The sequence below is a fragment of the Malaya genurostris genome, chromosome 2 (genome assembly GCF_030247185.1).
Source record: "Malaya genurostris strain Urasoe2022 chromosome 2, Malgen_1.1, whole genome shotgun sequence".
Taxonomy (NCBI): domain Eukaryota; kingdom Metazoa; phylum Arthropoda; class Insecta; order Diptera; family Culicidae; genus Malaya; species Malaya genurostris.
In genome coordinates, this window is record NC_080571.1 from 114,812,771 (window position 1) to 115,898,357 (window position 1,085,587).

Below are 1,085,587 nucleotides of genomic sequence, written 5' to 3' on the forward strand. Positions count from 1 at the left end.
ACGGGTATAGCGTGATGGGTAAGTCGATGTCTTTCACGCAGCCCGCCTGGGTTCGATTGACCATAAGGTTAAAACCTCTATAATTAAAAAAACAGATTCTGCAAATTAGAAAGATATCCTGTCGCTGGATCTCGCACATACAGGGTGATTTTTTAAGAGCTTGAGAACTTTTTTAAACAATAAAACGCATAAAATTTGCAAAATCTCATCGGTTCTTTATTTTAAACGTTAGATTGGTACATGACATTTACTTTTTGAAGATAATTTCATTTAAATGTTGACCGCGGCTGCGTCTTAGGTGGTCCATTCGGAAAGTCCAATTTTGGGCAACTTTTTCGAGCATTTCGGCCGGAATAGCCCGAATTTCTTCGGAAATGTTGTCTTCCAAAGCTGGAATAGTTACTGGCTTATTTCTGTAGACTTTAGACTTGACGTAGCCCCACAAAAAATAGTCTAAAGGCGTCAAATCGCATGATCTTGGTGGCCAACTTACCGGTCCATTTCTTGAGATGAATTGTTCTCCGAAGTTTTCCCTCAAAATGGCCATAGAATCGCGAGCTGTGTGGCATGTAGCGCCATCTTGTTGAAACCACATGTCAACCAAGTTCAGTTCTTCCATTTTTGGCAACAAAAAGTTTGTTAGCATCGAACGATAGCGATCGCCATTCACTGTAACGTTGCGTCCAACAGCATCTTTGAAAAAATACGGTCCAATGATTCCACCAGCGTACAAACCACACCAAACAGTGCATTTTTCGGGATGCATGGGCAGTTCTTGAACGGCTTCTGGTTGCTCTTCACTCCAAATGCGGCAATTTTGCTTATTTACGTAGCCATTCAACCAGAAATGAGCCTCATCGCTGAACAAAATTTGTCGATAAAAAAGCGGATTTTCTGCCAACTTTTCTAGGGCCCATTCACTGATTTGCAAGCGTTGCTCGTTAGTAAGTCTATTCATGATGAAATGTCAGAGCATACTGAGCAAATAATAATGCATGAAAATCATAACCTCAAAAAATCTGAGCAAATACTAATGCATGAAAATCCTAATCTCAAAAAAATCACCTTTTACTTATTTAGGACTAAAAAGACGAGCGCAAGTGCACTTCGAGTACAAGTTTGGCTGGATCCATTATTATACGCCAGAGAAATAAATGATTAAACGACAATGGACTGATGTCGTAGAGGCATGAGTGCCTGAAAGGGAGGCTCAATGGGTCGGAAAGATCATGATGCCTGTTTTCTGGGATTGTCATAGTATAGTTTTGGAGTACTAAATTGATTAAAGACCGAAATCGCTGTGAAAGGGCCTTACATGCTGCACATGAGCATCGCTACCATTGTTAAAATCAACGATTTAGTGCTCCAATTACTACCCATCCACCTTGTTCACCTGATTTGGCCTACTCGAACTCCCAAACCTAAAGTCATCTCTGAGAAATCGATGTGAGTTTCGTTTTGGAATTTTTGACCGCTACTTCTGGAACCTGATACCGAAACCTGTATAGCTGAAGTTAGTTTGTATGGCCATCAGCTAATATGACCTACAAATTTAGAAGATGCTTTCCGTTCTCCACGAATTGAAGTAAGGTATCTATCTCGGACCACTTCTCAAAATTCATCACAAGTCTTGTGGATTTTTGTGCTCTAGAAATGGACATTTTGGCTGTGAACCATTTCGTGGTTAATTTTAACTTTTGATTGAAAACTGACACTCGAGTGGTTATTTTGATGTTGTCAAAAATAAATCTGCTCGAAAGAATGGTTGTTTTCGAAAGATCAATGGTTATTTCCCGACACTGAAAAAAATCTTGCAAAGAAAATTCTAATATCAATTCTTTAGTAAAAATTATTTCCAGTGCAAAATAAACCCAAATAACTTTCCATCCGTCAAACTTTGAAATGGGCTGCAGTTTTAATTAAACTGAACTACTAGACACAGAATAACCACTCTAGTGTCAGATTTCAACCAACAGTTAACATTAACCGCGAAATGGTTCACAGCCTTAGAAGGTCTTAAACATGTGGGATTGAAATGGCATGACAGTAAACGTTAAGAAATGTAATACAATAACTTTCTCTCGGTCATAGTCACAAATTTTATTTAAATATATAATAAATGATAGTTTCAGTGTAAAAGATTAAGGTGTCTGTTAAAAACGTCGGTAAATGGCGCACCGGAAATTATATACTTAAGCAATCTTCAGTAACATTATTTTTTCATTCTTGGCCCCTCCCGAAACCAAATCCTGGGTACGGGCCTGGTAGTGATACCGGTAATAAGGGCGTTCTCTTGATAAAAATCAAAATCGTCGGAAGCAGCGGTCTAAAAACCTCTAACAGCCAAGTTTGCACATCGAGAGATTAGTTTTCTGAATTAAACACAGGAAAATGACTTCATTCGTAATATAAAATAGGGAATATTTCAGAAGCACGATTTTGTGTAAAAAAAAACGGGCGTGAATACTGTTGCTACCTACTCGACTATTCGTCACGATCTTTCAAAACGTTCCACTATCTTTTCCTGTCTGTCATAATTCAAATATTCAAATTACAACAATTTTAACACTTCTCACTAAGAATCATCACACGAGAATTCAATCCAAAACAAAAATAAACTTGTCATTTTCATCAACAATGAAACAGAAATAATATCGTAATTTGAATACTGCACCCATAATAGTGTCGTTCACGGTTACATCACGCTGAATGAATAATAAAATCCTGCTGAATATAATAAATAAATCTTGCACGAATCACTCCGGTTTCGAACTGAAGCATCCAAACACTACTTAACTGGATGTAGTAAATACGAATAAAACTGACACTCTTTCTTTATATTTCCGAATATCAAATATCGATTTGTGAATTGTGCAAGCTTTTTCACTTCTAGAATTTGAAACGATACACCTAAACTAAAGTACAGATTAGTTACATTTAACATTCTGACATGGATGGAGAGTGATGAGTTGAGTTCGAATCTATTCTGAGTCGGTGCTGTGTATTTTATATACCAAATCAGCAGAAAGTTCTACTACAAACTACAACTGGTTGAAAAATGGGCCGTATACAGTATAGTGAAGGAACATTCCGTATAATTTTTTGGGTATACCATTATGGTTCTAAATAGCAAATACAGAATTTTGATGTCGATTATTTTATTTTGGATTTGAGTATTTCAGTGAAAGAAACTATCATAAGGCAGAACTGGATTAATTTCTGGCATTTAGAAGGGCCAAATTATGTAATCCTCTAAGAAATTAAACACTGTTTGGATATAAGCACTGTTGTGAAATTAAGCAACAACAGATATTAAACACTGTTGTGAAATTTGCACTGCGAAAATAGCAAAAGCTAATTAAATTATCCCAGATTTGCACTACACTGATGGTTTTAATTACCACTTTGCAAGAAGGAATCTTTATAGTTTTTCAGATGAAATTTGGCGCCATTAGAAGGGCTAATCGAAGGGCGATCGAAGTCCAAATAAAAGCACGACTTGAGTGTTTCATGCTTTATACTTTATTTGGTCTTACTGGTGTTGGTAGGAGAACCTCGACATCCCGTTCCGTCTGAAGCACTAGAAGAAATGAACGATTTTCAATCAAAGTTTACCTTTTCTACTCGTCCAGTAAATAATCGGAACTGATATGTGCTTGACTACTTCAAAACCGTCATCCGGACGCGAAAAAGGCAGGCAAGCGTGATGAATTTTCCTCATTATTTCCCAAAGTTTTAGAAAACGTCGTTTTTCAATTATTTATGGTTATCTAACACTGTTGAAAATTTAATCACAAATTCCTGATCACATTTTTGATAGCTTGTAGAAAAAATTATGTTGTTGGGTTAAGTACATCAAGAGATATTCGCGATAAAGTTCTGCCCATTCTTGTATAGGATAAATTTTTAAAAGGCGCCTCATAGTAAAGTAAGTCGCATTCACGACAAAAAAACAGTACACTACTGATTTTTTGCAAACGTGATTCTCACTAAAACTGATCTCACATGGCAAAAAATCAGTTGTGAAAAGATCACTAGCGAACATTCTCCTCGATGATATTGGAGAACAAAGTTCGCACATTGAATATATCTGAAACGACTCTCGTATATAATGAATGAATGAATTTTCATACCCGTTATATCACAACCCTTTGCAGAATACATTATGAATAAATTCGCATATGAACAAAACCTGAACCTTTCTGAAAATTTTCAGTGCGCGTAGGGTTGTTGATAAGTGGATCAATAATGGTGATGTATTCGAAAATTATTCAGTAATACCGTGGGGGTGGAGTAATATCATCAATAAAAGCAGCAAGTGCTGTAATGAATAGTAGTTATGATGATAATAAAAACTTTAATAAAAACAATCTCAAAGCATGTTATGCAGCTGATTAAAAAAATTCACACAATTTAGCATGAATATCTCACGCAGAAGTAACAGGAGCGCAGGTTATCGCTACGCAAAGTTGCCAGGTATACCGATTTTTCGGAATTTATATCGATTTTTGACCTCTATATTGCAATAAAGATATGCTCTCCTAAAATACCGATAATTCACTGATCATGCAGATAAATACCGAGCTTTGGGTTTTGCTGGGATAAGCATGAGACAAGGTTGTTGTAAGATCTTTTTCTTTGCTCACTCAGCTGAGCTCCGGTGCATTTTCCTGGTACTTTTGTAACAGAGATTCTGATACCGATTTTCGCCGGATACAGGTTTTTAGAAAAATTACCTGTCAAAGCTGTTGCTACGCCAAATCATACGCGCCATTCAAACGCTACGCCTACTGTGTGTTAGAGACATGGGAACACTGCGTTCCTGTTACTTCTATGAATCAAATTCATGGTGGCGGGTTGGGTTGGGTTTAATCAGACCCTGTCAGCTTGGAGCGATCTCAATCTTCAGTTCAGCAACGCCATCGTACGGCGTCTCATTCAACATGTCATGTCAATTGTATGGGTGCGCAGCCCTGCTATTTTGGCGCGTACGAATTTGACATTTCTCTCCCCTACTCAGAGATGCCAGATCTGCAGATTTGTCTGTAAATCTGCAGATTTCGTATATAGTGCTGCAGACATTTTTTGTTGTGCAGACTTTTGAAAATCGAGTTTTTGGCAGATTGCGTATCATACTTTACAGAGAAATTGCTACCAGCAAGACATACTTGCTGACTGCAGATTTTTTTTTTAGATTTACAGACTTTTGCAACCCTGTCTGAAGATATTTGAAATTTTTACCTGGCATCTCTGCCCCTACTTCTATGTATGAGATTCGATGCAGACTCACCTGAGGGCGACATGCTCGCAAAAAAGAATGTTGTCAATTATTTGTTCGGGAAATGTGAGAGCTGAATATCTTGTTAATATGATGTCTTTGGTTTAATCCAAATAGTGCAGAGTATCAACCAGCTGGAAATCTTACAGCCTTTTTTTGCTATAATCACCATTTTGGAATGTGGAAAAAATATTGTTGTTCATATTGACCACCCTACGTGCATCGAAAATATCGCAGTCATTATTTCTCAGTTGCGAACTTATTCAGTAGAGATTTATTAATTGATGGAATTATAATGATCAACTCTTGCACGAATCACTTCGGTGTTGAACTGAAGCGTTGTGGAAATTCAGCATCGAAATATCATCGGAGACTTTTCTCCCCTTTCCATTATCTCTTTAGCGATATTTCTGTGGGTCATCAACTTTTGCTGACTCAGAAAATTACTTCTGAACTTCGAGGTTCAGAGTTGGATGGAAGCTTGTTTCACGAATGAAAATTTCGAAAGTGATTTTTTCTCTCACTGAGTCTTTTTTAAGAAAATCTCTTGAACTGGTTTCTTCACGAGGGATAGTTAAATTAACTTTTTCTGGTCATCTCAACACTGGTTGTGTTTTATGTGCAGTTCTCGGACATTACCGACACTCTCCAGGCAAAATCGTACAAATTGTAGCTTTTTTATGCGCCAATCTGGTCTAAGAGTGTCTATATTATTTGGATCATAATAGGCGAATTTAAAGTGAAAGGGGGAGCCTAAATCTCGATGAACATTTGATTAGCTCACAAATACAAATGACAGCTTCACTTTGTTTACTTTCTCTTTCGATTATTACGGAATTAGGTTTTTTTATCGGGCGTCAAAAATAAACAAGCATTCGTCCTTGATATTTCAGCAGTACTAAACCCAATTTCCAGAACTACTAAGTTGTCAAATAAATTGAGGTAGCTAAGTTGTCAAATAATTGAATTATTTTTCGATCATTTCTTCAGTGCAGATAAAAAGATAATAGTTTTAGTTACTATTCTCTACAAATAGTTAGAAAGGATTGATGTGAGTACCGTAAAAATCGAAAGAGAAAGTACACAAAGAGAATCTGTCGTTTGCACTTAGGACATAATCTAATGTTCATCGAAAAATAATGGGAAACTCCCACCCACCCCCTCATCACAGGATGAGGGATAAGTATAAAGAAAACACATATTCATGTTCGACGCATCGGAGAAGACACAATTTAATTGAAAAATCTATTTTAACCTAAGCAGACATAAAAAGAGAACAAAACTTTCAAAAATAAAAGCTCGCTACCAATATACTCTAATTCGGCCGCAGAATAGAGGCAGCTCCCGCTCGGTCAATCTCATTAAAAGTGGTATACAATTAAATAATATTAATAATAAGAGTAACGCTGTGAACTTGAACGGCGATGATAAAGCGTGTGTGTTTTGTAAATGTATGTGTGGTTGTTATGTTGTCTGGTGGATGAATATGCTGGCCTGGTATATATAATGCATTTCTAATAGAACTGACTACCATGAATAGGCTGTGCATGGTGGCTGTTCATAATCTGCTGAGCCGGTGTCGTAAATAAGGATGGAGAAATTGCTCCGCCGATAAGCTGCTGCTGTGCTACGTTTTGAGTGGATGTTGCTGCACAGGCGATCGTGGGGTTCATCGTCAGCTGCTGAGTTGGTGTCACTTGTTGTTGTTGTGATTGTTGTCTTCCGGTACTGGAGATCAAACCAGGATGAATGTTTGGTTGATTTCCAATAGGCATCAGATTGGTATTGATTATGGACATGTCGACCTCTCCAAGGCCATTGACAGTGATACCGTTCACAAGATTAACGGCATTTCTAGCTCCTTGGGCATCTAATTGTCCCCAATATGCTTCGCTAGGTGATGTAGTATTCGAGCCAGGTGGTGCTGGAACCGGAGCACCGGTGTATCGGAAGTATGGATTTTTCAGATCTAATGTGTTGGAAGAAGTGATCATTGTTCCTTCCAACTTCAAATCGATTTCAACATCGTAACTCTGCCTTTGATTAGCCACCAATACAACTTTGCCGGAAAGCACCTGACCTTGCTTGACAAAAATTGGAGTTTGAAGCAAACAACGCACTTGATACCAATGAGTCAATGATTCTGTTGGGGCTGTGGAGAGCCAAATTTGCGAACATGACCCTGCAAACTCCACATCAAACCAGAATGCCAGCCCATGGCAAGTTCCAGTTTCTAAAATGTGGAATTCCACATCAATCTGGATACGGTGTAAATCTTTTTCGTCCGCTGTTAAAAAGTTTGTTGTATGCCTAATCGACTTGGCTATGCAAATGCGAATATCGAATGTATCAACAATCGGTTGTCGAAAATATTCTTTCATCGCCGCATCTCTTAAAGCCACCAAATTTACTCCGTGAAATTCAGTTTGCATCCAAAAATTAGCTTTATTGTACTGCTCCATATAAAGCGCTTCATCCGTAAATGGAGCTACATGGAGGTCACCTCGAGAGGGAAACATTTTTCCATCCGGTTTAAGCCATTTTTTACCATGCAGGTATGTTTCCAACATGCGTTCGTTGTACAACATATAGCCCATTGGCTCTGAAATAATAACGTCTACCCTCTGAGGAAGCTCAATCTCTTCTATTTTGCCGGCAATGACGGTAATTTTTCCTTCGAGATTGTTTGATTGAACCAGCTGCTGTGCATATTGGGCCATATTGCTAGCTTCCACTGCGTAAACCCTAGCTGCACCGGCTTGGACGGCAAAGAACGATAGAATACCTACAATGCAAACATTTTTTAAGAATTAAGAAATTCAACAAATTCGAAAGAAACGTTGTTTTCAAATTGCTTTCTGATAATTCCGGGTGAAATTTTAGAACAATGTATCTTACCGGAACCAGCACCAACATCCAATACAACTTTGTTGTGGAAGTCCTGCGAGTTACTGTAGATCGCACGCTGATAAGTGCTTGTTCGGACGAAATCCTGCATCATATTTTGCTGTTGCGAGAGATACCCATAAAACTGGAAATACTGTGATGCTGATGAATCCTCCGTGCGGAGGTTGAATACTGAGTTGACTTTTCCGGACATTTTCTGCAGCAGTTGCCGAAACAGCTGGCAATCGGCTTTAGAGCCAAACTTTATGTATAGCATGTCTCCTCCAACTACGAAAATATGTGATGTTGGACCATGATTGAGATGAATCGTTTTCGCACTGACGGGATACTCTTCTAGCTGATGTTGAGTACCTTCCTTCAAAATTCGTACACTCATTCCTTGTGGATCATAGCCACAGATAATCGTAACGGTGTGGCCATATTTGTTGACGAGGTTGTCATTGTTGCCGATGACAAGAACATTACATCCGTGCAGTCTCGCAAATTGTTCACTCATTTTCTCGAGATTTGTTTGTCAACGCGAACTTTCACAAGCAAAATTATTCGACAATTACTTAATTCGTAGGTACAATAAGACAAATCAAGGTAGATTCTTGTTTACAGCTAAATGCAGGATTTTCGATCCGACTACGATTATTTTTCACCTCGGGACACAGAACTTCACACAAGCAGTTTCGACTGTCGCTCAGAGTTTTGCACACTGACACCGTTTACTGTATAAACACACACAAATTAAAGAATTCCAATTATATTTTGTGTGTGTGCATTCGAAAGCCCATGAAGCAATCATTTCATGATTCGTTATCAAACGATATCGACGATATTGTACACAGAACAAAAGCTGCCAACTAAATATCTGTGTTAAAATTAGATATGTCGTGATTTTTTTTTATAACGATTCATAAGCCACCTGAATCTTTGCCGAGATTCAGCGAAAAACATGTGTATGTTACATGTTTTTCGCTGAATCTCGGCAAAGATTCGCACCGCTGAGTATTCATCTCGATAAAAGATAATATTGCTGAGAGTCTCGGAAATCTTAAATTTGACAAAAGTCAGTTATTACCGAAATTGTCAACAAAAAGTCTACTGCTCTTCGGCATAACCTTTATTGAATGTTCGTCCAAAATAAGTAACGAAGTAAAATATATGAAACTTAACAAAGTTTTTTTATTGTAAACATTAAATTGGCAATCTAACGCAGAATTAATTTCACCAAAAGCGTAATCTAGGTTTAATTTCTTATGGGTTACCCAAACAATTTTAATTATTTTGAAGAATTTTAGGATCTGCTACAAGAACTGCTCATTTTAAAATGCAGGAAAATTTATTTTCTTTTGTTTCGTGTAATCATGTTTAATTTTGTTAGATTACATGTTGACCAATATCTGGAATTTGATTCGGTTCAGTTGAGGTTATTTTGAAGATATTTTTCATCATAATCATCAACATAACATTTTCTCATATGTTGAAACTGAAACTGAAAACTGAGCAAAAAACATACGGCAAAATAATAATTTGTAGTTATTATACTCACTGAATAGATCGGGGATTCTCACGTCTGCCTTTGGACTAACTTCATTCTTTCCTATGACACCCGGAGAATTTCACCGAAATATTTCGTCGGAAAATAAATGCATTTCGGTAAGCTCATTCGCTGATCTTGGAATAATTGTTAATCACTGATGAGTTCAGCACAAGATTTTGCCAAATCTCGGCAAGAATATGCACTTTCGAAAAATCAGTAAATCTACTGAACAAATCTCGGAAAACTTTATATTGATTATTGAGCAATTAGCAAAGTGGTGTCAAAGTGGATCAATCTCGACATTTTACTATACCGAGCTGTAGAATTAGTTTTAATTGTACACTTTGGAAAAGAACTTCAGACGAGTAATTGCAAATCGAATGTTTATCTTAGCATCAAACGAAAGATAACACTTTCATCCTTATACTAGATCTCAGCGAATACTGAATTCTTCAGAATTCCTCTTCAAAGTAGATGTTCACAGCAGACCCTGTCAGCTTGGAGCGAAATCAATCTTCAGTTCAGCCATCGCACGGCATCACATTCAACATATCATGTCAATTATATGGGTGCGCAGTGCTACTATTTTGGCGTGCACGAATTTGACATTTCTTTCCCCTACTTCTATGTACGAGAAACGATGCGGACTCGCCTGAGGGCGCCATGCTCGCAAAAAGGATGTTGCCAATGATTTGTTCGGGAAATGTAAGAGCTGGATGTCTTTAGTTGAAATTATTTCCAGTGGAAAATAAATTTAACTACTCGACACAAAATAACCACTCAAGTGTCAGATTTTAACCAAAAGTTAAAATTAACCGCAAAATGGTTCACAGCCTGAATGTGCGAAGTGACGATCAAAGCAGTTGACAAAGTTGAGAATAAAGTGAATAGCGGCCCTTACACCGACGACACGACCAGGCACTCAGAAGAAAAATCAGCATTAAAACTGTTCGCTAACGATTCACCGCCAGTTACCACAAATCTAGCGACCCCTTGTAAATGATAAAAATAATCTTCTCGAGCAACACTGTTTAAGTTGCTATGTACTGGTTACCAAGGAACCCCAAAACAAATAAACATGTTTTGAAAGCGGTGGAATATTAGTGTTAAACTTTGTCCAAATTAAGCAGAAATGCATTTTCGGAATTTAATCGAAACTATGGATAAAACCAACGAACGAGGACAATGATCTACTTCCAGCGATTCATCCGTACACTTCCACTGCTAGCTTTTCTGGGCAGTAAGATTCGGTGTAATATTCCGGTGTCAAAATTGTTTTGTGTCGGTTGATTGCGCAGCAGTGGAAACAGTAATTCTCCTTGTTGGCCACTATTCGAGGATTACTAGTGGAATTCCACAAAGAAATCATTTTACCGTACGTTATGCAGGTACCGCAGAGCACAAGCCTCGCTCAGCTCGTTGTCGGTCATTTCCATGTCTTCGTTCTCACACAACGGTTTCAAGTCAAGACCTGAATTTTGAACTTGGCTTTATAAAAGACATAACTCATACCCCTAAATTTTTACATTCCGCTCGAGTCAGGTAAATCCATTAAAATGTTCCGCAATATAATAACCGATCTGAAATTTATTTTGTTTACATTCATCTTGCCTTCGATATGCAGTAACCAAGGTTATGGTGACTGTTATTCAAAATCAATAAATAAATCAACTTGTGCTGCCAGTTTAAAAAAATTCACTAACGTTTCCGATTTGACATTTCGAGTTACTGAGGGGTAGTTAAATTTACGATACAGTTTTGATAGACGAGTGGCAGGTCGTGTCGTCGCTTACGCGATCATTAAAAGTGTCATTACTAAAAAGTAATGGCACTTTTAATGATCGTGTAAGGTCTACGAGTTCAGTAATGACACGAGTAATGATGGAATTCCGGATTTTCCATCATTACCAACATTATTTCTTCTTCTTCTTTTTTGTGGAAGTGTTGAATATCTATACGCGAAAAAATGACAAAGTGTAGATTTAAATTGTTAATATTTCATTAACCTTAACGTTTCAATGGCAAATCAAATTTATTTTCAGCTAAACGAAAATAAAAATATTGCTATCGCTATTGCTGGAGTAGTTACAAATATTCATCATTAATAATGAACGTGTAATGCTAAAAAGTAATGATGTACAGTATTGCAGTAATGACGAGCGTTTGAGCAGAAGTGTCATTACTTAGTAATGACACTTTTAATGATCGTGTAAGGGCCGCTATTCCAAACGAATCTTTGAATATTGTGACATTGAAACACTAAAACCGAATGGTGTAGTATTGAAACACTAAATCCGTCTATAAATAGCTGAGTTAAAAGCGTATTACGTTTTATCACAATACAATTACGAACACAACTGCAAATAGTATTGGTTTGTTTTCTCACGTAATTTCAGTTTTAAGTACGATCCAGACGATCAATCAACTTCGGTTATCGACAAGATAAAATTATTATTTTTTCCGTCGAAAATTAACACGTGCCGAACATAAAAATGTTTCGCTTCATTGACGTTGCATTTCTTAATGAGAATTGCATATAATTAAAGTCGTTGTTTCGCAACCATTCTTTACCGGTGATGGTAAATCGTGTGAATAGCATGAACATATTATTTTTGTTTTCATCACGAAATATATTGACCATCAATTTTCTATTCTGGACGTCGTTCTATTTGCACCACTCATGGAAACCTATACAAGTATACCAAATTATGACAGAAAAGTCAAACATGGCTGTATTTCAATTTTATTGTTAACACATTCAAACAATTGCATTTTACAATTGTTTTTTACTTCGACATTCAAACATACCTAAATTACTCTTGGCAGTTCCTCTTTAAAGTGACAAAAAACACGCCTTCTAATGGTTTCAATATGTAAATTAAGTAGTATAGCTGAAAAGATTAATAATATATGGCTCTTCTGTTTATTTAAAAATAAAAGTTATTATCGACTAACGGATGTAGTTAAATTTCTGCATACAAAAAAAATCAGATCGATCTTTTTAGAATGAAGTATTTTCATATTATTCGAAAGAAAAAATTACTTCCGAGATGCATATCTATGTGATTTTTACTTGATACCAAATCCAACCCAGTTTCCACCCGTTTGTTTGAAGCCAACCTGGTTTCAAAGTTATTGAACTGAAAATTGAGTCATTTTCGAGCCTAGTTTTTATATCAGGTTTGCTTGCTCACTAAGTTTAAGCAGTTTCGTTAAAGTGTTTGTTTGATGGAGCTACCCTGGGTCAGTTTCAGTTTTCTCAAACGAAAACAATATAAATTTATAGCTAATTTGCAAAAAATGAATTTCTGTTGTCACAGTCACTTAGTAGCTCACAAATTACTAAGCAGTCGTAAACCCCGAACTATGCATCGACGACACGACCAGACACTCCAAAGAAAAATCGAAAATAAAAGTGATCGTTAACGATTTACCGCCAGTTACCACAATTCTAGTGACCCCTTGTTTATGACAAAAATAATGTTCTCTAGCAACACTGTTTAGTTACCATGAACTCGTTTCTAAGGAACCCCAACATAAATAAACAAACGATTTAAAGAAAATACGGAAAACAACAAAAATATTCTAGACAATAAAAGTGGAGCGTGAAAATTTGAAAGCTAACGAGAACTTAGTGGAATTAAAAAAAATCAAGATCTCTATGTTTTATAAAGTTTAAGTCAAGGCCCACAAGAACAACCAACATGGCAAATTCTGCTAATTCTTTTTTTGAAAGTAATGTTGGCCCGTAAATTCCGAAAAAAGGTTAGTATCTTATATCATTTTCTTAACAGCAATATTAAACATATTTTTAACACAGTTCTTCATCGAGTATGTACGGCAGACGTTCTATGATTACCTAACGCTTGATAAAAAGAATCACAAGATTAGTGCAAAAAGTTAAATGAAAGTGAGAGATTTATAATTCGGAAAAATATCGCTGTAAGTAACATTTCAATTGAACTGTCGTCAATAATTTTACCAAAGTTATTGATCGCTACAGAAAAATGGAAACTGGAGAAAACGCGAGTGTCTCGTCAATAGAATGCACAATGAACAACTACGCAATTCCTGGTACAACAAAACAGGCTTAAGATAGCGGAGAATGAAAAATTATTTTCATCAATTTCATATGTTAATTTTACATCACACTCACCCCAAACCGTACTAGGAAGTATGACATGTTCTTGAAATAAATATCTGTAACATTAAATGCATAATATTCTTATGTTAAATTAATTTTTCTTCTATCGTACTACTCAAAAACTTTTTTAATCCTTCGTGGCCCTTTCATGACTTGAAAATTAATAGTTTTCGTACGTAAGCTGCAAACAAAACCTAGCTTGGGTAAGAATGGCCCTTATTACCGGTATCACTACACGGTGAAAATCGAGTGAAGTGAATGTAAATCTATATAAGGGAAATCGCTTCAGAAACAAAAGTAATTACTTGAATGCACTTGATGTTATAATAATCACGTCATCAATATATTGTTGAAAAAATGAGGTTTTTCCACTACAATGATCACTTAACTATGCGTGATACTGGTAATAGGTATAATCAAGTGAAGTGGAAGTGAGAACGATAATAAGGATCAATATTTCGGAAAAGCTATGAAAGTACAACGAAACAACATCGTAATAGTTAATGGTTTTGCAGGTAATAATAATGTTTGCACTCAGTTTTCCTTTTTTCATCCATATATATTTTTAGATTACACACTAGCATTCAAAAACATAATCTTTCAACTGGAGTAAGATTTTTCGGACATTGGTGAACCGAATTTCACGAATCTACGTCTTTATACATGTAGTATTATCACAGACTAACAGACATGACAGTATGAGTAAATTCTTATAAAAATAATTTTTCGTGATGCACTAGTTCCACCTATATTGTACTGCGCGAACTATTTACTATCTGTACACCCCTTGTGTTATGTAAAATATTTTTTACTAGTTGGTTTCCCCTCGTTTGTCAACACCGATCAGCTGCTTGCAGGGATGCCTGATTTCATCAAAATATTTGAAAATGAATCGTCTCAATAAATATTTGGATTACGTTGATAATAACTTTTTCGCGATGTTGGAACCATTTATTTGACTCAACGTTGTTCATCTAGACTATATTTTATTGTGTTGGTAGTTTTCACCCGAAATTAAGTGGCGGCAGACCAGAAGCAAGTAAATATTGTAACAAAACGGGTTCGATTTTGTATTGCGTTGGAGGATGAGAAGTAGGCACAATTATGTATATAGTTTTAACAATATATATTAAATCTGTTTCCTGCATGAAATTCGCATGGACGTATACAAATCAATACATTACAGGTAATTATGTATGGATGGCAACTCTGTTGGTAAATGAAAAAAATAAACACAATCTAGATGACAGACAGGATGTTTTTGATACGGTAACGTGGCGCCATCATGACACATGTGAGTACTGTCCCAAATAAAGTAATATACGAAATGACCGTTAAAATGATTGAAGAATCTAATTTAAGTGTCCTGTCTGTTAGTCTGTGGTATTATTTCAGAATTAATTCCTATGTGTATTTGACACTTCGGCTCGTTTTGTTGATATTTTCAATTATATCTTATACGTAACTAAGGTTATGGTAACTATTATTCGAAAAATAACAATTTATCGGCCCAAGTTGCCAGTTTCATAAAATTTTAAGTGAACTCGTTTTGACATTACGAGTTACTGAGGGGTGCTTAGATTTACGATACAGTTTTGATAGGCGAGTGGCAGGTCGTGTCGTCGTATGCATGGTGAAAACTTTTTTATTTACTCCTTTCAATGAAAATCGTGCCATTTTTTTATAAGCGTGCAGAAGTATTCCAGAGCTGCCAGGTCTGAACATTGGCTTCATATCTGCGAATATATTTGAAATGATGTAAATTAGAGTGACTATAGTGGTTATAGGCACTCTAATGTAAATTTATTCAAGAAAAACAATCTGGCCACTATGAACGTGAGAGTGATCGTCAAAATTTGTTTACGATATTATTTTTTGAACAGATCGAAAACTTTGAAACCATGAAAGGTTTTTAATTACTGCAGATGTTTGTATTAGAAGTAAGTGAATTGTTACACGTCCATCTATAGTTGAATTAAGAAAAAGGAAGGATTTTTGGCACAATGTTTGAAGTTTGCTGCCGCTTGTGCTTGCAACAAACGCCACTTGGCGAAATACATTCACTATATAGCAAACATAAACAATTTATAATTAGAGACAAAGTGTATGAGCTATTCCAGATCAAGGTAGGGTACCTTTATTTTATTAGTGAAATGTACTAAATTAGTTAAAAAGTTTTCAGACACGGAAAAGCTGTCTACTGTTTGCAATGGGTGTATAGGGAAAATAGACGCAGTCGAGGACATTCGAAGCTTCTTCCTCGAGTCCGAAAGAAAATTTCAAACTCTGTTAATTGGGTATTTTAATTATTAAATCGTTAATACGCATCCTTAATTTATATATCTTTCATAGCAGCCATTCTGATTCTGATACTAAATATGATGCAAATGAAAAGCCTAAAATTGTCAAGCAAAATGAAGCTTCCAAAACAGAAAACCAAGTCACTAACATTATTGTGTCTGATATCTGTCAATCTACTTTAAAAAAAGAAACTGGTCAACAACCCACAGTTGACGAAATAGAAATTATATGTAATGATCAAGAAGATGAAGAGGCGTTGCTGGAAGAATCATTGGTTGACGTTACTGACAACTTGTCTGAAGCAGAAGTATCGATATACGAAGAAGAAATGGGTTCACTGGAAGCAGAATCGCCTGGATGCAAGGTTACTGTTGATGAATTCACAAATATTCAACATATTATGTATGCGTCGGATCAAAGTTGTAGTTCAGAAACGGTCAAGATTGTGGGGATGATACAAGATAATGTCGATTGTACTGAATATGACATAGACACGTTGGTAGAAGTAGATGAAGAAAAATCCGTGTCATTGGGCATTTCTGACGATGAAAGCCTCGATAATTCGAAAAAACTTCATCATTGTAATGTATGTGCAAATATGTTCGAAAGCAGAATTGCTCTTATCAGGCATACGAATACAGCACATTTCCCCGAGTATGTGCATCATTGTCGACATTGTTTGTCGATTTTTCAAACAATCAATGAGTTGAAACTGCACGAATGTGCTAAAGGACCAAAAATTTTTGAATGCTCCGAATGCACAGAACGTTTCCATAATGTGAAAGATCTTCGTAAGCATACACAAAACATTCACAAGATGACGAAAGAGTACACAGGAAACACGACACGAAGAACAAATTTGTATAAATGCGACTTTTGTCCAGAAATTCTCCCAAATTCGATTCAGCTTGTGCAGCATGGTCAGCTTTTGCATCCGGATACTTTCATGCTGTACCCGTGCGAGCGATGTGAAAAAAGCTTCGGAAATATTCAATCTGCTCAAGCTCATAAAGTGGCACATGAAAAGCATTACGAATGTAGTCACTGCGGTAAGATCTGTCCAACCGCAGTGTCGTTATCTGGGCATGAAAATACCCATACTAAAGATCAGCCATTTCAATGTGTCCAGTGCGGTCGTAACTTTGCCCAATATACGAGTATGCGTCGGCATATGAAGATTCATTTCAACGAAAAAGCTTATCAGTGTGATTTCTGTTCCAAACACTTCAGGCAACGGTCAGTAATGCTCACACACAGGCGAATCCATACAGGTGAGAAGCCGTTTATCTGCGACACCTGCAATAAAACATTTAGGGATCACAGCACATTAGCCAAGCATAAGCGAATCCATCAAAAAGGAAACCGTCGTGAAAAGTAATAGCAATAGGTTATACAGGATGGGCCATCAGTTTGTTGTTTTCTATCGTAAAATAAAGTTGATCGGGAATCTTTACTGATTATTTTTTTTGTTTCAATTATAGAGATTTTAACCTTAAGGTCATTCACCTCTTCGGGCCAGAAAAGCTTTCTGACCCTATATGTGAGGGGTTGGGGATCGAACCGAGGTGGGCTGAGTGAAAGTCATCGACTAACCCATCACGCTATACCCGGCTCCTTTTACTGATTATGAAAAGCTGGTTTATGGCAATTATGTATGAAACACAATATGCCCATATACCCACTGCAGCTTTTTTTAAGGGCTTATTCGAGTATCAACATTTTGGATGAGTTTTTTTTTCAAAATAAGCGGTGGTATGTTCCATTTAAGGTCTTGAATTATTCTACGAGGGGCTACGATATCAATCAAGAGGGGTCAGCTCACATTGGCCGGTTAAATGACATCGGAAATCATGCGGTCCGAAGATTTTTCATTTAAAAAGTTAAATGTTTCGCGAGATGTGTGGTCCGTTGTCACTTCTTGTTGAAACCAAAGGTTATTCGCACCAATATAATCAATTTGTGGCAACAAATAGCCCAATATCGATGCTTCGACTTTATGTATCTACGCCGCACCAGGAATGGAACCTACGTAGCCGTTATAAATAACATAGATCATTGAATCGAGAATCAACTTGGTTTCTTCTTCCATTTTCTACGAAGCTCAACAAAAGCCATTTTATATAGCATTTGGAATTATCATTAGGTGTTCTGATTTCACTATGAATAAACTGTAGAATCGTCAGAATCGGAAGTGTTATTACATTTTTGAACTTGATCTGTTAATACACTATAGCCTTAAAATTATTCTCAGCTTTCCGTAATCGATCCTGACTTCTCTGAGACAATTGTGTTGATAGAGAAAATAGGGTGATTAGTCGGTTGCATTACTGATACACTCAAGTCTCTTTTTATGTGGTTTATTATCCGATCATTTTATTCGAATTTTTATAGTTATATTATATTTTTATAGTATGCGGTATGTATCCCAGCAAAAAAATCTCTCTTCCACAGGGCCTGTAAAGTGTAAATGATTTCTCTCAACCGCAACACCATGTTCAACCACACACCAGTAACAGACTTTCGTGTTTTTTACTGCAGTTCTGGTTTCTTCAACACGGTTGAAAAGACATGCACATGTATGATGACTGTCAATGATTCGGTTGGTTTTCATAACAGAGCTTTGGCGTCGGTTTTCGTTTTCTTTATAGCGTGGACAAAATCGAACAGCGCACGCTGTGTGCATCATTCCGGAACCGGAAATCGGAATCAAATTTTGGAACTTTTCACAGAATTGTAAGACTTTTCATTTGAATTTTAGTTGGTGGAAATCGATCAAATAATCTCCGAGAAAATTAATCTGCACATATTACTGCACTGTAATTCTGAAACTGGAAATCGGAACCAAAGGAAATTTAATAGAAGCCTATGGGACCATAAGACCTTTCATTTGAATCTAAGATAACAAAAATCGGTTGACTCATCTCCGAGAAAGTTAGCACATATTGTTGTTACATTCACACACACACACACACACACACACACACACACACACACACACACACACACACACACACACACACACACACACACACACACACACACACACACACACACACACACACACACACACACACACACACACACACACACACACACACACTGAATTTTTGGCAAAATGATTTGCTGTAACTAATTCAATAAAACATCTTTTGCTGTGAATGAAGTGATACACAATGAATGCCAAAGCGTTCATTGATTATATTATAATCACTGAAATTTTTAATAAAATACTGTCATTATTTTCTTCTTTAGTTCAAAGCAAAGAAGATACATTTTTCAGTGAAATTTTGACAGTTGTAAGTTGCTGATACGTCAGTTAACAGTTTTTGCTGGACGTATTTGCTGACATTCAAGATCGGCAAACTTCAACTAAATTTCGCTGAAACGCAACTATAATAATTAAGCGTGTCATTAATTTCTGCATTGATTCATTGAACTGTTCCGCAAAGAAGATAATTATCAACTGATTTTTCAGTGAAGTTCTGACAGTTGTAAGTTGTTGAAACGTCATCTAACAATCCTTGCTGAACGTATTTGCTGACATTTCAGCTCGGCTAACTTAAGCAAAGTTTCGCTGGAATTCGGCAATAATAATTTAGTGTACACACTCACAAACAGGCATTTGCTCAGTTCGTCGAGCTGAATCGAATGGTATATTGAACTCGGACATTAAAAAGTCGGTCGGCCATCGGTTAAAAAGTTGGTTTTCACAGTGTTTGCATAGCCTTTCTATTTGAGAAAGGCAAAACAGGTTTGAAACAGACCCGAATTTCGGATAGCGTTGAAGTTAGATTTAAACCAAGCTTCAAACATATTGTTTGGCCTTGTTAGCGTACTGTTAGCGTCTCCCTTGTTATTGAAATTTATCTATAATCAGCTGTGCGGACGAGGAAATCAACAGGTTGTTAGGAGAAAATGAGAAAGTTTGATATTTACTACTCTCTGCGATAATGCTCCTGAATATGGTAAACAAACCTGTTGAACTGTTTACATAAATCCAATATCCCCTCCACAATCCAATACAGCAAATGTCACATGTGAAATATTTTGCAGAATATTGCTCTTTGCTATGAAACGCATTCCACCAGCGATTTTTTTTAGAGATCATTTAAAAATTTCTTTACCAACATGCGATTAGGGTTTATCGTGCGATAAGCCCATGCGAATGTTACAAAATATAATGCTCATTGATCGACTCTATAATATTCTATTGAAGTACACAATAATCGATATAATCTCGAACACTGGAACCCAAACTTAAATGCTTTAAAACTCAAACAATAAGCATTGTCGGGTTTGTTCGGGTGAATAATCGTACTTAGAAACAGGCGAATTCTTGAATTGTTGCAAGTACTCTGATGTGAATTTAACACGGACCATTAAATATTTTACAATGTATCGATACAACCACATTCGTAAATCGTTTCCTGGAATCGAAGAGATGAAACCAGTTGATTCATACATCAACAACAACATAGCTCCTCGATGGAACGCTTTGCGTTCAAAGGAACCCAATAAACTAACAAACTAACCAATAATGTAGTACGATTTAGTCGGCAGTTCCATAGGTCGTACTCGAAGCATACGATTTCATGAGAGATTGCACATCTTGAGAACTGTCAAATTTTTAATTGGGGCAAGATTTATTACGGTCCAATCAGAAATCTCTACCTCTATCACTTCATATAGGATAATGACAAAACCCATCAATTTTTGATAATTGAAAGAGAAAGTAAGCAAAGAGAAACTGTCATTAGCACTTGGGACAATTTCTAATGTTCATTGAGATTTTAATAAACGATTTTATCGCCAGATCCGTCAATTTTTTGCTTTTGATAGAAAGGGAGTTAAGCGAGTGTTTTCCTAATTTCAATTCTTTTACATATTCAAATTATATTCTTAATTTTATTTCAAGTGTATATTTTAAGTCGTGTGTAAAATAATTCGATGATATTTCATTATATGAACAATGTATCCTACCGGGTTGGGGTTGGTTGTCAAAGGGGGCACCCGCCCCGGGCGCAACGTTTTTAGGGGGGCGGAAAACCAATCCTTGGAAACCTTTTTTTCCCTCCAAGTCATCTTTCCTGAGATGGAGTTGAGCTTTTTTTTTTGCTTACTAAACCAACGAGGGAACGGAAAACCTTATTTTGCCCCGAGCGCCAAATTTCCTCGGTACGCCACTGCGTCTATGTAACTTAATAATATGTTCAATTCAAACGATGATGTACAGTTTTGAAACGATGATAATGAGCATCCATGGGATTGTTATGGCCGCACTGTATGCGATCAATTGAGTTTCGAAGAAAGTCCGATATCTATAGAATGTTCTACTCTTCTTCTTTTTCTGGTTGGCGTCACCTCACTTGAGATGACGCCGATTTGATGGCACAGCAACTTAGGCTATATTGCTAGTTAATTTTCGTTTATAGTCCACTGGACTTTCTTTGCACTGGACTACAAGCGAAAATCTCGCTGCGTGGCTGCGTCGAGTCGTCAAAGTACGGACGTCCTTTCTTTCTTGCGTAATACTCGAATTTTCTCCAGACTAACACAATGCAACGTGCTTACCTGTTGAGAGTTTCACCGGAAGTGAAAGGTTCTACTCAGAACGTTAAAATTATTTTTCTCCAAAAGAATGGGTCAATCGATGAGTCCTAAATTTGCATGGGCATAGTCAGCACACATTTTTCAAATGACAATAATTCACTGCATAAATCATTCACAAATGATATGAAAGGAGTAATCCTAGGGGGCTCCCTTGTTTCGACTAGTGAAGAACATGAAGAGTCTTCTTAACATTCATCAAAACTATACTAGTTTGTAGGTCATATTAATTACTTGGGCGGTTCAGGTTCCAGAAATACCGATCAAACACAACAAAATGAAACTTACGCGATGCTCTTGTGAACCGGCGCATTGTCTAAAAATTTAACGAATTTTCCGGGCTTCAATCGCTTCAGTAATGCACACTAGCATTTGCTGTAGATAGTGTTTTTTTCCTATTTCGAGGTACTCCACGAAAACTATACCATGACAGTTCGCCTCTTAGAAGCACTTGTGCTGGCTTCAGTCCATTGTCGGGTAATGGGTCTGTTCTCTGGCTTATAATAGTGGGTCCTGGTTTCGTCCACAGTAATCAATCAACATCTGAGAATATCTTTAATGAACGAAAAAAAATTTTCAGATATTTTAATAAAATGTATAAAAGGTGAAGGCGAAAATATTATGTATTAAAGCAATCGGTGGAAGTATCCGATTTCAGGAGGGGCAACGGTCAATGTTCAAAGGCCATTTCTTTCATACTGACAGTACACATACATTCAATAATATAAGATATAAGGTTCAGGTTCTCTTTTTTCGTTCTCGTACTGGTAGTTTAGTTGATAGAAATCCCACTGATCTAATACTGGTGAGTACAAATGAGACGAAATTGCTGATTTAGAAAATCATTGAACCATAGCATACATTTGGTATAAACACTTTAATGAAAGCGTTTGACATCGATTCGAGAGTTCGCGCTTTATTTTATATGTTACAGTAGGAGAACATCAACAATACAGAATTTCTTAAAGTGCGCAAGCTCATAGATATTTTTCAGGTGTTATGCCATCTTGAAAAGTACTTATTTAATTCTGGAATTGTAACTACAAGTACTGGATAATTTTTGAACGAAAATGAGTGAAAAATAGGGTTTTTCGTCTTAAACAAGTGATATGTTTTACCTCCATTAACAAATGCACCACACATAAAATAGTATTAATGCAAACTATATTGGATGCAGTGTTAATATACAATAAATATGAATTGCTTTAAAAAAGCTAGAATCTCCAATAAATCGGAATGAAGTTATTAGTTTACCCGATAACATTAAAGTGTGAAAAACCCCATAAAATGTAACTCAGACGGAAATGAATTTATCATAAACGTGCATTATCACAATATACCATTTAGGGTGTGGGTACTGGAATCTGCATTGGTCCCAGTAAATCCGCCATATTGGGAAAAGTGAAAAATGCTGGGTAGAAAGCAAAGCATTAAGGGCGAACCAATATTGGCAGATTACGGCCCAGAAGAATCGCTCAATGAAAGTGCCGACATTGAATGGGTTAACAAGGTTCTCAATTTTTTTTCATAAATTTATGATTGGGTTTCGTTCAGTTTAGTTTCAATGGATGATGTTGTGATTATCTGTGATTGTTGATGTAGTAGATAAAATTTTCCCAACAAGTTTGTTAATTTACCTTCATCTGACAGTTCCTAGTTCTGCGATAGAGAATCAGATCCGACCATGCGCTGTAGAAGGTACTCCTTCCAGAGAGACAAAATTTTGCATGTCTTCTTCTCTCAGATTATCGCTTAGTCTATTAATACTTTTGTTTTGTATACATTCCCATGCTTTCTGCCAGTGCAATACAACGTTGGTAAATAACGAGCATATAAATTGGGTGCGACATCGAAACATGATAGCAATATTAGTTTACCTGAAATTTATGCAATAACCAGTGGTAAAATAACGTTGCCGACAGTTGAAACTATATGCAAACATTTTATGTGCTTGATGGACCATTCATCATTCTATAGATTCTATGAAAACTCAATGTACAAAGAGCATATTTTCTCACATTAAGCTTAAATGCACGATGTATTATAGTGCACGTGGCACACTTAATTATTTAGCAATGTGCATGCTATAACACGAATTTTTGTACATGTTTTAAATTTGTTTGCTTTTGTATATAGTACTCGTTTATACTTTTTTGTATAATAGTGAACCAAATAGATAAAAAAATTAAAACATGTTTTATTTCTAGCTATGGGTTCGGCGATTAATGCGTTTATGTGCCTTAATATCGCTTACATCGATATCCCTGAATACCCCGAAGACATTCGAACGGTACCCGTTCCTACAATACTTCACACTATGCAGCGACATCGTTGTCACACTATTGTTTACGTCAGAAATGATAGCCAAAATTCACATACGCGGCCTTTTAAGAGTAAGAACCGCTTCTCAAAATGTATAATCGATTTTGTTTATAAACACTATTTTTTTATGAAATAGGGAGAGGCACCTTATCTGAAGGATCACTGGTGTCAATTCGACGCCTCCATGGTATTTTTTCTGTGGGTATCTGTGGTACTGCACGTGTTCGAAATGCTCGGGATTGTGCCAAAGTTTCATTACTTCAGTATTCTCCGAGCGCCACGACCGTTGATAATGATTCGGTTTTTACGAGTTTTCCTGAAGTTTTCCATGCCAAAAAGCCGTATCAATCAGATCTTCAAGCGGTCCAGCCAGCAAATATACAACGTCACACTGTTCTTCCTGTTTTTTATGTCACTTTACGGTTTACTAGGCGTGCAGTTTTTTGGTGAACTGAAGAATCATTGTGTGTTGAACTCTACGGAACCTGAGTGAGTTTGAATGAAACCGGTTTTCACATCTATTTCTACATTGGAACATATTGTTTTTACAGAGGGCTCACCATAAACTCTTTAGCCATTCCGGACACCTTCTGCTCCATGGATCCAGACTCAGGTTATCAATGTCCGACCGGAATGAAGTGCATGAAAATGGATTTTCTTTCAAACTACGTTCAAGGCTTCAATGGGTTTGAGGATATAGGTATGGGATGAAGCGAAGTTGAGATCCTTTTGTTCTACGAAATAATTATTTCAGCGACCAGCATCTTCACGGTGTACCAAGCAGCTTCCCAGGAAGGATGGGTTTTCATAATGTACCGAGCTATTGATAGTCTTCCGGCTTGGCGCGCAGCTTTCTACTTCAGTACCATGATTTTCTTCCTCGCTTGGTTGGTGAAGAACGTCTTCATCGCCGTCATTACGGAAACATTCAATGAAATCAGAGTTCAATTCCAGCAGATGTGGGGTGTGCGTGGTCAAATTCAGAACAGCACCGCTTCACAGGTGGGCTAATATAAACTATTAAAGATTTGCATAAAGCAAGTGTACATATCTTTTCAGATCATAACAGGAGATGACACTGGGTGGAAGTTGATAACTATTGACGAGAACAAACACGGTGGTTTGGCGAATGAAACATGCCACTCGATTCTCAAATCGCCGTACTTTAGACTGCTCGTAATGTCCACGATTCTTGCGAATGGAATAGTAACAGCAACAATGCATTTTAAACATGATGGAAGGCCAAGACAAGTGTTCTACGAAAAATATTACTACATTGAAATGGCGTTCACTTTCTTATTGGATCTCGAAACGTTATTCAAAATCTATTGTCTGGGCTGGAGAGGCTACTTCAAACATTCAATTCACAAATTTGAACTTTTGTTAGCTATTGGAACAAGCCTTCATATCATTCCTGGATTATATCTATCAGGATTTACCTACTTTCAAGTGTTGAGGGTGGTACGCTTGATAAAGGCTTCGCCTATGCTGGAAGGTTTTGTGTACAAAATCTTTGGTCCGGGTAAAAAACTCGGATCTTTGATAATATTCACCATGTGTTTACTTATTATAAGTTCGAGCATTTCAATGCAGCTGTTTTGCTTCTTGTGTGATTATACAAAGTTCGAGAGCTTCCCCGATGCGTTCATGTCTATGTTCCAGATTCTCACACAGGAAGCGTGGGTTGAAGTCATGGATGAAACGATGATTCGGACTAGTAAAACGTTAACCCCATTAGTGGCAGTTTACTTTATATTGTATCATCTGTTCGTTACTTTGGTAAGTTGTTCGGTAGCAAAACATGTAGAATAACTATTAGCTTTATTCGTATTTTTTTTATCAACAGATCGTGTTAAGTTTGTTCGTCGCAGTCATTCTGGACAACTTGGAACTGGACGAGGATATCAAAAAGTTGAAGCAATTAAAATTTCGTGAGCAAAGCGCAGAAATCAAAGAAACGCTGCCTTTTCGTTTACGAATCTTCGAAAAATTTCCCGATTCCCCACAAATGACTATTCTCCACAAAATACCGAACGACTTTACATTGCCAAAGGTTCGTGAGTCGTTCATGAAGCAATTTGTTATAGAAATGGAGCCCGAGGATCCGTCATATAACGAAGGATACAAACGACCGATGTCCGAGTGCTGGGAATCAAAGGTTGTCTATCGCAAACAGAAACCTGTCAATGTAATGAATAAAACTGCCAAAGTACGAACCGTAGGAAACAGTTTACGCAAAATGGCAATAACTCACATCATCAATGATTCAAATAATCAACGCCTAATGCTTGGAGACTCTGCAATGATTCCAGTTGCCGGAGGAAAGGGTGGTCTGAAACCCCAAGGAACAATAACTCAAACAAAGCCTTGGCGAATGGACCAGAAAAAGTTCGGATCTAGATCGATTCGCCGGAGTGTTCGTAGCGGGTCGATTAAACTAAAGCAAACTTACGAGCATCTGATGGAAAATGGAGATATTGGAGCTGCTAGCCGTGTGACCTCATCACGAGCGAGACCACATGATTTGGATATTAAAATACTCCAAGCCAAACGGCAGCAAGCGGAGATGAGAAGAAATCAACGCGAAGAAGATCTACGGGAGAATCATCCTTTTTTCGACACACCTCTGTTTGCTGTACCGCGAGAAAGCAAATTTAGGAAAATCTGTCAAAGACTCGTTCACGGTCGGTATGATGCTAGGCTGAAAGATCCTTTGACTGGCAAGGAGCGAAAAGTTCAATATAAAAGTATGCAGTAAGTATATGCATTCCAAACAGCTGCACTATTTTTGTACCATTTAATTCCACTATTTCACTGTCACGTTATTACACTTTCACAAAGTCACTATACTTTAATGAAGCATAACAAACGTTACAATACAGATACGCGTATTTCGGAATGTTACTTACATCCTTCTTCAGTGTATCGGTTTATGCATTCCGTTTTGATTCACTAAAAAAAGCAAAAACCATATAGTAACATTCCAAACAATGGTCATTTGGGGATCTCGGTACAAAGGAAATTATCTCGCTAACGCAGTTTACAATGTATATGAATAGCATTCTAAACAGCACGTCATAATTGCCCAGCAGCTTCTGGAATACATTATACTTTTTTTATTCAGCGAGAAAGTTCTCTTGATACTTTTTTTGTTTTCAAGTTGCCAAATGCTACACATAATTTTTAGACAGCGTGAAAGTTTACGCGGAACTTGTTTTAAAGCTTGCTTCAGGTAGAATTGGAACAAAAACAATTGCCTGTATTTCAGATATTTATTATTGAATTCAAAATCTTTTTTTATACAAATGTAGCGTTTTCTTCATACTTCTAAGAAAAAATACGGATAAAATTACGGTTTCGAAGGGAATTCTCGAATTTTTCCTGTAACGCGGCTCATTAGGCGGCGCACACCTTTTTCGTCCATCGTTTTAGCTATCTTATTCCACCAGGTCGTCATCTGATAGATGTCTTTGACAACCTTTCCTTTTGCCTTGAGTCTCCTCTTCATGATTGCCGAGTATTTCTCAATAGGGCGGAACTGGGCAGTTGGGTGGGTTAAGGTTTTTCGGAACAAACTGGACCGCTTTCTCTGCATACCATTCTTGAACGACCATGCTGTAATGACAGCTTGCCAAATCTGGCCAAAACATTACGGGATGGTCGTGGGATCGAATGAACGGCAAAATTCGTTTTTGGAGACACTCTTTTTGGTATAGTTACGATGTCATTGTCTTATTTGTAGCGAAAACTTTCGTTTTTTTTTTACACAGCTTCAAATGCCCTGCAATTTGTCGACAAAAACAAATTTAAATTTGGCTGGAACATCCCCCCGAGCCGTTGACAAGTAAAATTTTTGACCTGGGATTTGCCTGAAGTCAGCCTTGACATAGGTTTCATCGTCCATCAGAAGACACCCGTCGAACTTGGTCAGCACCTGGTCATCTAGTTTCCGAGCACGAATTCCTAATTTTGAACAGACTATTCTGTTTTATGGTCCGATTTAGCTGTTTGCTAGCTCGATAAGACTTGATTCCTTCCCGGAATCGAGCTCTCCTCACGGTACTATGGGCAGCACCGAATTTCTGGCCAAATCACGGTCCGACAGATTATAATTCCTCTTAATCGTCTTCAAAATCTTACCACGCAGTTTCCGGTCGACAGTTCCACTCCGACGATTGGCTTGAGGCTTCCGAATCGTCGTCAATGTTTCCTTATACCGTTTGATAACGCGCCATACGGTATTTCTGGACAATTTCGGCTGTTTAGCTAGCCTAGATGCAGACCACAATGGATTTTCCAAATAACTGTGCACAATTTTTTCCCTTCCTTGTTGATTTTCGGCTTCCTTGTTGATTGTTTACAAAGTACACTAAGGTCTCTTTTAACACGGGGGTTACGTACCGTGTTAAAAAAAATCCGTGTAAAAGAAAACCGTGTTAATTGCGGAAACCGTGCAAAAAAAACTTCGTGGAAAATTTAACGTAAAAATGTCAAAAACCGTATATTTGATTATTTGTTTGTTTTGTTTTGGATAAAATGTAACTTTTGATAATTTGAAGGGGAAAAAAAGCATATTTTTTAATTCCCAAATTTATACAAGGTGCACATAACTGTGAAAATTTAACTGTTGTTTCACAATAAAAACGGAAATCTGAATAAACAGCCAGAGGTTACGAGAAGGGTCCAGTCATACTTGATAAAACACATTGGATGATAAATTTTAATTAGAACACTTAGAAAACGCGTTGTACGACAAGAAAATTAATCTAAATGGCTCATGTCTTCTGTATAATGCATTCAGTTTTCAGAAAAACGATAATACTTTCAAATTAGAACGTTCGACTAAAGAAGTGCTATTAACACCACCAATAAACACTTTCACTACAAATCAAGCTTGAGAATCAGTTCTTTTCAATTCCGAAGGTGCGATGTGTAGTAAACACTAACGATCTTAACAGTCATTTTCAACTAAACTGAGTGGGAAGACATGGGTATTGGATGAAGATCTATGCACGCAGAGACAGAATTAAAGGGGAAGAATTCAAAGAGATGAATATAAATCAAATTAGAAAAGGTATTACTATGTGTTACGCTCGTATATTTTTTTACGAAAAACAGTACATTTGGCGTAAAAATCAAGGAAATACAGTACATCGACTTTCAAAATACAGTACATTTTACAGTACACTTTTTTCTAAAAATAGTGAATACAAAACAAAAGCAAATAAATTTGATCAGCGTCTTACGAGGAAAATAGATTGAAAAAATGACATGCGAATACAACTATGTAATGAAAACCGCGAAAAAGCCATCACAGAGATGGGACTCGAACCCGTAGCAAGCCAAATACGGGTAAATCGTTTTACCTATTGAACTATCCTGCATGTGAGACACACATAAAAACAGCCTAAATGAACATAAGAACCGAGCATGTTCAGCTGTGCTCGGCCCCTACGGCGTTCATTTCTCAATAACAATCCCTCCGCTAGGTGTTTCAGCCCTCAATTAGGCAAATTGGCAAAAGGATTTAGGAGGATAGGAACTATTTTCGGGTTCGAATACCGTCTCTGCGGTAGCTTTTTCGCGGTTTTCATTACACAGTTGTATTCGCATATCATGTGAAACTTACTCAATACGGCTCTACGTCTACGTCTTAAGACTAAACAAATCGTTCAAAGCAAGTTCATAAACTCAATTATTTTTATTTCCTTTTTGGGGCATTTTAAAATTCTTCAAAAACTAAAAAATGTGCGAAAGTAATAACAACATTTTTTGAGAAGCGGATGTTTTTGATAATGATTTTGATTTAAAGTATATTTTCATTTTGGTTGAGACATTTTTCTTTATCTTTAATCATCAAAGTTTCGCTTGATTGTTGTGACGCGCTCTGAACAATTATGAATGAAAAAAATTGTGTGTATTGTTGTTGTGTTCTCATTTACATTCGCTACGTGTTGATCGAAATTCGATGCGTTGAAGATTTAAAATTCTGTATTAAACTTTAGTGTGAAAAATACAGTACAAATTAAAATACAGTAGATTTGAGGGTAGAAAACAGTACACAGTATTTGAGTCGAAAATACAGTGCAATACTGTAAAATACAGTACGGATACGAGCGTTAACTATGTGTCATGCTGAAGCAACTTATTTCGTCGGCGTAAATCATAATACTACTAGAGCTATATCATTCAAATGGGTATGAAATACTGTACTGCTCGATATGATGAAGAATTGAAGTAAATTTGACTAGTTCTTCAACGCTCCGAAATTCTCGATGATATCAATGACGATGCTGACATCATACACCACAGCTGAGCGGAAAAGACGTTGTCGTGTAATTTACGACAGGGGTTCAAGATCTGAAGACTAATTCATCATTTTATGGAACGACAGTCAATACTCCCGTGAATTGTTGAATGAATGATTTTAGTTAACTTTCAAACTTTAAATTAACTCTCATAATCGTTTTCTTACAGACAACCTGTTCCTTTTTTTTAAATTTTTCCAAAAAAAAACAAATGACAGCTCTTTTTTTTTTTTTTTTTTTTTAAATAACTATTTATTGGAATATGAGTTAAAATTAAATTATTAAGATTTAAATTGGGTGTTCAGCCACAAGTGGTGACTTTTCAGCCCTGTTATATATATATGATTTGGTTATTACCATGAAGACATCATTTGCTTCCGCAATTCTGAGATTTTTGTGTAGGGAAAATTCTAAACCTACTTGTATTGTGTAATGGGGAAAAGGAACTTATATACTAACTTACTAACTAATACAGAGAGCGAATCGATTCAATTGAAGATTGCATCGATTTTTGTCGGAATTTGCTTATAATATTATGTGACATTACATCTAATGGTTCTATATTTGTGAGTCTGTGTAACTCATTTGTACTAAACCAGGGAGGACGCTTCAGAATCATTTTCAGAATTTTATTCTGAATCCTTTGAAGCGTTTTCTTCCTGGTGGAACAACAGCTTGACCAAATTGGTACCGCATAAAGCATGGCTGGTCTGAAAATTTGTTTATAAATTAACAATTTGTTTTTTAGACAGAGCTTAGAATTTCTGTTTATAAGAGGATATAAACATTTAATATATTTATTACACTTTGCCTGGATTCCTTCAATGTGATCCTTGAAAGTGAGTTTTTTGTCATACGTTAAACCTAAGTATTTAGCTTGATCAGACCATGTCAATTCCAAGCCATTCAATTTGAGAATGTGATTATTGTTTGGTTTAAGAAAAGAAGCTCTTGGCTTGTGAGGAAAGATAATTAATTGCGTTTTTGCTGCATTTGGTTTAATTTTCCATTTTGACAGATAATCACTGAAAATATTTAAACTTCTTTGTAGGCGACTGCAGATCACTCTTAGATTTCTACCTGTGGCTAACAGACTTGTGTCGTCACAGAATAGCGATTTCTGACAACCAACGGGTAGATTTGGAAGATCAGAAGTGAAAATATTATACAAGATTGGAGCTACACTCGAACCCTGCGGAACACCGGCTCGTACGGGTAGCAATTCAGATTTACAATTCTGATAGCTAACCTGAAGAGTACGATCAGTTAAATAATTTTGAATCATTTTGATCAAATAAATAGGAAACTGGAAATCAGACATTTTTGCTATTAAACCTTTGTGCCAAACACTGTCGAATGCTTTTTCTATGTCTAGAAGAGCAACTCCAGTGGATAACCCAGAAGATTTATTTGATTTTATCATGTTCGTTACTCTGACAAGTTGATGAGTAGTTGAATGTTCATGACGAAATCCAAACTGCTCTGGTAAAAAAATTGAATTCTCATTTATATGAGTCATCATTCTTAACAAGATAATTTTTTCAAAAAGTTTACTGATAGAAGAAAGTAAGCTAATTGGGCGATAACTTGATGTTTCTGCTGGGTTTTTATCAGGTTTTAGGATAGGAATTACTTTAGCGTTTTTCCATCTTTTTGGGAAGTAAGCTAATGAAAAACACTTGTTGAAAATTTTAACCAGGAGTCTCAAGGCAACATCGGGAAGATTTTTAATAAGAATATTAAAAATTCCATCATTACCAGGAGCCTTCATGTTTTTGAGTTTCCTAATAATTGATTTAATTTCATCAAAATTCGTCTCAATAATGTCATCGTGTGATAACACTTGGGTTGAAATATGATCATACTTCAGTGAGACTTCATTTTCAATAGGACTCACAACGTTTAAATTAAAATTGTGGACACTCTCGAACTGCTGAGCTAGCTTTTGAGCTTTTTCACCATTTGTAAGAAGTATTTGATTGCCTTCCTTGAGAGCAGGAATTGCTTTCTGAGGTTTCTTAAGAACCTTAGAAAGTTTCCAGAAAGGTTTAGAATATGGTTTAATTTGTTCAACTTCTTTAGCGAAATTTTCATTTCGCAAAAGAGTAAATCTATGTTTAATTTCTTTTTGTAAATCCTTAACTATGTTTTTCATAGCAGGATCACGAGAACGTTGATATTGTCGTCGACGAACATTCTTCAACCGAATGAGCAGTTGAAGATTGTCATCGATGATAGGAGAATTTAATTTAGTTTGAGCTTTGGGAACTGAAAGATTTCTAGCTTCGATAATATAATGATTCAAATTATCAATTGCTGTGTCGATGTCCGCAGAATTTTCTAAAATAGTTTCGTGATCCACATGATTTTCAATGTGAGATCTGTTATCCAACCAATTAGCTCTATGATAGTTGAAAATAGAACTAATTGGATTAATTATAGCTTCGTTGGAAAGTCTGAATGTTACAGGAAGATGATCTGAGTCAAAATCAGCATGAGTAATCGGTTCACTACAAATGTGACTTTGATCTGTTAGAACCAGATCAATTGTAGACGGGTTTTTCACGGAAGAGAAACAAGTAGGATTACTGGGATGAAGAACTGTAAAGTAACCAGCTGAGAGTTGATTATGAAGTATTTTACCATTACTGTTATTTTGCCTACAATTCCACTGGACATGCTTAGCATTTAAGTCCCCTATTACGAAAAATTTCGATCGATATCTTGTAAGTTTTTGCAAATCGCCTTTAAAGAAATTTAATTGTTCGCCGGTGCATTGGAATGGCAAATATGCTCCAGCGATGAAATAAATTTCATGAATGGTTTCAACTTCGATTCCCAAGCTTTCAATAACTTTAGTATTGAAAGAAGGTAAAATTCGATGTTTAATTTGCCGTTGGACAAAAATGGCAACTCCACCACCAATTCCAGTAAACCTGTCAAATCGATGAACCACATAATGTGGATTACTTTTCAATTTTACATTTGGTTTAAGAAAAGTTTCTGTCACAATGGCAATATGAATTTTGTGAACTTTGAGAAAATTATAAAATTCATCTTCACTCGATTTCAAAGATCGAGCATTCCAATTTAAAATATTCAAATAATTATTTAACATCACTGTTAAATTTTAAATTCATTATAATATTATTTGCAAATTTCCATCCGATTTGAAATGCTTCAAAAAGTGATGAAGTCGAATTCATTTGGATGATCATTTGAAAAAGTTGATCTTGTAGGTAGATCATTTTATTTTCAGTTATATCGCCTAAATCGACTTCATTTAAAGAAGCGAATGGCATTGAAGGAATATTTGTAGGTAGACTGCCATTAGAAGAAGATGATTTGGCCGGTCTTCCTATTAATAAATTGTTTTCGTTAGAAGAAGAACTGCAAGGCGGTCCTGTGTTTTGATTATTTACATTAGAAGAAATAGGAGATAGATTTCTACCTAATATACCAGCATAACTGACATTAGAAGAAGATGATGACGAGGTCGATCTACCTGTCAATAAATTGTTTTCGTTAGAAGACGAATTGGCAGGTGCCTTAGAAGAATTTTCAGGTATGTTCTGTAAATTTAAGGTCGTTGATTTAACTTGTTGTCTAAGCGAACGAGCGTTTAAAATTTTTTCCCTGACAGGACATTTCAAATAATTGGATTTATGATTTCCATTGCAATTTGAACATGAAAATTTATCAGTGGTTTCATTCATTGGACAAACGTCTTTCGAATGCGATTTACCACAATTCAAACACCGTATATCCATATGACAATTTTTGGTTCCATGGCCGAAGCCTTGGCAACGACGACATTGCGTTAAGTTTGCAATACGATTATGCCGTTTATAATGTTCCCAATGAATTTTAATGTGGGAAATGAAACGTACTTTTTCTAAAGTTTTCAAATTGTTTACATCACTTCGATTGAAGTGTATTAGGTAAAGTTCATGGGAAATTCCAGAGCGTGGTTTAGAAGTACCATTCGCTCTTTTTTTCATAAGTATTACTTGGGAAGGGGCAAAACCAAGCAATTCTTTTATTTCATTTTTAATTTCATCAATACTTTGATCATTTGATAATCCTTTCAAGACAGCCTTGAAGGGTCTGTCTGATTTTATATCATATGAATAAAATTTATGAAGTTTTTCGGACAAATATCGAATAAGACGTTCGTAATCTTCCAATCCATCCACCAAGACTCGACATTCTCCTCTTCGTCCGATTTGAAATGAGACTCTTACTTCCGGGAGAAAAGTAGAAAGCTCAGTACGGAATGCTTTGAAGTCGGAAATCATCACCGTCACTGGTGGCATAGATTGATGTTTCTTCCCAGAACGACAAGCGTCCATTTTGGGAATTTTTGAAGAACTTTCTTCTATGTCGCTACAATCGGATTCAGGAAGAATCTCGTAAATATTGTTAGACGGCATAGGATCAACGGAAGGGAAATCCGTCCGTTGTCTTTTATTTTTACATTCAGATTCTATAAGATCGTGAATGTTATTAGAAAAATGTTGAATAACGGATTGTGATTTATTCCGTATTGAATTATTTTTAGCCTTAGGCTTGTTGCCTTTCCGGTTGGACGCAGGCATTTTTGAAATTAATGAAATTTTAAATTAAATTAACTAGGCTAAATTAGTCTTCGATTAGACTCCTAGCTAGCCTTAAAAAAGGCTGATTAATTTCTTAGTCACTCTAATATCACTCTTTGTATCACTTAGTCACTCTAATATCACTCTTTGTATCACTTAGTCACTTAGTTAGTGATTCAGGTAGCCTTGAAAAAGACTGAAGCCTTGAATCAATGAAACTCTAGGTAGCCAGAAAAAAATTCCAGGAGCCAAGAGCTATACGCGTGCGGTGCGAACGACTGTTCAACACCGACTGGACAGTTCTTTTTAAACTCTCATGAGAAACCGTGTTAATTGCGAAAAACGTGTAAATAAAAACCGTGTTAATTCCGGACAAAATTCCCGAGCTGACAAAATTCCCGACACGTGGGCGCCAAGAACATTCAAAACCGTCCACCAGTAGCGCCACAATATGAGCAAAAGTTTGTTCCAATTCTAAATGAAGCAAGCGTTACACTTTTCTGTTATCAAAAGTTCCTTGTGTATTTTTTAGCAGCAATAAGATAGATTTGTTCAGACTCTGTGGATCTTTTAATAACTAGGGATAATACTTCGCAATATCCTCAAATCTACCATTGGATGTCTAAGAAAAGTTCCTAACATCTCCACTAATCTAATTTTAGTAACTTCCTTGGACTGGTCACCTACCTAGACTGGGTAATGATCTTTGTCACGACATTATCCTGCATATCGATGATGTTCGAAACTCCACAGCATCGGGTCATGGAACACATTACGTTACAAATAGCAGAGTACACTTTTGTCATATTCATGAGTTTGGAACTAGCACTCAAGATCCTTGCCGACGGACTTTTTTTTACACCAAAAGCTTACATCAAGGATGTCGCTTCTGTACTAGATGTTTTCATCTACGTGGTATCACTAACGTTTTTAATTTGGATGCCTCGTCAAGTACCAAGCAACTCTTCGGCTCAACTGCTAATGATCCTGCGATGCTTGAGACCTTTGCGAATTTTTACATTGGTACCACATATGCGTAAGGTAGTTTACGAACTTTGCCGAGGCTTTAAGGAAATACTGTTGGTATCGACACTGTTGATTCTGCTCATGTTCATCTTTGCTAGCTACGGAGTTCAGTTGTACGGAGGTCGTTTGGCGCGTTGCAACGATCCAACCATACTCAAGCGAGAAGATTGTGTTGGTGTGTTCATGAGACGAGTATTCGTAACAAAAATGAAACTCACCCCAGGTGCCAATGAGTCATATCCATCGATGCTAGTGCCAAGAGTATGGGCGAACCCACGACGGTTCAATTTTGATAACATTGGAGATGCAATGCTGGCACTGTTCGAGGTGTTGTCATATAAAGGTTGGATCGATGTCCGAGATGTGTTGATCAAAGCTCTTGGACCAGTTCATGCAATCTATATTCACGTGTACATTTTCCTCGGATGTATGATTGGATTAACACTATTTGTCGGTGTCGTAATTGCTAACTACTCCGAAAACAAAGGAACTGCATTGCTAACCGTAGATCAACGAAGATGGTGCGATCTGAAGAAACGACTAAAGATTGCTCAACCGCTACATTTGCCACCACGCCCTGATGGACGCAAGTTTAGAGCATTCGTCTATGATATTACGCAGCATATTGCCTTTAAACGATGCATCGCTGTCGTTGTATTGGTCAACAGCATGTTACTTTCAATAACGGTAACGTATTTTGTCTTCGAGAAACCACAAGTTCAATAACCAATGGCAATTAATATTTTCAGTGGACAAAAGATGAAACGCATACTGAGAGACTAGTCATTGTTAGCACATTTCTTACCTTCGTTTTTGTAGTTGAAGTAGTTATGAAGAACATCGCATTTACTCCCCGAGGATATTGGCAGTCGCGACGGAACAGATACGACCTTTTAGTAACGGTAGCAGGAGTCGTGTGGATATTTCTTCAAACGACACTGAGAGTATGCTTCATTATTCACTTGCGCCCACCTTCACTAAACTATTTTGTATGTTTCAGAGCGATTTATCATATTTCATTGGTTTTATGGTTGTCATATTGAGATTTTTCACAATAACTGGCAAGCATACGACCTTGAAAATGTTGATGCTTACAGTCGGCGTCTCAGTGTGTAAATCGTTTTTCATCATATTCGGAATGTTTCTACTGGTGTTTTTCTACGCATTAGCAGGAACAATTCTGTTCGGTACAGTGAAGTATGGCGAAGGTATCGGACGGTAAGTATACTTTTATAATAAACTAAAGAGCATCTGTCATCAACCATCTACTGCGCAAATTACATTTAAGAAATTTCCATAAATATCAGTTGAAGTAAAATTCACTCTGTAGTAAAAACGTACTTGTGGCAATCACTCCACGGGTAAGGAATTTTCCAATGAATTAACATAACTGTCCATACGTTGCGTTGGATTGAGATCTTTTAAGATATTAAATCCTATGTGGACAAACTAATTATATAATCTTTACTTAGTTCATTTGACAATTCCCGAGTTTTCGGTACTGCCGGTTGAGTTTTGCTTTGCAGACTACCAATCTGAATATATTTGAAGTTTTTACAGACTGATCATTTCATACCATGAACGTGGTTTCCAGCACAGCATTTGTTTCATAGCACATAACTTAATCAACTGAAATCAGGAATGAAATTTTGAAAGATAGAAGAGTCAGAAATGTATTTGAACAAAAATGCTTTATGCTTCTAAAATTATTCAAATTTGAGAACGAAATTCAAATAGATTTTTTTCCGTAATGTCGATTGTTTTCTCAAGAATGATTGAATTGTGTATAATGTCAAAGATATTTCATTTTGTAACAATAAATTATTGTTCGTAGCAAGAAAGTTCAGCAATGGCGATCTTAAAAGAAAATGAAGCAAATTCATGATACACCCAAACCTCCATTTACGTAACTTATATATGTATATATGTATTAATATACGTACACATGTGTGCAAATATTTGTATTTCTTAATACATATAAATATTGGTGAAGTACAAGCAATCATTTATATGTATAAATATATACACATATATGCAGACATGTGAGTGTGTAAGCATACATACATACATATATAAGGTACGTAAATGGAGGTTTGGGTGTATTTAGTTCCAGACTATATTGATGACTTGGTATTCTGTACGAAAGAATCGACTGCGAAGGCTGTTGAAACAAAATTGTCAAATTCCACAAAAAATATGTATTATCAAGCCATTGCTTGGTATCAATATCCTGAATGAATAGAATTTTTTCAACTTAGCGATATTCCCAAAATGAGGTTCAAAGAGTGAGGATTTGAATTAACATTGAACTGTTACAGGTACATCTTTTTATTCGACTGTTAATTTTTTTTAATCGCCCTAGTGGTGTGATAATACCTTTCTCTTGTCGTTCAAACAGGCTCACTGAAACATAATTTTTTCATAGCGATAATTTCTGACACGACTTCAAAAAGACCTTTGAAGGAGGTATTCGCCCCGGGCGCAATGTTTTTAGGGGGTCGGCAAACCAATCCACAGTGATGCCTCCCCATACAAAAGTTGGCAAAAACCATAAATACGTCGATAAACATCAGCTGGATGAGTTTTTATTAATAATTTGAGGTCTCTGAATATATTTCCGTCTTGATAATGTATGAAAAAAAATTCGAAGTGACATGATGCACCGTTCGCTATGGATCGGAAAATGACGACTTTATTTAATAAATTAACTTGTGTATTTTTATTTATTTCTTGATTGATTAGGAGCTTTCACTAATGTTTCAAATAATGATTAAGCCTGTGTGGAAAATGTATACAGTAAAAAAAAAACTTTTTCCTTATATCTTGAAAACATCAATTTTCTCCAGAAGGGCTTGTCTTAATATTTTTATTTTCTGATATGTTGTAACATACAACTGATGTAGTTTATTGCACTACCGCTTTACTAATAATAGTGGATTTTTGTTATGTATCTTATTAAACTATGTAAAAAGAAAAATGGCGAAAAAAAATGACGCTGAGCAAACATGCATAAAGTGGTTTTCGTGGTTCAAATTTGGGAATTTTCTATATGGACTACAAGAAAGTTCCGGACAACAGAAAAAGTGCATGTGGTGGGATCAACTGGGCGCTATTTATTATGAGCTACTCAAATTTGGTGAGACCATCACTGGTTATATATAAATACATATTACACTTGCTGCGTTTGGACAGAATTGCATGGAAAGCGGACGCAATATGAAGATCTTCATGGCATAGTATTTTTGCTTCATGGCAATGAAAGACTCAATGTTTCGAAAGTTGTAAAATCTTTTATTTAGTAATCGCTGCAATGAAAAATTCTGCCCCAGCCACCATTTTTTATCAGACATTGTTTCATACGGTTGCTATTTGCTCCAATCCGTGACGCATAACTTGTCAAGTCAGTTTCAAAAACTACGACACCACCAAAAATTGGATCGATTCATTCGTCGAATCTGAGGAAAAGGAATTTTTCAAACGTCCGAGTCTTACCAGAAAGATGACAGAAAGTGGTACATGACGATGGACTATACTTTGAAAAACGGTACTGCAATGATACTTTCACCAAAAATCATGAAACTTAGCAGAAAAACCGCTACTAATTTATTTCAACGCCTGATATATTATAAATAGATTTATATAACGACCTTAATATAGTTGTTATGTATGTTATTAATATTTATTTAAATTTTACTCGCACTGAATTCATTTACAAAAGTCCCTTGTCTTTGTGGTTTTTATTGTCGACCTCACAAACAATTGAAAATAACCTTTAAAGTGCAGAGATGTGCAGGATCGCATAGAGGTTTTTGAAAAGTAGAGAAAAAATGCTATAAAATCAAATACTATTGAACAATGGCAGCCCTTTCCTACCTATAAAGAACTCTAATCGCAAAGCATCATCATTGCGCCATATAGTTTGTATGGAATGCTGAAAAGAAAGTTTACAATGCCCTATCTTTGAAAGGATATGGAGAGATTATTTCTTATTCAAAAATTTTTGTACTTTAAACTGTAATCGTTCACTTATCTGAGAATTCAAAAAAATTAATACAGTGCAGGAAAAAAATAAATTTATTTTTTGGATTTCTGCCACCTTGGCATCACTGTGCAATTCTTCGGACCTTTTTTTGCTCGTCCAAATCATCTTTCCGCCATTTGTACCGTACCGTGTACCGTCATCGTTCAGCTTTTGTTTGCTCACTAAATCAACGATGGGGGCGATAATCTTAGTTTGACTCAAGCGCCAAATTTTTACGCCACTGTATGTGATAATGTTTGCACCATTGAACAAGATCATAATTTAAAAAAATCTCAAAGCTTAGGTTTTGATTTTTTGTTCAAATAAAGGATGTTATTTAATCTTACACTTTTACCAGCCGCTACCTATTTTTGGATCAAAACCTACCTAAAATCAAATGTAAGTTTAACCAAAATGTTATGACATAACAAAGCATGCTATCCATGAATTATTTCTACTAAAAAATAGGTAAAAATGATTTTCAGTGCGTAAACTATGCCAGGGTTTCGTCGGTACAATCGGTGAACGGATCAATCGATTAATTGACCGATTATTGCACAGACTTTTATAAGAGTTTAACATTAGCGTTGACCGACGCGACAGCCGATTTAGTGAACAGACTTAATCTTGTACAAATCGGTCAAAACAGTACGACTTAATAGGCATACTAGTCGGGAGTTTGAAAATACTTCAGCCGATTAATATGGCTACAAAATACATTTGAATGTGTTACTCAACTTAGTCGCAAAACTAATCGGTCGATTTTCAAGAGCCCGATTTTGTCTGGTCAAATTTTCTACGGGGATCGATCGAGTTACCATTTACTAAAAATACAGGCAACACGCGTTTCCGGAACGCGCAGCAGGAATAAAGTAACCTGGGTCCATTTATCTCCAGATATGGGTCAATGTTTGAAAATAACAAACAACTTTTCGAATTTTCGGTCCACCGAAAAAGTCTGGGCCCGGAGGGATTCTATCCTTTCCCCACCTCTCTCAGCGGCCATGATGAAGCGCTTTACTAAGTAATCAAGCGAACTATGATCGAGGTTGGCGGCTACATATCACACTCAGAACGGTAGATGTTCCTGCAATAGCTTCTACGCATGGGAAAAATCACGAATACGCTGCCACTTCGTCACAGTACAACTGTCAAACATAGTAAATCGTAGTCTTTTATAAAGAGTCTTTCAAGGTATGAGTTACAGCTGCAAAGAAAACCAAGATATTGTATGCAACGGGGAACTTATTTGAACGATGGTGCAATCATTATCACGCATCTTGTACCAACAATCGGTAACGACAATAAATCGAAAACATTCCTAACTCACATTGTCATAAGCCCTTTCTATGGTTGATAGCTTACTTTAAAAGTTGTTTCCGAAAATCTTTCAAAAGAATTTTGATTCTAGGACATTTTTCCGAAAAATTCTGAACTTCTTAGATATCGCTTTAACATTACTGAGCGCTTGCGCATTCAGCTCAGTAACGGGGAAATATTACTGAGCCTGAGATATTGATAAACAAAGCTTCCTAAAAACATGCTACGAATTCAATGATTGATGAAAATGAAAACGAAAAAAGCTTGAAATTGAAAGAAAACAGTCATAGAAGAAATTAGCAACAAAATACGAAACGCATAACAAGAGAAAAAATGAAATACCTGAATTCATGTAAATGATCGATAAATAATTTGGCTAAATCGCAGACATCAGGTATCGAATTCGAGTGGTAAAATTTTGTAGAACAGTGTACAGCCGGGATTCGCTAGTTGTAATACGATTGCACTCCATCTAGCGAGTCGTGGTCGCTAATCGGGATGTCTGACAGCTGATTGATATTTTCGGGGAATACGCAGATTTTTGGCGATATTTTATCAATTCTGCATAAAATGTTTAAAACAACGAATGTAACAATGAGAGATTCTCTTTGTTTACTTTCTCTTTCGAATATTACGGTACCCCACTTAGAAAAAAAAGTTCAACGGTGGTCCTTTATTGGTTCAATACGTTGGATCATTGGTTCAATGAAAGTCCAATCAATCGTTCAACGGGAGGCCAACACGGGTCCTTCGTTTGCCGATTTTGAAACAGACCGTTGAACCGAATGCCATTTTTTTCGTTCAACAAACCCCGCAGACAGAGGTCCATTGTTGAGCCATTTTTAACATGAGGAGTTGGAGCCCCGTTGGACTAGTTTTACTGCAGAATTTCTGAAGTTTTCCCACTCATTTGTTTAAACTAACAATACATACCTGCACAATACTTCTACTTCACGTAGAATAACAACAAATTTTCTTTCTATGTAAAGGTAACACTTAATTTTCACACTATTTTTGCAAGAGAAAAAACAACAACAAACCGTTCCAGCAAATTGAACGAATATTTCGTGCAATATATCGTTCAACAAGCGCTCAAAAATCAACAAAATTGAACGGCCTGCTGAGAGGGACTCTTAGCAATCCTTCTCTCCAATTATTTACCGATAATAATAACTAAGGCTATCATCTTTTAATCTGCACTGAAGAAATTACTGGAAAAAGCAAGAATATTACGCAATAATCGAAAGAGAAAGTAAACAAAGAGAGTTTCTCATTGTTGCCATCGTCGTTTTGAACATTTCATACAGAATTATCAGATTTGTGGACACCTTCATTGTAATGACGTTAAATCATCAAGAAAGCTTCGCACATTATATTTCGGCATAGCAGTGTTTTTTAATTGAAACATTCTGCAACTAGCGAATATCCAACTAACAAACACTCCAACCGACGAAAGTTCCAACTAACGAGTTCCGACTGTTTTCAACTGTACTTTTTTATAAAGCAACGACTAACGCTTGAAGCGATTTTTTATAGCAATTGTATTTGCGTTTAGATTTTTACACAACATTTTTGAGAAAATTTTTTCAATCTGGGTTCCTGCTGTCTGTGAACAATTCATCGACCAACATTATCATATCATTGACTCTTCCAATATATTTGAAAGTTGGCCAAGAAACATGTGAAAAGAGCGTACGTATCCAGTTTTGCAGAACATGCTCGGCTGTATTGAAAGTTTAACAGTCTATGTATAGTATAATTGTATCTAGCTATCCTCGGTTAGTCTTACCGATTCAAACGTTTACTGTTTCTCAATATTGTATATTGTTTAAATCGTTAAATTGTCTAATGTTGAACAAATGTTGATTTAATTGTCAGTGTTGTATTTTTCTCTTTTCGACTACTCGGAATAAGCAATTCATACATTCGGCTTCTCTAAAACACTTAAATCCTCACACGATTATATTATTATGGGCTCAACCGATCCTCAACCTAAAGCCTAGACGTTGCTTTAAATTGGAAAAATGATGAGATAACTCTAATTATTCATGCGAATCAAAAAGATTTTTCCAAAAATTTCAAATGATTCGAAAACATTTTTACTGTTACAATAGCAACGTTTATACTTTAGGGTAGTAATCGGAAAACGCTTAGACTACAAACACAACAAGGATTATTTGCATGACGGAATGCAAGAGAGTTAAAACATTTGTGAAATATTTCACTCAAATGTATCGATTTGTTGCATTCATACTTAAACATTTGTATTATTTCTTTACCTATTTTTCGAGTTCTGCTACTTGTTATCATAAGGTGGATGCGTTTCGTATTCTAACGATTTCTATATATGCTCAACAAGGGTCGAATGCTCCTTTCATTGCTTCGAAGATTTATAAATGTTATAGAAGATTATACAAACAAATAACCTATCAAATCACTTCACTATACTACTAGTTCACTCGTTATTCGACGATATTGTAAAGCAAGATTCTTTGAACTTTGAAGCTTTTCACGTTCTTCGATTTAATAATAATAAGTTACAACTCAAACTAGCTTTACGGTATCGACGCTTAGATGAAATTAGTTAGTTATAAAACTATCCAGTATTGTAAACTAATTATAGAAATTTTCTGGTAGTTGTGAAATCTAGTATTTCAGTTTATTATCTGATTCAATTATGTTACTTATTGATTAATTTTAGTCGAGCAAACTTTGGTACGCCGGTCACCGGAGTAGCCATGCTGTTTCGTATAGTGACTGGCGAGGATTGGAACAAAATTATGCACGACTGTATGGTTCAACCACCCTATTGTACGCTTGCTGCCAACTATTGGGAAACGGATTGTGGAAATTTCACGGCCAGTTTAATCTACTTCTGTACATTTTACGTTATCATCACATACATTGTGCTAAACCTGCTTGTCGGTATGATAATCTGTAACGATGGAAGTATACAACCTTATAGAAACGTCAATTTCTTTTTAAATTTGCAGCTATTATTATGGAGAATTTCTCATTATTTTATTCAAATGAAGAGGATGCTCTTTTGTCCTATGCTGATATCAGAAATTTCCAAAATACTTGGAACATAGTGGACATTCATCAACGTGGAGTAATACCTGTTCGCAGAGTCAAGTTCATACTTCGATTACTGAAAGGCCGATTAGAATGCGATCCACAAAAAGATCGATTACTGTTTAAATACATGTGCTATGAACTAGATAAGCTACACAACGGCGAAGATGTAACCTTCCACGATGTAATCAAGTAAGATCAAGGCTTTGAAATTTCAATCTATGTCTCAGTTATATTGCATACATTCGTTAATAATAATTGTATATCGTATAATTGTTATATCTTTTTTCATAGCATGTTATCCTATCGATCTGTTGATATAAGAAAGGCACTTCAGTTGGAAGAACTGTTGGCGCGCGAGGAATTCGAATACATCATTGAGGAAGAAGTAGCCAAACAAACAATTCGAACATGGCTTGAGGGTTGTCTGAAAAAAATCCGAGCCAATAATATTACGGTAATATTAATATACATATAAAACTTATATAAATAAAAGAATCTTAATATTTTTCTTTCATATCAGAAACAGCAAAATTCACTTATCGCTGGCCTACGGGCGACCAATGATAGTCTTCTGAAGCAACAACAGCAACAGCAGCAGCAACAGAATCAACAAGACCAGGTCGAAGAGCAGAATCTGCAGAAGGAAACAAACCTTGAAACAGAGTCTGCCGAGCAGGCAGCAAAGGAAATTGAGAATAACGCAAAAAATCGGAAAAAGAGTCAAAATATTTTGAATCGGTCCGATTCGACTGGTAGCAGCAGTGGTCGGAAGTTTTTGGCGCCAACACTATCAGATCCGCAGGCCAAAAACGAGAAGGATCGATATATAACTAAGAAAAAATCTCAACGCCAAGCAGGCACCAACAGCAAAACGATTACGCAGATAAACGAAATGAACCATGGTCATACTTTGCATCAGCACTATCATCACTTTTCGCATAGTAGTGAAACACAGCAGAGCAGTAGTGGAAAAGTAGGTCATCCTCATATTAATATGGTTTATGAAGTACATGACTGGTGGCAGGAACAAGTTATTTGTACACATAGCGATGATGAAGAAACTTAAGCTGTTATTAGTATTATAGGATCTTAGGAGTAATGTTCTGAGGAATATATTTTGTTGAAGATATTCCCAGTGAATAGTTCAATAGGTGTTTCAAAATCGTTCAAATTTGGTGGACATTACATTCTAATGAATCGTTCATCACGGGTTCTGGATCAAGTTTGTACGATTTAAAAGCACTGTATTGTCAAACAATTTTGACTATATTCCAGTGGACTTCAATTTCAATGACTCCCGATAGTAGTCTCGCGGTGTGGCTAAATTGAGACGCCACTGCATGATGAAATTGCTCTCATTCATTCTTTGAGTGGTTTGTGAAATCGCCGCACGAATCATGAACCACGTGTTCATACTTAGAGAAAAAAATTCAATGTATACTTTCATAATAGCTTTCAAATTATTCCGTGAGATCATTTAACATATGATGTTATGTTTCAGGTTAAATTTTTGAAACCAGAACAATGTACTGAATACAGTTTTCGTTCTTATTTGTATCAATTAGGACTGATTATTTATATTTTATGCACTAATTAGTGTCAGAACTCCAATGGTGAGTTTTTAACATTGTAGCGCTAACATAACAAAGGCACAAGATACACCCATGATAATGTTGATGGTAGTAATAAATAATATGCAGTGACAAATTCTATCCTTATTAAAATATCACTCAATCACATAATATATAACAATTATCCTAATAAAAAAGAGAATCACAATGGGATACAGGCCCGTACCCAGAATTTCGTTTTGGGAGGGGCCCTCAGATAAAAAAATAATGTTACTGAAGATTACTTATGCACCTAGTTCTCGGTGTGCCTTTTACCGGCGTTTTTTACAGACACTTTAAAATTTTCCACTGGAGCTGTAATTATGGAGTATTCAAATAAAATTAGTGACTGTGCTCAAGAGAAGCATTGCATTACATTTCTTTACGTTTACTGTCATGTTATTTCCGTATCACATGTCTAAGACTTTCGGAATATTTATATAGCACAAAAATCTACAAGACTTGTAATGATTACATATATTTTGAGAGAATTTACATTCCTACTTGAAATGACTACAATTAACTGCAGGGAGTTTTATTAAAGGACTCCCTAAGGGCCCGAGGTAGACCACCTGAAGTTCCGGTCCGAGATGTGTTGGCTAGTCGGGATATCTCTTATATGCTTCTTATATACCAGTACCTCAAACACATTAATATCCAAGTGTAATCTGTTATACCTCGCTCAGAAAGTATAATCTCCACCTACAGGTTCGACACTAACATCCGCTCGATTCTCTCGATCACAAGATCTTTTTTTGTCACTAACTTTTCGTTCCCCCTTTCCCCGTCTCTTCACTATCTCGATGGCAACTAATTAGATCTCTGTAGTTTTTAGACATTTTGTTTGCATACCCTTTGTTTACCTCGGTTTCCACAATATTTACTTTTTTTATTTTTTCATCTCTTCGTAACATCACCATCACCGCCTACGGTCCTACGCTCCAGTCGATGACCAGCATGCGGGCCACCCGCTGGGCCTTCGTAGCCTGGGGGTGTTTCCCGCGGACCCACACGAACCGAAAGGAAGCGGCCATAGATAGCACCATCTGGAAGTCATGCAATATTCAATTCACCGACCACTGCCGAACGCCAGATAAAAGCTTTTTTCAAAAATTCCAGACGACATAATCTAACGATACTATTCTAGTTTTAAGTTAGTCGTTAATTAAGATTAGGAAATACCCTTGGCATCTGCCTAAAAATATATATTATACTATTGAATAAAAAAAAACTGCATGGAGTAGCACAGCCAATTCGTGGAGAATGGAAAACATCAAAATTTATTGGTCATATTAGTATATGGTCATACAAATTTAGTTTGGCTTTACTGGGTTCGAATTCAGGTTCCGGAAGTAGTAGTCTGAAATTCCAAAACGAAAATCACATAAATTTCCCAGAGATAAATTAACGTTTGAGCACAGATAATAGTACGAAGAAGTCAAATCATGTGAACGAGGGTGATGCCCAAGTAATTAGAGCCTAAACCGTTGATTTTAACCATGGAAGTAATGCTCATGTGCTTCATGTAAGGCCATTTCACAGCGGTTTCTTCAATCGCTTCATTAATGCACGCTAATACTGGCATTTTTTCTGATTGGAGGTAGTCCTCCAAAAGTATACTATACCGATCCCAGAAAACTGACATTATGATCTTTCCATCCCATTGAGACGCTCTTCGAGACACTCGTGCTGACTTTAGTATATTGTCGGGTAATAATTCTTTTCTCTAGGGTATAATAATGAATTCAGCCAAACATGTACTCGAGGTGCGCTTGCGTTTGTCTTTCTAGTCCTAAATAAGCATGTGCGGGATCCAGCAACAGAATATCTTTCTCATCTGTAGAATCTTTCTTAACCTAGGCATGCTCGCGCACTTTCTCTTTCCGATCGTTCAGTACAATTGTATGTATGTATTATTATTATTATTATTATTATTATTATTATTATTATTATTATTATTATTATTATTATTATTATTATTATTATTATTATTATTATTACTATTATTATTATTATTATTATTATTATTATTATTATCATTTATTTTGTCCCGACTCATCCTTCATTTTATGTGGTTTTCACTCTGTTCTGCTTAGTAGAACCTGTCGTTGCGTGCTTAATCGGCAGTGGAGCTTTTTTTTATATAATAAAATTTTTATTCTGGCCTTTTTGCGTAAAAGCTTTACGTGGCCTTTCTAGGGGGGGAGATGAGTTTCCATTTCCATCCAACGAGGATCGGGGGTCACTTTGTCCGCGGCTTATCTCATCATCCATTGCTTCATCGTCGGTGCTGTGTGTGATTTCCGTTTTATTTTCGTTTTCCTTGTTGATCGTAGTCTTGGGCTCTTTGAGAGTTGCTGTAGATACGCCTTGTTGTACATTCGTTGCAGTTGCTGGTTGGTTAGTTGTTAACTGCAGCTGGTGTATTTTGTTCTATAGGGGATACTGATGGTTTCATTGAAGGGGATGCTTCATTGTTGTTGGTGGCTGTTACAGGTGTACTGGAGTTGGTTGGGGTTGGTGTGAAGGAAGCATCGTTGTCCTTTGGTGTAGTTGTCTCCTTGTCCAGTTTATCACATGGCTTACCGCAGTGAACAGCTTTTTGGCAATATTGACATGTGGCCATCTGATTGTCATAGATAACAAGTGATTTGCACGGAATTCTTGTATCTTGACCGAAAATCACATAAGAAGGTATAGGCTTCTTCAAGTGCATGCGTAACAAACGTACGCCATTCAGAATACCGGGGAAAAATCTTCTTCCCTTTTTCTTTTTCCATAGAGAGAATCTCTCCGCATTGGGACATAGTTTTGCGAATATATGAATCGATGACGCTTGAGGGCAGATCATGCACACGCACTTCTATAGCACTATCTTCCATACATCCTGGAATGTTGTACTTAATGTTCTCGTGCTCCACATAGTGCACATTGTTATTGTCCTTTGCGAATTGAATTGCATCCAACTCTTTATAAAACTGGATGTGAACAACATTATTCGTCTTATTACATTGAAGTAAATGCACACGTTTAATGTCAAGATGCATTTGCTCCTTAAGCAAACCTTCAAGTTCTCGTATCGAAGGTCGAATTTTGCACTGCCTGAAGACAACAACAATTGTATTCTTTCGTATCGGCTGTAGCTTTTGTTCGTTTGGTTCACTCATGTCGTGGCCGTTCTATTGTTCACTACACAATACTGTACTTGGTATCTTCTGTCCCGAACGTAAGCGGTTTTGTTATATCGACTGACTTGGATGAGATGTATGAGCGAACTAGCAGTGGAGCTTTGACCATTACGTAACTCTCAAAACCTCTATCCCATGGTGTAATCTACAAGATCAAGAGCCCCGTAATATTTTTCGAACTATTTTTTAGTTTCTGTTTCTGATTTCGGGAGGGACCAGGGAGTTATATTTATGGTCATTTTCTTCAAAATTAAATACACGTCACACTAGTAACGTACAAACAAGTAACGCTTCGTAGCTTACAAACGAGTAACGCTTGCAACGATTCGTAACTCACAAAAAATAACGGATGTAACGTTTTGTGACGCTTATAGCTTACAAAAAGGTCCCACGGTGTAATCTACAAGATCAATAGCCCCATAATATTTCTCGACCTATGTTTTCGTTTCTGTTTCTGATTTCGGATGGTTATAAAATATGCAGTTCGTCAGTAACGCCACTTTTACCATTCTATCTCCGTAACATAAAGTATCAACCATTTCATCTTTCTTAATTAAGGGCTAGGATGGTAGAAACCGGTTCAGTTTTCTCTGAGAAACTATCTAAAAAAGAGGTACGTTTTGTCATTTATTGTAAAGTGCAACGCCTCTCCGTTCGTCATGTTACACTGTTATAAGACTTCGGAAAATACTCCAAAGTGGTATTTGACAATGGTATTTAAAGTAAATCAATTTTGAATTTAACGCATTTTACCAACTAACTTATTCTATCGTTTGGTGTTGTAATATGATATTACTAGAATGCACCCGCCGGTGTGGAAATATGGTGGCGATTCAGCAATCATAAATGACTATTCACACATATCCGGTCCGGTTCAGTGACGGCACGACATCGTGCACGGATACTGATATTATTTCATTCGTTTTCTATGCGCGTATTCACACCTATCCGGCACCGTACCGTTTCAGTGCAGCTCGCTGTCAGTTTAGCGTCCGTCCGTCAAACTCAAATTCGTCATCACCGATATTTTTTTATTTTCACTGAAGTCGGTATGTCACTGCATTAGCTGTGCCGGAACGGAAACAGCACGGAAACGGAACGGAAGGGTTCCGACAAAAAAGAACACTGACGGCTCACTGAAGGCACTTTCACTGAACCGTCACGGAACTGGAATGTGTTAATAGTCCTTAAAGGAATATTCACACACTTCAGTTTTCCTTTTGGACTAATTCCATTTTTTTCTAATAAAATTTCTCCGAAATATTTCGTCAAAAAATATCTGCGTAGTGTCAAGCAATAATGTAAAACGTGAATGACCGTTTTTTTTCCTGTATTTCGGCTAAGGCTAATACATGTTCCGAAATTTCGGCAAACGCATTTGCTGATTTCGGGATAATTTTTAATCGCTGAAGAGATCAGCAAATAATTTTACCACATCTCGGTAAAAAATGCTCTTTAAATCCTCTATTCCGTATTGAGAAATTCATGATTTTTCATTTTCAGACCGGCATGAACGTACACTCAGAAAAATATTATGGTAACAGTTACTATATAGAGGGCCAACCTGACCATGCGAGTATAGTGGTTTTCAGCCGACTATTAAATCAGATGATTTCAACAATAGTCAAGTTCATGTTTACTATAAATGGTATCGGCTCTAGAATAGTAATATTGAACAGTATATTGTATGAATAACTAATACGATTGAGATTGTTAGGCTAACCATGACCGAATCTTTATTTACATTGTGGTTTTCGCTATAACCAGAGCCATGGTGTTTTTGACATTTCACTTCTAGTTATTTCGAAACTAAAGGCAGTGGTTGATTCAACAATGCTGAAGATCAGCAAAACATGAGCTAATGTTAAAAAGTTTTATGAATTTGAATTCTAGAACAAGAACAACAAAATAGTTTCATTGAATTCTATTTTATTTTTGCAATTATTACAATTTTATTATGATGATGTGCCTGGTGAAATATTGATTATCAACGTAGACACGGAGCAGCATTGCTTGGTTGCAACTGTTGATCCCAGGCTTTGTTCGTTGAAGTTTTTCCTGAAGAAAAAATGGAAGAAATTAATAGCCAAGTCCAGAAACAAACCTCAATACCCACCTGCCATATATTGTTATTTTTCCGTCGGATTCGAGCGATTTGAATCCGGGAATCGGATGATGTTCGTCGTTTTTAATCAATCGCTTGATGTTGTTTCTACAGCGACCGATAACGAATAATAAAAATTATACAGGACGTCGATTTCACTAGAAAACAGCCATTACCGGCAAAATTGTTGAAAAATTTAATTTCAACGACGGGAACTAGTAAGGCTACAAAATTTACTCACCTGCAAGAACTTCCAAATTGCACAATATAAGTCACAATATACTTTTTTTTCAAATCAATCACTGATGTGTTACGAAATTGTCTTCTGTATTGTAACTTTATGTGACAATAAAAAAGTATATCCGTTTATTGACAATTTGTATAGTCAGCACAAATGAAAAACATAGTCGGTTAAAAAACACTATACGATAATGTGCTTACTACATAAATTCTGTTGATATGGACTACATGAATAGTGTTTTCAAACTTCATAATTTCATTTAAACCATGTATCTATTTATGGTAACATTATTATACTGTGTACATGTTTACATGGTAGCGATAACTATTTAGCTCCTCATATATATCAAGGCTCGAGAGCAATTTCACCTTACTAGAAATTGTGATTTTAACTATTTGTTCTTATATTTGAGATGACTACCATTGTCAGGATAACCATGCCAGAAAAGTCATAAATACAAATAGTTTAGTCAAGTCGTAGTCTTTGTTGTCTAGTAATTTATACAATACAGATGGTGAATAGTCATATATCATGATTGTTGCTACTATTTAAGCGTATAGTTGAAACGACAATGGAAAACAGGCTACGGTTACTATGGTATTTTGCTCAGTGTAGCTTAACATATTGTTGACATCAACGCCATCACAACTAAAAGCGTCGTGTTCAGGAACCAGCATTCATAGCAGGGAGTTAGAACAATCTTGCCACCTGTCTATTTATCATCGTGGATTGAACAATTGCTTTTTCCTCAGTGTATAGTCCAATCCACGTGCGAATAGCGGCCCTTACACGATCATTAAAAGTGTCATTACTAAGTAATGACACTTCTGCTCAAACGCTCGTCATTACTGCAATACTGTACATCATTACTTTTTAGCATTACACGTTCATTATTAATGATGAATATTTGTAACTACTCCAGCAATAGCAATAGCAATATTATTATTTTCGTTTAGCTGAAAATAAATTTGATTTGCCATTGAAACGTTAAGGTTAATGAAATATTAACAATTTAAATCTACACTTTGTCATTTTTTCGCGTATAGTTCTAAAGATATTCAACACTTCCACAAAAAAAGAAGAAGAAGAAATAATGTTGGTAATGATGGAAAATCCGGAATTCCATCATTACTCGTGTCATTACTGAACTCGTAGACCTTACACGATCATTAAAAGTGCCATTACTTTTTAGTAATGACACTTTTAATGATCGTGTAAGGGCCGCTAATGTGTTGGTGTGGCTATTCTCAGCAGTTGAAAGGTTAATGCTAGTGTGAGTATGTCGAAATAACCCAGTGAATTTTGTCGAGCCGCATCGTGCCAATTATTGAAGACATGTATGCAATAAAAAACACTACAATGCCAAGAGAACAGTTGAGAAAGACATAAAATAGTTCATGAAACTCTATATCACGTAATGGAACTGTCTTCTACTTGGTTCATTAGTTCATAGCTTACGAAATTCTATATGCATTTTTCGCAGTGTATGATTATGAGTCAAAAATGTTTTACCTCAGTGTAAAATTGAACCCACAACAAACTTTGACTTCGGCTCGCACACATTCTAATTTCGTATATGAATAGATCTGCGCACTCTGCATCGGTGTGAGTAACAGAGACGTCAAATTGCTCAATTAACAAAATAGTATTTGACGACAGTAGAATCAAATTTTAGTCAAACTATCAAATTTTAAATTTGATGTAGAGACAGAATTACTGGATAGGTTTGAGTTCCTTGAACCAAAAAGTAAGTTAGTCCTTAGTCAACGGCAACAAGCAGTGACTGCTTGATTGGAAATCGATATGGAATCTTTGGATTTGCTCACTTGTCGATTATGCTTGTCGGTTCCGATGGAAAACGTACTAACTTTTTCTGTTTTTGATACATTCAAAAGCAAAATTCTTCGGGATATAATAAATTATTTGTTCAGCATCAAGGTAACCTGAAAAGAATAGTATTTAGTTGTTTTTATATCTGTATTTCCTCACGCAGATAACAAAAGATGACCATTTATTAACCGTTTGTATGGAATGCATTAGTTGTATCAACACTGTGCAGAAAATACATCAAAAATTCACAGAAAGCAATGAGAAATTCAAACAACTATTGGCAAGCTTTGCAGAAGATTCCCGTGAAGTAGAACTACTTATTATTGAAGATATTGATCAAGTACTACAAAATACTTCTCCAAAGGCATCAAACCTTGAAATCGAGATATTGTCTATTACGGCTGCAACCGAGGATACGCTAAACGAAGACGTAGAAAAAAATCTTATTAATGAGCAATCGGAACTGGAATCAAATGAAATTGATACCGAAAAAGCCATGAAGAATGAATCATTAACAGATGAGCTAACAGCAAATATAATCTCGACGTCACACGAAAATTCTAAAGCAGTAAGCAATGTACGAGATAAAAAGATTAAGAACGAAGCAGTAGATATACGAATTCAATTGCACAAACACAAATGCTACTTATGTAAAACATCTTTCGACAGTGAAATTGCTTTCATTGAACATTTGCATGTGCATTTTGAGGAACTGCCGATTACTTGTGAAAAATGCAATAACATTGTACTCAAATCTGTTCGACAGGCCAGTAAACATTTAGCATTGCATGATGAAAATGAGCGACCGTACAAATGCCGTATTTGTGAGCTCAGGTTTTTTACAAGAGAAAATAGTCTGACGCACGAGCGTAAAATACACCGAATGAAAGTGAGAATTCAACAGAATATAGATGGCTATGCCGATAAAAGGAAAATAAAGAAGTATCAATGTAGTTACTGTGGCCAACTGTCCCCTACTAGTGATTGTTTGCGGAAACACGAACTTTTACATGGTTCTTCCAGACAGTTACATACATGTACAGTCTGTTCGAGACAGTTTACTGCTCGAAAGAATTTAACACGACACATGATGATCCACACTGGTAAGTGTAATTGTGGTATAACAACAGCTAGAATGCTGCAATAATGAATTGCGCTTGCAGGAGAACTTCCCTATAAGTGTGACTTTTGTGATCGTGCCTTTCGACAGGCTGGTGATCTAAAAGATCACGTTCGAGGACATACTAAAGAAAATCCTTATATATGTACTGTATGTGGCGCTTGTTTCCGCAACGGAAAAATATTACTAGTTCATAAAAAGAAGCATCATCCCAAATGGGTCACGTGATAAGAAAACAATTTACGTTTTATTCAATTTATAGAAAGCACTCCAAAATAATGTGAATATTTCGGATACGATTCATCTATATGATTTATTTTCAGTATTGTTTTATTAAGTTCTCTGTACATCCTTTGGTTTCTGTACAACTAGTAATTTTAATTCAGTTTGACTCTTGAAAATATGAACCCAAAGGAACTATACCATTGTTCAAATAAAATAAACTTCATGAATTCATGCTACCTCGCAAGCTCTTAAAGTTTATATAATTTTTGTTCTGCACTTAAGCTACACTTTTATTTATCACTACTTTAGAAACACATGAATAGGTCTTCGGAAACCCTTCATCGAGTGGTTTGCCGTTTTCAGTTCAAATGTTTCTCGAAACCCGATTTCATCACCCATCAGATACCCACAAAAGTCTTCCGGTCGGAATTGAATCAACTTGTAATTTTCATAAATTTCAGGAGTAAGTTTTTTCTTATGTTTATAACTGCTCCAAGGTTGTGCTTCGAGAACAAATATACCTCCGTCCCGAAGTTGCCGAAATACCCGCTTAAATGTTAATTTAACTGCATCGTCTCCAAAATTCAAATGGATCCATTTGGTAACGGAAAGACATAAAATTACGTCAAACTGCGGCTTCTCATTTTCCAAGAGTTTCTCGTCTTGATATACGTAGTTTGCCCGTCGAAACTCTACAGACTTTAAAGAAGTTGCGTCAACATTTTCTAAAAGACACGATTTTAGTTTAGTCGACAGGTGTCGACGTGCGCTACCTAATAACGAATAATGAAATTAATACAATTAAATAATGTTATATGAGTAACTAAAAAATTAGATGGCATAGTAAAATAATAGCACGGTGATAATTTCTTTGTGAAACGTTCATTTTACATGCAAAATTTTACAATTTTTCCGCCATTCACGTTTGGCTATGCCACCGATTACATTTGAAATTACCTATCAAATCCCCATCAATATCAATTCCAACTACACTACTTGGCTGACAATGTAATGCAATTAAAATAGTCAGAGATCCGTTATTGCATCCAATATCCAACATATTTTTGCCCACAAACAACTCCTTTTGCTCAATGAATGCTTGCAATCGAACATCATCCATGGGTGTTTTCTGAATGTTTCGATAACCATAATAGCGATCGTAGTTGCCGTAGTTAAATACTTTTTTACGTTTTGCTGTCGCCTGTCGTGGACAGTCGTTTTCCGTAAGTTTACGTTTGTGGGCTTGTTGATCTGCTAAACAGCTTACCGATGAAATTTTCTAAAATTTTAACGCACTAAGAAAATAAATTCTTTTCTTCTTTCTATTTATTATACTCACGGGTTGCATTGAGCTAATCGACGGCAAATTTTCTAGAGATCCTGTATTATTTCGTATTCCGTTGTCCATATTAATACCAGTTCTTTCACAAGCTTTTCGCGCAATCCAGCGAAAATATCATTATTATATATCCAGCAATGCCGGCTATTCAGAACGCTTTTAATCGTATATGCCACTGTAAACAATCAGTCGTGCACGCAACCCAAAAATTAGTTAATATTTATAAAATTACACCCAATATTGCCGGCCGGGTAGGAGTTCCCTAATACCACCCACATTATCGAAATGACGGAATGCGTAATGAATTCTTACTCGACTGCATGATTTTTCAGTGCTCGATCGGTTCAGTGCTAGAATTTTCGCCTGAGTTGGTTGCTCGATCAACCTGATTGACAGTGACATTATAAATGTCATTGAATATTCGCTCATTTTATGAATGTGTTAGTGTAAAATTTAGGCGACATAAGCCATTTCATTACACGTGGTTGAAATTCCATGTCAAATTATAAAGTCGCTAATTTCTAACTAGATAAATATATGGACTTACAATTCAATTGTTGTGGATAAAAAAATGAAACTTCGTCGTTGAATATTCTTGTGAGCGCGGCAATGACGTATTGAATCTACCATCCTACAACCACAATCTATTGGAATAATTTTGTTGTAAGAACTTCATTTTATTAGTGAATACAGTTTAATACACATTTTTTTATACAAAGAATACACATTTTCTATGAAAATATCTGGCATCTCTGGTCCTGTCTGTAAGTCTGTGATCAAATTATCCGCAGATGTGTCTCAATCGCTTATAGTAGCCAATTTCTTGAAAAATGCACAAGGGCGAAACTTCATTCGACGACACGACCTGCCACTCGTCTACCAAAACTGTATCGCAAATTTAACTACCCCTCAGTAACTGGTAATGTCAAAACGAAATTGATGGAAACAATTTTGAAACTGGCAACACAAGTTGATAAATTATTGATTTTAAATAACAGTTACCATAACCTTGGTTACTGCTTAGTGAAGACTTGAGAATTGTAAACAAAACAAATGGGAAAACGGGTATTTCTAAGTAAAAATTAAAATTCCTCGAGTGAATAATCTCTTTGTGCAGTAAGTTGCAACTACTAACGAGAAATGATGATAGATTAATAGAAATCTATTTGTAGGAATGTCCAACTGATCTAGAAATTATCGGATATACTATCCTGCAAAATCGTTTTGTTTTGATTGGTCACTATAAATATCGTTCTCCCCCAGATAGTTTAATGTATGTATTTGTATGAAATAAACGTTTACTTTATATTCCCTTCTATTCATTGTTTAGAAATACAATGTACAATGTTACAAATTAACGTTCGTGCACCGAGTCGTATACGAACTTTGACTTCACCGGATATTTCAGCGAAGCGCTATCGATTAGGGTTGTGTTGCAGCAAGGTAATGACGTCATAATTTTGAAAAAAACAGCTGCACGATTTTAAATAAGCAACACTTTCAAACTCATGGAATGACTATCGTTCAAACTCATGGAATGCCCATCAGAATCGCCAGGCCACTTTGAACTTTTATGGGAAGAAGTTGACCAAAATATGGTAAGCCCAGGAGGGTAATTTTACGCACAGATGGGAACAACCTACTATTTTGAAGTATTACCCTAATCTAACGGAACTGGCATTTAAATACGACATAACAGTTTTTGAACGATAACATTTTTTATTCCGGAGTAGAAAAAAATTATCGTTATTATAAATAATATTGCCAATATTACTAATGTTTCCGCTCAAAATTTCAGGTGGGTAATTACCATCCTTCGAAATTTTCGGATGGATAATACTACTCACCGTACCCACCTTTTTGAGGCCCCCTCCCGAGAGGTGTGGAATTTGCGTCTAACTAGCGCCAGTGGTGGAAAGAATGTACAGAATTTATGGAACCATCGTCAAACCGAGACCTATTTTTGATGAGAATCGATATTAATTATTTGTTTTTATTTTACAAATATTTATTTTTACTCATTTATTTATTGATAGGAGATCTGTGCTGGACTAAATTATACCTGGGAATGAATTCCTAGGGTTTCCTAGGGAATAGTATATAGACCTTGTTGACTGTTCATGTCCAACTCTAGGAGCATTTATGAAGACGTCGAACTGCAAAGAATAAAATACGTGTTATCTGACAAATAAGATTTAGTCACTCACCTTAATTATTGCAAGCACCGATGATGGCGATTTGAATGTTCCACTTCCCTTATCTGCTCTTAAAAAGTGGGACTGAGGGCACGAAATTTGAATCACCGAACTGTTCTACAATTTCTTCAAATAATTTGTTTATTTATTCTGAATCCTTGGTTACTAGTTCGTAGCAAGTGAATCAGTGTTGCTCGAGAAGATTATTTTTATCGTTTTCAAGGGGCTGCTATATTTTTGGTGACTGACGGTAAATCCCTCACAGACACTTTTTATCTCAATTTTTCTTCGGAGTGTCTGGTCGTGTCGTCGCTTCATTATTCACACAGGAGGCATAAAAGTACACATCGAAAAAAGGCGAACTTTTTTTATGTTGAGTTGATATAGATGAAAAGTGGAAACATTGGCATGAGCCTGTTGAAAATTAACCCACAATTCATCAACTTATCAACAATTTATCTGAAAATATACGATAATTTCTTAATAGGAATTGAAACCAAATTCGACTAAAGACCAAAACAATGAAGAAGAATGGCTTACAAAAAATTGAATATTACTAATTACTTGTTTATTCAGTACCCTTTACCACACTTCCTCACAAATTATCGATCAGAATATCATCACTACGATAAGGAAATTAAGACTTTACTCGAGTTGAAATGCTCGATTGTTTGTTTACCATACTAGCCACCAAATGCTTGCCCACTAAATGCCCCAGGTGTTGACTACGATAGCACTTGCTGGAGCGCCCTATCCTTGCCACTGGACTGGACATGACCGATCATAATGTCATAGTAAATGCAATTTTAAACTCTCTAAATTTAAAAAATAGGCAAATAATTGTGAAACACTTATTTCACTAATATATCATCGTCAACTGCGTTCAAGAAGTATTTATAATAATAATTTATTTTACGTTTCGTCTTTGACTCATCAGTGCGTAGCAGTTTATGTTGAACTGCTAGCGCGACCTGACGACTCAACATAAACCGCTAGACACACGTCATGCTACGTAGCACCTAGCAGAAATTTAGGGCTAAAATATTTTTTCCCATTACAATTATCCACAATCTGTACGACTAGCAAGCCGAAACTGGTTTCGTCTGAGACGTCATTTCAGAAATTTTTAAAACGGTTCATATAACCGGTTCACTGATAACACTGATTTGAAACCGGTTCTGTCAGTCTTTTTTTAGTGAATCAAAGTGTTACCAAAAAGATTGGTTAAATTAGTGTTAATTCGAAAGTGTGCTTACTTTTACGAGGAGAATGAAATGTTATGTTGTACAATGTAGTCGCAATTTAAACATTTTTATAAAGTGATTTGAAGCTTCGTTTGAAGATAGGAGAGGATAAAAACAATAAAAAAAATCAATAGCAGGAATATGCTCAATTAATTATTTTTAAACGTTAACAATTAATAAAAATAGTTCATTCATCAAAACATTTTTCACGTTTATTTTTATAAGATTAATATTTTTTCCCACGTGATATGCATATCATCTCGGTATATCAAGTGATATAAGCGCTAATGTGAACATGCCCACATTATCAGATCCGAATGGATTCCGAATCAATTCCGAATCGGCGAGAAATTTTCATTCGGAATTTCATGTGGAAATCATAATGAATTCCGAATCAATTCCAACTCCAATGCAACAACCGATTCCGAATGAATTTCGCCTACAACCGGTTGATTCGGAAATCAGTCGGAATTGAGTAAGAAGATGCGGACTGAATTGTCAATTTGTCTTCTTCGTCTTTCCCGATTTTGCACGTTTTCGTGCTGACTTTGTTTATTTTTAAATGAAAACATTACATAACTGATTATACACATTGCAATCTTCATGTTTTTCGGATATACAGAACTGATAAATAACCAGTTCTTCTTAGAATTCCAACATAAACTGTTGAAATTCGCTGGAAATTAACAAAACGGCCTACCTTAGTCAGCATCATCCATTCCTCTAGCTGGAGTGTAATCACAGACTAACAGACATGACAGTATGAGTAAATTTTTATAAAAATAATTTTTCGTGATTCACTAGTTCCACCTATATTGTACTGCGCGAACTATTTACTATCTGTACACCCCTTGTGTTATGTACAAGTTTTTTTACTAGTTGGTGTCCCCTCGTTTGTCAACACCGATCAGCTGCATGCAGTGATGCCTGATTTCATCAAAATATTTGAAAATAAATCGTCACAATAAATTATTGGATTACGTTGATAATAGGGTAACAGAGGTATTTTGGCCACTTCATATATTTTAGCCCACCTTACAGACTTTATGGATTAAATCGATGTTAAGTGACTCATGTTGCATCCATTTGAAGCTAATCACATTAAATTACCTATTGCGGAAGGGGTTTTAAAGATATTACAACATTTGGTGGATATTTTCAAAAAGTGGGTCAAAATAAAATCAATACTAAAGTGGGCCAAAATACCTCTGTTACCCTATAATTAACTTTTTCGCGATGTTGGAAGGTTTGACTCAACGTTGTTCATCTAGACTATTTTTTATTGTGTTGGTAGTTTTCACCCGAAATTAAGTGGCGGCAGACCAGAAGCAAGTAAATATTGTAACAAAACGGGTTCGATTTTGTATTGCGTTGGAGGATGAGAAGTAAGCACAATTATGTATATAGTTTTGGCAATATGTATTATATCTGTATCCTGCATGAAATACGCATGGCCGTATACAAATCAATACATTACAGGTAATTCCGTATGAATGGCAACTCTGTTGGTAAATGAAAAAATAAACACAGTCTAGATGACCGACAGGCTGTTTTTGATAGGGTAACGTGGCGCCATCATGACACATGTGAGTACTGTCCCAAATAAAGGAATATTCGAAATGACCGTTAAAATGATTGAAGAATCTAATTTGAGTGTCCTGTCTGTTAGTCTGTGTATTTACTATCTGTACACCCCTTATGTTATGTAAAAGTTTTTTACTAGTTGGTTTCCCCTCGTTTGTAAACACCGATCAGCTGCTTGCAGGGTTGCCAGATTTCATCAAAATATTTGATAATGAATCGTCACAATAAATTATTGGATTACGTTGATAATATATTTAACTTTTTTAGCGATGTTGGAAGGTAAACATTTATTTTACTCAACGTTGTTCATCTAGACTATTTTTGATTGAGTTGGTAATTATCACCCGAAATTAAGTGACGGCAGACCAGAAGAAAGTAAATATTGTAACAAAACGGGTTCGATTTTGTATTGCGTTGTAGGATGAGAAGTAGGCACAATTCTGTATATAGTTTTGGAAATATGTAATTAATCTGTATCCTGCATGAAATTCGCATGGAGGTATACAAATCAATACAGTACAGGTAATTCTGTATGAATGGCAACTCGGTTGGTAAATGAAAAAAATAAACACAGTCGAGATGACAGACAGGATGTATTTGATAGGGTAACGTGGCGCCATCATGACATATGCGAGTACTGTCCCAACTAAAGGAATATTCGAAATGACCGTTTATATGGTTAAAGAATCTAATTTGAGTGTCCTGTCTGTTAGTCTGTGTTTCAACGCCCAATATGCAACGTCAAGTCGGTTCATACAACTTTCAGTTTAGCAGTAAAGTTTCATGATGCCATTACTTCCTTGAGTAAAGTACTGTCTCTGAGCGTATCTTTTTCCAATAAATCTGTATAAAATGTTCAAAACGACGAATGTGATAATGAGAGATTCCCTTTGTTTACTTTCTCTTTCGATTATTGCGAAATATTCCTGCTTTTTCGGTAATTTCTTCAGTGCAGATTCAAAGAGCCATCAGGCCTTTGTTATTATTATCGTTAAATAATTGGAGTGAAGGATTGCTAACAGTACCGTAATAATCGAAAGAGAAAGTAAACAAAGAGGTTCTCTCATTGTTACATTCGTCATTTTGAACATTTCATACAGAAATCATCTTTTCTGTTAGTTTTTCATTCATTTGGTTTCTCCAATACAGGTTTCCACTGAGTCATTGTCAAAAAATTGAATAACAGTTCAAATTGATTTCAAATTATAATATAAATAGATTTCACAGATTTCCATATTAATTTGTAATTTGTCCGTTGATTGATAGACTTTTATATAGTCACTGGAATCAAATACTAAAAGATAGCTCAGACAGAAAAGCTTATTTTCTTCTTTCTTACTTTTCATGAGATCTCTATAAATCTGTATTAAATTGAGGAAATCTGTATAAAATCTGTACACTGTAATAAATCTGTATGAGCATGTAAAAATCTGTATAATACAGATTGTAGAAGATATACGAAATAATAACTAAAATTTGCACAAATTATAAAATAAATGATAATTGTAAATAAAATATTAATAAATCCTAATTTAAACCACAATACGCTATTTGATTAATTATTTCATTACGACATTTATGATTGCCGCTTGATGTAGCAAACATCGCGTTCCCCATATTACGGCTCATCACTTGTGGCATTTCTAGCAGCAAAGAACAACATGGCCAATCACGACAACAGACATAACTGAGCGAGACGTGAACCGGCAAGCCACTTTGCAAATTTTAGTTATTATTTCGTATCTCTTCTACACAGATAAATCTGTATAAATGGCATCTCTGGACAGGACACTCAAATTAGATTCTTTAACCATATAAACGGTCATTTCGAATTTTCCTTTAGTTGGGAAAGTACTCGCATATGTTATGATGGCGCCACGTTACCCTATCAAAAACTTCCTGTCTGTCATCTAGACTGTGTTTATTTTTTTCATTTACCAACCGAGTTGCCATTCATACAGAATTACCTGTAATGTATTGATTTGTATACCTCCATGCGAATTTCATCCAGGATACAGATTTAATACATTTTGCCAAAACTATATATTTGCCTACTTCTCATCCTCCAACGCAATCCAAAATCGAACACGTTTTGTTACAATATTTACTTACTTCTGGTCTGCCGCCACTTAATTACGGGTAAAAATTACCAACACAATTAATGTTTACCTTGCAACATCGCTAAAAAAGTTAAATATATTATCAACGTAATCCAATAATTTAATGTGACGATTCATTATTAAATATTTTGATGAAATCAGGCATCCCTGCAAGCAGCTGATCGGTGTTGACAAACGAGGGGAAACCAACTAGTAATAAAACTTACGTAACACAAGGAGTGTACCGATAGTAAATAGTTCGCGCAGTACAATATAGGTGGAACTAGTGCATCACGAAAAATTATTTTTATGAGAATTCACTTATACTGTCATGTCTGTTAGTCTGTGATTTTACCCAAGTAGCAAATGTAACTTATTGAACTTTCAAGATGTTTTACAATTGATTTAGAAATGTTATTTATGTTAGATATGTTTAGGAATATATATATTAAAATTGGTTGTGCAACTTAACGTTAAGTTTCACAATACTACCGAAAAAATCACTGTAGAACAACTTTTAGTACATCTAAAACAATTGTGCAGTAAATCACCAACTTGTTAATGTTTCACTAGAAGCTCTACAAAAAATTTCACATCGTCATGTAAAACGGGAGTAACGGTACAATATACGTCGAAATTGCTATAAATCTCTTGTGGAAGAAAAATTAGTGAAATGATTGATGCTCTCCGCAAGGCAAAAAATGCTAAGCCGAATTGATAACCTTGCTGTAAAAAATATATTTCGGCAAAGTCCGCATTGTTTTGGCTGCCTCATGAATTTTTAGTTCAGTGTGCGCAGTTTTCTTCAGTTTTAGAAAAACATTGATATAAAATTCAAAACTAGCAACAAAGTTGTGCAAGATGTTTGAATTGAACGTAAAACTTGTAGACATGAAATTATTATCATAAAAGTTGCAGGAATACAGCGTTATGTACGCAATGAAAACAAAAATCAATCAAATAATTTGTATTCGATTTTCATCTCGCGAAAAAAATACAAGCAGACCTGACATCACTTTTCAAAGAAATTGAACGAAAAGTTAATTTCATCGTAGTTACTCCCATAGTTATATATTACCGCTTGTGCAACTTGTTTTGTTGTGAATACGACTTACTTTACTATGGGGTGCCTTTTCAAAATTAGCCATATGGAAGAATGGGCAGAACTTAATCGTGAATATCTCGACTTGTATTAATGGTAGCAACATAATTCTTTCACCATTTCATCAAAAATATGATCAGGAATTTAGGATAATATTTTGAACAGTGTGAGATAACCACAAACAACTCAAAAATTAAGTTTTCTCAAAATTTCAAAATAATGCGGAAAACTCTTTACTTTCGCTTGGGTTTTTCGCGCAAGGACGACGATTTTGAGGTAGTCAGGCACATGTCTTCAACTGAATGCGTATAAAAGGGGAACCGTGGTGAAAATCGATCATTCGTCATCTAACACTCGATGTGGATAGACGAATAACCTACTACGACTAATTTCGATTTTGTTTTATTTTTTTATTCGCAGTTGTCTACCTATCCAAGCTATGGGTAAAAACCGCCATAGATCCGAGAAGGATCCAAAGGATGCTAAGCGTCTGAAGCCAAGTGATGTACAGGTAAACGACCGTTTGCTGAGTAAAAACCAATATGCTGATCTGCCAGTAGATGTCGAAGGGGAACTGCAGAAGAAGGAAAAAATGCCGCCTTTCTACCTGAAGGGCTTCCCACCAACTCTACGCTCGGATTTCAACACTCTGATCAGCAAAGGACTACAGGCAACAATCCGTTTATGTACTGAAGGCTACAAAATAACTGTTCCGGCTTTGAACCACTACAAAGGAGTGGAATGCTATCTGAAGCAGACAATAGCGGAATACTTCACACACGATATTGCCGCCAACAAACCTATGAAGGTTGTACTTCGAGGACTACCCGACATGATGGAAGCCGAACTAAAGCAGGCACTGTCGGAGGCTGGACTAAAGCCTTTGATGGTATTTAAAATGAAGCGACATAATACGGACAAAAAGTTCAGAGATCAACTGTACCTGATTCATCTGGAGAAGGGCTCCATCACCATGAGTCAACTGAAAACGATTAAATCGTTATTTCACATAATCATCGAATGGCAAAAGTATAAACCGGTACATCGGGATGTCACACAGTGCACGAACTGTTTGAACTACGGCCATGGAGCGAGGAATTGCCACATGAAAAGTCGGTGCGGGAAATGTGCCGAACCACACAATACCAACGATTGCCTACTAGATGACATCGCTGTAAAATGTGTGAACTGTGATGGCGACCATCCATCTACTAGCAAATCGTGTCCCAAACGTGCTGAGTTCACAAAAATTCGACAACAAGCGTCCCGTAAACAATCAACGCGCAAGAATGTTCCACAGAAGGATGAAGTTAATTTCCCACGGCTCCCACCGAAGAGGGATATTCCGAATTTGCCGCCACTTCCTCGCAGCAATCCAAAGACTTCAGCCGCTGGATCTCAAAAAGAATCTTCCTCAAGAATCCCTCCTGGATGGGGCAATAATCAACCACAAGCAAAGGATTACTCTTATGATTTATTCTCTGCTGAACAACTGATCGTCATTTTTGAAACAATGACAACAAAACTACGAAACTACAGAACGCGGTTAGATCAAATCAACGCCTTAGGCAAATTCATCATCGAATATGCAATATAATGAGTTCGTTATAGTAAATTGGAATGCTTGCTCACTCAGGAGCAAAACTGCTGAATTGTCCGACTTTCTTCAAGAGAAGAATGCCGATATTGCTATTTTAACTGAAACTCATCTTAAACCTGAAATTTCTATTTTTATTTCCAATTACAGGATTCACAGGCTCGACAGGACAACTACCAGAGGAGGGGGAGTTGCCATTGCCATTAAACGATCCATTCAGCACAGGCTTCTGTCAGCCTTTAAATTGCAACTCATAGAAGCCATCGGAATTGAGATTACAACGACGATGGGACCCATCATCATCATTGCAGCGTACTGCCCCAAACAAACCAATCTTCGAGATGGTACGTGTGCATCATTGAAGCGAGATCTGGCTATGCTCACTCGACGACAGAACAAATTCATCATTGCTGGGGACCTGAACGCACGGCATGAGCTGTGGGGAAACAGAAGACAGAATCGAAACGGATTCGTACTTGCCGAAGATTACGAAGCTGGACAATACAACATCTTCGCTCCGGATCAACCAACGCGACTTTCCAGATCGGGAGTTCATTCCATTTTGGATATATTCATCAGCAACATCGCCATAGACAGCTCTCCGGTTGTCTTCAACGAGCTCTCTTCTGATCACTTTCCAGTAATATTGACGTTGGGATCTTCACCAGAAACAGTGCCTATTCAACCTCGGAGGAACTATTATCGCACCGATTGGGTCCAATTTCAACAAATCGCCGACCAACTTATTAATATCGATCTGCCACTTGATTCCCCGATGGAAATCGATGCAGCCCTATCTTCCTTCCAGCATTCAATCACAGTCGCTCGTGATAGGACGGTTCCAGTACAACATATGCCGAGTTCCTCTCTTCAAATCGACAGTGTCACCAAGAAACTCATCCGACTTCGGAATATCTACCGGAGGCAGTATCAACGAACTGGCATTCTAGATAGGAAGACTACTTATAACAACTTAACTAGGATAATCCAGGAAAGGATATCTGAGCTTCGCAACAGGAACTTCCAGCAAAAGCTTCGACAAATTCTCCCACATTCAAAGCCCTTCTGGTCCTTAACGAAGGTGCTTAAGAAAAAACCGAAGCCTATTCCTCCTCTGATGTCACCCCAGGACGCAGCTGAAGGAATACCTTTAATCACACCAGTAGAGAAGGCAAATGCGCTAGGCCAGCAGTTTGTGTGTTCTCACAATTTAGGACTTAACATTGTTAGTCCATATGAAAGAGCCGTTGCTGATAGCGTAGCTGAGGTTGACCAATCAGACAGCTTGGTTCCTGAGGAAAGTAGAGTCACTGCGAATGAGCTGATGGCTTTTGTGAAAAAATCCAAAAATATGAAGGCCTCCGGTTTCGACAACACATTCAACATTGAGCTGAAACATTTGAGTATTCGCTCATTTGTCTTCTTAGCTAAAATTTTTAACAGGTGCTGGGAGCTTGGTTACTTCCCTTCAAGGTGGAAGTTAGCTAAAGTTATCCCAGTTTTGAAACCGGGGAAAGATCCTTCCTTTTCCAAGAGCTATCGGCCCATCAGCTTACTCTCTGCCCTATCCAAGCTGTTTGAAAAGTCAATACAAAGGCGAATTCTTGCTTTCGCAGATGAACAGGATATATTTCTGGAAGAACAGTTTGGGTTCCGGAAAGGAAGATCCACCATCCACCAACTCACAAGGGTTAACAACGTCATCCAGCAAAACAAATCAGTGTCCAAAACGACTGCCATGGCAATATTGGATATTGAAAAGGCATTCGATAATGTGTGGCACGATGGACTGGTGTTCAAACTGCATCGGTATAATTTTCCCATGTATTTTATTAAAATTATCAAAAATTATCTTGCAGATAGAGCATTCCAGGTTTCTCTGAATAATGCACTTTCAGAAAGATTTACTATTCCTGCTGGTGTACCCCAGGGAAGTATCCTAGGTCCCATTCTATACAACATTTTCACATCAGACATCCCACCTCTTCCAGGTGGTGGTGTTCTGTCACAATTTGCTGATGATACTGCCATTCTTTACAAAGGTCGTGTCATTATTGCTCTGAAGAATAAACTACAGACAGGTCTGGACGCTTTAACGGAATATTTTACAAGCTGGAAAATTGTGATCAATGCAGCAAAAACTCAGGTCATCTTGTTTCCACATTCAAGATCTCCAAAACTTGTTCCATCAGACGAATGCAGAATACGATTCGGTGATGAGGTCATTCAATGGTCAGATGAAGTTATCTATCTAGGACTCACCTTTGACAGACATCTGATATTCAGGTCACATGTTGACAAAATCGTTCAAAAATGCAGCATACTCATTAGGTCTCTGTATCCGCTGATTTGTAGAACATCTAAACTATGCCTGAAGAATCAGATGGCTGTCTATAAACAAATCATCTACCCCGCAATTGAATACGCAGTCCCTGTTTGGCGGGGCTGTGCACGAACACACAAACTTAGGCTTCAGCGCATTCAAAGTAAGATCTTAAAGATGATTCTAAATCTACCCCCTTGGACAAGGACTAGTGAAGTACATGAGATGGCTTCCCTGGATATACTAGAACAAAAATTCGAACAATACTGCACGAAATTTGCAGAGAGGTGCTCAATCTCTGAAATACAAATAATTCAAAATATGTACGTATTAGGTTAAGGATAGTTAGAAGTAGGTAGACATTTTATAAATAATTCAAATAAATATTATGATTAAACATTAGTATGTAAAACAAGAGTAACTAAAACACCTAATATTAATAACGAATCGTATGAACAACAAAGATGAAAGGCCAAAGGGTCAAAACACTTGTACTGTAAAATGTTGATGTAATACACAAAAATAAGATTAATAAACAGATATTTATGCAAAAAAAAAAAAAAAAAAAATGAAAATCGATCATTTCTTTTCGTGCGTTCGATGGAAGTAGACGTCGTGGGAGTTAAACCTTCAACCAGCAGCGACGGAGAGAGCGCCTTCTGCGTGGTTGAAACCTCAAACGCTCAGGTAGCAACTTTCATTCGCTTGCTGGCCATCAAGGCGAGAAGACTGCTATCGCGGGAGTCAAACCAGCAGCGACGGAGAGAGCACCTGCCATCATTTGGTTTTCGGTAGTCGTAACGAGAAGTTCAATTTTCAGATTTTAGTTCCGCAATATAGGTTTAGAATTCAGAGCCTGCGTGCTGAAACTGGATTCTGGAACTGTATTCCGGAACTAATTTGCGTTTCGAAATTGCAATTCTAGAATTGAAACTGGATTCTGAGTCTGTTATTGGTTCTAAATTTAGTTCTTGAACTCAGGATCCAGTTCTTTATTCCAGACTTCTTCTATTCGGTTCTTTTTAGAACCATAATAATACTCCTAAAGAATTATGCGGAAATTTACTTTACTGTACTCTATAAAACCCATTCTGGTAGTCATGGCGAAAAATCGTCTTCATGTTTTAGAGCTTAGTTCTGGAATATGGGTTTAGAATTTAGTCTGCGTGCTGAACTAACTCAAATCGTCACCATTTTTTTATTATAAAGAACTATACTACTTATTTCATAATATTTAATTGCGTTTCAGAATGTTGAATGTAACTAATCTGTAATTTAGTCTAGCCGCATCGTTTAAATTTCTAGTAATGAAAGAGGGGAAAGTTGCACAATTCAAACAATCGATGAACTACCAATTCGAATTCGGAAGCATAAATAAAGCGTTGTCATATTCGTATTCACGACATCCAGTTATGTCTCTGACATTACACACCCGTACTTTTTTCAACTCCAGCACACGGACTTGCCAAAATAATACCTACAGTGCGTATCAAAAAAGTTGGGCCCTCTGAGATAAATGACTACACTGTATTGTTGTTTAATTCAACTAGAAGAATAAAACTGATAAAAAACAAAACGTATAGAATTTCTTTCCGAAATATTAACATGTTAATGTTTCCTGTTATTTAAATAATATATGTCATTACGTTGGGTGAACCATTTTCTATTCAACTCACTGTTACAATCGAGTCCATATTGGAAAATATTGAAGAAAAAATCATTTCGAGATTTTTCAGGCTTAATAGCAGATTAGTTTGATCAAAATCGTCTGAGAATTTTAAAGAATGTTTGAATACAAATATTTTAAACACCATTCCGATGATTTTCATTAAAAATAATAGACTGTTATTTTCACAGAAATTTGTGTACAATCACCAAAACACGTTAATTTAAAGGCGCTTGAAAATTTCGGGCGAACAAATACATGTTTCACCACAAAAATGCATTTCGTTGTCGATTTTTCATTTACAAAAACACAAAAGATTAATTCTACAATTTTTCATGTGCAGATTATTTTACAAGATCCATGATTGTTGTTCAGAGCAGTTGTATTGAAAATCAAATGTGAAACTTATTTATAAGAAATTATGTTTGTTATGTTTTTGTAAACATCATTCCATTTCTTGTTTACATTACGTAGTAGATTGCACGAGTTTCACAATTGTTTCTCCGCTGATTTTATTACTATACCTTTTCGATTAGATCGACGTATGAGTTTTTGTATCAGTTGCACAATCGTTGTGAATAAATGTTCGTAATAACAGATGAAAATGAAAGTATGTTACACAACACAGAAAAATTGCGCTTTTTCTATAACACAACAGTTACTAGAATAGTGATATAAACTAACTTGATAAATTGCACAGTCAGTAGAAATATACAGGACAGCAACTTAACCCACATTATCGAAATGACGGAATGCGTAATGAATTCTTACTCGACTGCATGATTTTTCAGTGCTCGATCGGTTCAGTGCTAGAATTTTCGCCTGAGTTGGCTGCTCGATCAACCAGATTGACAGTGACATTATAAATGTCATTGAATATTCGCTCATTTTATGAATGTGTTAGTGTAAAATTTAAGCGACCTAAGCCATTTCATTACACTCCAGCTAGAGGAATGGATGATGCTGACTAAGGTAGGCCGTTTTGTTAATTTCCAGCGAATTTCAACAGTTTATGTTGGAATTCTAAGAAGAACTGGTTATTTACTAGTTCTGTATATCCGAAAAACATGAAGATTTCAATGTGTGTAATCAGTTATGTAATGTTTTCATTTAAAACTAAACTGAAAGTCTGCACGAAATAGTGCAAAATCGGGAAAGAAGAAGAAGAAGAAGACAAATTGACAATTCAGTCCGCATCTTCTCACTCAATTCCGACTGATTTCCGAATCAACCGGTTGTAGGCGAAATTCATTCGGAATCGGTTGTTGCACTGGAATTGGAATTGATTCGGAATTCATTATGATTTCCACATGAAATTCCGAATGAAAATTTCTCGCCGATTCGGAATTGATTCGGAATCCATTCGGAATCCATTCGGAATTCATTCGGATCTGATAATTGTGGGAATTTACCAAGCAGCCACGCACGAACTTACGGAATCAGACGTATTATTCGACAATCAGAAAACACGCGTTAGATTTAGAAGTAGTTTTATTCATAGCAAGTTTAGTAATGTTTTGACAACGGAAGTTAAGTGAGGGGCATGCATATGCCAAAAAACAAAAATTACTCAGTTACATCGAGTATGAAACATTTACTGTAAAAACCAGAATCCGTGTTGCTAGTATCTCTACACTCCTCCACAACATCGGCTTCAGATGACCAGACCACTCAATTGCCGAAGTTGTTCTATGCGAATTCGACCCAATGGTTTAGTTAGTAGATCAGCTATCATCACTTCTGATGGGCAGTACACATATTGAATTTTTCCTGTTTGATGCAAATTTTTAACAAAATTATATTTAGTGTCAATATGTTTTGTCCTGTTGCTAAACTTATCCGAGCTGAGCATTTTCAAACAAGACTGGTTGTCCTCATTCAGCTGTACAGTTTTAACGCTCTCACCCAAATCGACTAGTAGACGCTGAATCCAAATCGCTTCTTGAGATGCCTCGGACAAAGCGACAAATTCGGCCTCCGCAGTTGACAATGAAACACATGTCTGTTTACGACATGACCATGATATAGTACCACCACAGAATTTAAACAAAAAACCACTGTTAGATTTACGATCCAGTCGGCATTCTGCCCAATCGGCATCAGCATAACCCACCAATCCAGAGTTATCTTCACGACTGCTGACCTGAAGTGTGCGATTTACTGTGCCCTTCAAGTAGCGTACGATTCTTTTTAATTCATTCCAATCTCGTTGCGTAGGATTCGAAAGCTTCCGACTAAGGATTGAAACGGATGCTGCAATGTCTGGCCGACTATTAACAGCAACGAACAATAGCTTTCCTACTAGCTTTTGATATTCAGAGTTATTTTCAAGAGGTTTATCTTCAGCGTTTGGTTTAAAATATCCAACATCAATGGGTATTGAAGACGATTTTGCACCCTGTAAACCGACGGATTTCACGATTTCCGAAATGTACTTTCTCTGTGAGATGCGAAAATCACCAGCACTATCACGGTCTACTTCGATACCGACATAATTACAAACGTCTCCTAAACTGATAATATCAAAGCTACGGGCAAGTGCCTGGCTGATCGACACGATAATTCCTTCATCCTCACTGGCGATAAGCAGGTCATCGACGTAAACCAAAATATAACACCATTTTTTGTTTACCACATTGCTGTACAAACATGGGTCCACGTCGCTTTTCTTGAAACCCTCACCTTCCAGTACACCATCAAGTTTGATGTTCCACAAACGAGCGCTCTGTTTCAACCCATATAAACTTCGTTTCAGTCGGCAGACCTTGCTTTCATTACCTTGAACTACAAAACCGGGAGGTTGACGCATAAACAACTCCTCCTCAAGGTCTCCGTTTAGAAACGCGGTTTTGATATCGTATTGCTTTACACACATTCCTCGTTTCGCCGCAAGACAGAAGGGCTCGGAAAGTAGTCTGACGAACAACAGGTGCGAATACTTCATCATATTCACTGCCATATTGTTGATTGTAGCCTTGAGCTACAAGTCTGGCTTTAAATCGGGTTATACTTTCATCACTGGTGCGTTTAATTTTAAAAATCCACTTGCATCCCAATACACGTTTGCCTTCTGGAGCATCGACCAGTTCCCAGGTACCGTTGTTTTTTATAGACTCGAGTTCATCTAACATTGCTTTTTTCCAGTTGTCGCTATTTACACCAGACAACGCCTCTTTTAATGTTCTGGGTTCATCTATACCTACGGCTTCCACTGAACAGGCATAACGATGTGGTAATTTACCTTTCGTTGTTCTAGTTGATCTCCTCAAAACATCATCGTCATTAGCCGTTATTGCATCCTCCCAGACGTCTTCTTCATCTGAATTTTCCGCTGTGGGATCGCAACACTCAACCGCGTCCGGAACTCTGATTGCGCCATTTCCGATTAATGGTATCAATGCTTCAGTACTAGGAGAACGATCGTCTTTATTAGGCACATGATCGAAATTGTCCAAGAACTTATCATCTCGACTTATCGTAATCTTGCCAGATGAGACATCGATTAAACGGTACGCTTTGGATACATCACTATAGCCCATTAGTTTCAGTTTTCTTGCTTTTTCGTTAAGCTTACTTCGCTTCTCACCCGCAATGTAGCAGTAAACATCAATACCGAAAGTGCGAACATGGCTCAGATTTGGCTTCATTCCATGCCAACGTTTATACGGTGTAGCAGGAATAGTGCGAGAAGGAAGGCGATTCTGTAGGTAGTTGGCAGATACAACGGCTTCGCCCCAATAGCGGTCATCTAGTCCTGCTTGAATTAACATACATCGAGCCATTTCCACTAGATACCTGTTTTTACGCTCCGCAGTTCCATTTTGTTGTGGCGAATATGGTGCAGTGAATTGACCGATAATGCCATTCTGCTTCAAAAATCGTCTGACCTCCTTCCCAGTGTACTCACCACCATTGTCCGAACGGAGTGTTTTCGGTCGCTTACCGAATTGAGTTGAAACCATTTCCACGTACTCGCGCAGCTTATCAATTACCTCTGACTTCCGTTCAAGAATGTACACAAATGTGTACTTACTGAAATCATCTATGAACGTCAAAAAATAACGTCTTCCGCTTAACGTTGCTGTTCGCATAGGACCACAAATATCTGTGTGGATCAAGTCCAAAACGCCTGACGACTTGCTGTAAGATTCCTTCGGGAATGGCTTACGATTCATCTTCCCGCGAATACACACTTCACATTCTTCGCGACAGTTACAATTTTTAATCTTCATTCCTGATACCATAAACGGGAGCTTCTTCACAGTTTCACTGTCTCTGTGCCCCAATTTTCGATGCCAATCATGGATGCACTCGAAACTCTGTGTCACAAACGATGCACTTTCGTTTGCCATTTTTAATATAAACAAATTATTTGAAAGTTCAGCCACGGCACCAACATATCCGTTTCTAGTAATAGTTGCACCATTACCATCAAAATTTACTTCATAGCCTTTACTCACTAATCGCTTTACTGACAGTAAATTCGCTTTCATTTCAGGAACTAATATCACACCATCCATTGTGATCACATGATTCCGATTCGCATTATCAGTGACAATTAATTTACCGGATCCTTTCCCCGCGGATAATAATTTTTCTCCATTCGCGACACTAATCTCTTCTTTTGCACTACTGTCAAACGTTCCGAAAAATTCACGGTTGTTCGCAATATGGCAAGTCGTACCGGAATCTAAAATCCAGACTCCCGTACAAAGGGCACCAGCGGTGAATGCCCATTCAGCCGATTCAACGTTAACCTGTACTACACTGTTAGCTTTATTTCCAGATTTTTCTTCTTTCCACTTTTTCCACTTATTACAGTTTGCTTTCTTATGACCTATCTTTTTACAGAAATAGCATATAACATCTTTTTCACTGACCGCAGCATGCAAGGCTGACTCCACGCAAATATCACCTTCTGTACGATTTGCCTTCTTCAACCATTCGTCTATTAATTTACCTTTCACAAGATCCAAGGTCAAATCAGCATCCGGCCTTGCTTCTAGAGCAGTAATTAGCGTTTCGTATTCTTCTGGTAAGCTACTGAATAATATTGCCACCACCCACTGATCATCCAAAACAGCGTTGTTTTGCAATCCGTTTAATTTTTCCACCAAATCCGTCAGCATAGTAATATGCGCCTCCATGTCACCGTTGTGCTCCATTCGGAGTCGGCAAATCTTTCGCATAAGGGATACTTTCGTGCTTAGAGTCCTTTTAACATGAACCTTTTCAAGATTTTCCCACGCTTCCTTAGCGCTTTTAGCTTTTCTCACATGAATCAACTGGCTGTCCTCAACCGACAATCCAACAGATGCCATAGCTTGTTGATTTTTTACCTCCCACTCTGGAGTAACAGGCTCTGGTTTCACACTGTCAATTGCCTCCCAGCATCCGTCTTTTATCATAAGCAACTTCATTTTAAAACTCCAGTTTTCGTAGTTAGAAGCATTTAACTTCGTGAACGATACCAGTTTTTCACTCATTGTATGGCGATGAAAAAAAAATCGGTTTCACTAATCCAACAATAAAAAATTGATTTTCGAACAAACACTCGCGACTCCTGTGCTCTGGGCCCATAACCTGTGGGAATTTACCAAGCAGCCACGCACGAACTTACGGAATCAGACGTATTATTCGACAATCAGAAAACACGCGTTAGATTTAGAAGTAGTTTTATTCATAGCAAGTTTAGTAATGTTTTGACAACGGAAGTTAAGTGAGGGGCATGCATATGCCAAAAAAGTACGGGTGTGTAATGTCAGAGACATAACTGGATGTCGTGAATACGAATATGACACGCTTTATTTATACTTCCGAATTCGAATTGGTAGTTGATCGATTGTTTGAATTGTGCAACTTCCCCCTCTTTCATTACTAGAATTTTAAACGATGCGCCTAGACTAGATTACAGATTAGTTACATTAATCATTCTGAAACGCAATTAAATATTATGAAATAAGCAGTATAGTTCTTTATAATAAAATAATCGATACGTTGACAACGACAGCCAAATTCGAAATGAATGGCTTCCGAGTCGGTGCTATGCATTTTATATAGCAAATCAAAAGGAAGTTCTACAAACTGCAACTAATTTTAAAATGGACTGTATAGAGTACAGAAAAGTAAAATTTCGCTTAATTCTTTGGGAGTATTATTATGGTTCTAAAAAGAACCGATTTGAAGAATTCTGAAATTAATAACTGGAACTGAGTTCAAGAATTAAATTTAGAACATAGAACAGACTCAGAACTCAATTGGATTTTAGTTCTAGAACTACAATCATTTTCCAGAATCAAATTCAGCACGCAGACTCTGAATTCTAAACTCATATTCCGGAACTAAGCTCTGAAATTTGAAGACGATTTTTCGCCATGAATAAAAAATGGGTTGTATAGAGGTACAGTAAAGTAAATTCCGCATAATCCTTTAGGAGTATTATTATGGTTTTAAGAAGAACCGAATAGAAGTCTGGAATAGAGAACTGGACCCTGAGTTCAAGACCTAAATTTAGATCCAATAACAGACTTAGAATCCAGTTTCAGTCGCTGCTGGTTCTCGCCTTGGTGGCCAGCAAGCGAATAAGAGATGCGACCTGAGCGTTTGAGGTTTTTACTAACCACGCAGAAGGTGCATTCTCCGTCGCTGCTGGTTAACTCTCGCTGCTGCTGCTGGTTAAGGTCCTCTCGTTTCGATGGCCAGCAAGCGAATGAGAGATGCGACCTGAGCGTTTGAGGTTTTTATTAACCACGCAGAAGCAGGGTTGCCACATATACAGATTAATCTGCATTTTACAGATTTTTCAGATAAATTTGTGACCAAGATTCTGTATATGCAGATTACAGATTTTTGGCAAAAAATACAGATTTGTACAGATTTTTGATAGCGTGGATTAAAAATTGAATAAAGATCAAGTTAAGATATATTAAATAATGATATTGATCATTTTTTCAAAGTGAAAACATTATCCTGATTGTGTGTTATTTCTAAAAAGAGGATGTAACTAAATATAGTATGTTAAGGACAGTAAACACAGATATTCTATCTGCTAATAAAGATTTGTTCAAGCTTACTTTTTTACAACTAGTGTAGCGTAATTGTTTATGCTTTCAAAAATTCCTTCTGATAAGATGAAAAGATGATGGCCTAGGCCATAACTTAAGGTAGTAAAGAAGAACGATTGCCAATTGATCAATCAGATTAAGTTTCACTTTCGGATTGGATTTTGAAAGTTTTTCGTCAAATCATTATTTCAAGAGGCTTCAACGCAAAAACAACTTCCAGCGTTTTTTCAACTACAAAATCATAAAACTCAGACTAACAAAAGTTTTGGTTTCTTTAAATTTGGGTTCTAAAGACTTTTTCATTCCGTTGTGCTTCAATTTCTTATCACTTCTATATACAGATTTTCAATACAGGTTTTTGAGCTCCCGATACAGATTTACAGATTTTTCTTCTGAATAATGCAGATTTAAATGTGGCAACCCTGCGCAGAAGGTGCATTCTCTCTCGCTGCTGGTGGAAAGTTTAACTCCCGCTGCTGCTGCTGGCTGGTCCTCTCGCCTCGATGGCCAGCAAGCGAATGAGAGATGCGACCTGAGCGTTTGAGGTTTTTATTAACCACGCAGAAGGTGCATTCTCTCTCGCTGCTGGTGGAAAGTTTAACTCCCGCTGCTGCTGCTGGCTGGTCCTCTCGCCTCGATGGCCAGCAAGCGAATGAGAGATGCGACCTGAGCGTTTGAGGTTTTTATTAACCACGCAGAAGGTGCATTCTCTCTCGCTGCTGGTGGAAAGTTTAACTCCCGCTGCTGCTGCTGGCTGGTCCTCTCGCCTCGATGGCCAGCAAGCGAATGAGAGATGCGACCTGAGCGTTTGAGGTTTTTATTAACCACGCAGAAGGTGCATTCTCCGTCGCTGCTGGTTAACTCTCGCTGCTGCTGCTGGTTAAGGTCCTCTCGCCTCGATGGCCAGCAAGCGGATGAGAGATGCGACCTGAGCGTTTGAGGTTTTTATTAACCACGCAGAAGGTGCATTCTCTCTCGCTGCTGGTGGAAAGTTTAACTCCCGCTGCTGCTGCTGGCTGGTCCTCTCGCCTCGATGGCCAGCAAGCGAATGAGAGATGCGACCTGAGCGTTTGAGGTTTTTATTAACCACGCAGAAGGTGCATTCTCTCTCGCTGCTGGTGGAAAGTTTAACTCCCGCTGCTGCTGCTGGCTGGTCCTCTCGCCTCGATGGCCAGCAAGCGAATGAGAGATGCGACCTGAGCGTTTGAGGTTTTTATTAACCACGCAGAAGGTGCATTCTCCGTCGCTGCTGGTTAACTCTCGCTGCTGCTGCTGGTTAAGGTCCTCTCGCCTCGATGGCCAGCAAGCGAATGAGAGATGCGACCTGAGCGTTTGAGGTTTTTATTAACCACGCAGAAGGTGCATTCTCTGTCGCTGCTGGTTGATGATTCCACTCCCACGACGTCTGCTTCCATCGAACGCACGAAAAGAAATGATCGATTTTCGACCACGGTTACCCTTTTATACGCATTCAGTTGAAGATATGTGCCTGACTACCTCAAAATCGTCGTCCTTGCGCGAAAAACCCAAGCGAAAGAAAAAAGTTTTCCGCGTTGTTTTCAAATTTTAAGAAAACTTAATTTTTGAGTTGTTTGTGGTTATCGCACACTGTTCAAAATATTATCCTGAATTCCTGATCATATTTTTGATGAAATGGTGAAAGAATTATGTTGCTACCATTAATACAAGTCGAGATATTCGCGATTAAGTTCTGCCCATTCTTCCATATGGCTAATTTTGAAAAGGCGCCCCATAGTAAAGTAAGTCGTATTCACGACAAAACAAAAATTACACTGTTACATCGAGTATGAAACATTTACTGTAAAAACCAGAATCCGTGTTGCTAGTATCTCTACAATAATGTGGGAACATGCTACTTGGGTATTGTCACACTTATTCGGAAACCATCTAAAATAACGAAAACGAAATAGTTTTACTAGCTGTTTTTCAAAGAAGGGCGAATCTAACATTGACAGCAAATGGAGAAAATATCGATGAAAGCTTCGACTTTGGTTTCAATTCCTATTTAGAAATTATCGTATATTCGATGAACTGTTGATTTATCTCTACACGCAGTGAAAAAAATTGTAAATACTACCAAATTTGGGTTTGTTTTCAACGATTTTGTTTTGTTAAAAAAGTGAAAAGAAAATCTGGTTTGATATAAACAACATTGCTGTTTGAAACTACAAAATATTATAATCAATTTTACTCAGTGGGTTAGTTTGTTACAAGCGACATTTTGATAAAAACAACAAATATTTCACTTGTGCGTTCCTGTCAATTTCTTGACAAACCAATTTCACAATGAATTTAATTTAAAAATTTGTTATCAATGAACGAACTTAAGATAAAGTTTAAAATTGTTGCGCTTAAAATTCACAAACTTTTTAGTTAAAATAAACTACCTTAAATTTAGCTATTTCAACAAACGCATTTGTTTGTTGAAATCTTACATTTTTGTTCGTTTTTAAGAATAAAATTATTTCTTTCAAACTAATTTACAAGACAATTTTTGATACTACTTTTATTTTGATTTCTATTCGTTTTAAAATTTCCGAAAAAAAACAATTATTTTTAATTATGAATTTTTCAAGATATTTAGGAGTTTTGTCGCTGAACGATCGAATTATTCACATACCATAATCAAGGATTTTAAATTTTTATAACATCCAACGGTTGGGTGCTCCATCAGTCTAGTCAAGACAGAAATCCTGCATCAATTTTTTTTGTGAAGAAAATTTGTTATATAATTTTAAGAAATTTTCAAAAATCTTCGTAATTATCAATACATACACTTGAATTGTTAAAAGCCCTCTATGAAATGGAAGAAGCAGATAAAATTTTACTTATGAAACGTGTACAAACTTTATCCGCTGAAGAAAAAAATGCCCTGATTTATTCGCGTGGGAAAAAAATGCTCTGGTTCACAAGAAATAAAACTATTACAGTTCTTTTAAACGGTAAAGTTAGTTGTATCTTAGCACAAGATCTTAGATAAATCAAACCAATTTTTTCTTGATTTGAAGATATAGCTGGATTGAATCAACAAGGACATGGCTGATAACATTAATTCAACTTTGGTTGACATGTAATTAATAGTTAGTTCATTTCAACAATAAACTCACTCGGAACAAATATATTTTTCGTTTGGTTATACCAGAACTTTGATTTAAATCAAACAGAGATTATTGTTGATGTTGAAGGGAGAAATTGGTTTGTAACAATCATGATCTAGCTTGAAATGAACAGAAATCAAATTCGAAAATCTACTTACTGTTTTGTTATTTTAAACATGCTCAATTTCTCTGCGTATACAAGGTATCCTATTTTGTCCACTTTTCCTCTATATCCACTGAATAAATCAACATTTTTGGCGCTATCTTGTCGCATCGCAATCTTTGTTAACCGCCAGTGAAAATTCCAACATGATACAGACAAATTTTCTGTGCTATACAATTTTTTGGAAAAGCCTGGCAACTCTGGTGTCGGCTGATTGTTGCCTATACCTGAATATTTATGTTACCGTTCTTCTGTACACCGGCAGTTCTGTTGATTGCAGTGGTTGTATTTTATTGTGCTCCAAAAATTTACTTATATGAGTTTTGATGACATTATATTTTTGATTTTTATACATCATAATAACAGTAACATTATTTAGTTAAGTATGTCTAACAAGGAAATAAAAGGGTTGTTAAAAGAAGCTCGTGAAGCAGTAAGAAGTAAAAAGATTTCAGAAGCAATCAAACTATGTAACGTGAGTATTGAAGTATTTTCCAATCAAATATGCCAAATTTTCAAAGAGAAAAGCTTTCAGATCTTGTTCAATGCCTATCACTTAGAAAAAGAAACATACCTCTATCGAGTTTGTATTTCCAGAAAATATTGAAAGAGGATAAACAAAACTACATGGCTCTTTTGCTGATGGGAGCTTGTTATCAGGACACGAACAAGACGGAAGCTGCTGATTATTTGAGACAAGCACTAGCCCTTAGTAGCGACCCAACAATAGCACTTCAAGGATTAGTAAATTGTGTCACTGATAGAGAGTTGCCAGACGTATGTGAACAACTTCTTGAGCTAACACCGTAAATACATTATTCTGATATGACTCAATTCACACAAAGTGACATTTTTTTCGTTTTAGTGACAAATTCGCCGATCTACACATTAAGTTACTGAGAGTGGCGAAAAATGAAGTGGAAATAGATAAAATTATAAATGTTTTTGATAAGGAAACTAAAATTAATACTGACTTGGAAAATCGTATTTCATCTGCTTACAACTGCCTGCTTAAAATTCTAAAAGAACCAGCATTAGAAAGTAAATACGAATCTCTATTAGAACGAGTATTAGAACACGAGACCAAAGTCGTTGAAGGTCCATCTTTGCATGAAAACTTCAAACGCTATCTAAAACTACTCTATCGTTTGAAAATGTATGAAAAGCTTATAGTGAACGCATCTTTCATGCACGAGCGATTCCAAAACGATATCTATCCTTTAGAATGGATCTGCAAAGCTTATGCCGAGCAGCTTCTCAATGAGCAACAAATGACGAATCTACTGTCAAACCCTCTGGAGAAATACTTCGATGCAGCCATAAACATAAACCCAAAATCAGCCCTAGCTCTAGTTTCTAAAGGTTTACTGCACTACGAAAGAGGAGAAATGCAATTAGCTGAAGAGATACTTAAAGAAACAGATAACATCCAGCCTAACTGGAGTATTTGTCTGAAAGTATTAGGAGAATTATATAGCCTCCGTAAAGCATATGGTTTAGTTGAAGACATTTATAGACAGTTGAAGGTTATCAATACAAATTTTTACATTGCTCTCATAGAAGATGGTAGTGTTGAGAAACTTCACGAAGCTTCGTCGTATAGCGAAGAGTTATTAAGTAAAAGTAATGATTCTAGAGTATTGTTTTACAGTATAAAGCTGCAACTAGCCCTTGGTGACATGAACAAAATAGATGAACAGTTCGTCAAACTAAAAGCATCGAATATAACCTCTGTTCAATATGACTATTTGACAGCGTTGCGTTATAAAGCCGAAGGATGCCCAGAAAAAGCAGTAGAATTGTTGATACCGCATGATAAAAATTGTGAATGCCTTTTGGAATTATCAATGCTCTATTACAAAGCTAAAGAAATTGATAAAAGCTTCTTGTGCGCACTACAAGCAACTAAACATGAACCGATGAGCGCCAAATGTTTTTATATTCTTGGGTTGATCTACCTCCACAATGCAGATAACATCAGGGCACGCAAATGCTTAGAGAAATGCATTTTTCTTAACCCATCGCATAAACAGGCCATTATTTTACTTAGTTCCATGTATCGTAGTTTAGGCGAATGGGATGCTAACGCACAGTTACTGGAAAAATCGGTACATATCTCCAAAGGCTCCGGATCGCCATGGGCATATCTTTTACTTGCTTTACACCACCTTGGTCAGCAGAAATATGATGAAGCTATTGCCGCCTTTCGTACGGTGATTCGTTATGACGTGAATAATACCACCGGATGGGAAGGATTAGCTGATGCATATATGGGTCGTGGTTCCTACACATCGGCAATGAAGGTGTTCGAAAAAATTGCTGAGAATAATCCGAATAATCCTTATCCAAAGCTACAGTTAGCTAATATTAAAAATGTATGGTTGAAATGACGATAGTACGCTATTGTGAATACACATGTCAGCCTTTATTTCAGATTTTGAAACAGCATAAAGAAGCTGTCATCTTGTTTGGTGAACTGTTAGCAGACAACGATAAATATTTTCCGGCTGTGAAAGGAGTTGCTGAGTCTCATGCAGGTCTTTGTTATCATTATTTCGGACAAAGATTAATTGGAAGAAGTCACGATCACGCACAGTTGGCAGTTGATTACTTTACCAGGTGAGTTATGTTTTCTACTGTGTCTATGCAGATTCTGTTTTAAAGTACTCGGCAAAGCTATATGTTTTGTAACCCCAGAAATCGCTAGACGGGCTTTGAATTCCAACACATAATATATATATTCCTTCTTTTCCGCGACGCCTGCTGGTATAACATCGATTCTTGTGAAGCTCGAATAACATCACCCTAATAAGGTTTGGAAGTAGTATGAAAAAAGAGGAAAGTGACATACAACGTTCTCTGTTGACAGAAACATAATCGGTAAAAATTAGAGATTTTTAGCAGTAAAGTCCGCCATGATCTAAAAAAATTGGTCCGTGGTAGCGCGTTTGCCCATAAATCCTGCCTGATATTGTCCCACGAATTCGTTTGCAATCGGTGAAAGTCGACGGCATAAGATTTGGGAGAGTACTTTGTAGGCGGCGTTCAGCAGAGTTATCGCGCGGTAATTGCAGCAATCCAGCTTATCGCCCTTTTTGTAGATGGTACACACGATTCCTTCCATCCATTCCTCCGGTAAAATCTCGTCTTCCTAGATCTTGGTAACGACCCAGTGCAGTGCTTTCACTAGTGCATTACCACCGTGTTTTAGTAACTCGCTTGGTAGTTGGTCAACGCCAGCGGTCTTATTATTTTTCAACCGACTTACCACCTCCTCGACTTCTTGGAGGTCTGAGACCGGCAGTCTATCGTCCTCCAAGTTCGTTACCGCGTCGCCACTTTCGTATTCTGCCACATCGCCATTGAGGTGCTCGTCGAAATACTGCCGCCACCTCTCGATCACCTCACAGTCGTTCGTGAGAAGGTCCCCGTTGGTGTCCTTGCACATATCGGCCTGTGGCATATGGCCTCTGCGCGAACGGTTCACCTTCTCGTAGAACTTCCTTGTGTCATTAGCACGGAACAGCTGTTCCATCGCTTCGCGATCTCGGTCTTCCTGTTGGCACTTTTTTCTACGGGATACCGAGTTTAGTCTGTTCCGCGCCTGTCTGTATCGCTCCTCGTTTGCTCTCGTCCGGTGTTGCAGCTTGCTCGCCCAAGCTGCATTCTTCTCGGCCACTAACTGTTCACATTCGTTGTCGAACCAGTCGTTCCTTATGTTCGGAGCCGTCGTACCTAGCGTTGCTGATGCAGTGCTACCTATGGCAGAACGGATGTCTCTCCAACCATCTTCAAGAGTAGCTGCACCAAGCTGCTCTTCCGTTGGTAGTGCCACTGCCAACATCTGCGCGTAATCTTGGGCGTATCCAGCATCCCGGAGCCGCGCGATGTTGAACTGCGACGTTCAGTTTCGACGTTGGGTAGCCACCGTCGAAAGTTTTGAGCGCATGCATACAGCAACCAAGTAGTGGTCCGAATCTATATTCGCACTGCGGTAGGTGCGAACATTGTTGATGTCCGAGAAAAATTTTCCGTCGATCAAAACGTGGTCGATTTGGTTTTCGGTCTGTTGGTCAGGTGATCTCCAGGTAGCTTTGTGGATATCCTTGCGGGAAAAGAAGGTGCTTCTGACTACTATTCCTCGGGAGGCCGCAAAGTTGACACACCGTTGGCCGTTGTTATTCGATGCGGCATGTAGACTGTTCGGCCCAAATACCGGTCGGTACATTGCCTCCCTTCCTACCTGGGCATTCATGTCACCGATGACAATTTTTACGTCTGCGTGGGCAGCCGTCATAGGCTTGTTCCAGCTGCACGTAGAACGCTTCTTTCTCGTCATCGGGTCTCCCTTCATGTGGGCAGTGCACGTTGAGGATGCTGTAATTGAAAAAACGGCCTTTAATTCTTAACTTACACATCCTAGCATTGATCGGCTGCCACCCAATCACTCGCTGACGCATCTTGCCCAGCACTATAAAGCCAGTTCACAGCTCGTTCGTTGTGCCACAGCTTTGGTAGAAGGTAGCCGCTCGATGACCGCTTTTCCACACCTTCTGTCCCATCCAACAAAGCTCCTGCAGCGCTACGACGTCGAAGCTGCGAGGATTTAGTTCGTCGTATATTATCCTGTTGCAGCCTGCGAAACCTAGCGACTTGCAATTCCATGTTCCAAGTTTCCAATCGTAGTCCTTATTTCGTCGCGTGGGTCTATGCCCATTGTTCCGTTCGTATTCTCTCCTGTATTATTCGTAATAGATGTTTTACGGGCGGCTTATTAGGCCTACGCCAACACCCTGTCTCGCCGAAGGATCATCGTGCTTGCTCTGTTTAACGTCCCAACTAGCACTAGGCCAATCCCTTTGTTGGGTGCCACCTTGGATTCAGCTAGACGGGATGCAGCATTTCATACTCAGCCGCTGGATACCAGAACAGACGCTGTTTGAAGCCGCTCCTAACATGGAGTACAGACGCTCCGACATCCTCTTGCTGTTAACATGTGCAAGCTATAACATACAATTCATTCATTTCTGGTCCTTGGAAAATGCGAATTTTCTCCGATATTGAACCAAAGATAAAAACCCTTTATTTGCACTGCACTGCACAGAAAGACGTAGTCCTGTCACAAATGAAGTTTGATGGCGAAAACAGTTGGTGTTTCTTCAAAACCTCGTTTTCATGACTCATTGTTTCGTCCGACTCTGAGTATGCGTAGTTCCAAAGTATAGTTTTATTTCAAAATGGTTTTTATTTTAGGGCCATAAAGATGAAACCTAATTTCGTATGTCTGTGGAAACAGTTGGGTAACATTCTGGATACGGTGGCAGAGTTCCCCAAGTCGAAGGCGCAACTTTTGCTGGATGGAACATTAGCAGGCGTTTCCCATCGTAGTGAGGTGATGCTTGAAGGCGTAAAACTTTTCCAATTAGCAGGCCGTTGTTACAGTCGTGCAATCAAATTAAGAACCGAAGACAGTTTGCTGTGGTACGAACTGGCAGCGAATCACTACCGACGAGCAAAATGTCATGGCGGAAATCCAGAAGATGGACAGAACTTGTTCACTTTAGCTGTTGAATGCGCAAAACAATCTATTAAGTTAGAACCAAGTCGATGGCAGAACTGGAATCTTTTAGGTGTAATTTGTGCCTCTAAACAGGTTAACAATTTAGCTTTAGCACAGCATTGCTTTATTGAAGCAATTTCGGTGGATAAAAAGACAGCTTCGGTAGGATGGTCGAATCTTGGAGTTTTGTATTTGCTTCAAGGGGAAACAAGTTTAGCCAATAAAGCCTTTGGCAGAGCTCAGCAGACGGATACAACTTACATGAATGCATGGATCGGGCAGGCTATGATTGCGGAGCAAATGGGCCAGGTCGACGAGGCAATGGATTTATTCCGGCATTGCACCCAACTTGGCTACCATCCAGAATCATCTTTGGGATATGCCCACTGGGTTTGCTATGTACTAAATGATAACAATTACCGAAAAAATGCACGTTTTCGATTTGCCATCGAAAATATGTACGCGTTACCGGTTTCACACGACTCCATCACTTGGCATTGCACTGATAAAAACGAGCTTGCATCTGCAGAAGCACTTCGATTTTTAGGCTACATAAGTAATCGGCTTGGCTTGTGGAGAACTGCATCAGAGGCTTTCAAGAAAGCGTTGTGCAAAACAACGGGCGTTCAAAAAGATGAGGTTCTCTGTGATTTGGGATGTTGTCTGTTGAAACAAAAGAAATACGTTGAAGCCGTGGAGTGTTACCAGCAGGTAGGAGAAGCGACATATGAAGCTACGGTTGGGAAAGCTTTGGCTCATTTCAAAGCTGGTCAGTACGAAGAGTCTTACGCTGAGTACGAAAGCGCATTGAACTGGTTAGCTACTTCAGATTTAGAAAAGGCGAACGTTTTAATTGCAATGTCTGCTATGGTGTACGCCTTTCAAGGTGAAGCGGATGCCAAAACGATTTTATTTCAATGGTGGGTTGAAGATTTCATTTTGTATGAATAACAGTAACGTATTAAACTTTCATTTTCAGCATTACACTACCCGAACCGCCAGTTTCAGCACTGTTTTCGGCATGCGCTCTCGGATTACTACATAAAGACTCGGTTCTCACTGAGCTGGTTATAAAAGAGCTGCGAAAGTTTGAAAATGACCGAACACATGGTCACCATGTTGTATATCTAGTATCGCAATTCTATTGGACAAACGTAAGTATAATCTTTTTCCAAGTCGTGTCGCTCTCTCCAAAAAAGTTCAATTCTTACTTATCAATTCCTAATGAAGTTAATAGTAGTAATTAGTTTTAATATTGCACATATTGTTCGTATAACTCATTCATTCATCCATCTTCGGCGCGAATATCCTTCCTTACTTACGCCCGTCTCAAACAACGAGAGGAAAGGTTGAACATCAATAAGCAATGCACGAATCTATTAATAAATTCTTCGCTGCTGGTATACATCGTGCATGTTCGTTTTATACATTCGTTCATTTACTTTGCTCTTCGGATTGGTTCGAATAGCGTCACTGCGTCGCGAAGCATTCTTCATCTAATAAATTTATCATATCTCGTGAGGTAGCAGCAATGGGGAAGTGCTGGGAAATGGTTCATCACACACACACACATAAGACTACGGTACTAATACAAAGGAAAACGCCTTAATTTGCTTGTTTCAAAGCCAGCACGAACGATCATCGCGAATTAGGTTTTGACGATGATCGCTGCATGAATATTCGTTCCACATTCGCGTTGAGTTATTCGGGGGTATGTTCAATGTGAATAACAACTGCAAGGAATAGATCTTCATGCGAGCAACGAATCAGCGTCGACTTCGTTCAAGTCCGAATATGAAAGCGATTATCGAACAAAGGCGAAGGGAAGCGAACGAAGATCATTGGCGTTCGTTGCATTTTTTTATATTCGAGCAACATTGGTTAGTTTCATCGTAGTTTACATGCTTCCGCTGTGGGTTGTTCCCTTTGTCAACCAATCGAGTTTTGTAACGCACATGATTTCCGTCAGTATCGGTTTTCATAGTGAACACCCGTTTGTTTGGACCATCGTCCAGGTGAGATCCCTTCTTTTGCGAATGTCCGTCGACCTCAGCGTAATATCAAGGGACCCGTTAATGTTCATTTAAAGCAGAGTGTTTTATACGGGTTAAAAAAATCGGTACATCAACCTGAAGTTATAGAATTCTTCATCATCTTCATCATTTTGTTCCTCGAGATAATGATCTTTTGCTAACTTTGCATTATCGTCTCCTTCATTTTCTTCTTCAGACTCGGTTGTTTGCAATACTTCATTGTTGATAGGCTTGATGACAGGAATTACCTCCGGAACCACTACTTTCGCAATATCTTCGTTTGACTTTATATCTCTAGCTACGAATATTTTTCTCTTGTCGGTAATTCACAGACAACACTATTCATACGGCGAAAAGACAAGAAGCACGTTTGCGTCTAACTTGCCCCTTGGCTGCTTCAGAATTCACACAAATTTTCAAAAACTTCCAGTTTTCCAACATTCGGCTTCTCATTGTTTCAACCATCAGCAGAAGTTTTGTTTCCTTTGAGTGGTTTGTAACTTACACATTTCCGTTTGCGCAGGTTTTACCCTTTACATTAAGTACCCGTTATCTCCACTTATACAGTGTGGGCCATTTAAAGTGGAAGCATTTGTTTCTGAACAAAATATATGAGAAAAAAAACTTTTTTATTTATTTTCATTTCGATTATAATTTATTTTGGTTGCCCTTTTTTCTGCGATTTCTATCGTTTTTTAGCTTTTTTTAAATTCGAACCCGACTCGTACCCGATCATCGAAAATAAAATACCCGTACCCGATCCGAGTTCGAGAATAATATTTCTTCCAAATACGATCCGCACCCGATAATAAATAAAAAGCTTCATCCGTACCCTAGAAAATCGGGTATTCGGGGCGAAATCGAACCATACTCGTAACCATACCCGTAAAAATGAAAATAAAACGTCACCAGTATTCGACTCGAACCCGTCTAACATTTTTTCGCTTTGGGTTTCGGATACAAATGCCCGAAATCCGATCTCTAATAAGTATCACCAAAAGAGCATTCGCGTTTTCGTCTTTTACGAGTAAAGCCTCTACCTGAGGGTTCATCCTGTGTGATCATATTTTGCATTTCGTGATCCATACGTCGTATCTCTGGTGGCCAAACAGTGTGTCATTTATTGACGGTAAACAAACTTGGTAATTAAGAACTAATATTCAACTAAATACAAATTATTTTTGTATTTGATTCAAATGCTTCTTTGATTCATCACTCCATCTTCCAGCATAAATTTATGATAGCACACACGAATTGATTATCTTCTTCCTCACTTCTGGGTGGCGTCACCTCACTTGAGATAACACCGATTGATGGCACAGCAACTTAGGTTATATTGTCAGTGATTTTCGTTTATGTCCAATGGACTTTCTTTTCACAACAAGAGAAAACCTCGCAGCGTGACGACGTGGAGTCGTCAAAGTACGGATGAAAATCCTTTCTTTCTCGCGAAATACTCAAATTTTTATCGCACTAATACGATGCAATGTGTTCACTCGTTGAGTTCTCATAAGTTCGATGCGTTTTTATCAAACACAAAAAATAAAAAAAAATTGTTAGATTTTTATAGTGTAATAATTTAATTCTCGTTTAACAGTTTAGTAGAGCTTAAAGAGTTATATTGTTAAACAGCTAAATAAAGTTACAAAAAAATAAAATCGTGGCGAACTCATTCAGATCTTTACTCTACTTTTATTTACTAATAAATATAATATATGGGTGTCTTGAGTAATAATTTTTCTTCGGGTGGTTACGTTTGTCATCACTTGTTCAAGAAATAATGAGACAACGTTTCTAACAGTTGAATAAAATTGATTTTTTTTTCAGAAACAAAAGTCGGAATCACTTGCATATTTGATTTCACAAGTACACAAATTTCCAGACCGTCCGAAGCTGCGTCAGATTTTGGCTATATCGTTATTGAAAAACCACCGAACACCGAAAAAGAACCTGGTACTGGCAAGCTGCATTGCTGAAAGTGCATTAATATTAGACTTGCACGACAGTCAGCGTAACACGAAGTCGGAGGACGCTGCAAAATGGTTGGCGGTTGCTAGTGAAGCGGTTCGACCGGTAGACGAACATCGTCGCAAAATCCTAGCGCAGAAAGCGGTGCACGTGAATCCCACCTGTAAAGAAGCTTGGAGTGCGCTCATTCGGGTTATGCGTCCAAAAACGTAGAGTAGTAGTTTATGTGTATACGAATTACGTAAACAAATTTTTCTCGCTTCTTAAGCTTATATATTTTCTAATCAATAAAACATTTTTCCTATAGAAATATGGTTTGACTAGTGGGCCAAATGGAAGAACGATGTTTTAAATACTATTTATAAATATTTTATTCCGATTGAATTGATATGTGATTTGAACGACATGAAAATAAAGCTATCATCTACCTAAGGGAAATCACGTGAGAAGTGTTCCGTGCGCAGGAATCATTCAAGGGGTGGGTAGTTCAAGGAAGAGTTTGAAAGAGGGGTCAAAAGGATGGGGGGAGGTTCATAGGGGGGGGGGAGTGTTTCAAGAGGTTGGGAAGGAGCAAATATTTGAAAGAAAAGTCAAGTTATTTGCACTTTTATATAAAAAAGTGATCTATTGTTCATGGTACTTACTGTTGAAAAATTTCCCTATGGGGGGGAGGTCTTGGGGCAAAACCCCCCCTGTACACGGGTCTGATCTCGCCACCAGTGTAAATTTCTACATCATGGTTTGCAATCTCATCATTTTCTTCACTTCTGCTGTCGATTGATGGCACAGCGACTTTCGTAAATTTTCGTTTATAGTTCAATGGGCTATATTTTAACAGGACTACAAGTGAAAATCTCGCTATGTGAAAACGTGGAGTCGTCAAAGTACGGATGAAAATCCTTTCCTCCTCGCGAAATACTATATTTTTACCGCACTAACATGATATAACGTGTTCACTCGTTGAGGGTTTCATCGTTCAACAAAAACATGAAACAAAAATTAATAGCAAACTTCAATGCAGTGAATACCCACACAAACAAACATGGTGTGCAGCAAACAAGCATATGCTTGACATATTTGGCATACCTGCATGCAGTGCTGCACTGTTGACTGTTCGTCGAGCGGATGGCGAACCTCAACCATTCAGTTCGCTTTCACGTCTCATCCAAGTCAGTCGATAGAACAAAACCGCTTACGTTTGGGACAGAAGAAACCAAGTACAGTATTGTGTTGTGAACAATAGAACGACCTCGAAATGAGTGAACCAAACGAACAAAAGCTACCGCCGACACGAAAGAATACGATTGTTGTTGACTTCAGGCAGTGCAAAATTCGACCTTCGATACGAGAACTTTAAGGTTTGTTTAAGGATCAAATGCATCTTGACATTGAACGTGTGCATTTACTTCAATGCAATAAGACAAATAATGTTGATTACATTCAGTTTTATAAAGAGTTGGATGCAATTAAATTCGCAAAAGACAATAGCAATGTGCACTATGTGGAGCACGAGAACATTAAGTACAACATTTCAGTATATATGGATGATAGTGCTATAGAAGTGCGTGTGCATGATCTTCACTCAAGCGTCACCGATTCTTATATTCGCAAAACCGTGTCCCAATACGGAGAGATTCTCTCTATCGAAAAAGAAAAGTGGAAGAATTTTTTCCCCGGTATTCTAAATGACGTACGTTTATTACGCATACACTTGAAGAAGGCTATCACCCTCATTCTTGTTTACGTCCGTATCCGCAATACGACGAACGGGTACTTTCGAACGAATACGAATCAGCCATTCTAGTTTTCACTCGAATGAATTCGAACGCGACTCGTTTGCCACAAAATATTCAAATATCAGTAAACTTCTTAAAATAAATGCTAAGCCTTGATGTAATCAGTCCAATTCATGTGATTAACCATATGCGAAACGCTAGAATGTATGCCATTTTAGTTTCAAACGAAACGTGTATTCGAACATCATTCGTACGAACGAAATGTCCCATTCCCGTTTACGGACGAATAGACGAAATGCCGTGGTTTCGATTCGTCAGTTTAATGTTGCGAATCAACCGTTCGAACACATTGAAAAAAGTTTAACCGATCTCTAACAAAATTATTTTCGAATCTAAAGGTGATTTGTAATCAAATCATAAGTTTGTGTTTTGCATAAATCATTTAGAAAGCATAGCAGTATAGTAAAATGCTGTTTTTTCTGGGGAGCCTTTGAATATATGCGAGGTTCAAAGTTTTTACGCATCAATTTTGCATCTATTAAGTACCTTTTGGAAAATACGCCATAGGTAAACATGCTTTATTTTATATTAAATGCCTGATTTTAGCAATGAAATAAATATGTAGGCTATCGAAAACATGACAAAATTGCAAGAAAAATGCAACATATTTTACGCAGATACTACTGATCGGACTGCTATTTCAAATGCTTTTTTTACTTTGCACGAAGCTTAATTTTAAATTTCATTTACCGACTTGAATAAAATTGGTCCTGAGTACGATATTTATTTATTATGTAGCATTCGTCACTTCCTTGATGCTTGCAATGCTTCCTTTAAAAACTACCTGCGCTACCGATCCTTCTTTTGCACAGGAATCGCGTACGTACACGTTCGAGTGAAAACAAGAATGGCTTGTTCGCATTCGTTCGAAAGCATGTGTTCGTCGTATGGTCGATACGGACGTAAGCAAACATGATGATACAAAATCAGTGAAAAAAACAAGTCAAATGACAAATGATATCAAAGATTTTTATTTACAACTCAAATCTATACCAGAACTGATAGTTTAAAGTTGGATGGGCGTTGTTTTTATGCATGTACGATGTTTAAAAGTGTGATTGATTCGAACGTAAACGGGAATACGAATTTGCTTTACTTTCGAACGTATCGCATACGGCCGTAAACAAGAATGAGGGTGAATATTCAAATATCAGTAAACTTCATCAAATAAATGCTAAGCCTTGATGAAATCAGTTCAATTCTTGTGATTAACCATATACGAAACACTAGAATGTATGCCAGTTTAGCTTCAAACGATACGTGTATTCGAACATCATTCGTACGAACGAAAAGTCCCATTCTCGTTTACGGACGAATAGACGAAATGCTGTGGTTTCGATTCGTCAGTTTAATGTTGCGAATCAACCGTTCGAACACATTGAAAAATTGAATCTAAAGGTGATTTGTAATCAAATCATAAATTTGTGTTTTGCATAGAACTTTTAGAAAGCATAGCAGTATAGTAAAATGTTGTTTTTCTCTGGCGAGCCTTCGAATATATGCTCGGTTCCAAGTTTTAACGCATAAAATTTTACATCTATTAGGTACTTTATGGAAAATACGCCATGGGTAAACATGCTTTATTTTATATTAAATGCATGATTTTACCAATCTAATAAATATGGAGACTATCGAAAACATGACAAAATTGCAAGAAAAATGCAACATATTTTTCACCGATACTACTGATCGGACTACTATTTTAAAAACTTTTTATACTTTGCATGAAGTTTAATTTGAAAATTTCATTTACCGACATGAATGAAATTGGTCCTGAGTACGATATTTATTTCTTATGTAGCGTTCGTCACTTCCTTGATGTTTGGAATCTTCCTAAAAAAACTACCTGCGCTGCCGATCCTTCTTTTGCACAGGAGTCGCGTACGTACACGTTCGAGTGAAAACAAGAATGGCTTGTTCGCATTCGTTCGAAAGCATGTGTTCGTCGTATGGTCGATACGGACGTAAGCAAGCATGATGATACAAAATTAGTGAAAAAACATGTCAAATAATAAATGATATCAAAGATTTTTAATTACAACTCAAATCTGTTACAGAACTGATAGCTTTCGGCTCACGGAGTTCGGGAGGTTTTGGAAGAAAATGCACCGCCGGAAACGGCATCTGCCGATACGAAGAAGGCGTTCAAAGAAATGGATGAAAAAGTGAAAGCGCTCCTAGTGGCTTTAATAGCGGATAGTCATTTGGAGTATGTCCGGGACAAGACAACGGCGAAGGAAATGTGGACGTCTCTAGGCAACACTTTTGCGAAAAAGGGGTTTGCGGCTCAAACATACATCCGTCGATCCCTCGCCCTGCTGAAAATGGAGGAAGGAACACTACTGAAAGACCATTTCCGGCGATTCGACGAACTTGTTCGGCAGCTTAAAGATGCAGGTGCCGTGTTGACGGAACTCGACCAGATGAGCCAACTTTTCATCTCGCTATCTGCGTCATACGATGTTGTGACAACGGCCATGGAAAACCTCCATGACGACGAGCTTCGTTTGGCAACCGTCAAAGCTCGTTTGTTGGCAGAAGTGCAGAAAAGGAATGGGCGTGAAAATTGTAGTCAAAATGCAACAAATGGATCCGACAGCATGGTTTTGGCTATGAAACAAGGACGAAAATCAGGAGTACCAGCAAAGTTTTCCGGAAAATGCTATGGCTGTGGATCATTTGGGCACAAGCGATCGTCTTGCCCGAAGGAAAAGCGTAAAAATGTTCGAGCACAGGCAGCGGAAGTTCCAGTTGATCGTCAGGTGGCGTTGGTCAGTCCGATCGGATCATCAAGTAGCAGTGATTCAGTTGAATGGATACTGGATTCCGGAGCCAGCCGGCATATGGTGAGTGAAGAAAAACTCCTCTCAGAAGTCAGCTTGCTGAGCTTTCCCGTGGTCATCGAAAGCGCTAAAGATCGACAAAGCATGGCTGGTGTGAAGGAAGGAACAGTTAGAGGAAAAGTTAAAACGAAGGAAGGAGGAATCATCTGGAGTGTTAGAAATGTACTCTACGTTCCGAAATTAAAGTTCAATCTTTTGTCGGTTGCTGCTTTATTGAAGGTTGGAGTTGATGTTCAGTTCTTGCCAGGCCGTGCTGTACTGAAAAAGAATAATGAACTGATCGGTGAAGCTAAAATGAAGGAAAATTTATTCTATCTGAAAATGTTCGTTACGACTGGAACAGCACTAGCTGTAGAAAAGCCAAACAGTAACCTAGAATTGTGGCACCAACGCTACGGACATTTATGTTACCGAAATTTGAAACAGTTGCAAAGTTCGAGGATGGTTGAAGGCTTGGATAAACTTGATGGTGAAGGAAGCTTCTGTGACGTATGTGCAGAGGGTAAAATGGTACGTATGCCATTTAAAGGTAGCAGGCCCGCTACTACGAGACCACTGGAGCGAATACACACAAACGTTTGCGGCAAGATTACTCCGGCAACTCACGATGGGTTTCAGTATTTCGTTTCTTTTGTGGACGACTACACCCATTTTTCGGTTGTGTACCTGATGAAGAGCAAGGACCAGGTGTTCCAATACTTCAAGGTATATGAAGCTATGGCATGTGCGCAATTTGGAGTAAAAATTGCAGCGTTGCGGTGCGACATGGGGAGAGAGTATTTTAGTAGCGACCAGCTATCCTACTATCAGAAGCAAGGCATTCTAGTTGAGTCGACTGTCGGCTACACACCACAACATAATGGAGTGGCTGAACGACTGAATCGGACGATTGCGGAGAAAATGAGGTGTATGCTGATCGGTTCTGGAACACCGAAACGTTTCTGGGGAGAAGCTGTACTGAATGCAGTTTATGTAGCAAACCGAAGTCCTACAGAGAAACTTAAAGGTAAGACTCCAGCGGAAATATGGCATGAGAAGAAACCGGATGTAGCTAAACTGAAGGTATTTGGAAGCCTGGCCTACTCGTGGATTCCAAAACAGAAGCGTGGAAAGTTGGATGCTACGGGTCAACGATGCGTGATGTTGGGTTACGCTCCATGCGGTTACCGGTTGTGGTGCCTTGAAACAAGAAAACTGATTGTGGCTAGAGATGTTAAATGTAACGAGTTGGTTTTTCCATTTAAAAACAAAGATCAACAGAGTTCATCGCATGTCACCATTCCAATTGTGCTTCCTGGAACGGATCAGACAGAGGTAGACGAGATATCTTCAGCTCCTGTCGGTAGCAGAACCTCAGATACTCAAGCAGCAGACAAGGATGTACTGGAGCAAGAGGGGGAAGATGAATTTTCCCTAGCTGAAGACGACGAAATAGTTGCAGTACCGTTGGCACTCCCACCACAAAATACAGGAGCTAGCAATTCCCGTGGAGAAACTACTCCGAGGCCCAGTGGTCGGGAGTGCAGAAAACCAGGTTGGTTCAAAGATTTTATTACTTCACACGGAGCAATTTCTGCTGTTGACGATTCTCAGGTTCCATCGTGCTACGCTGAAGTCGCTGGGCATCGAAATAGACGTTTTTGGATGCAGGCTATTGAGAAGGAATTGCTGGCGTTAGAGAAAAATCACACCTGGGTTGTTGTGAAGCGGCCAGACTCGGCGACAACCGTTCCCTGCAAGTGGGTGTTTACGGTAAAAATGAACGCTGATGGAAATCCAATTCGATACAAAGCTCGGTTGGTGGCGAAAGGTTTCATGCAGAAGAAGCACATCGACTACGAGGAAACTTTTGCTCCTGTGGCAAAGTTGGTGACAATCCGGACAATACTGGCTTTGGCAAATGTCAGGGACTATGAGATTCATCAGATGGACGTATGTACAGCTTTTCTGAATGGTGTATTGAATGAAGAAGTGTACATGGATGTCCCCGAAGGCGTTCGAGCTAAACCAAATGAAGTATGCCTCCTGAAGCGATCACTGTACGGTTTGAAACAGTCTCCAAGGTGCTGGAACACTCGTTTCAATTCTTTCCTGGAAAGTTGCGGTTTCATTAGATCCCGTTACGATTACTGTCTATACATCAGAGTGCAGAAGAATGAGATTGCTTACATCGTTGTTTATGTTGATGATCTTTTAATAGTTACCAAAGATCTGGGTACCATGGGCCGACATGGGTGAATTGCACAACTTTCTGGGAATAAAAGTGGAACGCGATCGAGTGGGCGGAACACTGAAGCTTTCGCAAATCGGTCTGTTGGAAAAAATACTGGCTCGTTTTGATATGCGTTGTTGCAACCCATGCTCAACACCAGCTGAAGTGAAGTTGCAGCTTCTACCATTTACGGATGTTTGTGAGTTTCCGTATAGAGAACTAATTGGCAGCCTAATGTATCTGATGTTGGGAACAAGACCGGACCTGTGCTACATTGTTGCCTATTTAGCAAGATTCCAGGATAAGGCAGGACCGGAACACTGGAAATATGCAAAGCGAGTTTTAAGGTACATTAGAGGGACAACGAATGTGAAGCTGGTATACAAACGAGACTTGTATGCAGCTCCGGTGATGGGTTTTGTGGATGCAGACTTTGCAAATGACGAAGTAGACAGGAAATGTGTATCAGGTTTCATATTGAAGATATTTAATGCTACAGTTGCTTGGTCTTCTCGTAAGCAAGGTGTAGTAGCAATGTCATCAACCGAAGCAGAATACATTGCAATGAGTTGCTGTATAAGTGAAGCAATCTGGCTTGGAGGATTGATGCTCGATCTTAACACTGACAATGTTTTTCCAATACCAGTTCTGGAGGACAATCAAGGTGCAATATCGATGGCAAACAAAGAGGAAACGAAAAGGGCTAAACATGTTGACATCAAATTTCATTTTATTCGTGACAACGTAGCCGAAGGTAAAATTGAATTGGTATACATACCGACTAAACAGCAAGAAGCGGATATGCTAACAAAGTCACTGCCTGCGCCTCAGTTCATTGAATTTCGCAAAAAACTTGGTTTGGAAGATATCAACTGAGAGGGGGTGTTGAAGATATAGATCGAAGGAGCAGTTGATTATTCATTATCATAGTTGATCATAGTGATGTAAGATTTTTTCATTCTTAATATAACCGTTCACCAGTTAACACGGTCTTTCCTTTGGCTCCCTACTCAATAAAAAAAAATATTTGTTAGAATAATATGAAGCGACGCGTTCAATCCGACGCATATAAAATTAGTAGGCTATAGTAAAAACAAACTTAATAAAATTTTCACTTCCATTTCAACCGTCAACCAAAGTAGTTTGATCTTCGGCCATTCCAAGAGGTTATGGGCCCAGGATGTCCATCAGAGATCATGTTGGTGATCCTCAAGCCAATCCGCAAGTTTTACAGTCTACAGTCCAAACCGTTAATAGTCTTCCATCTTTCGAACGTTTAATCGGTCGAGAGAATTGGTCTACATGGAAGTTTGCTATGGAGACTTACCTTGAGTTGGAGGATTTGTGGGAAGCGGTAAAACCAGTGCTGAACGATGACGGCACCTTACCAGAAATAGATGAACGAAAGTGTCGTAAGGCAAGAGCAAAGATCATATTGCTATTGGACCCAGTAAACTATGTTCATGTGAAGGATGCAAAAACAGCTCGCGACGTGTGGAAGAAGCTAGAGGCAGCGTTTGAAGATACAGGATTGACTCGGCGGGTCGCTCTACTTCGTAAGCTCATCACGACCAACCTTGCATTATGTCAAAACGTGGACAGTTACGTGAATCAAATCGTTTCCACCTCTCATCAGCTACGTGGGGTTGGATTCGATATCTCCGAAGAGTGGATTGGTACTCTGCTCCTTGCAGGTCTCCCAGAGGAGTACAAACCAATGATTATGGCACTAGAGAACTCTGGTCTTGCTATCACAGGAGACAGCATTAAGGCAAAGTTACTTCAAGAAGTTGAAGCTTCGTATGACAAAACAGCGTTCATCAGTAAAAAATCATTCCCTCTAAGACAGCGAAAAACCGTAAATGAAGTCAAATCAGCTGAACAGCCGAAGGGACCGAAGTGCAGGAAATGTAACAAGTTCGGACATATAGCCAGAGATTGTTACTCAAAGAAAGGATCGGTTTTTCGTACTATACTTGCTACAAGTGCTGGTGTAACCGACGACAGCTGGATTTTTAATTCCGGGGCCGGAAGGCAAACGGTATGGTTATGGCAAATCGGAAATCGGAAAGGCAAACGGTATGGTTATGGCTGCTGATAAAGGAGCAATGAACATTGTCGCTACAGGTGCTGTTAATTTGAAGCCGAAGCATTGTCCAGAAAATCTCATAACTGTTCAAAATGTTAAGTTGATCCCTACTGTGTCAAACAATTTGCTATCAGTGAGCCAAATTGTGCGGCATGGCCACAATGTAGTATTCACCAACCAAGGAGTGACGGTAATAAATCCAGAAGGAGCTGTGATCGCAACAGGCAACCACAATATCAAGAACGGATTGTTCGTGTTCCAGGAGTATGAGGATCGCAGTGCACTATCACTTACCTCATTACCAGAAAACGTAGATGTTTGGCATAAACGGATGGGTCATCTTAACATGCATAGTTTGAAAAGGTTGAATAATGGTCTTGTTAGTGGTGTACAGTTTAAAGAAGCAATAATTGGTAATTGTGTGATATGCGCCAAAGGCAAGCAGTCTAGACTACCTTTTCCGAAGAAGGGTCATCGAGCAGATGAAATCCTTGAGCTAGTTCATACAGACCTATGTGGTCCTATGGAGGAAATGTCACTTGGAGGAAACAGATATTATGTGTCGTTTACAGATGATAAGACACGGAGGATTTTCATTTACTTCCTGAAACAAAAGTCTGAATGTGAGCTATTGCATGCTTTCAATCAGTTCCATCATTTCGCTGAAAGGCAAACAGGCTATAAGTTGAAGACAATTCGCAGTGACAACGGAAAGGAATTCATAAACAAATCGCTACAGAAACGTTTCAGTGAACTCGGAATCAAGCATCAAATGTCGACTGAATACACTCCGCAGCAGAACGGGGTAGCTGAACGATTCAATCGAACAATTGTAGAGCGAGCACGTTGCATGTTATACGAGTCAAAGCTACCGAAGTCATTCTGGGCAGAGGCGGTAGCAGCAGCTACTTACCTGATCAATCGTTCTCCTACCAAAGGACATAATCTTACACCGGAGGAAGCTTGGAGTGGCCGTAAGCCTGACTTGTCACACGTTAGGGTCTTCGGGATAAAGGCAATGGCTTACATCCCAAAAGCGAAACGAAGGAAATGGGATGCCAAGTCAAAGGAAGTCATTCTTGTCGGTTACGAAGAAAATACCAAAGCATACAGATTGTACGATCCGAATAAGAAAACCGTTTTCAGAAGCCGCGATGTTGTATTTATTTCAGAAGATGGAAACTACAGCGAGCAGATAGATAAGCAACAGAATTGTTCAGGAAGCCTTGGAAAACAACATGTGAAGACATACGTTAGCCTTGAGCATGATCCCGAAGTTACTATTACGCAGAAGCAGCCTAACTTCAATGTTGAGCCTAGTAACGTGACAACTATGGCGCTCCCCCCGCAACAAACTTCAAATCCAACCGAGTCACACGAGGTGTTGAGACGCAGCGGAAGGGAGCGCGTGTTACCAGGCAAGTACAAAAATTATGTTCTTTCGAGCAATCGATTCCCGTTTCAATATTCAACAGAACAACCAGATCCTGATTCTCTTAATCATAAGGGTACCAAAGATGTTCAACAAGAATTGGAAACTATCAAAAGTTCAACCGAGTTTCCAATTGATCCACGAACGTTAGCAGAAGCAATGGGCGATGTAAATGCGAATCAGTGGAAAATCGCTATGAATGAAGAAATTCAAGCATTATGGGACAACGGTACATGGGAGTTGGTTCAACTTCCACCGAATAAAAAGGCGATTGGATGTAAATGGCTTTTAAAAACAAAATTTGACGAAAATGGTGCCGTGGTACGACGTAAAGCGAGAATTGTAGCTCAGGGATTCACTCAGAAATATGGTACGGATTACGATGAAATCTTCGCCCCCGTAGCAAAGCAGATTACATTCCGAATTTTATTGACAATTGCGAGTAAGAAAAAATCTATCGTTAAGCATGTCGATGTAAAAACGGCGTATCTGAATGGCGAACTAAAAGAAACCATATACATGCGTCAACCGGAAGGACAGAGCACTGGTGATGATCGCACTGTGTGTCTTCTTAAAAAGAGTATTTATGGACTAAAGCAATCCGCTCGCGTTTGGAACCTGAAAGTGGATTCCATTTTCAAAGCCATGGGATTTCAACAATCTAAGCTGGATCCATGCTTGTATGTACGGAACAATCACGGTGTGATGGTATACATCCTGATATACGTCGACGATATGATCATCATTACTCAAACAGAGGATGAATTTGAGTCTATTTTCGATCATCTGCAAACGAAGTTTACTATATCCAACTTAGGTGACATCAGCCATTTCCTGGGGATACAAGTGGAAAAAAGCGATACCGGTTATAAACTCAATCAAAAGGCATATATCCGCAAGCTTGTCAGGAAATTTAACATGGAGAACGCGAAACCAACGAAAATTCCCCTTGATCCAGGCTACTTAAAGCACAAGGAGGAGATAAATCAATTGGCAAATAATAAGGATTATTTGAGCTTAATTGGTGGTCTGCTATACGTAACGGTTCATACAAGACCTGATATCGCTGTAAGTACGTCTATAATAGCGCAAAAATCAAACTGTTCAAATCAACAAGATTGGAACGAAGCAAAACGAATTCTACGATATTTGTACACTACATGTAACCACAAGTTGAATCTTGGATCGTCTAGTGAAGTACTGCAAATGTTCGTTGATGCAGATTGGGCTGGTAACTATCGTGATAGAAAATCAAATTCTGGCCATCTGTTACTATATGGAGGAGGAGTCATCGCATGGGGTTCCAGAAAGCAAACTTGTGTTGCATTAAGCTCTACTGAAGCCGAATTCATTGCACTTTCTGAAGGATGTCAAGAGCTCAACTGGACAAGGAGACTGTTTTGAAGACAATCAAAGCTGTATTAAATTAGTAGAAAGCGAAAAAAATGGACGTCGTAGCAAACATATCGAGACCAAGTATTTTTTCGTGCGGGATCTTCAAGAAAAAGGCGTTATACAATTGCAGTATTGTCCTACAGAGACAATGTTGGCAGATGTATTAACAAAACCACTTCAGAGAGTTCGACTTGAAAAGCTCTGTTGGGATATAGGATTGCGTCCGGATCTGTCCGAGGAGGAGTGTTAGAATAATATGAAGCGACGCGTTCAATCCGACGCATATAAAATTAGTAGGCTATAGTAAAATTAAACTTAATAAAATTTTCACTTCCATTTCAACCGTCAACCAAAGTGAATATTTTAACTTGTGAATAAAAGTATTACACTATCAGCAATGGACCACTTTTGTCGTCTGTGTCGAAGAAGTGGAGAGTTTGAATCCGTTTCCATTCTTGAAGCGTCCCGTAACCATAGTGGTGAAATAATTGCTGTAATTATGCAAAAATGTCTTCAACTTCAGGTAAATTTTGGATAATACAAGCAAAATCTCTAACGAGAAAAAATTCCAGATTATTCCTTCGGACGGATTGCCACAGCGAATCTGCAATCTTTGTCAGGCTCAGCTAGAAATGTTCTATCTGCTTAGAAAAGTTACCTTCAATTCGGAATGCTATTTCAAACAATTGCTTGAACATAAATCACAACAGCATACGATGATGTCAAATATGAATAGTGACGTTCAACTAAATCGAGATGTAGCTGATTTTCCTGTTGACATTAATCAGCCGCCACAAATCGACCAACCAGAAATTAAAATTGGTGCTGTGGTACGACGTAAAGCGAGAATTGTAGCTCAGGGATTCACTCAGAAATATGGTACGGATTACGATGAAGTCTTCGCCCCCGTAGCAAAGCAGATTACATTCCGAATTTTATTGACAATTGCGAGTAAGAAAAAATCTATCGTTAAGCATGTCGATGTAAAAACGGCGTATCTGAATAGCGAACTAAAAGAAACCATATACATGCGTCAACCGGAAGGACAGAGCACTGGTGATGATCGCACTGTGTGTCTTCTTAAAAAGAGTATTTATGGACTAAAGCAATCCGCTCGCGTTTGGAACCTGAAAGTGGATTCCATTTTCAAAGCCATGGGATTTCAACAATCTAAGCTGGATTCATGCTTGTATGTACGGAACAATCACGGTGTGATACGTCGACGATATGATCATCATTACTCAAACAGAGGATGAATTTGAGTCGATTTTCGATCATCTGCAAACGAAGTTTACTATATCCAACTTAGGTGACATCAGCCATTTCCTGGGGATACAAGTGGAAAAAAGCGATACCGGTTATAAACTCAATCAAAAGGCATATATCCGCAAGCTTGTCAGGAAATTTAACATGGAGAACGCGAAACCAACGAAAATTCCCCTTGATCCAGGCTACTTAAAGCACAAGGAGGAGATAAATCAATTGGCAAATAATAAGGATTATTTGAGCTTAATTGGTGGTCTGCTATACGTAGCGGTTCATACAAGACCTGATATCGCTGTAAGTACGTCTATAATAGCGCAAAAATCAAATTGTCCAAATCAACAAGATTGGAACGAAGCAAAACGAATTCTACGATATTTGTACACTACATGTAACCACAAGTTGAATCTTGGATCGTCTAGTGAAGTACTGCAAATGTTCGTTGATGCAGATTGGGCTGGTAACTATCGTGATAGAAAATCAAATTCTGGCCATCTGTTACTATATGGAGGAGGAGTCATCGCATGGGGTTCTAGAAAGCAAACTTGTGTTGCATTAAGCTCTACTGAAGCCGAATTCATTGCACTTTCTGAAGGATGTCAAGAGCTCAACTGGACAAGGAGACTGCTTGAAGAAATCGGAGAGGCAATTCAGTGCCCCACGGTCGTGTTTGAAGACAATCAAAGCTGTATTAAATTAGTAGAAAGCGAGAAAATTGAACGTCGTAGCAAACATATCGAGACCAAGTATTTTTTCGTGCGGGATCTTCAAGAAAAAGGCGTTATACAATTGCAGTATTGTCCTACAGAGACAATGTTGGCAGATGTATTAACAAAACCACTTCAGAGAGTTCGACTTGAAAAGCTCTGTTGGGATATAGGATTGCGACCGGATCTGTCCGAGGAGGAGTGTTAGAATAATATGAAGCGACGCGTTCAATCCGACGCATATAAAATTAGTAGGCTATAGTAAAATTAAACTTAATAAAATTTTCCCTTCCATTTCAACCGTCAACCAAAGTGAATATTTTAACTTGTGAATAAAAGTATTACACTATCAGCAATGGACCACTTTTGTCGTCTGTGTCGAAGAAGTGGAGAGTTTGAATCCGTTTCCATTCTTGAAGCGTCCCGTAACCATAGTGGTGAAATAATTGCTGTAATTATGCAAAAATGTCTTCAACTTCAGGTAAATGATAGATTTTGGATAATACAAGCAAAATCTCTAACGAGAAAAAATTCCAGATTATTCCTTCGGACGGATTGCCACAGCGAATCTGCAATCTTTGTCAGGCTCAGCTAGAAATGTTCTATCTGCTTAGGAAAGTTAGCTTCAATTCGGAATGCTATTTCAAACAATTGCTTGAACATAAATCACAACAGCATACGATGATGTCAAATATGAATAGTGACGTTCAACTAAATCGAGATGTAGCTGATTTTCCTGTTGACATTAATCAGCCGCCACAAATCGACCAACCAGAAATTGAAACCGAACCAATTGAAATAAATATGCATGAACAGCAAACCCACCAGCAATGTTACGAAGGTTCTTTTCATACCATGGAACAGCCGGAAGTGGAAACAGAACCCAACGAATTAAACGATGAACCTCAGCACTATCCCACATATGAAGGAGTTTACGACACTAATGCAAATCATGGTACTTCCATAACGTCCAACAACGGCGAATGGATACCCGTTGTCGATGTTGGTAGACCGCTCGATAAGCCTAGACCACCGAAACTATATTCATGTGCGGAGTGTGGTTATCATTCGCAGTACAAGGCTAACCTATTACGTCATATTAAACTCCGGAGGCATAGTCTGGTGCAACAAGGCGTAAAAACTCGTCCAAGACGGCGTCTTACATTAGACGAAATTTTAGCGAACAGCAACGCACCCGAGATGAAAATTTACGCATGTCGTATATGCGGTTACAAGACTGCTTACAAAGGGAATGTAGATCGACACCAACGTTGTCAGAACCACCAAGGAATCGATGTGAGTATCTATGGTAAAAATCAACCACGGATGGATTGTTTGGTGAGCCAACGAATGAAATATGCACCCGACGGACGCTATCAGCCAGTAATAAGCACAAGCAATGACTGTCCCGTATGCGGAACCAGTCAACCAGTCACACTGCATAAACCAAGCAGAGCAGGAACTTCTGCGTGAGATACGAGATGAATTCATGAAAATCAATGCTTCAAACAGCGGAATCAATATGTTTCATCAAGATCCTTGTTAGTTAGTTGTATCGAGAGATGTTTTCTAAACAATGCATTTAGTCGGATTGGTTGAAATATTCTTTAAGTGACGTTGTTTCTGATTGTGCAGCGATATGTTGTTTGAATAAATTGTTTAACATGTATCCCTTTGTTTTATATTGCCCAGACCTATATGAAAATGTATGTCGGTGAAATGCGTCGTTACCTTGGTAACGAGTTTGTTTAAACAGACATCAATATCTGACAAAGAAATCATTGTTACTTTTGCATTTCCAACATAGTTAAGCATTGAAAATGACAGAAAATATACAATCCAACAATGTTAGTAATTTGAAATCCGATCCCACCGATTTGTTCGAACGCTTAATAAACAAATCAAAACCGAAAGAGAATAGATGGGACCGCATTAGACGAAAGCATTTGAGCAACATTACCGTCACATCGAAGACAGTTAAACGGTTCTTCAATATGGACCTGATCGATGAAAGTCAAATGCGGATTTTAAACGGAGACTGTAGTGCTCAGAAGACTTCTCTTAATCCGGTTCTGGTGATGGATATCAGGTCAGTATCTGAATATATAACGGAATAAAAAAAAATCGCTCTCAGCTTAATGCAGTGTTAAGATGTATAGTTGAATGAAGACTCGGCACTCATAAGAGTAAACGGCAGAGTAAAGTTTTCTCTTTCGTCTGGTGTTAAATTTAATACTCTATCTTTCATAGCTCGCTTGAAATTTCTTTCGAAAGTGGAAGTTAACTGGTGGCTTATTAGCCGTTTTCAAAAAAAAGGCAAAACGCGTGAATTATAGTTATTCTTATGGCGTTTTTCATTGAAACCCACGGATATGCTACATTTGAAAATGTCGCGTTTACTTGTTTCGTTGCAATAGTCTGTCTTTCTATTGTCAATTGACAGCATAAGCAGCTAAGTTAATAATATTTGATTATTATTATTATTCGAATCCAGATATGTGTGGTGATTTTTAACGTGTTCACCTTCCATTTTTTTGCGATACAACTTTTCGGCTTGAAAATCGTTCCAAGAATGACTAGAGTAACCGCCAATCTCCTGCGCTTCGCTTCGTGTTTTTCTTCTTTTTTTTTCGGATCATTTTTGCTTCGTATTGGTTAATATAAACCATTCTCCCTTTCATTCAGTCACTTGCCCGAAGATGCTCTCTGCGTTCTCTCTCCCTCATATATTAATAAATTCGCTCGGTCCGTTTTCTTGAAACTTCCCCTTTCAATTTATCCCGTTCATTTTTTTCAGTGCTACCAGTTTCACATATCCCTTTCTTAAAATATCCCTTTTTATCGCTTTTGCTTCAAAGGCAAGTCACTAGCCCTTTTCCGTAGCAACATCGCAACAGATGTCAGTTACAAATAGAGAAGAAGAAGAAGTTTTTACTCCAGACTGACAAACTGTGTTCCATTTCGCGAGCTTTTGTTATACGTGAATTTATTTTCGATTTGTTTCAGATATAGTTAAGTATTTAGTAGAATTTTGATATATTTATTTTTATTTTATTTCTTATTTCCTACATTACCCTTCTTGTCTACTCTAGTGTTAAATCATGGTAAATAAAAATTTATTGAAAAACCGAATAGATGAAACGGTCATCAAATCTAGTTGGACGTCTGACGAGCTCTCGCCGACGAAGGCCTTTCGAACTGGATGTTTGCGGTATCAGATCCAAATCCACATCTTCATTTGAGCTCGAAAACGGTGGAAAATTAGTTGCTCTATCAGGATGTATACTTGGCGGAAAACCAGAATAATTCAACGATTCTTTTGACCCGACATCACTTTCTGTTGTCATAGGAACTCTTTTCACATCCTGTACATTACGTGTGTACTGAAGGCCGTTTGTACTCATCACCACGACTTTAGGACCTTCTTTTGCAACGACTCTATACTGCTCAGATGAATACACAGGATCTGTTTTGGACTTTTTTTGCTGAGCCAAAAACACGGTATCTCCAGTCTGTATATCAGATTCCTTCGCTCCTCTGGCTGCATCAGCATTTGTTGGGGTAGAGTGTTTTCGGCTTCTTTTAAGCAGAAATGCCACGAACGTTGCAGTTCAATCGCTAAAAGCTATATTTAATTACGTTAAATTCCATTCATTTCACAATATAATTTCTTACTTACATTGGTCTACCTTTACTCTTCCTTTCCTCCAACTTCTTTACTATAATTCTCTAATTTATTCTATTATTTAAACTCCTTGCTTTCAACCATTTAGTTTTTCTTCTTCCTCTCTTATTATGACATCTAGCATAGCTGGGCTTTTTCCATTGCGCCGTTTATTTACACCACCTCTGGGTTCGGTGCGATACGCCGCAACATGTTCCTCGACCCGTAAGGCTGGTCTAGGTTCCATCCAGACCGGCTTTACCGCCAGTGATATCCAACCGCGCCAATTTTGTCACCGGTCGATGTACCATTCCGTCTGCCGTTTGTACCACCGCATCGCGAACTCTTCCATCCCGGCCTTTATTAATCTTCGCTACACGACCTCTTACCCATCCACTACGGAATTTTTCGTTGACAATAAAGACCAAGTCCCCGACTTCGATCAGTTTTACGTCTTCAAACCATTTGGTTCGACGAGCGATTGTAGGTAGGTATTCTCGTATCCAACGCCTCCAGAATTGATCCACCATAGCTCGACACAGATTCCAGTCACTCCTGCAAACTTGCTTTGGCTCGATCTGAGTTTTCGGAGCTTGTACCACTCCGCTAGAGTTCAGAAAAAGAAAGTGGGTTGGAGTCAATGCCTCTTGTTGTTCGGTCTCTAAAGGGATATATGTCAATGGTCTGGAATTCACCAGGCTTTCCGCCTCCACTAATACCGTCATAAGCGTCTCTTCGTTAGGTGTTCTGTTACTGCCCATTGCAGCGAGTGCAGTTTTCACGGATCGCACCAGGCGCTCCCATGTTCCACCCATGTGAGGCGCTCCAGGTGGGTTGAATACCCACTTTGTATTTGCGTTCGTGAAGGTCTCCGCGAGTTGTCCGTCAATTAGGGTTATCTGTTGTTTTAGTTCGTTGCTCAGACCAACAAAGTTTGTACCTCTGTCGCTGCGGATTTCCACTGGAGCACCTCTACGTCCGATGAATCGTCTTACCGCCATCTTGCATGATTCCGTTGAAAGTGTGTGTGCGACCTCGAGGTGAACGGCTCGGGTGGTCATACAAGTGAATAATGCCACCCAACGTTTGGTAGTACTTCGATTTACACGTATAGAGATTGGTCCGAAATAGTCCACGCCCACATACGAAAAGGGTCGTACGAAAGCTTGTAGTCTAGAATCAGGCAACGGGGCCATCCGAGGCGTTTCTAGTGTAGGTTTTCTTATCTTACACATTATGCACTCTTTTGCCACTTTGCGCACGAGCGAACGTAGCTGTGGTATATGGAAACGCTGCCTCACCTCATTCACGACAGTTTCGCCATTAGCGTGTAGGTATCGTTGATGATACCATTCGACTATCATGTGCGTTACAGGATGCTCCTTAGGTAGTACGATAGGAAACTTAGTATCGAACGAGGCAACGGTTGCTGCAGAAATCCTGCTGTCCGAACGGATAACTCCAGCCTCATCCATGTACGGAGACAATTTCCGGATCTTGCTGGTTTTGTCTAATCGCACTTGATATCCCGGTTGTTTTTCCCGATCTAATGTCAGCGCAGAAACTTCATCAGGATACAGTTCAAGTTGTACCAAACGAAAGATAGCTCTCTCAGCTTTAACAAGCTCCTCCTGGGATAGCGGACCTATTAGTCGAGCCTCCCTTTTTACAGTTCGTCGCAGGTTTAGCAAGTAACGGTACACATAAGCTACTGATCGGCACAAGTGTGTCATGCTAGAGAACCGCTCCCATTGTAGAAGCTGAGGTATAATGGCATCCTGATGCACCAAGCACGATCTCAATTCCTCTTCCGTAGTTTCGTTAAACGTATGAACCCCTACGCTCCATTGTTCTTCGGGTAAATACAAATCGCCTGGGCCGCGAAACCACCGATTGTTAGAAGAAAAGCACGGTCCTTTTCCCCACTTAGTTGCATCATCCGCTACGTTCTTTTTCGTGGCAATCCACCGCCACTGATCCGCATTTGTCTTACACAGAATTTCACCTACTCGACATGCTACGAATTGGCGGTATCTCCGATGGTCCGAATTTATCCACGCCAGAACTGTTCTAGAGTCACTCCATAGTGTTGTTTTCTCGATGATCAGCGAATGCCCTACGAGTATTGTTTTCATCAGGCGTACTCCGATCACTGCAGCCATCAGCTCCAACCTCGGAATTGAAGTTGCTTTGAGTGGAGCAACCTTAGATTTACCTCCGACCAACGCTACACGAATTCCGTCTGGAAATATGGCTCTGAAGTATGCGACACATGCATATGCTTCTTCACTAGCGTCAACATAGATATGTAGCTGCAGCGACTGGATATCTTTTACCGAATGTCGAGGGAAGTAACACCGAGAGATCTTTATTTGTTCCAGATACCGAAACCTACTCGTCCAACGTTCCCAGTTCTCACGAAGCTTTTCAGGAATTGGTTGGTCCCATTCGGTCTTGGCCCTCCACAGATCTTGAATCAATATCTTTCCATGTATCCAGAAGAAACATAGCAAGCCGGCTGGGTCGAACGGACTCATAACTACGCGTAGTGCTTCACGTTTAGTCGGATGCTCCGTGTCCGTAGCAAGTGCCGTAGAAAAGGTGAAAATATCGTCCACCGGTCTCCAGTATATACCGAGAACGCGTTCAGCGCAGGAATTTTTGTCCAACTGAAGAAGCTTTTCATTAGCTGGATCGATCTCCCCGACCCGTGTCAGAACCTCGCTTGAGTTCGAAAGCCAGTTTCTTAGGAGAAACCCTCCAAGGGAATGAACATGTTTCACCTCTAGAGCTATTCTCACCGCCGCTTCCACGTCATCGGCGCTGTCTAGATAGTCATCCACGTAATGCCTTCGTTTTATAGCATCAGCAGCTGCCGGATATTTGAGCGCATGTTCGTCGGCGTTTAGATTTTTGACGAACTGTGCAGATGATGGTGAGCAGGTTGCTCCGAACGTAGCGACATCCATCAAATACACCTCAGGTGTTTGTGTTGCGTTTTCGCGCCATAGCAGTCGTTGTGCGTGCTTATCTTCACGTCGTATCTGAATTTGATGGAACATCTCTTTCAGATCGGCACAGATCGCAATTCGCTTCTCCCGAAATCCAAATATAACCGTCAGCAACGTCGTTAGAAGATCCGGGCCCTTAAGCAACATCGAGTTCAGTGAGATCCACCTTTGCAGCTGCATCACAGAAAATTCGTATCTTGGACGGCTTCTTGGGATTAACGACTACACCTAATGGTAGGTACCATGTACGCCGAGGGTCCGACTCTCTCAGTTCTGCCGGGTTTGCCTTGTGAATGTATCCTTTCTGCTCATACTCCTTTAGTTGCCTTCTCACACTCTCATTGATCACGGGGTCGTTCTGCATACGTCGCTCTAGACACTGTAGACGCCGTACTGCCATTGGATAACTATCCGGAAACTCAAAACTGCCGTACTTCCACAGAAGTCCTGTCTCAAACCGGTTATCGATTCGCTTGGTGGTTTCCTTCAGTATTTGATTCGCTCGCTGTACCTCAATGGATTCAGGTGGCGCTATTTCTACGATTCCCAAGCTTTCGACCGAGAAGAACTGCTCTACCAGCTTATGTAACGACTGGTAATCCTGTTGGCACTCACAGATGTGAAATATATTCGCCCGTTCCGCGGATCGATCCTGCCTGGACCCATACACAGTCCATCCCAACCTTGTCTTCGCTGCTATCGGCTCTCCTGGTCGGCCATCACGTAACTTGAGTGTTGACGTCACGTGAGCGTTGTCGTTTCCTATTAGGATTCGAGGAAGAGCGCTATCGTATTCTTCGATTGGCAGTCCTTTTAGGTAAGGAAACGTTTTTGCTAATTTTGCGTATCGAAGCGTTTGTCGTGGTAGATCTAATTTACTCACGGTACGTACATCCGACAAGGAATGTCTGACAGTCTCATTATTACCAGCGATCTCCAAAGTAACTCTTTGAGAATTAGCTTCCGACCTTTTCACGTTTGCTGTCCATTGCAAACATAGCGGCTGTGGATCTCCCACTACGCCCAACTGCTTCACTACATCTTCATCGATCAGTGTTCTCTCGGATCCGTCGTCCAAAAAAGCGTAAACCGACACAGCTCGCTTGTTTCCGTACAACGTTACGGGAATGATGCGAAACATCGTCGTCTTTCCATCAAAATGATGGTTGGTCACTGCCTTGGAACTGCTTGGCTTGACTTCCGATTCCTGCGTGCACTTGCTCTTCGCCATTTCGCTGGCCTTACAATTGCACTGTTTAGACTTTTTGCTTCCGATGTCCTGCTTAGAAACACTCGCTTCCAGCTGTGCGTGCAGCAACGGGTGATGCCGCCGCTGACATCCGTCGATATCGCACTGTCTACGACTTTTACAAGGGCGTCTTCCATGCGTCCCTAAACAGAGGCGACACAAGCCTAACTGCTGTATTATCTTCCAGCGTCCATCAACAGTTGTCTTATCGAATTCCGGACATTCCTTGACGCGATGATCCAGGTTCTTACAGATCAAACACACTGGTGTGTAAGAAGAGGACGAATTATCAGCCGTTGAATTTTTCTTTTCCGTCGCGGGCGCGTGTTCCGTCGCATGAGCACCACAAAAGTTATCCTTCCCACCTTTTTCCTTCGTCAGCCGTTGCTGTTGTTGCGTTCTTTGATCGTAACACATGGTTACGTCCGCGGCTGCCCGCACCAATGTCTGCATATACAGCGAAAATGTCCGAAGATTTACGTTTCCACAGCGTTGCTTGTATAATGACCAGTCCAGCTTCATTTGTGCCGGAAGTTTCTCTACCAACTCGAATAACAACATCGGATTGTTGAGATGTGCTTCATATCCTCCTGCCTCCAAATGATCACTAAGCTGCTGAACTGCAATACCGAATCCGATCAGAGAATCCAGTTTTTCCTGCTTTGGCGCAGGGGTTCCTCTAATCTTCTGCAACAGCGTATGAATCAGCAACTCCGGCCTACCGTATAGCATTTCTAGCGTATCTAGAACCTGCGGAACACCGGTCGGTAATAACAGACGACTTCTCACTGAATCAAGTGCGGATCCTCTCAGACATCGTTGTAATCTCGCCAAATTCTCTGCATCCGAAAAGCCACACGTACGTGTGGAATTTGTGTACGAACTAATGAACAGCGGCCAGTCTTCCGGGTTACCAGAAAAGATCGGTAACTCTTTAGCCATCACATGCCGTGCTGCCAGTTGCTGTGGTGTTGGTCCCCAATACGTCTGCTCGTCCTCTAATGAAGCTTGTTCGCCTCGTGGCTGGGAATCGTTGAACGAAGGTCGTTCTTGATATATCGATCTATGATGAGAGTTATGCAGGTCCGGATTTACAGACGGAAAAGATTCATCGGTGTTATGTGGCGAAAACACTGTCACTTGACCTGTTCCTTGGTCAACACGGCTGCGATTGACTCCGGATGTTTGCGAAACATTTGACTGAACAAAAGTACGGGTGTGTAATGTCAGAGACATAACTGGATGTCGTGAATACGAATAAAACTGACACACTTTCATTATACTTCCGAATTCGAACTGGTAGTTGATCGATTGTGTGAATTGTGCAACTTTCTCCTTTTTCACTACTAGAATTTTAAACGATGTACCTAGACTAAATTACAGATTAGTTACATTAAACATTCTGAAACGCAATTAAATGTAATGAAATAACTAGATAGTGTTCTTTATAATAAAAATTGGCCGTATAGAGAACAGTGAAGTAAAATTTCGCATAATTATTTAGGAGTATTATTATGGTTCTAAAGAGAACCGATTTGACGAATTCTGGAATTAGGAACTGGACCTGAGCTCAAGAACTAAATTCAGAACTTAGAACAAACTCAGAATTCAGTTGGATTTTAGTTCTAGAACTACAATTTTGAAACTGAAATCAGTTCCGAAATCTTTTTCCAGAATCCAGTTCAGCACACAGGCTCTGAATTCTAAACCCGGAACTAAGCTCTGAAACTTGAAGACGATTTTTCGCGTCGACCATCAAAATGGTACGTCGACCATCAGATAAGGTACAGTAAAGCAAAATTTTGCATAATTCTTTGAGAGTATTATTATGGTTCTAAAAAGAACCGAATAGAATTCTAGAATAAGGAACTGGACCTGAGTTCAAGAACTAAATTTAGAACCATGAAGTTCTGCTTTCATTGACGACTGCTCCACCTGACGATTGAAGTCCAAATGAGAGCATGACCTGAGCGTTTGAGGTTTGGCACCACGCAAAAGGTCTGCTTTCATTGCCGACTGCTCCACCTGACGACTGAAGTCCAAATGAAAGATGCGACCTGAGCGTTTGAGTTTTAATGTGGAACACATTTTTGTTTTCTATATAGAGGTGCAAATTAAAAACTCAAGAAAAATATACGTAGAAATGTGGTCAGGTTTTGAACAATTACAACTCAGTCAATTTTGTATCAATTATTAATATTATGTCATCATTTGATTGGAAATATTTCAACGTATTGATTTGAATGTTCATAGCCATGTATTTTTAATTTTATATCATTGAAATGTTGATTAATAGCTAGCAGTGTCCTATTTTGTCTGCAAAAAATCTCCGGCATACCGGATTTCCCTGCCATAGTCGACGGTTTTGAAGGAGTAAGCGATATATCAAAGGGAAAGCATCGTTCTGATTGGTCAATCGATGCAAAAGCGAAGCTGTTGGAAGCACGCGAATCTATAAATATAAGCAAAATTATAGCTAACGTTTCAGTCCTGCATGAAGCATGCTAGAGCTAGGTTGCTGCTAGACAGTAAGACAGAAAGTGCCATAAAACGATTTGAAGCTTTAATTGGTATGCTGTGATCTTGTGTCATGCAAGATTGGATGAAATCCCATGTTTTGTCGTTTCGCCTGAGAAATTAACAACTACCACAGGGTAAATTTTGAGTGCATAAGATAAATTTCTAATTTATATAAGATGAACTCGATTGGTAATGAGAAATAAAATATCGCTTCAACCGAAATGGCAGAATGGTAGTAACGGTACAGAAACGCTATAAATATAGCTACTTGCATACAAAACTTGAACACAAGCTTGGCGAAGAGAAGCTTAAATATCGATATCCGTATCGCAAGGGTATACAAACATATAATTGCATACATTTGGGCTATTGATGTAATTTCGTTGGCTACAAAACAAATACAAATCGCGACAAATTCGGTTTTCGGTGTTGGTTCCTAATAAAGATCAACCCAAGCAGATTATCGTTCATTTGCGGATTCAAAAGTGGGACGATTAATTGAAAATGTCGATCATTAGAAATTTTGGTTGCCTTGTTCCACATCAATGGCTCGAACAACCCCATGGGGCTGATCCTTGTAGTTTTTTAACCACGCAGAAGGTGCACTCTCCGAAGCTGCTGGTCCCACGACTACTGCTTGTTCCAACGCACAAGAAAAAATGATTGAATTTCAACCACGGTTCCCCTTTTATAAGCAGTCAGTTGAAGATATGTGCCTGACTACCTCAAAATCGTCGTCCTTGCGCGAAAAAGCCAAGCAAAAGTAAAGAGTTTTCCGTGTTGTTTACAAAATTTGAGAAAACTTAATATTTGAGTTGTTTGTGGTTATCTCACACTGTTCAAAATATTATCCTAAATTCCTGATCATGTTTTTGATGAAATGGTGAAAGAATTATGTTGCTGCCTTTAATATAAGTCGAGATATTCAGGATTAAGTTCTGCCCATTCTTCCATATGGCTAATTTTGAAAAGGCACCCCATAGTAAAGTAAGTCGTATTCACGACAAAAAAGGGATTTCTAACACGCGAATCAACAATCGAGTTGCCTGCAGGAGGCTGACGGAAATTGGAAAATGTACGGAAATTACCCCACTGTTGGGGCACTAATCTCGGGATAACAGTGCTAGGTCCCGGAAGTGTTGCGGGAATCGTGGGAACAGTCGTCTTGTTCTTATCAGATTCGATTACAATATTGCTTTCTACTCTACCGACGATCTCTCCTAGCGTTGGTTTTAAAGCTTGCTGCCCTATCGAGATATCTGCTAACGCTTGCTCTAGAATACCTTTAATTCTGCTAGCTGGTTGTTGTATGCCATCCTGCCTAGCATGTGTCCTAGTCGATGTCGTTGCTTCTTCGTTATTCGGGACAGTAGCCGAAACCGTTTTCGTCGGAGCCACCATCGTTGAGTTACCTGCTTTCCATTGTTGCACCTTACTGATAGAACTCTGAACTGAAGTAACGCTTCGGTTGTCTTCATCGTCCTCACCTTCCAGATCAATAACCTCTCGCAGACGAAATGACTCGTCAATCGCCTCCTGCTCTAGCTGTAGTTTACGCTGCTCAAACTCCGCTTCCTTTTGCTGCTTCTCTTGTTCCATTTTCCGCTCATACTCTCGGCGTTCAAGTTCTATACGCTTAATCTTCAACGCATTTTGAGCCTCCAGCCGTTCGAGTTGCAAACGAGCTTTCCTTGCTCTTGCACTATTTGTTGATGACGTAGAACCCGCTTCGCTGGTGGCCTTACTGCCTGAAACGCCATCGGTTGGAATTTCTGTCGATGGTCTCTGGCAATTTGGGCATGTAAATGGCCTGTCTGGATCAGCGATGCTTTCGTTCACACCCACGCAGGTATAATGCCACCACGAACTACAATGACAGCAGCTTACCATCTGGTCCGTATCAGGTTCGTTGCAAATCTTGCAATGCACGTCCGTGCTATAGTTTTCTTCCGCACTGGTCGGCATAATTTGTATTATGTTGACCGCAATCTTCTAGAATGTTGGGGTAGAGTGTTTTCGGCTTCTTTTAAGCAGAAATGCCACGAACGTTGCAGTTCAATCGTTAAAAGATTGGTCTACCTTTACTCTTCCTTTCCTCCAACTTCTTTCTATAATTCTCTAATTTATTCTATTATTTAAACTCCTTGCTTTCAACCATTTAGTTTTTCTTCTTCCTCTCTTATTATGACATCTAGCATAGCTGGGCTTTTTCCATTGCGCCGTTTATTTTCACCACCTCTGGGTTCGGTGCGATACGCCGCAACAGCATTATTTTTATCAACCAGTTTCGTCTCAGCATCTCGTTCTCGAATGGCAGTATCATCAATTTTCTTTGAATTGTTCCACAAGCATGGAAAATTCCCTCGGAATTTCCAGCCCACCATTAACTCGAATGGGGTTACCGACAGTCTCGAATGTGGAACTAGGGTATTATGATTGTGTGTATAAATTTGAAGGGCTTGTCTCCAATTCGTTCCGTCTATTTTGGATGCTGTAAGGGCTTTTAGAATGCCCTGGTTCTGTCTCTCCACTGCTCCATTCGATTGAGGGCTGAGTGGAATGGATTTGCGCACTCTGATGCCCTTTTCCTCCCAGCATTTTATGAACGCTGAACTCTGAAAGGGTGGACCATTGTCACTTTGTATTATCAAAGGACTACCCCAGGTTTTAAAAATGTCGCAAAGCGCTGAATTGGTACTACTGGCATCTATATGTTTCATCTCGACTACCGATAGATACCGGGAGAAGGTGTCAACAACTACTAAGAACTCTCCGGAACCGAATCCTGGTGCAAAGAGGAAATCGATTTGCAATATTTGCCAAGGTCCTTCTGGCAATTGTCTACTGCTCAAAGGTTGAGGAGGATTCTTTCTAGAAAGTCTTATGCACGTTTCACACCTTTTGACAAATTTTTCCACATCCGCTGACATTCCGGGCCACCAGAAAAATTCTCTCATGATCCGTTTCATTGCTACTTCGCCCACATGACCACCGTGTGCCGTATTCATAGCTCGCTGGTGAAGCGATTTAGGTAAAATAACACGATTGTCTTTAAATATGAGGGAACCGAGAAACCTAAGGAACTTTTTCTGAACTTCGAATCTTCTAAGCTGTGAAGTCCATTGGTCTGACTGAATAGCACTTCGTACTAACTGCAGTTCCTCATCCCTTTCTGAACTGGCTTCAATTTCATCCCAAGTCAGTTCCATATTACCTGTATCGAGTGCATATAGAAAATTTCCGCCAGAATCTTCTTCAAATGGAACAGCTTCCTGGGACTTGCGGATTAGTCTAGAGAGAGCATCGGCTACATTCGATTCTCCAGGAACTCTCTTTATTTCAAAATCAAACGCCTGTAGACGTAAAGCCAAGGCATCAGCCCGAGACAAAGCTCTTCTACCTACGCGAAAACTACTTCCAAAAATAAATTCGTTTGCTTCCGCATCGGTTCTAATGATGAAATGTCTACAAAGTAGGTACGACGCAAATCGTTCAACTCCCCATACGACGGCCAGCGCTTCTCGATGTGCCTGAGGGTATCTTTGCTCTGTAGCAGTCAATGATTTGGAAGCGCACGCAATTACTCTTGGAATGCCAGAACTGTTAAATTGCACCAGCACTGCCCCTAATCCAATGGGTGATGCGTCTACGTACAGCTCAATAACATCGGTTTGGCTGTAATACCCCAACTTCTTTATAGCTTTTAATGCATCATTTTGTAAGAACTGGAATTCTTCTTCGAGATTTGTCCAATAGAACGTCTTAGCGTTGCATAACGTACGAAGGTTTATAGTTTTGTCGGCTCTGTTCAAAATAAATCTGTCGGTAAAGGTCACTAAACCTAAGAAACTTTTGACCTCTGCGCAGCTTTCTGGTTTTCTGAAATTCCGAATAGCTTTAATTTTTTCTTCGTCGATTTGCCATCCATCGGGAGTGAGAACAAAACCTATGAATCGGACCGATTGGCTTGCAAATACACATTTTTCCTCATTCAATCTTACGTTATGGTTCTTCAGTTTTGCCAACACCGCTGCTAAGTTAGAATCGTGTTCTTCTCTGGTTCTGCCGTGGACCAGTATGTCGTCCAGGTAATTGCTAACACCCTTATTTATTTATTTATTATTAAATTTATTCATCTGACAATAAAATGGTCTTAATGAATTGGTTTAGTCAAGTCATAAAATTGTAGATCGCTGTACTTTCTGCACGAATTTGTGTGATGGTTCATCAAATTCAAAAAGGTGTTCAACGGTGCCAAATGTCCTCAAGCATGATGTTATCGGTTCGTAATACCCGAACGTCGTTCGATGAAATCTCGGCTGAAATAAACTGGAAGAGCGCAGTGAGCGTTGTGAAGCACGAAAATCGAGTTGAGACAAAATCTTCGGTGAGTCGATATCCCCGTTGATCAGTTTTGCCACGAAAGTAGTTTGCTGAATTTTCCTGCGTCGTTCCAATGAGTCGAGTCCGATCAGTCGACAGCGATCGTGGTATGGTTCTGCCAAGGGAAGGTTTCTTAGAGCGGGTTCTGCCAGGGAAGGTTTCTTAGAGCAAGACGAACAAATCGTTTCTGAACGCGCTCAATCCGTAAGTTCCATGTAAGTTGATAAGGACTCCAAATTACGCTAGCATTTTCCAGTATTGGACGAACCAAAGAGCAATATAACGCCTTCAAACAATACGGATCTTTGAAGTCCCGCCCGATCTTTGCAATAAAACCTAGTTGCCTGGTCGCTTTTGAAATTACAGATGAACGATGCAGATTGAATGTAAGTTTGGCATCTAACAAAACACCAAGGTCATTAACATGGTCAACTCTCTGGAGCGTTTGTCCATCAATTGCATAGTCGAATCGAATTGGGTTCAGTATTCGGTGAAACGTTATGACCTGGCATTTTGAAATGCTGACAATCAACCAGTTTCTACGACACCAGGCGACAAATGTATCTAGAAGTTTTTGAAGCCGGATGCAGTCGTCAATAGAGCGAACTTCAAGATATAATTTCAAATCATCGGCATATACTAATCTGCAGCCAACTCCGAGCACCGAAACAGCATCGTTGAAGAACAGCAAAAACAAAAGTGGACCCATATTGCTGCCTTGAGGAACTCCTGATAAATTTGAGAACGAAGATGATACACAAGAGCCGAGCTTAATTCTCAGGACTCTACCACATAAGTAAGAGCGTAGCCAGTCAGTAAACTTTTGTGTGGCGCCCAGCCGCAACATCTTGCACAAGAGTATTCGGTGGTCAATTCGGTCGAAAGCTGCTTTCAGATCAGTGTATACTGCATCAATTTGTACTTTATTCTCCAAACTCGAAAAACAACTGGAAGTGAAATCTAAGAGATTCGTGCTGACTGAACGACCTGGCATAAATCCATGCTGATCAGTAGAGATGTAATTTTTAGTACGAAAAAGTACCTCAGTGCTCACAATTATTTCGAACAGTTTAGATGCAGCTGATAAATTGGTTATGCCTCGATAATTTCTAACATTTGTACGATCACCGCTCTTGTATACAGGAAACATGAAAGACTGCTTCCAAGTCATCGGAAAAATACCTTGCTCAAATGATTTGTTAAATATAGTGCACAAAGGATCGGCTAAAGCAGAAGCGCAATGACTGTACACCGCTGCAGGTATGCCATCTGGTCCGGCAGAGAACGATCGTTTCAACTTCTTCGCTGCGGCAACAATCATATCGGGAGTAACCAAAAATGTGTCAATGTGCACTAAATTCTCAGGAACATCCACCGCGGCGGTCTCCGCATCGATACCGGAGGCTGTTTTTTCTGCAAACACCGAAGCAAAGAACTTTGCAAACAGATCACATGACTCCAAGGATGACCTGGATTCAACACCATCGAGACAAACTTTTGAAGGAATTGATGAGCATTTACGTTTCGAGTTTACAAAAGTCCAGAAATGTTTGGGATTCCGACGAAGATCAGTTTGAACCCGCATAACGTAGGATTTGTACAACCCCGCGTTTAATTTGCGATAGTTATCACTGGAACTTTTGAACATTCGTTTTATTTCAGAGCTCTTCCGGCGACGATGTTTGCGCTGCCAAGCATTTCGAATTCTTTTCAATTTACGAAACAAAGCTGTGCTCCAAGGAGGACTTATTGGCCGTTTTACAAAAGGCAAATTTGAACTTAACCACTGAGTTATTTTGTTACAGAAAAAATATGCCATTTCATTTGCGTTGTCGATATCTTGCAAAGCACTCCAGTTAACGTTTTGCAAGAATTCAAGTAAAGCACCAAAATCAATTTTTCTATAATTTAATGGCCTTGATTCATTCGTGAAGTCCATGTTCTGGAAATTGTTTTCGCAGTCAGCAGCCAACGAGATAACTAAAGGCGGATGATGCGGGTCGACAGGTAGCAGTGGAGTAACACTACAATCAACTATTAATTGATGCTCCGAAGAACAAAAGACCAAATCGAGCAATCGCCCAAGATGATTTCTGCACTGGTTTGCTTGATGTAGATTTAAAAAATCCATACCGTCGATCAGCGCTGTACCAGCAGCGGATGGCAACAAAGAACAAGCGGGTTGTGTTTCTTCATGCCGTTGATTCCACACAATGCGGGGCTGGTTGAAATCACCACACACCAGAACAATATCATTCACAGAACCTTTACTGCACAGTTCCGAAACAGTTGAAATGTGCGCATCGATCACATCAACGTTTTGGCTTTTATCAGGGGGAATGTACACACCGCATAACAGTAACTTTCTACCCCGCACTGTAGCACTTGCACACACTTGTCACAATCACCTAGTACTTTCCTTTGAAGGATTTCCTGAAACAGGTCTGGGGCGTTACACAAACCGAAAGGCAAACGCACGCAGCGGAACATCCCAAACTCTGTGAAAAAGTTCGTCAGATGTCGCGATTCTTTGTCCAGTACGACATGAAAAAAAGCATTAGCCAGATCTATGGTTGAAAACCAGGTGGCTCCGTTAAGGTCTGCTACTGTTTTCTCCAACGTTGGCATGCTAAAGGGAGTACGGTGTATGTATTTGTTGGGTCCTCTTAAATCGATTACGAGCCTGAAGTCATGTTTACCCTTCGGTACAACCAGCATGGATGAACAAAATGAGGTATCCATACTATCTGAAACTTTTTCTATTATGTCAGCTGACACCAACTTCCGGAGGCGTTCCTCGACTATTGGCTTAACAGCTTAAGGCGGTATCGATTTGTTGTACTCTATTTTAACGGGTGGCGTATTGAACTTCGGAAAGATTTCGTTCATGTTAATAGATGCTATTTCACCGGTCAGAAAAGATATTGTACCGGTAGGATCCAAAGATACTGGTACCAAATACAAATAATAATACCCCTAAGTCCCATACAAACGAACCGCCAATGTTTGGTTCACAGCCTGAACAAGTAAGCCTAGCAAATTATTCCCTTTCGTTGCGATAGTTTGAAAATGTGGAAGGAGATCGTTTCTGGCAACGCTTTATGCTAGTTGCTACGGCGCAAAACAAGTTTGTTTGTTTATGTTTTCCGTTGTTGTATTGCAACAAATTCAAAGATACACTCCAGCTAATCGATGAATGAAGAATTGCGATATTTTTTGGCAGTGATGGGACTTTATTTCATAGACGGGCCTTGGTGTGGAACATGGGTACGATTCGTATACGTAACACGGAAACAGCGATTAGCGATCTACACGATAAAATAAAAGTTAGAAGAGAAACAAATGCAAGCAGTGTATGCGTTTTCCCAATAGTCACTCATATATGCGTGACCCAGACAAATTGATTATAGCCCGAACGGTGGCAGACACAACAGTTTTTCTTTCATGATGGATAAACTTATTAATTGAATTATTTTCTATTAGTATTATGACGTAAAGGTTCCCCGCATTTAGCAGATGTTGGAAAAATTCCTACTCCTCTGACGGGCGTGATTTGCAATGTGAAGAACGGATGGCTACCATAACGATTCGGTGAACAGTGCCGAGACATTCTAACATATAATACTGAGCAATTTCCGAAAAGCCAAGGAGCAAATTTCTGAAAAGCCAAGGAGGACAAAAAACAAAATCCGATATGGAATAACCATATCTCATACACAACAACATAGTTCAAGTTTATTTTTCACTACAATAAACAGTAACTATGGTGAACTTGTTCTTACCCTTCAGTGTTGCTAGTTTTATAGAAAACTCGTTAAAGTACATTGTCACTCTGACAGTGTATCATGACAGTGTACCGCACGATGCAAAATGTGTCCTTGAAAATTTGTCGAAGTACTCCGTATTATAATTTGTATTTGCTGGTACTTTGATACCAAGCATTAATACACTGTATCTTGTCGCAGTTGCCCAACTCAGAAGCGAACGGAGCTCACTGACAACATAAAATTTTTCTAAGTATATCGGTCTATCGTCCGATATAAACATCTTGGCTTCAAATGTGGCTATTACAACGATCTCTCCTGATGTAGCATATGCTTTTAGAGATCTATCAGTTTTGTCCTGAATATTGAAGACCTCGCTACGATACTTCGGATTGGCTAGCAGAATACGAAACTGTGTGTCTGTAAATGTGTTGACCTGTGCACCTGAGTCGATAACGAAACGACAAGGCATACCAGCCACTGTCGTTGAAATAATTCCTTCGTCGTATATCGATGATGCCGACCCGATTGGATCCGACAAATTTGCAATTCGAAGTGGATGTGAAATCTGTTAAATTTAAAAGGACTTCTGTATAAATTGAATTTAACATATTATATTTCAGATAAAGACAAGTTTTTTTTTATTTATTTTGAAGATCGATTTAATAAAACGACAAAACAATGAAAATTTCATATGAGAAGAAAATCTGGTTCATATATATTTTTAATTTTCCGGGTCGACACTTACTTTTTCCGTAGAGCTTTGGTCCGGCTCGTGCCTCTCGATTGCTGCAACATCTCCTGAAACAGCATTCGAACAAAAATCTCTCTTTTCCATTGCCCTCTTGTCTTCAGTATTAACACTAAACTTGCAAGCGATTTGGATGTGGCCTAGTCGTCCGCATTTTCTGCACTCTTTATTAATAGCGTGACAATCCGCTGGCACGTGGTACGCACTGGTGCATCTCCAACATCTTGTACTCTGTGCGAAACTTTGATTATCAGAGACACTGTATGGCTTTTTACCAGTGTTAGAAAAAAATCTGCTGCCAGGACGATTGAATTGATGTGACGGATAACCTCGCGTATTGCCACGTTGGTAAAAAGCCCCACTGAAATTTGGGCGCCTGTAATTCCGGGATTCTTTGGCCAGTGGATAGCTTGCACTAACGGGAGCGACACATGCTTCATCGTTTGCCTTATGTTTCATTTCAAAAAATTGCTCATTGAGCCGGATGCATTCGATTTCCCGAACTCTATCTATGAGGTCTGTGAATGATCCTTTGCGACTCAATATCTTAAGAGCCGCCGTTCTAACCTCCTTGTGTCTTGCGTGATCATCTACTGTTCCCATAATCTGTTCGACCTCTTTTTCCTCACTGTACTCACACAATCTAGCAGTAGCCCCGACTCGAGTTATGTATGTCAAATCCTGTTCTCCTAATTTCTGAACCATTAATGCCAGTTTTCGGCGCTGTAACATTACGTCTGAGCCAGAGCCGAAATATGTCTTAAGTCGGTACATGGCATTTGAGAACTGATGCATTTCTGCATCCGGAGCTAGATCATCCGATTTCGTGTTCTCAAATATCTCCAATAAACGCGATCCTGCCTTAACCTTGAAGATAGTATACTTGGTGGACTCTTCGGTGATACCAGCCAAATGTAAAGAGTCCACCAATAGATCTTTCCACTGTTCAAAATCTTGTCTGTGAATTTCTGGGTCATCTCCGTGTGGCTTGCATTCTGGAATCGTGATCGAATTTATCGACAGCTGATTAATAGACGACATGAACCTTGATTCCTCCAAGGAAGAAGATTTTCCATGCTGAGTGCTAGAGGGCCGAAAACCGTCACTGAACAAACTAATACTTTGCCGGTCATTCTCATTAGTTGTTTCTGATGGCGGTGTTTGGACAGAGTGTTCCTGTGTCGCCTTCTCCAACAAAAATCTCTCCAACTTCTCCCGTAGCATAGCCGAGTTAGCTCGTTCTGTCTCCAGCTCATTTCTTAGCGATGTTACTTGCTGTGTTAGAGAATTCGAAGTGTTGTCACACTTTTCAAAATGGCCGTCATGTTTTATGAAACGATTTCAATATATCGGCCAATTTCAACGAACTTCGTCATTCTACTTGAAATTCATTTTTTTAAAACTATTTTCACCATCAAATTGCAACTGTTAATCAAAACAACAAAATGTAATACTTACAATGCGGGAGCATTAACTGCGCCATTGTGGTGATTTTTAACGTGTTCACCTTCCATTTTTTTGCGATACAACTTTTCGGCTTGAAAATCGTTCCAAGAATGACTAGAGTAACCGCCAATCTCCTGCGCTTCGCTTCGTGTTTTTCTTCTTTTTTTTCGGATCATTTTTGCTTCGTATTGGTTAATATAAACCATTCTCCCTTTCATTCAGTCACTTGCCCGAAGATGCTCTCTGCGTTCTCTCTCCCTCATATATTAATAAATTCGCTCTGTCCGTTTTCTTGAAACTTCCCCTCTCAATTTACCCCGTTCATTTTTTTCAGTGCTACCAGTTTCACATATCCCTTTCTTAAAATATCCCTTTTTATCGCTTTTGCTTCAAAGGCAAGTCACTAGCCCTTTTCCGTAGCAACATCGCAACAGATGTCAGTTACAAATAGAGAAGAAGAAGAAGTTTTTACTCCAGACTGACAAACTGTGTTCCATTTCGCGAGCTTTTGTTATACGTGAATTTATTTTCGATTTGTTTCAGATATAGTCAAGTATTTAGTAGAATTTTGATATATTTATTTTTATTTTATTTCTTATTTCCTACAGGTGTATATACAGTTACTCAAAAAAATTGATCGTACACACGTACTGCTACATTTTATTGCAGTTTCTTACTGTTGCTAGCTAGTTTTTAATTTATATTGAAGTGAAAATTGTTTTGAAACATAATTGAACGAAAACTTGGATTAAAATTATTTTGTTGTTAGAAATAATTGATTTATAAGGAAATGTATGCCTTTTTTAATCTCACAAAATTGATCGTACACAAATATCGACACAATTTAATATGAACTCGTTTTATGTGTAAGCTGTCAGTGTTAGAGTATACAACAATAATAGTTCGTTTTAGCTTTGGTTTGAGAGTTATAAATTGAAAAACAGAGTAAACCATTATTTTTTTGTAATGGAAGGCAAAAGAAAGCATTTGTACAAGAAAATTGATCATTTCCTTGCGCTGTTAAGGAAAATCCTTACGCGAAATAGGAGAAATCGTGGGACGATCACATTACACCGTACAGAATATCGTTGACAACTGGTAATACGGAACTCTGAAGAACAAGGCAGAAAGGGGAAGAAAACGGATCCTATCGGAAGTTGACGAACGGCTTATAGTTCGCAAAGTACGAAATAACCCGAAAATAAGTGAACCGAAATTGACAGCGGAAGTGTCTCAAGATATCAACCGACCTGTTTCAACTGAAGCTGTTCGCCTCCGGAAATCTAATCTGTATGGTCATGTTGCCCGTGAAAAAACCATTCATATCAGCAGTAAATCAGAAGTAGCGGCTAGAGTTCGCTAAACCCCACGTAAACAAACCGCTGGAGTTTTGAAATCAGGTAATATTCACTGATGACACAAAAATAAATTGCTTTGGATCTGATGGCAGACACATTGTTGGGAGAGAGCCGAATACAGAGCTCAAATATAGAAATTTGAGATCAACAGTGAAACATGGTGGTGGCTGTGTTATGTTGTAGGGTTGTATGGCAGCTTTCAGGCACAGGAACACTGGAGTTTATCGACCGGAATATGGATATTGTTTCCAATAGAACAATGATTCAAAACACACCACTAATTTTGTTCGGGAATGGCTGTTATATAACGTTCCTAAGCAATTAAAAACACCAACACAATCACCAGACATGAATCCCATCAAAAACCCATGCAGATTTTCATAATGAATGTACGATCAATTTTGTTAGATAGAACTAAGGCGTTTTTTGTTGCAATCGAACCACCAAATGGGAAGAATCTTAATATTTAAATAAAATGTATATTAATCTAATTCATGAAATATAAAACATTGAAATTACATATATTTGTTCCTTTAAATTTACTAATTGAAAAGCAAAATGTGAAAATGTGATATTTTTTCGTGTGTACGATCAATTTTGTGAGTAACTGTAATTATAGACTCTGTTTAGTGCGAAAGTTCGTAATGTGCAGAACGGTGTGGTATTTTCTCATGCATGACGCAAATCCTCCCTATACCGACCGAAGCAGAACTGCTACTGAATAGATGCGAGATGTGAAGCAACGATCAAAACCGTCGGCCGTGCTACATAAATCAAGAGGATTATTATGGCATTCTGTGATTGGCTTTTTGAATAGTGTACTATTGATATACTAAAACGACGTTGTCATATGTGTTTAAGTCAAATGTTTCCGAATCGATTCATTGTTTAATATTAATTAATCAACAAATTATTAGTTTCGAATTGTTTAATTGACACCCGGTCCCGTATAGTGAAGGGTAATGCCAAAAACATAAAAATTCTGAGTAAAATTACAAAAACTGAATTTATTAGAACACTTGGGCTGAAAAGTCCCGAGCCTAATACATAGATGTCGCTGTTTTATTGCAGTCACCGTTTTCAGTTAATACTAACCTTTAAAAGACAACCACGCCGATTCTGTATTTCGTTCGAATCGGATTGTTTCGATAAATATGATAAAAAAAATCAGTATTTTTGAGAATTTTATTCAGAATTATAGGGCAACAAAATAAATTCAAATGTTTTGCATAGTAAAAAGCATCATTCGAATAACATTTTGTAATTTTTTCGTGGAAAAATATTGAGAAATAGGTCAGTGAAGAGGTATTTTTGAGAACGCTTCTTAAAAATAATGATTTGCGGTGTCCGCTGTATCTCGGCGTAGACTAATCAGAAGTGAACAAATCAAAGCAATATAGAAAGAGTAGAAGTTTTTCAAGACCCCAACGTTTCTGATTGATTTTTTTTCGAATTTTTGGTGGTTGTTCAAAGTGAAAACTACGATTTTTCACGAAAAAATCCTCCATTTGGTAGCTGTAAAACCTCCCCAAAGTAACAAACAACGAAAAGGAAAACGTTGGGGTCTGGTTTTATATATGTAGAAAGTGTGTGCAAAATTAAAAAAAAGTACGGGTGTGTAATGTCAGAGACATAACTGGATGTCGTGAATACGAATATGACACGCTTTATTTATACTTCCGAATTCGAATTGGTAGTTGATCGATTGTTTGAATTGTGCAACTTCCCCCTCTTTCATTAGTAGAATTTTAAACGATGCGCCTAGACTAGATTACAGATTAGTTACATTAATCATTCTGAAACGCAATTAAATATTATGAAATAAGCAGTATAGTTCTTTATAATAAAATAATGGTGGCTCTGAAAAGAACCTTTTATGAAAGCGTTCGTGATGGAGAGTGACGAGTTGAGTTCGAATTCCGATGGATACCGTTGACTTTCGATGGATACCGCTGACTTCCTTCATCTGTTTCCAGGCTGACCAGGCTGTTGTCCGTGGGTGCGATACTGATATGGTTTGTGTAGGTATAGCGTTCACAATCGATTACAATCTTTCAGTAAAGGAAACTTCAAGTTGCTGGATTGATCAATGATACAATAGGCCTGTGATATGAAAAGTATGAAATATATCTACGGCTTTCTACATTGATGTTCCTAGCAAAAACAAGATCGATACATGTGCCTCCAATCGTAGTAGCTTGTGAAGGATCAGATTCCATATCCAGCTTCATATACTTGCTCATGAAATCAATGAATTTAATATTATCTTGTTTTGAGGCATCTATATTGAAATCCCCCACAACGATCATCGGTGTAATTTTACGAGAATATAAAAATAAATTACGCGTGATGAAAAATTGCTTCTCTTTGTAAGTTGTATCTGGCGAAATATATAGAACAGCTAACAGTGTTTTTATACCATTTAGCATAATATCGATTGCACATATGTCGCCGAAATTGTCAGCCAACAACAAATTTTCATCATATTGCTCACTAAGTTGTTCGAGTTTATGAACAGTAGCAATCAAAGACGCAGTGTCCTTTAGGTAAATTGCAACACCACCAGCTCTACAATTAGAACGTTTATATTCGGCGATGCAATTATAGCCTGTTATACTCACTGCAGAACAATTGTCCAACCAAGTTTCACTAAATGCTAAAATATCAACTTTGGTTAGTATATTGTCAGTGAAAATATCTGAAGCATGAGCATTTAAGCTTTGAACATTGAAACTGATTAAGCTTAAACCTTGATTTGTCATAGCGATAAAATCCAACAGTGCGTCACTGATTGTGGATAGTTTATGACTGGATAGTCGGTTTAACTCTGTTCTCAGTTCCGTCATTCTGGGCGAATCACTACCCTTTGAGTGCCAAAATTTGAAGAAGTTCTTTTGGTTAGTTAAGTAAAGCCCATCCATTGTTGTCACCCGTGACAATCCAACATATACTAGTTGTTGTTCCAAAGATTTATCGTAGTCAAGTACAATTTCAGAAAATGTACCTCCCTGCGATTTATGGACCGTGAGTGCACATGCACTAACTATCGGAAATTGAATTCTTTTACAGTTGATGCTACCAAGCTTAATATTGGCTGATCGTTTTAATATAGGTACCCAATCAAATTGCAGTTGACCTGGGTTAGAATACACTAAAGGTCTAGATTTGACCTTTAAGCTGGCACCGATAATATTACTCACAAATTTTAGCCATAATCGAATAATGCGCTCTTCGGGATTATCATCATCATGTTCGATAAATTTAAGCTCTCCTATGGCCCCGTTAACTAGCCCATCTTCGACATCAATGTTAGTTGAGATCATATAGGGCATTCCAAGCGTCAACCGTAATAGATAAGGTAGACCGCCTGTTTCCACTACGCTCATCTTATGCATCTTTAATCTAGCACTAGCTAGTTGTTCCGCATTTCGATAACCTGTGAAAACATCGTTGACAATAAAATCATAGCCCTCTCGTTCACGCAATGCTTCCGTATTATATCTTTCAACATCCATATTGCGATGGAAGAGACGTATAGCATTCGGAACATTTTGTTTACACCACTCAGCTGTTCGAAAGCGGCTTTCAATACGCTCATTTTCAGAATCAGTAAGTGGCATACCATTACCTATTTTAGTAAGTATGGAAGAAAATTCAATGTCAGCTTGTCGCATAACTTGAACTAATGGGAAGAAATTAAGTGATTGCCAGAGTACAGGTCCAAGAATAGAGTTTTTACATGGCTTGAAAACTGGCCGTGCGTTCACAGGTGGCAGTTGGCGAAGATCACCACAGAATATTATATGAATTCCGCCAAAAGGATCATCATAGTTCCCAGTGATGTCTTGCAACCGAGTGTGAATAATATTAAGCATATCTGCGCCAATCATGCTTACTTCGTCGATAATAATCGCTTTAACGCCTGCAAAAGCATTGCGATACAGTTGAAGTGCTTCGAACCCAAGTTTTGAACTACTTCTACGTGCCATTGAAATTCGAAAAGCAGAATGAACTGTAGTGCCTCCAATAGCTACCGCTGCTTTCCCTGTTGATGCACAGGCGACATATGCGTTTTTAAGTAAATTGTGTGCTTGACTAAAACGATTATAAGTCTCCATCAATATTTTCAGAGTAAACGTTTTACCACATCCTGCGGGGCCAGTGAAGAATATCTGCAAAGGCGTGTTCATACCGTCGAACGCAAGCAAAATATCAATCAAATGTAAAATCAATTTTCTTTGATCTACATTTGTGGCCCTGACCATAGCACAATAATCCTGTTTGCTCATGACATTGGTACGTTTTTTTATGACAGCTGACAGAGCACCAGTAGGCAACTGTTCTATATCATCATCGTTGGGCTCCATAGTTATGGCCCGTACGTACTCATTGTGTTTATCGTTGGATTTTTGTTGATCATCACTTTCATTTTCTTCTGCAACACGAAGATATTCTTCGACGATCTGTTCCAACTTAATATCACAATCATATTCTTTTAACTTGTCGAATATGATAGTTTTATTTTGATCATACAAATCTATGAACTTGTTACGATCAAGAATATCACAAGCTTCATTTCGAAATGGTAGAAACAGAAGAACCATTTCACGCTTGTAATCGTTTAATTCAGACATTTTATATTTCAACCATCGCACTATGCGAGGTGCATTTCGCTTCTTATACGAATTCGTGTTACTGTTATCCTTCGTGTAACACGCTACGAAGTCAGCTAAACAAATGTCATCGAGAGCTGCACGCTTTTCATATTTTTGTACTATTTTTTTTTTATTCAATAATATAATATAATATTAAGGCACACTGCTTAAGCTATTTTTGTACTATGTTCAGCGTCCAAACATCGGTAGAATCATCATCAATTCCTTCCTCGTCCATTTGTTTAGTATGCTTTCTAGACTTTATACGTTCATGTGGCCACATGGTGGGTATAAATTGTACTTTCCGGCTGGCTTCTGACATTGGTTGACGTAGTAAGTACCAAGCAGCTTCTTGGGCACACATTTCTACTGAATTTAGCATTTTAATACTAACTTTTTTCAGTAATGAAGCATAATCTTGATCAGGGTATTCTTCTTGTAACTTAACTAATTCGAGATGTAAGTTACTAATACCTCTGTTCGTTTTATTAACATATTCAACAACATACGCAGCACATGAATATTCATCTAGAATAAATTGAAGATCCATGTTTGACAGTAATTTGTTTGCAACCTATTTATTATACGGGTTGGTCCAAAGTTCTTCCATGGAACGTTTCAAAAGAATTATAGGTCTTGGTGTGGAGGCACGAATTACATCCAAGTAGTCATCGTATGAACAATTACAATCGCAAAGGTATTCATCTAATGTCGCATAAATTTTTATATTCAAATTTTCGCGCATTTCTTCACCTTTTTTCATCAACCGATTACGACGGGAGTCATTCGATGGCATTGGCAAAATAATTCTTGTTTGATCCATGGGCCAATATGGGATATTAAACCGACATCGCTTTTCGTTCCGTTTGTAACAGGTAAATGTATGCTTATGTACCTGATTACTGTTAGAATTGATGGAACAAAGTCTATTAATAAGTTCAATTGTAGCGGGCATGTCCTCTGAAATTGTTTCTTTAGGATCATTGTTTAACCACAGCAAAATGTGTGCATGTGGACTGCCACGATGCTGAAACTCTATTCTTTTGAAATAATCGACCACATAATATTCACCAAAGGGACTAAATCTTGACGAAGATAATATGTTGAGCAAGGTATCCACGAGTTTATTGAAATAAATGCAACAAGTGACTGGATCCTCACTAACGAGTGTAGCTCGCTGCAAAGCAGTCAGTTGATCTACTGGGTTTGCTAAATTAGCGATATGTTCATCAGAAAGTCTATGTAAAATTTTTAACAATTCGGGCCATCGAGTTTCATTGGCACTCAAAGTCATGAATATTGTTGGTCTTCCAAGTTGTCTAATCATAGCGAAAACATCATGCTTACGTTGTTGCCAATATTGAACTGAATTTGGGATAGATTTGAGAAACGATAAATTACGCTCAATGCAAGTCTCCAAGAACTCTCGGTTCTTTAACATTTCGCGAGTTATATTCGCAGTTCCCATACACTTAAAAGTGCTGTGCAAACCTTCTGAAACACGAAGTCGCATTATTTTTGCTGCCATATACAACAGGTGTTTCGGTTTGGCACCTCGCCTATCCTGGCGCCTGAGCTCACTTGTAGCCATCATAAATGGTGTAACATGAACATCAGTTCTATAAGTGCGTGGATGCCCGAAATAAATATCTGGAAATGAGAGTTCTTCCGCAAATTCGTCATATATTATTGACAGAGGAATTCTATTCTGAGCGGGCGCAATTTCCAAACACTGGTCTTCATTCCAAAGGAGCGTTTGTTGTTGTCCAATTAAAAGCTCAAAATCACTCTCAGAATCAATACATTCCGGCTCGTTGTCAGGATCAAGTAATGTTGACGATGAGTGGTCAAACTGGTTTAGTTGATCTTGATTGATGACTATATTATAACGACGGTATAATGGAGTATCAACAAGGTACATAAGCCACTTTTTCACAGTAGCTTTTTTAACGAATCCATTCAAATAGGATGATTTGTGAATCGAATGCTTCTTAATGCTAACATTGAATGAATAATCATCATCAATGTTTCTAGGAAGCACGCGAACCATCTCAGAAACATCTACTGGTACATTAATAATTTGTCCCATAATTGAATGACTACCTGCAGCATGACGCAAACGGCGAATCTGCATAAAAGGTATTCTTGGTGAGATGAGTCTCTCACTTATGGGATCAAGTGGAGGTAGACCTAGCGGACGATTGGGATATACAAAACCATTCGTTTTTGCTAGCTTAGGTACAACCCCACGTCTCAAACTGCTTCGGCATGTTTGACATGCTCTAAAGTTATCTGTGGATTCAAAAGAAGCTAATGTAATAAGCAAATTTTCCTCTTCTCTGTTAATCGTTTTCAAATCATTTTGAAACCATAATCGATCGCAAACGCTACACACTACACCAAACTCATTATCAGTAAACCGCTTTTTGAACTCGCGATCAGCCCTTTCATAAACACACATCATATCTATGAAAAAATAAAAAACCATTCATACATTTCATTCTCGGCAGCTGGTAATGGAATGCAAAACTATATATTCTAAGCGTAAAACAATTCATTTTTAATATACTAATATAGGCTGGGTACAACAAATTTCTGAAGTAATTTCAATGAAAACTTTCAAGTACGAAGATTTCATTAAGAGACAATTGCAATGGTCCGTTTTGAAATGTGTACTTCCGTTGTGCAATTATAATTTTGATAATAAAATAATAATAATAATAATAATAATAATAATAATAATAATAATAATAATATAATAATAATAATAATAATAAATAATAATAATAATAATTATAATAATAATAATAATCATACTAATCGTAATGAACAAATTACTAAATGACATTAAAAGTTTTGAAGTAATAAAATCAATCATATGAAATATCGATTATTCAGCGCGCATTAAGGTTAATCAACAGGATGTAAGATTATTGGAAAATATCAAGAACCGTTATTCTGCTATCCGTAATATTATCACTAGAACTTCGAACGAATATTATTGATATTTCTAAAAACGCTGTCGAAATCCAGGGTAGCTTGGATCCGATCGGAAAATCAATACGTCACTATTCAGAATAAGTGATAATAACATACCTGATCGGATTCCATTCGAGTGCTCATCTTGTACTCCACTCGGTTGCGAACTCAACGAACCACCTCCATCACTCGGCTCTGCTACTGTCTGCTCAACGCGTCTCAACAGCCGACTCGGCTCTCCTTCTGCGAGTTCTGTTGAAGCCTCCTGCTTCTTCCGCTTGCGGTAGCAAGCTTTGTATTTCGCCTGGAGATGCCTCGATCGCGCCATAATCGATACGTTGACAACGACAGCCAAATTCGAAATGAATGGCTTCTGAGTCGGTGCTATGCATTTTATATAGCAAATCAGAAGGAAGTTCTACAAACTGCAACCAATTTAAAAATGGATTGTATAGAGTACAGAAAAGTAAAATTTCGCATAATTCTTTGGGAGTATTATTATGGTTCTAAAAAGAACCGATTTGAAGAATTCTGAAATTAGGAACTGGATCTGAGTTCAAGAATTAAATTCAGAAAAGGTCTGCTTTCATTGCCGACTGCTCCACCTGACGGCTGAAGTCCTAATGAGTGCTTGACCTAAGCGTTTGAGGTTTGGCACCTCGCAAAAGGTCTGCTCTCATTATCGATGACCGCTGCTCCCAACGATTGAAGTCCAAATGAAAGCACGACCTAAGCGTTTGAGGCTTTATACCACGCAAAAGGTCTGCTTTCATTGCCGACTGCTCCACCTGACGGCTGAAGTCCAAATGAGAGCACGACCTGAGCGTTTGAGGTTTGGCACCACGCAAAAGGTCTGCTCTCATTATCGATGACCGTTTCTCTCGACAATTGAAGTCCAAATGAAAGCACGACCTAAGCGTTTGAGGCTTTATACCACGCAAAAGATCTGCTTTCATTGCCGACTGCTCCACCTGACGGCTGAAGTCCAAATGAGAGCACGAACCTGAGCGTTTGAGGTTTGGCACCACGCAAAAGGCCTGCTCTCATTATCGATGACCGCTGCTCCCGACGATTGAAGTCCAAATGAAAGCACGACCTAAGCGTTTGAGGTTTTATACCACGCAAAAGGTCTGCTTTCATTGACGACTGCTCCACCTGACGACTGAAGTCCGAATGAGAGCATGACCTGTGCGTTTGAGGTTTGGCACCACGCAAAAGGCCTGCTCTCATTATCGATGACCGCTGCTCCCGACGATTGAAGTCCAAATGAAAGCACGACCTAAGCGTTTGAGGCTTTATACCACGCAAAAGGTCTGCTTTCATTGCCGACTGCTCCACCTGACGGCTGAAGTCCAAATGAGAGCACGACCTGAGCGTTTGAGGTTTGGCACCACGCAAAAGGTCTGCTCTCATTATCGATGACCGTTTCTCTCGACAATTGAAGTCCAAATGAAAGCACGACCTAAGCGTTTGAGGCTTTATACCACGCAAAAGATCTGCTTTCATTGCCGACTGCTCCACCTGACGGCTGAAGTCCAAATGAGAGCACGAACCTGAGCGTTTGAGGTTTTGCACCACGCAAAAGGCCTGCTCTCATTATCGATGACCGCTGCTCCCGACGATTGAAGTCCAAATGAAAGCACGACCTAAGCGTTTGAGGTTTTATACCACGCAAAAGGTCTGCTTTCATTGACGACTGCTCCACCTGACGACTGAAGTCCGAATGAGAGCATGACCTGAGCGTTTGAGGTTTGGCACCACGCAAAAGGCCTGCTCTCATTATCGATGACCGCTGCTCCCGACGATTGAAGTCCAAATGAAAGCACGACCTAATCGTTTGAGGCTTTATACCACGCAAAAGGTCTGCTTTCATTGCCGACTGCTCCACCTGACGGCTGAAGTCCAAATGAGAGCACGGCCTGAGCGTTTGAGGTTTGGCACCACGCAAAAGGTCTGCTCTCATTATCGATGACCGCTTCTCTCGACGATTGAAGTCCAAATGAAAGCACGACCTAAGCGTTTGAGGTTTTATACCACGCAAAAGGTCTGCTTTCATTGCCGACTGCTCCACCTGACGGCTGAAGTCCAAATGAGAGCACGACCTGAGCGTTTGAGGTTTGGCACCACGCAAAAGGCCTGCTCTCATTATCGATGACCGCTGCTCCCGACGATTGAAGTCCAAATGAAAGCACGACCTAAGCGTTTGAGGTTTTATACCACGCAAAAGGTCTGCTTTCATTGCCGACTGCTCCACCTGACGGATGAAGTCCAAATGGGAGCACGACCTGAGCGTTTGAGGTTTGGCACCACGCAAAAGGTCTGCTCTCATTATCGATGACCGCTTCTCTCGACAATTGAAGTCCAAATGAAAGCACGACCTAAGCGTTTGAGGCTTTATACCACGCAAAAGATCTGCTTTCATTGCCGACTGCTCCACCTGACGACTGAAGTCCAAATGAGAGCACGAACCTGAGCGTTTGAGGTTTGGCACCACGCAAAAGGCCTGCTCTCATTATCGATGACCGCTGCTCCCGACGATTGAAGTCCAAATGAAAGCACGACCTAAGCGTTTGAGGTTTTATACCACGCAAAAGGTCTGCTTTCATTGCCGACTGCTCCACCTGACGGCTGAAGTCCAAATGAGAGCACGACCTGAGCGTTTGAGGTTTGGCACCACGCAAAAGGCCTGCTCTCATTATCGATGACCGCTGCTCCCGACGATTGAAGTCCAAATGAAAGCACGACCTAAGCGTTTGAGGTTTTATACCACGCAAAAGGTCTGCTTTCATTGACGACTGCTCCACCTGACGACTGAAGTCCAAATGAGAGCATGACCTGAGCGTTTGAGGTTTGGCACCACGCAAAAGGCCTGCTCTCATTATCGATGACCGCTGCTCCCGACGATTGAAGTCCAAATGAAAGCACGACCTAAGCGTTTGAGGCTTTATACCACGCAAAAGGTCTGCTTTCATTGCCGACTGCTCCACCTGACGGCTGAAGTCCAAATGAGAGCACGACCTGAGCGTTTGAGGTTTGGCACCACGCAAAAGGTCTGCTCTCCGAAGCTGCTGGTCCCACGACGTCTGCTTGCATCCAACGCACAAGAAGAAATGACCGAATTTCGACCACGTTTCCTCTTTTATACGCAGTCAGTTGAAGATATGTGCCTGACTACCTCAAAATCGTCGTCCTTGCGCGAAAAAGCCAAGCAAAAATAAAAAGTTTTCCGCGTTGTTTTCAAAGTTTGAGAAAACTTAATATTTGAGTTGTTTGTGGTTATCTCACACTGTTCAAAATATTATCCTAAATTCCTGATCATATTTTTGATGAAATGGTGAAAGAATTATGTTGCTGCCTTTAATACAAGTCGAGATATTCACGATTAAGTTCTGCCCATTCTTCCATATGGCTAATTTTGAAAAGGCACCCCATAGTAAAGTAAGTCGTATTCACGACAAAAAAAAAGTACGGGTGTGTAATGTCAGAGACATAACTGGATGTCGTGAATACGAATATGACACGCTTTATTTATACTTCCGAATTCGAATTGGTAGTTGATCGATTGTTTGAATTGTGCAACTTCCCCCTCTTTCATTAGTAGAATTTTAAACGATGCGCCTAGACTAGATTACAGATTAGTTACATTAATCATTCTGAAACGCAATTAAATATTATGAAATAAGCAGTATAGTTCTTTATAATAAAATAATGGTGGCTCTGAAAAGAACCTTTTATGAAAGCGTTCGTGATGGAGAGTGACGAGTTGAGTTCGAATTCCGATGGATACCGTTGACTTTCGATGGATACCGCTGACTTCCTTCATCTGTTTCCAGGCTGACCAGGCTGTTGTCCGTGGGTGCGATACTGATATGGTTTGTGTAGGTATAGCGTTCACAATCGATTACAATCTTTCAGTAAAGGAAACTTCAAGTTGCTGGATTGATCAATGATACAATAGGCCTGTGATATGAAAAGTATGAAATATATCTACGGCTTTCTACATTGATGTTCCTAGCAAAAACAAGATCGATACATGTGCCTCCAATCGTAGTAGCTTGTGAAGGATCAGATTCCATATCCAGCTTCATATACTTGCTCATGAAATCAATGAATTTAATATTATCTTGTTTTGAGGCATCTATATTGAAATCCCCCACAACGATCATCGGTGTAATTTTACGAGAATATAAAAATAAATTACGCGTGATGAAAAATTGCTTCTCTTTGTAAGTTGTATCTGGCGAAATATATAGAACAGCTAACAGTGTTTTTATACCATTTAGCATAATATCGATTGCACATATGTCGCCGAAATTGTCAGCCAACAACAAATTTTCATCATATTGCTCACTAAGTTGTTCGAGTTTATGAACAGTAGCAATCAAAGACGCAGTGTCCTTTAGGTAAATTGCAACACCACCAGCTCTACAATTAGAACGTTTATATTCGGCGATGCAATTATAGCCTGTTATACTCACTGCAGAACAATTGTCCAACCAAGTTTCACTAAATGCTAAAATATCAACTTTGGTTAGTATATTGTCAGTGAAAATATCTGAAGCATGAGCATTTAAGCTTTGAACATTGAAACTGATTAAGCTTAAACCTTGATTTGTCATAGCGATAAAATCCAACAGTGCGTCACTGATTGTGGATAGTTTATGACTGGATAGTCGGTTTAACTCTGTTCTCAGTTCCGTCATTCTGGGCGAATCACTACCCTTTGAGTGCCAAAATTTGAAGAAGTTCTTTTGGTTAGTTAAGTAAAGCCCATCCATTGTTGTCACCCGTGACAATCCAACATATACTAGTTGTTGTTCCAAAGATTTATCGTAGTCAAGTACAATTTCAGAAAATGTACCTCCCTGCGATTTATGGACCGTGAGTGCACATGCACTAACTATCGGAAATTGAATTCTTTTACAGTTGATGCTACCAAGCTTAATATTGGCTGATCGTTTTAATATAGGTACCCAATCAAATTGCAGTTGACCTGGGTTAGAATACACTAAAGGTCTAGATTTGACCTTTAAGCTGGCACCGATAATATTACTCACAAATTTTAGCCATAATCGAATAATGCGCTCTTCGGGATTATCATCATCATGTTCGATAAATTTAAGCTCTCCTATGGCCCCGTTAACTAGCCCATCTTCGACATCAATGTTAGTTGAGATCATATAGGGCATTCCAAGCGTCAACCGTAATAGATAAGGTAGACCGCCTGTTTCCACTACGCTCATCTTATGCATCTTTAATCTAGCACTAGCTAGTTGTTCCGCATTTCGATAACCTGTGAAAACATCGTTGACAATAAAATCATAGCCCTCTCGTTCACGCAATGCTTCCGTATTATATCTTTCAACATCCATATTGCGATGGAAGAGACGTATAGCATTCGGAACATTTTGTTTACACCACTCAGCTGTTCGAAAGCGGCTTTCAATACGCTCATTTTCAGAATCAGTAAGTGGCATACCATTACCTATTTTAGTAAGTATGGAAGAAAATTCAATGTCAGCTTGTCGCATAACTTGAACTAATGGGAAGAAATTAAGTGATTGCCAGAGTACAGGTCCAAGAATAGAGTTTTTACATGGCTTGAAAACTGGCCGTGCGTTCACAGGTGGCAGTTGGCGAAGATCACCACAGAATATTATATGAATTCCGCCAAAAGGATCATCATAGTTCCCAGTGATGTCTTGCAACCGAGTGTGAATAATATTAAGCATATCTGCGCCAATCATGCTTACTTCGTCGATAATAATCGCTTTAACGCCTGCAAAAGCATTGCGATACAGTTGAAGTGCTTCGAACCCAAGTTTTGAACTACTTCTACGTGCCATTGAAATTCGAAAAGCAGAATGAACTGTAGTGCCTCCAATAGCTACCGCTGCTTTCCCTGTTGATGCACAGGCGACATATGCGTTTTTAAGTAAATTGTGTGCTTGACTAAAACGATTATAAGTCTCCATCAATATTTTCAGAGTAAACGTTTTACCACATCCTGCGGGGCCAGTGAAGAATATCTGCAAAGGCGTGTTCATACCGTCGAACGCATGCAAAATATCAATCAAATGTAAAATCAATTTTCTTTGATCTACATTTGTGGCCCTGACCATAGCACAATAATCCTGTTTGCTCATGACATTGGTACGTTTTGTCGTGAATACGACTTACTTTACTATGGGGTGCCTTTTCAAAATTAGCCATATGGAAGAATGGGCAGAACTTAATCGTGAATATCTCGACTTGTATTAAAGGCAGCAACATAATTCTTTCACCATTTCATCAAAAATATGATCAGGAATTTAGGATAATATTTTGAACAGTGTGAGATAACCACAAACAACTCAAATATTAAGTTTTCTCAAACTTTGAAAACAACGCGGAAAACTTTTTATTTTTGCTTGGCTTTTTCGCGCAAGGACGACGATTTTGAGGTAGTCAGGCACATATCTTCAACTGACTGCGTATAAAAGAGGAAACGTGGTCGAAATTCGGTCATTTCTTCTTGTGCGTTGGATGCAAGCAGACGTCGTGGGACCAGCAGCTTCGGAGAGCAGACCTTTTGCGTGGTGCCAAACCTCAAACGCTCAGGTCGTGCTCTCATTTGGACTTCAGCCGTCAGGTGGAGCAGTCGGCAATGAAAGCAGACCTTTTGCGTGGTATAAAGCCTCAAACGCTTAGGTCGTGCTTTCATTTGGACTTCAATCGTCGGGAGCAGCGGTCATCGATAATGAGAGCAGGCCTTTTGCGTGGTGCCAAACCTCAAACGCTCAGGTCATGCTCTCATTTGGACTTCAGTCGTCAGGTGGAGCAGTCGTCAATGAAAGCAGACCTTTTGCGTGGTATAAAACCTCAAACGCTTAGGTCGTGCTTTCATTTGGACTTCAATCGTCGGGAGCAGCGGTCATCGATAATGAGAGCAGGCCTTTTGCGTGGTGCCAAACCTCAAACGCTCAGGTCGTGCTCTCATTTGGACTTCAGCCGTCAGGTGGAGCAGTCGGCAATGAAAGCAGACCTTTTGCGTGGTATAAAACCTCAAACGCTTAGGTCGTGCTTTCATTTGGACTTCAATCGTCGGGAGCAGCGGTCATCGATAATGAGAGCAGGCCTTTTGCGTGGTGCCAAACCTCAAACGCTCAGGTTCGTGCTCTCATTTGGACTTCAGTCGTCAGGTGGAGCAGTCGGCAATGAAAGCAGATCTTTTGCGTGGTATAAAGCCTCAAACGCTTAGGTCGTGCTTTCATTTGGACTTCAATTGTCGAGAGAAGCGGTCATCGATAATGAGAGCAGACCTTTTGCGTGGTGCCAAACCTCAAACGCTCAGGTCGTGCTCCCATTTGGACTTCATCCGTCAGGTGGAGCAGTCGGCAATGAAAGCAGACCTTTTGCGTGGTATAAAACCTCAAACGCTTAGGTCGTGCTTTCATTTGGACTTCAATCGTCGGGAGCAGCGGTCATCGATAATGAGAGCAGGCCTTTTGCGTGGTGCCAAACCTCAAACGCTCAGGTCGTGCTCTCATTTGGACTTCAGCCGTCAGGTGGAGCAGTCGGCAATGAAAGCAGACCTTTTGCGTGGTATAAAACCTCAAACGCTTAGGTCGTGCTTTCATTTGGACTTCAATCGTCGAGAGAAGCGGTCATCGATAATGAGAGCAGACCTTTTGCGTGGTGCCAAACCTCAAACGCTCAGGCCGTGCTCTCATTTGGACTTCAGCCGTCAGGTGGAGCAGTCGGCAATGAAAGCAGACCTTTTGCGTGGTATAAAGCCTCAAACGATTAGGTCGTGCTTTCATTTGGACTTCAATCGTCGGGAGCAGCGGTCATCGATAATGAGAGCAGGCCTTTTGCGTGGTGCCAAACCTCAAACGCTCAGGTCATGCTCTCATTCGGACTTCAGTCGTCAGGTGGAGCAGTCGTCAATGAAAGCAGACCTTTTGCGTGGTATAAAACCTCAAACGCTTAGGTCGTGCTTTCATTTGGACTTCAATCGTCGGGAGCAGCGGTCATCGATAATGAGAGCAGGCCTTTTGCGTGGTGCAAAACCTCAAACGCTCAGGTTCGTGCTCTCATTTGGACTTCAGCCGTCAGGTGGAGCAGTCGGCAATGAAAGCAGATCTTTTGCGTGGTATAAAGCCTCAAACGCTTAGGTCGTGCTTTCATTTGGACTTCAATTGTCGAGAGAAACGGTCATCGATAATGAGAGCAGACCTTTTGCGTGGTGCCAAACCTCAAACGCTCAGGTCGTGCTCTCATTTGGACTTCAGCCGTCAGGTGGAGCAGTCGGCAATGAAAGCAGACCTTTTGCGTGGTATAAAGCCTCAAACGCTTAGGTCGTGCTTTCATTTGGACTTCAATCGTCGGGAGCAGCGGTCATCGATAATGAGAGCAGGCCTTTTGCGTGGTGCCAAACCTCAAACGCACAGGTCATGCTCTCATTCGGACTTCAGTCGTCAGGTGGAGCAGTCGTCAATGAAAGCAGACCTTTTGCGTGGTATAAAACCTCAAACGCTTAGGTCGTGCTTTCATTTGGACTTCAATCGTCGGGAGCAGCGGTCATCGATAATGAGAGCAGGCCTTTTGCGTGGTGCCAAACCTCAAACGCTCAGGTTCGTGCTCTCATTTGGACTTCAGCCGTCAGGTGGAGCAGTCGGCAATGAAAGCAGATCTTTTGCGTGGTATAAAGCCTCAAACGCTTAGGTCGTGCTTTCATTTGGACTTCAATTGTCGAGAGAAACGGTCATCGATAATGAGAGCAGACCTTTTGCGTGGTGCCAAACCTCAAACGCTCAGGTCGTGCTCTCATTTGGACTTCAGCCGTCAGGTGGAGCAGTCGGCAATGAAAGCAGACCTTTTGCGTGGTATAAAGCCTCAAACGCTTAGGTCGTGCTTTCATTTGGACTTCAATCGTTGGGAGCAGCGGTCATCGATAATGAGAGCAGACCTTTTGCGAGGTGCCAAACCTCAAACGCTTAGGTCAAGCACTCATTAGGACTTCAGCCGTCAGGTGGAGCAGTCGGCAATGAAAGCAGACCTTTTCTGAATTTAATTCTTGAACTCAGATCCAGTTCCTAATTTCAGAATTCTTCAAATCGGTTCTTTTTAGAACCATAATAATACTCCCAAAGAATTATGCGAAATTTTACTTTTCTGTACTCTATACAATCCATTTTTAAATTGGTTGCAGTTTGTAGAACTTCCTTCTGATTTGCTATATAAAATGCATAGCACCGACTCAGAAGCCATTCATTTCGAATTTGGCTGTCGTTGTCAACGTATCGATTATGGCGCGATCGAGGCATCTCCAGGCGAAATACAAAGCTTGCTACCGCAAGCGGAAGAAGCAGGAGGCTTCAACAGAACTCGCAGAAGGAGAGCCGAGTCGGCTGTTGAGACGCGTTGAGCAGACAGTAGCAGAGCCGAGTGATGGAGGTGGTTCGTTGAGTTCGCAACCGAGTGGAGTACAAGATGAGCACTCGAATGGAATCCGATCAGGTATGTTATTATCACTTATTCTGAATAGTGACGTATTGATTTTCCGATCGGATCCAAGCTACCCTGGATTTCGACAGCGTTTTTAGAAATATCAATAATATTCGTTCGAAGTTCTAGTGATAATATTACGGATAGCAGAATAACGGTTCTTGATATTTTCCAATAATCTTACATCCTGTTGATTAACCTTAATGCGCGCTGAATAATCGATATTTCATATGATTGATTTTATTACTTCAAAACTTTTAATGTCATTTAGTAATTTGTTCATTACGATTAGTATGATTATTATTATTATTATAATTATTATTATTATTATTTATTATTATTATTATTATTATATTATTATTATTATTATTATTATTATTATTATTATTATTATTATTATTATTATTATTTTATTATCAAAATTATAATTGCACAACGGAAGTACACATTTCAAAACGGACCATTGCAATTGTCTCTTAATGAAATCTTCGTACTTGAAAGTTTTCATTGAAATTACTTCAGAAATTTGTTGTACCCAGCCTATATTAGTATATTAAAAATGAATTGTTTTACGCTTAGAATATATAGTTTTGCATTCCATTACCAGCTGCCGAGAATGAAATGTATGAATGGTTTTTTATTTTTTCATAGATATGATGTGTGTTTATGAAAGGGCTGATCGCGAGTTCAAAAAGCGGTTTACTGATAATGAGTTTGGTGTAGTGTGTAGCGTTTGCGATCGATTATGGTTTCAAAATGATTTGAAAACGATTAACAGAGAAGAGGAAAATTTGCTTATTACATTAGCTTCTTTTGAATCCACAGATAACTTTAGAGCATGTCAAACATGCCGAAGCAGTTTGAGACGTGGGGTTGTACCTAAGCTAGCAAAAACGAATGGTTTTGTATATCCCAATCGTCCGCTAGGTCTACCTCCACTTGATCCCATAAGTGAGAGACTCATCTCACCAAGAATACCTTTTATGCAGATTCGCCGTTTGCGTCATGCTGCAGGTAGTCATTCAATTATGGGACAAATTATTAATGTACCAGTAGATGTTTCTGAGATGGTTCGCGTGCTTCCTAGAAACATTGATGATGATTATTCATTCAATGTTAGCATTAAGAAGCATTCGATTCACAAATCATCCTATTTGAATGGATTCGTTAAAAAAGCTACTGTGAAAAAGTGGCTTATGTACCTTGTTGATACTCCATTATACCGTCGTTATAATATAGTCATCAATCAAGATCAACTAAACCAGTTTGACCACTCATCGTCAACATTACTTGATCCTGACAACGAGCCGGAATGTATTGATTCTGAGAGTGATTTTGAGCTTTTAATTGGACAACAACAAACGCTCCTTTGGAATGAAGACCAGTGTTTGGAAATTGCGCCCGCTCAGAATAGAATTCCTCTGTCAATAATATATGACGAATTTGCGGAAGAACTCTCATTTCCAGATATTTATTTCGGGCATCCACGCACTTATAGAACTGATGTTCATGTTACACCATTTATGATGGCTACAAGTGAGCTCAGGCGCCAGGATAGGCGAGGTGCCAAACCGAAACACCTGTTGTATATGGCAGCAAAAATAATGCGACTTCGTGTTTCAGAAGGTTTGCACAGCACTTTTAAGTGTATGGGAACTGCGAATATAACTCGCGAAATGTTAAAGAACCGAGAGTTCTTGGAGACTTGCATTGAGCGTAATTTATCGTTTCTCAAATCTATCCCAAATTCAGTTCAATATTGGCAACAACGTAAGCATGATGTTTTCGCTATGATTAGACAACTTGGAAGACCAACAATATTCATGACTTTGAGTGCCAATGAAACTCGATGGCCCGAATTGTTAAAAATTTTACATAGACTTTCTGATGAACATATCGCTAATTTAGCAAACCCAGTAGATCAACTGACTGCTTTGCAGCGAGCTACACTCGTTAGTGAGGATCCAGTCACTTGTTGCATTTATTTCAATAAACTCGTGGATACCTTGCTCAACATATTATCTTCGTCAAGATTTAGTCCCTTTGGTGAATATTATGTGGTCGATTATTTCAAAAGAATAGAGTTTCAGCATCGTGGCAGTCCACATGCACACATTTTGCTGTGGTTAAACAATGATCCTAAAGAAACAATTTCAGAGGACATGCCCGCTACAATTGAACTTATTAATAGACTTTGTTCCATCAATTCTAACAGTAATCAGGTACATAAGCATACATTTACCTGTTACAAACGGAACGAAAAGCGATGTCGGTTTAATATCCCATATTGGCCCATGGATCAAACAAGAATTATTTTGCCAATGCCATCGAATGACTCCCGTCGTAATCGGTTGATGAAAAAAGGTGAAGAAATGCGCGAAAATTTGAATATAAAAATTTATGCGACATTAGATGAATACCTTTGCGATTGTAATTGTTCATACGATGACTACTTGGATGTAATTCGTGCCTCCACACCAAGACCTATAATTCTTTTGAAACGTTCCATGGAAGAACTTTGGACCAACCCGTATAATAAATAGGTTGCAAACAAATTACTGTCAAACATGGATCTTCAATTTATTCTAGATGAATATTCATGTGCTGCGTATGTTGTTGAATATGTTAATAAAACGAACAGAGGTATTAGTAACTTACATCTCGAATTAGTTAAGTTACAAGAAGAATACCCTGATCAAGATTATGCTTCATTACTGAAAAAAGTTAGTATTAAAATGCTAAATTCAGTAGAAATGTGTGCCCAAGAAGCTGCTTGGTACTTACTACGTCAACCAATGTCAGAAGCCAGCCGGAAAGTACAATTTATACCCACCATGTGGCCACATGAACGTATAAAGTCTAGAAAGCATACTAAACAAATGGACGAGGAAGGAATTGATGATGATTCTACCGATGTTTGGACGCTGAACATAGTACAAAAATAGCTTAAGCAGTGTGCCTTAATATTATATTATATTATTGAATAAAAAAAAAATAGTACAAAAATATGAAAAGCGTGCAGATCTCGATGACATTTGTTTAGCTGACTTCGTAGCGTGTTACACGAAGGATAACAGTAACACGAATTCGTATAAGAAGCGAAATGCACCTCGCATAGTGCGATGGTTGAAATATAAAATGTCTGAATTAAACGATTACAAGCGTGAAATGGTTCTTCTGTTTCTACCATTTCGAAATGAAGCTTGTGATATTCTTGATCGTAACAAGTTCATAGATTTGTATGATCAAAATAAAACTATCATATTCGACAAGTTAAAAGAATATGATTGTGATATTAAGTTGGAACAGATCGTCGAAGAATATCTTCGTGTTGCAGAAGAAAATGAAAGTGATGATCAACAAAAATCCAACGATAAACACAATGAGTACGTACGGGCCATAACTATGGAGCCCAACGATGATGATATAGAACAGTTGCCTACTGGTGCTCTGTCAGCTGTCATAAAAAAACGTACCAATGTCATGAGCAAACAGGATTATTGTGCTATGGTCAGGGCCACAAATGTAGATCAAAGAAAATTGATTTTACATTTGATTGATATTTTGCATGCGTTCGACGGTATGAACACGCCTTTGCAGATATTCTTCACTGGCCCCGCAGGATGTGGTAAAACGTTTACTCTGAAAATATTGATGGAGACTTATAATCGTTTTAGTCAAGCACACAATTTACTTAAAAACGCATATGTCGCCTGTGCATCAACAGGGAAAGCAGCGGTAGCTATTGGAGGCACTACAGTTCATTCTGCTTTTCGAATTTCAATGGCACGTAGAAGTAGTTCAAAACTTGGGTTCGAAGCACTTCAACTGTATCGCAATGCTTTTGCAGGCGTTAAAGCGATTATTATCGACGAAGTAAGCATGATTGGCGCAGATATGCTTAATATTATTCACACTCGGTTGCAAGACATCACTGGGAACTATGATGATCCTTTTGGCGGAATTCATATAATATTCTGTGGTGATCTTCGCCAACTGCCACCTGTGAACGCACGGCCAGTTTTCAAGCCATGTAAAAACTCTATTCTTGGACCTGTACTCTGGCAATCACTTAATTTCTTCCCATTAGTTCAAGTTATGCGACAAGCTGACATTGAATTTTCTTCCATACTTACTAAAATAGGTAATGGTATGCCACTTACTGATTCTGAAAATGAGCGTATTGAAAGCCGCTTTCGAACAGCTGAGTGGTGTAAACAAAATGTTCCGAATGCTATACGTCTCTTCCATCGCAATATGGATGTTGAAAGATATAATACGGAAGCATTGCGTGAACGAGAGGGCTATGATTTTATTGTCAACGATGTTTTCACAGGTTATCGAAATGCGGAACAACTAGCTAGTGCTAGATTAAAGATGCATAAGATGAGCGTAGTGGAAACAGGCGGTCTACCTTATCTATTACGGTTGACGCTTGGAATGCCCTATATGATCTCAACTAACATTGATGTCGAAGATGGGCTAGTTAACGGGGCCATAGGAGAGCTTAAATTTATCGAACATGATGATGATAATCCCGAAGAGCGCATTATTCGATTATGGCTAAAATTTGTGAGTAATATTATCGGTGCCAGCTTAAAGGTCAAATCTAGACCTTTAGTGTATTCTAACCCAGGTCAACTGCAATTTGATTGGGTACCTATATTAAAACGATCAGCCAATATTAAGCTTGGTAGCATCAACTGTAAAAGAATTCAATTTCCGATAGTTAGTGCATGTGCACTCACGGTCCATAAATCGCAGGGAGGTACATTTTCTGAAATTGTACTTGACTACGATAAATCTTTGGAACAACAACTAGTATATGTTGGATTGTCACGGGTGACAACAATGGATGGGCTTTACTTAACTAACCAAAAGAACTTCTTCAAATTTTGGCACTCAAAGGGTAGTGATTCGCCCAGAATGACGGAACTGAGAACAGAGTTAAACCGACTATCCAGTCATAAACTATCCACAATCAGTGACGCACTGTTGGATTTTATCGCTATGACAAATCAAGGTTTAAGCTTAATCAGTTTCAATGTTCAAAGCTTAAATGCTCATGCTTCAGATATTTTCACTGACAATATACTAACCAAAGTTGATATTTTAGCATTTAGTGAAACTTGGTTGGACAATTGTTCTGCAGTGAGTATAACAGGCTATAATTGCATCGCCGAATATAAACGTTCTAATTGTAGAGCTGGTGGTGTTGCAATTTACCTAAAGGACACTGCGTCTTTGATTGCTACTGTTCATAAACTCGAACAACTTAGTGAGCAATATGATGAAAATTTGTTGTTGGCTGACAATTTCGGCGACATATGTGCAATCGATATTATGCTAAATGGTATAAAAACACTGTTAGCTGTTCTATATATTTCGCCAGATACAACTTACAAAGAGAAGCAATTTTTCATCACGCGTAATTTATTTTTATATTCTCGTAAAATTACACCGATGATCGTTGTGGGGGATTTCAATATAGATGCCTCAAAACAAGATAATATTAAATTCATTGATTTCATGAGCAAGTATATGAAGCTGGATATGGAATCTGATCCTTCACAAGCTACTACGATTGGAGGCACATGTATCGATCTTGTTTTTGCTAGGAACATCAATGTAGAAAGCCGTAGATATATTTCATACTTTTCATATCACAGGCCTATTGTATCATTGATCAATCCAGCAACTTGAAGTTTCCTTTACTGAAAGATTGTAATCGATTGTGAACGCTATACCTACACAAACCATATCAGTATCGCACCCACGGACAACAGCCTGGTCAGCCTGGAAACAGATGAAGGAAGTCAGCGGTATCCATCGAAAGTCAACGGTATCCATCGGAATTCGAACTCAACTCGTCACTCTCCATCACGAACGCTTTCATAAAAGGTTCTTTTCAGAGCCACCATTATTTTATTATAAAGAACTATACTGCTTATTTCATAATATTTAATTGCGTTTCAGAATGATTAATGTAACTAATCTGCAATCTAGTCTAGGCGCATCGTTTAAAATTCTACTAATGAAAGAGGGGGAAGTTGCACAATTCAAACAATCGATCAACTACCAATTCGAATTCGGAAGTATAAATAAAGCGTGTCATATTCGTATTCACGACATCCAGTTATGTCTCTGACATTACACACCCGTACTTTTTTTTATGACAGCTGACAGAGCACCAGTAGGCAACTGTTCTATATCATCATCGTTGGGCTCCATAGTTATGGCCCGTACGTACTCATTGTGTTTATCGTTGGATTTTTGTTGATCATCACTTTCATTTTCTTCTGCAACACGAAGATATTCTTCGACGATCTGTTCCAACTTAATATCACAATCATATTCTTTTAACTTGTCGAATATGATAGTTTTATTTTGATCATACAAATCTATGAACTTGTTACGATCAAGAATATCACAAGCTTCATTTCGAAATGGTAGAAACAGAAGAACCATTTCACGCTTGTAATCGTTTAATTCAGACATTTTATATTTCAACCATCGCACTATGCGAGGTGCATTTCGCTTCTTATACGAATTCGTGTTACTGTTATCCTTCGTGTAACACGCTACGAAGTCAGCTAAACAAATGTCATCGAGATCTGCACGCTTTTCATATTTTTGTACTATTTTTTTTTTATTCAATAATATAATATAATATTAAGGCACACTGCTTAAGCTATTTTTGTACTATGTTCAGCGTCCAAACATCGGTAGAATCATCATCAATTCCTTCCTCGTCCATTTGTTTAGTATGCTTTCTAGACTTTATACGTTCATGTGGCCACATGGTGGGTATAAATTGTACTTTCCGGCTGGCTTCTGACATTGGTTGACGTAGTAAGTACCAAGCAGCTTCTTGGGCACACATTTCTACTGAATTTAGCATTTTAATACTAACTTTTTTCAGTAATGAAGCATAATCTTGATCAGGGTATTCTTCTTGTAACTTAACTAATTCGAGATGTAAGTTACTAATACCTCTGTTCGTTTTATTAACATATTCAACAACATACGCAGCACATGAATATTCATCTAGAATAAATTGAAGATCCATGTTTGACAGTAATTTGTTTGCAACCTATTTATTATACGGGTTGGTCCAAAGTTCTTCCATGGAACGTTTCAAAAGAATTATAGGTCTTGGTGTGGAGGCACGAATTACATCCAAGTAGTCATCGTATGAACAATTACAATCGCAAAGGTATTCATCTAATGTCGCATAAATTTTTATATTCAAATTTTCGCGCATTTCTTCACCTTTTTTCATCAACCGATTACGACGGGAGTCATTCGATGGCATTGGCAAAATAATTCTTGTTTGATCCATGGGCCAATATGGGATATTAAACCGACATCGCTTTTCGTTCCGTTTGTAACAGGTAAATGTATGCTTATGTACCTGATTACTGTTAGAATTGATGGAACAAAGTCTATTAATAAGTTCAATTGTAGCGGGCATGTCCTCTGAAATTGTTTCTTTAGGATCATTGTTTAACCACAGCAAAATGTGTGCATGTGGACTGCCACGATGCTGAAACTCTATTCTTTTGAAATAATCGACCACATAATATTCACCAAAGGGACTAAATCTTGACGAAGATAATATGTTGAGCAAGGTATCCACGAGTTTATTGAAATAAATGCAACAAGTGACTGGATCCTCACTAACGAGTGTAGCTCGCTGCAAAGCAGTCAGTTGATCTACTGGGTTTGCTAAATTAGCGATATGTTCATCAGAAAGTCTATGTAAAATTTTTAACAATTCGGGCCATCGAGTTTCATTGGCACTCAAAGTCATGAATATTGTTGGTCTTCCAAGTTGTCTAATCATAGCGAAAACATCATGCTTACGTTGTTGCCAATATTGAACTGAATTTGGGATAGATTTGAGAAACGATAAATTACGCTCAATGCAAGTCTCCAAGAACTCTCGGTTCTTTAACATTTCGCGAGTTATATTCGCAGTTCCCATACACTTAAAAGTGCTGTGCAAACCTTCTGAAACACGAAGTCGCATTATTTTTGCTGCCATATACAACAGGTGTTTCGGTTTGGCACCTCGCCTATCCTGGCGCCTGAGCTCACTTGTAGCCATCATAAATGGTGTAACATGAACATCAGTTCTATAAGTGCGTGGATGCCCGAAATAAATATCTGGAAATGAGAGTTCTTCCGCAAATTCGTCATATATTATTGACAGAGGAATTCTATTCTGAGCGGGCGCAATTTCCAAACACTGGTCTTCATTCCAAAGGAGCGTTTGTTGTTGTCCAATTAAAAGCTCAAAATCACTCTCAGAATCAATACATTCCGGCTCGTTGTCAGGATCAAGTAATGTTGACGATGAGTGGTCAAACTGGTTTAGTTGATCTTGATTGATGACTATATTATAACGACGGTATAATGGAGTATCAACAAGGTACATAAGCCACTTTTTCACAGTAGCTTTTTTAACGAATCCATTCAAATAGGATGATTTGTGAATCGAATGCTTCTTAATGCTAACATTGAATGAATAATCATCATCAATGTTTCTAGGAAGCACGCGAACCATCTCAGAAACATCTACTGGTACATTAATAATTTGTCCCATAATTGAATGACTACCTGCAGCATGACGCAAACGGCGAATCTGCATAAAAGGTATTCTTGGTGAGATGAGTCTCTCACTTATGGGATCAAGTGGAGGTAGACCTAGCGGACGATTGGGATATACAAAACCATTCGTTTTTGCTAGCTTAGGTACAACCCCACGTCTCAAACTGCTTCGGCATGTTTGACATGCTCTAAAGTTATCTGTGGATTCAAAAGAAGCTAATGTAATAAGCAAATTTTCCTCTTCTCTGTTAATCGTTTTCAAATCATTTTGAAACCATAATCGATCGCAAACGCTACACACTACACCAAACTCATTATCAGTAAACCGCTTTTTGAACTCGCGATCAGCCCTTTCATAAACACACATCATATCTATGAAAAAATAAAAAACCATTCATACATTTCATTCTCGGCAGCTGGTAATGGAATGCAAAACTATATATTCTAAGCGTAAAACAATTCATTTTTAATATACTAATATAGGCTGGGTACAACAAATTTCTGAGGTAATTTCAATGAAAACTTTCAAGTACGAAGATTTCATTAAGAGACAATTGCAATGGTCCGTTTTGAAATGTGTACTTCCGTTGTGCAATTATAATTTTGATAATAAAATAATAATAATAATAATAATAATAATAATAATAATAATAATAATAATAATAATAATATAATAATAATAATAATAAATAATAATAATAATAATAATTATAATAATAATAATAATCATACTAATCGTAATGAACAAATTACTAAATGACATTAAAAGTTTTGAAGTAATAAAATCAATCATATGAAATATCGATTATTCAGCGCGCATTAAGGTTAATCAACAGGATGTAAGATTATTGGAAAATATCAAGAACCGTTATTCTGCTATCCGTAATATTATCACTAGAACTTCGAACGAATATTATTGATATTTCTAAAAACGCTGTCGAAATCCAGGGTAGCTTGGATCCGATCGGAAAATCAATACGTCACTATTCAGAATAAGTGATAATAACATACCTGATCGGATTCCATTCGAGTGCTCATCTTGTACTCCACTCGGTTGCGAACTCAACGAACCACCTCCATCACTCGGCTCTGCTACTGTCTGCTCAACGCGTCTCAACAGCCGACTCGGCTCTCCTTCTGCGAGTTCTGTTGAAGCCTCCTGCTTCTTCCGCTTGCGGTAGCAAGCTTTGTATTTCGCCTGGAGATGCCTCGATCGCGCCATAATCGATACGTTGACAACGACAGCCAAATTCGAAATGAATGGCTTCTGAGTCGGTGCTATGCATTTTATATAGCAAATCAGAAGGAAGTTCTACAAACTGCAACCAATTTAAAAATGGATTGTATAGAGTACAGAAAAGTAAAATTTCGCATAATTCTTTGGGAGTATTATTATGGTTCTAAAAAGAACCGATTTGAAGAATTCTGAAATTAGGAACTGGATCTGAGTTCAAGAATTAAATTCAGAAAAGGTCTGCTTTCATTGCCGACTGCTCCACCTGACGGCTGAAGTCCTAATGAGTGCTTGACCTAAGCGTTTGAGGTTTGGCACCTCGCAAAAGGTCTGCTCTCATTATCGATGACCGCTGCTCCCAACGATTGAAGTCCAAATGAAAGCACGACCTAAGCGTTTGAGGCTTTATACCACGCAAAAGGTCTGCTTTCATTGCCGACTGCTCCACCTGACGGCTGAAGTCCAAATGAGAGCACGACCTGAGCGTTTGAGGTTTGGCACCACGCAAAAGGTCTGCTCTCATTATCGATGACCGTTTCTCTCGACAATTGAAGTCCAAATGAAAGCACGACCTAAGCGTTTGAGGCTTTATACCACGCAAAAGATCTGCTTTCATTGCCGACTGCTCCACCTGACGGCTGAAGTCCAAATGAGAGCACGAACCTGAGCGTTTGAGGTTTGGCACCACGCAAAAGGCCTGCTCTCATTATCGATGACCGCTGCTCCCGACGATTGAAGTCCAAATGAAAGCACGACCTAAGCGTTTGAGGTTTTATACCACGCAAAAGGTCTGCTTTCATTGACGACTGCTCCACCTGACGACTGAAGTCCGAATGAGAGCATGACCTGTGCGTTTGAGGTTTGGCACCACGCAAAAGGCCTGCTCTCATTATCGATGACCGCTGCTCCCGACGATTGAAGTCCAAATGAAAGCACGACCTAAGCGTTTGAGGCTTTATACCACGCAAAAGGTCTGCTTTCATTGCCGACTGCTCCACCTGACGGCTGAAGTCCAAATGAGAGCACGACCTGAGCGTTTGAGGTTTGGCACCACGCAAAAGGTCTGCTCTCATTATCGATGACCGTTTCTCTCGACAATTGAAGTCCAAATGAAAGCACGACCTAAGCGTTTGAGGCTTTATACCACGCAAAAGATCTGCTTTCATTGCCGACTGCTCCACCTGACGGCTGAAGTCCAAATGAGAGCACGAACCTGAGCGTTTGAGGTTTTGCACCACGCAAAAGGCCTGCTCTCATTATCGATGACCGCTGCTCCCGACGATTGAAGTCCAAATGAAAGCACGACCTAAGCGTTTGAGGTTTTATACCACGCAAAAGGTCTGCTTTCATTGACGACTGCTCCACCTGACGACTGAAGTCCGAATGAGAGCATGACCTGAGCGTTTGAGGTTTGGCACCACGCAAAAGGCCTGCTCTCATTATCGATGACCGCTGCTCCCGACGATTGAAGTCCAAATGAAAGCACGACCTAATCGTTTGAGGCTTTATACCACGCAAAAGGTCTGCTTTCATTGCCGACTGCTCCACCTGACGGCTGAAGTCCAAATGAGAGCACGGCCTGAGCGTTTGAGGTTTGGCACCACGCAAAAGGTCTGCTCTCATTATCGATGACCGCTTCTCTCGACGATTGAAGTCCAAATGAAAGCACGACCTAAGCGTTTGAGGTTTTATACCACGCAAAAGGTCTGCTTTCATTGCCGACTGCTCCACCTGACGGCTGAAGTCCAAATGAGAGCACGACCTGAGCGTTTGAGGTTTGGCACCACGCAAAAGGCCTGCTCTCATTATCGATGACCGCTGCTCCCGACGATTGAAGTCCAAATGAAAGCACGACCTAAGCGTTTGAGGTTTTATACCACGCAAAAGGTCTGCTTTCATTGCCGACTGCTCCACCTGACGGATGAAGTCCAAATGGGAGCACGACCTGAGCGTTTGAGGTTTGGCACCACGCAAAAGGTCTGCTCTCATTATCGATGACCGCTTCTCTCGACAATTGAAGTCCAAATGAAAGCACGACCTAAGCGTTTGAGGCTTTATACCACGCAAAAGATCTGCTTTCATTGCCGACTGCTCCACCTGACGACTGAAGTCCAAATGAGAGCACGAACCTGAGCGTTTGAGGTTTGGCACCACGCAAAAGGCCTGCTCTCATTATCGATGACCGCTGCTCCCGACGATTGAAGTCCAAATGAAAGCACGACCTAAGCGTTTGAGGTTTTATACCACGCAAAAGGTCTGCTTTCATTGCCGACTGCTCCACCTGACGGCTGAAGTCCAAATGAGAGCACGACCTGAGCGTTTGAGGTTTGGCACCACGCAAAAGGCCTGCTCTCATTATCGATGACCGCTGCTCCCGACGATTGAAGTCCAAATGAAAGCACGACCTAAGCGTTTGAGGTTTTATACCACGCAAAAGGTCTGCTTTCATTGACGACTGCTCCACCTGACGACTGAAGTCCAAATGAGAGCATGACCTGAGCGTTTGAGGTTTGGCACCACGCAAAAGGCCTGCTCTCATTATCGATGACCGCTGCTCCCGACGATTGAAGTCCAAATGAAAGCACGACCTAAGCGTTTGAGGCTTTATACCACGCAAAAGGTCTGCTTTCATTGCCGACTGCTCCACCTGACGGCTGAAGTCCAAATGAGAGCACGACCTGAGCGTTTGAGGTTTGGCACCACGCAAAAGGTCTGCTCTCCGAAGCTGCTGGTCCCACGACGTCTGCTTGCATCCAACGCACAAGAAGAAATGACCGAATTTCATTTTTTTTTTTTTTTTTTTTACATTAAATATTTATTGTTTCTCTTTGGTTACATTTCTGTATGATATTACATGTCAAGTGATGTAGTAATGTTACTTTTCATCTTTTGATTTACGGTAATTTACTAGTTAATAATTTTGATTCAATTTTTTTTTTTAACAGTTTAACTGATAGACAGTTTGATTTATATAACAAAACTACAACTAAAACTATAAACTATAAACAAATACTAAAATAGCGAACTAATTAGAGGATATTCTGAGATTGCACATTTTTCTTGGAATTTTCTATTGGCTGCAGTTATTTTCTCGTCGACGGTAGTGACGTCTGCTAGTTGATGAACTGTTGAAGTCCTGGTGAACCACGGAAGATCCAGAATCATTTTCAGGGCTCTGTTCTGCAGCACTTGGATTTTGTTCCGATGTGTAACGGCACACCTCCCCCACACAGGCAACGCGTACTGAAACACTGGAGCGATGATCTGGGTGTAAACAGCTAGCTTATTCTTGCGAATAAGAGATGACCTTCTCTTGATTAGCGGGTAGAGACATTTAATGAGCAAGGAGCATTTAGATTTTATCTTGTCGACATGCGAGCGGAAAAGTAGTTTACGATCAAAAGTGAGCCCCAAGTAGACCACCTCATTGGACCAGTCGATTGGAAGCCCATCAACCACGATCTTGTAATCAGCTGGAGGAGTGAGTCGCTGAGATAGACTGTATGGAAACAGGATCGCCTGAGTTTTGGAAGCGTTAATTTTTATCTTCCAGGTGTTCATGTAGCTGACAACGGAATCAAGGCAGTTTTGCAGCTTTTTGGTGAGATGTTTTGTGACCCTTCCTTTGCAAAGGATAGCTGTATCATCCGCGAAGAAGCAGAATTGGCAACCATCAGGAAGTCGAGGGAAATCCGAGGTGTAGACGTTGTACAATACTGGTCCGAGAATACTACCCTGAGGTACTCCGGCGGGTACAACAAACCCGTTCGATAGGGTTCCGTTCACGCTGACTTTGAAGCTTCTGCCACTGAGATAGTTTTGCACTATCTTGATGAGGTACACTGGGAAGTTGTAGCGATACATCTTGTAGATGAGACCTTCGTGCCAGACGTTGTCGAATGCCTTCTCGACGTCCAGTAGAGCCATAGCTGTAGATTTTGCGACGTGCTTGTTACGGTCGATGATGTTCACTACTCTTTGCAACTGATGAGTTGTGGAATGTCCCTTTCTGAATCCGAACTGTTCGGGCAAGAAAATGTTGTTGTTTTCGATGTGCAACAGAACACGATCTAAGATGAGTCTTTCGAAGAGCTTGCTTAGCGACGACAGAAGGCTAATGGGACGATAGCTAGAGGGATTCGTTGGATCTTTAGATGGTTTCAGTAACGGTACAACCTTGGCGATTTTCCACTCCGAGGGAAAGTAGTTTATATCGAGACATCTGTTGAAAACATTGGCAATAAAGGTGTAGGTCTGATGGCTGAGTTTCTTTAATGTAAGGTTAAAAATCGAGTCAAAGCCCGGCGCCTTCATGTTTTTGGATGCTTTTACTGTTGCGGCAACTTGTTCGGGTTTAACCTTAACATTTTCCGGAACGTAGCAGCGGGTGTTACGCAATGTGGACATCGTTTCTCGAACTGCGTCTTCCATGAGACTGACAACGGAATTACCCAGATTGTGAGAGCGCAAAATGTGTTCGCCGATTGCGGTCGCTTTTTCAAACGGTGTGACCAGAATGTCGTTGTTCTGAGTTAACGGAGGGATTTGTTTCGGTTTTGACTTTAATACCTTTGACACCTTCCAGAAAGGCCGCGAGAACGGGTCTAGCCTTCGGATCATTGACGAGAAGTTTTCGTTTTTCAAGTCATCAACTCGAGAACTGATCAGCTCTGACAATTTCGATGCAACGTATTTTTTCGATAAATCGCCTGACCTTTGAAATTGGCGCCGTACTTTGTTACGTTGACGGATAATTGCTTTGGTCATCGAGTCGATTTTAAGCAATACTCCGTGGATCGGAACCTGTCTAACGCAGTGGTTCTCAGCTACAGAGATAGCGGCCTTTAGCTCGGATAAAGCTTCATCTATATCGTCAGTGGAATTCAACGCTTTGGTTGCATCGATATGCCGATCAACAATCCGGGCGAATTCCACCCAGTTGACGTCGTGGTAGTTTTTTCTGGTTTGCGGTTCACCGCGCTGAATATCACCACCGATTTGAAATGAAACCGGAAAATGATCAGAGCTGAGATCGTTTGTTGTAACTGGTTGGCTCAGTAAGTCGAAGTTCGACAGAACTATATCCAAGGTGGACGAGATGCCGGCAGGCGAAAGATATGTCGGCTGATACGGAGCGTGGATAGTGTAATAACCCAGCTGTAGATCCTCGAAGAGAAGACACCCATTTTTATTCCTACGGATATTTCGCCATGTCTCGTGTTTCGCGTTTAAATCGCAAGCCAAGATAAACTTCTTGTCGGTTCTGGTTAGCTTCGCAAGATCATTTTTAAATTTCCTTGCCATCCCATTGCCGTCATAGCACTGTGTCGGACAATAAGCGGCAATAATAATAATTTTTCCAGTATCGGAAGACACCTCGATACCGACGGCTTCGATAACAGATGTTCGATAGTGTGGTTGAATGGTGAATTTAATGGTTTTCCTGATGGCTAGAGCGACACCTCCTCCGCCCGAGTGGGTTCGATCCAGCCTAACTATGTTAAACCCAGGAAGGTATAGGTTATTTCCGGGTTTTAAATGCGTTTCCGTGATAGCTACGATATCTGTTGATTGTTGCTCCAAGAGATCACACAACTCAACTCGTTTCCGCGACAATCCGCGGGCGTTCCATAAAACAATATTTAACGGGTTAACAGGCATATTGTATAATGAATTGCCCTAACACAGAAATCTGGTCAAATCTTGTTTGACATTTTTGCATTTTGTTGCACATCTCTGCGAAGATCGGCAAGAGTTGTTCTGTGGTAAATTTGGGCGGAAGATTTTGGTCCAAATGAGGGGTAGTTAAATGGGGACTCACCTGAGCTGGTTGACCGTTCACTCCAGCAAGTGGCATTCCGGATCCTGCCAACAACGATGACCAGAGAACCGTAGGATTTGGCTGCGGCGGCAGTTGCTGTGTGGAGGAAGTTCCAGCGCCGTTCTTCCGATTTGACGCCAGCAAAGGAAACTCGCCGTTATTGAAAACCGGACCCTTGTTGGGTTTTCTTCCAGGCTGATGATTCTGCGATGCACGTTTCCGTATTTGTTTGTACTCCTCCCTCTTGCGACACTGCTTGTCGGTAGACCGATGACCTTCACCGCAATGAATACATTTCAATACGGCGTCTCCTTCTGCAGGGCAGCTAGACGTTAAATGCACCTGACCGCAGTTGTTGCATCTCGGTTGAAGATGGCAGTTGCGTGTACCGTGTCCGAAGTTCAGACAGCGCATACACTGGGTGACGTCACGGTTTGTCCCACGGTACGGTTCCCAGCTCACGATCATACTGCTGATGGATCTAACAGCTTTCAAAGCGTTCAGTGTCACTGTACCTTTTTTAAAATGCACGAGGTACAGACAATCGCGATACTTGTTGGTGACATCCTTCCTAGTCATCGGGAAAACAGCAACCGGTTGGAGCTTGTATCGTTCGGCCAGCTCCGATGCGATGTCATTACCGCTCATCAGCGGTAAACCACGTACCACTGCTTTGAATGGCTTTTCCGTTGCCAAATCGTGCGAGAAATACTCTGCACCAGCACGATCGAGATAATTTTTTGCTTTCACGTACTCGGATTTGGTATGCAACATCACCTTGATGCCGATACCACACAGCTTGAATTCGGCTTGAATTCCATTTCGAATCAGTTCACGCTGTAACGTTGCGAGCGGAACTGATTTCACCATCAGCGGTGGAAGTTTCACTTTAGCTTCTTCTTCTTCTTCGGGCAGTTCATCGAGAGGGCCACCGAATCCGTTGACATCGCTTACGTTGGTTGCGGTACGGTTGCTTCTTATTTCCGAACGAGCGGAGTGCACTGACATCATATCACCAATTGTGGATTGATTCTGGTTCTGGGTTTGAATAACCACACGCGGACTGGGTGTGTTATTTTTGTTACGCTTAGGATTCGCCTTGGGACTAGCTTTTGAGCCTCCCGAGCGGCGTCTACGTTTCGCCATAAAAACTCGACAACGAACGAACAAACGCGAGAGAACGAAAACACGTCTGAACACGTTCAACTATCGACAAAGAATCAATGACCGAATTTCGACCACGTTTCCTCTTTTATACGCAGTCAGTTGAAGATATGTGCCTGACTACCTCAAAATCGTCGTCCTTGCGCGAAAAAGCCAAGCAAAAATAAAAAGTTTTCCGCGTTGTTTTCAAAGTTTGAGAAAACTTAATATTTGAGTTGTTTGTGGTTATCTCACACTGTTCAAAATATTATCCTAAATTCCTGATCATATTTTTGATGAAATGGTGAAAGAATTATGTTGCTGCCTTTAATACAAGTCGAGATATTCACGATTAAGTTCTGCCCATTCTTCCATATGGCTAATTTTGAAAAGGCACCCCATAGTAAAGTAAGTCGTATTCACGACAAAATTGGTTCAGTAGTTTTTGGATGACGATGGACACGGACTTTCAAAACCTGTTTAAAATTGTTTGTCTATAAAATCGAAAGAAACAATTTGTTACTCTAGGGAGCCCGTAGGGTCTAACATTTTCAAAAAATCATATTTTTTCTTTTGTATTCTTTTATAATGAAACATATCAAGAATGTTGTGTCAAGTTTTTAAGTCAATCGAAGTAGAAATCTTGGGCCTGTGTGCCGAGCTCTTACTTCTTTGAAAAATGAGATAAGCAAAGATGGAGGCCCATAACTTACTTAGTTTTGTTCCGATTGGCTTGAAAATTTCACAGAACATTCTTGAAATGTTTCACGATGAGAAAATACAAAGAAAATAATAAATGATTTTTCAAAAGTGTTAGACCCTACCCGCCCCTTAAATATTCCAAAATTGTACTGGACACACTCTTACTGAATAGCCTATAAAAGAATGATTCATCATAAAATGTAACCTATGAAATTAATTCAATCATTTTTGTAAACTTATGGGGTACATTTATAATCCTTATGTCTGAAAGTCATAATTCGTTCTAATGATTTTCGAAAACAATTTTGTCTGAGTAAAAGACAAACCTCGGATGTTTTTTCAAATAGCCGTATAAGCAAGTGAAAGTTTCTCTATGTTTACTTTCTCTTCTATTGATTACTCTTGGATTGGTTACGATACTGGAATGCTTTGACTATCGGCAGATCCTATCAGCTTGGAGCGAAATCAACGCCACCGTTCAGCAACGCCACCGCACAACAGTATATCTAACATATCGGCCCTTATTACCGTTCTCACTTCCACTTTCACATTCACTTCACTTACATGTCACTTCACTTGATTTTACCTATTACCAATATCGCGCATAGTGAAGCGATCACTGTAGTGAAAAAAAAACTAATTTTTTCGATAAAATGTTGGTGGTGTGATGTTCATAATGACATCAAGTTCATCCAAGTAATTACTTTTGTCTCTGAAGCGGCTTCCGTAATAAGGACCAAAATTCAATTCGCTCGATTTTCACCGTGAAGTGATACCGATAATAAGGGTCACAATCACTTCACTTGGTTTTCACCGTGTAGTGATACCGGTAATAAGGGCCATCATTTCAATTGCTGCTATTTTCGATGCAAACTCGCCTGACGGTGCCATGCTCGCAAATAATGATGTTGCTTATGATTTGTTCGTGAAATGTAAGAGCTGGATTTTATGTTATTAGGATGTCCTTGCTTTCGGTCAGTACTGGGTAATTAACGAAAATTTTCATAGTCGCTTTCCAAAAATCAGAAGAGAAATTAAACAAAATGAAATCCTTATACTGGAGTGCCAAAGAAACAAAAATCAGTAACGGTACTCGATTGAACATTGTTAATTTCCATTAATCCGTATTATTTATTTGACAATTGTTGCTGTTGAGTTTATCGACCAGGAAAGGGAAGAAAAATTTTCTTTCGTTGTTTGGTTTTAGGGTAAAATTTAGCATCACTATTAAAATACTGAAAATATTGTATTGAATATTTTGTTTTTATTTCTGTGTAGTTTTTTGTACGTTTTACATTGTTAGTTTAATCACAATAGCATCAGTAGATTTACAGATAATAAAAAGCGCCAGCATATGTTTCTTAACTAGAATAAATGTTTCATCATTCACTAATGCAGAAGCTAATACCTAATTGATATGCGATGTATATTTGATTCAGTATTGTGTCCAAACAGAACATCGAACCTGTTGCATAAATACTATCTAAAACTCGAAATAACTCCGATTTTCGACAACAATTTTTTTTTTCTAATGTTACGCATAAGGCTCTGTTCTTAATTGAGATTCTGCTTCGATGGTTTCGTAGTTGTACCTTTTTGCTCAGATCACAGTAACTGTTGCATCCCAATATTCAATAGCAGATGAAATAATTTAGCTTACAATCGTATTCTAACTTTATATATTTATTATTAATTAAAAGTGATGCAATTTCCAATAGAAAACCAACGATGAAGGCGGAAAGCTAAGCTAATCTAATAGTATTTTTAAGTGGTTGTAATGATTCGTCAATGGATATTTTTTAACAACATTTGCCGAACGAAATATCAATTATCACTGCCTGGAAATGTTTGAAACAAAAATAACATTTCAGTTCGAGACATGTACTTTAATAAAGCTAAGCTTGGGAATTGAGCACTCAACGTTTGCCTAAATAATAGTTAAAAATATTGCAATATTTTAGAACCGTTTTTGTTGTGACGATCGCGGTGGGCAATGGAGCCTAGTTTTCTCTCACAGATTTTCCAGAGTATGGCGTTGCAATACGCTGTTGATTTTAAGTCGTAAAGGAGAGAGGTCAATTTTCCCGAAACGAGGCAAAGATCCGAACCGCTTATTACTGGAGTTTTTTTCCTGATATTTACTAGAAGACGGAGAAAGGCTTCGTGCAATAGTGGCATATTTTTGATAACGCGTCGGTGTCGTTTCCGGTGGATTATTTTCACTATTTTTCGTAGGCGAGATGTCACTCACGGTCAATGCAGAGATTGGTGGATCAGGTTGATCGACGGTGGTACTCTTGGCATTTTGTTTCAATCTAGTACAGGGAGATTTCTGGGGTGATTTACTGTAGCGTGATGTGGAAGATCTGACTTGAGTACACTTTCGATGGGAGGTTTTAGACGATGACATAGTGACATAATGGCCTTCAATGCGTTGGTCAGATTTCGTAGTGCTTTCTTCACGTTTTCGTGGACTTTTGCTAGAAATGGGACTTTTTTCGCTTCGTTGTGCAGATCGAAAGTCTTCATTAGGGTAATACGAGGATATTTTATCATCAACTGAGTTTCGTGGTTTACCAGAACTACAAATACTGCTTCGATTGCTGTTAATGCTGCTAACTCCACTACTAGTTGAACTTGATCGACTCGTCTCCGCTTTGATCGCATTGCTGTTCATGTTCATATAAATAGAATTCACTTTTTCGGCTCCGGTTTCAATGTTACTGGACAGTTCAAGAGCGTTTAGTTTAAGCCGGTTGAACCCAGTACCAGGTGCTCCCATTTCGCAGTAACCAACCGGTACGGATTCAACTAGAGGAGACGGTATGTATTCTTTTGGTGCCATTGTACAGTTGAACCCGACAAGGTTTACTGTTGATGTGTTACATGAACTGTTGAAATTTTCAACGATCTGTTCCGATACATTCATTGCCTTTACCTCGACTGTATTATCGTTGTTTCCTGTTATCAGTAAATTACTCATTGATTCTTCTATCGATGAACGATTCAAAAATTCTGACGATACAAAACAATCCTCCTCGATGTAGTCCACCTCATTTTTAATATAAAATTCCGAGCTGCATGACCCTTCATCGGAAAGATTGTCCGTCGCTAGTTCTCGGCTACCGGTTTCACACTCCACTTTTAGTAGACTTAAATCGGGACTGGAAAAACTGTTTCTTTTATTTTTCATCAGTCGAAGTTGTGTGATCTTTTCGCGGTAGATAACTTTTGGATTTCCCGTTGATGGTACTTTACTGGACGGAGATCCCTTTTTGTTAGTCTTCATTTCACTTGTAGGAATACTGGCCGATCCACTGTTAGTTCTACGTCTACCGAACATTGATTCAAACAATGGCCAATGTTTCTTCTTTTTCATGAAATCCACCTCCGGAGTGGTAAATGATCGTTGTAACTCAAATTCGTTTGTGTGAGACCTTGGTCTAGGAGGTAAGGGCGGAGCATTATCATCGCTTTTTGCATCAACTATCTCGATGTTTCTGTAAATCACATTCGTAAATTTAAATTTAATGTTGTTAGACGAATTACCGAGACTAGGTAAGTTTACTTACTTTTCAATCAGCTCTTCACGATCGGTGAGTTTCATCTCTTCGTAGATACCGGAAGCGATCGACATGCGAGGACCACTTGCAAAAGCGGCGGAAGACCTGGTGGGGTCGAAAATTTCTTCGTAAATTCCAGATATGCTTGAGATTCGTCGGGATATGTTATTGAACTGATCGGGAACATTCGGTAGCGGGCCAAGAATATCGTGCACATCGGCCATATTCTGTGTAATGTCGAGATTCTGATATATGCCAAGATCGTTATTGGCTGGATCCGGTTGAATTTCCTGTCTAATTTCATGCATTGGCGTTCGACTTGCTCGTCGCAACTGTAAAATTTCTTGTCGGTACAGCTCCAAGTTGCGGATCGATTTTTTCATCCAGCGTAAATGGCGCTCGCACAGTAATTGGGAAGGAAGAGCAAAATATGCACAGCAACGTTTTCGATTGTTCTTCCAAAACAGGCCGTATATGTGCGCTCGAGTGCGAGAAGTTGCCATCTGAACAGTCAAGCCCGGAATATTGATCCGAACAATCAAATCGGTACTGTCTTCATTGTGTGATTTGAAGAATGAAATCTTTATATAGCACGGGAAACATTTGACGGCTTCCACACGAACGAAATAACGTGTCCAAGACTAAAAGAATATTATATTTTTAAACATTAAAAAGTTGTTTGCATATTTGCGTCATTTTTTTTATTAAAATAGAAGGAACAGATGAACGAAATAGCAGAAAGCGATCGAAAATCTTTCTCAAGTGACTTTTTTTTGCACATAACATTATAAAAATCAACTTAAGTATTTCAAACGGTGAATGAATTTACCTTAAGATGGGAGAACTCCAACTTCCGCTCTCGGATGTCCAGTTTCACGTCCATAAACATGCTGATAACGTTCTCCTCCATTTCGGTTTCTCTCTGCAAACCTCTCGGCGATATAGTCGATTGTGTTTGCAAATCACGTCTGAAATTCAAATATCCGTGCAAAGTGCAAATAATTAATATCGACAGAAAGATGCGAACGTGAGCAAATCAATTGTTTTTATCGCTTATATTTTAACCACCTACATCGGCTACCAGAGCACCAAATTGCGCGGTCGAATGAACACGGGAAAAATCTCACTTATTAAAAAACACGGTACGTACCAACATACGAAAGCGATTTTCACACGAAGTTTGTGACAATAGCTATTCAACCGATAAAAAACGTGCGATGCCCATTTGTCTATTGACGCCAATGATGGCAGGTAATTATTTGGTCTGTATCTGTATGAACCGATAATGTAAGCACTTTTTGTTATACTCACCCGAGGATGAGAAGTGGACAAACTTATCATTCGGTATGATTTTCGCCACGCATTGAGCAGTTTCGCATGTTACCTAAATTTGCATAAACTATAAATTTCTAATTGCTGTGACAAAACAACTTTATTATAATTAGAATTTTATATAAAACAAACTCAAAATTTGCAAATTTGATCCGCAGAACCTCACAGAACGAACGATTTGACAGATAAATACAACCACAATCACCACACCCGACAACAAGTCGCGTTTTTGCGCTTGTCCGTATTGAACGGCATTGGTGCCAGCTATTTTTTATCTTTCATAATTTGTACACTCAGAAAAATATTACAGTTACCGCAACCTGTACCTCATGGTCATTTGAACTATGCACTCAAATAATAGTAAATACCACACAGCAAATAAAATTGTAATTACCAGTCTCGTAATACACTGCGACGTTCAAACAAAATCGACGTAATTTAATTGACGATGTGAAATCACAGATTTTTGGTTATATATTTAAAGCCATAGCGTAATATTATGCATAAAAAATGTACTCAAATAAAAACGCCGAAAGAGCAAAATTTTACACATTGTTCCGTGTAATATCACAGCGAAAAGAATGCACATAAACCGTGTTGAAAATTTACCAGAATATTACATAGATGTTTTGTGATATATTATCGATACAGTGTACATATACACAAAAGTGTGTAATATTCACACAAAAGTGACGCAGAGCTCTTATGTGTGCATTGTTTTTCATTTCATGGCGTCAGTTGAATTTGTTTATCTGCGTGCTCTTGTGCAAATATAAATTGGTAAGTAACAGTACAAACTTCGTGATTTGTTGATTCGATGCAATACAGCAATTTACAATAGAAAATGTCATTAAACGGGTTGATAAATTTTCAATAATTTTTGTAGCTTTCGTTGGTAGTTTCAAACTAAATCTTTTTCCCGTGATACTAGTGGAATATGCAGTACGACATTATGCCTGGACTGTACCGGTACTAATTGATGTGTGCAATGGATTAAAAACATTTTCACAAACCCGTATGAACGATTTTCAATGTGCAAAAAAGGATGTCGCCTATAATGTGTACATAAAATCTGGGAAACGAATATTTTGGTAACATGATGACTGATGCAGGGCAGCAAAAGTATCAATTTAGACGAAACAGCTAAAATCATAATTTGAATTGAATTACTCCAAATCACATTAGCTTTACGATTGATTGATTTGTAATAGCTATTCTATGTATGTATATATGTGTGTTATGTTATTAATTTGTCGTCAACACTTAAAAATGATTCTTATCAATATCACATTTAAATTTCAGATAATTGAAATGGATATACACTGAGCTAAATTTTCTTTTTCACATTATATGATACTCTAATGATTTTGCACTATTAGCATTTCCAATCATAGTTACAAGATGTGTTCAACATCATGTCAAATATATGAGATAATCTTATGAAACATAAAACTCTTCTGAACGTTATTTTTACAGGATTGCCATATAACGAATGAAATTTCCAGTCTGAGTCAAATTTATTGGCGCGTCTTATAACCATTACTAGATATCCGCACAACATACATTGGAACAATTTATGAAGCGCATATTATATTCACTTCGAATTTATTTATATATATATATATATATATATATATATATATATATATATATATATATATATATATATATATATATATATATATATATATATATATATATATATATATATAACTTTCAATATAGGTCATACGAATAGCAGATAATTGCCACCTACTACTTTTCTTTGAGGATTCAAGCTATACTAGTATTCCATTCGGTAAGGGAGCACCTCATGATATTTGCGAAAGAGAAGTGAGATCCCGAGACTGAAAATAAAACAATGAATCTTACTAGACAGATAGAGTAATGAAATGTACCGGATATATATTTCATGGTCCGTTAACGCATATCCTTGAACAAAGTTGGATGAGCTGTCTTGTCAGCGATTTAAAATTACATTGAGATGCGAAACTTCCTGAAAAAAATGGTCTGGAGCAGTTGATGACTATCGAGGACACAACTATTCACGACTTTCATCGGATTTCCATATAAATTATATGGGATATTTTTTTTAACTTTCATTATGAGAACGTCCATTTAGATTTGACGTACACATTAAATAAAGATTATAAGTTTCCATATAATTTCTATGAATTATATTCTGCATATGATTCATATGACAAATCTAATGAATATAAATAAGATTTTCATTTCAGTGTAGTTTGCTCAATATGCGGTTCATACTTTAGGCAGGTGGAGATTTATAAAAATCATATTAAAACAAATCGCTGTACTTAAACATCACTTTGAACGTGCAACTGGGATAAATCACACACGCTTTATTGACAATTATTTTTCTAAGCGGAAAAGACTCATTCAAGTTTCGAGAACGTACATCTATAAAAAACTGCACATTAACGACTGCGACAGACTTGTAAATTTTTGTTGGCGTTTCAAAAATATTGAAGGAAGATTTTTCTACAGTCTTGGTCAGTTTTGGTGTAAGTAATAGAATATTAAAAATAATGATACTATTTAAATTGATATAGTGTGTATAAGCCCTTAGGGCATATTCAGTAGTCTTCTTGTTATAGATGCATAATTTGTGTCAGTTTTAATTTCAATGAAATTTTTTTTACTATACACAGAATGATGCTACCATCTTGGATACAACTACTACGTCTCCTATTCTCGCATTAGTTGATATGAAATATAGTACGTCAAAAGTCGAATATTCTAACTCTCGAAATTCTGTTACAGGTCGCGATATGTACTACAAATATCCTGCTGTAGTTTCAAAAACTCTAGAGTTTTTTCAGTTATTTTCACTGAAACTTAAGCCTGATAAAGGCACCAGATCAGTTGCAACAATAGTAGGTAAACAACAACAACCAGTTCGAACACTTTTAACCAAACTAGCTAAAATTCAATAGATTTTTTTTTTACTTGTATTCAAACCAAAACTTGCCATTTATAATGGGACGTGGGACGTTTTTGTTAACATTATTAAAAAAGTCTTCGTCGGTCGACTTTTCTTCAACGCAACGTCAAAAATGTTTAATTCTACTAATTTATATCAGAAGACGAAATCGTTTCAGTAAGTAACTAGAATGTCAAAGCTTTTCTTTAACAAAAGAATTAAATAATGAGTAATCTAATAAAGTATATGTATGTATATAAATAATATATATATATATATATATATATATATATATATATATATATATATATATATATATATATATATATATATATATATATATATATATATATATATATATATATATATACTTGTATAGAGAATGAAAAAAATTAAAATTATGCTTACAACCAGAAGGAGAACGACTGATTATAGATCATTGAATTAATAAATTAAAAATAAATACTCGAATAATGATGAATAATGTATTTTCATTTCGTATCAACATGCTATGCATTCTTCCGGATTAAATAGTTCTGAATTACGTATTTTTCATTACGTTGTTCCGCATTCCGTTGTCATTTGTTACGTTGCTCAGCTTTGTGTTTTTTTAGTACGCAAGTCTCTAATACGTCGATCTTGGATTAAAACATATACAAGAGTACATCGTTATCGTGTAACGTGAAATGAATGTAATTGTACGCAACATTTCAAACCTAGTTTATGTGCATACTTTCCGATGTGAAATTACAAGATTTTTTTTGCTGTGCATGATATCAGATTATTCACCATATTGTAATAAGCACTAGAACAAAAAATCTACTATTTTACTATACTATTTGTCTTTATGACTTTTCTGGCGTGGTAATTCTAACAATCATTAAAATAAGCATTAGCATTAGCATTAGAGACCGCCCGTGTGTTGCTACTCCGTTATTGATCTGGACCAATTGAGATTGCAAAATGATTTTTTGAAGTAACATGTTTGGGAATAACACATTGTTTCACACTGTGCAAACTGTATTGAACCATGCATGCTGATCAATACCGACGCCGGCCACGTCCGAATGCAAATCTACTTGGGAGGGAAAGGATTGTTAGTTCGATGCATGTTGCTACTAAGAACCGAGGAATCCTCTGCATTCCCACATGCATCACAGGAGAGGATACTTTGTTAGTAAATGTTTTAATAATGTTATCATGTGTTTATTGCTCTAGGTAGCCGGCTACCAAGAATGTTTTAAAGTATTATCGTTTTATGTGTTACTTTGTGCTGGCAATATAATGCACGAAACAGTCAATCTCCGAAATTGACAAAACTCCGGACAGCCGGCTGTCGAGTACGCAGTCACTCGTTTATGCATCTACCTTTCGCGTTTTTTTAGTCATGCAAAAAAAACACATTCGGATTGATAAGAAAAGGTATTATCTCACTGCTAGGTGGATTAAGCACGTTTTTATAAATGAAACTACGTGATACAAAATAAACGAGCGAATAGGATTTAGACAAAAAAGTTGATTCATTGCATTGAAATATTCTAAACAGTTATTTTAAAATCATTTTTAATCACCAAACAAAGGTCAACAGATTTCACACGCGTCTTGATTCTTTATTATTTCCGCTTCATTATTTTAATTATTTATTAAAATTATTAATTGGTTATATAAGTTGATCTGGGCAGCCGGCTACCGAGAAAAATATTAATTTACTGTTTGAAATATTAATATCAAGTGTTTTTTACTATGTATTCAATATACCGATACATGTCATCTCTGTTATTAACTTTGTAATATAAACTGATTTGCGCAATTGTTGATTTTTATCATTCATTTTATAATCCTGAAAGGCAATCAATAACATGGAAGAAGAAATCATTCCTAATAAAACTTTTCTACGAAGCTAGACGGAAATTGATAGGTTGAATAAAGAGATGATTTAGTAAAATAGAGTAATCAGAAGTAAAACATTGAAAAAAGCTGATAACTGAAAGGAAAAAGAAACTCCTGCAATTGTCGCCTTTTACGACATGGAAGCAGGAACCCAGTGGATCTATTCTTGGTTCATTTTTTTCCGCCGGATTCCACACGGCATCTAGGCTGGTACAGTCCGGAGAGAGCTAATAGGTACTATCAATCTCCTAGTGGACCCCAGCCCCTTCTAACAATCATTAAAATAAGAACGAAAAAGTCCCAATGACAATTACAAGTAACGTGAAATTAAGCTTTCGGTCACCATAAAGTTGAGAAGTGATATAGTTATGACTACCGTGTGAGTAAGTTCTTCTTCAGAATACAATAATGTTACCATGAATAAACATATAGTTGGACAGAGATTGTCAAGTTTGAAAGCACTATACATATTGTTCATATCAACATAATTTATGTAGAAAGAACATCGTCGTATGGTTTTTTAAACTAACTATGCATTTTTTTAACGCGACAATACAAATTGTCAATTACCGCGTCTGCTTTTTTTAGTGTCACATAAAGCTCCATCATTGACGATTATCTTGCTGACCCTCAATATTTGAACGGTAAAGAACTTTTTTATTCTACAGTTTAATATTGCAAGTCCTTATATATCGTTTTCAGAAGATGATGAAGATACAGATCGGAAACAGACAATTTTGGAGGAGTTTCAACTTTCCCCGGTAATCTATTCAATTATGATTCGTAAGATGAAATCAACTTTAGTAATAGCTGTTTCCATGTATTAAAAATGTGTGAATTTGTCTATAGATAACAAACATTTCTGACAGAACGAGGTGTAAACTTTTGTTATTTGAAAATACTTGATGACCGGGCGTTGGCGAAAATATTCACGGTAGCCAAATGAACAGGACACAAACATGCAAAAATGCATTCGGCAAAACTTAGTTTCCGGCGATAAAATCACTCTATTTGCACAAGATAGGTGTTGCATCTATAAGTGTTCAGAGCAATATGAAAACAAGCCAAATACATCATAGCAACGGCTCATTCATCTTTCTATCGAGACTTGTGGTCAGGTTCGGGATACTGTATTAAAAATAATGATAAATTTATCATCAATGAACAATTGGAGGTAAAAAAAATCAAAATCATTTGCTACAATTGGCTTGTTTCATTACTGAAAAAAATTGACACAGAATCAGGCTTTTCAACAGGCTGACGAAAAACTATGAATAATTTTTTTTAAATTTCTAGATAATTTCTATATATAACGTTGAATCAGTGTAAGAATGTATTAGTAAAATAAAGCAAGGATTAATTTTTTAATATTACCACCTCTCCCTACCCTAAACAAATTAGATAATTTTTTTCGAGGCATTTATACCTGTTGTAGGAATCTACCTACTTCCGTTTCATATAAAAGGAACAACATTCAGTTCGGTTTTACATCTCATCCAAGTCAGTCGATAAAACAAAACCGCTTACGTTGGGGACAGAAGAAACCAAGTACAATATTGTATAGTGAACAATAGAACGACTTCGAAATGAGTGAACTAGAGATGGGCAATTCGCTCCTGAGCTGTTCCAGTGAATCGAATCATTGAAGTGAGCTGACAGCTCACAGCTCTTTTCAAAAGAACCGCAGCTCATCAGCTCACTCATTTGCTACCCAGTTCACTGCATTATGACGAAGGGAACACGCTACGAGCTGATCGGATCTTCGGCTCTTTAAGAGATTCAATTTAGTCGACATCAATTAAAGATAAACTAATTCGCATTGCATTCATTGCATCATTGCAAATCAATGATTCGATTTCGATCATGCATATGAAAGAAAACCGGTGCATAAGAAAAACGGCGCACAAAATGAACCTTAAGTTCAAACTAAAAGAGCTGATGAGCTGATACATCGAATCGATTCACTTTGGTGAGCTGATCGGTTCGGAGCTGTTCACCAAAATGAGCTGTTTTGCACGCCTCTAGAGTGAACCAAACGAACAAAAGCTACCGCCAACACGAAAGAATACAATTGTTGTTGACTTCAGGCAGTGCAAAATTCGACCTTCGATACGAGAACTTGAAGGTTTGCTTAAGGAGCAAATGCAGCTTGACATTAAACGTGTGCATTTACTTCAATGCAATAAGACGAATAATGTTGTATACATCCAGTTTTATAAAGAGTTGGATGCAATTCAATTCACAAAAGACAATAACAATGTGCACTATGTGGAGCACGAGAACATTAATTACAACATTCCAGCATATATGGATGATAGTGCTATAGAAGTTCTTCACTCAAGCGTCACCGATTCTTATATTCGCAAAACTATGTCCCAATACGGAGAGATTCTCTCTATCGAAAAAGAAAAGTGGAAGAATTTTTTCCCCGGTATTCTAAATGGCGTACGTTTATTACGCATACACTTGAAGAAGCCTATACCTTCTTATGTGATTTTCGGTCAAGATACAAGAATTCCGTGCAAATCACTTGTTACCTATGATAATCAGATGGCCACATGCCAATATTGCCAAAAAGCTGTTCACTACGGTAAGCCATGTGATAAACTGGACAAGGAGACAACTACATCAAAGGACAACGGTGCTTTCTTCACACCAACCCAAAGCAACCTCAGTACACCTGTAACAGTCACCAACAACAGTGTTACAGTTAAGTTAGTAACTTAAGGTTCATGAGGGGTTTGTGTTAAGCGTGTACGAAACACTCTGCATTAAAACAGAGACAATAGTAAATTACTCGCTTGAAGAGCGAAACGGTACAGATGATTATCTTGAGTACACTGGCCGGACGGAGGGAAAAAATGACAAGTCAGTTCTTTTGGAAGACACACACCGGACGACCACGAGAAAGGATATCAACCAAGACTGCGAAGGTAAAACTAAAACAATCCTTCGAGGAGAGACTCGACCGGCAGCGTTGCGGATTGACTTACTCGACTGACAGCGAGTTCCGAACGGACGGAGATCATCTTTCCCACTTCCATATCCGCTGGAACCGACCACGACCGAGATCTGTTCACAGCACAGATATCCGGAACCATGCTTGCGCCGAAACCAGCTGCGATTGTGTGGTAAGTCCCACGAAAATAACAAATGCTGGAGTTTAAATGGTGAACTGATCCCCGTAAAATACTGGCGCCTCCGGGATGCCAACACGTTCGCCGAGATTCGTCGCATTTTGGAACGCAATAGCAAGCATTTAGGAGGCACGAAACACCGATCAGCAACTACGATTCATCGGACTCTCAGGAACGGGACAACGTACTTTCACCTAATTACAGTGTCAAGTGTAGAAACAATAACGCCAACCCTGGACCAACTTTGTGGCAAAATGCTTCACACAGATCGGGTCAGCTAAGCCACAAACAAGTTGATGGCAATGTGTTCGGTTGGGTTCAACAGAGTGCTCAGGGCAGTTGCGTTACTAGTGCCAAAGAATGTTTAGCGAGCTTTAATGAAATTGAAAGTTGTTAGTGTAATGATAGTGTCAAGTATCATTTAGACTGTTTGAGTGCGTGTGTGTGTGCTCGCCATCGGGTGGAGTCTCTTTCGGAGGAAGGGGAAGAGGCTCATGTGCAGTTGGTGCCAAATCCAATTGGCATACGGGGAGCAGGCAATATGACAGTTTTCGGTTTGAGCAACCGGTTCAACGTGCAATTCCCCGCCGGTCTGGTTTCGCGCGTCGCCCCGGAGGAATTCAAGACGGCCAGGAGGGCAGCGAGCTTTGGCAACCTGACGACAACATAAATGGTGAGTGCACCGCTTTTTGTCACTATTGCCTCTTTTTTTTTTTTTTTTTTTTATAATAAAATTTTTATTGGGCTCATTTGCGTTAGCTTAACGTGGCCGATTGTCTTGTTGTTAGGTGGAAAAGAGTGGAAGCCGTATTATGGGGCGACCTGCTCCCCTAGAGTTAGTAAAGGAGTGTCAGGAGGGTGGGACCTATACTGTATTGATTTTGAACATATTTTGATATTACAAATCATTCATTAATAGCTTGCATCTTTTAAACACACTTTGCATTTCCGGGTTCTCGACGTTCTCCAGATTGTAACGAGGAAGAGACTATACTAAACTCGGATGCTTTGTTGGTGTACTTTGATGTTGGTGTGTCATTTATGGATGGTTTCCAGCAATTCAGCTTGACCAGTGTTTAGTTCGTTTGGGGTAGGACCACTGTAGAAGAAAGAAAGAGAAAGAGAGAGAACTAGATTTGCACGTTTATAGCTTTGAGGAAGTTATAGAGGTAGGTCATGTAAAGGAGATCTCTGGTTGCCAAAACGTCACGGACTGGAACATAAGGTGGTCTACCTTGGGCCCGAAGGGAATCAATTAGCTGGAGTCTGACGTCGCAATACTCGGAGCACACCCAAACAACATGCTCGATGTCATGATAACCGTCTCCGCAAACGCAAAGATTACTCTCACTAAGGCCAACACGATGAAGATGCGCTTTGAGCAAAGAGTGGTTGGACATAAGTCTTGACATTGTGCGAATAAAGTCCCGGTTCACATCCAACCCTCGGAACCAAGCTTTCGTCGATACCTGCGGTATAATGGAATGTAACCACCGTCCTAGATATCCATCATTCCAGGAGGTTTGCCAGCTGACGAGTGCCTCTTGACGAGAACGACTGAAAAATTCATTGAAGCAGATTGGTCTTTCATAGGTTTCACCTTGTAATGCGCCCACCTTGGCCAGTGAGTCCGCCATCTCATTACCCCTTACGGAACAATGTGATGGGACCCAAACCAAGGTAATCCGGTATGATTTTTCAGATAAAGCACTCAGTTGTTCCCGTATTTTCCCCAGGAAATACGGCGAGTACTTTCCAGGCTTCACTGAGCGAAGAGCCTCGATAGAGCTGAGACTGTCCGATACAATGAAGTAGTGGTCTGTGGGCAAAGTTTCAATGATCTCAAGGGTATACTGAATTGCAGCTAGTTCTGCGACGTAAACTGAAGCCGGATCACTGAGTTTATAGGAGGCGGTGAAATTTTCATTAAAAATACCGAAGCCAGTGGACCCGTCGAGATGTGATCCGTCAGTGTAAAACATTTTATTACAGTCGACTTCTCTAAATTTGTCATTAAAAATATTTGGGATCACTTGAGGGCATACGTGATCCGGGATTCCATAAATATCTTCTTTCATGGATGTGTCGAAAAACACCGTAGAATTAGAAGTATCATAGAAACGAACACTGTGAGGATTGTAGAAAGAAGAATTATTGTTACGTGACATGAAATCAAAGTACAATGTCATAAATCGGGTCTGAGAATTAAGCTCGACTAGCCGTTCAAAGTTATCGATAACCAACGGGTTTAAGACGCTACATCGAATGAGTTGTCGATATGAGAGATCCCACAAACGGTTTTTCAACGGGAGAATTCCCGCCAGTACCTCGAGACTCCCCGTATGAGTCGACTGCATACAACCCAAGGCTATACGCAAGCAACGATACTGGACTCTCTCCAGCTTGATAAAGTGTATTTTCGCGGCTGAACGGAAACAGAAACATCCATACTCCATCACTGACAATATCGTTGTTTGGTACAGCCTTATAAGATCTGTTGGGTGAGCTCCCCACCAAGTCCCGGTCACTGTACGTAGAAAGTTGATTCTTTTTTGGCATTTTCGTTTCAGATACCTAATGTGACATCCCCAGGTACCTTTGGAATCGAACCAGACTCCGAGGTATTTGAATGTGAAGGCCTGAGCTATGGTTTGACCCATTAGTTGAAGCTGTAGTTGTGCAGGTTCACGCTTCCTGGAAAATACTACCAACTCAGTTTTCTCCGTGGAGAATTCGATACCCAGCTTTAGAGCCCATGTAGACAAAGTGTCTAAGGTAGTTTGTAATGGTCCTTGCAGGTCGGTAGACTTGGATCCTATAATAGACACCACGCCATCATCTGCAAGTTGCCTTAACGTGCAAGAATTTTCAAGACATTCATCGATGTCATTGACGTAAAAGTTATAAAGAAGGGGGCTGAGGCATGAGCCCTGGGGAAGGCCCATGTAACTAATTCGTGAGGTCGTCAAGTCTTCATGTGTAAAAAACATGTGCTTTTCCGATAATAAGTTGTGCAAAAAATTGTTGAAAAGTGGGGAAAGACCATGCTTGTGCAGCTTCTCCGAGAGAATGTTTATGGAAACTGAATCAAAAGCCCCCTTTATGTCCAAGAATACTGATGCCATTTGCTTCTTGTGAGCGAATGCCATTTGAATTTCTGTAGAAAGCAGCGCAAGGCAATCGTTCGTTCCTTTGCCTTTACGGAAGCCAAATTGTGTATCTGAAAGCAAGCCACTTGTTTCCATCCATTCATCGAGACGAAACAGAATCATTTTTTCCAGCAGTTTCCGAATACAGGAAAGCATTGCAATCGGCCGATACGAGTTGTGGTTGGAGGCTGGTTTGTCCGGTTTCTGAATAGCGATAACCCTCACTTGTCTCCAGTCTTGAGGAACAATGTTCTGTTCGACGAACTTGTTGAACAAGTTCAACAGACGTTTTTTCGCGATATCGGGAAGATTTTTAAGCAAATTGAATTTAATTTTATCACGCCCTGGGGCATTGTTGTTGCACGATAAGAGGACAAGAGAAAACTCCGTCATCGTAAAGGGGGTATCGTTTTCAGTGTATCGAGAGGACGCGACGCGATAGGTATTCGATTCCCGAACAAAATCCGGGCAAACTTTCTTGGCGAAGTCGAATATCCAGCGGTTTGAATATTCTACGGATTCGTTATTAGTGGTTGCATTTCTCATACGACGGGCTGTATTCCACAGAGTGGTTATCGATGTTTCCCTAGATAGGCCATTGACGAACCGACGCCAGTAACCTTTTTTTTTTGCTTTAATCAGATTTTTCATGGTCTTTTCTAATGATGCATATTTTAGTAGTCTTCGCGCTTGCCACTGTTCCCGAATTTTTTATACGCGGATGATTTTGTTTTATATATTTCCGAGCACTCTTTATCCCACCATGGGGTTGAAGGTCGCGTAGTGATTGTAGTTTTGGGTACTCGTTTGGTCTGGGCTTGAATCGCGGCGTTGAGGATCAAGTCAGCTAGGGATTTGTATTCTTCTTCAAGCGAATCTGGTTGTTTCGTTTCAAGAGCTTGGGATACCGCGATCGAGTAGGAATTCCAGTCGATGTTTTTCGTGAGATCATATGTCATATCGACTGATGTCGGTGTTTGTGCACCAGTGGATATTGAAACCAAAATCGGCAAGTGATCACTACCGTGGGGATCAGGGATTACCTTCCACTTGCAATCTAGCTGTAGTGATGTCGAGCAAAGGGATAAGTCCAGCGCACTAGAGCGGGCTGGCGGTCTTGGATTGCGTGTCATTTCACCCGTATTTAAAATTGTCATATTGAAGTTGTCGCACAGATCATAAATTAACGAAGAACGGTTATCATCATATAGGCAGCCCCACCCCGTACCATGCGAGTTAAAGTCTCCTAAAACTAACCGCGGAGTGGGAAGAAGCTCCATGATGTCTGCAAGTCGTCGATGCCCTATCGAGACTCTGGGAGGTATGTAGCTAGAAGCTATACAAAGATCTTTGCCTCTAATTCTGATTTGGCAAGCAACAACTTCAATGTCCGGGATCAAGGGGAGGTTAATTCGATAAAATGAATAGCACTTTTTGATCCCTAAAAGAACCCCTCCATAGGAGTCTCCTCGATCCAGGCGTATAATGTTGAAATTGTGGAAGTCAAAGTTTATATTTGAAGTGAGCCATGTTTCACACAATGAAAATACGTCGCAGTTACGCGAATTTATCAAAAATTTGAAAGAATCTAATTTTGGGATGATACTTCTGCAATTCCACTGGAGTATAGTGATCATATTCTCGATTTCTGTAGGTATTTCAGCCATCGATAGATACGATCGCTGTAAGGAGGGGCCATTGTTCAGTCAACTGTTTTAAAAATGTTCTTACTGTTGGTAATAAAGCCGTTAGAATACTTTTAAGAGGATCAGTTATATTGAAGGCTGTTAATATCCAGTCCACGATATCAGAGAGTTTCAGTAATCCAACGTTTGTCGGGTTTTCTGGTTGTGTTTTGGGATCACTTGGGTTTTTCAGTGTCCCTGGAAGTGCTGGAAATTCCTGGTTGTAATTCGATTTTCGAAATCCAGGAGGTATTGGCTTCGGCTCTGTGACATTGTTGTTTTGGTTCCGTTTTAATATTTTAGTTTCTAGTATTTTAAGACCTTTGCGAGGAAGCTTAGGAGAGGACATAATTTTTCGTTTCCTGTTTGTTCCTAGCTGAACAGAAGAAGGTCCTTCGTCGGGGTCATTTGAAACATCAGCGTCAGTCGACAAAAAAGCGAATGGGTTGTCAGAGATATGTGGAGTAGCTCGTTTGAGGATTTCCGCGTAAGATCGTTTGGAGTGCTCCTTCACGGTTCGCTTGAGCTTTTCCTCGCGTTGCTTATATTTAGAGCACTCAAAAAGAGCATGCGGATTCTCACCACAGTAAATACACTTTTCGATTGACTTCCTGCAGGAGTCATCTCTGTGTCCCTCACCACATTTACCACATCGTGGTTTGTTACAACAGACTTGAGCCGTATGTCCCATCTGTTTGCAGTTTGAGCAGTGCATTACTTTCGGTACATACAACCGAACAGGTAGACGAACCCCTCCCACTACAACGTAATTCGGAAGTGCAGAACCGGCGAAGGTCACACGAAAAGAGTTTGATGGATGATACTTTCCATCTTGTGTCGATTTAGAGTGCAATTGCTTGCACTCCAATATCTTCACTGGTTGAAGGTCGGGATTTTTGAAGCGGCCAATCCCATCCTTCATCAGATCTTCGACAGTTAAACTTTCTTCGTGGACCACACCGTCGATCTCCACCATCCGAGAAGGTACGTAGACGCGATATTCCCTCGTGAAAATCTCATTGGTAGCAATGTCGTTTGCTTGTTTTAGATCAGTCACGACAACGCGCAGTTTGTTCGGAGATACTTTGTCCATGTGTTTTACTGCCGAGTAGTGTTTAGTCAGATCTCGAGAAATATTGAGGACTCTGAGGGATTTAGCTATGGGCCGGAAGTAAACCACCCACGGGCCATCCGATCCGTCATCCTGATAGACCTTCTGACGGATTGGTGGTTTTCCCAGAGGGGGAGCGGGGATATCCATTTCAGATGTATCACTATCAGGATATTCATCCAAACGTTCCTCATCTCTAGGTTTATCATCATCTTCCCCGAGGTTCCCCTCATCGGAAGACATATTTTCTGTGCAGGAGAAACAAAGTCTCCCACACTATCAAGGAAAATAGAAAAAATAGATAGGATAGTGAGAAGTAGGAAAAAAGTTGAAATATAAAATGAAAAAAACTACTTCACCGGTATGGTTTGTTGAGCTGATGGGTGAGTTGGTCCTTTGCTTGGATTATTTCTCTCGCGTGACCTTGATGATCCAGTCACTCACTGCTGGTGCCGATGCTATTGAAGCGACAGGTAGAAATGGTCGCAAGCAAGTGTGTATACCACTGTCTGCTGCCGGTGTTTATCACTCGATCAACCACTGGATCTAAGAGAACAAAAAAATGTTTCCTCCAGCCCTTGCTAGGGAAACACCTTCGCACTCGAGGTTTTGTAATCGATACCGTCCCGATACGGAGCGAAAAAACAACAAGTGTATCGCGGACGACTGCTCGGATACGAATGACTATTGCCTCTTGTATATGAACCGTTGATTATTGATTGGTGGGTAATTATCGCTTTGGGCGGAGAGACTAATGTCTTCTCTATATTGACGGATGTTTTTCTAACACTGGCGCCCAACTAAAAATCCCACTTGTAAATTTTTGATTTGTGTATTTGAGCCAAAATTTGTTAGTTTACCGATTACGTGAGGTTTGTGATAGCATTTTAACTGCCTTGGTTTTGATCCGTGATAGTTAATATATATAAGCAAAATGGATTTCACTCATTTGAATGATGAGGAAATCAACTATGAAATGGCATTACGACACATGGTCAATCTGGGTGCAATGACCCATAGAGTAAAAGTTCAACGTTTGCGGGCGGCGGTAGCAGATGACCGCAAACAAAATATAATTCATGACTGCTCGGATCATGTAATGAGTCCGACGGTCAACATAGAAGCTTGCCAGGAGGCAATCTATGAAATTCAAAAAGTCGTTGAGCCAGCCATCCGCAGCTCCGACAAACAAAACCTCTGTCAAATACGGTCGCGACTGTTACATTACAGAAACAGATTGGCAATAATAAAACCACCGATGTTTCTCGTGGAAGCGCACAAATCGCTCGTATCGTTTGTCAAAGTGTTGTTCGATGATGTGCAAAAGGTAATGACAGATCCAGTGAATGAGGTAGCAAGTGTAGTGCCGATAGATAAGCGCCAACCGGCACCGGAAAGGACCGGAAAGCAGCCCGGACAGGAGGCTAGATCCTCGTCAGGAGATGTCGAGAGGGAGCACAGCAAAGGCAGTGGACAACTCTCTACATTACCGGCAACCAGTTCTCCAGCAAGGCAGAGCGGAGGGGAAACATCACTAAGCTCGGGATTTGATGGACAGCAATCAACATTAGGCAGCGGAAGGCGAAGCAATTTACTGCTATCACACTACACCCCACCGCCATTGGAATTCCCATCGATGGTTCCAGATTCTTTTAACACGAGCAGGAGAGGAGAAAATCTTCATTCAAATTTGCAGAATGATGGTGTCAATCCCACACCTGTAGGTAACAATCGAGCGGCGACCGGAACACGTAACGTATGGGAAGAATACAACCAATTGCGGGACGATTTGTTGCATCATTTACTACGCCGAGAAGCGGGACCATCCAACGAACGAAGTGAGGACAGGCGCATGCTGAAAGCAGTACACAACTGGCCATTCAAGTTCCGGGGTGAAAAAGATACGACATCACTGAACATTTTTCTGGATAGAGTCGAGACGTTTGCCAGATCAGAAGGAATGAACGACAATACACTGTTGGCGTCGATCAAACATCTTCTGCAGGAAGACGCATTGGATTGGTATGCACGAGCAATGGCACAACGATCATTAATTTCATGGGAGGCGTTCAAGCAAGAGATCAGGAAGGAATTTTTACCAAGCGGTTACGCACAGATTCTCCGATTAGAAGCCTGTTTCCGATTTCAAGGGCAGAACGAGTCTTTCGCCAAGTATTATCGTGATATTGCAGCACTGTTCCGTTTTGTGACACCGGCGATGAGTGAAGAGGAGAAGTTTTTCATCGTGAAAAAGAATATGAACGCCGATTATGCGGCGATCGTAACAGCCGCGAGGCCGCATACGTTGCAGGAAATGGTAGAAATCTGCACCAGCTTCGATGAAACAAGGATGCTTCTCAATAAACAGCGTAGGATTCCAATTCCACACAGTTCACTATTAGAACCAAGCTTCGCGACACCTGGGGTTGTAGCGAAACCAGCGCCACCAACACAGCTTCAACCACGTTATGGTAGAGTTCATGCCATTGAGATGGAGCAAAACGCAACAGGAATGTCTTCTCGAGCACAAGATTCATCAGTGGAGGATAGAATGGAAGGAACAGAGGGAGAAGACGAATACTGGAAAAATGAAAATAGATCAACTAATGGAGCAAGTTAACGCAATCAAGTTGAACATGTTCAACAGAAGCGCGAAACCGGCTTGGAGGTCATCATCGAGTTCAGAAGGTTCGTCACTCAACCAACCAGCTGCGAGGCAATCAGTAATCCATCCACGGCTTGCGCAGGAAAAGCTGCAAAAGCAAGATCGTCAGTATCAACTGCCGGTAAGGTACCAGCATCTAAACACACAAAGCTCTTCAGATGAGTCGATTAGGCGAGAGCGACAGGTGCAACCAGAAAGCGGAGAAGTGGCTCCAGATCAGAAACGGAATGGATTAATCTGTTGGAACTGCGACGAAGATGGACATCGGTTCATGGATTGTCCGAAACCTCAAGCAATTCTCTTTTGCTACAGGTGCGGGCGGAAAGGATACTCCTTGCGAAGCTGTATAACGTGTCGAACTGACGCGGGAAACGCTACAGCGGGGAATCTATAATAGAGGGTGTTGAGTCTCCGCAGTATGTCGAGAACCCCTCAGACATCACCAATTTTGGACTTTTGAATACAATAATCATTCGGATCAGACAACCGCCCACATGCGACTATTAACATCCTGGGCAAGGAAATGACAGCGCTTTTGGACAGTGGTGCAAACTGTTCACTGTTAGGAGGAGCAAACGTAGAAATCGCCGAACAACTGAATTTGCGAAAAGGTATAGTAGAAGGTGGCATCAAAACGGCGGATGGAACGCAACACAAAATCTCACATTTCATTCGTGTTCCCATAGTTTTCAACGGTCGCAATGAAACCATCCAATTGTTGTTAGTTCCGACGATACCGGATTGCGTAATTTTGGGCATGAACTTTTGGAACAAATTCGGAATCAAGGCAACGTGTTGCACCATTGAAGCAGAGACAAATGAAGCGAAAGCGAAAGAGAATGAGTCCATGAAAACTCTCAGCAGAGACCAACAAAGACGTCTTCAAACAACAATTGCGAAGTTTCCGTTGGCAGAGGAAGGAAAACTGGGAAGAACAACACTGTATGAACACCGTATTGAAGTAGGAGACGCACCACCACGCAAGCAACGCCATTACCCAATGTCACCATATGTGCTGGAGGAGGTAAACCGCGAGATTGACAGGATGCTATCATTAGACGTCATCGAAGAAGCGCGCTTCTCCCCATGGAACAACCCACTCGTAGCCGTGAAAAAGAAAACGGGAAAATATCGAGTTTGTTTGGACGCACGTCATCTGAATTCTGTGATGGTGAACGAGGGATATCCGATGCCGCAAATATCCTCGATTATCAACAACCTAGGAGGCTGTGCATACATTTCATCGATCGATCTAAAAGACGCATTCTGGCAGTTACCCTTAGAAGAGAAATCGAGGCCAGTAACAGCGTTCACGGTTCCATCTCGAGGACATTTGCAGTTCAAGGTTGTGCCATTCGGACTTTGCACAGCAAGTCAAGCGTTATCGCGGTTGATGACGCATTTATTCGCGGACATGGAGCCGTACGTATTCCATTACTTAGACGACATTGTTATTTGCTCAAGATCGTTTGAGGAACACATTCAGTTATTGGAAGAAGTGGCGAAGCGACTGTGTCAGGCAAACTTGACAATATCATCAGAGAAATCGAAATTCTGTCGTCGAGAGATACCATATCTAGGCTACATACTTAACGAAAACGGTTGGAAGGTCGACGAAGAGAAAATAAGCAGTGTCGTGAAGTTTCCCATCCCAACAAGCAGAAAAGAGGTACAACGGTTTCTAGGTTTGTGCAATTGGTACCGACGTTTCATTTCGGATTTTTCACGTCTAGCTGTACCATTAACGGAACTCACAAAGACGAAGAACAAGTTTCGATGGAACGCGCAAGCAGACGAGGCCTTTCTCAAGCTAAAAGCCGCTTTAGTATCAGCTCCAGTACTGGCCATGCCGGATTATTCGAAGCCATTCGCAATAGCTTGCGACGCAAGCGATGTGGCGATCGGAGCAGTGCTAACGCAGGAGATCGAAGGAGAAGAACATCCAATCTGCTATTTCTCGCAGAAGCTCTCGTCATCGGAACGAAAGTACTCGGTCACGGAGCGAGAATGTTTAGCGGTCATACGGGCGATCGAGAAATTCCGAGGATACATTGAAGGAATAAAATTTACAGTTTACTGCGATCACGCAGCACTTAGCTACTTGCGTTCAATGAAAAACCCCACGGCACTCATGAGTCGTTGGCTCTTACGGTTAAATGCGTTCGATTTCGAAATCAAATATAGAAAAGGAAGCATAAACGTAGTACCAGACGCGCTTTCACAGATCGTCGCATCAGTCAACTTCACCGGATCAAAATCCAAAGACGACTGGTTCAATCAGCTCATAGAACGCGTACAGAAGAAAGGAAATCGCTTCCCGGACCTCAGATTCGTGAACGGAGAGCTGTACAAAAACTGTTTGAACAAAGACGAAGGCGGCAACGCAATTCACCGATGGAAAAAGGTGGTGCCTGTTGAAGAACGACATGAACTGATGCGAAGACATCACGATACCCCCACCGCAGCGCATCTAGGATTTCGAAGTACGCTGCAGAAGATTCAAGTCCATTTTCACTGGCCGAAAATGCGAGAGGATGTAAGCAACTACGTACGGAGCTGTCAGACGTGCAAGGCAAGTAAAGCGCCGAACAGGAGGATGATGCCCCAAATGGGAAACCTGAAACCAGCAAAGCTACCATGGGAACTAATTTCCATAGACTTCGTCGGTCCGTTCCCACGTTCAAAACAAGGAAACACAGTTATGCTAGTCATAGTTGACTGGATTACAAAGTACGTTATCGCACATCCGATGAAAGCCGCAGACGCAGCAAAGATGTCACAATTTCTGGAACAAGAGGTCTTTCTAAAGTATTCGCGACCAAGGATAGTTTTGTCGGACAATGGGAAACAGTTTGAATCTTCGGTGTTCCAATCTCTTCTAGTCAAGCACAAGATCGTTCACATGAAGACAGCATATTACTGTCCCATGGTCAACAATGCAGAACGAGTGAACCGCGTGCTAATCACCTGCATTAGAGCCTTACTGGAAGGAGATCATCGCGATTGCGATAGTCAGCTTCCAGCCATCACGGCCGCGGTAAATAGTGCAAAGCATGAAGCAACCGGAATCAGTCCACACTTCGCCAATTTCGGAAGAGATTTGATACTGCATACAGATCTATACACACAGCAGAGCTTAAACACTCCAGACGATCCAAAAGTAGCACAGGATTTGCGGCTATCAACCATACAACGCATGCAGGACTTCGTACTGCAACGTATCAAGAACAACCACGAAAGGACAAAACAACGTTATAACCTCCGCACACGCATGATATCGTTCAAAGTCGGAGAATTGGTGTGGCGCAGAACGTTCGGACTCTCCTCAAAGGCAGATCATGTGAACAGAAAGCTGGATCCAAAATTCGTTCCGGCGATAGTGAAGGAGATTCTCGGCGTGAACCTATACATTCTAGAAGACGTAGTAACTGGAAAGAAGGGCAGGTATCACGCGAAGGACATCAAGGCAGATTAGTGGAAACTTATACAGCTATGTATGCAGACCAAGTCTGTTAACAAAGAGTTTGGAAGCTCCAGAAACACCGCAAGTGTTCGGGATAAATCACACTTCATCAGGGTGCGGCGAGCAACAACGGTTAGACTACCTCCCCACCTTGTTAGGACAACTTGCAGTAATGCAAGCCCCGCCAGGCTTACCGTTAGCGTATCGTGAGAAAACGCACCCAAGTTGTACGATCATTGAAGCATAAAAGCCTTTTTTAAAGCGTGCCGGTAGCGGACCGTGAGAAAAACGCACATCGGAACCTTCGTCGATTCAGCGAAGCAGAGCCTTTGCAGGCATGCCGGTAGCGAGCCGAAAGAAAAACGCATAGAGTGATTCGAGAAACCAGAAAGCCTTCAGCAGGCCGGCCGTTACCGTAACGGGAGAAAACGGATGGTCGAAACATAGACTCAGGAGTCTGGTCAATTCAAGTCATAGGATTGAGGAAAGAGAGTCATAGGGTGGATAGATTGGTCGGGGAAGGCCCAAGACAACTGACAGTCGCAGCAAGTTGCTGTCGAGACGTCAGGGACGGGATCGGACTTCCTCCCAGAAAAGACTGAGGATGTCCACACGTTACCGTTAAGCGAGAAAACGGATTCAAGCTAAGCAACAGCTTGAATTATGTCGACAACCCACGTACACAAAAATCACCCAAGTACGACGAAAATAGCCTTGGCAGGCAGTCCGTTAGCGAAACGAGAGAAAACGCAACCAAGTATCACGAAACAAGCCTTCTTCAGGCAGTCCGTTAGCGAAACGAGAGAAAACGCAACCAAGTATCACGAAACAAGCCTTCTTCAGGCAGTCCGTTAGCGAAACGAGAGAAAACGCAACCAAGTATCACGAAACAAGCCTTCTTCAGGCAGACCGTTAGCGAAACGAGAGAAAACGCAACCAAGTACCACGAGACGAGCCTTTTGCAGGCAACCCGTTGGCGGAACGAGAAAACGCGTATCGATGGATGCAGTTTTGTGGAAAGACACATCGGTTACGAATCATGAGAAAGGAAGAACCAAGTAGCAGTCCGAGCAAACCAGGACAATGGCAACAACACAGCTAACAGGCGCAAGGTGGAATTGCATGGGAGCAAACATCGGGAACCACGATAATTGCAAAAGGACGAAGCAAAGCGCACATGTTTCTAGCAAGCTGCGAATTTTGGTTCATAAGGAGTAAATACAACCGCACACAAGGATATCGTGAGAGTATTAAAGCCTACACAGGCCTGCCGTTTGGTCAGATCGGGAGAAACTGACAGTCGTTTAAACAGCTATGAGTTACACCAGCTACAAAGTTTCACGAAAACACGAGACCGGAAGAAACTACCCATTCCTGGATTGGTGTCGACGTCATGCAAGATCCAGAGCAGTCAGGATTCGTAAATCGGATCGGGTAGACAGTTGTAATAGGGGTCGTTATGACAATCCGTACTAAAGTAACGCGATTCTGGGCGCGGTAAAACCCTTGCATTGGGCTCATAACGATCGAGGGACTAAATACCCCTTTTCCTCTACGACAGTCAACCATTTGTTACAAACCAATAAGCTATCACAAATACATTGTTTAGTTATATCTTCATTGTTAATTCAAACCTATTTAGCACTAAAATAGGTTAAGAGTTTATTGAATGTTCTGCCGTTACAACAGGACTTTCGTGTTTGTTGTATAAGGACTTACCCGGAGACTAATAGCCATAAGTTAGTTGGCGGTAATCGCGAATTAGCCAGAATTCGCTGGCGTTATTGTATAGATTTGTGGATTTGTGTCATTTAGTTTTGTGAAGCTTGTTCCGTACAGGAACATGTTACGAGCGTTGATTGTCTTAAGCATCACGTTCATAATGCGATGTATAGTCTCCGGGGGACTTCTTTGTGGTGTTGGCTCATAAATTTCTCATGATTCGAGCTTTCGCCGATTCATGAGAAATTTTTCTGTAACGGCAATGTTGTGTTACAGTTAAGTTAGTAACTTAAGGTTCATGAGGGGTTTGTGTTAAGCGTGTACGAAACACTCTGCATTAAAACAGAGACAATAGTAAATTACTCGCTTGAAGAGCGAAACGGTACAGATGATTATCTTGAGTACACTGGCCGGACGGAGGGAAAAAATGACAAGTCAGTTCTTTTGGAAGACACACACCGGACGACCACGAGAAAGGATATCAACCAAGACTGCGAAGGTAAAACTAAAACAATCCTTCGAGGAGAGACTCGACCGGCAGCGTTGCGGATTGACTTACTCGACTGACAGCGAGTTCCGAACGGACGGAGATCATCTTTCCCACTTCCATATCCGCTGGAACCGACCACGACCGAGATCTGTTCACAGCACAGATATCCGGAACCATGCTTGCGCCGAAACCAGCTGCGATTGTGTGGTAAGTCCCACGAAAATAACAAATGCTGGAGTTTAAATGGTGAACTGATCCCCGTAAAATACTGGCGCCTCCGGGATGCCAACACGTTCGCCGAGATTCGTCGCATTTTGGAACGCAATAGCAAGCATTTAGGAGGCACGAAACACCGATCAGCAACTACGATTCATCGGACTCTCAGGAACGGGACAACGTACTTTCACCTAATTACAGTGTCAAGTGTAGAAACAATAACGCCAACCCTGGACCAACTTTGTGGCAAAATGCTTCACACAGATCGGGTCAGCTAAGCCACAAACAAGTTGATGGCAATGTGTTCGGTTGGGTTCAACAGAGTGCTCAGGACAGTTGCGTTACTAGTGCCAAAGAATGTTTAGCGAGCTTTAATGAAATTGAAAGTTGTTAGTGTAATGATAGTGTCAAGTATCATTTAGACTGTTTGAGTGCGTGTGTGTGTGCTCGCCATCGGGTGGAGTCTCTTTCGGAGGAAGGGGAAGAGGCTCATGTGCAGTTGGTGCCAAATCCAATTGGCATACGGGGAGCAGGCAATATGACAGTTTTCGGTTTGAGCAACCGGTTCAACGTGCAATTCCCCGCCGGTCTGGTTTCGCGCGTCGCCCCGGAGGAATTCAAGACGGCCAGGAGGGCAGCGAGCTTTGGCAACCTGACGACAACATAAATGGTGAGTGCACCGCTTTTTCTCACTATTGCCTCTTGTATATGAACCGTTGATTATTGATTGGTGGGTAATTATCGCTTTGGGCAGAGGGACTAATGTCCTTCTCCACACCGACTAATGTTTTTATAACAACAGTGAAGCATCCCCTTCAACGAAACCATCCAACGTATCCCCTATAGAACAAAGTGCATTAGCTGCAGTGAACAACTTACCATCCAACCAACCAGCAACTGCAAACAATGGACAACAAGGCTCATCTCCAGCAACTAGCAATGAAACCAACAACAATACCATCGATGTGGCAATGGATGACGAGACGAACCACGAACGAAGTGCCCCTCAATCCTCGCAGGATGGAAAAGAAAGCTCCTCTCCCCCTAGAAAAAGGGTGACAACGAGATCCAACTAAAAAAAAAAAAAATATTTAAAAAATCGGCTCAATCGGCCACGTAAAGCTTGTACGCAAATAGGCCTGAATAAAAAATATCTTTTAAATAAAAAAATAAGGAATAACATTGCAGCATTCTTCCAATAATTAAAAAAAATGGTAATATTAAAAAAATTATCCTTGTAAAATCATTCTGTTCAAACACTCAAACGAAAAGTTAATGAAAATAAAGCAGGTTTTAATGTTTTCTGTGTTATTCTTGTATCGAAATTTTAATTCATATAACTTTTGAGCATTATCGCTTGTTTGAGTGATCTTCACCATTGTCAAATTCATTATAATTCCGTGTTTCGAAAGAACCAAAAGCGAAATGTCAAAAATACCATGGCATTAGTTGAAACAATAGGTATAATGTAAAAATAAGATGTTATCATGGTTATGATAAACATTCCAACTGTAGTAATTATTCATACAATATACAGTTCAATATTACTATTCTAGAGCCAGGTTACGTATCTGATTGTGAATTCGGTCGTCCATGGTACATTTAATTCCTTTTGATGTGTTTTTTACGATACGATTATAGCAAAAAAAAAAAACAGTTAAAACAGCAATAATACAATCCATTCTTAATTTATGATATTACTAATGTTCGACTAAGAACAAAATTGCGATTTCCACATTAATTATTTTCTAATTCAAATAAAACATTTCTTAAAAAATAACAAATTGTTTCAGATTTTCATTGTATAGGAGGTTGATCAACAGAACTTGCATGAATATTGTATTTCATTTGGCTTGTGTACTTCAATTGACGCAAAGCTTGAGGATCGTCAAATGGTGAGATAACTAAGTCATCACAAGTTCCTATTTCATGCCTCTCCGTGTGTCTATGATGGCAGTTAGTCAATAGAACGGCGTCGACTGGGTGCTATGGTGGCTTCACACATACATATATACATACATACATTCATTTGACGCAAAGTTTGATAGTTTGTTATAAATAAAACACTTCTTAGGCGACTATTGATAAACAGCACTTAATTTTCACTCGTGGTATACATAATCTTAATTTCCACAGTTAGGTAGAATAATCCAGAAACGAAATTCAAATACTTTAATGCAAGCTCATTACAATATGCAAAGCTTCAAAACCGACTCTTCTAAAACAACCAACAAGGCAGCCGAATTAGTAATCGGAACATTATTTCCAGGATTATTCAGATGTCAACCACGTAATGAAAATTTTGTACCACACATGGAAAACGCAGAAGCGATATGGGCACATTCCTTTCAATGTTAGAGCCAATCGTATTAAATTAGCTAGCAAAATTATATGAATTAGCTAAGAAGGGAGCCAAATTCACAGTCGGAACATTCTTTCCAAGACTGTTGATATCGACAATGGCTGAAGATTTTTTTTACCAGTTAGGTAAAGAGACAGAAGCAATATCCGAACATTCCTTCCAAGATTAGTGCCAATACATGAATTTTTGTACAATGCAAGGGTCAAATCACTCAAAACTCTGGACTAACTCAGACAAATAAACTCATTTAATCCAAAATTAGCTCAACTAATTTCGCAAGATCCCTCGTAAACAAAGGAGTACAAAAAGAATACTAAAGGTCCGACATGCAGCAGCAGGGACTATGTCTAAGGGCTTGACGACCCCTCCCCCGGCAACTGCGAGTTGTAGGGCTTGCCTAGGATGCGGTGGGGTTTGGCATTGGGCTCTGCTAATCCTCTACAAAAAGCTGCATGTATCCGCAAGCAAGTCCTACTAAAGCGATCGTGTGCCGCTAAAAGTGCACAAGCCCAGCGGGAGTGCCAACTCGGCACGTTAGGACTAACGCCAGTGAGGTCCTAACTATGGCATACTGGCTACCATACCATCCATGGATACGATACGGTAGATCGGAATATATAGAGAAACTAGGGCTGACAGCTGCGGTATTCTACTCCTTCAGTAAAGCAGGGTGGAACCGGCTTGAAATGGCGAGTAGGCTAATGCCGCAGCTGCCTTCCGTCCCATAAAACCGTGGCAGGCCTTATGGCACGCCGTCTCACTTTCAGCCACCTGGTTGGGATGACTGGGTGGAAGTAGGTTCAGATGCCCTTTTCCTGATTTGCGCTGATCCGGCTCTGAGCGTAAAGCCATGGCTTCACTGCACCGCATAGCTAACCATGGGATCATGATAGCGACTACTTTCGGCTGGGTTTGACGGTAGCCATAAGGGGGACCCATATAAAATGAGCTTTACATCAACAACATCGGCGTCGAGTAAGGAGGTAAACCCTTTCGCAAGAGGGGGTTTGAGGAGGTCTCCATCCAGAACGGGTGCGAGAGAGGAGAGTGAGGCGGTAGCTGAGGAGACGAGGGACAGCAATGTCCATGTCAAACCAGTGAACCAGCCTGAGTCCCAGGAGCAAGGGAAAGAAATAATCAAGCCGAGTATGACAGCGGTCATAGAACAACTCGACGCGATTATTGAATTCGCGCAGGAGAAATCCAACATCAGCAAGGAGCTGAAGGCGAACCTGCTGAAGCTACGTAAGGCCGTGAACGTAGCTAAAAGGGACCAAGAGGCGTTGATAGTGCGGCTAGAGGGTGGCGGAAAGTCGGAGAAGTGTTCTCAAACAGAGCCCTTCACCTTCGATACCGACAAAAAACAGGAGGCGGTTGACTATGCGCTCCGGCTCACGATTGAGCGGAATAAACAGCGCCGGAAACGCGCCAGGGATTCTCCAGGAAATAAACGCCTGACTCCCAAGGCCAAAAGGAGCAAAGACCATGGCGGAAATGATGGAGCGAAAGAACGTGGCGAGGGGCTCAACCCAAACCTCGGCACTCGAACCCCGGATCCGAGCCATGTAAGCGAACCCGGCGAGAACCCATGGGTGAAGGTCGCCAAGAAGAAAAGGGTCCAAAAAGATGCTGGGCCCATTCCCGTGAGGAGGGCTAGGGACAAAGGAGAGGCTTTGTTGGTTAAGGCCGACAAAGAAAAGTACGCCGATGTGCTCAAGGCCATGCGGAGCGAGGCAAAGCTAGCCGAGCTTGGCAAAGAGGTTCGCAGCATCCGTCGTACGAAGACGGGAGAGATGCTGCTCGAGCTTAAAAAGGGAGCTCAGGGCGGAACGGAGCTTGTTGCGCTTGCCCAACAAGTCCTGGGCGATACGGCCGAAGTTAGAGCCCTGCGTAACGAGGTTGCACTCCAGTGCAAACGGTTGGATGAAATCGCCACCGCAGAAGAACTTGCCATGGCCATCAAGGAGCAAGGAGGTGTGGATGTCTCACGGGTATCCATCCGCCCGGCGAGGTCCTCAAAGTGGGCAGGCTAAAGGTCGGATGGTCGGTATGCCCAGTGACCGCTTACCAACCGCCGGCGGTCGACATGTGCTTCAGGTGTTTCGAACCTGGCCACAAGTCGTGGAATTGCAAAGGCCCAGACCGGAGCAACCTCTGCAAGCGTTGCGGCGGCGAGGGGCACAAGGCGTATGCATGCGAAAGAACGCCACGTTGCATGCTATGCGCGAGCAAGAAGAAGGCCACAAACCACGTCATGGGCGGACCTACTTGTTCAACAAGTGGAGGGAGTAAAACAATATGCAAGTAGTACAGCTGAACCTAAATCACTGTGCAGCTGGCCAGCAATTGTTGCACCAGTCAGTGACGGAATGGGGCATTGATGTCGCGATTCTCTCGGATCCCTATCACACACCGGTAGATAACGGGAACTGGGTGTCTGACGAATCCAAGACGGTGGCGATCTTGACGACTGGTCGATACCCAGTGCAAGAGGTGGTGAAAACACAAGCGGAGGGAGTAGCCATAGCTAAGGTAAACGGAGTTTACTATTGTAGCTGCTACGCTCCACCGAGATGGTCAATAGACCGGTTCACTCGGATGGTCGACATGTTGACCGCAGACCTGGTGGGTCGGAAGCCGGTGGACCCACCAACGCCATCAACGCCTGGGCAACGGCTTGGGGCAGCCGCTTCACCAATAGGAGAGGACAGACGTTACTGGAGGCCCTCGCCAAGTTGGACGTCGTGTTAGCGAATGATGGACTGAAAAGTACCTTCCAGCGGAACGGAGTCGAGTCGTTTATCGACCTGACTTTCTGTAGTCCCGGCCTAGCTGGAGATCTTAATTGGAGAGTTGATGATGGCTACACCCATAGCGACCATCTAGCCATTCGCTACACGATCGGCCAATTGGCGAGAAGCACAAGGAGGAGTAATACTCCCAAAACTCTAGCGTGGAAGGTGGCTAACTTCGACCGCGAAACGTTTTGCGCTGCCCTTGAATTAGAGGAGCACAACGTGAACCTGAGAGGGGACGAGTTGGTCGCTATCTTGTCACGGGCGTGTGACGCGACCATGCCTAGAAAGGCTCAACCGAGGACCAACAGACCACCGGTCTACTGGTGGAACGAGCAAATTGCACGCCTTCGCGCATCCTGCCTCAGGGCTAGAAGAAGGATGCAAAGAGCTCGATCAGCGGAGATGAGGATGGAGAGGAGCCAACTCCAACCCATGGGGCGATGCCTACAGGATGATGATGGCCAAAACGAGAGGGGCGCTAGCACCCCCTGAACGTAGTCCGGCGAGGTTGAAGGAAATCATAACGGTTCTCTTTCCCCACCACGACACGTCCCCCTGGCAGCCAGCACCGCTACCAGCGAATGAAGTCGTAAAGGTGACGAACGAGGAGTTGCTCACTGCGGCGAGATCGCTCGATACAAAGAAAGCCCCGGGGCCAGACGGTATCCCGAACGTGGCTCTAAAGGCGGCTATAATGACAAAACCGGACATGTTCAGGGAGGTCATACAGAGATGTCTGGACGAGCGTATGTTCCCAGACATTTGGAAAAGACAAAGGTTGGTACTATTACCGAAACCTGGGAAACCCCCAGGGGATCCTTCGGCGTATAGACCAATCTGTCTGATAGACACTGTGGGTAAGCTCCTTGAGAAAATCATCCTCAACAGGCTAGCCCCCTTCATAGAGGAGGCAGGAGGACTGTCCAGTCAACAGTACGGGTTCCGCAGAGGCAGGTCGACGGCGGACGCCATAACATCGGTGGTAACCACGGCGGAGGTAGCTATACAGCGCAAACGACGAGGGATCCGCTACTGTGCGGTAGTAACGCTAGACGTCAAGAACGCGTTCAATAGTACTTGCTGGGCAGACATTGCTGATTCCCTACTTCGACTAGGAGTACCGGAAGGGCTGTACAAGATTCTGGAAAGCTACTTCCAGAACCGAGTATTGCTCTACGAGACCGACGAAGGCACACGTAGCACTCCAATCACGGCTGGAGTACCACAGGGATCTATCTTGGGCCCGATCCTGTGGAATATAATGTACGATGGAGTACTGAGGTTGAGGCTCCCTCCGGGTGTCAAGATAGTCGGGTTCGCGGACGACGTCACACTGACAGTCTACGGCGAATCCATCGACGAGGTCGAACTGAGTGCATCACACTCAATCTGCTTGGTGGAGGACTGGCTGCGTAGCAGGAAACTGCAACTCGCGCACCACAAAACAGAGGTGATGGTGGTAAACAACCGCAAATCGGAACAGGAGGGGCTGGTACATGCCGGAGATTGCGTGATCCCCTCCAAGAGATCACTGAAGCAATTGGGTGTGATGCTTGACGACAAACTCAGTTTCAGCAAGCACGTTGAATACGCCTGCAAGCGCGCATCAACAGCGATCGCGGCGCTCTCCCGTTTGATGGCCAACAGCTCGCCTGTGCGCTCCAGTAAACGAAGGTTACTGGCAGGAGTGGCAGTTTCGATCCTCAGGTACGGCAGCCCGGTATGGGCGTCGGCAATAAATGTGGAACGCAACGCACAGATGCTGGAGAGTACGCATAGACTGATGTGTCTTCGCGTAATCAGTGCATACCGCACTGTATCGAGGGATGCGGCCTGCGTGGTTGCAAGCATGAAACCTATCGGTCTGATAGTGAAGGAAGACGCGGAACGCTACAGCATGCGAGGAGACAGGAACGCCCGTAGGGCCTCCAAAGCCGCTTCTCTACGCAGATGGCAACAAGAGTGGGACAGCTCAACCAAGGGCAGGTGGACACATCGGCTCATACCTAGGGTCTCGAACTGGTTAGATAGACCTCACGGAGAAGTAAACTTCGGCCTGACGCAATTCCTCACAGGCCACGGGTGCTTCAGATGGTACCTCCACAGGTTCGGCCACGCGACATCCCCTGTATGTCCTGGCTGCCCAGACGAGATCGAGACGGCTGAACACGTCTTGTTCGCATGTTCCCGTTTCGCGGCTCAAAGGAGTGAGCTACTGGAGGCATGCGGCAGGGACACCACACCGGAAAACCTGATCCAGAGAATGTGCCACTGCGTAGAGAACTGGAACGCAGTGTCGACCGCGGCATCCCAAATTGCGGGCATATTGCAGCGGAAATGGAGTGCGGATCAACAACAGGTCAGCCGCGTACCGTAGCAGGCTCAAGAGGGATCAGCGAATAAACGTCGGTCCGGGAGAACCTTCTTCGTCGGGAAGCTCTTCGTCGGAGTAGTCTAGATCCATCGTCGGGGACTAGACGAGTAGTACGTAAAACTGCTAGGATCGTCGGGGCGCCAGTGAACCGGAAGCTATTCTCCAACAGGAATCACTGGATCAACCCAGGCATCCTCTCGGTCGGGCGTTGACGGGTATCGAAAGCGTCGGTTTCGGGAGGGCCTCCTTCGTCGGGGAACTCTCCGTCGGTGTAGGCTAGATCCTTCGGCGGGGGCTTGCCGAGTAGCCGCCACAACACCGATTCGAGTCGTCGAGGCGCCAGCGAACTGGAAGCCATGCTCCAACCGGAATCGCGGGACCGACCTCGGCACTCCATCGGGTGTCCCGTGTGGTGTAAGAGACTCGGTGTCGGGAGATTCTCCTTCGCCGGGGAAATCTCCGTCGGAGTAGTCTAGATCCTTCGTCGGGGACTAGACGAGTAAATCGTGGTGTAATACCGCTAAGATTGTCAGGGCGCCAGTGAACCGGAAGCTATCCTCCAACCGGAATCACTGGACCGACCCAGGCATCCTCTCGGTCGGGCGTTGACGGGAATCGAAAGCGTCGGTTTCGGAAGGGCCTCCTTCGTCGGTGTAGGCTAGATCCTTCGGCGGGGGCTAGTCGAGTAGCCGCCACAACACCGATTCGAGTCGTCGAGGCGCCAGCGAACCGGAAGCCATGCTCCAACCGGAATCGCGGGACCGACCTCGGCACTCCATCGGGTGTCCCGTGTGGTGTAAGAGACTCGGAGTCGGGAGATTCTCCTTCGCCGGGGAACTCTCCGTCGGAGTAGTCTAGATCTCTTGTCGGGGACTAGATGAGTAGATCGTCGCGTGGTACCGATAGGATCGTCTGAGCGCCAGTGAACCGGAAGTCACACTCCAACCGGAATCATTGGATCGACTTAGGCATCCTTTCGGTCGGGTCGTAGACGCGTACCGTAAGCGTCGGTTCGGGAGGACTTCCCTCGTCGGGGAACCCTCCGTCGGTGTAGACTAGATCTTTTGGCAGAGACTAGTCGAGTAGTTCCGCGACGTAGCATCAGTTTTGGGTCGTCGAGGCGCCAGTGAACCGGAAGTTACCCTCCAGCCGGCATCACTGGACCGACCTCGTCATCCAACTGGTCGATCCCTCGAGAGCAGGATGCTGATCCCCATTCTGCATAAATCTGGGGAGGGTGCTGTGAGCACCAATAGCCTTCCACCCCGAAGTAATACCTAGCGGTGGTGCCGGGGAGGTAGGGTTGGAGATCCAAGGTGTTTTAGTGGGTAGTTCCAATCAACAGTTGGGTAGTCCGTGCGTAAATGCATTTCACCTTGTAAAAAAAAAAAAAGACCCGACATGACTACTAGAGATGGTCGGGTATAGAAATTCTTATACCCGAACCCGACCCGTATCCGAGTGATCAGCAAAAAAATTTACCCGTACCCGATCAAAAATTTAAAAAATTACCCGTACCCGTACCGTACCCGATCAATAATTAAAAAAAATTACCCGTACCCGAAAAAAAATAAAAAATTTTACCCGTACCCGATTAAAAATTACCTGTACCCGTACCCGACCCGAATGAGTAATAAAAATTTTACCAAAATTCAGTATGGAAAAATTAAAGTGTTTTAGATATCGAGCCGTATCAGACTCTAGTTGGTAAGTAAAATTCATTAGAATGCTTGTTTACATTTAAAAATATAAATACACTGTGAAGCAAAAATACAGGGTCCGCAATGTAAATTTTTTTTTAAACATGCAATAAAACACAAACGGTTCATCCGATTTCAAAATTTATTTTTTTCATATTAAAGTACAATCCTTCCGCTTAATTGTGGAATATAATTTCATTCAAATGGCTGCCTCGGTTAGCCTTGCAGTACGCCATACGGTCGGTCCAGTTTTTTAGTACATTTTTCGATTGTATGCAGCTTTATTTCAGTTATGGCTGCACGAATGTTGTCCTTCAAGGCTTGAATTGTCTCTGACTTGTCCACATAACACTTATCTTTGACAGCTCCCCAAAGATAATAGTCTAACAGCGTCAAATCACAGCTCCGAGGCGGCCAAACGACATTCGAATTTCGACTGATAATTTGATCTGGAGGACTGTGCGCAGAAGATCGATCGTAGCGTTGGCTGTGTGGCTCGGAGCGCCGTCTTGTTGGAACCAAATGGTGTACAAGTATTCCTCTTCAAGTAACAGGAAGAACCAATCGCTAATCATGGTGTGGTAGCTCTCGCCATTGACCGTGGCGACGGCTTCTGCCTCATTTACGAAGATAAATGAGTCAATGATGCACCAAACCGTAACTCTCTGAGGATGCATCGGCTTCTCCACGATAACGTGCGGGTTTTCCGTCCCCCAGATGCAACAATTTTGCTTATTAACAGACCCGCCGAGATGAAAATGCGCCTCATCCGAGAAGATGATTTTTTTTGCACACATTCCGCAACATTACCATGATTTTTAAAGTAAAACTGCACTATTTTCACGCGTTTCTCAAGCGTATACACAACCATTTTCGTTCAGCGGAAGGATACAACTAAGTTTCTGTCAAATTAGAAGTGACATTGAGGTTACTAATGTCGAAACAACCGCTAGTTCAAAAATAAATGTTAGATGGCGGACCCTGTAGATTCCCAATGTCTTTGGTACTTTATACTCATTTACAAATGTCAACAAAAGGGAGTAATATCTACTCAAATTTTTCGAGAAGCATATTTACCCAATATGTCGTAATACCCGTTGTTTTCATATTGGGTAGGTATGGTTTTTACGAAACAGTGTGACTTTTGATTCGATTCTTTAGAGACACAAGTAAGCGTGCTCATTATCTTGACACACAAATAAAATTCACATTCAAATCACTTGAAAAATCACGTAAAATGGTTCCAAATGTCTAATTGAATATTATACGTGACGAAAATGAATGTTATGCAAGCATCCCCTAAAATGAATAGAGTATCATCAGTTCGTTTACGTGTATTGACCAAACATAAACAATGTACGTGTATTCCCGGTGTGAAAAAATCAATTTTGAAAATGGTGAACAGTGAGTCCTTCAAGTGTAAGTAGTTTGAACATTCACAGGAATTTTTTTTTGGTTACAATTTTTTAATACAAAGCAAAATGAATTATGATTTTGATTTAAATTAATTTGTCAACTATGCCCGTTTTATAAGCCTCACAAACCCACACCCACGATGTTAACGGTAGCTGGTGGTTTTTACAGCAATTGAACTTCTTTGCCACCTCCGGTGGAACCCTCAACGAGTGAACACGGTAAAAATTTGAGTATTTCGCGAGAAAAGATTTTCACCCGTACTTTTGCGACTCCACGTTGTCACGTATCGAGATTTTCACTTGTAGTCCAGTGAAAAGAAACGAAAATTAACTGGCAATATAGCCCAACTTGCTGGACCATCAATCGGTGTCATTTCAAGTGAGGTGACACCACCCAGAAGTGTATAATAAGAAGAACTTCTATGCAGATTTTCTGAAATAAATGTTCATGTTTTTATGGTAAAAATCCTAATGATTTATATGAAAATTTTGAAAATCTCCAACCAATATTTAAAATAACAGTTTTCTTGTATCTGAATGTGATATGAGTACTACACTACATTTTATATATGAATCAAATAATTTTTACTGGATTGTGCATTAAACACCTTTAAAATGGCAGTCCATTAAAACCTACGTGAAAAATAGATTCCGACCGCAACACCTTAGAGCTAAGGCAGTGTGTCTTATTAAATATGTTATAAACAAAGTAGGGCGGGAAATATTCACATAACTTTTCACGTAACTATGATTGATCGCTTTTTTTTTAAATGAAAAGAAAACTTTTTTTCAGGAAATGTCAAAACCCCTTGAATCAAATTGTTTATTTTTCGGAAGAACTGTTTTGCAATAAAAAATTCTCGTCAACTTGTAAACATATTTATGTGAAGTACAAATGGTCGGGTAATCGATCAAAAAAAAAATTTACCCGTACCCGACCCGTACCCGAGTGAGCAGTAAATTTTTTTACCCGTACCCGACCCGTACCCGAGTGAGCAGTAAAATTTTTTACCCGTACCCGACCCGTACCCGATTGAAAATAAAAATTTTTACCCGTACCCGACCAAAAACCCGTCGGGTACGGGTACGGGTCGGGTTTCGGGTAAAATACACGATACCCGACCATCTCTAATGACTACCCTACCGAATACCTGTCTTCGAAGTAAAGCCAGAAAAAAGAAATATTTAAGCAAAACGAGTGTGGTGTTTTTGCATAAGAAATACTGACTTAAAAAAACATTTTCTTGGATTTCTATTATTTTAAGAATATAGGCCCTTATTACCGGTATCACCTACATAGTGAAAACCAAGTGAAGTGATTGGCCCTTATTACCGTTCTCACTCCACTTTCACATTCACTTCACTTACATGTCACTTCACTTGATTTTACCTATTACCAATATCACGCATAGTGAAGTGATCACTGTGGTGGAAAAAACTAATTTTTTCAACAAAATGTTGGTGGCGTGATGTTCATAATGACATCCAGTTCATTCAAGTAATTACTTTTGTCACAGAAACGACTTTCGTAATAAGGACATTCACTTCACTTGATTTCCACCGTGAAGTGATACCCATAATAAGGGTCACAGTCACTTCACTTAGGTTTCACCGTGTAGTGACACCGGTTATAAGGGCCATTGTGACACTTATTATCGGTATAACTTCACGGTGAAAGTCAATCACTTGAAATACCAACTAGTAAAAATAATGTCATATACAATTCGACTCAGTTCGTCGAGCTGAGCAATGTCTCTGTGTGTATGTGTCAAATAATCTCACCAGGCTTTCTCGGAGATGGCTGAACCGAATTTGGTAAACTTATATTCAAATGAAAGGCTTCGTAGTCCCATACGGAATTCCTGAATTTTATAAGGATCCGACTTCCAGTTCTGGCATTATAAGGTAAAGTGTGTTTTAAAACATACACTGTCACTAAAAGTGGCGAAACAAAATCCGTACAAAATGTTCTAAACTGGCCTAAAAACAACACCAATCGGTAACCATTATCAGTAATCAGCCAAACAAAAAGTAGAAGTGTTTGTCATCAGGACGTGCATCTCAATCGACTAGGTTCCAAAAAAAAATAAAATAAAAATACCGCCATAAAATGGGGGATTTATGGATGTGAAATTATCAAGAAATAATTTGGACAGGTATTTTGTGATATTATGAATTTTATTTTCTTTTAATATTCTTTGCCATTTTGTGTAATAATAGTACAGTAGACGTCTCCTCTTCGATCATAAAATGGGACTACTTAAGTTGTATTTTAATGTTTGTATTTCTACTATCTTTCTTTTGTTTGTTTGCATGCGTTTTAGCGTTGCTTTTGTTTATTAAAATATAAGTCATAAAAACGAACTATCATCGTGAATTAATTTAACGTGTCACTAAAGAAATAAAATGAAACAATAGAGATTAATCATTAAGGTAATAAATCTAACAAAAGTGAAATCGCGTTGGTTTATAAATAAGTGGAACTAGTTTACACAATAAATTACATGTTCGACATACTAATGTCGTCTGTTTTACAATGGATAACAAAGCAGTGTTTTCCGGTTTAGTTAATTAGATATATCTGAGGAGAATGTACATTTTAAAAGCTAAATTATTTCTTGTTTTATCCAATATTGGTCTTAATTATCAAGGTAGCTGATGATTATTCTCATATTTTGCTATACTGTTCAACACCTGCTTCGCAGGACATTTACATGTCAACAGCATCAAAGAAAGAGACGCTGTGGGTTGTTCTTTCTTTACTTACACCCTAAGTGCATCAAAGTTTGACATAAAACCAAAGCAAGAATCAGAAATTTTATTGAAATTTGATCCATTTTCGAAAAACAGATTGCTTTGCAGAAATGTTTATTTAAGCAGCTGCTAAATTTCAATTAGATGCACGATAATTGAAACGTGTATGTAATAAGCGTCTCTGATCCATTTACTATTTCTAAGCTACTATCGACTTCAATCAACATTTCTCGACCGTTAATCTAGAGCAGTGAATAAAGGTTTAACTACTTAGAAATAATATTAGGCAGTATAAAAATTGCTGCTGTTGCAAAAGATAATTTTCAATGCAGGATGTAAACTGTGAAAAAGTATTTTAGAAGAAGCAAATATGTTAGGACCCATTAAACTGTTATGATTACTATTAACAATGTTGTTCCAACTTTAAGGGCCAGGAGTTCCATAAAAATATATGCTGTTATTTGAGGTGTTTTGAAATATTTCTTATGTTCCCTGCAAAGAGCTAATGTTATTCTATTGCCCTTGAGAGATGAAAGATGCTTTCGCCAGCAATGCGTTCTATCATGTTACGCTACTAGTAGTTATGTAATATTAATATCATTTCTATCTCGTCAACTCTACGCCTAATTCCGATATATTTCACGAATGAATTGCTCCGAAAGCTTCGACTGTTAGGACAACTACACATCTTATGTTTTGTACATCTCTATACATTTGACATTAACAGAATAAGTTCATCGTTTATGTAATGAATTTTGTACGTTCTAGAAGGTTATGGGCACCCACATTAGGGCCGAACCGATTGAATTGCTAGTATTTCTTTCGACAGCTGTCCACCATTAAAGTGTGAACTAATTGGGGGTGAAATTGAAACTAGCAGTGGTAATCTAATTATTCGGAACTGATGGCAGTTAGATGTACAACCCAACATCGGGTAAAATATCGACATAAGGAACGACAGGTTAAATAACACCACACTGCCCAGATGTTTGTTGACTGCGGAGAGCAATATAATTATATTTTGTTCCCGATTCTTTACAGTATTTTCAAAATACCGGATCAATGCTGATGGGTTGGTTTGTTAATCATTTATTTAGCTGTGGCTCGCCTATCCAAAGGGTATCCACGTGGTTTTGAAGATTTATGTTGTCACCCCTGGGTGGCGATGCGATGTCAGAGCGAGCTAAACAAATGGTTTAAACATATTGACAAATTGAAGAAGAATTAATTAGACAAACAATCGACTCATTGAACTGTTACGGTATGGATGATTCATTTCCTCTCTGTCTAATATACGTTCACTCTTCTAGCTATCCGCAGTCAACAAAACGATGCCTTCGACCAAAATCGGAGACATTGGGAGCATTCTTACTAAAGGGTAAGCGAAAAAGATTATCGACGTTTCCAAAAGGCGGTTCAATGTATATTGAAATATTTAGATTACTTTAGTTTTAATTCAGTCTTTTAAATAAAATTCAAATATTTTCGACTGGCATGATCAACATTTGAATTTGTCACACTCGGGTTCTTAGTTCCAAAATATTGAGCAATTGCGGTGCACTCGATGTTCATGATGATGAGGCAGTAAGGTACCGCACCAGTTTGAATATTTACCCGAAATGAAACGATTATGAACAATATAGAACGAGTTAGCACAGCCATTTTTGTCGAGTATTAAAAACAAAGGGAGAACCGGTCTAAATCAGCTGCATTGACAATTCGTAAATAACTGCTCAAGTCGGGGTATTACCGGATCGGTGCCGATGCGAGCTGGATGAAGATGCATTTGAATGTTCATCGTCCCAGTTCCAGTCCTTACCTTTCGGTCTAAACTTGGCCGATTTGTGCTTGTGATGATGGTGAATATTCTCCGCGTTCGAGGACTGTGCATTGTCTAATTGTACTCCGCTTGCAAGACTAATTGAGGCATTACCCGTAATACCCGCACTCGATGGTGCACCGAATCCGTCCAGATAGTCCTGGTCGAGTGGTTCCGCACTACCAGTGGAACTAAGACGTCCACCAAGATTTTCTTCGTATTCCTCCCAGTTGCGTTCGCGGAATTTTTTCTTATAATGCTTCTCCGACGACACTTTAGATTGGCGTTGGTATTTGAGGGGTATCTTCAGGTTATTCCCGCCATGCATCAGATTATGAACGGCAGCAGGAGCTGTGCCTGATGGCTGGTACAACAGTGGGGGACTCGATGACGGACTCGGTGTTCGTGGTAGTCCCACGTCGGAGAGCGGTGGACTTTCTACGGGTTCTGCTGGGGATGACTTTATTATTGGCACAATGTGTTTTAATAGCCCACTACCCGTGCTACTGCCGCTGCCTGTACTAGTACTGCTCGGTGGAACGTCCAATTGCGAGGAAGATGATGACGATGAAAGGAAAGTGCGACTGTGATCACTCTGGTTGATACCGGAATCCGGTGAGGTAGTACAACTCGTTGACGACGGTGGTGCATCCTCATTCGAACGTCGAGTTTTGTCTAGTTCGGTGGACGCGAATGCCACCAAACGATCGAATCCGGAACTCACACGATCATGCCAGCTGGACTCATCATCTCCTACATCGTCTGTTTTGGAAAGAACAGTGGAACGAAAGAAGAGAAAAAGAACATACGTCCGGAAACATTAATAATTACAGTATCTACCGCTAATGATTTTGGATGAAATGTGGTCAGTGGAGAGTGATAATGTGTTTCGATGTGAATATAGTAGCGATTTGATGAAGTTATGTTCTGCAAATCGGATATACTTTTACGGATTAATCCGTTGATTGGACTACCGAGTTGTTATCGAAACGTTACTACCACCGTATAAATCAACAAAACCGGGCACTATATGTACAGCGTTCTGTTTGCTCCGACACCGACCATAGCAAATTAGAAAGAATTTATTACTCTTACTGACTAGAAATAGGGTTGCACGACAAAAAATGGCAATTTACTGAGAGAAAAAAAACACTAAAACGACTACCATAACCAAGTTTCACGACATAACCGACATGTGTCTATTACAAAAAGGGTAATATACATTTAACGTATGCATGCATGTTTTAGTAATTTACTACTAAAATTGGGAATTTCAACCATTACGTGTGCTAACGAATTTAGAAAATCATGCCCAACTGAACATAAACTATAAATGTTGAGAAGTCGATCATTAATAAGTCAGTAAATCTCCCGGTTAATCTCATTAATCTTTATACAATATGTTTCGAACCTGTGGAAATATTGTTCTACAGTTTATTTTACTGTTTCGATGCATTATAATTTTGATAAATTTGTTAAAATAGTTGAGTATTATTTAATATATTTGTTTTAAATAAAAACAGTTTTATCTTGAATAAAAATTATTCGAGTGGCCTAAATTGAAATTTATCTTTTCAGTAACATTATTTTTATAAGTAAGTTGACAAAAATATTTCTAGCCAAACTTAGTGCTAAGAATTTACAAAACAGAAATAAATGCTTAACTCCTGGATGGATTAGCTTTTAAGCTAGAACGAAACTTCACTTCTATCCAAAGATTTTACAAATAAATAGAAGGAAAAAAAAACTTGAGCTCTTTTACGACAAAACCACCGGCACCAAGGGGAGAGTCGCTTAACACAAACTATATTGTGCCTCTAAAAAAACACGTGATATACTGTGAGTCTAAGTGCGCCACGCTGTTCCCCATGAAATAGCTACTTGTCAAAAATGAGCCCTTTGTGTGCCGCAACTGTGCAACTGTGTGAAAACGAAAGTGCCAATATTGATAAATGCACCAACGCATTGTGTTAATGTGTGATTGGCACATTGTTCTAAGTGTCCTCCCCTTGACCGGCACTGTTTAGTAGTCTCTTACATTTCAAAAATATCTTTAACCCTTTCACGCCATAAGATGTCCAGGACCAAATATGTCAGTACAACACAATATTTTAGCTATTGTGGGTGTAAGGTAAGAGCATATCACCAGAAAAACATAGCAGGGTGCATAAGTTTCCTATGATTTCATGGGAAATATTTTTCCCTATGATCTTCAGAAATAAATAAATGAAGAGTTGGGTTTATTATATCGTAATTTAATTTATTGCTTTGATTGCTTTAATTATCAGAATAGTAAAATAAATAGTTAGTTATAGTATTCTACGATATGATTTCGTGTACTTGTTTAGCGCAAATGGGACGTTGCACATAACACATTCAATATGTGTTCTATTTTATATGCGTCGTTTTGCACAAACTTTTTTAGTGCAATAAAGATTGACAGTTCTTTTTTTTATTCGTTCAGAAACATAGCCTTGGAAATAAGTTTTTTCTAACGTTCGGTAAAAAACATATCAATTTAATAATAATTGAAGAATCGATAACGATTTTTATAGAAGGAAAATATATTTTCCCATGAGCTTTAAGGGGTTGAGTGGAAAGGAAGTTCTAAAAAAATCGTGTTCAGGTTCCTTCAAAAACTTTGAACAACAGGTTAAAATTAAATGTAATTAGTACTTTCTGTGTCACAGAAACATATCCTAACTGAAGATTTACCGGTTTAACTTTTATCATTACCCAACCAGAAACCATATTTAATCCACCTAGTGATTTAAAAGGTGCCTTTCACTTATTACTGTGGGATTCTTCAAAATACTTTTGATTCGCCCTTTAAAAAAATAAAAAAGTTTGTTTGGTCAGAAACTAAGTTTTGAGTCAAATTTAGAAAAACAAGTGTTTTGTATCGTCGCTCTAAAAGACGGTTTGACATTTTCAACAAACTTCACCTTGCAATGCCAGAACCGGTTGTCGGGTCCGGATAACATTCGATAGCAACCTATGGTAAGATTTTTCATTTGAGCCTGTTTATGAAAGTCGGCTAGCTATCTGTGGAATTTTGTTTAGCGGTTCCTGAGAAAAATGAGTGCATGCTTTTTATTTTGTTTTCACATCTTACTCCGTTATTCTGAAACCTAAATTTGGATCCAAATTAAATTCAATAGCTGGCTATGGAACGGTAGGATCTATGATTTGAATCTGATCTGGATGATCTAGATGAAATTTTGCAACAGCCTATGGGACTACGAAACCTAGACACATAGACATGCGGATTACATTCCTGCTTAAAGAAGATAATATACTGGATCACTTCTAATATATTTAACACATGGGCTGAAAAGTCACGGATCTTTCACATAGATGGCGCTAGTTTTATTGCATTCACCTTTTTTCAGTTAATACTAACCTTCAAGACAGCTGTTAAAATTTCATGATATTCTATTCAGTTTGTGAGTTATTGTGCTAAGAGTGACGTTACTCTCGTTATTTCCAGAACAATGGATCAAAAACAATTTCGTGTATTAATTTTATACTGCTTCTTGATGGCAAAAAATGTCGTACGAAAGAAGCAATGGCTTGAAGTGTTATGGAGACTCCGCTTCATCAGAAACAACAATTAAACGTTGGTTTACTGACCTCAAACGTGTTCGTACAGACACCGATGATGCAGAATGCAGTGAGGCGGTAACACCAGAAAACATAAAAAAATCCGCAAAATCGTTTTGAATGATTGAAAAGTGAAGTTGTTCACTGTTGACCAAAAACGAGAACGTGTTTATGATTCTGAGCAGCGTTTGGCCATATTTAAACGTAACAAATCGGAATTTTTGCATCGATATGTGACAATGGATGAAACATGGATTCATAACTTCACCCCGGAATCAAAATGATCGTCATCTGAGTGGACAGCAACTGGCGAGCTTCATCCAAAGCGCCCGAAAGCACAACAATCGACTGGAAAAATTATGACCTCGGTATTTTGGGATGTGCGTGATGTAATATTTATCGACTATCTTGAGAAAGAAAATACCATTGCAAGTGAATACTATATAGCATTTTTGGAGTGTTTAAAGGCCGAAATTGCAAAGAAACCACCACATATGGAAAAGAAAAAAAATCTTTTAGTTGCGTGTACCACTTAGAATTCATTTTGTTCAGTGCATGTATCCGTATTGACTTTAGACAGACCTTGTCAGTTTAGAGGAAAGTCAGTCTTCAGTTCAGCTACACCATTGGCACATTTCCGCAAAACTGAATTACCAGTAGTGACACCTGCCAATGAAAAATGGAACCAAGAAAAGGAGGATTCTCTCGAATATTTTCATATCGACAGTAGTGATTTGTAACATTTTTATCGTTTATTCAATAGTACAAATAGATATCAGCAATAAAAGTACACTCGGAGTAAAAGAAAATTGATTTCAAAGTGATTACTACTACTTTTTTTAGTGTAAACTACGATTAAACATAGAAAATCTTCAGAAATGTGTGAAATTGGGTAAGGTTAGCTTTTTTCGGATCAACATTTTTTTAAACAGAAACCAGTGCACAGCAGGGCTTGCAAATTGAAGCAACGAATATGAACGAAAGGGTTTCACCATCTGTGCTATTCACACACATTCGTATGTCAGGTAGAATTCACAGCGCAACCCAAGCCAGGAGAGCTGCTTCGTTCGTTCATTAGTTCATGAATATGCCCGCTTGCTGAGACCTATGCTTCATGAGTTTAGCATTTGATGAATGGTTCTCATATTGTAGATGCCCATGAGGAAACTAGTTTCATAACTTTTAGTTCCGATGAATATTAATTTAAAGAACATTGCTTTTAGTGTTTCTAGGATATATACACAGTGTAAACTGCCAAGAAACAAATTGATCGTTTTGAAAGTGGGCTCAAATGCAAAACTTCTGCTATAAAATGTTTAAAGTATGTTTGAAATGTGATCAAATTTGGTCTTGGAATGCGTACATTATGTTAAAAATGATTTCTGTAAACCTACTTTTTAAAAATAAACCGTAAACATTGCCTATATGACTTTGCTTCGCGTCTTGTAGCACACCGTGAGGCAAGGTTTTCTTTCTCGTACAATACTAACGAGAGCGAACCCTTCATTTCATTACATTGTCATGGATTGCTTAGTTCATGTGTTAACTGAGACTGAGAGCACAGACAGTTTACTTGGCAAGGGGAATTGGTCTGCTCAGTAGCATATACTCTCACGCATCCAGTTTCTCTCTAATATAGGTCTCTCATTCAGCTATGTCAAGCAAAGTGTTCACAGCAGATATTTTTTGTTGCTTCGTTCGTTTGAGGATTCACAATACAAGCCCTGGTGCACAGTGGTCCGAAACTAATTTCCCGTTAAAAAAATAACACCCTTCCAATTTTCTCTTAAATTTTTACTTATATTATGACCTTTCAGGAACCGCATAGGATACATTTCTATCGATCTGGCATCTAATGAATATCGATATTTGAAGCTTGACTAGTTTTTGACGAAAAACAATCATAATTTTTCACTGGTAGCTCATATGAAAAAGCTTGGTTGAACAAAATTGTGCGCAATGATTAGTTCAATAACTCTTCTGAAGACAACTTTTCGGTGGAACGTTTCACAAAAAATTTAGAATAAAAAAGTGATTTTTCAGGAGCCACCCTACTTTTACTTGGGAAAATTTATGTAACTCGATTAAATGAAGAGCTAGAGAGGTGATTTTTTCAACAAAGTTGCTCGCAATAAAATTTCCTACAACTTTATTGTACAACAAAATCATTTTTGAGTTCAATAAAGAAAGTTAGATTTTAGAATTCAATCTAAATGAGGACCACCCTAGTAACTTTTTTCATCAAAAGGACCGCCATTTGATTACAAACAACTTTTGTGAAGACACCAACTACAAAAAACTAATATTTAATAGTGAAAACATTTTTGTCTCGCTAATTTCCCGTTTCGGACCATAGTGCAGTGTAACGTTGATTTCCCGAGTACTAGAATGTATAGCGATCGAGTACCATTTATTTTGGATACTTTATTTGTTATTTCCAGGCATTTTTAAAATGGTATTAAACCAAGTTTTATGCTTCATTCTAAATAAACGTTAGTTTTCGCACAATGAATTAAGATCTATATTATCACCTCAGAGTAAAAAAATTTTCTTCTACTTCTACTATGATTTTTCAAATGAATTTGCTCATTTTTATAAGAAATCGTTAAAAAGGTGAAGTAATTAAAAATTTGCCTGCCGATTTGACAGCTCTTGCTGAAAGTATCCTCTGAACGAGCAGCGACTCTACATTTAAGTTTTGCGACAATATGCCAATCACACGGCATCACATTGAACATATGTCTTTTTCGATTATTACGGCCCTATCGGTAATCCCTCTATCCAACCTTTTACATAGAATAACGATTGAAACCATCGACTTTCGACCTGTAGTTCAGAAATTGTTGGAAAATACAGGAATAAACCGTAATAAGTGAAAGAGCAAGTGAACAAAGGAAATCTGCCATTTGCACTTAGAGGCTTTTCTAATGTTCATCGAGAATTGTATGGGTGCGCAGTGTTGCTATTTTGGTGCGTATGAATTTGAAATTCCTCTCACCTACTTGTATGTACGAGACTCGATGCAGACTCATTCGAGAACACCATGCTCGTAAAAAAGTATGTCACTTACGATTTCTTCGTAAAATGTGACAGATGGATATTTTGGTAATATGACGTCTTTGCTTTAAATTAACTACGAATTTTTGCGAATTGGCTATACATGTGCGCTTTAAAAGTGATCTGGCCCTTGAACACATCACTCAATACGTCGTATGACTGACGCATAGATTGCGCTATCATTTTCAAATCCATATGATGTTTATGAAATTCAAACATTAAAAAAAATTGTTTGAAATTTCATGACATTTCGATTAGTCAGTCATTTAAGTGAAGATACTTTTTGTCATTTCCAAAATAATGGATACAAAACAATTTCGTGTGCTCTTTTATTATTGCTTCTTAATGATAAACAATACTGTAGGGGAGACCGGGGCTGGTTGACTGAGTTTTTCTTCCAAAATTTCTGTACTCTTTCCGGTTAGACTTTTTGATAAAAGGTTTGCTTTGTCATGAAGATATACCTTTTCAGTACATACTCGATTTTTTTTTCATTCTTGAAGAAAAGTCCGAGAAATAGTTATTAACATCCAAATGCGAAAAAAAAAACTGGTCAACCAACCTCAGGGCTGGGGTAGGTTGGCTGAGTTTGATAAAATATGTGAAAATGAATCAAATGCATCAATTGAAAACGTTTTTTCGTGACAAAAAGTTAGAACGCACCATTTTGTATTATTAAAAACTCTCATCCTTACTTTTAGTCTTAATTTCGGAGGCATTAGGGCAGGATGTTCAGGAGTGTTCCAGTTCTAGATGCATAATTTGTCAGTTTTAAAATTTAAATCTGAAAGTAATACAAGAAAAACTGCCAGCCCTAGCAGCGTGTTTCAAAAATAGTCGATCAAAATTCGAGAGATCAACGATTTACGACCACGACGCTTCTCTTCAGGATGGCCAACATATGCAACAGATTCTATTACGATGGACGAGTTTTGTCCGGGATTGGGTCGATCAATGACGAACCCTATCAGGAACTTTAAACTTTAACGGATGGCATTCATAAATATATGGAACCATCTTTTTTATCGACAATTTAAATTTTTTTATGATTCTAATTTCTTATTTATATTTGTTAATAATTTTATCTTTTTTTTACTAATTTCTCATGTATATTTTTCATTGTAATGATCAAAATTAGCATAATATCAAATTTCCTTGAAAAAATGTTGACGTTTCACGAATATCCAAGTGCACATTGCCCTAAGCTAAATTTACAACTTGGCCAATCAGCCCCACACGAAATTCGGCCAACCTACCCCAATGAATGTTTTCGTGAACAATCACGATGTGCAGAAAATAAAATTAAGGTCAACTGGAAATCGTTATAGCATTTCGTAGGATTGCTCATAATCGCCTATTCAGAAAAGCCACTCGACCAACCTGCCTCTTCGGCCATCCAGCCCTTGTCTCCCCTACAAACTCAGTAATGGCATCAAAACTGTTATCTGGACTTTGCTCCATCGAGCTGAATTTAAACGTGGTCGTACATGCACTGATGATGGTGAACTCTCGAAAGTATGTCAAATGGTACATACATAAGAACAGCGCCAATCTTACTTTAAACCATCAATTCTGGTACAGACTTAAGTTGTAATGAACAATGTTCGATATCATTTGTTATTTGATTCGTTTTTTCGTTATTTTGTATCATCATTCTTATTTACGTCCGTATTGACCGATCATTCGACATATACTTTCGAACGAATACGACCACATACTTACGAACGAATACGAACAAGCCATTTTGTTAAATTAAACTTCGTGAAAAAAAAAAACTAGAAGATCCGGTCGGTAGTAAAATCATGCATTCAATATAAAATAAAGCATATTTACCCATCGTGTATTTTCCATCAAGTAACGAAAATAAAATTAAAATGTTTATCATTTAATTGCAAATCACCTTCACATTCGAAAGGAAAGTTGTTGGAAATCGGTTAAACTGTTTTCAATGTATTCGAACGGGTGATTCGCAACATTGAACTGACGAATCCAACCCAATGCATTTCTTCTATTCATCTAAACGAGAACGGAGGACTTTTCATTCGTACGAATGATGTTCGAATACACGTATCGGTCGAAACTAAACTGGTATACATTCTAGCGTTTCGCATATAGTTAATCCAAGGAATTTTAGTGATTTCTTCATGGCTTAGCATTTATTTGAAGAAGTTTACTGATACTTCAATATTTTGTGGCAAACGAGTAGCGTTCGAATACTGTTACAGTTAAATTAGTAACTTAAGGTTCATGAGGAATTTGTGTTAATCGTGCACGAAACACACAGCATTGAAACAGGCAACATTAGATGAAACCAGACCCTGTCAGCTTAGAGCAAAATCAATCTTCAGTTAAGCAATGCCATCGCACGGCATCACATTGATCATATCATGTCAATTGTATGGGTGCGCAGTGCTGCTATTTTGGCGCGAACGAATTTGACATTTCTCTCCCCTACTTCTATATACGAGATTCGATGCGGACGCCATGAGGGCGCCATGTTCGCAAAAAAGGATGCCAATGATTTGTTCGTGAAAAGTGAGAGCTGGATATCTTGTTAATATGATGTCTTTGGTGAAACGGAGGAGAAATTATCCTGAGAGCGCCATTCAGACAGAAGGGAATAGAGAAAGAAAATAAAAGGAGGAAGGCGCAACAGTTCTGGGATGAAAACCGCGTGCGGCGGACGTGTTCGTGTATCGCATGCTTGCGAAATGGAACGAAAGTGGTTAGACGTGACATTTTTGGGAGGCGAAGCGATTGAGCGAGCGGCACGACGAATAACTCATAAACGAACGTATGCGTACACTTTCTCCTTTGGTGAGGACACCGGGAGCTGAAAAAATAGACGAATTATTCAGTCTGGCACAAAACTACATCGCCAGTTCGTTTGGATCGAACTTTCGCGGAAAGGAAAGAACGAGTAAGAACTGATCACTTCTGATCATCCTTGGACCTGTTTCGCGGTGATCTCTGAATAACTTTGGCAATGTGACGACGATCGAACTGGTGAGTGCACACTCTATGTTTTATTATATTATAATCTCTCACCATATGAATCGTTCATTAATTGCAGTTTGGTATAATGATTTTTGTTTTGGGCAGAGCTAGAGAATTGAATACTAAATAACAATACATTTGAGAGAAAACAAGAATAGCTTATTCGTATTCGTTCGAAAGAATGTATTCGTCGAATAATCGATACGGACGTAAACAAGAATGAGAATATATATATAATCGTAAAATAAATTTAAATTGCGTGAGACAGCTGAGGCCGTAAAGTTACCAAAAGGCAGTGTGTCTACAATTATGCATAAACATTTGACCATGAGAAAGCTCTTTTCAGAGTACGTGCAGCCATGTTTGCAAGTGATTATTTAGATTTTTGCATCGATATATGACAATGGATCAGATATGGACCCATCGCTTCACTTCGGAATCAAAACGATCATCATTTGTGTGGAATACACCGAAGAACGTTTTTTTTCTTCAGAACAATGCGCCAATTCACCAATGGCAACGATGGTAAAATTAAACGAATTAAAATTTCGAATCGCTACCTCATCCACCATATAGTCCAGATCTGGCCCCTAGTGACTACTGGTTATTCGCTGATCCCAACATACTACACGCCGGTAAGAGATTCAACTCAAATGAGAAAGCAATTGCTGAATGTGAAAACTATTTTGAGTAAAGAACAGATCCTTCAACAAACACGGCATCAGGTAGTTAAAAAAGCGTTGGAATGATTGTATTGCTCTTGAAGATTACATTGATGAATAAAATATATTTTTAATCAAAGAAAAGTGTTTTGCATAGTTAGTCACAAGACTGAACAAACGCAAAAATACTTCTAGCCTTTCGGACGAAACTCTCGCTGTTGTGTGAATTTGCTCTTTGACAACAATGACAAATGCCAATAATGAAAGAAAAGATCCAAAACAACTCAAAATTAAGTAAAACTGGTGCTTTTTATTTTCTGTGTATGAATATCAGAAACAGATTTCATTTCTTCACCGACATACAACAGATGTAACAAAATCTTAAGCTTCGAAAATTATCATTCACTAAAATTTCTTTCCCTCAGAACATTGTCAGTTATTCATTAGATTATCGACTCATTCACAAACTGCCCGTTGAAACAAACGAGTTAAAAAGTATATTTTCTAAATTGTAGTAGACTTGTTACTGACCCGAATCCAAGGGGTGTATATACACAAATACCTAGAATTAGTAAATATTTTCCGAATACCGAATTAATGTTTGCTGAATTTCAACCCCGTTCAAAAGTTACTTGTACCTAAAAAAACATATATTTACAGCAAAAATTGATATCCGATTTTAGGTGGTGATTGATATGAAACGATGACAACAAAATAAAACTTAACAGAACAAGAAAACAAAAACGAATGGTAAAAAACATAATAAAGAAATCAAAAAGAAAAAAACTGCAAATAACTTTTTTTTCGTGGTCGTGGTACCTGTTTATGAGTTTAAGTGGGTGCTATTGCGATCGATATTTCTCGCACTCAGACTTACCGTCACTGGATATCGAAAAAATGGCTTATAGGAGCATCAGCGTTGCTAGGTTGTAACCAAAATCAATCAAATCGTCTTGCCAGTGTCATTTAGCGTACGGATTGGAATATCTACTTGTCCCATGTGGGTATCCTTGCGTCGGCGCTTTTTGTCCATCAGTGCGCTGTTGATGAGGATACGATGGCTGGGACTGCTGTGACTGGTGGTGGTTGTAGTTTCGATTGGATCCAACGGACGGAATCGAACAGCCAGTGTTAGCACTGTTCGCTTGGATATACGGTAAGTTGATTACTTTCACTGAGGACGAGACGGACGATGGGTGCTGTGCGTTCACCGCTTTGCCACTGGTGCTTACTGGTCCTACTGTCGAAGACATTTGAACGGTTGAGTTGGTTACGTTGTTCGGTACTGCGGTATGTAGAACTTTGTACATTGTTGCGTTTGTTGTGATTGCTGACGAGGAAGTACAGAAAGTGGTAGTGGTAGTAGAAGGACTAAAGACACAGGTACCGCGGCCTAAGACCAATATACAAACTTTTATACATATTGTTTTCTCACGAGCTGAATTTCTCTTTCAAACACACACACATGAGACAATGAAATGCGTGTCCGGAGAAAATATTCTTTTTTCAATACTGTTGGTGTTAGAATTTGTATATTATAACTTAAATGAAACAAATAATTAAAACGAAAAATCACAATATCGAAACGAATTCTGCGCAAAAGCATTTAATGTTTATGGTCGATGTTCGGAACTATAACTTATCATCTTCAACTATTGCAATACAGAAATGGATGAAACCAAACCGCCTTACTATCAGTAAATTCCCAGTCAACCAATCGCGTACGGCTGAGATTGACTGTTGGTCCGAATGTTTTTTCAACAACACTTTTAAATTATCATTAGCTTTTGAATAGCGGTAATCTGACAAACTCAATTCTGTACTAGGATAAGCATGCAAAATGATAAACTTGCGTAAAATAAGTGAAAACGGGGACATCACAGGAAGGATACTATATTAATTACATTCTACTCTACCAACTGCACTGATTCGTGAACCTTTTCTCTAATAACCGTCCCAGAATGTTTGCCAAATTGTGTTGCAATATATGTCTTTGTGCGTTATGATGTGTTAAAAAGTACATTGGACAACTATCAACAAATTAAATTGTTTTAGCGTAATTGTGAATAAATTAAAAATGGTATAATGGTGTATAATGAATTAAATATCTAAAATCTATAGTAATTGTTTAAACAATTTTCGAGGATTTTTTTAAAGCAACCTGCAACTTGCTAGCCACATTCAGCTTTGGATATGAATGTTATTAATAGTTTACCATTCGGTAATAAGTTCGTTCGTTGAATTGATTGAAAGCCTTTGGTTAACATTTTTTTTATCGATCTGTCAAAAACTAACGAACAGTTCTAGACGATGTGAGCACCAACGAATCAATCGGTAAATTTAATGTTAATATTGATTCTTTATTTGATCAAAAAATGCATTCGATTTTCTTAAATCTATAAACGGAAAAGTTTCACTTTTTCACTTTACTGCTAGCTGAACTGCATTTTTCCAATTGAATTGCCATATTAATGAATACTTACTGAAAACTCAATAAATTACCCAATACATGAGATCTCCTATTCGTGAGGTGTGCTTGTCTGGAACAACGACTTGATGACAACATGGTTTGTTATGCAGAGCGTTTTCTGTTAGATGGCCGTGCTGGTGCTGGTGTCTACTGCCGTGAAATAAGACTAAAGCAGTCTCATTCATTAGGTGGATACCGGGCTGTGCTTCAAGGGGAAATCTCTACGATTCTGTGTACTGTTAAACGGATAGTTCAGCAAAGAATCTGTGTAAAACGATTTTTTTTTGTTCTGGCAGGCTCAAAGGTAACTTTAAAGGCAAAAAAGTGAAGTCTTGGCATAACATTCCTTCTGTGGAATCATTACATGGGTAGTACTACGATCCTACTGACACAAAGAATGATTCCAGGTTGGGGCTCGAACATACATGAACTGGCTTGTAAGACCAGCATCCTATCAATGAACCGCCAACTCGGGCACGCTTTAAAGTCACTCAGTTCGAATGATTCACGGTCGTAACTAGTGATCGCATGTCGAACTCAATTTGAAGACTTCCAAATTTGTTTACTTTTTATGGGAACTTGTACATGAAATGAATGGGCTGATGAGTTGATTATAGCCAAAGACATCATATTAACAAGATATCCACCTCTCACATTTCCCGAACAAATCATTGGCAACATCCTTTTTTGCGAGCATGGCACCATCAGGCGAATCCGAATTTAATCTTGTAAATACAAGTAATTAAGAGAAATGTCGAATACGTACGCACCGAAATAGCGGCACCCATACAATTGACATGATATGATCAATGTGATGCCGTGCGATGGAGTTACTGAACTGAAGATTGATTTCGCTCCAAACTGACAGGGTTTGCTATAGTTGATACAACGAATGATTTTGCCGGACTAAAACCAGCTTCACCACTGTCAACTAGCTGAATAAGACACAAGATTCGTTCTTGGGCTACATCCAAACATACCAGCTATTGACGGAGCTTGCAAACTTGCGCAAACTTGCGCTCCGACCAAATTTTAATCTAAAGATGTCAAGAAGTCTTTTGCATTTTTCCAAGCTTCACTGCACTATTCTGTTGAGAGTTCTGACTAGACATTACTAACTCAAGATTGCTACTATCCAGCAAGCTGAATTTTTTACGTGTGATTTGTAGAAATGCGATTACTTTTCTTCGTGTAATCTGACATGTAACCAGGGTGGCAAGTGAATTGCCGATTTCAATTTCCCGGTTTTTAGAACAGGTTCAAATCGCCTATGTTCAGTATTTTTTTGAATATTGCTAGAAATCCCATATCCAAAAGAACATCGAGAGTTGAGAAATAAAGTATTTCTTGGGTATATCGATTTAGAAATAGGAAATATTCATTATGCCAAGTGCACATAACAATGGGAAGAAGTCGTTCTTGACTTTCTCATATAGATAAGTTATGCAATCACTGCGAAAACCGATTTTCGAACCAAGACCCGGAGGGCTGAGTGTCATAATTCATTCGAATCAGTTCGTAAAGATCAGAAATTGTGTATGTATGTATGTATGTAACGTTTTTGAGCGATCAATTTTCTCAGAAATGGCTGAACCGATTTTCTTGTGCTCCCATACGAATTTCATCCGGATCCTACTTCCGGTTGTGAAAAGGGTGAACAGGTGGAGATCTGCAGAGTGCAAAACATCACTTTATCAACGAAACGCTGAACCACAAGACTTTCAAAACGTTTTTGTTTAAGTATGAGGATTTGCTTAATAGAAGATTTAAGAGTTAAATAATCCTTGGAACGACGTTTAAAATCGTCATCCACATTTGTCCAAATATTCATCTTTAGAACCAACCTCAATGTATTCCATCTTTTTTTCGTCTGTTGCTTTGCTACTAATGTTATTCGTATGTACTAGCTCTTCAAGATAAAAACTCAATCTTTTTGACTATTTCAAATTAATTCGAGGTAACAGTAGGATTAAAACAAGAAACATAGCTGGCCAGCGGATATGATAAAAGTGATAAGTCTTGCATTTCACGAAGGAATACAGTATTAACATTCTTGCAATTTTGTCTATAAACCAACACATTTCATACCGACTGCATGCTCTATAATTCTCTTAAGTGCAGCTCAATAATTCTCTTAAGTGCAGCTTTTACCCCAAATTCGATTATTGTTATAGTCATTTGAAAGCCAAATAATTAAGAATTAAATTTAAAGCCTTATAATTAAAATTGAAATAGTTATTATTTGAACTATTCAGTCTTTTGTAAGACTACCACTGAATAAGTCTTGTTAAGGCTTTCTGCAACATCAGTAGTTCTTAAGACTCTTACGATTCAATCTAGGAGTGTCTTCTAGAGATGGGTCAAACCGTTCATTACAAAGAATCACTCAAATCTTAATAGTTCTACCGAAAGAATTAGTTCTATTGAATTTTTGGTTTCGTTCTTCTGAAACTTTGTATGTTTCTTCGAAAATAATACGAGAGCTACAGATTGCAGATTCAATAATAGTGAGTACTTTTTGCATGTATTTCTACCAACAATAAATCTCTTTTTATATGTTATCAAAGGTGTGTAACTTCTACCAGATTCCTCAAACCAGCAAACATTCCGAAAACTTGTATACATCATCTAAGAATTCGATTTTGTTTCATTTATGTATAGAGAACTATCATTCTTAAATAAAGAACTCAAATTCACTCACTCTTCGAGGAGAAATAACTCGTTGAACTGTTCGTGAACGGATTGCCCATCTCTAGTATGTTCCAATACTATATTAGCCTAGTATAGTCTAAAAAAAGCATACCTAAGGTTAAAAATGAACAACAAACAATTATCCTCCCGATTCCATATAACAACATATACGATATTCTTTCAAAATTGAATTTTGGCGAAACAGAAAAAAATTCTTCTAAAATTCTTAAAATGGACCTCTGTCGCTCTGGAAAAACAACAACAATCTATGCCTCTAGTGACTGAGATGATCTAAGTTTGATTCTTCGTCGACATCAACACCCGCATTCTTGTGAATCCTACTATGAAATCCATAGGTAATGATGTTTAATATAAATTAAACATTAAACATTCACTGAACAAATCAAACCTTTGTAAGGTTTTTCTAAACCTTTGTAAGGTTTTTCACAAACACTCAGAAACCAATTTGAACTCTCAAAGGAGGAAATCAAATACTCTTTGCAAACGGTGGACAAGGTCAAAGTCGACAAATTTTTAAATTTTGTGAATTCTATTGATAGGATTACAACACAAGTATTGTCTCAAGATGACATTACTGAGACAAATTATGATGAAATTAGGACAATCATTAGCCCACTCAAAAACATGAAGGCTCCTAAGAATTTTTCATAGTTTTATTAAACATGTTACATGTTCTTTTGCAATTATATTATGCAAACTTATTCTGAAATTTAACAGAAATCCAGCAAAAGCATCCGTTCGATGTGCTGTTGTTGATAACAACTAAGAAATGCTTTCTTATCCATAAATAATTGCTGCCAAACCCTTACAATTGTTGAACGAAACATGGGATGTTGGCCCCATCTCCAATCGATTGTGTACCATAAAACCTGTGTGGGACAATACGATGTTTCAAAACTTTCACTGAACTCTCACTTAAACACAAATTGGAGTATTACCTCCAACTTTTCATTTGTTTAATTAGGAAAATCATGATTTACTACGATTAAGGCTAATACATTTTTTCCCGGATTTACACTAAAATTCCCGACTTTATCCCGATTTTTCCCGGTGAAACGAAATTCCCAACTTTTTCCCATTTTTTTCGATTTCCCCGGTCACTTGCCACCCTATGTAACTCTGCCCCGCTTTGACGCAACTACCAACCCGGGGTTTTGGTTGAATCTGTGTATGGGAGGCTAAAATTAAAGGATGGTCTATTGTTTCTCACCCAATGTGATAAGAAGCTATAGTCAGAGGGTTGCAGTATTTTTTACTGGAATAAATGAATATTTGCTGTGTTGATTACCCTGATTGGTTTGTAGATTGTTTGGTATGGGGTACCAAATTAACTTCTACTCATAACTAGTGCGAATCATTATTCATTTTTCCGGGAAATTCTGTATTCGCTTTTGTAAAATCATCATCGAAAGTCATGAAACCAACCATTTGCACATAAAATCATGACAATTATTCATGATTTTCTGATCGAAATGATAAGTAATACTTTTTCTCCGATGAAATGACTATAATATGCGTTACTAGCGGAATGCACGTCATTCGAAACTCGTAACTCCAATTTCCTTTCCGGATATATCTTTGAACCTTCTGAAGTAAGTAGTAATGTGATAGGTTGTGTAATAGATTGATGAGAAGATACAAAAACAGAGTTGTATTCTTATATATTTGTTGTTAGAATAACATTCCGAAAGCTAGCGAAAACCGAGGAATAAATTCGATTGAAAATTGAGATTCATTTGACCTAAAAAGTGAGTTTTTTTAAGAAGTTCAATTGAGTGGATTTTTGAACACAAAAGCATATTTGGAGCAATAAACGAAAAACTGTTAAGAGAACATAAAATGATTCACGATAATTAAATTCAAATCGATATTTTGAATAAATTCGCCATATTCTATACACTGTTTTACCTTTAAAAGGGATAGCATTCATCCAAATGTTGGAATTAAGCGTAAAAAATACATTCATCACACGATTTTAATTTCAAAAAAATAAGTCCGATTAGTTTTTGATCCGAGGACTTTTAATCAAGGTTTATAAAAAACACATTCCTAACCTGAAATACTGACTCTTTCTGATAATTTGCAAAACAGAATTCCCTGTTCTATTAATCAAAATTCAGAAAAAAAATCACTCTTTTCATTGAGTTCCCAGAAATTCAACGGTTTTCAGATTTACAAAGTTGTCGTTGGAGATAACATCCCTAAAAGCTAAAATCACCATATAATGTCACCTGATCGACGAGAAAGTAAATATTCGTTATTTATTAATAATTTGCCACTGATGCTTCCAACTTTTAGTTATTGAAAAAAAAAGAATTCTATGTATTTCAACGTAGTTTTAACCCAGGCTAAACCACACTTGTTTGTCAAATCAAATTAACAAATAACACCTATACTTCAGATCAACATACTGCTTAATGCAATTTGTTTTAATTTACTGAGATCTTAAGAGATCTAATGCGACTACACTGCATCGTTTTTTTGGCTTGCTGTACGACCTCGCTGCCGTTCGTTCGGAGTTTACTCAAGGATAGCCCCTAGCTTCGGGTAATCCGGGTAAACGCGTGCAATTAGATAGAGGTTTTTCTATGCCAAACACGTCACCCACATGCGAATATATAATCTATAAGAGGAAATTCAGCAGCTGGAAGTTCTATATGGAAGATCTATAATAGAACAGAAACTGGGACAAACGTATCCCCAGCAAGCCGTTCTAGTTTTATTTATTCGGCCAGTTCTTCTGTCAAATTTAAAACTGGTCTACGATGCCGTTCTATTTTTTGTATCTTTAAAACACGAGTAAAACACTGCTGGGGCTGACAGTTTTTCTTGTTATAAAATTCAGATTTAAGTTTTGTAACTGACATAAATTATGCATCTAGAACTAGAACACTACTGAATATGCCCTAAAAGACTAAAAGAGTTCTATAATCAGCCTTGAAGAAAATTGATTCGGCTAAAATAATATTTCTGTTTGATTCAATGATAAAGACGGTAACGAGATTGTATCTATTGGAGTTCGACTACCGACTGGCACAGATATGAACTAGGGCTATTAAACCAAATCATCTCATTAGTAGAATCACTGTGTTATTTTGCCAATTACTCAACTTTCAGTCAGCGAATTTTAAAAAAATCAGATACAATTTCCAATAACACAAACAATAGTTCAACTATTGTGCAATACTGCTGCTATAGCGACGCGAAAACTCGAAGCGAAATGCACCTATTTTCATCTTACCATTAAAGTCATTCTAGCGAACAAAGGCAGCCGATCTCACTCTAATTGATGTTTTTCGCATATGAGATTACTACTGCAACAGAGATGAATGGGAGCACCGTTACCCTAATATGGTTACTTTAGCAAGACTTGGAACATCAGGTTTTGTTATTGAACACTGTTCCCTGGAATGACGAAAGCCCACATCCAAAGCGATATAACCCTGCAAGGTAAGCACGAAATACTTCAATTTCAGACTATTGTAATTTTTGATGGAAGGTCCATTGATAAATAACAACAAATGTTGTAATAACTACTTTAGATGCATGAAAATAAAATTAGTCATAACCGAACAATTTCTTCGTGTTTTCGTATTTTGTTTGGAGTTCATAGGCTCTAAATTTAATGCGTTCAAATTTATTCAATCTAGTTTCAATAAAAGCTCAGAAATAACATAATAGCAATGCGATTACATTACGCGACTTGTATCAGCGTAATTACATGGCTGTTCACGTTGATTTTTTGCTGTTCCTTCTTATAAAAAATTATGAGAAAAATTTCTCATATATAAACACGGTAAGATAATTTATTATACATTTAATAAGGAACGTTTGCCCAAGCATGGGGTTTTAAACATACGATAAGCAACTGGGGCTGATTAAAATCACAGTTGGACTGCTAATGGCTGTTGCAAGCAGAACCCAAAGGTAATTCGATCGTCAAAAGTTAATGTAGTAACCGGGTGTGGTTTTTCATTATTAGCAATTGTGCAAACATTTCTGGAGCGGCTCAGAAGAAACAGTGCATGTGTTATAAGATAAATCTTAATTCAATATCCTACGATAGTCTAGTAGCAGTGTTAGCACATAAGCATACATGGGAGTTAGCATTAAAACTATGCGTCGATAGACAATCTTTCGAAAGTTCTACTGAGAATGAATTAGGATGCATCCACGATAAAAGGGTTATGAAGAAAGTCAAATGAATTACATTGCAACATTAAGAACAGAGCCAGCACTACAGCCTTTCTGTTGTGATCTAATGAGAAATCTTATACTGGGGACTTACCATCGACGTCGTTCCGGTTGTGCCGCAGCAAGTGCTGTCTATCGTCCACGGATGAAAGAGAGTTTATTTCGGGACTCATTAGTGGGCCCATTCCCCGCACGGGTCCCCCGGATCCTCCTCGTCCGACGTGCAGCAATTCCGGGTTGATCATCGCATCCGAACAGTCTGTATATAGCATTTTGGGTGGTCGTGGTGGATTCTCGATAATCGGTGAGGTACGTTTAAGTCCAGCTGAGTATTCTACAACGATTTACCATTAGAAAACTACGTCCCCGGCACAGTCGAAATTAACTTACTTTCAGTTTTCACAAGAGGCGTTTGTACTAGTTGTATACTTCCACCGGAGCCTGAGTTGTTTCCGCTGGGGATCGTGTGCATGACTGCAGCCAAATCCGCTCTCCGATGTCGTTCCTCGTCTTCTTCTTTACTCTTCAGGGAAGCAATAACCCGGGCTCTTAACGAAGCTGCTAAACCTAGAATAATTAAAAGTAATGTGTAATAGTGATCAGAAGCAAAACAAAAAAATCAATGACTTACCTTCTAATGGTGGACTGCCATTCATGCGCTCCATTCGATCATCTATCATATGGTTTGGAATTTGCTCTCGGCGGGAGAGCGATGGATCTACAACATTGACCGGATTACCTCGCTGGTGCACATCGACCATGGCCCGAACGCCGCCACTAGATTGGTGCGACGTGTTGGGAAGAAGATTTGATGCCAATGATGGCGACTCTTGCCTATGAATCGGTTGCTGATGTTGTCGCTTGTGTTCGTCAATGAAGTAGGATTCTAGGTAGGGTTTCATGTCCGCTCGTGGCAGTGCCATGTAAGGTTGATCGTTGCTTGCTTGTTCCGATGACTGGTAGGACGGTTTTTCGGTTCGACTTTGCTGATACACAACAGATGATGATGATGATGCATGTGACGAAACAGTTGAATATGACTGAGAAGAATTTCTTCCGTCAATTTGTTGTCCACTGCCGCGTCCGGAGGTTGCTGATGATGACGACGACTTTTTGTGATTGTACGTTGCTACTTGCGCTAGAGTAGCTAAATTGCTTTGACCATGAAGATGTACAGGCGACTTGCTGGTTTCACTACTATTTGGGCGTGATATTGGACTATAAGCCGAGGGTTGACCACTGCGGAAACAATTAGTTGTTGTGTTAGTTCTTGATCATAAAATATTTGTATGTTTAAGACTTTAATGCGTAGTATTGTGGTTAGTTCCAATGAAGAGTGTACGATATGTAGCGGCAAATTACCAATATTCGATTAAAGGTAGTGTAAAACATATTGACATGTTACTCGATTAGAATGAGAGTGTGTGAAAACTGCTCATTCTAGCATCACTGTACCCAGGAAGTGGTGCTCACGTACAAGTTAGCGAAAAGGTTATTGTATTGTGAGCCAGAAAATCGCGCAAGCTGTCATAAGAAATGTTAATAAAAAATGGGCATCCGTCGGTCGGTCGAAAAGATACAAAATGGTTTGAGGACTTTCAAGAAACAAAAAAAAAGCCATAAATAAGCGGAAAACAAGCCCCATCTGTCAAACCAATGGTGCGTAAGTTATGCGATAAACTACTGTGTGTAGATTCAGCACGCGTAATCATAGATGATGAATCTAACGTGGAATTTGATTATAAGACGCTTTTGGTTACCAGTTATGCTCGCTCGATACTGGAAAAAGTATTGAAGATGCCGATATGTTGATTTTTACAGAACAATTCGGTAAAAATGCAAACGTTTGGCAAGCAATTTGAGGGTGTGAAATGCATTCGAGTTCACGCTTTTAACGACGGTTCGCCAGAGACCTTCGACCGTCTTGATCTGAATAAATCGACCAAACGAGGCAATTACAGGTTTTTATGAAAGGGACCTATTAGTCTCTAAAAATAAACATTCCAATAAACAAACCAATATTTGAAACGAATTGAACTTCGTATTTACATGATACAACCTTTTTGAAGTCATCACTTGACGAAGGTTGGTTATGCGACAAATATGCCGAACAATAGACATATTTCCTGTCTATGCCATCAACAGTCAGAGCAACTGTGGCAGCACAATATTCCGAGTTGTGAGCTCCGATATGAGAGATACATCGAAAGCACTATTTGCAAATATGCATACTCGAGGCATTTCACGTGGATTAGTCATACCGTTTTTGTTGAAGGCAGTGAAGACTGGGTTTAATAACTTTCGTAGAAATTTTCTTTTTTTGGAAATATGAAGACCAAACCAAAGCTATAGAAGCTATATCTTCTTGCAGAAGTCTGGATGGATGCATAGTTGCAGTACGTTTATGCTGGAGATTGATTTGTGCTACTCTAACCATTAAAAATTAGAGTAATGTACCCACGATATCCAGTTCTTATCGAACAGCAACTAGATGAAACCAAATATATTGGCTTATATTCGCCTATAGCGAACCATGGAAGAAGCAAAGAATAGAAAGGTCCACTGTATCAGAGTTTCGTTTAACACAATAAGGGTAAAGCGCAGGATATTCCGTTCATGACTTTATTCTTTATTATTATTAAATTCATCTGACAATAAAATGGACCTAATGAATATGTATCAGTCAAGTCATAACATTGTAGAACGTAGTACTTTCTGCGAAAATTTGTGAGTTGGTTCACCAAAATCGAAAAGATATTCAACAGTGCGATATTCAAACGTCCTTAAGCAAGATGTTATCGGTTCGTAATACCCGAACGTCATTCGATGAATTCTCGGCTGCAGTAAATTGCATTATTTAATCTCCAGTCTGATGGTGACTTGGGAATTCCTATTTTTGTGGCCTTTTACGAAATGGAACAGAAAACCAGTGAATCAATTCTTGATTGAAAATAATTCCGCCAGATGCCACACGGCTTGTCTGTTTGGTGGACATATGTCACCGGGACAGGTTATTCTTAAGCAGCTTGGGAAACCGCTAGTCCCGGGTTGGCGGTTCAATGCATAGGGCACTGGTTTTACAAACCAGTTGTCGTATGTTCGAGCCCCGACCTGGAAGGATTCGTAGTGTCAGTAGGATCTTAGCACCAGCCATGCAATGGTTCTGTACACTCTGAATCGGGTGTAAAGTCTGTGGAAACAGAAGGTCAAATTCCACTACAGGAATGTAAAACCAAAACTTTGCTTTGGGAAACCGCTACCGATACTTTATGGCTATCTATGCTGCTCTGTAAGTGAAGCCGAACCGGATCGTATTTAGGCATTTTCATATTGTAGCGGACGAAATAAAACTTGCGTACACGTAATAACCAGGAACGGAATAAAAACACGAAGCGGACTAGTTGGCATTTCCGGGACAGTGTTGGTAGAAAACGTTATCTTGTTTTCCTAACTTCGCAACATGCCATTGGATATCACACACCCTAATTCAAACTTGATAATTTGAAACTAAATATTGTTCTACTGAAACAAAAACCAATAGTCTTACGCATTCAACGGGCTCAGAAAACTCCAGGCAAAGGAAATTCCACTTACCTGCCATTGAGACTGGCTTCTTCTAACACACGAATGCTGACGCGTTCCGGTCGCTGCACATTGGTATTGATGACAGTATGACTTTGAGGCCCTGTTGTACTCATGTTGACCGCAGCGTTGATGATCGATTGGTTGGAAATTTCTAGTGTTCGTTCGATTTCCCCATTCACCAGATCACCGATAGTTTTCACCGTACTCGTCGAAGGTGCCAGAGGATGAGTCAGCTTTTCCTGTGACAGATGGCGTCTCAATGCCATTTTTGCTGGTGAAACCTGGGTGTAATCTGGCTGTGAAGATGAAGAACCGGGCCGAGAATTGTTACCACCCATTTGTTGAGACTGCTGTTGCTGCTGCTGTTGTTGTAGAAGTTGTTGTTGACTTGAAGAAACATTGATATAACGTACGTTTCCTCCGGATGTTTGATAGTCACCATCAAGCGAGGTGGATGACGAACTTCGTGAATGACTTTGCAGTATGGATACATCCACTGGATTTCGAGCATCGTATCGAAACTGTTCTGGTGCTTTGAATTCCATCTTTCCTTCGATAGAGCCCCTATGGAGCAGATGATGATTCTGTGGATCCACCACAACAGTTTGAGATTGACTAAAGTGCATAACCATCTGGTTTTGACGAAGTTCACGAGCCTCGCGTTCTCTCTCGTGTTGTTGTTGTTGTAGTATCTGCTGATGGGTACTGTTGCTTCCCGGCGAATGATGATTGATCGGCATACCTTTCTGATAATATTTGGAGCTCGGTGAGATTTTCGTACTTTGGCTATTGCCGTGTCCTTTGTACGGCGATATGGGAGAAGTCGTTATGGTCGTGGTAGCGTTCAGATGATGCGCCGTAGTTGTCGATACATTCAGCAATGATGGATGAACACCAGTAGCGTGAGGTAGGTGATGTTGGCTTCCACTGCTGTTATTGCCACCGCGCCCAACGATCTCGTGAACACTGTTGTGAAGCGAACCGGATTGCGGCAAAGCGTTGGACGTAAGATATACCGTTTTTCCATACGAAGATGATTTGGTCGGAGAAATGTGTTCCCCCGCATGACCTAGCTGCCCTTGCTGTGAAACTTCCCTCGAATGCGACACCGGAACTCCGGTTGATTGTTGTTGCGATGCACCCGCACTAATGCTCTTCGGAGGACCTTGCAGAACTGAAGTAATGATACTTTTTAGTCGATCTTCGAAATTGACCACTTTATGCGAGTCTTGCAGTTTTGATCGGGGTTCTGTTTTAATACTCGTTGAGCTGCCTCCCATCGGTGCTCCAACCATTTCTCCGGTTGGACCAGGTACATAGTTTTTAGAGAGGTTTACACTGGCAGTATTGTTTGCGCTACTGTTATTGCGATGGTGGGATTTATTAAGACTCTGTGGAGCAGGCATCAGTGCAGAATCACCCGGGTGATGGTGGAGGGAATGACCGTGTGTCGATTGTTGTTGTTGCTGTTGATGCTGCGCTTGGTGTTGATGTTGCAAATGATGATTTTTACTATCACGGTCCTTCTGATACTTGCCAGAATTGTTGGCGAGCAATTTTCCCGCTTCGATTTGCCTTCCCGTTTCCAGTATCTTCTGTGCCAATATCTCTGGGTTATTTTCCTCGATCTTTCCAATATCCGGTATTTCGGGCCATTCTTGAGATCGTGTTCGATGTTCACGAGATTTTCGTTGAGATCGGGATGATCCGGAACTGTGCTTCGACGAAGGCGGTTGAGTTGCGTGACCACTAACTGCACTTGGATGTGATTGCGATTGTCCCGAATGCCTCGTCTCTTCCCCTCGTTGACTGTGTGTATCTCTGGAGGAGTGATGTTGTGCCTGTTGTGATTGATCCCTTTGCTGAGAAACAATTGACGCTTGCAAAATAGCCGCGGCTTTCCTTTCTTCTGCAAGCTTTTCAACTACACTTAGTTCGTTTTCTAAACTAGAAACTTGTGCATACAGTTTCTTTCTTTGTGTTAATGTGTTGGCGATTTCTTTCAGTACCAGTTCGTTAGACGTTTTCGGCGTCATTTCTATATCTTCTGATTTAATGTACTTTTCAGCTATCTTTTGCACGTGCTGCGAAGCAAGGCGTTTTTGTTCTTGTTCAATCGAGGCGACCTGGTTTTGCAGTTTAGCTGCCATGACCTGCAGCTCTTTGTGTCGACCGACAATTTCTTTAGCCTTACAAAGTAAATCGTTTTGACTGGTGGTGCTAATTCCAAGCTCATTCATGCGAGCCTTCAGCAAAGCAACGCTGTCGTCAATGAGAACTTTAATTTGTTTCTCCAGCTGACCAGCTCGATTTAACAATCGCTGGTTTCGCTCCTTTTCCCGTTCGATTTGTTGCTGAACGTTATCTTTATATGCAGGTTTTCGCATTGCTTCAATCGTTTTCATGAATTGGGCTTTATACAAGTCCAACAAAATTTGCAAACCGTACGGTGTTTCCGATGGCGCATCAGGGATGTCCAGTTCGCTATGTTGCATATCGCCAGCTAGCGATGTCAGCAACTGATCTACGCATCCCGGGGCCGGCGGAAGTCGTTTGCCAATAGCTTGCTCAGAAGTACTTAGAAGTGTTTCACTGTGCAGCAGATCAAGACCATTGATTTTCAGTGCTCGTCTTTGTCTGCCTTTCTTGACGCGTCCCCGTTTCTTCGTAGCTGCGGCTTCTTTGGCAGCCTGTTGAGCTGCTATTGTCGCCGGATCTTTTTTAGTTGTTTTCGTTCGGGTAATCTTTCTGCGCTTCTTCGTGGCCACCGGGATGCGTCCGTTACGAAGCACTGGTGAGTTGTTGTTCTCTTCCTCCGATGGGCTGCTTTTCTCCTTGCCACTGCACCAGTCGGACCACGTTTTTCTCGTTGGCAGTGCATTTGTGTCGGTTTCACTGTCCGAGCTGGTTTCATCATTAGTGATAATCGACTTCGAAGTGACATCTTTCTTCGACCTAGACGCCCGAGTATTAGAACTACCAGCTTGATCGCCGTTATCGACACCTTTCGTTTTCAACCGCTGAAAATACCGTTCCAACTTAGTGCGATCAATCAGATGCAAGTAGTATGACACGGGTTTTCCAGTCCATGAAACAGAACCTCTCAGAGGGGACATTTCACTAACATGCATAATTGTTCCTATGTCACTGAGATTGCGGTCAGTTATGCGGAAGTTGAGTGGACAGAAACTTTTCGACGATACAATCCTCGCTCCATCCTTCAGATCGGCGAATCGTTCCTTCAGTTGATGATCGACGTTGGGTCCGAAGGCAAAGTTATTTACGAACACAATGGTTGCCGAGGTAATCTTCTCTCGATGTTCGTCAGCCAGAAAATCACCTTTGATTAGTTCATAATCACCATATTTCTTACCAAACCATCGCATCCACAGCTTAAACGTGGAAGTCATTCCTTCCGCATATCGTGACGGAACGTCAGCTTTTTCTATTCCGTAGCAGATTTTCACTGGGGTCGAGGCAGCCATTTGCAGTACCACTTGGCCTACGCCAGAACCCAGATCTACGAATACATCATCTCCAGTAATTTTGAACTGATCGATCATCTGACAGATGAGATCGAATGAAGTTTCGCCGTAGACTTCCGGTGAGAACGGTTCGTACTGGTTCAACTTTTCCGGTTCGATAACGGCCTGGTTGTACACTTGTTGTATTATGTGTCTCAAGAGACCACGTGAGGGATAGGTGAATCGTTGACTCGAAAGAGATGTGCCTTTTTCCTAAAAAAAAACGATAAACAAGAGAAAACAATATATACAACACTCCACCAATGGTGACAATTGTAAATGTAAACTTACCAACGCAGCCACACTATCGATCGCCTTGTTGAATCGATCGCAAAGATTTTTCATTGCATCGTAATCGCCAGTATCGAGATCATTAAGGTTGATTTCTTCGATGGCAGATTTAATCTCGGGCATGTCCTCGCAAACCCACCGCACATTCTCGATCAGCTCAATCCCGTTGTCGTGTCCGCCACCGATGGAGAATGGCCAATTATATAGAAACGGTTCTGCCCCAGCCGGGGACTGCAGTTTAAGCTCTTTGTAGTTTGGAGTTGCCATCTTGCTAAACTTTAAACACTTATTACAGGAATTATTCACTTTTTTCTTCTCTCTATCTCAAAGGCAACTTTTTCCCAGGTGTTAGTAACATTGTGGATCTGTAATCAAAACAAACGAAAAAAGTGAGGTTAGAATGTGGTTTCAATCGTATACTGATACATCGAAAACGAAAACGGTGCGCTTCTATTTCCGCAAAGAGCGACGGTCAACAACCTTGATTTGCTATAATGGATTGTACAAGTATCGAGACAAGCTGTCTGCCTGTTTGTGGGTGCTATCCTCTGTTCTCGGTTTCGATGCCAACCTATTCAGGGGTTTGCTACGTGCATCAATATACCTCATAACAGCTACATCATAGTGAATGCACCCACGGATAGATACCGCGTTGTCGCGTGTGGTTTCGCGTTTCGGAAAGCACGTGGTCTTTTTGTGTCAGCCACATTATTGTCGGACTGTGTAGTGCAAATCACGTGATTTTCTACACCAAGCCAATCCAAAATAGCTCATTCTGTCGCTTTTCTAGTACGTGTGATACTACTCGGGTCACGATTGAGTAGCAAATAATGAATGTTCGTTCTATAGCACCGTTGAATTTGAATCTTCAAGTAATCTTTATTTTCAGGGAAGTAAGTTTTGACTGACTGCATCCTTTAACCAGATTATTCTGATCATATGATGTGCGGTTATCGAAAATATTGCTATAAACACGTGGTTAGATAAAACTAACAATAGGAACTGTCAATGCAGCTAGAAAAATCTATTCTTAATCTACTTAATGATATGGTAATGTCTTTTCCTTGCCATTCAGACAGTCTCATTATAAAAAATATTTTTCATTAGGATAATTTCTGATTTGAATTTTGGACGATATTTGACACATTCATTCGATTAGTTCACGAAAGTGTGAATCAACGCTTACATCGCATATTCGACAACATTTCCGAAACCAAAAGTATTAGCAATATTACATTTGAACTTGATTGATTGATTTTTTGGGGATTGAAAAAAAGGCGTGATCAAGACCCGTCGCTAACACAAGAAGAACTTGCGAAATCATTCGGAGTTACTCAGTCGGCCGGTCTGAGGTCAACGTTTAAAGCAATGGGAATGATCCGAAAGGTAGGTAATTTGGTACCGTATGAATTGAAGCCAAGGGACGTCGTACACCGTTTCTTCACATGCAATCAACTGTTGCAACGGTTCATCAATAAGAGCAAACACTTCTGTGAACTTTAATTAATAGAGAGTACTGGCCATGCTATGAAAAACTTGCTAGGAAAAACGAAAATTCAACGATAAACGTTTTATGTCGTTGTTTTTGCGTGCCCCACGCTTCTGCAAACCATACACCAGAGTGCTCACCGGCGTGTACACCTCTGTGAAAGTGTCTGCATCCACCTCAGAGAATTTGATAGCTCTGCTCTAGCACTTTGGTGCGATTCAATGCTAGAGGTAAATGAAAATAAACATTATTTTTTAACATAATCTCCAAAATAGTTAAATTCAAGAACAACATATTTAATTCTTTCAATTCTGAAGTTTATCTAACGCCAACAAGCGAATATGAGAAAATTACATTTTATCAAAGTAAACGTATAAGAGCATCCAAATCAAATTGGATCGCTTCACGTGACGTTTGCTGCCAGTCAGAAGCCTGCCTTTGACGTAACTTATTGGAGACCTAAGCATCAGAAAAATTTCGCTTATATTTTCGAGTAAGTTTCGCTTATAGCGTGCTTTCATAGTTTCGCTTCATTTGTTTCTGAGCGATGATGTTTAACTGATGTGTGTGTGCGTATGAGTGTATGTAACGTTTTTTTGCAATAACTTTTCTCGGAGATGTATGAACCGATTTTCACAAACTTAGATTTAAATGAAAGGTCTTGCGGTCCCATATCAAATTCCTGAATATTATTTGAATTCGACTTCCGGATCCAGTTTTATGGGGAAAAATGTACAAAAAATTGTTAAAAGAAATGCACCAACTTTTCTCGATGATGGCTAAACCGATTTTCACAAACTTAGATTCAAATGAAAGCTCACATACAAAATTCCTGAATTTTCTTTGGATCTGACTTCCGGTTTTGGAGTTATGGGGTAAAACGTGCAAAAAAAATATTTGTACTCAGAGATGGCGTAACCGATTTCAACAAACTTTGTTTCAAATGAATGAACCCATACCAAATTTCTGAATTTCATTTAGGTCCGGAATTATAGGGTAAATTGTGTAAAAACTTCGATAAAATTACTTAGAAGGGTGAAACAAAACACGAAGAAAAAATTCTGAACTGACCCCAAAACTACTCCATTCGATAATCATTATCAGTAGACGGCCAAACAAACTAATTTCGGCTATCCTAGTTCCCAGATTCCGATTCCGGATAAATACATTTGCTTTGGAAGAACCGATAAAGTTTTGGTCCGGTTTTAGCATTCAAAGTTATTTTGTCCAATTCTTGCAGAAAAGATGTTTTCAAACGATTCTTGCATTGCAAAATCCATGTCCGGTTTTTGCTCTCAATGTTTTCATCCGATTTTTGCATTCAAAAATACTTAAACGGGTTTTCTAAACTAAGTTGTACTTGTCCGATTTTTATTTTCAGTCGTTCATATATGATAGTATGCTTGGTATAAGAAAGGCATCATTCAACCACTAGGTGGATTAATACAGGTTTTTCTAAATGGAATTTCCTACTTCCTACTACTTCCTTTATTATTTATTTGAATGGTTAATTGATTATATTGGTTGATCTGTGCAGCCGACTACCGAGAAAAAAATATTAATTTATCAAACTATCAAATATATTCATACGATATATGTTATTTCTGTTATTAACTTTGTAATATTAACGGATCTGCGCAATAACACATGGATCAATAAGTCCCGAGACTAAAGCAGAGATGGCGCTCGTAGTAAACCAGTAACCACGTCTTTCTAGAGTACTAACCTTTGCTTGAAACGAGTCAAAATTTTAAGTCGATCCGACCAGAAACAGCGGAGTTATCGAGGTTGGAGTAAAGTCGTTTTGTAGTTTGTTTAAAAAATGGAAAAAACCGAGTTTCGTGTTTTGATAAAACATTGTTTTTTAATGGGTAAAAACACCGTGCAAGCGAAACAATGAATTGAAAAATGTTATCCGGACTCTTGTCCATCAAAAGCAACGATTTGTCGGTGGTTCGCCGAGTTTAAACGTGGTCGTACCGACACAAATAACGTGGAACGCTCGGGTAGACCTGTGGAAGCCGTTACACCGGAAAATGTGAGTGAAGTGACAAAAATTATAATGAAAGATCGTAAAGTGAAGCTCCGTGAGATTGCTGAGATGACACAGATATCATATGGAAGTGTATTTACAATCCTTCATGAAAAATTGAGCATGAAAAAGGTTTTTTCCAAGTGGATGCCGCGATTGCTTTCGATGGAACAAAATGCACCCAGCCACGAGTCGATGAAAACAATGGCGAAATTGAATGAATTGGGCTTTGATCTGCTTCCCCACCCCCTATACTCGCCAGATTTAGCCCCCAGTGACTACTGGCTCTTTGCTGATCATAAAAAAATGCTCCAGGGAAAAAGATTTGGCTCAAATGAGGAGGTCATCGCTGAAACTGAAGCTTATTTTGAAGCGAAAGATAAATTTTTTTATAAACATGATATCGAAAAATTGGAAAAACTTTGGAACCATTGTATCACCCTAAAAGGTGAATAAAAAAAATTTTTGCAAAAAAAATTTTGTTTCCATTGTTAGTCTCGGGACTTATTGATCCATGTGTTAGTTGATTTTTATCATTCAATTTATAATCTTGAAAGACAAGCAATAACATGGAAATAGAAAAAAATACCAAATAAAACTTTTCTTCTAAGCTAACCGGAAACAGGATAGTTGAATGAAATTTAATGAAGAAATAATTTAGTAAAATAGAGTAATCAGATGTGAAATGTGGAAAAAATCTGATAACAGACATGGAAGAAATCTAGGCGGGCACTGTCCGAAGAAAGATAATTGATTCTACCAATCTCCTAGTGAGCTCCAGCCGCTATAATATTACTAATTGAAACGAGATGGACTAAACTGTAAATGTCTAAATCCGACCACTTCTCAGTAGGTTTTATTTCCCTGAATTTCTGGTATGCACCCCTTAAGGATCATTACGTACATTTTATTTTGTACGTATTTCATAGATCTATGTATTCATATATGCAGTGCAACCAGTTTATCAAAGTGGCTTGCACGATTGAGTATCAAACAATCTTTTTCAGCAATAATTTATTCTCAAACGAACGTTAAACCAGACTTTTTAGATGAAATTCAGTTTTGATAAGTTTTGCTCACATTTTATGACTGTAGATTTCAATTCCCTAATTAAAAAGTTAGCAACACTGCTTCAATGAATTTGTATTAGATTGCGCTACACAAAATAAACAAAACTAAATATTTTCTGTTACAAAAGCAGTTTTCCGGAAAAATAAAAAGTTTTACGACAATTAAAGGTTCATATTTTGCGGGTTTACTTATAGAAGGTACGTAAATCTTTATATCGCAATAATTTCTGCAAGAGGAAATCCATATAGGAATGTGTTTGTCGCTAATCAAATGTGTTAGTGGATGTAAGCTGATACTGAAATATTTTTTCTCGAGCAGTTTTAAGGAAATCGGAAGAGTTTTAGACTAAGATTTTCGCTTTTCTTGAATTGCATTTTTAAACAGAATGATCCGATTGGTTTATTTTTCAACCATATGGAAGATTTGTTGATTAAAATAAGGAAAAGAAGCGCCGGAATTTGTTTTACGCACACATTGTTGACATTACTCATACGCTTGCAAAGAGTCTTGCTCCTTAAAAGAAAAGCTTTCATTCCTCAAAAATGTAGACATATTCCAAAGCAAGTGCTAAAGCAGTTCTAACATGTGACCGAACGTTATTGTGAGTGAAAATTACTAATTTGTGTCTAATTTCGTATTTTTATACACCAAATTGATGCGATACACATTATGCGAAGTTCAAAATATCAGCGCAGGCTTTGAACAGAAGATATTGTGATTGATTTTAGTCAGTATTTGCAACTAATCTAATATCCAACATTACATTCAGTAATAGCCGTTCAACCGAGAAGGTTGTGTATAGAAGCGTACAGTTTAACAACGCTGGTTAGTTTACACGCGTTAAATACGACAACGGTTGAACTACAGGTAGAGACATGTTGGCAGCAGCCGTTAAAACGTATAGTCGTGCTGCATAAGAGAGCCCTAGTGCTGGGCCAAGCTGGTGAAGGAAACAACAAAGGGCGTTTCCCAAGCTCTACCCAGGCCACAATACACAGCCACAAGTGCTGAGCAAGAGAGTGCAAAGGCACATCGAAGAAGGAGAGTGCAAAGGCACATAGAAGCAGGAGAGTGCAAAGGCACACCGGTGCGAAGGCACTTCGGTGCAGAAGCATATCGGTGCGGAGCACAAGGAAGAAGGAGACAAGACAACTCGGTCTTTCCACTGCCATACATGCAGCTGGCGAAGACAAAAGTAAATCGGAAATCGAGTGGTGCTGGATGTCAGGTAGCAGTAGCATCACATCCAACAATCAGCATCCAACAAGAACATCTAGAGCAACGAGAATCTACACGGCAGTGCAACGGAGATAGACAACAATTTCAAGGTAGAAGTTTATTTTTTTTCCTTTTGATTGAGTACTGTGTAGTTTTGGTTTCATTTTTTATATTAAAATTTGATTAAAAATTTTAATGTGATGGATGAATCCATGGACGTAAATCCTAGCATGAATCCGATACCCCCACGAACGAAAAAATATCAGGAGAGCTCTTCTGGGCCTTGGATAGTCTTTTTTAGACGTATATCAAAGCCATTAAACATTTTACAAATTAATAAAGGTTTGACATCACGATACTCTTCAATCAAAGAGATCATAAAAGTAAATAACGATAAAATTCGTGTTGTGGTAAATAATTTGAAACACGCGAATGATATTGTCTCTTCGGAACATTTCATTAAAGAGTATAAAGTTTACATACCCTCCAAAGATGTCGAAATTGACGGTGTTGTTACCGAAGCGAGTCTTTCGGTAGATGATTTACTCAAGCATGGTGTTGGTCGTTTCAAGAACTCTATGCTTGAGGGTGTGAAAATACTGGAGTGCAAACAACTGTACTCAGTAGTTCATGAAGAGGGAAAGAAAGTTTATCGCCCATCAGACTCGTTTCGAGTGACATTTGCCGGGTCTGCGTTGCCGTCCCATGTCTATGTCGATAAAATTCGCCTCCCTGTTCGGCTTTTTGTTCCAAATGTAATGAATTGTACGAACTGCAAAAAATTCGGCCACACAGCTACTTACTGTAGTAATAAACCAAAATGTATTAAGTGTGAAGGACCTCATAAAGATAATGATTGCAACAAGGAAATTGAAAAATGTATTTATTGTGGAGAAAGTCCTCATGAGGATATTTCAGTATGCACTGCATTTAAAGTACACAAAGACAAAATTAAGCTTTCTTTAAAAGCACGGTCTAAGCGCACATATGCAGAAATGCTTAAAACGGTCATTGATGTCCCCCCTTTGGAAACCGAAAACGGGTTTTCAAATCTAGAGGAACCAGAGGACTCTGACTCTGACGAAAATAGTGAAGGTAATTCGTTTATCACTACCCAAGGGTCAGTTAAGAGAAAGAAGTCTTCTTCCAAATTACCAAAAAAGACACCTAAAGTTTCATCTTCAAAAAAAGATCCCCGTGTTAAACAAAAAAAGTCAAAACCAAAAACAGTGCCTCCTGGTTTGTCAAATTCACAAACCAATCCAGGATCTAGCACAGAAAAAGGTAATAATCCTGTGGGCTCTATTTCACAGCCACCAACAGGATTACTGAAGTTTTCGGAAATTGTTGAATGGATTTTCTCTGTATTCAATATATCTGAACCCTTGAAGACCCTCATAATGGCATTCCTTCCAATAGCTAGAAATTTTTTGAAGCAGTTATCAGCTCAATGGCCAATTGTCTCAGGTTTTGTATCTTTTGATGGATAATTTATCACCCGCCGCAAATGATACAATCACTGTCCTGCAGTGGAATTGTCGAAGTATCATGCCAAAACTTGATTCATTTAAAATTTTACTGCATAGCCAAAAATGTGATGTATTTGCTTTATGCGAAACATGGCTTACTTCAAACATAGCTTTAAATTTTAATGATTTTAACATTATACGTCTCGATAGAGACTCTCCGTATGGTGGAGTGCTTTTGGGAATTAAGAAATGCTATTCCTTTTATAGATTAAACATCCCTTCAACTTCTAGTATAGAAGTTATTGCTTGCCAAATAAACATTAAAGGCAAAGATATTTGCATAGCTTCGGTTTATATTCCTCCAAAAGCACAAGTTGGACAGCGACAGCTTAATGAAATGGTTGAAGCCCTTCCTGCTCCACGATTGATTCTGGGGGATTTAAATTCGCACGGAATGATGTGGGGTTCCGTTTACAATGATAGCAGATCATCTTTAATACAAAACATTTGTGACAATTTTAGCATGACGGTATTAAATATGGGTAGCATGACACGGATCCCAAGACCTCCTGCACGCCCAAGTGCATTAGATCTATCTCTTTGCTCAACATCAATTCGACTAGATTGCACCTGGAAAATATTGCCTGATTTACACGGTAGCGATCATTTACCAATCATCATCTCAATTAGCAATAGCAATTGCATTGCTACTTCAGCTAGTATTCCATATGATTTGACAAAAAATATCGACTGGATTAAATACCAAAGTAGTATCTCTAGTATTTTGAATTCAATGGAAGAGCTCCCTCCACTTGAAGAATATGACTTCCTCATTTGTTCGATTCTGGAGGCAGCAGAACAATCCCAAACTAAACGCTTTCCTGGGCCAACGACTAACAGAAGGCCTCCCAACCCCTGGTGGGACAAAGAGTGCTCAGAGGCTAAACTCGCAAAACAAAATGCTTGCAAGACGTTTCTAAAACGGGGAGGAGGAACTCCTCAGAATTTTGAAAAACTTATGGTTTTAGAAACCAAGTACAAGAGCATACTTCGAGCCAAAAAATGTAGCTATTGGAGAAATTTTGTCGAAGGTTTGTCAAGAGAAACCTCAATGAGCACTCTTTGGAACACGGCCAGACGAATGAGGAATCGTAACGTGGGCAATGAGAGTGATGAATACTCGAACCGATGGATATTTGACTTTGCTAGGAAAGTTTGCCCAGATTCTGTTCCTACGCAGAGCATTATACGGGAATCTCCTCCAAATAATGGTTTTATTAATAACCCATTTTCAATGATGGAATTTTCTATAGCACTCTTGTCTTGTAACAATAACGCTCCTGGGTTGGACAGAATTAAATTCAACTTGGTGAAGAATCTGCCCGACCTTGCAAAAAGACGTTTGTTGGAATTGTTCAACAAGTTTCTTGAGCAAAATATTGTTCCACCTGACTGGAGACAAGTGAAAGTTATCGCCATTCAAAAGCCGGGGAAACCAGCTTCCAATCACAACTCATATAGACCCATTGCGATGTTGTCCTGCATCAGAAAATTGTTCGAAAAAATTATTCTACGACGTCTCGACACTTGGGTCGAGACGAACGGTTTGTTGTCAGATACTCAGTTTGGCTTCCGTAGAAATAAAGGGACGAATGATTGCCTTGCATTACTTTCGTCTGACATCCAAATTGCCTTCGCTCAAAAGCAACAAATGGCATCTGTATTTTTAGACATTAAAGGAGCATTTGATTCAGTTTCCATTGATGTTCTTTCAGACAAGCTCCACCAAAATGGACTCCCAGCGGATATAAATAATTATTTGCACAACCTTTTGTCAGAGAAACGCATGCATTTTTCACATGGCGATTTGGCAACACTCAGAAATAGTTACATGGGTCTCCCGCAAGGCTCATGCCTCAGTCCACTCCTCTATAATTTTTACGTAAATGACATTGACAGCTGTCTAGTAACCCCATGTACACTAAGACAATTGGCAGATGATGGCGTGGTTTCAGTTACTGGACCCAAAGCTATTGATCTGCATAAACCATTGCAAGATACCTTAGATAACTTGTCCGTTTGGGCTGTTCATCTTGGTATCGAATTCTCTGCGGAGAAAACAGAGTTAGTCGTCTTTTCAAGAAAGCATGATCCCGCGCAGCTTCAGCTCCATATGATGGGAAGAATGATCCAACAGGTTTTAACTTTTAAATACCTCGGGGTGTGGTTCGATTCCAAATGCAAGTGGGGAGGACACATTAGGTATCTGATAACGAAATGCCAACAAAGAGTAAATTTTCTTCGAACAATAACAGGATCTTGGTGGGGTGCTCATCCGCAAGATCTAATAAAATTGTATCAAACAACGATACTTTCAGTTATGGAATATGGATGCGTTTGTATTCGTTCCGCTGCAAACTCTCATATTATCAAACTTGAGCGAATTCAGTACCGTTGTTTGCGAATTGCCTTAGGCTGCATGCATTCAACACATACAATGAGTCTTGAAGTTCTGGCGGGAGTTCTTCCATTAAAAGATCGATTTTGGGAGCTTTCATCACGCCTGCTAATAAGATGTGAGGTGCTGAATCCCATGGTAATTAATAATTTCGAACGACTAGTCGAGCTTCGATCTCAAACAAAATTCATGACAGTATATTTTAACCATATGTCACAAGAAATCAACCCTTCAAGATATATTCCTATCCGTGTCAGCATCCTAAGTGCCCCTGACTCAACTTTATTTCTCGATACATCCATGCAGCGCGAAGTGCGTGGAATCCCGGATCATCTACGCTCGACGGAAATCCCAAAAATATTTTCAAGTAAGTTCAGGCATATTGACTCTGAGAAAATGTTTTACACGGACGGATCGCGAATTGAAGAAGCGACAGGGTTTGGTATGTTCAACAATAATGTTTCGGCCTCATTTAGGCTTCAAGAACCTGCATCTGTTTATATAGCAGAGCTAGCAGCAGTTCATTATAGTTTGAGTGTAATCGTCACATTATCTCCAAACCATTATTTCCTCTTCACAGATAGTCTGAGTGCAATTGAAGCCATTCGCTCAAACATGACTGGCAAGACTGAACCGTTTTTCCTGGGCAAAATAAAACAGTGCCTGAACGACATATTGAACAATAATTATCTAATCACTATAGTCTGGGTCCCGGCTCATTGCTCCATTCCTGGCAATGAAAGAGCCGATATTTTAGCCAAACGTGGTGCTATTGAGGGTGAAATTTATGAGCGACCGATTGCTTTCAACGAATTCTATATCCAGCTGGCAAGCTTCTTGGGATAGAGATGATCTGGGTCGGTGGATGCACTCAATTATTCCGAAAATATCGACAAAGGCATGGTTCAGGGGACTGGATGTGAGTAGGGATTTCATTCGTGTGATGTCCAGACTCATGTCCAATCACTACACGTTAGATGCACATCTCCTTCGAATTGGGCTCTCCGAGACTAATCATTGTGCTTGCGGAGAAGGTTATCGGGATATTGATCATGTCGTTTGGACATGCGTGGAGTATCGTGATGTCAGATCTCAACTAATAAATTCTTTGCGTACCCAAGGTAGACTATCCAATATCCCAGTTCGAGACATTCTTGCTTGTCGTGACCTTTCATACATGAAACTCATTTATCATTTCATAAATAAAATTGGAGTTTCAATTTAATAAAGGCCCCTTTTAAGACTTAGCTCTGATCCCAGCTGCGTCCATGAGTTCAACCAATAGCTAAATTAGAATAAAAATTATGTAATGATACAAACAAACTCGAAACAGTTTATGAAATTATCAACAAAATGTCTGAAAATAACAGCTTATTTTATAATTTATAGAAGGTAATCGTTTGGTTCAAATAATATTTCCGAGTAGATTTCATAATTAATGACGAGTTACCTAAGATGATATTTAAGTAATAAGAGAATATGTTTTAATAAATGCAAAACGTTGTGACTATGTAAAAGTGATGCTACGGCGAAGAAAAACTTATGTAAACTGCCTTAAGAAATAAACGTATTTATGAAAAAAAAAACTTAGGTAATAGAGATAAATTCTATGTAGGTAAATAAAAAAAAAAGTTTTTAAAATAAAGCGAATATCTCATAAAAGATTTTTTTACATTATTCAAATCTTCAGCAAAAATACTTGAAATGTTTTTTTCTTTGAAATGAGATAGAAAAAAAATTTTTTCGTCAAAAACAAAATTATTTTTTATCGAAATCGGTAATACCCCCTTAACAAAAATTAAGGTGCTACTTTCAAAAGAAGCGTTATATAATTTTGTAAAACTTCTTCGAAGACACGTTAGCTCTTAAAAATCAGTGAAAGTACAGACTTTTGACCGTCTTTTTCCAGTTTTGGACCACTGTGCGCCCTCTGTTTCTTAACCATTCATGGTTTCAGCATGGCCATAGTGAAAATGAGTCACACGAATAGTACTCAAGATATTCTCATTGGAAAATAAATTGGATAAGGTACATGTTCTCCTATAAGTATTATAAAAGTTTGCTGCATTAAGTTTCATATTTCGCTTCGGTACAAGGTTTTCTAGGTAAAAAGTAAAATTATGCATAAATTTTCCAGAAAAGCATAAACTTATGCTTCTACAAAATTATGAAATTTTATATTTTCTACAATTATGCCAAACGAAGTATGCATAAAAAATAACTCGAAACAAGTTATGACTAGAAAACTAGTTTTAAGGGGGTTGCCATAATTCAGTAATTAAAACTAACTTTGAAAAGATCTAAAAAAAAAGTTCCACCGAGTTCCACTTCGATTTTTTTTATGATATTGGGCACATCTTTTCCTACAAATTTTGTAAAAATCAGCTGCATAAAGTTGCATATTTCGCTTCGGTGCAAGGTTTTATCCTAGGTAAAATAAAGGTAATATGTTGCATAACTTTGCCAGGAAAGAACAAACCTATGCACTACCTTCAACAAAAATATGCGATTTTATAAATTCTAAAATTATTCCAAACAAAGTATGCATAACAAAATAACTCGAAACAATTTATGAATAAAAAACTGATTTTAAGGGGGTTGCCATAAAAACGCTTTGTATATCCGAAACGGTGCGACCTAGACTTTTGGTATATTTGACAAAGTAAATTATTTTTAATAGTTCTAAAACTTTGTAGAAGAAAAAAAAATTCTATCTTTTCAAAAAAAAAGTTATGGTTACATTTTTTGTCAAAGTAGGCCATGAACAATTAATGATAGGATCAAATTACGCGGTATATATTTGTAAATAATTTCTTCAAAGCAACTATATGCATTAAAAGAACGGTTTGGCAGCTACTGATTTATGTCCACGTTTTTATTGATTCGAACCACTGTACGCCGTCCGGTGTACTACTTGTATTCGGTTTTTGTTTTCCGAGTGCTCCAAGTTTTCAGTGAGAGAGTCGCGAAGTCGAATGAAGAAAACAGCGATTTAGAAGAAAAATTTTCAAAAAGAAGCTTATGTCTTTTTCTCCAATACAACCTCGTATTTATAATTGCCAATATAGAAAAGACAACCGCGAATGAAAGTAGTAGTAGTGTGCCATCTAGTGGCTAGTATTCATTTCAGTGTTAACATTTTTTTCGGTGACTGTGCGCCATATAGGGTAAGGGCTCCCTATTTCATCTCATTTGTAAGGACGTTACCTTAAAAACCTGATTTACCCACCAAAATCACTACGTATTTTTCATATTTCTGCTTAATTCGCCTTGCTCCACATTGGGAATTGATTCCCATTCCTTGGAAATTAAAATAATAATTAAAAAATCATCTAAATCCACTTCTGATATGTTCACTACTGTGCTCCTAATTTCATCTAAAAGGTTTTGTATTCATCCTATCGTTGGTACTTTATTCATCCCATAAATTAGCAATGGCAACAGCAATCAAAACCAAAATATTGCACTATTCCGTCTCAGGTTCAAAATTTTCCTTAAAAAGGGCCTAATGCAAACTATGACACAACACACGACATTTAAAAAAAATTTGGAATCATTTCGACGTTTAAATTTTTTTTTAATCATTCTTATTACCTTTCGTTTCAAATTTAAAATTTAACTCTGCAGTTAATTTGGAGAACTTAAAAAAAAAACAAAAAAAGAACTGTTACTATTTAGGCGTTAGCCCTTCTAAAAACAAAATGTAGAACCAGAGATGCCATTCATACAGAATTATCTGTATTGTATAGATTTTAGCGTTCGCGTTCGTTAAATCAGATTACAGATTTTCTAAATTTAATACAGATTTGTAAAGGTTCATCAAAAGTAAGAAGTAAAACGTTAGACATTTCTCTCTGAGTATCTATTAGTATTTGATTACAGTACTTCTTTAAAAGTTTATTAATCAACGGACAAATCACATGTTACAATGAAAATCTTTTGTGCAAATGTTTGATGATGAACACTGATAAACATTTATATTAAAATTTAAAAACAATTTGAATTTGATTCATTTTATTAGTGAAAACAGATAGAGCAGATATATATTTTCAATGAAAATATCTGGCATCTCTGTGCACAGCCGATGAAACACACACATTTAACAGTGTTATGGTGACGTATAGCGGAAAGAAACCAGTGCTATTAGATTTACCACAATGGTTATTTGATTAGTATTTAACACGCTCTATTTGGTAATATTAGAATCCGAAACAGTTTTATTTATATATAAATATCAATGATATAATTAAACTTAAGTCACGGATACCAGAAAACACTTGTTGATGATAATTTAAAGAAGAAAAAATATTTTTTTTTAATTTAACATTATGGTTTCCCTTGGCAACCTTACGATACAAAGTGAGATGAAAACAAAGCGCAATCAAGTGAATTAAGTGCAAATTTTCATCTCATATTTTTCATTGCTTTTATTGCTTATCAGGTAATTTCAGAAGTCTTTAATCGTTGAATAAACAAGTGGAAAGTGAACATCACTAACTATAAAGTCATCCAACATTGAATAGTGGTGTAATTATGTGAAATAGTGATCATGTTTTGAGACGAATCGATTAGTAAATATTCAGAAACATGATGAATTGTAAAACTTCAGACGAAAGTGGTTCCTAAATCAAAAAGTGAGTTTATTTTAAATAAAAAAAGCGATCGTTGAAGGCTTTTTAACTATTTTTTTCAATTGGAAAGGGTGGCAAAACATAGAATAAATGTTTAAAAACGTTCCACAGTTTTGTTCAGGTACATTTAAAGATATGATAAATGTTCAAAGTTATGAGGTGAAGGAATGAGATGAAAATAGGAGCTGAGATGAAATAGGGAGCCCTTACCCTAGCTGCAAATTGCAGTAGCCAATTCAACCATTTATGTTGGTTGAAAACAACGTTTTATTTATCTAATTCAACTGAAAATAGTTGAATGGTAATGAAGTGTGTCTTACCTAAGAGATGACAGCATGTTTAATTGGTTTATTCAGCTTAAAAAATAGCCATTTCAAAAAATATTTTATTGTTATTAAGGGAATGAAAATTTAAAAATTTAAATCAGCAAAAGTAAGGTTTTTTAGTTGTCTCAAAAAATAACTAACTAAAATCAGAAAATCAACTAATATTTTTGCCAAAATGCTAATTTTGGCCTTTCCATGCAGGAAGAAAACGCTTCAAAGGATTCAGAATAAAATTCTGAAAATGATTTTGAAGCGTCCTCCCTGGTTTAGAACAAATGAGTGACACAGACTCACAAATATAGAACCATTAGATGTAATGTCACATAATATTATAAGCAAATTCCGACAAAAATCGATGCAATCTTCAATTGAATCGATAAGCTCTCTGTATTAGTTAGTAAGTTAGTATATAAGTTACTTATCACCATTACACAATACAAGTAGGTTTACAATTTTCACTGCACAAACATCACAGAACTGCGGAAACAAATGATGTCTAAAGGGTAATTACCAAATCATGTATATAATAGGGCGGAAAAGTCACCACTTGTGGCTAAACACCCAATTTTAATCTTAATAATTTAAGTTTAACTCATATTTCATGTGCGTTGCTAAGTGCGAAACTAACACAGTTTTTTAAAAAGTGTTTGTTTGATGAAACTACCCTGGGTCAGTTTCAGTTTTCTCAACCGAGAACGACACTAATAAACGAACCTACTTCAGTTGTACCGGCTCCTAGTTCCCGGTGGTGGTCAAAAACTCCACAACGGAATTCACTTCATGCTCCCAGAGAAGCCTCATCCTTATTATTCCACATACGTAGGCTCAAATGAAAGGTTTTATGATTTCGCCAACTGATATTAAGTTTTAACCGAATTTGACTCCCGCTTTCGAAACTAGAGAGTGAAGTGTGCTGAAAATTTCAAACCGTCATTTAGGGTGAAGCTTTAAAAAAACGAGAAAATTTTTCTTAATTTTACTCATAATTGTTTAATCAATGGAAAGGTTATGTTAGTTTATACCCAAATAAACTTTTTAGTTTTTATCGAAGTTTCAAATAAATTTTTTTAGAAGTATCGTCTAATAATATTTATGAAAGTATAAGTAATATGAGAAAGGCATAATTACACCACTAGGTGGATTAAAATAGGATTTTGCTAAATTTAATTATTTTTTATGTATTTATGTGGATTTTTTTTCGAGTACGCTGCGTCGTATGTGAATGTTGGCCACGTAGAACATTAAAATTTTTCGTATGTTTGCTGTCAAACTTCTACAGTATAAGTTCTTCTCGTTTTTACTGTGCCAGACGCCCATCATTGGAATGTGATCAACAGATTAAACTTTATTGGCGTAACAAACATTTATGTGTCGATTTCAAGAATTTTTTAAGAGCCTAAGCCTGATATAAAAATGCATTACATTACCGCACAGTAAATTCTAGTAAGTATCGGTACCTTTTTTCCTGCAACATTTGTTAAAGCCTACCACCCAATGGCCTCAATTCGAACATCACATAAACATTATCAAAGCGAATTAAAGTAACATTTCCACAAGCATGCCAAACGGCAAAACACGGAGAAATAGCTATCCAGAAATAGCTCCTCTTCAATAATAACACGAAAGAGGGTATCACAATAAAGTGCACTTTCTCTCCAGTTCGAGTGGGTGGGGATTCGATGCAACAACAGCAACCTCTCACCCACTTTCCATCTCAAGCACAGAATTCACAGAATTCATCCAGAACGCAGAGAAAATAGTTTCCGCCTTTTCGCCTATACGGTAGCTAGTTTCGATTGTTTCTCAGCATCACAGCCATGGCGCGTTACTTTACTACTCTGCTGGTAGCAATCCGATAAAACGCTGACGATGAACAAAATACAAAAAAAAAAAATAACAGTAGGTTCGGTGAAGCAAAGTCTACCCGCGGGGTGGTCGGTACTGTCGGGTGGGGTGGAACAGCCGAGGATGGAAATCACAACAATAACAAAAAATCGATGTTTCACTTCACTTCTCGCATTCTCTTCCTATGTGGGGCGTTTGCTTTTATTGATTTTTCTTTTGCTGTCTCTACTTGTGCTCACACATTTCACCACCAACCGAGAATGGTGCTGTCACTCACTCATCTTTTCATTCCTCGTTCCACAAAAATAGATAACAATTCCGTCCGAGGGCGGGATGATTTTTCACCGCTATTTCGGCGAAGATATTGCCTTCCGTAGCCGCTCCCAGATTGGTTTATGTTATTTTCGTTGTGGCGACGGAGGGGTCCACTTATTCAAACATGTTCCAAAATGGCATATACTATATAACCCAGTAATCACCTGTGAGACACATTAGAAACGTAGCTCACATTTGGCACATACAACGCGGACGTCACCAACGAATGAACGAACGAACGAGCGAATCAAACTTTCCTCGAGGATTTCCCTAAGCAGACTGTGCTGAGACCGACCGAGAACGTGAGCGAGTTTAAACTTTTCTGGTCCGAGCTCCGTTGGAAAATCGATAGAATATTGATTTATTTTTCCTCACTCGTTTTCATGGTACACAAAACATACACATAGAAATGGGAGCTTAGCATAGCGGCTGGGCAGCATAGCAAAGGCAGCAGTAATGGAAGCGCTTGCGGTGGAAGTCGGGGTTTTTTTTTGCATGGGCACGTGGAATGACGGAGTGAGACGAAGTTGCGGTCAGTGGTGCTAGATGTTTGGATCGTTCTATCAAAATAATCTTGTTTATCTTTTTCTTGTCGCATTCACAGTCTCATTAAAAACAGTTATTTTCAATAAGATAAATTCTGACCCGAATTCGGGATGAACATGAACTTAGCAAAGCAAATAGGTTCATAACTTGTTGCTGATTAGTTAGATTTTTTACTTTTTATTTTTACGAGAGCTTCGCCAAGTTCATATGAAGTTAACTAAGCAGCGCTCCTAAATAACCTTGAAAACACATCGAAACCCAGTGAACAATTTGTTTCTAATTAGTTGCTAATTAGTTGCAAAGGTTCAGAAATTGTTTCTATTGGTTTTACGACTGCTTCGCAAAGTTCAAATGAAAGTAACAAAACATCCTAAAACAAACTCCAAACGAAGCTGGACGCAGAGAAAATTTTGCTGCCAGTTACTCCATTGGTTTTTTTGATAGCTGCGATTTCAGATTTCTTGCTACATTTTTTATTTCTATTTTACGGGTGCATTGTTTGAATGTAGTGTCTCTCCAAAAACAAGTTCTTCGTTTAAAGGTAGCATCTCTCCAGAAACGAACCGAGAGACAGTGAATAATTTGTTGCTTGTTAGTTTGTATTTATCAGGACCAAATTGGCTCAAGTGACATGTTCCCTACGTTATTTGCTGGGTGGCAACAAGTTCAAATCCTTTGCAAATCATTAGTAACAAATTATTCATTGGATTTCGATTTGTTTCTTTTTTTAAAGATATTTTTATTCAGGCCTATTTGCGTACAAGCTTTACGTGGCCGATTGAGCCGATTTTCTAAATAATTTTTTTTTTGAGTTGGATCTCGTTGTTACCCTTTTTCTAGAGGGAGAGGAGCTTCCATTTCCCTTCTGCGAGGATTGAGGGGCATTTCGTTCGTGGTTCGTCTCGTCATCCATTGCCGCGTCGATGGTATTGTTGTCGATTTCCGTCTTGTTTTCGTTGCTAGTTGCTGTAGATGCACCTTGTTGCATATTGGTTGCAATTGCTGGTTGGTTGGAGGGTAAGTTGTTAACTGCAGCTGGTGTACTTCGTTCTATAGGGGATGATGATGGATTCGTTGCTTCATTGTTGTTGGTGGCTGTCACCGGTGTACTGGGGTTGCTTGGGGCTGGTGTGAAGGAAGCACCGTTGTCCTTTGGTGTAGTTGTCTCCTTGTCCAGTTTATCACATGGCTTACCGTAGTGAGCAGCTTTTTGGCAATATTGACATGTGGCCATCCGATTATCATAGGTAACAAGTGATTTGCACGGAATTCTTGTATCTTGACCGAAAATCACATAAGAAGGTATAGGCTTCTCCAAGTGTATGCGTAATAAACGTACGCCATTTAGAATACCGGGGAAAAAATTCTTCCACTTTTCTTTTTCGAGAGAGAGAATCTCTCCGTATTGGGACATAGTTTTGCGAAAATATGAATCGGTGACGCTTGAGGGAAGATCATGCACACGCACTTCTATAGCACTATCTTCCATATATACTGGAATGTTGTACTTAATGTTCTCGTGCTCCACATAGTGCACATTGTTATTGTCTTTTGTGAATTGAATTGCACCCAACTCTTTATAAAACTGGATGTAAACAACATTATTTGTCTTATTGCATTGAAGTAAATGCTCACGTTTAATGTCAAGATGCATTTGCTCCTTAAGCAAACCTTCAAGTTCTCGTATCGAAGGTCGAATTTTGCATTGCATGGAGTCAACAACAATTGTATTCTTTCGTGTCGGCGGTAGCTTTTGTTCGTTTGGTTCACTCATTTCGAGGTCGTTCTATTGTTCACTATACAATATTGTACTTGGTTTCTTCTGTCCCGAACGTAAGGGGTTTTGTTTTATCGACTGACTTGGATGCGAACCGAGTTTGCCGTATAAAAATAAAAACAGAAACTTAGCAACAAATACAAAACCTTCGCGACAAACTAGAAACATATTATTCGTTGGATTTCGATTTGTTTTCAAGTTTATTCAGGAGGACAGCTTCGTTAACTTCATATGAACTCGTAAAAATGAAAATAAGCAACAAATTCAAAACCATCGTATCTAATTAGCAACAATTTCTTCATCAATTCACGTTATTGTAGGGTAATATTTTTCAATATTTATCATTGTTTCAAAGAGCAAGAAACGGTGATAAATATTTTCACGAGTGCATCGTTAATTTCACATGAAGTTGATGAAGCACCCCTCCTAAATTTCAATTTGATTTGAAACGGGAAAATAGTACTTTAAAAAACTGTTTTCAATCGTTACGATCCAAATAAAAGTCCTATAGTCCAATAGGTTCTCATTGAGACTATAAGAGCCTATGTGATTATTAGACGATATTCGTTTCATCTGGAACTGGCAAAATATTTATATTGATTCATACTGCTTGCATTGTTAGAAGAACACAACTTCTTACACCCTAATACCATTCGAAGAAGTTCGTCGAGATAAGCAAATTTGAGTGCGAAAAATAATTTAATTAATTTTTCTCGGAGATGGCTGACCCAATTTCTACAAACTTAGACTCATAAGAATAATCCTATGCTCCCATAAAAGGTTTCTGAATTTCATTTGGATCCGACTTCTGGTTCCAGAGATGCAGGATGATATATGTTATGAAAATAAAATAATGTCACTCTTTTAGCTAGTAGATGGCTGAACCGATTTCGTCCATCTAACATTCAAATGAAAGGTCTTGAGGTCCCATAAAAATTGCTTGTTTTCTAATCAGATCCGACTTCCGGTTCAGGAGATACAGGGTGATTAGTGTAAAAATTTCACATAAATTTATCGGGTATCCAAAATATTTTTTGGAACGACCTACGATTTCTCTAAGATGGCTACACTGATTTTTATACAAATTAGAATCTAATGAAATGGTTTACAATCCATTAGGCGAATTTAACTGGCTTCGGCTACACCGAATTACGAATTCCGTCTCCAAAGGTATCGGGAATAGAGAAGCTAAAAGAAGGCTAAAACGAATTCAATAAACAAAAATTCAAATTAAAATAAACTTATGGTTCCATCCAAATTTGCTGTATTCTATCCGACTCCGACTTCCAATTACGAATCTACAGGGTGATGAGTTTTTAAAATTCAAACCGTCATAAAAGATGATGATACCAAAAAATTTTCAAAGTTGGACTCAAAACTATTTCAATTTATTCGTCATACTAATTCATGGACATGAACTATTTTTGGTTATGCTGGACTCTGAATACCGTTTCTGGACGTTCCGCAAATAATGACAAAAACTTTTAAAAGGAATTCACTTCTACATCTCATGGAATGCTTAATCGATTGTACATCTCATATACAACCAACTTAAGATTTCAAGTATCTCTAGTCGTTGTGTTAAAGCACAGATTCAAGAAGACAAGGAATTACTCAACTCAGTTCGGAAATTTGTTATTTTCTCTGTCACGTTTGGCTCTGTGAGCACTTGTATGCACACCTTCACAGAGGTTCAGTGAGTTATTTTTATGGCAGTTAAAAACAAATTGATGCCTCAGTTGCAACGTCGAAGCGGTTTCATTGATGCAGTTATGGGCAGATTTGCTCGATGTGTCTTCTATTATATCGAAACAAGTTTTATAAAAAAAAATGCTCATCTAGAAGTTTATCGTTATTTCATTGTAGTGAAAACACACGCGAACAACAAACTGTTACATCTGGTATTATACCACATAAGCAGTACACAACTCGTATATTTTGTCACGAGACGACACCTGTTTTAATCCACCTTGTGGTGTAATGATGCCTTTCTCATTAACATTTCATTAGAAATCAATGTAAGTTCCGATGTAGCTTTTGACAATCTATTTCCAGAGCCGGAACTAGGGTGGTCGTCAAATGGTGAGATAACTAAGTCCTTACAAGTTCCTATCTTATGCCTCCCCGTGTATCTATGATGACATTTCATCAATAGAACGGCGTCGACTGGGTTCTATCGCTTTCTGCGTTAGTAGTAGAATGAGAGGGCGCGAAATGGCTTATAAATTAAAGCCCATCTTAAAATGAAATATTTTTTAGATTTATATCGTTTATTTATCCCCGGTTTTAACCTAGGAAATGCAATGTTTATCATAGTATATTACAACATATAATTCTGTAACATTTTTTTATATATTAAATAGAATTATATTACATTATATATAATTATCATCATTATTATTATTTTTAAAAGAAACATACATGTTTCGATTGAGTCAACTGAACGAAAACGAAACCAAACAAGAACCTGTGCTCTTGTTACTACTGTATAAACAATTCAAGTTAAATGGGTAGTAATACTTTTCAAGCAGGATAATGAAACATTATCAATATAATCATTTGTAGTCACAGCGGATGAATTTGGTTGTGTTTTGAAAACGTTGTAAGTTTTCGTTCTACCGAACACGCTATACGAAATTGAACAAAGCACGTTGTGTGCTTCGTTCGCAAAGGTGATTGTGTTTTCTTTCCTTCTTCTTATGATCCCGACGAACTGAGTAGAAAGGTATATGACACTCGGTCCTTCGGGCCTCGGTGGTAAAGTCGGTTTTCACAATGATTGCATAGTCTTTCTATGTGAGAGAGGCAATTTTTTTTGTGTTATGTTCTGGGCCTTTGAAGAATCGGAAATATTTCATAATACCATAAAACATCATAGAATATAAATACGTCGAAAAATTTTATTTTCGTATTTCATAATTTTTATACGATGAGTTAAAGTTTATTGCATTATCTGTGATGTGTCAAGGTTTCATTCAAATATATTTTTTCATAAAAACATACTTTCAAAAAAGTTTCTTCGGGATTATTTTTTGAATTCTCCAAATCAAATGATTCTAAAATTACGTCGAAGATAAATCGAAAACCTTTTATAATATTAAAAGATCAGATTTTTCGGTTAACATCAATAGACCTTAATCACTCCTAAGTTGTTAACAATTTTTCTATTTTCACTTGATATTCGTATTTTTTTTCAATTCTTTGAATCCTTCGTTTGTTTCCATGCTACCTTTAGTAAAGCTCATACACAATGAGCACTTTTTAAACAATAGCAAGAATAGTATTTTGCCTTTCTCATAAAGAAAGGTTATGTAATCACTGTGAAAATCGAATTTTGAACCGTGGCCCGGAGGGCCGAGTGTCATATACCATTCGACTCAGTCTGTCGAGTACGCAAAATGTTTGTGTGTGTGTTTTTTTGTTGGAGGTGAAATCGCCGGATCATCAAGCTACCTGCACATAAGTGAACTTGGTATGTGGGAGTCGAACCCGAACTAAAACACCCCCTAAGCTTCGTTCCCCTCATCCTGCCGGGACTACCATAAGGTATTACTTCGGCAGGGGAGCTGTGCCACTCTCGATTCGCTGACGCCTCGACTACCCAGGACTGGTATACGTCGCGAACTACTCGGCTAATCCCCGATGATGGATCTAGCCTACACCGACGGAAAAGTTCCCCGATGATGGAAGTTTCCCCGGACCGACGTTCCCAAACCCGTGAAAGGTTCGAACGGCAGGTCGCCTGGGTCGGTCCAGTGATTCCGGTTGGAGGATGACTTCCGGTTCACTGGTGCCCCGACGATCCATACCAGAGCTGCGTCGCAATCTACTCATCTAATCCCCGTCGTAGGATCTAGACTACGCCGACGGAGAGCTCCCCGGCGAAAGAGTTCCTCCCGACACCGAATCTCGTGTTTTGCCACGCGGGACACTCAAATGAGTGCCGAGGTCGGTCATGTAATTCCGGTTGGAGCCATGCTTCCGGTTCACTGGCGCCCCGACGACTCGACTTCGGTGCTGTGGCTTCTACTCGGCTAGTCCCCGACGAAGGAAAGTTCTCCCGTAACCGTCGCTTCCGATACCCGTGAACGGATCGATCGGCAGGATGCTTGAGTTGCTCCAATGATTCCGGTTGAAGGAAGGCTTCCGGTTCACTGGCGCCCAGACGATCCCCGGCGAAGGATTTAAACTACACCGACGGAGAGTTCCCCGATGACTGAAAAATGAAAGGTTTTGTGGTCCCATACAAAATTCCTGAATATTATTTGGATCCGACTTCCGGTTCCGGAATTATGGGGTAAAATGTGCAGAAAAAATGAAAATATGTGTTTTCTAACAATTCTCGCGACCGATTTTCACAAACTTAGGTTCAAACGAAAGGTCCTGTGGTCCCATTCGTAATTCCTGAAGTTCATCTGGATCTGACTTCCGGACCCGGAAATATTGGGTAATGTGTGTTAAAAATTTTATACCATCACTGGAAAATTTTTCTAAAGAAGGGCCTGGGGTCCACTAGAAGATTTATAGTACCTATTAGCTCTCTCCGGACAGTACTAGCCTAGATACCGTGTGGCGGATAAAAATGAACCAAGAATAGATCCACTGGGTTCCTGCTTCCATGTCGTAAAAGGCGACAATTGCAGGAGTTTCTTTTTCCTTTCAGTTATCAGATATTTTCAATGTTTCATTCCTCTATTTTACAAAACTACCTCTTCATTCAACCTATCAATATCCAAACCATTTCAAACAATAAATTAATATTTTTCTCGATAGCGATAGGCTGCCCAGATCAACCAATATAACCAATTAATAATTTTAATAAATAAATAAAATAAGAAAGCGGCAATAATAAAGAATCAAGTCGCGCGTGAAATCTGTTGACCATTAATTGGTGATTTAAAATGATTTTATAACAACTGTTTAGAATATGTCAATGCAATAAATCAATTATTTGGTGTAAATAATATTTACTCGTATATTTTGTATTACGTAATTTCATTTATAAAAAAAATTATTCTTTCGCGATAGTATTGCAATTTTTTCTTCAGTTTCCTCGAATAAGAGCTGTGAATCAAGAATTCCCGGGACTTTAATATAGGATATTGTTGAAACGTTCATTCGGGATGTCAGTGAGTTTAACAGATCGGCTGAAAAGTTCGTATCGTTTCTATGAGAGGGCGCCACTAGAATTAAATCCATACCATTTTTAGTTAGTACCAACCTTTAAAAGATACGTGTATAAATTTGACAGCTGTCTGATTATTAGTTTGTGAGATATTGCATTTTGAGTGAAGCTACTTTTGTTATTGTGAAAAAAATGAAAAAAAAAAGAAATTTCGTGTGTTGACGAAACACTACTTTTTGATGAAAAAAAGTACCGTCGGTACCAAAAAATGGCTTGATGAGTGTTATCCAGACTCTGCACTGGGCGAAGCAACAATTCGTAAGTGGTTTGCAAAATTTCGTACTGGTCATATGAGCACCGAAGACGATGAACGCAGTGAACGTCCAAAAGAGGCTGTTAGCGAGGAAAACGTGAAAAAAATCCACAAAATGATTTTCAATGACCGTAAAGTGAAGTTGATCGAGATAGCTGACACCCTAAAGATATCAAAGTATGTTATTATTCACGAATATTTGGATATGAGAAAGCTTTGTTCAAAATGGGTGCCGCGTGAGCTCACAATCGATCAAAAACAACAACGAAACACCATGCTGAAATTGAACGAATTGGGCTTCGAATTGCTCCCTCATCCACCGTATTCTCCAGATTTGGCCCCCAGTGACTTTTTCCTGTTCTCAGACCTCAAGAGAATGCTCGCTGGTAAAAAATTTAAAAGCAATGAAGAGGTAATCGCTGAAACTGAGGCCTATTTTGAGGCAAAGGACAAATCGTACTACAAAAATGGTATCGAAAAGTTGGAAGATCGCTATAATCGCTGTATCGCCTCTGATGGCAATTATGTTGAATAATAAAAACGAATTTTGGCAAAAAAAATGTGTGTTTCTATTAAACGATACGAACTTTTCAGCCGAACTGTTAGTGGTGCATCCGAGCATCTTGAAACCGGAACAATTATTATTATTCGAGCGCGAATAATACCAATACGTATATACGGCCTCTAGTACGTATATACTAGCCTCTAGGATGATTTACCAGTCCCAGGTCGAATCATCTAGGAACTCCCTGTACAATTTCAAGATAATCCCAATCAGTAACGGAGTAGCATCCAGAGGTGGTCGCTCAAGCTCAAGATCACTGAAATTTTTTTCTAAATCGACCTCAAATCTTCTCCAATAGATAGTTTTTATTAGTAGACGGTCAAACAAACCGATTTCGGTTATTCTTTTAAAAATCGAAGAAAATTATTCTTAAGAATATCACAATATTATATATGATAGTATGATTGATATGAGAAAGGCATCATTACACCACTAGGTGGATTAAAACAGATTTATAATAATACAAATACAAGAGTCTGATGCTATAGTGTATACTTTCTCTATATTGCCGAAAACACTATTTATTCGGACCAACCGTTTCATTTAGATTTTAATAATTTGACCATTATCAGAAGAAAGACTAGAGCAGAACAAAAATAAATCGACATTAAACAAAGGTTTATATTTAAATACTGTTTTGGTTTAACGTTACAGAATAATGTTTTTATAAGCCGAAGCTAAGAACAGTCTTTGACTGTGGTTTCAATCTTTGCAATCATTCCACTGTTTTCAAAATAAGCAAAATAAAAACAAAGATTCTTTAGACAAAATATTCAAAGATTCTACTGTAACGAACTAAATTTCTCTAGAAGAGATCGGAAGACGATTAAGTCATAGAAACAGCAAGTAATGACGAGTTGGACCAACCAAAGTCTTCAGCCAGCAACAAACGAAAGAAGGAATAGAAAGCTAATTAGCATTTGCTATTCTATATTCAATAATCGAAAGAGAAAGCAGAAATGATTTTGATTAGCAGATATTATAGTATAAATTTTCTCTTGAATTGAATAATTCTTGATTAAACCTACATTAATTATTACTACTAAATTCGTCTTGTTTTGTGCTGAAAGCTCCGTCGTGTCATTCATTACAACCCGTTGGGAATGCTCTAACTCATACATAATTCAACAGAAAACGAAAATAGAATAAAGTTTTCTTCGTCAAACAAGACATCACAACAACTGGCAGCGCTGACCGTGAGACTAGAGACCGCACCGAAGGCTAATGGAGTGCGATGAGGAGTAGAGCGGAGTAAACATTAGCTGCCATACATAGAGAGGTGGTGGGAGCCGGGCAGACCGACGGTTGGGCATTGTGGGGACGGGGGAGCCGAAGGCAAGTACCTATCTACAGGAAAAACTAGTAACATAACGCTGCTTTTGCAGTGATGCTGAGATGCCCATCGTGGACGGGAAAGGGATGGGATGGAGGGACACATAAACAAGAGTGACGAAGAGACTACGGCAGAGACGATGAACTAAAACTGGGAGAGTAGCATCTTGTTTTTAAAATGAGTGCCTTCTTCTTCGTGCTAGCTATGGCAACAGCAGAACTGAGTGCACGCATACCGAGCGCTTAGGTGATCCGTGATCGGCACTCATCACCCCGTCTGAAGCGCAGCGCAGCAAGGGGGAATGATATCGATATAGAAAGGAACCACGGAAATATTTTTCAGTGATAAACGTGAGTCACTCTGCCGGGAATCGAATAGGTGTCAAGTGAGTTCAAATAGCGGTGCTGTGATAAATCGAGGTTTTGTTTGGGTTCTACCCGGATCGATGGATTAGAATGCTTATAGCGATTTGATTACTTGGGAAGAGAAACCTTTTTTTTCAATTACGAAGTGATGAAGATGTACAAAAAAAAATTCGTTTCGTATTTAATCATTATTTTCATGATGACAATTTGAAAAAAAAAAACATTTTCGATCAGCTCCAAAGAAACAACAGGATTTTTTCGAAACCTATAAAATATTACGAACCGGACTTTTGGAAATGTTCTAGGTAATTACTGGAGTTATATGGAGAAAGTATACACTGTCTCAAAACAGATATTTTAGATTTATTTAAATTTTATTTATTTTAGCTGATAATAGGAGAACTTGATTGCACTGTAGATCAAAGTTAGGAAAAAAGGGACCATAAATTTATATTCTTTGAAAATAGGGGGATTTATGAAAATAGTAGAAATATTTATTATTTTTGCCTTTCTCATATAGAAGGGTTATGCAATCACTGTGAAAACCGACTTTTGAACCGAGGCCCGGAGGGCCGAGTGTGATATACCATTCGACTCAGTTCATCAAGTACGCAAAATGTCTGTATGTGTGTGTATCAGTGTGGTAAGTGAATTGTCGATTTCAATTTCCCGGTTTGCGAGATAAAAATTCCCGGTTTTTAGAATAACCTCAAATCGCCTCTTTTAAGTTTTATCAAAATATTCCTTTAATTCCAATAAAAAACATTATAACAGAACCGCTAATTGAGGATTGAAGTACCTTTCGGATATCTCGAATATTCATTATTACGAGTGCATATGAGAAAAGCATACAGCTTTTTTCTAGCCATCTAGGGGTTTTGGTTACTCGTAACGATTTCTTTCGAGTACATATGACTGTTTTTTTTAAATTATTTTTTTGGTATACATATGAAGACTAAATATGATAAACCAAAAAGGAAAATGAATTAATAAGAAACTTCAAGGCATTTTGTACAGAGCTTTTTTTAGTTCCTTCCGAAAGTGCAAGTGGTTGGTTGCAGTCGTATCTTAGGAATTGTCGTTTAGCAGTTTAAATTGACGATCATACTTCCGGAGAGTTCCTCGCATCATCCGGAATACCACAGGGAAGTCATCTAGGACCGTGAATATTTTTACTGTACTTCAATGATGTCAATTTTGCCTTGGAAGGTCCTCGCTTATCGTTTGCTGGTGATGTCAAGATCTATCACATCATCCGCAACTTAGAAGACGCAACCTTTCTCCAGCGGCAATTGTTAATCTTCGCAGATTTGTGTAAAGTTAACCGTATGATTGTAAATCCAGACAAGTGCTCGGCCATTACGTTCACGAGGAGAAAAATGCCATTGCATGTCGAATACTTTCTGGATGGATCCTTGATTGGAAGATCTACTAGCGTTAAGGATCTTGGCGTCTATCTTACATTCAAGCCTCAACAACTTACATTCAAGCATCACATCAGTTACATTGTAGCTAAAGCTTCCCGTAGCTTAGGATTCTTAATGAGAATAACTAAGCACTTTACAGACATACACTGTCTAAAATCGTTTTACTGCTCGATTGTTCGTTCAACTCTCGAATATTGCTCGGCAGTTTGGAACCCATGCTACCTGAACGGTGCTCATAGAATTGAGGGAATACAGCGCAGATTTGTTCGCTTCGCTCTTCGCCGATTGCCGTGGACCGATCCTCATCAACTACCTAGTTATGAAAGTCGCGGGTTATTAATGGGTCTCGACACATTACAAGTGCGACGAGAATTATCACGCGCTTTGATAATAGCAGATATATTCAACGGTAAGATCGACTGTCCCGTTTTGCTCAACGAAATTAATATTAATGTGCGACCCAGAGCTCTCCGCAACAGTGCTTTTGTTCGACTTCCTATACGACGTACCAACTATGGCGCAAACGGTTCTATTATTGGTTTACAGAGATCGTTCAACCGCGTTTCATCTGGGTATGATTTTAATGTGTCACGAAGCAGAATACGTACAAATTTTCTGAATATTATTAGGAATTATCATTAGGACCAAATTGTGTCTGTTGATTGATTGTAAATAAATAAATAAATAAATAAATAAATAAACTCTCAGTACGGTGGTAAAATTATAAACCGCATGATGGCACGGCGAACTTAAAACAAGTAGTAAGTAATTCGCTTGCAAACATATCTAATGAACAGATTGTCATGATCTGATTGTAATGGAAACCATAAAACCCATTATTAACAATATCCGACAAAAACAAATTAAATTCTCATGTTATAAAATTTAATATACAACCATTAGGTGTACATATACCTGAGATTTAGCAGAACCGTTCGGCTGCCACAACTGGCTTTTCTAAAACACCAATTTTTTTTCTAATGTATCTGTTAGTCAATAAATAGGTACATCCGTTATGTCATCCCATTTTGGAAATGCAGCACGTTTACGATTACAATGTGTTGATGAACAAAAAAATTGAATGATAGCTGTAAAACGAACAAGATATCGAACTATTTTTTTCTAATAGGATTCTAAATGCTAGACATCTCTCGTGGAGTAATCAGAAAATCAGAAAGTACGAGTTCTTCATGATGAAATCTGCGCTGGTTTGTAGCCAGTTTTATTCCAATAGCTCAACTAATTTATCTTCTATGAGAAATCCTTCTACAATTGACCTGATTCTTGCAGATCAATGTAACATTTGTAGTGAACTGATTTGATTCAGATCATCTACCAATAACATTCAGGATTTCAAATTAAGCAATGATTATTTCAATTAATTTTATATACTACCACCTTAGAGCCAATCGACGAGGATACAGATCTCATATCAAAAGCAATGTAAACCCTGAAATTTTGTTAAAAAAAATTCCCGGTGTTACCTTGAGACTTTGCCATCAATTTTGCAAGTGTGTTGAATAAAGACTGTCCCAGAAAGTTTGATTTCGCTGTAAATAATTCACAAGTGTTAGATATTAAAATTTTTTTCGATATACTGATAATATTAGACTACTACAACAGAATATTATTCTCAACATTTGCTACTTAGCCATTGTAGACTTGCGAACGTTTCTCATTGAATTCCGTACAGACTTCTTGGCGACAAGTTTTGACACTTTTTTCCAATTTTTCTCGAACTGTTGAATGATTTCGGTTGCCGAGACATGTTTCCTAAGATGTGTCTTCGTTAATGCCCAAAATTCCTCAATTGGTCGAAGTTGTGGGCAATTTGGTGGATTCATGTCTTTTGGGACGAAAGTGACATTTTTGGTAGTATACCATTCTACCGTTGATTTCGAGTAGTGGCAAGAAGCAAGATCTGGCCAGAAGACAACAGGATCCTTGTGGCTTCGAGTCATGGGTAGAAGTCGTTTTTGTAAACAATCCTTGATGTATATTTCGCTGTCCATTGAAGCAGTGGTGATGAAGGGTTCCGAAATCTTACCGCAGCTACAAATTGCTTGCCAGACCATAGCTTTCTTACCAAATTTTTCGACTTCAATCGATGTCTCGGACTGGTTTAACACTTGCTCTTCTCGCACCGTATAATATTGTGGTCCCGGCAAGGATTTGTAATCAAGTTTCACGTAGGGTTCGTTGTCCATGATTATGCAGTTCAAATTTTCAGCAAGAATCGTATTGTACAGCTTTCGAACCCTCGGCCTGATCGATGCTTCTTGTTTCGGACTACGTTTTGGTTGTTTCTGCTTTTTATAGGTTCGAAGATTCAAACGTTCTTTAGCACGAAGAACATTTGACTTCGAAGTGCCCACTTTTTTGGCCACATCCTGAACTGAAACCTCTTTCTTTTGCTCGAACGCCTTCAGTATACGTTTATCCAACTGACAGTTCGCAGGACCTTTTTTTCGATCCGTTTTCGGTTTATCCTCAAAGGTGTTATTTTCACCGAACTTGCTGATTGTATTTCGCACGGCTTTTTCACTTACTCCTTCCATTTTTGCTATCTTTCTCAGTGACAGTCCGCAGTCTGTGCAACATTTGTACACAATTTTTCGACGTTGTTTTGCTGAAAGTCCACGCATTTCGAAACAAACTAATGAAAACGAATAAACAACTGCACAAAAGGTTAGAGAAGAGTGTAAACAACAGGACACAACCATAAAAATTAACAGATTCTAAACTATTTCGAAATGGCAGCGGTTTTTGGTTGCGTCCATACTTTCTGGGACAGTCTTTAATTATTCTAAAACTTAATGAAAGTCTAACATAATCATCCAAATTATCCTTATTTTTTAAAATGTTCATTTTTCTGTTATGGTAACAACTAAGAAAACTCTAATGATTCTTGATGAATTTAAAACTGCTATTAAACCCACAAAAACCGTTGAACGAGATATGGGATGTTGGCCCCATATCCAATGGAATGTTCAACATAGGACAATAAGTTGTTTAACACTTTTACTGAACATCTCGCTCAAACGCAAAATTGGGTATTGTCTCCCACTTTTCACTTGTTGCACTAGAAATATTTTTACTAAAGTTCCTGACTTTTTCCGGTGAAACAAAATTCCCGACTTTTTCCCGGTTTTCCAGATTTTCCCGGTCACTTGCCACCCTGGTGTATGTATGTAACATTTCTTTGCACTCTATTTTCTCGGAGATGGCTGAACCGATTTTCAAGAACTCTGATTTAAATTAAAGGTCTTATAACCCCACACAAAGTTCCTGAATTATATTCCAATCCATCTTCCAGTTCCGGAATTACAGGGTGATATGTGCAAAAAAATGAAAATAAGAGCACTTACTCTCAGAGATGGCTGAACCGATTCTTACAAAGTTAGATTCAAATGAAAGGTACAATTGTCCTATACAAAGTTCCTGACTTTTTGATCCGAAAATTTTTATTCCAAATTACTCCCCTACTTTTCTAAGAGGTGGCGTGACAGATTTCAACAAACTCAGATTCAAATGAAAGGTCTCATTATCTCATACAAAACTTCCGAATTTCATCCAGATCCGACTTCCGGTTCCGGTATTGGAGGGTGAAGTGTGTTAAAAATTGGACACCGTCACTAGAAGCGACGAAACAAAACACGTAAAAAAATTTCTAGCCTGGCCTCGAAACTATTCCAATCGGTAGCCATTGTCAATAGACAACCAAACAACCCGATTCCAGCTATGCTGGTTCTCGGTTTCTGATTCCGAAAGCACCGGAAAAAAGTAAAATAATTTCTAAACCTGCCGCAAAACTATTCCAATCGGTAGTCTTTGTCAGTAGACGGTCAAACATTAATTTGGCTTTTCTTATCCTAGGGTTTTTGATGAATGACCGAAGACTGTAGCCATAGACTCTAAAATGGATCTCAGTCACTTTTCTCGAACCAACTTCGATCATACCGGTTCCCAGATTCTGGTTTCGGAAGTACCTCTTTTCGTTTCCTCAGAGATGGCATAACCGACCTGAGTACTGTTTCACTCTGTAGGTTATACTAGTTTATGGACAAACCTTTTTGTTTTTTAAGAATCAAACAATTATTATTCAAAACTTTGACTAAGAACTTAGTTTTGTGAGAACTTACTTCAGGATGTTATTTTTCGACAGTAACAATTTGAAGATAAAAAAATGGTACTTTTTAAGAGACAGTTTTAAGTGTGTACTAAATTTTATGTTCCCTACAAACGTTAATTCACAAGAAGGCACGAGATGGCAAATTCAATTTGGATAAGAAAAAAATTCTTTTTAGAAAAACATTTCCTTAAAAGTGCCCATCTTGCAATGTATAAACGATGTGTAGGAAATCTACTCACCAAAATTTCATCAAAATACAAAATTGTGTTTTGTTTTGCAAATCTATTTAAAATTTTTAAAATCGATTTTTTCCGTTTAGAACTTGATTATAAAATTTTTCAGTACTTTTGAAAAGTTAACTGATTCTGTGGAAATTAATCACTAGTATAAAATTTTCTGTAGGATATGTTGACAAACTATTTGAAAATTAAATAAAGGATAAAAAAAGCTTGACCCTTTTAAAAACTCGGTCTAGATAAATACTGGATTTTGTGATAAACTCTACATGTCCAGAAAGTCACATTCAAATCTGAGAACGTGCTGCCATCTCCGAATACGGTTTAGTGCGAAATTAGTTTAAAGTATAGTCGTTTTTTTAAACGCAATTAATTTAAAAGCTGGCGTATTTTCATAAAATTGTACAAAACATTATTGAAATAAAAAACTGCAACAGTTTACAAAAATTAACTTGATTTCAAAAGATTACCTTTTTTGTCCATTATTTCTCCATATTGACCCAAAGTGCAAAAAGCTTCTGCTATCATCAAACCAACATACCAAAAAAATAAATCAAAAATACCTTTTTCGAGAAAAAATATTGGGCTGGTATCAAAATTGTGAACTAAAGGTGCAAATTGCCTTTTTTGGTTATGGAAAATCCTAGCAAAATTGAGAAAAATTAAAGAGTGCTTATGCGAAAAATGAGTCAATATAAAAGCTAAAAAAATTGCCTTCAAATTCTACTGGACTAGCTCTTTAATAATTCTGCAACATTCAGCAAGAATTCTTGTAAACATTGCATCTACACATTGGTTTTCAAAATTAAAATAGAGTTTATTCAAATAGTAATGAAAAAAACTTGTATTCCACATGCACAAAATTTGAAAATCAGGTGAAATCTACATAATCTGGCATTCATCTTGTTTGTAAGAGTGTCTGTCGAAATGAGAAAAATCTGACATTTACCAGAAAAATCTGGGACATTGGCAACTCTGCTCCAATGGTAAATAGATTTATCGAGTGAACAGTGGTGCATCATTCTCAACAAGTCAATAATAATGGAAATAATTCAATATAGTTTTTTCTTCTTTTCAATATGGGTAATAAAAAATATACTATTACTTAGGGATCGGTGATCAAAATCATTCGTGATTCTAAAAACTAAATTGAATCCCAAACATGTTATTGTTAGTAAACTTGAAAATTATATTTTTTTATTCTTGAAAGCCCAATTTCAAAGAATTTTGATTTGGATTGATTTTATTTCTTCAACTCATTCAACTAAATTGGTGCTGGTGCGAGTGTCTACTACCGTGAAATAAGATTAAAACAGTCTTAATCACTAGGTAAATACTATTAATATCGCTCCTGGGTTGTATTCGAACATACCAGCTATTGACGAAGCTTAAAAACTTGCGTTAAGATAAAAACATTTTCACCAGATTTTGTTTGGAACCGTCAAAAAGTCGCATCTTTGTTCAGCCTTAATGCCGTATTCTCGTCAGAACTCCGACTGTACGTCGCAAAATTAAATATCACGAAAACTACTCTGACTATTCATTACACAATTCCATGTCCTTTTTTAATCCTTCCCTTTCCATCAGGATGATGAGATACCCTAGAAAATACAAATCTTCCAATAACCGAGGGACCCGTTTGTTCTGATTCTTGTCTCTGTCACTGCCTAATAATTTTTCGTTCATTGTATTTATTGTCTATGTACCTATCACATTGAAATCCTCAAATCAGCTGTTTTTCAAAGAACGGCGAATCTAACATTGACAGCAAATGGAGAAAATCATCGATGAATGTTTCGACTTTGGTTTCAAATCGTGTTTAGAAATTATCGTATATTCTCTGATCAATTTATGATTAGTCGATGAATTGTTAATTTATCTTCAAAAGGCACGCAAATGTTACCACTTTCCTTCTATATCCACTGAATAAATCAACATAAAAAGAGTTTCGCCCTTTTTCGATTTGTTTACTTTTATACTTGCTGTGTGAATTATAAAGATACGCCCTTGCGCATTTTTCATGAAATTGGCTGGTTTTCGCTACTAAGACAAATCTGTGAGTAGTTTTATTGTCTCTTTTACTATTTCCAGTAATAAAAGGTTCGGTAACCATCTAAAATAAAGAAAATAAATAGTTTCGCCCTTCCTTACTAGCAATTGAAGTATCGCCCTGTTTGTTGGCATGGAACACGGAGGGCGAAACTTGCGTAAACAGATGGAATGACAGTTTCGCCTTTTATAGTTCTTTGTATTACTAAGATTGGGATTTTTGTAGAATACGAATTTTTAGACAAAATTGTAGGATTTTGAAGCATTTATTGGTAGGAGAGAGAACCTCGATTTGTTTACTTTTGTAAGATACGTCCTTCTTTGAAAAACAGGTGAAATAAGTAATTTTGACGGTAAATACATGTCTGCTAGTTGGTTCGAAGAGAAGCTAGGATCGAAGTATGATGAATCTAACATTCTACTTAGAATATCGAAAATAAATCGTTGAAAAAGGCTAAAACACTGCTCTTTACTGTCACTGGCTGATTGAAAAAATCTACATTTTAACGACAATGTGCAAAAGAAACATACAGTGGGTTTTCATTTTCTTGTTTTGTTTTCACTTAATTGCAGTCAGAAACATTTCTTCTGCATTTTCATCAATATTTGTGTTTCCAGTATTGTAAATAGTACCTTAATTGCAATAGAACTTTATTTTCCAAAGGAAAATTCAACAAAAAAAAACGCACTTACCTACTGGGTGCTTTCTATTATGGTGCCGTCAACTCCTTCCCAAAAAACTGCAAAACGTCTATCCATTCATTGTGGCATTGCATCCACTCACGTCCGCCGATTTCACAGCAGCTGCCACTCCCGGTCCCGTAGCACACAGCACGTTCTGCGCCGAACACTATCCAACAGCAGCGAACGCACTTCCGCTAATCCAAAACACGGCAGCTTTTCTTCTGTTCTTCACTGTTATTTGTTTTCGACAGCAGAACCACCTTCCCGGTATGTGTGTGTGACTCGCTAAACAATCTTCCTGCACTCGCGTTTTTTTCTCGCCACTTCGCTTCTGCTTCGCAGCGCTCACTCACACCAGCAGGGAGCACTCGCGGAGAAACGCGCTCCGCCACCAAAAGAAATGGCTGCTCCCAGGAAACGGCACCACTAGAAAAAGAAATGAATGGCCGCAATCGAGCTCCGCGTAGCCATACCACACTTCAATTCCATCAAAAACTCCATTGGGCGTAAAATTTCACTACCATTTTAGAACTTCACGCAACAAACCCAATCCAATGTGTAGCTGAAAGTACAAGTCTAAGTATCTCAAATCTCAATCAAACGTGAGTTTGCCTCGACTACTTCTGACCGTCACGACGACGTACCTTCCCCCATTGATAGATCTTCGAGCGAAAACGGGAGACGATTTTTCAAGCACACTTTTCTTCTATTTCGCGCAATTGCCTGCAATGCAATTTATACACACCAGCTAGATTGACACACGAACTCGTTATTAACCACACTTTTTCCTCTGCAGACACAAATTTGCGGGCCAAAATGTGTGATAAACAAAACAGATCTTTCGGACCACGCACTGCAGCGAAAAAAAATGGGGATTGCACTCAACGACTTGCTTCACTCTGCTGATGGTGCTCTTTCAGCAGTATAATATTCTGAAGATCGTCGTTCGTCGTCTCTTTGAGGGATGATGATTTGCAGTAGTGTGTGTGATAATCAGAAATGTTCGGAACTAACGCTAGATGGTGCAATAATATAAGACAGTTTCAGACTGACATGCGTCAAACTGAGTCAACAACACCTGAAATCATGATGTACGAAAGGGAGGTGGTAACAAATTCTAAAGTGTGGTAGAAAGGGTAAGAATCAGTAATGAGAAAAAATACAAATAATTTGTATTTGCTTATACTATTGCTGATAGGCGCCAATTAAGTTATGATGTACGGATCGCTTCGAACGATATATTAAAAGTTAAACATTATTTGCGATATTGTTCGTACAGAGGCCCAACCAACTTATAATTAAATGCTTACGTTACTGCTGCTGCACTAAGGGCATATTCAGTAGTGTTCTAGTTCTATATGCATAATTTATGTCAGTTACAAAATTTAAATCTGGATTTTATAACAAGAAAAACTGGCAGCCCCAGCAGTGTTCTACTCGTGTAACAAATATACAAAAAATAAAATGGCATCGTAGATCAGTTTTAAATTTGACAGAAGAACTGGTCGAATAAATAAAACTAGAACGGTTGCTGGGGATACGTTTGTTTCAGTTTCTGTTCTATTATAGATCTTCCATATAGAATTCCTAGCTGCTGAATGGTCTCTAAGGGCATGTCCAGAAGTGTTCTAGTTCTAGATGCATAATTTATGTCAGTTTTAAAATTTAAATCTGGAATTTATAACAAAATAAACTGGCAGCCCCAGCAGCGTTTTATCTGTATTTCAAATATAGAAAAAAAAGAACTGCAGCGTATACCAATTTTAAATTTGACAGTAGAACTGTTCGAATAAATAAAACTAAAACGGCTTGCTCGGGATACGTTTGTTTCAGTTTCAGTTATATTATAGACCGCCCATATGAATCTTGCAGCTGCTGAATTTGCTCTAATGCTGCTTCATACACTGCTAAAAATCAACACTTTTCTCAGAAATGTTTCTCTACATGAATTTCAGGTTTCTAGTCGCACTAAACAATCAAGCACGCTCCATTTGTTTTGCAAATATTGAACGCTTAAATATAAAGTGTTTCGTCATATGACATATGCGAGTGTTATCTTATTTGAATCTTAAGTGTGGAGATGTTGATATCGAATGCTTTGAAGATAAGATTAAACTTTATGAATTAGATCAATGTCATAACATGTCAGTTTGAAGTGTCGCTGTACTGATGTTTATATGCTTCTTTAATAATCCTTATATTATCTGACAATTTCGGCAATATTATGTGCAAAACATATAAATAAGAAGACATAAATGGCTGCAAAAGTCTTCGTGCAACTGTTTGATACTGATGTTTCGTGTTGTTTTTACTGGGAAAATAAAGAAAGTGTTCGTGATTGCGTCAAAATAGTAGGAAAATAAGGTAAACTTGCTAGCTGTTTTATTTTTATTTTGTTGATTCATACGATGTGTTTGTGTTTTCAGGTAATGGAATTGTGGATCGTTGAACAACATCATACTGTACGGCAAGGGTTTTTGTCAGTCTTCAAAAACAACTAATCTGTATAGAAAATTTCTATGGAATAAAATATATTTGATGTTTTATTTGAAGCCTAATTTTTAAATGATGACATTCCAACAATAAATCAACATGCATTCATTATGAAAATGTATTTTTCATGATACTTAAGTCTAAAATTGTTGGAATCTAAGAAGTTTCATCGGTTTAAATGGGTTTTTCTGACAGTTAAGGTTCAAGTGTCAAGCCAATTAAATCATAAGTGTAATACATTTGGAATATATCTGCTGTTTGATTTATGGAATTTAAATGTCATATCTGTAGGTTTTAATACAATCCCACTTAAACAAGATTTGAAGTGATTTACACGCGCGAATCTGTTTGATCATGCTAATGGTATTTATTTTTGGTAATTCAATCCTGGCTTGGTGATAACTCATCTTTTTCCTTGGAGAAGAGGAGTTTTCATAGCCATCCAGCAATTTAAGGGGGAGCAGCGGATTCTTGTTCCCATCCATTGGTTCGGTGTCTCTGTTGTTGGTGAAATGATACACCAGGGCGTAGGGTTCAATTAAACACTGCGGATACATTTACTCCGCTCCACACAAAGCGGAAAGCGCACTTCTTCTCAGTGTCCAGACAGACAGACTTTGAGTGCGTGCTTGTGTTGAAAGAAGCTGGAGCGAGAGAATAACATTCTCTTCACACGAATCGCTCTCACGTGCTCTCGCCTAAAAACACCCAAGTGATCACTGGCGCGTGATGGGGAGCGAACACTTCTGTGAACTTCAATTAATAGAGAGTAGATCTGGCCTTGCTATGAAAAATTTGCAATGAAAACCGAAAATGTAACGATAAATTGTTTTATTTTGCTGATTTTGAGTGCCCACGCTTCTTCTACGCAAACCATACACCAGAGTGCTCACCGGCGTGTACACTTCTGTGAAAGTATCTGCATCCACCTCGGAGAATTTATTAGCTAATGCTCTAGCACTTTGGTGAGATTGAGTGGAAGAGGTAAAAGGAAATAAACAAACGCACTCATGATGCGTGAACACTTTATACAACAGTGGTGTATATATGTGAAAGAGAAGAGCTCTCGTTGAAGTTGTCAGTGCGGGAGGAGAAATTTTTCTTGCTCTTCGTCACACAGAGGAGTTGGACATCTCTGGATGCACTCAATGGTAATTTAAAGCAAAAGGTACGTCACGAAAGCTTGCTCAATTTGCATGAATATTCAATCACAACTGCCAAACAATTATATGAATGGGCTAAGTAGAAACGTTGAGACTTATTCACGACTACAGCCTTTTGTTACGTGTCACAAGAAGAATACAAATGGGATGTTACCGAGCAGAGTTATCAACATACCAAACCCAAGTAACCACGACGCATTATAACTTTAAATTATTTCAGCTTTAAAAATGCACGTAAAGAAATTCATTAAATGCAACGGAGTTACACATGTTTTTACAATGCTATTATAAAGCTGAAAACGGCGATTATTGGACTCTTATAGGATCTGACAGGTGAAGCAGAAATTGCACATTATTAAAGTAACCTTAATGCAAATATCAACTTTATCGATGGTAACAATTTCAACTGGCTTCGTCATTAGCACCTTTCAGCTGGAACCTTGACGTGTTTTGTTCGCAGATAAGAATTTTACTTTATCTCTAATAGCATTATAGTATTTTCACAATTTTACATAACATTCATATATGTTACCAATGCATAACACTGCACAATGTTAACAGTGTTGTTTTCGAATGTTTCGGTGTGAGTAAAAGACAAATTTTCCTCGGTATCCATTTTACTTCAGACTAGCTTTAAACCATAGAACTACTCCACTTTTTATCAATACCAAGACATTGATTTATTGCAGATATTCAATTTCCTTGCACTGTTCTTAAAGTTTCGTTACTTCAAAATAAAGCATTGAATGTCGATATATAGCACGGCGGAAGGTTGTTGTAGGATAATGCAAATTTAATGCACATTGCTTTAAAGTATGTAGGATTAGTGTAATTATACATTAACAATGTTAAAACAGAGTGGTAAATGTGAAGTGATATAATGCATACACGGGCAAAATTCCGATTCTAGAAACGAACAAAAAGAGTCATGATTTGGGGAAAATAGTATATTTTCATGTTATGATAATACACCATGATCAAAAATTCTCGGATCATGATCCATTTGAACTGATTTCGTTGCAATTTGAGCGTAACGCACTTGACGTTGTTGGGTATAACTTCAGGCGTGTTTCTGGTACGATGGTAATGTTTGCCACATAAATTCAGGCGTTATGTTTTCAAATATGTCGATTTCAAATAGAAATAAATGGAATGGTTTAATTAACGTATTTTTTACGCGATTTTAACTAATGTCTCAAATGATGTACATTTGAATAGCAAAACAGTGAAAAGCACGACGAGTTTCTCCTAATCTGAATCATTAACAATTAAAATATTATATTTATGAAAAACGACGACGCCTAAAATAACGTGTTTACTTGCGTTCATTGTTCTAGTTTTGATTTTGTGTTTCAGAATTTGTACACTTCAACGAAATACCTGAAAAAACACGTGTGAATCAAACCTTTTAAAAAGAAACTCCATGTCGAGTTCTTGTAAACCGGAATTAAATCGCGGATTGATTTTGCCTTTAATTTTACAAGTTACAATATTTAGGTGAATTAATACAACTTGTGTGGTTATATCTATGAAATAAATTAATCAAAGTGGTTGAACTATTTTTTTCTGATTTTCGTTAGATGGTGCTCAAAATTCACAATCGATTTTTTTTTATTTACGCTAGCTCTTCGAATATTAATCTAGCAACAACGATCACATAAAATATTTAACAATACATTCAGATGTATTCATACAAAATGAAACTTTGATGCCAAATGATAATCGTAGCCGTGCTTAGTCTCTTATGATGTCAGTTTTTGGTTTATTATCTTTATGTTGTCAATTCTCTGTCAGCGGGAGGGTAAAATGGTCATTTTTGCAATATAAATTCAGTGAAAAGCACGACGAACTTCTTTTAAAATGAAAATATTCTGTTTTTGAAAACCAACGACGCAAGAGATAACATGTGTTTCAGAATTTAAACACTTAAACGAACTGCATGAAAAAACACGAGTGAATCAAACCTCTTAAAAAGAAACTCTTTGTCGAATTCTTGCAAAAAAAATCGTCTTATTCATAATATTTAGGCGTAACAATACAGCTGTTATATCTTAATTAATCAAAGTGGTTGAACAAAATATTTTTCTGATTTTCGTTAGATGGTGTTCCAAATTCACAATCGAATTGAACGCTAGCTCTCGGAATATTATTCTAGCAACAACGATCACATCAAATATGTAAGAATACATTCGAACAAAATGTAACAATGATGTTTGTCAAATGAAAAGCGTAGCCGTGCTTAGTCTCTTATGATGTCAATTTTCGGTTCATTATCTTTATTTTTATGTTATGTTCAATTCTCTATCAGCCGGGGGGTAAAACAACACGATTATTAAATAACATGCTTCAGGATCAAGTAAACATTTTCAGTAGGTCTTGCTTTTCAATGTCTGCTTTTTGCTTTACCATTAATCTATTAATCTATCACATCACTTGAAGCAGAGGGTTCAAAGTGATATCCGGGTAGAAAATTAGAGTTACTAGCTTTGAAAGAAATGCATTCTTCAAGTAACGCATTTTCGAACCATGATTAATTTTCATGGGAGAAGAGTTATTGCTCATGATTTCATGATAAGTTAAAATGATTGGTTTCATGATTTTCTAATCATAACAGCAGTAACGGATTTCTTTCCGTGTATGGTTACTTGGGAAGTGTCACACATTAGGCTTCTTCGCGACAAAATCTGGACACCCCTAAAAATACGTACATGGAAATACTTCACCAACGCTTGAAATATTTCGCAGACTGAAGATGGCGTCGAAAGAAGAGCAAGTGCGAAAAGCAAATGTGTGGGTTTGAATGAAAATCTCGATCTGTCAGTAAGAAAACTTGCAAAAAAGCTTGGTTTCCCGCAAGTATTGTCCATACCGCTTTAAAATCATTCGATGCACGTTTGACAATAATCAGCAAGACTGTAAGTGGAATAAAAACGGATCTCAGGAATCAACAAAAAGACGAAGCAAATATTGGAAAAGATACCAGATCTTTCAGTACGCACTGTAGCTAGGAAAACTAAAATGTCTCGAACTTTCGTGCATACTTCTAAGCACCGGCAAGGTATGAAGTCGTTCAAAGTAAAAACTGTACCGAACCGTAATTGTAAACAGAATGTGGTGACTAAAACCTGGGTTCGCAAGTTGTATCGCGAATATTTGAAGTGTGATAATGGACGACAAAATTTATGTGCTGGAAGACTTCAAGCTTCTGTCCGGAATATCTTTTTATACTGCCATGCTACAGAGTGGGAGTAGAATAGCATTTCATAACGAAGAAAAAGGCCAAGTTTCCCAGAAAATATTTGGTTTGACAAGCAACATGCAGCTGTGGACGAACAAACCAAAGCTTCATCACTACCAGAACGGTTACCATAACGAAGAATGCCTAAAGATGTTTGTTATCATTCCTACGCGGCCATGACGTTCCCTCGCTATTCTGGCCTACTTTGGCATCTTGTCACTACGCCATAGATGTTTTGGAATGGTATATAGCGAAGGGAGTCCATGTTGTACCGAAAAAGACAAATCCACCTAACTGCCGGAGTAGTGACTATTTTCCATGAGTACCTTAAATTTTAGCAAATGATTGTGAATTGTCTTGAGTAAATTTGCATCGAATGTGGGCTTTAAGTCAGGGTATAAATATTAAAGCGACGTTATTTTAATTTTAGTTTTTTGGTTGATTTGCTGTTTTTTGAAGAAGTGTAGGGGAGGGTGTTCGGTTACCGGCACCATTTTGATTTTGGCTTATAACTTTTAACTAAGTGAACATTTTGTGGACATTTATATAGCAATGGAATGCTAAAGTCTTTAGTTAAAAGATTCGTAAGAAAAATATATTTATTCCAGCGATTGATTTTGTTTTACTTATTTTGTAAAGTGATCATTTTTGGTCATTTGTGTTCGGTTACCGGCACCCCAAGAAAATCTGACAGAAATGTAAAAATTAAATTAAAAACAATCATGAGTGAAAGAATAAAAACGAAGTTTATTCATTTCGGAGGGACAAAAGTCTTGATTGTGATTGTTTGTTTGAAGTTCTCGAATCTGACAGTGACGAATATTTTTACTTATAAGACGAATGTATGAGAGCCGTCAAGTTGTCCACGTGTTGTTTGTCACCAAAGATGCCAGGTAATGCTATCGCTGCAGACGAAAAACGACCAGCAGCATTACTGAGCAATCTGCTAATTTACAGAAAAATTTGCAGACCTGGCATCTCTGCATCTCATGGTTTGACGATAGAATGGGGTGCTGGTAACCGAACAACTTTGGTTCCACCGGCGAACGACCGCAACTAGGTTAAAGCCGGGAATAAATAAACGATATAAAAACTACAAGGATCAGCCCCATGGGGTTGTTCGAGCCGTTGATGTGGAACAAGGCAACCAAAATTTCTAATGATCTACAATCAAATAGTTCAATTAATCGTCACACTTGAATTCGCAAATGCACGAGAGACTGCTTAGATTGATCTTTATTAGGAACCAAAACCGAACACGCGAGCCCAGAATATAGACTCTATTTGTCGTGATTCGTATTTGTTTTGTAGCCGACGAAATTACATCAATAGCTCAAATGTGTGCAATTATATGTTTGTACACTCTAGCGATACGGATATCTATATTAAAGCTTCTTTTCGCCAAGCTTGTGTTCAAGTTTTGTATGCAAGCAGTTATTTTTATAGCGTTTCTCTACCATTACTACCATTCTGCGATTTCGGTTGAAGCGATAAACTTTTTCTCATTATCAATCGAGTTCATCTTATATAAATTGGCAGTTAATCTTATGCACTCCAAATTAACCCTGCGGTAGTTGTCAATTTCTCAGGCGAAACGGCATAACATGGAATTTCATCCGAACTTGCATGGTACAAGATCAGAGCATACCAATTAAAGCTTCAAATTGTTTTATGGCACTTTTTGTCTTGCTGTCCAGCAACAACCCACCTCTAGCAAGCTACGCGTAGCACTGAAACGTTTGCTATAACTTCGCTTCTATTTATAGATTCGCGTGCTTCCAACAGCTTCGCTTTTGCATCGATTGACCAATCAGAGCGATGCTTTCCCTTTGATATATCGCTCACTCCTTCAAAAGCGTCGTCTATGGCAGGGAAATCCGGTATACCGGAGATTTTTTGCAGACAAAATAGGACACTGCTAGCTATTAATCAACACTTCAATTATATACAATAAAAAAACACATGGCTATGAACATTCAAATCAATACGTAGAAATATTTCCAATCAAATTGTGACATGATACTAATAATTGATACAAAATACCGAACCGGCAGCATTCAGTTCTTCAATCGATTCTTTTCAAATCAAAGCTCAGTTTAACCACCGTCAGTTGATCTCTTGAAGTAACAAAATATCACTTTCAATAGTGTGAGAGCTGCCTTCGAAAGAGGTTTATGTAAACATTCGAATTGGTTCAAGATAATAGATGACATTTTTAATAGTTTACTTCATTTAAAATTCTTTACTCCATTTATAATTCTATCCATTCGAACTTGCTCACTACCAACAGCGAAGACAATGCAGCAGCTAGACTACTTGGCACTTGAAACTGAGCAAGCAAAACTTCAAATGACTAGGTACGATTATTCAACTGACGATAAATTCTGGGAGCTTCACTTGAAAAGGGAAGCAAAAGTCACATGAATTTGTATCGATATGCTGACGGGCAGTGGCCATAAATTTCATTTTCACCTGATTCGATTGAAAATGAAATTTTACTGCACTGGCTACTACACATATATGACATTTCTCGATGAACATTAGACAAGGTTCTAGGTGCAAATGACAAATTCAAATAATCGAAAGAGAAAATAAATAAAGAGAAACTCTCATTTGCTCTTAGGACCTTTTCTCCTGTTTGTCTTCATTTGTCGGAATGACGTTATCTGTTTTCTGTCAAAAGTTATAGTGGGGTGTCGGCAACCGAACTCTCTCCTTTATATTTTTTTGGAGTGCACAGTGAGTCTACGTGGTTTATAAATGGCTCTGAATAACGGAAAAAGAATGTGAATTTAAAACTACTACCCTTGAGGATTTATCTTGTATTTGATTCTAAATTTGGTCAGCCTAAATTGGCTCAATTTTAAAAACGGATTTTCAGTTTAGGTTTCAAAATTTTTTGTAATCGATAATATAAACATGTGGTTGTCATCCCAATGAAACTTTGAAATCTCATTTTTGTAAATACTTTATTTTAGTTTGTTTGTGTTCCAATTTTTGGACGTTTGGACATGGGTTTTACATATAGAGAACAGCTTTCGTGTAGTACAATACTCAATCTCATTTAACAGCTTTTTTCAAATTTCCTGTATTTATTGGTGATTTCAATGATAAGAATCATCTTTCGATACCTGATTGACGAATGAATAAAAAACAACTTACTGTTTTGAAGTTATTTTCAACATATACGTGTAGGACTAAGAAATGGATCACAAAAATCATAAGTACATAAACTGCATTGTATATATACATTCACATTCAATATTCAATATATATATTTACACATTCAACACATTCTTTGTCGTTATCGCTTGGATAATGTTCAGCATTTATAGCCTTTTTCGGTTCAATTTTTATTTTTGCAATGCCCCAGTATGTACTATTCTAATTATTAGGTACGTATTTCCGCGTAAATTCTATTACACACATGGTGAACATGTGTCATTCCATCCGATGAGGCGAAAGTTAGTTGATTTGTGTGAGCAAAGGTTGGGTCACACTCCGAATCGTGTCCTCGCCACCAAGGCTCAGTCTTCCTTTGGTGTTTAACAAATTCTTTGTGCTGTTAGACTTAATGAAATTGTATGACACGTTGTTGAGCTTTTTGTTGGGTACTGCACCACTGCTGCTGTTCAGGCTGTACATGTTACTGTTATTGTTATTGTTGAGAATCCCAGTGGGTGGAGCACCGTTCAAAAGTGCCAACGGACCATTTTCCGGCGAACTGCCGTCCGTCAGTCGGTTTGTTCTAAGCGATGCTTGCAATGATTCAGTCTTCTCCCCGTTCAGCCAGTATGTCAACATTTCGCCTTTACCCTTCATCGATACCAGACCACGTTCCGTCACATCAAAGGTGCCAAATGTGTCCAGATGAAGTTTTGTGTTGTGACTAATGTGAATTTTCAATGCTGCCCCGTTGGACTCCATCCGAGAGGCGGTGTTTACCGTATCTCCGAACAAACAGTAGCGCGGCATTTTCAACCCTACCACACCAGCTACGCAAGGGCCTGGTAAAAAAATAAATAACAATGCGGAGGAGATTAGTTCGTGAAACATATCTGAAATGATTACAATAGATGTTATTTACCGGTGTGTAAGCCTATCCTTAATTTCAGTTGTTCGTTGGGCCGATGGCGGATAGTGAACTTGTACACAGCAGCTAGCAAAGCAAGCGCCATGCGGGAGATTTCTCTTGCGTGAAGATTTCCGTTGCGCATCGGCAAACCGGAAACAACCATGTAAGCGTCACCGATGGTTTCGACCTGAGAAACACATGATAAACAGTATTAAATTTTCATCAATCTTAACTGTTCAATGTGTAGGCTCGGGAACAAACTACTAACCTTGTAGACATCGAAGTTTTCCACAATGGAGTCGAAACAGGTGTAGAGATCGTTGAGCAGGTCCACCACCTGCATCGGTGTGCTCTGAGCGGATATGGACGTAAAACCAACAATATCACTAAAATAAATAGTTACTTGATCATAGGTTTCGGCTATCACAGATTTACCCATAATCAGCTGTGCCGCCACGGACCTGTTGATAATCGAAAAACAAAATAAAAATGTTATGATAAAAACGAAACAAACCAGTAATTGGACGTTCACGAAAATTTACGAAAATTTGATCATATTCTCTCAAACATACTCTATTATCACGATATTCTCAGCACATTAAATGATTTTTTAATCGACTGGACTGGAAACACTGAAAAAAATCGTGCAACAAAATTCTAATTTCAGACCTTTAGTAAAAATTGCTTCTGTGTAATTTCTTTTATTCCTTCACTCAAAGAAAATACCCCAATAAAAAGTTTAAATACTTTGTTAAATGAAGTAAGTTTATCACGAAGTTCTTCTTATTTTCACTGAATTGCAATTATTACACCACTTGCTACTTTATTTGAAAAAAAAAAACAAAACAAAATAGACCCAAATAACTTTCCACCCGTCAAACTTTGAAATGGGCCGCAGTTTTAGATAAATTTAACTACTCGATCAAAAGTAACTGCTCGACTGTCAAATTTTAACTACAAGGTCAAATAATTCGCAGGATGGTCCATAGTCTTAGAATGGAGGAAGGAAATAAATTGCAATCGTAAAAATGCTAGCAAACTCACGGGTAGCCACTTCGACTTATATTGAAAGTTAACAACAAATAATCATTTTATTAAAATGCTGAACTCATATAGAAAGGTTATACAATCACTTGAAAATCAACTAGTGAAAATTGGCAAAGTTTCATATGCCATTCTACTAAGTCGTCGAGCTACACAATGTCTGTGTGTGTTTCTAGAAAATGACGTAATCGATGTTGACCAACTTAGATTCAAATGAAAGGTCTCATGGTTCTACTCAGAATTCCTGAATTTCATTCGGATCCGACTTTCGGTTCCGGAATGATGGGGTAAAGTGTGTTAAACATTGTGTACCGTCACAGAGTCGAAACGAAACAACTAAAAAGTTTTCTAAATTGGTCTCGGAAGTATTTCAATCGGTAGCCATTAGTAGGCAGTTAAACAAACCGATTCCGGCTATCCTGGTTCCCGGTTTTTGAATAACGACGGTAGATAATAGCAGACCCTATCAGCTTGGAGCGAAATCAATTTTTAGTTCAGCAACGCCATCGCACGGCATCACATACAACATATCATGTCAATCGTATGGGTGTGCAGTGCTGCTATTTTGGCGCGCACGAATTTGACATTTCTCTCCCCTACTTCTATGTATGAGATTCGATGCGGACTCGCCTAAGGTTGATGTCAGAGTGATTCCTGATTCCTGAACCTAAGGGTTCCATGCGCGCAAAAAAGGATGTTGCCAGTGCAGTGAAAACATTGAAACTGAATGTGGAACACATTCACGATCTCTCCACTGCAGTAAACTTCACTCTCTGACACACACAATGTTTGCTGACGGCCCGAACGGGCAGCATTCAGTTCATCACTCGTTTCTCTTCAATCGAGGCACAGTTTAATTACCGTCAGTTGATCTCCTGAAGTAACAAAATATCTCTTTCAATAGTGTGAGAGCGGCCTTCAAATGAGGTTCATGTAAACATTCGAATTGGTTCAAGATAATAGATGAGAGACTAATCAGATAGCTGAAATGTCAATCACAGAATAAACATAAATTAATTGTATCCTCCTTCAGTTTTCATTTTTAATACTTTACTCCATTTATAATTTTATTCGTTCGAACCTGCTTACTACCAAGAGCGAAGACAATGAAGCAGCTAGACTACTTGCCACTTGAAACTGAGCAACCAAAACTTCAAATGACTAGGTACGATTATTCAACTGACGATGAATTCTGAGAGCTTCACTTGAAAATGGCAGCAAATGTCAAATGAATTAGTAGGGATACTCTGACGGTCAGTGGCCATAAATTTCATTTTCATCTTATATTATTCGATTGAAAATGAAATTTTACCGCACTGGATGTTGCCAATGATTTGTTCGGGAAATGTGTGAGCTGTATATCATGTTAATATGATGTCAAAAAAAGATCTCACTTACTTCTCTCAGAGATGGCAGTCCGGTATTGCTAATCTTAGGTTCAAATGAAAGATCTTATGCTTCTGCCGAAAATTAGGCATATTTTTCGGATGCAATTAAAATCGTCGTTTAGAGTACGATGTTAAAATCGTATAAAATCTTCAAAATTTGAATAAAAACTAGTAGAGTTTGTAGGTCATGTTAGTTGATGGTCATACCACAGATAACAGATATACAGGCTCACATATGAACTGTGTGTAAAATTTGCTCAATCAGCGTGGCGAACACTTATAGATGTCACCACGATCGACACGAGGTGCCACAACGATTTGGGTGCCTCTTTCACAAGAGCCACAATTTTGGGCGCAACATTCACTTAACTCTAGATTTTTGTTTTGCTTTTGGTTAAAATGGCAAATTTATTATTATTTTATTCCGATCGAATTCTAATGTGATTTATGCGACATGGAAATATAGTTGTCCTTAACACTTAGGGAAATCGTGCAATAAGTGTTAAAATTGTTGTAGTTGGAATATTTATATAATAGGCAGGAGGATTTTGTTATCGTTCCGAAACGTAGCGGAACGTTTTGAAAGATCGCGGCGAATAGCCGGGTAGGTGGCAGTAGTGTTTCCAACGTATAGCAAATTTGAAATTTACACAGGATTTTGAAAATTTTTGTTCGAGCCTGTATATCTGTTATCTGTGGTCATACGAACCGATTATACCGGTTCTTGAGTTCCAGTGCCCGAAATACCTACAATAGTGGAATTCACTTCGTTTTCTCATGGATGTCAGAGAACTGTTTCATTCTGTAGGTTATAAGGAGTGTATCGAAAATAAGCTATCCACATACATTTGTGTTGTACGCATGTATTTGTGATGGTTTTTAATGCTCAGATCACAACATGCTGTGCGTTTGGTTGTCGGCTTTCGTTTGTTTACTTGTTTGTGCGGTTGAAATTCTGCGTATTCAAAATGTCGCGTATTTAATAGAAAGTGAAAATTGATGTTCTGGTCACATGGCTAAGTGAGAAGGGTATTACTATGCGAAAATGTGCGAAGTGGTTTGGAATTCATCATGCCAGTGTTAAAACCATCATTAATAACTTTGGGGAACACTATTCTTTGCATGATCAACCAGGAAGAGGTAGAAAACCCGGTTATTCCAAAACTGGACCAGAAAGTGGTATCTCTAATCATGAAGAACAAATCAATGTCAATACGCGATTTGGCCAAAAAAGTAGAAACTACTGTCTTGATCCAGCGTATCAAGAGGAGAAATCACATGAAGACCCACAAGAAGCAGAAAATCTCGAAACAAAGTGTAGAACAGAAGAAGCGAGCAGCAATAAGAACCCGAAAATTGTATTCGCATCTTTTGCAGTATCCGGATGCATGCGTTTTGATGGACGATGAGACCTATGTAAAGGAGGACTCAAAAACCCTTCCAGGTCCACAATACTTTACTGTCGTCGTTGGGGAAGATGTGAGCAATGCGGACAGGTCGAATCAAGTGGAGAAATTTGGACGAAAGGTATTGATATGATAAGCAATATGTTCCTGTGGTTTTGTTTAAGGTCAACCATTTTTTACACTACCGGAACTATAAATGCAGAAATCTATCGATCTGACTGTCTCCAGAAGAGATTGCTGCCTTTTTATAAAAAGCATAGTATACCTCCACTGTTTTGACCGAATTTAGCGTTGGCCAAGGGGGGGACACTTAGAACAATGTGCCAATCACACATTAACACAATGCGTTGGCGCATTTATCAATATTGGCACTTTCGTTTTCACACAGTTGCACAGTTGCGGCACGCAAAGGGCTCATTTTTGACAAGTAGCTATTTCATGGGGAACAGCGTGGCACACTTAGACTCACAGTATATCACGTGTTTTTTTAGAGGCACAATATAGTTTGTGTTAAGCGACTCTCCTCTTGGCGTTGGCTCACTATGCTAAAACCACTCTCAATTGGCTTGCGGAAAAAGGGTATAAATTTCGTTGAGAAAAAATCATTCCACCAAATTGCCCTCAGCTTCGACCCATCGAACGTAACTGGGCAATCGTGAAGAGGGTCTTCAAGAAGACTGGTAAGGCAGCTGGGATTTCTAGGTCTTTATAAATTGCATCAAATGTAAACTTCATTTTTTTGTTTGTAGGGGAATATGTTCGGTTGCCGGCAGTGTTCGGTTGCCGGCACCCCATCGTAACTTTTGACAGAAAGCAGATAGCGTCATTCCGACAAATGTTATGTGTGTGTGTGATAGCAGCACGTTCTTTTTGTGCCAAATACCTGCTTAATTGCGTTATTATAGGGCTTTAGCTTTCCATTGATGTATAGATGTCCGCATAATGTGCACTAAGTTAGAAGTTATGAGCTAAAAAAAAAGGGTGCCGATAACCGAACACTCTCCCTTACATTTACATTTACACCTCTCTATTTCGCACGGCCTTACGGCAGCATTTCGTAGAAATAGTCTTCAAAATATACGGAGAAATTCGAACTATCCTTACTCATTTACATGTCATAGGGCAACTCAATACTAGAATTTTGTTGCATTATCGAACGAAATTTGTCTTTCTGACGTAACAATCAATTGTGTGAGAAACTACCGACTGTGAATAGCGACTTGTGAGTTAGAGGATTAAAAGTGCCAAGTTTCATGTTTCATGCTCTGAAATGTGAAAATAAAGAACTGCACACCTCGAAACGTCCTCCCTGAACTAGTTCAAATGAGTTGCACAGCTTCACAAGTACAAAATCATTATATGTAATGTCACACAAAATTCGACAAAAATCGCTGCAATCTTCAATTCGATTCAATCGCTCTTTATATTCGCTTTTTCCTACAAAATATCACAGAACTGTAGAAGCATATAATGTCCTAATGTTATAACCAAATCCTGTAATTATTAGGGGTAAAAAGCCACCAGTTGTGCCTAAACACCCAACTTAAATCTTAGCAATTTAAATTTTATTTAAATTATAATAAAAAACCATAGAAAAAGGTCAGCAAGCAGATGTACTTCAATGAGTTTTTTCGGATACAATCTGATTTAACCGTATTTGCAGCAAGATTATCTCCAAGATAAGGAGAAAATTGTAGATTCGAGTCTTTCCTCTTGGGGCGCTTCTTTTTCAGGAAAAATCATTCCATCAAAACCAAAACGGAAAAATTCGCAGCTGTTCATTTTTTTGCTTTTCCATTCATGTACCTTTTCCCCTAAAAAAAATTTCTCTCGTTGCTAAAATATTTAAATTAAGAACTGAGTTGCTTTTCGTCATGAAAACAAATACTAAACCATCAATGACCTTTGTGTTAAATCATGTGAAAATATGTCATAGTGTGCCTATGATAATCCCACATATGAAAAATCGATTCAAACTCACTTTGGCAACAGCTGGTAGAGGAGCTCCTCGCACTTGCGCTTCTCCTCGAAGTAGTCTTGTGTACGTTCTTCTACTAATGCCTCTAGATTATTTGCATACTGTTCCATGCGTTGCAATAAATTATCTAATATATTACCAGATTCATTTTCTCTAAAAAAAATAAATGGAAAAACGGTTACTAAATGTACTGAATATCACCATCGTAAGGCTTGCGTGTATTTACTTGTTGATTTTCCTAATGATTGTTTTCAAGCCATTGAAATCTGGACGATCGGCCGGATCCTCGGCCCAGCATTTCACCATCAGGTTGTTCACGTCCTCGAACGAAGTCTCGTCCACCTTCGGTCGGAATGGTGCGCTGAATACCTCAGGGCCGTTTTTGACTAGTTTGATAATTTCTGCAAGAGAACAGTAGAGATGCTAGTTCAGTAAGGGAAAAATTGGATCGGTTAGCTTTGATAAATCGATTGGCATTGAGTTTTCCGTTCTCGGTTTATCGACTGAAAGCTGTAAGCTTTTCCGTTTTCGAAAATAAAATCATAAAAACCGGAATAAAGTCTTAAGAATCCACACTAGAGCCAAAAAATTATTGAATTGACATTGTTCAAACGAATGAACTCCGTTTAGTTCAACGCGTTCACTCGCGTCGCTCCGTGTTCTGAGCGCGGAACGCGGACCGAAGCGAAGCGATTCAATGCGATGCACTGTTTTCGCATCGCATTCACTCTGACAGGTTTGCTTTGCTGCAACTGCAATCGCATGCGCGCCTCGACGCTACGCGTGACGCTTTCACTCTGACAGCAACCTAACAGTTGATCAAAGCAAACCTGTCAGGTTGAAGCCAGAGAGTAAGCGACAGAGTTCCATCATAAATCAAATAAACATAGATTTCCGACTGTACGGTGACACTAACAGCACCTCTAGTGAGAAACGGGTGTACTTTTTTCCATTAGCTACTGTGGTTTTGTTAAATGCGCAGGCAACTTTATGCATGCATTTTAGGAGCATTTACGCACCCATTCTCCACCAGACGGTGCTTTTGCTGTCACGGGTTGCTCAACTACATTAGTATTACACTGGGAAATCTATGTTTATTTGATTTATGGTTCCATCCACTCAAGCTCAGCAGAAAAATGACAAGTATGTCAGAGTGAACTCGATGCGTTGCGAAGCGACTACTGACCGATCGCATCGAACTCACTCTGACATACATGTCATTTTTCTGCTGAACTTGAATGGACGGAGCTCTACCGCGCGACGCCGTGCTATCTGCCAAGTTTCGCATCGCTTCGCTTCGCGTCGCTTGTCGCTTTCTCTCTGACTTCACTCTCAAGGTGAAGCCAGAGAGAAAGCGACAAGCGACGCGTAGCGATGCGATGCGATCATTAAAGTTCTGTATTTCATTCATTTGTTTACAGCAAAAATTTAACATGTATTTCAGAGTAAACACGAAGCGTTGCGTAGTGACAAGCGATTTTCGGTGCGACAAACAACAAAGCATCACGTGCACAGTTTTTCATGCGGTTAACGAGCGACCAAAGGTTTCCTAAATTATTTTTCGTTATGGAGAAAGAAGATAATTTTATTAATATCAAAGCACTGATCGGAGCAGTTTTAACGGAATGCGCAAGTGTTGGAGATTTGAAAACACTAGAAATTACTGGCATGTACAGTCAATGAAAGTGCATTAAATTAGTTTTGAGAATATTTCGAGTTATGTCGATGGAAAAAGTTCATACATTTTCCATAAATTTTTAGTTGAAAATGTTAAGAAGCTGGCTTTCAATCGGCACAACTTCTGGAAATAGAGCTTCGAAAGTTAAAACTACTGCAGAAAAAAACATTGCATTCTGCAAAAAAGCTACAACTTTGGATAGAGCTGCAGGCGATTAACACTACAGCATGTAGATGGCTTAAATAAGAGTTGATTTCGATTCATTTTGATCAGAATTTTCTTTTCATTAAATAGGAATATAATTAAATTTCTAATGTTTTCAAATCTCCAACACTTGCACATTCCGTTAAAACTGCTCCGATTAGTGCTTTGATATCAATAAAATTATCTTCTATTGTTTTATTACTACTATCACTTTGACCTTCGCTATCATTGGAAAACTTTCACGTTACGCATTGCGTCGCGTGTCGCGCCCACTCTGGCTTCACCCTCAGAGTGCATGCGATGCGATAACAGTACATCCTATTAAATCGCTTCGCTTCGTTCGCTCTGAGAGTAACCTAAGGATGCTGTCAGACTGTGTGCGATACACGAAGCGAGGCGATAAGGGTTAGCTTATCGCATTTACTCTGACAGGTTTGATTTTATCAAATGGAACTAGCTTGCACGCGCGTTTAAACGCTTCGCGTGACGCTTGCATTCTGGCATGTTCCTACCCGCATAGCGTTTTGGCTACCTTTGGCAGCCATGACCACCAGACGGCTACCAAAATTGATTCAGTGACGGTTGTCAAATCCAATTTGACAAAACAAAGTCGTCTGTATTTAAGCAGACCATGTCAGCTTGGAGCGAAATCAATCTTCAGTTCAGCAACGCCATCGCACGGTGTCACATTAAACATATCATGTTAATTGTATGGGTGCGCAGTGCTGCTATTTTAGCGCGCACGAATTTGACATTTCTCTTCCCTACTTCTGTGTACGAGATTCGATGCGAACTCGCCTGAGGGCGCCATGCTCGCAAAAAATGTTGTAGCCAATGATTTGTTCGGGAAATGTGAGAGCTGGATATCTTGTTAATATGATGTCTTTGATTTAAGTTAGCCGAGCGTTTTCAATGTGGAAAAATCCTGGTGGATACGGTTGTATCGTTTGAGTTGTATATCTGGCAGCGGTGAAGAAGTCGGACACCAGATTGTCTGCCAGCCATATTTTTCCAGCTGACAGCGTTTAGTCAGCCATCTGGCAGCCATGCGTATGCGGGTAAGTTTGTGAAAATCGGTTCAGCAATATTTCGCACTTTTTTCATTATAATTCCGGAACTCCATACTTCGGTTGAAAGATTTTCTTGCCTTTCTATATATGAAAGGCGAAAGAATAAGAATAAAAATGTTGGAACAGAAATTTATTGTGAATTAAAACGATTGAAATAATAATCGTTAAATTAATTAGAATTATTGGTAGACATACATAAATAAATATATGATTATCCAGCCACATATCACCTTTTAAATAATTGACTCTTTATCACTGATGTCAAACCGAACAGAAAAAAACCTAACTAGTTTGTTTCTCGATCACAGTAGCTGAGTTTGTTAATTAACAATCGTTTGCCATGTCCTTCCAAATTTCTTCGTGCAATGTTTTCGCCTCGATGATTGATCCAGCCGAGAGATGCCAGATGACGACGGGAATGAGAAGCTCAGGTCCAAAAAGGTTGTTCATAGAAAGATAGAAACGCAACCCCCGCGCGAGAGACGTGTCGTGATATCTAAGTTGCGCTATAAAATCTACGATCAGCCAAGAAGGTCGAGTTTTGCCGTTTCTTTGGGAAACATCAAATATGAACGCGATGCGATCGTTTTGCCTAGCAATGCCAAACGAAAACAAGGTCCGTATGCTGCGCGCAAACGATCGGATGATCAACTGCCAGAGACAAGTGGAATGGTGTCCTGTGTTCACAATGACAGCTCAACGGGTCTACAGCGGAAGCGGGTTGTGAATATCAGGGACGTGTTCAATGAATACTTGAGGCGAAAGTCAGTAGCGCCCAGACGCATAAAGATTGTTAAAATTTATGGTAGGTTGGAAACAAAACCAGCAAGATTACATTACTGAATAAATTTTAATTCAAGCTCCTTTGAATTGGGAAGAAGCTTTGGAAGAATCGATTAAGAGATTCATTCCGTTGCCGCGGAAAGTTAATTCTTGGCAACAACCACGGTTGCACTGGTTGGAGAAGTTGGAGGAAGAAAATGAAACGATTGCGGAAAATTCGCACCCGAAAGAAGAAGAAGACAATTTATTACCGTGCTGTTTTTTGTTCCTAAACCCCTTTTGGCACCACAGGACTAATAAATAAAAAATGTAAATAAATAATGTATCTTACCTTTTGGGGATTTTTCATCATCCCCTATGAAGAAAGGCCCTTGGCGAGAAACAATCTCCTGAACTATGATGCCGAAAGAATAGACATCTCCTTTGGGTGTACCTGATGGATCAGGATTCAAATCGCGCAGAAGCTCTGGGGCAGTCCACAGTTGCTCTGAGAAAATATAATTGCGATTCACATAGTTACGTATTTTAAATCCTTAACCAACAATAAAAAAAAATTTTGAGATATGCCTTTGACATCGAATAAAGTACAGGGCAGCTCCATTATATTGCATTACAAGGAAAACGCACGTCATTTTTTAACTGTTACTTGAAGCTTCGAAATCAGTAATACTTACTTTTCCAATAAGCATAACTCTCCTGATCCAACTCTTCCGTTGGTCTTCGCAATTGATGCAATCCAAAGTCGGTAATTTTCAGCACAAATCTGGAGTCTACCACACAGTTCGACGACTTCAATGATCCATGTGAGTGAAGTTCGGTAGAATGAAGGAACGCCATACCTTTGACAATGTCATGCATCAACGAAAGCTTGAACATCCAGTCCAGTTTAATCGTTTCGTTTTCTAGTATGTCTTGTAAGGATCCTTTCGGGCAGTATTCGGTCAGTATGAAAGGCTCCGGGTTGGGCTCCAGACAAGCACCGTAGAACCGAACGAGATGATCGTGCTGTAGATCCTTCATTCGTTTGAATTCCAGCATCAAGGTGCGATTGAGGTTCAAATTATGAACGTTGATCTTTTTGATTGCCACTTTGCAACCCTTATAAAACCCGAAGTTGATATAAATCTGCCGGTCGCCAGGCAAAGAATTGAAATCCTCGGAATAAATAGTCTGCAGAAGTACTACTGATTTGTTTATGAATTACTTTTGAATATTGAAATCCTAGTACTTACGGCTTGACTGCCTCGCCTGGGCATCAGGTGCACACTCCCCCGATGGCCTCGGCTAGGATCACAGGAGAGCACCTCGTGTGCATGTACTTTCCATGTCATGGAATTTATTTCTGCTTCGAGTTTATAATGGCGATACCCGAGGATTGATGCAATGCCCATGCATATAACGCATAGACCGAGAATCAGAGATAGGATAGCATAACCTGGAAGGGCTGCTCGGAATGTTCACTTGTTAGTAGAAAGTTCTTTAAATGCCAACAAGTGATACTCACAATTATCAGGACATAGCGACCCATCGAAACCGCAGGTCGGTCGATCCGGTGGAGCTTTCGTTCTACCACCTGACCAGTGAATTTCCTTTCCCGGCACAAATTGTAGTCCTCCGTCGTGGAAGTAGTTTGCTACTATCTTGAAAATAATTGTTCGCATAAATAAACTTGATAAATTCAACGTACGCTGCAAGAAGAATACTCACCTCAAACATACCCGTATCGGGATTCAGATCCAGTAGCGAATAATCGGAAACTCTATCTCCATTCGAATCGATGGAAACGTTGCCGGTGATACCCTTGAAGGATTTACCCCACATCAGATGAACCAGGTTGGTACCGTTGATGGGCTGCTTCAGTGCCTGATATTCGCCCAGCTGTGTAATACTGTCGTTAAGAGCGTAGGCATAAAGTAGCACTGCATCGTAAAATGCTGTGACAAATGTGGACACTGGTTCATCGTCGCCGTACGTGTAGTTGAAACGGGTCTTGGTCAGTTCTTTAACCTGCGATGCGAAAAGTGTAGACACGGGTTAATTTTACGCGGATTTTTTGTATGCTATCAGGTTTGTACGAATCGCATTGGCCATGAATTTATTATATAAAATTTTGAAAACATTTTGCTAAATCTGTATAGAAGGACAGCTTGAGCTTGACCGACCACCCTTCGTTACTGATCGGGATCGGCAGAAATTTATAGAGAATTTCTAGATGATCATTCCATTATGACAGATTCATCTATATTATTAACATTGTAATATGATCGGATTACGGATTGCGTGAACTTTATTATCCTTTTGTTTGGCCGTTTACTGATAATGACTTTCGGTCGGAGCAGTTTTGATGCTGATTTAGATTTTTTTTACGTTTTTTGTTTCGTCCCTTTAAGTGATGGTATAAATTTTAAGCACACTTCACCCTCCGGATCCGCACAGAACCTTTCATTTGGATCTAAGTTTGTAAAAATCGGTCAAACCAGCACTGAGAAAAATGAGTGAGATCTATTTGGAAAAATATAATCAATATTTCCGGTGCCTCCGGATTCAGAAAGCGGTAACCATGATAGCCGGAATCAGTTTTTTGGCCGTCTACTGATAATGACTATCGAATGGAGTAGTTTTGAGACTAATTTAGAATTTTTTTCAAGTGTTTAACACACTTTCAAGTGTTTAACACACTTTTAACACACTTTACCTTATAATTCCGAAACCGGAAGTCGGATCCAGATGAAATTTTGTATATAAGTTTTGTATATAATCATAGAACCTTTAATTTAAATCTAAGTTTGTAAATATATTTTTGTGCATTTTACCCCATAACTCCGGAACCGCAAGTCATAGCCAAACAAAATTTAAAAATTTTGTATGAGATCATAAGACCTTTCATTTGGATATAAGGTTGTAAAAATCGGTTACATACACAGACATTTTTCTACACGACGAACTGAGTCGAATAGTATGACACTCGGCCCTACGGGTCTCAGTTCAAAAGTCGGTTTTCACAATGATTGCATAACTTTTTTATTTGAGAAAGGCAAAAATGATGTTTATACGTTATATACAACAAGAGATATTCACGACCGAATATTTAACACTCTCTAAGAGAGTAAAAAGAGAGAGGCGCCCATGGTAATTTACAACAAAATCGGTTGGTCTCCTAAAAATTCTAGTGCACTTTTTTCATGTTTTTGCACATTTTCCCTTGTTACTCCCAAGCCGAAAGTTCGATCTGGATAATATTCTATAACAGGCTATGGGATCAAGAGACTGTTCATTCGAATCTAAGATTATTAAAACCGGTTCAGCCGTTTTTTTATCGTTTATTTATAACCGGCTTTAACCAAGTTGCGGTCGTTCGCCGGAATTCTAAGAAATTGGAGTGATTTCCGGTTTAGAGTATACGATCATTTCTTTTCGATACTTCCGGAATCTAAAATGAACCGTTATCCGGTATACCTAACGCTCGTATCCGTACTGTATTTTACAGTATTGTACTGTATTTTCGATCCAAATACTGCGTACTGTTTTTCACCCTCAAAAGTACTGTATTTTAATCTGTACTGTATTTTTACATTGTACTGTATTTTTCGCACTAAAAATTAATACAGAATTTTAAATCTTTACCGCATCGAATTTCGATTTGTGGCAATACAAAAAGTCAAAAAGGACATTGACAACTTGTAGCGAATGTGAATGTGAATGTAAGTTACATGCAAATAATAATTCTTTCAATAATCATTATTGTTCAGAGCGTGTTACAACAATTTAGCGAAATTTTGATGATTAAAAATAAGGAAAATATCTCAACCAAGAAGAATCATACGCATTGTTTAGTTTATGTCGAATTTAAAAGTGTCCTAAAAAGGAAAAAAATAAGTTTATGAAAATAAATTTGTTAATTATTTGCCTTTAACGATTTGTTTAGTCTTGTTAAGGCGTAGAGCCGTATTGAACTACTTTTACATTTCACGTTTCACGTGTGTTTCACATGCAAGATAGTTCAATTGGCAAAACGATTTACCCGGATAGGAGCTAACTACTGGTTCAAGTCCCGTCTGTGCGGCGGCTTTTTCGCGGTTTTCATTACATAGTTGTATTCGCATGTCATTTTTTTTGTTTTGTTTTTAATTCACTATGTTTAGAAAAAGGTGTACAGTAAAATGTACTGTTTTTTAAAGTTGATATACTGGCCCTTATTACCGGTGTCACTACACGGTGAAAACCAAGTGAAGTGACTGTGACCCTTATTATGGGTATCACTTCACGGTGGAAATCAAAAGAAGTGAATTTAGGTCCTTATTACTGAAGTCGCTTCAGAGACAAAAGTAATTACTTGGATGAACTTGATGTCATTATGAACATCACGCCACCAAAATTTTGTTGAAAAAATTAGTTTTTTCCACCACAGCAATCACTTCACTATGCGTGATACTGGTAATAGGTAAAATCATGTGAAGTGACATGTAAGTGAAGTGAATGTGAAAGTGGAAGTGAGAACGGTAATAAGTGCCACTGCATTTTCTTAATTTTTACGACAAATGTACTGTATTTCGTATAAAAAAATATACGAGCGTTAGGTATACCCAAAATCAATGTATTTGGTCATCAACTAACCAAATCTGTCCAATCCAGGAATTATACTGCTATATGAATGTATTTGATTGAATTTTCCGTGTCATGTATAAGATCACGTCCCTGAAAGAACATTTTTATACCTATTTGTCTGTAATACCGGAACCAGAAGTCGTATCCGTATGAAATTTGGTAGGATTATATGGGGTTGCAAAACATTTCATTCGAACCTATGATAGTGAAAATTGGATGAATGGTCTATGAGAAAATCGAGTGCAATCTTTCTTCATTTTTTTGCACATTTTAAACCGCTACTCCCGACTCGGAAGTCCGATACGGGTGAAATTCAACAGCACTTTATAGGACCAAGAGACCTTTCGTTTGAATTTCATTTGAAGTAACAGTTCGGCTGAAAAGTTCGTATCGTTTAATAGAAACACACATTTTTTGCCAAAATTCGTTTTTATTATTCAACATAATTGCCATCAGATGCGATACAGCGATTATAGCGATCTTCCAACTTTTCGATACCATTTTTGTAGTACGATTTGTCCATGGCCTCAAAATAGGCCTCAGTTTCAGCGATTACCTCTTCATTGCTTCTAAATTTTTTACCAGCGAGCATTCTCTTGAGGTCTGAGAACAGGAAAAATTCACTGGGGGCCAAATCTGGAGAATACGGTGGATGAGGGAGCAATTCGAAGCCCAATTCGTTCAATTTCAGCATGGTTTTCATCGACTTGTGACACGGTGCATTGTCTTGATGAAACAAAACTTTTTTTTTCTTCAAATGAGGCCGTTTTTTTTAAATTTCGTCCTTCAAACGCTCTAATAACGCTATATAATAGTCACTGTTGATGTTTTTTTCCTTTTCAAGGTAGTCGATGAAAATTATACCATGCGAATCCCAAAATACAGACGCCATAATCTTACCGGCCGATTGTTGAGTCTTTCCACGCTTTGGGTTCGGTTCATCGTGTGCAGTCTACTCAGCTGACTGTCGATTGGACTCCGGAGTGAAGTGATGGAGCCATGTTTCGTCCATTGTTATAATTCGACGAAAAAAATTGGTTTTATTTCGATATAACAGCTCCAAACACTGCTCAGAATCATCAATTCGTTTGTTTTGTTTCATCAAGAGAATGCACCGTGTCACAAGTCGGTGAAAACCATGCTGAAATTGAACGAATTGGGCTTCGAATTGCTCCCTCATCCACCGTATTCTCCAGATTTGGCCCCCAGTGAATTTTTCCTGTTCTCAGACCTCAAGAGAATGCTCGCTGGTAAAAAATTTAGAAGCAATGAAGAGGTAATCGCTGAAACTGAGGCCTATTTTGAGGCAAAGGACAAATCGTACTACAAAAATGGTATCGAAAAGTTGGAAGATCGCTATAATTGCTGTATCGCCTCTGATGGCAATTATGTTGAATAATAAAAACGAATTTTGGCAAAAAAATGTGTGTTTCTATTAAATGATACGAACTTTTCAGCCGAACTGTTACACGTATCTTTTGAAGGTTGGTACTAACTGAAAATGGTATGGATTTAATTCTAGTGGCGTCCTCTCATAGAAACGATACGAACTTTTCAGCCGATCTGTTATATGACATTCGACCCTCCGGGCTTCGGTTAAAAAGTCGGTTTTCACAGTGATTGCATAACCTTTCTATATGAAAAAGGCAAAACACTTTTTTTCTGGAAAAATTCAACACAATTAATCTAACGTCTGTTTATAGCGCAAAATTCTCTTCAGCCGCATTTTTGGTTGAATATCCAGACAAAACACTTATTTTTTTTTTTCATAAATACGTTTATTTCTTAAGGCAGTTTACATAAGTTTTTCTTCGCCGTAGCATCACTTTTACATAATATTCTTATCCTAATTTAATTCTAACAAAGTCACAACGTTTTGAATTTATTAAAACATATTCTCTTATAGCTTAAATATCATCTTAGGTAACTCGTCATTAATTATGAAATCTACTCGGAAATATTATTTGAACCAAACGATTACCTTCTATAAGTTATAAAATAAGCTGTTTTTTTTGACATTTTGTTGATAATTTCATAAACTGTTTCGAGTTTGTTTGTATCATTACATAATTTTTATTCTAATTTAGCTATTGGTTGAACTCATGGACGCAGCTGGGATCAGAGCTAAGTCTTAAAAGGGGCCTTTATTAAATTGAAACTCCAATTTTCCTTATGAAATGATAAATAAGTTTCATGTATGAAAGGTCACGACAAGCAAGAATGTCTCGAACTGGGATATTGGATAGTCTACCTTGGGTACGCAAAGAATTTATTAGTTGAGATCTGACATCACGATACTCCACGCATGTCCAAACGACATGATCAATATCCCGATAACCTTCTCCGCAAGCACAATGATTAGTCTCGGAGAGCCCAATTCGAAGGAGATGTGCATCTAACGTGTAGTGATTGGACATGAGTCTGGACATCACACGAATGAAATCCCTACTCACATCCAGTCCCCTGAACCATGCCTTTGTCGATATATTCGGAATAATTGAGTGCATCCACCGACCCAGATCATCTCTATCCCAAGAAGCTTGCCAGCTGGCAAGTGTTCTTTGGCGAGACGAGCTATAGAATTCGTTGAAAGCAATTGGTCTCTCATAAATTTCACCCTCAATAGCACCACGTTTGGCTAAAATATCGGCTCTTTCATTGCCAGGAATGGAGCAATGAGCCGGGACCCAGACTATAGTGATTAGATAATTATTGTTCAATATGTCGTTCAGGCACTGTTTTATTTTGCCCAGGAAAAACGGTTCAGTCTTGCCAGTCATGTTTGAGCGAATGGCTTCAATTGCACTCAGACTATCTGTGAAGAGGAAATAATGGTTTGGAGATAATGTGACGATTACACTCAAACTATAATGAACTGCTGCTAGCTCTGCTATATAAACAGATGCAGGTTCTTGAAGCCTAAATGAGGCCGAAACATTATTGTTGAACATACCAAACCCTGTCGCTTCTTCAATTCGCGATCCGTCCGTGTAAAACATTTTCTCAGAGTCAATATGCCTGAACTTACTTGAAAATATTTTTGGGATTTCCGTCGAGCGTAGGTGATCCGGGATTCCACGCACTTCGCGCTGCATGGATGTGTCGAAAAATAAAGTTGAGTCAGGGACATTTAGGAGGCTGACATGGATAGGAATATATCTTGAAGGGTTGATTTCCTGTGACATATGGTTAAAATATACTGTCATGAATTTTGTTTGAGATCGAAGCTCGACTAGTCGTTCGAAATTATTAATTACCATGGGATTCAGCACCTCACATCTTATTAGCAGGCGTGATGAAAGCTCCCAAAATCGATCTTTTAATGGAAGAACTCCCGCCAGAACTTCAAGACTCATTGTATGTGTTGAATGCATGCAGCCTAAGGCAATTCGCAAACAACGGTACTGAATTCGCTCAAGTTTGATAATATGAGAGTTTGCAGCGGAACGAAAACAAACGCATCCATATTCCATCACTGAAAGTATCGTTGTTTGATACAATTTTATTAGATCTTGCGGATGAGCACCCCACCAAGATCCTGTTATTGTTCGAAGAAAATTTACTCTTTGTTGGCATTTCGTTATCAGATACCTAATGTGTCCTCCCCACTTGCATTTGGAATCGAACCACACCCCGAGGTATTTAAAAGTTTAAACCTATTGGATCATTCTTCCCATCATATGGAGCTGAAGCTGCGCGGGATCATGCTTTCTTGAAAAGACGACTAACTCTGTTTTCTCCGCAGAGAATTCGATACCAAGATGAACAGCCCAAACGGACAAGTTATCTAAGGTATCTTGCAATGGTTTATGCAGATCAATAGCTTTGGGTCCAGTAACTGAAACCACGCCATCATCTGCCAATTGTCTTAGTGTACATGGGGTTACAAGACAGCTGTCAATGTCATTCACGTAAAAATTATAAAGGAGCGGACTGAGGCATGAGCCTTGCGGTAGACCCATGTAGCTAATTCTGAATGTTGTCAAATCGCCATATGAAAAATGCATGCGTTTCTCTGACAAAAGGTTGTGCAAATAATTATTTATAACCGCTGGGAGTCCATGTTGGTGGAGCTTGTCTGAAAGAACATCAATGGAAACTGAATCAAATGCTCCTTTAATGTCTAAAAATACAGATGCCATTTGTTGCTTTTGAGCGAAGGCAATTTGGATGTCAGACGAAAGTAATGCAAGGCAATCATTCGTCCCTTTATTTCTACGGAAGCCAAACTGAGTATCTGACAACAAACCGTTCGTCTCGACCCAAGTGTCGAGACGTCGTAGAATAATTTTTTCGAACAATTTTCTGATGCAGGACAACATCGCAATGGGTCTATATGAGTTGTGATTGGAAGCTGGTTTCCCCGGCTTTTGAATGGCGATAACTTTCACTTGTCTCCAGTCAGGTGGAACAATATTTTGCTCAAGAAACTTGTTGAACAATTCCAACAAACGTCTTTTTGCGAGGTCGGGCAGATTCTTCACCAAATTGAATTTAATTCTGTCCAACCCAGGGGCGTTATTGTTACAAGACAAGAGTGCTATAGAAAATTCCATCATTGAAAATGGGTTATTAATAAAACCATTATTTGGAGGAGATTCCCTTATAATGCTCTGCGTAGGAACAGAATCTGGGCAAACTTTCCTAGCAAAGTCAAATATCCATCGGTTCGAGTATTCATCACTCTCATTGCCCACGTTACGATTCCTCATTCGTCTGGCCGTGTTCCAAAGAGTGCTCATTGAGGTTTCTCTTGACAAACCTTCGACAAAATGTCTCCAATAGCTACATTTTTTGGCTCGAAGTATGCTCTTGTACTTGGTTTCTAAAGCCATAAGTTTTTCAAAATTCTGAGGAGTTCCTCCTCCCCGTTTTAGAAACGTCTTGCAAGCATTTTGTTTTGCGAGTTTAGCCTCTGAGCACTCTTTGTCCCACCAGGGGTTGGGAGGCCTTCTGTTAGTCGTTGGTCCAGGAAAGCGTTTAGTTTGGGATTGTTCTGCTGCCTCCAGAATCGAACAAATGAGGAAGTCATATTCTTCAAGTGGAGGGAGCTCTTCCATTGAATTCAAAATACTAGAGATACTACTTTGGTATTTAATCCAGTCGATATTTTTTGTCAAATCATATGGAATACTAGCTGAAGTAGCAATGCAATTGCTATTGCTAATTGAGATGATGATTGGTAAATGATCGCTACCGTGTAAATCAGGCAATATTTTCCAGGTGCAATCTAGTCGAATTGATGTTGAGCAAAGAGATAGATCTAATGCACTTGGGCGTGCAGGAGGTCTTGGGATCCGTGTCATGTTACCCATATTTAATACCGTCATGCTAAAATTGTCACAAATGTTTTGTATTAAAGATGATCTGCTATCATTGTAAACGGAACCCCACATCATTCCGTGCGAATTTAAATCCCCCAGAATCAATCGTGGAGCAGGAAGGGCTTCAACCATTTCATTAAGCTGTCGCTGTCCAACTTGTGCTTTTGGAGGAATATAAACCGAAGCTATGCAAATATCTTTGCCTTTAATGTTTATTTGGCAAGCAACAACTTCTATACTAGAAGTTGAAGGGATGTTTAATCTATAAAAGGAATAGCATTTCTTAATTCCCAAAAGCACTCCACCATACGGAGAGTCTCTATCGAGACGTATAATGTTAAAATCATTAAAATTTAAAGCTATGTTTGAAGTAAGCCATGTTTCGCATAAAGCAAATACATCACATTTTTGGCTATGCAATAAAATTTTAAATGAATCAAGTTTTGGCATGATACTTCGACAATTCCACTGCAGGACAGTGATTGTATCATTTGCGGCGGGTGATAAATTATCCATCAAAAGATACAAAACCTGAGACAATTGGCCATTGAGCTGATAACTGCTTCAAAAAATTTCTAGCTATTGGAAGGAATGCCATTATGAGGGTCTTTAAGGGTTCAGATATATTGAATGCTGAGAAAATCCATTCAACAATTTCCGAAAACTTCAGTAATCCTGTTGGTGGCTGTGAAATAGAGCCCACAGGATTATTACCTTTTTCTGTGCTAGATCCTGGATTGGTTTGTGAATTTGACAAACCAGGAGGCACAGTCTTTGGTTTTGACTTTTTTTGTTTAACACGGGGATCTTTTTTTGAAGATGAAATTTTAGGTGTCTTTTTTGGTAATTTGGAAGAAGACTTCTTTCTCTTAACTGACCCTTGGGTAGTGATAAACGAATTACCTTCACTATTTTCGTCAGAGTCAGAGTCCTCTGGTTCCTCTAGATTTGAAAACCCGTTTTCGGTTTCCAAAGGGGGGACATCAATGACCGTTTTAAGCATTTCTGCATATGTGCGCTTAGACCGTGCTTTTAAAGAAAGCTTAATTTTGTCTTTGTGTACTTTAAATGCAGTGCATACTGAAATATCTTCTTGAGGACTTTCTCCACAATAAATACATTTTTCAATTTCCTTGTTGCAATCATTATCTTTATGAGGCCCTTCACACTTAATACATTTTGGTTTATTACTACAGTAGGTAGCTGTGTGGCCGAATTTTTTGCAGTTCGTACAATTCATTACATTTGGAACAAAAAGCCGAACAGGGAGGCGAATTTTATCGACATAGACATGGGACGGCAACGCAGACCCGGCAAATGTCACTCGAAACGAGTCTGATGGGCGATAAACTTTCTTTCCCTCTTCATGAACTACTGAGTACAGTTGTTTGCACTCCAGTATTTTCACACCCTCAAGCATAGAGTTCTTGAAACGACCAACACCATGCTTGAGTAAATCATCTACCGAAAGACTCGCTTCGGTAACAACACCGTCAATTTCGACATCTTTGGAGGGTATGTAAACTTTATACTCTTTAATGAAATGTTCCGAAGAGACAATATCATTCGCGTGTTTCAAACTATTTACCACAACACGAATTTTATCGTTATTTACTTTTATGATCTCTTTGATTGAAGAGTATCGTGATGTCAAACCTTTATTAATTTGTAAAATGTTTAATGGCTTTGATATACGTCTAAAAAAGACTATCCAAGGCCCAGAAGAGCTCTCCTGATATTTTTTCGTTCGTGGGGGTATCGGATTCATGCTAGGATTTACGTCCATGGATTCATCCATCACATTAAAATTTTTAATCAAACTTTAATATAAAAAATGAAACCAAAACTACACAGTACTCAATCAAAAGGAAAAAAAATAAACTTCTACCTTGAAATTGTTGTCTATCTCCGTTGCACTGCCGTGTAGATTCTCGTTGCTCTAGATGTTCTTGTTGGATGCTGATTGTTGGATGTGATGCTACTGCTACCTGACATCCAGCACCACTCGATTTCCGATTTACTTTTGTCTTCGCCAGCTGCATGTATGGCAGTGGAAAGACCGAGTTGTCTTGTCTCCTTCTTCCTTGTGCTCCGCACCGATATGCTTCTGCACCGAAGTGCCTTCGCACCGGTGTGCTTCTGCACTCTCCTGCTTCTGTGTGCCTTTGCACTCTTCTTCTTCAATGTGCCTTTGCACTCTCCTGCTCAGCACTTGTGGCTGTATATTGTGGCCTGGGTAGAGCTTGGGAAACGCCCTTTGTTGTTTCCTTCACCAGCTTGGCCCAGCACTAGGGCTCTCTTATGCAGCACGATTTTACGTTTTAACGGCTGCTGCCAACAGGTCTCTACCTGTAGTTCAACCGTTGTCGTATTTAACGCGTGTAAACTAACCAGCGTTATTAAACTGTACGCTTCTATACACAACCTTCTCGGTTGAACGGCTATTACTGAATGAGATGTAAAAAAAAAAACACTTTTTGCTGGCAAAATTCAACACAATCAATATAACGTCTGTTTATATTGTTTATGTTGAATTTTTTCCAGAAAAAGAGTTTTGCCTTTCTCATATAGAAAGGTTATGCAATCACTGTGAAAACCGACTTTTTAACCGCAGCCCGGAGGGCCGAATGTCATATACAACAAGCAAAATTACCGTATCTGAAGCACGCCGTTCAAGAATTACCGACTCTTATTTTATTAGAAATGAGAAAGGACGACGCGTTACCGTGAATGGGAATCGATATAGAACCATGATAAAATTTGTTGCCAAATCTTCAAGATATGGATGTGAACGAAATTAGGTTCCAATAGAATGGTGTCACTTGTCCTACTGCGGCCGAAGCAATCGACTGATTGAAAGAATATTTCAACTACATAATTTTAAGAAATGTATTCGGTTATTTTTTGTTGGGATACGTGAGGTCATTGGCCCTCAAATGCTTGAAAAAGTAACCGATAAAAGATATCTGTTACTTGTTCAGAATAAAGCAATAACGATTATGCAACAATTTGACATATTTATTTATAATAGTAATAGGATTTCGCATAGTTGTCTTGCTGATAAGAATTATCATGTAAGAGTAAAAAATGTTAGAAAGCTAAAATAATGTTCTTACAAGTTTTAAAAAATAGATGATAAAAATAGAAGATACAGGGTCCGGCACTCGAAGTGTAACCAATTAAAAAGGCCATAAATTCAGTTTGGAAAATTACTTTTACTTAATTCAAATTACAAAATGTGTAAAAATAATACAAAATTCAGAATCAATTCACTTTTGCTCGATATGACCACCTTTTGCCTTGACTTGATGACTTGAGAGAGCGAAGGAGTTGCTTCGTTTGGCCGAAAGCGGTCAATTTCCGAACATTGTATTTTCTGACGAGAAAATTTTTCCAATTGAGCAATTCGTAAACTCTCAAAACGATAGGGTTTACTTGACCACCCGTTCATACGAGAATTTGAGTCATCGATTGGCCACCAGGAGGCAGCACCCGCAACAGATAATGGTTTGGGCCGCTGTAACCGCAGATGGGCGCTCTCCAATCGTTTTCATCGAGCCTGGGGTCAAGGTAAATGCGACATATTATCGGGAAAGTATTCTGGAGGTTGCTTTGAAGCCGTGGGCAGACAAACATTTCGGTGGCAGACCATGGACGTTTCACCAGGACTCGGCACCGTCTCACAAAGCTCGAGTGAATCAAGAATGGCTGAAAAACAACGTTCCGAACTTCATCACGTCCACACAATGGCTCTCGAATTCACCAGATGCGAATCCAATGGATTATTCTCTTTGGGCCATTTTGGAGAGTAAAGTCCGAACTAAAAGATACACCAGTCTCGAGGCGCTGAAAAAAGTTATTGTCCGCGAGTGGGCCAAAATACCTGCAAGTCACATTCGGCCAAACGAAGCAACTCCTTCGCTCTCTCAAGTCATCAAGTCAAGGCAAAAGGTGGTCATATCGAGCAAAAGTGAATTGATTCTGAATTTTGTATTATTTTTACACATTTTGTACTTTGAATTAAGTAAAAGTAAAGTAAAGTAACTGAATTTATGGCCTTTTTAATTGGTTACACTTCGAGTGCCGGACCCTGTAGTTAACACTTTTTGATAAAAGTGCTTGTTGAACGGGTTTGCGGTTCAATGCATAGGACACTGGTCTTACAAACCAATTGTCGTATGTTCGAGCCCTGACCTGGAAAGATTCGTAGTGTCAGTTGAATCGTAGCACCAGCCATGCAATGGTTCTGTACACTCTGAATCGGCTGCGAAGTCTGTTGAAACAGAAGTTCAAATTCCAATACAGGAATGTAATACCCCAAGGCTTTGTTTTTTGCATGTTGAACGAAGAGACATTTGTAGGGGCTGGGGTCCACTAGGAGATTGATAGTACCTATTAGCTCTCTCCGGACTGTACCAGCCTAGATGCCGTGTGGAATCCGGCGGAAAAAAATGAACCAAGAATAGATCCACTGGGTTCCTGCTTCCATGTCGTAAAAGGCGACAATTGCAGGAGTTTCTTTTTCCTTTCAGTTATCAGATATTTTCAATGTTTTACTTCTGATTGCTCTGTTTTACTGGATCATCTCTTTATTCAACCTGTCAATTTCCGTCTAGCTTCGTAGAAAAGTTTTATTAGGAATGATTTCTTCTACCATGTTATTGATTGTCTTTCAGGATTATAAAATGAATGATAAAAATCAACCATTGCGCAAATCCGTTTATATTACAAAGTTAATAACAGAGATGACATGTATCGGTATATTGAATACATAGTAAAAAACACTTGATATTAATATTTCAAACAGTAAATTAATATTTTTCTCGGTAGCCGGCTGCCCAGATCAACTAATATAACCAATTAATAATGTTAATAAATAATTAAAATAATAAAGCGGAAATAATAAAGAATCAAGACGCGTGTGAAATCTGTTGTCCTTTGTTTGGTGATTTAAAATGATTTTATAATAACTGTTTAGAATATTTCAATACAATGAATCAACTTTTTTGTCTAAATCCTATTCGCTCGTTTATTTTGTATCACGTAGTTTCATTTATAAAAACGTGCTTAATCCACCTAGCAGTGAGATGATACCTTTTTTTATCAATCCGAATGTGTTTTTTTTTGCATGACTAAAAAAACGCGAAAGGTAGATGCATAAACGAGTGACTGCATACTCGACAGCCGGCTGTCTGGAGTTTTGTCAATTTCGGAGATTGACTGTTTCGTGTATTATATTGCCAGCACAAAGTAACACATAAAACGATAATACTTTAAAACATTCTTGGTAGCCGGCTACCCAGAGCAATAAACACATGATAACATTATTAAAACATTTACTAACAAAGTATCCTCTCCTGTGATGCATGTGGGAATGCAGAGGATTCCTCGGTTCTTAGTAGCAACATGCATCGAACTAACAATCCTTTCCCTCCCAAGTAGATCTGCATTCGGACGTGGCCGGCGTCGGTATTGATCAGCATGCATGGTTCAATACAGTTTGCACAGTGTGAAACAATGTGTTATTCCCAAACATGTTACTTCAAAAAATCATTTTGCAATCTCAATTGGTCCAGATCAATAACGGAGTAGCAACACACGGGCGGTCTCTAATGCTAATGCTAATGCTAATGTTGAACGAAGAGACATTTGAGTAAAAATGAGCAACCAGAATCTGGTAATAAAATTTAGAAAAACGAAAATATTTTACGATATGCTTTTTTTACCACACGGCTTCTGAGACTGCCCTGTTCGGAGAAAGATTACGGGTCTCCAGATGGAACCTAGCCCTTTCTGTCTAAATAGAGGATCGTGAAATAGAATAACAAAACAAGGTCATAGTAGATAAACTTCTGCCTTTGCACAAATAATAACAAAATATTGAAATAATAACAAAATATTGAAATAATAACAAAATATTAGTTTGACCGGAGTAAAATAAACGAAACACGAATAAAAAAATAATTTTTCTATTGTTTATTTATTTAGAATTTAATCATTCGACTTAGGATTTAGTAAAATTGAAAATCCCGTTTCAGTACCAACCATAAACCATTTTTAAATAGTAAACAAAAACTTTTTTATCCACCTAGTGGTGTGATAATGCCTTTCACTTGCTATTTAAATAATCTACTTAAACCATTTCATACTCTACCATTAGTATTGTGAGCAGTGTTGGTGATTGCCGAAAATTTGACAGAAGCTGCTATATTGCTATCTATATTGTATACAACATTTTCAATCCGGTAGAAGATGTTAAAAGAACTCGAGTCTCTCAATGCATGAACAGCGAGAGAATTTTTCTACATTTCTTCGCTCCTCTTCATACTCTGATTATTTCACGGCCCTTAAAAAAATTTACAGTCTGATAATGATGCTGTGTGGAATTTCCCAAGAGAGAATCGCAAGTTGACAATTATCGCAGAAAATTGAATGGATGATTCAACTTGATGGTTCTCATAATAGGTTGCAATATTTCAAAATCCTTGTGTGGAGCATTCACAGACATTTTCATAGACACAACTTATACAAAGGTTATATGCACATAGTTGGAACAAGCGGCAATAGTAAAATGATTCTATCGCAATTATCAACTGCCTGTATAGAATCGGATCGCGAAACGAGAATGAGCGACCGTTTGTTGCTTCAGAGAGGATCCCCACAGCAGCGTGCTAACCGTTGATTCTCAGAAATGTCATCGAGAGAAATTCGCTCCCGCACTGGTGTCTATTCTATGTTGAATGAGCCATGCCGGGTTTTTGTTGTTGCGATGATATCCGTCTCTCTTTGATGGCATTGATTTAATCGTGTGAAGAGTTGCTGGTGAGCGTTCTTTGATACGATAAAAGCCATCCTTGATTGTGAGCTTATATAAAAAAATTCAGCTGATGAAAAATGTGCGGTATGTTAGGAATCAGATACGACGTAAAAACAACGTGTTTCGTTGCTTACGTCACTTGTACCGTTATATCTCCGGAATCGGAAGTGCCAGCCATGTGATTTTCAAACTTGATAAATAGCCCAATAGCAACTGTCTAACAAGCCCAAGCTTGTTAAACGATTTTCAGCCATCTCTGACAGACCCGTACCCAGGATTTTATTTCGGGAAAGGCCCAAAAATAAAATATTATGTTACTGAGGATGGCTAATGTACATAATTTTCGGTGCGTCTTTTTCCGGTGTTTTCAACAGACACTGGAACTATCAGTATTAGGTATTTGAATTAAATTTGTAACTGTGACCGAGAGAAGGTTGTTGTGTTACATTTCTTAACGTTTACTATCATGCCATTTCAGTCGCGCGTGACTAAGATCTCCTAAATGTCCATTTCTAGAGCACAAAAATCCACAAGACTTGTTAAAGATTTCGAGAAGTGGTCCGAGATTGCTCCTTTACTCAGATTCGTGGAGAACGGAAAACATTTTCTAAATTTGTAGGTCATATTATTTGATGACCACACAAACTTACTCTGGTTATACAGGTTTCGTTATCAGGTCGCGGAAGTAGCGGTCTAAAATTCCAAAACGAAAATCACATCGATTTCTCAGAGTTGACTTGAGGTTATGGAACAGATAATAGTTCGAAGAAGCCAAATCAGGTGAACAAGGTGGATGAGCAAGTAACTGGAGCCCTAAACCGTTGATTTTAACCGTAGCAGCGATGCTCATGTACTTCATATAAGACCTTTTGACAGCGATTTCGGTCTTTAATTGCCCCCTTAATACACGCTAATACTTGTATTGAGGTAATCCTCCAAAAGTATACTATGATAATCCCAGAAACTCAGCATCATAATCTTTCCGACCCATTGGACCTCCCTTCCATGCACTCGTGCCGCTTCGAAGCACGACTTCAGTCCATTGTCGAGTGATCATTTTGTTCTCTAGCGTATAATAATGAATCCATCCAAACATGTACTAGAAGTGCACTTGCGTTCGTCTTTTTAGTCCTAAATAAGCATATGCGGCATCCAGCGGCAGGATAACTTCCTCATCTGTAGAATCTTGCAAAACTATGGTAAGTTCGCGAACTTTTTCTTTCCGGTCATGCAGTACAATGTACATCTCTTTTTGTAATTGTCGTTTATTGTGCCCTGGATTTAACCTCCAGTTTATTTAGTTTTGACACTGTTTTCTTCGTGTCATTCATTATTATTCTGATTTCTGGAGAGGTCAGCCCCCCCCTCTCTGGGTACGTGCCTGATCTCAGACAAAATTGTGCGGTAAAATATCATTGAAAAGTGCAAACACATACACATACATACATACACCTATAGACACTTTCCGATCTCGTCGAACTAAGTCGAAGTTACCATCGACTCTTTATTTTACCATAGACTAATGGACTAATGTCGTTTTCGCTTGATGCCAAGCTTAACCAAGTTTACATTTTAACTGCTGTCCAACCGGTCGTTTGAAGCTTCTAGTTTAAACGTCATTTAACTGAAAATTTCGATTCTAGTTCAAACGTCATTGAACTGAAAAACGAGTAAGTTTCGAACCTGATTCTTGTTTCTGGTTTACTCACACCTCCATTGCTAAGTGCGATCGTGAAAAGTGTTTGATGATACTGGGTTAGTTTCAGTTTTCAGAAGCGAAAACGACATAAGTAATCACGATTGAAGCAGATAGCAATCCGTTAGACTCTCGAGTACAATGAATCATTCAAGATCGACATATAAAAACTTGAAACATCCCGGAAAGATCGATGTGGCATCATTGAAGAATAAAGCGAACAAAATGGGTCCAAGGCTACTACCTTGTGGTACACCAGAAGCTATTACCAATCGCCAGATTTCACTTGAACACTTCGAACTTCAACACATGAGTACACTGAAGTCTTTTTTTATGCGAGTTTACGTACCGCACAGAAAATAACCGCATAAAAAACCGCATAACTCTGAAACTTCGCGAACAAAAAACCGCATAACTCTGAAACTTCGTATAAAAAACCGCAGAAGGAAACCGCATAACTCTGAAAATTCGCATAAAAAAACCGCATAACACTGAAACTTCGCATAAAAAACCGCATAACACTGAAACTTCGCATAAAACACCGCCTAACTCTGAAAATTCGCATAAAAAAGACCTTATTGTACAAGAGTAGTAAAATCAAAAAAGATAGTAGTTAAACTAATTTTAACAAAAACTATAGTTAAATTGCGAATAAGAACCTATTCGTATACGATTGATTACAGCTTTTGCGGGAACAAGAAACTACAGGAAAGGAAGCTTTTGAAATGGCTTCATTTGTATCGAATAAAAAGTTGGACAACTATGCATCGGCAAGCACTGTTCGTTGTTGTGCCAGTGCTGGAGAATTCGAAAGCTGATATTGCTCTTAGTTTGTCATTTAATAATACAAAACCATCTGTCGAAGTATGATAGCGAAACGTTTCCATCGTTCGATATCGCACCCCAAGTAAATTTCTAGTCACCCTAATCTACCAATAGTAATAACGGTATATGATTTCTGATATTTGCTGAACAATTCACCGCTTGAATGAACAATTCTGGAACAGTAATAAAGGGTTTTAGTTAGAACGATTGGTAATCGTTCAGCTTGGAGCCGCATACGGTCGTGGAATTATGGTACCAATTACTAAGAAACAATGTAATTGGAATGGCATTATAATCTTGTCCTGATTCCCCACTACAAGCAAACATTTGCTATGGGAGATGGTGCAGCAAAACAAGCAGAAATGAGACCAACTTTTGCAAGGATTTTGGGACTTACCTCTTCGGAAAAGAGCCGGTATTCCTCGTTCTCCGGTTGCCGTGCTACCACCTGTAGCAGAGCTGTGTAAGCATTCTTCGCCTTCATGTTGCGCTCCTCGGTGTCATTTTTCATAAACCAGGGCGGTTTCTTCGTAGCGGCCATGCTACGCGTAGAAGTTTCCGGTTGATCGTTTCGGTGGGTTAGGACGAATGGAATGATATAAACGATGTCAGATTCAGGGATTGAATTGTTAGTGCGTTCTCAAATGGTGCTCGTATATTTTATTGCAGAAACAGACAAAATAAGTTTAACGAGGCAATGAAAATAATTGATGGCGTCGGAATTAAATAGAATGAAAGCTGGGATCTCATATTATTCCAAAAATATTTACCTGCTGAATATTTCAATATTGAAGAAGACGTATTCTCCACTGTCGACCATATTCAACTCAGCTGCTGCAAGCATAATTTCCCGAATGGTTGCGGGACTGGCGCACATGATCACAACTGAAAAGAACAGAGAAAGGAGGACTTAGTTTCTTCATCGGTTATTCAGATTCGACATGACCTTTTGAACTCGTTAGACCAGATTGTAAATGTTCAATCAAATAATTTCGATGGATGACAACCGCTCTTGATAGCAGTGACTTTGATTGAGTTCAAAAAATATTGCAGCGAGCGAAAGCTTCGGGTTAGAATAATTGACAGTTACTTAGCTGGAGAGCTTTGTTATCTAATAGATATAATTGCGTAGAACAAATGAGATTCTTCATTTTGTGTGTTATGCTGCTTAAAAGATTTCAACATGTTACAATTGACGAACTATTGATGACTTTATGTCATAACTAGAGAAACGAAGTAAATTTGTGTTTCTAATTCAATGAAGCGGTTGTACACAAATGATTTAGTACATCATCAAAGTCCATATAAAAAATTCCTGAGATGGTTGCCATCTGCCGGTTGAAGTTTTTTTTTTTTGTTTCGATTATAGAGGTTTTAACCTTAAGGTCATTCGCCTCTTCGGGCCAGAAAAACTTTCTGACCCTATGTGCGCGGGGTTGGGAATCGAACCCAGGCGGGCTGCGTGAAAGGCATCGACTTACCCATCACACTATACCCGTCCCCTTGGTTGAAGTTTGAAAATATTCAATCTTAAAATTTTTTTTGAATATTTTCAAACTTCAACCAAGGGGTTGAAGTTTGAAAATATTCAATCTTAAAAAAATACCCAACAGTCGGGTTAATCGTCAGCAATAAATTTCCGAAACCGAAACTTTGCTTTAGAAACCAGATAGACATTTCAAACTCTAGTTGCATTAAAATTCGAATAGTTTCTAAATCACAAAACGTTAATTATTTTCTCAATTAGATCGAAGTTTATAACATAAGTGAATTTTCCAAGAATGATTGAAACGTGTGTCAAACGTAACCTTGTCTTTCAGGCAAACGTGTAAACGGACATGTTTCCGCACCTAAGAGTATGTCAGAAAGCATAAAACATGTGTTTGATTAACTGTAACAATGAGTCTCAAATATTTTGATCATGTGGTGAAGTGCTGCTCAACAAGTACGTAAGCCATGTCTGGATGAAAACAAATGATAGTTGGAAGGGGTCAAGTATGGGGAGCATGACGGATTGGGTAAAAATTTCCATCAGAGTACAGAAATAATGTTTTGACCACTTCTCCACTCTTGGTTTTGTATTATTAAATGACAGTTTAAAAGTTTTGATACTCATCGACCTATAATTTCGGAACCGAAAGTCGGATCTGAATTGCATAGTATTTTTTGTAGTTTTTCTAAACTATTACCGGAGCGTTCGGAATCGGGAACCGGGGACTAGTAGTTCTAAAGAATTTACCAGTAAATTCCCATCTCTCACCGTCACTTTTGAAAAAAATACTCATGGAATTGAAAAATTTTCACTTATCGCACTGTAATACCGAAACTGAGACAATTGAGTGCGCATTTTCTCCTAGATTTGCACGTATTTCCGAATTCCGGAGCCGGATGTCAGATAGAAATAACATTCAAAAGCGTGCTATGAAACCGTAAGACTATAAGTTTGTGAAAACCGGTCACGTCATCTGAGATTAACACGTACATACACACACGTACACATACACACACACACACACACACACACACACACAGAGAGAGAGAGAGAGAAAGACATTTTGTGAACTCGACGAACTGAGACGAATGGTATATGACACTGTTCAAAAGTCGGTTTTCACAGTTATAGCATAACTTCTCTTTATGAAAAAGGCAACAAAAAAATTTACTTTATTTGACTATACAGAAACACAAAAAGTCAGGAGATTTCCGTATGAAAAATCTGTAGATGTTAATTTGATGGTAAGTCAAAAACATTTTGTGAGATCAAATTCAATATGGTTATCATATTGAGCAACGCACCAGGCTGGTAGTAAAAAATCGTCTTCCTATTCACACAATATGGTCCGAAATAGAGATTAATCAGAAGGCTTGTTCCAAGTGCCTGAATCTTAAAAACTGTATGAATGTTTATTATTTAGTAACATTTAAACATATAGAAAAAAGTTTCCACTAAAAAATCGCTAAAAATAAGTTTTTGAGCATTTTAGAGGTTTGTGCATTACTCTGTTCAAAATCTTATAAAATAAAATAATATGCTTGAAAATTTATTTTTAACTAAGCCCTAGTAAACTCAAAGAACTATATCTCCGAAAATATTCAAAGTTTGACTTAAAAAATTTGCAATTTTTTTTAAATATATTTATCAATTGAAAATCTGTTTATCTTAGGAATCAAACTCGGAAGGGTGCTGTCATCGGTTAATTAAACTAGACAAAGAATTTAATAAAACATACCCAGAAAAAATCGATATCTATTTATGAATTTTTAGGAATGAAAACGCTGACAATCTTTCAAAATAATTAAAAATAGGAATAACACCTGAAAATGTGGAATGAATCGATTCATTAGTTTTTCACATATTATGCTCACCGCAAAATAAAAGCGTTATACGACAGGGGGGTCGCGTAATTTTTTTTCACACACTTAACAAAACACATACTATTCGATGATTTTTAATCGAAGAGACACCGTTTTCACACTTGCTAGAGTAAGCCAAAAGATTGCGTTTCTGTTCTAGAGCCAAGGGCTTAATTCGATTTATTAATTTTAGTTGGTTGACGTAAAGCCGCCACATAACTAAGTTCAGTTTTTGCAATGACTGAGCGGAAACATATATTGGAGAAGCCAAATGAATGAAAAACTTACAGAAAAGATAATGTTTTGGAAAAAAATACGCTCAGAGACAGGACTCGAACCTGCGTTCTTGTGCATTCCGTGCATACGTGCTACCATTTCGCCACTCTGAATCTTGTTTTAGTCACGCTAAAATGCCAGACAGACATAGTAGAACGTACATCGAACATGGTCTACATCGTGGCCGTCACTCGACCGATACCTTATATCCAAACATCTTCTCTGTCTATCAAACACTAGTCTTCTCGCTTTATACCTACTTCTCCGATCAAGCATTGAGTAGGAGGGTGTATTTATAATCGCTTGTCACCTTCTTTAATGGTGCCAGTCGCTGGCTGGACAGCGTATGCAAGGAATGCATAAGAACGCAGGATCGAGTCCTGTCTATGAGCGAATCTTTTTCCAAAACATTTTAGTTAGTTTTTCATTCATTTGGCTTCTCCAATATATGTTTCCGCTCAGTCATTGCAAAAACCACTTAATTCGGTTTCACCTAAATAAAGAGTGTAGGGTTCTGAAGCTTCTCGAGAGACTGGCGAATATTATCGAATAAAACGAACAATATACCACCGGATGATTTTTGTTCGGTGTGGCAATAAATTACTGTCTAATTTGATACGAAAATTCGGACATGGCTTTCTTACCCAATAATTACTAAGAATTTCCAGTCTGCAAATTCTATTCAAGATTAAATCGAATTGTAAACTTTTCGGTGTATCTAAGACAGAACGTAATGAGTAATAAATTTATATGTGTTGAAAAAAATATAGAGTAATTTACTAGTTATTATCTCATGAGTCGAGGTACCATCTCATTTTACAGATAATACAACCTTTATTGATCGAATAGTGACATAACTAGTGCCCAGGCGCGCAACTATGGTTGGACAAAGTACTTTTAGCCCCTCCAAAAATTTATTGAAGTCGCCATGCCCCCCCTAATAATTTTTGTGCCCCCCTATATTTCATGGAACTTGCCGCCCCTGCTAGTGCCAATATCTTTGCTGGGACTATAAGAAAAATGTGAAAATCCGCAATGAATGAAAGACTTTTCATTTTATTCTTTTGAGTCAATGTATTGAACTGAGCTAGCAGATCTCATTCTAACGAATGGTGCAACTGAGATGACAAGGGGTACCGTTAACCGAGCATACAATCAATTTAGAGAATAGAACATTGTCCTAGTGTTTTTTCATGCGTATGTACAGTTTCAGAAAAAGAGAGCTTTTTGCCGTTACAAAACTTTTGCGGTTCAATTTAGCGTACTCTACAGTTTCAACCATAATTTTTTTATGGGACCGTGATAAAGCCTGGTATACAGGTACAATCTATATTTTCTTGAACAACTAAAAATGCGTAGATTTTGGTTTAAAGCCAATCAATATCACTGCGAAAACTCACCATTTATTATGCTTTGGAATTACAATGTTCTAAAGTTTTTATTTCACCTGGATTTCTTTTGTATTCAATATTTATCTATTGACTTGGGTACAATCTAATAAATTCCCGACCATTAAGCCCTAACAAGCTTTTAACAAAAACTTGTTTTCGTAGCAAGTGCTGATATAAGTCTGGTCTCGTTAGTAGTTAAAATATTAAAATTTTCTAATAAGTATCAAAAAGAGAAATAGTTCATATACGATATGTTGATCGGGTTGAGGGGCAAAATTAAACTCAGTTGCTTGAAGGTATATGAATTAGCACAAATAAAAAAATACTAACAAACGAGCATCCATCAGGTGGAATATTTGTATTTGTGTAATTTTGCTCATATTTCCACCCAACTCGTGGTGTTAAACAGACTAGGTCTAGCTTTCGTCTCGGACCGATAGAATAGTAATATACCGAATATAAAGACAGCTAACGACATACCCATATAGACAAATAGACGCCTTATTACATTACCACTCAACGCTGAGTGAACGAGAATGGAGACAAATTAAAGCTCACCCGAGGCCCGCACGCTAAAATTGGTTTTGTAGTGCTGAAAGTGTGCCGAACAAGCTTTACTTCCTAAGAAAATTCAATTACACGGGAACTTGCTTCTGCGGGCAGTTGATGTAGTCTGCCATAATCTGAAACGGTGATAAAATTGTTTGTGCCGAACGAAAATTGTGTGCTCGAATTATTGTAAAGATGGCTTTTATTCAAAAGAAAAAGAGGAATAAAATATATCAAAGACTTGGTTGATAATCAAATTTATTTGGTTTTTATAAGCTGTAACTATTTTATATTACTTTAAATGTTACGTTGCGTTGCTCTAGAACTAGTTTCGGTTATTCTCACGATGTAAGTACCCGATCAGATGTGATTACCAAAATTATATATAATTTTGATATTATAAATTACACAAAAATTATTCGAACTAGATATACATTAACCATGGATAGTTGTTAAAATATCGACATTTTATATCAAATATGTGTATCGATTGTAGTGTATATTATATTAAATTATATTATATGATATTATATTATATATTGTATTATATTATATTATCTTCGATTTTGTTTTCAAAATATCTCGAAAACAGCTGCTCGCATAGTCTTGATTTAAAAGAATAACTTATTCAAAATTTCATGAGGATTACAAAAATAATAAAATTGGCGAAGGAGAACCCACACAGAAAAAATAATGAAATTTACACAACATGTATATCAATAATAACATGGAATAGACATGGGTTGAATCGAAAGTTTGGTTGAAAACCATTATCATTTCAAACTAAATTGGAATCCATTGAATTTTCTAAGGATAGAACTGTATTTTTCAATTACGCTTAGTTTTGCGATTAAATTATATTGAAACGTACAGAATTGTTAAGTAACTTTGTGTTCAATTACTTGTTCCAAATGTGTGCATGAAAATAGATGTAAAAACACAAAATATTTTTATCTGTGCACACTAATTCAAAAACGTGCTTAATCCACCTATCAGTGAGATGATACCTTTTTTTATCAATTCGCTTGTGTTTTTTTCATGAATATTCTTCGGTTTTCATGACATTATTTTAATGACCGTCGTTTTAAGCTGCAATTTGACATTTTAATCACTCATTAATCTATCTAAAAAGAGTACAAACGATTAAACTTTTCATGATATGTCGAAGTGAGTTTCACTTTAGAATTTACGGTAATTTAAGGTACTTCCAGAGCCGGTATTCAGGAACCAGCATAAACCAAACCGATTCGTATGGCCATATGACGAATAAATTGCAATAGTTTTGAGTCCAACTTTCAAGCTTTTCGGGATTATCATCTTCTATATCGGTTTGAATTTTAAAAATTCATCCTCCAGTAATTCCAGAATCGGAAGTCAGCATTGAATAAAATTAATTGATTTTGTGTGGGACTATAAGTTTATTTTAATTTGAATTTTTTTCTGAAATTCGATTTGGCTTTATTTGAGAAAACGATTGAGCTTTGAGAAACGATTCGATACTGGAGCCGGAATTCGAAAATCGGTGTAGCCGAAGTCAGACAAATTCACCTGAGTAGTTTACATTTATTTCAAAATGTTTAAAAATCAGTGTAGACATCTTTGAGAAATCGTAGTACGAGTTAAATTGTTGGGTGCCTTCCGAATCGGAAACTGAATACCACTAAAACTGAAATAAGTTTATTTGGTTGTCGACTATTCAAATCAGCAAATCTTAGATGATTCTTAGATATCATTTGAATCTTAGATCGGTTCAGCCATCTACGAGGAAAATAAGTTACACAATTTTAATTTCGTTTCACATATCATCTTGTAGTTCCGGAACCAGAAGTCGGATCCAAACATAATTCAGGAACCTTGTTTAGGAGCATACGAATTTTCATATGAATCTGAGTTTGTAGAAAACGGTTGAGTCATCTTCGAAAATAAGGTAAAAAATTGAGTGAAATTATTTGTCACATACGCATTTGGTCCCGGGTTGGCGGTTCAATGCATAGGACGCTGGTCTTACAAGCCAGCTGTCGTATGTTCGAGCCCCGACCTGGAAGGATTCTTAGTGTCAGTAGGATCCATAGTACTAGCCATGCAATGATTCTGTACGCTAAGAATCGGCTGCGAAGTCTGTTGAAACAGAAAGGCCAAATTCCACGAAAGGAATGTAATGCCAAGACTTTGCATTTGCTGATCTCGACGAACTGATTCAAATGGTATATGGGTGTTTTGTTCTTCCAGCATTTATTGCTGTAAGCAGTTTAAATCAATATAATCATGAAATTGTTCAGAATTCGGAAGTACTGCCATCTTTCCAATATGTCATATTCGAACGATTATGTTGCCAAAAACGAACCGTGCTAAAATTGGTCCGAGGCAAAATGTCATGAAAAATAATGCTGTTCACAGTCTTTTTGGTACTTAGAAACTATTGTATGTAACAGTATAAAAAATCGTGTTTTACGTTGCTCCCAAGCCTTTCTTTGCCATACAGCGCCCAGAACTTCTACTGCTGGAATATGGGGGAAAAGTCGCTTACACAAAAAATTCGATATCTCCGTTAAAAATGGACGGATTTTAACAATCTATGGCTTGTTGGATAGCTATTACCGTGCGGAATCTAAGTCTGAAAACATATTCTGTTTTCAAGGTCAATTGTGACAGATACTGTCAAAAAACTGAAAATTTTGACATAAAACTTCGTATAACTCAAAAAGTAAACATCCGATCTCAAAAACATTCAATAGCGTTCTGGGTGACGGGGATACCTTTCAATTTGATCAAAATCGGTCCAGCCATCTCTGAGATCTCGACCTCTTAGTTGACAACACACATACAGACACACACACATACACACACAGACATTTGTTCAGTTCGTCGAGCTGAATCGATTGGTATATGACATTCGGCCCTCCGGGCCTCGGAAATTTTTTCGAAAGTTTGAGCGAATTCTATACCTATTTTTTATAGATACATGTATTCCAATAAAAACATCCTTTTTCGAAAATTGTAAAAAAAACATTTTCTCAGGAAACATTTTTATATATTATTTCGATTATATATATTATTTTTATATATTATTTTTTATACATTATTTCAGTTATATACAATATATTATTTCAGTTATATACAACCGACGACATACAACTTCTTCTTAGATATATTTTTTGTGGAAGCTATAGATTTCTAGTTCAACTTGTTTGAATGTAATGTGACTAAAAAAACCCTTTTTACCTTTTTTTATAAATATTAAAAATAGGTATAGAATTCGCACAAACTTTAGAAAAATTTTGTCATATACCAATCGATTCAGCTCGACGAACTGAGCAAATGTCTGTGTGTGTGTATGTGTCTGTATGTGTGTTGTCAACTAAGTCGCAAATGAAAGGTCTCCCCGTCACCCTGAACGCTATTAATAGTTTTGAGATAGGATGTTTACTTTTTGAGTTATACGAAGTTTAATGTCAAAATTTTCAGTTTTTTGACAGTATCTGTCACAATTGACCTTGAAAACAGAATATATTTTCAGACTTAGATTCCGTACGGTAATACCTATCCAACAAGCCATAGATTGTTAGAATCCGTCCATTTTCAACGGAGATATCGAAATTTTTGGATTGATAAAAAAAGGTATCATCTCACTGCTAGGTGGATTAAGCACGTTTTTTAAATTGGTCTAGCGTGAAAAAAATTTCTAGACAAGTGCAAAATACTTCCTTTGCTATAACGAACACACATGCAAAGTTTCATGCAAATCGAAGGGGGCCGTGCCAACAATTAGCCGATTCCGCATGGAATTGCTCAAAAGCAAGTAAATCTAAGAAGTATTAACCATTTAAATAAATATACATCCAAGTTATTTAATCATCTGCAGATATCCGAATTGCAAATCAAATCGCAGTACCAATAGGCTTCCCTCAAGGTTTAAATGTTTGAATGGTACTGAAATAATTCTATACAATATTTTCAGCTTTGATTTTTCGATATTTCCCCGCGGATAAACAGACATCTCTTTTGTGGGTTGCTTCAAAGATTTCGTGTCATCGGCAGATGATTCTAAAGCATTACCTGACCGAACAGAACGTAAAAATCCCCGGAATGTCCTAATATGGTGCTATAGCTATAGCTATAGATCTGTAAAACCCATTACAAGATACTTTGGGCAATTTGTCTGCATAAGTGGTTTAAGCAAATTTAATCAAAGTCATTACTTGCCTTTTTCTCACACATGAACCAGTGAATTCAACTGACCGCATTGCTCTGGTCTTTGCGTTCAACCATCTTGTGGATTGGTTCGACTCGAAATAGCAACAGGGAATTTCACATTGGGCATTCGAATCAGAAATGTGAAAACCGCTAAAGTTGAATCAGCTGGATATGCGTTAGGATAAATTAATGAATTGTAGACATTGCGGAACCGATGCTTACTGTTAGGTGATGATTGCTTCATAACGCTCATATATTAAGACCGAGTCCATATCGAAAGAATATAAATAATTATGTCTATATTTGATCACCAGCTATAAATGCTATTAATAGGGCAAGTATACTAGTTTTATTGGTTTTACAATTTCAAATTTTTATTGAATCACCGTCATAAAATTATTACAATTATTATCCGTAGATACTTGGAGAACATCTTATTCGAAGTTTCAACATTTCTATATTCATAGTTGGTGGCGGTGTTATATTTGCAAACACAACAAGCTCCTTTACCCTAGTTTTGTACGGAAACTAGAAAAGCTACTTCACTGCCTTCACTTCACGGTTCTATACGCTCATGCTTCTAATAATTGAACAAATAACTTCGGAAAATACTTCTTACTATACATATTTCACTATTATCTCACTCCATTTTCAATAAATGAGCCAGTGATGGCTTTGTTTGAACAATAACACATCGAAGCATATTAAAATCACTGAACGAATTTGCACATCCTGTCCTGCGGTTGGGAACGGATGCGGACGCATTGATAAACTTCGTCATATTTTCTACTCGATTGAGCTTACTTTTCCGGTTGATGTGTTGGCAATCGGCCAGTGGTTGCTGCTGCAGTGGAACCATCCCGGCAAATATTTCATGTAAGCATTTAAATCAACCGCAATGAAGGAAGGGAAAATATGAACGGATTTTTAGGTTTCAGAACTATTTCAAAAACAGCAAGTTGTAACTCTACTAGTATCTGCAAAATGTTGCTATTTATCATTTTTCATTTCCGTAGTTGTACGCACATTTGTGTTCCATTCCGTTTCTGTGACCGGATGAGCTTGAAGCATTTTTCTTTATCACAAGGAAGGATTGTATAAAAATAGTGATTCAACCGGTTAGATTCATTTTCACTGGTACCTATTTATTATTTCAACGTTAGGGAAACTGCCATTGTTGAAACAATTAAGGTAATGGGTTAAAAAAGGTAAACTACAAACATGGAATGAAATTCACGAACTGATAACGTATAATTATGGCGAAAAGGACCGCGGATGAATTGATCTCACCTTCACCCCCCGAATATATGAGTGAGTTAACCAAAAACTAAATTCTCCAGTGACTGGACTCGACCCGTTATAATCACATCAACTGAGCTTATCAAGTGTATGACAGTCGTATGGACAAAATAAAAGTTAATAATAGAGAGGGATTGGTCGGTGCATGTATATAGTTGTAAATGTTTTCTACCGATGTTAGACGAAATATGAAAGGCTGATTGACAGCTCGAAGGTTACACGGAAGGACCGGATCCCGAGCGAACTTTTTAAAGTCGATAGGGGGCGACTGAAATACGCACTTCACTATTTTAGAAAATTACAAGAAAAACCTGTTTTAATCCACCTAGTGAAGTGATGAAAGCTCATTAAACAGAAACAGGAAACTTTGTTATGACGTAAACTAGTATAACCTACAGATCGAAATAGTTTTGAACTAAAATTAGAAGATTTGTTCCGTTTTTTTACAGCGTCGGTCTAGATGACGGTTTGAAATTTGCAACTCTTTATTTTGAACTAACCTAAACTTGTGATAATCTGTTGAACCATCTCGGAGAAAAGTGAGTGAACTTTCTATTTCCGGTCTACCCGGAACCGGATTCCCGAAACCAGTGTAGCCGAAGTTGGTTCGTATATGGTCAGTAACTTTTTTTTTATTCAATATTATAGTATAATTTTAAGGCACACTACTTAAGCTCTAAGATGCCAAGGGTATTTACTAATCCTAATTACGACTAACTTAAAACTAGAATAGTATCATTATGTAATGTAGTATCGGGGTAGCGGATTCTCGAGAATTCAGCTTTCAGCTGGCGAATTGAATATTGCATGAGAGTCTTCCATATGGCGTTGGTGAATATCCATGTTGGCCGCATCCTTCGGTCCGTTAGTGACAAAAAAAAGATCTTGTTAGTTCCAATGAAGATAGTGGACAGGGACGGGGATCGAGAGAATCGGGCGGATGTTAGTGTCGAACCTGTGGGTGGAAATTATACTTTCTGAGCGAGGAATAACACGTTATACTTGTATGTCAATGTGTTTAAGGTACTGGTATATGAGAAGCATATATAAACTATCCCGACTCGCCAACACATCCCGAACCGGAACCTCAGGCGGTCTACCTCGGTCCCTAAGGAATTCCAGTAGCTTCGACCTGGCGTCACGATACTCTACGCACGACCACACGACATGCTCGATGTCCTGATAACCGTCGCCACAGGTGCAGCCTAACACGCAGGAGATGTGCGTTGAAAGTGTAGTGATTTAACATGAGCCGCGCCACAACACGAATGAAATCGCGACTCACGTTCATCCCCCTGAACCAAGGTTTCGTCGATACCCTAGGGATGATTGAATATAGCCATCGTCCCAGTTCGCCATTGCTCCATGAAGTTTGCCAACTTCCGAGAGTTTTCTGACGAGAGATACTGAAAAAATCATTGCAGCAGATTGGTCTTTCATAAATATCACCTTCTAATGCGCCCACCTTAGCCAATGAGTCTGCCTTTTCATTTCCCGGAATGGAACAATGCGAAGGAACCCAGACTAACGATATTGAATAAGGCCGTTCAGATAAAGTTCGCAAGTGTTCCCGTATTTTTCCCAGGAAATATGGGGAATACTTTCCTGGCTTCATTGCCCGGAGAGCTTCTATTGAGCTTAGACTGTCCGTCTCAATGAAGTAATGGTCTTTGGGCAAGGTTTCAATGATCTCGAGGGTGTACTGAATAGCAGCTAATTCTGCGACGTAAACTGAAGCCGGATCTCTGAGTTTGTACGAAGCGGTGATGTTCTGATTGAAGATACCGAAGCCTGTGGACTCGTTGATGTTTGATCCGTCAGTGTAAAACATCTTTTCACAGTTGACTGTTCTAAATTTATTATAAAAAATATTAGGGACCACTTGAGGGCGTACGTGATCCGAAATTCCACAAATCTTTTCTTTCATGGATGTGTCGAAAAACACAGTAGAATCAGAAGTATCCAAGAAATGAGCGTGGTTGGGAACAAACGAAGAGGGGTAATATTCTGAGCCATGTAATCAAAATACAAGGACATAAAACGGGTCTGAGAATTGGGCTCGACAAGCCTTTCGAAGTTTTCAATCACCATCGGATTCAAGATCGATTCAATCACGCATCGGATAAGCAATCGATATGAGAGATTCCAGAATCGATTTTTCAATGGTAAGACACCCTCGAGCACTTCGAGACTCATCGTATGAGTCGACTGCATGCAACCTAAGGCAAAACGCAAACAACGATACTGAATTCTTTCCAGTTTAATGAAATGGGTGTTTGCGGCGGATCGGAAGCAGAAGCATCCATATTCAATTACGGACAATATCGTTGTTTGGTAAAGCCTGATCAGGTCTCCTGGGTGGGCACCCCACCAAGTTCCGGTTATTGTGCGAAGAAAATTAATTCTCTGCTGGCATTTTTGTTTCAGATACCTAATGTGACATCCCCAGGTGCCTTTGGAGTCGAACCAGACCCCGAGATATTTAAATGTGAAGACCTGAGCTATGGTTTCACCCCCTAGTTGAAGCTGTAATTGTGCTGGTTCTCGCTTCCTTGAAAATACAACCAGCTCAGTTTTCTCCGTGGAGAACTCAATACACATTTGAAGAGTCCATGTCGCCAAATTGTCGAGGGTATCTTGCAGTGGTCCTTGGAGATCGACAGCTTTGGGTCCTATAATAGACACAACGCTGTCGTCGACAAGTTGTCTTAGCGTGCCAGATGTGTTGATACATTCATCAATGTTATTTACGTAAAAGTTGTATAAAAGGGGGCTTTAACATGAGCCCTGAGGAAGACCCATGTAATTGAATCGTATTGTCGACAAATCACCATGCGCGTAATACATGTATTTCTCGGACAATAGATTATACAAAAAGTTATTCAAAATGGGTGAAAGACCATGCTGATGCAACTTCTCGGATAGGATGTTTATGGAAACTGAGTCAAAAGCCCCCTTGATTTCTAGAAAAACTGACGCCATCTGTTCTTTACGATCAAATGCCATTTGGATTTCGGTTGAGAGCAACGCAAGACAATCGTTCGTTCCTTTGCCCCTGCGGAAGCCGAATTGTGTATCTGGATGTAAACCATTAGTCTCGACCCAATTGTCTAGACGAAACAGAATCATTTTTTCGAACAATTTCCGGATACAGGAAAGCATAGCAATCGGCTGATACGAATTGTGATCGGAGGCTGGTTTCCCTGGTTTTTGAATGGCGATAACTCTTACTTGACTCCCGTCATGTGGGACAATATTATCCTCAAGAAGCTTACTGAATAAATTAAATACGCGCCTTTTGGCAGAGTCAGGCAAATTTTTCAACAAGTTGAATTTGATTTTGTCTAACCCCGGAGCTTTATTGTTACACGACAAGAGCGCAAGTGAGAATTCTACGATTGAAAAAGGTGTTTCGTTTCTGTTTGATGAGGCGACGCGCATGATCGTCTGTTCCGGAACAGAGTCAGGACATACTTTTTTAGCGAAATCGAATATCCAGCGGTTAGAATATTCTTCATTTTCGTTCGTGGTGTTATGGTTACGCCTTCGTCGGGCCGTGCTCCAAAGAGTGCCAACTGATGTTTCTCTCGATAATCCGTCTACGAATCGACGCTTTTCTTCGCTTTAATCAAGCTTTTCATTTTAGCGTCTAATGCCGCATAGTTTCTATAATTATCAGGTGTTCCGTTTTTCCTAAACTCGATAAATGATGAAGCCCTCTTCGCGTTCAATTCTCTTTGTCCCACCAGGGGTTCGGAGGACGGATGCTTGTTTTCGCGCCGGGTACACGTTTCGTCTGAGCTTGAATCGCGGAGTCTAGAATCAAGCCAGCCAAAAACGTGTACTCTTCCTCCGGAGGAAATTCTTGTGTTGTTTCTAGTTTCTCAGATATCGAACTTGCGTAGCACTTCCAATCAATATTTCGTGTGAGGTCATATGAGACATTGATTGTCTCCGGTGGTCTTAATCCCTAGGCGATTGAAATCGCAATAGGTAGATGATCGCTACCGTGGGGATCAGGGATCAGCTTCCACTTGCAATCCAACCGTAGCGATGTCGAGTAAAGAGATAAATCCAGCGCACTTGGTCTTGCTGGTGGTGCAGGGATCCGTGTCATTTCTCCCGTATTCAAGATTGTCATATTGAAGTTGTCGCAAATATCATGGATCATAGCTGATCTGTTATCGTCGTGAAGACAGCCCCATCCCGTACCGTGTGTGTTAAAGTCTACTAAAACTAACGTCGGTGCGGGAAGGAGCTCCATGATATCACTGAGCCGTCGATGCCCAACCGAGGCTCTTGGGGGAATGTAGATGGAAGCAATGCAAAGGTCCTTGCCTTTGATTGTAACATGACATGCGACAACTTCAATACCTGGAATCGAGGGGAGGTTAATGCGATAGAAAGAATAGCACTTTTTGATCCCCAAAAGTACTCCTCCATAGGGATCATCTCGATCCAGACGAATAATGTTAAAATCGTGGAAGTTTAAGGGTATTTCAGAAGTAAGCCAAGTTTCGCACAATTCAAATGCGTCATATTTCAGATTGTTTAGTAGAAATTTGAAAGGATCTATTTTTGGGATGATACTTCTACAATTCCACTGTATAACAGTGATTGTATCCGTGACCTCTGCTTAGCCATCGAAGGATACGATCGCTGAAAGAAGAGGCCATTTTGCAGTCAACTGCTTCAAGAATGTTTTAACTGTAGGAATAAAAGCCATTATCTGGCTTTTAAGAGGTTCAGAAATATTGAAAGTAGAGATGATCCAGTCCACAATATCAGAGAATTTAACAAACCCAGTATCTGGTAAATTTTCTGACTGATCTTTAGGGACTTTTGGGAGTTTTGAAGTCCCAGGAAGTGATGGAAATTCTTGCTCGGAATTTAATTTTTCAAGGCCTTGAGCTTTTTTCTCTGGTTTTTTGTCATCACTTCCAGTTGTTTTAATTTTTTGAGACCCACCAGAAGATACCTTCGAACCCGTACTGGGGAGCTTACTAGACGATTTATTTCTTCTCTTTCTGAAACTATGAGGGACCGCCGAAGATGTACCTTCAAGGGAATCATCAGCATCGCTCTCGTCAGCTGACAAACAAGCGTACAGGTTTGCTGGAGGCGTTGCACTCTTCAACATTTCAGCAAAAGAACGCTTGGAATGTTGCTTGAGTGAACGCCTCATCTTGTCTTTGGCCAGTTGGTACGCGGGGCGTTCCGAGAGGTCATGCGATCCCTACTTACAGTAGAGACGCTTTTCATGGTCTCCACTGCAGGAGTTAGCCGCATGACTCCCTCCACACTTTATACACCGGGATTTATTGCAACAATGGGATGCTGTATGTCCCAATTGTTTGCAATTGGTGCAGTTCATGACCCGCGGCACAAAAAAGCGAACAGGTAAACGAACTCGGTCCAGGAGGACGTAATTAGGCAAAGCCGACCCAGTGAAAGTCACCCGATACGAGTCTGATGGGATATAGGACTTAGTCCCATCCTCAGCGGCCGATACTGAGCGCAATTGCTTACAGTCCAGTATCTTAACGTTCTTGAGTAGGGGTTTTTTAAAACCTCCTGTCTCATGCTTAAGAACGTCCTCGCAAGTCAGACTCGGATCGGTGATCACGCCGTCTATCTCGACTTCGCGAGCTGGTACGTATACGCGATACTCCCGCTTGAAATGCCCACTTTGAACGATCTCATTAGCCTGTTTTGCACTGGCTAACAAGACCCTAAGCTTGTCCGGGCGTACTTTTTCAATTTTTTGTACTGTATTATATCGCGAGGTCAGGTTCTTTGATAGTCTAAGGAGGTTTAATTTTTTTCCATTGGCTTTGGTCCGGATGTACCGGTACCACACGCAGTGCTGCTTTACACAAGCTCACAATCGACCTTGAGGACGGATTAATTCGAATTATCACTCGACTGCGCTGATGCAGACAATAGAATACGGAACGACCTTGAAAAGGGAATAAACAATTCACCGCACTATTGGAGAAACACGAATTTGCGTCCGATCGGCTCGATAGCTATAGTGGAACTGATAACTGGTTTGTTATTTTGACTTTCATATTTTTGGATTTGTTATTTCGTCATAAAAAACAGCACACTTTTATATTACAAGTGTTCACACTCCAATTTGGGTATCTAATCTTTCATTCCTATATCCCCGGCACCAGAAGTTCGATTAGGATTAAATTTCAAGGCAACTCATGAGATCTTGGAAACTGTTCGGAGTCCAGTTTCGAAGATTTAATTCTGTTTCTGAGAGTTTGGCATTTTTACAACCCTGACAGTTTGACATTGTCAACACCCTGACCCGAAAGCTGTATCCGGATATAATTCGTTGTTTTCTCACTGCTCAATTTTTTTTAGAGCTGGCTGAACCAATTTTAAAACGCTTAGGCTCATTTGGAAGCTACTGTTGAATTGTAAGTGACAAAACGCTTTATTTTTTCACCACTCAATTTTCAGAGATGGCTGAACCGACTTTAACAAGTCTAGGTTTGATTCCCATCAATTTTGAAGATTAAATGGCTGTCACTTCTAATTTTGGAGATATAATGGTATACGTAACCAATAAAACGCGTCAAGCGAAAGGTTTTATCACACCTTTAGGAGGATTAAGAATGGTTCTTTTTACCATCATTTCTACCCAACTCGGCGATAATAACTACAAGTAATGTTTCTATTAGCGGAAAAGATTCAGCCATTTTCGTTCGTTGATATTAACACCAGTCAGAGACTTATTCATATCTGTCATCCATTCGTTAAAACAGACAGTGACAAAATATCTTCACTACTATCCATTACACAACCAACACCAAGAGGGACAAATATTTTTCTTGGTACGACATGTGGTATTCATTAGATTGCAGACACAATTCTCAAGCAATCTACTTATTTTCCATACAAGACAGGTTTCCCTCATTTTCATTCCTAATTCAGGAAGGTCACACGCTATCCGATGCTTATTTGGTGAAAGTATGTAGCATAGTGATACCATACGGAAGTGTAATGAGTCAAAACTTGAAATGTTCTTCGCTTGTTTCTTTCCATATTCTAGCTTGGATGCCTGTTCTCTGTGCTTAAACTACTAGTTCTGAACGGGGAACGTGCCACTTGAGCCAATTAGTTCTGATAAATCAATGGAATGAAAACACAAAATAAAATAAATTTACAGGTTACGCGAATTCATATACGACACAATTTATAAGAACTTCCAGTGGGAAAAAATCTCGTTGAATTATGTTTTGCATCCACTTTGCACCACTGTGAAGAGATGAAAGAAAAAAATCCTCAACTTTTCTTATTTGTTTTGTTGTGGATGAAACACCAGATTAGATCGCATTACCGTGGAAACCCGGTAGAAGCTCGTATACTAATCAAACTTGAAGTTAGCGGAAGGAAAGGTAATCACAATTCGTCTGTCGAAGTCATCTAATCATTGCATTCTTTGAAAAGTTTTCCGACAAAAAAGGATGTACAGCATAAATTGCTAAGCTTCGCATAGAAAGCGAGATTACTTTGGAAACTTTACGAGGCATGTTTACATTCAGAGCTCAGATAAGCTTGCTAAAAACAAAAGCATATTGAATAAACTGAATGCCCTGTAGGACCCGTTTACCACTTGATTAACGGTGATTATAGCCTTATTTTGATGTAATTAATCAAACTGTTGATATTGTGAAGTTTCTACGCCAAAAGCCAATTTGAAACAAGATGATGCAAACGTAATCATTACAACGGTTATAATCTTTTAATCTCGACTGGAAGAGTAGATTGGAGATTTTATTTGCATCGGACGGAAATGTATGACCATTTAATGCGTGTACAGCCTTCTCACTGAATTCATCGTCAATTGAACAACCCTGGTTTGCCATTTGAGCTTTTGCTTGCTCAGTTTCAAGTGTCAATTGTCTTATCTGTTGGTATTAAGCAAGTTCGAATGCATAAGCACGAGCCAAGGGATAAATCACTCTAAGCTCTTGATTATGTCAGACAAATAATCTTTTATTTTTCATTTTTCAAAAATCTGTGTTCGTTTGAAATAAGTCTGCGAATCTGTGTTAAAGTAGAGCTCAGCTGCTCTTTTGATAATCTCAGCTGCACAACCCATGTCATACAAGAAAACCATTAGTTAGAGTTGGATATACCATCTCTGTTCAAAACATTGGCTCAAAAGACAAGATGTGTCACTATAACAGAAGTATACCACATTATTCTTTTTATTTTTCTAGTACTATTGCTTCTTAGGACCGTGGTAAATATACATCGACCGATTGCAATGCAATCACCGCAACACTGAGTAATAAGCAAAATAATATGCTGACTCGATTAATGAGAAAACTTTTGGTACAATTCTCCTATCAACAAAAATAGGTGGAAGGAAAAAGTTAGAGACATAACTGGATGACGTAAATACGAATAAAACTGTAAAACGTAAATACGAATAAACATGCTTTTCCAACACTTTCTAATATCGATAATCGCACGTACTAGCATAATTGTAACGGTACAATTGAACGACTGAAAGCAAAAATTGGATAATTGCAACTTAGTTTAGAAAACCGGTGTAAGTATTTTTGAATGCAAAAATCGGATAGAAACATCGAGAGCAAAACCGGACATGGATTTTGCAATGCAAGAACCATTTAAAAACATCTTTTCTTCAAGAACCGGACAAAACAACTTTGAATACAAAAACCGGACAGAAACTTAATCGGTTCTTTCAAAACAAATATATTTATCCGCTTTTTGCATTCAAAGTTTTTACAAACTGCCGCTGTGGGAACGCAGCATAGATCACGTTGCCCTTAACAAACAAGCACACCATGCTTCGTCCACAGCGACAGTCGGTAAAAACTTTGAATGCAAAAACCGGATAAATACATTTGTTTTGGAAGAACCGGCTAAGTTTTTGTCCGGTTTTTGCATTCATAGTTATTTTGTCCGATTCTTGCAGAAAAAAATGTTTTTAAACGATTCTGGCATTGCAAAATCCATGTCCGGTTTTGCTCTCAATGTTTTTATCCGATTTTTGCATTCAAAAATACATAAACGAGTTTTCCAAATAAAGTTATGTAGCGTTATGTAGGGGACAAGACCGGTTGAAAATGTTGGAATGTTCAAATTCATTCTCAAATTGAAAAATCCACAACAAATCGTTTCTAGCCATTTAGGATTCCTAAATTTAAAATGGTAATTAATATGACATTAATTTTAGTAACTTAAATACTTGTCAAACCCGTTTCGAAAATACAAATTATATAGCGAATATTCTCAAACCGGATTTAAGAATTCTAAAATATAAATTTTTCATATCCACTCGCCAAGCGTAGACAAAAAGTATCTATAATTCCTTCAAAAATTCATGAGAAATGGTGAAATCTTATTCACTTTTTATACTGATATGGTATGGTTTGAGGATTGTTAGTATACACCTTACAGTTCTAATTCCATATAAAAAGATCTTGTTTCAATATTATTCATTTCTTCTATGAACGATTTTGATGTGCTACAAAGAATGAATAATTTCGCAATACGCGAGAAAATCAATTATAAGAGCATTTTAATTAAAAATTGAATGACGAAAATGACCGTTTTAAGCAGCATGCACAAATGTGTCTTTCACATTATAGTCAAATCCATAGTTAGTGTCTGTTTTGTTAGAGGGGACAAAACGTGTCGTATGTCCATAGCACTCAACCACTGAAAATATTTCGTATTTCTAGGTGGTTTTGCACGGTGTGCTTTGTGCGATGATTCGTTCAATGCATCATGTGTTTGGAATTTTGCCCGTCTTATTTAGGCACTGTATTTCACCTTAATGCTCGTTCGTACAAAACATTTGAGAAAACTTCCAATTATGTTGCTGCGTTATATACAATAAGAAATATTCGCGATTAAGTTCTACCCATTCTTGTACAGGGTAAATTTTTAAAAGTCGCCCTATAGTAAAGTAAGTTTCTCAAGTTCTCACATTGCTATGACTTGTTGGCAGCTTTAAAAAACCCATATCCTCACTACATCAGAACCTTTATTCAAATAAACGAGCTAGCGGTGGTAGTGCACATACAATTAATTCTGTTTAAACAAATATGAAGAGCGTTCGGACGTCGGAGAAATATTCGACAGTTATAAGAGCCAGTAAACAGTATGTTAGTAGAAACTGAATATATAATCTTCAGCACTGTCCTGTCTAGTGAAGATAGTTGTTTGCTATTAATTGTGGGGTTAGACATTCTCTGTTACTGAGAGAAGGAGAAACAGTGGTATGGGTGAACATTTTTCACTCTCTTCCATTCTCATGCATGAACAGCCTTTCTAACGAAACAACAAAGTTCACGCTTCCTCAAAGCGACATAGTTTATAAAGCAGGTATATTCATGAATATCACACGCCGTGAAGCACGTACACTCATCTTCACTGCTTCGTTCATCCAAACCCTCGTGGTGAGTGTGAAATTTACTACAGCAATTGAAAAGACTTTATATTCGATTTCAATTGAATGAAGTGAAATTTTACTGCACTGCTAATCAGCTTCGCTTCACACAGCATACCTAACCTATCTGCACCTGTGATAAGCGGCGAAGGTGAAAATTTTGTCATAATAGGTACCATCAATGATAAAATTTGTACGACTGGGAGACTCCGAAAAATGTTTTACCGTTTTTAGTATAGCAAGAAGAAAAATCGTTATTTAGGTAGATTTAGTTTCATATCACTATTCTATTTAGCTTCATATCACTGCTGGAATTGAATGAGGTCGAATCGAAACCAATCGAAAGGATTTAAAGTACCATGCGCTGCTGTAGAATTGAGTTCGGATCCGCTAATCTTCTTTGGATCTTCTCATTTGCAGATTTGTTAGTTAATTACTTTGATTATATCGATTCCGAAAGTATCGGATTTACCAGTCACAAATTCCAAAATATAAGTTACATCGATTCCTCAGATATTAACGGACCATTTTTCACTAACTTAGATCCAAATGAAGGTTCAAATGATCTCATAGGTTTATATTTGATTATATACTGGGTGATGAGTGTTGGAAATTTATACTGTTATTTACTTTAAAAAAACCGCAAATTTTTTCTGAACTAGCTCAAAATTATTCCAATTTGCAGGTCGTGTAAGCTGATGACCATACAAACTCTTTTCGGCTATACCTGATTCCGGTCCAGGAAGATCTAAATTTTAAGTCAACTTCCTGGACGAGTATATTTTGTTGTGTGTTGTCTGATGTTTCGAAGGATGTTCGAAAGAAGCAATCATCGAGATTTACGAAGAAGTTCCTGATCTGGAAGGCAATTTTCGGATGAAGCGAAATAAACGCCTTCTTATTCGACAATCAACGGTACGATTTACAAAAAAGAGTATCTTAAGAAGCGGCTTTTGCTATTCTTAACGGAACACAAAAAATCAACTCGGCTTTGACTTGATATCTAGTGTTCTGCTACAAAGCACCAAATGTGTTGGAGTGGTACCAAACCAACGGCGTCAAGTTAGCTACGGGTTCGAGTCCCGTCTCTGCGGTAACATTTTCACGATTTTTTTATTACATAGTTGAATTCACGTGTCATTTTGCCAATCTGTTTTCCTCGCTAGATACTGATCAAATTTAAAACTAGCTCAAGACGACTCAACTTCTTAACAAGACCAAAACAAATCATTGAATGTTGATGGAGATCTGATTTGTCGTTCAATATATAGTGTTCAAGATCACAATCGACACTGCTACGACCACACATCAGCTGAGATCATCAAATAGATGATGCCGCTGATGTACTTCCATAGGCAGGGAAAGAGGCCTCAAATCAGCGTCCGACGGCAAAGCAGAAAGTGAAGCAAGACTTGTGATGCCATGTGTGTGTTTTCTGTCGGATGGGTTTTCATAAATATAGGACTATAATTGAATGCAGTGGTGTCCGAGTAAAGCGAAGCATGCTCGATTCTTCTAGTCAATAAGGCTGTTTCTTCATATGTTTTTACATGCAGGGTTTAATTGGCAAAACAATTTCCCCGGATAGGAGCTAGCTACGGGTTTGAGTCTAGTCTCTGTGGTAACATTTTCGCGGTTTCTATCACACAGTTGCATTCGCGTGCCATTTTTTCAATTCAACTGATTTCAACTGATTAAATTAAAAACTAGCTACGTCTTAACAAGACTAAACCAAAACATTGAAAATCAATTGTGTGCCAAAAGATGAGAATTCACAAAATTCACCGGGACATCCCCAATTTATAAATGAATTATGAAGATGGAACTTCTCAAATATTCCAAAACTATTGTAACCGAGCTGGAGTTATAAAAAACTATGGAAAAATTACAAAAACACTGGATAAAACAAACTTTTTGAATAATAACTCATTAGTAGTTTTTCATACCCCAAAAATTCCAAGGAAATCCAATGACTTACTTGATTTTGGTGAGTAAATATATGTGTGTCACACCCTTTATGATAGCACACGTATAGTGAAGAATCTCATTATATGATACCTAAAATAATACTGTTCTACAGTGTTTTGATGAAGCTCATTCAGATGCGAACCACAAGACATTTAAATAAAAAGGCGTCACATACCTGGAAAATTATTCCAACTTTCGTACGTACGTAGGCATGCAATGTGCGTCATTCAAAATTGAAAGCCTTTAACATGAAATATAACCATTGTGAAGTCAGTACCACACTTTTCGCAACTGCGATATGGCTGTACCAACAGCAACATTATTATTTTATAGTGAAGGATGTGGAAAATGAAACTCGTTCCACGCTTGCCTGAAATGACAACAAGACGTCTATGGAAAATATGTTATCCACCAGGGAGAATGAATCACAAATTTTACATCAGAGCCCAAAAATTCTTGATAGCTCTTGTTTCCTTAAGTACGTGTGAGTAGGACCATTTTTATGACCATCAGTACATCATGCATCAGTACATCACATAAATTTAACCTTTCCTAAGGCACACGCAGACACATTGTTTGCTGAACAATATATGAATATTAAGAATTTTAAAGGGAAACATGACTGAAGAACAACATTGAATAATACAGATACTAATGTTCGTACATTTTTAGATTATTTAAACAACTACTGTTTTCTATGTTTATTGAACGGGTTTTTAGAATACTAGAAAAACTTACATAAAGTAAAATTAAACTGCCAAATTAAATAACCTTTACGTACTTGGTAAAATAAGTAGAAGTATCGATTTTTTTTTGAGAGTTTTCAATTTTGAAATACATTGCTCAATATATTTTGTTATTTTAATACTCTCGATTATGAAAGTTTCTGAAATAGAAGTTTAAAGTTCCCATTGGTAAGCAGAACAAAGTGTTTACTTTGCTCACAAAAATTAATTTCCAATCTCCAATCTCGGAATCGAAAAATCGTTTCAGCCTTGTTAATCCAATACCTTCGAATCGAATATTCATTGGACTCAAACAAACCACATCGTTTCGGGAAAATTTGCCACCAACGTCGAGCACAATCAAGATACTTAGAGCGGGTGAATCAAATTAATTAATGGCCTCTCCCCAGGCGAATCAGGCTTCGTAGAAAAAACACATAAGCCAGCTCTACCCACTGGGAAAATCGAACTAATGTTAATGTATCTAATCAGATAGTATGCTAGGATACCCCAAAAACAAAGAAAAAACGACCAGCACCATTGTGTTTAGGAAATTAACTAATTTTATAAAGTAATTATCTTGTTCTAATTCTGTGAAACGAAGCCTGTCATATCTGACTTTTCCGAGACTGAAGAAACTGATAAGTTTGTTTCTAAAAATGTTGCGTATCGTTTATGTTTGTTCAAGATGCATTAAAATATTTTAATCAATAAAAACTTAGAATTTTGAACTAAAGTCTTATCCAGTCTAATGGATGAGACTGTGATATAAAACTAAATAGCTAATAAATAATAAAGCTAAAAGTATTTTGACAAAAAAAAAAATAGAGACAAACATTTCTCTATCATGCAAATTGACGCCCCAGGGCTCAAGGATAGGGTAGACTGGGGTAACTTTAGCCCGCTAGTATATGAATTGAATTTTTAACAAATGCTGATTGGAATTTTAACAATGGTGGAATGCCTTTGGAACAATTGTATTGTCTTTTAAGGGGTCCTTGATGAATTAAATCGTAATTTGGAGAAAAAGTGTTAATTTCATTTTTCAGACCGGGAACTTTTTGATCGACTTGTTAACAAACAATGATTTACTCTAAATTCGGTTTGCTATCAATGTATATAATCGCCGTTAACTTAGCTTAACTTTTTTTAGTATCCTATAAAAATAACCGGCTAGAAAAATCTAACAAATGGAAAAGCTAGAAAAATGGATTGATGGCGCAACTTTCTTATACCTTCCATTCTTTTACAAATTAAACAACACGAAATGATACGAAGCACAATTCAGAAAGTAACTTAATTGTGCCGAGCTCCGAAAAAACGAAACAAATACAGAATTGTGTACGAGACACGACCGATCATAATTAACATACATTATAAATGCTATTTTTAAACAATCTAATCAACAGACTTAAACTTTAAAAATAGGCAAATAATTGTGGAGCTCTATCTAGGATTCTAAAAATAATTTTAGGAAATTATTAATATACCATCGTCAAGTGCATTCAAGAAGTATTTGTAATAATATTCATAACAAAAGATTTTTTTTGCAAACTTACGCTTCCGTTCGTAAATAGAGATTACTGTTCACGGCAAGCGTCACCGGTGATCTGTTTGCTATGTTTGATGCATGTTATTGAGTAACGTTGAATAATGGTCGTATGTGAAGCCCACAACAGATTGGTGTTTCCTACAAGCCTAACGAGAAAATTTCCATCGAAGATGCACGTCTACGAATTTCTGCCATCTCTACGGATATACTTCTAATGTTTTTTTTCTTTAGAAAAATACAGAAAATTGAAATTTATAAAGAAAAAATTTTCTCCCTAGTTTTTCTTATCATAAATTTTCAATCTAATTGACACCAATATCTACTTTTTGATAAACTGCATTTACTCCTTAGAAATAAGTAGTACATGAAGATCCAGCCTACTCTGACTGGTTTGAACGAACGACATAACGAGTGGTTGCATTTTGACTTTTAATAGAAAAACTATCGGTGGGTAATGTCAGAAATAATAGTGCAGGGTCGACATGGATACAAAGTGGTTTATATATAAATATATTCCACACAAAATCAGCCACCGAAATATTTTTTTTAATCTATTTTTCCGGTAAAGAACTTGAAAATATTCGACACGTATTTTTTTTTTTATTTCAAAATGGTACATGGAATTTTAGAGATATGATTTTTTAAAGTTTCTCGTGTACAAAAAAAAGCCTTTTTTCAACAGCCTTTACAGAAAAATCTAATAAGGAGTGTATAGATAAGTAGTTAGCAACATTAAAACAGTTATTACTCTGATATGGCTTAATTTTTTGCAGCGTGTTTTGCGGTGACATGTTTGTTTACATGTCCATTACAGCTGCGCAATCGATTGGTTTCGGTACGGTTTATCGTTTCAATGATGAGTCGAATTGATCCGGAAACGCGAAGGAAAATTTTGCACACTTGGTGCTCAGAAAGTGGTGTCAAAAATTTATCGAGAAGCTCGGTAAGACCCTTTCCATGAAGGATTTGCCCCGATCTGGTAGGAAAACGGGTCCCAGCCAGCCCGACCGGGACTTAAAAGTGGTTGAGTACATCAGGAAAAACCCATCGGCGTCGCCGCGGGATTTGGCCAAGCAGTTCAACACCAGCATCGGGATGATTCAACGGATCAAAGTTCGGAACTCCCTGAAAACGTACAAGAAACAGAAGGTGCCGAAAAAGTCCCTGGTACAGAAAGTTCAGGCCAGAGCAAGAGCGCGAAAACTCTATATCCGGATTCTACAGGATAAAGACGGATGCATCCTGATCGACGACAAAACCAAGGAAGACTCTCGAGTGCTGCCCGGACCGCAATATTATACGAAATCGGTGTACCAGGACCTGAACGACGCTGACACCACGGTGGCGATGGAAAATTTTGGGCAAAAGGTGTTGGTCTGGCAAACAATTTGTACCTGTAGCTTGCGGTCGTCGATTTTCTTCACGAAGGGCACAATTAACGCCAAGGTGTACGAGGAAGAATGTTTGAAGAAGAGAATGCTGCCACTGTACAGAAAGCATAAGGTTCCTCCTCTATTCTGGCCGGATTTGGCTTCAGTCCCCAGTTTCAGAGTGGAAAGATTAATACTTTCGGACCAGAGAATTTTACAATCATGACCCGCACGCGTGAAGCGTACTGCAGCACAACTCGCTTGGATACGGGTTGTAGACACATGTCGCGCCACTGGTTGAATCCTAACTTTGACAGTTTATTGTTAGCAACGTTTCAGTTAATATCGCGGTGTAAAAATGAATTCAAAACTCAAAAACATTCGTTGCGTCGAGTTTCTTCTTCCTCTCTTGAGAAATTCGATTTTTTTTTCAAGCAAATTCCACTCTGAAACTTTGCCAAGATTGAGTTAAGCTCCTAAGGCTTTTTTTCAACCTAAATATCTGTTTTAATCCACCTAGTGGTATAATGATGCCTTTCTCATATCAATCATGCTATCATATATAATACTGTGGTATTCTTCAAAATAATTTTCTTCGATTCTTAAAAAAATAACCGAAATCGGTTTGGTTTGACCGTCTTCTGATAAAAACTATCAATTGGAGAAGATTTGAGGTCGATTTAGAAATTTTTTTGAAGGTTTTTCCCCATTTTCAGTGATGGTATAAAATTTTCAACCCACTTTACCATATATTTCCGGATCCGGAAGTCGGATCCGCATGAAATTCAGGAATTATGCATGGGACCACAAGAGCTTTCATATAAACCAAAGTTTGTGAAAATCGGTCGCGCCATCTATGAGAAAAGTTAGAACACATATTTTCTTTTTTGCACATTTTACCCCATAACTCCCGAATCGGAAGTCAAATCCAAATAATATTCAGGAATTTTGTATGGGAATTGAAGAATTCAATTATTTGAATCTAAGTTTGTGAAAATCGGTTCAGCCATCTCCGAGAAAAGTTAATGCAAAAAAACGTTACATACACACATACGCACATACACACACACAGACATTTTCCGTACTCGACGAACTGAGTCGAATGGTATATGACACTCGGTTCAAAAGTCGATTTTCACAGCGATTGCATAACCTTTATATATGAGAAAGGCAAAAAAGGAAAAAAAATCAGGCTCAAGTTTGAATTTTTTTATTTGTTTGTTAAATGTTCATTTTTTTTTTCATTAAATAAACCAGTGCTGTAAAATTTCATTTTCAATCGAATAATATAAGATGAAAATGAAATTTATGGCAGCCGACCGTCAGCATATCCCTACTAATTCATTCGACTTTTGCTGCCATTTTTAAGTGAAGCTCCCGGAATTCATCGTCAGTTGATTAATCGTACCTAGTCATTTGAAGTTTTGCTTGCTCAGTTTCGAGTGCCAAGTAGTGTAGCTCCTTCATTGCCTTCGCTCTTGGTAGTAAGCAAGTTCGAACGAATAGAATTATAAATGGAGTAAAGTATTAAAAATGAAAACTGAAGGAGGAAACAATTAATTTATGTGTATTCTGTGATTGATATTTCAGTTATCTGGTTTGTCTATCATCTATTATCTTGAACCAATTCGAATGTTTACATGATCCTCATTTGAAGGCCGCTCTCACACTATTGAAAGAAATATTTTGTTACTTCAAGAGATCAACTGACGGTGGTTAAACTGAACCGCGATTGAAGAGAAACGAGTGATGAACTGAATGCTGCCCATTCGTGCCGTCAGCAAACTTTGTGTGTGTCAGTGAGTGAAGTTTACTGCATTAGAGAGATCGTCAATGTGTTCCAAATTCAGTTTCAATTGAATTGAATGAAGTTTTACAGCACTGAAATAAACTATAAAGGTTGTTTTATGAAATCGCTTATTTGAAGGCTAAGGAAAAGACGCACATTTCATGTCTCGGAGACGAATTTTTATATCTTTATTAAATTTTACAGTATAAGCTGTTGAAAAAAGGCTCTTTTTTTGTAAACGCGGAACCTCAAAAAATCATATCTCTAAAATTCTACATACCATATTGAAATAAAAAAATACGTGTCAAATATTTTCGAATTCTTTACCGAAAAAAAATAGCTGGACAAAAAAATATTTAGGTGGCTGATTTTGTGTGGAATGCCCCATAAAGTATTTCCTACTACCATATGCTAATGGAACTTGAAGATGCAGATTATTTGCAGCCCTGTCGTTAAAAACTGAAGGATGGTTTACAATACACTACCAATGCTGGGGCCAAACCTAATGTGAAATTTTGAATATCGACAATTTATTTCTCGATGAATACTAGATTAGGTCCTAAGTGCAAATTACAGTTTCTCTTCGTTTACTTTGTCTTTCAATTATTACGAAATATATATGTATTTTACGACAGTTTTTTTTAGTGCGAATCAAAATGTAATAGCATTAGTTATTAGTAGTTAGTTCTCTGCAAATAATTAGAGAGATTATTCTCGCTAAGAGTACCGTAATAATCGAAAGAGAAAGTAAACAAAGAGAATTTGTCATGTGCAGTTAGAACCTAATCTAATGTTCATCGAGAAATAATATAAATCCATCTCCAAATCACCTAGTTAGAAGCGTTTGAAAACTACAGTAATGCTGAGCCTACTGTTTAATTACAGCGTTTTCTGCAACCCCATCGCTAACCGGCGAGTCAAAATTAATAGCGAATTGCAATGCAGTGAATACTCACACGAACGAACACATATTTGGCATACAGCGCCGCATCGCACACCGACCAGATGACTACTCGTCGAGTGGATGACGAAACGAATTTCAACTATTTTTAATGCCAATATTATACGATAAATCAACCCATTTTTAAAGGTACAATATTGAAGTAATGCTTTCGCATAAAGTAAATGTGGCAAATTCATAAAAAAAATCACCGAGATTGAAGCGCTTTACATTAGGGACGAAAAATTTATCGCCAACGGTTCCAAATTGGCCTGCTAGATACCGAAGAATCTAAATCAACAGCTAATTGATATTCAATATACTCAAGTGAACACAGCATCAACACACCGCACACATACAAATGCGTGTAGTCAGCGAGCGAATGAATGTAACTTTCAGTTTCGTCATACACTAATAAGAATAGCTGGCTACCAACTAAAGTTAAAATTGTAAAATGACTTGAATTTATGGATTCCCTTTTGTGCGAACGTTCATGCGATATAAATATGGAGCGATACTTTTTCTTGCATCCCTCCTATACCAATCGAAGCAGATTTGCTACACTGATAAAAATTTGTACGATCGATTCATATGTAAATAGCACATCAATTTATTGTGCTTTTTTATTTCAATACATAACCAAAGCGATTAGTTTTAAGATTTCATGTGAAAATTCACTAAGATGCAAGAAGAAACAATTTTTCATTTAGCTTTGATGTGTTTTTCTTTTGGATGTGATGTGTTTTGCTATCGAATCGAACTACATGTGTTAAACACTTCATTTTCAAGTGGAAATGAGTACAGCACAAATGTATGTGCAAAACACTTGATTCAGTCAACTGTGTTTCAATTGAAATCTATATGAAAAACAATGTGACATTCATATGAAATTCATATAGAATCTAGAGGTAACAATATATCTTATAATTTTGATGTGCATTTCAGATAAATGTAACAAGGTTTCCACTAAATATCAACAGGTTTTACACTCATTTTATGAGTTAAGTGTATGTTTTCATGAATTTCATGTGTTCTACAAGTAGTGATAGTTCAAATGCTTTGCACATGATGCTAACGTGCAAATGATTTTCAGTGTACTAAATGAAATTCGAGGTGTAAGCAGCGATCGAAACCATCGGCCATGCGCGAGAAATCAAAGGGATGACATCATGATGACATGCAGTGATTGGTTCGTGAAAACATAGGTCGATTTAAATTCAATTTTTTAATAGTATGCTATTGAAATACTGAAACGGCGTCACCATACATGTTTAAATTAAATGTTTCCGAATCGACTGGTTGTTAAATTATATGGTGATATATGAACTAATTCTTGCATACTTTTAACTCAACTGACAATAGAATGTTTTACCAATCAAAAGTAAATCAGATAAATACTATTATAAAGCTTGATTTTTTCAAATTATTCCGCAATTAACTTAGGCTATGAATTCAAAGAAAATTCAAAGCTGTGAAACCGTTCTCGGATCGCATATGAGTACTTCCTCTGTATTCACATTTGTGCGATATATTCAAATCATACTTTAGAGCAGTGATTTCCAAACTCACCCTACCACTGCGGCAGCGAAGCGAAATGTCTTAAACGCTACCGTGTGTTGCCACGCACTGGGGGTCGATATCGACCCCTTTGAGAATGACTGCTTCAGAGGGTCAAAAGAAACCCGATGCTCACCGAAATGAATTTTCATTTTCTATCCTACGTCGTTAGTAACATGTGCTTTGTCCAGAACCAAAGGAACTGAAAGCAAACTTTGACAGACGCTTCCTCCGGAAGAAGGCGGATACCCCGGGAAAATCGATTCAGTTCTGTGGAAAATGAAGGATAGATACCGATTGAATGGATTTTCTCATGCGAAATAACAAATAGGTTTTTAAGCTAATCGATTTGTCTGCGATATTCAGGTTCACCACGGCTGGACGATTTCGTCAATTTGTTTGTCCGAAAGATTGCCTCAATTTGTTACACCTCACTCTTCCTGTCGCTGGATATGCGTTCGCAAAAACTGTTATGCGTGCTTTGAAAGTCAGAACCGGTTTAGGGGTGGATATTGGCTACATTAAAAGCACTCCGCATCTGCTGCCGAAATAAACGATGACAATGTCTGATGAATTATGGTAATCTTTTCATGTCTAAACATAACCTATCTTACTTTTCGGTCTGCGGCAATTTTCCCACGTTTGATAAATGTTAATTCATTCGGCTCTCCGTTTTATCTTCTGCACCTAAATTCGGGTAGCTAATTTTGCATTTGACGGTGAAAGTCACGTAGGCTCAATTTGGAGCTTCCTTAGCTTGAGTCTGAAACGGTTTTTTTTAACAACTAAATATAATCTTTTGATGACTTTTATCCACACTTTTTGTGATGAACACGGAATCGCAGATGAGTGGGAATAATATAAATATGATATGACGCCATTTTTGTGGTATTTAGTTCTAATAAATTTTACTAATTTGACCTTTGAAGGCATATTTTTTATAAAAATGTTTTTGCAATACTTTTATCTACATCATCGAACACAGTTGAAAATGTAGAAAGAATTTATTTATTTGTGTAGAATTGTGTTTTCCAACCTTTTAAAATCAAGGATCCCTTTGGATCCGTTATAGAACCGCGGACCCTCAAATTTGAAATCTATTTTGTGCGCTGCTAATTTATTAGCACTCTATTTTGAAAATTGACACACAAGTTTGCGAAAACGACAACATTATATTGTCTTGAAACACCTATTCTATTGCATTTAAGGTAACACAACACAACTGACATCTAGAAACAATTGCTGACAGGAAAAATAATGCTCATGAAGATTATTCGTGACTTCTTAAGAAATTACTTTGCGTACCTCCAGGTTGAAAATAGCTGGTTTGGTGGATTTCTGTGGTCTAGCGTCTTACGGGCTCTGCATTCTTTTTTGAGCTCTCGTGTTGGGTAGAGAGTCAAAATAAGAGTGAAGTTTACAATCTATTGAAGTAGGATAACGACAGCTTTAATAACCAAAAAAAAAACACAATTTTTATAAAAAAAAACTATAATATTGCTATTTGAAAGCGGTGTTTTATTTGTTATATTTAATCAAAGGAAATTGAAAACTAGGTTTGTCCGTTGACTCATAATAATGCAATTTACTCTATCCGGAATATGTTTAATGACAAATAGATATTTACTTATTTGTGATTGAAAAAGTTTTAGATTCCTATAAAGAGTGCTTTGAATAGAAAACAAATATTATTGATTTTATTTACCTTGTAAGCTTAAAATTTTTGAGCAAATGCATTGGAAACATAAATCTTCTTTAACAAATAATATCACAACGAAAACTGCATTATGGTTACCTCATATTGGACTATTACACAGCCATCGGACACTAAAATCACGTTTGATGCTTCCACGTGCTTTGCTATTTTCTTATCACGACGTACCATTCGTTTCGTGTTATGGTTTTCGAAACGTTGGCATAGTCACACTGACCTTCTTCGAAAGTGACAACAGAGTAAAGTTTCTGTATATGAAACCAAAGTTCCCACCAGGAAATTGGTTTCTGGAAAACTAAAACGTTTGCTTATGAAAGTGTAATTTAAACTTGAACGATCTCTCTTTCAGGAAAGCATCATGAACACAAATGAATTTAAGAAGAATGGGGAGGAAAATGGATGCACATATATTTTACAGCAGCTGTATTGTTTCAGCAGAACTGAGCTCTTTTTTAAAAGAGTTTTGAGCTTGGCTCAGAATAACATTATCCTTTTTCACAATTGGGTAGGGATGGACTTGGAAATGGATTTTTATCGGTTGTATCCTTTTGAACATATTGTTAAAAAAATCTGCTTGAACATGGTAAAAGAATTCTCTAAGTAATCACCACATCTTTATATACATTTTTAGTTGATACAGAAATTTCCAGATTGCATTACGTGTCTATATGCGCGAGGCAAAATGAAGTAAAATCTTAAATAATGATGGAACAAGTTCCCTCAACTTGCATTTCTTCACTTAGGGGTTAGCAAAATTCTGTGCTAGGGCACATAACCGTTTCATTACTTTTACGTTTCGTCTTTGACTCATCAGTGCAGAGCAGTTCAAATTGAACTGCTTAGTGCTAAACTCGGCAGTTCAACGTGCCGAACGACAACGTGAACTGCTCTGCACTGATGAGTCAAAGACGAAACGTAAAAATAATGAAAACGGTTATGTGCCCTAGCACAAAATTTGGCTAACCCCTGAATGACCAAACCTGCATCGGCCAGAATTAGTCGAAAACACGTTTTCGTTCGGCACGTCAGAAAAGACATTGCACTCCGTTGCAAAACAAAAAGTGTTCTGTAAATAGCAGAAACTTTACGTCTGCTTAGCGGTTCAAATTGAACTGCCGAGTTTAGCACTAAGCAGTTCAATTTGAACTGCTCTGTACTGATAAATCAAAGACGAAACGTAAAAATAGTTGCATTTCTTGTTTAATAACAAATAATCGAAGTCCCATTGACCACATTATTCTGTAGTGTCGGGTTCTGAAAACTTCAAAAGTAATTATCAAAAAAATCTGCAATGGAACTGATGTCGATTATTCAGATATGACTGAACGGATTTTTGCAAAATAAAACGTCTTATATCATTGTCATAGACTATAGCACTTTATCTGAAACTGAGTCCTTATTTTGATATCATGAGTTGATGAGTCCAAAAAATTATTCAATTCGGTAAAAGAATCCGAGATGGAAATAATTTCGATTTCTCATAGGTTACTGAATCTATTTTCAAAAACTTAGATTCAAAAGAGAGATCTTATTGTTTGAACAGCCGCTTTTAACACATGGGCTGTAAAGTCCCGGGCCTAACACATAGCTGGCGCTAGTTTTGTTGCTGTCACTTTTTTTCAGTTAATACTAACCTTCAAAAGACAAGTGTTAAAATTCAGTTCCACTGCAACTATCGGGCTGAATGGACGCAAGTTCGTGTTTCTCCAGTGGTGCGGTAAATTGTTTTATTCCGCTTTCAAGGTCATTTCGTATTCTATTGTCTGAATCAGTGCGGTCGAGTGATAGTTCGAATTAATCCGTCTTCAAGGTCAATTGTGAGTTGTGTAAAGAAGCACTGTGTGGTACCGTTAGCCAGCGCCCAGCTGGGCGCTGCTGCTATATTGTTAACAAATACATTGGACAGTGTATAGTGAAAAAACGTATAAGATTCCATTGTACAGTGCAGAAAGAGACTGCAAAAAAGTGCTTTTTCCTCTAGGAGGTTTTTTGCACTTTATTGATCAGGAATATCCACCGATTGCCTAGGACCGGGCCTTGTCTGCCGTTCACCCTTTGAGAGCTAAAGCTAAGTATTTTTGCCTTTTTCTTTTTTCCCCCTGTTCTTCAATACCACTACATTTGTCCTCCAATATTTACCCGCACGGACACATTTCCGTGCCATGACAGAAGGCACAGAATTGCCTGACCTCCCTCCAGATGACAAAATGGAATCATCTTATAGCCAAATATCTCGTGTAAAAAATTATCCCGATGGACTTGCACTCCCGGCCGGACCATATGCGGTTTACATCCGGACCAAAGCCAACGGTAAAAAATTGAATCTTCTAAGACTTTCTGAAGACCTGTCCTCGCGATACAATACCGTACAAAAAATTGAAAAAGTACGCCCGGACAAGCTTAGGGTCTTGTTAGCCAGTGCAAAACAGGCTAATGAGATCGTTCAAAATGAGCATTTCACGCGGGAGTATCGCGTATACGTACCAGCTCGCGAAGTCGAGATAGACGGCGTGATCACCGATCCGAGTCTGACTTGCGAGGACGTTCTTAAGCATGAGACAGGAGGTTTTAAAAAACCCCTACTCAAGAACGTTAAGATACTGGACTGTAAGCAATTGCGCTCAGTATCGGCCGCTGAGGATGGGACTAAGTCCTATATCCCATCAGACTCGTATCGGGTGACTTTCACTGGGTCGGCTTTGCCTAATTACGTCCTCCTGGACCGAGTTCGTTTACCTGTTCGCTTTTTTGTGCCGCGGGTCATGAACTGCACCAATTGCAAACAATTGGGACATACAGCATCCCATTGTTGCAATAAATCCCGGTGTATAAAGTGTGGAGGGAGTCATGCGGCTAACTCCTGCAGTGGAGACCATGAAAAGCGTCTCTACTGTAAGTAGGGATCGCATGACCTCTCGGAACGCCCCGCGTACCAACTGGCCAAAGACAAGATGAGGCGTTCACTTAAGCAACATTCAAAGCGTTCTTTTGCTGAAATGTTGAAGAGTGCTACGCCTCCAGTAAACCTGTACGCTTGTTTGGCAACTGACGAGAGCGAATATGATGACCCCCTCGGAGGTACATCTTCGGCTGTCCCTCTTAGCTCATCATACAGAAAGAGAAGAAATAAATCTTTTCAAAAGCTCCCTAGTAAGGGTTCGAAGATGTCCTCTGATGGGTCTCGAAAAATTACAACAACTGGTAGTGATGGCAAAAAACCAGAGAGAAAAGCTCCAGGCCTTGGAAAATTAAATTCCGAGCAAGAATTTCCATCACTTCCTGGGACTTCAAAACCCCCGAAAGTCCATAAAGATCAGTCAGAAAATTTACCAAATACTGGGTTTGTTAAATTCTCTGATATTGTGGACTGGATCATGTCTACTTTCAATATTTCTGAACCTCTTAAAAGCCTGATAATGGCTTTTATTCCTACAGTTAAAACATTCTTGAAGCAGTTGACTGCAAAATGGCCCCTTCTTTCAGCGATCGTATCCTTCGATGGCTAAGACACCCACCGAGGTCACGGATACAATCACTGTTATACAGTGGAATTGTAGAAGTATCATCCCAAAAATAGATCCTTTCAAATTTCTAGTAAATAATCTGAAATGTGACGCATTTGCATTGTGCGAAACTTGGCTAACTTCTGAAATACCCTTAAACCTCCACGATTTTAACATTATTCGTCTGGATCGAGATGATTCCTATGGAGGAGTACTTTTGGGGATCAAAAAGTGCTATTCTTTCTATCGCATTAACCTCCCCTCGATACCAGGTATTGAAGTTGTCGCATGTCATGTTACAATCAAAGGCAAGGACCTTTGCATTGCTTCCATCTACATTCCCCCAAGAGCCTCGGTTGGGCATCGGCGGCTCAATGATATCATAGAGCTTCTTCCCGCACCGACGTTGGTTTTAGGAGACTTTAACTCACACGGTACGGGATGGGGCTGTCTTCACGACGATAACAGATCAACTATGATCCATGATATCTGCGACAACTTCAATATGACAATCTTGAATACGGGAGAAATGACACGAATTCCTGCACCACCAGCAAGACCAAGTGCGCTAGACTTATCCCTTTGCTCGACATCGCTACGGTTGGATTGCACGTGGAAGGTAATCCCTGATCCCCACGGTAGCGATCATCTGCCTATCGTAATTTCAATCGCCACCGGATTAAGACCATCGAAGACAATCAATGTTTCGTATGACCTCACACGAAACATTGATTGGAAATGCTACGCAAATTTGATATCTGAGAATCTAGAAACAACACAAGAACTTCCTCCGGAGGAAGAGTACACGTTTTGGCTGGCTTGATTCTCGACACCGCGACTCAAGCTCAGACGAAACGTGTACCCGGCGCGAAAACTAACATCCGTCCCCCCAACCCGTGGTGGGACAAAGAGTGCTCAGAATTAAACGCGGAGAGAACTTCATCATTTGTCGAGTTTAGGAAAAACGGAACACCTGATAATTTTAGAAACTACGCGGCATTAGACGCTAAAATGAAAAGCTTGATTAAAGCGAAGAAAAGCGGTTATTGGCGTCGATTCGTAGACGGATTATCGAGAGAAACATCAATGAGCACTCTTTGGAACACAGCCCGACGAATGCGCAACAAAAACACAACAAACGAAAGCGAGGAATATTCTAACCGCTGGATATTCGATTTCGCTAAAAAAGTATGTCCTGACTCTGTTCCGGAACAGACAATCATGCGCGTCGCTTCATCAAACAGAAACGAAACACCTTTTTCGATGGTCGAGTTCTCACTTGCGCTTTTATCGTGTAACAATAAATCTCCGGGGTTAGACAAAATCAAATTCAACTTGTTGAAAAATTTGCCTGACTCTGCCAAAAGGCGCTTATTGAATTTATTCAATAGGCTTCTTGAGGATAATATTGTCCCACATGACTGGAGACAAGTAAGAGTTATTGCCATTCAAAAACCAGGGAAACCAGCCTCCGATCACAATTCGTATCGGCCGATTGCTATGCTTTCCTGTATCCGGAAATTGTTCGAAAAAATGATTCTGTTTCGTCTAGACAATTGGGTCGAGACTAATGGCTTACTTTCAGATACACAATTCGGCTTCCGCAGGGGCAAAGGAACGAACGATTGTCTTGCGTTGCTCTCAACCGAAATTCAAATGGCATTTGCTCGTAAAGAACAAATGGCGTCAGTTTTCCTAGACATCAAGGGGGCTTTTGATTCAGTTTCCATAAACATCCTATCTGAGAAGTTGCATCAGCATGGTCTTTCACCAATTTTGAATAACTTTTTGTATAATCTGTTGTCCGAGAAATACATGTATTTCGCGCATGGTGATATGTCGACAATACGATTCAGTTACATGGGTCTTCCTCAGGGCTCATGCTTAAGCCCCCTTTTATACAACTTTTACGTGAACAACATTGATGAATGTATCAACACATCTTGCACGCTAAGACAACTTGCCGACGACAGCGTTGTGTCTATTATAGGACCCAAAGCTGCCGATCTCCAAGGACCATTGCAACATACCCTCGACAACTTGTCGACATGGGCTCTTCAAATGGGTATCGAGTTCTCCACGGAGGAAACTGAGCTGGTTGTATTTTCAAGGAAGCGAGAACCAGCACAATTACAGCTTCAACTAGGGGGTGAAACCATAGCTCAGGTCTTCACATTTAAATATCTCGGGGTCTGGTTCGACTCCAAAGGCACCTGGGGATGTCACATTAGGTATCTGAAACAAAAATGCCAACAGAGAATCAATTTTCTTCGTACAATAACCGGATCATGGTGGGGTGCCCACCCAGGAGACCTGATCAGGTTATACCAAACAACGATATAGTCCGTGATAGAATACGGATGCTTTTGCTTCCGATCCGCGGCGAACACTCATTTCATCAAGCTGGAAAGAATTCAGTATCGTTGTTTGCGTATTGCCTTAGGTTGCATGCAGTCGACTCATACGATGAGTCTCGAAGTGCTCGCGGGCGTCTTACCGTTGAAAAACCGATTCTGGGATCTCTCATATCGATTGCTAATCCGATGCGACATCTTGAATCCGATGGTGATTGAAAACTTCGAAAGGCTTGTCGAGCTCAATTCTCAGACCCGTTTTATGTCCTTGTATTTTGATTACATGGCTCAGAATATTAATCCTTCTTCGTTTGTTTCCAATCGTGCTCATTTCTTGGATACTTCTGATTCTACTGTGTTTTTCGACACATCCATGAGAGAAGAAATTCGTGGAATCCCGGATCACGTGCGCCCTCAAGTGGCCCCAAATATTTTTTATAATAAATTTAGAACAGTCAACTGTGAAAAGGTGTTTTACTCTGACGGTTCAAACATCAACAGGTCCACAGGCTTCGGCATCTTCAATCAAAACATCACCGCTTCTCACAAACTCAATGATCCGGCTTCAGTTTACGTCGCAGAATTAGCTGCTATTCAGTACACCCTTGAGATCATTGAAACCTTGCCCAAAGACCATTACTACATTGTCACGGACAGTCTAAGCTCAATAGAAGCTCTCCGGGCAATGAAGCCAGGAAAGTATCCCCCATATTTCCTGGGGAAAATACGGGAACACTTGCGAACTTTATCTGAACGGTCTTATTTAATATCGTTAGTCTGGGTCCCTTCGCATTGTTCCATTCCAGGCAATAAAAAGGCAGACTCATTGGCTAAGGTGGGCGCATTAGAAGGTGATATTTATGAAAGACCAATCTGCTTCAATGAATTTTTCAGTATCTCTCGTCAGAAAACTCTCGAAAGTTGGCAAACTTCATGGAGCAATGGCGAACTGGGACGATGGCTACATTCCATTATCCCTAGGGTATCGACGAAACCTTGGTTCAGGGGGATGAACGTGAGTCGCGATTTCATTCGTGTTATGTCGCGGCTCATGTCAAATCACTACACTTTCAACGCACATCTCCGGCGTGTTGGGCTTGCGGAGAGCGGTCTCTGCACCTGTGGCGACGGTTATCAGGACATCGAGCATGTCGTGTGGTCGTGCGTAGAGTATCGTGACGCCAGGTCGAAGCTACTGGAATCCCTTAGGGCCCGAGGTAGACCGCCTGAGGTTCCGGTTCGGGATGTGTTGGCGAGTCGGGATAGTTTATATATGCTTCTCATATACCAGTACCTTAAACACATTGATATACAAGTGTAATGTGTTATCCCTCGCTCAGAAAGTATAAACTCCACCTACAGCATCGACACTAACATCCGCCCGATTCTCTCGATCCCCGTCCCTGTCCACCATCTTCATTGGAACTAACAAGATCTTTTTTTGTCACTAACTTTTTCGTTACCCCTTCCCTGTCTCTTCACCATCTCGATGGCAACTAATTAGATCTTTATCGTTTTCAAACATTTTGTTCCCACATCCCCTTTTTACCCCGTTTCCACAATATTTACTTTTTTTTTTCATTCTCTTCCGTAACATCACCATCATCGTCCACGGAAGGCCGCCCCAGTCGAAAACCAGCACGCGGGCCACCCGCCGGGCCTTCGTAGCCTGGGGGTGTTTCCCGCGGACCCACACGGACCGAATGATGCGGCCAACATGGATCTTCGCCAACGGCATATGGAAGACCCTCATGCAATATTCAATTCACCGGCCACTACCGATCGCTTCTCGAGAATCCGCTACCGCTACATTACATAATGATACTATTCTAGTTTTAAGTTAGTCGTAATTAAGATTAGTAAATACCCTTGGCATCTTAGAGCTTAAGCAGTGTGCCTTAAAATTATATTATAATATTGAATAAAAAAAAAGTGTTAAAATTCCTTGATATGCTATTCATTAGTTTGTGAGTTATTGTGCTAAGAGTGACGCTACTTTTGTTATTTTCAGAACAATGGATCCAAAACAACTTCGTGTTTTAATTTTACACTGCTTCTTGATAGAAAAAATACCGTTCAAGCAAAGCAATGGCTCGAAAAGTGTTATGGAGACTCTGTTCTATCAGAAACAAAAATAAAACGTTGGTTTGCTAACTTCAAACGTGATCGTAGAGACACCGATGATGCAGAACGCAGTGGGGCGGTAACACCAGAAAACATAAAAGAAATCCACAAAATCGTTTCGATTGATCGAAAAGTGAAGTTGCTTGTGTTAGCTGATATCAAAAGAACGCGCTGTCTGTATATTTTATGAGCTCTCATTTGACTATGAGAAAGCTCTGTTCAAAGTGGTTGCCGCGTTTGCTCACTGTTGACCAAAAACGAAAAAACGAACAATGGCAAAACTACATGAATTGAACTTCGAATTGCTTCTATATCCACCGTATTCGCCAGATTTGGCTCCCAGCGACTACTGGCTGTTCACAGATCTGAAAATAATGCTCGCCGGTAAGAAATTTCGCACGAATGAAGAGATTATCGCTGAAACTGAGGCTTCTGTTCTTTTTGTTAGGCCCGGGACTTTTCAGCCCATGTGTTAAATATTGACTATACCCGAATTCCGAACAGTGACGCAATGAAAACGTGAATTCAATCTGTGAAGCTAACTCAACATTACCGTTGCATTTGACAGTCTTTTTCTAATCTGTTTTTCTCGTTAGATACTAATAAAAACCTTATGTTAGTTGTAGCCAAACTGATTCATTTCGGCAGCTATACCAGTACCCAGTTTCGGAAGTCCTGTAATGGTACAAAACTGAAACCTAAATTGATTTCTCATAAACCAATTTTCACATCCTGAGATTTGAATATTGTTTTGCATCATTGGCTGCTTTTCAACTTCACTCGGATCCGATTCGTGGTTCCGAAGCTACGGATTTATGATTGTGGTTGGCTTAAACGAACCACCAAGTAAAAGACTGGAAATAGCTGGAAAACTTTAACTGGTCACATGGTTCCTGGATTTCCGGTTATAATAAATTAAACAGTTTGCAGTTCAATCCAATTTAGCTGGATTATTGGTAAATAGTTTCGCCATGTCAAACTGATCATTTTCAGGAAAAAATGGATATGATTTAAATTTGCTTTTCTTGGCATACTTTACGGAAGAACAACAACTCATCATACGTTTTTATAGGTGGCGTTGATTTGAAGGTTTTGATTGGTATACAAATTAGGATTGACTCATATCAAACGATAAAACTTCTCGATTCAGCAGGAAAATCATTGGGAGGAGCTCACCGACGAAAACACACAGCTAATCCGTCAACAACCGCCTCCCTCTACAGATCTCTTCTCTACCCCAATATCTAATAATCGCTTTCATTGTTCATCTAAATAACTACAAATTATAACAGTACAGGTCTGACAAGGAAACAACAGCGGTGATGGCGGTAGAATTCGAACAAAACCAAACCGAAACTTATTCAATTATTCCTAATCCTACACTCTTAGAAAAAATGAAAATTACGTTTGACGTAAATTCAAGCATTTTGTAATATTATTATTACATCTACTAACATGTAAATATAAATTTTGCGTCTCTATCGATGAAAGTTTCAGCTAAGTTAACTGTGAAGTTAATGATATGACTTATCTTCACATACTTTGAATTATGAATGTAAGTGAATAACGACTCTCCTTTTATGTGCATCTATGAATATGTAAATTTTTCGAAGTGTGTTCACACCAAGAAAAAATCGTGTAAATTTACGTCTTCTGAGACCGACAAATGCGAGCGTCAAAAATGACTCATTTTCACAGTAGACTCAATACAATGCTTTATGCATTCTGCCTTTTCTTTAAGTTCAGAAGCATGTAAATTTACACGTCTGCTTTAAAAGTAGTGTATGTTCGGCACACATGTAAATTGTTCTTGTAAAATTCAGTCATTTTACAAATTACGCTCTTATAATTTGAGACATATGCGGATTTACGTCACAGGTAAATTTCATAATTTTTTGCTGTGTAATTAAATTTCCTTTACATGAGTTTTAAAAATTTACTCACATTTGAAAGCTTTTAACAATGGCTGCTAAATGTCAATCATTTTGATCTTGTTTTTTCATGCAGGAAAATTACTTATGCTTCGAGTATGCGTTTTATCACTTTAAGGTCTGAGGCCAGTGTGTTTTAGGGTGATTTAGAGGGCTATTTTCACATTTCAAATCTGATTTTCTCAGAAACGGTGACGAATATCAAAAAACCAAACTGACAATCAAAAAACCCTACTGAAAATTAGTTTGGATTATTCTGCGAAAATTTCAGGATGATTCGTTGACTTTAGCGGTCGGGAAAGTCTTTTTTCTGAAGAAAGAATTGCATAGCTGGAAAAGCCGTCTTTCAACTTGTTCGTTTAATATCTCGCCTTCAAAGGCATGTATCAAAAATCTATTCTGACAATATCTAGATAATTTAATTTAGATGCGATTAGTGCATAAAAACATATATGTTGTCGCGATGAAAATGAAGTGAATGTTATTTTTGTGAAGGTAAGTCGATTTCTATAAACGCGCCATTTTTTCTGCTCGTATTTCCTGGTAACGTAACGAAACATGAGAGAGAAGTGAAATCGGCACAGCAAGGCTGCCAAACAAGCTGTAGCTTTATTGGATTTTATGTGATGTACGTATGTGAAAATATCAAAACTTTCTTGGCCACCCGGCCACATCGAGAGTCATTTTGCACATTAGCGAAAGAGCATGGAGGAAACTGTAGTACGCAGAGCGAGCCACGTGGTTATACGTGACTTACTGGTCTCAGTCCTTAATGTTATTGGTAAATCAACTGAAACCTAAATTGATTTCTCATAAACCAATTTTCACATCCTGAGATTTGAATATTGTTTTGCATCATTGGCTGCTTTTCAACTTCACTCGGATCCGATTCGTGGTTCCGAAGCTACGGATTTATGAGTGTGGTTGGCTTAAACGAACCACCAAGTAAAAGACTGGAAATAGCTGGAAAACTTTAACTGGTCACATGGTTCCTGGATTTCCGGTTATAATAAATTAAACAGTTTGCAGTTCAATCCAATTTAGCTGGATTATTGGTAAATAGTTTCGCCATGTCAAACTGATCATTTTCAGGAAAAAATGGATATGATTTAAATTTGCTTTTCTTGGCATACTTTACGGAAGAACAACAACTCATCATACGTTTTTATAGGTGGCGTTGATTTGGAGGTTTTGATTGGTATACAAATTAGGATTGACTCATATCAAACGATAAAACTTCTCGATTCAGCAGGAAAATCATTGGGAGGAGCTCACCGACGAAAACACACAGCTAATCCGTCAACAACCGCCTCCCTCTACAGATCTCTTCTCTACCCCAATATCTAATAATCGCTTTCATTGTTCATCTAAATAACTACAAATTATAACAGTACAGGTCTGACAAGGAAACAACAGCGGTGATGGCGATAGAATTCGAACAAAACCAAACCGAAACTTATTCAATTATTCCTAATCCTACACTCTTAGAAAAAATGAAAATTACGTTTGACGTAAATTCAAGCATGTTGTAATATTATTATTACATCTACTAACATGTAAATATAAATTTTGCGTCTCTATCGATGAAAGTTTCAGCTAAGTTAACTGTGAAGTTAATGATATGACTTATCTTCACATACTTTGAATTATGAATGTAAGTGAATAACGACTCTCCTTTTATGTGCATCTATGAATATGTAAATTTTTCGAAGTGTGTTCACACCAAGAAAAAATCGTGTAAATTTACGTCTTCTGAGACCGACAAATGCGAGCGTCAAAAATGACTCATTTTCACAGTAGACTCAATACAATGCTTTATGCATTCTGCCTTTTCTTTAAGTTCAGAAGCATGTAAATTTACACGTCTGCTTTAAAAGTAGTGTATGTTCGGCACACATGTAAATTGTTCTTGTAAAATTCAGTCATTTTACAAATTACGCTCTTATAATTTGAGACATATGCGGATTTACGTCACAGGTAAATTTCATAATTTTTTGCTGTGTAATTAAATTTCCTTTACATGAGTTTTAAAAATTTACTCACATTTGAAAGCTTTTAACAATGGCTGCTAAATGTCAATCATTTTGATCTTGTTTTTTTCATGCAGGAAAATTACTTATGCTTCGAGTATGCGTTTTATCACTTTAAGGTCTGAGGCCAGTGTGTTTTAGGGTGATTTAGAGGGCTATTTTCACATTTCAAATCTGATTTTCTCAGAAACGGTGACGAATATCAAAAAACCAAACTGACAATCAAAAAACCCTACTGAAAATTAGTTTAGATTATTCTGCGAAAATTTCAGGATGATTCGTTGACTTTAGCGGTCGGGAAAGTCTTTTTTCTGAAGAAAGAATTGCATAGCTGGAAAAGCCGTCTTTCAACTTGTTCGTTTAATATCTCGCCTTCAAAGGCATGTATCAAAAATCTATTCTGACAATATCTAGATAATTTAATTTAGATGCGATTAGTGCATAAAAACATATATGTTGTCGCGATGAAAATGAAGTGAATGTTATTTTTGTGAAGGTAAGTCGATTTCTATAAACGCGCCATTTTTTCTGCTCGTATTTCCTGGTAACGTAACGAAACATGAGAGAGAAGTGAAATCGGCACAGCAAGGCTGCCAAACAAGCTGTAGCTTTATTGAATTTTATGTGATGTACGTATGTGAAAATATCAAAACTTTCTTGGCCACCCGGCCACATCGAGAGTCATTTTGCACATTAGTGAAAGAGCATGGAGGAAACTGTAGTACGCAGAGCGAGCCACGTGGTTATACGTGACTTACTGGTCTCAGTCCTTAATGTTATTGGTAAATCATAAAACTTGTATAGGAATTTCGAATGTTATATATAGGAATCATGTAGGGTATCAGAAATAATTTGAACGAATGCATATCCTATAATCCCATGAATCTGAAGTGAATAATCTTCTAAGTGTAAAGACAAATTTGGAATATATGTGTTAATTTTGAAACAAAATCTTCTTCATGGTGTTCGTGACAGATTCTATGTCTACCGAACATATTTCATTGGGTTCATTTAGGTATCTAAACGAACGACCCTGTATTCGAAAAGTTTATCACTTCATCTAGGATTCCGCAGGGCAATTATCTTTGATTAATGTTTTTCTTCCTGCACTTCAACGATGTGAGTTTTCTCTTGGGTGGGTAAAAGGGTAGAAATGTGATTCATTTCATTCATTTAAGGTTCTACTTACAATCATAGGAAAACAGTCATTGTTGAAAAGCGCTAATTTACTCCGCTACGAAAATAACATCAGCTTATTTTGAAAAATGTCAAAAAAAACTAATATTTCTCTTCTGAATTTCCGCTCAACAATGACCGTTTTCTTAATTATGTAAATTGCCCTTTAAGCCCTTTGCAATTGTATCAATATAACCAGTCATTACGGTCGGTCTAATTAGTCTAGTAGAATTCTCATAGAAAACCTGATTGCGTGAGATAATTGACGTCTTAAAGATACCATACGACAATGTGTATACTATTTTGCAAGAACATTTAGATATGAGCACTGTTGTCAGAGTGAGCGCTGCGTTTGCCAACGGTGGACCAAAATCGACAACGATAACCATGGTGAAATTGCATGAATTGGACTTTGAATATATGAAGCACCCACCATATTCACCATATATGGCCCTTAGCGACTACTGCTTGGTTGCAAGACTAAAGAAAATGCTCCAAAGAAGGAGATTCTACTCCAACGAGGAAGTTATGGCTGATACAAATGCTAATCTCAGGGAACAGGACTAGCATGATGGGTTCCTCGATGCCTTTTATGCAACTCACCAGGGTTCGATTCAAAACCCCGAGCAAGAAAGCAGTTTCCTCAACTTATCCTAAACAAATCGATGTATTTGTCTAAGAGATCTGTGTAGTGATAGGGAAGCAAAGTCGTTTTGCATTTTTCAACAATGACTGTTTTCCCAAGATTGTAAGTAGAACCTTAAGGGGCGGGTAGGGTCTAACACTTTTGAAAAAACATTTATTATTTTCTTATAGTAAAACATTTGAAGAATTTTCTGTGAAATTTTCAAGCCTATTGGAACGAAACTCTAGAAGTTATGGACCTTTATCTATGGCTATCTCATTCTACGAAGAAACAAGAGCTCAGCGCACAGGCCCAAGATTTCTACTTCGATTGACTTCAAAACTTGACAAAACATTCTTAAAGTGTTTCGTTATAATAAATTATAAAAGCAAAAATATGATTGTTTTGAAAACGTTAGACCCTACGGGCTCCTTGGAGTAATTAATTGTTTCCATTGATTTTATAGACAAAAACCTTTAAACGCGTTTTCCCCGAAAGCAGGTTTTGAAAGTCCGTGTCCATCGTCATTCAAAAACTATTGCACCAATTTTTTCAAATTTTGCACACACTTTCTACATATAAAAAACCAGACCCCAACGTTTTCCTTTTCGTTGTATGTTACTTTGGGGAGGTTTAACAGCTACAAAATGGCGGATTTTTTTCGTAAAAAATCGTAGTTTTCACTTTGAACAACCACCAAAAATTCAAAACAATTATAAAAATTAAACAGAAACGTTGGGGTCTAGAAGAACTTCTACTCTAACTATGCTGCGTTCATTTGTTCACTTCTGATTAGTCTGCGCTGAGATACAGTGGACACCGCAAATCATGATTTTTAAGAAGCGTTCTAGAAAATGCTTCTTCACCTACTTATTTCTTATTATTTTTCCACGTAAAAAATACAAAATGTTGTTCGAATGATGCTTTTTATCATGCAAAACATTTGAATTTATTCTGTTGAATGATAATTCTGGAAAAAGTTCGCAAAAATGATGATTTTTTCATCGTTTAGACCCTTAACTTCATCCTAAATCAGATGTTTTCTTCCATTGATATGCTGACGTCAGTATTAAGTATGTTCTGAGACTATGGAAATCCATATGAAATGTTCCAAAATCGAATAGTTATTTAAAACATTACCCTAAGGATCAAACAGTAAGAACTACAATAGCTTATATACAGACATTCAACACAAAATCAGTCGCCAGAAATTTGTTTTTCCACATACCTTTTTTTAGGTTTAGAAGTCAATTCTTACAAAGTCGTAGATTGGAAATATTAAAACTTCCGGAGCGATGCATTTTTCAACCACGACCTGCACGCGCTGAGCGTACTACAGCGCGACTCGCTCGGAGTTGAGCAGTTTTCCATCCGATTACCAAGCTTCAAAAACACTCGGAACGGTATTTTCAAATGGCTGTATTTTCGCTGGTCCTGAACCAATTTGGATAATTTCGGTATTAATCGATTTTTAAGGGAATTTGAATTTTGGATTTGAGCATTAGCCAATTTTGAAAACTGAAAATGTTATTGCAAGTACTGTAAAATGACCTACCTCAACAATTGTTTGAGAAACTTAACATCTCTCGCGATAAACTAGGTTTTTTTTATATTTTAAACCAGATTCTAATGATAAGTTCTCATATTTTTATTAGAATTTTGACTTCAAAGAAATCAAATATCTTCACAAAATGAGACGCTAAACCTTTCAGGCACTACCACTTTACAAATTTAGAGATGACCCTACCATGGTAAATTTCAAATAGAATAAAATTTAATTTGGATCCTTTAAAGTCAAAATACGAATAAAAATATGATAACTCATCACTAGTATCAATATGAATGATTAAAAAAAAACAAAACGAATAATTTCATTGAAAGCAGGATCTATCGAAATTATGTTAAAATAATACAATGATAGAAGCTTCGTATGTATTGATGGCGGATAATGACAGATTAGACTAATGGTTCGCTATTCCCCATGGGTCGAAGTTCGCTACTGTCTTCTACTTCAGTATAGATACAATTATTAAAGGGAAGAAGTAAAATCTGGCACCATGCACACAATCAATCAACTAATGAGAACGATTTTCGATGTTCAGAAGTGTGAGGACAGCGTGTTAGTTTTATTCGTATTCACGTCATTCAGTTATCTCTCTGACATTACCCACCTCCTTTTTTCTATTAGTTCTAAAACAATGCCGAAAAAAAACAGTAGATGACGAGTTCTCGATGTAACCATTTTGGATTTTATTTTGTTTCCATTTATATAAGTGAAATTTTGATAATAATGTTCAATGGTTCCATGCTGGAGTTAGACAGTGCAAAACATGTTCAATTTCAGAATATCATATATTTTCATCCAGTGGTTTTAATACACCAGTAGGTTGCTACTACAGCCGGCATACAACGCGTGTTGAAACTTGTCATCATTCCAAATGGCGTAAATGTAATAAATCAATTCAACTTACTCCGAGCTTTTTTCTTGGTGCGCATCAAAATCCGCAGATACTCCTCGTAATTCGTTTCAGTCTCGTCAAAATTGTGCGAGAAGTAGTCCGTAGTGTTCAGCGCCCGATAGATGGTCGAAATTGCCATCGAGCAGTCCGAATGGCCCTTTCCGCTTTTCTCGTCGTTGTCATGATAGATAAACGCCTGAACGGTCCAGTTAAAATGTTTGCTAATTCCCCGCAACGCCAGTCCGGTGTCCCGGTAGCTGCCCATCATCCGGGTTAGGGTGAGGTAATTGGGTGACTTGATGGAAAATGCATCCGTCAGACCACCGGTGGTTAGTATCGGGATTCCCCATACCGAATTGTAACGAGCGATCGGAGCAATCACGTAATCACAAATTGGCCCGAAGAAGACGTCTAAGTAGTAATAGAAATAGATGTGTTACACGTTACACCGTCAATGTAAACCATCGTTTTTTAGATTTTGTTTCGGATCTAGTCACTGTTGGTACTTGTTGGTTTATCCGATCAAACGAAAATAGCTTAAATTTCTAGTAATAAATCCAATTAAAACTTATGAATGATATTTTGAAAAGTATGGCTCAATTTTGCTATACGAAATAAGCTCAGCAGAACATTCTCTACTGCTAAAAACAAAAATTATTACTGCCGAAACTTTGATACGTACATTCTTTGGAGTCTTGGGTTTAAATGGTAACTTCAGAGTAGAGGCAACATTGATATAAATGTACAAGCTTCAAATAGGATTAATCTGAAATTACAACGCTGAATTTGCTAGTTGCACAGTAACTGCATTCAAACGCCGTTCAAGTGGGAATATCGAGAAGAGATTAAAACATTTTTATTAGCTAAACTATTTAATGGAATATGAGTTGAAATTAAATTATTATGATATAAATTGGGTGTTCAGCTACAAGTGATGACTTTTCCGCCCTTTTATATACATGATTTGGTTATTACCATGAGGACATAATTTGCTTCCGCAATACTGTGATTTTTGTGTAGGGAAAATTGTAAACATACTTGTATTGTGTAACGGGGAAACGGAACTTACATACTAACTTACTAACTAATACAGAGAGCGAATCGATTCAATTGAAGATTGCATCGTTTTTTGTCGGAATTTGCTTATAATATTATGTGACATTATATCTAATGGTTCTATATTTGTGAGTCTGTGTAACTCATTTGTACTAAACCAGGGAGGGCGCTTCAGAATCATTTTCAGAATTTTATTCTGAGTCCTTTGAAGCGTTTTCTTCCTGGTGGAACAACAACTTGACCAAATTGGTACTGCATAAAGCATGGCTGGTCTGAAAATTTGTTTATAAATTAACAACTTGTTTTTTAGACAGAACTTAGAATTTCTGTTTATAAGAGGATATAAACATTTAATATATTTATTACACTTTGCCTGGATTCCTTCAATGTGATCCTTGAAAGTGAGTTTTTTGTCAAACGTTAAACCTAAGTACTTAGCTTGATCAGACCATGTCAATTCCAAGCCATTCAATTTGAGAATGTGATTATTGTTTGGTTTAAGAAAAGAAGCTCTTGGCTTATGAGGAAAGATAATTAATTGCGTTTTTGCTGCATTTGGTTTAATTTTCCATTTTGACAGATAATCACTGAAAATATTTAAACTTCTTTGTAGGCGACTGCAGATCACTCTTAGATTTCTACCTGCGGCTAACAGACTTGTGTCGTCACAGAATAACGATTTCTGACAACCAACGGGTAGATTTGGAAGATCAGAAGTGAAAATATTATACAAGATTGGAGCTACGCTCGAACCCTGCGGAACACCGGCTCGTACGGGTAGAAATTCAGATTTACAATTCTGATAGCTAACCTGAAGAGTACGATCAGTTAAATAATTTTGAATCATTTTGATCAAATAAATAGGAAACTGGAAATCAGACATTTTTGCTATTAAACCTTTGTGCCAAATACTTTCGAATGCTTTTTCTATGTCTAGAAGAGCAACTCCAGTGGATAGCCCAGAAGATTTATTTGCTTTTATCATGTTCGTTACTCTGACAAGTTGATGAGTAGTTGAATGTTCATGACGAAATCCAAACTGCTTTGGTAAAAAAATTGAATTCTCATTTATATGAGGCATCATTCTCAACAAGATAATTTTTTCAAAAAGTTTACTGATAGAAGAAAGTAAGCTGATTGGTCGATAACTTGATGTTTCTGCTGGGTTTTTATCAGGTTTGAGGATAGGAATTACTTTAGCGTTTTTCCATCTTTTTGGGAAGTAAGCTAATGAAAAACACTTGTTGAAAATTTCAACCAAGAGTCTCAAGGCAACATCGAGAAGATTTTTAATAAGAATATTAAAAATTCCATCATTACCAGGAGCCTTCATGTTTTCAAGTTTCCTAATAATTGACTTAATTTCATCAAAATTCGTCTCAATAATGTCATCTTGTAATAACACTTGAGTTGAAATATGATCCTAATTCAGTGAGATTTAATTTTTAATAGGACTCACAACGTTCACATTAAAATTATGGACACTCTCGAATGGCTGAGCAAGTTTTTGAACTTTTTCGCCATTTGTAAGAAGTATTTGATTTCCTTCCTTGAGAGCAGGAATTGGTTTCTGAGGTTTCTTAAGAACCTTAGAAAGTTTCCAAAAAGGTTTAGAATAAGGTTTAATTTGTTCAACTTCTTTAGCGAAATTTTCATTATGTTTAATTTCTTTTTGTAAATCCTTAATTATGTTTTTCATAGCAGGATCACGAGAACGTTGATATTGTCGTCGACGAACATTCTTCAACCGAATGAGCAGTTGAAGATTGTCATCGATGATAGGATAATTTAATTTAGTTTAGTTTAGAGCTTTGGGAAATGAAAAATTTCTAGCTTCGATAATGTAATGATTCAAATTATCAATTGCTGTGTCGATGTCCGCAGAATTTTCTAAAATAGTTTCATGATCCACATGATTTTTAATGTGAGATCTGTAATCCAACAAATTAGTTCTATGATAGTTGAATAAAGACTGTCCCAGAAAGTATGGACGCAACCAAAAACCGCTGCCATTTCGCAATGGTTCAGAATCTGTCAATTTTTATGGCTGGGTCCTGTTGTTTACACTCTTCTCTAACCACTCGTGCAGTTGTTTATTCGTTTTCATTAGTTTGTTTCGAAATGCGTGGACTTTCAGCAGAACAACGTCGAAAAATTGTGTACAAATGGTGCACAGAACGCGGACTGTCACTGAGGAAGATAGCAAATATAGAAGGAGTAAGTGAAAAAGCCGTGCGAAATGCAATCAGGAAGTTCGGTGAGGATAACACATTTGAGGATAAACCGAAAACGGGTCCAAAAAAGGTCCTGCTAACCCTTAGTTGGATAAACGTATACTGAAGGCGTTCGAGCAAAAGAAGGAGGTTTCAGTTCGGATGTGGCCAAAAAAGTTGGCACTTCGAAGTCAAATGTTCTTCGTGCTAAAAAACGTTTGAATCTTCGATCCTATAAGAAGCAGAAACAACCAAAACGTAGTCTGAAACAAGAAGCATCGATCAGGTCGAGGGTTCGAAAACTGTACAATACGATTCTTGCTGGAAATTTGAACTGCATAATCATGGACGACGAAACCTACGTGAAACTCGATTACAAATCCTTGCAGGGACCACAATATTATACGGTGCTAGAAGGGCAAGTGTTGAACCAGCCCGAGACATCGATTCAAGTCCAAATATTTGGTAAGAAAGCTATGGTCTGGCAAGCAATTTGTAGCTGCGGTATGATTTCGGAACCCTTCATCACCACTGCTTCAATGAACAGCGAAATATACATCAAGGATTGTTTACAAAAACGACTTCTACCCATGACTCGAAGCCACAAGGATCCTGTTGTCTTCTGGCGAGATCTGGCTTCTTGCCACTACTCGAAATCAACGGTAGAATGGTATACTACCAAAAATGTCACTTTCGTCCCAAAAGACATGAATCCACCAAATTGCCCACAACTTCGACCAATTGAGGAATTTTGGGCATTAACGAAGACACATCTTAGGAAACATGTCTCGGCAACCGAAATCATTCAACAGTTCGAGAAAAATTGGAAAAAAGTGTCAAAACTTGTCGCCAAGAAGTCTGTACGGAATGTAATGAGAAACGTTCGCAAGAAGTAGTAGCAAGTAGCAAATGTTGAGAATAATATTCTGTTGTTGTAGTCTAATATTATTAGTATATCGAATAAAATTTTAATATCTAACACTTGTGAATTATTTACAGCGAAATCAAAGTGCGTCCATACTTTCTGGGCCAGTCTTTATAGAACTAATTGGATTAATTATAGCTTCGTTGAAAAGTCTGAATGTTACAGAAAGATGATCTGAGTCAAAGTCAGCATGTGTAATCGGTTCACTTCAAATGTGACTTTGATCTGTTAGAACCAGATCAATTGTAGACGGGTTTTTCACGGAAGAGAAGCCAGTCGGATTACTGGGATAAAGAACTGTAAAGTAATCAGCAGAGAGTTGATTATGAAGTATTTTACCTTTACTGTTATTTTGCTTGCAATTCCACTGGACATGCTTTGCATTTAAGTCCCCTATTACGAAAAATTTCGGTCGATATCTTGTGAGTTTTTGCAAATCAATTTAATTATTTGCCGGTGCATTGGAATGGCAAAGAGATTAAAACATAATTGGTAGAACAACCGACAAATGATGATTGATGTTTGGGTCTTAAAACAAAAAAAAACAGTTCAGCTGTTCGAATAGGCGACACTGTGTAATTCTGTGGGTAGAGCTGATGAAATCCACGAAAGCGTAAAACGAACTAATTATGATGGTAACGAGAAATTATGGAAAGGAACAGGAAAATTTCGCTCCATGAAGATTCGTTTTCTCATAGAGTAATACAAGGGTTTTTTTTTTATTCAATAATATAATATAATATTAAGGCACACTGCTTAAGCTCTAAGATGCCAATAATCTTAATTATCGTCTAACTTAAAACTAGAGTAGTATCATTATGTAATATAGTATCTGGCAATCGGTAGTGGCCGGTGAATTGAATTTAGGATGAGATGATTCCAGATGGCGATGGTAATTTTCTATGTTGGCCGCATTCTTCGGTCCGTGAGGGTCCGCGGGAAACACCCCCAGGCTACGAAGGCCCGGCGGGTGGCCCGCATGCTGGTCATTGACTGGAGCGGTCTTCCGGTGATGGTGATGTTACGGAAGAGAATGAAAAAAAGAAGTAAATATTGTGGGAAACGGGGTGAAAAAGGGGTGTGGGAACAAAATGTTTGAAAACGACAGAGATCTAATTAGTTGCCATCGAGATGGTGAAAAAACTGGGAAAGGGGAACGAAAAAGTTAGTGACAAAAAAAAAGATCTTGTTAATTCCAATGAAGATGGTGAACAGGGACGGGGATCGAGAGAATCGGGCGGATGTTAGTGTCGAACCTGTAGGTGGAGATTATATTTTCTGAGCGAGGAATAACACATTACACTTGTATATCAATGTGTTTAAGGTACTGGTATATGAGAAGCATATATGAACTATCCCGACTCGCCAACACATCCCGAACCGGCACCTCAGGCGGTCTACCTCGGGCCCTGAGGGATTCCAGTAGCTTCGACCTGGCGTCACGATACTCTACGCACGACCACACGACATGCTCGATGTCCTGATAACCGTCGCCACAGGTGCAGAGCCCGTTCTCCACGATCCCGATACGCCGGAGATGTGCGTTGAATGTATAGTGATTTGACATGAGCCGTGACATAACGCGAATGAAATCACGACTCATGTTCATCCCCTTGATCCAAGGTTTCGTCGATACCTTAGGGATAATGGAGTGTAGCCATCGTCCCAGTTCGTCATTCGTCCATGAAGTTTGCCAATTTTCGAGAGTTTTCTGACGAGAAATACTGAAAAATTCATTGAAGCAGATTGGTCTTTCATAAATATCACCTTCCAATGCGCCCACTTTAGCCAATAAGTCTGCCTTTTCATTGCCCGGAATGGAACAATGCGAAGGGACCCAGACTAACGATATTAAATAAGACCGTTCAGATAAAGTTCTCAAATGTTCCCGTATTTTCCCCAGGAAATATGGGGGATACTTTCCTGGCTTCATTGCCCGGAGAGCTTCTATTGAACTTAGACTGTCCGTGACAATGAAGTAATGGTCTTTGGGCATGGTTTCAATGATCTCGAGGGTGTACTGAATAGCCGCTAATTCTGCGACGTAAACTGAAGCCGGATCACTGAGTTTGTAAGAAGCGGTGATGTTTTGATTGAAGATGCCGAAGCCTGTGGACTCGTTGATGTTTGATCCGTCAGTGTAAAACACCTTTTCACAGTTGACTGTTCTAAATTTATTATAAAAAATATTTGGGGCCACTTGAGGGCGCACGTGATCCGGAATTCCACGAATTTCTTCTCTCATGGATGTGTCGAAAAACACAGTAGAATCAGAAGTATCCAAGAAATGAGCACGGTTGGAAACAAACGAAGAAGGATTAATATTCTGAGCCATGTAATCAAAATACAAGGACATAAAACGGGTTTGAGAGTTAAGCTCAACTAACCTTTCGAAGTTTTCAATCACCAGAGGATTCAAAATGTCGCATCGAATGAGCAAACGATATGAGAGATCCCAGAACCGGTTTTTCAGTGGAAGAACGCCCGCCAGCACTTCGAGGCTCATCGTATGAGTCGATTGCATGCAACCCAAGGCAATACGCAAACAACGATACTGAATTCTTTCCAGCTTGATGAAATGAGTGTTCGCCACTGATCGGAAGCAGAAGCATCCGTATTCCATCACGGACAATATCGTTGTTTGATACAACCTGATCAGGTCTCCTGGGTGGGCACCCCACCATGATCCGGTTATTGTACGAAGAAAGTTGATTCTCTGCTGGCATTTTTGTTTCAGATACCTAATGTGACATCCCCAGGTGCCTTTGGAGTCGAACCAGACCCCGAGATATTTAAATGTGAAGGCCTGAGCTATGGTTTCACCCCCTAGTTGAAGCTGTAATTGTGCTGGTTCTCGCTTCCTCGAAAATACAACCAGCTCAGTTTTCTCCGTAGAGAACTCGATACCCATTTGAAGAGCCCATGATGATAAGTTGTCGAGAGTATCTTGTAATGGTCCTTGGAGATCGGCAGCTTTGGGTCCTATAATAGACACAACGCTGTCGTCGGCAAGTTGTCTTAGCGTGCAAGATGTGTTGATACATTCATCGATATTACTTACGTAAAAATTGTATAAAAGGGGGCTTAAGCATGAGCCCTGAGGAAGACCAATGTAGCTGAATCGTATTGTCGACAAATCACCATGCGCAAAGTACATGTGTTTCTCAGACAATAGATTATGTAAAAAGTTGTTCAAAACTGGCGAAAGACCATGCTGATGCAACTTCTCAGATAGGATATTTATAGAAACTGAGTCAAAAGCCCCCTTAATGTCTAGCAAAACTGACGCCATTTGTTCTTTACGAGCAAATGCCATTTGAATTTCTGTTGAGAGCAACGCAAGACAATCGTTCGTTCCTTTGCCCCTGCGGAAACCAAATTGTGTATCTGAAAGTAAACCATTAGTTTCGACCCAATTGTCTAGACGAAACAGAATCATTTTTTCGAACAATTTCCGGATACAGGAAAGCATAGCAATCGGCCGATACGAATTGTGATCGGAGGCTGGTTTCCCTGGTTTTTGAATGGCGATAACTCTGACTTGTCTCCAGTCGTGTGGGACAATATTACCCGTGAGGAACTTGTTGAATAAATTCAGCAAGCGCCTTTTGGCGGGGTCAGGCAGATTTTTCAACAAGTTGAATTTTATTCTGTCTAATCCCGGGGCTTTATTGTTACATGACAAAAGTGCAAGTGAAAGCTCTACCATCGAAAACGGTGATTCGTTTGTATTTGGTGTCGCGGCGCGGGTGATCTTCTGTTCCGGAACAGAGTCTGGGCATACTTTTTTAGCGAAATCGAATATCCAGCGGTTGGAGTATTCCTCGCTTTCATTCGTGGTGTTATGATTGCGCATTCGTCGGGCTGTGTTCCAAAGAGTGCTCATAGATGTTTCTTTCGTTAAGCCGTCTATAAACCGACGCCAGTAACCGCGTTTCTTGGCTCTAATCAAGTTCTTAGTTTTAACGTCTAACGCCGCGTAATTCCGGTAATTATCAGGTGTTCCATTTTTACTGAATTTTTTATACGCGGAGGCTCTCTCCGCGTTTAAATTTGTGCACTCTTTGTCCCACCACGGGTTGGGAGGACGGATGTTAGTTTTTGCGCCGGGTACACGTTTCGTCTGAGCTTGAATCGCAGTATCGAGAATCAAGCCAGCCAAAAACGTGTACTCTTCCTCCGGAGGAAGTTGTTGAGTTCTTTCAAGTTTCTCAGATATCGAGGTCGCATAGCTATTCCAATCAATATTTCGTGTGAGGTCATACGAAACATTGATTGTCTTCGATGGTTTTAAGCCGCTGGTGATTGATATTACGATCGGTAGATGATCACTACCGTGGGGATCAGGAATTACCTCCCACGTGCAATCCAACCGTAGCGATGTCGAGCAAAGGGATAAATCCAGCGCACTTGGTCTTGCTGGTGGTGCAGGAATCCGTGTCATTTCTCCCGTATTCAAGATTGTCATATTGAAGTTGTCGCAAATATCATGGATCATAGCTGATCTGTTATCGTCGTGAAGACAGCCCCATCCCGTACCGTGTGAGTTAAAGTCTCCTAAAACCAACGTCGGTGCGGGAAGGAGCTCTATGATATTACTGAGCCGCCGATGCCCAACCAAGGCTCTAGGGGGAATGTAGATGGAAGCAATACAAAGGTCCTTACCTTTGATTGTAACATGACATGCGACAACTTCAATACCTGGTATCGAGGGGAGGTTAATTCGATAAAAAGAATAGCACTTTTTGATCCCTAAAAGTACTCCTCCATAGGGATCATCTCGATCCAGGCGAATAATGTTAAAATCGTGGAAGTTTAAGGATATTTCAGAAGTTAGCCAAGTTTCGCACAATGCAAATGCGTCACATTTCAGATTATTTACTAGAATTTTAAAAGAATCTATTTTTGGGATGATACTTCTGCAATTCCACTGTAAAACAGTGATTAGATCCGTGACCTCGGTGGATGATTTAGCCATCGAAGGATACAATCGCTGAGAGAAGGGGCCAATTTGCAGTCAACTGCTTCAAATATGTTTTTACTGTTGGCATGAAAGCAATTAAAATGCTTCTAAGAGGGACTGAAATATTGAAAGTTGTAAAAATCCAGTCCACAACATCAGAGAACTTGATAAGTCCAGCACCTAGTTGGTTCTCTGGTAGATTTTCTGGGACGCTTGGGGATTTTGTAGTCCCGGGAAGTCGTGGGAATTCCATCTCGGAATTGAGTTTTCCGAGACCAGGAGCTTTTTGCTTCGGTGTTGTGTCCCGATTCCCGTTAGCTGTAACTTTTCGAAGCCCTTCGGAAGACACCTTCGAACCCTTACTAGGTAGCTTATGAGAGGATTTATTTATTCTTTTCCTACAGCTATGAGGGACCGCCGAAGATGGACCTTCCAAAGGGTCGTCAGAATCGCTCTCGTCAGTTGACAAGCAGGCATATGGGTTCGTTGTCTGTTTAGGAGGGGTGGCACTTTTAAGCATCTCTGCGAAAGAACGCTTGGAGTGCTCCTTTAGGGAACGCTTCATTCGATCACCTCGCAGTTTGTAAGCGGGACAATCAGAGAGGTCATGCGGACCCTCCTTACAGTAGAGACACTTTTCAGCATCCTTACCGCAAGAGCCGTCCGCATGAGCTTCCCCACAGTTAGCACAACGTGGCTTATTGCTGCAATGGGTAGCTGTATGCCCCAGTTGTTTGCCATTAGTACAGTTCATTACTCGGGGTACGAATAGGCGAACAGGCAAACGAACCCGGTCCAAGAGGATGTAGTTGGGCAAAGCAGAACCGGCGAAGGTCACACGATAAGAGTCTGATTGGGGATAGGACTTTGTTCCATCCCCGGCGATCGATACTGAATGCAATCGCTTGCAATCCAGTATCTTGACATTCTTAAGTGAGGGGTCTTTAAAACAACCCGCCCCGTACTTAAGAACGTCCTCGCAAGTCAAACTCGAATCGGTGACCACACCGTCGATTTCTACTTCGCGAGCTGGCACGTAGACGCGGTACTCCCGCGTAAAAGGATCATTTTGAACGAGCTCATTAGCCTGTTTTGAACTGGTAAACAGGACCCTGAGCTTGTCTGGACGTATCTTATCAAAACTTTTTATAGTATTGTATCGCGAGGACAGGTCCCGCGATATTTTTAAAATATTTAATTTTTTTTCTTTCGATTTGGTCCGGAAATAGACCGCATAAGGACCGGCCGGTAGTGCGAGCCCATCCGGATAGCTCTTTATGCGAGACTTTTTATAGTCAAGGGAAGTCTCCATTTGATCATCGGGAACGGGGGGGTCAGAATTTAGACTAGACATGTTGCGGAGCTACCTCCGCACAGAAATAAGTGAATCGGGGAGAAATAGAACAGTCGAATGCAGGAAGGAAAAAAACTAAATAATGATACTTAACTTAAATCCAACGGGGGCCACCAAGGCCTAGCCCTCGTCGATCGGCGTATCGCCGCTGCGATGGTGTGCAAAAAACCTCCGAGAGGAAAAAGCACACTCTTTTTTAATCCGCACAGTGATATCACTTACACCGCTGGGCCTGTTTTGATCGATCGAACAATCACCGGCTAACGGTACTGTTTCGATCGTCCGCTCACAACAATACACTGCTTCAGTATATAATGTGCATAAAACCTCTCACAGGAAAAAGCACTATTGTCTATTACACAATAGCGATCTAGTTTTGATCGTCCGGTCACTTTATCACACACGGCACTGGTTTTCAACGCTTTCGCAGTAAACACAAAGCACGTCCGTTCACTCGGAAGGTTGAAACGGCAATAAAATAATACAAGTGTTGAAATGTTGCAGTTCAATGAGAGTGAGCCAGTGGAATAAAATTTGATGGGTGGACAGCGAACGCACATTCGGGATGGGAGATGGAATTTAATGAAATAAATTGAATTGAAAATCTCATCAGTAGTTTTTTTTATCTTTTATTTTGCTGGGTCGTTTGTTTTCGTATTCTACGGCAGCTAATTTTCGCATTCTACGGCGGCTAAGATTACTAAATAGTCTAAGAATTAGTTTTGTTAAATTCAAGTTAAATTTGTCTTTTTTTACGTTTTTATGTGTTTTTTCTTCACGCAGATATCCAAAGATACGCGTTTTTTTCACGCGGATTTATGAATTTTTTTATGCTAATTTTCAAAGTTATGCGGTTATCTTGTGTTGTCTTAGAAATACTCCAAGACCCACTCGAGACTCGGGTCCCAAAGACGAAACTTTTCTCGAGATATCACCAGATCTCTATGTTTCATGAATTTTTTTAGAAATTTGACGACCAAAAAAATTGTCTATAGTTTTGTGTTTTTTTTTCACGCGGTTTTCCGAAGTTACGTGATTTTTTTCGCAGTTTCTTCGTTGACTTCGTTTTATACAAATTGCAATTTCCAGATCATCAAATAGAAGATGACGCTGCTGTACCCCCATAGGCAACAAAAGAGACAACCAATTCTCAAATCAGCGTCTGACGGCAAAGCAGAGTGAAGATAGACTTGCGATGCGACGTGAATGTGATTGCTGACGGAGGGGTTGCTGAAGATATAGGACAATATTTGAATGCTGTGGTGCCCGAGTACAGCGAAGTATGCTCGGTTCTTCTTGTCAATTAGGCTGTTTCTTCACATGCAGAGTAGTTTAATTGAAAAAACACATAGCAAAGCCTTGGTATTACATTCCTGTAGTGGTATTTGACCTTCTGTTTCACAACAGATTTAGCAGCCGATTCAGAGTGTACAGAACCATTACATGGCTGGTGCTACGATTCTACTGACACTACGAATCCTTCCAGGTCGGGGCTCGAACATACGACAACTGGTTTGTAAGACCAGTGCCCTATGCATTGAACCGTCAACCCGGGACAGGAAAAAACACACGCAGGATAGTTTAATCAGCGAAACAGTTTCCGCGAATAGGAACTTTCAACGGGTTCGAGTACCCTTTTTTCACGGTTTTCATCACATGGTTGTATTCACATGTAATTTTCTCAAACTGTTTTCCTCGTAAGATGCTGATCCTTTTTTTTAAATTTGTTTGAATCAATCTATTAAACAGATGTAGCAGATCTGACTGATTATTTACCAGGATGATACCGGTATGAAGTGAGCGTTAAGATACAAATTTTCCGATAATCAACATTTGTTGTGAACGAGCCCTAATTTTTTTATTTGGTTGGTATGACATCTGTCAAACATAATTATGTACATCAAGTCATTAAACAAACAATATCATATTTTTTTCGTCGTGGTAATAATGTCGAATTTCGGCGAATGACCTTGAGATTGAAACCTCTATAATCGAAACACAAAAAAATAAACCGTGGAAGAATACAAATAAGTTTGAAGACGTCGAATTGCTAGGGGAATTGGATGAAGACTTGGAAGGATTCATAGTTTCAGTAGGATCGTAGTACTAGCCATGCAATGATTCTGTACGCTAAGAATCTACTGCGAAGTCTGTTGAAAAAAAGGCCAAATTTCACAAAAAAGGAAAGTAATGCAAAGACTTTGCTTGGATGAAGTTGATGTTTCTAGTCAAAAGCGAATGGCAGCAATGCTAAATGTTGTACAACAAACAGCCTCTATAAAGTCCAAAAGTGAGGAAAATGGGTGCCACATGAATCGAATGAAACACGGATGGAAAACTGAAACACAAGGCCTATCAAACACATTTTGCTTCAACGACGCGAAAGAAAATCAGTCCATCCTCTTCCGGATAAGGTTTCGAATATATAATAACTGACTTGCAAGAACTTTGGAAAAAGTGTGAAAGCATTTAAAATATCTAGATTTCATTAGTTTCCTGTTCGACTGGCTCAAACCTTATTATGGAACGATATCTCACAGGAAAGTTAGACACGAATTCCATTAAATTGCTATTTCAACGAGAAGACTCCAATACACAAGACATCGACCAGGAATTCGATATGACCACGGTTGCTAACATAATACCCGATACAGTGAATTGAACAGTCTTCTAATCATTGCCCGCAAATTTACGACCTTCATCCTACATATGGACATGTTTATCACATACACCTACTGTTTCCATTTATCCTTCCGTACTGATAGGTGGGGACATAATTTTATATACGGTATCTATGCTTTTACTTTTGTGCCATCAAACTGTTAGCTACGACGTTGACTGTTCATTTATCGGCTACCTCGGTGTTTTTTCGCATGAATACAGCTAATAACAAGTAGAGTGAGCATACCATATTATGCAGTCGTCTGACAATCTATAAAAAAAGTGACAGGAAAAATGAAAACGATACCAAAATTTTTGCTTTTTCGTAGAGCGTAACGTAACGTAACGTAACGTAACGAGCATAAAGTAGATAACGTTACTATTTGTTCTAAAAATATTTATTTAAATCGTTATTTTGTTAACTTTGAATTGCAGAAATCTGCCATCATATTCATCTTCAGTTTTCTCTATAACAGTGCTGTAGAAATTCGTGTCAACAGATGATAGTTTTTACGCAATATTGCTTTAGAAATTGATTATAAAGTAATACACTCTACACTACACTCTTCTTCAAAATAATTGAATTGAATTTTCTATGAACCAAACCAAAATAAACTGGGGTTTTTGTCCTTATAGTTTTATTGCATTTTCGCTTGCAGCAAAACTTATCCCAGTTCTGAGTGAAACTGCTGTCAAATGTACGGCACAAATTTCCAAATAAAGAATTTAATTAATGTTCTAGTTGTACGGTAAATCTTGATAATCAGCGCGTGTCTATAATCGAATTACAATTACCGACCACTTTGTAAAAGCCTGGTAAGCATATGAAATCTACCCCAAAGATTACTCACTTATTACTAAAAAATCTATACTAGTACCAAAACCGAAAGAAAGAATATTTATGTTTCAAATTCATTTAGTAGTTTTCAATGAAAGGAATATTCTACAAAATATTGGAAAAATTGTAAACCTTCCTGACAATGCCTAAAACATTCCTGATCGTTTTCAAATTTTTCAATAGAGCGGTTGCTTCAAAAATCAAATAAAACGAAAATCAAATTTAGGAAAAATTGTTTCGTCTTTCAAATATGGTATAATTATCAAAATTGACATTAATTTCACGAAACCATTCGTTAGAATTTACAGCGTTTACAGAAACTTTTAGGTAGATTTTGACAGATTGACGAACATTTGATTATCAAACGCATTGTAATCAATTCAATTATCGAACTAATGAACAGACCGTAGATGTTGAAAATTCGGTGAATATTTGCCGAATTCTGTAAAATTTGCCAAGTAAGTAAAATTTTTACAACCATTCGTCATTCTCTAATTTAGAGTGGTTAAGGCTTTTTTCGTATTTTTTTCATTCATCTACGAAACAGTGCTTGTTTAGCGTTGTATCATATTATTGAGTGAAATAGCAGTGAAATAGCATTTCTGTGGTTTTTTACCCCGATCATAAAGCATTAACAAGTTTTCTAAAAAGCTATATTCATCGCAAGTGCTGATATAAGTCTGGTTTCAATAGTTGTTGAAAAGTTCAAATTTTCTAACAAGTATAAAAAGAAACATGATATGTTGATCGGGATCCAGTGTATACTGTGACCATCGCTCTCCAAACACAAAAATACGTCTGTATAACATTGCGTGTAAATGTATAAGTGTATATATAAACTTTGGTTCATGAGATAAATTTGCGCTTGACAGTCAAATGCATTTTAAGATAAATATAATTTAAGATCACAGCTCTATCTTACTGTCATTACTACTTTTTTTGATCATAAGTACGTTTTTAGAACGGCATTATTTTAATCGACTTTTTCATTTACGTAAAAAATGTCGTAACTTTCGAATCTTAAAATTTTTCGAAGTCCCAAAGTCGATTATTTCAAAAATATTTCCATTTTGCGGTTTTTTTCTTCGCGAATTTCCGAAGTTACGCGGTCTTAAATTATCTAAATCCCAAAGTCGATTTTTACAAAAAAAAAAAAATTATTTGAGATTACACAAGATCTGGACGTTTCATGCATTTCTAAGATATTTGGCATCAACAATATTTTTTCTTCAGTTCTGAGTTTTTTTACGTGGATTTCCGAAGTTAAGCGGTTTTTATGCGAATTTCCGAAGTTACGCGATTTTTTCTGCGCGGTTTTTCACGGTGTATGTATCGTAGACCTCAGTGTACTAGGGAATCTGAATGTCATCTGAATGAAAGCATTCCGCATGCAATAACAGGCTAGCGTCTACTTCATAATGACCTCTATGCTGGTTACAATTCAGTTTTATTTATCTAAAGCCTTTGAGGTATTTCTTCTGCGAGAACTCTTTCTTCAATTGAACTGGTCCTAACATATTAAAGTAACATTAGTACTGAAATAATTACCCATGCAGACTTTGATTCGGATCATCTTCCAATATCATTTAGTATTTACAACAATGCAATAATTTATCTATTGTTCTACCATAGGGGAAATTGGTTATGCCAAAGACATTGATAAGATTACGAAACATTTTTTGCTGTAGAAAACTCTACTCACATCGATGCAGTGGAAGATCATTTAAAACTTTAAATCATTGCATAATTGAAATAAAAAATATTTCGACAACAATCTTCAACATTCAAGTGAAGGAAAAATGTTTGTCATCGTTCTCGTGATTCTTTTGCGAAATTCATAGCGAAAGGAAATCAGTCATAGATTTGCTCTTGTGATATGATCCGGTGAAAAGGTTTGAAAATCTTTAATAACTGGGAACTCGTGGAAATGTTTCAAGATAAGGAGATCAACTTTGCTGGTAAATAATAGGCACAGTTTTGGAATTCCTTAACGTTAATGAAGATTTGAAAAAAAAAAAATGTTCCTCGTTTTAAGCACACGCAGTCTTTAGCTGACTTTACCATGAGACTTGACCGCGTAATCATGCAGGTTAAATCATATGAACTGATTGAATAATCTTTTCTCGATTCTTAATAGAATACACGGAGAACTCCCTGATCACGAAATTTCAATATTGTAATTCAGTGGCGTCTTGTCCTTATGTGCACCTCGTGCACTGCACAACCGGTCAAATTGAAGGAATTAACTGCATCCCCATCTGTCTTCCATTTTTTTTAGATTTTAGGCATCGGCTATAAAACAATGAGCGATTTTGTTAACAGCACAGTATGCAAAAAATCATCCTAAGCTGCTTGCGGTTGCTGATCAATTAAAGTTAAACAATTTTTTTATAACGCATTACCGTAGCTAATGCATGGCGCTTTGAACTCGAGCACTTTGCCTTGTGCACCAAAATTTGATGCATTTACACACATCTCATATAAATCCAACTTAAAGTTTCAAGTATCTCTTGTCGTTGTGTTAGTGTCTTTTCCGTGAACATGAATTACTGCACAGATTCAAGACGAAAAGAAATTACTCAGCTCATCTCTGAAATTTGTTGCTCTCTTAGTCACGTTTGGCTCTGTGAGAACTGGGTATATCGTTTTTTTATTGTATTGAAAAACCCAAGCGAATATACATTCCTCAATCTTTAGTTTTAACTAATTGAACTGTTACATCTGATATCATACCACATAATCAGTGCACAGCCAGAAAATTTTGTCACGAGACGCCACTGTTATGATTGATGTTTCATGTCAACAAATATATTTTTGATTTAAAATATATTTAGTTATATATCTGTTGATATTCTCATAACCAGCTTGTTGATTTAGAATACTGTCAATTGGTTGAGAATGAAAACACCAAAACGTAAAAAAAATCTCATCATTGCACTCGAAACATTTCATGTTGAAAATTTTACAAACGAGCCTTAAATTATTACTATCGGTTTATCGATATCCGTGAAAATTGAGTGGTTATGAGTTTTGATGTTTACGTCACTTATGTCATTATATCAAAGGAACCGTAAGTGACAGTCATTTGAAGTTCGAACCTGTTTTATTATTATTTTAATTATTTATGGTACTTCCAGAGCCGGTATTCAGGAACTAGCATAACCCAAAATGATTCCTATGACCATAAATTAATACGCCAAACAATTTACATCTTGTATATCGGTATGAATTTAAAAAACACATCATCCTGTAATTCTAAAATCGGATAAAATTCACCAATTTTGTATGGGACCATAAGTCCTTTGATTTGAATTTTTGGTTTAGAAGTTCGATTTCGCCATTTTGAGAAAATGATTGAGCTTTGAGAAACGATTCGATACTGGAACCGGAACTCGAAAATCGGTGTAGCAGAAATCAGTTAAATTCACCTGAGGAGTGTGTAGACATCTTTGAGAAATTGTAGTGTAAATTAAATTTTTTGGTGCCTTCCAAATCAAAAACTGAATACCGCTTTTATAGGATCTTAGGACTTTTCATTTGAATCTTAGATCGGTTCAGCCATCTCTGAGAAAAATGAGTTGCATTATTTTACTTTCGTTTCACATATCATCCTGTGGTTCCGCAATCAGAAGTCGAATCCAAACATAATTCAGGAACCTTGTTTGGGAGTGTACTACTTTTCATATGAATCTAAGTTTGTAGAAAACGGTTTAGCCATCTCCGAGAAAATTGAGTGAAATTATTTGTCACACATGCATTTGCTGAATGGTATATGGGAGTTATGTTCTTCCAACATTTATTACTGTAAGTAGTTTAAATCAAAATAATTATGGAATTATTTTCAATTAGAAAATGCTGCCATCATGTCATACTCGAACGATTATGTTGCCAAAAACGAACCGTGCTAAAATGTATGTAACAGTATAAAAAATCGTGTTCCATTTGGCTCAAAAAACAGCGCTTTATCGTCAAACGAGTAAAACTCCTACTACTGAAATAAGGCGAAAAGTCGTTTACACAAAAATATCGATATCTCCGTTAAAAATGGACGGATTTTAACAATCTATGGTTTGTTGGATAGCTATTACCGTTCGGAATCTAAGTCTAAAAACATATTCTGTTTTCAAGGTCAGTTGTGACAGGTATTGTCAAAAAACCACAAAAATTTTGACAGAAAACTTTGTGTAATTCAAAAAGTAAACATCCGATCTCAAAACCATTCAATAGCGTTCAGGGCGACGGGAAGACCTTTTATTTGAGACTAGTTTGATCAAAATCGGTCCCGCCATCTCTGAGATCTCGACCTCTTAGTTGACAACACACACACACATACACACACGGACATTTGCTCAGTTCGTCGAGCTGAATCGATTGGTATATAACACTCGGCCCTCCGAGCCTCGAAAATTTTTTCTAAAGTTTGAGTGAATTCTATACCTATTTTTTTATATATAAAAAAAATCAAAACGCGTTCGCGTCTCTTATACCATTATATCTCCGGAACCAGCTGTCACAGCTGGTGATTTCAATGTCGAAGACAAACATGGTGGTTGAAGAGAAAAAAACTTCAAAGATGAACAACTAGAAGCATTGCTTGATGAAGATTCGTACCAAACCCAAGAATGCCGAATCGTTGGGAGTGAGTCAGCAAGTCATTTCAAAACGTCTCAAGGCTCAGGGCATGATTCAGAAAGAAGGAAACTGGGTGCCGTACGAGTTGAAACCGAGGGACATCGAGCGCCGTCTATTTGTATGTGAGCAACTGCTTCAAAGACAAAATCGCAAGGGGTTTTTACATCGAATCGTAACCGGTGATGAAAAGTGGGTTCGATACGATAATCCTAAACGCAGAAAATCATGGGGAAAGCCCGGGCATGCTACTTCGTCGAAGGCAAAACCGACTATTCACGGCGCCAAGGTTATGATTTGTATTTGGTGGGATCAGCTCGGTGTGATTTACTACGAGCTCTTAAAACTGGGTAAAACCATCACAGGAGATCGCTACCGAACGCAACTGATGCGCCTTAGTCGCGCGATAAATGAAAAGCGCCCACAGTATCAAGAGCGACATGACAAAGTCATCTTCCAACACGACAATGCTCGGCCTCACATCGCAAAAGTGGTCAAAAAGTACCTGGAAACGCTGAAATAGGAAGTCTTGCCCCACTCGCCGTATTCCCCAGATGTCGTCGATTCTGATTTCAACCTATTCCGTTCGATGGTACACGGCATGGCAGAACAACATTTACAATCCTTCGAAGAGTTGGAAAAATGGATTGCTTCATGGATAGCGTCAAAAGAGGACTCCTTTTTTCAAGCCGGGATCCGAAAATTGCCGGAAAGATGGGAGAAAGTTGTCACTAGCGACGGAAAATACTTTGAAAAATACATCTGTAAGAATCGCAATAAAGCTTTTAATTTTGGAAGAAAACGGCGGAAGCAAAGTTGTACACCTGACATCTCTGAGAAATTTGAGTGGTAAAAAACAACGCATTTTGTCGTTAACGTCACTTATACCATTATAACTCCGGAACCAGAAGCGCACTTCGAACTTGATCAATGACCTATTAGTAGTTTTAAAACGAGTCTAAGGTTGATAAAATCGGGTCAGCCATCTGCGAGAAAATTGAGCGGTAAAGAAATTCGAGCCCAGTTGAATGGTATACAACACTATGGGTTTCCGAGGCTACTTTTGAAAGTCGGTTTTTCAGTAACTCTATTACATTTCTATAGAGTATGTAATTGGCGTTATCAACCATAAAACTTCAACTTTATCTACTCGTTTTACCTAGAAACCAACGACATTTCTAAACAACATATCCATAAATTAAGAAAATCGATTCAGTGTTTATCAAGTTATGAATTAAAAAAAACAGTTTTCCAAAAAATAGAAAAAATCGATTTTTTGAACCACTTTAACATGTTTTCGTTTTGCCATAAGGGTGACCATCCTTATGGCAAAACGAAAAAATATGGGTCAAATATTTCTCGATGGAGAACGATTGTAACAAATATTACAAATTTCTGATAGGTCGTATATCTTTTACTCATGGAATTGCTAATAAATTGGGAGTGTTAATGAGACAAGGGGATTAAAAAGTACTAAATTTGGGTCTTTGCGGTTTTAGACCGGCGTCTTAGTCAGTTCATAAGTTCCTCTCTTACCTTCCACATGGTAAGTAAATTTTCAATTTCTCCAACAACAAATAAAATTACAGAATTGCAAGAGCAAATAATATCCAAGTGGTAGTAGCTAGTTAATGTATAAGATAAGGTTGCAAAATCAGCACTTGTGGCTAAAAAATCCAAATTGCATCTTAACAATGTAAAATTGATTCATATTCAAGAATTATATTCATGAACAAAACGAAGAGTTTTTAGTTTTTATGCCCAATTAATTTTCCTACATTCCCCGACATCCTCATAGACACTCGGTAAACAAACAAACAAACAAGCAGTTGAGGACAAAAAATAAGTTAATAAATTTCATAGGATTTATTACATCGCTGTTGCCAAAGCAAAAAAAACTCGACCGGATAACCAACAGTGATATGTGTATTATTTCAGCTCCAACAGTGCCTCCCAAAAGCAATGAAAAATACCTGGTTTACGATTCAAAAATATATCGAATGCCCCCAGTGCACCGTACGTGGAGGAGCACTGCGTATCGCGATAATCGATTTCAATTTTCACATTTCGCAACACTCCGCCGGGTCCGGTTACGACTTTAGTGGCCATTTCGATGATAGGCCGAATAGTGGACAGGATGCGTATGTCCCTGCGTCCACGAGGTTTTTCCGGTAGAAGAATAGCAAACTTAATGTGAGATTCGTGCCGATCGGACAAAGTGGTTCTCAATGGGGCGGTTTCTCGGGGCGGTTCGTGAGTGCTAGTGCTGCTGCTGTTGCTACTCATACGAGGGACCGTTCCGTTGTACTCGTTGTCACCTATTGGTGCGTATCGATAGACAGTTTTTTCATTTAGAGAAGTCGAAGGTGACCGAAGCCACCGATGGTCTTTCATTGTCCTGTGCTGGATGTCATTGCTGCTACCGGCAATGGTGAAGTCGCCGCCACTGCTGGTTGGTCTAATATTGCTGCCATAGATTGAGGAATTATTGTACTTGTGGTAACTATATTCGGTATTGCTTGCGTTAGTTGAGGTACGATATTCACTTTGAACTGAACAGATAAATGAGCTTAGCAATGATATCACTGATAGTATGAAAGCACGTTTTGATTTGAGCATGATTTGGTTTTCAATCCACCTAAACTGATGTAGTAACACATTCACCATACTTTTTCATAACACTACCATTGCACTAATGATGGGATAGCACTCTCTACAGGATTTTTTTTTGAATAAACGTATCACATTCAAAAGTTCGCAAATTTTGCACTGTAAAACTTGTGCCTGCCTTAGGTGCCATAAAAAATATTCACGAAACTGGTCCACTAACATTCCGCATCGCCAATAGCCGGCGGTCGTGCTTCTGCAACGTCGCAATCCTTCCGGGTAGTGAACAGCGAACACCGTTGAGGTCTAGCAAGAGCCCACTTCTGCGGCGGTCTCGGTTCTGGCAGTAGTAGCTGGTGTCGCGATGTGGTTGAAAGTGCTGCGCGAAACGGTGGCTGTTATCAAATGGTGGCCACATTATGGTGATTTCTCCTGGACACTTGCTTGCGGTTGGATGCTGGCCAAGCGATTACGGGACTCCACCACGGTAGCGGCCTTGGCGGAATCGAAACCCCACTCCAGGTACAGTGATATTTTTGGTGGAAAGCGAACGGCACCTAGTTCTTTCCACATATAACTTCCCAAACCGGTGTCCGTCTGTGGATGAAAATAGATAATATGCAAATTTGCATGGAATTATACATAATAATAAGTATGGTGATCTACTCGATCAAACCAGATTGTTGATAAATTTGACTTCTAGCTCGCCTCTAGTCAACTACTTTGTCGAATGTGGCAACGAATGGTCAGTTCGCTGAAAATATCTGCCAATCGGATCTGTTTTGTCAGTTTAGTCAAATGGAAGCTTACTTGATGAAACGGCGTAGCGTTGAAATCGTAAACCTGTTCGAACGTTGCATTGAGGAAGACTCGTATGTCGTAAAATCATTCGAATTCGACCGTACAGGGTTGTGCTGTTGGACCGTGCGTTGTTTGTTACCACCGTAATATTGGTTGCATGTAGAAGAATAGCGTAGCATAATCAGTAGCGTAAACAAAAACCTGTTTTAAGGGGCGGGTAGGGTCAAACACATTCTTCTAGTGGAACATTTCAAGAAAATTCTGTGAAATTTTTAAGCCTATCGGGACAAAACTCAGCAAGTTATGAGACTTTTTCTTTGCTTATCTCATACTGCGAAGAAGTAAGAGCACGGTGCACAGGCCCAAGATTTCTACTTCGATTGACTTAAAAACTTGACGAAACATTCTTGAAATGTTTCATTATAACAAAATACAAAAGAAAAATATGATTTTTTTAAAATGTTAGACGCTACGGGCTCCCTAGAGTAATCAATTGTTTCTTTCAATTTTATAGACAAAAAACTTTTAAACGCGTTTTTCTCGAAAGTAGGTTCTGAAAGTTCGTGCCCATCGTCATTCAAATTGACTTTAAACAACCCACAAAAATAAAAAAATCAAAGAGAAACGTTGGGGTCTAGAAAATCTACGCTGCTTTGATTTATCGACTTCTGATTAGTCTGCGCTGAGATGCAATGGACACCACAAATCATGATTTTTCAGAGACATCCTCAAAAATACCTTCACCGACTTATTTCTCAAAAGTTTTCCACGAAAAATTCACGAAATGATGTTCGAATGATGCTTTGTATTATACAAAAGATTTGAAATTATTTTGTTAAACGATAGATCTGAAAAAAATCGCAACGGTGGTGTTTTTTCGTCATTTAGACCTTAACAACATTTCGTCATTTAGGCCTTAACCACTCCTTTAATCTTGAATAGAATTAGGAGTTTGTTCGGGCATATACTAGCATGACTTACAAATTGAAACAGTTTTGTGCCAAATTTAGAAGTTCTATGTTTTTCGGAGCGTTGCTCTAAATGACGATTCAAAAACTTGAATACTCATCATACTGCGATTCGGGAACCAGGTGTCGAATTCGGACAATATTTTGGAATTTTGTATGTAACAATACATACTTCGGAAAAAAAACCCGTGATTTTACATCTTATGAGATGCATAAAATAATACTAGTGACCGCTACTAAAAATCATTGGTTCATAAAGTACGTCCGTTAATCGAACGAGACACAGAAGCACACATCTGCGTGGTCCAGTGTTGGTGATTGCCGATCATTTGACAGAAAGCGGCTCGACATTTCTTTACATTGTATACAACATTTCAATCTGGTAGAACCGTGAGAGAATTTCTTCGCTCCACTTCATACTGTGAGTATTTCACGACCCTTACCAAATAGATACAGTTTTGCAATGATCGGCGCTGTGTGGAATTCACCAAGCACATAGTTTGAATAAGCGGCAATAGTGAAATGATTCTATCGTAATTATCCCCGGGTAGAAGTGATTAGCAAACCAATAATAATTACTATTATTGAAACCAAATATGCCAAAGGTAGAAATTAACATTATTTAGTTTGAATTTAGTTAAAATATCAAAAATAATAACAAAGCCGGCATGAGTAAATAGTAACAAAATATGAAATTCTGTCACTGTAATATCAAACCAATAACAAAACATTTAACATATAACAGAAGACGATTTTTTCCGTTATTTTATATTCTAGCATTCAGAATAGATTAATATCATAAGTATTTCTCTTATCTGATTCTGTGGCAGTTTATGCGATTGTATTTTATTTGAATATAGAACTACTGGATCAATTTATTTAATGATATTGGAATAATTCATCAATAAAATAAGAAAATAAAGAAAATAAGTATCGCTATGACAGCACAGAAACATCGAGACAAGATATGACGGTAAAATTTGTAATTATTTTGATCTTTGTTTGCTATTTACATCTACTCGGGTCCACTGCTCGTACAGACTCGGATCGCAATACGAGAATGACCGACCGTTTCTTACTTCAGAGAGAATCCCCACAGCAGCATGCTAACCCGTGATACTCAGACAGGTCATCGGGAGAAATTCGCTCTTGCACTGGTATCCATTCTATGTTAAATGAACAATGCCGGTTTTTTGTTGCTGAGATGATATCCTACTTTTTTTCAAAAATATCGACGTAACTTCGAAAATCCGCGTAGAAACAAACCTCAGAACTACAATTGTCCATGCCAAATGTCTTGGAAAACGTCCAAATCTAAATATTTTAGAAATGCTAAATATTTTAGAAATGCATTAAACGTCGAGATCTGGTGTAATCTCAAAAAAATCGAAAATTTTTTAAGTGTCAGAGAGTTGGCTTAAAAATAAATTTCGGGATTACACCAGATCTTTACGTTTCATGCATTTCTATGACAAAACAAGAAAACCAGATAAATTGGAAACTTCGCGTAAAATAGCCGCCTAACATCGGAAATCCGCTTAAAAAACTGCGTAAAAAGACCTCAGTGTACTATATAAAACCATAAGATCTTTCATTTGAAACTAAGACTTTGAGATTTGGTTCGGACTTTCAAATAGGAACAGTTTTGAGACAAATTTAGAAGCAATTTTTCGTTGCTCTGAATGACGAAAGTTTTTGACTACTATTTCCTGTACTTCCGGAGCCGGAAACTAAAGTTTTATATGGTTAGTTCAAAAGAATTTTTCGTTTTTCCATTAAACGAAAGCCTTGGTATTACATTCTTTTTTATGGAATTTGATCTTCTGTTTCAACAGATTTCGCATCCAATTCATAGCGTACAGAAGAATTGCACGGCTGGTACTACGATCCTATTGACACTAAGAATCCTTTCAGGTCGGGACTCGATGCCTATGCATTGAGTCGACAATCCTGGCATCGTTTTCACATTGCTATGCATGAAAATACGTAAATATTGTATGGGAGACCTTTTATTTGAATCTAAGACTATAAAAATCGGTTCAACTATCTGCTAGAACATGGAATGCTTGTTTTTTCTGAACCGGAAATCGAATCCCGATAAAATTGAAAAAAAAAACGTTCTATGGGAAAGTATAGCCTTTCAAGTGAATCTAAGTTTGTGAAAATCGGTTAAGCAATCTCCGAGAAAATCGAATGAATATTTTTTGCACATACACACTCATATACAAACAGACGATTCCGATGAGCTGAGTCTAATGATATATGACACGCGGCTCTCCGGGCTCCTCGTTTCAACAGTCGCCTTTCACAGTGATTGCACAGACTTTCTATATGAGCAAGGTAAACATGGATTTCTCATAGAGTGTGACCCTACTTTAGACATTTTTCACACTTCACCATTTTGCTGATTCCATCATACGACAAAGGCACGCGCTAACACAGAAATCATAATAAAGATCACATTGAATGGTGTCCGGATGGCATTTATCAATGTTTTTCAAAACCAGATCGTTCAACAACCGCTCGAACAGTGCTCGTGGTACGGCTAAAAAAGCTATTTTTGGTTCTTTCTTATGACCACCTGTATAGTTTAGAAGCAATAATAAACAGCAATTTGTGTTGCGCTAAAAATAGCGCATCCATGCGGTGAACGAGGGAAATTTGAAATTGGCAGAGTGATGGTTCTAATGTTATCGGATTTCAGAGCAGTCAATCTTGCTTTTGAGTGGAATTTCAGGATAACCAACCGAATCCAATGCACGGTGTTCGGGTTTTTATTGCATTGCTAACACCCAGCTTATGCGAATTCCTGCATAGACTATGAGAGACCCATTTAGACTCTGCAAATTAAACGAAGACATTTCCAAAGATCGGTTGGTCTTTTGAATATATTTCAAATGGTAAATGTTACTGCATTCAAAAGCTAGGAATTTTCGCACGACTTGTTCCATCCGAATTGAATGAACATGAAATTTGCATCAGAATTAGTTGCTTAGATCAGCAGGAATACATATAATATGATTTAAAACCGGATGGATTATAATAAGTGTTCCTTGATTGCTGTTATAAGTATACGCTTACATCTTCGTATGTTGTGAAGGGTTTGCTTTCACGAGTTAGTACGTCATTGTCCGAAAAAGTGGCAATCAAAAGGGACCAAATCTGATTAATCGGGTGGCTGCTTTAGGATTTCAAAGTCAGGTGTTCTCAAGTAGTATCAAAAAAGGAAGCCTATTTAACAAATCCAGAATAGTAAATGACGAATGTTTTTTGTTTCTTCTAATGGTTGAAATCGCAATGCACGACTTCGCATGGACTACACTAATAACAAAGCAACATATATGACATGTAGAACACATCACTCAGTAAGTCGTGTGATTAACTAAGAAAAACACTTTTTTTGTCGGTTTTATTCATCAATGTCCTTCAAGATCAATACAATCACTCCAACGCTTCTCTAACTTCTCGATACCGTGCTAGCAGAATAATTTCTATTGCCTCAAAATAGGCTTCACATTCAGCAATTGCATCTTCACTTGAGTTGAATTTCTCACCGGCGAACAGTTTTCTGAGTTCAGCAGACAGTCAATAATCACAGGGAGCCAGATTTGGACTATACGGTGGATGAGTAGGCAATTTGAAATGTAATTTGTTGAATTTAACCACCGTGGCCTCCTCAGGTGAACGACCAACAGATTAAAGCCGACGTAAAATAAATGATATTATTAATAATAATAATAACCATCGTTGCCATTAACTTGAGAGTCGGTGCATTGAGAAATCGCAATTACCATTGGCTGCTCACAGAATATGGTTACAAAGGAGCTGAGATGCCGGAAGAAATCAGAAACAAGAGGAAGAAAATGTAAGATCATGGCTAGAGATGACCGCCAGATACTGAAGATGGTGAAAAAGCGCAAAGCCTTTGCATTACATTCTTTTTGTGGAATTTGGCCTTTCTGTGTCAACAGACTTCGCAGCTGATTCTTAGCGTTCATACACAGATCGAAAAAGTCTTGAGGTTTTACATCTTATAAGATGCACTTAAATGGAGCGTCGTATATCACACAAATTTATATTGAAGAACATGTAAAATTTTGTGATTTGATAATTACGTGGTTTGAAATCGAATGAAATAAGAAACAAAAGACAACGTTAGCAACACCGCGACTTGAACCGAGAAACATGAGATCACAAAGCACTCCAGTTAATCGACTGAGCCACAGAAGCAAATATCTGCTTGATGAATAATTGATACATATAAATCCATACAGCGACAATTGGAAATAACACTCGGATCCTGTAAAATTCTGTGCGAATGGAATATTGAATCATTTGGCACATTAAAACGTTATAAATTGTAATCTGTAAAATTCATTATTTTTTTCTGTGTAACCACCATTGCATGCTAGTACTGCGATCCCATTGGAACTATGAATCCTTCCCGGTCGGGACTCAAATTTACGACAACTGGCTTGTAAGACCAGTTCCCTATGCAGATAGTCAGATAGTGAAAAAAGACGCTTCCAATACATCTACAGCCCTCAAAAAGAAGCTTGGACTGGAAGTGACAACTAGAGCAATCCGAAACCGTTGGATTGATTGGAAATACAAAGCCCGTGCTGCCAGAAAACACCATTCTTATCGGAACGGAATCTTGAGAGAAGACTTGCTTTCTCTGAACATAATTTCGAAAATTTCAAACAACATGGAGTCGACTTTTCAATAAATGTGTTTTGGAGTGTCGTAATAAAAGTAAATTTATTCGGAGCATAAAGTAGACATTATGCAAGACGTCCTAGAAATAGCGAGTTCTCTCTACAACACACTCAAGTCTCTTTTCATACGATATTTCGATACGGGGTTTTATGGCGACTTTTTTATGCGAACTTTCAAAGTTAAGTGTTTGTCTATGCGAGTTTTCAAAGATATATTCACATATATTTTATGCGATTTTTTAAAGTTATGCGGGTTTCGAGTCCTGGAAGAATTCTTAGTGTCAGTAGGATCGTTACACCAGTCATGTAATAGTTCTGTACGTTTTAAATCGGCTGCAAAGTCTGTTGAAAAATAAGGTCACATTTCACAAAAATGATGTAATATCAAGACTTTACCTATTATTTTTGCTACTCATAAAAGTGCTATGTTTTTGCCTTTCTCAGAAATCACGGCTATACAATCACTGTGAAAACCGACTGTTGAACCGAGGCCCAGAGAGCCGAATGTCATATACCGCTCGGCTCAGCTCGACAAACTGAACAAATGTCTGTTTGTGTATGTGTGTGTAACAAATATTATCCCTCACTTTTCTCGAAGATGGCTACACCGATTTTCAAATGAAAGGTCTTATGAAGCCATACAAAGTTCCTGGATTTCATTTGGATTCGACTTTCTGTTTCGGAATTACAGGGTGATACACATAAAAAATGTGAAAATAATTTCTCTCATTTTTCTCGGAGTTGAACCGATTTTCAGATTCAGATTAGATTCTACTGAAAGGTCTTAGGAAGCCATAAGAATATTCCAATTTTCATTCGGATCTAACCCCTGGTTTCATAGGTAGGGTGCCAAGTGTAAAAATGTCAAATTCATTTTTTTTTCATGAGCTACCTCTTTATATTGGCCAGTGAATTTCTCTTGTTTGCAGACTATGAGAGTCTGTAACCAAATAAAACATTGATAGTCTCATAAATGATTTGCTGATTTTTATCCAGGTCCATTCCAGGGTACATTTTTTCCAGAGCTCAAATCGCCATAGAGAATCTTTAAAAAAACTTATTAGTGTATGGTCGAATGAACCGAATGTCACTATGCCGATATCCAGCTTTCAGTTCCGGAAGAACCGATAATAGTAATCAAATGAGATAAATTGGAGCTCACTTTACTTCAATAGAAATTTTCAAAACTCATTCTAACATTTTTTAAATTATAGTAATTCAGAGAATTTCTGCTGTAATATATAGGAGAGAAAGAATAATATGAGAAAGGCATCATTACACTACTAGGTGCACTAAAACAGGGTTTCAATTAGTAAATTCATTGTTCAGTTCGTCGAGTTGAGCAATGTGTGTATGTATGTATGTTTGCGTAAAAAAATCTCACTCACTTTTTTCAGAGATGGCAGAACCGATATTTTCAACCTTAGATTGAATTGCAAGGCCATAAGGTGCCATATGGAATTTCTGAAACTTGTTCGAATCTGACTTCCGGTTTCGGAGTTACAGGATGATGAGTAATTGAAATTTCCAGTCGTGGTTTAGAGCGACGTTGCGATTGGAATCACAACTATTCCAATTCGTATATCAAGTTAGTTGTTGACCATACGAACAAACTTTGGTTATACCGGCACTTCGGAGCTCGGTTCAGAAAGTACCAGAAATAGGGCCGAAAACTCTAAAGAGAAACTCACTTCATTTTCTCATATATGGTTCAGCGATTTTCACAAACTGGATTCCAATTGAAGGCATTATTACTCATTAGCTACTAGTAAATTTTATCCGGATATGACCTCCAGTTTCGGAGCTACAGGGTACAGAAGGGTGTTTAAAATTTCAAATCGTCATCTAGAGCTAAGACGCAATAAATTGATTTTTTTTTTCTAAATTTGGCTCAAAACTGTTTTATTTGTAGGTTATGCTAGTTTACACCCGAACAAACTTTTTTGAAGAATTGCAAACCAATATATTTCTAAGAAAATGAGTAATATGAGAAAGGTATCTTCACACCCCTAGTTAGGTTAAAAGAGATTTTTTTTTATGTTTGAATTCGACCTTGATTCATTGTTCCAAACGACCTTGTTCATTGTTCCAAAACGCCTGAACCTTTTCTGCGATAGTGTTAATCTATTCGCCAGGCACGTCGCTTCCAAATATATATAAGTAAATAAATTAAATTTGCAATGTCAGTGGTAACGAAGACGTGGAGGGAACTCAGATCCCAAAGACATTCAGCTACACGGACCTGGAAGCATGCTGTCCTGATCTAGCAGCACCAAGCACACTTAACCACAAGCAATTTGCTTGTCAACTAACCGTTTTGGACGACGAGAGTTATCGCAAAATGTAGCTGTTTGAACTTGGGTAGCGTGACCACATTGAACACCCGAATGGCATCAGATGATTGTATCCTTGACCGTTAAGGAACATCTATCTCACAACGGTTCTATTTACAATTAACTTTCATTCAAACCGTTATAGTTCATCGAGTAGTTTAGAATTGTTGCACTTCTAGTTGCAATGCAGCAAAATCGATGTTGACTAACATCGAGTATTTAGCATTTACTTTTATTAAATGTTTATTTAGAATATTAGATTATATTTTACTATATTGGTGTATGAGAGTTAGACACGGATGTCAATACCGTGATGAAGTATCGGCAAATAATGATAAATACAATAAACTGTTTATTTAATGTTAAATTTTACAGTATTATAACATATTGTTATCCTTCGCAACACAATATGATATATTATGATATATAGAAGTAAAGTACAATAATGCTTGAAATTCGTCGATGGTTCGCAACATCAATTTATTCTTTATAGCCCTAAATATATGGTAACAAAAGTATCAAATCACTCAATCATAACTCGTTGCTTTCTTCATAATGAATTCATAATCATATTTATTATTGAAAGAAATTCCGATATTACATGCAATTTGAAGATATTTTGGTTGACAGTAATTTGAGAGATATTATGTTTTGTTTAGGTTAGTCATACCTTATGATAAAAAAAGAACCGGAATTTTCATTTTAAAATTCCTGCGCTTGTCCAATCGGTAAACTTTTATTCTCTCAACGTTGGCAACACTTTCATACACATTCTGTCAAATTTTGACGCATATCGTACGATTAGTTTTTGTTTGGCGTCTATACAAAGAAGTTGAAAAAATTTCGTGTGGCGATTTTTATAATGGATTGTTCCGGCTCGCCTTCGAAGCGCCATTCGGTCGATTGTTGTGCGGTTTCGACGTCATATTAATAGATCCACACCTCATCACCAGTTATGATGCATTCGATGAATGTGGGGTCGTTATCATCTCTTTGGCCACATCCACACGACGCTGTTTTTGAATGAAATTCAGCTTTTTTTGCACCAAGAAGCGACGCGTCTCAAACCCAAAACATCAGTTAAAATGTGTTCGGCTGATCCATAAGAGATGCCCAACAACACAGCAATCTCTCTAATCGGTACAGAACGATTTTGCAACACGATTTGCTTCGCCGATTCAATGTTTTCTTCAGTAAAAGATGTTGTTGGGTGGCCAGGGATCTCATCATGATCCAAGCTTGTACGACCACCTTTGAAGCGTTTATACCACTCGTATGCCTGTGTTTTTCCTAGACACGATTCACCGAAGGCCTTTTCAAACATTTTCAACGTTTCGGAACACTTAAATCCATTTACAACGCAAAATTTGATGCACGCACGTTGTTCTAAATTTTCATCCATATTATAAAAATCGCCACACGAACATTTTTCAACTTCTTTGTATAGACGCCAAACAAAAACTAATCGTACGATATGCGTCAAAATTTAACAGAATGTGTATAAAAGTGTAGCCAACGTTGAGAGAATAAAAGTTTACCGATTGGACAAGCGCGGGAATTTTAAAATGAAAATTCCGGTTCTTTTTGATCATAAGATGAGCGATTGTACGACTTATGTTACGTAATAATTTTTTCTATGTCAAGGCTCAAACTTACAAATGACTTGGAATGGCGCCCTATTCCCTGGAATACAAACTTAACCATCCGTAATCAAAGCCACTAACGGTCCTTTTCAGGATCCCAAAAGTAACGTAAAGAACTTATTTAGAAACCTATTCTTAATCGGCACCCTACTTGCTAGAATACAAACGCAATCTTTTAATATTAAATGGTTCTTTTCAGTACTACCAAAACTTTAACGGTCAAACGATATCAAATCAATTGATATTATTTCAATCTCGTGGTTATGTCTCTGGCATTATCTACTTAAAGTTTTTTAGATTTACGTCTTGCTTGATTTTACTATTGTAATGATTATGATCATACGTACACATATCATACTGTGGAATCATAATATGTCAAGTTTTTAATTTACTCTGTCATAATGATATAACAAATATCATTAGTGACAGCTTATCCGCAGGCTTCAATGTATCATTTAAGGTATTTTACCTCTTTGATAATTATCATAATTATATTGGTTATATAAGATACCTTCGCTGTAGTATTGTATAGATTTTATATTGCTTTGGTTCGAATAAAACTTGATGCTATGCAGACTAGTGCGACGTTAGTTGATTAATATAAACGTGAATAAAACAAGTGTACTAGGATGCCTCTAAGAAAAAAATTAACAAAAGATTTTAGCATCGAAATACGCGAGTCTCATTTTCCTAACCACGCGTAGGAATTCCATAGCTCGAACGCGAGTGCAATAAAGGGTAAAATGGATAGCTGGAACCAATTAAAGTAATGTATGTTAAATCCGGTATAATTTGTTTTTGTTTGAATCAGTGAATGTTAAATACAACGATCATAAAACGGTGTTATGACGAGAATAAAAAAATAAGAAAGGAACATGAAAGATTCGTTCTATGGATCAAACTTTGGGGTTTCCACAAAAATCACTATTTTTTAAGATAATATGAGTAACAATTTTCCGTTAAAACTTTTCAGGAAAGTTTTGATTTTTGCTCGATTGGGTAATTTTCAATGAGGTTGATCCTGTGAGCCATGTTATTTTGATCAAGGCTCTCTCTTGTGAACAACAACATTAACTTTTTTATGAAAAATATGAGAAATAAATTGAAAATTTAGATAAAAAATTTGAAAACGTAATAAAAAAAATAACAGCAAGGAAAAATAGAACAAAAAAGACAAAGTTCCTCCCTAAGGCCGAACTCAAAACTGATAGCTATCTCTAATTCGTGGAAGTATTCTATCGATTGAGCAATCTTTAAAGCGAGTGGACATCACATCTCAATGTGACTAGATTTAACAGAGCACCGTACATGAACAGTGTATTTCACACACACACACATATTACACTACATCTGCTTCACAACGGAACAACTGAGTATAGATTGTAAAGGTTTCAGTTGTTGATCTTCTTCGAAATTTCTCCGTGTATACTAAAACTATTAGATATGTTTTTTTTTGTCAAAAAACGCCTTAGATTTTTTTTGTCAGAAGAACCGTCTATAACATCCTTTGTATTCACAGAAGGTAGTAGTAAGTTGCAACCAGCTTTTTTTTCTCGTCCACAATGAATAGAATATTTAGAAATACTACAAATACGTCTTACACGTCCCGGCTGTTTGAAACAACAATAAGATTAGTTGTCAAGCCCATAAAAGAAGTTCTTTCAAATCGAGATATCGCACATTCAAACAAAATATGCTTGCTTTAAACTTGAATATGCTTGTCATTTGAAAAAATTGGTTGAATCAAAACGGAATTGTTGTTTTCACTGAATCAACAAAAATATTCGTTAGATTTACCGGGAACATTTTTTTCTGTGTGCATAGTGTGACCAGAGATGCAAATTGTCAGTCATGTCAAATGACCTTGACAAACTGACTAAAATCATCGTCAACTGTAACCGGTACGGTCAAAGTATCTGTCAAATGAGATACTCGATAGTTCAATGACCAAGTAGAAGTATACTCAGTCAAAGACAGGTGACGCATTTTGTTCTCTCTGTCATTCTCCGGTTCCCTGTTGAAGTAAAAAATTCCATGAGAGTACTAACATAAACATAGATTGATAAAGTTCATTGTTCTTTGTAAAAAGTCATTGGATTTCGGAATTTATTGGTGTAAATGAATTTAATTCAATGTTTATGCTGCTGGATTAATATTTAGTCACATCGTAATCAAGCAGTGACAAGAGAAATGAAGATAATATCAATCGCATCGGCAATCAATTAGCGTCCTGGTGAGTATAATATCAAGAGAATTTATGTTATGACAGATCGGCTCTCAGACACTCAATATATGATGATTGGTAGAGCGTGGTTGGCAGCAGTCCAGTGACATAAACTTTCCAATCTTCGTCGTGCAAAGTTGCTCGTTGATAGTGACATTTAGCAGCTCTGAGTGTGACGGGTAAGACAATCGCCTTCCACGCAGCCAACCGGGGCTCAATGCTCAACCCCGTAGATAGGGCTACGGAATTTTTCGGATCCCAGAGGCAAATAACTACCTTGTTTAAACCTCTATAATCAAAATAAACAATAATGTTATGAATTCATTACATACGTCAGGCTATAGCAATCATACTCAGATCATAAAATGCCTAGAAGTGAAAATTGGCTGTTTTCAAAGACTGAAGGTTTGAGTACGATTCGTAAGAAATAGGACATCGGATATAAGAATTAGGGTAAAAACTATTATTCACACTTGAAACTAAAAATATACTAAATACTCGTCGATAGTTCACCATTCATGAGATTGTCGTTGCGATGCTTGAATCCACTTGATGCAAACATTGCAGTGAGATGGGGCTGGTTCATTAGTTTTTAAAGTGTCAAATTGTTTCAGCTTTAACTACGTTATTTTAAAGACAGTTAATCAATATATCGTCAATTTTTTTGCACTAGTCACTTTTTTGTGCAATCTACATTTACAAAGATTTAAGAGTAACAAAGATTTGAAGTGCATGCAAAAATACAACCATCCACGTGAAACAAATCCGACAGTTAAAACAAATGGATTGTTATACTGAAAGCGTGTGCAAAGTATCATCCAACTTGAAGCATACGCAGTCTGATGGCTTGTTGCCCAGTTCTAGAATTGAGTAGCTGTATTTATGAAAAGCGAAAACCTAATTTTCTTAAAAATTGCTGTAAAAATGACAAAGCTTAGTTTTTTTTCCCAATTTTGACATAATATTAAACTTTTAAAATGAATATTATAGGTTTGCCTGTAGAAAATATCGACATCGATTAAAGACGATATATTAAAAAAAAAAAGTTATGGTCTGGCAAGCTATATGTGGCTTCGATAACCTTTCATAGCAGCTGCTTTGATGAACAGTGGAATTTTTATCAAGGAATGTTGACAAAAATGACTTCTTTGCTTGATTCGAAGCCAAAAGGAGACAGTAGGATGAGATGAAATTTTGACTCTTTTTCTCCAATAGGCATAAAATTTCTTCATCTTTTATACCAACAGATTTACAGTATCCAAACGGTATTAGATATATAGTACTTGTTTGCAAGTTTGCCGATATAAAAGATGGAGCACCCTGTAGTAAGTTCTCCACAAAACATTTAAGTTTTAAAACGTTTTGCGGGAGATTCTAGCCATATATAGCTGATAAACGCTTTCGAAAGAAGAATATAATCGAGCCCTTAGAGGCATTCAGAATCATTTTGTTGATATGCTACCATTTCGCGAAAGCATATACTCGAGCTTGAAAAAGGTAATATATTTTCTTGATCTTTGTTATTTGATGATATAGTTTGAAATAATGTAGATAGCAAATGCGGAGAATATTAATCAAGTGCTAGGAGAAATTTAGGGGAGAGTCGGCAGCCTTGGGTCATTTTCCACTTGATATATGTTTATAACTGTAAAATAAAGGTACTATTTGGAAATTTCGTACTGGCATTTTTGTATACCTCCTTACCCTCATTGCGAATTTTATGTCAACAGATTGTGTATGTTTGTGAGTGAGAAAAGTATGCAATCACTTTTCTCCGATATGGCAGAACCGATTTTCGCTAACTTAGACTTAAATGAAAGGTACTATTATCCTATAGAAATTTTTTAAATCTGGTATCGATCTGATTTCTGGTTCAGGAATTACAATAAAAATTGTGCGAGGAATTGCACAAAATATGCACTCATTCTTCTCCGAAGTTGATGAACTGATTTTAACAAACTTAGGCTGAAATGAAAAATACTATTGTCCCATATTTTTTTGTTTGAATTTGGGATCGATTTGACTTCCGGCTCTGCAATTACAGGGTGATGAGTGAACAAACTGCAAATTCAAAAGTTTGCCTTCATAGAAAAAGATGTGAAGATGGTCTAATTTTTCAAAAATAGTAAATTAATTTCGGTTCCCAGAATATGGTGCCAATACTACCGGGAATAGTGGCCAAAATCTTCAAAATAGAACTAACTCACTTTTATTCGTGACGGCTAAATCGATTTTCTCAACCATAGAATCAAATGAAAGAGCTTACGGTCCTTTACAGAATTGCTGAATTTTATCCGGATCTGACTTACTGTCCCTGAAGTACAGGGTGATGAGTGTTTGGAATTTCAATTCGACGTATAGTGCAAGTATGCGAAAGAGGGAAAAAGTCTTTTAAATGGGACTCAAAAATGTTACAATTTGTAGGTCATCCGAAATCCGGTTCCGGTTGTACCGGAAATAGAGGCCAAAACTCCAAAATGGAACTAACTCATTTTTCTCCGAAACCACTCAGCCGATTTTCACAAACAAATATCTCAAATAAAATGTAATCCGGAACTATAGGGATGATTGTATTTAAAATTTTGAAATCGTCACTCAGACCGATGCTCCGAAGAACTGAAAAAAATCCTTCAATTCCCTGTTTCTATTCAATGAGCAGTTTTAAAAAAAAAATCACAGTAATATTACTGAGAATACTAGTCACATGAGAAAGACATCATTACATCACTAGGCGGATTAAAACGGGGATTTTGAACTTAATTTATAGATGTTGAGGACTTCTTATACGATTTGTTCTAAGCGGCACATTTAAAGGTCATTGCTGATTTTTTCTCTTTTTCTTTCTCTGTGCATGAGCCGTTGCTCAAGGCTCTCGATTGTTCATGCTAAGATCTTTATTTGTGAAATTTTTTACAACATTCGAATTGTAATGAAATCATAAAATCATATTCTCTTAAACTCAATTTCATTATTCTCTACAAAACTGAAGAAAAAATTTACATTCTGTCAATTTAATGAAATCTTGAAACCAAAAATTTATATTGTCGTCGCAAAACTGCAGTTAATTTCTTTTTCTTTTGAAGTAGTAAAATATTTTTGATGAAATTGTGATGGAGGCCACAGAAATAACAAAAAAAATCAAAAAATTTCATTTTTACTAATTTCCGATAGAGTGGCTCAAGGCTGAAGAGTCTACATTCAATAAATATTCAACACTTTTGTATTTCCATCGAAAGCTAGGTGCACCCATTCTCTCTGGGCCACTCCTTATGTCAAAATAACGCGAACAATTACTGGTATTAACTTTGTTTTTTTTTTAACTTGAAGATGAATATGTTAGATTGCAAACATCAGAATTTATTTAAATCCCATCGCTTCTATCCGCACGACTTTGATCTTGTTTAATTTTTGAAAAGTCGTCAATATGAGAAAAGTGGTTGTTTTTTCTCTATATATTCACCCCAGTTTCCCTACTGGATCGAATATCGTTCATCAGCACTACGATGGGTTGTGCAACACGTGGCACAGTCGTAGAGAGGAAAGGTATGTAGGTAGAATTAACTGTCTGGTGCAGTCGTTTCAGATGTTCAACTATTTGGTGCACGGAGCGGTACTATTGCAAGTGCGGGAATTAATTTATTCGCCTCTGTTTTTCGCAGTGATGTCAACCAATTGCGGCTTTTGTTGATCGATTATTGTGTGTAGGTGGTTCTGCGTTCGACTTCGGAATTTATAATGACGCGTAGTTTGGTGTCCCAGCGTTTTCCATTGTGTCCGTCAAACGAACGAACAACGGAGAATTTCCGATGCTGGTAAATGACAGATTTATCGATTTTAGTTTGTTTTAACCATGGACTGAGTTAACACGTTATCGATAAGCTTAAATTAGTAATTTTCTTTCTAAGTGATTTTCCATCACAGAAGTCAATAAACTAGTTCTGGAAAATAAAGTATTTACCACACCGGTGTACTGATGTAGAAACTTGCTCAAATTAGGTGCACTTTGGACTTCTAAGCAGTCTGAAAAATGAAATCACTATTAGCTAGCATTTGTGTTATCTTGTTATTGTTTTTTTTGCACTGCACTGCTGTAGTGTAGCACCGACTATACTATACTATACGCTTCAATTTAGGGGTAATCAAGGTATCCTTTTATGTTCTACGCTGAAGTAGCTCCGCTATGGAAAACTAAAATGCTATTAGTTTCGCAGAACTTGTTTTTCTGCAGCTCTTAAATGTAGCTCTAGCATATTTGTGACACACTGCAACACGGCTCTCCCTTTGAATGAGTCTTGGATGCGTTCCTGGTAATAATGTTGAAAAGCTGGGTGGGAAGCTGATTTAATAGAGTAAATTCTTCGGAATCGCTTGTATTATTTATCACCTGTTGCTTCTTTCATTTCGAACCTCGATCAACAGGTGAATTCAATCATCCAGAGCTCAACGAGAAATCCAGAAGCTATATAAATGTTTTGAAGAAAATATCATCACTATTTACGGTGAATCCGGAGTCGAAAACTGGGAATCAGGATTGCCGGAATCGGTTTGTTTGGCCGTCTACTGATAATGACAACTGATTGGAGTAGTTTTGAGGCCAGTTTAGATTTTTTCAACGTGTTTTTTTCACTCCTTCAAGTGATGGTATAAAGTTTTTAACACACTTAACCCTTTAATTGCGGAATCGGAAATCGGATCCAAATGAACCTTTCATTTGAATCTTAGTTCGTGAACATCGGTCCAGCCATTTCCGAGAAAATTTAGTGCAAAAAACCGTTACATACACACATTCTCGCACAGACATTTTGCGTACTAGAAGTAACTGAATCGAATGGTATAGGACACCACAAGTTTTCTGCATCAATATTCGTTGGTCTCTCAGAATTTCTGGCTAAAAAGAATGGTAATCGATTGATTTATTAAAATAAATAGGACACAATATTTATTAAAATAAAGAGGACTATTTCAAAAAATACCTTATGATAAAAAAATTTTCATTTTAAAATTCCCGCGCTTGTCCAATCGGTGAACTTTTATTCTCTCAACGTTGGCAACACTTTTATACACATTCTGTCAAATTTTGACGCATATCGTACGATTAGTTTTTGTTTGGCGTCTATACAAAGACGCTGAAAAATTTTCGTGTGGCGATTTTTATATTGGATGAAAATTTAGAACAACGTGCGTGCATCAAATTTTGTGTTGCAAATGGATTTAAGTGTTCCGAAACGTTGAAAATGTTAGAGAAGGCCTTTGGTGAATCGTATCTAGGAAAAACACAGGCATACGAGTGGTATAAACGCTTCGAAGGTGGTCGTACAAGCTTGGATCATGATGAGATCCCTGGTCGCCCAACAACATCTGTTACTGAAGAAAACATTGAATCGGCGAAGCAAATCGTGTTGCAAAATCGTTCTGTACCGATTAGAGAGATTGCTGTGTTGTTGGGCATCTCTTATGGATCAGCCGAACACATTTTAACTGATTTTTTTTTTTTTCAATAGTATAATATATATTTTCAGGCACACTGCTTAAGCTCTAAGATGCCAAGGGTATTTCCTAATCTTAATTAACGACTAACTTAAAACTAAAATAGTATCATTAGATTATGTCGTCTAGGATTTTTGAAAAAAAGCTTTTAGCTGGTATTCGGCAGGTGTCGGTGAATTGAATATTGCATGAATTCCAAATGGTGCTATATATGGCCGCTTCCTTTCGGTTAGTGTGGGTCCGCGGGAAACACCCCCAGGCTACGAAGGCCCGGCGGGTGGCCCGCATGCTGGTCATCGTCTGGAGCGTAGGACCGTAGGCGGTGATGGTGATGTTACGAAGAGATGAGAAAATAAAAAAAGTAAATATTGTGAAAACCGAGGTAAATAGGGGGTATGGAAACAAAATGTCTGAAAACTACAGAGATCTAATTAGTTGCCATCGAGATGGTGAAGAGACATGGAAGGGGGGAACGAAAAGTTAGTGACAAAAAAAGATCTTGTTAGTTCCAATGAAGATGGTGGACAGGGACGGTGATCGAGAGAATCGAGCGGATGTTAGTGTCGAACCTGTAGGTGGAGATTATACTTTCTGAGCGAGGTATAACAGATTACACTTGGATATTAATGTGTTTGAGGTACTGGTATATAAGAAGCATATAAGAGATATCCCGACTAGCCAACACATCTCGGACCGGAACTTCAGGTGGTCTACCTCGGGTCTTTTAACTGATGTTTTGACTGATGTTTTGGGTTTGAAACGCGTCTCGGTTGGTGCCAAAAAAGCTGAATTTCATTCAAAAACAGCGTCGTGTTGATGTGGCCAAAGAGATGATAGTGACCCCACATTCCAACGCAGATAGTGACCCCACATTCATCGAATGCATCATAACTGGTGATGAGGTGTGGATCTATGAATATGACGTCGAAACCGCACAACAATCGACTGAATGGCGCTTCGAAGGCGAGCCGTTGTTCTAAATTTTCATCCATTATAAAAATCGTCACACGAAAATTTTTCAACTTCTTTGTATAGACGCCAAACAAAAACTAATCGTACGATATGCGTCAAAATTTGACAGAATGTGTATAAAAGTGTTGCCAACGTTGAGAGAATAAAAGTTTACCGATTGGACAAGCGCGGGAATTTTAAATTGAAAATTCCGGTTCTTTTTTATCATAAGGTTCATGAATATGTTTAAGTGATATGAAAATTTTGGTTCGCCGGTAATTGTAGTTGAAGACAGATACAATTTGATTAATTATAAACATGTATGGGTTATCATTTTAAATTTGAAAATAATGCTGAATTTCCAATATAAAACCTAACATGTAACAGTCGAACAGTTATGTTGCGAAAAATGAACCATGCTAAAAACAAATCGATCCAAAGTACTATGCTAAAGAGTATTATATTCATTCCTTCAAGCACTTAGAAACGATTTGAATGAAAATTGTTTGTAATTTTGATTCCAGGTGTCATTTCATCGTTTGTTCAAAACCGTTACTATTAAGATATGGCGGAAAAATCTATTATATAAAAATACCGATATCGCCGTAAATATTTTTAGCTTTTAAGGTCAATTGTAACATATATTGTCGAAAAACTGGAATTTTCGACAAAAAAAAAATTTATACCACGTAATCACCAAATCCAAAAACAATAACATACGTATTTCTAGGAAGACCTTTCATTTGCAACTATTTTGGTCAGCCATCTCTGAGATCCACGTCTCTTAATTTTACACTTTCATTCTCAAACACTCACATACAGACATTTGATCAGTTTGTTGAGTTGAGTCGATTGGTATATGACACTTGGCCCTCCGGGCCTCGGAAAAGTTTTCTAAAGTTTGAGCGAATTCTATATCTATTTTTAATATTTACAAAAAAGTTAAAAATGGAACAAAAACGAAACAGCTAATGATAAAACACTAAAATCATAAACTTTATGTCTCGTCTCCGACTTGTCAGTGCTTAACTGTTCATGTTGAACTGGTATGCGCAGCACAGGTGCAATATTATTTCTGTCGTCTCAGGCGTAAACGAGTGACGGCTTATTACTGGCTGTCGCAGAATGTGAACATATTATTTAAGGGTTGCATAAATAGGGCAAACTGTGCGTCTGCTCAGCGGTTTAAATTGAACTGCTAGGCGCACAAATCAACAAAACCCCTAAATGTTCACGTTTTTCGTCTTCGGCTAGGCCGTGTCTGATGGCAAAGCGGACAGTGAAGATAGACTTGCGATATGACTATTATTGAATGCCGTGGTGGCGCTTGAGCACAGCGAAGCATTTTCGGTTAGGATGTTTCTTCATATGTTTCACATGCAGGGTAGTTTAATTGGCAAACCAATTTCACCGAATAGGAGCTAGTTACGGGACTCTCTGCGGTAGCTTTTCTGCGGTTTTTATTTCTTAGTTGTATTCGTCTGTCATTATTCCAATCTGTTTTTCTTGTTAGATGCAATCAAATTTGATTTTTTGGTCAATTTTATTTATTCTAAAGAAAACGTTCAGCTTTTTTCAGCGAATATAATTTTTAGAGTGACAAATTAATATATCATTTTCAATAAAAATTTCCATTGTTCATCTCGTAAAGACGTTTGAGAATCATTGTATCTCATTGCCGTTTATGTATCTGTAATAACTGAGAATTGATGGCACCACCGGTGAACGACATTCAAAGTTAAAAACGATATAACTAAACTAACTTTCAACACAAATGGTACATTGCTTTGTTCGCTTTGGGGATTGTAGTGTCATTTTGTTGAAAAACAAAATTTATCTAGACAACTTATTAAATATTTCTATTAACAGCCTTACGAATTGTTTTAACTTTTAGTTAAAATTTGACAGTCGAGCAGTTAACAGTTTGTCGTTAACAAAAACAACCCTGCTCGAGAGTAAGGTTATTTTGGGCAGTTTGATAGTTTGAATCTTGAGTAAAAATTACTTCTTTTATACTTACAGTAAAAGAAAATACCCCAATAAGAAGCTGTATGGCCAGCAATATTGTCATCATTTCATTTTAAGTGCAAAATAAATCCAAATTAGTTTCCATCCGTCAAACTTTGAATTGGGCCGTAGTTTCAGTTACACTAGACTACTCGATAAGAATAATTATATAGTTGTTTTGTTGGCTAAACAACACATTGTCTCGTTGTTGGGCTCAGTACTGTCACGATATTCACGAAGGGTTTACACAACTGACCGATTATGTTTATTAATAATTATGTTTATTGGAAAAGTTTACGAAAGTCTACGAGGGGGGGACGGTGGGTAAAAAAGTTCCAAATTTTGGTCTACGTGGTTTCTGAACGATCCCTATTGGCTTTTGGAATCGGTTTTGTTTTTGATTCCGATGTTTCATGTATCATTTATTGCTAGGTCTAGTTAACGAGTAACAATCGACAGACAAAAACACATATCTAATTTCATCATACTGGAAAAAAGTTTTACTGATTACATTTATAATATACATAGGAGAAATCCACATTGAAAAATTCTGTTAATCTTTGTGATAAAAAACTATACAAAAATACTCCCGATTACAACCATAGAGTGGAGTTTGTCCCAGTTTTTGGCGTGGATGTGTATGTGAAGTGAATTGTGACTCTCTTCTACTCGCATTCCGCCAAATTCCGTGGCACGCATGAACTCAGAGATTTAATGTGATTCAGATGTTGATAGTTTTGCGTTATCAAATCAAGTGTAATAGAATCTAATTTGAATGTAAGCTAGTTTCATTTGAAAATTATTTAAAATTGTATGATTTATTTTAAGTATATTTTAGATATATAAAACAAAAAACGCTCAACATCATACACGAGAAAATGAATTTATGTAGAAGTGTTGGTTTTAAGATTTATAGCCTGTCCGCACTACACCGGGACGACCGGGACGGGACCGTCCGGGACTATCCGGGACGTTTTTTTTCCTCATCGGCGATGACTGAGCTGCCGGCGTGTGCATGTATTGGAATCCCGGACCCGGGATAAAATCCATTAGCTTGCCGCCGATATTCCTCACCGAGTTTTTCGCACCATGCCGACAGCCCACACAGAAACAGAGTGAATTGAGAGAGCAAGAGCGAAAGGAAGACCGAAATGAATCCAAATCGTTTCATTGATATTTCTTAGCTTAATTGATTGATTGATTTAGTTAATCATCAAGAGTCCTTACAATCGAGTAATGTCATTATAATTAGCCATTACATTACATTTTAGGATGGTGATTTTTTAATTGTTGCTACTCATTACATATTGAATTACACTACAGATCCTCGTCTATGGTCCCCTATTGATTATGTTATCATTGAGTTAAATAGAAATGTTCATGGTTCATTGTACATCTATTCGAAAAACTATTTTAAATAGAATAAATAAATGGTAGTTCAGTCTTATTATTATTATTGAAAGGTTTGGTCTGAAGGAACTAGGCTTATTTTGATTTACAGCAGCGCCGCTTTTACGTAATAATGGGCTCGGGAGCAACATATATTTGTGTGCTTATTACTAAGACCGTGGACACGTGCCCCACTGTCTCTCTTATTATTGTTATTATTAGAGATTGGAATTTTTTTTGTTTCAATTATAGAGGCTTTAACATTAATGTCATTCGCCTCTTCGGGCCAGAAAAACTTTCTGACCCTATGTGCGGGGTTGGGAATCGAACCCAGGCGGGCTGCGTGAAAGGCATCGACTTACCCATCACGCTATACCCGTCCCCCAGAGATTGGAATTAGTATGAAACAACGCAAGAAACAAGTACGATGTTTTACTTCAATTCGAATCCACTGCCATACATTATTAATAAAGCTATAAAGTGATAACGTGACGAAACTTCTTTACAAGCACAGTTACTTGTTGTATCTGAGATGTTTTAATAAATGTACTTATAGAGACAATGGGTATTTTTAACAATGGAGACGTCTACTAAACATGAGGATTTAATTTAACCATATATTATGATTTTAAATTTTTTATTTTAATAAATGTTTATTGTTTGATTTATGAATAGAAGCTCTAGACTTAAGTAAAAAGAGGTGCGTGACAAACGAAGATTTTTACCCGTGAAGGACAGGATTTGGAAGCAGCCAACGGGTAGATTTAGTTCATTCCACTAACTAGCGTCTTGACTCGTACTATGGCAGCAGTTTTGGTTATTCAGGTAGCCTTAAAAAAAACTGTTACATCCGGCAACTCTAGGAAGCCAGAAATACTTCTAGATTAGTATGCGGTGCAAACGGCTGTTTGAAATCGATTTATTTTCCCAATATTTCTCTGTATTCAGATGACAATGATTTTGCAGGTTTGAGTACAATTGTTCAACGGTTCGCTTCTGAGTTAACCAACCTTGAAGAAGGATAAGGTCCAGACTATGTCAATTTTCAACATTTAGTACTATTATTAAATTTTCTTTCACTTATTCAAATCAAATTGGATACAGTGGTTCCCCAACCGCCGCTAATAAGAATTAAAACTGATACATTGATGAAAGTTGTAATAAGCAGACCAAAATACTAGTATCTGCTTCTGTTACATCTGTTGATTATATATAAATATTTCGATTTGCAGTGACTTTAACAGCGAAATATCACAAGACTTACTTGAATCAATGATAAGAAAATATCTGAAAATATCACCATTGATACCAACATTATCACCAATATGAACACGCCTACAAGTGAAGTCGTTAAAACAGCATTCAATACCATCAACAACAATTTTATGGAAATAATCAATCCCAGCGACATAACATCCAACTTAAACTATAATCATATAATATATGGAAGCCCTCCGAAAGCTTTTTCCAACTTCAAATAAATAAGTACACGTTTCTTCTTGTCTATAAGTTGTTTATTTATTCATTTTGCCATGGTACTGCTCCAGCCTCAGAATTGAAGTAATTCTTATAGATTTCTCGCACTTGGAAAGCAGATTTTGACGAATTTCCACCTCGTTTAGATAACTGTGCGAGCTCTAAATGATGCTGATGTGATGGCCCTTCTCCACTGTGCACATCTTGCATGCCATCATACTTACGAATAAAATTGTGCAGTATGCATGTGGCAAGCACGATTTTATCTGCATATTCAGGGTCCAACTCGATTCGTCGATTGAAAATTCTAAACTTCTGTGTTAGGATACCAAAAGCATTTTCAGATGTTCTCCTGGCGCGACTCAACCGATAGTTGAAAATCCGTTTTTGATTGTTCAGATCTTGTCCTGAATATGGTCTCATAAGATATGTTTTCAACGGGAACGCCTCGTCTCCAACAAGGTGCCTGTATCAGTTCCAGGTAAGATAGAATCTGATGGCACTGACAGATTGTTGTTTTCTGGTGCATGTCCTAAATTAGAATTTGCGAGAATCCCGCCATCACTATCTCTTCCTTTGGCCCCAACGTCAACTGCCAAGAAGTTGCATTTTGCGTCTACTAAAGCTAACAACACTATTGAGAATCTACCTTTATAGTTATAAAATTCTGTACCACTATTAGGAGGCTTTTTGATAAAAATGTGCTTCCCATCGAGAGCACCCAAGCAATTTGGAAAGTTCCACCGTTCGAAAAATTGTTTCGCTGTATCTTTCCATATTTGTTCAGTAGGCTGTGGTATAGCTTCTTTTAAAAGTTTATCAACTATTATTGTACAGGTCTCATGCACCATTTCATGAACTGTAGTCTTCCCCAGGCGATAACTGAATGATATAGTTGTCATTGAGTCCTAAATTTAGCGTAAATGCAATGGGGGGGGGGGGGGGGGGGGGGGTGGGCGTTTGTTAGGGGGTAATCGCCAGTCGAAATTTGGAGTCTTCCTTTTTTAGATAAACTTCTAGTTTTCGTAGAAGTAATTCAAAGCAGTGTTGCGACATCCTGAAGTATTCGTGGAATTTTTATCCATCGGCTACTAACTCTTTGAAAAGTGTAGCAAATTCTCCCTCCGTTTCACGTTTCGTCCAAGCTTCATGAACCCACTTCTTTTTTTTAGCAGAGGGAGTTTGATCCTCATCTTCCTCTTCGTCTTCAAATGCAATAGCCATCATCATAACTTCGTCATCAGTGAAGTTCTCCATTTTCTACTAACTAAATATTATTTATCACTTTACGTTAACACTTAACGCTCGTCACTGTATAAGTTTTTACGTCGTCCCTCATGAAATATATCGTATATTAACGCTTCTGATACTTGTTTCAAACTACTTTTATTACACCTAACTCGGGCAATAAATACTTGTTGGTAGGTATTCAAACGTTATTGAAAATATAAATATATAGGTACACAGATTCGCTAATTGATAGGTAACGAAATTGTGAACGTGGTATAGTGTTCATTTTATCAGGTAACCATTAAACATAATTGATTTTATGTGTATATAGAGAAGGGCCCATCGAGTCGAAAATCCGCATGTAGAGCATGTAAAGGACTGACCCGGCTACTTGTACACAAAATAATTTAAAGCAACAAATTTTACAATAAACAATCCACACTCCAAATTCTTAACTTATTAGAGCGGTTGGTGAAACGAACAAAATCGCTTTTAAAGAAAAAAATCCTTTTATTTTCACTATATTCAGTCCAATTTGATTTGAATAAGTGAAAGAAAATTTAATAATAGTACTAAATGTTGAAAATTGACATAGTCTGGACCTTATCCTTCTTCAAGGTTGGTTAACTCAGAAGCGAACCATTAAACAATTGTACTCAAACCTGCAAAATCATTGTCATCTGAATACAGAGAAATATTGGGAAAATAAATCGATTTCAAACAGCCGTTTGCACCGCATACTAATCTAGAAGAATTTCTGGCTTCCTAGAGTTGCCGGATGTAACATTTTTTTTAAGGCTACCTGAAATACCAAAACTGCTGCCATAGTACGAGTCAAGACGCTAGTTAGTGGAATGAACTAAATCTACCCGTTGGCTGCCTCCAAATCCTGTCCTTCGCGGGTAAAAATCTTCGTTTGTCACGCACCTCTTTTTACTTAAGTCTAGAGCTTCTATTCATAAATCAAACAATAAACATTTATTAAAATAAAAAATTTAAAATCATAATATATGGTTAAATTAAATCCTCATGTTTAGTAGACGTCTCCATTGTTAAAAATACCCATTGTCTCTATAAGCACATTTATTAAAACATCTCAGATACAACAAGTAACTGTGCTTGTAAAGAAGTTTCGTCACATTATCACTTTATAGCTTTATTAATAATGTATGGCAGTGGATTCGAATTGAAGTAAAACATCGTACTTGTTTCTTGCGTTGTTTCATATTAATTCCAATCTCTGGGGGACGGGTATAGCGTGATGGGTAAGTCGATGCCTTTCACGCAGCCCGCCTGGGTTCGATTCCCAACCCCGCACATAGGGTCAGAAAGTTTTTCTGGCCCGAAGAGGCGAATGACATTAATGTTAAAGCCTCTATAATTGAAACAAAAAAAAATTCCAATCTCTAATAATAACAATAATAAGAGAGACAGTGGGGCACGTGTCCACGGTCTTAGTAATAAGCACACAAATATATGTTGCTCCCGAGCCCATTATTACGTAAAAGCGGCGCTGCTGTAAATCAAAATAAGCCTAGTTCCTTCAGACCAAACCTTTCAAAAATAATAATAAGACTGAACTACCATTTATTTATTCTATTTAAAATAGTTTTTCGAATAGATGTACAATGAACCATGAACATTTCTATTTAACTCAATGATAACATAATCAATAGGGGACCATAGACGAGGATCTGTAGTGTAATTCAATATGTAATGAGTAGCAACAATTAAAAAATCACCATCCTAAAATGTAATGTAATGGCTAATTATAATGACATTACTCGATTGTAAGGACTCTTGATGATTAACTAAATCAATCAATCAATTAAGCTAAGAAATATCAATGAAACGATTTGGATTCATTTCGGTCTTCCTTTCGCTCTTGCTCTCTCAATTCACTCTCTTTCTGTGTGGGCTGTCGGCATGGTGCGAAAAACTCGGTGAGGAATATCGGCGGCAAGCTAATGGATTTTATCCCGGGTCCGGGATTCCAATACATGCACACGCCGGCAGCTCAGTCATCGCCGATGAGGAAAAAAAACGTCCCGGATAGTCCCGGACGGTCCCGTCCCGGTCGTCCCGGTGTAGTGGGGACAGGCTATTAAGCTCATATTTTTTATCTACATCTCATTTCAATACATAATTATACACACGAGACTTGCTCTTCTTCAAAATTGAAGCTTCTAGCTTGGCCAGTAGCAAGACACCTGTCTTTGTTACGTTTCGTTTCGTTTGCACGTGTTCGATGGAAGCCAAAAAGTAAAAGGTGATCAATAATCTCCTTAATTTAATAATCATTCCATTTTTTCATCGTTCCGAAATAGCTGGACATTGGAAGTTTTTGCGCCGTGAATCTATCTGGTATGCTCGTAAGTTTCTATTTTCAGTTTGAGCCAATACCAATGGGTCAGACGTGGTTCATTAGGCGTTGATAAGGTGTCTAGCGGTACCTTTTTGCATCAGGTTTTTGTACATCCAATAATCTTCTACTTAAGTTGAGACGGCAGTAATGTGCAAATTGAAGCATACTCGATTTGGTTCAAAGTGACCATACAATCATTAAATGCATATGGAAATGAAACAAAGCTCTTGCTAATTTATTCAAATGAAAAAGAATCAGGATAAATATAGAATCTAAATTTATATTCTGATTCGGGCTCGAATGAATGATAAATGACTTGTGACGAATAAATGCTAATTGACTCAATAATATTGATATTTCGGCTCACAAGTTCTAATTTATGCTAATTGGTGCATTTGAAACTATGCATTTAAACAATAAAATGTCTCAACTGCATGTCCAATATCTCTTACAATGGAATAGTTCAAATAAATAGGCAAGATAATTTTTAACGAACATTAAAATTTTACGTATTTTGTATTACGTATATTTCCGCTATTTAATGTCGGTGAGCGGTTCGCCGGAAATATTCACACAGATTACTGTCCGCTGGCGATTATGTGCATTCATAAGACTTACGTCACTTTTCCATTCACAGACACAGCGAGGCTAAAAATAGGCAACGAATCGAAATAAATTTCGATAAGGTTTCATTTTCAAGGCTCTTCCCGTCTTTTTTGAAAGCATTCAGACGATTGCCGTATTCAAGCTTTTAAAAATGAGCAAATAGAAATGGTTCTTTTTTCATGATCGTGATTTGGCACTTTTATTGAATAATTTCATAATTGCTGAGAAAAAATTCTTGAAATTCGTAATGCCGTGATGAAGAATCAATAGCATTTTAGAGTATAATTTCAATTTAAGATTTGAAATCACATTGCTTTCGAAAGATGGCGTAATCTTCACTATTTTAAAGATTTTAAAGATGTGGACGGTGTCATAGCATATAATTGAAAAATCACCAGCCCGGTAACCTTGAGACGGTATGCTCAGAGGTGCTTTCAGAATAAAAGTAGTTGTCATTATCTGTCTTCATCATTGAGACCATTCGTTAGGGATGATTTAGCATAGATTGTCCAAAATTTGCCGGAAGCTTGTTAGTATTGGTATCGGCTATTGAAATCTATAAACATTCCTGACATTGATATCGACTATACGTTCCACTGTTTTAATGTGAAAAATCATCTGAACAATGTTCACTGCATACAACTTTATGGGCCGGTTTTCTGAAATGGTAAGATACAAAACCCGTCCAACATAGAAGGGAACAACTGTTTCACTTGAGGAAAGGCAACAATGTTTTTTTGGGAATTCCAGAATTCCAAATTTCCAGAATGTTCCGGTCGCGATGTAAATGTAAGCGTTTGAAAAACGTTCAAGCTAAAGAAGTTTCAAGATACTTCTTTGTGAACTGCGACAGCAAAATGTGTTTTAAATTCTCTGTCAACTTTCCTCTTCAAACTGCCGTAACATTCCTATTCCGGAAGTTATTTGAGGTCTATCTTTACCTAGCTTTCATCATTCCGTACCACGCAATCAAACTTTGTGACCATCTTCATGTACAGCTTCAGCGAGCGTACTCTGGCCAACTTGTTTGACAATTTGGCTCGTTTTTTAGCTTGATGCACGGTTGTAGACGACACCCCCAGCTTGCTTGTGACATGTCGGACGGACAGATTGGGGTTCCACTTGAAACCACTGATTACTTGTTTTTACCTTTTTTGTGGCCTTCTGATTTCGATTTCTCTCTGATCTAGCCGTTCGTTCCAATTGTCGGAAAGTATTCGCTGAATACTTTTATTACGGTGGTAGCAGTAGATTTGGTTACGTTCAGCAACGTAGTTAACTTGGCGAGCGAATAGCTCGGATTTTCGCGATGTGCGGGCAAAATTTTGATACGTAGTTTTTTCAGAACTGAAGGATTGTAAAAGAGTTGTGTTGAAATATAATTAATAGCCAATAATTGGTCTTCATTAATTTATCAATCTCTACATTCTGTATAAATTTATGAGAGCTGTATAAATTTATGTAACTGAACAGTACACCAAAAAAATGGAAGAATTTTCTTCCAGTACAAAATCCAGCAGTTTTAATTTATGAGATCGTTGAATCTATATGAAACAATCTTTTTTGAATGGAATATGCCATTTCGTACCGTATTCCGTCTTCAAATATTTAGGGAATAACGTGATGCATCGTTTTGTCATCGAACGTTATTGTTGTTACTATCGAAAACAAGGTCTGAATTATTTACTAACTCGAAACTCAATAAAAAACCTTTTTTAATCCACCTAGATGCCTTTCTCATATTACTTATATTTTCTAAAACATCACTTGAAGATTCTGTCAGAAAAAATTTTTCAACTTCGAATAAAATCAAATATTTTCGTTGGATGTAAACTACCATAACCTTTCCAATTTGTGAAAAGTTATGTCAAGTTAATATAGATTAAAATGAGGCAACGCGGCACGCTATACAAAATTGAACAAATCACGCTGTGTGCTAGGTAGTTGTGTTCAGAGATGTCTATCTCCTATGTGTGACGAAGAGCAAGCAAAATTTCTCCCCTCACACTGATAACTTCAACGAGAGCTCTACTCTTTCACATATATACACAACTGTTGTATAAAGTGTGCACACATCATGAGTGCGCGTGTTTATTATTTTTACCTCTAGCACTCAAAGTGCTAGAGCAGAGCAATCAAATTCTCTGAGGTGAGATAATTTCAAAACGGTTGGTTTGCGTATAAAAAGCCTGGGACACGCAAAATCAGCGAAATAAAACCATTTATCGTTGAATTTTCGTTTTTCTGGCAAGTTTTCCATAGCAAAGCCAGATCTACTCTCTATTAATTGAAGTTCACAGAAGTATTCGCTCACCATCACGCGACAGTGATCACTTGGGTGTATTGAGGCGAGAGCACGTGAGAGCGATTCATGCGAAGAGAATGTGGTCTGTTTAATGGACACTGAAAAGATGTGCGCTTTCCTCTTTGTGTGGAGCACACCAAATGTATCCGCAGTGTAGAAATGAAACTTACGCACTGGTGTATCACCCTAGTGAAATGCCATCACTGGTGGTGTTTTTTTTTCTTCCGTACCAGCACGTACCGATGCGTACTGTGTTTGCATCATTTTGTATGACAGTTTGAAAGTTTTAACACTCATCGCCCTATAATTTCGGAATCGGAAGTAGAATCTGGATGAAATTGCACAGTATCTTTTAAGACAATGAGAGCTTTAATTTGAATCATGATTTGTAGACATCGGTTTAACCGTTGCTGAGAAATTGGAGTGAGTAGCTACGTTTTTGTGGCTTTTCTTCACTATTACCGGAGTAGCTACGATTTTTGTATCTTTTCTTCACTATTACCGGAGCGTTTCTTCACTATTACCAGAGAGTTAGCAAGGCCTGTCAACTAGATGAATCCACCAGTACGTTTTATAAGTTGTGACATATTTGAATCCGAAACCCAACCCAAAAACAGAACCGATAGGTTCGGGTCCAGAAAAAATTACTTTATCGTGCAGTTCTGGAAAAAATATTCTCGAGTGCGGGTCGGTTATGAATTTTTAATATTTAATCGGGTCGGGTTTGGGTTTAAGAAATTGCATACCTTACCATCTTTAAAGTCCAATGATATAACTCGAGAAATGATTTTAATGTAATGTACATATTCTATAAACGCATGTTTGTTCTTTCTATCCGCATGTTAGCTGCTACGGTTGTAGACAAGTTTTCAAATACGGCAACGTGAGAGGAAAACACGTACGACAAACGATTGTGTGATCGCAAGTATTACCAAGTAAATAAGATTTGAGTAAAAATATAAACGCATAACCAGGGTATAACAAACGATTACATCAGTATATTTTCGAAAAGTCTGAAATAGATGAGAAGCCTCCACTATCAGGGGGTTCCAAACTGAAGCTGAACCAATGCACAGGAAAGTCAGTTTATTTCTGCTAACGACGAGCCCAATGCCTGGGCAAATAACATAATAATGATAGCATATAACAATAAGCCAAAACTTTCTAAACGATGTTTCCAACAAACAGAACAGCGACATCGAACCAATGGACGATGGCATGATTAGTAAACCATTGCTTTCTCCTTATTCGCTAGATAGCCATGGGAGCAAACATTCTCTAAGGAAAATGTTAAAAAAAACATTCCATGCAATCATTTCAAATCGATTACGTACAACTTACCCGTAAATTGGCCGAGGTGATTTTATTTTAAATTAAAAAAAAATATCGTGGTCTAGGAGATAAACATCCAAAAATTTCACGATAGACAAAATAAATGGATTTCGAGTCACATGTATAGCATATCATTCAGAAGTCAGCCTTATTTTGTGCTAGGGTACACAACCGTTTTGATTATGTTTACGTTCTGTCTTTGACTCATCTGTGCATAACAGTTTATGTTGAACTGTGATGTTCAATATAAACCGTTGAGCAGACGTACAGTTTTTGCTATTTGCAGAATACTTTTTTGTTTAGCACCGAAGTGCAATATCTATTTGTCATAGATCGAACCAGAGTTAATTGTTATTTGACACTCCACAAAAATTACGTTGATAAGACAGTAAAATTTAACATTTAGTTTGTGGTAAGGTTGGTAACTTCAAAGTCCCTTGTGGAAAAAAAAGAATGTGCGTGTTTTTGCTCCTTTACACGATTGTCTAAACGTCCACAGAATTTTTGATGTAACATATGCAAGCGTGGGGAAAAACTTTTTCGAGATCTTCATTAAATATTAAACTTTGACACTTTGTCTGCTGTTAACGAAATCACCCCAGCAAGCATTCACACTACTTTGTCAGTTGAAAGTCACGTACTGGCATTGAGTTCCGGTGGTTGAATTGAAAATGTGACTGTCAACTTGGTTAACGGACCAATCTTTCATGTTCATTGTTCGACGCCAGACCGGGGAACACATTTCGAAATGTGAAGGCTCGAACCAATTACGACGGAACGGACTGTTTTGTTAGTAGCGATCTGTAGCGAATGGCAGTATGAGATAAAACTCGCAGCACTCGTAGCAGCCAGGATAACAAAAATTTTCATCCCTTTTCGTTGCGTCTGCGATACATCATCAACGAAAATACCACAACGCCTCCACGGCGAGAGACATAACTTCTGTTGATCACTGGACTGCCATGCTCGCTGATATCGCAAAGGTACTGACAGAACGATGTTAGCTTTTCCATAACCTGAGGGAATGAAAACTTGGCGAGAAACAGCAGCATAAACAAAAAGTACAACAACAAGATCCAATCTGGGTGTTACCTCTTGATGCTGAACTTGACCTTCTGTTTGATAGCGTTTACTCAAAGTTCAGAGTGGAATAACATGGAATTGAATCCGTCCAAGTCGCGACTCGATTGTGCAGGGATCAGAGACCTACTTCCATGCTTTTTGTGCAACAAAAATACAGTAAGTTCATTGGAAATGTGCGACGATGTGGTGTAGCTAACAAAACACTCTGGTCTGGTACGTAGGACAAGATGAGATTATTCTATTCCTAAGTGGATCGGCAAGTTCGTTGCAAAACAATTTTGGTTTGATAAATAAACTTGAAAGGGAGCACGTGTGGTTGTAACTTTTTTGACGCGACCCACAAGGTCATCAATGTTTTTTTTAGATACTGTCGCATGGCAATTTTCGTTCGGTGTAAATGACATACGCCTGGAACATAGTTTTACTCCTTTCATCAGATTTCATTTCGAAGAAATTTAACCTACCACCTATTGTGGCAGAATATCCTGTCACAGTTCCGGACAGCCCCGGCATCACAGGTTGATGAGTAGCTGCCTATTAACTATAATCAGTACACCATTGCATGAAGGATCATAATGGAGGAGAGTGAGAGCTGAGCAATCAATTTCGCTCTTCGGTTCGGTAATAGGATCTTTATTGTGTTTAGATTACATTACATTTTCCATCATTCCGGTTCAACTTGCGTTAGTGTTAGCCGGAAGCCGTTTTTATGTTCGTAATATTTAAACAGAAAAGCAGAGAGAGTTCCACCGTAATGACTACACTGCTGTGTGGAAACTTTGCACCAGAAATTTTGCTGGAACTAAAACTTTGTCTCTCCAAAAATTCTAATCTAATTATTTCCTGCAGTGATGAATTTAGTTGAATTTCAACTATTTTTAGGTCGTCGAATTATCAAAGGATCATAACTTAGCATTTCACAACTAATTTGTTATATTTTTTGATTGAACCTGGTATATAGTTTGAGTTAATCTAATAACGGTAATGCATCGGATTTCTTTTTACTCGCATATGGCCATAAAATCTGTTGGAATAACCGAGGGTTTCGCATCAAATGATTAATGTCCAAATCATCAAGCGATATGCGGAAAAGATCAGTGAAATGTTAGTTTTGTTTTTCGTTAGATGTCGAATCATTATCATAAAATATTTATGTCCAATAATGTTGTTTTGAAGTCAACATATTATGTGAGGTAATTTTTGTAGAATATGTTTAAATTCTAGTGTTGTTCTTTTAAAAACAGATTTTGCCATGTTGAACAAATTAATAAAACTGAAATAAAATGAAAATGAGATTTTTCCCCGTTCTAAGTTTTTTTTCAAGCTCAAAATATGTCCTATCTGTTCATGCTCAATGTGGTTGTTAACGCAAAGGTATAGTGCAGATAAATAACTTCAGAAAAGATGAGACTTTTAATAATGATCTTAAATATCTCAGAACTCAATTCCACTGTAACTGTTGGACCGATCGGACGTAAATTTGCATTTTTTCAGTCGTGCGTTAATCCGTTGTGTTTGTATAAGTGCAGTCGAGTGATAACTGATAATCCGTATTAATCCACTCTCAAGGTCAATTGTGAAATAGTAGTGGCAGTGGCTGTTGTACCATTACCCAGCAGCGGCTGCTACTGTGATATTGTTTACGAATACAATAGAAACTGTGTATTGTGTCGCGACATGAAACGTTTCCTTAGACAGGGCTGTGAGAGACTACAGATAATAGTACTTTTTCATCCAAAAGGTTTTTTGCACACTATTGGATCGAAGATTCACCAGGCCACGGTGGCCGTACATTGCTTACTAACTATAAGCAGTGTTGGTGATTGCCGATAATTTGACTGCTCGATATTTTTCTATATTGCATACAACATTTTCAATCCGGTAGAAGATGCTACAAGAACTCGTGTCTCTTAATGCATGAACCGTGAGAGAATTTTTTCTATATTTCTTCGCTCCACTTCATACTCTGAGTATTTCACGACCCATGAAAAAATATACAGTCTGATAATGATCGCTGCTGTGTGGAATTTCCCAAGAGAGGATCGCAAGTTGACAATTATCGCAGAAAATCGAATCGATGATTCGACTTATGATTCTCATACTAGGTTGCAATATGTCAAAACCCTTGTGTGGAGCATTCATATACATTTTCATAGACACAACTTATACAAAGGTTATATGCACATAGTTAGAATAAGCGGCAATAGTAAAATGATTCTATCGCAATTATCAACTGTCAGTATAGAATCGGATCGCAAAACTAGAATAAGCGACCGTTTGTTGCTTCAGAGAGAATCCCCACAGTAGCGTGCTAACCTTTGATTCTCAGAAATGTCATCGAGAGAAATTCGCTCTCACACTGGTATCCATTATATGTGAAATGAACCATGCCAGTTTTTTGTTGTAGCGATGATATTCATCTCTCTTTGATGGCACTGATTGAATCGTGTGAAGAGTTGCTAGAGAGCGTTCTTTGATACGATAAAAGCCATCCTTGACTATAAGTACTGTTTTGTTTCACTTCTTTATCTTTATCGTTCAGTAACACTACATTTGTCCTCCAATCTTTTCCCGCACGAACACAGTTCCGTGCCATGACATAAAGTTCAAATTTGCGTAACCTTCCTCCAGATGATGAAATGGATGCTTCTGATGGTAATAAATCTCGCATTAAAAATTGTCCAGATAGGTTTGCACTTCCGGCCGGGCCGTAGGTGATTTACATCCGTACAAAATAGCACGGAAAAAATACAAGAAAATTAAAAAGGTACGCCAGATAAGCTTAGGGTCTTGTTAACCAGTGCAGACCATTTACTGTGAGCTCTTGACGCAGGAATATCGCGTATACGTTCTAGCTCTCGAAGTCGAGATAGACGGTGTGATCACCGATCCGAGTCTGACTGGCGTGAACGTTCTTGAGTATGGGGTAGGCGGGTTTAAAAACCCCCGTTTCAAGAATGTTAACAAACTGGATTACATGCAATTGCGTTCAGTATCGATCGTTGGGGATAAGACTAAGTCACATACCCCATCAGACTCGTATCGTTTTTCGCTGGTTCGACTTTACCCAACTAAGTCCTTCTGGACCGAGTTCGTTATCTGTTCGCCTTTTTGTGCCGCAAGTCAAGAATTGCACCAATTGCAAACACACAGTATCCCATTGTTGCAATAAAACCGTTCCCACAGAATGGGCGATCTATATCAGGAATCAGAGTCAATTGGCTCATAACGACACGTTCCCCACATATCCATGTGCGAGGTTGTTGATTGCAAGTTTATCTGTCTGTCAGTTCACTTTCACATCTCATCCAAGTCAGTCGATAAAACACAACCGCGTACGTTCGGAATGCCAGAAACCAAGTACAGTATTGTGTAGTTAACAATCGAACTATCTCAAAATGAGTAAACCAAATGAACAAAAGCCACCGCATCCAATACGAAACAATACAATTGTTGTTGACTTCAGACAGTGCAAAATTCGAGAGACTTGAAGGTTTGCTCAATACGATAATGCAACAAGACAAATAATGTTGTTTACATCCAGTTTTATAGAGAGCTGCGCTTGGAGAAGGTTATACCTTCTTATGTCATTTTCGGCCTGAATACAAAAGTTCCGTGCAAATCACTTGTTACCTATGACAATCAAATGGCTACATGTCAATATTGTGAAAAAGTTGTTCACTATGGTAAGCCATGGGATAAACTGACATCTACACCATAGGACAACGGCGCTTCCTCCACACTCATCCTCATATAACCCCAGTACATCGGTGACAGTCATAAACAACAATGAAGCATCCTCCTCAACGAAACCATCAGTATTTTCTATATAATAAGGTACACTAGCTGCAGCTAACAACTTACCCAACGCCTGGGAAAAAGCAATGATCATTCCGACAACAACAGTGATACCGAAACAATGGACGGGAGCGTGAATGAAGAAGCACTGCTACCACTTCATTCCCGCCTCTCCTCCAGGAAAGAAAATAACAACTAGATCCAGGAAAAAAGCACTAAATATTGTATAACGGCCGCGTTGAGCTTAAGCGTAAAGGATCCCAAAAAATCCCAAAAAACTTCAAGAAAAGTTTATCTGTCAAAATGTAAGGAAAAATCAATTTCGTTGTGTAAAATCATTTATAAATTATTTACAACAATTAATTTGTTTCTGCGAGAATTAAAATTTGGTGTGAGAAAAATGATTTTCTGCATCCAAGATTCGGTTTTAAACAATGAAAAGTTTCAGTTCCGATCTCAACATTAACAGTTCTTATAACAAATCCTAAAATTCTACAATATCATTAACATATGAGTCCGCTATTGACACATTAACGTTGAAATGAAATGCAGATGTGCTGCTCGTTTAGAGATGATAATTTCAGCAATTGTTTTTTCGGCGCTCGTGAGTAAATTTCTGTTGTTGTAAAGTAATACGTGTAACGCGGATTAATTTATATTCGATTTCCAAAAACGTGGTACCATTGGAAAGGGTTTTCAAAACTTTCCAAAATGGCATATCGGTTTTCAGTATAACCTTACCTTAATTTTTGATAATCGTGCTAGTTCTCGAAAACATTCATCGGACAGGTTGGTCAAGTTTTGTGCGGGGTTTGTTGGCCGAGTAGTAATTTTAGCATAGAGGAAAGTGCACTTAGATATTCGTGAAATTTTATCCTTGTTTTGACGGAATTGGATATTTTAGCTTTTAGCATTTAGAGTTGCTGACAGGATTTGTCGCAATCTGCTGCAGATGTAAGCCATCCTGAAAATTTCAGACCCCTCCCCAAGGCGAGTATGCGAACTGTTTCGGAGAAGCGTCAAGTTCTTAAATCGCGAATTGATCTAAAATTTTACCAGTTCTCCAATAAAAGTAGCATTGTAGGAGTAGAAAAATGAAACCAAGAAAGAGAGTTGAAAATAATAAAAGTTGATGCGTACTAATTTTTTTTCACTAATGGTGAAGGTTTATTGATACATCTGACGTGTTTTACATAGTTTTTGAAACTCGGCTAACCTACCCCGGCTCTGGGATTGGTTCGCCGATTTTTTACCGCATTTGATTGTTAATAACTATTTTCCTGCTTTTTATTCAGGAATGAAAAAAATCACACATGTGCTCGAAAGGTGTACAGCGCAAAGCGTTTACCAAAAAGTCTAACCAGAAAGAGTACAGAATTTCCGAAAGCGAAACTCAGCCAACCAGCTCCGGTCTCCCCTACTTTGTTTTAGAATGCTCGGGAATAACAAGTAAAGTATTCAAAGTGGATGGTACTCGATCGCTAAACAATCTAGTAATCGAGTAACAACATTACATTGGCTTTTGTTTTCAAAAAATATTTGATCGTAAAAAAACTAACCTAACCTAAGTTTACACACATTCCTGAAGATTTTTATGTTGAATAGTAGTTCACACTAGAAAAAGTAGTAGTAATCACTTCCAAATCAATTTTCTTCACCTCCGAGTTTACTTTTATTGCCGATATTTCCTGGTATTATTAAATAAGCAATAAAGTCGTGGCAAATCAAAACTGCCGAAAGTTTTCGAAATAATCATCCTTTTCTTGGTTTCAGTTTTCATTTGCAAGTGTCACTACCGGTAATTGAGTTTTGCGGCAATGTACCTAAAGCAGCTTGTGTAAAATTCAATCGTCATCATAAGAAAGGTTCAAATAAAGAAACCTAGATGGCGTGAGGTACAATTAGTTCTGCGTTAGATTGCCAATTAGAATCAGCATCGAACCGACTTGCACTCTTGAAGATTCTTGAACTGGATATCATGGTTGAAAGGTCATCTATTGCTCGCGGATGGCGTGTAAGTGTCTCTGTGTATAGATCTGCCTTTTTTGCTCGCTCTTCGATAACAACCACAGTAAGAAAGTGAATTGATGAATCATATCGGGCTACAGTAAGTCTATCCACATCCACTGGAAAGTCCTTGAACTGATGGTGGCTTCACTTCACATCATATCACAGTACAGCGCTTCTGCGAGCATGGTGTTCGGTCTTCATTAATGAAGACTGATGAAAAGTTCAACTGGAAAGCGATTTCTATCGATATAGATATGACTGCAACGCAGACACGTCGAATGTCGCTTGAGACGAGTATAATGTTTATTGTGCCTTATTTTGTTTAAAAGCATGTTTAAAATTGCTTAATTTTCCATGTAATCTTAGCATGTTTTTATGATAAATTCTCAAATCTGATTCAATTATTTTCTTTTGTGTACCATGTGAACTAAAATCTTTTTATTTTCAATCACAAAAAAAATCCAAGAAAAAACTGTAACGACTTTTCCACTCTATCATTAGAAGCAATCAATGTCTGAGGTTAGCGTTTAGTCATGCTTGGTGCTGGAACTATGATTTATCTCCATTAGTCGGTTTGATGGGTGGAGCAGTGACTAGTTTGTTTACAAAACTGACTAGCTAATCATCAAATTAGCGTCATTTGCGCTGTGGGAATCGAAAATGTGACGCGTGCACGGGCGTCATCGCATCCGAGAAAGTCTTTGATGCATGCCCCCGGGTCGATGGGAATCCGTTAAACATTAGACGGGGTAAATATTTATTGAGTGAAAGAACTTTACTCGTGCTACCATTTTAGTAAGAAACACCACCACATTATTCGGGACAATGTGGGAAAATTTTACTTCAATTGAAGCTTAGCTATTGTGCGATTTTCTTTCGATTTGATTTGGGGAAAAGAAGGAAGAATTTCTCAGTAGTGTGGTGCTATACAATTGGTAAAAAGTGAAGATTTGCCGTGAAGTGAACAACAAAAATTCAGGAATCGCAATAGAAACTGGAACCAAAATTTTACGAAATGAGATGCACTCTATTTAGCTAGTGTTTCGAAAGTCTCAGGTCATCAATGTAATCATCATTGGATTAAATACCGGAGTGAAGTTGATTCAATCGGAATTGTTGTTCCGTTTGTAAAATAATCGATTCTAGTGATCCTTGTTCCGCTGAGAAATCAATCAAATAGCATTTCTTCTATCTCTTAGGATACATGAACAGAGACAGAATTTCATCGGAAATTAACAAAAGTTTTACGATTCCGTCAGCGTGGTGGAATGCGGTGCGAATGAGTTTCGTGACGAGCGTTGTAAATGAGAATATGCCATGTCATTGGAAATACATATATGAAAAGCTACGAACTATTTGCTTCAGCTGCACAAACAACGGAGCTAAAACAATATTGTGACTATTTAGACTAGTGAGTTATCACGACGTCTGGAACAGATAAAGATTTTGCACCTCATATTTTTAAACTAACTGGCATCCACCGACGAAAAAGTAAAAGAAGAACTTAGCAGTCTGGTAAAATCAGGATCTAATTGCTCCGATTTGGATTAAACTTGGCACACATCTTCAGTATGTTCCCGCTGAAGGCCAATTTGATTATTTTTGTTGTCTCTTTTGTCGCTTTAGGGGTTCATCAGTGTCATTATCTGACGTGATATGAACCTAGTTCAACTTTTACCAATACCCAACGGTAAAACAATTTGAAAAAGAACTATCAGGAATCAGAACTCAATGGCTCAAATGACACGTTTCCCTAGTTATTCGGCGATTTCTGCCTTGCCGTAGCTTCTCATCATTTTCCAGATGGGAAGAAAAGGATTTTACAAAAGCGACACCACAAACATCATACTATTCCAGTAATAATCAATATTCGAAACAGGGGTGGAAATAAGAAAATTGTTTGATTCACAGTAAATAAAATATGATAAAATAAGGATAAACTCGCTCCTAGTGACCTAACTCTCACATGCAGTTTTCCTTTCAAAACATTCAATGTGAGCTATCCTCTTCGTGAGGAATGGTTGTCTGGTTGTCTGGAACGACAACTTGATGAACACATAGTTTGTTATACGGACGGTTCTCTGTTGAATGGTCGTGCTGGTGCTGGTGTCTATTGTCGTGAAATGAGGCTGGAGCAGTCTCATTCACTTGGTAGATACTGTACTGTGTTCCAAGCTGAAATCTACGCGATTCTGTGTGGAGTACAATCGGCACTTCAGCAGAGGAATTGGTATTGGTAAACGAATTTATTTTTGTTCCGACAGTCAGGCAGCCTTAAAAGCACTCAGTTCGAATGACTTACGGTCGAGTCTAGTGATCGCATGTCGAACTCAAATTGAAGACCTCAGCATTTCAAATGCTGTTTACTTCTTATGGGTACCCGGCTATTCTGCTATTACTGGAAATGAATGGGTTAATGAGTTGGCTAGAGCTGGTGCAACGAATGATTTCGTTGGTCCTGAACCAGCTTTACCACTTTCAACTAGTTGGTTAAAGCACAAGATTCGTTCTTGGGCTGCATCCAAACATGTCAGCTACTGGCGCAGCTTGCAAACTTGCGCTCAGACAAAAGCATTTCTACCAGGTTTAAATCTGAAAATGTCAAAGTGTCTACTGCATTTCTCCAGGCATCATTGCAGTATTCTGGTCAGAGCTCTGACTGGACATTGCAAACTTAATTATCACATGGCTACTATTCAACGTGCTGAGTATTATTCGTGTGATTTGTGTGAATGCGATTATGGTACTTCATATCATCTGATATGTAACTGTCCCGCATTGACGCAACTACGTATCCGGGTTTTTGGTTCTTCATGCATGGTTGAGTCTGTGTATGTGGAGCTAAAATTAAAGGATATTCTCTCGTTTCTCACCCAATGTGGTAAGGAGCTATAGTTAGAAGGGTTTATCGTTCTTTCTGGAGTGAATGAATCCGTTTTGTATTCCCCTTAAATAAGGTTTAGCTGATTGTTTGGCATCCTTTAGGGGGTACCGAATTTACTTCTGTTCGTACATACTGCGAATCGTTCTGCATTCTTCCGGGAGTGCAGAATGGAGTCGCTTTTGTAAGATCTCTAAATCCTCTCGGGGGTTGGAGGTTTTTTTAACAGCAGACTGTTCGGGACCTCGTAGAGGTTCAGAATTTACTTATGCTTCCACTAAATGTGATCCCCAGCAGATTGTTCACCATCCCTTAGGGGTGCAATTTACTTCTGCTTTTATGTGTTTTTGTGTCGTCAATTTTTCCCATCCTCCTGGTCCAACCGTTACAATTTCCTTTCGATTCTTCCCTCTTATATATCGGGAAAATGATGCTAGAAACAAATTGATGGCAAGGCACAAATCTTCAAATATCAAGGGGAACGTGCCATTTGAGCCAATTCGTTCTGAAATAAAATAGTATTGTAATGAATTTTGAAACAAATGATTTTTGATAAGATAAATTTTGATTTTACTTAGAATTTGAAAAGATCTTCAATTTCATTTCCCACAATTTAAAACATAATCGCAATTTTAGTTTTGTTACCCAATTTTTTATTTCACACACGGAAAGACCAAAATCAACATTTTGGCAAAAAAATTAGTTGATTTTCTGATTTTAGACTGTCACCGAAAAAACGTTAACACCGTAATGACTACTAGCCACTAGATGGCACACTACTAACGAGAAGAATTTTTCAGTCGCGGTTATCTTTTCTATCTGGCAGGTATAAATACGATGTTGTATTGGAGAAAAAGACAAACGAAATATAAACTTCTTTTTGAAATTTTTTCTTCAAAATCACTGTTTTCTTCATTCGACTTCGCGAAATCGACTCTCTCATTGATAACTTTGAGCACTCGGAAAACAAAAACCGAATACAAGTAGTACACCGGACGGCGTAGCCCGGAAGGTTGGAAGATACAAAAAACTTGACATATACAATTAGAGTGCAACATTCGAAACTCACTTCACTGTTCCACGTAAAAACATTATTACGCACAATCGCTTCAAATGCACACCAATTCTGAATAAAAACACTTTCCACTAAGAGTTTACGGCATTTTTACATATCAGTTTAGAAATTTAAATATGGATATATCGTAACACATGCGAAAAACATCAAAACAATATTGAAGAAGTTTCAACAAGACTGTCCTTTTTAGTTTTTTAATGGATTGTTTGGATTTGACACTTCTCATGAGATTTTGGCTAATAAACTTGTTAATAAAACCAGTTATAATTTTTGTTTTCTTTATTCTGTCCTTCAGCAATTATGGTGATAGATAAATGGAAACAAATTTTCTGATTTTAATAACAAAATTAGTTGTCAATGAGAATTTCGTGTTAGATTGAAATTTTGCTGGTTTCTGTCCAGGATATTCGCCAACTAAACACATTCTCTAAAAGTAAGAGTTTTTTCAACAAAGTAAATTCTCAATTTTAACAAATTTCATAGTTAGGGTAACAGAGGTATTTTGGCCAACTTTAGGATTGATTTTATTTTGGCCCATTTTGTAAAAATATCCACCAAATGTTGTAATATCTTTGAAAAACCCTTCCGCAATTCGTAATTTAATGTGATAAGCTTCAAATTGATGCAACATGGGTTGATTAACATCAGTTAAATCCATAAAATTTGTTAGGTGGTCCAAAATATATGAAGTGACCAAAATACCTCTGTTACCCTATTTTGGAAATTTTGTTGTTAAAATCAACTAATTCAAAAACAGTTATACGAATTAGGCGCAGAGCTGATTTCGGTCGTTCCGTGCGGTGTTCGGTTTTTTGATTCACAATCAGAAAACTTGTTTCACATTTTAATGCGCAAAATGGGCTTATTACCACCTCTGATTCGAAAGTGGTAAAGTAAATTAGTTTAGAAGTTTAGAAGTAAATTAGTTTAGAAGTTTTAGTAACTTAGTTAAGAAGTATGAAGGATAAATAAGTTCGTGCCGTTTTCTTACAGGATGCGTAACTTGAGTTTTGCTGCAGTGATTTACCTTTTCTAACAAGCGTTGGAAAGCTACTGCCATACAGTCTCGGAAACAATATGTTCAGTGGCGTCTCGTCCTCATGTTCTCCACGTGCACTGGACAATCGGTCAAATTGTAGGAATTAACTGCATCCTCATCAACCTTCCATTTATTTTTAGATTTTAGGCACCGAATATAATATAATGAGCGATTTTTTTCACAGCACAGTATGCAAAAATTTATCCTAAGCTGCGTGCGGTTTCTGGTCAATGAAAGTTAAACAATCTTTTCATATCGCATTACCGTAACTGATATGCTTTGAACTCGAGCACTTTGCCTCGTGCACCAAAACTGCGTGTATTTACACATATCTCAAACACATCCAACGTAAAATTTCTTTTGCCGTTGTGTTAATGTTTTTTCCATGCACATGAATTACTGCACAAATTCATGAAGAAAAGGAATTACTCAGTTCACCTCTGAGATTTTTTTGTTCTCTTAGTCACGTTTGGCTCTGTGAGAACTTGTATGCACACCTTTAGGAAACACTTCAGTGGCTTATGCTCATGGAAGTTGAAAACAAATTGCTGTCTCAGTTGAAACGTGGCAGTGGTTTTATTGATAAAATTATTCACAGATTTGTTCGACGTGCAGAGTGCCAAATCCTTCTACTGCATCGATAATACAAAATAAATTTAATAAAAAATTCCCATCCAAAAGTATATCGTTATTTCATTGTATTGCAAAACCCAAGTGACAACCTCAATATCCATCCCTCAATCTTTAGTTTTCACTAACCACGAACTGTTACATCTGATATTATACCACATAATCAGTCCACATCCCGAAAATTTTAACACGAGACGCCACTGCATGTTGGTATTCGTGTTCAGATTTGCCTTTTTAGCTTTTTGAACAGTATTCAATATTCAGTTTCGTTTTTTGATGTGAAACACATCTTTATTTTCTACATAGGGGTGCAAATCAGAAACTCAAGGAAAAATACACGTAGAAATGAGGTCAGGTTTTAAGCACTCACGGCTCAGTATATTTTGTATCAATTATTATTATATCATTATTTGATTGGAAATATTCCTAAGATTCGATTTGAATGTATCAAGCTACATATTTTCGATTATAAATGATTGAAATTTTGATTAGTAGCGAGCAGTGTCCTATTTTGTTTGCTAAAAATCTCCGGCATACTGGATTTCCCTGCCATAGACAACGATTTTGAAGAAGTAAGCAATATATCAAAGGGAAAGCATCGCTCTGATTGGTCAATCGATGCAAAAGCGAAGCTGTTGGAAGCACGCGAATCTATAAATAAAAGCAAACTTATAGCTAACATTTCAGTCCTACGCGTAGCATGCTAGAGGTAGGTTGTTGCTAGACAGCAAGACGAAGTGCCATAGAACGATTTTAAGCTTCAATTGGTATGCTTGGTATCTTGTGTCATGAGAGTTCGGATGAAATTCCATGTTATGTCATTTTCGCTGGAGAAATTTGCAACTACCCAGGGTAAATTTGAGTGCTTAAGATTAATTTCTAATTTATATAAGATGAACTCGATTGATAATCAGAAAAAGTTTATCGCTTCAACCGAAATCGCAGAATGGTAGAGAAACTTAACGTTATAAAATCAACTGCTTGCATACAAAAACACAAGCTTGGCGAAGAGAAGCTTAAATATCAAAATCGTATCGCAAGTATGTACAACGATCAGTGTTGGTGATTGCTGAAAATTTGACAGAAGCTGCTCGATTTTTATCTATATTGTATACAACATTTTCAATCCGGTAGAAGATGCTACAAGAATTCGAGTCTCTCAATGCATGAACCTCGAGAGAATTTTTCTACATTTCTTCGCTCCACTTCATACTCTGAGTATTTCGTGGCCCTTAAAAAAATTTCAGTCTGATAATGATCGCCGCTGTGTGGAATTTACCAAGAGAGAATCGCAAGTTGACAATTCTCGCAGAAAATCGAATCGATGATTCGACTTGATGATTCTCATACTAGGTTGCAATACTTAAAAACCCTTGTATGTGTGGAGCATTCACATACATTTTCATAGACACAAATTATACAAAGGTTATAAGCACATAGTTAGAATAAGCGGCAATATTAAAATGATTCTATCGCAATTATCCACTGCCCATACAGAATCGGATCGCGAAACGAGGATAAGCGACCGTTTGTTGCTTCAGAGAGAATCCCCACAGCAGCGTGCTAGCCGTTGATTCTCAGACGGTTCACCGAGAGAAATTCGCTCTTGCACTAGTGTCTATTATATGTTAAATGTACCATGCCGGTTTTTTTGTTGTTGCGATGATTTCTGATTCTCTTTGATGGCACTGATTTAATCGTGGAAGAGTTGCGAGTGAGCAATAAAAATAAATGATACGATAAAAGCCATCCTTGACAACGATATAATTGCATACATTTGGGATATTGGTTTAATTTCGTCGGCTATAAAACAAACAATCACCCCTATTCTGTACGTCGATCGATTCTAAATATTCCGATCGAATGTGCAATTTCCATTCCACATTCCTTTCGAGTTGGGTATGAACTCGAATATCATTCGTTGGAATTGTTAAATTTTCGAATATTACTCGATCGACTTGCGTACGTATTACTTATGTTCGGTTTAGAATCGTTCTAATTTGTTTATACAAGTGTGACGGTTTCGTTTACTAAGAAATGAATAATGTAAATAATATAGAACGTGTAAGTAGTGTTGACAGCTTTGATGGTTAGTGCTCGAAATTTCAAATGTTCCCGAACGAGAGTCGATCGAATCATACAAGTTGAACCGGAATAAAAAAATGCAAAATTCGAACTCGAACGAAAGTGTAGATTTGTTCGTATCACAAATCCGTCGGATTGCAGAATCGGGGTGAATGTTCGGTGTTGGTTCCTAATCTAGATCAATCTAAGCAGACTCTCGTGCAATTGCGGATTCAAAAGTGTGACGATTGATTGAACTGTTTGATTGTAGATCATTAGAAATTGTGGTTGTCTTGTTCCCCATCAATGGCTCAAACGACCCCTTGGGGCTGATCCTTGTAATTTTTTTTGTTAATTTGTTCAGTAGTCAAAATTCTATTGACAGTCTGATTTTCAAAAGACACAAAAAACTTACAAAAACAGGTTGTAGAATCTCCGTTTGGCATTTCCTTTTTATATTTTATCGGCAGATTGTACCTTCGCATCTAAAAATTAATTATTTATAATCGCCCGTAACGAAAAGTTATCTGAAAAGCGATCAGCATCGGTGAACGGAAAGGAGCAAAACAAAGTGGTAACCAAAAATTGTTACTTCGGTACAGAGCCCGGTACACCGAACACCACAACAATACTAATAAGATTAATGGAATAATGAAAATATGCCGTTGTTCGTACGACAGCCGTTTTTCTTCATTTCCACTGGGCGGTTATTCCTTTTGCCGTTGGCAACGTAGATTATCCTAAAGCGAGGATTTTACCGGGAAAATTTTGACACGAAAATCTCCTCTGGCATTTCGTTTCCATTTTGGTCTGTCACTGGTGGAATGAAACAGTAAACAGTGTCGCTATCGTCAGTTGATTGAATAGGGTTTGTAACTGAAGCCTCGTTTGAATTGATTTACGTAGAACCAATTTGGATGACATTTCCATCAGGCACTGTTCATAAGAGGCATCAGCGTGATCATATTTAAGAACATTTCTAAACCTACGCAATGTTTCGACTAAGCTAGCTTGTTGAATTGTTGTGCTGTTCGGTAATAAAATATTTGGATGGCGGAGTTGATATGCTATTTTGAATAGAGAAATTCGTTGAATTCTAAAAATTCACGTGATTTTACATCTTATCAGATGCACATAAATGGAGCGTCATGTTTCACACAAATTTTTAATCAAGAACATGTAAAATTGTGTGATTTCAAAATTACATGGCTTTAAAACGAAAGGAATAAATATTAAAAGATCGACATCAACAACGCGACTTGAACCGAAAAACATTAGATCACAAAGCACACCAGTTAGTCGACTGAGCCACAGAAGCACATATCTGCTTGGCTGGTAAATCGTGCATATAAATTCATACAGTCTCATTCGACTCAGTTCGTCGAGTACGCAAAATGTCTGTATGTGTGTGTATGTAACATTTTTGTCGTGAATACGACTTACTTTACTATGGGGCGCCTTTTCAAAATTTACCGTCTGAGAGAGTGATAAGTTTTTGATCGTGAATATCTTTTGTCGTATCTAACGAATCAACATAATTTTTGCTACATGCCATCGGAAATATGATCACAATTCTATGATAAAATTTTCATAAATAATCTCAAATAATTCAAAATTAAACTTTTCTGAAATGTTTGGTATAAACGCGTATCAAAGAAGATAATTCATTAGACGCGTTGGCCTTTCTCGTATTTTGAAAGCTCATAGCTCAGTGATCTGTGAAAGGATTTATATAATCTAACTACCAATAGAATCGAAATTTTTCAACTTAAACGTGTATATCAACAGCATTGAAGTATTTCAATAGAATACTATTGAAAAACCAGTATCATTTGACCCATGTCAACACCAGCCAATCAGAACGCGTTCTGAGGAAGAGAACAAAATATCTGCTGCTGTACAACAAATCGTTCGAGAAAAATGCTCCGAAGAGTGCTTAATGTCGTAGTGAGTTCCACAATTTGGTCCTTCTAAAAGGCAGGAATGAATTCCGTAAAGCATCCTGATAGTTTCTTTCAGTGAAATACAAATCCGAAATGAAATAATCAACATTAAAATTCTGTATGCGGCTATTTTTATATCCGTTAGGACCGCCCATTAGTGAAAAAGCTACAAACGAAATCACGTAAACAGAAACCTGCTAACAAAAATTGGATCAGTTTGGATTCTATCGCCAATGCGAGCAGATGTATTGTGTCGTTTGCAAAGCTAATTTCGCTGCCGACAAGAGCGATTACGTCACAGCCGCCAGTTGGTGAAAAAACAACGGAAAGAGGACAACGGTGGAGAGCATCACACAAAATCAGCCGTTCTAATGGCTCTAAAAGTTTTGTAAAGAACTATTAGGATTTCTTGCTCGCAAATCGAAGGTAAAAATCTTCAGTTTTGTGCAAATCTAGAACAGTTTGGTTAGATTTGTGCACTTTTCGCTGTGTGAAATTCACAGTAATCGGGATCAAGTGAAGCCTTCTTTGTTTTGCGAAAAATGTTAAAAAGGGGAATGCTTGCATAATTCATACAATTGATCAACTAATTGATATTTGGAAGTGTTAAGGAACATGTCAGTTGTTTTCGTATTCACGACATCCAGTTATGTCTCCGACATTACCCACCCGCCTTTTTTGCACTCACTTTGATCGGAGATGGCTGAACCGATTTTCATTGACTTAGATTTAAATGAAAGGTCTTGTATGAATTTTATTCGAATCACACTTCCGGTTCCGTAATTACAGGGTGATATGTGCAAAGAAAAATGAAAATAACTGCACACACAGAGACGGCTGAATCGATTCTTACAAACTTAGATTCAAATGAAAGGTACAATTGTCCTTTACAAAGTTTCGGAGTTTTATTTTGATCCAACTTCCGGTTCCGGAATTACATTGTGATTAGAGACAAAATTCTTATTTCTGATTACCTCCACACTTTTTTCAGAGATGGCGTGTCCGATTTCAACAAACTTAGATTCAAATGAAAGGTCTCATGGTCTCATACAAAACCTTCAAATTTCCGGAATCATAGGATGAAGTGTATTAAAAATTGGATACCGTCACTTGAAGCGGTTTGTTTTGCCACATAAAAAATTTTCTAAACTGGCCTCGAAGCTATTACAATCGGTAGCCATTGTCAATAACCAACCAAACAACCCGATTCCTGCTATGCTGGCTATCGGTTACTGATTCCGGAAGCACCAGAAATATGTTTACACGCTGGTGCACATGTACTTTTGGTACAACTTCAACTTCATTTATTGTAAGTCGAGCACATTAACGCTTAAAATCAACAATGAGTGTTCTAGGTCGTGGAAGCTTTAATGCCAGTGCATTTTGTATATTGGGTCACGATATTCTTTTTATAAATTTCAAATTATTTTGCAGACTATATATACGTACTTAAAGCAGTTCAATTTGAACCGCTAAGCAGACGCAAAGTCCGCACTATTTTTGTGACCCTTTAAGGATATGACACTAGGTGCCATATCCTATCTGACGTCTCGGAAGAAAACGAGTGACGACCGACTGCTGGCCGCAGCTGAATTTGAACTTTTAGGGGTTTTTGGTTTGTACGTAAAGTACATATTAAGTTTCGATTTCTTAGGCGGAGATGGCGGTTCAATTTGAACTGCTTTAAGCACTGATGAGCCGAAGGCGAAACGCGAAGAAATCGAAACTAAATATGTACTTTACGTACAAACCAAAAACCCCTAAATGTTCATACATATGTAATTTTCAAGGTTTTATTTATACACTACGACAAAGGAGTGACTTTATTTGGTTTTTGGACATAGTAAGGTCAAGTTGTTCGCAGTATTGATTATAATAAAGCATTATTCGGTTGATTTTACTGTTATATTGCACAATTAGTTATATTATGTTTTCCTATATGAGTGAGCTTGGAGTCTAAGATAAGGTTTGTTCGCGACGTAATCTGAACAGACTAAATTTTGTATAAAATAAATTAGCCCTTAGTTCAATCTTTAAACTAATTTCAGCTACTTATTTAGGCCGCATGAAGAAACTACTAATTTTGAGTTTAATCAAATCATTAGGGTCTATGCAGGCTTCTATGCAACTGATTTATGTAGTTGCTTTGGTCCAAGAATTTCGAAGTTTTACTATTGTTGTAGCTTGTTATTTATATTGAAAGAATTCTCTCTTCACTAGAGCCCAATACCGCTCGTAAAACATGTACTCCATTAGCTTTATACCATTCCAAAACATTTTTGGCGACAAGATGTCAAATCAGGCCTGAATAGCGAGGGAACGCCATAGCTGCGTAGGAATGGTAACAATCGTTTCCTTAAGCATTCATTTCTTAATTACAGGTCTGGCAGTGATGAAGCTTTGGCTTGCTCTACAACAGCTGCATATTGCCTGCCAAACCAAATATTTTTTCGGAGAACTTGGTGTTTTACTTCGTTCTGAAATGCTCTTCTACTCCGCTCCGTTTCATTAACAGTAGAAAAAGGCATTCCGGGAAGCTGCTTAAAGTTTTCCGGTACAAAAGTTTCATCATTCAGGCCGGAAGCCCGGGTTTCATAATTTTTCAGTTTTCTACAAGTTGATTTCCTAAATGTATATCTGTAGAAGAGGTTTCATTTTCCCTACTGAAAGTTATTAAATTTAATTTTGTTACATCAAGTCGAAGAAAACATTTGCTGCACAAAATGTGAAATAGATTAACTTCTTTCTGGAATATTACAGCGTCATTGACATTTCTAATTCCCACGAAAGGCTTTATGTCATCCGCATAAATGAGCACTTTCAGATCTTTGACCATAAAGGAAATGTCGTTTACATGCAAAATGAAAAGAAGTGGCCCTAGATAAAAGCCCTGTGGTACGCCGGATGATTCATTAATTGTTTCAGACAGTGTGTTGAGAAAGCGAATTAACACATGGGTTGAAAAGTCCCGGGCCTAACATCTAGATGGCGCTATTTTTATTGCAGTCATCTTTTTCAGTTAATACTAATCTTGTAAAGACAGCTTTTAAAATTTCATGATATTCTATTCAATAGTTTGTGAGTTTAAGTTTTAATAATTTACTAACACTCATAGTTTCTAGTAGCAGCATACACGAAGATCACATTTTAATCGCTTTTTCAGAGAATCTGCATTTGAATGTCTGACATCGATAAAGAGCGAACATGAAATTGTGTGTATCAGCCAAGATAAAAGTAAATCGAGTGCAAAGGCGTGAAAAACTATTGTCCTGAAGCTGAAGGATTATCCGATCTGACCTCCAACTTTTGCCACAAGAATTTTACACTGCAAATGATAAATTCAAAATGGATGATTATTTTAAAAAAAAACATAAAATTTGCAATGAAAACCCTTCTTCAGAAAGTGAAGTTAAATTTTTCCACGATAAAGAAATTTACAATACTTAAAACCAAACATTCAAAAACATCTTTGGTCGTTTTCATTTCATCACGACAACAAAAAAACATATTCTGGTAGAATGAATCTTTATATCAATATTCTAAAACCAAGCTGAAAGGGTATATGGCAGAATCTGTGCATACAGTTTGCTTTTATACTTCGTACGAGACAGTCGACCCAAAAAGAAACTGCTCACGGCTAACAAGCATAATGATTCACGCAACACCATTTATGCATCGCTTATAAGCGGAAGTATTGAAGGAAATTGCACCCTAACATTGATTAAGTTTGAATGCGCTATACAATGTGGAAAACAGTCGATGTTCGAACTATAACGAATTTAAATTGCTGGAAATTGAAAAGATTTACCCAGAAAAAAACAACCCTGGCAGCTACTTTCGACGCAATTCCAAAACCCTGCCACGGAAAGATTATTTGACTTGCTTGCTGATTCGTTCGTAGAAAAACTGTTATTTCCATCGTGTGTACAAGAAGCTATTCTCATCTTGCCTATCGCGAAGCCATGATTCTCATTCAATAGGATTAACTTATTCACATGGATGTTATTCTGAATCACCGTTATTATGGGCTGTTCAATCTACATAGATCATAAACTAAACTTTTGGCATGGAATTTAGCCATTCATTTGAATGATGTTTGGAAGACCATTCTACACTTTATCCTTCTTTTCGTCAGCATGAAGTGTCACCCAGTGACGGTATTTCTCGCCATGGATTAGGTAGGTTTATTGAAAATTGATGTTTCTACGTTCTTGTTTACATATCTCTAGAAGTATTGAACATCTTTTGCATATTCATACCATTAGCAGCTAAAGAGTATAGGCAATATCGGCAAAATGTTCCTTGAGTAGAGCAGCTCGAATAGCAAAGGCGGATAGCATCGGAATGGTTTTCGATGCAGATTTTTATTCTTTTTCGAGAAAATTTGAATAATATAGAATTATTGAGACTGTTGTAATCATTATTCATTTATAAGGTTATTTTTAGCGTCTGTACGATTTGGACGGAAAAATCTGCACGGATTTGTGTCGTTTAATACCGTAGTGAGTTATAAGAAAATGATACTTGAACGTAACAAAAACATTGACTTCGCTGTAATTCATCCTTAATATGGATTTTCATGCTTTGTCTTTTTCCGTTACCTTATGGGGTAAGATACGAACAAAATATGTTCAATAATATTACCGCTGCACTTGTTTCAAGTGAGACCTTAGTAGAATGCTCTTTGGTTGATACTGTGTTGAGAAAGATTAGTACTCTAACTTAAAATTGTTGTTACATTGGAATTGTTCACACCTCTCCGGAAAAGTAATCTGATTTCAGTATTAGTAGTATTAGCACTAGTTCAAGACTATTGAACAATATTCATCTCAGGCCAGTGTCCTGACAAGGATAGATACCTGCTCGGATCCAATAAACTTGACAACTAATTTTCGCCAGTTAAATACTGTTAGATGGACTAGTCAAATTAGCACAGTTTCCAATCACCACCGTTCGCGTTGTTTAGTCCTTGTCTTTGTTGATAAAACTATTTGCCTGATCCGTTACAGAAACTGATAGCGTAATCATTTCCGTGGAAACCTATCATCTGACGCTGGGGAATACTATTTACTATCGAAGGTTTGCTGCAGTAGAATAAATTACTTTATTTTGAACGCTCCAATTAAAAAAAAAACTTATCGGCAGGGGATGGGTATAGTGTGATGGGTAAGTCGATGCCTTTCACGCAGCCCGCCTGGGTTCGATTCCCAACCCCGCACATAGGGTCAGAAAGTTTTTCTGGCCCGAAGAGGTGAATGGCCTTAAGGTTAAAACCTCTATAATCGAAACAAAAAAAAACTTATCGGCACTCCATCACTTTTTATTGCAAGTTGATCTTCTCGTTATAATCGTCAGTTGTTAGGTAGTGATTAAATCTCTATACTCCTTGCAAACCATCGGAATGACAATGTACTCTTTCTAGACATCGATTGACAATAGTCAGTACGAGCTTCAATAACTTTATTTACGAACGTACAACAATGTTAAGGCGACATTTGAAGGGATTCCGGTTATTCGTAAGTACAGCGAGGAAGAAATCCATACTCACTTGTCGAAAGGTAAATGCCCGAATGAATCGGAATAGTTGACAGTTCTGTTTTTGTCGAATATTATTAGTTTTGTCGTTAGATATTTCGAAACTGGGGTGGCTGTTATCGTGCTAAGGAGATCAAGGAAACCAATTACATTTCGTCTTAGAATCATGTTGAACTGCCACGTTATTCTGCAGTATAGATGTTCGGATAAGCAATTTTTCAAACCCGAACCCGACCCATACCCGAAAGAAAATAAAATACTGTTACCCGAAACCGAGAATAATTTTTCTTCTAAACCCGAATCCGACCCGTACCCGATAAAAAATAACTAAATCCGACCCGAACCAGATAGGATCGAGTATTCGGGTGCGAATTTCCGAGACCCGACCAAAGTTTTAACCCCGAGCCCGACCCGTACTTGTTTCAAATGAATAAAAATTGTTACTTGTACCAGACTCGAACACGGCAAACATTTTTTTTACCCGTATCCGTCGGGTTCGATTTCAGGTCGGCTTTCGGGAACAAATACCTAAAACTCGACCATCTCTTTTCAGCAATACATAACATAACAGTTCAAAGTTTTCGTGCCGTTTTTTGAAATTTGGTAATTTTGAGCCGTCTTTTGAAATTTGAAACTTTATTGATATAGTTAGAAACATTGTCCATCGTTAGCCACTACTTTTTCTGATCGTCTCTGGGCTTCAATTCATACGGCTCCCAATTGATTGACTTTTCGATTATATCCATTGATTTTATATATTGGCAAATGGCAGACTGATTAACTCCGAGAGATTTTTCGTTCTTTTTGCGTTTGCAAAAGGTCTTGATGGAGCAGTTTCTCCAATTCTTCATCTGCAAATTTTGGTCTTCCTAATCAAAATTAACACTTTTAAACCGTGCTAACCACTTCCGAAACGTTCGCTCAGCTAGAGCATGGTCTCTATACTCTCTAACCAAATTTCGATATTTTCGTAGTAAAATAAAAGTATAGTAGTTCACGCTTCAGCTAAATGATACATACTGCTTCTAAAACTATAAGACAGCTAACGCATATTTGGAAAGGTAAAACACAGTAATGAAAATCAAGTTACGGCATCTGTTAGAAAATGGCAGAAACTTATTTATGCGCCTTCCTTGGTTTTTAGCCATATCTGAGAAAACGAAGTGAGTCCCCTTATGTTCGAGCCCCGACCTGGAAGGATTTGTAGTGTCAGTAGAATCGTAGCACCAGCCATGCACTGGTTCTGTACACTCTGAATCGGCTGCGAAATCTGTTGGAACAGAAGGTCAAATTCCACTACAGGAATGTAATACCAAGGCTTCGCTTTACCCACTAATGCATATACTTCCGATACCGGAATCCGGGAACCGTTATAATCAAAATCCTTCCGAGAAAAGGGACAGGGATCCATTTTGAAGTCTATGGCTACAATTGTCGGTCGTTAATCAAAAACCGGAAACCAGGAAGGCCGAAATTAATTTGTTTGGCCGTCGAGTGACAATAACTACCGATTGGAATAGTTTTGAGGTGAAATTAGAAATTATTTTACGTTTTTTACTTCGCCGCTTTAATAACAGTATACATATTTTAATAATCGGTATAGGAAAACTGGAACTAGGATAGTCGAAAACGATTTGTTTAGTTGGCTACTAACAATAGCTACCAATTGGAATAGTTTCGAGGCCAGAGCAGAAATAGATTTAAGTTTTTTGTTTTGCCGCTTTGAGTGACATTATCAAATTTTTAACACATTTTAGCCAATTCTAAAATCGGAAATCACATCCCGGTGAAATTTAGAAATGTATTTTCGAACTATGAGGCCTTTCATTTGAATTTAAGATTGTTAAAATCGGTCACTCCATCTCTGAGAAAAGTGAAGAAGTAATTTAAAATAGGAATTTTTTCACTGATCACCCTGTAACTTCGGAACCGGAAGTCGGACCAAATAAAATTCAAGAACTTTGTATGGGGCAATCATACCTTTCATTTGAATCTAAGTTTGTGAGAATCGGTTCAGCCGCCTCGGAAAAAAGTTAGTGCACTTATTATCTTTTTTTTTGCACATATCACCCTGTAATTCCGGAAGCGGAATTCGGATTCGCATAAAATTCAGGAACTTTGTATGGGGCTACAGGAGTTTTCCTTTGGATTTGGGTTCATGAAAATCGGTTCAGCTATTTCCGAGAAAAGTGAGTGCAAAAAAATATTACATACATACATACATACACACGGAACGACCGAAATTAGCTCTGCGCCTAATTCGTATTACTGTTTTTGTATTAGTTGATTTTAACAACAAAATATCCAAAATAACTATAGGATTAGTTGAAATTGAGAATTTACTTTGCTGAAAAAAAAACTCCTATTTTTAGAGAATGTGTTTAGTTGGCGAATATTCTGGACACAAACCATCAATATTTCAATCCAACACGAAATTCTCATTGACAACTAATTTTGTTATTAAAATCAGAAAATTTGTTTCTATTCATCTATCATCATCATTACTGAAGGACAGCACACAGAAAACAAAAATGAAATTGGTTTTATTAACAAGTTTATTAGCCAAAAACTCATGAGAAGTGTCAAAGCAAAACAATCTATTAAAAAGCTAAAAGGGACAGTCTTGTTGAAACTGCTTGCAAATTGTTTTGATGTTTTTCGAATGTGTTACGATATATCCATATATAAATTTCTAAACCCATATGTAAAAATGATGTAAACTGTTAGTGGAAAGTGTATTTATACAGAATTTGTACGCATTTGAAGCAATTGTGCGTAATAATGTTTTTACGTGGAACAGGGAAATGAGTTTCGAATGTTGCACTCTAATTGTATATGTCAAATGATTTTTCTTGAATCTTCCAACCTTCCGGGTCACGCCGTCCGGTGTACTACTTGTATTCGGTTTTCGTTTTCCAAGTGCTCAAAGTTTTCAGTGAGAGAATCGATTTCGCGAAGTCGAATGAAGAAAACAGCGATTTAGAAGAAGAAGCTTATGTCTTTTTCTCCAATACAACACCGTATTTATACCTGCCAATATAGAAAAGATAACCACGACTGAATTTTTTTTCGGCAGTAGTGTGCCATCTAGTGGCTAGTAGTCATTAAGGTGTTAACGTTTTTTTCGGTGACAGAGCGCCATATAGCTGCAAATTGCAGAAACCAATTCAACTATTTATGTTGGTTGAAAACAACGTTTTATTTCTCTAATTCAACTAAAAAAATAGTTGAATGGATCTGAAGTGTGCCTTAGCTAAGAAATGACAGCACGTTTAATTGGTGAATTCAACTAAAAAAATAGTCATTTCAACAAATTGTTATTAAGGGAATTAGAATTAAAAAATCTAAATTAGCAAAAGTGGTATTATGATGCCTTTCCCATATCAATCATACTTTCATATATAATACTGTGGTATTCTTCAAAATAATTTTTTTCAATTCTTGAGAAAATAACCGAAATCGGTTTGTTTTTCTGTGTACTGAAAAAAACTATCAATTGGAGAAGATTTGAGGTCGATTTAGAAAACTTTTTACGGTTTTTCGCCCTTTTCAGTGATGGTATAAAATTTTTAACACACTTTACCCTATATTTCCGAATCCGGAAGCCGGATCCGTATGAAATCCAGGAATTACGTACGAGACCTTTCATTTGACCTTTCATTTGAACCTAAGTTTGTGAAAATCGATCGCGCCATCTAGGAGAAAAGTTAGAATACATATTTTTATTTTTTTGCACATTTTACCCCATAACTCCGGAACCGAAAGTCGGATCCAAATAATATTCAGGAATTTTGTATGGGACCACAAGACCTGTCATTTGAATCTAAGTTTGTGAAAATCAGTCCAGCCATCTACGAGAAAAGTTAGTGCAGAAAAACGTTACATACACACATACGCACATACACACACACGCAGACATTTTGCGTACTCGACGAACTGAGTCGAATGGTATATGACATTCGGCCCTCCGGGCCTCGGTTCAAAAGTCGGTTTTCACAGTGATTGCATAACCTTTTTATATGAGAAAGGCAAAACTAAGAATGTTTGCAATTTTCCATCAAACATCAACGAAATATTGATCAAAATTAATATTTCAATATGAAATCATGTTTTACATTTGTTTGAGCACATATTTTTTGAAAAAATACCGTGGTAATCAAGCACGGCTGTAGACGACACTTCCAGTTTACTTGCGACAACGCGAACGGAGAGATTGGGGTCAATGTATTAGCAACAGTGTCGACGCAGTGTTCACGGATCACGTTTTAGACGTTGGCGACAATTCATTCGACCGCATTCAACAATTTGTGTGTGTTGTTTGAATTTTCGCTATGCGCGAGCAAAATTTTGAGGCATTTCTTCTTTTCCTTGAATGCCATTTTCACAATCGATAGCAAATTTAAAATTCAAACAGCAGACCTGATGCTACACATACATACTGTTACACGCATACACACATACATGAGCAGGTCTTTTCAATGAACGCTGAAAAAAATGCGTCAACTTAAAATTAACCAATTTTTGATCGTAACACCCAAAAACGTACATAATTTGATTACCCTGGCTTCTTACGAGATGACTGTGCTAAATTTAATCGAACACTCACAGAGCAAATGCTAATGATTGTTCCTGATATATGGGAAAGCTGGGAACCGAGACACCAGTTTCGTAAATTTAGAGCACTCCTTTGGAGGTAATAAGGTTACGTTCAATTACTCTTCCGATAAGGCTTTTTTTTTTTAAATGATGACCACGAGTTCCCAACGTGTTATATAAGAAGTTATCTGTTGTTGTCTGTTTCAAGTATTAGAATTTATGGTTTAAAATGATTGTTGATTCATTCTGCTGCCGGCTTGTTGAAAACGGTAACCTAAGATAGAGAGTCAGAGTGAGCGCAATTTTCGAAACGATGCAATGCAGTTCAACGCGATGCATTGTCACCGGGTTTTGTTTACTCATGCATGTTTGCTTGGGTGAAATGCAGCAACAAGCATGCACGCAAGTGCGGTCGTTTTGACAAGCCGCGCTTATCCTCGCTGCAATCAAAGTTTTTGAATTCTAAGTTTTTTTCAGAATAAATGTATAAAATTTATTATTTTACTTCAATACTCCATCAACTGACCCAGGAAGCTGTTTTTTTAAATTAATACGCAGTTTCAAGCTTCGAGGTCAAGTGCGGTTGACTGTCAAATTCAATGTTAACCGATACAGCGATAACAGCGGCCCTGGAAATAGTGGTTACAGGATTAACGTATCCTGCTCTAGAATTAGTGTTGGTACCGTTGGCTTCTCTTGATTTTAATTTGGTTTTTTGTGCCGGTTCTGCTTGTACCGGGTAATGAGTACGGTTAGTTCCTGCATAAATCCCGCATCAAATAGATCAAATATTCAAAACCGCTTCATTTCCACGGAATAGAAAGTATTGGCATTGCAATCCTCTTGTGGAATTTTTTAACTCTGTTTCAACAGACTGCGTAGCCGATTCTAACGCAAAAATCCATTGCATGGCTAGTAATTCGATCCTATTGACACTAATGTCGTTTTCGCTTGACGCCAAACCTAACCTAGTTTCCTCCCTAACTTCTTTGTTTGAAGCTAGTTTCGAACCTAGTTTCAACTTTGTTGAACTGAAAATTGGGTTAGTTTCGAACCTGGTTTTTATATGAGGTTTGCTCAAACTCCCATTGCTAAGTGCGAAACCGAAACAGTTTCGTGAAAAGTGTTTGTTTGATGAAACTATCCTAGGTCAGTTACAGTTTTCTCAAGCGAAAACGACATAAGAACCCTTCAAGGCCCCAGCGATAGACATAGCGTTAGCGTAATGGGTAAGACCATTTCTCTTCTTGCTCGACTCGTACTCGATTCACGACCCAAATAGAATCGGGAAGTTTTTCTGACTAAAGAGACAAATTACCATAATGTTTAATATTGTTTTCGTTTTAGAACCTACACGCGGGCGTCTCTGACTCCGAGTAAAACGAACACGTGATACGCGCCCTAAACAACAACTCATATAAAAAATAAACAAACTCGCATGAATGCGTGGTGCGACCTGAGAAAATTTTCAGAACGAAACTACGCGATTTGAGTCCGATCTAGAGCCACCCCAGGTTGCTAAAACAAACTCATCAAAAGTTGTTTTGGCGACTCTGGGTCAGCTCTCGGGCTACTCTGATCAGTAAACGAAAACGGTATAAGTCTATAAAAGTCATGAACCAATAAGTACAATTGCATAAGGAAACACAATGCGAACTAATTGTAAACTAAGAGTGTAAAGGTACTAAAGTACTAATTGTAAACTAAAAGTGTAGAGTCTCTACTTTATAGTTCTAACGATTGCAAATGAGGAACTTTACATTGCAGCGTGATATGGCATTCTTTTATTGCCCGCTCGGCCATAAGTTTCCATACAGATACTTGATGTTGAATCGAGTTCTTTGTTTTCACAACCTAGCACACCTATATTGACAACTGCGCGATACTCTTTATCCTTGTATAAACAAGTGAACGATGATAACAGCCGACGTCATAAAATTGATCGACTCGCAACTAAAACCAAGCTTTCATGTCTTTTCAAAAACGCTCTATAAACTATCTATCAACATTCTGTTTCGAAGAGGAGTTTTTGAGACGAACGACGATTCATCTACGAAAAACACTCTTGTGATTAGTTCTCGGCGAGAATTGAACTGTCCGGAATTCTCGTTTGAAGTGTTATTCAACTCTTGAAGGTCGTTTTTTTAAAAAGACATTATTTTTGTGTTGGCAAGTAACCGATCAAAAGAAACGTTGTTCGAAAAATGGTCAACAATGTAGAAAAGAAGCGATCTGATATAACCAAAGACATATACAGGTCTGCCATGTAACTTTTTTTTAAACAAGCAATAAAACACAAACTATTCATCCGATTTCAAAATTTATTTTTCATATTAAAGTACAATCCTTCCGGTCAATTGTGGAATATAATTTCATTCACATGGCTGCCTCGGCTAGCCTTGCAGTACGCCATACGGTCGGTCCAGTTTTTTAGTACATTTTCGATTGTATGCAGCCAGGCACGTACCCAGAGAGGGGACCCGAGGGGCCCTGGCCCCTCTCTAAATCAGAAGCAGAAACAAAAAAAATGTTTGGTACGAAGCGAACAGTGTCAAAAATAAATAAAATGAAAATTAAATACGAGGCAAAATAAACGACAATAATAATAAGACACTTAGTTGTTCTGGATGACTGGAAAATGAAAGTTCACGAACTTAACATAGTCGAGTAAGATTCTGCAAATTAGAGAAATAAATGCAAAGAAATAAATGATGCAGAGAAATAAATAATTACACGACAGGCTCAATGGGTCGGAAAGATCATGATGCTCTTTTTCTGGGATTGCCATAGTATACTTTTGGAATACTAAACTGATTAAAGACCGAAATCGCTGTGAAAGGGCCTTACATGAAGCACATGAGCATCGTTGCCATAATTAAAATCAACGGTTTAGTACTCCAATTACTTGCTCATCCATCTTGTTCACCTGATTTGGCCTTTTTGAACTATTATCTGTTCCCAAAGCTCAAGTCATCTCTGAAAAATCGATGTGAGTTTCGTTTTGGAATTTTCGACCGCTACATCCGGAACCTAATAACGAAACCTGTGTAGTTAAAGTAAGTTTGTATGACCATCAACTAATATGACCTACAAATTTAGAAGATGCTTTCCGTTCTCCACAAATTCAAAATCTATTACAAATCTTGTGGATTTTTGTGCTCTAGAAATTGACATTTAAAAGGTCTTAAGTATGTGCGATTGAAATGGCATGACAGTAAACGTTAAGAAATGTAATACAATAACCATCTCTCGGTCATAGTCACAAATTTTATTTGAATACCTAATAATGATAGTTTAAGTGTAAAATTTTTAGGTGTCTGTTAAAAACACCGGTAAATGGCGCACCGAAAATTATCTACTTAAGCAATCTTCAGTAACATTATTTTTTCATTCTTGGCCCCTCCCGCAACCAAATCCTGGGTACAAGCTTGTATGCAGCTTTATTTCAGTTATGGTTGCACGAATGTTGTCCTTTAAGGCTTGAATTGTCTCTGGCTTGTCCACATAACACTTATCTTTGACAGCCCCCCTAGATAATAGTCTAACGGCGTCAAATCACAGTTCCGAGGCGGCCAAACGACATCCGAATTTCGACTAATAATTCGATCTTCGAAGACTGTGCGCAGAAGATCGATCGTAGCGTTGGCTGTGTGGCACGGAGCGCCGTCTTGTTGGAACCAAATGGTAACCAAGTCTTCCTCTTCTAGTAACGGGAAGAACCAATCGTTTATCATGGCGCGGTAGCGCTCGCCATTGACCGTGGCGGCGGCTCCTGCCTCATTTTCGAAGAAAAATGACCCAATGATGCCGCCTGGCCCAAATCCGCACCAAACCGTCACTCTCTGAGGATGCATCGGCTTCTCCATGATAACGTGCGGGTTTTTCGTCCCCCAGATGCGGCAATTTAGCTTATTAACATACCCGCCGAGATGAAAATGTGCCTCATGACTTTTTGGCAAAAATCGGCGTCTTCTTCAAGATGATAGCAAGCCTAGTTGGCACTATTTTCACGCGTTCCTCAAACGTATACACAACCATTTTCGTTCAGCGGAAGGATAAAATTAATTTTCTGTCAAATCAGAAGTGACATTAAGGTTACCAATGTCGAAATAACGGCTAGTTAAAAAAAAAATTAGATGGCGGACCCTGTATAACACAGTACTTTTCTTTTACTCTTGAAAAAAAAATCTAAAAAGTCTGTTTGAGCAACAACTAACATAATCAACAAATTGAAACAACTGAGCCAAATTTTAAACACGTTTCAATCAGTAATTTTGGAACCGAAAGTCGGATTACAATTAGAATTCAATAGCCATAATAAGACCTTTTCCACCGAATCTTGTTAGTCTTCTAACAAATTTTATATATTTTCTTTTGTGAAAAGTAGTGAAAAACTCTACTTTATCTGCTGACCAGAGGACACCGGTCACAAGTACTCAGGGCAATTCAGAAGTGGATGACGACAGATTAACACTTACCCGTTCATTTGAGACTGCCGATTCACTAAGATTTCTTTTTTAAAAGTACACCATAGCGATTTTAATAGCCTAACCATAATTTATTCAAATTTAAACAAAAAAAGAACCCTAATCAGAATCTACGGAATTAAATGTATATTCAGTTTGAAGATATTAATTATATTTATAACAACATAAAAACAATGTTTCAAGGTGCGATACGTTGGCTAGCATACTGCGGCCGGGTTGGGCGCCTTCGATGGTCCCATGTGGACTGACGATATAGTGCACGAGGATTTCGGGAGCGAGAGTAAAACGGTTTCACGTACCTTCGGCTGCGACGCGCCGGTCGCTCGTGGTCTGGTAGTGGTGTGGAGAATTGCCGATACTTATCTCCGAGTACAGCTTCGTATGCTGTGGGTTCTGCTGGGGCCACTGCGGTGATCGGTAGTGGTTTTTGAGCAAGCACTATGTGGGTTCGGGATCGCGGGACCGTATGTTGATGAACGGTCGTGACGGTCTCGGACGGACACTAGGTTTTTAGGGGGGTATCACAGTGCACTATAGTATTGAGTGGGTTTTTTTATTAGAGGGAAAGACGCACTTAACTGTATCGGGCATCCGCTACCTCTAACGAGTTCCAATTATCACTTCCGGGTCACTATGGTACGTTTTTCGGTCCCAGAGGACACCACTCCGCGATCATTCCCTCAAGTCTGTCACACGCGTTCACGCACAAACAGATAATTCGTGATACACTTCACTTCTTTTGCCCGATGTAACGTTTATCAAACCCTTCTGGGCTGATCTTGTCCGAGTATCCGCGATTCCGACTACTAGTGTCGACTCTATAGTAGAGTATCTAACAAAATAGACCCGATCCATGTGCCGGAGGTCCTTTTATACCTCTCGCTCTCGCTAAATCCTCTCTCTTTCGCTCGCCTGATCATCCGGAAACGGACATCTGAATTCGTTATCATCCGAACGCAACGATGATAGTAGTTGAAATCGATCATAACGATGATCGAACTAATCAATAATTGTAATACTATTTTAACCTAGCTAAAGAAATAACTAAATGACTGAGAGCGATGGTAACCTCCTATCTAGGCGCCGAACGGGAAGTAAACATTTTGTTTATGGTTTAAGAATCCATGCACTAGTATGAATATGTTTAATTGCCGTTTTTGATTTTAGATGTTATAACATATTAATTAATTGGTCGCATGCATCACCTACATCGACAAAATTGGTTCAAAGAATTGCCCCGTGGAAATTCGTTTGGTTTCGATTTATTCGGTGCTAATAATCGCTCTCAGGGCGTAAATCGATTATCTACGATATCAATGTATTTTAATTACATTGGAAATGCGCCTGATCAAGCGATATGATCAGTTCTGCCCGATAGTTAGATAATCGTTTACCGTCAACTTCCTTTTATAGCAAACTAGAAATGGTGAAAACAATATTTTGATACAAAAATAACATGGTAGTAGCAGTTGTTGTTAAAACTATTAAGTCTTTAATGAACCATTGTAACACGCAGGTTACAATCTAAGTTTATGCCGTTTGGGAACTTACTGAGAGAAAAAATATATATAGTATATAAGATACAACTGAGTACAATGATATTAAAAATGAAACAATTCCTAGGTTCTTTTAATAAATACAAATTCTTGATTATGGTAGATGAATATAACGAGAAACTTATTCTGGTCCAAGCGCATAGATTGTTTACGAATAAGAATATTGAAGATTTCATCATAATTGATTCTACCCATTCCAGAAATTTTTATATGCCTGATGACTATTATCTACTGGATTTAGTTAGGACCACTAAGAAATCATGTGCTTTCGCGATATTACGATTTTTGTTTGTAGGAAAAATTGTAAAATTGTCGTTCGGTCGGGAATTAGGATACGTACAAACTTATTAATTTTATAAACATTAAATCGTATTTTGGTCGAATTCTACTGTCATACTGTGTGAAATTAGGTCTAATGATTCTGTATACATGAGTCTATGCAACTCATTTATACTAAACCTGGGATGCCGTTTTAAGATAACTTTAAAAACTTTATTTTTAAACTTTTGAAGTGTCTTATTTCTGGTAATCTGAATTACTTCTAAGTGATCCTTGAACGCAAGATATTTTTTAAACATTATATCGAATTATTTTGCCTCATCAGACCCTGTCAGTCAGGTTATATGATTATGGTTTAGTTTATTAATAGCAGCTTTAATGTTTATCCGCATTTATAGAAAAAGAAGTATCTATCGCCATAACACAACTTTGAATTGATTCCATTTGCAAGCCACCGTTTCACCTATAAATGTAGATTCCAGTATGAACACGACCCCGTCAATAAATCAATCCGTTTTTAGTCGTACGATATTGAAATAATGCTTTCGAATTAAGTAAAATGTGACAAATCCATCGACAAATCACCGTGATACAAGTGCTTCAAATTAGGTCCGAAAAATCTATCGCCGAAAGTTACCTTTCAAGGTATTCAAAATACTCAAGTGAACACGGTGTGCAGCAGACCTAAAATGATATACACACACCGCTCACAGTGAGAAAGCACCTATCCGGCCTCGATCACAGCTAGGCGTTGACAGAGCAAACATAGGTACCGGAGCATATTTGTAGTTTCCGTTTTGTGCGATAATTCGTTCGGTGACAAACGGTCGAGAAGATTACATCATTATGGCAAGCTGTGATTGGCTCGTGACACAAAGGCCATTTGTCAAGGTCATTCAATTACTTGAACGACGTTGCCTCATATGTTTAAGTTAAATGTTTCCGAATCGATTGTTAGTTAAATTATATATGAGGACGGGTATAACGTGATAGGTTAGTCGATGCCTTTCATGCCACCTGAGTTCGATTCCCTACCCCGCACATAGAATTAGAAAGTTTTTGTGGCTCAAAAAGGCTAATGACCATAGGGTTAAAACCTGTATAATCGAAACAAAAAAAAAAAGAAAAATAAATAAAATCCATCAGAAAATGACTGAGTTATAAGAGTTTAAAATTATAACAAAAAAAGGTTACGCGGTTAGATTTGTATTTCTAAATATAGCCATTGGGATACAAAAGAAAACAACTGGCAATATAACCTAGCTGCGACATCAACCGGTGTCATCTCAAGTGACGAGGTGACACCAGAACGTTAGATTCAAACTTTTTCAAATATTCATTTTTTTTCAAGAAATATTCGATTTCTGCCGGATAATACTAAATGAGCTCGTGTAAAAGCAATAATGGAAAAGAATCGAAGCTACAGGTTGTCTAGAGATAGGAATATCCGCAGGCTACAAATAAATAAAAGTTGTGTATGCATTTACTTTTTCATCGATAAGCAGAGGCAAGGTTTGATTTTTGGGTCTGATATCCAATGTGTTCGTACAACCTGGCATAAAGACCGGAGTAAGCTTTAAATTTCACCTTTGCTTCAAAGTACCAGTGGAGTGTATACAGACGGAACCATAAGCCTCTTCGCCGTTGTGCACCATAAACTTTTGCCTAGCGAAGTAAAACGATATTTTGAATTCTTCCAATTCGACGGCTTTATCTGGACACCGACGGGCTATCTCATAATGAAGTCATAAATTATTTTCATCAGCAATTATTATTTTCAGACAGCATGGGGTATTTTTGGCACGTGTACGGTTATTAATTGATGCTTGCTCATGGTTCAACATTATTCCTTAATTTTATTATTATTTATTCTGTTTATTATTGATATTTTAAAATGATTGAAAAAAATTGTTACGATCAGTTCTGTGAAATTTACTGCTTTTCATATTTTCAGTTTATAACAATACGTTTCATAAGATGCCAAAAAAAAATGCTATAAATATAGATAGTTAAAATTTTGTACGCCGTTTAAATTTCACTAGCTTTTTCCATTGGTTCACAAAGGTAAGTAATGCAATTTGATCTAAATTTACATGCTACACATTTTCACCTACAAAGCAACGATCTTTTATTTACAGCATACATTATTCTGAGTTAGTGTCATACGTCTTACTTGTGCCCATAATTTAGTGCGTAGCAGCATTTCAAACTATAATAAATACTGTTACGAATGTAACGAAATAATTTTTGCAGGTGTCCGCGATAATCGTTGCTTTTACGTGCTGTGAAGTTCGTGCTAAAATGACGACTGCTTCTTACATTCAACGTGTAAATTAAGACTAATGAGCCATTTGAACTACGTTGATTAACTAATACATTTCATTCCATAAGTTTCAAAAGGTGTTAAATATTAAAGCTAGATAAAGCACATATGAACCATCTCGTGATAATCGTAGATTTTACATATACGTAGGAAAGCTCACACAACAAGTAAAAAGATCAATCTTCTGTACCAAAGAGAACTACGACACTATCAGTCGGAAACTATAGTCTCGAAGTCAACTCAAACAAACTAGTGCATACATCCTACGCATAATTACATTTCTATTGGACAGTTGTTCAAATAAACAATAAACGAAGCACCGGCCACCTAGTGGTGTAATGATGACATTTTCAATAACATTTCATTAGAAATCTATGCAAGTTCCGATGGATTTTTTGACAATCTAATTCCAGATCCGGAACCCGGAGACCGTGACAGTCGTAAAAAGTTTTTGCGACCATTGAATAGCCAGACCTACAAGTTCAAATAGTTATAAAATCTGCTTCGTGCTTATCTGTGTCGTATATTTTATGACGATTGGGAATTTTTACCTATATATAAAAAGTTCAGCGAAAAAATTATTGTATTCGAATGTTGATTACAGGGACAAAGACTGCTTGAATTAAAGCCCACTGATTTACCTCTCTTACACTTTTTCGATTGAAACCATTAAACAAAAACCTGTGCTCCTGTTACTGCTGTTAATGCAATTCAAGTTAAATGAGGTGTAATATTTTTCAAATAGCATCATAAAACATTCCTTGTTGTTGGATTTTTGCCTTTCTCATATAGCAAGGCTATGCAATCACTGTGAAAACCGAGGCCCAGACCATTCGACTCAGCTCGACAAACTGAGCAAATGTTTCTCTCTCTCTCTTTGTGTATGTGTGTATTGTGTGTTGTGTGTGTTGAGTGTTGTGTGTGTAACACAAATATGCACTCACTTTTCTCATGGCTGAACCGATTTTCACAAACTTGAATTCAAATGAAAGGTCTTATGGTCCCATAGCCTGCTATTGAATTTCATTTGGATCTGACTTCCGGCTCCGGAGTGACAGAGTAATATGTGAAAATTAGAAAAAAAGTGTGCATTCAATTTTCTCTGAAACAGCTCGACCGATTTTCAAAAACTAAGATTCAAATGAAAGGTCTTATAGTTTCCTAAAAATTTCTAGAACATTTTATCCAAATCCGATTTCCGGTTCCGGAACTAAAGCGTGATAGGTGGAAAATTACCAACTTCATTAGTATTTTTTCACGAACGATGGTCAAAAACAGTTATTAATTTCAGAATACTGTCTGACAAATTCTTCTAGTTTGCAGAGCTTGTTAGTTTATGGGCATAAAATCTTAATTCGGCACTACTGGTCCCCGTTTTCCTGTTCGCCATATAGAATGACAATATGTACAACACCGGTACGTGGGGGTACGGTGGAAGAAAAAGACACAAAACGAACGATGCGTGCTTTGTTCTATTTCGTACATGCTATAAAGAAAACGAAACGGTTACGGATGTCTGCTACTGATGTGTGATATTGGTAAAAGACGGTGCTGCGGTTGATAAAAAATTTAGCTATTTCATGATAAGTGCGACCGGAAGAATAAAAGAATGCAAAGCCGAGGTAAAATAAATGGAAGTAAAAATCAAATGAATGAATGTCAATGAATTGAAGCTTTTCTTGAAAAAAATTGCAATTTACACTGTCGGTAGTGCAGTAATACCGTGCCGGTGGTGTAGTGATGTCAATAATAACCCAAGTAGCAAATGAAACTTATTGAAAATTCAAGAGGTTCTACAATTGTTTTAGAATTATTTTTTCATGTTAGATAAGTTCAGAAAGATTTTCAAATATATTAAAATCGGTTGTGCAACTTGTCACTGTTAAGTTTTAAAATACTACCCAAAAATCACTATAGAACAATTTAAGGTACATCTGAAACAATTGTGCAGCAAATCACCAACTTGCCCACGTTGCACTAGCAGTTATAGAAGCTTAGAAATTTTCACATCGTCATGTAAAAACGAAGTAACTAAAACAATTGTTCAATTTATCAAAAATTTTCCAAATGACTGTCATAATTGTATCCGATATGTCGAAATGGCTGTTTATCTTTTGTGAAGAAAAAAATAGTGAAATTATGCTCTCCGCAAGGCAAAAAATGGTAAGCCGAATTGAGAACCTCGCAGTAAAAACAATTTTGCAGCCGAGTCTGCAAAGTCTTGGTTGCCTGCCTGAAATATTAGGTCAGTGTGTGCAAATTTCTTCATTTTTAGAAACACAATTCGAAACTTGCAAATAAGTTGTACCAGATTTATCTGCTTGAAATGAACGCAAAACTTGCCGACATGAGAATATTATCATAAAAGTTCCAGAAATACAGCATTACATATGCAATGAAACCAAAAAACAATGAGATAATTTGTAACCGGTTTTTATCTCGCGAAAAAAATGAACAAACCTGACATCACTTTTTAAAGATATTGGAAGAAAAGTTGAGTTTATTATAGTTACTTTCCTAGTTATATATTACCGCTTGAGCAACTTGTTTTTGCAACTAAAGCACACCTACAGTGCGTATCACAAAAGTCGGGTCCACTAAGATGAAAGACTAAATTATATTGTTGTTTAAGTCAACTAGTTTGGTTAATATAAAAACAACTATTTGGTAAAAATAAAAACAAAAATTTCTCTTTTTAATATTTACACGTTTATATTTTCTTTTATTTAAGTGAAATAAACCATTACGTTGGGTGAACCATTTTCTTTTCAACACACTGTTACGCTCAATGCCATATTGAAAAAAATTGAAGAAAAACTCATTTCAAGATTTTTCAGATTTATTGAAACAATTCGTAACAACGGAAGAACTTAAAGATATGTTGCACAACAAAGAAAAATTGCGCTTTTTCCATAACACAACAGTTACTAGAATAGTAATATAAACTAATTTGATAAATTGCACAATCAGTAGAAAAATACTGGACAGCAACTTAACGTGCTACTTGGGAATAATAATAATCCTACTACATGTTTTATGCAACTGATTCATGCTGTTTAGCTTGACGTACATATACAGAAGTAACAGAAACGCAGGTTCGTTTTGTTTTAAGTCGTTTAGATGGTTTAATTGAAATAGAGCATGAGATAGTAAGTATAGGTTTAACTACGTTCAACACTGTTCCAATTTGTAGGTCATATTTGTTGCTGGCAAACGAACCAACTTCGGCTATTCTGTTCATCTGAATCCTGTTTCGGAAAAACTGGAAATGGTGACTAAAAACTGTAAAAAGGATCTCACTCACTTTTCTTCAAGATGGTCGAATCGATTTTCACAAACTTATAGGATCAAAGGAAAAGTCCTACAGTTTCATACAGAATTCAATGAAATTGAAATTTTTCTACTTATCGTGCTGTAGTACCGAGACCAGAGGTCCGATCCGAATCAATTCTTTTGCAGACATTTTAAAAAACCTTTTACTTGCATCTTAGTTCTGAATCTTAGTGTGAAAATCAGTTAATTCTTTTTTTCTTCAGATTAATTCTTATCTTAGTGTAAAAATCAGTTAATAAATTGCTGAGAAAATTGAGTGCGCATTTTCTCATAAAGTTGCACCAACCGAGAAAAAAAATCAGACATTCAGTTAGCTAAGGGCACACCAAAAAATCTTTCCCCCGGGCCCATTAATACGTAATAGCGGCGCTGGTACATATAAAATCATATAGCTTCACTTCATAATAGTTAATTAACTTAATTTACCAATAGAATTTTCCGTCATTCAAAAGCTAGGTATCCATCAATTACATCGAATGTGGAATTCCTGTGTATGATTCATAACTTTATTTTATGTGCAACAAACCTATGTGATCATGGCCCAACAAAAAACAGTGATTTGCGCAAAGTGAGAAAAAGGTTAATCTAGCATTGTTTAACTAATCATCAACATCAGAGGGAAACGCGCTCAAAGCTTTTCTACCTCGGCAGTATTGGATTGACCGATATGCTCTGTTCGTCATTTGCATCAAACGAATTTAAATTATAGTCATCGACATACAGCTGATGCTTTCGAGGGAAATGCACTCAGCATTTTTTGACATCGAAGAAATTTAATTAATCAATTCTAATTATATTTTCGCTGAAATACGTCGGTGATAACAGTGGGCGATTTCAACATAGATGCTTCAAAGCAAGATAATGATGAATTTATTGATTTTATGAGCAAGTATATTAAGTTGCGTATATGACAATTAGTAACACATAGAAGTTCAAGCTGGTAGATATATTACGTACAATTAATATAACAGGCCTTTCATCTTTGAACAATTCAACGGATCAAAGCTTTCTTTAGTATATCATCATCAATATCGCACTCACGGCCAGTTTAAAAAAAATGACAGAACTCAGTGATATTCATCGAAAACCAAATCCAACTTGTCCTTTTGAAACATCAATGACTAGTTGAAATGTTTTTTCAAGAATTTCACTTATTATCAAGCTGTTGTTTTCTATTGATTTGTTGTACATATGTTAGTGGATGTTAGTAGGTTGATTAATATTCTAGCGTGAAGCAAACAAACCTAAAGATTCTTGTGTTATAGTAATGTAATAGAGCTATCCGTTACACCTGAAGCGCCGTCTGGCGAGAAATGTGTGCGGAAATTCTCCTAAAATGTATGTATAAAGTTACCGGCGGATTTCACACAACCACAGTATTATTGGAAAAAAGTACACCTGCTTCTCACTAGAAGGGTTAACAGTGCCTCTGTATAGTGGGAAATCTAGGTTTACGTTATTTATGATTCTAATCAACCTTTTGTCTCTGGCAAGTTTCTTGGACATGCTTTGATATCTCAGAGCCACCTTTATACCACGGTTTTGATTTTTATGTGGAACATTTCGTTGCTTTTATACAGTAGTGTAAATTGAAAAATTGAAGGAAAAATGCCTATAGAAAAGTAATCGGGTTTTGAACACTTATAGCAAATTCAGCAGCTAGAAGTTCTACGAGGTCTGTTCAAAAAGTTCCCGGAATTTTTTAATTGCGCGCGTCTGGAGAGTCCGGTGGTCAAAATTTTTTTTTTATTGTGTTGGTACATATGTCCCTAATGTATGGTGAAATTTTCAGCTGTATTCATTGTTTATATTCTGTCTTGTAGCGGCTGGTGTAGACGTGTTTTTTTGAGCTCGGCGATTTTTGTTAGTTTAAACAATGGAAGAATTGAAGAGTCAAAGAATTTGTATTAAATTTTGCGTGAAAAATGAAATAAAGTGTAACCAAGTGTGCGAAATGTTACAGAGAGCCTACGGTGAGTCTGCTATGAAAAAAACAAGTGTTTACGAGTGGTATAAGCGTTTCCAAGATGGCCGCGAAGACATTGAAGACGACGAACGCTCCGGTCGACCCAGCACGTCAATAATCGATGAAAATGTGGGAAAAGTGGAAAAATGATTATGGATGATCGCCGAATCACTATTAGAGAAGTTGCTGATGAAGTTGGCATATCAGTTGGCTCATGCCATCATATTTTTTCAAATGTTTTGGGCATGAAACGAGTGGCAGCAAAATTCGTTCCAAAACTGCTGAATTTTGATCATTGCTTATTCGTGATTTTTTGGCTAAAAACAAGACTTTAATCATGCCCCAACCTCCTTATTCACCAGATATCGCTCCGTGTGATTTTTTCCTGTTCCCAAAGTTGAAGAGACCCATGAAAGGACAGCGTTTTTCATCGATTGAAGAGATAAAGGCAGAATCGCTAAGAGTGCTACAGAGCATTACAAAAAGTGACTATCAGGGGTGTTTCGAAGACTGGAAAAAACGCTGGCATAAGTGTATTATATCTAGGGGGGATTACTTTGAAGGGGACCATATGGATGTAGACGAATAAATAAATATTTTTTTAGAAAAATGAGAATTCCGGGTACTTTTTGAACAGGCCTCGTATATGGAAGATCTATAATAGAGCAGAAACTGGAACAAACGTATCCCCAGCAAGCCGTTCTAGTTTTATTTATTCGACCAGTTCTTCTGTCAAATTTAAAACTGGTCTACGATGCCGTTCTATTTTTTGTATATTTGAAACACGAGTGAAACACTGCTGGGGCTGCCAGTTTTTCTTGTTATAAAATCCAGATTAAAATTTTGTAACTGACATAAATTAGGCATCTAGAACTGGAACACTACTGAATATGCCCTTATGGCTCCATGAATTTCATTTGTATTTTGCCGTTTTTTATTGAAAAACACTGGTGGCGTGGATTGCTCTGGTTTTGCACTTTCGAGCAGAAGTGCAATTTTTTACAGTGATTTCGCTTGCTAGAAATCTGAAAAAAATTGAATTTTAGAGATGACTTAATCCTCCATACGATGTAATTCATGAAGACCTAATTTGTTGAATGAAAATTTCATTTGTAATGATTTAATGTTAGATTAGCATGAATTTTACTGGTTTCGAATTTAATTTATCTTCTGTTAGCAGGTATGACTATATGCATTCAAATGCACCTTCTACCAGCCAAGCAGATGCGTGCTTCTGTGACTTAGTCGATTAACAGACGAACTTTGCGATTCAAAGATTCTCGGTTCAAGTCGCGAGGTGGTCGATATCAGTATTCATTTGTTTTTATTTCAATGAGTTTGGAATTTTAGACTCAATATTAAATGTTCTTCCACGTAAATTTGCGTGAACTGCGATGCGCCACTTATGTGCATCTAATAAGATGTAAAATCATAGGATTTTTTCGTGTTTATTGGTTTCGAATGTAACTTGCCTTCTGCTAGCAGGTGCGACTGTATGCATTTAAATGTACCTTTTACCTGCCAATAAGATGTGTTGTTCAGACGATTAATAGACGTACTTTGTGATCCAATGATTATCGCTTCAAGCGATCGCCGTTATCAGAATTCATTTTTATTCAGTAAATTTTATATCATGGAATTTAAGTTCTTCCATGTAAATTTGCGTGAACTGCGACGCGCCACTTATGTGCATCTAACAAGATGTAAAATCCCATGGTTTTTTTCTGAGTGTTTGGCTTATTGGCTTTCTCTTACAGAGGCGATGGTTTCGAAGGAGTAAATGACATATCGACATATCGACAAATGACATAAATGTAAGTGATATTATTACTAATGCTTCTCACATGAGCAGGGAAGCAGAAAACTTATTCCTGAGGATCATTTTCTCTTATGCATTAGCTCGCCACATGATTTAATATGCAATCCGTAAAACGATTTTACCGATGAAACTCATAGCTGATCTAAACGAACACAAAAGGCTTGCAAATTCAAGCAACGAATATGAACAAAAGAGTTTCGCCCTCGGTGCTATTCACACGCTTTCGTGCGTCGAGCAACATTCACAGAGAAACCAAAGTTCATTAGTTCATGTACTCGTGCGCCAGCTGATGACTATGCTTCATGAGGTCAGAATTTCATGAAAGGTTCACGAGTTGAAAATGTATACAAAGAAACTAGTTTCATAACTTCTAGTTCTAATGAATATTTAGCATTGTTTTTTTTAGAGTTTTTAGAATTTATACCTCGTTCAAACTCCCAAGAAACAATTTTATCGTCTCGGAAACGGGATCAAATGCAAAATTTTGTGGTATTCGTTGTGCTGAGATATGTAATCAAATTTGGTATTTGATAAAAAATCAGTAAACGCCGTGAAAGAACATTTCATTCCATGGCATTGTCATAAATTGCTTAGTTCACGTGTTGCTCTACACACTGCGAGAACATAGGCAAAGCTCAAAGCAAGGGAGCTGGTCTGCTCAGTGGCATCTACTCTCGTAAAACCTGCTTCTACTCTCTAAAGGTCTCTCATTTAGCAATGTCAAGCAGATGTTTTGTGCTGTGTCGTTCGTTTGAGGACTCACAATACAAGCCCTGCAAACACACTCACACAGATTATCACTGACACCAGACTGTGATGGTATTGATGGTTCTCGGTTTTGATTTCATAGTACCTAACCAGAGCTGATATATGTCACTCTCAACTAGCAACATTTTACGATAAAGATTGGATAGCTTATGTTACTGGACAGCTGCCAACCAGGCTCTACAAACATTATGTATTGAGTGGCTGAGGGCCGATATGTAAAACCTAAAAATTCTCTAGATATTTCCCTCGTCAGAACGCTCATTGATTGCCGGTGCAATTAATATTATTTCCATTTCTCCTGTCACTGCTTGATTACGATGTGACTTAATAATAATCGAACAGTATAAATATTGAAATATATTCATTTACTCCAATAAACTTCAAGTCCGATGACTTTTTGCAAAGAATAATGTCTTCGACTGAGTATACTTTTACTTGGTCATAGAACTATTGAGCATCTCATTTGACAGTCTTTTTCACAGTACAGATTACAGTTCACGATTATTTTAGTCAGTCTTTCAAGGTCATTCGACGTGACTGACAAATTGCAACTCTGTACAGAACTCTCTTTCCTAGTATTCAAAAGTTAGTGCTAAGTTTGGCTGGTGATTATGATTGTACCCTGCAGAGCTATCAGAAGAACATTTGTTTCGATGATTTGCTGTTATTTTCTGCTTATTGAATTTTTCAGATATATAAGCGTCTCTTTGTATATTCTTAAAATACTTGGATTCGAATAGAAATGCCAGAATACTCGAGGCTCGCTGAGAGTTCGTCATAACAGAGAAGAAACGTTAAAACGTGGCGTTTTTTTTTTGTTTAGCTAAGCAAGCTAAGTCCTGCGCTCCTGTTACTACTATGTTGAACTATATACATGAAATGCATGCGAAATAGCGTTTAATTGGGTTTGATTAAAAATGCACATCACCTGGTTGTGTCAAGCAATATTAATTTCACTGAATTTTCTTTGTATGTTACTATCGGCATGGAAATGATTGTTAGCAGAACATGCTGCATTGCACATTACTATTTCATTATTTTTACTTTTCATCTTCGATTCATTAATACATTAGCAGTTTATGTTTAATTGATAACCACTCCTAAATAACTGTTGGCAGATAGAAAGCCGTCACTAACTTTCGTTCGTTTCATAAAAAAGTGTTTTTCTCAATAGCATTAACTTTACGACTGCTCAGCTAATCCGTTGCACTGTTAGGTGGCGTTAGCAGTTCAACATAAACTCCTAATGCACTGATGAGTAGAAGCTGGAAGGTAAAAATAGGATGTACGTTACGTTTATAAGAATACTTTTTTTATTTAAAAGATATTTTATTCAGGCCTATTTGCGTACAAGCTGTACGTGGCCGATTTAGCTGAGTTTTTAGAAAACTTTTTTTTGTATTGGATCTCGTTGTCCCCTTTTTTCTAGGGGGAGAGGAGCTTCCATTTTCCTCCTGCGAGGATTGAGGGGCAGTTTGTTCGCGATTCGTCTCGTCATTCATTGCCGCATCGGTGGTATTGTTTGTGATTTCGTTGCTAGATGCTGTAGATGCGTCTTGTTGTACATTGTTTGCAGTTGCTGGTTGGTTGGATGGTAAGTTGTTAACTGCAGCTGGTTTCTATAGGGGATACGTTGGATGGTTTCGTTGAAGGTTGTTGGTGACTGTCATAGGTGTACTGGGGTTGCTTGGAGTTGCTCTGAAGGAAGTACCGTTGTCCAGTTTATCATATGGCTTACCGTCGTGAACAGCTTTTTGGCAATATTGACATGTGGCCATCTGATTGTCATAGGTAACTAGTGATTTGCACGGGATTCTTGTATCCTGACCGAATGTCACATAAGAAGGTATAGGCCTCCTCAAGCGCATGCGTAACAAACGTACGCCATTAGAATACCGGGGAAAAAATTCTTCCATTTTTCTTTTTCGATAGAGAGAATCTCTCCGTATTGGGACATAGTTTTGCGAATATAAGGATCGATGACGCTTGAGGGAAGATCATGCACACGCACTTCTATATATATCTTCCATATATACTGGATTTTGTACTTGATATTTTCATACTCCACATAGCGCACATTATTATTGTCTTTAGCGAATTGAATTGCATCCAACTCTTTATAGAACTGGGTATAAACAACATTATTGGTCTCAACAGATCGGCTGAAAAGTTCGTATCGTTTCTATGAGAGGGCGCCACTAAAATTAAATGCATACCATTTTCAGTTAGTACCAACCTTCAAAAGATACGTGTATAAATTTGACAGCTGTCTGATTATTAGTTTGTGAGATATTGCATTTTGAGTGAAGCTACTTTTGTTATTGTGAAAAAAATGGAAAAAAAGGAATTTCGTGTGTTGATGAAACACTACTTTTTGATGAAAAAAAGTGCCGCCGATACCAAAAAATGGCTTGATGAGTGTTATCCAGACTCTGCACCTGGCGAAGCAACAATTCGTAAGTGGTTTGCAAAATTTCGTACTGGTCATATGAGCACCGAAGACGATGAATGCAGTGGACGTCCAAAAGAGGCTGTTATCGATGAAAACGTGAAAAAAATCCACAAAATGATTTTCAATGACCGTAAAGTGAAGTTGATCGAGATAGCTGACACCCTAAACATATCAAAGGAACGTGTTGGACATATTATTCTCGAATATTTGGATATGAGAAAGCTTTGTGCAAAATGGGTGCCGCGTGAGCTCACAATCGATCAAAAACAACAACGAATTGATGATTCTGAGCAGTGTTTGAAGCTGTTGAATTGCTCCCTCATCCACTGTATTCTCCAGATTTGGCCCCAGTGACTTTTTCCTATTCTCAGACCTCAAGAGAATGCTCACTGATAAAAAAATTAGAAGCAATGAAGAGGTAATCGCTGAAACTGAGGCCTATTTTGAGGCAAAGGACAAATCGTACTACAAAAATGGTATCGAAAAGTTGGAAGATCGCTATAATCGCTGTATCGCCTCTGATGGCAATTATGTTGAATAATAAAAACGAATTTTGGCAAAAAAATGTGTGTTTCTATTAAACGATACGAACTTTTCAGCCGAACTGTTATTGCATTGAAGTAAATGCACACGTTTAATGTCAAGATGCATTTGCTCCTTAAGCAAACCTTCAAGTTCTCGTATTGAAGGTCGAATTTGGCACTGCCTGAAGTCAACAACAATTGTATTCTTTCGTGTCGGTGGTAGCTTTTGTTCATTTGGTTCACTCATTTCGAGGTCGTTCTATTGTTCACTACACAATACTGTACTTGGTTTTTTCTGTCCCGAACGTAAGGGGTTTTGTTTTATCGACTGACTTGGATGAGATGTGAATGCGAACTGTATACAATACATGTATTGCACAGGCACAATAATTCGAATTGATTACAGAAACTATCTAAGAGAATTTAATAGATTAATAAATAGTGGCGCTGAGATGAATAAGCATAACCGTATTTCCATTTCTTCATTTCACGAGATGATGATTTTTCAAAACCAGGATAAAATCTACAACGAAATAAATGCTGAGAGAGATTTAATTGTAATTTTTGACGGGCAGTTGTGCTTACAGTTACTTTCGTCTAAAAATATCGTGTTTAAAACAGAAGCTTTCTTTTATAAAAAGTGATACTATCTTAATAAGATATTAAAAATGGAATTTTGAATCAAAAAATCAGCACGGAGCATAACAATACCGACAATCACGCTTCTACGGACTCTAGATTCTATTTACAAGTCACTGATTTCGATATATACCTATGGAGCCACAAAAAAAAAACCATTATTGCAGACGATTTCTGTGTTTCCATAACACTTGAAGTGGTTTAGGGGCAGTGCGGTAAAATTTCATTTTCAATCGAATAATATAAGATGAAAATGAAATTTATGGCCGCTGACCGTCAGCATATCCCTACTAATTCATTTGACTTTTGCTGCCATTTTCAAGTGAAGCTCCCGGAATTCACCGTCAGTTGATTAATCGTACCTAGTCATTTGAAGTTTTGTTTGCTCAGTTTCGAGTGCCAAGTAGTCTACCTGCTTCAACGCCTTCGCTCTTGGTAGTAAGCAAATTCGAACGAATAGAATTATAAATGGAGTAAAGTATTAAAAATGAAAACTAAAGGAGGAAACAATGAATTTATGTGTATTCTGTGATTGATATTTCAGCTATCTGGTTTGTCTTTCATCTATTATCTTGAACCAATTCGAATGTTTACATGAACCTCATTTGAAGGCCGCTCTCACACTATTGAAAGAGATATTTTGTCACTTCAAGATATCAACTGACGGTGGTTAAACTGAGCCTCGATTGAAGAGAAACGAGTGATGAATTGAATGCTGCCCGTTCGGACTGTCAGCAAACATTGTGTGTGTCAGAGAGTGAAGTTTACTGCATTAGAGAGATCGTCAATGTGTTCCACATTCAGTTTCAATTGAATTGAATGAAATTTTACAGCACTGTTTAGGGGTATGCTCTCAAAATTTTTCGCCTCATTTTGGTAAAATATTCAAGGGAAATGACAGACCGTGAAAAATATTCATTACGCGGTAAAGTGATGATGGTTTTTTCTGGCTAGCTTTTAAACTCGCATTACTAAACTAATACGAGCAGTAAAAAAAACAGCGAAATTAGGTATCTACCGCCTTTCCAAAATACTGCTAATCAAAATTGCTAACAAAAAGAGTGCCGTTTCGGTACCGTTGACGGAAGCAGCTTTGCACAACCGTTGATTTTTTGTACTCTAGAAAAAACATCATCTACTGTGTAACAAATTGAGCAAAATGTTGAAAAATTTGGCACAAAATATTCTTCAAATCATGGTGAAAAGGTCAATTGAAATCTGAATTGTCATGGTTCCTAAAATTAAATTTGAACAGTTGATTAATCTATATTTCATTTTAAATTTTACATTTATCTACGCTTATATTCGACAGCAGAATATCGAATCATTACTTCTTACACTTTGATTTACAGTTCCGAAAACGTTTAGCACCGTTGATGATTCTCAAATAAATAATTGATTCAGGTAATGTTTGTGCACTTCACAATCGGTTTACATGTTGTGCAAGTTTCATCATTTTATTGGGCTGTACTCCACAATGCACATTATATTCAAATGTTGCGGTAATTTTCCTTACGATAAATAACAAATATAACATGAATAAAATATATGTATTAGCTAACGAATCAATTACAATTCATATCTCAAATTGCAAGTGTTACAGGTGGCCAGAGATACCCTCCATGACGGTATGTTTCTCAGACTAAAAATAGACAGGGGCGAATAAATTTCGGCTTCGGCAGTCTATCGTGGCGAAGCCGAAAGGTCATCGGTAATTCGGCTTTACTGCTCAACCGGCTGAAGAAGCGCGAAGTACAGCAAAACAATAAAAACCCGAAATAGCACTGTTGTGATGACGAATACTAATTTTATCACACACCGTCTAATGATAATTGTTTTTCAATGCACTTGTTGCTCAGACAGTTTCATTACATCGCTTTTCGAACGAATCAAAATTTTGAGAAACATCCATAACTCCAGACATGAGTTGATTCCGGCATTGCACTCAATCGTGGCGAAACGGTAAGGTCATCGGTAATTTGGCTTTGCAGTTCAACCAAATGTTGGATGAGCGTGACATACTGCAAACAATCGAAAGAAGAAGAAAAGACAAAGCAATGTTGTTGTGATGACGATTACTAATTTTACCAGACACCGGCTAATAATGATTGTTTTTTCATCGCATTTATTGCTTGAAAACATTTTTTTCCATAGCTCCTCGTACGAGTAACAATATCGAGAAAAATCAATAACTTCAGACTTGAGTTAATTCGACTTAAGAAAAAAAAACTAAAACATGCAGTTAAAGTTTTTATCGTATAAAAGACAATTACAAATCAAAAATTCAAATGGATTCAATAATTCATTCAATGGAAAAAATGTGCCTGGAAGTTTTGTTATATTTAGAAGAAGCTCATTTTGGAATGTTAAGATCTCTTACTTCATTGATTTATTTTATACAGTCCAAAAACCGGTTTGTCGGTGTTGCGTTAAATGTAATTAAAACCAACAAAAGCAATTCCAGAAATGTGTAGCAAGTCATCTGACTCCACAGTCTTCGACACAAAAAAAAATAAAATTTACACGACATGTAAATCAATAGTAACATGGAAGAGACATGGGTTAAATCGAAAGTTGGGTTGAAAACCATCATAGATGCAAAACTAGATTTGAATGCATAAAATATTCAATGAATAGAACTGCATCTTTCAAATCGCGCTTACTTTAAATTATATTATATTATTAACTATATATTTTTCCTTTATGACAAACCGTTTATTTAGTGCGAATTTTGCCACTAGAAGTGTCAAAAATAAGGGTCAAAAATTTCAGAATAGATTTTGCTTTGATATCTTAGTTGATGCAGAATTTAAGATCTTAAAGTCCCATATTAATGTAAACGTAAAAGCTCTTCGCAACTGTGATCAAATTTTTAAAAAGTTAAAGAACTTGTTAGTAAATGACCAAACGAATCGTCTCCGGCTATACCAGTTCTCAGTCGTCGGTTCCGGAAGTACCGAAAAAAGTGTTAAAAACTCCAAAACGAAATTCACTTTGATTTCTCAGAAATGACTTTTTGACTTTGTCATATAGAAAGATTATGCAATCACTGTAAAAACCAATTTTAAATCGAGGTCAGGAGGGCCGAGTGTCATATACCATTCGACTCAGTTCGTCGAGTACGCAAAATCTCTGTATATATGTATGTATGTGTGTATGTGTGTATGTATGTAACTTTTTTTGCACTATGATTCAAATGAAAGGTCTTGTAGTCCAACACAAAGTTCCTGAATTTTATTCGAATGCGACTTCCAGTTCTAGAATTAATTATCTAGGGTGATGTGTGCAAAAACGAATGAAAATTAGTACACTAACTAAGGGCATAGTTTCATAAAAAACTACTGAACTTCATACGGATCCGACTTCCATTTCCGAAATTACAGGATGAAGAGTGTTGAAAATTTCATATAACTATACAAAGCAGTGATACAAAACATGAAAATATATTTCCAAACTAGGCTCAAATTAATCCCTTGTCAGCTGACGGCCAAGCAAAACGGCTTCGGCTATACCTGTCTCCGGCTTACGATTCCGGAAGCATCGTTTTGCTCTAAAATCGAACTCAGCGATGCACAGTGATGCCTCTCCATACAAAAGTTGGCAAATACCAAAAATACGTCGATAAACGTCAGCTGGATGATTTTTTTTATTAATAATTTGAAGTCTCTGAATATATTTTCGTCTTGATAATGTATGAAAAAATATTCGATCCACCTTAAAGTGACATGATGCACCGTTCGCTATGAAGCGGAAAATGACGACTTTTTTAAATAAATTAACTTGTGTATTCTTATTTATTTCGTGATTGAGTAGGAGCTTTAACTAATGTTTCAAATAATGATTAAACCTATGTGGAAAACGTATACACAGAGAAAAAAAGTTTTTCCTTATATCTTGAAAACATCAATTTTCTCCAGAAGTGCTTATCATAATATTATTATTTTCTGATATGTTGTAATATAACACTGATGTAGTTTATTGTTCTATGATTGTAACAATCAAAAAAGCGTTTTTTTGTTTTTAACAAAAATAATGATTTTTGGAAAATACTCTGCATTTGGCTTTTTTTAAGTTTTTCGAGTATATGAAAGAACACAAACACAAGTATCAGGTGTACAACTTTGCTTCCGCCGTTTTCGATAGGTGGCTATACCGGCTGAGGTTGATCAAAATACATAGATGATAATGCCTTTAAAGTGAGTGTGTACAGTGCCTAACGAATTGTCATCGCCGTTTCAGTGACAGTTGTTCTTGTTTTCGTATTATTCACGCTTTAAAATGTCTGTTTATGTGCTCAATTCTCGCCATTTGCGGGAAGTTTTATTTTTCTGTTACAATTCGCAAAAAATGCAACTGAAGCGCATCGAATGCTCTCAAAAATTTACGGTGATGCTGCTTTGAGTAAAAGAATGTGTCGGGAGTGATTTCAACGTTTTGAAAATGGTGATTTCGATGTCGAAGACAAACATGGTGGTGGAAGAGAAGGAACCTTCAAAGATGAACAACTAGAAGCATTGCTTGATGAAGAGCTCTTAAAACCGGGTGAAATCATCACAGGAGATCGCTACCGAACGCAACTGATGCGCCTTAGTCGCACGCTAATAGAAAAGCGGCCACAATATCAAGAGCGACATGGCAATATCATCCTCCAACACGACAATGCTCGGCCTCACATCGCAAAAGTGATCAAAAAGTACCTGGAAACGCTGAAATGGGAAGTCTTGCCCCACCCGCTGTATTCCCCAGATGTCGCCCCTTCTGACTTCCACCTATTCCGTTCGATGGCACACGGCCTGACATATCAACATTTGCAATCCCTCGAAGAGTTGGAAAAATGGATTGCTTCATGGATAGCGTCAAAAGAGGGAGAAAGTTGTCGCTAGCGATGGACAATATTTTGAATAATACATCTGTAAGCAATAAAGCTTTTAATTTTGAAAAAAAAAAACGGCGGAAGCAAAGTTTTACACCTGACACAAAAAAAAAATTTGGTTGAATACTACAGCTTTACTAATAATAGTAGATTTTTATTACGTTAAAGTATCTTGTTAAAATGAAAAATGACGACAAAAATTACGCTGAGCAAACATGCATAAAGTGGTTTTCGTGGTTCGAATTTGGGAGTTTTTATATGGACTACAAGAAAGTTCCGGAGAACATAAAAAGTGCATGTGCATGTGGGATCAACTGGGCGCTATTTATTATGAGCTACTCAAATGCGTTTGGACAGAGCATTGCATGAAAAGCGGACGCAGTATGAAGATCTTCATGGCATAGTATTTTTGCTTCATGACAATGCAAGACTCCATGCTTCGAAAGTTGTAAAAGCTTATTTTTACAATCGCTGCAATGAAAAGTTCTGCCCAAGCCGCCATTTTTTACCTGACATTGTTCCATACGGTTGCCATTTGCTCCAATCCATGGCGCATAACTTGTCAGGTCACTTTGAAAAACTACGACACCACCAAAAATTGGATCGATTCATTTGTCGAATCTGAGGAGAAGGAATTTTTCAAACGTGGTATCCGAGTCTTAGTGATGGTATATAACGATGGACTATACTTTGAAAAACGATGGACTATACTTTGAAGAACGGTACTGCGATGATACTCTAACTAAAAATCATGAAACTTAAGTAGTTTATTCCAACGCCTGATACATTATAAATAGATTTATGTACATAACATAAAACACCTATATAAACGACATTTATATAGGTGTTTTATGTTATGTATGTTATAAATATTCTGATTTCATTTATCATAATACCGTTTATTTAAATTTTACTGACACCGACTTCAGTTACAAAAGTCTGGCCCTTGTTTCTGTGATTTTTATTGTCGACCCCGCAAACTATTGAAAATAACCTTTAAGGTGCAGAAATGTGCAGGATCGCATAGTGTTTTCTGAAAAGTAGAGAAAAAATGCTATAAAATCAAATACTATTGAACAGTGGCAGCCCTTTCCTACCTATATAGAACTCTTATCGCAAAACATCGTCATTGCACCATATATTTTGTATGGAAGGATGAAAAGAAAGTTTACAATACCCTATCTTTGAGAGGATATGGAGAGATTATTTCTTATTCAAAAATTTTTTTTACTCTAAACTGTAATCCTTCACTTATTTGAGAATTCAAAAAAATTAATACAGTGCAGGAAAAATATCAAATTATTTTTTGGATTTCTGCCACCTTGGCATCACTGTGCGATGGTTCAATCTATTTTTACAAAATTAGTTTAAAATGAAAGGTCCTATGATTCTATACGGAATCCTTGAATTTCATCCTGGTCATTTCATTTCAAGCTTTCATTTAAAGTGCACAGCGTTCGTTTTCATACACGCGGTAAAAAGAAAATGAAAACCAACACCGGCCTATATAGCATGAATTTTATATACAAAAGTAACACGAGCGCAGGATTTGAGCTTGAGCTTGAGCGACCACCCCTGATTGCTACTCCGTTACTGATCGGGATTAGCTAAAATTGTACAGGGAGTTTCTAGATGATCCAACCTGGGACTGAGAAATCATCCTTCAATGTACATCTGCTTGTAACCCCAGAATTCATTGATCAGTACCGGCGCCGGCCAGGCCCGAACGTAGATCGTCTAAGGAATGGGAAGGGATGTTAGTCCAACACTTGTTGTTACTAGAGGCCGTATTGGTAGTATTCGCGCGCGACTCAGCATGTTCCGGTTTCAAGATGCTCGGATGCACCACTAAACTCACTGACTTCCCGAGTGAACGTTTCAACCATATCCTATATTGAAGTCCCGGAAAGTCTTTACTCACAGCTCTTATTTGAAATTTCACAGCTCTTTATAAATGAAATTACGTGATACAAAATAAACGAGTGAATAGGACTTAGACAAAATAGTTGATTCATTGAATTGACATATTCTAAACAGTTGTTATAGTATCATTTTAAATCACCAAATAAACGTCAACAGATTTCACGCGCGTCTTGATTCTGTATTATTTCCGCTTTATTATTTTAATTATTTATTAAAATTATTAATTGGTTGGTTGGTATATTGGTTGATCTGGGCAGCCGGCTACCGAGAAAAATATTAATTTACTGTTTGAAATATTAATATCAAGTGTTTTTTACTATGTATTCAATATACCGATATATGTTATCTCTGTTATTAACTTTGTAATAACAACGGATTTGCGAAATAGTTGATTTCTATCATTTAATTTATAATCTTGAAAGACAATCAATAACATAGAAGAAAATAAAAAAAAAACTTTTCTCCGAAGCTAGACGGAAATTGATAGGTTGAATGAAGAGATAATTTAGTAAAATAGAGTAATCAGAAGTGAAACATTGAAAATATCTGATAACAGAAAGGAAAAAGAAACTCCTGCAATTGTCGCCTTTTACGACATGGAAGCAGGAACCCAGTGGATCTAAAGCTTGCTTCATTTAGAATTGGAACAAACTTTTGCTCATATTATGGCGCTCCTGGTGGACGGATTTGGAAGTTCTTGGCGCCCACGTCTCGGGAATTTTGTCAACTTCAGGTATCATTTTTGACATTCCGCAAATCGACTGTACTTTGTAAACAATTAACATGGAAGCCGAAAGAAGGGAAAAAATTGTGCACAGTTATTTGGAAAATCCAATGTGGTTTGCATCTAGGCTATCTAAATAGCTAAATTGCCCAGAAATACCATATGGCGCGTTATCAAACGGTATAAGGAAACATTGACGACGATTCGGAAGCCTCAAACCAATCGTCGGAGTGGAACTGTCGACCGAAAACAGCGTGGTAAGATTTTGAAGACGATTAAGAGGAATCCTAATCTGTCGGACCGTGATTTGGTTAGAAAATTCGGTGCTGCCCATAGTACCGTGAGGAGAACTCGACTCCGGGACGGAATCAAGTCGTATCGAGCTAGCAAACAGCCAAATCGGACCATAAAACAGAATAGTGTGGTCAAAATTCGCGCTCGGAAACTATATGACCAGGTGCTGACCAAATTAGACGGGTGTATTCTGATGGACGATGAAACCTATGTCAAGACTGACTTCGGACAAATCCCAGGTCAAAAATTTTACTTGGCAACGGATCGGGGGGATGTTCCAGCCAAATTTAAATTTTGTTTTTGCCGGCAAATTTGCAAGAAAATTTATGATTTGGCAGGGCATTTGCAGCTGTGGCAACAAAACGATAGTTTTCGTTACAAATAAGACAATGACATCGGAACTATACTAAAAAGAGTGTCTCCAAAAACGAATTTTGCCGTTCATTCGATCCCACGACCATCCCGTAATGATTAGGCCAGATTTGGCAAGCTGTCATTACAGCAAAGTTGTTCAAGAATGGTATGCAGAGAAAGGGGTCCAGTTTGTTCCAAAAAATCTTAACCCACCCAACTGCTCCCAGTTCCGTCTTATTGAGAAATACTGGGCAATCATGAAGAGGAGACTCAAGGCAAAGGGAAAGGTTGTCAAAGACATCAATCAGATGATGACCTGGTGGAATAAGATAGCTAAAACGATGGACAAAGAAGGTGTGCGCCGCCTAATGAGTCGTGTTACCGGAAAAATTCGAGAATTCTTTCGAAACTGTGACGAATAATTTTATCCGTATTTTTTCTTTAAAGTATGAAGAAATAATTGAATTCAATAATAAATAACAGAAATACAGGCAATTGTCTTTGTTCCAATTCTATCTGAAGCAAGTTTTATTCTTGGTTCATTTTATTTCTACTGCCTGGAGTGGACCCCAGCCCCTCATCCATACGATTACAAAAAAGAAATGAATTCAAAAATCAAATTCGTATTTTAATTTTAGTTAATAAAAGAGGCGAATAAAACAGAGAACACTACAATTACTTCTGAAGCGGAACACTTTCAATGAAAGCACAGCTATCGAATCGCACCATGAGAATAAGCGATGTGAAATGCGTAAGATTTGAGCTCACCAGAAGCTATAGAGTACGAAAAACAAAAAATAAAATGAAAGAAAAGAAAAAATTTCCTAGAGTAGACTATTCTTAGAAGCTCGATAGAACCAGTTAGGAGAGAAATCAAGAAATAATAAAAACACTTTGTTGAAACAAGCAATAGATCAGTAAAACAGAGTTCTAGTTACTGAAAGTAGGAACAAAGATACTCCTGCAATTGTGGCCTTTTACGACATGGAAGCTGGGACCCAGTGGATCTACTCTTGGCTACATTTTTTTTGGGTTTTGCAATGACTGAGCGGAAACATATATTGGAGAAGCCAAATGAATGAAAAACAACAGAAAAGATGAATTTTTGGAAAAAGATACGCTCAGAGACAGGACTCGAACCTGCGTTCTTATGCATTCCGTGCATACGCGCTACCATTTCGCCACTCTGAATCTTGTTTTAGTCACTCTAAAACGCCTGTCAAACACAATAGCGCGCACATCGAACATGGTCTACATTCTGGCCGTCACCCGCCCGATACCTTATATCCAAACATCTTCTCTGTCTATCATCCATTTTTTGCCGCCGGATTTCACACGGCCTCTAGACTGGTCCTATCCGGAGAAAGATAATGGGATACTATCAATCTCCTATTGGACCCCAGCCCTTAGTAACACGAGCGCAGGATTTCGCTCGATTAATTTATTTAATCGAAATAGTGCATGAGAGTATATCAACAGTTTGAATTAAAACAGTCATTAAAAAAATCTTACAGTCAAAACCCTGTGGTAGTTTCCGGTTCTACAATTATAGGGTTCAAAATTTGAAATTGCAAAAAATATCGAAATCTTATAAAAATGTGCAATTTTCAGGTGTTGTTTGTTATTAGAAAACTTACTTCGGCTGTTCGCGTTCTCAGCTACAGTTTGGAAACACTAGAAGTATGGGATTATTCATTTTAAAATGAAACTTGCATCAATATCTCACATTGACGTTAATGAAAAAGGCTCAGTTATACGACTAAATGGATTAAAATAGTTTTTTCTTGCAATATTTTTGTTTGAAGAACGTAATTAAAACCAGTATTTGACATTGATTAAAAATTAAGCAGCTACAGCTGAACATAAAGAGTTCGATGAAAAATGGCTTTTCAAACTCCGCAATATTGACCGTGATGAAGATGTTAGTCGTGCTGCCCTTTTGAATAAACCGAGAGCATTAAACTACACTGAGAATTAATAATGATGCTTTGATTGAGTTTCTTCAAAACATAAATTGGGTACCTCTCAAGGAGCTCGATCATGTGGATGATATGGCTTTTCGAGATCTTTTGTTGGAGTGGTTAAACTTAAATTTGCCTTTTGTGAAGTGTGCGATTTCTCCTCCGTGGGCAAATTCTCGTCTTCGAGCTCAGAAACGTGAACGGTATTCATGGCAGCGTAAACACCGCCGTTGGCGTTCTACTGAAACTAAGAAAAACTTCGAAAAGTCTAGCGACTAAAATCGTTTACTGATTACCGGTTTATACAAAGCTTATGTTATGCGAGTGCAGAATGACTTACGACGGAACCCTGAAAAATTCTGGTGCTTCGTCAACTCGAAACGAAAATGCTCGTCAATTCCTCCATACGTTCGTTTTGATGGGGTAGAATCCATTTGTACATTAGATTCTTGTGAAGTTTTGCTAACAGTACCGCCTCTGCCACACAGGCTGAAACCGCCGCAATGGTTTTAAGTACATTTGCAATCACTCCGGATATGATCGTCACCGCTGCAAAAAGGTTGAAAAAGTCATACTCTACTGGACCTGATGATATTCCAGCAGTAGTTTATAGTCGATGCGTCGACGTCTTGACTGATCCTTTGTGTGTGATATTCCATAAGTCGTTCGAGCAAGGCATATTTCCGACATTCCCAGTATTCAAAAGTGGCGATCGCCTAAATGTATGAAGTTACCGTGGTATAATCAGTTTGTCAGCAGCGTCGAAGCTTTTTGAGTTTGTAGTAAGCACTGTCGTACTTTCCAAAACTAAACCGTACATCTCTACCGATCAGCATGGTTTTATGCCTGGACGATCGGTGAACACGAACCTGCAGGATTTTACATCAACCTGTATCACTCGGATGGAAGAAAAATCTCAAATTGATGCAATTTATACTGATCTGAAAGCAGCGTTTGATCGAGTAGATCATGAAATACTTGTAACAAAATTATTCCGACTAGGGGATTCGAGAATGTTTGTTAAATGGCTGAGCTCTTATTTATGCGACAGAGTGCTACTTGTGCAACTAGGCTCGTGTATTTCTTCTCCTTTCACGAATAAATCCGGTGTTACTCAGGGTAGTAACCTTGGTCCACTACTGTTTGTGCTGTTCTTTAACGACGCTACTTTACTACCTGCCGTTGCATGCAGACTGGTTTACACAGATGACCTGAAGCTGTATCCGACAGTTTGAAGGACATTGAAGCTGTATCCGACAGGACTATTGAAGATTGTGCTCGTCTCCAGGAAATTTTAAATATTTTCGTATGCTGGTGCAAAAGAAATTTTTTAATTATTAGTACCGTGAAATGTCAAGCTATAACATTTCATCGCAAAATCAACCCCATAATATTCGACTATCAAATCGATTGACAAACTCTTGGAAGAGTCGACGTTGTCAATGGCCTCGGCGTTTTGCTGGATGCCAAGCTTACCCTTAACCAACACCGATCAACTTTGATTTCCAAAGCAACTCGACGACTCGGCTTTATAGCGAACATTAGTCGAGACTTCAAAGACCCATACTGTCTAAAAGCGCTATAAGGGAGAGTGTTCGGTTACTGGCACACTTTTATTTTTGGCTCATAACTTCTGACTTAGTGCACATTATGCGGACATCTATACATCAATGGAAAGCTAAAGTCCCTGGCTAACAACTGATTAAGAAATTAAGTTGATTCATTTGATTGAGAAACAAATTATTACCAATTTAATAAAGCGATAAATTTCGGCCATTTCAAAAAGGTGTTCGGTTACCGGGAACCCAAGAAATTTCACTAAAAATGGAAAAATATAAATAAAGACTGCAGTTATTCAAAGAAAAAACATAATTTATCCTTTTTGGAAGCGTTTTGGAAAAAAGTCTTCATTGTCTGATGGTGACTTCGCCTTGGCTCTCTTGGTCGATGATTTGTATGGTGAAGCCTTTGGTGTTGATTTGGCCGGTCTTCCACGTTTTTTCTTAGCCGGACCATCTGCTGTATGAGCAGCTAGATGTTTGACCAAAACATTGACTTGCTTTGTCTCGACAGCAGCCTGCATATCACTAACAATTTTCACCATTTGTCGAAAAATGCTGGGGTGCTGGTAACCGAACACCTTGGGATGCCGGTTTATGATACTTTAAAAAAAGACAGAAAGAACTGTTGTGTTGATTTTTGCGCAATAAAAATTTGTTTTGAACGCAGTAAAAAGTACAAGCATTTGTATGCTTCGGTATTCGGCACAAAATAGAACGTGTTGCTATTACACACACATGACATTTGTCTAAATGACGCTATCTGCTTTCTGTCAAAAGCTACGGTGGGGTGCCGGTAACCGAACATCTTCCCCTACTGTTCGTTGGTGCGTCCATTACTCGAAAATGCGTGTTTGGTTTGGAACCCGTACCAACTCGTTTGGAACTTGCTTTGCGGCACCTCCCATGGCAAAACCCACTGGATTTACCACCTAACCCTGACCGCTGTCGTCCGATTGGCCTGGAATCGATGATGATTACATGAACCAATGACAGCATGTATACGTGCATGTTCCAAAGTTGAGCATCTCTTTAAATTTGGTAAACCGACGCACAAGTTCTTACAGAAATTATTAAGTTTATCCTTTTTATAAATTTGTCGTTTGTACTTCGTGTTATTCATTAAGACTTCTAATTGCCAGATGGATTACTTTAACAACTAAATGACCAAATATAAACCAATCGATCATTCATAAGAAGTTAGCTTATAGTTACATTTCTTTTAAAAATAGCCATTCTGGAGATATTCGTAATAAAATTTCGAATAACTAAGATTTAAATAGTGTCTTTTTACCAAGTCAAGACACACAAGAACCGTTAATCAATCTGCTAATAGACTTGAGTGATGTGATGAATGAATGAATGAATGAGCTCTGATGAATATGGTCCAGATTCTAACCTACATCAAAGCGATGCTCGATTCCTCTTATCAAAGTGGAAAATTCCATCATAAACTTACTATCCAAATATACTGTGACATTTATTGATATAAAAAGAAACATGTTCAGGTAAATCAATACAATGAAACCTTTTACCAAAAGGTGCGATCTGGATGAAATACCGTCCATCAATCATCTCAATATTTCTCAGGACAGTGTAAATATGTGTTAAATAGAGCACATGTTCAATAAGGACATTTTCGGATTTATTATTTCGCTATGTAAATTATTCAACTCGAAACCCAAAATTTTGTTGACGTAGGAATACTTTACTATGCAGACCTGAATTTCAATTCGCATGCTCCACACAATGTGAGCGTTACAAAATTATTCCAAATTTGGTTTTCTAATCGTTTTTCCGTGTTGAGTTTTTTGCCGTGGTTATTTAATTAAACAAAAGGAAAATGTTTTATGATTGTTATCAATATCACGTGTATTTCGTTTGGATAATAAAAAAAATAGGTCTAAATACCAATCTATAAATACGTTTGGTTGTGTAGGATATATCCGACACGAAATGAACGGACAAATTCACGGTTATTCAAACGACATCAAAACTGTTAATCTTAGGTAAATCACGTTAGAAGTGCTCAAATTAATGTAGTTGGAATATTTCTATAACAAGCAGTAAAATTTTGTGCGTTCTGGAACGTATTGGAACGTTTTGAAAGAACGCGGCGAACAGTTGAGTAGGAGTGTTTCTAACGTATAGTAAATCTGAAATTTACACAGGATTGAAATTTTTTTTTCAAGACTGTATATCTGTTATCTGTGGTTAAACACACACACACATATGTAATTTGTTCTTGACGGCTACAGGATGCAGGATGCCTTAAAATAAAAAAACGAATTGTACTTGACGGCGATTTAATCTAAATTTGTCATCACTAAAATAGAATTGTATATGCAACAGAAAATCGTAAATACGTTGCAAGACTGAAAACGAAACAACTTAAAATGAGATAACCTGTTAGTGCAAGTCATATATCTCAATTGCTGTCTGTTAACCCTTCAATGCGCAGTGTTGTTCTATGACAACTGCCCGGAAACGTTTCATACATACTTTCGTGCAAAATTATATCGTCACAAGAGTTCAATAGTTCAGTAGTTTGATTTTATTAATTCATGCATCCATCATAAAAACCAGTAAAGCAGATATGAAACAGTTAACCTAAGTATTACTCGAATTGACAGCTTGTCACCGGCAGTTGTTGAGTAAATTGGCCCTGTAAACTGCTAGCTGAAAGGTGAAACCGCTTTTATTGTCATACGGGATGGCGAAAGGAAGGGCTTACGCAAGCTGCTGACTCCCGAAAAAAACTTGCTTGCCAGTAGTGCAATACGTATCAAGAGCTGTAAAAATACCTTATTGAGGTGCTACTTTTCCTTTCTTTTCAACCGATAAAATTTCGAGAGTTGTTGATGTAATTGTCGCATGTAGTGTATGGGTGAATCTAAGAACGACAGCAACACTACAGGATGAACAAGCAAAATCACAGACCGATATTGTGTATTATGATTTGAGGATCGAGCTCGTATTTAACATTTACTTTCTAGTACCATGGCACACAGAGTTGGCACCTAATAGTCTAACGGTGTAAGTTCCACCCTAATCGAAATTATAGAGATTTGGTTAAATTTTCGATTAGTTCGGGATGATTCGTTTCCAAACAATCGAAACGAGTAGCTCATGATAAGTTTTCCTGTCTCACAAAGGATGTAGAGAACGATGAGCTTAAAATATCATCATTCATCTAGACATAAAATTAAACGAAATCATCTAAAGGATGATGATGTACAAAAAGACCACTGAAACCTAAATGGTTATGGTTCATTAGTTGATTATTTAATTATACCATCGAACTACCATTAACTGCCTCACGAGATTAACGTGATAAACCGTTTCAGTCTATTTCTTGCTCCCAGAAAAAAAACTTTTTTAATGTATTTCTACAATATAACTGCGGCACTTGCCACGATAGGTGTGCTATAATGATGCAATCATTTTGTATGAGAATTGCAAATATGAGAAGACACCAGACGCTGCTCGCGAACAGAACCGGTTCGTCATTGTGCATTGTATGAAAGTAAAATCAATGAACTCTTTTTTACTGTATCTCGCTGTAACCATCTTCTTTGAAGACTGGGAAAGAAAGAGAGAGATTCTCAGTACTTATCTAGTAACGACTGAGGGACTTTGATTCACACATCGCATCTTCATCTATTGTCTTTGAGGTTATTGTTCTTGTTGTTTTTGTTTTTGACATTATTGTTCGGTATCTATTGCTTCTTTGCATTACTGTTAAACGAATGCAGCATCAGACTTATAAGTACACAGTTTGAAAATTAAGATTTTTGGTGCCTTTTGTATCACAGCGCAGGATTATTTGATGTCAGAAAATCAAAGCAATATAGTTTTTGTAGGCCTCAAAGTTTTCATCGGCTTTTTCTTTATTTTTCAGAACCTTTGATTGAAGTCAAAACTGCTATTTTTCACGAAAAAAATCCTTATTTTGTAGTTGTAAAATCTCCCTCAAGTAACAAAAAGAAAAGTTGAAAAAAAGTTGGGGTTGTGTATTTGTAAGTTTTCTAATAGTTTGTACCAAATTTGAAAAGCATTGGTGGAGTAGTTATCAAATGACGATGGGATCTGAATATAAAAACGTGCTTTCGAGATAAGCGCGTTGAAGGTTTATTGTTTCTAGATTCAAAGGAAACAATTTTATTAACTCACACTGAATAATCGATTATAGCAACTTTGCTGGTGTCGGCTTCTTTTTTTCATTCTCTTTCTCTTTCTGCCCCTAACTAGTATGTTCCAGAAACTCGCGAGCTCTTGCCTTTTCGCAGTATGAGATAAGAGGAGAAGCCCATAACTTCCAGAGTTTTGCTTCGACTGACTTGAAAATTTTACAAAACATTCTTGAAATGTTTTACTATAAGAAAATACAGAGAAGAATGATTTTCCAAAATTGTTAGGCACTACCCCGTTAAACACATTGCATTGGTTTCAATTAAAGCCCCCCCTCGTAGACTCTTGCAGACTTTTCGAATTTAAATCCACCTCTCCCCCAGAAAATATGAGTTGTAATGGAGGTATTTTGGCCACTCATAACAGTTCGGCTGAAAAGTTCGTAACGTTTAATAGAAACACACATTTTTTGCCAAAATTCGTTTTTCCCTTTTCAAGGTAGTCGATGAAAATTATACCATGCGAATCCCAAAATACAGACGCCATAACCTTACCGGCCGATTGTTGAGTCTTTCCACGCTTTGGGTTCGGTTCATCGCGTGCAGTCCACTCAGCTGACTGTCGATTGGACTCCGGAGTGAAGTGATGGAGCCATGTTTCGTCCATTGTTATATATTGACGAAAAAAATCGGTTTTATTTCGATATAACAGCTCCAAACACTGCTCAGAATCATCAATTCGTTGTTGTTTTTGATCGATTGTGAGCTCACGCGGCACCCATTTTGCACAAAGCTTTCTCATGTCCAAATATTCGTGAATAGTATGTCCAACACGTTCCTTTGATATCTTTAGGGTGTCAGCTATCTCGATCAACTTCACTTTACGGTCATTGAAAATCATTTTGTGGATTTTTTTCACGTTTTCTTCGGTAACAGCCTCTTTTGGAGGTCCACTGCGTTCATCGTCTTCGGTGCTCATATGACCAGTACAAAATTTTGCAAACCACTTACGAATTGTTGCTTCGCCCGGTGCAGAGTCTGGATAACACTCATCAAGCCATTTTTTGGTATCGGCGGCACTTTTTTTCATCAAAAAGTAGTGTTTCATCAACACACGGAATTCCTTTTTTTCCATTTTTTCACAATAACAAAAGTAGCTTCACTCAAAATGCAATATGTCACAAACTAATAATCAGACAGCTGTCAAATTTATACATGTATCTTTTGAAGGTTGGTACTAACTGAAAATGGTATGGATTTAATTCTAGTGGCGCCCTCTCATAGAAACGATACGAACTTTTCACCCGATCTGTTATATATTGGTCCGTCGCTCATATTTTTGGTTGTAATCAAAATGAAGTACATGTTCATACCTTATATGTTAAAAAATGAAATAATCTGTGAAATTCTCACAATTTACTTTATTTTGATTATATCCAGATATGTGTACGCCAGAGCAAAATACCAGCGTTACCCTACGACTCGCACTTTCGAACACAAATTCGCACAATTAAGTCATAAATCATGCATAGTATCAATTCCTGGATAAAACCTGTAGAATCTGAACAAACATACTTAATTTTGAAAATAAACAGGAATTTTAAAAGAATGTTTGTTTTTATTAAAGAAAATTCGTAACGATTATTTTTTCTATGATTTTGTTATTTAAGAAATAATCTTCCTAGGTACTTTCCAGCCCGATTTCAACTTGCGATTTACAGCCCTCACAACAGAGACAACTTTTTATTTCGATTATTACCGACATATTTATTTTAAGAGCAAGGGTTTGATCATAACTCTTTGAAGTTAGTTTTGACAGATGACTTTCCGGCTCTATTCATAAGATCTGTAAAATATCTGTTGAAGTAACATAAATGCTTTGCATAACATGTTCTGCGAAAATCGACATAGGTATTTGCTAGTGATACATTTTTGTTCCGATTTTTTCAACATAAAATCCCTATCTTGGGATCCGGCAAGTGGCAGAGCATTCTTACAGAAATTGAAAGAATTAATTGAGCATCAGAAGATTTGGCTCAGAGACAATATCAAATCATTTTAAAGCAAACTATATGTTTAAAATTTTCTCTACGGAAAGACAATAAAAATATACATTTAAAGTTAGTTTTTCCAATTTTCGAACGGAGTCTTGGTGACCCACAGTGTTGTATACCATTCTACTCAGCTTGACAAGATCGGAAAATGTGGGAAAATCGGTGTGTGCATTTTTCAAAGATTTTTTACCGCTCATTTTTCTCAGAGGTGGATGAAACGATTTCAACATGCTTAGGCTCGTTTTATAGCTACTATAGAACTATTGATCAATTTTGAAGTTCAAATGGCTGTCTTTTCTGCATCCTGAGATATAATGGTATAAGTGACGTAACCGATAAAACGCATTTTTTACTTCTCCGCTCAAAATTCTCGGAGATTACTTAGCCAATTTATAGATGCTTAGGATTATTTGAGGGATACTATTGAGATTTTAATGAGACTATTTAAATGGCAAAAGAAAGGTATTTTCACCCCACTAGGTGGCTTAAGAAGGGGATTTTCACATGTGAAACAATTGATCACAAATAAACTTAACAAGTTTTTTTATATCGTTTATTTATCCCTGGTTTACTCAACAAGTTGATATGTTGAGAAACTTTTCGACTTCCAAATCGATGGCTTACATAAAAAACTTTTGCTTCATCAAGATCAACTGAGACATGCGAGCTGGAACATCATGAGCGGAAGAAAATGCCAGAGCAAAGTCAGACTCATTTCGCCGAAAGCGGTTCCAACGAAGGTGTCCCGCCGAATCATATAAAATCATTGAAAATAGTTTCGGTGTGTCGAACGGGGAAATTCGTTCTATATGGTCTCCCTACCACTCGTTCGGATTTAACAAAAACATAGAATATAACTTTGGGTGAACCGAGAAAAACGAGTAACCTCATATAGATGTGATTTCTGCAGAGAGCTTCCGACGATGATGACTTGTTGTATCGCATCAAGAACGTCGGTACTTAGGGATGTCACACCGAGAACAATCTATGAAAAATCGATTGTTAAAACCCTATCCGGATATATATTTTGTGATGATTTAGCTGTCAGTGGATCCTTTCGTCTTAGCGTTAATGTGCATATTGTTTACATTTGAAGTTTTGAAACTGACGAGTCGACAACTAAATCTTAATTTGGAAAACGAATCGATCAGAGATGTTGCTAAATCAACTGTGCTGGGTATCGAAGTGAGTTGTGGATTGAGATCATTCAAAGCCCCGAAGAAATCTCATCGAGCTGATAGAAAGTTTGTAAAATCGAACAGTCGATCCAGAAAGTTAAATGATTCGCCGTTAACCGAAAATACAGATTGCTTAGTGCAGGCAAAGTGTCATTTGGTAAAACGAACGTTTTAGTAATCTGATAAACGGTAAACTGATAAACTAGTAAATTCTTATTATTTTTACGTTTCGTCTTTGACTCATCAGTGCAGAGCAGTTCAAATTGAACTGCTTAGTGCTAAACTCGGCAGTTCAATTTGAACCGCTAAGCAGACGTAAAGTTTCTGCTACTTACAGAACACTTTTTGTTTTGCAACGAAGTGCAATGTCTTTTCTGACGTGCCGAACGAAAACGTGTTTTCGACTATTTCTGGCCGATGCAGGTATGGTCATTTAGGGGTTAGCCAAATTTTGTGCTAGGGCACATAACCGTTTTTATTATTTTTACGTTTCGTCTTTGACTCATCAGTGCAGAGCAGTTCAAATTGAACTGCTTAGTGCTAAACTCGGCAGTTCAATTTGAACCGCTAAGCAGACGTAAAGTTTCTGCTACTTACAGAACACTTTTTGTTTTGCAACGAAGTGCAATGTCTTTTCTGACGTGCCGAACGAAAACGTGTTTTCGACTATTTCTGGCCGATGCAGGTATGGTCATTTAGGGGTTAGCCAAATTTTGTGCTAGGGCACATAACCGTTTTTATTATTTTTACGTTTCGTCTTTGACTCATCAGTGCAGAGCAGTTCAAATTGAACTGCTTAGTGCTAAACTCGGCAGTTCAATTTGAACCGCTAAGCAGACGTAAAGTTTCTGCTACTTACAGAACACTTTTTGTTTTGCAACGAAGTGCAATGTCTTTTCTGACGTGCCGAACGAAAACGTGTTTTCGACTATTTCTGGCCGATGCAGGTATGGTCATTTAGGGGTTAGCCAAATTTTGTGCTAGGGCACATAACCGTTTTTATTATTTTTACGTTTCGTCTTTGACTCATCAGTGCAGAGCAGTTCAAATTGAACTGCTTAGTGCTAAACTCGGCAGTTCAATTTGAACCGCTAAGCAGACGTAAAGTTTCTGCTACTTACAGAACACTTTTTGTTTTGCAACGAAGTGCAATGTCTTTTCTGACGTGCCGAACGAAAACGTGTTTTCGACTATTTCTGGCCGATGCAGGTATGGTCATTTAGGGGTTAGCCAAATTTTGTGCTAGGGCACATAACCGTTTTTATTATTTTTACGTTTCGTCTTTGACTCATCAGTGCAGAGCAGTTCAAATTGAACTGCTTAGTGCTAAACTCGGCAGTTCAATTTGAACCGCTAAGCAGACGTAAAGTTTCTGCTACTTACAGAACACTTTTTGTTTTGCAACGAAGTGCAATGTCTTTTCTGACGTGCCGAACGAAAACGTGTTTTCGACTATTTCTGGCCGATGCAGGTATGGTCATTTAGGGGTTAGCCAAATTTTGTGCTAGGGCACATAACCGTTTTTATTATTTTTACGTTTCGTCTTTGACTCATCAGTGCAGAGCAGTTCAAATTGAACTGCTTAGTGCTAAACTCGGCAGTTCAATTTGAACCGCTAGCGGTTCAAATTGAACTGCCGAGTTTAGCACTAAGCAGTTCAATTTGAACTGCTCTGCACTGATGAGTCAAAGACGAAACGTAAAAATAATAAAAACGGTTATGTGCCCTAGCACAAAATTTGGCTAACCCCTAAATGACCATACCTGCATCGGCCAGAAATAGTCGAAAACACGTTTTCGTTCGGCACGTCAGAAAAGACATTGCACTTCGTTGCAAAACAAAAAGTGTTCTGTAAGTAGCAGAAACTTTACGTCTGCTTAGCGGTTCAAATTGAACTGCCGAGTTTAGCACTAAGCAGTTCAATTTGAACTGCTCTGCACTGATGAGTCAAAGACGAAACGTAAAAATAATAAAAACGGTTATGTGCCCTAGCACAAAATTTGGCTAACCCCTAAATGACCATACCTGCATCGGCCAGAAATAGTCGAAAACACGTTTTCGTTCGGCACGTCAGAAAAGACATTGCACTTCGTTGCAAAACAAAAAGTGTTCTGTAAGTAGCAGAAACTTTACGTCTGCTTAGCGGTTCAAATTGAACTGCCGAGTTTAGCACTAAGCAGTTCAATTTGAACTGCTCTGCACTGATGAGTCAAAGACGAAACGTAAAAATAATAAAAACGGTTATGTGCCCTAGCACAAAATTTGGCTAACCCCTAAATGATAGTAAATTCTTACCTATCTGAGAATATGGCTGAATATGAATTTAATCAAGCCTAGTTTTGAGTAGACTGGAAAACCGAGTAAACCTAGACAGATGTAGTTCCGGCCTACGGCCTTCTGCTTAAATCCATTTATAAGAAATAGTAGAAACTTGTTCTAATCCACCTAGTGATGTGGTGATTCTTTTCTCATATTTTCAGTAATATTACTTGGTATTCTTGGAAAAACAAACTGATCATTGCATAGAAACAATATTTTGTTTAGGCGTAAACTGGCCTAGCCTACAAATAGAAATAATTCACGTAGGAGGATACGAACAGAAAAGCGCAATGTAACTGATAGATAATAACATGTCTTTAAGGTGTAATCGAACAACAAATAAAAAGTAAAGTAAATTAAGACATTTGAATTTATTTTGAAGTTTGGAAAACAAAACAAATAAACAAACGCCTTTGATGCATAGATGCATTAGAATTTTGTTAATTTATTGCAAAATTTTTGCACTGCATTCGATAAACGGTTCGGCGGAATGTCATTCAGTATATTGACGTTTGGGTAAAAGGAATCGAGCGGATCGATCTGCCTTTTCAAAACTGTATCCATCTGAGCTGTATTTTTCGCTTAGTCAAGTAAACTTATTCTTCTACAATTCGTTTCATTCCTTCTTCCTTCCATAACGAAAATAAATGGAGTCATGACAAGGTATGAATGTACAATTTATGACGGGTTCGCGCCACCCAATCCAATTTGATCTATTTCCTGATTTCTCTTCGTTTTCGTCGGAGGAATTCAATTCATTCAAAAATTGTGGTACGTCGCTCCTCGTTTGAGGGTTGGGCAACTTTTCTTCGAATGTGGAGCCGAGAATGGAATTAGAACGTGGAGCCGAGTGCTACGTCAAACAGGGAGAGCGTATTTCATCTGGCTAGTTGGTTACTTTGGTTGTGAGTTTCAGTTTGTTTTTTCTTATACTACGTGTAATGCCGTGAATTTGCCTTTTCAACTAATACCACAAGGACCGAAATTGTGTGATAGATAGTTGATGAGGGTCTCAAAAAAGTATTTATACTATGATTGACTGCTGGTTGGCTTATTGGTTTTATTTCTAATGTGCATTCACATCAGTGAAATTTCTAATGTTATGCATTGGGTCGACGGTTCAAAAGGTGAGGTACTTGTCACATAATCAAAGATGTTTTAAATTCGTGTCTGACGAGTTAGTAGAATCAAAACAATAGTCATATAGTTGCCCTGTTCGCCGCCAACATTCGACATTCGATTTCGACTCATCAGTGCATTGAAATGCCATTGCGCCTCACAATTCAATTTGAACCGCTAAGCAGACGCATACTTAAGCAACGACTGCAAAATTTTTCGAAACGTAATGTCATGTTCTACATCGGAATGTAGTATACCGGGGCTTCTGTTTCCATTTGTGTGCTCTCGGCGAACGATTATTATTATTATGACCGGGGCAGAATAAAGATAATAAGAATTAGAACATGTTCGATGTATGTTGTACACAGATAAAGAAATATTTTGTAAATTTACATCTATTTTCATTGACATATTTAAAGCACACAGTTAAAAATATTTACATCTACCATGCACATATTTGGAGCAGGAAATTAAATATAAAGTTATACTGTAAAAGCAAACGCAAGCATAAATTAAATAAGCTATATTATTGATATAAAAATCAAGACATTCCGATTTATTTTTACATCGATGATGATTTTCAATCAAATTTTTGATTCAACTAATGTATATTTCATAGTATCATTGATTTACATGTCGTGTAAATTTTATTTTTTTCTAGTGCAGGCAATTAAATACCAAGTTACTTTACAATTCTGTGCGTTTCAATATAATTTAATCGCAAAACTAAGCGTAAATTTAAAGATACAGTTCTATTCATTGAAATTTCAATGCCATGCATTTTAATTTTGCATCGATGATGGTTTTCAATCAAACTTTCGAATCAACCCATGGCTATTCCATGTTACTATTGATTTACATTTCATATAAATTTCATTTTTTCTTCTGTATATCAACTCGGTATTGTACAATTGTGACTACCGCAGCTCAGGGTGGCGGAAATGGTGAAACGCGGATGAACGGAATACATAAGATCACAGGTTCGAGATCTTTTTTCCATAAAATCGTTTTTTTTAGAAAGATTTTCATTCATTTGAATTTTTCAATATGTGTTTCCACTCAGTCGTTGAAACTAGAGGGTGATTTTTTCCTTCTTAGCAACACTGCTTTTGACAGATCACGCGTGAATGGTGTCTTGTGTTATTGTCAGATTTGTTCAGTTTGGTCTATAATTCAATCCGGAATCGACTTACGAACGAACAACGCTAGCAAATTATTGAATTTTACTATCAAAATTCATGCTCGATTGAGAGATCTTTATGCCCTTTTTATTGAAAAATTCTGTTCAACGACGAAGCTCAATTCTGGTTGAATGTCAACAAGCAAAATTGCCGTCTGTGAAGACCAGCCAGAAGCATTGCAAGAGCTACCAATGCATCCCAAAAACCTGTTTTAATTCACCTAGTTGTGTAATGATGCATATCAATCATACCATCATATATAATACTGTGGTATTCTTCAAAATAATTTTCTTCGATTTTTAAAAGAATAACCGAAATCGGTTTGTTTGACGTTTGTTTGATAAAAACTATTAATTGGAGAAGATTTGAGGTCGATTTAGGATACTTTTTACGGTTTTTGTCCTTTTCAGTGATGGTATACAATCTTTAACACACTTTACCTTATATTTCCGGATCCGAAAGTCGGATCCAGATGATATTCAGGAATTACGTATGGGACCACAGGACCTTTCATTTGAACCTAAGTTTATGAAAATCGGTCGCGCCATCTATGAGAAAAGCTGGAAAGCTCATTTTCATTTTTTTTTGCACATTTTTCCCCATAACTCCGGAACCGGATGTCGGATCCAAACCAGTGGCGTCTCGTCCTCATATGCACCTCGTGCACTGCACAATCGGCAAAATTGTATTATATAATTTGTTAATCAATTATTTTGTAGAATTTTAGATTTCAGGTACCGAATGTTAAATAATGAGCGACTCCACAGCATAATATGCACAAATTCTCTCTAAGCTACTTGCGCTTGCTGGTCAATGACAACAAAACGATCTCTTTATATCGCTTTACCGTGGCCAAAATGTGGCGTTCTGAACTCGAGCACTTTGTCTTGTGTACCGAAATTGAGTGTTTTTACACTCATCTCATATACATCCTACTTAAAATTTCAAATAGTTCAAGAGTTACTGCACAGATTCAAGAAAAGAAGAAATTATTCAACTCAGCTCTAAGATTTGTTGTTTTCTCTGTCACGTTTGGCTTATGCTTATGGCAGTTGAAAACAAGTTGCTGGCTCAGTTGCAACGTCGAAGCGGTTTTATTGGTTAACTTATTCAAAAATTTATGCGCCATACACAGCGCGGAATTCTTCTACTGCATCAATGATACGAAATAAGTTTAATAAAAACTTCTCATCCAAAAGTACATTATTTCATTGTATTGAAAAACACCAGCGAATATCCAATCCTCAATCTTTAGTTTTCACTTACAACGAACTGTTACGTATGATTTCATACCATACCATCATACCATGCACAATCCGTAAATTATGTCATGAGACGCCACTGATCCAAACAATATCCAGGAATTTTGTATGGGACTACAAGACCTTTCACTTGAACTCAAGTTTGTGAAAATCGGTTCAGCTATCTCTGAGAAAAGTTAGTGCACTTATTTTCACATTTTTTTGTACATTTTACCCCATAATTCCGGAACCGGAAGTCGGATTCAAGTAATATTCGGGAATTTTGTATGGGACCAAAAGACCTTTCATTTGAATCTAAGTTTGTGAAAATTGGTTCAGGAATCTCCTAGAAAAGTTAGTGCAAAAAACGTTACATACACACATACACACAGAGACATTTTGCGTACTAGACGAACTGAGTTGAATGGTATACGACACTCGGCCCTCCGGGCTTAGGTTCAAAAGTCGGTTTTCACAGTGATTGCATAACCTTTCTATATAAGAAAGGCAAAAAGTCACTGGCCCTTATTACCGGTATCACTACACGGTGAAAACCAAGTGAAGTGACTGTTACCCTTATTATGGGTATCACTTCACGGTGGAATTCGAGTGAAGTGAATGTAGGTCCTTATTACGGAAGTCGCTTCAGAGACAAAAGTAATTACTTGGAAGAACTTGATGTCATAATGAACATCACACCACCAACATTTTGTTGAAAAATGATTTTTTTCCACAACAGTGATCACTGCACTATGTGTGATACTGGCAATAGGTAAAATCAAGTGAAGTGACATGTAAGTGAAGTGAATGTGGAAGTGGAAGTAAGAACGGTAATAAGAGCCACTGTTTTGTGTGTATAATGGGTCGGTGGCATCATCAGTTCGTACATCTTCAAAGGCGACGATGGATGGAAGAATTGGACATGCTTGAGATGTGGTTTCAGCAAGACGGTGCCACATCCCACACGGCACGCGTAACAATAACCAAATTGAGAGCCACCTTCGGTGAACAGTTTATCTCACGTTTTGGCTCGTCAATTGTCCGCCTAGATCGTGTATTTTTAACGCCTTTGGATTCTTGTGGGGCCATGTTAAGGTTCATGTCTACAAGTATAAACCAGCAGAAATTGACGCACTTGAAGCGCATTTATTCGTGAAATACCGGCCGATGTGTTAGAGAGGTTGTGTCAAAATTGGACCTTGCGCATGGGTCATCTAAAGCGGAGCCGCGGCCAACATTTACACGAAATCATCTACAAACATTAAATTATATTGATCGTTCTATCGATTCCAATTAAGATTTCATCAATTTTCTCAATTTTTTTTTCTGAAAATCAAATCCTAAACCTCTCAAAAAATCTTTATTTACTTAGTTATGACGACTTAGCGTCAAACTTACCAAAAAACTAATAAATCGATTATGAAGTAATTCATTAGTGTGCTCACAGTTCTACATTCGAAGTTTTCTGACACGTTTTACTTTTCGTGTAATGCACTATTTGGCATCAAGTTTGCAGAAAACCGATGTGACGCCAACAAATGGTAGTTATTTTAATGCACTGCTGACTCGAAGACGAAACGTTCAACATAAACTGCTAATGCACTGATGAGTCAAAGGCGAAACGTAAACACAAGCGCAGTTAAATATGGTAATTGAATATAATTGTATTCAAAACAACAAAATCCTCATTCATTAGATGTAGTGTTCACAGTTTCTCAGCGAGCTCGGGCATTGTGTTTCAGACAGAATATCCCTCATAGTAGCTTTGTGTTGGATAAGTTTCCTTTCTTTTTGTTTCTTTTGGTTTCCGGGTTTCTTCCGTCGTAACATTACTGTCTCCTGGCTGGCTGTCGTTTGTTTACTTTTCCGTCGCGTGTGATAAACTGAAAATTTTGCTGTTTTTTTTTGCTGGAATAATTGAATGGCACCCAACGATATTGTCCTAGGTGGTGTGAATAATATTGTTTCTATGCTCCATGAAGAATAGACGACAATAAATAGCTACTCTATTCTATGAAGGGAAAGGAATGTATTTGCTGACTGGAAAAAAATCTGATGAACTGAAATTTCTCCATTTTTTTCATGTGTATCAGTTCAATAATTCGAAAGTCAAGCCAACCAGCAATGTGGGTAGGTTTGAAACACTATGAGCTAAACTAATTTTTTTTATAGATTTTTAATACTCCGGCTCATACTACTTGAAAATATTTTCAGTATCGATTTGAATATTCTAAGTATAGATAGTTCAGTCTTATTCGTGTATCAGTTGGGGGAACGGCTCAATAGAAAGAATGACCATTTTGAAGAATACTGTTTCAACTAAGATTTTGGGAATTTGTAGGCCATCGAATGGAGAAAGCCACTACTGACCGTTTTATGCATACGATTCAAAGACGAAACGTAAATTTGTGTGTTTGGAAAGGTATTTTTTCTTGAAAGTTGTTTGGTCGGTCAAAAATTATCCTAGAACTGTCGGGATGTAGATAAATGTCCTGAATTGAAAGTTCTTCTTTTTCTGTTTCTGGTTGGCGGTACCTAACTTGAAATGATGCCGATTTGATGGCAATGGACTTTCTTTTCACTGGACTACAAGCAAAAATCTCGCTGAGTGGCTGCGTCGAGTCGTCAAAGTACTGATAAAAATCCTTTCTTTCTTGCGAAATACTCGAATTGTCTCCGGACTAACACGATGCAACGTGCTCACCCGTTAAAAGTTTTCACCGGAAATGTGAAATTGAAAGTTCATAGCAGCAGTTATTGCAGCTGGGTGAGTTCTTTTATAATAAATCTAACAAAAAAAAAAGTTCTTCTCTTCTTGAAAAACAAAACCAAAAGGCCATTACATGTTTCTTCATGTATCATTTAAGGCTAAAATATCACGTTCATGTCATCATTTCATCACGTCCAAAAAACGTTGCTGTTTTGTCAATTGCAAGCTAGTGTCTTATACATTCAGTGAAGTGAACATACGAAAAATGCTTGCCAAGTAAAGAGCATTTGCGAGAATTGTTGAATCATTACTTTGTTTTGCAAAAAAAGTGCTGCTGAAACTCATCGAATTCTTATTAAAGTTTACGGGGAACATCCTCTCAGTTGCAACTTTGGTCAATAAAAAAAATTAAAGAGTCCGAATTGCAAGAATTGTTTTCATGAATAATTTAGCGTTAGTCGCCAAGTCATTACTGATCGTTTACATGTCATGAGAGGGAATAAGAAGGCAAAAGAATTGATTACTCATGAGCTGAATCCTAGACAGCAGAAAAACAAAGGGTCTTCTACATAGGATCGTGACAAGAGATGAAAAAATAATTTTAATTTAGAGAACCTCAAGTGTAGATAATCATGGATCGACTATAGCCACAATGCTGGGTTAAAAAACGCGAGGGTAATGTCAGAGACATAACTGGATGACATGCTTTTCCTACACATCCGAATATCCATAATCGCATCGTTTGTTTAAATTTGGCAAACTTTCAATGTGTCACTTGCATTATTGTAATGGTACAATTTGTAACAGTAAAGTTTAGTTGCCAGGAGAGGTGGCTTCGGACATGGTAGAGAATATCTCCAACTATACTAGACACCCGATACTTCAACCATTTCCGCACAACGATAGATCCTCCTGTAAACTACCCTTCTGAACTCCTTCGCTTAAGCGCCAGTACAGGGGATCCTGTACGACGAAGGAGCGTGTTTTACCGGCCCGGCTAACTTTCTCAGGGCAGGTCAGGTACGAACTACCTGTACCAACTCCAACTAAAGGAAGAGAAATCGAGAAACGAATCCAAAAGCTCTTGAACCTCCACCAAAACTACTGTACGGTAAGTGATAACTATATCGGCAGTTTACAATTTATATTCATTAGCTTAACTCTGCTCTACAGGTATCTTATTCTAAGAGGTGAACTGAATGATCTGACCTTTATATTCCGGTGTCGATATCACATGACTGCCTTCTGCTTCGATGTCGCGGCGCCTTCCGGAGCGTTTCAGAGCCTCGACTCGGTCGTCACCGAGGAAGCTTTCATAGGAAACGAAGATACCAGTTGGTATGAGTGGTGCCCGTGCAGATGATGTTCTCGGACGGTGAGATGAAACGACGTGACTATCGGGTCAGCCGTGTAGACTGGACTCACGGGATGCTGGACGAGAACGAAGTGACTAGACTGATATCAATCCACGATGGCGGAACGACCGATGGTGTTATGGCTGCCGTTTCGGAGCAAGGCGGTATCGTGGACCCTTTCGTAGGCTAGTTAGCGTTAGGTTTCCCTGCTCCTTGATCAATCAGCAGTTTTTCTAGCGGAAAATTTAAACCTTCGCCTGAAGGTTCTTCAGGCGGAAATAGACATTTCTTCAGCACTTTTCATGAGCCAGATTCAACTAATCATTTACCTGTATTCGAACTATGTCGCCTAGTACAATTCTGGTTCACGCTATTTTATCTAGTGGCAATTGTCCTAAACGTATACAATTATATTATGTATGTTATATAAGGCTTGCTTTGTAATGAAACTCACTTTTCTGAATAAATTATGTTTTGCACTTTTCTGGTCACTTTACTGGATTGCCTACGTTTGCCACATTTATTCTTTTATCACCGTCTGCACTGTCGAGTGGTATCACGATCAAGTGATTTTGGCTTTGCTCTCACGGATCCGAGAACCCCTTTCGGGTTCGGTAGATATCGCGTGATCTCATAAAGTTCCGGACGTGTCCTGCCCTGATTGGTTAGCTTTTGTCGGACTTAAACCATTCGGCTCAGTCTCGCGATCGATCCAATGTTTCAGAAAAGTAGCCGATATTCGAACCCCGTCTACGGGAGCTAAAGATCAGGTTGGTGTAAGTAAATATTTGGTTACTAAACCCACCACCGCCATACTCATGTCACTGGCGTCGCTTGACGGTTACAAATTATAAGGCGGAACACGCGAGAGTGAAACATTACGGAGTTGTATAGGGGACAAGACTTATTCAATCAAAAATGTAATGTTTAAATTCATCCATAAATTGAAAAACTTGCTAACTTGCTTGTCAAACCCGACTCGAAAATACAAATTTTATGATGATTTGAAAGAATATCAATATGATATTCACTTCACAAACTGGATATTTCTAGTTTTTAAAAGGTTTTGGTCTGCAACAAAGAGGGAAAAATTTCGCATTGGGCAAGTACATTTATTGAGGAGTGTATCGAAAATAAGCTATCCACAAATTTTTCTTTCAAATTATGATAAAAAACGATATTTTATTCAAACTAAAAATTGATCCTTTATTGTACGAGGGTAAACTTGAGCATAATGAAAACGGGATAAAATTTATGTTATTACTTCACGAATTCTCGGACTTTGGATCGAACGCTCTCCATCAAGTTCCGGACAAGTGTTGCATCGAATTTTGTGGAAGCTTAAGCCCAAATTTTTTTGAACTCCTGCATGTTCCCAGCTGCCTTACCAGTCTTCTTGAAGACCCTTTTCACGATTGCCTAGTAACGTTCGATGGGTCGAAGCTGAGGGCAATTTGGTGGATTGATATTTTTCGCAACGAAATTTATACCCTTTCCGCAAGTTAATTGAGAGTGGTTTCGTCATAGTCAGCCGACACTAAATCCGGCCAAAGCAGTGGAGGTGTACTATGCTTCTTATATAAAGGCAGTAATCTCTTCTGGAGACACTCAGATCGATAGATTTCTGCATTTATAGTTCCGGTAGTGTGAAAAATGGTTGACTTCAAACCACAGGAACATATTGCTTACCATATCAGTACCTTTCGACCGAATTTCTTCACTTGAATCGACCTATCCACATCACTCACATCTTCCCCAACGACGACAGTAAAGTATTATGGACCTGGAAGGGTTTTTGAGTCCTTCTTTACATAAGTTTCATCGTTCATCAAAACGCATGCATCCGGACACTGCAAAAGACGCGAATACAATTTCCGAGCCCTTGTTGCTGCTCGCTTCTTCTGTTCTACTCTTTGTTTCTAGATTTTCTGCTTCTTGTAGGTCTTTAGGTGATTTCACCTCTCGATACGCTGGATCATTCCGACACTCGTTCCTGCTTTTTGGCCAAATCTCGTATTGACATTGATTTGTTCTTCATGATTAGAGATACCACTTTCTGGTCCAGTTTCGGGTTGGAAAAACCGGGTTTTCTGCCTCTTCCTGGTAGCTGGCATGTTGAATTCCAAACCGCTTCGCCAATATTTACATAGTAATACCCTTCTCACTTAGCCATGTGTCCAGAACCTTAATTTTCACTTCCTTTTCAATACGCGACATTTTGAAAACGCAGAATTTCAACCGCACAAACAAATAAACAAACGAAAACTGACAGCCAAACGCACAGCATGCTGTTATCTGAGCATAAAAAACCATAACAAATACATGCGTACACCACTAATGTATGTGGATAGCTTATTTTCGATACACTCCTTATAATAGCATTTTGATTATAAATTGATCTACTATATTGACCATCTTAAGCAACATGCACACATATGTCTCCCGCATATTAGTCAATTAAATACAGGGTGATTTTTTAAGAGCTTGAGAACTTTTTTAAACAATAAAACGCATAAAATTTGCAAAATCTCATCGGTTCTTTATTTTAAACGTTAGATTGGTACATGACATTTACTTTTTGAAGATAATTTCATTTAAATGTTGACCGCGGCTGCGTCTTAGGTGGTCCATTCGGAAAGTCCAATTTTGGGCAACTTTTTCGAGCATTTCGGCCGGAATAGCCCGAATTTCTTCGGAAATGTTGTCTTCCAAAGCTGGAATAGTTACTGGCTTATTTCTGTAGACTTTAGACTTGACGTAGCCCCACAAAAAATAGTCTAAAGGCGTCAAATCGCATGATCTTGGTGGCCAACTTACCGGTCCATTTCTTGAGATGAATTGTTCTCCGAAGTTTTCCCTCAAAATGGCCATAGAATCGCGAGCTGTGTGGCATGTAGCGCCATCTTGTTGAAACCACATGTCAACCAAGTTCAGTTCTTCCATTTTTGGCAACAAAAAGTTTGTTAGCATCGAACGATAGCGATCGCCATTCACTGTAACGTTGCGTCCAACAGCATCTTTGAAAAAATACGGTCCAATGATTCCACCAGCGTACAAACCACACCAAACAGTGCATTTTTCGGGATGCACGGGCAGTTCTTGAACGGCTTCTGGTTGCTCTTCACTCCAAATGCGGCAATTTTGCTTATTCACGTAGCCATTCAACCAGAAATGAGCCTCATCGCTGAACAAAATTTGTCGATAAAAAAGCGGATTTTCTGCCAACTTTTCTAGGGCCCATTCACTGATTTGCAAGCGTTGCTCGTTAGTAAGTCTATTCATGATGAAATGTCAGAGCATACTGAGCAAATAATAATGCATGAAAATCATAACCTCAAAAAATCTGAGCAAATACTAATGCATGAAAATCCTAACCTCAAAAAAATCACCTTTTATATTAAAGGTTTGTAACCATCCATAGTTAGTACCTGTCGTAAACCCACTGCGTTCCGTGTTTCTATGTGTCGGTTTAGCACGATACGCTTTGTGCGATGATTCATTCAATTCAAGCGGTTGAAATTTTACGCGCCTTATTTGACACTGAGTTTCACCTCAATGCTCGTTCATACCAAACGTTTAAAAAAAACCCTCAAATTTGATTGCCATCTCGCGTCTAGCATTGAACTGCTTTAAGTACTGATAAGCCGAAAGCGAAACGCGAAGAAATAGGAACAAAATATGTGCTTTTTGCACAAACCAACAAAACCCCTAAATGTTCAAATTTGAGTTAGTTGTGGTTATCTCATAGTACTGAAAATTTGATCACGAATTGCTGCCCATATTACCGATAGAATGGAGAAAAAATTTATGTATATTTAGAGATATTTGCGCTTAAGTTCTACACATTCTTATCTATGCGCCCCAGAGTAAAGTAAGTCATATTCACAACAAAAGTGTCTTGCACTACAAGCTTCCAGACGAGCTGTAAATACTAATCGCACTCGCAAATTATGAATTTGAATCGAGCATTGCTCGGAAAACCGACCAGAATGTTTCACAACACATGAGAAGGTCATGTTGTATTACGATAACTTCCCCGCACACATAGCGAAAGCGATCCAAAACATAATTTCTGAAATCAGATGACAACTTTGCCCCGAACTTCATAATCCCCAATCTTGGCCCCTCCCGACTGTCATTTGCTTCCATCGATGTCTCACGCACTTTCCGAGCAATACTGCACTAATAATTAGATCGAGATGTGGGCTATATTTGAGAAAATATCGCGTTCAATTTAGGTCTCATAGAAAACAAAGAAAAGCCTTGGTATTACCTTCTGTTTCCACAGACTTTGCAGACGATTCATAGCGTACGGAAAAATCGCATGGTCCCATAGAAACTATACACAATTTGAGCTCGATCGGTGAAACTATATTTTTGTTCCAGCGGTTTAGTTTGTATGAGATTTATTACTTTTTCAGAGACTGTTTGTCATAAACTCAGATTAACATGAAAAGTAGACTCGTGCTCCGTTGTTGAGCTTTACCCGTGCACTCGATTTTTTCAGAGACCACTGAGTGACTGATTCTCTAATCTTTGATTCAAATGGAAGGTTTTATAGTCCTTTAGTCTGCTATTGAATTTCATCCGGTTTCGATGCCGGAGTAATTTTCAAATTTTCAAAATATGTACGCTCGATTTTCTCAGAGACCGTTGGACCGATTTTCACTCGCTTAGATTAAACAAAAATGCCCCACAGTCACATTATTTACGGAAAAAACAATTTCCCAAATACTAGTTTTCAACATTAAATTATAGTTTGGAAAAGCACGTGTTTCATTACTACGTAGATGCCGTTATATGCCAATTTTGTGTCAGTCCACTAGCAGTAACGGATGTCAATCTATGATTCCTAGATAAAAAGACTACACTGCAATGCAGTTTTAGAGTTACTACGACATGTTTACAATGACAAGATCTTTTCATCGAAGATGACACTCCCGCAAGCTTCAATTGTTGGCACTTCTCCTTCAGGACATCTTGAGCAGTACTTCAAATTTTTGTCCCGCTGCTGTTACTCCATGAAATACTTGTCGGGGTCAAACGTTTTAGATGTCACAAGTAAAAATCTATGCTGGTAGTCTGCATAGAGGTATATAGATTCAGATAGATTGTATGTTTCGACGAGCTAGAAGTCAGTCATAATAGTCTATAGAAATAATGGACTTACCCAACAGAAAAAGTTATGAACTACTGATAACATACCACAAACAAAAGTTTTAATCAAAATTCGCTAGATTGCAGACAGACGGATTTCTTCACATCACTGTCCATTATTATTTCCACGTGGTTGATGTGCATTCTTAATCGCATAGTATCGCAAGATTGAATTACTTGAATACACCAAACATTGCACATCGTATGAAGATGTCAACGGTGATGTCAGCATTTCTGCGACCAAACTTGTACTCGTATTTCACTTTTCACACAGTGTTTTAATTTCAATCTTTGTTCCACTCTATCACTATTCTATTTATCAATCGAAAAAAAAAACAAACGAAATTATCGATATATTATCAATGCCTAGGTTACATTTTCGGACACCTTCGATTCAAACAGCTGGTACTAGGCCAAGGGGCACCGTCGTAGCAACGCACTGTCATCAACCACTCTTACGATTGTTTACATTCACTTTGGAGCACAAACACTCGATGAAGTTGTTTTTACGTTTCGCGTCCACGGCGATTTTGCGAATGAATTATATTCGCTGACTGATTACCTTTGGTTCCATAATCCGACTGGTTTACCGATACCCGCACCGACTAGAGCGACTGGTCTGCGACGGAACCTACCGACGACTGAATGAAACCGTCGATCCAGTGCCGGCATTTACTAAGCCATTTCAACACTCGCCTCGCTCCCCGAGAGGGGGATTTGTTGTGTGTTTCCTCAGTTGGCGCGGCGTTGTTTCCACTCGTCAGCGAACCACGTTTTCATTGTTGTTAGGATGTGCCGCCGGCAATTGGCAACAGGACAGGCATGGAGAGAGCAGCACACGCTCACTCTCTTTGCGATGGGTATCAGGGTTGCCACTAATGCAGAATCTTGAAAGATGTTGACGATCAATACAGTGATTTGCTGATTTTTGTCGATCACATATTGGCACTTTTGGCAAAAGTTGTAGAACTCATCGAACAAATCAGTGATGAACATTAAGGTCATGCGCACGAAAAAAACTCGAACAATGTAATTATCTTTCTAATCTCAAATCAGTTGATTTTATGCGTAAAGCACAAATGTTCAAAAAGCTACTCTTTTTCCCAATTTCGCCGATTTCACACAGTTGGATTCGTTCCATGCATGTATATCTAAAGTAATCGTATCCATATTCATTTCAACGTCGCTTTCCATTACACCAATTTGAATTAATTAAAAATAGTGTGACCTACCGTAGACTTGTGTGCAGATATTAAATGTCAAAATCGACGGCGCAGGAGAATTTTTGATGAGCAGGAGCGGCGTATCGATGTGACAGTGTTTGCAATGATAGTTGAGAATTGTCAGTGGTTACAATATCTACTAGAATTGTTCGTTAATTAGTGTCACAGAAACAAACTCATCTTTAACGTTGCAAAATATCAGGTTATTACGTCTTACCGCACTGGGAATCCATTTAAAATCGTCTACAGTATTAGTAGCTCAATAAAAACTAGAGTTAGTCAATTGGATGAACTATATATCTTCGATTTACATTATCACAAAAGTATCACGTAAATTGGGGTTTGTGATTAGCGGCGGCATCATTCGGCGTAGGTTTTCTCCACCAACTGTTCTAATATTTCAAGAAAACGTGGCTGTTGAAGTCATGATAGAAATGAATGTTGTTTATAATACAACGTTTCGGTGTTTGGTGTAAACCTTTTCAAAAAAAAAAACCTATTTTAATCCACCTAGTGGTGTAATGATGCCTTTCTCATATTACTCATTACATCATAAATATAATCATGAAATTCGCACAAATAACTGTTTATTGAATAGAAATAGGATAACTTGTTCGGATCTAATCTCACAAACTCTATAAAACTTGTTTACCTTGTAGTTCCGGAACCGAAAGAAGTATCCACAACAAATTAAGGAATTCCGTATGAAACTGTAAGACTTTTCTTTTGAACCTATAAGTTTGTGAAAATCGATTTGGCCATTTCCAAGAAAAGTAAAAGAGATCCTTTTTGCAGTTTTTGATCACTATTCCCAATTCTTCCGAAACCGGATTCAGATAAACGGAATAGCCGAAGTTGGTTCTTTAACTACCAACAAATATGACCTACAAATTGGAACAGTGTTTAACGTAGTTAAACCTATACTTACTATCTCATGCTCTATTTTGATTAAACCAATTAAACGAAATCTAACAAACGAAACGAACCTGTGTTTTTGTTACTTCTGCATATGTAAGTCAAGCTAAACAGCATAAAACATGTAATAGGATTATTATTATTATTATTATTATTATTAATATTATTATTATTATTATTACTAGCTCAATTACCCGGCGTTGCTCGGAAATGTTTCGTGAAAGGAAGGCCGAAAAAAATTCTCGAAGTTGTCCTGCTTAGTGAAATACTCTTGTAGTGAAACATAACTTAGACGGAAACCCGATCGAATAATACTCCGTTCATGTTCAGACTGCGAATGATCAGTGTCCCATCTCAGATCTCACAATAATCATAATTTTCATGGTATTCTCGACATATTGGGTCAGTTTTATATTTGAACCCTTTTGTTAGGAACATTTAAAACACCTTTCTCTCTATAAATACCTTCTTAGTAATCTCCGAGTTTCATATCTATATGTGGTTGTAAAGTATTTCCGTACTTCCTCGTCACAATCGATCTACAATACCTTTGGCTTCCATGGATATAATCACTTGCTACTCCCTCCTCTTTATAAACATTTTATGACATCATGAATTGTTCAAAATTTTCCATCTGATAATGATTATTTTATAACGAAACGTTGTTTAACATCATAACTACATTCGTACTATAGAATGACGTTTTTATATAATTTATTTTACCAAGGCTTTAACCATTTTTTTTCATTTATCGGAGAGGAAAACCTATAGCATAATGATTCAGTTAATACAAATGTTGTTGTAATCCTATTGCCATCACCTAGAGTCGATAGTTTTCTCAATTTACATAATAAAATGCACATTGATTGTATGATTTCGTCAATTCAGATCAATGTTGAGAATACTTATTTCCCCTTCCTCTTGTGAATATTTTTGTGAACCTCTCTCAGTTGCTAGAAATATACTGTACTCGTAAAGAAGTACCAACTTTTCGTAAAACCCGATCAATTTTTTCTTACACTATCCATGTTCTCTCTCACCCTCAAAATAACCTTATAATCTATTTTGATTTAACTTCCTTTTTGTCAGTGAACTTACTACAGATCTCCTCCATGATTATCCTGAGTAGTGTATCAGTGCTTTTCAAAAAATATCGATTCCCACCTTTGGTACATGTGCCAAACTTGGTGGCGATTCGTTTAGTTGTTTCGTAGTTATGCTGAAACTTAAATACACTCACGTTCATAGACAGATAAAGATTATTTTCCTATAGCTCTTTGAATTCCCTGGCAAAATGGAACCAGATCCTTAGAAATTATCATTATTCAAAGAAAAATACGACCTTGAAATTTTTGCCACTCTCTTGTTTTATAAAAAATGGGGCATTAAAATTTATTTTCAAAAACCCCTCCTTCTAGTCTAAATGTCGATTCCATTCTTTCGTCATTGACCCCCTCCCCCAATGTTAAGGACACTTCCTACACACTTTCCTCCCTGAAAATGTCCTAATGATCATTTCTGAAGAGCAAGAAGTATCTGTGCCAAATTTGATAGCAATCCGTTCAGTAGTTCCGAAGTTGCGCCGTTACAAACATTACATCCCCTTTTTAGAGGGACGTACTACATCCATCCCACACGAATACACTAAGTTGCACAAAAAGTATCTATGGTCTCCAAAAAGTATCGATTCTCGTCAAATTAAATAAATTTTTTCATGATCCTTGTTAAGGATAGTTGCTACGCTCTCTCTCTCCCATAAAAATACCCTTACAACTATCTCTGAAGAGCAAAAATCAGCTATGCCAAGTGTGATAGCAATCCATTCAGTAGTGTCGGAGTTATGCCGTTACATCCTCCTTTTTTATGCACTTGCTACTTTCACTCCCCAAATCTATCATATCTAAGGTATGGAGAATATTTGCATTATCTTCAAAAATTATCGATTCTTGTAAAATTTTATGATTTTTTTTGGCCCCTCCTGTTAATGATACTTGCTACGCTTCCGCTCCTATAAAAATACCTTTATGACTATTTCTGAACAGCAATAGTTCCGGAGTTATGCCGTTACAAACATTGCACTCCTTTTTTAGAGGCACTTACTACACCCTCTCCTAACAGAATATCCTTATAATCTTATCAAAGTTGGGGAAAAAGTGTCTTCAAAAAGTACTGATTCTCGGCAAATTAGATAATATTTTTAATGACCACCTTTGATAAGGACACTTGCTACGCTCCCTCCTCCCATGGAAATATTCTTAAAACCATGTCTGAAGAGCAAGAAGTACATGTACCAGGTTTAGAAGCAATCCGTTAAGTAGTTTTGAAGTTATGCCATTACAAACATTACACTCCCCCTTTTTGAAGGCACTTGCTGCATCCATCCCCCATTAAATTATATCTATGGTATGCAAAATGTTTCTAAGATCTTCAAAAAATATCGGTTTTCATCAAGTTATATGAATTTTTTCATGACCCCTTCTTGGTTATGACACTTGCTACGCCCCCTCCCCCCATAAAAATACGATTATGACCATCTCTGAAGATCAAGAAGTAAATGTGTCAAGTTTGATAGCAATCCGTTCAGTAATTCCGGAGTTATGCCATTACAAACATAACACCCCCCTTTTTAAAGGCACTTGCTACATCCACCCCCCATATCATATCTAATATAAGCAAAATGTTTCTATGGTCTTAAAAAAGTTTCGATTCTCGTCAAATTAGACAAATTTTTTCATGAGCTCCCCTGTTAAGAACACTTACTACGCTCCCTCCCCCCATAGAAATACGCTTATGACTATCTCAGAAAAGCAAGAAGTAGGGTAACAGAGGTATTTTGGCCCACTTTAGGATTGATTTTATTTTGGTCCACTTTGAATAAATATCCACCAAATGTTGTATATCTTTGAAAAACCCTTCCGCAATGGGTAATTTAATGTGATTAGATTCAAATTTATGCAACATCGGTTACTTAACATCGATAAAATTCGATAAAATCGATAAAGTTTGTTAGGTGGGCCAAAATATATGAAGTGGCCAAAATACCTCTGTTTTATTTATTTATTTATTTATTTATTTATTTATATATTTTAATCAACAGACAAACTAAAGTCCTAATGATTATTTCTAAGAATATTAAAAAAATTCGCTTTTATTCTGCTACGAGGAAAATGGAAATCGAATCCCATAGATACGCCATTGAAGGTTCGCTGCAATCCAATAACGGCACCGTTGATTCCGTAGTTAGTACGACGTAGAGGCATTCTCAGGAGGTTGTTGTTGCGAAGAGCTCTAGAACGAACGTTGATGTTGATTTCACTAAGTAGTGCAGGGCAATCAATATTGTTCGTCAAAATATCGGCAATCAGCATTGCACGGAACAGATCTCGGCGTACTTGTAGAGTATCGAGTCCGATGAGCATTCCACGGCTTTCATAACCCTGTTACCCTATATGTGCCAAGTTTGGTGGCAATCCGTTTAGTAGTTTCGGTATTATGCCGTTTTAAACATTACACCCCCCTATTTAAAGGCACTTGCTACATCCAGTCATATCTAAGGTATGCAAAATGGTTCTACGGTCTTCAAAACGTGTCGATTCTGGTAAAGTTATATGAATTTTTCCATACCCCCCCCCCCTTGTTTATGACACTTGCTACGCTCTCTCCCATATAAATATACTCCCTAAACCATCTCTGAAATACAAGAAGTACCTGTGCCAAGTTTGGTGGCAATCCGTTCAGTAGTTCCGAAGTTATCGCGTTACAAACATACAAACTTACATCTATTTTCATATATATATATATGTATTATTATTATTATTATTATTATTATTATTATTATTATTATTATCATAATTATTATTATTATTATTATTATTATTATTATTATTATTATTATTATTATTATTATTATTATTATTATTATTATTATTATTATTATTATTATTATTATTATTATTATTAATATTATTATTATTATTATTTTTATTATTATTGACATCACTACATAACGTGTACGAAATAGAACAAAGCACACCTTGTTCGTTTTGTGTTTTCTTCTTCTTTAGGTGTTGTACATATTGTCACTCTATATGGCGATTTGAAAACTTTGACACTCATCGCCCTGTAACTGCGGATCCGGATGAAATTTCACAGTAGGTTTAAAGACAGTATGAACTTTAATTCAAATCAAGATTTGTGAAAATCGGTTCAAGCATCGCAGAGAAATCGAAGTGAATTTAGTTTTAAGAGTTTTTCTTCTCCACTTTCGGTGCTCTCGGAACAGGAAAAGAGGGGACCAGTAGTGCCGAATTAAGTTTTCATGCCCACAAACTAACAAGCTCTGCTAACTAGAAGAATTTATCAGACAGTTTTATGGGATTTTTACATGTTTAAAACCATACTAATAAAATTGGTAATTTTCCAGTTATCTCGCTTTAGTTACGAAACCGGAAGTCGGATCCTGATAAAATGTTCCATAAATTTTTAGGATATTATAAGACCTTTCATTTGAATCTTAGTTTGCAAAAATCAGTTGAGTTGTTCCAGAAATAATTGAGTGTAAACTTTTTCTCAAATTTTTACATATTACCATATAACTCCGGAACCGGAAGTCACATTCAAATGAAATTCAATAGCAAGCTATGGGACCATAATACCTTTTATTTGAATCTTAGTTTGTGAAAATCGGTTCAGCCATCTCTAAAAAAAGTGAGTGCATATTTTTTTCACTTTTTTGGTACATATCATCCTATATCTCCGGAACAGGAAGTCGGATCGGAATGAAATTCAATAGCAGGCTATGGGACTATGAGACCTTTCATTTGAATCTTTATTTGTGAAAATCGGTTTAGCCATCTAGTTCGACTTTTGCCAGTATAGCGCTATCCTATGTGACTGTGAAAAATTTGAATTCAATCATGATCGTAGTTTGCCTGATCGTACTCAAAGAAAGTTGTCCAAAATCGATGCTGTGAAAATTCTGATAATGGAAGATCGTCATGTGGCGTACCGTAAAATGGAAGCAGCCTAGGACATTAGAGTTTGAAGCTTATATGTTATTTTGCATGAACATTTAGTCATGAAGAAAATTGGTCACGTTGAATCTCACTCGTGTCGATTGGTGCAAAGAAATGCTGAAAAAATTCCATCGTGGTGCTTCAAATTTAGTGTATAACATCTACACAGGTGGCATGGGTGTTAGAAAAAAAAACAAATTCAGTCAAAGTTTTTCGCGCTCGAAGCAAAGAAATTTGTGTCTTGTTTTTTTCGATATAAACGGACATACCACTACAATTTTTTTAGAGGATTATAAGGTCGTCAATTCAAAATAGTGCTTGAAGGTGCCATACGAAGATCCGGCGTGCAGAGAAACGGAACCGTCATCAATAAGTCTTACATGCTTCTTGGTTTTGCGGACAACATATATATTGTTGGTGTGGATCGTAGAGCTGTGGAAGAGGCTTTTGTGCCCTTCAAGAAAGTAGCTGCGGGAATAGGGTTGACGATAAACTCTACCAAGACTAAATACATGGTGGCTGGTAGAGAACGAGGTAGTCCAAACGGTGTAGGACCGAGGTGGAGATTGATGGGGTACTATACGAGGTTTTTGATGAGTTCATATATCTTGGAACACTAGTGACATGCGATAATGGTATTAGCCGCGAGGTAAAAGGGTGTGTTTCAGCTGATAATAGGGCTTTCAACGGGCTCCGTAACCAGCTGAAGTCTCGTAGCTTGCAAACACGCACAAAACTTGTTCTATACACGTTGTTGATACTGTTGTACTATACGGCCACAAACCATGGTCGTTGAAGGGAACATATTTTCGAGTACTCGGTGTCTTTGAGAAGAAAATCCAACAATACATACATATATACAATGATGCGGACATTGGAAGGCATATAAAACACGGCAGACTACAGTGGGCTGGACATGTAGCAAGAATGCCAGAAGAGAAAATGGTCTACGTGATGCTCAGCAGAGAACCTGGGAGAGGTCGTCGACTACGGGGTACACCTCGCACTCGCTGGCTGTGCGCAATCAAAGAGAATGTACGCGCAGCGGGAATACAGAGCGACTGGAGAACGGTGGCTCAAGATAGAGTATCTTGGAAAGCTACAATTCGTTCGGTCATGCTCCGAAGATGGGAAGTGCACCATTAAAGTAAAATAAAGTAAGTAAGGTCGTCAACTCAGATTGATAAAGCACCATTTGTTTGCAGAAGTTTCTCGTAAAATAAGGAAAACAAACGCAAGACGAAAAATCATTCTTCATCATGATAATGAAGCTCTCACACATCGGCTAAAACAATCGAATACTCGTGTACCCAAAAAGGTCGAATTGATGGGCCACCCGCCGTTTTGTCCTGACTTGGCACCTAACGATTTCTATTTGTTCCCTTCCGTGAAGCATAGTCTGCATGGAGAGAGCTTCAATACTCCTGAAGAAGCTTTCGAAGCGTTCAAAAACCATGCTTTGAGGGTAACTTAAGAAGAGTGGAAAAAATGTTATGAAAATAAGTTAAAGTATATGCAAAAGTGTATTTTGATCATAGTGATATAGGTAGTGATTTCCAAACTCACCCTATCATTGCGGCAGCGAAGTGAAATGTCTCAAGCTCTACCGTGTGTTGCCACGCACTGGGGGTCGATATCGACCCCTTTGGGATTGACTGATCTAAGGGAATATTTTGAATTTTTTTGATTTTGGTTTAACTCATTTTCGACCAAATATAATACTGTTCTCATTTCAAGGCTGAATATATAAGTTACAACCCTCGTAGCATCAGACATGGACTTTTTGACTATAAAAGATAGTTTTTATAACATTTGAAAAGGCAGAAACCATTCTTTTTTAAAAGACTTTGCTGCCGATTTTCGTCATACAAAACCGTTGCATGGTTAGTTTTTACGATCCTATTGACACTAAGAGTTCAACTATGTCGAGACTCGAATATACGATAACTAGTTTACAAGACTAGCGCCTTACACTATGAAACCCGGGTCTTTTCATAAATTGATAACGGAAAAAACTACCAGTCAGAATTTTGCACTAGTCATGCAAATATGTCCTGGTGAATCGGACGCTTCGTATTTCGACAGATAAGGTCAAATTCCACAACGTAATAAAGAACACTGACGTGATATATAGCTGTTATGGTCAAAAATTTTAGATATACAGGGTGTCCCACGAAAAATTTCGAATTTGAAAATGCAATAATAAGAAAACGGTTTGATAGATTTCAATGATTATACATTTATTTGAATAGTTGATTCATGAAATTTATTATGAAAAATAATTTCGTTCGAATGACCCCCACAGCTGGCTTGGATTTTCAATTGTTTTTGGCCTTATTTCATTAATAGCAACTTGAATTTCGTGCTTGAGGTCTTCAATTGATTCTGGATCGTAGGCGTAACATTTATCTTTAACCGTTCCCAAAAAAAAAACATAATCCAGCGGCTTCAAATCGCAGCTTCTCAGAGGCCAATTCACATCACCATTTCTGCTGATTCGAATTCCATGAATTTCATAAATCAACCTTTCAAATTAATGTATAATCATTGAAATCTATCCGTTTTTTATTATTACATTACTCGCCTTGTTAACCAAAATATAGTTATGTGTCGACTTTTTTGTTTAGATGGAAAGAAGGATATATTTGGATTGTGAACCATACGAAGATTTATAAGAAACCTTTGTCGTAAACAGATACATAATATTTTGTAAATTTACATCTACATCCATGCACATATTTAGAGCAGGAAATTGAATATAAAGTCACATAACAGTATTTTTTGTAATTTTTATATATAGGGAAGACCGGGGCAGGTGGGCCGAAGCGTAATATCAGATGTTTTTGTATTGTAGTTTGTGCAGAAGCACATTTTTTTTATTTTTTGACACTGGCGAGTGAATTTCAGTTTTGTAAAGTAAGAATTGTAACGAGGTTCAATTTACAAAAACGTGGTACCATTAGAAAGGGTATTCAAAACTTTACAAAATGGCATGTCGGTTTCCAGTATAAATTTACTTTTATTTTTGTTAATCGTGATTGTTCTAGACATTCATAGGGACAGCAAGGCCGAGTTTTATGCGGGGTTGGTTGACCGAGTTGTAATTATAGCTTAGAGCAAAGTGCACTTAGATGTTCGTGAAATGTTATCCCTTTTTTGGACAGAGTTGGATGTTATGCTTATATTGATGATTATAACGAAAAATGAACATGAGAAATATGTAATGGAAATAAATTAAAATTATTGAGAAATATAAATAAGAGATTAGAATCAATAAAAGTTGGAAATTGTTTATAGAAAAGATGCTTCTAATATTTTATGAATCAAAAGCCATCAAAATTTTTAGCATTTAGTATTCCTGACAGGATTTGTTACAAATTGACCCTACCCCGAACAAAACTCGTCAATCAGTATAGAATCTGATGCAGAGTATGCGAACTGATTCGGAGGAGCGTCAAGGTTGTAAATCGCGAATTGATCCAAAATTTTACCAATTCTCCAATGAAAACATTGGAGGAGTAGAAAAATGAAACCAAGCGAAAGTGCGAACGCTGGGGGCGGAAAAGGTAGAAGTGAAGCTGAAAAAGTTTATTAATGCTGCCGAAACTAAGTCTAAAATAGTTCAAAAGACTCAAAACCAAGAAGGGGATTTTTTGCACGAACCTATATAATAAAATGATGCATGCTAACCGGTTTTAACTGAGGAAATCGTTTTATGATACATTTGATGTGTTTCACATATTTTCCAAGCTCGGCCAACCTAGCCCGGCTCCGGGGTTGGTTGGCAGATTCTTTTCTCCGCATTTTATTGTTAATAACTATTTTCCTGATTTTTATACAGGAATGAAAAAAATCGCACATGTGCTCGAAAAGTTTATCTTCATGACAGAGTTAACCGTTTATCAAAAAGTCTAACCAGAAAGAGTACAGAAATTCCGAAAGCGAAACTAGTTTTCCAGACCTTCAGCCGAAAACTGTTTCATCTCTGAAAGGAAAATTATCATCGAAACTAATGATAACGATATTTTCCATAGGTTCGATCAAATAAATTCGGCGGCGCGGTGTCAACAATTGTTTTCTCTTCTTAAAATCGGCGTAACAAAAATGTCATTATTATTCATAGATTATTCATTTTCCACCGATCCGAATTTTGAAACTTTCTGTAAATAACACGGCTAAAGTCGAATGAAAAAGTGATCTGAGAAAGTATTTGATATACTGAAATAAATCATGTCATATCGCAAAACTTATCGAGTAACCCTTGATTTATTTTATTTGCATAGATCGATGTGAATCGGCGAAGACAGTTAGCGCGTAAGAGCAAATTCAGCAGCTGCAAGATTCATATGGGTGGTTTATAATGTAAATGAAACTGAAACAAACGTATCCCCTGCAATCCGTTTTAGTTTTATTTATTCGACCAGTTCTACTGTCAAATTTAAAACTGTTATACACTGCCGTTCTATTTTTTCTATATTTAAACACAGATAAAACGCTGCTGGGGCTGCCAGATTATTTTGTTACAATTTCTAGATTCAAATTTTAAAACTGACATAAATTATGCATCTAGAACTAGAACACTCCTGAATATGCCCTAAGTAGAGATAAAAATAGGCCCGTTTTGTTCATCGAGTGCGGATCATCAGGCTGATAATAGTGGTATTTGAAATTATCACAAGAATGACAATTGTTGCTTCATTCTGTTTTGGTGCGTAGGCGTGATACTGATACTGCTTCTTGATGCCAAAACGGAAATAATCGTATTAATTTCAGGATGATAGAATCAGATACAATTGAATACTTCGCTATCTTATTAAATAGGAAGAAAGTAAAATTGAAATATTTGACCAAACCACAGTTCTTAATAAGTGAACAAAAATATTCTAGAATTCAATTAAGTACTACTAAATCTCAAACTACCCATTAAGATAAAATTCGCACACAAAAATGTGTTGTTACGGGTCACGCATGAAACGTATTACTTTAAAACGTTGAGAAATTTTCTTAAACCAGAGTTTTGTATGGCCACAAATAAACAAGATATTCTCAAGAACAAGCATCAAACTAAATATAACGAAAAATATTCATATATATTATACTATTGAATTAAAAAAAAACGAAAAATATTCGGTTGAATCTATGGGTTGAGCTCTCAGGTTATTATTACAATCGATTCTATCATTGGTCGGTAAGTGAGCCAAAATATTTTTCATTTTCTAACTGTACACTGTTTCCAATAATTGTACAATGATTCAAAAATATTCTGCCATCTGAACTTACCTCGCCGGGCATATTAGCATAAGTTTTCTTTGTTCTTTGAAATTGATTTCGAAGAACAAAAGCTTTTAGTCCCATGTAACATTCGCCGGTTTGTTTAGACTGGATTGCTTTCGTTGCAATCGCCTACTCTTCATACCGGAGGCAAAAAAATGAAACCGTTTACTTTTATTTCGTTCGGCAAAAGGTGTTTTTCTTTTCTATGACTACACTTCCAGTGTAGGCGTTGGAAGTTACTCGCGATTGAAAGGATGATAACACCATCAAGAATCAGTGGAGTAGAACCGAAAAGTTTGCTTTGACGAAATCTTCAAACTTTGAAGAAGGTCAAATTACTACGGTATTTATCACATTTGTTGTTATTCTTTCACTTAGGTAAACATCTCAAAATAGTATTGAGGGATGTGAAAACAACCTTGTTAATCTTGATTGTTAGTACAACTTTGTCGCATACAGATTCTAGCAAAGGAGGCGATGGGTAACATATTTGTTGCCTTGCATATTCATTTTTATGATTTTTTTTTCTACAACTCCTGTTGACATGTGAGAAAGGTAAAAGGAAATCCCTTGTAAATATGCAAGCCAACAAGATGATGTCTCTTGTTTGATGCCTAGTCCGTTTAAAGTTTGAAAGAATCGAATGGTTACTCTAGTATCCAGATCCTTTACAGCGTAGAATGTCCGTGAAAACAACTGATGGCATACATTTTTCAGATCTATCTTGTGAACACATGTTCAAACTATGATTGAAAAACTTCGTTACTTTGTTCGACACGATTGATGGGGTAAGCGAATTTCTTATTATCACAGATTCATCCAGCATTCATATCATATATTGAAAAAACTTTTGAGCAGGGGTTCTTCGAATCTAATGAGTGTATATAAAAATAAGAAGGACCTGTGCGGAATGTAACGTAATATAAACACAACATATTTACAGAATAGGTTTTAGGAAAAACTATCAAGGGAACCAATGGAATCGAAGTTTAAGGGAAAAGTAGAAATAATTACTCACCGTTTGGTAACATTTCGTGAATATTTAGTAGGTAGTAGTATTCTTCTTCCCACTTATTAAAAACTTATAGTAGGAGAAGTGCCAGTTGAGAATGCGAGACTTTTTCAAGAGATGTCTCTGCCAACAGCGATTAGTTCACCGACGAAACTATTGCGTCATTTTTTACTGTAATATAAGTGATATACATGTTTAGTGAAGTGAAAAACCCGAAGTTCTAGCCGAGTAAGAAGCATTTGCGATTACGGGGAGTGTTGATTCATTATTTTGTTTTTGAAGAACGTGCTGTTGAAAGCCATCGAATTCTTGTTGTAGCTCTAGCGGTCGTGGCTTGTGATAATTGGTTTGAACGATTTAAAATTGAGGATTCAAGTGTTAAAAACCTACAAGGCACAGGTTAACCAAGATAAAAATTGAAGATGCCGAGTTGCAATAAATGTCGAACAAAAACAATACCCAAATAAGGCCGTCAAATGGTGAGATAAACACGACGGACAAATTAACGGTTATTCAAACGACATCAAAACTGTTAATCTTAGGTAAATCACGTTAGAAGTGCTCAAATTGATGTAGTTGGAATATTTCTATAACAAGCAGTAATATTTTGTGCAGGTCGTCAAATGGTGAGATAACTAAGTCCTCACAATTTCCTATCTCAAGCGTCTATGATGACATTTGGTCAATAGAACGGCGTCGACTGGGTGCTATCGCCTTCTGCTTTAGTAGCAAAATGAGAGGGTTCGAAAAGGCTTGTAGTTTGAAACACATCCTAAAGTGCAATATTTATCATAGTATACTAGCTGAATTACCCGGCGTTGCTCGGAAATGTTTCGTGAATGCAAGGCCGCAAAACGATTCTAAAAATCGTCCTGCCTATCGAAATACTCTGAGTGTAGCTAAATCCGGCCACTCGATTGAACAAAACTCCGTACATGTTCAGATTGCGCACGGCCAGTGTCCCATCTCAGATCACAGCAATTCGACAGCATTCTCGTCAAATCGGGTCATTTTATGTTTTTCGACAATAATCACCTTTTCTTATAATCACCTCTGAGTAGTGTAGAAAGTATCTGAGCTCGTCATAAAGTATCGATTCACACCTTTCATACATTTAGCGTTGCATTCAAATTAACAATAGTAATACTATCTAGCACGACCTTGAAATTCTTGTCCCTCTCTAGTTTTACAAAAAATGGATGATGAAAATTCTCCTCCCGAAAATGTCCAGCAAGAAGTAAGTATCTGTGGCAAGTTTGATGGCAATCCATTCAGTAGTTTCAGGGTTACGCTGTTACAGATATGACACCTCAGACCCCCCCCCCTCCTTATTAAAGGCACTGGTTACATTCACCCTCCATAAAGTCATATCTAAGGTATGCAAAATGTCTCTATGGTCTTAAAAAAGTATCGATTCTAGTAAAATTCTATGAATTTTTTCATGACTCCCCAATGTTATTGACATTGCTACGCTCAAATTTTATGAATATTTTCATGACTCCTCCTGGTCATGATATTTGCTACGCTTCCTCCCCTATAAAGATACTTTTATCACTATTTATAAAGAGCAAGGAATACCAGTGCCGTTTTATAACAATTCGTGTAGTAGTTCCGGAGTTACAAATATTACACTACTTTTTTTGAGAACTTACTACAACCTCCCCCCCACTCGAATATCCTTATAATCATATCTAAGTTGTGCAAAAAGTATCTATGGCTTTCGAAAAGTACCGATTCTCGTCAAATTAGATAATGTTTTAAATAACCCCCTTTGTTAAGGACACTTGCTACGCTCCCTTCCTCCTGAAAAAAATTTATAACCATCTCTAAAGGGCAAGAAGAACATGTGCCAAGTTTGATAGCAATCCGTTAAATAATGTCGGAGTTATGCCATTTCAAACAATACAGACATTTTAAAGACACTTGCTACATCCATCTTCCATATAATCATATATAAGGTATGCGAAATGTTTCTAAGATCTTAAAAAAATATCGATTTTCGTCAAGTTATATAAATTTTTTCATAACTCCCCTATTGATAACACTTGCTACGCTCCCTCCCCCATAAAAATATTCTTATAACTTACTCTGAAAAGCAATAAGTATATGTGCCAGGTTCGATAGCAATCCATACGGTACTTTCGGAGATATGGCGTTACAAACATTACACCCCCCTATTTAAAGACACTTACTACATCCACCCCCGTTTAGTCATACCTTAGGTATGCAAAATGATTCTGTGGTCTTCAAAACGTATCGATTCTCGTCAAGTTATATGAATGATTTGTTGGACCCTCCCTTCTTTTTGATGACACTTGCTACGCTCTCTCCCCCTATGGAAATATTCTTATAACCATCTCTGAAGAGCAAGAAGTACATGTGCAAAGTTTGGTAGCAATCCGTTCAGTGATTCCGGAGTTATACTATTACAAACATTACACCCCCCTTTTTAAAGGCACTTGCTACATCCACCCCCCCCCCCCCCTATATAATCATATCTAATATATGCGAAATGTTTCTAAAGTCTTAAAAAAGTATCGATTCTCGTCAAATTAGACAAATTTTTTCATGACCTCCCCCTGTTAAGAACACTTACTACGCTCCCTCCTCCATTAAAATATCCTTATGACCATCTCAGAAGAGCAAGAAGTATCAGTGCCAAGTTTGGTGGCAATCCGTTCAGTAGTTTCGGAATTATGCCGTTTCAAACATTACACCCCCCTATTTAAAGGTACTTGCTACATCCACCCCCCATATAGTCATATCTAAGGTATGCAAAATGGTTCTACGGTCTTCAAAACGTATCGATTCTTGTCAAGTTATATGAATTTTTCCATGACCCCCCCTTGTTTATGACACTTACTACACTCCCTCCCATATAAATATACTCCCTAAACCATCTCTGAAATACAAGAAGTACCTATGCCAAGTTTGGTGGCAATCCGTTCAGTAGTTCCGAAGTTATCGCGTTACAAACATACAAACTTACATCCATTTTTATATATATAGATTGCAACATGTGGTTCTGTTGTTTGTTGCATTATTTGTTATATATTGAATTGAATTATATTACATTGTATCATACAAGGATGGCTTTTATCGTATCAAAGTATGCTCACTCGCAACTCTTCCACGATTAAATCAGTGCCATCAAAGAGAATCGGAAATCATCGCAACAACAAAAAAAAACCGGCATGGTACATTTAACATAGAATAGACACTAGTGCGAGAGCGAATTTCTCTCGGTGAACCGTCTGAGAATCAACGGCTAGCACGCTGCTGTGGGATTCTCTCTGAAGCAACAAACGGTCGCTTATTCTCGTTTCGCGATCCGATTCTGTATGGGCAGTGGATAATTGCGATAGAATCATTTCACTATTGCCGCTTATTCTAACTATGTGCTTATAACCTTTGTATAATTTGTGTCTTTGAAAATGTATGTGAATGCTCCACACAAGGGTTTTTAAATATTGCAACCTAGTATGAGAATCATCAAGTCGAATCATCGATTCGATTTTCTGCGATAATTGTCAACTTGCGATTCTCTCTTGGTAAATTCCACACAGCGGCGATCATTATCAGACTGAAATTTTCTTTAAGGGCCATGAAATACATAGAGTATGAAGTGGAGCGAAGAAATGTAGAAAAATTCTCTCGAGGTTCATGCATTGAGAGACTCGAATTCTTGTAGCATCTTCTACCGGATTGAAAATGTTGTACAATATAAATAAAAATCGAGCAGCTTCTGTCAAATTTTCAGCAATCACCAACACTGGTATCATATATTGTTGTTATTATTATTATAATCATTATTATTGTTATTATTATTAATAATTATATTATTATTATTACTATTATTATAATTATTATTATTATTATTATTTAAAATGAAATATTATATTTCCTGCAGTACTGCGACGAAAAAAGAGCATAACTTACACTGCGACATCAACTGTTATACATTGTATCGTAGCATATTATTTCATATATTATCTTCTGTTATGTTATATTATGTTGTATGGTATTATACACTGAAGCCTTTTTTACGCGAGTTTACGCACCGCATAAATAAAACCGCATAAGAAAAAACCACATAACTCTGAAAATCCGCATAAAAAAACCGCTTAACTCTGAAACTTCGCATAAAAAAACCGCATAACTCTGAAAATTCGCATAAAAAAGTCGCATAAAAAAACCGCACAAAAAAAGACCTCAGTGTACTGCATTGCATTATATCATATTATATTGTATTATATTACATTACATATATTATGTTATATTATATTATATTATATTATATTATATTATATTATATTATATTATATTATATTATATTATATTATATTATATTATATTATATTATATTATATTATATTATATTATATTATATTATATTATATTATATTATGTTATAAGTATATGTATTGTGTTATATTTTATTATGTTACAGTATATTGTTAGAATATATTGTTAATGGTATATTATATTGTGCTACATTATATTATATTATATTGTAGTATACTGTATTGCATTATATTATGTTATATTATATTATATTTTGTTATATTAATTTATATTATATTATATTATATTATATTATATTATATTATATTGTCTTTTGCTCAAGTATATCGACAATGGGGAGGGGCAGGGAGTGCATCAGGGTATCTTACAAGTGAATGACTGGATGATGGAGTGGATTGCCAACCTGAGTCACGCGGGGGAAGCTTTGTGTTTCTCCCTAAAGGTCTGAAATGAGTAAGACGCACCCTTCTAACAAACAAACCATCAGGCGGGCTTGAGCTGGTACAGCGAAATTCTTTATTATATGGCCGGATGTTCTTGCTGGAAGGCGCCGGGTCCTCAAAACCCATTTTGGCCTTCTTTACAGCAATTTTATGAAAGCTATCTGATAATCAAATTCGGATCTACTGTAAGTCTAGCGGCATACATACATACATACAACAAAAACAATACCCAAATTAAAACATTTTTTAATCAACTTAGTGGAATAATGACGCCTTTCTCACATAATTATTTTTTTCAAAAACATCACTAGAAGATTCTGCCAAGATTTTTTTCAAACTTGAATAAATTCAAAAACTTTCTTTGATATAAACTATCATCACCTTTTTAATTTGTAAACAGTTATGTAAAGTTAATATAGATTTAAGGGCTGAGGACAGTACCGTAAAGTGGTAGGTTTTTTGCTATTTTCCCGTTTCAAATAAAATTTTCTTGGAAACGGTGCAGAATATAGAAAAACCCACCTGACAATGTCTTCGGAATTTAGTTGAGAATATTCTGTGAAATTTTCATAATGATTCATTGAGTTTAGCGGTCGTGTTGTATTTTTTCCGACTGCAGAACTGCTGAAAATTGGAACGCTCGGAAATGCATACCTCTACTTGTTCATCGAATATCTCGGCTTTGAAGGCTTGTATCATAAATCCACCGTCACAAAGTCTAGATAATTTAGTTTAGATGCGATTAGTACATAAAAACATATATGTTATCGTGATGAAAATAAAGTCTTGTATTTTTCTCTGAAACAAAGTCAGCTCCAATGCATCCGCCATTTATTTTGCTTTGGTTTCCTGATAGCATTCTGAAAAAGGAGAGAGAAATAAAATTGGCTCGACAAGGCTGCCAAACACACAGACATTCAATCTTTGTGAAAGTTGAATATTTTTTCATTGTTCATTGGAATCATGTAATGTCCAACCCATATGATAGATTAATTACTTCTCATCAAAATAATAAAATGTATGCTGCAACCTGGTCAAGTTTGCTCATATACGAGAGAGTACAAGAGAAATACGATGCGCAAAGGGAATTGAGCGAGCCACGTGGTCAATTTAAAACTCAACACGTGACCCTCTGTCTTCAGACCTTAAGTGTGGAAACCTTGCAAGCTATAAAAATTTGAACAAAGCACGTTGTGTGCTAAGCGCTGGCGTTTTCTTCTTCCTTACCAGCACGTATCGATTTAGCATCATTTTGTAAGATAGTTTGAAAGCTTTGATACTCGTTGCTTTATCATTTCGTAACCGGAAGTCGGATCTAGATGAAATTGCACAGTATCTTTAAAGACACTGAGAGCTTTAATTTAAATCATGATTTGTAAAAACCGGTTCAACCGTTTCTGATATATCAAAGTGAGTTCCGTTTTTGGAGCTTTTCTTCAAGATTACCGAAGGTTCAGAAGTGGAAACTGGGCATCAGTAGTCTCAAAGTAGATTTATATATCCATCAACTAACAAGGTCAGCCAACCAGATAAATTTACCAGTAAATTTTATACAAAATACACTTTTGAAAAAATCCTCATGAAATTAAAATTTTTCACTTATCGCGCTGCAATACCGGAATCAAAAGTCGGATCTGGATCAGCTTTTCGGGGATTTTTAAAAAGCTTTAAGACCTTTTATTTGCATCTCAGTTTGTAAAGATCGGTTGAGAAATTTCTGAGAAAATTGAGTGCACATTTTCTCATAGATTGACACATATTGCCCTGTAATTCCGTAACCGGAAGTCAGATAAAGATAAAATTAATAAGAGACATATGGGACCATAAGACCTTTTGTTTGAATCGAAGTTTGAGAAAATCGGTCACATCATCTCTGAGAAAAGTGAGTGACAAATTTTTCCATTTTTTTGGTCCATATCACCCTGTAATTCTGGACCGAAAGTTGGATCGGGATAAAATTCAATAGCGATCTATGGAACCATAAGTCCTTTCATTTGAGCCATCTCTGAGAAAATCGAGTGATATTATTTGTCACATGTACACACACAGACATGTGCTTTGATATTCGGCCCTCCGGGCCTCGGTTTAAAAGTCGGTTTTCACAGTGATGGTATAGCCTTTTTAAATGAGAGAAATGAGAAATGAATGTATTTTGAAAATTTCTAGGCCTGCAAAATAATGGGCCTAATCGCTTCGGAAAAAAACCGATGCTGTACATTCGGTGGAATCTTAAATGTGTCTTGTATTACGAACTTCTTAAACCAAGGAAAATTGTAATTGAATCAAACTTTGCTCGAAAAACGACCAGAATGATCTACAAGACATCAGCAAGTCATTTTTAAAATGACAACGCCATCGCACACACAGCGAAAGCTATCAAGAATGTCAGTTGGAAACAACTGCACCACGCTCCATACTCCACAGATGTGACCCCGTCGGATTATGTTTTTATTTTATCGAAGTTTCACGTACTTGCTGAGCAGCACTTTACTGGTATTGAAGATATGGGGAAACGGCTTCACGACTGGATTGCAACAAAAGCTGAACAGTTCTCTAGATGTGATATTCTTGAGTTGATGGAAAGATAGAATGCGCTGTAAAAATAAGCTAAGGTCATGTTCAGGAGTGTTATAGTTCTAGATGCATAATTTATGTCAGTTTTAAAATTTAAATCTAGAATTTATAACAAAATAATCTGGCAGCCCCAGCAGAGTTTTATCTGTGTTTCAAATATAGAAGAAATAAAACGGCAGCGTATATCAGTTTTAAATTTGACAGTAGAACTGTTCGAATAAATAAAACTAAAATGGATTGCTGGGGATACTTTTGTTTCAGTTTCAGTTATATTATAGACCACCCATATGAATCTTGCAGCTGCTGAATTTGCTCTAAGTAGGTTTGATTTTGAAAATGACATTTCTCGGTTAATTTTTCAAAAGGACGTATAAGCAAGTGACAGTTTCTCTTTGTTTACTTTCTCTTCTATTAATTACCAAGCGGTTTCCACGTTTATCACTCAACTCTCTGCATGAAATGATACCCGAAACTTTCGACTTTCAAACAGAATAGTGATATCAAAGAAAATATGTTTAATCACATCACAATAATCGGAAGAGAGAGTGATTAAAGAGAGACTGTCACTTGCTTATACGCCCTAATGAAAAATCAACCGAGATTTGTTAAATTCATATGAAATCGTTCAGCAGTATTAAATTAAAGAGAAAATTATTGAACAGTGTTTAGCCAAGAATTGCAATAACCAAAATACACAAATAATTCTCCTGCACAGTATTATCCCTCTAACTTCCAGGGCTACCCTGGTAAACGTTATTTTGAACATAAACAGAAAAATTGTAACTATCTCAACTCATTTGCATGTCATCAGACAACTCAATACTTTGCATTTTACCACCGAACGCAATCTGTCATTTCATTCTGACGTAACGATCAATTGTGTAAGAAACTACCGGCTGTGAACTGCGGCTCGCGAGTTAGAGGGGATAACAGTTGTAAGCAGTATTAAGTGTGTTTGTCACCATGTTTTTACAGCAAATACACATCTAATAAATTAATCCTTTAGTATCTTCCAGTTTTACTCATTTAGAATGAAAGCTGAAATGAGGTGCTCTATCTTTTGAATTTCAATTTTGTCTTGCATTTGTAGGCGCTCGAACCATGACAACAAGAGAAATAAAATCTTGTTTGTGAGGTGATAAATTCCGCGAAGAGTAAATCCGAATGATAAAATAAAGCAATAGAAACTCGACTGTGATAACAAAAAATTATCTCAAACCATGCAAAGAAAAGGATGGCATACAATTTGCTCGAAAACAGAGTGGTAGTGGATTTTCGAGAAGATTGCTAAATTAGATTCACGAAACCACCTAGAATAGGTCTGTATTTGTTTTTGGTTTTAGAGGAAATATCAATACGTTATTTCATTCAATTGAGAAAGCGAGTGATCGTGAAAAAATCTGAACATTTTCTACTTTACTGAACATAGAATCAAATTACAAAAAAAAAAACATGATTTTTACTTACTAGATAATAAGATTCGTATAATCAGTTCATTATCTGGTACTCACCTGAAACAGTAAAAAATAATTTGTGTTAATTGGTAGTATTTCATGTTTTCTTAAGTTAATAGTTCCTGTTAATTATTAATAACCATTGATTTTTTTAAGACGCGCATATTTTTGTTCAAAATGTTTTATACCTTTCGGCTTGAGAAAAGAAGCGCATATCTTTCGATTCATCCAGAAACTTTTCATGTACAAAAGTATCAAATAGTAAATGCTTTGTAATATTTGGAAAATTCGTAATATGTGAAAAATTGTAGATATAGGTGGAGCGGCCCAGTCATTTGTGGTGCCGTGGATTGATTATCTTAATTTTGCTTACTGGTCATTCCGATTCGCATCAAAATTACTCGCGGCCGTGCCAGTTCGCACTTTACAACATTTTAGCGGTCATTCCGATGCGCCTCCGCATGGTCTTAATGATGAGCATTCCAGTTCCTGTCTGCAATCTGGACAGCGAATCATCTGGATTTTCCAAGTTACAAACAAATTGCAGTCACGATCGTGTTTTAAGCCTGTTTAGTTTCTTTTGCTTGATGTTCCGATGTATACGAAAAGTGTTACTTCTATGAATTTGATATGATGACCACAAAGATTTGAGAAATTTATAGAAAATGTTAGACTTTGAATGTGACGACTGTATTCGAACAAATGTAACAGAAAAAAATGATCCCCAACAATTCATTTTAAATCTGATATCCTTGAAACTCTTAGGGACTATATTAGCTATGTTTTAGCAATGTTGGGTCATTCGAATTCCTCTTCTAGCGTAAATACCCACTTCTTAGACTGAACATTATCCATAAAACTCTGTGCTTCTTAAACTTTTCATTTCTCACTTTCTTCAAATTCTTGTCATTTTTGAAGACCTTCTTCGTTGTCAGAAACATTCCCTTCATAATCACATATTGGCACACTCTACGCATGGCTGCCAGATGGCTGACTAAACGCTGCCAGATGTGAAAAAATGGCTGGCAGATATTCTGGTGACCGACTGCTTTACCGCCAGTGCTGTCCGAGCTCAGCACACGAGCTGCTCCATACCTGCAGTGTGTGCCTATTAAGCTCGTGTGCTGTGCTTCTCAAACCAGACTCATGAGCGTGTGCTATTTGTGTAGTCCACCTACTGACAAGAGACAATACAAGAGCGGACACTGTTTGCTTAAAAATTATATTATATTATTAAATAAAGAAAAAAAAAACGACACTCAAGTCAGAACAGAACTACATGAGCCAGCTCACGAGCTAGCTCCCCATTCCAGCTCATGAGCCAGCAGATGAGCCAGCATCGCGAGCTGGTTCTTCGAAGCATACGACTCTCGATCACAGCAACACAGCACACGAGCGTGTGCTTCAGATTTCGTGTGCGTGTTTTTGAAAAGGTACAGCACACGGACTGTATGAGAGCTGGCTCGTGTGCTGGTCCATCACTGCTCACCGCCTCATAGTATCGTTTCTCTTAGAAGTAGCCCAACTCTCAAAATAGTTAGAATTGAAAAGCAAGGATCACAAAATTTTAAAGAACTGGGTCGTTTTGACATGTGGCAGATAGTTGCATGATTGTTTTAGAACTATTGTGTATATTAGTTCTAGCTGCGTAATTCATAGAAAATGTGAGTTCTTTGAATATCTATCTTGTCTCAATAATTAAACAACTACTACCTCTAGGAGGTAGGTCATAATGAGTAAATTTAATGCTTCTCGTCCGTCGAATCTTTTATTTTTTAAACGACTATTTCCCATCCTTAAAACTTAATACATACAACTTCTTTACTTCTTAATTCTCACTAATCAAATTAACACCACTCTAAGTTTAAGCTTTAAATTACCTTTATATATATATATATATATATATATATATATATATATATATATATATATATATATATATATATATATATATATATATATATATATAAAGGGTGATTTTTTAAGAGCTTGAGAACTTTTTTAAACAATAAAACGCATAAAATTTGCAAAATCTCATCGGTTCTTTATTTTAAACGTTAGATTGGTACATGACATTTACTTTTTGAAGATAATTTTATTTAAATGTTGACCGCGGCTGCGTCTTAGGTGGTCCATTCGGAAAATCCGCTTTTTTATCGACAAATTTTGTTCAGCGATGAGGCTCATTTCTGGTTGAATGGCTACGTAAATAAGCAAAATTGCCGCATTTGGAGTGAAGAGCAACCAGAAGCCGTTCAAGAACTGCCCATGCATCCCGAAAAATGCACTGTTTGGTGTGGTTTGTACGCTGGTGGAATCATTGGACCGTATTTTTTCAAAGATGCTGTTGGACGCAACGTTACAGTGAATGGCGATCGCTATCGTTCGATGCTAACAAACTTTTTGTTGCCAAAAATGGAAGAACTGAACTTGGTAGACATGTGGTTTCAACAAGATGGCGCTACATGCCACACAGCTCGCGATTCTATGGCCATTTTGAGGGAAAACTTCGGAGAACAATTCATCTCAAGAAATGGACCGGTAAGTTGGCCACCAAGATCATGCGATTTGACGCCTTTAGATTATTTTTTGTGGGGCTACGTCAAGTCTAAAGTCTACAGAAATAAGCCAGTAACTATTCCAGCTTTGGAAGACAACATTTCCGAAGAAATTCGGGCTATTCCGGCCGAAATGCTCGAAAAAGTTGCCCAAAATTGGACTTTCCGAATGGACCACCTAAGACGCAGCCGCGGTCAACATTTAAATGAAATTATCTTCAAAAAGTAAATGTCATGTACCAATCTAACGTTTAAAATAAAGAACCGATGAGATTTTGCAAATTTTATGCGTTTTATTGTTTAAAAAAGTTCTCAAGCTCTTAAAAAATCACCCTTTATATATATATATATATATATATATATATATATATATATATATATATATATATATATATATATATATATATATATATATATATATATATATATATATATATATATATATATATATATATATATATATATATATACATATATAAATAGGTATAGAATTTGCTCAAACTTTAGAAAAATTTTCCGAGACCCGGAGGGCCGAATGTCATATACCAATCGACTCAGCTCGACGAACTGAGCAAATGTCCGTGTGTGCATGTGTGTGTGTCTGTATGTGTGTTGTCAACTAAGAGGTCGAGATCTCAGAGATGGCTGAATCAAACTAGTCGCAAACGAAAGGTCTCCCCGTCACCAGAACTCTATTGAATGGTTTTGAGATCGGATGTTCACTTTTTGGGTTATACGAAATTTATGTCAAAATTTATAGTTTTTTGACAGTATATGTCACACTTGACCTTGAAAACAGAATATGCTTCTATACTTAGATTCCACACTGTAATAGCTATCCAACAAGCCATAGATTGTTAAAATCCGTCCATTTTCAACGGAGATATCGACATTTTTGTATAAGCGACTTTTCCCCCTGTTCCAGCAGTAGGAGTTTTGAGCGCTGTATGACAAAGCAATGCTTGGGAGCAACGAGAAACACGTTTTTTATACTGTTACATACAATTGTTTCTAAGTTCCAAAAAGACTGTCTACAGCATCCTTTTTCATGACATTTTACCTCGGACCGATTTTAGCACGGTTCGTTTTTGGCAATAAAATCGTTCGAACATGACATATTGGAAAGATGGCAGTACTTCCGAATACAGAACATTTTCCTAATTATATTGATTTAAACTGCTTACAACAATAAACGCTGGAAGAACATAACACTCATATACCATTCGTATCAGTTCGTTGAGATCAGCAAATGCGTATGTGACAAATAATTTCACTCAATTTTTTACCTTTTTTCGAAGATGACTCAACCGTTTTCTTCAAACTCAGATTCATATGAAAATTCGTATGCTCCTAAACAAGGTTCCTGAATTATGTTTGGATCCGACTTCTGATTCCGGAACTACAGGATGATATGTGAAACGAAATTAAAATTATGTTACTCATTTTCCTCGTAGATGGCTGAACCGATCTAACATTCAAATGAAATCTAAGAATCATCTAAAATTTACTGACTAGAATAGTCAAAAACCAAATAAACGTATTTCAGTTTTCGATTCTGAAGGCACCCAACAATTTAACTCGTACTACGATTTCTCAAAGATGTCTACACTTATTTTTAAACATGTTGAAACAAATGTAAACTACTCAGGTGAATTTGTCTGACTTCGGCTACACCGATTTTCGAATTCCGGCTCCAGTATCGAATCGTTTCTCAAAACTCAATCGTTTTCTCAAATAATGCCAAAATTCAAATTACAATAAACTTATAGTCCACACAAAATTAATTAATTTTATCCAATGCTGGCTTCCGATTCTGGAATTGCAGGAGGATGAATTTTTAAAATTCAAACCGATATAGTAAATGATAATCCCGAAAAGCTTGAAAGTTGGACTCAAAACTATTGCAATCTATTCGTCATATGTCCATACGAATCGGTTTGGGTTATGCTGGTTCCTGAATACCGGCTCTGGAAGTACCTTAAATTACCGTAAACTCTAAAGTGGAACTTACTTCGACATATCATGGAATGTTTAATCGATTGTCCCACTTTTAGATAGAGTAGTGAGTGATTAAAATGTCAAATTTCAGCTTAAACGATGGTCATTAAAATAATGTCATGAAAACTGAAACACCGAAGAATATTCATGCAAAAAACAAATGCGGATTGATAAAAAAAGGTATCATCTCACTGCTAGGTGGATTAAGCACGTTTTTGTTAGAGATTTTCGAATTTTTAAAATTCTTGAGAAAGCATACGATATTTTTTCAGTTTATTTATTTTTTTAAATTCCCGGTCGATTTACGACTTCTTTTTGAACATCATTTTTGTGCAAATAACATTTTCTTAGGTACCATGAAAAAACTTTGAACTATGAAAAAACAATGCGTCTCTATTAAAAGTAAGTCTTGAGTCGGGTTGGTCTTTGTGTTAGTGAAAATTTAATTGTTTGTCAAATCGGAGACGTGTGCTTAGTTTCATTTATTTCAGAATATGAGAAGTTTGATGACCTGCTACACATTTCTCGATTTGCTCAAGAGGTTTTAAACCTTCCGGCTCGTGAAAAGACGCCCAATCTTTCGATTCGATATCTTGAAGATTGTAGATTATACGGCCCATGTCGCAAAACGCTTTTTATTTGTTATCTTTTGTGGTGAGCACGATATCTCAAAAAATTATGAATCGATAAATTCTAAATTCTTAGGTGTTGTTTCTAATTGCTATAGTTACTTCGTGAACGAAAGGTTTTTTTTCAAATAATTGTAAAATTTGTTTTTTCGCAGAATCCTTTGTTTACGAACTAGCTATAGCAATAAGGAACACCACCTGCAAAATTTGAAACTAATCGACTGATTGATTTTTAAGACATTGTGTTCATCGTGCTCATATCGCGTATAATCTACAATCTTCCACATATAACGATAAATAATTTTACAAACATAACAAAACTTGTACCTTTTGATGCTTTTTATAATCATTGAAATAAAATTATGTTTTTACTTCCTGGAGTAATCGAAACATTCGGATTCTTTTCTCGACCCGTAAGGTACATAACCTCTTAACTGTTAAAAATATTTGAATTTTCAGTTATAGAACAATTCATATTGAAGAGTATTCACAATACAAATATTTTTAATTTGATGACTTACGAATATTATGACAAGATCATATAAGTTAAACGTAACATGTACATACATTAGGATGCAAATATTTTAGAATCATCTCTAATTTCATAAAGCGTAAAAGTTCTTATGCAAAATTAGAACTAAATCGGATACGGGTAAGTGTTTTTTTGAAGTGCTTAGACTTTTGAGCACTACTGCTTTGCGAAATTAAGATTTATCCAACAATACAGGTACCCAGATCAATTATCAAAGTATTTAGTGTATCAATTAGGCGAATTTTTACGGTTGGGGATACCAGGGCTGGACCGAACACGGGGTTAAACAGGACAGCAAAAATATCTTAAAAACCAGCAACTATTTCGATCCATGGATTGACTTTGTGAATGTGCTTTCATATGACTGACAGACGTCAGTTAGCTGAATGACGCTGAGTCTATTCAGTTTGGCTCCAATCGTGTTCGTGTCAAAACTTGTACCTTTTTTACTGATTATTTTTGTGAAATTATCTAATTTTTTGGGTATTTTTGATTTTTGTGCATTTTGTGTTTTGTAGGTACTTTTAAAAATTCAATCCAGTGCAGAATCCAGTGATTCAAGTGTGAAAACAAAATTATTATTGTGTGAAAAAAAAATTATTATTGTGTGCGGCTGTACAGGGCAAAAAAGCGGAGCTCAATGGAATCTTGAAATATACACAGTTTGAAAAATTTTGTGATTTCACATCTTATCAGATGCACATAAATGGAGCGTCATATTTCACACAAATTTATATTCAAGAGCACGTAAAATTGTGTGATTTGAAAATTACATGGCTTTAAAAGGAATGGAATAAAAAATCAAATGATCGACAGCGACAACGAGACTTGAACCGAAAAACATTAGATCACAAAGCACACCAGTTAGTCGACTTAGTCACAGAAGCACATATCTGCTTGTCTGGTAAATCGTCATTCAGTCTCACTTGCTATTACACTCGGAGCCAGTAAATTTCTGTACGAACGGAATTTTGCATCATTTGAGAAGGTAAGTAGTTACGAATTGTATCATTTATAGAATTATGTCACCTGTAAAATTCATAATTTCTTTCTGTGTATCTAAAGATTAATATCTTTACCTAGAAATTAAAGCAAAATTCATTATATGTAGAGAAACAATCAAATGGCCTTTAATGGAGACTCTAAAGTCAATTTCAGCATAAATTATTTGATACAGCATGACGCATGATTCATTTTTTTCGAGCTCATTTAGGTATTTTGACACTTCGGTCTTTTCCTTGAGAAAGGTTGTATTACAACACTAAGTGGATAAAAACGGATTTTTGAGTTGCATTTAGTTTTTGTGGGACAGTTTCCACAGTAATACTACTTTTGAGCTTTGAAAATTTAATAAGTTCGTCTGTAAAATCGAATTCAGTCTGCTCACAACCGGCTACTGCTCAGGGAGGGGTACTTTAGCAGTGACATATTTAAGTACGTGATGTGACTTTATATTATACTGGACATATTAAATTTGGAACTAAACTAAATGGTGCTTATTTTGGCATATGCAAAATAGTCGTAAAATTTTTATTTCTTTTTACTTGTCACTTAGAGATACACTTGTACGATTATATTGACATCAAGTACCGACAATAGCGCATTAAATCACAGTAATAATAATTCATCGCAAAGTTCGTGCCCTTCCTTACCGAAACTTTTTGGTCAGGTAAATATCTTACATCACATGTAAACAATATTAAAAAAAAATCGAAAGAACAGGAAAATGAAAATGACTACAAGTGCAACTCGTGCACTGACCGTATAACGTAGTGACAGTTATGATTGAAAGGTACAATGACGGTGAAAGACAATTTTTCATCATGAGAATAGTTCACAGTTTTTGCCTGAATCCAATTACTGATTAGTTCTAGCAGTGTATTCCATCAAGATAATTAGCATTGTTGGAAGACGCGATTTTGCATCGTTATGTATTACTGGGTGAAGTGAAAAGTAGGCTCTCTTTTTTGGTTTATATTATAGAGGCTTCAACCTTAAGGTCATTGACCTCTACGGGCCAGAAAAACTATCTCACCCTTTGTGGAAAGTTGGTAATCAAATTCAGGTGGACTATGTGAAAAGCATTTACTTATCCACCTCGCTATACCTGCTCCCTTTCTTATTTCTAATTATTTTTTATATTATTCAATTTGGCCGATATTCACTCTTAGAAAAAATTTAATTTACGCTTGACATAAATTCAAGTATGCCGTAAATTCTTCGGTGACATCTACTAACATGTAAACATAAATTTTGCGTCTGTATCGATGTGAGTTTCGGCTAAAACAACTGTGAAGTTAATGATATGACTTATCTTTAAATGTTTTGTATTGTAAATGTAAGTATATCGCGACGCTCCTTTTATGTGCATCTATAAAGATGTAACATTTTTTAAGTGTGTTCTCATTCCAGCGATGATGTCGCCCGAAAAGTAATTTTCCGGAAGGTCGGCGAAAAATTCCTTTACGACTTCGATGATCTTCTTGCACGATTATAATATTTTATTGATAAGCAATCTTCTGAGCAGGCGCGTACACAGGGGGGGGGGGGTTTAGGGGTTCAAACCCCCCCCCCCCCCCCCCCCGAAACAAAAAATTATAACCCATGGGAAACATTGTGATATAAATTGTACATGTGTTGATTTATCACCATGTTCTAAAACCCCCCCCCGAAAATTTTCTCTGGCTACGCGCCTGCTTCTGAGGTTTGGTAACAGATAATGGTCCGAGAGAACCACATGTGGATTGAAAAACAATTGAAGCTTGAAATTGTTAGTTTTGGTCATGGTTGCGATGCTTTTGTGTTTTTTTTTCGTTTCATCTAAATACGTTCAGAAGAGATTTCGTCTCTCAATAATGCATATAATACGCAGTAATATTCGCTGATGATGGTTTTTATTCTTCGAGGAAGTCCCAAAATTATGCCACCCTAGACAGCTTCCGAGTACTCGTTCCGGCTTCAGTACATTTATAGGCACTAACTCTGTTCTCTGACGTGTAATAGTGGATCCAGGTTCCATCTACAGCTGCCAACTGACGCCAAATGTTCATCCGATTTCGAAACGGCATAGCCAAATACGCTTGCGAAGTGCGCACGCGTTGGTGTTTTTGGTCCGGACTCAGCCATGTGTCCGACCAAAAACACCAACGATTTTTACGATTGGAGTAATGTAGTTTTTACGATTATACCAATGCAGTGAACAATTAGCTCTGGAATGATTTTTGAAAATGTTTGAGAAAGTCCACAAGGAACTTGTTCTGTATTTACAAATTGTCACAAAAACCGTCAACTGTTAATTTTAGTAACAAGGATTGTTCGCGGCACGAAATAGCCATTCATTTGCATCCAACTTTCGATTCCAAAATTACAACATGATATGCACAAAAACAGTAAAAATAATGCCCCTAACTTTTCTCGAAGATTACTGGACCAATGTTATAGTATTAACCAAAAGAAATCTTAAAAACTTATTGCTAATTTATTATACTTGTAGTGTTTTGATGAATCCCACTGTAAAATATAGGAGATAGTGCATAACATTACACCACGAGGTGGATTAAATCAATGTTTTGTTATTGTTTGTTGAATCAAAAATAGGGTAAAGCGTGGTGTGATGCAGCTTTGGGAGAGTTGCGCATTTTTGAGTTTGTATTTATAAAAGTGTTCTAGAGTTGTGTACGTCACTGTGAATACACCTCGCGAGAATAAAACAAAAAGGAAAGTAAAAGTAGTAGATTTGATTTTATCTATAAATATTTATAGTTCAATGGACTTTCTTTTCATTGGACTTTTATTCATTAGACTACAAGCGAAAATATCACTGTGTGGCTATGTCGAGAACGGATAAATATTTTTTCTTTCTCGCGAAGTATTCAAATTTTCACCGCACTAACACGATTCAACGTGCTTCACCTGAAGTCTCGACATGTTTATTTCGAGCGGCATAAATGATGGTGTTTTATTCGAATTCTATCTCAAAATAATGACATAACATATCTTCGTGATAGATGGAACGTTATCGAAGATATTTTTTCAATCACAGTCGTCATTTGGAAATCAACGGCAAATCTATGTCTACAAATCGGTAGAGACGCCGGGCAAAAACTAGCGTGAAATGCGTCCAATTACCAAAAAATGATCGACTAACGCTTTGTTTCTTATTTACAGTATGCAAAATGCATACATTTAGAACATTTAGAAGCAGCCATAGATAATATTTCATAGAATGACATTTTTCATGTTTCTTCTAAATTTGCATTTGATAGTTGCATTTCAAATTCTAAGTCTGATTATCGTACGCAATATTTTTAGCATGCTTTATCCGGTTTCTAAAATACTTTTTTCTCAATTATAGAGGCTTTAACCTCAAGGTCATTCACCACTTCGGGTCAGAAAAGCTTTCTGATCCTATGTGCGGGGGGTTGGGAATCGAACCCAGGTGGACTGCGTGAAAGGCATCGACTTACCCCATCACGCTATACCCGTATACTTATCCGGGGTTTCCAAACTAGGTTGCACTTTTGCATTCAATCGTTCATATGAAATTATATATAACACTATTTTCATTTTATTGTTCTCTGTGCTTTTGTGCAACTGTGATGGTGATAGTGACCACAGAATTAGTTTACGTCAATTAAAAGAATTTGTTTTCGTTAACTAAAAAAAAAATAAAACAAAAGAAATCGAAATAAAATCTGTGTTTTTAGCACAAACTAGAAACCCTTAAATGTTTAAACAAGTTTAAGCTAGAATTATTTTTAGAAACATAGACACAGTTAATCAACTAACCCAACATCATATATATATATATATATATATATATATATATATATATATATATATATATATATATATATATATATATATATATATATATATATATATATATATATATATATATATATATATATATATATATATATATATATATATATATATATATATATATATATATATATAGTGTAGTCAATTTGTTCCTTACTGTTAAAAAATTAGGCTGAACTTTCTGGAGGGGCTGGGGTTCACTAGGAGATTGATACTACTTATTAGCTCTCTCCGGACACTACCAGCCTAGATGCCGTGTGGAATCCGACGGAAGACTGGGTTCCTGCTTCCATGTCGTAAAAGGCGACAATTGCAGGTGTTTCTTTTTTTCAGTTATCAGCTATTTTCAATGATTCACTTCTGATTACTCTATTTTACTAAATTATCTCTTTATCCAACCTATCAATCTCCATCTGTCTTCGGAGAAAAGTTTTATTTGGAATGTTTTCTTCTTTTATGTTATTGATTGTCTTTCAGGATTATAAATTGAATGATAAAAATCAACTATTGCGCAAATCCGTTGATATTACAAGGTTAATAATAGAAATAACATATATCGGTATATTGAATAAAAAAACACTTGATATTAATATTTCAAAAAATATATTAATATTTTTCTCGGTAGCCGGCTGCCCAGATCAACCAATATAACCAATTAATAATTTTAATAAATAATGAAAATAATATAGCGGAAATAATACAGAATCAAGACGCGCGTGAAATCTGTTGACCTTTATTTGGTGATTTAAAATGATTTTATAACAACTGTTTAGAATATGTCAATGCAAAGAATCAACTATTTTGTCTAAATCCTATTCACTCGTTTATTTTGTATCACGTAATTTCATTTACAAAAAATAGGGAAGTTTTCATTCTTTACGCGATAGTATTGCAAATTTTTCTTCAATTTTTTTCGAATAAGAGCTGTGAATCTTCCCGGGACTTCAATATAGGATATTGTTGAAACGTTCACTCGGGAAGTCAGTGAGTTTAGTGGTGCATCCGAGCATCTTGAAACCGGAACATACTGAGTCGCGCGCGAATAATACCAATACTAAAATTTTTACTAACAAATATCCTTCTACCGTGACATTTGTGGAGCGCGCAGTAGTATATGCGGCCTCTAGTAACAACAAGTGTTGGACTAACATCCCTTCCCATTCCCTAGACGATCGACGATCGGGCCTGGCCGGCGCCTGGGATTACCAGTAGATGTACATTGAAGAATGATTTACCAGTCCCAGGTCGGATCATCTAGAAACTCCCTGTAGAATTTCAGCTAATCCCGATCTGTAACGGAGTAGCAACCAGGGGTGGTCGCTCAAGCTAAACATTAGGCTGAACTTTGTGGTAAAGGGTATTTTCCAGATAAAGTGATACTTTTGGTTATTTAAGAGCGTCCACACGCGACAATGAGTAAGATCCTACTCAAATTCAAAAATCGAATAAACATGGAGAAGATCTTTAGTTACTCAAATTTGACTTCATGGACTGAAAAATTACTAAATTGAAAGGAGTAGTTACTCATGATCATGGATGGTAACTGATGGTAACCACTCAAATTTTGTCATTTTTTTATAAGGAGTGTATCGAAAAGTAGTTAGCAACATTGATTATTGAATAAAAAAGCGAAAAAAAAACATATTTTGACATCAGTTTTCGATATATTGTAGAAAAATCACATTTTTATGCATTTCACTGATTATATTGAAGAAAATCCTAGTTTCTGTGAAACGCTCGCACTTTGGACTTGACATTCTTCATTAAATTCTGCACAGTTACTTTTATGACTTTCCTGGTGGCGTCTGTCCAGTTTTTTAACTCCTGCATGTTTTGAGACACTGTACCTTCCTTCCGAAAGTGTCGCTTGACATTTGCCCAATACCTTTCAATTGGCCGAAGATCCGGGCAGTTCGGTGGGTTGATGTCCTTTTCCACGAATTGTACATTATTTTTTTGACAACCAATGTAGAACGGAGTTGGCGTAGTGGGCTGAAGCCAAATCCGGCCAGAAGAGAGGATGAGCCTTATGCTTTCTGTACAGTGGCAGCATTCTCTTCTTTAAACATTCTTTCTCTTACACCTTGGCGTTAATTGGGCTCTTCGTGAAGAAAATCGACGACCGCAAACCACAGGTACAAATTGCTTGCCAGACCAACACCTTTTGCCCAAACTTTTCCATCGCCACCGTGGTGTCAGCGTCGTCCTGGTCCTGGTACACCGATTTCGTATAATATTGCGGTCCGGGCAGCGTTCAAGAGTCTTCCTTGGCGTAGGTTTCGTAGTTGATCAGAATGCATCCGTCTTTATTCTGTAGAATCCGGTTATACAGTTTTCGCGCTCTTGTTTTGGCCTGAACTTGCTGTACCAAGGACTTTTTCAGGCACCTTCTGTTTCTTGTACATTTTCAGGGAGTTCCGAACTTTGATCCGTTGAATCATCCCGATGCTGGTGTTGAACTGCTTGGCCAAATCCCGCGTCGACGCCGATGGGTTTTTCCTGATTTACTCCACCACTTTTAAGTCCCGGCCGGGCTGGCTGGGACCCGTTTTCCTACCGGATCGGGACAAATCCTTCATGAAAAGGGTCTTACCGAACTTCTCGATAATATTTTTGACACTGGTGTGGTGCACTTTCACCCGTTTTGCAATTTCGTTGTACGTGACACCACTTTCTGAGCACCAAGTGTGCAGAATTTTCTTTCGCGTTTCCGGATCAATTCGACTCATCATTGAAAAGATAAACCGTACACCGTCACCGCAAAACACGCTTCAAAAAATTAAGCCATTTCAGAGTAATAACTGTTTGAATGTTGCTAACTACTTATCGATACACTCCTTACTGGCTGGGATGCGATCGTAAGGAAAATAATTTGACGTATTCGAAGCCCTTTTATTAAAGTTGTACCAATTAGAGAAGATATACAATTGTGTCTACAGAAATTTGGTACATTCCAGATCGTTAATAAGAAAGAAAAAACTAAAATCATCGATAAATAATGATTTCATGCACTGCTGCGAAGGATTGAAATCATTCGAATAGGGTTAAGAGAAAGATAGTTAGTGTTTGAGCCCTAATTATATTGCGAAAACACGATTATTACAAAATTAAATATCTACAATTTTGAGTTTTGCGTCGCAAAGTTCTACATCAACTGTTTCAATAACACCAGTGAATTCATTAGTTTGATAAATTCCATAGGTCAAAAAGTGAACAATGACGCCTTTAATCCGTCGCACATTGTCAGCGTATGTTAGCAACTCTACCAACAGAAGTGTGAAAACTGTGTCGATTTCATGTTTAGTCGTGTCATGCATCCAGTAGTATTCTTTTCGTCAATTCTACAAGAGTAAATTTCTATGTAGTCCTTTCCTTGTTATCAGGCTGGTAGCTATATTATTTTTTATCATGTATTTCAATGCAGTGTATCGTAAACATACAGTTTTGTCGAACACGTTCAGCTTACCTCAATATGAAGGAAAGATTCAAATAAATAACCTTGAGCGTAGATGTATTACCGAAAACATACTTTTATTGGTCATTGTTTCCAAATGGATACATTCATATCTAATTTCAGCTCCAAGGTCACGGTTTGTGTACGTGCAGTAAATATTGCCGAACATGTCTGTCTGTGACACATTGTTGGAATGGGACTTAATTCGATTACTTTACTTGACCGAAAATTGTACTGTGAACAAATATTGATTGACCCATTGCCTGCAGAAGAAATAAAATGCAGACAAATCCATTTGCTTATAGGGCATGTTTGCGTCAATTAGGCTCCTCAAATCACATCTATTCGAAGTGACAAACAAACAAATTATACTGTCAAGTTAATCAATAAAACACATTTTATAATAGCTCGATTCAGGAACAGGAAGACATGATCCCTAATATGATTCGTCTGAACGCCGAATCAGCTGAATAATAGACGGTAATACTTGCATCAATCTTACACACTCAGCCGACGGCGCGACTGTTTAGTATCGATAATTTCTAAGTCTGGAGTATAATGATTAGGTATTCAGAAGGAGTAGCGCATGCGATTAACTCAACAGCCGTCTATTTTTATCAACTCTACACGCGCCACATAGATTTATGGCAACGTAATGGTGATATGGTTCAAGGACAACGCAGTTTCTAGTCAACGCAATCGAACTATCGTTTATGGCTTAATGTTTGAATGAGTAGGGGAAAAACCCAAACATGTTCGATGTATAATGCAAGTTATAATGTTACGGGTGTCTAATGATGCCATGTATAACTATGCGACTGTCAATTTTCTGTTAGAAACTTGTTATTTCAGTTCGATAGCTGATGCCGATATAAGTTGTGGTATATGCTGGGTTTCGTTAGTAGTCAAAATTATAAAAATTTTGCAAAACATTTTTTTTTGATGAAAAGTAATCATTTAAACGCAAAAATATTTTTTCATAGGTCGATATCAATTAGTTACTTATAAACCCGTTTCTTCTAGAAGTAGCATTGTTAAAATGACAAATTGTTTTTATGAATCTTCAAATGTCGGAACAGTTATTCTTATTAAAATATACAATTATCTTTAATTCTTTGAATTTCGCATTTCAAGAGAAATCCGAATTCCTTCTATTTGAAGTCTAATAAGTACTAGTATGGAACGGCCAAATTAGCAAATTTATTGGTTACGATCTGTAAAATCATGTTCTAGTATTCAAATTACAATGTTTCCTCACAAACTTGAATTTTACTGAAATGTTCCAGCCGTAATTTCTTTATTTCAGAAAAGGCACTTATATAATTAACGTCAGATTTTGGTTTTAATATCTAGTTTGAAATAAAAATATATGACAAAATACATACGCGTTTTTCTAATTCCGTTTATTTGGTTCGTATTTCATTTATTTAAAAAAAATCCCATTATTTGTTTCAGTGTGCTATTTTGTAGCGTCCAATAGATTTCCTACAGTTTTTTTACAATCAACAGTTCGATTTGCAACGAATTAAAGTGGAATGCCGCAATTAGTATTAACATTATAGACCGCCCGTGTGTTGCTACTCTGTTATTAATCAGAATCAAATTGAGCTTGCAGAATATTTTTCTGAAACAATTTGCTTGGAGATAGCACGAAGTTAATTTCACATTATGCAAAACTGCATTGATCCTGGCATGCTGATCAATATCGACGCCATCCACATGCATCACAGGAAGGGGTTGTTTGTTATTGAATTTCCGAATAATATTATCATGTGTAATGCTTTGGGTAGCCGGCTACCGAGTATACGTTGAAAGTTTATCGTGTTTTATATTAATGTGCTTCCTACTAAAATACGAAATTCCTTCCGAAACTTTCAAAACTTCGGACGGCCGACTGTCGGGATGTTCGCTATCATTTTATACATTTGATTCCTTGCGTTCAAAATAATAAAATACCAAATGGATCCTCCCCGCAGTCCAAACTATATTTACATACATCCTAGTTAAATATAGTGGCAAGAAAAACCTGCACGGTTATAAACTTCACTTGGCGTTTAACCATTGATTGCATTGATTGAACGACTAATCGACGGAGACACCCGATTATGTGTAAGAAGAAATACAATAAGGTATTGTGAATCAAATAAATATAAATTATCTATAAGAAACGATCTCACCAGTATCCTATTTCTCATTTCTGGCCGCAAGATCTACTGAAAAAATAAACACTCGCGGATTAGTTTGCTGCAGACCAATTTTGGTTTTTCAGCTAGAATTACACGATTGACTTACAAGGATATTTTTTTTAATATTACCATTTAATTCTGTTATAAGTATATCACGTCACTATACAAATTCACTATGTATCTCAATTCGAATACAATTTATATCCATCTTCAGTGTAATAGGTTTTACCTTTTTTATATATATAAAAAATAGGTATAGAATTCGCTCAAACTTTCGACAATTTTTCCGAGGCCCGGAGGGCCGAATGACATATACCAATCGATTCAGCTCGACGAATTGAGCAAATGTCTGTGTGTGTGTCTGTATGTGTGTTGTCAACTAAGAGGTCGAGATCTCAGATATGGCTGGACCGATTTTGATCAAACTAGTCGCAAATGAAAGGTCTCCCCGTCACCCAAAACGCTATTGAATGGTTTTGAGACCGGACGTTTACTTTTTGAGTTATTCGAAGTTTTATGTCAAAATTTTCAGTTTTTTGACAGTATCTGTCACAATTGACCTTGAAAACAGAATATGTTTTCAGACTTAGATTCCGCACGATAATACCTATTCAACAAGCCATAGATTGTTAAAATCCGTCCATTTTTAACGGAGATATCAAAATTTTTGTGTAAACGACTTTTCCCCCTATTCCAGCAGTAGGAGTTTTGAGCGCTGTATGACAAAGCAATGCTTGGGAGCAACGGAAACACGATTTTTTATTCTGTTACAGTCAATTGTTTCTAAGTACCAAAAAGACTGTGTACAGCATCCTTTTTCATGACAATTTGCCTCGGACCGATTCTAGCACGGCTCGTTTTTGGCAACATAATCGTTCGAATATGACATATATAAACCAGATGATGGCAGATTTTTTTTAATTATATTGTTCTAAACTACTTACAGCAATAAATGTTGGAAGAATATAACATCCATATACCATTCGAATCAGTTCGTCGAGATCAGCAAATGCGTGTGTGACAAATAATTTCATTCAATTTTCTCTGAAAATTTCTTTTCTACAAATTCAGATTCATACGAAAATTCGTATGCTCCCAAACAAAGTGCCTGAATTATGTTTGGTTCCGACCTCTGGTTCCGGAACTACAGGATGATATATGAAACGAAATCAAAATTGTGTAACTCATTCTTCTCGTAGATGGCTGAACCGATCTAAGATTCAAATGAAATCTAAGAATCATCTAAGATGCAAATGAAAAGTTTCAAGATTCTTTAAAACATCTTGCTCTTCAGTCAGATCCAACTTCCGGTTTCGGGGATACAGGGTGATTAGTATAAAAATGTCTATTCCACATAAATTAATCAGGTTTATCGGGTTAGCAGATTTGGATAGTCGATAAAAAAAATTAACTTTTTTCAGTTTTAGAGGTATTCAGTTGTCGATTCAGAAGGCACCTAAAAATTTAATTCGTGCTATGATTTCTCAAAGATGTCTTCACTGATTTTCAAATATTTTGAAACAAATGTAAACTATACAGCTATTCAGGTGAATTTATCTGACTTCGGCCATACCGATTTTAGAATTCCGGTTCCAGTATAAAAACGTTTCTCAAAGCTCAATCGTTTTCTCAAAAAAGCCTAATCAAATTTCAGAAACAAAAATTCAAATTGAATTAAACTTATATACAAAATTAATTAGTTTTATACATACATACAAAAATTAATGAATTTTATCCAATTAAGCTTCAAAGTTGTGAAACTGTAATTTATTCGTCATATGGCCATACGAATCGGTTTGGATTATGCTGGTTCCTGAATACCGGCTCTGGAAGTACCTTAAATTACCGTAAACTCTAAAGTGGAACTTACATATCATGGCATGTTTAATCGATGATCACACTTCTAGATTTAAATTCGATTGTATTTGCAGTTTCGACATTACAGAGTAATGAGTGATTACAATCTCAAATTGTCGCTTAAAACGACGGTCATTAAAATAATGTAATGAAAACTTAAACACCGAAGAATATTCATGCAAAAAACACATGCGGATTGATAAAAAAAGGTATCATCTCACTGCTAGGTGGATTAATCACGTTTTTTTAATTATAATTAAAAAAAATTATAATTAAAAAAACCTAATACACTGAAGATGAATATAAATTGTATTCGAAATACGTATATGTGATGTGACGTTCATTATACATGATTTATAGTGTTGTGAGATACATAGTGAATTTGTATAGTGACGTGATCTACTTATAACAGAATTAAATGGTAATATTAAAAAAATTATCCTTGTACAATCATTCTGTTCAAACACTCAAACGAAAAGTTAATGAGGATTGACTTGCAAATTTTCACACATTCCATATAAACTTTCTAATAAACTTTCATCAGATTTCACTGTTTTCACACAACTCCATAATCTGTTTTAGTTATACTCGAATCTGATAACACCGACAATGATATTGAGATGGCGCTTCGATCGGTTGACATCGTTTAATTTTGGGTGGTAAATATTCAAGTTATCACGAGTAAATTATTTGCTTTCTGCCTGTGAAATTGTGTTCTCGAATTCAAATGACCATTTTGCAAATGCCTTCAAATTGTTTTTTGTTGAAGCTTCATTATTTTTCAAATGGCACTAATCTAATCAACATCAAATATTTCTGTTGATAACAAGTTTGAAGCTAAAACATGAAAAAATTGAATTTAAACGATTCAGTTGTATTTTTAGTTTTATGATGCGTTCATTCTTTTATTTAGCGCGCATGTTTCTAGAGTACAAAATCAATTTCCTTCAACTTTATCTTGAATATCAATTTGTGTAACAGTTTCCGATTTACAACAATTTGAAGGAAGTGTATTGAAAGAAAAACGTTCGTCTTTCTTAGGCGTTAGTCATGAGTCGAATTAGTCTTTTCATCAGGGTTATCAGATTTTGGTTTTACAAAAGATTTTTTGTTCCATTCTGTGTCACAGATCATGTGATTTTGACGTGAATATCTCGAGTTGTAGTAAACACAACAACATAATTCTTTCTCTATGCTATCAGAAATATGATCAGCAAGTTAAGTTTTCTCAGTCTTTTGGAAACAATGAGCAAAATTCGCCACACTTGTTTGCCTTTATCGTACCAACGGTTTGAGAATGTTTGGCTCATATTAGTCCCGATGTTCAACTGTAGGAGTATAAAAGATAAACCATGATCGAAAATCGATCCATTTTTCATTTGCTTTGGTCGGAACTGGACGCCTTAGTGAAGAGCCTCCACAAACAGCAACAACAGACCTTCTGCGTGGTAGAAAGCCTCAAACGCTCAGGTCGCGCTCTCATTCGCATTTGTGGTGCCTTCAACCAGCGGCAGCAACAATGAATTTTGTATTGGATTCTAGAACTGAATTCTAAATTTTTCTGGTGTACCAGTTCCTGATTACAGGTCTGATCCATTTAGTTCCGGATTAGAGATTCAGAATTTAAAACTATCATTCTGGAACTGCATCCTAATTCTGACTTCTGGAACAGGTTTCTTGACTAGATTTTGGATTTTTTTTAAGTTCGGGATTCGAATCCAGAATTCTGAATTACTATTTCAACTTCAAAATTCATCGACACAATCGATCGAGAACAGCTATGGTAGACCATGCACGAACACGGTTTCCCAGATAAACTGACGCGATTGATCAAAGCAACGATGGATAGAGTGATGTGCTAAGTCCGAATATCTGGGAGGCTCTCGAGTCCATTCGAATCTCGGAGAGGGCTGGCAAGGTGAGGGACTCTCTTGTATATTGTTCAATATTGCTTTGGAAGGTGTGATTCAAAGAGCGAGGATCGATACGAGTGGCACGATCTTTCGAAAGTCCGTACAACTTTTTGGCTTCGCTGACGATATTGATATTGTGACACGTAACCTTGAGAAGATGACGGAAACCTACATCGGACTGAATGCGTCAAAAACAAAATACATGAGAAGAAGAGGCTCTAGAGAAGAAACACTACGCCTCACACCACGAATATTGATGGACGGTGCAATATCGAGGTGGTTGACGAGTTCGTGGTGACCGCCGATAATGACACTAGCAGAGAAATTGGGAGACGTATTTTGGCAGGAAATCTTTAGACTCAGAAAAACCCTTCTATTGAGAAAAGTACGCCATCGCACGAAATTGATATGGCCACGAGACCTGGACTATGTTGGCAGAGGACCAACGCGCCCTCAGTGTTTTCGAAAGAAAGGTACTGAGGACCATCTATGGCGGAGTGCAGATGGTAGACGGAACGTGAAGACGGCGTATGAATCACGAATTGCAACAGCTGCTAGGAGAACCACCCATCGTACGGACAGCTAAAATCGGACGTCTACGATGGGCTGGACATGTCATAAGGATGTCGGACGATAGCCCAGTGAAAATGGTTCTTGAATCTAATTCGACTGGCACAAGAAGAAGAGGAGCGCAGCGAGCAAGGTGGATCGATCAAGTGGAGGGTGATCTCAGAAGCGTCCGTGCCCTGAGTGGCTGGCGACGAGCAGCCATGGATCGAGTATGCTTGATACAGCAAAGGACACCCCAGAACCATAGCTGTTAGGTAAGGTAAACAGACAAAAATATTTTGTAAATTTACATCTATTTTCATGCACATATTTGGAGCAGGTAATCAAACATAAAGTTACTTTACAGTTCTATAGGTTTCAATTGTATTTAATCGCAAACTAAGCGTTAATTGAAAGATACGGTTATATTCATTGAAAATTTAATGCAACCCTATTTAGTTTTGCATCGATGAAAGTTTTCAATCAAAATTTCAATTCAACCCATGTCTATTACATGTTACTATTGATTTACATGTCGTGTAAATTTTATTATTTCTTTCTGTGTAAGTCTGGTCCAGATTTTAATTGATAAATGAAATTTCAGAATTTAATTACTAAATTCAGTTCCAGAATTCAGAACCAGCATGCTGGAACTACATTCGGAGCATGGATTCTGGAACTGAATTCAGTTCCTTTTTTAAGGTTCGGGGTTCAAGTTTAGAATTCAGTTCTAAAACTTTTCTCTAAGAAAAAAACCGCTTGACGTAAATTAAAGCATGCTGTAATTTCTTCGGAGGAGACACGATATTACGTCTATTAACATGTAAAAATATTGTGGGTTAATATCGATACTTCAGCTAAATTAACTGAGAAGTTATAGATATGGCCGATCTTTACAAGCTTTGAATTGCAAATTTAAGTGAATTACAACGCTCCTTTTATATGCATCTGTGATGACCTGAATTCTTGATTCAATTCTTGGTTCAGAATTTTGGTTCTGGCATAGATAAATAAATGATAACAAAAAGCATTGAACAGTTGTAAAAATAATTCCCCAAATCAGTTCATATTAGAACTATTAAAATATTCCCAAAGGATTATGCTAAGTTTACCTCTACTGAGTATCTAAAGCTACAAAAAAAAAACAACTATATTTCTTCCGTGTTAATTAATTGTTTTGTAGAATATGTTTGTCGTCAATAAGTCGTGCTTTAGTATAGATGCACCATTACAATTCTTAAAGAAGAGCAGTAAAATAGCAAAATGTACGCAATCTACTAATACGGAGGATTATCTATATTTGATAGTATGAAAAAAGCATATCAGTTTAATTCGTGTTGACGTCCTCCAGTTATTTTTGTGACATAACCCACCAGGCATTATCACTTGGTAGACTACAGTCACGGATTTTGACAGAACTCACAGTTTTTTAGATGTGTTACCAAAGTTTTCACACATTTTGATTAATTTATGTTTCATGGATGGCAAAAAATTCCATTTTGTTACACAGATGTTTATTTGGCCTTACTCAAACAATGTGCAAAGTTTCATGCAAATCAGATACAGTCGGTTTTTTTTCACGTTAGATGCACATCTCCTTCGAATTGGGCTCTCCGAGACTAATCATTGTGCTTGCGGAGAAGGTTATCGGGATATTGATCATGTCGTTTGGACATGCGTGGAGTATCGTGATGTCAGATCTCAACTAATAAATTCTTTGCGTACCCAAGGTAAACTATCCAATATCCCAGTTCGAGACATTCTTGCTTGTCGTGACCTTTCATACATGAAACTTATTTATCATTTCATAAAGAAAATTGGAGTTTCAATTTAATAAAGGCCCCTTTTAAGACTTAGTTCTGATCCCAGCTGCGTCCATGAGTTCAACCAATAGCTAAATTAGAATAAAAATTATGTAATGATACAAACAAACTCGAAACAGTTTATGAAATTATCAACAAAATGTCTGAAAATAACAGCTTATTTTATAATTTATAGAAGTTAATCGTTTGGTTCAAATAATATTTCCGAGTAGATTTCATAATTAATGACGAGTTACCTAAGATGATATTTAAGCTATAAGAGAATATGTTTTAATAAATTCAAAACGTTGTGACTATGTTAGAATTAAATTAGGATAAGAATGTTATGTAAAAGTGATGCTACGGCGAAGAAAAACTTATGTAAACTGCCTTAAGAAATAAACGTATTTATGGAAAAAAAACAGTCGGTTTTAATTTTGACCAATGTTTCTACTGTTAATTTCGGAAACTGCTTAGTAGAGTAATCACATGTATTTGAAAACATGAACAAATGGACTTCTTGTTCAATAAAGGCCTACTTGTTTGCTAAATAAGACAAAAACTCTTTATGAATTGCGTTTTATTAGATTCTGAGATAGTTTGTGGTTATACTTTCAACTGGTTTAGTTTTCGAAACAAACCCACTAGAAAATGTTTTAGTTGGACAACAAAAAGTTTTTGTTAGCAAATATTTTGTTTCTTTGAAAGTTTTCTTTCCTTTTTTGAGAAAACTTTATTCTAATGAAAAGAGTTTGCCGGCTGCGAAAAAGAATTAGCACATAATGCGTCATTATTACTATTCAAATAAATTTATCAAAAATGGCCTTTTGGGGATATGTTTGTTTCAATTGCTATGCAATTATATAATTGAAGAAGGATGTTACTGTGAGGGTAAGATCCTTTCCATATTCTGGAAGTTGATAATTTAATAGTAACTCAGATTTGGGAGATTCGGGTTCTTAAAATAAAACTTAAAATGAGAGTAGAGGTTTTTTGGTCAAGTTCTTCTAATGAAAATACTTTTAAACTTTTGGAGATAGAAAGGGGGTTTTTACAATCAAAATTACTTAGACGTTTTTTCCAAACTTGCTCTTATTTGATTTTTGCATTCATATGTTCATATATTGGTCTACTTCAATAATGTCATGTCCTCTTGGTTCTTACAACCAGATAAAATCTTGCTATTAAAACAAACAATAGATATTAGTGAAATAGTTGTCCTTCCAATTGACCGTGAAACAATACCGGCGAATCATCCAAATATAGAAAAGAAATACCCACTCGTTTACAAGCAGAAGGACTCCAATGCTGACCGCGACGCCTAATTATTCTTCCAAACGGCGAACCAATCGCAAAGCTTGACATGTGCTATTGTCTAAAACAGGCGTAAGTCCGAATTAAAATGCCCCTTTAATATTCATACCGCGTTGCTTTGTTTGTGCCACGGCGTTTAGTTTGAAGTGTCGTAACCCAGGCAGATCGGCGGGAGGTTTGTGTTTATCTTTCGCCTTACTCGCAAATTCCCCTGCACGTATGATTATAGACGGGTGCGGCACAAACAATGCGGAAATATCTCAAAATATGCCGATCTGTTCTAAAAATAGTCTTTAAATTTAACCGGTACTCACTTGAATGACTTAAACCAACCTTCTCCTTCAGACTTTCGGTGAAGTTCGTCCTGGCCGAATCGGTTGAGAATGGGAGATACGTGATGTTTTCTCGTCGAAAAAATTCGGCCATCGTACTGAGCACCAAATGACCCGTTTGGGGTCCGGCCACGTGATAATACGCGTGACGGTCGTAGAAGTATACCACACGGTTCCAATTGAAGCTGAAAAAGAACAAACGATCGAAGCTAATGAATATTGAAACATTGGTTTTGTCGTATTTCACGGATATGGTTTAAGTTGATTTTTTTTTCAGTTTGTTATTGATGTCTACATATATCGTTTTGCTATAGTTTGTATCGTCAGATAGAAATAAACCAATTCGCAGTAAATAAGCATATTCATTATCCGTTGCTTTCTTCAAGAAGTTGTATACTTTCCGGTACGAGAAAAGAAACCCATATCTTTCGATTAACTTTGGAAATGTGGAAGTCCAATGTAAGTAACATTGAATTTAGGGTTTATGTTGGACTACTAGGTGATTTACATTGAACCGCATGGTGGTATTAGAGGTTTAACTTAAACTGCTAATGCAATGATGAGTCGAAGACGAAAAGTGAATTATAAAAATAAATTAACTTGGGCGTGATTTAGAATAAACTGCCATATCCATCAACCCATTCAATTTAAACCACACCCTTGCTACATTGTTCTCTGTGGCCAACTGCTGGCATTCGCCGTCAAACTAGTCATTTCCTCGATTGGATAACATCGTACCTAGTACGGTTGCAGCAGTGCTATTTATGGCGGACATTATATTCCTCCAGGCATCTTCAAGAGTTGCCGCGTCAAGTTACTCTTCCGTTGGTAGCACTAGCTCCAGAAGATGCGCGTATTCCTCGGTAGTGCGGACGCTACATAGCTGCTGGAGATTGAATTGAAAGGTTTGCGCGGATGGAGAAACCAATCCGACTTAAGATTAATGTTCAAAAAAGGCGGATGTATTTTTACATGCACTTTCTTCATTCCTTGTAACCTGGAATATTACACTAAAAAATTGGTACCCAAGAAGTTACAGGAAATCGATCGAGCAGTTAAAAAAAATAATAAAAACCGAAAAATGAATCGAAAAACCAAAAATTCAGAAAAAAAATCCTCTTTGATACATAAAAAAAATTATTCTGAACCTTCATATAAAGTCCACATTCGACGTAAACTTAATTAATGTAAATTGGAAACTGTGAAAGTTACCTTTAAAATTATTTACAAACATTTACGAAACTTCAAGTTTTTGATGAAAACTAAAGTTCTGTCCAGTTAGAATTCGGAATCACTTATCGTGTTGAAGCGGGACGGAAAGTGACCGCTGCAAGAATTTTTTTAAAGCGGTTTGTTTACCTAGGCGCTTACTTTCTGTGGTATAAATCAATGTTGCATTCTAGTGTTACTAATTCATTCATCCATTTTCAGTGCGAACTACCTTATACTACTCACACCCGTCTCGAATAATGTTGAACTATTCACCACAAGAAAGATAGAAGGGTGAAAATGAATAAGCAATAATCGTGGTGAATCCGAATCTACTAATACATTCTTCGTTCTTGCTATACATCGTGCATGTTCGTTTTATACATTCGTTTGTCATTCGTTCATTTACTTTACTCCTCGAATTGGTTCAAATAGCGTCACTGCGATGATCGTTAGATTCCATTCTTCTCGAAACATTCTTCATATAAGTCATCATATATCGTTGGTTAGCAGCAATGGGAGAGTGCTGGCATATGTTTCATTACACACACATTAGACTATGGTACTAATACAGAGGAAAACGTCTTGATTTGCTTGTTTCAAAGACAGCACGAACGATCATCGCGGATTGAGTTTCTATGATTATCGCTGCATGAATATACGTTCCTCATTCACCTTAAATCATTCGTGGGCTTGTTCTATGTGAATTGCTGAAGTTACGTGATTTATTTATTTGGAGCAGGAAAAAGCCCAATGGAGCTGAAATAATAATCTCTCACTCCAGCAGGCATGAAACCTCCTAATCGTTTATATCAACAGATTACAACAATCCAACAGATACATGTATGTACTTAATACTATCAATTAAAACTAACCCTAGCTAACTAACTCTATAGTAATTAGACGAAACTAAACCCATCGGGTAAACGATGGTGATTTTGCATTAAAACTAGAGAAGAAAAGAAATATGCTTTAAAATGGGAGGTAGAAGGAGGGAGTGGTGAATGAGAGTTGGCGAACGAAACGGGGTTAGGTTCGGCATGTAGATCTAATTAGTGTTCGAAAAAGATGGTGGAAGATGGATAAAAAAAGAGGGCGAGCAAACGTGGTTAGAACCGACATGAACAACTGCAAGGAATAGATCTTCATGCAAGCAGCGAAACAGCGTCGGTTTCGTTCGCACCCGAATGTACGGACAAGTGTGAATATCAGAGCGATTATCGAACAATAGCGAAGGAAAGCGAACGATGATCATTGGCGTTCGTTGCATTTTTGTTATTCGAGCAACGTTGTTATAAATTTCACGGTGTGAGTCAAAAGTTTTTCCAGATGGAAGCCGAAATAAGAGAAAAAATTCTGCACACCCACTTTGATAATCCAACGTGGTTCGAAGTTTAGGTTTGCTTGTATACAGAGATGTCCATCTCCTCTGTATGACGAAGAGCAAGTGTTATTTTCTCCCCTGGCACTGACGAAATCAACGAGAGCTCTTCTCTTTCACACATATACACCACTGTTATATAAAGTGTACGCGCATCATGAGAGCGCGTGTTTATTTTCTTTCCCCTCTAGCACTAGATCGAACCAAAGTGCTAGAGCATGTGTTTCATTCGCACCAGCTTCTTTAACCACAAGCGCACACTCAAATTCTGTCTATTCGATACTGAGAACAAGTGGGCTTTCCTTTTTGTGCGATGTTCGTCCACGGCCTCCCCAAAAACTTACTCGAGGGTGTGTCACTCTGTGAAATGGACAAATTTGAAAAACTGATGATTTGGCAGAGATAGCCCGCCTTAGCTGCGGAGCATAGACCAAATTGCTCGCGACGAATAAGACGATGAACTCGAAGTTGTACAAGGAAGATTGTCTCAAAAACTGCGTACTACCTTTCATGAAAGCTCATAAAGGTCCCGTGAAGCTTTGGCCAGATTTGGCGAGTTACCACTACTGCCGGGAAGTCATCCAGTGGCCACGATGATAACGTAGATTTCATCGATAAATCGAATCAAATCCACCCAACTGCCTGCAGCTCCGGCCTATCGAGAGATTTTGGGTAATAACGAAGCGGAAGCTTGAGAAAAGTGGATGAATGTTTCTGGACGCGACTCAGATGACCAAAATGTAGAACAAATGTGCCAAGGAAGCTGACTCCGTAGGTGCGCAGCATTTTATGTGAGGAATCAAGTAGAAAGTGCAAATTTTCACTAGAAACGAGGAAAATTGATTTGTATTGATATTTTTGGTTCTTAAAGTACAATGAATTACCTTTGTATTGATGTATCGACCTAATTTGTACTTCAATTAGTTACCGAGACACAGATGATTTGATTGTTCCTGATGCAAAATGGACATAGCTTTTGTCATTTGAACACTAGAATATGATTCTACAGACATAAAAAATGACTTATAATAACCTTTCTTCTTTCGAGATATTTAAACATTAGTGACGTATTCCACACACTATTCTTAAATTTCTGAGAGAACTGAGCAAATCCACATACTTTTTTTCGTTCCATTGTCAGGATATCAATGAAGTTCGGAAGGCCCACAGCGAACACTTTCAGTTCAAATGAAATAATCGCATATGTAACATAAACGGCAAATCGCACAATTATCTATCGGCTAAATTTTCGTGAAAGTGGCTGTACCGTTTCCAACTATTTTAGGTTTGTTCGAAAGTTGTAATTAAGCCGCTGATCAATTTCAGAAGGCTTATGATGAATAATGGTTTTAGAGATACATTCGTATAAGTAATATGGGGTAAAATGTTATAAAATGTCCCCTTAAGAAAAAATGGAGATATTTTTAAATGTATTAGTAAGTTTCCTTCGAGAATTAGGGTATTATAACCGATGGTGCCAATAATGGGGATATAACCGATGGCTCAACCGACTTCGATATACTAATTAAGTTAATCAATAATTAAGTTTAATGTCGTTTTCGCTCGAAGCAAAACCCAACCCAGTTTCGACTCCAAAGCAAAGCACGGGCATTACATTTCTTTTGTGGAATTTAACCTTCTCGTTCAACCGACTTCGCGCTAGCGTACAGAATCATTGCATGGCTAGTACTACGATTCTATTGACATTAAGAATCCTTCCAAGTCGGGACTCGAACTAACCACAGCTGGTTTGTAAGACCAGTTTCGACTCCAACTGCTGTCAAATATATGAAGTTAACAGTAGTTGAGGTTGAAACAGGGTTAGGTTTGGCTTCAAGCGAAAATGGCACAAGTGTTGATACTTTTGGTTCCGGGAATATTACCGAACAACCAAGGTAAGGGTTTAGGCTCTCATTTGTGAATTTACAGAATCAGTTTGGAAATCACCTGTTCTAATCCACCTAGTGGTGACCTGATGCCTTTCTCATATCAATCATACTATCATATATAATACTGTGGTATTATTTAAAATAATTTTCTTCGATTCTTGAAAGAATAATCGAAATCGGTTTGTTTGACCGTCTACTGATAAAAACTATCACTTGGAAAAGATTTGAGTTCGATTTAGAATTTGTTTTACGGTTTTCGCCCTTTTCAGTGATGGTATAAAATTTTTAGTACACATTACCCTATATTTCGGGATCCGGACGTCGAATCCGGATGAAATTTAACCACAGGACCTTTCATTTGAACCTAACTTTGTGAAGTCAATTCAAAATGAAACTCAGTAATTAAGTATGGGACCTAAAGAGCTTTCATTTGAATCTAAGTTTGTGTAAATTGGTTCAGCCATCTCCGAAAAAAGTTGGTGCAAAAAAATGTTACATACATACATACGCAAACACACACACACACACATGCGCGCGCGCATATACATACACACAGACATTTTGCTCCACACAAGGGTTTTGAAATATTGCAACCTAGTATGAGAATCATCAAGTCGAATCATCGATTCGATTTTCTGCGATAATTGTCAAGTTGCGATTCTCTCTTGGTAAATTGCACACAGCACCAATCATTATCAGACTCAGAGTATGAAGTGGAGCGAAGAAATGTATAAAAATTCTCTCGCGGTTCATGCATTGAGAGACTCGCGTTCTTGTAGCATCTTCTACCGGATTGAAAAAGTTGCATACAATATAGATAAATACCAAGCAGCTTCTGTCAAATTTTCGGCAATCACCAATACTGATCTGAATGACAAAACAAATGTATTGTCACGACTTAGTGACGAAGAACGTGTGTCAAATCATCGCATCGTTTTGCTCGAACGACGTCAACGTTTCAGGTATTTCCAAGACAAAACAAGAAAACCGGATAACTTTGAAAATTCGCGTAGAAAACCCGTGTAACTTCAGAAATCTGCATAAGAAACCCGCGTAAAAGTGTTTTCAGTGTATTTGTATGAAAATAATTCTATTGCGGGTGGACCGGTTTTGAGAGCAAAAAAAGGTGGCACCTGGTTCAATACTATGCCACCAAATACCAAGATTGAAAATCGGTATTTATCTGTATAAAAATTTAATTATCGGTATTTTGAGAGAACATATCTGTATTACTATATCAAGTGCAAAAATCTCATTTGTAAATCGGTATAGTTAACAGCCTTGCCTAGGACCAACAGCCGATCGGTAAAAAGAACAAAAGTTTGATATTTAATTTTTTCTGTTTTTTTACTGTGTAACTTTCATGATTATTTTACTGTAATTAGTCAAGTTTGATGGCACACGAAAAAAGAAAATTAGGTGTGGATAATTATATTAGACAATTAACCCTTTTTTACGTTACCCTACTCATTGATACTTACTGTCGCAGCAGGTCGATCATGAAGTACGCAATTCGCTTGAAGCTCACCCAACCGGTACGAATCAGCAAAAAGAACTCGTCCTCGCAGCGGGTCTTTCGCCGCACGAAGTCGAACGTGTAACCAGCGCCGGTTATTACAGGTATCCCGTCATGGTAGATAAATCGACCGATGCGCGCCACAGGTGCTATAAATATATGGAGAAACGAAAAAAAAGAAAAGAGAACGATGAGCGTATGTCGAAGCTTACTATTGTATCGGCAGAAAACTTGCGCTGAACAGCGAAGCTTTATGGAAGCTGAATTCAGGGTGCAGCTTTTGTCTGCTATAAATTGTCATGAGGAAAGTGATGATTCGATTTGTGTGCCACGAGACAAAATTTTAACATTGTAAATCGTTATTATTCGAAGTGGTTTTACTGTTTCCAACACCATATTTCACTGATACATGAAATTCAAGATAACACTATCTGGCCAACATAATTCGAGTACTTTGTTAAATGTTTTATTCAGTTCAAATAATGATTTAAAAGTTTTGGTTAGAAGTCACCGATATATGCTAAGCGCGCATGACAGTTTTTATTCCTTTCTACGTTGCATTTTCGCCTCTTCTGTGCATAGCAGTTCGTATTGAACTGTTTTGTGCCACTAAGCAGTTGTGAAGCTTGATAGTTTTGTTTTTATTTTGAATAGAATAAACTTTTTTTGAATCATATATTATATCTGACGTAAAAAAACAACAACATTAAATAGTTTTCAAACTCATAAATTTATTATTGGCCGTCAATACTAATAAATAAATAAATAAATACGTTATAGTAAGTCTGATACAACTTTGTTAAAAATAAGAAACCTTCATTGAGCCTTCATATCGAAAAATATGGTGTAAAAAATGTAAAATAGAAATGCTGAAAGGTTTTTTTTAAGTGCAGAGAGGCGAAGGTTTAGATTATTATCTACAATTGAAGTAAGTAGAAGACTGCAGGTCAAATGGTAAAGACACTTTGGCATTATTTAGATTATTACACTAGCATTTAGTATGAAACATATACATCGAAATATCATAAAGAAACGCATAAATTTACAGCACGCCAATAACACTTTCGTTTGCTTCAACCAACCATAATTCTCCAGAATCTGTAAAAAAAAACAGCTTGAAAACAACGCTTTCCGAAAATGATTCTCTTTTATTTTCACGCGCTTCAAGTGAAATTTTTTATTTCCTGTTGAAACGTGTAATAGTGACTCGTGTAGTGAGATTGGTAGTGCTAATGGTGCGAGCAGCACGCGATGTTTGGTGAACAGGGACACATTTCGAACTGGTGAGAAATGTTGTGTTAATGATCTTTCACACACCATTCTAGTCCGAACATACTATAAATATTAGAAATAAATCGATCATCCCTGGTTGCTACTCGCGTTACTGATCGAGATCAACTGAAATCGCCCAAAGAATAGTCAGATAATCAAACTGAAATGGAACCCTCGGTTGGCAATAACACCCAAATATTAGTTGTTTTTTCTGAATTTGATTGAAAAAAATGTGCTATAACTAATTGATTGCTGTTTCTTTCAAACTGTCTACTTTGCATTCAATACAACTTTACTGGTATTTAAACCAACTAAAACTCCTAACTGAATTTATTATGCTAGAAACTTAGCAATGACACGCATCATTCGAAACAGCAATCAACAGAGTTGTAGATTTTGATACTAAAATTTGCCGGAAATGAATGTTTTTAGTGCATGGAACTGACGTTTAGAAATATATAGGGGAAAGTGAGGAATTGGGAGACGTGGGTTATCGTGAGCAGTGCCGTAAAGTTTCATTTGATTTCATTCAATTGAAATCGACTATACACAGCCGATCATTTTACTGTACTATACTTCATACCTAAGACAAGACGAGACAGCTGGCTTCTTACTCTTTTTTTTTTTGCTTTCCAAGAGCCCTGCTGATAGTTGATAGTTGACTGTATGTGACTAGTGACATTGGCAGTGCAGCCAATTTCTTTTAACCATTAATGCATGTTATTCACAATCCATTCAAATAATAAAACTTGGAGATTTTATAAATATCTATATAGAGTACCTACAATAACCGAAAAAACTGGAACCAATTAAAGCACCTATAATTTATTGGTATCTTGTAGTATATATCAGAAACTAATTTGCAAAGAAAAAATTGAAATGGAAATGACCGTACTACCTGATAACGTTTTTCATTGCATTCAATTCCAACAAGCAGCTATTACCAGATTCATTTCGTTTCGTCTAAAGTCTGGCGAATCATAAAAATCCTGCAAAAAGAAATATGATAGCCGAAGTATGACGATCTAATACTACGAAACTTTGTATACGTGTTGGTAAAATAGATTAATATTTGTTGAATTTAGTTTATTTTGAGATTAAATTTCCTTTAGACATTTTTACTAATCTTGCTGCAAACACTGCGAAATTCGATGAGAATAATCCTGTGGTAACGAAAACAGTACAACACCAAAAACGTCAAATGGGCTTCCAAACACGGAGCCAAGCTCGTAACGCGAGCTGTCTTGTCTTAGTTTCATACTCAATACATACACCGCTTACTGACATACTGAATGGATAACACTCAGATCTTCATCCGTTGCTCCGTTAATTGAAACTCAGTTAAACAAGCGTTAGTTTTTCCCTTGAAATAACAAACATCTCTTTCAACTGACTAAGAGAGCGCCTATCAAATGAGTGAATATTCAGTTGGTTCAAGATAATAAATCAACGGTAAACACGGTCAATCACAGAATGTACATAAATCAATGCTTTCTCTTCCAATCTTCATTTCTGATACTTTGGAATCCATCTCAATGCATACTAAAAATTCGTAAATTATTTATTCACACTTGCTGGTGATAACTGTGAACTCAAATGGAAACCGTCACCAAAAGTTTTTTGTACCGGTCGGAATAATGTTCTGTCATCGAGCTGATGTTCATGTCTATTCATTCGAATTTGTTCACTGTCGGCGGCTGAGCCAGAGAAACAGGTGGGTTCATTCGCTCTTGAAACGGAGTAAGCAAAACTTAAAATGACTAGGTGTGTTTGTTCAATTGACGATGAATCCAGCGGATCTCATTTGATTATGACCACAAAAGTCAATTGAATGATTTGGAATACACTGACAGTGAAGGCCAGAAATTTCATTTTCATCAACATATTTTTTTTTCATTCGTAAATGAAATTTTACCGCACTGATCGTGAGACAGTGTTGCGATTTGCAAATACGTCAATGGAGACAGATAGAAACAGCTAATATATTGCAAAACATAGTTTGTGAGAAACATGGAACACTTTTAGTGGGTAATTGAGAGACACCCGTGTTTCGCGATACTTTAAATTGTATTTTGTTTGGTGTTTTTTACTCTTTCCCGTTTTACAGCCACCATTATTACGCGTTAATGCCGCGTTATGGCGCGAAAAAAGAAGAGATAAAATTGATTATGCATCCGTTTAGAAGTGAATCAAACAGATTTTTGTCCATAATAACATTATTCGGACAGTCGCTCGATCGTACTGAATTCATTTATCTTTTGTTAATTCCCTCCATTTCTCGGGGCTTAACTACACTAATAGACAAAGTAAAGAACCCATCCCACCATTTTTAAAAACCTCCTATTTGGTTCTAAGTAATGTAAACGCGCTGTAATTTTTTTTTATACCAATTTTTTACATATATTCGAAGCTACACTTATGGAATTCGAAAACAAAATTATTTTCATCCACCTAGTGGTGTAGCGATGCCATTCTAATTAGCGTTTATAATTGATGTTGTTTCACATTTTCTTTGAACACTACAGGGTGGTCCATCTTTTATGTTGGTATGTAAACATTGAATAACTTTTTTGGACTAGTTTTTGAAAACAGTATCCAGTATCCATGGCCACCTTTATTAGCAATTACAAAATGACTTTTTTTTACGTTTACCATTACCATTTCAAGCTTTACTCCGATATACACGTTGAGTTAACACAATATTTTCGATGTTGAGTGTCACTATTTCAACGCGTTGTTTCAGTATGAAGCGATGCATGGCAAAAATTGTACTGAATTGACGTTTCCAAAACATATCTGATGCAATCGTTCGGTTGGTAAATGTGAATGTTATTCAGCGTTTATATACCGACATAAAAGATGAAGTACTCCCTACTCGAAACCGGGAACAAATGATCGACATGACAAGAGTAAGGGGCTGTCCATAAAAGACGTCACGCCGCAAGGGGGAGGGGGGTGTTTCACAAAACGTGACCTTTTGTGACAGGGGGGAGGGGGGATGTTTGTTGGAATGTGACGTCCAATATTTTCAATGAGCGCTTTTCTGAAATACGTAATTATATTACTGCTTTGCCCTATTTCCAGAAAAAATCTCCACAATAAAGGTTTACATTCTATAGGAAAACGTGTATTTGTTGATGTAAAAGCTTCTTCTTGTAAATTCGGAAATGAATGATGCAGGAAATCATTTCTGCTGTGATCTTTGAAAGTGCACGGAGGGGTGATTAAAAATAAAGATGCCTTCCAACGGTTTAACTTAAGTTATGCACTGACAATTTTAGTCAATGTATATGAGTTTGGGCGCACCAATCGCTTGGAATTATGGATTTTTTAACTTTCGGAAATCTTATGATAGGTAGTAAGTAGATGTGTAATATAAACCACGCAAAGAATGAAAGAATTTCAATAAGTTTGTTTGGTCAGTCACATTGAAATTTCATGCTTCTTGATGTATTTAAAATTCATTCAGCAATACCATGTTGGCGGAGTAATATCAATAAAACCAGCAAATAACATTAACATACAAGGTGAGATGAAAAAACTGCAACAAAGTAAAACGCCATAATTTTTTCATTTTTTTTTAAATTTTATTGAATGAAAGCAAAAAATGTCGGAAATAACATCAAATTTGAGAATCGGTTTAGATTTGTTCGAATTGGCCACCTTTGGCACGAACTATGGCCTTCAAACGGCCAATGAAACCATCACACGCTGCCCGAAAGTGGCTCTGCGGTATTTTGTCCCATTCTCGGCGAAGCGCTTGCTTGAGATGATCGACACTTTGGTATTTTTTAGTGCCAATCTTGCTTTCCAAAATACCCCAGGCACAATAGTCCAACGGATTGGCATCCGGAGATTTTGGTGGCCATTGTGCGGTGGAAATGAAGCGAGGAACCTCATTTCTTAACCATTCTTGGGTGGCGCGTGCTGAGTGCGATGGTGCTGAGTCCTGTTGGAATGTCCAAGGTCTGCGGCCGAAATGTTTGCGTGCCCAGGGCTTCAGAACTCCCTGCAAAATATTTTCGCGATAGATTTGCGCATTTATTTTGACCCCACGGTCGATGAATACGAGCGGCGAGCGACCATCGGCTGTTATGGCGGCCCACACCATCACCATGGCCGGCTTTTGAGTTCTGGTGGCCAACCGAAGTTGCAAATTTTCAGCTGACCTCTCTGGCAAGTAAACACGATCATTTTGTTTGTTTACAAACTGCTGGATAACGAATGGTTTCTCATCGGAGAAAACCAAATTCGGCAGTTCACCACTTTCGGCCAAGCGAAGCAACTCTTTAGCTTTTTCGAGTCTAACTTTTTTTTGCGCATCAGTAAGATCTTGCACTTTTTGGAACTTCAATGGCTTTAGTCCAAGCTCATTTTTCAATATTTGCCGAATGGCATATTGCGATATGTTCAGCTCACGAGCCATTTTTCGGCCACTGCGACGCGGATTTCGTTCAATTCGCTTCTTCACTTTTCGAACCATTTCTGCCGATGTTGCTGTTTTTTTTCGTCCACTTCCTTGACGTCGGGCTACGCTACCAGTATCACGGTAACGAGCGATGGTACGAGACACAAAAGATTTATTCACTTTTAAATGCTGGAGGGCTCTAACGATAGCCACTTGTGGTTTTCCAGCCAAATGCAAAGCAATCACACTATCACACTTGAATTCCATCACAAATAACTTTTTTCCTGAAAAATTCCCACCAAAATGCTTTTGTGCGCTTGTAAATAATATAATGAGCTGTCACTAGAATAAATCTGACAGCTGTGGGACGAGCGGTTTAGAAATGACAGCAGTCTGAAGTTGGTTGCAGTTTTTTCATCTCACCTTGTATAACATATGTTGTGATTATTAATAATTATAATGATAAGAAAAACATGTTCATTCATAAAGCATGTCATGCAGCTGATTAATTTACCCTGTTTAGCTTGAATATCATACACAGAAGTAATAGCCCGGGTAAAAGCGTATTGCAAACCAATTATTAAAACCTAACATCTCAATGGTAGAAAATAACGTTATTTAGTATAAAATAAGAGTTAAAATATCAAAAATCATTTCAAAGTCTGCATGAGAAAATAGCAACAAAATATAAAATTCTACCATTGTAACCTCAAATCAAAACATGTATAGAAGATGAATTTTTCAGTAATTTGATTTTCTAATTTTGAGAATAGTATATCATAAGAATTTCTCTTATCTTATTCTGATGCAGTATATTCAATTGTATTCCATTTGAAAATGGAACCACTGGATCAATTTGACTTAATGAAATTGGTATGCCTCATCAATAACGAAATAAGATATAACAACAAATCTTGATGCTAAATAAATTTTGTCCAATCTATCTAGAAGATTCCTTCGATTAAATATCAAGAAAATATGAAGTATTGCTATGAGAGCAAAGGAACATCAAGACAAGATATGATGGTAATATTTGTTATTATTTTGATTTTCGTTTACTATTCACACCTACTCGGGAGGAGTGCATGTTTTGCTAGGGCAATTCAAACGCAACGCCTGCTGTGTGCTCAAACCCTGTGCTCCTGTTACTTCCATAAATGTGAATGTCATGTCAAAAAACGTTTTATATTTTTTTTAAACAGATGATTTAAATGTTTCATTAATTCCTATCGAATACTTTTGTTAAATTAAATAATTATTATTGATAAAATAATTTCGATGGTTTTGTAGTTTTAGAGATATTTTTTAATCTTATGACAGCATGTAAAAATCGATTTTTCCCTCATATTTGTATGGTTTGTCATACATGTTAAGTATGTATTGAGATGAATTTTATTTATTTTGAATTCGTGACATGTGACATAGGGAGGGTGGGGGGTCTTCGCTGCTGTGACAATTTGTGACAAAGGGGGGGTGGGGAGTAAAAAATTGCCAAAAAAAGCGTGACGTCTTTTACGGACAGCCCCTAAGCTCGATCTCTAAGCCACCCATCAGATGTCCAATGTCCTGAGCGAGATGTGTCCAAAATGGCTGAATTAAATGTTCTTCGTGCAAAAGAACGTTTCAATCTTATGGGCTACCACTTTTGGAATAAATTCGCTTGGCATAACGCCGTTTGACATATTGGTTAGTTGGCATAACAAATCAACATGTTGCCTAATAAAATTTGTTCTAGCCTAGAGAGATTTTGGAAGGTCTAATGTGGCTACGCCTCATCGTTTTTAATGACCTACAGTCTGACCTCACTGTTGCTCGTTCGGACTTAACTGAGGGATCACCCCTAGCTTTGGGTAATCCGGGGAAGAGCCCGCAACTAGACAGTGATCACCGGCGCTCTCGCGGCCTTTGGCCGTTTCAACCTGAATCATCTATGGCGAACAGAATATTGTGCTAGCCCTAAGTGAGTTGCTTATATGAAATGATAGTGTGCAATTTATATAAAAGAATTTTGAAAACAAAAAATAATAATGCTATTTCATCCAATATCATCGACAAATTTGGACCGAATATAAAATTCACACATTTCGTTCGAGCTTTCCTTGCAAAACATCACTCGATCGAAACATAAACGAAATTTCACATTAGATTAAAATATTGCGATTCCAATTACTATTATAACTAATGGCATTATGCCAAATGACCATTATTCATTGCCAAGCGCTGCTATGACAAACGGTATTATGCCAAATGACCTCATGCCAAACGGGCCGCCCCGGAATCCTCGAAACTTCGACCCTATATAAAGTAAAAGTACCCCAAACGCAATCAGAATTTAAAAGCATCGATCAGGTTGAGAGTTCGAAAGTTGTACGCTGCGAGTCTTGCTGGAAATTGGAACGGTAAAATTATGGCCGACGAAACCTTCGTGAAGTTCGACTAAAAACCCTTTTTGCCTATCTCATATCGGAAAGTTATGCAATCACAGCTAAAACCGACTTCGAATCAAGGCATATATATATATATATATATATATATATATATATATATATATATATATATATATATATATATATATATATATATATATATATATATATATATATATATATATATATATATATATATATGTGTGTGTGTGTGTGTGTGTGTGTAACATTTTTTGCACTCACTTTGCTCGAAGATAGCTTAACCGATTTTCATGAACTTAGATTTAAATGAAAGATCTTGTAACCCCACACAAAGTTCCTGAATTTTATTCAAATCCGACTTCCGGTTCCGGTGCACCTACTTTTCTCAGACTGCTGAACCGATTCTTACAAACTTAGAAATGAAAGGTACAATTGTCTTATACAAAGTTCCTGAATTTTATTTTGATCAAACTTCCGGTTCCAAAGTTACAGGGTGATCTTATTTCAAATTACTTCCTCACTTTTCTCAGAGATGGTGTGACCGATTTCAACAAACTTAGATTCAAATGAAAGGTATCATAGTCTCATAAAAAACTGCTAAATTTCATCCGGATCCCACTTCCGGTTCCGGAATTATATGGTGAAGTGTGTTCAAAATTGGATACCGTCACTTGAAGCGGCGAAACATAATACGTAAAAAAAATTCTTAACTTGCCTCGAAACTATTCCAATCGGTAGCCATTGTCAATATATAACCAAACAACCGGATTCCGGCTATGCTGGTTCTCGGTTTCTAATTTCAGAAGCACCGGAAATAAAAAGTAAAATAATTTCTAAACCTGCCTCAAAACTATTCCAATCGGTAGTCATTGTCAGTAGACTTCCAAACATTAATTTGGCTTTCTTGTTTGCATCCCATTCTCTTTTCTCGAACCCGAAGCCTACTATGTGATAAAAACACTGAAGAATTTTGGAGTGAGCTACTCGATTCAATCTGAATCAATTGGTGTCATAAATGAGCCCAAATTTGTGCCACAAATTATTTAATAAAAAGATAAAAAATGTTTTTATGAGACAGTTTTGAAGAAAGAGAATGGCATTATCACACCACTAGGTGGATTAAGAAGGGTTTTTCATAAATACATTTATTTCATAGGCAATATACATAAATACATAAGTTTTTCTTCGCCGTGGCATCCACAATACCAGGCGCGTACACAGGGGGGGGGTGGTTAGGGGTTCAACCCCCCCCCCCCCCCCCCCCCGAAACAAAAAATTATAACCCATGGGAAACATTGTGATATAAATTGTACATGTGTTGATTTATCACCATGTTCTAAACCCCCCCCCCCCCCCCCCGAAAATTTTCTCTGGCTACGCGCCTGCACAATACACAGTGCTTTAAACTTAATACATTTCGAATATTATATTAGTTTGTTGGTATTCATTAGTTAATCTAAACACTGTTCTAAACACAATCGATTTGCTATTATAAATTACATTAAATAAAACACATTTATTTTGTACATGATCTTATAACTATTTCATGTTTGTTTGCATCAGTTCATCGCTTTTATTCAATATATTATTGCTGGCTATTGGTTGAACTCATGGAATTCTCTAACATAAAATAAAATTTAAACTGGAGCTCCAATGGACTTAATGCAATGATAAAGAAGTTTCATGTAAGGAAGGTCACGACATGCAAGAATGTCGCGAACTGGGACATTGGATAGTCTACCTTGGGTACGCAAGGAATTTATTAGTTGAGATCTGAAATCACGATACTCCACGCATGTCCAAACGACATGATCAATATCGCGATAACTTTCGCCACAATAACAATGATTAGTCTCGGATACCTAAAAACCCTAGGCGGGCTACAATATTATACGATTTAAGCCGAAAGATGGTCTGACAATTGTGTTGTGTCTGTGGTATGGTTTCGCACCCTATCATCACAACTGCTTCGATGAACAGAGAAATATACATCAAGTAATATTCACAAAAACGACTTGTACCCATGATTCGAAACCAAAAGAATTCTACAGTCCTTTGGCCAGGTCCTTCGTTTTGCCATTACGCGAATTAGAATACTACAAAATGTTACGTTCGTCTCGAAGTACCTAAACCCACCAAATCGCTCGCAAATTCGATAAATTGAAGAAGTTTTTGTATTGGCAAAGGCACATCTTAGGAAACAAGTCTTGGCAGTCGACACTATTAAATAATTGCAAAAAGATTGGAAACGAAGTGTCAAAGCTAATTGCCAAGAACTCTGTGCTGAATCTAATGAAGCACTCTCGTTAAGAGTTAAGAATACTAATCTGTTGTTTTTATAATAAAAAATAAATGACTTTCTGGGACAGCTTTTACTCATATTCTAATACTGGTCGAACAATAGTAATACAGCTACCATGATTCTCAAAAACTCGTTGGCATCAATCGAAAGACAAGAAGCCTCTGCTAATCCTAGACTCGAAATAAGCAGATCAATTTAGTTGTGAGCCAAGAATTACTTCAACGTTCTTGACTTGATCCACCAAAACAACATCAGATCCAAATAACGGAAACTGGCTAGCACACTGATAATTCTGCGATGAGTACAAAGCGCACATAAAAAATTATGACATATGATGCAATTAAAAAAAACATTATTTGTCCAATGATAAAAATGACTTAATCTGTGAAAAACATACCAAACTTGTGATGGCACGTAAAATTATCTTCGGAAAAGTAAGAAACATATTAGATGGCATGAATGTTTTGCTAACACTACTGCAAAATATGTTATATAGTTAACACGATTTTCTTCTAAGTGTGCACTGTTAATGTTTTGCTCCGATTGATCTGAAAAATACCATTGCGTTTTGTCAATATATTTGGGGGGAATTGCAACACCAATCAGCAAAACAGCTAATATCAAGCGTATTAGGAAGTCGTTTCCGCTTGGGCGCAATATTTCTATTATCATATTTATTTTGGTTCTCTTTATTGATATGATAACGATTTGCCACCCATGTGCGATTCGTTTGATTTTGTTCGTATTTGGTCACAGATTTTGTTTTGAGGTTCTCAACCGCCTGAACAGTCTCTTATCGCAGAATGTGCTTCCATTTGGCAAACCAGGTGTTTATGCTTCACATCCTTAATCGATTTACTGGCATCTAAGAATATTATAATATTTCTACAACAATGACACTATGTGGATGGATGGTCAAATAATTAATGAGAATGTAACCTGTAAGCTACTGACAAGGTACATGATTGTTTTTTAAAGCTATTAATAGTATTGAATAAAAACCCAAGCATTTATTTTAGTTTTTAGTTAGGATATACTCATATCTGCTGGAGTATTGGAGTTTATTCAACCTTGTGCGTTGTACGCTAGAGGTGAATAGGTGGTATGAATACCGCAAAAGTTTTATGGCGTCGCAGGAAGTGTATGAAGCAACAATATAACAAGAATAATACATGGATCTATAAGTCCCGAGACTAAAGCAGAGATGGCGCTCGTAGTAAACCAGTAACCTCGTCTTTCTGGAGTACTAACCTTTGCTTGAAACGGGTCAAAATTTTAAGTCGATCCGACCAGAAACAGCTGAGTTATCGAGGTTGGAATAAAGTCGTTTTGTCAGTCGGTGTTGAACAGTCGTTCGCACCGCACGCGTATAGCTCTTGGCTCCTGGAATTTTTTTCTGGCTACCTAGAGTTTCATTGATTCAAGGCTTCAGTCTTTTTCAAGGCTACCTGAATCACTAACTAAGTGACTAAGTGATACAAAGAGTGATATTAGAGTGACTAAGTGATACAAAGAGTGATATTAGAGTGACTAAGAAATTAATCAGCCTTTTTTAAGGCTAGCTAGGAGTCTAATCGAAGACTAATTTAGCCTAGTTAATTTAATTTAAAATTTCATTAATTTCAAAAATGCCTGCGTCCAACCGGAAAGGCAACAAGCCTAAGGCTAAAAATAATTCAATACGGAATAAATCACAATCCGTTATTCAACATTTTTCTAATAACATTCACGATCTTATAGAATCTGAATGTAAAAATAAAAGACAACGGACGGATTTCCCTTCCGTTGATCCTATGCCGTCTAACAATATTTACGAGATTCTTCCTGAATCCGATTGTAGCGACATAGAAGAAAATTCTTCAAAAATTCCCAAAATGGACGCTTGTCGTTTTGGGAAGAAACATCAATCTATGCCACCAGTGACGGTGATGATTTCCGACTTCAAAGCATTCCGTACTGAGCTTTCTACTTTTCTCCCGGAAGTAAAAGTCTCATTTCAAATCGGACGAAGAGGAGAATGTCGATTCTTGGTGGATGGATTGGAAGATTACGAACGTCTTATTCGATATTTGTCCGAAAAACTTCATAAATTTTATTCATATGATATAAAATCAGACAGACCCTTCAAGGCTGTCTTGAAAGGATTATCAAATGATCAAAGTATTGATGAAATTAAAAATGAAATAAAAGAATTGCTTGGTTTTGCCCCTTCCCAAGTAATACTTATGAAAAAAAGAGCGAATGGCACTTCTAAACCACGCTCTGGAATTTCCCATGAACTTTACCTTTTTTTTTTTTTTTTTTTTTTTTATTTTTTTTTTTAAATAACTATTTATTGGAATATGAGTTAAAATTAAATTATTAAGATTTAAATTGGGTGTTCAGAAACAAGTGGTGACTTTTCAGCCCTGTTATATATATATATATATATATATATATATATATATATATATATATATATATATATATATATATATATATATATATATATATATATATATATATATATATATATATATATATATATATATATATATATATATATATATATATATATATATATATATATATATATATGATTTGGTTATTACCATGAAGACATCATTTGCTTCCGCAATTCTGAGATTTTTGTGTAGGGAAAATTCTAAACCTACTTGTATTGTGTAATGGGGAAAAGGAACTTATATACTAACTTACTAACTAATACAGAGAGCGAATCGATTCAATTGAAGATTGCATCGATTTTTGTCGGAATTTGCTTATAATATTATGTGACATTACATCTAATGGTTCTATATTTGTGAGTCTGTGTAACTCATTTGTACTAAACCAGGGAGGACGCTTCAGAATCATTTTCAGAATTTTATTCTGAATCCTTTGAAGCGTTTTCTTCCTGGTGGAACAACAGCTTGACCAAATTGGTACCGCATAAAGCATGGCTGGTCTGAAAATTTGTTTATAAATTAACAATTTGTTTTTTAGACAGAGCTTGGAATTTCTGTTTATAAGAGGATATAAACATTTAATATATTTATTACACTTTGCCTGGATTCCTTCAATGTGATCCTTGAAAGTGAGTTTTTTGTCATACGTTAAACCTAAGTATTTAGCTTGATCAGACCATGTCAATTCCAAGCCATTCAATTTGAGAATGTGATTATTGTTTGGTTTAAGAAAAGAAGCTCTTGGCTTGTGAGGAAAGATAATTAATTGCGTTTTTGCTGCATTTGGTTTAATTTTCCATTTTGACAGATAATCACTGAAAATATTTAAACTTCTTTGTAGGCGACTGCAGATCACTCTTAGATTTCTACCTGTGGCTAACAGACTTGTGTCGTCACAGAATAGCGATTTCTGACAACCAACGGGTAGATTTGGAAGATCAGAAGTGAAAATATTATACAAGATTGGAGCTACACTCGAACCCTGCGGAACACCGGCTCGTACGGGTAGCAATTCAGATTTACAATTCTGATAGCTAACCTGAAGAGTACGATCAGTTAAATAATTTTGAATCATTTTGATCAAATAAATAGGAAACTGGAAATCAGACATTTTTGCTATTAAACCTTTGTGCCAAACACTGTCGAATGCTTTTTCTATGTCTAGAAGAGCAACTCCAGTGGATAACCCAGAAGATTTATTTGATTTTATCATGTTCGTTACTCTGACAAGTTGATGAGTAGTTGAATGTTCATGACGAAATCCAAACTGCTCTGGTAAAAAAATTGAATTCTCATTTATATGAGTCATCATTCTTAACAAGATAATTTTTTCAAAAAGTTTACTGATAGAAGAAAGTAAGCTAATTGGGCGATAACTTGATGTTTCTGCTGGGTTTTTATCAGGTTTTAGGATAGGAATTACTTTAGCGTTTTTCCATCTTTTTGGGAAGTAAGCTAATGAAAAACACTTGTTGAAAATTTTAACCAGGAGTCTCAAGGCAACATCGGGAAGATTTTTAATAAGAATATTAAAAATTCCATCATTACCAGGAGCCTTCATGTTTTTAAGTTTTCTAATAATTGATTTAATTTCATCAAAATTCGTCTCAATAATGTCATCGTGTGATAACACTTGGGTTGAAATATGATCATATTTCAGTGAGACTTCATTTTCAATAGGACTCACAACGTTCAAATTAAAATTGTGGACACTCTCGAACTGCTGAGCAAGTTTTTGAGCTTTTTCGCCATTTGTAAGAAGTATTTGATTTCCTTCCTTGAGAGCAGGAATAGGTTTCTGAGGTTTCTTAAGAACCTTAGAAAGTTTCCAGAAAGGTTTAGAATATGGTTTAATTTGTTCAACTTCTTTAGCGAAATTTTCATTTCGCAAAAGAGTAAATCTATGTTTAATTTCTTTTTGTAAATCCTTAACTATGTTTTTCATAGCAGGATCACGAGAACGTTGATATTGTCGTCGACGAACATTCTTCAACCGAATGAGCAGTTGAAGATTGTCATCGATGATAGGAGAATTTAATTTAGTTTGAGCTTTGGGAACTGAAAGATTGCTAGCTTCAAATGATTCAAATTATCAATTGCTGTGTCGATATCCGCAGAATTTTCTAAAATAGTTTCATGATCCACATGATTTTCAATGTGAGATCTGTAATCCAACCAATTTGCTCTATGATAGTTGAAAATAGAACTAATTGGATTAATTATAGCTTCGTTGGAAAGTCTGAATGTTACAGGAAGATGATCTGAGTCAAAATCAGCATGAGTAATCGGTTCACTACAAATGTGACTTTGATCTGTTAGAACCAGATCAATTGTAGACGGGTTTTTCACGGAAGAGAAACAAGTAGGATTACTGGGATGAAGAACTGTAAAGTAACCAGCTGAGAGTTGATTATGAAGTATTTTACCATTACTGTTATTTTGCCTACAATTCCACTGGACATGCTTAGCATTTAAGTCCCCTATTACGAAAAATTTCGATCGATATCTTGTAAGTTTTTGCAAATCGCCTTTAAAGAAATTTAATTGTTCGCCGGTGCATTGGAATGGCAAATATGCTCCAGCGATGAAATAAATTCCATGAATGGTTTCAACTTCGATTCCCAAGCTTTCAATAACTTTAGTATTGAAAGAAGGTAAAATTCGATGTTTAATTTGCCGTTGGACAAAAATGGCAACTCCACCACCAATTCCAGTAAACCTGTCAAATCGATGAACCACATAATGTGGATTACTTTTCAATTTTACATTTGGTTTATGAACTTTACCTAATACACTTCAATCGAAGTGATGTAAACAATTTGAAAACTTTAGAAAAAGTACGTTTCATTTCCCACATTAAAATTCATTGGGAACATTATAAACGGCATAATCGTATTGCAAACTTAACGCAATGTCGTCGTTGCCAAGGCTTCGGCCAAGGAACCAAAAATTGTCATATGGATATACGGTGTTTGAATTGTGGTAAATCGCATTCGAAAGACGTTTGTCCAATGAATGAAACCACTGATAAATTTTCATGTTCAAATTGCAATGGAAATCATAAATCCAATTATTTGAAATGTCCTGTCAGGGAAAAAATTTTAAACGCTCGTTCGCTTAGACAACAAGTCAAATCAACGACCTTAAATTTACAGAACATACCTGAAAATTCTTCTAAGGCACCTGCCAATTCGTCTTCTAACGAAAACAATTTATTGACAGGTAGATCGACCTCGTCATCATCTTCTTCTAATGTCAGTTATGCTGGTATATTAGGTAGAAATCTATCTCCTATTTCTTCTAATGTAAATAATCAAAACACAGGACCGCCTTGCAGTTCTTCTTCTAACGAAAACAATTTATTAATAGGTAGACCGGCCAAATCATCTTCTTCTAATGGCAGTCTACCTACAAATATTCCTTCAATGCCATTCGCTTCTTTAAATGAAGTCGATTTAGGCGATATAACTGAAAATAAAATGATCTACCTACAAGATCAACTTTTTCAAATGATCATCCAAATGAATTCGACTTCATCACTTTTTGAAGCATTTCAAATCGGATGGAAATTTGCAAATAATATTATAATGAATTTAAAATTTAACAGTGATGTTAAATAATTATTTGAATATTTTAAATTGGAATGCTCGATCTTTGAAATCGAGTGAAGATGAATTTTATAATTTTCTCAAAGTTCACAAAATTCATATTGCCATTGTGACAGAAACTTTTCTTAAACCAAATGTAAAATTGAAAAGTAATCCACATTATGTGGTTCATCGATTTGACAGGTTTACTGGAATTGGTGGTGGAGTTGCCATTTTTGTCCAACGGCAAATTAAACATCGAATTTTACCTTCTTTCAATACTAAAGTTATTGAAAGCTTGGGAATCGAAGTTGAAACCATTCATGGAATTTATTTCATCGCTGGAGCATATTTGCCATTCCAATGCACCGGCGAACAATTAAATTTCTTTAAAGGCGATTTGCAAAAACTTACAAGATATCGATCGAAATTTTTCGTAATAGGGGACTTAAATGCTAAGCATGTCCAGTGGAATTGTAGGCAAAATAACAGTAATGGTAAAATACTTCATAATCAACTCTCAGCTGGTTACTTTACAGTTCTTCATCCCAGTAATCCTACTTGTTTCTCTTCCGTGAAAAACCCGTCTACAATTGATCTGGTTCTAACAGATCAAAGTCACATTTGTAGTGAACCGATTACTCATGCTGATTTTGACTCAGATCATCTTCCTGTAACATTCAGACTTTCCAACGAAGCTATAATTAATCCAATTAGTTCTATTTTCAACTATCATAGAGCTAATTGGTTGGATTACAGATCTCACATTGAAAATCATGTGGATCATGAAACTATTTTAGAAAATTCTGCGGACATCGACACAGCAATTGATAATTTGAATCATTATATTATCGAAGCTAGAAATCTTTCAGTTCCCAAAGCTCAAACTAAATTAAATTCTCCTATCATCGATGACAATCTTCAACTGCTCATTCGGTTGAAGAATGTTCGTCGACGACAATATCAACGTTCTCGTGATCCTGCTATGAAAAACATAGTTAAGGATTTACAAAAAGAAATTAAACATAGATTTACTCTTTTGCGAAATGAAAATTTCGCTAAAGAAGTTGAACAAATTAAACCATATTCTAAACCTTTCTGGAAACTTTCTAAGGTTCTTAAGAAACCTCAGAAACCAATTCCTGCTCTCAAGGAAGGAAATCAAATACTTCTTACAAATGGTGAAAAAGCTCAAAAGCTAGCTCAGCAGTTCGAGAGTGTCCACAATTTTAATTTAAACGTTGTGAGTCCTATTGAAAATGAAGTCTCACTGAAGTATGATCATATTTCAACCCAAGTGTTATTACAAGATGACATTATTGAGACGAATTTTGATGAAATTAAATCAATTATTAGGAAACTCAAAAACATGAAGGCTCCTGGTAATGATGGAATTTTTAATATTCTTATTAAAAATCTTCCCGATGTTGCCTTGAGACTCCTGGTTAAAATTTTCAACAAGTGTTTTTCATTAGCTTACTTCCCAAAAAGATGGAAAAACGCTAAAGTAATTCCTATCCTAAAACCTGATAAAAACCCAGCAGAAACATCAAGTTATCGCCCAATTAGCTTACTTTCTTCAATCAGTAAACTTTTTGAAAAAATTATCTTGTTAAGAATGATGACTCATATAAATGAGAATTCAATTTTTTTACCAGAGCAGTTTGGATTTCGTCATGAACATTCAACTACTCATCAACTTGTCAGAGTAACGAACATGATAAAATCAAATAAATCTTCTGGGTTATCCACTGGAGTTGCTCTTCTAGACATAGAAAAAGCATTCGACAGTGTTTGGCACAAAGGTTTAATAGCAAAAATGTCTGATTTCCAGTTTCCTATTTATTTGATCAAAATGATTCAAAATTATTTAACTGATCGTACTCTTCAGGTTAGCTATCAGAATTGTAAATCTGAATTGCTACCCGTACGAGCCGGTGTTCCGCAGGGTTCGAGTGTAGCTCCAATCTTGTATAATATTTTCACTTCTGATCTTCCAAATCTACCCGTTGGTTGTCAGAAATCGCTATTCTGTGACGACACAAGTCTGTTAGCCACAGGTAGAAATCTAAGAGTGATCTGCAGTCGCCTACAAAGAAGTTTAAATATTTTCAGTGATTATCTGTCAAAATGGAAAATTAAACCAAATGCAGCAAAATCGCAATTAATTATCTTTCCTCACAAGCCAAGAGCTTCTTTTCTTAAACCAAACAATAATCACATTCTCAAATTGAATGGCTTGGAATTGACATGGTCTGATCAAGCTATCAAGATACTTAGGTTTAACGTATGACAAAAAACTCACTTTCAAGGATCACATTGAAGGAATCCAGGCAAAGTGTAATACATATATTAAATGTTTATATCCTCTTATAAACAGAAATTCTAAGCTCTGTCTAAAAAACAAATTGTTAATTTATAAACAAATTTTCAGACCAGCCATGCTTTATGCGGTACCAATTTGGTCAAGCTGTTGTTCCACCAGGAAGAAAACGCTTCAAAGGATTCAGAATAAAATTCTGAAAAAGATTCTGAAGCGTCCTCCCTGGTTTAGTACAAATGAGTTACACAGACTCACAAATATAGAACCATTAGATGTAATGTCACATAATATTATAAGCAAATTCCGACAAAAATCGATGCAATCTTCAATTGAATCGATTCGCTCTCTGTATTAGTTAGTAAGTTAGTATATAAGTTCCTTTTCCCCATTACACAATACAAGTAGGTTTAGAATTTTCCCTACACAAAAATCTCAGAATTGCGGAAGCAAATGATGTCTTCATGGTAATAACCAAATCATATATATATATATATATAACAGGGCTGAAAAGTCACCACTTGTGGCTGAACACCCAATTTAAATCTTAATAATTTAATTTTAACTCATATTCCAATAAATAGTTATTTATAAAAAAAAAATAAAAGTCGTTTTGTAGTTTGTTTAAGAAAATGGAAAAAAACGAGTTTCGTGTTTTGATAAAACATTGTTTTTTAATGGGTAAAAACACCATGCAAGCAAAACAATGGATTGAAAAATGCTATCCGGACTCTTGTCCATCAAAAACAACGATTTGTCGGTGGTTCGCCGAGTTTAAACGTGGACGTACCGACACAAATGACGCGCAACGCTCGGGTAGACCTGTGGAAGCCGTTACACCGGAAAATGTGAGTGAAGTGACAAAAATTATAATGAAAGATCGTAAAGTGAAGCTCCGTGAGATTGCTGAGATGACACAGATATCATATGGAAGTGTATTTACTATCCTTCATGAAAAATTGAGCATGAAAAAGGTTTTTTCCATGTGGGTGCCGCGATTGCTTTTGATGGAACAAAAACAGCAACGAGTCGATGATTCAGAAAGCAGTTTAAATTGAACGAATAGGGTTTTGATCTGCTTCCCCACCCCCCACACTCGCCAGATTTAGCCCCCAGTGACTACTGGCTCTTTGCTGATCTTAAAAAAAATGCTCCAGGGAAAAAGATTTGGCTCAAATGAGGAAATCATCGCTGAAAAAGCTTCTGTTTTGAAGCGAAAGATAATTTTTTTTATAAACATGGTATTGAAAAATTGGAAAAACGTTGGAACCATTGTATCACCCTAAAAGGTGATTATGTTGATGAACAAAAAAAATTTGCAAAAAAAAGTTGTTTCCATTGTTAGTCTCGGGACTTATTGATCCATGTGTTATTACATATTTTTGGTATTAAAAATGCCGAACTCTTCACTATACGGGGCCGGGTCTCAATTTAAAAAGGTATAACTAGCCACGTAACCTAATAAAATTGTTAAAGTTATCTAAAGCGGCCTCCCAGGTTTCATACAAATAAGATGAAATGTCTTTTCACACAGTATTATAAGATTTTTAAAATTTATTTTTATTCAGGTCTATTTGCGTACAAGCTTTACGTGGCCGATTGAGCAGATTTTTTAAATAATTTTTTTTTAGTTGGATCTCGTTGTCACCCTTTTTCTAGGGGGAGAGGAGCTTCCATTTCCCTCCTGCGAGGATTGAGGGGCACTTCGTTCGTGGTTCGTCTCGTCATCCATTGCCGCATCGGTGGTATTGTTGTTGATTTCGTTGCTAGTTGCTGGAGATGCGCTTTGTTGTACATTGTTTGCAGTTACTGGTTGGTTGGATGGTAATTTGTTAACTGCAGCTGGTGTACTTTGTTCTATAGGGGATACGTTGGATGGTTTCGTTGAAGGGGATGCTTCACTGTTGTTGGTGACTGTCACATGTTCACTGGGGTTGCTTAGGGTTGGTGTAAAGAAAGCACCGTTGTCCTTTGGTGTGGTTGTCTCCTTGTCCAGTTTATCACATGGCTTACCGTAGTGAACAGCTTATTGGCAATATTGACATGTGGCCATCTGATTGTCATAGGTAATAAGTGATTTGCACGGAATTCTTGCATCTTGACCGAAAATCACATAAGAAGGTATAGGCCTCTTCAAGTGTATGCATAATAAACGTACGCCAATTAGAATACTGGGGAAAAAATTCTTCCACTTTTCTTTTTCGATAGAGAGAATCTCTTCGTATTGGGACATAGTTTTGCGAATACATGAATCGGTGACGCTTAAGGGAAGGTCATGCACACGCACTTCTATAGCAATATCTTCCATATATACTGGAATGTTGTACTTAATGTTCTCGTGCTCCACATAGTGCACATTGTTATTGTCTTTTGCGAATTGAATTGCATCCAACTCTTTATAAAACTGGATGTAAACAACATTCGCCCTTATTCTGAATAACGACGTATTGATTTTTCGATCGAATGTGGTTCGATCGAATCATAGCTACCTTTGATTTTGCTAGCGTTATGGGGAATACAAATGAAATACGAGGAAAAAAACGATACGACGTTATTCAGAATAAGGGCGATTATTTGTCTTATTGCATTGAAGTAAATGCACATGTTTAATGTCAAGATGCATTTTCTACTTAAGCAAACCTTTAAGTTCTCGTATCGAAGGTTGAATTTGGCACTGCCTGAAGTCAACAACAATTGTATTTTGAACTACTCCTGCCTCTTCCACGATCAAGAACAACAAAGTGGATGATCAGATCTTCGGAGTCCTCAGATTAAGGGAGAGTAAAATATTCCCTTCCGGAACTACGTAATTAATTACGAAGTTTTCCGAATCTCTCCTGCATACGATATCAATCTCCTCCTAATGTTCCCAGGGCATTGAGTTTGTGCAATGCCAAAAAAAGTTTGTGTCAGTCCAGTCCCTTTTAAACCCCAGAGAAAGACATATTCTTCTCCGTATATCGCATTATCAAGTTTATAAGCTAAGAAAAAGAAACCTACTTCAAATAGGAGGGTGACGCCCGCGTCGCGACCATTCGTCGAACGTAACTCAGTTCCAACCAGTCAACCAGGTCCGGCGTGAGAGTGCGTACTATAATATTCATTGGTACTCGAAAGGCGCTCTCGAGAGAATTTAATAAGAATTGTATACGATACTGAGAGTTGGCCATCAACGCGAGGGGCCATACAATACTTAATTTATTCGGTAATGCTACAATACTTAGATTCAAATGGAAGGGCTTACGGTCCCATGTGGAATTCCTGAATTTCATCCGGATCAAACTTCCGGTTCCAGAGTTATAGGGTAAAGTGTGTATTGTACACCGTCACTTAAGGGCTGAGGCCAGTGTATTTTAGGGCGCTTTAGAGGGCTATTTTCACGCTTCAAATCTGATTTTCTCAGAAACGGTGACGAATATCAAAAAACCCAACTGACTTTCTCTTAGAAAATTGGTTTAGATTATTCTGTGAAAATTTAAGAATGATTCATTGACATTAGCGGTCGGGAAAGTCTTTTTTTCTGAAGGAAGAAATGCATAGCTGAAAACGCCGTCTTTCATCTTGTTCATTGAAAATCTCGCCTCCAAAAGCATGGATCAAACATCTATCCTAAGAATGTCTAGATAATTTAATTTAGATGCGATTAGTGCATAAAAACATATATGAAGTGAATGTTATTTTTGTGAAGGTAAGTCGGCACCATTTTTTCTGCTCTTGTATCCTGGTAACGTAACGAAAGAGAGAAATAAAATCGGCTAAGCAAGGCTGCCAAACAAGCGGTAGCTTTATTGGATTTTATGTGATGTACTTTTAACCGAAAATAACAAAACTTTCTTGGCCACCCGGCCACATCGAGAGTCATTTTGCACATTTGCGAGAAAGCATGGAGGGAAATGCAATACGCAGAGCGAGCCACGTTGTTATACGCGACCTACTGGCCTCAGCCCTTAAACCGGCGCAACAAAAACCGTAAAAAAATTTCTAGACTGGTCTCAAATCTACACAAATCGATAACCATTATCAGTTGGCAACTAAACAAACCGATTCCGGCTATCCTGGTTCCCGGTCTCCGGTTTTGGACGCACCGGAAATAGTGATCACATATTCCATAATAGGTACAAATCCCATAACCTGTCTGATAAATTCTTCTAGTTTGCAGAGCTTGTTAGTTTGTGGGCATGAAAACTTAATTTGGCACTACTGGTCCCCTCTTTTCCTGTTCCGAGAGCACCGAAAGTGGAGAAGAAAAACTCTTAAAACTAAATTCATTTCGATTTCTCTGCGATGCTTGAACCGATTTTCACAAATCTTGATTTGAACTAAAGTTCATACTGTCTTGAAAGCTACTGTGAAATTTCATCCGGATCCGACTTCCGGTTCCGCAGTTACAGGGCGATGAGTGTCAAAGTTTTCAAATCGCCATATAGAATGGCAATATGTACAACACCGAAAGAAGAAGAAAACACAAAATGCACAAAGCGTGCTTTGTTCTATTTCATACACGTTGTGTAGTGATGTCAATAATAATAATAATAATAATAATAATAATAATAATAATAATAATAATAATAATAATAATAATAATAATAATAATAATAATAATAATAATAATAATAATAATAATAATAATAATAATAATAATAATAATAATAATAATAACTATATTATTGATAATAATAATAATAATAACTGCTACGGCTGCTGATTCATGATGTTTTGCTTGACATACATATGCAGTAGTAACAGAAACGCAGGTTCGTTTCGTTAGATTTAGTTTAATTGGTTTAAACGAAATAGAGCATGAGATAGTAATTATAAGTTTAACTACGTTCAAAACTGTTCCAATTTGTAAGTCATATTTGTTGGTAGTTAACGAACCAACTTCTGCTATTCCGTTTATTCGAATCCGGTTTCTGAGGAATTGGAAATAGTGATTAAAAACTGCAAAAAGCATCTCACTCACTTTTCTTGGAGATGACCAAATCGATTTTCACACACTTATTGGTTCAAAAGAAAAGTCTTAGAGTTTCATACGGAATTCCTTAATTTGTTGTGGATACAACTTTCGGTTCCGGAACTACAGGTTAAACAGGATTTATAGAGTTTGTGAGATTAGATCCGAACAAATTATCCTATTTCTATTCAATAAACAGTTATTTTTGCGAATTTCACGGTTATATTTATGATGTAACAAGTAATATGAGAAAGGCATCATTACACCACTAGGTGGATTAAAATAGGGTTTCCAAATAAATTTGAATTCATTGACATTCGTTTATTCTTTCGGTCGAACTCATCATAAAATAGCTACAACTTTTATAAACAACAGCACCGTCTTTTATCAGTATTACACACCAGTAGCAGACATTCATAACCGTTTCGTTTTGTTTATATCGTGAACGAAATAGAAAAAAAGCACGCATCGTTTGTTTTGTGTTTTCCTCTTCTTTCGGTGTGGTACATACTGTCATTCTATATGGCGATTTGAAAACTTTGACACTCATCGCCCTGTAATTGCGGAATCGGAAGTCGGATCCGGATGAAATTTCACAGTAGCTTTAAATATAATATGAATTTTAATTCAAATCAAGGTATGTGAAAATCGGTTCAAGCATTGCAGAGAAATCGAAGTGAGTTTTATTTTAATTGTTCTTCTGCACCACTTTCAATGCTCCCGGATCAGGAAAAGGGGGGACCAATAGTGCCGAATTAAGAATTTATGCCCACAAACTAACAATCTCTGCAAACTAGAAGAATTTATCAGAAAGTTCTATGGGATTTGTACCTGTTTTTGATCATCGTTTGTGAAAAAATACTAACGAAATAGGAACTTTTCAACATATCAAGCTTTAGTTCCGAAACCGGAAGTCGGATCCGGATAAAATGTTCTAGAAATTTTTAGTAAACTTTAAGACCTTCCATTTGAATTAGTTTATGAAAATCGGTTGACCTGTTTCAGAGAAAATTGAATGCACACTTTTGCTCTAAATTTTACATATTACCATGTAACTCCGGAACCGGAAGTCGGATCGAGATGAAATTCAATAGCAGGCTATGGGACCTCTATCACTTATTCGTCGATATCTAGAAAAGTTTTAGTTAAAAAAAACTTCTTATACTTAAAATTGTCAAACTTGCAATATATGACCGGTTGGCAGGAAACATAATCACCCATCTTGGCGCAAAATTTCATAATTATAAAAAACAGAGCTTTTTTGTATCTCAACCTTATTTTTTTTAATCGATTTTTTTCAGTGTAGGATTTGATTATTTATTTTTTCAATAATTTTATTCGAAGATTTGACTAGTTTTGTGATTCCTCCCTGCGCATGGGCCTGTTGAAGCGAAATTCGTTAATTACAAAAATATTTCACATATTCCTTTCCAATTGATTGAGAACTAAAAAAGGCTCACTGCTATCCTTCTTGTACTTCATTGAAGCAAAATATTCGAATCGTTTTCAGCTATTGTCATCCTATCGTATGAAATCCTATTTTTACGATGGCTTCAAATGATGCAATAAACGAAGGAGCTAATATGAACATGATTACGACAAAGACAAAATTTATCTTCGGTTATGCGTATTCTACTGCATTTTTAACAGGAAAAAATATCTCGGTAGACATAGCTTTGTTACTAAAATAAATAATCGGCCTCCTTCAATGATTTGCAACAAACGCGTGTTCTTGTGTGAATAAAAAACAAGCGTGGCGCGTTACGTTGACTGTCTTTTGATAGCTTTCTTTTTATTTCCCTTTTTCTCTTCACATGTCTGCTTGCTTGTCATTGATGGATTTAAATGATGACGTTGAACTACGGGTAATTTTCGACAGAGAATTGTAATGATGAACTTCAAACTGGCTTGGTGTTTGAATGTAATCTACATTATGGTGTTTTATCACTTTTTTTATCAAGCTGCAACTTAGTGGGTGATCTCAATTCACAAAACTGACGAAAGCAGAATAACTCCAATATGTTTGTGATCCACAAGTGATAATTTTATATTGATTTTAAGCTACCTGTTAGTGCAGAGGGCAGTTATCCAATATAGAATCAACTTCTTCCAAAAAAAAGTGTGGAAGGCATTAACGTAAATATTCGTTTCGAACTTTCGATGTTTACGGTTTTGTATGCATAAATAACCATCGTTTTCAAATTTGAAAGCACGTGCCATTGCGTGACCGTTCGAAGCTTGTTTGAATTCCCACATAGAGATGATTTGTTGATAGTTCAGTTAAATTTTCAATTTCGCGAATCAAACATGTTCGTCTGTTATCTGTGGTTGAACTACGATTGCGCAGGATAATTGAAATGAATATATTTTTTTAAATATCCTCTTAATGGTGATATTTTCATTTGCAAAGACACAACATATTGTGTGACCTCAATGCAAGCCCTTTGCAAATGCAATTTCGCAATGTAAATGCCAAACAATAGTTTTTGCTTTGGGAGTGTATCAACGATAATTCGAAGTTGTACATTATTTATCTTGTAGCATATTTGTTTTCTTTATTTTTTTTTCGAAAGTTACTTAAGCCGCCTGTATAAATTCTAAGCAGTGCCTATTCCAAGCTTGTTTACAATTATGATAAGATCAGACAGGGTCTGCCATTAGTTTAACAACACGATCGCACGACATCACTTATAACATATTTGGTCACAAGTAAAACTCACTTGTGAGAGTCTACAGGGTCCGGCACTCGAAGTGTAACCAATTAAAAAAGCCATAAATTCAGTTTGGAAAATTTCTTTTACTTAATTCAAAGTACAAAATGTGTAAAAATAATACAAAATTCAGAATCAATTCACTTTTGTTCGATATGACCACCTTTTGCCTTGACTATGGCCTTGAGACGGTCAAAAAACGAATCGCAAGCTGCCCGAATGTGACTTGCAGGTGTATTTTGGCCCACTCGCGGACAATAACTTTTTTCAGCGCCTCGAGACTGGTGTATCTTTTAGTTCGGACTTTGCTCTCTAAAATGGCTCAAAGAGAATAATCCATTGGATTCGCATCTGGTGAATTCGAGAGCCATTGTGTGGACGTGATGAAGTTCGGAACGTTGTTTTTCAGCCATTCTTGGTTCACCCGAGCTTTGTGAGACGGTGCCGAGTCCTGCTGAAACGTCCATGGTCTGCCACCGAAATGTTTGTCTGCCCACGGCTTCAAAGCAACCTCCAGAATACTTTCCCGATAATATGTCGCATTTACCTTGACGCCAGGCTCGAAGGTCTGAAGTTGGTTACACTTCGAGTGCCGGACCCTGTAGTACTCGCGTGCTAAGTTTACCAATATCCTCGCGTGTTGGGAAATAATCTCGACTGAAATTGTTTTTCAGACAAAAAATTCATCGTTTTTTTTCAGAAAAAAAATTCATCGATCAAAAAACTCACTGCAAAAAAGTTCTGTCCTGATTTTTTTGCAAAACGCGATTCTTACTGAAACTGATTGAAGTTCACATCAGCAATATATCGGTTGTGGAATGTTCACTAGCGAATACTCTCCTCGATAATACACACTGAGGTCTTTTTTTGCACGGTTTTGTATGTGTTTTTTACGCGGTTTTTATGAAGTTGTCTTTTGTTGGGTTTTGCGGATTTACGAAGTTACGCGGTTTTTTTATGAGGATTTACGAAGTTACGCGATTTTTTATGCGGATTTCCGAAGTTAAGCAGTTTTTTCACTAACACTGTTTTGCCTTTCTCATATAGAAAGGTTATGCAGAAAGGCAAAACAGTATTAGTCCATTTAACCCGTTATAACCGACTAGTAAAAGTTGGCCCGGAGGGCCAAGTGGCATACTCAGTTCATCGAGCTGAGCAATGTCTGTATGTCAATGTCAAATAATCTCACTAGGTGGTTTTTTCGGAGATGGCTAAACCGATTTTGAAATAATTAGATTCAAATGAAAGGCCTTACGGTCCCATGCAAAGAACAGTCCTGGCATTACATTCCTTTTGTGGAATTTGGCCTTTCTGTTTCAACAGACTTCGCAGCCGATTCTCAGTGTACAGAATCATTGCATGGCTAGTACTATGGATCCTACTGACACTAAGAATCCCATGCAGAATTCTTGAATTTCATTCGGATCAAACTTCCGGTTCCAGAGTTATAGGATAAAGTGTGTTAAATATTATACACCGTCACTTAAACCGGCGAAACAAAATACGGTAAAAAAATTCTAAACTGGTCTCAAAACTACACAAATCGATAGCCATTATCAGTTGGCAACTAAACAACCGATTCCGGCAATCCTGGTTCCCGGTATCCGGTTCCGGAAGCACCAGAAATAGTGATCATATATTCCAAAATGGATCTCACTCACTTTGCTTAGTTAATACACATAAAAAATCCCTTGGTATCTTTCAAAAATCAAACATTTTGAATAGAATATCACATATATAAGAAAGGCATCATTACTTCACTAGGTGAATTGAAACAGGTTTTACCTATTTTTATATATAAAAGGTGACTTTTTTGAGGTTAGGATTTTCATGCATTAGTATTTGCTCAGATTTTTTGAGGTTATGATTTTCATGCATTATTATTTGCTCAGTATGCTCTGACATTTCATCATGAATAGACTTACTAACGAGCAACGCTTGCAAATCATTGAATTTTATTACCAATTTTTAGTGTTATTATTTAGTGTTCGGTTCGAAATGTGTTTCGCGCTTTACGCCCGATTTATGGTCTACATAATTCTGGTTGAATGGCTACGTAAATAAGCAAAATTGCCGCATTTGGAGTGAAGAGCAACCAGAAGCCGTTCAAGAACTGCCCATGCATCCCGAAAAATGCACTGTTTGGTGTGGTTTGTACGCTGGTGGAATCATTGGACCGTATTTTTTCAAAGATGCTGTTGGACGCAACGTTACAGTGAATGGCGATCGCTATCGTTCGATGCTAACAAACTTTTTGTTGCCAAAAATGGAAGAACTGAACTTGGTTGACATGTGGTTTCAACAAGATGGCGCTACATGCCACACAGCTCGCGATTCTATGGCCATTTTGAGGGAAAACTTCGGAGAACAATTCATCTCAAGAAATGGACCGGTAAGTTGGCCACCAAGATCATGCGATTTGACGCCTTTAGACTATTTTTGTGGGGCTACGTCAAGTCTAAAGTCTACAGAAATAAGCCAGTAACTATTCCAGCTTTGGATAACAACATTTCCGAAGAAATTCGGGCTATTCCGGCCGAAATGCTCGAAAAAGTTGCCCAAAATTGGACTTTCCGAATGGACCACCTAAGACGCAGCCGCGGTCAACATTTAAATGAAATTATCTTCAAAAAGTAAATGTCATGTACCAATCTAACGTTTAAAATAAAGAACCGATGAGATTTTGCAAATTTTATGCGTTTTATTGTTTAAAAAAGTTCTCAAGCTCTTAAAAAATCACCCTGTATAAAAAATAGGTATAGAATTCGCTCAAACTTTCGAAAATTTTTCCGAGGCCCGGAGGGCCGAATGACATATACCAATCGATTCAGCTCGACGAACTGAGCAAATGTCTGTGTGTGTGTCCGTATGTGTGTTGTCAACTAAGAGGTCGAGATCTCAGAGATGGCTGGACCGATTTTCATCAAACTAGTCGCAAATGAAAGGTCTCCCCGTCACCCAAAACGCTATTGAATGGTTTTGAGATCGGATGTTTACTTTTTGAGTTATACAAAGTTTTATGTCAAAATTTTCAGTTTTTTGACAGTATCTGTCACAATTGACCTTGAAAACAGAATATGTTTTCAGACTTAGATTCCGCACGGTAATACCTATCCAACAAGCCATAGATTGTTAAAATCCGTCCATTTTTAACGGAGATATCGAAATTTTTCTGTAAGCGACTTTTCCCCCTATTCCAGCAGTAGGAGTTTTGAGCGCTGTATGACAAAGAAATGCTTGGGAGCAACGGAAAACACGATTTTTTATACTGTTACATACAATTGTTTCTAAGAACCAAAAGGATTGTGTACAGCATTCTTTTTCATGACATTTAGCCTCGGACCGATTTTGGCACGGCTCGTTTTTGGCAACATAATCGTTCGAATATGACATATATAAACCAGATGATGGCAGAATTTTTTTTAATTATTTTGTTTTAAACTACTTACAGCAATAAATGCTGGAACAACATAACATCCATATACCATTCGAATCAGTTCGTCGAGATCAGCAAATGCGTGTGTGACAAATAACTTCAATTAATTTTCTCGGAAAATTTCTTTTCTACAAATTCAGATTCATACGAAAAGTCGTATGCTCCCAAACAAAGTTCCTGCATTATGTTTGGTTCCGACCTCTGGTTTCGGAACTACAGGATGATATGTGAAACGAAATCAAAATTGTGTAACTCATTTTTCTTGAAGATGGCTGAACCGATCTAAGATGCAAATGAAATCTAAGAATCATCTAAGATTCAAATGAAAAGTTTCAAAGTTCTATAAAACATCTTGCTTTTCAGTCAGATCCAACTTCCGGTTTCGGGGATTGTATAAAAATGTCTATTCCACATAATTTAATCAGGTTTATCGGGTTAGCAGATTTGGATAGTCGATAAAAAAATTAACTTTTTTCAGTTTTAGTGGTATTCAGTTGTCGATCAGAAGGCACCTAAAAATTTAATTCGTGCTATGATCTCTCAAAGATGTCTTAACTGATTTTCAAATGTTTTGAAACAAATGTAAAGTGTACAGCTACTCAGGTGAATTTATCTGACTTCGGCCATACCGCTTTTAGAATTCCGGTTCCAGTATAAAATCGTTTCTCAAAGCTCAATCGTTTTCTCAAAAAAAGCCTAATCAAATTTCAGAAACAAAAATTTTAATTAAAACAAACTTATATACAAAAATTAATTATTTTATCCAATTATGACTTCCGGTTCTCGAATTACATGATGATGAATTTTTAAAATTCAAACCGATATAGAAGATGACAATCCCGAAAAGCTTCAAAGTTGAACTCAAAACTGTTGTAATTTATTCGTCATATGGCCATACGAATCGGTTTGGGTTATGCTGGTTCCTGAATACCGGCTCTGGAAGTACCTTAAATTACCGTAAACTCTAGAGTGGAACTTACATATCATGGCATGTTTAATCGATTATCACACTTCTAGATTCAAATTCGATCCGATTTGCAGTTTCGACATTACAGAGTAATGAGTGATTAAAATCTCAAATTGTCGCTTAAAACGAGGGTCATTAAAATAATGTCATGAAAACTTAAACACCGAAGAATATTCATGCAAAAAACACATGCGGATTGATAAAAATAGGTATCATCTCACTGCTAGGTGGATTAAACACGTTTTTTATATTGTGTGTACTTGTGGATTGTAAATCAGCATTCAACTAAAATTCAGTTTGATTAAAAATTGGGATATAACGATATAACACAATGTGACTATGGAACTAGCTGTTAACTAATTTGTGGGGTTATATGCGAAACATGAAAGTGCATTGGAAGAAGATTTGGGGTAAAACACAATACAGTACAGTTGAATTCATTTTTTTATAGTTTTACAGTCAGTCTTCGAAATAAAGTCAGACAAAAGAGAATTTGTTTCCCGATATTTTAAATATCATCAATTGCATAAGAAATATTCACTTTGGAAATATTTACATAGATTTTAACGAAATTATTGAGCAAAGCAGCGTTTTGATCCTTTTTCCCACTGTGAGGTGTATGCCCACTTCTTGGAGTTTATGAAGTTACTCGACTAACCCTTGCTTGCTTGAATGCTCAATTCAGATTTCGAATTATCGTTATTGAGCAAACAACCAGTTGAAATTGCACATTAAACCAAATGCATGTTATATGGAAGTAGCGGTAGCTAAACGTGAGTTACTTGGGAGTAGCGGTAGCTCAAGATCATGAGATTATCAATAACGTCGATGGCCACGATTATGCAAGTCACTGTATGAAGAAAGGGAGTGTTAGGTCAACAGTTGCTGCTACTAGTGATCGAGGAATTGCTTTGCATCACCACAAGTGTCACAGGAAATGAGTGGCGTTAGTGGGACGGAGATGTGATCAGTATTTATTTTGGTAGACGATCTAATTATGAACTGCAATCGCCATTCTACAGTTTAAACTGAATCTTTCAGTGTCAAGGCCAAGGGCAGGGTGTTGTCTTCAACTCATCAGTGCACAATAGTTTATGTTGAAGTTTTATGCCATCTATCAGTTTAACATAAACCAACAGCAAACGCAAAGTTTCAAAGTGAAAGAAAACATACTGTAGTGTATCCAGAAAAATTTGCGCCCGGGGCAAAATAAGATTTACCAGTCCCAAAGTTGATTTAGTGAGTATACCAAAAAGGCTCAACTCCATCCCTGGAAGAATCGAATTGGCGACCTGAAAAGTTCCCGGGGCCTTCTTTGCTCCTCCTAGATATGGCACTGGACTGATAGAACTGGTATTGATACAAGAACCGATGGGAGAATGCTGAACTAATCGCTGTAAGTATATTTGAGTATTTATATTTAATACGCAATATTAAAACAGGTAGTATAAAATATTGAGATGCTCTAACTATCACTAACTCAACATAACCATTATCATGAGAAATGTTATTCCTTTTATAGATTAAACATTCCTTCGACTTCTAGTATAGAAGTTGTTGCTTGTCAAATAAACATGAAAGGAAAGGACATTTACATTGCTTCGGTATATATTTCTCCAAGAGCTCAAGTTGGACAGCGACAGCTTAATGAAATTGTTGAAGCCCTTCCTGCTCCACGATTGATTTTAGGAGATTTCAATTCGCACGGAATGATGTGGGGTTCCGTTTACAATGATAGCAGATCATCTTTAATATATAATATTTGCGACAATTTCAACATGACAGTATTGAATATGGGTAGCATGACACGGATTCCAAGACCTAATGCACGTCCAAGTGCATTAGATTTATCTCTTTGCTCGACATCTATTCGACTAGACTACACCTGGAAAGTATTTCCTGATTTACACGATAGCGATCATTTACCAATCATCATCTCAATTAGCTGTAGCAAAGGCATTGCTAATTCAGTTAATATTCCATATGATTTGACAAAAAATATTGACTGGATTAAATTCCAAAGTTATATGTCAAGTGTCTTAACTTCAATGAAAGAGCTCCCCCCACTTGAAGAATATGACTTCCTCGTTTGTTCGATTCTGGAGGCCGCAGAACAAGCCCAAACCAAACGATTTCTTGGTCCATCGTCTAACATAAGGCCTCCAAACCCTTGGCGGGACAAGCGCGGAGTGCGTGGAATCCCGGAACACCTACGCTCGCGGGAAATTCCAAAAATATTTTCAAATAAGTTCAGGCATATTGACTCTGAGAAAATGTTTTTCACAGACCGATCACGAATTGAAGAGGCTACTGGGTTTGGTATATTCAACAATAATGTTTCGGCCTCATTTAGGCTTCAAGAACCTGCATCTGTTTATATAGCAGAGTTAGCAGCAGTTCATTATAGTTTGAGTGTAATCGTCACATTATCTCCAAACCATTATTTTCTCTTCACAGACAGTCTGAGTGCAATTGAAGCCATTCGTTCATACACTGCTGGCAAAAATGAACCTTGGGAAAAATAAAACAGCGCTTGAACGATGTATTGAGCAATAATTATCAAATCACAATAGTTTGGGTCCCGGCTCATTGCTCCATTCCAGGCAATGAAAGAGCCGATATTTTAGCCAAACATGGTGCTATTGAAGATGAAATTCATGCGAGACCGATTGCTTTCAACGAATTCTATAGCGCGTCCCGCCAAAGAACACTTGCCAGCTGGCAAGCTTCTTGGAATAAAGATGATCTGGGTCGGTGGATGCACTCAATTATTCCTAAAATACCGACAAAGACATGATTCAGGGGACTGGAATCATGCCTTAGATGTACATCTCCTTCGAATTGGACTTTCCGAGACTAATCATTGTGCTTGTGGCGAAGGTTATCGTGATATTGATCATGTCATTTGGACATGCGTGGAGTATCGTGATGTCAGATCTCAACTAAGAAATTCCTTGCGTACTCAAGGTAGACTATCCAATGGCCCAGTTCGAGACATTCTTGCTTGTCGTGACCTTTCTTACATGAAACTTCTTTATCATTTCATAAAGACAATTGAAGTTTCAATTTAATAATTGACCCTTTTGAGGGTTAGTTCTGACTCCTACTACCTCCATTAGTTCATCCAATAGCAAAATTTTAATAAAAATGATGTGCTGATACAAAAAAAACTCAAAATACGTTACGAAATCAACAGCAAAATGGATAAAAATTTCAGCTTATTTTATAATTTATAGCAGTTAATCGTTTGGTTCAAATAATGTTCTTAAGTAGATTTAATAATAAATAACGAAATACCTAATATGATATTTAAAAAATAAGAGGAATATGTTTTATTAAGCTCAAATAGTTGTGACTATATTAGTATTATATTAGGATAAGAATTCTATGTAAAAGTGATGCTAAGGCGAAGAAAAACTTATGTAAATTGCCTTAAGAAATAAACGTATTTATGAAAAAAATAACCATTATCAAATACTACGTTGCAAAACACATTACAAATTATTTACTCAATATGTTAGCCCATACTCACATTTTTCCACCTGTCCAGCAGCTGTTCGCAGGGAGACTGGATTTTTCATCAGGCTTCATCAAATATTTGTATATCAATCATTGCAGTACATTATTGCTAAGGGAATAAGACTGGGCAGATTTCGACTCTCTTTTGTTGAGTAATGGCTCTGGCCAATAGGTTACTCCAGTGATCCCCTCATTGCACAGTGATTCAAATTAAAAATAAAAATTTCCTGCCTTGAATTAAGCTTTTCCTTTTCGGTGTCACAGTCTTAAGCTTTTCCTTTTCGGTGTCACAGTCTAGAGTTGAAAGGGCCATCATCGCGGATTGATAAGAGTAGATGTCCAAGTTGTAGTTTGTGTGTAGAGCCGGATAAAAAGATCGACATATCACTAAAAGCTGATAGAGAGCTTTCATCTTCGGCAATATTGTAAAAAATATAATTGCTGGAAACTATGCTTTATTCTAAAATATGTCTTATATATCTCAAATTAGTGATATGTTTTACAAAGCGATGGATTTGGAGAACATACGTAATAATATAAAAACATTTCATATTTGTATGATTTTATTGATGATGAGTTTCACATACCAAATTGTCTTATTTCGCACTTAATTATCTCGGAAGGTTGCACAATGTAGCCTTTCAAACATCTTTCATTTGAAACTACTGCGTTAAAATAATTTGCAAAAACTTTGAAGAAATGACTTGTTTTCGATTATATAAGAGTGTGTAACTGACGTATTTTAAAAACTTTCTTACACACTAAGGAAGTGAACATAATGAATAAATAAATAAATCAAGTATTTCAGAGTTCATCTCCTGAATTGTCTGATTTATTGCTGGACAAAATTCTCCGGTCAGCTAATATAGACTTGTTGGCTGTAATTAAGTTCGTTTGACCTATTACTTTTAACAATTTTCTGAAATAACTGAGTACGAAATACGAACAGGTTTTACGTGATACTCATTTCTTTCAAAACCAGTTCGCTTTCACATCTCATCCAAGTCAGTCGATAAAACAAAACCGCTTACGTTCGGGACGGAAGAAACCAACTTGAAGGTTTGCTTAAGGAGCAAATGCATCTTGACATTAAACGTGTGTATTTATTTCAATGCAATAAAACAATTATGTTGTTCACATCCAGTTTTATAAAGAGTTGGCTGCAATTCAATTCGCAAAAGACAATAACAATGTGTACTATGTGGAGCACGAAAACATTAAGTACAACATTCCAGTATATATGGAAGATGGTGCTATAGAAGTGCGTGTGCATGATCTTCCCTCAAGTGTCATCGATCCTTATATAGGGTGATTTTTTAAGAGCTTGAGAACTTTTTTAAACAATAAAACGCATAAAATTTGCAAAATCTCATCGGTTCTTTATTTTAAACGTTAGATTGGTACATGACATTTACTTTTTGAAGATAATTTCATTTAAATGTTGACCGCGGCTGCGTCTTAGGTGGTCCATTCGGAAAGTCCAATTTTGGGCAACTTTTTCGAGCATTTCGGCCGGAATAGCCCGAATTTCTTCGGAAATGTTGTCTTCCAAAGCTGGAATAGTTACTGGCTTATTTCTGTAGACTTTAGACTTGACGTAGCCCCACAAAAAATAGTCTAAAGGCGTCAAATCGCATGATCTTGGTGGCCAACTTACCGGTCCATTTCTTGAGATGAATTGTTCTCCGAAGTTTTCCCTCAAAATGGCCATAGAATCGCGAGCTGTGTGGCATGTAGCGCCATCTTGTTGAAACCACATGTCAACCAAGTTCAGTTCTTCCATTTTTGGCAACAAAAAGTTTGTTAGCATCGAACGATAGCGATCGCCATTCACTGTAACGTTGCGTCCAACAGCATCTTTGAAAAAATACGGTCCAATGATTCCACCAGCGTACAAACCACATCAAACAGTGCATTTTTCGGGATGCATGGGCAGTTCTTGAACGGCTTCTGGTTGCTCTTCACTCCAAATGCGGCAATTTTGCTTATTTACGTAGCCATTCAACCAGAAATGAGCCTCATCGCTGAACAAAATTTGTCGATAAAAAAGCGGACTTTCCGAATGGACCACCTAAGACGCAGCCGCGGTCAACATTTAAATGAAATTATCTTCAAAAAGTAAATGTCATGTACCAATCTAACGTTTAAAATAAAGAACCGATGAGATTTTGCAAATTTTATGCGTTTTATTGTTTAAAAAAGTTCTCAAGCTCTTAAAAAATCACCCTGTATTATTCGCAAAACTTTGTCCCAACGGTGCTTCCTTCACATCAACCCCAAGCAATCCCAGTACACCTGTGACAGCCACCAACAACAATGAAGCATCTCATTCAACGAAACCATCAGTATCCCCTATAGAACAAGGTACCTTCCAACTAACCAACAACTGCAACCAATGTACAACAAGGCGCATCTGCAGCAACTAGCAACGAACTCATGACTGCGAACAATAAGAAAAACGAAAAGAAGACGGAAATCAACAACAATACCACCGATGCTGCAATGGATGACGAGACGAGCCACGAACGAAGTGCACCTCATCCTCGCAGGAGGGAAATGGAAGCTCCTCTCTCCCTAGAAAAAGGGTGACAATGAGATCCAATACAAAAAAAAATTAACTAAAAAATCGGCTCAATCAGAAAATATTATTGCTATAATTGACATCACTACCCCACCAGCACTGTATTACTGCACTACCGTGAAAATTACATTTGGTTCGTAAAGCTTGAAATTCCGATGCATGTTTGTTTTTCTTTCGGTCATAAAATAGCTAAAATTTTTATCAACCGCAGCACCATCTATTACCAATATCACACACCAGTAGCAGACATCCGTGACCGTTTCGTTTTTATTCCAGCGTGTATGAAATAGAACAAAGCACGCAATCGAAGTGAGTTCTATTTCCAGAGGTTTTCTTCACCACTTTCGGTGCTTTCGGAACAGCCAAAGAGGGGACTAGTAGTACCGAATTAAGTTTATATGCCTACAAACTAACAAGCTCTGCAAACTAGAAGAATTGATCAGACAGTTTTATGTGATTTGTATCTGTTGTTGACTTATCGTTCGTGGAAAAATAATCAAATTAAATTAATTTTCCACTTATCACGCTTTAGTTCCGAAACCGGAAGTAGGATCTGATTAAAATGTTTTAATTTTTTTTTGAAACCTTTTAATCTCAGTTCTCCCCACTTTACCGTAATAATGCACAGAATAAAAATAAAACTCGAAAACCTAGCTCATATTTTTATTTTAAAATCGTGCTTAGATTTACTGGAATACCCTATAAAAGGAATGTGAAAAAAGTTAGCACCAAGAACTGATTTCTCGGAACCTATTCGAACGGGTTGACAGAAAATCGAAGTATATTTTTTGTATTTTTTTGTTTGGCTCAAATTTTTTATAAGTATTTTTCAAAACCAGCAAGACAATTTGCATCATTAGATCACAATTTTGACTCTAGCCTTTTTTTCTAGCCTTTTAACCCAAGGTCGCATTTACAGTTTCTTAAAAGGCATCAAAAAAGGAAATGGATGACATTGTAGTTTTTAAACACTATGCATTATTTCATTCATGAATGATCATTATTTCATCTTAAACTAACAATGTCATTCGAACGGACGTTTAAAAGGTAGTTATTTTTATAGAAAAAACGAAATAAGAGTATCTTACAAACAATTTGCTGTACAATATCTTTGATTTTTGTGATTCATTGTAGAACTAAGAAGCATAGAGTTTAAGAAAAACTGAAATGCCTCCGAGACTTTGTTTATTTGCCTCTTCAGGGTAGCTCAATGCCAGAACAGTTTCACGACTAGAAGATATTTTGAAGATGCATAGTTTTTGGTACCATTTACTTCGCTACCTCGTTGTATATTGAAAATAGGAAATAGCAAAATGCATAAAAATTGTATGATAATTTTCCTTGCGAAATCTAGTAACGATTTGTTCCGGCTCCGTAATTCGATATACCTAATTGTGATATTTATACAATGCACTAAACGATGCTACTCACCCAAAGCCAGATCACAGGTTGGTCCAAGAATGACGTGACCGCAGTCCCTGCCGGTGCCATCCATTGCCGAAACGGTGGCCCTCGCCTGATCGCACTGGTCGTCGTAGAAAATCCAGCGAATTGAAATCGAAGGTGGAATAATTTGCTGAGATCTGATGTACTCTTCGGCTTTCAACAGCACCGGATAGGAACGTGGCAATGACGCCTCGATGCTCGTGTCAGTTGGCATAATCACAACGATTCGCAATTCACACTTCCATGCTTGTTTTGTGTCCAGCTGGGCGCCACCAGTTGAGTTGCTGGCAAATTCACCACCCACCGAATTGGTGGGAACACAGATCGCCTCACACGTTCTCACATCTTGTTTCCTACATTCGGCATGGACCGCAGTCGGAAAGGTGCAGCTCAGTAACAGCACCAGCATTCCGGTGAGCAGCGGACGGTCCGAACATTTTCCTTTCCACACCCAACCTCTGCCGGAAAGCACCGGTTGAGTGGGATATTGTTTGCACATTCTACTATCAGTTTTCAGCAAGTAATTTCACACGATTTTCAGTTTATTTTGTTTGCGGATATCGAAACGGCGCAACCGACGGCATTGTTTATCCTTGATTGACACTACAGACCTGTGGAATTTCAAACCATTGCACTGCATTAAAGGATCAACGGTTTTGAACTAGCCAATGCTTTCAGTTGTGGAAACAACAACGATAAAATTGCCATTACCATTTTCCAAACACGTCACCCTGAAATAACAACTCTCACTGATTTCTTGTTCTCCCATTGTGGAGGTGGTTCACAGGTTGGCAATCTGAAAAAGGTAATTAAAAAAACTTTAATTTGAGTTCGAGAAAGGAGTAAAGTTGCTTCTTTTCTTCTTCGAAGTTATTCATTCAGAGAAATTTGTGTTGAAGAAAATGAGTTTATGAAGTTTACGATTATGACACAGGTAAACGAAAGAGTAAAATCAAACCAAAACGCAAAATGTTTAATACAAACATCACAGAATCATTATTGGGTAACCAATTTTATTGTATTATTTCTCGAGACGCGTTAAAGTGGAATCTCAGAGTTTTTAAAAATGACTTGGAGTTAGAAGCTAACTAGCTGACAGCTGCATGGTGACAGTTGATGAACCCTTAAAACTTTTTTTAATTACTCCCCGAATCTATGACAACATACTATTAGTCACTTAGGTTAACATTGAGTTATCAATTGGAGATTTTGAAGTTGATAGTTGATAAATGAATTAACTTTTCATGTAAATATACCAATCGAAAAACGATATTATGATAGATAAATTTTTGGTAATGCAGTGTGAGACAGCACGATATCGTGTTGAGAAAATCAGTCGTTGTTGGCCCTTAATTCTGGCCTCTTGAGACGTAACGTTCCACGCAAATGACGCATAACGCCTGAATAGAAACGAAGAAAACTGTCAGCATGACATGACATGTCAACATGACCACACTTTTCGTCTTCAAGAAGGTAGACAACGCCCTTCTTTGAACATTTTGTACCAATCAGAGCTTTTTATAGGGCTTCTACAGCATTCGTTAGTATCCACAGTCATAAAAGGGAAACCGAGAATTAGGTACATAAGCAATCTTCAGTAACATTATTTTTTTATCTTTTTGACCCTCCCGAAACGAAATCCTGGGTACGAGCCTGCTTAAGGGTAATTCTTTATTGAACTTCGTAAAAATCGAAAAAAATACGTATAGCGTCTCACAAAAAATGCGTATCACAAACACTACTGACATTCCAGACTTGAAATTTGACATTTGGCAGAAAACAGTGCTGGCAACAAATAAAAAATACGATTGAAAATAATAACCTGCGTAGTCTAAATTTTGCAGATTCCTCGTATTTGTCGAACACTGTAGAAAAAGATAAATTATGGAGCTGAGATGATTAAAGAAGTTACACATATGTCATTCATCTACGTGGTGAAAATATATGATCAAAACTCCACTGCCGATAAAGCACGCAGTAGCAAGCCTTACGAAGCAGAACAAAGCCAACTCCTGAGTACAAGTACTATAAATTTTTTATGTTCCGAGTATAGAGGTTTTAATTTTAAGGTCATTCATCTCATTCGGGTATTTCGGGCTAGAAAAACTTCCTGACAATATGTGCCGGATTGGGAATCGAACCCAGACGGGTTGTGTGAAAGACATCGACTTACCCATCACGCTAGTCGTCCCCAATTCGGAAAAATGTTCCATTTGACGAAGCGTTTCACTCGATATTATCATACGAGTTATTTTGTGGAAATTATTAATGTTAAATACCGTTATAGGGGTTAGATTCTTGCGATAAACGAGTTACAACGGGCTACTTTTAAGGAGGTCATAGGTGTTACGAAGAGTTATATACGTCGTTCTTCTGTAAGTTATAGGTGTTACGAAACGTTACATGCGTTACATTTTTGTAAGTTATAAGCGTTACATGCGTTACTTTTTTGTAAGTGATAAGCGTTACATGGGTTACTTTTTTGTAAATTATACACGTGTCGAAGCGTTACTTACGTTACTTTTTGTGAGCTACGGGCATTACATGTGTTACGAAGCGTGACATGCGTAGCTTTTCAGCGAATCAATGACGTTACGAAGCGTTACATGCGTTACTTTTTAGTAAGTTATAAGTGTTACGAAGCGTTACATGTGTGTCTTTTTTGTGAGTTATAGGTGTTACGAAGCGTTACATGCGCTACTTTTTGTGTTAGTTATAGATGTTACGTAGAGTTACTTTTTTGTAAGTTATGATGATACGAAGCGTTACAAGGGTTACTTATTTGTAAGTTACAAGCTTTGCATAAGTTACTTTTCATAAGTTTTCGATGTTACGAAGCGTTGCTCGTTCGTAAGTTATAAGCGTTACGATGCGTCACATGGATTACTTTTTAGACGTTACTAAGCGTTAGAGCTATGGGCATTACATGTGTTACGAAGCGTTACATGCGTAACTTTTCAGCGAAACAATGGTGTTACGAAGCGTTACATGCGTTACTTGTTAGTAAGTTATAAGTGTTACGAAGCGTTACATGTGTGTCTTTTTTGTGAATTATAGGTGTTACGAAATGTAACATGTGTTATTTTTTTGGGATTAGGGTCATTTCGCCGAAAGCCGTTTCGGCCGTTTCGCCTGAAGCCATTTCGCCGAAAGGGTTATTTCTCCGAATGAAATTTCGCCGAATGGGTCACTTCGCCGAATGCCTTTTCGCCGAAAAGGTCATTTCGCCGAATCCTGAAATTGTCTTAAATTCGTAATTAGAAGTGATTCAAAATAAAGTCATATGAAAGATGATAGCGTTAACGCCCGTTTTGTTGCCCTACAATTGTACTTCTTGAATAAAGATTGATTCTTGTACTCTTGAATAAAGACTGATTCATGAACGTCAGAACGGAGTTTCCAAGAAAATTTGTTGATTATTAGCTACTAAGTATCAAAGCAATTGCATAGGTGTATCTACCAGGCAAATGTATGTGGTATTTTCCGTTTGGTGAAAATGATAAAATATCCAATGTGGCTTTCGACGAAATGACCTGCTCCCATTTTTTAGTAAGTTATAGGCGTTACATAGCGTTACATGCGTTACTTTTTGTGTTAGTTATAGGTGTTACGAAGCGTTACATGTGTTACTTTTTCATAAGTTGTATGCGTTACGAAACGTTACTTTTTTGTAAGTTATGATAACACGAAGCGTTACATGGGTTATTATTTGTAAGTTACAAACGTTACATAAGTTACTTTTCATAAGTTTTCTGTGTTACGAAGCGTTACTCGTTCGTAAGTTATAAGCGTTACGATGCGTCACATGGATTACTTTTTAGACGTTACTAAGCGTTACCTTTTGTAAGGTACAGGCGTTACTAAGCGTTACTTTTTGCAAGTTACAGGCATTACGAAACGTGAAATGTGTTCGTTTTTTGTGAATTGTATGCGTTACAAGCGTGAATTTGTGAATTACAGGCGTTACGATGTGTTATTATTCTGTAAGTTAGAGTCGTTACGAAGCATTACATGCGTTACTCTTTTGTAAGGTGTAGGCGTTATCGTTACAGACGTAGTTTTTTCTAAGGTTCAGATGTTACAAAACGTTACAAGTGTTACATTTTTAAAAGGTACAACCTTTACAAGGCGTTAGATCACTCTTCACAGTTTTGTATGTTTGGAAGCGTTTTTTACCGACAGTCGCGTACCCTGAGAAGGGAGGTGGGGTCCAAGGGCGCAGTGTTTATGAAGCGATCAAAGACCGAAATCATTGTGAAATGGCCTTACATGTAGCACATGAACATCGCTACCATTGTTAAAATCAACGGTTTAGATTTCAATTACTTGACCATCACCTTCGTTCACCTGATTTGGCTTCCTCGTACTATTATCTGTGCTCAAACGTTAATTTGTCTCTGAGAAATTTATGTGAGTTTCCTTTTGGAATTTCAGACCACTACTTCCGAAACCAGTATAGCCAAAGTAAATTGGTATGACCATCTACTAATATGACTTATAAATTTAGTATGTGTAGTGAATTGTCGTCATTTAAAGGAGAAATATAAATGATCTCAGAATATATGGCATCATCACAAGTCTTGTGGTGGATATAACTATTTAGAAGATCTTATACATATATTACAGAAATAATATGACAGTAAACGTAAAGAAACGTAATATGATAACTTTCTATCGGGCACAGTCACAAATTTTATTTGAATACTTCATAATGACAGTTCCTGTGGAATAGATTCAAGTGTCTGTTAAAAACACCGGTAAAAGGTACACCAAGAATTAGCTACATAAGTAATCTTCAGTAACATTACTTTTTTATCTGAGGGTCCCTCCCGAGACGACCTCCTGGGTACGAGCGTGCTTTAGACTATATGTGATAATTTTTGTATTCACATATCACCTATCACCATGACGTTACATTGTAGCTACGACGGAGAATAAAATAACTTGCAGTAAGCTTGTATTTCTATGAAATCTCATCATATAGACCTTCGCCTGTTCGATCACTGTTCTGTTATTGAGTAAAAGTTCATTGAGTTTTTCCTTAGTAACTAACTATGAGCGATATACACTTTCACCCAGCAAAATCAATTCTATCGGATATTGGATCCCCACTTAACCTAATGACTGACAAAACGACCGGATGACCACATCATGACACAGGAAGGAACACCTTCGTAACATTATCTGTTGGCTAAACAAATTGAATTACGCTTCTAAAAGAAAGCACGAAGAGCAAATAATGTTATACAGGCTCTTCCATTTGTTAGAGTTATTAGGTGTGCATATGACCTTTTTCGGTTCATGGTTTCGGTAAGCAAATTGATTTCTCTATTATGACTGTAACAGACAAATCTTGCTATTTTGTAACTAATTGTGAGCTAGGTTATGATAGACCAAAAATGATTTACATCTGAAGTATTGTAAAATTTATTAATAGGAAAAGGTGTTAATAGGTCTCGGTTCTGTTAGGTTCATTGTTTTAGAAGCGTCTATATTACCGACAATTTTGACGTATGCCGTCATTTTTCTCCCGTATAAAACGGCTATTGTTTTCTAAGCATTTTTAATTTTGACAGTCGCGAAATGTATTTTGGATCTTAAGGAAGATCGCATAAACAGTGCTTCGTATTATCACAAAAAATCCGAAATTAGGATTTTTCAATTTGTTCTAAGTCAAGTCATTTTTCGAAAATATACGTGGTGGTTCGAGATCGACACCAAAAGATATGGGGTTATGAATACTTTCCTTAATATATTCACATGATCTTCGAAAGTTATACGAACGAATTATGACTTTCAGTCATACACATATGAATTATAAATAGTTTTTACCTTTCTCACCCGAGTTTTGAACCGAGGCTTTGATGGTGCTTTACAGAAATTCTGGGTGATTAGGGTAAGAAATCTAATTTCAAGCTACTCATCAACTTTTCTCAGAGATGACGGGATCGGATTTCACGAATTTAGATTTAAATGAATGGTCTTGTGGTTCTATACAAAACTTCTGTATTTCATCTGGATTCGACTTTCGGCTACGAAAGTATAGGGTAAAGTGTGTCAAAAATTGTATACCATTATTTCAAGGGGCGAGACAAATAACGTAAAAAATGTCAATCTTTCAAGATCGAAAAAAAAATATTTTAAGAATACCACAGTCTCTGATAGTCTGATTGATATGAGAAAGGCATCATTACACCACTAGGTGGATTAAAACAAGTTTTTAAATATATTATTCATTGCAATATGAATTCAATTTTAATTATTGAGATTTTAGTTAAGCGTTCAGTAACAAGTGGTGACTTTTCAGCCGTATTATATACATGACTCGGTTATTACCATTAAGACATCAGTTTCTTCTGTCATTCCGCGACTTTTTGTACGAAAAATTGTAAACCTACTAGTGAGCGAATTGATTCAATTTAAGATTGCATCGATTTTCGTCGGAATTTGCTAATAACATTATGTGACATTACATCAAATAGTTCTATATCTGTGAATATGTATAACTCATTTGTACTAAACCAGGTAAGACGTTTAAAAATCATTTTCAAAATTTTGTTATTGTTTTTTATAAGCGACTTCAACCACGTGTGGGTCAAACGTCGCACTTTCAGAATTTTATTCTGAATGATATGAAGTGTTTTTTCTTCCTGGTGGAACAACCAAATTTATGAATTGGTTATGGATTATCAATGTATTCCATAAGTTTGTCTTAGGGTAGAGGAAAAATTCTTTTACTTTAGATACTCATCAGATAGATAAAATTTTTGAATGTAATTTAATTCTAAAGTTGCTTTCACATATATTGGCTGTGTAGACGATTTGTGGTTTCTATGACTGGGTATTTTTCGCCTTAATCAAAAGAAAACTGATTTCACTGCCGCTATGATATATTTTTTATGTGTGAACTAAAGTAAACTTCAACTGTATGTTCCCAGGCCGAAATAATAAAATTTGCGAGAATTATTAATTTATTAACTGTAGTAACCAGAAAGTTCGGATCCAAAATTGTTTCTTCGTTCGCATTTTTATCAATGATGAAATCACGAAACAAAATTATGACTTTTTCACTTTACGGACTATTAATAAAGTATATAAAGCGAATAATTATACCAGGCATAGACAACAATTAAGAAAATCAAATGACTGTTCATGAAGAACTCCAGCTTTTAATGAAATTGATTTCTACGTGGTGCATAAGTCCGAGTCTTCAGAAACTCTTAATTGCTTTTTCCTCAGTGTAGGTAGTCGTTACACGCAGAAAAAAAACCAAAAGACTAGTTGCCCAACAAACCGAAATAATAATTGTGTAAAACTCAGATATCGTAGATTTGAATAAAATATACTTGTTTTAAACTAGAATATGGTTGTTTCTAACAAATGTCGGTTGTTAAAAAAAACATTGGTTGAATCACTATATCCACAAAACAATTTATTAGAATTACGGGAATTCATTTATTTTCCCAACATTTTTCCTGGGAGTGGAAGCGAGCCAGTAAAAAACACATTGCCTCGAAAATAGCACAGGGTTGTATCCACTGTAATGTGTTGTTTGTATCCATGGCGATGCCACGTTTTTATTCATAGTAGCAGATTTAATTTCGCATTTTCAGACTGCTCCGACTTGGCTGGGTGTTTTAAATTCCGGAAATACACAATGGTGGTCCAAAATCGACCAGTACGATTTCGAACGTATTTTTGAGTGATAACTTTGATTGACTTCCAGGATATATGATATTTATTGACTTCCAGGATATGTGATAGAGTGAATATTTATGTCGAAAATCTTAAAAATAGGACAGGCGATTCAGCGATGAACTGTTGCCGTCATAACGATAGGAACGTTCATGCAGTTTCCAAGAATACAAGATCCCACGCTCGACATTACTTCTCCACCAAAACCAAAGAAATAATTCCTCTTGGATATGGAATGCAACTGCCGACAGTAAACGTAGACCATGTTTAGATAACTGGAAAAGACTATACTACTGAGCTGAAGTAGATCGCCCGTAGCTGCACTTCGTGATTGACCGAATGAGTGGAAATGTACAATAAACCAAGAAAATGAAACTTGAGAGAAGCAAATAATTTTCATTCCCATATTTTCATAAACTACTAAAGCTATTTTCATTAAGCTACTTAAGCTGTGCTACTGAGAAAAAAGAAGGAATGTTAGTCCGATACCGCGGGTACCACTGTATCTCCACGAGCATCACAGGATAGGAGATGTGTTAGTAGGTACACAGAAAGAAATTGTGAATTTTACAGGTGACATAATTCTTCAAACGATACAATTCATAACTACTGAACTTCTCAAATGACACAATATTCCATTCGATCAGAAATTTACTAGCTCCGAGTGTATTTTGCACTCGGCTAACAAGTGAGACTATATGAATTTATATGCACGATTTACCAGCCAAGCAGATATGTGCTTCTGTGGCTCAGTCGACTAACTAGTGTGCTTTGTGATCTAATGTTTTCGGTTCAAGTCGCGTTGTGGATGTCGATCTTTTGATATTTATTCCTTTCGTTTTAAAGCCACGTAATTTTCAAATCACACAATTTTACATGTTCTTGATTATAAATTTGTGTGAAACATGACGCTCCATTTATGTGCATCTGATAAGATGTAAAATCACAAGAATTTTTCGAACTGTGTAAGAAAAGAGATCGGGATATGTTTTGGCAAACAATATGATCTCAACAAAAGCTGATTTTCAATACTACAAAGAAATATAATAAGGCACCATAAGCAACAAAAATTTAAAATATCTCAAAGGATCGATCTCACCAGTATTCCCCCCCTCCCCCCTCCTATTCACCACATCCGCACTATCACTCAAAATAACTGTTTCAACCAAATTTTTAACTATATGGTAAAGTATTGTGGAGCACCCCTGCTTGCCAAAACGCCCCTCTTTCTTTATTAAGCATTCGAGACTTTTCTAAACAAAAGTTTTATCATTAACACTATCTTTTCATAGGATCTTTCTGCTATGCAAGTTTGGTAGGTGTCGTCTGAAAATATCACTAGGCAGCTTTTCGATGTTAGGTTTTGCTTCGACTAAATAAATATTTTATCTGCCATTTTTTTATGTACTAATTTTCTCGAAACAGTCACTTTATGGAAAATTCAAGGGGCATAATGCATTATTGTTGTAAGGCAAAATGTCTCTCATTGTTAGGCATACCATTGATTTGTTGTGAGGCACATTATACGGCTGCTGGGTCATTATGTCCAAGGCAAGCGAAAAAACAGAAAATGTGGTCGTTTTGGCTAAAAGTGTATAGCAATGAAATACTCACATTCTCAACGAGAACATAATTATACATTTAGAATTAACTAAATGTTTTCTTAAGGGAAGCATAGTATAACTCCTTCCCCTACACATTGAAAATAGACTTTTTTAAAAGCAGCACCCAGACACCGCATCGCACTCCCAGTGATGCCAACTCTCTCCTCCTCATTTTCAGATTACTATAAAAGACTATATTGCTGTATATTGCTTTGTACTGAAGCTGTTCAACTAAGAACAGGAAAATTGTCAAGAAAATCATCTGCTCTGGTTGTCTGAAATTTATTTCGGATTAAATTCGACCTGACGTTTGAATTTTAGATAAAGTTGAAAGTAACGTCCGGAGGTAGCAGGCTTGATGTGGTTCAGAAATGTCATCTCTAGACACCCGAAATTGTCTATGAGCAAACCCGAGGTAACAAGCTTAGTTGGACCACATGTTATTTGGAACGTGGACAAGACTGATGTTTGAACAGGGCTCAATGCGGTGCGCGTAGCTTCTCGTTATGGTCAGAGACAAGTTGGATTTATCACCTCAGGCGAACGCGGACTCGTCCGGACTGTTCCAACAAGCGCATTTCGCATTTTCGCCCGTCCCGCAGTTGCAGTTTATTTATTTATTTATTTATTAGCTCCAACCAGTCTTGCATAGCGTTTTTGCTACCTGGGCAGCCATGGCCACCAGACGGCTACCAAGATTGATTCAGTGACGGTAGTCAAATCCGATTTGACAAAACAAAGTCGACTATATCTAAGTTAGCCGAGCGTTTTCATCTTCTCACCTTCGCTGAAAATGTCAAAGATTTCAATGTGGAAAAATCCTGGTGGATACGGTTGTATCGTTTGAGTAGTATATCTGGCAGCGGTGAGGCAGTCGATCACCAGAATGTCTGCCAGCCATATTTTTCCAGCTGGCAGCGTTTAGTCAGCCATCTGGCAGCCATGCGTATGCGGGGTGTTGGTGATTGCCGAAAATTTGACAGAAGCTACTATATTGCTATCTATATTGTATACAACATTTTCAATCCAATAGAAGATGCTACAAGAACTCGAGTCTCTCAATGCATAAACCGCGAGAGAATTTTTCTACATTTCTTCGCTCCACTTCATACTCTGAGTATTTTAATTTTTAGTCTGAGAATGATCGTTGCTGTGTGGAATTTCCCAAGAGAGAATCGCAAGTTGACAATTATCGCAGAAAATCGAATCGATGATTCAACTTGATTCCGTATAGAATCGGATCGCGAAACGAGAATAAGCGACCGTCTGTTACTTCAGAGAGGATCCCCACAGCAGCGTGCTAACCTATGATTCTCAGAAATGTCATCGAGAGAAATTCGCTCTCGCACTGGTGTCTATTCTATGTTAAATGAGCCATGCCGGATTTTTGTTGTTGCGATGATATCCGTCTCTCTTTGATGGCACTGATTCAATCGTGTGAAGAGTTGCTGGTGAGCGTTATTTGATACGATAAAAGCCATCCTTGGCTCCATCTAATTGTTGATTCGTAAATAAACCGGCATGATGGTTCTCCAAACTCATGAAACTCCTCGACGGTCGTGAAGGTTCGAATCATTGCAGTTATTGGTTCGAAATACCCAAAAGTAGTGCGATGAAAACGTGGCTCAAGTAAAGTACTACTGCGAAGAGCTCTCGGAGGAACTCGAAAATTTAACATAGTCAGCTCTTTGAAGGCTTGTTCCATTAATGTTATACTCAAACATGATTGGCTTCTTGATACGATGAAACGACACAACTATACATTTCGAAACATAAACAGTTAGCTTACTCCGATGACACCAATCGACAAAGTCGGCAAAAGTACACTGGAGACGAATGCAATCTTTGGTGATACGAACGACAAAATACAGTTTCAAATCATCAGAGTATACGATCCTACAATCAGGCTCCAGTAGTAGCATCACATCGTTGAAATACAAGATGAATAACAATGGGCCTAGGTTGCTACCTTGTGGCACATTAGATTAGTTCGTGAGATTCGAAGACGTTGTCGAGTCGAGCATAACACGAAGGATTCGTTGTCGCTGAACGCTTAGGCATGAATCCATGCTGATCTTTCGATGCATAGCATTTAGTTGCTTCGAGGAGTACACTACTTACGACAATTTTAAAATTTTTTGAAGCAGCGGATAAGCTAATAATTTCTCTGTAGTTTTCCACAGTTCTTTTGGTCAAACACGTGTCACCTTGCACTTAATTATTTTTAATATGGCTTCGTCTTCGACTCATCAATACAAACAGTTCAAATTGAATTGCTAGTACTCCATTACAGTCCAACTTCAACCGCTCGGCTGACGTGAAGTACAACTCTATTTGAGTGACTTAGTGAGAAAACGAAGTGTGTTTCACTATTGCAGATAGCCGATAGTCGAAATCGGTTTGTTTACCTGTTTACTGATGATGGCTAATGATTAGATTAGTTTGGAGGCCAGTTTTGGATTTTTGTATGTTGTCTGTCTCACCGCTTTAAGGGGCGGGTAGGGTCTAACATTTTTGAAAAATCAGTTATTTTTTTCTTTCCTATTTTCTTATAGTTAAACATTTCAAGAATATTCTGTGAAATTTTCATGCCTATCGGAACAAAACTCAGCAAGTTATGGGCCTTTATCTTTGTTAATCTCATACTGCGAAGAAGTAAGAGCTCGGCGCACAGGCCCAAGATTTCTGCTTTGATTGACTTAAACACTTGACAAAACATTCTTAAAATGTTTCATTATGAAAAATTATGAAAGAAAAAATATGATTTTTTGATAATGTTAGACCCTACGGGCTCCCTTTGGGTAATAAATTGTTTCCATTGGTTTTATAGACAACAATCTTTAAACGCGTTTTTCTCGAAAGCAGGTTTTGAAAGTTTTTTTTCGAAAACAGGTTTTCAAATTTTGCACACACATTTTACATATAAAAAATCAGACCCCAACGTTTTCCTTTTCGTTGTTTGTGACTTTGGGGAGGTTTAACAGCTACAAAACGGCGGATTTTTTCGTGAATAAATCACTTTCACTTTGAACAACCACCAAAAATTAAGAAGAAATTAAACGTTGGGGCCTAGAAAAACTTCTACCTTAAGTGACGATATAAAATTTTTAACACAAATTATTTATCTCGTATTGTATGCAAAATAATTTTTTAACTCACTTGTAGGTAGATTAATGTGAACTTTGATTATACTAAAATTCTGATACTGATTATGCTATCAAACAGAAATTCTTTTGAAGACATGAAGGATCCAAAATCAACCCCTGAAGTACAAATAAAAAAAACGCGTGTTTTGATATGATTGGGACCACTGTGCGTTGGGGTGTTTTTGTCACACTTTATGAGTCTTTTCAACTTCTGCTGAACAATTGCACAGTAATTGAGGCAATTGGGTGGGTTTGGCACCTTTTCGAATGAATCAACCTTTTAGTTGAAGGTAGCTAAAACTGGCCAAAATTTTATAAGAGCTTTGTGAGCTATAATGGAAGGTAAAAAGGTAGGTTTTGCTTAGAAGGGCGTTTGTTAAATTTGTCTGATGAATCGTGACAAAACTTTTTACCACTGAAACGAGGTGAATTTATCCAAAAATCTATTTAGGTTAGGGCCGTCAAATTATAGTGCTGATCAATAAATGATCGGATTAGTTATAGTTGTACATTAAATGATGATTTGTCAGTTCTAGATTTAATTATCCGAAAATTTTCAGAACAGTTTCAGTTTCTCAAGCTTCAGTTCGCTGACTTCAATTTCCACCCTAACTGTTGTCAAACCGTTTGTTTAATGCTAGTTTCGCACCAACAATTGTGGTTAGGTCCTAATTCTTCTATCGGGTTCACTGACACCTCTGTTGGTTAATGCTAACCCAACTTAGTTTCGTAAATTTTTTTTAGAAGAAAGTACCCAGGGCCAGTTCTAAGTTTCTTCAGCGAAAACGACATACAGGTGTGAAAAAATGACATTGCAACTTTCTTAAATTTCAGTTTTCGTTGTACTGAGTTATTCGTAATATTTCGATTAGGAATGTTATCTTTTATCACCGAGATTAAGGAAAACCATCCTGCATTCGAGGGAAAAAGAACTCTAGCTCGCCATGTCACCTTCGTCAGCTGTTGAACAATTTAATTCATCACCAACAACTCTTCTCGACTTTCCATAGAGAACAGCGTGTGACTCGTCGAAATGAGTTTTACTAGAAATGATGGCAGGTACAGTAAAAATACAAAACTCTCAAGTGGACATGTAGGCTAAAAATATCGGAAAATGGCCACACAGCAATACTAAAAACACTGCATCGTGGGATTTTTTTCTACTGGTCCGGCCATGTGAGAGTGTTCAACAAACAAAGATAAGAAGCCGGCCAATAAATACATTTATCTTTTGGTTAGAGTTTACTGTCTATTTATAGATTCCGAAAAAAAATATTAGCCCATGAACTTCATGATACCCTGGACCCTGGTCGCGTTTGCCGACGGTAGGGACGTGGAAATGATATTCATTTTTTTTTTCACTTCCAACAAACAAATTGCAATTTACTTTAGGTTCTTAATTTGTCCGTCGATTGATAAGATATTTGTTGACGCGAGTGAGCTACAATCAACCAACAGAAAACTTTTGTCTATGTGCGTTCAACAATGTTAGCTCGGTGCAGTGCGAATATGCAAACCTGTTGATGGACTTGCGTGATGTGTCACATCAGTTCGCACTTGTTTGGTAGATGAAACGTCAGATACTGACGTAGGGTAAAAAGTTATAAAATGTCCTGCTAAATTATAGCAATTTGTTTACTTCGAAAATGTAGATATTTCATTGCATCATTGATGAGAAACATATTGTGAAGTGGTTAAAAATTTGTTTATGGAACTTACTTCGATTTATCGGAGATGACTACACAGATTTTTACAAACCTAAATTCTAATATTAGATTTTAACAGTTCGGCAGAAAAGTTCGTATCGTTTAATAGAAACACACATTTTTTTGCCAAAATTCGTTTTTATTATTCAACATAATTGCCATCAGAGGCGATACAGCGATTAGAGCGATCTTCCTACTTTGCGATACCATTTTTGTAGTACGATTTGTCCTTTGCCTCAAAATAGGCCTCAGTTTCAGCGATTACCTCTTCTTTGCTTCTAATTTTTGTACCAGCGAGCATTCTCTGAGAACAGGAAAAAATCACTGGGGGCCAAATCTGGAGAATACGGTGGATGAGGGAGCAATTCGAAGCCCAATTCGTTCATTTTCAGAATGGTTTTCATCGACTTGTGACACGCTGCATTGTCTTGATGAAACAAAACTTTTTTCTTCTTCAAATGAGGCCGTTTTTTGAAATTTCGTCCTTCAAACGCTCTAATAACGCTATATAATAGTCACTGTTGATGGTTTTTCCCTTTTCAAGGTAGTCGATGAAAATTATATCATGCGAATCCCAAAATACAGACGCCATAACCTTACCGGCCGATTGCTGCGTCTTTGCACGCTTTGGGTTCGGTTCATCGCGTGCAGTCCACTCAGCTGACTGTCGATTGGACTCCGGAGTGAAGTGATGGAGCCATGTTTCGTCCATTGTTATATATCGACGAAAAAAATCGTTTTTATTTCGATATAACAGCTCCAAACACTGCTCAGAATCATCAATTCGTTGTTGTTTTTGATCGATTGTGAGCTCACGCGGCACCCATTTTGCACAAAGCTTTCTCATATCCAAATATTCGTGAATAATATGTCCAACACGTTCCTTTGATATCTTTAGGGTGTCAGCTATCTCGATCAACTTCACTTTACGGTCATTGAAAATCATTTTGTGGTTTTTTTCACGTTTTCATCGGTAACAGCCTCTTTTGGACGTCCACTGCGTTTATCGTCTTCGGTGCTCATACGACCAGTACGAAATTTTGCAAACCACTTACGAATTGTTGCTTCGCCCGGTGCAGAGTCTGGATAACACTCATCAAGCCATTTTTTGGTATCGGCGGCACTTTTTTTCATCAAAAAGTAGTGTTTCATCAACACACGAAATTCCTTTTTTTCCATTTTTTCACAATAACAAAAGTAGCTTCACTCAAAATTCAATATCTCACAAACTAATAATCAGACAGCTGTCAAATTTATACACGTATCTTTTGAAGGTTGGTACTAACTGAAAATTATATGGATTTAATTCTAGTGGCGCCCTCTCATAGAAACGATACGAACTTTTCAGCTGATCTGTTATGATCCCATAGATTGCTACAAAATTTCATCTGGACAGAGACTGCTACAGTGTAAATTTTATCTAAAATTATCGAGTTGTTCCTGAGATATGGTTTTTCCAAGTGGGACCTATTTTGCGCTAAAATAAGCGGTGTGAATTGCACAACCTCAGGAGTTGATGTTGGAACAAACAATATTAGGAATATGTTTTTTGTTTGCTTTTGAGTTCTCTATGAAAACCTGAAATATTCACACGGCGACCAAAAGTCGTTCGTCATTTGTTCAACCCGAGACGTCAGAAATGATACTATACCTTTTTGTCTTGAGAGTGTAACATAAGTAGCTTCAACTTCGCGTATGTTTAGCGGTTTAAATTGAACTGCTAGGCGGAAAATCAATTTGAACTGCCTCAAACACTGATGGACCCAGGCCCGTGAATTGTCAAGTTATTTGAAATTTTAGATAATAAGCACTAAAACAGCACGCCCCCCTTCTTTTTGGGGCGCTGGCCTGGATGGACCGAGGACGAAACGTGGACAAGTAAGTGCTCGTTAATTTTACATAAAGCAGTCTCAAAGAAAGAATATTAACTACATCAAAATTGTAGGTAACCCTCCTCTTAACTGACAGTGCAAGTAATGTAGGATGACAAAATTGTTTTGGGTATACCGGTTCCGGAAGTATCGGAAATGAAAATAAAAAACTACGAAATAAAATTTCCAAGGAAAATTGAACCATCTATTTTCACAAATTCAAATAGAAGGTCGTATGATCTCAACAGATTCTATGAAGTTTTATTCGAATCTGACTACCGGTTTCGGAGTTATGTGGCGATGAAAATTGAAAATTTTAATCCATCATTTAGGGTGAAGATGCAAAGAACGTGAAAACTCTGCGAAACGTGCTATTCCAATATAATAGTCTTCTTAGTTTAAGACCACACAAACTGGCTCCGCGATCAGAGCAAAATATTCAATGCATACAGTATTATGCCCTTGTCTCTGACTGTAAAAGAGCTTAGCCTCCGAATATCTCTTTCAAAAAGTAATAGTGAACAAAGTGATTTCGAAAATATGGAATTTACTTCGATTATTCAGGGTTTCTCAAACATAGATTCAAAAAGAATGTCTTATCAGTCACGTACGCAGAGAGAGGCCCGTTCCATTTGACAAAGCGTTTCACTCGATATCATATGAGTTACAAATCATTTATTAGTTATTCGTTATTTTGTGGAAGTTCTGAATGTTAAAAACCGTTATAAGGGTTAGATTCACTCGGTAAAAGAGTTACGACGCGTTACTTTTTTTGTCAGTTATTTGCATTACGAAGCGTTACATGCGTTACTTTTCAGTATGTTATAAACGTTACGACCCGTTACATTTTTTTAAATTCAACGCGTTACGAAGTGTTACATGCGTTATTTTTTTGTAAGTTACAAAGTGTTACATGCGTTACTTTTTAGTAAGTTACAGGCGTTACGAAGCGTTGCAAAAGTTATTGTTTTGTAAGGTGTAAGTTATAGGCGTTACGAAGCATTACAAATGTTACTTTTGTGTGAATCATAGGCGTAACAAAGCTATACATTCGTTAATTTTTAGTAAGTTAAAGGTGTTACGAAACTTTACTTTTTTGTATGTTAAAGGAGTTACGAAGCGTTACTTTTTAGTGAAATATAGGCATTACGAAGCATTACATGCGTTACTTTTCTGTGAGTTATGACGTAACGTAGCGTTGCATGCGTTACATTTTAGTAAGTTATAAGCGTTATGAAGCATTAAGAAACGTTACTTTTGGTAAGTTAAAGGCGTTACGAAGAGTTACATGCGTTACCATTTTGTAAGTTGTAGACGTTATGAAGCGTTACATGCGTTACTTTTTTCGTGAATGCAATTTTCTTTACTATGGGGCGCCTTTTCAAAATTAGCCATATGGAAGAATGGGCAGAACTAAATCGTGCATATCTCGACTTGTATTAATGGCAGCAACATAATTCTTTCACTATTTCATCAAAAATATGATCAGAAATTTAGGATAATATTTTGAACAGTGTGAGATAACCACAAACAACTCAAAAATTAAGTTTTCTCAAAATTTGAAAACAACGCGGAAAACTCTTTACTTTCGCATGGGTTTTCGGCGCAAGGACGACGATTTTGAGGTAGTCAGACACATATCTTCAACTAAACGTAATAAAACGGGAACCGTGGTCGAAAATCGATCATTTCTTCTTGTGGATTGGATGGATGCAGACGTCGGGGCGAGAAGACGCATTCAAACAGCGGCATCGGAGAGCGCACCTTCTGCGTGGTTAAAACCTGAAACGCTTAGGTCGTAGTTCTCATTTGCCTTCCGGTCGTCAAGGCGAGACGACGCATTAAACTAGTTTGGCATTATTTGGCACTGCGAGCGGATGTGTCGGCTTGTTTTCAAAGCTAGTTTCAATTCAAGCAAAAACGATTGCATCAGACAACAGAGCTGCTGGTCGTTTTCATTGGAGAGAAAGAAAACGAGAAACGAAAAGTGGACATTATATAAAATCAGCCGTTCTAATGGCTCTAAATGTTATCTAAAGAACTATTAAGATTCGAAATATTCCGATCGAATGTGAAATTTCCATTCTGTATTCCGTTCGAGTTGGGTATGAAGGTAAAAATCATCAGTTTAGTGAAAATCCAAAATAATTTCATTTGCTTCGTGCACTTTTCGCTGTACTAAAATCGTTCGTAAAAAATGTTCCGAACTGTGCTAAATATCGTAGAGAATTCCAAAATTTGATCCTTCTAAACGGCAGAAATGAATCCTGTACAGCATCTTGATGGTTTCTTTCAATGAAATATGCAAATCCGAAATGAGATAATCGACGTCAAAAATCGTTTAAAATTCTAGTAGTGAAAAGGGGGAAAGTTTCACAATTCACACAATCGATCAACTATCCATTCGAAAGTATAAAGAAATCTTGTCAGTTTTATTCGTATTCACGACATCCAGTTATGTCTCTGACATTACACACCCGTACTTTTTTGTGAGTTGTGATGTTACGATACGTTACAAGCGTTACGAAGCCTGTTTTTGTAGATCACAGAGGTTACAAAGCGTTACTTTTTGTAAGTTACAGGTGTTACGAAACGTAACGTGCGTTAGTTTTTTGTGAAATGTAGGCGTTACGAAGCTTTACTCTTTTGGTAATTCGAAACGTTACAAAGTGTTCCATGCGCTATTTCTTGGTAAGTTAGAGGCGTTACGAAGCATTACATTCGTTATTTTTGTATGTTTTAGATCTTACAAAACATTACAAGTGTTACATTTTCATAAGATGCAAGCGTTACTAGGCGTTACATCCATAACTCTTGTAAGATTTATATGTTCCTTTTTGTAAGTTATAGGTGTTAAAAAGTGTAATAAGAGTTTTGGCATCCCAATTTTAACATATTTAATATAAAGAGTCACTGGAAATGTCAAAATTATGAAATGATTAAAAATGATCCTACAACGACATGGAATACACTGATCAAAATTAGCACGATTAGCATATCTTATCGAAACGAAAACTTAGTTAAGCAAGATTCTGCAGATGAGAAAGATATCCTGCCGCTGGATCACGCACATACATATTTAGACTAGAAAGAGGAACGCGAGCGCACTTCGAGTACATGTTTGGTTGAATCCATTATAATAAGCCAGAATGATTACCCGACAAAAGACTGAAGTCAGCACGAGTGTTTCGAAGCAGTACGAGTGCCTTGAAGAGCGTCTTAATAGGATGGAAGGGTCAGTCGGTGTTGAACAGTCGTTCGCACCGCACGCGTATAGCTCTTGGCTCCTGGAATTTTTTTCTGGCTACCTAGAGTTTCATTGATTCAAGGCTTCAGTCTTTTTCAAGGCTACCTGAATCACTAACTAAGTGACTAAGTGATACAAAGAGTGATATTAGAGTGACTAAGTGATACAAAGAGTGATATTAGAGTGACTAAGAAATTAATCAGCCTTTTTTAAGGCTAGCTAGGAGTCTAATCGAAGACTAATTTAGCCTAGTTAATTTAATTTAAAATTTCATTAATTTCAAAAATGCCTGCGTCCAACCGGAAAGGCAACAAGCCTAAGGCTAAAAATAATTCAATACGGAATAAATCACAATCCGTTATTCAACATTTTTCTAATAACATTCACGATCTTATAGAATCTGAATGTAAAAATAAAAGACAACGGACGGATTTCCCTTCCGTTGATCCTATGCCGTCTAACAATATTTACGAGATTCTTCCTGAATCCGATTGTAGCGACATAGAAGAAAATTCTTCAAAAATTCCCAAAATGGACGCTTGTCGTTCTGGGAAGAAACAACAATCTATGCCACCAGTGACGGTGATGATTTCCGACTTCAAAGCATTCCGTACTGAGCTTTCTACTTTTCTCCCGGAAGTAAAAGTCTCATTTCAAATCGGACGAAGAGGAGAATGTCGAGTCTTGGTGGATGGATTGGAAGATTACGAACGTCTTATTCGATATTTGTCCGAGAAACTTCATAAATTTTATTCATATGATATAAAATCAGACAGACCCTTCAAGGCTGTCTTGAAAGGATTATCAAATGATCAAAGTATTGATGAAATTAAAAATGAACTAAAAGAATTGCTTGGTTTTGCCCCTTCCCAAGTAATACTTATGAAAAAAAGAGCGAATGGTACTTCTAAACCACGCTCTGGAATTTCCCATGAATTTTACCTAATACACTTCAATCGAAGTGATGTAAACAATTTGAAAACTTTAGAAAAAGTACGTTTCATTTCCCACATTAAAATTCATTGGGAACATTATAAACGGCATAATCGTATTGCAAACTTAACGCAATGTCGTCGTTGCCAAGGCTTCGGCCATGGAACCAAAAATTGTCATATGGATATACGGTGTTTGAATTGTGGTAAATCGCATTCGAAAGACGTTTGTCCAATGAATGAAACCACTGATAAATTTTCATGTTCAAATTGCAATGGAAATCATAAATCCAATTATTTGAAATGTCCTGTCAGGGAAAACATTTTAAACGCTCGTTCGCTTAGACAACAAGTCAAATCAACGACCTTAAATTTACAGAACATACCTGAAAATTCTTCTAAGGCACCTGCCAATTCGTCTTCTAACGAAAACAATTTATTGACAGGTAGATCGACCTCGTCATCATCTTCTTCTAATGTCAGTTATGCTGGTATATTAGGTAGAAATCTATCTCCTATTTCTTCTAATGTAAATAATCAAAACACAGGACCGCCTTGCAGTTCTTCTTCTAACGAAAACAATTTATTAATAGGTAGACCGGCCAAATCATCTTCTTCTAATGGCAGTCTACCTACAAATATTCCTTCAATGCCATTCGCTTCTTTAAATGAAGTCGATTTAGGCGATATAACTGAAAATAAAATGATCTACCTACAAGATCAACTTTTTCAAATGATCATCCAAATGAATTCGACTTCATCACTTTTTGAAGCATTTCAAATCGGATGGAAATTTGCAAATAATATTATAATGAATTTAAAATTTAACAGTGATGTTAAATAATTATTTGAATATTTTAAATTGGAATGCTCGATCTTTGAAATCGAGTGAAGATGAATTTTATAATTTTCTCAAAGTTCACAAAATTCGTATTGCCATTGTGACAGAAACTTTTCTTAAACCAAATGTAAAATTGAAAAGTAATCCACATTATGTGGTTCATCGATTTGACAGGTTTACTGGAATTGGTGGTGGAGTTGCCATTTTTGTCCAACGGCAAATTAAACATCGAATTTTACCTTCTTTCAATACTAAAGTTATTGAAAGCTTGGGAATCGAAGTTGAAACCATTCATGGAATTTATTTCATCGCTGGAGCATATTTGCCATTCCAATGCACCGGCGAACAATTAAATTTCTTTAAAGGCGATTTGCAAAAACTTACAAGATATCGATCGAAATTTTTCGTAATAGGGGACTTAAATGCTAAGCATGTCCAGTGGAATTGTAGGCAAAATAACAGTAATGGTAAAATACTTCATAATCAACTCTCAGCTGGTTACTTTACAGTTCTTCATCCCAGTAATCCTACTTGTTTCTCTTCCGTGAAAAACCCGTCTACAATTGATCTGGTTCTAACAGATCAAAGTCACATTTGTAGTGAACCGATTACTCATGCTGATTTTGACTCAGATCATCTTCCTGTAACATTCAGACTTTCCAACGAAGCTATAATTAATCCAATTAGTTCTATTTTCAACTATCATAGAGCTAATTGGTTGGATTACAGATCTCACATTGAAAATCATGTGGATCATGAAACTATTTTAGAAAATTCTGCGGACATCGACACAGCAATTGATAATTTGAATCATTATATTATCGAAGCTAGAAATCTTTCAGTTCCCAAAGCTCAAACTAAATTAAATTCTCCTATCATCGATGACAATCTTCAACTGCTCATTCGGTTGAAGAATGTTCGTCGACGACAATATCAACGTTCTCGTGATCCTGCTATGAAAAACATAGTTAAGGATTTACAAAAAGAAATTAAACATAGATTTACTCTTTTGCGAAATGAAAATTTCGCTAAAGAAGTTGAACAAATTAAACCATATTCTAAACCTTTCTGGAAACTTTCTAAGGTTCTTAAGAAACCTCAGAAACCAATTCCTGCTCTCAAGGAAGGAAATCAAATACTTCTTACAAATGGTGAAAAAGCTCAAAAGCTAGCTCAGCAGTTCGAGAGTGTCCACAATTTTAATTTAAACGTTGTGAGTCCTATTGAAAATGAAGTCTCACTGAAGTATGATCATATTTCAACCCAAGTGTTATCACACGATGACATTATTGAGACGAATTTTGATGAAATTAAATCAATTATTAGGAAACTCAAAAACATGAAGGCTCCTGGTAATGATGGAATTTTTAATATTCTTATTAAAAATCTTCCCGATGTTGCCTTGAGACTCCTGGTTAAAATTTTCAACAAGTGTTTTTCATTAGCTTACTTCCCAAAAAGATGGAAAAACGCTAAAGTAATTCCTATCCTAAAACCTGATAAAAACCCAGCAGAAACATCAAGTTATCGCCCAATTAGCTTACTTTCTTCTATCAGTAAACTTTTTGAAAAAATTATCTTGTTAAGAATGATGACTCATATAAATGAGAATTCAATTTTTTTACCAGAGCAGTTTGGATTTCGTCATGAACATTCAACTACTCATCAACTTGTCAGAGTAACGAACATGATAAAATCAAATAAATCTTCTGGGTTATCCACTGGAGTTGCTCTTCTAGACATAGAAAAAGCATTCGACAGTGTTTGGCACAAAGGTTTAATAGCAAAAATGTCTGATTTCCAGTTTCCTATTTATTTGATCAAAATGATTCAAAATTATTTAACTGATCGTACTCTTCAGGTTAGCTATCAGAATTGTAAATCTGAATTGCTACCCGTACGAGCCGGTGTTCCGCAGGGTTCGAGTGTAGCTCCAATCTTGTATAATATTTTCACTTCTGATCTTCCAAATCTACCCGTTGGTTGTCAGAAATCGCTATTCTGTGACGACACAAGTCTGTTAGCCACAGGTAGAAATCTAAGAGTGATCTGCAGTCGCCTACAAAGAAGTTTAAATATTTTCAGTGATTATCTGTCAAAATGGAAAATTAAACCAAATGCAGCAAAAACGCAATTAATTATCTTTCCTCACAAGCCAAGAGCTTCTTTTCTTAAACCAAACAATAATCACATTCTCAAATTGAATGACTTGGAATTGACATGGTCTGATCAAGCTAAATACTTAGGTTTAACGTATGACAAAAAACTCACTTTCAAGGATCACATTGAAGGAATCCAGGCAAAGTGTAATAAATATATTAAATGTTTATATCCTCTTATAAACAGAAATTCTAAGCTCTGTCTAAAAAACAAATTGTTAATTTATAAACAAATTTTCAGACCAGCCATGCTTTATGCGGTACCAATTTGGTCAAGCTGTTGTTCCACCAGGAAGAAAACGCTTCAAAGGATTCAGAATAAAATTCTGAAAATGATTCTGAAGCGTCCTCCCTGGTTTAGTACAAATGAGTTACACAGACTCACAAATATAGAACCATTAGATGTAATGTCACATAATATTATAAGCAAATTCCGACAAAAATCGATGCAATCTTCAATTGAATCGATTCGCTCTCTGTATTAGTTAGTAAGTTAGTATATAAGTTCCTTTTCCCCATTACACAATACAAGTAGGTTTAGAATTTTCCCTACACAAAAATCTCAGAATTGCGGAAGCAAATGATGTCTTCATGGTAATAACCAAATCATATATATATAACAGGGCTGAAAAGTCACCACTTGTGGCTGAACACCCAATTTAAATCTTAATAATTTAATTTTAACTCATATTCCAATAAATAGTTATTTAAAAAAAAATAAAAAAAAAAAAAAGGATGGAAGGGTCACAATGTCGGTTTTCTGGAATCGTCATAGTACACTTTTAGAGGACTACCTCAAATCAGAAAATGTAAATGTAAATGATCTCAGAATATATGACATCTTTACAGGTCTTGTGGATTGTTGTGCTATATAAATATTTAGAAAAAAATTAGAGGGTTGTATTCAAGACACGACCGAGCACAATAACATTAAAAATGGAACGTTTCTAAGGTCTTCATAATATATACAAAAATAAAGAGATGATGATACACTAAACTAAAAACTTTTTCAATTGACTAATTACAAACTTGCTCTAGTTTAAGCGCTTAGATTGTTTTTTTTTTTTTTTCATAAATACGTTTATTTCATAGGCAATATACATAAGTTTTTCTTCGCCGTGGCATCCACAATACATAGTAGTTTAAACCTAATACATTTCGAATATCATATTAGTATGTTGGTACTCATTAGTTAATCTAAACACTGTTTTTATCAAGCGAGTTGCTATTTTAAATTACATTAAATAAAATACATTTATTTTGTACATGATCTTATAACTATTTCAGGATTGTTTGTATCAGTTCACCACTTATATTCAATATCCTATAGTTGGCTATTGGTTGAACTCATGGAAGAGAAAACAGTTTAACATAAAATAAAATTTAAATTGGAACTCCAATGGATTTAATGAAATGATAAAGAAGTTTCATGTATGGAAGGTCACGACAAGCAAGAATGTCGCGAACTGGGACATTGGATAGTCTACCTTGGGTACGCAAGGAATTTATTAGTTGAGATCTGACATCACGAAACTCCACGCATGTCCAAACAACATGGTCAATATCGCGGTAACCTTCGCCGCAAGCACAATGATTAGTCTCGGAAAGTCCAATTCGAAGGAGATGTGCATCTAACGTGTAGTGATTGGACATGAGTCTGGACATCACACGAATGAAATCTCTACTCACATCCAGTCCCCTGAACCATGCCTTTGTCGATATTTTAGGAATAATTGAGTGCATCCACCGACCCAGATCATCTTTATCCCAAGAAGCTTGCCAGCTGGCAAGTGTTCTTTGGCGAGACGCGCTATAGAATTCGTTGAAAGCAATCGGTCTCTCATAAATTTCACCCTCAATAGCACCACGTTTGGCTAAAATATCGGCTCTTTCATTGCCTGGAATGGAGCAATGAGCCGGAACCCAAACTATTGTGATTAGATAATTATTATTCAATATGTCGTTCAGACACTGTTTTATTTTACCCAAGAAAAACGGTTCATTTTTGCCAGCAGCGTTTGAGCGAATGGCTTCAATTGCACTCAGACTATCTGTGAAGAGGAAATAATGGTTTGGAGATAATGTGACGATTACATTCAAGCTATAATGAACTGCTGCTAACTCTGCTATATAAACAGATGCAGGTTCTTGAAGCTTGAATGAGGCCGAAACATTATTGTTGAACATACCAAACCCTGTCGCTTCTTCCATTCGCGATCCGTCCGTGTAAAACATTTTCTCAGAGTTAATATGCCTGAACTTACTTGAAAATATTTTTGGGATTTCCATAGAGCGTAGGTGGTCCGGGATTCCACGCACTTCGCGCTGCATGGATGTGTCGAAAAATAAAGTTGAGTCAGGTACATTTAGGAGGCTGACACGGATAGGAATATATCTTGAAGGGTTGATTTCCTGTGACATATGGTTAAAATATACTGTCATGAATTTTGTTTGAGATCGAAGCTCGACTAGTCGTTCGAAATTATTAATTACCATGGGATTCAGCACATCACATCTTATTAGCAGGCGTGATGAAAGCTCCCAAAATCGATCTTTTAATGGAAGAACTCCCGCCAGAACTTCAAGACTCATTGTATGTGTCGAATGCATGCAGCCTAAAGCAATTCGCAAACAACGGTACTGAATTCGCTCAAGTTTGATAATATGAGAATTTGCAGCGGAACGAAAACAAACGCATCCATATTCCATCACTGAAAGTATCGTTGTCTGATACAATTTTATTAGATCTTGCGGATGAGCACCCCACCAAGACCCTGTTATTGTTCGAAGAAAATTTACTCTTTGTTGGCATTTCGTTATCAGATACCTAATGTGTCCTCCCCACGTGCATTTGGAATCAAACCACACCCCGAGGTATTTGAAAGTCAAAACCTGTTCGATTATTCTTCCCATCATATGAAGCTGAAGTTGCGCGGGATCATGCTTTTTTGAAAAGACGACCAGCTCTGTTTTCTCCGCAGAGAATTCGATACCAAGATGAACAGCCCAAACGGACAATTTATCTAAGGTATCTTGCAATGGTTTTTGCAGATCAATAGCTTTGGATCCAGTAACTGAAACCACGCCATCATCTGCCAATTGTCTTAGTGTACATGGGGTTACTAGACAGCTGTCAATGTCATTCACGTAAAAATTATAGAGGAGCGGACTGAGGCATGAGCCTTGCGGGAGACCCATGTAGCTAATTCTGATTGTTGCCAAATCGCCATGTGAAAAATGCATGCGTTTCTCTGACAAAAGGTTGTGCAAATAATTATTTATAACCGCTGGGAGTCCATGTTGGTGGAGCTTGTCTGAAAGAACATCAATGGAAACTGAATCAAATGCTCCTTTAATGTCTAAAAATACAGATGCCATTTGTTGCTTTTGAGCGAAGGCAATTTGGATGTCAGACGAAAGTAATGCAAGGCAATCATTCGTCCCTTTATTTCTACGGAAGCCAAACTGAGTATCTGACAACAAACCGTTCGTCTCGACCCAAGTGTCGAGACGTCGTAGAATAATTTTTTCGAACAATTTTCTGATGCAGGACAACATCGCAATGGGTCTATATGAGTTGTGATTGGAAGCTGGTTTCCCCGGCTTTTGAATGGCGATAACTTTCACTTGTCTCCAGTCAGGTGGAACAATATTTTGCTCAAGAAACTTGTTGAACAATTCCAACAAACGTCTTTTTGCGAGGTCGGGCAGATTCTTCACCAAGTTGAATTTAATTCTGTCCAATCCAGGAGCGTTATTGTTACAAGACATGAGTGCTATGGAAAATTCCATCATTGAAAAGGGGCTATCAATGGAATCATCATTTGAAGAAGACTCCCTAACAATGCTATGCGTAGGAACGGAATCTGGACAAACTTTCCTCGCAAAATCAAATATCCATCGATTCGAGTACTCCTCACTCTCATTTCCTACGTTACGATTCCTCATTCGTCTGGCCGTATTCCAAAGAGTGCTCATTGAGGTTTCTCTTGACAAACCTTCCACAAAATGTCTCCAATAGCTGCATTTCTTAACCCGAAGTATGTTCTTGTACTTGGTTTCTAAAACCAAGAATTTTTCAAAATTCTGAGGAGTTCCTCCTCCTCGTTTTAAAAACGTCTTGAAAGCATTTTGTTTCGCGTGTTTAGCATCTGAGCACTCTTTGTCCCACCAAGGATTTGGAGGTCTTCTGTTAGACGATGGACCAAGAAATCGTTTGGTTTGGGCTTGTTCTGCGGCCTCCAGAATCGAACAAACGAGGAAGTCATATTCTTCAAGTGGGGGAAGCTCTTCCATTGAAGTTAAGACACTTGAAATATTACTTTGGTATTTAATCCAGTCAATATTTTTTGTCAAATCATATGGAATATTAACTGAATTAGCAATGCCTTTGTTACTGCTAATTGAGATGATGATTGGTAAATGATCGCTACCATGTAAATCAGGAAATACTTTCCAGGTGCAATCTAGTCGAATTGAAGTCGAACAAAGAGATAAATCTAATGCACTTGGACGTGCAGGAGGTCTTGGGATCCGTGTCATGCTACCCATATTTAGTACCGTCATGCTAAAATTGTCGCAAATATTATATATTAGAGATGATCTGCTATCATTGTAAACGGAACCCCACATCATTCCGTGCGAATTGAAATCTCCTAAAATCAAACGTGGAGCAGGAAGGGCTTCGACAATTTCATTAAGCTGTCGTTGTCCAACTTGAGCTCTTGGAGGAATATATACCGAAGCAATGCAAATGTCCTTTCCTTTAATGTTTATTTGACAAGCAACAACTTCTATACTAGAAGTCGAAGGAATGTTTAATCTATAAAAGGAATAACATTTCTTAATTCCTAAAAGCACTCCACCATACGGGGAGTCTCTGTCGAGACGTATAATGTTAAAGTCATTAAAATTTAAGGCTATGTTTGATGTAAGCCATGTTTCGCACAAAGCAAATACATCACATTTTTGACTATGCAACAAAACTTTAAAAGAATCAAGTTTTGGCATGATGCTTCGACAATTCCACTGCAGGACAGTGATTGAATCATTTGCGGCGGATGATAAATTATCCATCAAATGATACAAAACCTGTAAGAGCTGGCCATTGAGCTGATAACTGTTTCAAAAAAGTTCTAGCTATTGGAAGGAATGCTGTTATGATGGTCTTTAGAGGTTCAGAAATATTGAATGCAGCGAAAATCCATTCTACAATTTCCGAAAATTTCAGTAATCCTGTTGGTGAATGTGAAATGGAGCCCACTGGATTATTGTCTTTTCTTGAGCTAGTTCCTGGATTGGTTTGTGAATTTGACAAACCAGGAGGCACAGTTTTTGGTTTTAAATTTGGCTTTTTAGCTTTAACACGGGGATCTTTTTTTGAAGGTATAATTTTAGGTGTCTTTTTTGGTATTTTGTGGTTTGTTAATCTCCTCTTAACAGACCCTTGAGGAGTGACAAACGAGGTATCTTCACTATTTCCGTCAGAGTCAGATTCCTCTGGCTCCGCAAGATTTGAAAAACCGTTTTCGGTTTCCAAAGGGGAGACATGTATGACCGTTTTGAGCATTTCTGCATATGTGCGCTTAGACCGTGCTTTTAAAGAAAGCTTCATTTTGTCTTTACGCAGCTTAAATGCAGCGCACACTGAAAGATCATCATGAGGGCTTTCCCCACAATAAACACATTTTTCAACATCTTTATCGCAAAGATTATCCTTATGAGGCCCTTGACATTTGATACATTTGGACTTATTACTACAGTAAGTAGCTGTATGTCCGAATTTTTTACAGTTCGTGCAATTCATAACATGCGGTACGAAAAGCCGAACAGGAAGACGAATTTTATCGATATTGACATGGCTAGGCAATGCAGATCCGGCAAATGTTACGCGAAACGAATCTGAGGGACGATAAGACTTTTTTCCATCGACAATAGATGCTGAGTACAATTGTTTGCACTCGAGTATCTTAACTCCCTCAAGCATGGAGTTTTTAAAACGGCCAACTCCATTTTTAAGTAAATCATCTGCTGTCAGACTTGCTTCAGTCACAACACCGTCAATTTCTACCTCCTTCGATGGAATGTAAACTCGATATTCAATAGCAAATAATTTACAGGTTACAATATCGTTTGCCTGTTTCAAGTCGTTAACTACAACTCGAATTTTATCTCTATTAACCTTACAGATTTCTTTAACTTCAGAGAAATGTGATGTCAAATCCTTTGTAATTTGCATCAAGTTTAAAATCTTTTCTTTTTTTCGAAGATAGACTATCCATGGCCCAGTGGTACCCTGTGGATAATGTTTAGCCCTCGGAGTATTTAAACATTTACTAGTATCCGGAATCGGATTCGGATGATCTTCCATGAGATCATCCATTACATTAATTTTTTTTTGTAAATTAATAATACCAAAATAAAAACTTATGTTTAGTAAAATTTCAGATATAAGAAATAAAAAATAAATTAAATTAAATCTACCTTGTAGCTGATGTCTCTGTTCCTTTATCGTGAAGAACGACGTGAAGCTCTTCCAACGATTTCCAATTGGCAGTCTTTTGCTGTTTCCAATTGGCAGTCTTCTGTCGTTTACTGCTATCTCAGTTGCTCTGCCGTCGTTGTGAACACCACTGCACTTGCTGTACCTGACCCCAGGTACAGTGCTTTTGCTCTTGGTGGCGATCAAATGCGATGCTTGCAGTGTAGCACCTCGCGATATATGCCGTCTCTTTTGATCCTACGCAGCGTACAAATTCTGGTACCTGGTAGATCAGCACTGGGTTGCTTTAGCACCTCTGTGCCTTTGCACCCCTTCGTCTTCGCACCTTTATGCGATGGCACCTCTGTGACTCGTCACTTCTATGCTCTCGCACCTCTGTGTCTCTACACCTCTGTGCGTATGAACGGGATGGCCTTCGTTGCTAGCTTTCCAGTCGGGAAACGCCCCGAATATTGCGTTTGCTATGGGCAGTTTAACTACCTGAAGCTTAGAATTGTCTCGGTAGCAGCCGTTAACTCACGAGCCAGTACAATCGAAACACAACCTCTTCGCTTGAATGGTTTTTACTGAATGAGCTTAGATTGTTGGCGAATGATAAAATTGACAATTAGATTTTTTCTTGATAATTAATTATATTCAATTTTGATCCCTTTCCACAATTTTTTACATTGTTAAGATTTTGAATAACGTCCTTTAACTAGAATTTAAAGTTACTTGAAAGCTCAATTTTAGATACAAACAACCTAAAGATTTAATCCTGAACAAATTAAACTGTTTTATTTTATGACAATAATCTTCGAGAAACATACAAACTTATTAATTTTATAAACAGTTAATCGATCCAAGAGAAGATTTTATTTATTTTAACGAAAAAATGTTGTACCAGTAAGCTCAGTAATAGTGTAATTTTATTAATCCTTCTTCAAAATCGTCGATAATCTTCGGAAAGTGTCGGTAAATAATATGGCAACAATACGAGGAAGAAAAATGTGAAACAGTCCGTATAAAATATTTAGTTACTTACATTGATTTTCGCTTTGGCATATTAGGAATATACGAAATGGATACGCAACAAAATTCAGAAATTTTGTTCATATTGTAACTTGATGTTATTAACACATGAATGAACATTGTCATAGTTACAACGCGTGTTTTGAAGCAAATAATAATTGAACTGAAACTGGCGGTTAACCAAATTCTACGAGGGTTGCTATTCAAACGATATATGTAAAATCGCAAGTAAACTTACCTTTAGTTTATCTTTGATACTATATGATATTGTATCTAATTGTACTGTATATGTGAGCCTGTGGAACTCCTTTATACTACCAAACCGAGGAGGCCGCTTTTAGATAAGTTTCAGAATTTAATTTTGAATCTTTTGAAGCGTTTAATACCTGGTGGGACAACAACTTGTTCAGTCACATATAATGAAGAAGAAGTTTCTATGATTATCATAATAACACAACTTTATACTGAATCCATTTTCGCGCCACCGTTTTGATCGTATGGGAATGGAGATTTAAGTATGCAAACCGATCCGTTGACAAATTAAAATATTTTTAAGCTTACAATATTGAAGCTTTGGAATCATTTAAATGAGGAAATTCCATTAACAAATCATCGAGGAACAAGCGCTGCAAATTAGATCCGAAAAATCAATCGCCGATAATTCTAAATTGGCCTGATAGTTACCAGAGAACCAAAATAAAATACTCAATTCAAATAAATTTTTCATTGGAATGCAATTGAAATATTCAAATGACGTTTTCTCATAAGTTTAAGTTAAATGTTTCCGAATCGATTGGTTGTTGAATTATATAAATCCATCAACAAATAACTGAGGTATGAGCGTTCAAAATTATGGCAGAAAAATGTTACGCGATTAGTTTTGCATGTTTTAATTTGACACCCAGCCTTGGGAAGCGAAGTGTCAGGCATTTTAATGGCAAAATCGACCAACAATTTGCTAAATACATGGGATGTTTCAAAAGAACCGATAACCATGCTGATTCGGTTCTTCAATAGCTAGATGATATATAAGATATTCAAGCGAACACGAAGCGGTGTTGTGCAGACAGCAGGAAGTTTCACCAACAAATAATGCAAAAGCGACAATCCAGCAAGTGAACGCATATACAATCCAGTCATCAGCTCACTGGACGAGCTTCTTGTTTCATTCGCAGTCAAACATCAACTAGGCAAAGAAATATTGTGCAGCCTATATTTATAGATTTCTCTTCATACTACGCAGAACGATGTGGTGTTTTTTATGCATGACGCAAAGCCTCCTATGCCGAACAATAAGTTGACGTCATTTTGTAAAGCAGGGATTGGTGGATGAAAACATAGGTCGATTCCAACCATTTTTTCAATAGTATGCTATTGAAATACTGAAACGACGTCGTCATACATGTTTAAGTTAAAAGTTTCCGAATCGATTGGTTGTTAAATTATAACAATCCATCAACAAATGACCGAATTATTAACGTTCAAAATTATGACACAAAAAGGTTACGCGGCTATTTTTGAAACTTTTAATTGACACCCGGCCCCGTATAGTGAAGAGTAAGGCATTTTTAATGCCAAAAGAAAACAGAAATAACATGACAGTAAATGTAAAGAAATGTAATACAAAAACCTTCAGAGAGTTGGCATCACTGAGGGTGCGATGCGGGGCTCTGGTGCTACCCCAAAATTCAACGAGTTAACCTGTTAACTGTTAACAAAGGACCCATTCGCGAGTGTTTTTATTTTATTCTTTCAGTGGTCTTGTTTCATCTCGCGTTATTGACAGCAGAGTGAGTGGGAGAAAAGAGATACTGATGAGATCGTTCCTTGGAGATATTTTGTTTTTTTTCTTACCTATTATATTGCTCCTGAGTATCGAAAATCAGGTTTTGTTGAGATCATTTTGTTTACCAAAACATATCCGAATCTTTTTCCCTCCCTAATAACAAATCTCCTATCCCGTGATGCTCGTGGAGATATAGTGGTACAACTAGAAACAACGAGTATCGGACTAACATTCCTTTCTTTCCCTAAGTAGCACAGCCTTTGGTCGTAGCCAGCGTCGTTATTGATAATTTAATAAAAAGTTAGGAGCTTCTCCCAAGCTTCATTTCCTCAGTTCATTGTACATTTCCATCCATTTGGTCAATCACGAAGTACAACTACGGGCGATCTACTACAGCTTAGCTCTGCTCAGCTCAGAAATGTAATTAAAAACCTTCTCTCAGACACAGTCACAAATTTTATTTGTATACTCCATAATGACAGTTCCAGTGGAAAAGTTTTTAAATCGCCAGTAAAAGGCACACCGAGAATTAGTTACATAAGTAATCTTCAGTAACATTATTGAGCTTGCATTAATTTCTCATATTACCGGTAATGAGAAAGATATCATAACACCACCAGATGGATGGTTTTTCTTTCACATCCATAGACGAAGTCGAATGATTATTTTATACACAAAACGGTCCAAAGCGTTCAAATTTATTAAACCATTTGTAAGCGATCGAGTCAACTTTCACCCACAATTTCTAGAATTACCAGAAATCATCTTTCAGATCTTTGCGATTTTTCTACCGATACTGACGGCCAAAACACCGAAAAATGACGCATTTTGTACTCAAGGCCAAAGGCGGCCATTCATGCGATATCGTTTTCAAAAAATAGTACAGCTCCTTGAAACAAAATATATTATAATCGAAATGAAAATAAATAAAAAATTTATTCATATTTTTTTCAGAAACAAATGCTTCTACCTGTACGAAAAAAAGCAAGCCGTGTGAGTTAGAGCCAATAACGGTTAAATCTTGTCAAGGATACAGTAGCTCGGCTAACTCCCATTTCCCCTACTTCGGTTTATTAAAATGAAGAATTCGTGCAATGATTCTGTATGCTAAGAATCAGCTGCGAAATCAGTTTCAAACAGAAAGGCCGAATTCTTCAAAAGGAATGTAATGCCAGGAGTTTGCTTAGCTTTGTGAATTCATAAAAGTTCCGATATGCTAGCAAACAGAACAAAGAGTATCGCAGGTAGGATCCCGCGACTCTTGAGAAGTGTGTATGAATGTTCAAATAAAAAGAAGCAAAACAATCCAAAACAAACAAAACTAATCTTGATGCTTCAACATTCACTTCACTGGTAAACACTATCGATTTCGCTCCGAATTGGCAATCAACAAGTTCTAACCGCGCTTCATTTACCGTACATACTGGTTTCGCTAGTATGCTTTTAACGCAAAACCTTTGTTTTGCATTCTTTTTCAACCCCAGAATTGTTGGGTTTCCTGATTATTTACTCTCTAAATCAAAGTAAGGCAATTTGGTTCCGATCATAACATATTTACCGAGAAATAATTTATGGATCATGACTCGAAAGTGCTTCGTATATATATACTGTGAAAATATTTGTTTGGCAGTACATTGAGTGTTCGTAGCAGACGTGGAGGTATTGTTTGGAATCAAGCGATAAAATTGATTTTTTTTTGTTTAAACAACAGCGTAAAGCAGTCTCCAACAACAAGTTACCACAAGTTAATTTTTATATTTATTTAAAATTTTAGACAAGTATTTCCAAATTTTAATCCATTAATTTATGATTCATAATCCATTCGGGAAGGGTTCTTATTAATGTTTTTACTACTTTCATATTTCTAGATCACATGGTGTGAAACAAAATCATTTTTCATTTTTCGAAAGAATTGATTTGAAATTTGCCAAACTGGTAGAAAAAGTAGAGTACAATTAAGAAACATTACTTTCGATGAGAACGTTGCACACAAAATTACATAAACTATCGATTTATTTTCATATTTTCTGGAAAACTTGAAATTTTAATGCGAAACAATTTAATATACGTTTATTTAACCTCTGTTTCAACCTTCTGGTCCTTTGCCGAGGACAATCCTCCCCACACAGGAATTGTAGCCGGTATCAAATTCAATCAATTAGTGTACTAAAAACTTGTTTGGATCCACCTAGTGTTGTACCAGTGGCGTACCGAGAAAATTTGGCGTTCGGGGCAAAATAAGAGATTTTCCACCCCCATCGTTGGTTAGTGAGCAAAAAAAACACTCCACCTGAACTCCATCTCCGGAGAGATTAGTTTGCCGCCCCCACTAAAAACGTTGCGCCCGGGGCGGTGGCATTCGCCCCCTTAGATACGCCACCGTGTTGTACCAAAGGCATTATATTCCTTCTGTGGAATTTGATCTTTCTGCTTCAACAGACTTCGCAGCGCATTTTTAGCGTTCATTGCATGGCTACTACTACGATCCTATTGACACTAAAAATCCTTCTAGGTCGAGGGCTCGAACATACGACAACTGGCTGGTTAGACCAGCGCCCTATGCATTGAACCGCCAACCCAGTTGTGACAGTTGATATTGCGGGATTATTTTAATTGAAACACATGTTGATTGTTAGTATTAGGTTCACAATACTTTGTTCAAAGTAGTTGTATTTGAAAGCCATGCTTTTTTTTCATTTTTTTCCTCAACTCGCGAAAACCTCTTCGGAAAAACCGTTCATCTTTTAAATCGATCCAGTCGTGGAACTATTTTCACACATCGTCATAACTATTGAAGTGCCGCTCAGAAAGTTTGTAAGATGTCAATGAAAATGAATGATAGTCGGAAAGGACTAAGTCTAAAGAGTAGCCGGTCGGAGAAAAGTTCCCATCTGAATTTAGAAGTGATGATCTACATCTTCGTTGTGTGTGAGGGGGCGTTATAATGCTGCAAAATGACTATTTCATATCCAGTGGAGCATTCTGGTCATTTTTCGAGTAATAGTTGATCCCATTTCAACATTGGCTGTTGGTAGCGATTAGTATTGACTGTCTCTTCTGGTTTAATAAGCTTCTAGTACAAGCCCCCTTTTTGATACCATCGAATACACAGCATTGACTTCTTTCCGAACCGACTTGGTTTTGCAGTGTCGATGACTGGCCAGGCTTGAGAAATGATTTCTTAGCTTCCGTCACAATCCGGTACAGAAAACCCATTTTTCGATATATAATATGTATATAATGAAATACATTTCAAAACTACTAGCGCATCCTAATCAATAAGAAAAACTCACCAAATATGATTTGTTCTTGGGAGTACATTGTACAACCTAAAAATATACAAAATTTCTGGGACTAGAAAATTTTATTTTGACGAAAATATCAAAACTTTGCACTCACCGACTACTGAGGCTCAACTCAGGCCAGGCCAAAAGGTGAGTCGAGGAACAGTTTGCAATCGACAATTCGACCATGTCCTATGTGGTAGAATCGTTCAGGGAGAACAACACGACCCAGCAGTGAGCTGACAGTGGAAGAAAAGCGTAAAAATGCAGCTCCATGAACTCAAGGAATACGAGGGATCACTTCAAGCACAATCCGACCCTTCCTATACGGGACGTGACCTAGAAGGTACATTCTTCCATTTGGCTCGTCCGGCAGATAATGAAACGGACAGACGCTTTTTAACTTTAAATTAAGGAAGGCGCTCAATCGAACCGATAAACAGAATACGTTGGCCCAATTTCGCCCCAGAAAGCTGTACCGCGAGTGCTTGATGAAGTCGCATCATAATGGATAACGAGATCTACATTCAAGTGAAAGCCAAACAAATCCTCGGTCTGAAGTCTTTCGTAGATAAATCCCGCCTGGATGTTCCGAAGAACCTCCGGAAGATGAAGGTCTTATTTCGGATTTTCCGGTTAGCTCCGTAATACAAGGAATTCTTTCTGAAACGACTAGAATTTAAAGAACGAGTTGATGAAAGTGTGTAAAAAAATGCGTAACTGTTGCATAGGATTCAGTGAGAAGCGTTAAGTCCAAGGTGCGGGCATTTAGCCTAGGTGAGGAGATTTAATCAACTAACTTTTAAAAAACAAAACGAATGTGTTTTTTCTATTCCCTGAGAGTTACAAAAAAAATTTAAAATAATTTTTGATGATCTTTTTTGTCTGTTGCATTTTTTCGAGTAGTCTTTGTTGTTAATGAAAGCTCGGTGAGAACTCAGTCCGTCAGGATTAGCTAATGTATACGAGTGACGCAAATTAGCACTAAATTTTCTCGTTGACGGCTGAATCAATTTTCACAAACTTGGAGCGTTTTCTATTTCTTCCTTGATGCTAGAGCGGTTTAAGGCAGATATGGAAGCCTTGATTACATCCAAATTCGAGAGAGTTTGTGCTACACTGGTGTAACGTAGCGCTAAATACAGAAACAGCAATATATTCAAATGATGATGATGATGGTCCCACCTCATACCCCTACAAAGCTGTGAGCAGAACGAGTTATATAATTGATAATTAATATTTTAGCACATATCTTAACCAGTAAACAAAATAAAACGATCGGATTAATTTAGCAGGTATGGATTCTTCTTCAAAAGAGCGACTAATCACAAAATAATTCGGATTTACTATCAAGTTAATCAAGAAAACTTCCAAGCCGGACAAATCCTTGCCGACATCAGGAATCGAACCCATATCTTTATCAGTATCACACAGTAATTCACCTGGCCCTTCCCGTCGGACCTACAAACATCAGCTACGATGGAGTAACGAGACTGCGGATGAGCAGAGTCAAGCCCAATTCCATCAACAACTGTCGATCCCAATTAGTTTCCGGAATCTATTCCTTTAATTACTAATCAAACCTTGCGATCAAGGTAAAAAGTCAAACATTAACACACTGAATGCTAAGGCTCTTCGGCCAGTCCTGTTCGCTTTCCAAACAGTCACTACCTGCTTCGCGCGCGAGGCTTAAACGTTTATAGACTGCTCATTATTTTTAACACTCAAACAAACTAAAAATCCATGATCATCATACCGAACACAGTAACTTGATACGTCTCACAATAATATATATCAGGTGTACAACTTTGCTTCCGCCGTTTTTTTTTCCAAAGTTAAAAGCTTCATTGCGAAAAAGTGCTTACAAATGTATTATTCAAAGTATTGTCCGTCGCTAGCGACAACTTTCTCCTATCTTTCCGGCAATTTTCGAATCCCGGCTCGAAAAAAAGGAGTCCTCTTTTGACGCTATCCTTGAAGCAATCCATTTTTCCAACTCTTCGAAGGATTGAAAATGTTGATCTGCCAGGCCGTGTGCCATCGAACGGAATGGGTGGAAGTCAGAAGGGGCGACATCTAGGGAATACGGCGGGTGGGGCAAGACTTCCCATTTCAGCGTTTCCAGGTACTTTTTGACCATACCAATCAACACCTTAGCGCCGTGAATATTCGGTTTTGCCTACAAATAGACGGCTCTCGATGTCCCTCGGTTTCAACTCGTACGGCACCCAGTTCCCTTCTTTCTGAATCATACCCAGGGCCTTGAGACATTTTGAAATGGCTTGCTGACTCACTCCCAACGATTAGGCAAGCTCTTCTTGGGATTGGCACGAATCTTCATCAAGCAATGCTTCTAGTTGTTCATCTTTGAAGGTTTTTTCTTTTCCACCACCATGTTTGTCTTCGACATCGAAATCACCATTTTTAAAACGTTGAAACCACTCTCGACACATTCTTTTACTCAGAGCAGCATCACCGAAAGTTTCTGAGAGCATTCGATGCTCTTCAGCTGCATTTTTTTCCGAATTGTAACAGAAAAGTAAAACTTCTAGCAAATGGCGAGAATTGGGCACATAAACAGACATTTTCGAGCGTGAATAATACGCAAACAAGAACAACTGTCACTGAAACGGCGATGACAATTCGTTAGGCACTGTACACACTACCTATACCTAAAGGCATCACCATCTATGTATTTTAACCAGCCTCAGCCGGTACAGTCACCTATCGGAAAAAGGCAGAAGCAAAGTTGTACACCTGATATAAACAAAATGAAATTGCAATCTTCCTAATACGTGAAAAAAATGAAAAATCTAAAAAATTTGAACTAACTAACAATATATTTGCTTACAAAACGGACGTTATGTGTGAAATACATAACTCTTTGAACTCTCCCAATGTTTTGCGTTCTAGCTAACAAAAAGCTTGGTGTTCTAGCATCAGATGCGTTTCTATTGTACCGGTGCAAATCAGTTCCTCTTTCAATTCTATCACGCAAATATCGAGACAGCATGCCATTTAAGATTTTGAAAATGAATACTATGGTTAAGTAGTAAATTCACTGAAAGCCATTGCAGTGCGTGCAGTAGAAAATCTGAGAAGGTATATACTAAATTTTAGAATTATTCGCATGATTTTATTTTGCAGTCGCTGTAATCTCAAGATTTGTGTGTTATTAGCAAGAAACAGAATGGATGGGCAAAAGTCAATGAGTGGTGAAATGACTGTTTTATACAAAAGAATTTTACTATGGATCGTTAAGTCATTTTTCAAACGACATAATACACCATACTTTTTGGCAATCTTCTTGATGACGTTATTAATATGAGATTTGAATGTTAACTTTTCATCAATTATGACTCAAAGATACTTCATTCCTCTAACGCGATCAATAGTTTCATCATCAATTTCCACATTGGCGTCATGACCGGTGTTAACAGAAGATATAACCATATATTTAGTTTTCGCGACATTTAGTTTCAGTTGCTTAAATTTTAACCATCAAACCAGCGAACTTCGATCCTCGTTTGAATGTGCAACAGCTTCATTGAAATCTTTAGCCGTTATGAACAGAACAGTATCATCAGCAAACAAATTTATATCACAGAAACGTAAGACTCGCTTCATAATATTAATATACATAATAAATAGAATAGGACCTAGCACACTTCCCTGAGGCACACCAAGTGAATTACTGAGGGAACTAGACACTACATCGTTAAAAACAGTCTTTTGAAATCTACCACATAAATTTCAAACCATTTATGTACCATTTCCCCGATGTCAAAACGCCGTAATGTCTGCAATAATAAAGGTCTAGAAATTGTTTCAAAGGCTCGCTTCAGATCCAAGAACACAGCAAAAATACTCCCTTTAGATTCGATTTTCTCCTTCCATTTTGCCAATACTAGGTTCAACGCGGTTTCGCAAGAGTGACGCTTTCGATATCCCGATTGCTCCGTTATTAGCAAACTGTTAGAGTTCAAATAATTAATTAGCTGTTTTTTAACAAGCTCCAGAATTTTTTTCAGCGTGTGCAACATGTTAATGGGACGGTACTCCTCGGCTTTATCCGTTCCAGTAGCCTTAGGGATAAGAACCACCAGAGATTCTTTCCACACTTTTGGCACGTGCCCCGTGTACAACGATTCATTCACCAAATCCAGTAGATCGTGTTCGATAACATGAAAGTAATCCAGTATCACTTTTGAGTTTACATTGTCAATACCAGTCGATATTCACAAATTAAAACAAATATTTTTCAATTGTTCAAAAGTGACTGCTTGAGGATTTTCCATAACTCTTTGCTGTTTTGTTGATTTTGATCGATCTTCCTATGTATGTATTCATATCTAGTCTTCTTTAGGGCCCGTGAATAAATATTTCGTGCTGTGTATATCTACTCCAGTGACTATCATTGTTAGTTCTACAGAACCTCTTATACTGTTTATCCCTCTCCCGTTCTAACCGTAAGAGGTCTAATGATGCTTTCATCTAGATTCGATTTCCGGTTCCGGAATTACAAGAAAGTGAATATACAAAATGTCAATGCCTAAGGCGTGTTTTTTTATAAGCGCCGTGAAAAGAAGCTGAACTAGACGTGATAAATAATTCTTCTAGTTGATTCTAGCCAAACAAACTGTTTTCGGCTTTACCAGTCTTTACCAGACCAGCAACAGATGAAGTGGTCAAAGCTTATTTCCTTTCTCATACATATTGGTTAAAAACTGAGAAATTCGAATTCAAGCCGAGGCCCGGAAAGTCTAGTGTCATATACCAATCGATTCGGTTCGTCGATGTGTATGTGCAAAAATTATGCACTTGACTTTCTCGGTGATGACTTAAACAATTTTTTAAAACATCGATTCAAATATATGTTCTTCCGATCCCACAGAAAGCTATTGCATTTTGTTCGAATTTGATTCCCGAATACAGAATTAAAGATTGCTAAGTAGAAAAAAATAAATATCTAAAACATGTTTCTATTCACAACGAGCAAAATTCTTCGAACTAGCCGTATTATTCTTCATTTGCGCAGATCTTATTAGTTGATTTCAGGTACACTGGATCTGAATTCCGATCCCTGAAATGCCGGGAACAGTGGACAAAGACTTTAAAAGGGAACTCACTTAAGTTCTCCGAGGTGACTAAACCGATTTTTCGTAAGGTAGTTGTCGAATTTTATTCGGATCCGACTCCTGATTCCGGAATTACGGGATGATGAGAGTTCAAAATTATAAGCCGTCGTTTAACTCAACGATGCTAAAAAAGGCAAAAGATCTTTCAAACGTGGCTTAGAATAATAATAATTTTAATTTTTAGTTTATGCAGGTTGATGGCCAAAAGAACTGACTTCGGATATACCGGTGCCCAGGTTTCAATACTAGAAATTGGTGTTAAAATCTCCGAAACGGTACTGAAATTTTGGATCGAAAAAAAAAATTCTACGAAACCATAAAATTGTGCCTTCGAATCTAATCATGTGATAATCGATTGAGCATTCCATAAGATGTCAAAGTGAGTTCCACATTATAGTTTTCGGTCATTATTTACAGTATCTCCAGAACTGGTATTCATGAACCAACATAACCAAAACCCGCATACGCATGGCTGCCAGATGGCTGATTAAACGCTGCCAGCTGGAAAAATATGGTTGGCAGACATTCTGGTGACCGACTGCCTCACCGCTGCCAGACATACAACTCAAACGATACAACAAACAACTCAAACGATACAACGTATAGATACAGGCAACTTTGTTTTGCCAAATTGGATTTGACAACCGTCACTGAATCAATTTTGGTAGCCGTCTGGTGGCCATGGCTTCCCAGGTAGCCAAAACGCTATGCGGGAAACGGTTTGTATGACGGTGAATTATTATGACGAATAAATTTGAATAATTTTTAGCCCAGTTTTGAAATTTTTCTGGGTTGGTCCATAACGGTTAAAATTTTAAAAACTCATCACTCTTAACCGGAAGTTGGATTCGGATAAAATGAACCAATTTTGTAAGTTTTTTAATTTAAATTTTGGTTTATGAAATTTTGTTTGGCCTTCTTTGAGAAAACGATTGATCTTCTCTACTTCCGATGTCTAGTCAACTCCGAGAAAAGGTACTACATATTTTTGTAGCATAATTTTTTAATCTTGAAGAACTGATTCAAATGGTATATGAAGATCAATTCGAAAGTTGATTTTTCCAGTGATTGCATAATCTCTATATTTATGAAGACAAAAAGGTTTCATCTCCCTGCACAAAATGTCATGATAAAGGATGCTGTACACAGTTTTTCAAGTAGGTGTTACAAATAGTGCTTCATTTTGCTTCCGGACATTGCTTAATCATGAATCGCTCAAAACTCGTTTTACTGGGATAGAAAGGAAAAGTCACTTTCACAGAAATGTCAATACTCCGTTGAAAATAGAAAAGTTTCCAAAATATCGATATCTTCGTTAAAAATGGTCAGATTTTAACAATAACGTGGCTTGTTGGATAGCTTTTACCAAGCGGAATCTAAGTATAAAAACGTATTTTATTTTCAAGTTCAATTGCGCCAGATATTGCCAAAAAACTGAAAATTTTGCATAACTCAAAAAGAAACCATCCAATCTCAAAACCATTGAATACCTTTCATTTGCGACTAGTTTGATCAATCGGTTCAGCCATTTTCGAGATCTCGATTTCTTTGTAGACAACACACACAAACACACACACACACACACACACACACACACACACACACACACACACACACACACACACACACACACACACACACACACACACACACACACACACACATACAAACACGCACAAACACACACACACACACACACACACACACACACACACACACACACACACACACACACACACACACACACACACACACACACACACACACACACACACACACACACACACACACACACACACACACACACACACACACACACACACACACACACACACACACACACACACCTTAACCTTGCCCACTAAAACACCTTGGATCGAGGCAAGATGTCCAAGGTGTTTTAGTGCCAGTCCCACTCGCTGGTTCACAATAGCGGTAGCTTGACAACTACCGAGCGCGTGAGCTGGGAAAGTACATAACGTATTTCACCTTTTAAAAAAAACACACACACACAGAGTGGCTTTTTCTCGAAACTATGTTTGTTTTAACTTTGTATTCCAAAACTATTACACTTATCGACATGAACCAAACGGCATTTTACTCCTTAGGCTAGCAGCTGTAGTTAGGAGGAACCTGGCCTTAGAACAAGTTTCTGTGTATAGAAAAATTATTGAATTCGCTCAATCTTTACATCTTGGAAAAAATTGAAAAAGTGCATGTGTGCACATAAAATAACGGTCGAGATCTCAATGATACCTGGGCCGATTTCTATTGAACTAGTAGTAATTAAACTTATATGGTTTTAAACAGATATCCTTCACGACGTAAACGTTTCTGCTCTGCTCACAACTTTAATTTCTAGCAATTTACTTGAAATACTCGGCGAACTTTTAATTGATTGTCCCTGCTTTGTTTGACGGAAACATTTGAAAATCCTACGTATTGTGCCATTTCGCTGCGGATCCATTACAAGCGATGCCATACTAATGATTAATGATGTTTGCTGTTAATTACCAGATTGCCGAGCTTTGCTCCCTAAGCTATTTACCTTAGGGCGCTTATATTTTTGATAGGCTTCTGCGTCAGCGAGAACAGTATGAAATAGAAACTTATTGGAAACTTTTGCGTATTGTTAGATTTTACTTCAAATAAAAAAAACGCTATACTGCTCCTGTTACAACCAGATTATGTTTTGTATTTCTCTTTCAATTTATGTATTTATTTTTGCGAGGATTAGGCATATTACCTAGTGATTACCTGGTGATGTGATAATGCCTTTCTCTTTTATCTTCACAGTCTCATTAAAATAGTTTTTGCCTATTTATTGAGATTATTTCTGGCACTAATTTGGGCTTATTTTTGACACGAATTTATTCAGATTGATTCGAGTAAACAAAAGTATGCTTCAGTGTTCATGTGACGTATTCGGCAACATTTTTTAGACCAAACGTATCAGCAATAATACAATTGGAATCTGAAATAATTATTTTGTCTATTATGTCCCTTGTACGATTATATCTCCGAAGCACAACTAAATTTTAGTTTCAAACGAGCCTAAAATTATTGGCATCGGTTAATTCATATACAAGAAAATTGAGCAAAAATGTATTTTGCTTTTACGTCACTTATGTCATAATATTACCGGAAGTGACAGCCATTGAAACTTCAAACCTGTTCAACAAATCAGTAGTAGATTCCAAACGAACCTAACTTTATTGAAATCGGTTCAGTCATCACGAGAAAATTAAGCGGAGAGCCAAAGCGCGTTTAGTTGGTTACTTCACTTGTACCATCATGTCTCCGGTACCAGAAGTCACAGCCACTTGACCTACGAACTGGATCAATACACGACAATAAAATGCTGCCCCCTATTTGCATCTTACCCTTAAAGTCAATCTATCGAACAGTTCCCCTAGAAGACCGCTGGAGTACAGTAAAAACAACCATAAACAACGCAGCCGAGTGCACCGTCGGGTACGTGGAACGGAGTAGATGGAATGAATGGTTCGACGAAGAGTGCAGAGTGATTTTGGAGAAGAAGAACGCAGTGCGGGCGGTAATGCTGCAGCATGGAACCCGGCAGAACATGGAACGATACAAACATAAGCGGAAACAGCAGGCAAGCATCTTTCGAGAGAAAAAACGCCACCTGGAAGAAGCGAAGTGCGAGGAAATGGAGCTGCTGTACCACTCCCAAGAAACGCGGAATCAGGAATCAGGAATCAGAACAAATTGGCTCAAATGGCACGTTCCCCTTGATATTTGGAGATTTGTGCCTTGCCATCAATTTGTTTTTAGCATAATTTTCCCGATATATAAGAGGGAAGGATTGAAAGGAAATGGTAAGGGTTGGACTAGGAGGATGGGAAAAATTGACGACACAAAAACACATAAAAGCAGAAGTAAATTCTGCACCCCTAAGGGATGCTGAACAATCTGCTGAGGATCACATTTAGTGGAAGCAGAAGGAAATTCTGAACCTATACGAGGTCCCGAACAGTCTGCTGTTAATAAAACCTCCAACCCCCGAGAGGATTTAGAGATCTTACAAAAGCGACACCATTCTGCACTCCCGGAAGAATGCAGAACGACTCGCAGTATGTACGAGCAGAAGTAAATTCGGTACCCCCCAGAGGATGCCAAACAATCTGCCAAACCCTATTTAAGGTGAATACAGAAGGGATTCATTCACTCCAGGAAGAACGATGAACCCTTCTGACTATAGCTCCTTACCACATTGGGTGAGAAACGAGAGAATATCCTTCAATTTTAGCTCCGCATACACAGACTCAACCATGTATGGAGAACCAAAAACCCGGATACGTAGCTGCGTCAATGCGGGACAGTTACATATCAGATGATATGAAGTACCATAATCGCATTCACACAAATCACACGAATAATACTCAGCACGTTGAATAGTAGCCATGTGATAATTGAGTTTGCAATGTCCAGTCAGAGCTCTGACCAGAATACTTCAATGATACTTGGAGAAATGCAGTAGACACTTTGACATTTTCAGATTTAAATCTGGTAGAAATGCTTTTGTCTGAGCGCAAGTTTGCAAGCTGCGCCAGTAGCTGGCATGTTTGGATGCAGCCCAAGAACGTATCTTGTGCTTTATCCAACTAGTTGAAAGTGGTAAAGCTGGTTCAGGACCAACGAAATCATTCGTTGCACCAGCTCTAGCCAACTCATCAGCCCATTCATTTCCAGTAATACCAGAAGGCCCGGGTACCCATAAGAAGTAAACAGCATTTGAAATGCTGAGGTCTTCAATTTGAGTTCGACATGCGATCACTAGATTCGACCGTGAGTCATTCGAACTGAGTGCTTTTAAGGCTGCCTGACTGTCGGAACAAAAATAAATACGTTTACCACAGATCCTCTGCTGAAGTGCCGATTGTACTCCACACAGAATTGCGTAGATTTCTGCTTGGAACACAGTACAGTATCTACCAAGTGAATGAGACTGCTCCAGCCTATTTCACGACAGTAGATACCAGCACCAGCACGACCATTCAACAGAGAACCGTCCGTAAAACAAACTATGTGTTCATCAAGTTGTCGTTCCAGACAACCAGACAATCATTCCTAACGAAGAGGATAGCTCACATTGAATGTTTTAAAAGGAAAACTGCATGTGAGAGTTAGGTCACTAGGAGCGAGTAAATACTCATCCCACGGAACCATTTGAGACCACAAGCGAGTGTGACTGGTAGCATATTCTAATGGGTTACTGTTCCAAAGCCCTGTAACCCTAAGACGGTATGCACAAGATAATGCTTCTTGTTTTAGGAACACATGTAGTGGTTTAATGCACAGTAGTGCCTCTAGAGCAGCAGTAGGAGTTGTCGTGAATGCTCCTGTCATCGCCATTAGGACCATCCTTTGGAGATGATTTAGCTTTGACTGAACTGTCGCGACTTCTCCTTTCTGCCACCATACAAGACATCCATATGCTAAAATTGGTCTAACGATAGTTGTGTAGATCCAATGAATATATCTGGGTTTGAGTCCCCATGATTTTCCAAAAGCTCGTCTGCATTGGCCGAAAGCCATGCAAGCTCTTTTAATCCTGAAATCAATGTGAGCAGACCAATTCAGTTTTGAGTCAAGAATAACCCCGACGTATTTAACTTGATCGACCACAGTGACCCCTGAACCAAAGAACTGCAACGGGCGAGCTCCTTTAATTATCCTACGATGAGTGAAAAGCACCATTGATGTTTTGCCCGGATTTACAGATAATCCAAACCTGACAACACCATTGTTCAACAGATCGTAGGGCTTGCTGCATTAAATCAAAGAGAGTGTTAATGCTTATACCGGTCATCAATATATGATAATCGTCGGCAAAACCATAAGTCGGAAATCCAAGGTTATTAAGTTTCCTTAACAAACTATCAGCGACTAGGTTCCATAAAAGTGGGGATAGTACACCACCTTGAGGACACCCACAGACACTCAGCTTTCTAATCTCTGGCCTGCCGAAGCGATGATCAAAGAAGTTGATTGCTAAGCATTGCGTGTATCCAGTAAGGGAAAAACCCAAGATATTCCGTTCACGACTGCAATGTTTAACCTCCTGCAGCCATTCAGCCATCGGCACGGAAATACACCTTGACTTAGGAGTTCCTATTTTTGTGGCCTTTTACGACATGGAATAGGAAACCAGTGGATCGATTCTTGGTAAAAAATAATTCCGCCGGATGCCACACGGCTTACCTGTTTGGTGGACTTATACCACCGGTACAGGTGGACCGTAGCGTTATTCTTAGCAGTTGGGAAACCGCTACCGACACTACACGGCTATCTAGGCTGCTCAGAGAGGGAAGTTAACATTGATGGTCAACTTCCATGGATGGCCGAGCAGCCGGTAAACAACTTCTACAAGAAGCTCAACAAATCCCGCAACGGCTCTGTGCCGCGAGCCGAAATGTGCAGGAATAAGGACGGAAGCCTCTTAATGGATGGACGTGAGGTGATTAAAAGGTCGAAGCAGCACTTCGATGAGCACCTGAACGGCGCGGAGAACGTAGACATGGGGGTTCAAGATAACAGAGGAAACGACTACGTCAGTGCAGCAGAAGACGGAAATGATCCAGCTCCCACACCAAGGGAAGTTAAAGATGCCGTGCACCAGCTCAAAACCAACAAAGCAGCTGGTGAGGATGTCATCGCAGCTGAACTCATCAAGATGGGCCCAGAAAAGTTGGCCACGTGTTTACACCGATTAATAGTCAGGATTTGGGAAACCGAACAGCTACCGGAGGAAGGAAGGTGTAATTTGCCCCATTCACAAGAAAGGCGAGAATGCGAGAACTTCCGAGCGATCACAATTCTGAATGCCGCCTACAAAGTGCTATCCCAGATCATCTTTCGTCGTCTATCACCAAAAACGAATGAATTCGTGGAAGGTAACAAGCCGGCTTCATCGATGGCCGATCGACAACGGACGTGCGTCAAATCCTCCAAAAATGCCGTGAATACCAGGTCCCAACGCATCACCTGTTCATTGACCGCATTGAGCTATGTAAAATTATGGACGAGAACAGCTTTCCTAGAAAGCTGACTAGAATGATCAAAGCGACGACGGACGGTGTGCAAAACTGTGTAAGGGTCTCGGGTGAACTATCCAATTTATTCGGATCTTGTCGGGGACTGTGACAAGGGGACGGACTCTCATGCCTACTATTCAACATCGCCTTGGAAGGAGTAATGCGATGAGCCGGGGTACGATTTTCACGAAATCCAGTCAAGTTGTGTGCTTTGCGGATGACATGGACAATATCGCGAGAGACTTTGGAATGGTGGCAGAGTTGTTGCCAGAAACGCGAAGCAGCAAAGGTTGGACTGGTGGTGAATGCGTCGAAAACAAAGTATATACTAGTAGGCGGAACCGAGCACGACAGGATTCGTCTAGGAAGTAATGTCACGATAGATGGGGATACCTTCGAGGTAGTGGAAGAATTTGTTCACCTCGGATCCTTACTAACGACTGACAACAATATGAGTCGTGAAATACGAAGACGCACCGTCAGTGGAAGTCGTGCCTACTACGGGCTCCAAAAGAATCTGCGGTCGAAAAAGATTCACCTCCACACGAAATGTACCATGCACCAAACGCTTATAAGACCGGTGATCCTCTACGGACACGAACCATGGATCATGCTCGAAGAGGCCTTGCAAGCACTTGGAGTTTTCGAGCGACGCGTGCTAAGGACGATCTTCGGCGGTGTGCAGGAGAACGGCGTGTGGCGACGAAGAATGAACCACGAGCTCGCTGCACTCTACCGTGAACCCAGCATCCAGAAGGTGGCCAAAACCGGAAGAATACGGTAGGCAGGACATGTTGCAAGAATGCCGGCCAACACTCTGTTAAACTGGTGTTTGTTACAAATCCGCTTGGAACAAAAAGGCGGGAAGCTCAGCAAGCAAAATGGGTGGACCAGGTAGAACGTGATCTGGCAAGGATTGGGCGTGATCGATGATGGAGAGCGGCAGCCACAAACCGAGTATTGTGGCGTACTATTGTTGATTATGTGTTATCCTAAATGTAATGTAGTGCAAATAAATGTATGTAGTTCTAGTTGATGTCCATAGAAACTTATTTCGTCTATACTCGTTCCGGTTTCCGGTTCCGAAAATACCGAAAGTATCAATTCTTCAATTTACCGTTTAATAAAAACGCAACTCTGAGAGGATTAAAACAGGTTTTGTTTCACGAAAATATAACAATACGCTTTCATTTTGACTAAATTAAATTATGTTTACGTTAAACCATTCCGAAAAATTAGAACCATTCCGGTTTTATGTATTAGAATTCTAAGTGAACCGAACTTAAGTACTCAAGACTACGAAGGTTCGATATAAGCCTGACGATTTCCAAAACCTTTGTCGCGAATTATTTTAAATTTAGAATCTAACATTATGAAAATCGTTTCAGTGAATGTGAAATTTGGAAGACAGAAGAACGATCAATTTAAAAATCGATGCTTACTGCAAAGATTACGAGACTAATGCCAGTCATGTTTGATCATAGAAAAAAACAACAAATGGTATTTTTAGAAGTCGAACAACATACTAGAATTAAAATCGTGGCTGGATGATGATAAGATACGAAAATTCTATTGTGTCCCATTTTCGTACATTGCAGCAAGTGAATGCGAGTGGTTTCTACTTTGGGTAATGGTTCCACTATATCACCTGATAACTGGCCGCAATATGACAGTACGCAGTACACATTACAAATCTTTCCCGTATTTTTGTTCACTCAAAACGCTTCGCCTTTACTGCTTTGCACGCATTGGCCAACCAACAGTCAGTGGTTCTGTTTTCGTATCTCGCTCACTGGCCGAGCCAAGGCCACGAAGCTCTTCGTCGGACGCGACCGGGGTTGAGAGAATGAAACAGTTTTTTTTCGTGTTTCTTCGGACAAAATATTTACCATATTCTGTTTACCCCCGCTCGATAGCCCCACGGATTTTTCTCTGCGGGAAGGCAGATCTAAACTGGCGCGAGATTTTTGATTATATCACTTGTTGCCCATTCAGTTAAGCTAGAGTATTTTTAATCGCCGCGGTTTTAATGACTTTTGTTCGAATGATGCGATATGCGAACAGTAGAAGCGTCAGAAAGTATATTGATAAAGATGTTATATTCGAATAAATTATAAGAGATCATCCTTTGACGATATCTAGTTCAATCTAGAAAATAAGCACTTTCGCCTCGGAGTTGTGCTTCTGTTTAAGAAATGCATTTATCACTCAACTAATGGTATTTGCTACAGAAGAGGATTTTATTAGCAACAAAATCGAAGTACTCTAGTTCTATAGTTCGAATTGAATTCGATATTATGAGTTTGCTTAAAATAATATAATACGTTTTCAACACTACTAACAGATTCCATAGTATTAGAGATGTAGAGTGTATTGAAGAACTCATAGCACAATACACAACAAACAACTATATTAACAATATTAAGAAAACTGCAATATGCTATGCTGAAATTAATAGTCAGTTAACTCTTCCTGCTCGAATATACCAGGATCCTTTCTCTCAAACTTAAAATGACGCTTCTTCATCAAAGTTTAATTTGTTCTAATTCTTGAACGCAACGCCTGGGTATTCAAAAATACTCGCATTGCCGGTATACACTTGGAGCAGGCGTCTACCGAAATTTCCAGGGTGATCCAGAAATAAAAACGCTTTCATCATCATTGCTCAACACTGTTCAGCCAATGACCTTCGCCGGCATCGAAAATGCGATTAGATAGGAATGGGCCTACTAGAATGGTGGATGCGCTATGAGCTATTTTTTCATGTTCATGCAATAATCGAAATCCAAACAAAAAGTGGTCAGCGAAGCATCGGCGCAAGGTGTAAAAACGAAATAATAAGTTGGTGCGAATATGAAACAGGTTACTGGAAAATTTAGAATAACACAAGGTTCTTTAAAGTCTGAAAAGCCAGATGATTAGCAGACTGCCTTCTAAATAAATTTATACTATTCGAAAATTCAAACTTAAGTTAACTCAAGTTAAACACAAATGCTTTAACACCTCAAAACCAACCAATTCAACAATTTCCAAGACTTCTTTTGAGAATTTTGTGGCATCAAATTTAGCAGGACTACTTATACGATACCTAATATCTTTGCAACTGCCGCTTTGTGTAATTTGTTGGTTACCGAATTCCACTTCAATATAAAACGTTAGAAAAAAAATATTACATAGTGTTTTTGATGCCAGTGGATAGATATGTATTCAAGTAATCATAATCGAGTATGAAAAATGAAACTTGAACATTTTCAGCGATTAACTGAAAAAATGAAACATTTCACCGAATTTTGCAACAACGCGATTATTTTCCATCATAAACTGAGAGCTTCTTTCCTAATCATCTTGTCGCTGAAAACCATGGTTTGGAAGTGAATGGTCTGATCAAGCAATATATTCTCACTTTCAAGTCTCACATAGAAGGAATCTTTAATTGAATCGATTCGCTGTTTGTTAAAGTCAGTAATCCGGGTTAAAATGATTTGCAAACCAATAGCAAATTTTATCATTAAAATCAAATATCTCAATGACATATAAATATTAACATTAGTTTGTTTGAAATGAGAGTAGAGAAATCTAAAATCATAACAAATTCTGCATGAGAGAATTGACACAAAATAAAAAATTCTGTCATTGTGATATCAAAGTAAAAACAAAATATTTTGAGATGTATTTTTTATTAAGAGGTTAGCCAAATTTTGTGCTAGGGTACATAACCGTTTTTATTATTCTTATGTTTCGTCTTTGACTCATCAGTGCAGAGCAGTTCAAATTGAACTGATTAGTGCTAAACTCGGCAGCTCAATTTGAACCGCTAAGCAGACGTAAAGTTTCTGCTACTTACAGAACACTTTTTGTTTTGCAACGGAGTGCAATGTCTTTTCTGGCGTGCCGAACGAAAACGTGTTTTCGTATATTTCTGGCCGATGCAGGTATGGTCATTTAGGGGTTAGCCAAATTTTGTGCTAGGGCACATAAGCAGTTCAATTTGAACTGCTCTGCACTGATGTATTTTGTAGTTATTTGATATTCTAGCATTCAGAATAGAATAATATCATTAGCATTTATCTTATCTGATTCTGATGCAGTTTATTTAATTGATTTTTATTTGAAGATGGAACTACTAGATCATTTGTACTTAATGCAATTAAAATACCTCATCAATAAAAAATGAAGATATAAAGACTGTCCCAGAAAGTATGGACGCACTTTGATTTCGCTGTAAATATTAGTATTAGATATTCAAATTTTATTCGATATACTCATAATATTAGACTACAACAACAAAATATTATTCTCAACATTTGCTACTTAGCCATTGTAGACTAGCTGGCGCACCTTCTTGCGAACGTTCCTCATTAAATTCCGTACAGACTTATTGGCGACAAGTTTTGACACTTTTTTCCAATCGTTTCCGAACTGTTGAATGGTTTCGGCTGTCGAGACATGTTTTCTAAGATGTGCCTTCGTTAATGCCCAAAATTCCTGAATTGGTCGAAGTTATGGACAATTTGGTGAATTTATGTCTTTTGGGACGAAAGTGACATTTTTGGTAGTATACCATTCTACCGTTGATTTCGAGTAGTGGCAAGGAGCAAGATCTGGCCAGAAGACAACAGGATCCTTGTGGCTTCGAATCATGGGTAGAAGTCGTTTTTATAAACATTCCTTGATGTATATTTCGCTATTCATTAAAGAAGTGGAGATGAAGGGTTTCGAAATCTTACCGCAGCTACAAATTGCTTGCCAGACCATAGCTTTCTTACCAAATTTTTCGACTTCAATCGATGTCTCGGACTGGTTCAACACTTGCCCTTCTCGCACCGTATAATATTGTGGTCCCGACAAGGATTTGTAATCGAGTTTCACGTAGGTTTCGACGTCCATGAATATGCAGTTCGAATTTCCAGAAAGAATCGTATTGTACAGCTTTCGAACCCTCGGCCTGATCGATGCTTCTTGTTTCGGACTATGTTTTGGTTGTTTCTGCTTCTTATAGGTTCGAAGATTCAAACGTTCTTTAGCACGAAGAACATTTGACTTCGAAGTGCCCACTTTTTTGGCCACATCCCGAACTGAAACCTCCTTCTTTTGCTCGAACGCCTTCAGTATACGTTTATCCAACTGAGGGTTAGCAGGACCTTTTTTTCGACCCGTTTTCGGTTTATCCTCAAAAGTGTTATCCTCACCTAACTTCCTGATTGCATTTCGCACGGCTTTTTCACTTACTCCTCCCATTTATGCTATCTTTCTCAGTGACAGTCCGCGTTCTGTGCACCATTTGTACACAATTTTTCGACGTTGTTCTGCTGAAAGTCCACGCATTTCGAGACAAACTAATGAAAACGAATAAACAACCATTCGAGACAAACTAATGAAAACGAATTGAACCATTGCGAAATGGCAGCGGTTTTTGGTTGCGTCCATACTTTCTGGGACAGTCTTCAGTATCTAAAATTGATGCTAAACAGATATTCTACTATTTCTTGTTGTTGTTGTTGTTGTTGTTGTTGTTGTTTATTAGCGGCTTTAACCACGTTTGGGTCGTACACCGCACTTAAATTAAATATTTACATGTAGAATTAAATTAGCTTATCTAATATAGTATGAAACATTTATATATAACAAAGTTATTGATGTTGTAATAAGGCGTGACTTTGCAGCATCTGAGTATCAGAAGCTGGATCCATTGAGTAAGACGGATGTCGAAAGGGGATATCCTCATTTGTTTACTATTTCTTGATTCCATCGATGAAATATCAAGAAAAAATCCAGTATCTCTATAGCAGCACAGAAACATCAAAACAAGATATGATGGTAAAATTTGTTATTACTTCAATCTCTGTATACTATTTTCATTTTAGTTTGTAAGTTCTTTTCCTCATTCACGAACTTTTTTCGGAAGCAAATGATGTTTATGTTCACTAACTATTGATCATAAATCGCTAATCAGTCATTACAGACGAGTCAACGAAAGCATGTATTCCGACTTTTACTGTCCTAATCTATTATTAGAAATATAAATTGAAATTATTCAGATTATTTGAATTAAAATTAATCTTTGAAATTTGTTAATTTGTTTATATGAAAAATCGTAATGCAACCAGTGTATTGAAACCATGTAAAGTGGAAATTACAGCTACTCACTCTAAAATTGTACTGAATTCATTCTCATACTGTTCATTAAAGATAAATACCGCAAACCCAAATTAAAAGCGATATACGTAACCAAGGCAGAACACTGTATGAAATTGATAAGCTTCAGGAACTCCATCATAATGCGAAATTGATTAAATTCCCTTTGCCTTATGAACTAGGTGTGTCACAATATTATTATCAAATTATTTCCTTTTCTATCTAACAATTAAGCAGTGTTTGGAAAACTTCTTATCAAGTATGAAAGTCTGCATTGACATGTTATTAACGACTTGTGCAGAACAGTATCGCTCTCGACAGTTAAGAACTCCCCAACTCCGTTGGAATCGATACCTTCGATTGACACACAGTGACACTCACAGACACACACTCGACACACTGAGTCAAAAAGGGCTTAATTCAAAAAGTTATATATGAGGGTTTAGTTTTCCACATCAAACGGAGAATATTTTCTACGTAAACTTTGGGCACTTTATATGGCTCTTTCTTATTCATACTTATCTACGTGGTATAATCAAATTTAAAAGTTGATGGCATGATTATGTTTTACCATTCTGAGATTTTTGAAAAGTGTTTCAATTCGAATGCAGAATGAATCCATTCATTTCACAATCGCCTCATCTTTCGACAAGAAAGTCATCGCTATGATTAAGGGCTGAGGCCAGTGTGTTTTAGGGTGTTTTAGAGGGCTATTTTCACGCTTCAAACCTGATTTTCTCAAAAACGGTGACGAATATAAAAAACCCAACTGACAATCTCTTAGAAAATTAGTTTAGATTATTCTGTGAAAATTTCAGAATGATTGTTTGACTTTAGCGATCAGGAAAGTCTTTTTTCTAAAGGAATTTCTGACGGAATTGCTTAGCTGAGAACGCCGTCTTTCAACTTGTTCATTGAATATCTCGCCCTCAAAAGCATGGATCGAAAATCTACCATGACAATGTCTGGATAATTTAGTTTAGATGCGATTAGTGCATAAAAACATATATGTTGTCGCGATAAAAATTAAGTGAATGTTATTTTTGTAAAGGTAAGTCCATTTCTATGGCGGCACCATTTTTGTCTGCTCTTCACCCTCATTGAACATAACTCAAAATTGAGTAACACATCACTCAAATTCATTAAAAGTGCACGTACTCTAAACTTGAGTTACCACCTTTCTACTCATTTTTGAGTTAAAGGACGAAATTGTCAAAACTTGAGCAATTTTTACTCAAAATAAGAAAAAAATATTTTGCTCAAAATTTGAGTAAGTTCTACTCCGTTTCTTTTTGAACGGTTTGGAGTCAAAGTTGAATTATTTTGATATCCTTTTTTTTTCAAAGATATATTTATTAAGGCACAATCCATTTAGGTTTACGATGCCAAGGGCTTGTCTATGTGGGTCCCCAGGAAACACTCTTGATTCTTCGATCCGGCGGGTTGCCCTCATCGATGGGAGTGGTTCTTCGTGGCGGTGGTGTTGAAATCTGACGTGGAAACGTTTCAAAAGTTGCCGCATCCTTCTGTGGGTCCGCGGGAAACACCCCCAGGCTACGAAGGCCCGGCGGGTGGCCCGCATGTTGGTCATCGACTGGAGCGGCTCTTCGTGGGTTTGATGGTGGTGTTGCCGAGGAGAATGATAGAAACACAGAGAAGTAAATGTTGTGGAAAACGGAGTGAAAAAAGGGGGTATGAAAACGAAAAGACTAAGAACGACAGAGTTCTAATTAGTTGACATCGAGATGGCGAAGAGACATGGGAAGGGGGATTGATGGCTTTTTACTAAGCATAACTGAAACCACAAAACATCGATGATTGACGTTGATTCATGTTTTCAAAACCAGATCTAGAAACGGAAATTGCATTCTTTATTTCATTAAGAATATACCAAGAATGAAAACGCTCTGAACTGCAAGAAGTATTTTTTTCACTCAAATGTTTAAAAACTCAACGCTTACTCTAATATATGACTAAATGCGAGAGAACTCATGGCAACGAGCTTACTTTACTCAAATCCATACTAAAATTTTGACATATAGTTCCAGTTTATGAATTTGGGTAATCGCAACCAAACCATGAGTTATGTTCAAAGAGCGTGTTGTATCCTGGTAATGTAACGAGACATGAGGGAGAAATAAAATCGGCTCAGCAAGGCTGCCAAACAAGCGGTAGCTTTATTGGAAAATTAGTTTGCACATTTGCGAGGGAACATTGAGGGAAATGTAATACGCAGAGCGAGCCACGTGGTTTTACGCGACCTACTGGCCTCAGCCCTGAAGGTCATCGTCCAAGTACCATGAGCGCGGGTGGTTTTAGGAAATTTTCGATAGAAATTTTGAAAAATGGCTGAAAAATTCACAGGATTTTCCGAGTCTTATCAAAAATAGCTCTGATAAAATGAGTTTTTGCCTTTCTAATATAAAAAGGCTATACAATCACTGCAAAAACCGACTTTTGAACCGAGGCCCGGAGGGCCGAATGTCATATACCATTCGACTCAGCTCGACGATCTGAGAAAATGTCTGTGTGTGTGTGTGTGTGTATGTGTGTGTGTGCGTGTGTGTGTGTGACAAATATTGTTACTCATTTTTCTCGGAGATGTCTTAACCGATTTTCACAACTTAGATTCAAATGAAAGGTCTCATAGTCCCATACAAAGTTCCTGAATTTTATTTGGATCCGACTTCCGGTCCCGGAGCTACAAGGTGATATGTACAAAAATTGTGAAAAAAATGTCACTCACTTTTCTCCGAAATGACTGAATCGATTTTCACTAACTTAGATTCAAATGAAAGGTCCCACGGTCCTATAGAAAGTTCTTGAATCTCATTTGGATCCGACTTCCGGTTCCGGAGCTACCAAAAATGTGAAAATAATGTCACTCACTTTTCTCGGAGATGGCAGAACCGGCTTTTACAAACTTAGATTCAAATGAAAGGCCCTACGGTCCCATACAAAGTTCCAGAGTTCTATTTGGATCCGACTTCCGGTTTCGGAATTACAGGGTAATATACACCAAAAATGGGAAAATAATGCATTAAAAATGTGAAAATAACGTCACTCACTTTTCTCGTAGATGGCTAAACCGATTTTCTCAAACTCAGATTTAAATGAAAGGTCTCTCGGTCCTATACGAAGTTCCTGAATATCATTTAGATCCAAATTCTGATTCCGGAAATACAGAGTGATATGCATAAAAAATGTGAAAGTAATACATCAAAAATGTGATAATAATGTCACTCACATTACTCTGGGATGGTTAAACCGATTTTAACAGACTTAGATTCAAATAAAAGGTCTTATGGTCCCAAATATCATGCGGATCCGACTTCCGGTTCAGTAATTACAGGGTGATAGATACCAGAAATGTGAAAATAATGTCACTCGTTTTTTTAGATTAGCATCCCTTTTCTCATACGAATAGGCATCGCAAATGTAAGCACTAGTTTGGAAAAATGATGCTGACTGTGTGGAATAAACACTGAAGTATTCTTTTGCGAACTATTTTAGTCAATCTGAATCAATTGGTATCGAAATTAGTATCCGAAATTATTTGATAAAAGTATGAAATATATTTTCATGAGACTGTTATGAAAGAAGAGAAAGACATTATCACACCACTAGGTGGATTAAGAAGGTTTTTTTGTGATCTTTCACAATTATTTAAAAAAATAATTCGATGACATGAATTTTTTTTTTCGTATGAACTTTATTATGGCTACAAAGGTTACATTCGGACAACTTTTTTTTTAACCTTTTCACGTTTCTCATGGAAAATCAACGAATTTCATATAACCGATTTCTTTGCAATTTTTGAAAATTTTTGAAACCACCAGCGCGCATGGTACCTGGACGATGGCCTTAAGGGCTGAGGCCAGCAGGTCGCGTATAACCACGGCTCGCTCTGCGTATTACATTTCCTTCAATGTTCTCTCGCAAATGAGCAAAATAACTCTCGATGTGGCCGAGTGGCCAAGAAAGTTTTGATATTTTCGGTTACAAGTTTGACTACATCACAAAAAATCCAATAAAGCTACCGCTTCTTTGGCAGCCTTGCTGAGCCGATTTTATTTCTCTCTCGTGTTTCGTTACGTTACCAGGATATGCGTCGTTAATTAATTATAAATAAATAAATAAATATAAACATTTGAAAATAAAAATTATCTTTTCCTTTTATTTCCAATTTGGGACTGACATACAAGTGTGTGCAGCATAGGCATATGAAAAAGTAAATAATAGGACAGGGGATTCCAATGGGTCAGAGACATTTCGCCGATTCATACCAAAATCATACATCCGAAATATAGCCTCTTTTAAATAGCGGAGAAGGTCATTTCCTCGTGTTAAATCGAGGAAGAATACACTCTCAATTGAATTTTTCAGATTGATTCACGATTCTCAGAATGGAATTTACTGGAAGGCTAGTTGACTACTAAGCATCATTCGTTGAGAAAAATATAAATTCACCAAATTGCCCTCAGCTTTGACCCATCGAACGTAACTGGGCAATCGTGAAAAGGGTCTTCAAGAAGACTGGTAAGGCAGCTGGGAACATTCAGGAGTTCGAAAAAATTTGGGCTCAAGCGTCCAAAAATGCGATGCAACACTTGTCCAGAACTTGATGAAGAGCGTTCGATCAAAAGTTCGAATATTCGTGAAGGAATAACTTATATCTCGTCCGGTTTTAATTATACTCAAGATGAACCTCGTACAATAAAGGATCAATTTTAAGTTTGAATCAAATATCGTTTTTTATCATAATTTGAAAGAAAATTTGTGGATAGCTTATTTTCGATACACTCCCTAAAACACACTGGCTTCAGCCCTTAACATTCTTTTTCAACAGGTGAAACATTCACTTTGATGTTTGAAACCATTTCATGTGATTTTTCAAGTAATTCTAACGTGAATTTTTATTTTAGAGTTACATCCAATGTACAAAATATTCGTTGATGCAATCGTACAGTAAAAGAAAAAATAAGTGATTCACGAATTTAATCCGTAAAAAACGTATTAAAAAAAACAAATTTTAATATCAAGTGGGAGTATTCATGTTGATATTTTAACAAAGAAAGAGCAAAGGAAGACCTGGAAGTTGTTTTTCTTGTGTCGGGGTTGGGAAGAACATCTTTAATATTTCAACATTCACACTGCTTTTTACAAATCTGAATCTAGATTCGGATAGATGCTCCTGTCGTCTCGAAAGGCACAGATAAGAAACTGTGACGGAAATCGTTTGATTAATGAATAATAGATTAATAATCTCGCAGGTTGAAATAATGTTCTAAAACCGCAAAGATACTTACGAATGATACCATTAGGATCTAAATTTTTTATCAGTATCCTAATTAAAGTAAATCAATTTGATTTTCCTATCATTCACCGCTCAAAAAAAGAAAACGTAATGATGTTGCTGGTGTTGGGAAACGAGCAATTTCCGAACGACAATTTATTCAGTAACAATCAAAACAAAATCGGTAATTAAAATTGAATGCCTACTAAAACAGCGTCGGCTCGATTGTGATTAAAGGATTTTCGCAAGGCAACTCTTCATTACACGAATTTGAGCATTTTCTCTATGCCTAGGGTTGGATGCTTTTCAAATTGCTTTTTGCACTAAAACCGCAATCTCCATTGTTTGTATTCATAAATAACAACGCATGCGGTGTCGGTGTACCACTTTTCATAGAATTATAAACTTGAAATTTACGGGATTATACCGCATTAGGCAGGCACGAACTCAGAGGGGGGGGGGGGGTCATGAAGGCCTGGTCCCTCCCGAAATCGGACACCTTCATAGATTGCTTTTTTCATACATTTTACACATTTATTTTTTACATATTATAAAACTTATAATTTAGATTTTCGGTATGAAACAAAATATTTTTGAAAGGCAAGACGGTGAAAGAAACCAAACAAAAGTTTTGATATGTTATCTTCAGATTGCACATTGAAATTGTGATTTCGAGTGTTTGTGTTTCGTGGTGATCGAAATTTCCCTGCCATGAAGCCCGTTGCGGTAGGCCCTCCGATGCGCTTACAAAAGACAATTTCAAAACTACATGAAATGGATCTGAATGACTGGAAAGAGAAGGAGCGCCCGCTAACAGATACCACAAGGATTAGTATTGAGCGTACATATATTGGTGTAGTTTGAGTAAGACTATGCAGATAAAAAAGATATCCTGTCGCTGGATAGTATGCTTACTCAGAACTGAAAAGATAAACGCTTACTTCGGAAGTATGTTTCGCTGTATTGTAGCGTACTTCGGAAGTATGTTTCGCTGTATTGATGCGGTTGGACTTTTGACATCGATTGGTAACTGTAGACCAAACCGGTATCCATTATTACACGCCAGAGAACAGAATGATTATCCGACAATGTATTGAAGCGTGTGCTACAAAGCGGTCTAGGGTAGGCAAAGTATACATTTCATGAAATTCCTTGAAAAACACGGCCTAATTCACCGAAATTAATAATTTGACTTCCTCGAACTATTACGATATCATTGCGCTTATTTTTTCCAGAATCTCAAACCATCTCTAAGAAATCGATGTGAGTTTCAATTTGGCGTTTTCGACTGCTACTTCCGGAGCCTGAAATCGAGAACCACCGAAGCAAGCTTGAATGGCTATCAACTAATATGACGTCACTAATAGTACTGTTGTTGTAACGTTTAATTCTACTATGTCACGTAATTACACTCTCACAAAGTTACTATTTTCACGAAAGTGTATCACACGTTATAATACAGATACGAATTTCGGAATGTATGTACATCAGTGTAACAGTGTATTATAAAAACTGCCATAGACGAAGCAGAAAAAAATTTCGTGCCGGAAGGCTCGGATCGGTTGGATCGGCCTAATGCGGAATAACATTAAATCTTTCAATACGCGTTTAACAACAACCAGGAACGCTGGGAGTGGAACAAAAGCAGATCTCATCAACCACCAGAAGGAAGCACAAGTGAAGCAAATATTGCGGAAGAGACCAGACATTTCGATACGTACAGCGGCTAGGAAAATAAAAATGTCCCCAACTTTCGTGCATGCTTTTTAGCACTGGTACAGTCGGGTTGATGGTTGAATACATAGGGCGCTGGTTTTACAAGCCAGTTGCCGTATGTTCGAGCTCCGACATGGAAGGATTCTTAGTGGCAGTACACGGAAAAGCCAGCGATCGCAAAACAACTAAAATATTAGTTGTTTTTATGATTTTGATTGTTTAAAATTTGGTACAACTAATCGACTGTTGTTTTAACTAATCTGTCATTTTTTATTTATCGGGCTGGCAGCTTAGCAACGACACTCAACAAAGACACGCACCATAAACAAGTAATAAAACGTTTCAGTTGAGCAATGCCAAACACCCTGAGCGAACAATGAAACGTTTAAATGAAATGTCACTCCTGCAATTGAGCAAAGACACAATCCCAGCAAAGTTACTTGGATGCATGAAAGCAAAAAAATGGCTCAGTTGTTTCAACCAATTATTCAGTTATTTGAACTTAAGACGCCAATTGCAATGAATATTTTTTACTGTTAGCCTCCTCGGGGGGCAGCTAACCGTTCACTGTTTGAACAACAAAATTTTACTTAATTATCTGCTTATATCTTTATCACTAAACTCACAAAGGATATATAAATAAACCAAAAGATTACAATTCTAAAAAGGGAACTCACCAGAATAATGGTCACAGGGAATTAGGAAATTTTTCCTTCACTTGCAGAATGGCTCACTGGTAAACCTAATGCTACAGATACACTTACAAGAAAATACAAATAGTACCACTTCACTTTAGCAGCAAATTTTTAAGCGCTAAGCGGTTTTAATAACATTGACATGAACTTTTCTAGAATACATTACTCTCAGATGAAATCAAAACATTTATACTGTAAGAATATCTATTTAACACATGAAAAACTTGTTTTATAATTAACTGTAATATTCTTCTGCATACTTTCACTTACATAAAACGACCACTACGTAACTAATATAAATGACTTTCATTTACCACGAATATTTGACGAAGTTTTTCTGTGAGATAATTGGTGATGAAACTAATGTGCTGGAAGGCTTTAAGCTTCTTCCTGGAATATCATCCCAGTTGCGACTTATCGAGCGGTATTGGGCTCAGTGCAGTAAAATTTCATTTTCAATCGAATATTACCAGATGAAAATGAAATTTATGGCCAATCACTGTCAGCATATCCCTTCTCTTTCATTTGATTTTGTTGCCATACTGAATGAAGCTCCCAGAATTCATCGTCAATTGAACAATCGTCCCTAGTCATTGGAAGTTTTGCTTGCTCAGTTTCAATTATCAAGTAGTCTACCTGCTTCATTATCTTCGCTGTTGGTAGTGAACAAGTTTTAATGAATAGGCATGAACGTCAATTCGACAACCAAAATTATCTCCGACCAGAACTATTAACACATGGTGGCGATTCTAATTTGAGTTTTTTATTATCACCAGCAAGTTTAAATCGATTATTTTCGACTGTTTGAGATATATTATGATGCGTTCCAAAGTATTAAAAATGAAAACTGAAATTAATTGATGTGTATTCTGTAATTGATATTTCAGCAATCATAACTGATTCTATTTGATTGTTCATGTTTACCTCATTTGACGGGCGCTCTATCACTCAGTTGAAAGAGATATTTTGTTATTTCAAGAAATCAAGTGGCGGTGGCAGAGTTACCATAAAGACTGTCCCAGAAAATATGGACGCAACCAAAAACCGCTGACATTTCGCAATGGTTCAGAATCTGTCAATTTTTATGGCTGCGTCCTGTTGTTTACACTTCGTTTATTCGTTTTCATTAGTTTGTTTCGAAATGCGTGAACTTTCAACAGAACAACGTCGAAAAATTGTGTACAAATGGTGCACAGAACGCGGACTGTCACTGAGAAAGATAGCAAAAATGGAAAGAGTAAGTGAAAAAGCCGTGCAAAATGCAATCAGGAAGTTCGGTGAGGATAACACCTTTGAGGATAAACCGAAAACGGGTCGAAAAAAAGGTCCTGCTAACCCTCAGTTGGATAAACGTATACTGAAGGCGTTCGAGCAAAAGAAGGAGGTTTCAGTTCGGGATGTGGCCAAAAAAGTGGGCACTTCGAAGTCAAATGTTCTTCGTTCTAAAGAACGTTTGAATCTTCGAACCTGTAAGAAGCAGAAACAACCAAAACGTAGTCCGAAACAAGAAGCATCGATCAGGCCGAGGGTTCGAAAGCTATACAATACGATTCTTGCTGGAAATTTGAACTGCATAATCATGGACGACGTGAAACTCGATTACAAATCCTTGCCGGGACCACAATATTATACGGTGCGAGAAGGGCAGAAGTGTTAAACCAGTCCAAGACATCGATTGAAGTCGAAAAACTTGGTAAGAAAGCTATAGTCTGGCAAGCAATTTGTAGCTGCGGTAAGATTTCGGAACCCTTCATTATCACTGCTTCAATGAACAGCTAGTCTACAATGGCTAAGTAGCAAATGTTGAGAATAATATTCTGTAGTTGTACTCTAATATTATGAGTATTTCGAATAAAATTTGAATATCTAACACTTGTGAATTATATACAGCGAAATCAAAGTGCGTCCATACTTTCTGGGACAGTCTTTATTCACAGATTTTTCTGTAAAACCACAGATTCTGTTACCTATTTTGCCACACACACTGCGTGAAGTTTACATTTGCTTTACGTTGGAAATAAAGAGATCACTGCTGCCATCTACTCAAATGTTCGCCTCCATCTTTTAAAGTGATACACTTCGGTTTCGGGACGACAAAAAAGTTCTGTTGCCTATTACAGAAATACCAATTGCAACACTTCTCATACAAATGACACAAGTGCAGTATATGAGTTTTATTGCCATGTCGTTCAAATCACATGTGAATTTAATTGGAGCTAAAGAAAATAAACCCACAGCAAAACGAAAATTTAGCATAATGTGAATACAGTACCCAAACTATAGTCGATCGCGACGACATCTGCAAGCGTTCGCCAGGATGCTCATACAAAATTTTCCACACAGTTCATATGAGAGCCTGTGTATCTATTCTCTATGATTTCAAGCATAAAAATCACCAACATAATCGAACTTATATCGTCATTTTCTACATAATTTATAAGACTGTGCTTTTCTTCAGATTTAAATATTCTTGACTATCACTAATACTCCAATCAACATACTGGCTTCCTTGTTATTTTATAAAATCGTTCGAAGATAAATCTATTGCACAATAAACATAACCTTCCATCACTAAGAACCTGCTTAAAACCATTTTCATTTAGAAATGTTTTCTTCACAAAAAAAATACCAAGAAATTCCGTTCAGGTAAACATGTTTATATGAAAGATAAAATAAAATCAAAAGTCTAATTCTTACCATTCATTCTTGCGATCTGAAGGTTGTTTATTTCGTTCACGCAGTATCCTACTGTTTGCCCTACACTTTTTTTTTATTTATGTATCCACTACCGACAGTTCGCACACCATTTCACGATTCATTTATCTATCAATCAAACAAACACTTACTTCTGACAAGAAAAAAAGCACTCATTCCATGTTTCAAACATTAATAATCACCACGTTTATACCATTTCATTGGAAAAAACACCGACGCTGAGAATCAGTTAAGCTTTCCAAGAGAAGTTATGCTTGGAGAATCATACACAAAGTAACATGCGTCGATCCGACGGAATGCAACCTCGAAACCCTCCACGCACTAGGTACTGGATTTCCTCTGACACTGAAACAGAAGCATATTAGCATCACATCATCAATCGTCTCGTTATGTTGGCGGTTACTGCTACCTCTGAATATGACACTGTATAGACGAATCTAAATTTACAACTCAATATTCCCGCGGCTACACGCGGATGACAACGCGCGCGTAAATCCACAAACAAAAATCGGCAACAACCGACCGATGCGGTCTGAAACTGATAACCCGTCCCGGTTCGATTCGACGATGCAAGCAAAAGTGTCGATCTCAATCCGAACACCACCGTAGTAGACGTCGCACTGAATGAATCCGTCTCTAGCCTGGCTGGTGCTTGGTGAAGAAAATACATACTCTCGATGGCAAGGACGCAACCGTGCGCTACCAAATGCCGATGCCGATGAACGCCACGACGCCGGTCTGCCAAACGCAGAAGACGAGCGCCGCACCGAACTGATGGTAGGTAGATATAGTAAGCATTCACTCACTTCTCTCTCCAACGGGTGGATACACGCGACGCACTGCCAGACCCTTCGTGCGTTAGATATTTTCTTTTTCGCACCTGCATGGAAAGGAAGAGTACTCGTGAGATTTGAGAATTGCTTTTATCATCTCGTCACCTGACTGCGCTCATCGAATGGTTGATTGACGGAAGAAGATAAAAAACAGAGATAAGTTTTGAGAATGATTTTTTATGCGCATGTTATTTCAATAACAGCAATACAGAGCACGGCTCTGCAATTCAAACTTCGAACGAATATTGAAAAGCGTCAACTTTACTGTAGAAAAAGTTTCGGTTACGCAGTTATCGAAGCTTTAAGTCATGTCATACTATATAGTTATTTCCTCGCTGTCAATTGCTGTTATTTATTGAATTTAAATCTTGTTTTACTCTGTCTCCGGATTGAGATTTAATTAAAAATAACTTAATAGTTTAATTATATCTGGTTAAACAGTCAAATTTAATCAATTTCGTCGAACAACTTACTTGCATGACATTTATCGCTTAGTTCACTCATTAAATAACTGCTGGAAATCATACTCTCCAAATTTTCCTATTTTGTTTCAGCAATATGATTTAATGTATCTTTCAGTTCAGTAAAACATTGTTTGCCGTACAGTAATTTGGTATTTTTGGTAAAAAATCGTCACTTTCGCATTCACCGACTACTGAGGCTCAAATGAGTGGACGGCATGACAAATGAACATAACCTAATCATAGTTAATGCTCGAGCCCAAGTATAGAGTGCGTTACCGATGGGATGTGACATTTGGTGTTCGAATTATTGCGAGTGGCTGTTTTCACCCCGTGACCATTATCGCCCCGGTCTCCCCTATTATGTTATATCATATTATATTATATTATATTATATTATATTATATTATATTATATTATATTATATTATATTATATTATATTATATTATATTATATTATATTATATTATATTATTTTATATTATATATTATATTATATTATATTATATTATATTATATTATATTATATTATATTATATTATATTATATTATATTATATTATATTATATTGTATAATGTTATTTTCTATAATATTATGCTCAATTTTATAGACAACGGGGATGGGCTGGAAGTAGTATCTTACAAATGAATGACTGGATGATAGAATGGATTGCCAACCTGAATCTCTTGGGAGAAGCTTTGGGTTTCCCCCTGTAGTTCTGAAATGAGTAGGACGCACCCTTCTAAGAAACAAACTATCGGGCCGTATGTTTTTGCTGGATGGCTTCGGGTCCTCATAACCCTTTTTTACCTTACCATCTTAACAGTAGTAGCATGAAAGCTATCTGATAATAAAATTCAGATCTAATAAAAGTCTACCTGTATTCACTGGCAACGCCTTGAACTGATGGTGGCTTCACACATACATACATACATACATACATACAGAGGCTGCAACAGATACAGATAACAAATGTTTCGTTAATTCAATTAACAATTGTAATTTTTGCCTAGGCCTTTTCAACCAAAAATTCAACCATGTCTGTGATTTTTCTCTTGATTCGATAGATGAAAAATTTGTTTCTTTTACATGCTGTCAATTCAAGACGTGAGTTTCATAAGGTCCTATCTAACATTCTACAAATAATCAAAATAACATTGGACGTTTGTTTGTTTTATGAGTCATTCTGTGAAAGATATAGATTTGAAAATATTCATCCATTGCTCGGTCAGAATATAGAATAGAACTCCATTCTCCGTCTCAATTGATAAAAATAATAATGAAATGACTTCAGCATAATCGTTCGAATATGACATATGTAAACCAGATAATGGCAGCATTTCTGAGTTGAAAGCAATTCCATAATTATATTGATTTAAACTACTTACAGCAATACATGCTGGAAGAACATAACACCCATATACCATTCGAATCAGTTCGTCGAGATCAGCAAATGGGTGTGTGACAAATACTTTTACTCAATTTTCTCGGAGATAGCTCAACCGTTTTCTACACAGTCAGATTCATATGAAAAGTGGTATACTCCTAAACAAGGTTCCTGATCCGACTTCTGATTCCGGAACTACAGGATGATATGTAAAACGAACTTAAAATAACGTAACTCATTTTTTCTCGACGAAGGATGAACCGATCTAAAATTCAAATGAAATTCAAGAACCATTCAAGATTCAAATGATAGGTCTTAAAAACCTATAAAACATCTTGCTTTTTAGTCAGATCCGTCTTCCGGTTTAGTAAATACATGGTGATTAGTATAAAAATGTTAATTTCACAGAAATTAATCAGGTTTATCGGATTTGCAGATTTGGATAGTTGATAACCAAATAAACTTATTTCAGTTTTACACGGGCAAAATTCCGATTCTAAAAGTGAGCAAAACGAGGCATGATTTGGGGAAAATAACATATTTTCATGTTGTGATAATACATCATGATTAAAACTTCTCGGATCATGATATATTTGGACTGATTTCGCTGAAATTTAAACGTAACGCACTTGACGTTGTTGGGTATAACTTCAGACGTGTTTCTGCAACGATGTTAATTTTTGCAACATAAATTCAGTGAAAAGCACGACGAACTTCTTCTAAACAGAATCATTAAAAATTAAAATATTATGTTTTTGAAAAACGACGGCGCCTAAAATAACGTGTTTACATGCGTTCATTGATCCAGTTTTGAATGATTGTTTCAGAATTTAAAGACTTAAACGAACTGCATGAAAAACACGTGTGAATCAATCCTCTTAAAAAGAAACTCTATGCCGAATTCTTGCAAAAAATCGTCTTATTATAAAATTTAGGTAAATCAATACAGCTTGTTTTGTTATATCTATGAAACAAATTAATCAAACAAAATATTTTTCTGATTTTCGTTAATTGGTTTTCCAAATTCACAATCGAATTTATTTTTTGGTTTACGCTAGCTCTCGGAATATTATTCTAGCAACAACGGTCACATCAAAGATGTAAGAATACATTCAAACAAAATGTAACATTGATGTTTGTCAAATGAAAAGCGTAGCCGTGCTTAGTCTTTATTTGTATGTTATGTTTAATTCTCTATCAGCCGGTGTGTAAAACAACACGATTATTAAATGAACATGCTTCAGGATCAAGTAAACATTTTCAGTAGGTCTTGCTTTTCAATGTCTGCTTTTTGCTTTACCATTAATCTATTAATCTATCACATCATTTGAGGCAGAGGGTTGCTCATGGTTTCATGATAAGTTAAAATAATTGGTTTCATGATTTTCTAATCATGACAGCAGAAACGGATTTCTTTCCGTGTAGCGAAATTCAATTTTCGATTTGAAAAGTACCAAAAAATTTAATTCGCACTATGATTTTTAAAAAAGACTACACTTTTTTTCAAACATTTTGAATCAAATGTAAACTATACAACTCCTCAGGTCAATTTATCTGACACCGATTTGCGGATTCCGGTTCTAGTATTGCGTCATTTTTCAAAGCTCAATTTCAAAAAAGGCCAAATAGAATTAAAAACAAAATCAAATTAAAGGATTTATGGTCCCATACAAAATAATAAAATTTATCCGATTCTGACTTTTGGAATTACAGAGTGATGAGTTCTTAAAATTCAATCCGATATAGAAGATGACAATCCCGAAAAGCTTTAAAGTTAGACTCAAAACTATTACAATTTATTCGTCATATTAATTTATGGTCATACGAATCGTTTTGGGTTATGCTGGTTCCTGAATACCAGTTCCGGAAGTACCATAAATAATGACGAAAAACTCTAAAGTGGAACTTACTTCGACATCTCATGGAATGTTCAATCGATTATTACACGTTTGGATTCAAATTCTATTCGATTTGCAGTTTAGACATTACAGGGTAATAAGTGATTAAAATCTCAAACTGCTGCTTGAAACTACGATGATTGAAATAATGTCATGAGAACTAAAACACCGAAAAATATTCATGCAAAAAACACAAAATGCAGATCGATAAAAAAAGGTCTCACTGCTAGGTGGATTAAACACGTTTTGTCGTGAATACGACTTACTTTACTATGGGGTGCCTTTTCAAAATTTACCCTCTGAGAGAGTGATAAGTTTTTGATCGTGAATATCTCTTGTTGTATCTAACGAATCAACATAATTTTTGCTACACGCCATCGGAAATATGATCACAATTTTATGATAAAATATTCAGTTGTGTGACATAATCTCAAATTATTCAAAATTGAACTTTTCTGAAATGTTTGGTATAAACGAGTATCAAAGAGGATAATTCATAAGGCGCGTTTGCCTTTCTCGTATTTTGAAAGCTCATAGCTCAGTGATTTGTGAAAGGATTTATATAATCTAACTACCAATAGAATCGAAATTTTTCAACTTAAGCGTGTAAAGAAAAAGCATTGAAGTATTTCAATAGTACACTATTGAAAAACCTGTATCATTTGACCCATGTCAACACCAGCCAATCACAACACGTTCTGAGGAGGAGACCAAAATATCTGCTGCTGTACAACGAATCGTTCGAGAAAATGTTCCGAACGGTGTTTAATATCGTAGTGAGTTCCACAATTTGGTCCTTCTGAAAGGCAGGAATGAATCCCGTTCAGCATCCGGATAGTTTCATTAAATGAAATGCAAATCCAAAATGAAATATCGAAATTAAAATTCTGTATGCTGCTATTTTTATAGTCTTTAGGACCGCCCATTAGTGAAAAAGCTACAAACGAAATCAGGTAAAAACAAGCCTCTCAACCAAAAATTGGATCAGTTTGGATTCTATCGCCACTGCGAGCAGATGTATTTTGTGTCGTTTGCAAAGCTAGTTTCGCTTCCGACAAGAGCGATTACGTCACAGTTGCCAGTCATTTGCATTGGCGAAAAAGCAACGGTGGAGAGCATTACACCAAATCAGCCGTTCCAATGGCTCTAAAAGTTTTTTAAAGAACTATTAGTATTTGTTGTTCGCAAATCGAAAGGAAATATCCTCAGTTTAGTGCAAATCTAGAACTGTTTGATTTGATTTTTGCACTTTTCGCTGTGTGAAATTCACAGTAATCTAGATCAAGTGTAGCCTTCTTTGTTTTTGCGGAAAATGTGGAAAAGGGGAATGCTTGCAAAATTCATACAATTGATCAACTAATTGATATTCGGACGTGTTAAGGAACATGTCAGTTGTTTTCGTATTCACGACATCCAGTTGTGTCTCTGACATTACCCACCCGCCTTTTTGTAATACCGTTTTCGTTTATTGATCAGAGCAGCCCGAGAGCTGACCCAGAGTCGCCCAAACAACGTTTGATATGTTTGTTTTAGAAACCTGAGGTCGCTCTAGATGGGACTCCAATCGCGTAGTTTCGCTCTGAAAATTTTCTCGGGTCGCACCACGCATCAATGCGAGTTTGTTTATTTTTTTCTTTTTACCTTTTTTTTTATATATATAAAATATAGATATTGAATTCGCTCAAACTTTAGAGAAATTTTCCGAGGCCCGGACGGCCGAATGTCATATACCAATCGATTCAGCTCGACGAACTGAGTCCGTGTGTGTATGTGTGTGTGTGTATGTATGTGTGCTGTCAACTAAGAGCTCGAGATCTCAGAGATGGCTGGACCGATTTCGATCAAACTAGTCGCAAATGAAAGGTCTCCCCGCCACCCTGAACGCTATTGAATGGTTTTGAGATTGGATTGCTTTTTGAGTTATACGAAGTTTTATGTCAAACTTTTCAGTTTTTTGACAGTATTTGTCACAATTGACCTTGAACACAGAATATATTTTCAGACTTAGATTCCGCACGGTAATACCTATCCAACAAGCCATAGATTGTTAGAATCCATCCATTTTTAAGTGAGATGTCGAAATTTTTGTGTAAGCGACTTTTTCCCCTATTCTAGCAGTAGAAGTTTTGAGCGCTGTCTGGCAAAGAAATGCTTGGGAGTAACATAAAACACGATTTTTTTATACTGTTACATACAATTGTTTCTAAGTACCAAAACGACTGTGTACAGCATCCTTTTTCGTGGCATTTTGCTTTGAAACGTTTTTAGCACGATTCGTTTTTGGCAACATAATCGGATTTTTTTCGGAGATGACTCAACCGTTTTCTACAAACTCAGATTCGTATGAAAGTTGTATGCTCCCAAACATGAATTATGTTTGGATCGGGCTTCTGGTTCCGGAACTACAGGGTGATATGTGAAACTACACTCCAAAAAAATTTGAATTTTACAGGTGGCCTAATCCCTCATACGATGTAATTCATAAAGACCTAATTTGTCAAATGACGGAAGATTTTATTTATAATGACATAATGTTAGATCAGCTTGCATTTTACTGCACGGAGAACCCTTCGATCATTAAATTGCGATATCGCAGTTTTTGATTTTTGCGATAGTTGATTTAACTAATTTCTTTTTGATTCAACCAATATGGTTTTTGATTTGTATATATTCAAGTAGTTGAAAAATATGTTGTCTTGAATGCTTACAAATGCCGACGACAGTTGAAAGCAAAACAATAATCGCAATGCAAAATCAACAACTTTTTTAGTTGAAATCTGTTCGCGTCGCTTCAAAATGTCAGTGAAAACAACATCGATGGTTAAAGCGTTTGGTGAAATTGTGTTCATTCGATTTGAGAAATTTATGATAACATGTGTTTATTTCAGTTTTTGCAATGACTGAGCGGAAATATATATTGAAGAAGCCAAGTGAAAGAAAAACTAACAGAAAAGATGAATTTTTGGAAAAAGATACGCTCAGATACAGGACTCGAACCTGCGTTCTTATGCATTCCGTGCATACGCGCTACCATTTCGCCACTCTGATCTTGTTTTAGCCACTGCAAAACTCGAAACAGACACAGTAGCAACGTACATCGAACATGGTCTACATCCTGGCCGTCTCACCCGACCGATATCTCACATCCAAACATCTTCTCTGTTCATCAAACACTAGTCCTCTCGCTTTATACCTATTTTTCCGATCAAGCATTGAGTAGGAGAGTGTATTTATAATCGCTTGTCACCTTCTTAATGGTGCCAGTCGCTGGCTGGACATCGTCAGCGACAGACCCCTATGAAGGTTGTATTGATTGTCTGCCCTTTCCTACCAGAAGCAGATTGTTACGGAAAATCAAACCGCAATTGTTTTTAACGATTTATTAATTTTTAGTTTGACGTAAAGCCGCCATGACTATGTTCAGTTTTTGCAATGACTGAGCGGAAATATATATTGGAGAAGCCAAGTGAAAGAAAAACTAACAGAAAAGATGAATTTTTGGAAAAAGATACGCTCAGATACAGGACTCGAACCTGCGTTCTTATGCATTCCGTGCATACGCGCTACCATTTCGCCACTCTGATCTTGTTTTAGCCACTGCAAAACTCGAAACAGACACAGTAGCAACGTACATCGAACATGGTCTACATCCTGGCCGTCTCACCCGACCGATATCTCACATCCAAACATCTTCTCTGTTCATCAAACACTAGTCCTCTCGCTTTATACCTATTTTTCCGATCAAGCATTGAGTAGGAGAGTGTATTTATAATCGCTTGTCACCTTCTTAATGGTGCCAGTCGCTGGCTGGACATCGTCAGCGACAGACCCCTATGAAGGTTGTATTGATTGTCTGCCCTTTCCTACCAGAAGCAGATTGTTACGGAAAATGTTTATTTAACAGCGGTGTTGTGATAAATTTAACCTTGTTTAAGATGAAAAAGATTTGGTGACAAATTAAAAAATGAATCTCGTAATCTTTCAGGTATGCGCAAAAATTTTATGCTTTAAATTCGATCATTGATTTACGTCCAGCAGACTGTTTTACTTCCAGCTGTTTGATACCGATGATGATGTTCATGCATTAGCAATAAAACGCTTTTTAACATGAATTTAATTGCTAAAAGTAACAGGAGCGAAGGTTTTCAAATACACAGAACGCGCTGCGTTTGAATGGCGCGTTTGAATTGTCATCGCATTCCAATTCCCAGCGGTTGATGCACCCAAGCTCATACAAGTTTACTAAAATAATAAGTGCAAAATTTTAGTTCAACTGTTTGAAGGCATCATCTTTCAATACTCATTTTAGGTCAATTTAATAATTTCGCTAATTTACTCGCCCCTACGGGCACTTTTGCTGATTAAAAACGTTTCTCTACATCAATCATTTCCGTTCGAATCAGAAGTATTTTTTTAGAATTTAGATCTTTACTGATCTCGACTTCACATGATCATGATCATACAAAAATCAAAATCACTTAGTGATCAGATCAGTTCTGATTTCGTAATGATAATTTATTCCTTGGTTAAGATCACTTGAAATCAGCAGTGATCGGTGGTTTTCCCAGCCCTAATGATATTACATGTCAATATAAAATAGTGTTTAGGGGCTGTCCATAAAAGACGTCACGCTTTTTTTGACGATTTTTGACTCCCCATCCCCCCTTTGTCACAAATTGTCACAGAAGCAAAGACCCCCCACCCCCCCTATGTCACATGTCACGAATTCAAAATAAATAAAATTCATCTCAATAAATTCTCAATATGTATGACAAACCATACAAATATGAGGGAAAATTCGATTTATTACATGCTGTCCTTAGATTAAAAAATATCCCTAAAACTACAAAATTATCGGAATTATTTTATTAATATCAATTATATAAATTAACAAAAGTATTTGGTTGGAATTGATGACACATTTAAATTATCTGTTTTATTCCTCCTAGGGGTACACAGATATATTATTGTTTTAGGTAAAGAATAATATTTCCTTAGTGTAGCATACAGGGCTGAGAAAATGAAGACCAAAACCTCATCAAAACGAGATCACTGCCGGAGAATCTTTGCATGATCAGTTGATCAGTGATTTTTAAATCACATCGATCAATATCGGTACTGATCTTCCGTCACACGATGGGTGGTGATGTTGAGCTAAAATGATTCTTGATTTATGTAAGTTCAATCATTGGATTATTCGATAAGCTTTGATGTTGGTGGATGAAAATTACATATGATCAAGATAAGACATGACATGATCTACGTCTGAAATCGTTGATCCCCCGCCCTTTTTCAAATGAAGTACAATTGAATAAACTGCATCAGAATCAGATAAGAGAAATTCTTATGATATACTATTATCAATGCTAGGAAATCAAATTACTGAAAAAATGGTCAGTGCATAACTTAGGTTAAACCGATTGAAGGCATCTTTTTCTTTTTTACTCATATTAGGACAAATTTATTAATTTCGCTAATTTACTCGCTCCTCCGTGCACTTTTGCTAGACACAACAGAAATGATTTCCTGCATCACTCATTTCCAAATTTACAAGAAGAAGCTTTTACATCAACAAATACACGTTTTCCTATAGAATGTAAACGTTTATTGTGGAGATTTGTACAGGAAATAGGGCAAAGCAGTAATATAATTAGGTATTTCAAAAATGCGCTCATTGAAAATATTGGACGTCACATTCAAAAAACCTCCCCCCCTTCCCCCTGTCACAAAAGGTCACGTTTTATGAAACACCCCCCTCCCCCTTGTGGCGTGACGTCTTTTATGGACAGCCCCTTATATTTTATCAACGATATTTATTTCATGAGTCTCAACATACCGAACTTATTTCAAATAGATCATAACGTGTAGCAGTAAGTATATTTTGATTATTTTCGCAAATCAATAACATTGTTCGAGTTGATTCAACTATTTGCAATGTCTAAAACAAATAAAACCGATTTATTTTTCAACTAACAGAATTTTGTTTCAATAACAACACCAGTTATTTCAACTAAAATATTTGTTGAAATTGAAAGGTATGTGTCCTCACTAATTGACAGCATTTTTTTTTCAAACAGTTAAATTAGTTCTTTCAACCATCGTTTCTGCTAATCGAAAAACAAAGATGACAGTTTAGTTAAAACAACAATCGATTAGTTGTACCAAATTTTAACCAATCGAATTCAGAAAATCAACTAATATTCTGGTTGAAATGGGATCGCGAGTGGTTCCGTGCGGCGGGCATTTTTCCTGGTCTGCGAACAGCCAGTAGTCGCTGGGAGTCAAGTTAGACGAAAATGGTGGATGTGAGAGCAATTCGAAGTTCAATTCATGTAGTTTTGCAATTGTTTTGATTGACTTGTGACACGGTGCTTTGTCTTGATGAAACAATTTTTTTTCTTTGCCATACGCAGTCTTTTCTTTGCAATTTCAGCCTTTAAACGCTCCAATAACGCTATATAATATTCACTGTTAATGTTATTTCCTTTCTCAAGATAGTCAGATGACGACCGTTTGGATTCCGGAGTGAAATGATGAGTCCATGTTTCATCCATTGTCACATATCAACGCAAAAATTTAGGTTTGTTACATTGTTACATGGCCAAACACTGCTCAGAATCAAAAACACGCTCTCATTTTGTCAACAGTGAGCAAACGCGGTATCCACTTTGAACAGAGCTTTCTCAAAGTCAAATGCTCATACAACATAGAGCCAACACGTTTTTTTTTGTCAGCTAACTCACGCAACTTTACTTTTCGATCATTTAAAACTATTTTGTGGATTGTTTTTATATTTTCTGGTGTTGCCACCTCATTTGAATGTCCTTTGCGTTCTGTATCATCGGTGTCTCTACTACCACGTTTGAAGTCAACAAACCAATGTTTCATTATTATTTCTGATAGAACGGAGTATCCATAACACTTTTCAAGCAATTGCCTCGCTTGAACGGTATTTTTCCCATCAAGAAGCAGTGTAAAATGAAAATAACAAAAGTATCGTCAGTCTTAGCACAATATCTCGCAAACTTATTAGTAGAATATCATGAAATCTTAACATCTCTCTTTCAAAGGTTAGTATTAACTGAAAAAAGACAACTGCAATAAAACTAGTGTCATCTATGTGTTAGGCCCGGGACTTTTCAGCTCATGTGTTACTTGAATCAAAGTAAGGTTTTTTGTATGATTTCCAGGACACTGTAGCTTTTAATTAGTTCACAATTCTTGAAAATTTTGGAAATTATGTTAAGGCCAATTATGACGATTCGTTGTTTATAGATAAGCGAAACTGACAAAGTAGTTAAACTGTAGCTCAATTTACGGCTTTAAAATTTCATAGATTACGTTAAATTTCGCGCTTCATGTCGCGTTAGGAAGAAAAAAATAGAGGTCAGGCTCAATAATCAAAAACGCTATTCCAAAAAATGTACTTTGCAAAGGTTTACGATTACGATACAACATTGTGAATAAAATTATGACATAATTTGTATGATGTATATAAATTACAAAAAAAATAGTTCAAACTTCAATGAATTCTATCACGGTCCTATTTAACATTGATATTTTTATACCGTTCTTAAAAACCCAAATTCAATTAAAAATCTTAACTAAACATACAAATGCAAATGGTCCCAATTAACAAATATGCTTATTCAAATAGATAATGCAAATAAAACTTCAAATGATCTTAATAAATCAATGAAGTCAGTGTTTCTTTGAAAATAGTATCGTAACACAATTTTTATTAACATTCCATTTCATCTGTCGATTTTTCAATTCAAAATCACTCCTCTTTCACTTTTGATGTCAGATGAATCCTTTTTAAATGTTTGTCATCAATTAGACTCAGATTGAAAACAGAAGAATACAAAATGGAAATCTATTTGGAGGGATGTAATTTTAATAAAAATCAATTTTCATTAGGTTTAGTTTAAGTAGGTACATGAAATTAGTCTTAATAGTGAAGATTAAAACTTTTCATGCAGTTTTGATACAATATTTTAGTACAATTTAAGTCTGAAGTAACATGATATTCGATTGCTGTTGAAGCGTAATAATAATATTTTAAATTACATACTAAAAAGTTCTAAATCAGCTTTCACTGCATATTGTTTTTTGTTTTCGACCTTTTATTTAACCTATAATGTGTGTGTGTGTGACAAGTTTTTCTCATTCTCTGATGAATGGTTTGTAACTTTTCACAAAGATTTTAACAGGTTGTGATAGATGGAGACCAAACAAAATTAGAATAATTTTGGACTCCAACTTCGGAATAGTTGAAAATGGTTAAATTGTTGCTAACATTGCCATACAATATAATTCCAACACAATCACAAATTGGCCTTTGCTTACATTTTCGATAGCAAATTTCTGATTTGGAAAGCGATTTGTAGTTGAGCACGAAAAACTCAACTTTGCATATCAAATGAGATTAGCAATTCGAAATTAAAAATCGAATCGGACATTCATCAAAACTGTAGGAGTAGCCTCAATATCTCTACTCTACTATACTTTCAAAATATATGTAGAATGTATCAAAATGAGCCCTTTCCCGGTCTTTCATCCCAACTGGCTCATCAAGTCATTGTGAAAAGATTTTGCTTCGGTTACCAAGAGCTTTTTCTTGGTTTTGACGGCGATAGATCAACTCGAAATTTGAGAGCTCATGTTATATCAAAAGTGACCAGTACTACAAGCTTCATGTGCAAAAATTTCCTGTTGTAACTCAGTCTATGCACGCTCATTTCAAGTTAATTTTGGCAACCTGCGAGACTGATATGTGCCATTCTCGAACAACCCGTTTTTGGAAATGTGTGCTGTTATCATTGAGTTTACTCGCTCAACCACAATTGCTTTCTATCTGACACGATAAGAAAATGAATTCGATAAGACGTTACGAACAGAGCCGATTGCACGACGCCTCTAGTAGTCGGAATCGGACTCGATTCCATGGCAGAGTCATCCGCAACGAGCCGATTGTGTGGGTTGATTATTTTTGGCGCAACCTGTCTATTTATTCCACTTGGTTCGACTGTACCTGATTTATATTATTTGTTTATGCAACCGCTTCCGTCGAGATATACATGTAGTAATTTTTGCTCGAACATTCCCAACACGAACCTGCCGTGAAAAGCTTAAATATTTACAATCAAATAGCTCACCGTTCATCGGCATTCCCATGCTGAGAAGATCAATGATTTTCCTCCCAGCTGAACGATGGGGTAGAAGAACGAACAGATTTCATTAACGTTAATTGGAATCTAATTGCAGTTTCTGGTTTTATCAAGTACTCATTTATTATCATTAGTTTGCCAAAAATACTTCACAATATGTTCTCAAGTGAATTGTTCTGATCCTAATGATTTGTAAAACACATACCAATTTATGAGCTGAGCATCGTTGTATTGTTTCTCAGTCCGTACGACTTGCAATTAAAAAGTTTAAGCTCAAGATTGGAATTGCATGTTCCAAATTGTAATTCGTGAACAGTAATTAATTGGCACTGGTTTCTATGTTGACATCCATAATGTGGTGATGATTCATGTCCAATTGAAGTCATTTTAATCACATTGATTCAAGGTTATCAAAGGGTGGATACTTCGAAGATGGTAACTGAAAAATTCTTAGATGGGATTTGAATAGGACTTTCAGACCGGACCAATCCAATTTTCGCAAATTTTTGTTGAAGTAAGAAGTTCAGTTTTCTGAAACTCAGTTCACTGAAAAACATTTCGGCGTATGGATCATTTGATCGAAACGGACCGAACAGGTAACTTTGCCAGGTCGTACGTTATTCTTATTTAAAATAGCTTAAAAATAGCAGGATTTCAACTTATAATATTATAAGTTTTAAAGCCAGTTTTGTTGAACCAAAATCTCCGATTGATCTGAGAAATAAAGAAATTGATACTCATTTGACTCATTTGCAATAACGGTTTAAATCAATCCTACCTGATTGTCCCCGGCGAAAGAACATCTTATACCAGACCACAGAAATATTTCACTCTGGATTGAAACCTCAGAGGTGGCTCATTCTCTAAATAGACATTTTAAGAAAGTTAGTTGACTCAATACATTGATGTATCTAATTGAGAAATTTTTGTTTTTATCCGACCTATTTTTTCACCGTTTGTGTTTAATTATGCCGACGACCATTAAGCCTAGCTTTGGGTGAATCATACAAAACGATTAAACCTTGTCAAATGTGAATTCTTCTCAGAGTTGCATACTGCAGTGATTATAGAAGTTCGCCGGCTTCACTCGCAACTTACCCAGTGATGTCTCCTCACTTGAAAATTTGTAAAAAAAAACCCTTAAAGACTGTCCCAGAAAGTACGGACGCACTTTGATTTCGCTGTAAATAATTCCCAAGTGTTCGATATTCAAATTTTATTCGATATACTGACAATATTAGACTACAGCAACAGAATATTATGCTCAACATTTGCTACTTAGCAATTGTAGACTAGCTGGCGCACCTTCTTGCGAACGTTCCTCATTAAATTTCGTACAGACTTCTTGGCGACAAGCTTTGACACTTTTTTCCAAACTTTTTCGAACTGTTGAATGGTTTCGGCTGCCGAGACATGTTTCCTAACATGTGCCTCGTTAATTCCTCAATTGGTCGAAGTTGTGGGCAATTTAGTGGATTCATGTATTTTGGGACGAAAGTGACATTTTTGGTAGTATACCATTCTACCGTTGATTTCGAGTAGTGGCAAGAAGCAAGATCTCGCCAGAAGACAACAGGATCCTTGTGGCTTCGAATCATGGGTAGAAGTCGTTTTTGCAAACATTCCTTGATGTATATTTCGCTGTTTGTAGGTGTCAGTGTAGCTCTGAAAACCAAAGAGGGTAAATATGATGATCCGATAGCTGTAAAAACACGACTAGGATGGACCGTATGCGGTGGGTGGAAAGCGGAAAAAATGCAAGGGGTTGGACAATGTTCGTTCCACGTGTGTGTGAATCCCGAGAAATCGGATGAGAATTTACACCAAATCGTGAAGGCTTACTTCGCGCTGGATAGCCAAGGCATAACGAAATCTGAAAACGTTCTTTCCTCTGAGGACCAACGTGCGCATGATCTTTTGAAGTCTGGTACATACCTGAGAGGAAATCGCTATGAAACCGGACTCCTATGGCGTCACGATGATTTTCGTCTACCAGACAGCCGTGAAATGGCCCTTCAACGGCACCTGAGTCTTGTTAAGCGATTGGAAAAGAACCCATTGTTGGCGGAGATACTCCATCAAAAGCTTTCGGACTACATTCGAAAGGGTTACGCAAGAAAGCTCAATGACGATGAGCTTAATCAAACGTTTCAGCGCGTCTGGTACCTTCCCGTATTCCCTGTGATGAACTCGAACAAACCTGGGAAAGTGAGGTTAGTGTGGGATGCAGCGGCAAAATCGCACGGTATCTCGTTAAATTCTGCTCTACTCAAGGGACCAGACCAACTGTGTTCGCTGTTTGCTATCTTGCTGCAATTTCGCGAAGGACGGATAGGACTAACTGGAGACGTGCGTGAGATGTTTCATCAAATACTCATCCGTGATGAAGATCAGCAATGCCAACGCTTTTTTTGGACCGACAAGGATGGGAAATTGTCAGTGTACGTAATGAACGTCATGACCTTTGGAGCTTGCTGCTCCCCAAGTAGCGCACAGTATGTCAAAAACCTAAATGCCGAACGTTTCGCTAAAGAGTTTCCAGCTGCAACGAGAGTAATCTTGAAGCTGCATTATGTTGACGACATGCTGCTCAGTACAAACTCTGAAGAGGCTGCGATTCGTCTCGCAAAGGACGTGCAATACATACATTCTCAAGGCGGATTTGAAATTCGTAACTGGATTAGTAATTCCAGATACGTTCTGACCACTCTGGGTCAAGATAGTACCGACGATAAAGATCTAGATCTAGCCACTGAGCTGGCTACCGAGAAAGTTTTGGGAATGTGGTGGTGTACACAAAAGGATGTCTTCACGTATAAAGTTGGCTGGAATCGATACGACCACGCTCTTCTCAAAGGCCTGCGACGCCCTACGAAACGAGAGGTTCTACGTGTTCTCATGACGATATTTGACCCTCTCGGATTGATAGCTCACTACCTCATGCACCTTAAAGTTCTTCTACAGGATATCTGGCGATCTGGAATTGAGTGGGATGAGAAGATCAACGAGGAGCTGTATGATAAATGGAGAATGTGGCTCACAGTTCTCCCGCAAGTGGAGTTAGTTATGATCCCACGTTGTTATCAATCATTGACGCCACCGATAAATCGTATTGATTCTTCAACTTCACTTATCCAACCCTTAGAACCGTGTGATCCGAATCAAGTTTTGAAAATTGGTTGTCCAATCAAAATTGACAGTTATTTCTCCCGACCTAAACAGAGCGATGTAGAACTCCACACCTTCGTTGACGCTAGCGAGAATGGCATGGCAGCCGCAGTATACATTCGTTTCATGCATGTTGGGGAAATAGAATGCACCCTTGTCGCAGCGAAAACAAAGGTAGCCCCACTGAAACACCAATCGATTCCCAGACTAGAACTTCAAGCTGCTGTGATTGGATCTAGACTAGCGCGAACAGTACAAGAAACACTCTCTATTCCAGTTCATCGGCAAATATTCTGGTCGGACTCCAGAGACGTATTGTGCTGGATAAACTCCGACCATCGTAAATACACTCAATTCGTGGCCTGTCGAGTGAGTGAGATTCTCGAAACGACGGAAACTAATGAATGGCGTTGGGTTCCATCAAAGTCTAACGTGGCAGATGATGGCACGAAGTGGACAAGACTACCCGACTTAACTTCTAGAGCAAGATGGTTCAGTGGCCCAGAGTTCTTGAAAATGCAAGAAGCTAAATGGCCACAGTCATCCGTCAAAGTAAATCCGACGGCTACTGAGTTACGTCATCGATTGTCATTCCATGTCATGATGCCTTCTCCTATCGTAGACGTTACAAACTTCTCGTGTTGGAAGCGGTTGATACATCTGGTTGCACGTGTTCAACGCTTCCCAGCGAATTGTCGTCGAAAACTCAAGCACGAACAAATTCTCACCGAAACCTTATCTATGGAAGAACAACGTGGAGCCGAAGATTATCTCGTGCGTCTTGCTCAACGTGAAGCATTTCCAGAGGAAATCAATTTATTGAGGAACTCCTCACATCAACAGCAAGAGTCACACAACGTGCTGCCAAAGACCAGCAAACTTCGCCAGCTAACTCCATGGCTGGACAATCGAGGCATAATGCGGATGCGTAGTAGAATTGCAGCTTGCGCATTCGCCACCGAGGATGCAAAATATCCCATAATTTTACCGCGTGAGCACCATTTAACCACCCTAATCTTAAAACACTACCACCACAAATATCATCACCAAAACCACGAAACTGTAATCAATGAGATACGGCAGAAGTACTATGTTCCCCGTATTCGTGTTAATTATCGAAAAGTACGCAACACATGCCAACGTTGCAAGAATGAAACCTCGTTACCGCATATCCCGATCATGGCCGAGCTCCCAGCAGCTAGACTAGCTGCATTTTCGCGACCTTTCACACACGTAGGTGTTGACTACTTTGGACCGATGGAAGTCGTCGTCGGGCGGCGAGTGGAAAAAAGATGGGTCATGCTGGCTACCTGTATGACCATTCGTGCGGTGCACCTTGAAGTTGTGCACTCTCTCACGACCGATTCATGCATTATGGCTCTTCGAAATTGCTTTGCACGACGTGGTTGTCCGAGAAAAATCTACAGCGACCGTGGTACTAACTTTATTGGTGCCAACAAAAAGCTGAAGGAGCTATATCAAGAGATCGACCAAGTAACTATTATGAGAGAGTTCGTGAGTTCAGACACAGAGTGGGTTTTCAATCCGCCGTCCGCACCACACATGGGTGGTAGTTGGGAACGGCTTATACGCACAGTGAAAAACAATTTGTTCGCCATACGCCCATCTCGAAGGCCAACCGATGAAGTTTTCCGGAACCTGCTCACTGAAATTGAAAATATTATTAACTCTCGCCCTTTAACACATGTTCCGATCGATGATGACTCCGCACCGGCTCTCACACCCAATCACTTTCTGTTGGGTTCGTCGAACGGAATAAAACCGCTTTGTTTCTCGAACGACAGTGGGGCTATACTCCGCCAAAACTGGCGTGCATCACAGATTCTCGCAAATCAATTTTGGAGAAGATGGCTTTCCGACTACCTGCCTGAGATCACCAGAAGATCGAAATGGTTCGACCACACTAGACCAATAACTACTGGAGACGTAGTTGTCATCGCTGACAACAAGTTACCCCGGAATTTGTGGCCGTTGGGAAAAATCATCCATACCCACATTAGCAAGGACGGCCAAATCCGATCTGCAACAGTACGCACAGCCGTCGGTGTCTACGAGCGACCGGTATCGAAGCTGGCGGTATTGGACGTTCACCGCGATAGATAGTAAGCCAACTCGCAGGTTGGCGTACCGGGGGGAGTGTTGTCCGAACCTATTTGGACCACGCGCACCTCTCATCCAATATCTTGGCCCACGCACACGAATGCAGTCAGCTAGGGTACAGACGAGAGTGACAGTTTAACGCAGGGAGTAAACAAATAAAACACAGTTTCACAGTGCGTATCAAATACATATTATTAAAACTAAATCCTTTAAATAGCTGCCATAAAACGAACTATTATAGTGCTCATTACTAATAAATATCTACCTTAGATTGGTACGAAGGTAACTAGAGTTTAATAATAGAATGTATCTTAAAAACAACTCTCAATACTAGGTCAGTAATAGTAGCTCACCCACAAGCGGGAACCCTTTACTAGAGCCGATATCGCCTACAGGAACCCGAACCCCACTATATCGCAATAGAATTTTGCATTTTAAGCTGAAAGCGAAAACAGAATAGGAACTAAACGTGAGTAAACACTGAATTGAATCTAAAATATATATCTCAATATTACTGATTATGAGAGCTAAACTACACGTTATTCAAGTAGAAGTAATTGGAATTGAATTGAATTGTGAATATAATATTATATCATTTCTCTCATTAGGAAAATTATAATCTCCCGTTAAGAAACACCTGCGTTTTATTGGAGATTAAATTTCCGGAAACATCCTGTCAAACCGTTGACCCATTGCTGTCACCAACCGTTGACCAAAGGCAACCCTCCAGTTCGGGATTCGCACAGGAGCTTTTTCACTCGAAAAGCATTCACTTATAAAGCCACCTCTTACAAAAGGTGTTTGATGAAAAATATGTGCTCAACTCCTCTTTCTAATGGATATAAAATCATTCAGAAAGCACACCAATTACTGGTAGACAGCAAACTTTGGACTTTTACCAGCCTACTTTCAAGCTTTTCGTTCGTGTTCGGTTTACCGGCTGAGCGAGCGGAGAGCACCAAGAGAAGGTGAGGGATCGCTCGATGCAAAATAGTTACGAACGTTTGAGCGGCAATTCGTGTAACTAAACTGCCTCTAAAAAAATAAACGAAAATTATAATGTTGCCTTTGGTCAACGGTTGGTGACAGCAATGGGTCAACGGTTTGACAGGATGTTTCCGGAAATTTAATCTCCAATAAAACGCAGGTGTTTCTTAACGGGAGATTATAATTTTCCTAATGAGAGAAATGATATAATATTATATTCACAATTCAATTCAATTCCAATTACTTCTACTTGAATAACGTGTAGTTTAGCTCTCATAATCAGTAATATTGAGATATATATTTTAGATTCAATTCAGTGTTTACTCACGTTTAGTTCCTATTCTGTTTTCGCTTTCCGCTTAAAATGCAAAATTCTATTGCGATATAGTGGGGTTCGGGTTCCTGTAGGCGATATCGGCTCTAGTAAAGGGTTCCCGCTTGTGGGTGAGCTACTATTACTGACCTAGTATTGAGAGTTGTTTTTAAGATACATTCTATTATTAAACTCTAGTTACCTTCGTACCAATCTAAGGTAGATATTTATTAGTAATGAGCACTATAATAGTTCGTTTTATGGCAGCTATTTAAAGGATTTAGTTTTAATAATATGTATTTGATACGCACTGTGAAACTGTGTTTTATTTGTTTACTCCCTGCGTTAAACTGTCACTCTCGTCTGTACCCTAGCTGACTGCATTCGTGTGCGTGGGCCAAGATATTGGATGAGAGGTGCGCGTGGTCCGAATAGGTTCGGACAACACTGTTCATTGAAGCAGTGGTGATGAAGGGTTTCGAAATCTTACCGCAGCTACAAATTGCTTGCCGGACCATAGCTTTCTTACCAAATTTTTCGACTTCAATCGATGTCTCGGACTGGTTGAACACTTGCCCTTCTCGCATCGTATAATATTGTGGTCCCGGCAAGGATTTGTAATCGAGTTTTGACTTCCAAGTGCTCACTTTTTTGGTCACATTCCGAACTGAAACCGCCTTCTTTTGCTCGATCGCCTTCAGTATACGTTTATCCAACTGAGGGTTAGCAGGACCTTTTTTTCTACTCATTTTCTGTTTATCCTCAAAGGTGTTGTCCTCACCGAATTTTCTGACTGTATTTCGCACGGCTTTTTCACTTACTCCTTCCATTTTTGCTATCTTTCTCAGTTACAGTCCGCATTCTGTGCACCATTTGTACACAATTTTTCGACGTTGTTCTGTTGAAAGTCCACGCATTTCGAAACAAACTAATGAAAACAAATAAACAACTGCACAAGTGGTTAGAGAAGAGTGTAAACAACAGGATGCAGCCATAAAAATTGACAGATTCTGAACCATTTCGAAATGGTAGCGGTTTTTGGTTGCGTCCATACTTTCTGGGACAGTCTTTAACATGCTTGATAGATTTCCATTATTAATTTGCAGTCCACCAAATACATTTTCATTTTAAGGTAATTTAAAAAATATTCTTCTCAAAATGAAATGATATCTTTCGTCAGTGTAACAATGGATTTTCGAGTCTATTTGAGTATAGCTATGAATTTTTTTATCTATTTTTACCCATTTTTTCATATCACTCATATTCTCACTTATAATAATGTGATATTAGTTTGTAAAAAATGATCGAGCCTTCTCGGCAAAGTGACTAAGCAGTTTGAAATTTTTCATAAATTACCCTGTAAATCCGGAACCGAAAATTGGATTTAAAAAAAACCACTAGCAACCTTGTATGGAACTACAAGACCATTCCTTTGAGTATAAATCTGTTAAAATCGGTTAGCCCGTCTATAAAAAAATTGAGTGCACAAATATTTTACATACTTATATACACACAGACATTTTAGTTACTCGGCGAACTGAGTCGAATGGTATATGACACTCGGCCTTCCGGGCCTTGATTCAAAAGTCGTATTTCACAGTGATTGCATAACCTTTCTTTACGAGAAAGGCGAAAATAAGTATAGATTTCTTTCAAACTTTAGACAACTTTTTCGAGGCCGAGTGTCGTAAACCAATCGATTCAGCTCGACGATCTGAGCAAATGTCTGTGTTTTTAAATAGGTGTGCAAAACAAATAGGGGTGGATCTCAGAGATAGCTGAACCTATTTTGGCCGAACTAAAGGGTGATTTTTTTCCGGTATCTTTTTGGCAACACTGTTTTTGACTGATGCACGCGTGAATCGTGTCTTGTGTCATTGCCAAACTTGTTCAGTTTGGTCTATAATTTAATCATTCATCGTTGTTTGGTCTATAATTTAATCATGAATGGGCGCTGGTAAAGTTGGAGGAAGATCCTCTTGTTTAAGAACGATGCTCATTTCTGGTTGAATGGATACGACCAGCTAGGAGCATTGTAAGAGCTACCAATTTGAACTAAAACTAGTAGAGTTTGTAAGTCATGTTAATCGATGGCCATACGAAATGATTTCGCAGCAAACGAAACGAAAGTAATCCATATTGGAAAACTACTACACGAAAAAAAACCTTCATACTTCTTCTTTCCGATGCCGTGTTCGGTTTTTTCCTCCCTTGCTTGATTACAGTGTAACCGGAGAACGAAATGTGTCAGGTTCCTTTGCGCAACCCTGTACATTTAGCAATATAAATACGAGTGCTGTCAAACCACGTTAAATTGTAAAACAAATCAGTGTAATTACAATTAAATGGTCTTTTCGTTGCCACTCAAATTCCAGAAAAGCAAAACAAGAATGTTTTATTTCAACGAAAATCAAGCTGCAGTTTATTTGCCCATCATTTCGAGATCGTTGTATATTACTTTATCATGATAACCATAGATGACTGTTAAATTAAATCTCATAATTTCCAAGTGACGGAATAAAACGAAGTCCTTCGCAATTATAAACTTGAATGAAAACTTTACGTTTCTTTATACATTAGGTTAACTCTTTCTAGCTCTTAGGCATTTCTGATGAGCACAAGTGAAAAGTTTATTCTGTTCGCTTTGCATGGCAAATGCAGAAAAACGTGTCTAGAAGCGAGTAACTGGATTTGGATTCCGTATATAAACGGATGTTGGCGTTTTTCGAAGAGTAGTTAAATTGAAGTCTGCGCTCATTATAACGACTGAACACTAAGATTTGATTTCGTTGTTTGATAATTTTTTTGAAGAAAACTTTCGGTAATCAATAGAAATAACCAATATTTAAGTACATGAATTTTGTTTTACAAAAGTTATATGAATTTTTATCAGACGATCAGTTCAATAAAAGTTTTCATTACAGAATTCTGTGAAAAGATATACAATTCATACGGTACATCTGAATAGTCACCGAATACGGTAAAAACCATATCGTCCATATGGTGAAATTATCTCCCAATAACCGAATTTCTGTAAATACTGATTGTCGTGAAAACTAACTGTCAAACAGTTATTGAAATGTTTAGTGAAAAACATCCTGAACCCGCTTGTGAGGAATTCTGGCATCCGTCAGAAGGCTGGCTACATTCTGGCAGCTGTCAAAATTGTCCAGGCGAAATTGCGCCATTATCTCGCCGTACGTGTCTTGTTTATTTCCCTCCTCTTTCTTTTTTCTTTTTTTTTATTCGACTTCATTTGATATTTGTCAATCCCGCATGTACGTACAAAAAACTAATCTTGAGACCAGGTAAATGAGATTGAATTATGGGTATGTTTGGTAGTGAGAAAACAATGTTATTGCCAATAACATTTTCCATGATTAGTATATATGAAGGGCAATAACTTATTGCCTTTCATATGTATCTTTTATTAAAAAAAATAAAACTAAGACGCTTAAAATGTAGAACCGATTCAAAACGGTTCTGCCAATCTTGTATGACAAGAATCCGACAGAAAAGAACCGTTCGCTGCCGGAAACGGTTGTTGCATTGTTGCCAGGCTTTTGCCGGAACTCTGGCAGAATTCCGGCAAAAATGGCTGACAGACATAGCCAGGCGTCTGGGGAGAAATCTGCCCGCCGCGTACAAGTGGGAAGGGTTTCTCGAATGGATACATTTCGTTTTGCCAATAGCGTGTTAAATGCGCAGGTAACTTTATACATACATTTTAGGAGCATTTACTCTCCCATTTTGCACCAGACACGGCTTTTGGTGTCACGGGTTGCTCAACTACATTACTGGGGAATCTAGGTGTATTTTATTTAAGTATCATGCAGTCCGTGTAACAATGATCGGACATCAACAATTTTCGTCTTAAAGATCAAGTACCGATATACCCAATATCAATATGTTTGACCACCAACTATCAAAACTAACTTATTGAACAAATTTTGAGACCGATTTTGAAGATTCCTTAGGTTTTTGATAAAAATCTCAAATTTTCACTCTCATCGTCCTGTAATTATGAAACCTAAAGGTGGATAAAAATTCATGTGACACCCTTTCATTCAGTGCAAATTTTATTTACAACTCCAGTCCATACACTAACAGACATTCATTTTTCGACAAACTGATTTCAACGGAAGAAATGTTTCGCTTTTGAACACAATTTTCACAGTAACGCCTTTGCCAAAGGTCAAAAGGGCAAAAATCCTAGCGAAAAAAAACAAACTCTTGAAGGTTCGTTAGTCGATTTGAACAAACTTATGCACAAAACAGGATTCTGAGCTTAAGTTCGTGCATTATTTAGAAAGAAATACTTTAACACATATCTATATAAAGTTTCATTTCGTGAGTCATCAGATGTTAAGCTTTTCGACGAAAAATTCAACGTAAACGCCTGCAAGATGGCAAACAAACTCACTTTCGTCGTATTGTAAGCCAACGCTTTTACGAAAAGAAAACATATAAAATGCTGTCCCTTCGTTCAAATTTTCGTTTTCCAACAGCTGAACACCGGGATTCGTTCACGTTATAAAACATGATTCTCTAACCGATACAAGCATGCTTTTGATAAAATGATTTTCGAGTTATGCTGTATTAGATTTGCAGCATTTACATAACAATTATAGATCGAACTTCGATGACGATTTATTAAAATGTGTATGTAATTCTGAAAAAGTTGACTATGTTAACGGCTGAATGTAAAAAACAATTCTTCATTAAGAAATCGGTTTTCGGTTTTTGCACTCAATATTCTTATCTGGTTTCTGCATCAACAAAATACTATATAAGTTTCAGCCGTGCATATGGAAATTGATATTTAAAAAAAATATGATTCGAACCTAAAAAAATTTGCTCTCCGTAAAACTGCTCTAACACATACAATGCAAAATATTGGAGACAATGTAATTTACTTTGGAGAACCCGTTTATTTACATATTAAAACGAAAAACTCGAATATAGATTTTTACGCAAAAGTTGTTTTGAAGCATCTTTACCACAAGAACCGAGCATAAAAACTTTGAATTGAAATCTGGGAGAAAAAAATTCACCGGTATCGTATTTTTAGCACTCAAAACTTTTCTTGGTGCCTGCATCCCATGACAGAGGTCGACGAAGAAAGTTCAAGTGCCAAAGTTTTCATCCGAATTTTCTACTTAAAGTTTGTTTGGTCGGGTTTTGGGAGTGGCGACTGGTTGTGGAATTTTATCAGGAAGAATGCGGTTTTCTCAATTTAATTCACACAGGTAAATGATTAAATTTGTGAAAACGGACGAAACGAACAAATCGTTTGAAAATGTGGATTAAAGTAATTTTTTTTTATTTTGTGCAATTCTTACACTGAAATTGTTTTCAAACGCTTTGCATAAAAAATCCTGATCCGGTCCACGGGCTCAATGTTTTAATCCACCTTTTCATAATCGAAAATACTTCCAAAGTATGTTGCACCCAGATAAGTTGCACTTAATTGACGTTTGCATTCTGCATGTGTAGAAACAGATTCCCTCGTAGAAGCCCAAAATAAAACCCCAAGCTTGTGAATTTATGTCAGCAAATCTATTCACCCAAACCTCCTTTTATATATGTATGTATGTATACTTACACACTCACTCGTCTGCATATATGTGTAAATATTTATACATATAAATGATCGCTTTTACTTCACCAATATTTATATGTATTAAGAAATACAAATATTTGCACACATGTGTACGTATATTAATACATATATACATATATAAGTTATGTAAATGGAGGTTTGGGTGTACTAGTTTATAGACTAGTTAAGTATTCGCGTTCTTTTTTATGTGCTGCAAATATTAGTGCCTTTCATATTTTGTTACGTATAAAAACAACGCTTCTAATAAGGGTGAATGTAAGATTTACTCGATAAGTTATTTTTGGAATGTCTGCGAGTTGGAACAATGATTACTACTCCAAATTTACATGTTATTCAACCTAAACTTAAACAGTCCACTGCTATGTTGTCCTCAGGATTTGAACACCTACAGCTTCACACCTACTTGTAAATATTTCTATGCATCAATTTGAGCAGAGAGAATTATAAATGCCTTTCATAGTTGTTGAACGTTGTAATTGTAATTGTAATTGTAACTGTAATTGCAATTGTAATTGTAATTGTAATTGTAATTGTAATTGTAATTGTAATTGTAATTGTAATTGTAATTGTAATTGTAATTGTAATTGTAATTGTAATTGTAATTGTAATTGTAATTGTAATTGTAATTGTAATTGTAATTGTAATTGTAATTGTAATTGTAATTGTAATTGTAATTGTAATTGTAATTGTAATTGTAATTGTAATTGTAATTGTAATTGTAATTGTAATTGTAATTGTAATTGTAATTGTAATTGTAATTGTAATTGTAATTGTAATTGTAATTGTAATTGTAATTGTAATTGTAATTGTAATTGTAATTGTAATTGTAATTGTAATTGTAATTGTAATTGTAATTGTAATTGTAATTGTAATTGTAATTGTAATTGTAATTGTAATTGTAATTGTAATTGTAATTGTAATTGTAATTGTAATTGTAATTGTAATTGTAATTGTAATTGTAATTGTAATTGTAATTGTAATTGTAATTGTAATTGTAATTGTAATTGTAATTGTAATTGTAATTGTAATTGTAATTGTAATTGTAATTGTAATTGTAATTGTAATTGTAATTGTAATTGTAATTGTAATTGTAATTGTAATTGTAATTGTAATTGTAATTGTAATTGTAATTGTAATTGTAATTGTAATTGTAATTGTAATTGTAATTGTAATTGTAATTGTAATTGTAATTGTAATTGTAATTGTAATTGTAATTGTAATTGTAATTGTAATTGTAATTGTAATTGTAATTGTAATTGTAATTGTAATTGTAATTGTAATTGTAATTGTAATTGTAATTGTAATTGTAATTGTAATTGTAATTGTAATTGTAATTGTAATTGTAATTGTAATTGTAATTGTAATTGTAATTGTAATTGTAATTGTAATTGTAATTGTAATTGTAATTGTAATTGTAATTGTAATTGTAATTGTAATTGTAATTGTAATTGTAATTGTAATTGTAATTGTAATTGTAATTGTAATTGTAATTGTAATTGTAATTGTAATTGTAATTGTAATTGTAATTGTAATTGTAATTGTAATTGTAATTGTAATTGTAATTGTAATTGTAATTGTAATTGTAATTGTAATTGTAATTGTAATTGTAATTGTAATTGTAATTGTAATTGTAATTGTAATTGTAATTGTAATTGTAATTGTAATTGTAATTGTAATTGTAATTGTAATTGTAATTGTAATTGTAATTGTAATTGTAATTGTAATTGTAATTGTAATTGTAATTGTAATTGTAATTGTAATTGTAATTGTAATTGTAATTGTAATTGTAATTGTAATTGTAATTGTAATTGTAATTGTAATTGTAATTGTAATTGTAATTGTAATTGTAATTGTAATTGTAATTGTAATTGTAATTGTAATTGTAATTGTAATTGTAATTGTAATTGTAATTGTAATTGTAATTGTAATTGTAATTGTAATTGTAATTGTAATTGTAATTGTAATTGTAATTGTAATTGTAATTGTAATTGTAATTGTAATTGTAATTGTAATTGTAATTGTAATTGTAATTGTAATTGTAATTGTAATTGTAATTGTAATTGTAATTGTAATTGTAATTGTAATTGTAATTGTAATTGTAATTGTAATTGTAATTGTGATTGTAATTGTAATTGTAATTGTAATTGTAATTGTAATTGTAATTGTAATTGTAATTGTAATTGTAATTGTAATTGTAATTGTAATTGTAATTGTAATTATAATTGTAATTGTAATTGTAATTGTAATTGTAATTGTAATTGTAATTGTAATTGTAATTGTAATTGTAATTGTAATTGAAATTGTAATTGTAATTGTAATTGTAATTGTAATTGTAATTGTAATTGTAATTGTAATTGTAATTGTAATTGTAATTGTAATTGTAATTGTAATTGTAATTGTAATTGTAATTGTAATTGTAATTGTAATTGTAATTGTAATTGTAATTGTAATTGTAATTGTAATTGTAGAAGCCAGAACGACAGAAATAGAAAACAATATAGTAGTGTGAAAAATTCGACGGTTTCGAAAATAGCAAAGCTAACGAACGAAAGACAATGAGACAGAAATTGCAATCGCAGTGCTCACTGCAAGCAGTGTCTCATTAGCTTCAAGAACATGAAAAGCTACTTAAGAGTGAAATGCATTTCGTTCTTAAACAAGTGTATTTGTTTCAACCAAATAAAACTTCTAGTTTTGAATATATTTAATTCTATGAGACGTTCAAACCAATTGAACTCGCTTATAACATTAACAATTGTGTATAATGGAGCTTTTGGTGCCATTGAAAAATAAAACAAAAGTGCATTTCTCCGCGAGTGATAATTTAACTCAAAAAATCATGTCACTGTACGGAAAGAATCTTTCTGCCGAAAAGAAACAAACTTGCAGCACTTTACGGTGACATTTTCGAAAGTATCATTGCTTCCAATGAATTGTAATGCACTTCTCAATTTATTTTTGAGTCTTGTTAAGGGCAACCTTGGACTTTTACCAGGTACGCAAGTTTAAAATGTCATTTTTTCAACATAAATAATCCAGTATTTAGGAACGATATTTTTTATTCAAATCATTTATCGTAAAATTATTGTTAAAACTAATGTTTTGTCCATCTCTTGGGCGAATGATAGACACCATACACAGAAAAAAATTCATTAAATTCACACGACATGTAAATAAATTGCAACATGGAATCTTTCACTGAAGTGTAAAGTAACTTCATGTTTAATAGTCTGCTCCAAACATGTGCATGAAAATATATGTAAATTCACAAAATATTTGTATCTGTGTACCTAAAAAATCATTCACCTTTTGTTGACAAGTGGGGTATTTGCGTACACCTTCGACTGTTTGGAAGTGTTGCTTAGCCAGTGCGTGTCTGGTGAATATAGCGGGTGTAGTAGAATCTTTGAATCAAACGTAGAAATTATTTCTTTGACCACGTTGGCTGTATAAGCAGAAGCCTTGTTATGCTGCAAAATAACTATTCTGTGTCTTGAAGCCCATTCTGATTGTTTTTAGATAAATGAGCTACACAAATTCAATATTTATTACCGGTATTAACTCATCTGGGTTTGAGGAACTTGAAGTAAATATTTCAATTCTAATCTCACCAATCGCATAGCATTTTCCTTTTCTCAATACGATCCGATTGCAAACGATGTTGATGCTTGTCCTGTCGTTACCTATGAATTTTTGCGATTGGGATTCTCAAAATATATTGCTTTTTTTTCGCCCGGGTCAACCCAATGTCAATTCTTTTTCTTTCGAAGCGTAAAAGGATCTTTTACGATTTATTCATATTTCCATCTATCGTTCATTCAGTTTGTGTGGAACCCATTTACCAACTTTTCGAATTTTCCCATGGCTCGCCGAGTGACATTCAACTGCTTCGCTATAATTTGTTGTGTTTCTGTATCATCATTATTCTTACAATAATAATTGATGTTCATCATCTTCGAACGATTTCGGTCAATTTTCGCGTTCTTCGTTAATATTGAAATCGCTTATTTGTTAAATCTTGAAACCAGAGTTCACATGTTTTGACAGTTGGAGCAAAATCGCCATAAGTCTCAACAAGAACTCAATGACTTTTCGGTGCATTTTCCTTTTGATTAAACAAGAAAATCTTTCAGAAATGTTCTTTAATTGATTCGGAATTCGACATGTTTCATACAAAATAAATGCGCGCTTTAAGCTCGGAGCCAAGTAAATAAGTATGACGTTTTGAAGAGGGGTGTCCGACCAACAACAAAAAACGCACTGGGTTTGTAATATACTTGGATAATTATGTGATAATTATGTGTTGCACAAACCTTTGTAGTAGATACTAGGAATTGACTTCGAAATCAGTCAATACAGACGGTCATGTTCCGCATATTAATGTCATACCTATACTTTGTTTTACCAAAGTTTGGTTCGCTTAATAGAACAACACATTTTTTTTTGAAAACGAGACATTCTATCACAAAGTATGAATAATTTCATTTAAAATTATTTGCTTCGTAATTGAAGGGTGAATTCTAACGATAACGTCATTGCGACAGTATTAGAATAGACAAAAATCCTTCATTTCAATTTTTACCATGAACAATCACAACCCAGAGCATACACCAAACGTTTCAATATTCATTACCTTTACCGCAGTTCACGCAACAGTATAACGTGACAAAAAGATAGGTTCAATGCCTGCCAGAAATGTGGTTCGTTGGCTGAGCCATTGATATTTTCCAAACTCTCCGAATCGAGTCCGTTTATCTAAGTGCACACATATCACCCCCTACCAGCACTGCTCCATTTCCCTCTCTTGGCTCAGAACCTGAACCAGCTAGTCCAGCCGAAGTCTTGGCCGAGTACCGCTGCAGCATGGCTCGCGCTTAATCAGCCATCGGTTGCAGAACCCCACAAGGCTCGCAACGGTTACTCACATTTTACACACCGTTCAACTCACACAGAGCATAATTTATAGGCAAATTTATCCAACGGGAGTAAAATACCATAAGAAGAAAATATATATATAACGATCTTACAACTCCAGCAGTCGACAGAGTCCAGATCGAAGCCGAATGCCGCAATGCGTTCCGCTCGGTGCAATGACGGGAAAAAACGAACAGATCGATATGCGAATCGGCCAGTCAACCAAGCTTCGATCAGCAGCCAGGCAAAATTAAAAAGATTGTCAAGCTGCGGGTAATCCACCCAAAAGGGATTGCACTCCCCATTCGGCATGGTTTCGATGACTCTTCGCATCTTTGGGCTAGAAACTCGACCGTCGACCTGCTCAACAGGAAAACAAAATTTGTATAACAATTACCTCTGAAGAATGCGTCGTAGACAGAGAAAGATCAATTGAGCGGGATTGTATTGGTGAAAGAAAGAAAGCGAATACCCATGGAAAAAGTTGCACAAGAAGAAATTAAATGAATGAAAGAAAATAAAAAAAAGCACAGCAGTAAAAATACACGGTAGAAGCAGCAGGTATATGTGTAAAGAAACAGGTATGATGTGTTGCGTATATGAAAGATTCATAAGCTTTAAGCTTTTGTGTGAGTGTGGCTTGTGCTCGAAGAGTAGAAGACTGCAGCTTTACCACTGAAAAGGACTGAGCCTCTCAAAATCAAAATACAGCGAGAAACAGCAAAATTCTCTCTTGTCGCGATCGGATAGCTTTTTCCGAGGTATCAATTGCACCAGAGGTATCAATTGCACCAGTTTCCGGTCAAAATGTGAAATGAAGTATTACGAAGTTTTATACGTGCAATAATCATCACGTATCCTATACATTTGACGAGAACAGTGGAATCGTGAATCACAAAAAAAGTAGCTATAACAATTGTTGAATTGAGATTTATAATTTTGGTTTGACTTAATTTATTGAGTTAAGTTTTACAAATAAAATAATTGCAGTTGACACCATGCTCGTATCAACTTTGCAATCATGTACCAAATTAATGACACCTCCATTGAACGAATTCGAAAGTAAATAAATGGAAATTGTGATTTACTTACTCATTCATGAATAAAAAACCAGTTTTAATCCACCTAGTGGTGTAATGATGCATTTCTCATATGATTCATTGTCTCCTATATATTACAGCAAAAACTCATAAAAAAAAACTACACGGTTAAAAATCCATTGCCGGTATCATGATCAAGAAATTATGAAAATCATGAAACATGTCTTCTTATGAGATCATGCCTATTACTGATGATTCTATAAGCAAAATAATGAGTTATTGCTCATGATATGACTCATTTTGCTCATAGAATCGTAAGTAATAGCTATGATATCATAAAAAGACATGTTTCATGATTTTCAAAATATCTTGATCATGGTACCGGCAATGGATTTGTATCCGTGTACAGTTTAAAAAAAGTTTTGAAAAGAGTTTCGAAGATTTACATTGATTACATTGATATACTACATTTCATTTTAAGATAGTGAAAATCTATTCCATTATATGTGAGAAAGTTTATCACATTCGATTACTTTCGTCGGTACTTCTGGAACCAAAAATTCGGCTTAGTGACAACCGGTTCATTCAACCATAAACTACTATGACCAACAAATTTTTTTATGAATTTCTATGACTATGATCTGCAAAGTAGAGAAATTTACTAGCCAATTTAAAGAATTGGTAACTTATTACGAAAATATTCTTGAAACTGATATTTTTACATTAGGCACCCTACCTCCGAAACCAGGGGTGGGATCTGAACGAAAATTGGGATATTTTTGTGGCATCTTAATACTATTCAGTTGAATCTAAGACGGTGAAAAACGATTCAGCCAGATCCGAGAAAAGTGAGTGGCATTATTTTTACATTTTTGTTGAATATCACCCTGTAATTGTCGGTACTTCTGGAACCAAAAATTCGGCTTAGTGACAACCGGTTCATTCAACCATAAACTACTATGACCAACAATTTTTTTTATGAATTTTTATGACTATGATCTGCAAAGTAGAGAAATTTACTAGCCAATTTAAAGAATTGGTAACTTATTACGAAAATATTCTTGAAACTGATATTTTTACATTAGGCACCCTACCTCCGAAACCAGGGGTGGGATCTGAACGAAAATTGGGATATTTTTGTGGCACCTTAATACTATTCAGTTGAATCTAAGACGGTGAAAAACGATTCAGCCAGATCCGAGAAAAGTGAGTGGCATTATTTTTACATTTTTGTTGAATATCACCCTGTAATTGCGAAACCGGAGGTCGGATCCAAATGAAATGGGACCTCAAGACCGTTCATTTGAAACTAAGTATGTGAAAATTGGTTAAGCCATCTCAGACAAAATTGAGTGACATTATTTGTCACATATACACATACATACGGTTTTCACAGTGAAACAAAAAGAATTTTTACATTAAAATGTACATACAACAGAGACTGAATTCGAACCTGCAAAAATTGTCTATATTATGATTGTTTTCTACGAATTGAATTCTTGTAAGATGGAAGTCGATAAAGTCTGACGATAAGTTACTAATTTTAATACCCTAGGGGCAGAACATGTCCAATCCTATGAAATCTTTCTGTCAATTGAACTATTCTGGATGTAATGAAATATAACTCAGTAATTATCCCAATTGTGCTGAACTCCGTCCGTGTTCAAGCTGTCTATTTATCTTGCTTTACTGGCCAGGTTAGAGTTCTGCTGTATCTTGCTGTACGTTGGAGCCATCTCCATTCTACTCGATCCATTGCTGATTGTCGTCAATCTTGCAATCTGCAAAAGGTCCGCAGGTCACCCTCTAGTTGATCGATCCACTGTGCTTGTTGTACGTCCCGTCTTCTTATTACAGTAGGGTTGCCCTTAAGAACCAGCTTCACCGGGTCATCAGCTGATATCCTTATGACGTGTCCTGCCTACCACGAACGTCCGATTTCCGAGGTATGAACGATGTGTGGTTCTTCCAGCAGCTGATGCAACTCATGGTTCATTCGCCTGCATTACAGCTTCCATCAATGGTTGAGATGGTACACCACAACTTCCGTTCAAGAATACCAGGGGCACGTTAGTTCTCCGCGAGCTTAGTCCAGGTCTCTTGGCAGTAGAGGACCACCGGTCTAACCAGCGTCTTGTAGATAGTTAACTTCGCACGGAGACGAATTTTGTTCGACCGGAGGGTCCTCCGGACTCCAAAGTAGACACATTTCCCGCCTAGATCCATCTATGATTTCTCTACTGGTATCATTGTCAGCGGTTATCACATCGATTTCGTCACTGTAGATGCGAAATCTTGTTTGGAGGTTAACATCGGCGTGCTTTGAGCCTCTTCCTGTCAAGTATTTTGTCATTGAAACGGTAATAACAATCCCAATCCTGATGGTTTCAGTTTTCAGTCTGATGTCGCCTCAAAGTTCCATGCAATTTGGTCATTATCGTCGTTGAAGCCAAGAAGCTGGACGAACTTTCTGAAGATCATGACAGTCGTATCTATCCCTGCTCTTCTTATCACACCTTCTAAGGCAACGATTAGGCACGTTACAAAAACCCTTTCGAGATTCAAATGTTCCCGATACTCTAACGACGCAAAAGGTGGCAATCGGCGAGATATAACAAAGGAGAGAACCTTTTAGGTAACGCTCAGTGGTGTGATCATGCGGTAGTTAGAGCAATTTAACTTGTTGCCCTATTTGTAGATTCTTCAAACGACACCCTCCATCTACTCCTCCGAAAAAATATCCTACTCCCAAATAGTAACAATAACCTAGTGCAACGCTCTGGTCGTATTTTAACAACTCACTAGACAGTTTGTATACACTAGCAGCTTTGTTGTATTTCAGTCAATGGATCTTCTAGATGAATTCATGGAGATCAGAGGCCGGCAGTTTAACGTCTTCTACGCCATTCCATGCCACCTTCGTTAGCGACTGCTTCGCCGTTAAGATCACAGTACTGCTTCCATATCTAAATCTTCTTATACTCGTTCGTGAGAATGTTGCGTTCAAGTTCCTGCACACATTGAATTGCGCCACGTAGCCTTTGCGCGAGCTGTTAAACTCATCGTAGAAATTCCAAGTGTCATTTACACTGTACAGCTGATCCAGGCGCTTGTTTATATCCTTCCACATTCTGCGTTTTTCTATTGACTGCTTACATTCTTCATCAAGTCAGTGGTTTCCTCGATTCGGAATCGTAATACCTCGTGCCGCTGCAGCAGTACTTCCTATGGAGGAACGGACTTTCGCCCAACCGTCTTCAGGAGCAGCATAAGATCTTCGTGAGATTACCGAAGTCTGAATTGTAGGCTTATATTTATTTTGATCAATATATTCGCTTATTTTTTAGTGTACATTACGTCACAGGTATAGGTTTTTTAATAATTTAGGTTAAAATCTCCAAATCTCAAGTTCTTTGGTGGTCGTAGATAAACGTAACTCGTCGTTTTTTCATAACAGTTCAGTATTAACAAACTGCCCTTCAATCCTCGCAGGAGGAAAATGGAAGCTCCTCTCCGCCTAGAAAAAGGGTGACAACGAGATCCAATACAAAAAAAAATATCTAAAAACTTAGCTAAATCGGCCACGTAAAGCTTGTACGCAAATAGGCCTGAATAAAATATCTTTTTAAAAAAAAAAAACAATTCAGTATTAAATTCTTAATTTCGACGGACTGTCAATTTGTTTAGAATTTCATCCGCTCTCACAATTTCTGCCTATTCTGGTAACTGAATAGGTACTATTCCAGCGTCTTCTAAAACGCTGAATGCTGATTGCTCATTTCGTTGAACTTTTGATCTGCCTCTAATTTACATGCGGCATCCAAGAACGGTTCATTCAGAGGGCCAACACAGCGTTCTACTAGTGCCATTAAACTTGAGTTTAGTGAGCCGATGGGTATTTTATCAGGCCTGCAAATAGGTGGTGGTTTCTGGGAGCCATATTCGGTGAGTATGGTGGGTACGACAGCAAGTCGAAGCCCAATTTATGCGATTTCGTCATGGTAACGAGAGACTTGTGACAAGGCGCATTGTCTTTGTGAAAGAACACTGTTTTCTTTTTCATTTGGAGTAATTTTTTACCGATTTCGATCTTCAAACGCATCAATTGGCCAATGCAACGTTCGCTACTGATAGTCTTGTGTTTTTCAAGGCAGTCTATGAACAAAGTTACATGAACATTCTAAAATACTTAAGCCATATCCATACCGGCTCACATTTGCGTTTTCGATCACTTTTGACACCGATAGTAGTCCACTTGATTGACGACCGCTTTGGCTCCTGAGTATAGTGATGGATCCAGGTTTTGTCCATTCTCTCATATAGATGTAAAAAATTCGGTAGCGCTGTTGTTTTTGGAAAAAGCTTCCTCATAGAAAAAAAAACCATCCAAAATAATTTACGCACTGATGAATGTTATCATTAAGATATTAACTAGCTCATACAATTTTGAAGGTTTCCAAAAACGATTTAGTGGATTTGTCACGGTTGCCGCATACTCAGCATACCACCGATAAATTATTGATTTTTATGTACCAGAGTCCCCTATAGAACTTTTTAAGCCATTACTGAATTTGCACTGTGTTTCTTTTCCATTGAAAATCAATAATGAATTCTCTCGCGAAATTGATTGGAATCCATTGTTCTGAGAATATCAAGACTAACGTCACTTAAAACATTGTAACTCGTGAACCAAACATCAGAGTGCCATGAAATTTTGTTAGGTATCTTTTAAAGGTTGGTTCTGAGAATATCAAGACTAACGTCACTTAAAACATTGTAACTCGTGAACCAAACATCAGAGTGCCATGAAATTTTGTTAGGTATCTTTTAAAGGTTAAAAAAAAAATAGTACGAAGTTTAGCCGACAATGGCATCTATGTATCCCAAGACGTGTCCATCCACGTGTTATAAATACATTTAACGTTTCAACTGCTGTTGCTTAACTTTACTTCTCAAAACAATGACGATTTTTCTTCTGTTGAAATAGGGTGGAAAACTTGCTCATGTGCTGAATGTGTATCACCATAGCAGATACGATGATGCAAACAAGACTCATTTGAAAGGAACATTCACCTAAATGTATATACTCTTGAATTTCAACTTTGATACATTGATTAGGTCGAAAAATAATAAAATAAGCAATCATTCACACCAAATTCCTTTTTTGTGTTCGGGAATTATTTTCGAGGTTATAATCTGTAAAATAAGATTTTCTCTAAGTGATGCATAAAAATATCTCCATCTCATTTGTTATCTATCAAAGAACTACTGAATATCGGCATAAGTTACGAAACATTTACTGACACGGTTTGTAAACTCTGCAATTCATGTTTACCTTTATATATATATATATATATATATATATATATATATATATATATATATATATATATATATATATATATATATATATATATATATATATATATATATATATATATATATATATATATATATATATATAAATAAATAAAGATTCGTTCAAACTTTAGAAAAATTTTCCGAGGCCCGGTGAGCCGAATGTCATATACCGATCGATTTAGCTCGACGAACTGAACAAGTGTCCGTGTGTGTCTGTTAGTGTGTTGTCAAGTAAAAGGTCGAGATCTCAGAGATGGCTGGACCGATTTTGATCAAACTAGTCGCAAATGAAAGGTCTCCCTGTCACCCAGAACGCTATTGAATGGTTTTGAGATCGGATGTTTACTTTTAGAGTTATACGAAGTTTCATGTCAAAATCATGTTTTTTCACAGTATCTGTCACACTTGACCTTGAAAACAGAGTATGTTTCTATACTTAGATTCCACACGGTAATACCTATCCAACAAGCCATAGATTGTTAAAATCCGTTCGTTTTCAACGGAGATATCGACATTTTTGTATAAGCGACTTTTCCCCCTATTCCAGCAGTAGGAGTTTTGAGCGCTGTATGACAAAGCAATGCTTGGGAGAAACGTGAAACACGATTTTTTATACTGTTACATACAAATGTTTCTAAGTACTAAAGAGACTGTGTACAGCATCCTTTTTCATAATAATTTGCCTCGGACCGATTTTAGCACGGTTCGTTTTTGGCAACATAATCGTTCGAATATGCCATATGTAAACCAGATGATGGCAGAATTTTCGAGTTGAAAGCAATTCCATAATTATATTGATTTAAACTACTTACAGCAATAAATGCTGGAAGAACATGACTTCCATATACCATACGACTCAGTTCGTCGAGATCAGCAAATGCGTGTGTGACAAATAATTCCACTTAATTTTCTCGGAGATGGCTAAACCGTTTTCTACCAACTCAGATTCATATGAAAAGTAGTATACTACCAAACAAGGTTCCTGAATTACGTTTGGATCCGACTTCTGATTGCGGAACCACAGGATGATATGTGAAACGAAATTAAAATATTGCAATGCACGAGAGAAATCTCGTAGATGGCTGAACCGATCTAAGATTCAAATGAAATCTAAGAATCATCTATGATTCAAATGAAAGATCTATAAATCCGATAAAACATCTTACTTTTTAGTCAGATCCGACTTCTGGTTTAGGAGATACAGGGTGATTAGTATAAAATTGTCCATTTCACATGAATAAATCAGATTTATCAGGTTTACAGATTTGATTAGTCGATTACGAAATAAATTTATTTCAGTTTAAGCGGTATTCGTTTTTGGATTCGGAATGTACCCCCAAATTTGAATTCGCGCTACAATTTCTCAAAGATGTCTACACACTCCTCAGGTGAATTTAACTGATTTCGGCTACACCGATTTTATAATTCCGGTTCCAGTATCGAATCGTTTCTCAAAGCTCAATCATTTTCTCAAAAAGGCCAAATCGAACTTCAAAAACAAACATTCTAATTAAAGGTCCTATACAAAATTGGTGAATTTTATCCGATTCTGGAATTACAGATGATGAGTTTTTTAAATTCAAACCGATATAGAAGATGTAAATTGTTTGGCGTATTAATTTATGGCCATTCGAATCATTTTGGGTTATGCTAGTTCCTGAATACCGGCTCTGGAAGTATCATAAATGATGACGAAAAACTCTAAAGTGGAACTTACTTCGACATCTCATGGAATGTTCTATCGATTGTCACACGTTAAGATTGAAATTCGATACGATTTGTAGTTTCGACATTACAGGGTAATGAGTGATTAAAGTCTCAATTAGCCGTTTAAAACGACGATAATTAAAATAATTTCATGAGAAGTAAAACACCTAAGAATATCCATGCGAAAAACACATGCGGATTGATAAAAAAAGGTATCATCTCACTGCTAGGTGGATTAATCACGTTTTTTTGTCAAACTCAGTTTTTCCGTTTTTTTTTTAAATTCTAAAAAAAATAATGAAGAATTTCTGTAACCATCATCAAACAGTTCAGAAGAAATACTGATCTGTCAAATGATATCATTTTCAGAAACAAAAATACGAAAATTTCAATATATAGAGAAAACATAGTGGTGCAAATTGATTATTGTGAAAAAAATATGTAATACTGATTGCTGATAATCAAAAAGCCTTCTAAAGCTTTTTAGTTCATCACTCCAATAAAATGATTGATGATCCCATATTCTATTGAAATTGGAACGCTGACGATGACAACCGAAAGAAATAAGATATGTGTATAAACTATATTTGGAGAGTAAATAAATTCAAAACTACAAGGATCAGCCCCAAGGGCCGTTGATGTGGAACAAGGCAACCAACATTTCTAATGATCTACAATCAAACAGTTCAATCAATCGTCACACTTTTGAATCCGCAATTGCACGAGAGTCTGCTTAGATTGATCTTGATTAGGAACCAACAACGAACATTGTTTGTTTTATAGCCGACGAAATTACACCAATATCCCAAATGTATGCAATCATATCTTTGTACATATTTGTGATACGAGCTTCTCTTCGCCAAGCTTGTATTCAAGTTTTGTATGCGAGCAATTGTTTTTATAGTGTTAAGTTTCTCTACCATTCGGCTATTTCAGTTGAAGCGATAAACTTTTTCTGATTATCCATCGAGTTTTATATAAATTAGAAATTAATCTTAAGCACTCCAAATTTATCCTGGGTAGTTGTCAATTTCTCAGGCGAAACGACATAACATGAAATTTCATCCAAGCTTGCATTACACAAGATCAGAGCAAACCACTTAAAGCTTCAAATCGTTTTATGGCACTTTTTGTTTTGCTGTCTAGCAACAACCAACCTCTATCATGCTACACGTAGGACTGAAACGTTAGCGATAATTTTGCTTCTATATTCTGTATAGAAAATAAAGATGTGTTCCACATCAAAAACAACTCTTCGCCGATTTAAAAGAATTATGAGGACAGCTCGAAGTTCAGTGCAACTCTACCGATCATTAAGTAAATTGAACGATTACTGAACTGAATGTTCACTTGTTCGAAAGTCAGCAAAGCGTTACTGACATCGGTACGTAAAATTAATTTAGTGTGCACTACATGTAAAGTCTTCAAACGGAAAGCTACTATCAGCATGAGAAAACACTTTAATACTTAGATTTATCAAGACTTTAGAAATACGAATCCGAATGTCCCATGCCGTTAAGTTGTCATCAAATTCGGTCGCAGTCGTAGACAAAAATTATTAACAGGAATCACACACCAGTTTTGCTTAACGGCAAAAATTTTGCAATCGGTTTTGCGCGCGCACAATAATTTCGTTTTTATTATCCATGGCCAATCGGAAAGGTGTTGAACAGCTTTCCGATGATTATAAAGCACACCATAACAGGTATTGCGAGAGAATGGTTGTAGTGAACACAGCATAAAACATAAACAAGAAGGAGAGTAAACGTGAGCATGGACCCCTGAAAGCTCACCACCGTTTCAAGCCGACCGATCTGGTATGGCTCAAAATTTACCACCGGATCGCTAGCTCACTCAGTTTGGTGCAAGAAGTTGGCCTACGCGATCGCGGGTTTACGAATTGTCGCCGAGGACTCTACGCATATCTAGCAGACACGATTTCGCGACTATTGACGTGTGGTGCTTCGGGCACTTACTTTCCTGTTGCGGTCCACCATCGTTGCTGATGTTGGTGGACTCTGGCTCCTTCTTGTGTTGGTGCTGTTACAAGTGTTGTTCTTGTTATTGTTGTTGCTGGTTTCGTTGATGCTATCTCTTTCATGTCCGTGCCATCCAGCGATCGATCAAGAGTGAAATAGTTGGATATTCCAGAGTGGTACCAGTTCGAAACAACATAAAGTGAAAGATTAATAAGAATCATTTCAATGTACTATGGCCGATGCGCATAGAAAAAAAATGCTGCTTGAGTGTATGTGAGGACATGTCATTCCTTAGGCCATTGTACTGAAAGTTTTGTGTAAATTTTATGTTTTTGTTTTTAACTAACATTTTACACTCCCATTTATCGATGGTTGACTCAACTTTCCGATACGGTGGGTAATTTTACTTGAAATAAGTTCTTATTAAGAAAATGCCAATGCTAATAGACGTGAGATATTCGAGTCGCAAATACTGATTGTGCTTAACAACTACAACGGAAGGTCAACCTAATCTCGATTGTAGATACTAAAATGGGATGAAATTTCACTTGTTCGAAAGTAGTTAAATTTTGCAGCTGTTTAACGCACAGTTATGCGCAGCGGTTCGGCGAAGAAAAAAAAAGTGTCTCCATAAGTTGTCCATCGTAAATTCAAAAGCAGAGTATAGTGGTGTTGACATATGCAAGAAGGCAAAAATGCTATAGTTACAGGAATGGTCCAACTGGGGGCAATGTGCGTGAAAAGTTGTAAAATTTGTGAATACCAATAACACCCGTCGGCGAGCATTGAAATCCAAATTCGATGATGCTTAAAATGAGATGAAATCTATTGTGATCCACTGTACGTAAGTCAGCGCACGTACGACTACCCATGCACAAGTGAACCTGTGGTGATCGAATGTGAAACGAGAAAAAAAAATTTAACGCTTCAATGTACTAGTGTTGCCAAACAGCTATTGTAACCATTCAGCATCGGTCTCGGTGCGGTAGGTCCCGCCGTGAAGCTCCTGTACCGCCGATCGCCGCTTTCGCGCGGTCCGTGACTGCGAGCTGAGGAAGTGTCGGAGAGCCAAAGCTCGGCCTTTGCCACGCTAACGTTTCTGCGGAGAGCGAAGAATTTTGCATATTACTACTGCCTGGACGAAATCGACGAATATGAAAACGTGTGTTTATAAGAAATGTATAACAATAAGGTCATAATAAGGTATGAAATGAATGATTTATATTATTTATTTAGCTTCAGCGGGTTTCGCAATACACCCGCTGGTTTTGTTACAACCCACTCGATGCAACTTCTCGATTGCATGACCCGGGTTTCGCAGTGAACATCGAGTGTAATTACTTCTTGCTTAGTGGCCAATTGTAAATTAAATTAGAGCTGAAAATATTCCTACTTGAAGCAAGTATCGTTATGAAACCATGGAGTATGAAGTTCATCAATAACAAAATACTACCAATGATATTTTCAAGCATACCTGAAGATCTAAGATTAAATTAAACAGACGGAATATTGTGAACTCAAATGGCCAGACCTATTTTGATATAAGGACTGTACTAAAAGAACAACAGAAATTCATCAAAATTTCATTTGATGTCAGATATTTTTGAAACTCTCAGGGAATAACCATACGTAGGTTATTACTTAGGTATTTGGTCATGGCAACACTAAGTGTTGCTCTGTGGATTTGATGTTTCCATCATAAAGTTGACATTTTTTACCATTACCATCTTCAGAACATGCTGTCATTTCGGCGCTATTCATTTTGTTTACAGTGAGTTGAAAAGTTTAGCTCAGCAAAAAAATGGAATGGAATCGTGAACATTTTCGTGTCCTCACTTCGCACCTAACGACTTCTTTTTGTTCCCTTCCGTGAAGAATAAACTGTAACTCAAGAAGAGTGGACAAATTTTTAGGAAAATTTGTTCAAGCGTATATAAAAGTGTATTGATCATCCAGGGGAATATTTTGAAAAACAATAAAACCATTTCCGATCAACTATTATACAGTTTTCATTTTTAGGCTAAATACATAAGTAACAACCCTACTATTATCTATTTGTTTTGCAAAGTTGGTTTATTCAACCTCTTCTTCTGAGTTAAATGACGGCACCTTTGACTTAACGTTACCCATCAAATACTGTGCAACACATGCGCCATCTAACACACTTTTATTCACTCTTTTTTCAATTATTGTCGTTTTTGAAGATCTTCCAAGGTATTCAATTTTGCATAATCGTCCAGATTTTTTCAATGCGGTGAAAATCTAGCGAGCTAGACAGATTTGCCCATCTTCGGCACAAAAACAAAACCTTCGTACCACTTCATAACCGGTATTACGCGATGGCACGATACCAGATACAAGAAAATGTGTCACATTCGATAGGTGAAGGAATGCTTGCATTCGATTCCGGAGACATTCTTCTTCATATATTTGACCGTAAGGGTGCTGGTCGCTACGTGCAGCTTGCTGAATTTTCCGCACCCAAAGATCGCTTGCCACACCAAGTATTTCTCGACCAATTTGTCTGAAACTTCTTCTGATTGAACTTCTTCTGGGTCATCTGATCAACTGTTTCTCGATCCACTTGTGGAACTGGCCTGAATTTTCCACAACCGCGCACATAATTTTTTATCAAAGCACTTCTTGTTTGGAAGCCATCGCGATAACCACTCGACAGACTGTAGAGAAATTTCCCCAAACATTACATTCTAATCTAGTTTCACCATAAATTTCATCAATTTTTGCTCAGGTAATAAAAAGTTATACACAAAAGAAAGCACTGTATTTTAATCGAGTACAGTTTTTATTTTGACTCGAATTTTAGATCCATTGAACCAAAAGCTTTTTATTGAACTTTATACGGATCTTAAGGCCATCGTCCAAGTACCATGGTTTTAGGAAATTTTCGATGGAAATTTTGAAAAATTTTCCAAAACCAAAAACATACAGACCTTTGAATAACTTTTATCTATCTACAGGGTGAAAATGGTTGGAAAATTCGGAGGAATTTCCGAGTCTTATCAAAAATAGCTCTGAAAAATGAGTGTTTTTTGTGATCCTTCACAATTATCTGGAAAAACTGATCCTTCACAATTTCTAAAACTGTTCGCCTTACAATACATGGACGCTGGAAAGGGAACATCGTTTAAATCGAAAGTGGTGTTTTTTTTGTAAATTGACTTTAAATTTTGAAAACCGAATCTTGTTCGTTTTTAGATTTGACAGTATATTGACTTTATAACTAAAAGCCACTTTGCTCACTTCATTTTTCCAAAGTTGATCTAGACCATCTTTTGAAAAGGACTAGGCTTTTTTACCAACTTTTTGAAAATAATTAAAATAAAAAAAAAATACAAATTCCGTTTGAAGGGAAAAAAAGTTTTCTAACAAAAACTTTTTCTCCTCCAGTACTGATATTTTCTGCAAATATCGAGCAACCTGCAACAGAGTATTAGGTGAAATTTTCCCACAAGTTGAGATTCATTGTAATCCTGGACGATTATAACTATGAGTTTAGTTTAGTTTTTAATCAAAAGGCACTGGATAAGGAATTCTGTTTGGGTAAGAAATAATTTTCGTTTAACTTTTTTTCCTTGAATGTGCCCGTCTTGCAATGTAATCAATTTTTTTTTGAATTTTCAAAATCAAATTTTTACAGTGTAGGACTCGATAAGGATTGTTTTCAATATTTTTATTGAAAACTTTGACTCATTTTGTGGAAACATTTTATTCCACTAGTATAACACTTTTTTGTTGGATTTATTATTTTCGACAATAATTCTTTGAAAAAAAGATTAAAAATGTTTCGCCCTTTTCAAAAGACAATCTGGAGTTTTGGAAAAAAATGAAATATGCAAAGTAACTGTGTGGTTCTAGACCAGAACTTAGTTGCTACCCCGTAATAAAAAATATTGTAGAAAAACAATATGATTTGCTGTTACAAAAACTGCCACAGTTTTGCTTGACCATTGAGAAATATTTTAATGTATTGTTACACACTATTCAATTGATTGTGAATATGCTTTTTACAAGAGAATGTATAGGTTGTTAAGTATCGTAACAATTCAAATCATACAATTTTCTCATACATGTTTTCTTGGAAAAACATCAAATGTACAGTTTGCATATTGTTTGAAACACCACGTGTACAATAAGTTCAATTGTAGAATCGTAGAAACAATATATTGAATCGTTGGAAATGAAAAAAATCTTGTCAAGATACAATAAAATGTATTGTAACCCTTATATCTAATTGTGAATCAATGGTTTATGCTGTAAAATCAATGGTATATATTTTTACGGGATGTTCCACCTCATTCTGTGACCATTAGCTACCAGTACATCTCCATCACAGCAAACGTATGCGACGTTTGACATCTTCAACTTTATCATTATTGGACACAGTAGAGAAAGAACGTTTTCGTGTCGGACTGGCCTTATTGGAGATTACAGGAACTCTGAAATCACACAGTAACTTTTTGGGACAACAAATCGAGTTTGCGCGAAATTCGCCATATTTATGGAGAAGAGTTTTCATAACATAATTTTTTTTTGGTTTCGGGAGGGGTTTAAGCCCCTAAATCCATGCCCTCCCCTTCCCCCTTTTAAAGACACCTGAAACTTCTAATTCATTTGGATTAATAAGATTACTTAGTTCATGAATAGCATTCTAAACAGCTCGTTTTTAAATAATAATTTCCACTGGAAAATTTACTTAACATAACCGGACGACTTCTGACTTCTTGACTTGCATTGCTCAGCTAAGTTCACACGGAACTTGTTCTGTTCTTTCAAGTTCTCGAAAGTTCATCGTGTACTTTTAAGCAGTATGAAACGTGATTAATCCATCTAGCAGTGAGATGGTACCTATTTTTATTAATCAGCGTGTGTTTTTCGCGTGAATATTCTCCGTTGTGTTATCTATTTATTTATTGATTTATTTAGGAGTAAGGAAAAAGCCCACTGGAGCTGAGATCATTCTATCATTCTCCTTCTCCAACAGGCATAAAACCTTCTCATCTTTTGTATCAACAGATCACATACATCCAAATGATACATAATAATCATCTTATCTTATCTTATCCTATCACTAACCTAATCTAAAACTTCCATGCTAACGTTAGTCATGTATGTTTAAACGGTAGTCGAATAGTAAAACTAATAAAGTTAGCAGGAAAAGAACCCAATAAATAGGGTTTCGAGGTAAATGAAGATCGAACTCGTTAGAACAACTGTTGAATATGCGGCACATACTTAAAACGACTTGTAATTAAAATTTTGGAACAGCAAAACTAATCGGAATCTTAAAGAATTGTGTTTGGGTAAGAAATAATTTTCGTTCCGTTTGGGTAAGAAATAATTTCGTTCCACATAAAATTTTTAGGTACCTTCCGGGATCGAAAACCGAATACCGGTAAAACTGAAATAAGCTTATTTGGCCATCGACTCTCAAAATCTGTGAACCCGATAAACACGATCAATTTATGTGAGATCTTTACACTAATCACCCTTTAGCTCCTGACCCGGAAGTCGGAAATCGGATCTGATTAAAAAAGAAGCAGTTATTATGCGACCTTAAGACATTTTATTTGAATTTATTTATTTGAATGGACGAAATCGGTTCAGCCATCTACTATCAAAATGAGTGACATTATTTTAATATCATTATATATACCTTACTGTAGCTCCGGAACCAGAAGTCGGATCCAACTGAAATTCAGAAACCTAATATGGGAGCATAGGACTGTTCATATGAGTCTAAATGGGTAGAAATCAGTTAAGCCATCTCCGAGAAAAATTATTAAAATTTTTTTTCACACACTAATTTGCTTATCACTTTGAATGGTATGAGAGTGCAAGAAGTTTTTCCAGCTATAATTGCTTCAAGTAGTATAAATCAATATAAATATGAAATTGTTTTGAATTTGAAAATACTTCCGCTTTTTAATACATATGTCATGTTCGAACGATTATGTTGCCAAAAACGAACCGTGCGTAATCTTTTAGGTGGTAAGAAAAAATTGCATCAAACAGTATGGCTTGGCTTGTTGGATAGTTATGATTATTCTTATTATTATTATTCCATCATTAAAAACCATCATCGATGCAAAACTAAATTGGATTGCATTGCATTTTCAAAGAATAGAACCAGTGCTGTAGTTGCGGTTAGTCACAGTTAGTCAGTGACTAACCAGCTCTTGAAACTGCAACCGAAAAGATTTTTTTTTTAGAAATTTTGATAATGACTGATTCCAGTAACCTGAAGGGTGCAAAAAAAAAAAAGAATACAATTGTAAAAGGTGCCCATATAATTGCTCCCAGGGCGCAGTATGAAAGTAATCTTGATTATAGTGAAATATCCTTCTGAGGGCGCAATTCATTATATATTTTCAATTTAAATATATAACATCTTGTATGGATAATTTAGAAGGGCGCCTTGGAAATGATTCCAGGGCGCAGACTCACGGTAGCAGAATTGAAAAAGGCGCTCACATAATTGCTCGCAGGGCGAGGATGAACGCAATCTTGAATAGCAACAGTTGTTCTAAGGGGGCGCATCATTATTTATTTTCAATCTAACAAAATAACATCTTGTATGGATAATTTGGAAGGGCGCTTTGAAAATGATTCAAGGCGTCGACTCACGGTAGGAGAATTGAAAAAGGCGCCCACATAATTGCTCTCAGGGCGCAGGATGAACGCAATCTTGAATAGTAAAATATCCTTCTGAGGGCACAAATAATTATTTATTTTCAATCTAAATAAATAACATCTTGTATGGATAATTTGGAAGGGCGCCTTGGAAATAATTCCAGGGCGCAGACGCACGGTAGGAGAATTGAAAAAAGCGCCCACATAAATTGTTCCAGGGCGCAGGATGAAAGTAATCTTGATTATAGCAAAATATCCTTCTAAGGGGGCGCATCATTGTTTATTTTCAATGTAACAAAATAACATCTTGTATGGATAATTTGGAAGGGCGCTTTGGAAATGATTCCAGGGCGTCGACTCACGGTAGGAGAATTGAAAAAGGTGCCCACATAAATTGTTCCAGGGCGCAGGATGAACGCAATCTTGAATAGTAAAATATCCTTCTGAGGGCGCAAATAATTATTTATTTTCAATCTAATGGTAACTTCAACCAAGAATCGTTAAATGGCAAAGTATGTCCGTTTGTTGACTGAGTAAATGGTCCATACAAATTTATATAGTCCCACTTGCTAACCAAGCTCAAATTACAGTAAGAACAAATAAAATTCATTTCAATCCCACATTAAGTCATTACAAAAGGAATTTTTGAGTCATTTGACAATTTATACAGTAAAAAAATCTGAAACGTAAACGTAAATTTCAAAAAATCTATTCACATATTAATATTAAATTTGTTGCCATTAAATTTTTTATGCAGAGTAATCTTTAAAATAGATGATTCTCATTTTTCTTTCTATCAGTTGTATTTTCCATCATGATTGATTGAAATTACCATGTCTAGCGCGTAAATTTCACTTACCGCGTCCACCCGAGTAACTAGTAGGACTGTATGAATTTATAGATACGATTTACCTGACAGGCAGATACGTGCTTCTGTGGCTCAAAGAATAGACGGACTCTTTGTAATCAAATGGTTCTTGGTTGAAATCCAGTTGTTATCAATCGAACTTTCGATAATTTCTTGCATCATTTTTTTCAAATCACACGTAAATTTTTGTAATTTCTGATGGATACTTTTTGTTACATCTGATTCAATTCTGCGAAGTGGTATCGGTGCAAAAAGTTTAGCACAGGTTCAGTGCAATTGGCAATTGGTTTCAGTACATCCTTCACTACACACGGGGTCTTTTACGTTATCGATTATTTCATGTTCTACATCAGTTCAGGTTGCTCGTTAAGCATGATCTAATATTCTCAAGTATCATGCATTTAGTGCAATATAAAATTTCAAATGGTTTTTGATGATAGATGGAAAACACGCGTTAAGCTACATTGAAATAACATGAAACTCTCAAACGCACGGTGTGTGGTGGCACGCATGACACAAACTGAAACTGATCGTGACCAGATACTTTTTCTCTTCTATATGGAAATCATCAATAGAAATTTCGCAACTTGCGCAGCAAGATTTTTTCAATGTAACCAAAAGCCTGCAGGCTTTCCATGGATATATAAAAAGACTCAAAGTTCGATAAATGCTTGTATGAATTTACATCTTATCAGATGCACATAAATGGAGCGTCATATTTTACACAAATTTATATTCAAGGACATGAAAAATTGTGTGATTTGGAAATTACATGGCTTTATAACGAATGGAATAACAGAAATCAAAAGATCGAGAGCAACAACGCGACTTGAATCGAAAAACATTAGATCACAAAGCACACCAGTTAGTCGACTGAGCCACAGAAGCACATATCTGCTTGGCTGTAAATTAGAAAGAATTATGTCACCTGTAAAATTCATAATTTCTTTCTGTGCAGTTTTAAAGAAGTAGATTTTGAACTCTATTTCAAAATCACACAATCGGAACTATTATTTGAAAGAATAATAAATACAGAAAGTGGAAATTTCAACACCTGGGTACTTAGAAACATTAACATTCAGATTATGATAACACTTATGTATGTTGCAAATGAGTCTTCATGGTTGATTTGTGTGGCAATTGTAGAACTTCAGGAAACTTACAAAAGTGTTAAAAATGAGGAAAATACGGCGCCTCGCTCGCAACAAATAAGTCTGATACTAGAACTATATAACTGTTGTATACAAAAATACAAAGATGAAGAAACAACAAACCCCGTTAAAAAAATCTAACTTCAGTCAATTGCAATGCGCCCCTGTACCACGGAAATCCAGGCGCCCCATCAACAAAGTCAACGACTAACCAATGAAATTTGAACAACTACGGCACTGAATAGAACTGTATCTTTCAATTAACGCCGTTTGCGATTAAATTATATAAGAACGTACAGAGTTGTAAAGTAACTTAATGTTTAATTGTCTGCTCCAGATAGGTGCATGAAAATAGATGTACAGTCTGTTACATAAGATCGTGGTCAGGATTACTCGCGATCGGTAAAGTTGAATAGTGTGATATTTTTTTAACACAGAGGGTAGTAGTATCCTTGATGCAATACGAGAATAAATCAGCGGACTATTGTTTACAATTCTATTTCAGCATTTTTCCAAAATGGGTACAGCGTACGCTACGCGCTTCGAAACCCTAAAAGTTTTTTTGTACTCGCACCCGGAAGGTCCCAAAATGACACAAGCTGCCTCGGCGAAATACATGAAAAAGTCGAAACAGTTTGTGAGTAAGTGGCTGAATCATTCTAAAGAGGTGAAAAATGTCGACGACTTTCCAAATCGCGGCTCTGTCGGTGTATTGTCCGAAAAAAACCGAAAAAGTGATTTGTAAATTGTTTTTGAAGAATCGGACATTACCTTTACGCGAAGGTGCTTCAAAATTGACCAAAAAGTTTAAATATATCGTACGACATTTGATCGCAAATAATTTGAAATTTCGAAATACTTTGCAAAAACCGATGTTAAGTGAAAAACATGTGCAAAAACGCCTTGAATGGGCAATTGAGCAAACTGGTGTCGTGACCTTGGATTGGCCCTCTCAGTCGCCCGATGCCAATCCAATTGAGAACGTTTGGGTTCAAATGAAGATGAAGCTTGGGGAAAAGCGACCACATAATTTGAGACAGCTTGTTCAACGAATTCACAAATTTGGAGGTCGTTTTCAGAAGAATACGCGCAAAATTACGCTCAAAGTATGCCTTGAAGGTGTCAAGCCATAATTAACTCTGAAGGGGATTGGACTTGCTATTAATGTATTTGCATGCAAGTTTTTGATCTGATAAAACAATATTCAAAAGTATTTTTATGTTGAGTCTTTTCATTTTCTCACAACAGTGACCACGCTCCTATGTAAAAAAAAGCCTTGGTATTACATTCCTGTAGTGGAATTTGACCTTCCGTTTCAACAGACTTCGCAGCCGATTCAGAGTGTACAGAACCATTGCAAGACTAGTGCTACGATTCTACTAACACTACGAATCCTTCCAGGTCGGGACTCGAACATACGGCAACTGGTTTGTAAGACCAGTGCCCTATGCATTGACCCGCCAACCCAGGACGCTCCTATGTAACAGAAATATGACGCCAACCCAGGACTGTAAATTCACAAAATATTGTTATTTGTGTAGACAGTTTTAGCTATTATATATTCTAATCTAGGACATAGTAGGTTAAAATAGATGCCATTGGTTTCCGTTTGAAAAATCCCTAACCGTGAATTATTATATTGAGTATATTGCCACCTTTTATTGGAACAACACTGGAACATGTTTCGAGCAAACTAAGGCTGCTTTCATTAATTCTCTTTGAAATCCAATATCAAAATAATTTCAGTCCTGTATGGAAGCTTGCAATTGGCACGTTGAAAAATAACTAAATCGATGAGTCGTCACCGGACGACTTGAGTACACACTGGTGTGAAGATAAATTTAATTCTCGCACTTCATTTCCGTAGTTTACTTGATTCTTCTTGTTGATGTGCCTCCTTACAATCCATTTATTCGTAATGCAACCTTATTGTGTACAATAATGCATCCTGTTTCTGCTGTCGGATCTACACATGCTATGGATTGTAACGCTCGGGCACAGGCCATGGTTAAACCCGGAGACAGCAACGAACACAAACATGAAGAAGGTGTGGAACATTTTGCGTTAAGCGATTGCGGTAATTTTTCTGTTGATGTTTTTTTCGCTGTAGCTATTGTTACTAGACGTCCCTGGTTGTACGTTCCATTAGGTAAGGCGCGGGTTTTCATTCTGAATTAGGAGTATGGAGTTCGAAATAATGATTGCCTCCGATGTGTTACTGATCGGATCTGTGACGGATAAACTTGCAGCCAGGGCCAGTGAAAGAAATATTCTGAGTGGGAAGCTTACCTCACTCGGATGACTCCGGAAATGTGGAAATTCCCTAAACTTGAAAGACTGTGTTGAACACCCTTTTTCAAATAAGACAAAATATGATATTAAAAAAACAGCAGTATATTCTATTTCAAAACATTTCTATAACGAGATCGACTCAAACTACTTTAAGTTATAATTGCTGGAAAGAAATTTACTCTAATTAATTTAATTATAATAAAAATTACTCCAGTTATGTCTCAGACATTACCCACCCGCCTTTTTTGAGCGAGTTTTTATTGCCGACTTTTTTCGTATGTTCTTCAAGGATACATTATTTTGACCTCGCAAAGCTCAACAATAGAAATGTTCTCAACTGTGAAAATCCGAAATGACACCAAAATTTTTTTTCAAAATAACACGGTTTTATTCAACGGCATATCAAAATGGACGTGTCATATAATTGTTTGTCATATACTTCTTGGGAAGTGTAAAAAATGTTCCCCAACAAATTGTATCTGAAACATAAATACATTGTCATAATTCAAAAATGAAAAATAAAAAGGATATTAAACTATTCGGCTAAAATCTTTGGAATAAAATTGCATTGAGTGAGAATCAAAGACTATATACATGCTATACATGTTAAAATTGTGTTAATCGACCATATTGAGGTTCGCTATTTGTTCACCGGCTCACCATTCGTTTCAAGTAATATATTAAGAGTAAACCTTGAACAATATTTCATTGGATACTTCTACTTCACTTACTTCAATGAAATTCTTTCATTTTTTTACGTTTTTGCTTTTGTTTTATGTTTCGAAACTCAGGTACCTCATGTTAATACTTAACAAACAAGCTAAAGACTATCAAAATCCATACACTTTTAATGGAAATATTGTTATTGTTGTGTAAGCGACTTTTCCTGCCAATGACAGGAGTTTTTAGCGATGCATGATAGAGCTATGTTTGGAAGTCAAATAATATACGATGTTGTATGCTGTTGTATGAAATTGTTTCTAAGTACTTGAAAGACTTTATAGAGCTCCTTTTTCAAATATGACAAAATATGATATTAAAAAGACAGCAATATTTTCGATTTCAAAACATGTCTATTACGAGATCGATTCAAGCTACTGGAGAAACAGAAATTCATACTCCCAATTCTGTTCTTACATGTAATTTTTGACGCGAATACGTCTTTCTATACTTTAGCAGTTTATGATAAAATTTTCAATAGTATGAGATTATCACAAATAACTCAAAATTTAAGCTTTCGCAAATGTTTGGAATGAACGAGCATTAAGGTGAAATTCAGTGCCAAAATAAGGCGCGAAAAAATCCAACCGCAAGAATTGAACGAATCATCACACAAAGCGTATCATGCAAAACCGACACATCGAAATACGAAATATTTCCAGTGATTGAGTACAGTGGGCTTACGACACGTTTTGTATGCTAATAAAACAGGCACAAACGACGGTCAATTTAGTCATTCAATTTATAAACAAAATTCTCTCATAATTGATTTTATCGCCTATAGCGAAATTATTCATTCTTTGTTACAGACTAAAAATCTTTTACAAAAGAATTGAATAACATTCAAGTCTCTTTTAATATGATCAATTGAATATCAAGAACAATAGATAAAAGTTGTTTCGAATAAACCAAAAGCTTATGCTAATGCCTACCTCTACTTGCATATACCGTTTCGGTGCAGAGTTGTTGGTCGCGAAGCAGTTTATGTACACGCACAATAATCTCGATTGTTTAAAGCAACAAAACGATCAGTTGTCTACCAAACCTACTACTCGTCGGCTTACTACTACTTAGTTTCAACCGGTATTCGCAGGTCCCAAAAAACGAGTAATCGGAGTAGATTAGGCTCATGGTTGAGGAAAACTGTTGTGAATTATAGTATTAATTTGTTTCATTGCACCCGGCGAACGACCATAGTTATCACAATTTGGGTGTACCATATAATTTTTCGTCATATGCTTCTTGGGAAGTGTAAAAAATGTCCTCATACTAATTGTATCTGAAACAAATCCATTGTCATAAATCAGAAAAGAGAAATAAGGAGGAAACATTCTAAAGTTAATACAATTTCTGCTGTTGAAACTGTTGATTTTGATAACATAAAATTTATTAAATATTTTATGGATAAATTTGATCAATATCTAATGAGGGAATTGGAAACATGCCACGCGAATACAACTATGTAATGAAAACCGCGTAAAAGCTACCGCAGAGACGAGACTTGAACCCGTAGCTAGCTCCTATCCGGGGAAATTGTTTTGCCAATTAAACTACCCTGCATGTGAAAAAAAAAAACACATAAAGAAACAGTCTAATTGACTAGAAGAGTCGGGCATGCTTCGGCATTCAATTATAGTCATATCTCTATGGCAACCCTTCCACCAGCAAACGCTACAAGTCGCATCGCAAGTTTATCTTCACTCTCTGCTTTTGCCGTCAGACGCTGAATTGAGATATTGTTATCGCATGTCATTTTTCCAATTTGTCAAATACTTTTAGATACGTTAGATACTGATCAAATTTGAAACTAACTCGAGGTGGCTCTACGTCTTAACAAGACTAAAAGAAATCATTGAATTTATTGATGTTTGAAACCTCTATACTTCAATTGAAAACGAATTGAGCATTGTTGCAACAATATTCAAATACGGAATAAGTACGATTAGTTTTTGTTTGGCGTCTATACAAAGAAGTTGAAAATTTTTCGTGTGGCGATTTTTACAATGGATGAAAATTTAGAACAACGTGCGTGCATCAAATTTTGTGTTGAAGATGGATTTAAGTGTTCCGAAACATTGAAAATGTTAGAAAAGGCCTTTGGTGAATCGTGTCTAGGAAAAACACAGGCATACTAGTGGTATGAACGCTTCAAAGGTGGTCGTACAAGCTTGGATCATGATGAGATCCCTGGCCGCCCAACAACATCTGTCACTGAAGAAAACATTGAATCGGCGAAGCAAATCGTGTTGCAAAATCGTTCTGTACCGATTAGAGAGATTGCTGGGCATCTCTTATGGATCAGCGGAACACATTTTAACTGATGTTTTGGGTTTGAAACGCGTCGCTCCTCGGCTGGTGCCAAAAAAGCTGAATTTCATTCAAAACCAGCGTCGTGTTGATGTGGCCAAAGAGATGATTTCCAACGCAGATAGTGACCGCACATTTATCGAATGCATCATAACTGGTGATGAGGTGTGGATCTATGAATATGATGTCGAAACCGCACAACAATCGACCGAATGGCACTTCGAAGGCGAACCGTTGTTCTAAATTTTCATCCATTATAAAAATCGCCACACGAAAAATTTTCAACTTCGTTGTATAGACGCCAAACAAAAACTAATCGTACGATATGCGTCAAAATTTGACAGAATGTGTATAAAAGTGTTGCCAACGTTGAGAGAATAAAAGTTTACCGATTGGACAAGCGCGGGAATTTTAAAATGAAAATTCCGGTTCTTTTTTGATCATAAAGTATCCCGTAAAAAAATAAACCATTGATTTTACATCATAAACAATTGATTCACAATTAAATCTATTGGTTACAATACGTTTTATTGTATCTTGACAAGATAGTTGTCATTTCCAACCATTCAATATATTGTTTCGACGATTCTACAATTGAATTTATTGTACACGTGGTGTTTCAAACAATATGCAAAATGTACATTTGATTGTTTTCCATAAAACATGTATGAGAAAATTTTATGATTTGAATTGTTACGATACTTAACAATCTATACATTCCATTGTAAAAAGCGTGTTCACAATTAATTGAATAGTGTATAACAATACATTGAAATATTTTTCAATGCTCAAAGCAAAATTGTGGAAGGTTTTGTAACAGCAAATCGTATTGTTTTTCTACAATATTTTTTATTCGGGATACCTTACGAATCCTTTTTTTCGAGAACACAAAATGTTTGTTATGTCTGTTATGTGTGTAACGTCACTCAATTTTTTCGGAGATGGCTGATTTTCACAAACTTAGATTGAAACGAAAGGTCTTATAGTACTTGGAGTACATTCCGAAGTTTTCTTGGATCAGACTTCCAGTTCCTGTATTATAAGATAATGAATGTTAAATATATCAAACCGTCATCCAAAATGACGATGCGAAGAAGCTTTTTGTAACTGTGCTAAAAACTACTCCAAGTGATAGGTCTTGCAAGTTGACGCCCAGTCGAACAAACTTAGGCTACACCGGGTGGAAAATAAACAGGTTAATTGACAATTTACTCGGAATACGATATCGATGAAATGGTAACGTTTAGGGCGTAATAGCAGAAATTTCCATTGTGATATTACCTTTTAATTCTTCAATAGTCTTCGGTTTGCTGGCATGCAAATAACCCCAGTACAAATTGTCTTAGTGAAAGGCGCCGAATTTCTCCCATATTTTTACAAAAAGCACGCGCAATTTTCACAGTTTAACGATTGTTTTCAATGTTCATCGCTACAATTTCAGTCCACATTTTTTCAGCGTAAATCGATCCATCACTAAAACTGACTGACGTTACAGAATCTTTTCCTTTTGGGTCCCATAAGCACCATGCAAAGTCTTAGCTCGATCGGAGAAACTATATTTTCGCGCCCGAGGTTTAAAGTTTGTATGGGATTTAGTATGGAGAAATTCACTTTTAACAAAAAAAAAATCGGTTGGAGATCAACCTATGAACTCTAAAATTTATTACATGTGATATTTTCGTAGGAAATTTAACGAGAAAGTAAACTTTAGAAGACCGCAATACAATCCGAAGTTTGTAGAAAAAGTTATTAAAGGAAAACCGGCACAAGGTTCGAACAATGGGTCATTCTTTAATATATCTAGCACCACTGCTGCTAGTGAAGTAATAAGATGTGACTTCCTTTTAACGGCTGAGGACAGTACCGTAAAGTGGTAGGTTTTTTGCGTTTTTCCCGTCTCAAATTAAATTTTCTAGGAATCGGTGCAGAATATAGAAAAACCCTCCTGAAAATGTCTTCGAAATTTAGTTGAGAATATTCTGTGAAATTTTCAGAATGATTCATTGTGTTTAGCGGTCGTGTTGTATTTATTTCTGACTGAAGAACTGCTGAGAATTGGAACACTCGGAAATGCATACCTCTACTTGTTCATCGAATATCTCGGCTTTGAAGGCTTATATCATAAATCTACCGTGACAAAGTCTAGATAATTTAGTTTAGATGCGATTAGTACATAAAACATATATGTTATCGCGATAAAAATAAAGTCTTGTATTTTTCTGTGAAACAAAGTCAGTTCCAATGCAATAGCCCTCTGTCCTCAGACCTTAATGTGCTATAACGGTTGATCCGAATTGTTTGATGTCTTCACGATAGTTACTCAGCAGAGTATAAAGCTTATTTTTATGTGACACACCACGCTCCAAACCTTACTGTAAAGACACAAAAAGTCATGTAAATTGTGTTCTTGTTTGCATAAAATAGTACCATCTATATCTTCTAAATTACAAGAGATAGAGAGTTTATATATTCGGCAAAGTTATTGGATTTGAGTTTATCTAAAATGTTGTAGAAGATTCCAAAAACCTATTTTTTCAAATAAAAAAGTTAGACATTTTCGTGTCTTTACAGTGAGTTTTGAAACATGGCTTGTCACTTTGAAATAATCTTTATACTCAGCTGTGAAACTTTTGTGAAGACATAAAACAACTCAAATCAACCGTTATAGCATAATAAAAGAAAGCAAAATCATAATGCCACCACTAGCAGCAGTGGTGCTATATATACCTTATGATTAAAAAAGAACCGGAATTTTCATTCGGCTTGTCCAATCGAAAAACTTTTATTCTCTCAACGTTGGCAACACTTTTATACACATTCTGTCAAATTTTGACGCATATCGTACGATTAGTTTTTGTTTGGCGTCTGTACAAAGAAGTTGAAAATTTTTCGTGTGATGAAAAAAATCGTAATTTTTGCGATTTTTTCAGAACGTTCGTTTGTTCGTTCATCGAAATAAATTCAAATATTTTGTATAATAAAAAGCATCATTCGAACAACATTTTGTAATATTTTCGTTGAAAAATATTGAGAAATAAGTCGGTGAAGAAGCATTTTGAGGACGCTTCTTAAAAATCATGATATGCGGTGTCCACTGTATCTCAGCGCAGACTAATCAGAAGTAAACAAATCAAAGCAGCATAGAAGAAGTTTTTGTAGACCCAAACGTTTCTGTTTGATTTTTTTTAATATTTTGAATTTTTGGTGGTTGTTTAAATTCAAAAGTACAATTTTTCACGAAAAAATCGACCATTTTGTAGCTGTAAAACCTCCCCATAGTAACAAACAACGAAAAAGAAAACGTTGAGGTCTGGTTTTTATATGTAGAAAGTGTGTGCAAAATTTGAAAACAATTGGTGCAGTAGTTTTCGAATGACGATGGACACGGACTTTCAAAACCTGCTTTCGAGAAAAACGCGTTTAAAGTTTATTGTCTACAAAAACCGAAGGAAACAATTTATTACTCAAGGGAGCACGTAGGCTCTAACATTCTCAAAAAGCCATATTTTTTCTTCTGTATTTTGTTATTATGAAGCATTTCGAGAATGTTTTGTCAAGTTTTTGAGTCAATCGAAGCAGAAATCTTGGGCCTGTGTGCCCAGCTCTTATTTCTTTGTAATATGAGATCGGCAAAGATAAAGGCCCATAACTTGTTGAGTTTTGTTCCGATAGGCTTCAAAATTTCACAGAATATTCTTGAAATGTTTTACTATCAGAAAATAGAAAAAAAATAAATGATTTTTCAAAAGTGTTAGACCCTACCCGCCCCTTAAGCCAGGTTTTTTGAAGGTGTTATTTTATTTCACAAGGAAAAACAACACATTTTCATATCAGAAATGTTCACACCTTCATTTGGATATTTTACACAATGTTTTTCGACATCTCAATTTATGAAGTAAACCTAAAATGCCAAATGCCAAATTAGTCATCTTTTGTTTCACGAGATGGAGTTATTGTTTTATGTTTATTCGACTAACACTCGTATAACGACGTTTCCGATAACAACATGTCAACAAGAATCAATCAACGAAAATGGGATAAGCAAACCAATGACTTCTCAACCTTTGCTGGATAGTATTAAAAATGTTTCTCCCCAAAAATAAAAGTGTAAAAAATGGGTGTAACACGATAAACCACTTTTATCTAGTCAACTACCATCTTGAACAGTGTCAAATGAATAAATGATTAATAAGATGTTCAACAGAATCATGATATTTAGTTTTTGAGAGTTATAATAGATATAACGATCCAGTAAATGCTTTCCGGTTGATTAATCGACGTATAGATAATGTCTGCTAAAAATATACAATACGAAGCTACCACAAAAGCTGGGTTCGTCGCTTCATTTCGCATCTATCACAAAATTCTCCCGCCTCGTAAAATTACCCGGGTTCGCCATGTCACACTTTTTTTATTTTGTGTCTTCCGCTGCCAGTGCCCTACAGTTCCCATCGATTGATGAAAGGAGAAATCCGCTAGCGAAATCGAAATTTGATCGTACGTTCCATCGTGAAGGGGGAGGGAGTTGACTTTCGTCGTGCTTTAGTCCGAATTCCACCGATTTGCTAGCCACGATCACGGTATTATCGAACGGTGGGTGGAGGGCAAAAAATAAATTCGCCCCATAACCGGGTGGCAAAAAATGTGCAAAATAATAACCGGATCGTTCGCTTAATTAGAATGGCTTTTAATTAGGTTCATATTTGGTCTTTTTTGCAGCACTCTATCGTGTAACATGTCGATGAAGTCATAAACCATGGATATACGACAAGATGTAGAGTTGTTCCATAAGTTTGTGTTTTTTTTCGCGTTTGTAGCTGCCATATCTCTCCCGAAGAGAGTGTTTGACTTCATTCGGCGAGGAAGGCGAATCTACCATGTCAAGCATAACTAGTGCGACGTGTTTATTTTGTTTGGTGAGACCCTCCCCTTTTTTTACCCTTTGTGATTCGTTCGTGATCAATGCAAAAATTACATATTTTATGCTTCATAGGATTAGTTTTGCGATTGTTGTGCCTTTGCTTCTAGTCAAGTCTGGTGAAATAGTTGCCCGGACTCCCAACAGATCACGATTCTGTTATATAACTTGGTTAGATAGTAACAATTATGCTAGTTGCAATTGTGCTGGGCGATAGTTACCGTGGGATTTGTTGTTTACGAAATGCAACCAAACTGTACTCAAGTATTTTTTTTGAAGAAAACTAATTAATTAGGCATAGATTCGAAGATACGTCATAGCAATGTGAAAAGATCGTGACTTTTCCGTATGGGTAATGGCAGACAAATATTCTAAAAATATCGTGCTAAGAAGTAACACCGTTTCCATTATTGGTGTATTTACCACCGGTTATGATTTGTCATTTTTTATATTCAGGAGTTGAAAAAAGCCCACTAGAAACTATCATATAAGAATAGGCATAAAGCTTCTCATCTTTTGTACCAACACATTACAAATGTACTGGCGACACATTACATTCATTAGATTAACAATTATTTCTAACATAAAGATATAGTAGGTCGAAATCTAAAAGTTCGCATCGATCTTGGTAGCTTGAAAGATTTAGGGTGAAGCCAGAGAGAAAGCAACACACGACGCGAAGCGAATCTTGCCAAATCGCACAGAGTCGTGCGGCAGAGCTCCGTCCATTCAAGTTCAACAGAAAAATGACATGTATGTCAGAGTGAGTGCGATGCGTTTGGTCAGAAGTCGCTTCGCAGAGCATTGAGTTCACTCTGACAAACTTGTCATTTCTCTGTTGAACTTAAATGGACGGAGCTCTGCCGCGCGACTCCGTGCGATCTGTCAAGTTTCGCATCGCGTCGCTTGTCGCTCTCTCTGGCTTCACCCTTAGAGGATCTCTCCATTGAAATTGATGAAACGCAAATTTATGTTACCTAGCTTAGTTGCATATCATTTTGATAACAACAAAAGCTAGTAGGTACGCATTTATACGCGTTCTTGCAGTTTTAATGTGGAACACATCTTTATTTTCTAATGCAAATCAGAAACTTAAGAAAAACTACACGTACAAATGTGGTCCTTTCATAATTTGATAGGAAATATTTCTACGTTTCGATTTGAATGTATCAACCCACGTATTTTCATATAAAGGGTGATTTTTTAAGAGCTTGAGAACTTTTTTAAACAATAAAACGCATAAAATTTGCAAAATCTCATCGGTTCTTTATTTTAAACGTTAGATTGGTACATGACATTTACTTTTTGAAGATAATTTCATTTAAATGTTGACCGCGGCTGCGTCTTAGGTGGTCCATTCGGAAAATCCGCTTTTTTATCGACAAATTTTGTTCAGCGATGAGGCTCATTTCTGGTTGAATGGCTACGTAAATAAGCAAAATTGCCGCATTTGGAGTGAAGAGCAACCAGAAGCCGTTCAAGAACTGCCCATGCATCCCGAAAAATGCACTGTTTGGTGTGGTTTGTACGCTGGTGGAATCATTGGACCGTATTTTTTCAAAGATGCTGTTGGACGCAACGTTACAGTGAATGGCGATCGCTATCGTTCGATGCTAACAAACTTTTTGTTGCCAAAAATGGAAGAACTGAACTTGGTTGACATGTGGTTTCAACAAGATGGCGCTACATGCCACACAGCTCGCGATTCTATGGCCATTTTGAGGGAAAACTTCGGAGAACAATTCATCTCAAGAAATGGACCGGTAAGTTGGCCACCAAGATCATGCGATTTGACGCCTTTAGACTATTTTTTGTGGGGCTACGTCAAGTCTAAAGTCTACAGAAATAAGCCAGTAACTATTCCAGCTTTGGAAGACAACATTTCCGAAGAAATTCGGGCTATTTCGGCCGAAATGCTCGAAAAAGTTGCCCAAAATTGGACTTTCCGAATGGACCACCTAAGACGCAGCCGCGGTCAACATTTAAATGAAATTATCTTCAAAAAGTAAATGTCATGTACCAATCTAACGTTTAAAATAAAGAACCGATGAGATTTTGCAAATTTTATGCGTTTTATTGTTTAAAAAAGTTCTCAAGCTCTTAAAAAATCACCCTTTATATATATATATATATATATATATATATATATATATATATATATATATATGATTGAAATTTTGATTAGTAGCTAGCAGTATTCATTTTGTCTGCTAAAAATCTCCGGCATACCGGATTTCCCTGCCATAGACGACAGTTTTGAAGGAGTAAGCGATTAATCAAAGAGAGAGCATCGCTCTGATTGTTCAATCGATGCAAAAGCGAAGCTGTTGGAAGCACGCGAATCTATAAATAGAAGCGAAATTAAAGCTAGCGTTTCAGTCCTACTCGTAGCATGCTAGGGGTAGGTTGCTGCTAGACAGCAAGACAAAAACGTGCCATAAAACGATTTGAAGCTTTTAGGGCTGAGGCCAGTTGTTAGCGTAAAACCGTGTGGCTCGCTGTGCGTATTACATTTCTCTCCATGCTCTCTCGTAAATGTGTAAAAAGTTTTGATATTTTCGGTTGCAAGTTTGACTACATCACATAAAATCTAATAAAGCTACCGCTTGTTTGCCAGCTTTGATGAGCCGATTTTATTTCTCTCTCATGTTTCGTTACGTTACCAGGATACAAGAGCAGAAAAAATGGTGCCGCCATAGAAATGGACTTACAAAAATAACATTCACTTAATTTTTATCGCGACAACATAGATGTTTTTATGCACTAATCGCATCTAAACTAAATTATCTAGACATTGTCAGGATAGATTTTTGATCCATGCTTTTGAAGGCGAGATATTCAATGAACAAGTTGAATGTTGCCGTTTTCAGCTATTCAATTCTTCCTTCAGAAAAAAGATTTTCCCGACCACTACAGTCAATGAATCATTCTGAAATTTTCACAGAATAATCTGAACTAATTTTCTACGAGATTGTCAGTTGGATTTTTTGATATTCGTCACCGTTTCTGAGAAAATCAGGTTTGAAGCGTGAAAAAAGCCCTTTGAAACGCCCTAAAACACACTGGCCTCAGCCCTTAATTGGTATGCTCTGATCTTGTGTCATGCAAGCTCGGAATTCCATGTTATGTCGTTTCCCCATGAGAAATTGACAACTACCTCTGGATAAATTTTGAATGCTTAAGATTAATTTCTAATTTATATTAGATGATCTCGATTGATAATGAGAAATAGTTTATCGCTTCAACCGAAATCGCAGAATGGTAGAGAAACTAAACCATTAGGTGGATTAGAACAGGTTTTTTCATTCAATACTGATAAAAATCGGAAACGAAATCAGGGTGGCTTCACCTGTTAACAATAATACTCAAAGCAAACCACTTATAATATCATTATATAACATACTATTAAGTACTGCTTCACACATGTACACAAGAGCACCGCAAAATTAGCTAAAATCAATCATATAGGGTTCCTATTACTTCCATATCCACCTTATTTGCCCGATTTAGCTCCCATGGATTATTTTCTGTTCCCTCAAAAGATGGCTTATCAACACAAAATTCTGCTTGCGCGAGAAGATTATCGACGCCGCAAAGAAATTTGAAAATCGCTGGAATATGTGCGTCGAAAAAAAAAACTCCCGGAAACTGAGACTCTTTCGTTTCACTACCAACTACTACCTTTTTGATGCAAGCGTTTTCGAGTACTAATTAATACATTGGGATATATGTAACTAACTAAAGATCTAATATCCCGGAAGGTCAATGAGGTGTTGGTAATGTTCATTGTTTAGTCTGAGTTAACTTTCAGACGGCAGGGCCTACACTCTTATTAGTGCGAAAGTTTCATAACAATTTCTCTTTGACTAAAGATGACAGCAAAACACATTCACTTTTCCGGTTTTGCCAATTCATTAAAACAAACGTTCAAGATTAACTCTCCAATGTCTCACAATTAGGCACCTTTGAGACGCCTCACATTGTTACCTTCGTCAGTCTCGGTTGCATCCTCCTCCGCGATGCGTGATGCCGACGATGCTGTGTGACTCAAAATTTCATCCAACACAAAGCTAAATAATCCAGGTTTAGTGACTACGATCGACAGAAACTCGCCACATGCCAGGTGGAGTCAATGCAGTGCGCACTTTCTTTTGCTGATGGCGAATTTTATGGCATGTTTATTTGCGGTGCGGTTCCGTTCGGTCCATAGTCTGCGGTCCGGTCCGGTTATATATTCATTCCATTTATAGTTCATGAAGCACATACCTAATTTTGATCGATTGCAGTAGTGGTCGCTTCTACTGTGACGGAAAATGAAATGTTAATCAGAGATCGAAATCGAAGAATCGAAAGGAATTATGATTATCCAAAATTTTGAGTTGTATTTTTTCCAGCGTCTTTGAATCAATGACACCAAAATCTCAAAAACCGAATCAAACATGTTGATGTGGTAGTGTTTGTGTCAGTGCAATTGCAAACGTTTGGATAAAAAAATACATCTCAGATAGTCAACATCGCATATCCAGTGACACTTTCACGCTTTTGAAGGAGCTATTTAGTTTTCTCGGCAGTGATTTTGTTTACTGATTTTCATTTAGACAAAAGCAAACGAATACTGTGTAACAAAGCCGTGTTTGGATATTCCGGTCCGAAATTAATTGAGGAAATTTTTTGAACATTGAACCTCGATTCTCGATTGGAAATTTTTTATCTTACGCTTAGGTAACCTAGCATTTGATTAACATTATCTATTATTAACAGTGATGCAAACCCTATCATCATATTATAACGGAATAATTTCTAAACTGTTTCTCTGTTTGTGAGTTTGTGAGTTTGTGAGTTTGTGAGAATATTTTGTTTCGTTCAAAAACTTGCGTGTTGTTATAAACTTGTTACTGCTTGATGATCGGGAAACGATCTAGGTTACCAATAAGCACTGACTAATGCAACATTATGGCAGCATGTAATCGCTAACTGGCATCCCAGTAGCTTTTAAGGTTTTAATAATAAACTAATAATCTTATGTCGTTTTCGTTTTTAAATTGCACTACACCGGTGTAGCGAAAGCTGCACCTAAACCGTTCGTTTTACCAATTGCACTACACTTTTTCTGCACCGATACCACTGGTGTAGCACTCATCAAAAGTTTGGTGTAGCTCTGTGCAATGGAATCGTTTATTGTAGTCAATGGTTACTGTTTATGTTTTCGTCATTTTTGTTCGTTTATTCATGCCTCAGTGTAGCACTGCACCGGTGTAGTGCAAATGAAAAACGAAAACGCCATTAGGAAAACAGTCATTGTTGAAATACGCAAAAGTAGTTTTCTCCGCTACTGCTAGACTAAAGAACCTTAAAAAAACACATCAGTTCATTACGTAAAATATACCAAATCACAAATATATCTCTTTTAAATTTCAGCTTAACGACAGTGAAGAAAACTGCTTTTAAGTTTTTTCAATAACTGTTTTTCTAAGATTGTAATTTTTACCTTAACGCTACTCGAATGCCGAGAGGGCAGATCTAGACTATACGCAAGATGAGAAAGCAATTCAAAGTGTAATTTGTTCAATTTAACCATCGACTCATGAATCGATGCATTGTCTTTGTTGAAACAGTGCTTTTTTCTTTGACATATGAGATCGCTTTTACACGATTTATGCATTCAAACGATCTAACAACGCTATGTAGTATTCGCTATTGATTGATTTTTCCTTTCTCAAGAAAGTCGATAGAGGTTATACCACGTGCATCCCAAAATACCGAAGCCATAGCTTTCCCAGCTGACTGTTATGCCTTTGGACGCTTCGGAAATGATTCACCGGCTGCAGTCCACTCAGATCTTTTTGATTCCGGAGTGAAGTGAAAGATCCATGATTCATCCATTGTCACATATCGACACAAAAAATCTTATGTATTACTTGTAAACATGGCCAAACGCTGCTCTAAACCATCAACACGTTGTTGTTTTTGATCAACTGTGAATAAACGCAGTACTCACTTTTTAAAATAACGTTTTCATGGTCAAATGTTCATACATAATTGTAAAGTAGAACTATGTTAGGACAACGAGATTACGTTTCTATCAGAACTAACAGTGAGCGTGAGTCAGTTCAGAAACGGCTTTTGCTTTCAAGTCTCAGAGAAACTTTTCAACGATTCGAAGAGGTCATAAAACACCAAATTTCATTCAGTACATTTTCGGCGTTAAGACCAAACCATTGTAAACTTCTCAATACTTCAGATTGTCATAATGCATGTGTTTGTAAAATTCATGAAAATATTGACTTAATACTTCACAGCCGCAAAAAATGCTCCTTTCAAATTGCCTGTATAGCGCCTTTGGAAAAATTACTGTGTAATTCACAGATGTGGACGCAGGATTGTTATCTCCGCGAATGCAAGCAATGCCCAACCGTTTCAATTCTTGAGGAAAGCTTGTTAGATGAACTTGAACAGAGGATTGTAAATGAGATCTCGTTTGAACAATGGATAACTACTGATAGTTGCAATCTAGAAATCTTAACAAAACCAGTTGATGATTTTGTAGCATATTTAACAGAAAAACTAGAAATTTTGTAACTCACGATTTTAAAAAAAATAACAATCTCAATTTTTGAAAGACACAAAATCTTCATTAACTGAAGGAGTTTTAGTTTCGTTATAATATCAGAAGTCTTGAAACATGACACAGTTGCTGTGCAAGTTTTTCTTTCCAAATTAATAAAGTTTCTAAAACAACGAATGAATATAAAAAACGTGTTTAATCCACCTAGCAGTGAGATGATAACTTTTTTTTGCATGAATATTCTTCGGTGTTTTAGTTCTTATGACATTATTTTAATGACCGTCGTTTTAAGCGGCAATTTGTGATTTTAATCACTCAATACCCTGTAATGTCGAAGCTGCAAATCGGATTGAATTTGAATCTAAACGTGTGACAATCGATTGAACATTCCATGAGATGTGGAAGAAAGTATCAGTTTATAGTTTACGGTTATTTACGGTACTTCCACAGCCGGTATTCAGAAACCAGCATAACCCAAAACAATTCGTATGGCAAAAAAAATTGACGAAATTACAATAGTTTTCAGTCCAACTTTGAACCTTTTTATTGTCATCTTCTTTATCGGCTTGAATTTTGAAAACTCATCACCCTGTAATTCCAGAATCAGACAAAATTCAATAATTTAGCATGGATCCATAAATCCTTTAATTTAAATTTTTTGTTTTTGAAATTCAATTTTTTGAGAAAACGATTGAATACTGGAACCGGAATTCAAAATCAGTGTAGCCGAAGTCATTTAAATTCCCCTGAGGAATTGTATAGTTTAAATTTGATTCAAAATGTTCGAAAATCAGTGCAGACTGACTAAAAAGTAAGATGTTTTATAGACTCCTAAGACCCTTCATTTGAATCTTAGATCGGTTCAGCCATCTATGAGAAAAATGATATACACTATTTTAATTTCGTTTGACATATCATCCTGTAGCTCAGGAACCAGAAGTCGGATCCAGACGTAATTCAGGAAACTTGTTTGGAAGCACTTCTCGTATGAATCTGAGTGTGTAGAAAATGGTTGATTTCCACACAAGCATTTGCTAATCTCGACGAACTGATTTGAATAGTATATTGGTGTCATGTTCTTCCAGCATTCATTACTGTCAGTAGTTTAAATCAATATAATTATGCAATTGTTTTTAACTCGAAAATGCTGCCATCTTGGCCATCATCTGATTTATATATGTCGTATTCGAACGATTATTTTGCCAAAAACAAACCGTGCTAAAATCGGTCCGAGGCTAAATGTCATGAAACAGGATGCTGTACACAGTCTTTTGGTACTTAGAAACAATTGTATGTAACAGTATAAAAAATCGTGTTTTCCGTTGCTCCCAAGCATTTCTTTGTCATACAGCGCTCAAAACTCCTACTGCTGGAATAGGGGGAAAAGTCGTTTACACAAAAATTTCGATATCTCCGTTAAAAATGGACGGATTTTAACAATCTATGGCTTGTTGGATAGCTATTACCGTGCGGAATCTAAGTCTGAAAACACATTCTATTTTCAAGGTCAATTGTGACAGATACTGTCAAAAACTGAAAATTTTGACATAAAACTTCGTATAACTCTAAAAGTAAACATCCGATCTCGAAATCATTCAATAGCGTTCTGGGTGACGGGTAGACCTTTCATTTGCGACTAGTTTGATCAAAATCGGTCCAGCCATCTCTGAGATCTCGACCTATTAGTTGACAACACACATACAGACACACACACGCACACACACACACACACACACACACGCGGACATTTGCTCAGTTCGTCGAGCTGAATCGATTGGTATATGTCATTCGGCCCTCCGGGCCTCGGAAAAATTTTCTAAAGTTTGAGCGAATTCTGTACCTATTTTTTATATATATAAAAAAGATAAAAAGGCAATTTTTTTATCGCACAGTGCAGCTTTTCAATATGAAAAAAGAAAAAATTCGTAAGCCTTTGTAAATTTAAAACAAAATAGAACATTGATTGGGAGTGACATTTCTTCGCAACCATAAAAAATGCGAAAACTTTATACGATTGGGCTTCTGAAAGGAATCAAAATAATTTCACAGCAATCTCGTTTTGTTATGTGTCATAAGAGGAATCTGACGATGGTGCTGTAGAATGGAAAGATATTTATCAACAAACAAAAAATGATTCAACGTACACAAAAATACCATTGCTTCATTTCAGTGACAGAAAATAAGATTGCTGCGAAATTATTTTCAACAGACACAGAAATTTGATATCATATTATATTTAAATCTGCAAAAAATAAAGCTTAATGGTTAGTTAAAGTTAAAGTCCATTGTTATTAACACTCCTAATACCAAGTATAAAAAATTTACGCGAAGCTCCAAGCCTGAAAAAAAGTTGAAACGGTATCTTTGAATTGTCATAGCTCAGCTGTTTTTCAACGGATCTCAATAAATTTTACACCCTCGAAATTTATACAGTTCATAGATTATTTTAAGTATATCATTATTGACAATCGGTTAGGAAAAATTAATGAAAATGTGTTTTTTCCCGTTCCAAGTTTTTTCTCACGCACAAAATATGCCCTATCTGCATTTATGCGGCACCAGCATTGTGAATAGAATTTTGAGAACTTCAACTTTGTCGCGTCATAACTTTGTTGTTAGTCAACCGATACCGATTATAAATGTCATTGAATATTCGCTCATTTTATGAATGTGTTAGTGTGAAATTTAAGCGACTTAAGCCATTTCACTACACTCCAGCTAGAGGAATGGATGATGCTGACTAAGGTAGGCCGTTTTGTTAATTTCCAGCGAATTTCAATAGTTTATGTTGGGATTCTAAGAAGAACTGGTTATTTACTAGATCTGTATATCCGAAAAACATGAAGATTTAAATTTGTATATTCAGTTATATAATGTTTTCGTTTAAAAATAAACTGAAAACCAGCACGAAAACGTGCAAAATCAGGAATGAAGAAGAAGAAGACGAATTGACAATTCAGTCCGCATCTTCTCACTCAATTCCGAATGATTTCCGAATCAACCGGTTGTAGGCGAACCGGTTCATTCGGAATCGGTTGTTGCACTGGAGTTGGAATTGATTCGGAATCCATTATGATTTCCACATGAAATTCCGAATGAAAATTTCTCGCCGATTCGGAATTGATTCGGAATCCATTCGGATCTGATAATGTGGGTACTAGTTTCAGAAATAAAATGCACTAAAACATACGGAAAATAGAGTTGTTTATTTAAAGTTATAGAGAAAACTGTAGACAGAAGACCAAAAAAGAGGTGAGATTTTTACAATGGTCGTAAATATCTCTGAATTCAAAGCGATTACCTATATGTTTTTATACATTATTCGATTGCTAGTCAAACCAGCTACAATTTATGCTAAACTGGCGTTTTTGCACCATCAAAAACATCCTGAAAATATACAGTGTAAATGTAAATATTGACAAATATTTTAAAGAAAATATTTTTAACATATAAATCAAAAATTAAAGCGATGCCTTTTTTTGGTCTAAATTATTAGAATCATTATCATAAAGATTGTTTTGATGAATAAAATTCTATATTCTCTCAAAACAACTAAAAAAAATTATAGAAATACATTCAGTTTCTATCAGCGGAAATATATTGCCTAACAATTTCAAGCCAGAACAGTTATCCGCGATGACAGTTTTGAAGTAGTCAGGCACATATCAGTCCCGATCAATTCTTCTCATGCTTTACACGAAACTGACGTCGTGGTGAGGACCTTCCATCAACAGCAGCAGCAACAGAATTGAATTTGGATTGGATCCTGGAACAAAGTTCTAGTTCTAATCTTGGAATTGAGTTCAGAGCCAGGATTTTTGTCTATTTTAATTCTTAATTAATAACAGTTTAAGAACTGACTTCTGAATTAGAACTTAATTCCTAAGTTCCGTTTCATAATTTGACTTCTGAATTAATTTTCTGAATTTCCGAATTTCCTGAATACAGAACTTGCATGCTGAAACTAAATTCCGAACGTGGATTCTGGAGCTAAATTTTGGAACTTAATTCAGTTTTTTTTATTCAGTTTCGGAGCTTGAGTTAAAAATTCAGTTCTAGAATGTTCAGTTTCATAATTCTGGAACTAAATTCTTGATCAGAATTCTCTATCTATCTATTTTCCAATTTCTGAGCTCTGTTATAGGATTTTGCTTCTGGTGTATAATGATGGCAAAAAGTACTCAACAGTTGTAAACATCGGATAAATTCCGCAAATCGATTATTTTAGAGCCATTCAAATGTTTCCAAAGGATTATGGAAGTTTTCCTCTGTTGAGTATATAAAACCACAAAAAAGCACTATAACATTGTTTGTTGTTTTTAAAGTCAAAAGTTTCAAATCTTGGTCAACGTGATTTCTGAATGATCCCTGAAGTATATAACTACACGGAGAACCCTTCGATCATAAAATTGCGATATCGCAGTTTTTGATTTTTGCGATAGTTGATTTAACTAATTTCTTTTTGAATCAACCAATATGGTTTCTGATTTGCATATATTCAAGTAGTTGAAAAATATGTTGTTTTGAATGCTGTCAAATGCCGGAGACAGTTGAAAGCAAAACAATAATCGCAATGCAAAATCAATAACTTTTTTAGTTGAAATCTATTCGCGTCGCTTCAAAATGTCAATGAAAAAATCGATGGTTAAAGCGTTTGGTGAAATTATGTTTATTCGATTTGAGAATTTTATGATAACAAGTGTTTATCTAACAGTGGTGTTGTGATAAAATTAACCTTGTTTAAGATCAAAAAGATTTGGTGACAAATTAGAAAATGATCATCTCGTAATGTTTCAGGTATGCGCAAAAATTTTATGCTACAAATTCGATCATTGATTTACTTCCAGCAGACTGTTTTACTTCCAGCTGTTTGATACCGATGATGATGATCATGCATTAGCAATAAAACGCTTTTTGTCATGAATTTAATTTATAAAAGTAACAGGAGCGAAGGGTTTCAAACACACAGAACGCGCTGCGTTTGAATGTGCGTTTGAATTGCCGTCGCAAAATTCCAATTCCCAGCGGTTGATGCACCCAAGCTCATATAAATTGACTAAAATTATCAGTGCATAACTTTACTTCAACCGTTTGAAGGCATCATCTTTCAACACTCATTTCAGGTAAATTTATAAAAAAATATCTGAAACAAATAAAACCGATTTATTTTTCAACTAACAGAATTTTGTTTCAATAACAACACCAGTTATTTCAACTAAAATATTTGTTGAAATTGAAAGGTATGTGTCCTCACTAATTGACAGCATTTTTTTTTCAAACAGTTTTATTAGTTGTTTCAACCATTGTTTCTGCTAATCGAAAAACAAAAATGACAGTTTAGTTAAAACAACAATCGATTAGTTGTACCAAATTTTAACCAATCGAATTCAGAAAATCAACTTATATTCTGGTTGAAATGAGATCGCGGGTGGTTCCGTGTAGATCACGAATTGTGGATCCGGGTCACTGTGCATTGGTTATAGTGAGATATGTTATCATTATTTAGTGCCGCGCCTCATAAAAAAATTGCGTCATTTTTGCCGAATTGCTGTGCATCTTTTATATCACTTACCGTTAATTTTTCATTGATATTTCTTCTTAGAACCGATTTTATAACAATTCATTAATTAGAAGTGAAGTAAACAGTCAACTAATGTGGCGTCTCCACTGATAACATGATGATGTGTACAGTCACACTACTACCTATATGATTTACAAGTGTGTGCCAGTAGTAGTAGTATCAGGATCCAGTCGCTTTTGCATTTAAACTCACGAATACATTACCACGATTTATGCTAGGCAAAAATTTTTTGTTTTTGCCCATCTAATATAATTCACGAAGTCATTTGCAAATCATGTCTTCATCAAGTGACACAGAATCGGTGTGCTCTGAAACAGCATGTTGAGATTCTCGAAGATTTTCCAGATGAAATTCTGGGTGATCAGAATGAATCCAGTTTTTCTCCGAAGAAGGAATTTGTTGCTAGAAACGGCAAGCGATATCAGTTAGTTTTCATAATAATAGAAGTAAGCAGAACGTAAACTGAAAAAGGTTCAAATTATGCAAACTATTTTTATTGATTATTTTTTGAATATAGATGTGTTGAGGTTTAGTGTCATAAATTTTTTTTTAATAATAGACTCTCCGGGACTAAATTTTAAGATTTCCGAATTCGAGATCTGATGTTATCTCAACATTTTAAGCAATTCTAAGATATTTGGCATCATAAATAAATTTTCAGCTTCAACATTTTTACGACTTTTTTGAGGTGCTTAAGGATCAAGAGTAAACCAGGTTAACTTGTTTTGGTAATTTGGGTATTACGTACATTTTATTTGGTACGTATGCCATAGATCTGTGTATTCATATATGCAGTGCACCGAGTTTATCAAAGTGGATTGTAAGATTGAGATTCAAACAATCTTTTTTCACAATAATTTATTCTCAAATGAATGTTAAGCCTGACATCAATTATTCACCAACGTTTGATGAAAAATTGCTTACATTTTATGAATGTAGATTTTAATTCCCCAATAAAAAAGTTAGCAACACAGCTTCAATGCATTTGTATTAGATTGCGCTACACAAAATAAACAAAACTAAATATTTTCTGTTACAAAGGCAGTTTGCCAGAAAAATGAATAGTTTTACGACAACATTCCATATCCATTGCCTTTCGCGTGTTAAATTCAAGGTTCCTGTTTTGTCGGATTACTAATAGAAAGTACGTAAATCCTTATATCGCAATAATTTCTGCAAGAGGACATCCATATAGGAATGTGTTTGTTGCTAATCAAATGTGTCAGTGGAAGTAAGCTGAAACTGAAATAATTTTTCTGGAGCAGTTTTAAGGAAAACGGAAGAGTTTTAGACTAAGATTTTCGTTTTTCTTGAATTGCAATTTTAAGTAGTATGAACCGATTGGTTTATTATTCAACCATATGGAAAATTTATTGAGTAAAATCAGGAAAAGATGCGCCGGAATTTGTTTTTAAGCACAAATTGTTGGCATTACTCATACGCTTGCAAAGAGTCTTGCTCCTTAAACTTTTGAACATTTTCAAAATTAGAGATATCCAAATATTATTTAAAGTGGATTCTACTCATTTAATACTAAACTTTGATTAATTGAAATTTAAAATAATAATAAATTTTTCAGACTATTTGTAGTATGTTTAGCTATAAACAATTTCAAATAAAACATCATGTATATGTCTTCGTAGGTATGCTATGGAAAGTTATTGTTTCAGATGCGTTAGATATAGCATTCGATGAACTCAGAAAACATCGCTAACGCCCTACAGCAATAAAATCAATACATAAGCGGATTTGTTTAAATTACTGTTCACACAATCCATTATTGAAAATATATTGATACATACAAATCAGCATGCACTAGGCGACGATTCATGGACTCCTTTGTGCAGTGCAGAGTTGTTGGGATTTTTATAGGAGATAATTTCAATTGGCTTACAAAAAGCTCGAAAACGTTCTATAAGAAGCCTGTGGTCAGGAGATTATTTTCTCCACATTCCATTTTTAGCACAGTAATGTCTCGTAAACGGTTTTTACATATCATGAAACATATCCGCTTTGACGATTGTCTGTCCAGGCTTCAGCGAATTGAAAAAAGTGGGAATAAAGTAATCGCTGTCCGAGAACTTCATGAAGAATTCAGAAGGAACAGCATGAAAGCTTATATTCCATCTGCATCAGTGACCATCGACGAAAGGCTTATACCGTTTAGAGGAAGGTGTGGATTCAAGGTGTACATGCCAACTAAACCTAATAAATACGGCATAAACCTTTGGCTTACTGCCGATGCATGTAATTCGTATGCATATAATTAACAAATATACTTCGAAGGTATATTATATACAATGGAAAACAATATAATATAATCACAATTATCTGTTTCTATGTAAGATAAATAATAGAAAACTAAACTTTTCAGGATCCCATTTGCTTTCGAGAAATCAGATTTCTAAGAAATCCGAAAAATTGAAACCACCGAAGAAAAGAGTTAGAGAGAACCGCTAGTCGTTCAGAGTCACTCTGGATATGGCTGAAGGTTTAGAGCATGGGACAGAAATTGTAACTGATAACGTTTTCACGTCCGCCGAGTTAGCTGATAAGCTTCTATTGAATGGCATTTTTGTAACTGGTACTATGCGAAAAAATCATATGGAGATTCCAAAGGAGTTTCTGCCGGCCAAAGATAGACGGTGCTAAAACACTTACATCATATGTGTGTGGTAAAAATAAAGCGGTTATATTTTTGTCAACGAACCCTAATGTTAGAGAAAATTTAGTTGCCCAGGAAATTAAATCATCAAAACTCAAAGTAAATCTACATTATAACACGAAAAAAGCTGGTGTGGATATTTTGGACCAGATAACGAAGGAGTATTCATGTGTAAAACCGACCAAACGATGGCCGCTAGCTCTATTCTACAATATATTAAAAATGGTGTTGCAGAACTCGTTTGTTTTATACACGTTGAAATACCCAGAATGGGAAGAGCACAACCCATGTCGTCGTTAACACTACTTATAACATTTAGTGTTCTTTCTAGCAAAGGATCATGTATACAATCGTTTGAACGTATCGTTGTCAGGTGGAGTCACTATGAACATACGCGAAGATATTATCAACTTTTTAAAGGAAGTACGCCAGCTAGAAAAAGATAAAGACAACGGTAATTGTTGTACCGCATGTTCGACAACAAAAGGTCTTAGTACTTGCTCGAAATGTCTAAAAATTATCTGCGAGAAACATTTCGTAAAATTGAAACAATACATTTGTGTAGTTTGTTCCGGAGAACCAATTCAACAGCGAAATTTCAAAGCAACCACAATTTGTTTCTATTGTACCAAAAAAAAGTGAAAAGTACTATCAAATGCCACATGTGTAATGTAAGTGTCTGCAATAATCACCGCACACAAGAAATCTTTTTTACAAGTAATAAATGTTCGTAAAGTGGAAATTAGTTATTATTTTTACGTTTCGTCTTTGACTCATCAGTGCAGACCAGTTCAAGTAGAACTGCTTAGTGCTAAACTCGACAGTTCAATTTGAACCGCTAAGCAGACGCAAAGTTTCTGCTATTTACAGAACACTTTTTGTTTTGCAACGGAGTGCAATGTCTTTACTGACGTGCCGAACGAAAACGTGTTTTCGACTATTTCTGGCCGATGCAGGTTTGGTCATTTAGGGGTTAGTCAAATTTTGTGCTAGAGCACATAACCGTTTTTATTATTTTTACGTTTCGTCTTTGACTCATCAGTGCCGAGCAGTTCAAATTCAACTAGTAACCTACAGAGTAAAGCACTTCTCAGATCGATAAGACCATTTCTGAGAAAACGAAGTGAGTTCCACTATTGCAGGTACTTCCGGAACCGGAGTCCGGGAGTCGGTACAATCGAAGTCGGTTCGAGAAAAGTGACCGGGACCCATTTCCGAGTCTATAGTCCCGATATCCGATCGTTAATCAAAAACCGGGAATCAGAAAAGCCGACATCAATTTGTTTGGCCGTCTGCTGACAATGACAATCGATTGGACTAGTTTTGAGGCAAGTTTAGAAATTAGTTTACGTGTTTTACTTAGCGCTTTTAGTAACGGTATAAATATTTTAATAATCTTCACCCTGTAATTCCGCAACTGGTTGTCCGGAATTGGTTTCGGCTGAAATTCAGGAATTCAATATGGGACCACGAGACTTTTCATTTGAACTTATATTCATTTGTGAAAATTTGTCATCCATAGCTGAGGAAAGTGAGTGAGATCCATTTGGGAATAAATGAACACTTTTTCCGGTGCTTTCGGAATCGGAAACCGGGAATCAGGATAGCCAGAACCGGTTTATTTTATTTGTCCACTAGTGCCATTCCAATGGTGAACAAATTTTGAAAATCGGTTGACTATCAACAAAGTTATGACTCGATAAAGTTGGAGCTCTCAATATTCAGTCGCGACGTTGATGCCAAAGGAAACAAAATTAGATAGCCTGAAAAAAAACCCGGAACTGGAAAAATCACATTTGCATTTATTTTTCCTAACCGATCGTCAATAATGATATACTTAAAATAATCTACGAACTCTAAAAAATACGAGGGTGTAAAATTTATTGAGATCCGTTGAAAAACAGCTGAGCTATGACAGCTCAAAGTTACCGTTCCAACTTTTTTTCGGGCTTGGTAGGGTAACATAGGTATTTTGGCCCACTTTAGGATTGATTTTATTTTGGCCCACTTTGTAAAAATATCTACAAAATGTTGTAATATCTTTGAAAAACTCTTCCGCATTAGGTAATTTAATGTGATTAGCTTCAAATTGATGAAACATGGGTTACTTAACATCGACTAAATCCATAAAGTTTGTTAGGTGGGCCAAAATATATGAAGTGGCCACCCTACCCTATTTGGAGTGTTAAGATATTCAAAACATGAAAACTGTACCCTATTTGGAGTGTTACCCTATTTGGAGTGTTAAGATATTCAAAACATGAAAACTGTAATAAGTATTGGTACCGGTGGGAAATCATAAAGTTGGTTTGCAAAACCATAATTATTTAATTATTTTTCGCAAAATATATCTTTAATATTGTACTTTGCAACTTGAATACAATCTGCCTTGGTATTGCTTATGGAAGACCGCACCTAATTTATAAACAATATGTATTTTGATCAACGAGCGATTTTTCTTCGATTTTGTTTTCAAAATATCTCGAAAACAGCTACTCGCATCGTCTTGATGTCATAGAATAAATTGAATAAATTTCATGAGAATTATAAAAATAATAAATTTGGCGATGGAGAAGCCAGATTAATTTAGAAAATGAGCATATTCTCATGAAATATCCATTTCTCGATTTAGTTTCTCATGTATCTCGAAAATGGCTGCATTTAGGAAGTAGCTTCCTATGAGCTTTTTCATTGAACGTTGCTTGAAGAATCATATTTCATTGCTCAGATACATTTATTCCTATAAAACCAACGTTTTTCGAAAATTTTTAAAAAGTTTTCCCTTGGGAATGATCCACATAACGAGCGGTGTTCAATGTTAAAACTTATGTAAACGGTCTCCATCGCCGCACACTTGTACCGTGGCTACACTCTTCTCAACGTGGGAATAGTGAAGAGACTATTTTAGGGTTACCAAAGCAGGCTTTTTGCAAAGAGTAACTGAACCAGCATTGTTTGAATGGTTATGCATATTGCGCTAAAGATTTAAAACGAGTTTGTCCTAACACACAATATATTCCTGCAAAAAAGGTCATGTGTACTGAAGCATGATTAAAAATCGATATATATATATATATATATATATATATATATATATATATATATATATATATATATATATATATATATATATATATATATATATATATATATATATATATAGATATATATATATATGTATATATATATATATATATATATATATATATATATATATATATATATATATATATATATATATATATATATATATATATATATATATATATATATATATATATATATATATATATATATATATATATATATATATATATATATATATATATATATATATATATATATATATATATATATATATATATATATATATTTGAATATGCAGCTGTGGTTTGGTCACCTTACTATCAAAACGACATTCAACGCATAGAAAATATTCAACATAAATTTATTCGTTTTGCGCTTCGCCAACTACCATGGAGAGACCCCCTAAATCTTCCGAGTTACCAAGATCGCTGCAAGCTCATAGATCTCGATCTATTGTCCGTTCGCAGAAATGTGTTCAAGGCAGTTTTCATTGCTGATCTTCTCCAGTCACGAATTGATTGCTCGAAGCTGTTACGTTTGCTAGATTTTGATATTCGTCGTCGTTGTCTTCGAACTCATCCTTTCCTACGCATTCCTGCCGCCATAACCAACTATGGCCACAACGAGTCATTTGTCAGTATGTGCCGAGTGTTCAATAGCTGTTCAAGTCAGTTCGACTTTCATCTAACTCGTGATACTATTAGGAAATTGTTTAGCCGAACACTATCTCTTTAGAAGTTTATGGTTTGTTCTAAGTACTTAGCTATGTAGTTATAATAGTTAATGATATGCAATATGTTATAATAGTTATTAATATGAAATGTATCATTTGGATATTCTGTAATCTGTTGGTAGAAAGGATGAGGAGGTTTTATGCCTACTGGAGACATAGTGTTACATTGATAATAACTTATCTCCAGTGGGCTTTTCCCTGCTCCAGAAATAAAAATAAATAAATAAATAAATAAATATATCTATATATATATATATATATATATATATATATATATATATATATATATATATATATATATATATATATATATATATATATATATATATATATATATATATATATATATATATATATATATATCTATATATATATATACATATATATATATATATATATATATATATATATATATATATATATATATATATATATATATATATATATATATATATATATATATATATATATATATATATGTTTCAATAGGCTTTTACTGGGATAAACAATTTTAAACAATTTAACTAAGAAATCTTCATTCTTCTTAGTACTCGTAGTAGTGAAAGTGTTTTTGTAATAGTAAGTTATATTGCTAAACGACGTGGAAGAAGGCTTGTTCAACCACCTTGTTTTGACACAATTTTGTTGCGGATTAATTGACTTTTAATCAAGGAATTGTTTTAAAATCGAATACAATATCTTCGTTTTAGCTCCAAGAAACAATACTGCAAGAATTGTTCGACAACTGTGCGATACTGCTGTTATAACCAATCTAAAACTTGAAACGAATAAACTTATTTTCATCTTACCCTCAGAGTCAATCTATTCAACAGAGACAGCAGATCTCACTTCAACTAAGTTTGAGTTTGAGTTCTGAAATAATCAACCATTGTTGTTAAATTATGTGTAATTTTGTTTTTAGCTACTATTATTTTGTTATTCGAAATTTCACGTGCACAGGCGTTACTTTTTAGTGGTAGAATGTTGTAATCAAAACTACTTGCTTGCATGTTCAAATTTTCGCAATACACTTAGTACTGCTACTAAGTACAAATTCAATCCACTTTTATTAGTAAAGTTCTGAGCATTCAGCTACTTTATTTTAGCAAAACTCCAATAAACACTGATTTATACCTTAAAAGTGGATTAGTTCTATAGATTATTCACTTCCCCTAGTACAGTTGATGCATCCGATCCATTTTTGTTATATGCCATGCCATATTTGATGGAGTAGTGCAACTGATTCCTTATATTTATTCCTGTCTTTACAAAATTCCATTCTCCATATAAACTATACCGGGTTGTAAAATGAAATGTTGTTCCGTCTTGCAATAAAATGGAAAACCGTGGCGCGCACATGTCTCTGTTACAGCTCAGTTCGAAACCTATAATTTTCATTTCATCCACTCAGCAAACCAATCGATCCGACATCGCTGAAACAACAGTTTATGATTGGTTTAAATTGAATTTCTTAAGGTAGCTGGTCGAATAATTGTAGTATCGAGTGAGAGCTCATTAAAATGTTGCGCTAGTTTAAAGATTCTGTGTGTATCTATCTATTCGTATTTAATATAATGACTGCAACTGAATACAAAAAACTCTTATTCGGATTTTCGATATTGGCGACCTTACCCTAGCCTACTTTGCATATGCTATGTCAATTGTTTTGTAGGCCGAACACGCATGGTTCCATGGCAGAAATAGTTTAGTGTGAAAATTGCTTGCTATGAACAGATGTTCTTCGGTATGCACTTAGTTTATTAAAGTCTTTCTGTGCGCACAAGCACACACACGCGCGCGATATTTCATCAGGGTTGTACTGAAAAATAATAACACAAAAGTAAAAAATAGATGAGAATATTTTCTTTGATTGAACAAAGAAACAAATTTATTTTTCAACAGACTTCGCAGCCGATTTATAGCGTACAGAATCATTGCATGGCTAATACTACCAGTTACATTTTCTTGTATTTGGTACTACGATCCTACTGACACTAAGAATCCTACCACCAGGTCGGGTCTCAAACATACGATAACTGGCTTGTAAGACTAGCGCTCTTTGCATTGAACCGTCAACCCGGGCTATTGAAAAACTAGCTATAATTTATTGTATTCTCTCTTAATAGAGTCGAAATGCAATGGTTTGGATCAAACATATAAAGTATTAGTACAAAGAGATTAATCTAAGTTAATTTTACTACTGGTAAGTGTAAAAAAAACACGGACTGTTGCACTTACATCATTCGAACTTTTACTTCAACTAACAGTTAAATTAAAAGCCTGCTACAGTTATTTTCTTGCTGGGATGAAGGATTGTCTTAATTTAATTTCAATACCTTTATTATTTAAATACAACAGACGGTGTCTAATTTTAGCCCAAAAACAGAATGTAAACTAGCATGAAAGCATGTTTAGTTGACGAGTGAAATGAATGGAACGTAATTGAATAGTTGCTCTGCACCGCAAAATATCTTGTTATATTACAGATTTACGTTGAACTCAATGCGATCGGAGTTGAAGCTTATTCCTTATTCAAACTTAATTAAAACACAACATTTCTCGACTGATTAGGAATAATCTCAGAAAAAGATTCGTTGATGTTGATAAGGGGCTGTCCATAAAAGACGTCACACTTTTTTTTGACGATTTTTTACTCCCCCTCCCCCCTTCGTCACAAATTGTCACAGAAGCAAAGACCCCCCACCCCCCCTATGTCACATGTCACGAATTCAAAATAAACAAAATTCATCTCAATACATTCTCAATATGTATGACAAACCATACAAATATGAGGGAAAAATTGATTTATTACATGCTGTCATTAGATTAAAAAATATCCCTAAAACTACAAAATCATCGGAATTCTATTATTAATATCAATTATATAAATTAACAAAAGTATTTGGTTGGAATTGATGAAACATTTAAATCATATGTTTTATTCCTCCTAAGGGTACACAGATATATTATTGTTTTAGGTAAAGAATAATATTTCCTTAGTGTAGCATACAGGGCTGAGAAAATAAAGACCAAAACCTCATCAAAACGAGATCACTGACGGAGAATCTTTTCATTATCAGTTGATCTGTGAAATTTAAATCACATCGATCAATATCGGTACTGATCTTCCGTCACACAATGGGTAGTGATTTTGAGCTAAAATGATTCTTGATTTATGTAAGTTCAATCATTGGATGATTCGATAAGCTTTGATGTTGGTGGAGGAAAATCACATATGATCAAGATAAGACATGACATGATCTACGTCTGAAATCGTTGATCTCCCGCCCTTTTTCAAATGAATAAACTGCATCAGAATCAGATAAGAGAAATTCTTATTATATACTATTACCAATGCTAGAAAATCAAATTACTGAAAAAATTGTCAGTGCATAACTTAAGCTAAACCGTTTGAAACCGTGCACTTTTGCTGATCACAACAGAAATGATTTCCTGCATCATTTATTTCCGAATTTATAAGAAAAGCTTTTACATCAACAAATACACGTTTTCCTATAGAAAACGATCCGTTTTTTTCAGGAAATAGGGCAAAGCAGTAATATAATTAGGTATTTCAAAAATGCGCTCATTGAAAATATTGGACGTCACATTCCAAAAACCTCCCCCCCACCCCCCTGTCACAAAAGGTCACGTTTTATGAAACACCCCCCTCCCCCTTGCGGCGTGACGTCTTTGATGGACAGCCCCTAAGTTAAGAAAAAGTAGAAATTGCTATTGACAGCCATAACAAGTCTTTTCACTTCATGGCTAATGTCATTATCACACCTAACTTGTATGCCGCCACGTATATAAACTTCTCTGAAATTCAACGCCATACTCATTTCATTTTCATTATGGATTATGTCGTTCTTCACCAGCCATTTCACTTTGCCAAAGGAAAATTTCTAGTAAATCCTGTTATTATAATAACTTCTCTTCTGCCCAATTACGTAATTCGTGAAAGATCAGCATATGTGCTGCCTCGACAATGTTAATTTTTCTAAGGTAGTTGGGGTAATCTTAAGGAAGCTGAATAAAACAAATAAATTTCTTTGTGAATTGGCTTTCTCATCGTCCCAGTAAGCCTCCATTTTTCGATAAGATTAATTACATCCTCGTTAGGCAACATGGTTCAACAATAGGCTAAAATAAGGCCAAGCTCATGTATACAGTCCTACTGAACTGAGTTCATTCGTGTCGTCACGATAACAAACCTATTGTTGACAGCTTTAGTCAACGGTTATCTTCAGCCCCCTGCTATGACGTCATGTAACTGTGGTCAGCATCCTTCGGCAAAGACCAAAACAATGAAGAAGAGAGGCTAACAAAAATTTGGTTATTACTAACTTTTTTGTTTCTTCAGTACCCTTTACCACACTTCCCCACAAATTATCGTTCAGAATATCATCACTACGATAAAGAAAATTAAGACTTTACTCGATTTGAAATGCTCGATTGTTTGTTTACCATACTCTGAGCGCTCTGATTGCCCACCAAATGCCCCAGATGTTGGCTACGATAGCACTTGCTGGAGCGCCTTATCCTTGCCACCTTGCTGGTAATATGACTTGGCAATTCAAGTACGACACGAATGAACTATGATTGAAACAAGTTCATCATTGCTATTAGGTTTTGCAAGATGACATCACTAATGAACTCATGATGAATAAAGTACATTTTTTGACACTTACCGGTAGTTTGTATAAATATCTACTTACATGTATTCAAATTAGAATGAACACATAATCAAACCACTGATAGCTCTCAAACGGTGTACATCCAGCTCGTTTAGTGTACAATCTGACATCACAAATGAACTTGTGATGAATAAAAATAATGTTTGACATATACCAGTGGTTTGTTCAAATTTCCAATAACACGTATTCAAGTTAGAATGAACACGTAAACAAACCACCGTCAGCTGTCAAATGATGTTCATCCACTGAATTTTGTGAGATTATGTCATGTTCGTGCAAAACCTAATTAGATTTTGAGTAAAAATTTCTGAAGTGATTCTGAAACTATGTCATGTTCGTGTGAAAGCTAATTAGGACGTTTTTGTGACGTCAAAAATGAACAAGCATTAATCCTGGCAGTTTAGCAGTACTGCCTCCATGGGCTTTGCCTTATGTCCGTCTTGTGTTAAACTAAGTTACCTTGCGTGCATGTAAACAGTACTGCGCCGAATGCTTTGAGTGTGAATTCGTTCATGGGTAAATAATCAATATAATCTTGACGTATCATCTGAATTGTACTTAAATGAGTAAGGGGAGATCGGGGCTAAACCGGACACTTTTTGAAAATTGAAATAACATTACAATCAGGTTTTTACTCAAGTTATCTATTCCGTTGTCTAGTTTCATCCTTGAGTTACAACTCCTAATTTGTGATTTGGAAAAATATACATTAGTTTTCGTGCAGAGATGAAGTGACCAACTCTGAATCCAATATTTCAGGAACCGCAGGTCTACACCGGACTCCCTTTGGGGTTAAACCAGATTATAAAACTTTACACAAAAATAAATAACGCCAAATTTCAAGACACCTTATAATGAGCGCGAAGAAACTGAAACCATGCTCGAATGGATTTTCTGTTGGTTTCAACGTTTCCTGAAACATAATCCTCCTCGCCGAAAATATAGGTACTGTTTCGAAACTTGACGCCTTGCTGTACCAAAACAATTATGCTGGAACTCACTTTGGAGTCTTTATTGAAGACCATTTCATTGTTTCGCTCCATTAATGAACGTTTTGCTTAAATTTTCAGTGAATCTAATTTTTATAAATTATATAATTAGAATAGAAATATAGATATTAATCTTTAGATACCTTATGATAAAAAAAGAACCGTTTTAAAATTCCCGCGCTTGTCCAATCGGTAAACTTTTATTCTCTCAACGTTGGCAACACTTATATACACATTCTGTCAAATTTTGACGCATATCGTAAGATTAATTTTTGTTTGGCGTCTATACAAAGAAGTTGAAAAATTTTCGTGTGGCGATTTTTATAATGGATGAAAATTTAGAACAACGTGCGTGCATCAAATTTTGTATTGCAAATGGATTTAAGTGTTCCAAAACGTTGACAATGTTAGAAAAAGCCTTTGGTGAATCGTGTCTAGGAAAAACACAGGCATACGAGTGGTATAAACGCTTCAAAGGTGGTCGTGTGCCATCGAACGGAATAAGTGGAAGTCAGAAGGGGCGACATCTGGGGAATACGGCGGGTGGGTAAGACATCCCATTTCAGCGTTTCCAGGTACTTTTTGACCACTTTTGCGATGTGAGGCCGAGCATTGTCGTGTTGGAGGATGACATATCGCTCTTGATATTGTGGCCGCTTTTCTTTTAGCGCGCGACTAAGGCGCATCAGTTGCGTTCGGTAGCGATCTCCAGGTTTCACCTGGTTTTAAGAGCTCTTCATCAAGCAATGCTTCTAGTTGTTCATCTTTGAAGGTTTCTTCTCTCCCACCACCATGTTTGTCTTCGACATCGAAATCACCATTTTCAAAACGTTGAAACCACTCTCGACACGTTCTTTTACTTAGAGCAGCAGCACCGTAAGTTTCTGAGAGCATTCGATGCGCTTCAGTTGCATTTTTTTGCGAATTGTAACAGAAAAGTAAAACTTCCCGCAAATGGCGAGAATTGGGCATATAAACAGACATTTTCGAGCGTGAATAATACGAAAACAAAAACAACTGTCACTGAAACGGCGATGACAATTCGTTAGTCACTGTACACACTCACTTTAAAGGCATTATCATCTATGTATTTTAACCAGCTTCAGCCGGTACAGCCACCTATCGGAAAACGGCGGAAGCAAAGTTGTACACCTGATAATTTCAAGTCAAAAATTATGTGTCCGGTTCAGTCCCACTTTTTAGTCCAGTTTCACTCCGCCCAAACAATTAATTTTTGAGACAGAATAATAATAATTTTCCACGTAATCGAAAGTACTCATTATTTACTGGATTCAGCGAAAAATGAATTTTTTAAAGCGCTAGCCAGACCGTCGTTACGATGTACAAAAATCAAATATATCCAAAAAATCAGAAAAATAAAACAAAAATCAGTCATTTTATCGACGTTTTGTTTATTAACATAAATTTTGAGGCACTCTGCTTAAGCTCTAAGATGCCGAGGACTTTTTAAATTCTAATTAACGTATTACTTAAAACTATGTCGCAGTTATCGACTCTGACAGATCCAACCTTGAACTGACGATCGGCACGTTTTAGATGAACACGATTGATGCCAAACTGAATTGATCAGCGTTATGCGGCTAAGTCGAACTCCATTTGTCCGTAATGGATATTGCCCAGTTAACGCTAAATCAGTACAGTTTCGGTGAATTTTCCAAATAGTGTATAAACCACTATATGTACTTTTTCGATTGAATATTACTGCTGACGTGACAGTATTTGAATTTTCTTGAAAATACATCGCTAGTATTACGTTCATCAGCAGCTTACTAGAAGAGCTTTTCCAGTGAGCCATTCTGCAGGTGGAGTAAAAACTGTTGAATGTCCTGATAACATTTTGCTGATTAACTCGGCGATTAAAGTCTATCGTTGATATAACATAACATAACATATATATATATATATATATATATATATATATATATATATATATATATATATATATATATATATATATATATATATATATATATATATATATATATATATATATATATATATATATATATATATATATATATATATATATATATATATATATATATAACACAAATAAAAATATTTTGTGATTTTACATTCATTTTCATGCACATATTTGGAGCAGGCAATTGAATGGAAATTTACATTACAAAACGAAGCGGTTTGTAAATATACAGTCTTGTTAAATGAAAAACTAAATGAATTTTAATGTAATTTTACATCAATCATGGTTTTAAATCAAATTTTCGTTTCAACTGATGTCTATTTCATAGTACTATCGGTTTACATGTCGTGTAAGTTTCATCTTTTCTTTCTGTGTATTATCAGTGAGTTTAGTATTAATCTACATATGTAAGCAGTGAATTAGGTAAAATTACGTTCTTCAAACTGTGTAATTTACTATCTTTTTGAAGAAAAAAATATCCCGATTCAATTAAACATTTCGAAAATAATTCAACCCTAACTTTAATTTCTAATTTTCCAAATAAAAATTGTATTCAATTACTTTTCAAAACAACATATATAATACTAACAACAAATATTCATTCATTATAATAGGCATTTAAGTTTAAATAACTGATTAATTGGTTTAAACAACAGAGCTTCCGACACACAGATAACTGCTAGAAATGTTTCATTGCTCAGTTGTAGTAATAATCAGTGATGGATCTACGCTTAGGCCCGTGAGACCCTGGCCTAGAGCAGCACAATTTCAACCCGAAAAAAATGTAACGACATTTCATTTTGAATATTGGTTCTGATTTTTTATAAATTTATAAGTAGTTATCTAAAAAACGGAATGTAATTAATTTTTCGATTACCAGTTTTATTCATAATATTGATATTATTAGTGTGGGATTATGATTTAAAAAAAACGAGCGAATAAATTAGCTTATTTGATGTATTTTAAGGCCGTAAGAGTACCCTAATAATTCAGGCAGACGAATTGCGGGCGAATGAAAAAAAGACGGGTGGGCAAATTCAGAGCGTTGACTGGATGACGTGAATACGAATAAAACTGAAAAGCCTTTCCATACTTCGGAAAAGTTTTCTTAAGTTTGAGGGAATTTTATACCTATTTATTACAAAAAAAGGTTAAACAAATAGAAATACATTTCTTTTTAAGATACTGTAAGTAACATGAATATTTTCAATTTATAACGCAAAATTTTCATATATTTGTATGTCCAGAGGTTCCTTTTGGAAAGTGTCGAAACATATTTGGTAAATTGTTGTATTGGAAACATATAGCAATGCATAATTCATATTTTTAAAGCAAGAGGATACAATTAAATAAACGTTCTTTGAATTTGCTGGATTTTTGATGTGTTGGAATCCGATATTTATAAGAATATAAAAAAGTATTTTGTGAGACCTGTAACAAAGAATGAACAACTTCGCTTTAGGCGAGAAAATCTGTTATAATATCATTTTGGTTATAAATTTAATGATTGAATTGACCGCCTTAAACAACATGCGCAAATATGTCTCCATAGTTAGTGTATGTTTTACTAGCCAAACCATCCATAGCTAGTGTATGTTTTACTAGCGAACAAAACGTGTCGTAAGCGCACAGCACTCGATCACTGAAAATATTCTGTATTTCTTTGTGTCCCTTTTGCACGATACGCTGTGTGCGATGATTCGTTCAATTCATGTGGTTGTAATTTTGCTCACCTTATTTTGGCATTGAATTTCACCTTAATGCTTGTTCGAAACAAACATTTTAGAGATAATTTTGAGTTACTTTTGAATCTCTCATACTACTGAAAATTTTATCATAAATAATTGATGAACATATTATCGATAGTATGGAGAAGAAATAAAACAACAGATACTCAACTGACCAGAGACCATTTGGTAGAAACAGGAAATGAAAATTATAGAATGATAGTACTCAAGGGAGAGCAAGGATGTGAATATATATAGAACGGAAAGGTGAGACGTGACAGAGGGTGTCGAAAATTTTCGAACCAATGTTGATTATCGAATTGAAGATACTTTAAGGCTGTGAACCATCTCGCGGTTAATTTTAACTTTTGGTTAAAATCTGACACTCGAGCGGTTAATTCGATGTTGTCAAAAATAACCCTGCTCGAGAGCATGTTTATTTTTGACAGATCGATAGTTATTTTCCGACACTGAAAAAAATCTTGCAATGAAAATTCTAATATTAATTCTTTAGTTGAAATTATTTCCAGTGAAAAATGAACCCGAATAACTTTCCGTCCGTCAAATTTTGAAATGGGCCACAGTTTTAGTTAAATTTAACTACTCGACACAAAATAACCACTCAAGTGTCAGATTTTAACCAAAAGTTAAAATTAACCGCGAAATGGTTCACAGCCTAAGTTATCAATTGGTAGGTTGTAAAGTGCTCAGGGATGTGAATTTGTTCATTGAAAAAATATCGAAATAAACCTAGCGGAAAGTAACGAATGCAAAACTAAAATATTTTATAAAAACCTAAGAGACTCATGCAAAGCACGAACAATAAAAATAAATCACACAATGTGGTTTGAATCAGCCCATACGAATGAGTGGATATATAGTGCTCCAACGAAAGAGAAAATAAGAATAAATAGAAATAATGTTACCACAAATATAGAAATACTTGAAATTGACTCAATCAAACTAAACCAAGGAACGTCGTCAGTAACCGACGAAGTAAAAATAGGCAATTCTAAAGGATTGTCTTATTTAGACAATCTATCTCGAAAATATAACAGATAGTACACCGGAAAGCCTGATTAATTGAAGGCACGAGAATATCCCTGTAATAAATAAGGTTAATAAGATTTTCACATTTATTGATAATAAACGCCTTTTTGACCTAGGTATTGACATTAGAAAAATAAAAGAACACCGAACAATATTAGAGAATTTAATATATGCACCCCTGGAACAGTCGTGGATTACTATGAGAACGGTAATTATTATATGTGGTATAGAACGGTAATTATTATATGTGGTAATTAACGATATGTGCGTTCTGCCACAAAGGAAAATTTCCATGCTGTACTAAAACAAAAATAGTGGAGAGTGGCAAAAGTGGATTATGTTAATTAAGTTACTTTATTGATAATTTAACTGAAATAGATATTAATGAAATAAGCACCTATGCAACTAAAATAGTGACGTTCGCCCCGGCTACAATACTTTTTTGGGAGTGACCAATCAATTCTAGGGACCTTATTTTTGCTCATCAAATATATCCCTAAACCAACAATGGAGCCGGCAAATCAATTTTTGCCCCGGGTACGCCAATACATCTAGATCCATTACATTCTCGGTTTGGATCAACATTGTAACTGAATTGAATACATTCCAGCAATACGTCGACAAACCAAGCTTCTTAATCTGTTTGAAGATTTTTTTTTAAATTTTGCAAAATCAGATGAGATATATCTCAAAAATCAATTAACGTTCTCCTGTTCTGCTACTAACACATGAAGCGATAACACCCACTCGACACCTTTCTGTTGACCATTTGTTATGATGGACATACAGGGAGACAATAGATAAAAACTTCTGAATACATAGTTCTATCACATTTTGACAACTTTACCTTACAAACCTCGTGACAAGTTTCCAAAATGCGTAGACCAAATTAAGTGGTAGTTAGAAAGGTTAAATGTTCAACAATACGCACATTATTATTTTGAGCAGTAAATCTAACTAGTTATCATATAAGCAAACCTAATCTTAAAGGAGAACTGTTAAAAAGTATTGCATTTTTGTGTGCTAGATTTGTTCAGATGATTTTCTTGAACTTTCTTTGCTTCGTGGAGTTAGTGACTCTTTTTTACAAAATTTAATTTAGATCATTGTAACTCCACAATGCCAGAACGGATTGGTGATATATTTCGGTCGCGTACGGCTAATTATAAAGCATGCAATAGTTATCATTATATTCTAATTCGATTGAATGTGAGCATAGGACCGTTCAGGGTGCTTTGTAGGCAGATTGTCAGCTTCTAATTACTCTACAAATTACTTACACTTCAAACATACAATAAAAATCTTTGACCTTGCTAGAGGAAACCAAAATTTTTCAACAGTCCATTTTTTATCATATTATATAGAATCGACTAGACGCGATGGTCGAGTTCTATGCACCCTACGTTGCTTCTCAAGATGTGTTTTTTTTTCACTATACTTATATGTTCTGGTCAATATGAAACTAGAAAAACACTAAGCAATCCACTTCTTAATCTTTGAGATGGAAAATCTTAAAATTTATCCGGTTAAATATGCTGAAGTCTCCAAATGTTTCATCGGATCATTGATCCTACTTATCTGTTAAAAGCAAACTATTTGGTTCTTAAATACTCTAATCATCACCTGCCTATGAATGGTTAGTAAAGTGTCAACGTAATATAATAAAGCCCAAGTTCAACAGAACAAAGCTGCACATTAACTCACAAGAGCTTCCTTCAACCCTGTTGTGTGGACCGCTGCCACTGACCTGACCATCCTCCTGGGATAGGCCTTTATTGCGCGTTGCACCGTTGTTGCGGTGCAGCACCAGCCGGCCGACCGCTCGTTCGCTGGTTGGCTTCGCGGTCAACAGCAAAGCCAATCGCGCGTAGGAACTGATAACGCTGCGGGGCAAATATTTGCTGTTTCGAAGTTTCTACATCCGACCAGAGTCGAGCGCATGATGTGCGGTGCAGCTCGCACACCATACCCCTATTTTATGAGATTGGTATTCGTGGCTGGTTCTGCTCTGCAGGCTAGGCTCCTTCCTGTACGGCCTTCATGGCTAAATGGCACGGAGCTGAGCATAAGAGCAAAAAAGAAAGAAAGAAAAAAAAACGCAACCGGCACGAGATAGACTCCAATAATAAAACAGAACTGCGCTGTTGGTAATTTCAATGCTCTGCAGGCCAAACGATTATACGAATGTGTGAGTGCCTGCGACCGCTATGGTGAAGACGCCTCTCGGAAGAGATGCCTTCCTTACTTATCTCACCAAGTCAACGCACAGTTTTGCTTAAAATAATGATTTGGTCAATTGCCACAATGTAGCAATGTGGGCTTAAATCGGGTAGAAGGTAGAAAGGATAATTCACATTACGCTGGTGACGATGCGATGCCATCGCTTGCTGGTATGATATCAGAGGTTGAAATGAAAGTGGACTTAAGTTTAGTTGCCCTAAGTTCCACTGCAAATTATGTCGGATTGAAATGGTCGAAGCTTTGTGTTGTGAGAAAAATGTTAGGAATTTAAAAATTTTTTATAATTTTTTTAGAATTAGAATAGAGATAAGCTCTTACATACACAAAAGTTTTATTAACATATATGTTTTTTCCGAAAAAAAAAAGCTCATTTGTTAGCAAGTGTAACACTGCCGTTAGAACCATTCATTTAATCGAAAAACTAAACCCGTATCAACAGATCTCGTTGTTATCTTTTTACATGGAAAGTGTAGCTTCCATTTCCACCTAGCGATGATTGAGAAGTATATTGTTCACAGCTCGCCTTTTCATCCATTGTATCATTGTCAGTGTTGTTGTTGTCACATGTATTGTTGTGACAATACATGACCGTGGTTTTCGTTTTCTTTTCCTTATTATTATTGTTCGAAGTCATGATGTTTTTGCTAGTTACTGTAGGCGCGTTTTGTTGTACAACTTATTTTTACTTAAAATTGAATCACCGAGATTTGAACAACTGATATCGGTAATCCAATTAAAGTGTGCAGTTACCTTTTTGTTAGCAATAGTCGTTACCGAGATACTTACAAGGAAAGAAACCCGTTCTCGTGGTCATGATTGAAAAATCATGAAACCAAGCATTCTCTATTCTAATCAGGTCATGTCAATTATTCATGTGATTCTGTGATTAAAAGAATCCAAATCATGAGCAGTAACATTTAATCAATGAAAATTCATCATGGTCGGAAAATACGTTACTTGTGAAATGTATTTGATTCGAAACTCGTAACTCCAACTCTCTTACCGGATATCACTATCAACCATCTGAATCAAGAGGTAATGTAATGGATTGTGTGATAAATTAATGGAAAAGCAAAAAGTAAACATTGGAATACAAGCACTACTCAAATTGTTTTCTGAATCTGAGAAATATTCATTTAGTAGATGGTAATTCATTTTTATTCATCGACTGTTTGAGCATTCAAACATTTGAAAGATCATGAACGGACTAATCACAACTAGACCTTTCATTTCGCAAACATTAGAGTAATATTTCATATAAATAGAGGAAGGTGTTCGGTTGCCGGCATTCCAACGTAACTTTTGACAGAAAACAGATAGCGTCATTCCAACAAATGTCATGTGTGTGTGTAATAGCAGCAACTTCTTTTTGTGCCGAATACCGAAGCAAACAGACGCTTGTACTTTTTGCTGCGTTCAAAGCCAATTTTAATTGCGTGAAAATCAACACAAAAGCCTTTTCTGACTTTTTTTATAGTATCATAATTTGAAGAGCATCAATCGGCAAGGTGAGTGGACTGAATATTTATGAGGTAAAATCGATGTATTTCGTGATTAATTACCGGATGCTATCAAAATTTTCGTAACCAAAGATTTGTTTTGTCATTTTCAAAATGTCTACCGATTTCGGTTACCGGCACCCTATTTTTTTCGACAAATCGTTAAAAATCGTTAGAAATATTCAGGCTGCTGTCGAGACAAAGCAAGCCAAAGTTTTGGCCAAACATCTAGCTGCTCATACAACAGATGCTCCGGCTAAGAAAAAACGTGGAAGATCGGCCAAATCAACACCAAAGGAGCCACAATCTAAATCACCGAACAAGAGAGCCAAGGTGAAGTCACCATCAGACAATGAAGACTTTTGTCCAAAACGCTTCCAAACAGAAAAAAATTTGTTTTTTTTTTCTTTGAACAACTGCAACCTTTACTTGGGAGCGGGTCATATCGCCGAAAGCCATTTCGCCGAAAGTCGTTTCGCCGAATAGGTCATTTCGCCGAAAGTCGTTTCGCCGAAAGGGTCATCTCGCCGAAAGGGTAATTTTGCCGAAAGGGTAATTTTGCCGTAAGGGTCATATCTCCTGCATGTTATGTCTCCTGTATAACTGATGTGGCGTAGCCACATAACCGAAGCCAAGATGGCTCGGCGGCACAAAGCGTAGCCGGCGGCACAAAGGCGTAGCCGCATTAGTATTTTTTCATTTTCATTTAATAAACGGAAAATACCACCTACATTTGCCTGGTAGATACACCTATGCAATTGCTTTGATGCTTACTAGCTAATAGTCAACAAGTTTTTTTGGGAACTACTTTCTGAGGTTCATGAATCAATTTTTATTCAAGAGTACAACAATCAATCGTTATTCAAGAAGTACAATGGTAAGTTAACAAAACGGACGTTAACGCTATCATCTTTCGTTTGTCTTTAATTTAAAACAATTGTAAAAACAATTACGATTTCAAGACGATTTCAGGATTTGGCGAAATGACCCTTTCGGCGAAATGACCCTTTCGGCGAAATGGCATTCGGCGAAGTGACCCATTCGGCGAAATAACCCTTTCGGCGAAATGACTTTCGGCGAAACGGCTTTCGGCGAAATGGCTTTCGGCGACATGACCCTGATCCCCTTTACTTATGTTTCTCCATTTTTAGTGAAATTTCTTGGGATGCCGGTAATCGAACAACGTTTTTGAAATGGCCAAAATTTATCACTTTATAAATTGATAATAATTTGTTTTCAATAAAATGAATCAACTTAGTTTCTTTATCAGTCTTTAGCTTTCCATTGATGTATAGATGTCCGCATAATGTGCACTAAGTCAAAAGTTATGAGCTTAAAATAAAAGGGTGCCGGTAACCGAACACTCTCCCCTGCATGTGAATGTATTCATATATATTCAATTTTGTTGTTATTAGAATAGTATTCCGAAAGCTAGCTGAAACGGATGAATACATTTTAATGTCATAGAAATTAGCATGAAAGTTTCAACCCGTGTTTTACCACTTAGTTGAATTTGTTGCGTTGGTATGACAACCCAGACTGTGTTGATATACCTAAATCTGGATATTTTGGTTTGAATATGACGATTTTTAAAACTTGGAAAAATATATAAAAATCGTACCGCGGTTCGTAACAAAAATATTTAAACACGAAATTTGAGTCAATGAAGCTTGATTCAACTGCGTCGTTTGAGTAGATTTTCAAATAAGAAATCAAACCCGGAGCAATGAACGCCACACTGTTCAGAGAACAAGTTATTTTGGGTTATTATGTATGTATGTGTGAAGCCATCAGTTCAAGGCATTACCACTGTATGCGGGTAGACTTACAGTAGATCCGAATTTGATTATCAGATAGCTTTCATATAACTGCTGTTAAGAAGGTCAACATGGGTTTTGAGGACCCGGCGCTTTCCAGCAAGAACATCCAGCCATATAATAAAGAATTTCGCTATACCAGCTTAAACCCGCCTGATGGTTTGTTTGTCAGAAGGGTGCGTCTTACTCATTTCAGACCTTCAGGGAGAAACACAAAGCTTCCCCCACATGACTCAGGTTGGCAATCCACTCCATCATCCAGTCATTCATTTGTAAGATACCCTGGTGCACTCCCTGCCCATCCTCGTTGTCAATATAATTGAGCATAATACAATATAATAGAATATAATATAATATCATACAATACAATGTAACATAATTAAATATAATATAACATAATATAATTCAATATTACATGATATAATATAATATAACCACAGAGAACAGACATCCAAGCTAGTAGAAACTTCTTCAAAAAGCTGTGTAAAGCATACAAGTGAAAATCCGTTAAAAATCACTGTTGCGCAGGACTTTTCACGCATGAAATAATATTGTATGATAGCTCGAACGCAAGAGCCCATAAGGGATTACTGGGCTGCTCGAAGCACCTCTACACGAGAATTGCTACGTGGTGATTGCTTTTTAAAACAACCGTTAAATTTCTTACACATCTTGAAATCTCTACTTGGATGTCTGTTCTCTAAGTATAATATTATATACTTATAATACAATATAATATAAGATAATATATGAAATAATATACAATATATAACAGTTGATGTCGCAGTGTAAGTTATGCTCTTCTTTTGTCGCTGTACTAAAGGAAATTTAATAATAATAATAATACTAATAATAATAATAATAACAACAACAATGTATAATACAATGTAATATAATTCAATTCAATATATGATAAATAATGTAATATACAATAGAATTATAAGTTGCAATATACTATGATAAATATTGTACTTTATGGGCTTTAACTTATAAGCCATTTCGCACCCTCTCATTCTGCTACTAACGCAGAGGGTGATAGCACCCAGTGGACGCCGTTCTATTGACCAAATGTCATCATAGACGTTCGGGGAGGCATGAGATAGGAGTCATTTAGGTTTTGGTACCTCATGGGTACCGATTTGTGCAGAAGTGCACATGACTGTTTTGATTGTTCTACGTTTCGCATTCAGTTCATCAGTGCATTAGCAGATTATGTTAACTGCTAATGCCACCTCGCGGATCAACATAATCCGCTAAGCAGACGTAAAGTCATTGCTAATTACAATGCACTTATTTACACCGAAGTGCTATGTCTATCCTGACGTCTTAGGCGAAAACGAATTTACGACATATTTTAGTCAGCCGGGATATCTTCAAAAACGCAATATTTAATAATAATAATTGATGTTAGAAGAAATTCGCTTTTTGCTCATCACTATTAGGATATTCGAAGGAATACTTGGATACAAATCCATTGTCGGTATCATGATTAAGATAACATGAAAATCATGAAACATTACTTCTCATGAGACCGTGCAAATTACTAATGATTTTGTGAGCAAATTCCATAAAAATTTTCATGATATGAACCATTTTGCTCATGATATCATTAATAATAGGTATGATCTCGTGGGAAGACACGTTGCATGAATTTCATAATTTTTTAATCATGATACCGGTAAAGGATTTTTATCCGTGTAGTATCTGAAATATTTGTCAATAAAGATCCATAAATAAAGGGACAAAAATACTTTCATCATATCATTTCGTTTCATTCACATTAGATGCCATTTCATAAAGAACTTCTTTTTTCCCCTAAACAACTTATTATTATTATTATTATTATTATTTATTATTATATTCAAAATACTAAAATTATTGTTGAATCACATAATTTTACCAAACCATAGGTAATTGTATAATCAATTCAAAAATTCTGCTCTTGTATATGAATACTTGCTAAAGCGGTGCAATATAACAGTAAACAGACAAGCAGTTAAATGGTACTCATTCATGACAATGCTCCGGTTTACACTTAGAGATCGGTCCGGAAGCAGATAATGGAGCTCAAATGCTTCATTAATTTTTTATCTATTTGCATTGTTGAGACACACTGACTTCCAAAGTGAAAAAAAGATCGATTCTTCCTTTAAATCAAATGAGGCTATTTTTCGGGAAGAATACACAAATTGCAAAGAGATGTGAACATACAAACTTTTCATTATTCATCTCAACTAAGCGTTTGTTTTTGTTTTTCATCGCTCATTCGAAGTTTATATAACTGGTACGTTAGAAAATGAAGTTCAAGTTAAATAATTTATTATGGAACAAAAAATTAAAACTAGGTTCTCAAACAAACTCACTTCGCTTATACCGGTTCCAGATGATTCGGAAGTAGCGATCAAAACCTAGAAAATATAACTCACACATCTATGTTTCAGAGCATGCTGAACCGATTTTTACAAACTTAGCTTCAAATGAAGAGTTTTTTTATTCAAGAATATCGCAAGAGTTTTTAAGAATTCGACAGCACTTGGTGGACTAAACCAAATTTTAACTTCTTTAAAGACTGTCCCAGAAAGTATGGACGCAACCAAAAACCGTTGCCATTTCGCAATGGTTCAGAATCTGTCAATTTTTATGGATGCGTCCTGTTGTTTACACTCTTCGCTAACCACTTGTGCAGTTGTTTATTCGTTTTTATTAGTTTGTTTCGAAATGCGTGGACTTTCAGCAGAACAACGTCGAAAAATTGTGTACAAAGGGTGCACAGAACGCGGACTGTCACTGAGAAAGATAGCAAAAATCGAAGGAGTAAGTGAAAAAGCCGTGCGAAATACAATCAGAAAGTTCGGTGAGGATAACACTTTTGAGGATAAACCGAAAACGGGCCGAAAAAAGGTCCTGCTAACCCTCAGTCGGATAAACGTATACTGAAGGCGTTCGAGCAAAAGAAGGAGGTTTCAGTTCGGGATGTGGCCAAAAAAGTGGGTACTTCGAAGTCAAATGTTCTTCGTGCTAAAGAACGTTTGAATCTTCGAACCTATAAGAAACAGAAACAACCAAAACGTAGTCCGAAACAAGAAGCATCGATCAGGCCGAGGGTTCGAAAGCTGTGCAATACGATTCTTGCTGGAAATTTGAACTGCATAATCATGGACGACGAAACCTACGTGAAACTCGATTACAAATCCTTGCCCGGACCACAATATTATACGGTGCAAGAAGGGCAAGTGTTAAAACAGTCCGAGATATCGATTGAAGTCGAAAAATTACATCAAAGAATGTTTACAAAAATGACTTCCACCCTTGATTCGAAACCACAAGGATCCGGTTGTCTTCTGGTTAAATCTTGCTTCTTGCCACTACTCGAAATCAACGGTAGAATGGTATACTACCAAAAATGTCACTTTCGTCCCAAAAGACATTGAATCCACCAAATTGCCCACAACTTCGACCAATTGAGGAATTAACGAGGCACATGTTAGGAAACATGTCTCGGAAGCCGAAACTATTCAACAGTTCGAAAAAGATTGGAAAAAGTGTCAAAACTTGTCGCCAAGAAGTCTGTACGGAATTTAATGAGGAACGTTCGCAAGAAGGTGCGCCAGCTAGTCTACAATGACTAAGTAGCAAATGTTGAGAATAATATTCTGTTTTTGTAGTCTAATATTATCAGTATATCGGATAAAGTTTGAATATCTAACACTTGTGAATTATTTACAGCGAAATCAAAGTGCGTCCATACAGAAACAGAGAAACAGTATACTCAAGTACGAGAGCCTCAAGAACTATACGAGTTTTCAAAATATAGTTACTATATGAATATGAACTTCTGTGTTCGATTCATCATCACCCAAAATGAGTATAGATAAGTATCGCCTGGTTCAATAGTTTTATTTCATCGTGTCTGAAAACGTGGTTGCACAGACTACAAATATACAGGCTCGAACTAAATTTTTTAAAAACCTGTGTAAATTTTAAATCTTCTATACGTTGGAAACAAGGAGCTCACTACTGCCACCTACTCGACTATTCACCGTAATCTATCAAAACATTTCTCACACGCGATTTCCCTAAGTGTAAGAGACTTCTTTATTTCTATTTCGTTTAAGAAACACGTGAATTCAATATCAGAATAAAATGAAAATAAACTTGTGATTTTCACCAACAGCGAAAAACAAATTTACCCTGAATTGAATGTACCAGCCAAAATTTTATCGTGAAAGCTGGACTCAAAATAGTGTCGATCGCGATGACATGAGCAATTCTCGGTTAATTTTTCAAAAGGGCGCATAAGCAAGTGACAGTTTCTCTTTGTTAACTTTCTCTTCTATTAATAACCAAGCGGTTTCCACGTTTATCACTCAATTCTTTGCATGAAATGATACCCGAAACTTTCGACTTTCAAACAGAATAGTGATATCAAAGAAAATCTTTTTAATCACATCACAATAATCGAAAGAGAGAGTGATTAAAAAGAAACTGTCACTTGCTTATACGCCCTAATGAAAAATCAACCGAGAATTATTCGCCACGCTACTCATTCAAAACTATACACACAGTTCATATGCGAGCATGTATATATGTTTTCTAGGGAGGTAGCGAGAAAATGCGCCTCACAGTTTTAGTTTCAAGGAAAATATAGGAAAAGGAAAAAGTTATTTAGAAATTAATCATCACAAACTATTTTATTATTTGTCTTTGAAGTTTGAAAGTTCCTAACACAATGCAGATATTTCAAATAACTCAGAGTTGTGGGAGCAAATTCTAATACCCTGCAAAATTTCGAGAAATTTTTCCAATTTCTGCTATTTCTCTCACTAATCATAAGATACTTGGTGTCTTTAAATTTATTATACCCAAACTATCCATGATTGCAATACTATAGTGGCCGTAGATTTAGAATTTTGGATTTTTATGTTATTTTTGAAGCTCCTCAAATGAATCAGATCCTATCTCTTTGAGTCGAGATCTTTCCATGAAACTGCTTGAGATTGATTTACACCACCGTAAACAGGATTTATGTTCAACGAACAGACCGCGTTCCTGGATGCGCAACCTCACCTTCAAATGGCAATCCGCACACATACCGGCCCAGTGGAGTGACATAAAATAAATTCTTCAGATGCTGAATAGATAAAAATTAAATCAATCACGAATAGTCGCGTAAAAAAAACTTGATGGTCGCGATAGATGAGCGGTTTGTCGGATCGCTGTTTACATCGCAGTAATGAGTCAGCTTTCGAGGTCACATTGCCGGCGGTGCGACCAGCTAGAAAATGGTGATCGATTGGAAAGGGGTCACACCTTGCGATTCCTTGTTCAGGTTGTTGATCGAAGGCGTCGCGACAAATTGCCTGAAATACCACCTACATAGTCGAACGTCAAAAAAATCTAACGATCCACTTACTAGGGCTGATGGCAGTTGTCTCAATCCCTGGAAAAAGCTCACTGGATAATCTTTGTAAAGTTATTAACTTATATCAAAGCCATTAGCTCCGACATAAATCTCAGGTGTAGGAATTATGATTTAATCATTGAAAAACGTCGAAAGACTGTCAGAAAAAAAGAAGTATTCATTGCCTTCTGAAGCGCACTTAATTCCGTGGGCATATAAAGCCATTAATATCCGAACAAACCTCGATCGTGAAATTAATGTCTTTCCTACAAGATCAGCACGACACGGGAAAGCAAAATCAAATTTAAATTCGAAATCCCAACCATCATTGATCACTTTTTATTTTCTATCGTAATCCGAATATATTCCACTATCTTTTCTATCTTTGCGCTTATAATTTGAATAATTTTTATTATCGACAATATATTTTGTTTACGATGGAGCCGCATTCGCCATATTCACTTCGCCGGTTCCGAACTTTCCGCAGTTTGTTTTTTTTTTTGGTCTCTTTTGACGAAGCGCAACGGTACGGATGCGGGCACCGTCTTGGTCCGAAAGGGGAGGAAGGGCTATGCTGAATCGGACGCCGCATAAAAATGCGACGACTTGACGGTGGACGGATTGGGTTCCATCGTCGCGGCGTAAAAATGCATTGACGTGTATGGTGGCACTTGATTCCGACAGCAGAGAAAACAATCGAGTTTGGAAAGTATGGAATATGCCGGTTTGAACCAGCGCTCGTAGCAGCAGGGATGTAACTCATAAGGGTGGTGAACGCATACTGTCAGTTTTCATCACCTTGCAGTTATTTTTGATAGTCGTATGATATCTATATTACAAATTCATAACCCTTTATCGAAACTATCGCTTTTCAAATGATGGCAACGCAACTGCACTGCTGGCGATCGTACCGAATTTCAACCCTGGTTTGGAACAGAAGTTTTTTTTTGTGTTTCGTACCATCATCTAGCTTTTCCGATCTTCTTCGCATTTCACAGCTATGACGTAGTTAGTGCTGCTGTTGTTGTTACTAAAGATCGTGCTGTCGGCGGGCGGTCAACACTTCACAGCGCACAGAGTGCGGAGATCGAACACACATGTTACAAGGAATGCTAGTGTCCGTGCCATGTATGTCATAGATGGTTTGCTTTCGTGCTGATTTCGATAAAGAATTGAATTGAATTGAGTATCGAACTGGTTATAATGCCCACTAACTGCAGGTTGGCTGATGCTTGTTGGTAATGTTGAGCAACATGAATTCCACCGAACCCTGCCAATCTAGACAAGCGCTTGAATGTATATCATAGCCGTTGCGGGATAAATAGGTTGAAACATATGTTCTGCTATGTTTCTGGTTGCAGAGCGAATACTACTGTTACCGTACTGTTTTTTTTTCTGGTTTCAAATTGCGCACTTCCGATCCAATGGAATGATGAACCTGAAAGATTTCGATGAACCATATTTTCGATCATTGTACATGTACGTACTTAACCTTTTACAAGTGTAAGCAAACAAGATATGGAGGTTTCACGAGGTACGATGAACCAAGACAAGTTCAACTGGCATTTCTCAAGATGTCTACCAAAGTACTTCACATTAAGTAACATCGAAAATTCATTTTATAAGTCTTCCAATACAGGGTCGGTTTTTTTAACTAGCGGTTATTTCGACATTGGTAAACTTAATGTAACTACATTTTTTTTAAATATTTATAAGCGTACATGTCTTTATTATTTATCTTTGGTTTTACCGACGACACGACCTGCCACTCGGCTATCAAAACTGTATCGCAAATTTACCTACCCCTCAGTAACTGGTAATGTCAAAACGAAATCGCTTTATAATTTATTCAAACTGGCAACAAAGGCAAAAATTTGTTGATTTCGACTAACAACTACCATAACCTTAGTTACCAATTTTATTTTGATGGAAAATAAAAAAAAAATCTAAAATTTTCAATCGATTTGAACCTATGATTGGGCATAATTGCTCATTTACATTGATCTTGCAGGTATGTAAAGTAAGTATTGTAGTCTACTTTAGTGTCGAATAGTAGATGAAATTGAGTTTTTCGACAGTTTCATCAGTAACGACTGTTTTTCAGGGAAACCGCGTTGTTATGAAACTGGACGTTAATTCATTTTCGTCGTGGTCAAACTCGAATCACTTGAGTCCGACGGAGAAGAACATTCAAATATCGTTATGAAGTAGACTAGTGGACATCTACCGAACATCTAATGATAAAATAAATAAAATTTCCTTGATCAACTCAGCTCCACATTTTATATCATATATCAAAAGCATTTGTTACACTGTTCAATAAATCAGTTAATACGATAAAATGAAGATTAGAGTTACGATTTTTCTCGTCATACATAGACTAACGTCTTTAGCATATGTGGGTTAACTAGCAGCTTTTCAAAGTAAAGTTGGTTATCTGGTTCAAGGTCGTTTATCAACTTATCAGTAATCTTTCCGTCCACATTTCGGTTTCCTTGATATCAGCAAAGAAACAGAGTATGTTTTCGAGTCTCATGAACAGATTTATGTTCCCGGGACCAGGATGCTTCTTCGTTGGTTAGGAAAAAAACAGTGACTTTTTCACCACGTCATTGATAGCAATACCTTACCGAATCTCTTTCAGACCATTCTACAGGGTCCGGCACTCGAAGTGTAACCAATTAAAAAGGCCATAAATTCAGTTTGGAAAATTACTTTTACTTAATTCAAAGTACAAAATGTGTAAAAATAATACAAAATTCAGAATCAATTCACTTTTGCTCGATATGACCACCTTTTGCCTTGACTATGACCTTGAGACGGTCAAAAAACGAATCGCAAGCTGCCGAATGTGACTTGCAGGTATTTCGGCCCACTCGCGGACAATAACTTTTTTCAGCGCCTCGAGACCGGTGTATCTTTTAGTTCGGACTATATATATTCAATTTTACTCACTTCGATCACAGTATACAAAAACCAATATGGCGTGCTATGTGCTTGCGTTGTACAAATTGATTCGGTACTCTTTACCGAACAATTCGCTAAAAAACGATAAATTACTGATCGATCAGCACGATTTCTATTAAATTTACCGAATAATTTCAAAGTGAAGACAGTTTGGTAGATAATTGCCAAATTTTCAGTACATGGTTTTTGAAGAGCTAAATTTCGGTAACAAATTATGCTGAATACGTCAATTTTTATAAGAATAGCAGACTAATCGGTAATTTTTATAACAATAACGAATTTTCCAGTAAAAATATTACCGAACTGAAAATCCGAAAATAAGTGTGCCGATGCCAGTAAAGCCGAAATGTGTTAGCTATGCTAAGTTATCCATCGGGAGCAGGGAAGTCATCTTCGAATTGATTTTCCATGAATTTTCAGAGATTAGACACCGACTTTGCCCTGAGAGAAAGAGTGATAGGACCGATTTGTCTCCAGTATGATGTCATTTTATTATTTACCTGTAGCAAACCCATGTTACGTTCCGGTGGCAAACTGTTTGTTTATTTGTTTTGGACCTCCTTGGCAACTAGTTCGTAGCAACTAAACAGTGTTGCTCGAGCAGATTCTTTTTATCAAATACGAGGGATCACCCAATTTTTGGTAACTGATGGTAAATCATCAACGGACATTTTTCTTGGCGATTTTTCTTCAGAGTGCTTGGTCGTGTCGTCGGTTTTACTTTGAAAATCATGGTAATGCAGCGGAATGTGTGCGAAAATTACGCATGAAAATCATCTTTTTGGATGAGGCACATTTTCATCTCGGCGGGTATGTTAATAAGCAAAATTGTCGCTTCTGGGGGACGGAAAACCCGCACGTTATTATGGAGAAGCCGATGCAACCTCAGAGAATGACAGATTGGTGCGGATTTTGGTCTGGCGGCATCATTGGGCCATTTTTCTTCGAAAATGAGGCAGGAGCCGCCGCCAAGGTCAATGGCGAGAGCTACCGCGCCATGATTAGCGATTGGTTCTTCCCGTTACTTGAAGAGGAAGACTTGGACACCATTTGGTTCCAACAAGACGGCGCTCCGTTCCACACAGCCAACGCGACGATCGATCTTGTGCGCAAAGTCTTCGAAGATCGAATTATCAGTCGAAATTCGGATGTCGTTTGGCCGCCTCGGAGCTGTGATTTTAAGCCGTTAGACTGTTATCTTTGGGGGGCTGTCAAAGATAAGTTTTATGTGGACAAGCCAGAAACAATTCAAGCCTTGAAGGACAACATTCGTGCAGCCATAGCTTAAATAAAGCTGCATACAATAGTATTTTTTTTGTAATCAGTCACAGTGGCAGCAGTCCCTTGCTTCGGTTCTACACTAGACCGTTGATAAGATTTGCTTCTATGAGCTTTCATTTTAAATCAACACACAGACGTTCCTAGGCTATGGTGCCCACTTGGTCACTGGTTTTTTGTGCTGATTCAAATAGATTGTATAAAATTGTATTTATGTGTGGTTGTGTTTTATAGTTTAGTTGTCGTTTTGGTAATGACAGTGGTCGTAGATCTCGTTTTGTGATAATGTAAATTGTGGTATGTGGTTCTTGTAATGGTGTGTATGGAATATAGTGGTAATAATTGTAATAGTAATGTAATAATGTAATAATGGTAATAGTAATAACAATAATAATAATCTTTTAAATGGGTTTACCTGTTGGGTACTTGATGTTTTTTTTTACATACTTATTTATTCTCTTGCGTTATTTATTCCTTTTTTTAATTTTCGGGTACTCTGCATCATTCTTTTTCTTTTCTTCTTTCTTCTTCTTCCTTTTTTCCAAGTTTAAGAGCTTCTCTTAGTTCGATTTTCCAGTTTTCTCAGTGTGAATTAAATTTCATATGGAATGGAAAAGTTGAGTTAGTAATAATTTACACATGTAATTTACACACACATATACATCTACATATGCACGCAAACATACTCATATACATACATACATATATACATGTACTCCACAAGCAAACATAGTAACATTGAGCTACTGTTTCTATTCTAATAGATTCTGACTAGGGTTAATGTACCAATAATCATCTCTTCAGTAGTGTCACCATGTTATTTTAACGATTTTACGATTAATGCATTGTGATCTAATGGAATACAATATCTTTGCTTCGGATTCGTGAAGCACTACCACAGAAAAAGTAGTTCGAAAATTGTTCAATACTGTCGTTATAGCGACGCGAAAACTTGAAGCGAATGCTCCTAATTTCATCTTACTTTTGAAGTCAATCTATCGCACAGAGACAACAGATCTCACTCTAACTAATGGTTTTCGTATATGAGATGACTAATGGAGCTGAGATAAATGAGGGTACCGTTACCCTACTTTTATCTTTACTATTGGTCGATCGTTAGTCCTGAGCTGAAACGGTGGTCTTTATTACCGTTCTTGCATATACTTCCTCTTACACTTCACTCACATATCATCTCACCCATCAGGTCTCACATGAAAACGACACAATCTCACAAAATGAACTGGATGAACATCGTTTGACAGTTATCAGTGGTTTGCTCATTTGTTCAGTCTGTGTTATTTTATTCTATTCTACAATATTTTATCTCATTCCACAGTATTCCATGTTACACAAACCACCAATAAACTTCAAAGATGGACTGCAATTACCGTTCGTTTGATGTCATCGTGTGAAACCCAATTGGGATACGTTCACTCTATTTAATTTCCACTTCACACTGGTAATAAGGGCCGGTAGTAAGAAAATGAAACATAAAACAGAGCTCAGTTACGCCATACCGGCCTCTCCAAACCCCGGATGTTTGGAGCGTAATGCAATCAACATCTTATTCAAGTCGTTCCGTATTTCATTCATTAAATTCAATAATTAAGCTAAAGCTGTAACATATATCTATATTAAATTCTAACTGTAACTTGTATCTGATGATGTTTGCAATACCGTCAAGCCCACCAACCACGGGAGGGAACATTCGTGCAACCATAGCTGAAACAAAGCTGCATACAATCGAAAATGTACTAATTACTGGACCGACCGTATGGCGTACTGCAAGACCAGCCGAGGCAGCCATTTGAATGAAATTATATTCCGCAATTAACCGGAAGGATTGTACTTTAATATGAAAAAAATAATTTTGAAATCGGATGAACTATTTGTGTTTTATTGCATGCTTAAAAAAAGTTACATGGCGGACCCTGTATTTATTATTTTTACGTTTCGTCTTTGACTTATCAGTGCAGAGCAGTTCAAATTGAACTGCTTAGTGCTAAACTCGGCAGTTCAATTTGAACCGATGAGCAGACGTAAAGTTTCTGCTACTTACAGAACACTTTTTGTTTTGCAACGGAGTGCAATGTTAGCCAAATTTTGTGCTAGGACACATAACCTTAAATGGCTAACCCCTAAATGACCAAACCTGCATCGGCCAGAAATAGTCGAAAACACGTTTTCTTTCGGCACGTCAGAAAAGACATTGCACTCCGTTGCAAAACAAAAAGTGTTCTGTAAGTAGTAGAAACATTACGTCTGCTTAGCGGTTCAAATTGAACTGCCGAGTTTAGCATTAAGCAGTTCAATTTGAATTGCTCTGCACTGATGAGTCAAAGACGAAACGTAAAAATAATAAAAACGGTTATGTGCCCTAGCACAAAATTTGGCTAACCCCTAAATGACCGGACCCTGTATGCTGCTTCCAATATCTAAAACTCTTGCAATAAAATCATCTTTCACCATGTGGAAAGAGCTTACGAACTCAATGGCATGAATTCAACGTTCACCAAATAATGATTGGACGTTTTTGTTTAACCGTTTAAATTTAAGTAAACACATGTTTAAAATATCAGAATAAATTATTTTGCTATAAATTTTCACAAATGAATGAACATTCAGATTGAGTCTTAGAACACTGTCAAGCTACATTCCAACTATCACTTTATAATTTTAACAGTCACGTACCCAGAGGGGACGGCCATGGCCCCTCCTGAATTCAAAACCAGATATATAATTATTTAGAAGATCTCAGACATGTGTTGCAGAAATAACAAGACATAGTAAACATAAAGAAATGTAATACTATAACAGTTCCAGTGGAAAAGTTTAAATTGTTTGTTAAAAGCACTCGTAAAAGGCACATCGAGAATTAGGTACATCAGCAATCTCCAGTAACATTATTTGTTTTATCTTTGGACCCCTCCCGAAACGAAATCCTGAGTACGGGCCTGAGTTTAAATAACCCAATCGAATGATTGATACATATTAGAAATTATTAACCATTTGTATCACAATTTCAAAAAGGAAACGAGCTGTTGGAAAATCTCTTTGTTAGACAAATTTCAATATATAAATACCTTGCATGATAGCAGAAAGTAGAAGTTGAGACAGAAGACAGACAATGCACAGCACCCCTTTTCATGATGTTTCGATTTTAGCACGGTTCGTTTTTGGCAACATAATCGTTCGACCATGACATATGTGTGGCAGTATTTTCAAATTCAAAACAATTTCATATTTATATTGATTCATACTGCTTGCAACAATAATTGCTGGAAGAACACAACTTCTTACACGTTTTGTGTGTGAAAAATAATTTCAATAATTTTGGTCGATGATGGCCTAACTGATTTCTACAAACTTAGACTCATATGAACAGCCCTATGGTCCCATATAAGATTTCTGATCTTCATTAGAATCCGACTCCTGTTTCCTGAACTAGAGGATGACATATGTAATGAAATTAAAATAATGTCACTAATATTGCTCGTAGATGGCTGAACCAATTTCGACCATCTAATATTCAAATGACAGATCTTAGGGTCCCACAAAATCTTTTTTTCAATCAGATCCGACTTCCAAATAAAAATATTTCAGTTTTACCGGTATTCGGTCTTCGATCCCGGAAAGTACCCAAAAATTTTATGTGGAACGCACTACGATTTCTCTAAGTTGACTACACTGATTTTCAAAACTTTCGAATCTAATGGAAAAATTCACTATCCATAAGGCGAATTTAACTGACTACACGCTACACCGATTTCCGAATTCCGTTTCCTAACGTATCGTGAATAGAGAAGCGAAAAGAAGGCCAAAACAAATTAACAAAAAATCAAATTGAAATAAACTTATGGTCCCAAACAAAATTGGTGAATTTTATTCGATTCTGACTTCCAATTTTGAAATCAAAGGATGATGAGTTTCTACAATTCAAACCGTCATAGAAGATGAGGATACTAAAAATCTTCAAAGTTGGGCTAATTCATGACATATGAACTATTTTTGGTTATGCTAGTCTCTGAGTACCGTTTCTAGGAGTACCTTAAATAATGACAAAAACTTTAAAGAGTAACTCACCTATACATCTCATGGAATGCTTGATTGATTGTCACACGTTTAGATTAAAAGGAATAATTCTAAGGTTTCATACAATTTCTGACTTCGATTCATCTTGCAGTTCCAAAATGTTAATTACAATTCATTTAAACCGACGGTCGTTAAAATAATTTCATGAAAACTAAACACAACGAAGAACATTCACGCGAAAAACTCATGCTGATTGATAAAAGAAGGTATCATCTCACTGCTAGGTGGATTAAGAACATTTTATAAATTTAAAAAGAAGGTATAGCATTCACTCAAACTTTGTTAAATTTTTTCTAGATCCGGAGGGATGAGTTTCATACACCAATCGATTCAGCTCGACGAACTGAGCACATGTCTGTGTGAGTATGTATGTGTGTCCATGTGTGTGTGAAAAATTAAGAGGCGTGTTTCTCAGAGATGGCTGAACAAATTTTGACCAAACTAGTTGCAAATGACAGATCTTCCTGGAAGTATGTAAGCAATTGTTTTTGTTTTTGGATGTGATGTTTACTTTTTGAGTTATACAAACTTTTATATCCAAATTTAAAGTTTTTTTTGATAAATACTGTCCCAATCGCCCTTTAATACTGAACATGTTTTTCAATTGAGATACCTTATTGTAATATCAACCGAACAAGCCGTAGATTGGAAAAATCCGTTAATTACCAAATGAAATATCGATATTTTTTCGCCAATACCCGGGTAGATGTAAATAGCAAACGAAGACTAAAATAATAGCAAACTTTACCATCATATCAGGATTTGTTTATTCTAGACTGTCATTGCAAAATTTGATATTTATTAGATATCTCATCATAGGAATCAAGAAATAGTGTAATAACTGTTAAACATCAATATTAGTTGTTGCATCTCATTTCATTGTTGATAAAATATTTCAATTGTATTGAGTAGAACTAATGTAATAGGTCCATATACGAATAAAATGCAATCCAATAAACTGCCTCAAAAGTAGATAAGAGAAATGGTTTACTCTTGATTTGATATAACAATAACATAATTTTCTATATTGATCGTTGTTATTCTTTTATGTAAATTTAGTCATTATTTTTAATATTTTAACTCTTATTTCATACAAAATAATGTTAAGTCTGACCATTGAGTTATTTATTTTTAATAATAAAGTTTGATATTGGTATGCAAATCACTTCTACCCTGGTAGAACGATTTTTGGACGAAGCACGATGAAATAACGCGTGGAATTAAAATAAGACAGAATTTACAATCAAATCGTTCCTGAATAATAGAAAAATACAGTTTTCTTCAATATAGTATTTTGTTTGTTTTCGAACGATTCCGTTTTGGAAACAGAATTGTTCGGAAATTTAAAAAAAACCATTGAATTTAAGTTATAACCCATACATTTTATAACTAAATCGATTGCAACAGCCTTCAATTATAACCACAGTAAACTGTCAATATTACATTACTCTAATATATTCGAGAAAAGACGAAAATATTTAAAATCATTCCAAAATATATTTAGAATTTTTCTGTGCTATTAATTTTTATACTTCAATACCATTCGTTCTAACCAACATTTTCGAGTGACAACGAATATTCAGAAAGCAAAGGTATCATCTCACTGCTTGGTGGATAATGTGGAATTGTGTATCTGGAAGCAAGTCAAGCTCAATTGTCTAGACGAAAGAGATTTATATTTCCGAACAATTTCCGGATACAGGAAAGTATAGAAATCGGTCGATATGAATTGTGAAGGGAAGCTGGTTTCCCTGGTTTTTGAATGACGTTGATTCTCACTTGTCTTAAGTCATATGGAGCATTATTACTTCCTCAAGAAACTTATTGAATAAGTTCAGTAAGCGATCTTGGTAAAACTAAGCACCGGAGCTTCATTGTTACACGATATAAGCACGAGTGAGAACTACACCATCGAAAACGGTGTTTCGTTCGTATTTGATGTTGCGACGCGGAAGATGAAGATTCTCTGTTGCGGAGCAGAACCGGGACAACATTGTTTGACTAAATCGAGGAGGTTCCATTATTCCTAGCTTCTACACGCTGAAGCTGTTTCCGTGTTCAATTCTGAACACTCGTTGTCCCACACGGAATGGGAGGACACATGATAATTTTCACACTGGGTCGAATAATCAAACCAGCCAAAAACGTGTACTATTCCTTCGGAGAAAGTTGTTTCTAAGATATTGACGTCACAAAGCTGTTCCAATGAATATTTCGTATCAACTTCAATACTTGGTATCGAGGGGAGGTTAATTCGACAGAAAGAATAGTACTTTTGTTACTGGCGACGAAAAGTGAGTCGATTATGGTAATCCAGAATGTCGAGCAATGTATGGACCCCGGCTACGCATCATCATCGATAGCCGTTAAGAATATTCATGAATTGCCAGAACCAAAAAAGTAGTGGCTAGCTGGAGCTTTCTACATAATGTGGGTCAATTTTGGTCGGTCCCATTTGACCTACTAGATCATAGTTCAACTAGAAAACAGGTAAATCAGTATAATATGCATCTTGCGTCTAATAAAACTATCCAAAATCAATTTGTTTGAGTATTTTTTTCACAAGAATTTTGTTAGGTTTCTGTATGTATTTACCTGGTTTTTATGTTAGATAGTTAAACCTGATAACAATCCAATGAAAAAACTGCATTTTACGTGAACTTTCTAAACACGTGGAAGAAGTTTCTCGAACTTTTCTGCATATAAAAATGCAATTTGGTTATCAGTATCATGCCTACACCCGTTTTGAAGGCCTCTGAAATCTATTCTAGTACAGAATCAAATACCTAAGAAATCGTACAGAAAGGTAGCATCATATCACGGTACCCCCGGATCGATATTTAAAGATACATGAAAAATGAAACCTTAATACATAAACAAATAAGACAGGCACCTATTCTATGGCCCCATTTTTTTTTTTTTTTATTCAAGAATATAATGTTTAAGGCACACTGCTTAAGCTCTAAGATGCCAAGGGCTTTTACTAATTTTAATTTACGACTAACTTAAAACTAGGGTTGTATCATTGAGTAATGTCATATTTGGGTCGCAATGGTTGACTTTGGCAGATCCAGCCTTCAGCTGGTGATCGGCAGTGGCCGGTGAATTGAATATTTCATGAGAGTCTTCCATATGGCGTTGGTGAATGTTCATGTTGGCCGCATTCTTCGGTCCGTGTGGGTCCGCGGGAAACACCCCCAGGTTACGAATACCCGGCGGGTGGCCCGCATGCTGTTGGTAAGTTTCCGTGGGCGATGATGGTGTTGTTACAGAAGAAAATGAAAAAAAAAATAGCGAAGTAAATATTGCGGAAAACGGAGTAAAAAGGGGATATGGGAATGAAATGACTAAAACGACAGAGATCTAATTAGTTGACATCGAGATGGTGAAGAGACGGGGAGCGGGGAAGCGAAAAGGTTAGTGACAGCACAATGATCTTGTTAGTTCCGATGAAGATGGTGGACAGATGAGGAATCGGGATAATCGGCGGAAGTTAGTGTCGAACCTGCAGGTGAAGATTATTCTTAGCCACAGTTGAAACAACGTCGATAAATAGGAGGAACTTTCTAAGCAAGATGTAACAGATTACACTTGTATATTAATGTGTTTGAGAAACTGGTATATGAGAAGCATATATGAACTATCCCGACTCGCCAACACATCCCGAACCGGAACCTCAGGCGGTCTACCTCGGGCCCTGAGGGATTCCAGTAGCTTCGACCTGGCGTCGCGATACTCTACGCACGACCACACGACATGCTCGATGTCCTGATAACCGTCGCCACAGGTGCAGAGCCCGTTCTCCACGATCCCGATACGCCGGAGATGTGCGTTGTATGTATAGTGATTTGACATGAGCCGTGACATAACGCGAATGAAATCACGACTCACGTTCATCCCCTTGAACCACGGTTTCGTTGATACCTTAGGAATAATGGAGTGTAGCCATCGTCCCAGTTCGTCATTCGTCCATGAAGTTTGCCAACTTTCGAGAGTTTTCTGACGAGAAATACTGAAAAATTCATTGAAGCAGATTGGTCTTTCATAAATATCACCTTCTAATGCGCCCACCTTAGCCAATGAGTCTGCCTTTTCATTTCCCGAAATGGAACAATGCGAAGGGACCCAGACTAACGATATTAAATAAGACCGTTCAGATAAAGTTCTCAAGTGTTCCCGTATTTTCCCCAGAAAATAAGGGGGGTACTTTCCTGGCTTCATTGCCCGGAGAGCTTCTATTGAGCTTAGACTGTCCGTGACAATGAAGTAATGGTCTTTGGGCGAGGTTTCAATGATCTCGAGGGTGTACTGAATAGCAGCTAATTCTGCGACGTAAACTGAAGCCGGATCACTGAGTTTGTACGAAGCGGTGATGTTTTGATTGAAGATACCGAAGCCTGTGGACTCGTTGATGTTTGATCCGTCAGTGTAAAACACCTTTTCACAGTTGACTGTTCTAAATTTATTATAAAAAATATTTGGGGCCACTTGAGGGCGCACGTGATCCGGAATTCCACGAATCTCTTCTCTCATGGAAGTATCGAAAAACACAGTAGAATCAGAAGTATCCAAGAAATGAGCACGGTTGGAAACAAACGAAGAAGGATTAATATTCTGAGCCATGTAATCAAAATACAAGGACATAAAACGGGTTTGAGAATTGAGCTCAACTAACCTTTCGAAATTTTCAATCACCAGAGGATTCAAAATGTCGCATCGAATGAGTAAACGATATGAGAGATCCCAGAACCGGTTTTTCAATGGGAGAACGCCCGCCAGCACTTCGAGGCTCATCGTATGAGTCGATTGCATGCAACCCAAGGCAATACGCAAACAACGATACTGAATTCTTTCCAGCTTGATGAAATGAGTGTTCGCCGCGGATCGGAAGCAAAAGCATCCGTATTCCATCACGGACAATATCGTTGTTTGGTACAGCCTGATCAGGTCTCCTGGATGGGCACCCCACCATGATCCGGTTATTGTACGAAGAAAGTTGATTCTTTGTTGGCATTTTCGTTTTATATACCTAATGTGACATCCCCATGTGCCTTTGGAGTCGAACCAGACCCCGAGATATTTAAATGTGAAGACCTGAGCTATGTTTTCACCCCCTAGTTGAAGCTGTAGTTGTGCTGGTTCTCGCTTCCTTGAAAATACAACCAGCTCAGTTTTCTCCGTAGAGAACTCGATACCCATTTGAAGAGCCCATGTGGATAAGTTGGCAAGAGTATCTTGTAACGGCCCTTGCAGATCGGCAGCTTTGGGTCCTATAATAGACACAACGCTGTCATCGGCAAGTTGTCTTAGCGTGCAAGATGTGTTGATACATTTATCGATGTCGTTTACGTAAAAATTGTATAAAAGGGGGCTTAAGCATGAGCCCTGAGGAAGACCCATGTAACTGAATCGTATTGTCGACAAATCACCATGCGCGAAATACATGTGTTTCTCAGACAATAGATTATGTAAAAAGTTGTTCAAAACTGGCGAAAGACCATGCTGATGCAGCTTCTCAGATAGGATGTTTATGGAAACTGAGTCAAAAGCCCCCTTGATGTCTAGGAAAACTGACGCCATTTGTTCCTTACGAGCAAATGCCATTTGAATTTCGGTTGAGAGCAACGCCAAACAATCGTTCGTTCCTTTGCCTCTGCGGAAACCAAATTGTGTATCTGAAAGTAAGCCATTAGTTTCGACCCAATTGTCTAGACGGAAGAGAATCATTTTTTCGAACAATTTCCGGATACAGGAAAGCATAGCAATCGGCCGATACGAATTGTGATCGGTGGCTGATTTTCCTGGTTTTTGAATGGCGATCACTTTCACTTGTCTCCAGTCATGTGGAACAATGTTGCCCTCAAGGAACTTATTGAATAAACTCAACAAGCGCCTTTTGGCGGGGTCAGGCAGATTTTTCAACAAGTTGAATTTTATTCTGTCTAATCCCGGGGCTTTATTGTTACATGACAAGAGTGCAAGTGAGAGCTCTACCATCGAAAACGGTGTTTCGTTTGTGTTTGGTGTCGCGGCGCGGGTGATCTTCTGTTCCGGTACAGAGTCTGGGCATACTTTTTTAGCGAAATCGAATATCCAGCGGTTGGAATATTCCTCGCTTTCATTCGTGGTGTTATGATTGCGCATTCGTCGGGCTGTGTTCCAAAGAGTGCTCATAGATGTTTCTTTCGTTAAGCCGTCTATAAACCGACGCCAGTAACCGCGTTTCTTGGCTCTAATCAAGTTCTTAGTTTTAACGTCTAACGCCGCGTAATTCCGGTAATTATCAGGTGTTCCATTTTTTCTGAATATTTTATACGCGGAGGCTCTCTCCGCGTTTAAATTTGTGCACTCTTTGTCCCACCACGGGTTGGGAGGACGGATGTTAGTTTTCGCGCCGGGTACACGTTTCGTCTGAGCTTGAGTCGCGGTGTCGAGAATCAAGCCAGCCAAAAACGTGTACTCTTCCTCCGGAGGAAGTTGTTGAGTTCTTTCAAGTTTCTCAGATATCGAGGTCGCATAGCTATTCCAATCAATATTTCGTGTGAGGTCGTACGAAACATTGATTGTCTTCGACGGTTTTGAGCCGCTGGTGATTGATATTACGATCGGTAGGTGATCGCTACCGTGGGGATCAGGAATTACCTCCCACGTGCAATCCAACCGTAGCGATGTCGAGCAAAGGGATAAATCCAGCGCACTTGGTCTTGCTGGTGGTGCAGGAATCCGTGTCATTTCTCCCGTATTCAATATTGTCATATTGAAGTTATCGCAGATATCATGGATCATAGCTGATCTGTTATCATCGTGAAGACAGCCCCATCCCGTACCGTGTGAGTTAAAGTCTCCCAAAACCAACGTCGGTGCGGGAAGGAGCTCAATGATATCACTGAGTCGCCGATGCCCAACCGAGGCTCTTGGGGGAATGTAGATGGAAGCAATACAAAGGTCCTTACCTTTGATTGTAACATGACATGCGACAACTTCAATACCTGGTATCGAGGGGAGGTTAATTCGATAAAAAGAATAGCACTTTTTGATCCCTAAAAGTACTCCTCCGTAGGGATCATCTCGATCCAGGCGAATAATGTTAAAATCGTGGGAGTTTAAGGGTATTTCAGAAGTTAACCAAGTTTCGCACAATGCAAATGCGTCACATTTCAGATTATTTACTAGAAATTTAAATGAATCTATTTTTGGGATAATACTTCTACAATTCCACTGTAAAACAGTGATTAGATCCGTGACCTCGGTGGATGATTTAGCCATCGAAAGATACAATCGCTGAAAGAAGGGGCCAATTTGCAGTCAACTGCTTCAAATATGTTTTTACTGTAGGCATGAAAGCAATTAAAATGCTTCTAAGAGGGTCTGAAATATTGAAAGTTGTAAAAATCCAGTCCACAACATCAGAAAACTTGATAAGTCCAGCACCTAGTTGGTTCTCTGGTGGATTTTTAGGGCCGCTTGAGGATTTTGTAGTCCCTGTAAGTGGTGGGAATTCCATCTCGGAATTGAGCTTTCCGAGACCAGGAGCTTTTTGCTTCGGTGATTTTTCCCGATTCCCGTTAGCTGTAACTTTTCGAAGCCCTTCGGAAGACACCTTCGAACCCTTACTAGGTAGCTTATGAGAAGATTTATTCATTCTTTTCCTACAGCTATGAGGGACCGCTGAAGATGGACCTTCCAAAGGGTCGTCAGAATCGCTCTCGTCAGTCGACAAGCAGGCATATGGATTCGTTGTCTGTTTAGGAGGGGTGGCACTTTTAAGCATCTCTGCGAAGGAACGCTTGGAGTGCTCCTTTAGGGAACGCTTCATCCGATCTCCTCGCAGTTTGTAGGCGGGACAATCAGAGAGGTCATGCGGACCCTCCTTACAGTAGAGACACTTTTCAGCATCCTTACCGCAAGAGCCGTCCGCATGAGCTTCTCCACAGTTAGCACAACGTGGCTTATTGCTGCAATGGGTAGCTGTATGCCCCAGTTGTTTGCAATTGGTACAATTCATTATCCGGGGTACAAATAAACGAACAGGCAAACGAACCCGGTCCAAGAGGATGTAGTTGAGCAAAGCAGTGCCGGCGAAGGTCACACGATAAGAGTCTGATTGGGGATAAGACTTTGTTCCATCCCCTGCGATCGATACTGAATGCAATCGCTTGCAATCCAGTATCTTGACATTCTTAAGTGAGGGGTCTTTAAAACAACCCGCCCCGTACTTAAGAATATCCTCGCAAGTCAAACTCGAATCGGTGACCACACCGTCGATTTCTACTTCGCGAGCGGGCACGTAGACGCGGTACTCCTGCGTAAAGGGATCCTTTTGAACAAGCTCATTAGCCTGTTTAGAGCTGGTAAACAGGACCCTGAGCTTGTCTGGCCGTATTCTATCAATACTTTTTATAGTATTATATCGCGAAAACAGGTCTCGCGATATTTTTAAAATATTTAAATTTTTTTCTCTTGATTTGGTCCGGAAATAGACCGCGTAAGGCCCGGCCGGTAGTGCGAGCCCATTAGGATAGCTCTTTATGCGGGACATTTTACAGACAAGGGAAGTCTCCATTTGAACATCGGGAGCGGGGGGGCCAGGACTTAAATTAGACATGTCGCGGAACTACTTCCGCGCAGAAACAAGTAATTCGGGGGGAAATATAATGGTCAAAAACGAATAATCGAAGTAACGGTACTTAACTTAAGATCCAACGGGGGACACCAAGCTGGTCTTCGTCGGTCGGCGTATCGCCGCTTTGATGATGTGCAAAAAACCTCCGAGAGGAAAAAGCACACTTATTTATAATCCTCACACAATGGCCGCTTGTTTATAATCCGCACACTTGGCCTTGATCGGCGAAACAATAACCGGCTAACGGTACCGTTTCGATCCACCGCTCACAATAAGGCACTGTTCTATTATATAATGCGAAAAAAACCTCTCAGAGGAAAAAGCACTATTGTCTATCACACAATATCGTTTCGATCGTCCGACCACTTTATCACACACACACAACTGGTTTTCAATGCTTTCGCAGTAAATCCAAATCACGTCCGTTCGCTCGGAAGGTTGAAACGGCAATGATGGCCCCATTTTAACACCTCATTAATTGCTTTAATATGCATTCATTTGCATTCGCTTTGTGGGCAACAATAATCGATAAGTAATCTTCCACGACGTTATCTTCCCATACTCGGAGGTTTCACATCTGCTGCGTCGTTTCTTTCCTGTGAAACGTCGTTCGTGTAAAGTCGTGCTCCAAAACACAAAAGTGCAAGTTTTGGTTCACATTCATAATACGATTCTACGGCAAATGCTAATGTAACAAGATAGCAAACGAATGGCGGTGTCCTCATGTCCAAGGCTCCCACTCACCAGATGTGCCACATTTTGTTTACACCAAACCTTGCCCTAGCCTAATACGAAAACGGTGTCGCCTTGCGAGTCTCGGCAGCACCGGAATTGGACCTCTGCCGCAGTTTACCATACAAAAATAAAGACCGAACAACGCATCGCTTGCATTGAATTTCTATTCGCAACACATTGAAAAACAATCGCCTGTCTCAACCAAAACAATCAATGCTGCTTGAAAAAAAAAACACCATCGCATTAGGAGTACAGAAACGACCTCACTGCATGTTAGATCCTATGTAGGGGCGAAATGGGCGACGCAACGAAGGCTATACGCTGGATGCCTAGCATGAAACTTATTAGGAATGTAGGTTACCAAGCGTGAGCATTTTAGCCCGAAGTTGCATGTGCAACATGCATAACGAGACGTATCTCAGAGATTGGTAGCAGGCTGCTGTTGGGTTTTTCACCAGAAAATGTGGCACGCAATGTAGAATTCGGATTAAACATCGTCGGAGTATCCTGGTATTAAGCGGAAACGGTAACGCAAAAAAAGGAACGAATCATAGGCTGTCATTTAATCCCATTTATCACTAAAGTACAATTCGTTTCCCATATCTTAGTAAACTAGTCATTCTCAATTGACCAGCGAATATTTGATATTTTTATTTTAACTTTAATTGTATTTGAATGTCACAACAATATTAACAAAACAATCAATAAATAATCTGTTATTCAGTAATTCTTTAGTTGAAAACATTTCTTACTTTGACAAGATATTTTTAGATTGACAAAAAACCTAAACACAAATCAGCAAAATTTCAATTCAGAATGAAATTCTCGATATCAACTAATAATGGTCAATATCTGAGAATTTCATGCGGTCTATTGTTTTGGTGTTTATCTTAATTTGTTCATATCATCTATATGCGAATTAGTGGAAAGTGATGTTAACAGAAATAGTAAGAATGCAATGAATGTGAGTAACAATGTTAACTGCAAAGACGAAGAGAAGTGAATTTCGAATGCTGCACTCTGAAAAAAATATGAGTAACGAATTTAATCAAATACTGTACAAACAAAGTTACTTTCAAACATGTTCAATTTGAAGATTCGATTTCAGCATGAATAATTTTGGAAGAATGGAATTTTGGTAGAATAGCATAGGGTAAGGGCTCCCTATTTCATCTCAGTCCCAATTTCCATCTCATTCCTGCACCTCATAACTTTGAACATTAATCATATCTTTAAACGTACCTGAACAAAACTGTGGAACGTTTTGAAACATTTATTCTAGGTTTTGCCACACTTTCCAATCGAAAAAAATAGTTAAAAAACCTTCAACGATCGCTTTTTTCATTAAAAAAAACTCACTTTTTGATTTGCACAAAAGATTTTCATTTTAACATGTGATTTGTCTGTTGATTAATAAACTTTTAAAGAAGTACTATAATCAAATACTAATAGATAGTCAGGGAGAAAAGTCTAACGTTTTACTGCTCACTTTTACTGAACCTTTAAAAATCATTATTAAATTTAGAAAATCTGTAATCTGATTTAACGAACGCGAATGCAAAAATCTATACAATACAGATATATCTGTATGAATGACATCTCTGGTTCTACATTTTGTTTTTAGAAGGGCTAACGCCTAAATAGTAACAATTCTTTTTTTATTTTTTTTTTAAATTCTCCAAATTAACTGCAGAGTAAAATTTTAAATTTGTAACGAAAGGTAATAAAAACGATTCAAAAAATTTTAAACGTCGAAATGATTCCAAACTGTTTTTTTTAAATATCGGGTGTTGTGTCATAGTTTGCATTAGGCCCTTTTTAAGAAAAATTCTGACATTTTGAACCTGAGAGTGTAATAGTGCAATATTTTGGTTTTGATTGCTGTCGTTATTGCTAATTTATGGGATGAATAAAGGACCAACGATAGGATGAATACAAAACTTTTGAGATGAAATTAGGAGCACAGAAGTGAACATATCAGAAGTGTTTTTAGAAGTTTTTTTTTATTATTTTTTTTATTTCCAAGGAATTGGGATCAATTCCCAATGTGGAGCAAAGCGAATTAAGCAGAAATATGAGAAAATCGTTGTGATTTTGGTGGCTAAATCAGGTTTTTAAGGTAACGTCCTTACCAATGAGATGAAATAGGGAGCCCTTACCCTATATAAATTTGCAGGTAACATTGCTTAAGGTAAAATGTTGTCTCAAAATATTGGCGCGCAAAATTTTAACCGCTTGAGTTGACCGAATCGTCGCACAAAGCATAACAAGAAAAACACACACATAAAAACCAGGAATATTTTCAGTGATTGAGCGCAGTGGGCTTACCACTCGTTTTGTATACTTGTAAAAAAGACTCATTGATTCATACTGCATTTTTGAATTCTTCACTCTTTGAATCCTAATTCAACTGTTATTATTAGTGATTACTATTACACTAGAACTATGAATCAAGAGTAATTAGCATTGACTAGCATGAGGTTATATGTATAAGTATTGACTAACTTGTTTACCATGTATATGCCTGAGTTCAGAAGCAAGCATGGATTCTCCTTCAAAAGAACGAGAACAAGAAAACATTAAAGTATTTTCACTATATTTGACAGAAGTTCACCAAGCCCTTCACGTCGATGAGATGAAATTTATGTAAAAGTATTCACTTGGCACGCATGATAGAGCGCGGTCGAATTTCATTATCGAATAAAACACTGTTAAAATAAATTAAAGGAAATATTCTACATTTTAATTGACTTTCATTGTCATTTTCGAATAAGTAGAAAGTGGTTATACTATTATTTTTCTTTGTGTCAAAAGGATCGTAGTACTAGTTATGTAATCGAAGCTATGCTATGAATTTGCTGCGAAGTCTATTGAAACAGAAAGGCCAAACTCCACAATAAACGTAATACCAAGACTTTGTTTTGCTTGACGATGTTTATTCGAGTTTTTTTATTATCTAATACATTTATATTCGGAGAATAAACGATATCTTACAATGCCCATTTTATTGTATTCAACTCGTTTTTATTTCAACACAAAGCCCAATGTTGCATAAATTCGTGTCATTATTTGATAAGTGATTTTCGCTCACGATATAAGGCCACCGTGCCCACCGTGCATTACTCACACCATCTCAATACGAAACAGCAGCGCGCGAGTAATAAAAAAATGCGGAAAAGTTTATGTAAACTTTTTCCAACTTCGTTTGTTTTGTGTAAAGTTTTATAATTTTAAGTTGCATTTTCAGATTCTTTGTGAAATTCTGCCACAAACACTATTTTTCAGTTCCAAAACCATCTCCGTGGAACGGAACAGTAACCGTTTATACGTTTCAAAAAACAATTACGGCTCAGCAAAGCAAAATTTCGAAATTCTAAGAATATTTAGTTGTGATAAATTTTATTGCGAAAACTTAAGTGTTTTTAGTTTTTTTGAGAATCGGTCTAGTTTTTGAATAATTGATCAAAAACGCGACACGCGCATTCCGCTACATTTCATTTTAATGGAGTACATGCGAGACAAACAAAAAATACCAACTATGCACAGTGGTTTGAATCGACAAAAACGTGAAGTTAATTCTCTAGCTGCTAAACCGTTGATCCGATATACATAGTTCCTTTAGAGAACTCATTCACAAAAATATACCTCGTGATTTGATCACAATAAAAAATATGCAAAGCCTACTACTATAAAAGTTCATTTCAACAACTTTATTCCCCTACGAGATAGAAAAATGATGTCTTCTGCAAAGTTTTAGAACTTCCAACGAGAAAAAACTTTGCCGAAGAAGCTAAAGGTCTAACGCATATAGTTTCGGATATATGAAGCATTTTCTTTTGAAACCACTTAAAATCAATTTTTTGTACATAACTTTTTTCGCAATTACTTTCAGTGTCTACTTTGTTCGAGACAATTACTAAAAACGTAAAATTATACATTTTTGTTGAAGACTGTGTACGGTTTGGCTTTTTCCCTAAAAAGTTATTTAACATTTAAACTTTTCTATACACTAACTTTAACCACTAATAGGAAGTAGGGTCGCAGACCAAATGGCACATACATATACTTTTTGGAAAGTTTAAATCAAGTAATATAAAGATACGAAGTGTGTAGCGTGGCCTTTTTAAATTAAGTGAATGAGAGAACAAAATATAGAGTGCTCTTTTGATTATTTTCTTAGGAAAAACGTACATCAATAAAATTGTTTATCTTCATATCACGCGTTATTTGTGATATCGACCGAGTTACCTTTAGGCAAAAACTTTTGCAAGAAATTGCAGTCCAGGTATAAAAAATAGAGCATTTGTTTTAACACTTTTTTTACTAAAATGACTACTTTTTGTTTATTAAAAAGAGCTTTGCAGGAAATGTTAAAACATTGGAATGTAACGTATGTAACGTTGAACCCCTCACGCATTTTATTGTAATATTATCATCGACCAAATGCTCCAGCATTTGTATTATCAACCAACTCTTTTGTGTTCTTAAAAATAATAGTTTTATTTATTCTTTTAATAGAATATTCCTTATCCGTTCATTTCATTCCAATCCAATTCATTTCAAGGATGATATCTCACATCATTACACCCAAACCTCCATTTACGTAACGTATATATGTATATATGTATTGATATACGTACGCATGTGTGCAAATATTTGTATTTCTTAATACATATAAATATTGGTGAAGTCAAAGCGATCATTTATATGTATAAATATATACACATATACGCAAACGAGTGAGTGTGTAAGCATACATACATACATATATAAGGTTCGTAAATGGAGGTTTGGGTGTACCAGTACGCCTAAAACATCGTTTAAATTTAAGTCTTCTGAGATTAACTTTTATGTGTTGAAATGTGTAAGTGTAGCCTGCTTGAAAGGCTGAATCCTTTTTGTAACATCATGTCATTCTACGAAATAAGTTCTTATGAATTAAGCCATACACTGAAAAAAATAATGAAATTCTCACGATTTCTAAATAAATAGTACTATGAAATGGACATCAGTTGAATAAAAAATTCGATTCAAAATTCGATTCGATGTAAAACTAAATTGGAATACATTAATTTCAATGAATATGACCGTTTATTTATATTGACGTTCAGTTTTACTTTTAATGTATATTGAAAAATGAAGCACAGTGAAGTAACTTTATATTAAATTTCTGCTCCAAACATGCACTGTTGGTGTTGGTGAGAGCAGCGCTGCATATTATTTTTAAGAACACAAAAGGGTTGGTTGATAATACAAATGCTGCACAGATAAAAATATTTTGTGAATTTACATCTATTTTCATGCACATATTTGGAGCAGACAATTAAACATAAAATTACTCCACAATTCTGTATGTTTCAATAAAATTCAATCACAAAACTAAGCTTAAATTGAAAGATACAATTCTATTTATTTAAAATTCAATGCAATCCAATTTATTTTTGCATCGATGATGGGTTTCAATGAAATATTCGATTCAACCCATGTCTATTCCCTGCTAATACTGATTTACATGTCGTGTAAATTTCATTATTTCTTTTTGTGTGGAGCATTTCGTCGATGATAATATTACAATAAAATGCGTGAGTGGTTCAACGTTACATACGTTACATTACAATGTTTTAACATTTCCTGCAAAGCTCTTTTTAATAAACAAAAAGTAGTCATTTTAGTAAAAAAAGTGTTAAAACAAATGCTCTATTTTTTATACCTGGACTGCAATTTCTTGCAAAAGTTTTTGCCTAAAGGTAACTCGGTCGATATCACAAATAACGCGTGATATGAAGATAAACAATTTTATTGATGCACATTTTTCCTAAGAAAATAATCAAAAGAGCACTCTATATTTTGTTCTCGCATTCACTTAATTTAAAAAGGCCACGCTACCCACTTCGTATCTTTATATTACTTGATTTAAACTTTCCAAAAAGTATATGTATGTGCCATTTGGTCTGCGACCCTACTTCTTATTAGTGGTTAAAGTTAGTGTATAGAAAAGTTTAAATGTTAAATAACTTTTTAGGGAAAAAGCCAAACCGTACACAGTCTTCAACAAAAATGTGTAATTTTTTGTTTTTAGTAATTGTCTTGAACATAGTAGACACTGAAAGTAATTGCGAAAAAAGTTATGCACAAAAAATTGATTTTAAGTGGTTTCAAAAGAAAATGCTTCATATATCCGAAACTATATGCGCTAGACCTTTAGTTTCTTCGGAAAAGTTTTTTCTCGTTAGAAGTTCTAAAACTTTGTAGAAGACATCATTTTTCTATCTCGTAGGGGAATAAAGTTGTTGAAATGAACTTTTATCGTAGTAGGCTTTGCACATTTTTTTATTGTGATCAAATCACGAGGTATATTTTTGTGAATGAGTTCTCCAAAGGAACTATGTATATCGGATCAACGGTTTAGCAGCTAGAGAATTAAGTTCACGTTTTTGTCGATTCAAACCACTGTGCTATGAAATGATGCGCTCTGAGAAATTCAATATATTTTACACTGGGCTCGGTTTCCGTACTATTGATGTTTTGTTAGAGACATGGAAATCAACTGTGTATCATGACAATGATTCGATTAAAATGCAATGTCATACCATGACGAATAGTTACGTTTCCATCTAGAATGTGTAAGTGTAGGCAGATCAGGTTACTGAGCATGCAGATTTATCAATGGGTAAAAATAACCTTTTTATATATTTCTTTTTGGATAGTCAGAAAAGAATTTTTATATGCTCTAATTCGCCTAACACAACAACAATATTGTGTGTGTATTTTTTGCCTTTCTCATATAAAAAGGCTATGCAATCACATTGAAAACCGACTTTTCAATCCAGGTCCGAAAGGCCGAATGTCATCTACCATAAGATTCAGCCCGACAAACTGAGCAAATGTCTGTAGGTATATGTGTGTGCTTGTAACAAAAATATGCTATCACTTTTCTCGGAGATGGCTGAACCGATTTTCCCAAACTAAGAATTAAATGAAAGGTCTTATGATCCCATAGCCTGCTATTGAAGTTCATTTGTAACCAACTTCCGGTTCCGAAGTTATAGGGTAATAGGGTGAAAATTAAGAATAAAAAGTGCACTAGGAAATGGCTTAACCAAACTAGGATCCAAACGAAAGGTCTTGAAATTACTTGAAACTTATTAATTTGTGAGCATATAAACTTGATTCGGCACTAATAGTTCCTTATATCGTGTTCCGGAAACACCGAAGGTAGTTATTATTATTAACAGTTCGGCTGAAAAGTTCGTATCGTTTCTATGAGAGGGCGCCACTAGAATTAAATCCATACCATTTTCAGTTAGTACCAACCTTTAAAAGATACGTGTATAAATTTGACAGCTGTCTGATTATTAGTTTGTGAGATATTGCATTTTGAGTGTAGCTCCTTTGTTATTGTGAAAAAAATGGAAAAAAAGGAATTTCGTGTGTGAAGTGGGAATTTCGGAGTGAAGTGATGGAGCCATGTTTCGTCCATTGCTATATATCGACGAAAAAAATCGGTTTTATTTCGATATAACAGCTCCAAACACTGCTCAGAATCATCAATTCGTTGTTGTTTTTGATCGATTGTGAGCTCACGCGGCACCCATTTTGCACAAAGCTTTCTCATATCCAAATATTCGTGAATAATATGTCCAACACGTTCCTTTGATATCTTTAGGGTGTGAGCTATCACTTTACTTTCGGGTCATTGAAAATCATTTTGTGGATTTTTTTCACGTTTTCATCGGTAACAGCACCTTTTGGACGTCCAATGCGTTCATCGTCTTCGGTGCTCATATGACCAGTACGAAATTTTGCAAACCACTTACGAATTGTTGCTTCGCCCGGTGCAGAGTCTGGATAACACTCATCAAGCCATTTTTTGGTATCGGCGGTACTTTTTTTCATCAAAAAGTAGTGTTTCATCAACACACGAAATTCCTTTTTTTCCCTTTTTTTCACAATAACAAAAGTAGCTTCACTCAAAATCCAATATCTCACAAACTAATAATCAGACAGCTGTCAAATTTATACACGTATCTTTTGAAGGTTGGTACTAACTGAAAATGGTATGGATTTAATTCTAGTGGCGCCCTCTCATAGAAACGATACGAACTTTTCAGCCGATCTGTTACTGTTATTTTATTTCACCCCGGTTTTAACCATTAATTGTCATTCGCCGAGAGGTACTGAAGGTAGTGAAGCTCACTTCGATTTCTTAGCGATGCCTAAACCGATTTCTACAAATCTTGATTTCAATTGAAGCTCACTGCTACTGTGAAATTTCATTCGGATCTGACTTCCGGTTCCGCAATTATAGGGCGATTAGTGTCAAAGCTTTCAAATCGCCATATAAAATAACGATTCAAAACCAGTACGCACTGGAACGAGCAGGAACGGAAAAAAGAAACACAACTCGCCTTTACAAACAATGTACACAGCGAGCTTTGTTCAGTTTCCAACACCACTTCTTCTGAATACAACTTTCGATTCCGTAATTACAGGATGAAGAGTGTTAAAAATTGAATAGTGTCACTTTAAGTGGCGAAGCCAGAAACGTAAAAGAAATCTAAACTGGACTCGAAACTATACCAGCCGTTAGTCATTGTTAGTAGACGGCCTATCAAAGTAATTTTGGTTATCCTTGTTCCCGATTTCCGATTCCGGAAGCATCAAAAACAGTGTTTAAATACTCCAAAATGAAACTCAGACTATTTTCTCAGAGATGGTTTGGCCGATTTTCATGAACTTAGGTTTAAGTAGCAGGTCTTATAATTCCAAACAAAATTCCTGAATTCCATCTGAATCCGACTTCCGGTTCCGGAACTACTGAGTTAAGCGATAAAGTTTTATAACGCCACCTAAAGCGACGAGATGAAAGAGAGAAAAGTTTTTAACTAGGTACGAAACTGGTACAATTTGTAGGTCATGTTTGTTGCGGCTTTTGGAAGTATTTATGATGGTATGAGTAATATGAGAAAGGCATCATTATAACACTAAGTGAATTAAAACAGGTTTATTATTTGATTGTCGTTTCTAAAAAAAAAGTTAAGCTTTAAAGTTAAGAAAAAAAGATAATTTAAATACGCCTACGTTGTTTTTACTCTGGTTGAATCTTTTGATCTGTTGATCTTTTTGAAAATTGTTGAGATTTTCCGTTTACGACAATATATCTCACTTCAGACATGAAAGGTGATGAATAGCAAATGTAACTTGTTGAAATATTGAACAACTGTTGCAGAATCGTTACTTATGTTATGAGTTTCACAATAGTACCGATAAAAATCAATAGAGAACAACTTTGAAAACTCCTAAAATAATTGTGCAACAAATCACTAACTGTATCATGTTGCATTAGCAGTTACAAAAGTTTTACAAAAATATTCACTAAAAATCGAGTTTTTTTTTAAAGAAATCGCTCATTGTCAAGCACTTCTATTAGCTACCAATTATTAGGTGATTATCTACTCAAACCTTGACTTAATCGTAAAAAATATTTAGCGAACATGGCCAAAGTTAGCATGACAACACTTCGGGCAATCTTACATTTACCTAAATATTGAGGTTACCTAAAAATGCGGGGATGCACTTTAGTTGTTTTTTGGTAGGTTTCGACCCAAAATCAGGTAGCGGCTGGTAAGAGTGTTGGGTCAAAGGAAAGTAACTATAACAATTGTGCAACTTATCAAAAATCTTATGTTTCAATAGAAATGCAACAAGCTTCAAATTCAATTTTTGAATTAAAAGTTTTGTTCATGTAACATGTCTGTACAACTCTAACTGGGCTGACCAAATTCATACGTACAGGTCGTATTACAAATATATTATTAGATAAGATGAATGAATATGCTGCATCATAGTTAAATTCAATAAATTTGATTAAATGAATCCATACAAAATAAAAAAGTCAATTTCCTGAATCGTATTTGATCGTGTTTACAGTTATTTAGATAACATCAGTAACTCTATGGTTTGGCCCCTGTTATTCTCAAAGCCCTATTAGGAAATATGATAAAATAAATTGTTCTAAATTTTTCAATATCACATTCATTAGAGCAGATCTGAGAGTTTGCAAGAATGATTGAGAATAAATAATATAATGGATGGCGGTGAGCTCACTTCGTCTGTGTTCCTTTGTCGCTATTTTTTTTTCAAATAGCGATTCGTCAGCAATGCCATCATTTTTTTTTACCAGTTAATATATCATTACCAATTTAAATTGTGTTGTAATCTGATCATCAGTTGCATATTTTATGCCGTATGTTCGTCAAAGTGATGGCATTATTTGGGAGCACGTATCCACCGGGTGACGCCAATCGAGCACACACATTTTCTTAATAAACTTAAAACACTAAATCAATTGGAGCGAGATCACCAGGACATCAGATGTTATACTATATTATATTATATTATATTATATTATATTATACAGGGTGATTTTTTAAGAGCTTGAGAACTTTTTTAAACAATAAAACGCATAAAATTTGCAAAATCTCATCGGTTCTTTATTTTAAACGTTAGATTGGTACATGACATTTACTTTTTGAAGATAATTTCATTTAAATGTTGACCGCGGCTGCGTCTTAGGTGGTCCATTCGGAAAGTCCGCTTTTTTATCGACAAATTTTGTTCAGCGATGAGGCTCATTTCTGGTTGAATGGCTACGTAAATAAGCAAAATTGCCGCATTTGGAGTGAAGAGCAACCAGAAGCCGTTCAAGAACTGCCCATGCATCCCGAAAAATGCACTGTTTGGTGTGGTTTGTACGCTGGTGGAATCATTGGACCGTATTTTTTCAAAGATGCTGTTGGACGCAACGTTACAGTGAATGGCGATCGCTATCGTTCGATGCTAACAAACTTTTTGTTGCCAAAAATGGAAGAACTGAACTTGGTTGACATGTGGTTTCAACAAGATGGCGCTACATGCCACACAGCTCGCGATTCTATGGCCATTTTGAGGGAAAACTTCGGAGAACAATTCATCTCAAGAAATGGACCGGTAAGTTGGCCACCAAGATCATGCGATTTGACGCCTTTAGACTATTTTTTGTGGGGCTACGTCAAGTCTAAAGTCTACAGAAATAAGCCAGTAACTATTCCAGCTTTGGAAGACAACATTTCCGAAGAAATTCGGGCTATTCCGGCCGAAATGCTCGAAAAAGTTGCCCAAAATTGGACTTTCCGAATGGACCACCTAAGACGCAGCCGCGGTCAACATTTAAATGAAATTATCTTCAAAAAGTAAATGTCATGTACCAATCTAACGTTTAAAATAAAGAACCGATGAGATTTTGCAAATTTTATGCGTTTTATTGTTTAAAAAAGTTCTCAAGCTCTTAAAAAATCACCCTTTATTATATTATATTATATTATATTATATTATATTATATTATATTATATTATATTATATTATATTATATTATATTATATTATATTATATTATATTATATTATATTATAATTTATATTGTATTATATTATATACAATTATATAATATTATAAACTAGATAATTGCATCAGAATGGGAAATAGTGTTATTTGACCGTTACTGATACTTTCCTCTCCAACGGTTGTAAAATATTTAACAAGCCCTTCTTTAACAAACCATCTCGTGGAAAGCGTGGAAACTTTTGATCTCTTAGATAATACTGTTGAAAAAAGATTTTCTGTTTCGTGCGATTTTTCGCTAAGGTTAGACAGCCTACGGTGCCGAATCCCTCATCAATAATTACTCTAAACTGAGACGGCCCTTTCATTTGAAAAAGACAATAATATGTTACTAAACTGCAGTGCACAAATTTAGACACTTCAATGAGAAACTATCGTGCGGTCACTTTTTCCCTGCTTGACAGGTGGTAGAAACAATTACCGTCATTTTCTCGATAACCATAATTTTCAATAAATGTTTTGGTTTTAACGTCTTTCCGAAGCTACCGAGAACGTGGTCATAGGTTCGATTTTTTCGTACTTTCACAGTGAAGCATTTACCGCACCAACTGTCATTGCCGCGTGCAATTCCTTTTGAAGACAGAATAGAAAAAGATTGCCCACTATTCACGGTGCAAATAATCGAACCCGTACGGAGATCGAAAGAAAATCCTTCAGTAAATAGCTGCACTCTGGCAGGCCAACTTTCCACGGCCGGTGTTCTTCTTCTTGAGTTGTCCCAATGTCGCCAAGTGTCAATCGTTTGAGGGGTGTATGCGAGCTATTCAATTCAGCGCAGTGGTTCGAATCAATGCAGTAACATCTGCCAAATGAGTATATTTTTCTTCAATCTAAACACCACCCTAGGGCCGACATAACAGCTGTTATTACAGCATGCCATATATACGCGTTAAAGCAATTTATGCGAATGACCGGGACTGAAGATTTATTTTTTTCAGTGTCTTCCTTTAGTGACACTTATCGCATACCAACTACTTTAAAATGGGACGTAAATTGGTTGATATTTTCCCAACTGTCTGCAAGCGTTTGAACGATAGCCTAGCAGTACACATTTCTCGATTTTCCCATACAAGCTAAACAAGCTGCAAGACCAGTTACTCTGAAAACTAATCAGCCTGTCCGGATCTGAGCTAAATTAGTTTTGCCGATTCTGAGTAATTAGTACATGGAATTGTATGATAACTGAAGTGAATGAGATCTAGCTTTGGTTTTTTGGCTTTCGGGGATTACTGTAGTTTGTGTGCACACCTTAGCCATCATTATTTCTGTAGGTCTTAAATTTGTTACTACCTGTTACTCATCTATGATAACGTCAATTGTTTTTCTCGAAGACGAAAATCAAATTTAGACTCAAATGAAAAGTCCTAAGGTAACAATTTTTCTTCTTTCATGAGGATCCGAGATCTTATTCCGAAATCCCCAAAACCCCAGAATGGCGGTTGGAGATTTTGAACACGTTTCATCCTGCAATTATGGGACCGAAAGTCCAATCAGTATAAAATCCAATAGCCGTTTTGGAACCATAATATCATTCATCTGAGCCTATGCTTGTGGAAATCGTTTCAGAGTTCTCCGAGAAACTCTCTTTCTCATTTACTTGATGTGCTTAGCTAACATATGATAGTTCTACGTTTTCCTACAGATCAAAGCATTTCAAATCAATCAATATAAAGTTAACCTATTCTCTATTCTTCATTTCAGGTAGTGGCGTGATGGAGTTCCGAATAATAAAAATAAGGTACGTATTTTTTTAAGATTGAAGAATGGTGCTGAAAGTACTTAGATATTATTCCGTCGATTTATGGCACATGAATATTATAAATGTGAATCATGCAATCATCTTCAAACTTTCAGGGAATGAAGTCAAAAAAAATTTACTTTTTCCACGTTCGTATTATTCATTTTCAGTACCATATCCAATTAAACGAACCTCCCTCTAAACACTGTTAAAAAAAAGCTTGCACCGACATTCTTTTGCGTGGAAACCCTTTTTTCTTCAAAACTTTCTCCGAAGGAATGAATGTTTCCGAAGCACTTATTTTATGAGTACTTTTCAATTGGCCGCAATTTCGGTGCGTTCGGGGGATTGAAATCCTTCGGCACGAAATTGACCTTATTAGCCTTGCACCATTCAAAAAGCCGTTTTCCCTGTATGTCACGGGGCTTAATTCGGTTAATAAAACGTAAGACCTTTATGTGACCTTAGAAATGGAAATAAACGCTTTCGGAGGCATTCCTTTACGTATACGCGCCTATTGTCACAAATGGAGTTCTCCGCTATCACTTGAGCAAACTGATTGCCAAATCATGAGTTTTTGGCAAACGTTGACAGCTTCGAAATTCTAACGTCTTCTTGTACATTAAACTTTTACATACGTCTTGTCACTTATAATGAGACAATGCGTTTTTGTCAACATCTGTGTGTAGAGCATCCCGAGTAGAGTGTGAGATTATAAAGAAAACTCAATTTGATGTTGTGCTGTTCGTATATATCGATTACTTAATTTGCTATCGTTTTGGTCGTTTTAACGATTAAAAGATCAAAATTGAAAGCAAAAAAATGCTGTGTGACATCAAACTGGAAACTAGTTTTGCTCTCAGTGAAAGCACATTGAAAACTCAATATGATGTAGATTTTCTCGAAATGACACGTCACAAGCATAATCTAAAAATAGAACAGCCAAAAAAGGTCCGGGATAGTATACATTTAGGCGATATTACTCGCAAGCAAGAAAAAAGATTTCATGCGATCTCCACACTACCGCGGAGAGAATCCGGTTTCGAACTTAGGTATATTGGAATGCGAATTTTTTGCTATTGCTATGAACTGCAATTGCTAGCTATAAGGGGATGGAAAATGTTCGGTTATATGACAAGCAGTGCTGTTTCACAAAGTTGTATGCAGGTAGTTTCTGTCAGTGCACACTCGTTGCGTCGCTTCCATCCCGCATCCACCGTGTGGCTATTTGAGCACAGTATAAAAATGTTCTCTTTGTCCTTCTCATATCCAAAACTGTAGCATTCAAACATTATAACATTAAATTGAGTTATCTACTTGATCTCACACAGCTCGCACATGTAATCACTTTGAAATACGAACTTAGAGGCTCTGAAGACGAACGTCTTCTACAACACAGGGAACGTGAATTAGGAATCAGGCAATAAGGTATTCCAAATCATTTGTTTTTTCGACTAATTGGGACAATGAACGATTATCTCGCTTCTGACCACAGATAGAACCAGAACCTCTTCAGTAAATTTTTAGTTCTTGTGTAGACTTATAATTTACAATCATTTGATGCAGAATTAGTACTGTAACTCAAAATTATAAAGATTTACTTAGACGGTTTCTTTGGAAAAGTGTATTAAAGTTCCAAGATCTATTAGATGATTGATAAAACACTTCTCATAATATCTAGCGTTAGTGAGAATATGAAGTTCTAAGCATTTATACCTAGGAATGAGAATTGTTTTGAAGAGGTTCTTCGACACAGTTTGTGGACTACTTAGGAATATACAAATTAAACATATATTTTCTTGGTGGCTCCTCTAAGCCACTAAAGTATTATTAAGAATTAGCTCTAGGCTCTGAAATCTGAGACATTCAATGTTCGATGTTCGAACTTCGTAAACAATGATTTTTTTAATACTGTTGGATATAAAGTTATGGGTATTTTCAGAACGGGTTTGGCGAGTACATTATTTTTGCCATCCAGGTCCCCGATTTCTGGATGCACTGAAAATAATGGTCTAAAATGAATGAGCTTCGCGACGTCGTATGACTACAAATATCGAATATCGATCAGCGAGATGGGAATGACAAAGCCACTATTCAGATTGACCTGCTTCAGACGAACGTGGTACCGATGATCGCCAATTTATCTAATGCCTCCCAGGCTGTGGTTTGACACCAATATTCTCGTGGTTAAAAAGAAAGAGCATTATTTGCGTAAAAGTTGAAAAAATGTTGAAAAAAATCGTTTCTTCGCGGTAACTGCAGGATTTCGGCAGGATGTCAAAGCATTTTTGTAAAAGGCAACAAAGGATTGAAGGAATAATTCTTCCATTTAAACTTAACTTTGTATTTTTGTGCTGCCATTTGAAATTTGTTCAATTTCAATGGATTCACTAAGTTGTTGATTCTAATATTTTCATTTTTTTGAGTTTCACAAAACTTTTGCCTTTAAATAGCAAAATGATAACACAATGTGATATTAATCGAAAATTTGATGAGTAGATATCATATTAGGATTTCAATCTGATGTTGCTATCATAATCAAATATCAATTTGTTTAAATTTTGATGTTAGACTTTACTCGGGATCCGTGCATGTGATTTTCGCACCATATTCTGCCGTTCATTGTGATTCGGTGCCTGTCACTTACTCCATGTAACACACGTTGAACTAGTTTCCCCCAAAATACTAATTGAATATACCAAATGGATATAAAGTTACAGCTATTTGAAAGTGATGCAATTTGAGTCCGGTAAACCCTTTAGATACTCATTAATCTACAATATTACAGAATGTTAGTATGGTCTTATATTCATGCAAAAAACACTCCCAAGTTATCAGTTTTGCCTTTCTCTGTAAGGTTTGTATTAAAACAAATTTAACTTACCTTACCTAACAGCTATAGGCCTTGGGTGTCCTTTGCTGTATCAAAAATACGTCTCCACATAACTCGGTCCATGGCTGCTCGTCGCCAGCCACTCAAGGCACGGATGCTTCTGAGATCACCCTCAACTTGATCGATCCACCTTGCTCGCTGCGCTCCTCTTCTTCTTGTACCAGTCGGATTAGATTCAAGAACCATTTTCACTGGGCTGTCGTCCGACATCCTTATGATATGCCCAGCCCATCGTAGAAACCGATTTTTGTTGTCCGTACGATAGGTGGTTCTCCTAACAGCTGTTGCGATTCGTGATTCATACGCCGTCTCCACGTTCCGTCTTCCATCTGCACTCCGCCATAGATGGTCCTCAATACCTTTCTTTCGAAAACACTAAGGGCGCGTTGGTCTTCTGCCAACATAGTCCAGGTCTCGTGGCCATAGAGAACAACCGGTCAAATGAGCGTTTTGTAGATGGTCAATTTCGTGCGGTGGCGTTCTTTTCTCGATCGGGGGTTTTTTTGAGTCCAAAGTACGCACGATTTTCTGCCAAAATACGTCTATGAATTTCTCTGCTGGTGTCATTATCGGCGGTCACCAGTGAGCCCAAATACACGAACTTGTCAACCACCTCGATATCGTAACCGTCTATCAATATTCGTGGTGGAAGGCGCAGTGTTTCTTATCTAGAGCCTCTTCCTCTCATGTACTTTGTTTTTGACGCATTTATGTCCAGTCCTATACGCCTAGCATCAGCTTTCAGTCCGATATAGGTTCCCGTCATCTTCTCAAGGTTACGGGTCACAATATCAATATCGTCAGCGAAGCCAAAAAGTTGTACGGACTTTCGGAAGATCGTGCCACAAAAAAAACTAATTTAAGTTTACTTGCAAAAAATTCTACGCCTTTGCGAGCGGCCAGTTAAGCGGAACATTTGTCATGGCGGACGAAAACATGCATGTGGGAATGTTTTTGAGTTCTTTCGTTTTATTTATCAATTCCTCCTCAGTTTTCGTGGAAAAATAGTTGGAGTAGATCTTACGTTTCAGGTTGACTCAGAAATTCTCGATGGGACGCACTTATCGCCGACTTGAGAACCATATCGATATTCAGCCGTTCCAACGATTACTTCGAGTAGTGGGCCAGATCCAGCCAGAACACCGCAACTTCGCCATTATGGCTTTTGATGAGCGACGCAACTTCCGGTAAGCATTTCGTACTATAAATTGTTCCGTTCCTGACCAGTTCGGAGCGAAAGAAGAGCGTCTTTGACATCCATCTTCTTGGGGAACTTGATGTGCGAAATGAACATCACCTCGGAGCTCACTTCCTTCGTGGGGGCAGTAAAATACAAAATGTCCGGCCAGTCGTTGCAATCCAGGGTAAAATAGGTCCCGTCGTCGATAACCACAGCCACGTCGCGATTCACCGGAAAATACGGATTGACCATCTGTCATTGCCTGCAGCTCCGAAATCAGTGGACGCGACTTCCGCTTCTTGAAATGTATGTTCATGTTCGCCAGGTACTTTTTCACTGTTTGGCCGGTTGCACCGACCTCCCGGCCAAGCGCACGGTGCGATGTAGTCACTTTCTCTCGGTCTTCCAATTCAGCTTCCTTTGGAGCTTCTTGTCGTTCAGGATAATCGGCCATCCGAAACCGAGCTTTCTTTCGATGCTCTGATTATTATCTAATAGTGCCAAGATTCTGTAGATGCCGAAACTTTGAATGCGCACACTTCTGAACGAAGTTGCTTCACTGTTTTTACCATCACGGTTAGAGTTCGATTGATAGAGCTGTCAATCTTTGTGTGCTGACTCATGGGTTACTATGATTGATGCTGCATGGGCAGTTTTGGCAGTGCGGGTGAAGGTAAACCCTGGGAAAATCAGCCATTTTTGTCCGTTATTTTTAGGCAAACGTTATAGTATCAGTTTTGTCTTTCTTATGAGATATTAGAATTCCTGCAAAACCCGGCCTTCAAACGCATCCTCGGATAGCCATAGTGGTATATACAATTCGATTCAGATCGGAAAATGTCTCTTTTGTGTGTGCATTTTTGTGTGTGTGTGTATGTGTGCGCACTTTTCAAAGATTTTTTAACCACTCAATTTTTTCCGGAGATAGCTGAATTGATTTCAATAAGCTTAGGTCCGTTTGAAAAAACTATTACATCATTCATCAAGTTTGAAGCTCAAGTGACGGTCACCTCTGGTTCAGGAGAAATATTTTTCTCAGAGATGGCTGTGCCGATTTTAACAAACCTACACTCGTTTGAAAGCTATTGTGCATCAAGTTCGAAGATCAAGTGGTTATCAAAAGCGACCATATACGTTATTTTTCACCGCTCAATTTTCACGGAGATGGCTGAGCCGATTCCAACAAGCTTAGGCTCGTTTGATAGATAATATTCGATCATTGATCAAGTTCGAAGATCAAATGACCGTCACTTTTGATTCGGGAGATATAATGGTATAAGTGACGTAAGCGACAAATGCGTTGTTTTTTATACCGGGCTATTTTCTCAGAGATCTAACGGATGATATTTTCTGTTCCGGAGCATTATACCTCAAAAAACGCGTTGTTTTTTTACCGCCTGTATTGGTGTCGAAAAAGAAGTTGCAGCAAATCGGCTGGGTGCACTAAAAATTAATGAATTTCTCGTACTTGCTATAGCATGCCTGGGTCGCATCTACGAGCTCATTGTGGTCGTTTTTCGATTGATGTGTTGCTCAAAATCAATTGTTGGTGATTGCAAACGGTATTGAATGTGTCGCCGGATTGAGGAAACTTGTAGCCATATACTCCCTTTTCATCCCACCCCACACATAGTGTTGTCTTTTTCTCGAAAACAATTCGGTTATTTATGGATATCTTGACGTTTATGGTTATCTTGGGTTTATCCAAAATTTTTTGCTTTTACAATATTCAAAATATATCCATTTTAAGTTACATTCCGATGCGAAACGCTCTTTCTTTAGTAGTATTTCTCATTGAGTTTTTCGCATTTCCATCTATCGTTTGATCAGTTTATGTGGAAGCCATTTACCAACCTTATGAATATTTCTCATGGATCTAAGGCAAGCGCAAAAGGCTTGCCGAGTGACATTCAACTGCTCCGCCATTATTTGTTGTTTTTGTGTATCATCATGGTCCAAAAATGACTGTTGTTCGTCATGTTCAAACTTGTCTTTTTTTAAACATTGAACCCAGCCTTCACAAAATTCGGCAGTGAAACAAGATCGCCAAAGTCTCATCAAGAACACGATAACATTTTAATGCAATGCTCGGAGATTCGTTGAAACATCGTCTGTTCGGAATCAATCGGGCATGAAGTTTGTAATAAATAATGTAAACAACAAAATATTCGTAGTGTTACAACGTTTAGATACGACCACATTTTGGGCTATTTCCTTCTTCATCTGGTGTAAACTGCGCTGAAAAACGTTGTCCTAGGGTCCGTTATCTTTTTATGTTTTTCAAAAGGTCTTAGTTTGACCGAAAACGAATCGACGTAAACAGAATCTCCTTTCTCCTTCATCTTATTTCAAATAGTATGAACACGACTGAAAACATTGTGGTGGCATTTCTAGCCGGTTGTTGATCCAAAAAATAAGATAGCAAATCCGGTAATTATCATACTTTCGCAGTACACATTTTCATACGTAATTGAAACGATCAACGATCTGTGTTTTTTTTCTTGCTGCTTCTGTTAGCAATTAAAGATTAACAAACTGTTTCTGATGTGTTTCTATAGCTCTCTTCACTGTTTTACTAGTATATTGCCCCTACAATAATATACTTCGCATGTATACTCTATATGACGGCTAGGTTATTAACCCTTTGCTAATACAACCTAAAGGTGCAAAGCAAAATCAAACGAATTTCAGATTTCAGTTGTTAGTTGCAAGATGGCATACCGTTTGACATAATCATGTCCAACATGATTTCAACAATATTAGCTTCTTAAGGAATGTTGATTCGTAACCCAGATTTCATAAATAGCTCTCCCTCTATTATTTAAATGACAGTTGGGCACCTCACTGACCAGCAGCATCCAATTTTCTATTATTTTATTCAATTATATCGGAGTGTAATCAATTTACCTTCTGCCACTAGTTTGCCCATCAACAATTGTTTTTGTTTCCAACTTCCAGCCGTATCCTATCAGTATGAGAACATTGGAGTTTAAAAGGTACCTACAGCCATTCACTTTCCGATCAAGCATTGTGGAGGCATTGATCCTATTTTTTGCATCCATTCCTCATTGCTCTGCTTCGGAGCCAATCAAGTATGTGGCTGTGGGTGAAAGCGGGGGAAAATTTCACAACGAAAAACTGCTGCTCTATCGTTTTTTTTTGTCTCGTTAGACTCGCTGTGGTTTCCATGTTCCACATAACTGCTGCAGTAACAACATCAGTCTGAACAAAATAATGCTTTGTTCAGCACATTGTTAGCAAACAAATTATATTGTCGATTATAGAATTTATTGCCATCTGGCCTCGCGGTGGCTTCGTGTACTAGCCTTTCCTTGGTGAGACACCTTTCGACTCCAGGCGAAAGTGAAACTGTTGCGATAGATTGGCCTGATTCGCCAATCGTTTTATTTGCTTGGATGCTCCAAGTTGTATGCTGAGAACTCGTTTTATTCCAGGAATAGATCGCCAATTTGGCGATGGCTGTATTGTTCATAACGGAGGTAGCATTAGATTCATGACTGCCGATCGGCCTACATTCGGCTAACTGCTTAGAAGATACATCAGTATTCCCTTTTAAGCGAAAGATTTTAAATTATAAATCACTCAAAATGATTTCTCTCGTGTCTCGGCCTGTTTTTTGAGTTATCACAATAATACTCAATAAATTGAAAAATGGGATATGCAAAATCAGTTCGTAAAGGATTCATAAATTTCAAGGAACAACAAATTTCATTGGTATTTCCAGAACACATAATCCGTTTTTTGCACAGTCTGTTATTGTCAAAATCGTCTGTTGAAATTTTGTTCAAATTTCATCAGTTGTTATTTAACTGAACGTCGTTACTCAATGCCAAGTGATGCCAAGGTGGCAGAAACCAAAAACAATTTGTTTTTCTGTACTGTATTATTTTTTTTAATTTCCAGATAAGTTCAAAATACAAAAATTTTGAATAAGAAATAAGAAATTTCTTAAGATAGGGTATTGTAAACTTTTTTCATCCTTCCATACAAAATATACGTATTTTGAAAAGACGCTCCATAGTAAAGTAAGTCGTATTCACGGAAAAAAACTGGAGTGCAATGCGAATATAATCTAGTACATAAGATCAAATATGTACAAATATAGTTTCATTGGAACGACTACTTTCAGGGAAATACATTAATAGCAAATCCTTCAACATCAATAATGGTTTAATACCTTCTAAGGATGCTTAGGACGAGATTTTTTTCGTATTTTTCTCAGAATGACCTCCAAATTATGTAAATTTCTTCAAACTGTGAGTTAAGTTATTCATTTGAGCTCAAACGTCTTCAATTAGTTTTCTTTACGTTTCGTCTTAGACTCGTCAGTGCAGAGCAGTTCAAGTTGAACTGCTTAGTGCAAACTCAAGGATCAAGAGTAAACCAAGTTAACTTATTTTGGTAATTTGGGTATTACGTAAATTTTATTTGGTACGTATGCCATAGATCTATGTGTTCATATATGCAATGCACCGAGTTTATCCAAGTGGATTGCACGATTGAGTTTCAAACAATCTTTTTTCATAATAATTTATTCTCAAATGAATGTTAAGCCTGGCATCTTGGATGAAATATCAGTTTTGATCAATTTTTCACCAACGTTTGATGGAAAATTCCTAACATTTTATGAATGTGGATTTTAATTCCCTAATAAAAAAAAGTAGTCATAATTAAATGGTCTGTAATCATCCTCAGTAGCTAGATGGATGTGTGCGATAAGTGTAGCGGTATGGCTGCTGAAACGAAAAACAAAAATCAATTATACTACTTGCGCGTGGCTGGTCATTATTAGAGTTTTATACGTGTTATATTATATGTCTGTAGAGCAGACTTTAGCGAAGGTGTCCTCAACGTGAGTTAATTTGGTTATTTTCTGAGCGTGATAAAATGAAGATGACGATGCTACTCTATGTTCAGCCTTTGTACAAGCTTGGTCTCGGCTCTTAACCAACAATTTTTAAATTGGTTGTTTTTGCCTTTCTCATAAAGAAAGGTTATGCAAACACTTGAAAAACCGACTAGTGAAATCTGGAGGGCCAAGTGTCATATACCATTCGACTCAGTTCATCGAGCTGAGCAATGTCTGTGTCTGTGTGTGTGTGTGTGTGTGTGTGTGTGTGTGTGTGTGTGTGTGTGTGTGTGTGTGTGTGTGTGTGTATGTGTCAAATAATCTCACTAGGTTTTCTCGGAGATGGCTGAACCGATTTTGACAAACTTAGATTCAAATGAAAGGTCTTCCGGTCCCATGCGGAATTCCTGAATTTCATCCGGATCCAACTTCCGGTTCCAGAATTATAGGGTAAAGTGTGTTCAATATTGTACACCGTCACTTAAACTGGCGAAACAAAAAACGTAAAAAAAAAAATTTCGTTTTCTTAAGGATGACTTACGCAATTAAAGCACTGTTTTATTCTGTATGTTATGCATAAACAATCTCTTGGTTTCTTTCAAAAATCGAAGAGAAAAATTTTGAATAGAATACCACAATATAATATGTACATGAGAGAGGCATCATTACACCACTAGGTTGATTAAAACAGGTTTTTTTTTCTTTTGTACAGTTTGTCATTATGAAGAAAATATAGGCTGTAAATAGTTAATAATCTGCGAAATTCTACTCCATTAGGCATGTACTTTTTAATCGAATTTGAAAGATATAAAATAACAGATAGGAGAAAATGGAGTTAAACGCACCTCTTTAGAAAAATTGATTGGCATCATTTGGCACTGCGAGTGGATGTGTTGCGGTTTGTTCGCAAAGCTACACTGAAAATTTTTTTTTTTTTTTTTTTTTTTAAAATAACTATTTATTGGAATATGAGTTAAAATTAAATTATTAAGATTTAAATTGGGTGTTCAGCCACAAGTGGTGACTTTTCAGCCCTGTTATATATATATATATATATATATATATATATATATATATATATATATATATATATATATATATATATATATATATATATATATATATATATATATATATATATATATATATATATGATTTGGTTATTACCATGAAGACATCATTTGCTTCCGCAATTCTGAGATTTTTGTGTAGGGAAAATTCTAAACCTACTTGTATTGTGTAATGGGGAAAAGGAACTTATATACTAACTTACTAACTAATACAGAGAGCGAATCGATTCAATTGAAGATTGCATCGATTTTTGTCGGAATTTGCTTATAATATTATGTGACATTACATCTAATGGTTCTATATTTGTGAGTCTGTGTAACTCATTTGTACTAAACCAGGGAGGACGCTTCAGAATCATTTTCAGAATTTTATTCTGAATCCTTTGAAGCGTTTTCTTCCTGGTGGAACAACAGCTTGACCAAATTGGTACCGCATAAAGCATGGCTGGTCTGAAAATTTGTTTATAAATTAACAATTTGTTTTTTAGACAGAGCTTAGAATTTCTGTTTATAAGAGGATATAAACATTTAATATATTTATTACACTTTGCCTGGATTCCTTCAATGTGATCCTTGAAAGTGAGTTTTTTGTCATACGTTAAACCTAAGTATTTAGCTTGATCAGACCATGTCAATTCCAAGCCATTCAATTTGAGAATGTGATTATTGTTTGGTTTAAGAAAAGAAGCTCTTGGCTTGTGAGGAAAGATAATTAATTGCGTTTTTGCTGCATTTGGTTTAATTTTCCATTTTGACAGATAATCACTGAAAATATTTAAACTTCTTTGTAGGCGACTGCAGATCACTCTTAGATTTCTACCTGTGGCTAACAGACTTGTGTCGTCACAGAATAGCGATTTCTGACAACCAACGGGTAGATTTGGAAGATCAGAAGTGAAAATATTATACAAGATTGGAGCTACACTCGAACCCTGCGGAACACCGGCTCGTACGGGTAGCAATTCAGATTTACAATTCTGATAGCTAACCTGAAGAGTACGATCAGTTAAATAATTTTGAATCATTTTGATCAAATAAATAGGAAACTGGAAATCAGACATTTTTGCTATTAAACCTTTGTGCCAAACACTGTCGAATGCTTTTTCTATGTCTAGAAGAGCAACTCCAGTGGATAACCCAGAAGATTTATTTGATTTTATCATGTTCGTTACTCTGACAAGTTGATGAGTAGTTGAATGTTCATGACGAAATCCAAACTGCTCTGGTAAAAAAATTGAATTCTCATTTATATGAGTCATCATTCTTAACAAGATAATTTTTTCAAAAAGTTTACTGATAGAAGAAAGTAAGCTAATTGGGCGATAACTTGATGTTTCTGCTGGGTTTTTATCAGGTTTTAGGATAGGAATTACTTTAGCGTTTTTCCATCTTTTTGGGAAGTAAGCTAATGAAAAACACTTGTTGAAAATTTTAACCAGGAGTCTCAAGGCAACATCGGGAAGATTTTTAATAAGAATATTAAAAATTCCATCATTACCAGGAGCCTTCATGTTTTTAAGTTTTCTAATAATTGATTTAATTTCATCAAAATTCGTCTCAATAATGTCATCGTGTGATAACACTTGGGTTGAAATATGATCATATTTCAGTGAGACTTCATTTTCAATAGGACTCACAACGTTCAAATTAAAATTGTGGACACTCTCGAACTGCTGAGCAAGTTTTTGAGCTTTTTCGCCATTTGTAAGAAGTATTTGATTTCCTTCCTTGAGAGCAGGAATAGGTTTCTGAGGTTTCTTAAGAACCTTAGAAAGTTTCCAGAAAGGTTTAGAATATGGTTTAATTTGTTCAACTTCTTTAGCGAAATTTTCATTTCGCAAAAGAGTAAATCTATGTTTAATTTCTTTTTGTAAATCCTTAACTATGTTTTTCATAGCAGGATCACGAGAACGTTGATATTGTCGTCGACGAACATTCTTCAACCGAATGAGCAGTTGAAGATTGTCATCGATGATAGGAGAATTTAATTTAGTTTGAGCTTTGGGAACTGAAAGATTTCTAGCTTCGATAATATAATGATTCAAATTATCAATTGCTGTGTCGATATCCGCAGAATTTTCTAAAATAGTTTCATGATCCACATGATTTTCAATGTGAGATCTGTAATCCAACCAATTTGCTCTATGATAGTTGAAAATAGAACTAATTGAATTAATTATAGCTTCGTTGGAAAGTCTGAATGTTACAGGAAGATGATCTGAGTCAAAATCAGCATGAGTAATCGGTTCACTACAAATGTGACTTTGATCTGTTAGAACCAGATCAATTGTAGACGGGTTTTTCACGGAAGAGAAACAAGTAGGATTACTGGGATGAAGAACTGTAAAGTAACCAGCTGAGAGTTGATTATGAAGTATTTTACCATTACTGTTATTTTGCCTACAATTCCACTGGACATGCTTAGCATTTAAGTCCCCTATTACGAAAAATTTCGATCGATATCTTGTAAGTTTTTGCAAATCGCCTTTAAAGAAATTTAATTGTTCGCCGGTGCATTGGAATGGCAAATATGCTCCAGCGATGAAATAAATTCCATGAATGGTTTCAACTTCGATTCCCAAGCTTTCAATAACTTTAGTATTGAAAGAAGGTAAAATTCGATGTTTAATTTGCCGTTGGACAAAAATGGCAACTCCACCACCAATTCCAGTAAACCTGTCAAATCGATGAACCACATAATGTGGATTACTTTTCAATTTTACATTTGGTTTAAGAAAAGTTTCTGTCACAATGGCAATATGAATTTTGTGAACTTTGAGAAAATTATAAAATTCATCTTCACTCGATTTCAAAGATCGAGCATTCCAATTTAAAATATTCAAATAATTATTTAACATCACTGTTAAATTTTAAATTCATTATAATATTATTTGCAAATTTCCATCCGATTTGAAATGCTTCAAAAAGTGATGAAGTCGAATTCATTTGGATGATCATTTGAGAAAGTTGATCTTGTAGGTAGATCATTTTATTTTCAGTTATATCGCCTAAATCGACTTCATTTAAAGAAGCGAATGGCATTGAAGGAATATTTGTAGGTAGACTGCCATTAGAAGAAGATGATTTGGTCGGTCTACCTATTAATAAATTGTTTTCGTTAGAAGAAGAACTGCAAGGCGGTCCTGTGTTTTGATTATTTACATTAGAAGAAATAGGAGATAGATTTCTACCTAATATACCAGCATAACTGACATTAGAAGAAGATGATGACGAGGTCGATCTACCTGTCAATAAATTGTTTTCGTTAGAAGACGAATTGGCAGGTGCCTTAGAAGAATTTTCAGGTATGTTCTGTAAATTTAAGGTCGTTGATTTGACTTGTTGTCTAAGCGAACGAGCGTTTAAAATTTTTTCCCTGACAGGACATTTCAAATAATTGGATTTATGATTTCCATTGCAATTTGAACATGAAAATTTATCAGTGGTTTCATTCATTGGACAAGCGTCTTTCGAATGCGATTTACCACAATTCAAACACCGTATATCCATATGACAATTTTTGGTTCCATGACCGAAGCCTTGGCAACGACGACATTGCGTTAAGTTTGCAATACGATTATGCCGTTTATAATGTTCCCAATGAATTTTAATGTGGGAAATGAAACGTACTTTTTCTAAAGTTTTCAAATTGTTTACATCACTTCGATTGAAGTGTATTAGGTAAAGTTCATGGGAAATTCCAGAGCGTGGTTTAGAAGTACCATTCGCTCTTTTTTTCATAAGTATTACTTGGGAAGGGGCAAAACCAAGCAATTCTTTTAGTTCATTTTTAATTTCATCAATACTTTGATCATTTGATAATCCTTTCAAGACAGCCTTGAAAGGTCTGTCTGATTTTATATCATATGAATAAAATTTATGAAATTTTTCGGACAAATATCGAATAAGACTTTCGTAATCTTCCAATCCATCCACCAAGACTCGACATTCTCCTCTTCGTCCGATTTGAAATGAGACTTTTACTTCCGGGAGAAAAGTAGAAAGCTCAGTACGGAATGCTTTGAAGTCGGAAATCATCACCGTCACTGGTGGCATAGATTGATGTTTCTTCCCAGAACGACAAGCGTCCATTTTGGGAATTTTTGAAGAATTTTCTTCTATGTCGCTACAATCGGATTCAGGAAGAATCTCGTAAATTTTGTTAGACGGCATAGGATCAACGGAAGGGAAATCCGTCCGTTGTCTTTTATTTTTACATTCAGATTCTATAAGATCATGAATGTTATTAGAAAAATGTTGAATAACGGATTGTGATTTATTCCGTATTGAATTATTTTTAGCCTTAGGCTTGTTGCCTTTCCGGTTGGACGCAGGCATTTTTGAAATTAATGAAATTTTAAATTAAATTAACTAGGCTAAATTAGTCTTCGATTAGACTCCTAGCTAGCCTTAAAAAAGGCTGATTAATTTCTTAGTCACTCTAATATCACTCTTTGTATCACTTAGTCACTCTAATATCACTCTTTGTATCACTTAGTCACTTAGTTAGTGATTCAGGTAGCCTTGAAAAAGACTGAAGCCTTGAATCAATGAAACTCTAGGTAGCCAGAAAAAAAAATTCCAGGAGCCAAGAGCTATACGCGTGCGGTGCGAACGACTGTTCAACACCGACTCCTACACTGAAAATAATTTTCTGGTAGATTCGTCAACAAATCTGATTTCTAAATTACTATTCTAATGAATAGTAAGTTTTGCAAGAATTTTCTCCGATTAAACAAAACAATGTTTGAAAAAACTATGAATTCCTCTTGATATGCGAAGTAGTAGTATAGTCAATATTTTAAATAAATTCAGTGTCTATTTAAAACATCTAGAATATATCTGTTAATTCACTTAAATAACCATATTCTCATTCTATATTTTACTAAATTATGGTAAATTGAAATTATAATAGTTACGATTTTCAAATAATAGTCTTTGGTTCTTAAGTTTACCACAAGTGTAATATTTTGAAACATCGTGTTGCAGTAGAAATAACCATAAAACTGTTCCTGCGTATGCAGGCAAACAGAACAAATTTTCATGAGTCGCCTTTTTTTGCGTATGGTTTAAGTTTGTTTTCTCAATCGTGTTTATCGTGAAATGGATGGTGAAAAAAATAAAATAATTGTTGACGATATCATTGCTGATGAAGTTTTAATCTCAGGTATAAATTTTTCAAAAAATATGTCTAGAATAAGGAGTGTATCGAAAATAAGGTATCCACAAATTTGTCGTTCAAATTATGATAAAAAACGATATTTTATTCAAACTAAAAATTGATCCCTTATTGTACGAGATTAAACTTGAGCATAATGAAAACCGGATGAAATTTAAGTTATTCCTTCACAAATTTTCGAACTTATGTTCGAACGCTCCGGAACAGTTCCGGACAAGTGTTGCATCACATTTTTTGGACGCTTGAGCCCAAATTTGTTTGAACTCCTGATTAGAGATATCATTTTCTGGTCCAGTTTTGGTTTGGAATAACCGGGTTTTCTGCCTCTTCCTGGTTGCTCATGCAAAGAATAGTGTTCCCCAAACTTATTAATAATGGTTTTTACACTGGCATGATGAATTCCAAACCACTTCGCACATTTTCTCATAGAATACCCTTCTCACTTAGCCATGTGACCAGAACCTCAATTTCACTTTCTATTAAATACGCGACATTTTGAATACGCAGAATTTCAACCGCACAAACAAGTAAACAAACGAAAGCCGACAACCAAACGCACAGCATGTTGTGATCTGAGCATTAAAAACCATCACAAATATATGCGTACAACACAAAGGTATGTGGATAGCTTATTTTCGTTACACTCCTTAATCCAAAAGTTAAACGATTTTACTCAAGATGCAGATGAAATTCTGGACCTCCGTGATGTGATTGATTCTTGGATGCTGAACCTCGCCAGTTCTATAAATTCTTTTCGGTGTTATCTAAATAATGTTGAGAATAATATAACTTTGAAGGTCATTAATCAAGATGTATGTTCTACAAGATTTATATGGTGCATTCTTTTTAATTTCACCCTCGAAATGGTATATTCTACTATTATTTTCCTTTCTGTGTAGTTTCAATTCAAACAAGAACGATTGCGTCATATAGCAAAGCTGCTGGTCGTTTGCATTGGAGAGAAAGAAAACGAACCCTTCTAAATGTTACCTAAAGAACTATAAAGATTTCTTCTTTGTAAATCGAAAATTGAAAAAAATCGCAGTGTATTGCAAATCTAACATAATTTGATTAGTTATTTTTGCTATTTTCAGTGCTAAATTCGCAACAATGTTTAAAATCATTTATATCCAATCAGTGTTTAATATCTTAGAGAATTATACAATTTGGCCCTTCTGGGATGCCAGGAATTAATCCCGTACAACATTCTGATAGTATCTTTTACTGAAATGTTGAAATCCGAAATGAAATAATCGACATCAAAATTCTCTAAGGTGCCATTTAGAAACATAATGTTATATCCAAAGAATTATGCGAAATTTTACTTCACTATACTGTATACGGCCCATTTTTCCACCAGTTGTAGTTTGTAGTAAACTTTCTGCTGATTTGCTATATAAAATGCATAGCACCGACTCAGAAGCCATTCGTTTGTCGTTGTCATCGTGTTAACTATAGTGCGATCGAGGAATCTCCAAGCAAAATACAAAGCTTGTTACCGCAAGCGGAACAAGCAGGAGATTCCAACAGAACACATATCAGTATCGCACCCACGGACAACAGGTCAGCCTGGAAATAGATGACGGAAGTCAGCGGTATCCATCGGAAAAAAAATAAAAGGTTCTTTTCAGAACCACCATTATTTTATCATAAACAACTATACTGGTTATTTCGTAATATTTGTGTGTCAGAATGTTTAATGTAACTAATCTGTACTGCAGTTTAGCTGTATCGTTTCAAATTCTATTAGTGTAAAAGGGCCAAACTTGCACAATTCACACAATCGATCAACTAATTGATATTCGTAAGTATAATGAAAGAGTGTCAGTTTTATTCGTGTCCACGACATCCAGTTATGTCTCACACCTGTACTTTTTATGTTTAAAAACAATTCCGATATTTTCAAATACATAGGGTAGTGACATGTGAATAAAAATTCATTTACTACCTTATCACATCAGCAAGTAAACTAAAAATTTCTTAATAAAATTTGAAAAATACATAGCATTTGTCAAAAGCATCACGTTATCTCACATGCTGATTGAATTCCTCAATGGAATAAAGGGAACCATATCAATTTGGAGACTATGGTTTTTTTTATTTTATCAATCAACGTGCTTAACAAAAAACTTGTTTAAAATTGAGATGCTTCAACCAGTGCGGGTAAAACCACCACCCACTGGGGGTAAGACTGACATCCTTCGAAGTTAGACCTTCAAATGAATCGAAAGCCATAGCGGTCTTACCCGAAAAAAGAGAGCACCTTACCTAAATTGCGATTCAAAAATTAATATATGGGCTCTGAAAACAAGAAGTGTTCTGGACAACAATAAAAGTTTAAGGATGAAGATTTGATGATGGGTTGGTTATGTCACAGACATAACTGGAGGACATGAATAAGAATAAAACTGACATGCTTCTTTCTCACTTCCGAATATCGTACTAGATTGTGTGAATTTTTCAACCATCATGGTTTCGTTTCCAAAATTTTAACGGTAAAGCAAAGCAAAGTCTTATCATTTCATTCCTTTTGTGAAATTTTGCCTTTACGTTTCAACAGACTTCGCAGCCGATTCTTAGTGTACAGAATCATTGCATGGCTAATACTTTGGACCCTAATGACACTAAGAATCCTTCCAGGTCGGGGCTCTAACATACGACAATTGGCTTGTAAGAATTTTAACGGTGCATGTGTACTACAGTACGACTTATCGACGGGAAACATATTATACCATTCCATTAAATAACACGGAACAAATAGAGTTCTTTTGTAGATTTAGATACCCAGTAGAAGTAAACTTCGCATAATCCTTTGGGAATATTCAAATGGTTCAAAACAACCGATTTGCGTAGTTTTTCCAATGTTTATAACTAATGAGTCTTTTTTGTTATCATTTATTTATCTTTACCAGAACTAAAATTCTGGGCCAGAGCTGAGTTCTAGAACTGGATTCAAGAATTAAATTCGAAATTGTGGGATTTGCCGCACCCATCGTTAGTATAGTGAGTAAAAAATGGCTAAAAGGCTCGCTGGGCCAACAAAAAATAGGATCCCAAGGATTGGTTTGCCATCAACCTATACGCCAATGATACTGAATTTTGGAATTAAATTCTGAAAAAAAATTCGGGAAAGTATTTCTGATTTCGAAGTCCATTCTAAAACTCAGGTTCGGAGTTTAGATTTAATATTTAGTTTCAGAATCCAGATCTTAAATTCATATCCTGAACATTGTTCATGAATTCTGAAGATGAAATCCTAAATCAGAATCCCAAACATAAATTAAGGAACTAAATTCAGTTCCAAAATATTGTCAAGAAACCAGTTCCAAAATCCTCAGTTAGGAATCAGTTCCACAGCCAATGTTTTTCATTCTGAATCTATAATCTGGAACTAAATTCTGAAATTGAAGTCTGAAACTAAACTCGTAACCTGAAATTAAGTTCAGAATTCAAGTGGACCAGAATCTAAGTTCTGAATTCAGTTATAGAATTTATTTAAAAAAATAGTTCTTTGCTACTGCTGGTTGAAGGTGACTGCCAGCCACGACGTCCGAAATGCGAATGAGACCCGGGCGTTTGAGTTTTTGGACCACATGTAAGGTTTGTTCATACTGCTGTTAGTGAAAGAACCTCACCACGACTTCCAGTTCCGTCTAACGCACTAGAAGAAATGAACATTTTTCGATCAAAGTTTACCCAAAGTCCAGTAGAAACTCGGGACTGATGTGTGCCTGACTACCAAACAAGCGTAATGAGTTTTCCTGTTTCCAACAATTTGAGAAAACTTTTATTTAGACTTATTTATTATTATCTCACAGTGTTGAAAATTTGATCACCAATTCCTGATCATGCTTCCGATCGCATGGAGAAAAAATTTGGTTGTTGGGTTAAATACAACAAGAGATATTCACGATCAAAAACTTATCACTCTCTCAGAGGGTAAATTTTGAAAACGCGACCCATAGAAAAGTAGATCGTATTCATGACCAAAAAGGGTTGTGATACAAGTAACAATTTCCGAATTTTTCCGAGTCGAGTCGTTCTCTCCATCCATACAAAATTGATTTTTTGGCAAATCGTAGAAAGCAAAAAAAAGCAATTTATAAATCTTATGTCACAAGCACTTTTGAATAAGAGTTTCTTAACTTTTACAATATGAAACAACATCGTACACTGTTAGTTAAACGAAATATATAGTTTTAGACCGTGTGTGTCTCGAAAATGTTTGAATGATATGACAACACATCGTGTTTACTTCTCTTTCCGTGCACTACCCTAACATGAAACTGTTTATGCTCCCACCCTTTATCTCTTATCCTGGTTTGTCATAGTGAAGACGTTTACAAATTTCATCCGAATCGAAGAAAGTCGATCCTGATTTTGCCACATTTTCAGCTGTTAATTTCTGCACGGGCAAAATTCCGATTCAAGAAATGAGCAAAACGAGTCATGATTTGGGGAAAATAGTATATTTTCATGTTATGATGATACACCATGATTAAAAGTTCTCGGAGCATGATCCATTTGGACTGATTTCGTTGCAATTTAGCGTAACGCATTTGAAGTTGTTGGGTATAACTTCAGGCGTGTTTCTGCTACGATTGTAATCTTTGCAACATAAATTCTCTCTTGCGAATACCGCGAATCGATTTTTCCTTTTTTGTTTTCAAAACATCGTTTGCAAAATCGTCTTATTTGAAATATTTAGGTGAATCAATACAGCTTGTGTTCTTATATCTATGAAACAAATTAATCAAACTGGTTGAACAAAAAAATCTAATTTTCGTGCTCCTAATTTACAGTCGAAATTGTTTTTCGGTTAACGTTATCTCTCGGAATATAATTTTAACAACAGTGACATCGAATATGTAAGAATACATTTAGATATATTCATACAAAATGTAAAACCTATAATGTCAATTTTCGGTTCATTATATTTATGTTGTCAATTCTCTGTCAGCCGGTGGGTAAACCAACACAATTATAAAATGAATATGCCTCAGGATTAAGTAAAAGTTTTCAGTAGTTCATGCTTTTCAATGTATGCTTTTTGTCTTAACATTAATCTATTAAACAATCCATCACATCACTTGAGGCAGAGGGTTCAAAGTGATATCCGGATAGAAAATTGGAGTTACGAGCTTTAAAAGAAATACATTCCTCCTCCCTCCACACTTTCGGACCATGATTAATTTTCATGGGAGAAGACTTTTTACTTATGGTTTCATGAGAAGGTAAAATTATTGGTTTCATGATTTTCTAATCATGACAGCAGTAACGGATTTCTTTCCGTGTGGAATTACTCTACTGCAATAATTTCGTGACCAATACGTAGAAGAAACTGATCACTAAAGCCATAAAAATTAGTGAAACAAACGAACACAAATCCTTGAGGCACCCAACGTAAAAAAATGCAAATTTTGTACTTTTTTTCATGCCATTCAAAATTACTCCTTTTTAAATGTAAAGTTAGTCATTGCATAATTTTCGGTCAACTGATTAAACATTTCTGGAACTACAACTGTTTGACTGTAGATGATTCAGCAATACTACACTTCAAAGAACACCATCACAATTATCGCAATGACATTTAACAACAGTTCTAACGAACCATTGTATGGGACTTAACGAATGCTGGTTAAGGTTCCACTTACAGTATCAGAAATACAGCCGTTGTTGAAACACAAATAAGCAGCTTTCTTCGCTATCGCTCGATAAATCTTCGAGAAAAAACATCACTTTATTTCGAAAAATATATCGAATAAACTGATATTTCCGCTCAATCTCAATGACAGTGAAGAAAACTGCTTTGCGTTGGCTATTTTCCTAGTATTGTATATTGCCCCTTAACTAGCGTATACCATAAATTAAACTGCACCCTGCTCAAGTGTTCGTGACAATGTGTAAGCAACTATAATCTTCTATCAGAGCCGTCCGCACGTATGCAATAAAAATGATCCCGAAATATGTCTGACCGGCGATTCGACGAAGTGATTCCTAATTGATAGCCGCCATTTGCAATTAACAAACAATGTAGCCATTCCTGCTGTCGGTTGTCCAGAAAGGAAAGAGAAACTTTTCGGTTGCTCCGTACGATTACCGAAAAAAAAATCATTTACTGCGAATTAATTAAAGCAACTATGGACGAACATGTCGTGAATGCGTAGGAAACCCTTCGGTTTCGCCTTTCTGCTCTTCTTCGAACAACAATATTTTGCACTTTTCGATTGCGGCTCAGCTGACTTCACGTCCCAAAAACTTGGGATTCTCCATCCAAGTCCAGGAGCAAAAGGCTAACCCAGTGCCGAGCGTCACATGGAAAATGATAGGAATGCCTTTTCAGAACTTGGAGATCACAAAACTCGATTTTTTGACAAATAAGACAAGGCAAATTAAAACAACTTAATTAGCTTAAAAAATGTCCGTTGGGAGAAAATTTGGCTTACGCTCACATCAACGGAATTTGAGCTTGTTCAATCTCTTCGACCGATGTTCGACAAATGTAAAAGACACCACGGTCTTCAACGGGCCACGATCAAAAGGAACCGTTCAGGAAGCGGAGCAAATTTTACGCATTCAAATTCGTGCGCTGGCGATACGGATGGAAACCAATCCATTTCGTAGTGAACATGCAGAAATGCATTACCAATAAATCCGTGCCAAGGTGAAATCCCATTCCCACGAAACAATTTATCGTCTGTCTTCTAATAACGTCTCTACGGCTACAGATAAAAACTGAGCGCTCACTGACCAATGCAAACCGAAGCTAAACGGCCATTTCCACGGACACATAACTACATATCGAACCGAAAACGACTCAATCATTCAAATATCACAGGTTACCTTACCTTTACCTTTCACTCCTGCTTCCCAGCGAATGCTTCCTAAGTTTGAACGAAAGCGTTGATCTGGTTTGCTCCGCTACCTTCGCACTTCTTCAACCGTTCAGGTCGACAATCAATTACTAGAACGGCGAAGTATCCAGCCAATTTCAAGGAAAGAAGAAAAAACAATCTGTAACATAATCTGACAGATTGACAACCGCATTTCCAAAATCGGACCGGAGCACACATGCCTGTTAGGTCTCGCCAACCACATCGTATTTATACTGGGTACACACAACTTTTGGAGCAAGTTTGGGGCGAAGCCACTTGGCACTCGAATTCTCTTTCGTCTTTTTACACTCTGGCATCGCCGCCGATTTATGCACCCTCCGTGGCACCAGGCATTTGTTGGACCTAAGCGGCACTCCGAGAGTGTTTGATAAATCCAGGAATAAAAGTATCCGAAATATTTTAATTCTTGTTAATTCTCGTTTCCATGAATAATTATAAACGTTTTGTTGCATTTCCACCACCTTTGGCTACCGACCTGGATTCTCGGATACTTGTTTATTTTATGCTTTCATCCATTCACTCAGCAGGAAGAACTTCGGGGTCACGTTATAATCTATTATAATTGGGTCATAAGAGCATATGACGTTTTGTCGATTTTCCTAGAGAGCTCAAGAGACAAATTAATGATTTTCCTAGATCAATTGTGAGCTAAAATTATTGACTCCAGACTAGAAGATTAATTAAACATCACACAACTCTACTCCACGAAAGCTCGTTGCGAATGGATCATGACGTACTCCGTGTAGAATTTATGTGGAAAAACCTGTTTTAATCCACCTAGTGGTGTAATGCTGCCTGTCTCATAATATTCATTTTACTGTGAAGACTGTCCCAACTAAAGGAATAGGTATCGACTATCCCATCACGCTATACTCGTCCCCTGTACCTGATTCTCACAAAGATCGATTATTACAAGCCTAGATGCAAGTGATAGGCCTTACAGTCTGATAGCCTGCTATAGTATTTACGATTTCCAGTTTCAGAGTAACTGGGTAAAAAAATTGAAATATTGATTGGTTTAACTGAAATTTCGATCCCAAAAAAATTTGTTATCCATATACAACCTCCGGTTCCGGAATAACAGGCTAATAAGTATAAATAATACATTTTCAAGAGCATATTTCTATACGCGATTCTGAAAAAGCGAACCTTTCAACAATACGATATTGGGTATAGCGGGTGTCAGCACCCGGTTTCTGGAGTACCGGAAATAGTGATCGAAAATGACTAAAAGGAACTCACTCAAACTCAACCGAGTTTCACAAACTTAGAGTTTTAAATGAAAGGTCCTATGATCCCATAAGAAGGAGAAATTTATAGGAATCAAACTTTTGATTCACAAAAATCCTTCTAAATTAAAAAAAGGCCGTTTTTTTTGTTAATTGCTAATTAAACAAACATTCTTGCTTTGATTAAAAAATAATCGAAGAGCATTTTGATGAATCACACAGTAATATGAGAAAGGCATAATTACGCCACTAGATGTATTAAAACAGACTTTTCGTTTCTCTATAGAAAATATATAGAATTGCTGGAAGGTCCGACTTATGAACGGATATAAGTACATTCGGATATAAATACATTCGACTCAACTCGACGAGATCGGAAAACATCTGCGAGTATGCATGTATGTTTTTGTATGCACCATTCAAAGATTTCCACAAACTTAGATCAAGTTCGAAGATCAAATAACCAATAAGCAGGGCCGGTGAAAGAAGTGGGTACGGTGGGTAGTACTACCCATCCGAAAAATCCAAAGGTGGGTAATTACCCACCTGAAATTTCGATCGATAAACAATGGTAATATTAGTATGATTCATAATTAGAATATTTGTAACTCAGAATAATAGAGGAAGGATGTAAAGATATGCAACAGAAAGGTGAAACGTGATTTCTGTGTGCTCAAATGAACCTTTACATCGCACCTTCCCGTTCTATATCTTCACTTTTGACGTAGGATTACATTTTTGTTTTCTATACTGGGGTTCAAATTCAAAATACAGAAAATAAGATCGTACAAACAGCGGTCAGGTTTTGAACATCTACATATTAAACTGATATTCGATATCATATCACAGATAAATGATAATCGAATCTTCAATTAGTAACGAAGTATTTCTAATTTTACCAGTTTCTCGAACCATTGTCATGATTTCCTCCAACAGATACGACAGTTTTGTATACATAAGCTCGCGGTTTCTATAAGATTTCGGCTCTTGAATGAGTGCGTTCGCATTTAAGAAAATCGCTCATACAAAACAAGATTCAGTATCGAATCGACTTGCACTCTGTACGGTTCGATACTGCTGTACAAAAACACAACGTTCAAAAAGTCCAGAAACTAACTAGGATTGTCAAAACTTGATTAATTTTTTCGGGATGACTGCCTCATTTGGCCACATTTAAAATCAGAATACCACAAATCTTTGTTTTTAATCCGAATATGCACAGTTCGAAAAATTCTTGTGATTTTACATCTTATTAGATGCACATAAATGGAGCGTCATATTTTTCACAAATTTATATTCAAGAAGATGAAAAATTGCAACAGCAACAACGCGACCCGAACCGAAAAACATTAGATCACAAAGCACACCAGTTAGTCGACTGAGCCACAGAAGCACATATCTGCTTGGCTGGTAAATCGTGCATATAAATTCATACAGTCTCACTTGCTAGCCGAGTGCAAATTACACTCGTAACCAGTAAATTTCTGTACGAATGGAATATTGCGTCATTTGATAAGCTAAGTAGTTATGAATTGTATCGTTTGTAGAATTATGTCACCTGTAAAATTCATAATTTCTTTCTGTGTGGATAACACTTCTCAAACTTGTTGGGCTTGCGCGGTTTTATCAATAAACGGAAATCGATATTTTCATTTTTGCCTTTCTCTTATAGAAAGGTTATGAAATCACTATGAAAAACCGACTTTTGAACCGAGGTCCAGATGGTCGATTGGCATATACCATTCCACTCAGCTCGTCGAGTACGCAAAATGTCTGTATGTGTGTATGTGTGTATGTAACATTTTTTTGCACTCACTTTTCTCGGAGATGGCTGAACCGATTTTCATAGATTCAAATGAAAGGTCTTGTAACCCCACACAAAGTTTCTGAATTTTATTCGAATCCGACTTCCGGTTCCAAAATTAAAGGGTGATATGTGCAAAAAAATGAAAATAAGTGCACTAATTTTTCTCAGAGTCGGCTGAGCCCATTCTTACACTCTCACTTGCTAGCCGAGTGCAAAATACACTCGGAGCTAGTAAATTTCTGATCGAATGGAATATTATGTCATTTGAGAAGTTCAGTAGTTATGAATTGTATCGTTTGAAGAATTATGTCACCTGTAAAATTCATAATTTCTTTCTGTGTATAATTGTCCCATACAAAAGTCCTGAATTTTTGTTTGATCCGACTTCCGGTTCCGAAATTACAAGGTGATTAGTGAAAAAAATCCTATTTCAAACTACGCCTTTACTTTTCTCAGAGATAGCGTGATCGATGACAGTTCCTATAGTCCCAAATAAAAGACCCAAATTTCATCCGGATCTGACTTCCGGTTCCGGAATTATAGGGTGTTAAAAATTTGATACCGTCACATAAACAGGCGAAACAAAAAACGCAAAAAAAATCTAAACTGGTCTCAAAACTACACAAATTGATATCCATTAGCAGTAGGCAATTAAACGAACCGATTTCGGCTATCATATATTTCATATATTTCAAAATGGATCTCACTCACTTTTCTCAGCGATGATTTGACCGATTTCCACAAACTTAAATTCAAATGGAAGGTCTCACGATCAATACGAGATTCCTTAATATTTTACACCATCATTTAAACAGGCGAAACAAAAACCGTAAAAAAAATCTAAACTGGACTCAAAACCAATATTCCCAATCTTCTTTCAATTCTTTCAAAAATCGAAGAGAAACATTTTGAATAGAATACCACAGTATTAAATATGAGAAAGGCATCATTACACCACTAGGTGGATTAAAACAGGTTTTCATAAATGAAAAAGTAAAGCCACTTATATGTCGGTAGGCTTAGTGTTTGTAGTCCGATTGGCGTGAAAGTTTGACACCTGTCATCTTATATTTGGTACTTTCGGAAAATGAGGTTAGTATGACATTTCTTTGAATCAGTCCTGGGACCTTTTGACTAAAGTGATGTGCACATCAGCGGCTGGACCGTTTGTGGATTTATTTTGTGCACCGTTCGATCCACACGAGACACATTTTGATCGAAATTCGGCAGTTTTTTTCAAATTCGAGGATATAGCAGGGTAACCTCAACTACTGGATGAACGAGCTCAGCACCTTCCATCATCAATCCCAACAAATTAAACTGTCAGGGTAACAAAAATTAAAAAAAAGTTAATTGCGAAAATTCACTGACACAAATAAGTTCAAAGGGAACACAAAAGACTGCTGCCTCAATATTCAAAACAAATGTTGGCACTAATTTCGGTACAAGTTGAGTAGTTCTACGTCAACCATTCGAACAACCCATAAAAGCTTTACGTCGTATTTAACGCTTAATTGCGCAATTTTGTTTTGAAACAAAAAATCGAAATCGTCTAAAACATCGAATTTACGCGTTTCATGCAAAGTTATACCGAAACAAAATATTTAAAAAATCGATCTTGCTCTTTTAAGGGATAAATAACATTTTCTTTAGAATTAAGGTATGCTTGAAAATAGTGGGTCGTTCCCCCAGGTACGAAAAAGTACCCACCTGGGCTTAACAAGTTTCACCGGCCCAATAAGCACATACTGATGCCGCATTATGACAGCACATAATCGATGATAGGCATTTCAATCGCTCTTGAGACTGAATTAGGCCCAATGAGCTTTCAGTTGGCAGATATAGAGCTAGGACAATTTTTGGTGCTCGAAAAAGGCTATTTTACTGCAATGATTAATGCTTACTGGTTACTTGGGATGGCTGTAACTTTGGTATAAGTAACGTAACCGACAAAACGCTCAGTTTTTAGTCGTAGACGACTAAACCGATGTTGATATGTATAGAGACATTTGAAAGCTTCTATTAGATTATTTGATACGCTCACAATACCAATGGCCGAGGATAGAAAGTAACTCATTAGTTGCTTTTTGATTCTTAAGCTAAAAAAATAAACAAAATGAGAGTAGAACTCACTCATGATCATTGATGGTAACTGATGTAACTACTCAAATTTTGACGATTACATACATCATTCGAAAGACTCTGAGCAACTATGTTCTAGCGTGCAGGCCTCAAGATTCACTTTATCGTTTTCGACTTGATTCGTACTTTTTTTTGTTTAACCACTTTTATTGTATTCGCAGTATTGGCTTTAATGATGATGATGCTTCTTGGACAAAACAAACTCAAATTGAGAGTAGGAATTAATAACGATCATTATTGATAACTAGTAGTAACTACTCAAACTTTGACGTTTTCTTATATCATTCGATAATAAGTAATTGATATAACGATTTCACTTCCGGTGAAACTCTCACCGGGTAAGCACGTTGGATTTGTTAGTCCGGAAAAAATCGAGTATTTCGCAAGAAAGAAAGGATTTTTATCCGTACTTTGACGACTCGACGCAGCGACATTTTCGCTTGTAGTCTAGTGAAAAGAAAGTCCATTGGACTATAAACGAAAATTAACTGGCAATATAGCCTAAGTTGCTGTGCCATCAAATCGGCGTCATCTCAAGTGAGGTGACGCCAACCAGAACCAGAAGAAGATATAACGATTTTATCGGATTAAGAAAGGAATCCTGTCTTTGGAGTAATTTCCCGAGCAGGAAACCCTAGACAAGACTTCATTCAATGCTTCCAAACTGAACATACACGCAAATTTTCAAAATCGATATGTGATACTGTAAAATTATTAAATCTCGATGGTCTTGTTACTCCCACAACGTGCTGCTAAGAAACATTTCTTCGAAAGCTCTCAATGCTTTGTCCGTGCGTTTTCCAGTGAACGGGTTTCAATAGCTGTGAGCAGAGACAAAACATTTTCCTATCCCGGACATTTCTATGTTCAAAGAAGCTGCCTACTAAGATATGCATGCACATACCAGGGCATGCGATTCTACCGTTTCTCGTGTTCCCTCCGCACCCGGTGCTCTCGTCAGTCAGTGCTCCGGGAGTAAAACAATAATTCCATATCAATTATCGGTTTGTTGCTTCTACGAGGCCTACCGACAACCATTTCCCAGTGGCCCGAAGCGCTCGTGCGATAATTAAAGCAACACAACATGGGCACCTATGAAGAATCTGTACAAGATTGGTGCCCTCTGTCTTCCGTGCGTCCATTAGGATGTATTGAGAAATAAGAAAATGTACCGCTAAGTACCGTCGTTTTGGTCTACGAGAGAGTTTTTCAATGAACCAACCTTGTTGAAAACGTGCACCAGCTCTGAAAGCGTTATTGGCCCTTTTCGATAGATCATTAAGCAAACATGGTACAGGTAGAGTACGTATAATAAAAAAATAGAATTATGAATCTTCTACTAAAAACAACGACCTCAATAAAATGTAAAATATGACACTATGGCTCAATATTCAATATTCATTTCTTATTTGTAAACAATTCTCGTGAACACGTTGAACCTTAGTACTAAGTAAATAGTAACATTCGATTTTAAATTAGATATTAAAAAAATCATAGCATGTCTCAGATCCATTAACAGTAGGTAGAGTAGTGAATCATAGCACTTGAGATAGACATTCAAATACTGTACATCAATAACGGCGGGCATAGCGTGATGGGTACGATTTTCACTTTTCACATCACTTTCCTTGAGTTCGACTACTAAACCCGCACATATGATCAATTTCCCTGATTCTGGAGATGAATGATCATCAAAATAGGTATTAAAATTTTTATTATAGAAAAAAAGTGCAGAAATCGAGGTCAGTTAAGGGGCGGTTAGGGTCTAACGATATTGAAAAATCATTTCTTTAAATTAAATCATCTCTGAGAAAATTGAGTGAGTCTCGTTTTAGAGTTTTTGACCACTATTTCCGGTACTTCTGGAACCGGTATAGCCGAAGTTGGTGAGTAACTAATATAGCCTACAAAAATCAGTTTTGAGCCAAAACCAGAAGAATTTTAACCTTTTTTTTGCATCGTCGCTCTAGATGACGGTCTGCAATTTTTAATCCCCTTTTACCCTATGAAAGTATGATTAAATTCAATAGCAACCTATAAGGCTATGAGATTTTTTATTTTATAAGTGGCATTTTTAGACACATACTTACACACATATACACACAGACAATGCTCAGCTCGATGAACTGTGTCGAACGGTATAGAGCACTTGGACTTCCGGGTATATTTCCACAAGTCAATTTTTTAAAGTGATTGCATAAACTTTCTATATGAGAAAGATAATAAGTGTACTGTTATAGAAAAGCATCGTTATTATGAGTTTGTGATAATAATAATAAGTAAGTACAAAGTGAATAAAAGACTTACAGAGAATTTGAACAAAGCACACTGCGAACGGATCAAATCCGGTGTCGTTTTCTTCTTCCGTACGGCACGTACCGACGCGTACCAGTTTTGCATCGTCATTTTGAAAGACGATTTAAATGTTTTAACACTCATCGTCCTATAGTTTCGGAACCGAAAGTCTGATCTGGATGAAATTTCACAGTATCTTTTAAGACAATAAGAGCTTTATTTTGAATCATGATTTGTGGAAATCGGTTCAATCGTTGCAGGGAAATCGAAGTGAATTCCATTTTTGGAGCTCATTTTCACTAGTATCGGTGCGTTCGGAAGCGGAAACCGGAAACTAGTAGATCAAAAGCAGTTTTATATATTCACTAATTAAGAAGATCTGCCAATATGATGAATTTAACCGGAACCGAAAGTCGGATTGGATCAGCTTTACATGCAATTTTTAGTGAATTTTAAGACCTTTTATTTGCTTCTTAATTTGTTAAAATCGGTGTGGAAATTTCCGAGAAAAATTAAGTGAGCATTTTTTCATAAATTTGCACATATTTACTTGTAATTCCGGAACCGGAAGTCGAATCCAAATGAAATTCAGAAACTTTTTATATGGTCATAATATCTTTTATTTGAATCTAAGTTTGTGAAAATCGGTTCAGCCATCTCTGAGAAACGTGCGTGATTTTTTTTTTGGTACATATCACCCTGTAATTCCGGAACCAGAAGTCAGATCGGGATAAAATTTAGTAGCAGTATTCAGTTCATTTGAATCTGAGTTTTCGAAAAAAAAATTTAATACAGTAACATGCATACGACATATTGAGCTGCTCCCGAGACTGATTATAAAATAGTTGTCATCCGGTTGACACGAAAAAAATATAATCCGAATGAATTTCGACAGCGGTTAATCACACAATAAGACCTTTCATTTAAATTTAATTTTTTTTAAATCAAGTTAATGGAAACACACGATCTTTAATTTAAGTTTAATTTAAAATCAAATCCAAATAAAATTCAATAATTTTTTTTGACCACTGTTGAATCTATGTTCATGAAAATCGATTCAGCCATTTCTGAGACAAGTGAGTGGCATTATTTGTCATATACGCAGTCATTTTGCAATCTCGACCAACTGAGTAGAATGATACATGTTCAATTGTTACAGTGATTGCATAGACTTTCTATAAAAGATAAAGGCGAAAATCGATTTTTCATAGAGTGTCTCTTATAAATCATCAGTTTCCGGGGTAGTTGATTTTTCGTGAACTTCCTCTCTGATCTCTGGCACACACACAAAGTTCTGCAAAAAGTATTAATCTTTTTTTTTTAAATATACGTTTAGTCCATTGGTTTTCGCTGTTACTGTATCCAAATTACTGTAAAATATGTCATTAGTTCTGATTCAGCTTTTAGACCAGATTATGCTATTTAGATATTCATTTGATCAGCTTCAATTGCTGATGCAACGAATTTTGAGTATATTCACTTATTTCAATTGACGGGGATGACGACACTATTTCTAGAAAACATTCTGAACTAGTTCACATTTTCCATACAGACTTTAAACCCAATCTAGTTCGACATGAACATTGGGCTATTGCCGCAGGTTAACCGAGAACGAAAATGCGGCGTTAAGCCCGAATCATAATTGAAATCTTCAATCGAAGTGCGAAAGCCAAACAACAAATCGCCTGCGAGATCCACGAACTGTTTCCTAGCAGCGGAACCCGAAGCGCCAAAGTGAATCGCGTTATAAAATGCAATGAACTGAGCCAGACTTGCAATATAATATTTATTTGCAAATTACAAGATCAACCGGAAGATTACTCATTTTGTCGCTCCACTTCATGCAAAGTGCAATATGACTGCTGCAGTTGCAACCATACCGCCGAGCTGCGGGTCTCAGCCAGGGTCGGCCGCTTGCAGTCACTCGCGAATGCATAGGAAAGAGTATTATCGCTTAACATACATCTTGTTTTCTAGTTCACCGTAAAATCTTCGAAACGGAAAACTACGGGGAGGAAAGTTGATCTCAATTGAACTAGAAACATACTAACCAAAGCGTACTTTGCTTGAGGTGATGATCGTTTTCCAGTTATTTGTTTTTTCTTCTGTGTGACTCTAGGCGCATTCTTGAATTTTCGCTGGATCAATCAAAATGCTTTTCCCATCCGAACATCTGGAGCAATGCACTTCCCACGCGATGCATAATCTAACAGAACAATTTGATAATTTTTCAGATCCATTCCTACGAAGGTAGGATGAGGCCAATTTAAGGTAGAATCAACAGGTCCTAGTGAGTTGTGATTATAATGCTAGAACTATAATCGGATTGTTGGTACTGTTAATAAAACATCTAATCATAATCATGTCATAACAGTAAACAAAGCTATGTTGCTACTATATTGAAACCTAAGAATCGTCTTCAAATATACATGTACACGGTACGTGGATGTGTTATACAAATAAGTCCATTTTTTTTATTTTTGTGACAATTTATCTGTGAAACCAGCCCTTAAAAATATTCTGAAGACTTGTCTTGTGCTATATAACCTCGATGACTGAGGTATAATTATATCTAAAAAAGAAGATAATGTAATAGGAAAAAATTATTAATGAAAATAGAATAGGATACATTTTTGTAAAAAGAAGTTATATGCAAGCAGAACAAAAATTATTACTTTAGAGCAGATAGTGGAATTAACTAAATCGCTTTCAAAGTAACTAAATTCCATTTAATTCCAATATGTTAAAAAATTATTCATTACTTCACCAATAATGTCACGAAATAGTAAAAGACACAGATACTAGTGCTATTTACTACCATCATCAGTGTATAAGTTCTAAGTTTGTTACAGACCCTGTCAGCTTGGAGCGAAATCAATCTCCAGTTCAGCAACGCCATCACACGGTATCACATTCTACATGCCATGCCAATTGTATGGGTGCTATTTTGGCGCGCACGAGTTTGACATTTCTCTCCCTTACTTCTATGTACGAGATTCGATGCGGACTCGCCTAAGGGAACCATTCTCGCAAAAAAGATGTTGCCAATGATTTTTTCGAGAAATGTGAGAGCTGGATATCTTGTTAATAAGATGTCTTCGGTTCGTTAGAAGGAAAGTGCAGTGTTGTCTTTCGTCTTAGAAATACAAATGTTTCGTTGTTTTCGACGTCGAAATTTGGTGTTATCTTGAATTTTTTTTTTTCTTAATTCAACCATCTGACACTAAGAAAATATTCAATCAAAAAAAAAAATTTCGAAACTACGACGTTTTATGCATTTCTAAGACATTTGGCATCAAACAAAAATTTTCGATTTCTGAAATCTCGAAAATCTCATAGTCGATATTTTTCAAACAAATTTTTGTAGAGATAACACCGCATCTCGATGTTTCATAAATTTTTGAAGACATTTGGCAACAACAAAAATTTCTATAGTTTTGCAGTTTCACGCGAATTTCCAAACTTAGGCGGATTTCTGAAGTTGCGCGATTTTTTCTACGCGGATTTCCGAAGTTACGTGTTTTTTTGTGCAGTTTTTTTTTGTGCGAATGGTATCCTCAGCGTGAAAAGGAGCTCAGTGTATATGTTTCCATTAATAAGTTGTTTTACCGCCAGATGTTACAACGCACAGTGATGGTGGCAGAAATTGAATAACAAAATATTCACATGAGACATCAATACTATTATATTGTCTTACTTACTTACTAAACTTACTAAAAATCATAGGTTTCTGAAATGTTTGGTTTCAGCGAGTATTAAAAATGATAAACTCATGACGCTTGTTTGTCTTTCTCATGCTCGGACGACAGTTTTGATGGAGTGAGCGACATTGCGTTTTCGAAATACCAACTGAGTAAGGAGTGTATCGATAAGTAGTTAGCAACATTCAAACATATATTACTCTGAAATGGCTTAATTTTTTGCAGCGTGTTTTGCGGTGACATGTTTGTTTACATGTCAATAACAGCTGCGCAATCGATTGGTTTCGGTACGGTTTATCGTTTCAATGATGAGTCGAATTGATCCGGAAACGCGAAAGAAAATTCTGCACACTTGGTGCTCAGAAAGTGGTGTCACGTACAACGAAATTGCAAAACGGGTGAAAGTGCACCACACCAGTGTCAAAAATATTATCGAGAAGTTCGGTAAGACCCTTTCCATGAAGGATTTGCCCCGATCCGGTAGGAAAACGGGTCCCAGCCAGCTCGGCCGGGACTTTAAAGTTGTTGAGTACATCAGGAAAAACCTATCGGCGTCGACGCGGGATTTGGCCAAGCAGTTCAACACCAGCATCGGGATGATTCAACGGATCAAAGTTCGGAACTCCCTGAAAACGTACAAGAAACAGAAGGTGCCGAAAAAGTCCCTGGTACAGCAAGTTCAGGCCAAAACAAGAGCGCGAAAACTGTATAATCGGATTCTACAGAATAAAGACGGATGCATCCTGATCGACGACGAAACCTACGCCAAGGAAGACTCTCAAGCGCTGCTTATACGAAATCGGTGTTCCAGGACCTGGACGACACTGACACCACGGTGACGATGGAAAAGTTTGGGCAGAAGGTGTTGGTCTGGCAAGCAATTTGTGCCTGTGGTTTGCGATCGTCGATTTTCTTCACGAAGGGCACAATCAACGCCAAGGTGTACGAGGAAGAATGTTTGAAGAAGAGAATGCTGCCACTGTACAGAAAGCATAAGGCTCCTCCTCTCTTCTGGCCGGATTTGGCTTCAGCCCACTACGCCAACTCCGTTCTACAGTGGTTGTCAAAAAATAATGTACAATGCGTGGAAAAGGACATCAACCAACCGAACTGCCCGGATCTTCGGCCAATTGAAAGGTATTGGGCAATTGTCAAACGGCACTTTCGGAAGGAAGATACAGTGTCCCAAAACATGCAGGAGTTAAAAAAACTGGACAGCTGCCACCAGGAAAGTCACAAACTGTGTAACTGTGCAGAATTTAATGAAGAATGTCAAGTCCAAAATGCGAGCGTTTCACAGAAACTAGAATTTTCTTCAATATAATCAGTGAAATGCATAAAAATGTATTTTTCCTACAATATATCGAAAACTGATGTCAAAATATGTTTTGTTCGTTTTTTTATTCAATAGTCAATGTTGCTAACTAGTTTTCGATACACTCCTTAGGTATAAAATGAAAAAAATGACACGTTTCATTTATTGTAGCCTGCGCAGTTTACTATTATTATCAGTAAAATAATTATTAATGAACTTTTCGATATTTTTTCCATCGAAATTATTGTAATTCGTACCGTGTGTACTTCTGTAAATGAACAATTTTATACTTTCTTTTGTCCTGTCTTATTAATTTGTGTGTCAGAATAAGAGTGTCGTACTTTAGTATAGGTACGCCGTTACAATTCTGGAACTAAATAAATAAAACCTTGCACAATTCACACAATATATATCATCTTATGAGAACGATTGTATAATATAAAGTTATAAATTTATTAGGTAATCTAAATATATTGATGGGAAGCTATTAAATAGGCAGTTTTCGAATATTTGGGGTTTTTGCAAACTTTTATATGGGAAGGCATCACGCTGCTCGTCGCCTCACTCTGTATTTGCTAACAATGAGTTGAATATTGAATATGAGAGCGTTTTATTTTCTTTTCAAAACTGTAAATAAACAAATTATGAACTGAGTTTTACATACTCCTAATAAAAACAAATAGGTTTTCAGTGCTAACACGAGGTTAACATCAATTGAAGTAAATTACTTTTAAAAGTTTAGATTGCACGCGTTGCCAGTTGGATTAAGCTGTAAGACTTATCTATGGATAAACAACAAAAGTGTAAGAACTTATGAACTATTGAATGTTTTTTTTTTTTTTATTCAATAATATAATTATTTTTAAGGCACACTGCTTTAGCTCTAAGGTGCCAAGGACTTTTTCTAATTTTATTAACGACTAATTTAAAACTAGGATAGTATGATTGGATAATGTTGTATTGGGGTCGCAGTGGTCGACTTTGGCAGATCCAACCTTCAGCTGGCGATCGGCACCGGCCGGTGGATGGAATATATCATGAGTCTTCCAGATGACGTTGGCCGCATCCCTCGGTCCGTGTGGGTCCGCGGGAAACACCCCCAGGCTACGAATACCCGGCGGGTGGCCCGCATGACTAGAGCGACCTTCCGTGGGCGATGATGGTGATGTAAATATAACGAAAAATATAGAGAAGTAAATATTGCGGAAAACGAAGTAAAATGGGGATATGGGAACGAAATGACTAAGAACGACAGAGATCTAATTAGTTGACATCGAGATGGAGAAGAGACGGGGAGGGGGGAAGCGAGAAGGTTAGTGACAGCAAAAAGATCTTGTTAGTTCCGATGAAGATGGTGGACAGAAGAGGACTCGGGGTAATCGGCGGAAGTTAGTGTCGAACCTGCAGGTGAAAATAATTCTTAGCCACAGTTGAAATAACGTCGATAAATAGGAGGAACTTTCTAAGCAAGATGTAACAGATTACACTTGTATATTAATGTGTTTGAGGAACTGGTATATCAGAAGCATATATGAACTATCCCGACTCGCCAACACATCCCGAACCGGAACCTCAGTCGGTCTACCTCGGGCCCTGAGGGATTCCAATAGCTCCGATCTGGCGTCGCGATACTCTACGCACGACCACACGACATGCTCGATGTCCTGATAACCGTCGCCACAGGTGCAGAGCCCGTTCTCCACGATCCCGATACGCCGGAGATGTACGTTAAATGTATAGTGATTTGACATGAGTCGTGACATAACGCGAATGAAATCACGACTCATGTTCATCCCCTTGAACCAAGGTTTCGTCGATACCTTAGGGATAATGGAGTGTAGCCATCGTCCCAGTTCGTCATTCGTCCATGAAGTTTGCCAACTTTCGAGAGTTTTCTGACGAGAAATACTGAAAAATTCATTGAAGCAGATTGGTCTTTCATAAATGTCACCTTGTAATGCGCCCACCTTAGCCAATGAGTCTGCCTTTTCATTGCCCGGAATGGAACAATGTGAAGGGACCCAGACTAACGATATTAAATAAGACCGTTCAGATAAAGTTCGCAAGTGTTCCCGTATTTTCCCCAGTAAATATGGGGGATACTTTCCTGGCTTCACTGCGCGGAGAGCTTCTATTGAACTTAGACTGTCCGTGACAATGAAGTAATGGTCTTTGGGCAAGGTTTCAATGATCTCGAGGGTGTACTGAATAGCAGCTAATTCTGCGACGTAAACTGAAGCCGGATCACTGAGTTTGTAAGAAGCGGTGATGTTTTGATTGAAGATGCCGAAGCCTGTGGACCTGTCGATGTTTGATCCATCAGTGTAAAACACCTTTTCACAGTTGACTGTTCTAAATTTATTATAAAATATATTAGGGGCCACTCGAGGGCGTACGTGTTCCGGAATTCCACGAATCTCTTCTCTCATGGATGTGTCGAAAAACACAGTAGAATCAGAAGTATCCAAGAAATGAGCACGGTTGGAAGCAAACGAAGAAGGATTAATATTCTGAGCCATGTAATCAAAATACAAGGACATAAAACGGGTTTGAGAATTAAGCTCAACTAACCTTTCGAAGTTTTCAATCACCAGAGGATTCAAAATGTCGCATCGAATGAGCAAGCGATATGAGAGATCCCAGAGCCGGTTTTTCAACGGTAAGACGCCCGCCAACACTTCAAGACTCATCGTATGAGTTGATTGCATGCAACCCAAGGCAATACGCAAACAACGATACTGAATTCTTTCCAGCTTAATGAAATGGGTGTTCGCGGCGGATCGGAAGCAGAAGCATCCATATTCCATAACGGACAATATCGTTGTTTGGTACAGCCTGATCAGGTCTCCTGGGTGGGCACCCCACCAAGTTCCGGTTATTGTACGAAGAAAATTGATTCTCTGCTGGCATTTTTGTTTCAGATACCTAATGTGACATCCCCAGGTGCCTTTGGAGTCGAACCAGACCCCGAGATATTTGAATGTGAAGACCTGAGCTATGTTTTCACCCCCTAGTTGAAGCTGTAGTTGTGCTGGTTCTCGCTTCCTTGAAAATACAACCAGCTCAGTTTTCTCCGTAGAGAACTCGATACCCATTTGAAGAGCCCATGTGGATAAGCTGGCAAGAGTATCTTGTAACGGCCCTTGCAGATCGCCAGCTTTGGGTCCTATAATGGACACAACGCTGTCGTCGGCAAGTTGTCTCAGCGTGCAAGATGTGTTGATACATTTATCGATGTCGTTTACGTAAAAATTGTATAAAAGGGGGCTTAAGCATGAGCCCTGAGGAAGACCCATGTAACTGAATCGTATTGTCGACAAATCACCATGCGCGAAATACATGTATTTCTCTGACAATAGATTGTACAAAAAGTTATTCAAAATTGGTGAAAGACCATGCTGATGCAACTTCTCAGATAGGATATTTATAGAAACTGAGTCAAAAGCCCCCTTGATGTCTAGGAAAACTGACGCCATTTGTTCCTTACGAGCAAATGCCATTTGAATTTCGGTTGAGAGCAACGCAAGACAATCGTTCGTTCCTTTGCCCATGCGGAAACCAAATTGTGTATCTGAAAGTAAGCCATTAGTCTCGACCCAATTGTCTAGACGAAACAGAATCATTTTTTCGAACAATTTCCGGATACAGGAAAGCATAGCAATCGGCCGATACGAATTGTGATCGGAGGCTGGTTTTCCTGGTTTTTGAATGGATATCACTTTCACTTGTCTCCAGTCATGTGGAACAATGTTGTCCTCAAGGAACTTATTGAATAAACTCAGCAAGCGCCTTTTGGCGGGGTCAGGCAGATTTTTCAACAAGTTGAATTTTATTCTGTCTAATCCCGGGGCTTTATTGTTACATGACAAGAGCGCAAGTGAGAGCTCTACCATCGAAAACGGTGTTTCGTTTGTATTTGGTGTCGCGGCGCGGGTGATCTTCTGTTCCGGAACAGAGTCTGGACATACTTTTTTAGCGAAATCGAATATCCAGCGGTTAGAATATTCCTCGCTTTCATTCGTTGTGTTATGATTGCGCATTCGTCGGGCTGTGTTCCAAAGAGTGCTCATAGATGTTTCTTTTGTTAGGCCGTCTACGAACCGACGCCAGTAACCGCGTTTCTTAGCTCTAATCAAGTTCTTAGTTTTAACGTCTAACGCCGCGTAATTCCGGTAATTATCAGGTGTTCCATTTTTTCTAAATACTTTATACGCGGAGGCTCTCTCCGCGTTTAAATTTGTGCACTCTTTGTCCCACCACGGGTTGGGAGGACGGATGTTAGTTTTCGCGCCGGGTACACGTTTCGTCTGAGCTTGAGTCGCGGTGTCGAGAATCAAGCCAGCCAAAAACGTGTACTCTTCCTCCGGAGGAAGTTGTTGAGTTCTTTCAAGTTTCTCAGATATCACGGTCGCATAGTTATTCCAATCAATATTTCGTGTGAGGTCATACGAAACATTGATTGTCTTCGATGGTTTTGAGCCGCTGGTGATTGATATTACGATCGGTAGATGGTCGCTACCGTGGGGATCAGGAATTACCTCCCACGTGCAATCCAACCGTAGCGATGTCGAGCAAAGGGATAAATCCAGCGCACTTGGTCTTGCTGGTGGTGCAGGAATCCGTGTCATTTCTCCCGTATTCAAGATTGTCATATTGAAGTTGTCGCAAATATCATGGATCATAGCTGATCTGTTATCGTCGTGAAGACAACCCCATCCCGTACCGTGTGAGTTAAAGTCTCCTAAAACCAACGTCGGTGCGGGAAGGAGCTCTATGATATTACTGAGCCGCCGATGCCCAACCAAGGCTCTAGGGGGAATGTAGATGGAAGCAATACAAAGGTCCTTACCTTTGATTGTAACATGACATGCGACAACTTCAATACCTGGTATCAAGGGGAGGTTAATTCGATAAAAAGAATAGCACTTTTTGATCCCTAAAAGTACTCCTCCATAAGGATCATCTCGATCCAGGCGAATAATGTTAAAATCGTGGAAGTTTAAGGATATTTCAGAAGTTAGCCAAGTTTCGCACAATGCAAATGCGTCACATTTCAGATTATTTACTAGAAATTTAAAAGAATCTATTTTTGGGATGATACTTCTGCAATTCCACTGTAAAACAGTGATTAGATCCGTGACCTCGGTGGATGATTTAGCCATCGAAGGATACAATCGCTGAGAGAAGGGGCCAATTTGCAGTCAACTGCTTCAAATATGTTTTTACTGTTGGCATGAAAGCAATTAAAATGCTTCTAAGAGGGTCTGAAATATTGAAAGTTGTAAAAATCCAGTCCACAACATCAGAGAACTTGATAAGTCCAGCACCTAGTTGGTTCTCTGGTAGATTTTCAGGGACGCTTGGAGATTTTATAGTCCCGGGAAGTCGTGGGAATTCCATCTCGTAATTGAGTTTTCCGAGACCAGGAGCTTTTTGCTTCGGTGTTGTGTCCCGATTCCCGTTAGCTGTAACTTTTCGAAGCCCTTCGGAAGACACCTTCGAACCCTTACTAGGTAGCTTATGAGAGGATTTATTTATTCTTTTCCTACAGCTATGAGGGACCGCCGATGATGGACCTTCCAAAGGGTCGTCAGAATCGCTCTCGTCAGTTGACAAGCAGGCATATGGGTTCGTTGTCAGTTTAGGAGGGGTGGCACTCTTAAGCATCTCGGCAAAGGAACGCTTGGAGTGTTCCTTCAGGGAACGCTTCATCCGATCTCCTCGCAGCTTATACGCAGGACATGCCATTAGGTCATGCGGACCCTCCTTGCAGTAGAGACACTTTTCAGCATTCTTACCGCAAGAGCCATCCGCATGAGCCTCCCCACAGTTAGCACACCGGGGCTTATTGCAGCAATGAGAAGCTGTATGCCCCAATTGTTTGCAATTAGTACAGTTCATTACTCGGGGTACGAATAGGCGAACAGGCAAACGAACCCGGTCCAAGAGGATGTAGTTGGGCAGAGCAGAACCGGCGAAGGTCACTCGATAAGAGTCTGATTGGGGATAGGACTTTGTTCCATCCCCGGCGATCGATACTGAATGCAATCGCTTGCAATCCAGTATCTTGACATTCTTAAGTGAGGGGTCTTTAAAACAACCCGCCCCGTACTTAAGAACGTCCTCGCAAGTCAAACTCGAATCGGTGACCACACCGTCGATTTCTACTTCGCGAGCTGGCACGTAGACGCGGTACTCCCGCGTAAAATGATCATTTTGAACGAGCTCATTAGCCTGCTTTGAGCTGGTGAGCAGAACCCTGAGCTTATCTGGGCGTATTTTATCAATACTTTTTATAGTATTGTATCGCGAGGACAGATCCCGCGATATTTTCAAAACATTCAATTTTTTTTCTTTAGCCTTGGTCCGGAAATAAACCGAGTAAGGCCCGGCCGAGAGTGCAAGCCCATCGGGATAACTCTTTATGCGAGACTTACTGCTGCCAACAGAAGTCTCCATCTGATCATCGAGAACGAAGGGGTCGGGATTCGAATTTGACATGTCGCGGAGCTACCTCCGCGCAGAAATAAATGATTCGGAGGGGGGGGGGGGGGGGAATGAACGGTCGAATGAAGAAGAAAAAAAAATATACAAAATAATAGTACTTAACTTTTAATCCAACGGGGGCCACCAAGGCCAAGCCCTCGTCGATCGGCGTATCGCCGCTTCGAGGGTGTGCAAAAAACCTCCGAGAGGAAAAAGCACACTCACTTATAATCCGCACAGTATAATCACAATGGCCACTGAAATCTGGCCTTGATCGATCAAACAATCACCGGCTAACGGTACTGTTTCGATCGTCCGCTCACAACAATGCACTGCTTCAGTGTATAATGTACAAAAAACCTCTCACAGAAAAATCACTATTGTCTATTACACAATAGCGATATAATCTAGTTTTGATCGTCCGGTCACGTTATCACACACGGCACTGGTTTTTTTCGCAGTAAACACAAAGCACGTCCGTTCGCTCGGAAGGTTGAAACGGCAATGACTATTGAATGTTATTCACAGTTTATTGCTGCTTTATTGGTTCATTTACGTTGAAATGAAATGCAGAGGCGCTGCTTGTGTGGAGAAGATATTTTCTGCAAGAGCTATTAAATCTATAGGAAATTTTCAAATGAGTTCATACTTTCAACAATTTCTGTTGAAAACGAACAAAGTTATTCGAAAAATCATGGCAGAAACTGAAAAAAAGTGGTTTCTACCTGAACTAATATTTTATTCAAATGGCCTGAAATCACAAGTTTATGTATTCAAAATAAATGGTATTCGATTGTTGAAGATTTTGAATAAGTTTACCTTTACAGGAATAGAAACGAATGTTCACTGTAGTTATAGTTTAGTCATTTCACTGTTTTCCCCTGTCTCCAAGATTACTACCTATGGAAAAATGTCAGTTATAAATGACCAAATCCTTCAATTAATTTGCTGATTGTAATGATCAAACCAGTGAGGTTAGTGGCTGATAAATAAATATTGGAGATAACTCCGGATATACCGGAGGATCACAATGCTCAGTGCTCCACCAGTACGCTTTCATTTCTGACAAAGTGTAAAACAAGCCGAAACAACATCCCGATGGTTATCACAAATACTTGAGCAGAAATTACGACCTGACCGTGGCTTAGTGCATCTTACGCGGTTTTCCTGTGTCATCCTCGGCACCGGTATGAGGAGAGAAAAGGCCTAAAGCTGCAAAATCGAGCGACGTGCAAAGAGAGCTTAATTCATCCATCAACTGTTCGTATATATTTATGGCAAGGTTCCTGCGGTCGTGCGTGGATGCGGCTGTCACACGGTAACCAATTTGTTCTCTCCTCCTCCTTGAGGGGGCCATTTCGAAATGTAGTTCGGGTTACCTCCGCACCTAACCGACCACAGCCCGGTTCGATCGCTGCGCAGGCGGCCGCTAGTGTGGAAGGGATAAAGATCGGATCACTGCCACGTTTTACTCTTCGGTGTCGCATATATCCGTCAGCATCTGCATCAGCATTTGTCGCGTATCGCTTTCCAGCCATCTACATAAATTCTTGACTGTCCGTATGAAAGGGAACATAAAACATTCTATATTATTATAATTACTCTCATATTATATGACTATTGGCGATGTGACTGGCAACAACAAATTTCAAATCATACTTTCAGTCAGACTGATCGAATTCACTAGATTATGAAACAAAGCGGAAATATTATACTCCAGTTTCAGATCCATCGGGAGGTTTTCCCTATGTGTGGTTGTACAATCCTGTACTGATGAGTCATATCGCTTTCGCATCACCTTTTTAGAAGGTATCAAATAGAGGCACTGATCTAATTGGCTTACAGTTCAAAACTCATCACATTTCAGGTGGACAGCAAAGAGAAAGTTACAGAGAAGAGAATTAAAAGTTTTGCAATTTGTTTAGAATGGGATATTATTCCACAAGAACAAATTTGTTTGCAGTTTCATTTAAAAGTGATATAGTAATTTGCGAGCTGCATCCCAACAATGTAGTTGAAACTAAAACCTAATAAAAGTTTGCATCACAAATGCCACTGAACTGGGAGAATGAGAAATGAAATATATTTGCTAGGCAATTGCGTATGAGCTTTTAGATAAAAATGTTTGCTTGTTATCTTCGAAGTATACATCTTCGCTTAGTTTCTTAAACTACAACGAGTGTTACAATTATTTTCACTGATATATACATATACCCAAAAGTTGGGATGGAAAAAATAATAAGTGTTATATTGTTAATTGTGAGTATACCAGAAACTGCTTTATTCGAATATGCATTATTAATTTTGCGCTCTAAATTTATTTATGTTACTTATTCATCTTGAAAATATAGAGCACATTCAATTATTCTAAGATCTAGTCAGTTCTCATACTTTCTGCTTGACGTGCTTAACCCCTTAACGCTTAACGTTTCCCTTCTATAAAAATCGTTATAGATTCTTCAATTACTATTAAATCGATGTTTATTGTACAGAATGTTAAAGAAAACTTATTTCCAAGGCTATAAATGTGTTTCTGAACGAATAGGTAAAAATAACTATCATTCTTTATTGCACTAAAAAAGTTTGTGCAAAATGACTTATAGAAAATAGAACACCTAATAAATGTGTTATGTGCAACGTCCACAAGTACATGCAATCGTTTCGTAGAATGTCATAACTAACTATTTATTTCACTATTCTGATAATTAAAGCAATTAAAGCAATAATCTTTTATTTTTTCTAAGAATACATATTGAACAATAATTATCTAATCACTATAGTCTGGGTCCCGGCTCATTGCTCCATTCCTGGCAATGAAAGAGCCGATATTTTAGCCAAACGTGGTGCTATTGAGGGTGAAATTTATGAGAGACCGATTGCTTTCAACGAATTCTATAGCTCGTCTCGCCAAAGAACACTTGCCAGCTGGCAAGCTTTATGGGATAAAGATGATCTGGGTCGGTGGATGCACTCAATTATTCCAAAAATATCGACAAAGGCATGGTTCAGGGGACTGGATGTGAGTAGGGATTTCATTCGTGTGATGTCCAGACTCATGTCCAATCACTACACGTTAGACGCACATCTCCTTCGAATTGGGCTCTCCGAGACTAATCATTGTGCTTGTGGCGAAGGTTATCGGGATATTGATCATGTCGTTTGGACATGCGTGAAGTATCGTGATGTCAGATCTCAACTAATAAATTCTTTGCGTACCCAAGGTAGACTATCCAATGTCCCAGTTCGAGACATTTTTGCTTGTCGTGACCTTCCATACATGAAACTTATTTATCATTCCATAAAGAAAATTGGAGTTTCAATTTAATAAAAGCCCCTTTTAAGACTTAGTTCTGATTCCAGCTGCGTCCATGAGTTCAACCAATAGCTAAATTAGAATAGAAATTATGTAATGATACAAACAAACTCGAAACAGTTTATGAAATTATCAACAAAATGTCTGAAAATAACAGCTTATTTTATAATTTATAGAAGTTAATCGTTTGGTTCAAATAATATTTCCGAGTAGATTTCATAATTAATGAAGAATTACCTAAGATGATATTTAAGTAATAAGAGGAATATGTTTTCATAAATTCAAATCGTTGTGACTATGTTAGAATTAAATTAGGATAAGAATTTTATGTAAAAGTGATGCTACGGCGAAGAAAAACTTATGTAAACTGCCTTAAGAAATAAACGTATTCATGAAAAAAAATTTCTAAGAATCATAGGGAAAAATTTTTCCAATGAAATTATAGGAAACTTATACACCCTCCTATGTTTTTTCTGGTGATATTGTCTTAATTTACACCCCCACAATAGCTAAAATATTGTCTTGTACTGACATATTTCGTCCAGCACAGCTTATGGTCGTGAAAAGGTTAATAAGGTCCCTTATTCCGCAACTTTCCATTCATAAAAGTCAGAAACTTTCAAATGGGTTTCACTTAGGGGCAATTCGAGGTATTCATCTCCGTTATCACCAATTGGACTGCTTTTTCGTTGAATCACTACAAGGTGATACACGCTTAATGGCAGGATGAAAAATCACCCCAATACATTGTCATTTTTTCATTTGCACTCAGTTAACAGAAGATACCGCAAACATTTGCCTGGTAGAAAATACTTTGGTGCTAAGTAGCAAATAATATCAACAAGTTATCTTGGAAATTCCGTTCTGACTCAAAACTCATAACTCATAACTTATGAGGATCATGAATTAATCTTAAAAAGGCGGGTGGGTAATGTCAGAGACATAACTGGATGTCGTGAATACGAAAACAACTGACATGTTCCTTAACACGTCCGAATATCAATGTTGATCAATTGTATGAATTATGCAAGCATTCCCTTTTTCCACATTTTTCGCAAAAACAAAGAAGGCTTCACTTGATATCGATTACTGTGAATTTCACACTGCGAAAAGTGCAAAAATCAAATCAAACAGTTCTAGATTTGCACTAAACTGAGGATATTTCCCTTCGATTTGCGAACAACAAATCCTAATAGTTCCTTAGAAACTAGCTTTGCAAACGACACAAAATACATCTGCTCGCAGTGGCGATAGAATCCAAACTGATCCAATTTTTGTTAAGAGGCTTGTTTTTACCTGATTTCGTTTGTAGCTTTTTCACTAATGGGCGGTCCTAACGGCTATAAAAATAGCAGCATATAGAATTTTAATTTCGATATTTCATTTCGGATTTGCATTTCATTGAAAGAAACTATCCGGATGCTGTACGGGATTCATTCCTGCCTTTCAGAAAGACCAAATTGTGGAACTCACTACGATATTAAACACTGTTAAACATTTTCTCGAACGATTTGTTGCACAGCAGCAGATATTTTGTTCTCTTCCTCAGAACGCGTTCTGATTGGCTGGTGTTGACATGGGTCAAATGAGACAAGTTTTTCAATAGTATACTATTGAAATATTTCAATGCTTTTTCTTTACACGCTTAAGTTGAAAAATTTCGATTCTATTGGTAGTTAGATTATCACTGAGCTATGAGCTTTAAAAATACGAGAAAGGCAAACGCGCCTTATGAATCATCCCCTTTGATACTCGTTTATACCAAACATTTAAGAAAAGTTTAATTTTGAATTATTTGAGATTATGTCACACAACTGAAAAACTCATAAAATTGTGATCATATTTCCGATGGCATGTAGCAAAACTTATGTTGATTCGTTAGATACAACAAAAGATATTCACGATCAAAAACTTATCACTCTCTCAGAGGGTAAATTTTGAAAAGGCACCCCATAGTAAAAAATATTCAAGATAGTAGTCATGCTGAATTAAACTCAGAAAAATGAATTTATCCGTTATTTTAAATATGAGATATTTCTGAAGTACGATTGTATATCAACGAAAGGAGCCTAATAGATATCATCTTTCATTTGTCTTTTATTTTAAACAATTCCAATTACGATATTAAGACAATTGAAGGATTCTGCGAAATGACCCTTTCGGCGAAATGGCTTTCGGTGCAACGGCTTTCGGCGGAATGACTCTGACCTCACGTGAAGCAGTTGTCAACATAATTCATAATCTTTTTGATACATACTCTTAAGGGTCTACTCATAATTGATGATGTAGTCCTTAATATCGTAAAATATATGATAACATTCAACATTAATCACAAAGTTCTGAGCTAATCGTACCGACATTTGTCTAAGCTATTAATTGGAAATAATTTTTTTTTTATGATAACGATGGTGGTTCCGTTTTTTGTGAGTACACGATATTCTACGACTAAATTTAGAGTAGAATCCGTTTCCATTCTTTTTCCAAATTTATTATTCTTGAAATAGACCGAAACATTTAATTTTACGATGGTGATTGTTTTTTTTATTTATTTAAACCTATTTGCGTACAAGCTTTAAGTGGCCGAATGAGGCGTTTTTTTTTTGTTTGTCAAAATATCTTCTGCCTTTCTCATATAGAAAGGTTAAGGAGTGTATCGAAAATAAGCTATCCACATACATTTGTGTTGTACGCATGTATTTGTGATGGTTTTTTATGCTCAGATCACAACATGCTGTGCGTTTGACTGTCAGCTTTCGTTTGTTTACTTGTTTGTGCGGTTGAAATTCTGCGTTTTTTAAATGTCGCGTATTGAAAAAGAAGTGAAAATTAAGGTTCTGGACACATGGCTAAGTGAGAAGGGTATTACTATGCGAAAATTGGCGAAGCGGTTTGGAATTCATCATGCCAGTGTTAAAACCACCATAAATAAGTTTGGGGAACACTGTTCTGTGGATGAGCTACCAGGACCCGGTTCGTCCAACCCGAAACTGGACCAGAAAGTGATATCTCTAAAAGAACAAATCAATGTCAATACGTGATTTGGCCAAAAAGCAGGAACGAGTGTCGGAATGATCCAGCGTATCAAGAGGTGAAATCACCTGATGACCTACAAGAAGCAGAAAATCTCGAAACAAAGTGTAGAACAGAAGAAGCGAGCAGTAACAAGGGCCCGGAAATTGTATTCGCGTCTTTTGCAGTGTCCGGATGCATGCGTGTTGATGGATGATGAAACTTATGTAAAGGAGGACTCAAAAACCCTTTCCAGGTCCACAATACTTTACTGTCGTCGTCGGGAAGGATGTGAGCGATGCGGAGAGGTTGATTCAAGTGAAAAAATTCGATCGAAAGGTACTGGTATAGCAGGTAATATATTCATGTGGTTTGAAGTCAACAATTTTTTACACTACCGGAACTATAAATGCAGAAATCTATCGATCTGAGTGTCTCCAGAAGAGATTGCTGCCTTTATATGAGAAGCATAGTACACCTCCACTGTTTTGGCCGGATTTAGCGTCGGCTCACTATGGGTATAAATTTCTTTGAGAAAAATATCAATCCAACAAATTGCCCTCTGCTTCAACCCATCGAACCTTAATGGGCAATCGTGAATAGGGTCCTCAAGAAGACTAATAAGGCAGCTGGGAACATGCAAGAGTTAAAAAAAAATTAGGGCTTAAACGTCCAAAAGTGCGATGCAACATATGTCCGGAACTTGATTAAGAGCGTTCGATCAAAAAATTCGTGAAGGAATAACTTAAATTTTATCCGGTTTTCATTATGCTCAAGTTTAACCTCGTACAATAAAAAATCAATTTTTAGTTTGAATAAAATTTCGTTTTTTATCATAATTTGAAAGAAAAATTTGTGGATAGCTTATTTTTGATACACTCCTGATGCAATCACTGCGAAAACCGACTACTATATGTGGTGTTCGATTTCGAACACGCGATAAAGAAAACGAAAACCAACACCGAAGCTCGATTGTTAACTAATTAGTTACTTATTAATAAGTTACCAAGTCGTTGCTGTAATGAAGCACAAGAAGAAAGGGTAAAAATGCGATCATGTTTCGAATATTTTTGATTTGGAATTTGACTACTCAATTCTAAGCGAACGAGATTTCAATCGAATCTGTGCGCAAAGTATAAAATATACTTTTCCTAATGATTTCAAATATTTCAAATTCTTACATTCTATTCGATTGATGCGGCCCACTGTCACGACGCCATCTTGATGAGACCATAACCTGAACTTCAAAAATCAACTGATTGCAAAGTAAATAAACAATCAGTAATGCAATCGTTTTGCGGTTTTCCTAACGAAATTTAGACGTTTTCGGGTTAAATCTCTCACAGTAACTTGTCGATTTTCTAAAATACAGTGTATAGTGTTTTTGGACATCGCTATGAATATTAAAATATCGCAGTGTTTGGGGCTCGAAACTCGAAACGCCCAGCGTAATCGGTGTACTTTTAAATACTTAAGAGTCACGTGAATGGATTTAAGTGTATTTGATCAAGTTCCCGAGTTGTTCCACAGCGTGCACGGAAAGACCGATATCAGCATTTTGGCGAAAAAATTAGTTGATTTTTTGATTTTAGTTAGTTATTTTTTGAGACAACTAAAAAAATCTTACTTTTGCTAATTTAGATTTTTTAATTCTAATTTCCTTGATAATAATAAAATATTTATAGAAATGGCTATTTTTTTAGTTGAATTCACCAATTGTCATTTCTTAGCTAAGGCACACTTCATATCCATTCAACAAATTTTTTAGTTGAATTAGAGAAATAAAACGTTGTTTTCAACCAACATAAATAATTGAATTGGTCTCTGCAATTTGCAGCTATATGGCGCTCTGTCGCCGAAATAACGCTAACACCGTAATGACTACTAGCCACTAGATGGCACACAACTACCGAAAAAAATTTCAGTCGCGGTTGTCTCTTCTATATTGGCAGGTATAAATACGATGTTGTATTGGAGAAAAAGACATAAGCGAAACATAAACTTCTTTTTGAACATTTTTCTTTTAAATCGCTGTTTTCTTCATTCGACTTCGCGAAATCGACGCTCTCACTGAAAACTTTGAGCACTCGGAAAATAAAAACCGAATACAAGTAGTACATCGAACGGCGTGGCCCGGAAGGTTGGAAGATACAAAAAACATCATTTGACATGTACAATTAGAGTGCAACATTCGAAACTCAATCCACTGTTCCGCGTAAAAACATTATTACGCACAATCGCTTCAAATGCGCACAAATTCTGAATAAATACACTTTCCACTAACAGTTTACGTCATTTTTACATACCGGTTTAGAAATTTATACATGGATATATCGTAACACATGCGTAAAACATCTAAACAATTTGCAAGCAGTTTCAACAAGACTGTCCCTTTTAGCTTTTTAATGGATTGTTTTGTTTTGACACTTCTCATGAATTTTGTGGCTAATAAACTGGTGATAGATAAATAGAAACAAATTTTCTGATTTTAAAAACAAAATTAGTTGTCAATGAGAATTTCGTGTTGGATTGAAATAATGCTGGTTTGTGTCCAGAATATTCGCCAACTAAACACATTCTCTAAAAACAAGAGTTGTTTTCAGCAAATAAATTCTCAATTTTAACTAATTTTATAGTTATTTTGGAAATTTTGTTGTTAAAATCAACTAATTCAAAAACAGTAATACGAATTAGGCGCAGAGCTAATTTCGGTCGTTCCGTGTGGATTCTCAATGTTTATGTCATTTTCTGTTTCTATAAGTAATACTTGAAAAGGAACAAAACCAAACAATTCCTTCAGTTTTGCCTTTCTCTATAGAAAAGTATTAGAATTGCTGAAAAAATCGACTGTCGAACGGAGTCTCGGAGACCCATAGTGTTCTATACCAATCGACTCAGGGCGACGAGATAGGAAAATGTCTGTGTGTATGTATGTGCACCTTTTACGGCTTTTTTTGACGCACAATTTTCTCAGGGATACATAGGTTAAAGTCTATTCGCACTATTCCGGGACGGCCTGGACGGGACAATCAGGGATATTTTTTTTCCTCATCGACGATAACTGAGCTGCAGGCGTGTGCATGTATTGGAATGCCGGATCCGGCATAAAATCCATTTGGTTGCCACTGATATTCCTCGCCGAGTTTTTCACGGTGCCGACGGTGCAAAACACTCGGCGAGAAATATCGGTGGCAACCAAATGGATTTAATGCCGGATCCGGCATTCCAATACATGCACTCGCCGGTAGCTCAGTTATCGTCGATGAGGAAAAAACGTCCCGGATCGTCCTAAATGGTCCCGGAATAGTGTGAATGGACTTTTAGACTCGTTTGATAGCTGCTATAGAAACATTGATCAAGTTCGAAGAGTTTAAGCACCTCGAAAAAAGTCCCCAGACAAAATTTGAGCTAAATCGGATATGGGTATGGGGTATTGTAAGACGGTTAAGGTTTGACTATTTTCGATCTTGAAAACCCACCATAGGATAGAGTACATGAAATTTCCGAAATCGCATTTTTTTTATGCCGAAAATTCAGTGTCATCTCGAAAAAAAAATTGTTTTTTAATGATGGGAAATGAAGACCAGAGATTATTTATTAAAAAGGTAAAAAATATTTTCATGAAACTGTTTCGAAGAAAGAGAAAGACATTAGCACACCACAAGGTGGATTAAGATGGGTTTTTATATCCTAACTAGCTGACCCGTAGAACTTCGTCTCGACCAAAATAGTTCTCTTAAATGCTTTGTGAACTTTTCAAATGGTCGTAACTTCGTTTATTTTCTCTTCTTTTGAAAACGAAACCGTTCCTAAGTTTGCAGGATTGGAATAAAGGTTTCTCTCATTCAAACCGATTTCGCAAATTTTGAATGGCTGCCCTCGTGGCTGGTTTGTCATTGCATTTGCAGACGCAATAGGACTTTTCAACTCGAATGTTCAATCGTTTTAGATCACCAGGAGGAAAATTCTTTTTTTACTCCTCTTCACTCTCACCGCTAGCCTAACAACAACGCCATAACAATGTCGTAGTGACTCGATGTTACGCAGCGTGTCAGATCAATGTTCTATTAGAAATATAGCGATAGAATGATAAATTGCTGGATGTTAAGAAATTCAAATGGCAGTGGCATTCAATATACTGTTCTTTAATTTGATAATGAACAATGAATTCATTTAAATATATTCACACACACACAAATTTTGAATTTTACAGATGATCTAATCCCACATATGAAGTAATTCATTCGAAAATTTTTTTGTGAAATGACGGGAAGTTCCATTTGTAATGACTTAATGCTGGATAAGCCTGAATTTTACTGGTTTCGAATGTTATATCTATTCGGCTAGCTAGCGGCTATGCTTGCATGGCTTAGTCTATTAATGGACGTACTTTGCGATCCAATGAATCTCGGATCAAGTCGCCGCTCTCACTGTCAGTAGTTTTCTTTTATTTCATTGAATTCCATATAACAGTTCGGCTGAAAAGTTCGTATCGTTTAATAGAAACACAGATTTTTTTGCCAAAATTCGTTTTTATTATTCAACATAATTGCCATCAGAGGCGATACAGCGATTATAGCGATCTTCCAACTTTTCGATACCATTTTTGTAGTACGATTTGTCCTTTACCTCAAAATAGGCCTCAGTTTCAGCGATAACCTCTTCATTGCTTCTAAATTTTTTACCAGCGAGCATTCTCTTGAGGTCTGAGAACAGGAAAAAGTCACTGGGGGCCAAATCTGGAGAATACGGTGGATGAGGGAGCAATTCGAAGCCCAATTCGTTCAATTTCAGCATGGTTTTCATCGACTTGTGACACGGTGCATTGTCTTGATGAAACTAAACTTTTTTCTTCTTCAAATAAGGCCGTTTTTTTTTTAAATTTCGTCCTTCAAACGCTCTAATAACGCTATATAATAGTCACTGTTGATGGTATTTCCCTTTTCAAGGTAGTATATGAGAATTATACCATGCGAATCCCAAAATACAGACGCCATAACCTTACCGGCCGATTGTTGAGTTTTTCCACGCTTTGGGTTCGGTTCATCGCGTGCAGTCCACTCAGCTGACTGTCGATTGGACTCCGGAGTGAAGTGATGGAGCCATGTTTCGTCCATTGTTATATATCGACGAAAAAAATCGGTTTTATTTCGATATAATAGCTCCAAACACTGTTCAGAATCATCAATTCGTTGTTGTTTTTGATCGATTGTGAGCTCACGCGGCACCCATTTTGCACAAAGCTTTCTCATATCCAAATATTCGTGAATAATATGTCCAACACGTTCCTTTGATATCTTTAGGGTGTCAGCTATCTCGATCAACTTCACTTTACGGTCATTGAAAATCATTTTGTGGATTTTTTCACGTTTTCATCGGAAACAACCTCTTTTGGACGTCCACTGCGTTCATCGTCTTCGGTGCTCATATGACCAGTACGAAATTTTGCAAACCACTTACGAATTGTTGCTTCGCCCGGTGCAGAGTCTGGATAACACTCATTAAGCCATTTTTTGGTATCGGCGGCACTTTTTTTCATCAAAAAGTAGTGTTTCATTAACACACGAAATTCCTTTTTTGCATTTTTTTCACAATAACAAAAGTAGCTTCACTCAAAATGCAATATCCCACAAACTAATAATCAGACAGCTATCAAATTTATACACGTATCTTTTGAAGGTTGGTACTAACTGAAAATGGTATGGGTTTAATTCTAGTGGCGCCCTCTCATAGAAACGATACGAACTTTTCAGCCGATCTGTTACATGTTCTTGAACGTATATTTACGTGAAATGCGACGCTCCATTTATGTACATCTTATAAGATGTAAAATCATATGGTTTTTTCAAAGTGTGCAAGACATTTACATCAATTAGTCAAGCAACAACATCATTTTGCCGAATACTCACCCTAAAATCAACGAATCGCGATAAGAGATCAGAGAATAAATGTGCAAAGAGTGCAATACTTCTGTTACAGTGAAGCGAAAATAAGCAGTCAGTGTACCAGTACTCGTATTATCATTTGTGTCAATGTATTTAACAGGAACAGTTTAAATTTAAGTCATAGAACGAATCTTAAGTTAAACTCAAAAACAGTTTTGACTGTCTTCTTTTGAATGTTCAGTAATAGTGCTAAAACATCCAACTTTTTTTACACATTTCATGTGACCGAATTGACCTTGTAGGTAGGTAGGTTGTGGGTAATATAAATTGTTGCTAATATTCATTACCTGGTACTCCGGCTATTGAAAAGATCTGCGTCTGCACTCATGGCAATGAAACTGAAGTCCCGCATTGATTTAGTCCCTATTTTTTTTATGTACGAACCCGGTGGGGGTGGTAACTAATCAAACAATCATGTAAATCGGTTCATCCGATTTATATATATATATATATATATATATATATATATATATATATATATATATATATATATATATATATATATATATATATATATATATATATATATATATATATATATATATATATATAAATATAACTTCATATATATATATATATATATATATATATATATATATATATATATATATATATATATATAGATTAAGCCTGTTCACCGGATTTTCTTCAGTTTATTGAACAATTACTCAGTATTTCTATAAATCTTTCAAATTGGAAGTTATTGATTTTAATATCATATGAATGAAATTTACATCGCTTCTCATATGTGGTCTTCCAATCAATCCACCAAGATTTAACATTTTCATCTTCGTCCGATTTGGTATCAAATTTTCGTTTCCGGAAGGAAAAAATACAGCTCACTACATAAGGCTTTGGAATCGAACATCATTGCATAGATTAGATATTAGTTAAATTTTTTTCAGAGCTACAAACGTTCGCTTCAAGGATTTAAGAAGAATTTTAGTATCGCTACAATAAATAGAAAAAAACATTGGTTTCGCAAATGGCCATTTTGGGTGTGTTTACGAGTGATTGATTGGAACTTTTTTTTACAAATGCAAAACTTAAACAGTCAAATGTCGTTTCCTTCATAGACTATACCACTGCATAGAAATTGGAAAATATGTTATATAAATTAACAATTAAGCGCAATCGGTTACATGCTACCGGCTTCAAAGAAAACGTAAACATAAAGACATGGCTTCAGCAATCATGATCTCCATCATCTTTTTCAAGTTATACATAAACATGTGAAGATTGTCCTATTACTGCCAGAAGATGCAATTAATCTTTCAACATTTAAACCATTCGTACACAGTTTTAACTTTCTCCGCAAATCGTAAGCAACTGCAACCGCAGCAAAAGTAAAATTTTGCATTTCCATCTCCGACAACTGTGAATGACTTGGAATGTCAGTAAAGCTGCTAATTAAATTCAAATTATCCCCTTAAGAGTGTACTGAATATCTGTGCTACGCTATGTTGTTACTGATACCGCATTTATCGCACATGTAGGATCGCAGCTCAATCATTCGCCATGTTTCGGATTTGTTTGAAGCCAACTCCCATCCTTATCTCGCCGCAGTCCCTTTCCTCGTAAGAAATGACGGCTGCCAGGGTTTTGCATGATATAATAAATTATTACAAATTATGCTGGAATGGGCGGTTGAGGGCCGCTTGTGGAAAGGACCTTGACGAGTACCAAACGGAATACACAACTGTATTTTTTATGAGTGAATCAATTATGCTTCCAGGTCCCACCAAATGTTTGTAACATTTGATATGCTCCGCTTCGGTGTTCTAAATTACACGAATGCAAGATGATCGCGTTTATGGTAACTATCAAGGGACGTGCAAGAGACTGGGTAGTTTAATCTGATAATGTTTATAAATGGTCGAGGATATACAAATTACAGCACCATTTAGTTTTCATTTTGCAACGAACAAATTGTGGAGGAAATGCCTTCTCACGGTAGTAAATCAAGAGCATACAGCATCCGATCGCTCATAAGAAGTAGCACTCCGGTCTGTTGACGATGACGAAGCCACAGACCCGATCGGGATCCATCCATCAACTACTGGCAATTGTTTTCCGAGATCTGATTTTGAATATCTGATAGTTATATAATATTTAAAAAGTACATGTTCACGAATCGGCTGTCCGATCGGCAGGATGGGTGAAACATTATGCTGAAAAAGAATTTTCCACCGTTCCGCCTAGACACCCGCAGGGCATCGGTAATAACATTCCACCAGTGATTGAGCTGATCTCTTGTATGTCTCGGCTGCAATGATCCCGATACGATACGCGTTCGATATCAACTAGTACTGGAAGAGAGAAACTTTCGAAAATATACGATGCTACATGTGAAACACGAAAAAATCCAGTCACTTGAATTATATGCAAGAAACTTGGAGGCATTAGGCGAAAATTTCGCAAATGTTTTCGTCCATCTTTAGGCTCATTTCGACATAAAATGTCAATCTCTTTTTAAGGTATCCGTATCAAAAAATGCACCATTCATCTATCTATCAGTGAAAGTACCTTATGATCTACCATTTTTGTTCCATACATCGACTCAAAATACGTAAAATGTGTGCATCAGTTTAGACATTGCACTTCGGTACTATAGCAAAAGTGTTTTGCAAATAGCATAAACTTTACGTCTGCTTAGGTTTATATTGAACTGCTGAGTGTAGTAAGCAGCTCAATATCAACCGATATGCACTGATGAGTCAAAGACGAAAGAAACACGAATCAAAGATCAATTTGTTTTCGAATGACTGTAGTCGAAAATGACAATTTTCTTAACAAAACGTTTTGTTCTGCAGATTTTTACGAAATTAGTCGAATCTTCAAAATTAAATATTGAAAAAAAGTTCAAAAAAAAATATCTTTAAATGAATATAACAGAACCCTAACGATATTTGACTGATATTTTCGAAAAGTATCCGTACTGGATAAGAAAAATAAATCCTAAAAAAATTGTTTTTTTATAAAGACTTATCTTACAATGTATGAAAGGATGGTATAGGACCAATTATCATTCGAATCAAAAATTATGCAAAAGCACAAATTTCCGAATAACGCCACTTGCTACTTGAACCAATTAGTTCTGAAACACAAAGTTATTCAATAACTTCACGGAAAGACCAAAATCAATATTTTGGCGAAAAAATTAGTTGGTTTTCTGATTTTAGTTAGTTATTTTTCGAGACAACTAAAAAAATCTTACTTTTACTAATTTAGATTTTCTAATTCTAATTCCCTTAATAATAATAATAAAATATTCGTTGAAATGGCTATTTTTTTAGTTGAATTCACCAATTCAACGTGCTGTCATTTCTTAGCTAAGGCACACTTAATTTCCATTCAACTATTTTTTTAAAAGAATTAGAGAAGTAAAACGTTGTTTTCAACCAACATAAACGGTTGAATTGACTTCTGCAAGTTGCAGCTATATGGCGCACTGTCACTGAAAAAACGTTAACATCGTAATGACTACTAGCCACAAGATGGCATACTACTACCGAAATAAATTTTTCAGTCGCGGTTGTTTTGTCTATATTTTCAGGTATAAATACGATGTTGTATTGGAGAAAAAGACATAAACTTCTTTTTAAAAAAATTTCTTCTAAAACGCTGTTTTCTTCATTCGACTTCGCAAAATCGTGTCTCTCACTGAAAACTTTGAGCACTCGGAAAACAAAAACCGAATACAAGTAGTACACCGGACGGTGTAGCCCGGAAGGTTGGAAGATACAAAAAAACATCATTTGACATATACAAATTGAGTGCAACATTCGAACTCACTTCACTGTTTCGCGTAAAAACATTATTACGCACAATCGCTTCAAATTCGCACAAATTCTGAATAAATCCACTTTCCACTAGGAGCTCACGTCATTTTTACATATCGGTTTAGAAATTTATATATCGTAACACATGCGAAAAACATCAAAACAATTTGCAAGCAGTTTCAACAAGAATGTCCTTTTTAGCTTTTTAATGGATTGTTTTGCTTTGACACTTCTCATGAGTTTTTGGCTAATAAACTTGTTAATAAAACCAATTTCATTTTTGTTTTCTTTGTGCTGTCCTTCAGTAATGACGGTGATAGATAAATAGAAACAAATTTTCTGATTTTAATAACGAAATTAGTTGTCAAAGAGAATTTCATATAAATGAGAATTTCAAATAAATTCTGAATTTCAACTAATTTTGTAGTTATTTTGGAATTTTTGTGGTTAAAATCAACTAATTCAAAAACAGTAATACAAATTAGGCGCAGAGCTAATTTCGGTCGTTCCGTATTGTTTTAGTCTTGTCAAAACGTAGTGCCGTCTTGAGCTAATTTAAAATTTGATCAGTATCTATCGGAGACAACAGATTGAAAAAATGACTTGCGAATACAACTATCTAATAAAAACCGCGAAAAAGCTACCACAGAGACGGGAGCTCATATACAGGGAAATTGTTATGCCAATTAAACTACCCTGCAAGTGAGAACACATGAATAAACAGCCTAATTGATTAGAAGAACCGAGCATGGTTCGCTGTGCTCGGGCGCCATGGAATTCAATCGAAGTTTGATGATAATTTCATTTATTCAATTAACACCTGAGTCCATTTAGTTAAGAATGAGGTATTTTTAGGATCATAATGTTAGTGTCAGTACCTAACGAGGAAACAGTGTGGAAAATGCGTGATAGTTAAAATAGTAGAAATGAAAATTTGTGATAATCATATCACAGAAGCCGGCCTCGAATCCGTAGCTTTAACTATCCGAAGATTTCGTTTTGTCAATCGAATCTCAGTAAATCAACCCAATTGAACTGATCATTCCCACATGATCATCTTTATACATTAGCTGCGTAGTTTAACTAATTGATAATCGATTTCTCCGGAGAAATATCGCTAGGGTACTAATAAAACTTAAACTATGCTCAATAGAATTACGATGAGAGCAAAAAATTTATGTCCAGTAGTCGTTTTAAATAGAAGGGCTCAAACTCTAAAGTAATAGTCCCACTGTGACACTGTTTTTTTTTTAAATTACACAAATTGTTCGTATAGGTTTTACTATTAGTATGGTATATCTCAGAACAAAAAACAGAAACGCGAAGCGAAGCAACCAAACAACTCATGAATCAATTCAGCAGGTACATTTTTTCTTCCTTTCGCGTAATGCGGTTTGCTGAGGTGAAAAGAATCTGATTGATCAACGCTTAAACCTTGGCATCCTCCTGCGCAATCCTTTCGCCGATTATCCGCGCCAGCCGGGGTACAAAGCTACTGAGAATATTTCAGCGGGAATTCCTGCATTCCGTTATGTTCCGGGTCCTAGCTGTGGATCATTCTAGTCTTGCGCACTGTAATTGATTAATGCATTTTATCAGCCTTGATATGCACAATTTATCAAATGTGGAATCAAGAGAACCTTGGCCAATTTAACACTACAGGCTTGAAATCAGCTGCGTAAAATGACAGAGAAATACACAATTAGAAGGAACAGTGCACTTTCTATATCTCGATGCTGAAGGAATTGTGATAGGAAAATATCGGAATACAATCTCACTTTCTCGTGTTCAGAAATTTGATTGGGAATTATGGTTAAATTTTCTGTTGTGTGTATCAACTAGGCGCATGCGAAAACATGAAAGAAGTTTTAACAATTGAAAAAAAAGTTTAAAATGATGAATATTACAGATATTAATATTATTAAAAAGTTATTTTTACTAAGATATTTTTGGCAACACTGTTTCTGACAGATCACGCGTGAAACGTGTCTTGGGCCATTGTCAAACTTGTTCAATTTGGTCTATAATTTATTCATGACTCGACTTACGAATGAACAACGCTTGCAAATTACTATCAAAATTCATGCTCGGTTAAGAGATCCACTTTTTGTCGTGAATACGACTTACTTTACTATGGGGTGCCTTTTCAAAATTTACCCTCTGAGAGAGTGATAAGTTTTTGATCGTGAATATCTCTTGTTGTATCTAACGAATCAACATAATTTTTGCTACACGCCATCGGAAATATTATCACAATTTTATGATAAAATTTTCAGTTGTGTGACATAATCTCAAATAATTCAAAATTAAACTTTTCTTAAATGTTTGGTATAAACGAGTATCAAAGAGGATAATTCATGAGGCGCGTTTGCTTTTCTCGTATTTTTAAAGCTCATAGCTCAGTGATCTGTGAAGGGATTTATATAATCTAACTACCAATAGAATCGAAATTTTTCAACTTAAACGTTTATAGCAACGGCATTGAAATATTGCAATAGTATACTATTGAAAAACCTGTTTCATTTGACCCATGTCAACACCAGCCAATCAGAACGCGTTCTGAGGAAGAGAACAAAATATCTGCTGCTGTACAACAAATCGTTCGAGAAAAATGTTCCGAACAGTGCTTAATATCGTAGTGAGTTCCACAAGTTGGTACTTCTGAAAGACAGGAATGAATCCCTACAGCATATTGATAGTTTCTTTCAATAAATTATGCAAATCCGAAATTAAAGAATCGACATTAAAATTCTGTATGCGGCTTTTTTTATAGCAGTTAGGACCGCCCATTAGTGAAAAAGCTACAAACGAATTCACGTAAAAAGAAAGCTCCTAACCAAAATTGGATCAGTGTTTTCTTTATTGGAAGATTATAATCGGTTGTAAACGCTACACCTACACCAACCATATCAGTATCGTACCCACGTACAACAGTTCAGCCTGGAATTAGATGCCGGAAGTCAGCGGCATCCATCGGAATTCGAATTCAACTCATCACTTTCCATCACAAACGCTTTATAAAAGGTTCTTTTCAGAGTCACCATTATTTTATTATAAAGAACTATACTGGTTATTTCATAATATTTGTGTTTCAGATTGTTAAATGTAACTAATCTGTACTTTAGTTTAGGTACATCGTTTCAAATTCTACATACAATTTCATACAATTGATCAACTAATTGATATTCGTAAGTGTTAAGGAACATGTCAGTTGTTTTCGTATTCACTACATCCAGTTATGTCTCTGACATTACCCACCCGTCTTTTTTATCGAAAAATTGTGTTCAGCGAAGAAGCTTATTTCTGATTGAATGGATACGCCAACAATCGAAATTATCCCATCTGGTGTGAAGACCAGCCAGAAGCATTGCAAGAACTACCAATGCTTCCCAAAAAAGTAACTGTTTGGTATGGATTATGAGCCGGTAGCATTATTCGTAAACATCGGCTGATATGTTGGAGAGAGTGTGCCAAAATTGGAACTTGCGTATGGGCCATCCAAAACGGAGCCTAAACTATATATTGAAGTGTCCATTGGATTATCTGTAACTTCTTTTTGGATGTCATTATTGTACATTTTACATGTACGGTTTCCAAGTCGGAACAAGTTCATTTGATTTTGTCACCTTGTTGTTGTTAATTGCTCAAAATTAAGATGAAATTAACAGCTTTACTTTTTTTTATTCAAGAATATAATGTTTAAGGCACACTGCTTAAGCTCTAAGATGCCAAGGGCTTTTACTAATTTAAAATTTACGACTAACTTAAAACTAGGGTTGTATCATTAAGTAATGTCATATTTGGGTCGCAGTGGTTGACTTTGGCAGATCCAGCCTTCATGTGGTGATCGGCCGGTGAATTGAATATTTCATGAGAGTCTTCCATATGGCGTTGGTGAATATTCATGTTGGCCGCATTCTTCGGTCCGTGTGGGTCCGCGGGAAACACCCCAACAGCTTTACTTATTAGACTAACCTGAAGGAAACCTCATGAGTTAAGCCTGTTTCAATCCATCTAGTGGGGTAAAGATGTCTTTCTCGTATTCAAAACAATTTTCTTTGACTCAGGAATAAAAACAAGAAATTTTTGAGCATCATCTAATATAGATTACAAATTTGAAAAGAACAATTCCACTAAATGACTCCATGGTGTTGTTTTTATGCCTTTTAAATTCTTTCGTAATCGCTCTAAATTTATTCAATTATCAAAAGGAAAATTCAATTGAAAAAACATAAAATGTAAAACTATTATTTCCATTGTTTGCTAATTTTGCTGAATTAAACATCGAACTCAATATTTGTTTTACTGCTGTTCGGAAAATATGGTATGATTTTATTTTCGTCATGAAGTCGTTTGTAAAGTCTGTTTCTATTTCTCTTTTCAATTTCCGTAAATCGACAGCAATACGAAACTGTTTCTGCCTTTTGCAATAATGGCTATTTTCCAAAGATTGTAAATTGCCCCTTGACATACAGCAAAACAAAAAATTAGCTTGAGAATGCAGCACCCGAAATCGTGTCAATCGCGGCGACATCTTTAAGTGTTCACCAGACGTTTCATTCAAAACTTTACGTACATGTCATCCTATAAGTGTGTGACAAGAAATTGTATTGAGTAAGAACAAAGAAAATATCGAGATAAGCAACGTTAACTGTTAACAGCAATACCACGGCAAAATATTTATCAAGTATCTGACACCAAGAAAATCTGCTAAGCCGCTGACGAATGGATGAATCTTCTATCCAACGTGGTACATCAAACGATTGAGGTAATAAATAACTCATGATTGATTTCTTGCTACAAGGGAGTGTGACGGCTTGTGCTTCTGTTGAAGCATCACCTCAATGACGACTAGTAGCATAATGTAATGAAACAACATTGATTCCATCACGGCGATGTTGACATTAACTTTTTAGTTGTAGCAAGTGTAAATTAAATTAGCTTAACACAAATTACTCATTGATGATGATATTAATTCCATCTCTTCTGAAATTATAAATATTAAACATAAACTATTGAATTAGAAATGATTTTATAATCCATGAACCGATGTTAAATAAAGACACAAAAAATCCGCAAACCAGTTTTCGATATTTATGAATAGGTATATGCAGAATTATTATGTATTCTACGAGAATGATTCATGACTTCTCGAAGAATTTTAGAACCACGTATTTCTATTGAACTAACTAATTTTTTTCAATCTTTTGCAGGTAACACACCAGTGTCCAACATGTCGCTCCCCCAGCGACGAGGGGCTCCAGTGGAGTGTCCGCTTGCTTCTCTGGGGCGCAACACTCCCTCGATGGATGCCCTCCAGTATCATCATCCGTTGAGCTCAAGCCCACTGGATCCTCAGGCCTATCAGATGTCGAGGAAGACACCGATTCTTGGAATCGACTCGGAGCTTTATACGACCGAAACCAGTCTCGTAAATAGTCACGTAACCTCGAACGGTTGCAAAAGTGAAAAGGCTCAAGAAAATGGAAATATGATTTCGAGGAGTTCGTCGTCATCGCTCGATCAAAGCACATCGTTCCTTCACCAACCACCTCCACCAACTGTTAGCAGACGAGGAGATTATCGCCCGCTACGACCTAGAGCATACACTCCCATAGATGCACTGTTGACCAACACGTATCAGCACCATCAGCGATTATCGCCCGTCATGATGAACATCCAACGAAGTCGCGTAAATTATCAATCCGAAGGACAACCACTGACTTCGCTTTCTGAAGCCGATCGTTACTTTCTGGAGGAAAAAATGGACTCGCTCTACATTCAAGGTGCCATCCGACGAAACGTAAACACACCGTCCAGTTTAACACGCAATCAATCCGGAAGCAGTAACAACACCGAACGTTACTACCTGGAAAATGAAAACATCGACGCGATCTACAATTTCTGCCACCCAGCGGCAGGCGTGACAGCACTCAACTCGCACAACTCATCTTCAAAGGCTTCTTCGAGTCACAACGATTGTCTAGATTCTAGTTCACCCAATCTCCTGCGGAGAGCGTCCAGTCCGGAGACCAGTGGTTCCGATCGGTACCTAATCGACCGGATACGAGGTTCTCCGGCTTATCACGGGAGAAATGAACGAATCTCTCAGCAGATGAAGGCCCCAACGACAGATTTCGTCGACGGAAGGTGAGTTTTGCATATTTCTTTTGTTTCGTTTAATTCAAATCATATTTCTTTATCTGCGCCACCGGCATGCAATTTTTATCAATTAAAAAGATATCTCTGAAACAAATGATAACAAACATGATGGAACAGTTCAAAAATGGTCTGTCTGACATGCATACTTCACGATATCTATGAAAAGATGGGGTAAAACGTACCCCCGGGCATAATGAACCTTTTTCTTCTCTCAAAAGTTACCGATTTTTTTCACTGAAATTTTTTATGAAACTGAAAGTCCGCCAAAACAACATATTAGTATAAAATGTTGGTAGCGATGGTTCATTCATATCTGGAAAAATAACCAAAAACCAATTATGTCTCTGTTATAAGTAATTTTTAATGTCATGCATGAAACTCTTACGTGTTATACTCTATAGTTAAGATATAGCAACATTTCCTTAGGGGTACGTTTTACCCCATCTACCCCTATTCCATTTTGTGTTCAAGCGGATTCACTCGTGAAAAATACTTCTTGGAATGTATTTTCGAGTTTTATCTTTCTCATATATAAAGCCGTTGTTGGCCGCGGCTTCGCTTTAGATGGCCCATACGCAAAGTCCAATTTTGGCACTCTCCAACATATCGGCTGGTATTCACGAAAAATGCCACCGACCCGTGATCCACACCAAACAGTGACTTTTTTGGGATGTATTAGTAGCTCTTGCAATGCTTCTGGCTTCACTCCAGATGCAGCAATTTTGCTTGTTAACGTATCCATTCAACCAGAAATGAGCTTCGCCGCTGAACACAATTTCCGGTGAAAATGTGAATCTTCCACCTTGGTCAACGCCCATTCATGATTAAATTATAGACCACCATGAGCGTGATCTATCAAAAACAGTGTTGCCAAGAAAATACCAGCAAAATATTCCCCCCTTTAGTAGCGATTCCCTTAAAACTGGTCTATAAGTTCTTCTTATTTTCAAATTTATTCACTTCGGATGTACCGGATCCCGATATCTGGTTCTATGTGTACCGGAAATAATGATCAAGAATTGCAAAATGCGTTAGAATTACGCGAAATTTATTCATTTTTACAATATTTTTTCGATGTGTATGAATAAGAGAAGGGAAAAATGTGCACTTAATTTTCCCCACGATGGTTGAACCGATTTTCCCAAACTTAGATTAAAAAAAAAGTCCTGTAATCCTATTAGCTGTTATTAAGTTTCATATAGATTCAATTGCCGGATGAAAGGTTATGAAATCACTGTGAATTCACTCGAGAAATGAACCAAATCGCTATATACCATACATTATTCGACTCAGTTCGTCAAGATAGAAAAATGTTAATGCATAAACTGTAAACCCCGCAAAAACAATTAATATGTTGAATTTGATTGATTAAAATTTGATACAACTGATTTAATTGTTGTTTTTTTTTCTGAACTGTCGCGTTCGATTTATCATGCTGGAAACCTAACAGTGACACGCACCACAAACAGGTAATAAAACGGTACAATGACATATACTTCACGCAATGACATATACTTCAAATGGAAAATAAAACGTTTCGAAGAGGTATCATTTGAACAATTGAGCAATTTCTATTACAATCAATATAATCTGTCGCAATGTAATGTAATTGGATACAATTTAAATTTCTAAAAATTTTATGGAATCATGACAATTATTGCTTTGAAATGCTACACGCAAAAAAAAATGTTTTTCAAAACTAATCAAATTGCGTGTAATTTTAATTAACGTTTTGCCTTTCTCATATAGAAAAGTTATGCAATCACTTGAAATACCGACTAGTAAAAATTGTCATTTTTACGTCATTTACCATTCGACTCAGTTCATCGAGCTGAGCAATGTGTGTGTATGCATGTATGTGTGTGTGTGTGTGTGTGTGTGTGTGTGTGTGTGTGTGTGTGTGTGTGTGTGTATGTGTCAAATAATCTCACTAGGTTTTCTCGGAGATGGCTAAACCGATTTTGACAAACTAAGATTCAAATGAAAGGTCTCATGGTCCCATGCGGAATTCCTGAATTTCATCCGGATCCAACTTCCGGTTTAGAGGTTATAGGGTAAAGTGTGTTCAATATTGTACACTGTCACTTAAGCCGGCGAAACAAAACACGTAAAAAAATTCTAAACTGGTTTCAAACCTACACCAATCGATAGTCATTATCAGTAGGCGAGTAAACAAACTGATTTCGGCTATCCTGGTTCTCGGTATCCGGATTCGGACGCACCGGAAAAAGTGGTCATATATACCAAAATGGATCTCACTCACTTTTCTCGGGGATGGTGTGTCCGATTTACACAAACTTAGATTCAAATGAAAGGTCACACGGTCACATACGGAATTGCTGAATTTCATCCGGATCCGACTTCCGGTTCCGGAGATATAGGGTACACCGTCACTTAAACCAGCGAAACAAAACATGCAACAAATTTTCTAAACTGATCTCAAAACTACAGAAATCGATAGTCATTATCTGTAGGCAAGTAAACAAACCAATTCCGGCTTTCCTGGTTCCCGGTATCCGGTTTCGGAAGCACCGGAAATAGTGGTCATATATATAAAAATGGATCTCACTCACTTTTCTCAGGGATGATTTGACCGATTTCCACAAACTTAGATTCAAATGAAAGGTCTCACAGTCCCATACGGAATTCCTGAATTTCATCCAGATCCGACTTCCGGTTCCGGAGTTATAGGGTAAAGTGTGTTCAATATTGTACACCGTCACTTAAACCGGCGAAACAAAATATGCACAAAATTTCGATTATACCGGTTCTCGGGTTCCGGTGCCGGAAGTGCATATAATAGTGAACCCACTTCGTTTACTTAAGAATAACCTACGCGAGCAAAGTATTGTTTCATTCTGTATGTTATACTAGTTCATGCACAAACAATCCCTTGGTTTCCTTCAAAAATCGAAGAGAAAAATGATAGAATACCACAATATTATACATGAGAAAGGCATCATTACACCACTAGGTGGATTAATACAGGTTTTTGATGATAAAGTGACGATATAATTCTGGTTTGATACAATCAATGTTTTTTCGAAGCAGTTGACATTTGTTTAGAACAACCATACAAACATGTTTAAATCATCATATTTTGTTTGAATCTACGATAACTTCGTACGAAGCATTACTTTGTGGTTTGAAACAACGATTGATTTGTTTTAAAGGCAAAACTCGTTTCGTTGTTTTGAACAATCACGATTTTTCTGCGTGTAGTGATGTACACAGTTTGAAAATATAATTTATTTAAGTAGTTGCTTATAGCTTGAACCAGGGGTGCGAAAATTTGACATTTTTTTATACTGTTGCCAAGCATAAGACAGTCACTGCCAACGATATGCGCAGCTGCTACGTTCAACAGTAGCCAACTCGCACTAACACGAGAGCTTGGCGCAATCATGAGAGCCACGACACACGACAGCAACAATGAGAGCAGTTAATTTCGTCGCACTCTCTCACAGCAGTCAAAGCCACAGCGTTCGCTTTGTGGTAGTGTAGATACATACTGGATAAGTAGCTGCTTTGTTCATTTTTGGTCACGGGTTTCGAGAATGTCACGAGCTCAAAATGTCATGACATTTTCATAACGAGACTGTTATATCCGCTGTGATTGATCTGTGGCGATAAATTTAATGCGAACGGCGGTGCTTTTATTACCGGTTCAATTTCAGTTTTGAAAAAAATCAATCACAAAGCTTGTTCATGCAGATGATTCAAAAATATTACAATTATTTACATAAATTTCATACACGAAGTATCAGGAGCGCAGCTTTTGCCTTTCGAATATGACGCAAAGGCAAGAAATCTTACAGCAGAGATAATAAGTTTTGCGCTCCTATTACTTCTACAATTCTGGTTCATGCTAAACGGGGTTTAATTGTTTGATCGAAAAAGTGCATCCAAATTCTGGAAGTCAGAGCATTTCCTTTGCTTTTCTCACTGAACCGCTTCCTTCCAACGGAAGTGCAGAGAAACAAAACACGTAAGGATACACAAAAAAACCGTCTGCATTGGGAGGCAAGACTTTCTTGTGCATGTCCCCCTACACCTCATGAGAATCGACATAAAACGAATTTCAAAGTTAAGCCTTGTTGGCGACTGTCTCTCGAAAGTTGTTGAAATTGAAGGAGCTACTGTTTATTGTAGCTAGCCATTCTCAGATTGAATAGATTAGAACAGCTATCGATGAGAGCAAACGGCGACATTCACGAGAAAAAATGTCATGAGACCTACGACATTTTTCATCTCCTGCAGTCGTGGCGAAGTACAATCGGCGACTGCTGTCATTTGCGCGGTTTGAATGTCTGCTGTTTCGTATCATTCTCCAGTACCGTTCGCAACCCTGGCTTGAACACTAAACTCACAAATGATATAGAAATGCACTGATAGATAATTTCCGAAATAGAATTACTCTGCAAAATGTGCACAGTAAAGCATTTCTAATTTCGTATGTATTGTTGCTTATGAACCCCGTGCTAGGAATATCCTTTAAAAAATAAAAATAATGTCACTTAACATCATTTCTGACCGTCAACTGATAAAAACTATTAATTGGAGAAGATTTGAGGTCGATTTAGGACACTTTTTACGGTTTTTCGCCCTTTTCAGTGATGGTATACAATTTTTAACACACTTGACTTTATATTTCCGGATCCGGAAGTCGGATCCAGATGAAATTCAGGATTTACGTATGGGACCACAGGACCTTTCATTTGAACCTAAGTTTATGAAAATCGGTCGCGCCATCTATGAGAAAAGCTAGAAAACATATTTTCATTTTTTACCCCATAACTCAGGAACCGGAAGTCGGATCCAAACAATATCCAGGAATTTTGTATGGGACTACAAGACCTTTCATTTGAACTCAAGTTTATGAAAATCGGTTCAGCCATCTCTGAGAAAAGTTAGTGCACTTGTTTTCACATTTTTTTGCACATTTTACCCCATAATTCCGGAACCGGAAGTCGGATTCAAATAATATTAAGGAATTTTGTATGGGACTACAAGACCTTTCATTTGAATCTTAGTGTGTGAAAATCGGATCAGCCATCTCCGAGAAAAGTTAGTGCAAAAAAACGTTACATACACACATACGCACATACACACACACATACACACACCCCGAAGTAATACCTAGCGGTGGTGCCGGGGAGGTAGGGTTGGAGATCCAAGGTGTTTTAGTGGGTAGTTCCAATCAACAGTTGGGTAGTCCTGTGGAGAGTCCCACACTCCGTGCGTAAATGCATTTCACCTTATAAAAAACACACACACACACACACACACACACACACACACACAGACATTTTGCGTACTCGACGAACTGAGTCGAACGGTATATGACACTCGACCCTCCGGGCCTCGGTTCAAAAGTCGGTTTTCACAGTGATTGCATAACCTTTCTATATGAGAAAGGCAAAAACATTTTGGGGTGCTGATTCCTATCATGCAAAACATCCGAATAGTTTCATCTCAACCCGGACGAATTCCGAAATGTATGTGGAGCTGTTGGATGATGTTTTGGTCGGTCATATTGAGAACGATTCCAATAGAGACATAGTATTTCAGCAGAATAATGCATCTATTCACGTCTCCAAGAAATCCTAGGCTTGGTTCGCTGAGAAAAACATTTCGCTACTTGACTGACCAGCTTGGAATCCTGATTGCAATCCAATGGAAACACTCTTAGGAATCTTAACAAAAATGGTTTATGCCAATGAAGGTCAATTTGATAGCATTCCCAGACTGTCAGATTCAATGCCAAATCGAACTTTTGAAGTGATCCATTCTGCTGAACAAATGTCTAACCAATTTTCATTATTTTTATCTATTTTCACCTCCAAATGCCAACAAGTGTGAGATCTAAAAGAATCAATTTGTTGAAAAATAAATGAATCTTATCTATAAAACTATAGAAAAACATTAAGTACTATTTTATTCATAAAATACATAGACAAAATTGGGATCGGCTAAACGAATGTCTACCACTGTAGTACAGATTCAGCGCTATTTAATCGAGTTGCTTTCTGGAATATGTTCTAGCATCTGCCGAGGAGCTCAGTTCATCTCCACAATAAAAAGAAAGAAATAAGTTACCTTCTCTCTCCGTAAAATTTAAGACCCATCCGGCGTGCAGAAAATGTTTATAAAAATAATATTTTTTTGTCATAAATACGTTTATTTCATAGGCAATATACATAAGTTTTTCTTCGCCGTGGCATCCACAATACATAGTACAGGGTGATTTTTTAAGAGCTTGAGAACTTTTTTAAACAATAAAACGCATAAAATTTGCAAAATCTCATCGGTTCTTTATTTTAAACGTTAGATTGGTACATGACATTTACTTTTTGAAGATAATTTCATTTAAATGTTGACCGCGGCTGCGTCTTAGGTGGTCCATTCGGAAAGTCCAATTTTGGGCAACTTTTTCGAGCATTTCGGCCGGAATAGCCCGAATTTCTTCGGAAATGTTGTCTTCCAAAGCTGGAATAGTTACTGGCTTATTTCTGTAGACTTTAGACTTGACGTAGCCCCACAAAAAATAGTCTAAAGGCGTCAAATCGCATGATCTTGGTGGCCAACTTACCGGTCCATTTCTTGAGATGAATTGTTCTCCGAAGTTTTCCCTCAAAATGGCCATAGAATCGCGAGCTGTGTGGCATGTAGCGCCATCTTGTTGAAACCACATGTCAACCAAGTTCAGTTCTTCCATTTTTGGCAACAAAAAGTTTGTTAGCATCGAACGATAGCGATCGCCATTCACTGTAACGTTGCGTCCAACAGCATCTTTGAAAAAATACGGTCCAATGATTCCACCAGCGTACAAACCACACCAAACAGTGCATTTTTCGGGATGCATGGGCAGTTCTTGAACGGCTTCTGGTTGCTCTTCACTCCAAATGCGGCAATTTTGCTTATTTACGTAGCCATTCAACCAGAAATGAGCCTCATCGCTGAACAAAATTTGTCGATAAAAAAGCGGATTTTCTGCCAACTTTTCTAGGGCCCATTCACTGATTTGCAAGCGTTGCTCGTTAGTAAGTCTATTCATGATGAAATGTCAGAGCATACTGAGCAAATAATAATGCATGAAAATCATAACCTCAAAAAATCTGAGCAAATACTAATGCATGAAAATCCTAACCTCAAAAAAATCACCTTTTAGTTTAAACCTAATACATTTCGAATATCATATTAGTATGTTGGTACTCATTAGTTAATCTAAACACTGTTTTTATCAAGCGAGTTGCTATTTTAAATTACATTAAATAAAATACATTTATTTTGTACATGATCTTATAACTATTTCAGGATTGTTTGTATCAGTTCACCACTTATATTCAATATCCTATAGTTGGCTATTGGTTGAACTCATGGAAGAGAAAACAGTCTAACATAAAATAAAATTTAAATTGGAACTCCAATGGATTTAATGAAATGATAAAGAAGTTTCATGTATGGAAGGTCACGACAAGCAAGAATGTCGCGAACTGGGACATTGGATAGTCTACCTTGGGTACGCAAGGAATTTATTAGTTGAGATCTGACATCACGAAACTCCACGCATGTCCAAACAACATGGTCAATATCGCGGTAACCTTCGCCGCAAGCACAATGATTAGTCTCGGAAAGTCCAATTCGAAGGAGATGTGCATCTAACGTGTAGTGATTGGACATGAGTCTGGACATCACACGAATGAAATCTCTACTCACATCCAGTCCCCTGAACCATGCCTTTGTCGATATTTTAGGAATAATTGAGTGCATCCACCGACCCAGATCATCTTTATCCCAAGAAGCTTGCCAGTTGGCAAGTGTTCTTTGGCGAGACGCGCTATAGAATTCGTTGAAAGCAATCGGTCTCTCATAAATTTCACCCTCAATAGCACCACGTTTGGCTAAAATATCGGCTCTTTCATTGCCTGGAATGGAGCAATGAGCCGGAACCCAAACTATTGTGATTTGATAATTATTATTCAATATGACGTTCAGGCACTGTTTTATTTTGCCCAAGAAAAAAGGTTCATTTTTGCAAGCGGCGTTTGAGCGAATAGCTTCAATTGCGCTCAGACTATCTGTGAAAAGAAAATAATGGTTTGGAGATAATGTGACGATTACACTCAAACTATAATGAACTGCTGCTAACTCTGCTATATAAACAGATGCAGGTTCTTGAAGCTTAAATGAGACCGAAACATTATTGTTGAATATACCAAACCCAGTAGCCTCTTCAATTCGTGATCCGTCCGTGTAAAATATTTTCTCAGAGTCAATATGCCTGAACTTACTTGTAAATATTTTTGGGATTTCCATCGAGCGTAGGTGTTCCGGGATTCCACGCACTTCGCGCTGCATGGATGTGTCGAAAAATAAATTTGAGTCAGGGACATTTAGGAGGCTGACACGGATAGGAATATATCTTGAAGGGTTGATTTCCTGTGACATATGGTTAAAATATACTGTCATGAATCTTGTTTGAGATTGAAGCTCAACTAGCCTTTCGAAGTTATTAATAACCAGGGGATTCAGAACCTCACATCTTATTAGCAGTCGCGATGAAAGCTCCCAAAAACGATCTTTCAATGGAAGAACTCCCGCCAGAACTTCAAGACTCATTGTATGTGTCGAATGCATGCACCCTAAAGCAATTCGCAAACAACGATACTGAATTCGCTCCAGTTTGATAATATGAGAGTTTGCAGCGGAACGAAAGCAAACGCATCCATATTCCATCACTGAAAGTATCGTTGTCTGATACAATTTTATTAGATCTTCCGGATGAGCACCCCACCAAGATCCTGTTATTGTTCGAAGAAAATTTACTCTTTGTTGGCATTTTGTTATCAGAAACCTAATGTGTCCTCCCCACGTGCATTTGGAATCAAACCACACCCCAAGGTATTTGAAAGTCAAAACCTGTTGGATCATTCTTCCCATCATATGAAGCTGAAGCTGCGCGGGATCATGCTTTCTTGAAAAGACGACCAGCTCTGTTTTCTCCGCAGAGAATTCGATACCCAGATGAACAGCCCAAACGGACAAGTTATCTAAGGTATCTTGCAATGGTTTTTGCAGATCAATAGCTTTGGGTCCAGTAACTGACACCACGCCATCATCTGCCAATTGTCTTAGTGTACATGGGGTTACTAGACAGCTGTCAATGTCATTCACGTAAAAATTATAAAGGAGCGGACTGAGGCATGAGCCTTGCGGTAGACCCATGTAGCTAATTCTGAATGTTGCCAAATCGCCATGTGAAAAATGCATGCGTTTCTCTGACAAAAGGTTGTGCAAATAATTATTTATAACCGGTGGAAGTCCATGTTGGTGGAGCTTGTCTGAAAGAACATCAATGGAAACTGAATTAAATGCTCCTGTAATGTCTAAAAATACAGATGCTATTTGTTGCTTTTGAGCGAAGGCAATTTGGATGTCAGACGAAAGTAATGCAAGGCAATCATTCGTCCCTTTATTTCTACGGAAGCCAAACTGAGTATCTGACAACAAACCGTTCGTCTCGACCCAAGTGTCGAGACGTCGTAGAATAATTTTTTCGAACAATTTTCTGATGCAGGACAACATCGCAATGGGTCTATATGAGTTGTGATTGGAAGCTGGTTTCCCCGGCTTTTGAATGGCGATAACTTTCACCTGCCTCCAGTCAGGTGGAATTGTTAAACAATTCCAACAAACGTCTTTTTGCGAGGTCGGGCAGATTCTTCACCAAGTTGAATTTAATTCTGTCCAACCCAGGAGCGTTATTGTTACAAGACATGAGTGCTATGGAAAAATCCATCATTGAAAAGGAGCTATCAATGGAACCATTATTTGGAGGAGATTCCCGTATAATGCTATGCGTAGGAACAGAATCTGGACAAACTTTCCTCGCAAAATCAAATATCCATCGGTTCGAGTATTCCTCACTCTCATTTCCTACGTTACGATTCCTCATTCGTCTGGCCGTATTCCAAAGAGTGCTCATTGAGGTTTCTCTTGACAAACCTTCGACAGAATGTCTCCAATAGGTACATTTCTTGGCCCGAAGTATGCTCTTGTACTTGGTTTCTAAAGTCAAGAAATTTTCAAAATTCTGAGGAGTTCCTCCTCCTCGTTTTAAAAACGTCTTGAAAGCATTTTGTTTCGCGTGCTTAGCATCTGAGCACTCTTTGTCCCACCAAGGGTTTGGAGGCCTTCTGTTAGACGATGGACCAAGAAATCGTTTGGTTTGGGCTTGTTCTGCGGCTTCCAGAATCGAACAAACGAGGAAGTCATATTCTTCAAGTGGGGGGAGCTCTTCCATTGAAGTTAAGACACTTGAAATATTACTTTGGTATTTAATCCAGTCAATATTTTTTGTCAAATCATATGGAATATTAACTGAATTAGCAATGCCTTTGTTACTGCTAATTGAGATGATGATTGGTAAATGATCGCTACCATGTAAATCAGGAAATACTTTCCAGGTGCAATCTAGTCGAATTGAAGTCGAACAAAGAGATAAATCTAATGCACTTGGACGTGCAGGAGGTCTTGGGATCCGTGTCATGCTACCCATATTTAGTACCGTCATGCTAAAATTGTCGCAAATATTATATATTAGAGATGATCTGCTGTCATTGTAAACGGAACCCCACATCATTCCGTGCGAATTGAAATCTCCTAAAATCAAACGTGGAGCAGGAAGGGCTTCGACAATTTCATTAAGCTGTCGTTGTCCAACTTGAGCTCTTGGAGGAATATATACCGAAGCAATGCAAATGTCCTTTCCTTTAATGTTTATTTGACAAGCAACAACTTCTATACTAGAAGTCGAAGGAATGTTTAATCTATAAAAGGAATAACATTTCTTAATTCCTAAAAGCACTCCACCATACGGGGAGTCTCTATCGAGACGTATAATGTTAAAGTCATTAAAATTTAAGGCTATGTTTGATGTAAGCCATGTTTCGCACAAAGCAAATACATCACATTTTTGACTATGCAACAAAACTTTAAATGAATCAAGTTTTGGCATGATGCTTCGACAATTCCACTGCAGGACAGTGATTGAATCATTTGCGGCGGGTGATAAATTATCCATCAAATGATATAAAACCTGAAAGAGCTGGCCATTGAGCTGATAACTGTTTCAAAAAAGTTCTAGCTATTGGAAGGAATGCTGTTATGATGGTCTTTAGCGGTTCAGAAATATTGAATGCAGCGAAAATCCATTCTACAATTTCCGAAAATTTCAGTAATCCTGTTGGTGAATGTAAAATGGAGCCCACTGGATTATTGTCTTTTCTTGAGCTAGTTCCTGGATTGGTTTGTGAATTTGACAAACCAGGAGGCACAGTTTTTGGTTTTAAATTTGGCTTTTTAGCTTTAACACGGGGATCTTTTTTTGAAGGTGTAATTTTAGGTGTCTTTTTTGGTATTTTATGGTTTGGTAATCTCCTCTTAACAGACCCTTGAGGAGTGACAAACGAGGTATCTTCACTATTTCCGTCAGAGTCAGATTCCTCTGGCTCCGCAAGATTTGAAAAACCGTTTTCGGTTTCCAAAGGGGAGACATGTATGACCGTTTTGAGCATTTCTGCATATGTGCGCTTAGACCATGCTTTTAAAGAAAGCTTCATTTTGTCTTTACGCAGCTTAAATGCAGCGCACACTGAAAGATCATCATGAGCACTTTCCCCACAATAAACACATTTTTCAACATCTTCATCGCAAAGATTATCCTTATGAGGCCCTTGACATTTGATACATTTGGACTTATTACTACAGTAAGTAGCTGTATGTCCGAATTTTTTACAGTTCGTGCAATTCATAACATGCGGTACGAAAAGCCGAACAGGAAGACGAATTTTATCGATATAGACATGGCTAGGCAATGCAGATCCGGCAAATGTTACGCGAAACGAATCTGAGGGACGATAAGACTTTTTTCCATCGACAATAGATGCTGAGTACAATTGTTTGCATTCGAGTATCTTAACTCCCTCAAGCATGGAGTTTTTAAAACGGCCAACTCCATTTTTAAGTAAATCATCTGCTGTCAGACTTTCTTCAGTCACAACACCGTCAATTTCTACCTCCTTCGATGGAATGTAAACTCGATATTCAATAGCAAATAATTTACAGGTTACAATATCGTTTGCCTGTTTCAAGTCGTTAACAACAACTCGAATTTTATCTCTATTAACCTTACAGATTTCTTTAACTTCAGAGAAATGTGATGACAAATCCTTTGTAATTTGCATCAAGTTTAAAATCTTTTCTTTTTTTCGAAGATAGACTATCCATGGCCCAGAGGTACCCTGTGGATAATGTTTAGCCCTCGGAGTATTTAAACTCTTACTAGTATCCGGAATCGGATTCGGATGATCTTCCATGAGATCATCCATTACATTAAATTTTTTGTAAATTAATAATACCAAAATAAAAACTTATGTTTAGTAAAATTTCAGATATAAGAAATAAAAAATAAATTAAATTAAATCTACCTTGTAGCTGATGTCTCTGTTCCTTTATCGTGAAGAACGACGTGAAGCTCTTCCAACGATTTCCAATTGGCAGTCTTCTGCTGTTTCCAATTGGTAGTCTTCTGTCGTTTACTGCTATCTCAGTTGCTCTGCCGTCGTTGTGGACACCACTGCACTTGCTGTGCTGCCTGTACTTGACCCCAGGTACAGTGCTTTTGCTCTTGGTGGCGATCAAATGCGATGCTTGCAGTGTAGCACCTCGCGATATATGCCGTCTCTTTTGATCCTACGCAGCGTACAAATTCTGGTACCTGGTAGATCAGCACTGGGTTGCTTTAGCACCGCTGTGCCTTTGCACCCCTTCGTCTTCGTACCTTTATGCGATGGCACCTCTGTGTCTCTACACCTCTGTGCGTATGAACGGGATGGCCTTCGTTGCTAGCTTTCCAGTCGGGAAACGCCCCGAATATTGCGTTTGCTATGGGCAGTTTAACTACCTGAAGCTTAGAATTGTCTCGGTAGCAGCCGTTAACTCACGAGCCAGTACAATCGAAACACAACCTCTTCGCTTGAATGGTTTTTACTGAATGATAAAAAGTAATATGATAATATAATATAATTAATATAATATTGAACTATCGATTCTTGCCAAATTCGAGCAATACTACCTTATACCTCATCCACCTAAACATTCATTTAAGAGTTCGGATACTATCTCGCAAAACCAGTATACCATCACAGAAAGAAATAATGAAATTTACACGACATGTAAATCAGTATTGACAAGGAATAGACATGGGTTGAATCGAATATTTCATTGAAACCCATCATCGATGCCAAAATAAATTGAATTGCATTGAATTTTAAATGAATAGAACTGTATCTTTCAATTAACGCTCAGTTTTGTGATTAAATTGTATTGAAACGTACAGAATTGTGAAATAATTTTATGTTTAATTGCCTGTTCCAAATATGTTCATGAAAATAGATGTAAATTTACAAAATATTTTTATCTGTGATATCAAATAAATGTTAGTTCTGTCGGAGCATAAAAACATGTTCCCGAAATCCAGCGAACGATCGCAACTAGGTTAAAATTATATAAATATCTCCGAAATAGTGAATCATTTATTGATTTCTCTTTAAACATATTTTCATTACTGCCATTAATATTAATTTATTTTATCCCGATTTTAACCGGAAACACATTTCCATTCCAGAATACATCTAACCAAGTCACAACACTTCAATGATGGCCTTTCGCGATACGGTCGCTTTTCTCCGAGCTTGGACCAAGGCTACCACACGCTAGTATCTCCGTCACCATCCGGTCAACAGCAGTCATCTATTCCGGCTTCGTGGAACACAGCAGCGCCCAGTAGTAGCTTATCAACGGCCAACGGCACAGGCAGCCTGAACAGCAGTAATCAGCTCATCAATGGTAGCCTTGGTGACAGTGATTTACTCAATGGTAGCAGCAGTATTTTGTACCGCTCTGGGCCACTGTTCGACAGACTCTCAGACGATTTAATGGCGAAGGTATTCGAATGGCTCGATAGCCGCGAACTGTGCAATATAGCGCGTGTTTGTAAACGATTCGAAACAGTTATCTGGAATCCTGCACTTTGGAAAATTATCAAGATTAAAGGTATGAACGGTCAATATTCGCAGCTTTTGTAGTTGCAGAAGGATTCATTAATCGAGTTTTTTTGTCGTTTTCAGGAGAAAATAACAGCGGAGATAGAGCAATCAAAACAATCTTAAGGAGACTTTGTGGACAAACTCGAAATGGTGCGTGTCCTGGCGTGGAACGAGTGCTACTAAGTGACGGCTGTAGACTAGGAGACAAAGGGCTGCAACTATTGTCGCGGAGATGTCCTGAAATTACCCACTTGCAGGTTCAAAACAGTGTGACCATTACAAATCAAGCTTTGTTCGATTTGGTTACCAAATGTACGAACTTGCAACATCTTGATATAACCGGTTAGTAAAGAAATTTGTTCTTCTATGATATTTTTTCGACACATTCACCTTTTTCAGGATGCGCTCACATTACTTGCATTAATGTCAATCCGGGCCTTGAACCTCCACGTCGATTGCTACTACAGTATCTAGATCTTACTGATTGTGCTTCGATTTCGGACTCGGGGCTCAAAATAATAGCCAAGAATTGTCCTCTGTTGGTTTATCTCTATTTAAGACGATGTGTTCAAGTAACAGGTAAATTATTGACAAATGTAAACAAATATCAGGTGAATTATACCTTTTTCCTTTATTCTCAGATGCTGGCCTAAAATTTATCCCTAATTTCTGCATAGCTTTACGGGAGCTGAGCGTATCGGATTGCACCAGCATTACGGACTTCGGTCTGTACGAGCTGGCCAAATTGGGTGCTACGCTGCGCTACCTTTCGGTGGCCAAATGTGATCAAGTTTCAGACGCTGGTCTGAAAGTGATCGCACGACGGTGCTACAAGATGCGTTATCTAAATGCACGTGGCTGTGAGGCAGTAAGTGATGATTCCATCAACGTACTCGCTCGATCATGTCCTCGGTTGCGCGCCCTTGATATCGGCAAGTGTGACGTCAGTGATGCTGGACTGCGGGCGCTAGCTGAAAGCTGTCCAAATCTGAAAAAGCTCAGTTTACGCAACTGTGATATGATAACTGACCGGGGGATTCAATGTATTGCCTATTATTGTCGGGGACTACAGCAGCTCAATATTCAGGATTGTCAGATTTCGATCGAAGGATATCGAGCGGTAAAGAAATACTGCAAACGATGTGTCATCGAACACACGAATCCAGGATTTTGTTAGCGTCTTGATATGTACGATAGTTATGCTCTCTAAACTTTTGAAAGAATTATAGTAAATTGTTCTTTACGTTCGATTTTCGAGTATATAGTTTTGCCAAAAAACATTGAACAGACATTTTGTTATTAACATTATTTAAATAGTAAAATATTTTATTGAGCGTGTTGTAATAACTATCAACTGTATTATATACTAACTATATATATAGAATAATTTCAATAGAATATTTTTTTACTTTCGAAAACTGTAAAGTATATTTTTTTTATTTATATGAAGTTTAGACCCAATAAATTGTATTTATTTTTAAAAATGATTAATAAAAATTTTATTATTTTTATAAAACTAATTTTATTCATTTTAAGCTTGTAGTTTGTTTGCATTTAAACGACTGTGTTTTTTTTTCAATTGGAAACTGAGAAAATGGAAATGAAACTATTCGCTTCGTTAAAGTATTCTCATTCTCATCTCAGTTAATGCTTGCCGAAAAGAACCAATCAAAATCGATATAGTATTATCAAGCCCCGCTTGCTGGTAATCTATATCAGTATCAGTAGGAAATTTGACAAGAAAAGAAAAATCAAATCATACTTATTTTCGTTGAGGTATTGTATGCTAGTATGAGTGTTCTCTGAGGTAATATACCGAACAATTGAATAGATGACGTTAGTAATATTCTGTTTACCAATGAGAAAGTTTAATTAATAATTATTAATATTTACGCATTACTTCAACTCATATCCGAATTTGGTGATTTTTTCATAAGAACTAGTAAACATCTGAAAACAAGCTTTCATTTTCATACCTATCTGTTTTGAAAGCGATTGCTTCAGAAGTCAATATATTCAATAATTCAGACTCGAAAGTCAAGTTCAGAATTCAGTTCTAGAATTGAATTCGGAACCTGGATTCGGGGAATGAGTTCAGTTCCAGAATTCTAGAACTAAATTAATGTACTGAATTCTTGATTTGGATTCGAACCTGAATATTGTTACTGAATTCGGAGCTCGTCTCAGGTTCCGAAGTTCTTCAATCCAGCTCCAGTTCCTGAATTCAGGTGCTGGTGTAGATAAATAAATAGTAGAAAAAAGTATTTAACAGTTGTAAACATCGGATAAACTTAACGAATCGGTTCTAAAAACCATTGGAATATTATTAAGTCATACTTTACTATACAATAGATGCACCGTTACGATTCTGAAATAGAAGCAGTAAAAGTTGCAGAATTCACACAATCAAGCAAACGATCACGTCTTCCAGCTATGTCTCTGAAATTACCCACCCGCAATTGTATTATCTCTGTTTGAAATTTTCAACACTCTTCATTCTGTAATTCCGAAAATCGGATCCGGATGAAATTCGGGAGTTTTGTATGCGACCATGAGATTTAAACCTAAGTTTGTTAAAATCGGTCTCGCCATCTGTAAGAAAAATGATTTAAAATTTTAATTTTTACACCCTGTAATTTCGGAACCGAATATCGCAACTAAATAAAATTTAGAAACTTTATTTAAGACATACCTTTTATTTAAATCTAGGTTTGTGAAAATCGGTTCAGCAATCTCTGAACAAAGTTAATGCAGGTATTCTCATTTTTAGGACCCTTGAAATTCCAGAACCGAAAGTCTCACTCGATTCAGAAACTTTATATGGGACTACAAGACCTTTCTTTTGAATTTGAGTTCATGAAAATCGGTTCAGTCATCTACGAGAAAAGTGATTGTAAAAAAAATGTTACATACACAAATCCACATGCACATACAGATATTTAGCATACTCGACAAACTGAGTCGAATGGTATATAACACTCGGCCCTCCGGGCCTCGGTTCAAAAATCGATTTTCACATTGATTCCATAACCTTTCTGTATGAGAAAGGCAAAATACAACAGTTTATATTACACTCTCTTTTGAATTTTCGCTCAAGAACAACGCAAAAATCATGTTTTGAGTTTTGCAACAAGGGTCCTTTTCCTAAGATGATAAATTGCCGAGTAAAATTAATTGTTTATATTATATTATTACTGATAATAGTAATCAAAAATGCTTCTCTTCGAATGGGCTTTGGACCATCAGATGCAACGGGACAAAAGTTTTGAAAGGATTTTAATTAATACATAGTTTTTAATGGTATTGGTGAGAATTATATTGTTCCGTTAGTTCTGGCAGAGTGAAATTGAACCACTCTATTTAAAACAATTTAAATAAATTAAGCGAGTGCTGTTTCAATGAGTATGATATTGTTTTCATTTGATACAATCCGATCCGATTTTATCAGTTATAATCTGATAGAAAATAATACTGACATTCAGTTTTTCCAATCGTTATAGACATACGGTATAACATACATCAACGGTCGATTTTATCTGAAAATTTTAGTTAATACTACACACCAAGTTTTCGTATTTTGTCTCAGTAAAATGATTTGCTGTAACTAATTCAGTAAAACATCGTTTGCTGTAAATGCAGTATTAAGCAATGAATCCCAAAGAGTTAATTAATTACAGCATAATTACTGAAATTTTAGTAAAACGCTATGTAACTATTTCTACATTTCAGCAAAATTTCTCGGAAGCTCGGCTATGATTTAGTGTGTAGACTAGTGGCTAATGTTCAACCTCTTGTAAATTGATTGTAAACCGATTTGCAATTTGGTTTACTTTTTTTCAAACTTATTTGCAAAGATTTAGTGGGTAATCGGCTTCTTCTATGATAGAATGTTTAGCTAGTTCTATTCATGTTTGACGTCTGGCTTCAGATCATATTTCAGTGCTCAAGTTTCAGGTATGGCTGAAAGCACCAGCTCTCTGCTGGGGAGCCATAATGCTTGTGTCAGACTCATTTCTGCAAAGATCAAAACAACGAAGAGAAATTACCAGTATAATCTTTTATATTATTATCAAAATATTCATCCAGTACCTTTTACCATACTTCTCCACAAATTATCGATCAGAATATCTTCACTACGATGAAGAAATTAAAGGCATTTTCGTTTTTGGAGGTACACAAAAAGGATGCCTTATGGCATTTTCGTTTTTAACGGTGGCACTACACCGGTGTAAGGAAGAAAAGGATGCCTTGATTACACCCAAATTGGAACGAATATAGTCACTGCTACCTACACCGATTTAGCGCTAAAATAAAACCGGCATACTCTGCTACACTTCCACATCCAGGACACATGTTTTTAACATCTTCAGATTGTGAACATTTAGAGGTTTTTGACTACAAAGTATGCGGTTCGAGCGAAAAGCACATATTTAATTACATTTTCTTCGCGTTTCGCATTCGGCTCATCGGTCCTTGAAACTGTTAAAATTGAACTGCCATTTCCATTGTAACCAAAAACCCCTAAATTTTAAATTCTGGGGCGGCAAGTCAGTCGTCACTCGTTTTCGTTCAAGCCATCAGAAAGCATATAGCACCTCGGTGCAATATTCAAAACGTAGAACATAAGTGCAGTAAACGTGAAGAAAATGATTCTCAGAATGTTTAATTTTCTATTGCAAGAACTGTTTTCTTGTTAATTGTGAATTAAAACCAGCATCATAAATATTTTCAGTTGTAGTTTCTACTAAAATGTTATTTAATACATGAATACCACAATTTGAATAGTCTGAGTGTAAGTTACACTCTTCTGCAACCGGAGTAAAACTATCAATAAACTATGATATCTTACTATTTTAAGTTCCTATCTACTATTTTGTAAAAAAATGAATGTATTTGAATTTATTATGTGCATTTCTCCTAATGAGAAAATTTTCATCGGATCGTAGCAAATGAATTCACGTATGTTTCTGTTGATAAACGCTACAGTGAAATGATTATTGTTTAACATTTGTAATATGGTTACACTCGCTTCCAGAATAGTTGTGCATACCGTCACAATTTTAACAAGCTCAGATTGCAGTCCAAACTATACTGGCGTAAAATCGCAATGGAAGCTTTAGTACATCATTTTTTTTCTATTGATCGTATAATATTTTATGCTAGCAGTCCATTTTGAAATGTAACTGCAATTTCGTGATTCACCCTGTATTTTGTCAGATTCTCCAAATCCTCGAAATAATATCAAACCAAATCCACAGCAAGATTGTTGTGTACTTGATACAAGTGTATTTGATTCATTTGATGGTTTAAGTAAGAAAGATGATTCCGATTCATTCACCTCATTTATAGTGCTTAACTGACTGACTATTGATGATAGTTGAGCGATAATTTTTTTTTCAAATTATCATTATTCAACCAATCTGAATTCATCTTTTCAATTGATTTTGGCTGTTTATCAAATGGTAGCTTCTCTGCTTTTTCCCCTTTTTGTCTTTCTCATATATAAAGGTTATGTAATCACTGTGAAAACCGATTTTGCATCCGAGAGCTGGAGGGCCCAGTGTGTGTATGTGAGAAATAATGTCACTCAATTTTCTCCGCAATAGCTGAACTGATTTTCACAAACTTAGATTTCAATGGAAGATCTTATGGCCCCTCAGGCTGCTATTGAATTTTATCCGGTCCCGGAATTACAGGATGTAGAGTGTTAGAAACTACTAGAGTGTCACTTAACCCATTATAACCCAGGGGTTCCCAAATTTGACCCAAATGAGCAGATATCATCATACCATCATATTTGGTGTTGAAGATGTTTGGAAATGCCCAATCACTATCAAAAATCTTTTCCAAACGAAATTATCCTATGTATGATATATGGGATGGGATGGGATGAGATTTGGGATAATACAGTAGCAACAAAATTGTCTGCTAAAAATCTCCGGCATATCGGATTTCCCTGCCATAGACGACGGTTTTGAAGGAGTAAGCGATATATCAAAGAGAAAGCATCGCTCTGATTGGTCAATCGATGCAAAAGCGAAGCTGTTGGAAGCACACGAATCTATAAATAGAAGCAAAATTATAGCTAACTAGTGATGGGCAATACGGCTCATTTCAATGAGCGGCTCTGAACCGAACGCTCTCTCGTAAGAGTCGGTTCAATTGAACGGCTCATTGGCTCTTTTTCAATAAACGTCAATGTGGAGAAACGATTCGAGAGAGTGAGTGTGAGAGCCACGGAAATGCATAAGCGGTATGTGCGATCTAAAATTGTGTTTCACAACTGGAGGTGTCCGTGTGCGAGGAACCGGGATATTGAAATAAATAAGTTGAAATTCCATTTGGAAAAAAACTATTTTTCTTCTCCTATTGCGACAGAATTCTTTGAAAATTCACTGCTGAATAAATGTTCCTATGTATTTTTGACAGCTTCATTAGAAAACATCATCGTTTAACCACAACGCAAACAAATTTGGGCGTACACAGGCACACAGATTTTCCAAGTTGAAACGCAGATTTTAAAATGGCAACTCTGCTTGAGAGCCGCGGTTCAATTTTGAAGAGCCGTGGTTCGTTCGCTCATTGCTACGAGTCGGTTCAAATAAACGGCTCGTGAGCGCTCGCCCATCACTATAGCTAACGTTTCAGTCCTACGCGTATCATGCTAGAGTTAGGTTGTTGCTAGACAGCAAAACAAAAAGTGCCATAAAACGATTTGAAGCTTTAATTGGTATGCTCTGATCTTGTGTCATGCAAGCTCGGATGAAATTCCATGTAATGTCGTTTCGCCTGAGAAATTGGCATCTACTCGAGGGTAAATTTTGAGTGTTTAAGATTATTTTCTAATTTATATAAGATGAACTCGATTGATAATGAGAAAAAGTTTATCGCTTCAACCGAAATCGAAGAATAGTAGAGAAACTTAACGCAATAAAAATAGCTTCTTGCTTACAAAACTTGAACACAATCTTGGCTAAGAGAAGCTTTAATATCAAAATATCGCAGGTATGTACAAAGATATAATTGCATACATTTGGGATATTGGCGTAATTTCGTCGGCTATAAAACAAACAATGTTCATTGTTGGTTTCTAATCAAGATTAATCTAGGTAGACTCTCGTGCAATTGCGGATTCAAAAGTGTGACGATTGATTGAACTGTTTGATTGTAGCTCATTAGAAATTTTGGTTGCCTTGTTCCACATCAATAGCTCGAACAATCCCATGGAGCTGATCCTTGTAGTTTTTCAAACTTTTGAAAACAATGAAGAAAACTCAATACGATTGCTTGCCTTTTTCGCACTCGGTCGACGGTTTTGAAGTAGTCTCAGACGAGGCGAGCAGTCACCTTCAACCAGCAGAGCAGCCAAAACAGACCTTGTGTATAGTTTAAAGCCTCAGACGCTAAGGTTTCGCTTCCATTCGCTTGTGAAGCCTCATAGCCTCATTTTCTTAAGAATTACACAATATTTCAAATGAAAATATGATTGATATGAGAAAAGCATCATTACACCACTAGGTGGATTAAAACAAATTTTTAAATGTTTCTTTTAGTTTCCTCAAATCCGGAAAAAATCCATATATGGCCAGCCACTAATGCATGAACTTCACTTGATGCAGAACTGACAAATTTTGTCTTCGGAAGACGATTTCATTTCATTTTCATTAATTTCATTCAATTTTTTTCAATGTTGTGAGCTTTCTGCTATAGTATTTTGTATGTGATTAATGTTATTTCTAATCTTGTTTGTTTTGCAGTTTTGACTGCATTTCGTTTAGCTTTATTAATTTTTGTGTTGCAACTAAAAGGTAGTTGCGATGGGATTTACAATATATAAATCTTAAGAAATTCATCATGCACATAAATGATAAAATTCGTATGTTAGAGATGTCACTAATAAATTTACATTCATCGAATCGTTTCTTTTATCCTTTCTCTGATCTTCGATACTTTTCATCCGCGGTAGATGTCTCACTACAAGGAGTAACTGGTGGTGCAGAAAGAAACCGGGGAACGCAAGCCTTCTGTGCATAATCCACATTCCAACAGTAGCTATCTCTCTTTGTATAAATACGCAACGTACTCCTGGAAAACAATGCTATATGATCGATAGTGGTTGACCATTATATTCCAATTATACATTGCTTGTGTAATAGGTAGGGCTATTGTACCAATAGTCATCTCATTAATAGAGTCCCTTTTTGTTCTATTCACGTCAACACATCACACCGTTGTTTGAACGGTTATATTTTTTAAGTCTCCGTGTTTTCAAATTCCTTCAACACGTTCAAATGTGTTATTTTATTAATAAAAGCACCCAAATTACACCCCCATTTACACTATGTAGGGGAATGAAGGTTTTTCAACCACCTTATATATTATAGATCGGAACACAAATTTTCTGGATTTCATGGAAATAAAATACATCAAGTCTAGGAATTTTAATGGCTACACCATTATTAATTCATTTTTTACTTGTGAATCTTAAAATATTGTGATGTGGAACGCATCTTTGTTTTTCTATACAGAATTTCAAGAGTAAATACAAGCTTTCGAACACAGTCAGTTTAGTTTCAATCAGTAATATTATTTCACCAATTGATTGGAAATATTTCTACGTGTTGATTTGAATATTCATAGCCATGTATTTTCAATTATATATCATTGAAATGTTGATTAATAGCTAGCAGTGTCCTATTTTGTCTGCTGAAAATCTTCAGCATACCGGATTTCCCCAATGTAGACGACGGGTTTGAAGGAGTAATCGAAAACAAAAGCGAAGCTTTTGGAAGCACGCGAATCCATAAATACAAGCGAAATTATAGCTAACTTTTCAATCCTACGTGTAGCATGCCATAGTTAGATTGTTGCTAGACAGCAAGACACAAAGCGCTATAACACGATTTGAAGCTTGGTATTAGAGATGGTCGGGTATCGGGTATTTTATCCGAAACCCGACCCGTACCCGTACCCGACGGGTTTTTGGTCGGGTACGGGTAAAAATTTTTATTTTCAATCGGGTACGGGTCGGGTACGGGTAAAAAATTTTACTGCTCACTCGGGTACGGGTCGGGTACGGGTAAAAAAATTTACCGCTCACTCGGGTACGGGTCGGGTACGGGTAAATTGTTTTTTCGGATCGATTACCCGACCATTTGTACTTCACAGAAATATGTTTACACGTTGACGAGATTTTTTCATTGCAAAACAGTTCTTCCGAAAAATAATCAATTTGATTCAAGGGGTTTTGACATTCGCGCCTAGGACCAGACCTGTCAACTGGCATCTTTTTCATTTTTTCTTCATTTAAAAAAAGTATCAATCATAGTTACGTGAAAAGGTATGTGAATATTTCCCGCCCTACTTTGTTTATAACATATTTAATAAGACACACTGCCTTAGCTCTATGATGTTGCAGTCGGAATCTACTTTTCACGTAGGTTTTGATGGACTGCCATTTTAAAGCTGTTTAATGCACAATCCAGTAAAAAATATTTGATTCATATACTGCCCATACTCGCATATCAGTCTCATATCGATTTTCGCCAATTTTGAGTTAGCTTGAGGAATGGAGTCTTTCCTCAATATACTCTCAGAAATTGCAATTAAAGTTGAGGGTTTGTTCAGTAAAATATAAAAAAATATCAACTCATTTTTGTGTCCCATATGCTAAAGTACCCGCATATCAGTCCCATTCAGTGCAAAATTTCAATAATTTCATTTGTTGCAATATTGGAACAGCAAAGGTGTATTACCGATATTCCATGTAATAATACCAAGATTTAGCATTAGGGAGCAAAGTAAAGTCTTGGCATTACATTCCTTTCGTGGAATTTGGCCTTTCTGTTTCAACAGACTTCGCAGCCTATTCTTACCGTACAGAATCATTGCATGGCTAGTACTATGGATCCTACTGACACTAAGAATCCTTCCAGGTCGGAACTCGAACATACGACAGCTGGCTTGTAAGACCAGCGTCCTATGCATTGAACCGCCAACCCGGGACCAGCATTAGGGAGCACAATAAATAAAAAAATCGGAAATAAACTTTTGATCGTCTTTTTCTCAACATGCCGATTTTCCATATGGGACTGATATGCAAGGATGGGCAGTATATAAAATGTAGTGTTGTACTCATATCACATTCAGATACCAGAAAACTGTTATTTTAAATATTGGTTGGAGATTTTCAAAATTTTCATAAAAATCATTAGGATTCTTACCATAAAAACATGAACATTTAATTCAGAAAATCTGCATAGAAGTTCTTCTTATTCTGCACTTCTGGGTGGTGTCACCTCACTTGAAATGACACCGATTGATGGCACAGCAAGTTGGGCTATATTGCTAGTTAATTTTCGTTTCTTTTCACTGGACAACAAGTGAAAATCTCGATGCGTGACAACGTGGAGTCGCAAAAGTAAGGGTGAAAATCTTTTCTCGCGAAATACTCAAATTTTCACCGTGTTCACTCGTTGAGGGTTCCACCGGTTCAATGGCTGTAAAAACCACCAGCTACCGATAACATCGTGGGTGTGGGTTTGTGAGGCTACAAAACGGGCATAGTTGACAGATTAATTTAAATCAAAATCATAATTCATTTTGCTTTGTAGTAAAAAATTGCAACCAAAAAAATTTCCTACGAATGTTCAAACTACTTACACTTGAAGGACTCACTGTTCACCATGTTCAAAATCGAATTTTTCACACCGGGAATACACGTACATTGTTTGATTCTTTGGTCAATTCACGTAAACGAACTGATAACACACTATTCATTTTAGGGGATGTTCGCATAACATTCATTTTCGTCACGTGTAATATTCAATTTGACATTTGGAACTATTTTACGTCATTTTTCAAGTGAATCGAATGTGAATTTTTATTTGTGTGTCAAGATAATGAGCACGCTTACTTGTGGTTCTAAAGAATTGGATCAAAAGTCGCACTGTTTCGTAAAAACCATACCTACCCAAAATTGAATACAACGGGTATTACGACATTTTGGGTAAATATACTTTTCGAAAAATTTGAGTTGATATTACTCCCTTTTGTTCACATTTGTAAATGAGTATAAAGTACCAAAGACATTGAAAATCTACAGGGTCCGCCATCTAACATTTATTTTTGAACTAGCGGTTATTTCGACATTGGTAACCTCAATGTCACTTCTGATTTGACAGAAACTTAGTTGTATCCTTCCGCTGAACGAAAATGGTTTGCATGTTTAAAAAAAAGTTACATTACATTATTCATGCTTCACATTGTATTTATATGTTTAAAAGTAAACAAGCATTTTAATGTATTTTTCTTACCAACTAGAGCCTGATACGGCTCGATATCTAAAACACTTTATTTTTTCCATACTGAATTTTGGTAAAATTTTTACTACTCATTCGGGTCGGGTACGGGTACAGGTAATTTTTAATCGGGTACGGGTCGGGTACGGGTAAAATTTTTTATTTTTTTTCGGGTACGGGTCGGGTACGGGTAATTTTTTTGTATTATTGATCGGGTACGGGTCGGGTACGGGTAATTTTTTAAATTTTTAATCGGGTACGGGTCGGGTACGGGTAATTTTTTTTGCTGATCACTCGGGTACGGGTCGGGTTCGGGTATAAGGATTTCTATACCCGACCATCTCTACTTGGTATGCTCTGATCTTGTGTCATGCGAGTTTGGATGAAATTCCATATTATGTCGTGTGTCGTGTGTCGTGTCGTGTCGCCTAACAAAGTTGCAACTATCCCATTGTAAATTTTGAGTGCTTAAGATTTATTTCTATTTTATATAAGATGAACTCGATTAATAGTAAGAGAAAGTTTATCGTTTCAATCCAAATCGCAGACTGGTAGTAATGGTGGAGAAACTAAACGCTATGAAAATAACTACGTGCATTCCCAACTTGAACACAAGCTTGACGAAGAGAAGCTTAATGCTTATGACAGACATGTGGTATCGGTATCACTGTACACCATGAAATCACATGTCTGTCACCCTGAATCACGGTAGTATCAGGCGAGCATCATGATACAACGGTGATTTCCGTACTACGGTCATTTATCGTTGTACTGTGCAAAATCACACCCCTGTTTACTGCTACCAGCGCCATTGGCGAGCGATGGTGAACTCACGAAACAATATTTCCTTCTTCTGAGTATCGAACAATAAGCAACCTTCGTTTTATTTTGAAAAAAAAATCTGTAAAATGCTAACAAGCAACATAAAACTTATATACTTTATCAACGTTGTAGCATATTTTCAAAAAGCAGTCAAACCAAGAAATCTTCATGAATTTGGTGAGGTTTTGAAATAGAAACAAGGAAAACATTACATTCATATTTGTACATAAAATCAGCACTATTAAGTAATTGTTTTCTATTCAATAACAAGTAAAATTATTGTTAAAATGAATTTAAAAACATAATGATTTATGTTTTGAATGTACATATGGTAATTTTATTCCTCATATTGGTTCACTTTTGGAAACTCTAAATCTTCTAATTACTTTGTCTTATATCAATATGCCGTTGGATAGAAAGAAAACTAGTTTTTAAATTATTTAGAAAGAGTCTTATTTCGGGTATGAATAGAGAACAGTGAATCATGTCTTTCAGTGTGGGTGAATTGAAGCAGAACACGTACCAAGTAACAAATTCAATTTAATAAATACTTGTAGTAGTTTTCAGTGTTACTTCATAAATATAGCATAACAACTTTAAACTCCTCAAACTCCTAATAAAACTATTATGAGATTATACACCAGCCTACTAGACTATTTTTTTTAGATATGAAGCAAAATGAAGCATCAAACCTATGTCATATCTATTTCGGAATGATTTAAAATTTAAGAAGGTTTTAAAATCAGTTTTATGATAAACATAATCCTTTTTATGAAAATTTCGTATGAATAAACTGTTACGTTGATAGCATTTTTCTTGAAAATGTGTGTGCCATGCCGTTTCTGATAATTAAAAACTAAAACTACCTTAGATTTAGTTACTATTATGAGGCTCAATGCTAAAAGTTTACGCGCTCTTATAAAAAATAGATAATTATGCCTGAACACCTCGAAATTTATGTGGATTTTGCAAGATTAACAAATTAACAATTTGGTGATTCATCACCTTTTTGGAAGAACTCAGCTTCGTTGCATGAACCATAGTGCTAATGTTCCGAAAATTAGTTCTACAAGCCTTTCTTATTTCCGCCATTTTTATTTTGTTACGGTAGAACATCAAAATTATGGACATCGAATTTTCCCTAATGCTAATTACATTTAAACAATGGAGGAAAAATCCAGTATCCCAGAACAAACGTGTCATAAATGTACCTTCAAACCATAAAATGTGATATGAGTGAAACTGTCATCCGATGAACACTCACACATAAAGCTAGTTTAATAATTCAGAGAGACATTGATTACATATGTCATAAATCAAATACAAGGAATACACATCAAACCGCAACAATTTTTGGTTTCTATATTATCGATCATCGGAGCATTAAGCTAAGTTTTGAGTTGTTTCGTTTCACTGTATATTCATTCTGTGCGCAAAACATGTCTGTCACCTCATCGTTGTACGCGTACAGCGTTGTACAGAAATCATTGTACGGGAATCACATGTCTGTCACCGGTATAAATATCGAAGTCCGTATCGTAAGTATGTACAAAGATAAAATTGCATACATTTGGGATTTTGATGTAATTTCGTCGGCTACAAATCAAATTCAAATCAAAACATAGTCTATATTCTTAATGAAGATTAATCTAATCAGACTCTCGTGCAATTAAGGGTTCACAAGTTTGATAATTGATTGAACTGTTTGATTGAAAATGTTGATAATTAGAAATTTTGGTTGCCTTGTTCCACATCAATGGCTTGAACAACCCCATTGGGGCTGATCCTTGTAGTTTTTAACAAGTTACGCCATCACACCCGGATTTACCCTTCATTATAATATGTCTTCATATAAAATATATGGGGTCCAGTCCGATACAATTAGTCAGACCTTATTGCAAATTGCATAATGGATAAACAATTTCAAAAAAAAACAGTTCAATCAGTCTTCATAATCATTGATAAAGAATTGTACAAGAGCCGTAATGTTTTAGTCTAGTTCAGAAATTCGAAAAATATCGATCACAAGAACCAAGGAAATAGACTGTTCACCATAATTGGTATTTGTTGTTTATACGACTAAATTATATCAGATGCCGAAATGTATGCAATTATATTTAGCACTATAATGCTTAAGTGAACAAGAAATTTGATACATTTACGCTAAATCTGTGTCAAAGTGTAGCTTGTATGCAATTATTTTCTAGCGTTAAGCAAGCCGTTTTAGTTTTATTTATTCGAACAGTTCTACTGTCAAATTTAAAACTGGTATACGCAGCCGTTCTATTTTTTCTATATTTGAAACACAGATAAAACATTGCTGAGATGGCCAATTTATTTTGTTATAATTCTTTAGATTTAAATTCTAAAACTGACATAAATTCTGCATCTAGAACTAGAACACTCCTGAACATGTCCTTAGCATTAAAGAACTGTTGTTTAATTCATTAATTTCCTAAACTTTTCTGTAAACAAGGGAATTACATTTGATCAAGCAAGCCTGTCAGATCAAGTCATCGGTTTGTATCACTTCTCCTTACATTCGCCACAGAGAACAGACAACCAAGCTATTGCAAACTTTTTCAAAAACTGCGTAAAGCATACAAGTGAAAATCCGTTAAAAATCATCATTGCGTACGACCTTGCACGCATGAGTTACCATTGTATGAAAACTCGAACGCAAGAGCCCATACGCTACTGGCAGACCCAGTCAGCTTGGAGCGAAATCAATTTTCAGTTCAGCAACGCCATCACACGGCAACACATTCAACATATCATGTCAATTGTTTTTCATGCAATCGAGCATATGTTAAGCAAATTATGATGAAATTTTCAGTAGTATGAGTTAACCACAACTAACTCAAAATTGAAGTTTGCTCAAATGTTTGGTATGAAAGAGCGTTAAGGTGAAATTCAGTTCAAGAATAAGGCACGCAAATTTTCGACCACGTGAATTGAACGAATCATCACACAAAGCGTATCGTCAAAAACCGATACATAGAAATTTGGAATATTTTCAGTGATCGATCGCAGTGGGTTAACGACATGTTTCGTTCCCTAGTGAAACAGACACTAATTGGTTGTATGGTTATAAACAATGAGTATTTTAAATTGACTAATCTGAGGCAGACACATTTGTGCACGTTATTTAAAGCGGTCAATTCAGTCATTCAATTTATAATCAAAATGCTCCTATTATAGATTTTCTCACCAATAGCGGAATTGTTCATTCTTTGTTACAGATGGGCGCATATTTTTGGGCAATTAATTTTTACCGCTTTAATAACTAAAGTATTGATCATATATAATTTAGAAAATACTAACAAAGAGAAGTATCCAAAGATTTAGTGTTATTAAAAAGTGCAACCAACATAAACCATTTTAAAAATATGATTCACCAGAAAACAAAAAATTAAGTATCAGACAGAGTAAGCGCGAGAAGCTGAGCCGAGCTATGTGCTGATCAAAGCGAGAAGTTTACACACAGCAAATCAAAGGTACCCTACCAGAGTGAAAGCTAGGTAGATTTCTTGCATGTACTCTGACAGGGTCTATTTGATTTGCTGCAAGAATTCCACGTTTGGCCTGTTAAAGATCAGCCACCAGCTTGTCTCAGTTTCTTGCGCTCAATCTGGCTGCGGCTTAAGTCAGGTCATTTAACTCTCAGTCTTACAAAATTTCATGAATATCCGTTAAAATTTGTCTAATTTCCAAATAATATCAATATGTTTGTTCATTATTTTGATCAGTGGACTGTATTTTAACTATATTTCAAGACAAACATTGCATCTGAAAAAACACAAATGTTCACTTTTACTCAAGCTTTATTAATAACAAAGGAATGAAAAAATGCACATTGCGCGAAGACGGAAACAGAAAGAATTCATCCATAGTTAATACAAGTTTATGCTGTCGGGCCGGCCTTAAATAATGAAATATTTCTTCCAAACATTCACCCCAGCGTTGGAATCTAGGATTTCAAATTTTCCTTACGATCCGGGGAGACATCCTCGTCCAATGGTAAAAGACAAATTTCGGTTACAGCACGTTTAAATTCTCCCTTGCTGGTCCTGACTGTTACAACTCGGGTGACATTGTCCTGTCCAGGGTGCATTAAAATAATTCGTGCTAGGAGCCATTGCGCAGGAGGAGCATTTCTGTCAACCAATAGAACTAATGCTCCTGGTTTAATTCTAGTAAAACTATTCCACTTTTATCGATTCTGCAATTCGGGAATGTATTCACCCGTCCATCTTTGCCAGAACTGCTGTTGCATACATTGCACTAATTGCCACCTCGACAAAGTTGATTCCTTCAGGTTCATATATGACGGTTCTGGAATAGCATGCATTTTTCGTCCGATTAAAAATGTGCGGGGATAATTACGGTTAGATCATTCGGATCGTCTGAGGCTTGAGTTAGGGGTCTTGAATTTAGTACTGCTTCGATTATAGTTAATGTTGTATACAGCTCCTCAAATTAAAGACAGCGTGTACCAACGATACGTTTTAAATGATGCTTTATCGATTTTACTCCCACCTCCCAAATTCCACCAAAGTGTGGACTGCGAGGTGATATAAAAAACCATTCAATGCCCTTGGTGGTGCAGAACAAGTTCAGCTGTCGTTTATGCTGCTCATTCTCGAAGAGTTGTCTCAGTTTCTCTAGTGCTCTATTAGTCCCAACGAAATTTGTGGCGTTATCCGAAAGAATCATAGATGTTAGTTCTAGTCGACTAACAAAACGTCTCAATGCGGCCAAAAACGCATCTGAGGAAAGATCAGATACCAATTCCACGTGGATTGCTCTCGTGGTCATACAGACAAAAAGGCATACGTAACCTTTCGTGGTCGTTGGTCTTCTTGCTTGTGTAGTTGACTTGATCGAAAATGGACCAGCGAAATCGATTCCTGTTCGAGCGAACTTTGGTTATGGTTGTACACGATACGATGGTAAGTTACCCATCAGCTGAGTAGTTTTAACCGGGCATGCACGAAAACAAGTAATGCAGGATCGGATTACCTTTCTAATCGTAGACTTAGCCCTTAAAAGCCAATATCGTTATCTCACTATCGCGAGAATTCCCCGTTATCCAATATGCAAATTTTCTAGGTGTAAGTGACGAATAAGTTTTTCAGTTACTGAATGCTTCGCAGGCAGCAGCATTTGATGGCGACTGTCATACGGAATTAACGCGTGTTTAATGCGCCCACCAACTCGTAAAATCCCATCCTCAGAGTCAATGAACGGAAGAAAGTTCCGTAATTGAAGCTTCTCGTTTTTACCTTGTTTCAAAAATGTGATTTCCTTCGAAAACGATTCAGCTTGCACCAAACGAACAACCACCTTTAGAGCGCATGCCAATTCCTTTGCTTGTATGGGACCAAGTATCACCGTTTGTTTTCTAGAAGCAATAAACAATGCAAAGCGTATCAAGTAGGCCATGCATCGCAGTAATTTACCAAAATCACTAACGTCATCAAACAATTTCATCCGTAAACTTATGGTGACAGCGAGTACTGCTGTTTTCTTCAAATCGGGTAATAATTCATCCGAAAGCGTTGGAACTGTTTCAAAATTTACCGTGGTAGATCTATTCCACAAAAGTTGTTTACTTGTCAATATCTCGGGCTGTTGACCTCTAGAGATAATGTCCGCAGGATTAGAGTGTGTTTCGATATAGTGCCACCGAAAATCTTAGTTTTTGAACTTCTTGCACGTGGTTTGACACGAAAAGTTGTAGTTCACCGGGAAATTACTATACAGTACTATTTGTGAATCACTCCATAAGTTCACTGTAGCAAATTTCATTTCAGTAGAGAAGATAAACTTGTCAGTCAAACGGGATAATAACACTGCAGCAACCCACATTATCAGATCCGAATGGATTCCGAATCAATTCCGAATCGGCGAGAAATTTTCATTCGGAATTTCATGTGGAAATCATAATGAATTCCGAATCAATTCCAACTCCAGTGCAACAACCGATTCCGAATGAATTTCGCCTACAACCGGTTGATTCGGAAATCAGTCGGAATTGAGTGAGAAGATGCGGACTGAATTGTCAATTTGTCTTCTTCTTCTTCTTCTTCTTCTTCTTTCCCGATTTTGCACGTTTTCGTGCTGACTTTCAGTTTATTTTTAAATGAAAACATTACATAACTGATTATACACATTGAAATCTTCATGTTTTTCGGATATACAGAACTAGTAAATAACCAGTTCTTCTTAGAATTCCAACATAAACTGTTGAAATTCGCTGGAAATTAACAAAACGGCCTACCTTAGTCAGCATCATACATTCCTCTAGCTGGAGTGTAATGAAATGGCTTAAGTCGTCTAAATTTTACACTAACAAATTCATAAAATGAGCGAATATTCAATGACATTTATAATGTCACTGTCAATCAGGTTGATCGAGCAGCCAACTCAGGCGAAAATTCTAGCACTGAACCGATCGAGCACTGAAAAATCATGCAGTCGAGTAAGAATTCATTACGCATTCCGTCATTTCGATAATGTGGGAAGCAGTTCTGAGGCTTGAGTTAGGGGTCTTGAATTTAGTACTGCTATAGGTTATAGGTTTCAATTTCTTAGACGGTTTCGGAATAATTCTTGATTTGCTACATATAAGTTTCATAGCGACAGTGCCATCCGAATACAGCACATTTGTATATAAACAAGCACCGTATGCCTGGTTCGAGGAATCGGCAAACCCATGAAGATCAATTCTGATAGCCGCGGTAGAAAGGATCCAACGTGGAATTTTAAAATCATTTAATTTCAACAAGTTTTCGCGGAATGATTTCCAACGTTTTTCAATTAATTCAGGTAAAGGAGCATCCCAATCAGCTGTAATAGCTGCGATTTCACGAAGAAACAACTTAGCAGTTGTTAAGACCGGGCCGATTATTCCTAACGGATCAGAGATTCGTGCCACCTACTCAGAATGCTTCGACGCGTAATAGATTGCTGTAGAACAGCATTATAAGATGGTACGCAAAACGAAAAACAATCTTCCTTTGGGTTCCAAGCTACTCCTAACGTCTTCACAATTGTCTTCTCATCTATGTTAGAAACATCCACTCCATCTCCTTTAAGTTCATCTGGTACATTTTTGATAATAAAATCTGAATTGGAACACCATTTATGCACGGAACCACCCGCGATCCCATTTCAACCAGAATATTAGTTGATTTTCTAAATTCGATTGGTTAAAATTTGGTACATCTAATCGGTTGTTGTTTTAACTAAACTGTCATTTTTGTTTTTCGATTAGCAGACATGATGGTTGAAACAACTAATTTTGCTGTTAAAGATCAGCCACCAGCTTGTCTCAGTTTCTTGCGCTCAATCTGGCTGCGGCTTAAGTCAGGTCATTTTACTCTCAGTCTTACAAAATTTCATGAATATCCGTTAAAATTTGTCTAATTTCCAAATAATATCAATATGTTTGTTCATTATTTTGATCAGTGGACTGTATTTTAACTATATTTCAAGACAAACATTGCATCTGAAAAAACACAAATGTTCACTTTTACTCAAGCTTTATTAATAACAAAGGAATGAAAAAATGCACATTGCGCGAAGACGGAAACAGAAAGAATTCATCCATAGTTAATACAAGTTTATGCTGTCGGGCCGGCCTTAAATAATGAAATATTTCTTCCAAACATTCACCCCAGCGTTGGAATCTAGGATTTCAAATTTTCCTTACGATCCGGGGAGACATCCTCGTCCAATGGTAAAAGACAAATTTCGGTTACAGCACGTTTAAATTCTCCCTTGCTGGTCCTGACTGTTACAACTCGGGTGACATTGTCCTGTCCAGGGTGCATTAAAATAATTCGTGCTAGGAGCCATTGCGCAGGAGGAGCATTTCTGTCAACCAATAGAACTAATGCTCCTGGTTTAATTCTAGTAAAACTATTCCACTTTTATCGATTCTGCAATTCGGGAATGTATTCACCCGTCCATCTTTGCCAGAACTGCTGTTGCATACATTGCACTAATTGCCACCTCGACAAAGTTGATTCCTTCAGGTTCATATATGACGGTTCTGGAATAGCATGCATTTTTCGTCCGATTAAAAATGTGCGGGGATAATTACGGTTAGATCATTCGGATCGTCTGAGGCTTGAGTTAGGGGTCTTGAATTTAGTACTGCTTCGATTATAGTTAATGTTGTATACAGCTCCTCAAATTAAAGACAGCGTGTACCAACGATACGTTTTAAATGATGCTTTATCGATTTTACTCCCACCTCCCAAATTCCACCAAAGTGTGGACTGCGAGGTGATATAAAAAACCATTCAATGCCCTTGGTGGTGCAGAACAAGTTCAGCTGTCGTTTATGCTGCTCATTCTCGAAGAGTTGTCTCAGTTTCTCTAGTGCTCTATTAGTCCCAACGAAATTTGTGGCGTTATCCGAAAGAATCATAGATGTTAGTTCTAGTCGACTAACAAAACGTCTCAATGCGGCCAAAAACGCATCTGAGGAAAGATCAGATACCAATTCCACGTGGATTGCTCTCGTGGTCATACAGACAAAAAGGCATACGTAACCTTTCGTGGTCGTTGGTCTTCTTGCTTGTGTAGTTGACTTGATCGAAAATGGACCAGCGAAATCGATTCCTGTTCGAGCGAACTTTGGTTATGGTTGTACACGATACGATGGTAAGTTACCCATCAGCTGAGTAGTTTTAACCGGGCATGCACGAAAACAAGTAATGCAGGATCGGATTACCTTTCTAATCGTAGACTTAGCCCTTAAAAGCCAATATCGTTATCTCACTATCGCGAGAATTCCCCGTTATCCAATATGCAAATTTTCTAGGTGTAAGTGACGAATAAGTTTTTCAGTTACTGAATGCTTCGCAGGCAGCAGCATTTGATGGCGACTGTCATACGGAATTAACGCGTGTTTAATGCGCCCACCAACTCGTAAAATCCCATCCTCAGAGTCAATGAACGGAAGAAAGTTCCGTAATTGAAGCTTATCGTTTTTACCTTGTTTCAAAAATGTGATTTCCTTCGAAAACGATTCAGCTTGCACCAAACGAACAACCACCTTTAGAGCGCATGCCAATTCCTTTGCTTGTATGGGACCAAGTATCACCGTTTGTTTTCTAGAAGCAATAAACAATGCAAAGCGTATCAAGTAGGCCATGCATCGCAGTAATTTACCAAAATCACTAACGTCATCAAACAATTTCATCCGTAAACTTATGGTGACAGCGAGTACTGCTGTTTTCTTCAAATCGGGTAATAATTCATCCGAAAGCGTTGGAACTGTTTCAAAATTTACCGTGGTAGATCTATTCCACAAAAGTTGTTTACTTGTCAATATCTCGGGCTGTTCACCTCTAGAGATAATGTCCGCAGGATTAGAGTGTGTTTCGATATAGTGCCACCGAAAATCTTAGTTTTTGAACTTCTTGCACGTGGTTTGACACGAAAAGTTGTAGTTCACCGGGAAATTACTATACAGTACTATTTGTGAATCACTCCATAAGTTCACTGTAGCAAATTTCATTTCAGTAGAGAAGATAAACTTGTCAGTCAAACGGGATAATAACACTGCAGCAACCCACATTATCAGATCCGAATGGATTCCGAATCAATTCCGAATCGGCGAGAAATTTTCATTCGGAATTTCATGTGGAAATCATAATGAATTCCGAATCAATTCCAACTCCAGTGCAACAACCGATTCCGAATGAATTTCGCCTACAACCGGTTGATTCGGAAATCAGTCGGAATTGAGTGAGAAGATGCGGACTGAATTGTCAATTTGTCTTCTTCTTCTTCTTCTTCTTCTTCTTTCCCGATTTTGCACGTTTTCGTGCTGACTTTCAGTTTATTTTTAAATGAAAACATTACATAACTGATTATACACATTGAAATCTTCATGTTTTTCGGATATACAGAACTAGTAAATAACCAGTTCTTCTTAGAATTCCAACATAAACTGTTGAAATTCGCTGGAAATTAACAAAACGGCCTACCTTAGTCAGCATCATACATTCCTCTAGCTGGAGTGTAATGAAATGGCTTAAGTCGTCTAAATTTTACACTAACAAATTCATAAAATGAGCGAATATTCAATGACATTTATAATGTCACTGTCAATCAGGTTGATCGAGCAGCCAACTCAGGCGAAAATTCTAGCACTGAACCGATCGAGCACTGAAAAATCATGCAGTCGAGTAAGAATTCATTACGCATTCCGTCATTTCGATAATGTGGGAAGCAGTTCTGAGGCTTGAGTTAGGGGTCTTGAATTTAGTACTGCTATAGGTTATAGGTTTCAATTTCTTAGACGGTTTCGGAATAATTCTTGATTTGCTACATATAAGTTTCATAGCGACAGTGCCATCCGAATACAGCACATTTGTATATAAACAAGCACCGTATGCCTGGTTCGAGGAATCGGCAAACCCATGAAGATCAATTCTGATAGCCGCGGTAGAAAGGATCCAACGTGGAATTTTAAAATCATTTAATTTCAACAAGTTTTCGCGGAATGATTTCCAACGTTTTTCAATTAATTCAGGTAAAGGAGCATCCCAATCAGCTGTAATAGCTGCGATTTCACGAAGAAACAACTTAGCAGTTGTTAAGACCGGGCCGATTATTCCTAACGGATCAGAGATTCGTGCCACCTACTCAGAATGCTTCGACGCGTAATAGATTGCTGTAGAACAGCATTATAAGATGGTACGCAAAACGAAAAACAATCTTCCTTTGGGTTCCAAGCTACTCCTAACGTCTTCACAATTGTCTTCTCATCTATGTTAGAAACATCCACTCCATCTCCTTTAAGTTCATCTGGTACATTTTTGATAATAAAATCTGAATTGGAACACCATTTATGCACGGAACCACCCGCGATCCCATTTCAACCAGAATATTAGTTGATTTTCTAAATTCGATTGGTTAAAATTTGGTACATCTAATCGGTTGTTGTTTTAACTAAACTGTCATTTTTGTTTTTCGATTAGCAGACATGATGGTTGAAACAACTAATTTTGCTGTTAAAGATCAGCCACCAGCTTGTCTCAGTTTCTTGCGCTCAATCTGGCTGCGGCTTAAGTCAGGTCATTTTACTCTCAGTCTTACAAAATTTCATGAATATCCGTTAAAATTTGTCTAATTTCCAAATAATATCAATATGTTTGTTCATTATTTTGATCAGTGGACTGTATTTTAACTATATTTCAAGACAAACATTGCATCTGAAAAAACACAAATGTTCACTTTTACTCAAGCTTTATTAATAACAAAGGAATGAAAAAATGCACATTGCGCGAAGACGGAAACAGAAAGAATTCATCCATAGTTAATACAAGTTTATGCTGTCGGGCCGGCCTTAAATAATGAAATATTTCTTCCAAACATTCACCCCAGCGTTGGAATCTAGGATTTCAAATTTTCCTTACGATCCGGGGAGACATCCTCGTCCAATGGTAAAAGACAAATTTCGGTTACAGCACGTTTAAATTCTCCCTTGCTGGTCCTGACTGTTACAACTCGGGTGACATTGTCCTGTCCAGGGTGCATTAAAATAATTCGTGCTAGGAGCCATTGCGCAGGAGGAGCATTTCTGTCAACCAATAGAACTAATGCTCCTGGTTTAATTCTAGTAAAACTATTCCACTTTTATCGATTCTGCAATTCGGGAATGTATTCACCCGTCCATCTTTGCCAGAACTGCTGTTGCATACATTGCACTAATTGCCACCTCGACAAAGTTGATTCCTTCAGGTTCATATATGACGGTTCTGGAATAGCATGCATTTTTCGTCCGATTAAAAATGTGCGGGGATAATTACGGTTAGATCATTCGGATCGTCTGAGGCTTGAGTTAGGGGTCTTGAATTTAGTACTGCTTCGATTATAGTTAATGTTGTATACAGCTCCTCAAATTAAAGACAGCGTGTACCAACGATACGTTTTAAATGATGCTTTATCGATTTTACTCCCACCTCCCAAATTCCACCAAAGTGTGGACTGCGAGGTGATATAAAAAACCATTCAATGCCCTTGGTGGTGCAGAACAAGTTCAGCTGTCGTTTATGCTGCTCATTCTCGAAGAGTTGTCTCAGTTTCTCTAGTGCTCTATTAGTCCCAACGAAATTTGTGGCGTTATCCGAAAGAATCATAGATGTTAGTTCTAGTCGACTAACAAAACGTCTCAATGCGGCCAAAAACGCATCTGAGGAAAGATCAGATACCAATTCCACGTGGATTGCTCTCGTGGTCATACAGACAAAAAGGCATACGTAACCTTTCGTGGTCGTTGGTCTTCTTGCTTGTGTAGTTGACTTGATCGAAAATGGACCAGCGAAATCGATTCCTGTTCGAGCGAACTTTGGTTATGGTTGTACACGATACGATGGTAAGTTACCCATCAGCTGAGTAGTTTTAACCGGGCATGCACGAAAACAAGTAATGCAGGATCGGATTACCTTTCTAATCGTAGACTTAGCCCTTAAAAGCCAATATCGTTATCTCACTATCGCGAGAATTCCCCGTTATCCAATATGCAAATTTTCTAGGTGTAAGTGACGAATAAGTTTTTCAGTTACTGAATGCTTCGCAGGCAGCAGCATTTGATGGCGACTGTCATACGGAATTAACGCGTGTTTAATGCGCCCACCAACTCGTAAAATCCCATCCTCAGAGTCAATGAACGGAAGAAAGTTCCGTAATTGAAGCTTCTCGTTTTTACCTTGTTTCAAAAATGTGATTTCCTTCGAAAACGATTCAGCTTGCACCAAACGAACAACCACCTTTAGAGCGCATGCCAATTCCTTTGCTTGTATGGGACCAAGTATCACCGTTTGTTTTCTAGAAGCAATAAACAATGCAAAGCGTATCAAGTAGGCCATGCATCGCAGTAATTTACCAAAATCACTAACGTCATCAAACAATTTCATCCGTAAACTTGTGGTGACAGCGAGTACTGCTGTTTTCTTCAAATCGGGTAATAATTCATCCGAAAGCGTTGGAACTGTTTCAAAATTTACCGTGGTAGATCTATTCCACAAAAGTTGTTTACTTGTCAATATCTCGGGCTGTTCACCTCTAGAGATAATGTCCGCAGGATTAGAGTGTGTTTCGATATAGTGCCACCGAAAATCTTAGTTTTTGAACTTCTTGCACGTGGTTTGACACGAAAAGTTGTAGTTCACCGGGAAATTACTATACAGTACTATTTGTGAATCACTCCATAAGTTCACTGTAACAAATTTCATTTCAGTAGAGAAGATAAACTTGTCAGTCAAACGGGATAATAACACTGCAGCAACCCACATTATCAGATCCGAATGGATTCCGAATCAATTCCGAATCGGCGAGAAATTTTCATTCGGAATTTCATGTGGAAATCATAATGAATTCCGAATCAATTCCAACTCCAGTGCAACAACCGATTCCGAATGAATTTCGCCTACAACCGGTTGATTCGGAAATCAGTCGGAATTGAGTGAGAAGATGCGGACTGAATTGTCAATTTGTCTTCTTCTTCTTCTTCTTCTTCTTCTTTCCCGATTTTGCACGTTTTCGTGCTGACTTTCAGTTTATTTTTAAATGAAAACATTACATAACTGATTATACACATTGAAATCTTCATGTTTTTCGGATATACAGAACTAGTAAATAACCAGTTCTTCTTAGAATTCCAACATAAACTGTTGAAATTCGCTGGAAATTAACAAAACGGCCTACCTTAGTCAGCATCATACATTCCTCTAGCTGGAGTGTAATGAAATGGCTTAAGTCGTCTAAATTTTACACTAACAAATTCATAAAATGAGCGAATATTCAATGACATTTATAATGTCACTGTCAATCAGGTTGATCGAGCAGCCAACTCAGGCGAAAATTCTAGCACTGAACCGATCGAGCACTGAAAAATCATGCAGTCGAGTAAGAATTCATTACGCATTCCGTCATTTCGATAATGTGGGAAGCAGTTCTGAGGCTTGAGTTAGGGGTCTTGAATTTAGTACTGCTATAGGTTATAGGTTTCAATTTCTTAGACGGTTTCGGAATAATTCTTGATTTGCTACATATAAGTTTCATAGCGACAGTGCCATCCGAATACAGCACATTTGTATATAAACAAGCACCGTATGCCTGGTTCGAGGAATCGGCAAACCCATGAAGATCAATTCTGATAGCCGCGGTAGAAAGGATCCAACGTGGAATTTTAAAATCATTTAATTTCAACAAGTTTTCGCGGAATGATTTCCAGCGTTTTTCAATTAATTCAGGTAAAGGAGCATCCCAATCAGCTGTAATAGCTGCGATTTCACGAAGAAACAACTTAGCAGTTGTTAAGACCGGGCCGATTATTCCTAACGGATCAGAGATTCGTGCCACCTACTCAGAATGCTTCGACGCGTAATAGATTGCTGTAGAACAGCATTATAAGATGGTACGCAAAACGAAAAACAATCTTCCTTTGGGTTCCAAGCTACTCCTAACGTCTTCACAATTGTCTTCTCATCTATGTTAGAAACATCCACTCCATCTCCTTTAAGTTCATCTGGTACATTTTTGATAATAAAATCTGAATTGGAACACCATTTATGCACGGAACCACCCGCGATCCCATTTCAACCAGAATATTAGTTGATTTTCTAAATTCGATTGGTTAAAATTTGGTACATCTAATCGGTTGTTGTTTTAACTAAACTGTCATTTTTGTTTTTCGATTAGCAGACATGATGGTTGAAACAACTAATTTTGCTGTTTGAAAAAAAAAAATGCTGTCAATTAGTAAGGACACATACCTTTCAATTTCAACAAATATTTTAGTTGAAATAACTGGTGTTGTTATTGAAACAAAATTCTGTTAGTTGAAAAATAAATCGGTTTTATTTGGTTTAGACATTGCAAATAGTTGAATCAACTCAAACAATGTTATTGATTTACGAAAATAATCAAAATATACTTACTGATACACGTCATGATCTATTTGAAATAAGTTCGGTATGTTGAGATTCATGAAATAAATATCGTTGTTAAAATATAAACAGTATTTTATATTGACATTAGGGCTGGGAAAACCACCGATCACTGTTGATTTCAAGTGATCTTAACCAAAGAATAAATTATCATTACGAAATCAGAACTAATTTTGATTTTTGTATGATCATGATCATGTCAAGTCGAGATCAGTAAAGATCTAAATTCTAAAAAATACTTCTGATTCGATCGGAAATGATTGATGCAGAAAAACGTTTTTAATCAGCAAAAGTGCCCTGAGGGGAGAGTAAATTAGCGTAATTTAATGTGAGTATTGAAAGATGATGCCTTCAAAGGGTTGAACTAAAGTTATGCACTGATAATTTTAGTCAATTTATATGAGGTTGGGTTCAACCGCTGGGAATTGGAATTTTGCGACGGCAATTTAAACGCGCCATTCAATCGCAGAGCGTTCTGTGTGTTTGAAACCCTTCGCTCCTGGTACTTTTATATATTAAATTCATGTCAAAAAGCGTTTTATTGCTAATGCATGAACATCATCATCTATATCAAACAGATGGAAGTAAAACAATCTGCTGGAAGTAAATCAATGATAGAATTTGAAGCATAAAATTTTTGCGCATACCTGGAAGACTACGAGATGATCATTCATTAACATTTTCTAATTTGTCACCAAATCATTTTCATCTTAAACAAGGTTAACTTTATCACAACACCGCTGTTAGATAAACACTTGTTATCATAAATTTTTCAAATCGAATGAACACAATTTCACCAAACGCTTTAACCATCAATGTTGTTTTCATTGACATTTTGAAGCGACGCGAACAGATTTCAACTAAAAAAGTTGTTGATTTTGCATTGCGATTATTGTTTTGCTTTCAACTGTCTCCGGCATTTGACAGCATTCAAAACAACATATTTTTCAACTACTTGAATATATGCAAATCAAGAACCATATTGGCTGAATCAAAAATAAATTAGTTAAATCAACTATCGCAAAAATCAAAAACTGCGATATCGCAATATTATGATCGAAGGGTTCTCCGTGTGTGCTTCAAAAAAGCCACACCGCAATAGTTCCATAATTTCTTGTTGTAACTGACATGCTTCGTTCAATGTTTGTGCTCCGACCAGGGCGTCATCAATGTAGAAGCACCTTTCGACTGCAGCTGCTGCGAGTGGATAATCTTCAGCGTGTTCAGAAGCCAACTGTTTGAGTGCCATAGTAGCAAGAAATGGCGATGACGTCAGTCCATACGTTACAGTCTGAAGATCAAACAGCTTCAGGGGTTGATTCGAATTCTCCCTCCATACGATGCGTTGAAATTTCCTATCTGGATACTGTATACCGATCTGCCGAAACATTTTTAATACATCAGCCGTAACGAAATAGCGAAAGCAACGAAAATTCAGCAATATCGCCACCAAATCATTTTGCACTATGGGCCCCGGTACAACTCTTAATTTTGTTGTTGTGCTTGACGGTTTGAGTACGCAGTGGTGCGGGAGATAGAAACCACTATCATCGTCATTCGTTGGATCAATTTCCAGCATATGTCCTAATTGCTGATACTCACGAATGAATCGTTTGTTGTTGTTTGTTGCTCCAGTGTAATCGCTATTTAATTTTCGGAGGAATTATACACTGTAGTTCTTAAAATCATCACATATCCACAATTCATGTTCGTTCTTACACACTGGACATTTTTGTGCAGTTGTCGTTGTAAGCGTGTTGCTTTTTGTAACCGATCGTGGAGTTTTTACTAAATCCGTACTGGTTTTTGTGTTCATGTTGATCTTCTCCAAAACTTTGCAACGTTCCGTTTGAAAAGCTCATGGTTGCACTGTATTCAGGAAATTCACCTGGGACTTGGATCATTTTACAATCCTTACGTGTTGCAGTATCAATTTTCGAAGAAATTAAGTTAATTAGCATCGCTTCACCCAATCCTTCAACATGAAGTTCCAAATTTTTCAAGGCATCTACATTCTTTGAGCAGTTATCCACCAGTTTTCGCAAATCTATCGCACTCTCTTTTGTTATTTTTGGTAATTTATTCAACGCATCAATATGTCGATCGATGATAAGTCTCAGGTCTTCATATCGTTCTGTAAGCATTTCCCAAGCAGCATCATAATCGTTGTTATTAATGATGTCTTGGTCTATGATGCCTGTAGCTTTTCCCGTCAGTGAATTTCGCAGATGATACCATTTAATTGCCGGAGATTCGTTCTTGTACCGTGCCATGATTGTCTGGAACATACATTTTAATGATAGCCAATTCTCATAAGAGCCATCAAACTGCGGCAGCGGAACTTTTAGTGGCGGAAACTGGGATGAATCAGAACCAGCGGAGACCACCGGAGGGGCAACCGTTACAACAGGTGATGTAGTTATGGATTCTTGCTTTACAACCGCTGCGATCAAAGTATTCAGTTTAATTACAAGTTCGTTGTAAGCCGTCTCAAAAGCGATAATTTCTTCTTGTTGTTCATCGTAGGTTTCGTCAGAAAGCGGCATCGCGTACATCGTTTTTTGCAATTCACTGACTTCATGATAACAGTATTCAAATGAAGTTGCAGAAAATGAATATTTGTAAGGTTTGAATTATCTTCAGTGTCAGATAGTGGACGCTGTACACGTAAAAGTCTAGATTTGATTGCCTTTTTCTGACGCACTAGTACATCGAATTCTTCTTCCATTATTTTAGAATCTTCCGGAAAACAGAAAGAATTCATCCATAGTTAATTCAAGTTTATGCTGTCGGCCTTTAATAATTAAATATTCGTCCAAACAATGTTTTTGAATCAGTTGGTGATTTGTCAATTGATTACTGTTTCTCATCACTACTACCAAAGTGAAAAGGTTTAATACGTTCTTTCAATTTTTTATGAAATCTTTATAAATCTGTACTGAATTTATTAAATTTGTTTAAAATCTGCATTCTGTATTAAATCTGTATGCACATTAAAAAATCTGAATAAAACAGATAAATCTGAATAAATTGTATATCTGATTAGCGGCCCTTACACGATCATTAAAAGTGTCATTACTAAGTAATGACACTTCTGCTCAAACGCTCGTCATTACTGCATTACTGTACATCATTACTTTTTAGCATTACACGTTCATTATTAATGATGAGTGTTTGTAACTACTCCAGCAATAGCAATAGCAATATTTTTATTTTCGTTTAGCTGAAAATAAATTTGATTTGCCATTGAAACGTTAAGGTTAATGAAATATTAACAATTTAAATCTACACTTTGTCATTTTTTCGCGTATAGTTCTAAAGACATTCAGCACTTCCACAAAAATATAAGAAGAAGAAATAATGTTGGTAATGATGGAAAATCCGGAATTCCATCATTTTTTTTTTTTTTTATTCAAGAATATAATGTTTAAGGCACACTGCTTAAGCTCTAAGATGCCAAGGGCTTTTACTAATTTAAAATTTACGACTAACTTAAAACTAGGGTTGTATCATTAAGTAATGTCATATTTGGGTCGCAGTGGTTGACTTTGGCAGATCCAGCCTTCATGTGGTGATCGGCCGGTGATCTGAATATTTCATGAGAGTCTTCCATATGGCGTTGGAGAATATTCATGTTGGCCGCATTCTTCGGTCCGTGTGGGTCCGCGGGAAACACCCCCAGGTTACGAATACCCGGCGGGTGGCCCGCATGCTGTTGATAAGTTTCCGTGGGCGATGATGGTGTTGTTACAGAAGAAAATGAAAAAAAAAATATAGCGAAGTAAATATTGCGTAAAACGGAGTAAAAAGGGGATATGGGAATGAAATGACTAAAACGACAGAGATCTAATTAGTTGACATCGAGATGGTGAAGAGACGGGGAGGGGGGAAGCGAAGGTTAGTGACAGCAAAAAGATCTTGTTAGTTCCGATGAAGATGGTGGACAGATGAGGAATCGGGATAATCGGCGGAAGTTAGTGTCGAACCTGCAGTTGAGAAATAATTCTTAGCCACAGTTGAAACAACGTCGATAAATAGGAGGAACTTTCTAAGCCAGATGTAACAGATTACACTTGTATATTAATGTGTTTGAGAAACTGGTATATGAGAAGCATATATGAACTATCCCGACTCGCCAACACATCCCGAACCGGAACCTCAGGCGGTCTACCTCGGGCCCTGAGGGATTCCAGTAGCTTCGACCTGGCGTCGCGATACTCTACGCACGACCACACGACATGCTCGATAACCGTCGCCACAGGTGCAGAGCCCGTTCTCCACGATCCCGATACGCCGGAGATGTGCGTTGAATGTATAGTGATTTGACATGAGTCGTGACATAACGCGAATGAAATCACGACTCACGTTCATCCCCTTGAACCAAGGTTTCGTCGATACCTTAGGGATAATGGAGTGTAGCCATCGTCCCAGTTCGTCATTGCTCCATGAAGTTTGCCAACTTTCGAGAGTTTTCTGACGAGAGATACTGAAAAATTCATTGAAGCAGATTGGTCTTTCATAAATATCACCTTCTAATGCGCCCACTTTAGCCAATGAGTCTGCCTTTTCATTGCCCGGAATGGAACAATGCGAAGGGACCCAGACTAACGATATTAAATAAGACCGTTCAGATAAAGTTCTCAAATGTTCCCGTATTTTCCCCAGGAAATATGGGGGATACTTTCCTGGCTTCATTGCCCGGAGAGCTTCTATTGAGCTTAGACTGTCCGTGACAATGAAGTAATGGTCTTTGGGCAAGGTTTCAATGATCTCGAGGGTGTACTGAATAGCAGCTAATTCTGCGACGTAAACTGAAGCCGGATCACTGAGTTTGTAAGAAGCGGTGATGTTTTGATTGAAGATGCCGAAGCCTGTGGACTTGTTAATGTTTGATCCGTCAGTGTAAAACACCTTTTCACAGTTGACTGTTCTAAATTTATTATAAAAAATATTTGGGGCCACTTGAGGGCGCACGTGAGCCGGAATTCCACGAATTTCTTCTCTCATGGATGTGTCGAAAAACACAGTAGAATCAGAAGTATCCAAGAAATGAGCACGGTTGGAAACAAACGAAGAAGGATTAATATTCTGAGCCATGTAATCAAAATACAAGGACATAAAACGGGTTTGAGAATTAAGCTCAACTAACCTTTCGAAATTTTCAATCACCAGAGGATTCAAAATGTCGCGTCGAATGAGCAAACGATATGAGAGATCCCAGAACCGGTTTTTCAATGGGAGAACACCCGCCAGCACTTCGAGGCTCATCGTATGAGTCGATTGCATGCAACCCAAGGCAATACGCAAACAACGATACTGAATTCTTTCCAGCATGATGAAATGAGTGTTCGCCGCGGATCGGAAGCAAAAGCATCCGTATTCCATCACGGACAATATCGTCGTTTGGTACAGCCTGATCAGGTCTCCTGGATGGGCACCCCACCACGACCCGGTTATTGTACGAAGAAAGTTGATTCTTTGTTGGCATTTTCTTTTCAGATACCTAATGTGACATCCCCAGGTGCCTTTGGAGTCGAACCAGACCCCGAGATATTTAAATGTGAAGACCTGAGCTATGGTTTCACCCCCTAGTTGAAGCTGTAATTGTGCTGGTTCTCGCTTTCTCGAAAATACAACCAGCTCAGTTTTCTCCGTAGAGAATTCGATACCCATTTGAAGAGCCCATGTGGATAAGTTGACAAGAGTATCTTGTAACGGCCCTTGCAGATCGCCAGCTTTGGGTCCTATAATAGACACAACGCTGTCGTCGGCAAGTTGTCTTAGCGTGCAAGATGTGTTGATACATTTATCGATGTCGTTTACGTAAAAATTGTATAGAAGGGGGCTTAAGCATGAGCCCTGAGGAAGACCCATGTAACTGAATCGTATTGTCGACAAATCACCATGCGCGAAATACATGTGTTTCTCAGACAATAGATTATGTAAAAAGTTGTTCAAAACTGGCGAAAGACCATGCTGATGCAGCTTCTCAGATAAGATATTTATAGAAACTGAGTCAAAAGCCCCCTTAATGTCTAGGAAAACTGACGCCATTTGTTCTTTACGAGCAAATGCCATTTGAATTTCTGTTGAGAGCAACGCAAGACAATCGTTCGTTCCTTTACCCCTGCGGAAACCAAATTGTGTATCTGAAAGTAAGCCATTAGTTTCGACCCAATTGTCTAGACGGAAGAGAATCATTTTTTCGAACAATTTCCGGATACAGGAAAGCATAGCAATCGGCCGATACGAATTGTGATCGGAGGCTGATTTTCCTGGTTTTTGAATGGCGATCACTTTCACTTGTCTCCAGTCATGTGGAACAATGTTGTCCTCAAGGAACTTATTGAATAAACTCAACAAGCGCCTTTTGGCGGGGTCTAGCAGATTTTTCAACAAGTTGAATTTTATTCTGTCTAATCCCGGGGCTTTATTGTTACATGACAAGAGTGCAAGTGAGAGCTCTACCATCGAAAACGGTGTTTCGTTTGTATTTGGTGTCGCGGCGCGGGTGATCTTCTGTTCCGGAACAGAGTCTGGGCATACTTTTTTAGCGAAATCGAATATCCAGCGGTTGGAATATTCCTCGCTTTCATTCGTGGTGTTATGATTGCGCATTCGTCGGGCTGTGTTCCAAAGAGTACTCATAGATGTTTCTTTCGTTAAGCCGTCTATAAACCGACGCCAGTAACCGCGTTTCTTGGCTCTAATGAAGTTCTTAGTTTTAACGTCTAACGCCGCGTAATTCCGGTAATTATCAGGTGTTCCATTTTTTCTGAATATTTTATACGCGGAGGCTCTCTCCGCGTTTAAATTTGTGCACTCTTTGTCCCACCACGGGTTGGGAGGACGGATGTTAGTTTTCGCGCCGGGTACACGTTTCGTCTGAGCTTGAGTCACGGTGTCGAGAATCAAGCCAGCCAAAAACGTGTACTCTTCCTCCGGAGGAAGTTGTTGAGTTCTTTCAAGTTTCTCAGATATCGAGGTCGCATAGCTATTCCAATCAATATTTCGTGTGAGGTCATACGAAACATTGATTGTCTTCGATGGTTTTGAGCCGCTGGTGATTGATATTACGATCGGTAGATGATCGCTACCGTGGGGATCAGGAATTACCTCCCACGTGCAATCCAACCGTAGCGATGTCGAGCAAAGGGATAAATCCAGCGCACTTGGTCTTGCTGGTGGTGCAGGAATCCGTGTCATTTCTCCCGTATTCAAGATTGTCATATTGAAGTTGTCGCAGATATCATGGATCATAGTTGATCTGTTATCATCGTGAAGACAGCCCCATCCCGTACCGTATGAGTTAAAGTCTCCTAAAACCAACGTCGGTGCAGGAAGGAGCTCTACGATATCACTGAGCCACCGATGCCCAACCGAGGCTCTTGGGGGAATGTAGATGGAAGCAATGCAAAGGTCCTTACCTTTGATTGTAACATGACATGCGACAACTTCAATACCTGGTATCGAGGGGAGGTTAATGCGATAGAAAGAATAGCACTTTTTGATCCCCAAAAGTACTCCTCCATAGGGATTATCTCGATCCAGACGAATAATGTTAAAATCGTGAAAGTTTAAGGGTATTTCAGAAGTTAGCCAAGTTTCGCACAATGCAAATGCGTCACATTTCAGATTGTTTACTAGAAATTTAAATGAATCTATTTTTGGGATAATACTTCTGCAATTCCACTGTAAAACAGTGATTAGATCCGTGACCTCGGTGGATGATTTAGCCATCGAAAGATACAATCGCTGAAAGAAGGGGCCAATTTGCAGTCAACTGCTTCAAATATGTTTTTACTGTTGGCATGAAAGCAATTAAAATGCTTCTAAGAGGGTCTGAAATATTGAAAGTTGTAAAAATCCAGTCCACAACATCAGAGAACTTTATAAGTCCAGCACCTAGTTGGTTCTCTGGTGGATTTTCAGGGACGCTTGGGGATTTTTTAGTCCCTGGAAGCGGTGGGAATTCCATCTCGGAATTGAGTTTTCCGAGACCAGGAGCTTTTTGCTTCGGTGATTTTTCCCGATTCCCGTTAGCTGTAACTTTTCGAAGCCCTTCGGAAGACACCTTCGAACCCTTACTAGGTAGCTTATGAGAAGATTTATTCATTCTTTTCCTACAGCTATGAGGGACCGCTGAAGATGGACCTTCCAAAGGGTCGTCAGAATCGCTCTCGTCAGTTGACAAGCAGGCATATGGATTCGTTGCCTGTTTAGGAGGGGTGGCACTCTTAACCATCTCGGCAAAGGAACGCTTGGAGTGTTCCTTCAGGGAACGCTTCATCCGATCTCCTCGCAGTTTGTAAGCGGGACAGTCAGAGAGGTCATGCGGACCCTCCTTACAGTAGAGACACTTTTCAGCATCCTTACCGCAAGAGCCGTCCGCATGAGCTTCCCCACAGTTAGCACAACGTGGCTTATTGCTGCAATGGGTAGCTGTATGCCCCAGTTGTTTGCAATTGGTACAATTCATTATCCGGGGTACAAATAAACGAACAGGCAAACGAACCCGGTCCAAGAGGATGTAGTTGGGCAATGCCGAGCCGGCGAAGGTCACACGATAGGAGTCTGATTGGGGATAAGACTTTGTTCCATCCCCGGCGATCGATACTGAATGCAATCGCTTGCAATCCAGTATCTTGACATTCTTAAGTGAGGGGTCTTTAAAACAACCCGCCCCGTACTTAAGAATATCCTCGCAAGTCAAACTCGAATCGGTGACCACACCGTCGATTTCGACTTCACGAGCTGGCACGTAGACGCGGTACTCCAGCGTAAAAGGATCATTTTGAACAAGCTCATTAGCCTGTTTTGAGCTGGTAAACAGGACCCTGAGCTTGTCTGGCCGTATTCTATCTATACTTTTTATGGTATTATATCGCGAATTCAGGTCCCGCGATATTTTTAAAATATTCAGTTTTTTTTCCTTTGATTTGGTCCGGAAATAGACCGCGTAAGGCCCGGCCGGTAGTGCGAGCCCATCAGGATAGCTCTTTATGCGGGACTTTTTACTGACAAGGGAAGTCTCCATTTGAACATCGGGAGCGGGGGGGCAGGTTTTAAATTAGACATAGCGGAACTACTTCCGCGCAAAAACAAATGGTTCGGGGGGAAATATAATGGTCAAATAAAGAAATAAAAATAAACGAAGTAAAGGTACTTAACTAAGATCCAACGGGGGACACCAAGCTGGACTTCGTCGATCGGCGTATCGCCGCTTTGATGATGTGCAAAAAACCTCCGAGAGGAAAAGGCACACTTATTTATAATCCTCACACAATGGCCGCTTGTTTATAATCCTCACACTTGGCCTTGATCGGCGAAACAATAATCGGCTAACGGTACCGTTTCGATCGATTGCTCGCAATAAGGCACTGTTCTATTATATAATGCGAAAAAAAACCTCTAAGAGGAAAAAGCACTATTGTCTATCACACAATATCGTCCGACCACTTTATCACACACACACAACTGGTTTTCAATGCTTTCGCAGTAAATCCAAATCACGTCCGTTCGCTCGGAAGGTTGAAACGGCAATGGAATTCCATCATTATTCGTGTCATTACTGAACTCGTAGACCTTACACGATCATTTAAAGTGTCATTACTTTTTAGTAATGACACTTTTAATGATCGTGTAAGGGCCGCTATTGTGGCTTTTTGGTGGCATCTTAATAAGACTACGTTCAAAAACCAGCTGATTGCTCGGTTCATCATGTTGGTTGCACGAAGGTTTGACGGTGGTTCAAAGCATCACAATACTTGTGGCCCAAAACGCAAGGATATCAAAATGGATAAAAAAGAGAGTGAACGAAAAGAAAGATTCCAAATAACTTAAAATCAAGTAAAAAGTAGTCAAATAATAGTTACTTTTTTTTTGTTGTGTACTGGGTAGAAACAAAAGCGTGCATTGAAAACAGGTTTATTTTCACTCAAAATTATGTTGAATTAAATTACAGCATATTGTTTACAACATCCATAAAACGTCAATCGTAATCAAAATAGTAATCAACAACTCAAAAATTTTATTGCTGTAGAATAAAGCAAAGTTCATAGTTTTCATCATTCAATAAGAAATTGATGTACAGACAACATCAATAGTATCACCAATAATGACAAATAACTCATATCGTGCCTCTCGTAATGAAATAAGCTCGCTTCTTAAGGAACAAAGGCAATTGAAAGCAACAGAAGTAAAATTGAAAAGTATGATAGAGAAAATTAACAATCAGCTCAACCATTTATTGGTAATTTCATAAAACGTTGGAGTTATTAATATAGATTTTTAATTATGTCTATTTTTCAAGGTTGAGGAACTTCAGTTGAAATCGAGAGAACTTGATCAAAAGTATCCGGATAGTAGTTCTGCTGGAAACAATTTAATAAAAGATCCAACTGTAACATCTGATGTTATTAACAAGCAAGAACTAAATTTAAACGTTCGCAAAACAACTTTATTGAAATCGTTAGAAGAAAGTGAAGAAGAAGATGACTGACTTGTGATATTGAATAAATGTTATTGCATTATTTTGTAAATTTATTTCAATTATTAACAAACCTCTAGACAATAATTTATTTAGATTGCCCCTGATCTTGCGTTTCGCTACTCTCCTGTTTGTTATCCGGTGGTTTGCTAGCTTTCAATTCCTGATCTATTCGCTCCTTAGCACGGAAAACTTTCGATTGAAGGTAAAAGGATCCACCCTTAGCTTTGTCGTTCACCTGAAATAAGTGCTCATAGTTTTTCTGAATCTCTTGAGGCTCAAGTTTTGATGTATTCAGTATCTGCTGAGCCTCTTCTAAAGTCATCCCTAAAATAAAACCAATCGTAGAGAACAGAATATAAATTATAAGCAAAACATTACCAGTCCTAAGGTTAGCAGCTACACGACTTTGCCCTTGTTTTCCACCCCCGGCTCGTTTAGCGGCTTCTTGTGAGGCTGCAATCTCCTGCTTTAAAGCTCGAGCAAAAGCCCGGCCTACGATTTGCGTTCCCAGAACGATAATCTGCGCTATATATTTGGCCATTGCTGTGTTAGTCGCACCGCACTCACAACAATCCTAGTTAAAAGGTATCAAAGCGACGTATGCGTAAACATAAAGGTATAAATCGTTCAAAACATCGATCAGTAATTAATTGTACATTATTTCGCATTTAAGTGCAAAATTACTTAAAAGTTCTTGTTATTTTGATTACACAACACAACCGCTTAAAATGTACACACATCATAACCTCGTGAGAACCGAGAATAAATAAAAATGACATTGACAAAGCTGCCAGGTAATTTTATCTACAATCAGTATTCGATCCAAAAATAAGTTTGTACAAAACCTGTGTCCACTTTCCATGATAACTTTGCAGAACGGAATTATTTTCGGGAGCAAAATAAACTGGTCTCGACAGTTTCATGCGCACTGTCGGAAATACATTTTAACTGTGTTTTCCCTAGCAAGTTGAAGGTTTTAAAGGGTAATTGCCAGTCTGTGATCGCAACCGGAAATCTGTGAAAATCTGTCATTTCTAAAATGTGTGCAGCATATTGAAAATCATGCAACACAGATGAATTTGTGAACCTGGCATCTCTGGACATTGAAATAAACAAAATTTTCTCGAGGGGTATGAAACAAGGCAGTATTAACACTAAACCACAGATGCAGTGATGTCAACCCTACGGATTTATCCGTAGGTCTACGGATTTCTGTCTTTTCTATGGATCTACGGATGAATCATATGAAATCTGCGGATTTAGCATTATTTTACCAGAAATCTCCTGATATATCATTATATCTCTTGATATAAAAGGAAAATAATTAAATATTGTAAAATAGTCTGTATATTTTTTTGCTTGTCAAATTAATTTTGTAATCATGCATCTATTAGCCATCGATATGGAAGCCTGCCTTTGTGGATTAGAGCTTAAAGATGTTAAGTTTATGTAAATGTACTAGTATAAGTACACTTGAAACCAAATCTACGGATTTGACTTCAACAGAAAATGGCATCAATGCAGAGATGCTGTATTGTCGCTTCCCGATAAAAACACGTTATACCATGTTCACATTAGCTCTGATATCACTTGATATACCGAGATGATATGCATATCATGTAGAAGTGTTCACATATGATCTAAATGATATCGTTTGACAATCAAGTTGTCATATAGAATGTTCCCATTAGAAGTAAGATAAATAATATTGCTTTTCTCTCCTAAAATTCAATCGATAATTGAAGTCTCGCATTTATTGGTCTCCGAACGCCAATATTCGTTGATGAAATCAAAATTATAATGATTGTTTATTGTCACTCTCAAAGTGATGTTCATAAATGAGTGCGTTCAATGCCATTATCCGTGTTGCTAGTTGCGATTTTTGACAACTTGATATGATATCGTACATGATATCCCGGATATTATGCTAAAATGGTGATACGCGTTGACATCAAATTGTATGGGATATCAAGTGATATCGCACATGATATCATCGGATATCAAGTATATCCCAATATCACTTGATATCAGCGCTAATGTGAACATACTATTAGTCTAATGTGTTTTACACTTAATTTCGTCGCATATGATTCGATACTTAAAATACAAGTGTAAATCATTTCAAGACTTATATTAATCATATCATATTATAACCTATTAATATTACACTTGAAATTCATCGATCAAAGAGTAGATTTATACCATGTTCACATTAGCGCTGATATCACTTGATATACCGAGATGATATGCATATCATGTCGAAGTGTTCACATATGATCGAAATGATATCGTTTGACAATCAAGTTGTTATATTGAATGTTCTCATTAGAAATAAGATCAATAATATTACCTTTCTCTATTAAAATTGAATCAATTATTGAAGTCTTGCATTTTATGGTCTCCGAACGCCAGTATTCGTTGAAAAATTCGAAATTATAATGATTGTTTATTGTCACTCTCAAAGTGACGTTCATAAATGAGTGCGTTCAATGCTATTATCCGTGTTGCTAGTTGCGATTTTTGACATCTCGACATGATATCGTACATGATATCCCGGATATCATGCCAAAATGATAATACGCGTTGACATCAAATTGTATGGGATATCAAGTGATATCGCACATGATATCATCGGATATCAAGTATATCCGTATATCACTTGATATCAGCGCTAATGTGAACATACTATTATTCAAAATACATTTAGACTGATGAAAATGCTTAGATTTCCACAGGTATTAAACTAAATTGTCATGTAGAATAAATTTTGATATAGCAATGTAATCACTTAGATATAAGGTTTCAAATAACACGATTTGTTCCATTAAAATCATTTATTTCGATTAATTACATTTCCGCCGACTAACAAAAAAAATCCTAGTTGTGCACAAAATGAATGATGTTGCTTGACGATTCCCAATTCCATTGCCTGAAAGCATATACACATCTTATAAGTAACACAAATAAAAATAAAACAGTACTTGATTAATTTCACAAAAGGCTGCATTAGACCATCCCCCTGCTATGGGAGCTGGTTCTTGAAACCGACGCATTTTGTTTTGGTGCCGTTGTTGTTGCTACGTTCATACCATACAATCAAACCACACTGGTGTTAAAAGTTAATTTCTTCAAACACAATATAAATATAACTCTAGTCTAGTATTTTCTATTAAACAAGTAATTTGACCTCTTTTTGAATAGGAAAAGGAAATTGTGGTTTATTACAGTTTGATTAAATTCCATCCAAATCGTTTTCTTAAATTGGTGCAACCGTATGAAGAAAAATGTGAACGTGTGAACACTGCTTAAACACAGCATTTGCACCGAAGTGCATTAGCCAGCAAGTTTACTTTTTTTCCTATTTTTGTGACGCGATCACGAACACACTAAGATTCAATTCCGTTGATCGGTTTTTTTTTCAAGAAAATTTTCGGCAATCAATAGAAATTACCGATATTTCGGTACATAAACTTCATTTCACAACAATTACGCAAATTTTTACCGGACGATCAGTTTTACGCAAGTGTTCATTGCAGAATTTTGTAAATAGATATAAAATTTATACGGTAAATCTGAATAGTCACCGAGTACGGTAAAAACCATACGGTCCGTATGGTAGATTAATCTTTCAATGATCGAACTTCTGTAAATACTGACTGTCGTAAAAACTAACTGTCAAACAGTTATTAAAATTTTCAGTAAGTGTCTTTGTATGAACCAAACGAAAAAATATCTTGAAGGGTTCGTCGAATGGAATAAGGTACAAGTGTACAAGTTTTTATAACATTAGAACTACTCAAAGCTTTTAGTTTACTTATAGACAGAAAATAATTTCATATCACTATGTCCACTTGCTGCCAATACATTTCGTTCGAGAGTTATTTCTGGTGGACTTGACGGGTTGTGCAATGCTCCGAAAGGCGCTCATAATTCCGGCCAACCAGAAAATTGAATTACCTTTTTTATATTTTTTTGTAGATATATAGTGCACCGTAGTCACGACTGGTTCGATTTTTCTTCACCCGTTTCTAAGAAAAATATCCAAATCCCAAACACCATCGTAAGCTTGAATGTATGTTGTTTCATGAAATCCGATAATGTATTCAAATTCAAAATTTCAACCAAAAGTAAACAAACACAAAAAAAAATTACCGAAGCATTCATTAGATTTATTTTGTTTACAGTTTACGGAAGTTGTTTGACAATTCAGCAATAACCGAACGATCGGTAATCAAGTCAATTACAATTACATTACAATTCAATTCCAAATCCTAAAAACTTAATCGTAAGTTGAAAATTCGTACTGTTTTTTAAAATCTGAAAAAATTCATAAAAATTAAAAATTTCATCCAAAGTAAAAGAAATACAAAAAACCTGTTTTAATCCACCTAGTGGTGTAATGATGCCTTTCTCATGTACATATAATATTGTGGTATTCTATTCCAAAATTTTCTCTTCGATTTTTGAAAGAAACCGAGGTATTGTTTATGTATAACATACAGAATAAAACAGTGCTTTGATTGCGTAAGCCATCCTTGAGAGAACGAAATGGGTTCACTATTATATGCACTTCCGGCACCGGAACCCGAGAACCGGTATAATCGAAGTCGATTCGTACGGCCACCAACTCACATGACACAAAAACTCTTCTAATACGCACCCTATAACTCCGGATTGGGAAGTCGGATCCGGATGAAATTCAGGAATTCCGTATATGACCGGAAAACCTTTCATTTGAATTTAAGTTTGTGGAAATCGGTCAAACCATCGCTGAGAAAAGTGAGTGAGATCTATTTTGGTATATATGACCACTATTTCTGGTACTTCCGGAACCGGATACCGGGAACCAGGATAGCCGGAATCGGTTTGTTTAGTTGCCTACTGATAATGACTATCGATTTGTGTAGTTTTGAGACCAGTTTAGAAAAATTTTCACGTGTTTTGTTTCGCCGGTTTAAGTGACGATGTACAATTACCCTATAATTCCGGAACCGGAAGTCGGATCCGGATGCAATTCAGGAATTCCGTATGGGACCGGAAGACCTTTCAATTGAATCTAAGTTTGTGGGAATCGGTCAAATCATCCCTGAGAAAAGTGAGTGAGATCCATTTTGGTATATATGACCACTATTTCTGGTACTTCCGGAACCGGATACCGGGAACCAGGATAGCCGGAATCGGTTTGTTTAGTTGCCTACTGATAATGACTATCGATTTGTGTAGTTTTGAGACCAGTTTAGAAAAATTTTCACGTTTTGCCTTTCTCATATAGAAAGGTTATGCAATCACTTGAAAAACCGACTAGTGAAAATTGGCCCGGAGGGCCAAGTGTCATATACCATTCGACTCAGTTCTTCGAGCTGAGCAATGTCTGTGTGTGTGTGTGTGTGTGTATGTGTCAAATAATCTCACTAGGTTTTCTCGGAGATGGCTGAACCGATTTTGACAAACTAGGATTCAAATGAAAGGTCTCGTGGTCCCATACGGAATTCCTGGATTTCATTCGGATCCGACTTCCGGTTCCGGAATTATAGGGTAAAGTGTGTTCAATTTTGTGCACCGTCACTTAAACCGGCGAAACAAAATACATGAATATTTTTCTAAACTGGTCTCAAAACTACACAAATCGATAGTCATTATCAGTAGGCAACTAAACAAACCGATTCCGGCTATCCTGGTTCCCGGTATCCGGTTCCGGAAGTACCAGAAATAGTGGTCATATATACCAAAATGGATCTCACTCACTTTTCTCAACGATGGTTTGACCGATTTCCACAAACTTAGATTCAAATGAAAGGTCTCGTGGTCCCATACGAATTTCCTGAATTTCATCTAGATCCGACTTCCGGTTCCGGAATTATAGGGTAAAGTGTGTTCAATATTGTGCACCGTCACTTAAACCGGCGAAGCAAAAAACGTGAAAATTTTTCTAAACTGGTCTCAAAACTACACAAATCGATAGTCATTATCAGTAGGCAACTAAACAAACCGATTCCGGCTATCCTGGTTCCGGAAGTACCAGAAATAGTGGTCGTATGTACCAAAATGGATCTCACTCACTTTTCTCAGCGATGGTTTGACCGATTACCACAAACTTAGATTCAAATGAAAGGTCTTCCGGTTCCATACGGAATTCCTGAATTTCATCCGGATCCGACTTCCGGTTCCGGAATTATAGGGTAAAGTGTGTTCAATATTGTACACCGTCACTTAAACCGGCGAAACAAAAAACGTGAAAATTTTTCTAAACTGGTCTCAAAACTACACATTTCGATAGTCATTATCAGTAGGTAACTAAACAAATCGATTTTGGTTATCCTGGTTCCGGTATCCGGTTCCGAAAGTACCGGAAATAGTTGTCATATATACCAAAATGGATCTCACTCACTTTTCTCAGGGATGATTTGACCGATTTCCACAAACTTAGATTCAAATGAAAGGTCTCCCGGTCCGATAGCCATTATCAGTAGGCAACTAAACAAACCGATTCCGGCTATCCTGGTTCCCGGTATCCGGTTCCGGAAGTACCAGAAATAGTGGTCGTATGTACCAAAATGGATCTCACTCACTTTTCTCAGCGATGGTTTGACCGATTACCACAAACTTAGATTCAAATGAAAGGTCTTCCGTTTCCATACGGAATTCCTGAATTTCATCCGGTACACCGTCACTTAAACCGGCGAAACAAAAAACGTGAAAATTTTTCTAAACTGGTCTCAAAACTAAACATTTCGATAGTCATTATCAGTAGGCAACTAAACAAATCGATTTTGGTTATCCTGGTTCCCGGTATCCGGTTCCGAAAGTACCGGAAATAGTTGTCATATATACCAAAATGGATCTCACTAAATTTTGTCTTACGCAATCAAAGCACTGTTTTATTCTGTATGTTATGCATAAACAATCACTTGGTTTCTTTCAAAAATCGAAGAGAAAATTTTTGAATAGAATACCACAATATTATATGTACATGAGAAAGGCATCATCACACCACTAGGTGGATTAAAACCGGTTTTTTGTTTCGCCGGTTTAAGTGACGATGTACAATATTGAACACACTTTACCCTATAATTCCGGAACCGGAAGTCGGATCCGGATGAAATTCAGGAATTTCGTATGGGACCGGAAGACCTTTCATTTGAATCTAAGTTTGTGGAAATCGGTCAAACCATCGCTGAGAAAAGTGAGTGAGATCCATTTTGGTTTATATGACCACTATTTCTGGTACTTCCGGAACCGGATACCGGGAACCAGGATAGCCGGAATCGGTTTGTTTAGTTGGCTACTGCTAATGACTATCGATTTGTGTAGTTTTGAGACCAGTTTAGAAAAATTTTCACGTTTTTTGCTTCGCCGGTTTAAGTGACGGTGTACAATATTGAGCACACTTTACCCTATAATTTCGGAACCGGAAGTCGGATCCGGATGAAATTCAGGAATTCCGTATGGGACCGGAAGACCTTTCATTTGAATCTAAGTTTGTGGAAATCGGTCAAACCATCGCTGAGAAAAGTGAGTGAGATCCATTTTGGTATATATGACCACTATTTCTGGTACTTCCGGAACCGGATAACGGGAACCAGGATAGCCGGAATCGGTTTGTTTAGTTGCCTACTGATAATGACTATCGATTTGTGTAGTTTTGAGACCAGTTTAGAAAAATTTTCACGTTTTTTGCTTCGCCGGTTTAAGTGACGGTGTGCAATATTGAACACACTTTACCCTATAATTCCGGAATCGGAAGTCGGATCCGGATGAAATTCAGGAATTCCGTATGGGACCACGAGACCTTTCATTTGAATCCTAGTTTGTCAAAATCGGTTCAGCCATCTCCGAGAAAACCTAGTAAGATTATTTGACACATACACACACACATACATACACACACACACACACACACACACACACACACACACACACACACACACACACACACACACACACACACACACACACACACACACACACACACACACACACACACACACACACACACACACACACACACACACACAGACATTGCTCAGCTCGATGAACTGAGTCGAATGGTATATGACACTTGGCCCTCCGGGCCAATTTTCACTAGTCGGTTTTTCAAGTGATTGCATAACCTTTCTATATGAGAAAGGCAAAAACGTCATTTGGTTTGCAGTTTACGGTAGTTGTTTAAGAATTCAGAAAAAAAACTTTATTACCAAACGATCAGTAATCAATCCAATTACCGAACGTTCATCTGTTGAAAATTCGATTAAAAAAAATCCGAATTCTGCGAAATATTCTTAGTGAGTATAAAGTCGCGACTAGAGTGCCTAAAACCAGTGTGACAACATCTCATCCGTAAGGTTGGCAACAACTCAAAACATTTAATCCGAAATATTTCGTTAGCTTTATTTTTTTATAATTTTTTTCATTCAGGCCATTTTGCGTACAAGCTTTACGTGGCCGAATGAGCCATGTTTTTATTAGATAAAATAATTTTTTTCCGTTGGATCTCGTTGTCACCCTTTTTCTAGGGGAAGAGGAGCTTCCATTTTTATCTTGCGATGAGTGAGGGGCTCTTTATTCATGGCTCGTCTCGTCCTCCATTGCCGCATCGGTGGTATCGTTGTTGGTTTCCGTTTTTTCTTCGTTTTCCTTGTAATTCGCATTCTTGGTTTGGTTGTTAGTTGCTGTAGACGCGCCTTGTTGTGCATTAATTGCAGTTGCTGGTGGGTTTGATGGTACAACAGGAGTACTGCGCTCACTAGTTTCCGTTGTTGGGCGGTTGTCCTTATTTTTGTTTGAAGATGTCCTTTTTGCAGTTTCAGTGCAAGGTTTGCCGTAGTGTGCAGGTTGTTCACAAAACTGACATGTAACCAGTTGATTTTCATACGTAATTAGCGTTTTACACGGATGTATCCCGTCTTGATCACAAATGATGTAAGATGGAATTGCTTTACGTAGTTGCATACGTACCACTCGCACGCCATTCCGGATACCCGGAAAAAAATTCCGCCATGCTTCCCTTTCGATGGAAAGAACTTCGCCGTACTGCGACATACTTTCCAGAACATACCCATCGCTGGTCAGCGGGGGAAGGTCATGCACGCGTACTTCTATGGCATTGTCCACCATGTACACAGGGATTTTATATTTACATTGTCATGATCAATACTGTGCACCCCGTTATTAACCGAAGCAAATGCAATTGCACCTTTTTCACGTTTGAACAAAATGTACACACAGTTATACCACAGACTAACAGACAGGACACTCAAATTAGATTCTTCAATCATTTTAACGCTCATTTCGAATATTCCTTTATTTGGGACAGTACTCACATGTGTCATGATGGCGCCACGTTACCCTATCAAAAACATCCTGTCTGTCATCTAGACTGTTTTTTTTTCCATTTACCAACAGAGTTGCCATGCATACAGAATTACCTGTAATGTATTGATTTGTATACGTCCATGCGAATTTCATGCAGGATACAGATTTAATACATATTGCCAAAACTATATACATAATTGTGCCTACTTCTCATTCTCCAACGCAAGACAAAATCGAACCCGTTTTGTTACAATATTTACTTGCTTCTGGTCTGCCGCCACTTAATTTCGGGTGAAAACTACCAACACAATAAAAAATAGTCTAGATGAACAACGTTGAGTCAAATAAATGGTTACCTTCCAACATCGCGAAAAAGTTAAATATATTATCAACGTAATCCAATAATTTATTGTGACGATCAGAGATGCCGGATATTTTCATTGAAAATCTGTATTGATTCGTATAAAATATCTGTATTTATCTGTATTCGCTAATAAAATGAAATTTCTACAATACAATTATGTTAAAAGGTGTTACTCCAATAGATTATGGTTATAGAGTGGTAGATTAAATTTCATATCTTATATTATATTCATCGACGAAATTTTATAGTTTTTTCCTATCAACAACAATTGAATTATGGTACCATATACTTGCCTAATTTGAAAATGTTCACTTCATAAGTTGAGATGGATTTCCAAAACCCAATATGCAACGTCGAGTCAGATAATACAACTGTCAGTCTGGCAATAATGTTTCATGATGCCAAGACTTGTCTAACTTTTAAGTTCAATTTAGTTACAAATTTTAATATAAATGGATTTCAGTGTTCTTCATTAAATATCTGCACAAAAAATATATATTTTAAAAAGTGATTTGTACGTTGATTCCTAAACGTTTATCTCGTCATTGCAATCAAATACTAATAGATAGCTCAAATACTAATAGATAGTTTAATTTTTTCCTTAATACTTTTGGTGAAATCTGTATAAATCTGTATTAAATTTAAGAAATCTGTAAGAAATTTGTACTCTGTATTAAATCTGTATGCGCATGTAAAAATCTGTATAATACAGATAAATCTGTATAAATGGCATCTCTGGTGACGATTCATTTTCAAATATTTTGATGAAATCAGGCATCCCTGCAAGCAGCTGATCGGTGTTGACAAACGAGGGGAAACCAACTAGTATAAAAACTTTTACATAACACAAGGGGTGTACAGATAGTAAATAGTTCGCGCAGTACAATATAGGTGGAGCTAGTGCATCACGAAAAATTATTTTTTATAAGAATTTACTCATACTGTCATGTCTGTTAGTCTGTGGTTATACCATGTTCACATTAGCGCTTATATCACTTGATATACCGAGATGATATGCATATCACGTGGGAGTGTTCGCATATGATCGAAATGATATCGTTTGACAATCAAATTGTCATATTGAATTATCCCATTAGGAGTAAGATCACTAATATTGCTTTTCTCTCCTACAATTCAATCAATAATTGAAGTCTTGCAATGATTGGTTTCCGAACCCCAGTCACAGACTAACAGACAGGACTCTCAAATTAGATTCTTCAATCATTTTAACGCTCATTTCGATTATTCCTTTATTTGGGACAGTACTCACATGTGTCATGATGGCGCCACGTTACCCTATCAAAAACATCCTGTCTGTCATCTAGACTGTGTTTATTTTTTTCATTTACCTACAGAGTTGCCATTCATACAGAATTACCTGTAATGAATTGATTTGTATACGTCCATGCGAATTTCATGCAGGATACAGATTTGATACATATTGCCAAAACTATATACATAATTGTGCCTATTTCTCATCCTCCAACGCAAGACAAAATCAAACCCGTTTTGTTACAATATTTACTTGCTTCTGGTCTGCTGCCACTTAATTTCTGGTGAAAACTACCAACACAATAAAAAATAGTCTAGATGAACAACGTTGAGTCAAATAAATGGTTACCTTCCAACATCGCGAAAAAGTTAAATATATTATCAACGTAATCCAATAATTTATTGTGACGATCAGAGATGCCGGATATTTTCATTGAAAATCTGTATTGATTCGTATAAAATATCTGTATTTATCTGTATTGGCTAATAAAATGAAATTTCTACAATACAATTATGTTAAAAGGTGTTACACCAATAGATTATGGTTATAGAGTGGTAGATTAATGTCGTTTTTCATTGAGAACACTCGTGGAGTGTTTTGCTCGATTCGTGCAGTCGGGCAATCAAAACAGGTGCACTGTGTTTCATTGATTTGCACCGCACGAAAAGAATTTTGCACTCGTTTGCTTTTCCGAGCAGCATGCCTGCAAACCAAACTTTACAAAACCGTTTCATTGATCGGCTGTCAGCAAAACACTGGCACTGAGCGAGTGGAATCAATGAAAAACGACATAAATTTCATATCTTATATTATATTCATCGACGAAATTTTATAGTTTTTTCCTATCAACAACAATTGAATTATGGTGCCATATACTTGCCTAATTTGAAAATGTTCACTTCATAAGTTGAGATGGATTTCCAAAACCCAATATGCAACGTCGAGTCAGATAATACAACTGTCAGTCTGGCAATAATGTTTCATGATGCCAAGACTTGTCTAACTTTTAAGTTCAATTTAGTTACAAATTTTAATATAAATGGATTTCAGTGTTCTTCATTAAATATCTGCACAAAAAATATATATTTTAAAAAGTGATTTGTACGTTGATTCCTAAACGTTTATCTCGTCATTGCAATCAAATACTAATAGATAGCTCAAATACTAATAGATAGTTTAATTTTTTCCTTAATACTTTTGGTGAAATCTGTATAAATCTGTATTAAATTTAAGAAATCTGTAAGAAATTTGTACTCTGTATTAAATCTGTATGCGCATGTAAAAATCTGTATAATACAGATAAATCTGTATAAATGGCATCTCTGGTGACGATTCATTTTCAAATATTTTGATGAAATCAGGCATCCCTGCAAGCAGCTGATCGGTGTTGACAAACGAGGGGAAACCAACTAGTATAAAAACTTTTACATAACACAAGGGGTGTACAGATAGTAAATAGTTCGCGCAGTACAATATAGGTGGAGCTAGTGCATCACGAAAAATTATTTTTTATAAGAATTTACTCATACTGTCATGTCTGTTAGTCTGTGCCCCAGTCTTCGTTGAAAAATTTGATATTATAATGACTGTTTATTGTCACTCTCAAAATGACGTTCATAAATGAGTGCGTTCAATGCTATTATCCGTGTTGCTAGTTGCGATTTTTGACAACTCGACCTCTTCTCTGAAATTGTTAAAAGAAATGCGGAACTCTCAAAAACTCCTCAACATAAAGTATGTATGGCCGGGCCGAGGAGGAGTAATATTAATGAAAAAGGAAGACCATTCAAAAACGGAAAAAATTCGCAATAAAATTGACCTAGATCGTATTAAAAACTTTTATAAATCCGCTGTCTTCCTCCCCAGAATTAGTTGCTCCCAAACGAAAACGAACTTGATCTCGAAGTCTGCAGTATGATTTTTATGTTTCTATGTTTTTTGTTTTTATTTTTAAATTTCATTTTCATATTTTTAAAATTTTTTCTTCATATCGTAATTTTTGTTGTTTTGTCTTCTTTTTTTTTAAATGGATAATACGACGACAAATTACTTTCACGATAGTATTTATAGGTTCAATGATAAATACACCAGTAATGACAAATATACACTTAAGATTCTGCAGTGGAATGTGAGGGGTATGAACAATCTTTCTAAATTTGACGAAATCTTAATGGACCTTGAAAATTTTAAAACTGCTATAGATAGCATAACATAGTAATCGGAGAAACCTGGCTGAAGAATGATAATTGTTCCCTCTACGAAATACCGCATTATAAATCATTCTTTTCTTCCCGCATACGCATGGTTGCCAGATGGCTGACTAAACGCTACCAGCTGAAAAAATATGGCTGGCAGACATTCTGGTGACCGACTACCTCACCGCCGCCAGATATGCAACTCAAACGACACAACCGTATCCACCAGGATTTTTCCACATTGAAATCTTTGATATTTTCAGCGAAGGTGAGAAGATGAAAACGCTCGGCTAACTTAGATACAGGCGACTTTGTTTTGTCAAATTGGATTTGACAACCGTCACTGAATCAATTTTGGTAGCCGTCTGGTGGCCATGGCTGCCCAGGTAGCCAAAACGCCCCGCATAGCGTTTTGGCTACGTCCGTCGTTATTATTCATACGTCCGTCATCTTCTAGCGAAGTCATTCTACTGATGCAAAATTTCCACTGGGATTCCGCAATATTTATTAATAAAGTTTCATTGCACATCATGAAAATACAAACATCTCAGCGTATTGCTACGTAAGATTTTCTTTTAGTAGTATTTTGCCAGATTATTTTTTTTTGAGCTGAGATTAGTTTGCGTCCACTACCAGGGTGCTTCACAAATTGAAGCTCTTTGGTGTGGGGGAGTGTGGTGGGCAAAAAAAAATATTTAAAAAATCTCACTTACATAAGTAACGTTTAGATGCATTCGTTCCTTAAGCAAGATTTCAATTTCCAAAAAATCAATACAAATTGAATTTGGCCTTGTAGGCCAAGTTTCAGGCTTTGTTAAATCGTATTTGCCCATTTCGTACACTCTATTGTTCACTACACTGTATTGTCTTTGTTTCTATCGTCTCGACCGTAAGCAATTGTCGACTGAGTCTGTATTTGACAGTTCGTTTGCTCGTTTGGAATGATAATGTCAAAAATGTGTCTTTCAAACAAATAGCAGTCGCCATCCTGGTTCGAAACACTCTAGTCATTAATAGCTCGCATCACAAGTAACGTCTCCTTCGTATGGCTGTTTAAATTCATGCTCTATGTCGTTTTTGTTTGATGCCCAATCTAACTTCCAACACCGTTTAACTGAACTTAAATCAGTAGCAAACATGATTAGCTTGGATCAGGGTCATTTCGCCGAAAGCCATTTCACCGAAAGCCGTTTCGCCGAAATCCTGCAATGGTCTTAATATCGTAATAGCAATTGATTTAAAATAAAGACAACTCAAAGATGATAGCATCCACGCCCACCTACAATTGTACTTATCGAAATAAGATTAGCCAAAGCAAAGAAACCTAGCTTTAAGTAGACCGGGCAAACGAGGCGGTTACAGGTTTGTATGCAAGAGGCCGCCGCTTCCGATGGCAGGTCGGCGGTCAACTTAACTGGCGTCGTTTCGGCGGCTTTGTGCCACCGAGCCATCTTGGTGTCGGTTATATGGCTGCGCCAAAATAATATGATGTATTCGAAATCATCCTTTCGGCGAAATGACCCTTTCGGCGAAATTACTCTTTCGACGAAACGATTTCCGGAGAAATGATCTGTTTGGCTAAACGACTTTCGACGAAATGGCATTCGGCAAAACGACTTTCGGCGAAATTACCCGCTCTCGGTTAGCTTAAACTCTCGTAACTAAATGCGACGCTAAGTCAATTTTGTAATGATAATTCATCTGTGATTTCCCTTTGAAGTGGATCGGAGGTCGACTTTTTTTTGTTTCAATTATAATAGAGGCTTCAACCTTAAGGTCAAATCAGAATTAGAATATACACAAACATGAGTATTTGGAACAACCATTAGGAAGGTTTCTGTTGAACCACAAACATTATAATTAGAATTCTGCTAGTCATTTTTTTTTTGACCAGCATAATTCTAACTATAATGTTTGTGGTTCGACAGAAACGTTCCTAATGGTTGTTCCAAGTACTCATGTTTGTGTATATTATAACTCTGATACTGCAAAGCCACAAGCAAGTGAGAAAGAAGTGAAGAGTAAAGTACAAAATTAAACTAAACTAGATTAAATTAAATTGATAGATTCAGCAAGGAACAATAGTGCTATTATTTGCTGACTGCTCGTACAAACTTCTTCCTTTCCAAAAGTAAAGCTAGCGTTAAAATGACAAACTGTAAAGTAACATTCAAACATTACAGAAAGACTTTCGATACCCTGAATATGACAAGCACTCGACGCATATTCAGTTTATGTTCTTCAGTTTTTTTTTTCCATAAACCAATAATAGGGGCTGGGGTCCACTAGGAGATTGATAGTACCTATTAGCTCTCTCCGGACAGCACCAGCCTAGATGCCGTGTGGAATCCGGTGGAAAAAAATGAACCAAGAATAAATATACTGGGTTCCTGCTTCCATGTCGTAAAAGGCGACAATTGCAGGAGTTTCTTTTTCCTTCCAGATATCAGATATCTTCAATTTTTCATTCCTGACTACTCTGTTTTACTAAATTATCTCTTCATTCAACCTATAAATTTCCATCTAGCTTCGGAGAAAAGTTTAATTTGGAATGTTTTCTTCTTCCATGTTATTGATTGTCTTTCAGGTTTATAAATTGAATGATAAAAATCAACTATTGCGCAAATCTGTTGATATTACAAAGTTAATAACAGAGATAACACATATCGGTATATTAAATACATAGTAAAAACACTTGATATTAATATTTCAAACAATAAATCAATATTTTTCTCGGTAGCTGGCTGCCCAGATCAACCAATTAATTATTTTAATAAATAATTAAAATAATAAAGCGGAAATAATAAACAATCAAGACGCGCGTGAAATCTGTTTAACTACCTTTGATTGGTGATTTAAAATGATTTTATCTCAAATGTTTAGAATATGTCAATGCAATGAATCAACTATTTTGTCTAAATCCTATTCACTCGTTTATTTTGTATAACGTAATTTCATTCATTAAAAATAGAGAAACTTTTATTCTTTACGCGATAGTATTGCAAATTTTTATTCAGTTTCCTCAAATAAGAGCTGTGAATCAAGACTTCCCGGGACTTCAATATAGGATATTGTTGAAACGTTCACTCGGGAAGTCAGTAAGTTTAGTGGTGCATCCGAGCATCTTGAAACCAATACTGAAATTTTTCTAACAAATATCCTTCTCCCGTGACACTTGTGGAGTGCGCAGTAGTATATACGGCCTCTAGTAACAACAAGTGTTGGACTAACATCACAGACTAACAGACATGACAGTATGAGTAAATTCTTATAAAAAATAATTTTTCGTGATGCACTAGCTCCACCTATATTGTACTGCGCGAACTATTTACTATCTGTACACCCCTTGTGTTATGTAAAAGTTTTTATACTAGTTGGTTTCCCCTCGTTTGTCAACACCGATCAGCTGCTTGCAGGGATGCCTGATTTCATCAAAATATTTGAAAATGAATCGTCACCAGAGATGCCATTTATACAGATTTATCTGTATTATACAGATTTTTACATGCGCATACAGATTTAATACAGAGTACAAATTTCTTACAGATTTCTTAAATTTAATACAGATTTATACAGATTTCACCAAAAGTATTAAGGAAAAAATTAAACTATCTATTAGTATTTGAGCTATCTATTAGTATTTGATTGCAATGACGAGATAAACGTTTAGGAATCAACGTACAAATCACTTTTTAAAATATATATTTTTTGTGCAGATATTTAATGAAAAACACTGAAATCCATTTATATTAAAATTTGTAACTAAATTGAACTTAAAAGTTAGACAAGTCTTGGCATCATGAAACATTATTGCCAGACTGACAGTTGTATTATCTGACTCGACGTTGCATATTGGGTTTTGGAAATCCATCTCAACTTATGAAGTGAACATTTTCAAATTAGGCAAGTATATGGCACCATAATTCAATTGTTGTTGATAGGAAAAAACTATAAAATTTCGTCGATGAATATAATATAAGATATGAAATTTAATCTACCACTCTATAACCATAATCTATTGGAGTAACACCTTTTAACATAATTGTATTGTAGAAATTTCATTTTATTAGCGAATACAGATAAATACAGATATTTTATACGAATCAATACAGATTTTCAATGAAAATATCCGGCATCTCTGATCGTCACAATAAATTATTGGATTACGTTGATAATATATTTAACTTTTTCGCGATGTTGGAAGGTAACCATTTATTTGACTCAACGTTGTTCATCTAGACTATTTTTTATTGTGTTGGTAGTTTTCACCCGAAATTAAGTGGCGGCAGACCAGAAGCAAGTAAATATTGTAACAAAACGGGTTCGATTTTGTCTTGCGTTGGAGGATGAGAAGTAGGCACAATTATGTATATAGTTTTGGCAATATGTATTAAATCTGTATCCCGCATGAAATTCGCATGGACGTATACAAATCAATACATTACAGGTAATTCTGTATGCATGGCAACTCTGTTGGTAAATGGAAAAAAAAACAGTCTAGATGACAGACAGGATGTTTTTGATAGGGTAACGTGGCGCCATCATGACACATGTGAGTACTGTCCCAAATAAAGGAATATTCGAAATGAGCGTTAAAATGATTGAAGAATCTAATTTGAGTGTCCTGTCTGTTAGTCTGTGCTAACATCCCTTCCCATTCCTTAGACGATCTACCACAGACTAACAGACAGGACACTCAAATTTGATTCTTCAATCATTTTAACGGTCATTTCGAATATTCCATTATTTGGGACAGTACTCACATGTGTCATGATGGCGCCACGTTACCCTATCAAAAACATCATGTCTGTCATCTAGACTGTCTTTATTTTTTTCATTTACCAACAGAGTTGCCATTCATACAGAATTACCTGTAATGTATTGATTTGTATGCGTCCATGCGAATTTCATGCAGGATACAGATTTAATACATATTGCCAAAGATAAACTGAAGATTACAATGTTCCATACGTTTCATTGAAAAATGTTGGGTCAGTAATCGTGAACCAGTTGGTTCAGTAATAATGTAATTTTATTGACCCTCCGTTAACAAGCGTCGACTAGTTCCGACAAAATGCCATGGAAACAATACAAGTTAGAAAGGAAGCACACATATGTTTACATTCAGCATATAATGATTTCTTGCCACAACTGATGCTTCATGGGATGAGGCTATAACAAACTAAATAAATTCTAGACAATGGTTCTAAGTAGCTTTCACTTTCTTATTCTAAGAATCACTGATATAAAGCGAAATTTCTCAATATCGTTCATACTGTAACTTGATATTTTTCCAAACATAAACAATCATTGTCATAGTTACGACGCATCTAGTGATCAGACACTTGTTGTTTTGCTTCAAAATACTCAAATTGACAGTGAACCGAGCTCATCGAGGGGTCCTATTCAAATGATACCTAAGAAATCGCAGACTACTCTATCTTGAGTTTATCTTTGATATTGCCTAAACTATATACATAATTGCGCCTACTTCTCATCCTCCAACTCAATAAAAAATCGAACCCGTTTTGTTACAATATTTACTTGCTTCTGGTCTGCCGCCACTTAATTTCGGGTGAAAACTACCAACACAATAAAAAATAGTCTAGATGAACAAATTTGAGTCGAATAAATGGTTACCCTCCAACATCAAGAAAAAGTTAAATATATTATCAACGTAATCCAATAAATCATTGTCACGATTCATTTTCAAATATTTTGATGAAATCAGGCATCCCTGCAAGCAGCTGATCGGTGTTGACAAACGAGGGGAAACCAACTAGTAAAAAAACTTTTACATAACACAAGGGGTGTACAGATAGTAAATAGTTCGCGCAGTACAATATAGGTGGAACTAGTGCATCACGAAAAATAATTTTTATTAGAATTTACTCATACTGTCATGTCTGTTAGTCTGTGGATCTACGTTCGGGTCTGGCCGGCACCGGTACTGATCAATGAATTCTGGGATTACCAGAAGATGTACATTGAAGGATGATTTACCAGTCCCAGGTCGAATCATCTAGGAACTCCCTGTACAATTTCAGCTAATCCCGATCAGTAACGGAGTAGCAACCAGAGGTGGTCGCTCAAGCTCAAGCTCATATAAATTCTTATTGAATGCAATATTCACTTCATAAATTATCCTAATGTATGTTGTGTGATAATCTTATAGTTGTTATAGGGCGCGCTAATAAATTTTATTAAGTCAGGAATAACCGAAGCAGATCGGGTCGGTTTAGTTTAGTCTATTATTCGAAAGTTCCATCATCTACTTCGCAATTTCACCTTGGTATGGAGTTTGTTAAGTTCTAGAGCATTTGAAACATGTTTTTCATGCCGCAGTTTTCGTGGAATATCCACTTTGCATACAAGAATAAGTAGTGAATAAATTCAATGGGTCGAGCTAATAGAATGTCATTAGCTGCCCTTACACGAGACAATATTATTGTCAATACAAGGAGTATTGACAATACTTTTGATCGTGTAGTGGAAACTTCATTGGATTGACGAAAATATTGTCAAGAAATCAAAACTGCTCATCAATCCGACAATACTTTCTCTCCAGAGAGGAAACTGCCAAATATGTGCAATGAACTCATCTCTCAATATTTCAATGTTCATTTGCAATATTTGAAGCTCCAAACGCTTGATTTTCTCGAAAAATGCGGACTCAAGTTACCAAGTCAATTGGATTGACGGTATTGACAATACTTTGGATTGACAATAATATTGTCACGTGTAAGGGCTGCTATTAACGGTTCAACATTCAACACATTGCATTTGACATGTGTCTTTGCATGGCTCCTTGTACCATATACCAGAAAGGAAATGCTCAAAGCCCCACCAACACTAACCTTCTCGCGGCAGTATGTATAATAACTGCATTGACCGACTGAAAGCGTCAGTCGTTTTCCGCAGTTCCGCAATGGCAGTTCGATTCCTATTTTCTGTTGATCAACGAGCGGACTTATTCGCCCTTAGAATACTTGTAAACTGATAAGAAAGGCATTGAATTATCCTTTTAGTACTATCGGCATTATTTGTGTTGAAACATATAGCAAACGGTTAAGTATGGTAGGGCACAGTGGCGAAATGTTGATTAGACCACAATCTTCTCCTCTTCAAACAAAATCACCACAATCAGATTTTCCGGTCTTCATACCACCCAGAAAAAGACAAGCCGGTAAAAAAGCACCACTTAACAATCATGTAGATCATATAGTAAATTTACAGGTATGTCGAAATAATGCAAATCAATTTTGTTTGATATTACGATTTCGGGGTGGGAGACGCTTTTCACTTGCTCGCTTTATGTTCCGTTGATGGTTTATGCGCATGCATTCGAGTTTGTTTTGACGTCTCTATTCCAAATGCATATAATAATATAGCATCAAAAGGTACCCTTTGGATGTGGTAAATTTTGTCTATAGTCGAATTATCAATAGTAAACTGCTCCGTAGATTTATGTATTCAACACGTGTTCAATGGCGCATCTTTTTTCAGGGAAATAAAAAAGACTGGGATTTGTCATCGGAGAATGACGATATTCGAAAAAATAAACGCTGGAACAGTGAAGAAGTTATCGAAATCAATAATTGCACATCTAACGGACAGGGGGATTGTTTGGATGAAGATGACGATCTCAACGAACTGCAGCAATTTCATCCCCTGAAAGACAGCTCGACTGTAACACCTAGTAGTATTTCCGAAAGTAGTCTGGATAGAAAATCTAGCAAATCTCACGAACTGCTGACGGGCAGTGGAAAACGATCCAAAAAGCGGGTCAATATAAGAACAGATGTCGATGAAATTAGTAGCAGACAATCACCATCGGCTATTTGTAATTATGAGGATTTAGAATCAGGAGAAACCAGTGTGCTGAATGCGGAAATTGATCAGTACAGCTTAGACCGATACAATAGCCGAAATTTGCAGTCTCCGGATAATTATCTAACTTTAACAGGTAAATTTAACTAAATTGAATCATTTTTAGGTTTGTCTTATTCAGTTTAGCAAATAAGGTAAAGTTTAATCTTACTTGAAAGCGCTCCGTTTTGATTATTACCTTTTTTATAAATATAAAAAATAGGTATAGAATTACGTTACGAAGTTTTTCGAGGCCTATATGAGTGAGGGTACTATGAAAAAAAATTTTGTTGTTCCGATTATAGAGGTTGAACCATGAGGTCATTCACCTCTTCGGGCTAGAAAAACTTTCTGACCTTGTGTGCAGGGTTGGAAAAATGTTCCATTTGATTTAATTTCTTCCCTGAACATGCTTGTGACATTAATATTCATCACATTAGTGTCCAAGATATTATGCAAGCGCTCAATAAATTAGATATCTCTAAAGGTCCCGGACCTGATGGAATTCCTCCCATATTAATGAAAAAATTATCGTTAGAACTAGCCACACCCTTGTTTTGGCTTTTCAATAAATCACTCATGACCGGTATTTTTCCTAAAATATGGAAGGACTCCTATTTGGTACCGATTTACAAAAGTGGAAAAAATCAGATGTGTGTAATTATCGAGGAATTGCAATTATCTCCTGCATTCCTAAACTTTATGAAGCGATAATCAATGAAAAAATGTTTTATCAAGTTAAAAATAGAACCACTAATATGCAGCATGGATTTTTTAAGGGTCGCTCGACTAATACAAATTTACTCGAATTTGTCAATTACTCACTGGCTGCTATGGATAAAGGTAATTACATAGAAGCTGTCTATACTGACTTCAGCAAAGCATTTGATCGCATTGATATACCTATGTTATTATTCAAACTACAAAAAATAGGAACGGGGCCTGAACTACTCAAATGGCTTGAGTCTTATCTGACTGGTCGTCAGCAAATGGTTCGATTTAAAGGGAGGATATCCAACCATGTCCTAGTAACTTCAGGAGTTCCACAAGGTTCTCATCTAGGCCCTCTCTTATTCATTTTATTTGTAAACGATATATCTCTTATTTTAAAACACATAAGTGTTGATTTATGCCGATGACATGAAGCTCTTCCTAGAAATAAAAAGTGATGTAGACAAGGTGGTATTTCAAGATGAAGTGCAAACGTTCCATGTCTGGTGTAACAAAAGCCTTTTGAGACTAAAAGTCAATAAATGTAAAGTAATAGCTTTCAGCAGGAAACAAAACACACCAGATATCACAATTAAACTAGGCGATCAAACAGTAGAAAGATGTATTAGAATAAGAGATCTAGGAGTAATGTTAGATAAAAAGTTGACTTTCATCGATCACTATAATACGATAATAGGCAAAGCTAATTGCATGCTTGCGCGCTTCAGCTATAATTTTTGCGATCCTTACACGATTAAAACATTATATATTGCCTACGTAAGGTCTATACTTGAATATTGTAGCATTTTTTGGTCCCCATTCTCAATCACTCACAAGGAACGTATAGAATCAGTTCAAAAGCAATTCCTATTATTTGCACTCCGTAAGTTAGGTTGGGCAAGATTTCGCTCCTCCGTGCACTTTTGCTGATCACAACAGAAATGATTTCCTGCATCATTCATTTCCGAATTTACAAGAAGAAGCTTTTACATCAACAAATACACGTTTTCCTATAGAATGTAAACGTTTATTGTGGAGATTTTTTCAGGAAATAGGGCAAAGCAGTAATATAATTAGGTATTTCAAAAATGCGCTCATTGAAAATATTGGACGTCACATTTCAAAAACCTCGCCCCCCTTCCCCCTGTCACAAAAGGTCACGTTTTATTAAACACCCCCCTCCCCCTTGCGGCGTGACGTCTTTTATGGACAGCCCTTTATAGGTGTTACGAAGTGTTGCATACAACGCTCTTTTGTAAGTTATAGGCGTTACGAGGTGTTGCATGCGTTACTTTTGTGTAAATTATAGGCATAACGAAGCGTTACATGCGTCACTTTTTAGAATGTTATAAATGTATTTGTATTTGTGTTACATGGGTTACTTTGTGTGAGTTATAGGCGTTACGACAAGTTACATGTGTTACTTTCTTGTATGTTATAGGTGTTACGAAGCGATAGTTTTTTGTATGTTAAAGGCGTTACGAAGCGTTACATACGCTACTTTTCTGGGAGTTATAGGCATTATGAAACGTTACATGCGTTACATTTTTGTGAGTCATACACGTTACGAAGCGTTTCATGCGTTACTATTTTGTGAGTCATAGGCGTTACGAAGCGTTACATGAGTTAAAATTTGTTGGGTATATGCGTTACAAATCGTTACATACATTACGTTTTTGTGAGCCATAAGCGTTACGAAGCGTTACATATGTAACTTTATTGTGAGTAATAGGCGTAACGAAGCGTTACATGCGTTAGTTTTTGTGAGTTGTATGCGTTACATACGTTACTCTTTTGTGAATTATAGAGGTTACAAAGTGTTACATGCGTTACTTTTTTGTAAGTTATAGGCGTTCGTTACACGCGTAACTTAGTCCTAAACTGATAATGATAAACTTAGACGATAGTTAGATTATTTAAATTTGTGTTTGGTTATTTTGTCATTTTAATAAAAACAATTTGTTGAGCGAAGTGATAGTAAAGTTAAAACCTGTCCCAATCCACCTAGTGGTGTAATGAAGCCTTTTTTTCACGAGAAATCGATGCAAGTTTCATTTTGAACATTTTGAATAACTGGGCCCGGAATCGGAATCGCTGTTGCAGTACGTTTTTAAGGCAATTAAACATACAGGCCTACCAATTTTTTTGTGTCGTCAACTATCGTGGAAGTCAGATCCGGACAAAATTTCAATCTTACCCGATGGGATAATAAGACATTTATTTGAATCAAAGTTCGACCGGATCAGTAACGGTTAGTTTGTTCGGTTGTAAGTTAAAATACCTACATGCTAGAAGAATTTACTGATTAGTTTTGAGGAATTTGTTCCATTTTCAATACCCACTAGCAACAAAAACAATGATAAAAGTAGTCTATTCCGAATATTGATTTCAGAGACAAAGTCGTAGTTTTATTTTTAGTTATTTGGCTAGCCTCTTATGCTCTATTTTGATTAAAGCAATTATTCAAAAACAAACGAATCAAGCAAAATCATGCACTCATGTTACTTTTGTATATGAGATTCGAGCAAAACACGGTATTATTGTTTAATCATTTGCATAACACCTGCTTTGTAATTGGATTTTCAATCAATTTTGGTGACAGCAAATATGTAAATATTATCTACAGCTCTCATTGATATCACTAAACCATCGGTACGATATTACTGTACTACCGGCAATAAACATTTCATATACATCGCGAGACATGCAATACCGATGCTAAAATCTTTTCAAATAAACTTGAATTCATTGAAATTCTTTTCGCAAGGTGGCTATGATTTGTTTCTATTTCAGTACCGTGTTCAACAAAAATCACACACCGGTAACAGACACTCGTGCCTGTACAGTGAGTCTGTTTTCTTCAAAACGATTGAAAACTAGTGCTCATGTGTGCTCGGTGCTGATAGGTTCGCTTGTGTTTTTAAAATCGAGCTTCGGTGTTGGTTTTCGTTTACGAAATCGAACATCGCACACAGCGTGCTTCGTTCGTATAGACAGCGTTGTGTTTTCTTCTTCTGTGCTCTTTCCAAGACGGTTTAAATTCTTTAACATTCATCACCTTGTAATTTCGGAGCCGGAAGTCAGATCTGGATGAAATTAAGGAGTTATGTGTGGAATCATAAGACCTCCCAAGTTTTTAAAAATCGGTCAAACCATCACTGAGAAAAATCAGTTCGTGCCATTTTAGAGTTTGTGACCACTATTTCCGGTGTTTCTAGAACCGGAAGCAGGGGATTCGTAGAGCCGGAATGGATACGTTTAGCCTTCAACTGACAAGGACTATACATTGGAACTGATTTGAGTCACCAATAATCCCAATTTGCAGCATCACTGCTCTGTATAGCTGCTTGAAATTTTCAACACTCTTTATCCTGTAATTCTGGAACCGGAAGTCGGATCCAAAACAAAATCAGAAGTTTTGTATGGGAGCGTGGGTTTGTAGAAATCGGTCTCGCCATCTCTGAGAAAAGTAAGTATTTTGAAATTGGACTTTTGCATTAATCACTATGTAATACTGGAAGTCGGATCATAATGAAATTCAGGAATTTTTCTATGGGATAAAAAGACCTTTCATTTGACATTTGACCTATCTAATTGTATGAAAATCGATGCAGCCATCTCCGAAAATAATTAGTAAACATATTCTAAGTTTTTTGCACGTTTTACCCCATAACTCATGAACCGGAAGACAGATCCAAACAAAATAAAGTAGTAAAAGAGAAACTTCTGCAACTGTGACCCTTTACGACATGGAAGCAGAAACCCAGTAGATCTACTCTGGTCTACATTTTTTGCCACCGGATTCCAGACAGCCTCTAGCTTGGTCCTGTTCGGAGAAAGGAAATAGATACTATCAATCTTCCATTGGAGCCCAGCCCCTTAAAAAAAAATTCGATTCTCGTATAGGATCCTAAGATCTTTCATTTGAAACTAAGATTGTGAAAATCGGTTCAGCCATCACCAAGATAAGTTTGTACGTAGGGGAAGATGTTCGGTTGCCGGCATCCCGCCGTAACTTTTGACAGAAAGCAGATAACGTCATTCCGACGAATCTCATGTGTGTGTAATAGCAGCACGTTCTTTTTGTGCGGAATACCAAAGCAAACAGACGCTTGTACTTTTTGGTGCGCTCAAAACAAATATTAATTTTTCACCCAATTATCAACACAAAAGTTTTTTCTCACTTCTTTTCAAATCATAAACTGAAGAGCATCAATTGGAAAGGTGAGTGGATTGAATAGTTTTGAGGTGCAATCGATCTATTTCGCGGATAAATCGTGCAAAATAGTTAGCGATCATCTAGCTGCTCATACAACCGATAGTACGGCTAAGAAAAAACGTGAAAGACCGGCCAAATCAACACCATACAAATCATGGACCAAGAGAGCCAAGGTGAAGTCACCATCAGACAATGAAGACTTTTATCTAAAACGCTTCCAAAAAGGAAAAATTCTGTTTTTTCTTTGAATAACTGCAGTCTTCATATATATTTTTCCATTTTTAGTGAAATTTCTTGGGTTGCCGGTAACCGAACACCTTTTTGAAATGGCCAAAATTTATCACTTTACTAAATTGATGATAAAACTTTTTCAATCGATTGAAACAACTTAATTTCTTATTCAGTTGTTAGCTAGGAACTTTAGCTTTCCATTGATGTATATATGTCCGCATAATGTGCACTTAGTCAGAAGTTATAAGCTTAAAAGAAAAGGGTGCCGGTAACCGAACACTCTTCCTTATTTTTTTCATTTTTTTTGTCACTAATCCTTGTAATTCCGAGGCCGGAAGTTGGATCCAGAAAAAATTTAGGTATTTTGTATGGGATCTTTAATTTGAACTTATGTTCGTTGAAATCGGCCCACTTATCTATATTAAAAGTTGTGTACAAAAATGTTACATACACACGGGGTCGTATCTAAGGGGGGACGCAGGGGGCACTTGCCTTTGGCGCAACGTTTTTAGAGGGTCCCCATCCTTGGGACCTTTTTTTTGCTCGTCCAAGTCATCTTTCCGGAAATGGAGTTCAGCTTTTTCTTGTTTTTGCTCACTAACCCGAGCGGCAAATCTCATTTTGCTCCAGCAGTACACATCAAACTGCAAGTGTCGCTTAGTGTGTCAATAAATCACATTTGTTATATCATTAATGACACAACTTTCATACACTTGCATGTACTATTTAACGAACGATCGCATGATATTGAATTTAAGTGAAATTTAGTTTGAGAACATTCTTGAGCTAATATAATAAATCTTCAATGAAATTATAAACGAGGATCCGGAGGCTGTGACACAACTGGTGTATTCAATGTTGGGAATGCCTGAAAATTTCATGGTCGATCATATGCCATCCCAAATGGCCATTTCGGAAGTCATATTTAATAATATATTCAACAGAATCCTGTCGAAATTAAAGAAATTCAATTCTTCTTTCCAGGTACTATCAAACGTGGACGCAAAAAAGGACAATCCGTGGATGTGCAATTGAACATATCACGTGAGGAATTGGAGCAAATAAACAAACAAGCACTGGCCGCCCACGAAGAGGCCTGTCGTACGAAGCATAGCTGTTGTCAGTGCACCTTACGTGCTGGGATTCATATTCTACTCCTGTCGGTCATCAGTTTTCCATTTGTGGCATTAACGACCAGTATATATTCATTTTACATCGGAACTGTCACGTGGTATAACATGTTCACCTATTTCAACGAGGAAAGATCTTACCTGCACAAATTACTCATGTCACCACTATTAATTCTGGCTTACCCGTTGGCCATAGTTTTGTGTACACTAGGACTGGGATTCTATGCCGGGATCCGACAAGTTACAATTCACTTTACCACTTGGGTGAACGAAATTTGCGATATCGAAAAAGGATTCTATGGATGGTTGTGTTCGTTTCTTCACCTTTCCGATTGCAGTCCATACGAAGTGGTTATTTTAACAGACATATGCCCCTCCGGAGGAACTGGTGCTGGTGCGGATAGACCGTTACAAAGCGAATCGACGCAGATCAACTCGTCTACCGAAGAACTGTCGCTATAAAAAACGCGGTTCTACACAAGCGCTCCCAACTGACCCTTTGTTGAGTCGAGAGCCACTTTTTTTATTTTTATTACATTTTATTCTGATTGATTCGTTTTATAGTTGTGACATCTAGAATACTAAGTAACTGCCAAAAGCAATGAATTTTTGATTGCATCAAAGATAAACTCAAGATTACAATGTCCCATACGATCCATCGAAAAATATCGGACCAGTAATCGTGAACCAGTGAACTTAGTAATAGTGTAGTTTTGTTGACCCTTCGTAAATAAGCGTCGATAAACATTTGAAAATGACGGTAAAATTCCATAGCAACAATACAAGTTTGGGAAGAAGTAAACATATGTAAACATACCGCACAAAATATGTTGTAACATCCATTCACTTTAATGCATCGTAAGATAAGAATATTGCAAATTGAACAGATTCTTAGCAATAATTCTTATTGATTTTTGTTTTCCTGTTTCAAAAACCACTCGATATGCAGCAACAGACTACGATTTCTATCATATTGCAATTTAATGTCGTTTTCGTTTTTAAATTGCACTACACCGGTGTAGCGAAAGCAGCACTGAAACCGTTCGTTTTTACCAATTGCACTACACCAGTGCTACACTTTTTCTGCACCGATACCACTGGTGTAGCACTCATCAAAAGTTTGGTGTAGCTCTGCGCAATGGAATCGTTTATTGTAGTCAATGGTTACTGTTTATGTTTTCGTCATTTTTGTTCGTTTATTCATGCCTCAGTGTAGCACTGCACCGGTGTAGTGCAAATTAAAAACGAAAACGCCATAAGATTAATTCTACCTAAACGAAAATTGTCATAGTTACGACGCATGTAGCGATTCGACGCTTGTTATTTTGTTTTAAAGAAGAATTGTACTGCAACTGACGGTGAACCGATTTCATCGAGGGGTCCTATTTGAATAGTATATGAAAAATCATAGAGTATTCCATCTTGAGTTTATCTTTGATTGCATCAAGTGTAATCTCTCGTTCCGCTCCACCTAAATTATGAGAGGGACCAAATATATTTAGAAAAATGTACCTAGGGTGGATATTTCAAATCTTTACGTTTAATCGGGTGATGTAAATTACATTCAATTTAATTTCATTCAAATTTGTACTAGCCAACCTCAACAAGCCAACAAAAATATTTTGGCAATTAACTTAGTCCATTAAATATATATTTCAAATAGCCAACACGGATTGGGATTTGAACGTACGGCGATTCGCTTCATAGTGCAGTGCCTTTATTGCTACGAACAAAATAATTTATATGAAATCTTCAGCCATTTATGCCATCCAAAAATGTGCAGAAGAAATTTTGAATATATTCGATATAGTAGCCCTTGAAAGTTTGTAAAAGCTATTTGTATAAGGTTTCAGCTGTTATATTCGACAAGTAACATATGAACAATTTCATAAATTGATGAGCATTGGTTGGAGAAAAATCAGAAAATTTTGTGTTAGATGTTTTTACTGGCTGTGCTTGGTATCTGACTCACGTTCGCATCTTATTAGCGAAATCCATCTTAGATAAGCAAAGTCTTGGCATTACATTGCTTTGGTAGAATTTGGCATTTCTGTTTCAACAGACTTCGCAGCCGATTCATAGTATACAGAATCATTGCATGGCTAGTACTATGGATCCTACTGACACTAAGAATCCTTCCAGGTCGGGGCTCGAACATACGACAACTGGCTCCATCTTAGGTACATTTTTCATTAAACAGCTGATTAATATTCTAAATGAATGTGATTAGATTACTCAGCATTTACAGCAGAATAAAAGAAAAGCACAACTCAATCAAACCTCATTTGTTGAAGAACCAATCCGATATAGAAGGGTTGTTGCCGCTTGAATATCAGATTGATATAAGATTTAATTTCCCGTGATTATGTGCAGTAATTGACTTTCATTCGAATAGGTACATCCAAAAGCGATTGCTGCTAAAATATGGAGCATATATTTAAGTAAGACTAAACTATCAAGAATAACCAGTCTGTTCATAAGAGACCATATCTTCATGTTCGAAATGAAATAATCTAAATAGTCAATGCATATAATCGAATCGAAGTCTTGAATAAATTATGTAGTGACACAATCGAAAATCATATTTCCTTATTATATCACACCTAAATATTCTGATGTATTTCATGTGTAAGTAGAGTTTCCCTTTTCGCAATCATCTCAACAAAAGATTAAATCACTTAGAGTCTCGGTAATCTCAAATTTGACAAACGTTAGCTATTACCGAAATCGTAAGCAAAAGGTTTACTATCTGTTCGGCTTCGGCACTGAATGTTCGGTAGAAGCAACAAAATGAAATTAATGAATAACCGAGCCTTCAGCAATTGAAAGTAAACAAAGAATTCGTTTCTTTTACAGGTGTAAACATCCAATTGGGGATCAACATTTAATTTTATTCTCGTATATACATACAAAAATATACATTACATTACTCATTACACAAATACGTACAATTGTAAAGTATACAATTCGGACTAAACGTCCTTTATTGAATTTATCGGTTGGCATGTCATTGAACATTTAGGGGTTGTCCTAAGTTTGTGCTTTGGGCACATAACCGTTTTTACTTGTTTTTACGTTTCGTCTTAGACTCGTCAGTGCAGAGCAGTTCAAATTGAACTGCTTAGTGCAAACTTAAACAGTTCAATTTGAACCGCTAAGCAGACGTAAAGTTAATGCTATTTACAAAACACTTTTTCAATTGGCACCGAAGTGCCATGTCTTTTCTGACGCGCCGAGCGAAAACGTCTTTTTCGACTAATACTGGCAAATTCAGGTATGGTCATTTAGGGGTTATCCTATGTTTGTACTTTGGACTATTTATGTACAACTTGTTGAGAGCGGGTTGGCGGTTCAAAGCATAGGGCACTGGTTTTACAAGGCAGTTGTCGTATGTTCGAGCCCCGACCAGGAAGAATTCTAAGTGACAGTAGGATCGTAGCATAACTCATACAAGGGTCTGTACGCTATGAATCGGCTGCGACATCTGTTGAAACAGAAGGTCAAATTCCACAGCATAATATAACGGCTTTACATGGGAACGAAACGTGTTTGGTGCTGTTGTATATTATTGACAGCTTACCATTTAAAACAAATATATTCAAAACAGTCATAACATGATGAACAACATATACTTTTAGCATTCTCTTAGTTGTAGATCGGTTTCAAAAGAAGTTTATTCATGTAATATGTTGAATGGAAAACTATCACAAATATTTTATTGAAATAAAATAATCCTACGTTGGTCTTACTCAGGTTCAATACTCAATGCGACTATGCCGCACACTCAGACAGACTGACTCAGTACAACTTAGGTACTTTTCTCACCTAAAAAAAGTTATCACTAAAATTTAAAAAAAAAGCTGTAACATAACACTGAAAATAATTAGCATCATGTGCAAAGCATTTGAACTATCACTACTTGTAGAACACATGAAATTCATGAAGATATACACTTAACTCATAAAATAAGTGTAAAAAACTGTTGCACATGAAATCTTAAAACAAATCGCTTTGGTTATGTATTGAAATGGAAAAGCATATTAAATTGAAGTGCTATTTACATATGAACATATTTTGATCAGTGAATGCTTTTGTAAAAAGCGTACAAATGCAACTAGCTTCTAGCGACCCAGTCAGCTTGGAGCGAAATCAATCTTCAGTTCAGCAACGCCATCGCACATCACATTCAATATATCATGTCAATTGTACGCAGTGCTGCTATTTTAGGCGCACGAATTTTACATTTCTCTCCCCTACTTCTATGTACGAGGTTCGATGCGGACTCGCCTGAGGGCGCCATGTTCGCAAGATGTTATCAATGACTTGTTCGGGAAATGTGAGAGCTTTATATCTTGTTAATACGTCGTCTGCTTCTTCACATGCACATTTCTCAATATTTTTCAACGAAATGTTGTTCGAATGATGCATTTACATTTGAATTCGTTTGGTTGAACAATAGCTCTAAAAAAAGTTTTGTGCTTGCCCGAAAAGACCTCTATATCGGTTTGAATTTTAAGAATTCATCATCCTGTAATTCCAGAATCGGAAGTCAGAATTGGATAAAATTAATTAATTTTGTCTTTGTCGATTTAATTTTTTTTTTTTTTTGAGAAAACGGTTGAGCTTTGAGAAACGATTCGATACGTGAACCTGAATCCGAAAATCGGTGTAGCCGAAGTCAGATAAATTCACCTGAGTAGCTGTATAGTTTACATCTACGAGAAAAATGAGTTACACAATTTTAATTTCGTTTCACATATCATCCTGTAGTTCCGGAACCAGAAGTCGGATTCAAACATAAATCAGGAACCTTGTTTGGGACCATTTTCATATGAATCTGAGTTACATTATATGTTACAATTCGAATCTATGCTCTCTATCATTAAATCTGTTAACTACAAAACATAGTTTGTGGCTCTTATTTTCGAAGAAACATGCAAAAATTCCGAAAAACAAAAGATTGGTTTAACACAGCTAGTTTTTTCGGTAGAACTTCGATGTTCTGAGCCGTTCTTTGAAACAAATGGTTTTGCCCATCTCTAATCCTGAAATATGTTTCGTTCTACATCAGTATGCATGCAGTATGCAGTATGCATGGTACTTCGTGAGAACAACTCTGTATAATTCCGAGCTAGTACACTGGTCATTCAGTTCTGTTTCCGTACCTGTTTAGGCAGCATCCTGCTGATGATGAAAACGATAACCTTCCCGTGGAATAGTTCTCTGTAGAGAGTTCTGAGACCGTAAACCTGCAAAATTACTTGGTTTTGGTAACCGTTTGTCTCTAACTTGTTTAAATCCTGATAAAAAATGTAACAACACTTTCACGACTAGAAGAGTAGAGCTACCCATGTCAAAACACCATCGATTTATGAGGTCCAGCGGACCAGCGCATAATGGACATTTGGCATAATGGACATTCGTCATAATAATAATTAGACTCGCAATATTTTAATCATATGTGAAATTTCTTTCGTGTTTCGATCGAGTGATGTTTTGCAGGAAAACTCGAACAAAATGTGTGAATTTTATATTCGCTCCAAATATTTCGAAGATAATAGGTGAAATAGCATTATTATTTTTTATTTTTAAAAATCCGCACAAGGCGGTTTCTGGTTTATCTTGTTCTTAATGGTCACAATTCATATCAGAAATTCTTTCTGTCCTACTGAGAATTAAAACTCTTAACTCAAGTAAAATATACGTATATTATTCTGTATTTTTTTACATACTTCTCATGTATCTGCATAAGCTTGAACGTTTTGATTAAAATCACAGGTATTCGTTTCGAAACTATAACTGTAACCTAAAACGAAGTATAATTCTTTTGTGAAAAAGTTAATGCAAGAAAAATTGAATAACTGCAAACCTATCGTATCTGCATATCCGTTGGCGATTGGTCTGGAAGCATGGAGTAGAAAAGTATATATGCCGCACTAGAGCATATATCCGACATGTCCAAATTCGCCACGGTATGATCATCGAATTTGTACCACCTGAAAAAAAGACCCCATCGGTCAGTATCCAAAATACCAGCACTAGAAAATATGTCACTTACTTTTGATGTAGCCAATTTTTGCAAAATGCGGTGTAGTGACCACTCTCCATCGACCCGTAATGATTCGAAACACCGTACAGATGGTACCGACGATTTCTTAGATGTTTGTTGCGGTTCAGCTCAGACGGTGCGATATGCGTAGACATATCTAGCTCGACCAACGGAAATTTTACGTAGCTTTGCTTTTTCCTGTACATGGTGGAAATCGGGTCTGCATCTGCGTAGAACCGCTTGAAGTGAATGACTAATATTGAAGGCAATCTCGATATGTCCAACTTTTTTACGGCATCTTGATTGCTTTTGCACCTGGGACAGTTCCAGCCTCGTATGTGTTCGCCATGGAAGTACATCTCCAGACAGTCCTGATGAAGAGGTATTTAATAAGAGTTTATATTGGAAACCAACTCGGTGTTTTGATAATTTACATTCAAATGGCACCGATTTGAATCATAAGGCAGTTCAAGGCTGAGACTTGAAAAAGATTCGTACGTGGCACTTTCTTTCCCACATCGTTTGCATTTAACGGTACTCTTAATTTGTCCGTAGAAGAGCTGTGACACATAGCTCTCCTTATACTTCAAGTATTCTAACCACGCTTTTTCCGAAGCTTGTAGATCATCTAAATTTGAATCAATCTGCAAACAGAATACGAGGTTTAAAAATAATCTAGTGGGTGTGATCTTGAGATTACCTGCATTGCAACAGTTTGCAGATCAGAGTGAAGCCAGTCCATTAAAATGGTAAGGAACTCATGTGAGTCTTGTTGCTCGACTCCGCTAAATTGTCGCTCATACTGACCGACAACATACTGCAATATTACGTTAATGGTTTAACAAGAACTTTAAGGTGGCACAATAATACTGACCCTTAAATTCTTACTAGCAATACACTTATATTTGCCCGTCCATAAGGTGTATACTACTGCTGCCACTTCCTCAGCAATTCGACCACCAGTCTTATTAGATCTATAAATTTATTTATTAGCAAACGTATAAAAATATAAATGTATTTTTATTATTATAAGATAAGAAATATAAATGTAGCCTTTTTTACCTATTCAGATTATTACGGAATGTCCCTTCGACAAAGTATTCTGTTAGGAATCTGGTATTACTCAGGCACTGAAGAATGCTATTCATGTAGCACGTGTTGCCCAAATTTTTCAGTCCGGTTAATCCGCGTCCCTAAGAATCAAACAAAGCACAAATCATTTATTTCTAATCAAATTATCCGCCTAAAATTCCAATAGAACATAACAACAAATCGTCGACACTCGGAACATGAACTGGATTAGAAAGACAAAACGGGGGGAAATCAATGAGCATAGTTGCAGGATTTGTTATAACGAAACGCACACACACAGTGCGTTCATGTCGGAGAGCCCGCTCAATTCGCATAACTTGCTTGTTTCTATTTCTCGCTGCAACATGCGCTAATCTGCGAATAACAAGCAAAATTTGGTAACTATAAATAAAGCCCCGGCAAATATGTCGAAAAGGAATAATGATCGATTACCCTGCAGTAACTCTCTGTTGTCCGTCCGGCAAAATAGAGTACACAGAAGGATGGTTCATGACAATATCAATTAAAGTATGGTTATTTTGAAAGTACTGTATTTAGACACACAATAATGTCCGTCCCAGCTGGAATTTAGAACTCAATTAATTTTTTCATAAACTACTGCAACGTTGGAATAAAATATTATAACTTAATTTACTAAATACTGCACTATTAGCACTGTTATTGTAGCGTTTAATTCTACTATGTCACGTCCTTACACTCTCACAAAGTCACTATTTTCGCAAAAGTGTATCGAACGTTATACTACAGATACGTATTTCGAATATTATTCATATACTTCATCAGTGTACGGTACAACAACAGTACTATTATTGACAATATTCTACTAACAGCTACAACGAAAAACTAGTAAATACTGCAGTTGTATGTATTAAGTCAGATGAATCAGAAATGTTACTGAAATTAAGAATTCTTAAATTCCGTAATAGTAAACAATACAAGTCATGTAGTCGTTAATTAACAAATAAACAAAAACAGTGCCATATACGCGCAATTTCCCATGCCAAAAAAGCGATATATATTCGAGTTATCAAGATAAACGTGAAAATTTAGTAACTTCCACAATAATACTAAGTCCAATACACCATCACGTGCTAAAAATCGCATTATGCAATTACATAAATTGAAACTTAACTGAAGTCGATTCTAATTTCAGTTCAGTAAGCGTTTATTTATATCTCTTTAGTCATTCAAGCGGTTTGTTATAACATTGTATAGGAAACTCAGCTTTTGTCTCTAGATGCATAGTTCAAAGTACTTTTCACAAGATGTTCACGTTCACGTTTAAAATCTCATAAACGTGTTACTCAACTTTAATGCATTAATATTAAAACTACCTGGTTTAATCGTCCTAGTGTCGTAGAGATATCTTTCTCATGAGCGCTTAAAGTGTCGGACAAAACAAAAATACGACCAGCAAATGAAAATTTCTCATAAGCACACAAACTGCCAATTTGAATTAATTGTATGCGATACGTAGCGACGAGCATTTGTATCAGCTTGAGCTGCATCATTGTAAATTGAATAATCCAGCCAACTATTCTGCGATCGCTGCGCTGCTCAAGTGGCGAGTTTCGAACTGAGCAATCATGATAGTTTTGCTAGAAAGTTTGACAAAATTCCTTTTTTTGTATGTTTCAATGACTTTCCGCGGCATATTCATGAAGAATTCGTAAAATGAAATAAATTCGAAGAAATGAGATTGTGTGCTGTTTTCAAATCCGGGAAGTTCTAACTTTTTATGGTGAGATTTAGAGATTAATTGATAAATTATAATAGAAATTGATATTATTCGTCTATTTGCTCATGTTTTATCACCTAAATCAAATCTGTATATAAACAGATATATTCAAATTTCATCTGAGATATTCAATAGTATAGGAAAATTGAATAGCCATACGTTTGAGGATAACCCGTAGATAATCATTTTTTAACATAATGTTAGAATTTTACCATCTGCATTTGTTCAAACTCAACTATATCGAAAAAATCGTCCAAAAATATTTAAATACATGTGATATGTCAGTAGTATCACCATCACGCTATCTTGAGGATTCTTCAATAAACAAACGAACTGAGCACATCGAAAAGTTGCTGTTTTTTTTGCATGCGCGTAAGCTAACACATCACTCAATCAATCTTGTGATTGACACACAACTTGCACGATCATTGTCAAATCCATCTGACGTTTATGAAGGTCCAATTTTCAAAAGACTATGTATGAAATTTTATGACATTTCATTTAGTCAGACAAATGTGAGCGATTTATGTGAAGCTACTTTTGTCATTTTCGAAACAATGGATTAAAATTCATTTGTCAATTTACCATTGCTTCTTGATGAAAAAACAACTGCATAAGCTCAGTAATGCCTTCAAAAGTGTTATTCGTACTCTACCTCATCAAAAAGAACCATTTATTATTGATTTGCTGAATTTAATCGTGATCGTACAGACACCGATGATGGTAAACGTTTTGGTCGTCCAAATGAAAAGGCTACTCCAAAAAACATCAAACAGATTCGCAAATTGGTTATATCTAATGATAAACTGAAATAGCTGAGGCCGTGAAGATATCAGAAGACAGTGTGTGAACTTTTGACCATGAGAAAGCTCTTGAAAGTGAGTCCCACGTTTACTTCCAGTCGATTAGAAGCCACAACGATTGAGATCAATGTTTGACCGTATTTTCAAGTATTAAATCAGATTTTTTTGCGACGATATGCGACAATGAATGAAACATGGATCCATCACTGCAGCCGGTGCACCACGTTCGAAACGTGACACAACAGTCAGCCGAGAAGAAGATTTTGGGATGCACATTAGTTAATCACACGACTTATTGAGTGACGTATTAGACCTCATATCATGGTACGCTGTGAATAAAAAAAATGACTTAGTTTGACAATTGCACCATGACGAAGTCGAGATTTATCCCATGCGCAATTGTCTCAATAAAACATAGCAATCACCGTGAGAGTGCCTCGGTGGACCGTGAAAGAGTTTTAGACCGAGAAATGAAAGGACAACTATCCAAGAAGGTTATTCCGAAGGTCAGGTCAGATTCCCGAGGGTTATCGCTGTCATTAAAAGGAAGATTCGGGCGACCACTATATTAGTTTACGTCCGGTAAAAGACTTGGTGGACGAGCATAAAAACTTGTATATAACCAAGCATCCTGCTAGTGATATGGTGTGTAAATAGAGCATTCCGATGCCTAAAAATGGCTAACACTGGGGTCTATATAGGGATTTTAGGTATGATTTTCCATGAATCAAGAACATTACGGTACGAAGCCAAATGTTGTATGACAGGGCCTCCGTGGTACACCTCGAACGGCACTCAGTCGTGGTTGAAACAAGGTTGAAGAAACATCTGCCGTTTTGGAAGAAGGATATGTGACCGCCGTCCAGCCCTGATCTGAGTTCGCTGGATTACACAGTATGGCTAACGCTCGTATCCGTACTGTTTTTTGACCCAAATACTGTGTACTGTTTTCCACCATTAAATGTACTGTATTTTCCCATCACAATGTACTGGATTTTTCATATCAGAAAATACAGAATTTTAAATCTTTGACGCATCAAATTTCGATTTACCGCAATACAAAACATCAGAAAGAACAAAGACAACACGTGACGAATAAAAATACATGCAAACAATACATGGATTTTTATCTTTCTCTTCTTTTCTTCGTGATTTTTTCATTATTCATTCATGTTCAGAGCGCATAACAACAATTTTACAAAATTTTGTTGATTTAAAACAAAAGAAAACTGTAACCACCAAAAAGAAAGAATACACTAAATCAAAATCATCGTCAAAAATATCTGATTCTCAAAAACAAATTGAATTTCTTAGCAATGAAAAGTTTGATGATTAATTCGTGCATTTTTAGTTTATATTGAACTAAGGAAGTAATAATAAACTAACTGTTCGCTTTTGTTTTTTATTCACTATTGTTAGATAAAACACGTACTGCGAAATGTACTGTTTTTTCAATGTAGATGTACTGCATCACAAAATGTACTGTTTTTCGTCAAAAAAAATGCGAGCGTTAGGTATGGCGCATCAGGAAGCCTAGGAACTGTTATAAACCCCACCTGAGTACAGTAAGCGTCAGAAAAACTTTGGCCCGTACCTGGAGAGAAATGACTACATTATAATGACCTTTGTGCGTTCCGGAAACGTGTTGAATCTGTATTTGCAAAAAGTGGAAACTCAATCGAAGGCAGTTTAAAAGCCTGAGAAACATCCCCATTCAAGAGTTAAGCCGTTGCACTTCGGTTCAAGAAAAACAGAAAAAGTGTTCTGCATATTGCATATTCTGCCTAGCGGTTTATGTTGAACTGCTTGGTAACATGACAGTTCAACATAAACTGTTATGTACTGACGAATCGAAGACGAAACATAAAGTATAAAAACCGAGTTTGTACCCTATGCACAAAATAGATTAACCCCTAGATGACAAGATTAGATTATAAAATAGATAATAAGTTGGTCTACTTTTAAGAGAATCTTCAGAGATTGTCGTAACGATATTTATAGAATGTCTACCGATTATTTCGATTCGAATTGACTTCTACGTTGTTCGAATTGTATATATGGGGCATTCCACGCAAAATCAACCACCCAAAAATTTTTTTTCATCTAAGCCCGTATCCGAGCGAATTGCGCTACGATACGTTCCGCGCGTGCGGGTCGTAATTGAAAAATTCACTGCTCCGAAAGTATTGATCTTTCCACTCTGAAACTTTGCCAAGATTGAGTTAAACCCCTAAGGCTATTTTTTTCAACAAAAAAAAAAAAACAATTAGGCCCAAGTTTGAACTTTTTTTTATTTGTTTATTAATTTTTAAATTTTTTCATTATATTAACTTTATGGAATCGCTTATTTGAAAGCTAAGGAGAAGACGCACATTTTATGTCTTGGACGAATTTTTGTATCTTTATTAGATTTTACAGTATAGGCTGTTGAAAAAAGGCTCTTTTTTGAAAACGCGAAATTTCAAAAAATCATATCTCGAAAATTCCACGTACTATATTGAAATAAGAAAATACGTGTCAATATATATTTGGGCTTGTAGCGTTGGCACAAGTGGGATTATGTAACACATTGTTCAAAAAGTTCACGTGACGTAACATTTACATTTGTGAAAAAAAAGAAGAAAAAAAACATAACATATCGATAAAACATTTCTTGGGTAATGTCACTGATATAACTAGAGAATATGAATACGAATTAAACTTACAAGCAAACTTCGCATAATCCTTTGAGAATATTTACCTTGTTCTAGAAACAACAGATTTGTGGAATTTATGCAATGTATACAACTGTTGAGTCTTCTTTGCCATCAATTATTTATCTACATCAGAACTAAAATTCTGGGTCAGAACTGAATTCTGGAACTGGATTCAAGAGCTGAATTCGAAATATGGGGCTGGCTCAGAATTAAGTTGAAAAATTCAGGTTTGGAATCCAGATTAAGAAATCAGGACATAAATTAAGTTCTAGAATTATGGAGCTGAGCTCATTTTCAGAATCAGAAGTTTAGATTTGAATAAATCCATATCCTGAATTTTGTTCATTTCTAAAAAATTCTAAATCAGATTTCTGAATTGGAATCACGAACATAAAGACTGTCCCAGAAAGTATGTACGCAACCAAAAACCGCTGCCATTTCGCAATGATTCAGAATCTGTCAATTTTTATGGCTGCGTCCTGTTGTTTACACTCTTCTGTAACCACTCGTGCAGTTGTTTATTCGTTTTCATTAGTTTGCTTCGAAATTCGTGGACTTTCAGCAGAACAACGTCGAAAAATTGTGTACAAATGGTGAGTGTACAGAACGCGAACTGTCACTGAGAAAGATAGCAAAAATGGAAAGAGTAAGTGAAAAAGCCGTGCGAAATGCAATCAGGAAGTTCGATGAGGATAACACCTTTGAGTCTTCGTGCTAAAGAACGTTTGAATCTTCGAACCTATAAGAAGCAGAAACAACCAAAAGTCAAAGTCTTGGCATTACATTCCTTTGGTGGAATTTGGCCTTTCTGTTTCAACCAGCCGATTCTTAGTGTACAGAATCATTGTATGGCTAGTACTGACACTAAGAATCCTTCCAGGTCGGTGCTCGAACATACGACAACTGGCTTCTAAGACTAGCATCCTATGCAATCAACCAAAACGTTGTCCGAAACAAGAAGCATCGATCAGGCCGAGGGTTCGAAAGCTGTACAATACGATTCTTGCTGGAAATTTGAACTGCATAATAATGGACGACGAAACCCATGTGAAACTCGATTACAAATCCTTGCCGGGACCACAATATTATACGGTGCGAGAAAGGCAAGTGTTAAACCAGTCCGAGACATCGATTGAAGTCGAAAAATTTGGTAAGAAAGCTATGGTCTGTAAAGCAATTTGTAGCTGCGGTAAGATTTCGAAACCCTTCATCACCACTGCTTCAATGAACAGCGAAATATACATCAAGGAATGTTTACAAAAACGATTTCTACCCATGATTCGAAGCCACAAGGATCCTGTTGTGTTCTGGCCAGATCTTGCTTCTTGCCACTACTCGAAATCAACGGTAGAATGGTATACTACCAAAAATGTCACTTTCGTCCCCAAAGACATGAATCCACCAAATTGCCCACAACTTCGACCAATTGAGGAATTTTGGGCATCAACGAAGGCACATCTTAGGAAACATGTCTCGGCAGCCGAAACCATTCAACAGTTCGAAAAAGATTAGAAAAAAGTGTCGAAACTTGTCGCCAAGCAGTCTGTACGGAATTTAATGAGGAACGTTCGCAAGAAGGTGCGATAGCTAGTCTACAATGCCTGAGTAGCAAATGTTGAGAATAATATTCTGTTGTTGTAGTCTAATAATATCAGTATATCGAATAAAATTTAAATATCTAACACTTGTGAAATATTTACAGCGAAATCAAAGTGCGTCCATACTTTCTGGGGCAGTCTTTAAATGAAGGAACTAAATCCTCTTTCAAAATCTAGTCAAAAAAGCAGAGCACGTGATGAATTTTCCTCGTTGTTTCCAAAAGTTTGACAAAACTTAATTGTTTTAGTTATTTATCGTTATCTCACACTGTTTAAAAATTTATCACAAATTGCTGATAGCATGGAGATAGGGTTATTTGTTGCGTTTAGTATAACTCATATTCACGATTAGGTTCTACCCATTTTACCACAGGGCGAATTTTTAAAAGGTGTTCCATAGTAAACTGGAAATATTTTCACGATTTTGCGGCGAGAAAATCGAATATAAGAGCATTTTGAATGACTAAACAACATGAACAAAAAGTCTCCCTCATATTAGTCAATTAAAAATACTCTATCATTGAAAATATTCTGTATTTCTATGGGTTGGACGATACGCTTTGTCCAATGATTTTGACACTGAATTTCGGCTTAATGCGATCATACCAATTATTTTTGAAAACTCCAACATTGACATTGATTGTTATTTTTCGATATCTCATACTACTGAAATTTTATCAAAAATTACTGAACGCGGGTATGGAGACGAAATTATGTTGCTACCTTAAATACAACAAGAGATATTTACGATGGAGATGTACTCATTCTTGAACAGGGTAAATCCTCTGAACTTGTTTACCAATTGAAATGGTTTCGTTAGTTAATGTCCAGACAAACTTTCTTGTTTTTATTTATGATTCAATGGAAAATTTTTTGAAAAATCCATTGATAATATTCATGAAAATATAGATAATCGCTCGTATTACTTCGTTGTGCGAGTTTTACGTTCACAGCTGTGAATTTTTCTTGTGATGCTTTGCTTCCAGAATTTTAACGGTATCTATACTTAAGAGCGTTTTAATAACGACCAAAATATTCTACCATGCAATTATCTGACAGGGAACAAATGAGAGCAATAAAAATACAGTGAACTATGTTAATGATTCTAAAAAGAACCGATTTCCGGAATTTGTCCGATGTTGTTGAGTACTTTTTGCCATCATTAATTATTCTACACTAGAACCAAAATTCTGGACAAGGACTGAACTCTAGAACTGGATTCAAGAGCTTCTGAATCTGGGACAGGCTCAGAATTAAGTTGCAAAATTTAGATTCGTTATCCGGATCAAGACTACAGATAATGAATTTAGTTCTAGAATTATGGAACTGAACTCCAAAACAACATGGCGTTTTCAAAGGTCGTTCTACGTCAACAAATCTCTTGGAATTCATTACATTCACTTTGGTAATTATGGACAATGGAAATTATGTAGAAGCTCTCTATACTGACTTCAGCAAAGCTTTCGACAGATTTGACATTCAAAATTAAAAAATATGGCACTGAACAAAAACTTTTGGAATGGTTTGAATCATATCTCACAAAACCTAAACAAATTGTACGCTATCAAAACACATACTCCAAATCAATAAATGTCACTTCAGGTGTTCCCCAAGGTTCACATTTAGGCCCTCTTCTTTTTATTTTGTACGTAAACGACATTTCCTTCTTACTCAAACATGAAGCTCTTTATGGAAATAAAAAATGCTGTAGATGCTGAAGTATTCCAATATGAAATTAACGTATTTAACATTTGGTGCAATAAAAGCTTACTCCAACTATACGTTAAGAAATGTAGTTCAGTAACGTTTAGTAGAAAAATTATGTCTCCATCTATTAACATATATTTAGGAAACCAACCTGTAGAAAAATGCAAAATTATTAGAGACCTAGACGTAATTTTAGACTCAAGACTTACTTTTGTGGAGCATTATAATTCAATTGTCAGTAATGTATAGCATATAAGAAACCATAGTAGCTTTTTGTTGTCTGTAGTCTATATTTGTTTGACGAATAAACAAATAAATAAAAATCCAGTTTAGTTCCTGAATCCAGAACTAGGATTCAGTTCCAAAGTCTTAGTTTTAAATCAGTTATCTTGAACTGAATTCTGAAAATAAATTCAAAACCTGAAATTAAGGTCAGCTAGGATCAGAATCCAGGTTTTGAATTCAGTTTTAGAATTCAGTTCTAGAATCCAATTCAAAACACAGAAGCTGAATGCGATTACTGATAATCTGTTGATGCTGCTACTGATTGAGAAGGAAGCTGCCTGCCACGACGTCCGAAAAGCGAATGAGATCGCAACCTGAGTGTTTGAGGCTTTACACCACAAGAAGAAATGATCGATTTTCGACCATGGACTACTTTTTAAACTCGTCCAATCAGGGTCCAGGTAGGGTCTAAATGATGAAAAAAACCTTTTCCAGAACTATCGTTCAACAAAATAAATTCAAATATTTTGTATAATAAAAAGCATCATTCGAACAACGATTTGTAATATTTTCGTTGAAAAATATTGAGAAATAAGTCGGTGAAGATGCATTTTTGAGGACGCTTCATAAAAATAATGATTCACTGTATCTCAGCGCAGACTAATCAGAAGTGAACAAATCAAAGCAGCATAATTAGAGCAAAAGTTTTTCTAGACCCCAACGTTTCTGTTTTAAAAAAAAAAAATTAATTTTTGGTGGTTGTTTGAATTTAAAAGTACGATTTTTCACGAAAAAATCGACCATTTTATAGCTGTAAAACCTCCCCATAGTAATAAACAACGAAAAGGAAAACGTTGGGGTCTGGTTTTTATATGTAAAAGGTGTGTGCAAAATTTGAAAAAAATTGGTACAGTAATTTTTGAATGACGATGGACACGGACTTCCAAAACCTGCTTTCGAGAAAAACGCGTTTAAAGTTTATTGTCTATAAAATCGAACAAAACAATTTATTACTGAAGGGAACACGTAGGCTCTAAAATTCTCAAAAAGCCATATTTTTTCCTTTGTATTTTGTTATAATGAAGCATTTCGAGAATGTTTTGTCAAGTTTTGATGTGGAACACATCTTTATTTTGTCCTGAATACGAACTACTTTACTATGGGGCGCCTTTTCAAAATTACGCCTGTACAGAAATGGGCAGAGCTTTATCGCGAATATCTCTTGAAGAAATTAACCCAATAACATAATTTTTCCTACAAGCTATCGGAAATGTGATCAGGAATATGTGATTAAATTTTCAACAGCGTGAGATAACCATAAATAATTGAAAAACAACGTTAACTAAAACTGTTGGAAATAATGAGGAAAATTCTTCACGCTTGCTTGCTTTTTTCGCACCCGGACGACGGTTTTGAGGTAGTCAAGTACATATCAGTTCCGATTATCTACTGAGCGAGTATGAAAGGTAAACTTTGATTGAAAATTGTTCATTTCTTTTAGTACTTCAGTAAAACCATCAGTGTAGTGCAATCTTGGATAATTTGATTAGCTATGTGAAAATTTTGCACTGCAAAATTCGGAACAGTGTTTAATATCGTTTTCATCAAAACAGTGTCAATATCTTAGAGGATTACATAATTTGGTCCTTCTGAATGCCTGAAGTTAATCCGGTATTGCCCTTTGATAATTTCTTTCACTGTAATATTCAAATCCAAAATTAAATAATTGGCATCAAAATTCTGTAACTTATATTCGGAAGTATAAAGAAATCGTCAGTATTATTCGCATTCACGACATCCAGTTATGTCTCTGACATTACATACCCGTACTTTTTTCTATATAGGGGTGCAAATTAAAAACTCAAAGAAAACTACACGTAGAAATGTGGTCAGGTTTTAAACACTGACAGCTCAGTCTATTTTGTATCAATTATTAATAATATTTCATCATTTGATTGGAAATATTTCTAAGTTTCGATTTGAATGTATCAAGCCATGTATTTTCAAATATTTATGATTGAAATTTTGATTAGTAGCGAGCAGTGTCCTATTTTGTCTGCTAAAAATCTCCGGCATACCGGATTTCCCTACCATAGACGACGGTTTTGAAGGAGTAAGCAATATATCAAAGGGAAAGCATCGCTCTGATTGGTCAATCGATGCAAAAGCGAAGCTGTTGGAAGCTAGATGTAGGTTGTTGCTAGACATCAAGACAAAAAGTGCCATAAAACGATTTGAGGCTTTAATTGGTATGCTCTGATCTTGTGTCATGCAAGCTTGGATGAAATTCCATGTGATGTCGTTTCGCCTGAGAAATTGACAACTACTCCAGGATAAATTTTGAGTGCTTAAGATTAATTTCTAATTTATATAAGATGAACTCTAATGATAATGAGAAAATGTTTTTGGCTTCAACCGAAATCGCAGAATGGTAGAGAAACGTAACGCTATAAAAATAACTGCTTGCATACAAAACTTGAACACAAGCTTGAGGAAGAGTAGCTTAAAGGTGAAATGTAGCGTCATAAAATGCGCGCAAAATTTTATCCGCTTCAGTTGAACGAGCCGTCACACAAAGCATAACAAGAAAAACCGACACATAGAAACCAGAACTTTTTTCAATGATTGAGCGCAGTGGGCTTACCTCTCGTTATTTTGGCTTGTAAATAAGACTGGACGTAATGGATTTTTGGATCCATCACACTGAATATATGCTAATTCAATCGTTATTGTTAGTGATTACTCTTACACTAGAGCTATGAATCACGAGTAATTACGAATGACTAACATGAGGTTATATGTATATGTATTGACTAACTTGCTAACCGTGTATATACCTGAGTTTAGTAGCAAGCATGGATTCTTCTTCAAAAGAACGATTGAAGACAGGAGAACATTCAAGTATTTTCGATATTTTTGCCAGTAGTTTACCAAGCCACATTGTTTGTATCACAGGTTATATAAAAGTTATATTTTCAAATATTCTACATGAACGATACTACTTGGCTTGTATTCATTGCATTCAGTAGCCTGTCAAGGTTGAAGTTTTAGTTTTTGTATAAAAATTGCTACAATCTAAAATAATACCTATTATATGATATTATACAGCCAAGCATTATTGCTTCAGCAAAATCAGTGCATTGAGCTCAACAGAGTTGGACATTTTTAGCATGATAAATGACAGTTACTTAGAAAATAGATGACTTCTTTCAATACCCGTTTTATTGTATTCAACTCGTTTTCATTTCAACAGAAAACCCAATGCTGTATAAATTCGCGTCATTATTTCATGTGTAATTTTATAATTTTGAGTTGTATTTTCAGATTCTTTGTGAAATTCTGCTACAAACACTACGTTTCAGTTCTAAAAATATCCCCGTGAACAGTAACCGTTTATACATTTCAAAAACCAATAACCGCTCGGTAAAGCAAAATTTCAAAATTCTAAGAATACTTAGTTGTGATAAATTTGATTTCGAAAACTTAAGTGTTTTTGATTTTTCGAAAATCGGTCTAGTTTTTGAATAACCGATCAAAAACGCGATTCGCGCTTTCCGCTACATTTCACCTTAAATATCTAAATCGTAAGTATGTATAAATATATAATTGCATACATTTGGGATATTGGTGTAATTTCGTCGGCTATAAAATAAATACAAATCAAGACAAACGATGTTCGGTGTTGGTTCCTAATCAAGATCAATCTAAGCTGACTCTCGTGCAATTGCGGATTCAATAGTGTGACGATTGATTGAACTTTTTGATTGTAGATCATTAGAAATGTTGGTTGCTTTGTTCCACATCAATGGATCGAACAACCCCATGTGGCTGATCCTTGTAGTTTTTTAGTCAATCGAAGCAGAAATCTTGGGCCTGTGTGCGCAGCTCCTATTTCTTCGTAGTATGAGATCGGCAAAGATAAAGACCCATAACTTGCTGAGTTTTGTTCCGTATGCTTCAAAATTTCACAGAATATTCTTGAAATGTTTTACTATCAGAAAATAGAAAGAAAATAATACATGACTTTTCAAAAGTGTTAGACCCTACCCGCCTCTCAATATGTGTCTGACTACCGTCGTCCGAGTGAGAAAAAGACAATTAATTGTGATGAGTTTTCCTCACTGTTTCAAAAAGTTTGAGAAAACCTAATTTTTGAGTAATTTTATACTAAATTACTGATCATATTTTTGATAGTATGGTGAAAGAATTATGCTGTTACGTTTAGTACAACTCAAGATATTCACAATTATGTTGTACCCTTTCTTCCACAGAAAGAATTTTGAAAAGGCGCCTCATAGTAAAGTAAGACGTATTCACGTCAAGAATACATTCTATGAAAATCAAAAGGTGCGTTTTGCCCCAGGGATGTGTTTCACCCTTAAACGAACAGTTACATTGTTATGTGACTTGCGATACAAGAGTCTGTAATGTGCATTGGACTTCCGGTGAAGCTCTCAATGAGTGCGAACATGTTCTCGTGTCAAAGCGATGGAAATTTGAGTATTTTGCAAACACGAAATTTCATCCGCCTTGTAGCGGAGTCGAGATCCATGCACACCGCTGAAGAAAACCGATGTTTGGTTTGAGATCTAAAGAAAATAATGAAAGGAAGTCATCAATGCAAGTGTTCTAAGATATTCTTTCAATTTCCATTAAATATCGTCTTCTCATCGTCAGTGCATAACAGATTATGTTGAACAGTTATGCCATCTAGCATTTCCCAACTATTCTTGAAATAAAAAATGGAATTAATTTTTATAGTCAAACTGGATCAGGAATAAATTGATTTGTACAGTCCGCCAGTCTCTGGCGCACCCTCCAGCTCTGTTTTATTTTCCACAAGCAGAACATGGGAAATGGAAACTAACATCGCAAAGCAACACCTAATGCTCACGTGTATTTGCTCGAAATAGAGCAACGTGTTGGCAAATTCATTGGGGATTGTGACGGCAAAGAACGAATAGCCGCGTTGATTGATGTTTGATAGACTCTCAACCTGAAGTCCGAAGACAGAACCGTGTCGGTAGGCTTCAATGAACCGACGGTGAGCGTTGCGGAATTGGTGTGGATACATACCTTTTTATATGGTATCAATAGATGATAGCGTGGTAGTTTGATCTTATATCCTGCCACAACGACCATGATTGATGTTGGATTCAGGTGACGGTTCTTCAATTCCGATAATTCAATTATAACCACGTTGCAGATAAATTCTCTGGTCCACGGTTTGAGGTCACCTGATCTGCGATACTTTGTGCGACACCAGTCTTTTGAAGACCCGTTGATACTAATTCACTGGTCGTAGCAAATTCCACTGTAAATTGCTTTCCAATATAACAGTCTACCGATTCGGGAAGGATCGGAAACTCTCTTAGTACATTTACTATTATGGACATTAAAATACAATAAATCTGATATCCGTTATCCATTCGTGTGAAATTTACTCATTCCTCACAATATTATAACAAATTTGCCTGTAGTGCGCTTTGCAAATGACTATTATTCTAATAAAAAATCAACTAGAGTTCACTTCAAAACTGCTTAGTTTCACTAAATCTCCGACGCGAATTTCAGTACAAAAAAATACTCCCGATCGGAAGCACTACATTTTACTATCGTTTCTGCGGAACAACTAATCGGAATAAATTTGAAACTAAATTATTAAGCACCCTCGCGTTCGGTTGCTTTGTCGCTTGGGGTGAATTCGCTGTCTGTCTCTGTCTGACCCGACGCAATTATGCTGTGTGCTTACCTTTCTGCTGACTATATAAACCTTCTGCTACGCCAGCCACCGACGGCAGGAACGAAGAGAGAACACGTTCCTCATCGCAAGTGTTGCCGTTCTAGGCGAAGCACAAGTGGCACATGTCGAAGTTGGAAGGGAATTACGAGTGCGGAATGCTATACCATCGACAGGACAACGTGCCTACGGTTCAGTAGGATCTACATAACGGTTCGAGTATCCGTTTGCAACATGCTTGCTTGCTTGCCATCAGAGATACGTCAGGTATCACGCGTCCCCAGCTAATTGGTGTGCAATGGAAACGCATGGTTGATATTTTTGGGATTGGTCAAATTATTCCGAGGCGGAGAGGGAAGAATTAATTTCTGGAAAACCTAATACTATTCAACATGCAAAGGCATTCTTTCTCTGCACACTCGGCAAACATTGGGTAATTTTTCGACGACAAGAAGATTACACTTGTTACATTATGGCAGACTTATTTCTGTTTTCAATACTTCCTATCTGGTATTCCCCCTTTCTTAGTTATGTACTTCACTAGATGTTGAATGGCTTGACGTACTTTCGTCGCACTCAGTTCTATCTGAGAGCATTTTGCAGCCTTCATCGAAACCCGTGGAAACGTGGAGGAAAAAGAAAGAAAAAATGCATGATGCAATCTATTTATTATGCATATCATTTATGCCTAGGTTTCCACGTCCTGCTTTCAACATAACCTAGCACCTGCAGCCACAACGAAAACCGGATTTGTCTTTGCAAGCAGAGTTGATTGAGCGGAACGTCTATATTATGAATACGAATTTATATAAATGATAAAGCGGAATTATTTTACATTTCAGTGAGCTCAATATTACGACTTTTTGTTTTTTTTTCATAGCTTTAATCGAAAGATTTATTATCAGAGAACATAATATCAAAGTTTAAAAGTCACGCATCGAATATTTTCGGAGATATAGTTCGTCGAATTTACTCGCGCTCTGCCGTTGAAGCGCCTAACTTTTGAAACGCGATTTATCGAAACCAAGCCCTAAGATCCCATTCACACGATAGCAAAAGATCCACCTGGTAGAAGTATGATGCCTTTTTCATTATCGTTAATAAGCGAAGTTGATTCAAATTTCATTATAGATTTTTTGACCAATACTTCCGGTATTTCCGGATGAGCACAAAAACTGGTATAGCCGAAGTAAGCTTCTATGGCCATCCACTTACGTAGGTCGCTACTTATATTTCGGGAATTAACCACACTAATGTCAATACCTAACATCTGGCAACACCAAAACAATACAAATTTTAAGAGAATTATATCAACAACAGTGTGTAACTTAGTTCTTTGCATGGCGATGAAACACCATAAAAAACCACTGTCGCTGGTATAGTGAATTCAACCGTGGTCGTAGTTCGGTCGCCGACGAATTTCGTGAAGCTTGCCTAAAATCAGTTGTTTTGCCAGAAACCATCGATGCTTGAACTGATAATGCCAGATCGTCATGTGACATACCGTGGGATAGAGGCATCCTTGGACACACGCGTGTATTTAATATAACACATGGATCAATAGGTCCCGAGACTAAAGCAGAGATGGCGCTCGTAGTAAACCAGTACCCACGTCTTTCTAGAGTACTAACCTTTGCTTGAAACGGGTCAAAATTTTAAATCGATCCGACCAGAAACAGCTGAGTTATCGAGGTTGAAGTAAAGTCGTTTTGTAGTTTGTTTAAAAAATAGAAAAAACCCGAGTTTCGTGTTTTGATAAAACATTGTTTTTTAATGGGTAAAACACCGTGCAAGCGAAACAATGGATTGAAAAATGTTATCCGGACTCTTGTCCATCAAAAGCAACGATTTGTCGGTGGTTCGCCGAGTTTAAACGTGGTCGTACCGACACAAATGACGCGGAACGCTCGGGTAGACCTGTGGAAGCCGTTACACCGGAAAATGTGAGTGAAGTGACAAAAATTATAATGAAAGATCGTAAAGTGAAGCTCCGTAAGATTGCTGAGATGACACAGATATCATATGGAAGTGTATTTACTATCCTTCATGAAAAATTGAGCATGAAAAAGGTTTTTTCCAAGTGGGTGCCGCGATTGCTTTCGATGGAACAAAAACAGCAACGAGTCGATGATTCAGAAAGCAGTTTATCGCTATTTACTCGCAACAAAAAAGATTTCTTGCGTCGTTACGTGACCATGGACGAAACATGGATACATCACTACACTCCAGAGTCGAAGCGGCAGTCATCTGAGTGGCGCACAGCTGGTGAAAGCCGTCCGAAAACGCAGCAGTCAACTGGCAAAGTCATGGCGTCAGTTTTTTGGGATACGCATGGCGTGATTTTCATTGACTACCTCGAAAAAGGTAAATCGATCAACAGTGATTATTATATTGACTTACTGGTGCGTTTGAAGGAGGAAATCGCAAAAAAACGACCGCACATGCAGAGAAAAAAAGTCATTTTTCATCAAGACAATGCACCCTGCCACAAGTCGATGAAAACAATGGCGAAATTGAACGAATTGGGCTTTGATCTGCTTCCGCACCTCCCATACTCGCCAGATTTAGCCCCCAGTGACTACTGGCTCTTTGCTGATCTTAAAAAAATGTTCCAGGGAAAAAGATTTGGCTCAAATGAGGAGGTCATCGCTGAAACTGAAGCTTATTTTGAAACGAAAGATACATTTTTTTATAAACATGGTATTGAAAAATTGGAAAAACGTTGGAACCATTGTATCACCCTAAAAGGTGATTATGTTGATGAATAAAAAAAAATTTGCAAAAAAATGCTGTTTCCATTGTTAGTCTCGGGACTTATTGATCCATGTGTTAGCATGGACACCTGGCCGAAAAAATAGATTTGTTCTCGTTGAATCCCGTACAATTTGACAATCGCTCAAAACTAGGCTCGTGTCGATTTGTGCAAGGAAATGTTTGAAAAAAATACGATCGCAGTATATCAGATAGTAACATGGATACGTATGAGCCGGAAACAAAACAGCAATCGACTGTATGGGTGTTCCAAGACGAGCCAAATCCAACAAAACTTGTTTGCGCACAAAGCACTTCGAAGCAAATGGTCGCCAGTTTTTTCGGAAGAACGGGCCATGTGTCAACAGTGCCGCTGGAGCAACGTAAGACGGTCAATTCTGAATGGTACAAAACCATTTGTTTGCCTGAAGTCTTTGGAGAAATTCGCGAAACGAACAAGAGAAGAAAAATCATCTTCCATCATGACAATGCGAGTTCTCACACATCAACTCAAACCAGTGCCTTTTTGTCCGGCCAAAACATCGAATTGACGTCATCCACCGTACATCGCTGAGTTGGCACTCAATGATTTCTTTTTATTCTCGCATATCAAAAAAAATTGCATGGTCATGGCTTCACACCAAGGATGGACCAGTTGGTTGTCGAGGTCGGTCCAGCGATTCCGATTGAAGTAGGGGAGAGTGTTCGGTTACCGGCACCCTTTTATTTTAAGCTCATAACTTAGACTTAGTGCACATTATGCGGACATCTATACATCAATGGAAATTTAAAGTCCCTAGCTAACAACTGATAAAGGAACTATAAGGTGATTTGATTGAAAAAATTGAAAAAAACTTACTTTACTATGGGGTGCCTTTTCAAAATTTACCCTCTGAGAAAGTGATAAATTTTTGATCGTGAATATCTATTGTTGTATCTAATGAATCAACATAACTCTTGCGACACGCCATCAGAAATATGATCACAATTTTATGATAAAATTTTCAGTTTTGTGACACAGTCTCAAATAACTCAAAATTAAACTTTTCTTAAAAGTTTGGTACAAACGAGTGTCAAAGAGGATAATTCATAAGGCGCGTTTGCCTTTCTCGTATTTTGAAAGCTCATAGCTCAGTGATCTGTGGAAGGATTTATATAATCTAACTACCAATAGAATCGAAATTTTTCAATTTAAACGTGTATAGCAAAAGCATGGAAGTATTTCAATAGTACACTATTGAAAAACCTGTCTCATTTGACCCATGTCAACACCAGCCAATCAGAACGCGTTCTGAGGAAGAGAACAAAATATCTGCTGCTGTACAACAAATCGTTCGAGGAAAATGTTCCGAACAGTGTTTAACATCGTAGTGAGTTCCACAATTTGGTCCTTCTGAGGCAGGAATAAATCCCGTACAGCACCCTGATAGTTTCTTTCAATAAATTATGCAAATCCGAAATGAAATAATCGACATTAAAATTCTGTATGCGGCTATTTTTATAGCCGTTAGGACCGCCCATTAGTGAAAAAGCTACAAACGAAATCACATAAAAAGAAATCTCTTAACAAAAATTGAATCAGTTTGGATTCTATCGCCACTGCAAGCAGATGTGTTTTGTGTCGTCTGCACAGCTAGTTTCGCTTTCGACAAGAGCGATTACGTGACAGCTGCCAGTCATTAGCATTGGGAAAAAAAACCAACGGTGGAGAGCATTACACAAAATCAGCCGTTCTAATGGCTCTAAAAGTTTTCTTAAGAACTATTAGAATTTGTTGTTCGCAAATCGGAGGTAATTATCCACAGTTTAGTGCAAATCAAGAACAGTTTGGTTAGATTTGTGCACTTTTCGCTGTGTTAAATTCACAGTAATCGAGATCAAGTGAAGCCTTCTTTGTTTTTGCGAAAAATGTGAAAAAGGGGAATGCTTGCATAATTCATACAATTGATATTCGGAAGTATTAAGGAACATGTCAGTTGTTTTCGTATTCACGACATCCAGTTATGTCTCTGACATTACCCACCCGCCTTTTTTATTAATTTAGTAAAGCGATAAATTTTGACCATTTCGAAAAAGGTGTTCGGTTACCGGCACCGAAAAAAATTTCACTCAAAATAGCAAAATATAAGTTAAAACTGCAGTTATTCAAAGAAAAAACAATTTTTTTCCTTTTTGGAAGCGTTTTGGACAAAAGTCTACATTGTCTGATGGTGACTTCACCTTGGCTCTCTTAGTCGATGATTTGGATGGTGGCGCCTTTGGTGTTGATTTGGTCGGTCTTCCACGTTTTTTCTTAGCCGGAACATCTGTTGTATGAGTATCTAGATGTTTGGCTAAAACTATAACTTGCTTTGTCTCGACAGCAGCCTGCATATCACTAACAATTTTTCACGATTTTTCGAAAAAAATGGTGTGCCGGTAAACGAAATCGGTAGACATTTTCAAAATGACAAAACAAATCTTTGGTTGCGAAAATTTTGATAGCATCCGGTATTAAATCACGAACTAGATCGAATTCACATCATAAATATTCAATCCACTCACCTTTCCGATTGATGCTCTTCAATTTATGATACTATAAAAAGTCAGAAAAAACTTTTTTGTTGATTTTCACGCAATTAAAATTTGTTTTGAACGCAGCCATAAGTGCAAGTGTCTGTTTGCTTTGGTATTTGGCACAAAAAGAACGTGCTGCTATTACACACACATGACATTTGTCGGAATGACGCTATCTGCTTTCTGTCTAAAGTTACGGTAGGGTGCCGGCAACCGAACAGCTTCCCCTACAACCCAAAGCTGGTGCCATTACTCGACTAGTCCCCGACGATGGATCTAGCCTACACTGACGGAGAGTTCCCCCATGGAGCAGGTTCTCCCGAAACCGACGCTTCCAATATCCGTCTAGAAAGGATGTCTAATGCCGTTTTTCATTGAAAAACACTGGTGGCGTGGATTGTCGATCCAGTGACTCCAGTTGGAAGATCCAGTTCCAGTTATTCCGGCACGCTGGCGTCTCGACAACCCAAGGCTAGTGCCACGTCGCGAAAATACTCGACTAGTCCTCGACGATGGATCTAACCTACACTGACGGAGAGTTTCCCGACAAAAGAGGTTCTCCCGGAACCGGCTCTTGACTAACCATAAACATATCGACCGGAAGGATGTCTTGTCGAACCGGTGATTCCGGTCCTATTCTATCCGGAGGTACGTCGCCATCTACTCGTCAAGCACCAACAAACAACAAAGAGTTCCCTGACGAAGGATCTAGACAACACCAATGAAGAGTTTCACGACGAAGGAAGCTGGGACTTGCCCGGGTTGGTGGTTCAATGCATAGGGCACTGGTCTTACAAGCCAGTTGTCGTATGCACCTGGAAGGATTCTTAGTGTCAGTAGAATCGCAGCACCAGCCATGCAATGGTTATGTACGCTATGAATCGACTACGAAGTCAGTTGGAATAGAAGGTAGAATTTCACGAAAGGATTGCAATACCAAAGCTTTTCTTTACTTTCAACAAGATGGTTTTACGTGTCACACAAACAACGAAACCATAGATCTTTTGTGGTGATCACAACTATCCACCGAGATCTTCTAATTTAACTCCTTGCAAATTGGTTAAATCTGATGTTTCTGAGAAAACGAAGACAGTTTCACTATTCCAGATAGTTCCGGAACCGAAATTCGCGAACTGATATAGTCGAAGTCGGTTCCTATAGCCATCTACTAACGGGACTCACAAAACTTATCATCGTGTAATTACGAAACCGGAATTCGGAATCGAAAAAAGTTCAGGTACCCCGCATGGGACCATGAGACCTTCAATTCGAACCTAAGTTTGTGAAAATAAACCGAATTAATTTTCATCACTATTTCCTTTACTTCCTGAAGCGGAACACAGGGATCGGTATGAACGAAAACAGTTCTAATGCCCAGCAATTAACATGATTCATAAATTGAATTAAGTTTGAGCTCAATTCATTCATTTTGACATTAAGATTCTACTCACATTCTCAGGAAAACGACCAGCTAAAACAGGACTACTGCTTGGTGAATTTTTAAGAGAAATACATCAATTTGTTTAGACAAATTTTCCAAACAAACTGATATTTCTCTTTTGAATTTCCGCTAAACGACCGCAAACTGATTTTGCGTTTTGCAACAATGGCCCCTTAAAATGCCTTACTCTGTACTATACGGGGCCTGGTGGCCGGGAATTTCAAAACTAATCGCGTAATCTTTTTCTGACCTAACCTAAATGCTTATAACTCAATTAATTGTTGATGGATTTATATAATTCAACAACGATTCGCAAACATTTCAATTAAACACGTATTATACCGTCGTTTAAGTATTTCAATAGTGCACCATTCAAAAATCGGTTTGAATTGACCTATGTTTTCATTAGCCAATCACAGCATAACATAATGATGTCATCCTTTCGATTTCGGCCGATGGTTTTGATCATTGCACCTCACTAAGCATTTCGTTTAGTAACAGTTCTGCTTCGGTCCGTAATGGAGGATGGGAGGGGGGTAGGTCTTTTTACACATGAAAAAATAAATAAAACTTCGCTGTGCACGGTATGAACTTTCGCACAAAAATGGAATCTATAAATATATGTTCGGTCGAATTTTTATGATCAGTCAACGCATTGTCTTCAGCGAATAGATGGTACAGCGATATCAGATATAGATCTACGGATTCGGTGGTTTTCTACGGACCTACGGATCGGATTTGAATTTTTCTTCGGAACTACTTAGTCTGGTGAGCAAAAAAAGTTCTTCCCTTGAACGATTCGTGCTTGGCACCGCTAGAGTTTCCGGGGAGAATGTCTGTAATTTTAAACACTTCTAACTAGGTAATTTTAAGATGGATTCAACTCAAATGAACACAGCAAAATTATTTGTTATTTATAATAATATTTATAAGTACTTTTGATAAATTGGATTGAATTGATTGAATTTGGGATGTTTCAAAACCTATTGTATTTGTTTCAAATATCTACATATGGGTATTTTGGAACGGCTTCGAAGTGTAGATTTCAAACATTGATGTTTCAAGTCACTATTAGGCACAAATTTAGACTTCCACTTTATCGAAAGGTTATCGCAAATTCTTTCAATATTAGTATTTTTGGAACGCGTATGGCGAATAAATGTCAAAAAGCAATTTTGAGCTATTTTGAAAATCGAAAATGGTGACTTTCTGTGCTATCAAGTAGGTTTTGAAAATTGATGTTTTAAGTCATTTCGAAAACCAAGAGAGCCAAATTAGATGAACTCGGTGGTTGCTGAATGGTGTTCGTTGCGTTTTTAGTCACATGTTCACGGATAACGATGGCATTCTGTGACGGTGCGTTATCGTGGTGCAAGATCCACGAGTTGTTTGCCAACAAATCTGGTCTTTTTCGGCGAATTGCTTCACGCAAAAGTCTCATGTTGTGAATTTAATTCATGACACACACAACACCCTAGTAATCAATGAAAACTGTGATTATCGATTTCTTCTTCGACTGAAAACGACGTGTTTTTTTCGGTCGCGGCTCATTCGGAGTACGCCATTCACTCGCTTTTTGTCTGGTTGCGTGTCATACTTGTAAATCCACGTCTCGTCTCCAGTAATAATCCGTCTGATGAATGTTGGGTCAGATTCGGCCTTGAAAATCATGTTTTTTTCAACGTCAACGCGGCTCTTTTTGCATGAAATTCAGGTCTTTCAGGATCAGATTTGTAACGACACATCTGAGGTCCAAAACCAAAATGTCTTGAACGGATCCAAAAGCAATGTCTAACTTCTCTGCCATCTCTCTAATAACCAATTTGCAGTCTACGGTCATCCATTCATTGATTATGTTGATGTTTTCGTCGGTTTTCGATGTCGATGGCCTACCGCTTCTCTCATCATCATTCACAAACTCACGGCCACTTCTGAAACGTTCATGTCACTGATAAACGACTGTTTTCTTCAAAGTATCGTGGCAAAAAAAAACACTCTTCTCACATTTGCAATGTCGTCGCACCATTGAAATTTAAACGCAAAATTTAATTTTAAACGCAAAATTTAATGCAAACTCGTTGTTGCAAATTCAGTTCCATTTTGAAAATTGTGTAAATTCAACGACACGCGCAAACGCAGATGTACTCAATACAGCGTAACTTGTACAAATGTCCAGGTATCAAACTGAAAATTTGATATAAAATTAATGACAGATAAAGAAAATCTAATCGGGTGACTGAGTCCACTACACGGTGATGATTCCGGGAAGTTTTTGATCAAGGTAGTAAACCTTCCCAGTGAACGTGGAGGCAATGTCGCTAACTACATCAAAACCGTCGTCCGAGCACGAGAAAGACAAACTCTCAAATAAAAAGGTCTTGTGGTCCCATAAAAAATTCCTGAATATTATTTGGATCCGACTTCCAGTTCCGGAGTTATGGGGTAAAATGAGCAAAAAAAATGTTTTCTAACTTTTCGCATAGATGGCGCGACCGATTTTCACAAACTTAGGTTCAAATGAAAGGTCCTGTGATCCCATACGTAATTCCTGAATATCATCCGGATCCGGAAATATAGGGTAAAGCGTGTTAAAAAATTTTTACCATCACTGAAAGGGGCGAAAAACCGTAAAAAGTTTTCTAAAACGACATCAAATCCAAGTTTTGTTCCATCGAAAGCAATTTGCGATTTCCTCCTTCAAACGCACCAGTAGGTCAATATAATAATCACTGTTGATCGATTTACCTTTTTCGAGGTAGTCAATGAAAATCACGCCTTGTGTATCCCAAAAAACTGACGCCATGACTTTGCCAGCTGACTGCTGCGTTTTCGGACGCTTCGGACGGCTTTCGCCAGCTGTGCGCCATTCAGATGACTGACGCTTCGACTCTGGAGTGTAGTGATGTATCCATGTTTCGTCCATGGTCACGTAACGACGCAAGAAATCTTTTTTGTTGCGAGTAAATAGCGATAAACTGCTTCCTGAATCATCGACTCGTTGCTGTTTTTGTTCCATCGAAAGCAATCGCGGCACCCACTTGGAAAAACCTTTTTCATGCTCAATTTTTCATGAAAGATAGTAAATACACTTCCATATGATATCTGTGTCATCTCAGCAATCTCACGGAGCCTCACTTTACGATCTTTCATTATAATTTTTGTCACTTCACTCACATTTTCCGGTGTAACGGCTTCCACAGGTCTATCCGAGCGTTCCGCGTCATTTGTGTCGGTACGACCACGTTTAAACTCGGCGAACCACCGACAAATCGTTGCTTTTGAGGGACAAGAGTCCGAATAACATTTTTCAATCCATTGTTTCGCTTGCACAGTGTTTTTACCCATTAAAAAACAATGTTTTATCAAAACACGAAACTCGATTTTTCCATTTTTTAAACAAACTACAAAACGACTTTACTCCAACCTCGATAACTCAGCTGTTTCTGGTCGGATCGACTTAAAATTTTGACCCGTTTCAAGCAAAGGTTAGTACTCTAGAAAGACGTGGTTACTGGTTTACTACGAGCGCCATCTCTGCTTTAGTCTCGGGACTTATTGATCCATGTGTTAGGTATTGTTAGTTGATGACCATCCGAACTGTTTTTGGTTATACTGGACCAGTAATTTATTTCAAACCGCCATTTAAATCGAAGGTGCAGAAAATTTGAATTGATGGTTTAATGATCCGACTTTTCTGCAACCGATTTAGCTGCTTTTGTTCAAGATTTTCGAAATGTTTCTATAGATGTAGCTTGTTGTTTTTATTGAGGAAGCTCTCTGCACGAGAGCCCAATACCACTCGATAGGTCGCAACTCCGGATAGCTAGGTGGATTCGGTTAATAGAAGTTTTTGTGAATTTCATGTGTTTATGATAGCGTATGTGTCTTACACACATCCGTGCTCATTTTTATCAGTGTAAGGATGATTAAGCGAAACCCGAACCTTTCCAACCGATATGTGACTAAAACATGCCAGAACCTTTAGTCCAAAAAATGCGCAAGAATTTTCTTGTACCATAGAGAACGACAAAACGACAAAGAAAGTGTCCAAATTGCCACTGAATCATTTGATTTGGCAGACCATATGTAATGGTGGCCTTCTCAACCGGCACTATCAATTAAAAAGTGTACGAGAAAGCGATTGCTACCACTTATCAGAATCCACGAGCTCTGTTTTGGCCTGATTTGGTCTCTTGACACTATGTGAAATCCGTCTTGAAATGATATAAGGTACAAGAGGTTAAAAGCGTGCCAAAACAGCCAATTCATCAAACTGTCCAGAACATCGGTCAATAGAGAAGTACTGTACTCTAGTTGACCGGAAACTCTTGGAAACTAAGAAGGAAGCAAATGGTACCAATGATTTCGAAGAATCGGCACCTCGACCATATCTGAGGATACCGTACAGAACCTAATGGCGCGTATACCACAGAAATTTTCCAGAAAGGATTGATATCTCAATCAACTGTTTCTAATGTACATATAACTCTATTATTTTGAAATAAAATCTACTTTGTTTAGTTAAAAGAGAAAAATACATATCTGAAACACATTATATCGTGGTATACGCCTATCAAGTGTCGACAATTTGAAATTCATATCCAAAAACCATCATAAACTTACCACGCTGCCGATCACCGGAGAAAAGTCTCGCTGTACGTTCCCTTTGTAATCCGATACAATATGTGTTGGTTTAGCAGATCGATCTATCTGGGGAATTTTCGGCTGTGGGATTCCCACATCGTCTTGATAGTCCTTCATATGACGTTTGTTTTCATAAGCGATCTTCAATTTCTCCTCTCGTTCATGCGTAAGACGAACACGCTCCTGTTCGCGTATCGTTTCATCGTCCTTGAGTCTGTGGAAGAAATGAAATGAACGCAAAATTGATTTGAATATTGATGACATGAAACGTTAACGACGCGCACCTTTTACGATTGGCAGCTTCTTCCAATTTCCTTGCTTGTTGAGCAGAAATACGTTCACCTTGCTCCTGAAAGCTTCGTTCCTTCGCTTCCAACTCCTGTACTTGTTCTCGCAAGATTGTGTTTTCCGATATCTACCGATGTTGAAAGGTTAAATTTAAATTCCAATCAATAAAACATGACTAGCAACTAGTTTATATTCTTTAAACTTACATAATCCTTTTGCTTATTCTCCATCTGCATCAACATATAATGTAGTTGCGTTGCCTTTTCGCGCAGTTGGCGTTTCTCTTCGTCATCTACGGTTTTTTCTTCTACGTCGTGGACTTGTTCCAATTTAACCACCGTTGAGAACAGCTCCTTTTCATTTTTAGCTGATTTGTCCATTAGTTTTTCTTGTTCGTCTAAGATCTCGTTGATTGGTTTGGCCTTTGCCTCGTAGGTGTGCAGCGCAGCTGCTTTACTATTGCGATCAATTATCGGTCGATCGGGTTGCGAACTGAAGCTATCTTCCTTCATCCGAATATCACTTATATTGGGATACTCGATATCTTCTGAAAGGATCATGAATTATATTACTTTCATGTTCAAGACCAAATTCCGAATCGGCAAAGTTATAGATAAACTTCAATGCGCATTATATTCCAAATACAAAAAAAACTGAAAGTTCAATAGTAACTTACCCAATCGAGTATCATAGCTTATTTCATTACCAGGAGGCGAGTAATTAGGATTGATACAGCACATGGGATAGAGCAACTGGAATTCCTTGTAGCCTCCTTCTACTCTCAACAGAGGTTTCGTGTAGTTTGTGTCCGGATCCCACTGTAAGATAATAAGATAAAATGACACATTGCCCAGCTTAGAGACAGCACTAGATTTGCTTACATTTTTCAAAATGACATTGAGAACCCAAATAGGAGAATCCTTCGTAGGGGTACCTGTAGTGTTGTAGTCCATCAGCACTATTTGCTCCTTCACCCTTCGGGATTGCCAAATGGGTTTCGACGAATCCCCAAGCTTTTCGTGAATTTTACCGGCCGTCATACCAGCTACAAGCCAACTATCTGGGATGTTTATGACATGGTCGTATTTTAGTCGCGACTTCTCGAAGTCTTCGTCCGAACGACAATCCATTATCAACATACTAAGCTTACTGTCGTTAATCATGCCGAATAGTTCTTTGGCATCAACAGCACTCTTAGCATAAGGCATTATCGTACTAATGTTATCCTTTTGACTTCGACTTTTGTTCATTTCACGCTCCCGGCTGGCATTGATCCCCGCATAACGATTCTTGAGACTTGTTGCGAGTTTCTCCAATTTGTTCAACGTCAGAGTTACTTCACTATTAGATCCTAAGATGGCCAAAACCATCGGTTTTTTTTCTGCATATTCCTTGTTTTTCCTAATGGTTTCGATGAGATTGAAAAATTTCATATAGTTGACGTAGGCATTTTCTTCATCGCGCTCTAAATAAAACCGATCGGCTTGCTGTTTCAACTTCTTAGCACCATTACAAAGTATCTGCAATTTCTTATTGGTGATGGTTTTGTTAAGTTGATAATGGCTTTCCAGATCTTGTAAATTGCTACCCAGATGCAGAGGTTTTAGGTCTCCCATTTTTCAAATCCGTTTTCGAAGTCTAGTTCATGCAGATAAACCTTTCCAAGTGTAATTAGTGATGCACAAATGTACGGCTTCACGGTTCATCTGAAATTCGTCGAGTTGAGTTGTTGATTCCGTACTGCGGAAGTGCTACAAATATCGTGGATTTCGTCGATAACTAAATTCACAAAAGATATTGTTATTAATTGCTTTGATAATGAATCCAAAACTCACTATCAAATCTAATTTAATGACAATGTGATAAACTCAATGACTAACATCGTTGACGTTTCAATAGATCTAGACAAATAAAAAAATATTCGAGGGGTACCAAGATTGGCTTATTGCCGGTAAATTCATTCACCGGTAGCGACACCTGCGCATGGAAAAAAAAATTAAGAATACGAGGATTCTGGATTGGCTTTCAAACGTAAAACTCAAATCAACTCCGCGCCTTCTATGTTTTTATTTTATGGCCCAAGGAAACGATGATGTTAGCAAATTATCACATAAAGCAACATAGAAATTGAGTATTGAATGCGGAAATAGGAAATAGTAATATTTTCTTAAACAAACCTACTGAATGAGTAAAACCTTTCGCATTCGTTTAACTTTTGCATAAAAAAATAAACATATCGTTTTTGTCAATACTGAACTAGATTTAGATTTATTTTTACCTGGAGCTGTTAGCGGAATGTATTCAATAGTTGCACTATTTATGTACCATTTAATTCCACTATTTCACTGTCACGCTATTACACTTTCACGAAGTCACTATACTTTAATGAAGCATAACAAACGTTACAATACAGATACGCGTATTTCGGAATATTATTTACATCCTTCTTCAGTGTATCGCTTTTATAAGGAAACAAACAAACATTCCTATGTATTTTAAAAGCATAATAGTTTGTACAACAGCGCCATCTACATGTCGAACTGTCGTTAGAAGGCCAGTTCTTTAGCTCGGTAGTTGTGATTTGAAATTATTTTTTCGTTTATCCAATAATACAAAAGGATATCAGCAAAAAATATAACCAATTTGAAAGCGTTTTGTACTACTTTTTCTAGTGTAAAAACGACTGATTATGCGAAATCTTCAGAAGGTGTAGAATCAGTATAGGTTAGTTTCTAATCGACTAGCATTTTTATATAGCCAATACTCACCACTGTTCTGTAATTTGATAGAATCTGAATATTTCGATCGAGTAAAAAAATATGCATGCTGTAATTCGAGCGTGTGATGCTTTTGAATGGCAAATTCGAACACAAACTCGAATGCAAAATTTCTTATTCGATCGAAATAATCTTATTCGAACGAAATACTGAATTAGGGTGAGTTTGATGACAACATCTCGAGTATCAGAATAAGGTATTATGTCCCGTTTTAAAATAAAAATTGTTGTTTATGCTCAATTAAATGAAATTTACATTGCCATCTCAAAGCCAAAAAAACTTCTGCGATGATTTTCCGAATTTTCGTTTTCAACAGGAGTTGTTGAAACACATAACTCTATTTAAAAAAATCTTATTGATTTGACAACTCATGTAAAAAGCAACACCTGCGTTTCCTTTAAACGTAAATGTGCCAATTGCTGTATCTATGGGATGTCGGATTTTTCGAATTACTGGATTACTAAATAATCGGATTATTTATTCGATTATCATTACAATATTTTCGAATTATTCAAATAGTTTTATAATCGAATGTTAGTTTCAAACTAATCGATTTAATTTTATTCGATTATTTGGGCCAATAATCGATTACTCGATCAACCGATCGACATTTCGACATCCGTAGTTTCATTTATCTTAAATAGCACAGGTTATATTGTACGAATCAAATACGTTTTTATATTTGAATAAAATTGACAAAATAATTCTTGGAAAAAAATAAATATTAAAATGTGACCGTGTTCCTAGGCTTAATTTTAAAATTTTTTAGCCCAAACAATTTTTTTAAAATAATTATAGTTTCACAAATTAGTTTCAATTAATTCATTGCATTAGATTGCAAAAAATGAAAATTTCACACGACAAAAAATTTATAACCAAACCACAAACGAATTTCCAGACATGACAGTCACGACAGTCCTCCGTGAAACTGGCACCAATGGTGATAATTTGGTTGCACTCAGAGATGTCAGATATTTTCAAAGAAAATCTGTATTACCCTGTATAAAAAATCTGTATTTATCTGTATTCACTAATAAAATGAAATTTCTATAATGAAATGATGTTGCACCAAACACAAATAATAATTTAAATGTATTAATTATTAAAAAATAAATAAATAATTTGTATTTGGTTGAACGCTATCTCAACAGATTATGGTTAAAGAATAAGATTTTCGATGAGCATTTATTTTTAATATTTTCGTAGTTCACTGAAATATGTAAAGACAAAATTTAATATGAATGTATTTTCAACCATAATTAAATACCAGACCAGCAGAAGAATATACTTACCTCTTTTGGTCTGCTAATGTCAGCAAGCCAAAGGGCCCTGCCAATTCAGCAGCCAAAGGGGCCCTGTTAGAGTGCAAGCGATAAATCTGCTCAGCTTTCCATCTGACAAGGTCCTTTTAATTTACTGTAAGTGCATTACTCGCTTCGGTCAGTACCAAGTTTGGCTCTGCTTTCTCGTGCTCACTCTGTCTATTTTTTTTTTGTGTTGATCATTAAATATCTGCACACAAATTTTTACTTTAATTTGTGATTTGTCCGTTGATTAATAAACTTTCATAAACGAATTTCCAGACATGACAGTCACGATCTTTTTTTGGCGCACATCTGTGGTCCTCCGTGAAACTGGCACCAATGGTGATACATTGGTTGCATTGCTGAGTTTCCATCATACATTCATAATGCAAATGCCAAACAGTGAGAACCCTTTCGATTCGGTAGCTCATTTGTATATATTGTGGTTTTATGGCACACTATGGTTGAAATGATAACAATGCAATTAATCTCGCGCTCCACCAAACGGTGAGTGCGGTCATTTCAGAAGGTACCGGGAACGAACCACATTTTTTAAAAATGTTTATAAGCACGTACATGTCTTTATTATTTATCTTTGCTTTCATCTCGTCACTGCAATCAAATACTAAAAGATAGCTCAGACAAAAACAGTTTAATTTTTCTTTATAACTTCTTGTGAAATCTGTATAAATCTGTATTAAATTTAGGGAATCTGTATGAAATCTGTATTCTGTATTAGACCTGTATGAGGTTGTAAAAATCTGTATAATACAAATAAATCTGTATAAATGGCATCTCTGGTTGCACTGCTGAGCTCACATCATCGCATTCATAATGCAAATGTCAAACCGTGAGAACCCTTTCGATACGTTAGCTCATTTGTATATATTGAGATTTCATGCCACACTTTGGTTAAAATGATAACAATGCAGAAAATCTCGCGCTCCACCAAGCGGTGAGTGCGGTCATTTTAGAAGGTGCCGGGAACGGACCACATTTTTTTTAAATATTTGTAAGCACATACATATCTTTTTTATTTATCTTTGACCAAACTGCAATTTTTTAATACTTGTACTGATATATCTTATGGAAAATCAATATCGGCAAAAGTGTGAAATCGTATTGATGTTCGAGTAGCATACTATAAACTAATCAGGATTAGTAAACTGTCGACATAAACGTTATCGAAATAATTAGTGTAAATAGACCAACCATCGAGGTAAATGAAAGAGTTTATCGTAGAGCAATGATCATGCCAGTGCAACTAAATTCTTTAGTAAAAGAAATAAGCTGATTTTGTCAATTGATTCAACGGTGAGAACTTGACATTTTTGTTGTCCCGAACGAGTTTTAAGCGAATTACAGTAATAAAAACTTACAAAATCCTAACAATGTAATTCACAACATCTATAATATTATGTTCTTCTATTCCATATCGAGGTAGTGTTGAACAAATTAGTGAAATATGAACTCAAAGCTATCCATCAGTTTCTGCGCATTTATCACGACTGTATGAGCCATTGTTGAGTTGAATTCTACATGTTTTTACAATGCTATTGTAAATCTGAAAAGGGCGATTGTTGGACTCGAATAGGATTATTGCTATTCTAGTTATTATTTAAGTTTCGTTACTCCAAAATATAGCATTGAATGTCGATATATAGCACGGTGGAAGGTTGTTGTAAAATAATGCTCTGTTACGTTTTGAATGCAAATTTAATGCACATTGCTTTAATGTATGTAGGATTAGTGTAATCATACATTGTATAATGTAGAAATAGAGTTGTAAACTTGTAAATGTGCAGTGATATGATGCATATGGTTACTTGGGTTATAAATTTTGGAAGAATATATATATATATATATATATATATATATATATATATATATATATATATATATATATATATATATATATATATATATATATATATATACATATATATATATATATATATATATATATATATATATATATATATATATATATATATATATATATATATATATATATATATATATATATATATATATATATATAAATTCTGTATATTGTTTGCAGTGTTCATACAGGACTTTTCTAAAATTTGACTTGACGGCCTTGGACACCGGAAAATGCCTTGGAAAACATGTATACTGTCCATTCTAAATTAAGCATGTGATTCGAAAAAGTAGAGCACACGGATCAAGTAGGCTCAGTAAATTAGCCACACAACACAGATCGATGCGCGCCAAACGATTTTAATAATAATCTATTATTCATATGTTACTCTTCATTTGGCAATCATGGCACAACTCGCTACGCGCCAAACAATCATCCAAGATCTAACATGTATTGAGTGGAAAATTTCTAATTCCATACAAATTGTAGATTTTGATTTTCTCCACTTTTTCGATGGATTTTCCTTATTATTTATATTGTAGAGAAAGTCGATTACAAGCACTAGGTATGACTATGCCAAAAGCAAATAACCACAAATTTATTTTTTTTGTCAAAATAAAGACGATAATGTGTTTGTCAATACTTTATTTTTTATGAAAAGTAGCCTACATCAGTCACATTATTGCAGATCTCACATCCTACAAAACTCGATAGTGATAGAAGTACATCAGGGACACACTCAAGTTCCAACGCATAATTATCGTAACTACATAAAATAAAAACAACAACGGCAGTACAACAAGAATAACTCGCGTGTTTCGCAATCCTGGAACTACACTATAGCCCAGAAAGGTTATATAAATGTAATAACTTAAGGCTGCCAACCAAATCGTGTTCCCTATAAAAGTTGATATAAACCACTCGTGACTAATCAGTGGATGGTAGAAAAAAAGCTGGATAAAGTGCAGTAGAACTAGCGGAGGAAAAAAAGCATTCAGGTGCACATCGAAGGCATAGCCCCATTCTACATCCATATCAGATATTTGATCCCGCAGGTACTTGTTCGAGACAACCCACAGTATTGTAGCAACAATCATCCCGCACAAAATGCAGTCCACAAACACCACATACAAGAGAAATAGTATACTCTGGCCTATTCCTAAACTGAGAACCCATGCAAATCCAATTGATGTCACTAGAAATGAAAGGTTTTTTAAATAATATATCGCACAAGAATTCAAATCATAAATCTTACCGCAAAGACATCCAACAAGCAACACTAGAAACGCCGGATCATCGCGAGCAAACTGTGATTTGGTTTCTAAAAAGTGTGCAATTGTATAAAATGTAATATCATTTAAAATCATGATGCCTTACGCTTCCTGTAGTTAAAATTTCTGTACACCTTTTTCGGAGCAATGAATAAGTAAAGCATTTGCCACATTGCATATTCGAAGTCCATCTGATCAAACTTGACAAATCGTCGAAGATATTTGTAACTTTTGTTTGTAGCACTCATGCAATCTGTTCGATAACTGGCCGGAGGAGGCAATGGTGATGTGGTTCTTGATGACATCCCCAACAAAGAACTGTTACTACGTGACGGTGTTGGAGAAGTAGAATACTTCATTATGTTATATCTGTTAAATACAGTACGAATAATCTAATCGGTGATTTAGAAAGGCATGGACTATGCTTAGTCTGATTTAAAATTACTCAAGAATTTTCACTGTTTTCACCAGCAAATAGAAAAAAATATTCATAATTCACAATATTTTGTTTTGATTCTACCGTCAGATTCGGCTGTCATGCAGAGATGCCAGGTAAAAATTTCAAATGTCTGCAGACAGGGTCTGTAAATCTGAAAAAAAATCTGCAGTCAGCAAGTATGGCTTGCTGGCAGCAATTTCTCTATAAAGTATAACATGCAAAACTGACTTGGCGAGCAAAAAAAAAAAAAAGGTCGCGGAAATTTCAAATTTTTCTGTAAATATAGATGAAAGTCAGCGAGAATTTCAAAAGTCTGTAAAAATCTGCGAGAATTTCAAAAGTCTGCAAAAGTCTGCACAACAAAAAATGTCTGCAGCACTATACCCCAAATCTGCAGATTTACAGACAAATCTGCAGACCTGGCATCTCTGCTGTCATGGAATGACAATCCATAAAAACACACTAATTTAAGATATAATAACTCAACACTGGAGACAAATATCAAATGAACGTAAATCTAATTTTAATTTTAGGTGACATATTATATGAGATACATGTTGGTATTTATACAGATTGTTGTGCAGATAATTCAATTTTCATACAGATAAATACCGATTTTTGTGTTCAATGGCCTAATGTTGACCCAGACGTTGCGACCTTACAAATATCACTCTCAGTCTTCTGACATAGGAACAAACAAAAATCGAAAGCTTCAGAATAATGTTGTATTGATCATGCAGCATTTTTATATATTTTCACAATTAAACAAAATAAATTTTTACATGTTTGTGTACATAACTTTTTCGAAACATTTACAATTCAAAATAATGACCCATGAAAACTAATTTATGCTCTCATGCGCAGTATAATTATATATAATTCAGAAAATACCATTTTCAGAAGTTACGGTAATCATCAACTTCATGTCCCTCTGGTTCCACAAAACATGACACGAATGTAAGATTTTCCATAGAATTACAAAGTTGCATGTTTCAAGAACGATCCATCCAAGAAGTAAATTATGTGTTACATCTACAATTTTAAAGAGAGTACGTAAAACTTTACTGAACTGAAGCTTCTAACATCATTTTGGTTGAATACTGTGCACAAATCTGATAATTACTTACACTTATTCTCGAGTTGGCGGTTCAATGCATAGGGCGCTGGTCTTACAAGCCAGTTGCCGTAAGTTCGAGTCTCGAGACCTGGAAGAATTCTTGGAGATAATGCAGAAGCTATGTAATGGCTCTGTACGCTAAGAATCAGCTGCGAAATCTGTTGAAACAGAAGGTCGAGATTATCCAGGTCTCGCTTCCTGTTCCGGAAATACATGGTAGTATGTATGAAATTACAACCTGACATATAAGGGACCCTTATACGAGAACGAGTAATGTAATTTTTAATGATTACTAGGTTATGACATTCCAAATTTGTATGGGGATCTCACCATTACTCCCCTCACACGTTCATTAAAATTTACTACTTTTTAGTAATGACACTTTTAATGATTGTGTAAGGGCTTTTATAGAGCGATAAAATGTAAAAATTCTCTCAAATTTGGCTCAAAATGTGTTTCATTTTATAGATAATGCTAGTTGCTGGCCAAACAAACTGATTTAAAAAAACGAACTCTTCATTTTCTCAGAGACAGTTGAGTCGATTTTCACAAAATTAGGCTTAAATAAAAGGGTCTACGACTATAAAAATAAACTTATTTTGGTTTCTGTTCGTATCTGACTTTCGGTTCCTGAACAACAAGGTGAGATGTGTTAAAACTTAAACCATCATCTAGAACGAAAATCTCCTAATGGGAACATTCTATATGACAACTTGATTGTCAAACGATATCATTTCGATCATAATGTTATGTGGACACTTCGACATGATATGCATATCGTCTCGATATATCAAGTGATATCAGCGCTAATGTGAACATGGTATAAGACAGTAAACGTCAGTTAAACAGAAATCAACAAACGAAAATTAGGATGAAAAAGTTTGTAAAAATTACTCTGAACATTCAAAGTTAGGATTATTCTACATACATTTTTTTAATTTATTTATTACTTTTTTTTTCGTAACCCGATTGTTCTACTATACTCAGCTGGTAAAAAATACTGCGGTTTTTTGTGCTAATTCTACAACTTCGCAGATAGTTAAGATTGTGGCTATTCTTTGTGTTTCTAGTAGACAATAAATTAATTTTCAGTATTATTTAAATATTGAACAGAAATAAATTTGCAAATCCTCATTCTAAGTTTTCTACTCCAGCATCTCGTGGTATATTGTCCTTAAGAAAATAAAATGAAAAATGAAATTTATATTTTAAAAATGATAGCAACACATTTATAAATTGGACAATTTTCAAATCTGACTTTTCGGAATACGTCCCTTTAGGAATGTTCGCTACGATTCGCCATTTTAAAAAACTTATCGGTCGGTCTAGGAAGTGAAGTTTCGGTGAACGATTTCAAATGAAATTTTCGCGATTTTTACGCCGGATATGTTACGCTTAGAAGTGCTTAATGATTCACAAAGTTTTGAATGTTTGACCTCGTCGCCAATGAAAAATGTAGATCATTCTGACTAATCGGAAAACAATCATAACTAGGCAGTGAAAATTTGTAGTTTGAATTTCTCTGGCAGGGTTCTATTCCTTTTAATAGCTAACGTCGTCAGCATTGCAGAAAACCGAACAGTGAAATAAAAAATCATAGCAAGGAAGAGTAAGAACAGGATGGGATCAGTTTTGAATAATTAATTTACAAGAAAACGATCCGTGTTTTACTGATATTGCATCGACAATCTCACGAAAGAAAAAAGATGGATTATTTTCTTATACCAAAGCCAACATAAAAAATGATAAAGCTGTAAACAATAATAGCTTTGTTTGTTTTACACTGGGCTTTGGCTGACTTGTCTATTGAAGTGAAAGTAGTTTTTGTTCTGCCCACATATTCGTGCCTCGATGTAGGGTAGTACGCTTAGCAAGAGGTCTGGTGGAAACGTGTTTAGTGATTAATTTGGTCAACATTCAGTGTCTTTGTCAGTAACAGGAAAAGTACCGAGGAGGGCTATTTCTATAGGATATAAAGGAAACTACGATTTGGCCACAGGGCGTGCGTGTCTTCATTCGGTACAGTGGATTCCAAAAGTAACCTGGGTCTTACCCAGGACTTCGAAAGGATGGTGGGTTTATCGGGCGGTGCACACCTGTACGCAGCTGGACTTCCTCCTGCACAGGAAAGTAAGTAGAGGATCAAAAGTACATCAGGTCGACTGAGAATATGCGTTGAGTTAGAAACATTTAAACCCTTAAACAAACTTGGTAGACACAACTCTTGTCAGGAATGCAATATTTTTTTTTATATAATTCAAGCGTAGAATTAAATTAGATATATTGATTATCGGTAAAAATTCCAAATGTGTTTCTCGATTTTCTTTTGAGATCTTATTTATTAAAAAATGCAACACTGCTTTCCAGTTGTGAACTGCAAAGTTTTGGTTTTATCATGTAAGACAGTTCCTGATTAATGTTGCAAATATTTCTACGACAACAAAACGCAACCGTGAGACGATAAAAGTTCATAATTACCAAAATTGAAGTGACGTATGGAAGTCACCCGCTCGCATGAGTAGCAAATCAGATACACAATTCAAGCAGCTTGAGCAGTGCAATATGGACTTACCATTTTAGTTATTAATCCTTTGTACCAGACAATGTCGAATGATTTTTCAACCTCGAGATATTTCGGTATTCCACCGGAATAAATAAGCCCGATATGGAAAATTTTCAATGTTTTTGGCATAGCCGTTCTAAGCACTCATCAACTAGATAAAATTCAGCAGTTTTTTATGGCACAACCAGACCTTTATTTTGACTTTAAGTTTGTGAAAAAAAAACGGTTGGGTTATCTTTAAAAAAGTATTTTGCATCGTCACTCTAAACTCTTGGAGTGAGCTCTGTTTGAAAATATTGGACCACTATTTCTGGTACTTCCAAATCCGGAAATTGAGGTTCGGCCGGTTTGGCAACAACGCCTGCGTATCGGAATAATTTCTAGCACACAATAGTTTTTTCGTTCTTCGCATTGTCATTTTGAAAAACGTTTTTAACATCCATTACCATATAATATAGCTCTCATTAAATGAACCACGCCGCAGCCGGCATCAAGCCAATAATCCCTGATCGTTTTTCAGTAGCCGTCATTCAACTCGTTGCTTCGCAAAAAAAAATTTTGAATTCGCTTTCTATCAATTCAGTATTGGAACCGGAAGTTCAGTTCGCTTTCACATCTTATCCAAGTCAGTCGATAAAACAAAACCGCTTACGTTCGGGACGGAAGAAACCAAGTACAGTATTGTGTAGTGAATAATAAAACGATCTCGAAATGAGTAAACCAAACGAACAAAAGCTACCGCTGCCACGAAAGAATACAATTGTTGTTGACTTCAGGCATTGCAAAATTCGACCTTTAATACGAGAACTTGAAGGTTTGCTTAAGGAGCAAATGCATCTTGACATTAAACGTATCCATTTACTTCAAGCTTGTACGCAAATAGGCCTGAATAAAAATATCTTTAAAAGAAAGAAAAAACCGGAAATTGCATCGAGATGAAATTTAAAACGTACGTAAAGTACTGTAAGACCTTTCATTTGAATTGGTTTTACCATCTAAGAAATCCAAGTGAGATACATTTTAGAGTTTTTAACTATTTACGAAACCGGAAATTGGATACCAGTATAACTGAAGTGAGATTACTTGGCAATCTTTTAGCAAGGTTTACAAACTAGAAAAATTTATGAACAATTTTCAAGGAAATTGGAGCTCCTCGAAAATCGATTTTTTTACGCTAATCATCCGCTTTGGAATTGAATTTCTGAGAAAAGCTAGAGCGCAAAATGTTAGATACATACATACACAAATACATTTTTCGCTCTCGAAGAACTAATTCTAATGGTAAGTGAGACTCAGTTAAAAAGTTGATTTTCACAGTGATTGCATAACCTTTCTATATGAGAAAGGCACAAAACGCGGGTGGATAACGTCATAGGCTTAACCGTATTGCCGTAAATACGAATAAGACTAATACGCATCCTTCCATATTTCTTAAATGTTATATAATGTTAAGTACGTTCTATAAGAATTGCTATTAACTATATTTGAATGCGTTTTGCTGTGATGAGAGGGACCAGCAGGATAATGCTGGATGAAGTTTTCATTCACTTCAGTTGAGTTTAGATTATAGATCGTACTAAAAGTACTTGGGGAAAAGGAAGAGTTACATTTTCCGTGCTACCTATTTGTATATTGAAACATGTTCTCTCATGCACTATGTGGCTTAGTTGGTAGAGCATCTTCACGGTAAGAAGAAAGTTGCGCTTTCGATTCCAGACCCTAGTGTTTCTTTTTCGCAAAATCAGTTGCGTTTCGTTCTCATGTGCACCTCGTACACTGCACAACCGGTCAATTTGAAGGATTCGACTGCATCCCTAGTCGCATTAAATTATTTGTTAGATTCTCTATTCGATGAAACAGGGTAATTGGACCAATACAAAATAATGAACCACTTTGTTTATTTAAATAAATTTAGGTATAATCAACAGACACATAATGGTCCCAATGATAATTTCTAGTAGTATATAAAAAAATTCCAAGTATCCTATTGCGTGATAGATTGAAGTCGAATCATGATGAAACGCGATTGAATGATCTCAGCAAGCCAATAATAGCATTGTTAGCACCGTAGTTAGTTCGTCATAAAGGAAGTCGAAGAAATGCACTGTTGCGAAGAGCACGGACGTTGATATTAATTTCGCGGAGCAAAGCAGGGCAATCAATCCTATCGGTCTGCTATCAATAAAGCACGTGCAACATCTCGACGAACTTGTAGTGTATCGAGACCGATTAGTAACCCGCGACTTTCGTAGCTTGGTAGTTGGAGATGATTGTTCCACGGTAAGCGTCGTAGAGCGAAGCAAATGAATCTGCGTTGTATCGATTAGACTCTATGAGCTCCGTTTATGTAGGGATGAACGAACAAGTGAACAAAACAGAGATTTCAAACAGTACACGTCTGTAAAATGTTTAACCATCCTCATTACAAATCCTAGGTAACGAGAAGCTTTAGAAACGATATAGCTGATGTGTTGCTTGAATGTCAGTTGCTCATCGAAAAAGACACCAAGGTCTTTAACACACATCGTTCTGACTATCGGGATCCTTCCAGAAAGTAATCAAAATGAAATGGCTCTTTCTTCTTCGAGAACGTAATGGTCGAGCATTTGTCAGGATTCAATTTCATACGGTTTACTTTACGCCACTCGGCAAAGCTCAACAACTGTCTTTGTAGAAAAGCTGCATCTACTGGGCTTCGAATGTAATAGTAGATTTTTACGTCATCGGCAAACGATAGACGAGGGCCCTCTAGAGTAAAGTTGACGTCGTTGAAGTACAGTAAAAATATTAAAGGCCCGAGATGGCTATCCAGCGGAATGCCGGACGAAGCGATAAACTCATTGAAAACGTGATCGTCGATTTTCACTGCTAAACGACGATATGAATGCAGCCATCGAAGGATGATAGAGCCGAATCTAAGTCTTTCCAATTTAGCAATTGTTATATTGTTCAAATACTCGTCGACACATGAGTTCATACCACCCACGTTTTGGTAGTAAATCTGCAGATTGAAGTTCCTTGATCGGACATGCGATGAAAGACTGGAAACGGATCAGTGCTAGAACCGTTCAATGCAGAGCACTTGCCATTTGTGGTGGTTTAGAATCGCTGGCTGCAGTGGCTCGACTGTGGTGTTAACTACCAAACTATTATCCTTTACATCTTACGTGACCAACGCCATGTCCAATGGTATTCAGACGGACGTAATCTATACCGATCTTTCCCTCACCTTCGATAAAATTAACCATGACATCACAATAGCAAAACTGGATCTACTTGGTTTTGGTACAAACGTCCTTCGATGGATACAATCATATCTCAGGAATCGTCATCTTGTGGTTAAAATTGACGATTGTGCTTTGGAAGAATTTGTTGCAACATCTGGAATTCCACAGGGGAGCCATCTCGGCCCTTTGATCTTCTGTCTTTACTTTAACGACGTTATTTTTTCTCTGAAAGGACCGCGCATATCTTTTGCAGATGACCTCAAGATCTACCGTGTTATTCGCACCTCAGAGGATGCGACGTTTCTTCAGCGACAAATGGCAATCTTTTCGGATTGGTGCACATTGAATCACATGACCGTTAATCCAGAAAAATGTTCGATAATTACGTTTACGAGAAAAAAGTGCCTTTGAAATTCGAATACTTTATTGAGCGATTCATGATTGGTAGATCGACGTGTATCAAAGACCTCGGCGTTTTTCTTGACGAACAGTCAACATTCAAGCAACACACCAACTACATTGCGGCTAAAGCTTCTCGCTGCCTTGGATTCGTGATGAGAATGGCTAAGCATTTTACGGAGGTTTACTGCTTGAAATCCCTATACTTTTCACTCGTTCGCTCCACTCTGGAATATTGTTCAGCTGTTCGGAACCCTCACTACCTCAATGGCGTTAATAGAATCTAGTCGATTCAACGTAGATTCGCTCTTTGCCGTTTACTTTGGACCAATCCTCATCACTCACCGAGCTATGAAAGTCGCGGATTGCTAATCGGTATAGACACACTGCAAGTAAGACGGGAGCTATCGCGTGCTTTAATGATAGCAGATGTTTTAAACGATAGAATCGACTGCCCTACTTTGCTCCGTGAAGTCAACATCAATGTTCGTCCTCGAGCTCTTCGCAACAATTTTTTCGACTTCCTTTACGCCGCACTAACTACGGAATAAACGGTGCGTTTATCGGCTTACAACGGTCATTCAGTCGAGTGTCATCTGAGTTCGACTTCGATCTTTCACGGCATAAAACAAGGACCAAATTCTTACATAGTGTTAGAATTAATCATTAGGACCACATCTTGTCTGTTGTTTTCACAATAAATAAATAAATAACAGTACAATATGCACAAATTCATCCTAAGCTACTTGCGCTTGCTGGTCCAGCGAATTTTTCATATCGCATTGCCGTGACCGTGGCGCTCTGAACTCGAGCACTTTGTCTTGTTCATTGAAATTGTGTGTATTTACGCACATCTCATACACGCAGAAAAAATTATTTCAAATTTTAATATATTACACTTTGAATTCGAAGATATTTTTTTTGAATCGGCGCTTATTTTAATTTTCCTTTGATTCAAATACATTTGATATTTACTTCAAAGCAAAAAAAAATATTTCTTCGCGCACAGAAATAAAATGAGCATTAAATTTAAATATATTGTGCTTTGAATTCAAATATATTTCATTTCCACCTGAATTTCATTTCACTTGGACTCAAATACAATTGTTATTTGATTCAAAGCAAATTAGTTTTGTTTCTAGAATCAGGCTTTCGTGCGACTGTGTGTAGATTCAATGATAGATTTTTTTAATTCAATAAATTGTTATTTAAAAACAATTTTCGACTAATTATTGTTAATTAAATTTTTATTTATTATTATTTTTTTTTTCCCTTTATGGGCTGCTCTGGCCGAGGGGGGTGGTTACAACGATCCACACTTTCCATACCAGACGAACTAGGCTATGGTGCCCAAATGAACACTAGTAACGAAGGAGGAAATCCTCCAGCATGTAACCCAAGCGACAGATTCCTTTGCGGCTATCAATTTGCAACGAAACATACGAGTATCTTCTATTGCAAGTTCGCCAGAGAATTTGTCACTTGAGCAGGAAGTGTGTGCTTCACCCTGTAACCAGTCAATCATTGAGTCGTGCGTCTCTGTCGTATTCGTATTTTGTCATCCTACCAGCTGCTTCTGTGTCTTAAATGTCCTCGTCGATGAAACTTTGCAAATTTCGCATTGTATCCGCTTCGGTCTTGTCCCTGCTTTCCTAAATAGTCTTATATGTCTGAAGCGGTACAAACGATTATTACTTTAAAGTTCCTAAACAGATGTAGATATGTTTGATCTACTAACACTATCCATTCTAATCTGCTCTGATTAATTCTATCTTTGTCGAAGTTACGTTACATTTCCTTTTCCCCATTGCATCGCTTTTTTATTATGCCGGAGAAACCTGTTAATATCTCAATGTGATAATTTATCAAGAATAAAGAAATAAATATTTATAATATTACAATAACAACAACAATAATAATAATGATAATAATAAAAGTAATAATAAAAATAGAAATATTGTGACTTACCAAAAGTTAATATGTCATCAAAAGATTTATTACAATAACATACCAATGTTTCGTCGTTTCACTGGGGCTCTTGATTTGTTTTCAATTTCCTTTTGGTATTCCTGTAGCATCCTAGTATATCCATATCGTTTTTGTCTATAATCTTTTATTTTGATATTTTCTCGTGATAAGAATAAAAGAAAATTAGGTGTTAGTAAGCTTGTTAAATTATATAATGTAAGGATGCGCATTTAACACTAGATTGCCCAGGAAAGTCACAATATGTAAACAATGGAAGGACCGCGTGAAATTCTGTGAACTTTTTTAATTCTTTATTTACCGATATATGCACTTAGGAATACTGCACTAGCTTTTATTTATTCTGTCACAGTTTATATTATTGACTTTCTCTCTTTCCATCATTCTGACTGCCTTTGAGCAGTCTAGGTCTAAACTAAGTGTTGGGCCTTCTAGTGTTGAGCACGCATCCAGGAAACAAGAACTACATGTATTTCGTGAAGAAATACTAGGTGTGATTGGATGAAATGGTCCACGTGAACCGCTCTCTTCCAGAAACACACATCTCACACTCTTAGTTAGAAGGTGACATCTGTGTCCAAGTTTGAGAAATCTAAGTACATTCAAACCTTTCCCGATATGAGAGTGTATTCACACTTGATTAATCAGTTTCGTCATCATTGCAATTTGTAAACATTACCGATACCGAGCCGGATCGGAAAGGTTTGAAAGTTCTTAAACGGTTCATAGGATATCAATTTACTCCTATTCCTGATAACAATAGTCCTCCTTTTAGAATTAAATTCACCAAGCTCAGGACGAATATGATATATTAATATTCATCCCAACTGGATCAAAATAATTCAAATTGGTGACCAATTCCAGGCATAAGAATGCTCGAAGCCACCTAATGACCTATTGTCAATTTCAAGCATTATTAGTCCTGTCCACTCCGTGATCGATTCAGACAACACAATAATTTTCATCTTTTAAATTTATAAGCTAACGATCGATCTCGGTATGGTCAGACTTTGTAAATACGCGAAGTGTAAATTGACTCCCACCCCCATCCACCAAGCGGGGGTACGCACCCTGTAGCTCATCATCCAAAGCCTAGGGTATTAAATTTTTATTTATTATTGAATGCATTTAGTGCGCCCAGCTAAGTACAAGGTCCGCCATGTAACTTTTTTTTAAACATGAAATAAAACACAAACGGTTCATCCGATTTCAAAATTTATTTTTTCATATTAAAGTACAGTAGCGCTCGCCATTGACCGTGGCGGTGGCTCCTGCCTCATTTTCGAACAAAAATGGCCCAATGATGCCGCCAGACCAAAATCCGCACCAAACCGTCACTCTCTGAGGATGCATTGGCTTCTCCATGATAACGTACGGGTTTTCCGTCCCCCAGATGCGACAATTTTGCTCGCCGAGATGAAAATGTGCCTCATCTTTTCTTCCCATTTTCATACGTAATTTTCGCACACATTCCGCAACATAACCAAGATTTTCAAAGTAAAACTGCACTATTTTCACGCGTTCCTCAAGCGTATACACAACCATTTTCGTTCAGCGGAAGGGTAAAACTAAGTTTCTGCCAAATCAGAAGTGACATTAAGGTTACCAATGTCAAAATAACCGCTAGTTCAAAAAAAAAGTTAGATGGCGGACCCTGTATGGTTGCGGTATTGACTCCTCAGCTTCCTTTCGTTCAATAATTTCCAAAAGCTCTACTGTGAAACCGTTCTCTGGAATGAATACAAATGTAAGTTCTTTGTACATACATAATTCATAACCTAGCTTGCCTATGAAAGCACTCACTATAATATCGCCCAATTCGAACGATTTTAATGGTGCAGATGATTTAAATTCGTCAACTGTGATGTGATGTGATATGAAGTGAAGCCACCATCAGTTCAAGGACTTGCCAGTGGATGCGGGTAGACTTACAGTAGCCCCGATATGACTCATCCATTCACCTTCTTACTATAGCTGTTACCGAAAAGCGAACAAAAAGGGTTGGGCGGATATGTAAGTAGAGTTACTTACTCGTATTCCGCGGGAATAAAAGATGCTCTTCCAACCATAATATCCAGTGCATGGATGAAGCATATCGCTATACATGCTTGAACCCGCCTGATGGTTTGTTTGACAAGGGCGCATCAGACTCATTTCAAACCTTCAGAAGGAAACAAGTTTCCTTCAAGTGACTTGGGCTGGCTATCCACAATCCCTCGTCCAGTCATCAATTCGTCCGATGCCCTGATGCTTCCTTCCCTTTACGCCCTCGTGATAAATGTTTTATATTGATAAATACAATGAAACATAGTGTAATGAAATTAATATAACATAAAATGATATAATAGATTACAAAATAATATAACATAATATAATATAATTTAATTTAATATAATATAATACAATGTCATACAATATAATATAATATATTATAAACCAATATATATATATATATATATATATATATATATATATATATATATATATATATATATATAATAACAGTTAATGTAGAGTGTCAGTTATGCTCTTCTATCTTCGCAATACTGCAGGAAGTAGAATATTTCTCTTCTAATAACAATAATAATATCCACCTCTATAAAAATAATATATGTTATTATTATTGATGACGAATTAATAATAATAACAATAAATATAATAATGAAAGTAATAATGAAAAACAATGTAATGAATAATATATAATAAATAATAAAATGAATAAAATGATATGTTGCGATACGCTATGATATTATATTACTTGAATTTATATGACATTTCTCATCCTCTCATTCTGCCATCAACGCATTCCCTCGACCAATTGTCACCACAGACACACGTGTAGGCATGAAACAGGAACCAGTGAGGACCAAGCTCACCTTGTGACGACCTTGATAGTTAGTTAAAAGATTACTTTAAAAATGATAACTTATAAGGAAAACAAATTTATATTTTGCGCAGAGGTACGTAGTACTACTCAGAATAAACCCTATAATATAATATAATACAACAAAATGCAATACAATATTACATAATATAATAGAATACAATATAATATAATATAATATAATACAATATAATATGATATAATGCAATGCAGTATAATACCATACAACATAGTATATAACAACATAAAATAGTGTAAGACGATAATATATGAAACAAAATGCTATTATACAATATAACAGTTAATGTCGAAGTGCAAGTTACGCTCTTCTAATAATAATAATAATAATAATAAAAATAATAATAATAATACATGATGTAATAAACAACAGAAAAATATGTTGTAATATACTATGATAAACATTGCACTTTAGGATGGGCTTCTACCTACAAGCCATTTCGCACCCTCTCATTCTGCTACTAACGCAGAAGGCGATAGCATCCAGTCGACGCCGTTCTGCGCTCGGGGAGGCATGAGATATGGACTTGTGAGGACTTAGTTATCTCACCATTTGACGACCAGATGGTTTAAATTCGCCAACTGCCTCGAAAGTTTTTACTTTCTCGAACGACGTTTGAATGATGTAACAAAATAAAATCTTAGCAAAAGTTGTGTTAAATATCATGAAAGTACCTATGTTTGACTCAATGAAAATATTTTAGAATCAATAATCTCTGGCATTCGATTCAAGGACAGAAAATTTTAATCAACATCCATGAATTTGAAGCTAAGACTCAGTATATTTGATTTAGTTTGATTCAAGAGTCAACATAATTTTTTATTTGAATCTATCCAATGACATTTTTGGTTCAAATACATTTAAGGTACTGTAACAAGCATCTGAATCGAATAAATTTTTGATTTGATTAAAAAAAAACTTTGAAATTTGAATCCATATCTCAATATATTGGAATCTAATAGCCACAACTAAATTTGATTCAAAAAGAGTTTTATTTGATTCAAATTTTAATTCAAAAAGAGTTTAATTTGATTCAAACAATTGTTTCAAGTTGACTTAAAGACTCAATATATTAGAATCTAATGTGTTCTATTTCTCTGCGAGTATACATTAGACTTAATATTGGAGGTAAATCTTGTGTCTTTTCCGTGTACATACGTTAGTGCACAGATTCAAGAAGAGAAGCAATTACTCAGCTCAGCTCAGAGATTTGTTGTTCTGTTTCTCGTTTGGCTCTGAGAAGTTATGCATATCTTCAGTGGTTCATGCTTATGGCAGTTGAGAACAAATTGCTGTCTCATTTGTCTACTTCGAATTCTTTTTTTTGTGTTATGATAAGTTTAATAAAAAAATTCCCATCCAGAAGTATATCGTTTTTTCGTTGTATTGAAGAACACAAGCGAATATCCATTCCTCAATCTTTAGTTTTTACTTACGACGAATTGTTGCATCTGATACACCACATAAGCAGTGCACAACTCGTGAATTTTGTCACGAGACGCCACAGTGCAAAATTTTTCGCGATCATTCATCTATCTTCCTTTTAGATCTGTTTCTTCTGATAACAATACTAAAACCATAAAAGCTGAGTTCAAGCAAAGACATCATATTAACAAGATATCCAGCTCTCACATTTCCCGAACAAATCATTGGCAACATCCTTTTTTGCGAACATGTCGCCCTCAGGTGAGTCCGCATCGAATCTCATACATAGAAGTAGGGGAGAGAAATGTCAAATTCGTGCGCGCCAAAATAGCAGGGTTGCGCACCCATACGATTGACATGATATGTTGAATGTGATGCCGTGCGATGGCGTTGCTGAACTGAAGATTGAGATCGCTCCAAGCTGACAGGGTCTGGTTCAAGACAGCTTCTACCAAGGTACAATTTATTCTTAAACTTGTCTGATCTAAAAAAATATTGAAGACAATCGTAAGTACAAATCACAAATACTCTAAATTTACTTTATTTCTCTTACTCTCTTTCCCAGAATAAATCGTTAAAAACGTTTTTGCATCTTGTCCTAAAAGCCATTGCATTGAATATTAACCCGAGTCGGTTCTTTGTATCAAATTGACACAAATGTCAACTTCAAATCCTAATATATAAAAAAAAACCTGTTTTAATCTACCTAGGGGTGTAATGATGCCTTTATTTATATGTCCCATATTCTCTTATATAAATGTGTGGTATTATTTAAAATGATTTTCTGTGATTCTTGGAAAACAAGGTTTATCCATAAACTAGTATAACCTACAGAGTGCGACAGCACTCAGGCGGGTTAGGCCATCTTTAAGGAAACGGAATGATTTCCACTTTCGCAGGTACTTCCGGAACTCGTATAATCGGAATTGGTTCGAGAAAAGTTACAGGGGTTTGTTTTTGAATCTATGGCTAATGGCCGTTAATCGAAAACCGGTAACCAGGAAAGTGGAAACTAATTTCTTTAGCCGTCTACTGACAATGACTACCGGTTGGAATAGTTTTGAGGCAAGTTAAAAAATTATTTTATTCCGGAAGCTATTTCCGGTGCTTCCGGAATCGGAAACCGGGAATCAGAGTAGCCTAAACCGGTTTGTTTGGTTGTATATTGATAATGGCTACCGATTGAAGTAGATTCGAGGCCAGTTTAGATTTTTTTTTGCGTGTTTTGTTTCACCGCTCTAAGTGGTAGTATCAAATTTTAAACACACTTTAGCCTATAATTCCGGAACCGAAAGTCGGATCCGGATGAAATTTGGAAGTTTTGTATGAATCCATGAGACATTTCATTCAAACATAAGTTTGTGGAAATCAGTCGCGCCATCTGTGCGAAAAGTGAGGAAATAATTTGAAATAAGATCCTGTAATTCTGGAACCGTAAGTCGGATGGAAATAAAATTCCGGAACTTTGTAAGGGACGATTGTATCTTTCATTTGAATCTAATGAAATTCTCCATGGGAATAACATTCTAGTTAAACTTGAACAACGCTCCTTTGGTTATGGTTGATAACAAATTTTCCAGTATACGGAACCAGGTAGATACCCGATGAGTAGCAATGTGGTAGAAACAGGTGGGGCAAACACAACTCTTTTGAGTTAGTGAAATTAACTTTGCTTCAGCAAGTCAAGTAAAACTAAAAACCACGTGCTTGCTTTCGTCACATCATTCGGACTAGTTGGCATTGAATCAAAGCATGTTTATTTTTCATGCATGTCGTCATACTGAATTATTTACAAATTTTTGGTTATCAACGCAAGCAAGTCATGTGGTCTGCCCCACCTGTTTATATCACATTGGATGAGTAGTACCTCTACGGGCTGAGCTTTTCCCGTTTCGCTCGCAGCTACTCAGTCACTTTGTTAGCCGATACAGATTTGGTCATTCAGGGGTTAGCCTGATTTTGTGATTTTGGGGCACATAACCGTTAATAATATCCCAAGATTTTTAGCGGATCCTTTCATTAAAAAAAAATAAGTTTGTTTCATCTTCGCTATTCCACTCGACCATCTTTCCGGGCACCTTTTCGAAATTAAGCTAGGTTTATGTCATCTACAAACGCCTCTAGTTAACTTCCTTTAGTAACAATTTCTTTCGGATTTGCTTCATTCACAGTCGTTCGAGATATATCCACCATGCCCAGCGCTGCTCCAACGAGTGCCGACGCCTGTCTCAGCATTGTCCATTCGCTGATGTGTCACCGCCAAGGAGGCGAAAGTGAGGGATTTGCCAAACGAGCGATCGAGTCACTCGTGAAGAAATTAAAGGAAAAACGGGATGAGTTGGATTCTCTCATAACTGCGATCACGACGAACGGAGCTCATCCGAGTAAATGTGTAACAATTCAAAGAACGCTTGATGGTCGTTTGCAGGTACGGTAAAGATCCATCTGTGCAACGTTCATTTTAGAACCGATATTTTATAGGTTGCTGGACGCAAAGGATTTCCACATGTTATCTATGCGCGTATATGGCGATGGCCGGATTTACATAAGAACGAATTAAAACACGTTAAGTACTGCCAGTTTGCCTTCGATCTCAAATGCGACTCTGTTTGTGTTAATCCGTACCATTATGAACGGGTGGTATCACCTGGAATAGGTAGGATATATTTACAACAATTTTGACAATAAGCTCCTAATTTTATTCGTTTTTACTAGACCTTTCAGGCCTGACACTTCAAGCTGGGCCGAATCGTTTGATCAAAGACGAGTACACTCCTGGATCCGTCGTCTCCGGATCGATGGATATCGATGGGAATGAAATAGGAACAATTCAGCATCATCCGTCAATGGTTCCCGGCTCTGGTTATAGTAGCATGGGACTTCATCAACCAGTACCCGGTTTGTATTCGTGATATGTTTTAGAATGGGCATTCGGTGCAAATTCGTTCGTTCGAGTAGATTATAATTTTAGTTTAGTTACCCTGATTTTATTCGCAATTTATTTGGTTTTTATTTATCAATAATTAGACCCATCGCAGATGGGGGGTATGTTTCCGCCGCCATCTGGGAGCGGCCCACGTCCGATTCCAAAGTTGGAACCACCCGAGCAATCTCGAAATAGCAACGGTAGTTGGATAAACAATCCAAGTTCTTCAACTTCGACAGCCACTAGCTCCACTCCACATAATCGTCTTTCATCATCACTGCCGCATTGTAAGATTTTTTCAGTTTTTTGATCCCTAAGTCCCTATTTATTTTATTTAGCAATTCCCGTTTAATAATTTCATTCAGTGAAGTTTGAGTTTAATGTATCACCGACTAGTGATTTTAATATTTCAACCCATTCAACAGCCTCTGTTCTAGGTAACCCTGTTGGTTTGGCCACAAGTGGAGGGCTGCGTCCACCACAACCTGCTCAGACACAAGGACCTCAAGGTCCAGTGCAATCAAGTTCCCAAATGACAAACGGCGGCAATGGTCTGATTGGCAGTTCATCCCAGCCTAATTTATTGAACGCAGATGGTCAAGGACAGTACTATACAAATAGTACAGTCGACCCCACAGTGCTCTCCGGTGATCCTCAACTGACACAGAATCTTGGAGTTCAAGGTTCAATTTCTGCCACATCCCCAGTGTCACCTCACTTACAGCAAAATGGGTATGTTCAAAATGCCAGCAATCAACAACAACAACAACAGCAATCCCAGCAGCAACATTCATCGTCCGGTCAAGGACAGTACGGTCAGCATCAAGCTGGAGCTGCGACGTGGTCGGGTTCAAATACTTTGACTTACACACAATCTATTCAACCACCCGCTCCAGATCCACGGTCTCATGGTAGTCACCAACAATACTGGCAGCATGGTGGGGGTTCAGGTAGTAGTAACACAAACTCCGGACAGCTGCAAGAAATTCCTGGTCAACCCCGGCTTCTCTCTCGACAACCCGCCCCGGAATACTGGTGTTCGGTTGCATACTTTGAACTCGATACTCAAGTAGGTGAAATGTTCAAAGTTCCATCAAATCGCCCTAACGTTACCGTCGATGGATACGTCGATCCTTCGGGTGGTAACCGATTCTGTTTGGGAGCTCTAAGCAATGTGCATCGAACAGAACAAAGTGAGAAAGCGAGGTAAGTTTGAAAGATTTGCATTTGTATGATAAATCGTTGCGATGTATGCAGTATTTCATAACATATTTATTTGCGTTCAAGTGACACGATCCCCTGGTTATTTGGAGATCTTACTTTTGTCATGGTACACCATATTTACCTGATGAGAAGCATAAAAGGAACAGGGACTTGTGTAGTGGGTAACGTGGACAGAATATCCCCGAAAGGATGCCATGTGCCAAAAAGCACATTTATTAAAATCTCATACCCCCGAAAAGATGTGAAGCGTAACTTTCTGTTTCCCTGAAAGAATGCAGAACGTTTCGAAATATTTGTGATCAGAAGTAAATTGACTTCCGAAGAGGGATGGTTATTAGTCTGCTATAACTTGTAAAGTTGAATACAGTACGAATTTATTCACTGCAATATGAATGATGTACCCCTCCGACGTATAGCACTACAAAATAGATACTAGGTATTCAACTTTAGCTCACTATACACAGATTAAAGCCTGTCCGAGTCGAATTTCGGACTCTAAAATAATAGCATCAAGAAAGTTTTTTTTTTCAGAATAATAGTTATATGTACATTACAAACAGTTGATTAGGATATCAATCCTTTTTTCTGTAAAACTCTCGAATTTCGGTGGTATATTCGCCATTAGGTTACGTACGGTACCCTTCAAATACGCTCATGGTGACGATTATCCGAAATCATCGGTACCATTTGCTCTCTTCTTAGTTTCGAAGAGTTTCCGCTCAACTAGAGCTCAGTATTTCTTTATTGGGCGAAGTTCTGGACAGTTAGATGGATTGGTTGGTTTTGGCACGTGTTTGACCACTTGTACCTTATACCATTCCAGTATGGATTTTGCCTAATGAGGTTAAAACAAAGCGGCTTCTGATAAATAGTAGCCACCGTTTTCGAAGACATCCTTTCTTTTATAAATCCTTATTGATAGTGCCGGTAGACACGAAACCTTTAGATTTTCGACCGCAACTACAGATGGCCTGCCAATTCAAATTCATCGGGAATTTGGACACCTTATTTGTCCGGGAATGCTCGACAATCGCGTTATTTCTTCGTATTACGATATAAAAAGCCAAACTCGGAAGCTACTTAAAGTTTTCGAGCATTTGCGTTATAACACTTGGATCTTGTTACAATTTATTGATTAAAAGACGAGTAATTTAGAAAATAACATGGTGATGAGATGACTATTGGTACATTAACTCTAGTTAAAATCTATTAGAATAGAAATAGTAACTCAATATTACGATGTTTGCTTGTGGAATATATGTGTTAATGTATGTGTGTGGAAATGTGTGTTTTTGTGCATGTGTATATGTGTACATGTATATATGTACAAAATACCTTACATAACTACAACTACAATCCATCCATAAGATACAAACATGAACATTAAATCAACAATTTTATAAAATTTGTTTTAATCAGTCTAAAAAACAATGATCAAGTGGGAACCATAGCCTAGGAACGTCTGTGTGTTGATTTAAAATAGATGTTCATAGTAGCATATATTTATTTATTTATTTACATTTAATCAACAGACACAATTTGGTCCTAATGATAATTCCTAATAATATTCAGAAAATTTGTACGTATTCTGCTTCGTGACACATTAAAATCATACCCAGATGAAACGCGGTTGAACGATCTCTGTAAACCAATAATAGAACCGTTTGCGCCATAGTTGGTACGTCGTATAGGAAGTCGAAGAAAAGCACTGTTGCGGAGAGCTCAGGGTCGCACATTAATATTAATTTCGTTGAGCAAAACGGGACAGTTGATCCTACCGTTGAATATATCTGCTATTATCAAAGCGCGTGATAATTCTCGTCGCACTTGTAATGTGTCGAGACCCATTAATAACCCGCGACTTTCACAACTAGGTAGTTGATGAGGATCGGTAAAGCGAGCAGTAAAGCGATTTTAGACAGTGTATGTCTGTAAAGTGCTTAGTTATTCTCATTAAGAATCCTAAGCTACGGGAAGCTTTAGCTACAATGTAACTGATGTGATGCTTGAATGTAAGTTGTTCATCGAGATGGACGCCAAGATCCTTAACGCTAGTCGATCTTCCAATCAAGGATCCATCCAGAAAGTATTCGACATGCAATGGCATTTTTCTCCTCGTGAACGTAATGGCCGAGCGTTTGTCTGGATTTACAATCATACGGTTAACTTTACACCAATCTGCGAAGATTAACAATTGCCGCTGGAGAAAAACTGCGTCTTCTAAGTTGCGAATGATGTGATAGATCTTGACATCATCAGCAAACGATAAGCGAGGACCTTCCAAGGCAAAATTGACATCAAAACAAGTACAGTAAAAATATTAACGGTCCTAGATGACTTCCCTGTGGTATTCCGGATGATGCGAGGAACTCTTCGGAAGTATGATCGTCAATTTTAACTGCTAAACGACGATTCCTAAGATACGACTGCAACCAACGAAGAATGTTCGAACTGAATCCAAGTCTGTCCAACTTAACAACCGTGATGTCGTGGTTGATTATATCGAAAGCGGAGGAAAGATCTGTATAGATAACGTCCGTTTGTAAACCGTTAGACATTGCATCAAACATGTAAGACAAAAACGATAGTAAGTTTGTGGTTGTTGAGCGGTTAGGCATGAAACCGTGTTGAGTCTCGACGATATATTGCTTGCAGTGATTGAAAATTGGTGTCAGTATAACCTTTTTGAACAGCTTTGGTATAGCACTGAGGGAAGTGATACCGCGGTAGTTGTTTATATCCTTTTTCTCGCCTTTCTTGTGGACTGGGAACATAAAGGAAGCTCTCCATAAATTTGGGAAAACTTCTGTAGCGAGAGACATTCGAAATAATTTGCAGAGGGGAGCGATTACTCCACGCAAGCACTTTTTAAGAATAATTGCCGGTACTCCATATTATTAGACAGGGGAACGTTAAGTGCTGCGGCAGCAATTTGCTGCTGAGTCAGGATTTCATTTGAAAAAACCCTAGAAAACTTTTCCACAAACATCTGGCAGATTTCCTGTGTGCACGAACCAGTACGATCTCCAAAGCTCATTGACGAGGGTAACCCGAATTCTTTCCTTTGCTCATTCACATGTTTCCAGAAATACCTTGGATTTGATTTCAGTTTTCGTTGTACGTTGTTCAAGTAGTTGGCATGGCTGCGCTTAACGGTTTTCTTGTACAACTGATTTATCTGCACGTAGTGATTACGCAGGAAAAATCCTCCATGTTTAGAATGCCTCTTTAGAGCGGCTCTTTTGGTCGTTTTCAGATGTCTCACTTCCGCAGTCAGCCATGGTGGATGCCGGGTCTGCCGCCTCGATCGTTTCGGTACATAGTAGTCGATTGCGTAGCTCATAACATTAGAAAACGTCTGCACAGCAGCATTGACATCATCGTTGTCGAGAACTTCATCCCAGTCGATTTGCGTCAAGAAGTCGGTCATATTGGTGTAGTCGGTTCTACTAAAATTATAGCAGATGATGTCCGTTGCAATGCGTAAGCGTAAGCGATTCGAATCGAGCACGATATGTAATGGAGAATTATGACGAACAGAATTCACCAGAGGGAACGGTGAAGCACTAATCTTTGGTGCAACATCTTCTCTACTTGAAAAGCAAAGATCCAACATCCGGTTATTTTCATTAACGACAGGATTCGACTGTCGAAGAAGGTTGAGGTTGTAGCCGTCGAGCATGGTTGTAATGCCAATGTGGAAAGTGGAGAGCGCCGGATCAGGAAAAAAGAAGCCACAGGAACTTGTCTGCCATTTTATGCTGGAAAAATTGAAGTCTCCCACAACCAAGATTTCATCTACGGGTAGTACATGAGTGGAAGTAATTTCTTGCAACGACTGTATGTGTGCATCGATTAGCGATAGATCGCGGCATCGGTCCAGAGGAAGATATATCACACAAAGGTAGAGGGAAAAATTGGCCAGTTTCAAACGCACCCAAACCTGCTCGACGCATTTACCAGATGCGGTTTCGATCAATTGCGCTTTCAAACGACGATGCACTGCGATAAGCACCCCGCCTCCAATAGTTTTTGAGTTATTTAAGGGGCTGCGATCGGTACGGAAGACTTCGTAGTTAGATCCAAAACCTTGAACGGATAGCGTACAATCACTGAGCCACGTCTCCGAAAGAGCGATGATGTCGAAGCAATCATCCGAGCAAGCCAGCAAATAGTCGTTGATGTGCGTGTTCATGCCTCCAACGTTCTGGTAGTACAAGTGCAGCGGTTGACTAGATTGATCGTGCGATGGATAACTGCAAACGACGGGAAGTGAATCAACGCCTGAATCGTTTGAAGCTTAATTGTACTTGCCGTCTGGGATGGTTTGGAAGACCCCTTCCGCGTTCCCACTCACAGGGCCGGGACGACTGGTGACCGCTGGCTGCAATAGCTCGACTGTGGGGAACGTATCAGGGGCTTCCATGGTGCGAACATCGGTGCATCCCGGTATCCGATTCAGAGCGAGAGGAGGACATCTATAAGTGCGAAAGAGATCAGCACTTGGAAAGGACGGAATATGCATATACTTGCCGAGATGAGACATTTGGAAGACTTTCACCACACCCACGCACAGGACCAGGACGACTGGAGAACGCTGGCTGCTGTGGCGGGGGGTTCGAAAGCTTTCAAAATATCAACTTCAGTGCGTCCCGGTGTAGTTCCATTGTACTCTCATAACGTTTGCCGGGGCGGTGTTCTCATCCCAACTTTGAAGGAGACAAAGTTCAAAGTATTTACACCACCAGCGGGATGACCGTGACATCTTCGTTGCATTGTAAACCATCTCTTGTTAGCTGCGAGACCATCTCCTTACTAACGCTAGGGTGAAAACGTGATAAGTAAATCCATACGAGGGAGCAGGGCGTTGGAACTGTGGCGATATTACAGTTATCCGATGGTTTCCGGCAACCTTTACCAAAGTTTTACTTGGCTCAGAACTATCTTCCCGACGACGCTTCGCATTGGGACCAAATCCGTCGGGCTTGGGCGGTAGCGGCGACGAAACAGGCACTTTGCGCGAGAGACGAGATATTTGCTGGCTGTTCTTTTTAATTTCGGCCTTCAGCTCAGCAAAAATCGATTCTGTTCTCTCTACGATAGATGCAAATGCGCTTCCAAACGAAGAAAACGAGTCGCGGAAACGAGCAAGTTTTATCAGTTTACAACACTCTTCGCATATCCATGGGATTTTCGTCCAAAACTTTCAGAAACGGCTTGTTGAGTTTTTTCTCATTTCATATGTTCCAAATGATGGCAAAAACCCGAACACTCAACGAAATCTTCCTCCGATTTTACAGTTTTGGCACAACGATCACAAGCATTAGCCATAGTGAACAAATCACAGGATGCCGACAGTGAAATTCAGATGGCGCTTTGGTCGGGTGAGAGAGAGCGTGAAACTGAGTATCTTGATAAAACGATATCTTCGATAGGCGCCACTTCGCGATACGATAGCAAAAAAAGCGGCAACGAAACTGACCGAAAAACACCACAAATTATCTTTACTCCACCACGACACAAAAAACTGTTCAATTCTTATCGAGACTACGAGTAACGCAGGAAATAAAAACGAATAAAAACCACTATAAATCAATAAAAAGTGCTTAGTGCGTCGATCACACAAACAATGGCGGTACGTTGTTTACAAACAAATATAGAAATATATATATATATATATATATAAGTTAAACGCGATACTCCCCAACCAAACTTAACCGGACAACCGATAGAAGCTCCAAGCAATACAGCGAAATCAGCAACACCGAAGTGGAACGCCAACGAACTCAACCCAACACCGTACGTGACCGGAGGACCATCGTTGCTAGCCGTCAAATCAGCAGTTTAGGGACAAAGACAGGGCTCTTCGATGTATCGAACATTTCATAAAATAAATCAGTTCTAATTTAGACTTCGATCAATGCGTTTGGCTTTTTAAAAACCATCTTAACGAATTCGAAAACTTAATTGGCGCAGTCGGTAGGATTTTACCGAATAGTTTTTAAACCGCAATCGAGCATTCACGAGTGAATATTGTGAATTTGTGTTTAAAAACCGGGAAAATTCGTGAACCAAGAAATCCCATCCGCGAGTGAATATCGCAATCCAGAACTCATCTAAGATCGCGAACGAACATCGTGAAATCAAAGGTAAGTCTGCATTTTTATATCTTTAAATAATTTAAAAAGTGAATAATTGAAGAAACAAAAGTGAATAATTTAAGAAACAAAAAGTGCATAATTTAATAAATTTTACAATGGAATACCAAAACCAAATTGGCGAGCTGCGTCGTCTGTTAAACGAAAAAGACGAGCAAATCGCACAGCTTCAAGTGGAAGCAATCGGCGCTGCAGAAGCAGTACTCGCTGCTCAAGCGAGCGCTGCTGCGCAAAACCAAGTACCGCGTGTAGAGGAAATATTAAAATCCCTCCAAACGCCTCAAATTATCAAAGATTTGCCATCGTTTGATGGCAACCCCATAAAATTACATACATTTTTAAAGTCAATAGATCAATTGCTACCGATCATTGACAACGCTAGAGGAACTGCAATCTACAATGTCTGGTTGCAGGCTATTCGAAGTAAAATCCAAGGCGAGGCCGATAGCGTGCTAGAGCTATACGGAACAAACCTCGATTGGAACGAAATTAAAAATAATTTAATCACGCATTATAGCGATAGGCGCGACGAAGTATGTTTGAGCCGAGACCTATATCGCCTCGAACAAACAACGACAGTAGAAGACTTTTACGGAAAAGTCTCCCACATTATTTCACTACTAATCAATTTACTTAACCTGAACACGGTAAACGAACAGGTAAAGTTAGCAAAAATCAAACTATATCAGGATATGGGCCTTAAAGTTTTCTTAGGAGGATTAAAAGAGCCCCTAGGACCGATAATACGAGCACAAACACCGTCAACACTAAAAGACGCTCTAAGACTTTGTTTAGAAGAAGCAAACTATCACCACGCAAGAAATCCAAACAGGCAGAACCAATTAATAATACCACCTCCAATTCCAAATAAACTAGTTCAACACCCTGTTCAAAAGTATCCAATGCAAAATCGCGCACCATTTCCACGATTTCCATATAAGCCATTAACCCCAGCTCAAGGAAATCCAATTCATACACACAAACCGAACCCGTTTCACCTTAACCCTTTCCATAACCAAACCAAGAACCCTACAAATCCGCCTCCGTTCAACTTCCCCAGACAGCACTATTCAACACCGCATTCATTTAACATGCCACAACAACAACGTCCCATACAAAATGTGTTTGCTCCGCGATTTTTACCACAACCAAAACAAGTCCCGATGGAAGTCGACCACTCCATCAGGTCCAGTAAATTGAACTATATGAACAGACCCAACTATCATATAGAGCATGATACATATAACTACGACGACGACTATGATTATTATTATTATCACTATCCCGAGTCTGAAATAAGCAACAATTATCAACCTATAGAAAGCAATTCAAACGAGCACGTCGTTGATACACCCGAACTGGTAGCAGAAAACGATTCCGAAACAAAACCAAACGAAACAGCTCCAGTCGATGATTTAAATTTTCAACTGGCCGGCGGTCCATCGAGCCAGACATGAACAATTTTATTCCGTATATCACCGTTTCAACAAACAAAGGTGAACTTAAATTTTTAATCGACTCTGGGAGCAACCGTAACTATATTTCAGAAAAACATGTAAATTTACAAAATTGCAGGTACACAACACCCACTACCGTAAGAAATGTAAGAGGCACACATACAGTTAACCAATTCATAGAATTGAACCCTTTCCATACAATTTCTGATACCAAAAAGCAAATATTCCTTATTTTTGATTTTCACCCATTTTTTGATGGGCTAATAGGATATGAATCTCTCAAAAATCTCAAAGCAAATATTATTACTAGTAACAACGAACTACAATTCCCTCGAGGAACAATCAAAATGAAACGTAAGTATCCTGATAGAATATCTCTACATCTGAATGCACACGAAACGAAATTTACCAAAATTCCTACAAAGGTAAAAGGCGAATTTCTTTTAGAAAATGACTTGGAAGTTAACTCACACGTCACAATTCACTCTGGATTATACTCAGCAGTAGACTCTCATGTTATAATGCCTATTATGAATCATTCTTCTGAACCATGTAGCGTCTCCATTAGCAACGATATCCTCAAACCAGAAATTAATAACTTTGAAACCATTACGTTAGAGTCAAACAAATCCAAGATTAAGCAAACAAAATCTATATACGATCAACTTAGGACAGAGCATCTTAATGATGATGAAAAAAGGAAACTACTTAAATTAATTTCTCAACACGAAAATATTTTCTTTACGGAAGGCTCAAAACTTTCTTTCACGAGCGCAATAAAACATAATATTAAAACAAAGGATGAAGCACCAGTACATGCCAAGTCCTATAGGTACCCATACTGTCACCGTGAAGAGGTTCAAAGACAAATTTTAAAACTACTCGATCAAGGAATTATCCGTCATTCGGATAGCCCTTGGACTTCCCCGGTATGGATAGTACCAAAAAAATTAGATGCCTCCGGCAAACAAAAATGGCGACTCGTAATCGACTACCGCAAACTAAATGAGAAAACGATTGATGATCGTTATCCGATACCGAACATCACTGATATCCTAGACAAACTAGGAAAGAGTATGTATTTTTCCACGCTCGATCTCGCATCTGGGTTTCACCAGGTAGAGGTAGAAGAAAAAGACATCCCAAAAACAGCATTTAGTGTCGAAAATGGGCACTATGAATTTTTAATGATGCCCTTTGGGTTAAAGAACGCACCATCAACTTTTCAACGTGTGATGGACAATGTTCTTCGCGAGCATATAGGTGTTATCTGTCTAGTGTATATGGATGACATCATTGTCTTTTCCACAAGCCTTACAGAGCACATGGACAGTTTAGCAAAAATTTTCAAAACTTTGCAAAAACACAATCTCAAAGTACAATTGGACAAGAGTGAGTTCTTACAAAAAGAGGTTGCTTTCTTAGGCCACATTGTCACACCGGAAGGTTGCAAACCGAATCCGGACAAAATCAAAATCATTCAAGAATGGCCATTACCTTCGAATGAAAAAGAGTTGCGCGGTTTCCTAGGAATTCTAGGGTATTATCGTAAATTCATTAGAGACTTCGCAAAAATTGCGAAACCACTCACTAATGCTCTAAGAAAAGGAGAAACAATTTCTCACTCAGAAGAATTTGTTAACGCCTTCGAACACTGTAAAACAATACTAACAGGAAGTAACATTTTACAGTATCCCGATTTTTCTAAACAATTCATTTTGACTACGGACGCCAGCAATTTTGCAATTGGCGCTGTACTCTCTCAAGGGACTGTAGGAAGCGATAAACCAATAGCTTTTGCCTCCCGAACCCTTAACAAGTCAGAAGAAAAATACTCGGCTATAGAGAAAGAGCTCTTAGCCGTAGTTTGGGCTTGCAAATATTTCCGTCCGTATCTCTACGGAAGGAAATTCACTCTGTACACGGATCACAAGCCACTCACATATGGTCTCAACTTGAAAGACACCAACAATAGACTTGTCCATTGGCGTCTTTCACTGAGCGAATTCGATTATGAAATACGCTACCGCCCGGGTAAGCAAAACGTAGTCGCTGACAGCCTCTCCCGGATTCGAAATGAGCTTAATAATAATGAAAGTGCATCATCCAATATGACCGTTCATTCAGCCGACACGGATGATTCCGAGTTTATAAGTTGTACAGAACAACCGCTAAATGCCTTCAGCAACCAAATTATTCTAAAAATAGGACCCGACGAACCCGATCATTACGAAGAAATCTTCCCGAGAGTCTATCGAAGAACCATAACGAGATGTGTCTTTGGGGTACCAATAATATTTAGCATGTTTAAGGATTACATGGATTTAAAACGGACAAATTGTATTTATTGTCCAGAGAACCTCATGAACCTTATTCAGACTGTGTATAAAAATCATTTTAATAGAGCAAATCAATTCAAAGTTTATTTAACACAAAAGTTGCTAATAGACCTAAGAACCCCAGAAGAAGAAAACCTGATCATAGAGCAAACGCACGAACGTGCTCATAGAGGCATCTGGGAAAACAACGAACAAATCTCGAATAGATTTTTCTTCCCCAAGATGAAAGCGAAGATACGAGAATATATCAAGCTTTGCGAAACATGTAATAAAAATAAATATGATCGCCACCCGTTTAATTAAAAAATAGGCAGTACACCTAACCCGGAAAGACCCCTAGACATAGTACACATAGATATCTTTACTGCAGAGAAAACATATTTCCTTTCAGCTATTGACAAATTTTCAAGGTTCGGATCGTTGACACACATTAAATCCCGTAACATTATAGACGTAAGAAAAGGATTGATTAAGTTTTTAAAAATACATGGTACACCACGGAAAATAGTTTGTGACAACGAACCATCCTTGAGATCAATTGAAATTAGAGGACTACTTCATGACCTCAATATTGAAGTATTCTTCACCCCTGCCAACCACAGTGAGAGTAACGGTACTGTCGAGAGATTTCACTCCACCATTGCAGAAATCTTTCGCTGTATCAAACCAACATTTAAAGAACTGAACTTAAAAGAAACCTTCTATATTGCTTGCACACAATATAACAACACAATCCATTCCGCTATTAAAATGAAACCTAGAGAAGCTTTTTATGGGCTGAAAGATTCCCAAGAAAGGCCTCTAGATACGGAAATGCTAATAGAAAGTAGAAACAAAGTTTACGATGAGATCATTTTGGCCCATGAAAAATCAAAACAAGAAAATTTACGCTATCACAATAAAAACAAAGAAAGCATTCCTGAGTTCCAACAAAATTCAACTAGATACAAGAAAGTGCAAGGAATAAAGAAAAAAACATATCCTATGTATTCACCGGTCATAGTCGCTGAAAATCAAGGTAGATTGCTGATAGACGACTCTGGGCGGGAAATACACAAAGAAAATATTAAAAGAACAAACTAACATAAATCTAATTTCAGGAAAAGAAAACATGGCTTGCGAACAATGCACACTTAAATTTTATAGCTGAGTCTCGGCAAAAATATGCCGAGATTCGCACAGCCGAGTAATCAGCAATCATCTCGGCAAAAATAAAATTACTGAGCGTCTCGGCACCCTCAAATTTGACAAACGTCAAATATTGCCGAAATCGTCAGCATAAGATTTACTGTTTGCTCAGTGAAACGTTCACTGAATATTCGGCAATCCAATAAAACGAAAAAAATGAAAAAATAAATTACTGAATCATCAGTAATTAAAAATCTAGTAGATTAATTTTGTTTGTGATTTCTCAACATTATAAACACGCCATTTAGGATCAAAAATTCATTTTATTAACATTTAAAGGAGGCTTACAAATTTGTTGCCAGCATGTAGCATACAGAAAAATTTAAAAAAAAAATGTCGGAAGGCTCGCATACTGTAAAAACCATGCAAAGAGTTTTAAATGCTGACAGTATTTCCGGTCCTATGGGAATTATTACATCTCTCCAAACTAATGAGCAGTCTCCTTCGCCAAATTCCTCAGACATCACTACCATCAGCGGCGTTTCCGGATGGCTTGAGTCGAGCTGGAAATATGAAAATGAATATATACATTGATTTCTGGTTTACAAAAATTTTCAATATTTAATGATGAATATACGGTATTGTTCAAATAAACTTACTTTGATCCATTGAATTATTCCATGCATTGGGTTATTTTTTCGCATATCCCCAAAAGTTTGTCTCAAGGACGCTTTGAGCCCCGAGTTGGGTGTTTTCCCTTATAATCGCGAGTGCTCTGATAAAGTCGCTTTTAATAAAGCGAAACATTCAAGCTATTTATTCAATATGTTTACTCGCAAGTGGTTCCACACTTCTTCGAAGATTATCCATTTTTTCACTAGAGAATTTCATCAGAAAATAATCGCGCAATGCGAAGCGAAAATTTTACGCGGCAAAAAATGACAGCTGTTGTACTGAATTTCGGAAAAAGCTAGCGCATATTCCGAAATCTCGGCAAACGTCGCTGCTGATGTCGGCATATCTGTTGTTTACTGATACATTCAGCAAGCAACTATGCCAAATTTCGGCAAAATGAAGCATTTTACCAAAATATCAGTGAATGCATTTAACGAAGTTCAGAAACATGCGTATTGATTACTGAGCTATCAGCAAATTTACGTGTTGCTGATCAGTTTCGGCATTTTAATATGCCGAGCTCAAGAAATGGTTTTAAGTGTGTGGATTCTATTCCTATACACCACCTTCACAATCCTCATTTCATCCCATGCACAATCCATCCAGATTCATGACATTACGAACAACGCAGGAGCGTTGCTTCTTAAAAGGGGGGATGGACGAGTAATTGCAGGATACGACAGATTATTGCATGTGATCGATTTCTCACAACTTGAAATTTCAATATCTATTTTAGAAAATGTAATCAATCAAACTAAGAATTCATCAAGCAGTTTATCAGACATTCTCGAAATGAAACTCAGAGAAGTAAAATTCATTTATAGCACACTAAATTTGCAATCAAACAGATACAGGAGGTCTATCGACTTATTAGGAAGTACAATCAAGTTCATAACAGATAATCTCGACGCAGAAGATCTGAAAATTATCAATAATAATTTAGATGAATTGCGAAAAACTGGTAATTCTATCGTTAAACAAAACAATAGACAAATCCAAATTAATTCCAAATTTGAAAACAGGCTTAACCTAGTAAACAGAGAAATCAGAAATCACCAAAGCATGTTGAACTCAATTTTAAAAATCGACGATTACATTCTGTCAGAAAACCAAAAAATATCGATAGCTTTTCAATTAGACACATTCCTAGAGAATCTAAAAGCAATAGAATATGCAATTATGTTATCAAAATTAAATATCATAAGTAAATTTCTACTTACACCAAAAGAAATACAAATCATTGTTCAAGAGTTCATAGAGCAGGGCATGAAAATTCAACACTTTGACGACGCTAGCAACTACTTAACGACCACTACATTACATAAAGGCTCAACAATCATTATATGTGTAAACATCCCCAGACTACAACCGATATCCTACGAGAAAGTTATTATTGAACCGTTATCCCGTAACAACCACTCAGTGAAGCTGACACATAACACCGTTTTGATAAACCCACAGCAGATACTAGCTATTACAGCACAATGTCGAGAAGCCAACCAAATTACGATCTGTGAAAGGAGTCAACTAATGGACATCAGCAACAATGCATGCGAAGCTCCACTACTAAGAGGCCAACCTGGGCAATGCCCGGTATCAGAAAAACCACCATCAATGAATACCAAAACGATAGCTCCAGGAACGCTATTAGTGCAAACCGTTCACCAAGACGTAATCATTAATAGCACCTGCGGCATTCAACCAGAAACGTTGAAAGGAATTCATCTAGTTACGTTTCACAACTGTTCGTTATTCATCAATAATGAGCTTTTTGAGAATTACGAACTACAGTTTGATCAACCATCAATTCTTCCGCTGCAACTTACAAAAATCAGAACGTTGCACGTAGAAAGACACGTAAACCTTTCCGAACTACATAATATCCATTTAGAAAACAGACAACTCATGAAAACTATAGAGTTCAAATACCGAATCGGATCCATATCATTCGGCACCGTCATCATTCTCACGCTCATACTTTTGGCCATCGGCATCATCAAATACTGGAAATTTACAAAAACAGGAAATTGCTCGGGACGAGCAATACTTATGGGGGAAGCAGTTAAACGCGATACTCCCCAACCAAACTTAACCGGACAACCGATAGAAGCTCCAAGCAATACAGCGAAGTCAGCAACACCGAAGTGGAACGCCAACGAACTCAACCCAACACCGTACGTGACCGGAGGACCATCGTTGCTAGCCGTCAAATCAGCAGTTTAGGGACAAAGACAGGGCTCTTCGATGTATCGAACATTTCATAAAATAAATCAGTTCTAATTTAGACTTCGATCAATGCGTTTGGCTTTTTAAAAACCCTCTTAACGAATTCGAAAACTTAATTTATATATATATATATATATATATATATATATATATATATATATATATATATATATATATATATATATATATATATATATATATATATATATATATTATATATATATATATTTATATATATATATATATATATATATATATATATATATATATATATATATATATATATATATATATATATATATATATATATATATATATATATGTATATATGTATATATATAAATATATATATATATATATATATATATATATATATATATATATATATATATATATATATATATATATATATATATATATATATATATATATATATATATATATATATATATATATATATATATATATATATATATATATATATATATATATATATATATATATATATATATATATATATATATATATATATATATATATATATATATATATATATATATATATATATATATATATATATATATATATATATATATATATCTATATATATATATATATATATATATATATATATATATATATATATATATATACAGATTGTTCCTATTGATCAGACAAAACTAATTCAGTTTTAAAACAGCTTGTTACCAAAACAAATCTTGACGAATTACCAACCATTAAACATTCATTGAATTCGCCTTAACATGAGATACTCAAAGAGAATATAAATGTTGTTTTTTGCAGATTACACATTGGCAAAGGTGTTCAACTTGATCTGAGAGGTGAAGGAGACGTATGGCTACGGTGTCTTAGTGATCACTCAGTGTTTGTGCAGAGCTATTATCTGGATCGGGAGGCCGGTCGCACACCTGGCGATGCAGTGCATAAAATTTACCCAGCTGCTTGCATAAAGGTAAGAGTAACAAATAAATATGAGTAATTTTCTGTGATCAATGCATATGCTTTTTGTTCAAGGTTTTCGACCTGCGCCAGTGTCATTTACAAATGCAGTCGTTAGCAACAAGCGCCCAAAAAGCGGCCCAAATGCAGGCCGCCGCTGTAGCAGGTGTTTCAGGGCTAGCAGTTGGTGCGCCCAGAAGTAAGTAGGATTGTATTTTGTAAACAAAAAATCTATGGCACCGTTTCATTTTCAGATCTGTCTGCTGCCGCTGGAATCGGTGTGGATGATTTGCGACGTCTCTGCATTCTTCGACTATCGTTCGTGAAGGGCTGGGGTCCAGATTATCCCCGACAGTCTATCAAAGAAACTCCATGCTGGGTGGAAGTGCACCTACATCGTGCACTGCAGCTCCTTGACGAAGTGTTGCATCAGATGCCGATTGATGGTCCACGCGCCGTGGAGTAACTTCTTCACTATAAAAATTCTGAGCAGTAGAGAACGTTTCTCATAGAATTTCGTAAAAAAACGCACCCGGATGCATATTGTAATAAGTTTTTTCTTGATGAATATGCGTGAAATACTGCGAATGCGCGTTGTAGCGAAAAAAAAATCTATCCGTAAAAGCGAATGTAGCTTATTAACTCAGTTTGTATTGAATTTTCCATAGACAGAAAATCAACCAAAACATTGCAATAATTTTTTATTACATTACTAAGCATACAAAGCTAAACTTGCAATGGCTGTTTAGTGTTACAACTGCTTTTCATCTGCTTCGGATTGAGAACATGAGAAACGTGTGATTTGTTAGTGAATAGTATAAGAGCAAACATGTATACTTGGTCGATACCTAAAATATAACTAAAAATATTTATACACATTCTACAAATTCGCACTAATCTTTAGGGAAGTATGCTAAGCATGAGAGTGATTCAATCGTGGATATCATACATCCTTTCAAAACTGTCTTTGAACAATAAAATAGACAAAACAAAACAAATGAGAGAAAAAACAACGTTAATTAAAGATAAATGACAACCAACAAAATGCTCTACCTCTGACGTGAAAATGAAATCAACCTAAACACTCACTAAATATACAAAAAAACACAGTTGTAACAAAGACCTTTAATAATTAATCTTATTGCGTAATAAGCAAAACATGCATGTAGCTACTCGTTTAGAAAATATTTCAAGGGAGCCAGATTAAAAAAGTACGCAAAGTTAAAATGTTCAATATTTCAGAAATAAAAAGTGATTGTTAGAATGAAGTGATTCTTAAAGTAAGCAAAATTTTCAATACTTTGCTTTTCTCTCTGTTAAAAAGTCTTAATTTGAATAATGAGAATTTTCTATACTACCTATCCAATACGGACGGAATGCATTGTAGACACCATCCAAGGTGGACCTTACATACAAGACAAGATTGCGAGGATTTGTTTTATGCAAAGCAGTTGTTTTCTAGCAAGTGCCACATATAGTTGTGAATAATATTGATATAATATAAACTATTCTCGTTATAAACAATAAAATTTATTGGTCTTCGGTTCATGAGTTTTGCAAAAGAACTATGAAATAAAACATACAAATCACAAGTGCAATGAATATGTGTTACAGAAAATAAAATAGATCGATAAAGTTGTACCCATCGGTAACCAACGATCTATTGGCAAAGTTCTAATAATTGTGTTGTATGCTCCTCCAGTAATAGACCCAAAACATTCAAGGTGCAATGATAATAGCTTTTCTATAAGTTAATTTGTCAAAAAAAATTTTTTCATTGTTTATAAACTGTAAAGTTCTACCGAAATCATCGTTTGCAGTTCTGTACGTTCCATTGGAATGATTTTACGGAACGAGTCGAGGGCCTTTCAGCGCTGAAGGATAATCCAAAATGGTTGAAAAAACTAATCGCTATACTGCATTGAAGACGCACAGCCTGTCAATCTGTTTGAGAATTTTCAAGTCTTGAATTGATGTAGCAGATCGAATCAAATCAAACAACAATCCATGATCAGACGACGCACCGTCAGTTTACTAAAATCTTACAATATATTTGTTTGGCTTACATCACAGTAGAAGTTGTAAAGTTTTATACAAATAATTTTTAAAACGTAATATAATCACTGAGAACACAAGCATGAATTTTTGTTTTCAAAAGTTGTAAAGAATAAAACTGGAAATTCGTGAACATCAAGCTTGTTCATAAGCTTTTAGGTTGACACTGTTGATGCAAATAGTGCACAATTTTCCAATGGCATCCTGTTCGCAGTGCTACGATCAGACCGACATTGTGCTCAATCGGACCGATGCAGCGCGACAAAATTCACTTAAAACCTGTTTGTACACACTTGTTATTCTAAATTTAATATACAAATTACCTATGACTTGTTAAAACGACACAGTTCAACAAAAAAAAAAACGATATTAATACGACGTTAATAATCGCCCTTATTCTGAATAACGTCGTATCGCTTTTTCCCTCGTATTTCATTTGTATTCCCCATAACGCTAGCAAAATCAAAGGTAGCTATGATTCGATCGAAAAATCAATACGTCGTTATTCAGAATCAGGGCGAATAATTATTTAAATTAACTTGAAGATGTTTTTAATTTTTGTCCGTTAATTTTCTAATTTTTGAAAGAGTACAACATTTTTTCTGTTCGTGGTTTTTCAAAGTGCCTGTTTAATTTCCTACGGTCTCTTCTTTGTCATAATTTTTATATAAATTACTGTTTTCGCCCTTTTTAAATTCAGTCTTGAGGCGAATTGGTCTCTCAATCCGTACAGAGCATATGGTTTGTTAAACTGAAAGAGTATGTGTAGTTTCATCCAAATCGATTTGCCACCTTTCCATTTGCAATTTTTTATATTTTCTTACTTATTCTCTTTAGCACAAGTCTATTATTCAGCTATGTTAAGAAATTTATGTAAATTGCTTCGACCATTCTCAATGCTTCAAATAATATCAAAATTTCACATGCTGCTACCCTGATAATAAACAGTATTTCACCAAATTTAAAAACTCTCGTGCTCTACTGTGTTTTGGCCTCCCGAAAAACTATTTATTGATGGCGTTTTCGTTTTTAATTTACACTACACTGGTGCAGTGCTACACCATGGCATGAATAAACGAACAAAAATGACGAAAACATGACTATAATAAACGATTCCATTGCACAGAGCTACACCAAACTTTTGATAACTGCTACACCAGTGGTATCGGTGCAGAAAAAGTTATGCCCTGGTGTAGTGCAATTAGCAAAACCGAACGGTTTCAGTGCAACCTTACCTTACGGTTTCAGTGCAACCTTACCGGTGTAGTGCAATTTAAAAACGAAAACGACATAAGTGTAATACTCTCTTACTAGTAGTCATAGCTCAGTAATCGGTATTGCGCTATAAATCATGCACCTTGTATGTTTACAATTTGCTCGATAATTCATCACAAATAACGTATAATAATTGATCTTTTAAATCGGATGTATTTAAAATAAATGAAACGTGATATTTCAAAATTTATTGAATAAATTAAAAATGCTGTTCGACGAACAATGCTTTAAGAACAGTTTTGTTGCTCCAACGGTTTATATTTGTATAAAACATCTTTTATAGAGTGGTCTCCGAGATAAGATTGAATAAAAGGCGATGTTAGAAAGCTAATATAAAACATTACTTTCTTAAACTAAATATAAGAATATCTGGTGAAGTCGTGTGCTTATACTTTACTGTCAGAAGTAAGTGTATTTCACATTTAAGCATCAAAGCATACAAATATTATTTCTAACGAAAGATAAGTTGCACAAAAACGTTTGTATATGAGTTTCAAAACAAAATAAAATGCATCTATTTTTAAGAACTCCCTTCGTCTTCATATATAGATGACTACCTCAAAAAACCTGTCTCAATTCACCTAGTGATGTAATGGTACCTTTCTCAAATTACATATTATTCAAAAAACTTTTTTTTACTATTGAATAAACACACTATCAAATTACAAACTAGCAAAACTTTCAAATTCAGAAAATTTTCTATTCATTCATCATTGCAATAAAGGACAGTTTAAAATTTAATTTCTGACAAAGGAGAGTGAGTTCTATTTTAGAATTTATGATCAATGTTTCAGAAACCGGAAACGGTACAGCCGAAACCGGTCAATTAACTAGACCCACCGTTTGGCAATGTTTTGAGCAGTTTTGTAACTTTTTTAAATTTTTCACATCGATACTCTAAATGAAAAATTTTTAACACTTTAATATAAACGTATGATACTAAAACACCTTTAATTTGAAGCTATGTTTAAGAAACCGAAATTAAGTATCATTTTGAAGTTTTTCAGCACTACTTCTAGTATTTCCGGAACGATATTGCCTGTATTCGACATCACCTAAGTAACTCTGTAAGCTACAAGTTCTTACGAGTTCTATATAATTCGTTGTAGAAGTTCACTTTTTTAATAGCAACATAGAAATTCAAATTTGTTTTCATCTAAAACCGGTATCGTGAACGGACCTAAATAATTATCATGAATTTCTTACACAGGGCCGTAAGGAACCTAAAATCGGATCCGATAAAATTCTCGAATTCTCTGTGGTACCATACGATCTTTCATTTGAATCCTAGTTCGTGGAAATTGGTTCAGTCATCTCCGAGAAAGTTGAGTCAGTTCTCACACTTACCTAAACATCTCAGCTAACTGATTCGAACGGCATATGACACTCGGCCATTCGGGCCTCGATTTAAAATCGGTTCCTACTGTGATTGTACATCCCTGCGGTATAAGGAAGACAAAACTATGAATTATGACTTAAAAGTGAAAATTAAACATCTTGAAGTTCGTAACTACTGAAGCTGCATCGTTACTAGCGTTAGGATGTCTGCTTCCATTCTTTGGATCGGACAGTACTCGATAGAAACTTCTTCGCTCGCCACAAGATCATTGACAAAGCAGTATTTGGTGTTCAAATGTGTCGACCTGCGGAAAGCCACTAGAGCGTCGCAGCTGATTATCTTCTTCGAATGATGACAGGATACTTCATGCGTATTCCCCAGCTCCATTATTAGCTTATGCAACCACTGAAGCTCTTGAAGATTATCCGTCAAGGCAATATACTCAGCATCGGTACTCGATAGCGATACACTGACTTGTTTCCTACAGCGGCAATCAATTAGGCCAACAACTTGAACAGAAAACCGATGTTGGACTTGCTGTCAGAAACTTCGCCAACCCAATCAACGTGCTGGTCTTCCTCAGTTCCCAAGTGTAGCTCAAGGTCAATCTTCCCTTTCGGATATCGAAGAATTTTCTCGGTTTCTATCCAATCGACTTTCGTTTTTTTTTTTCTATTTTTATTTAGGCCTTTTCGCGTACAAGCTTTACGTGGCCGATTGGCTTACATTTTGTTTTTTTTTTGGGGAGAGGAGCTTCCATTTCCTACGTTTCATCGGCAGAAACCACAGTTGCTTGGAGTTGGTGTAAAGGAAGCACCGTTGTCCTTTAGTGTAGTAGCCTCCTTGTCCAGTTTATCACATGGCTTACCGTAGTAAACAGCTTTTTGGCAATATTGACATGTGGCCATCTGATTGTCATGGATAACAAGTGATTTGCACGGGATTCTTGTATTCTGACCGAAAGTCACATAAGAAGGTATAGGCCTCTTCAAGCGCATGCGTAACAAAATAACGCCATTTAGAATACCGGGGAAAAAGTTCTTCCACTTTTCTTTTTCGATAGAGAGAATCTCCGTATTGGGACATAGTTTGGCGAATATAAGGATCGATGACGCTTGAGGGAAGATCATACACACGTACTTCTATACCACTAAATAAACAAATAAACTATATTCCATATATACTGGAATGTTGCACATAGTGCACATTGTTATTGTCTTTTGCGAATTGAATTGCATCAAAGACATCATATTAACAAGATATCCAGCTCTCACATTTCCCGAACAAATCATTGGCAACATCTTTTTTTGCGAGCATGGCGCCCTCAGACGAGTACGCATCGAATTTTGCACATAGAAGTAGGGGAGAGAAATGTCAAATACGTGCGCGCCAAAATAGCAGTACTTCGAACCCATACAATTGGCATGATATGTTGAATGTGATGCCGTGCGATGGCGTTGCTGAACTGAAGATTGACTTCGCTCCAAGCTGACAGGGTCTGATTGCATCCAACTCTTAATAAAATTGGATGTAAACAACATTATTTGTCTTATTGCATTGAAGTAAATGTACACGTTTAATGTCAAGATGCATTTGCTCCCTAAGCTTTTGTTCGTTTGGTTCACTCATTTCGAGCTCGTTCTATTGTTCACTACACATTATTAGGTTTTGCACGAACATGACATAACTTCACAAAAATGAACAGAATGAACTTTTTTTGACAGACGACGTGTACTTGTTTACAGTTTAAAAGTTCATCAGAAGTTCATCGTTCGAATGTAAAAATTGCAAGTCGCCTCACACTCAACAGATTCATACATATATCGCTCCTTGATGCTGGAAACACATACAGGGCAATCTTTTTAGTTATTTTCACTGTGGAATACGTTTTTAACAGCCACTTTTTCGTCATTTTAACTCAAATTCAGGAACAGCCTCTATAAGACCAAAAGGTTACAGTTTGGTGCGGTGTTTGTGCGGATATAGTGATTGGTCCCTATTTTTTTCCAAGACGATAATGGAGCAAAGAAAAACTGTTAATGGCGATCGTTATCGGCAAGGATGGCTTTTCTCGTATCAAAGAACGCTCACTGGCAACTCTTCATACGATTGAATCAGTGCCATCAAAGAGAGACGGATATCATCGCAACAACAAAAACCCAGCATGGCCCATTTAACATAGAATCGACACCAGTGCGAGAGCAAATTTCTCTCGATGACATTTATGAGAATCAAAGGTTAGCACGCTGCTGTGAGGATCCTTTCTGAAGCAAAAAACGGTCGCTTATTCTCGTTTCGCGATCCGATTCTATACAGGCAGTTGATAATTGCGATAGAATCATTTTACTTTTGCCGCTTATTCTAACTATGTGCATATAACCTTTGTATAAGTTGTGTCTATGGAAATGTCTGTGAATGCTCCACACAAGGGTTAATTTGCAATCTAGTATGAGAATCATCAAGTTGAATCATCGATTCGATTCTCTGAGATAATTTTCAACTTGCGATTTTCTCTTGGGAAATTTCACGCAGCAACGATCATTATCAGACTGTAAATTTTTTTAAGGGCCGTGAAATACTCAGAGTATGAAGTGGAGTGAAGAAATGTAGTAAAATTCTCTCATGGTTCATGCATTTAAGAGACTCGAGTTCTTGTAGCATCTTCTACCGGATTGAAAATGTTATATACAATATAGATAGCAATATAGCAGCTTCTGTCAAATTTTCGGCAATCACCAATACTGGTTATCGGGTCATGATAAATGATTTTGTGATGCTCATTGTTTCTTTTTAATCACTCTCTCTTTCGATTATTGTGATGTGATTAAAAAGATTTTCTTTGATATCACTATTCTGTTTGAAAATCGAAAGTTTCGGGTATCATTTCATGCAAAGAGTTGAGTGATAAACGTGGAAACCGCTTGGTAATTAATAGAAGAGAAAGTAAACAAAGAGAAACTGTCACTTGCTTATACGCCCTTTTGAAAAATGAACCGAGAAATGCAAATGAGATTGGTTTGTTTTCACCAGGAAACGCCTACATTAAACACGATTCAGACGATCAATCAATTTCGGTCGACATCAAGATTAATTTAATAATTTTTTAGCCGGATATTATCAACGTACCCGACGACAAAATGTTCCGTGATCTTGACGTTGTGTCCCTTCATATAAATTGATTACAATTAATGTTGTTCCGTAACCGTTTCATGATGGCGATAGTCACCTGATGCCACGTGCGAATTGCTGATTGCCCATTTTTCACTAGGGTCGCCCTTCATTTTTCACCGGGCATAGAAACCTCAATAAGGTGATAAGCCAAGAACCATAGCTCAACTCAAAGACAACATAAGACGTGAAATCGCCGTTAAACCGACCGACACACTGGCCCAAACGCCGAAAAAGGGCACATTTTTAACTCAAGACCAAAGGTGATTACGTGATATCATTTCCACAAAATAGCTATAACATATCTCTTTAAACCAACATGAATTATAATAGAAATGAAAATAAAAACAAATGTTTTTTCATATAATTTGTTTAGAAACAAATGTTTCCACTTCAAATGGCCCACACTGTAGTCGAGCTAGCCAACTAGCTTCTAAATTCCCCAGGTCCGAGCAAAATGTCGCTTGAGAGGAAAAAATCGAAGTATTGGATAATTAACCTCAACCTGCAAGAAGAAATGAAACATACACAAGAAAATTTAGCAGCTGGAGATTTTATATGAGAGATCTATGATAGAACCGAAACTAAAACAAGTAGATACCCAGCAAGTCGTTTTAGTTTTATTTATTTGAACAGTCCTACTGCTGGTTGGGCTGCCAGATTTTATTGTTATATTTCACAATTTTTAATTTTGAAACTGGTATAAACTATACATCTAGAACTAAAACACTTCTGAATATGCCTTTAGGGCACATTCAGTAGTGTTCTAGTTCTAGATGCATAATTTATGCCAGTTACAAAATTTAAATCTGAATTTTATAAGAGCAAATTCAGCAGCTAGAAGTTCTATATGGACGATCTATAATAGAACAGAAATTGGAACAAACGTATCCCCAGCAAGCCGTTCTAGTTTTATTTATTCGACCAGTTCTTCTGTCAAATTTAGAACTGGTCTACGATGCCGTTCTATTTTTTGTATATCTGAAACACGAGTAAAACACTGCTGGGGCTACCAGTTTTTCTTGTTATAAAATCCAGATTTAAATTTTGTAACTGGCATAAATTATGCATCTAGAACTAAAACACTACTGAATATGCCCTAACAAGAAAAACTGGCAGCCCCAAGCAGTGTTTTACTCGTATTTAAACATACAAAAAATAGAACGGCATCGTAGACCAGTTTTAAATTTGACAGAACTGGTCGAATAAATAAAACTAGAACGGCTCGCTGGGGATACGTTTGTTCCAGTTTCTGCTCTATTATAGATCTTCCATATAGAACTTCTAGCTGCTGAATTTGCTCTTAACGCATTTGTCATTTTCAAAATTTATTTTTTTTGGTTATTACATAAGTGAAAAAGATTGTTTGAATAAGTAGTCGGTAGCATCCGTAACGTTTATTCTTTTTACCAAATCATTCTCAAGCTTATCTATATTCTTTTTTGGTAAAATTCGATAGATCTGTTAATTTTATCGATTTAACGAACTGACACAACATAAAATTCATCGTTGGGACGTAACGAATGATAAAACATATATGCTCCAGAAATGTTGACTTATTGTCTACTGTAGATTTCTGACATTAAATGAATTGGTTAGAAAAAATTAACATTGAAACCCGGCAGTACCTTCATCGTCTTCTGCATATTTCTCTATTGCCTTGTTGAACTGTTTTTTCAATATTTGATGACGTTTAGCTTTGGATTGAGCAAGGCCAACGTACAGTGGCTTTCCAACAAAAATTCGACCATTCATTTCAAAAATTGCATTTCTCGCATCAAGTGATGAACGGAAGCAAACAAAACCAAAACATTTTGAATTACCGTTATTATCTCGCATCACCTTAGCCGATATAATATCTCCAAATCGAGAAAATTCTTTCCATAACTGAAAATCATCGACGGAGACGGCCAAATTCTTTATGAACAAGTTTGCTGTGTGGTTCTTGAACGGTTCCATTTCTCTGCAGAAAAGAATTCTTTTCAGTATTAGCGCAAAAATAAGCTGCCCATAGCTACATTTCAGTTCCATAATCAAAAGCAGCTTATTGAGATAGAGACGATTCAAAATTTCAAATTCCATACAGGAACTGACATTATTTTATAATTGGATTTTCCCAACGAAAAAAAAACACTTTGTTCGTTAAGCTAACTCAAAATGGAACTAATTTGCGAATATAGGCAGGAAAGTAAATCGTACATACCTTTATTTGCTTATGTAATCGCAAATTAAAATATAAACTTATTGGCAAATGAGGCTTTTCCCAACCTTGCTTTAAAAATACACAGTAAACGCACAGTCCTGAATATTCTGTTTTTTTGCTAGTCTTTTATTATTGGCCTTCTATATACACTGATAAAAATTTGCTAATTATTTCGATATTTATGTTCAAACCTAAAGCGGCCCTTACACGATAATGATTAATGTCATTTTTAATAATTACTGAAGTAATGACATTAGCGGCTATTACACAAGAATTATTTTTGTCATTTTTAATGATGACTAAGTAATGATATTTCAGATTTGCATAGAAAACTCGCCATTATTGCACCATACATGTTCATTAACATGATGTTATTTTTTTAGATATGACACTTTTAATGATCGTGTAAGGTCCGCTATTCTAAGGCTGTGAACCATTTCCACGCCGGTGGTGCGATTGTCATCTGCATACAATTAGGTTTTGCACGAACATGACATAACCTCACAAAAATGAACAGAATGAACTTTTTTTGACAGTCGACGTGTACTTGTTTACAGTTTAAAAGTTCATCAGAAGTTCATCGTTCGAATGTAAAAATTGCAAGTCGCCTCACACTCAACAGATTCATACATATATCGCTCCTTGATGCTGGAAACACATACAGGGCAATCTGTTTAGTTATTTTCACTGTGGAATGCGTTTTTAACAGACACTTTCTCGTCATTTTTTCAATGTTTAACTTGCAGTCGCAAAACAAAACAAGTACACGGCAACTGTCAAAGATGAACTTGATTCATCGGCAGTTCATTTGTGTCGTCATCGTGCAAAACCTAATTAGGTTTTTTACCGTCACCTCACTGCTAACCTCAATCGGATGAACACTTTTTGACAGTCCAGCAGTTAGGTTTTGCACGAACATGACATAACCTCACAAAAATGAACAAAATGAATTTATTTTGACAGCTATCAGTGGTTTGTTTACAGTGGATAAGTTCATCGGAAGTTCATCGTATGATTTCGAATTTTGCACGCTGCCTTACATGAAACGAAGGATCATCAAATTTAGCGATATGGATGCAGTTGAAAGCAAGGAAAATCACAAACTATCCGCATACGCACACGGATTGTCCCCCGCTGACAGAGCGAACGGAAACCTGCACTCAGTCTGAGGGCTTCAATTCACTTCTCTCTCCTTTTTTCATTTAACCTATTCATAAAGAAATTTCTGCTTGGTAGTGGAAACGCGGATTTTTTTAGTCCCTTTTTCCGAGGAACACGATTTCAACAAACACTTTTTGGTCATTTCCGAACTTTGAATCTTCATCTGAAAATCAAAACAAACCACTGATAGCTGTCAAAAGGTGAACTTTATTCATCGGCAGTTCATTGGTGGTTCATTCGAGTGGTCATCGTGCAAAACCTAGTACTGTTTGTAAACAGAAATTTCTTTTGTTTGTTTATTCACAAATTGGATCAGACCATTTACGGTCCGTATCGCCTAAATAAAGTTTTAAAACATTTGTTCACGATTGAATACGGTTCGTTTTTGATATTTATTAAATAAAAGTGACTAGTTGCAAAGTGTAAAGATGATTGTTTTAGATGTGCTCTTCGATTTTTGTTTAAGCTTGTTTCTAAACAGTACCGCTGAACTGTCAAGAATGAATACTTGTTCATTTGTGTCGTCACGATAAAAAACCTAATTTTTGGTTCTTTTGGTTCTAGTTCGCTGTCAAATGCTGTTTTTAAGCAGTGTTCACATCTTTTTTCATGCGGTTGCACCAACATAAGGAAATGATTTCGATGGAATATAATCAAACTATAACAAACCACTTTTTTTCTTATTCAAAAAGAGGTCAAATTACTTGTTTTGCAGATAATACTAGACAAGAGTTATATTTGTATTGGGTTTAAAGAAATTAACTTTTGACACCAGTGTGGTTTGATTGTATGGTATGAACGTAGCTTAACATATTGTTGACAACAACGCCACCAAAACCAAATACTTCGGTTTCAGTAACTAGCTTCCATAGCAGGAGGGTGAGCTACACATGTTTTTACCACGCTTTTTCTCGGTTAATTTTTCAAAAGGGCGTATAAGTAAGTGACAGTTTCTCTTTGTTTACTTTCTCTTTTATTAATTACCAAGCGGTTTCCACGTTTATCACTCAACGCTATGCATGAAATGATACCCGAAACTTTCGATTTTCAAACAGAATAGTGATATCAAAGAAAATCTTTTTAATCACATCACAATAATCGAAAGAGAGAGTGATTAAAGAGAAACTGTCACTTGCTTATTCGCTCTAATGAAAAATCAACCGAGATTTTGAAGCTCAAAGGGCGATTATTACCCGAATAAAAATTATTGTAGAAAAACAATACGATTTGTTGTTACAAAACCTTCCACAATTTTGCTTTGACCCTTGAAAAATATTTTAATGTATTGTTATACACTATTCAATTAATTGTGAACATGCTTTTCACAATAGAATGTATAGGTTGTTAAGTATTTTAACAATTCAAATCATGAAATTTTCTCGTACATGTTTTCTTGGAAAACAATCAAATGTACTGTTTGCATATTGTTTGAAACACCACGTGTATAATAAATTCAATTGTAAATCGTAGAAACAATATATTGAATCGCAGGAAATGATTTTTTTGTCAAGATACAATAAAATGTATTGTCACCCATAGATCTAATTGTGCATCGATTGTTTATGCTGTGAAATCAATGGTTTATTTTTTTATGGGTAGACTCGTATAGTTATTATTAAAGTTTCGATGCTCCAAAATATAGCATTGAATGTCGATATATAGCACCGCAGAAGGTTGTTGTAAAATAATGCTCAGTTACGCTTTGAATGCAAATTTAATGCACATTGCTTTAAATTTTGTAGGATTAGTGTAATTATACATTAACAATGTAAAAATATAGTTGTAAATGTGCAGTGATATAATGCATATGGTAATTTGGGAATACTTCTAAAAATAAATTTTCATGGGGCACTATTTCCACCTATATTGAACTGCGCTAACTATTAACTATTGGTTCACCCCTTGTGTTATGTAACGGGTGGCAACTAAAATTTTGGAAATTCTTTCTCAAGCTGTCAAAAAAAGATAAACATGCTTGGAGAAGATCTGATTTATTGAAATTAAAGATACATTGTCCATTGTTGAAAAAAATTAGTGAACATTTGAAAACGGTCCGTAATCGGATGTTCGGCGAAGCTTCCGTTTGATGTCGGAACAGGAGCGTTGTACGGCCTTCATGTCAACTTTGCGAATGCATCTTTTGATTCTACCAATCAACTGCAATTCGTGGCTCTCCAGTTATTTTTGTACACCATGGAGCTCAAAACCCCAAAGAAATCTTCGATTGGGCGACACTGAGGTAGATTTATCGGGTTGTGGTTTTTGGGTACAAATGGGATCGAATGGGTATTCAGGAACGAGTGTGTTTTTTGGCGCAATGCGATGACGCTTTATCCGGCCAAAACACGTATTGTCCATCAGCATGATGTATTTGAAAAAACGGGATCAAAACTTTCTACAAACATTCGTTCTGGTACACATCTTGATTGATTGCCAACCCAGATGGCTTGAACCATGGCTTAGAAATGCCTTTCTCGGAAATGACAATGTACAGCATCACTTTCTGTTGAAACTTGTGTTTAAACTTATATTTTATGTTCGGATGTACAGTAGAACTGTCCGTTTAATAGTATCGATCGTTTGCGGGAATCTGCGTTTTCGAAAGAGGGAAGTAACTTTTGTCGTCCAAAACAAACTTTTTCCGGAAAAATTTTTAATCAATCAGATTAAAAAGATCAGATTTTTCAGATAAATTTGTGACCAAGATTCTGTATATGCAGATTACAGATTTTTGGCAAAAATACAGATTTGTACAGATTTTTGATAGCGTGGATTAAAAATTGTGTAATGATCGAGTTAAAATGTAGTAAATAATGGTATTGATTTTTTTTAAAGTGAAAACATTATCCTGATTGTGTGTTAATTTTAAAAAGAGGATAAAACTTGTATAAAAGAGTATGTTAAGGACAGTAAACACAGATATTATATCTGCTAATAAAGATTTTTTTGTACTTAATTTTAGTTGCAACCAGAGATGCCAGATATTTTCATAGAAAATCTGTATTGCTTTGTATAAAAAATCTGTATTTATCTGTATTCACTAATGAAATGAAATTTCTGCAATAAAATGATGTTTAAAAATATTATTCCTACAGATTATTGTTATAGAATGGCAGATTCAATGAGCATTTCTTTATATCGTAAGTCATTGCCGCACTTACAAGAACATTCATCGACGAAATTTAATAGTTTTTGTTACTAACCAAGGTTATTACAATTGAATTGTAATTCCATATACTTTTTTCGTTTGAAAATGTTGACTTGGAATTCAAACATGGTACTCAAACGCTCAATACCAGGCCTGTACCCAGGATTTCGTTTCGGGAGGGGCCCAAAGATAAAAAATAATGTTACTGAAGATTGCTTATATACCTAATTCTCAGTGTGCCTTTTACAGGTGTTTTTAACAGACACTTTAAACTTTTCCACTGGAACTGTTGTTGTTACATTTCTTTACATTTACTGTCTTGTTATTTCTGCAACACATGTAATCAGACTAAGTTCTCACTTTCAGATTGGATTTTAAAAGTTTTTCGCCAAATCATTATTTCGAGAGACTCAAACGCAAAAACAACTTCCAGCGTTTTTTCAACTACAACATCATAAAAGTCAGACTAAGAAAAGTTTTGGTTTCTTTAAATTTGGGTTCTAAAGACTTTTTATTCCGTTGTGCTTCTATTTCTTATCACTTCTAAATACAGATTTTCAATACAGGTTTTTGAGCTCTCGATACAGATTTACAGATTTTTCTTCTGAAAAATGCAGATTTAAATGTGGCAACTCTGGCAGAAAGAGGAGAAAGCGAGCTGACACATACACACTCTTAGTTCTCTCTGAGCTCGTTTGTTGTTGAGCACAGGCCTCGAAAAAATTTCAAAATTTTAGTCAACACAGATCAGCTGGCTTTGTAGCAGAGATGACAGGTTTACAGATTAATCTGTGTTTCACAGATTTACAACTTTCTGCACAGATTTTTAGGTATATTTAAATGAAACAATTTATTTTTCTCAACGTTGTTCAGAAAAATGACTTCTCATGTTCGTGGTACCGATTATTGGTTTGTGGTATATACATAGCTGTAATATTTATACTTTTTCGCATGGAATGTTTACAAAATTCATTATTGGGCCAGATGTAAAATGAACTTGTAGTCATCTAGGCTATTTTTGATTGTGGTAGTAATTTTGATCCGAAATGAAGTGGCGGAGGGCCAGAAGCAAATTAAGATAGTAACAGAACATGGATTCGATTTTTTATTGCGTTGGAGAATGTTTTTTGTTTTGGTAATACACTCAGGCATATATATATATATATATATATATATATATATATATATATATATATATATATATATATATATATATATATATATATATATATATATATATATATATATATATATATATATATATATATATATATATATATATATATATATATATATATATATATATATATATATATATATATATATATATAGAATTTCATAATGATTTCGTATGGGCTTTAACCATAAGAATATCGTATGCGAATCATAAGACCATCTGATGAAGTCACGAAAATTGAAATTCCGATAAAAACCTTATGAAATTCATACGAAATTTTTAGGAACATTGTGTGATTGTCATTGTCAACTTCGGTCGACGTCCAGATTAACTTATTAATTTTTTTAGCCGAATATTGCTCTCGTATCCGACATTAAAATGCTCCGTGAACTTGACGTAGTGTCCTTTTATATGAATTGCTTGCAATTAATGTTGTTGTTCCGTAATCGTTCCATGCAGGTGATAGTCGCTTGATGCTGCGTGTGAATCGCTTTTACATATTGTTTTGATTTCATCAGGAAACGTGGTGGCCAACCATTTTTCAGTAGGTCCGCCATTCATTTTTCACCGGGCATAGAAACCTCAATATTCCAGCACGGAAAGATTCTTTCCATCGAAGAAGAATTGAGGAATTGTTGCCTCGGTATCCTGAATGGCGATCGTTTATTACACATGCAGAAACCTGTAGATTCGCAAAGAATATACTCGAAACAAAAATGATCGCCAAACATTCATTTTAGATCAGATGTTTTTGAAACTTTCAGAGAATAAATGAACAATCACACTTAAAACCGATTGTCGAGCATAGTGAAGTGCCGAATCAGATCGGCAACACGATATTTTAACGATATTCAGAAATCCAATCCAAATGCACTTTTCTGAAATTCGTTCAGGTAATATTCTGATATCTCGGTAAAGCGTTTTTTTGCCGAATTTAGACATAATATTATGGCTTATGCCGGTAAAAACAAAATCAGCAAATCCGTTTGCGATAAATCGAACTTAGAGTGCCTATAATCAGAGTGAAGACTTCTCATCCGTAATTTTGGCAACAATTGAAAACATACAATCCGAAATATTGACAGTGTCGTTAGCTTTACATTATTCTTTACATCAGAGTTGCCAGGTTGTTTTTTCAAAAATCTGTGAAAACTCAAAAATTTATCTATATACAAGGAAATTTTCGCCAGGCTTTTCAGTGAGCAAAAAAATCGAAAAAAAGGTCTCCCACCTAGAGTAGTATAGAGGCCAAAACCGTAAAGATCTAGCGAGATCTGACAAAATCTAGGAAAATTTGAAAAATCTTGGAAAATTTGGAAAATCTGGAAAAGATCTGGTTAGTTTGAGTGTCTGGCGAAACGAGAAAAATCTTACATTTGCCAGACAAATCTGGCAACCTGGCAACGCTGCTTTACATTGTAATTGGCAGGTAGTTTGCTCATTTGGAACTGGAAGCTGTCATTCCAAACGAACAGCGGTCGTCATTCTGGCTATAAGCACTCTATTCCAACAGTGTTAGCTTCTACTGAAACATATCGAGACACATATAATGTCTTCTGTAGATTTTCCAAAACACGTCACCATTATAAATATATAAATTAGATGAAGGAAAACAATTTCCTTATTTCGCGGAAAAATAAGGAAAATCAAAAACTATCCCCTTTTCATATATACTTGTAAATATCTGCTTATTCTGTTGGGGTTTGTTTTTTATTTTTAATTCTGAATTAAAATGAGCATTATTTAATCCCCTTTCCCCAAGCTTGGCTTTGGAAATATTTATTTCACACAATAACAAATAACAATATGAAAGAATAATCCTTTCTACGTTCGATTACTGAATACTCAGCAATTCATGATTTAAAAAAAAGGATTCTTTAATCATTTTAATGGTCATTTCTTTAGTTAGGATAGTATTCGCATATGTCATGATGGCGCCACGTTAACAGATCGGCTGAAAAGTTCGTATCGTTTCTATGAGAGGGCGCCACTAGAATTAAATCCATACCATTTTCAGTTAGTGCCAACCTTTAAAAGATACGTGTATAAATTTGACAGCTGTCTGATTATTAGTTTGTGAGATATTGAATTTTGAGTGAAGCTACTTTTGTTATTGTAAAAAAATGTAAAAAAAGGAATTTCGTGTGTTGATGAAACACTACTTTTTGATGAAAAAAAGTGCCACCGATACCAAAAAATGGCTTGATGAGTGTTATTCAGACTCTGCACCGGGCGAAGCAACAATTCGTAAGTGGTTTGCGAAATTTCGTACTGGTCATATAAGCACCGAAGACGATGAACGCAGTGGACGTCCAAAAGAGGCTGTTACCGATGAAAACGTGAAAAAAAATCCACAAAATGATTTTCAATGACCGTAAAGTGAAGTTGATCGAGATAGCTGACACCCTAAAGATATCAAAGGAACGTGTTGGACATATTATTCACGAATATTTGGATATGAGAAAGCTTTGTGCAAAATGGGTGCCGCGTGAGCTCACAATCGATCAAAAACAACAACGAATTGATGATTCTGCGCAGTGTTTGGAGCTGTTATATCGAAATAAAACCGATTTTTTTCGTCGATATATAACAATGGACGAAACATGGCTCCATCACTTCACTCCGGAGTCCAATCGACAGTCAGCTGAGTGGACTGCACGCGATGAACCGAACCCAAAGCGTGGAAAGACTCAACAATCGTCCGATAAGGTTATGGCGTCTGTATTTTGGGATTCGCATGGTATAATTTTCATAGACTACCTTGAAAAGGGAAAAACCATCAACAGTGACTATTATATAGCGTCATTAGAGCGTTTGAAGGACGAAATTTAAAAAAACGGCCTCATTTGAAGAAGAAAAAAGTTTTGTTTCATCAAGACAATGCACCGTGTCACAAGTCGATGAAAACCATTCTGAAATTGAACGAATTGGGCTTCGAATTGCTCCCTCATCCACCGTATTCTCCAGATTTGGCCCCCCAGTGACTTTTTCCTGTTCTCAAACCTCAAGAGAATGCTCGCTGGTGAAAAATTTAGAAGCAATGAAGAGGTAATCGCTGAAACTGAGGCCTATTTTGAGGCAAAGGACAAATCGTACTACAAAAATGGTATCGAAAAGTTGGAAGATCGCTATAATCGCTGTATCGCCTCTGATGGCCATTATGTTGAATAACAAAAACGAATTTTGGCAAAAAAATGTGTGTTTCTATTAAACGATACGAACTTTTCAGCCGAGCTGTTACACTATCAAAAATAATCAGTCTGCATTCTAGACTGTGTTTATTTATTTTTTTTCATTCACCAACAGAGTTGCCATTCATACAGAATTATCTGTAATGTCTTGATTTGTATACGTCCATGCGAATTTCATGCAGGATATATATTCAATACATACGCTCAGACAAATTGAGTAGTGAAAATCATAAGGCAAATCTAAGATAATATGAAAAATATACCTCTGCAATAAACATCTGTTTTCATACGAACAACTTATGAATTCCACAGTATACGAGAAATGATATGTTTGTCATCAAAATTTCACACAATGTTCCTAAAAATTTCGTATGAATTTCATAAGGTTTTTATCGGAATTTCAATTTTCGTGACTTCATCAGATGGTCTTATGATTCGCATACGATATTCTTATGGTTAAAGCCCATACGAAATCATTATGAAATTCTATATATATATATATATATATATATATATATATATATATATATATATATATATATATATATATATATATATATATATATATATATATATATATATATATATATATATATATATATATATATATATATATATATATATATATATATATATATATATATATATATATATATATATATATATATATATATATATATATATATAGAATTTCATAATGATTTCGTATGGGCTTTAACCATAAGAATATCGTATGCGAATCATAAGACCATCTGATGAAGTCACGAAAATTGAAATTCCGATAAAAACCTTATGAAATTCATACGAAATTTTTAGGAACATTGTGTGAAATTTTGATGACAAACATATCATTTCTCGTATACTGTGGAATTCATAAGTTGTTCGTATGAAAACAGATGTTTATTGCAGAGGTATATTTTTCATATTATCTTAGATTTGCCTTATGATTTTCACTACTCAATTTGTCTGAGCGTATGTATTGAATATATATCCTGCATGAAATTCGCATGGACGTATACAAATCAAGACATTACAGATAATTCTGTATGAATGGCAACTCTGTTGGTGAATGAAAAAAAATAAATAAACACAGTCTAGAATGCAGACTGATTATTTTTGATAGTGTAACAGCTCGGCTGAAAAGTTCGTATCGTTTAATAGAAACACACATTTTTTTGCCAAAATTCGTTTTTGTTATTCAACATAATGGCCATCAGAGGCGATACAGCGATTATAGCGATCTTCCAACTTTTCGATACCATTTTTGTAGTACGATTTGTCCTTTGCCTCAAAATAGGCCTCAGTTTCAGCGATTACCTCTTCATTGCTTCTAAATTTTTCACCAGCGAGCATTCTCTTGAGGTTTGAGAACAGGAAAAAGTCACTGGGGGGCCAAATCTGGAGAATACGGTGGATGAGGGAGCAATTCGAAGCCCAATTCGTTCAATTTCAGAATGGTTTTCATCGACTTGTGACACGGTGCATTGTCTTGATGAAACAAAACTTTTTTCTTCTTCAAATGAGGCCGTTTTTTTAAATTTCGTCCTTCAAACGCTCTAATGACGCTATATAATAGTCACTGTTGATGGTTTTTCCCTTTTCAAGGTAGTCTATGAAAATTATACCATGCGAATCCCAAAATACAGACGCCATAACCTTATCGGACGATTGTTGAGTCTTTCCACGCTTTGGGTTCGGTTCATCGCGTGCAGTCCACTCAGCTGACTGTCGATTGGACTCCGGAGTGAAGTGATGGAGCCATGTTTCGTCCATTGTTATATATCGACGAAAAAAATCGGTTTTATTTCGATATAACAGCTCCAAACACTGCGCAGAATCATCAATTCGTTGTTGTTTTTGATCGATTGTGAGCTCACGCGGCACCCATTTTGCACAAAGCTTTCTCATATCCAAATATTCGTGAATAATATGTCCAACACGTTCCTTTGATATCTTTAGGGTGTCAGCTATCTCGATCAACTTCACTTTACGGTCATTGAAAATCATTTTGTGGATTTTTTTTCACGTTTTCATCGGTAACAGCCTCTTTTGGACGTCCACTGCGTTCATCGTCTTCGGTGCTTATATGACCAGTACGAAATTTTGCAAACCACTTACGAATTGTTGCTTCGCCCGGTGCAGAGTCTGAATAACACTCATCAAGCCATTTTTTGGTATCGGTGGCACTTTTTTTCATCAAAAAGTAGTGTTTCATCAACACACGAAATTCCTTTTTTTACATTTTTTTACAATAACAAAAGTAGCTTCACTCAAAATTCAATATCTCACAAACTAATAATCAGACAGCTGTCAAATTTATACACGTATCTTTTAAAGGTTGGCACTAACTGAAAATGGTATGGATTTAATTCTAGTGGCGCCCTCTCATAGAAACGATACGAACTTTTCAGCCGATCTGTTAACGTGGCGCCATCATGACATATGCGAATACTATCCTAACTAAAGAAATGACCATTAAAATGATTAAAGAATCCTTTTTTTTAAATCATGAATTGCTGAGTATTCAGTAATCGAACGTAGAAAGGATTATTCTTTCATATTGTTATTTGTTATTGTGTGAAATAAATATTTCCAAAGCCAAGCTTGGGGAAAGGGGATTAAATAATGCTCATTTTAATTCAGAATTAAAAATAAAAAACAAACCCCAACAGAATAAGCAGATATTTACAAGTATATATGAAAAGGGGATAGTTTTTGATTTTCCTTATTTTTCCGCGAAATAAGGAAATTGTTTTCCTTCATCTAATTTATATATTTATAATGGTGACGTGTTTTGGAAAATCTACAGAAGACATTATATGTGTCTCGATATGTTTCAGTAGAAGCTAACACTGTTGGAATAGAGTGCTTATAGCCAGAATGACGACCGCTGTTCGTTTGGAATGACAGCTTCCAGTTCCAAATGAGCAAACTACCTGCCAATTACAATGTAAAGCAGCGTTGCCAGGTTGCCAGATTTGTCTGGCAAATGTAAGATTTTTCTCGTTTCGCCAGACACTCAAACTAACCAGATCTTTTCCAGATTTTCCAAATTTTCCAAGATTTTTCAAATTTTCCTAGATTTTGTCAGATCTCGCTAGATCTTTACGGTTTTGGCCTCTATACTACTCTAGGTGGGAGACCTTTTTTTCGATTTTTTTGCTCACTGAAAAGCCTGGCGAAAATTTCCTTGTATATAGATAAATTTTTGAGTTTTCACAGATTTTTGAAAAAACAACCTGGCAACTCTGATGTAAAGAATAATGTAAAGCTAACGACACTGTCAATATTTCGGATTGTATGTTTTCAATTGTTGCCAAAATTACGGATGAGAAGTCTTCACTCTGATTATAGGCACTCTAAGTTCGATTTATCGCAAACGGATTTGCTGATTTTGTTTTTACCGGCATAAGCCATAATATTATGTCTAAATTCGGCAAAAAAACGCTTTACCGAGATATCAGAATATTACCTGAACGAATTTCAGAAAAGTGCATTTGGATTGGATTTCTGAATATCGTTAAAATATCGTGTTGCCGATCTGATTCGGCACTTCACTATGCTCGACAATCGGTTTTAAGTGTGATTGTTCATTTATTCTCTGAAAGTTTCAAAAACATCTGATCTAAAATGAATGTTTGGCGATCATTTTTGTTTCGAGTATATTCTTTGCGAATCTACAGGTTTCTGCATGTGTAATAAACGATCGCCATTCAGGATACCGAGGCAACAATTCCTCAATTCTTCTTCGATGGAAAGAATCTTTCCGTGCTGGAATATTGAGGTTTCTATGCCCGGTGAAAAATGAATGGCGGACCTACTGAAAAATGGTTGGCCACCACGTTTCCTGATGAAATCAAAACAATATGTAAAAGCGATTCACACGCAGCATCAAGCGACTATCACCTGCATGGAACGATTACGGAACAACAACATTAATTGCAAGCAATTCATATAAAAGGACACTACGTCAAGTTCACGGAGCATTTTAATGTCGGATACGAGAGCAATATTCGGCTAAAAAAATTAATAAGTTAATCTGGACGTCGACCGAAGTTGATTGATCGTCTGAATCGTGTTTAATGCATGCGTTTCCTGATGAAAACAAACCAATCTCATTTGCATCTATGGTTGTAAGTGAGCTGTCAGAGAGCCTAATGGCCATGGTTGCACGCATGGATTACCATTTCATGAAAGTTCGAACGCAAGAGCCCATAAGAAATTACTGCCCACTTAGAAAAAAACGTTCAACGGTGGTCCTTCATTGGTCCAATACGTTGGATCATTGGTCCAATGAAAGTCCAATCAATCGTTCAACGGGAGGCAAACACGGGACCTTCGTTTGCCGATTTTGAAACAGACCGTTGAACCGAATGCCATTTTTTTCGTTCAACAAACCCGGCAGACAGAGGTCCATTGTTGAGCCATTTTTAACATGAGGAGTTGGAGCCCCGTTGGACTAGTTTTACTGCAGAATTTCTGAAGTTTTTTTCCACTTATTTGTTTAAACTAACAATACATACCTGCACAATACTTCTACTTCACGTAGAATAACAACAAATTTTCTTTCTATGGAAAGGTAACACTTAATTTTCACACTATTTTTGCAAGAGAAAAAACAACAACAAACCGTTCCAGCAAATTGAACGAATATTTCGTGCAATATATCGTTCAACAAGCGCTCAAAAAGCAACAAAATTGAACGGTCTGCTGAGAGGGTGGGCTGTTCGAAGCGCCTCTACAGGAGAATTGCTACTTAGTGATTGCTTTTCAAAACAACCGTTAAATTTCTTACACAAATTGAAATCTCTACTTGGATGTCTGTTCTCTGTGCTAAAGAATTCAATGTTTGTAACACTATTTGTTTAATGCAGCCGAAGTACATATAAGTTCTTGAAACGTCAAACAACGTTTAACGTTCTCGAGATTAAGGTGCATTAATAAAAATTTTCAATTTGTTGTATCGTGGTTTGAAGCGTTTGAAGGTGAAAAAAGACGGATTTTTCTTGTGTCATCAAGGGTGCCTTTTATTTGCTATGTTTACTCAATTCGAAATTAACTTAATGTATTGTGTATCATATCATCCCGGCCGTAAGTGGTTTATTTTATTGACACTCGATATACTAGGATAAAAATTCACCAAGTTTTTTATGTATAAGATTGCTATCACAATCACGGATAATAGAATGGTGTGTCGGTATGTTATAGACAATTGAATATAGGTTTAATCACGTAATGTTCACAATATCCCTCTGTTTTATTTACTGTTATTACTGGTTTCTTACACATAATGTAATGCTTAATATTCGGTAGTATATCGTAATATGTATATATTTCATTTTCTTTTATGTTAAACAATCTGATTTTCAGTTTATAATTAAATACAGAATATAATAGATTAATTGTTTTTCACCTTTGTCGTTTCGGAATATTGAAAGATCAACAGAGAACAAAAAAGTTAGAAATATTGTTCGGTCTTGGCTTGTAGACAGCATTGCAATCTTCGATGTAATTAGATACTTCAACATATTTGCCTATCTTTAACAGTGAAAGAAAATGCTACGTTACGCCAATGTTAAGATGATTTTTCTCCCTTACAGTTATCTTGATTTATGTAAAGTTGAAAAAACGGCTAGGCTAGTTGTTGTCTGTCACGGTGTCGGACTCTAAATCTGTGCGATTTATTTTTTATTTGATAACAGTGTTTTGTTTGTATCATCTCGAATAATAACTCGATCCAGCAAATATGTTTGACCTTTGGTTGAAAATACGTGCTCGAAAAATGTCGGCTCTGAGTAGAACGAGTATATTTACTGGAAGAGCTCTCATGACCAGGGTAACTAAGAGTGCTGAAGAAAAATGTGACTTTGGACAGTGAAAACACAAACTCAAAGTTGCTTACTATATTGGAATGAAATACTTAAATGTTTATTCAATTTAATAATTTGCAGTCAAACATTTCAACAAGTCAAAAACCAAAACTTGCGTAACAGTCCTTACAATCTGGTTATTGACATTTTACAAGGAAAAGTAACAGGAGTATATTCGTTTAGTTTGTAAAATTTTCTTGATGCGTGTAAATTTCAAAGATTTATATTACAATTTTTCAATTCATGCTACGGTACGCGTAAGGGTTTCAGTATTTAGGTATTCACTTTGCACTGAACTCCCAAGTCCAAATACTTTAATAATGCTAGACTATGTAAGTGTAATTTCTATTATTTTTTTAATCGTCTATGGCTTTAATGAGTTTAGTTTACCAATTCTGAGGTTAGTTTACCAATTCTAAACTCGTGGCAACATATGCTGAGTTTTCATTAATAGGTAAGCTTGCTTCAATAAAAAAAACATTTGTCTGATATTTTCATGTAGATATTTGTAAATGAGGACAGTGGAATGAAAGTAGAACGTGCCATCGAGACAGGACATGTTTATTTTACACGAAAATGGTAGTACTGGACATAATTTTGCACAAGAATAGATTATATGTACGCTTTTACCGGTTTAGACCTCCTGATAGGCTGTTTCAAATATTAATTTGTCACTTACTTTGTAAAATGATGTGTCCCCTGAATGTTTTCATTCCAAAAATAAACATTCTTGTAAGTTAATTGCTTTACATCATTCCACAGTCAAATCAATACAGAATATATTTCCATCCGATTCAAAGAATTCACGAATTTATAAATCACTTAATTATAAGCATTACGTCAGGCCACTCACTTATTTACAGTACAGCTCATCACATTACAAAGTAACTGATTGAAACATTCGTTTTATTTCAAGTCGGTTTCGTCGTCTAACAGCTCATCGACATCTTTCTCCCAGTTGGTACGATCTGTTCCATCGTTAACCACTTCGTAGTCCTGCAGCTCCGCTTCCAGGTCTTTCTCCCACTGTTCTTCTGTGGTATGCAAGGTTTATGAATATGGCGAATTAAAATTAAATTGTTTTATGTGTGTTTTTTTCGGTAGTTTGAATATTTTTTGCATAATGAAAGAGTAAAACAAAAACAACGAATTTAAAATTGAATTTGTTCAATATACGGGTGCTAGAAAACAACGAAAATAGACGGGATTGGCGAGCTGCCATGAATACATAAGAGACGGTTCCGTTAATGCGGTCGACATAATAATCTGCTAGTTTTTTTTCTTACTGTGGCTATAAAGCACTGCCCTGCATTAAAGCATTCGTAGTATTGACAACTATTATTGTACTATTTAACCTACTCATATCTAGTTACATATTGTTACATAATCAACTAAGTCGATCAACAACATATTGTTTATATAATCAGTCACGCTTGAAGAACACGCAAACAGTCAATTTTGACATGTGACATAGTGAGAAGTGTGTCACGTGCTTGAATGTTGCCTGTAAAACATGAAATAAACATGGAAATTTCATATTCACGATTAAAATAAAATAATCCAGCCAACAATCTCGGAGAGAATCGTGTCATTGCCCCTAGTGCGGTGCCGTCGTCCAAGTTGGACAGTAGCGAATATTTACATGCTGTATATGTGTCATTTCGTTTATTTGAAACAATATTATTAACCCATGATTTCCTTATTTTCTTGTCCGGTTAAAATAAGTTTTACATTTGCCACCTTCATCAAATCGATACTTTGATAATATACTCTTTTCAATGTGGTTGTCCATTTTAATAAATCACAGCTTATTTTTAATTGCCTTAAAATTTATTTGTTTTTACATATTATTGCATCATATTATTTGGATGAAACTGACTGATTCACTGAAATGTTGTATCAGAACGGAATATTTGCGGTACTTTGGAATATACACGAGTAGCTTGTGTCGCGAGATGAGCCAACTTTCAACACAACGCCGAGATCAAAGTTGCACAGAGGATAATCATTCGGAATCGGAAGTTAAATCAGTAGTTGTTGCGTGATAAAATAGTTCATTAAGTTTTAGCCATCGTCACGAACATTCGCTAGCCAATCCCTTAGCTTCGCACCATTCGTCAGTTTTTCAATATCGTTCGACTTAGTGTCATTTGTTTCGCGATATCTGAACGGGGATAGTATTGTTTATTTTTTCTCTTGTTCTGCAATGATGTTATTTTGTATTGTCATTTCCCTTACATTACAATTTGTTTGTCTCATCTTTGTTGTAGAGTTGCAACGAATTAAACATTTCTTTTTAAATAAATACATTTATGATATCTGCATCTTTGTTATACTTCCAGTTTTACTTTCAACATTTTACCATCTGGAATTATCTAGGTAGCTTTCTCTGTTTAATGATTTTGTATATACTATTTTGTCGTCAAAGATGTATAGATTTAACGAAATGCACAACATTGAAAAAATCTTGAATTTTTCCACTTCTGTTTAGTTTGCTATTATATATGAATACTGCTATTTTGTGATAATCTTTCGTAAGTTTTAACGCGAAATATGTCGTTTCTACAGTTTTCTTTTCTTTCATTTTCGTAGCTTAGCAACTCGAGATGGCATTCTGTGTAGGGAGGAGAGATTTCAGCATGGTAAACAATAAGCTAAGATCGGTATGTTTGATACGGAGGCAGATTATAGATTTTCGTAACGCGCCATATTTGATCTGACCGTGGCCGAATCAAAGCTGGAATATCAGGAAGGTGAATCCTAGCGGGAATTTTGGCCTCGGTGGGTTATGAGTTGGAATCTAATGGTTTCAGTGGTTTTATCTATTGCCTGTTTCTTTAAGGGAATAAGTTCGCTTATGTTGCCCTTTCAAGTGGTAAGCTAGAATTTTACGAAGGGACTTTTGTGTGGAATTTATTTGTGTTTTCGTTTCAATTTTTGTTATTGGGATTAACATTACCATGAGGTTACGAGAAAAATCACATCAAGACAGAAAAGTACACTTATTGAGTAAAATAGCCCACTATCTCAATATCAAATAGTGTTCAAACAATTCTGGGTTGAAGTATGGTTGATATTTTGTCTACCGCAAATGTTAAGTAACTTTATCCATATATATGTATATTTTGAAACATCAGGCTGAAATGAATACATGTTTGATTTTTTTTAGAAAAATAGGCGCGGTTTGTTCGAAACGGATAAGCGAAGAAAAGTTATACGCCGAGACTTCCCCGGTTTTAACATGTTAAACTTGACTAAGGTGGTATGTACCTATGAAATAATTGATTCAGAGGTTTTTTTTCGTATGTTTGTATGGGCAGACATGAAAAAACATGCTTCGTGTTAGATTCTCATGAATAATGCTAAGATGGATTTACGTCACGAAGTCATCTTTAATCGCTTTACTTGGAGTTGGGTGCATCTTTTCATCAATATTGAAATGTCTGCTTGCTAATAACATCATCACCTGCTGGTACGGGCGTTATTGATTTAAGTTAATCTGTTAGTATTGTGACTACGTCTTTAGGCTGTTTGAATGTGAACCGTAAAGGGAAAGCAAAAAAGAAAAGAGAAAGTTAGTGTTATCAGTTACTATTTAATTCTAGAAACGCAAAATATCAACTAAGTACTCAGTAAGCACATAGGAAAGATGAAATACTTGTGCAATAATATCCGATGTTGATCTAATATCAATAAATAGCTCTAAAAAAATGCGACGTACAGCAAATTGCAACCATACAAACTAATATTTACAAAAATTATATTACATAAAACAGAGTTGCCAGATGAACCAATTGAAATTCCAAATCGATGTGCCGAACAAAACGAAGAAATGTAGAGTCAAATCAAACAGCCTAAAGGCAAGTGCTGAGCTCAGTTACTGGAACTGTTTTTTCTCCGATATTTGGATAGTTACTTCATAGCCACAGTGTGTAAATCTGGCAACTCTATTCCCTAGGTCTGCTCATGTTTCTACCTCTTTGCAGCTAATTACACGTTCACGCTACACAGTTAAACAGCTAAATCATGGCGTAGTTTTCGATAAGATTTGAACATTACTCTATATGGTAAATCGTCCGCTGTTTAACATTGTTTCATGAGCCAATGAAAATATAATGTGTATTCTTTTTCGAAAGGGTGGCAATTAAAAGACTACTCGTGCTCTTTACTATAAAGTGGTTTTGAAAAGGATGTAAAAAAATTATATGAATGTGAGTTTTAATACAAAAAATAACGATGGCATGACTCTACTGTGCTGTAAGTGAAGTATTTTTTTTAATAGAGTTATGGTTAGGCTTATTAAAATAGTATAAATATTCGGATCAAACACTTTCAAAAGTTTCCTCTCCTGGAAATGACATGGAATTTCCGAAAGCCGAAATACTCGTACACCATATTGGGAAAATTACAGAATTTAGCCAAATTAAGTTATAAATAAGTTATAAATGTTATAAAAGTGTTCGGAGATCGATCGCCAACAACTAGAACTGCTGAATCAGAGGATTGAAAGTCGGAGGTCGCATAATCGTCGAAAAGAGTGACAAGCTGTCGAAAAAAGTGACAAGCTGTCGAAAGAGTGACAAGCTGTCGGAAACCTGTTTCTATTTCAAATTTCCTACACGGAAAATAAAAACTATGTATTATTTGACTTCGTTTTTAATTAATTTCGAGCTCTTTTGAACCTTTTTTTATTTCATCCGCCATTGTTCCATTGTTGTCAAAATACAAAGAGAAAACCCACCCATCAGCGAGAGTTTCGTTCAATGAATAAACAGTATCAACCTGAATTGAGTCAATGCGACTCAACTGTAGAGTAAATATAACTCATTTTTAAGTATTTTTTTTTTGCACGTGCCTTACGAAAACTACCTAAAGCCACTGTACCTAAAATTAGGTTATTGAACGGAACCCCCAAATTGGGTGGAATGTACTTAAAATTAGGTTATTTTGCAATTCCGTGTGGAAATAATGATCAGTGATGTCAACCCTACGGATTTATCCGTAGATCTATGGATTTCTGTCTTTTCTACGGATCTACGGATGAATCATATGAAATCTACGGATTTAGCATTATTTTACCAGAAATCTCCTGATCTAGCATTATATCTCTTGATATAAAAGGAAAATAATTAAATATTGTTACATCGTCTGCATATTTTTTGCATCTAATAGCCATCAATCTGTCATCATTGGAAGCCTGCCTCTGTGGATTAGAGCTTAAAGCTGTTAAGTTTATGTAATCTACGGATTTGACTTCAACGAGAAGTTGCATCACTGCTCACTACTGCCTACTCACCAGCGATGTCAGATCTATGGACTCGATTTTGTACGGTACCGTAGCAAAAAAAAAAACAACGGAGGTTTGAGTTTTTTCTACGGAATTTAAATTTGAAAACCTGCGGAAAGTAGTTTGTCTGGTGAGCAAAAAAAAATCGTTTCGTGCTATTTTCCAGGGAAAATGTTATTCTACGTCGCAGTGTTCTTCTCGATCTATCAAAACGTTCAATTCCGTATGGAATGATAATGAAGTTGTTCAACAAAAAGTGTGATCGATGCACATACATTCACAGAGAACAGACATCGAAGTTTAGATTTCAATGTGTGTAAGAAATTTAGCAGTTGTTTTAAAAAGCAATCACTAAATGGCAATTCTCTTCTAGAGGCACTACGAGCAGCACAGTGATCCCTTATGGGCTCTTGCGTTCGACTTTTCATACAATGGTAACTCATGCATGCAAAGTCGTGCGTAACGGTGATTTTTAACGGATTTTTACTTATATGCTTTACACAGCTTTTTTGAAAAAGTTTGTACTAGCTTGGATGTCTGTTCTCTGTGATACATTCTAGTTTTACCACTTTTTAATCGTAACACCCATATTCCAGCGTTAATTATCAAATGTCACTAGTGACGCCCTCATGGAGCAACAGCGAATTACGAAACATAACATTTTTTCCGTGCAAGTATGTTATGCATGTTATGTGTTATGTCCGTCAAAATTAGTTTATTACTGTTTGTACCGGAATGTTAAAACGATCCGTGAATAGCATACAACTACGTTTACAGATAAACGAAACTACAATAGTCATTTTTAAAACCAAAATCCAAATTATCCTTATCGTGGTGATGTTCTTGCAACTAAACTACTCTGACAAATGCGAGAACACATTCCAGAAGGCGACCAGATTAATTAACGCAAAACACGAGCTATTTTTCATTATGCTAGTTTCCCTCAGTTTCTCGTTGGCAGTTTTGAAAAGTAGTAACTGATTTTGTTGGTATGATTATCTTTTATTTGGCAGCCGTGATTGTGACAATACAAGTGTGATTAAAAAATTCAAACAAAAATTCAGATTTGAAAGTAATCTTAAAACGGGTAACAGTACCTCCATTCATCTCAGCTCCAGTAGTGATCTCATATACGAAAACCATTAGTTGGAGTGAGATCTGCTGTCTCTGTTCGATAGGATAATTTTAAGGGCTAAGATGATATTAATTGCCGTCGCTTCCAGTTTTCGCATGGTTATAACAGCAGTATTGCACTGTTTATAAAGATCATTATTCATTTCTTCATTTTGCTTTACACTCTCCGCTCAATATCCCTAAAGACTATTTTTTTATTCTCCTCTTATGATTCTGATATCCATAAGCATATAGGCTTGCTTCGTTTGAAATTATAGGTTCAGGAAAAATGCACTAGACAATCGAATTAAGGACATATACAGTGATATACTACTTAAGAGGAAAATTTGCACACATTCTTCATTAAGCAGGAACGGTTTAGCAAAGCGTGAAGTAATGACACAAGTTATGCACAGTATACAGGTAGGGATAATGCGTGAGCTTCACGAAACTTTAAAAGCACAGTACGCAATATATATACACAAGTTGAGGTATGAATTCTTTATATAGTAGCTACAGTTTTTGTTCAGATGCAGACTCAGCCCAACTATTCACACTACTGGTAGTATTGTATTAGACACACAAATCTATTCGACTAACGTTGAAATTTGGCGCTAGAGCATTTCAAGAATGCAAGTCTATTGATTTGAGGAATGTGCATATCAAAGGATAACACTGATATCTTGCTGAATAGTTTAGATAGGATGCGCGTCACTTGTGAAGAAGTTTACGGAATTAATAAAAAATTATCATCATACTATAAGTAGCTTTTTTGGCGACCATCTTTTGTAGCGTGCATATATACCGAGAGATGTGGGGTCGGAACGTTATTAAGGAAATCGGATGTTACAGCAATTTCTTAACACCGGTCCATTCTTGAAATAGTAATCTGGAATTGCCAAAAATTAGGGTTATGCTTTCTTAGTCGGATGTAGAAGTTCTATGCTTAGAAAATTCATAATCCAACAGAATTTACCAGGGAGAAGACACATTAAGAATTGATATTAAAACTGTAATACAGAGCACAGAGAACCTAACAAAATCACTGGATATTCTTTGGATTATGTTAGGAAAGATATCTTTCAAGTCCGAGAATGAATTAAACTTTTAGAGAAATTCAGTTAGTACAAACCTGCCAACCGAAGCAGGCAAGAATATGAGTTCACAACAAAATAAAACAAAAATGTGATTTCGATCCAAAAGAATATAAAGCAAAAATTGGATTTTAGTTAGCATTCGAAAGTAAGCAACCTGAAGAGATAACCTAGGATAGAAAATTCATTACAAATAGTATCATATTAGTACTCTTAAAAAATGAAATTTACACTTGACGTAAATTCAAGTATGCCGTAATGTATTGAGTGATGACAGAGTATTACATCTTTTGTATATGTAAAAATAATTGTGCCTGTAGCGATGTTAACTTCATCCAAATTAACTGTAAAGTTAAAAATAAGACTTATCCTTACATGCTTTGAATTGTAAATTAAAGTGAATTACGACGCTCAGTTTTGTACTACTAGATTGCATTTACTTCGATGAAACATATTCGTTGTGAATGTATACACTCTTCTGTTGTTTTCGCTTGATGTCAAACTTAACTCAGTCTCCACTCTAAAGAAGCAGACAGAAAGTGCGGTTTGCGAAGCGACAGCAGGTATGTGTAAGTAGAATTTAGAACGCCACATCTCCCAAATCCTTCACCATCGTTTATCAACCATAGCTAAGGAATTCGTAGTGGCCGTACCAAGCGATATCTATAGGCGTGTCAGGATTGATCACACATTCGCGACCCGACATGTACTTTCAAAGTGACGCGAATGCAATATACCTTTAAAGTCAAACTCTTGGCATTACATTCCTTTTGTGGAATTTGGCCTTTCTGTTTCAACAGACTTCGCAGCCGATTCATATAGCGTACAGAATCATTGCATGGCTAGTACTATGGATCCTACTGACGCTAAGAATCCTTCCAGGTCGGGGCTACCTTCGCATCACCTATTAATTGTGCATACGACACAATCAATCCAGATCAGCTATGATAGTCTGTTATGACCGAATACGGTTTTTCGGGTGAACCGACGCGATTGGTCAAAGCAACGATGGGTAGAGTGATGTGTTACATCCGAATATCTGAGGTGCTGTCGAGCCAATAAGAGTGCTACGGGAAGGTGATGGACTTTTGCTAAATGTTGCTTTGGACGGTATGATTCGAGGAGTAAGGATGGCCGCAAGAGATATCATCATCCGAAGGTCTGTACAGCATTTTAGCTTCGCTGAAAACGTAGATATTGTGTCTCGTAACTTTGAGATGAAGATGGAAACACACATCGGACTGAAAGCCGAAGCAAGCCAGATCGAACTGGCTATAAATTCGAAGAAGATTCAATGTACACTTGAAGCAAGAGGCTCTTAATACAAAAAAAAAACAATACGCTCCCTATCACGAATATTGATAGGCTGCGACGATACCAAGGTGGCTGATGCATTTATATGGGTTCACTGATGATCATTGACAATGATACTAACAGAGTACTTCTGGCTCAGAAAAATCTTTCGGAGTGTTCAGAGCATAATTACTTCAAAAATTTTGGTAGTAAAGTCGTTTTTCAGAAGTTATCCACTTTACAATTGACTTAAATATCTAAAGAAAAGAGTTTTCATAATATAGGGGAAACTGGATCTGAACCGCCTTTTGGATATTAAAAAAACCGTTTTCTACTACCGCTGTGTAAATTCAACCTTCAGCTACAATTCCCAATTTGTGGTATAATATACATTAGTTTACCAAGCCGCGCGGAACCACCCAACCCAAAATCTAATATTTCAGGAACCGCGGGGCTAAACCGGACTCGTTATGGGACAAAAAGTTGAGAATAAATAGAATGGGGTACCAAATCACGAGATACCTTAATTTCAACCTTTCGTGAGATTGACGTCTCAACCTTCTGCTAACTGACGTATTTCTGACACACGAAAGTGCATTTACAAAGTCATGGATCGAAATAATTACAGGTTTGTAAGATATATAAGCTGTCCGGTTTAACCCAAAGTCTGGCCTAGTCCCGGTCTCACCTAATAATTTCTTAGGTTTCGGGGAAAAGGGGGATTTCGAACTCCTTACCCTTCCCCTCCTTCTTTCTCCCTTAATTGCGCTCAGATCTTTCCAATGTGAGATACTGTGAAGAATAATTGAAATGCACAATTCAAATACTTTTAAAATATTCTTGTCTCTTTTCTCGTGAAACAGAATTTATATAATTCAAATCACAACAAATGGAAACAGAAATAGGTTAGAACAGATCGATGAGGGTGCCACTCGAAAAAGTATCTTTTTTTTTTTGTTTCGATTAAAGAGGTTTTAACCTTAAGGTCATTCGCCTCTTCGGGCCAGAAAAATTTTCTGACCCTATGTGCGGGGTTGGGAATCGAACCCAGGTGGGCTGCGTGAAAGGCATCGACTTACCCATTACGCTACACCCGTCCCCTAAAAAAAAAAAAAAAAAAAAAAAAAAAAAAAAAAATATTCTTATAATTCAGAAAACCATTGGTATACATTCACTGATGATACGTGAAAAACAACCTTACAGGTAGATTGGAAATCAACAATTATGTAGCTAATTAATGATTGGTAAGAGCTTTCTGAATCATGCCACCTTTGTGATGATTGGTAATATTTAATTACAGACATTTTTTTCAAGCCTCTAATATACAAAACAGAATTAATATTCAACTGGAAATTAATAATAATAATAAACGACTTGAAGAACCATCAGTAAATCGCGTTATTTTCGTTGTTCCCATCGCTTCAATAATTCGTCAGATGGATAAACAGTTCGTTATCTTACCACTTTTTCCCGTTTGATTTTGACTGATGCTTTCGTTAGCTTGTTTAGCTAGTGTATCAATGCCAAGTTTTTTCATATCCGCTTGTACTTTTTCCACATCTTCTTCGGTCGTCCGGAATGAATCTGATACGAATTCCGATTCTCTTGTGACATTCGGTACCTTCTTACTGGTGCTTCTCGTTGCACTACTGGTAATCGATTTAGTGTCTTTTGCTGGACTTAATGGTGGTTCTTACAAGTGAATAAAATCAAAATGAAATAAATTAAAAACAATTTTAAATATCTTAACAAAAACTCAACTAAATCACTAAACAGTTGCTACAGATAAAGCGATTCAGAAGAAAAAGAGAATGATAAAACTTCAAACGAAATAAGTATTGAAACGTTACCCTCCGTATCTTCGCTGGCTCCTCGTCGGACGAACTCGTTATTGTCACCGAGGGTGCCTAGATCTCCTGCTTGGCATATTAGTGAGACACGGTAGAAATAATTGCGCCAGAAGTTTTCTTCCGTGATACTACAATTATTCAAGAGATTATGTCTCCGCCTTGTCAACATAACAGAGCTTACGAGAATTGGTTTTACTCACATCTTGGGTACCAGCTCGAATCGCATCTTCTCCAGCTCCTTGTCCTCATTCATAATGGCTAGCGCGATTGGATACAAATGGTCATAATCAAATTCAAACTCGACCCCAGCGGGAGGAGCTCGAACAAAGTTCCGGCGATCCTTTTGGAAGAGGAAAATATAATTAGCGTTAGCCCGAGCCGTCACAATGTTCGCCACTTACAGCTGAAAGACTTAGTATCTCTTCCTTAATTTTGCTTTCATTTGCGTGGCCTACCCAGGGACATGCACCAGGTCCGCCGGCACCCTGCTGGTTCTTAATGAAAGCTTCCTGCTCCTTATTGAATTCACCGAGAATAGTCTATGAAAGAAAAAGTAAAAGTTAGCACCAATCTCGTCTGACTGTATCAATGCACTGACATTATCCTTCAAGTGTTTAATTTTATCACCGGCTTTGTTGAACGATGAGTATAGGAACGACCCGATCGATTTGGCTCCAGCTGTGACTTTGTGTGTGACTGCAATTGATATTAGTGTTATATTAGGTTTACGACAACTGAAGGCGTCAAAGCGACTGCACTGCACTACCTTGTCCTATTTGTCCTGCATTTTCTTCTGTCGGTGTTCCCGGGCCTGTAGCTGAAGGTGAGTCGGCTCCCCCTGTGGCACTGTTTTTATTATGGTCATGATTGAAACGATGAAAGAAGCAACTTTACTAATACTCAGGGTGCATTGAACATTAAATGCTATGTTCAAAAAGAGTAATTTGAAAAAAATCCGAAAGTAACAAATATAATATGAAAATTTCATAGACTCAAACTAGTATCGTAATCTCAATAAACTATATCAAAAGGTAAAATACCGGAAAATGCGGAAAACTGGTGTAGGTAGCAATATAATAATATCAAATACGAATAATACTATATAGTGTAAAATGTGTTTATAGTGTAACATTGTAAAAGTGGAAACTATCAGAAAACGAGTATATAGTGGGTAAAGCTCCTAGTGCTTCGTACAAGCTTTAACTGTATTTATTGATTTCGAATCAAAGTTTTTATTAAGAATTTACACTGAAACTTGGATGATTTTTGTTAAATTCATTGGCATGACTTCAGTTTTAGACTAGAATGGAAACGCAATTGTGATGAAATTAATTTAAAACATTAAAGATAACGGAAAAGTTCGCAATCACAGAAAGAAACTTTTGCCGCTAAGCATTTTATGTGCAAACCATTGCACTCTGGTAATTGTCTCTCCATTAGTTCGAAGCGCAAGTTAAATATGGCAGCATTGTTTCGAGTTTTGCACCGCCCATTTGGTTCATCTTCTTGGTTAACTACACTTCCTGGAGCATATCGTGTCAGCACAGACTGCAGAGGGTTGATTATACAGGCAAATCCGACAGAGGATGCGCTCCGTTCCCGGCGATTGACACGGACGTTCGAGTAATTGCTTTCGTTTTTACGGCTCTGTTTACTTTGCCGTACCACCCGCAGCTATAGTGGTACGCTCTATAATGAAATTACGGACACCACTGAGCAACACGAATATTAATAATGAATGGAAAAGTGGTAAACATCCGTGAATTATTGAATTACACAGAAGACATATTAGAAGTATTTTCGACAAGAAAATAAATCCTCTGTTATACGAAGACTACCTCTATATCTTGTCGAACAAAACTTTGAAATAAAACAACTAGCTAACAAGTATGTTAAACACTTTTGATTACGATGTTTTTCCTTCAAAACAATACATTAAGATAGCATTGATACCATCTGCTCGCAGTTTTCCATAGAGCTAAGAAATACTGCATATTTCGATAAGATATGAATTTATCTCAGTGACTAATAGCATAACGAACAAATACAATCAAGCTCCATTTTTACCTTTCTCTTAGAAAGGTAATAGAATCGCTGGAAAAACCCAGGACTTCGATCGGAGACACCTAGTCTAATATACCATTCGACTCAGCTCAACGAGATCGGAAAATATCTGTGTGTGCACATTTCAAAGAATTCTCTCTTCGCTTTTCTCGGAGGTGGCTTAACCGATTTTAACCAATTTTAACAAACTTAGGCTCGTTTGAAAGCTACTTTTGGGCTGTGAATCAAGTTCGAAGATCAATTGGTGGTCACTTCCAGTGCCGAAGATATAATGGTATATGTGACGTAACTGACAAACACAATTTTTCCTCTACGCTCAATTTTCTCGGAGAAAGCTGCTATTGAGTCATTGAACAAGCTCGAAGATCAAATTACAGAACTTTCCGGCTCCGGAGATCCAATCGTATAATTAAATTTACCGACAAATCATATTTATTTCAATTCGCTGATTTTTCAGAAAGTACTGGTCAAGCTCAAATGGATTATTGCTGATACTTTTGGTTTTGAAAATTTTGTCGGATATGCGACGTAAGCGCTGAAGCCCGCTTTGGTGAACTAACCGAAAAAATCTGAATGATTTTTTGTCGGAAATTATCAGCCCAAATTCGTAACAGGAGTTATCTTAATGAAAAAAGTACGTTATGGTGAGACTGTTTGTATGACAAGATAAAGGCATTATTACACCACTAGGTTGATAAAAACATGTTTTTGCCTTTCTCATATTGTAAGGTTATGCGATCACTGTGAAAACCGATATCTGAGCCGATGTCTGGAGAATCGAGTGTCATGTACCATTCGACTCAGTTCGTCGGGTACGCAAACTGTCTGTATGTGTGTACAAAGTTCTTGAATTTTATTTGAATCCGACATTAGATTTGAATTACAGAGTGATATGTGCAACAAATTAAAATACGTGCACTAACTTATTTCAGAAACGGCTGAACCGATTCTCACAAACATATATTCAAATGAAAGGTATAATTGTCTCATACAAAGTTCCAAAATTTTATTTTGCGCACGGGCCTGTTTTGATCCTAACTCCGGTTCCTGAATTATAGGGTGATTAGTGTAAAAATTCATATTTCAAATTAATTCCTAACTTTTCTCAGAGACGGTGTGATCGATTTTAATAATCTTAGATTCAAATGAAAGATCTCATGGTCCCATACGAAACTCCCAAATGTCATCCGGATCTAATCTCCGTTTCCGGAATTGTAAGGTAAAGTGATAACAGATTAGGGTGATATTTACGAAGGTAGTTGAAACATAATGTCGGATGCCTCCGAATATCAAATAATGAGTGATTTTGTCCACAGTGCAATATCCACAAATTCTCCCTAAGCTGCAGCAAGCGCATGCAGCTTAGGGAGAATTGTACATTGCGCCAATAACAGCCAAACAATCTTTTTATATCGCATTGCCGTGGTGCGCTGAACTCGAGTACTTTGCCTTGTGCACCGAAATTGCATACATTTACACACATATTATAACACATCCAACATAAAATCTCTAGTATTTCTTGTCGCTGTGTTAGTATCTTTTCCATGCACATGAGTTACTGCACAGACTCACGAAGAAAACAAAGCACTCAGCTCAGTTCTGAGATTTGTTGCTCTCTTTGGTGCTTTTGGCTCTGTGAGAACTCGTATGCACACCTTCAGGAAGAGCTTATGCTTATGGCAGTTGAAAGGGTATTGCTGTCGCAGTTGCAACGTTGAACAGGTTTTGTTAATGAAGTTATTGAAAGATTTCCTCGACCTGCAGAGCGCCGAATTCTTCTATTGTGACTATGATACGAAATAAGCTTGAAAAAAATCCCTTCCAAAGGTATATCGTTATTTCATTGTATTGAAAAACACAAGCCAATATCTATTTCTCAATTTTTCTTTTCCACTTACAACACTTATATCGTACCACTTAATCAGTGCACAACCTGTAAATTTTGTTACGAGTCGCTACTGTATGGTGTAACACCAGTGTTTTAGGAAGCTTCGATCAAAGGTTGGAGGTTCTAGCGATTCTCAAAAACCGAGACCGGGTACAAGTCTTTCATGTCGGCCAAAAACTTACTCTTTCAGTCGTAGACCTCGCGGGCTCTGCTGTATACATGAGGCGTCTCCATTCACCTCGGTTAATGTCTGTTCGCCGCCAGCTTCGGTTGCTGCGAAGGGTTCGCAGGTCGTCATCAATTTGATCGATCCATCGAGAATCATGTTAACCGGGTTGTTCTCCGACATTCTAACAACATGCCCGGGCCACCGTAACCGACCGACCTTGGACGAGGGTTGGTCCTCCCAGCAACTGGTGCAGTTCATGGTTCATTCGCCTTCTCCACGTACCGTCTTCCATCCGCACTCCGCCGAAGATGGTTCGTAACACCTTCCGTTCAAAAACACCTAGTGCGCGTTGATCCTCCGCAAGCATTGTCCAGGACTCGTGCCTGTAGAGGATAACCGGTCTAATCAGCGTTTTGTAGATATGTAGTTAACTTCGTACGACGGCGAATTTTGCTCGATCGAAGCTTCCTGCGCAGTCCAAAGTAAGCACGATTTCCTGACAATATACGTCTCTGAATTTCTCTGTTGGTGTCATTATCGGCAGTCACCAGTGAGCCCAAGTACACGAACTCGTCAACCATTTCGATTTCATCACCACCAATCAGAACTCGTAATGGGTGGCTGACATTATCTTCTCTAGAGCCCCTGCATTTCATGTACTGTGTCTTTGACACATTGATGTCTCAGCTTTTAGTCCGATGTACGTATCTTCCATCTTCTCAAAGTTGCGTGCTATAATGTCAATATCATCAGCGAAACCAAGTAGCTTGACGGACTTTCTGAAAATCGTGCCACTCGTGTCTATCCTCGCTCTTCTTATCACACCCTCCAAAGCAATATTGAACAGCAGACACGAAAGGCCTGCACCTTGCCGTAGCCCTCTGCGAGTTTCGAAGGGACTCGAGTATATCCCCGATACTCGAAAAACGCACATCGCTCGATCCATCGTAGCCTTGACCAGTGGAAGTCTGAGACCGGCAGTCTATCGTCCTCTGCACGCGTTCCCAAGTTCGTTACCGCGCCGCTACTTTCGTATTTCGCCACATCGCCATTGAGGTGCTCGTCGAAATACTGCCACCACATCTCAATCACCTCACAGTCGTTCGTGAAAAGATCCCCGTTGGTGTCCTTGCACATATCGGCCTGTGGCACATGGCCTCTGCGCGAACGGTTCACCTTCTCGTAGAACTTCCTTGTGTCATTAGCACGGAACAGCTGTTCCATCGCTTCGCGATCTCGGTCTTCCTGTTGGCGCTTTTTTCTACGGGATACCGAGTTTAGTCTGTTCCGCGCCTGTCTGTATCGCTCCTTGTTTGCTCTCGTACGGTGTTGCAGCTTACCCGCACAAGCTGCATTCTTCTCGGCCACTAACTGTTCACATTCGTCGTCGAACCAATCGTTCCTTACGTTCGGAGCCGCCATACCTAGCGTTGCTGATGCAGTGCTACCTATGGCAAAACGGATGTCTCTCCAGCCATCTTCAAGAGTAGCTGCACCAAGCTGCTCTTCCGTTAGTAGTGCCACTGCCAACTGCTGCGCGTAATTTTGAGCTACTCCAGCATCCCGGAGCCTCGCGATGTTAAACCGCGACGTTCGGTTTCGACGTTTGGTAACGACCGTCGAAAGTTTTGAGCGCATGCATACAGCAACCAAGTAGTGGTCCGAATCTATATTCGCACTGCGGTAGGTGCGAACATTGTTGATGTCCGATAAAAATTTTCCGTCGATCAAAACGTGGTCGATTTGGTTTTCGGTCTGTTGGTCAGGTGATCTCCAGGTAGCTTTATGGATATCCTTGCGGGGAAAGAAGGTGCTTCTGACTACCATTCCTCGGGAGGCCGCAAAGTTGACACACCGTTGGCCGTTGTTATTCGATGCGGCATGCAGGCTGTTCGGCCCGATTTCCGGTCGATACATTGCATCCCTTCCTACCTGGGCATTCATGTCACCAATGACAATTTTTACGTCTCTGCGTGGGCAGCCATCATAGGCTTGTTCTAGCTGCACGTAGAACGTTTCTTTCTCGTCATCGGGTCTCCCTTCATGTGGGCAGTGCACGTTAATGATGCTGTAATTGAATAAACGGCCTTTAATTCTCAACTTACACATCCTAGCGTTGATCGGCTGCCACCCAATCACTCGCTGACGCATCTTGCCCAGCACTATATAGCCAGTTCCCAGCTTGTTCGTTGTGCCACAGTTTTGGTAGAAGGTAGTCGCTCGATGTCCGCTTTTCCACACCTTCTGTCTCGTCCAACAAAGCTCCTGCAGCGCTATGATGTCAAAGTTGCGAAGAATTAGTTCGAAGTTGCGGGGATCGTCGTATATTATTCTGTCGCAACCTGCGAAACCTAGTGACTTGCAGTTCCATTAAACTTACACATCCTAGCGTTGATCGGCTGCCACCCAATCACTCGCTGACGCATCTTGCCCAGCACTATATAGCCAGTTCCCAGCTCGTTCGTTGTGCCACAGTTTTGGTAGAAGGTAGTCGCTCGATGTCCGCTTTTCCACACCTTCTGTCTCGTCCAACAAAGCTCCTGCAGCGCTATGATGTCAAAGTTGCGAAGAATTAGTTCGAAGTTGCGGGGATCGTCGTATATTATTCTGTCGCAACCTGCGAAACCTAGCGACTTGCAGTTCCATGTTAAAGTTTCCAATCGTAGTCCTTATTTCGTCGAGTGGGTCTATGCCGATTGTTCCGGGTCGTATTCTCTCCTGTATTATTCGTAATAAATGCTTTATGGGCGGCTTATTAGGCCAACGCCAACCCCCTGTCTCGCCGGAGGATCATCGTGCTTGCTCTGTTTAACGTCCCAACTAGCACTAGGACGATCCCGTTGGTGGGGTTGCCACCTTGGGTTTAGCTGGACGGGATGCAGCATTTAATACTCAGCTGCTGGATACCAGAACAGACGTTGTTTGAAGACGCTCCTAAAATGCAGTACAGACGCTCCGACATCCTCTAATGATCCAAAAACGCATGTTATTCTTTGACCATAAAGGTCGTGCCTTCATCATTTTCGAAGAAGTAAGCTCCAATGATTCTGTTAGCCAATATACCGCATCAAACTATGTATTTGTAGGGAAATATTGATACACTCTAAATTCTACAATCCAAATTCAGAAATGTTACATACTAGCGTAACAATTAAACCAAAATTGAGTCGCATCCAAAAAAAATAGATCTTCATTCAGCTTTTCTATGGTCCCGAAAGATCGACGTGGAGCTAAAGTGAAACTCCTGCGAACTTTGTCCTCAATGATCAAACTGCTTTAGAGGTGATAAATTATGATGGTCATAAATTAGGTGTAACTTGCGAAGCATATATTTCACAGAGCACGGATTTCGATAACAAATTTCAAAAATTTTCATGTTGTTCAAGGTTAAATTAATTCATGATAAAACGTTCAATATTTTGAACTTCTCAAATATATTGTATGCACCGAATATATTGTATGCAGTATCGTATCTTCTTCGATTGCCAACGACAATTCAACAAAAACCAACTTTTCACAGCATAATCTGAAAATATAGAACTTGTACGAAGCAGTTATAGATTAAAACGCTGATAATGTTGTTTATATGCAAAAATAACAGCAAGAGTATCAAAAAGGTTTACAAGTGTTAAGCGAAAACAAAGGTTGATCAAACAAAACTGTACCTTTCCTGTGGTCTATACAAATAACAACATAAGTTGTTTGGAAGAAAGAAAAGAAAAGACAGAATCTTGTATACCATTTGTATTAGAAATAAAAAAAAACTTGAGATGCCGTTTGTTTTGTGTGCTTTAATCGATTTGGGAACAGGAATTTCAGCCTTATGTTTACTGTTTGATTATGTTTTTCTTTTTTACCTATTGTTGAATGCTTTTATTGTTATTATTTTTTGATGATAGTTTATGGAACTGAATCGTTTTTATTGTTGTTACTTTTTCATGAAAACTGAATGACATGACAATCGGTTACATAAAAGCGTAGTCATGATTACTCGCGATCGTGAAATAAAGTGAGGAGATGTGATTTTTTTTGTCTAACGCTGCGGATAATTTTATTTTTGCATACTTCATCAAAATGAATCAGATGACTCAGTTTTTCAATCGATCTCCACACTTTTCCAAAATGAAAAAGAAAATCCACACCCTAAAAAACCCAAAAAGACTCAAGCGGCTGCTGCGAAATCCCGGGTTGGCGGTTCAATGCATACGGCGCTGATCTTACAAGCCAGTTCTCATCTGTTCGAGCCCCGATCTGGAAGGATTCATAGTGTCAGTAGGATCGTAGTACTAGCCATGCAATGATTCTGTACGCTATAAGAATCGGCTGCGAAGTCTGTTGGAACAGAAAGGCCAAATTCCACAAAAAGAATGTTATTATGCCACGACTTTGCTTTGGCTGCTGCGAAATACATGGCAAATTTGAAACAGTGTGTGAGTGTATATGGGTGAGCCATTTCGAAGAGGTGATACATGTCGATGACTTCTCAAATCGCGGTTCAGTTGGTGTAATGTCGGGAAAAGACGAAAAAGTTATTTGTGACCTGGTTTTTTTAATCCGATATTAGTTTTGCGCGCAGGTGCTTCGAAATTGTTCAAAACTGTTGTAAATCATTCGTTCAGAACCTTTCGGGAACATTTGAACGCAAATAATTCGAAAATTCGAGGCTAGGTGTGCTTGTTTGTTACGGATAGTGGCGCACCGAGGAAATTTGGCGCCCGGGGCAAAATAAGATTTGCTGCCCCCATCGTTGCTGTCCCACAGCGACAGTCGGTAAAAACTTGGAATGAAAAAAAAACGGATAAAACATTTATTTTGGAAGAATCGCTCAAATTTTTTTTTCTGGTTTTTGCATTCATTTTTTACCGGTTCTTGCAAAACATATGTTTTAAACGATTCTTATTACATTGAAATATCCGTGTCCGGTTTTGACACTCACTGTTTTTATCCTGAGATAAATATGAGTACGGTTTCCTTATATTTGTAGTACATATGAATGTAATACACTCAAATAGCGCACTAAGCTATTCTCTATTTGGCAGTGAATGACATTGTGTGATCCATGAATGCGTTCCAGTTAACAGAGTAACTATTGCTTTTCTTCCTGCAGAAACATACGGAATGATGTAACCAAAATTGATGTTTCACGACGCATCTTACCGTGGTACGCAAAAATTACAATAACCTTGCTGCCCATACAACTGTTCGATTAGTAGTCATTGGAGGAGGTTAATGTTGTTTCATAATCCGAAAAACGAGATATTTCCGCTTATCGCTGCATCACGACCACACACACAAAAAAAAATCAATTCATCTTTCCACCCTAGTCGAAATGGTGTCAAGTTTCACTGATCAGGCGAAAATCAATAAATGATGCCTTTACAAGTAGCAATAATGAAAGCAGTAGTATTGTCGTATATGTAAGCCTCGTCTTATGCTTTACGAGATTTGTTTTAGGAATATCATGAGAGTAAAATTTCATGTACTCCAAACAAGATTGATTGTTAATGCCTAGTGAAAATATCCTTATTTCGTATATCATTTTTTTGTACAAGTGTGTTTCGTCGGATTCGGTTTGATAGCGGCGTGTCGTTTAGATTCTTTTGCAAAATCTTGATGTTATTGATTTTAATTATTTAATACCAACTAAGTTTTTCAAAGCGTATTAACTTTACGTCTAGTTAGCGGTTTATGTTGAACCGTTAAGTGACGTTAGCAGTACTGCTAATGCATTTATGAGTCGAAGACGAAACGAAAAAAAATAGGAATTCCAATTTACCTTTCTTTGCGGGATCATATGTTGTTTGATCAAGGTTTTTAACAGACTCCATATTGCGAGCACAAAATGAACATATGGTTGACAAAATTAATTCAAATAAGTACGTGACACATAAAAAATATATGACAACAGTTATAATTCTGACATATAATTCATTTCATATTCAATCATGATCCGATGGTTGTTAAGAAGATCACGTAAATTCCGATGACAAAGCCATCTTTGAAATGTATGTGTTTTTCACATAAGATTAACGTGTTGATTTTTTTAGTGTACTTACTGCTGCAAAAAAAAAACACTTTGTTTAATTTTTCTACTTCACTTTACCAGCAAACACACGAGTAGCAACCTCTAGAGCTACCTACCGAAAAAAAATGTAGTAAGCACTTTAGTTTGTAGCATGTTCGAAAGTTGTTGTGTAGTAAAATCTCTGCTTTTGACAGGAACGTGATCCACATGCAGCATTTACTACCGAAATTCAAGCTTGCTATATTTTATATATACGGCCCATCGTGTCAAAATTTATCACAATTCGTTGATTGAAAGTCGAATAATCAGTAAAATAACATGGCGACTATGAGACGACTATCCGTACAATAGCCCTACTACCAAATGCGATTTTTATATGATGTCACGACATCTCAAATTTATACATTTTCAGCGCAAACCAAACTTCAAGTTAGACTAAAAGAATTTAGATTGCTTCTATTTTTTTAGCCTTGTATGGACCGTAAAATAGGGGGAATTTTGTTTTATTCTGAAGGTTACATGAAAAAGCTTGTTTGCTTAGATTCCGTCTTTATTTGGGTTTCATGCAGAGTCTCGAGCCTCACGAATAAAATGACAAATTCCAACCTGTTTTTGATACGCTTTTTTTAATATTTTAGTTTAAACCTCGTAATCGGGAGGGATCAGGACTCTAACCCAAGGCTTCAAGTGTCTTACTTGTTAATGTTATGGGAATCGTAGGTAAGAGAATTTGAAATTTGTATAATCACGCCTAGAAACAATTCAAACAAATAGCGTAAAGAATGAATATACCAGTAATTTTTTTTCTAGATATGTTATAGTTTAGAATTAACAGGGGAATATTGCAATCCGTGGTAGATTTTAGGATAAAATGAAATAATTACTATAACTACAAAATATAACTTCCTCAGTTACTGTTAAAATTTCGATAGATTGTTATTAGTGCTTTTGTTTAATAATTTCTGCATTGCGCAACTATTCACGTCCATGGTTTCCTTCATTAGTCGCTATTGCGCGGGTGTTAAATAGCAATTTAATTTCTACAGCCCTTCTCAACATGTACTACTTGAGATGAAAATGTAATTTTCCTTTCTCATATTCTAAGCTGTCGTCATAAATTACTACTACTGCTCAGATAGCAATAATTTTTGAGGCGCAGACAAGCTGACAGAAGATAAGTAAATTATTAATAGGCTGATCCATTACAAGTGCAGTTTGAATGATAGCTTTTTTGCTGCACTATGGTCGTGTTGTGTTTGTTTTGTGAATTCAATACAAGTTTTATTTAGTGAAATAAAAAAAAACATCGATTCAATTTGTACCTGTATAAGTTTAGCATACACTGAATATAATTTAACAAATAAAAATGATTTTATTAATTAATTCTTGATCGGAAATCATTTAGTTTTGATAGTACATTAAACTACCAAAAAATTGATGTAAAGTTTCAAGATGTAAAGTAAGATCGGGATATTAAGTAATTTCTGATAGATTTCTTCCGTAGCTCGCTTCGATTGTGTTAAAGTGCGTTCGGAGATACTGTTTTGTAACTTTGTCGCGTCAGCGGTCTGAATTAATATAAGAATTACTTTTAGTGTATGGTTTAGCTGTTTTTGTATCACGAGATTGTAAATTACATGTTTTTTAAAATAGCTTTTCGACCCACATGTTGATGTCGTAAGTCAGCTATCGAAAGTTCGAGCCCCGATCTGAAAAGATTAGTGTCAGTAGGGTCGTAACACCAGCCATGCAATGGTTCTGTACGATGATATAAATCAGCTGCGAAATCTTTTCAAACAGAAGGTAAAATTCCACAGCAGTAATGTAATAACAAAGCTTTGCTTTGCTTATCTCGACTACTGACGCCACGAAATCCTATTTTGGAAAAGTGATTGGAAAATCATAATCGTGAATTCGGTTGGGATGGCACAATAAACGATGTTGCATGTCATCAACAAGTATCTACAAACCAAAACGGTTCAGAGGAAGTTCCAACAAAGAATTTGTGAAGGGGAACTAGATAACATACTAGATGAGAAATAAGTGATGAAGGTATATACGAGGGCAGTCAACATGTCGGTCAAAGATGTTGCATCATTCTCAATACACCCTGTTTTGGTGCGATTTGACATCATGTCACTACATAACAATGACGATAAAAAGGGTACGAGGGAAATAATGTCATTGTGGTACCTCGTGACAGTAATCCTCCAAACTGTCCAGAGGTCTGATCGTTCGAGAGATATTGGGCAAAAATAAGAGCTGATGGACGAAAAATTGGAGGAGAGTCAAATTCGTTTAAAAACTTCAAGCAAAGTGTTAGTTAAAAAATCATAAAATCATGAGATCATGTCAATTATTCATGATTTCATGAGAAAAATGGTTCATCATGAACAATACCTCATCTTCCATGAAAACTTACTTATATCATTACCAGGCGATCGATGGAAAATAAAATAGGTCGATTGCATGATATCTTGCGCTATAAGACCACGACAAAGAATTCGTGCTGTCAAGAGTAACAAATATACTGCATTTACCGTAATACTGATATATAATCATATTGATCATTTTATAGATGACTTGAAGATGCATTCTGGCGATGTAAAGCCGCAACGGGAAAGTTTAATTTGGTTGTCTTTCGAGATGTATTTCATCACATCACAGAGTATCAATAGATCAATAGACAGAGCCGTTCCGCGAATTGAAAAAAAGGTTTGTAGATTCGAATTCTTTCACTGAAATAATAAATTAATCTATTTGTTCCCAATATGAGTTTCGTTAAATTAAAACAACTAAAACATCGGCCAGTATAAGCCGAAAACAACGTTTTCGTTTGCACGTTAGGTGCCAAATAAAAAGTGTTTTGCAAGTAGCATTAACTTGACGTCTGCTTAGCAGTTCAAGTTGAACTGCTTAAGTTTGCACTAAGCAGTTCAATGTGAACCGCTGTACACTGACGAGTCTAGGACGTAACGTAAAGAAATATATTAAAATTAGTTGTATCACATATTATGTATTTCGATGTTTGGATAATTTTGTTTTTTATTTGTAAATTTTTTTCCGGTAATAACAAAGACACCAAAACAAACGGCATTAATTGGAATCAAACGCAACTGTCAACAGTGTTTATATTATAACAATAGAATTGTGATATACCGTACTTCCAGAAATGCCTACACTTACTATATTATAGAAACCCGTTATGTTAACTGATACGGTCATATTGAGATCTGGATGGTTAGAAAACATGGTCAACAATGTTTGTACGTGTTTTAATGTGAATATCATGGGTAAAACCATAACTAATAAGTTTCGATTAACTGAAGGGAGACTGGATAATCAAAATAAACATGAAACTACTATTATGCTAACATAATGTTACTTAAAACTAGATTTCAAATGGGCCATACACAAATGAAGAAATTTTTGTGATCTTTTATCTCTATTGCATATTTACTAATATACACTGTTGTTGTTTTCGATTCAATTGGGTTTTTGCTTAGAATCGACTTTCGTGCGTTGAGTATTAACAAATTGGATCGAAAAGTTATCATGTAAGCACACATAACGATACAGTTTAGTGAATGACGAAGCGATGAAATGATATATGCGAACGACAGGGATGCCTACGGTATGAAAGAGTGTCTCAAGCAGCACAATTAGCGTGAATTGAAAGGATCCAGACGTTACCTATAATAACAATAAAGGAAATACATGCCCCAAGATTAGAACACGATCGTAATTTTTTTTTGCTTTTGAGGCTTTGGAAAATAAAAAAAACCATTGCACAGCTTATATCACAGTTCTTAAGAAATTGACTAAAAGTGCTGGAATAAGTACGACTGTGTCGTATAAACTGAAAAGTGCACCTAAAAATACAGGGCATGGTCTGTCGGGAGTACACTCGGAAATGAAAACGATGCCACTAAACACTAATGAACAACAGAAGTGAAGAGGAAACGAAAGGAAAATTGCATGGTGCATTATCAGGACGCTGTTACTGGGACACAGTGTAAAGATAGAGCGAACATATGTCGAGCTGGAGTGCTACGAAGCAAAAAATTGAATGACTGAGGCGCGTCCGAGTGCAAAGTGCTTCGCTCTGAACTAGTTCAAGTCGTATGCATGGCTTCGGTTAACTTCCAATAACCATTCATTAAATGAGCATGGTAAAAGAAATCATTAAAGTTTCTGTCTGGTTGTTCCAGTAATTATTTATCTCTTGAATTGAAGATAGTTCAACAATAAAATCAAAATGCATACACACCAGCAACATTACAATTTAACGAGCAGATTTAATTTATGATATAGTCGTATTTCAAATGAAGAAACATATTCTCAATGAAAAATGAATGTGGGGGTGATGATATGTCGTAGTTAGTGCACTTTTTTCTAATTCATCACGAAAATTTCATTTGCGTACATTTTACACGGCAAGAGAAAAACAAAATAATTGCATTAGTAGAAATACGCATAGGAGTTAAACAAAACCTATTCTTACCATATTGAGATATTTTACCGTATTCAACTAACCATATGAAGCTTAATGATCAAAAGATGCATGGTTGATTAACGATGAGTGAACAAAATAATACCAAGTATTTATGGTGTGGATGTAGAGGGTTGTGTTAGTATCTACATCAACTAAAACTAATATGACTATAAGAAACATCTTTACACCACTTCCAGCAGACATTGAGAAATAGAAATACATTCATCACCGACTTTCGTTCAGGTTCCAATTTGGAATAGGAAGAAGCAATTTTATTTTATACGAAAGCAAGCATAGTTATTGAGTAGAAGAATAACTAGATAGTAGTTTCTGTCAATGGAAAATAGTAACTTCTCTATTCGCATCAAATGCTCATTTTCTAGAAACCTGGTCAGTTCGCAATAATTTTAGCTTTAAATTTTCAACTACAACATTTATTCTTTGTCACTTTCAATGATAATTTTCATCATCGCACTGTCTAGCAGAATTTCAATCAATTATGTATCGGCCCATTTACCTAATATACCTGGACCGGTCGTCCTCGTCGGCTGCATCCGTTGATCCGGCAATACCTTGATTCGTCTTTTCCGGTGATGTGGCTAAGCCTTCGTTTGTGATGCCTCCGTTTTCGTCCGTCTGATTGCCCTTTCGTAGGCCCGGTATCGACGGCATGGAAGGCATGGCAGGCATTGCTGGCATTGAAACCGTTGGCATGGATGGCATCGCTGGCATCGAGGGTATGGATGCATTTCCGAGCCAGCCTGTCACTTTGGACGATACTCCTGAGAACACACCACTTTTCGTTGGGCTGCAAATGGAGTGGAATAAAATTGTCTAATTAGTCGTTTGCTACAATTCACATTTGATTAATCGCACTATTTTACGTAATATAAAAAAGTTGTGTCGATTTTTTTGGGTCAATTGCATACATTGTTAGTGGAATTGAAATTTTCTTGATTATTTTTTAATGATTCGGGACAAATAAAAACAATGTCTTGGCGTTACATTCCTTTTGTGGAATTTGGCCTTTCTGTTTCAACAGACTTCGTAGTCGCTTCTTATAGTGTACAGAATCATTGCATGGCTAGTACTACGATTCTACTGACATTATGAATTATTCCAGGTCAGGGCTCGAACATATGACAACTGGCTTGTAAGACCAGCGCCGTATGCATTGAACCGCCCACCCCGGGTAATTCGGGACAAATGCTGAAGCAATTTTTGTTCATTACATTTCATTCTTAAAAATATGTTTCCGAATGAAAGGAATAGCAACACATAGTTTGTTAATTAACGTATCACTACTAGAATGTCATTTTTATTTTTATCTATGTCATATAGAAAAGATATGTAATCACTGTGAAAATCGACTTTTCAACCAAGGCCCAGATGGTCGAGTGTCATATTTGCATCCCATAATAAAAAACTCTCGAAAATTACCAAATTTTGATAGATTTACAAATAAACACAGTACAGTTTAATTCCGAAACCTCTCGCAATGGAGCTTCTATTTATGTTTAGTCAATTTTTACTATGAAATATATTATTTTTGTAAAAAAAATTCTTTTCTATTTCATTTTGCTGGGGTACAAATGTACCCCAGAGAGCGTTTTGGGTTAATAAATCTTTCCAGCAAGGTTTCATTCCTGATGTTCGGAAGCAGTTCTTCAAGCTTCTTGTATATCTGTGATCGTCGCGGTGAGAGGAATTATCGAGGCTTAACAAGTTTATTTGCTGCTGTTAAGATTTGTGAAATAGTTGTGAACAATGAGATGCTCTCTTTGCTTAAACATTACAACCCTACTGAACAACACGGATTTATGACTGGGCACCACTCGGTCAGCACAATTATCTTAGATTCACGATTCTGTAAGCAGCATTTGACCAAACAGGCCAACGAATAGTTTTTCGAAAGATGTCACGACAACGAAGTTGTTTTACGTCGAGTTTTACGAATAAGACTGAATTCGCGCGCAAATGTAACTTATTCAAATTTCAAGAGGTTCTACAATTGTTTTTTATGTTAGATAAGTTCAAAAAGATTTTTAAATATATTAAAATCGATTGTGCAACTTATCACTGTTAAGTTTTACAATACTACCGAAAAAATCACTATAGAACAATTTAAGGTACATCTGAAATAACTGTGCAGCAAATCACCAACTTGCTCACGTTGCACTAGCAGTTATAGAAGCTCTGCAAAAATTTTCACATCGTCATGTAAAAACGAAGTAACTAAAACAATTGTTCAACTTATCAAAATTTTTCCAAACGGCTGTCATAATTGTATTCGACTCAATATATGCCGAAATGGCTTGTGAAGAAAAAAAATAGTGAAATTATACTCTCCGAAAGGCAAACAATAGAAAGCCGAATTGAAAACCTCGCAGTAATAACTTTGTTGCTGCCGAGTCCGCATAGTCTTGGCTGCCTCATGAAATGTTAGGTCAGTGTGTGCAGTTTTCTTTATTTTTAGAAAAAACAATTCGAAACTTGCAAAAAAGTTGTGCAAGATTTTTCTGTTGAAATGAACGCGAAACTTGCAGACATGAGAATATTATCATAAAAGTTGCAGATATACAGCATTTAATACACCATGAAAACAAAAATCCATCAAATAATTTGTATTCGGTTTTCATCTCGCGAAAAAAATGGGAAGACCTGACATCACTTTTTAAAGATATCGAACGAAAAGTTAAGTTCATCATAGTTATTCTCATAGTTATATATTATCGCTTGAGCAACTTGTTTTTGCAACTAAAGTACATGGGCTCACCAAAATAATATCTACAGTGCGTATCACAAATGTTGGGTTCACTAAGATGAATGACTAAACTGTATTGTTTTTTAAGTCAACTAGTTTGATAGAAATAAAAACAACTATTTCGATGAAAATAAAAACAACTATTTTGGTAAAAAAACGTGATTAATCCACCTAGCAGTGAGATGATACCTTTTTTCATCAATCTGCATGTGTTTTTTGCATGTATATTCTTCGGTGTTTTAGTTCCTGATTAATTTATGTAAAATTGATCTTTTTATACTAATCACCCTGTATCCCCTAAACCGGAAGTTGGATCTGACTGAAAAGTAAGATGTTTTATAGGATCTTAAGACTTTTCATTTGAATCTTAGATGGTTCTTAGATTTCATTTGAATCTTAGATCGGTTCATCCATCTACGAGAAAAATGAGTTGCATTATTTCAATTTCGTTTCACATATCATCCTGTGGTTCCGCTATCAGAAGTCGGATCCAAACGTAATTCAGGAACCTTGTTTAGGAGCATACGACTTTTCATATGAATCTGAGTTTGGAGAAAACGGTTGAGTCATCTCCGAAAAAAATTGAGTGAAATTATTTATCACACACGCATTTGCTGATCTCGACGAACTGATTCGAATGGTTTATAGGTGTTATGTTCTTCCATTATTTATTGCTGTAAGTAGTTGAAATAAATATAATTATGGAATCACTTTCAACGTGAAAATGCTGCCATCATCTTGTCATATTTACATTATTGTTTACATGTCATATTTGAACGATTATGTTGCCAAAAATGAACCATGCTAAAATCGGTCCGAGGCAAAATGTCATGAAAAAGGATGCTGTTCACAGTTTTTTGGTACTTAGAAACAATTGTATGTAACAGTATAAAAAATCGTGTTTCACGTTGCTTCCAAGCATTGCTTTGTCATACAATCCACAAAACTCCTACTACTATAATAGGGGGAAAAGTCGCTTACTCAAAAATGTTAATATCACCGTTGAAAATGGACGGATTTTAACAATCCATGGCTTGTTGGATAGCTATTATCGTGCGGTATCTAGGTCTAAAAACATATTCTGTTTTCAAGGTCAATTGTGACAGATATTGTCGAAAAACTGAAAATTTTGACATAAAACTTCGTATAACTAAAAAAGTAAACATTCGATCTCAAAACCATTCAATAGAGTTCGGGGTGACTGGGAGACCTTTCATATGTGACTAGTTTGATCAAAATCGGTCCAGCAATCTCTGAGATCTCGACCTCTTAGTTGACAACACACATACAGACACACACATACACACACGGACATTATCTCAGTTCGTCGAGCTGAACCGATTGGCATATGACACTCGGCCCTCCGGGCCTCGGAAAATTTTTCTAAAGTTTGAGCGAATTCTATACCTATTTTATATATTTAAAAAAAAAGGTAAAACACCAAAAATTTCTCTTTTAAATATTTATATGTTTATATTTCCTTTTGTTAGGGTAAAATAATATTTTGCACAGATAGTCTGAGATTGATGCTATTTGCTCAAACGCTGCTGGCAAAAATGAACATTTTTTCTTGGGCAACATAAAACAGTGCCTGAACGTCATATTGAATAATAATTATCAAATCACAATAGTTTGGGTCCCGGCTCATTGTTCCATTCCAGGCAATGAAAGAGCCGATATTTTAGCCAAAGTGGTGCTATTGAGGGTGAAATTTATGAGAGACCGATTGCTTTAACGAATTCTATAGCGCTTCTCGCCAAAGAACACTTGCCAGCTGGCAAGCTTCTTGGGATAAAGATGATCTGGGTCGGTGGATGCACTCAATTATTCCTAAAATATCGACAAAGGCATGGTTCAGGGGACTAGATGTGAGTAGAGATTTCATTCGTGATGTCCAGCCTCATGTCCAATCACTACACTATAGATGCACATCTCCTTCGAATTGGACTTTCCGAGACTAATCATTGTGCTTGTGGCGAAGGTTACCGCGATTTTGACCATGTTGTTTGGACATGCGTGGAGTATCGTGATGTCAGATCTCAACTAATAAATTCCTTGCGTACCCAAGGTAGACTATCCAATGTCCCACTTTGCAACATTCTTGCTTGTCGTGACGTTCCTTACATCAAAGACATCATATTAACAAGATATCCAGCTCTCACATTTCCCGAGCAAATCATTGGCAACATCCTTTTTTGCGAGCATGGTGCCCTCAGGCTAGTCCGCATCGAATCTCGTACATAGAAGTAGGGGAGAGAAATGTCAAATTCATGCGCGCCAAAACAGCAGCACTGCGCACCCATACAATTCACATGATATGTTGAATGTGATGCCGTGCGATGGCGTTGCTGAGCTGAAGATTGAGATCGCTCCAAACTGACAGGGTCTGCTTACATGAAACTTCTTTATTATTTCATTAAGTCCATTGGAGTTCCAATTTAAATTTCATTTTATGTTAGACTGTTTTCTCTTCCATGAGTTCAACCAATAGCCAGCTATCTTATATGAAATAAAAGTGATGAACTGATACAAACAAACCTGAAATAGTTATAAGATCATGTACAAAATAAATTTATTTTATTTAATGTAATTTATAATAGCAACTCGCTTGAAAAAAACAGTATTTAGATAAACTAATGAATACCAAAATACTAGTATGATATTCGAAATGTATTAGGTTTAAAGTACTATGTATTGTTGATGCCACGGCGAAGAAAAACTTATGTATATTGCCTATGAAATAAACGTATTTATGAAAAAAGGTGAAATATATCATTACGTTGGGTGAACCATTTTCTTTTCAACACACTGTTACCCTCGATGCCATATTGGAAAATACTAAAGAAACAATCATTTCAAGATTTTTCAGATTAATTGAAACATCAACATGAAGAAAAACGTTTGAAACGGTGTATGAATGTTTGATAACTTTCTTATACATATTTTAAACACTATCCCGATCATATTCATTGACAATAATAAATGATTATTTTCATAGAAATTGATGTGCAATTATCAAAACACGTACATTTAAAGGCGCTTGTAAATTACAGGCGTACCTAGAACATAAAAGATTGATTCTACAATATGTAGTATTACCATTTATTTATGTGCAGAACATTTTTAAAGTTCCACGTTTGTGTTACGAGCAGATGTATTGAAAATCAAATTTGAAACTTATTCACTAGAAATTAAGTTTGTTATGTTTTTATAAACGTCATTCTATTTCTTGTTTACATTACGCAGTAGTTTTCACGTGTTTCACAATTGTTTTTTCGCTGATTTTATTACTGCCTTTGTGATGAGATCGACGCATGAGTTTTTGTATCAGTAGCACAATCGTTGTGAATAAATATTCGTAATAACGGAAGAACTTAAAGATATGTTGCACAACACAGAAAAATTGCACTTTTTCCATAACACAACCGTTACTAGAATAGTAATATAAACTAATTTGATAAACTGCACAATCAGTGGCTCGCTAAAACTAATTTATGCTAATGATTTGAAATTGTACTTTGCAGTTCGGTTCACCGACAACTGTATCCGGCTTCGAACTCATGACTCAGTACTGCGAAATGTCAGGTCATAACGTTCCACCGAATACACACAAATTCTCATAGTTTGGAGTCTGTATCAGATTGTTTGTAACTTACAGATTTAACGAGTGCAGAAAGTATTTATTCGAGTGACTCTGAGAAATTTTCCCTGGCATTACCCGCTTGGTCTACAATCATATTTCTATCGCTCACCGAAGCTTTTGTTTCTACTAAATTTCTGTGCTTCACTATGTTTGCTACGTTTCACGAGTCTACTTCCGCCCAGATTTCATCAAACGACGTTCGGATTCCATGAACCGATATGTATAGATATTTGGCATTATTCAATATCTCTTCGATTTTAGTGAACCGTCACATAAGTTTACAAATAAAAGTGTTGCGATCAAATATAAATCAACTGAAGGATTCCTTAAGACTTATTCTATTTTCAGATTAATTTGTGGAATAAATAAATATCTAATACCATTGAATAAGTAATTATAGATACTTCACAGACACTGAATCAGCGTTATTGTGAGAAATGGGTCTACGTTATACAGTATCTACTGTGGTAGCGTGAAATGCGTTACCAACTTTTTAATGATTTTCCGGAGCCTTTTCAAACTCACATGGGTTAGTCCAGGGGGCAACAATCTGCGGCTGACGAGCCTCATACGGCTCTTTGGATGTGTAGCTGTGGCTTTACAGTTCTATACGCAAATATTTTTTATTGTAAGAAAAATACTTGAAAATCGATCTAAATCGATTAACGAGAAGTAGATAAGATCATTTCTATCTCTTAGCCATATGTACTCGCTTTTCACCGTACCATTTCCCCGTGATACGGCTAAAATGATGGAAGTCGTCGTCTTTTTATTCCATTCCTAAAAAAATTGGGACTCAATATTCCGAGCTCCTTCTTCACAGCAAAGTGCGACTGGCTTCCGAAAGCATGGTGTTGAACGGAAGAGGCATTATCCTTTCTAAATTGAAGAACAACGAAAAATATTCACTCATTTGTAAATTTGTACAAAGTTCGGCCATTTTTCACCGAATTTTCAAAGCCTTTCCTTTCGTTCATCAGTTCGAAAATTGAATTGAGGACAAAGTGTTTAGTAATCCAATTTTCGTTGATCAGACAAAACTATTAAGCTGCCCTGTGAGCACAGCAAACTCTAACGGATGATTCGGTGAATTCAATGTTCTTTCTGATTTATCATTTGATCGAAAATTGAACGGATGTTCGGATTGTTTTTCGTGAGATGATGTGACACATACCCGAAATATACTTCTGACATTATCAGGTGCGCAAGCTTGAACTGTCGTACGCACACAGCACTCAATCACTGAAAATATTCCGTTTTTCTATGTGTCAGTTTTGCACGATACGCTTTGTGCGATGATTCGGACTCAATTCGTGTGTTAGAAATTTTGCGTGCCTTCAAAAACTTCAGTTTTTGTTATTTGTGATTATCTCACACTACCCTAAACTTTATCTTAAATTGTTGAACATATTCCCCACAGTATGGAGAAGAAATTATGTTGCTACACGGAACCCCTCGCGATCGTGAAACAACCAAAATATTAGTTGTTTTCTGAATTTGATTGGTTAAAATTTGGTACAACTAATCGATTGTTGTTTTTTCTAAACTTTCATTTTTGTTTTTCGATCAACAGAAACGATGGTTGAAATAACAAAATTTTTGGTTGAAAAAAGATGCTGTCAGTTAGTCAAGACACACACCTTGTTTTTGATTTAACAGTTTTTTTTAAATTTAATAACATATTTTAAGGCACATTGCGTTAAGCTATAAGATGCCGAGGGCATATGTTTAAACTACTTAAACTAGATTTTTTTTTTTATTTTCACATCATCTGATTTTGATGGAGGAGATCAGCTTTGGGAGATCTAGTCTTCAACACGCAGAGAAATTGAGCTTGTTTAAAATAACAAAACAGTCAGTAGATTCTAAGATATGATTTCTGTTGATTTCAAGCTAGAATAGATTGTTTTGAACCAATTTCTTCCTTTTATATTAACAATTATATCTATTTGATTTGAAGACAAATTCTCATCCTGGCTATCGAACTGTTTTGTTTCGACAGATTTTACCATTGAAATAAATCAGCCATTTATTACATGTCAACAAAAGTTGAGTTGAAGTTATTGGCAACGTATTTGTTGATTCAATCGAGTTTTACATTTATATCAAGAAAAAAATGGTTCATTTTATCTATGATCTTATTTGTGTAATGGCAACTAAGTTTATTGTTAGAATTAACCGTATCAGTTTTGTTTCTTATAAGTCAGATAATTTTGCTCCCGTGGATGATCAAAAAAGTTTGCACGTGTTTTAGAAGGAGAAAATTTAAGTGTTTCTTTCGTTTCCTTGAGGTCTTTCAACAGTTGAAGTGTCTGTATGGATAATTCAAAATATTACTAAACTTGCATTACATTACATAACACGTTTTTTACAGAATATATTTGATGCAGGAATTCTATCTTGACCAGATTAATGGAGCACCGAATCATTGATTGTTACTTGTGAAAAACTTGATCGTCCCGCGACAAAAGGGCCCAACAGCTATTGAAAGCAATTAACAATTTGAAAATTGATAAAAATCGAAATAAAAATAGTTTAAAAAATTACCTTGAAAATTAGTTTGAAAGAAATCTCTATTTAAGAATAATGACAAACAAAAATGTATGATTTTAACAAACAAAAGCGTTTGTTGAAATACTAATTGTTTTAGGTTTGAGTCTTATCGTTCATTTCAACTGCCAAGTTTATAAATTCAAAGAACTATTAATATTATCTTTATCTAAAGCTAGTTCATTTTAAACTTATTTTGATAGTTAAATTTACCATGAAATTGTTTGTCAAGAAATTGACATAAATGCGCAAGTAAAATATTTGTTATTTTTAACAAAATATTTCTTGAAACGAACTAATGCACTGAGCAAAATCAAATATTTTATTTTGTAGCTTCAAACAACAATTTTTGCAATTTTAAACCAGATTTTTTTTTGTCACTATTTCAACAAAATAAATCGTTGTGTGAAACCAAAATTTAGTTATTTTTACACTATTTTTCTCTGCATGAACGGGTGGTCGGCAGTGGCTGGTTGGATCTTGTACGCTGGAGTAAACTGGCACGACGGATTTAACAGTTATGTGAGATGAAAAACAAATCGGTTTTAGTTGTTTTAGATATTACGATTAGTTATTTCAACTTAAGCAAAATTATTGATTTTAAATGACAATAAAATATTCCTGATTTTTTAAATGAAAATTCGGTATGTTAAGATATATAAAAAATATGTAATATTTCATACAAATAATATACTGTCTTTTAGTAGTGCTGGTGTCAACGAAACTTTCTAATTGTGACCATTATATTACTTACGAACAAAAAGTCGAGCCATTGCAACTTAAAGTTTCAACAGATTACATGAATGAATATTAAACATTTTCAATTTAATCATTTTGTTCATACAATTTTTGTACATGACTTGAAGATAACATGATGCATCAGTTCTGTGCATAGCACTACTTTATATCAATCGTTTCTTCTTGTACCCCCAGAGCAGTAAAGATGTAGATAACTTATCATCACATTAATATTCTGACAACTAGTGTTATGATAAACATTAATTTACTCATGTAGGGGTTAGCCAAATTTTGTGCTAGGGCACATAACCGTTTTTATTATTTTTACGTTTCGTCTTTGACTCATCAGTGCAGAGCAGTTCAAATTGAACTGCTTAGTGCTAAACTCGGCAGTTCAATTTGAACCGCTAAGCAGACGTAAAGTTTCTGCTACTTACAGAACACTTTTTGTTTTGCAACGGTTCAAATTGAACTGCCGAGTTTAGCACTAAGCAGTTCAATTTGAACTGCTCTGCACTGATGAGTCAAAGACGAAACGTAAAAATAATAAAAACGGTTATGTGCCCTAGCACAAAATTTGGCTAACCCCTAAATGACCATACCTGCATCGGCCAGAAACAGTCGAAAACACGTTTTCGTTCGGCACGTCAGAAAAGACATTGCACTCCGTTGCAAAACAAAAAGTGTTCTGTAAGTAGCAGAAACTTTACGTCTGCTTAGCGGTTCAAATTGAACTGCCGAGTTTAGCACTAAGCAGTTCAATTTGAACTGCTCTGCACTGATGAGTCAAAGACGAAACGTAAAAATAATAAAAACGGTTATGTGCCCTAGCACAAAATTTGGCTAACCCCTAAATGACCATACCTGCATCGGCCAGAAACAGTCGAAAACACGTTTTCGTTCGGCACGTCAGAAAAGACATTGCACTCCGTTGCAAAACAAAAAGTGTTCTGTAAGTAGCAGAAACTTTACGTCTGCTTAGCGGTTCAAATTGAACTGCCGAGTTTAGCACTAAGCAGTTCAATTTGAACTGCTCTGCACTGATGAGTCAAAGACGAAACGTAAAAATAATTAATTTACTATCATTCAAAAGTTACTCTTCACCAGTTTTACAAACGTATGATAAGCGAATTTGGTTTGCATGAAAATGTTTAAGAAACGCGTTTGAAATTCATCTAAAGTAATGGTTGATTTTTTTATTGCGATTTTTGGTTTGCTACCCGGTTTTAAGAGCTCGTAGTAAATCGCACCGAACTAATCCCACCAAATACAAATCATAACCTTGGCGCCGTGAATATTCGGTGTTGCCTTCGACGAAGCAGCATGCCCGGACTTTCCCCATGATTTTCTGCGTTTAGAATTATCGCATCGATCCCACTTTTCATCACCGGTTACGATTCGATGTAAAACCCCTTACGATTTTGTCTTTGAAGCAGTTGCTCACATAAAAATAGACGGCGCTCGATGTCCCTCGGTTTCAACTCGTACGGCATCCAGTTTCCTTCTTTCTGAACCATGCCCAGGGCTTTGAGATGTTTTGAAATGGTTTGCTGACTCACTCCCAACGATTCGGCAAGCTCTTCTTGGGTTTGGCACGAATCTTCATTAAGCAATGCTTCTAGTTGTTCAACTTTGAAGGTTTTTTGTCTTCCACCACCGTGTTTGTCTTCGACATCGAAATCGCCATTTTTATAACGTTGAAACCACTCCCGACACGTTCTTTTACTCAGAGCAGCATCACCGTAAGTTTCTGAGAGCATTCGATGCGCTTCAGCTGCATTTTTTTCGAATTGTAACAGAAAAGTAAAACTTCCCGCAAATGGCGAGAATTGGGCACATAAACAGACATTTTCGAGCGTAAATAATACGAAAAAAAAAACAACTGTCACTGAAACAACGATGACATTTCGTTAGGCACTGTACACACTCACTTTAAAGGCATTATCATCTATGTATTTTGACCAGCCTCAGCCGGTACAGCCACCTATCGGAAAACGGCGGAAGCAAAGTTGTACACCTGATAGTTAAAACAACAACTGCAAAAATAAAAAATTGTGAGATCGTAATTTTTTGATTGGAGGGTTTTCCGTGCACCTTTAAAAAACAAGAGATATTCACGATTAAGTTTTAACCATTTTTGTACAGGGTAAATTTTGAAAAGGCTGACAAAGTGCAGTAAAGTGACTATTCACGACAAAAAATCGATAGATATGCGAAATGAAATCAAGGTGCCTAATTTAATGAGTTGAATCAAAAATTGTTTTCGCTTAAAGCTAACTGAAACTAACCCAGTTCCAACGTCCGTCAAGTGATGTCAATTCCAGCGTTTGCGTTCGAACTGAGTCGGATTTTGCTTCATTTGAAGCTTTATTATACGAGAATGCCATTGAACTACGAGGAAAAAAACCGCCTATGTTATGTCATGAGAATTTGTTTGTTTCGAAAAAGAAAATAATTATTTTGAAGGAGATATTCCGAGCGGTAAATTGCTTTTTCATTTTCTAAAGCAATATGACAATAAAACCAACGCAAATTACTTCAGCACTGTAATGGAAGAAATTGAAGATGAATATGTTCACAATTCAAAGTCGGCATAATAACTTAAACATTTATAGTAATTGAAATTTGACAGTTTTGTATGGGACCATGATACCTTTCATTTGAATCTAAGTTTGTTGAAATCGGTCAAGCCATCTCTGAGAAAAGTGAGGAAGTATTTTTAAATAAGAATCTTCTCACTAATCACCCTGTAACTCTGGAACCGGAAGTCAAATCAAAATAAAATTCAGGAATTTTGTATAGGACAATTGTATCTTTCATTTGAATCTAATTTTGTGATAATCGGTTCAGCCGTCTCTGAGAAAAGTAAGTGCACTTGTTTCCATTTTTTTGACATATCACCTTGTAATTCCGGAACCGGAAGTCGGATTCGTATAACATTCAGGAACTTTGTGTGGAGCTACAAGATCTTTTATTAAAATCTAAGTTCTTGAAAATCGGTTAAGCCATCTCCGAGAAAAGTGAGTTCAAGAGTGGCCTCGGTTCAAAAGTCGGTTTTTACAGTGATTGCCTAACTTTTGTATACGAGAAAGGCAAAAAAAGGGTTGAAAATTATGAAGTTCGCCATTTTGTTTTTTTTTTTACTCTGTGGAAATGTTTCCTTGTAGTGTTAATTAGAGCCAATTCGATGCAGAATATGAAACTGTTCCCAAGAAATGATAACACCCATCAACAAATCAGACGAGTTTGAGCTGCTATTTTCAAACCCGCCATTATGACAAAAATGGTTGTTCAATGTTGTGGGAAAAGTTTAATTTGATGAAATTTCTTCAAATAAAAAAAAACTAATATCGGTTCTCGAGCTTTCATGAAAGGACAGTATTTTAAAAATCCTTGTACTCAAACGAAATCCCGAAAAAGCTTCTCGTACGGAACCTAAATTCAATTTTCCAGTCGCTGTTTCGGCTATTATGTGAAAACATATGTATACCAAGTGACATCGTAGGGCTACGAATGAAGTGAAAGCAAATCCTCTTACCATTATTATCACGTCTCAAATTCAATATATCGAAGGAGCCATAAACTGAAGCAGATAAAAGGAAAAAAACTGGCAAGTTTTTACTTTTTCAATCGTCACGCTACAACCACGTACATTAGCGCAGTGGATAAGACTCAAGACTGACTAGATTATGGAATCAATTGGAAATCGATTATTTCACGAAGGTTTGAAATAGCAATCGGAAAAGGTAGAAGTAAAAGTAATTTGGATCTTCAGCTTCCGAAAAGATGAAAGAATCAGTATCTGATTTTTACTTTCATTGAAAGGTCACGAAGACTTATTTTCACATTTTCACTCCAATTAAGGAGGGTTCGGTTACTAATTATTTCTAGTGATTCATTACGGGGTTTAAAAAAATGGTGAACAGCATACACTTGATGTTTTATTGTTTCATAAATAAAATTGAGCCGATAATCAAATTTTCTACAATATTCATACATCATGCATACTATCAGTGTACATATCTTAATTGTTCCGTTATCGATAAGTAAGCGGATGAACGATATTCTTAATGTGGAGATTGGAGAACCATAATATTAACAGATGTAAAGGAACATCTGTATGCGGTCTATCCATGACGATGATATTACAAAAAGTTTACTATCGAAGATGGGACTGCCCAAGTCGAGATGGAACATTTCTGTGTTACTACTAAAAATCGATTCAAATACCAACGACAACATATTTATATTGATAAGCACCACCGCCGACGAAGAAATGGTTACATTCCTGTAGTCACTAGAATGACGAATTGTTCAATTTTATACTTACATTGAGAGACTGTGCTAGTGTGATTCGAGAGTCGAAACTCGTGTTTGAACGCAATCTGATGGTTTCGTAAGATAGCACGCTTTTCGAGAAGTGCTGATAACAAATTCCATATTACTAGCCGGCAGAAAATCGACTGCAGTTGATTTGGTGTTCTGTCGAAAATCGTGATGCATTCCGAATTGATTGTGAATTAGATTCGACTGGTGGCGCTTGAAATAGACGATTAGTCGTTAGATGGTTTCAAGCTGCCGTGTTTTTTTTTCCTGCGATTTGAATTGACTAAAAGAAATTTACTGACATGAATCTTAAACAAATCTATTTGTCTGAGACTGGTTAATTTCGTTCGAAAATGATGTTTCTGAAATAATGACAAATTTATACCTCATGAACCATAATTTTCAATAGGATTGTTTGGTTTCGACTTCCTATTCTGAAAATATGGGGTGATGAGCGTTTTTTTTGATACTGTCATTCAAGCATTTTTTAGTCCTGCAAACAGATTATAGTCGCTGGGGATCATATTTGATGAATATGATGGGTTCGGAAACAATTTGAAGCCCAATTCAAGCAATTTCGACACGCGTCAAATGACCAATGAAACGTTCGCTGTTGATAGCCTTACTCTTTTCAAGGTAGTCGAAATTCAATTAGCTTTTCAAAATACTAAAGCTTTAACCTTACTGGACTATATTTGACGGATCTCACCGACTGGAATCCATTCGGCTGACGACCGCTTTGACTCCGGAGAGTAATGACGGATCCAGGTTTCGTACATTATCACATATCGTCGCAAAAAATTCGGTTTATTTCAGAGAAACAGTTCCAAACAGCGCTGAGAATCAACGGCATGTTGTCGTTGCGAAATGCGGTACCCTCTTGGACAATAGCTTCTCCATACACAAATGTTCATGCAAAATAGTGTACACACTGCCGTATGTTATCTCTAAGATGTCAGACGCAATTTTGATTTACGGTTTTCGAAAACAATTTGATGAAGTTTTTTCACTGCTTCTGGTGTAATTTCCTCATTTTTATTTTCTTACCTTTTTTTATAAATATAAAAATAGATATAGAATTCGCTCAAACTTTAGAAAAATTTTCCGAGGCCGAATGTCATATACCAATCGATTCAGCTCGACGAACTGAGCAAATGTCCGTGTGTGTGTGTGTATGTGTGTGTGTCTGTATGTGTGTTGTCAACTAAGAGGTCGAGATCTCAGAGATGGCTGGACCGATTTTGATCAAACCCGTCACCCAGAACGCTATTGAATGGTTTTGAGATCGGATGTTTACTTTTTGAGTTATACGAAGTTTTATGTCAAAATTTTCAGTTTTTTGACAGTATCTTGACCTTGAAAACAGAATATATTTTCAGACTTAGATTCCGCACCTATCCAACAAGCCTTATATTGTTAAAATCCGTCCATTTTAACGGAAAAATCGATGTTTTTGTGTAAGCGACTTTTTCCCCTATTCCAGCAGTAGAAGTTTTGAGCGCTGTCTGGCGATGAAATGCTTGGGAGCAACATAAAACATTATTTTTTATACTGTTACATACATTTGTTTCTAAGTACCCAAAAGACTGTGTACAGCATGATATTTTATGTAAACCAGATGATGGCAGAATTTTCGAGTTGAAAGCAATTCCATAATTATATTGATTTAGGCTACTTACAGCAATAAATGTTGGAAGAACATAACACCTATATACCATTCGAATCAGTTCGTCTAGATCAGCAAATGCGTGTGTGACAAATAATTTCACTCAATTTTTTTCGGAGATGACTCAACCGTTTTCTACAAACTCAGATTCATATGAAAAGTCGTACGCTCTCAAACAAGGTTCCTGAATTATGTTTGGATCCGACTTCTGGTTCCGGAACTACAGGTTACATGTGAAACGAAATTAAAATTGTATAACTAATTTTTCTTGTAGATGGCTGAACCGATCTAAGATTCAAATGATATCTAAGAATCATCTAAGATTCAAATGAAAAGTTTTAAGATCCTATAAAACATCTTGCTTTTCAGTCAGATCCAACTTCCGGTTTAGGTGATTGGTATAAAAATATCTATTTCACGTGAATTAATCAGGTTTATCGTGTTTGCAGATTAGGATAGTCGATAACCAAATAAACTTATTTCAGTTTTAGTGATATTCAGGTTTTGATTCGGATTTAATTCGCACTACGATTTCTCAAAGATGTCTACACTAATTTTCAAACATTTTGAAACAAATGTAAACAATACAGCTACTCAGGTGAATTTGTCTGACTTCGGCTACACTGAATTTCGAATTCCGGTTCCAGTATCGAATCGTTTCTCAAAGCTCAATCGTTTTCTCAAAAAAAAAGCCAAATCGATTTTCTGAAACAAAAGTTCAAATTAAAATAAATCCAATTTTATCCAATTCTGACTTTCGATTCTGGAATTGTAGGGGAATGAATTTTGAAAATTCAAAGATATATAGAAGATGACCGATTGCTTTCAACGAATTCTATAGCTCGTCTCGCCAAAGAACACTTGCCAGCTGGCAAGCATCTTGGGATAGAGATGATCTGGGTCGGTGGATGCACTCAATTATTCCGAAAATATCGACAAAGGCATGGTTCAGGGGACTGGATGTGAGTAGGGATTTCATTCGTGTGATGTCCAGACTCATGTCCAATCACTACACGTTAGATGCACATCTCCTTCGAATTGGGCTCTCCGAGACTAATCATTGTGCTTGCGGAGAAGGTTATCGGGATATTGATCATGTCGTTTGGACATGCGTGGTTTATCGTGATGTCAGATCTCAACTAATAAATTCTTTGCGTACCCAAGGTAAACTATCCAATATCCCAGTTCGAGACATTCTTGCTTGTCGTGACCTTTCATACATGAAACTTATTTATCATTTCATAAAGAAAATTGGAGTATCAATTTAATAAAGGCCCTTTTTAAGACTTAGTTCTGATCCCAGCTGCGTCCATGAGTTCAACCAATAGCTAAATTAGAATAAAAATTATGTAATGATACAAACAAACTCGAAACAGTTTATGAAATTATCAACAAAATGTCTGAAAACAACAGCTTATTTTATAATTTATAGAAGTTAATCGTTTGGTTCAAATAATATTTCCGAGTAGATTTCATAATTAATGACAAGTTACCTAAGATGATATTTAAGCTATAAGAGAATATGTTTTAATAAATTCAAAACGTTGTGACTATGTTAGAATTAATTTAGGATAAGAATATTATGTAAAAGTGATGCTACGGCGAAGAAAAACTTATGTAAACTGCCTTAAGAAATAAACGTATTTATGGAAAAAAAATATAGAAGATGACAATCCCGGACTCAAAAATATTGCAATTTATTCGTCGAATCGGTTTGGGTTATGCTGATTCCTGAATACCGACTCTGGAAGTACCTTTAATTACCCTAAACTAACTCTAAAGTGGAAATTACTTCGACATATCATGGAATATTTAATCTACACACTTTTAGATTCAATTTCGATCCGATTTGCAGTTTCGACAATACAGAGTAATGAGTGATTAAAATCTCAAATTGCCACTTAAAACGACGGACATTAGAATAATGTCATGGAAACTGAAACACCGAACAATATTCATGCAAAAAACACATGCGGATCGATAAAAAAGCTAACATTTAGCACGTTTTTTACCATTATTTCCGATACTTCTGGATCCGGAATCCGAAAGCAGTTCGTTGTTAGCCATTTTTAGCGTTTTTACATCGTCGCCTTTAACGACCGTTTCATTTTGCAGTTTTTGACCATTATTTATGATACTTTTTACAATATATAAATAATATCACTGAATGTTTGTAATTAACATCCGACATACGTATCTGTATTGTTCTGTTATACTTCCGTCTGTTATACTTCGTATATTAACATATGTAATATTAATGGAATTCAATGGTATTTCGAATTAGTACTCTCATTTTACATTTCATTAACAGTTCCAGTTACAATTAGTTCGATACTTCCGATACCGGAGTCCCGGAGATCTGTTTATCTGAAGTTTGTGTGGTCATCAACTAACAAGATCTGTGAACTAGAGAAGTTTATTACGATTTTTGAGACATTAGTTCATCTTTTATAAAACCAAACTCTTGTATTACCAGCTTGTAATTCTGGAACCGGAAGTCAGAGTCCCGAGATTTTCTATGGAAACGCAGGGCCTTTCATTTGAATCTATGTTTGTAAGAGTCGGTTCAACCTTCTCGGAGAAAAGTCCTCGATGCTTCTCGTTTCAGTCAGGTGTATATTTCTGTCACCACCGTATAGCTCCTGTCGATAATATAAATGCCATCCGTAAAACCGAGATCATGAATCGATCTGTTGAATATTATGCCCCGTAAATTTACTATTGCTGTCTGGATTGGACCCACGTAACAAAAACGAAATAATGATTGCAAACTTAGATCATGAAACTACCGATTCTTTTAGACACTGGAAAGGCGTTTTAGGCGATGGAAAGTGTTACATTGTTTCATAGAAGTATATTGTCACACATTCATTTTTGATTAGAGTTACCAGCATGAATGCATTTCTCAGACATGACTCGATCATTCGAATTCACAGGTAGAATTTTTCTATTAAAAGTCAGTATGTTAAGCTATGAATATGATGTGATATCTGGTACTAAAACCGCACTAATGAAATCATATCTTCGATTTCACGGTAACGGAACGAATCTTCAAATTCACCATAAGAAATTGAAATAACTAAATTATTAGGAGTGTATGTGCGAGTGTATGTAATATATTTGAAAGTGTGTAACCAAATGAAATTTAATTATCATTAACCCGACTAACGAGCATAATTAGTTAATTTATAATATAAGTAAATTTAAAAAAAATTCAGTCCATGGAAAATTATATATATAATAGTTAATAGAAATTTTATATAAATCAAGCATAAGAATATTTTATCGGGAAAACCATTCAACTATCGAGACAACATATTATTAAAATCGAATGAGAAAACGGATGACGCAGAAATCCTGTTATCAGAGAATGTACACAAGGAATGCAAGAACACCCACCTTAATCGGTTTAAAATGCAAATACGAGCTATTGAATATGTCATAATAATTGCAAACTTTAACCCGGTTTAAGATTCAAAACGAATTAATGAAGTTATCGATCACTCTAGGGGTCGGCGCTAAATGTGACAGTACATTTGTACCTTGTACTTATATGATATATTTTATTTAGTCACTGTTCATATATTGGACTTCTGAACTATGGATTTAAAGCCACTGAACTTAGTCGCAGCCACTTTTGAATAATTCAACACAATTACCTCTCGTGAGCTCCTTATGCAAATATATCGCTTATATGGCTTTTCTAAAGATGTGAAAGTTGTCGGAGCGAGACCTAATCGACTCTTGTACTTGAGGGCTCGCAATAGGGCGGTTCGTTTCAAGGATCCATCACTTAAAGAGGCCAAGATAAAAGCAATTGCATTCATTATCACTGGAAGTACGTAAAGTTTTTCTCTCAGCAGACTCACTTAGCAATCTCAAAATTCACCTTTCCATACCACATATAGTAAATTGCAACGAAAAAGGTGCTGCTGTTTGAACACTAAAAATGTGATGTATGCGAAGTCGTCTACAGATGAAACATTATTCTACATAGACGTTTTCCCAGAATCTAGCATGTACTAGTACAGACCAGCAATGGTATTTTTTATTGTACTAAGCGTTATTTTGTGCATTTAATTTCAAAAGATATCGGTTGTTGGAGGAAAGCCTGAATCGATAAAAGACAAAGAAATGATCTCAGATATAGTATGTACGAAAGTCGATCTGGGAAATTTCTTATAGTTGTGTTTCACAGCTAGAGGCGTACGTCAAAATACGAGGAAAAACAATTTCCACTTGTAAAATCATTTATTACTTATTTACATAGTTATTTGTTCTAGTAAAGAGTTAATTCTAGTGCGAGAACAAATAATTTTTTACCTCTGCTTTTTTGCAGTATTGCAGTAGTACAGATTCTGTTTAAAAAAATAATTTTCAGTTCCGATTTTAGCATGCGATAAAACGTTATGTTAATCATTTTTAAATGATTTTCTTCGTCTCGTACATTATGAAATATTACTTAAAAGACCGAACAGATCCGCAAACCTAACCGAATATGCGATATTATGATGAGAAATAGATTTTTGCCGCACATTGAATTTATTCCTCCAGCGTTCAAAATAACCTCAACCGAACCGAACTAATTCCGGATCTCGATATTGGTCAACATATCATATATCGAGAACAAAAATGATTACACCAAACAAAAGAAAATAAATGTTCTTACATTTAAAAATAAACAGTTCTTAAGACAGGTCCTAAAATTCTACAAAATAATTGAACTTATGAGTTCTCCATAGCAGCCTATGTAAAATTCAATCGTCATCCTAAGAAAGGTTCAAAAAATGAAACTTAGATGGCGCGTCGGGTTAGCTTTGCGTTAGATTGTCAATGGGCACAATGACGCGTAAATTAAATATAGAGGCGCTGCTTGTTTAAAGATGATACTTTCAGTAAGAGCTGTCAAATCGCTAGGAACATTTTTAATTACTTCACCTTTCTAACGGTTTCTTGTAAAAACTGGTAAATTCATTTGAAAATTCATACTAGCAGTGGAAAAAAATATTTTTACTCTGAAGTGGTAACGTTGATCTTAATTTATTGTGCGAAAACTAACATTTATTTAGAATGGAGCATTAAACTTGGTTTGATACCATTTTTCAAATACCCGGAAATATCAAATAAAGTATCCAAAATTAATGGTACTCGCTCGCTTTACATTCTAGTACTCAAAAAATCATCATTACACTGGTTTCTGTTTAAAAAAAGTTGATCCGAAAAAAACTTAACCTTACGAAATTTCACACTTTCCTTAGATTTTCCATGTTCAATCGTAGTTTACACTAAAAAAGTAGTAGTAATCACTATGAAATCGATTTTCTTCTACTTCGAGTTTACTTTTATTGCTACTATTGAATAAACGAAAAAAATATTGCAAATCACTAAAGCCGATATGAAAATTTTCGGAAGAATCCTCCTTTTCTTGGTTCCATTTTCCATTTGCAGGCGTCGCTACCGGTAATTCGGTTTTGCGACGGTGTGCCAATAGTCATACACCGCATTTACGATCAAACCCAAAACAAAAATCAATTCAATGAAATTACTTGTTGATTTACTTTAAAATTACCGTAAAAATCACTAATCAAGTGATACTTTCCATCTTTGTTAGCTCAAACGTGTCAAACAAAATTTTCTTTTATAGAGAAGACTTATAATGTTATAGATTTTCAGTATTTTTCTTACATGTTTTGTATTTCCGCTTTAAAAGAAGCTTTGAAATTTAGAACATCCACCACCCTGTCATTTCAGAACGGGAAGTCGGGTCTACAGGGTCCGCCATGTAACTTTTTTTAAACATGCAATCAAGGATGGCTTTTATCGTCTCAAAGAACACTCACCAGCAACTCTTCACACGATTGAATCAGTGCCATCAAATAGAGACTGATATCATCGCAACAACAAAAACCCGGAATGGCTCATTTAACATAGAATCGACACCAGTGCGAGAGCGAGGTTAGCACGCTGCTGTGGGGATCCTCTCGGAAGCAACAAACGGTCGCTTATTCTCGTTTCGCGATCCGATTCCTTACAGGCAGTTGATAATTGCGATAGAATCATTTTACTATTGCCGCTTATTCTAACATATATGTGCATATAACCTTTGTAGGTATAAGTTGTGTCTATGAAAATGTCTGTGAATGCTCCACACAAGGGTTTTGAAATATTGCAACCTAGTATGAGAATCATCAAGTTTAATCATCGATTCGATTTTCTGCGATAATTGTCAACTTGTGATTCTCTCTTGGGAAATTCCACACAGCAACGATCATTATCAGACTGTAAATTTTTTTAAGGGCCGTGAAATACTCAGAGTATGAAGTGGAGCGAAGAAATGTAGAAAAATTCTCTCGCGGTTCATGCATTGAGAGACTCGAGTTCTTGTAGCATGTTCGACCGGATTGAAAATGTTGTATACAATATAGATAGCAATATAGCAGCTTCTGTCAAATTTTCGGCAATCACCAACACTGCATGCAATAAAACACAAACGGTTCATCCGATTTCAAAATTTATTTTTTCATATTAAAGTACAATCCTTCCGGTTAATTGTGAATTATAATTTCATTCAAATGGCTGTCTTGGCTGGCCTTGTAGTACGCCATACGGTCGGTCCAGTTTTTTAGTACATTTTCGATTGTATGCAGCTTTATTTCAGCTATCGCTGCACGAATGTTATCTTTCAAGGCTTGAATTGTCTCTGGCTTGTCCACATAACATTTATCTTTTACAGCCCCCCAAAGATAATAGTCTAACGGCGTCAAATCACAGCTCCGAAGCGGCCAAACGACATCCGAATTTCGACTGATAATTCGATCTTCGAAGACTGTGTGCAGAAGATTGATCGTAGCGTTGGCTGTGTGGCACGGAGCGTCGTCTTGTGGGAACCAAATGGTGTCCAAGTTTTCCTTTTCAAGTAACGGGAAGAACCAATCGCTAATCATGGCGTGGTAGCGTTCGCCATTGACCGTGGCGGCGGCTCCTGCCTCATTTTCGAAGAAAATGGCCCAATGATGCCGCCAGACCAAAATCCGCACCGATCCGTCACTCTCTGAGGATGCATCGGTTTCTGATAACGTGCGGGTTTTCCGTCCCCCAGATGCGACAATTTTGCTTATTAACATACCCGCCGAGATGAAATTGTGCCTCATCCGAGAAGATGATTTTTTGCCACACATTCCGCAACATTACCATGATTTTCAAAGTAAAACTGCACTATTTTCACGCGTTCCTCAAGCGCATACACATCCATTTTCGTTCAGCGGAAGGATAAAACTAAGTTTCTGTCAAATCAGAAGTAACATTAAGGTTACCAATGTCGAAATAACCGCTAGTTAAAAAAATGTTAGATGGCGGACCCTGTAGATAGATAGATTGATAGTTGCTAGCTATTTATAAAATTGTATGAGCTTCCATTTGAATCTAAGTAAATGAGAATTGATTAGGCCATCATTGTGAAATCGAAGTGAGCTTTTGATATATTTGGCCACTGATTCCGGAAACGAAAACTGGGGACTGTCCATATGAAAGTTGTCAGACACATAAGAATACATAATCGAAAATTGCCTGATTAATACGCTTCCATTAATATACATAGATCACAGAGTATATGTCCATCTTTATATTACCTTAGGTAATACCTTTCCAATGTATTAGAATTTAAATATGGCTTTTAGTCAATTTAGTTTTCATCAAATATACATTTTGCGTTGCTGGCCAACGTTTCGAAAGTTTATTTCATCGTCTTAAAGGTAAAACGACCAAAAATATTCTTCAAGTAGGGTACGGGTAGCTAGTAGGTAGCGTAGTTTTAAAAGGTATCTGTGGACAGGTATCTTACCCGCGTTGGCCGTTCATTGCATAGGGCGCTGGTCTTACAACCCAGTTGCCGTATGTTCGGGTTCCGACCTAGAAGGATTCTTAATGCCAGGATCGTAGCCAGGGCTGCTGAAAGAAAAAACGGGCCCGGGGGATTTGACCACGGCCCTCTTTCGTTTCGGTGAGTAAATGAGCAAAAACAAACGACTGAACTCTATTATGGGGATTGAACGAGCAAAAAAATAAAGGTCCCAAGATATGAAATCTTCGATGCCTTTCATGCAACCCACTCGAGTTCGATCCCCAACTCCGCACATAGGGTCGGAAGGTATCTAATCTTAGGTCGTTTTCGCTTGATGCCAAACCTAACCCAATTTCCACCCTAACTGCTGTCCATTTGTTTGAAGTCAGTTTTGAACCTAGTTTCAACATTGTTGAACTGAAAATCGGGTCCTGTTGCTAAGTGCGAGCTCAACTCATTTCTGACGAAAGTAAATATCACCTATAAATAATGTAGAATTACGCTCTTTTCGACCTATCGTCTTCATTTTCAAGAGTTATTAAGTAATATTTAACTTTGCTCATGAATGTTATAAAAAGTGCTGAAAAGACGAAACCTATAGGCGGTTATCAGTTGTACTTCTGTGAAAGCAATGTTTGGCAGATCTTTTCTGATATATAGAACAAAATTAAAATGAAATGAACGGTGTATCACAAGTTACTTTGATTGCGATAATTTTTTTATTGCATTCATGACATTCAATTTAAATAAGCTGCACATTATCTTTTCTCTCAGGGAAAGTTAGAATGTAAAAGAAAATTATCATTTTTATAAATTGTCTATGAATTAAAATTGCATATACTAAGCGATCTGCCCCTTGCTGTGAACTGTTTTGCGAACAGTTTAAACTTTTAGTCAAAATTTCAATATTTAATAACTTATTGAATTTCATTCAACAGACGAACCATTTCAAAATTCGACAAATAGAAAGTTTGTTTAGCACTGAAAAAATGTTAATAAATAGTTTGATAAGTGCAATACAGTAAGCAAAAGAACAAGTTATGCTTGTTACTTTTACTTCAATTGATAGCTCTCGTTGAGGCGAATTACGGTTTATTCATATACTGAATTGTTTTGTTTTGAAGCATTTATTTATTTATTTATTAAACAACCTGATATTGTATATTTTTATCACCGTAACCGTAATTTTTCAAATCAAGAAATTGTAGTACATAATTCGGAAATGTTAGTAAAATTCAGGAACTAACATTAAGATTAATTTGTTTAGTTCAGCGTGCACATTTCACACATATTTATATGAATAGGGATTTTTATAATAACAAATTGTTCTCATCCGAGTTAGTATCAGATTGCTTGAGCTTGAGCTTGAGCGACCACCCCTGGTTGCTACTCCGTTACTGATCGGGATTAGCTGAAATTGTACAGGGAGTTTCTAGATGATCCATCCTGGGACTGGTAAATCATCCTTCAATGTACATCTTCTGGTAATCCCAGAATTCATTGATCAGTACCGGCGCCGGCCAGGCCCGAACGTAGATCGTCTAAGGAATGGGAAGGGATGTTAGTCCAAAACTTGTTGTTACTAGAGGCCGTATATACTACTGCGCACTCCACAAGTGTCACGGGAGAAGGATATTTGTTAGTAAAAATTTAAGTATTGGTAGTAATCGCCAACGACTCAGTATGTTCCGATTTCAAGATACTTGGATGCACCACTAAACTCACTGATTTCCCGAGTTAACGTTTCAACAATATCCTATATTAAACTCCCGGAAAGTCTTGATTCACAGCTCTTATTCGAGTAAACTAAAGAAAGATTTGCAATACTATCGCGTAACGAATAAAAACTTACCTATTTTTTATAAATGAAATTACGTGTTACAAAATAAACGAGTGAATAGGATTTAGACAAAATAGTTGATTCATTGCATTGACATATTCTAAACAGTTGTTATAAAATCATTATTTATTATTCTTTATTATTTCCGCTTTATTATTTAAATTGCTTATTAAAATTGGTTATATTGGTTGATCTGGGCAGCCGACTACCGAGAAAAATCTTAATTTATTGTTTGAAATATTAATATCAAGTGTTTTTTTACTACGTGTTCAATATATCGCTATATGTTATCTCTGTTATTACCTTTGTAATATCAACGGATTTGAGCAATAGTTTTAGATTATTTATTTTTTTATCATTCAATTTATAATCCTGACAGACAATCAATAACATGGAAGAAGAAAACATTCCAAATAAAACTTTTTTTTGAAGTTAGACGGAAATTGACAGGTTGAGTGAAGAGATAATTTAGTAAAATAGAGTAATCAGAAGTGAAACATTGAAAATATCTGATAACTGAAAGGAAAAAGAAACTCCTGCAATTGTCGCCTTTTACGACATGGAAGCAGGAACCCAGTGGATCTATTCTTGGTTGATTTTTTTTTCCGCCGGATTCCACACGACATCTAGGCTGGTACTGTCCGGAGAGAGCTAATAGGTACTATCAATCTCCTAGTGGACCCCAGCCCCTCATCCGAGTTAGTATCAGATTGCGATTCTAAACCATATTTACAGCTTATTTGTTCGTGCAGTGTGTATCGAGAAATGTTCCATATATTTTGAGTTGTTTGGTTCAGTGTACTGATTGGGAAAACTGTCATAGTTCGGTTGATTTTCCAGAGGCCGTAAGAGCAAGTGACAGTTTCTCTTTGTATACTTTCTCTTCTATTATTTACCAAGCGGTTTCCACGTTTATCACTCAACTCTTTGCATGAAATGATACCCGAAACTTTCGACTTTCAAACAGAATAGTGATATCAAAGAAAATCTTTTTAATCACATCACAATAATCGAAAGAGAGAGTGATTAAAGAGAAACTGTCACTTGCTTATACGCCCTATTGAAAAATCAACCGCGATATGTGCATTAAAAAAATTGTAGTGTATTAGTAACCTTTTTTTGCCACCGCACTTTACTGTGATGTCCCTCGTGAATCGCAAGAGTGATCCATATTGAAATATAGTATATTTGGTGCTATCGTAGCCAACGTTGCGGTCGTTCGGTGGGCGATCAGAGCGCTCTGAATAAGGTAAACAAAATATCAAACATTAATCGAATCAGAATGAAAGAAATGAAATTTTCTCCATACTCAGCCTCGATATTTGACTAGGTGATAATTGCGCAAAACCGATCAAAAGTGAGAGTGCTGCCCCAATATCAATCTCAGAAAATCAAACGATTTTTGTCATCACACTCGGTGATGATTTTGTAAACGATAATCACCGACGATTGTTATCGGTGATGATAACTGATTTTTGAGTTTTTGATAACGATAATGCAAAATTCATTCATTCTAAATTTAAAATTTAATTAAAATAACTAACACAATCCGCTATCTCGTAGTCCAGCTCGAGTTTTGGTATTCTGCATAAAAGTCTTGCGCACATGCAACTTTTAGCATCATCTCGAACTGAGGCGTTTGATTTCCGTTTAAAAGCCTTAACCACGCGTTTGTAATCGTTATCGTTGACCTGGAGGCTTTTTCTTGGATCTCTGCTTCCGATCAACAGCCAGGTGTTCTCTGAACCGTTTTATGGTACCAGACACCGCGGAATTTACAATTTCCACCTTTTTCCGATGGCACGATGCGTCGGATCCTTATTCTCAAAATACTCGTGTTATATTTTTTCGCGCAACCCCGCTTGTGAGGAATTCTGGCAACCGTCAGAAGGGTGACTGCATTCCGGCAGCTGTCAAAATTGTGCAGTCGAAATTGCGTCATTATCTCGCCGTACGTGTCTTGTTTATTTCCCTCCTCCTTCTTTTTTATTTTTTTTTTATTCGATTTCATTTGATATTCGTCAATCCCGCATGTACATTCAAGAAACGAATCTTAAGGCGAGGTAAATAAGATTAAATTATGGGTATATTTGGTAGTGAGAAAGCAATGTTATTGACAATAACATTTTCCATAATTAGTATATATGAAGGGCAATAACTCTTTCATAAACTTTTTATTGAATAAATAGAACCAAGACGCTAAAAATGTAGAACCGATTCAAAACGGTTCTGCCAATCTTGTACGGCAAAAATCCGACAGAAATAGAACCGTTAATAACCGCTAGGCGAGATTTTCTACCGGAAACGGTTGTTGCATTGTTGCCAGACTTTTGTCGAAATTCTGGCAGAATTCCGGAAAAATGGCTGACGCCTGGGGGAAATCTGCCCGCCGCGTGCAAGTGGGACGCACTTGTCTTTCGTCGCCATTTTGAAAGCTTTTGCACACCAGATTGATTTCACAATATACTTTAATTAATGTTTATGCTAAATTTTGAATAATTTTACCCAACGAACGGTAAAAACGGTACACTCTTAAATTATTCAAGTGCAGCAATGCGGCCGGTTGTGAATTATTCACGAAATTTACTTTAAATTAGATAGACCAGTCTACAGTAAAAAGGGAGCATGTCAACTTAATTCGAGTTCACGTCGATGCGGTTATGTGCCTGACATCCGTCATCTGAGAAAATTACAGGAGGTCGGAAAAGACATTTACCACATAGTAGAGTTGTACTTTAAGTCCCTCTAGCGGTTATCAATTGTACTTCTAATGTTTTTGTTTTTTTAAAGCATACAATTTTTCATTCGGATTATCTTTCATCGCTCTCCACACATTTTTGCTATCTTTCTGATAAAATGTGGATGTCAGAAGAATTGACTGTCGTTGGCGTTGAACCATTGTATGAACTATTTTCGCAAATTTCTGAAAGAATCGAAGCGCTGCTCAGAAAGTGCTTGGCCCAACAAGGCAAAAAGGTAGTAGTCGGAAAGGGCCAGGTTTGATGACTAAGTCGCATAGTCAAACACTTCCCATTGGAAACTTCCGTGGGTTTGTGCGAAGGTGCATTGTCATGAAGAAAATCACTTTTTCCGTTTATTTTGTTTATTCTGATTGATTTTTCGCAATTCAGTATTCATCTCGTATATGAAAACTGTTACAGTAAAGTAAAGGATGAGATGAAAATAGGTGCATTTATTTCAAGTTTTCGTGTCACTATGACAGTAGTAATTCACAATTTTCGAACTATTTTTTCTGCGGTATAGCTTCTTGGAGCCGAAGCAAAGATATTGTATCAGATTTCATCACAACTCTTTGATTGAAAGTTGAGTAATCGGACAAAATAATATGGCGATTCTGCTACTATTATGACTATTGGTACAACAACCCTAGTTTCACGAGGTTTCAAAAGCTCGAAGTAGATATCACTGGTCTGGTTCAGCCTCACACACAGCATGACCTTCCGACCGTATCGATTTGGCCGTGTCGTCGCTGTCCATGCTGGTACCCACGATTTCTTGCGTTTAGAGTTCTAAGAAAAATCCATTTTTCATCACCAGTGAGACAATACGGTGCAGAAAAGACTTTCTTTTGTACTTTTGAATCAGCATTTCTCACGTCTCTTTTCGGTCAGCTCATTCGGCATCCACTTTCCGCATTTCTGAATCTTTCCCATGACTCATAGACGTTTGGAAATTGCTTCCTGTTCAACCCCCAGTGCCTTGGAAAGCGTTTCCGTGTCTTCTCCGCTCAATAATGATAGTAATTCGGTGTCATCAAACAATGTTCGCAGCGTGCTACGTTGTTAAGGTGTATATTTTTTTTTTCTTTGAATTTTCGAAACTGTGTTTTACATGTTCGAAGTGTCAAAACACGATCGCCATAATCTACATAAGCTCACAGACATTTTTTTTGTTGATTGATCATTAGAAGCAATGCATGGCGCATATGTTCAAGATTTGGTTCGTACGCCAGCATCTTTGACGTGCGATAAAAACTCATTGAACGTGTTGTCTTGTTTTGAAAAACGTCAACACAGTTTCGACTATCAATACAAAAAATAAATGACACTCATGTTTTACCAATAGCAATTTGAAATTTAGAAAAAACGATTATGTGCTGTTATCGTGAAAGGGTTATTCGAAGCCAAACCTCAAAGAAACTAACTTATTTTACTACCAACACAGATAAAATTATGAAAATTACTTACAATGAAAATAATAAGCAATGTGAATCAACATTACTTGAACGCAACGGGGGTTTGAGCAAACCTGATATAAAAACCAGGTTCGAAACTGACTCGATTTTCAGTTCAACAGCGTTAAAACTAGGTTCGAAACTAGCTTCAAACAAACGGTTTGACAGCAGTTAGGATGGAAACTAGGTTAGGTTTGGCATCAAGCGAAAACGACATAAAACAACACTTGATAATTTTTCAAAGTAGATTGTCAGTATGACATAACTGATGACCAATTTCTGTATCAGATAAACAAACAACTCCACTGAATAATAGTTTCTTCAGTTCAGATTATTAGCGGTAGGCAAATATTTGTACTGCTTTTGATGTTCGTTTGGAGTAATGTGACATGAGTGTGAACAGAACTATGCTGAATTTCGTCGTTTCGAAGCATTATAGAGGAAGATGATAAAACATTAGTTATCGGAATATAGCGCAGCACAAAACAACCACTTTAGAGCAACCCATGCTGAAAATTTCAAAATTCACTGTACATAGAAAATTTTGGTGTTTTAAAAGGCTAGAGATGAGCTGCTATCGATCGAGTCATTTGAAGACGTTTGCTTGATACAGCAAAGAACATTCCAGGACTATGATGAATCGATTGTTATTGTAATACAATACAGTGAATCGTCGAATTAAAATCACATTTTGATTTTATTCCAATTAAAATCCCGATGAAATAAAGTTTTTACGCAGAACTCCCGCTGGTCTCACTTACCTTCTGTCACCTTCATCTGCCGTGGGTGCCGCAGCAGCGTCCGTCGTCGCGGCTGGAGTTATCGTCGCTGCTGCTGCTGCTGCTGCTGGTGCCGTAGCTGCAGAGTTTGGGGGAGTTGGCACCTCCTCATCTTGTGGTTCCCCTTTGGCAGCCCCAATCCACGAGCTGACTTGATTGGTTAATCCGGAAAACATGTTCACTGTAACGACGATTTTTTTTCACTCGTTTAGATCTTTGAATTCAAAGGAAGTGTCTGTTTCCAGTGACTAATAGCACTTTCTTCAATATAGTTTATCCTGAAAACTATGTCACGTAACACGAGATCAGAAATGAATTTTCTTTGACGATAAGAATTTTCTGCTTCTCACTGTTCACTGAACTACTTTCGACTGGTCATGAAAAAAAAATTGTTGGAAATATCGACAAATTACATTAACTGCGGAGATACTCGCCTTCACGCCCACAATTTTTCGATTCGTTTTAGTCGCACTGTAACCCGAAATGAACTCAAATTTGTATAGACATTCCCATTTATTGATCTAAATTTGCAAACGATATCGCTTGTTCAAATTTTCACTCACGGGGGTACCAATTAGGAACAAAGAATTCTGAAAAATTGATCCTAAAAAATTTACATAATATAAATTCAATTTTCTTTACCAAATGCTGTTGCTTTTCCAGAATATTGAGGACTCTAAGATGCACACCCGTAGGATTAGGAAAAGGAAAAGGGACTTTCCAGCACTATAATTTCAGAGAAAAAGTATAACGAAATTTAACTTCCGTCTAGCACTTGACACGGTAACCGATCGAATCCCAAATCAGAAATGATTTTACAAGTGCGCATCTGCCAGGCAGGAAAACTACTACCTCTTCTGTACGCTTCCTCGCGAAGGGCACCGGAGATGCACGACAGAGGACGACGTCGAGCATGTTCCAACGCATGCGTGCGATGCGGTAAAGTTACAGACTGAGTCCTGCGAGCTCGTCTGTCACTGTTCGGCTCACATTTTGCAAGGTGTTTAATTATGTTATAAAATATTAATAACGGTCTACAGCTCTAAAGGTTAATTCTCATGCACGTATTATAGAGATACGAGACCCAAGAAACATTGGAAATGAATTTGGGGAACATGAGTAACAACAGTAACTAACAAGAGCAATTGAGCAACGATTCTGTGATGGCGCTACGATCAGTCTGTAGATATGACCACGTGACTACATCGTATAAAATAAGATGCTGTATATTAGCTATCCATCGTGTTTTATATGAATGCTCATCTTAATATATACTATATTGGTGCCATTCTCGTATGGAGCAAAATTGTTTGCAACCCAAATTTTAACTGAAACCCGCAATGCCGAATCTCTCATAAAAAAAGAACGGATAATATGATAGGAACTCCTTTTCAAAACTAAGTGAGCTATCGTTTTATGGCGGGGCTCAAACATACGTTGATTACCTTACTTCCTACACTACATGATAGTGACTTCAATGGAATACACATTTTCAATTGAGTTTAAAATTGGACACCGGAATCTACATTTTCAGAAAAAGTCATTAGGTCTACATTTTCTAAAAGATCCATTTAGCGTTCTTTTAACCGTGTAATTATGCGGTAAACTAGAAATGGGCAATTCGTTCAAGAACGGTCCAAATGAACTAATTATTCTCAAAGAATGAGTGAACTGGAGTTCTTTATTAACGAATGATAGTTCTCTAATCTTCCCAATAGAAATGGAAGAAACAAATTAACTGCACATGTCGGAACGGTTACAGATTCAAGGAATCTGGTAGAAGTTGCATACATTCGGGGCCTTAGAAAATACATGCTCAAAGTCATTACTATCCAACAAATTAGTTCATTCATTGCTTTAACTTAGATTGTGCAACAATAACTTTCTGTTGTATCTGAACTACTTCCAGTCCGATTTAGTAAGATTTCTATTAGATCGTCATATTATGTGATCTCTATAGTCATGCTTTTTTAAATATATAATCTTTAAGATAATTTCAAATGACAACACATTCAAAATCCCCGGTATAGTCTAATAGGTAAGTCGATACTTTTCATGCAGCCCACCTGGGTTCGATTCTCAGCCTTGCACATAGGATTAAAAAGTGTTTTCTGGTCCGAAGAGGCAAATGACACCCTACCTCACGTAACATTTACTCCCCTACGTAGCATCAATTCAATTGAATTACACAATGATAGTCTTTCCTGTTCTCCACAGTAGAGATCACTTACCAATAATTACAATAAAGTGGACCTTTTTAGTGTGTCAGATTACAAACGTCGTTTTTACGAAAATACGTCTTACTTTACTATAAGGCGCCGCTAATTCACTTTGTGAAAAAAATGCGAGAGCTTATAGTGAATATCTCGAGTTGTACTAAACGCTACAACAAAATTCTTTCTCCATGCTATCAGAAATATTATGAGCAATTTATGATAAAATATTTAACAGTGTAAAATAACCACAAATAACTCAAAAATAAGGTTATCTAGAATTTTTGGAAACAACGAAGAAGCTCGTCACCTTTGCTTACCTTTCTCGTACCCGCGACGACAGTTTTGAGGTAATCAGTGCGTATATGGTTGGTAAACGACTGGACAATGCGCAATTCAGGCCCCAATGTGGTTCTTAGCCTCTTGTCCAGTAACTCCTATCCCTACCTCCCCGCGGTGCCAGCTGGGGTACGAGTAACCATAGGAAAGATCGGGTAACCAACCCCGGTGGGACCTTGGTCGTATGCTGACAGGGAAGGGGGGGCTTGCCTTCTCTTTACAGAAAGCGAGACAACCCGAGCGTCTGTTCCCCATGTTGGGGGCGGCTTGAAACAGCGTCTGTTCTCCATGTTAGGAGCGGCTGATTACCGTCCTTGTGTCAGTGTGGGACTCTAAACAGTGCTGACACGATGGCCCTCCGGCGAGACAGGAGGTTGGTGCAAGCCTAACAAGCCGCCCGGAAAACCCTTGTTACGAATAATCAGGATATAAATACGACTCGGAATAATCGGCAAAGACCTACGCGACGAAATAAGGACTACGATTGGAAGCTTGGCACATGGAACTGCAAATCGCTTGGCTTCCCAGGATACGACCGAATGCTGCATGATGAGCTTTTAATCCGCGGCTTCGATGTCGTAGTACTGCAGGAACTTTGTTGGACGGGACAGAAGGTGTGGAAAAGTGGGCATCGAGCGGCTACCTTCTACCAGAGCTGTGGCACAACCAACGTTCTAGGAACAGGATTTGTAGTGTTGGGCAAGATGCGTCAGCGCGTGATTGGGAGACAGCCAATCAGTGATAGAATGTGTGTATTGAAGATCAAGGGCCGTTTCTTCAATTACAGCATCATCAACGTGCACTGCCCACATGAGACGAGACCCGATGACGAGAAGGAAGCATTCTACGCGCAGCTGGAACAAACCTACGACAGCTGCCCACGGCGGGATGTGAAACTCGTCATCGGCGACATGAATGCTCAGGTAGGCCGGGAGGCAATGAACTGACCCGTGATCGGGCTGGAGAGCCTGCACGCGGTAACAAACGACAACGGTCAACGATGCGTAAACTTTGCAGCCTCCCGAGGAATGGTAGTTCGAAGCACTTTCTTCCCCCGCAAAGATATCCACAAAGCCACCTGGAGATCACCTGATCAACATACGGAAAATCAAATCGACCACGTTCTCATCGACGGGCGATTCTTCTCCGACGTCATCAATGTCCGCACCTACCGCAGTGCCAATATTGATTCTGACCACTACCTTGTCGCGGTTTGTATGCGCTCAAAACTATCGACGCTGCACAATACTCGTCGCACAGGAACGCCGGGACTAAATCTCGAGCAGCTACGTAGCATTCGTACTGCAGAGGAATACGCGCAACAACTGGAGCTAGTGCTACCAACGGAAGAGCAGCTTGGCGCGGCGACTCTTGAAGACGGCTGGAGGAACATAAGGTCCGCCGTGAGTAGCACTGCTGCAACCGTTCTAGGTACGAGGTTATCGAATCGAGGAAATGACTGGTTCGACGGCGAATGTCAGCAGTTGGTCGAAGAGAAGAATGCAGCAATGGCGAGGATGCTGCAACACCGCACTAGAGCGAACGATGAACGATACAGACAGGCACGGAACAGACAGAACACGGTCTGGGTGCACGCTCAGCCGACGACAGATTCCCAGCCCCTGATCTGTCGGAGATAAGTGAGGAGATCGGCAAGCTGAGGAACAACAAAGCCGCGGGCAATGACCAGTTGCCAGGCGAGCTGCTCAAACATGGAGGAGAGGCACTGGCTAGAGCGCTGAACTGGATGATTTCCCAGATTTGGGAGGAGGAGATTCTACCGCAGGAATGGATGGATGGAGTGGTATGTCCCGTCTACAAAAAGGGCGATAAGCTAGATTGTTGCAATTACCGCGCAATCACATTGCTCAACGCCGCCTACAAGGTACTCTCCAAAATCCTTTGCCGTCGTCTATCACCAATAGCTAAGGAATTCGTAGGGCCATACCAAGCGAGATTTACTGGAGCCCGCGCCACTTCGGATCACATATTCGCGATAAGACAAGTACTCCAGAAGTGTCGTGAATACAACGTACCCACGCATCACCTATTCATTGACTTCAAAGCGACATACGACACAATCGATCGAGAACAGCTATGGCAGATAATGCACGAATACGGTTTCCCGGATAAACTGACGCGATTGGTCAAAGCAACGATGGATAGAGTGATGTGCTATGTCCGAGTATCTGGGACGCTCTCGAGTCCCTTCGAATCTTGGAGAGGGTTACGTCAAGGTGATGGACTTTCTTGTATCTTGTTCTATATTGCCCTGGAAGGTGTGATTCGAAGAGCGAGGATCGACACGAGTGGCATGATCTTCCGAAAGTCCGTACAACTTTTTGGCTTCGCTGACGATATTGATATTGACACGTAACCTTGAGAAGATGATGGATACCTACATCGGACTGAAAGCTGAAGCTAGGCGTATCGGACTGACCATAAATGCGTCGAAAACAAAAAAACATGAGAGGAAGAGGCTCTAGAGAAGAAACACTACGCCTCCCACCACTAATATTGATAGACGGTGACGATATCGAGGTGGTTGACGCGCTCGTCTATTTGGGCTCACTGGTGACCGCCGGAAAATGACACCAGTAGAGAAATTCATAGACGTATTTTGGCAGGGAATCGTGCGTACTTTGGACTCAGAAAAACCCTCCGATCGAGAAAAGTACGCAACCGCACGAAATTGACCATCTACAAAACGCTCATTAGACCGGTTGTTCTCTATGGCCAGGAGACCTGGACTATGCTGGCAGAGGACCAACGCGCCCTCAGTGTTTTCGAAAGAAAGGTACTAAGGACCATCTATGGCGTAGTGCAGATGGAAGACGGAACGTTGCGTATGAATCACGAATTGTAACAGCTGCTAGGAGAACCACCCATCGTACGGACAGCTAAAATCGGACGTCTACGATGGGCTGGGCATGTCATAAGGATGTCGGACGACAGCCCAGTGAAAATGGTTCTTGAATCTAATCCGACTGGTACAAGAAGAAGAGGAGCGCAGCGAGCAAGGTGGATCGATCAAGTGGAGGGTGATCTCAGAAGCATCCGTGCCTTGAGTGGCTGGCGACGAGCAGCCATGGACCGAGTTATGTGGAGAGGTATGCTTGATACAGCAAAGGACACCCCAGGCCTATAGCTGTTAGGTAAGGTAAGTAAGTGACGTATCAGTCCCGATGTTCAACTGTACGAGTATAAAGGTAAACCATGGTCATAAATCGATCATTTCTTCTTGTACTTTGCACAGAACTGGACGTCTTGATGAGGACCTTCTACAAACAGCAGTAACAACAATCAGAGTTGCCAATGTTCAAGATCTATGTGGCAAATATCAGATTTTTCTCATTTCGACAAGCAATCTAACAAACCAAATCCCACCAGAAGCTAGGGTTTGCGGACATGAAATAACTCCATTTTGAATGAATCATTTAGAATTGTCTGATAAGTCGAGAATAAGTCGTTAATTTAATCTCGTCTGTTTAACTTAACGTCTGTGTAGGGCCTATGCGTAGGGACAACTCGAAGTCCTAACGTAAAGAAACAAATAGAGCTTAGTTTTAGTTTACATAGATTATACCAGATTTTTCTTCCAAAAGGTACAAAATTTAAATTTTTAGCTCTTGGCAGCCTAGGGTATAATAATACTCAAGGGAAACGCTTCGGAAACTGAAGTTATAGATATGAATTTTAGATCTGGATTTCAAACCTGGATTTCAGAACTGACTTCTGAACCAGAATTTAGTTCCTGAATTCAGTTTCAGTTGATAAATTCAGTTACAGAACTCGTTTTCAAAATTCAGAACCTTAATGCTGGAAATAAATTCGGAACATGGATTCTGGAAATAGGTTTTGGAACTGAATACACTTCCTTTATTAAGGTTCGGAATTCAAGTTCAGAATTCAGTTCTAGAACTAAATTCGGAACCTAGATTCTGGAAATAAGTACAGTTCCATAACTATACAACTAAATTTATGATCTGAATTCTTGATCTGGATTCCGAACCAGATTTTTGCAACTGAATTTTGACTGCCTGCCACAGACTTCGAATTAAGTTCTTGAATCCAGTTCCGGAATTCGGTCCTGGCCCAGAGTTTTAGTTATGGTGAAGATAGAAAAATGATGACAAAAAATACTCAACAGATGTGAACATCGGATGAATTTCGAAAATCTTTATAGGATCACTAAAATATCCCAAAAGATAATGCGAAGTTCAACAATTTTATTTGAATATGATTTCCGGAATAACAGGGCGATATGGACAAAAAAAATGAAAATATGTGCACTAGCTGTTCATGAAGACGGCTGAACCTATTTTCACAAACTTAGATTCAAATGAAACGTTTTAAGACGCCACCGAAAATTCCAAAATTCCATGTTGATCTGACTTCCGGCTCCGAAATTACAGGGTGATTGATGCAAAAAAAAACAATTTCACATTACTTACTCACTTTCCTCAGAGATGGTGTGACCGAAAACTAAGGTTCCATTTATTATTTATTTTGAAGAATACCTCGTTAGTATATATGAGAATATGAGTAATATGAGAAAGACATCATTACACTACAAGGTGGATTAGGAGAGGTTTTGCCTTTCCCTATAGAAAGGTAATAGCATTGCTGGAAAACCCGACTTTCGAACGGAGCTTCGGAGACCCATAGAGTTATATACAATTCGATTCAGCTCGACGAGTGTGTGCGTGTGCGCACCTTTCAAAGATTTTGCACGTGAAACCTTACTTACTTTACTATGGGGCTTATTTTCAAGATTAACTTTGTACAAGAAAGGGCAAAACTCAATCGTGAATATCTCTTGTTGTATTTGAGGCAGCAATAATTTTTCTCTTTATCTTCGGAAATATATATTCAACAATATATACAATTTTTCAGTAGCATGAGATAACCACAGATAACTCAAAATTGGTTTGTGGATATTCAGTCATATTGCTATATAATTTGTATTTTCGGCACGGGTTTGGCGAATATGTGGGGTGCATATTGGCTTGTATTATTCATTCAAAAAGGTCAAGTATTTTGACTTAACGTCTCAATTTGTTGGTTGGTTATCACAAAAACCGTCTGTTACAATCCTGGTGTCATTCCTAGACTTGTCTTTTCAACTCATCCTTGAAAAAATTGACGTATGATACAACAAAAAACGTCTTATGTTTTAAAGTAACTGTTTGTGTTTAATCTTTTAATCCTTATTATTAGTGTGTTATGTAGGATCGTCTATGCTACATCCAAATGGTATAAATGGTGCTTAAAGCAGTTCAAACTAAACTACCATCTCCACCTAGCAGTTCAATTTAAACCGCTAAGCAGACGTGGAGTTTGCACTACTATCTTGATCAAAAAGTTCCCGGAATCACCACTGTGTGGCGCTCTCAGTCACCTGATTAGATTTTTTTTTCAGGTTGCAGATCTTTCATTGGTACTCTATCAAATTTTCAGCTTGATACCTGGACATTTGTAAAAGTTACGCTGTATTGAATACATCTGCGATTGTGCGTGTCCTCGGTTCTGTACAATTTTCAAAATTGAATTGAATTTGCAACAACGAGTTTGCATTAAATTTTGCGTTTAAAACCGTTTCAATCGTGCGACGACATTGCAAATGTTAGAAGAGTGTTTCGGCAAGAATACTCTGAAGAAAACAGTCGTTTATCAGTGACAGGAGAGTTTCAGAAGTGACCATCGTTTTCAGTAGAAAAAGAAGGCGTTGCTCACAGTTTTCATTGATTACAAAGTTGTTGTGTATTATGAATTCTTTCCACAAGGCCACACCGTGAGCAAGGAGTATTATTTGTTCGTTATGAGACATTTTCGTGAAGCAATTCACCGAAAAGACCAGATTTGTGGGCAAACAACTCGTGGTTCTTACACCACGATAACGCACCGTCACACAATGCCAACGTTATCCGTGAACATTTGGCTAAAAACGAAATACCATTCAGAAACAACCGAATTCGCCGGATTTTGCTTCCTGCGACTTTTCCTATTCGGTCGACTCAAGAAACCGCTCCGTGGAACGCGTTTCAGTACCCGAGATGAGATTATGGAAAAATCGCAGATGGCTCTGATGGCCATACAGAAAACTGAATGTAAGCAGATGTTTCGAGAATTGGATCAAGCGATGGCATAAGTGTTTTACAGTCGATGGAGAGTACTTTGAGGGGGATAATATCGATTTTGATGAATAATGGTGTATTTATAATTTTCTGAATAAGCTCCGGAAAATTTTTCATCCAGGTATTATTTATGCAACCCTTAAATAATATTGCACAGGATATTTATTCTGACGTCTCAGGCGAAAACGAGTGATGGTTTTTTACTGGCCGTCGTAGAATGTGAACATTTAGGGGTTTTGTTGGTTTGTGCAAAAAGCACATAATTTGTTTCTATTTATTCGCGTTTTGCCTTCGGCTTGTCAGTGCTTAAACCGCTAGGCGCGAAATGGCAGTTACATGTTCACATTCTGCGACGGCCAGTAATTAGTCACTCGTTTACGCCTAAGACGTCAGAAAAGATATTGCACTTGTGCAATCACTTAGTTAAATGAAATTTAATCTAATCGAATTGTTTTCATACCAGTGGTCTATACTTCTAAGTAAGTATTATACTGAATAAATCCTTTAAAATTGAATCACTATACGAAAGGCGGGCATTGTCTTGGAGAGAAACCCCAATTGTTAACTCACAGAATTGGTATTGTAGAGAAGGCTCCTGTCGTGCAATAAGTTGAAATACAAGTTATTCTAAAACAAGATAACAATTTAAAAATATTTGCAACGATCTACTCCTATGTATCTTGCATATGGTGGAGCCATTTTCTACATTCACAGTACATCGTAGATTGAATATAATTTTATCTTCGATGTCGAAAACTGACGGTAGGATCAAGCAAGGAATGTCTTACTTTTATGCCAAACATATTTGATCCTGATGCAATGTGTTAGAAATATCGAGTGAACACATTTTCATAACAAACGAAAGAAATTCCTATTTCTCTATAGGTCTTGAAACTCAAAAACCAATTGAAATTTACGAACGCTTTTTCATTATTTGTTTCACACACAAAAAGAAATAATCTTTTATATATCTCGAGACTGTCATTTCAAAGAATAAAAAGTTAACAATCTCCAGGTAGTTGTTCACTGGAAGTGAAAATTTATATGAAAAATCGATAATAGTACAGCACCAGCATAATATAGCACTAGTTCAATACATCATAAAATACTTCCAACTGCTACATACTTTTTTTCAATTATTTTGATTTAAATAGCCAATTACGACAAACTAATATTTCCAACAACCTTATAGAAATTCACACGTAAATTTTCACAAACAAACTTTTTGCACTTATGAGAAATATTCCTGCTTTGATAACAACACACCACATACGAATGACGTTTCTCTGTTATTTTTGCTAAGATTTTTTGTTGATATAGTTACACGGATAATATGCACGGAAAATAAAAACTACCTATTATTTGACTTCTTTTTAACCTTATTTTGAGTTTTTTTGAATCTTTTCTTCCGTTTGCTCCATTCATTGTTGTTAAAATACAAAGAGCAAAACCACCCAACAGCGAGAGTATTGTTCAATAAGCCAAAATTAAGTAAACCGTATCAACTGTATCAATACGACTCAATTGTAGACTAAATATAACTTACCATTGAGTAGATATAACTAATCTTCAAGTATTTTTCGCACGTGCCTTACGGAAACTACCTAGAGCCACTTTACCAAAAATTGAACGGAACCCTGAAATGGGTGGCCGAAGCAGGATTGGCCATTCAGGGATTAGCCACATTTTGTGCTCTATAGAGGCCAGAAAAAGTCGAAAACACGTTTTCGTTCGGCACGTCAGTAGAGGCATTGCATTACGATGCAAAGAAAAAGTGTTCTGCAAATAGCAGAAACTTTACGTCTGCTTAGCGGTTCAAGTTGAACTGCCGAGTTTTGCATTAGGCAGTTCAATTTGAACTGCTATGCACTGATGAGTCAAAGACGAAACGTAAACATATCAGCGAAAATCTTACTGACAGCATCCTAATAAAAGTGTCTTGATACATTCTTGAAAAACGAGAGACGAACCAGCCACCGGCTGAGAGTCTCTTTAATAAAGAAAACTAACTAACTTCTTAAAAATTTCTGATTACATTAAATTACATTGCGACTCAAACCCCCACCTTCTGTTTTAACTAATTTCGCCGTCGATGTTGTGTATAGGAAAGCATTGGTTTTATTTGTACCTCCTGAATTTTCTGCTCGGAATTAATGTTTTCGGAAACTGAAATCTTCAGACCAATGTTTTTTTGAAAATATAATTAATTATAAATAAAATCCACTACATCTTTTTTCTTTTTCGACGTTTATCATCATATGGTTTACCATCGGAATCGGATGAAGTAGACGAACTCGAATCACTATCACTGCTCGAACTACTTTCGCTGTCGCTTGATTCAGACGAAGATTCAGAAGAACTCGAGGAGTCACTATCGGAGTCACTACTTGAACTGCTTGATGACACTGGTCTACTTTCTTTTATTTGATGCTTTACATTTGAGTTGCTGGTTGTATTTGCCCTAAAATAATTTGAGGTAAACTTAATATTTTCTTGATTTCTCATTCATATGCCTATTATACATACGTTTGGTTTTCAAGTTTGTTCAGGTTTTTCTTTAGTACTTGAGTACGGGAAGACCTGTGAACATATTTCCGTTTGCCCTTGCACTCATAACTCCAGTGACCAAATTCGAGACATTTCTGACACCGAATTCCCTTAGGAAAGGCTGCCGCAATTTTGGCTTCTCTGTTTATGAAAAAACAAATCAAAATATGTATTCTGACTTTGCGAGTGATACTTACTTTTGTTTTTGTGCCAATTTGAGCGCTCCTAAATGCATGGTTGATACAAGCCAATATGTCTGCAATTCCAAAGGTAACAATCTTAACACAATATATAGTGTGCAAATTATCCGACTGATCCAAAACAAGAAATTCCAAAATAGCGCTAGTGGTTTCGTTTCGATTAGAGACGAGTAGTATTATTATCGTCGAGTCGCAAAAAGAAGAGAAATGTCATAAGGGAAGAGTTGCCAATTAAATTGTTTGTTACACGATTGTTCAATGTTACTCTAAAGTGAGTACAATTTCATTCTCTTTCACCACAGAAAACATACATCCGTTAGTAATTAGCAATTTGCCTATGAAGGCGCTTTGAGGGGCTCTTGCATACAAAATCTTCACAACGGTGATTATTACTAACTTGTATGCTTTAAACAGCTTTTTAAAATAAATTTGAGCTAACTTGGATTTCTGTTGTCTGTACTTTCGCTGAAAGTATAACCGACGACGGTAGAACCGACGACACGACCTGCCACTCATCTATTAACACTGTATCACAAATTTAACCACAGACTAACAGACAGGACACTCAAATTAGATTCTTCAATCATTTTAACGGTCATTTCGAATATTCCTTTATTTGGGATAGTACTCACATGTGTCATGATGGCGCCACGTTACCCTATCAAAAACATCCTGTCTGTCATCTATACTGTGTTTGTTTTTTTCATTTACCATCAGAGTTGCCATTCATGCAGAATTACCTGTAATGTATTGATTTGTATACGTCCATGCGAATATCATGCAGGATACAGATTTATTACATATTGCCAAAACTATATACAGAATTATGCCTACTTCTCATCCTCCAAGGCAATACAAAATCGAACCCGTTTTGTTACAATATTTACTTGCTTCTGGTCTGCCGCCACTTAATTTCGGGTGAAAACTACCAACACAATAAAAAATAGTCTAGATGAACAACGTTGAGTCAAATAAATGGTTACCTTCCAACATCGCGAAAAAGTTAAATATATTATCAACGTAATCCAATAATTTATTGTGACGATTCATTTTCAAATATTTTGATGAAATCAGGCATCCCTGCAAGCAGCTGATCGGTGTTGACAAACGAGGGGAAACCAACTAGTAAAAAAACTTTTACATAACACAAGGGGCGTACAGATAGTAAATATTTCGCGCAGTACAATATAGGTGGAACTAGTGCATCACGAAAAATTATTTTTATAAGAATTTACTCATACTGTCATGTCTGTTAGTCAGTGATTTAACTACCCCTTAGTAACTCGTAATGTCAAAATCATTCGAAAAATATATGTTACTGGCCACCAAGACTAAACAACTGTTGTTTTCGAATAACAGTTACCATCAGAGCTTAAAATTGTCACACATTCTCAATGAAAGAAACCATTTCAGCAGTCTCATTTTTAATGTTTTACTGTCTCATTTGTAAATGACCGACACCAGAACAAACGAAGAGAGACGAAGCATTTTCGATTCTCATCGAAAAAATGAGAGAGCTTAATTGCCAACGTCACTCTTTCCTCTGTGACTAGACGAAACCAAAATAACGTCTTCAGGTAGCAACAGCAGAATTTTAATTTTAATTCTTTCATCGATGTATTGAAATGTATGAAAATGACTTTTATTAGCTCTGGTTACCATCACCGTGGCTACCGGTTTCGGTCAGGCGCGTATACAGTGGGGTGTTTTAGGGGTTCAAACCCCCTCCGAAAATCCCAAAAAATTTATACTATGAAAACATTCCTCTTTAAATAGTTAAGTCAATTATAAAATGAATAATTTTCAACAAACGACTTTTTAACCAAATATTTTTCATGTAAATATATACACATTTCAATTCGTATGGAAATTGATCAACATGTTCTGAAACACCCCCCGAAAATTTTTTCTGGGTACGCGCTTGGTTTCGGTAATAAAAACAAATAAATTTTGTCTAAATTTGTGGAATACAATTTGTGAGAAAAAAAACACGGTTTTATCTGTATGTCAACCGTTAAAATGATAAGATTGTGTAAATATCGATCTGCTCATAATTTTTCATGTAATGTAGAATATTGGTTGGTTTTATCATGAACAATTTTGATGAAACTTTTATAATATTAACAGTAATAATAGTATTTTAATTCAATATCTTAATTTTCATCACTAATCTCTTTCATCCAATATTATTTAAATGTGATATCATCTTGTCAAGAGAAAAGTTCACGTATTTCAGTCTCATGAAAAATCGGTACTATGTGAATATCCATTTCGAACTGATATGCGGCAATTCTTGTATAGTAACAATCAGTATATAATTTTGCGATCTTTTTGATTCTTTAAAGCTTATTTTGCGAAAAGAAATTACGCAAAGGACATAATTTGGATTACTTTAAAATCCGAGATTTCACCAGAAGTTGTCTAGAAAGTTTTAAAAAGAAATTATATGTTTGAATAATGATGATGTATGAAGCTTTTACCTACGGGTAATTGAAGTCCCGGATTCTGTTTTTCTTCTTTTAGAAATGTACCATAAACGATATGCGAATACACCATACAATAGACGTCTTTTCGTATCTAATGGATGCAAGGCTCGTTCCCGAAAGGTCCGTTATTGGAATATCACTGACGCAATAGTCACCGATGGGATCGAAACTGCTAATTTGTTGAGTTATCCGACTGGATAACGATCCCTACCGAATTTGAATCATCTACCGCAATAGAGGAAATAGTCGGTTGAATTTGAATGAAAATTGAAAAATTCTTCTCGTTACTTGTTTAAGTTGTTTGTGTTTATTTGAACTTTTGAAGAACCTTGGTAATAAGCTCGTAGCAACCAGAGCAGTGTTGCTCCAGAAAATTATTTTGATCATTACCAAGGGGTTGCTCAATTGATGGTAACTGAAGGTGAATTGTTAACGGACACTTTTAATACTGATTTTTCTTCGGAGTTTCTGGTCGTTTCGTCGGTAGAAACAAATACAAATTATGATACGGAATGCTTCGACAAATTTTCAAGAACACATTTTGCATCGTGCGGTACACTGTCATGATACACTGTCAGAGTGACAATGTACTTTAACGAATTTTCTATAAAACTAGCAACGCTGAAGGGTAATAATATGTTCACATTAGCGCTGGTATCAAGTGATATACGGATATACTTGATATCCGATGATATCATGTGCGATATCACTTGATATCCCATACAATTCGATGTCAACGCGTATCACCATTTTGGCATGATATCCGGGATATCATGTCGAGTTGTCAAAAGTCGCAACTAGCAACACGGATGATGACATTGAACGCACTCATTTATGAACGTCACTTTGAGAGTGACAATAAACAATCATTATAATTTCAAATTTTTCAACGAATACTGGCGTTCGGAGACCATTAATTGCAAGACTTCAATTATTGATTGAATTGTAGGAGAGAAAAGCAAGATTATTGATCTTACTCCTAATGGAAACATTAAATATGTAAATTTGATTGTCAAACGATTCATTTCGATCATATGTGAACACTTCCACGTGATATGCATATCATCTCGGTATATCAAGTGATATAAGCGCTAATGTGAACATGGCATAAGAACAGTCCCGCATACGCATGGC

The 1,085,587-nt window shown here is 37.2% G+C and overlaps 21 protein-coding genes and 4 long non-coding RNA genes across 60 annotated transcripts; 12 read left to right on the plus strand and 13 right to left on the minus strand.

Annotated features, from left to right (window-relative positions):
• Window positions 1-6,479: 6,479 nt before the first annotated feature.
• On the minus strand, window positions 6,480-8,877 carry LOC131429483 (histone-arginine methyltransferase CARMER). Its single transcript, XM_058593623.1, has 2 exons — window positions 8,177-8,877; window positions 6,480-8,063 (listed from the first exon to the last, which is right to left on the minus strand). The coding sequence occupies exons 1-2, from the start codon at window positions 8,679-8,681 to the stop codon at window positions 6,793-6,795; spliced, it is 1,776 nt and encodes a 591-aa protein (XP_058449606.1). The 5' UTR covers window positions 8,682-8,877; the 3' UTR covers window positions 6,480-6,792.
• A 4,365-nt stretch (window positions 8,878-13,242) lies between these two features.
• LOC131429485 (uncharacterized) lies at window positions 13,243-13,888 on the plus strand. Its single transcript, XR_009229434.1, has 3 exons — window positions 13,243-13,478; window positions 13,534-13,655; window positions 13,717-13,888. It is a non-coding gene; the product is annotated as an uncharacterized LOC131429485 (long non-coding RNA).
• Window positions 13,889-15,970: 2,082 nt separating this feature from the next.
• LOC131429484 (zinc finger protein 883-like) lies at window positions 15,971-17,618 on the plus strand. The gene is made up of 3 exons (XM_058593624.1): window positions 15,971-15,983; window positions 16,040-16,154; window positions 16,213-17,618. Exon 3 carries the CDS (start codon window positions 16,487-16,489, stop codon window positions 17,534-17,536), a length of 1,050 nt encoding a protein of 349 aa, XP_058449607.1. The 5' UTR covers window positions 15,971-15,983; window positions 16,040-16,154; window positions 16,213-16,486; the 3' UTR covers window positions 17,537-17,618.
• Window positions 17,619-22,774: 5,156 nt separating this feature from the next.
• Window positions 22,775-46,145, plus strand: LOC131433093 (sodium leak channel NALCN). Of its 2 annotated transcripts, none has more exons than XM_058599881.1 (14): window positions 22,775-23,275; window positions 23,973-24,158; window positions 24,224-24,576; window positions 24,639-24,787; window positions 24,842-25,089; window positions 25,147-25,866; window positions 25,934-26,841; window positions 35,656-36,706; window positions 36,769-36,963; window positions 37,020-37,237; window positions 44,062-44,285; window positions 44,354-44,627; window positions 44,730-44,892; window positions 44,959-46,145. In XM_058599881.1, the coding sequence occupies exons 1-14, from the start codon at window positions 23,174-23,176 to the stop codon at window positions 45,502-45,504; spliced, it is 5,337 nt and encodes a 1,778-aa protein (XP_058455864.1). In that variant the 5' UTR covers window positions 22,775-23,173; the 3' UTR covers window positions 45,505-46,145. The 2 variants fall into 2 exon arrangements, with proteins under 2 accessions (XP_058455864.1, XP_058455865.1); XM_058599882.1 differs by lacking the exon at window positions 22,775-23,275 and adding an exon at window positions 23,323-23,463.
• Window positions 46,146-51,148: 5,003 nt separating this feature from the next.
• LOC131427027 (uncharacterized) lies at window positions 51,149-51,586 on the minus strand. The gene is made up of 2 exons (XR_009229229.1): window positions 51,353-51,586; window positions 51,149-51,294 (listed from the first exon to the last, which is right to left on the minus strand). It is a non-coding gene; the product is annotated as an uncharacterized LOC131427027 (long non-coding RNA).
• A 1,406-nt stretch (window positions 51,587-52,992) lies between these two features.
• Window positions 52,993-54,867, plus strand: LOC131430807 (zinc finger protein 624-like). Its single transcript, XM_058596018.1, has 3 exons — window positions 52,993-53,519; window positions 53,575-54,514; window positions 54,575-54,867. The coding sequence occupies exons 1-3, from the start codon at window positions 53,385-53,387 to the stop codon at window positions 54,757-54,759; spliced, it is 1,260 nt and encodes a 419-aa protein (XP_058452001.1). The 5' UTR covers window positions 52,993-53,384; the 3' UTR covers window positions 54,760-54,867.
• A 169-nt stretch (window positions 54,868-55,036) lies between these two features.
• LOC131430809 (7SK snRNA methylphosphate capping enzyme bin3) lies at window positions 55,037-58,819 on the minus strand. The gene is made up of 6 exons (XM_058596019.1): window positions 58,303-58,819; window positions 58,114-58,251; window positions 57,952-58,052; window positions 56,096-56,270; window positions 55,714-56,035; window positions 55,037-55,529 (listed from the first exon to the last, which is right to left on the minus strand). Exons 4-6 carry the CDS (start codon window positions 56,162-56,164, stop codon window positions 55,057-55,059), a joined length of 864 nt encoding a protein of 287 aa, XP_058452002.1. The 5' UTR covers window positions 56,165-56,270; window positions 57,952-58,052; window positions 58,114-58,251; window positions 58,303-58,819; the 3' UTR covers window positions 55,037-55,056.
• LOC131430810 (uncharacterized) lies at window positions 56,747-57,550 on the plus strand. Its single transcript, XR_009229568.1, has 3 exons — window positions 56,747-57,211; window positions 57,268-57,368; window positions 57,426-57,550. It is a non-coding gene; the product is annotated as an uncharacterized LOC131430810 (long non-coding RNA).
• A 21,667-nt stretch (window positions 58,820-80,486) lies between the features above and the next one.
• LOC131432502 (tetratricopeptide repeat protein 37) lies at window positions 80,487-168,391 on the plus strand. 8 transcript variants are annotated; one of them, XR_009229883.1, is made up of 10 exons: window positions 80,487-80,726; window positions 80,849-81,057; window positions 81,117-82,626; window positions 82,686-82,870; window positions 85,505-86,731; window positions 86,791-86,965; window positions 167,464-167,748; window positions 167,896-167,946; window positions 168,008-168,124; window positions 168,263-168,391. XR_009229883.1 is itself a non-coding variant. In XM_058598822.1 (7 exons), the coding sequence occupies exons 1-7, from the start codon at window positions 80,637-80,639 to the stop codon at window positions 89,100-89,102; spliced, it is 3,426 nt and encodes a 1,141-aa protein (XP_058454805.1). In that variant the 5' UTR covers window positions 80,487-80,636; the 3' UTR covers window positions 89,103-89,432. The 8 variants fall into 8 exon arrangements, 3 of the variants coding, with proteins under 3 accessions (XP_058454805.1, XP_058454803.1, XP_058454804.1); XR_009229881.1 differs by having other exon boundaries at window positions 167,896-168,124; window positions 168,181-168,391; XR_009229882.1 differs by having other exon boundaries at window positions 167,896-168,124.
• LOC131432505 (uncharacterized) lies at window positions 101,682-105,218 on the plus strand. The gene is made up of 3 exons (XM_058598825.1): window positions 101,682-102,102; window positions 102,152-104,030; window positions 104,087-105,218. The coding sequence occupies exons 2-3, from the start codon at window positions 103,905-103,907 to the stop codon at window positions 105,020-105,022; spliced, it is 1,062 nt and encodes a 353-aa protein (XP_058454808.1). The 5' UTR covers window positions 101,682-102,102; window positions 102,152-103,904; the 3' UTR covers window positions 105,023-105,218.
• On the minus strand, window positions 107,082-108,434 carry LOC131432506 (uncharacterized). Its single transcript, XM_058598826.1, has 2 exons — window positions 107,229-108,434; window positions 107,082-107,174 (listed from the first exon to the last, which is right to left on the minus strand). The coding sequence occupies exon 1, from the start codon at window positions 108,407-108,409 to the stop codon at window positions 107,450-107,452; it is 960 nt and encodes a 319-aa protein (XP_058454809.1). The 5' UTR covers window positions 108,410-108,434; the 3' UTR covers window positions 107,082-107,174; window positions 107,229-107,449.
• On the minus strand, window positions 161,576-165,389 carry LOC131432503 (serine-rich adhesin for platelets). 2 transcript variants are annotated; one of them, XM_058598823.1, is made up of 4 exons: window positions 165,206-165,389; window positions 164,724-164,862; window positions 163,904-164,535; window positions 161,576-163,831 (listed from the first exon to the last, which is right to left on the minus strand). In XM_058598823.1, the coding sequence occupies exons 2-4, from the start codon at window positions 164,802-164,804 to the stop codon at window positions 162,343-162,345; spliced, it is 2,202 nt and encodes a 733-aa protein (XP_058454806.1). In that variant the 5' UTR covers window positions 164,805-164,862; window positions 165,206-165,389; the 3' UTR covers window positions 161,576-162,342. The 2 variants fall into 2 exon arrangements, with proteins under 2 accessions (XP_058454806.1, XP_058454807.1); XM_058598824.1 differs by lacking the exon at window positions 165,206-165,389 and adding an exon at window positions 164,967-165,186.
• Window positions 168,392-200,503: 32,112 nt separating the features above from the next.
• Window positions 200,504-266,335, minus strand: LOC131432628 (histone-lysine N-methyltransferase, H3 lysine-79 specific). 7 transcript variants are annotated; one of them, XR_009229926.1, is made up of 8 exons: window positions 265,428-266,335; window positions 230,013-230,377; window positions 226,207-229,934; window positions 223,244-223,851; window positions 223,003-223,179; window positions 222,707-222,946; window positions 214,114-214,473; window positions 203,542-203,679 (listed from the first exon to the last, which is right to left on the minus strand). XR_009229926.1 is itself a non-coding variant. In XM_058599019.1 (7 exons), the coding sequence occupies exons 2-7, from the start codon at window positions 230,277-230,279 to the stop codon at window positions 202,832-202,834; spliced, it is 5,868 nt and encodes a 1,955-aa protein (XP_058455002.1). In that variant the 5' UTR covers window positions 230,280-230,377; window positions 265,428-266,334; the 3' UTR covers window positions 200,504-202,831. The 7 variants fall into 7 exon arrangements, 3 of the variants coding, with proteins under 3 accessions (XP_058455002.1, XP_058455003.1, XP_058455004.1); XR_009229925.1 differs by having other exon boundaries at window positions 214,114-214,476; XR_009229924.1 differs by having other exon boundaries at window positions 214,114-214,566.
• An 8,927-nt stretch (window positions 266,336-275,262) lies between these two features.
• On the minus strand, window positions 275,263-644,199 carry LOC131432604 (atrial natriuretic peptide receptor 1). Of its 3 annotated transcripts, none has more exons than XM_058598970.1 (16): window positions 643,578-644,199; window positions 579,041-579,851; window positions 540,666-540,849; window positions 534,688-534,890; window positions 305,976-306,090; window positions 305,603-305,747; window positions 287,646-287,945; window positions 287,443-287,578; window positions 287,171-287,382; window positions 286,613-287,108; window positions 286,270-286,425; window positions 282,430-282,604; window positions 282,207-282,356; window positions 276,656-276,848; window positions 276,400-276,574; window positions 275,263-276,319 (listed from the first exon to the last, which is right to left on the minus strand). In XM_058598970.1, the coding sequence occupies exons 2-16, from the start codon at window positions 579,552-579,554 to the stop codon at window positions 275,778-275,780; spliced, it is 3,696 nt and encodes a 1,231-aa protein (XP_058454953.1). In that variant the 5' UTR covers window positions 579,555-579,851; window positions 643,578-644,199; the 3' UTR covers window positions 275,263-275,777. The 3 variants fall into 3 exon arrangements, with proteins under 3 accessions (XP_058454953.1, XP_058454952.1, XP_058454951.1); XM_058598969.1 differs by lacking the exons at window positions 534,688-534,890; window positions 540,666-540,849; window positions 579,041-579,851; window positions 643,578-644,199 and adding exons at window positions 354,542-354,940; window positions 375,142-376,372; window positions 488,556-488,854; window positions 489,105-489,168; XM_058598968.1 differs by lacking the exons at window positions 534,688-534,890; window positions 540,666-540,849; window positions 579,041-579,851; window positions 643,578-644,199 and adding exons at window positions 354,542-354,940; window positions 375,142-376,372; window positions 488,556-489,195.
• On the plus strand, window positions 626,342-627,822 carry LOC131428778 (uncharacterized). Its single transcript, XM_058592823.1, has 2 exons — window positions 626,342-626,762; window positions 627,236-627,822. Exons 1-2 carry the CDS (start codon window positions 626,342-626,344, stop codon window positions 627,820-627,822), a joined length of 1,008 nt encoding a protein of 335 aa, XP_058448806.1.
• A 14,650-nt stretch (window positions 644,200-658,849) lies between the features above and the next one.
• On the plus strand, window positions 658,850-663,044 carry LOC131432514 (uncharacterized). Its single transcript, XM_058598842.1, has 2 exons — window positions 658,850-662,908; window positions 662,969-663,044. Exon 1 carries the CDS (start codon window positions 658,942-658,944, stop codon window positions 662,635-662,637), a length of 3,696 nt encoding a protein of 1,231 aa, XP_058454825.1. The 5' UTR covers window positions 658,850-658,941; the 3' UTR covers window positions 662,638-662,908; window positions 662,969-663,044.
• Window positions 663,045-663,695: 651 nt separating this feature from the next.
• Window positions 663,696-664,197, minus strand: LOC131432521 (uncharacterized). Its single transcript, XR_009229885.1, has 3 exons — window positions 664,145-664,197; window positions 663,950-664,084; window positions 663,696-663,810 (listed from the first exon to the last, which is right to left on the minus strand). It is a non-coding gene; the product is annotated as an uncharacterized LOC131432521 (long non-coding RNA).
• Window positions 664,198-684,452: 20,255 nt separating this feature from the next.
• On the plus strand, window positions 684,453-853,049 carry LOC131428487 (F-box/LRR-repeat protein 7). Its single transcript, XM_058592470.1, has 7 exons — window positions 684,453-685,761; window positions 774,297-774,333; window positions 836,659-837,595; window positions 851,298-851,725; window positions 851,800-852,060; window positions 852,118-852,297; window positions 852,360-853,049. The coding sequence occupies exons 3-7, from the start codon at window positions 836,679-836,681 to the stop codon at window positions 852,893-852,895; spliced, it is 2,322 nt and encodes a 773-aa protein (XP_058448453.1). The 5' UTR covers window positions 684,453-685,761; window positions 774,297-774,333; window positions 836,659-836,678; the 3' UTR covers window positions 852,896-853,049.
• A 36,295-nt stretch (window positions 853,050-889,344) lies between these two features.
• LOC131429402 (mitochondrial import inner membrane translocase subunit Tim16) lies at window positions 889,345-890,079 on the minus strand. Its single transcript, XM_058593480.1, has 2 exons — window positions 889,686-890,079; window positions 889,345-889,631 (listed from the first exon to the last, which is right to left on the minus strand). Exons 1-2 carry the CDS (start codon window positions 889,846-889,848, stop codon window positions 889,393-889,395), a joined length of 402 nt encoding a protein of 133 aa, XP_058449463.1. The 5' UTR covers window positions 889,849-890,079; the 3' UTR covers window positions 889,345-889,392.
• Window positions 890,080-909,373: 19,294 nt separating this feature from the next.
• LOC131430080 (transmembrane protein 169) lies at window positions 909,374-919,184 on the plus strand. Of its 2 annotated transcripts, XR_009229478.1 has the most exons (4): window positions 909,374-909,687; window positions 909,958-910,417; window positions 916,466-917,596; window positions 917,872-919,184. XR_009229478.1 is itself a non-coding variant. In XM_058594732.1 (3 exons), the coding sequence occupies exons 1-3, from the start codon at window positions 909,526-909,528 to the stop codon at window positions 917,071-917,073; spliced, it is 1,230 nt and encodes a 409-aa protein (XP_058450715.1). In that variant the 5' UTR covers window positions 909,374-909,525; the 3' UTR covers window positions 917,074-919,184. The 2 variants fall into 2 exon arrangements, 1 of the variants encoding a protein (XP_058450715.1); XM_058594732.1 differs by having other exon boundaries at window positions 916,466-919,184.
• Window positions 919,185-922,300: 3,116 nt separating this feature from the next.
• On the minus strand, window positions 922,301-951,907 carry LOC131427751 (ubiquitin carboxyl-terminal hydrolase 8). Of its 2 annotated transcripts, XM_058591214.1 has the most exons (13): window positions 951,775-951,907; window positions 950,821-951,718; window positions 950,616-950,757; window positions 950,146-950,486; window positions 949,936-950,066; window positions 949,631-949,865; window positions 923,723-923,853; window positions 923,535-923,634; window positions 923,361-923,477; window positions 923,095-923,304; window positions 922,670-923,031; window positions 922,481-922,607; window positions 922,301-922,417 (listed from the first exon to the last, which is right to left on the minus strand). In XM_058591214.1, exons 2-12 carry the CDS (start codon window positions 951,553-951,555, stop codon window positions 922,481-922,483), a joined length of 2,631 nt encoding a protein of 876 aa, XP_058447197.1. In that variant the 5' UTR covers window positions 951,556-951,718; window positions 951,775-951,907; the 3' UTR covers window positions 922,301-922,417. The 2 variants fall into 2 exon arrangements, with proteins under 2 accessions (XP_058447197.1, XP_058447196.1); XM_058591213.1 differs by having other exon boundaries at window positions 950,821-951,787.
• A 4,623-nt stretch (window positions 951,908-956,530) lies between these two features.
• On the minus strand, window positions 956,531-957,824 carry LOC131432362 (protein unc-50 homolog). 2 transcript variants are annotated; one of them, XM_058598594.1, is made up of 4 exons: window positions 957,619-957,706; window positions 957,280-957,565; window positions 957,158-957,223; window positions 956,531-957,097 (listed from the first exon to the last, which is right to left on the minus strand). In XM_058598594.1, the coding sequence occupies exons 2-4, from the start codon at window positions 957,530-957,532 to the stop codon at window positions 956,601-956,603; spliced, it is 816 nt and encodes a 271-aa protein (XP_058454577.1). In that variant the 5' UTR covers window positions 957,533-957,565; window positions 957,619-957,706; the 3' UTR covers window positions 956,531-956,600. The 2 variants fall into 2 exon arrangements, with proteins under 2 accessions (XP_058454577.1, XP_058454575.1); XM_058598592.1 differs by having other exon boundaries at window positions 957,280-957,824.
• Window positions 957,825-960,052: 2,228 nt separating this feature from the next.
• LOC131427382 (mothers against decapentaplegic homolog 4) lies at window positions 960,053-994,182 on the plus strand. 4 transcript variants are annotated; one of them, XM_058590523.1, is made up of 10 exons: window positions 960,053-960,184; window positions 960,279-960,859; window positions 973,404-973,660; window positions 973,714-973,888; window positions 973,948-974,130; window positions 974,260-974,445; window positions 974,584-975,364; window positions 990,170-990,338; window positions 990,401-990,524; window positions 990,580-994,182. In XM_058590523.1, exons 2-10 carry the CDS (start codon window positions 960,799-960,801, stop codon window positions 990,789-990,791), a joined length of 2,148 nt encoding a protein of 715 aa, XP_058446506.1. In that variant the 5' UTR covers window positions 960,053-960,184; window positions 960,279-960,798; the 3' UTR covers window positions 990,792-994,182. The 4 variants fall into 4 exon arrangements, with proteins under 4 accessions (XP_058446506.1, XP_058446507.1, XP_058446508.1 ...); XM_058590524.1 differs by having other exon boundaries at window positions 960,053-960,859; window positions 974,596-975,364; XM_058590525.1 differs by lacking the exon at window positions 974,260-974,445 and having other exon boundaries at window positions 960,053-960,859.
• A 20,093-nt stretch (window positions 994,183-1,014,275) lies between these two features.
• On the minus strand, window positions 1,014,276-1,080,524 carry LOC131429685 (synapse-associated protein of 47 kDa). 13 transcript variants are annotated; one of them, XM_058593982.1, is made up of 12 exons: window positions 1,071,174-1,071,348; window positions 1,070,966-1,071,121; window positions 1,070,514-1,070,712; window positions 1,040,708-1,040,998; window positions 1,033,336-1,033,347; window positions 1,026,316-1,026,395; window positions 1,026,148-1,026,245; window positions 1,025,951-1,026,088; window positions 1,025,750-1,025,889; window positions 1,025,550-1,025,677; window positions 1,025,161-1,025,391; window positions 1,014,276-1,015,946 (listed from the first exon to the last, which is right to left on the minus strand). In XM_058593982.1, exons 3-12 carry the CDS (start codon window positions 1,070,705-1,070,707, stop codon window positions 1,015,819-1,015,821), a joined length of 1,440 nt encoding a protein of 479 aa, XP_058449965.1. In that variant the 5' UTR covers window positions 1,070,708-1,070,712; window positions 1,070,966-1,071,121; window positions 1,071,174-1,071,348; the 3' UTR covers window positions 1,014,276-1,015,818. The 13 variants fall into 13 exon arrangements, with proteins under 13 accessions (XP_058449965.1, XP_058449964.1, XP_058449963.1 ...); XM_058593981.1 differs by lacking the exons at window positions 1,070,966-1,071,121; window positions 1,071,174-1,071,348 and adding an exon at window positions 1,080,443-1,080,524 and having other exon boundaries at window positions 1,070,514-1,070,816; XM_058593980.1 differs by lacking the exons at window positions 1,070,966-1,071,121; window positions 1,071,174-1,071,348 and adding an exon at window positions 1,080,406-1,080,505 and having other exon boundaries at window positions 1,070,514-1,070,816.
• A 791-nt stretch (window positions 1,080,525-1,081,315) lies between these two features.
• Window positions 1,081,316-1,082,171, minus strand: LOC131429688 (zinc finger CCHC domain-containing protein 10). The gene is made up of 3 exons (XM_058593991.1): window positions 1,081,965-1,082,171; window positions 1,081,747-1,081,908; window positions 1,081,316-1,081,681 (listed from the first exon to the last, which is right to left on the minus strand). Exons 1-3 carry the CDS (start codon window positions 1,082,000-1,082,002, stop codon window positions 1,081,444-1,081,446), a joined length of 438 nt encoding a protein of 145 aa, XP_058449974.1. The 5' UTR covers window positions 1,082,003-1,082,171; the 3' UTR covers window positions 1,081,316-1,081,443.
• Between the last annotated feature and the right edge of the window lie 3,416 nt (window positions 1,082,172-1,085,587).

What these genes read in the sequence shown, in the direction of transcription:
- LOC131430080 (XM_058594732.1), top strand. Translation starts at nt 909,526, where the DNA reads ATGGTAGGGCACAGTGGCGAAATGTTGATTAGACCACAATCTTCTCCT. An exon ending in ATCATATAGTAAATTTACAG is followed by an intron (nt 909,688 to 909,957) that starts GTATGTCGAAAT and finishes ATCTTTTTTCAG; the next exon opens with GGAAATAAAAAAGACTGGGA. An exon ending in TAATTATCTAACTTTAACAG is followed by an intron (nt 910,418 to 916,465) that starts GTAAATTTAACT and finishes TCTTCTTTCCAG; the next exon opens with GTACTATCAAACGTGGACGC.
- LOC131429484 (XM_058593624.1), top strand. Translation starts at nt 16,487, where the DNA reads ATGGGTTCACTGGAAGCAGAATCGCCTGGATGCAAGGTTACTGTTGAT.
- LOC131432514 (XM_058598842.1), top strand. Translation starts at nt 658,942, where the DNA reads ATGGGTAGAAGTCGTTTTTGCAAACATTCCTTGATGTATATTTCGCTG.
- LOC131432506 (XM_058598826.1), bottom strand. Translation starts at nt 108,409, where the DNA reads ATGGCCCCGTTGCCTGATTCTAGACTACAAGCTTTCGTACGACCCTTT.
- LOC131433093 (XM_058599881.1), top strand. Translation starts at nt 23,174, where the DNA reads ATGCTGGGTAGAAAGCAAAGCATTAAGGGCGAACCAATATTGGCAGAT. An exon ending in GTTCAATATAAAAGTATGCA is followed by an intron (nt 26,842 to 35,655) that starts GTAAGTATATGC and finishes ATCTAATTTTAG; the next exon opens with TAACTTCCTTGGACTGGTCA. An exon ending in GCATGTTACTTTCAATAACG is followed by an intron (nt 36,707 to 36,768) that starts GTAACGTATTTT and finishes TAATATTTTCAG; the next exon opens with TGGACAAAAGATGAAACGCA.
- LOC131429685 (XM_058593981.1), bottom strand. Translation starts at nt 1,070,707, where the DNA reads ATGTTTTCCGGATTAACCAATCAAGTCAGCTCGTGGATTGGGGCTGCC. An exon ending in TGCAGGACAAATAGGACAAG is followed by an intron (nt 1,026,246 to 1,026,315) that starts GTAGTGCAGTGC and finishes TATCAATTGCAG; the next exon opens with TCACACACAAAGTCACAGCT. An exon ending in AAATCAAACGGGAAAAAGTG is followed by an intron (nt 1,015,947 to 1,025,160) that starts GTAAGATAACGA and finishes TGCATACCACAG; the next exon opens with AAGAACAGTGGGAGAAAGAC.
- LOC131429402 (XM_058593480.1), bottom strand. Translation starts at nt 889,848, where the DNA reads ATGGCCAAATATATAGCGCAGATTATCGTTCTGGGAACGCAAATCGTA. An exon ending in AGCTGCTAACCTTAGGACTG is followed by an intron (nt 889,632 to 889,685) that starts GTAATGTTTTGC and finishes GTTTTATTTTAG; the next exon opens with GGATGACTTTAGAAGAGGCT.
- LOC131429483 (XM_058593623.1), bottom strand. Translation starts at nt 8,681, where the DNA reads ATGAGTGAACAATTTGCGAGACTGCACGGATGTAATGTTCTTGTCATC. An exon ending in GGATGTTGGTGCTGGTTCCG is followed by an intron (nt 8,064 to 8,176) that starts GTAAGATACATT and finishes TTTGCATTGTAG; the next exon opens with GTATTCTATCGTTCTTTGCC.
- LOC131428487 (XM_058592470.1), top strand. Translation starts at nt 836,679, where the DNA reads ATGTCGCTCCCCCAGCGACGAGGGGCTCCAGTGGAGTGTCCGCTTGCT. An exon ending in GCAACATCTTGATATAACCG is followed by an intron (nt 852,061 to 852,117) that starts GTTAGTAAAGAA and finishes CACCTTTTTCAG; the next exon opens with GATGCGCTCACATTACTTGC. An exon ending in ACGATGTGTTCAAGTAACAG is followed by an intron (nt 852,298 to 852,359) that starts GTAAATTATTGA and finishes CTTTATTCTCAG; the next exon opens with ATGCTGGCCTAAAATTTATC.
- LOC131432604 (XM_058598968.1), bottom strand. Translation starts at nt 375,835, where the DNA reads ATGGTGAATGTGTTACTACATCAGTTTAGGTGGATTGAAAACCAAATC. An exon ending in GAGTTATGCTTATTGGAAAA is followed by an intron (nt 286,426 to 286,612) that starts GTAAGTATTACT and finishes ATATTTTCTCAG; the next exon opens with AGCAACTGTGGACTGCCCCA. An exon ending in ATCATTAGGAAAATCAACAA is followed by an intron (nt 282,357 to 282,429) that starts GTAAATACACGC and finishes TATTTTTTTTAG; the next exon opens with AGAAAATGAATCTGGTAATA.
- LOC131428778 (XM_058592823.1), top strand. Translation starts at nt 626,342, where the DNA reads ATGGCCGAGCAGCCGGTAAACAACTTCTACAAGAAGCTCAACAAATCC. An exon ending in GCTACCGGAGGAAGGAAGGT is followed by an intron (nt 626,763 to 627,235) that starts GTAATTTGCCCC and finishes CACGAAATCCAG; the next exon opens with TCAAGTTGTGTGCTTTGCGG.
- LOC131427751 (XM_058591214.1), bottom strand. Translation starts at nt 951,555, where the DNA reads ATGGGAGACCTAAAACCTCTGCATCTGGGTAGCAATTTACAAGATCTG. An exon ending in AGAATAAGCAAAAGGATTAT is followed by an intron (nt 950,067 to 950,145) that starts GTAAGTTTAAAG and finishes CAACATCGGTAG; the next exon opens with ATATCGGAAAACACAATCTT. An exon ending in AAAAATTGGCTACATCAAAA is followed by an intron (nt 922,608 to 922,669) that starts GTAAGTGACATA and finishes TCTTTTTTTCAG; the next exon opens with GTGGTACAAATTCGATGATC.
- LOC131432362 (XM_058598592.1), bottom strand. Translation starts at nt 957,532, where the DNA reads ATGAAGTATTCTACTTCTCCAACACCGTCACGTAGTAACAGTTCTTTG. An exon ending in AAATTTTAACTACAGGAAGC is followed by an intron (nt 957,224 to 957,279) that starts GTAAGGCATCAT and finishes CACACTTTTTAG; the next exon opens with AAACCAAATCACAGTTTGCT. An exon ending in GCTTGTTGGATGTCTTTGCG is followed by an intron (nt 957,098 to 957,157) that starts GTAAGATTTATG and finishes TTTCATTTCTAG; the next exon opens with TGACATCAATTGGATTTGCA.
- LOC131432503 (XM_058598823.1), bottom strand. Translation starts at nt 164,804, where the DNA reads ATGGAGGAGAACGTTATCAGCATGTTTATGGACGTGAAACTGGACATC. An exon ending in TGGAGTTCTCCCATCTTAAG is followed by an intron (nt 164,536 to 164,723) that starts GTAAATTCATTC and finishes ATATTCTTTTAG; the next exon opens with TCTTGGACACGTTATTTCGT. An exon ending in CGTGAAGAGCTGATTGAAAA is followed by an intron (nt 163,832 to 163,903) that starts GTAAGTAAACTT and finishes TGTGATTTACAG; the next exon opens with AAACATCGAGATAGTTGATG.
- LOC131432505 (XM_058598825.1), top strand. Translation starts at nt 103,905, where the DNA reads ATGGACCACTTTTGTCGTCTGTGTCGAAGAAGTGGAGAGTTTGAATCC. An exon ending in AAAAATGTCTTCAACTTCAG is followed by an intron (nt 104,031 to 104,086) that starts GTAAATGATAGA and finishes AAAAAATTCCAG; the next exon opens with ATTATTCCTTCGGACGGATT.
- LOC131432502 (XM_058598820.1), top strand. Translation starts at nt 80,637, where the DNA reads ATGTCTAACAAGGAAATAAAAGGGTTGTTAAAAGAAGCTCGTGAAGCA. An exon ending in AAAACGATTTTATTTCAATG is followed by an intron (nt 86,732 to 86,790) that starts GTGGGTTGAAGA and finishes TTTCATTTTCAG; the next exon opens with CATTACACTACCCGAACCGC. An exon ending in CGCAATTCTATTGGACAAAC is followed by an intron (nt 86,966 to 89,671) that starts GTAAGTATAATC and finishes TTTTTTTTTCAG; the next exon opens with AAACAAAAGTCGGAATCACT.
- LOC131432628 (XM_058599019.1), bottom strand. Translation starts at nt 230,279, where the DNA reads ATGGCAACTCCAAACTACAAAGAGCTTAAACTGCAGTCCCCGGCTGGG. An exon ending in TGGCAGTCCACCATTAGAAG is followed by an intron (nt 223,180 to 223,243) that starts GTAAGTCATTGA and finishes TAATTATTCTAG; the next exon opens with GTTTAGCAGCTTCGTTAAGA. An exon ending in GCCTCTTGTGAAAACTGAAA is followed by an intron (nt 222,947 to 223,002) that starts GTAAGTTAATTT and finishes AAATCGTTGTAG; the next exon opens with AATACTCAGCTGGACTTAAA.
- LOC131429688 (XM_058593991.1), bottom strand. Translation starts at nt 1,082,002, where the DNA reads ATGCATTTAGGAGCGCTCAAATTGGCACAAAAACAAAA. An exon ending in AAATTGGCACAAAAACAAAA is followed by an intron (nt 1,081,909 to 1,081,964) that starts GTAAGTATCACT and finishes TTTCATAAACAG; the next exon opens with AGAAGCCAAAATTGCGGCAG. An exon ending in AACAAACTTGAAAACCAAAC is followed by an intron (nt 1,081,682 to 1,081,746) that starts GTATGTATAATA and finishes AAATTATTTTAG; the next exon opens with GGCAAATACAACCAGCAACT.
- LOC131430809 (XM_058596019.1), bottom strand. Translation starts at nt 56,164, where the DNA reads ATGGACAACGGAATACGAAATAATACAGGATCTCTAGAAAATTTGCCG. An exon ending in CGATTAGCTCAATGCAACCC is followed by an intron (nt 56,036 to 56,095) that starts GTGAGTATAATA and finishes TTAAAATTTTAG; the next exon opens with AAAATTTCATCGGTAAGCTG. An exon ending in TATTGATGGGGATTTGATAG is followed by an intron (nt 55,530 to 55,713) that starts GTAATTTCAAAT and finishes ATTCGTTATTAG; the next exon opens with GTAGCGCACGTCGACACCTG.
- LOC131430807 (XM_058596018.1), top strand. Translation starts at nt 53,385, where the DNA reads ATGGAATCTTTGGATTTGCTCACTTGTCGATTATGCTTGTCGGTTCCG. An exon ending in ATTATTTGTTCAGCATCAAG is followed by an intron (nt 53,520 to 53,574) that starts GTAACCTGAAAA and finishes TTCCTCACGCAG; the next exon opens with ATAACAAAAGATGACCATTT. An exon ending in ACACATGATGATCCACACTG is followed by an intron (nt 54,515 to 54,574) that starts GTAAGTGTAATT and finishes TTGCGCTTGCAG; the next exon opens with GAGAACTTCCCTATAAGTGT.
- LOC131427382 (XM_058590523.1), top strand. Translation starts at nt 960,799, where the DNA reads ATGGTGGGTTTATCGGGCGGTGCACACCTGTACGCAGCTGGACTTCCT. An exon ending in ACTTCCTCCTGCACAGGAAA is followed by an intron (nt 960,860 to 973,403) that starts GTAAGTAGAGGA and finishes CTTCATTCACAG; the next exon opens with TCGTTCGAGATATATCCACC. An exon ending in CGCTTGATGGTCGTTTGCAG is followed by an intron (nt 973,661 to 973,713) that starts GTACGGTAAAGA and finishes GATATTTTATAG; the next exon opens with GTTGCTGGACGCAAAGGATT.